We start from the raw sequence: 1,153,433 nt of genomic DNA on the forward strand, positions 1-1,153,433 counted from the left end.
ACACCAACATAGTCAAAAGAAACGGTACAAAACAAGTGCAGTAAAAACATGTAATTTATGAAATCTTTTTTACGATACATGTAGCATAATTTTGTTGATTTTTAAAAAAAAATCGTGTCATGGCTTTCTTAGTTTCCCTACGACTTTAAAATGGATGACCATTGTTAGGGCTTATTGTAAACATAGTTTATTAAAAAAAATCTTTATATATGTATAAAGCTACAGTACAAGGGTAAAGACATAAATACGAAACATACAAAAGATTCAATAATTGGGATCAGGGAACAAGAGCAGTGCTCTTATATAAATATAATTGCTAGGGCTAAAATAAAATGTCGGGTATTTGTCTATGAGATAGGAACCAAAGACTGAAAACCATCTCTAGGGTCAACATATTGTCTTCAAAACCATTCAGGTGTCTGTATCATATGTCCAGAACTAAGGATTAAAATAACTGTGAAAAAAGGAGTTTATCTTACTACATTTGCCATCAACACCAAACTTACTGAAAAGCTAAGACATGTAGGTGCAATATATAACTAAACAAGCACAAACAATGTCCCGGACTCAAAACAAAATCATTTCGAGCAAGGAGTAAACGTAAGTATAAGTCAAAAGAAATGAATGATGCTGATTTTATGCCGTGGATTGCGTCACATCTAATATTCAAAGGATCATGCCATAGTAGCTAACCCTAGTAACAACCAAAATGACAACTACATCGTTTAATATCATAATTGATATTAATTCCGTTAAGAAATACATTCTATCAGCTGCATGGCACGCGTCTGTGCACTTTATACTCACATGTACGTTTACGTCATGAAAACTTTGTGGTTGCATCAACTTGAACTTTAAACATTTTATTATAGTGAAAAACTTCTATACATGTTGTCTGAAAAAATGCAAAGTCGTCGTCATTAACGCTAAAATTGAATCCTTTAAATTTGATACATTCTATAAATTTTAAATCTTCATTCATCCCGTGTCAAACCTTTTTATTATATCTTATAATATACTGCATATCATATGCCACACTCGAATTGAAATAAGTGGAATTAAAACAACTATTTAGATAGAAAGGATATTCAAGACTCTCTTGGTGTCCATGTTGTAATTGGTGCGTTGATAAGGCGTTAGGTGATGTTTTGATTGTATTTGTCTTGCTCAAACAATGGAAACTAAGATATTATAGTTCCTCGTCAAATTCAGACTTTAGACATGATGTCACAGCAATTATTTTATAAATTTAAATTCATTTTAAATTAAATAGAATAGTAAATCGATTCGATGTATTGTAAATTAAAAAATGTTTGGGTGCGTTCATTATGCGATTTTTTAAGAATAAACAATAATACGAGACTAGTTATTGCGATTTCAGAAAAATCTGCATACAGCTGTATATATCACATATCAGAATGCTAATTCGTGTTATTGCGATACTCACCCAGTAGCATGATTCTAACTAATTAAACAAATCGCTATAATATCAGAATTCTTATCTGACTGTTACGTCAGGACAGCTTCAATCGACAAACCTCGTCAATTTCCGCTTTTGTTCGATATGCAGTCATTTGTGCCGAATGGAGAAAAATGGAGGTTCTACTCAATGTTTGAAATAGTTAAAATACTACAGCAGACGCATACACATTAGAAGATGCGGTAGGATTGTCAATCAGTAAACTTACATACCATTGATAAAAGTTCGAGAGTGTAAACAAATTTACCTCTATTGCGTAAGACCCACGCCCTTCAACATTGAGGGAAAAACATACTGTATAGTGAGCTATGACATGCTCCGGCATATTGAAATGTGGAATGTGGAATGTGTAAAACTAAACGGCCATATTTATGATAAATACTACAAGTACATTTACATAGATTTTTTCATATCTTTGGCATTCTAATTTCGGACTAGAATTTATGAGTCTTAACTCTCCTTGGAATTTTTTAATAACAAATCTACAACAAAAAATCTGTGCTTTGGTCAGAATCGTTTTTCAGCCTGTAAATGATAAAAACAGAATGTCCTTCCGTTAATCCTTTGTATTGTTAAATAATAAAATGATTATTTATATAATTAAAACCTATACAATGTATACTTTTCAACACATATTTTTTTCAAAGTGGTAATTCTTAATCTAACAATTACTACTACTTTTATCTGGAAATAGGCCTTCAATCTGGAGATCTTACACCGAATGCCCTAGTGACTTAACTTTGATTTTTAACCACTGAAAGTATTTAAAGCTGATTAAATATGTTGTAATTTTAAATAGTTTTTAATTAAGTCAATTATATTCGTAATACTACTACCATAGACATCTTCAAGGACAAAACAGTCATGTTGATATTGGCCCACGGTACAAGTTAGAATAATATTGTTGTATGTACAGTTGACAGTACAAATGTTCTTAGATCAAATCATTGAATAAATGTATATTCTCCGAGAGAGAAAAGACCAAAGCTGACAGGGTGATGATTCTACTACAATAAACATTTTTATGACAAAAGAGTAATTTTTATCTTGGCCAACAGTACACTAATTTGCAGTACTCTTAGGCATTTGGTCTCGTATGGAAAGTTGTCTCATTGACACCCATACAAAATTTTCTTTTTCTATTAGACTAAATACAGAAAGTGAAGAACAAACCTAACAAGCTGTATACAATATTACAAACACAGTTTAGATTATTTTGTTTTGTTTGTAAAGGAAATTTAAAAATTGTGACTTGAATGGAGAGTTGTTTCATTTTTTTGTCACTCATACCACATCTTCTTATATCTTTATATGTATCTTCATTCATTCAGACTATTCATGAATTTATGGATTGGGTCCTTCATTACTGTGTTCTTTTAAAAACAAAATTATTTTTTCTCTTTTTCAGTAATAGAAAAGTGTACAACAAAGTTCTTACGCAATGTTTATATAAATAAAGGCAACAGTAGTATACCGCTGTCCGAAACTCATAAATCGATTAAGAAAAAAACAAATCCGGGTTACAAACTAAAAACTGAGTGAAACGCATCAAATATAAGAGGAGAACAACGACACAACAGAAACACAACATTAAAATGTAACACACACAGAAACGAACTATAATATAAAAATGGCCATTTTCCTGACTTGGTACAGGACATTTAAAGAAAAAAAATGGTGGGATGAACCTGGTTTTATGGCAAGCCAAACCTCCCGCTTTTATGGCAATGTTAAATATAACAATAAAATGAGAACATTACATGATAGGACTACAACATAATATACAATATGTGTTTATATTGTGCTGTATCATCTGTCCACAATTCACCATTTTTAAAAGTCGGATTTTGACTTAAACTTAAAATTTCGTAATTACTACGTTCAAAAAATCAAAACTTCTCTTCTTGCTAAATTTCGTAATTTCGACTCGAAACTAAAATCAATAAAATTGAGAATGGAAATGGAGAATGAGTCAAAGAGACAACAACCCGACCATAGAACAGACAACAGCAAAAGGTCGCCAACAAGTCTTCAATGCAGCGAGAAATTCCTGCACCCGGAGGCGTCCTTCAGCTGGCCCCTAAACAAATATATATACTAGTTCAGTGATAATGAACGCCATACTAAACTCCAAATTGTACACAAGAAACTAAAGTTAAAAATAATAAAAGACTAACAAAAGCTAGAGGCTCCTGACCTGGGACAGAATGCGGCGGAGTTAACCATGTTTATGAGATCTCAACCCTCCCCCTTTACCTCTAGCCAATGTAGAAAAGGAAACGCATAACAATACGCACATTAAAATGCAATTCAAGAGAAGTCCGAGTCTGATGTCAGAAGATGTAACCAAAGAAAATAAACAAAATGACAATAATACATAAATATCACAGACTACTAGCAGTTAACTGACATGCCAGCTCCACTGATTGAAAGATTGTGCCTTCATCATATGAATATCAGGCACAATTCAAGTATCGATCGTTATAATTCAAATGAGTTTGTCAAAATTTTGTAGTTCCTTTAGGCTAATAGAAACAACTATAAATGATTTAATAAAAATCTTTAAAGACACTCTATATTTTTATTCATATACAATGAATATTACTTCAAAGTTTCCATTGCTGTATTTTGGTGATTGTATTTGTAAGAAGAATTTTAAACTGTTTACACGTGTCTTCATTCATTCACACTTTACATGGGATAATCTTCAAACATGTTTAAACAAAACACAAACAATTCCAAACACTGGGCCAAACTGAAACTTTGTGAATGTTTATTTTGACAACTAGACATTCAATATAACAAAAATATATGCTAAATGGAATTTTATTATTAGACGTTGTCATAGTAACTTCTTCTTTTATGTAGTTTGAATTTTCATTTTGAGTTGAAACACACATAGTACCAGAAACTCAAGAAAACAAATATTTGATAGCCATGAATTGAAGAGCTATACGACAAAAAGGACATCAAAACAATAACCAAATCTTTCTATTGTTAACTTTCCAAACTTTTTGAATTAATAAACGGACAATTTAAGAAAGTGATATCGCCGAAACTGAGGCTGTATAAAATTATTGAAGTTTCTGAAAACTCCAGATTTTTATTTTGGTCAGGTGTTTTCAGCTCCATTTTATCACTTTATTTATTTACATACAGTACTACTGGAAAACACCTTTAAATAAACAAACAATTCTTAAATTAGTTTAATAGAATAATGTTTCCCATTAGTTTATTTCAGTAAAACGTTGATGTTGACAGAGTCATAATTCAAATCAAAAATTTGGGGATCAAGGGCTAATTTTTTGATCATTGAAAGTATGGGTAACCGTTACTTGTACGTTGACATATATACGTTATTCAAAAATACAATAAGATTTAGAATAAAGTTATATTAATGCAGGTTGAATGTCTTATCAATTGGAAGGAGTAAATAAAAATGTATGAAAAACAAACTAACAGATGATCATCGAGAAATTTTCAAAAAAAAAAATTTTCCCTATGGGGTTTCACTTGAAACATTTCTATTAATTTTCTGCATGATTTTTCAGATTTTTGAAGAAAGTTTTGGATTTCCAACCTGAAAAAAATTGGACTGCCAATGATTTTATCTAGTCATCGTAAATTACACTGTATCATCACATTTGGAAGTAGACGTTTTTAAATCTGTTGTAAATAGTTATCAAAGGTACCAGGATTATAATTTAGTACGCCAGACGCGCGTTTCGTCTACATAAGACTCATCAGTGACGCTCATATCAAAAGATTTATAAAGCCAAACAAGTACAAAGTTGAAGAGCATTGAGTATCCAAAATTCCAAAAAGTGGTGCCAAATACGGCTAAGGTAAAGAAGGTGATGTCTATAGGTTTAAAAAAAAATAAGATGTCGCATCATTGCTCATGAAACAACTCTCCACTAGAGACAACATGACATGGATGTAAGCAAATATATGCCACTGTACGAGGTTAAACTATGACCAAAACATATACCTATATCGAATATTCAACTATAAAATGACCCAGATTGACAAACGTAAGACAATTCAAACGAGAAAACTAACAGCTTTATTTATGTACAAAATAATGAATGAAAACCAAATATGCAACACGACAAGAAACGACAATCACTGAATTAAGGGCTCCTGACTTGGAACAGCCGAAACATACAGAATGTGGCGGGGTCAATCACGTTGAAGCACCAGACCAACCCTAACATAGCCTGGGACAGTGGTGTAACACTACAACATAAGAACAAACTATAGAAATCAGTTGAAAAGGTCAGAAGGATAAAAGTAGAAATATATCTAAGACAAAAACAGAGTGGACTTGGCAGGGTACTTATACATCCCCGCAATAAAACGACACTAAGTACAGATCTGAGATTAATTGCAGATACGAACAACTAGAAGACCCCTAATGTCCTTGTCGGTGTCACGCTGTACTGTTTTGTAATTAGCACGATGAATGATCAACATATTAGTAGCCTTTTCTTCTTGTCTATATTACATCACAAGTGTCCTTCACTATCACATGACACAGGTCATTCTGGTTCAATTCTTTTAAATGCATTTCCTGTTCTGATTTATCACATTTGATCCCATTTTATAACGATTTATACACTTTACTATTTAATCCTACTTTAAATTATTATTCAATGACATGTACTTAATGACAAGCCTAATTTTGGTCTTTGTTCTGATTTTACTTTTAATTTTTGGTCTATGTGTCATTTTACAATCATTCTATTAAATGCATAGATGAAATTAATTTTGAAATACATATTATACCCTTTGTACCTATAGCTTTTTATAGTATATCACGCGCTTACTGTTCGACGAAAAACCAAGTTGCGCAAGAACTGGTCAATATATCTGGTCAACCAATCCCATGATTACTAAGGAAAAATTTTAAGTTCTACTTTATACCATGTTAAACTTTTTCTTTTATTTATTTCCGTGTTTTGTACGTTTGTTCCATGACTAATCTTACTAATTCCTATCACTGATTTCATATCTCAGTAACTGTCTCTGTTTGATCGTGGGGGAGATCCTTGAGGACACTCGAATGAAGATGTTTTATCTAAAAGTACTAGTTAAGGTATAACCCGAACTTCTCTAGAGAGCCAGACTATGGTGACAGGTCACCGTCAGTGACATTAAAAGTAATTTATTCCATAGAAACAACTGGCATTGGAAATATTCAATAATTATAAAAACCGCAATAAACTAATATGGGGAAGTTTTAACATTTAAATTGCGACAAGGGTTGTGTATGTTTACGATAATACATTACTGTGGGTGTGTTTGGATATACGCCTGAGGCGGACTATGGTTACTCATAGGCACCTATGGTTTGATATTTTATACACAAAATATCAAACCATTATCAGGGTAACCATAGGCCGCCTCAGGCGTATATCAAAACACACCCATTATCACACGAACGAGGGAATTAGAAATATAAGGCAGAGAGGTCAGATGCAAAATACCATTATTTTCTCCAAAGGCAATATTATTAGCCTTGATCGAGATAGAGACTTAACAAGTTGATTTTAAGAATGAAACCTTGCTAGAATTTAAAAAAGTAGGAAAGTATTTCATAGTAATTTAAATTAGGTTTCCGTTGCTTTTATTTATTCCCCATTGCCTATCAATTATGCAGGAGGTGCCTCGGTGGCTGGGTGGTGTAAGAAGTTACTACTGTATTCACTAGACAGTCAACACTGAGGTTGTGATGTCAAACTCTGCGCTTATGCGGGTGCTCTCGACTCCTATCTTAATTGACTAAGATTGTCAATTTTCCTACCGAAGGTCGGTGGTTTTCTCAAGACACTCCGGAAAAAGCCCAATAGCGGTGCTTAAATGTGGCGTTAAAAACACCCCAAAAAATATTACCGATAAAACTGACAATCCTAGTCAGCTATGATTTGAGTCAAACTCACAATTTCAGTGTTGGCAGGCTAGTGAGACAGTAGTTGAACTACTTAGACAACTCGACTACCGTTAGCGAGTCCCCAAGAAATACTGACGAGAAGCATTTTTGGTTAATTACCAAGGTGAATGCTATATTGAGAGTAAAATATGGACAAGAAACCTTATGATACAACTTATCTAGGATTAACTGTGTCAAATAAATACAAATGATTGTGTAGGCGGAACATTAAAAATAAATAAAATCTAAAAATGGACATTTTTGTCTTTAGTTACAATGTCCAAGAGCAGATTCCTCACGTGTGGTATACAAAAATAGAAAGCGGAGAAATAAAAACGATATATAATTATTTATGCATTATGAAAAATTAGATTTTGTGAATCATCTTCCAATCATGCATATATATCATATCTTTTTACATCACGGAAATGCTCTAATTTCTTTCTTTTATTAGTTTTTTTTGGGGGAGAGCATTATGTTGACCCTCAGATGCGATGCTTATAACAGTGCAAACAAACAATAAATATCATACATGTATAATGTGTGATCCAAGGCTCTGTGATGGAGCCTGTATAATGTGTGATCCAAGGCTCTGTGATGGAGCCTGTATAATATGTGATCCAAGGCTCTGTGATGGAGCCTGTATAATGTGTGATCCAAGGCTCTGTGATGGAGCCTGTATAATGTGTGATCCAAGGCTCTGTGATGGAGCCTGTATAATATGTGATCCAAGGCTCTGTGATGGAGCCTGTATAATATGTGATCCAAGGCTCTGTGATGGAGCCTGTATAATATGTGATCCAAGGCTCTGTGATGGAGCCTGTATAATGTGTGATCAAAGGCTCTGTGATGGAGCCTGTATTATATGTGATCCAAGGCTCTGTGATGGATCCTGTATAATGTGTCATCCAAGGCTCTGTGATGGAGCCTGTATAATATGTGATCCAAGGCTCTGTGATGGAGCCTGTATAATGTGTGATCAAAGGCTCTGTGATGGAGCCTGTATAATGTGTGATCCAAGGCTCTGTGATGGAGCCTGTATAATGTGTGATCAAAGGCTCTGTGATGGAGCCTGTATAATGTGTGAACCAAGGCTCTGTGATGGAGCCTGTATAATGTGTGATCCAAGGCTCTGTGATGGAGCCTGTATAATGTGTGATCCAAGGCTCTGTGATGGAGTCTGTATAATGTGTGATCCAAGGCTCTGTGATGGAGCCTGTATAATGTGTGATCCAAGGCTCTGTGATGGAGCCTGTATAATGTGTGATCCAAGGCTCTGTGATTGAGCCTGTATAATGTACGATTCAAGGCTCTGCGATGGAGCCTGTATAATGTGTGATCCAAGGCTCTGTGATGAAGCCTGTATAATGTGTGATCCAAGGCTCTGTGATGGAGCCTGTATAATGTGTGATCCAAGGCTCTGTGATGGAGCCTGTATAATATGTGATCCAAGGCTCTGTGATGGAGCCTGTATAATATGTGATCCAAGGCTCTGTGATGGAGCCTGTATAATGTGCGATCCAAGGCTCTGTGATGGAGCCTGTTCTTTGATTTACAATTGTTTCCTTTTACAAATTGTGATTTGGATTGAGAGTGAGTTGTCTCATTGGCACTCATACCACATCTTCTTAAATATATGTAAAGAAAAGAAAATTTCATATAGAAATTAATAATAACTTTTTTTCTCTCTCATAAAGAACCAACACGAACAGAGATACGAGCGTACTTTTAAAACTCCTAAGTAACGAAATTGTTATTCATTTATAAATAGTCCCATTTTCTAGTCTGATATCAGCTATAACAAGTTTTGTACTTTTAATTTATAAATTATTATTTTTCATAACATATCAATTTCGACATTTGAATCAATATATATATTTCCGTTGCTTAAGACATAAGATTTTATCAATTATAATCTGTATGCATATTTCTTTAGCAATGGACACAGAGTTCACACGGACATACATATTTACGTGTGCTTATATCTCCTGGGTAAATTGCTTCTGTGTAGGAAAATATTATTTGTTTACCCAAAATTTGTCTCTATAATTTGTGGGATAAAGAATTGTCGAATGTACTTCTACGGTGTTATGGCGTTCATTTGGACTTTGTATCCTATTTTGTTAGGTTTTCTTCTAGACCCGTCAATCAATAAGGGAGCTACCATTTGATTTTTATGGGTGTGGGGCTAGAATGGAGAAAAATATCCTGCATTTGTAAGTTGTAATCTCTGTCCTGCATTTTTTCACTTTATTTCGTCTGTCTAGGGTTTAAAGTTGCTTTCAACCACACGTTAAGAAAATTGTTGTATGGGATTTTCCGCAAAATCTATCCTGAATAATAAACTCGGAGTATTTCTTTGGATCTGTGAATGAAACTAACACTTTAAAATTGACACATAATTAACCATAATGTGTAGCCTCTCTCTCGATATTATAATTGTCAAATGCATCTGTTGCATTTTTAACATGCTTATGGGCTTTGTTCATTGTTGAAGGCCGTACGGAGACATATAGCTGTTAATTTCTGTGCTATTTGGTCTCTTGTGAAGAGTTGACTCGTTGGCATCATATCGCATCTTCTTTTTTATATTTAGTACCTCGGGTGAATACAAGTAGCTTCTTTATATTGCGTCTCATTTTACTGTCATGAGATACATTTCTCAGCGAGTGTGACAACTTTCTAGTAGATGGGACATTAGTCTGATTGAATGCATATTAGTATATACTAGTAATCATAATCACAAAATCCAAAAAACATCCGAATATAAAAATTCATATGTATCGAGTGTATATTTTATCAGTCTGAAAATTGAACCCATCAGTGTTAGGGTTAGATTTTTATGCTGACGGGATGGGGAAGGTTCGTGTAATTCGATGGCTCGTGTAACCATGAAATAACTTTTGATCTGTTCGTTTTTCACTTATTATAACCCCCTAAATATTATATATAAATCTTCCAGAGGCAGTTTGACTTTGTATTCCTATCCAATTTATTATGTTTTCCAGTGGAAGTAACAAATGCCTCTCCCTTCTTCTCGGTTGACCCACTTTTTGAACCTGTCTATTCGATTCATTCTTAATATTCTGTCGTCCTGAATATTATGAATGAAATACTTCCCACTTGACGATAAATAAACGTCATCCATCATACTAAGAATATAAGAACATAATTGAAATATTTGTAAGAAACGAAACCTATAAGCACTAAAATTGACAGTTTATGTTGTTAGTATTGAAGTGAGTCATGTGTTAATAAAACAAAGTGCAGAACTTAACTTATAAATAAACAAACAGATTAAAAAACGTTAAAATCGTATTAAGAGATTCATAAATACCAAATGTCCTCAAACTGAAATAAAGATTATGAATTATCTTAATATACAATGTAGCAATAACCGATTTGAAACACATTACAAAAACATTTTTTCACAGTCAAAATAAATATAAATACGCTGGTTAGTTACTGTTGTTGAATTAAATATTCATTTTTTTAATACATAATTATATCTATTATGATATTACTTTATTTTTTTGTCAAGGTCACCTTATTTAAACATTTACTTCATAAATTTGGAAGAGAGTCGGATTAATCGATGCTTGAGAATTTTCCCTAAATCCTATTTCTATCGAGTAAAAACGGCCCCTTTTTATCATTATCTAACGAAAACTTTAAATATTTGACATAAAGTACGAAAAGAAGACGAACGAGTATGAGTTTTTTGTGTCCAATATTAAAGTATGTAAGACAAAAAATTTCAAAAAATCCATGCATATGGCTTAAAAAGAAAAAGACAAACAGACAAACAATAGTACACAAGACACAACATAAAATACAAAAGACTAAGTAACACAAACCCCATCAAAAACTGGGAGTGAACTCAGGTGCTCCGGAAGGGTAAGCAGAACTGCTCAAAATGTGGCACCTATCATGTTGCTCAGGTAGAACTCCACAGTTAGAAAATAAGATTAAAAATGAACCACAAAATGTTTTATCATCTCCTATTCCTGGATTTCTAATACATTAACCTAACTGTTTGTGTTGTACATGTGCATATGTATGTAATCAGTATCTTCCATAGATTTAATTTTCAAAAGTTAAAAGGGTGAAATATAATTCCTTTAATGTGTATCCATGGCAACAATCTGCATTTATTTACCCTAAAATATTGCAAAACGAGGGGTGAAACTGTCACATATCCCCCCAAAATTTGGACCAAACTAAAATTTCAATGCCTTTGAGTTATACCTTTTTAGAAACTGTTGACATTAATATTCCTAATGATCAAATGAAAAACGGGTGTCTTTCGCCTCATTTTTCCGTAAAATTTAATCACAAAGTTCGTGCGACAAAAAATTGGGAAAAAAACATAACAATAATTGCCGAACCAATGTATGGAATGGAAATGCAATTACGGACTTTTATACAGAAAACAATAGGAAGGCTATTTTAATCCTCAGCTATCCAAAAATGAATTTTATTCCACACCGCTCTCATCTTTGAAAAATCCACAGCCCCTGGGCCAAAATGCAAAATTACACACCTAACTGTGGAGTTCTACCTCATGTTATAGGTGGCACGGTAGTATTTGCATTCCAGAATTTAGGTTGCTCTTTTGTGTACCATACTTAGGTAAATGTATCTAAACAGTGTGATTGGACAAAAAATACAGTATCAACTGAACATACTTTCCCAAACTGAGGGATGAATCAGGTGTAGAAAAATATGAAATAATTTTACATACAGATGAAAATGAATTTTTGAGAATTTTGTATTCACTGCACCATAAAAGACCTAAAAGTACTAGTGGCCTTAGGTTTTTAAAAATAGCAAAAAAAGTAAACGGTCATGATCCATATTCAAATTCATTTCTGAATAGTAAAATGAAAGTACTTCAGTTCACTGTGAATGTAGAATTTTTTGCAGTGTTAGAAAGTGGTGAAAATTATAAAAAGGCTATCATTAACCCTTATGGGCCAGGAAATACTACAGTGCCACCTATAACAACCCCGGTAAATAGTCTAATTCGGAAGTTCACATTTGTTGAAAGGGAAGGGGTTGTAGTTACAACATAAGGAACATATCCGATATCATCTGTGAAATGGATATTCCGTAACAGCCAACCAACAACAGACAGTCACTACATTTCTGTCAAAATCTGTAAACAAACAAATTGGGTATTAGGGGCTGCTGGGAGGGGATTGAGATATCACATTAATGTTAATCCTCGTCGCATGTTTGCATCTGTCCCAAATCAGGAGCTTCTGGCCTTTGTTAGTCTTGTATGTCTTTAACTTTTAGTTCATTTACATGTTTCGGAGCGTAACGTACAGTTTTGCTGAACTAGAATACATTATTTTTATTGGCTAGCTGATTCCCCCTCTGGTATCATGATTAGAAGACCCATTGGTGGCCTTGGGCTGTTTCTCTATTTGAAATGGTTGTTGTCTCTTTGACACAACCCCTGTTTCCATTGTTTTAAATGTTCGAATTTACCAATCAGTTGAAAGGTCTTCTACATGTATCACTTACCTTAAGAAAAATCATGCTGAACTAAACATTTACTATTTGAATAATTCATAATTTTATATGGTGATGTAGTGTAATATTTTTGGTTATTTTGATTGTATTAGGAACTATCTTGAAAATATTATAACGTTATTTTTATTTATTTGTCCAGTAGTTAGGCGAATCAAATGTTTATATATTGGATTGTAAAAGTGAACTAAAACACAGAACAAAAGGTTCATTCATAAAATATTAAAGTTCCCACACAGTACATAACACAATTTACTCTCATTCGTTTTTTTAGACGATTATGAACCACTTGAGACAAATTGAATAAATAGATTTGTAAAAATAAAAACATTGGTTCGTTTTTGTGCACTTTTCGTCTTAAAGAATCTTTTCTATTTAAGGTACGTTTTTAGGCAATAATATTTGGATTGTTAATGCATTGTTTAGACGTACCCTCAGGCATACAGGAGGGTATTAATGGGGTTAACAAAATAGAGAATTTTAAACAAAATAGTCGAAATAATGGACCAAATAATTTAGAAATGAGGAAAAATTGACCAAATTGTAAAAGAATAGAAAAAAATTAGGTGTTCAAATATATCGACCAGAGAATAATTGTTGATGACGATTAAAGACCCTCAAATATTTATAACAAACGTATCTATTTGCCTCATCTTTAAACAGGGACCACAAAAAAGTAAACATAAAACCTTAATTAGTTTGAACAACACGAACCACAGTAAAAGCAAACTCAAGAGATAACTCAGCAATTGGCTGTTTCAGAATCTAAAGCATCATGGGTAATTTCATTGTTCGTACCCCAAAATGAAAATAACGTCACGTCATTGGTTAAATTTCCATTGTGTGTGACATTTTAACCAATCAGGACATTTTGGTGTACACTTTTGAAAATATTACCCATGATGCATTAGATTCTGAAACGGCGAATTTCGTTTGACCACTTGTAAAGTAAATCACAGTTGTATGTATAAACTAGACAACAATATTTGGTAAAAAAAACAAATACTGTAAGTGGTCCATTCATAAATTGAAATTTAAAATTAAGATACTTAAAACTTACGAACAATCGAACGTGGTAGTAAATACCGTTATAATATATTTGCTTAATATACTGACTTTAGATGTTGTGGTCAGTTCAAGTAGGTAGTAGGTGTATTATGTTTAGAAACAAAGTTTTCTTATTAACAAAAATGGAATTTAGATGTATGCGTTTGTTAGTTCAGCTGTTATTTACACGTACTAACTAAAAATGCCGTAAGAACAATATGTGTAAGCTTTCAAAGTTTTATCAATCATTTTTGTAATGCTATTTCTATGGATTCCCAATCCACTATAAATAAATTTGTTTAAACTATAAAGACATTATATATACTTAGAGCACAAAAATAAAGGGGCGACAATTTTATTTTCTGGGGGATGGGGGTAGGGTAGTGGATAATGAAAATGGATAACATGGACTGGTAAGAACCGAAATTAATAATCCGCTTCACCTTCATTCGGAATATAAAATAATTGTCCCCTAGCATTGCAAAATATAAACTACATCGTTCTGTAGATTCGATATCAGTCATGTACATAGAAAGACAGAAAAAAAGTCCGGGGAAAGGCAGAGTCAGAAGTCGAAGACATTAATACGTATCCTAAGATTTTGTTTTCCTTCTATGATAAAAAGTAAGAAACAAGAAACCTGCAAATATAACTAGGTGAACGGTGCTGATCCGGAAGGGTAAACGTTTTCTGTTCCGCTACTGAAACCGTCGGGTTATTCGCAATATACTCTGATACTTTTTGTAGATGAAGCGCTCGGAACTGACAATGCAAAATGAAAGAACATAATTAAAAAAAAACAAAAAAAAAAACCATTTTTTTCACATTCTTCGTTGTGGAATCTATATACATGTACATATGTTTGTCATATTCTGCTGACATTACAGAAGGAAAGAACATAATAAATTAAAAATTGTGTTTGTAAACTTCTATTCCTTTCTACATTCTTCTTTGGAATTTTTAGGTATACACATTTGTCATTTTCAGTAATGTTACAAATGTACCCCTACATTTTGAAATTGAATGGATGTCCTTCGAGATAAGGATCCCCTCACACCTACGAGGACCTACGAGAGATAGTAAAATGATTCATAGAGATAGTGACAACACATATCATTCACTTCTAATAACAGAAAAGATTTAAAAGGAATAAGTAACTAACAATTAAAACTTAATTTTGTTTGATTTTATTTACTTAAATTTACATGGTTGTTAAGAGTTTCATTGAGAAGGAATTTAAATGTATTTGATAACATTTTTTTCTATAATTATTTAAATAAACACATACACTTTAATTGAAAGTTCTACAAACCAAATATTTGGATCATCGGCATAAAATTGACCTTAAAATGATTTTTTGATTGCATTGTATTTTGAATTCAATAGGAAATGAAAAGGCACAAAAGTTTGACAAGAATGGTTTAAACTGGACAAAATGCGAACAAAATCTTGAATTTAGACATGGTCAAACACGATATGAAAAAATAAAAATTAATAAGTTGTTCTGTTTTTTTTGTTGGTTTTTTTTTTTTCTCTTTTTTTTTTCGGTTTTGTGATCCACCTATTCCATATGTTTAAATCTTCTTTACTCTGTTCTTTCCTCGTGAAGATTATTATTATTTATACTTCTCGTATTTCGAGGCGACATCATAAAAAAGCACGCAAAAAACACAAAATAATTTGAAGTATCCTTATATCGTGGTTGTCTTTATTTTCTGTGGGTGTTCAACCCTATTGTTTTACGAATGAAGAAAATTACAAGATGTGAAATCATAGAAATGAACGTTATGTTTTACAAATAATACTTTACAAAGAATATTAACAAGAAGGTAAGAACCTAACTAAATTTGATGCCAGTGGACTGTTAATTGTTGGAAAGAATCGTAATCATGATTGATGATTGATTAATTGATTGCGCCCAACGTCAAGTGGCAAATATTTCATGCATGTTCAGGACGATACTGATGATTGAATAATGTAAACCATTTTTTTTCAATGAGTTTTCATTTACTTTTATCCCTCTTTAGCCTCCTTTTTGATTATCCATCTTGGTTGTTGAATTAATTCAAGAGAAGATCCAAATTTGTGAATTCGCGAAAGTCTTTTCAATTTCTAAATTAAATGACAATTCTTATTCAAGCCTGTGCTGGGAAGAGTTATGAAAAGTGAAATTTCATCATCTAAGATTGCGATGTAGGGGTTTTTCTCATTGTTGAAGGTTGTTTGGTTGGCTATAATTGCTCACATCCACCTTATTTGAACTTTGTTGGATAGTTGTCTCATTGGTAATCATACCACATCTTCTTTTTTATACAAGGTAAAACATTTTTTTTAACAAGTTTTTTTCAGTGTTGGTACACATACTGGTCTCAAAATCATAATACATGTTGTGATCAACTTTATTTATTAGTTTTTACCAGAAAAAATAGTTTTAGGGATTTCAAAATCTTAAAATTCAATTGTACTTTATATAAGAATAAATAAAATTGCGAATGGAAATGGGAGGAGGATCACAGAGACAACATCCCGACCAAAGGGCAGAAAACAGCAGAAGGCCAGTTGTCTATAAACTATATTACTGAAACATAAACAGATTTTGTCATGGTTGTTGAGGAGAAAATTAACAACTTCAATCGTTTCATCGCAGTTCTAGTTCACAATTCTGCTGAATCACTGACACGTGCTTTCAATAAAAAGGGGGGAATATTTGAATATTACTTTTGATTGCACATTACAATGCAGTATTTTTATCATTAAATTCCTCAGTGTACAATCTATATTATATATTTCAAATTAATGTTTGAAATTGGCGATCAAAGAATTAGGTAATTGAAGAGTGATTTTATCACAAAGAAAGGAATACGTTTTTGATCTTTTGTTATAACTTGGTTGTCACCTCCTAAAATAGACATGGTACGGTATTATTTTTTAAAAGCCATAAAAATTAAGAGATATGATTTGCGTATAACTTTCAGTTGAAAATCTTCTGATAACCTTACTTTGACTATGCAAAAACGTGCTCGTTTTTGTTCTGTGGTTATTCAGCACTTCGGTGTTGACATGAATATCAATTATATGGTCATTTTTTTAAATAAATTTACTGTTTGCAAAAGTATGAATTATTCTACATAGCATGCGTATACCAAAGAAATATTTACTGCTTATAACAGAGCAACACAAAGTTTACGTAGCAATGAACTGATATAGAAAAGAGAGAATATTGGGTATCAATCCATAATACACAATCAGTACATGCACAGCAAAAAACACAAAAAGAAAAGAACAGTTCTTTTATTGTTCTTCATCTGAATGTGAAAGTGACGTCAGTCAACATGGTAGAACAATTCTCACCTCACAGCAGTTTTCATTTTTATCCCTCTTTAGCCTCCTTTTTGATTCTCCATCTTGGTTGTTGAATTAATTCAAGAGAAGATCCAAATTTGTGAATTCGCGAAAGTCTTTTCGATTTCTAAATTAAATGACAATTCTTATTCAATCCTGTGCTGGGAAGAGTTATAAAAAGTGAAATTTCATCATCTATGATTGCGATGTAGGGGTTTTTCTCTTTGTTGAAGGTTGTTCAGTTGCCTATAATTGCTTATATCCACCTTATTTGAACTTTGTTGGATAGTTGTCTCATTGGTAATCATACCACATCTTCTTTTTTATATTAGGTAAACAATTAACTTTTTGAACAAGTTGTTTTCACATACTGGTCGCAAAATCATAATACATGTTGTGATCAACTTTTTTAGTTAGTTTTTACCAGAAAAAATAGTCTTAGGGATTTCAAAATCTTAAAATTCCATTGAACTTTATATAAGAATAAATAAAATTGAGAATGGAAATGGGAGGAGGATCACAGAGACAACATCCCGACCAGAGGGCAGAAAACAGCAGAAGGCCAGTTGTCTATAAACTATATTACAGAAACATAAACAGATTTTGTCATGGTTGTTGAGGAGAAAATTAACAACTTCAATCGTGTTATCGCAGTTCTAGTTCACAATTCTGCTGAATCACTGACACGTGCTTTCAATAAAAAGGGGGGAAATATTTGAATATTAATTTTGATTGCACATTACAATGCAGTATTTTTATCATTAAATTCCTCAGTGTACAATCTATATTATATATTTCAAATTACAATGTTTGAAATTGGCGATCAAAGAATTAGGTAATTGAAGAGTGATTTTATCACAAAGAAAGGAATACGTTTTTAATCCTTTGTTATAACCTGGTTGTCACCTCCTGAAATAGAGATGGTACGGTATTATTTTTTAAAAACCATAAAAATTAAGAGATATGATTTGCGTATAACTTTCAGTTGAAAATCTTATGATAACCTTACTTTGACTATGCAAAAACGTGCTCGTTTTTGTTCTGTGGTTATTCAGCACTTCGGTGTTGACATGAATATCAATTATATGGTCATTTTTTTAAATAAATTTACTGTTTGCAAAAGTATGAATTATTCTACATAGCATGCGTATACCAAAGAAATATTTACTGTTTATAACAGAGCAACACAAAGTTTACGTAGCAATGAAATGAAATAGAAAAGAGAGGATATTGGGTATCAATCCATAATACACAATCAGTACATGCACAGCAAAAAACACAAAAAGAAAAGAACAGTTCTTTTATTGTTCTTCATCTGAATGTGAAAGTCAGTCAACATGGAAGAATAATTATCACCTCACAGCAGGTTTAAGCCGCCCCTGGCACCGGTTTGAGTGGAATTCTTTGCAAATTGGCGATCACACCATAACTTTTGCATGGGATAATAAACTATGGAATAATATCAATAGAAATGGATCTCGAAAAGATGCCAAAATGCTTCGGACGCATAACATTTATAAAAGTTGTTTTAATCTTTGTTAGGTAGCTTTAGTAGCGCAACAAGTAAAATTTCGAACAAAGTCAGGAAAAGTTAGCACTTTCAATGTTTACCAACTTTGTTCTATTTCCTTTATATCCTTGCGTTTCAATATCTTTTGATGTCTTTGTGTCATGCAAAGTTTTTTCTTAACCTTAATTTGGTAGGATAAATCTAGTTAAATACTTCTTACGAAGGACAAGATATTCATCTATAATTCTAAACTAGATACCACTAGTTTGAGCTTGTTATTCAGTGAACGTGAGACTTTCTCTTACTTTGTCTGTTTATTCACCGAAATTTCCGTTTTCCTATGTAATACAGTTTCAGTATTTACTATCCAATGTCCTGTCCTTATTTCATGATACACGTATGACACTACGGAACAATACACCAGTTCAAGTCCGGATTTCGGAACATGAGTCATCATTTCACTTTCTCACTGTATTTATACATTACAAATCTTTTTTTCAACTAAATATTATCTTAATATCTGAATACAATATATACCGTGTATTGTTAAAATAAATTGATTATTTATGTTATCAAAATAATTGTATATATGACTTCTGTGTTATACTATGGTCTTTATATTTACGTTACATTGTTAAAGTTGGACATATTCAAATATTTTCTGTGTTTATTCCTTAGGTCAAGGGTAGAAAAAGCTCTGGTTTATTCTGTGTCAATTTGAGTTCCTTTGGTCCATTTTTGTATAACAATATTAATTTGCTTTATCATTGCGGTTACTCGTCAAAGTATCATGGCGATTTTTGGTCAAAGTATCATCGCGATTTTTCGACAAAGTATCATCGTGATTACTCGTCGAAGTATCATTGCGACTACTCGTAAAGTATTATCGCGATTACTTGTCAAAGCATATTTGCAATTACTCGTAAAGTATCATATCGATTACTCAGCCAAGTATCATCGCGATTACTCGTCAAAATACCATCTCGATTACTCGTCATAGTATCATTGGGATTTTTCGTCTAAGTATACTCGTTATGACTTGTTAAGTATCATCGCGATTTTTCGTCAAAGTATCATCCCGATTTTTCGTCAAATTCCTTCGCGATTACTCGTCAAAGTATCATCGCGATTACTCGTCAAAGTAGCATCGTGATTACTCGTCAAAGTATCATATCGATTACTCGTCAAAGTATCATAGCGATTACTCGTCAAAGTATCATCGCGATTACTGATCAAAGTATCATCGTGATTACTCGTCAAAGTATCATCGCGATTACTCGTCAAAGTATCATCCCGATTACTGATCAAAGTATTATCGCGATTACTCGTCAAAGTATCATCACGATTACTGATCAAAGTATTATCGCGATTACTCGTCAAAATATCCTCGCTATTACTCGTCAAAGTATCATCGCGATTACTGATCAAAGTATTATCGCGATTACTCGTCAAAATATCATCGCGATTTTTCTTCAAATTCCTTCGCGATTACTCGTCAAAGTATCATCGCGATTACTGATCAAAGTATCATCGGGATAACTCGTCAAAGTATCATCGCGATTTCTCGTCAAAGTATCATCGCGAATGCTGATCAAAGTATCATCACAACTATTCGTCAAAGTATCATAACGATTACTCGTCAAAGTATCATCGCGATTACCCGTCAAAGTATCATCGGGATTACTCGTCAAAGTATCATCGCGATTACTGATCAAAGTATTATCGCGATTACTCGTCAAGGTATCATCGCGATTACTCGTCAAAGTATCATCGTGATTACTCGTCAAAGTATCATATCGATTACTCGTCAAAGTATCATAGCGATTACTCGTCAAAGTATCATCGCGATTACTGATCAAAGTATCATCGCGATTACTCGTCAAGGTATCATCGCGATTACTCGTCAAAGTATCATCCCGATTACTGATCAAAGTATTATCGCGATTACTCGTCAAAGTATCATCACGATTACTGATCAAAGTATTATCGCGATTACTCGTCAAAATATCCTCGCTATTACTCGTCAAAGTATCATCGCGATTACTGATCAAAGTATTATCGCAATTACTCGTCAAAATATCATCGCGATTTTTCTTCAAATTCCTTCGCGATTACTCGTCAAAGTATCATCGCGATTACTGATCAAAGTATCATCGCGATTACTCGTCAAAGTATCATCGCGAATGCTGATCAAAGTATCATCACAACTATTCGTCAAAGTATCATAACGATTACTCGTCAAAGTATCATCGCGAATACTGATCAAAGTATCATCACAACTATTCGTCAAAGACTAAAAAAGCAGTAATTAATCTAATGTTTGCTTGTGTTTGACTATTTACCAGTAAAGTAAAAATGATTCATTCTTCTGCCATTCTCATACCATAAACTATAATCAGATGCGTGAGTACAAATACATAGTTAAAAAGATGCAATGTTCAGCCTTCTCTACGTAATGCTTTGCAAAATTTCAGAAAAAAAGACTTTATACCCCATTTAGATGATTTCGATTAGTCGATTGCGTGTGTGATGTCAAGTTTTTCCATTTTCAAAGTTGTTTGACCAAGATGAAGGACATGATATTTACATTGCAACTCGAAAAAAAATGGTATTAAGGACAGGGGGAGAAGTAATGCGTTGCAACAGGTCACACATGAGCCCCTCATATTCATTGAGTCGTTATAAAAAAGGTCACTCTTCTTTCTTTTTTTTTTAAGTAGTACCAATTTAATGATAGGAGCATCATAACTCTACCTTAGTGGAATTTCCTCAAAAGAATGTGTCCTTTTGTTTAAAAATTAAAATTTCTATTAAAATCAAATCTCGGTCATCATTTGCAAAATTGAGTGTAACGTCAAATAAGTAGAATTTCCTTAAGAATTTGTCCTTTTTGTTTTAAAATTCAAATTTATATTAAGATTAAATCTGGATCATCATTTGCAAAATTACGTTTTACGTCAACTATTATTATGGTATTCCTAAGCCTTTTTAAGATCTGGAACTTCACAAAATAAATAGTAGTATTGTATAATAACAGTGTCTAAGACTATATAATAAAAAATTCAGCCGTATAAGAAAAGCAAAATGAGAATGTTAAATTTGATGTATGCCTTTTTGTGCTACTTTGTTACATTTGTTGTTTATGTAGTGATATTAAGATGATAACACAATATTGACTGTTGTACCCCTATTTTTGACATTTTTACTCTTTGAGTATGTTTGTTTTGTTCATGCATCGTTGACAATGTAATGGAATTTGATGCGACTGTCATACAAGTGAGAGGTTTAGCTAGCTATAAAACCAGGTTCAATCCACCATTTTCTACATTAGAAAATGCCTGTACCAAGTCAGGAATATGACAGTTGTTATCCATTCGTTTGATGTGTTTGGACTTTTGATTTTGCCTTTTGATTTTTGATTTTCCTTTTTGAATTTTCCTCGGAGTTCAGTATTTTTGTGTTTTTACTTTATACTTAATATCAATAAAGTGATACTATATTATATAGAAACAAGATTGTTTTATTTGACTTTTGTAAAATTCTAAGGTCTAATTGTAATGTTACTCTGTGGTATTCGGCCACATTCACAATAATTCTACTGTGGATCATATCTGGGTCGAAAAGTTGTAAAACTGTATTTACATATCCTTTGGGGCACTGTGAGTTCTTACATTCTTGTTGATTTATAAACAAGCAAATCGAATACAAAAATAAGTACTAGTATACTAAAAAGGATCCACATTACTGACAGATGATAAAATATTTTCAATTATTTTCGTCTAATATTCTAGCCATATTATAGCTTGCCTTTCCATGAAAAAGTGATGTTTGTACAATGAATTCAACTCGAAAGCATAGAGGTCCTTGATTATAAAAAAAGAGTCAAAAGTTAGTCAAATATTCCCAAGTAATTTCTTAAAAAATTAGAACCCAATGGATTTCCAAACGATCTAGAGACCAACACAATAGGTACGACATGGCAGATTAACAACCACTGAATAGGTTGGTAAAGACAGATGGAAACAGACCACAGTCAACATCATTATAAACTCCACGCATTCTTTCATTCTCTCATTGTGGTATATATGTTATGGGGGATGCAGGGTGATTTTTGTGTGTGTTGAATATTTTCATCTGTTGTATTGCATGCTTATTTTGTCCCAAAAGAAATATTTTTTAGCTCTTACCAGGCCGGAATATTCATTTTCAAATCACACCTTGGCCCCATCCAAAATCCCCATGAAAATCTTATGTGGCGCATCCACTTTCATATACTTTTGATGGGTACTTCTGAACTAATTATTTACCCGTTGGCCTTAATTTTCACGGGGAAACACCATGTAAATGCTTATAATATTGTTATTGATATTAACCACGAACCCTCTTTAACTAGAATTTATTTTTTCTACAAATATTTTTATAAACGTATTTATAAACCATGTATGTACCTACCCTTAATGTTTGTACAGTTACTCAAATTCACAACAAAGACGACAACAACTGTCGATTGACTTTTCACATATCATTTTGTTAAATGCTTAGAATTTTAATTGAGTTTGAAAATAAAATTAAAAAGTTATATCTTCCGTCAGTTCAAGTATAATCAATGTCCTGTGTATACCTAGCCTTAAAACGTTTTTGATCTATATTGATATAAACTAAGATCATATATTGTGGTGAATTTACATAAACCGAATAGAATCTTTTTTCTGTAAGATATTTGACACATTATGTATTTACAGTCGTGTCGTATAATAAGAACATGTGAATAACCCCAAATGACCATCTGGAAAAGTTCATTATTAAATTAGTTCGTTGGTGACAAAGAATAAATAGTGAAAATAATCAAACAAAATCAAACCTATACCTATATCAAAAGTCAAAGGTGGCTTTGGAGGCCAAATGGTCTAAGTAACCAATAGTCCGTCAACACTGAGGTCGTTGTGTTCTAATCTCGCACGGGGTCCTACTAAAAAGCGCCCGGGTGAAGAAAAAGAGCCCGAGGAAAAGAAAAAGCGCCCGGGGAAAATATATAGATATTGTATTGACATGAGACAACTTTGTGACGGTAAAATAAGTTATGTACATTTATCTTTTTTTTATTTTAGACAAATATTTTTCAAATTCAGATAATAGACATTTGTAAAAAGCACAAAAACAAGTATGAATGTTTCAGTTTTAACAATAATATATCAATACTATTTCGAAAAACAGATAGTAATGGATCACAGTTTATGCTGAAGATTTATAAAATGCTAGACATCAAAAGACATGTTTTTCGAAAACGATATCAAAATGAAAAATGCAAAAACAACACAGATGAATATTATTTTTATCCGCGGAACCCAGTGTCTCGCCTACTTTTGCTGTTAATCGCAGGCTCAACAATAATAAGGAAAAAAATAATAGATTATTCCACTCGATAGTATCTTTAGATTGTGAGTAGCTTCTGTCCTAGTTTGGTAAACATCCAGGATAGTTTAAGAAAGAAATTAAAATTTCAAAAACTTTAACCACAGAGTGAATGTAATGTTTTCTGGCAGAAAAACTAAGTCCAGTTATAAGTAAAATACGGAAAAAAATAGATTATTTTTTTTTACAAAATTTACTTCTGGATAATATCTTATAATCATAAACATGCTTCTGTCCAAGTTTTGAGAAATCCAGGATAGTTTAAGAACGTAATTAAAATTTCAAAAACTTCAACCACAGAGTGAATGTAATGTTTTCTGGCAGAAAAACTACTGACTACTGAAAAACGTGACAGATGCGCTCGATCCAAATCTTAATTGGCTATGATTGTTAATTAGTATTCCTACCGAAGGTCGGTGGTTCTCTCCGCGCACTTCATCAATAAAACCTGACAAGAAAAACCTGAATAGTACTGAAAGTGGCGTTGAACACCATTTCATACTGTACAATGATATTTCCACAGAATAATAAAATGAGGTACGATTGCCTATAAAACATATTCTCCTGAACGATGGTGTGCACATAGGCGGATTAAGGGGGGGCAGGGGGCCGGGGCCCCCTTTTTGGGAAAAATTTTGGTTGCTTATATAGGGAATCACTGAAGCGTGACTGGAGCGGGCCCCCTCTTATGTCAGTCAGTGGGTCCCCACTTATGAAAATTTCTGGATCCGCCACTGGTGCAATCAACTATCATTTTATTTTATCACCGTAATAAGCCCAACAAACCAATCGATAAATGCCTGATTGCTTTTTTAAAGTGTACACTTAAAACAAAGACTGGTAACCAGCAAATTCTCTAAAATACAGGCTTTTCCCGCCATTTAACAAAAATCAAATATCTCGAAAAGGAGCCCCATAACCTATAAACATCATTTTATTTTACAAATGCTCTTCCGACTTAAAGTAACAATTCTAATTTCTTAATTTTTAAAAATTTCATCATATATATAGTACATCCTTAAGGGAGAATAGTATTCAATTTGAGATGAATAATTGGGTAAGTCTCTTCATAGTATTTGCATATGCGCTCTTTTTTCGTCACTGTTACGTTGTAACGTTTGAGCGCTACCCAGTACCTACTGTACATGTGCTATTACAAAATATGACATATTGTTTAAATATCTCAAAATAAAACCATTGAGTTGATAAACTGCAAGTTGTCTTTAAATAAAACTTGAAAGATGTTTTTAATGGTTCTTTTATGAATAAATTCAGGTTTCTATGATTTTGTTTCTATTTTGTAAAACAACAACTGTTAATAACTATTTTTCGAATTTTGTCATGGCTAAAGAGGAATAACTCATATTTTTATCAACATTGATTTTTATATCAAATATGCTGTGTTAAAGCTATAAAGAAAACGGTGAACAGAGAATTGACGCAAGAATAAAATGTTTATTATTTAAACATAAGACTAAAATGAGGGATTGTACTTGATTTTCATATGATGAAGACATAATTTTTCAATCAGTTTAATTGAGGTCTGGAGCTCGCATGTCAGTAACTGCTAGATCTCCCTTGTTAATTTATGTAGCATTGTCATTTTGATTAGTTTCTTTTGTTAACTATTCTGACATGGGACACGGACTTTTTTAAACTGAGTTTTACTGTGTATATTGCTTTGTGTTTCTTTATTCTAGATTAACAAAATGTATAGGTGGAGGGTTGAGATCTCACAAAATATGTTTAACCCGCCGCATATTTTGCGCCTGTCCCAAGTCAGGAGCTTCTGACCTTTGTTTTTTTTAGTTCATTATATGTTTAGCAATGTGATGTGAAAATTTTCACTGAACTAGTACACAATTGATTCAAGGAGCAAGCTGAGGACCACCTCTGGATGCGGATTTTTATTGCTGCGTTGAAGACCTTGTTATCACCAATACAAGATCTACAAAAATGCCCTTCAGTATCCGATGTCTAATAAGAAATGCATAAAAACAGACACTTGTATCTATTACATTAGTGCGGTGACTGAAGGCAGATTTTTTTTAATTTAATCTCCCCACCGAACACACACCTATATAATGTATCATTGGAAAGAGGAAATCGTGTACTATAATAATATGCATGTCGTCAAGACTTGATATGGTCACATTTTTTTAAAATTGAGGTCAAAGGTCATATGTAAAAATCTGTGAAAATTTGGGAGGGTTTCAATTTTTACATTTTTTTATATTTCTAAACTCTACCTAAATACAAATGATACTGTTTTGGCTTTAGCAATGTTTGTTTTTATACATAAACCTTAATCATTGAGATTTTTTTATAAAAAAAATTCATAAAACGACGTTTTATAAACAAAACTTCAAAAATCAAGTTTTCAACCTATAAAATGTTTAGAGCACCTTAACCTTATGACAAATTTCAATTTCAGGTAAACATCAAGTGTCATGCAGGACAATACTTTAAAATTATTTTTTAAACCATCATATTGGGTGAGGTATCAAACAAAAGCAATAGAACACTACAGTCAAATTTGACTTCAAATTGAATTTGCGGATACTTTAGTTTTTTTTAAAGACTACTCGTTGCTTTTGGGTTTTTTCACAATTATTACTGCTTCCATAGTATTATCTGTTGTTGTGTATTTTACTCTGGTTAAAATCTATTACATTATAGGTTTTGTACCTATATATCCCCCCTTTTTTTCCTTGCAACGTACCACAAACTTCAAAAGTATTCCATATAAAAAAAGAAGATGTGATATGATTGCAAATGAGACATAAATTAACTTACAATTATAGGTCCCGTACGGGCTTCAACAATGAGTAAAATTCATACTGCATAGTCTTCAATTCCCGAAACAAATAATGTAAAACAAACGAAAAATCTAACGGCCCGATTAATGTACAAAATGAATAAGGAACAACTAGAAACAAACGACAAACACTGCATTACCATCTCGTTACTTGAAACTGACTCATACAGAATGTGGTCGGGTTAAACTTTTTTAAGGGCGCACCAACACTCCCCTAACCTGGGTGTACCAGTGCAACAAGCTTTATACCAAATCAACCGTTATCTTCATCATCTTCATTTTCATCAACCGTCACAAGACATGTTTTAATATTTCTACTCATTTCACTCATGGCCACATGTCTGCACATGAAAGATTCTGCTCACAGCAAACACGTTATTTTGAAGGTTTTTTTTACAAGTATAGACAAGGTATTGTAGGAAGTCCGAAGACATTTGTTCCTAAAAAAATACCAGCTTCAAACCATCCCTATCAATTCATCCAAGAATTAACAGAGATCTAAAAGGGGGTTTAGAAAGGTGTGATGACATCCATATGCGTGTCTGCAAAGATGCTGAGGAAACATTATACGAGATGTAAACACTATATATCTTGAATTCGCTCAATTTCATGGTTGGCAATACATAGCGTCGCACTTTACTTTAAGAAGCATAAAGTCCATTGGCATTCAATGTTTCAACAAGGTGTTTTGAACCAAACTCATGGTACATTTGTAAAGCCAATCTTAAATAAAAAAGAGTAAAACAAAATTGGCCACACACACGATTGACTTTACAATTTCTTAGCATTTACGCAATTTCTCTGGTGCCATTTCCTGAGAATAGTCTTGGCTGTATGCAGTTTCATCGAGTAACTATAAAATGAATTGCAATAAATACGAAGGCATTGACTGAATTGAAGAAGGAAGAGACAATTCATCCGAAGTTGGGTATTCTTCTTTAGAGTTTCGATGTCTTTTCTAAGTATACTAGTGTTACGAATTTGCAGTTTAAGAAGGTTATAATAGTTCTACAGTTATATATTTTCCGATATCTCTATTAGTTTCCCATATCATCCGTTCATCGTTGAAAACTGTATCTAAAATCATCCCTTTATCCTTGGTTGCTATCAGACGCTTACCTGTACAGTTGTTACTAGGGTGCTCTCTTCGAGGTCCGCGTTAGAAGTATAAATAGTGGTTAGCTATCCAGTGTAAATTGTCATTCTTATCAGAGACGTTGATAGAAGAAGACTGGAAAGGTAGGACCGTTAATATTTGAAGACGAGTAGCAGGAGTATTCAAACAAAGTGGAGTGTTTGAAACCTGTTGAGAAGATATAAATAGTTTCGGTTCCGTCGAAGTTGTATAAACAGGGTTAGTGCTAAGGTTTTGCGTTCCACATCTCTCACTATTGCAGTGAGTGTTTGCTGTTAAACCATACCTTAGTGCTACCCTGTCCAACAGTTATATAAATATATTTTAATAAAGTTTCATACGGCGAAAGTTTACAACAGTTTGAATAGTTTCCATACATTCGTTTTATTCAGGTTTCAGCCCGTTGATACATTTCGGTTCAGCCCCGTTTTATACATTCAGGTTTCAGCCCGTTTGATACATTTAGGTTTCAAACTATTTCCAAACATTTCGGTTTCAGACCAGTTCCAAACATTTAGGTCTCAGACTAGTTCCAAACATTTAGGTTTCAAACTAGTTTCAAACATTTCGGTTTCAGACCAGTTCCCATCATTTAGGTCTCAGACTAGTTCCAAACATTTAGGTTTCAGACTAGTTCCAAACATTTAGGTTTCAGACCAGTTCCAAACATTTAGGTTTCAGACCAGTTCCAAACCGTCAGACCAGTTTCATACATTTAGGTTTCAGACCCGTTCCATACATTTATGTTTCAGACCAGTTTCATACATTTATGTTTCAAACCAGTTCGATACATTTAGGTTTCAGACTATAGTTTCAAACTGTTGGTTTTAAACAGTATTAGACTGAAAGTGTTTTTAAACAGTTTTCAATTCAACAAGTTCGGGTTAGGTTGATAGGTGTTGAAATTCGTTTTATGTAGTATAGTATTTGTTTCATATTTGATAGTGATAGTGTAAACTTTTTATTGACTTTAGAACTTTTGAATTGCTTTTCAAATCCCAGGAAACTGGTACGAACCCGAGGATAAAAATATCTAAACGTCCCCGCCCGGTTACACGTTACAAATGGTGGCTTAGCGGTGGGATTTGTCTAGCATTTCTCAAGCGTATTTTGTACATATAAATTGTATTTTATCATGAATTCACATAGGAAAGATAGTGTTTTATATGATCCTGACACAAGTTTAACTGAGGAACAGTTAAGTCAGGAAATAGATATTTTAACTGCCGAATTAGAAAAATATAGGCAGGTTAAAGACAGATCAATTTCCCAGGTTGATACACCCCGAACAGTGTTTAGACATAGTGATTCGGGGATAGGTTCAGTCAGGCGTTCCGAACAATTGTCAAAACAAACAAACTCCCCGATTTATGAAAAAAATGTAAGTAGTAGTGTAAATGGAGGCGGTTTAGGAGCCCGACCGAGATCATCAGTCAGGTTTGAAACATCAACACCTGCTGCAGAAAAACAAACTTCGAAACATTTTACTGAACAATTACAATTCCCAATTAGTGACAAATTTGTCACAAAAAGAGCAAGTAAAACTGGTTTAACTCGTGATACCGAGTCTTGTGAAGATAAACAATCCTATCCTTTGGATGGATACAAAAATAAAAACATAGTAAAGACTGCTACCTATGACGGGAAAGGTCCTTGACTTGACTTTAGGTCACATTTTGATGCATGTTCCCAAATTAATAATTGGACAGACAAAGAGAAAGGTCTGTATTTGACCGTTTCTCTCAGGGGTCAGACTCAAGGTGTTTTGGGAAACTTAACCCAGGAGTCGAGACAAGATTTCAAAGAATTGGTTAAGGCATTAGAAGAGCGTTTTTCTCCGTCTAACCAAACGGAACTGTACAAAACACAGCTCAGAGAGAGACACCAGAGAGCTGTAGAGACCTTGCCTGAGTTAGGCCAAGACATAAGAAGGTTAACTAACCTTGCGTATGCAACTGCACCAAACGAAGTGCGGGAGACTTTGGCAAAAGAACAGTTCATAGACTCGTTAATAGATTCGGATATGAGGCTCCGAATAAAGCAGGCAAGACCTTCTGATTTAAATGACGCTATCAGACATGCAGTTGAGCTTGAGGCTTTTAACAAAGCTGAAAGCAAAAGGATTGAAGGTCAGGGGTTTTTACGAACTGCGTCTGAAAATAGACACAGTGCTGACAACATGACAAGTCAGCTTTTGAAAACAATGTCAGAGACATTAATAGAGTTGCAAAAAGAAATGAGAGACTTGAAACAAAACAATAAAGGTAGGAAGCAGGGTGGTGCCCCGCAGCCATGTTCATTTAGGTGTTATGCTTGTGACGAGGTAGGCCACAGAGCATTTAACTGTCCTGCTTATCCAAACTTTCAATATAATTATCAGAACCCTAGATATCAGAACAAACCTAAAACAAGGTATACTAACCAAAACTATGAAAATTTAGATTCGACACCGGGAAAAGTTGGGGTTCATAAACTATTTCTTGATGCAGGTATGTTTCTGCAAGCAAAAGTAAACGGAATTATCACAGATTTGTTGATAGATACTGGAGCTACAGTTACAGTTATCTCCACTAAAATGTTTAAGAAAATGTCAAATATGCCTTATTTAATTCCAACCGAAAGGGATATACTTACAGCTAGTGGACATTCGTTGCATGTGTCAGGCAAAACTGAACTTGAAATTGAAACTGACATGTTCAAATGTATAAACGCTGCAATAGTTGCTGACATTAATGTAGATTGTATACTAGGGTTAGACTTCTTGAAAACACAAGAAGCTAACATAAATATATATAAAGGGACTTTAACTATTAAGGGACACGAAGTTAGATTCTATGTCCAAGGTCACATAGGCTGTGATAGGGTTGCAGTATCAGAAACTATTAACATACCCCCTAGAAGTGAGACTGTTGTAAATGGAGCTATATCCGATGACGTTTCTGACTCATTTAAAGTAGGACTTGTTGAACCTGCAGATGACTATAAGATAATTGATCAAGCAATAGTAGGAAGGGCTTCTGTTGCAAAAAGTAAAAATCATTTACTTCTCTGTGCAGAAGGAAAGTCTGAGATCAGATGTGAAAACTGTGGAATAGGGTTTAAGAAGCAGGACTATCTAAAACGACACATAAAAAATATTCACGGAGTTGAGGTTATTAAAAGGAGTAACAGAGTTGTTGAAAAGAAGGTTGGTGTTACAGAGAGAGAACACAATGATTTTGATCAGCCTGATCCTGAAAACCTGATAGAAGATATTTTGGATGACAGTAGCAATGCAGACTTAGATACACCGGGTAATTTAGATAGCAATATGCAGGACTCTGAATTGAAGGCATGTTACAGTGAAGGAGGTACCATCGGATCAGTTATAAATAAGGATGAGAAGGATGCAGTTTTTCATTACAAGGACTATTCTAAAGAAGACACGTCATAAAAGAAAGAAGAACAGAATGTAGATCATACACCGGGGGACAAAAGGAATGTTCCTAGGCCTACAGTAAGGAAAAGGTGTGCCCACTACTTGTGTTGGCTTCAACAAAGAGAAAGTGTCAGTCCTTCATACGAAGGGACAATATTGAGAAAGAAGTAAGTGAAGGAGTGAAACATCCGAAAAGACAGAAGTTTGTAACAAAACAACAGGCCACACAAACCAACGTAACAAAAGAAAGGAAAATGGTGAAGATTGTACGTTGATTTTATTGTAACAAAGTATGTTGAGAACGGTCACCAGATAGAAAAGGTTGAGGAGCATGAGACAGTTTGGATGTTTTAAGGAATTAATATCTGATTATTGATGCAGGAAGCATTATGTATATTAAAACTGTATCATAAAACATGTTTTTGATTTCTGTTGTTTATAAATGTATATGTCCGTCCGTCGGATGGGGACGTTAAATCCGAGGTCAGGTGTTCAGGAAGTACCACGTCTTGTGCACGTTAAAGAACCCTTTACAACAACTCTTATTGAGGGGTCCATAAGTGGCCTGTTGTGAGGCAAAATTGTTTTAAACCGGTTTTTGGCAACACAACTTTTCAAGTGGTATTCAAACTAGAATATTTGAAATGGTTTTATGTGGTCAAAGTTTAATCTAAGTTCAGTATTCAGTTGCTTGTACAAATGTGAATTAAAGTAGGATATTTTGAAAAAAGAAAGTTAACAAACAAAACAGAAAGAACATGCAAGTCGAAAGAGGCTGACAGGAACCCCGGAACTGTGAGTAGGCTAAGGTACCCCTATGTCTGACGTTTGTCAACAGATTGTTGTAGGAAAGCCATTAGTTGGTTATCATGGTATAACCCTCGGTGTACAAACAGTTGCTGGGAGAGATATTCTGCGGAATGAGTGGATACATTGAGGTTTAAAGTAGAACCTTGGTATGGTGTCAGCTAGTTTTAACGAGAACAGTTTTGATTGTGTTTTGATTAAGTCAGTATAAAATTGTAAAACTCATGCGAGGACGCATGAAATCGGAGGCGTGGGTAGTGTTACGAATTTGCAGTTTAAGAAGGTTATAATAGTTCTACAGTTATATATTTTCCGATATCTCTATTAGTTTCCCATATCATCCGTTCATCGTTGAAAACTGTATCTAAAATCATCCCTTTATCCTTGGTTGCTATCAGACGCTTACCTGTACAGTTGTTACTAGGATGCTCTCTTCGAGGTCCGCGTTAGAAGTATAAATAGTGGTTAGCTATCCAGTGTAAATTGTCATTCTTATCAGAGACGTTGATAGAAGAAGACTGGAAAGGTAGGACCGTTAATATTTGAAGACGAGTAGCAGGAGTATTCAAACAAAGTGGAGTGTTTGAAACCTGTTGAGAAGATATAAATAGTTTCGGTTCCGTCGAAGTTGTATAAACAGGGTTAGTGCTAAGGTTTTGCGTTCCACATCTCTCACTATTGCAGTGAGTGTTTGCTGTTAAACCATACCTTAGTGCTACCCTGTCCAACAGTTATATAAATATATTTTAATAAAGTTTCATACGTCGAAAGTTTACAACAGTTTGAATAGTTTCCATACATTCGTTTTATTCAGGTTTCAGCCCGTTGATACATTTCGGTTCAGCCCCGTTTTATACATTCAGGTTTCAGCCCGTTTGATACATTTAGGTTTCAAACTATTTCCAAACATTTCGGTTTCAGACCAGTTCCAAACATTTAGGTCTCAGACTAGTTCCAAACATTTAGGTTTCAAACTAGTTCCAAACATTTCGGTTTCAGACCAGTTCCAAACATTTAGGTCTCAGACTAGTTCCAAACATTTAGGTTTCAGACTAGTTCCAAACATTTAGGTTTCAGACCAGTTCCAAACATTTAGGTTTCAGACCAGTTCCAAACCGTCAGACCAGTTTCATACATTTAGGTTTCAGACCCGTTCCATACATTTATGTTTCAGACCATTTTCATACATTTATGTTTCAAACCAGTTCGATACATTTAGGTTTCAGACTATAGTTTCAAACTTTTGGTTTTAAACAGTATTAGACTGAAAGTGTTTTTAAACAGTTTTCAATTCAACAAGTTCGGGTTAGGTTAATAGGTGTTGAAATTCGTTTTATGTAGTATAGTATTTGTTTCATATTTGATAGTGATAGTGTAAACTTTTTATTGACTTTAGAACTTTTGAATTGCTTTTCAAATCCCAGGAAACTGGTACGAACCCGAGGATAAAAATATCTAAACGTCCCCGCCCGGTTACACGTTACACTTGCAGCGGAATGAAATATCTGTCCGTTATTTGTGTCTATTACCGTTTACATTGAGATTTTGAGGTCAGTTTTCAATTGCTTAGCAGCTGATATTGCATCTCAAATAGTTATTTTGCTACTATATATTATGTTATATTTGCCTTGAACTTGTTGTTTGACAACTGAATTTCTATAGAAATCAATAAGTTTAGACCGCATGTTACAAGTAGAATATTTTAAATTAGAGTAGATCTGTATTTATCAAGTAACAGTGTCACGAGGAATGACCATTAAATCGTTGTCAACATGTTTCATGAAAAGGCACTTGTTTCTGTCAATATGGGTTTACTATCCATACCCGTACGAAAAATCACCCGTACGGGTATTGACAGTAAACCCCATATTGACAGAAACAAGTGCCTATGATTTCATGCAATAGCTGTTAATTCGAAGAACTCCGTGCAGGCAGTTTACCATCGTTCATGCTACAAAAGTTACACAAGTTAACATATGTGTGCCCCCTTTTAGAGCGAGGAAGCTTCTTATCTGATATTTAATGATGACATACAATTATCGGACTGTTGTCCCACAGTTTCGAGTATTTGTATGCGTTCTAGAATGCAGTCGTTCAACTGGAGCGCTTGTACATTTTGTTGCAACAAAACATTTTAGAAATATCAAAAAAACTACGCAAGTTTGAATCAGATGAGCGTATGAAGAATGTTTTATCCGTGTCAGACAAAGTTAAAATTGAAATAGTTTTTCCGTCCATCTTTTAAACTTCAAGCACTCTGTCATTTTGGTTGCATTACAAATCATTTGCTAAAAACGAAAAAAGACCCAAAAAAATCCAAACCCGTGGAAGCAGATATCTCAGATCACGATACCGCTTTTACTAATTTTATTTTGGCTTTGTTCACCTCATCCAATCTTTTATTCGATGCAGATACAAAAATCGACTTCCCTATATGGTTAAATTGACTCAAAATTCCAGTCGAGTTATTTTTTTGCATATTAAGCACTGCATAAAATTGAACGACTTTATTCTTTTCTTTGGACTTATTGGAGCAAGTTGCAACGGACTTCACATATCACGGAATACTTACTGAAACTATCCGTCAATTATTTTGATTTTACAATAATAAAATTGAGAATGGAAATGGGGAATGTGTCAAAGAGACAACAACCCGACCAAATAAAAAACAACAGCAGAGGGTCACCAACATGTCTTCAATGTAGCGAGAAATTCCCGCACCCGGAGGTGTCCTTCAGCTGGCCCCTAAACAAATATATACTAGTCCAGTGATAATGAACGCCATACTAATTTCCAAATTGTACACAAGAAACTAAAATTAAAATAATACAAGACTAACAAAGGCCAGAGGCTCCTGACTTGGGACAGGCGCAAAAATGCGGCGGGGTTAAACATGTTTGTGAGATCTCAACCCTCCCCCTTTACCTCTTACCAATGTAGAAAAGTAAACGTATAACAATACGCACATTAAAATTCAGTTCAAGAGAAGTCCGAGTCTGATGTCAGAAGATGTAACCAAAGAAAATATACAAAATGACAATAATACATAAATAACAACAGACTACTAGCAGTTAACTGACATGCCAGCTCCAGACTTTAATTAAACTGACTGAAAGATTATGATTTCATCATATGAACATCAGGCATAATCCTTCCCGTTAGGGGTTTAGTATCATACCATCATAACATATATGAGAAGAACATAACCCGTGTCATGCCAACAACTGTTTTTAGAATAAATGTGTTTAGTTCCGATGCAAAGACCTTATCAGTGACTCAATATTAACGCCAACATATGCAATCTTTAATGACTTGACAACAGTATCGTAATTATATCCCTTCTTAATAAGTCTATTCAAAGGTTTTGTAAGTTTCTGAGGTGAATACTGACACCTTTGAATAAGACTTTTCTGACAAAGTATTTTTGATGTTTTGTAACAAAAAACATAGAATATAAACATATACAAACAAAGTATGTGGCATATATGTGCACTTTAATTGAAAATATGTGTATATAATAGCGAAAAAGGTAGTAATTCCAGGTGGCACGGTAGTATTTCCTGGCCCATAGGGATAATGATAGCCTTTTTAGAATTTTCACCACTTTCTAACACTGCAAAAAAATCTACATTCACACTTAACTGAAGTACTTTCATTTTACTATTCACAAATGAATTTGAATATGTATCATGACCGTTTACTTTTTTTGCTATTTTTAGAAACCTAAGGCCACTAGTAATTTTAGGTCTTTTATGGTGCAGTGAATACAAAATTCTCAAAAATTCTCAAAAATTCATTTACATCTGTATGTAAAATTATTTCATATTTTTCTACACCTGATTCATCCCTCAGTTTGGGAAAGTATGTTCAGTTGATACTGTGTTTTTTGTCCAATCACACTGTTTAGATACATTTACCTAAGTAGGGTACACAAAAGAGCAACCTAAATTCTGGAATGCAAATACTACCGTGCCACCTCCATATATCAGTTGAGAGCAAATTATTGACTAATACACAAAATGTGACGGAAGGCAAGTGCTTAAGTTCCGTGTTGAAATTGAAGTTTTTAGTCCATTCTTTTTCCATTGATTTCTTAAGGTTTTTTTCATATTTTGGTTCCGAAATTTTTATCACTTATTAGTTTTATGAAATACTATATGCTTAAAATATTATGGGATAATTTTTATTACTGCTATGAAGAAGAAACCAAAGTTTGTGTCTGAATTGGCAATTAAAATTACCTCAATTTTAAACAGTCCAAACTTCGCAAATTTTATAGATTAAAAGAAAATAAAATACTAAATAGAATATTTTGACATATAAAAATGGCTTCAGGAAAAACAATTTCAATTAAATGTGAGAAAACATACACATTTTTTCATTTTGAAAAAGGGGGGTTGAAACTCTCCAATATACTACTAGTCATTAAAACGACTTTTTAGAAAAATGTGACCGTACGAAATTCTGACGACAGGGCAAAAACTAAAGAAGACATATTTGTCTTTAAGTTAAGACCATTTTTAGCCGTGTGTTATTTGGGGAGATTAAACTCGCGATCTAGACGACTTTTTACACTTCTGTCACCGCACTAATATAAAGCATGATTTGATATACATTTAGCCATTTTATCACTGAAAGCTATTGCCTGATAGGTTGTCATCGGGTGGGGGAGGGGGGGTCTTCAAAAGCAAAACAAAACCACAAGAACATTTGTACCTAAATACTTTTTTGGAACATCAGACTTAAAATTTAAAAGATTAAAAGATTTATTACACTTAGTTTTGATAACACACACAGAAATCATAATATTTACTAAAGTGATACATTAAAAATATCTTCGAGTAGAGTCTCTGTCGTTAAGGGCTAAGAATAGAAAATCAGAGGGGCACCTAAATTTAATTGTAAAATGAATGAAGGAAACAAAAAAAAAGTACAAAGAAAAAATACAACTCAAGTTATATCATTTGAAGTAGCAAGACGCTTGTTTTTGGGTGTTATTCAAATCAAATCCTTTTGTGTTATGGCTCATTATAAAGTATTTCACTTGCCCACTATATTTGTAGGACTCTACAAACGTGCAAATGATATTATACAGTGCAATGGTTTACGCTAAAGTACGACGGTGTCTCACGCTAAAATGCAATGGTTGTTTGTTTGATAAAGTATGGTGGTATTACCACGTTAAAGTGCAATTGACCAGTAGGGTAAAGTTGGAGGGCTTTAAACGTTTAAGTACATGGATGTTAAAAAACTTGTTTTTTGGAAAAGTACAACATATGTGATACGCTTTAAATTTACCGGTAGTCTCAAGTGATTGTTTATAAATTTAGAAGATCGACCACTTAATGATTAATTTAAAGGTCATTTGGGTGTCTCAAAATACTATATTTCCTGTAAATAAAGGGATCAGTAGTAGACCGCTGTTCAAAAGACATGAGATTCGAAAATCGATTGAGAGAAAACAAATCCGGGTTGCAAACAAAACTGAGGGTAAGAATAAAACAACGGTACAACAGAAACACTGAAGTGCAACAAAAAACAATACAGATGCAACATACACAGAAACGAACTATTTGATAACAACTGTACATGTACATTTGGTTTAAAAGTTGTTAATCAAATGTATTCTTAGTTTATATTCCGGCAAGATCAATTTTGTTTGTATAAACTACTGTTAACGCACTCTAATATGACAAAACCCTAATTACGCACCTCATTACATTTAACATACATAGAAACAGATGTATAAAACAATTCAAATACACTGACTTCGCCATTTGTACTTTCTCTCGTATTTCTTTTGCTGATTTTGTACGACCGCAAAATTTTTGCGATCGTATATTGTTATCACGTCGTCGTTGTCAGCGTCGTCGTCGTCCGAAGACGGATGGTTTCCGGATAATAACTTTAGTATAAGTAAATAGAAATCAATAAAATTCTAACACAATGTTTATAACCACAAAAGGAAAGTTGGGATTGATTTTGTGGGTTATGGTCCCATCGGTTTAGGAATTAGGGGTCCAAAGGGGCCCAAAACATACATTTATCTAGTTTAAGGGCAATACGTTTTGTATAAGTATTTCAATTACTCTGAAATTGTACCACAATGTTCATACCATTAGGTAGAATGTTGGGATTTATTTTAAGGGTTATAGGGCAAACTGTCTAGGAATTAAGGACCAAAAATGGGCCGAAACAAGCATTTTTGAAGTTTCTAGACAATAACTTATGTTTAACTGTATGGATCTCTCTTACATTGTACCATATAATGTAGGGAAGGCTTGGTGTCAGGTTGGGGGTTCAATATATATATATCCCTGAACATTTAGGAATAAGGGGCCAAAAAGAAGCATTTTCTTAGTTTACAGACAATAACTTGTGTTTAAGTGTATTGATCTCTCTGAAATTGTACTACAAGGTTTCTTACTACAAAGGAAAGGCTGGAATTGAGTTTTGGGATACTTGCTAAATGGGGTTTTAAATAAGCGAGGGGCAAAAAAGTGGCCCAAAAAAGCAATTTTGTTGTTTTCAGTCAAAACCTTGTGTTTAAGTGTATAAATCTCTTTGAAATTATACTACATCCATATTACAATGGGATGGTTATAGGGGTAATGGATCAAATCATTAAGCATTTAGGGGCAAAAAGGGGGGGGGGGGGGAAACAAAGTTTTTTTTCTGGTTAAGGTGGTACCCAACACTTTCACTAAAATTAATTTGGCTCGTTTTAATTTTCATAAAATTTTGACAATGTATTTACATTGACCCTTTAACAAAAATTAAAAAATTTCCAAAATTTTGAACCAACTGTTTTGTCAGAAAAATTACACTGGTTATATAGCAGTTTGACAAACACCAATTTTGATCAGTGAGAAGCTTAATTTTCCCTTAACAACACAACGTCATTAAAACGTTAAGCTGATTTTACAGAGTTATCTCCCTGTAGTGTTAGGTACCACCTTAAAGGACAATTTAGACAATTTAGAAGCAGTGTAAGGGATGCAATCCAATTCCAATTAAAATTTAAAGAATATTGTTATATATATATGTTTTATTACTTGATTACCTCCCTCACACTGCTTGAAAATTATATTAATGGAAGTGATAATTGTCTTGAGATGTGTAACTGTAAATCTATTTTTAGAAGTTACCTTTGCTGTGTCAACTATTTAATCACAATCCAAATTCAGAGCTGTATCAAGCTTGAATGTTGTATCCATACTTGCCCCAACTGTTCAGGGTTCGACCTCTGCGGTCGTATTAAACTGTGCCCTGCGGAGCATCTGGTTTTAACTGAATATAAACTATGATGAGTAAACACTGTAAACAGAAATTGTGATCAGAAAAAAATGTAAAAAGTTGCGTTTATGTTTAAATAGTTATCAAAGGCACCAGGATTATATTTTAATACACCAGACGCGCGTTTTGTCTACATAAGACTCATCAGTGACCCTCAAATCTAAAATATTATAAAGCCAAACAAGTACAAAACCATTTTATGACTTTATAGGTAGAAGTTATTTACGAGCTTTGCCTTTTTCTTGTCAAGTACAAAGGAGGGGCAAAAGATACCTAAGAGAAGTCAAACTCTTAGATCGTAAATAAACTGACAACGTCATGACTAAAAAAGAAAAAAACAAAGACAGACAGACAGAAAAATAATAGTACACAAGACACAACATAAAAAACTTAAGACTAAGCAACACTTACCCCACCAAAAACTAGGGATGATCTCAGGTGCTCCGGAAGGGTTAGCAGATCCTGCTCTAAAGGATCAATAGCAATCTAATTAAAATATTGATCTCTGATTACGTTATACTACATATGAGCTCAGAGATCAATATTTTAATTAGATTGGATCAATAGAAACTGTGAACAGAAAAAAAATATATGAGATATACAAGATCTACAAATATAACATAATGGCTCAAGCAATTGACTTATTTTTATAGTATTTATTGCCCTCTCAAATGAAGAATTTTTAATAATTTTTGGATTTTTTCCTTATTGTCTTGAAAAAAGTAATTGGTATAGATAGAAACTGTACAAGTATTAGACATGTTACGGAAAGGTATATTCTCGACGCTGAGGTGGACAAATTATACTTTAAATGCGGGTGTCGTATCAAAACACACAAGCGATTTTAAGATTTAAATTACCAGTGTTTCAATTAAATCTTGTGTTTAAACTACAAAGTAATGATCTCCGCGTATACCTATTTCTTATAACTAACGTCCTTTCGAAATCTTTATCATGTTAGATAATTTCATTTAATTGTTACTTATAAATATTCCTTATTGAACAAATATTTCATAATATTTATTCCGTGACGATTAAAACTAATATATCCCATAATATGTCTTCCTTTTTATATTTTGGAACACTAATAGAACGCGAGGATAAAATAGAAAATATATGAAACCAATAAGGAAAGCCGAGAAAAAAGAAGACATGAGAGAAAAAAGCCCGCGCCAACCCTTAAAAATAAAAGCAACTTTTTATTTTCATTTTTTTGAAACTCAATAGTGACGGGCATTTAAGTATACCATGCTTAAAAAGATCGTATTAAAAAGTAGGGGTATACTAATTTACCTCTGTTTGTCCGTCCGTCCGTCCGTCAGTCTATCCACCCGCCAGTTCGTCAGTTAATTTGTCCGTCCCATGAACATTTTTGTCACATATTTCTTAGGAACTACATTACAAGGATTTCTGAAATTGCGTTTCAGGGTTTATATGAGTAAGCTTTAGCGTGTGATGCGTTTTCAGATTCATCACTCAATAACTTCCTGTTTACAGTCAAGTATTTGGGCAGGAGTACCATCAGTGAGCAGTAGCTCGCAGTTACACCCGTTAAAGATTTGTTTATCCGTGGTCAGAACTTAAGGATGGGTTGTGCTCTATGCAGAAACTACTTATCATACAATATTAAGATCTTATCATAGGGAACATTTGAACTAAGTTTCAAGTTGATTGGATTTCAACTTCATCAAAAACTACTTTGACCAAAACCTTTAACCTTTATCGGGACAGACAGACAGACAGACGGACAAACGGACGCACAGACCAAAACATAATGCCCCTCTACTATCGAAAAGGGGGACATAAAAAACAACCAGACTGAAGAGCTTTGTGCGGGTTTTGCAGAGATTGATTAAATATTGTTCGTTTTTGTCTAGTGACAAATATTTCATACATTTTCAGGACGAGGTTAAGTAGTGGCGTGACATATAGATATAGTGATTAATTAGGTAAAAAATCAACAGGCTAATTAATTGATTTTGTTCAAATCTAGAAGTTCATACTAAACAAACATCGTCCCCATCGCCAACAAACACGTATACCTTTCCAATCCTATACGAGCAACTCGTAATATCAGAAAATGTTCACTCTAAATTTTTATATAATGTTTAATGAACCAATAGGCTGAAAGCCAGTTGAAATAGAACAAAAGAATCGAAACTCTTTGTTAGAGAAGGCGATAAATGCTAACTGTAATGTTTACTATAGTAACACAAATTTTAAAAGTTAATAGAAACAAATACAACGACAATTTTCTTCTCAATTACGAAGTGTTTAATTTTTAATACACCATTTGCATAAGTTTTCAATTTATCTATTACATTCCATTCTCAATTTTAACATAGTAATGCAGAACAATTATATATCAAGTCGACGACATGTGTATCTATCAAGTTGGGTGTAGAAAATGTATAACCTCCGATTTAAAAAATAAACAATTACCACGGACGGAGAACATATCAATCTATTAGTTCAGTAATTTTCGTGTCTGCCCTTCCATTGACTCAAGAACAAATTCCAAAAAATGGGTAACAATTGTATCGAAAAGAGAAAATCGAGTTCACTTTTTTATGTTAGGGCGTGTTTGAGGTGTACATTTTGTCTTTAAAACATACAAAGCAAGAGTATTTGATATATCATCTCGCTTCAGATTCTAACATTTTTAAATATCAAAGCTATAGGTTGACTTTATAACATAAAAAAAATCACAGTACGAAAAGATGAAATATATGGGTCAAGTGAAATACCTATCTTATGAATTACAAAAGCAGAGTAGGTGTGTAAGCATTTTCGAAAATTCCATAAATACAACCGATCTGACAATAGTTTTAAGTTGAATCAATGCAGACAAGATCATTAACTGATGCTCATTAGCTAGTAGATACATTTGTCTTTTAAAATACAACTGACATATGAGGATCGTAATGGTGCTATGTGGATAAATTTATCGATTTTGAAAAGCAAAATTGGCAGCGCGTCATCCCTAAAATGGCTTCCATTTCTACGATTGTGAAAATGAACTGGCGTAATGGGGAATGGGGAGATAATTTTAACGAAGTAGAATCCTGACTGTCAAGAATTGTGATTATTACCTGGTTAACATCATTCAAATTGAAGTTTACCTGTTTGTATTGATAATTAGTGTTTTTGACATAGTCCCCACATTTAAAGTCTAATTTGTCAAACTCAGCGTCGAGTATATACCTTTTGGTAACATGTCTATTAAAAAGTAATTGTTAGATAGAAACTATATAAGTATTATACATTGAAAATGATCAGCAATACAAGAAGGTTGATGTGATAAAAATCGAAGCCTGCTCCCTCGTACTTTCAAAATGTATTATAAAATAAGTAGAAGAAAACAACAGCAACTATGACCAGTAAAACAAGATCTACAAAAATATAAATATGACCAAGCCCATTGGATAACTCTAACTACTAGCCTCAAAGTCATTTTATTAAATTGATTATTGATTTTTATTATTTCTATTTTAGCATATATAAAGGCAACAGTAGTATACCGCTGTTCGAATGACCGATTCAGGCTCAGTAGAAATCAACTTTAAAAATATACTTTCTTTGCTTTTCATTGATCGATATGAGTCATGGAATTCTAACCTCAGAGGGAATAGTAGATATCCATAAATTTGTTAAAAAAAATTACAAATTTACCAAACTTCAAAGTAAATTTTAACATGTCTTTGAAAACTGCCAGCATCATTTATTAGACTTTATCAACTTATGGAAACCTGGTTTTATAAGTAGCTAAACCTAACTAAATATTTTTAAATACATTATTGAATAAATTGTTTGGTTATAACATTTTTGACTTTTGTTAGATTGTTTAAAAAAGAAATGAAAATAAATCTAAAGAAAAAGACATTAAATTTCCAAATCATAATATGGTTCCAGCATAATGTTAAAATCAATAAAAATATTAGCCCGAAACACATGCTCTTAACCCCAAACCTACAAAACCTTCAAAACAAGAATGGTTATTACAAACGTATTGAAAATGGGTTTATGCAATCGTTTAATATTCTTTAGAATGTCTATGAGCTTAATATCGATTGTGTACAAATATAGATTTAAGATTTCCATTTCGATTTTCAAAAAATAATCTCACGTTTAAATCATGATATTGCATGATCCTTCAATGGCGGAGTTGGTAGCAAAACATTTTTAGCATAGTTTTTACGGGTAAGAAAATTAAAGCTGTAGACAGAAACACGTATATTTCATTGCAAGTAATAACAAACTAATACAGAAATAGTTTTGATATAAAAAAAAAAACACTTTAGCAAGAAAATATGCATTTCGACCTTCTCCGACCTTGATGAAGGAATATCCGTTTGTCTGCTTGAATTATATATAAAGAAAAAAGTTACGTCATGTAAATTCGAACTCACTAATAAGGGACATTTTAAAACATAAAGACATAGTTTGAACTTCAACAAATGCTATTTAATACAATCTAGATGGGCTGAGTTCACAGAGTAGCGAATAATACTTGAAAAAATAGAATAAGTAAAACAAGAAATAGATAATTGGGTTACAAAAAAATAAAGAAAAGAGAAAATAGATACAAAGGACTTATACTTAAATAAAATGAATCTTTAAATAATGTATGTAGCCCCTCCCTCTTTTTTATTTCTTAATAATCTTTTCTTTTCTCTACAAACAAATCAAACACATATCATAACCATTTTAAACTTTACAGTCATTCTTAGTGCAATGTGAACATGGTGAAAGAATACAGTATGTTTGATTACTGTGTAATAATATTGTGACTTCATGTACCTGTTTCCAAAAGTTTATCAATCAAACAAAGTAAAAAAGGTTCTAGATAAAAATCCACAATTTTCAAGAATTCAAAACTTGGACATATATCGGTACTTCCAAGAGCTAAATTTAGATTTTTAAACAAAAATAGAATTTAAACTCCCATTTACATTTTTTAAAATGATCACTTTATGTCAAAGTGATCTAGAATGGTAAGCCTTGTATCATTTGAAGAATGGAGCAACGAAGATTTTACAGGTAAAAAGAATATACAATTAGACAGAAACACAAACTATTTAAATTCATTTAACTTTATAAAAGTAAAATAATATAGTTTATTTTTATTTGATTATCATCATGGTAGCTCTGTGATTTAAATTGATTCTCGATTGCTGATTGCTGCAAATGACTGATTTATATTTTGAAAAACTAAAATCAGCATAGGTAATGCTGAAGTGGGAGTGATCTGTGTTACTTTTCAACTCAATTTGATTTTATTTCTCTTAAAAAGACATTTTTCTTTACATGAAAAGAAAATATTCAAAAAAAATCAAAATGCATAAACTTTGTTTTGAAAGTGGAGATAATTCAAAACAATTTTTTTAAGTAAAGACTGTATTGTTAATTTACGTATTTTATCATGTTACGGTGACTTCAATGTTCTTATAAGTTTCTGAAGTCTGACTAGAGGTATGTTATAACATTTTGCTTCAAAATTCTATCGTTTATTTTTACTTCTGTTCAGAACAGAACATTATCTTTCCATGTTTAATCAAGAGGCACTTTTTTTTTAATATATATATTGTCCTTTTAATGTTCATTCATATTTAAATTAATTGTTTTGTCATATACCTTTTTTTAAAGTCTACTCTAATTGACATGACAATAATATATTTATTGATGTCTTTATTTTGTTTTGTACCCTAAGCTTAAAAAGCTCGGTCAAACTTTTTTTTATATTTTTAAAAATAGTATGATATATAACTCACATATTGGCAATATAGGAAAACTATTTAGTTATTGTTAATGACAACACCCTCTTGACCAAGCTGCCTATCAGGATATTCAGCTAATTTACCACATACTTGGTATGATCTGCATAATACAACATGAGAATGAGGAATTACTTCATCAAAAAGGGTTTAATGATATTTTGGAGGTTAATCTATATAGATATAAAACCAGGTATAATCCAAAAAATGCCTGTCAAGAATATGACAGTTGTTATCCATTCGGTTGGTGTGTTTGGTGTGTTTGAGCTTTTGATTTTGCCATTTTATTAGGGACGTTCTGTTTTAAATTTCCTTGGAGTTATCTTTTTTTTTGGTGTGATATATTTTACTTATTACTATACGTTCAGTACTATCAAGTGCAAACACGTTTTTATTAGAGTATTTTTTTTTTTCATTTTTTATGCCATTTGTGTTGTATGTCTGTCATGTATTGTTACACAGCTTTGGCTATTAGATCCCAGTATTTGTGACGTTTAACTAATTATATGTGTTTGGGTTGCCTAAACCCTTTTGTCTGTATAATTGAAACTATCAACAGGCATACAAGTGAGAGCTTTAGCTAGCTATATAAATCCGGTTTAACACACTATGTTGTTTATGTTGTTTTCAAAAATGCTGTACAAAGTCAGGAATATAACAGTAATTTTCAATTTCACTAAATTACATTGGTTTATATAGTCATTTTTTTGTCAGGTTTAAAGGACTTTGGACTTCCCCTTCTTTTATTTAACATTGTCATTTTTGTTTATACTTTTTTCTTTCTATATTATTTTTCTCTTGGAAGTTTGCTTGAAACATCACTTCTACAATTACACGTTTTTTTTCTTCTTTCGTCTTAGATACATATAACTTGCATTCTTCTTCTAAAATAGCTTGTGTAGTAATAGATTATCGTTGGTTATCTCGCTCGGGCCGGTACGGTGATAGTGAGAAAAGCAATCGAGTTGAGATGACCTGATTAAATGTTTATCTCTACTTAACCTATGAAGACGTTGTTAATTTCATTTTGACAACGGCACGTGTTTCCTTAGTTTCTAGCGATAATTTTCATATCACTCGATTCCGTTTTCATATCACTCGACTTCGCTAAGAAAGGAAATTATCAGTCAGCAAGATCAAATTCGTAAAAAAGTGACAATTATGTTTCTCCTAAAATTAATTACATTGAGGATAACTTCATTCTTGTAATATTTCCTCTAAAACTACTTAAATTTTTCTTCCAAGCTTACTTGTATTACATCTTTTTTCTTCTAATATCCAAAAAGATTTGCATTCTTTCTTTTTTTTCTTTTGATATTCTTGCATTCATTTCTTTTGTTCTCTTTATTCTAGAATTGCTTGTTAATTATAGTCAGTGATAGAGAATAGAAATGTTTTTATTGATTGAAACTTGGGGGCAAAAATGTAGATAAAAAATGGTCATAAAGATTTCTTAATTCATTCGTCTATATGTTTTTGCCATTATAGAAACTGATTTACAAGGACGACTATTGGATCATGTCAAAGAGAACGAAGAATTTGAACGTGGACACTCGCAATACAGAAAAGAAATGCGAACCATGTACATATTTCGAAAAGAACGTAGTTGCCACCTGCATATGTTGTCAATGCAAAGAGTACATGTGTGGTGATTGTAGAAGTCATCACCTGTCCCAAAAACAAAGTAAAACTCATCAAATTAAATCCTTTGAAGAGAAGTTGATGTGTGGACCATGTCATACGAATGGAAAAAAGGTTGTGGCTTCTTCATTTTGTCAGGATTGTGCTGATCCAGAGGCTCTGTGTACCTCATGTGCAGATAATCATAAAGCATCCAAGACAACAAAAGAACACCGAATATCTTCTGATATGGATACTTATCTTATTCGGTAAAATATTGATAATTAAAATAATCTTAGATTAATGTTCTTCGAATGAACATATCAATACACCAAGTTTCAAAAGAAGACGACAAAATATAGATATGGGAAGATGTGGTGTTAGTGTCAATAAGACAACTCTCCTTCCAAAATAACAATTTATAAAAGTAATCCATTAAAGGTCAATGTACGGCCTTCAACACGGCGCCTTGGCTCACATCGACCAACAAGCTATAAAGGGCCCTAAAATTACTAGTGTAAACCATTCAAACGGGAAAACCAACGGTCTAATGACCTGTAACTCGTGTAAAAATTAAATAACGAAGATTCCCAACTCCAAGGAAAATTAGAATTTCTTTAATAAATGGTAAATCAAAATCTTAAACATCAAACTATTGTCATATTCCTGATTTGTTAAAGGTATATCTAATTGACAGTTTCTAAATGAGTTTCAAAATGTAATAAAAATTAAAGCTAAATGATATCATAAAAAATTGAAAAATAGAAACCAAACAACGTTTCGCTTCAAACTTATGATCGAAACGCGTGTCTGGCGTATCAAATCATAATCCTGGTACCTTTTTACATCACTGGTTCGATGCCACTGCTGGTGGACGTTTCGAACACGAGGATATCATCATCCCAGTAGTCAGCACTTCGGTGTTGACATGAATATGAGTTATATGATCATTTTTATAAATTTCCTTTTTACAAAACTTTTTTCGATACTGTGGAATTTTTTATCCCAGGAATAGATTGCCGTAGACGTATTCGGCACAACTTTTGGAAAATTTTGGTCCTCAATGCTCTCCGTCTTTGTACTAGTTTTGCTTCATATCTTTTTTTTATATGAGCGTCACTGATGAGTCTTATATAGACGAAATGTGAGTCTGGCGTATTAAATTATGATCCTGGTACCTTTGATAACTTTTTATATATACTCTCCCCGAAGATAGGATAAAATTCGACTTTTGGTTTATATATATTCTTTGCTTTAATATAGATTTCATCTACAAAAGAAACACACCAGAGATGTTACATCATCAGGTATGATATTGATATATATGATATCTTAGCAAAACAAACCTTTAAGGCTCGGTTGTCTGTGCCTTTGTACTGACATAACTCAAAAAGAGGGACGAAAGATACCAGAGGGATAGTCAAACTCATAGATTGAAAATAAACTGACAAACAGACAAATAATAGTACAGAAGACAAAACATAGAAAACTAAAGACTAAGCAACACGAACCCCATCCAAATCATGGGGTGATCCCAGGTGCCCCGGAAGGGTACTCAATTTATCCGAAATGTACCTTTGATTACTTATTAGGATTTTAAAATACATAAGATTCTCACTCCCTCAGGCATAGTTAAATTTCTTTTGCTGTTCTTGTATCACGTTCTCTTTCGTCATGTAGCTCCACGAGTATTCAAATAATTGGCTTCAACGTTTTGGGATAGACTGCACAAACGTGCAATATCAATTATGAAAGTAATGCAATCTTCTACATGAATCACATGCATATATATCATAAAAGAAAACAATTGTGCAATATCTTTGATAAAAATAATCAAATTGATATATTGATCAAGCTCGTATCAATGAAATAAAAATATTATAGGATTAAACGAAGGACTTTTATGATATGTTTGTGAGTTTCTTGGTCCAGTGTATACACCAATAAATTCCGTTAAGAAAGGCATTTTATCCTTATAATTCTTTAAAATTGGAGATAGCGCATATATTTTTCCACACTCGTAACCTCTATCAGACGTTAACTGTATATTCATGTCATTGAATAGGCCTAGCGTATGAATTGCTATCTGCTAAAAAGTAAACTACAAAAACTCTTATTAACGTTCAAACGAATGTTTTGTGCATTATTTTATTTAACAATTAACATGCAGTGAAAATAAATTTGGTAACGTCGGTGTTATTATCGCCGTCATCTTGTCTACATTGGTTACGAAAAGAAGTTTGGTCAACATCGTCTTTCGAAAAATAACCAACGTCAAGATCAACAACCAGAAGTTCTCTCCGACAATCTATTCTCTAATATGCAAATCATATAAGAATTATTGCAACATATTAGAATCATAAACAACATAGATATGTAATATTCAAATCAACACCTTATCTAAAATCATTCTATAAAATACAAATGAAAACACTATAACAAGGGGTTGTTTTATTTTTATACAATAAAATATAAATATATAAATTAAATAGCATTTTACAAAATGAAAATGATTGCTAAAGGATGATAATATAGCAAATTAATTCTGTTACAGATGGAGATGTAAACCAATCACTTTGTGAGCCATGTGGAAGAAAAAATGAAACAAAACAACCTACAAATGAATGTAAACGATGCAGTACTAAATTATGCCAGGAGTGTTTTGAACTTCACGAATCGCTTAAAATTTGTCCAAACGATGACTGTAAAGACACACATGAGTCATTGAAACGCAAACGTGACAATGGATCTGCTAAAACAGATATAAAGCAGAACGAGCAAGATAATAAAAAATCCAAAATATCAGGCGATACCACAATTCTTAAACAACAAAGTAAACGCCACAGTGGTTTACCATGCAAACGTTGCAGAGATGAAGATAAAACACAAGAAGCAACTGTTTATTGCACTGATTGCGAAATTCCTCTTTGCTCAGAATGTTCTGATATCCACAAGACAAACAAAAAGACGAAACATCATTCAATATCCAATGATGTAATAAGTTGCATACTTATGTAAGTTTATATAACAATCTATATGAAAACAAAAATGTTTCCTCCACATTTTAGTAATGCAATGGAATTATATGCAACTGTCATAAAATGAGAGGTTCATATAACTATAATCTAGGTTTAATCTACCATTTTCTACATAAGGAGATGCATGAAGCACGTCAGGATACTGACAGTTGTTTTCCATTCTATTGATGCGTTTGAGCTTTGATTTTGACAAATGATTTATAGGGATTTTTGTTTTGAATTTTCCTTCGAGACGAGTTTGTTTTTTGTGTTATTTTACTATATATCAAAATAATTGGTCATTTATACGTATTTATGACATTAAAAATATACACAATAAATAATTTTGTTTGCCGTATTACAATCTGAAATCTCAAATAATTCCGATATTTTTTTTTAAACAAGTATTATGTTGTCACGGTTAATGAAATCTACTGTTATATTGTAGGTCAGAAAAACGCAGAAACGATGGTGAACAGTCGAAAGCTGTAGAAGTTATTCCGATGGAAATAGAAAGCGATGCATGTACCATCACAAGTAATGTCATATCCTTATATCTTTTATTTCTTGGCTAAAAATACACCTACAACTTCGAACTTTCAATGTGTTTTAATAAAATACATTAATATTTTTTTTATAAGATAATATTTAAAGCAAATGAATTTTGTTTGTTGATCTTAATTTTAATTCACCTTCGTTTTTTAATTATGATTGAAATGTTGAGGTGAGTTTAAAGAAATTATGATTTGTACATATCTTGGATTCTACACTTTTTTCTTGATTTACCTTCACCAGGAACGCTCAAACCTAAAAATACTTTTAAGATGGTATTGGTGTCTTTCGCCATCATGGATTGTAAAAAGTTGAGAATCTAAGGTCCAGATTTTCAATCAAGTAAGCAAAATTTGATGCAAGAATGTATAACTAATACGAATTCTCATTTGAAAGAAAAAAATTATAAGATTAAAATTCATAAATATTAATATTTTTACAAGTGTAGATTTTTTTTGCTTGATTTTCAGTGTTTTTAAATTGGCATTTTAAGGGGAGGTAACTCTAAAATTGTGCATTTCTGAAGAATCTACATGGAACTTTGCTATTTTGTATTTTAGCTGGGGAAAAAACTCACGTCTTTTCTTTTGATATTCTCAAAGCATTTTTTAAAAGCTATCGTCTAGTATAAAGTAAAATCTTCTATTATTTTATTTTACAATTTCATCATTTAGTTTAGCTTCTAATCACATAATGATGTTTTTTTCCTGTTGTAAATGTATCAATAAAAGATGAATATTTTATTAAGATGCCTCGGGACTATTCGACTGCGCATAATTTCACGCATGAATTACAAAAGTATTTGTCGTAAATTCGATATAATTTTTTTAAATATTTTGATTGATTAGAAATGTTAAATCATTGTAGTTATGTGACTAGTAGAATATTTTCGTTATTATCCGTATTTGTTAAAGGGTCAAAATAAAATTTCACCCATTTTCACCATTTTCCCGCCAAAATTTGGTTTTAAGGCAAAATAATTTTTTTTCCTTATCGGTGACCTATGATTTTTATTTGCTCATTCTATGAAGCTATAGTTCAGCTTTTTATATTACAGATTTGGACCAAGTGTCATAGAACGTTTTTTTTTATATTCCGATAAAAATATGTCAACACCTATATTTTGCCTATCATGTCATTGAAAAATTGTCCCTTTTACATACCTGTTTAAAAGTAAAATTTTGATCTTGAATGGTCCGTGACCCCCTATTTTTTTCGATCGATTTGATACACTTTCTGTATAGAATAAAATAACAAAAAATACGGCACTTCTGATAGAAACTTCGAATAGGCCCGAGCCACCTTAATACGAGATCTTAATTTTAAGGTGCAGAAGGTGTGAGTATTGAAAAATCAAGCGATTTGTGTGATCCTTGCTTTTACCAAAAGAAAGAAATTAAAGGCTCATATTTCTGTGCAGATTGTGACGAAAGGTTTTGCGAAGATTGTATGAAATTTCACCAGGTAGAAAAGGACAATGCCAACCATAAAGTCACGAGTATATCAAGAGTTATAATGTATTGCGTCACATGCCGATTGCTTGAAAAGAATATCGAAGCTTCAGTTTGTTGCTTAGATTGCAAAGATTCCAAGCCATTATGTAGTCCATGTGCACAAAGTCACACAGCGATGAAAACAACAAGAGGTCATAATATATCATCGGATTTGGACCATCTTCGTTTAAGGTAATTTAAAAGTATTTAAAAAATCGTATTGTCTGTTTCTCTAAGTTATGGAAACATACCTGTTCAGGGAATGTAAAAATATAACGGTGTACTAAATAAATTATTACATAAATTACGCACATCACCACGAATTCAGGGTTTCAACATGATAAAAGAAGGACGAAAGATACCAGAGGGACAATCAAACTCATAAATGATTTACTCATAAATTCATAATGGTGGCATACATCTGTTCATCTTCTATAAAACAAAGACGAATAAGTATCAAAAGGATATTCTAAGTTGAAAACATACTGACAGTGTTGAAAAATAAAGGATGTCTAAAAATGGAAACAATTAAAGAACTATATGATAAAATTAACGTATATAATAACTAAATACATCGAAGGTCAAGTTTGCCTGAAGAAATTTTTAATTTCTATACTTTCTAACCGAACAATTTAAGAAAAAATTGTAATTTATACAAACGTGATGAAATAATGAACCTTACGTTTTTCACACCAGTTGAAACAAAAGCGAACATACTAAAATCAACCTGTCAAGTCAGTACGTGTTTGGTTTACTTCCTCAAACCTGAGTCAGTATAGATGCTTGCTTATCTAATTCAATGTTCAATAGATAACTTTTACGTTTTGGGTTTTCTGTAAAGATATCGTTTTTATGTTTATTTAAATTCATTCAATTAAGATGCGAGGTTGCATTTGCATGTGCATTTGGGTAGTTTGGTATGTTCGAAAACAACATAACAGATTGTTACACATGCATAAAAATACTACATGCTTGTAAATGTAGTGAACGTTTCATTTTCATTATGAACAGTTAATGAATATAAATCAAACAGAGCATGGATTTAATTTAAAACGTTGTAAAACGATTTTGAATTTTCATTTTAAAGTCTTGGTCAGATGGCAAACCCACCAGAATGGATGGACGTCGTGAAAATGGGATCAGACTCAAGCCCAATCATACAGACAACACAACCGGTAATGGAAATATATCATTGATACAATAACGATTTTTATAGAAAATATGAACAAAATGATACTGTCAGTTCGAATACTATTCGTTTATTACATTATTAATTACGAAGAGGTTCATCTTCCTCGAATATGTTAATCAAAGTCATAACCGGTTAAACTTCACCACCAAAAGATGATTAGCAGTTGTAGGCATGCATTGGTTGAGTTTCTTGATTAGATTATACATTTAGAATACTCGTTTGTATGCGGCTGTCATACAAGTGAGAGGTTTAGTTGGATATGAAATTAATTTTAGTTAAATCAACTGTTTCCTGTACATTTGAGAATGCCTGTACCAAGCCAGAATATGACAGCTGTCCATTCGACTACTGTGTTTTAGCTTTTGATTGGCCATTTGCTTAGGGACTTTCCGCGGAGTTCGGTATTTTTGTTATTTTACTTTTTCAAATAACTATAAAAAGCTAATTACATAGTAGTTTCGATTAAACATTGTTTTTTAAACAACAGCAACAACAACAACAATTTATTGGAGTCTCGCCTCTTTATAATTTTAGGTAAAACCAACAAGAATTAACAAACCACCCTATTCAACAGAATGCAGATCAAACAGAATATCACTGCAGTGGCTAATGACTGGGACATTGTTGGACCACGAGACGTTTCAGATAATGTTTAAAGAATCCCCCGAGACCCAAAGCGCTATATGGAAAACTTACAACACTGAATCATGCTTCCAGTCACACATAGAAATACTCGGGCTTACGCCAAAAACATCGTATATATTTAAAGTAAGGATAGTTAATAAACGAACAGGGGAGGAGTTCAAATTCACAGACGAAAGTGAAGTCATTAAAACCAAAGAATCTCCAGCTAAGCATGTTTTGAAGAAGGCAAGACAAACAAAAGCCGGTTCACCTGCAGTTTACACACTACCGATCAAGGAAAATTGTTATGCAAGGAATGTGAAAGCGAAAACAAGAAAATTTTATTTAGGTAATCATTGATTTTTCTTTATTGTAAAATATTTTGACTCAGTAGCGACTCAACTAGTCTAAAATGTTTAACCATTTTTAGTTCAAAGTCAAATTAGAAGCTAGATTCATGTTTGACGTTTGGAGACATACTTCTTATCCCGTTGATATCGCTTCCCTTGTCACAGCATGGTTTTTCCTAGCCATACTTCGGGTCAGATCTATAATCAAAGATGTCAGGTCATAAAGATGGAATATTTTTGTATTAATATTGATCACTAACATTGAGTCTTTGCATCGGAAATGAACACATTTATTCTTAAACCAGTTGTCTGCATAAAATGGGTTATGTTCTTCTCATATATTTCATGATGGTATGTTTCTAATCACCTAACGGGAGGGATTGTGCTTGATTTTTATATGTTGAAGACACAATCTTTCAATCGCTTTGATTGAGGTCTTGGGCTGGCTTGTAAATAACTGCGTGTAGTCTTTTGTTAATTTGTGTATCATTGCAATTTAGCTTAGCTTCTTTTGTTACTTATTTTGACATTGGAGTCGGACTTTTCTACATAGCTAGATGTATAAGTTGATATCAGACTTAACATGTTTAACCCTCGACATTTGGTAGCTGTCCCAAGCAAGAGCCATTGGCCTTTGTATAATTTTCAATTTTTTGTTCATTTACATCTTTTTGAGTTTAGTATGACGTCCATTTCACTGAACAAATACACTTTTTTATTTAGGGGCAAGCTCAAGCCCATCTCCAAGTGCGGGATTTTCTCGCTTTTTGAAGACCCTTTGATGTCCTTTTATCTATATGATTTATGATCGGGTTGTTGTCTCTTTGACACATTCCATTCCCCATGTCCATTCTCAAATCGTACACAGCATGACGTCATATAGATAAAAGCATCATTTCATATGATGTCTTTAAAGATAGTCGTTTTAGAGTCAAGTACGCTAGACTTCCATTTTGCTAACTACGGATCATCAATGGTGCTCACAATATACAAGATTGAAAGGCCAAATTAATAACGAGCTTTCAGAGAACTAAAAACAAAACAAAAAATCATTAATGGCTGCCAAAAATGGTTGAAGCTGTCAATATATTGAAGATAAACAGCCTTTGAGCCTGTAAAAAACATTGTATAAATAATTTTACGTCAGCATATAAGCATTATTTTTTGTACTTGAAAGTAAAAGTCCACCTGCAGTTGCATGGACCCAGTGGTTGCAAAAATCCATCAGGCATATCAGGAGACTGTGATTAAGTGGTTGTTGATTGTTGCTGAGTTACATTTTTGTTTTTCGTTCATTTTGTTGTACATTTATTAGACCGTTAATTAGTTCTCTCGTTTGAATTGTTTTACATATATGATTTTGGGGCCTTATATAACTGACTATGCGGTATGGGCTTTCCTCATTGTTGAAGTCCGTACGATGCCCAGTAGCTGATAATTTCTGTTTCATTTGGTCACGTGTGGAGAGTTGTCTAATAGGCAATTATACCAGATCTTCTTTTTTATGTATAATTTAGATTGTAATTAAGTATGAGAGAAACACGATGTCCAAATTATGTGCATGGATATGTTTCTATGATAAAAGTAAAGGAGGGAAAATAGATGGAGAGTACATGCGCTATAGTATATTTTACCTTTCACATTTTTTACCTGATGCTTTGCATAAGTTATAAATGAATACAAATTTGCAATGCAAGTTTATATTTTGTTATTGTTGTTTTCCTTAAAAGCTTTTAGTGTATAATTGCAGGTACAGAAAGCGTTGGTGTTGCAGAAAAAACGTTGATGATTGTGGGCGCTACTGGGTCTGGTAAAAGTACTCTTATAAATGCAATTGCTAACTATATCATTGGTGTGGAATGGGAAGATAACTTTAGGTTCAATCTAGTTGATTTAGAACCTGAAGAAAAGAAAAGGTCAAGAAACGAGGTATTAGATCATTTTGATATGATGATTATTAATAGAATGAAATTCAAAACAGTGTAGCTGTGGTCATTGATTGACACATTAAATTCATTCATTGACTGGGAAAATTTAGGTGAACGTTTGTATGTAACGACCACTGCTCACTATGTACTTTTTAAAGACACTTAAACTATGGGGTCACCAAAGGTTCTCAACACATAAATAAAGTAATTCCAAAAATTAATCAGAAATAACACGATGTTTTAATTTATATATATTATATAAATCAAAACATAAAGGTTATTCCTGATTAATTTTTCGAATTATTTTATAATTAGAGGCGTTAAGAAACCTTTGGTGACCCCACAGTTTAAATGTCTATCGTAGGTACGTCGTGAACAGTGGTTGTTACAGACAAACGTTCACGTAAATTGTCCCAGTCAATGGATGAATTTAATGTGTCAATCAATGGCCACAGCTACACTGTTTTGAATTTCATTCTAACGAATGATTAGAGTTTTTTAGTCCGATACTAAACTTGATGCACATTTAATCCTTCTTAGGTAAAAAAAAAAAAGGAACATATGGTACATATCGATACTACAATTGGACACACATGACTTGTTTTTTTTTCAAGAGCAAAAACTTATTCATTGTATCTATAATTCAACTTTGTACTTGTTTGGCCTTATAAATATTTTGATATGAGCGTCACTGATGAGTCTTATGTAAACGAAACGCGCGTCTGGCGTACTAAATCATAACCCTGGTATCTTTGATAACTATATACAAAATATACCCAAAATGGAAACTTCACTATGATTCTAATTAAATAAACGTACTTAAAAAATATTTTTAAAGTTTTGTTTATTTGCAGGCCCAGTCACTCACTCAATGGGTCACATGTTATACATTGTATAGCAGTGTTTCTGATCGAATCAATTATACAGTTAATTTAATTGATACTCCGGGATTTGGTGACACCAGGGGCTTAGACCAAGATGCAAAAATTGTAGATCAAATACGCGAGCTTTTTACAGCAAAAGACCAAAAAGGAATTTCCACACTTGACGCTGTATGCTTCATCGTAAAGGCACCAGATGCAAGACTAACACCAACGCAAACATATATATTTGAGTCCATCTTATGCTTGTTTGGAAATGATATCAAAGATAACATATGTACCCTCATCACATTTGCCGATTGACAAACACCACCAGTTTTAGCAGGTATAAAAGCTTTGGGTGGAATACCATTGCCATGTGACACTTATTTTACTTTCAACAATTCTGCTTTGTATGCTGAAAATTCCGTGGGAGCAAATAACCAGATGTCATCCTTTTTCTGGCAAATGGGAATGAAAAGCTGTCAAACTTTCTTCAGTCATGTAGCAAACATGCAAACAAGAAGTTTATGGTTGACGGCAGAAGTACTCGAAAAGAGGCAAAAGCTTGAGAATACAATACATAATCTTCACCAGGAAATTGATGTTGGCCTGTCCAAAATAAATCTTCTGGAAATAGAGGTAAAGCTGTTTTCAGAACATTCAAGGGACATTCTGGCAAACAAAAATTTTGAGTATACCGTGGAGGAGGATTATCAAGAAAAAATAGACTTGCAAGGTAAGGGACAACATACCACCAATTGTTTAACTTGCAATTTCACCTGTCATGAAAACTGCGGAATTCCAAACGATGATAAAAAGGCAGGATGTATAGCAATGAATAGCGAAGGGTCGTGCATGGAATGTCCAAAGGGATGCCATTGGTCAGAACATCATAACACACCTTTTGTCATCAAATGGTTTAAAAGGAAAGTAACAAAGCGTTATGAAGACATGAAAAGAAAGTACGAAGAAGCAACACAGAAAACGTTGACCCAGGAACAAGTTTTAGATGAAATGAATCAAGATATCACAAAACAGGAGCAGGGAATACAAGTTATGTTAGTATTTATTTCAAAACTAACCAATAGACTGAAGGAAATTGCTCTACGTCCGGATCCGTTCAGCACTGTGGAGTATATAGATATCATGATTTCAAGTGAGGAAATGGAAAAGAAAAGTGGATTTGAAGGCCGAATAAATGCACTAAAAAAGTGCAGACAACGTGCACAATATGGGGATTCCGTACAAATATTTAGAGACAGAATTCAAAACACAAGGCAGTCGATTGCAGCGAGCGACATCGCAGAAGAATTGTTAGAAAGCGATATGTCGATTATAGGAAGAATCAAGCGTTTTTTTAGGCAGCAGTAAATGGCTGGTAGATACAATATAGTTAAAATACATTCCTGTTTATATATTTCTATTCCATTTCAGAACTTGTATGCACGTTTTACGTATCTGTAATAATCGGTATATGGTTCTTGAACCAGTGTGGTTAAAATGATAAACTGTTACACGTGTAAATATTAATGCTTAGTTTTTGAATTATGTGATGTTTACAATCATTTCGTCAAAAATATGTTGTTATTTCGCTACTTTTGGTTTCTGTACCTCCCAGGTGTTGATGTCTTTTAGTTTTCTGTTTTAAGATGCGAGTGGACCAAATAAGGGTTGTACCAGCAACACGTAGCATGCTTTATAGCTTTATAGCTGTTTGCCCCTTTTATGACATTTAGTGATGTAGAAGAATGAGAAATTGTTTGATTAACACCAAACGTTCGACCTTTAACAATGAACAAAATTCATACCTTAAAGCAGCTGTATAAAAAGCTCCGATATGACAACATGGACAAATAATGTATACCTATTCAAACGAAAAAAAAAAACCAGCCTGATTAATGAGAAGGCATAAATCAATAACAAGTAACACAAATTTTAAGTCTGGTAACTTTGATAACTATTAACACCACTGGTTCGATGCCACTGCTGGTGGACGTTTCGTCCCCGAAGGTATGGCCAGCCCAGTAGTCCGCATTTCGGTGTTCACAAGAATATCAATTATATGGTAATTTTTATAAATTTCCTGTTTATAGAGTTAATGAATTTTTCGAAATACTAAGGATTTTTTTTAGATTACATTAGCCGTATTTGACATAGCTTTTTGGAATTTTGGGTCCTCAATGCTCTTCAACTTTGAACTTGTTTTGCGTTATAACTTTTTTTATCTGAGCATCACTGATGAGTCTTATGTAGACGAAACGCTAGTTTGACGTATTAAATTTAAAACCTGGTACCTTTGGTAACTATATACAGACAGCAAGAGGACTGACGAAGTTACTTTTTCGTAAATAACAGATTCAAGCTCTTAATATTATTTTATCGTATTTTTCAATGCATTTTGTTGTTAAACATAACCGCTTATTTTCATTTTGATTCCAACTACTTCTCATATGTTCTGTACCAGTTTTGGTAATCACATGATTCTTGATAACATGCATTATACAATTGAATTTCTCAATCAAATATTACTTGTCCGCCCAAACTAAAAAGCGAATTGTTCAGAAGAAGTCACTGATTTAATTTTTTGCGGTGATTTTCATTTTCGACATACTTTTGAGGTAGTTCAGGTTGATGAAAATCAAAATAACCTGAAGAGGTTAATTTGTTAGTACTTTGTTTTGGTTTTGTGGTTGTGTTTGTTTATGTACTTATTTAGACTGCAGAATAAAAATAAAATTTTGTTTTTGTTACATTATCGGTAGAGATTGAATCATTACTGGAAAGTATCTATAAAGATAAATTGTTTAATTGTTATATGGAGAAATTGAAAAAAAAAGAAAACAAAATTAGTCCTTGGGGGAAACGCATAAACCATCTGTACTTGCTATCAAATCAGGTGCGGTGGTAGGTATCTACAACTTCAATTTGTTCAATCATATGTCCATATCCGTCTGTTCTAATGTGCTCAGTACATGCGTATGAACATTACACGTTCATGACTATATTTAGTTTTTAAATCAGTTCTCTTGGATATTCAACGTAGGATAACATACCAGATTAGTATTTGCTAAAAAAAAACAGACGGGCAACATTTGGATATAAAAAATGCAAAACAAACAACAAAACTGTATGTTAGTAGTTATCAAAGGTACCAGGATTATAATTTAGTACGCCAGACGCGCGTTTCGTCTACATAAGACTCATCAGTGACGCTCATATCAAAATATTTATAAAGCCAAACAAGTACAAAGTTGTTAGACCATAATTAGTTAGCAAAGGTACAAGGATTGTAATTTAGTACGCCAGACGCGTACTATAAATGTTTTCAGAGTTTAGAGCCGACCCCCCCCCCCCCCCCCCCCCCCAGCCGTAGATATTTTAAATAACCGATTTACTTATCGACTTCGACTATCCGGTAAACCAAAATTGATTCTGTAAGGGGCTGGTTACATGAAAGATGCAGAAAAAAAGAAAGAGTGTAACATGTTAATAAAAGGCGACAGCAGTATACCCCTGTTCAATACTCATAAATGGATTAACATGTTTAACCCCGCCACATTATTTATGTAAGTGCCTGTCCCAAGTCAGGAGCCTGTAATTCAGTGGTTGTCGTTTGTTCATGTGTTACATATTTGTTTTTCGTTCATTTTTTTTTTTACATGCCGTTAGTTTTCTCGTTTGAATTGTTTTACATTGTCTTATCGGGGCCTTTTATAGCTGATTATGCGGTATGGGCTTTGCTCATTGTTGAAGGCCGTACGGTGACCTGTAGTTGTTAATGTCTGTGTCATTTTGGTCTTTTGTGGATAGTTGTCTCATTGGCAATCATACCACATCTTCTTTTTTATAAGCAAAGACAAATCCAGGTAATATTGAAACCGAAGGAACCACATCAACTACCATAAAAGGGAAACAACGGAATAGAAACACAGACATACTACAAAAGCAAACGTAGTCATATACACGAACTTGTTGATAACAATTTCAAATCGCAACACTTTTGATAATCAATTATGCAGAACTGTCAATGATATGCCTTGTGTAACACATATTCAAAACCACTGTACAGTGTATTTTATTTCAACAGAACCATGTACCTGTACTGAACATATATTACCTTTATATATGCCAATTTTAAAACAAACCTTATGAATGTGTCGAAGCTGCTATAAATAACATACTAAAGTGTTGCTTACACGACCTCAATGTGACCAGGAAACTTCATGCACATTGAACAATTGCATACAATTTTGCAGGAGATATTTCTCTTTAGTACCAGCTGGGTGAAATTTATATTAAGTCTTTCAGATAAAGGTTATGTTATATGTATCAATGAAACCATTCATCTGAATGATCCATGAAATGAAGTCAAGGACAGCTTAACTTCAAAAGCTCATATGTAGTTTGAGAAATTGACAGATCACAAAAACTTATCAATGACCAATGGACCAAGTAGTCTGTATGGTCTATCTCTGGTTGTCACAAGAATTAAATACTTGACAAATCTGACAAGAGGGAGTATTTTGATGCAATGAAACCAAAATTGTCGTTTGTATGCTCCCCCAACTTAAAGTTGGTGGCATACTGTTTTACCCCTGTCCCTCCGTCTGTCTGTCCCATTATGGGTATCTAGTTATTCCAGATAACTCTTCCTACAGTTTGAGTGCTCGGAAGTTTTCACTTTGTTGGCTGTTTGTACATAATTTTATTGATATTTATAGCTAATTTCGGCGATAGTTGAACTTTGTCATTTTTTGGAGTATTTTCTTGCAAAAGAAAGGTGCAAGCGTTTCGGATAACTCCTCCTACAGTGCGAATGCTAGGAAGTTGTTACTTTGCTGGCTGTGTGTAAATATATTGAAGGTGTGCATGTAGTCAAGGTTTTGATTTTTATTGATATTAGCTCTTAAGGACGATAGTTGAACTTGTCATTTTTGTAATATATACTTGTATAAGAGGTGCTTAGTGTTTCTGTATAACTCCTCCTACAGTGAACCATAAAACCTATTTGCTCCCATGCTCAATATCGTTTATTTTTAAGTAACATTTTGCTTCTGTGGGGGCATCATCGTCTCCCAGACACAATGATATCTCAAAGAAAGTCTCCAATTGACTTCGTTACAACAGTTTCTTTAAGAGTGGAATGCTCCCCCACCCCATTGTTTTATTGTTGTTGGTGTTATTTATTTTGTTATCTTGGGACCTATAATAGATTACTATATAATATGTTTTCTCTCTCATTGTTGAAGGCAGTACAATACCATGTATTCTTTTAGTTTCTTGCTCGTTTGTATTTGGCAAATAAAGTGCTAAAATCAGTCTTAATTTACTTTACGACAATTTCCTTATTTCAATTTAATTTTGGATGTAACACTTCTTCTGACTGGATAAAAGTTGTTAGTCAACCAGCTCATAGACATAATTTTGGCATGTGACGTTTTTTTAATGATTTACTCTTTAATCATTAGGAATGACCAATTTTTGTCTGTCTTTTCTTAATAACCTCAATTGTAGTGTTATACAGTGAGCTCAACTTTTTTGTTTGTTTATGTTTGTAATGAACATTTGCACATAAGGATGAATTAAAATAGACTCAAACAAAAAATGAAGTATTTTGATATTTTAATAACTGGTTCATACCAGCAATCAGCACATACATAGGTCACTTGACCAATGAAAAAACACATTTTAGCACAATTACATTAAAGATTGCTGAAAATAAAATATTGCAAAAATTGTAATGAAAATGATGCCTATGACAAAACACTTTATATGATTATAAATAAAATGCCAAATTTTCAAAATCTTTCACATAAAATTACACCATAAACATGAAATTATAACTGTGCTTCTGCTAATTTGTTATATTATTTAATTTTCAAAGCCTCCCAATCCACACCTATATTTTTTTACTGGTATGTCGAGGGATTCTTATTCTAAAAACCTTTATTATCAAAATCTGTGAAAATATTCTATTTTTTGGGGGATTAGCAAAAACACATATTTTTAGATTTTGGGTCTCTAAACTTCTTTTGTATTTTCAAAATAAAACCTTCTTATAGTTCAGGTGTAATCATAATAATTCTATTAATACAAGAATTATCATATGTATTTCATTCAATCAGAATTTTTCAAAAGTTGCATATGATCACAAACTCTCCACAACATGAAAATCCAGAACATCTATTATTTTTTTCTCATAAAACAGAAAATTCTTAGAATGAAAATGAATACAAAACCCTGCAAGGCACATTTAAATATGCTTTAAGATTGTTCAATCTATGGACAATTCTTTTGTGTTTTCAAGCTCTTGTCAAAAGACAAAGTTTCACATTCCCAAAAATAATTTTTCAAAAGAGACTGAACCTTATTTGTCAACAAATTGATTTGTAGATCTACAAATATATTGAAATAATGGATACTGGATCTAATTATTAAGGACTGGTTGATATGAGTTTTTTTTAGGGCAAAATATTCTGTAAATTATAAAGTTTGTAATTATAACCAGTTGTTTCCCCTTAATATAGAAATTTAAAAAACAAACTTTTGTAATCAGTTCCATTTATGTTTCATACAATTTAAAATGTCAAATAAAATATTTTCCCCATGAGATATGTATTTAAAATCGTAACAATCATCATTAAAGAACAAACACATTACAATTATTGGACATTTTTTTGGTAAAATATAATTATTTAAAAAATGACATTCACAATTAAAATCTTACCAATAAATTAAATATCACATTTAAGTTTCTTTTAATCCTACTTGAGGAAAATTCATGTCCACTGTATATCTATGCAAGACTTATAACCTCTCAAGATAGATATTCAGCCATTTTGTATTTTCAAGGTTTCACCTATTTACATATCTTACACTAATTACAACAAACTGACATCAAAATATTTGTTTTATACATTTTACACATATTTACAATAAAAAAATGTGCTACAAGTCTTTGAGATTAGATTAGTTTTTCCTGTTATATGGATTAATGCCCTTTTCACATGCAAAAATAATGTATGATTATGATGTTAACTTTGATGATTGAACCATTGTTCAAACATTTTGTTGTTCTCTTTGGCAAAATTTAATTCCAAAGAACATATCTATAAATAACTATCACCAAAACTGTTACTGTTCATTCACTTTCAAAAACTAACATTTGATTACAAAACAATAGAAAAAAAAATAAAGAGCCATGTGACAAGGCCCTGTTCTTAAATTCAAAACTGCAATATGTACCTATACTATTGTAAACGTTTTGTAATCCTTGTTATCAAAGTTTGCATTAAAAGTCATACCTGTATTGAAACAAATCATGAATTCAGCACATTTATTAGACCTTTTTTAAGAAGTGAGGGACTCGTACGCTTACATTATTTCTAAATTTGATCTGTAACATGCATTTAGCATATTTATCTTAATTCATTTAGAAATAAAATGAACAACTACGTATAAGACACAGCTGCTTGAATTATATCTACATTTCGTCTGAAGCATGTATATAGATTGACAACGGGACTTTAAAACACACAGTTATACTGTCTTAAAGGTTAATACTAATTTTGAGTGTAAATAGCCTCTATACATATGTCCTAGCACCATTAAACACACACACACTCTCTCTGTTTATATACCAGTATCTTATATACTGGGCAGGGATTGTCATTTAGGGTTCTATACATAGCACCGTGTAAATATGACCTCTTCATACCCAAAGCCATAGCTAAAACCTGGGTTTTCACAACCTTCAATAAATAAGGACTACAAACTAGGACAAAGCTTTAACCAACTTTCATTTTACAATGTAAAACGGGACTACAAACTAGGACAAAGCTTTAACCAACTTTCATTTTACAATGAAAAACCACAAGTACAGGATGTTTAATACATATAGCTCTAGCCAGCCTCACATCAGCCAAAGTAATCAGTCATTAAACAGACTTCTTTACTGTCTTTCTGCCTTGCTATTAACTGGTTCCCTATAGTCATCTACTGGTACTATGTGACCTGTCTCGTTCACCATTGTCATTGCCTGTGGCTTGGTCTGTTCTGAAGTAGGGGGAGAAGAAAGGTTGCCTGAAAGCCTCGTGTAATGAGATACGCTCTGCAGGGTCATACATTAACATGGAGCTGATGAAATCGAAAAATTCTTGATGTTCTGGATTCTCAGGCTGTCGAATGTAACGCTGAAAAATATATTTATAAACATAAAAGTACAATTTTCTAATATTGATCATAATCATATATGCAATTAAATTATGATGAACTAGAATGAATTATTTGCATGATTGTTATTTTTGTTTGTTTGTCATAATTTATTTATTTTCTGTGGTGACGTGTGTACTGAAAGGAAAGTCTGCTTTTTTGTTTGGTAGTTTTTTTCTTCTCATCAACAATTAAAAGGATGCTATGATTTGAGATTAGTGGTTTTTCAAACTTTTACACCCTCCCTTTAAAAACAATCCCCCATAAGTTAATCAGTCAATGAGAATACATCAAATACATGCATCACAAACACTAAATATTAATAGACACAAGTTAGATGATGCTTGGTTAAATGACAGTGTAACTAAAACAGGTTTCTACTGCAGTGATTGTATCTGTGATTCACAATTTACAATTGATCGGATAAGTTTGGGAAAACATGTATATATGACATAAATTAACAATCACAAGTGTACCTAGGTGCCAACTGGTCATAACCTTTTAATCATTTCATGACAATAGGCAAAATTTGAGAAAAAAATAAGACAAAACTTGTTATTCAAGGGCAATCACTCCCATTAGTCATCATTGTTTTGATGTAAATGGACAGAAGGTATATCTTATCATTCTGAACATTTAGGCCCCGTCAGATTTTCTCTATTTATAGCAGGATAGTTTCAAGATTAAAGACAAAACTTGCATTCATCCCTATGTTCTATTTATAGCCATGTCAGACATGTTGGTTGGAAGGAAGGGCACATTTTAGAAACTAGATGGACATGTTGGTTGGCAGGCAGGTCTCATTTTTCCAAAATGATAACCCGACCAAGACTATGCCCATATTTTGGTTAAATTTGGCCCAGTAATTTTAGAGGAGATTTTTGTAAAAGTAAATGGACAAGCCCACCAAGAAATGAGAAAAGCTCAGTTGGACAATGTTGGATGGGTGAGCTAAAAGTCAACTGATGATAAATTGGTGTTTTAAGTCCAGATGCAAAATTTGCATGCATATCAAAAAAGATCCTATGTTAATGTGATATGAATATGAATCTTGCTTTGTACTGGACTAACATGCTGAGTCTTGAGTTTTTCAAAACATGCTTTTTCACATGATTACAGTTTGAAGGAAGACATGTCACCTTACCCAGACACATTAATCTGATCTTAACAGTCTTCCAAATGCTGAGTGCATAATGGAGAAGATGCAAATACCAATTATTAAGTCTTTGGTTTATCAAATCTGGAGATGGTTCATATAACTGCAGGCATTTGAAGCCAGCTGGTAAACATAACTGTAGGCATTTGAAGCCAGCTGGTAAACACGAGACCACAAATGATGCTTGGTCAATAAGACAAAAGATAAACAACAGTTCCAAAAACTCTTAATGATACCTAAAGATTGAGCAATATGGACGCCACCAAAGACCTAGTGTGGACATGGGTGCTTTTGATGGGGAATTCGTTCCTTCTATGATAATACACCTTATCGCTATTTGTCCGCCTTACTGGATATCACACAGGTTCGCGTAAAATTTTGACGTCATAAAACAAAATATCTGACGCCACAATGGAAAACTGATTGTTGTTGTCGTGAAAAGTTCAAGCGGCTGGGTCAGCCGGGATTAGCGATAAGGTGTATTACACCTCACCTGTTATTTATTGGATATATACAAATTACACAAATCATAGTTGGAACAGCATGGTCAGCATAATGTAAAACATTGATTGATTGACAAACTCAAGGACATGTTATGTAAAATTATTTTGAAATTCAGTGTGGTAAAATAGATCAAAAGGTTATTTTTTTTTAAATTTTAATACATTTGTCACTACTTGTATGCAAACTTTTTATTAGAATGAATGAATCTTCACTAAACTAGAGGAAAGGGATGACAACTTGTGAACAAAGAATTAGAAAAAAATATTTGAAAAATATCAGTCAAATTATGATAAATATGACAACAGCACACACTCATATTTTGTTAATTAAGTATACAGGTTTTTATTATACAATGAGGAATTCATTCTATGTTGTCAATCTAGCATATAACATTGTCTGTCATCCATCTATAGTATCAGTTCATGCTCTCTATCTGTACAGCTAATATTAGTTTCCTAAAAGCATTCATTCTATTTAAGTATCAAAACATTCCATGAGAAGAGTTGTCTAAAATTTCAATATTGAATTAGAAGAGAGTCCTGAGGTCCTGTTAAATTAATGGGAAAAGAAAAATGTTTTATAAACAGCTATCTTGAGATGATACAATCTTATACCAAGTCTTAGACAATAATCATAAGGTGTAAAAAAAAATAACCCAGTCAAATTCCCTTCATTAAAAAAAATTAGTTTCAATGAACTTTTCAAGACAACTCTACTAAATGATTATTATGGATCTATAGAAATAAGAAAATAGAATTCAAAATGCAATGAAATGATGAAAACTATAAAAAAAAAAACTGTGATGAAACCTCCATGCAGTAAAACACACTGTCAATCATTCAAACATCACCTACAATGAAAACCATTAGCTATCCACAGATTCTTCAGTTTGTAGAGATCCAGGAAATTTTATAATTTGTGTTGGCACACACATGAAAGCGCTAGCAGAAACATTGTCACTGTTTTCAATATTATCCTTAGATTCGTTTCCATCGACAACTGTGATATCATTTTGCGGTTCGACCCTGGAATTGTTTTCTTCTGTCAATGTCACATTATTGTCCGCCCCGTCCACTGATATCAAAGTTGTGTCCCCTGTAGGTCCATTCTCTTGAACAACAGCCTCCACAGTCACAGATATCAACGTAGTGTCTTCTGTAGGTCCATTTTCTACAATAGTAGCCTCCACAACAACAGGTACGTTTTCTTCCAAGGGTCCGTTTCCTTCCATGGGTCCGTTTTCTTCCACATTAACCTCCACAGGTGTGTTTTCTTCCACAGGTCCATTTTCTTCCACATTAACCTCCATAGGTGTGTTTTCTTCCACTAATGTGGTATCTACCGTGTCTGTGGCATCATCTGTTCTGACTTCCATTTCTTCAGCTGTATTATCACAATTTGTTTTACATTCTATTGACAAAGGATTTGCTGATTCAGAGTTTTCTGATTTGTCAGTTTTTACTGATTGACTCTTTTCTTTGGGACAATGATCCACAAATAAATCAGGATATAGTTTGATGGGTTCGGGGGTTGTTTTTTTGAAAAAGTCAAATATACTTCTCATACTAATCTCTGCTTTTTTAGGTTCCGAAGGTGGTTCTTGCTCCACTACCTTTTTATTTCTACGTAGTCGTCTTGCTGCAGCTCTCTGTTCTCTAGTCTCGCTTGCCTCCACATCATCTAAGCTAGAAGTTTGAGAGGTTTGTGAGACATCTTGACTATCGGTATTCTTCTTTAGTCGAGCAGCTCGTCGTGCTTCAAGTCTGGCATCCAGATCTGTTGCCTCCTCGTTGTCGAAAGATTCAGTTTGTGCATCCTGACGATGTCGTCTATTTCTCCTCCTTGATGATGTGTCGTCAGCATTCCCTTGGTCATCGTCTGCTTTAGAACTTGATGGACTACAAGAACTTCTCACGTGGGCCAAGTCCTTCCTTGCCACAGCTGGACTGATAGAACCTTGAGGACTTTTGTCTGATTTTCCCCCTACTGTGGGAGTCTGTAGCCATTGTCTGACCATCTGTGTGGGAGTTAGATTTGCCTCTGCCATTGATGCATCATTTAACTTTTGATGTTTTGGTTTTTCTTCAATTGGTTTATTTTCTTCTTCTTTTTTCACCACGTTTTTACTGGCAGAGGCAGCTTCCACATTTTTTGGATCTGATTTTGATTCCATCTGAAACTCTTCCTTGATATGTCGTAATTTCATATTTAACAAATTCATCTCAGTATCAAAAATGTCTCTTGACCTTGTTTTACACGTTTCTTCTGATTTCGGTTTCTCTTTTTCTTCATCGTCAAACTTTTTGGGTGGTTTCAAATTGTTCAAAATCTTTGGCTCAGAACGTGATTTTTCCTCCTCGAGAGCTGGGAGATTGATGCCATGCTGAATCGGGCTACGCTCACTATCAATTTTCGTCCGCGCTTCCTCGTCCTTCAATATATGCTCATACCGAACATCATCGACATCTTTTTCGTCAATAGACAACTGAGGGGCAAGATTACCATCATCAAATTGCATGGCACAAGCTGCATCAGCCTTTTTTTCTTCAGCTTTTGCTCGTGCCTCCTCTTCCTTAATTTCCTCAACAATTCGCGACGATCTCCTGGATTTGGGTTTTGCCTCCCTGTCAGGTGTTGGAGTGTATTCAGGGTATCTGTTAGGGTGTTGTTTTTTAACGGGACGAAAGAATGGATGTTTCATGGCATCCTTGAGTTTCATTCTGTCGGTTGGCATGAATTCTAGCATCATTTCAATAATTTCAAGTACCTGTCGATGTTCACTGCCCTTGTCTCTTATATAACCCTGGAAGAACAAACCCACAATCTTCAACTTCTCATGGAATACGTATTTCACTATTATTAAATATTATCTATTCTTTATTTTTTCTATCATTAAATGTCTTCCTTTCTTCAAATTTTAAGATCTTCAATCAATGTTATGTAATCGACCTCATAAGCAAAATCTATTAATTGAACAGATGTTAAGTATCTAACGTGTAATCTTTCAACCATATTGATACAATATGACTTGGTACTTTCATGAATTCAATATCCAACATCACCTTATTAACAGGAATTGAACTATATAATAACTTATTGAAGGATTAAATGTCATTCGAGCTTCAAATGATTTTTTTTTAGCCCCATAATGCTTGTTAGATCGATTACATGTACAATTTTTTAACATGAGAACAAATGCAAGGAAATAATAAAGTTCAAAAAATCTTTTGACTTTAAATATATATTAGATACTGTCTTCTTATTAACATCACTGAATTTATTTGTTTTTCATTAAATCTTGAAATATAAGTTAATAAATTACAAATCACAAAATATTGAAAAAATTCCAAAAAGTATAAAATGATTACAATATTATATAACATTATGATATCAGTCAGTGGAACAGTCCACATCTCACACACTAATAAACAAACACACAAGAATCCACTCTGTGAAAAATAAACTGTCTACTGGGGGGTCACTGACAATCTATTTGGGATACTCATTTTTGTATAGTTCGTTGATAAAACACAAATGTAAATACAACAAATTTAAAATTTAGATACTCAACTAAATATCTAAGCACAATTCTAAAGAATTTATCTCATTGTCGAAGTCGTTTTTGCTTGTAAAGACCAATACAAACAAAACCTCTGAATCAGAAAAAATGGTAAATTTCAGAATTTTTTTAAAAACTTGTAGTCAATTTAACTTTTTATCATATAAATAAGTAGTGTTTTGTTCAAAAGTTTGTCAAAGTAGAAAATTTGAACTAACTCTAAACATCCGTACCCAAAACAAAAAGTGAACCTACAGCTTCACAATTTACATTTCACATTAGTATATCACTCATTTTCATCTCATGCAACTCAGGCAAATCAAAAGGTATTCATACAGTTAGATTCTTGGTATGCCACAAATTTCATGTACTGGTACACAAAGTAGGCTTCTGGCATAGATAACTTTTATCTAGGTAACTATGATGATTTTTTTTTATGTGACTTAAAAACATTATAGAGTATGGGAAATAAGCATGTACAAAATCATTTGATCAGTAGATTTAAAAAAATTCTGATCTTATCTACTAAGGTAAATCTACACTTGTAACAATGATGTTCATATTGACCAATGTCCAAAGATTACTCTTGACAACTGATTGTATTGACTTGTTCCAAATTTAATTGTCTGACAATAAAACTTTTTTTTACTTTCTTTTTGAGCAAAAATGATCATGAATAAAAAAAAAGTATCAACGATGTCTACCACAAAAATAACAAGTGGAAATAAATTATTGAAAATAACAACAACAATCAGAAGGCAAAGCCTCCATAAAAATGTGGCATACTTTGAATATTAGATGTAACATGGTATGGTAAAGGTAATAATATATCATCTATCATCGTAGTGTAGGACATGTTATTGACAACAAAAAGCATGCTGGGATATTCACATAAATCTGCATTAAATACACTAAAACAGGCTACTCATAATCATAAATATCAAAACAGATCATGCAAAGTAAGACAAGGATCTGGGTTCCAGTTCACAGGATCAATCTTAGTTGTAAGTTTTTTTTGTGAAACTAACTCTGGGGCTCTCTGCCATAAAACTTTACTCAGTACTATCAAGTACGGAATTTGTGCTTGAAACCTCAAATCTGATAATTTGATTGGTTGATTTCTGAGTACATAAATTGAGCTCATAAGTTTTATGATAGTTACTGTAAGGCCTGGGCTCTCAATCATAAAACTTAACTTAGTACTCAGAGTATAGAATTTGTGCTCGAAACACAAAATACATTATTTTGATTGGTTAACTGTAATGATTGTACTTGAAATTTTTTTGACCACAAGGAATTGATATCTTATCAGTTTGATTTGTACGGAACTCTATAACTTTGGTTTAACTTTAATTTGGTACTAAAAATCATAGGGCGTTGCTTGGCTACAATGTCATTGAAGAACAAAACAATCTGGGATGAGATGCAGCGTAGAAACTTCTTGGAGTTGAAAGACCATATATATTAATACTGGAAAAGGAATTCTTATTCTATCTGAACCTTTTTTTTACTTGTGATATACATGTGACATGTAAATTTAAATGTTTAGTGTTTTTTTTCAGGTTTGCTTATCTTTTGTTTTTTGAAGGACAGCTGTTCCATTTATTGGTATCATTCATCAATTCCTTTTTTATATGGTACATAAACATTAGTGTTTTTCTTATTTTGTGTGAATGGTAAAATTCATCTTTGTTACAAGCAAATTTTGCTCATATAAAGGAAATTCACATGAGCAAAATATATTCTCTGTGTCAGCTGATTGTAATCTTCCTTTATATAGCAATATTGTTTTGTTTTTGTTTTCTACAACACCAGTCATGTATCAATATTGTTTCAAACATTATCAGTGTTTAACAAAAATATTTATTTTTAAAATACGGACACAAATGCTAACATTATTAAATTCTTTTGCAATATCATTCTTGGACTTCCAAGTCTTGCTAGCCAATATAAAATTGGTGTCATTGTCTATTTAAGATTATGTTTTAATATTCAAAACATCCTTTTGAAATAACAAACATTTTCATTTCTGAGGTTATATCCCGTCTCTGAATGACTAGATATCATGAAAATGTTTAATTTTTTGTTGTTCAACTAGTCACTGATAATTTTTGAATAATAGCTTTACAAATGCACAAACTAACTCAAGTTCCTATATTTAAAACCTCAGACATTCGTGTTACTTTACAGAATAGTATCTTTCTGAACAAGCAAGTTATTGACTGTCAATTAATTATCTATTATTTTTTTCCCCCGTTGTAAAAATAGGAATCCTCAGTTTGCTACTGTGACGACTCAAAAAGATTTTTTTTTCTTTTCAGATCATTGAAATAGAAGAATTAAATTTGCCTACATTAGAGAAACAGATTCTTTAACCAAATATCATGCAAAAAATTGTTACTGTCAAAGGGTTAGAAACATATCATTTACACTTGATACAGTTGTAGAATCTTTTTTTAAACTATAGCCTGTAGAATCTTTGTTTCATCTATAGCCTACATTCAAAATTTTAATCTGTAATTGTCTTTTTTCCCCATAAATTTTAAACAAATAATGCAGGAACTTGAGTAGTTTGTGCATTTCTAAACGCTCATGACTGGGTAATACGTTATACAACTCCTACCTTCAGCGGTCGACAATTTTCTCTGACGTAACGGCCATTCTTATTCTTGGAGTCCCAGTCAAGGCGGCCATGATAGAAGTACTTGGTTTTCCTAGACAAACAAAAGCTTTAATAGACAAACATGCTTACTACTCCATGCTAAAAATGATATCAGTTTCTCTCTGTAAAGTATGTCTGCCAAAGTCTGCTCGACCTTTTGACCTTTCCACCAAAAATTCTAATTTCTAAAAAACCTGACCTTTCGCTTCAATCACGAATGCTAAATCTGCAACCTTACACAGATTTTAAACATTTCAATGCAATTTATTTGGTAACTTTTTTCCCTTTAAGGATTTCTATTATTTTTCATTTTCAATTTCTTTATTACTACCCGTATCACTAACATTTAGTTTTTGAAATTTCATTTGTCATTTTTTGTTAAATTTGTTCCAAATGGTCAATCCTTTTTGACAATACAAAACCTATATTATTAATATTTAGTTTTTGAAATTTAATTAGTCAATTTTGTTAAATTTGTTTCAAATGGTTAAAAAAATTCAATTTTTGACAATACAACACTTGACACAGAGAAACACATATCACAAAAATAAAATATCAACTGGACATGCTCATACTTCAAAAGCAAAATGATTAATGGGCCACTCAGGCCACAAGCAGGCAGGCAAGGTCTGGGCAGACAAGGCTAGACATACTTACATAAAGAGGCCTACAATTTTCTCTGACATAACGGCCTGCATTGGTTGTCGGGTCCCAATCAAGTCGCCCATGCCAGAATAAGTCTGGTACTCTTCATAATTTAAACAGAAAACGGGGTCAAAATTGGTGTACACTTTTTAGGTCAATGTTTACTTAACAATTAATCAACATTGCTAACAAAGTGAAATCTAACTGGTAATGTGTATGTTACATAATAAATAAGTCAGAATCATAGGATTGTGTACATTTACTATGTATTTATATGAAACATGTAATGCTCTTAAATATATTTTGTTAATTGTGTTATGGGCATAAAGATATGTCGGCTCATTAATATTTATGGAATAACAATTTTCATGGATATAATGGGTAAAGGTGAACCCCTTATTCTAATGTTAGATGTTGTAAAAGATTTCTATGGGCTTGATTGCAGAGTATGCCAAACCCAAATTTTAAAAAAAATCCATGAAAATACATTTTTCCCTCTTTCCACAAAAACAGCACACACTATAATTAATTTATCCCCAGTAGTTTTTTCCACCAATATCCTTTGTATTACATCTTTTTGATTTGTACATTATTTTGAAGAAAGGACTTTGTTATTTTTTTATTTTTTTGTGCAAAAACCCCTTGAAAATAAATGACATGCTCATTATAGATGAACTATTATTACTACAAATAGGAAAACCCCACGGAGAGAGAGACACAGAACAATTTGGTAAGATTGGTTTGAAATACAAAGAAGGGAAAAGTGCTTGTTCCATCATAAGTTTACAGATTGAAGGTTTACAGGGAAAATACAAAAATCACTTCATTAGGGTACATCTTCAAAAGCTCAAATCTTTGTTTTGTTTGTACATCTATTATGACCTCAATCTAAGATTTTATAACTTGTCTGAACAATTTCCAATAATAATTATAATCAGTATTAATTTATTCAATTAATTTTCAGAAACAAGCAGAGAATAGTATTGAAGTATTGAAGCTGCAGTCAATCGCCACTTGAAAAGTTTCAAAACCTATTATGATTAGAAGTTTGCTAGCACCTCTTTATAAAGAGCAAATTGATTGACATATACCAAGAACTCATTTATAGAAGTTCCTCAATGGTGTAAAGCTAAATACAATTCAACTGTAGTAACTAATCAATTGTTTTCTTCCTTTAAAACTTAAAATTCACAAATTCTCTTTTATAAATTTTAATTTAGACTTATGAATGTTGATAACGGTAATCTTTTTTTACTTTTATGAAAGCACACAAACCCGTACAAACCAGAATTTTATAACTTAAACAAAGTTTCCTTAATATTTACAATAGACATGATAGATTTTGTTAAAAAATCCTTTGATGTTAAATATTTTCTGTTGCGGCAGAGATGAAATTTAGGAAAAAAATGTTTTATTGTTTGCAAAAACATGGAAGAAATTAAGAGGAAAGAATACATTAGTACTTACTTTGTCTTTTTTATCATTCTGTACGGTAACGTTCCTAATATTCTCTCCATCATAGCTAAATGTTCTTTATTATCATGTGTCTGTAAATAAACAGGTACTTTATTCCTTCATTGTATGTTCACTTGTGTTAATATGTCTCTTGCCTGAGTTAAGCCATTTCAATTGATATTTTATAGTGTCTTTCTATGATGTGATGTTAAACATTTGTTTCAGATAAGGGTGAAGGTTGGTACCTTTAAAAACATTTAAATGCGCTGCATTTGGTTGCGCCTGTCCTAAGTCAGGAATTTGATGTTCAGTAGTTGTCATTATGTTGATGTGGTTCATAAGTGTTACACGTTTTTCATACATATTCGACAATAGGTTTTCATGTTTGAATAGTTTTACACTGGTAATTTTTGGGCCCCTTTTAGATTGCTGTTTGGAGTGAGCCAAGGCTCCATGTTGAAGATCGTTCTTTGGCCTATAATGGTTCACTTTTACAAATTGTGACTTGGATGGATAGTTGTCTCATTTGCACTCAAACAACATCTTCTTATATCTATTAAAAATCTCAAAAAATTATTTAAGTTATCATGATTCCAGTATGATTACTAAAAATACCCCATTCATCTACTATAAATGTCTTTCTGACAGAGAGGGGAAAGATAATAAAACATTTGCTGCTGGACGTTAAGCAACCAACAGTCAATCAATTATATATGTTCAAATTTCTATAATTCTTCGGTAATAAAATTCATGAGTGGGTACACAAGTATTCCTTGGTAAAATAAAGGAGTGCTCGATTAGTTATATATTCTTCATAAGAGTTGACATCTCTATTCATTTCAAATAATCTAAACTCTTCTATACATTCGTACCTAGAGGCTGCAATTTTTAGAACATTCCAAATGTCTAAAAGTCTTACATGTGAAAAAAATCAGATGTCCAATAAATAATAATTTTTTGCACTCTGAACTTAATAATTTTTAAAATGAAATTTAAAGCAACTTACCTGAAATAATGTAAAACCAGTATATAATTCAAATATAATACACCCTATACTCCATACATCACAGGGTTGAGCCCAGCCAAGTTCTGAAAAAAAAAAAAGTATTGATTGTAAGCTAAATAAGTCACATGATCATCTACCAAAAACCTACCTGTAAATAAATCAAAGCCTTAAAGGCTGTAAAAGCAATTGCTGCCATGTTAATGTTTGGGGACTTTTATTTTTCATCCACATATATACAAGAATTAAACCTGACATGAGTGTTGTCTAGTTAAAAGTAAGAAGGTTTTAACTTTATATAAATAAAAGACTTTAGCAGAAAGTCATTTTTAATATGTTTTATATTTCACAAGGAGACAACACGTTTACCAGGCTAAAGTTGGGGTCAAATATACATGGGCTGAAACATATAACTCAAAAAGAAATCATCATGGATTATCCCCTGGTAGTGTTTGTAACTTCCTTGGCAATAATTTCCTTTATTGATTTAATTTTAACAATTTTCATTATTTATAACTTATATTTAACCATTAACACAAATGATTAAGTTAAAACATTTCAACTTTCCAGACGCAAATGTTGGGAAAGAAATAAAATATCTTACAAGACATAAACATGTAAAGAATAAATGTATATTTCAGCTTAATAAAAATATTTTCATAATGTTACTTTGTCATCATTTTTAAAACTAAGTTCCAAACATTATTGCTCAGTTGATATGTGTCCTTCTGATGCGATACGAGCACAGGCACTTGTTTCTATCCATAGGAAGGTCGATTATCCATATAAATAGTTTTATATGGATAGTCGACCTTAGTGGAACAAGAACAAACCGCTCTACGTTGCTTTGATATTTATCAATTTTCAGGAAACATTGCGAAAAATTATCTTCAATATTTCGAAAACATGTGAAATAAAATTGCTAACACGGTGGACCGTCGAGTGTCAACAAACGTAGTAGACTTGTTCACTGAAAAGACGAGGATAATGGTTTCATCTGACATTTGTTATGCAAACCCAGTTTTGATCATGATATTTAAAAAGACGTACTTTTTTTCAATCTATGTATTAATAAACTAGAAAATTCCAAATTGTAAATATCTCTTCATCTGGACCGACTTGGCATCTACTACGTTTGGACGGGTCCATTTCATTAGTAAGGTGATCGATAAATATTACGGAGTTTTGACAGAAAAGGAAAACGAACTTATTGTTATGTGTTTTCAACAAGGGTTTCGTTCCGCTAAATTATATGCGCAAATAAAGTTTGTCTATTTTTAGATTACAGGTAATAATTTGACACTACGCATTAACCTGTGTAGTGATTTTGATTTTACGATAAATGTATGAATGAACGATAATTTTATGAATGAACAAGAGCACCTGACCTCTTAAAGAAACACAAATTAAACATAAAAAAACGTATTTATTAGGAGATAATTCAGTTAAATTTTCAATACTAAATCAACAACTGAAATGAATCCATATTTTGTTGAAACATCGTACGAACGGCGGAAAACGGAATCGCATTTATAAAAATGTACTTTTTTTCACTCGGACTTCTATGTTATTTGATAGTCAAACGGTTGACCCTTTAAATACAAAAATACATCTACAAGAACATATTCTGAAACTTCTTAAATCCACTAACTTTTTTTTAAAGTTTCAAGCTATGTATTGCATAAGAAAACATACATAGGTGTTAAAGAATGACTGACCAGGAGCCTGTTTAATAAAATACTATGGCTTGATCTGGGCAGAGTCTCTGATCTGGGTCACAAAGATGGCCATACGCGACGGCATAAAAGCAATTGCTTTAAAAACAGCTCTATTCTGCAAATAATTTCTTTTACTAGGCATTCAATATTATAGTAATTTGTCATAATTCAAAAATACATCCTGATCTTAGTTCAGAGATGTACACATTTTAGATTTTTTTTAATATGTCAATATTTCTGTAATCTTATTTTTTTTTTTAAATTCGACCATGAAAGCAACTTTTTTTTTTATTATCTGTATAGCTACAAGTTCATTATTTACCACTTAAAATGAAACAAAAGATTGATAAATAGCTAATTCTCTATCAGTCTAGACCAGTAGTTGGAAAAGATTTTGGTGAAGACTGGCCACTTAACCTACTTTTGTTTTTTGGCCTCATCTCATTAATCCTACTTCTGTTTTCAGTCTGTACCTTACTTATTTTAGTCTTAGATGCATGATTTTTTTTATAAGTTGTTAGTGGCTTTGAACTAGCTGTCGGTTAACTGAGAGTACTCTCAGATCTGTATCTAGCGTCTTTTTTGTTGTTAGGATGTACAAGTACCCAGCCATGTCCACTTGTATTTTTGTCCATCGGATGAGTTAAGCCTTTTTCAACTGATTTTGATAGTTCGTTCTTATGTAGTACTGTTATACCACTGTCCCAAGTTAGGGGAGGGTTGGGATCCTGTTAACATGTTTAACCCCGACACATTATGGTCCGAGACCACAATTATTTCGTAGTGCATTTCTTTTAGAACATAAATGAAAATAAAAAAAATCCCACCTGCGCTTTCTCAAAGAAACTTTTACAGTGTGTTGTACTACTTTTGGGACAAATTATATCAAAATTATAGAAAACTTTATCGTCTCTAACTCAAAATATGGACAATTTTATGTTTAGGACGTCTTGAAATCTTTTGACAGCTTCCGAAGTGCTAATTTTGAACCTTTTTCAGCTGGACGAAATCACTACTTTCCTTTAAAATTCTGGACCCAAATTTTTTTACAGTGTAATTTCACCCCCTACTTGCAATTTGAGGCATTAAACATGGAGAAATGAATTTGGAAGGGGTATAAAAATTTATGGCAAGTAACCCACTGTCAACACTAGGGACTATATTTGTGAACAACGAAAATCAAGGGACGACAATGGTGGTCTTGGACCTTATGTGTGTTTGTGCCTGTACCAAGTCAGGAGCCTGTAATTCAGTGGTTATCGTTAGTTTATGTGTTACATATTAGTTTTTCGTTCATTTTTGTACATAAATAAGGCCGTTAGTTTTCTTGCTTGAATAATTTTACATTGTCATTTCGAGGCCTTGCTCATTGTTTAAGGGCAGTATGATAACCTATAGTTGTTAATTTCTGTGTCATTTTGGTCTATTGTGGGAGAGTTGTCCCATGGGCAATCACACCACACCTTTTTTTTTTTATATTAACCTACTTTGTTTTCTGTCCTTACCTAATATAACTTCTGGAGCTCTGTAATGCCTTGTTGATACTATAGTACTATGATGTTCGTGATCGAATGTTGCTGAACCAAAATCTATCAACCGAATGTCTGTACATTTTACTGTTCTTTCATCTCTTTTCTGAAAAATAAATGGTTTGTGCCATTAGACATAAACTTCTTACCATGTTCATATTTAAAATTATTTGCAATATTATAAAATGTAAATTGAAAGGTTTTAATTAATGCAAATAATTTCGACTAGGTGAATATTGCAGTACTTAAAACAAGTGAAACTGCGAGCTACTGCTCACTGATGATACCCCCGCCGCAAGTGGATAATATTAATAGTGTAAAAATAAGGAAGTGTTCGGTAAACAGAAGTTGTCGAGTGATGAATCTGAAAACGCATCACACGGTATAGCTGACTTATAAAAATCCTGAAACCAAATTTCAGAAATCCTTGTATTGTAGTTCCTGAGAAAAATGTGACGAAAATTTTTAACTTGGTTATCATGTGTAAAATCATACAAGTGTTCAGTAAGGCCGAGAAAAAAAAGATCGATGTTTCCGGTAACCCGACCGACCCTGTTTTTTTAGCCCCGACCCTAACTTTTTTATTGGATCTTCCAAAAAAAAAAAAAAAAATTTTATCAACCGACCCCGTTTTTGACACAGGCTTCTGATAGATGACATAATATTTTTTCTCTCTTGCTTCTACTTGCATAGAAAGCCAGTAAAAAATTTTATTAATGTCAAAAGGTATTCCAAATAGGTTAAAATCCAAGAAATTTGCACAGCAGGTGCTTCAAAAACATTGCAAATGGCACACTTTCGGTTTTTGAAACTAATTACGGATCCGGACTTGGAAAAACGATGATAATTTTCCGGATTTCATTTACGATGTCAAAAAAAAAAAAAAAAAAAAAAAAAAAAAGAATTCCGACCTACTGACCCTATTTTTCAAAATGATGTTACCGGAAACACATATCTTTTTTTTTTAGGCCTAAACAGGAAGTTGTCGAGTGATGAATCTGAAAACGCATCACACGGTATAGCTGACTTATATAAATCCTGAAACCAAATTTCAGAAATCCTTGTATTGTAGTTCCTGAGAAAAATGTGACGAAAATTTTCAACTTGGCTATCATGTGTAAAATCATACAAGTGTTCGGTAAACAGGAAGTTGTCGAGTGATGAATCTGAAAACGCATCACACGGTATAGCTGACTTATATAAATCCTGAAACCAAATTTCAGAAATCCTTGTATTGTAGTTCCTGAGAAAAATGTGACGAAAATTTTCAACTTGGCTATCATGTGTAAAATCAGACAAGTGTTCGGTAAACAGGAAGTTGTCAAGTGATGAATCTGAAAACGCATCACACGGTATGGCTGACATATATAAATGTTGATACCAAATTACAGAAAGGGTGGATGTGTAGTTCCTGAGAAAAATGTGACGAAAGTTTCATGGGACGGACTGACTGACGGACGGACTGACAGACAGAGGTAAAACAGTATACCCCCCCTTTTTTAAAGCGGGGGTATAATAAGAACTTGTATTCCTATATCCAGTACATATTACTGTATACAGATTTTCCAGACATGCAATAATCAATCTCACATTTTTTTCTTTCTTAAAAATTGCAATAAATAAACAGGCAATGGATGCAATCATTTCCGAATTTATTTTACAGTACATTGTAGTAAATACAAATTAATTGTGCAATACAGTCAATGGCTATCCTATTAATTGTAGTGTATCATATAGCGTAAAAAAATCTACTTGAATTTTTAGTAACATAAATCCTTGTTTGAGATATGTAATCATTAATGAAGTGTTTATAAAATTGCTTTTTCAGTATCCCACAATATATCAACCCTCAACCAATATATGGGTGTCTCAGGTTAATAAGGAACATTAAGTTTATGCTGAACCATCACCAAAATAAATGTTTCCTTTTTATGTTCTTGGGAAACCAAAAATTACTTGTAAGCCAAGAACATGAAAGTAGACTTATGATCAAACTTAGTGTAAAGTATTGTTTGTAAAATGCAGGCCATGGTTGCCCTAAGATAACTCCAAGATAGAATTATGTAAAATTTGTTCACAGATCTTGTTGGGGAAACTTGACACAGTGGCAGACCATTTTCATAAGGGGGCCCACTGACTGCCAATAAAAAGAGGAGGCAAGCTCCAGCAATGCTTCATTAATTTCCTATATACTCAACCAGATTTTCCCCACAAAAGAAGGGGGCCCTTAATCTCCCTCTGTGACAGTTTAATTCACTTACCTTTTTAGGATTAAATACACCGGTAAAATCTGAATTTACAAATAATATATTTTCTGGTTTCAGATCTGTATGTGTGAGGTGGTTTTCATGTAAAACTGAAAATACATAATAATAAACAAAATCAATATATATATATCAAAATGTACAGTGCATGGGGATTTATATCTCAAATCTATTCACCCCTCCATTTTAATTGTCTTTTATTTGTGCTCAGGACTATTGAATTTTACAAGTCTCCCTTCCACTTGAGGAACTGTGAAACTTTTAGAATGTTAGTGGGATAATATCTGAATTGTTTTCTATAAATGAATGGAATTTTTTAGCTTGTTTCAAGGCATAAGAAAATTACTTTTTGAATTGTTTAAATGTAAATGCCTCCTTCTGAATAGAAACTTGGAAAACCATCGTCAGACAAGTTTATCTGAGATTATCCCAGGTTTACATAAATTTTTTATAGACTTGTATGCAGATTTTCACTAAACCAAAAATCAAATGTCCATGAAATTAAATTAATTCGTAGCATCACAAAATTTAATGAAGAAAAAAATTAATACATTACAGGAAAAATAACTTACAATTTACAGCGTAACACAGTTGATATGCTATGTGTCGTACTTGATCTAATGGATAAGGTATATAATGATTATCTTTCTGTAAAATAAAATACATAATGTTAACATCAGAGGTCTTCACATTTTGGCAGAAAGCTACCAACATTTTCATTTATCTATCTATTTATTGTTGCTGCTTATTGCCACTTTGAACACTATTATCTATATGGTGTTGGCCAGTTTTATATGGTGGAGAAAGCCTGACTTCCTTTAGCATGTTTAGAGAATAATGACCTTTAGGCGGAAATATGGCAATCCTAGGCAATTAACCCTTAGACTGCTGCATTGATTTCTATTGTACTTTTGTGTAATGCTGAGTAAAATTTAATCACTGATGAAATAAACATGTTCACTTACAATTGCTGTATCTTTGTAAATATTGAATATTCATCAATAAAAGTTATATAAAAAAGTATTGTTAGATTCTGTATTTTTAATTTATTTTATTTTTGTGTGAGTCTCTGGTCATGTTTTACCTGTACAGGTGCGAAAATAGGTAAACAAAGGTAAACTTATTTTTTCATGTTTTATTAAACGATCCATCAATGTAAAAGTATCCATGACTTCAGAAATGAACCAATATAGTTTAAAATCTCTTTTAAGAACTAAGTTCCATTGTGATTATCAAAAAATAAAAGTTTCTTCTCAGACCAACGGCCTTTTTTATGCAAATATTTTCCGGTATTTTCCTCCAACTTTCACTGCGCCGACTTTTACTTCCATGTACAAATATATTTACACGACAAGTTCATTTTTAAAGCTTTCATCAATATATAATCTTGACAAACTTAAAGTTCGGGTCTATCGATGTTAGTCAATATTGATTCACATTTGAAAGGCGAAATGATAAACATCGCAAATCCTGTTTCACGTCCATTTTGAACAATGTCTGGGAATCCCCGTAATTCTCGCTTTTAAAGTCTTCTGTTTGCAGTTTTGATAGAATACTTCCATTTCTGTCTATTATATCTTCGGTTCTCGTCCAAATCCTTTTAATCGTCCGCCGCTGTTAAATCGTTATCATTGAAATACTTCTGAACGTGTTGGCCATTTCTCCAAACAATGTCCGCCATTTTGTCACTTTTTTCATCAAAAATTTTCACTTTCGGTTTATCGCTTATACCTGATTAAAAGTCAAGAGACACTCGAAAGAACGCAGATTTTAAGCCAATCAGAATCCATACAAGTCGAAACTGCCGCAATCTCATGAATATTGACTCCGCCCATTCCATGGTAACTGTGTAAACAAACGAGTACGGAAAACGACTATAGTCGCGAGTAGCAGTAGCGGAGTGTCTTATCGGAACGACAATAGTCGCGCGTAGCAGTCTAAGGGTTAAGAGTTGAAAGCACCTGCCCTGAAATTCAAATGTTTTGTAAATACTGCACATATGACTTTCACTATGTACCACGATTTGTGTAACATCATGTCACCTTTAGGTGTTACTAGGGCTTTCTAATACATCTATCAAATAGTCAAAATGTCTTCTTTTCAATATATTTTCTAGATAAAAGCCCATCTTTCTTAGACACTGCCTATGACTATACATTTTCACTTCTGTTTCTCATACTTTGAACAACAAAATTATTTATTTGGTAAAAAATATTTCTGTTCTCCACCTTAATAGAAAAGTATTTTCTTTTACAGGTGTAAAATTTTCTATTCGACGGCAAGGTTATTTGTTCAAGGTTAAGGTTTACTTTCTGTAGTTATTTAACATTTAGGTGTGAGCCAAGGCTTTGTGTTTAAGACTGTACTTTGACCTATAATGATTTTTCTTTTACAAATTATGACATGGATGGAGAGTTGTCTCATTGGCACTCATACCACATCTTCTTATATCTAAGTAAACGTACCAGAAAATCAAATACACTGAGACCTAACATATCAAAAGCTATACACATGTGACCATGGTAGTCAAACCATTCCATCATCTGAACACATAGGCTGAAAAAGAAAAATACACTGAGACTTAACATATCAAATGCTTTGCACATGTTTATTGGGTGCCTACATACTTTTTCAATCTATTTTATAATTAAGTTTGAAATCTAACAAGTAAAATAAAAAAAATTCTCAAAATACACAAATTTTGTGATAGGTAGTTAATGGTAAATCTTTATTTTCTGATTAACATGATTAACTTGTACCTGCAATATAGATAGGACAAATTTATTAAATTTATTAATTTGACAAATATTTGGACCAAAAATGAGCCAGACTGCCAATAATCCTTTACAGTCTCAATCACCTAACAAGAATGTGTTCAAACAGATGCCCCATTGCACTATCATTTTCTATGTTCAGTGGACCATGAAATTGGAGTCAAAACTCTTATTTGGCATTAAAATAGAAAGATCCTATCACTGGGAACAAGTACTAAGTTTTAAGTTAATTGGACTTCAACTTCATCAAACCTTCCTAGACCAAAACCTTTAACCTAAAGTAGGACAGACAGATGAACGAACGCACAGATCAAATAACATATAAAGTTCCTTAGTATGGCATCAAAATGTGGCCTGTCAATTCAAAGAAAAATGTTGAAACCCTGATACTTTTTTAAACCACTTACTATCTTCCCTCAGGATCTTTTTCCCGTATTTTTTCTAAGACATTGATTTCTAGTTTGGCAGCCTCTCTGTATTTTTCTATGTTTTTGATGATCTTCAAGGCAATATGTTCCTGATTTCTACAATAAAAGAAGAAAAATAATTATTTACACAATATATATATATATACTACATTGCTATTTGATGGACTCAAATTCACACTAACTGTTGTGTCTTCATATCTGTATTTTTGAATTTTCAAAGCCAATTTTTCTCTTCATTTCAATCTTTAATTTTTTAATTGCAAATTACATTATTTTATTTAAACCCTATTCATGCCCCAAAGTTCATACTTCTTTGTTATAAGCTGCCTATACAAGTTATAAATAGATAAAATATGAATAATAAAGTTTTAACTGCAACAAAAAACTGATATTTAATTAACTTTTTATCAAAACATTCAAAGCGGATTCTTAATAAGAGATCTTTAACAACATTTTGGAATTTACTGAAGCAGGTGGCTAACAAACCTCACCACATGCTAAATTTTTTTCGCATTAAGATTTTGATGCTAATAATTTTGTTTATTTTATCAAAATGGATAACTTTTGATTTGGTATTGATGTTGATTTTGTATTAAAAATATAATGGTTTAAACCTCTATAATAAACTGTTGACACAGAGATATATGTCTAGCCTGTCCTCAGAAAAATCAGAAAAAAACAAATTTGATGGACAGCAACATTGCTTATCAATTCAAAGTGACTGGATGATGAACTAGATAAGATAAAAATAATAAGATGTGGTAAAATTGTCAATTAGACAACTATCCACCTAGGTCCTAAGATCTACAGCCTTCAACTTGGTTCTAGTTCTATACATGTATGAAATATTTTCCACTGGACATTATTATTCAAATAACAATCAATCAATCCATCCCATTTTCTATAAACTGAATAAAATTAGGAATTTTCTTGTCTCATAGAACAAGTAATCAACCTTTGTAAGTCAATACAAATCTTTTTTACTTACCGGTTCAAATTATAACTAATTTAAATAATTATCTTAAAACTAACACCCTGCTTCAAAGCCCCCATTTACTGCTTGATAATTCAGTAGCCCCCTTGCTGAGCTCCCCATTAACACTGCATGATAAATAAGTCAGGAATATGACGGTTGTTGTCCATTCCTTTAACGTGTTTGAGCTTTTGATTTTGCCATTTTATTAGGGACTTTTCATTTTAAATTTTCCTTGGAGTTCAGTATTTTATAATTTTACCTTTTAAAACCAAGTTACACCTTGCTGAGCCTCCCCACCCCATTAACACTGCCTGATAACCCTCCTTTACTGAGCCCCTCCAGTACTAACTGATGTCTTTTTCCTAATTTCTGATTGATATCCCATGTATCAGTGATAAAACTTGTGAAGAATGTAGCAGGAAATATACACATTCTGTTTAGATAACAGTTTCCATGGTTACCACTACTGATTTTTTCATGACCTTAAGACTATTCCTAGTTAGGTTGGTATGCACGTAGGCAAAATAAGTTGGGATATTACCATGACATTTTTTTTATTTATATAACTGAAATCTATAACTGGCATCAAGTACCTATCCCACTTGAAAAAAGTTGCTTTAAGTATTCTACTCTGAAAACTTTGAAAATAAACTGAGTGAACTAGGAATAAAATTAAGTACTGTAAATCTAAGAAATTAATGCATGCATTTATTATAGCTACTTAATGAATGCTGGTAAAAATGTGAGATGTAATTTAATTGCAAAGGAAAATCAGTATAAATTGCATTCCATGAAAATGCATAATTTTCAAGATCTTTAGTTTGAAGCCAAAATGCACCAATTATTGATGCCAGATAGTAAACCTATTTATATAATTGTGTTTATAACAGACAGCCAATAATGTTTATAAACATTTAGTTTTAGCGTTAAGTTTTTCTACATTAAATATTTTATGAATTGAATGTTTTCCCCTTTTAGCTATACAGCAACAGATCAAACTTTCTCTTATGGGTATCCTACCTAAAAACTGTGGTTTAAACAAACTTATCAACCTTCTAGTGGATCATTATAAATATGTACCCGTAGATTCCTCCCTAATTTGGAGCACCCCTCAAGAGCTGACTAGGAAAAGACTTAAAGTCAGAAAGTTTTTCTTCGTTAAATAATCTTTAAATGGGATATATACCCCTTTTACAGCCACAGATTTAATTTTCCTATGATGTAAACAAACTCCACAATCTTACAGTGAATCATTGTTAATTGAAGCATCCTTTAGAAACCACAAACTTCTACATTCTATCAGCATTACTAAGACTTACATAATATTCTACTAAATCTAAAATCAGGTTTTGATGAAGTTGTGTTACTTTTGAAAGTATTACATGCACACTTCTGAGTGTTTTGGTAATGAGTGTTGTGTTACAGTTTATAAGTTTCATAACAATCAATTGGTACAAAGTAAAGTTAGAGAAAGGAAACATAGAATTCTAGCAATTTTTCCATAATTTGCAAAGGGGCATAACTCTAGAATAGTAAAAATGTTGCCACCATAACATTTGGTTAAGGCAGACTAAAGTTAGAGAACAGACAACAGAAACCAATTTTGGGAAGTATTGACAGACATTGAGGATAAAACTTAATGCCCCCTCCAGTAGTGGTGGGGGCATAAATATCTTCCATTAAAGCCAGGTAAAATTTGAAGTGGAAAAAAAAACCCAAAAAGCATTTGAGACAATTTACATGATGTAACACTTATGAGAATAGAAAATAAAATGTTTGGCCTAATGAGCATTATATATCAAGATTTTACTTCATTTAATAGTAGAAACAACCATGAAAACTTCAATTGACCAGTATTTGCCAGTATTGACAACTTGGGGAGTATTGTCCGGTGCGGTAAATACCGGTAAATACCACTGGTAAATCAATGTCATGCATGAAAACTTAGATATAAAATATTACTACTCAATTTTTCTATAAACAATCAATAAATAATTGATGGTATGCATAAAAGAGTTCTGATGTTGTAATGATATGTACAAGTCTGTGATTATCATCCTAGAGGTATGCATAAAAGAGTTCTGGTGTTATAATGATATGTACAAGTCTGTGATTATCATCCTAGAGGAAGACATCTGCCAAAGTCTGGTGGGTAATAATTACATCCATATGTCAGAGTTTGTACAGATTGTCTGATCTCTAACAATAAGTCAGGAAGTTCTGCCAATAGCAAGTTGTGATATCTTTACTTTTTTATATAAGAATGAATAGATTTCAGATATTGAGTGATTAATAAAAATACAACCGATGGCAAAAAGAATTTGATACTTGGTTCCCATATGTTTAAAGCCCGAGTTTCAATTTTTTTTTAAATCCCAAGCAAACTGGACAAATTGTATATTTCCATTAGGTGTCATTATATATGCATTAAATACTTGCCACTGGACATTTGTCAAGCACTTGTCTAATTATAAATCCTACAAGCTTTCTACAGAACTGGGACACTAAAACCTTGTCAAATCAATCCTAGTACCATTATGAAATACTATCATTACTTTGAAACTCTTTTTTTGAAAAAAAATTATGAACTTCTAACTGTACCGGTAATACATGTAAGCCTAGGTCAGGGATTTTCTTGGTCAAAATCATGAAACCTGCTGATTACTTGATTCATATTAGAGGGACACTTTGGATATAAATGTTAATTTAATTATATAGGTAAGTTTTTCCAACCAAAATATAAAGACTGTTTATAAAGGCATCAGGGCAATTCATTTACCACTGAGTAAGACTGTATCTAATGTAAAAGAATACATGTATATTGGTGATGACTAAATCTAATGTACAAAGTGTACACATATATATGTGTGTGTAATGATGCCACTGATGACAAACAACAGACTAATTTGTTGGACAGTTGCTGTAAAAGTGTTTCTAATGATCTGTGCAAAATATTGGCTCTGTTTTCTATGGAACATTGTGCCTAAAACACACCTAGAACTTGTGATGATAAACCCAGACACTACTCATCTATTTATACACTCAAGTAGAAATATATACAACATAATTAAACCTAACATCAAATTATGTTTTCTTTCTATTTTCAGCTTCTATTATATACAGTTTTAGAATCAATTTGCCTAATTCTCTGTAGTGGAATTTTTCGTAAATTATAGAAAACAAAATACGGATTATCATAGTACATTTTATGAATGAAATTTCAACAAGTGAAACTGCGAGCTACTGCTCACTGATGATACCCCCGCCTCAAGTGGATAATATTAATAGTGTAAAAATATGCAATTGTTCGGTAAACAGGAAGTTGTCGAGTGATGAATCTGAAAACGCATCACACGGTATAGCTGACTTATATAAATCCTGAAACCAAATTTCAGAAATCCTTGTATTGTAGTTCCTGAGAAAAATGTGACGAAAATTTTCAACTTGGCTATCATGTGTAAAATCATACAAGTGTTCGGTAAACAGGAAGTTGTCAAGTGATCAATCTGAAAACGCATCACACGGTATAGCTGACTTAGATAAACCCTGAAACCAAATTTCAGAAATCCTTGTATTGTAGTTCCTGGGAAAAATGCGACAAAAGTTTCATGGGACGGACTGACTGACGGACGGACTGACAGACTGACGGACGGACGGACAGACAGAGGTAAAACAGTATACCCCCCCTTTTTTAAAGCGGGGTATAATTTTAAAGCGGGGGCATAATTAAATAACTATTATCCACTTATGAGTAATTAGAGGGATGGAATTTTGCTCGATGGTATTGAATTTCAATAACTGGCATCAAACAGATAATTCAGGTTAAATCAGAGAACAATATATTGCTTTATCATTTTATAGAATAACCAAGGGGACAACCTACAGAATTTTGCAGATAAACACTTGGTTCAATTATATTTTAAGTTTATCAGGTAATTGCAGGGAAAATAAAATAACTTAAAAACTTTTTTCCCTACCTAGCTCACACCAAAAGATACCAGTATTTCTTGCTTATTCCATGCTCATAATTCATGTGAAACCAATCTTCACTTTTTTTAAACCAAGTATTTAAATGTTTAGTGAGGTGAAAATTTTCGAAAGGCTACAAAGCAGAATTTAGCAAAACCACAAAATTGTTAACCAATCTTCAGTAACTTCCTTTCCTATTAATGTTATATCACTTCTAAAACAAAGTTACCCCCATCCCCCTCTTTTTCCCCTCTTTCATAGGAAAAATAGTTTTTAGAAAAATCTCTAGTCTATCGTTCAACATAAATAGAGAAAGCCAGCTTACATCCAACAGATTACAATGCAGACAACTAGCCGGGGATTATCCAATAAATATTTACAAAGGTTTTATCTTCATTTATCAATCAGACTAGATTTCATTCATCTTATACAAACAGTAAAAACAGGTGTTTATTATCACAGAACTATGTTGGTTAGAATATTTCTCATCTCTAACAAATCAGTCTGAACAAAGAGTGAACAGTCTGACATAGTCAAATAAATTGCTTTGCAGAGCGCAGCTGGATACAACCGCAGATGTCCATCACTATACAGTATTGGCAAAATGGACACAAAACTCACACTAGATACAGGTCTCAATTTCGATTGTAATTAAATATTTGACACATAAAAGGTTTCTGACACAGAACAACAGTGGTAAAAGAACTTGAATTGGTCATGTGATTTGAATATTGTACTATAGTAGTTGCCCATTAACCTGGACACCCTTGTTTCCCTGCTTTTTTCCCCATAATTCTTTAACGGTTTGCGCCCAAAGCCAATCCTAACCATCCGTTTGTGATATGGACACTTGTGGTATAATTTCAGAGAGATCCATACACCTTTCCACAAGTTAGTGTCTGGAAACTAAAAAAATGCTTACTTTGGCCCTTTTAAGACCCTTATTCCTATACTTTTGGGACCCTAACCCCCAAAATCAATCCTAACCTTCCTTTTAGGGTTGACATCAAAAGATCGATGTAGGATAAAATACTTAAATCAAATAGTTTGGGGGTGGGGGGTCAACATTACTGCAAGTTTTGTTTATCTAAAATCGATTTTACATATATCCCTATTGGGCCTAAATTAAAATATTGTTTGTTTGCCCTTTTCCGACCCTATGTTTTGAAACAGGGTAGGTAGGTAGGTAAAATATTTTCTTTTTCTTTCCCAAAAAATAACTTAGTTCGGTACATTTTTTGTCATGGGTAGGCAGGTAGGTATAATATTTTATTTTATAGATACAAAATCTGCATGATGTCATTTTTGTCTGTATTGCTTTTGTTTAAGTATATATGCTTTTGCTAATAAGTTTCTAGGACTATTAGTATAATAGTCCCAAGTTTTGAAGAAAAAAAATATCACGTAGAATGTGAAGTTAATTCATATGCACTACAATTTTTTTCAAATTTCAAAATATAGGGCTGTGCGGCATATTTTAAACATTTACATACCTGGAATTTTAAAGAATTTTAACTTACACTAATAGTACTTTGTACCTTGAACGCTTACCTAGACCTAAAGTTTTTCTGTAAGCAGGTAAAAGATTACTTTGTTCTGGTAAAATATGTCCGAGCAGAAATACATTGTACATTACTAGTAGAAAAAGTCCCTAAAGTGTTTAAATTTTTGTGTGTGCCTGTGTTTCCAATAAAAATGCTACAAGACTTGAAACTCAATTGTCACGTATTTTACACCGCATTTATAAATGATCTGTATGGAAAAACTTGGCGATTTTACTGCCAAATATTCTCCCCTTTACAGACCTTTGGTTCATGTCAGATATAAATCAGAATATATCAATGCTGGTCGAAGGCATCATTAACATAATCATCCTAATCTACGGACCACCAAAGGCCATCCCTACATAGGATACAAAGTCTGTTTACAAAATATTTTGTACACACGTTGATAATTTAGTATTGGACGAACCTTTTTTGAATGAACCCTGCTCTTCATGTATAAAGACACAGAGTAACGTTCGTTAAATCATGATTTCAAAGCTTTCAACATCGATTTCAAACAAATGCTTTGAAACTCCAAATGCAAGTGTTCATTCATGTCAAACGCTCATGTGATACCAAACGGACTAGACCTTATACAGGAAAGATAAAACCTGAGAATTCCAGGAAAAAAGTTTTGAGCGGGAAATACAAATATAAGATTTTTGGTAGGAACAAAAAATAAAATAAAATAAAATCTTGCTGGTAAACACAAATAAAAGATTTTCAGGCGGAACGAATTTATAGGGTCGGTCGGTAAAGGGCAAACAAACAATATTTTAATTTAAGCCTTGGTCAATCAATTTTTCCCAAATTAAGTTAAGAGGGGGGTGTGGGGGTCAGTGAAAAAACTATGTGAATTAAGTTTTTTATCCTTCATTGAACTTTTGATGTCGTCCCTTATGGTAATAAACCTTGTGTTTAAATTTCATAGATTTCTATTTACTCCTACTAAAGTCCTACTAAAGTAATTGTCCGATAACCAAACGTCTTCGGACACCGTTGACAACGACGTGATACCAATATACAAACGCAAAGTCGTATAATGATACTGTTCGTAGTTACTAGACTTACCTGTGCACATCTTTCACTTCGACAACTTTTCCAAAAGTTCCTTCTCCTAAGGTGGATGCCACTTCATCTGAAAAAGTCAACACAGCAGATAAAATCTGATCTAAATGGCAATATATGCCATCTCCCCCCAACCCAAACTGGGAATAACAACTGCAGTCTCTCCTGTTTCCTGTTTATAATGTGGTCATGACGACCCAAGATGTTTTATGTATGTGTGTAAATTGTTGATTTGTAGATGTACTACTTTTCCCCTTTCTGTTGCCCTATCCCATCCCACAGAAAGTCATTCTCATTTTACCCCTTCGTGCAGCATATTCATGAAATTTTCAACCTCCTGAATGTATCGTTGTACAATGTAAATTACAATACATAAGGGTAGGTAACTCATCTACCTCCAATTTTGGGAGATAATCAATAAACATAATGTGCAAAGTCCTTCCACATACATATATCTCCCCAAATTTCTTTCTGATTAATAAATAAATGCTAGTATTGTAAAAAAAAAAAGAGTTAAAAACAAACACAAGCACAGCTTTGGTTCAAAACTGTGCTACAAATAAAGAAAGCAGTAAAATCAGGGGACATAATTCTGTCAAAATCAAAGGGAGATAATTCTGTAATAAAACAGAAGGTTACATTAATGATCCAAAGAGCAGGCACAAAAACATGAAATATAATTCTAGGCTAAACATTACGAAAATGGAAGTACATCTAGCTTGTAGCAAGTCTCCCGCTTGATATATCAGGTGACCATCGTCGTCGTCTGCAATGCATGTTCCCTGTTCACTGGTATCTTTCTGGTCTTGCTGTAAGTACACAATCCCAATCAACAATCCACCAATGTCCGCCACACACACAATCACCAAGGCAACCAAAGGTCAAGGTTCATCATTTTGATGTTTCGTTACAGCCCACGATAATTTATGTGATCATTCAGGTTGGACCAGCAGAATAAAATGTTTGGAAGGAGACAACCAAGTAAAGATTTTGTCACATAACAACAATTTACCAATCTATACACATTATTATTATTATTCAATTCACGTCATTTATACTTTTTTTATTTGCTTGTTTTTTTAATGTGAAAAGACATCAAAGACTAGTAAGACCAAGTTTTAATCTTTCTAACAAAGCCTAATGCATAATTTCAGAGCTCCCCCCTCCCCCCTCTCAAAAAAATTTGGTTGATTATATAGGGAATCACTGAAGCATGATTAAAGCAAGCCTCCTCTTAGGCAATCAGTGGGCCCGCATTTATATAAAATTCTGGATCCAACACTTAGTTATCTTTTTTGTCTGGCATTATGGGTTTATATTGTTTACTGTACATGTAACTAAATTAAATAAAGTGGAAGTTATGGAAAATTGATTCTATCATGTTTACAGTGGTTTAACGTTGCACTTAGTAGAAGGACAAGGAAGAAATTAACTGTACATGCAGATTTAGATGTTTTGTTCTTATTTCTTTTTGTGCTAAGCTAAAAGTTTTATAAATATTTGAAAATATATTCATCCCCCAGAAAACAAAAAAAATATTTACATGAGAATGTTTCTCAACAAAACAGTTATTTATTCTATATTTTATATTAGTCTTGAACCCGTAAACACATACTTTTTAGGTGTCTTTAAAGGTTAATTTTCCATTGAATTAAACCTAGGATGAAAGATGTATTCAAAGTTGGTTATACATAAAACAATACAATATAAGCTCTGTAGAGAACCTTTCTTTTCTTGTGAATGTTTAAATCTGTAGCTGGCCTCTGATGTCTCTTCACATATAGCAAGCTTTTACCTACGCGAGATGTGTGAACATAACATATTTATTTTCAAAATGAAACTTCAAATGATTAATTTATCTATCACCATTCATCTTTGCACTTTTTTCACTGAAGATATAAAACAACTTTATTTTAATAATCAAATTAAAGGCTGAATTAAGTTCATCAACATTTACCTATATTTGAAAAAATACATTTTTCTGTACAGGCAAGCAATTCTTTCTAGCTCAAAAATGTCAATAAGTTATTTTTTTAACTTCCATTATCAGAATATCAAAACAGAACAAACTTTATCAGTTAAATACCTAATAAAATAATTCAAGATGAAAGAAGGCATCAGGAAATAGGGTTCAGTGACCAAACAGCTGATTTTGACCTATATCATTGTAATCATTAAGGAATTTATTTCTGTTTCCCATACAACAGAACTTGTTAACTAAAGTACTTCTAAGTACACTCAGTACACTTGACCTGGCCAACCCCTCAATGACATGTAAACAATATATTGTATATATATATATATATATATGTCATGTTTGGTACCAATTAGGTCACAAAAATCATATTGTTGAAAATTTAAGCATCATAGGAAATTTCCTTTTAATATCAGTTGGGCCTAATTGTTGATAATGCAGAGAAGTTTCTAGGAAATTTTGATTTCAAGAATTTTGGTGACTTGAGAACAAGTTCTTTTCCAAAACACATGTAACATTTTTGTGGTGTTGAATGACATGTTATAATTTGAAGTATATGCATGTAATTGATTGATAATTTAGTACAAAACAGAAGAAATAACTTGCAGGATTTCATAAAGTTCGTGAAAATTCATCTTTAAATAAAATTTTATCAAAATCAAAGCAAACTTTGAAGTTAATCCTTATTTTCTTAGGAGATTGTGAGATTTAAAACATCTGGGGAAAATTAGGTCATATCAACTACTGTCTGCACCAAAACAATCATAAAAACTTATCTAAAAGAAGCTCTGGAAGTGCTACTACACCTGGTAATCTTAAAACATTCATCTGATTGGAATTTTCTCATACTTTATGTCCATAAAAAATATTCAAAGCTATAAAGAAGTATATCCAAGAACACACTGCAAGTAAATTCCACTTTAAATGAAAGCTGTTTGGTCACTGACTTTTTGTTTATAAGAAACAATCCCTCATTTAGAATTCTTAAATTCCATAAAGATCTGATATAATGAATATATTCCAAAACACTCAGTAATTTAGAGAAAAAATCTTGAACAATTAAATCCAAATACTAATTCTAAATACTTAGATACTTATTAGCAGAAATAATCCAAGACATCAAACTTAAAAATCCCAGCCAAAAAAATCACAGAATTTCACTTGAATTTTTCTCTCCCTAAAACTTAACAAAAGTTGATGAAAAACTCACAAGAAATCGACTACAGTAATGTCAAACTTAAAATTTCCATCTAAAAAATCACAGAATTTCACTTGAATTTTTCACTCCCTAAAACTTAACAAAAGTTGACAAAAAACTCACAAGAAATCGACTACGATATGAACTTTGGTAAGACGTTTGTCCAGTGTCATATTTGTAACTATTGTAACCAGTGCCGGAAGGATTATAGTGTGTGGCCGGCATTCTCCCCCATTCTTTGTTGCTGTATATCCCATCAACTCTCATTCTCTACTGAACTGACTCTAGACACTTCCCTCAAAATAAACCAAAAGAGCCAAGGAGTTCAGAATGTCTGAGGAGCAATCAGCATCCAGTATGTTTAGTGTGCAGTATCACTTTACATAGTCTGACAAACTACTGTAGAACAACACACGTAAAATATGCTGCTGTGAGTGTGTGTAATAAATGTGAGGCCTCCCACAGGATATTACCACTTCATTAAATCATCAATGACTCTACACAATTCTATTGTGAAATTGATCAGTTAACGAGGCACTCTAGGGAAATGTAGAAATATGATTATAAGAGTCGGATTTTCAATTACATCAATTTCATGTAATAACATTTAACCATTTGTTCATATTCCATTGACCTTTCAAACATTATCAAAGTTTAACTGTCAAAACACTCAACTATATCAATTATGTAAATGTTAAAACATATCCGCACTTTTAATGATGAAAATCAGTTTAGAATTTTTAAATTCCATTCAGATTTTAACTTTTTCTATGAATCTTTGTGAAGTTCTGGCAATAAAACCAGTCTAAATTCTATCTACATAGATATAAATGTCTCTCTATCATCTTTCACTACCCCTGTAATCCTTTCAATCTGTACCCCCTAGGGTCCAAGATACTGTAATTAATTAACTGACCAATCATTAATTACAACCAGATGTTATTTTCCTCATATTCATCCTGATCAATATGTTTATTTTATCTGTCATCATGTAAACCCTTTATCTCCAGTCTTTAGTTAGGAATCACTAGAGCATGACTCTTTTTTTTAGTATGTCTTTCTGATTTTATTGTCTGATCCTGTGGGTTTGTCACATGTCTTTAGCTTACAAATCATCAATTATATTATTTTTATCAAATTTACACTATATATCACTTGCTTTACTCAATCATACATGAAATCTTTTTCACTAAGATTAAGACAACTTTAGGACTGTCAGCACTTGGAATAAACATATTTGACTTTTGAAATTAAGTCCACTTTTCATTTCATCCAACAGCCTTTCAAAAATCAATCATAGTTCAATTCAACACAAATCCCGAATTAAACCATTCTTGGAAAGTTAATATTTTTTAATAGTTTCAGTCTCTCCTATGCACTCAACGTTTAAACCGTTTCGAACTTAACATAGTTTTGAATTTGCTAAATTGTACACAATTTAAAACGACAAATCCTTTTTTGTTTGAAAGATATTGTTCACACTCTATGCTTACTGTATCTCCATTGAAACTGAATAAATATTATTTGCCTCTGTCACAGTAATAATAAAATGTACGTTTATCTAAAAATTCAAACCAATGCAGAACTCAATCAATCCTACAGTATTACTAATTCCATGTTTTCCCATTTAAATCTAGCCATTTAACATTGCAAAACTGCATTCAGATCTAAAATCAATTCCTAATAGATGTTTCTCACTCCTTAACCACTTAACATCAGCATTCGGACATCACAATCCTATACTACACACGGAACACACGGAACACAAAACATCACAACATTAAATGTGACAACACGTCTGAAGAGATTTCAAAGAAATGATGCTTTCTGCTGCACATTCATCCCATAGTAATGGACAAGAACAAAAGACCTTAAAACTTAATCAGAATGTTTTTCTCAGAACAGATCAATATTTGAAGAAATTACCCAATATGCAAAGCAAAGCAAGCAAGCGGCAAGAATCATCTCTAAATAATCAATGTCATTGCAGTTTTAACGTGTGGTAATTTGACCCAAGTCTTTTTCAGATGTTTGTCTGTTATTTCCTTAATCCATAACTGTATACAAAGATCGGAAATTTGAAAAGCATCATGAAATGTGTAGGCCACTGAGGCTTGAATGTGGAACAAAGAAATTGGTTATTTTTGAAAAGTCAAGGGCTCTGATTCATTTATTGATTGGAAAGCTTTGAAAGAATTATTTGTCATTGTAATCAAATCTTCATTCAATTAGAGACTAACAGATATCAAACGCTATAATATCAAACAAAAGAAATGAACGATTATTCAACCTTTCATCAAATCTAAACTCAAAATTCTTTTTTTTTAAACACAGTCAATCATACCCTGTCCGAGGTTCAATTCATTTCCAGTAAACATGTCAACTCAATTTATATTTTTCACATTTTCAAAGAATTAGCATTTACAAAAAATAATGGGAAATCAATTTTTGATCTAGATAGGAACAAAGATATCTGTTATCACTGTAGTGAAAAAGTTTAAAATATTTATGAATCAAAAATTTTATGGATTTTAGAATTATAATTGGTATGTAAGTTTTTTAATTAGAGGTTTATTAAAATTTAAAAGTCCTTTAATAAATTGAAAATACCAGTAGAGAATTAGCTTGCACTGTACATGTATAATAATATTTCAAATAGATGAATTAAATTATGCTAATTAAGGTATTAAAACAATGTATGTTCACACATCTCTGCTGTAGTATAATATTCAGTAATATTTTTACATAATTATGTTAAATAATGTTGTTTTTGAATGGCCCATAATATCATCAATCGTGTAATTGTCCAGAAATTGTTTTTTCGCCAGGCATGGTTATAAATTTGATAATGACAACAATTTCTGAAGAATTTATTGGTGAGGAAAGAATGATATTATCAGACTATCAAAAACATATCTACGTTCATATACGGTAACAAATAATCATAGCATACTTTTGTACCAGAGATCAGCTTATAGAACCACATTAAGATATAACTTAATGTTTATTTCTTAAATTGTCTCCCCTGTATATATCAATTATTACCCTTTATTTCAACTGGGAACCCCAAGATAAATATTTTATCAGCTGGCTACAACATAATGTTTGGATATAAGAAGATGTTGTACGAGTGCCAATGAGACAAATCTCCATCCAAGTCACAAATTGTTTTTTGGTAAATCAATTGAATTGAATACGTTTATTTACATGTTAACCCTGTAGTTTCTTACAATGCTTTCTTTTGAGTTCCTTCCCTTTAATTCTAAAATTCCCCTTTGAAAGCCTCAGTATTTTTGTTTTCGTCCCATTAATACTAAAATTCCCCTTTGAAAGCCTCAATATTCTTGTTTTCGTCCCATTAATACTAAAATTCCCCTTTATAAGCCTCAATATTTCTGTTTTAACCACTTGATGCAGGTTCTTAAGCATTTATAATTATGTCAATTGGATATTTCCCTTATATAATGGCCCTGGTTGATTTTCCTGCCTTTTAATATACATTCATATAACTCACCTGTTCCTGGCATAGCTGGGAAAAAATGAAAACATAGGACCAGAAATCAAATATTATTTGTCTGCTTTTGTCCCAAAGACCCACAAAATTTAAATGAACTTAAAATTGTTTATAAGTATGATAATAATTTTTTTCTTCTAAATTTCTAGTAAAAAAATTAATTCTAATTAGGATTTTTTTTCTAAATTTAGAATAAAAATAATTTCAAATTGTTTAATAAGAGATATATAAAAAGATAATTCATATTAATTTTTCAGGGTCAATTGGGACGTGAAGCCTACAAAAATATTTCATCTCTGGCCTGGTTTATACTCTTATTGGGGACCTTGATTCAAATCTTAATACATATCAAGGTCCAAAATCTTTACATGAATGGAGATTTTTTTTTAATTTTCGCATTAAAACTTTCAATTCTGGAAAGTCAGTTATGTTCATGAGTTCCTTATTTATTTAATTTTTGTGTTTAAAAAAAATTAAATTAATATTTGTTACCCTAAAAATGTTACTAACATGACTGTCTCAATTTATCAAACTTTAAAAACCAACATGACAAATTCCATTCTTAAGTGCAGATTTTGAACCTTCGATAGAAAAGCAATACTGAAAAGGCCAAAATTGGACTTATTATCTCGAGAACAAAAACTAACCCTGTTGCTGGAAGACGACGTGAAGGATGATCTCCGTCTGTGACGATAACTTCTACGTCTTCCCTGTCGTCTCGTCCTTATCGGATCTCTGTTGCTGTTTCTATGACTACTGTGTCCCCCACTCTGGTCTCTGTATCTGTTGTTGTGTGAAGCCTCGTATCTGTTACTACAGCGACCATGACGGTCCGGTGTGTGAGATCTGTCTCTGTAATTGTCCACTGAGTCGTCTCTTCTCCGTGGACGACGTCGGTCACCACTGAAAATATATAAAAAAATTATTAATTTTCTTTTATAATGTCAAGTGAGTTTTAAGAAAAGAGACACACAAAAATGTCATTTTCACAAATATTATGTTTAGAATCATTTCAATCACTTTTTATAAAGTTAAATGCAATAAAAGATTTAATAAAAAAAATATTGTTGGACTCACTCACTCACGAGTTTTTCTTTTGATGATGTGTTTAATTTATTACACATCTCCAGTGCAATCATATACATGTACATGAATGCCAATTATGAGATTTTTAAGAGCAAATAAGTTCTTAAGTTTTTTTTCTATTTAAGAAGCCCTACTCATAACCACAGAAAGAATTATAAGGAATATTGTACATTTCCCCATAGGACGAGTCTCTTATAAATGCACTCGTGATGGTACAAAGAAACTATAACTTATTAGAAATCAGGATAAACTCTCCTTGCCCTTGGACTTCATGTATTTTACCACAGGATGTACATGTATCTATTATAAATGGACTAGTGATGGTACAAACTAGAACTTATTGAAAATCAGGATAAACTCCCCTTGCCCTTGGACTTCATGTATTTAACCATAGGATGTATATGTATCTATTATAAATTGACTAGTGATAGTACATTCTAGAACTTATTGGAAATCAGGTTAAACTCCCCTTGTCCTTAGACTTCATGTATTTTACCATAGGATGTACATGTATCTATTATAAATGGACTAGTGATGGTACAAACTATAACTTATTAGAAATCAGGATAAACTCCCCTTGCCCTTGGACTTCATGTATTTTACCATAGGATGTACATGTATCTATTATAAATGGACTAGTGATGGTACAAACTAGAACTTATTAGAAATCAGGATAAACTCCCCTTGCCCTTGGACTTCATGTATTTTACCATAGGATGTACATGTATCTATTATAAATGGACTAGTGATGGTACAAACTAGAACTTATTAGAAATCAGGATAAACTCCCCTTGCCCTTGGACTTCATGTATTTTACCACAGGATGTACATGTATCTATTATAAATGGACTAGTGATGGTACAAACTAGAACTTATTGAAAATCAGGATAAACTCCCCTTGCCCTTGGACTTCATGTATTTAACCATAGGATGTATATGTATCTATTATAAATTGACTAGTGATAGTACATTCTAGAACTTATTGGAAATCAGGTTAAACTCCCCTTGTCCTTAGACTTCATGTATTTTACCATAGGATGTACATGTATCTATTATAAATGGACTAGTGATGGTACAAACTATAACTTATTAGAAATCAGGATAAACTCCCCTTGCCCTTGGACTTCATGTATTTTACCATAGGATGTACATGTATCTATTATAAATGGACTAGTGATGGTACAAACTAGAACTTATTAGAAATCAGGATAAACTCCCCTTGCCCTTGGACTTCATGTATTTTACCATAGGATGTACATGTATCTATTATAAATGGACTAGTGATGGTACAAACTAGAACTTATTAGAAATCAGGATAAACTCCCCTTGCCCTTGGACTTCATGTATTTTACCACAGGATGTACATGTATCTATTATAAATGGACTAGTGATGGTACAAACTAGAACTTATTGAAAATCAGGATAAACTCCCCTTGCCCTTGGACTTCATGTATTTAACCATAGGATGTATATGTATCTATTATAAATTGACTAGTGATAGTACATTCTAGAACTTATTGGAAATCAGGTTAAACTCCCCTTGTCCTTAGACTTCATGTATTTTACCATAGGATGTACATGTATCTATTATAAATGGACTAGTGATGGTACAAACTATAACTTATTAGAAATCAGGATAAACTCCCCTTGCCCTTGGACTTCATGTATTTTACCATAGGATGTACATGTATCTATTATAAATGAACTAGTGATGGTACAAACTATAACTTATTAGAAATCAGGATAAACTCTCCTTGCCCTTGGACTTCATGTATTTTACCATAGATGTACATGTATCTATTATAAATGAACTAGTGATGGTACAAACTATAACTTATTTGAAATCAGGATAAACTCTCCTTCAGAGTCCTTGCCCTTGGACTTCATGTATTTTACCACAGGATGTACATGTATCTATTAAAAATGGACTAGTGATGGTACAAACTATAACTTATTAGAAATCAGGATAAACTCCCCTTGCCCTTGGACTTCATGTATTTTACCATAGGATGTACATGTATCTATTATAAATGGACTAGTGATGGTACAAACTAGAACTTATTAGAAATCAGGATAAACTCCCCTTGCCCTTGGACTTCATGTATTTTACCATAGGATGTACATGTATCTATTATAAATGGACTAGTGATGGTACAAACTAGAACTTATTAGAAATCAGGATAAACTCCCCTTGCCCTTGGACTTCATGTATTTTACCATAGGATGTACATGTATCTATTATAAATGGACTAGTGATGGTACAAACTATAACTTATTAGAAATCAGGATAAACTCCCCTTGCCCTTGGACTTCATGTATTTTACCATAGCATGTACATGTATCTATTATTTATAAATGAACTAGTCATGATAGTACAAACTAGAACTTATTGGGAATCAGGGTTATCTAAATGTACCCTCGGACTTTGTGTGCATTTTCCAATAGGATATGTATCTCTTATAAATGTACTTGTGATGTACAAAGAATCTATAACTTATTGGAAATCAGAGTTATCTACCCTTTGATTGCATGTATTTTCCAATAGGATATGTATCTCTTATAAATGTACTTGTGATGTACAAAGAATCTATAACTTATTGGAAATCAGAGTTATCTACCCTTTGATTGCATGTATTTTCCAATAGGATATATATCACTTAGAAATGTACTTGTGATGTACAAAGAATCTATAACTTATTGGAAATCAGAGTTATCTACCCTTTGATTGCATGTATTTTCCAATAGGATATATATCACTTAGAAATGTACTTGTGATGTACAAAGAATCTATAACTTATTGGAAATCAGAGTTATCTACCCTTTGATTGCATGTATTTTCCAATAGGATATATATCACTTAGAAATGTACTTGTGATGTACAAAGAATCTATAACTTATTGGAAATCAGAGTTATCTACCCTTTGATTGCATGTATTTTCCAATAGGATATATATCACTTAGAAATGTACTTGTGATGTACAAAGAATCTATAACTTATTGGAAATCAGAGTTATCTACCCTTTGATTGCATGTATTTTCCAATAGGATATATATCACTTATAAATGTACTTGTGATGAACAAAGAATCTATAACTTATTGGAAATCAGAGTTATCTACCCTTTGATTTCATGTATTTTCCAATAGGATATATATCACTTATAAATGTACTTGTGATGTACAAAGAATCTATAACTTATTGGAAATCAGAGTTATCTATCCTTTGATTTCATGTATTTTCCAATAGGATATATATCACTTATAAATGTACTTGTGATGAACAAAGAATCTATAACTTATTGGAAATCAGAGTTATCTATCCTTTGATTTCATGTATTTTCCAATAGGATATATATCACTTATAAATGTACTTGTGATGTACAAAGAATCTATAACTTATTGGAAATCAGAGTTATCTATCCTCACGTTTTATCTTTCAGATCAGAAATATATACAAAAAGAAACAAAATTGAACCAAAAGGACAATGAACCATGAAAAGCAACAAAGATTGAATGTATTGATGATTTTTTTATCTGTCATGAGTGGGCAGTGCCCTCTGAGAATAATTATAAGATATGTTTTGAAGCAATATATCAAGATATGACACAAGAATATATAAATCTGTAACTTACACAAGACAAAGGAAGTAAGAACTTGGTAAAGGGCCATTTGGCATAGATAGATACAACTTATTCAAAATATATTATTAGACTGTATAGAAGATTTAGGACTTGCCGTACAGCACTGAGGGCTTGTCAGTTGTTGAAGACATATCATAAGGATTCTAACACTCTAAGATTAATTAAGCTTCTGAATCAAGAGTGGAGGAACATGGTTCACTATTTTATTTAGGGGCCACAGTGTTCTCCCCAGGCCGTTTTAGCGTCGCGGTACCGCGACGCTATATTTTTTCACCGTGATGCTATAATAATTCCCGCGACGCTATAATTATTTTGAAGATGCTATTTTACTTGTCCTCAATTTTGAACTTTCATCTATTATCGATTATGATCATAAAAATTATATCACCTTTAATTGTAATCCCTTTAAGTCGGACACTAAAGGCAATTAAGAGATTAAATAGCTAGGTGTTAATTGCCCTCAGGTTGATAACTGTTTGGATGCGAATATCCCCAGCTGACACTTGTGACATGACTAATACCACGTGTCTGCAATCACCAATATCGACATGGAAAAATGCAATCACAAAACAATTCGAAATCTACGTTTTGTATTACGAAATTTCAAAGATTGAAACGATTTTTATTTTTTTTAAAAAGGTCGTTTATTTGTGCAACTCTCTCTTTCTCTTCTGGTAATACGAGAGCGAGAATTTTGGTTTAGAGCTAAAATAAGTTTAATACTTCTTTAAAAAGTTATCATAATTGGCTTAAGTTTATGTTTAATCCATTTAATGCATTAAAAGCGTCTTATTCATTCACAATCTCTTGTCAAACAATGTTTATTCTCGGACTCATTTTCGTAAATTTTACTACGGCCGCCATTGCACATTTTTGTGTAAACTACGGATCGGAACCGGACCAGATATGACAAAAATCCGCATTTTCACGATAATGACAACAGATGGACAGTAGACAGAAAAATTAAACCAAGAGAGAAAACTACGCATTAACAGACTATTTGATAGATAACTTTGTTCAAAATACATATGACTGATGTAAAGATAAGAAACAACTGGGACTAATTCATTGAGTGGCATGAAACAATGAATTTCATAAACATGATAAAAAAAGTTTTTAAATTGATTTTTTTTTTGCTTCTTTTTCTACTTAATCTTTACTTCATATAATATTAAAAGTAGTTAATTTTGTGTACTAGATAATTTAGTTTTGTATCTATACAGGTTGCACTCATTCATTCATTTGACTTATTGTTGGGTATTAAACTGAAACCACATATTTATTTTTATTTGGCACAAGAGGTGTAACTATAAATGAATAAAGAAGACATAAACTGAAACAACTGTTTTTGTGGTTATAGTTTAATTGTATTCTCAGTTATGAATTGTCCAATATAAACTAAAACATATAAAGGAAATAGAGCATCAACGCAACGCGACAAACGACATTAAAAAAAATACAGTTATTTTTTTTTTGCAATGATTGGATTTTCTATTATGTTGACGTTTTGTTTTGTTCTTTTCTTTTCTATTATATTCCTAGAAAGAACAAAATACAGTTATTTTTTTTTACGCAAAATGTGATGCTATCCAAAATTTCTGGGGAGAACACTGGGCCAGCATGGAACCACCTCTGGGTACGGGATTTTCTTGCTGCAATGAAGACCCATTGGTGACCTTCAGCGGTTGTCTGCTCTTTGGTCTGGTGCTGTCTCTTTAACATTTTCCCCATTTCCACCTTAAATTTTATACTATTATACTATCAAGGGCAAAACCAAACAAAATAGGGTACTATTCCTGCCCCTTACATACTCTAAATTTCGTGCAAGCTCTAACACATGTTTGGTTAGCACCAGGGAAGTAAGTCCTCACACATTTTGGTCAAATAAAAAACACTTTAAACAGACCATTTTCCTTTCACATTTATCAGAATTATTTTTCAAAAAATAAAATATATGGTATTTAAACTATCCTGTTATGAGTCAAGTAACAAGGCTATGTAATTGTAGTTTGTGTGCATGAGTAGGGTTTTCTTCTTTTTTTAGAGGGGGGGGGGGGGGGGGGAGTGTCTCTGATATTTTAAGGAACATGTCATATGATAAATAAATAACCATTATTTAGGAGCCAGCTGAAGCCCAACTCCAGGTGCGAGAGTTTCTCACTGCTTTGAAGACCCATTGGTAGCCTTGGGCTGTTTTCTGCTTTTATGTTAGGTTGTTGTCATATTCCTTCATCTTACTTTACAATTTTAATTTGGGTTTTTACTGGTATAAATGTACAGAAATGTGTTTTGTTTTAAAGGATCACTGCATCACAGCAAACAAAGACAGTACATCCCACATAGAAATGAATTATTTGTTTACAATTTGTCAGAAAACATAGAAACATCGGGAAAATAACAGAAAAGTCAAAAACAAACATCAACATAAATTTCTTTCTAGGAATATAATAGAAAAGAAAAGAACAAACGTCAACATAATAGATATTCTGCCAAATGAGCACAATGACGACACAACAATGTTTCTTCATGACGACAATCACACGACAGAATGAATGCATCACTGGCACATGTACAAACACATGTATTTATTTGTAATTAACATCTTTCTTATGAGGTCATAATGAGAAAACGGTAATTATCTAAGATCATATGTAAGTGGGAGAAGTGCATTATTACTTTGATGATGAAGGTCTTACGATAGTTAAAATACTTGTGGTTTGGGAGCACTGTACATGTACAGTCAGTGGACAAAAGTGAGTTGCCATTAAACAAAATCCAATCATTGCAACTAAAATTGTTATCTATTAAAAATATATTACCAACAGACTTTTTGAGTCATTTTTAGAAATTAGATACATGTACAATAAAATGTACAACTCCTTTTTTCTTTAGCTATTTTTTTTAGAGACCTACATTGTATTTAATTAAGATTTATTTTAAACATTAGAAAAATACATTATTCGAATAAATTAATATTGAATACAAGTAACAAACTTTTGGAAGTAAAATAAAAGTAACAAACTTTTGGAAGTAATATAATAAATTCAGATAATAACTATCAATATATAGTATGTATACATGTTCATGTATATGTCTGCCTAGATGTGTAGTGACAACTGCAAATTATACCTTGTCCATTGGATTTCTTATGATTAAGAAATACCAGGTGTTAGAATATATGTATAAAGTGCCTAGAAAATCAACCTAACAATGTTAGAGTAGATCTGATTCGTAACTTCCTCCCAGACCGGGGCTGGAACCCCATGTTCATGTACGTATATTATATACAAATAACAATTACAAGATGAGTTATACAATGAACATTCAGAATGATTCAGTGTCAGAGCTCATTACTTGTTTTATTCTGACGAAAGGGAAATAACTCTAGCAGCTTGATATTCAAATTTTATTGATCTTGTTTATGTTGTCAATGACAATCTGTCTATAATTGGTTACACTCAACAAAGTTTGATTTTTACCCGAAAAAAGAAAAACACCAATGTATACTACTTCAGCGAAAATGGGTGACACACTTAACTCTGAAACATATGAACAAACCAAAAAAATTAAACATCCACATAAGTTTGTAGCCTTAGTTAAGTAATTATAGTAGAGTTGATTATGTCTGCCTTACTTTTTACATATTGATACATGTACTTTCTTATTAGACTGTTAATATGCATCTGATTACTTTGATCTATTTATAACAACAGTAACCAGTAATCAACAATCATTTAAACTAAATTGCTAGATTCATTGATTTTTGCTTGTATAACATCGTATATAAAATATTTCATGTCTATTAAGAATGAGAACAAACAAGTGGACCTACCAGCTACTGCTCACTGATAATACCAAGTGTCTCTAAATGAGTCACATGCCTTTAATAATTAAGCCTTGTAATTACAGCTACAGTTGGGTGCAGACCAAGCATTACATAAAGTAAACGCAAGTTAACGCGGCGTGCCCATATTTCGTTAGTTAACTTTAAATTTCGCGTTTACTAGTAAACGCCCGTTTACTTCATTTACGTTAACGCGGTCAAAATGGAAATTTCTAATGTCTACTCGAGTAAACGGGCGTTTACTCTGTGTCTGTTTAGTCAGTAGTAAACAGCCGTTTACTTCAGATTTCACAAGTTTAATTTTACGTGCACGTAAAAGTAAACGGGCGTTTACTACAGATTTCTAAATTGTATTTTTACGTGCACTTGAAAGTAAACGCGCGTTTACTTTTCGCGTTAACTAATTGTGTATATTATAAAATAATCGTTGCGTGCATTTGTACATTTATTTATGTTGTTAAAATGACTTAATATTTTACGTATTTGTGTTTTAAACCTTAACCGTAACCTTAATCGTATCAACTCATCTCTAACTTCAGTAATGTTTTTGCCAGATCTTCTTAAACTTAATATCCTCTCACGAATGTAAACTGAAAGTCTTGTAGGTTTTACAGTTCCAGGACGAATTTCCATTTTGTTCTTATATGCAATTATTAATTTTCAATAAATTAATTAATTAAAGAGGTGTCATTTCATTAAATGCAATCGTCAATATGTTGATCGAAAATGGACAGATGGATATTTTGATGTACCTTATCATGTGATATATTAGGTCAGTGTATCCAGGATACGAGGACAATCTGCGTTAACGCGCGTTTACTACAAACAGTAAACGGGCGTTTACTTTATTATACAAAATTGGAAGACACGCCTTTTTCGCGTTAACGCGAAGTAAACGCCCGTTTACTCTTTACAAAATTAGAAGACGCGCGGTTTTTGCGTTAACGCGGAGGTAAACGCGGAAGTAAACGCCCGTTTACTATTTATGTCTACTAAAATTTCGGAGTTAACGCAGAGTTAACGCGGCGTTTACATGAAGTGCACGCGAGTAAACGCCGCGTTAACTTTTAAGGCCCGTTTACATGTAATGCTTGGTCTGCACCCAACTGTAAGTTTATCCCTTATGGAGTTGTCTCATTGATTTACCATGGTTAATGAAAAATGTATTAATTTAATTCAAAAATTAGTTATCAAGGCTACATGTATGTTTAGTTTCTGTGCAAAATTTCAAGAGATCCCTAGAGCCCATTAAAAATAAAAATATTAATAAATTATTTTTAATACAGATGACACAAACATATTTTATTACAGATTTAGAAAATTTTAGGATGAAGGAATAGACAACTCATGATAGTATCTGTAATAACACATGCAGTGTTCTCCCCAGACCGTTTATGCGCTGCGCTTTTCAGCGCTATCACAATTTCCCGCTGTTCTTTTGCACTGACCGCAGCGCTATCCACCGCAAGTGCGTCACTATATTTTTTTCTTAATTTTTCAAATTTCCCGCTTATTTTTCACTTCAGATCACGTGATCGACTGGTTAACTATTTATGAATGAATTATTTCCCTGTATTAAGTAACTCCACGGGACCAGTCTAAATTTTTTTACAAAATGGCGACTTTGAAAGATCCAAATAAACAAAGATTTCAACATTGACATCTACTGTTATAATAAAAAGAATATATAGAGGCATATATGAATGAAATAAGATGTAATAAATCGACCGCATTTCCTGATGACACTCACAAACTTGTTTTACGAACTTTGAACAAACGATGATTTTAAAATCGATCAAAAACAGGAGTTTGTTACAATTTGCCGGGTTTAGTATCCATACGAACCCTGAAAATGGGCAAGTCTTTGGAGTATTAATTATCACCTAAAAGAAAAACACATAACAAATCAATTACAACCAAACCATGTGCCTCGACACAGTTACTGAGAATGCTCAGAAAATTACGCGCTTACCACAGTGCTATCCAAAAATCCTGGGGAGAACACTGAGTCATGCAAGTTATTTTCTGTAATAACACATGCAAGATACAATGTACTTTCTGTAATAACACATGCAAGTTATTTTCTGTAATAACACATGCAAGATATTTTCTGTAATAACACATGCAAGACAGCAAGTTATTTTCTGTAATAACACATGCAAGTTATCTTCTGTAATAACACATGCAAATTATCTTCTGTAATAACACATGCAAGATATTTTCTGTAAAAACACATACAAGATATTTTCTGTAATAACCCTATAGAGACATATCCCTGGCTGATCAGTAATATACTGTTAAACTAATTACCTTCTTGATCTTCTTTCATAATAATCATTTCTTCGTCTTTTATGTCGGCCATCATAAGATGTTGACCTACTGTGTGAACGTCTGTTGTATGCTCTAGGCATCTGTAAAGACAATTAATCAGATGTTAACTGAAATCAGTACTAGCATGGCAAAGTCTAGCTAAAAATGACACTTTAAGTGGGCAAACAATTGTCCACTGAGCAGTTGGGAGAGTCTCCTCTTTCTATGACAGTGGACAAATAAAGAAATGTATATCTTAACTTGTTCTTTAACAAAAAAAATTCTGCACATTTATATATATATTTGAATAACCATACTATTATATTAGCGGGTGGGATGATTTCTGGTGTTTTGACAAAAAAATTATTGATATGTCTGCCTTTTTTGCAGAATTATCTCCCATATCAATGCAAATCTCCATAGGAATTTTAAAATCATGATTTTTTAGTTTTCCTCAAGTTAGATTTTATAAGACTTTTTCTGTGTATAGTTGGGGTATAATGCTATTTAAAGATTAAAAGTTGACAAGATGTTCCGCAGGTCAAAGTCTTATACGACCACAGAGGTCAAACACTGATCAGTTGGGGCAAGTAAGTGAGTATGGACACAACATTCAAGCTTGATACAGCTCTGAATTTGGATTGTGATTAAATAGTTGACACAGCATAGGTTTCAGACACAGAATGAATTTGGTCTAATGAACTTAAATTTATCCCCTCCCCCCCCCCCCTTTCCCTTACTCCAAAAATAATCTCAATTTAAATTTCTAATAGAGTTTGCAACAATAACTACTCATTTAAATGCATCATAATATATTGAAATATAAAATGACATACAGTCATGGTTAAAATTAATAGTGATCATGTTGATTAAAAGTAACTTCTAAAAATAAATTTACAGCTTACAGCTAATCATCTCAAGACAATTGTCATTTCTTAATACATAATTTTCAAGCAGTGTAAACATATATATAACAGTATTCTTTAAATGGAATTTATAATTGATTACCTCCCTTACACTTCTTTTAAATTGGCTAAATTGTCCTTCAACCAGAGAAACCCTTGTTTTCCCCCTTTTTTGTATCTACTTGCTAAATGATTTGAGCCATAATCCCCCATATCAATCCCTTTGCAGTATGGAAACTTGTGGTCTAATTTCAGAGAGATTTAAATATTTAAACACAAGTAATTGACTTGAAACTTCAAAAATGCTTACTTGGGCCCCTTTTTTGGCCCCTAATTCATAAACCTTTTGGACCATAACCCCCATAATCATTCTAAGCCTTTCCTTTGTTATATGGAACCTTGTGGTAAATTGACAGAGATCCATACAGTTACACACAAGTTTGTGTCCTAATACTAGAAAAATGCTTGTTTTTGGCTCCTTTTTGGTCCTTAAATCCTAGACTGATTGCCCCAAAACCCTTAAAATAAATCCTGACCTTTTTTTATGGTACTAAATATTGTGGTATAATTAGAGCAATTGAAATACTTATACACAACTTATTGACTGAAAACTACAAAAATAAAATTGAGAATGGAAATGGGGAATGTGCCAAAGAGACAACAACCCGACCATAGAAAAAAAAAACAGCAGAAGGTCACCAACAGGTCTTCAATGTAGCGAAAAATTCCCGCACCTGGAGGCGTCCTTAAGCTGGCCCCTAAACAAATATATACTAGTTCAGTGATAATGTCAAAAATGCTTATTTGGGCCCCTAATTCCTAAACCTTTGGGACAATATAAACCCCCATAATCAAACCAAACCTTTAATTAATATGTGGAACATTGTGGTACAATGTCAGAGAGATCCATACAGTTACAAACAAGTTATTGTCCTAAAACTAGAAAAATGCCTGTTTTTGGCCCCTTTTAGGCCCTTAATTCCTAGACTGTTTGCATTGCCCCATAGCCCTTAAAATAAATCCAAACCGTCTACTTATGGTATTAAACATTGTAGTACAATTTCAGAGCAAATACTTAATCCTGAAACTAGATGAATGCTTGTTTTATGCCCATAATTCCTAAACCTTTGGCTTTGGGGCTATACCCCAAAAATCAATCCCATATTCCCAACCTTCCTTTTGTGGTTGGAAACATTGTATTAAAATTTTATTGATTTTTATTTTATACCTAAAAATATACTAAAAATATTATTTAGAAACCATCCGTCTTCGGATAATGCTGAAGAGGACGACAATAACGTGATACCAATATAAATGACCAATAAATTTGTGATTTTTTTTCAGTCGTATAAAAACTTCTGCTGCAATTACTTCAAGGTTAGGGTCAAATTTATGCTAGAGTGACTGGACTAAAAGGGCTTTAACTGAACAAGAAGAAAAGCTTAAATTGTGAAAATCGAACTTGACCTGTAACTTGTCATAAAACTATACACCAAAATCAAATCAATATCTTCAAGCATGAAGAAAAAACGTCTATAAACTGATTTGCAGGACAAATAGAGTGCAAGCCTAAATACACTTCGACTTTGTGGGTAGGGGACTAAATAACAGAGTTGGAAATTATAGCCCGCCCGAGACAGCCTATTATACGATCGGGCGGTCAGAAATTAATTTTCAACAGTCCAGTTGACAGTCTATTTTTTCAGGTGGTTGGGATTACCTTTTTCTACTTTTGGAATGAGTTCTCAGTATTACCCTAGGCCACGGTTTTTTAATTTGTTGGTTTACGGATTTTCCCAATAAAAAAGTCGGGTCGGTCGGTCGGGAAAAAAAAAAGGAAAAAAAATCATCTTTGAAAACAGAAAAATATGCAAAATCAATATATATTTCACCTTTCTAACAATATGTTTGTTATGCCATTTTATCATCATTTCTTAAATTTTAGTTCAATGAAATATTATTGCTCAGCTGTTATAAACATCGCATGACATTGTCTAATAAGTTATAGTAAAAAAAAGGGGGGTGCACGGACAAAGATGAAATTAAATCGTCATTTCAGAAACAAGAAAAATAGATTCGCGTAGCTCTTAATAAATTCCAGAAAACTTGGTGAATAATGATCTTCAAGCACGAAAACTGATAAAGAAAAAAAATGTAAAAACGTCGTACGAAAATAAGTTTAATTTCAACACACGTGTCAAAAACCTAATAGACTCGTCCATTGGAAAAACGAGATTATCGGGTCAATCTGTTGTCTCGCATTCCCGTTTTTTTATCCAAATGGACGATAATTTTTTTATTTTCTATGAAACAAGAAAATTCCAAATGATTTGTTAATATTCAATACTTCAACTTAATGCCTTCAACCTATCCACATTTGGACAAGTCTATTTCTATGAGATGATGCATCTTACGGACTGATGACAAATAAGGGAAACGAACTTATTGGGTAATTGGTTTTAAACACAAGTTTTGTTCCGCAAAATTATTTGTGCAAACGACATTTCAAGGTCAGTTATTATGATAATTGATTTGTCTATATTTAAAAACGTAAACTGGAAGTTTTATTTTTTCACAACAGCAAGTGTTATCAATTTTGTTAGTGATTAATGCATTTCATTTCATAAAAAAAATATTATTTTAATTATTTTTCAGGGATAATGCATTTCTTAGGGTCGGCGGCAATAAAAAAGCATGAAAAGTCCATTTTATTTTTATTCTGGAAATCGGCAAAATCGGGTCGGCGGATCCGTAAACCAACAAATTAAAAAATCCTGGCCCTATTCATAACAGCAAGTAAGAATCATGACTGACAATTAACCTTTTACTCCACATGTTTCCACGTGATTTCTGCAAGGAACATGGTGATACCTGTTGTTTGTAGGATTCGCATTCATTGGCTTATTGGTATTGAATAGTCCAATCGTGATTGCGTTTATCGAATAACTAGAGGCTCTTTGTGTGTCGCTCACCTTGGTCTATGTGCATAGTAAACATGGGACACAGATGGATTCATGACAAAATTGTGTTTTGGTGATGGTGATGTGTTTGTAGATCTTACTTTACTGAACATTCTTGCTACTTACAATTTTCTCTATCTTTAATAAACTTGGCCCTTTAGATACAGAGGGAAATATTTTGTAAAAATTTACAAAAATTTACCAAATTAATGAAAATTGTTAAAAATTTATTATAAAGGGCAATAACTCCTTAAGGGGTCAACTGATCATTTTGGTCATGTTCATTTTGGTCATGTTGACTCATTTTTAAGTCTTACTTTGCTGAACATTATTGCTGTTTACAGTTTATCTCTATCTATAACAGTATTCCAAATAATAACCAATAAAAACGGCAAAATTTCTTTAAGAATTACCAATTGGGGGGCAGCAACCCAACAACCAGTTGTCCAATTCATCTGAAAATTTCAGAGCAGATAGATATTGACTTGATAAACAATTTTACCCCATGTCAGATTTGCTCTAAATGCTTTGGTTTCAGAGTTATAAGCCAAAATCTACATTTTACCCCTATGTTCTATTTTTAGCATTAGCAGCCATCGTGGTCGGTTGGCTGGGATCCTGGACACAATTTTTAAACTAGGTACCCTAGTGATGATTGTGGCCAAGTTTGGTTAAATTTGGCCCATTAGTTTCAGAGGAGAAGATTTTTGTAAAAGTTAACGATGACGGACGCCAAGTGATGGGAAAAGCTCACTTGGCCCTTTGGGCCAGGTGAGCTAAAAAATAAATATTAGAGGAAATCGAAAGTATAAATTTGTTTTGGTAAACACTAAACTCATGTCTTTACAATAGTACTTTAGCCTTTCGTCGCGAAAAAGTGACCTGCTGTTGACTCAACAGAAAAATATAAATTGTATGATCAAAGAGGAAGCAGACAATTATTCCTGGTTGGAAAACGAAGTTCGAGTGGTTGATTTGTGACAACTTGCATGGTAAAATATTTTGTCAACCATGCCGTTCAGTGCATGGGCCCTTGGCAGTAAGAAAACTACCTGAAAGAAGTACCTTATAATGGGACATAGATCTCGAACAATAGAAATGACACTACCCAAATTTGTACGTGATCTGAGTTTTGTAGCAATAAGCAATGTGTAAAAGTTTTTTGGTTAAGGCAATTTAAAGTTTTCACATTTATAGAGGGAAATAACTCTAGAACAGTAAAAGTGAGGTCATAAATGTTCAAACATGATCTGTGTTTTAAGGTACCTTATAAATATTGTGCATAAGTTGTGTTTTGGTTTTGGGACTGAATAATATTACCAAGAATATTCCAACAAAAAGCATTGGTAACAAATCGAAACTACCTTGGGTAAATTACCAACTTAAAAAGCTCATCAACAAGAAAAACAAATTATACAAAAAGAAAAAGAAAAATCCTAAGTATAAAAAACAATACCAAGAGATAAAAACCAAGCTCCAGAAAGAAATGAGAAACTCGTACTGGCAATACATAGAAAACATGATTTTCGATATTGAAATAAAGGAGCCAGATCAAACATGCTTCAATAATACGCCTAAAAAACTGTACACCTACATTAAAAGCCAGAAAAACGAAAACACCGGCATAGCTCCTCTGCGAAGTGAAGGTACACTGCACTCAAGTCCATCTGAGAAAGCAAATATACTTAACAAACAATTTCAGTCTGCTTTTACATCTGAAGCAAACACTAACATTCCAGACAAAGGTCCTAGTAAACACCCTATAATGGAACCCATTAGAATATCTAGGGATGGTGTTTACAAACTAATCAAAAACATAAACCCGAATAAAGCAACTGGTCCTGACACCATCGCAGGCAAAGTACTAAAACAAAACATCGAAATATGTACAGATATCCTCACTTTAATATTTACAAGATCACTACAAACAGGCAAAGTACCATCTGACTGGAACCACGCAAATGTCACACCTGTATTCAAAAAAGGGGATAAACACAACCCAGGAAACTATAGGCCTATATCCTTAACATGCATAGCTTGTAAACTACTCGAACATATCTTTGCAAGCAGCATGATGAATCACTTAGAAACAAACAACACTCTATATGAATTACAACATGGATTTAGGGCAAAACGATCATGTGAATCACAAATCATCTCACTGATACATGAATTATTCCAAAACAACGACAAGAACATACAAACAGATCTTATTATCATGGATTTTGCTAAAGCTTTCGACAAGGTACCACACAAAAGATTACTATACAAAATGAAATACTTTGGCATATCAGATCAAATCATTAACTGGGTAGACTCCTTTCTTTCAAACAGAACACAAACAGTACTTTTAGAAAACATGTCATCTTCAAAAATACCAGTCTCATCAGGAGTCCCACAGGGTACAGTGCTAGGACCGATACTATTCTTAATTTACATAAATGACCTCCCAGATTACATCCAACATAGCAAAATAAGACTCTTTGCAGATGACAGCATAATCTACCGACAAATTAAAACTCAAAACGACTGCCTCAAGCTTCAAGAAGACCTAGAAGCTGCCATACAATGGGAAAAAGATTGGCTTATGTCTTTCCATCCAGACAAGTGTAACATCATGAATATAACAACAAAAAGAAATCCCATCCACTTTTATTATAACATGTATGGACACATTTTAGAATCTGTAAAACATGCAAAATACTTAGGCATCACCATCTCAGCAGACCTAAAATGGAACACCCACATCCAACAAACTGCTGCAAAAGCAAATAAATCCTTAGGTTTCATCAGAAGAAACCTTAAAGTCCAATCGCAAACAATTAAAGAAAGAGCGTACCAAACACTCATAAGACCAAAGTTGGAATACTGTTGTACTGTATGGGACCCATTTACAAACGAAAATATAAAATCACTGGAAAAAGTACAAAGACGGGCAGCAAGGTATGTGTGCAATAGACATCACAACACCAGCAGTGTGTCTGAGATGCTAGATACCATGAAATGGCAAACATTACAAGAACGCCGACTACGAACAAGGCTTATAATGTTCCACAAAATTGTAAATGAAAAGATAGCCATTCCATCGCAAAATGTATTACAACAGAGTCAGTCTACTACAAGATCCACCAATAAAGAATCCTACAGACAAATTCATTGCAATAAAGACAGCTATAAATTTTCTTTCTTCTGTCAAACCATCAAAGACTGGAACAAACTAACCCCTGAAATTACCAAAAACAGTACTACAGAAAACTTCAAGGATGCACTCACACACGACGTGCTCCTTGATACTTACCCTCATCTGAAATAAACAGATACTCTTGTTTTTATCTTATACCAAAAAACTAAAAATAAAAAATGTAATATTTAAAAACTAAATAAAAAAATTGTATAAATTAAAAACAAAGAAAAATTGTAAAAATTGAAAATACGAAAATATATGACCAAAAACAACTTTGAATAAGAAATATTTTGTTAATTTATATTTTGACAAAAATTATCAACATAAATTTATCAAAAAACATTTACCAGGCATGCGCCGGAAAGTAAACATCAGTACGTTGATGGTTTTCTGTAACAAAAGAAGAAGAGAAGAAGATGTGCATGAAAACTCCTGGGTTAAATGTTTACTCTCATTCTGAAGTATGTTCAACTGCTATACATGTATGTTAGCCCTTGAAACATAACATGACTGATGAAGGAAGCAATCATAACCTAAAGCATTAAACAACACAACTCTAAAAATTGATTTGTTTTCAGATAAAAAAATCTACAACAAAGTCTGACCAAAATGTCAAACAGAAACCAACACTGGCAACAGAATTAAAATTTGAATTACTCTTCTTCTTTTGATAATCAGCAACGGAAAAATACCATCACACTGATGCTGTGTCTCGTGCTGATACTCTTAAAGATAACCAGTCTCTATATCTGCATTCAATACAATGTATTTATATTGGGCCATGCCAATTTTCGAACGTATGGATGTACATGTACACGTAGCTTGATACTCGGGTGTCTGCGTGTATAATTTTGTATTTCGAGTTGCCCAAATTATGTTACATTCATGTTTCTTCTATTCATTTACAGGAATCAAAGAAGTGACAATATCATCTAACAAGGTTCATTTTATAACTAAATTTTGTATCGTGTGAAGTCGTTTTGCGGATCATTAGTGAACTAACGGGGATAAAGCTGTTATGAATATCGGTGAAAATGGCGGACGCTCCTTTATTTACAAACTAATTTTCTCTGAAAAACAGTTATGTCAGATGTTCATTAATTATCGGTCAATGTAAATTTGTTGATTGAGATGTCTATGACATAACTTACTTCTGCTGATGGGTTTTTTACTCGATTTTCCCACAAAAAATCTAAATTAAATGTACTAGCACACTTCGACACAAATGAGGTTATTGCATCCATTAGTTGTCACACCACATTGGATTGGTCAAAATTTGAACCAATCAAGCTTATGTATATCTAATGGCATGAAAAGAACGTCTTCTCCTAGAAACACTCGTAATATAATTAAAATTCAATGATGATTATTGTATACAACGCACAAACAAAACTTTATAATAGATACGGGCAAGGATTTCTATAGGCTATACAAATCATTGATACAGGATATTTTCGGGTACAAGTTTTAAAAATCGGCCCCTAAAGAAAAAGTCAAATCGGCACCAGGTCATATCGGTACCTATCTAAAGTCTATTCGGCATCCGAAAACATTTTATATATAAACAAATAATTATAAGTGCCTATAAATAGCAGCACATGACATACAAATCTATGGGAGTGTGGATTAATCAGTACAGAGATTAATTCAATTACACAAATAAAATTATAGATTACCTAACAATGTAATTTTAACACACTATTTAGTATGTAAAGACAAGAATGTTTAAAATATTTACAAAATGATGAAAATAAACGCAATATTTCGCCAGACCAACTAGCTTTATCAAGTGTGCATCGATGAAATCGGATGTAGCTGAAAAGAAACTTTTGTAGCTCAATGTATATGTTGCACTTAGCTCCTTGAAAATAAGAAAATTTTGCAGCTCAATGTCTATGTTGCACTTGAATTTAGCTGCTTTGAAAATAAGAAAATTTTGCAGCTCAATGTATATGTTGCACTTGGATTTATATAGCTGCCTTGAAAATACATAATTGGTAGTTGAAGTTAGCAACGTCCATTGGCCAATATTACGGGATAAAAAGGACGATGCTTAGTTTTAAATTATTCTTTATCTTTCCTGTATCTTTTCTCGTCTTTTTCGTTAAGACCATCATGTTCTAAAGTGTGGAGTTGGTGGAATCAAAAGTTTTCTCTTCTCCTTCTCGCCGTGGTGTCCCACTCGGTGTTAACTTCTATAATTTGGAAAGTAACATTATCAAAAGGATGTTTCGTTGAACGAAGATGTCTTGTGAGCGACAGTTTTTGTTGGTTTTGTACGATGAACGATGGTTATTGAGCCGAATATTAAATTTGTCCATTGTTTCTCCCTCATACTGAATGTTACAAGTGTCACATGTTAATATATAAATTGAGTTCTCTGTTTTACAGTTGGAACTAGAGTAGATGGTATAATTTTGTTTAGTAACGGAGCTCAAGAGGATATTGTAATAAAACCTGCCGACAAAGGGGGCGATGTGGTTGTCATAAATAAAACAGATTATATAGCAGAGGGGAATCGCCAACTGGCTTTCAAACTCCATTTTTTATAAACAATAAACCACAAATACAACGCTTAATACTATTCGAAAGATCAACACCATCCTTCAAGAGATGTTCGACAATAAGCATATAGACAATGACACCTTTGATTATCTCCGACGTCTTGGGAACGAAGCAAAGGCCGGACGATTCTATATGTTGCCTAAAATACATAAAACGGGCAACCCAGGTCGACCAATTGTATCAGCGAATAGTCATCCAACTGAAAAGATATCAGAATTTGTAGACCATCATCTAACCCCTCATGTGAAAGAACTACCCTCATTCATTCAAGATACAACTGATTATCTAAAGAAAATGGAAAGCCTCAATCCTTTACCAAGCAATACTATACTTGCATCCATGAACGTGTCTTCTTTATATACCAGCATTCCACAAGACGAAGGAATAGCAGCGTGTGAAGAGGCATGGAACACTCGAAGTGAAAAAAATCCTACTACCGAGTGCCTTGTTACACTTCTGAAACTAGTACTGGAGAATAACAACTTCTCTTTCAATGAAAACACTATCTCCAGATAGACGGTACTAGTATGGGCACAAAAATGGCCCCGTCATATGCCAACATATTTATGGGCCAACTTGAAAAATGCCTCTTGGCTAGCGCTCCAAATCAGCCTTATTCATGGTTCCGATTCATTGACGATATTGATTTCAAATAGACAGATTCACAAGAACATCTTAATGAATTTCTAGAACACTGTAACTCTTTCCACCATTCAATAAAATTTACATATGAATCATCTATGGAGAAAATAAACTTCCTCGATACTACGAGTTACATCAAGAACGGAACCATCATAACGGACCTTCATACCAAACAAACGGACAAACATCAATTCCTTTTTCCTAAAAGTTGCCATCCTAAACACTGCTCCCGTGGTATCCCATTCAGCCAGGCATTGCGAATCAAGAGAATATGCTCTACTGAAAATACGAGAAAAATGCTAGACTTGGACAACTTCGTAAACGTCTAGTTGTTCGAGGATACAATAACAACATCATTGATGGCGCTTTCGAAAGAGCAAACAGAACTAGTCGCCAAGAACTTCTTGAGTACAAAGATAAGAATAAACCAGCTAACAGAACACCCCTTGTACTCACTTACCATCCTGATTTTAAAAATGTGTCATCCGTTGTTCAGAAGCATTGGAAAATTATAGAAAATGATTTAAATCTGAAAAAAGTATTTTCTTCACCACCTGTCATGGCCTTCAGAAGACCTAAAAACATTCGTGACAAATTAGTGACATCATAACTAATGTTATAAATCGGGAGGTTTAGGGATGCCATTAAACTAGGATCATTCCATATTTTTTTCTCAAAATGTCCTATACCATGCAAGGAATAAGACAGTCGTTATCAAATACTTCATAGTTCATTTCTATGAGTGTTGACGTTTGTTTTTGTTGCACTTCATTGTTACTGTTGTACCTTTGTTTTCCTCTTTACATGTATATAGTTGATGTGTTTCCCTCGATTTTGGTTTGTAACCCGGATTTGTTTTTTTCTTTTGACTGACTTTATAAATCTATGACGGAGAACAGTGATGGAAAGCAGTGGCGAATGTAAAAGGGAAATTTGTCAAAGAGACGACAACCCGACCAAAGAACAGACAGCAGCCGAAGGTCACCAATAGGTCTTCCACACAGAGAGAAGGTCCCGCACCCGGAGGTGGGCCTAAACTGGCCCCTAAATAAAATTGCGTACTAGTTCAGTGAAAATGATCGGTCGCACTAAACTCCAAAACATAAATGAACTAAAATTAACACAAAAACATAGAAGACTAACAAAGGCCAGAGGCGCCTGACTTAGGACAGGCGCAAAAGTGCGGCGGGGTTAAACATGTGTTGTGAGATCTCACCCCTCCCTTTATACCTCTAGCCAATGTAAAATAAAGAAACACATAGCAATATGCACAGTAAAACTCGATTTAAAAGAACATACACGTTTTTCATAATTTTGTGTCAGTCTTCGTATGTACTATTTGTGCTGCTGAATTGAATCCCTGTCCTTTGATTTTCGAAATTTTACGTTTGAAACTTGACCAGAATTCTCTATATTCGCTTATTTTTAATAGTTACTATCTGCTTACAAAGTGAGAACAAATGGAAGAAGGGTCATTTAGGCCAGTTTATATCCAGTGGTAGTTCATTTAGGGGGGTTATTGGTCTGTCCCATTTAAATGTATACTATAGTTTATTTTTGTCATTATGTTCATTCGGCGGCCATTACATAGACAATAATAGTGCATTGACTTGACATATCAACGATATAAGGATGAGACTTAGAAACGGGGAAATGCGAGGCTCTGCCGAGCTTTTTCCCCGTTTCGGGCCGAATCCTTATATCGTTGATATGTCAAGTCAATGCACTATTATTGTCTTTATACTGCAATCTAAAAAACATTTTCAATTGTTATTTAATGTGTTAATGTCACCATTGATTTAAATATTGGGAAACTTCCCCCTTTTATAAAAAGGCCTCATATCATGCAGGCGGAGAAATATACAACACGATGAAATGTACATTTACCTGTTAAAATTCGCAATCGATGGTGAACGAATTTGTTTAAGAATGAACTAAATTACCAACAATACGCACAAATATACTGATTTATAGTATGCAGACCAAACATATTAACAAGTGAAATATGTTTTTTTTTTAATAAAAATTGCAATAGAAATAAGTTTGAGTCGTTGTATACATTGAAAACGAGAACAGGCTGAATAGGTCGTATGAATAATTAATTATAATCTCGACAATTTCTATTTAAATATTCATGAGGAAAAGTGATATCATGTCAGTGACTGTATATGACATAGAAATATACGGTCAACGCAATTTGACTGCTCAAATAGAACGAGTGCAGTATAAATGGAGATACATAAATTTTAATATTCACCAATACTATTCTATTTGCACTAACTAGTACATATTTTTGTTTAGGGGCAAGCTGATCCCCGGATTCGGGTATGGGATTTTCTCTCTACGTTGGAGACCCATTGGTGGTTTGGATTGTTTTCTGCTATTTTGGTCGAGTTGTTGTCTCTTTGAACGTTATGAAATATCAGTTATACAGATGATATCGGATATGTTCCTTTAAAATGTCGTAAATACAATACCGTTCCCTTTTCACGAATGTGACATACCGAATTGGACTATTCATCGTCTTTGTAGTAACATGAGCAACACGACGAGTGCCACATGTGGATCAGGATATACTTACCCTTCCAGAGCACCTGAAATCATCCCAAGTTTTTGGTTGGGTTCGTGTTGTTGTTGTACCCCTATTTGTGACACTTTGTTCACACATGATTGTCAATATAATGGAATTTGATGTGACTGTCGTACAAGTGATAGGTTTAGCTCTATAAAACCAGGTTCAATCTACCATTTTCTACATTTGAAAAGGCATGTACCAGGTAAGGGATATGACAGTTGCTGTCCATTCTTTTGATGTGTTTTATCCAACTAGACAAAATCGGCAGAGTTTCCCCGAATGTTAGGGACGCACCTAACTGTCGGGGTGCTTCGCCGAACTATCCGGACCATTCCCGACTCGTAGGAATCTGTTACGAACTTAAACGACTGCGTTTAGACAATGAAAGGACATTCCAGATAATTGAGAATAGTAATCCGACTTTGTCATGACAGATTGTATCGGATCAAAATCCTAACAATGTTTTAGATATTCTGGACGGTGTCCTGTGGAACGGGAATGATCTGGAGAAATTTTTCATTGCTGTTTTTTTTCCCGATTGAGTCCAGATCGCATTTAGATCTTGTCGATTGCGAACCGTTTTTGCCGAAACCGTTCCGGAAAAGTCCCGTTATTAATACGAAATTCGTCAATGATACCCAAGTCAGAGTCCCGACAATTACAGAATACAATACGACTGAGACCAGACAAAGCCGTTTGCAATGCGATAGAGCGGACCGTGATAGGATTGCGTTCCGACAGTACCTGATCATCCCGAATATGCCGACAGTTTTCAAACAGATAACTTCCGTCAGCGTCGGTTCACTGTCTGGACACTGTCTGATCTCTGTCGGATTACATTCGGTAGAATCGGGACGCAGTCGTGACAGACTCGGTCGAATTTTACCATGTAAAATATACAAATCGCATTAGAATCGGATTGAGAACGGGATTATTGGGACACATTCGCTTGGAAACGGTTGACTATCGAAGCTTCCTGAACACTATCTGATTGTTGTCGTGATTAAATTTTGTTTTACAAGTTTTAATTAAAATTTGAATTTCCATCCACGATTCACAGGATCTTGATCAGACTTTTGACAAATTTTATTCGGGAATGGTCCTGTCAAGGACGGCAGTAAAAATCGTGAATGTGTGACCCCAGCTTTACACATATATGGTAAAATGTATTGGCATGATTATGAGTGCAGTATCCTTAAGTGTATAAAAAAATTAGCTGATATTTTATCAGGGATAACCCATGAAAGTTTTAAAGCTTGTTTCCAATGGGTTCCCTTTATGTAAACGGCTTATAGTTTCGATATACAAAAAAAGATAACACACAAATTAATATGACATAAAAATTCATATAAAAATAATTTATATAAAAATATGATTAATAATATAAAAAGGAGTCTGATGAAGCCGCACTATAACTTTTGGTCAAGTGCTCTTTGACGCAAATTTTGAATTCCTTTATTTTCTTTATTTTTTTTTAACATTAATTGGCAACATATTCCAATCTTGTATGCCATTAAAATAAAATGTGACTGTTTGTTGACTCTTAACTGGAGGAACCCAGAAGTTATATTCAATATTTCGTGTGAAATGATGATGTAAATGTTTCACCTTTGTAAAATTTGAATACATATAATTAGGACAATGGTGGTAATAAATATTATGTAAATGGTTTAATCTCAATTGTTTAACATTCAATACATTATGGGTCAACTTTTGATCTATATCCAGTGTTTTTTATAAATCTAATACATTTGTTTTGTAATACTTGTAACTTATCTTTATATTTTTTGCTGACACCAGCATACCATGCAGAACAGGCATAGTCAAAATGACACTGAATTAAAGCTGTAACTAAAGTCTTTCTTGATTGCTCTGATAGACATTTTGCCTGTCTGTATAAGAACTTCAATCTTGAATTTATCTTTTGAATAATATTATTTAAAATTCTCCAGAAAGAGAGTTATCTATATTAAGGCCTAAATATTTCACACAAATTTGCGAGGAAATTGTGTGATTGATTCAAGTTACATCAAAGTTACGGATTTTAGATAATTTACGTTTTGACCAAAACAGAATAGTTTCTGTCTTCCCCAAATGAAGTGATAATTTATTATCAATCAGCCATTTGCTACAAGATTCAGGTTCCTGACCCAGTTTCTCAGATATAACTTATGGGTTCTTATGCGAGTATAGTATGGTACTAGCATCTGCATATAACAAAATTTTGCAGTCTTTACTAATACTTATAGACATGTCATTAACATAATATAGGAATACAAGTGGTCTTAAAATACTCCCTTGTGGTACTATACATGTAATATATCTTGATTCAGATTCAGTACCATTTATACTAACTTTTTGTTGTCTATTACATAAATATAATTCAAACCATAAAATGACATTTGACACCCATTTTTTTGTAGTTACACAATATAAGATGGTCGACAGTATCAAAGGCTTTTTGTAAATCTAACATTATCAGTCTAGTATAAAGTCCCTTAGCATTTTCATTTTTAATATGATCTAACAAATGAATAAGACATGTTTCTGTATAATAAACAGATCTGAAGCCAGATTATAAATTATAAAGTAGATAATTTTCAATCGCGTAGTGGAATTAACTATTTGTGGATTCTTATAAATTCTATATATAACGTTTGGACTAGTTTAGATCTCGGTCTATTTCTGAAATTTATTCTTACATACTTTTGATTTTTTAACCCGGGCCTGTATGCTAACATTGCCTAGGTAAATTTTAAAATTGTTTGTATGCACATTGAACGACAAATATATGTGACGTCAGACACACAAATCAATGAATGTGTATGTAGATGGATGTTTTTGTATTCTGTTAAATTGTTCCTTTTAAAATTGTTATACGATGATGACTGATGTACCCATATTTTGACTTATTTATTTATTGTGTCTGTTTAGTTAACGCATCAATGTAAATATAACGGAATTTGGTGAGACTGTCATCAAAGTGAGAGGGTTAGCGCTATAAAACCAGGTTTAATCCAAGTAGTAGGGTAAAGCCGATTCTGCCTCACACATGCAGAATCCTGCATAGAAATCCCCACCTCGAGGGCAAAATGCAAACAGACGGCATTCCTATTGAGTATAGGGTAAATCATGACTTTCTTACATAATGGATTCGTCAACATGGAGGATTTTCCCAGCAAGGACGCCCTTCAGGAGAAAGTAAAGGAGCAAAATCAGGAAGCTCTCAAATGGAGGGACATACCCACCGAGGTGTTTTATAAGATCTTGGAGGTGGTGGAAGTGGATGGAAAATTTGACAAAAACAAAAGCAAAATTCTCACTCTAAAAAATCGAGGAGGGGAGACTATCAAGGTATGGGCCTGCCCCACGCTCAACAAAGAGAAGGGTCCCTTGCAAGGAGCTTTCGTCCAGAGCACGGGATTCAAGCTGAGCAAGAAATCTCAACAGCAATACCTCTCATACGACCTGGTGAGGATGTGAGGATGAAAAAAAAAAAAGTTGGGGGTTGGGGTACAAAATTTCCCATCCGGCAAAAGAGCTGGATGGGAAATTTTTTTTTTTGGTTATTTAGCGCCTCGAGCGTAGCGGAGCGAAGCGTAGCGGAGTGACGAGGCGTGTTTTTACGGCGCATGCGCATTAAGGTCCTCACTAAAAGTGGTAGAAGGTCGGCGCAACTGATCTTTCTCATCGTAGTAATTCTTCAGGCAGACGGCAGGGGCACCATCTTCACCCGGGAGCTGGGATTGGTAGGATCTGGTCAAGCGGAGAGTATCATGATGCTTCTTCTTCTTCTTGGTGATTCGCTTGGCGATCAGCGAGAGCACTAGGGCGGTCGTAGCACACAGGCAAGCGAGGGATCCAAGAGGGAGGGACGCCGCGACACCAACCCCGGTCAGAGCAGATCCCATGGTGCCGCTGGTAAGTAGCAGACTGCTTATGGAGGCCGCAGCTTGGACAATGGAGACCACCTTATCGAGTCGCTTATAGATCCGAAGCATGCGGGCATATTTCAGAACTTCGGACTCCAGGAAATCCTCGAGTTTAGCATCCACGTCATCGGTCATTTATTTATAGGAGCATGCCGAGCAGGGGGATACTCTTAAATGGGCTATTGGGGCCTAAGATCAGCCCCTTACCATCGTAGAATTGACGTCCGCTCTTCAAGTACAATCCATCGCCGTAGGTATTGGGCAAAGTGTCTGGGCTCAAATACAGACCACGACCCCGAGGTTTCACGCAGCATACTTCTCCACCCCTCTTGAGATATAATCCAGATCCCACGGCCTTCTGGATGGCAGCACTACCCAAACCGCTTAATGCGCCCACGCCCAAAGCAGGTAGCACGGTTTTGGCTAGCATGGGTAGCGCAGCAGAGGCGAGACCTGCGAGCATGGGGAGGAATCCACCTTCTTTCTGCACGTTATACCTCACCTGCTTTGGACTCATCTCCAAGACCATACCACCCTTACCGCTCTGCAAGAGCTTGGCGATGCGCTGGATCTGGCGGCGAGTGAGGAACATCTTATGATTACCGGATAGGTTGGCATGCGACAATCGGACGCTCACGGGGCAACCGTTCTTTGCCGCACGCTGAATCTTCTCTGCCTGACCTTTCGTCAAGTTGAGACCGTACTCTTGATAATCCATTTATTTATACCTCACGCAGATGGAAGCGGATGGTGAGATTCTCTCCTCGCAGATCGATAGGGCGACCGTCTTGATCGGTCAGATACGTCTGCATGCGATCGATGGTCCTCAGGGTCACGGGTAAGTAGACCAGATTCTTGGGAGTCTGGATGATTTTCATGCCTGGATCGACCGCGGGAAAGAAGCTATAGATGGTGGACTGCTGGGTGCCGTTGACGTAGCTTCCGTGGATGATATCGCTATTCACCAGGATGCTATTGATGCTGATGATATTGACGATATTCTCACCTTCCGCGTAGCCATTAGTGCTTCGATCGTAGGCATACGTCCGGCGCTCGAATCCAAGCACCGAACTGATGCTATTGGGCACGTCGAAATCCACTTGATAATTTCTAGCTAAAGTGAGGGTCGCTCTCAGCGTCGCGCGATTGGCATCGAGAAGGATCTTAGCCTTATGCTTATTGAGCCGCAGTTGCCGCTGGATCTCATCATTGATATCGTCGATGCCATAAGAGCCGGTGCTCAGTGCGATGGGAAACCAGTGGGCGCCATCGTCGGGAGAGTAGCGGAAGGAATTATTCCCAGCATGAATATTGGGGATGGAGTAATAAGTCTCCAGATTCACGAGGGTTATCTCGTAAGATTTCTCCTCGCGCAGCTGGAGGGGTGGATTGAAGCGAGTCAAGATCTGACTATCGTTCCCAGAGACGATGAAGGAGAACCCATGCTTGGGCTCGGTATTGGTGGCGATTTTCCGCAAAAGTGAAGCATCCATTTATCTAACCCTCCTCAGAAGACGACGCTCATCTTCTGGCCGTCGGATTCGAATTGGAGGATTCGATCGGAGATGATCAGGGCGAAGGCTTGGGTATTGGCAGGGACGTTGCGCTCGAAGTCGGCTCGGATCTGGATATCCACCGTCGACTCTTTCAGCCGCTCGGACTGATGGCTCACGTCGATGACGAATAGGGGATAGAGATCGATGAAGTCGGAGGGATTGATGCCGCCATTGCTGAGCAGACTTTCCATGCTATAGAATTTCTTGCGGAATTCGGCAGCCTCCTTATAGACCCTGGCGACCCTGCATTGGGTGAAGCCGGCATTGAAGTCCACGGCGGGGTAGCGCTCCGCATTGAGGGTCACGTGGATATTTCGCAATCGGCAGTGGTCGAAGACGGCAGCATTATGCAGCTGGTCGTTGCCCCTTTCAGTCTGAAAGGCGACGATGATCCATCGTGGCTTCTCACGTCCACTTTTAGCGGCCAGACGCCAGTGGAATTGCGAGGTCTGGGGCACGGCTATGGAGTCGCACTGCCTCATGCGAAATCCGCAATCGATCTTGGTCTTGCTCTGGATGGTCTTATAGAGCCGCAGCTTCTTTTCGTCGGACGGGATGACGTGGGGGACGAACCACGAGACCTTGCTCAAGACTACTTTAGCCACGTCGTTGACGGCGGCGGCTCGGAGGATGGCATTGGCATCCGAATCGCGCACCAAGGAGAGCTCGTGCTTGAATCCGTAGACGATCTTATCATAGTCCTCGGCAAAGCCAAAGACGTGCTTGAGCGGGATGGAGAAGGAAAAGGATCCCTTATTGACTGGCTTGGTGATGATATATCCGTGGCGCGCTGCGAATCCAACGTTATCTGCCTCGGCATCGGTGGTGGAATCTTTGAACCATAGCTGGTTGAGGCCTTGGGATTTGGAAAAATCGTCGGGGTACGTCAACATTCCTAGCATGGTGGTGGCGATGCCGGGGTCGTTGAGGTGCTCGATCTGCTGGCCGGAGAGTCGGTAGCTGATGCTACGAAAGAGATACATGACACCGTTATGGATGAGCGATACCAGATCGCCGTCGGCATATGCAGTGCCATCATTCTTTTGAAGTCGGCCTTCGATCAAGAGATAGCTTTCGGCGGGATGGAGGAAGAGATCCTGAGTCTCGATATTGATGCGTATCTCTGCACCGGCATTATTCAGCTGCGCCCCGGCTTGAGGTTCGTATTCGTGAACCTGATATTCCTGGAGACTTTCATCGAAAGTTAGTCCTTCGGTGATAGAGAGCATATCGGCCATCATATATTTATCTATAGCGCTGGACGAAGTCGTGGATGGTGGCGATGCCCCCGCCCGAGATGAGATTATTGAGACGGGCCTGCTGCTGCGAGGTCCTCTTGGACTTGATGGGTGGTGCTTGAGGCTTCTTTTTGCGGGTCACTCGATTAACGACGTGGTCCACCGCCTTGCTTGCACCTTTCTCCACGCCTTTCAGGGCTGCATTGGTGGCGGCGCTCACGGCCTTGCTACCCAACGTCTTGGCGGCGGAGGAGGTAAGCACCCGTCCAGCTAGATTGGCGATGGTATCGAAAAGGCCTCGTCCGCCGACGGCATACTTCCGACGATATCCGTGATTCACTAATAAAGGCATCGTAAATTTATTTAGAGGAGCTTTCGATGTAGCTTCTCGTACTCATCCCTGCTGATATGACCGGACTTCCTCATGGCGTCGAGGATGGCCACGATTTCGTTGCACACCCCATTATTCCCAGCCTGGTAGGCGGCAGCGCAAAGATCGAGACGATCCAGCAATTGATCGAAGCATTTAGGGAGGAAGACGGTGGGCACCCCGCTGCCATACTTATCTTGCTTATAGATATACGAGACGATCTCCTTCCATTTACGGCTTTTGCTGGCCTTGGGGGTCTGCGAGAGCGCAGAGTTGCCTTGATACATGACATTAGATGCTCGCAGGATATCGCCATAGGTATGCAAGTCCTCCACGTCGAAATCTTTGGGATGCTTCAGGACCATAAGCTCCCATAGGCCGGGAGTACCCTTATAGCGCTCGCCATCGACGAAGATATCGTCTCCATCGAAGGTGACGGGCAGACTCCCGATCATGATGGTATCGTCTTCCACGCGCAATCCAAAGGTATGGTCGGCCTGGGGAGTCATACTGAGCTGGAGATAGTGGGCGGCTCGCGGACCGAGGTTAGTTTTCAATGCTTGCTCGATGGCAAGTTGGTCGTCATCGTCCTCGTCGGCAGGGAGAGGAGGGGGAAGGGCAGGCACCGGGGCGGGCAGAGCGAGTGGGATATCTTCGATCTTTTTGGTGATCTGGGAGGCGGTCTCCTTTTGCGTCTCGACCACGGGCTTGAATATCTTGGAAAGGTCGCGGCTGAGTCCGATCTTATCTAGGCGACGCTGCATATCGCTAGCTTGGATGCTGCGCTTGGTCTCCTGCAAGTCCCTGGCAAGCGCCTCACGCTGCTTGGGATCGGTGATCTTGATAAACGTCATTTATTTATAGCATCGCCAACGCCCCTAAGCGATGGATCGATCGCCCCATAGCGTTGGAATAAACGCCCCTAAGCGATGGATCGATCGCCCCATAGCGTTGGAATGAACGCCCCTAAGCGATGGATCGATCGCCCCATAGCGTTTGATCGATCATTCTCCCATGCTTTTTGCCTCCTGCCTCAGCGGGATGAAAAACCGTGGATTCCCGAAGGGATGGATCGCCCCTTAGCGTTTGAATATTGCCTGCCAGCGTGGAGGAAGTTCATACGGAGACTTCGCATCCAAGAGACACTCGAAAGAGCAGTAGGGCTCGCGGCTGATTCTCTTCGCGGTTTTAATATCGTACTCCCCCACTATCCTCACTTTTACGCCCGACCAGAGGATGGCAAATTTGGGTATGGCTATAATCTCGTCGTGGATATGACGCAAATCTTTGCCGCGAGCGATCTGAGCACCACACCGATAGCATGCCTCGGGGAAAAGATTCAAATGCTTCTTGCACTTATCACTGCCCGATACGGAGGGATGCGTGCACCGATGGCCGCGGACGGTCTTGATGCTGCACGGTGGTCCGGGCGGCGGCTTAGGTTGGCGGTTGGAGTGGGAATTATAGGTCCTTCCTTCGAAATCCTGATCATCGATGCGGCGAGCATATCTTTCAGCACCACATTGACTGCAGCTATATCCCGGGATCTCACCATTAATAAGTATACGCTCCCACTGGTGCTCGCATTCAGGGGGTGGTCGTGGTGGGGACTCCGGAGCATTCTTCAGATCCAAGTCCCGTTGATTCTCAAGGAAAAATTCCTGAAAGTGATCCATTCTTTATCTTAGACTCGATAGAAATCGTCTAGATTGCATCGATATTTCCCAGCCGTCTTGGGGCTCGTGAGATCTATGGTCATGAATCCGTGAGGCTTGGCCCAGCAGTGATCGCATAGGGCATCGAATTGAGCCGGGGTGAGATCGCCGCAATGGTCCCGGCGGATATGATCGCGATTTTTGGCATCCTGCTCAAAGAGGCAGATGAAGTTGGCATTCTCCCGGATCGATTGCCGCGGGAGCTTAAAGTAATTTTGGCAGAGGTAGAAGCAGTCCACGTTATTATGACGACCGCGCACGTAGTAGTCTTCGCACTTGCTCTGCTTGCTCAGCATCAAGTCGTCGAAGACCATGAGGTTTTTGCGGGTGGGATCGAGCTCTCGGGGATCGGGCACGTCGCTCGCCTCCTCGAAGAAGAAGGGTTCGATACCGCCAGGCTTGGGTGGTGGCTTCATCGCCTGCACCACGTCAACCAAAGAGTGGGGATAGCGATCCTTGATGGAGAGAAGGTCGCGGATATCGTCTTTCGAAAATCCTTTCCCAAGAGCCCGATGCAGTAGCTGATAGATGGGCTGGTGGAGCGATTTTCCGAAGACGTAGAGGCGATCGTAATCGAGCCACCCATCGCGCAAGAGGAGGTTATTCAGCAGCGTCGTCTTGCCGCAGTCTGACTTCCCGATGATCAGACCTCGGATGGATCGCTGCGGGAGGAGATAGTGATTATGCCGACGACTTACGGCGGGCTCATCGTAGGTAAGGTCTTCAACGTCCATTTATCTATATAAAATGGGAATGTATTGCTTGAAGTGCAAGAAGAAGACGGAGACGAATAATCGTGCCGTGATCACGAGCGATGACGGACGGCGGCGGCGGAAGGTAGGGACCTGCGCCGAGTGCGGCACGCGAAAGTCGCAATTCATCAAGACGGAGAGGGGCGCCGGACTCATGAATAAGATGATCAATCGTCTGCCCGTCGAGATGCATCTGCCGGGGCATAATTTTACCGGTCCAGGGACCAGACTCAGCCAGCGACTCAATGCCGACGGCACCCCCAAACCTTGGTCGAGGCCCATCAATCGAGTCGATGAGGCCGCCTATCGCCACGATCTTTGCTATGCCAAGCATAAGGATACGGCCGCACGCAATTCGATCTGCGATAAGACGATGCTAGCCTCCCTCGATGCCATCCCCAATCCCACTGCACGCGAGCGCTTCGAGCGTGGTATCGTCAGACCCATCATCGGTACCAAAGCACGATTTGGACTAGGCGTGGGGGAAAAAAAAAAAAAAGTCCGGTGGTCGGATGAGCTAGCCGAAGAGCTGCATAAGCCAGTCCGACGTAAATTTCAGAAGCGTCGCGTGGTGGTAGGTGGGGTGGATGATACCTAAGCTGCCGATCTCGTAGATATGAGCGCCTTTTCCCGCGATAACCGAGGCTTCAAATACCTCTTGAGCATCATCGACGTCTTCTCCAAGTATGGCTGGTTGGTGCCGCTCAAGGATAAGAAAGGCGCCACGGTGAGAGATGCCTTCCGGACCGTCTTCAAGGATCGCACGCCCGAGAAGCTATGGACCGATAAGGGCACGGAATTTTATAATCGCGAGATGAAGGATCTTCTCCGGAAGCACGGCGTCGAGCTCTACTCCACGGAGAATGAAGAGAAATCGAGCGTGGTGGAGCGCTGGAATCGTACCATGAAGGAGAAGATGTTCAAATACTTCTCGGCCAATTCCACGCGAGCCTACCTTCCCGTCTTGGAGGATCTCGTCCGCCAGTATAATACCACCAAGCATCGATCCATCAAGATGACCCCCACCGCCGCCAGCCAGAAAGAGCACGAGGCTAAGGTCTTCTGGAATCTCTACGGAGATCTCCCACCCATGCAGCCACGGCGATTCGACGTCGGCGATAAGGTCCGAATCACCAAGAAGAAGGGCACCTTCGAGAAAGGATATACTCCACGCTGGACGGAGGAGGTCTTTACCATCTCCCAGACCCTAGCGACGCAGCCGCCCACCTATCGTCTCAAAGACTACGAGGGTGAGGAAATCAAGGGATCCTTCTACGAGCCCGAGCTCCAGCGCACCGACCAGGATATCTATCGCATCGAGAAAGTCTTACGCCGGCGGACCCGGGGAGGGACGAAGGAAATCTACGTCAAGTGGAGAGGGTATCCCAAAGAATTCAACTCCTGGATCAAGGAGTCCGACTTGCAATGATCCAAGCAGGCTTTCCGGTCTCGATCAAGGGAGACCAGAAAGTCTTGAAAGAGGATTAGCCCCGTCGTGGGAGCACTTTCTTGATTGCATCGATCGTTCTTTCATAATCGGTCAAATCACTCACCGAGCGCCGACCGACCCTATCAGTTGTGTGATGCTTCAGCTTGATAAAAGTCTCAAGGGCATCAATCTTTTCCTGGTTGACGAACATCTGATTTTCAAGGGTTTTATATTTAGATTCCGCGGCGTTTATCTTCACCTGCATATTTGCAACCAGCTCCTGCCAGTTCTTTGCATACCATCCTTTCGTGACTGGCTCGCCTGCTTCCGTCCCTTTTGATAGATTTCGAATGGCATGCCCCCTCATATCTATATCACCATTCATCTCACCGCCAGCCGTGGGTAAGCACTTTACCATCTCTTTCTCGATGCGATCCAGACGCTTCTTCTCTGCCTCGATGGATTTCTGAGTCGCACCAAGCTCCACCTCTAGCTCATCTATAGCTTTCACGCCATCCTTTAGCTGGAGATTGACCCATCGCTTCGTGACCGCGTCTGAGCTATCCCTCGGCAATCCCAGACTGGTGATCCGATTATCGTTCATATCGAGATCCTGGAGCATCCGCCAGATGGGCATGCGCTTTCTCGAGTGAGATCCAAACTTATCCATTTATCTATAGTCCGAAGATCACATCCTCGAGCGTCCGACCTTCCGAAAGGAGCTTCAATACGTGCAAGCAAAAGTGTCCGCAGACCACGTCGCCGCGCCGCTGGAGCTCATCGGTATTATATCGAATCTCCGGCCGCAGATAGCCTACCATCTCGTCAGGCGGAGGCAGGCCGTAAGGATCGAAGTAGACTTTGAGTCCTTCGCGCTTATGCCAGCATGTCCAGTGCGTGCCGGGGCCATGAAAGTCGTCGTGATTCAGGATGCCACATTCGATGGGTCGTGGGGCGGGTGGTAGGCCATCGCGCATGAATATTCCTCTGAATCGAGATATTCCCAGGGCAGAGGCAGCATCCTCGAGCTCTACATCCGAGAGGGGCTTGTGGGGGAGGAGGATGTCATGCACTCGTATGCTGCTCATTTATTTAAGTGCGGGGCGCCGTGAGTGATTCGATAATGTCCGTGGGCAAGGGTGCTGATGCCGTCTGGGAGGATATGGCGCTTATCGTCCTTGGCGGAGAGAGCGATCTTGTTGATCTCCTCGGCGTAGATCTGATGGAGATGGCTGCGGAGGATGCTCATCGGTCGGCGGATCTCCTGCTGAGTCTCGAGGCATCGCTTGTAGTCGTCAAAGGCAATGCTGCGCTTGATGACGCTCTTGGTGACTCCCTTCGCCTTCTTGGTGGCCTGACCGTCGTCCATCTTGAAGGCGTATAGCTTCGCCCGGAGCCCCACGAAATCGGTCATGATCTTCCCGCCGCATTCGTCCTTGAACATCCCGAGGACTTTCTTATTTTTGCCGGTGGGAATGGTGGAAGGATGCTCGATGGGATAATTTGACGTATCAAATTTTGCCTCGACGTGTGGAGAAATATCCTTGTAGAAATCGTCGGTCTGGATCTCATAGGCCAAGCTGTCCGTGTCGGTGAAAAGCAGCCGAGCCTTATCGCCGTACATCTTCCTCACGAATCCATAGTGGAAATCGTACATGAGGAGCTTTGAAATATCCAAGATGCAGGCTCCTAGATAGATCGGCTTATTAAACTTCAGCTTCGTCTTCTTCATGTGGACGGCTGCCAGATTCTCAGTGAAGACGACGCGACGATCGAAATTGGGCTTGGCCACGAGCTTCAGGGCCTGCTTCTCGGTGGTGACGAGCCTGACGTCGACGTGCTTCCGAATATTTTCCATTGTTTTGCCGAAGACCGAATTATTCATGAGCTTGAAGAAGTCCTTCTCGGAGTCGGTCTTGGCTTTGGCGCGGAGAGCAGTATTCAGATCTACGTAGTGCTTGAGCCATGGGGATTGCTTGAACCTGATGATCCGACGGCATTTCGTAAGCTTCATGCCCATCTCCAAATACATCTTTAGATTTCGATAGTGGAGCGTATATTTTTCACGCTTGCCTAGATGAGGCACTAGCTTCCGGACTTTGTCGATCTCCACATTCTGGGGGGCGAGAGGATAGTCGTTGTGGGCGTCGTGAAGATCCTGTGGATATTCGAGATCACATTCTATCATAGCACCATATTCGTGATCGTCGGGATATTCCAGGATCTCCCCAATCTCCTCTGGCTCCACCCACTCAAAGTCTCCCGTGGGAAGAGGCTGCGACATCGCCCACCCGTAAAGATTATTGGCATCGAGGTAGGTGAGATACTTGGTGGGCTGGAAAGCGTCGTACGTGCTCATATAGGGGTTGTTGGCCTTGCCGTAGCGGTGAGAGATCATGGCCACCCCTCCTCTGGTCGCCTGCTCAAACATCATCAGCATATCTGGATCGGAAAGAAGCTCCAATCTTTGCCCAGTGGTTTTGAGGGCGGCGTCGTAGGAAAGGCCGGGGGATGTGTAGTAGTTGGCAGGATCAAGCCCATAGTGAGTCTGGCAGATATCCCTGAAATTCTCGAAGATATCACTCAGCAGAAGCACGTCGGTCTCGAGATAAAGATCGTGATAATCGCGCAGAGTCTTGCACTCGAAGGCCTCCCAGACCTTCTGAGCGTGCGTGTAGTCCTCGTCACTAATATCCTCTCCGGAGAGCGTGCTGTAGAAGGCTTCTTTGGGCGGGAGATAAGTCTCTTCCAGCTTGGCCGGTCCATCCATATATTCGTAGGGAAAAACTCCTTTCCGAATCATCAGCTCGTGACGATCACCAAACCTTGCTTTCACGGTCTTGAATTGGTCAGGTGTGAGATTCTTGGCTAGATTATCCAACGAGCTGAGCAAAAATCTGCACGAATCGACGAATCTCATCTCCAAATTATCCACCTGCTTGGAGAAGCTGATATATTTCTCGTCGGTATTGGGGATGACGTTGATCTTACCCTCAGAGAATCCAAGCTCCTTGACGAAGATGTGAGCATCATATCCGCTCAAATTGTGGAAAAAGATGGGGACGTGCTTCGGGAGCTGGAAATCCAGATTGCACTGGTTGTGTGCTGCGCCGCGATATTTCCCGGTGAGATGGTCATGGTCTCGAACCTTATCCCCTCCCAATGCATCCCCACAGATGTGGCAGTGCGTGCTTGCTTCGAAGTTCGCCTTATCGTCGTCGGTCATCTCCATAGGCTTTTTCTCCTTGTATAGTTTGGCGATGGCCCGCACTTCCTCCTCGATGCACTGCACGAATTTCTTGGCTGCATCCTCTCCGCAGTAGACGACCGGATCTTTGTAGTCGCCGTGGGCGTACTTTATGTGATAGCAAAAGCCCGAGGGTCGCTGAAGTTGGTAGGCCTTCGTGTAGGAGTGTGATGAATCCGGCTGGCAGGTGTCGAGCTTCTCTGTGAAGCACTCAAAATCCGCGTAAATCGCGAAGGGGACTCTCATCATCTTTTTGTGATTATGGAAGCCGACGAAGGATTCTTCTTCCGGCATCACGATTCTGACGGCATCCTTCCGACTGCAATATTCTATGTGCTCGTCCAAGATATCCTGCCTGGAAAAATGGTTGAGGCATCTTCGGCAGAAGAAGAGTTCGTGACCATGCTCTGAGATTTGAGAGCCTAGGAGTCGTGAAAGGCTCTTGATCCAGCAGTAGTGCTGCTTGCTATCGCTGGTTTGGAAGAGAAGATCTACGTGCCGCATGCCCGTATTTTTGGATATTCTGAGGGGATATACCTGAAGATCTTCTTCCCCATCCTCGCCTTTCTTCAGCCCGTCGTAGCCGTAAACGTTGATGTTGAGATCTACGTTACACCTCTCGAATTTATCGATCGCCCTGAGTGAGACTGGGAAATCGATGCCTTCAAATTTTAGATCATCCTCCCACTTCACGTACTGACTGGGGCGATTAGTATTTTTCTGATCCACCTCCTCATGATGAAGCGCGGAGAGGATAGCCCACTTGAAGCACTCCTGATCCTTGTTCTGCACGTTGATGATGGCCTTCTTTTTCGCGAGTGCTGATGGAGTCGGTATGAAGGAAGCCCCTTTGAGCGGGTTGAATTGGTTGAGGTGAATTTCTAGGTTCTCGACGTGTCCCAATGTCCACCCACTCCCTTCCCGCATGTACTTTGCCATATTTTCCTTGACCTTCCCCATCATGAAGTCGATTTCTAATTCGAGGTCAGATGACTGGGTGAGGATAGCTTGGGCTGATCGAAAGTAGGGAGTGACGTATTTATTTTCCCCAGTCGCTGGGTCGGTCTTCACCAGCTCTGCTAGAAGCACTAAGTTCACCTTCAATCCCTTCTTTTGGGCGAGCGCATCGGAGATGGTTGTGGTGACGGTGCTTCGACTTACCTTTAGAAAAGTGGCTACGTCGTGCTGCTTCGCGGGTTCGATAACGACTGTGCCAAATACACCATTCAGTGCTTGACGTCTATCGGTGACATTGATCTCATCCTCGACTGGGGCGTTTTTAATATCTTCTTCGACCAAATGGTTCAAATCGTCTCTCTTGAGCTGAGAGTACTTGGTGAGACCACGATTCTTTGCCAGTGCTTTGAGCTGCTTCTTGCTGAGGACTTCCTGGCGGGGAAATTTACGGGCGGTTTTCTCCTCGATGAACTTCACCAAGGCCTCCTTGTTCTTCCTGCTGATCCCCCTCAGACCCTCGTCCTTAGCTATTTGACGTAGGGTCTTCATGGTCTCTTTGACCACCATCTTACCCTCGACTGGGATGATCTCCTCCTCCTGCTGGCGTGGTTGCTTGCTATGCCTCCAGCAGAGGCCATCCTTCCCGGGCTTGCTCTTGCAGAGCTGCCCCTTCTTCCTTTTCAGTGGATAACCGCAGGTGGTCTTCTGCTCCCCATCTGGTTGATGCTCAAATCGCGGCTTGGTGAACTGCGCACCGCAATTTTGACACATCTGGGTATGCTCATCCATCTGCGTCAGGTTGGGGGCATCACAGCACTGCTGCTGCCTTTGAGGGGTTGGGGCTGGGGTGCTTTCTTCCAAATCTTCTTCATTCTCCAGAAAGAAATCCTGATAGCGATCCATGTTATCACTATTGGATTCCATCCTTTTATTTATTTCAACCTGTGACATCCTTCCCTTTAAGGTGTCCTTATCCCCACTTTCCTGTGGAGACTGACTTATGCTCTGTACGAAAGACATAATTCTTGTATTTACCCTATACTCAATAGGAATGCCGTCTGTTTGCATTTTGCCCTCGAGGTGGGGATTTCTATGCAGGATTCTGCATGTGTGAGGCAGAATCGGCTTTACCCTACTACTAATCCACCATTTTCTACATTTGAAAATGCCTGTACCAAGTCAGGAATATGACAGTTCTTGTCCATTCGTTTTTGATGCGTTTTGTTATTTGATTTTGCCATGTGATTATGGACTTTCCGAATTGATTTTCCTCTACGTTCAGTATTTTTGTGATTTTACTTTTTTCATCAGATACTTTTTAAGTTGTGTATATACAGTAACTGATCTTTCAACAATTTTAGAAACTACAATTAATATACTGACTGGTCGACAATTTCCGACATCCAGCCTACTATTTTTCTTAAATATAGGACACACTCTAGCTGTTTTCATCTCATGACATCAGGTACTATTGTCTGAAGTTATTGACAAGTTAACTATATAAGTAATTAGCTTTGCTAAAATACTTGAGCCATCTCTTAAAAACCTTGATTGTATTCCATCCAATCCAGTACTTTTACTTGGATTGGGTTGTTGTAACTGTTTAAAAATAAATTCTTCATTATTGTCAATATAATGGAATATTTTATTTTGCCATTTGATTAGGGAGCTACCATTTGATTTTTATGGGGGGGGGGGGGCTAGGATGAAAAATTTTGTCCTGCTTTTTTTTTTAGTTGTAATTTCTGTCCTGTCTTTTTATTTTTTACTCTATTCGGTCCTGCCTTTTTTTTTACTAGTTTATCCTGACTTTTTTACACAAATTGTCATCCTGCCTTTTTTTTTTTAACAAGTTTCTCATCCTGCCTTTTTTTTTTACTCAAAACTCCTGTCCTGCCTATTTTTTTCAAATTTCATCCTAGCCCCCCCATAAAAATCAAATGGTAGCTCCCTTAGGTATTCTTCGTTTTGAATTTTCTCGGAGTCTAGTATGATTTTTGTTATTTTACTTTTTTGATACATTCCCCATTTTCATTTTCAATATGATTAGTATAATAGTCAAGGCCGTATTAAAAATTTCAATCCGTTGTAGTGTATTTATTGTTTAATTCAATTGAAGTTATTAGTGATATTTATTGTGGTTCTACAGTAGTTTCATTTTAAAATTGACCTACATCTGACGATTTCAATTTTTAGATAAGTTCCGAAAATTTTACAGTCATTTGGAAAACCTTTGACTTGTACCTTATGCAGAAGACTAAGCATGGCAGGGTTTTCAAGAGCAGGCTATAGTCGGGTTATAAATCCTATGAAGAAAACTTTAGAAGCCTTTCACCTGAGATCAATGAAGTCTATAAAGTTCACCTTTGACCCATACCATCCAAATGTCAGATCGATGAGGTGATTTGATTTACACCAGTAACAGTATAGACAGGCCCTGCTGTCACTGTCATTGACACTGATAGTGTCAGTGATGAACATGGTACTGGTTATTTCCAAATAATTATGATGTCTGGCACGGCTATTTTTTTTTCTTTCTGGGAAGCCTTCCTACATTGTATTAAGGTCACAGAAAAATAAATAAAATAGTGTTGTAGACCTGGAGGATACCATGACAATATTCTAGGTAACATCAAGGGAACTGGCCAGAGGCTTTTCTAGTAGAAGTCTGTGACATATTCTAGGTAACATCAAGGGAACTGACCAGAGGCTTTTCTAGTAGAAGTCTGTGACATATTCTAGGTAACATCAAGGGAACTGGCCAGAGGCTTTTCTAGTAGAAGTCTGTGGGTTGTACAGTAGGGGACCTGTGAGTTGCTCTGATGGATGGTATGCAGCCCAAAAAAAAAGGGGTGTTGTAGACCTGGAGATATAAAGGTAGTCTATCTAGTTGAGTTAGGGATTGAGGGTTCAAATATGCTGGTACCATCCATAGATTTTAACAACAAAAGACTTGCCAGCCATCATAATTATTTGGACTAGGTACTGATAGTAATGTCCAGTCAGAGTACTACTTAAACAAGTGATTTCATTATCACCTATTTCAGTGATTTTTTTAATTCAGTTATCACATATTTTTAAAAGTGATTTTGGTGTTTCCTTTGATCTTCAAATGCTAATTTCATTGATTTTCCATATTTTCACAAACTTTTCTATAATTTTCCTACATAAATCAATTATCCCTTTATCTTTGGATATCAATTTCACCAGTGTGCTTGGGCAGTAAGTGAGTGCGCTAAAGCTTTTAAAAGTACCCTTGGGAATTGTTTTGTAATCAAATATTCATCACCCACTCTTACTATCAGACAAAGGTCAACAATATAAGGTGACCTGATTGGTTTTCTTTAGAGTTCGAAAGACTTATTTTAAGGTTATCTCCTGATCTGCAAATTATTCAAGTTTTTGCATATATATATCATGTATATGGACCATAATTTGCTATTGGGCTCCGTTTCCTATAACTATAGAAAAGTGATAAAATGTGAATTACTGTAAGAAAAGTTGTAACTACATCTAAAGATGCCATTATTTTTATCAACATACAAGTGTATGCTACTCTTCCCTAGAAAAAAAAATGAAATATACGAATTTCAAAGATTCTACAACCGTATTTTTGTGTCGTTTCTCGCGTTACTTTTTGCTTCCGAAGAGCATAACGCTGACTGATTTATAGATTATCGTCACCGGCAAATTCGTAACTTTTGCTTTCAAATAACAAAGAACATCGACCAATAAGAAAAGTGAGAAGAAAATGCCGAGAACTATAAGTATTTATGTAGCAGATGTAAGAACAGTGGCGTGATTTTTGTGTCCGATTTCGTAACGCAAATTTTAGATGATGTAATCCGCTTTGTTGTAATAGAATTCTTAAAAACAATATGCAAATATGAACTCTCGCGAGATGTTCAAACAGGTAAATCAGAGATGATTTACATTCTTGTTTTGATCTTCGTAATAATTAAGTAAGAAAATGACGTTATCGTTATGCGTTACATTTCACACGAAACAGAAGTCCAGTTATTTATTAAAATTGTTTTTGTCCTTAAGTTCTAATCATTTCCGGTCATACGTGGAACATGTGACTAACATGTGATAACGCCATTACGGCCGGATGTACGAAATACTAGGTCTAAACATTGTTTTTGTTTCCAACGGGATGTTAGCAAATATAATCGGTAGACTTGTTTCGTCTTGTGTAAAAGAGGAAAATACAATTGTCAAAGAGATTGCGCCGGTGGTCTGTTATTTTTCCTATGTGCATAATGTTACATACGATCCTGTGTGAAAATAAATGCCCAATGACTTGACAAAATCGATTTCATATTTGACAGACGTTAGAACACACTTCGTTTCCCGATAATGACGTGAAGAGTCCTTGGAAAAATCAATCGAAATTACGTCTCTTATCATTGTACCAATGCTCGTTGGATTGATTTAACTTCAGCAGTAAATATTACTGGATATTTTAGGTGAATAAATATAATTTAATAAAAAATACATGTTAATATACCGTTACACTTGGAATGTACAAAGTTGGCATCTTTGTCACAGTTTTTAATTAATATTTTTTATTCATGTTCTGCAAACACTTATCAGAAACGCAATAAACTTGGCAAATGAGAAGTAAACTTTTACCATGCATGACTTGAAAGGAAGTACTTTATTGATTTTAGCCCACTAAAGTAGGTTAAAATGTGGAAACCATGTAGATGGTGTACAGGTCACAAGTATCACATTGTGCCTATTTTAAAGATTTTAATTCCAAGTTAAAAGTTTTTTTCTTTACTGGATTTAAAGAATGTTACATTGCCAATGATTTGGAATAAATTGTATATAACTGGAATATCAAAACCAAATATAAATACAGTTTTTTGGCTTAAACATCAAGATACAACGATTATGGTATCCTGTATCAATGAAGAGAATATGGAAAATTCTGAATAAATTGGACTAATTGTTTTCAAAACAAGCACATATTTAGGAGTTTTATAATACTGTTACATTTAAGATGGATTTTAAGAAAAAGTATACTGTTCAGATTATTTTAAGCAGATTTTGCAATAAAATAAAACTAAAAAAATGCTTTCGGTTTCTTATGGTTTCCTGTCAGGTTTAAAAAAAACTTTAATATAACATTGAAAATAGATTTTAAATATTAACATGAAGCAAGTAACACTAGTAATGGTGTTTATTTATGCCTTTTGAATTATATTGTGCAAAAGAAAGAAAATAAAGATTGGTTTCCTGTTTGGTTTCATGTCACGTAAACGGTGAATCAAAATGTATTAATTTTTTCATGAAAAACTCAATTGTTCCATTCATACTATTCTAACACCAACACAACCCACAAAATAAAAGTTAAAATTTTAGAACTTATAAAAAAGGATACAAAAAGAAACCAAAGGCCGAATACCAAATTATGGTCCATATATTCTAATAAACTGTAAAAACTGACAGACTTATCAAGCAAAAGACAATTTCTGCATGTACATAGTTGTTTTTTCTATGCCAGAATTCTTGTCTTTTTACCAATAAAAAAATCAAGCTTGTGGGATAAATATCCAAAAAATTTGTAAGGGTTCCGCGGAACCCAGTGTCTCGCCTACTCTTTCTGTTTATCGCAAGCTCAACAAAAATGAGGAAACAAATCAATAAAATATTCCTGTTAATAAGCATCTATGCCAACCATTACGATTTTTCCATAGATTTTGCGATAAAAACTACGCTATGTAACGGTCACAGTCGAATAGTTACAGATTCCCAATCATCGACGTTCAATTTTGTAAAACTCGGATTTTTATCATTACTTTTCCGTCCTGGTCCAGTATTTAGGAAACGCCAATGTAATGCTTCCGGTTTCTCGGGAGTTATCAACCTAACTGACTTCCGAAGAGGCAAACTTGCATTTTATTAAGTAGCTTTCCCCCTTTCTCTACTTCTTGACAAAACAAAAATGTTTGAGTCGAGAACATCTGAACAGTTAATGAATGGAATACATACTACAGACAACATGTTAAATGACAAATTTTAGTGTACATCACTTTGCAACCACTCGTCAGTAATTTTTAATGGTAAATGCACGTTTATGAATGATTACTGAAAACTTTTAAAAAATACAGAAAATTTGATAGTTTGTTACTGATTGTGTCAAAAGGGGGTTGGCATCTATGAATAAGTACTATCTTTTGATTGTTAGAAGCTTCTGTCCAAGTTTGGTAAAAATCCAGGATAGTTTATGTAATAAATGTTTAAAAAATTTAACTGCACACTGAATGAAATGTTAACTAGAAGAAAACAAAATTTCCTTCTAGATACTAGCTTTTGATCATAAACAAGCTTCTTTCCAAGTTTGGTACAAATCCAAAATAGTATATCACTATAGGAAAGTTATTAAAATTTTAAAAAGTTAAACCACAGAGTGAATGTGTTGTTTCGCAGCAAATCTAAGTCACTTTAAAAGTAAAATACAAAAAAATAGATTTATTTTTTTACAAAATTTCCTTCTAGATACTAGCTTTTGATCATAAACAAGCTTCTGTCCAAGTTTGGTACAAATCCAAAATAGTATAAGAAAGTTATTAAAATTTAAAAAGTTTAACCACAGAGTGAATGTATTGTTTCCTGGCAGAAAATCTAAGTCCATTTAAAAGTAAAATACAGAAAAATGGATTTTATTTTTACAAAATTTACTTCTGGATACTATCTTATGATCATAAACAATCTTCTGTCCAAGTTTGGTACCAACCCAGGATAGTTTAAGAAAGTTATTAAAATTTTAAAAACTTTAACCACAGAGTGAATGTAATATTTCCCAGCAGAAAAACTAAGTCCATTTAAAAGTAAAATACAGAAAAAATGGAATTTTATTTTTTACAAAATTTACTTCTGGATACTGTCTTTTGATCATAAACAAGCTTCTGTTCAATTTTGGTAGAAATCCAGGATTGTTTGAGAAAGTTATTCAAATTTCAAAAACTTTAACCACAGTGAATATTTGTGGATGCCACCGCTGACGACGACGAAATGTAGGATTGCTTAGTCTCGCTTTTTCGACTAAAGTCGAAGGTTGACAAAAATGTTATAAACACCTATTGAAGTGATTACATTTTAACATCTCAAATTACTTGTTTTGGTGATTTTGAAAAGTCTGGGTGAATTTTTTTAATATTTCACAGCCAAAATCACTCTAAGAAGTGATTCTGAAATCACTTGTTTAAGTATATATACGTAGTACCCCTGACTGTTGTCAGACCTGCCAACTTTTGAAAATCTCCATGGGGGATTTAGTGCGTGACCAGATTTTTAGAGGTTACAATTTTTGCAGTGTTTCTGTGCTCAGTTTTTTACTCGTAATAAAACTCAAAAATTAAACTGATTTAAAGATAATGTTTTCTTATGAGTTCATTACAGTTCTCATGATCTCAACTTTCAGATAATTACGATTTTGATATGGAACTATGGTAAACGTTGCAAATTGTGCTCGTATGAAAAATTGTTTACATACATGTACATGTATACATATTAATTAATTTTGAGGATTGTTATGACCCATAAGGTAATCCGATTACATGCAACAACAAATTATGACACCTGTTGTGACCACTGATTATCGTAGGGTCGTAAACTTGTCATTATAGGTCCCCAGGTAAAATGATAGATTTTTTTTAAATTGATCAGAAAAACTTCAAAATCGGTAACCAATATTTTTTTAGGGTTTAATTTGTCAACATTGGGATTTTGACTTGTTTTACAGGATTCAAGTTGAGGGATGAAAATCGAGATTATACCATAAAAATCAGGATAGTTGGCAGGTCTGTTATGTACTGGTTCTAAGGGAAACTAGACCAAAATAGAATATTTAATCTACTATAGCGATATTTTACTGTTTGAAAGATTTTAAATGGGAAAATGATGCAAATTGCAAAAAGTTACAGATCTAAGAAAATTAACCATGCTAAAAGTCACAGTTCTTGAGTTAATGGTAATAAGTGATAAACAGGCTGGGAACAAACCCTCTATATGGTTTGGTATCGGGTCCAATCCCACCCTTCACATTTTCACCCTCTACAGCACTAACAAAAAGGTGATTAAGATTTATTCAACACAAAAAAAAACCGAAAGAATTTTACTTTATTTTTTTAAACAATTTTAGCATTAAACTTACAAAAATTTGATAACAAATTACTCAACACTTAACCAATAAAAGGGTGAAAACCTACTTTTGGCGCAGCTGTGTAGGGTGGAAAAGTGAAAGGGGGCAAACATCAATGTGTGCGCGGCCACAGTTAAAAAAAAATTGGTTTGCCCAAACCCTACCCAAACATCAAGACAGCGGTAGGTAGGTAGGCATTTTCTTTTCTTTTTTGGCAAAAAGAAATTTAAGTATCAGATGTTTATTAGTCTTCTTGCCTCTGAATAAAAAAAAATATTTTCACATCGGGACAATAAAAGATTTTGAGTAGGCAGCTCTTTTCTGGGTATTTTCTACCTATTCTTTTTTATGGCCCGATGTGTTTCTATTGGGTGAATTCATGGTGTTTATATTTCTTTGGATTGGATGATGGCAGTAACCTGCAATATTTGGTACACCATGATGTATTTAATTTAATATGCACATGTCCAGTTTACTGCTTAACTGACTGAATATACAATCTATTGTTCATCATAATTGAAAGCTGTGATGATCAGGAAATTCCAATCAGTTATGTCTCAATGAACAGATTTCTATTGTTAGATATTAAATCCAGTCTAAACAAATATATTCCTCTAGGTCATTTTGGAACTGAGATGTTTCAAGACCTGGTTGTTTCATACCTTGTCTTTTCGTACCTAACTTAAACTAGGTCGTTTTGTAACTGTAGACATTTTTTAACCTTATCATCATGATTATTATAACAAAATGGTAGGTTATTGGAGAAGTGTAGCATAAATATTTTTATTGTATAGCAATATGATATTTCCCACAGAAAGTAACCAAAAGTTAGCGTGCAATAAATTCAAATCTTCAAATTTCATGACGTCATCAACGACAAAACCTCAGTATATACCAATTTTTACTTTCAAATATTATATTGCTATACAATAAAAGGGTTATTGCATGAATATTGGGGAATATTGTCCCTCGTAGAACATATATTGCACTCGCAAGCTCGCGCAATATAATATTCTACTCAGGACAATATTCCCCAATATTCATGCAATAACCCTATACTATTAAAAGATTTATCATGCTTATTGATATATATATTATATATAATTCGTTTAAATATCTGCCCAAAATCTGTTTGCAAATTTTTTATTCTTCCCTTGCCTGGATTCAAACTCATACTACTGAGACATTGTGGCACCAAATCAGCCTGCACTATGCCCAAGATGCTAGACTACTTGACCACCTAGGCTCTCTCTATATATAAAATTATATAGCATTTATTAAATAACCTTTTAAATCCCAACCATTAAGTGCATGGGCACTCAAATTGTGACTATTGTATACCCGTAAGGTTAAAAGGTTGAAGACTTTATTGTACTGATAAATCAATGTTTATGGTATAAATTTACATCAATGATCATAATTATGAAATTATAATATATTTTTCAGAGAGTGCTTATTCCTGATAAAACAGGCACGTATTCTAAAGACAAACTTGAACTGTGCAACTAAAGTTGATGTAAAATCTAATCGATGTGATCCTGAGATCAACATAGCATTTAGTGAGTATAAAATGTTCATAAAATTGAGAAAGGAAATGGGTAATATGTCAAAGAGACAACAACCCAGCCAAAGAGCAGACAACAGCTGAAGGCCACCAATGGGACTTCAACGCAGAGAGGAAATCTCCAACAGGGAGGTGACTCCTCAGCTGGCTCCAAAACAAAATTATGCACTAGTTCAGTGAAAACGGGCAACACATCAAACTCCAAAACATACAAACATGACATATGAACTAAAATTAAAACATACATGACTAACAAAGGCCAGATGGCCCGGATTTGGGACAGGCCCAAAAATAAGGTATGAATAAGTCGATATGAGAAAAGTAAATGATCGGTAAATTAAAGTAAGCAAGCAACCTTGCAACACAATAAATTATAATGAAAAAGTCATCTAGAGATTCGCGAAAAGTGTTAGTCCTCAGGATTTTACCACCAAAATTTTGCATAGGACTGACACAATTTTAGTATTTTTCAATAGAATTAGTAGTGAGGACCAGTAGATTTTCTTCAAGGACCACCAGGGAAAAAAAGATTTCGCAAACTCTCAGCATGACTTCAATAATAAAAAAAACAAACTAGAAAAATCAGTTGAAAAAAGTTTGATTAATCAGGACATGCAGGAGGACACAAAGCATAAAAACTAACAATTAAAAACTAGCTAACCAAAGATAAATACCTTTACCTACACACTCAATGATATTTCATTTACCTGAGTATTGTGAGTATGCACAACAAAGTTGATCATTGTTTCGATCCTATCCATGCCTGTGTAAAGCAATTAATAAATTATTCAAACTTAAATATTTTTATACCAGAATTGAGATAATGTGTTATAAACCAGATCTTTTAAAATTATACCAGCTGTAGAAAGTATTACTTAATAGTTGTGTATGAATCTATTTTTTCAGTTGATGACCACAAAGTCAAGTTTAAGACATCAGAATTAACCACTTTAGACATTTTACAAAGACTACATGAATTTAGTGATGAAAAGGACCCTAAAAAGAATGAAAAAGTTGTTGTGATGACAAAAGCAAAGAAAAGGAGCAAATAATCAATATCTTGTATCATTTGTTTGTGTGTGTGAATCCGTGAGAAATTGTAATAGTTTTATGAATATAAATGTTGGATATAAAATCTTCTATAATTCTTTCTTGATTTATCCTTTTCATGACCTGTTCATTATTTTAGTTCAATCAATCAACATGTGGTTTATTTGATCTCAGTTTTTCATTGGTTGAAAATTCGATTATGACGTAAAATTTTCTTGCTTTCCTCTGAAAATTCTTTATATGATAAAAATAGGTGACCATGTTTGATCATGTCATGTCAAACAGAATGAACACATTTTTTTTGCAGGTTGTTCGAAAAGAAGGATTAAGATGGTCTGCATATCATCAAAAATTTATTAGAGAAACAGATTTCACCACCAAAACTTGTGCAATACAATATTCATATACTTTAGACACTTTTAAAAATATTAAAAAAAAATTAACTGTTGATAGTGGATTAATATGGTATCACACTTATTTCAGTAGTAGAATCAATATTTAACATAAGGTTTTTGGGTGGGTTTTTTTCATGAAGGAAAAAGAAATTACAAATAAGGATATTAATCTAGAAGGCACAAGTCACCATACAAAAAACATGACTTAAACCAATAATATATATCCAAACAGTTAAAAACATCACAACAAACAACTATGGTAAAAAATGGTCCAACACTAACCAAAGTTAAGTCCATGACCTACTGAACTGAACATAACAAAATATTTTGCATACTTCTGTCAATATTCATATTAAAGGGCTATTCCATAAGGAAAGGACTTTCAAAATATCCATACAACCAAGAACCATTTTTTATATAATTTTGCATAATACTTACAGTAATAGGCGCATACTGAAAAAAGACCCATGACCTACATTCAATAATTCAACTTCCCTTCCTTCCCTCCCACATACATTTTAATGGAGCCCTGAAATGGTTTTTGCTAAATGGTAAACGCAGAAAGCTCAACATATGAATAGTGATCCAGCAGCAGTGTTACTGGTAACTAACTTAAAAGCTTTATATTTTAGAAGGTAGAAGACCTTGGTGCTTCATACTTTGTATATAAATGCCTTATGTTACGAAGTTTCCGTCTGTCACATGTCCATTGTCCTTGACCTCATTTTCATGGTTCAGTGACTACTTAAAAAAAAAATAAGATTTTTATGTAATGTTAATTTCACTCTTATTACATGTATTATCAGTAATAGGATAACTATATTTCGTATGTGCGTATCTTGCAAGGTCCTCATGTCCATTAGACAGTTTTCACATGACCTCGATCTCATTTTGTAGATCAGTGAACAAGGTTAAGTTTTGGTGGTCAAATCCATATCTCGGATACTATAAGCAATATATGTCTAGTATATTTGGTGTATGGAAGGATTGTAAGGTGTACATGTCCAACTGGCAGGTGTCATCTGACCTTGACATAATTTTCATGGTTCAGCGGTCAAAGTTAAGTTTTTGAGTTTTGGATTTTTTTTCTAATACTATATGCAATAGGTCAACTATATTTGGTGTATGGAAATATTTTATGATGTACATGTCAGTCTGGCAGGTTTAATTTGACCTTGACCTTATTTTCACCGTTCATTGCTTAGTGTTAAGTTTTTGTGTTTTGGTCTGTTTTTCTTAACTAGAAGTAATAGGTCAACTATATTTGTTGCATGGAAGGAATGTAAGCTGTACATGTATGTCTGGCATGGTTCATTGGTCAATGTTTAGTTTTCTTGGTTAATGTAATGTAATGTCAGAAAATATAAAATTTTGTTTGCACTTGGTAGATCCTTGCCTTCTAGATTTCTTCAGATTATTTTTGTCATTGGTTTGGTGTCTTATTGACATGTACCCTATATCTCTTTATATTTATACAAAACAGTTGAAAACTCTTGAAAGATAGAAGGAAAAGGATAGCTTTTATAATCAGTACATGGGAAAATTTCAGTTGCATCAAATGTACATGTATTTAAATTCATGTTAATGTCACGAGAAATTCACTTGAACTTCACCTCAAACAGGTTTTAACCGTGAAACTCACTTGAATTTCACCAGATCTAAAGTATCAAATTTAATTAAAATTTTGAAAAATATTTATTTTTTTGTAGTTGAAATTTTCATGTTAGATTCATGTATAAGCTCATTTGAGGTGAATCTTGTGAAATTTTTCAAGCATATGAGAAAAAATTTGGCAAGTAAAGTTGGTATAGCGTTCTCTATAATTTCCAATACTTGTTTATGCCAGTGTCCTGTAGCAAATAAGGTACTTTCCAAATAGGTGACCTTCTGTTAAATTAAGCATACTTCTTGACAAGATGTGTCTGCTAATAAAATTAATCAATCATAGATCATCCTAATTATGAGAGTCCATTTATTTATATTTCTCGACTTTTGGTTAATGTTGCTGTGGTTTGTAAAAAATCAACAGTGAATGCTGCATGGTTAATTGTAGTGTTTTACATCCTCCACATCTGGTATTTGGTGACAGTTAATTGGCAATAATACCATCTCTCCTTTATATCTTAATATAAAAAATTACATTTAATAAACTACCTCTGATTGGTGTGTCCTTGACAAAAGTACCACTGAATGAGAAACAAAACAAAATATAATCATTTTTTACTATTTTTTAAGAATTCTTTTATTTCAAACATTGAATAATAAAAATTTACAATATATAGTGAAGAAAATTAGTTGATTGATTCTGATAACAGCAAAAATAGTAAACAAGGAAATATAATAAATAACATAATGCTTATAAACCATTGACAATTATATATCTGATAAGAGATCAAAGTGTGTAGTTACAGACACTGGTTTCCATAAAAAGATTGAACCAGTTTTTCTCGAACTGGTTTCATAGATTAAACCAGATTTTTTACACTGGTTTTGAAAGGAAGACTGAACCAGTTTTCTGTCCCTAGTTTCCAAAGAAAGATTGAACCAATTTTATGGCACTGGTTTTATAAGAAAGATGAAACCATTTTTTTGGAACTGGTTTCGAAAGCAAGACTGAACCAGTTTTCTGGCACTGGTTTAATATAGAGAAGGACTAAACCAATTTTCTGGCACTGGTTTACAAAGAAAGATTGAACCAATTATATGGCACTGGTTTTATAAGAAAGATGAAACCATTTTTTTGGAACTGGTTTCGAAAGAAAGACTGAACCAGTTTTCTGGCACTGGTTTGATATAGAGAAGGATTAAACCAGTTTTCTGGCACTGGTTTAATATAGAGAAGGATTAAACCAGTTTTCTGGCACTGGTTTAATATAGAGAAGGATTAAACCAGTTTTCTGGCACTGGTTTACAAAGAAAGATTGAACTTGTTTTCCAAAGCACCTTCTTTTTTTGTTTGCCAGATGGTCTATAGGAATACGATTTCAGGTTTAAGATCCGTAATACTGATGAGAGAAACTTTCTAACTCTGCAAACAAGTGACAATGAGTAGAAAAAGTCTACCCATATGCTTCTACAAAATGTTATATTGGAATCCCTTAGTTATGAATTTTAATTAATTTATGCTTTGTGGGAAAATCTTTGGTTAAGGGGCTACATTTTATTATATGTTAGAAACTCAAAAGTCACATTCTATGCACAAAACAAATGATTTAAAATGCTAATTGATTAACTTAAAAATCTACAGAATGAGAACATTGATCATCATACTTTAAATTAAATTTGGTCGTTTAAGGTGGTACCCAACACCTTTACTAAAATGAATTTGGCTCGTTGAATTTTCATCAAATTTTGACAAAGTATTTACTTTGACCCTTTGACAAAAAAATAAAAATTTCAAAATATTTGAACCAACCAATTTATCAGAAAAATTACACTGGTTATATAGCAGTTTGACAAACACTAATTTTGATCATTGAGAAGCTTAATATTCCCTTAACAATGCAACGTAATTAAAACGTTTAGCTGATTTCACAGAGTTATCTCCCTGTAGTGTAAGGTACCACCTTAGAGAAAACAACAGATATATTATTTTGGGTTTGACCACCTTTTCAGTGGTAATGTTGGAATTAAAACATGATTATTGAAAGGTCTTATAAACAATCTTAGACTACTATAACACAGTATAGTGTTATATAAGTCTCAGAAACAATAAACAGTAACTTACAACTGTATGCTACACATTTCTATAATAAACTACCTCAGACATTCATGATACCAAAAGGGCTTGCTCCAGACTAATAGGAGAGCCTGCCACATTTCAAGAGCATGCTCCATACTAAAAGGGCTTGCCCCAATTGGGTTCAAAAAGAGCATGCTCCAGACGAAAATTTTTAAGTAAAGAAGAAACCAATTTCTTATTTGTTAAACAATTTTCAGAATGCAGGGTCAGAATATACTTGTTACTACAAGGATGGTTATATTAACTCAAGAAACAAAATTACACATTTCTTATAGGTTTCATGAAGTCTCATTATAAATTACAGCAGTATTTTTGCGAGATCAGCATAAGTGTTTAAAATCTTCAGGCAATTGGAAGAAAAAAACATTTCAAAACATGGAATTATTTGAATCTGGATAATTTTGAACTCTGGGGATTGATAATAAATGTATTATGAAAACTAACCCAAATAAGAAGGTTTGACAAAGCATGCATGTCTGAGGGGTCAGTTAGTTCATACTGAAATATCAGTGAAAGTAATTTTAACCTTAGCCATTCAAGCATGGCTAATCCACTATACATTCTTTATCAATTTTCCAGAATTCAAAATTATTTCAGATTCAACTAATTTCTTGTTTTTTCTGAATTAGAAACCTTTATATTTGAAGGTCAATCAATAGTTCGTTATCATAAATACCCAGTAATCTAAAAAAAACAACTGGAATCACTATGGACATTGATAACATGTAAAACAACAAAACCCTGAAATAAGTTACAGCCATACCAGATTTACATTCAGTATGGCTTAATATTTGGTCCCAATCAATGTGAATACAAACAAAAATTATTACAACAGCAACAAATATCAGTTGTCACAGCACAAAGTACAAACCATTTAATACACACAAAATACAATATATTCTGTAAATTCAGAAATTATTGCCAGGATTTCTTATCAGAGGCGGATTGGGGGGGGGATGCAAGAAAAATTTTGGTTGGTTATATAGGGAATCACTGAAGCGTGACAGAATCGGCCCCCCTTAGGCAGTCAGTGGGCCCCCTCTTATGAAAATTTCTAGATACGCCACTGATTATTGCATCTAATGCCATTGTGATGATTGCAATAATAACTCGTATTCTGATAACTAATACATACATGTATAAATGATGCAGATTTTCTTGAAATCGCAATAAGAAATCTTCCATCTTTCATAAAAAAAATATAATAAAAGGTTTTAAGCACACAATAATTTCTGAATTTACAGAATATTAAAGTTGGAAAGGTTATGCTTTCAAAACCACTATTAAAAATTATAAAGCAATACAGTTTTAACATATATATGAGGTGCTTTCAAATCAAATAACAACTCAATAAATAGCCTTACACCTTCAACAATGAGTACAACATATATGAGCAATAAATAGGTCTAAATAAACTAATTAAAATATCTAGAAACAATTGCATACATAAGATATAATAAGATTATATTTTGTTTGGCACTAAATTCAATATCCAGCATTCAAAGAATTGAGAGACTTTTGATTTTTAGGGGGGGGGGGGTTCTAGGATGAAATTTGAGTATAAAAAAAAGGCGGGAAAATCCACCATGGGTAATCAAATTTGATAAATAGATAAATTACTTCACCTTGTAAACAATTGAAATAGCTAAAGCGATTTCTATACAGCTGTTAATGTTGACACTTTGATATGTGTTATGTAAATAATGCTTGAAAAATCAAAACTATCACAAAATCTTACTATAAATATTTCATCAAAAATATTTTGATTCTGTAAAAAATTCAGGTGGGACTGAGGATATTGGTTTTTGTAGGCAAGATTCAATTACAAAAAAATATTGCTCTTGTGAAATTCAATGGAAATATATAAATGGTGAATAAAGATGATATACAAAAAGTTTCACTAATTTTACTATACTTTAAAAGAGTTGGCATATTATGTGAAATAAATAATCACCATGGAAATAAAATATGCCAATGCTAATTCAACAGCATTCCTAATATCATGGAACTGCTACTAGTGGTTCTCTATAAACTGACATAATCACATGCTTATACATTGTTGATATTGACAGCACTGCTGGAAACAGCCTTAATAACCTATGCCTTGCTTTGAATAGAGCACATGTGAGCCTAGGCTCCATGGTGAAGTCTGTACCTTGACCTATTATGGTTTACTTTTATAAATTGTGACTTGGATGGAGAGTGTCTCATTGGCACTCATACTATTATACCACATCTTCCTATATCTATCCATCAAGACAAGATTTTTTTTTATTAATGATCAATAGTGAACTCTTCAGTATGAAGGGTTGAAAGTCAGAAATAATTGCCCTCATTATTTTATATGATTTGATTTGTTTATCAGCTCACACACATGTGAGATAGATTTTCAGTTAATCAAATTGTGATTTCTATATAAATGACACATTTTTCTCAAAAAATGAAAAACATCTCTAAAAAAATTATAAATTTACAGTGACTTAAATGCTGTGAAAAATTACTGACATGGTTTAAATACAAAATAAATCTACTCTACTGTGTCCAAGGGTTCAAAAATATATCTTCTGTGAGTCAAAGGTCCTGGACTTATCAATCTTAATTTCTATGCTTTTCAATCTCTCATAAAAAAAATCGGTCATCTTTTCTGCTTCTCTTCATTAAAATACAAATGACAATTCCAAGCTTATTATTAGACATAGATAAGCTCCTATGGTGTTTATTTTAAGTTGTTGTTTTCACAGGATTGACCAAGTTCAATTTGCAATGACTCTTTTTGCACATCATGTTTCGATTTCCTCTGGCGGTCTTTACAAAATTATGATGTTCACAACAAAATCAAAATATGGAATGTTATAAGTTAAATATGAGGTTTTGACAAAAGGAGGTATTGAAAAATGCTGAAAAACTCACTAAACATTTTACAAATTTTCAAATGTGAGGTAGCTTTAAACTTTCCAAATTTTCAACCTCCCGGTTTTTCTTAAAAAGGTCAATCAAACAAAATTTGGAATGACCTTACACAATATAAAACAGGTCCAGGACCTTTTACCTTTGAACCCTATTTCTACATCTGTGTATCACATTTATAAATCAAATCACAGTCTAAATATAGTTACTACACACTGATCATATGACGTCATATTTTAATCTCATGATTGTCCAGTAAAACAACATAACCTTCTGTTTACATTGAAGAACCACTCCCTTTTGTACAGTTGTTCTTATGTTAAAGATACCTACATGTATAAAGGTTGTACATTCCTCGAAATTAGTACAGGACCTACAGGACATCTCCTGTAAAAATATATTCAGTCCTGACGACTTTTGTTAATTATTTTATTTTATTACATTCCTATGAACATTTAAAAAAATAATCAATTTTGTCCTGTAAATGCAAAACCCCAATTTCTATGACTTGTATAGCAAATGTTTCAATTAAACTGCACAAAAAGTTCATAGCGCAAACAATCAGAATTTTACTGGAAAATGTACCATTAACTGACCATAAATCTGGAGTCAAAGATTAGGGTCTGAAAAAGGGGGGGGATTCATTTTTGTATTTTTTAATTTTTCAGGCGATTATTCTATATTGATAACCCCATCCAGACCTTCATAGATGTATAATAAAATCAGAAAACAGCTTGAACCCAATTAGTTTTTCTTTTACCATAAAATGTTTAATAAGAATTTTTGTAAAGATTGTTTAGTCTTTGTAATGTCTTGACAAAAACGATGACTTAAAAGAAATAATTTTATTTATAATCATGACAGCTTAAATCATCGGTGTATCTTAGAATGAGGCTGGTTCAAAATTTTCTGACTTAGAACAAAAGTTATGTCATGGACTTTATACATTTATATTCTATTTATGTATTCAAAATGCCATAAAAATCAAAAATACCGGTAATATAAAAAAAAATACTACATGTTCCATGACAATAATATAGGAAGTACCTGCTTCTAAGAAAGATAACTCTCATGAAACCAATGCCTAGCACTTAAAATGAAAAATAATAAAATACAGTATAACAATTTTGATTCAGTGTGTAGAACTGACTATCAACAACATTAGAGACAGTTTACTACTATAATCTCAGTTCTTCCTCTTTGGTTGTTAGATCTATCCAACCTATCCACTTTAATCTCAGTTCTTTCTCTTTGGTTATTAGATCTATCCTACTTTATCCGCTAGCTTTTAACTGCCTTAGAGCATTATTTACTCGCACAGTTAGTCTGTTCTCAAAGTCATAGTCTTTATAGTTATCCTGAAAAAATAAACAGAAAGCAAAAATATAATATTGGAATATATTGAATAGAGCAATTTCTCCAACAATATAATAGACAGTTCAAAAGGTGGCTGAAAATAACATGACAAAATTATTATGTGGGGAAATTTAAGAGCAATTTCTTCAACCATAAATAAACAATTCAAAAGGTCTATTTATTAAATGGCAAAAATATGTCAAAATTTAAATTGTAGTTTGTATAGAAAACACTGTCACATATTCATTTCCCTCCTTTCAAGTTAATGCACCATAGACAAGAGTACTTCTAAATAAAATAATGCAAAATCTTCACAGAAAACTAAATTGTATGCCGGAAATAGATAACACCATTTTTCTATTTATTGATTAATATCATTTCCATTGCAGAAAAAAAAATAATACTATCTTTTAACATGCTTCATGGGCAAACTGGAACCCTGCATCCTTGAATAGACAAGGTCATTGAGCCAGTTCAATTCTTTTAAGCATATGTCTGTACATTCTTCAACCCTACCAATGAAATGTATTAGTTTTGTGTTATATCAAATTTATTAAAGCCATGATGCTTCAATTAAGATATTCATCCTTTATACTCAAAGTACCAAAATGACATGACAGTCTGCACCAAAAACTTTTTCAACTACTAGTCCAAAGACCAATATTCAGAAAATTTTCTTATTGGTCCAAACAAATTTTTGTAAAAACTTGCTAGTCCGAATGAAATTTTACTAGTCTGGGGCATCTGGCTAGTGGCTAACCGTGCAGACTGGACATGTCTGAAACCAAATAATTTCACGTAAAGATAACGATTAACTTACCACACTTTGCTCAAAATACTAAATTGAAGCAATATTTTTTCGTTTTAACACACATACTTTGGTAGAAAGATAACAATTAAAATCAAGCCTATAAAATTGCAACACAATTGGTTATCTTAAATGGACATAAATCGTTGTTAACAAACCTTAATTTTCTGTAAAAGATCTTTTGCTTTTCCTTTTGTCTGAAAATATGAAGAATATATGTAAGTATGTTAGGAAAAGTAGATTTTCCCCCATTTCCATTCTCAATTTTATTAATTAAGAATTCTTAATTATTAATCTGAAATGGGCCTAAAAGATAATTTTTAATCGTACAGAAAAGAAAATGAAAACAAACATGCTGTGTATTTATAATGGGTACACAATATTTTTAATTTCGGACACGCCTTTTTCTAGAAAAGTAAAAAGAAAAGTTTCTCCATAGCAAGTAGATTTTTCCATTCAATGTGTGCAAATTTTTATACAGGAAATCAAATAACTTATATATAACCAACAGCAAAAATTGTATGAAAGCTTTTCCAGCATTTTCTTTTTGTTTTGTTTGTCATACATGGTTGTCTTACCTCAGGAGATTTCATTTTAATGGAAGCTATTTCATACAAAGTAAAGACTGGTACTAGTTGTCTTACCTCAGGAGATTTCATTATAATGAAAGCTATTTCATACAAAGTAAAGGCTGGTACTAGTTGTCTTACCTCGGGAGATTTCATTTTAATGGAAGCTATTTCATACAAAGTAAAGGCTGGTACTAGTTGTCTTACCTCAGGAGATTTCATTATAATGAAAGCTATTTCATACAAAGTAAAGGCTGGTACTAGTTGTCTTACCTCAGGAGATTTCATTATAATGAAAGCTATTTCATACAAAGTAAAGGCTGGTACGTGGTTGTCTTACCTCGGGAGATTTCATTTTAATGGAAGCTATTTCATACAAAGTAAAGACTGGTACTAGTTGTCTTACCTCTGGAGATTTCATTTTAATGGAAGCTATTTCATACAAAGTAAAGGCTGGTACGTGGTTGTCTTACCTCTGGAGATTTCATTTTAATGGAAGCTATTTCATACAAAGTAAAGGCTGGTACATGGTTGTCTTACCTCGGGAGATTTCATTTTAATGGAAGCTATTTCATACAAAGTAAAGGCTGGTACTAGTTGTCTTACCTCTGGAGATTTCATTTTAATGGAAGCTATTTCATACAAAGTAAAGGCTGGTACATGGTTGTCTTACCTCGGGAGATTTCATTTTAATGGAAGCTATTTCATACAAAGTAAAGGCTGGTACAAGGTTGTCTTACCTCAGGAGATTTCATTTTAATGGAAGCTATTTCATACAAAGTAAAGGCTGGTACTAGTTGTCTTACCTCGGGAGATTTCATTTTAATGGAAGCTATTTCATACAAAGTAAAGGCTGGTACATAGTTGTCTTACCTCGGGAGATTTCATTTTAATGGAAGCTATTTCATACAAAGTAAAGGCTGGTACTAGTTGTCTTACCTCGGGAGATTTCATTTTAATGGAAGCTATTTCATACAAAGTAAAGGCTGGTACATGGTTGCCTTACCTCGGGAGATTTCATTTTAATGGAAGCTATTTCATACAAAGTAAAGGCTGGTACGTGGTTGTCTTACCTTGGGAGATTTCATTTTAATGGAAGCTATTTCATACAAAGTAAAGGCTGGTACATGGTTGTCTTACCTCGGGAGATTTCATTTTAATGGAAGCTATTTCATACAAAGTAAAGGCTGGTACGTGGTTGTCTTACCTCGGGAGATTTCATTTTAATGGAAGCTATTTCATACAAAGTAAAGGCTGGTACAAGGTTGTCTTACCTCGGGAGATTTCATTTTAATGGAAGCTATTTCATACAAAGTAAAGGCTGGTACTAGTTGTCTTACCTCGGGAGATTTCATTTTAATGGAAGCTATTTCATACAAAGTAAAGGCTGGTACATGGTTGTCTTACCTCGGGAGATTTCATTTTAATGGAAGCTATTTCATACAAAGTAAAGGCTGGTACGTGGTTGTCTTACGTCGGGAGATTTCATTTTAATGGAAGTCATTCAAAGTAAAGGCTGGTACGTGGTTGTCTTACCTCGGGAGATTTCATTTTAATGGAAGCTATTTCATACAAAGTAAAGGCTGGTACGTGGTTGTCTTACCTCGGGAGATTTCATTTTAATGGAAGCTATTTCATACAAAGTAAAGGCTGGTACGTGGTTGTCATACCTCAGGAGATTTCATTTTAATGGAAGCTATTTCATACAAAGTAAAGGCTGGTACGTGGTTGTCTTACCTCGGGAGATTTCATTTTAATGGAAGCTATTTCATACAAAGTAAAGGCTGGTACTAGTTGTCTTACCTCTGGAGATTTCATTTTAATGGAAGCTATTTCATACAAAGTAAAGGCTGGTACTAGTTGTCTTACCTCGGGAGATTTCATTTTAATGGAAGCTATTTCATACAAAGTAAAGGCTGGTACATGGTTGTCTTACCTCGGGAGATTTCATTTTAATGGAAGCTATTTCATACAAAGTAAAGGCTGGTACTAGTTGTCTTACCTCGGGAGATTTCATTTTAATGGAAGCTATTTCATACAAAGTAAAGGCTGGTACGTGGTTGTCTTACCTCGGGAGATTTCATTTTAATGGAAGCTATTTCATACAAAGTAAAGGCTGGTACTAGTTGTCTTACCTCTGGAGATTTCATTTTAATGGAAGCTATTTCATACAAAGTAAAGGCTGGTACATGGTTGTCATACCTCAGGAGATTTCATTTTAATGGAAGCTATTTCATACAAAGTAAAGGCTGGTACGTGGTTGTCTTACCTCGGGAGATTTCATTTTAATGGAAGCTATTTCATACAAAGTAAAGGCTGGTACGTGGTTGTCATACCTCAGGAGATTTCATTTTAATGGAAGCTATTTCATACAAAGTAAAGGCTGGTACAAGGTTGTCTTACCTCGGGAGATTTCATTTTAATGGAAGCTATTTCATACAAAGTAAAGGCTGGTACATGGTTGTCATCCTTCATGCCTTGGTGTCTGGCTAGTGACTCATCTAAACACTACAACAAAAGCTCAAAGGTCAAATCGTTCAAAATTGTCAATAAATAGATATAAGATGTGGTATGAGTGCCGATGAGATAACTCTGCATCCGAGTCACAATCAGTAAAAGCAAACCAATATGTATATGACTTTTTTACATATATGTATTGTTGATAGATTGATTGGTGTTTAATGGTTACTTTGAGGCTGTCAGTTTTGTTTGGTGGAGAAGCTATGTTGCCATCAGCAGTGATATTGTTTGCTTTAAATTACTGGAGAATAAAGGTTTCTTCCCCTGGAGAAGAATCCCAATTTGAAAAAAAATGGCTTAAAATTTTTCCCAAAAAAAACCCCACTTTTTTCCCAAACAGTGCAGTCTCTGTAGTAATTGTGCATGAATACAAACTGAAAAACACTCATTTAAACATTTTTCATGCCTTAAAATGACTATATGTGCAGATTTGAGGGTCTATTTATGTATCATCACTGACAATAAGGGCTCTTATTTCAAATGAGGGTTTACCTCTTGAAAGGGGATCTGCAAATTGAAGTTCCAGTCAAATTCATGGTTTATTATAAATTTCCCAATTTGATACAAATGACGCATATTTTTCCAATAAAAAAGGGTAAAGGTAGTTTTGAAAAAAGCCAACAATATCAATGATCCAACCACTGACCTTCTGCATAAAACTGAAGTATAATCCTAGTTGATTAAGATGAACACTCCTGCTATGTGAGGGGTTCAACCTCAACTTTCTCATTACAGTGACATCTATGAATCTGTTTTGTTATTTTGTGTTGTAGGGTAGCTGTCTTATTGAACACTATACCATATTTTTTATTTACAGTAATAATCTTAAACAGATACAATTTTAAATATTTGACTGATAATTAAAGAAAAAAAAATGTTTTATGTCAATTTAGGAACAAAATGGTCAAAAAGCTCTTAAGGTGGTACCCAATACTTTCACTAAAATTAATTTGGCTCGTTTAATTTTCATAAAATTTGGACAATGTATTTACTTTGACCCTCTAACAAAAATATAAAAATTTCAAAAATTTTGAACCAACCGTTTTGTCAGAAAAATTACACTGGTTATATAGCAGTTTGACAAACACCAATTTTGATCATTGAGAAGCTTAACATTTTCTTTACAACACAACGTAATTAAAACGTTAAGCTGACTTTACAGAGTTATCTCCCTGTAGTGTTAAGTACCTCCTTAATTAACAAATGATAATAAGAAGTATTTCAGTAAATTGGCAAGAGTCACTATGTTAATGTTTGAATAATAATCAGATTTCGTTAACAGATTCAATTTTGTAGGAAACACCCTTAAAACAGTCTTATACATGTTTCCTCATGAATAAATCTTACTTGTAAAGCATATTCATCTTGACCCAATTCTTTATATATAGCGCCCTCTAGTAGACACTTTAGATGGAATACATTTTTATCTGTCTGCATATCACAAACTGAAAATACAATTGCATGATAACTATATATTGTTAATTCAGTAACAATTTATAATTATTACAGATATATTTGATTTCTATATGTTTTAAAAGACTTCTTGAGAGACCAATAAATTAACCAAAAATGAAAGTAAGCAAGTAAAAGCTAAAACTAGTCATCAGGCAGGTAATGTTTAAAATTAGAAAACATTTGTTGTAAAGGGAAATAACTCTTAAAATTTCTGGTACTTTATTTCAGCAACTTTCATAAACATGGAGAGTTGCATTGTCTCATTGGCACTCATACCACATCTTATATCTATCTAAGAAAACTGGTATCCATTAAAATATACTTATATCAACAGTGTAAGCTCTAATTTTATTTGCAGGAAAAAGGGATAAGAGGGACAACATATACAAGACCTGAAATTTAAAATTTAAATTTTAACACATAACTTTACACACCATCTAAAAACGGTTTAAGTTCGTCCTCTGTACATGTAGGAAGAGCATGCCATAGGAATATAAGTTCTAAACTCAGCAGACGACAGATCTCCTGGGTAGGCGGGTTCTTCTTCATCTTTTCTGCCTATCAAAAAATAATGCTAAATATATACAAAATATTCAAATAACATCCTTTATCAAGTATACCCTATACTCTGGATTCAATACCAATTTTCATAGATTAAAGAAAACTTACATGTTAATGGATATTTAAATTTCATGGTCTTGCTGAAGTCTGCATAAAAGCCTTTAAAAAATGAATTCACCTGTACCCATTAAGTCCATGAAAATTGGTATCCATTAGGAATTTTGGTCCTCAATGCTCTTCAACTTCATACTTTATTTGGCCTTTTTAACTGTTTTGGATTCGAGCGTCACTGATGAGTCTTTTGTAGACAAAACACACGTCTGGCGTATATACAAAATTTAGTCCTGGTATCTCTGATGAGTTTATTGAATAATAATGAATCCACAGTAGGCTTAAAGGTAGATAACGTATATAATAGTAAATTTAAATAGGCAAAGCAATTGACGTAAAAAATCTCCTTTCATTTGAAATTGGTTTTTTTAAATAAAATAGGGTTGCCAAAACTTTAAGTCTTTTTTTATCTTTCACAATTTTTTCTATGTCTCAATAAAATCTTCTGTGTATTCCCTGAAAGGCTGAAACAAGTAATTTGCTAATTTGTCTATCAGTTATTCGAGATTTAATTGTAATATATACTGTGAATTCAGCGTTATTAGTGGGGTACCCATGATTTTTGAGTGATTGGTGAACCACAAATAAAGGGTACAATGTAGTGCAAGTATTCAACATGTTCAACATGTTCAAGACAATTAAACTTTGGCAAAACCACAAAAATACAATCTTTCCTCAGTCCAGGAAAATAAATGTATTCATAGTATATATACAAACACTCCCACAAAAGCTCAATTATTTTTGTATCTTTCACAATATATTCTTTTTTCTTAGAGGCATGTTATTTAACTTAGGCCAATTAAAATTAATTGATAGATTTTCATCCCCGCCCGCCCCTCCGAAATCGTCCCGCCCCAATTTATTTTATTTTCAAAAAATACAATTACCGGATTTTGTTCATTTCCGTTTCCGGTAACCATCAAAAATTTCGATTCCTTCAGAACTTCCTGTTTCAAATTTCGGTTTTCGTATTTCTTCGAGTAATTTAAAATGATTCTGCAGCTCTATGATGACAAAATCATCTACTGAGAATAGAGATTGATTACGAGAAGGGTATGAAATAATCGGTTTACAAGTAATACGCTGTGTCCAAGAACGCAAATCGCGGCATGACACAAATTTCTGTGGTTAGAAAACCGTTGGTTTTTTTATTGATAAAATGACTTTTTGGAATTATATCCAAAGACAAAGATCTTGGAACACATTGGTACAAAAACATAACTGGATTAAAAAAATTGACACAAGCACGAACTTGTTAGATTCATTTTATGACAGTATAATGAGTTCAAAAAGTCGGCAAACATACACTTAGGTTTACCCATGGCTATTGTTCTTTGTTGACAAACAGCAAACACATTCTGTCCCAGTATCCTCAATAGAGTCATTAAACAACTTCTTCTTTTTTGTTAAGTTCGTGTTTTACATCTTAATCATATTTCCATCTATAAGAAGAATCTTAAAAACACCAACCCTATTATTTTCAAAACTGTTTGAGTTTTCATTTTATTCTGTACTCATAATTCTTTTATTGCATACCAATGCATATTTGTTTAATTTTATGGAGACAAAAAAAAACATAGCTTAGAAAGACAAATAAATTTGGTGAAGGTAGTCGAACTGAAGAGAGCATTTCTCTATGTTTTTGCTGTCTACTAAAAATAGGTTTCTAAAGCAGCAATTACATGTGGAACAGTGGTTGCCAATCAGAGGTATTTATTTACCTTTGAAAATTACACTTGCATATATGAAGAACAAGTCACAAGAGGGTTTCATAAGAAATAAAAATAAAAATATAAAATCCTCCCACCCGCCCCATTTTTTTCAAAAATTTGGATGAAAATCTACTATTTAATTTTAGTTGGCCTTATCATCGGACAAACAATTAGCTAATTTGTCTATGGGCTTTACCATAATTTATAATTGATGGGATAATGAAAGACACCTAATATAAATAAAATTTTAATATATTCACACAAAAACACATATTTTTTTTTCAATTGTACTGTTGGAGACCATGGGAAAAAGTGCCTTCCAACTCCCCATACTTTTAATTTTGGAATAGCCCTATCCTTAAACACACTTTCTATTTATAACTTACCCTCCTAGAAACAAAAGCCTCAATCTGGTTATTTTTCTTTTTCAGCAGTCCTGGGACATCTTTTAGTGTGTCTTTAGCACCTTTAACATCCCCCATAGCACCAAGAGATACTGGAAAATAAACATATATAATCATTACCTTAAATACTTGGAAATCATTACATGTATTACTAAAACAATTAGTATTTATGAGTAGAAAAATAATGCAAATACAAATAAATTGAGAATGGAATTGGAAATGTGTCAAAGAGACAACAAACCGACCATAGAGCAGAAAACAGACAAAGACTATTACATGCACCAATGAGTCTTTGTATGTATGTTAACAAGAATGTGTCCCTAGTACATGGATGCTCCACCCCCAAATGTTCATGTTCAGTGGACCGCAAAATTGGAGTCATAACTCTAATTCGGAATTAAAATTAAAAAGATCATATCAGGCCTCACGGTCATAAAACTTTCGAGCATGATTTGTGTACTCAGACTCGAAAATCAACCAATCAAATTGCTGAATTTCATGTTTTGAGCAAGATTTTTGTGCTCAGAGCACTGAGCAAAGTTTTATGCCTTCAATTGTATTGTTGAATACCATTTGTGGGTTGCTGATATATTGTATTGTAGATATTTGATTTTGTGGTTTAACCGAAGATGCAGTATGGGCTGATAACAATGTTGTGCCATCTATCAGCTGATTAAAGTCACACCCATTCCACATATTAATATTCCTGATCAATGATAGCACTTGAACTCTCTTCAGTGTGAAGGTAAAAACACAGTAGCAACAAACTTGGTGAAGCAGGAAACGAAAATATATGTTGACATTTCAACATTTATGCAAGTAACATACACAGGAACTTCTATTAGTTGATTAAGAACATTTAAATTGTCACTTAACATTTTTCTTATTATGGTCGTATGTTTTGAGGTGTAAAGACTTGTTGCACAATCAGCATGTGGTAATTGTTTACCTACATTTTCTACATTAACAGGTAACTATGTGTATGTGCTTTTTGATACAGCCAGTAACAACTGCAACCAATGAAAATCATTACCTTGTCTCCAAAATTTTATCTCAATCCGCCAAGGGTCAAGAGGAGGGAAGTGGATCGTAACCCTTGGCTAGCAAAGATGACAATTAGCAAAAACACTAATAGGATACTGTTTTAAAGTTTAGGTGGACAATAAAAAAAAAATACAATACACCTTTTTTTGCTTTTTGTCTGCCATTACGGGACATAACAAATATTCACTTTAAAAAGTTTGATGTCACGAGAAAATGTCTTACTCAACAAAAGAAAAGTGACATCAATATTTCAAGTGAATAAATTATCAGGTCAAGTGTCACTAATTCAAAAAAATTCAAAAATTGCTATATAACAAGATCTGTTGAAATTTTTTATTTTTTTTATTTTAGTTTACTCTAGAGCTGTACGTACCTCCCATTAGATATGTATAATAACACTTGGACCATTTAGTCTCATCCTTTAACCTACAAAATATTCAATATTTGTTAATCTTGTCCTGGTCAATATGCATGTAAGTGTAATATACCTGAATTTATTTAAGGGACTAAAAGTAAGGTTTAAAATTCTGTGTATATGGTTGCAATATACAAAAAAAGGTGATAATAATATAGTTACATCCATACATTGATAATGGATAAGACGGAACAGATCTGGAACATACAAACTCAACATACACAAATCAGGAGCGGATCGAGTCATTTTAAAAAGGGGGGGTTCCCAACCCAGAGTAAAGGGGGGGTTCCAACTATATGCTCCCATTCAAATGCATTGATCGTCCAAAAAAATGCGAGGTTCCAATCCCCCGGAACCCCCCCCCTGGATCCGCAAATGCAAATAAACAACAAGAATAGTACCAAGTGTTGAGGTTCTTAAGATTTCTGATTTTTTTTTATTGAAAATGGGTTGGTTTAAACAATATTTTATTATGAATCATCCAAATACATTTTATAAACACATTCACAATAAGAATTCAGAAACAATGTGCTTATATTAATCCATCTCCTTAGATATGAGTTTAAAGCTTAACCCTGTTGATTACAGGTATATACATATATATTAAGGCCTCAAAAAATATATGTCTGTTTACAGTACTTAGAAATATAATAAATCACTGGAGTATATGTACCTTGTGAAAGCTCCAAGAGACTCTCTCCAGTTTAACTTCATAATGTTACACCAACCTATTCAAATATGAAAATATAAAAGGAATTTATAATAAGTTAAATCATAAGCTTCTTTATAAAATACTGTAATTGTGTAAATACAGAAATAATGGCATGCATTCATAAATGTGTACATCATGTATATAGAATAGTTGTATTCTTAAAATATAAAATTTATGTGTACATGGCTTAAAAACAGGTGAAGCAGAAGAAACTTTTAGTATTTCTACCTTGTTTTCAAACAGAATACATATAAAATTTAATTATACCTGTACTTCATGTTCAAATGCCAGATTTTGTTTGGCTTATACAAGGGAGATAATTTACTCAGTCCCCTGGCTCAGCTGAGTTTATTTTTTAGAATTACTACCTCTTGTACAAATCAAAATTTATTATATAACATGTATAAACAACAATCAAATAAATTATAATCTAGAATTTTCAAGACAATGCTCAATTTCTACATTTTGGCCTCAGAATTTTATTATAGATTGCCAAAATAATTTTAATACGTCTTTCAAGGTTTTTGTCAATACATGTATCATTATCATGATTATGTACATAATGTCAAAGTATGTCCTTTCAATTTCAAATTTGAAAGACAAGAAGGATAGAACATTCAGTATAATAAATTCAAAAACATATATGAGATGGTTAAAGAGCAGGTACCTCTTGTTAAAAACATTTGCTTTGGATGACAATCATATGTTAGTTATATTATATTTCAAAACAAGGTATGGTTGTTCTCTTTATAATGAAGCACCTTTAACTGTTCCCAAAGAAATACTTTGAATAAAAGTCAACCATTATGAATTTGAAATGAGTAAAATTATATTTCTGTGACCCTGTATTCTTTTCAAATCATTAAGTTAGTTACACTTTAGACGAAATCAAATCCAATATTTAATAAAGGAACTAGTTTACCTATTTCATACAAATTCATTAGTTCCAGTTCTTTCTGGCCTTTTGCTGCCTCCAAAGCTCTTCTGTATAATTCTAATGACTCATCTGTCTTTTTCTACAAACCAAAAGAAGAAATTCATACCTTAAAAACACAGAAAATTGCAATAAAAAATAACTATATTGATAAGTACATTATAATGATAAAATGGAAAAATGTGAAAAAGCTAAAACTTATGGTATACCGTATATATCAAACGTGATCATAACCTGTATTTATCTTTTAAATTCCAAAACATTTTTAGCCTGTAATTCATATTTACTATTTTATAACTCTGTTCCATATTTTTTTTTAAATTTGGGGTGTTTTAACACCACTTTTAAGCACAAATTTAGGCTATTTGCAATTTTATATTGGTGGAAAAAGCAGGAGTGCCTGGAGAAAACCATAACTTTCGATAGGACAATCCTAGTCAATTAAGATTGGAGTCGAGTGCACCCACATGAGGGGGGTTTTGAACTGACAACCCCAGTGTTGACTGTCTAGTGATTACAGTAGTAACAACTTAGACCACTCGTCCACCGAGGCATCCTAACTTTGCTTGATAAGTGTTCCACTCGTCCACCGAGGCATCCTAACTTTGCTTGATAAGTGTTCCACTCTTCCACCGAGGCATCCTAACTTTGCTTGATAAGTATTCCACTCGTCCACCGAGGCATCCTAACTTTGTTTGATAAGTGTTCCACTTGTCCACCGAGGCATCCTAACTTTGTTTGATAAGTGTTAGACCACTCGTCCACCGAGGCATCCTAACTTTGCTTGATAAGTATTCCACTCGTCCACCGAGGCATCCTAACTTTGCTTGATAAGTGTTCCACTCGTCCACCGAGGCATCCTAACTTTGCTTGATAAGTATTCCACTCGTCCACCAAGGCATCCTAACTTTGTTTGATAAGTGTTCCACTTGTCCACCGAGGCATCCTAACTTTGTTTGATAAGTGTTCCACTCGTCCACCGAGGCATCCTAACTTTGTTTGATAAGTGTTAGACCACTCGTCCACCGAGGCATCCTAACTTTGTTTGATAAGTGTTCCACTCGTCCACCGAGGCATCCTAACTTTGCTTGATAAGTATTCCACTCGTCCACCGAGGCATCCTAACTTTGTTTGATAAGTGTTCCACTTGTCCACCGAGGCATCCTAACTTTGTTTGATAAGTGTTAGACCACTTGTCCACCGAGGCATCCTAACTTTGCTTGATAAGTGTTAGACCACTCGTCCACCGAGGCATCCTAACTTTGCTTGATAAGTGTTCCACTCGTCCACCGAGGCATCCTAACTTTGTTTGATAAGTGTTCCATTCGTCCACCGAGGCATCCTAACTTTGTTTGATAAGTGTTAGACCACTCGTCCACCGAGGCATCCTAACTTTGTTTGATAAGTGTTCCACTCGTCCACCGAGGCATCCTAACTTTGTTTGATAAGTGTTAGACCACTCGTCCACCGAGGCATCCTAACTTTGTTTGATAAGTGTTAGACCACTCGTCCACCGAGGCATCCTAACTTTGCTTGATAAGTGTTCCACTCGTCCACCGAGGCATCCTAACTTTGTTTGATAAGTGTTCCACTCGTCCACTGAGGCATCCTAACTTTGTTTGATAAGTGTTAGACCACTCGTCCACCGAGGCATCCTAACTTTGTTTGATAAGTGTTCAACTTGTCCACCGAGGCATCCTAACTTTGTTTGATAAGTGTTAGACCACTCGTCCACCGAGGCATCCTAACTTTGTTTGATAAGTGTTCCACTCGTCCACCGAGGCATCCTAACTTTGTTTGATAAGTGTTCATAAAGACAAGATTTAAGTTTGACATACATTGTACACTGTATTATTTAATATTTATTCTCATTATTATTCTACAATGAAAGCATTAATCAGTCCAGAATATACAATTTTGGTTGACAGAATTCTTCTTATATTATATTTCATATATTTACCCTTAGTCGTTGTATTCTACCGCGGAAAAATAAAAATAATGCTGAATTTTCAAATTCTGATTCTTTCTCTGCGATGATAACTTCTGCATCATGAGTACCTGAAAGACGGAAAAAATATAGTCAACATTTTAGCAAACTATAATTAGACCAATACCATTTATCATAAATATAATATTCATATTAACAAACTGCCTATCCTTCAAGAGCACCTTGTTTTTGGTTGGGTATGTGTTGCTGTCTTTAGTTTTCTATGTTTTTGGTTGGGTTTGCTGTGTTTAGTTTTCTATGTTTTTGGTTGGGTTGCTGTCTTTAGTTTTCTATGTTATAATTTGTGTACTACTGTTTGTCTTTTGGTTTCTTTTCCACATCATATAGATACTTAAATTTGAAGTTTTCTCATGACACATCATCAGTTTTTTTTTGGTTGTTTTTTTTTTCCACTTATGAGTTTGAATGACCCTTTGTTTCCCCTCTATGTTTAACCACGCCGCATTTTTGCGCCTGTCCCAAGTAAGGAGCCTCTTGCCTTTGTTAGTTTTGTATTATTTTAATTTTAGTTTCTTGTGTACAATTTGGAAATTAGTATGGCGTTCATTATCACTGAACTAGTATATATTTGTTTAGGGGCCAGCTGAAGGACGTCTCCGGGTGCGGGAATTTTTCGCTTTATTGAAGACCTGTTGGTGACCTTCTGCTGTTGTTATTTTCTATGGTCGGGTTGTTGTCTCTTTGGCACATTCCCCATTAACATTCTCAATTTTATTACAAATTAGTTAAGGTATGGTAAGGGGAAATGCATGTATTATATTTCTTTGCCTAATCATTATCACTATCAAAACTAGTCATGTATGTATAACAATGGTAGGATAAATTTACCTGCATCATAATCATGATAATCATTAGCGCCATTTAACCATTGTATAACAAAGATAAGATAAATTTACCTGCATCGTAATCATTAGCACCATCTAATGCAAAGAAAGGTCGTAATACTGTATGGTACCATAGCAATCCCAGGGTAGCCAATGGGGCTTTCATATCTTTGCTATGATTGGTAAAATCTAAGGCTGCAAGTCCAGCCTCTCTATCACCCTCAAATCCTAGAAATTCTATCAGTTTTAAAATCTTCGGTGGAACCATTGATATACACAATTGAAAGGTTCCGTAACCAAAGTTCACAGCGCCTAATAAACGTGAAAGGACATCGTGAGTGAGTTCATTATCGTTGCTGTCGATTGGTCCATCTGAGCTGACCGCTGAACCAGCACTAGTTAGACTGTTTTGAGACTTGCTCTGTTTTAATTTAGAAGCAGCAATGAGCTGATTAACATCTTTGTGAAGTTTTTCGTAAATCTTGTACGCTTTACGAAGATACCAACCCCCTTTGATATAACTTGAAATGTCCTGATTTGTGAAAATCAATATCCCCTGATATAAAATGGAATCCGCCACTATGACTTGTCGTTGTATTTTATCTTCAATACTAATTGTTGTCTCTCCCTGTCAAATATGTAAAGAAAAGAACAGATAAAAAATGTTTAGCGTCCTTGAAAAAAATTGCGATATATGGCAAAAATTTTTAAAAAATGAATTAAACAAAAATAATCTGATTTTTGTAAAATACAAACGTAAATATGATAAATTACATAATATTCTATATCAAAATGAAGTCTTACATGAATTACATATTACTCTCGAAAATTTCATGAAATATCTACCCCAATTATGATCTGCTTTATCAAAATCAAAGAAGGAGGACCTTAATTGCTTTCTTCATTATTTTTTAAATTTGTTTCAAGAAATATCTGTGTTTTTAGATTACTTCTAAAAGTTTATATCTGTTTTTAATATGTACCTTATATACGTTTTTATAAACAAAGGGAGACAATTCTACAGTGTAGCTTCCTTTTTAGGTAATGCCTACATCATATTGATACATATTACTCTTGAAAGGAGTAGGTCCAGTAAGACCCCTTTTTGGCCCCAAAATATAGCAGTTTTACAAAATTGTTAAAATATAAACTTTTGCGGCTACTTTCATTTTTGATAAAAAAAAACATCTGAAAAGTGGCGTTTTTTTTGCATATTTGATAGATTTTTCATATTTATGCTTGAATCGGAGCGTTTTAATGACTAAATCAGTTAAAATCTTTCACATAAATCAATTGAATCATATGAAATAGACACTTAAGTGTTTAAAAATTGGTCAAAATCTTTCGTCAGATGAAACTGAAATTTGAGGCCAAAATCGGTCCTTACCGGACCTACTCCTTTGCACATTTCATTAAAGATCTAGACCGATTATGATCTGCTTTTCAAAATCCAAGAAGGAAGAGGCTTCCTTTATAGGTACCGGTAATATAATGCGGACATCATATCGAAAGATTGAAATTTTGCTGAATTTTTTTTCCTCCATATTAGAAATCGGAACTGATTTTCTTATGAATTGTGTTATATATATATGGACATGACGGATGTAATGCTATTATTTCTAGAAACAAGCTTTCAAAATTCCATGTTTACCAGGATTCTATAAGAAGTGCATGAGAACACAGACATGAAATGTTTAACAAACCTCCTTTTTCTTTTTTGATTTTAATTTCTTTTTCAGTGATTTGAAGATACCAGAATCAGTGTCACATAATTTTTCTGTTTCTTCTAATTTTTTCAAGGCTTCTGCCATCTTCTCATCTTCAAATGAAATCAATGCTGTCTGAAAGATTAGAGCATATTCAATAAATAACTTTTTAAACGTCTGAATAATTTTTTCAACAAATTCAAATATTGAACTTCTGAGACATTCCACTGGTTCAGATTTCTCTTTATTTATATTCATCAACTATCTATTTCCTTCCAGGCTTCCATACATTTAATGTGGTACATAACACTACAGGGAGATAACTCTGTAAAAACCAGCTGAACATTTTAATTAAAATACTTGAGAGTCGTAATGAGGGTACCTTCATGATGAATAACAGTAAATAATCTTGCCAAATGATGTTTAACGTAAATTTTGGAGCATGACGATAAAATTTTACAATTTCTTTCAGTCATTAAAATAATCAACTGATTTTGAAGAATCACACTTTAATTTTTTTAAATATGGGTAATGACATGAATGATCATCATGTGAATATTTCTACAAACCAGGGTAAAATTTTAACCAATTTGAAGCTAACAGTAGCCGTAAATGACTGTTTAACACCCAAAGGTACATGTACAATGCAAAGGGCATTCCTACCCTCTTTTATCATGTTTATTGTTAAGGAAATATCAAGCTTTTCATTGATCAAACTTAAGTGTAGGTCAAACTGCTTTATATCTTATCAAGTATTTCCTATAAAGTGTGTGGTTCAAGTGTTTTTATAATTTTGTAAAAGGTCAGATACAATATTATGTCAAAAGTTTATGAAAATTAAACAGCCCAATTAATTTTAGTTAAGGTTTTCGGTACCACCTTAAGTGAATGTATCTTGCCAAGAAAACTGTCAGTTATTGTAGCTTTTATATTTCCACTTTTTTTATCAATTAATTAAGTAAATCTTGAAAAATGTTCAAAAACAACAAACAAGTAGAAAGAGGGGACCAGTTGAAAACAACAAACAAGTAAATAGAGGAGACCAGTTGAAAACAACAAACAAGTAAATAGAGGGCTCCTGTTGAAAACTACAAACAAGTAAATAGAGGGGACCCATTGAAATCTACAAACAAGTAAATAGAGGGCTCCTATTGAAAACTACAAACAGTAAATAGAGGCCTAAGAGGGTACCCATTGAAAACTACAAACAAGTAAATAGAGGAGACCAGTTGATAACTACAAACAAGAAAACAGAGGGTACCCATTGAAAACTACAAACAAGTAAATAGAGGGTACCCATTGAAAACTACAAACAAGTAAATAGAGGGGACCCATTGAAAACTACAAACAAGTAAATAGAGGGCTCCTATTGAAAACTACAAACAAGTAAACAGAGGGTACCCATTGAAAACTACAAACAAGTAAATAGAGGGATCCTATTGAAAACTACAAACAGTAAATAGAGGCCTAAGAGGGTACCCATTGAAAACTACAAACAAGTAAATAGAGGAGACCAGTTGATAACTACAAACAAGAAAACAGAGGGTACCCATTGAAAACTACAAACAAGTAAATAGAGGGTACCCATTGAAAACTACAAACAAGTAAATAGAGGGGACCCATTGAAAACTACAAACAAGTAAATAGAGGGGACCCATTGAAAACTACAAACAAGTAAATAGAGGTTACCCATTGAAAACAACAAACAAGTAAATAGAGGGTACCCATTGAAAACTACAAACAAGTAAATAGAGGGGACCCATTGAAAACTACAAACAAGTAAATAGAGGGCTCCTATTGAAAACTACAAACAAGTAAACAGAGGGTACCCATTGAAAACTACAAACAAGTAAATAGAGGGTACCCATTGAAAACTACAAACAAGTAAACAGAGGGTACCCATTGAAAACTACAAACAAGTAAATAGAGGGCTCCTATTGAAAACTACAAACAAGTAAATAGAGGTTACCCATTGAAAACAACAAACAAGTAAATAGAGGGTACCCATTGAAAACTACAAACAAGTAAATAGAGGGGACCCATTGAAAACTACAAACAAGTAAATAGAGGGCTCCTATTGAAAACTACAAACAAGTAAACAGAGGGTACCCATTGAAAACTACAAACAAGTAAATAGAGGGTACCCATTGAAAACTACAAACAAGTAAATAGAGGGCTCCTGTTGAAAACTACAAACAAGTAAACAGAGGGTACCCATTGAAAACTACAAACAAGTAAATAGAGGGTACCCATTGAAAACAACAAACAAGTAAATAGAGGGCTCCTATTGAAAACTACAAACAAGTAAATAGAGGGTACCAGTTGAAAACTACAAACAAGTAAATAGAGGGTACCCATTGAAAACTACAAACAAGTAAATAGAGGGGACCCATTGAAAACTACAAACAAGTAAATAGAGGGTACCCATTGAAAACTACAAACAAGTAAATAGAGGGCTCCTGTTGAAAACTACAAACAAGTAAATAGAGGGGACCCATTGAAAACTACAAACAAGTAAATAGAGGGTACCCATTGAAAACTACAAACAAGTAAATAGAGGGCTCCTGTTGAAAACTACAAACAAGTAAACAGAGGGTACCTATTGAAAACAACAAACAAGTAAATAGAGGGGACCTATTGAAAACAACAAACAAGTAAACAGAGGGTACCTATTGAAAACTACAAACAAGTAAATAGAGGGCTCCTGTTGAAAACTACAAACAAGTAAATAGAGGGCTCCTGTTGAAAACTACAAACAAGTAAATAGAGGGTACCAGATGAAACTTTGCATGATCAGAAGGTAAATCGCTGTGTCCACACTTGATCTTAGTGCATGATATAAAACACATACATGTACATGTAAGCTGATTATAATTTATAGGTATACAGTGATACTGTCACATTAATCAATTTAAATTAATAAAACAAGAAATAATAATTTTTTAGGTTTACCAACTCCATTTTAAATGGAGATTGGTCACTACATTCAAGGGTTAATCAATTTCGAGGGTACCAATTATTTCAAATTTGCGTGGATGCTTAATTTCAAGGTTTTGCCAATGGATGTATACAAGCCTATAGAACATTGTAGAATAAGTGTTATGTTGTTAAATTGGTTAAATTTCTGTTTTACAAATACCCACAGAAATTGCTATCCCACAAATAATAACCTTATTAAATAATATTTTTAATAATGTGATATCATTCAAATAGAAAGGCAACAAGGGTACTATAAACATACTACATTTTGATGGAAATTTGAAGAAAAAAAAACTCTTTAAAAGACAATTTCTACATCAAACGGATACATTTACAACAAAATCTATGTCGATAAAAAAAAGTCCTGATCCGAGTCCTAATCTCCTGACCAAAATTTCCAAATTTCCTGATCTGAGTTTCACAATCCATCACATGTATGTTATTTGACTTTCTGAGTACTAACCATAAAATATACAAAGCTGTGGCCAGCATGCATCAAAGAACTGTCATTTCTGAAAAATATATTGAAATACTCAGTCTATTTAAATTACTAGTATATAAATGATATATGCAACAGTAATACCAAGTCTTGAAATATGTTTGACATGTCCTAGGTCATTTAATTCTGTGTTCAAAAAAATTTATGTAATTTTTCTCTATGAAGTCTTTTTATATATTTTTTTAACATTATTCTCTTTTCAAAAGCTTGGTGTAAAATATTGACAACATATAATGGCTACTATAAACAGCATTCAAAGTACAGTAGCCTCAGACTCCGTGCATAGGTGGATCCAGGAGGGCCCAGGCCCCCCTTTCGTGGAAAAAATTTGGGTTGATTATATATATCACTGAAGCATGACTGGAGCGGGTCCCCCCTTTGGTCAGTCAGCGTTCCCCCTTTAGGAAAAGTTCTGGATTGCAGTGTAAATTAAAATGAGCATAGAGCATGACATGAAGGAATTATATCTTAATTTTAACCTAAGACAACTATCATATTTTTATAACACCTTTAAGATCGTGCAACTTAGTGTTTTATGCAATGACAAATGAATAAGGAGATTGCAATACAAAGAAATGGAATACTGAGCAAGTGTAAAAAATGTTGTAAGTAACAAAACAAAACTCATCTTTTCGGGCAAGTGAGAAATATATACAACAGAACCTTATTGGAGTGTACGTTTCTAATGAAAACAATAAGGGGGCGTACTTGTATTTGTCAAAAAGAGCTTGTGCCTCTTCAAAACCATTGTTTAGTAACATCCTTATTCCTGACAACGCAAGTTCAGAGTCATCCTGGCCAAGGACACTTTCTGATTCCGAACTACCCATATCTGTCATATCTGACATTTCAGATCTTCCTGCCATTTTGAAAATTTGTGTGTATAATCAGCTGGGAAGTTTATTTTTCAGGGTCATGTTCTGTAACGATGTCCATAATTTACTACTTCCGGTTTGGAAGAGAACCGAAAGGAATTTTAGAAGAAATAATTTCTGAAATAATCTTTTAAAATTTCGAAGACATAACAACGTAAATCAGCTGATAGTTGTGATATTGTTTTAATTTAAAATCTTCGACTAATAACTTTCAATTCTGAAAATACTGTATCAAGTGACTTTTTAAATTAAATAATCGAAAACCAAAAAGGTCCTTGCGTTCCCCGGAAGTTAAATGATTCCACCGGTAAACAAAAAGTGACGGCACATGTTGACAAAATTTATTATTTTTATATCATTAATACCAATCTCTTACAAAACACACGAAGCACAATCGTAAAAGAAGATTCATATATTTGCTGCAACAACGGTTTTACAAACAAAGGGGATAACAAAAGTGAAAACTCGGTAAGAATCATTTGACGTTGGTCTAAGATTCTAAGGTATAGTGTTCCAATAACTGAATAATTGATGAATCTGTTGCGAAGATAATAAATCTAGCGGTGTACAGGTATATTGCCATCGAGTTTAAGAGTATCACCAATCCTACAAGGTTTGTGGTCGTTCCGTCCCCAAGTCGATTCGGCCCCAAAAATAAATAAAATGTTTCGCTGGGCGCAGCCTGATACGACCGCACAGTCAAACCCTGTAAAAAAAAATCATAAATTTTGACCAAAAAAAAATGAACCTCCAATTTTTTTTTTCGTAATAACCACTTACCCAAACCTTTTTTTATAACTGCAAAGAGATCCATAAGCTTAAATACAACAAGTTATTGTCTGGAAACTGGAAAATCTGGAAAAATAATTCTCTTTAGGCCTCTAAATGCTTAACTGTTGATACCATAAATATAACCTCCAAAATCAAAATCATTTTGGCAATGAACATTCTGGTAAAATTTGATAGAGATCCATCCATTTAAACTTAAGAAATTATAAGGAAATCAAATGTGTTTTTGGACAACATTGAGGACGTTGCTGACATGATACATTTTGTACATGTATGTACATGTAGCATATACATTTTTTTTTGGCTGTCATATATAGCATTAATTAAGATTGATTTAATGCAATCTCATCAAAATCAGCTGTAAGTTTTCAGTATGATATATACAATATACCCTCCACTATTGTGAGAAGTGTAGCATATCACAACAATGTATTTTAATTTGAATTGATGTTAAAAATAAATAATTGATTTAAAAAGAAACAAATAAAAGACATTTTATTGTGGCCTCAAGTTATTAGACCCAATAGTCATGATAGTAATACATTGTTAGTGACTTTGATTTTGATTTCATGTACAATGTACATTAATTTCTTCTTTTTTTTCAGAATTAAAACAACAATGAACAATTCGTCAGTTACAAAACAAGAGCAGAGGACTTTTTTACGTGAAAGATTTCTTCGTCTTCTGTCCCATTTATCAGGTCAAGACGCCAAAATTAAGATGCATGAGAGGACATCAGTGTCATGTGTTTTAGGACAAGTAGATATTGATATTCACCATGTACAAGTCTCGGATTTAACTACACCAATGGGCAACATCCCAAATGCTGTACTCAGGATGTCAGATGTAATTTCTATTGAAGTGCCTGATCTCAATACATCCAACAGATGATTTAAATGATTCTCTAAGGAGGTTGTTTCCTGATTACAGATTAGGATGTAATCATGGTAATAAGATGTATCATGGATGTGCTGAATTGGCGCAACAATCTTATACAAAATAATGAATGGATATTAAGCATGTTTAGTGAACATGGTGATTTTCATGTCATCATATGGATGCATAGGCAATTGAAAAGATTTAATGCTGAATGACTTGAATATTTATTATGTTAAAATCTAGAAACAATTAGAATTCTGTGTTGAACTTAAGATGTTGACATTTTTAATACAATTACATTTGATAAAATAAATTTATTAATTTATCTTATATTTTTTTTTAATGCAAAATGTTTCCAGGTACAGTTACAATACTGTGTTGACCATGTTGACCTTTCGTAAAAGATGTTGACATTTTTAATAGATAATAGTAGAACAACATGCCTCACAAAAAAATAAAAAATATACTTTTTATTAAAATATTTTTTTTTAAATATAGTTTTCATATTTAATAGCATTTCCTGAAGTTGTATTAAAAGCATGGTCAGCATAAATCAACTGACCAAGATAGTGACCACTTTCTTGAATTGTTTACATGTGATAACGTTGATCCCTATCAATTTTGAGATCATGAAGTGAAAGGCCAAGGTCAAAACTACTGAATTTAAAAGTAGACTTTGTTAAACATTATAATTATATATATGTAACCGTCTATCATGTCTGTAAATCATAACAAAGAATCCTACGGTACCTAAAATTACTTTATTATTTTGATCTTTGAAATTTTCAAGTTTTGTTCTTTTACTGGTAGGTTCATAGTCAGTCAGGGGTACTACTTGTACAAGTGTATTTTATTTACTTGAAGAAGTAAAAAAAAATATACACATATAAGTAAATTTGTAGGATACTTATACAAGTGAATTTTATTTACTTGTATAGGTAAAAAAAAATGGCTTAGTTATGTCCCTTAGGCATTCAGAATTTTTTACTTGTATAAGTAAAAAAATCATCCTTTCTTCTTTTCTTGAATTCTTAAGATTTCTTTGCTCTAATAGAACTTTAAATTATGTAACCTTTACAGATGTCTTTACTAATCATTTAAGTGTAATTTCATGGACAATGAAAATCTCATTTGTCTGTTATCTTCATAACACTGCTCATTTACAAACTCCAAAGGAGCAATTTTGGATTGCCTTGCGAAAATATACAAGATCTTTGCTCAATCAGTTTCTTTGATGAATTAATGAGATGAAACATTGAACTTTAATGACAAAATTTGAGCAAACCTGGGAAAAATCATTAAAGGCATGATTTTACATCTCAAAACTTGAGGATTTTTGTGGGATTGTAAGAAAAATTTACTTATACAAGTAAATTTTTTAGAAAATTAAGGGGAGATTATTCAAACATTATTTATTTACTTATATGTGTATATTTTTTTTTACTTCTTCAAGTAAATAAAATACACTTGTACAAGTAGTACCCCTGACTGATAGTTATAGGAAGATGTGGTATGAGTGCCAAATCAAATGTCATGTATCTTAGTATAAGTTTTCATGAAATAAGCAACAAAAACTGCATCAGAAAAAAATCAATGTTTTGAATCCCCCTAATCCAGTTCCTCTTGTACGGAGAAGGGAAATTAATGACACAGGCCAGTGATGTGAAAATGGAAGGGAGACTCTAGCTATGAAAAAAACCCCACTTTAATGAGGCATGCTAAAATAGTGGAAAAAGGGTGGGAAAAAAACTCGAAAAATGACCAAAAGATAAAACATTTGTGACAGTATATATAGCTACAAATACAAAATAGAAAAACTATTCTGACAACAAGAGTGCACACACTGAAATGTCTCACCTTCTTTACTAAGCAATGAACCATGAAAACCAGGTCAGGTCAAATAAAAAGCTGCGAAACTGACATGTACATCATAAAATATTTCCATACACCAAATGTACACATGTAGTTGACCTATTGCATATAGTAGCATATTAATCTATTGTAATAAAAATTCATAATATCTAATAAAATTTGTAGATTTAGCTAAGAAGGTCCTTATATTTGTACAAAATAACATTTGTTTATAGTGGAAGGTTGTTTTAACGTTAGATAAGCTACAATTAAAAATTGCTTTCTAGTCCCTCTCTGTGATTACCTGTAGAGAACTTTGGTTCATTTCCCAATCAATCTATCATGAAGGGAAGATAATGAATACGATTTTCAATCATAGTCTTTTTCAAAAATGATGAACGGTTCTTTATATTGGTATGTAATCATTTTAAACGTTACAAATTTATGAAATCATATTCGTACATCAATGTTTTTGATACACCAATAACAAAAACTGAAATATATTGAATTGATACATTTTGTAACTATTCAACTTTATATCAGAAACCTAAACTTAATTATAAAATAATGAACCTGTTAAAGGGAGACAATACTCGCATAACTTTTTCGAATTGGCACATAATACAACGGAATGTCACTCTTGCATACAAATGGCACATCAATATAATTAATTAACTGTGCAATCGCACTCCACCTTCAATGATGATTCTAAATTATAAATATAACCAAAAGTTGTTAATCTAAAGATAGTAAAGACTAATGAAATCTAACCCACTGTTAAAATATTTCTTTGCATTTTTTTTAAAACTTCCTCAGTAAAATGCTTGAGCCACTTGACTTTTATAGCTCATAATTAACGTTTTTACACAATATTTAAAGAAAGTAGCTAAAGATTATTCGCTTCTCAAAGTGTAAGACGCAATAAAAATCGTATGCTTGCATCATCTTACCCAAAAACAGATTTAATTAAGTTCTGAACATTTCGACATTTCTTCGTTAAAACCGGTTTTAAACAAATCACAAGTACGTGTTAAGATCCGACTAAATACCCATATCCCGATATCGTCAGGTTAATTTGCTACATATAGTACATGATGTATAAGGAAAAAAAAGACCAAAACTCAAAAACTTAACTTTGACCACTGAACCATGAAAATGAGGTCAAGGTCAGATGACACCTGCCATCTAGACATGTACACCTTTCAATCATTCCTTACACCAAATACATGTGACCTATTGCCTTGATTGCTTATAGCATCTGAGATATGGACTTAACTACCAAAACTTAACCTTGTTCACTGATCCATGAAATGAGGTTGCGGTCAAGTGAAAACTGTCTGACGGGCATATGAACCTTGCAAGGTATGCACATACCAAATATAGTTATCCTACTACTCATAAGAGAGAAATTAACATTACAAAAAATCTTATTTTTTTCAAGTACATGTAGTCACTGAACAATGAAAATGAGGTCAAGGACAATGAACAAGTGACAAACGGAAACTTTGTATCATAAGGCATCTATATACAAAGTATGAAGCATCCAGGTCTTCTACCTTCTAAAATAAAAACGTTTAACAAAGCTTTTAAGAAGTTAGCTAACGCTGCCACCTCTGGATCACTTTGCCTATGTCAAGCCTGGACAAAAACTGAGCAATATAAACTCATAAAAAAATCTGGTAATCTCAGGTTCTCAGGTGTTGCTCCACATTTGACACCCGTCCACTATCTCTGCTGTATGGAATTTGCTCTTTGAATATTTGATGTATGTTGTTGACATACATTTTGTACTTCTTGTAAAAATATGTGTGCATCTCTTTATTTGTTTTACACATTTTAGTTGTCTTATTAATGCCTTCTGGTAGCCTTTTGGTAAGGATATCACATACCTCCTTTTATTCTGAGTTTAACAAGTCCAGATAGATCATTAAACAGATACCAACTTGTTTATATTAACAACAAATTTAATAGCATTTTCATGCATGACATGTATTAAATTAAATACAGAAACTGTTCACATGTTAAAATGACATTCTGCAGTACAAAATGTACATGTATATGACATATCATGTTTATATTTTAAACATCATGAACATTGACAAAAAAAAAGCAAATACATATATGCTTAACAATGCTAAATGATGGTCAGAGAAATAAAATTTAGAACAGATGAAAAATGTATCACAGAAACCATGGAAAAGTTTTCAATACACACACTTTAATAACAGAAATTATATGTACTTCTTATTTCTAAAACAAAAGTCTGAAGTACAATGTACTTTACAATGTACATGTCCAGTGCTGTCCTATTGCACATTTTATTCCTTCCATCTGGTTGCACTTTTGAAATTCCATCCACCAATCACATATTAGGGAATGCCTTAATGTTAGTTAAAATTCCAATAATTTCAGCTAATGTTTGTGATATGGTTTGTAGTCAATGACAATGTCTATGATCTAGTTCTCCGATTTATGAAGTCAAGTCAATGATGATGAAAAAGAAACACACATATTTAAATAATTCAAAGCATGAACTCGAATTGGTCATGACGGCGTTCGTGCTACATGTACAAGGTTCATGAAAACATCAAAAATGGCTTTTGACAGTAACATCCAGAAAGGAATCATTACGTATTTGAGGTCGATCTGTGGATAGTATTGAAGTCTCATACACAATAACACTTGAAATGAAAGTTTTAACAACACTGCCATCATGTAAAGAACTTTCTTTGAAACAGAAATGTTTAAATCGGATCGGTGATCAAATCCATTTTTACAATGTACTATAATTTTGAATGTTATGTAGATAATTACAACAGCATCAAAAACCCACATGGGTATGAACACTAAGAACCAGTTCCAACTGACTTTTTTATCAAGGCGAAGTACCATTAAAATAAGGAACACAAGCACAATAAACCATGTAAACAGTGCTCTTTGAATGATCGCCATCGAATTTTTACTTCCTCAATGTCAATATAGTGCTTCAAAGTTATTAACAGGTAGTTATTATATCAGGATTCTTCAAACGTAGTCCTGACCTATTAATATAAAGAAGAAGTTTATACCGGAATAGATCAGTATTTTTTGCGTAATATTGTATTGCAATGAAATACACAAACAGAAACAAACAAACAAAATACGTTATTTGAAAATGATGTAACTTGAATATTTCAGTTTAATTACAATGGTCTGACAGGGTAATTAAAAAAAGTTTTAAAAAAAAATAAAATTGTAATACATTCCATCGAACACAAAGTTTCTTGGGAAACAAAGTAATCTAAGAAGAGTTCTATTTAAAAGAAAAGAAAAACTCAGTTTAGACAATAATGCATAACTTTTTAATCAGAAGCTTTTGATTATTCAATGATTTAGGAATTAACTTTTGATTATATGATCAACTTTTTCATACAAATAATCATTCTAATATGACGTCCTTATAACGCTTTGTAAACAAAGCCGTGTTCTAATGAGCACAAAATATGTTTGACACATGCGCACGAACTTACTGTTTATATTAACTTTATTTCCATCGTTATCCTTTAAAATATATACATTTAAGCAGCTAACATAAAGTTTTATAATATATTTTTATGAAACAACATATATTTACCCTGCTCGTAGTTTTTAAACTAATCAAATATGAACTGCAATGCACAGACTCCTTGAGGAGGAAACGGGAACAGCCAAACGTTTTTACGGTAATTTCACACGCTTCGACCTATAAAAATACTGTATTTGTCCTATTAGAATCGAAATAATTCCTTCATGTCATGCTCTATGCTCATTTTAACATGGGTAGGCATTATATTTGACCACATTTTACACCTCGCTAACGCTCAGTGTAAAATATCGACAAATATAATGCCTACCCATGTTAAAATGAGCATAGAGCATTACATGAAGGAATTATTTCTTAAATGATTATGTGTTTATATTGGTAAAAAAAAATGTGTGTGATTATCAGTGTTATTCACTTCCATTGACACTCCCATGAGGGGCTTCAATCTCAGGGTGACTGATAATAACCAGAAAATAAAACATCTAAATAAAAGAGATCGAAAATTTCCATCAGAAGAAAATAATTCCAAAGGAGTACTAGGTCCGGTAAGGGCCGATTTTGGCCTCAAATTTCAAGTTCATCTAACGAAAGATTTTAGACACTTTTTAAAAAAACACTTAAGTGTCTATTTCAATTAATACGATTAGTTTGTGTGACAGATTTTAACTGGTTTAGTCATTAAAACGCTCCGATTCAAGCATAAATATGAAAAATCTATCAAATATGCAAAAAAACGTCACTTTTCAGATGTTTTTTGTCAAAAATGAAAGTAGCCGCATCCGTGTTCATCCTCAACCTTTATAGGACTTTATATATGTTATGTATGATCATCAAATACAACTTACATTTCAATATTATGAATGAACACGAATGCGTCCACTTTCATTTAAGACGGAAACCGTCTCAAAATCTAGCTGTAAAAATGATAAAATTGTGAAGATTTCAGTAATTTAGCATGACTTAATGATGCTAGTACCCGATATATGTGCATTGTATTGTCAAAAACAGTCCATATTTATGTAGCAGAAGCATTCTACTTTCCAATAAGTAACTAAAAGATTACATTTTCACAATTTTGTAAAACTGCTATATTTTGGGGCCAAAAAGGGGTCTTACTGAACCTACTCCTTTAAGACATAAAGGATAAATGTGAACACTATATGATTCTAAACCTCAGTTTTGTATTAGAAATGAGAACGGTACGAACTCACCCAATTATCCAGCGGAAATACTGTAGAAACAAATCTTATTCAAGGTAAAAATGGCTGGATCCGCCCCTGCAAATGAAGTTTTTATTGTTTGCCGCAAATGAAATATAACCTAGCTTGTGGCGCAAATGCCGCGGAAAGATTGTTTTTTGCCTTATATGGACAAAGATAAGTCTACTGCATGAAATAGGATATAGTTTACGCAGATTTGTGGATTGCTATTTCTTTCACGGCTTAGGGAGCTGAGGATAGTTTTGCAGACATTATAATGCCAAAGGCCGCAGTCATATCAATGAAAACTGCAACAAATTTGTCGACTACGTTAAGGTAAATAATTCCAGTGAGTTGAAATGCCTAATGAAAAATCAAAATATCCCAACAATAGGCTAGAGCCTTTCACAATAATTATCATGGTATAGTTTTACCACTCGTTTTCGCTCCGGATAAAATAATCAAAATACTAATACCAGACATATGGTTCAATTAAAACAAACCTTTGGCTGCCACGAATTATTTCTTGAATATAAGAAGTAACAAAATGTGAAAGACAACAACCAACGAGATAACTCTTTAGAAAAAAACGTTTAGAACATATCAACCTCGTTTTCACAATAGATTATGTATACAATTATGAAAAGTCTTCGTTTGTTGTTTAAACAATTACTTGTGATGTCTTCATGGACTCAGTTCTCCAAGGGGCAAACAATTGCACTTAAAGATTTAAGGGATTTTTTTTTATATTAACATTGAACCCTGTAAGAACATTGAAAGCCGAACCTTGCATAAAGTGCAAACCTGGCTGAACAAAACATGTTCTTACGCCCAGTCATATCAAAGTGTATGCGTTGTTGTATTTGGTAAACTTTTAGGAATGTTTGTTCCTCAATGCTCTTCAACTTCGTACTCTATTTGGCTTTTAAAACATTTTTTTATTCGAGAGTCACTGATGAGTCTTTTGTAGAGGAAACGCGCGTCTGGCGTAAATATAAAATTTTAATCCTGGTATCTATGGTGAGTTCATTTGTGCACCTGAAGAAACCGAACATCTGTCAAAACCGAAGCAAATCTTATCATTACTCAGAAAAACGGTTCGGTTTAGACAAGATTCACTGTATTAATATCAAGTGACTGTGTCACAGTAAAACATACACTATATTTCTCTATCGTGACTAATGCGTCAAACGTGTCTAAATTCTTCTGTTTTTTAATCGTCATTGGTTAACTTTAAACCATACTAAGATTTTCAGTTTATAAATTCAAATAATTACGAAACCAAGGTTTCAACTCCCTCAGGCAAAGATGACCATTTATGTGTATTTGTCATATAATAGCTCTTCAACATTACTGTTTCGGTTCTTATGTACATTTTCGACTTTCACAGTTTAACGGCTTTGACCGTTCATGGTGAAGTATTTCCAGAAAAGCACTTCGAACGCATGACAATATGAAACGTCCTTTTTTTTCTATATTTCATCAAATAAGAAAAAACTGATAAATAAATATAGAATGATGATGTATACGGAAGAAGCAACGACAAAAGACATGTTATCTCATGAGACCGGGATTTTATCCAAATTCATTCCAAAGAACTTGGTTTTAAAATGAATGTGATCGCTGTGAAAATGATTTCCGTTTCCTGAATGAAAAAGAATCCAAGAAATTCCGTGAATTTAAATAAAAATTGATATTTCAATGATGCTTCTTATGTATATTCAAGATCCTTTTTTCATAAATTTTAATTAAATGTTCCTCTTAAAAATATGAATTGTACATATCTTTCACTTTGTAAACATTCAGATGGGTCGGCGATTTCCAAATATATGTTGACTTCATAAAAAATGATTTCATAAAAATCCGAAATACTTCCCTTTAACGTGTACTTTGCCCTTAATTTTTAAATAGTACTTGGATAAGGCTGGTACATAGTCCATAGAACTTCAGTCTTACATTATCTTGTGGATATGTTCCTGTCCCAGCTAGCTAGAGCACTGTATATATGTATATCTTTTAATGAAACGAGAAAATACAAAGGAAGCTATGTCATACAGCTCTACTAGTTCTACCAAAAATAACACAATTACTACTTTTACAGATCTTAACAATAAGCTGATAATGTTCAGATCTTCACCAAACATAAAGCAAAAAAAAATAATACAAAAAATACAGTGTAACCTGTTCAAACCGAACCTTTTTAAATCAAATATGTTTTTAATGTCCAGTCATATCAAATTGAACCTAGCTGGTTAAATCGAGCATCTGCAAAAACCAAACGACATTTTTTAAACGAAAAGATAAAGATCAGCTTTTGATTTTTGTCTCGCCTACAACGAAAATCACTATGAGGCTCAGTTTAGACAGCTTTTACTATATCAATATGTAAATATCAATAATATATAATGTAAAGAGTGCTTCTTTAATTTGAGGTCTGAAAATGTGATTCTGTGAAATATCTAGAAAAAACACCCAAAAAGTAAGAAAAAACACGAAAACTGCTAAGCTTCCGGGGAGTTGGACAATCCAAGACCGATGATTATAATACCTCATATTAAACAGGTTCTAATTACAGCTTTTACTATATCAATATGTAAATATCAATAATATATAATGTAAAGAGTGCTTCTTTAATTTGAGGTCTGAAAATGTGATTCTGTGAAATATCTAGAAAAAACACCCAAAAAGTAAGGAAAAACACGAAAACTGCTAAGCTTCCGGGGAGTTGGACAATCCAAGACCGATGATTATAATACCTCATATTAAACAGGTTCTCATTGATTAAAGGCCCTTAACCCCCCTTTTAAAGGCTCTCCCTTGACACCATTTGCGAGGTTGGTCTTGAGAAAACGATGATAGTCCGTCGGAAGGGGACGATAAATGGCTGTCCCGTGTTAAGAGAGAGCCATATCTCTTGTACGTTAAAGACACCCTTGTAGATTTCGAAAAAGAGCAGGCTATATAATGCCGCTACAAGGCAGCACTCACACCCGCAAAGTAGAAAGCGATTAATATAAGTTGCAAACGTGTTTCCCAATCTACAATCTACTATAAATAAATATGTTTAATCTATAAAAAGGCCCTTTTTACAAAAAAGTGTATATATACCTATCTCGAGTTTTGCGACTTTCGTTGTAGGCGAGACAAAAATCAAAAACTGATCCTGATCTTTTCGTTTAAAGGTGCCAGACCACCTATTCAAAACCCCTTTTTAATTAAACAACTTTGAGTTTCATTTGTAAAACAATGCATTTTTCGACAAACCGAAATCTGGTTACAAAATTTACTGCAGTTATAAATGACCTCGTCAATTATCAGCTCGAACGCTTGAAACATTTTTTGTTTTGAAATCGACCAAATACCCCTATTTTATAGGACCGTCGTGTAACGAACGCTCACTATGATATCAATATCACGTGGAACGTCTGTGTGTTTCTGTATTCTACATTGGTTAGAGGTACAGAGGGAGAGGTTAGATCTCACTAAACATGTTTAACCCCGCCGCATTTTTGCGCTTGTCCTAAGTCAGGATCATATCTGGCCTTTGATAGTCTTGTATGAATTTTAATTTTAATTCATTTATATGTTTTAGATTTAGTATGACGTCCATTTTCACTGAACTAGTATACACGTTTGTTTAGGGGCCAAATGAAGGCTTATGAAGCCCACCTGCGGATGCAGGATTTTCTCGATGTGTAGAAGATCAATTAGTGGCCTTCGGATCTTTTCTACACTTTGGTCGGGTTGTTGTCTCTTTGACACATTCCTCATTTCCATTTGCAATTTTATCGCACCGATCCAAAAAAAATGAATCCTAACGTGCACAGCTACGCATCATAAGATCTCATTCGTCTCAACTCGGCCGATTCCGTACCCTCATCTAACACATAGATGGAGAGTAGCGGATTCTACCGAGGATTGCCGAATGCATCAGATCGCTGGAATTTTGAATTTAGAACAATAAGTATTATATTATAATAAAGTGTAAAACGTGTATGCTCCTTATTATTTTTTTCAGTCTTTTTCATTGAATTTCTCCAAAGATTTTCAAAAGATATAACTCTCAAGGCGAGAGAAAAAAATATTCAAATATATTTAAACAAAATTATAGTTCAAACTATCACTAACGGAAAAGGGACCAATTGGTTTCTTAATTTGTTAAGTCAATTTCATTGAATTTCTTCAAAGATATATATTCATGTTTATATATATATATATATTCAAACAAACAAAGTTATAGATCAAACCAAACTCTCTTAACGGAAAAAGGACCAACGTTTTGAATTAAAAAAGAAAAAGAAATAAAGGTTTTACTGTTACTTTTTACTAACAGAACATGCCATTACAATACTTCTATAAAACTTTTTACATTCAGTCCTAAATCGTTGGTCCACAATGAAGTAAATAATTGGATGAACAGAACTATGTAAATAATAGCCTCTAACTAAAACTGAATATATTGACCGGACGCCTTCTAATGCGTAAGGTTTTATTGTTATTCGTAGGATAACAGCAGAGACATGTAGAATGAAACCAGCGAAAGACACACCGGTTGCTATCAGTAACATAATAGTCATAGTTCTCGAGTCTTTATAGCGCTTTTGTCGCGTCTTTCTTCTTTGTATCGTGGAAGTGAATTGGTCCCAAGCTTCTGGAGCAAGGCTCTCTGATCTGGTCCTTGGTCCAGGGGATACTGGTTCTTCATTGTTAGACATTCCGTCTAAATACTGTGTCGTTCTGTTCTTTTCTGCCCGAAGTTGTTTTCGTATTACATTGACAATCTGAATATAAGCGACAGCGCATATGCAGAATCCAATTAGGCAGATGACCAAAACCAATATGGCGTAGGTTTTTGGCATTAAGTTTTGCTTTCCTTTAAGAAATGTACAACCTTTATCAAACGTTTCTGCATAATTTACACCAAGTTCTGAAAATCCATATAAAAAGATTGACGGTATAGACATAAAAGCACATACTATAATAACAATTATTCCTAATATTTTCGCTCTTTCAAGAGATAACTGCCACTGGAATGGCGCGCATATTTTTTGTCGTCGTTCAACTGATATTATTATGAGTAAGATACCAGCAGTAAAACTCGTATAATTAGTTAGAAAACGAGTAAATTTGCATAATACATCTGATGGATACGTAAATTTGAAGCGTATCTGCACCAGTTCTAGGGGAATACAGACGAAACACGTAACGAAATCAACTACAACCATCCATAAGATTAGAATGGTAACGGGAGATACCGGATACCTACGAAATATCACAATAGCATGAAGATTCCCGAGAACTCCGAGTAACGAAAGAACACTGAGAATAGACGTTACTGGAATTTCATTGTCTATGAAGTTCTGGAGATCTAGTTCCACAAGATTGTTGCTGTCTGTTGTATTTAGTTGATATAAGCTTGTTGTAATGGCTGAATTCTTAATATCCATAAAAAAGCTTCGAGTAGTGTTGACCTCCATCCTAGATATCAAAATAGAATAACATAGTTAAAGATCAAATACAATCAATCCGAATAACATAAGCTGCACTTTGCCTAGAAATGGTTCATGTGTTTATTTCCAAAACAATTTCAAAGGCGTTGTTAAACTTTTAGAAAATTTGCCAGCAATGTGTATAATTGCAATTTTTGATCAGCGCTATTTTATTATTCATCTTAAACAGATTATTTCAAAATATTTCCATCATCAAAACTTAAACATGATGATAGGAGAATAGGTTATAGTATAAATGAAAATATAAACTTAAGTTTAAAAACATAAAACCCAAAGAAGAATTTTTTGTAATAAAACTTACCCTTTGTATTTCTATAAGTCTGATGATGAGAATAATGAAAAATGAAATCTGATTAAATAGGATGAAACATAACAGTACTTAACGTACGTTTCCGTCCTACTACGATATATACTTCCTTGTATGGTGTATGGAAATAAGTAAATAAACACATCTATGGATTATCTTTTGGACGTCATCTTTAACATTGCTTTGGTTTTTTACATGACATTAGAATTATATGGTTAGACTGTTGTGTCCCCCTTACATTAACTGAAAAAAACCCACAAAAATTCGATATCGGTAAAAGAAACTGTTTTTTGTACGTTCGCACTAAAAATGGCAAAATGACAATGTATGTAAAGAAATGTTCCATATGTAGTATTTTCTATTATATATAATGTTACACCAGGGAGCTACCATTTGATTATTTTAGAAGGGGCGGGGGGGGGATGAACTTTTTTTGTCCTGCATTTTTTTAATGGTAATCTCTGTCCTGATTTTTTATTCTTCACTCTATTCGGTCCTGCCTATTTTTATTTGTTTATCCTCACTTTTTTTTTTATCATACATTGTCATTTTGCCATTTTTAGTGCCAAAGTTGCGCATCCTGCCTTTTTTGACTAAAAACTATTTTTTCAGTGGTAATCTCTTTCCTGCCTTTTTACTTTTCACTCTTTTCGGTCCTGCCTTTTTTATTTGTTTATCCTGTTCTTCTTGGGGGAAAGATGCTCTTTTGTTATCTAAAAACTCTTGTTCTGCTTTTTTCCCGCTCTGAAAATCAAATGGTAGCCCTTAAGTTATAAAGAAAATAAAGAATAAATGACACAGTGACACACAATCATAGAAGTCGGTACAAGCAAGGAGGTTATATAAGATATATTGACATACTAAATGTTAATAATATATACCATTTTATTGAGCAAGTATGTGTAAATATAGCTCAACACGCAGACTTCTTATATGTTCAGGTATTTCACATCCAATATTTTATGAAAATATTCTTTATAAAGCACAAACATGTCAGTATTCACCTCAGAAGCTAAAAAAAACCCCTTTAAATAGACTTATTAAGAAGGGATATGGTTACGATACTGTTGTTAGGTCATTAAAGATTGCATATTTTGGCGTTAATATTGATTCACTTATAGGGTCTTTGCATCGGAACTAAACACATTTATTATTAATAAACCAGTTGTTGGTATGACACGGGTTATGTTCTTCTCATATTTGTTTTGATGGTATGATACTAAACCCCTCATGGGGAGGATTGTGCCTGATATTCATATGATGAAGACATATTTTTCAATCAGTTTAATTGAAGTCCGGAGCTGGCATGTCAGTTAACTGCTAGTAGTCTGATGTTATTTATGTATTATTGTCATTTTGTTTATTTTCTTTGGTTACATCATCTGACATCAGACTCGGACTTCTCTTGCACTGAATTTTAATGTTCGTATTGTTATGCGTTTACTTTTCTGCATTGGCTAGAGGTATAGGGGGAAGGTTGAGATCTCACAAACATGTTTAACCCCGCCGTATTTTTGCGCCTGTCCCAAGTCAGGAGTCCCTGGACTTTGTTAGTCTTGTATTATTTTAACTTTTAGTTTCTTGTGTACAATTTGGAGTTTAGTATGGGGTTCATTATCACTGAACCAGTATATATTTGTTTAGGGGCCAGCTGAAGGACGCCTCCGGGTGCGAGAATTTCTTGTTGCATTGAAGACCTGTTGGTGACCTTCTGCTGTTGTCTTATCTATGGTCGGGTTGTTGTTTCTTTGGCACATTCCCCATTTCCATTCTCAATTTTATTTAAAAATTAAGTATAATTATAAACAGGGGGAAAAATGTTGACAAAATCGTTTTAGTTCATAAGGAAACAAAATTATGGGTAAATATGTTGAACTTTTCGTTTAAATTCATCATATATATATATATATATATACTTATCATTTAGTTTCAGTTTCAAACCAGGACAATTGTATTTGTTTATGATTTGGAATTTATGACAGATGATTATCTAATTGAATCGATTTTCTCTGATATTAACACTCTTCCCTTCCCTAGAAGTGGATTGTTATTTCAATTGTTATTTCAATTGTCAATACAGTTCTTTTTGATGTTTTTTTTTTTTTTTTTTTTTTTTTTTTAACTTTTTATAAATTACGTTAGCGTAATAAGTAAGTAAGTAAGTTAGTAATTATTTATTATAGTGACATGTGTATCAGAACATACATTTATACAATTATATACATAGCAATTTGATATTTACACCCGGCCCATTGGACCTATATGTCACTTTAGCAATATAATATCATATCCGAAAACGTAAAAGTTTACAAAATAAAAATACAGAATTAGACGTAAAGTTGTTTTTTTCTATGAATGGAAGCTGAATTTACAAATTTTGCAGTTTGAATTTGATAGTATTTCAATAAATGGATAAGTTTTTCGCTGTTGTCACTAAAATTGTCTAATGCGGCCATAGGTAGAAACCTTTGTCTAAGTTTGTCATAACATGGACAGTTTAACATAAAATGTTTTTCATCTTCGACCTCTTGCTTTTCACACAGTACACATATTCGGTTTGGTAGCGCTTCGTTACGGAACCTTCCGGTCTCAATGCGTATAGGAAGAATCCCACATTTTAATTGGGAAAGAGCCGATCCATGCGATCGTTCTTGTTTAGACAGATTTGATGTAATATACTGTTCTAGTTCGTAATTTTCTTTGAAGGTCACAAATGTTCGTAGTTTCGGTGATAAAGAAGATTTGTATTTCCATTCACTTTCAGTATAACATAAAAGTTTTTCTTTAGCTTCTTGTATGTCCACTATTTGTTTTGTTTCATAGAGGTTACTTAAACCAAGTTTATTAAAGATGTCCATAACTTGTGTGCACCATAATCCATTATTCTTATACTCCCACTCGAAAACTTTTTTCGTGAGTCTCTCGTCGTCCATAAGAATGAGACGGTTCCATAGGCATACCATATTTAACCAATGTCTTTGCGTTGGTGGTAACCAGCAAAGTTCACTGTTTAATGCTATAGTGGGTGCAAACCGATGTAAACCACAGAAATATCGTACTGCTCTGTTTTGTATCATATCAATGCCATGATAGGTATTGTAGCCCCAAACACCAGAGCAATAATCTAAAACAGGGCTGATACAGAAGTTAAACACAGTTTCAAAGGTTTTAAATCCAATTTCTTTGTATGAATGAACTTTTGAAATAGCAGCACCAAGTGCTCTACTATGAAAGGCCGTTCATGTCAAAAACCCGATTAAGTAACGCGTTAAAATTTAACGCGATAAAATCACATTTAATTGATAATTTAACGCGTTAAGCAATTCACTACAAAAGAGGACAGAAAAACTTTCTACTTTCGCCTTAACTAAGTTTTAAGTACAGCTCTTTGTAAGAACCAGTCAGAGTGCGATACATGATGGTTTCAGATTTTTTCTATAATTGGCCTAGTAGTAGCAATAAATGAATCCTGCTCAAAAAACAATTTTGAGTGGGACAATATGAGTGGTTGCCATGGTAACGGCCACTCTATTTTTTGGTTGTTAAGCGTGGTAAAATCTGTCAAAAAACAGCTAAATCACCACAATTCAGAGCCTGATTATGAATAGAATCATGCATTTTTCATTAATTTTCACATGTAACATTGATAGAACATGGTTTAAGCTTCATTTTAGTGAAGATTGCATGTCAACCAAATTTGTAAATTTTTTGAAAAATTTTGTAAAAAAATGCATATTTTCAACTTTTCTGAAATTGGGATTTTTGCTGAATTATCAAATTTTCTCTAGTGTTTTTCAGAAAAGTGCAAATGTGTACAGAATAGTTAGCACTGTAGTTATGAAGTTTGGATACTTCTTTATCAAATTAAATAGTGAAATGCGTGGGATTTTTTTTAGTTTTGTCACCATAGCAACCGTTTTTTCCTTGGAAACGGAGTTTTTATTTGCAGAATATTGTAGTTTAAGAGCTTAAATGTTCTGAATTGTTTTATAACCGATAAAAAAAATACATAAAAGCTAACGCAAACTTTAAATTACAATCGTCAAGTGTTGTTGACTTCAATTGTTACCACGGAAACACATATTATCCATAGCAACATCCACTCTGAAATTGGATAAATAGAAATTTATGTAAAAAAATACATACATGTAAATAGAGGGTGTTTATTTTCAAATTGGAATATGGCTGCATGCTTTGCTTCACTTACAGTCCTTCCACTTCTTTTCATAAGGCTCAACAAATGTAATATATAATGTAATATTGGGGTTGGAAGGTTAGAAAAAAGGGAGGGTAGGTTGTTTTTTTTTTTAAATATCATACATGTAGATTCTTGAAAAGATTATGTTTGGTCGGAGAGCCTGATTATAAATAGAATCATTTTTTTTTCAGAAATTTCATATATAAGATTGATAATCTATTACTTGGTTTTAGCTTCAAATCTTAGTTAAGGTACTTTGAAGTTCGCTTGTCATTTTGGGGGATTTTTGTCAGATTTTTCAGAAACCTCAGGTTTTATTCATTTGAATGCCTTAAAAATAAATGGCATTGACCCCCATTTATCTTTTTATAAATCTTTTACATGTATAATGATAAGCCATCTGTAAAAGTCTTATAAAAGTTAAATTATTCCTTGATAGTTTTTGAGAATGTAAACTTATCAATGATAAAGCTATGAAAAGTCAAGAGAGAATGTTTTCCCGCCAAAATTTTAATGGCTAATATCTCGAAAACAAGCACATTGATCTGTATATTTGTTTACTCTTTTGATTCCTTTAATAATCCGCTATCGATATTCACTTATATTTAAATTGAAAGATCCAAAATAATGTCATACAATTGTGAAACTCCAAGTCAAATTATCTCTCTGCTTTAAAATGAATTTTTTATAAGGAAACAATTTTTTTGAATCTCAGAATATGATCAAGATTCTTTGATAGAAAGTCATTGAATTTTCATTTCAATATAATAAATTATTCTTTATAAGTTGCTCCAGGGTAGCAATTTGAATAGATAGAACATGATTTTATTAATAAAAACATCTTCATTCTATATATTTATTGCAAAACTACTTTACACAGTTCTCAAACGAGAGCTTACTTTGGAAGTATATTTATATTCGGTTATAGTTATATTAGCAGGATTGATTTTTGTTCTTCCGTATAACCTCAATTTACTCAATTTTCTTTATAGTCTTTATAGTATATATACTAGTAGTAACAAGGATATCGTTTCTGGGGGCCTTTATAGTTTCTTGTTCAGTGTAAGCTAATGCTCCGTGTTGAAGTCCGTACTTTGGCCTATGATGGTTTACTTTTAGGAATAGTGACTTAGATAGAGAGTTTTCTTATTGGCATTCATACCACATTTTCTTATATAATTCTGCTCATTATGATATATGATCTAATTATTCAAGGATTTTACTTTGCAATCTATTAACTACTGTTTCCTTTGAATCTTAAATAAGAAATAAGCTAAAACAAAGGTTTGCGTTATTTCGCAAAGGTTTGCGTTATTTCGCAAAGGTTTGCGTTGTAACGCAAACATTTTAAGAAAAAATTTAAAAAATGTTTTGCGCTAATACGCTTCCCTAGATTTTAAGAAAGGTCGTGCATATATTACTTAAGAATCGGTGCTCACCCATTACATTAAGAATTGAAAAATGCCAGACACTCGTAATGTACAGCTGATAGAGTTGAGGATGAGCGTCATTTTTCAATCGAATGCTTACTTCATAATGATTTGAGGGAGGAACTCTTTCAGAACATTTCTAGCACATCTCGATGTTAACAAAAAAAAACTTTACTATTATGGGGGATACTGACGATTGTATTGTTAAACAATAGTTCTTTTGAATAATGTAGTGCATGTCTTGATACTGACTGTTATTTGATATATATATTTGTTTTTTTCTATTTTGTTTTGGCTCCGATTGTGACTGAGGCTTATGGTGCTATGAAGGTTTATATTATATTATATCATATTATTATTGTTGTAAAGTCTTTATGTTGATCCAATCATTATACCGCCGCTTAAAAAAGTGGGGTATACTGGTTTACCTCTGTTTGTCCGTCCTTCCAACCGTTCATCCGTCAGTCTGTACGTCAGTTCATCCCTCCGGCCCATGAATATTTTCGTTGCATTTTTTTCATGAACTTTATTATAAGTATTTCTAAAAGGTTTATTGAAGTCGGCTATATCTTGTGATAAGTTTTCAGATTCATTACTCAACCACTTCCTGTTAACCGAAAACTTTTCACATGACTGCCAAGTTAAAAAAATATTTTTCTGAGGGACTACAATACAATGATTTCTGAAATTTGGTTTCAGGGTTTATATTAGTCAGCTATACTGCGTGATGATTTTTCAGATTCACAACTTAACAACGAAATATTTGGGCGGGGTATATTGTATCACCAGTAGTTCGCACCACCACTGGTTGTTAATATGCTCTTTATAGACCCTTTAATTTGGAAAAATGAAATATTCTGTTCTGTTTTATTCTATATATACAGATTTCGAATTGAGTATATAGAAAGTATTCGAACTACCTAAGCCTTATGTTATATATACAGAGTTATTTCTTTAAAAAAACATGTTACTTTATCATATATCTAAACGTAATAATACAGACAGACAATTTTCTTTTATCCTGTTACCCTTATGCTTGACTTGATAAGTGTTGGACTAATGGGTTGTTGGAGTATTGGGCTGTCGGGGCAATTGATTGTCGGACTATTGGGTTGTTGGACTAATGGGTTGTCGGACCAACGGGCTGTTGGACCAATGGGTTGTCGGACCAATGGGCTGTTGGACCAATGGGTTGTCGGACTAATGGGTTGTCAGACTACATGTAATGGGCTGTCGGAATAATGGCGTGTAACCATCTCATTAACAATTATACCACATCTTCTTTTTTAAATTAACAGAAAAGATAAAAGAAAATCTACATGAAAGTCGAAAAATATAATATTGTATGTATGACAAAAAGGGGGCTCCAAAAAGGTTCTCAGTCCTAAGATCAAATGGTCACTTTTATAAATTTATTTAACCAGGCCATATTAGGCAAATTGTACAGTTAACACTTACAGTGACACCAACAAAATTCAAACTTGATCTCTTTGTGTATACATGTTTCATAAGATTTGATTGAGGCAAACTAAAATTATAAAATGGAAACCAACTTTGTGACGACTAATGTACTGACAAACATGGGTTAAAGCTACTACAACCCCCCCTTCCCCCTCCAAAACAAAAAAATTGCGGCACGGTCATAAAAGTGTTTATTTTAGTTTTTGCCCGGCCTTGTACCTTGAATCGATCAAATGTGTGCACAAAGGGTGGGACATTGGAAATTTATTCTTTTATTTCACAGGGGACACTAAAGTTTTGTATTCATGAATGTTTACAACTTGTTGGGATTAAAAAGCATTGATAATTACAAAGAAAAATAAGACTGGTATGTACTGCGCTGTTCCTAGTGTTGCAGTTTATTGAATGTGTGGAATTTGTCTTCAAATTATTACTGTTTTTAATCTTGTATTTATGCAGACATTATCAGCTTAGTGGTTTCATTCCAAATCTCGGGATTAATGCAGTCTTTTGTAAAGGTTACAGAGACTGATACAGAAAATAAGGGCGTAATTCATGTAAAGGTTAAAAAAAAAACGTTGAGAATAGCAAAACAATTTTTTCGAAGATTTATCCTAAAATATGATACCTCAATTTACAGGTCTCTTAAAGGAGAGGATGGGGATTTCAGAAGGATTAGAAGTGTGCTTCAGCTGAATCCCCCTCCCCAACACACACACCCACACACACAAAACAAGATATTATGATATTGGAATCATGAAGTTCAACTTAAAAAATGTGAGATATATGTAGAACGACGCATAGTAAGAAATGATTCATTATTGATACAATTATATTGCTTAATAATTTTGATTTCATAGTTTTGCCGGTAATAGCATAATTATTTTACTGGGATTAGCACAATTCTAACTTAGCAGATGTATTATATTTGTCTATCTCGGAGATCCTGAATTCCATTTGCGGGATAGTAGTACAACAAAGCAGTTATTAATGATATGTTAATAGCTACATGTATATATTAAGAGGATTCCATTAACTGGACTTCCGATATTAGCTATCACCCATTGACTATTATTATTTTTTAAATCACCACCAACTTAAAATATGTTCAATTTGCCTGTCCGTCTATCCGCCCGTCCATCACACTTCAGTTTCAGTTTAGAAATGCTTTGACCAAATTATTGGTTTGTTAATATTATGTTACGGGTGAATTTTGTGATTTATGCTGGTGGAATAACATCTCAGACGGATGTGTGCCATAAGAAATTAAGAATTGTCTTACAATTGTTAGTGCCATATCTATCTTGCCTTTCCATAAGCCAGGTTGGCACGGCTATTGCAATCCCATGAAGTTCATCATCTGTTAACCTTAAACCAGATGCTCCACAGGGCGCAGCTTTATACGACCACAGAGTTCGAACCCTGAACAGTTGGGGCAAGTATGGACACAACATTCAAGCTTGATACAGCTCTGAATTTGGATTGCGATTAGATAGTTGACACAACATAGTTTTCTGACACAGAATGAATGTAGTCTAAGAACTTAAACATTGGAGATTTACCTATTATGGTCCAATATCCAAAATCTAAATACATGGTTAAATTCACCCCAAGAATTCATTTTTTGTTAAAATCAAACTAAAAAGTTTAAGTTTGGACCCTTTGGACCTTAATGAAAAACAATTTAAAAACTGGACCAAAAATTTACATTTACAGTAAGATTCGGCATATCAAAGAACCCCAATTATTCAATTTTTGATGAAATCAAACAAAGTTTAATTTTAACCCTTTGGGTCCCTAATTACTAAACTGTTGGGACCAAAACTCCCAAAATCAATCCCAACCTTCCTTTTATGGTAATAAACCTTGTATTTAAATTTCATAGTTTTCTATTTACTTGCACTAAAATTATGGTGCAAAAACCAAGAAAAATGCTTAATTGGGCCCCTTTTTGGCCCCTAATTCCTAAACTGTTTGGACCAAAACTCCTAAAATGAATCCCAACCTTCCTTTTGTGGTAATTAACCTTGTGTTTAAATTTAATAGATTTCTATTAACTTAAACTAAAGTTAAAGTGCAAAAACCAATGTGTCTTCGGACGACGTAACGCAATTCTTTTTTTCTCAAGTATCTACTTGTATGCAACATTTTAAAAAATCAACATACCCCTCCCCCTTTTTCCAAGCCCCCCAACCCCAATGTTTCGTTACATATTAAATTTATTGAACCATCTGAAGAAAATTTTTAGACCGTTGGTTTCACGTTTGAATGGTTTTACACTAGTAATTGTAGGGGCCCTTTATAGCTTGCTGTTCGGTGTGAGCCTAGGCTCCATGTTTAAGACCGGAACTTGACCTATAACGGTTTACTTTTATAATTGTGACTTGGATGGAGAGTTGTCTCATTGGCACTCATACCACATCTTCCATGACTTCCATATATAATCAGCTAATCGACTTTTAAAGGTAATTTTAAACGCATTGTTGTAACTGTTCCATTAGAAACACCATTCAAGTATTTTGACAAGTATTACAAAATTACATTTCCTGTCCCGTATTACAAAGTTACATGTCCTGTCCCGTATAACAAAATAACATGTCCTGTCCCGTATTAGGTAGCAATAAACAGTTAGGAAAAAATACTAAAGTTTGCCCTTATGAATTTTACCATCCCCTTTTCATTGCTTTCTTGCAATATCAAGCTTACTGTTTGTGTCATATATGGGCATATGTATGTAATCAGAATCTTCCATAGATTTTATATCCAGTATATAAAATGGTAAAATATAATTTCTTTTTGGTGTATCCATGGCAACAATCTGAATTTATTTGTTATAAAATATTGCAAAAAGGGGGGGAAAGATGTCACATATTTCCCAAAAATTTGGCTAAAAGTAGAATTTCAATCGCTTGAAGTAATACCTTTTCTGAAACTGTGTACATATATCATTCAGCAAATCCAATGAAAATCATATGTCTTTCGTCTCATTTTTTTGTAAAATTGCGTCAAAAACTTCGTGTAGAAAAAGAGTGTTTGTAAACAGTACATTAATTTCTGGACCGATGGCCGGTCTAGCTATGAAAATACGGATTGTCAAACAGAAAACAGCCCATAAAACATGTAAAAAATAATCTTGATGAACTTATAAACCATCTTTGAAGGCTAAATTAGCACTCATCTGTCTAAAAATGAATTTTATTACACAATAACTTTCCTATTTTAAAAATCCACAGGGGCCATAATGCGAAACTAAACTCCTAACTGTGTATTGCTACCTTAATAGTATATATTTTTTTCAAATTTTCCCTTTTAACTTATTTTCTGAGTTCTGCTAGCTAATACGAGTAAAATGGCCTTTCATTTTTGAAAATTGGTTGAGTAATGAATATTTTATGAAGGTTAGCAGTTGACACTGAAACGCGACAAAAACTGATTTTAAAGAAAGGTGCCAAGTCAAAGTGTAAAATCTTGTTTCTACCTCAATATTTAGCCAAATCTTAAAGACTGTACCTCTTTTGTCAGTTTTTAATGTTGAATATCTTAATAAGATCTCTGATGATGCAACATTGTATAAAATTTTGCAATTTCAAGCATAAAAATGTTAATCTTTATGCTTATTGCATACCAAAGACTTGATTAAAAAACTTGGTGATAGGGAATCAATTTCTTACATCTGATTTAACTATACATTTAATATATGCCAAAATGTAATGTGAAATCTTGATAAAAACAATAATTTGATATATTCGCAAGAAAAAAACCAACGCGTTCAATACTTAGGCTACTACATGCAGCCCAATCCATCAGAAGCAAGAGTTAAGCCGATAGAGTACAAATATAAGCCTTGTGTCAAAATGTCTAATTTTGGTTGCTAAGGACTGTAAACAATAAAATTGACATATATTGTCATTCTTAAACACTTAATTTACTCAGAAGGTGATTTAGAATCTAAATATTAATAGATTTGTGGCATGAAAAGTCTTAAATTATACAATTCTGAGCTTGGTAAGTATGCCATAAGGTAGCAATAAACAGTTAGGAAAAAATACTAAAGTTTGCCCTTATGAATTTTACCATCCCCTTTTCATTGCTTTCTTGCAATATCAAGCTTACTGTTTGTGTCATATATGGGCATATGTATGTAATCAGAATCTTCCATAGATTTTATATCCAGTATATAAAATGGTAAAATATAATTTCTTTTTGGTGTATCCATGGCAACAATCTGAATTTATTTGTTATAAAATATTGCAAAAAGGGGGGGAAAGATGTCACATATTTCCCAAAAATTTGGCTAAAAGTAGAATTTCAATCGCTTGAAGTAATACCTTTTCTGAAACTGTGTACATATATCATTCAGCAAATCCAATGAAAATCATATGTCTTTCGTCTCATTTTTTTGTAAAATTGCGTCAAAAACTTCGTGTAGAAAAAGAGTGTTTGTAAACAGTACATTAATTTCTGGACCGATGGCCGGTCTAGCTATGAAAATACGGATTGTCAAACAGAAAACAGCCCATAAAACATGTAAAAAATAATCTTGATGAACTTATAAACCATCTTTGAAGGCTAAATTAGCACTCATCTGTCTAAAAATGAATTTTATTACACAATAACTTTCCTATTTTAAAAATCCACAGGGGCCATAATGCGAAACTAAACTCCTAACTGTGTATTGCTACCTTACAAAGTTACATGTCCTGTCCCGTATAACAAAATAACATGTCCTGTCCCGTATTACAAAGTTACATGTCCTGTCCCGTATTACAAAATTACATGTCCTGTCCCGTATTACAAAATAACATGTCCTGTCCCGTATTACAAAATTACATGTCCTGTCCCGTATTACAAAATTACATGTCCTGTCCCAACCCAAGTACAAATTAGTAGTATCTGTGTATAAATAAAGTATAAAAAAAGCCAACAAAGCAAACAAATAAGCTAACAAACAATTATAAGATTTCAATAATATAATAAACTGTTGAGACAGATATATATAATGTCTCACCGTTCAGTAATTGTATAATGTAATAAACTGTTGAGACAGATATATATGTCTCACCGTTAAGTAATTGTATAATATAATAAACTGTTGAGACAGATATATATGTCTCACCGTTCAGTAATTGTATAATGTAATAAACTGTTGAGACAGATATATATGTCTCACCGTTAAGTAATTGTATAATGTAATAAACTGTTGAGACAGATATATATGTCTCACCGTTAAGTAATTGTATAATATAATAAACTGTTGAGACAGATATATATGTCTCACCGTTCAGTAATTGTATAATGTAATAAACTGTTGAGACAGATATATATGTCTCACCGTTAAGTAATTGTATAATATAATAAACTGTTGAGACAGATATATATGTCTCACCGTTCAGTAATTGTATAATGTAATAAACTGTTGAGACAGATATATATGTCTCACCGTTAAGTAATTGTATAATGTAATAAACTGTTGAGACAGATATATATGTCTCACCGTTAAGTAATTGTATAATATAATAAACTGTTGAGACAGATATATATGTCTCACCGTTCAGTAATTGTATAATGTAATAAACTGTTGAGACAGATATATATGTCTCACCGTTAAGTAATTGTATAATGTAATAAACTGTTGAGACAGATATATATGTCTCACCGTTAAGTAATTGTATAATATAATAAACTGTTGAGACAGATATATATGTCTCACCGTTAAGTAATTGTATAATATAATAAACTGTTGAGACAGATATATATGTCTCACCGTTCAGTAATTGTATAATGTAATAAACTGTTGAGACAGATATATATGTCTCACCGTTAAGTAATTGTATAATATAATAAACTGTTGAGACAGATATATATGTCTCACCGTTAAGTAATTGTATAATATAATAAACTGTTGAGACAGATATATATGTCTCACCGTTAAGTAATTGTATAATATAATAAACTGTTGAGACAGATATATATATGTCTCACCGTTAAGTAATTGTATTATGTAATGCAAAAGTGAAACGGAAGACACCAAAGGGACATTCAAACTAAGTTGAAAACAAACTGATAATTCCAAGACAAACAACAGAAAAAAGTAAAGACTGTGCAACAAGACTTCACTAAAACTGGAGATGATTCCAGGTGCTCCGGAAGGATGTGCAGACAATGTAAGACACCAAAGGGACATTCACATCTATTATTAAAACTAACAAATTAAAGCCTAGAAAAACAACAGTACAGAAAAACACATTATAGAAAGCTAAGGACTGCGCAATATGACCCCACGAAAGCTGGGGTGATTTCAGGTTAGCTGCGGTATCGTAGCTCTTTAGGTCCTTTTGTTATTTTTTGACTATTTGCGGACCCGCAAAATCAAAAAAAAATAAAAAAGGACCATAAGAGTTACGGTTCCGCAGCTAATTTCAGGTACTCCGGAAGGGTTTAGCAGATCCTGATATACATCTGACAACAGTACTTACAAACCTGGTGATAAGTCTATAATCGACGGGATACATTAGATGAAAAGCTGGCGAGATTGCAGATACGATAATTATAACATATCCCTAGTCATCTTTGGAACAGCTTTTCCATACCGGACAACATATCCCTCCCCATCTGTGGAACAGATATTCCATACCGGTCAAAATATCCCTCCCCATCTGTGGAACATATATTCCATACCGGTCAGCATATCCCTCTCCATCTGTGGAACAGACATCCCATACCAGTCAACATATCCCTCCCCATCTGTGGAACCGATTTTCCATACCGGTCAACAGATTTGTGATGGCACCTGTAAAAGTCAAAAAGGGATTGTTCAAAAGCTTCATAGGAAATGCTAGTTCTAGCATAAAATATCAAATCATAGGTACCTATGGGTAACCATAGGCCGCCTCAGGCGTATATCAAAACACACCCCTTAACATCTTAAACAATAGAAAATGGCTGTAAAATATGTCAAATTCTTAATCTCATCGAATCAATCATAATCAAATTTTAAGAATAGACGCATTAGATGAACATTTGCTATCAATACCAAATTTTATAAATCGAAGAATAAACTTTTAAGATATATAAGGTAACTATAAATAGATTAAGTAAAGGGAGTCACCCGGGATTAACCGATTGACACTTGAAAACTTTACAGGGTCACACCAGTGTAGACAATTCAACTAATTATCTCCCTTTTAATCTCGAGAAATATACAAACGGTCACTGAAGGCAAACTTATAGTTAAGAGGGAAGGGGGAAAGAAACACTGGTATTGTGAAAACTGCATGAAATCAAAAACCTTTTCCGTGACATATTAAAATGTATGTAAAAAGGCAGTTAGGTACAAAATTGAATAAAATAAATAGAAAAAAAAGTTGCTCCCAATATATAAGACAGGCTTGCAACAGATGTGAAGTAATTCATATTCTATCTGCATTAAGTTTCCCTTCCCGTAATAAAAAAAATGGTTGCATACTTTTCTGAATTGTGTCGTTTCTTAACTCAGGGGGAGAATAAAGTCATTTTGAAATAATACTTATAGATCGTCATTCAAATGCATTGCTCGTCCTAAAGAGGGCCGGGGAGGTTCAATTCCATGACCCCCTCTTTTGGATCCAAAATGTAACTACATGTTTTAAAATGTTTTTATTTTACACTGATTGTGTTGATAGTGTAAATTATCAAGTAAAATATGTATATACATATCATATCCGGTAAACATACAATAAAAAATCCAAGTGGTTTACAAAATTGCTCTTTACTAACTGAAACTTAAGATTTCCGTTTTATAAAAACATATATGTATTAAAAAAAATAGGAAAATAAACCGGCTGCAGATTTCCGTTCAGAGGTGTAAGTTATTTTATTATCACTATTCATACTTTTTTGATAAATCATATCAAACCATATCGATAATTGAGAACAAAATAAAAATAAATTATTAATACAAAAACAAAGTTTATGTGTAAAGTAGTGCGCTTCGATTTGACTGTTTATATTGCAGAAATGCTATAATAATGGTAGTTTTAATTTTAGTCAATTTTTATAAATACACCCAGAGCAAACAGATGATTTTTGTACATCTGGCCTTTGTTAGTCTTGTATTATTTTAACTTTTAGTTTCTTAAATTGTGTACAATTTGGAGTTAAGTATGGTGTTCATTATCACTGAACCAGTATATGTTTGTTAAGGGGCCAGCTGAAGGACGCCCCCGGGTGCGGGAATTACTCGCTGCATTGAAGACCTGTTGGTGACCTTCTGCTGTTGTCTGCTCTATGGTCGGGTTGTTGTCTCTTTGGCACATTCTCCATTTCTATTCTCAATTTTATTTGAATATATAAGATGCAAAAGTGATTAGAATAATCAAAGAATTTGACAACTTCCTTCTTGCAGTGCATTAATACATGAATAATCATGGCCATGCTATCTGCACTCTTATCGTCCCCCCCCCCCCCCAAAAAAAAAAAACAAACCCTAAACAACTCAAAATAAAACACAAATGTTCAGAAAAACATGTACATACACTGCTGCGTATGCTCTCTTTCTTTATATGTAATTTATTTGGTATATACCATAATTACATGTTGTCTGTAAATACTCAAACATTTTGGTGTGGATTGTTAGGAATTGGTGTTTATTGTTCAGGGGCAAATATTACATAAATATTAGCGAGAAAGTGTTTATAAGGGTTTGGTTTATAATTTTCAGTGGCAAATATTACATAAATATCAGGTCGAGAGCATGTTCATTACAGATTTTGCTTTATGTTCAGTGGAAGTAATTAATATCAATGGAACATCAGTATAATATCCATTTCAAACCTCCAATTTGCATCAGTAAGCCGAGCAATGCCTGAATGCCTGGTTAGAGAAAATGCGTTCGGAGGATATGTCCAAATATAATACTTAAGCATGCACAAACTAACAAGAACGGAAGCGTAAACAGGTGCTTCGAAAAAAACATAACATTTAACTTTATCTGATCAAGGAAGGTTTTGTCCTTGTTGTGAGTCTTGATGACACATTTCTATTTTTAGTTAACTGCAAAATTCTTGTTCTAAGTCATAATTTTGGTACATATATACTTTAAAAAATTCACACCACACTGAACAGGTGTAATAAATGTCAGGTTGATATCCCCAAGACATCAGGAGATCTGAAACTCCCTTATGTATATCAAAGCTTTCACACGATCCATGACAGACAGACAGACGGACGACCGAGAGAAAGAAAAGACACAAAGTAAAAAAAAAAAAAAAAAATGCACTTATGCTATTGTATACGGGACACAGAAAGTATGTCCGACCCAAGGTTTTCTAGTCTCGTACGAGGCTGCGAACAGTATGTCAATATATATGTTCCCGTACGAGGCAACTGGAAAAAAAAGAATAATTATAAATTTATTTTTATTGTAGTTTTGTTTGATAAAAGCATTGGGTATTGGCTTTGCTTTGGCGGTGACCTATAGTTGTTATTATCTGTGTCATTTTGGTCTCTTGTGGAGAGTTGTTTCATTGGTAATTATACCACATCTTCTTTTTTTATATGATATACTAGCATTTGATTTGAATTTAATCAAAGAACAATCAGTATATAATTGCTTTTTAGTAATTTATTGCTCCATTCTCGATTGGTTTACACTTTATTGACGTGTGTGTTAAGTTTTCATCGACCATCTGTATTGTTTCTATTTACCCCCTTGTGTTGTCTTTTTTTATCAACAAAATGACAACTCATTAACGACAATAGCAATAATAATATCACAATCAGACATTAAATATATTGATCTGACGATAAAAAAACAAACGATGTGATGATATTATTACATAAAATAGGATGACATTTTGGCGGGTTTTACTGTTTGCTTATTACCATATTTTATATTAGTCAGAACAACCTATGTAAACCATAAGTACTTAACTGGTCATACAGTAACACGTATAATATTTACTTCCTATATGTATATGACTCTGAAGGTCGGACTTGCTACCGTGAGTTTTTATTTATTTATCTAAAAAAATCAGGTAAGAAAATAATTATCAGGGGCGGATTCAGCCATTTTAAAAAGAAGATTCCAAACTTAGATAAAGGGGTCATGGGGTGGGGTTTCTAACCATATGTCCCCCTTCAAAAGTTTTGATCGTCAAAAAGGGGGGTCCAACTCCGGACCCCGTGGATCCGCCACTAGTGCAACAAACTGTCAATATAAATGAATGATCATATATGAAACCGTTTTAATAAATTTGAAAATGGAAATGTGGAATGTGTCAAAGAGACAACAACCCGACCACAAGGCAGACAACACACATCATGTTTATAAATAAATCAACAGGTTGGGGACAACCCACCAAATGGGGAACTGTTCCCCAGATGAGTAACAATCCCTCATTTGAGTTATAATTTCGTAGTGCAAAAAATCAAATTTTTCTTAAAAGAATCTTTTTCTTAAAATGGCACATATTCATGAAAAATACAGCAGATTTTCCATAAGATGCTCACCCCTATCTGCATTTACTGAGAAGATACAAGCCTATGAAAAATTAGAAAATTTGACTATTTTCAAGGCTTCTTAATTACTTTTTCAAAACCCATAATAAAAATATAGTTCTTTGGTAGAAGTTATTTCATTTTCTATAAATTTGTGCCATTTTACCTTAAAATATCATTTTTTTTAGCACTATGAAAATTACTCAAATGAGGGATATTGTTACTGGATCATATTTCACATTTTGCTTGGTTTAGACAGAGACTGCTTCTTAATGAAATCACAGCTGTGTCGATTATTTATTACAAAACTTTATTTTGATACTTTTTTGTAGATTAATTGAAGTCCATTAATTTCGAAAGACTAAGAGGAATGTTTTCAAATCAAACCATCCAAGACTTGGAAGAAGATAATTTTCGAAAGGATGGCATTGGAGTTACAATATTTTTATCTATACTTTGCGTTGTCGGTGTGTTTGGAAATGCGCATGCGTTTCTGATATACACTTTCCGTTTTAAACCAACGAATTGCCGTGTTTTTGTTCAATGGTTGTCATCGGTAGATATTGCAGTGTGTGTTATCTGCATCCCATTCGAAATATCCATTGTCGTTCTGAATATGACATTTAAGTATGACATCGTTTGCAAAATATTTCGATTCCTTACGCATGCTCTAGTGATGGCATCCGGTTTCATGTTAGCAGTCATTGCAATCCACCGAAAAAGAAAACTAGGGAATCCCCATGGCCGACAATTTACACTAAAGAGGGCACACATTGCTTGTTTTGTAGTACTAATAATAGCAGGGCTAATATCTGTACCAAGTGTTTATTTTTATGGTGCTGTAGAAACTGGAACCCCGGATGTAGAACGTTACCAGTGTACAGTCGATCCGAAACATTTTATGTCATCTTATTTTATTATATTCATTGGTTTTTTAGCGGTTTTATTGAATATTTTATACATAATTTGCATTATCGCATATTCAATTGTTATAAAGATAATTACGAGCCAGATCAATAGTAGGTTCTCTACAAGGCTGCAGACAAATGTCTATTTACCAAAAAGCAACAGTGATCAAAAGGAAAAGACACGTGATAAAACTGAAAAACCGAATGACAGTCTTAAATACTCGCGGGATATTTCATTTTTATTCATTGCGGCATCAACTATGTCTTATATTGGATATTTGTTAACTGTGACCAGCTTTTTAATTGATTTCATCAATCCAGACACTACTGGCCCCTTTAAATCCGTGTCGGCCATCTTGTACAGAGGATTTTTCATTAGTAGTGCGGGGAATCCTGTCGTTTATCTGTTTCTGGAAAGACAGTTCAGAGTGGAATGTAAAAATGTTTATTCAAAATTGTTTGGAAAATGTAGTTGGAGCAAGGAAATAACGATTACCGTATAAGTGTCTTCAGAGCAGGAACATAACTACAACTGACCGTGCAAGGGCTGTATAGCCAGTCAAGATAGTTTAAAACTTCAACAATCATCATAACTATTTCCGTATAAATGCTGTCAGAGCAAGAACATAACTACAACCCACCGTGCAAGGGATGTATAGCCAGTCAATGTCGTTAAAAACATCCACCATCAGCATAACTATGACCATATAAATCTAAAATCTTATTCTATCGAAACTGGATAACTCATAACAAGATCAGCGTTCTATCTTTTGATCAGTTGGTAATGGTCCATAACATAAATTATAATTGTTCTCACATAATCGTAAGTGCTTCCATCTGTCAATATTAAAGTCAACAGACAACTTAACTCGAATAATTCACGCCCTTTCCGTGTCCGATTTTCTCCCACACGAGGTTAATGTAGCCTTCGTAGATCAGCGGAATATAACGACTGAATTATTCGGGTTATAGACAATTCGAGTTCGTCAATTCCGTCAAAATTTTCGACTTAGAGAACACCATTCGTGTGTTTATGGGCGTCGTTCAAAATTACGAATGATGAACAACAATCTAGATCGAATGACGATCACGAAGACGCGTGATGAACTTTAATAGAAACAACTCGAAAGAGGTCTACTTTATCTGTTATTTTAATGGCTAATTTGTTCTGTCGATTTTATAAATAATTATATCTGGCGGACTTCATGTCAAAATAAGACGATTTATATCGTTTGATCTTTGATAAACTTAAGTTTGTAATCGTGTAAAGTATGTTGGCTTTTTTAAATGCCGGATTAAAAAAAGTTACTCAGAAGTTACTATTCACTTCCGAAAGTACTGCTACACATTTTAAATTTTTTTCATGTTTCATTTTTTATCGACACAACGCACTACACGAAGGAGATTATTGTTTGTCATCATCAACGAGAATATAAAATACAATCGAATGTGAAAAGTTTATTATGTTAAAAAGACTAATCAAATCTGAATTATCCCAAGTTTTAATAAAATGTGGTTTAAGGCATAAAGTTATGGCCTATGTTATGTTATCATTTATCCTGATTTAAATGCAATCTATAGAGTATACAAACATCTAATTCGTGCTTTAATGTCAATAAAAGTATTACTTTTCTATCTTTCTTTATTTTTACGGGACGTATTATGTTATACAAATGTCCGATGTCCGTCCGTCTGTCTGTCCGTCTGTCCGTCTGTTTGTCCGGCGTAAACATGTCGCACCGTAACTTGAGAACGACTTATCCAAATTTTATGAAACTTAATATAGTTGTTTCTTATGATGGTCAAATGATCTGTATACTTTTTTGTGAAAATAAGATTTAAACTTTTTGAGTTACAGCATTTTGTAACTAAAACAGGGGTGTGTTTTTTTCACATGTCGTACCGTATCTCAAAAACGATTCTTGATTATGGCTTAAAACTTTAAAGACTTCTTAGTTATATTAATCTTAATATCTGTATACTTTTTGGGGATGATTCAAAATTTTTATTTTTGAGTTATTGAGTATTTTGTTAAACAGGGGACTTTTTTTTACATGTCATACCGTATCTCAAAAATAATATATGATTTTTGCTTAAAACTATACACACTTCCATGTTATATTAATCTAAAGATCTGTATACTTTTTGGTTTTGTTTTAAAATTTTATTTGAGTGATATTTAGTTTTTTGTAAAAAAAAACCAGGATGGGGGTTTCACATGTCCCGCCGTGTCTAAAAAACAATATATGGTTATTGCTTAAAACTTTCTCAAAAACTATTTATGATTATTGCATAAAACCTCAACACAAGACGTCGGGCGTATCATGCGCTCATGGCGCAGCTGTTTATTAAAGTTTAAGCAATAACAAATCTCCGTGTATTAGGGTAACATAAATACCGTTTACTCAGACGTTCTTTGACATTACCTATGGCAAGCCGTTCTCGTCAAAACTATGTTTAAACCCTTTTTTCGAAAAATATACATACTGAGAATTAAAAAAAAACACACTAAGATTAAAAAACCTAAAATAACACACTGAGAAATCGAAATTACACAGTCACTGAGATTTTAAAATTTCACACTGAGATTTAAAAAAATGAAAAACACACACTGAGAATTCAACATTACACACTGAGATTTTAAAAAGACACACTGAGAATTATTAATTACACACTCAGATTTCAAAAACACACACTGAGATTAATATGCAAATTACTAATAAATATTCATGAGATTGTAACGGAGTTTCGCAGCTGTGTTATAATCTCCCTTTGCTAAACACGGAATGACGCAAAATGAACTATGTCACTGTCAGAGAAAGGAATAACAAAGTGCATATTTAGATAAATTATATAGTAATGATTTGGTAGACGTTTAAACAAACTTACTGAATATTTAAGAGAAGATTTTGCCATTCTTATGGAGGAATTATACCGTCTGAAATGGACTTGTGAAAAGTATAGACTTGTTAAAGAAATATTTTGTACTGGGTCTCTAATTGACCACTTGGATTTATCATTAATCCGCTTAACATCATTTACATCATCGATTTATCATTAATCCGACCATTGAATATTTGCTCTTACTCATCCAAATTTATGTTTTGACTTCACTGTTCACATGTTAAAGATGTGTATTTTAATAAAGTATCTGAACATCTGTATTTGGTCTCAGTGATATAGATACAATGGATAAGCGTTGATTCTTGAAAAAGAAACCATGAGCCCGCAGGGCGAATGGTTTGTTTTTCATGAATCAACGCTTATCCATTGTATCTATAACTTAAACTATTGTGATAATATCTATTCAAAATTAAAGCCTATTCTTAATTAGAAGGTATTGTAAGTGAGTTTAAATAACCTGGTTATCGTGACAAACGATGCATTACAATAAATTATATATATTACAATTAAATGGTTAAAACAATACAAATATATGCTGAACACACCACGTCTGCCGTTAAAGATTTTCATTTGTCAGGCATCTGAACATTTTTGGCAAAATGAGACATATTGTATCTTATTTCTCATAAGATTGAGAATGAAAATGGGGAATATGTCAAAGCCGGGGACAACAACTTGACAAAAAACATATATAGCATATATTTAAAGCATGTGTCCGAAATTTCTAACAAGAAGTCTTCTTCTAGGCATAGCCCGATTTTCTAGCATAGGAATTTGCGAATAAACAGATGAAATCATACTATATTGATTTATAAAACAAAAATGAACACCTAGAATGTAAACATTTTCATTTCAAACATGTGGAATAGCTAACAATGAACCGATTATAAACGGATAAACTCGCTTTTATTAAACAAAATATCCACAATAACTTAAAAAACAAGAAACAAAACCGGAAAACTAAAGAAAATAGTCAACAAAATAAGAAACACAAGGATTCGAACCTAAACCGCCAAGTCTTAACTCATTAAGCATAACCATGAAACCTCGCGGCTACCAACTGATACACTACGAATGCCTATTATTGTATATATAAATGTACAATCCATGTGTGTCCGTTGTACCGATGTATATCAAATATTCATTTATATATATACGTTAGACAATTAAATCGTAACCAATTGGTAGTCGAGAGGTTTCGTCGATATGATGATGTTAGTGACACTTATGAGAATTCATGGACGGGTTCGATTCCCAGTGCAGGCATACAGAAATTACAAAGATTAAAGGTAAGTTTTTAAAATAATTCTATTAGTGAACAGAATTCAGTAAATTGGCCAATTCAAACTTAATGAAATTAGACACACAAAGAACACAATTGAATATAATTTGGTGAGTCCATTTCAGCGACGGATTTAGGAAGCGTTGATTCTAGAAAAAGAATCCACGGTAAATGAATAGGTTGACGTCACCACAATGGTTTAATTTGCCAGAGCTCAGTCCCAGTGGAACGAACCATTAATCAACAAGAGGGAACGGTGACGCATAGCCACCCGACCCTCCTGTTACAAGATGAATAATTCAACAGATTAATATCTTGATCTCCGGAACTCTTGTCATTATTATGAAATGCGATTCCTTCAAACAACATTCGTAATAAATTTCAAGACTTAACATCGTTTTTTGCTTACTCATCCTCAAAAGTTTGTTGCCTATAATTCAGATTATTACTACCAGTGTATCGGGACTTTTTTTTACCTAAAATTGTTTAAGCATGGGTCCCTCTGGGGTCCCTTTTCAAGTCTTCCAACTCCGTAGGCAAAACCATTAACGCATTTGATCGAAAACTTTTAAAGTTATGTTATAATACTGAACTTACTAAATTTATGATAAAAGAGATGATTTTTAATTTCCTATCGTTAATTATCCATTTTTAGATGGTGACGTTCCCTTGTCACCATCTTACGGTGTTTATATATCTCAACTTGTACGATTCGCTGGTGTATGTAACAATGTTTTAGATTTTAACGAGAGAAATTTATGTATTACTGAAAAATTATTACACCAGGGTTTTCGATATCACAAACTAGTCAAAACATTTACTAAATTTTATCATCGGTATAAGGACATCATTCGTAAATATAGCTCAACATGCAGACTTCTTATACGTTCAGGTATTTCACATCCAATTTTTTATGGACATATTCTTTATAAAGCACAAAGGTGTCAGTATTCACCTCAAAAACTAACAAAACCTTTGAATAGACTTATTAAGAAGGGATATAGTTACGATACTGTTGTCAGGTCATTAAAGATTGCATATTTTGGCGTTAATATTGATTCACTTATAGGGTCTTTCCATCGGAACTAAACACATTTATTCAAAAACCAGTTGTTGGCATGACACGGGTTATGTTCTTCTCATATATGTTATGATGGTATAATACTAAACCCCTTACGGGAAGGATTGTGCCTGATGTTCATATGATGAAATCATAATCTTTCAGTCAGTTTAATTGAAGTCTGGAGCTGGCATGTCAGTTAACTGCTAGTAGTCTGTTGTTATTTATGTATTATTGTCATTTTGTTTATTTTCTTTGGTTACATCTTCTGACATCAGACTCGGACTTCTCTTGAACTGAATTTTAATGTGCGTATTGTTATGCGTTTACTTTTCTACATTGGCTAGAGGTATAGGGGAAGGGTTGAGATCTCACAAACATGTTTAACCCCGCCGCATTTTTGCGCCTGTCCCAAGTCAGGAGCCTCTGGCCTTTGTTAGTCTTGTATTATTTTAATTTTAGTTTCTTGTGTACAATTTGGAAATTAGTATGGCGTTCATTATCACTGAACTAGTATATATTTGTTTAGGGGCCAGCTGAAGGACGCCTCCGGGTGCGGGAATTTCTCGCTACACTGAAGACCTATTGGTGACCTTCTGCTGTTGTTTTTTTCTATAGTCGGGTTGTTGTCTCTTTGGCACATTCCCCATTTCCATTCTCAATTTGATTAATATTGCTAATGAAAGACTCGGAAATCGTGTTGGAGAATTCAAATTCTGTACAATGAATGGCAGGAGTGACAACGACTACCTACTTGTTTCACCTAGCGATTATACACTTATTAAGAATTTTGATGTGCTGAATTTCAACGAAATTTCTGATCACGCACCATTACTATTTGAACTTGACTTCCGAAATTTTAGACCGGAGTTATCGTTTCCAAAGATTCGCAATTACATAAAGTGGGATATACAAAGATCTAATGAATATATAGATATTATACAACAAGAACAAAATAATTTTTTGCCTATAGTGAATAGCATTACCAATACAAATGACTTAAATCATGCTGTTAAGGAATTTACAAGGCTTAGCATCTTATTTAATAGTGCTAATAAAGTTTTTGGTAGATACTTGTTAATACATCAAGATGAAATTAAAGTTAGGCCGAACAACGTTCGAGTGGTTTGATAACAATTGTGCGATTACACGTAAAGATTTTCATGCGGCTAGAAACTTTTTCCAACATCAACCGTCAGACGTCAACCGAAAGGCATACGTTATTTCACGAAACAACTATAATAAAATGAAACGAAAAGCACAATTTAAATACAAACGTCAAAAAGGTATCGAACTCCGCGACTTAGCTAGTACCGAAACGCGAAAGTTCTGGTCGTCGATAAAACGAAAAGCGAACAACAAGTGTAAAATTGATAACGAAACCATGATGAAACATTTTGAGTCAATACTAGGAGATAATTCGCAGGATCTATGTGAAGAAGTTCGTAATCTCATTGACAATACGGTATTTGGCGATATAAATGTTACACAATTAGACTCTGATATAACTGAAGACGAAGTAGTAGCATCAATAAAAAAAAATGAAGTCCGGTAAAAGTTCAGGTAACGATGGACCAATAAGTGAAATGTTTTCTGCCTGTCCTGACGTATTTGCGCCAATATTAAAAACTCTATTTAATTACATTGATAGTTCGGGAATATACCCAGATTCATGGTCAGAATGTCTAGTAGTTGCTGTCCCAAAGAGTGGTGATCTATCCGATCATAATAATTATCGTCCGATTGTATTGATCAGTGTTTTATAGAAGCTTTATACTACCATTTTGACAAATCGTTTACTCAGTTGGTCCGAAGAAGAAGACAGATCGATCGATAACCAATTTTGATTTAGACCAGGCAAGTCAACTGTAGACGCTATATTTATTTTACTTGGAATAATTTCGCATACACTTCAAAATAAACAAAAACTTTATTGATCGTTTGTGGATTTCCGTAAAGCGTTCGATAAAATTAGCAGGAGGATTCTCATTTATAAACTATTACGGAGTGGTGTTAGCTCAAAGTTTGTAACTATGGTTAGATCAGTATATTCATCTGTAAAAATGCGTGTCAAAACTGCCGATTTACTGTCCGACTCATTCGAAAATTTTCTTGGTGTAAAACAAGAGGAGCTCTTATCACCTCTACTGTTTTTATTTTTTATAAATGACTTCATTGAAGACATAAATAGTAGTCCTTCAGCTGACATAGTTAATATTAATGAAGTTCTGATATACTTAATACTATTTGCAGACGATACTATATTATTTGGGAAATCTCCTGAAATTTTACAGGAACTACTTGATAAACTACTTATTTATTGTAATAAATGGAATATAGAAGAGAATATTAACAAAAATGGCTGGCAACCCGTAACTGCAAAATTTTTCTACAGCAACGAAGAACTAGAAATTGTCGGTTCGTATATATCTTGGTATGCTGATGCACTGTAACGGAAAATTTTTAAAACACAGAAGCGATTAGCCTTACAAGGTTCACGATCGTTGGCAGCTCTGAGTAATTCAACAAATGGTTTATACTTGACGAAGAAAAAGAAATGTGATTTATTCGATAGTATGGTTGCGTCTGATAAATTATGCTTCATAAATCTGGGGTTTTCCATCTTGGAAATGATGTTGAAATTATCCATAACCGTTTTTGTCGATCTATTTTGAAACTGGGTAAAAGTACGCCAAATGTATTTTTATATGGCGAACTAGGGCGTTTGCCAATGAATGTAATTAAAAACAGAAAGTTTTAAAATACTGGTTAAAAATTGTAACTCATAAACCACTTATTGTGTATGATATCTATATATTGTTACTCAGAGATGCGAATACTGGTAAAACTAATTGGGTTTCTAATGTTCGTGACCTATTGTTTAGTATTGGTTTACACTTTGTATGGTACCAGCAGTCTGGTATAAATATATCATTAGATGTAGTAAATACTAGGTTAAAAGATCAATATATTCAAAGCTGGTTAATTTGCATCTATACAGGATTGTGAGAAACTACTATGTACAGAATTTTAAAATTAGATTTTTGTTTTGAAGATTACGTAGATTGTAACTATAATTCACATTTTATCACAAAGCTACGTAGTGGTGATATGAAGTTAAATGTTGAGGTGGGGTGTTATACAAATATACTAAGAGAAAACAGATTATGTACTTGCTGTAATATGAAAAGTCTTGAAGATGAGTACCCTACTTTAGTGTGTCCTGTGTCTAGACATGTACGGCTGCAGTTTTTACCAAATTATTACTTTTCGTGGCCAAATGTGAAAAAACTTATGTATTTGTATCAAACAAAATCTAGATCTTTAGTTGGAAAATTATGTAATTATTTGAAATCTGCCTGCCAGATTAGATCACATCTAATAAGTTGATCATTTGTCTATTGTAATATCTTATTATATTGTTCTCTGTTGTTTATTGTGTGTCACAATGTAAATATGTTTGTGTTGCTATAGCATGTAACTACTGCTTTGTAAATAATGAATTCATTCATTCATTGTTATCCTCATTTCGCAAGGTAATCTTTTATATTTTAGTTACGTTTATATGATATAATAGGCATTTGAGAAAAAATTTCACTGCATCGTTTGTCTTTTTGTAGTTTGTTCCAATATTTTTTTATAATTTTAATAAAGTTTTTCACCATTTGGTTATTTTTTGTAATAAGAGTAAGTGGATATTTTTCTTGTTCTTGTATTTATAAAGTTTTTTTATAACTAATTTAGAACCAAATCGAAGGACTAACGAGTTCTGTCCCCTAGTTGTTTTAAGGTGTAATAGAATAAGATTTAGATTAAGTATGCTTATTAGAAATATGCGCATAAAAAGTGCGCACAAATCTCAGTGTGTAATTCTAAATTCTCAGTGTGTAATTTCAAATTCTTAGTGTTTGTTTTTTCAGTTTATTTAATCTCGGTGTGTATTTTTGAAATCTCAGTGTGTAATTTTCAATTCTCAGACTAATTTTCAATTCTCAGACTAATTTTCAATTCTCAGTGTGTGTTTTCATTTTTTGTAATCTCAAAAGTGTCATCGTGCATCATCAGTACACCGGATATAGGTACTAAGCAAGCGGGCATGATCGATTTTGACCTTACACGGTAACGAAAATCTTTGTTTTGCTTGATCAATATTCAATGTACATTTCTCAACATTTGAAATTCCTGCTCCCAAATAATTTTTGCATCGATTTTTTCCTATTCATAAAACAAAGGAGTAGGTCCGGTAAAGACCGATTTTGGCCTCAAATTTCAGGTTCATCTGACGAAAGATTTTGACCACTTAAGTGTCTATTTTATTTGAATTAATTAGTTTATGTGAAAGATTTTAACAGATTTAGTCATTAAAAACGATCCGATTCAAGCTCAAATATGAAAAATCTACCTAATATGCCAAAAAATGTCACTTTTCAGATGGTTTTTGGTAAAAATGAAAGTGGCCGCATCCGTGTTCATCCTCAACCTTTATATATGTTATGTATTATCATAAAATACAACTTACATTTCAATATTAAGGATGAACACGAATGCGGTCACTTTCGTTTTACACGAAAACCGTCTAAAATTTAACTAAAATGCTAGAATTATGAGGATTTTAGTAATTTAGCATGACTTAATGGTGTTAGTACCGGATATATGTGCATTGTATTGTCAAAAACAGCCCATATTTATGTAGCAGAAGCATTCTACTGTCAAATAAATAACTAAAGGTTTACATTTTAACAATTTTGTAAAACTGCTATATTTTGGGGCCAAAAAGGGGTCTTACTGAACCTACTCCTTTGATATTCTAATAAGAACAATTAACTTTTTTAGGAATAAAATATCGAAAAATAACATATGTATGAAAGATTTCAATGCCAATTATTGAAACAGCTATACTTATTACACACACACATTGACCTTCTATCAGAAAAAGAGTTGCAATGAATATAGAATTATATCGGATGAGACGAGGGTCAACTTCTTTGACAAGTATTTGCACATGCTTTTACAATGTTTTAGTAATCCCTCTTGTTTTGAGAAAATAATGAGACATCTCTAACCATCAACCTACGACCAAATCATTTCTTAAAACAGCAATTATGTTTAGATTGAAGTACACATTGATATTATGTGAACAAAACAAAGATTTTCGTTACCGTGTCAGATCAAAATCGCTCACGCCCGCTTGGTTGGTACCTATATCCGCTGTACGATGATACACGGTGAGTGTGTAATTTAAAAATCTCAGTGTGTAATTTCGATTTCTCAGTGTGTTATTATATGTTTTTTAATCTCAGTGTATTTTAAACTCACCTGGCCCGAAGGGCCAAGTGAGCTTTTCTCATCACTTTGCGTCTGTCGTTCGTCGTCGTCGTCGTCGTCGTCGTCGTCGTCGTCCGGTGTCGTCTTTTAACTTTTACAAAAATCTTCTCCTCTGAAACTACCGGGCCAAATTAAACCAAACTTGGCCACAATCATTATTGGGGTATCTAGTTTAAAAAATGTGTCCGGTGACCCGGCCAACCAACTAAGATGGCCGCCATGGCTAAAAAAAGACAATAGGGGTAAAATGCAGTTTTTTGCTTATAACTCAAAAACTAAAACATTTAGTGGATCCATACGATGTGTGTTTAACCAAACTAGCTAAGGACATTTTTACCACATGGTAGATTGTGGTTTGTCATTATGTCGTCTAATCTTTTAATTACCAAACGTGACTTATTCCCGATTGTGACTGTTTTGCTGAGTGTGAATTCGCATTACTATAAGACGTGTTACGGTACTTGTCTATCCCAAAACTCGTGTATTTAGTTTAAATGTTTAATGTTATATTTGTAATTCTCATCGGATTTTGTCAAATGTGTTGACGTCTTTTCTATTATATTTATGTGTTATGGAAACAAAAATTAATCACCGCCGTCATTTATTATGTCACCCGATCGACAATGTCGGGTGACATATTGCTTTTCCTCTGTTTCTTTTTCTGTATTATTATTATTATTATACTTCCACCTAATTTTGTCCGCCCGCTTTCTCAGAACCAAAAGTACCAATCAGAATGATGGTGCACTATAACAAGGAACCCTGACTCCCCAGAGTTTGTGCAACTTTGGAACTAAAAAATGGCCGCCATCACCATGGAAACGGAAAAATGGTGAAAAAATATAATTTTGGAGTTCCTTGAATTATTTGAGAATGCTTTAGCTTAAAATCTTTAGATTTTAATACAATGTAAGTGCCCACTATATACAGGTTTTGGATGATTTTGGCACATTTTGGAACTGCTATGTTGCCATGGAAACTACACCAAAAATTTCAAAAATATGGAAATGCTCCATTTTTTTTGAAACTTTAGCATAACGATGAGCAACTTTGGTAGATGTGGAATTTGGCGTTGGAATTTCCAAAATGTCTGCCGTTTCCATGGAAACAATGCAAAAAGGTCAAAATGCTCCAAAAACTTCCGGGTTTGGTGAATAACTTTGGTATGCTTGAACTTAAAATCATCAAATTTTTATGCAATATAGTTGTCCACTATATACAGGTTTTGAATGATTTTGATAATCATTGGAACTACTATGTTACCATGGATACAGGAGCAAAAATTTCAGAATGCTTCAAAATTGATGAAACTTGATATGATTGTTAACTGTCAAGTCTAGATATGACTTTTGAAGTTGGAATTTCCAAAATGGCCACGGTTGCCATGGAAACTGCAAAAATGTCAAAAATTCTCAAAATGGTTTTAACTTAATGAAATTTGATATTATTGGTAACTGACAAGTTAAGATAAGACTTTTGACTTTGAAATTTTCAAAATGGCTGCCGTTGCCATGGAAACGGTATAAATGTGAAATACTTTAAAATGCTCTGAATATACTGAACATTTACAAAAAGATGAATAGCCATGCATATTTGTGCATTTACTGTTAAACAAGTTTGAAATTGCTGCCGCTTAGTGGCAATAGGGGGAAGGGTGACATCCGCTATTGCTTGCAATGGCAATTCTAGTTAGATTTAATTTTGGTCAACATAATCTGTACGATAATTTAAGGTAAGGTTTGCATGAAACCTGGATTTTTTTCTTAGTGATATTGTACCATTATGATACATTATTTTGTTCAGGGAGGAGTACCCAATCATTTAATGAAAAAAAATCGAATATCGCCCGTCCCGTTTTTTCAGGTGAAAAGCTCAAAATTCCGATTTTTGACGATTTTTAGGGAAAATTGTATTTGAATTCTTCTGAAATAATAATGTATGCGAGTGACTATAAAAAAATAAAACTGAATAAAACATGTATAAATAATTGTGGTCCATTCATTAATAATAAATTTTAATTAAAAAAATCATATAAAAGTTCCTAAAAACAAGATTTTTCAATTTTTGGGTAAAAAAAACCCGTTGCCATGGTAACAAAAAGCCAAAAATATCCCTTTTCCGGGTCCACCGTTTTTGTAAAAAACTGTGAACATAACGATTTAACTATTTGCATTATAATGATCTAATAAAATTGATATGTCACCGAACTCGTTTTTACGGCAATGGGCGTTATGCGTTCATCTTGTCATTTCTGTAAAACAAAAAAAATCTTTTTTGTTTGTTGATCTGCAAAGAAGAAAGTCATCTTTAAAGCATCTTTTAACAAAGAATCTTTTTGTCTTGTAACTTTTTGAGATTGACCATAATCAATGAGAGAAAACAGTGATTATTTTAGGGATGACATCAAAAGATCAATGTACATAAAAAAACTTAATTCAAATAGTTTAGGGGTGGGGGGATAAAAGTTGCTGCAAGTTTTGTTAATTTGACATGGATTTTACATATATCCATATTGGTCAATCAATTTTTCCCAAATTAAGTTTAGAGGGGGAAAGGGGGTGTCAGCGAACAAACTATGTGAATTAATTTTTTTTATCCTGCATTGAACTTTTGATGTCGTCCCTTAACTTTTATGCCCACCTATCAGTCGGCAGGAGGGGTGTTTAGCTTTGGTCATACTTGTGTATTAATGCATGTAGAAAATTTACAAGACACTGGTTTTGAAGGAAACACTTATATTCGTTCAGTGCTTCAAACTGTAATATTTTGAATCTAAGAAAGCATTCAAATTGCCATTAAAAGTAATTAAAATTGCTTTATTGCCCATGTCTGGTAAATTGTTTGTATGCAGCAAATGGACGAAAAGACATCCGTTTTGACTAGGAAAATCATTTACAGAAGCCATGTCTATTCCATTCATTTAAATCTAGACACATCTACAAATGTTATTCAAATATGATCAAATATGTATGACTTAGCATGGAAAGCATTACAGGAGAAAGATAGATTACTGGTATGATTTGTCCAATTGTTACACATGATGTTCAGATTTGGGGTCTTTGACCAAACAAACAAACTACATGCTCCTATACAGGATAAAAGACGAAACAGACAATAACTGGCCTAGGAATACAAATGACAGTCGTATATGTATTGTTCATATTCAAAATAAGAAATGTAGTTATGTAGACCCGTAATATGAAAATCTTCCACATCATTTCAATAAATTAAAATCACTTCAATGAAGTTCCCAGGAGTAACGACACTGTAGTTGAGGAGTCCCCACCGTCAATTTGTGATTAGATGTTCGCAAATGCTGTTTTACCGTCGACGCGTAGGGGAGCCAGTAAAACGGAAATTTGCAACCGTCAAATCAAAATTGATTGTGGCTACTCTTCAACCACAGTAATGTAAAATAAAACGTTAGAGCTTGGAATAAATGGGGAATGTGTCCACGGGACACTGATGATGCCCCCTTTTGTATAAACATAAAACATTATAAAGCATTACGTATAAATTTTATAACATTTGGTCGAAGCAACTAAAGGTAGAGAACAGAAACGAAAAATTCAGAAACGACCTCAAAAAAATACTCAGGCCGAGCGTCGTCACTACTTCATTATGATCTAATATATACAGTGAAAGACTGAAAACTAACAATTTCCAAGATTTTATAGTGCATACGTGCATGTGTAAAGACACATGTTACCATCCTTGTTTTTGGATAAAATTGATTCAAATTTGACTGATATACATAGACGTTTGTTTGATAAGAAGTTGTATAATGTCTGGTGGCAAATAGATCAGGCATGTGCAGGACGACACAATACAATAGTTGTGTCTAATGCATCCATAAAAAAAATACTATAAGAAACATTCCGTCAGTTGTAAAAGTGATTGATAAAATAACACATATTTCGAATGATGTAAACGTGTGGGTTGTGTGCGTATTTTGGGACAAATCTGCTAACTGTACATTTGAAAAGACCAAGTTCAACATTCTGTCATTCGTAAAAATTATGCAATAAAAATATCTGAGAATATATATATGCATCCTCTGTAAGTAAAACACATGGCGCATTATGTAAGTTCCAACCATTTTAAACGAAATTGACTAAAAGTGTCACAAAAATGTGACGTTTTTCACTCAATCCTGCGTTTCTATAAATTGTATTTATACTTTATAAAAATCGGAAACGGCGTGCATCAGACTTACAAATTCAATGAAAGAGACAGCGTTCTTGGAGCAGAATAAACATCACTTCTATCTTGTGAAAGGAGATCGATTTCTATTGAAATGAGCTTCCCATACATTTTTTTTAAGGTTTTACGTCGGGAGACAAGAGAAAGGGGACGAGAGAAAGGAGAAATGTATCCCCTGTCCGACCCCTCATAAATCTAGAACTGTAAAAGTGACGACATCAAAATTCAAATTTATTCTGTGTTTTTGTGGTAAAATGCATTGTGCATAAGTTTTATATCAGTTTGTTGATGCTAACTAAAGTTAGAGAACGGAAACCAATTTTATAAAAACAGACGTACACTATGGTACGTACGTTCGGATGGACGTACAAACAGACAAGGATTAAACTTAATACCCCCTTTACTACGGCGGGGGCATCAAAATGTACAATTATGAAATAAAATAGAATTCCGCGAAACTTCATGAATGGTTTTTGCACAAAGACGTTATGGCAAAACGTGACGTCATATAAATGAAAACTAACAAACTGAAGGTCATAACGTTACTTGTACGATTCAAATTTTGATAAAATTACATCAAAACGGCGATTTTGAGGTAGGTGTTGTTTTATTTTTGATAATATTGTAGTTATCGAACATTGGTCAATCAAAGCAATTCAAAATGGCGGGTCCCTCCTTTTTTCAATTATTTGAATTCGAGTTATCTCCCTGTGTACGCAAACCTTACCTTAAGTTTGAAGTTGGATTCATAACAAACTGCACATATATATATTATAGTTAATTGCTATTAATTAGTATTGCAATATGCATTGTGTTTAAATGCAATATCAGTATTTAGTTCTATTTTAATCTTTAATCAATCCTAATTCTATCTTACTTTGGGATATAGTTTTTCATATGTGACGTAATTTTTCTGCTGTTTCAGAAATTTCATATGTTCAAATTTTTAATGCCTTTTCACCATAGTATGTGACGTAATTTTTAATGCCTTTTCACCATCGTATGTGACGTCATTTTCATAATTTACTGCGTTGTGGCCTGGACTGAGTCGGGTGTGTCTATTCTGTGTTGGTCATTCATTATGTATTCGTGTTTGTTTTATGTAATGAGTTAATACTTCAGTTTCATTATGTATATCTGTTATATTCATTTGATAAAATTTACTGTTTGCAATAGCATTAATCCTTCTAAATAATTAGGATGTTCTTATCCCAAGCATACAAACTTAGCCGTATTTGACACAACCTTTTTCAACTTTTGATCTTCAGTGCTGTACAACTTTGTACTTTTTTTCGCTTTCGATCTTTTATATCTGGGCGTCACTGGTGAGTCTTGTGTGGACGAGGCGCGTTTTTGGCGTATTAAATTTTAAACCTGATGCTTTTTGTTATTCATTAATCATGTGTTTCTTTGTCTAATACGTTTTCCTATTTATTTGTATTGTAGTCCTGTAATATTATGTTGTCATTTCTATGTTATATTTAACATTGCCATTAAAGTGCGAGGTTTGGCATGCCACAAAACCAGGTTCAACCCACCATTTTTTCCTTTAAAAATGTCCTGTACCAAGTCAGGAATATGGCCATTGTTATATTATAGTTCGTTTCTGTGTGTGTTACAATTTAACGTTGCGTCGTTTGTTTTCTCTTATTTTTGAGTGTAAATTGACATTGCGATAAGACGTGTCACGGTACTTGTCTATCCCAAATTCATATATTTGGTTTTGATGTTATATTTGTTATTCTTGTGGGATTTTGTCTGATGCTTGGTCCGTTTCTGTGTGTGTAAGTTACATTGTAGTGTTGTGTCGTTGTTCTCCTCTTATATTTATGCGTTTCCGTCAGTTTTACTTTGTTACCCCGATTTTGTTTTTTGTCCATGGATTTATGAGTTTGAACAGCGGTATACTACTGTTGCCTTTATTTAGAGCAAATATGAGAAGGAGTAAAATTGTTTATCAGATTAAGATCTATCTGCCCTGAAATTTTCAGATGAATGGGACAACCCGTTGTTGGGTTGCTGCCCCTGAATTGGTAATTTTAAGGAAATTTTGCCGTTTTTGTTATTACATGTATCTTCAATATTTTTATAGATAGAGATAAACTGTGAACAGCAATAATGTACAGCAAAGTAAGACCTATAATTAAGTCAACATGACCAAGATGGTCAATTGACCCCCTAAGGAGTTATTGTCCTTTATAGCCAATTTTTAACAATTTTCATAAAATTTGTAAATTTTTGTCGAGCCTTCGACTTTAGTCGAAAAAGCGAGACTAAGCGATCCTACATTCCGTCGTCGTCGGCGGCGTCCACAAATATTCACTCTGTGGTTAAAGTTTTTGAAATTTTAATAACTTTCTTAAACTATACTGAATTTCTACCAGACTTGGACAGAATCTTGTTTATGATCATAAGAAAGTATCCAGAAGTAAATTTTGTAAAAATAAAATTCCATTTTTTCCGTATTTTACTTATAAATGGACTTTGTTTTTCTGCGAGAAACATTATATTCACTCTGTGGTTAAAGTTTTAAAAATTTTAATAACTTTCATAAACTATCCTTGATTTGTACCAAACTTGGACAGAAGCTTGTTTATGATCATTAGATAGTATCAAGAAGAATATTTTGTAAAAATAAATTTCCACTTTTCCGTATTTTACTTATAAATGGACTTAGTTTTTCTGAGAGGAAACATTACATTCACTCTGTGGTTAAAGTTTTTAAAATTTTAATAACTTTCATAAACTATCCTTGATTTGTACCAAACTTGGACAGAAGCTTGTTTATAATCATAAGATAGTATCAAGAAGAAAATTTTGTAAAAATAAATTTCCACTTTTCCGTATTTTACTTATAAATGGACTTAGTTTTTCTTCCAGTTAACATTACTTACAGTCTGCAGTTAAAGTTTATACAACATTTATTAGATTCATAAACTATCCTGGATTTTTTACCAAACTTGGAAGCTTCTTTCAATCAAAAGACAGTATCGAGAGGGAAATTTTTATTGATGTTTTTCCTCATTTTGTTGAGTCTGCGATTAACAGCAAAAGTAGGCGAGACACTGGGTTCCGCGGAACCCTTACGAAATTTTTACTTACATTTTCCACTGAAACTACAGAGCCAAGTTCATTATAGATAGAGATAATTGTGAGCAGCAAAAATGTTTAGTAAAGTAAGATGTACAAACACATCACCATCACCAAAACACAATTTTGTCATGAATCCATCTGCTTCCTTTGTTTAATATTCACATAGACCAAGGTGAGCGACACACCCAGCAGGCACTCAACGTTGATTCAACGTTGAAACAAGGTTGTTTCTCAACGTTGAAACAATGTCAAATTTATGTTTGATTTTGAAAATTTGAATTAACGTTGTCATTTCAACGTTGAAGTTTCAACATCCATTCAACGTTGATTCAATGTTGAATAGTAGTTGAAAGTATAACAATGAAATTTATTATAAAGCTACAAACACCACATTTTTTACCTGCTTTCCAAATTTTTGCTGTTGTTAGATGGTAAACAGGCAGTGTGGGTGTACATGTTTTTTTTAATGTTTTTCCCTCTCACCAATACACATATGAACAAAATAGATAAGTTAAATGGAAGACATCTAAATACATACATAAACTGTTACTTTCAACAACATTTGGTGCTTGTACAAAGTCAAAAATCTAGACCATAAATGTCATATCTTAAAATCCTGTTGGCAGAATGAATGAATTTGCATAGTTTGCATAAAAACTAAGACATGCACTTTATTCCCTGACACCACAGAAAGGAAAGAAGATGTTGAATAGTTCTAAACAATTCTCACAAGTTCAAAGCAGTTTTTGTTAAACGACCAACCAATGTTAAACCCTTCTTGAAAGTAGTATATATATCTAGGAGGAGTGAAGACATTATTAGATCCAATGTGTGTTCAGGATGATCGCAATATTTACGAAAATAAGAAGATGCTGCATGACTGCTAACCAGACAACTATCCACAAAAAACAAAGGTCCTTGATTATATATACATATGTTATATAAATGTATATATTATCCTCATAAACCATTACATTAATACTTATTTACTCAGGAACAATAATATCAAAAATAGTAATACAATGATATTTCTTTTGATACAAGATTTATTTTATAATTTCATTTGTTATATTTGTCTCTTTTTGTCCTTATTGCATGTCATCATTCTTCAACCACCTCGGGATCTTTCAGCAGTAAATTTTAAGCAGGAGAGGTCTTTATCAGATATTTAATTCCAAGTGACATCTTTTTACTCTTGCAGTATATTTAAACTCTGGAAAAAATCAGATTATATATATATAATAAATATAAATTGTATGTCATGAAAATATATTTTAAATTTGAGCCACTTTCAATTTGTTTCTAGAAGCATTGAAAATAAATAAAAGTTAAAAACCATAATGACGAAGCACATATTGTAATAAGATAATCATTAATAAAAATATATGCATTAATGTTTACTATTAGTAGTTTTTTGTTAATGAAGAAGCTTCAATCTGAGTTTTGTACATGTAAGACTGCGGGTTTCACTATGTTATTGATAACAATGAAAACACTTTACCTAAGTAAGACGTTTTTTTATTGATGACTGCACAATTCCATTAACATAAAATAAAGAACTTTACTAGAATAGCTTAGATATAAAGACAAACATAATATGGTATGTAAGGTAAACAAAATTAGAATAAACAAAAGATTAATCTTTGAACACAAATGGTATATAGCTATACAGACAAAAAACCTACCTTTGATGATTTTAAAGACTGGAATTCCCAAAACTTAATTTTAATTTTGCTCCACTTGATGCCTTTTAGCCATTGATCTGTTTGACAAGCTTCTGTAAAATAAATAATACATGTTCATGATATCAGATAATAGACTGCTATAACATTCAAAACCAGGTTACGTACACATTAATGTAAACATGTATTTCTCATATTACACAGAGTTAGAGATCACCTGAAGATCAGTAAAGGCTCAGACTGACTTGTTTCTGTAAAATAAAAAACAATAAAAGTATCAGTTTTCCATGATCGTTCAAATTCAATACTTTGTTGTCCAGTTGAAATTCATTGTTTAATATGATCGTCAAAAAGTATGTGGTTTACCAAGCCTTAAAGTTAAACTAAAAGAATCGCATATATATAGTATAAAGTAAACATGTTGGGAAATTTACCTGAGCAAAATAATGTAAACACTTGCTTATCCCCCCTTTTTCTTATACTGTTATATGAATCTTTAAGCATAATAATTGTAACAATCTTTACCTAAACTTTGAAATGAAACTAAATATGCTTTCCACATTAAATGCTCTTAGAAATAGTATAATTGGAGGAAATTATATATGATGGCCCTTCCATGTGTTCTGATCTGTTTTCTGGAATACAATGTTGACGTTATAATTTTCTCTAATTGTGTAATATGATACCAATTCAGAGTTTCTATACACAATTCATAAATATAACAAACCGTGATAGTCACATGCAAATATCTACATACCATAAATATACGTGATAAACGGGAAGTTTCTCTTTCGACTTCGTCCTTTGTCTGTTTGTTGTTCTTTTTCAAATACAGGAAAGGTGCGTGTTTGAATAATGCGCATGGGCAATCTAACTTCCTGTTCAAATCCCGCGAAAATATGAATGACAGAAATCGCAAAAATTGTTGATAATCAACTATTTTAAATTTCTTTACCATGTTATCTTTATCATGTTTATGTTCAATTAAAGTTATGTGAAATGAAATTGATAAATTATATTTCTTATTCCCTAGAAATTTAGTATCAAACGACTCACCTCCCCCTTTTCTCATACCGTCACGGTGACGCAAAACTCAACTTGAAATAGTGACCAATAGTTAGTATTATACTGTTTTGTGAAACCCAAAACTCTTTTTCATTCTTTTCTTTATAAATATATACTTCTACAGTTATGCATATATTGCCTTCTGATAATGATTTTTTTTATATAGGCCTACTATGAGTAAATAAGTTAACGTTGATTCAATGTTGAATCAACGTTCCAATTACAACGTTGAAATGATCAACGTTAATTCAACGTTGAATGTTGATTTATTCCTCAACGTTGAAAATACGTTGATCAAAGTTTCGATAAATTAATTTCAGAGAAAGATCGATAACTAGTTTTCTATGTTGTGTCTTACGAAGGGATAGAAACGGAGAGGCAGACAGTTCGTTCCAATAGGAACGCCGGTAATTTAGATAATGTTTAGTTTACCTTCTTCGCGTTTGGCCTATGCTCTGGTTTAGTCCTCATTATAATCCATATCTTCTTTGAAGTTATGGTTTCAATTGATGTTTTTTAAACTTGAAAACATTTATTATATTCTTAGTATGTGAAGAGGAGGTTTAAATATAAGGAAATTAAGATGTTACCTCTTTGTTAGGAAGAACTTTAGTGAAATACTTTAATGGTACAAAAAATCAGAAGATCTAGTTTTCAGTGTTTAGAGGGGAGATAACATTTTGTCACTACAATGCCCACTGAATAAGCTCTAAACACCCATACCAAAACAGTTTTCGATCTGCAAGCATTATACACGAAGTTATTTATGAGTGTTTTTATTTTCTACCCATCTGTTATCGGTTTGTTATATGTCATTTACGTAAACGAAAACGAAACGAAAACATACTCGAATTGTAAGTAATCGTTTTACACGAATTACCCAAGCATCAGCACAATTTCTTCAGGCGTTACATCGAACAAAGAAAGAATAAATCAGATTTTATGAATTTACAGGCATTATATGAAATAAACAAAGAAGATATCAGATCAATTAAATGGAAATGGATTTATATTTATTAAGTTGATGAACAAAATGTTTTTTTTTTAAATACACGTATATGCTTAAATACAAAGTCTGTAGAAAACAACTTATCTGCAAATTAAGTACATATTGAATAGTTTACACAAAACAAAAACAGCAAACACGCGAACAAAATTATATGTATAAGCATTGGTTCAATCTATAAGAGACTCCTCGCATCAATGTCCAATAACATTCAATGATATTATCATTTATCAATTTTAAATTGTGTTTATATCATGTGAATCGTTTTGTGTTAATAACAACAAAAGAATGATATAACTCACCGCATCATATTGCATGTAAATGCGAAATAATATTTTGGTCAAAGCAGTTTATCCTCTCGTTAGCCTTTCATATTCGTATAAGTAAATGTCATCTGGATATATGATGACAACCCACAAAATCGATTGGATATTTAGTAATTTTTGTACATTAGGATTGATTGTTTTTCATAAATAAAATTAAAGGAATATAACACAAAGAAATTCAAAAGTAAAATCACAAAAATACCGAACTCCAAGGAAATTTCAAGACGGAAAGTCCTTAATCAAATGGCAAAATTCAAAAGCTCAAACATATCAAATACAAATTTCTGACAGAGTACAGGAATTTTATAAATTAGCAGAGGAATGGACAGTCTAAAATAATAAATAAAATAAAAACATACGACCAAAGAAGAAATGTTTCAATTGGACTCTGGAAGATTTAAAACATTGAAGAAACAATTTTCAGACGAGGGAGTCGGGCTACTAATTTTTCTTCTGTTTTTAGTGGTCATTCTTTTTTCATTGACCTTCAAATATATAAATATATGTTTTAATTACTTCTTTTGTTGTAATTTAGAAAGTTTTTTTCTATCTTCAGGTGTAATGTCTGTTTTTTGTATTTGTTTTGCGAGATCTTTATATTCATCGAATGCGTTTAAAGCTTTGAGGAATTGATGATAATGGTCTTCTCCTCCATCCAAAAGTGTTTCCATTAGTTTCCTTATTTCAATTTTAGCTATTTCCTCTTCTTTCAACCTTTTAATAATATTCAGGCGATCTACTATCCATTCAAACGAACAAACTTTATAGAATGCGTCAGGCCACTCTGATAAACCTACAAGTAAAACCAATTTTATTTATCAAACTTCAATTCAGTACCGTATCAATCACATAAAAGAGGGACGACATATATCAGAGGAACATTCATGGCAGCAGAAAATCACTGTTTATATTCAAATAATGCAAAGATAAGAATGCACAGCAAATTAGATTTTTAAATATGAAAAAACAATAAATATTTGTTGGACAGATAATGACGTTACCACAGCTTGAATATCAAGACAGAAATAACTGTTTTTATAAGAAGAAGATGTCGCCATATACAGTATTTACATGATATATAATTTAGTGAGCCTTATTGGTATATACGATGCTTCAAAAAATGAAAACAACACGTGAAATAATTCCTTGCAATCGAAGCTCTTTTCTGGATTTAACTTCACCAGGAAAGCTCGAAGCCTAATATTGTAGCCGAGAATGTATAAGTACTGAAACAATTTAAAAGCTTTATCCTCAATAATCTTAATCTAAAATTGTTTGGATTTCTAACTATTTTGACCTGAGCGTCATTGGCGAGTCTTAAGTAGACGAAACGCGCGTCTGGTGTACATAATTATAAGCCTCGTAGCTATGATTGCGATTATGACAAAACGTACCTAAAAAAATAGTCAAATCAATCTAAGGCAAACTTTGCTCGAGGGCGTATACCTTAGTTTCTTAATAGTTTCAAAATTTATAAACTAATTTTTAAAAAGATTTGTTATAAATCTTGTCAGTTCCGCAGTACTGGTACTGACTACTGACTACTGATAGTCCATCGCCAACCTTTACAGTTGCAGTGTATATAATAACAAAAAAACCAACAACATGTAAATTGTTTAGTAATTTAATATGGAAAAAGTTGTTAAGTATTTATAATGGATTACCCTATTGTAGATACAATTACTAAATATCGAAATGATAGAGTTATGTGAACTTTTTTTGCAGACACAAAATTGATAGTATTAATCATATCACTGGACAGGAGTAACACAACAGGTGATGTTGGAGAAGAATTTGTCATTTTTTCATCACTTTACGTGTATACTTACCGTATAACGGTAAAACAATGGTAAAGACAATCAGCAATGCTACGGTAAAGTAAATACAGTTTAATTTATGAGTTCTACCTGAAAAGAACATTTTTGTTTAAGGTTTACAGTAAACGATATGAAGATAAGAAAATATGAAATGATTGCAAATGAGAAAATTCTCCCCCCTAGACCACATGACGTAGATGTTAACAACTATAGGTCACCATACGGTCTTAACAAATGAGACAAACCAATATCACAATGCATGCTGGAAAGTCCAGAATAGACAGATGTAAAATTATTCAAACCAGAAAATCAGGTATGAACAGTATAATACTCGCAAAATGAATATAATACTATGTCTTGTAAATTTTGTTTTTCCCACCGACCAACTATGCTTTGTTATGAAAAAAAATCTGTAAACTAACAAATTTTAAATATAATATACTTCCGGGTAACCTAGTACTCCCTTGTTGATGGGTTAGGCCGACTTTGGGATACAAAAAAAATAATCAGCAAAACCAAAATAAAACCTCATTAGACTGCCGATCGTACAAGCACTTTTTTCAAAAGATGTCGCTTGATGATTTTTTTCTGGTCTTGTTATGGAAGTTATAGGTATCCTTTAATTGAATTCACAATGATGATGCATGTGTAGCATTGGCCACTTACATACAGCCAGTCTAGCCTATTTCCGAGTTCATACATACTGAAGTGTTGTTGGTACATTGATTTGTCATCTCTGTTGGTCTTTTCCTTTGAAAACCATGGCGTTGTCAGTTTATTCTAAAATTATAAGTTTGAATGTCCTTTCGATATCTGTTGTTTTTTATTTGTTATAAGTTTTTACGTTTTGTATTTATTAAAATATGATAGTTATGTTGTTGTTTTTCGTATAATTTTATTCAACATTGGTATCTTCTTTTTTTTGGAGGCTTACATATGATACTTTGTATACAAATGCAAACATACCTTCGTTATAATCAGTTCTTACGTCTTTAAATCTGTTTTCTAATAGAGAGGACAAGTTTTTTGGTTGTGACCTGTTTGAGAATATAAAGAAAAATATCAATCAGACAATAACCAATGTAAAAGGATACACAAATGATGACCATTTAAAAAGTGTAAATAGCTTCAGATAATACAGACACACATGAACATAACTCGCTTGTTCTTTATGTTACGGATATATGATCATTCCCATATAGACGTATAACTGTGATAGCTTTTTAAAATGAAAATAAAGTCTTGCAGTCTTAGGAGCCAACACAGTGGGGAAATATATTAAAAATCTCTTTACAAATTACGGGAAATCTGTTGATTTCTTAACTTGACAACCATTAGTTCGAAGAGTTCAGTGTTTAACATTATATCTTGACACGTAACGAACTCGGAAGCCTTAATAGATAATAGCTAGTAAGATTGTGAAGAGTGAAGCATAAGAAACCGTGAAGGATTTATGATCAGTTAAAGATAAACCATATATTAAGCTGTTACGTCATCATGTTTATTATCAGAGAAAAGTTCGACAACTTACATTTTTTGTACAAGTTATAGGCTCCAGAAATATCGTAAATAGGCTTCGGGACCTTTTGTTTTCACCATTAAACTCTTTGCATATCAAAGTTTATACGACATCTTTCCTTGTTTCGGCTTGAAAGTACGTACAGCAAGAAATTATTAACCGTATTTTAAAATTAGGAGCCACATTACACAATGGGTAACTCTTTATAGATTAACACAACTGAACATGGTGTTAATAGTGTAACAAAATATTTCAAGTTGAAACAAAAATGTGTCCAAAGTACACGGATGCCCCACTCGCACTATTTTCCATGTTCAATGGACCGTGAAAATGGGTAAAAAATATAATAAGCCATTAAATATAGAAAGATCATATCATAGGGAACATTTGTACTAAGTTTTAAGTTGATTGGACTTTAACTTCATCAAAAACTACCTTGACCAAAAACTTTAACCTGAAACTCGCACTTTCATTTTCTATGTTCAGTGGACCGTGAAATAGGGGTCAAAAGTTTAATTTGTCTTTAAAATTAGAAAGATCATATCATACCGAACATATGTACTAAGTTTCAAGTTGATTGGACTTCAGCTTCATCAAAAACTACCTTGACCAAAAACTTAAACCTGAAGCGGGACAGACGGACGAACGAACGGACAGACGGACGGACGAACGGACGCACAGACCAGAAAACATAATGCCCCTCTACTATCGTAGGTGGGGCATAAAATAATATCACGTTCTGAAAGATGTTAACAAAACCGAACACGAGCATGTTTATAAAAACTACGTAGAAACAAAAAAATATTTTCAGGTATTTCTATTTTAAAACTTGTTTATGGTCTGAATTATCTTAGCTAATTGTTTTCATTATAATTGAAAGCATTGCTGTCATTTATGTGCGCAACAGTAGCATATAACATGTATGAACTCATAACAGATAATATAATTAAAATGTTGTATTCTAGCCTGACACACTTTTCGTCTACAAAAGACTAGAAAAGTAAAAAAAAAAGGCCAAATAAGTACAACGTTGAATAGCTTTTGCCAAATACAGCTAAGGTAAACTTTTCCTGAGGTAGAAAAGTGTTACTGCTGTTGATTGATGGATAGAAAAACAAATCCAGAATGCAATCTTATACAACATGAACAAAAGGAGACACATTAACTGTAAGAAGAAAAAAATCGAAAACAAAAACAGACATCAAAATGCATAGACACGAAATATTGGTTAACAACTGCCGTATTCCTGACCAGTTACAGGACATTTTACGAAAAACTTGTAGATTCAACCTTGTTGTATGGCTAGCCTAACCACCAGCTTATACATCTTGTATGGTTTTGATACGAAATAACGCTAAAAATAACAGCACTGCGTAACAGGTAAACAGTATAAACAATTACATAAACAAGTACAGAGAAACGCATTAATAAATAATATAATACAAACATCACATGACAGTACATTACATCCTTTAAACAGCAGCATACATCTTTCATAAAATTCTTTCAATAAAACGGAAGTCGTAATTAATTACAAAACTGAAGGCAAGATGTGTTTCACAGTTGCAAAGTTTTAAAACTTACGGTCTGACGATAATTTCTGGACATGACTTATTCCGAACAGCAGTACCAATATAAGGACACGGGTTAGCTGTAATGACAAAGATAGCATGAAATTAATTAAAGTACACATCCTGTAAGAAAAAATATTGTTTATCAGTTGGTTATTAAAAGTTTAGTACAATTTGCAGGCACATTCATATATACCGTCCAACAAGTGAAATCTACTAAGAATAAATATTGTTTATCAGTTGGTTATTATGAGTTCAGTACAATTCATATAAACCGCCCAACAAGTGAAGTCTACTAAGATTAAGCAAATATTTCGTTAATAGAAAGTTGAAAGATGTTATATTTAAATGTGGTGAGAACAAAATGGGTGTCGGTAATAAAGGTTATAATATTATTTTTCACAAGACGAATATTAGCTTTTCCTTTGTTTTCTGCTATAATTGATTTATGAGTTTGACTGTCCCTTTGGTATCTTTCGTCCCTCTTTTATCATTTGTATTAGGGGTTTGCTTTTCATTTTAATACCCAACTGCTCCATAGTATTGCTAGTTGCAGATGAATAAGTGCATAAAAATAAGTAAACTATACTGAAAATGTAAATAAACTCATCATAGATACCAGGACTAAATTTTGTATATACGCCAGACGTGCGTTTCATCTACATTTTGTACAAAAGACTCATCAGTGACGCTCGAATCCAAAAAAGTTAAGAAGGCCAAATAAAATGATCATCCTCGGTTTGTTCTTGGGCTTAACCTAATTATTTACTGGTTGTTTTTCAAAAATGAAATCAAAACCGACACAGCAGTAGTATTAATTGGAATGTACAAAGTCAGGAATTTGACAGTTGTTTGCCATTCGTTTGATGTGTTTGAGCTTTTGATTTTAAATTTGATAAGGGACTTTGTTTTTTTAATTTTCCTGTGAGTTCGGTATTTTTTTTTTTACTTTTTAAATAAAATTTTCACTTTAACCTTCATTATCAAGTGGAATTTACAACATCAGGAATATGATTGTTGTTTTCATTCGTTTGATGGGTTTGATCTTTTAATTTTTCAATTTGGTACACAGCTACTAAAGAGGTGTATTGTATTTGAAGATTTAAGGACGTCCATCGGTAGTTTTACTGTCGCAAATTTAGTTTACCTGGCGACGCGGAGCGGAGACAGGAAAACGGGTATTTCCGACAGTAAAACTACGGATGGACGTCCGCAAAGCTTCAAATACAATACAGTTATCTCTATTAGAATGCAAAACAACTTCATAATTAAATTTCAATCATTATTTCAGTGTAAAATCGTCATTAAAGAAAATTCCGCGAAAAGATGTTGTCTTCATTGGTCCTTACACTAGGTGACGTCATAGGTATGCTTCCGGCGTCAGAAATAAACACCGGGCGTTTTCTGGCTTCTGTGCCGCTTCAGAATGTAATAAAATTTGATAAAAAAAGATTTTTAAGCGCAACAAGTGAGTTTTTTGTTTATTATTGTAGAAATAACATGTCAATACATTCCGCAATTCATAATGTCGGCTCCCTTAGTAACAGACAAGGAGATAGAAAATTTTACGCCTGCTGTCAACCAATCAGAACAATTGTTACAAAATAATTGCATTAGAATTTTGCATAGGTTCTATTTCTGTACTAAAAATTTGTAGTACTGGAAATCTACTTATTCAGTACTATTTTGTTACTCTAAAATTATTGTAATACTTAGGTACCTGTATTTAACAGTACTTAATTTGTACTTGAAATTTAGGTACTACAGATTTTTGGTTACTACCGTTACATTTTCAGCATTTTGAAAGTTTTTCTATTTCAAATCTCTTAAAGTTATGATTTTCAAAAATGGAATATCGTATTATTTCTGACCCAAAATATTTAGAACAAATCAAGTTCTGCCAAAAATACAACTCCTAAATATTACAATAGTTTTAAAGTTAAGAAATAGTATTAAATATTAAAAGTAAATTTCCATTACTGCATTTTTTTAGTACAGAAATAGTACCTATGCAAAAGTAGCTTTGTAAGGGACTTTCCGTATTGTAGTCCTATCATGTAATGTTGTCATGTTAATGTTATAGTTAAAATTGCCATAAAAGCGGGAGGTTTGACATGTCACAAAACCAGGTTCGAACCAACTATTTTGTTTTATTAAAATGTCTTGTATCAAGTCAGGAAAATGGCCAATGTTATATTATAGTTCGTTTCTGTGTGTGTTATATTTCAATGTTGTGTTTCTGTTGTGTCGTAGTTCTCCTCCTATATTTGATGTGTTTCCCTCAGGTTTAGTTTGTAATCCAGCGGTATTCTACTGTTGCCTTTTTAAAAATTTATTTTACTTTTACATCATAAGTGTGAAGTAAATTGTTCACATTTACCTTCATTACCACAAATGAGTTTGTGACATGAACAGTCTTCCTCTGAGGGTGTACAATAGCAGTTGTGTTTAGGCGTTGTAACAAATTTGTACCCTTGTGAAGGGTCGCATTCACATGTTGTATCATTTATCATACTTCCTTCACGATGGACGATTTGACCTTCTTCATTACAAAATGACTTTTGATACACACACTTATTGTTACCATCAGTTGAAAATGGGAAAGGCTGATATCGTTTGTAACTGCATCTTGCTTTGTTGAAGTATGGTTCGAATATAAGTTTGCTGCCTATAATTGATATAAAAGAAATTAGAAGAGGAATATTTTGTAATGTAAAGCACCCTACAAAAACTGGACAGATATACATCAGACTCCGGCTTACCAGCCAAGTAAATATCTTCTACGCTAGTACTTTACTTATCTGTCTATATGAGTATTGGATGAGTACAGACTTTTGATTTAAATACCTACTGTCTTGTTACCTTTCCGGAGCACTTATTCCTGATGGGGTTTGTGTTACTACGTTTTTAGTTTTCTATTTTGTGTTTTGCGTACTATTATTAGTGTGTTTGAATTTTTGATTTTAGCCATGTCAATGTCAGTTTATTTTCGATTCATGAGTTTGAATATTCCTGTAGTATCCTTTGTCCTTTTTTGTTGACTGCTACAGTTTGAAAGGTTTTAGGTATTACATTTTTTAAATGCCGTTCCCCGCGACATTGCATGCGCCTGTCTTAAGTAAAACAAATCGTCATTTGTAACTATACATTAACTATTAATGAGGAATGTGTTTGATACTGGTACTGACTTCTTTGAAATGTATGATATTGTACATATATTGGTAATATGGTAATTGGATTAAGGTTTATTTAGTAATAACAAATGAAAGATGCCATGTTATCTTTTCCAGAGCAGAGTTTTGTTTTATATAAAAGTCCATTACGATAGGAGAGACTGTATCATGGCGCAATCGACCTATAAATAGTAACAACAGTATTACCCGTGCTACTATAATCCAGTCCATCACAGGTCTCTCGATACGAATTCTCTGGTGATTGCAACAAACACACATAGCTCTGACCACAATAAAACTGTCGTGCTCTGAGACGCCAATGCCCTGGCGCTGGACATTTTAATTCGTATTCTAACGTCACTGCAATGACCTGAAATATTATATGAGTTTAGTGATACCTGGCAGATAAAAGAGGTCTAATATATCAAAACGGGATTAAGTCGAAAAACTAACAATACCATGGCAAAAAAAAAGAACAAACAAGTGAAACTGCGAGCGATTGCTCACTGATGATACCCCCGCCGCAAGTGGATAATATTAATAGTGTAAAAATATGCAAGTGTTTGGTAAACAGGAAGTTGTCGAGTGATGAATCTGAAAACGCATCACACGGTATAGCTGACTTATAAAAATCCTGAAACCAAATTTCAGAAATCCTTGTATTGTAGTTCCTGAGAAAAATGTGACGAAAATTTTTAACTTGGTTATCATGTGTAAAATCATACAAGTGTTCGGTAAACAGGAAGTAGTCGAGTGATGAATCTGAAAACGCATCACACGGTATAGCTGACTTATATAAATCCTGAAACCAAATTTCAGAAATCCTTGTATTGTAGTTCCTGAGAAAAATGCGACGAAAATTTTCAACTTGGCTATCATGTGTAAAATCATACAAGTGTTCGGTAAACAGGAAGTTGTCGAGTGATGAATCTGAAAACGCATCACACGGTATAGCTGACTTATATAAATCCTGAAACCAAATTTCAGAAATCCTTGTATTGTAGTTCCTGAGAAAAATGTGACGAAAATTTTCAACTTGGCTATCATGTGTAAAATCAGACAAGTGTTCGGTAAACAGGAAGTTGTCAAGTGATGAATCTGAAAACGCATCACACGGTGTGGCTGACATATATAAATGTTGATACCAAATTACAGAAAGGGTGGATGTGTAGTTCCTGAGAAAAATGTGACGAAAGTTTCATGGGACGGACTGACTGACCGACTGACGGACGGACTGATGGACGGACTGATGGACGGACGGACTGACAGACAGAGGTAAAACAGTATACCCCCCCTTTTTTAAAGCGAGGGTATAACAACAGTTCAGAAAGTACTACATATAAAATCAAAAAGAAAGCACGAACCCCGTCCAAACAATGGGTGATTTCAGTTGCTCTGGAACGTACACCAGATCCAGTGTCAAACTTTGCATCCGTCATGTTGGACATGTAAGAGCATGCCCGGAGATGAGTCTAGTTTTAAAGGTCTCATACTAGTTATATAGGACGGGATTGTGGTTATGCAATTTGAAACACATCCGTCGTCATCTGTATAAATGATGATTAAATTGATAATGGTAGCGTTTCTCTTTAAAAATAAACACACCTCACCTACTTTTATTTAATCGCAGAAGCAACACATGATTAAAACTCTTAGCGACTTATGATTGTAAAATTTAGATGAATAATGTATCGCCCAGCAAATCAAATCTAATGTATTAATTGCCTTTTGTTTTATACTAAAAGATTCACACTTCGCTAACAACAAATAATTGTATTTTACCGCGGTTCGTATAGTAAAGCGTGAAAATATTGTATTATCGTTACATTTTCATAAATATTCATGAGACATGACAAAATTGACGAATAAGGAAGTCGAATTTTGTGGAACGATATATTGGTATTTTCAAGCACTTCACTTTCTAGTCGTCGTTAAACATATTAAACTTTTTTTTAAAATTGTTAGTGGCAATTACAGTTGTTTTCTGATTTTCTTTTTATAAATGTATTCGCTAATTAAAGGTGTGGTAAAAATAAGCGTTTGAAATTCACGATGCACGTAAAATTAGATAAGTTTAACTCGTTGAACGAGGCACCTGTCTTGCACGACTGAACGTCAAATAGAAAAGAAAAAATACCCACGTTGAACGTGAAACAAAAACGACAATCAGGTTGCACGAAAATAACATTGCCAGCCTCTTAAATCAATGGCAACCGTACTACATCTTCTTTTTTAGTATAAAATAAAAATAAAAGTATAAAGTCTTTAGCTGATTAATCTTGATAAAAGATCGCAAAATCCAGTTCTATGAGGACAAAAAACTCGGACTCGACACCATAGAGGTCTTTACATACATAACAAAACCCGGAGAAAAGTACTTATGCCAAAGAACAGAAAAATGGTTATTAGTATTTAAAAAATAAACTTAAATGTACTTACTTGAAGAAACCATGGCAAGAATACAGTTTTCATTACACTTAGGTTCTAGATTCACTACAATCTGCCAAAAAAGAAAATCGAAAAATGTTATTGCACGTATTGATGTATTTCTCCATGTGCTAAATTACATCGGTGTTCTTGTTTTGCTTTTATTTTACTAAAATATGTCCTTGTTATTCTATAATTCATATTAAGTTTAAATTAATTTTCTTCTCATGCATTGCACATATATACCAACATCACAGTTACCGAGTCGGACGCAAATCAAAATAGCAAACATTAATAATTTCTGCAACAGATTACAAAATGGATGTTATTCTTTGACGATTATACTTAATTATACGATTAACACTATTAAAACGAATCTAAAAAAAGACACATGCAGACGTATATCAAGTTTAAAGTCCACATTTTTCTAAACATTGCGGAGGATATTAGGCAAAACTCTAACGATATCAAAGTTTTTATCATTTTGATTCATTATTATTGATTTTTAAACCTGAACAATTTATCGTCTGTTTATAAGTTAGCATGTTTAAAGAAACAATTAAAGTTATGAATTAGTTCTAACAACAACTTAAATAACAAGGATGTACATATTTGAAAGCAGTTAAAATAATATGTGGTTTGTAGACGAAATTAATACCTCTCAAATATTAAATAAAGAATTATCTTTGTATTAATGCACAGCCTTGAATAACACTTCTGTTTAGTGTTTTATTTGCTGTTTTTTCATCTCTTATTTTTGTCGATAATAACTAAATGATTATATTCAGCATAAAACACTATATCGGCAAGGCCCGTGGCCTTTTTACTTTTCAAGTTTCTGTTTCAAAGCTAAGAATTACAAAGTATAACCATAATAAGCCTTTTAGTGTAGCTGTTTATCTTCTGCTACGTCTGCATGTGTGAAAAATATATATTAATGTTCTTTCAATAATATGTCAACAGTATTACACTGTAACAACTATTCTTTTATCGAAAATAGTATGACAACACACATCTGGAACTGTGACAATAAAGAAGGATCACGTTAAAATACACATCTGCTTTAATTAAATGTCCTTTGTAAGAGGTATATATTTAGAAAACACACACATTTAGTTTGTACTAGATAACACTCAGCAATATTACTGAGAAAATTGTCAACACTGTTGATCAGTGGAAAAGATCAAGAACTGATCTATTAATGATAATTATTTCTATATATTTGTTCATTGACATAACTGACATATAGCAATACACTTAACACTTACACTTTTCCTTAACAGATACAGTCAATTCTTGAGTGCTTGATTTTAATATTAGTTGCACAAAAATTGAATAAAATAAAATAGCAACTATTTTACGTGATCAAATGGTTAGAATATCAACACTTACTCTTCCAATCAGTACGAAATAGTTTTCTTCAAAGCATAAACACGTATGCTCATCGGTGTGTGTTTGTCAACAATTTCCATGTGTATCTAAACCAGTTCACGCCAGGTAAACACACCTTTAAAAAACAAATATTGAGTAAATTATCGTTCCTTGCCTTCAAGTCCATTCAGAATATCAAAAATTTCATCGCATAACTGGCAAAACATTCTACTATTCATTAAATGTCCTTTAATATCACACTACTACAAGCCTTGTTATCTCATTATCTTTCATGTAATGATAATTGAAACCCATTGTATATAAACCTTTGTATTTTATTTGAACCGTAGTTATTAAATGATAGAATAGACTATTTAGATAACGACGGGGCTATACAGATAGTTCAATGACTGTTTAGAGTTGTTAGAATACATTGATATTGATATCGAATGTCAATTTCGTTTTCAAATTATCTAGAGAATATTCTTTATTTCTGTAAGCGTTTTAAAATTTACGAATATGTATCTAATTCAAAAACTTAACAAAGATAATATGCCTATCAATGTGTATGCCATATGCGCTTTTAAATCTGCACCAGCTTCATCGATAGCGCTCGAATCAAAACAGTATGAAATGCAAATACGGAATTGAAGCGCATGACAACAACACAATAACACGGACAAGTTGTGCTTAATACCACCAACACAATTCATGATTCGGGATAGAAAGCCAGTGTTTTGAATGATTCAATATTTTATTTTGTCATGACAAGGTATTGCTGTTTTTCTGTAAGTTATTGGTGCTTCTTAAGAATATTAGTTCATTTACAGAAACTTTACAGAATCTGGTATGGTTTCCAAGAAGAGATCAGGGTATAGCAGCGATGAACTTCCCCAAAACCATTACTTGTGCAGAACAGGAATACGTGCTCAGAACCAATATTAGTTTTGCACAGACATTGCTGTACCCCTGTTTACCTATAATGTCTGTTTTGATCATCCATCGTTGTACATGTAATGAAATTTGATGCGACTGTCATACAAGTGAGAGGTTTAGCGCTATAAAACCTGTAACATGTGAAGAATATGACAGTTGGTGTCCATTGGTTGTGTGTTTTATCATTTGATTAGGGACTTTTTGAATTTTCCTCAGAGTTCAGTAATTTTGTGATTTTACATCCTAATAGTCTCTGTTCAGATTTAAGGTCGGTACATGTCCTAAGTTATTGGAATTAAGAAATAAATGTTTTGGAAAACAAGGGCCCAAAAATGACCAGTGTAAAACAATTCAAACAGGAAAACTAACGATCTAATCTTTAAAATGACAACCAACGAGAAACATGTATGGACAACATCAACAAACGACAATCACATGTCAGATTTGAAAATCAAAGCATAATTTTCTGAGATCAGACACGCGAATCAATGAATGTCTTTGTCGATAGATGTTTTTGTGTACTGTTAAATTGTTCCTTTTAAAGTTGTTACACGATGATGACTTCTGTACCCATATTTTGACTTTATTATTTATTATATCTGTTTAGTTCACGCATCATTGTAAATATAACGGAATTTGACAAGACTGTCAACAAAGTGAGAGGTTTAGCGCTATAAAACCAGGTTTAATCCACCATTTTCTACATTTGAAAATGCCTTTACCAAGTCAGGAATATTACAGTTATTTTCCATTCGTTTTTTATGTGTTTTGTCATTTTGCCATGTGACTATGGACTTTCTGATTGGATATTCCTCTGAGTTCAGTATTTTTGTAATTTTACTTTTTACACAATTTCAAACAAAGGAATATCTTAAGAAATGTTTATACAGAAAAGAGCCAACGGGTTTGTCGAGAATGCGATGTAGACCGTTTTTATCAGAACTAGAAAAGGGAAGTTTTCAGAACACTCATTTGGAACAAAGAAAATGTTAAATATGCGACAGTGGTGAACTACAGATGTGCTCCACGTCACAACTACATCCGTGACGGACTTCTTTGCAAACTTTGAGCACTACATGCCTGTGATTTTGCAAAAATCCGTAGTAATAATATCTAGGTTTAAACTGTCGTAGATGTCTCTTCTCGAGTAGAATTCTGTTAATTACAACGAATTTCTAAAGAAATTGATTATTTAAAAAAAAGAACTGTATTTCCTGCATTTAACATATATGGGCTCATTAGTGTATAAAGGCATACACACGTAGACACAGGGAGTAAAAAGGAAATTTATCAGTGCACATATAACCCACCTATGACAAAGAATAACAATGTTCATCTTTTGAAGGAAATGCATCTGATTTTAAGAAATGTACATCGTTTAATATATGACACAGGTTAAAAAAAGGCTGTCAGAGTAAAATTGAGAATGGAAATGAGGAAAGTGTCAAAGAGACAACAACTTGACCATCAATCATAAATCAGCCGAGTACCACTAATGACTCTCCAACACAGCGATCGAACCCACACTCGAAGACAGGCTTCAGCTGGCCCTAATCAAAAATGTTATCTATTTGCGCATTTATGTATATATAGTGTCACTATGTTTTTGGGATATACAATGCAAGTATCCATGCAGCCTAGTCAACCATGTGTTTTTGTTATATGTATTTATATTTGTATCGATCTGATGCATTAAGCCTTTTTCAACTGATTTTATTTACTTTGTTCTTATGTTTTACTGTGACATAACTGTCAGATGATAAGGGGTAGCGGTTGGGCACCAGCTATTATAATTAACCCCACCACCTTATGTATGTGCATGTCCCAAGTCTGGAGCCTGTACTTCAGTGGTTGTCGTTTGTTGCTGTGTTACAGATTATTTTGTATATATATTAGGTCGTTAGTTTTCTCGTTTCATTAGTTTGACATCTGTCATTTGGGTTTTTATATAGAAGAGGGACGAAAGATACCAAAGCGACAGTCAAACTCATAAATCTAAAATAAACTGACAGCGCCATGGCTAAAAATTAAAAAGACAAACAATAGTACACATGACACAACATAGAAAACTAAAGAATAAACAACACGAACCCCACCAAAAACTAGGGGCGATCTCAGAAAGGGTAAGAAGATCCTGCTCCACATGTGACACCCGTCGTGTTTCTTATGTGGGTTTTTATATAGTTGACTACGTGGTATTGGCTTTGCCCATTATTGAAGGCCGTAAGGTAACCTACAGTTGTTACTTTCTGTATCATTTCGTCTTTTGTGAAGAGTTGTCTCATTGGCAATCAAACATAATCTGTACGATAATTTACGTTTGAAGTTGGATTCATAACAAACTGCACATATACATGTATACATTATAGTTAATTGCTATTAATAAGTATTGCAATATGCATTGTGTTTAAATGCAATATCAGTATTTAGTTCTATTTTAATCTTTAATCAATCCTAATTCTATCTTACTTTTGAGATATAGTTATGTGCTGTTTCAGAAATTTCATATATTCTAATGTGACGTAATTTTTAATGCCTTTTCACCATCGTATGTGACGTCATTTTCATAATTTACTGCGTTGAGGCCTGGACTGAGTCGGGTGTGTCTACTTTGTGTTGGTCATTCATTATGTATTCGTGTTTGTTTTATGTAATGAGTTAATACTTCAGTTTCATTATGTATATCTGTTATATTCATTTGATAAAATTTACTGTTTGCAATAGCATTAATTGTTCTAAATAATAAGGATGTTCTTATCCCAAGCATAAAAACTTAGCCGTATTTGACACAACCTCTTTCAACTTTTGATCTTCAGTGCTGTACAACTTTGTACTTTTTTTCGCTTTCGATCTTTTATATCTGGGCGTCACTGGTGAGTCTTATGAGGACGAGGCGCGTTTTTGGCGTATTAAATTTTAAACCTGGTGCTTTTTGTTATTCATTAATCATGTGTTTCTTTGCATTGTCTATTACGTTTTCCCATTTATTTGTATTGTAGTCCTGTAAAATTATGTTGTCATTTCTATGTTATATTTAACAGTGCCATTAAAGTGCGAGGTTTGGCATGCCACAAAACCAGGTTCAACCTACCATTTTTTCCTTTAAAAATGTCCTGTACCAAGTCAGGAATATGGCCATTGTTATATTATAGTTCGTTTCTGTGTGTGTTACAATTTAACGTTCCGTTGTTTATTTTCTCTTATTTTTGAGTGTAAATTGACATTGCGATAAGACGTGTCACGGTACTTGTCTATCCCAAATTCATGTATTTGGTTTTGATGTTATATTTGTTATTCTCGTGGGATTTTGTCTGATGCTTGGTCCGTTTCTGTGTGTGTTAGTTACATTGTAGTGTTGTGTCGTTGTTCTCCTCTTATATTTATGCGTTTTCCTCAGTTTTAGTTTGTTACCCCGATTTTGTTTTTTGTCCATGGATTTATGAGTTTGAACAGCGGTATACTACTGATGCCTTTATTTATACAACATCTGTTTGTTGAAGTTCAGTGAAAATGGACGTCATACTCAACTTCAAAATATACAAATAAACCAAATTTATTACAATAGTGTTCTAAATTTTGAAGTTTATATATAGATAAACATACAGCTACTTGCGCATGTTGTGTAAAACAATTCTAAGTCCCAGCCTTGGTTTTAATTTTTGTTTTCTCAAAAAAGCACAGAGATCACTCCTTGTTATATTTGTTATTCTCGTGGGATTTTGTCTGATGCTTGGTCCGTTTCTGTGTGTGTTAGTTACATTGTAGTGTTGTGTCGTTGTTCTCCTCTTATATTTATGCGTTTCCCTCAGTTTTAGTTTGTTACCCCGATTTTGTTTTTTGTCCACGGATTTATGCGTTTGAACAGCGGTATACTACTGTTGCCTTTACTTGTTCTTATTCAAAAATATTGATGCAACACTATAGTTAAGTATTTTGAAGGGTAAAATGATTTTGTTTTGTTTTGTTGGTAGTGTACTTATATATTTGACTTGAAAACGCAATGCATTTATAACGGTTGTGATTAAACTGGGACCTAAATTCCTATATTGTATGGGTTTTTTTTAGCGTGCCGGCTGTCGTATATTGATGCAATAAAACAAATATTTACAAAACACCGAAGAGAAGAAAGCAGCACAATCCCACCAATGAGAATATTATGCATAAAGAAAATCCACAACCGGAGGAGACTTAAGTTTACCCCTAAAAAATAATGTAAAACAATATAATCGACTGTTTCAGATTATCATGGGTAATCTTTGTCGCTAAAACACCCCCTTGTCGTCGTAACTGACTAATGCTTGAAATAACAAACAAAAACATTAATGAGTATTCTTTTGGTTTGAATACATGCCATGTTAAATATAAGTGCATTTAAAAGTAATATTTAGCAATATTTGAATTTTTAAAGCCCTGAATGATGATAGTTGAAATTCCTCAATGTTAACATCAAAATTTAACATGAGAGTTGAATAAAGAATTAATCATATTATCTATAATAAGTATCCTTTTGCCATGAAACTTGGTCAAAAGTCTGGAAATTCACAAAGCTTTAGTCATACCTAGTTATTTTTTGTATAGATTGTTTCTGTTTTTATATCCTATTAGGTCCCGGGACACAGTTATCGTCCTTTAATTTTCGTTGTTAACGAATATAATCCCAAGGATGGACAATGTTATACTTGCAATTTGTTTTAAACCCTTTCCAAATTTAGCTCTGCATGTTTTATGCCTCAAATAGCAAGTAAGGGATAAGTAAACACTATTCAAATTTGGTTCATGAGTTTTAAAGTCAAGAAGTGATTTGGTCAAGCTGAAAAATGTTAAAATAAAAAAATCAAATTTCGAAAGCTGTCAAAGAATTCAAGACCTTTAATTGTCCATATTTAAAGTAAGAGCTGATGAAGTTTTCACCTACACACCAGAATTGTTTTAATGAACCTTTTTAACACTGAAAGTGTTTAATTCAGATCCTGTAATGTATATAGGTTTCAACTAACACAGGCAAAATTGACAGTATACTTACTTTGTTCGGTCATTTACGGTCGAATTGCTCTAAATTGTTTCGATTCTCACACATCCTTGGCTTTTGAATTATCTGCTTGAGCGTTCCTGATAAAGGTAAATCCGATAAACTCTACGTAAAAATGTATATATGGACTTTAGATCGTGTTGTGTTAAATCTGTCAGCACAAGTAATCCTAGTGGCAAATGTATGCTTGGAATTTAACATTATGAAACTTATTAGATTTTGATATTAATGGAACCATTGTTTTAACAGGAGCCTGTTTTTCAGTGTATGCCATTGATTCATGTGTTTTTGTAATGTTGAAATTACTACTGAATATAATCAATTTATATTTAACTCTAGCGATAGTTGTCTTGCATATCTCCTGTTTTTAATATTTTATTGTCATGCTCATGTCTGTGTCTGAGGTTTTAAGGGAAAATAACTTCTTCCTGGTAAGACAACTATAGAATTCTGGTTATCTATGTTCATGAATATAGTATTTTTGTTTTCGTTGTACAATCTGATCAAACTAAATAAAAAGCCCCCTAAATAAATCAAAAGTTGTTATCTACTTTAATTTCACGAAGGCCATTACGTGTTGGTTGACATTTATGGTCTGTCTGTATGCATATGCCTGTTCCAAGTCAGGAACCTGTATTATGTGGATGTTGTTTGTTGATGTGTTACATATATTTTTGTGTCATTCATTATTTTTGTCAATAAATTAGGTTATTAGGTTTCTAGTTTGAATTGTTTTACATTTGTTATTTCGGGACCTTTTATAGCTGACTATGCGTTATTGGCTCGGTTAATTGTTGAAGACCGCCCGATAACCTATATTTGTTAACTTTTGTGTCATTTGGTCATACCAAATCTTCTTTTTTATAATTTAACAGTTGAAAGCACATATGTTTCATATATTGTAATATATTGTAACTCATGACTTGTCATTGTCAGTTTATTTGTTTCGACTAGTGAGTTCGAAGGTCACTGTGGTATCTTTCACCTCTCCTGATACCGGAATTCGCTATGACCAACAATGCAACACTGTTAACAAACATATAATCATTGTCTTTAAATTTTGTTGGGGAAATCTAAAGTGTATGAAAGTCAAATCATATCATTTATTTTATACTTTTATACAAATGTGGAAATGTATTTCTATCCATGCATTGGTAACAAAGCTATATACATACATATCATGTGACAGTTAAGTTTCCTTGCCTCAACACATATCATTCAAGTGAAATGTCAGTATGATTAAACTCTACATCAAGTAGAATAACATTTTGATAAAACAAACATTCAGAATATATAAATGTATTTGTTAAGGATAAATTGTCACGGTGCATGCAGACTTTGAAGAAAAAAATATACAAGCATATATACAAGTTATGAAAGTGTCATGATTATAATTGGAAAAATCTACCTGACAATCTATCTAAAAGTGTAACTCAATGAAATGAAATATGTCAAATGAATAATCAACCTGCTTTGACATCGTTATCTGTTTAACAGTTAAATCATAAAATAACCTTAATCAGAATGCTCTAAAAAATTAAATGAAACTAAAGATACAATTCAACTGAGGACTTTAACTTATGAATGTCAAACTGAAAGTTGGCAAATTTAAATGAGGTCTCGTTACCTTCGCCTTCTTATCACATTTGCAGTACATATTGTTTAAAAAGTCAATTATGAAAACCTTGTAAACATTAATGTTTGCAAAGTACACGGATGCCACACTCGCACTTTCGTTTTCTAGGTTCAAGGGACCCTCAAATTGGGTTCAATACTCTATTTTCGCATTACAATTAGAAAAATCACATCAAAGGGAACAAGTTTAAGTTGATTGGAAGTCAACTTAATTAAAACTACGGTACCTTGACCAACAACTTTGACCTGAAGTCGAACAGACAGACAAACAAATGGTAGGTCGGACGAATGGACGCACAGACCAGAAAACATAATGCCCATGATTTAGGCATACCAAATCTTATTTGTCATTGCATTTAAAAGGGAAATAAACAGCTGCGCCATAAGCGCATGATACGCCCGACGTCTTGTGTGGAAGTTTTATGCATTAATCATAAATAGTTTCTGAGGAAGTTTTAAGCAATAACCATTTATTGTTTTTGAGACACGGCGGGACATGTGAAACCACACTCCCCCACACCCTGTTTTTTTTTTACAAATATCACTAAAATCAAATTTTGAATCAAACCAAAAAGTATACAGATCTTTAAATTAGTATAACAAAGAAGTGTGTACAGTTTCAAGCAATAATCATAAATTGTTTTTGAGATACGGTGCGACATGTAAAAAAAAAACGTCCCCGTTTTTACAAAATACTCAATAACTCAAAAATAAAATTTTGAGTCATCACCAAAAAGTATACAGATCTTTAGATTAAGGTGGCTCGGGACTATTCGACTGCGCATAATTTCACGCATGAATTGCAAAAGTATTTGTCGTAAATTCGACATAATTTTTCTAAATATTTTGATTGATTAGAAATGTTAAATCATTGTTGTTATGTGACTAAAAGAATATTTTCGTTATTATCCGTATTTTTTAAAGGGTCAAAGTGACAATTCACCCATTTTCACCATTTTCTCGCCGAAATTTGGGTTTTAAGGCAAAATATTTTTTTTTGCTTATCGGTGACCTATGTTTTTTATTGGCTCATTCTTTGAAGCTATATTCCAGCTTTTCATATTGCAGTTTTGGACCAATTGTCATAGAACGTTTTTTTGATATTCCGATAAAAATATGTCAACACCTCCATTTTCCTTATCATTTCATTGAAAAATGGTCCCTTTAACATACCTGTTTAAAAGTCAAATTTTGAGCTTAAATGGTCCGTGACCCCCTATTTTTTTTCGACCAATTTAATTCATTTTGTTTAAAGAATAAAATAGCCAAAAATACGGCACTTCTGATAGAAACTTCGAATAGGCCCGAGCCACCTTAATATAACAAAAAAGTGTGTAAAGTTTTAAGCAATAATCATAAATCGTTTTTGAGATACAGCACGACATGTAAAAAAACCCTCCCCCTTTTTTTTACAAAATACTCAATAACTCAAAAATGAAATTTTGAATCATCACCAAAAAGTATACAGATCTTTAGATTAATATAACAAAGAAGTGTGTAAAGTTTTAAGCAAAAATCATAAATCGTTTTTGAGATACGGCGCGACATGTAAAAAAACCCTTCCCCTTTTTTATAAAATACTCAAAAACTCAAAAATGAAATTTTGAATCATCACCAAAAAGTATACAGATATTAAGATTAATATAACTAAGAAGTGTGTAAAGTTTTAAGCAATAATCAAGAAACGTTTTTGAGATACGGTGCGACATGTGAAAAAACCCCTCCCCCTGTTTTAGTTACAAAGTGCCGTAACTCAAAAAGTTTAAATCTTATTTTCAACAAAAAGTATACAGATCATTTGACCATCATAAGAAACAACTATTTTAAGTTTCATGAGATTTGGATAAGTCGTTCTCAAGTTACGGTGCGACATGTTTACGCCGGACAGACGGACAGACGGACGGACAGCGGACATTTGTATACCATAATACGTCCCGTCAAAATTTTGACGAGCGTATAAAAAAGGTGCCAAGGTTAAATGTAATAATAATCTATATAAATCCTTTCCCTAAAAAAAACCCCTCGGTTAATAACTCACATTGAAATGAGGACCTGAAGTTTCTAACACAAGCAACATAAAGTTCTTTATATACTATAACCACGGACCATGATTCCTTAAGGCATTAGAGAAATTTTTAATTTCCATTTGTTCTTAAATATTATCACCAGTAACGATTTTTTTCGATTTGACAACTGCATTTGCTGTACTCTTAAATTCTATTTGAACAGAAACAACAGAACAAGTTTATTTCAAAACAGTTCACGACTATAATTTATGAACTCCCAAAATATAAAAATACATCATGAAAATGTCATAAACTATTAAAGACTAAAGAATCACCAGCATTCTGCCTGAAAATTAAACTACATTACAAACAAATAATGCACTGAAAAGTACAACTACTCGTGTATTAACAGGCAACTGTACTAAATAATCAAGTGTCTACATTATTAGAATAATGACTCATATTTCTTTATTACTTTTATAATCAAATATATTGAAGAAAAAAATGAAGGATAACATGACGTGCATAATATGCATTACAATGAACAATTTACGGAATATGGACTAAAATACACTGTACAATAACATACATTTCAATGCATCTATCAATTAATGCTTGATTATATAATTTATGCAAAACTCCAAGTCTGCATTTGCTAACTGTTGATGATTGTTTATATATCAAAAAGAGAAGGCGTTGGTGGCGAGCAATTTGTCCCTCCTATAATATTCAGTCATTATTTCAAGGTAAAAAGTTATCAAACTTACTGTATCAACTCAAAGAAGAGAATAGTAGAACGATATTTTGTAACCTTTTCATACTAATGTTGAACTTTTAATCACAAAAAAATAACTTTTATCTACATTTTGGAAGAAGAAGAGAAAAATGTAAAGGAGTTTAACCTAGCTTATAAACATTGAACATGTACATTAAAAAGAAAATTTTGTACATCACATTGGATGTTCAAATTTTTTAACAAAACATGCTCAATATGTTTCCTATCATTAAACATTAAAACAAACAGGCCCGTTTCCAATTAACGTGAGAGAAACTAGACTTTTATAATGATTCAACAAATACTGATTAAGGTAGCACAATACAAAGATTTTTCATCCCCAATCAGACATCTTTAAACTGATGTAACTCCATTCATCTTTCTTTAAATTTTATAAATGAGGTACCAAAAGAAAGAAGAAGGATTAATCTTTCAAATTGTGATAATTTCATTATAACATAATTATTACATAATTAATTGTTATGTAATTAGTTGCCATATTGTGATGTCCATACTTGAATGAATTTAACTTCTTTGTTATTCATAGCATCCCAAAATATTTTATAGATTCTTGCACAACACAGTTTGACCTTCAAAACTGTGTCTCAGATTTTTCCTATTGTATTTCATTCTCTCATAAATCTTAAATGAAGTTTGCAACATCAATTCATAAGAGACCACTAAATTCAATTGGGTATAAAATTTGTTCTATTGATGTTTTTGGAAATCTGAGACACAGTTTTGGAGGTCAAGCTGTGTTGTACAAGAATCTATAAAATATTTTGGGATGCTATGAAGAACAAAGATGTTAAATTCATTCAAGTGTGGACATCACAATAAAGCAACTAATTACATAATAATTAATTATGTAATCATCATGTCATAATAAAATTATCACAATTTGAAAGATTAATCTTTCTTCTGTCTTTTGGTACCTCATTTATAAAATATAAAGAAGGATGAAATGAATTACATCAGTTTAAAGTTGTCTGATTGGGAGTGAAAAAATCTTTGTATTGTGCTACCTTAAGTGTCAGTTTTCCCTATCGATCCAAAATGCAGCTATTATACATTGCATTACCAGTCATGCAATTCTTTTTTTTCAAAATGATAAATACAAACGCTATAAAACATCGGAAACGATATATACAAATATTGAATCTACTTTTCATTTAAATCCCTCGAATGTAACATGTAGATAAAAATAGCAAATATATTTCTCATCAAAACTCTAATAAAATAGCATTCAATTTAAAGCAGCAAATTAACCGGTTTAAGTTGATTAGTTATAGTGTTTCTGTTTATATTAAATGAAAACAAGGAATTATTTGAATTCTTGATATTTGATAAGTGTTTGATGAAAACTAATATAATGGCTAAGCGGGATTAATTAGTTCCTACTGGAATATTGGTGAAAGTAAAATGAACCTTATAGTCGCCGTCAGCTGAAATTCGTAGCGGTTATCGGTAAAAAAAGTCTAAACTATCAATCGCGTTCACTCGAGATATAGTATTCCACATTCCATTCATAAATCACAAAAAGAAAAACCACTACTGACCTACCTTTTAAGTGATAATCCTGACCTTCACATTTTCCAAGACGATTTTGAATGGTGGAATCCGCCATTGGTTTTACCGGAAGTGTTTCCATGGAGTTCAATTTCATAAAATTTGCATTAAGCGCGGGAAACCTCATCACATCAAGGAAAAGAACATTTCAGGAAACTGCGTAAATGACGAATGTCATATGTAAACAAATGATCCTCATAGAAACGAAGATGGCGGAATTCAGGAAAATGTGAAGGTCAGAATTATTACAGTGTGATATCTTAAAAGGTAGGTCAGTAGTGGTTTTCTTTTTGCGATTTATGAATGGGATGTGAAAAACTATATCTCGAGTGAACGCTATTGATAGTTTAGATTATTTTTTACCCATAACCGCTACGAATTTCAGCTGACGGCGACTATAGACATGTGTGCTAGATAATCCTATTTGATCAGGTTAGTTTTGATCATAAACTTCTAATTTATTTTCCAGGATGCCAAACTCTTCCGGATTGAGCTAATTCCTTGTTTGAAATAGAATTTGCTGTAGCATAAAAGATATCATTTAATAATTAATCATTCTGATTCCTTTATAATGGACACTTGCTATCAATGATTCGTTTCTAAATCACATATCCTTCTTCCAATTGACTATTAACTGTTTAAACGTACCCGTACGAAAATTTCAACAGGAGTTCAACTGGACTTCAGCTGGACTTGAGACGTATTCCAGTCTGACTTTGAAAAGTCCAGTCTGACTTGAGCCGTACACGTACTTTTTCTTATACTTTGGTTATTTGCCAGCCGGTATTTTCTTAAAAGTCCAACCGCACTTTTTGTAATTCTGACAAGAAAATAAACACGGCTGGACTTTTGAGGGAAATTATTCTTTCTGTAGAATGATCAGCAGGATTTTTGTCTTAGAAAATTTTACAGTCATTTATGAGCAGGAATTAAGACTTAGAATATTTTCATCAGCCAAATCTGCCCTTTAACAGAAATAAAAAGTTTGTCACTAGGATTCTGTTCTTTGAAAGGAACAATTTCTTTCAAAATGGAAAAGAGTTATAAATGAAAATTTGCAAGTTATAATAATGATATCATATTTTTTTACAATATACTTTAAGATCAAACTATCAGATGTGATCTTTTCCCCTAAAATTTTCAATTCCATTATAAAATATTTAAAATAGACTGTAAATTGATAATTGAAATTTAATATAGGTGATATAATTTTGATTGAATTATATTCCAGTTAATATGTTTTCAACAATTATTTAACATTTTTACTTTTTCATGAAATAAAACCCCTAGCAAAATTACATCTATTAATAGGTTAAATTTATACATTTTCTAGTATAGTTATATTTAATTAGATGAATGCATAAAATAAATAATTATCATCATCCTTTAAATTAATATCAATTAATTAACTTGAGCCATAACAGTGATTTAATAGCAGTATTATAGTCTTGTAGAGAGTGCCATCTGTTTTCAATTAACCTCAGTCTGGACAGGTCACAGGAAGTAGCATCTACACAGAGGTTGATCATGGGGCCATTTGAAGGATAACACATTTCTAAATACATATATCTGCAATAACTATCACTTTTATTAAACATTTCTTAATTGAACAAATTAATAATTGATTTTCTTTTTTTTAATATATCACATATTCAAAATTAAGACATATGCAAGAAGTCATATTAAGAAGAAATTTTTTCACAGCTCCTCAAACAACCTCATGTATTGCAATACAACAAAATTTGAATTTGGAATAAACAGGAAGATGTGTCTTCTTTCTTAAACAAAATGAGAAATTTACATTGGATGTAAAGCAAATGTTTGTTCTTTTCACATTATATTAGAGAAGATGGATCCTTCTGACTGGCATCAATTTCAATTTAGGAAGATTGCTGTTTGCATGTATTTTGGATTGCATATTCTGGTAAGTACAATCTGATGTGCTCTTTTTTCTTCAACATATTAATGAAATGATTACAACATTATAAATATATATTAGCTTAATTTTTATTTTTGAAGAGTAAAAAGAATTAAAAAAACTACATTAAATACTTAATTATGCAAAATATTTCAGTTTGAGTGATTTTCAAAGCTTTACTTTATTTTATGCACTTTAAATTTATTTAGTCTTAATATATAATCATGATAATTATAACCACACACTTTTAGGAGTAAGCATTTAGCTTCACAATTCCAAGTTTCTTGATTTTGCCAGCAAGACAGTAGAAAAAAGAAAAAGAAAAAAGCGGTACATATATGCATAATGCCATCTGTTTTTTTTTTTTTATTTTCAGATTATAACAAGGGATGCATATCAAATCAGAAGAATCCACCATCTAAAGAAAAACTAAGCAGAACAGTAATCAAGAGGGAGGGTACTGTAGGGGTGGAACCCCCCCCCCCCCTAATTTTTTGTGGATCAGCCCCTGCTGAGATCATCTTTAAAGGTCAAACAGAACTTTTTGAAGTCCAGCTGAACTTTTATGAGTTCAGCTGGACTTCTTAAAGTTCAGCCGGACTTTGTAAAGTCCAGCTGAACTTTATAGAGGCTTTTTTTTGCCAGAAATGCCGGCTGGATTTTTTCAGACGTACTTTTATGAAAGTCCAGCTGGACTTTCTGAACCGGACTCCTGCTAATTTAAATATTTCGAGCCGGTTTACGGCTAATTTCGCTGAAAGTCCAGCCGGGTTATCCATTATAAGACATTCAAAGAAAAGTCCAAATGATTATTATAAGTACGGTCTCAGTACGGCTACTATCCAGCTGGAGTACGTGTCATGTTTTTCGTACGGGTATGTAATTAATTTTCACCAAATTACAGTCCAACAATAAGATGCAGCAGGATGGTTAAAATATATTTAACAAATAACGAGCTGACAATTGATGCGTTTTTCAAAAAAAACAACCTATCAGTAATTTGGAATTAAAAAAAAATCATATTACATCCGCTATTTCAGGTGCACCTCTTTTATTTCTGGTCTTTGTGGTCTACTTTAAACAGGATGTATATGTGTAGATTTGAAAAAGTCAGTTGAAATTGTGTCTTGCTTTACACAAACATTTCCAATTTTTCACTGCACTTTTATATTCCACTGTTTCGAACGATCTACTGGTCGCTGTGTTTTAATCTCTTCATTATTTCCAAGTAATTCTTCTGTAGACGTATTTTATAATCTGAAACCTTTTCTAAATCTAAGAATAATTGATACAAATGTATATTATAAATCAGTCAGTCCACTTAAAAAATCCTTGAAATATTTTACATTTAGGTAAATTATCATTTTAGATATATATAAATGAACATTTCAATTATTTGTGTATCTTGCCTCGATGTACATGTTTGCTGTTTTCCGTTGCCTACTTATGAATACAGTTCTCTTGATAAAATTGTAAAATTGAGAAAACAATTTATATTTAAGGGCCACATGCACTTCTTATAAAAGTCTATTGATCTTTTCAGTCATATTAGTTTTTTAAGATCATGTCCAAAGGAATATTGTAACTGTTTACGTTTTCTCTTAATCTTTGATAAATTTCAAGACAGTATGCATATGTCATGGAATTAAGCTTTTAGAGCACTATCTTCATGAAGGAAAAATGTTCTAGCCATATAAGCATTTTTAAACATGTCAATAATAACATTTTCTTGACCATAGCTGTATTTTTTCGCCTCTTTATCAGAAGATTCCAATATATAGGCAAAACTCGTAAAATTTCGGACAGCAATCATTAAAAAACATTATAATCAAAGGTAATAATAAGAGAACTGCATAATTGTTGAATTGCGCGACAGCTTCCACAATTTTAATCCTGGTATCTGTGATGTGTTTATGTGTAGGATGATAAAATTTTTATGATTTCTGTTTTAAGAATTTAGTGATGTCTAAGGGTCAATAAGGGACCTATATAAATCTGCTATGTCCTGCTACTTTATCACACAATTTGTTATTGTTTAAATAATGGGGTAATCTAAAACACTCAACCTGGGTAATATTAATTCTGGTCAGGAATATTGTCATTGTTATATTATAGTTCGTTTTTGTGTGTGTTACATTTTAACGTTGTGTTTCCGTTGTGTCGTTTGTTTTCTCTTTTTATTGAGTGTGAATTAACATTACTACAAGACGTATCACAGTACTTATCTATCCCGAATTCATGTATTTGGTTTTGATGTTATATTTGTTATTCTCATAGGAGTTTGTCTAATACTTAGTCCGTGTCTGTGTGTGTTACATTTTAATGTTGTATAGTTGTTCTCCTCTTATATTAAATGGTTTTCCCTCAGTTTTAGTTTGTTACCCCGATTTTGTTTTTTGTCCATTGATTTATGAGTTTTGAACATTACCTTAGCTGTATTTGGCAACACTTTTAGGAGTTTTGGATCTCAATGCTCTTCAACTTTGTACTTTATTTGGCTCTTTGAAACTTTTTTTGAATCGAGCCTCACTGATGAGTCTTTTGTAGACGAAACGCGCGTCTGGCGTATATAAAATTTAGTCCTGGTATCTATGATGAGTTTATTTACTACTGTTGCCTTTATATATAGCCAGGGGACCCAACAGAGAAAAGTGGGATGAACATCGAAGTTAAAAAAAGACCATCAGTATGTCAATATACATGTTTTTATATTATTTGAAGTTTTTTCAAATATGATCAATGCTTTAAGATTAATCATTGCTGGACTAACAGCTGATTGATGAAAACTAATGACACATGAGAAAACACATTCAGTATCAGTTACTACTATTTAGAAGAGATAACTGATAAGTACTATGTTACGTAAGAAAAATGTATGTATTTATATCCGACTTTACCAAACACCCGAGTGTCCCAATTACAGCATATCTGGTTATTTTCGTGAGGTGTAAATTTCGCTTATTTTCCCGGATAGAACAAATTCGCCAAAATAAATTCCGCCAAATTGAAAGTGTATATGCAGAGGTATTGATTAAAATATTTATTCGCTAAAATAATAACCACCAAAATATTTCGTACACCATATTGAATGAAAAGATATACTATGCACATATATAAATCCTACCTGATTTTGAACTCAGGCTGTCATTCACTGACACTTTTATTAAATTTTCTGCAAGTTCTTTGTAACCACATTCTTGTAATACATCAATAAGCACATTGTTGGTTGTCCCTCCCCTTTCAATCACTATATCTAGCAATGCTTTGGTCTGACCATCTTGCATTTTATCATGTTCAATGTTGCGCCTGTCGTCTACTGATATAACCAAACGTGTCATCATTTGATCTAAGATACCAGTAATATCTAACTTTTGCTGCACAATGAAGTCATATTTATCTTTAATGGTGCCTGAAATTAAATAACACTTAAGATAAGATACTTATTCATCACTGTTCTTTAAATATAATTTATTTCATTCTACTGCGTCTTTTTCTGAGACCATTCTGAACATACTGCATGTAAATGATACATAACAGAGATGTTGTTAATCATTGAGAATAAAACAGCTTTGTCTTTTTGTTAGTTATTTGATGTTATGATGAGCACTTTTCAATGGACTTTTACATGTTGGTCCTATGTGGTACTGTTACATAATTTCCGCAGGTCCAGTAGATGATTAGGCGTCCACCAACTTGTTTTAATACTGCAAAATTATGTCTGTTCTTAGTGAGGAATATGTTATGCAGAGGTTACTTTTTTTCAGCTGGACTGTAGACAATATATATATTTATTTTTTGTGGTTAAGTAATAAATCAGGCATTGTGTCCTTTCGTTTGAATTGTGTCACATTTCGTCAAGATCGCGTTGTACTCAATTATAATTCTGGTACCTTTGATAACTATTTACACTACTGGGTCGATGCCACTGCTGACGGACGTTTCGTTCCCTAGGGTATCACCAACCCAGTAGTCAACACTTCGGTGTTGACATGAATATCAATAATGTGGTCATTTTAATAAATTTCCTGTTTTCAAAACTTTTAATTTTTAAAATAACTAAGGATTATCTTATCCAAGGCATATATTACCATAGCCGTATTTGGCACAACCTTTTGGAAATTTTGTATCCTCAATGCTCTTTAACTTTGTACTTGTTGGCTTTATACATATTTTGATATGAGCGTCACTGATAATTCTTTATGAAGATTTCCTGTTAATTTGAAATCAACCATTATGTCAATCATTTGTTTGTTACTCTTTGAAAATTGTATATCTAATACATATTGTACAAGATCTTCAAATTGAGTACAGGAAACCCGACTTAGATAAAATTAAGAAAGGAAATGGGGAATGTGTCAAAGCGACAACAACCAGACCACAGAGCAGACAACAGTCGAAGGCTACCAATGGGTCTTCAATGTAGCGAGAATTCCCGCACCCATAGGTGTCCTTCAGCTGGCCCCTAAAATGTCTATACTAGTACAGTGACAATGGACGTCATATTAAACTCTGAATTATACACAAGAAACTAAAATAAAAAATCATACAAGACTAACAAAGGCCAGAGGCTCCTGACTTGGGACAAGCACAAAATTGCAGCGGGGTTAAACATGTTTATAAAACTCAACCCTCCCCTATATCTCTAGCCAATGTAGAAAAGTAAACGCATAACAATACGCACATTAAAATTCAGTTCAAGAGAAGTCCGAGTCTGATGTCAAAAGATGTAACAAAAAAAATAATAAATAAAATGACAAAAATACATAAATAACAACAGACTTCTAGCAGTTAGCTGACACGCCTGTAGATGTTTACTTTTGAATGACAAATAAAATCAGCTTTTTATTCTCAAATGACTATTTGTTTTCAAATTGAAGAAATAAAGTATTACAATATCAAATTAGGAAATGAACACTTACTTTTATGGTCACACTTCTGTTCCTGTAGAATGAAAAGTGACATATAGTATGAGAAAAATAATAGATAATCAGTAGCAATCTCCACAGAATTTAGTGGAGTTAATTTTTATGGATGATACTGAATATGCTCCATTAAACAAAACACAACGGAGAATGTTTCCAGTTTAACTCAATCAAGAGGTCATGAACCATTTAACAAAACATGCCCTCTATTAACACGCTTGTAATCGTTTCTATGTTTTAGAACTTTAACTTGATAAAGATCTTTTTGTTGCTATCTTATTGTCCTATTTCCTCATATCGTTTGCCACTTTTGTTATACATTTGTGCTACTCAGTTTCAAAATAACAAGCTTTTCACAACCCTAGTATATATTGATAGGGGATCAATGAAGGAACCAAAAGAAAAAAAAAAGAAGGTCAATGTGCTTGTTTTCGAGAGAGGAGCTATTGAACATTTGCCGGGAAAATGTACTCTCTTGATGTTTCATAGCATAATCATTGACAAGTTAAAGTTCTCATAAACCATTAAAAAATAACAACGGGTTTTTGTGTCCAATGCTTAGTATGTTTCTGTGTGTGTTACATTTAAATGTTGTGTCGTTGTTCCCCTCTTATATTTAATGCGTTTCCCTCAGTTTTAGTTTCTTACCCCAATTTTGTTTTTTGTCCACGGATTTTCGAGTTTTGTACAGCGGTATACTACTGTTGCCTTTACTTATAAGACTTTTACAGATGACTTATAATGATACATGTAAAAGATTAATAAAACAAAATGGAAGTGAATGGGCAAAACTTATTAGACATTTAAAAGGATAAAACAAAAGGATTCCGAATATATTACAAAAAAATTTGGGACAGCAGTTATTGCACAATTTTGAATTATTTATTGCCTTTTTGGCAAGAGCATCAATCAAAATAGAATTGATAGACATATAGCCACAAAGACAATAGGACAGGGATAAAACAAACTTTTGGGAACTTCATTAATAATGAATGTCATTTTGCAACTGCTACATTTTGCGTACCTTTCTAAAATTGAGTTGTTCATGCTAATTGAATAAAGGGATTTTTATAAATGTGCCAGAGTGGTCAAATTCAATAGTTATTAGCATTACATGAACATAAGCATTGTTCATACCAGTGCGGATCCAGAATTTTCATAAGTGGGGGCCCACTGACTGACCTAAGAGAGGGCCCGCTCCAGTCAAGCTTCAGTGATTCCCTATATCAGCAACCAAATTGTTTCCCAAAAAGGGGGGGGAGGGGCTAAATCCGCCTCTGCATACAGACATCGGAAGTTCCCAAGCTTACCTATGATACCAAAAGTACCCAAATATTTCACCTATTGATAAAAATACAGCTTTGCATAGGATCTATTTGGTTCTAAATATGTACTACGTAATTCTCCTCGGATGAAGGTTTTCAGAATCAGTGTCATGAGAACTATTGCAGTGTCAGGTAAGCTAAACAAACGTGAAACAGAGTGATCAGTTAAGTTTATCGATCGTGTACACAATTAGCTTGGGAGAGTTCACTTAAACAGCTGCCATATGAATAATTCTTATACATACATGCCAAACTAATTAAAATTGGTTTAATTGACAAATGAATAGTGGTTTGTCTGAAATGAGTGATAAAATTATATACCGGATAAGTAATGGTACATTAATGCAGAACATCTTGCATCATTTTCATACGATTTGTAATAATCACTATTCTAAAGGCATACACATATTAACCAAGTACAAGTGCAAACACATATTTTTTTCCAGCAGTAGCTCATTACCTCGGTGGGTGTACTTTGGATAAGACTTGTGCTTTCTGTATTGGGCATCAACGCTGGAACGTTTTCAGATCTGTTGGACTGCTGAAATAATTTACAAATTAACAGAAACATTCTTATAACACAATAACATGTATCCATATCGGATGTTATCCACTGTCTCTATGAGACAGCGGTAAAAATCACCAAAAATTATAAATTATTTTGTCATAATTATATGTTATTTCAAAGGAAAGGATCAGGTAAATGTATTTTTCTAATCGATTGTCACTTTGGTATCGTCTCTCTTTTTGTAATTCAATAGGTTAAGTATCAAAGTTAAGCTTTTAATTCTATGTGACATTTATACAAGTGAGAGAATTAGCTAGCTTCAAAACCAGATGTAAACCCTACCATTTTATATATATACGAAAATGCCTTCACCAAATTTTAAATATGACAGTTGTTGTCCATTCGTTTGATGTGTTTAGTTACATTTTGCCATTTGGACTCAAATTCTGCAATTTTGTACTTTACTTTAATAGTAACTTTTTTACTCTAAACAGTACTTTATTTGTCATTGTTGTTACTTATTAGAACAGAGAAGATCAAGGACAAAACATGCGTTAATTTTATCAGCTAATGTCTTTCAGAATGATTACTAGTATTGAATTGTTAATTTCAATAAGATCTAAAAAAAAATTAAATCTAACTTTCTAGTTTATAATGGAGTTATATTAGCAATAACATAATATCAAAATTCTCTTAAACATGATACCTCTATAGAAAATCTTTATAAAGTTCATGGACCAATCCTACCAAATGATATTTGAACATTTTTTTTTGTCAAATAAAGGGTCAAAAGATATGTATAATATTTTCTTAGAAAAAAATAGTACAAGTCCTAGTTGTGAAGATAAATGGTCTCTAAGATTAAACAAAAAATTTGATTGGAAAAAAGTGCATAATATGTCTTTCTACACCACAAAAAAATCTTAACTTCATTGGTCCCAGTACAGAATAGTGCACAGAATCATAGGCACAAATGAATTTTCATTTAGAATTAAGATAACACAATCAGATAAATGTACTTTCTGTAATGAAGCTATTGAAGATATTGAGCACATATTTTGGACATGCCATAACATTTCAGATCTATGGAGTGAACTTGGTGATTGGATTCATAACCAAACACAAATATTGATTCCATTTAATATAGATATTATTTATTTGGAAATTTAGGTAACAACGGAAATAATATGATAAAAAAACTTAATAATACTCCTGACAAAGTTCTGTATTTACAGAACAAAACTCTGTGAAAATAAGGTAAATTTTACAGGACTTAAAAACTATCTCAAAGAATTTCTGGCACTAGAAAATAATTTATTTTTTAAAAGAAAACCTTTTCATATGGCCAATATCTGCTGGGACCCCTGGATTCCAACATGTCCAATTTCAGAAGATTAGGTTGATTATCAAAAAATTGAAAATTTGTATGTACATTTTTTTTCCTTATCCACATCACCACCTATGTTATGATTTGATACTGTTATATGTTGGTTTATATATATGCTTCAGTTTAATTGAAGTCTGGAGCTGGCATGTCAGTTAACTGCTAGTAGTCTGTTGTTATTTATGTATTATTGTCATTTTGTTTATTTTCTTTGGTTACATCTTCTGACATCAGACTCGGACTTCTCTTGAACTGAATTTTAATGTGCGTATTGTTATGCGTTTACTTTTCTACATTGGTTAGAGGTATAGGGGGAGGGTTGAGATCTCACAAACATGTTTAACCCCGCCGCCTCTTTTGCGACTGTCCCAAGTCAGGAGCCTCTGGCCTTTGTTAGTCTTGTACTATTTTAATTTTAGTTTCTTGTGTACAATTTGGAAATTAGTATGGCGTTCATTATCACTGAACTAGTATATATTTGTTTAGGGGCCAGCTGAAGGACGCCTCCGAGTGCGGGAATTTCTCGCTACATTAAAGACCTGTTGGTGACCTTCTGCTGTTGTTTTTTTATTTGGTCGGGTTGTTGTCTCTTTGACACATTCCCCATTTCCATTCTCAATTTTATTGATATTTTGTCTATGTTAATAACTACATTTATGTTCCTCTAAGTTATTGCCTGTACGCAAATATTTGAATAAAGAAATCCTGTAAGCTATATTATGATGCTATGAAATGTTTTACTTACACATAATGTTGACCATTCATCAATGAACGAATGCTCTGTCTTACAGATCTCACAACGATAGCGTGAAATCAGTTGTTCACTGTTTGTTTTAAAGCCTCTCAATCTTGCCGCAGAGTCGGGTTCTGTAAGGCCACATTTCCACTTTTTTTCAAATGTAACATTTGACATATTGAATCGTTCGCGTATTATCTTGTTTATATCATCTGTTATACGATCTGCAATTTCTTTGTACAAGCCATTTTTAATTTGTTCTCCATATTGCCAAACCTGAATTTGAATAACCTTTTCACATGTCATTACTAGTAATTTTCTCAACCGTGCTATTTCCTGTAACTCAAATACAGCGATGCCTCTGAAAAGAGCAATTTGACCGTCAAATTCTGCAAACTCATAACTTCGACTCAGTGAAGCAATCAGATGATGAATTAGGTGCGGGGGCTGAAATATAAATTCATAACACAACCAAGTAGATTTATGGACATCAGTCACTTTGATTATTTCATAAATCTCGCCTCGAGGTCTTTCTTTAATCAAACAAGGTACATAGTAGCAAGGTACTTCCTCAGTAGAATCTGTCTGGAATTTGAATGGGTTTATTATGATATCGAATTGTTCCATTACGTCAAGGATATGGTCCTTAAAATCCTTCAAACTACCTTTCTCTCTTTCAAATATTTCGTCCAAAACATGACCATGCAATTTGCCTTTACTGTATAATTCCTTCCAACTATTTTGATTTCTAAAAGCTTGGTCTCGAAATTCTTTTGCTGTAACAATACATTTAAAAGCATCAGCCAACCATTGAGTATCTAGAATAATATAATTTGGGAGATTGCTGAAATACACTAATGATCTGATTTCATGATGAATTTTCAGGAATAAGCCAAGTTCGTCATCATTCAGAGAAGAAATTTTTCTAATATCCCCAAGTGAAATAATTGGTGATTCTTTCTTTCTTTCATCAAGTAGTTCTTCCAGCTGTATGAATTTTAAAGGATAATCTTTATTCCATGAACTCGTTAATCTGGCTAACTTTAAAATGTCTTGTCGTATTTTCTGGAATACACTGTTTTCATCTTGTGTATTGGAGATCAAGTATCCATTCCTGATGTGTCCAAGTTCATCATCTGATAATTTAGCTGTATATTTCCGAAGGTTTTCAACGCCTGCATCATCAAGCTACAAAATGAAACAGCTGCTTTGTTTGCTTAGTGTTAACAAAAAAAACCAACATATACAGTAAATGAACTGTTCTTCTTAACATTTCTATGATTTCACTGGACAAACAAATTTCTTTCGTGGAATGTTCGTTTCCGTTATCGACATGTCCGCGAAACAGTATGTATATATAATGTACACGGACTTTGGCACTGATTGTAGAGCATAGTTTAATTTGAATTTATTTAAAAAGATATCAGATTTGATGTTTTTATTGATCCAACAGCCATGTTTAAGAAATAAAATTAACGGTACCAATTTTCTTGCACCAGATGCGCATTTCGACAATACATGTCTCTTCAGTGATGCTCGTTGCCAAAATATTTGAAATCCAAAGCTTATATAAAAGATGAAGAGCTATAATCCAAAAGGTCCAAAAAGTATAGCCAAATCCGTGAAAAGAATCAGAGCTTTGCATGAGAGAGATACATTTCTTAATTTTTAAAAATTTCTAATATTTAGAAAGATAGGAATCAAAGCGAGAGATGGCTGTAAGGTTAAATGTTTTGTGAATTCAAGTAGTTATCCAAATGCTTATTGACTTTTTATTTAAGGAGGGTAATTCACGGTTCTCCTTCGTTTTGTATTTGCTTCAAACGATCTTCAAATTATTTGCCTTTTATCTTTTTAAAGAAACCCTTGTGTGGTCATTACGTCGTTCATCTATTATAGAATGCCTCAAACCACTAGATCTTGCAAATTTATCTGATAGTCTACTGACTTCTGGTCTAGCTACCATCAATACGTTTTAATGAGGTCTTCGGTTTAACCTATGACAACAAATCGCCCTTTACAATTGCATTATTCTGTTTTTGTCTGATCAATTGTGTTATAAGAAAAATATTTTCTGGTCTTACGTACAGTAAAATTATCATTTTCAAAATCAATTGCCACCTGTGGGTGACTTAAGAGAAGGTCAGCCATTTCTCAGAGAAGGTCGGTCGCGATCGAGAATATGTTACACGATCAAGACCTAAATGAATACAGTACCATGCTTTATATGGACTGTGTGTACAAAATCTGACTCATGAAATAAGCATACTACCAAATTCACAAGAAGTTCTTTTCTTATAATTGAACGATAGGTATTGAGCTGTGGTACAGATGACTATATTTTCTTACGCCAGTCTATCAAATCATTGAACGTCACAGAGTCATGACATGATTATAATTTATGTGTTTAGCTTTCTTAAGCCGATATATACCTTTCAAGCTAAAACACATAGAGTTATCTGATGCGCGTGTCTATTCCTAGGTACATTTGAACATACATACAAGAATATGCCGTTCTAGGTATGTCAATAATGGTTTTAGTGATGACACATGATACATGTGTCCATCTACCTTCACGTAATATATCACCCAGAATTTTATAACAAGTCATTTCAATGTAAAATCCACCTTACATGACGATAAACTTATCTTCTCTGTACAAATCAGGCAATTCCCGCTGAATATCCAAAAAGTGGCTGATCTGCCGTTACTATTGATGTTTTCTCGTTTTAACCACATTTTACGTATTATCCATCAAATACCTGATCATTGCAACTGAATTGGCTCGTTTTTTAACAGTGGCATCATAGATTTTACACTAACTTGCTTTTTAGAGTAATGAGATGAACTAATATTTATACCAATTTGCCCTGGTATTGCATACAAATAACTCATTAAGTCTATAAATAGTTTGCGCATGCGCACAATTATTAAATCATGTGTGTCATAACCTTGAAAAATGTGTAAGGGTTCCTCGGAACCCAGTGTCTCGCCTACTTTTGCTGTAAATCAAAGGCTCAACAAAAATGAGGAAAAAAATCAATAAAAATTTTCCTCTTGATACCATCTTATGCTTGTAAGAAGCTTCTGTCTAAATTTGGTAAAAATCTAGGATAGTTAATAAATCTAATGAATGTTTTGAAAACTTTAACTGCAAACTGAATGTAATGTTAACTTAAAGAAAATCTAAGTCCATTTAAAAATAAAATACAGAAAAAATGGAGTTATCTAATTACAAAATTTACTTCTGGATACTATTATGATCATAAATAAGCTTCTGTCCAAGTTTGGTACACACTCAGGATAGTTTAAGAAAGTTATTAAAATTTTAAAAACTTTAACCACAGAGTGAATGTTATGTTTCCCCGCAGAAAAACTAAGTCCATTTAAAAGTAAAATACGGAAAAAATGGATTTATATTTTTACAAAATTTACTTCTGGATACTATCTTATGATCATAAACAAGCTTCTGTCCAAGTTTGGATCAAACCCAGGATAGTTAAAGAAAGTTATTAAAATTCTAAAAACTTTAACCACAGAGTGAACGTTATGTTTCCCTGCAGAAAAAACTAAGTCTATTTATAAGTAAAATACAGAAAAAATGGAATTTTATTTTTACAAAATTTACTTCTGGATACTATCTTATGATCATAAACAAGCTTCTGTCCAAGTTTGGTAGAAATCCAGTATAGTTTAAGAAAGTTATTAAAATTTCAAAAACTTTAACCACAGAGTGAATATTTGTTGACGCCGCCGACGACACCGACGACGACGGAGTGTAGGATCGCTTAGTCTCGCTTTTTCGACTAAAGTCGAAGGCTCGACAAAAATGTTATCAAATCAAATCATAATATCATTGAAAATCCCAAATCACTTATTTTATAAATAGTAAATAGTTAAAATATTTTTTAATGAATTTTGTTACATTTTCGCGCATGCGCAAACCCTGTATTTGTCAAATACTCATGTCTAGTGAATTACTCACATATAAAGAAGGTAGCTAACAAACCTGACAGCTGTTTTTCACTAAAAGAAGGTAAACGAAAAGTTTTCCAGAAAAAATCAGTATTTTCAAACTGAAAAAACAGCCATTTTAGAAAACGGCGGTGGCCATCTTGAAAAAATGATTTTTTTTAATGGCCAGCAGTTGTTTCTTTAAAAGTGTATAATAATGATGCTTTGTGGTAATTTTCATGCTTGTATCATCATTTGCACAATTCCCTCGATTTGCGTGCTAATATCTTCCATTATATTCTAACCGAATTATTTGATAATACCAGACACATACAAACGAAAGACTAATAGTTTTTAACTCAGGATGATGGTTAGTATTAAATAGAATGATTTTTTTTATCATGTTTTGATTTTTACCTAAATTGCCTGATTCTTACAAAGACTGGCACTTAAAACAAACTTTTATACTAGCCAAATAAACAAAAAAGGAAACATACAATATTTTCCTATGGTCAATGGTAGATAGATGTCTCGATGAAAAATTCACCACATATCCTGCTTCGATATATAAAAAATAAACAAACCATAATGTGCAAATATCTTTTATTTTTGGAAATTGGAATTATAGGTTGCCCCTCCAAATGATAAGTATTATTGATTTCATGGTTCCTTAAGCTTCATACATATTTGTGATTAAGATTACTTTCTGCTTTTAATGTATAAGGTATACTTTATTCTATACGGTATGAGATTACTTATTCATAGCCACATTGTTTTCTATGTTCAATTCTTCAATTTCAAGCATTAATGGATAATTTGTACTGAGTTCAAATAAAGTGGCAGATATTCCATGCTAAAACTATACTTTATTCTGAAAGTTGCTGAAAAATTCAACATACCTATGGGCGTACTGGTTGCCGGACGTTTGATAATACAAAAAACAGGTACATCTGATCTAAAAAACAGGACAAATGTTGCCTCCTATTAAAATGTTATTATTACAAAAAAAATCTTTCAACCAGGGTTCTATAGTGATGCCAAGTCCAAAAGTTTTAATTTAATACCAGAACTACTCCATGTTACACATATTGACAAAGATACATTGTTTAAAATATGTATAATATGATCCTAGCGTACCTTCATTTTCTTTGAATGTACGTACCACTTTGTCTTTATGTGAACCAACAACTATCACAGGTGGATCGAGAATGTTTTTTTGATCTTTTGCAGTACCTTCCGTCATGTCTGTAGTATCTATTACATCGGCATGGGTCTGTTTTTCAAGTCTACAGTAGCAATGGATTGAGTGCATCCACAAATTGAACATATCTACATAGTAAAGATTTCACATCAGTTAGGTTTTTTGTAGCAATATTACGCTCAATCTTAATTGATCACTGTTCAATTGATGTATGTACAATAAGCCGCCGGTTCGTTTCTCGATATTCTATATTTAATATCTAACCGGCAGCTAGCATTACAAAAATACTTAATAACATTAAAAGCATGATTTCATAGTTAAGAGGACTGATAAGTCAGCTGAAATCGTGTCATTACCTCTTCCCAAATTCCTGTCAGTCTCATTTGAATCTTCACTGTTTGTTTAATACCGTATAGCGGGTTATTTTCGCGGGTGTAACATTTCGCGATTTTCATTGAATAAGGTATACGAAAAATTTTGGCGGTTATTATTTTGGCGGATTCAACATGTTTAACATTACCTTTGCATGTACACTTTTAAATTGGCGATTTTGTTCTATCCGCGAAAATAAGCGAAAATAGTCCGCTATACGGTATTAGAAAGATTGAGAGATCAGGGGGCTCTCACCATTGCCCTGTGCCCATTGTCCAGAAATTTTGACAATTTTTAGCTGAAAAGTGACAATCTAAGCCCTCCTAATATATCGAAGATGACATTATTCTAGGAAATCCTTATGAACAAATCTTTATATATACAGAGCCTATGAATTCGTCGAATGTTATGTACATTGGAAGAACAGGGAGGTCTGACCGTCATTTAAGCGGTCTCAGGTAGGTTTTCATTATATACATGTACTTTGAATATCCAACTGGCACTTTAGGACCTCTGTAAACATATAAAAAACAGGAAGTGTACCCAAATTCCTTTTAGTCTCGTTTGTATCTACATATTAACTCACTGTCTGCTTAATATTAGAAAGATATATGCATCCAAATGCTTTCCTTAGAATGGTGGAGCTCCATGAAAAACGATCAAATTGTCACAAAACAGCGATCAAAAATGTAAAAAAAAACAACATCGAAAACCCAATCGTTGCTGATAAAAATTCTTACCTATCTGAAAGTTTCAAAGCCATTGTCCCAGTAAAAATCCAAATATATTTATTTTCTTCATGAAGGATATTTTTATTGACTGTACAATCGCTTGCAAGTTTACTGAACAATCACTGGGAGCTTTCCTGTACACTCACTTGGAGCTTTCCTGTAGAATTGCTTGGCCAAATTTATTTAATACATATGCATTGCATTGCATTGGTTCTTGCTGTCGTAAATATTCATCTATGGTATTTGAAATGAAAATAATCACTAAACCAGTTATTTTCACAATTAAGATTCTATCAAGGAACCTTATATATCAGAGACAAAAACAAAATGTGTACAAAATGTGTACAATAGATATCAAAAAGAAGATGTGGTATAATTGCCAAAGGGACAACTCTCCAAAAGAGGCCAAAATGACACAGAACTTACCAACTATAGGTCACCGTACGGTCGTCAACAATTGGCAAAGCTCATACCGCATGTTCAGCTATAAAAGGCCTCGAAATAATAATTTAAAACGAGAAAACTAACGGCTTATTTATGTAAAAAAATGATCGAAAAACAAATATGTAACACATAATAAAACAACCACTGAATAAATATACAAGAAAAAAAGGAAAGGACTGTTAAAAATATGTTAAAAGATTCTGATATAAAATATAGTTTCAAATGAGATGTCTGTTTATTATAAGCTATAGCTACTGGTAGAAAAACTCCAGTAAATCAAATTTTATCAAGAATAGAAGACGACTTGTTATCTGAAAGACAGAGAAAAAACAAAATCCTTTAACATGATTTTTTTTTATATCAATGTCACGATTCAGGAACTTTTCAATCTTCCCAACTATAGCATCCGACTAACGAACGAAACAGTTTTTTTTTTGTTTAACATTTTATCAAACCACATTATATCTTTCATGACAAATTAGGAGATGTGATATGATTGTCAAAGTTCAAAAAATAAATGGATTTAAGTAATTATAGTCGGCTATAAAAGGTTATACATTTCGAAAACTGACGGCCTAATTCATAATAAAACAATTTACGAAAAAAAATATATGACTTGAAACAGGTACAGAAAGAATTTGACAAGGTTAAAAATGTTTGTGTGCCCATAGAGAAAAAAATGATCACTAGGCCAACTGCATTGCTCAACTGGCGGCTGAGGCCAGTTGAGGGCTAGCTGGCCATCAGTTGAGCAAATAGTTGAGGGCTAGCTAGATTTTTGCCATGCAAATTAGGTAGCCCTCAACTATCAATGCTCAACTTTATCATAGTTGGGTGCTAGGTGTCCAACAGTTGAGCAATTAAGTTCAGGGATACCTGGCCAACAGTTGAGGACCAGGTCATTAAAAGTTCAGGGCTAGTTGGCCAATAGATGAGGGCCAGGTCATTAAAAGTTGAGGGCTAGGTCTTTAAAAGTTGAGCATTATGTGGTAATTGCAAACTGATGAAAATTTAAATTGTGTATTTGTATAGCTAAAAAACGGCTGTGTTTAAGATCTCAACTCACAACAGACTACATGAATGCTTTATCCTTGCTTTTTAAAAGTTATCTAGCAAATAAGAATAGATCTCTAGTTTTATACCAAATTCATTATATACAGTTAGAAAAAAGTATTGCAACACCAAATTGAAATTGAAATGGAAAAAAAAAACACTTTTGATTTGTTTGTGATAAAATTTGGTAAAATAGAACTAGTTAAACATCATTTAAGTATCATCTGAGTGAAATCAATAAATATCGAATCGATAAGTTTTTATCTGCACATGCAGCTACTGTTCCCGTAAAAAGCAAAACAGATGTCCTTGTTTTCAACACTTTAAAAAATCAAGTTTTAAAATGTATGTGATTGACACCTTGTAATGGGTCCTTGACAACTTTTAACTGCAGCAAAATAGCAGATTATCAGCATAAGAGAAGCAGGGATGTCGCTGTAACAACTGCACGTATTGTTGGTCATCACCATTCCACTGTAAGTCGTTTTGAGAATAAAAATCTGACAATAAACGCTGTTAAAGACCTTCCGAGATAATGAAGACCCCCTATACCATTTGCTAGAGAAAATCAAGCATACTGAAGGTTGGTCAGAAGAAAACCCATTGCATACAAAACAATCCTAAAAAGAGAGGGGTGGCCATATATGAACCTTTTAACAAGAACTGTTCGAGATCAATTCATCGCTACTGGTTATCGTGCGATAAGACCATTTCGGAGACCTTTGCTAACGAACAGACACGCAGTTTTCCGTATCCAATGTAGCCCAGAGCTCGCCAAAGTTGGAAATTAGCATCGTGGAGGAAGATCCAATGTTCAAATGGAAATTCGGTTCATCTTCCTTTGCCCGATCGTAGCCCGGATTTGAACCATATCGAGCATATATGGGACACTATTGGGCGGAAAGTGCATAAAAGGACGCACCAGTTCAAACACATCATGAAATAATAATATGCCCTTCATCAGAAATGATTGCTGCTACCTTAACAACATATTAGTCGATTTATGGCAGGAATCAGAAGACGTTGAGATGCGGTTATCCGTTTGATTGGAGGCTGCGCACAAAGTACTTATTATTTGGCGTCTAACGACCAACCATGATGCGAACAGTCATATGAAGATTAATTTTGAAATGCCTGACATTGTAAAGTTCGAGTACAGTAAAAGTTGTAAAATGCATTTTTTGTACAAAAAACACTTCATATTGTTATTAAAATTGTGGTTATATAAATCATTCTTTAGCAAACATTTTTTGTTCGTTTCAATGCCAATGTTATCATAAACTATGTTCCAATAATATCATACACATATTTTATTATATTTCATCCCAAAAAAGAGGCTGATTTTTCAAGTTTTAAAAAATCAAGGTGTTGCAATACTTTTTTCCATGTGTATATTAAAATCTTATTCTATTAGTAATAATTTTCTTAAACAAATTGTCTTAATAATAAAATAAATATGTCTCCTGTCTTACACATTTTGACAATATACAAATTAATGCATAAATATCAACATATTGTCTCAATTTTTTCTCCACCCTCTTAAAGTTTATAAAGAAGACACTTTAAATATCACTATTTTGAACTAAAAGAGCATAATACACTCATGCAAATGGTGTAAATCAAATCTAATCCAATGTACTTACCAAAAGATGTTTCCAGAAATATGTGTTAAAACATCAATCTTCCTAAATCCAAGAGTCATGTCATCAGAAGAATACACTGCACTATTCAATGTCAATACAGTTATTTGTAACTTTTTTTATCTACATTCATTGTAAAAGTCATATTTTATTCATGATAGCTAGAAGACATCTTTGCTTGCCATGTGCATGCTCAAACCCAGTTCAAATTTTAAATGTTTGAGGTTCTTTTGGGTATTGTGACAGTGTGATCCCTTTGAGATTCGCCCCTAATAATAACTGTTAATGACCTAAATCTTGAATATTTGATATATCTTATAATAAAAGAAATACTGTTTGTTTTGTTATCTTTATGTCAAAGATTTAGTTCAGTTAAAATACAGAAAAATGTATAACCTGTGCTTCCCTTAAAGTCATATGAAACCTCAGATTAAAAAAATATGCATATGTTTTTTATAACTAAATGGATAGTTTTCATTATACAAGGTATGTACATAATTATACTTTTTTTTTAGGAAAATTCTTTAATTTGTCCACATTTAGAAGAAGTTTACTTATTTTTTATTGCCTGCTGCAAGGAAGCAATTCGCCGACATATTTTCCGTTTGCATAGTGACCTAAGCGTGACCCTCCTCGTAAAAATCCGGTGATAGCAATACGCATCCCTGCTATACAATCTTATTTGCCGTAATAATGATGACCAAAATTGATATGTTATTGGGCAATCATAGAAAAAATGTACAATAGTTTCGTCATCAAGTTTACAAAAAGTACATGAACTAGAATCTTTCTTCTTTATCTTTTACAAAAAAGAGTTTGTAGGAATTATTTCGTGCAGTATTTTGTATTGGAAGCTTTTTTAGTAGGTATCTTTGCAAGACTTCCTTAGTAGCATAAAGTATTTTTGCCAATTTTCAATTTCTGAGTCTAACAACTGCTCCCATTTCTGAAATTTTTCAAGGGGAGGTTGAAATATATGATCGATAAGACTCTTATACATACATTTTGGTTTCTTATTATTAATAATCTGAGTACAAAAAGCATCAGAGATGTTGACTTTTTCAATCTGTTGAGTATCACAATATTCTTTTATGTGATCTTTAATAAATTTAGGAATATTGGAGATTAGACTGTAATATTTCAGAAATTATTTGTAAGAATCTTATCTCTAATCTTTTCAAATGTAAAGAATTATTTGTTTTGACCATTTACAATTTCTTTTATATACTGTTCACCAAAGTCCTTCCATTGCATATAAATAGTGTAATCTGAAAGTGGCACACAATTTAAAATATCTAGCGATACTATATCATTTGTACAAGCCTTAGTATAAGGCTTGGCAGTATGTAAGCAAAATAAAACATCTTTCCAAAAAGGATTCTTATCATAGCCATGAATTTCTGGCAGTTTTTCTTTTTGTAAAGAAAAGACTCTGTCACCACCAAATTTGGTTAATTCAGACAGTAATAATGTCTGCCATGATCCCTCTAAATTCAAAAGAAGTCTTCTAACCCAGATTATTTTTAGATATGTACTAAAAGATGACAAATGCACCATGTTCAAACCTCCCTGCATAAAATCCCCAATTAGTGTATTGCGTTTTATACGTTCTAATTTCCCATTCCAAATAAAGTTATAAAAGAGAGTATTTAACTCTTTACTTTTAATCTGGGATAGATTTGGTAAAGCTGTTAGCAAATGAACTATCTTTGGTAATGCCAGAGTCTTTACAACAGTAATTTTACCAAGCAATGTAAGTTTTCTGTGTTCCCAAGCCTTAAGTATTGATCACATTTCCTTGATTTTATTAGTGAAGTTTATATCTAACATAGCTCTATTCCTAATAGTTTGAAATTTGACTTTGTCCATTGAAGATTATAATTAGGACAAAGTATATGGTCTGAATACTTTTTGGTTCCAATCCAAACAGCTTTGGTCTTGGATGCATTCATTTTTAGCCCAGAAACCCTTTGAAAAGAATCAAAACATTTTAAAGTCTCCTCTAAAGATTTTTCCTTTCCATCTAAAACAAGAAAAGTGTCATCAGCATACTGGCTGAACAATAATTCTTTGTTGTGAATAGGAATACCATGGATGTCAGATGTAGATTTTAGTTTTAGCGCTAATAATTCAACACCTATAATAAATAAATATGGGGATAGGGGGTCACCTTGTCTACAGCCTCGCTCAAGATTGAAGAAACTTGACAAATTACCATTATTTGTTACACAGCTTTTAGCTTCTGAATAGAGAGTCTCAAACCATTTGCATATAGATGGTCCGAAATTAAAGCTTTTTAGAGCTTTTACTATAAAATCCCACTCGACAGAATCAAATACTTTCTCAAAATCAACAAGTAACAGTAAACCAGTCATATTATGCTCTTCCAGATAGTGCATAGGATCATATAATAAGCGAATATTTTCCCCAATGAACCTATCTTTAATAAACCCATTCTGAGTGTCACTTACAATAAATGGCAATACTGGTTTGAGTCTGTTAGCTATAGCTGCTGAAGCTATTTTAATGTCAGTATTCAGTATTTTTGAAGACTAGACAAATTTCTATGCTCATACCCAAAATATAAAGATCGATATACAAATGGACCGAGATCTCTCCAAAAAAAAATATACAAATCAACTGTAAATCCATCGGAACCAGGACTCTTACCATGCTAACCATTTGTCATAGGTTTCAGTGCCAAAGCACATTCATCAAATGTCAAGTTACCCTCACACAGATCACTTTGTTCCTGTGTGAGTTTAACATTAACATTATGGTTGTAAAAAGAGTTGTCTTCCCTGTCAGATCTTCTGCCTGAATACAGATTTTATGAAATTTCTGTTGTTCAAAAAGAATGCTTGACTGTTCAGAAATATGTTTACCAAGGTCATCAATCAATTCAGCCATTGTCTTTTTAATGAAATTACTCTTCTCTAATTTGCAAAAGTATTCGGAGCATTTTTCTCCATTTTCATGCCAGTTTGCTCTTGATCTGAGTAGTAAACCTTCAATCTTTTGTTTCCTTTTATTTTCTAGTTCTTCCCATATAAAGTAGCTTGAACATTAACATTTTGTGACATATTCATAATATTTTCTAATTGTTCATCCTCTTTTTCAAGCTTAGATGTATGTTCTCTATCCTCTCTATTTTTTTCAATACTATAAGAAATGGACAAAGTCCTGATCTTCATCTTCAGGATTTCAAAAAATAATTGATCATTACATGTAAGTTTAACATCGAGACATTTTTGAATGTCACCTGAAAGAAAATACTCAGAAATAATGTCTTTTATACATGTCTTAATTTTCTTCACATACTCAACATCTCTTACAAGTTGTGAATTAAATTTCCAATACCCCTTTCCCCGTTTAGCAAGACTGGCAGAAAAAGTAAAGACAATGGCAGAATTATCTGTCTTATAACCGGGTATAATCTTCGTGTTTTTCATAAGAGAATATATGTCCTCAGTGACTAAGAAATAGTCTAGTCGACTTTGTTTAATAGGAGACGGTTGACGCCAAGTAAATTTTCTGTCAGTAGGGTGACATGTTCGCCAAGGATCTAATAATTCTAATTTTTCAATAATTTCTTCAATCTTTTCACGAAATTTGGGATTTCTTTTATGTAAAATGTTATATGTATCTAGATTGCAGTCCTGGACAACATTCCAATCACCACATAATAAAATACTAGTATTAGCATACAATGCTATTTTATATAAAACATCATCAAATAATAATGGTTCGTCCGTATTATATCCATATAGACATACTAAAGTCAATCTCTGTTCAAATAAAGTGATATCAAAAACAATATTACGACCATTCTGGTAAAATTTAGTGTCATGAATAGTAAAATCTAAACCCTTTTTAAACATGATACTAACTCCAGCGCTTCTATTGTTATGGTGACAAAAAAATGCAAGTATTGCCCCATTCTTCTTCCCATATTTTTTCAACATCTTTACTGCTATGTGTTTCTTGAAAACATATGATTGAAGCATGTTTGCCCTTTGCCCAATCAAAGACATCCAATCTTTTCTTTTAATTAGAAAATAAACCCCTTACATTCATAGATAGTATATTAATATTATTATCTATTCCCATAGGTTATGTATATATAACAGATAGAACATAAACCAGAGAGCAAATAAGTGAATTGTAAAACAGTAATAAAGTACATATTGTAATCACATACACACAACACACATACAATAAAATGACACTGGTAATAATGTACAAAACACATCAGATTGGTTTTACAGTATTGGCATAAATTATGAACGGTTTTTAAAAATTAATAAAAAAAAAAAACACAACCAAAAAAAAAAATGTATCAACATAGGCTTGAAGATTATCTTACTCAAAGTTAAAAAAAATAAAATAATAATATTTTGTAGTCTAACAGTGATTTAAAGCAAAGAATGAATTGATTGCTTTTTATTTATTTATTTATTTATTTATTTATTGAAGTTTCAGAGGTGTAGCCTGGTAAAAGTAACTTGAATTGAAGGGGGAAACACCTGTTTGTTATCTTAAAAAATATATTGAATTATCTCCCTTATCATCAAAACTTTCAACTATGCTCATATACAATGGAATGGAAATGTAACATAAACAGATGAGACCAACATTTTATCACCCTTCTTAAGATCAGTATTTCAAAACAACTCAAAACAACTCATGAAGCTGTTTTTTTTTCTAATTTGTTCTTCTATATTGTCAAACAAGTCAAACTTTATTATTTGGTTACCAGTTTTACTGTTCTGGAGCTTCCCATAAACACTACAGATGTAAAACCAAACATTCTCTAGTTTCCCAGTTAGGTTAAGTCTTGACATCAGTCCTAAGTTCTTCTGGGTGATATCATCATGGAATTTTATGTCTTTTTTCAATCCTTTTTTGCTCCTCATGATCATAATTTTCAAATTTGTGTTTCTTATTTTGGCAATGATTGTTCGTATTGCCCCTTCTTTTCCAGGAATGCAATGTATGGCAATCAAATCAGTAGGCTCTAAATTAATCTTCAAGTCTTTTTTAATAAGGTTGATAAAATGCGAATGTTGTGCTTTCTTAAATGTTGCTCATTGTAATTTGCAGATTTCAAAGCATCCACACTTCTTAAATTACAATCCTCCACTTTTTCATCCAACTCCTTTATCTTAATTTCTTTCTCCCTTAGTTTCTCCTTCAGAAGGTGATTTTCCAGGTTTAGATTTATATAGATTAGACCTTTGGTTTTCCCGTTTGAATGGTTTTACACTAGTAATTTTGGGGCACTTTATAGCTTGTTGTTCGGTGTGAGCCAAGGCTCCGTGTTGAAGGCCATACTTTAACCTATAATGGTTTACTTTTTAAATTGTTATTTTGATGGGGAGTTGTCTCATTGGCACTCACACCACATCTTCCTATATCTAATTAGAGAATCAACATTGTCTTGCAACTTTCCCGTTTTTTCTCTTAACTTACTATTGAATTCTGCAGTGATAGAATCTTTTAGTGTATTCAAAAATTGACTAACAAACTTGTAACAATTCTTTTAAGTCGCTTTGTTTGACTAACGACTCTTAATCAGATTTGATCACTGTGCCCTGAAGGGATTTTTTTTATATCTTTTAGGTATGAGTGAATGCTCATAATGTCAATGTTGTCAATACTTTCCTCAGACACATCTGAATGGGTTCGTTTGTCTCGCTTTGGTGGTTGTTCTTGTTGATCCTTGTTGCCTCCAGGTTTCTTGGCAGCTAACAATAATTGTACAGTCTTAACACCTGCCTGGTTTTTGCCTAGAGACATACTGTGGTAGTAATGGATGACAATGGATACTAATGAAATTAAATCCAAATTTGCACACTAAAAAGTTTATATCCTCTGTATCTTTTTCAAATGAAAATATTTTTCACAATTAAGTCCAGAAACAGATAGTCCATCAAAAACTGAACATGCACATATATTTTCTGTTTATGTTAACACTGTAAAAACACATCAAAATGCCAAAAAACTGCAGAGCTAAATTAGCTCACAACTTCTCTAGTGGCCATCTTTGTCATTTTCCAATTGTCCCATACATGAGTATATAAGGTTTAGATGTGATGATCTTGACCATTTCCAAGTTCTCAAACAAGAGCGTGTACAGAAATATATATGGTTTAGGGATGGGGATCTCAACTGTTTTCCAATTCTCAAATAGGAGGGGTTGGGGTGACCCAAGTGACTCCCCCCCTATATTTCATTGGATTAGTTATATTGTCCTATATTTGAATATATATGGTTGAGAGGTGGGGATCTCAACCGTTTAAAAGATATCAAACAGGAGGGGGAGAGTGTCCCAAAGGACGCCACCTATATATCATATGATTTGCTTACATTCAGGTATTATATAATATAGTTGCATTATTTGTGAAAATAAAGAATTACACTTACAGCTTCTTAAACTGACCCTTTAAAATTGAGAAAAAAAACCTTCAAATTTCAGTAATATGTTTACACCTTAAAAGCATCTCATTTTTTGAAAATTTGTACTGCACAGGAACATACTTTTTGTTAGATATACTGTTCCCAGCTGTCACATTGTATTAGATTTTGACATCAAAATTTGCCAAAAGTAATTTTGAGTTTCTGTATTAAAAAAATCTGTCTTTTACATATATCTTTTGGTTTTCAATACTAGTGTTTATATTCATATACAGTACATTCCGGTTATTTGCATAGCCTATTTGTCAGATGAAATTATGCAATAAAGCGGAGTATGCTTATATCCGAAATGCCAAAATACGGAGACAAATAACATGGATAGTGCAGATCAGTAAAGGAATCCCGAAGAAAGATGAACGTCCATAATCCACTTACAACATGAATGATTATTTATTCTAATAAAAGTTATTTGTCTAGTGTCATGCATTTTAATTTGTTTATTCTTTCAATAAAGTTTATGAACACATTTAGTTTTAGTTTATTTATGTACCGACTTTTCCTTTACCTGAGATACGAAAATAAAATTGTTCTAAAAATAGATTTGTTTCTATGACCCGGATGTACAAATTATATATTGTTACGCTTTGATTAAAACAAACTGTTGAACAATGCTACACAGTTTATAATCATTTGATACAATAAATGTGTAATGAACTTCCTTTAATATGCAGTATTTACTGATTGCACAGTGATGTAACACTGTTACTTTAACCTCGTTAGTTTCGTATATATGCAAAGCAGCAGGTAATGGGGCCCTTCACGGGTTATTTGCTGGACACGAGTGTTGAAAGTGAGAAAATATAATAATTTTAAGTTAATGTTCTTTTAAAAAAATATTAAAAGTGAAAGATTGATGTATGAAATTCTTCAACCATATATAAATGCCCTGTAATATTTAACATAAATGTAGATCACCCCTAGCCAAATTACGAGATTGCACATTGGATAATGATCGATAATTAGCAGGCGTTAATGTTTTTAAAATACACCCAAAATGTAATCTATGAACAATGTTTGAAATGCAATCAATAATTAACACCTTTTGAGATAGAAGATCATAGAATGATTGTGTTTTTACAACAATCAGCTGATTGACATTTTTATGACCTCGAGGCTTAAAATAGAATATGGGAAACTTTACCTGTGTACACATCGAGGCTTTTTTTATAAATCATATAAACACGAAAGAAACTGTTTTAAAACTTTATTCAAATAACACATAAGTAAATGTGAAATAATATCAAAAATGATGATGCATTCAAGAAAAATATACTTACAAATTGCTGTTTCCGGTCAAAAATCTCGTTAGTTTTAACTAAGCATATCTAGCTGGCAATTATTTTCTATGCAATTAACCGAAATGCCACTTGTGGGGCTATGCATATAACCGTACAATTTAACATTAGATGAATGGGAAATGGTTTTGTGCAGGAGAAAAGTATGCAATTAACCGAATTATGCTATTAAGCGGTATGCAATTAAGTGGAATCGACTGTACCATGCATAGATGTATTTTGTCACCTGTCTTAATTTTTGTTTAGTTGATCGGTGATTTTCTGTATAAAGCTAGCGATTGAACAAAATGAACATTGCTGTCATGAATAATAATGATGAAAACAAGTTTTGAAATCGTTTATTTTCACACTTTGGTGAAAAGGTTTGCAAAGTTATTTTTTATTTTCTTTCTTCAAGTGGAAGGACAGTCGGGCATAGCTAGGAACCAAGTCTAAAGTCTGAAATTGGAAGGTCACGGACATTGGACCACCTGCACCCTTATTTGAACCCCTACCTCCAAATTGAAGAGATACGAAAATTTCGTCTTCTAATTTGAAATTGCCGCTAACAGCATGAATAGTTGAACTTATTAATAGACTACTGACATAATTGTACTATGTATTGACGACAAACTATATTCCTACGACTTTTGCCATTTGGGAAATTTAAACTACTTGTCTTGAAAGATTTTCTGCGATTAAATATTTCATACAATTGTTCTTTGACATCTTAGCCAAAAGCACAGGCGGTAATAAACTACATAAGGATTCCTAATGAGCACTACTGCCTATGTGCAATTGCAAAACTTGCGGGTGATTCGACGATCATTTAAGGTTTTTCTGGTCATATTTTTTGAAATCCAGAATTAAAAGTATTAAATAAGTGTTCAATTAGTTATATATAACATAGTAGCTAGCTAGATAATAACAATGGCACGTATTTCAGCATTTATTGTGTAGAAGGGTGCTCGCATAATGCAGCTTAGTTGCATAAAAAAATAAAACATCTTGCTTCACTTCTGTTGATTTTTCTAATACCTGTAAGTTTATTTTTTATGTGACGTCATAGAAACTTTTAAATTCAATTCATCAGTAAAACACCCTTATAATACACAAATAGTATAATAAATTAAATAACACATAGCTGAGAGGGTGATAGAGTAGATTGGTACCCCTTGGCCTCGTCGGGGTTGAAAATGTTTTCTCTGGGTAACAATCTGCTCTATCACCTTCTTAGCTATGCATGATTTGTATAATGGAACACTTCCAAGGTAATTATGTCAATAAAAATCATTGTGTTGGGAGAAAAGTGACCAATGAAATAATCAAGAAAGGGATAAAATGGAGGCATAACAACAAGTTTCTCACAAGTTTCTCCCAAAGATTAAGAAAGTGTTGCTAGAGTGTTTAGATGTGACACCAAAGATTTTACTCAGTGTTTTGAGTATCATAATCAGTACTCTCTCTCTCTGTGTGTACTATATCATGTGTATGTCCTATGTTTAGCTATGTAAGCTTTCTTAGTTGGAAGGCAGGGTCATCAGACACATTTAAAAAAAGATACCCATATTGATAATTGTGGCGAAGTTTGGTTAAATAAGACCTGGTTCCTTAAGAGGAGATGTTTTTACAAGTTAACAATGAAGAATGACCACGTACGACAGACACCAAGTGATGAGTCCTTTGTGAGCTACAAATAAGCTTTGAACCTGTATTTCAATATAGCCTGTCCGTAATATATACGAAAAAAGTTATTCTTAAACATGTGTGAAATCGCCTCTGTCTGTATCTTACCAATAGTGCTAGCTGTATTTTATATGTCTAAGAAATAAACAAGCTATCAAATTGTTAACAGCGGGTTGTATCTCATGCTCAGTAGAAATATTGCAAATTTATTAAAAAGGTCTATATACTAACCTAGTGCTTTTGGTTCATCAGCCTCGTCGAGTTTTGTAACAACAAGATATATTGAATCTGGGGACAGAAAGGTTTGATGTGTGTGGTAAAATTCTTCATCACCAGCAAAATCCCATAACAATAATGTGGCATACTCCTCTTTGTTATGTAAATCAACCGGAGCTTTGAGCATGTTTTTAATTTTGTCCAAATTTTTGTCAAATGACTGTTGTGGCAGCTGTGCATGAAATCTTGTCTTAGACTCATTTTCTACTTGAATGGTTGTGTGAGGGTGACTCTGTAACTCATTGGCCACTGGCAATAAGACTTGAGATGCAACAGGTTTTAGAGAGTCTACTGGAGGTTTTAAATTTCTTTGTGTCCCTGGTTCTTTTGATCCATCAAATCTTGACAAAATCGTTTTTTCTTTAGTGGTCTTTTTGGCTGCTGTTTCGACTGCAATACATAATGTGTTACTTGAATAAGACATACTGCTTGTATTTCCATACACATACTTAGTTCATTCATATTTACATGATGCCATCACTTTAACACTTTATTGATTTAAGAAATCTAACCGTTTCATACAGATTTTAAAGCGTTACTAATGACCATACATTTATTTCAGTAGAAGCACATAAAGGTTCATTTAATTTAAAATTACATAATATTTTTCATCTACATAATACAGTCATGACAGTGCACCTTGTTTTGGTTTAAAGAACAGTACTATCTGTGAGATTCTCTGATTAAGGTTGCCATAACAAAATATGTTCACTATGAAGGCCCTATATGTTTATCATTTTAGCCCCTGCTGCTTAATGAATAGATAAACAAGGTGTTACATGGTTCTCTTACCCCACCCTATTAATGTAAATTAGATTTTAAAAATGTATAGCTTTTCATATATTGCGTAGATAAAATGTAACCTTTTCTCGTATTGTTTGGGTTTCATGTGGTAATGGTCTGTCATATAAGAGTGGAATACCAAATTACCAAAAGAGAAAACAAATGCTGATAAAAACAGTCGGGAACACCAAGAAAAATGACAGACGAAGAAGTAATGGGAACTTTCTTGACCTACAATATTATATTTCTGATAGTTTTCCCGACCTATTCACATTTTTTAAGCTTGAAAAGATGACATTGTCAAGCGTTACGTCCTATCACTTTGTATAAATGAAGTGGAACCCCCTTTTAGTAATAGTAATAATAACCTTATTTATATACACTTTTTGTATGTATTGTTTTGTCAATGAAGAATAAACTAATCTGAGCTTCTATTATATTGTACATAAAAAATCATAATAAGTTAAGTATCAGAACATGAGGATAATCAAATACACATAACATTGCGACTGCTATCTGACAGAAAACAAGCCAAACTGAAGATTTTGTATTCAAATAGTTCAGAATCGTTTATGTAAAAAACTGTTGTTCTAAATAAATAATTTCTTTTCATTCTGCAATCAGCAAATTCTTAATTAGCATTTAAAATTTTTAAGTTTTATCAAATTTGTAGAAGAATATTCTGAAAGTAAGACAGAACCCTACTGAATGAAAATTATGGTGCTAACTTATCTGTATTAGATGGCCATTTGGAAAATTAAAGTATCTCCAGGCAAAGATTTAAGATTTTTGTGACAGGATTGATGATTTAATGGTGATTATCTTTTTATTATATAAATAGCAGGCTTGACAATTAAGTTGCTTTATGGTACTCATACACATATTATTTACATGAAAATGGGTTGATAATAACTAGATATCATTGAGATTGGAGCCATCTCTGTATTTAGCACCACTGTGAATAATGTGTGGTAAAAAAAAAATCTTTACGATAGGATAAGGATGGTCAACTAAAACCAATGTTTTTGACCTTGACCTTTGACCTAGGAAATTTCACATAAGTTATGACACGGCCTCAGGTGTTAAGTATACATCATAACAATGCTACAGATATAGAGCGGACACTATCTTTACAATAGAACATTGGGTTGCCAACTGAAACCAAAGTTTTTGACCTTGACATTTGACCTAGGAAGTTGTACATACATTATGACACACTCTCTTAACACCATGAATCTAGTCAAGTAAAAACTTTAAATCAACCATTTTAATATAATATTTTTAGAATAAGTTTTGTCTGCAAATTTTAAATATTTAAAAAGTAATAAAAAACAACTATCTTCCTATACAAATATGTCATATTTATTATGAAAAGATTAAAATGAATTTTCTACAATATAACAACTTGACATTGCTTGAAAAAGGGAATTAATATACATCACATAAGAATACCGGATGATAAAATTAGTATCACATGATATAAAATAAAAGTACTTATAAGCAGTGATTACTATAATTTAACAGTGGGAAGTAAAATTATATAATACATTGTATAAAGCATTGGTGGGGCCTCAGGTGGCCAAGTGATCTAAGTAGTGACTACCGTAATCACTAGCCAGTCAACACTGAGGTTTTGAGTTCGAACCGCGACTGTGCTGGTGCACTTGACTCTAAATCTTAATTGATTAGGATTGTCAGTTTTCCTATCTAAAGTCAGTGGATTTTTCCGGGTACTCCGACTTCCTCAACCAATAGCAATGGCGTTAAATACACAACCAAATAAAGCAATTGGTTGTAGCTGATTCATAAACAATTATGGACAAATGAAAATAACTCTTTAATTTTTTTTAAGATGACTAACCACAACATCATTAATATTATTAGAACAGATATTAGATTCCGACACCTTGCAAAAGTTGTCTTATTTCTTCACAAGTATAAGATCATTTTGTGACTTAAATATCTTAGAAAATGCTATGATCAATGCACTATATTTTGTGTATATCAAAGACAGTGATTGGCCTTGGAAGATTTAGATATTAAGTCAGTGCCATATGCTTTGGATTGCAATTCATGTTATTTTTACTCCAAAATAAAACTAGGCTATAAGTTATGACACGGCATCAGGTGCTAAGGAGCATGTGTCGCTCACCTTAGTCTATGTGCATATTAAACAAAGGACACAGATGGATTCATGACAAAATTGTGTTTTGGTGATGGTTATGTGTTTGTAGATCTTACTTTACTGAACATTCTTTTTGCTTACAATTATCTCTATCTATAATGAACTTGGCCCAGTAGTTACAGAGGAAAATATTTTGTAAAAATTTACAAAAATTTACAAAATTTATGAAAATTGGTAAAAAAATTAATATAAAAGGGAATAACTCCTAAAGGGGTCCATTGAATATTTTGGTCATGTTGACTTATTTGTAGGTCTAACTTTGCTGTACATTATTGCTGTTTACAGTTTATCTCTATCTATAATAATATTGAAGATAATAACCAAAAGCTGCAAAATTTTCGTAAACTTACCAATTCAGGGGTAGCAACCCAACAACGGGTTGCTGATTGGTCTAAAAATTTCAGTGCAGATAGATCTTGATCTGATGGACAATTTTATCCTCGTCAGATTTGTTCTAAATGCCTGGTTTCAGGCTTAAGAGCAAAAACATGCATTTTACCCTATGTACTATTTTTAGCCATGTCCGCCATCTTGGTTCGCGGGCAGGGTCATCGGACACATTTTAAAACTATATACCCTAATGCTGATTGTGGACAAGTTATGTTAAATTGTTAAAAAGTGACTATAAAGACCATTTTGGTCATGTTGACTTATTTGTAGATTGTACTTTGCTAAACATTATTGCTGTTAACAGTTTATCTCTATCTATAATTATATTCAAAATAACCAAAAAAGGCAAAATTTCCTTAAAATTACCAATTCAGGACCAAACAACAGGTTGTCTGATTCATCTGAAAATTTCAGGGCAGATAGATCTCGACCGGATTAACAATTTCACTCCATGTCAGATTTGCTCTAAATGCTTTATATCAGAGATATAAGCCAAAATCTACATTTTACCCCTATCTTCTATTTTTAGCCATGGCAGCCATCTTGGTTGGTTGGCCGGGTCACTGTACACATATTTTAAGCAAGAAACCCTAATGATGATTGTGGCTAAGTTTGGTTAAATTTGGTCCTGCAGTTTCAGAGGAGATTTTGTAATAGTTAACAACGAGGGACGGTGGACGCCAAGTGATGAGAAAGGCTCATAAAAAAAAATTGTCATATAATTACCTATACATGTAAATGATTTCTTAACCTTTTTTTAATCTGTTAACAAATTTATTCAATAGTAAGTAATTGAAAAGGAACAAAACTATTTGTCTCTACAGGTAAACTAATGATATAGGATTTCATTTTCACATCAGTTTCATTCAATAAATCAAATCAGTGCACCTCTTCATGTACCTTAATAGACTGACCACCAGACCATAGTTTATAACCCCAATAAATGGCCAACATCTCAGGTGTTATGAACAAAATAAATGGTCATCATTTGAAGTTGAACATAGCTGATGGTGACCATTATTCAGAGAATGTCACAGGTTGCACTGTATTTTTGTCGTTCACACATTACAAACTAATTTTAATATAAAACAAGCATACACGGAGGACTTAGTATATTACATGTCCAAGTTTTGGTTTAATCGTTTTCTAAACATTATAATAACTGGAAACTCGTTTCATTTGACTTCAATTGCAAAGTTATTTTAAAATATTCAATTAGGATACGTATGACTGTTTATCCCAGTATAATTGAAATGTGTCGAGGAATGCAATTTGATTAAGCATCCATAAAGCAAATTTTTGCACAACTGTCTGTCACTGATTAGTTTAATTTACCATAACTTGTTGCAGATTTGTCCAATCCTTTTCCACGATTTTTACTGGTCTTTCTGTTCACACTAGTTATTTCTTCGCCATAGGGTTTTAACAATCGTTCATACAATTCTGTTTTGCCATTGTTACCTAGCATAAGTAAGTTAAGTATAAATGTATAAATGTTTCGTGCATATTGTGTTAAAGGAGATATAAAATAAATATTAATATGATTACAATATACATAAACAAGCAAGGTTATAATCTAACATGAAATAATGAAAAAGAATTTCTGCAGATTTTCAAAATGACATCTTTATATTTTTAGAACAGCAATATTTCCATTTGTAAAGAGGCATAACTCTAGAATGGTAAAAGTGACGCCACCAAAATTCAAACTTGACCTGTGTTTTGTGGTAATAAGCATTGTGTATAAGTTTCATAACAATTGGTTGAGGCAAAATAAGGTTAAATTGTCACATACTCGTGATGGCGTACATAACATTTAGAAAGAGATGATTTCAACTTCAGCTTTTGAAACTCTTTCTATAATAGCTTCCCCCTTCAAAGAAATCACGATAGAAATAACAAGCACTGGAATATCGTATATTGGAGATATATAATCCAAATTAACAGTCGGGATCCCATTCGGGATAAATATCTGAAACTTGGATCCCATTCGGGATAACTGTCTGAAGCTGGGATTCCAGTCTAGATGAAACGGGATTAATATTGGACACTGGGATCCCAATCGGGGTAACTGTCTGAAGCTGGGATACCAATCAGAACTGTTTAAAGCCGGGATCCCAAATGGGATAACTGTCTGAAGCTGGGATCCCAGTCTAGTTAAAATGGAAAATTGTATGAACCATAATTATCTTGTTGAAAATATTTAAATGTTTTGTTTGTGTATACATATGTCTCTGATGACATCAAGTCATACCTGTCAACTCACCCGTTTTTTGCGGGTGACACCCGTTATTTTCACCTTTCACCCGGGAGTTTTTCTTTACCCGGCGGGTCCCGGGAATTTCTAACATTACCCGTTTCACCCGGATTTCTGACCGGAATTGTTTCCGGTATTTAGAAGTAATACGACCTTCGGTTTTATCGGTCTTTTTCAATGTAACCAAAAGTCAAAATGTAGGACTGTTTACCTGAGCTACGTAACGATATGAAGAGACAACACAGCTACAAGATGAGTTCAGTGACTATCAGTTGACCCCATTAGATGAACTTCCACTTTGCACTTCCCCTGAAACTGACATTGGTACATTTTGGGGAGCAACAAACAGCAATGCAGACAGTGAGAGGGCATTTTCTTTAGTAAAGAAAATAGCTACAGAGTTTAGGGCTGATCTTAATAAGGATACACTGTGTGCTCTTCTTTCTTGTAAAATGAATACACATTTGCATTGCTATGAACTGAAACCAAGTGCAGTTCTTTTAAAGAATGCCAAGTCTGCTACTATGGAATATAACAATAGTCTGAAATAAACTTGTTAACATGTTCTAACTGTTTCATATACATATTGACTATATAAATTATATGTAAACATATTTTTGTTCTTCAATTGAGCCCGCAAAATGTCGTACGCGTTATGACCTGAGATTTTTTTTCTCAATGCAGGTCATGACCTGACTTTTCATTTTCAGAGGTTGACAGGTATGCATCAAGTACAGGTGTTAATTAACAATGGGTATGACACCAAAGCTGTCAGATGACACAATCACTTTCCTTTCGAATTCATTGCTGTCAAATCTTGATGCTTCTCCATTTTTTTATATACAGTATATGCTCTAGTTATATTAAGCTTAAACCTATGGGTTCAAATGAGCCTGCCTTACCAGTTCAAAGGGTTATAGAAAAACAAATTTATGAAAAAAGAAAATTTGTTGATTTGAGTGCACATGCTGAAAGATCTCGCCTTCTTTACTAACCATTGACCTTATGTTGATAGTCCTAAATATAAATCTTTACTACAACTATCACATAAACTTAACATGATCCAAGGAAATAAGGTCAAGGTCAGAAAAATCAGACGAAAATTATATGTACACCTAACAATCATTCAATACACTAAATTAGTTGACCTATTGCTAGAAGTTTCTAAGAAACAGACTAAACATTGATAAATGAACCATGAAAATAAGGTCAAGGTCAGATGAATCATACCTGACAGACCTGTACACTTTACATTCAATCTATGTATTAAATATAGTTCACCTATTGCTCATAGTATTAAAAACAAACTTAACCATGAAAACTTAAAACTGAACAATGAACAGTGAAAATGAGGTCAAGGTCACATAAAACCTATGAGACCGACATGTACACTGTAAAATATTTCCATACACCAAATAAAGTTGACTTATTGCATACAGTATAAGAAAAACAGACCAAGACACAAAAACTTAACTATTATCACTGAGCCATGAAAATGAGGTCAAGGTCAGATGACACCTGTCAATAAGACATGAACACCTTACAATCCTTCCATACGCTAAATATACTAGACCTTTTGCTTATAGTATCTGAGATATGGACTTGACCACCAAAACTTAACCTTGTTCACTGATCCATGAAATGAGGTCAAGTGAAAACTGTCTGACAGGTATGAGGACCTTGCAAGGTATGCACACACCAAATATAGTTATCCTATTACTCATAATAAGAGATAAATTAACATTACAAAAAATCTTAATTTCATTTTCAAGTAGTCACTGAATCATGAAGGTATTCCACCTTCTAAAATATGCAGCTTTTAAGAAGTTAGTTAATGCCGCCGCCTGATCACTATCACTATGTCGAGCTTTCTGCAACTAAAGTCGCAGGCTCGACAAAAATCAAACCTTAGATATTTGATTTGCTATGACCAGCTTTTATCTTAACTATTAATTAACTGACCTAAACTAAATTGGCTTTTCACATTTTAATATAAACTAGACATTTTTGAGATGGGAGCAGAGCCATCTATGTAGGCCCGCTGCAATAATATGTGATAAAAGAGGTTAAGCTAATATGAAGCACTTTTAAGTTATAAAATAGTGTCGTTATGTGCTGAGAGACGATTCTATGTTTTAACTCACCTGGACCGAAGGGCCAAGTGAGCATTTCTCATCACTTGGCGTCCGTCGTTGTCCGTCGTCGTCCGTCGTCCTTAACTTTAAAAAAAATCTTCTCCTCTGAAACTACTCGGCCAAATTTAACCAAACTTGGCCACAATCATCATTTGGGTATCTAGTTTTAAAAATGTGACCCGGCCAACCAATAAAACATAGGGGTAAAATGCAGTTTTTGGCTTATAACTAAAAAACCGAAGCATTTAGAGTAAATCTGAAATGGGGTAAAATTGTTTATCAGGTCAGAATCTATCTGCTCTTAAATTTTCAGATAAATCGGACAACCAGATGTTAGGTTGCTGCCCCTGAATTGGTAATTTTAAGGAAATTTTGCTGTTTTTGGTTATTATCTTGAATATTACTATAGAAAGAGATAAACTGTAAACAGCAATAAAGTTCAGCAAGATTTACAAATAAGTCAACATGACCAAAATGGTCAGTTGAACCCTTTAGGATTTATTGCCCTTTATAGTCAATTTTTAACCATTTTTCATAAATCTTAGTAATCTTTCAGAAAAATCTTCTCCTCTAAAACTACTGGGCCAAATTAAACCAAACTTGGCCACTATCATCATTTGTGTATCTAGTTTATAAAATGTGTCTGGTAACTCGGCCAACTAATCGAGATGTCCAGGCCGCCATGGCTAAAAATAGAACATAGTGGCAAAATGCAGTTTTTGGCTTATAACTCAAAAACCAAAGCATTAAGAGCAAATCTGAAATGAAGTGAAATTGTTGATTAGGTCAACATCTATTTGCCCTAAATGAATCCGATAACTGGTTGTTAGGTTGCTGCCCCTGAATTGGTAATTTTATGGATATTTTACTGTTTTTGTTATTATCTTGAATATGATTATACAAGTGTTCGGTAAACAGGAAGTTGTTGAGTGATGAATCTGAACACGCATCACACTGTATAGCAGACTTATATAAACCCTGAAACCGAATTTAAGAAATCCTTGTATTGTAGTTCCTGAGAAAAATGTGACGTAAAATATTCATGGGACGGACAGACTAACGGACGGACGGACGGATGGATGGACAGACTAACGGACGGACGGACGGATGGATGGACAGACAGCGGTAAAAGAGTATGAAAAAAATGCGGGGCTATAACAAAATACCTCTTGCCAAGATTTAAAATTTCACTTTCCTATATATTGATAATGTCAATAAAAAAAAATGTTCACTGATTGCTTGAGGTATACATAAAATGGATGTTACAAGATACTTTCCACGTAAATCCTCATGTATCAGAACCTATTTGCTATCTATTCCATTGCATTATTTGCATATTTAATCATTTCAGCAAGTCAACATGGCGGCTCCTAATAATGAAATGTCAACTTTGACGATAGCTTACCAGAAAAACATGTTAATAAAAAATGGCAAATGTTGGGTTTGAGAATAATAAGATTTAAATACATTTTTCTTGCGGTTATTTACGAAATAATTCATGCAAGCTACATGTTTATTAGAATGTTTTAGCTTTATCTAACAGGGAGTAAAAAGGAACAGCCACACACACACACTCTCGCTTCAGTTTTTTAATGACCGCATTAGTCCTATTAGAATCGAAATAATTCATAGAAGCCATAGATTTGTTGTAAATTTACACATGGCCTGGGCCGTGATATTTGTTACTATTATCCCTCACTAACGCTCAGGATAAAATTCAAATATCACGGTCCAGGCCATGTGTAAATTTCAAACAAATCTATGGCTTCCATGAATTATTTCTTAAATATCATACCTTCTGATTTATTCCATATGCCATCATCAGACATTGCCTTGCATTTTATTTTGTGAATCTCGATTCCATTTGTACTTGTTACATCTCCTTCATTTTCTGCACATACTTCTTTGTTCCCTGCTTTGAACAATCTTCTTATTAATGACGTTTTTCCAGCCCCTTTTTTTCCAACAATGACTAATCGTATGTCTCTCTTTTTCTCAGAGCCTGACTCAAGCAATTTGAGGTACAATCCAACATTATTAATGTCAGCCATTAATTGTATTTCTTTTGGAACTACATCAACTAGAAAAAAAGGACAATACTGTACATAACTATACAGGGACTTTGGAAAAGGCAGTTTTACTTGGCAATAATCAAGGTGCTAGAAATGTATTATAGACTGACACATACAACTAGAGAATGAACTGTATATTTCATCAAATCAATACAATGCAATAAAACACTCTGATAATTGTAGTACAATGTAATGGGCTAAAAGCAACATATTGGTAAAAGTTGTAACGTACGGCAATAACTGCTCTACACATAAAGAGTCGACAAATGATTTCAGCTATCTTTCTTTCATTAGAAGACCTAGCCCAGGTGATAACATTTACCTGCCTTTTTCCTTCTCCCACTTAGCCTTTTGCCTGGCATAATCCTCGACTGAATCTATCAGTATTTTGGAGTTGTATTTCCAATTGATAGATTTAGGCTCATGCTATTCCAGACCTTTCGGTAACACATTTCGCAGGGAAGTGTAATTGACAATGTTGAGGTCACGGGTAATAACCATGCCAACCGGATTATGTGTGAATTGGGAACAAGAACAAGTGCAATCGAAAGTTTTAGACTTGACATCGTCAATACTGAGATCCTTCAAAACGTGTTTGTAATTCAAAATTTTAGTTGCAACTGGCTTGATATAGGTATAAAAGATGGTATAGACTGAACTTTGAAATAAGGAGGTATTTTTGACTGAATTAATTTATAGGGAAGGATATTGGATAGATTGACACCATCGATACCTTTGTTGGCAAAGAACAGATTTTGAAAATGTTTTTCTCTGATAACGGGTTTAAAAAGTCTAGAAGTTGCAATATCCGAAATTATAACTGAATGTTTGTATTGGTTTGAATGAGGGTTTGTAACTGTGATTTCCAAACCTAAATTGAACAGAGAAATTATTGTCTGGAAACTAGAACAATGCTTGTTTTGACCCCTTTTGGGCCCCTAAAAACCTGATAAATCGTAACACTGAGAAGGCTGTGATACGAATTGTCGTTCAAGAGTTAATGGTTTTGCTGTTAGTTTAATCCACTTGAGCATGCTGAACGAGTGAATGTCCTTGCATTCACATTGAAATGTGAAACAGCTAGTATTTAAATAACGGAATTAAACATTTTCAAAGTATTTTACTATCAAAACCCTCCGATCAATGTTTTGAAGAAAAAAACATTGCACTTTCCTATTAAAGTTGGTATGTGCCTCTAATTATCCTTGGAGTAAAGCAAAGGCCATATGATTATCGATGATTAAAATTCTGTTGTTCAATCAAACCATTTTTACTTGTAAACTATTCGACGGCTTCGTCAAAATATAAACATGTTGCATAATTTCAGTTGGGTTTTTACATTCGATACATACAGGCTTTTAATTATTTAAAAATAAACATTTGTAAATATCGTACGTAGTAAAATAAAGCGTGGGAAAATGTTCATTCATGAATGAATTAAATGCTGTCTCGCGTAGATTTCTTTTAGTTTTATCTTCAGCGCATGTCAGATCCACAAAGTAGTGTTTGTGATGCTCATTTCCAAAATGAAGTTTAATTCATCTGAACTATCAGTGAACATTCATTCCTTTTTTATTCAAGCTGGAATCTTTTCAAAAGATTAGTAACTAAAATTTCAGAAGCTTCTTCCTTTAATCAGTATTCAAAGAGTAGTACTACATTATCTAGGATCATAACATTTGAGAAAGTTTTTTACCTCTACGGTTTGAGGCCGATGCCATTAATAGAAAAGTGTTGCTATTACTGAATTATATTTGTAATTTTTTACGACTTTTTCTGCCTCTGTCTCTTCTTTTAAATTGAAATTATCTTACTCTTAAGCTTCTGAACATGCCTATTTTGATTACATTTTTGTCCCTTTCATTTAGTTTGTATTTTGGAATTTTACCTGCTTGTGAAGCTATCAGTGTGTTTATATCAATATTTTTCATGATTTCCTCTAAACATAGTCCACCTCTTCCGATGTCAGATAGAGCTTGCATAAGTACCATTAATGAAGGTTTGACTGTTTTCTCCTCTTTCCATGTAAATAGAACTTCCCTATTCTGAGCTGCCAAGTCTCTAGAAATATTGCTCTGTATATTTTCCAGAGTGGGAATTGATAAACCAAGTGCAACACCAAGTTGAAAAAATACATGACCAATTTGTGGAGCTAATTTATCTAGAATCTCATCTGTAGGAATACAATCCATGTAAGTGGCTTGAATATCTGAAATATTCTAGTATTCTTGTAAATATGAAATAATTTTCAAAATTATAGTAAAATCTATTGATTAAAGAAAATATGATACATGATATTTTGACTCATACCTTTTGGTTATTGTTTGCCATTTATATGTCAGCATAATTATGTAAAAAAAAACAAAAAAACTTTTAAATTATATATTTTACAGACATCAATCTTATTTTTTCATTAATTCATCCACTTCACTTAACTACGGATACGTCAAAACTTAATTATGAGTTTTATTTATTTAAAAAATGTATAAATTTGGTATATATATAAATAACATTTCGTATTTAAGTTAGTTTGGTACAATTTTGTCAAATTTGTGTAATTATTATACTAGAACAGCGTTCATTTTTATTGGCTTGCATGTCAATAAATCATTCATGCAAATTTATATGCATATTAAGGACGAGAGCATGCTTTTGTAATAAGAATATAAACCCTACTGTATACTAGACCGATGCTGCGTTTGATTTTTAACGTGCTAGTGTAGTTCACAAGATACTAGTCTGTATGTAGGCAGACATGTCATTCTACATAAATACTCTGATTCAAAGCTGACAAGTTTTTGATCTTAATCGTTTATACCGCTTGTAAGTCTTTTTCTAAATATGTCTTTTTCGACTTTTTGTAATGCGTATATATATACTTTTTAATATGGTTTAAATGAAATGTTATAATTTGGGTCAAATTTGTTAGCTAATGTTCCTTGAAGTCAACATTAAAACATACCTGTATCAGCTGTTCTGGCTCGTCTTACCTGCAAATGATAACGGAACATTATCAACAGAGTGATATAAGAAATACCTTAAGGTCAAGGAACAGTAAATGGGCTATATCGCAGATTTTGCTAAAAATTTGCATACAACCGTGGCTCATTGAACTACAACTGAAAACCGAAAAAATAATACATTTATCTCTTTTATTACCTGAAAAATTGCAGATTGATTTCTTTTATTATGGGTGAATATTTGTATAGAAAGCACATAAAATAGGCGAAAAACCTTCTAAAATTTGTCTTAAAATCGCCAAATCTCTTATTCTACTCCATAGATTTTTCTTAAAAAACTATATATTGTTGACACATAAATTTCTGTTTTAATGATGTAAAATAATCATAGGGTCACCGACTTCGTTTTTTGTCTAATAATCAATTTGTTACCTTGTTGGTAGTGAAAAAAGTCAAAAATCAATGTTTTACGGCCTGAAACGCGAGAAAGTTACGATTATTTCGACGTTTTGTTGGATTTTTTCACAAAGAATGCAACTTTAAATGATGTATACCGTAAAAACGAAGTCGGTGACCCTATCTTTATTTTGCATCATTATAACGAAAATTTATGTATCAACAACATATAGTTTTTTAAGAAAAATCTATGGAGTAGAATTAGAGATTTGGTGATTTTAAGACAAATTTGAGAAGGGTTTTCGCCGATTTTATGTGCTTTCTTTACAAATGTTCACCCAATTTGTAAGAATTCAATCAGTAATATTTCAAATGATAATTGAGATAAATGCATTATTTTTTCGATTTATAGTTGAAGTTCATCGAGCCAGAGTTGTATGCCAAATTTTACTGAAATCTGTGTCATAGCCCATTTACTGTAACTTGACCTTAACTTAAGTAATTGTAAAAATATAACACATATTACAATACTATAGAAAAAAATCATTCGGTAATATTAGTTTTAAAATCGTTTTTCCCAGACAGTTTGAAAACTTTATCTTGTTTCAGACAGACCATATTAGAATTTATGAAAAATAAAGATAGAAATAAATTACATTCATGTATCTGCATTTTTCTCGTTTTATTTGGTTAAATGTGAAAACTATAACCAGTGATCTTTTAGAGGCCAAAAAGACATAGTACACCTCATATATACTGCACAGTTCGATAATAATATTACCTTTAGGGGCAATTCCTAGACTTTTAAAGGGGTACAATTCCATAAAATTTAAAACAAATAGCACCGAGCGTAGATAGACAATATTATATGCTAACACATGATACAGTGTCGGATATTAAGGGGAGGGGGGCCTTTTCACCTCAGCCCTGAATACGCCATTTCCCTTGAAGTGACGACATGGCAGGTCAATGAACAACGTTGAACAAACATCGTTATTTATAAATAGGAATTACAAATGTTTCTTATGTTATACCAGTGCAGATATTTGTGAAAATTTCACAATACAGCATGTAGTATACATTACATGCATGTTCTTTTTTTTATCTTGAAATTCTTTTTCCGTTTAGAAAATGTCTTCAGTAATTTTTTTTGACTTCTGGTTTTGAGTTTGTATGTTATTTAGCTTTGTTTTTACAGCGCCAACATTGAAAAATCAAACCACGTATAGTTAGAATACAGGAAGGATTTTGTAATTTGCTGGGAATATTATTTTATCGTGTACGAATATAATGCTGTTATTCAACACATTTGGAATCCGTAATATACATATACATTCAGGCTCATAAAATCCACACCATGTTCAAAGAAAATATAAAATACACATGCATTTTTTATATAATTTTTGTGAAATCTTACTTGACATAAGTCATGTGTTGATATTTTCATTCTGACCAGAGCTTCTTCCAAATCTTTAAATTTCTTTTTCCTTTCTTTCCACTTTGATAATACCAAAAACGTTGCAGCCTCTATGTTGTTAAGGTTATTGTATTTGATTGCAGTCCATTTTTTAGACAAATTTAGTTGTATAACTAATTCATCAATGTGATTTAATTCAAAGTTGGTTGAAAAACGCAACAATTCAACATCACTCGGTATCTGGTTTAAAGCATCTTCACTTAAACCTGTAAATAAACAATACTGTTAATAGATATCAAAATGTTGATTGCGAGTTAATATAACATAAATTTAACAGCCTAAATGTATATATATAGATAATGATTGAATAATAACCAACGATAAATCTTACGATGGATCATATAATTATGATACAGTACACTATAAAATATAATATATAACAAGTCTAAAAGGGTACAACATCACAAAAAAAACCAATTCAACAGATGAAAGTTAGATAATTCGGATAACAGATATCCTTCATCAGTATGCTCACGATGTAAAATGAATCATGTGAATCTATTCTAATTATACAACTATCACACAATGTTGAAATTTATACAAAACAAACCAGTTTAGGCAAATATCATAAATGTTGGTACAAATTTAAAGTTTCCAAACATGACGCAATAACTACATATAGACAACTTTGCAGTCTTTGCGTCGTGTTTTATAACTTTTTATATATATATATACATGTATGCATAAAATGAAATTTCACATGTGCAAAAGTCTATATCTATAAAAAAAAATAGTGAAATAAGTAAACATTTTAATTAACATAATTCTCAAAATTGACAACACTTCAAATGGTCTGCAATTTTATTTGCTATAGTCTACATGTTTCGCCTGCAAGGCTTCATCAGGACAATTTTTATACAGAATTAATACCTGAAATACTCAAAGTGGTGCATTGAATTTGACGTCGTCATGGTGGGAAAACAATAAAAAGTGAAAGTAGCAATACAGAGTTATAAATAGATAGGATAAATATAGAAAATTAAAGTTTGTTTACAATGTAACTTGAGTTCGTTTTACTATTATATGATACATGAAATTGTTCTAAAGGCTTGGTATCTAATTGGACGAACTCCCATTAGTTCCTACCACTTCGCAAGGCTTCTCTTCCAACCTGGCCATTGTTGGAGGTTACTACTGCCTGGCACATCGGCAACAACAGGAAGATTATGGTCGCAGCTATGGAAAATAGAATTGTCAAAAAATGTTCCCTTGTTTAAAATTCTTTGGTGACTCTATATAATTTTTAGATCGTCTACAGTAGTTGGTCTGTTTAATTGCATGGTTGTGAATTCCTAGTTCATTTAAGATCGGCGCCTGTGGTACATTTCTTCTACTAGCATTTATAGATGATACAGTGGTATTGGACATCCGTTGGTCATCTTGGTTCAGTTGTTATTTCGTCACAAGTACTAGTATGTACTAATCTTTGGTCCATGTATATGCTGGTTGCCTGTAGATCAGCGCGTGTAGCAAGGCGGTTCCTTTCGAATAAATAATATTAAATTAAATTCCATGTGGTGAACCAAAGCCTATGTGAATCATTTCGATAGAGTCCCTGAAGTGGATACCTTGGTACATGTATGCAGGGTTGTCAAATTATGCAAATGAATGCAAGATTAAAATAATACTTTAAATTGACAACAACACTTCAAATGGTCTGCGATTTTATTTGCTATGGTCTACATGTTTCGCCTTCATCTAGGGTCATTATATTTTGAAACTTTGTATTGTATTCCATTTTGGGTCATAAAACTTAGCCCATGTTAAAATCTTTTTAAGATTTAAAGGCTGTCTTTTACATTTATATATATAAGTACGTCTGAAAAAGTGACTACTCTACAACATGTTTATTAATCATATCACCAGCAGTGATGGTGATACAAGGCAATGTACCTCATACATATATATATACTTGTTTCACACTCCCATAGATTTGTATGTCATGTGCTGCTATGTATAGGCACTTATATATACTTGTTTAAATATACTTTTTCACTTTTTTGGTCTTTTGGAAAATTTTGTTTGTGCTGTTTTTAGACCCTTCTACAACGAAATTTGTTTGACATGCACACGTATAAAAATTGCGGTTTTTATCCAACGCAATCATAGGTTTGAACGTAGTTTTCAATTTAGACTCGTTTATATTTTTTGTTTGGGCATGTATCATATTTTCCCTCCGGTTTCTATGATCTGTTCATCCTATATTGTCTCTTAAAATTCAAGAGTCAATCTTAAATTGAGAGTAAAGTATATGGCCTTCCAAATACCGTTTCGATCCCTAACATCACTGAAGAGACATATATTGTCGAAATCTAGATCTGGTGTACTAAAGAAATATTGACACCGAATGTTGTGGCACAACATCGTAGCCACAAGTTTAAAAAATTTTGTTCTGTGACGTATTAAATTTATATTCAGATCCATTTTGTTACATCTTGTGATCAATTTTATTTGGCAATCGTCAATGGCAGTCAGCAGGGTTAAAGAACATCAGTTGTTCGACCTGTTAGTCAAATGCGTTTTGTTTAACTATACTTTTTCACTTTTTTGGTCTTGGAAAATGTTGTTTGTGCTGTTTTTAGACCCTTCTACAATGAAATTTGTTTGACATGCACACGTATAAAAATAGCGGTTTTTATCCAACGCAATCATAGGTTTGAACGTAGTTTTCAATTTAGACTCGTGTATATATATATAATACGTCTAAACAAATTATCAACTCAACAATGTTAGATCTGTAAATTTGCTGTCAATATTTCTTGTTCTTCCCTCGCCAGGATTTAAGGTAATACTATTGAGACTTCGTGACACCAATTCGTCTTGCACTGTAACCCGCTTGCTATACCACACGACCACCTGGGCTACACTATAATAAAGCTTTCAGTGGCTGGGTGTTACCATGGTTACCTCTACTCGTCAGTTTTAATCTAGAGTCGTAATACAGTACATGATTTATAAGACATAAAGATGGAATTGTAACAGATCAGCTGAAATTTCTATCTTGAAGCCTAGGTGGCCGAGTGGTCTAGCGTGTCCATTACAGTGCAAGACAATTTGCTCCAAAATTTCCTAAAACTTACAAATTTAGGGGCAGCACCACAACTATGTCTTGTTAGATGCCTCTTAAAATTTCTGATTGAACATGACCTAATGAACTTATTTGCCCCACGTCAGATTTGCTTTAAATGCTTTAGTCTTTGTAACATAAGCAAAATACTGCATTTAACCCCTACATTCTGTTTTAAGCCACAGTGGTCATGCTTGTTACGAAACAGAAAATAAAACACAAATTGTAGTCTTGATCATGTAAGAATTATTTAGCGTAAGCTTGGTTGAATTTGATTTGGTGGTTTCAGAGGAGACTTTTTTTAAAGTATGAACACACCATCGATACTTAAAATAGCTCTGAATTTGGATTGTGATTGATTATTTGATACAGCATTGGTTAGTGAAACAAAAGAAATGTGGCCAAAGAAAGGAACATATCTGAATTGAACATTTACCTATTATGGTCTAATATCAAAATGTGCAGTACAATGCTAGAATCAGCATAACAAAGAACCCCAAGAATTCAATTTTTGAAGAAATACTTTTTAGTAAAAAACATTTCTGTTCAAATGGAAATTACTCAAACTGTATTTCCATGAACTAAATATGGTTTGAACCATAGACTCTAAAATAAGATACCATGTAAAGAGATATGGTGTTACATTTATTTTTAAATTATAATCAAATATAAATAAGGGTTTTCAAATAATTCTGTCACTCGAATTATAATTGGGTGAATGCATTGAAAGTAACCAGATTTGTGTTATCTTATTACATGGAGTAGGATCCCAGTTACTGCAACCAGTCGGTACCCACGAATGTAGTTCTTGAAAAAAATATATAAATTTTGTTTACAATTGTGTAGTGTTTTTGTTTCACTAGTTCTGTAACTCAATGTCGATATATTTAAAAGGGATGGCTTTCTAGTTTTAATTTCTGTAAACATTTTGATTGATTTAAATGTAATCTGGCGTCAGTACAAAGAGTAAATTTTCAATGCGTTTCAATGGGACAAATAATTGTGTCCCCGTTCCACATAATGTATAAATAAAAATAAAACTGTATGTATATAGTTGATAGTTCCCAATATTTTTTCTTTCATTTGTAAAACTAATCATTTCCTAATATAGATCTACAACTTATCTTATCTTAATTCTAACATTTTAACCTTAATAAATAATATATTATTATCAAATGAATTTTCAATTCTGGAACCCCCAGCAGTATCAAGTTGAAATTAAACAGACAAAATAAAACAATTTTATACATAACATTGAGAAGAAAAACGGGGTATGTGTCAAAGCGACAACAACCCGACCAAATAGCAAACAACAACCGCAGTTCAGCAATGGGTCTTCAATGTAGCGAGAAACTCCAACAACTGGAGGCACCCTTCAGCTGGCCCGTTAAAAATATGTATAATAGGACAGTGATAATGGATATCATACTAGACTCCGAATTATACACAAGAAACTAAAATTAAAAACCATACAAGACTAACAAAGGCTAGATGCTCCTTCCTGACTAAGGACAGGCGCAAAATTGCGGCGGGGTTAAATATGTTTATGAGATCTCAACCCTCCCCCTATACCTCCAGCCAAAGTAGAAAAAACGCATAACAATACGTACATTAAAATTCAGTTCAAGAGAAGTCATATATGACTCAGAAAATTAGCTTTTGCAGAATAACAAACACACCAATTCTTCAAACAAAGAAAAGAAAAATTGGAAATTGAAAGATTATTTCCAGAGGCAATATAGGAAAGGTGAACTGACATAAGTGGTCTCTAAACACTTTAACTCCAAATGTAGTAGACCAATGGGTTCTGCAGTTAATAATTTTGCTGGTGAATTTGACAAACAAAGGTTTCAAACAGTAGATGATGCTTGCAAGTTAGTGTCAAAGAATTTTTATATGGCCAAAGTGGACCTAAAAGCTGCGTACAGGTCTGTTAAAATAAGTAAACAAAGTCAAGAGGTAACTGGGCTTAAATGGGCATTTCCTGATGGTCATGAATACACTTTTATTGGCCATTTTGGTCCAAATTAGCACCAGGCATTTTTCATAGATTGTCTCAAGCTGTTCGTAGAATGATGTCGCGCAGAGGTTTCACCATTGTAGCATATTTAGATGATTTCTTTATTTGCGAGAGGACAAAAAAGCGTTGTGCTCAGGCATTAGCAGTATTAATTGCATTGTTGCGAAAATTAGGTTTTTGTATAAGCTGGTCTAAAGTTACAGACCCATGTCAAAAAATTGTGTTTTTGGGGGTTGAGATAGATTCTACCAATTTTGAGACTAGGTTGCCTTTATCAAAATTAACTGATTTAAAATCAGAACTTGCTGAATTTTTATTGCGTAAACATGCTTCAAAAAAGCAATTGCAATCCCTGGCGGGGAAGCTTAATTGGGCGTCAGCAGTGGTTCGAGGCGGGAGAGTTTTTTCTCCGTAGAATCATAAATGGCATAATGCGCTTAAAGCAGGATTGGCATAAACTGCGTATGTCAGGTGAAATATTGCAAGATATAAAATGGTGGCATGACTTTATGTCAACTTTTAATGGGAAGTCCTTTTTCTTGGCAAAAATTCCTATCACTTCAGTAGTGACTGATGCTTGTAAATCAGGTGCAGGGGGTTTCTACCACAGTGATTGGTTTTATGTTAACTGGGTTGAAGATTACCCCTTTGCAACACAGTTACACATTAATGAGTTAGAGGCGTTTTCAGTGGCATTGGCAGTAAAGCGATGGGCCCAAAATTGGTGTGGCAAGCGTATTATAGTTTACTGTGATAATGCGGCTACAGTAAGTTGCATTAATAAATGTACATCAAAAAATGCAATTTTGATGTCTTTTTTGCGTGAGTTGTTTTGGTTGTCAGCAACATACAACTTTCATATCATAGCTAAGCATGTGCCAGGCAAAGAAAATGTACTTGCAGATCACATTTCGCGGTTACATGATTTAACTTACTGTGAAAATTTTTTGAGATTTTATGTTCAACCACCATTGTTTGTACGAGATCTGGTTAAGCACATGTCTAGTAACGCCCTTCGTTTTCTTTTATTTAGGCTTACTGGCATCCAAGGAGACGACAACACTGGATAGTATTGTGGCAAAATTTAGAAATCATACATATGCTGAGTCTACCAAAAAGACATATCAGAACTATTTAAAATCCTATATGGAATTCTGTAGAAGACTAATTATTGCCCTTGTTCCTTTGAGCCCTGTGAACTTGGCAAGATATGTAGCCTATTTGTCTGCCAGACTACAGTTTAACTCCATAAATAACTACTTGTCAATTATCCGTTTGTTACATTTAGAAGCAGGAATTACATCTCCATTGGAGTCATTTTTTATGGATTCAGCACTAAAAGGTGCTAAGCGTGTATTAGGATGCACAGTTCATACCAAGTTGCCTTTAACGCCAAAGATTTTAAATGAAATATTTACTCTTTTGTCATTAAGCAGTAGTAAGGACTTATGCTTTTGGACAGCCTGCTTGGTTGCCTTCTTTTCTTTTTTTAAGAAAGTCAAATTTATTTGTTCCGTCTCTTTCCGCTTTTGATACTGTGCAACAGTTATCGCGAGAAGATATCTTTTTTCATGCGGAGGGTGTACAATTAAGAGTAATGAAAACCAAAACCATACAATTTTCAGAGCGTGTTTTAGAAATCCCACTTCCAAGAGTGAAGAACTCACATTTATGTCCCTCTAAGGCTCTCCTTCTTAATTTCAAGCAGGTACCAGCCATAAGCTCCCAATCACCAGCGTTCTTGTACTTAGTGCAGGGCAAGGTAACGCCTCTTACCTATGCCACCTTTGTAAAAATGCTAAAACATTACTTATCATTGTTAAATTATGACAGCACCAAATACTCGGGACATAGCTTCCGTAGAGGGGGGGCCTCCTTTGCCTTAGAATGTGGGATACCAGCTGATCATATTCAATCTCAGGGTGATTGGAAATCAGATGCATATAAGTTATACTTGGATCCGTCCTTTGCTCATCAACAGAAAGTCATGAATAAATTTGCTTCCGCCCTTGGGAAATGAAAATATACTTACCTACCCCTACTGGTTCCACTTTACATGTTTGGGAAGTTTGGAATACCACAGATTGTTCATTAATTAATTTGTGTATTGTTTGAAAACTGTACTGTTGTTTGTGGTTTTATTAATATGAAAAACTAAGCATTAAACTGTGGTTCTTTTCCAAAACGTGTGTTTGTTTTACTAGTACCCAACTGGATTCACTGGTTTCTAGACTGCATTCCGAGCAGAGTAGGTCAGATGCTATTTTGCATCTGTTCTGAATCCGGTCTAGATTCCTACACATTATACTGTCAGTTTAAGGGTTAAGGGGGGGAGGGGCCTATTTCTAAATGCTGTAGATTAATGTGGTATTTTTGTTAAATAAAAATTGAGTATTAATACACAGTAAAAAATTAGTGAAATGTAATTCATCCTTGATATTGCATTGCCGTTTATCTACAACATATTAAGTTACTTTATATCAGGATACGGTCATTTATGGAAATGAGTGTACCCCTAGCTTTGTATGTTAATGCAAACTTTTAGACCAATGAGAAGATGGGGTTTCTTAGTTGCTGCGGTTGAAATCTCGTTCCCTAATTGTTTAGTGAGATTTAGTAAGAGAACCAATCAAAATAGAGCGCTCATTTCAAAAATGTCCAATCAGATAGTTCATTAATTAATGTTGGGTCTTTGTTCTAACAATTGCGCGTCTTTATAGGCATTCAAGCTAATTCAGTTGCATGAAGCAGAAGCATTATATTTTTGCAGTTAGAAAATTTTAAATCCCATCCTCAGCCACCCTTTAAAAGGCATAATATTGGTTTATTATTATTTTGTCAATTTATTTTGTGTATATAAATATGTTTAGAGTAGTTTGACTTACAAGAACACACAGTTTTGTATAATATGTTAGCTTTTATATGGAATACCACAGATTGTTCATTAATTAATTTGTGTATTGTTTGAAAACTGTACTGTTGTTTGTGGTTTTATTAATATGAAAAACTAAGCATTAAACTGTGGTTCTTTTCCCAAACGTGTGTTTGTTTTACTAGTACCCAACTGGATTCACTGGTTTCTAGACTGCATTCCGAGCAGAGTAGGTCAGATGCTATTCTGCATCTGTTCTGAATCCGGTCTAGATTCCAACACATTATACTGTCAGTTTAAGGGTTAAGGGGGGGAGGGGCCTATTTCTAAATGCTGTAGATTAATTATACACATAATTAACATCGCCTGGTTAATAGTTTGACTTGATGGTTTGGCGTATCACAAGCTAAAACGTCAAGACTGCATGACTACCATGAAATACTATTATAAGACTTAATATTAAGGTGTATCATAAGCCAAAGATCAAGACTGCATGACAACCATGAATTACTATGTCAAGACTTGATATTCAGGTGTGTCATAAGCCTGAGATCAAAACTGCATGACTATTAGGAAGTATTATTTCAAGATCTGATATTTAGGTGTACCATAAGTCAAATATCAAGATCACGTGACTACCATGAAATACTATTCCAAGACTTGATATCTAGGTGTATCATAAGCCAAAGATCAAGACTAAATGATTACCATGTACTTCTTAAATTATTAAAACACCCTTTACCCAATGATAAAATCTGGTTATATCATCAAGTCACATGTTTACCGTATAATGTCAAACTGTTTACCGTAACATGTAAAAACAGTTTACTGTAACATGTACATTAGTTAAATATAAATAACCATGGAAAATCCCATTGGAATTTTTCACTGAAAGGATAATTGAACCTGTTAAGATAACTTTAAAGTGGATAATTTTGACCCGCTGGTTAACTCTTAACCGCCAGTTAACACAACTGCCGGTTGATTCTGAACCACCAGTTAACTCAACCGCCAGTTACCATATCTATATAAATAGGATGCAAACATTAATCCACCATTCTGCCTCTGATGAAGGTCCTTTTTGGACCGAAACAGGTCAGGCTATTAAACATCACCAGGCGCTGTTAATTATGTGTATTAGTATATATACTATATTTTTATGAAAGATTATTTCAACTTCAACAGCACTATGGTTAACTCAAAAAGGAGAAATACATAAATCTTAAAAATTGAACTCAATTTTTACTAAGACCCAGTGGACAACATATATACATTTGAAGAAAAAAAATTGTCAAATAGTTTTAATATTTTTCTGCAGACACTGTTTGTCCCCATACATCCCCTAATTACAAATGAATTAATTACCCATATATCCGTCGTAAATCCGTTTGAAAACTACAATTATGTTTACCAATTTAGTGGCATAAACTTAACAATGGTTGCATCTGATATTGCAGGTTATATAGAATCTGATTCGGCAGCTATCTTAGTTGATAGGATTTTTTTTTTTAAAAGAGACCCTAAGGTTGATTTAGGCTAATTTTGTTTTAATTTTGGCCCAGTGGTTTAAGGAGAAAATTTTTGTAAAAGTAAACGGCCGACTATGATGACGGAGGTCAAGTGATAAGAAAAGTTCCCTTGCCTCTTTGTGTCAGGTGAGCTAAAAAAAAATGCTAGTATTAAGCATAGTCTGCAATAAAACTTGGAATGTCAATTTGACCACACACAGGTTCTTTTGACCACATATACATTTGTACATTGTTTATGAACCAATAGAATACTCACCTGGACAGTTTGGCTCACACTGTTCTTGCTTCTGTAAATATAAAATAAGAAACACAAATAATAAACTTTAATCATAGCTATATATATATATATATATAGGCGGTTCCAGGCGGACTCTCCCCCTATTTATGGGGAAAATTTGGTTTATTAAATCACTGAAGCATGACTGTAGAAATCCCCTTATGGCAGTCAATCCTCTGCTTGTAAAACGATCTGGATGCGCCACTATATGCTTAATATATATAACAAAATATGTTACAACCAGATGCTCCAAAGGGCGCAGCTTTATACGACCGCAGAGTTCGAACCCTGAACATTGGGAAAAGTATGGACACAACATTCAAACTTCACACAGCTCTGAATTTGGATTGTGATTAAAAAGTTGACACAACACAGGTTTCTGACACATAATGAATGTGGTCAAAGAACTTACACTTAAAAACTTTAAATTCTAAATTGGACATTACCTATTATGGTCCATTATCCACAATCTAGATTCATGGTTAGATTTAGCATATTAAAGAACCCCAAGAATTCAATTTTTGATAAAATCAAATAAAGTTTAATTTTGGACCCTTAAGGTAGATCGGGTGTTTAAATTTTCGCGCCTTCTGCGCAACAAGTTGCGCATAGTGTTGTAAACTGTCGTAAAATTTTATCAAAGTAACATTGTAACTTATTATTTTTTTTATATCTGTGAAAATTATTAGAAACGCTTTTATAATCCTATTTTATCAACTCAATTTTCAAACAAATAATCTCATTTCAGTTTGATTGCTGCAAATTGTATACTTCCGTCCATGGCGACTCGCACAACATGGTGAAGAATGGAAAAAAATGAGAAAGAAACTGTAATCGTGATAAAGTGGACTGCTTTTTATAAATACTGCGATGTAGATCTGTAAATTAACAATCTGATCTTCGTCCTGGTAGCTTATGAAGCAATTCCACACAGATTCTGCACTAAAAGTAGATGACAGAAAACATGGGAGGTAAACAAGTAATTTTATTTGGTGTTGCTGCTTGCCGTAAGTACAATTAATATCGAATCGTCTGCTATAATCTTACGAATGATGGCTGAAAGATCTCAATTAGGAAGATTCAAAAATGCAAACACGTTATCTAGGGCCAATAACTTTATTAACTTCAAAGATTCACTTTCAGACCCCCCTACTTCTGATCATAATGAAGAAGCAGATTCAGAGATGCCTTCTGTACATGTAGAGGTTCTTGTAAATCTTGACCACACATACACCTTACCGCTGGTACTAGACAATGACCCTTTGGAAATTTTTTTCTGAGATTGAAGTCCACACTGAAGTAAATAAAGGGGAAAACATTGAAAATGAACTATTATTTGACTACATCCCATCAGATCTTGTTCCATTAAGCCATTGCCGGTTCATAGTTGATTTGGGTTTTGTGGCCGAGCAGTTAAAACACTGTCAGTCTTGTCAGTCAACCCTTCATCTCTACAATGCATTAGGAGTTAAACCTTTGGGATTTTCAGGATTGATGTATGTCCAATGTCCTGAATGTGGTGGTGTGACAAAAATCAAGTTGGGGAAAACTCATCATAGTGGTAATAGCAAAAGAGGATGTGGAACTTTCGACATTAATACAAAAGCTGCAACAGGTGCACTTTTTATTTAGTTGTTTTTATGAATCAAAACCTTTGTAGAATTTTTGTCAGTACATAAACATGTACATGATGTAAAGCTCTGCAATACATATATTCATTGTTGAAAAGCATAGGTAAATTATTTGTGTTTTCGGGCAAAATTGATTGAAATGTATGCGAGGCCTTGCATTTCCCAAGTTTCTAAGCCTCTTTCAAATGTTACCAATATTTTGTTCAACACAGATGTATAAAAACAGTTATTCTACATGTATAGTGAAATTTTGATTTTAAAAATGTTCTCATGGATATTTAATAGAAGGAAGTGACCTAAATAATATTCCTCAATTAGCAAACTTTTTTCAAATACATTGTTGTACATGTAACTTAAGATTCGTCCTACCAATGTTTTATTATTAGAAATATGAAGGCATTTTTCTGTAATTCAGTCCTCCCTTCCTGCCCTCTCACATCCAGTTTAATTCACCAATCAATAAGTAATATTCTTTGAATATTCAATAAAGTCATGACAAGTATTGACTACTTTTATATTTATTCATGTCAGATTTTTTTTAATGCATGCCTATGATACCAAATAAGTATCTAGATTTCTAAAAATATGATTGAATGAATTTTATTTCTCATAAACTACAAATTACATAGTTACAGAGAATATATAAACAATTACATTAAATATTGAAGCACATGTGAACAATACAAACATAAACATTAAATTACAAACTAACCAGGAGGAGTGACCCTCACATTTATAATTTTAAATTATAAATCCACAAAGTTTTTCAAGAACAATATAATTATTAGAGCTCATCAATTGTTGATATTTATAAATATTTGGACGAAGAGTACAATAGTATGGTAACAATCTCTTTTTTTTTATTTAGAGCATTACACCACATAACATAATGATATTCATCACCTATGTCTCTTGATTTGCAAAGATGGCACAACCTATCATTTCTTAATATGTTATTCAACCTTCATACACATGTAGATATTGATATGAGTTTTATGGAAGTGAAATGAAATAGTTTGTCACAAAATTGGTTTATTATGATGTATACACATGTAGTTGCAAATATTTACAAATCTATCAATTCTGTTAATTACATTTTAATTTTATACAGGAATGCTCCATGCTGGTATTGGGGAAACCCAGCTTAACAATCTGCTTTCAACAATGAATGTTCACTGTATAGATACTAAATCTTTGAAAGCTAGAGCACATGAAGTTGGCCAAGTATTGGAGAGGCATGCAAAAGAATCTGAACATAAATACTTACTAGAAGAAGCAATTGGTTGTTTAAATATTAACACAGGTTTGAAAAAACAACAAATTAGTATAATCATGATAATCATTTATTGGTCTTACATATAAAAAAAAGAAGATGTGTAATGATTGCCAATGAGACAACTCTCCACAAGAGACCAAAATGACAGATCACTGTAGCACCTTTAACAATGAGCAAAGCCCATACCACATAGTCAGCTCTAAAAAGCCAGAAATGACAATGTAAAACAATTCAATCAAGTCTTTTGTTTGTCTGACTAAAAAATAAATTTGACATTTTCTACTACACTGCTACATGTTCACCTAAAAACTCAAAATATTTCTGTCTTACAGTTTGTGATACACTGGTATTATATGTAACAATAAAAATGCAAGCCAAGAAACTGTTTTTTCTATTGAGCACCGAAACCAACAAAAAAAATGCATGGAACAAATTCCTATAATATATTGACCTATATCACATATGTAGTATTCCCATTTTGCACTAATTTATATAATTAATTGCATCTATCATCAACAACAAAACAAAAACAAATTTTATTTTATTAAGCTTGCGATGAAAATTTTTGTGCAAAATGAGATTCTTCTTTGGACAATATTCCGCAATAATCCTGCAAAAGCACTATAACACATGTACCATTGATCTCTTTTGTAAAATTTCATAATTTAGCCCTTGCTTGTTTTTTTAATTATGTATGCAAGTGGTTTTCATATGATTAACCACATTAAAATTTATAAGGAAATTCTGTTCACTTAAAACGTACCATGATATGTTAATGGGGACACAATTGGGTAAATGTTCAAATGTATGCATATTCTGTCATATTGCACACAAGAACACAGTTTTAATAATACACCCAAGATTTAGTTTAATATCAGCATACCTACCCTCATTAAAAATTAATAACATACAAATGTATAAATTTTGAAAACAGTTATTAGTCAAATTACACAGATGCAACTTTAACTGTCATGGTCACAATTTGAATATATAAACATGATTGATGAAAGCTTTATTTTTTTACAATAGAAAATGAAGAAGGAAAAGGAATCTAAGTATCAACAGACACCTGCTGGCAAAAGAAGGGTTCTGGAAGGGCATATAACAGTTTGTCAGGCATGCCATTAATTGAGTTTAATCCAACAAGAACAAAGTTCAACAAAAAATCAGATATTTTATTGTATTCTATTTTAAAAACTAATTTTCCATTAAGCTAGATATATAAGGTCATATAGTCCTATTTATTATTTTAATTTCACTCACTTACATACATCCTTAACATTAAAATTGAGAATGGAAATGGGGAATGTGTCAAAGAGACAACAACCCGACCATTACCATTTTTAACTGTCACACAAGTATAAAAAAGAAGATGAGGTATGATTGCCAATGGTCTCTCTTAGATTTGAAGATGTGTTATGATTGCCAAAGGTTTCTTTCAGATCTTATAATTTCTCTGCATATATATTAGTTAAACTGAATTTTCATGAAACCTTTATATAAAAGATGAGTTTGAAGGTCAATTTTTGTTCTTAAATCCTTATAATTTATGGTAATGACACTTATTTCCATGCTAGGCATATTACATAGATATGCAAAAAAAAAATCATTTTTAGTCAGATTATTGCAGGGGTAGATAATGTTGTTAAGTTTTTAAAAGGGGAGATAATTCAACTTAAAGGTTTTAACTGATTTTGAAGAAAAATATAAAGCTTGGAAATAAATGGTAGAATAGACCAGGAGGAGGGTTTATTCTTCTGTAAGATGAACTTGATCAAAATAATTATAGTTTGAACTAATGCAGATATTGCTTATTTCTAACAATACATTGTATTACAAAATGGGGCTTTCATTCCTATAAACTCAAAATTTTATTTAAGCTAGTTTGAATTGAAATGAATGATTTCAGGGGTATCAACATTGATTGGTAAAAATACAGGAGGAGTGGTCCATCATGCACTTAGATGTCAGCAATGCAGAATCTGTGACAGTGCAACAAAAAGGGGGATTCAGCCCAAAGAGCACAATTGTAAAAAAAATTGGATAGGATCAGCAAAGGCTATGGAGCCAGATATGCTAGTACAGATGATAATGGATGTTAAGAACAAAGGTATTGACATCAACGAAATTGCAGGTGATGATGACACCACTGGTTTCGACAGGCTGAAAAAGATATATCCTGAATCAAAGATGATAAAAAACAGTGACAGAAATCATGTCAAAAAGAATGTAATTAAAAAGTTATATGCAATTAAAAGCCAACATAAGCAACTTTCTGACATGGTAATGAATTCAATATTAAAGAATTTTTCTTTTATGATAGATCAAAATAAAGCAGATGTTGAAGGAATGGAAAATGGCCTAAAAGCTATAGTAGAGCACATGTATGGGGACCACGCCCATTGTAATAGATCATGGTGTGGATTTCTTAAAGAAGGAGATAAATACAAGCACAGTAATTTGCCTCATTGTAAGACTTGACGTCTGATTCATTACGGTCAGACCTGGAGAAGATATTTTTGGGGAATGAGTCAGTTAATCCGAGGAAGCTTGCATCCCTGTCAAGCTCACAAGCAAATGAAAATTTCAACAACATGCTTGCTGCAAAAGCTCCAAAAGCCAAGCACTACTCCTCATCAGCAAGCTTGGGCTACAGGGTAGATTCTTCTATCTTGCAAAAGAATGAAGGATATGCCTATGTTAGTGAGGTATAAATATATGCACCCTTTATTAGCCCTTAAAAAAGTTTAAAAGATAGATGATCAATGTATAATACAGTCACTGAAGCAGCTTTTGGCTTTTTAATTCAAACTACTTTAATTTAGAAATTATTGGGTACATTAATTATTGTTGTAATTTCTGAGAAATAAAAAATAATGCAAGATTAATAACTTTAATTTATTGATGTGAATCAGGATTTCCAGGTGACCGATTAATTTTAGCTTCTTGAAGCTTGTTATAATTTTCATTATTTGGAAAACATTCAGTACAGAGATTATAAGTTATACATTGTTCAATTGTCCTAATACGAGAATTTATTGGGTCAATAAATTTCATATTGGGTCAGGCGAATCAACAAATATATGCAAGATAAAACAACTTGATACTTTATTTATAACTACATCAGTTTATATGCTACATGTACCTATTCATATCTGATTCAGTATGCACATTTCAAAACTTTGTCTTATTTTCTTTATTTATGTATATATTTTTCCTTGTTTTCAAAATTCCAATAGGGAACATACCTTTTATAATTGTATAAATAAAAACTAAAGTAGATGGAGCAGTTACATGGATAAAATATTCACCAATGAATGGTGCACATGATAAAGAAAGATGGATAGCCATTGAGCATTTACATAATCATTTTAATTTATTAAAATTTAAGCAGAAAAAGTGTGTATGTAAGCAGATTCATCTTACAACAAGTAACATTCAAGAACAAAAGAACATGGTTGGAAACAGAAAGGTACAAAATGATGAGATAGATTGGTTTGATCAAACTAACATGAAAGATAATAGTAATAAAGACATAGAACCAGTTACGTACAGACCGGAGAAAGAAAAGAAAAGTGTTCAAGAAAACGAAGTCACAAATACAAGTTGCCCAGTCATTAATCTGTCCAGTAAAAATCTAAATACAGAACACATGTCCTTGTTATCAAAAGGATTGTCTTTCATTCCTGCTCAAAAGAAGGTAAACATTGGTAAAGTTTTAGCAGATTTAACAGAATGGGAAAGAAGAATGAGACTAAAAGAATATTTTTACAACATCAAGGAACATGAAGAAGTTAAAGAGAAATCAGAATGCAGCAAAACACGTAGAAAAAATAAAGATTTTACACCAAAACCAGGAAAAAACATCTGGTTAGATACTTACATAGAGGTAGTTAAAGGAGATGTCATGAATGGTCTGAAACAGCGCAAATCAATAAATCTTACAACGAAAGAAGAAAACGCTCTTAAAGATATTTTACAAGATGATGATATAGTTATACGGCCGGCAGATAAAGGATCAGGAATAGTAGTTATCAACAAAGAAGAATATTTTAAGAAACTAGAAGAGGAAATAACAAACAATGATACTTATTCTGAGACAGAGCAAAACACGACACATCAAATTACAAAAAAGGTAAAATCATTAGTAAATAGAATGAAAAAAGAGGGATCAATTTCTGGGGAAATGAAAACTTATTTGATACCAAAACATCCACATCCAGCAAAATTAAAAGGCAACCCAAAAATCCACAAACAGAACAAACCATACAGAACAATAGTTAATGGGATAGGTACTGCCACTGAAAAAATTGCAGAAATAGCAGAAAAGGAACTAGATAACTATGTTATCAACTCACCAAGTTATATTAGAGATACTACCGATTTTTTAAATAAACTTTCAAAAGTAAAACAGCCAATACCAAAAAACAGCATATTGTTTTGTTTCGATGTTGTAAAATTATACCCATCTATTCCTAGAGAAGAAGGAATAAAAGCATGTAAAATAGCTCTTGACACCAGAAGAAATAAAGAAATACCAACCAATGATATCCTAGAAATGATAAAATTAGTTTTAGAGGGGAATAACTTCAAATTGATTGACAGAGATTTTCTGCAAAATGAAGGTGTGGCTATAGGGTCAAAACTAGGAAAAAATTTTGCTTGTACTTATATGCGACAATGGGACAAAGCACTGGAAAAATTCAAAGAGAAACCATTGTTTTATAAACGCTTCATTGATGATGGTTTTGGAATTTGGACTCATGGCGAACAAAAACTCAAAGAATTTATGGACTTTGCAAACTCAATAAATGACAAAATAAAGGTGGAACTTAGGTACAACAGCAATCAGATTGAATTCTTAGATACACTTGTGAAAATAAAAAATAGTAAATTAACAACAGACCTTTATACAAAGCCAACTGATAAACATATATATGTTCACAGCAAATCATGCCATCCAAAAAATGTAAAAAAGGCAATTCCTTATGGTTTAGCATTACGATTAAGAAGAATTTGTGAAAATGAAGATGACTATCAAAAACATAGACAAGAACTAAAATTACAACTGCGAAAAAGAGGCTATAATGGAAAATTTATTGAAAACCAACTAAAAAGAGCAGACGACTTAAATAGAAAAGAGTTATTACAGAGAAAAAATAAAATTAAAAAAACATCAGAACGCATACCTCTTGTTGTAACCTTTACTGATTTACTACCTGATATTCATGACATTGTGAAAAAAAGAATTAATATTTTACATAACTGTAACTTGATGAAAGAAATATTTCCAGAACCACCACTAGTAGCTTATCGAAGAGATAGAAACTTAGCAGACATAATTGTACATGGAAAACTAAATAAGATCACCAAAAAATGTACTAACTACAACAGCAACAAAACATGTAAAGAAGAATGTGAAGTTTGCGATATTGAAAGACATGAAGAAAAAATTATACTCGGAGATAAAACATTCAACCTCAAAAAGAACATTCATGGATGTCAACTGGGGAACCTTATTTATGGACTTCACTGTGAAAAATGTAACCACTATGTCTATGTTGGAGAAACAGAAAGATCACTCAACGAAAGAATAAAAGAGCATCTAGCAGATATCAGACATGATAGAGATACAGCTGTGGCAGAACATTTTAACCAAGAGGATCATTGTAAAGAGGACATCACAGTTCAGGTTCTGCAACAGATTTACGATAAATCCGCAAATTACAGGAGATATATTGAGGCACAATGGATGCAAAAATTAAATACAATTAGACCATTTGGAATTAATGTTAAAAAGGAATGACTTTAATTGATCAAAACTTATATAATTTAACTTTCATTCATACAAAAGTATTGTGACGTCATGTTATTATGACGTTAGAGTATTATGACATCATGATGTTTCCAAGGACATTTATCTATAACATCTTTTCAATGTTTGAAAAAAGAAATGTCAGCCATGTAGTTTAGAGGAATAATAAATAACTGAAGAAGGCCAATGGCCGAAACGTCTGAACAATTGGTTTATTTATACAAGTATATATTTTTGTCAATTTTGATGATCCAATACCTATTAAGTTTACTGGTTGGTAGATTCTTACAGACTCTCTCTCTCTCTATATATATAGAGCCCAGGTGGTCGTGTGGTCTAGCGGGACGGCTGCAGTGCAGGCGATTTGGTGTCACGATATCACAGTAGCATGGGTTCGAATCCCGGCGAGGGAAGAACCAATAAACAGCTGCGCCATGAGCGCATGATACGCCCGACGTCTTGTGTGGAAGTTTTATGCAATAATCATAAATAGTTTCTGAGAAAGTTTTAAGCAATAACCATATATTGTTTTTGAGACACGGCGGGACATGTGAAACCCCCAACCCTGTTTATTTAAATTATCACTAAAATAAAATTTTGAATTAAAACCAAAAAGTATACAGATCTTTAGATTAATATAACAAAGAAGTGTGTAAAGTTTTAAGCAATAATCATAAATTATTTTTGAGATACGGCGCGACATGTAAAAAATAACCTCCCCTGTTTAACAAAATACTCAATAACTCCAAAATAAAGTTTTGAATCATCAACAAAAAGTAAACAGATCTTTAGATTAATATAACAAAGAAGTGTGTGAAGTTTTAAGCAATAATCATAAATTGTTTTTGAGATACGGCACAACATGTAAAAAAAAACCTCCCCTTTTTTTTACAAAATACTTAATAACTCAAAAATGAAATTTTGAATCATCACCAAAAAGTATACAGATCTTTAGATTAATTAAACAAAGACATGTGTAAAGTTTTAAGTAATAATCATAAATCGTTTATGAGATATGGTGCGACATGTAAAAAAACCCTCCCCCTTTTTTACAAAATACTCAATAACTCAAAAATAAAATTTTGAATCATCAACAAAAAGTATACAGATATTAGGATTAATATAACTAAGAAGTGTTTGAAGTTTTGAGCCATAATCAAGAATCGTTTTTGAGATACGGTGCGACATGTGAAAAAAACACACCCCTGTTTTAGTTACAAAGTGCCGTAACTCAAAAAGTTTTAATCTTATTTTCACCAAAAAGTATACAGATCATTTGACCATCATAAGAAACAACTATGTTAAGTTTCGTGAAATTTGGATAAGTCGTTCTCAAGTTACGGTGCGACATGTTTACGCCGGACAGACAGACGGACAGACGGACAGACAGACGGACGGACGGACGGACACCGGACATTTGTATACCATAATACGTCCCGTCAAAATTTTGACGGGCGTATAAAAATTTGCGAAAGCAAATTTACAGATCTAACATTGTTGGGTTGATGTTTAGACGAGTTGTATATACATTATGTACACAGCCATGTATCACCATCATTGATGGCGATCCGATGGATACATCTGTTGTAGGGTTGTCACTGACTCAGACGTACTTATAATATAGATCCCTATTATCAAAGCACCAGTAGTAGTTTTTGATTTAGAGACAACTGGCCTCAGTAAGTGTAAAATTAACGTCTAAAGTTTTAATCTAAGTTCAATGGGAAAAATGCAAATTACACTTTAACATGCATAATGTCTATAGATATAGGAAGATGTGGTATGATTGCCAATGAGACAACTCTCCATCCAAATAACAATTTATAAAAGTAAACCATTATAGGTCAATGTACGGCCTTCAACACTGAGCCTTGGCTTACACCAAACAACAAGCTATAAAGGGCCCAAAAATTAATAGTGTAAAACCATTCAAACGGGAAAACCAACCGTCTAATCTATAATCTGCATGGTAAAAAAAATAAAAAAAAATAAGTAAGACTAAGAAGAAAAAAAAGTCCATGAGGTATAAAATAAAGTTTTAAAAACATTGTTTTGCTCACAGTGTACCAAAAAAAAAAAATTATTGTCTGATGTAATTGTTTGTTCAGAACAGATTTAGTGTCAAACATCCCTCATTTTTTTTTGGTCAGTTGCTGTCTCTTTTATACATATCTGATTTTCATTACTTATTATATTTTATATTCACCTTAATTGACGTGCATACATACATGTGTCAATAATAATTGAATGCAAGATTTTGTGGCTTTATAAAGTGTGTAAATGTGCATGTATGAAGCCAGATAAAAGTTGTTTTAATATTTCACTAATACCCTTGTCATCAAAGATGCATTTTGTTATTGTTCTATTTTAGGTAGGAAATCAGACATTACCCAAATAGCAGCCTTTTCCAAATCTGTGGATTTCAGCACTTACATTTTCCCATCCCAGCCAATATCAAAAGAAGCATCAGAGGTCACACAAATTTTTGTAAATGGAAATAAGATGTTTCACAACAGTACTGCAGTTCAATACAAGTTGGCTCATGAGGCATTGACAGATTTTATTATATTTTTATCAAGTTTTCCTCATAAATGTATTCTTGTAGGTCACAACATCAAAAGTTTTGATACTCATGTTTTGTATAATCAATTGCGTATTTATAATATGTGGAATGAATTTTGCTTACATGTTTGTGCTTTTTGTGATACGTTAGATTTATTCAAAAGTGTTGTTCCTGGTATGTCTTCATACAGTCAGACATCTCTTGTCAAAGAGCTCTTAGGTGAAACCTACGATGCTCATAATGCTATTCATGACACCAAAGTTTTATACAAACTTGTAATTGAAAGAGGGAATTTTCAGGATAATGTGGTAAAATTTTCATTACCTGTAAGTTATCCTGATGATTCTCATGTTATCCAAGAAAACTTGACCACCTTTTCTAATGCTATAAATAGTAAAGCTATTTCAAAATCTTGTGCACTTAAGGCATCCAAATCTAACCTTCAATTTGCTCATCTTAAGTTAGCAGTACATCGAGATGGCATAGATGGACTTAAAGCTTTATTTGCTGAAAGGTCTAACAAGGGAAGTGTGAGAGTAACTAAATGTACAAGAGTTATCCAAAAACTGTTTGATTTTCTTCATGAAGAATGAAATAATATGCAATATTAATGTCATGTAAACTTACCTGGCTCTAAGTTTCACTTAAGGATGTACTTAGGTGAGATTTTTGAATTTGTGCTAAATGTTCGGACTCCTTGGTGTTTTTCCATACAATACAATGTAAAATATTTTGCCCCATTATTCCCTTTTATTTTTTCATATTAGACATAATAGCTCATGAAAGGTCATTTACCAAAATTTTAGAAAATTCTTAATTTTCTTTCTTTTGTTTTGAGACCCAAATAGTACCAATGCATATATAAGGTAAAAGTCCAAGTCAGCTTTTTCCCGCCATATTTTAAATCTCAAATATCTCGAAAGGGAGGTCCATGACCTATCAATATTTTTAGCTTATCCCCATCCTTAATAGATGCTCTACCAGCTTATAGTATCAATTTTAATTTCTTAATTTCTTAATTTTTACCTAACCTCACCTAAGTACATCCTTAATGATACAGGGGCAAGGTTTTTTTATGCTTCAATCACAAAAAGGGAAAGAGACATTTTAGATTTATCATTTACCCTTTTCGTTGATATATTCTGATCTTGGTTAATTTTCAACTTGTGTGCAAAAAGCAACATTTATATGTACATGTATTTTCATACATTTGTATGTAATGATATTGGTTAAGTTTATATACTGTTGAAGTGCAAAGGATACAAAATTTTCCTCAATGTTTTCTTTGCTTTTTTATGACAGGGAATGCAAATGATTTTAATGTTTGTTCTGGGAAAGATAATTATACATGGTATAGCAATGAATATAGGTTATTTGAGGGTCTATTTTACATCAAGTAGATTTTTAAAAAGTAAACTTTACTTTTCTTTATTTTAAAGCTTTTCCAAATTAAAAAGAAATGTTTTTAATCATGAAGTTAACCTTTTGGAGAGGCTGAGAACCAAAAAAATAATATTATTTGGTCTAGTTAAGAAGAGTTATGATATTTGTTCTAGATAAGAAGTGTTAAGTTATTTGGTCTGGATAAGAAGAGTTATGTTATTTGGTCTAGTTAAGAAGAGTTATGATATTTGGTCTAAATAAGAAAATTTATGTTATTTGGTCTAAATAAGAATAGTTATGATATTTGGTCTGGATAAGAAGAGTTCTTATATTTGGTCTAGATAAGAAGAGTATGATATTTGGTATGGATAAGAAAAATTATGGTATTTGATCTAGATAAGAAGAGTTATGTTATTTGGTCTGGATAAGAAAAGTTATAGTATTTGGTCTGGATAAGAGGAGTTATGATATTTGGACTAGGTAAAAAGAGTTATGGTATTTGGTGTGGATAAGAAGAGTTATGGTATTTGGTGTAGATAAGAAGAGTTATGATGTTTGGTCTGGATAAGAAGATTTATATTATTTAGTGTAGATAAGAAGAGTTATGATATTTGGTCTAGATAAGAAGAGTTATGTTATTTGGTGTAGATAAAAAGAGTTATGATATTTAGTCTAAATAAGAAGAGTTATGATGTTTGGTCCAGAAAAGAAGGGTTATGTTATTTGGTCTGGAGAAGAATAGTTATGTTATTTGGTCTGGACAAAGTTATGTTATTTGGTCTGGATAAGAAGAGTTATGATGTTTGGTCTGGATAAAGTTATGATATTTGGCCCAGTTAAGAAAAGTTATGGTATTTGGTCTAGATAAGAAGAGTATGATATTTGGTCTGGATAAGAAGAGTTATGATAGTTGGTCTGGATAAGAAAAAATATGGTATTTGGTCTTGACAAGAAGAGTTATAATATTTGGTCTAGATAAGAAGAGTTATGTTATTTGGTCTAGATAAGAAGAGTTCTTATATTTGGTCTGGATAAGAAAAGTTATGGTATTTGGTACGGATAAGAAGAGTTATATTATTTGGTCTTGATAAGAAAAGTTATGATATTTGGTCTAAATAAGAAAATTTATGTTATTTGGTCTAAATAAGAATAGTTGTGATATTGTGTCCAGGTAAGAAGAGTTATGTTATTTGGTCTGGATAAAGTTAGGATATTTGGTCTGGATAAGAAGAGTAGTGATAGTTGGTCTAGATAAGAAGAGTTATGATATTTAGTTTAGATAAGAAGAGTTATGATATTTGGTCTGGATAAGAAGAGTTATGATGTTTTGTCTGGATAAGAAGAGTTATGATATTTAGTCTAGATAAGAAGAGTTATGTTATTTGGTCTAGATAAGAAGATCGAGTTATGATATTTGGTCTGGATAAAGTTATGATGTTTGGTCTGGATAAAGTTATGATGTTTGGTCTGGATAAAGTTATGATATTTGGTCTGGATAAAAAAAGTTATGGTATTTGGTCTGGATAAGAAGAGTTATGTTATTTGGTCTGGAGAAGAATAGTTATGTTATTTGGTCTGGATACAGGGATCTCCATGGATGAAAATTGAACCATGGAGGAACTTTCACCATTACAAACCGTGTCTACGCTGTACAGTGTAGCGCGATCGGAAGTATGTTATCCCTCCATACAAGGAATGGTGAACATGCTAATTCATTGCTTATTTAAATTATGTTTATTTGAATTTTCATTATAGAATTAGAAGTATCAATATGTTCATTTATTGCCGTTTTTAACCATTCAAATGCTAAGTCTTCATGGTTCCCCCTTAGTCGAGAATGACCAAAAGCTGTCATGAAGGTCCCCATGTAGATTTCTTGTATTTTTGGTAATTGTTATGGGGGTTAAAAATCATATGATGTGGAGCTTATTTTTCATGGACACTGTCAAATTCAGAATCCATTACCGGTATGGCTGATTTGCAGCAACAACAAAACGATTCGTACGGTTAATGTAAAAGGTTAAAGAGATTTGTAAAGCAAATGAAAAGGTTTTTAATGACTTTATCTGACAAATTGATGCTGTGCAACATGCATCTTTCGAGTCTGAATAGAAACCGGAAACGCGGATGTATCAATTTGATTGTAATATACGAAATGAATTCGGAATTACGATACGATATTTCTTTACAGGAAATATTTATAAGTTTTTACTTTTAAACTTTTAAAGTAATTCTAAATTATCGTTACAGCAGTACTCGAGTTATTTGCAATGAAATAATATTTACTGTTTTGCGTCTTATTTTGTACTTCTTAAAAAAGGGGATGCTGATTGCGTAAGTCAAAATAAAGCACGTGTTCGACTTGTTAAACTGTTATTTTGTAACTGGATTATTAATTTATTTATTTAATCTAAATTATCATAATCATTTGCTGAGTTGATTAATTCGACAAATGGATCGTCTATCCTCAGATAGTATTCTCCTGTCTGGTTTGTTGATCTACCTGTACAAGCTCAGGTACAAGTGATTAGCGATCTTAATCCGGATATCCCTCAGGCGTTAGAACTGTGTTGGATTATAACATAAAAAGCCTAAGGGTTATGCAATTACATGCATTTGATTATAATTGATTAAAAAAATGGAGTCGGGCTACAAAAAAAGATGAAGTTTTGAACGATGACGGAAGACAATTTAACGATGGCGCAAGATAATTTAACGATGGGGCGAGTCATTTGACGATGGCGCAAGACATTTGAACGATGGCGGGGCGCCATCGTTAAACAGGCCATGGAGATCCCTGGGATAAAGTTAGGATATTTGGTCTGGATAAGAAGAGTTCTGATAGTTGGTCTAGATAAGAAGAGTTATGATATTTAGTTTAGATAAGAAGAGTTATGATATTTGGTCTGGATAAGAAGAGTTATGATGTTTGGTCTGGATAAGAAGAGTTATGATATTTAGTCTAGACATTTTTCTAGATAAAAAGAGTTATGTTATTTGGTCTAGATAAGAAGATCGAGTTATGATATTTGGTCTGGATAAGAAGAGTTATGATGTTTGGTCTGGATAAAGTTATGATGTTTGGTCTGGATAAAGTTATGATATTTGGTCTGGATAAGAAAAGTTATGGTATTTGGTCTGGATAAGAAGAGTTATGTTATTTGGTCTGGAGAAGAATAGTTATGTTATTTGGTCTGAATAAAGTTAGGATATTTGGTCTGAATAAGAAGAGTTCTGATAGTTGGTCTAGATAAGAAGAGTTATGATATTTAGTTTAGATAAGAAGAGTTATGATATTTGGTCTGGATAAGAAGAGTTATGATGTTTGGTCTGGATAAGAAGAGTTATGATATTTAGTCTAGATAAGAAGAGTTATGTTATTTGGTCTAGATAAGAAGATCGAGTTATGATATTTGGTCTGGATAAAGTTATGATGTTTTGTCTGGATAAAGTTATGATATTTGGTCTGGATAAGAAAAGTTATGGTATTTGGTCTGGATAAGAAAATTTATCTTATTTGGTCTAAATAAGAATAGTTATTATATTTGGTCTGGATAAGAAGAGTTATGATGTTTGGTCTGGATAAAGTTATGATATTTGGCCTAGTTAAGAAACGTTATGATATTTAGTCTAGATAAGAAGAGTTATGATATTTGGTCTAAATAAGAAGAGTTATGTTACTTGGTGTAGATAAGAAGAGTTATGATATTTGGTCTAGATAAGAAGAGTTGTGTTATTTGGTCTGGATAAGAAGAGTTATGATATTTGGTCTAGATAAGAAGAGTTATGATATTTGGCCTAGTTAAGAAACGTTATGATATTTAGTCTAGATAAGAAGAGTTATGATATTTGGTCTAAATAAGAAGAGTTATGTTACTTGGTGTAGATAAGAAGAGTTATGATATTTGGTATGGATAAGAAGAGTTATGATATTTGGTCTAGATAAGAAGAGTTATGATATTTGGTCTAAATAAGAAGAGTTATGTTACTTGGTGTAGATAAGAAGAGTTATGTTATTTGGTCTGGATAAGAAGAGTTATGATATTTGGTCTAGATAAGAAGAGTTATGTTATTTGGTCTGGATAAGAAGAGTTATGATATTTGGTCTAGATAAGAAGAGTTGTGTTATTTGGTATGGATAAGAAGAGTTATGATGATGTAATTTTTAAGGAAGTTCGCTTCTCAATTTTAAAATAATTAACTTTTCAAAAAAATAGTTAATATTGATAGGGGATTAATATAGGAATCAAAAGTGCAAAAACAATATATAGGTCAATGTGCTTGTTTTCGAGATATTAGCCACTGAAATTTTGTTGGGGGAATATTCTCTCTTGACTTTTGATAGCTTTATCATTGAACAGTTTAAGTTCTCAAAAACTATTAAATATTAATTATTTTTATAAGACAGATTTCTTATACATGTTAAAGATTTATAAAAAGAAAAATTGGGATAAATGGGCAAATATTTTTAAGGGATTCAAATGAATAAAACCAGAGGATTCAGAAAATCTGACAAAAATCCCAGAACATGACAAGCGAACTTCCTTTATGACTGTTTACCCTAGAGAAAAAAATCAGTGGAATTACACTGGAATACCACTGATATTCCATTGTAATTTCCACTGGAATTCCAGTGATAATCAATGGAATAATTTGGCTGGAATTCCACTGGAACTACATTGGCTTTCCACTGGAATTACAGTGAAAATTGCAGTGTTATTTCACTGGATTCCAGCCAAATTATTCCACTGATAATCACTGGAATTCCAGTGCAAATTACAGTGTTATTTCACTGGTATTCCAGTGGAATTCCAGCCAAATTATCCCAGTGGAATGCGAATGTAATTCCAGTGGTATTTTGCAGCAACTCCAGTGGAATAACTGCAGTTCCAGTGGAATTGCTACTCTGACATATAAGCCCTATTGGTGGCCTTATCACTACTTCTGAGAAACACAAAATATAGTTCTTCATCATATGATTGATCTGATCATATTCAAATAAATAACATTTTTAACATCCTATCCATGAACATACAAATGTCCTGCATGGTTTGTATAAGTAGAATAAAAACAGTGACTATATGGTCAGCTTACCCACAAACTGATTAACTAATATAAAAATTATGTGTGATATATAAACTTCTCTTCTTTTCTGTAATTCAAAACTTGCTGTCTCTGTACTTCCAACTAGAATTGCTGAATAAAGTTAATGGAGTCTGCATAAAATCTGTTTCATATCATTGCTGGCAGCTCATATTTAATCCCCTAAAAGTACAAAAATATCCACAAAGAATCAATTGTTCAAGAGGTAATGATTGTATGAAGCAATAAATTCAATAGAAACAGCATTATGCATCTTAAATTGCATTGGAAGTTTAAGTTAAACTCAAATTTAGTACCCCCCCCCCCCTTTTTAACCCTTGAAGATAAAACTGGCGACTTAAATTATTATTAACGTTTCACCAAGTTAATTTACGATAAATATTATTCACACAATTTAATTTCTACATATCAGATTATCATATATATACCCATGTACCATTTACATGTCAGATTACGATATGTCTGTTATGAATGTGACAACAATATATCAATTTTATCATTCTTCATTAATTTATTGTCTGCCAAAACTTTCTGATGTTTTGCTCAGATTAAAATCCTAAATGTTTTATAGTGCCTCAACAAATTGTATTTCATAATCATTATATGTTAAATCAAATACTTATCTGAAAACATCTGCGTTTCGATTCTCCATTTTTGTTATCCAGCGTAATCAAATGACGTCATATTTGCAAGTGCGTTTAAGTCAAGGTGTCAATCTCGTCCCATATAATATCGGCCCGAAGTTGATTCGTCCCTGTAATGGTATTTCAGTGAACTTCTAAAAACCGGTCGTCCGTTGGACCACGAAAACAGCCGATTTGCGGGGTTTGCCGGTTTGTAGAAATTTAAAATCCACAAGAGTTACTTCCCCTTAATATGGGTGTTTGAGAATTTTTTTTTAAATGTATTTCACTGTCATCAAAATATACGTTTTCCTTTGTGAATTTTAGTTTTGTATATAATATCTATCGTAAAATACAGCTACAACTTCTATTTCATCTATTTAATTATTTTTATTTTGCAGGAATAAAAAAATAAAAATACCATACATTAATGATATTTCACGAATAATTAGTTAAAATGTTCTACTTTGACGTAAATAGTACCTACGATATTCAATTAAACGTGTGCTGTAAATTTCAATGTTACACCTTGTCATAACGCAATGAAACGAAATTGACAGGTGAACAGAAATTACAGCCTCGCACTATTAGGTGACCTGATTCCCTGTAGACCGTACAAATTGTGGGTTACAGATATACAAATGAAACGTACGGATCAGTAATTTTAAATCATTTCAGATGACAAGGCCCATTTTTCGAGAATGAGTTATAATGACAAATTATTTAAATACAACAATACCGGCTGGTATCCGATTTCAAGGAATAACCATTTAATATAATGCAAATCTGCTGGGTCTTCTTAATCTGGCCGGTATGGTTGGAGAGGCTGTATTCAGATAAATTTCAATGTATATATATAAGAAACAAATAAGGGTGATGCATTAAAAACATTTTTGAACAGAATGGCAATTTTTTTTTTTGCTGTGCACGTTGCTGCAGAAGTTGTCAAAGCAGCAATTAAATTGCCTTTCAAGACATTATAACTATTTGGACTAGGTACAAATGAATTGTACTGAGAATAGTCATTGGAATTTAATATAAGCACTTTTTCTACCAAAAATAATGCCCATCAGTATCTAAATGATAATTAAATCATGCAACCCAACAATTTATTCCAGTGGAATTACAGTGGTAAAATTTTCAAATGTCATTATTCCAGTGGAATTACAGTGGTAAAATTTTCAAATGTCATTCCAGTGGAATCACCAATCAAATTCCACTGGAATTTTTAGTTTTATATGATTTACCAGTGGAATTCCAATGAGTCACTGTAAACCAGTGGGATTCCAGTGGAATCAACTGGTATTCCACTGGAATTCCATTGATATTTTCTATGGGGTATAATATAAGAAAAAATTATGCTTTATATTTGTTGGAACATGTCAATTATATCCTTTTTTCCTCATAAGGAAATAAATAATCATACATAGTACAAATTTGTTGCCAATTATTTCAGTCAAGAAACACACAAAATGAGTGTGACATGTGTGACCTGATCAACAATATTTAATTCCTTCCACACAGACTGCAGGATACATATTCAAACTTATCCAGTGTACTATAGTCTGTTGCTGTTACTCAAGAAATAATCTTGTCACAGAAGATTATCATTTTTTCCATTTCGAAACTTTCTATTCAATATGGATCTTAAGTCCCCCTTTTTGATGTTGTTGAAGGAGTGATAAAGAATATTCGGAATTCGTCTACTAATTGTATAAGAAACTGGATAAGTGCACTGTAAAACCTGGAATTACCCACAAATTGCACATGTAAAGTAAGATGGTTGTCTTCGGTTTTGACAATGCGTCCACTTTCCCCCGTAAAAGGACAATTACCAAAAAATGTTTTTATAAAAATACAATACAAGTTCTAGCTTCACATGTACAAATTATCAATTATTGACCTTGGGTTCAGAGGTCAAGTCACACTGCAGTCCTTATAGCACATGACCTACCCTCCATTGATTTTATACGTACTTAACAAACTTCATATTAATCTGTATAACAATAAAAACAAAATTTTTGTCACTCAATCAAGCACGCATACTTGAAATGTCAATTATTTAACCTTGGAGCCAAAGGTCAAGGCTAAATTGCTAGCTTTCCTGCTGGTATACAACAAGCTGTCCCATGGTTTTACAAAAAACATACAATACATCATTGATTTATCTCAAAAGACAAAAACAGTATGGCTCAGACAATTAACTTATAGATACGTTTCAATAATTTGACCTTGAGGTCAAAGGTCAAGTAAAAAATGCGGGCTTGGTTGTACACAACTCACCCTCTTAATATTAAACACTAACATACCAAATACCATTGATGTAAACAGAGAAATAAATTAAAATCTGAACAAGAAGAAAATGAAATTTCAAATTTATTCAATTCATGAATTTAAAGTTAACTCCCTTTTTTATCTATTTTCTTGTCAAAATTAGCTTGTATCTTTCTTATATGGACGGTGACCTACCATTTTTTTTATCTTAACTTTTAAATTAATGTTTGGAGAATTCAAAAACACAAAATAAGAAAATTCTATGGATTAGAAATGCAACTTTTGATTCAAATAATGTATCAAAAGACGTTTTTTCCTTCATAGTCTATACGAAATTTGCGTCAAAATGTCCATTTTGCCTTAAATTTTCAAATCAAAATTTTGAGCTTGGAACACCGGTGACCCCACTTTTTTATTTGATAATTTCAAAGTATATATCACTAATAAGTTTTCCTGAAAAAATATAAAAAATCTATGGATAAAAAATTAGACCCCCCATCTACCTTAAGACCTCAATGTGGAGCAATCTGATAACTGGGCCCAAACATCAAAAATCTAAATACATGGTTAGATTAAGCATATATCAAAAAACACCATATATACATTTTTTGTTGAAATCAAACAAAGTTTAATTTAGGACCACAATTTGGACCAACTTGAAAACTCGGCCTATAATCAAAAATCTACATACAGGTTTAGATTCAGCTTGTCAAAGAGCCCCAAGGATTCATTTTTTGTTGACATCAAACAAAAGTTTAATTTTGGACCACGATTTGGACCAACTTAAAAACTAGGCTCATCATAAATCAAAGAGCTGAATAGCTCTGAGGGGAAAGACGGCCCTTGTTTCTATTTAATTTAGATGATTTTTTTTTTTTGGGGGGGGGGGGGGGGGGGGGGTACCTTTTAATAGTCTTCATATAAAGAATGAAAAAAAGAACAGCTAGAACATGTAGAAAGGTTGACAATATTGAAATCAATTGTGGTTTAATGTAATTTCGTTTCCTTAGTTTAGGATTTAATTTGAACCAATGGAAGAGATCTGCATCTTCTAAATCTAAACATTCGATTATAGTTGATAGCTAGTTATCTAAAATTCCACTGAATTCTGTCATTTAATAACAACTACAATATTTTTTGAAATCTTAATAGTGTACGACTGAACTGCAGGCTAGGGCAATTTTCCATTTTTTTTATGACAGTAATTTTTTTTATTTTTTTTCTTAAGAAAGGTAGGACTGAAAAATCTATTCAGTTTTAAATTTCCATTGATAAAGTTCCCAGTTACAACTCTCATCACAGGGATACAGGTACTAATAGAAAACAATATGATTGATGTAAACTGTGTGAAGCTTGTTACCAAATCCTACATTTTAAAATATTTGTACATTTCATGAATAAATAGGTTTAAAGGGATAATTCGCGATTTTTCACTTTTCATCTTATTATGTTCATAATACCATAAAAAACATATTTACTAAGTTTTTTTTTTGATAAGAAAAGTCATTAAGAAGAAAATTGGGAATTATGAATTTTATTTCTTCAATTTTCCTGACTTATGTCACGTAGTTTAAGTCTTTTTGCATGCCGGGAGTGAAATTAATCTCATTTAAGTCTTGTTCGTTAACCATCTAATAACGCTATTTAAAGCGCATTGACGACTTTTGGTGTAGCTATTAACCAACGAAAAGTAACTGATAGCCATGCAATTTTTAAAATTAGATTGTAGGATTTATGTGTTGATTTTGTTATACGAGTTTTAGACAGTAATTTAAGTAAATAATACAATAGAACATTTTTAGGATTTCTACAAATACTTTAAACAATCATATGAAACTGACATGATCGATAGTGTATTAAAAAATACATGTTTGTATTCTGAACTTTTTGCTTCATTCCAGCAAACATTTTCACTTGCTTGTACTGTGAAAATAAAATGTGTATTAATTTGTGACACTTAATGAATGTTGAATGCGTAGTTAAACTCAAGGTAAATTAAAAGATTAGCACTATGTTATTCTAATTTTTTTATCTTCATTCAGTGACATCTAGACGTCACAACATTTCGTATGAATGATGTACGGGAGTCAGTTATAGTTCTAGACACAGAAATGTTATAAAAAGAATTAAAATTAATTTACTGGAGGTATAAGGTCGCACAATAACTGGATAGCTGTTGTATATATATTTTGATATATGAAATGAATTATGACTTCTAATAATTTTTGTAACGATTAAATACTGAATTATTTTAATTGAATAAATATATAAATAAAAATAGCCTTCTAAACACGAGACGGAGTGTATGAACTAAAAATTGTACTTTTAAATTAGAATCGGCAACCTTTAATATTTCAAACAGATCATTAACAATTGCAATTATATAATTAAGTCCATCCAAAGGGATATTTATTTGCCTATTTATCCCCCAAGGGTGACTGGGGTATAGGTAAAATAGCGATAAACAGATTATCATTGGTCATCTCAACTCGATTGCTTTTCTCACTTTCGCTGTACCAGCTCAAGCGAGAAAATCAATCTCGTTGAGATGATCAACAATAATCTATAATTACTTTAAAGAATTATGAACGAATTAGATTTTTCGAAAAACAAAATTCACGGAACACTTATTTATGATTTGAACTTTTTTTTAACTAATTCCTATATTAACAGTTTAAAAATAACAGACTATGTTTATTTAAAAAAAATAAGAACATTTTCCGTATCAAGTTAGTTAGTCAGATAAAACAACCGTACGATTGACAAGATATCGACATGCAATTACGACAACATCGGTTACTGTAGTTTTGGTCCTTTGTGGTTCATAGACATATCATGATTTTTAATCGGAGATGATGACAAAATGGCGGAACGCAGAAAATTGATACTCTAAATTTAAAATCGATGGTGATTTGGGACAACTTGAAAACTGGGCCAATTATCAAAAAGGAGTAGGTCCGGAAAATTTCAGGTTTATCTGTCAAAAGATTTTGCCCACTTTTTAAACACTTAAGTGTCTATTTCATTTGAATCAATTAGTTTATGGGGGAAAATTTTAACTGATCTAGTCATTAAAAACGATCCGATTGAAGCTCAAATATGAAAAATCTACCAAATATGCCGAAAAATGTCACTTTTCAGATGATTTTTTGTCAAAAATGAAAGTGACCGCATCCGTGTTCATCCTCAACCTTTATTTATAGTATGTAAGATCATAAAATACAACTTACATTTCAATATTAAGGATGAACACGAATGCGGGCACTTTCGTTTTACACGAAAACTGTCTTCAATTTAACTAAAATGCTAGAATTGTGACGATTTTAGTAATTTAGCATGACTTTAAGGTGCTAGTACCCTATAAATGTGCATTAATATGTCAAAAGCTCATATTTATGAAGCAGAAGCCTTCTACTGTGTAATGAACAACTAGAAGTTTACATTTTAACAATTTGGGGCCAAAAACGGGTCTTACTGGACCTACTCCTTTAAGTACATGTTTAGATTCAGCATATCAGAAAACCCCAAGAATTCAAATTTTGTTAAAATGTAACTTAGTTTAATTTTGGACCCTTTGGACCTTAATGTAGACCAATTTGAAAATGGGACCAAAAATTAAAATCTACATACACTTGCTTGTTATAAGTGTCAAAATTGTTGTCTGTTATGTTTTATTTTTGTTTTGTATATGTTTTTTATATGTATTTATGTGTTTCAGCGATGATCCTTTTGTACTGGATTTTATACTGAATAAAATTAGTTAGTTAGTTAGTTTTACACAGTTAGATGCGGCATATCAAAGAACACCAATGATTCAATTTTTGATGAATTCAAAACAAAGTTTAATTTTGGACCCTTTGGGCCCCTTATTCCTTAACTGTAGGGATCAAACTCCCAAAATCAATCCCAACCGTCCTTTTATGGTCATAAACCATGTGTTTAAATTTCATAGTTTTCCATTTACTTATACTTAAATTATGGTGCGAAAACCATGAAAAATGCTTATTTGGGCCACTTTTTCTGTTGAGTCGGTATAGTTTCGGTTTGTGACCTTTGAACTTAAGGACGCTTAAATATGGCAACAGAATAAGCATGCTCGAAAATCCTTTCTGTGATTGGACAAAATGCTGTCATGGTGGGTGATTTGAAAAAACATCTCGTTATTATATCATGATAGAAAGCAAGTGAAAAACTATAAATACTTGAACTAGATCTTACAAAGATTTATATTTTTATTAAAATAATTGTTTCTCCAATAGCTCTTTGCATCCGTGACAGCTGTTTATTCGGGACAATTATATAATTTTTTATGTAAACTTTGTTGTACGAATGTACATGACTTTTAGAACGCGCCTACGCATGTGAGATTTCCGAGGGGTTTTGGTGAATGTAAACAGAAAGATACGAGGACCGAGAATACTGAACACAAACAGAGAAAACGATATTTAAATGGTATCTTTGTGCTTCTGAAGGTTATCGAAATGATAGTTTTAAACATATACTCAAATTAAAATACGTCGGATATCTTTTTTAAAGATAGTTCTTGTAGGCCCCTAATTCCCAAACTCTTGGGACCAAAACTTCCAAAATCAATCCCAACTTTCTTTCTATGGTCATAAACCTTGTGTTTAAATTTCAATTCACTTATACTTAAGTTATAGTGCGAAAACCAAAGGTCTTTGGCCGCCGCTGACTACGGACGACGACGCCAACGTGATACCAATTTACTACCAAAAAATTTTCAATTTTTGCGGTCGTATACAAATTAGTAGATGCAAAGTTTCCAATTACAACCGTGGTTTCATATGGTAAAACAAGTTAAAGGCACCTGTTTTGTTGCTCTGAGTAGCATAAAATTCAAACAAACAGCAAAATCGGTGGTAACAAAAATGACAACAGACCTAAACCGTCCCCTGTATCTAAGACATTGTTTTAATAGGATTTAGCATATCATACAAACGCAATAATTCAGTTATTGATGAAATCCAACAAAATTTTATTTTTGACCCTTTATCTAAAAATGGGGCCCAACATCCAAAAAAATAATACAAGGTCAGAACTCCCAAAAGTTTAAGACTTTAAAGTAATCCTATTGAAAGGACTAGGGGCTATCGCTCAGAATAAAATATTTGTCATAAAGTGCCAACACATGGTAAAATCACGAAATATAAAGACCCCATGAATTATTTCTTAATTATTCTTATAGATACATGCAGTATATACCTTATCTTGGTTCCAAACAAGCCAGTTTCTATCTTTGTAGTTATGTTTTTCACAAACCCATCCTTTTTCCAGCAAAGCTTCCTTTTCACTGATAAAGCATTGCATCTCAGAACATGAATATTCGACATGGAAAGGTGATTTTTCGCTGCTTTTTGCATGGATAGTTGAGTGATAGAAATCAGAAATTCTCTTCATTGTTGTAACCAAGCATTCCTTAACACCTGTAGCTATATCAGGTACGATTAACCTGGAGGAGGTTCTGTGAACGATGTAAAGGAGAATCTTGTTGCCTTCAACGCATACAACAATATCATGTGACTTGTCAAATGATAAACCAATAAATCCTGAAAACAGGAGTTGTCTCCCTTCATACTGCTTGACAGTCCACATGCTTAGACATGCACTGATCAGACGATTTGGTAGGGCTGGTGGTATAATAGTGCCTTTAAATAAAAACGCTAAGCATATAGCTCTCTCTGGTGTGCATTCCTTGTCCATGAAGCAGGTGGTGTTTCTCTCTGTAACCATACAGGGAACAAAGAAGTTTTCCACTGGTAACCGACTTCCTGTAGTTGTATCATATCTCCGTTGCTCTGCCAAGATATCTAGATAAATCAGGATGTTAAATATAAACTCTTTGTATGGTAAAATTGCACAGAAATCTTTTTGCTTCCAAATCAAGTAAAGATCTTCCCGTCTTATGGTCCCACATGTTGACATTCGTTTGAAAGTTTCCTGAATTCTCATTTCCTCTGGCCAAAATACTTTATCTGCAAAATATAAAAAAGCATAAAAAACTATTTAAAAAATGAGATGCTGTGGTATGATTGCCAATGTTACAACTATTCACCACAGACAAACCTACTTGAATATAATCATCTTAGGTTTAAGCTGTAATTAATCAAAGTTCCGTTGAAGGCAAATTGTCATCTTATCTTAAGCAAATCTTGAATGTTACTAATATAGACGAAACACATGTCATAAATATTTCGATTTGAGCATCACTGATGAGTCGTATGTAGACGAAACGCGCGTCTGGTGTACTAGATTATAATCTTTGTACCTTTGATACCTATTTACACCACTGGGTGGATGCCACTGCTGGTGGACGTTTCGTCCCTGAGGGTATCACCAGCCCAGTAGTCAACAATTCGGTGTTGACATGAATATCAATAATATGGTCATTTTTATAAATTTCCTGTTATTAAAACTTTGATTGTTTCGAAAAACTAAGAATTTTCTTATACCAGGAATAGATTACCTTAGCCATATTTGGCAGAACTTTTTGGAATTTTGGATCATCAATGCTCTTCAACTTTGTACTTGTTTGGCTTCATAAATATTTTGATTTGAGCGTCACTGTTGAGTCTTATGTAGACGAAACGCACGTTTGACGTACTAAATTATAATCCTGGTACCTTTCATAACTTTTTACTAATTTATTAACCTTCAACTAGAATTCGTATCAAAAGGACACCTTGCCCTTCTCAAAATATATCCTAAGTTCATGGTATATGTGCAACTGTGAGCTAAAAGGCATTAAAAGTCTCTTGAGAAAACTACAGATTTGATAAATTCTGCAATTGAGAAACATTGCGACATTGACAGAAACACCTATCAGTAAGGACCTTAGAACCTCTATAATAAGTTTCGATATAATCACCTGTCACAAAAGACCTCAAAACCCCCATGCATAGTCTTGACATAAAAACCTATCACAATGGATTTCATAACCTCCAAGTTTTGACATAGATAACTGTCTTCTTATCTCCATAATAAGTTTTGACATAAGTACCTGTCACGAAGGACTTTATAAACTCTATATTATTTAAAGTATTGCCATAAATACCTGTCACCAAGGACTTTATAAACTCTATATTATTTAAAGTATTGACATAAATACCTGTCACAAAGGACTTTATAAACTCTATATCATTTAAAGTATTGACATAAATACCTGTCACCAAGGACTTTATAAACTCTATATTATTTAAAGTATTGACATAAATACCTGTCACCAAGGACTTTATAAACTCTATATTATTTAAAGTATTGACATAAATACCTGTCACAGAAGATCTCATATATGTTACTTCCATTACACTAAGTATAAAAAAATAACTGTCACATAAGATCTCATAACCTCCATTATAAGTATTCACATGAATAACTGTCATGAAGGACTGCATGACCTCTATACTATTTAAAGTATTGACATAAATACCTATCAAAAAGGATCTCATACATGTAACTTCCATAATAAGTATTTACATAAATACCGTATAGCGTGTCATTTCGCGGGTGTAAAATTTTCACGGAAGAAGGTACTTTGGATTCAATATTATTCGATGGATTCCAATTTTTGTGGTTTTCATAAGAACAGATGAACCACGAATAGAAATGTTGAACGATTAACAACTTTCTATAGACTCTGTAAAACTCCGAAATCAAATACACACGAAAATGCAAGTTTTCATCAATCCACGAAAATTGATACCCTCGAAAATAAATGAAAACACAGTATATGAAATATTTTTTGCAGTTAATCATTTTGCGGATTGAAAATTTTCATCAATACCTTTGCAAGGACACTTATAACTTGACGAAATTTATTTTGGCAATTTAGTTCCATCCTCAAAAATAAGTAAAAATGTACACCCTGCGAAAATAACCAGCTTTACGGTACCTGTCCCACAATATCACAGTTTCCATAATAAGTATTGAAATAACTACCTGTCACAAAGGACCTCATAACCTCCACCATGAGTAAGGGGTTGATGATTACGAAATCTTTAAGGTGTGGAGTATCAAAGTAAACAATTTTCCCCAAGGAATGGTGGAAATTTAGGAAATCTTTAAGTTGGTCAGGGGACAGTACAGACACATTGCTTATAGCATTCAATTCTTCTACATCCTTCAATGATAAGATTTGTTTTCCTTCTGCCACAAGCTCTGCTATCTCAAGTTCAAGGGGAACACACGCATTGGGCATCTTCTCCCCCCAACAAGGATGTTCAAACGTAAGTTCTGTGATTGCTTTCTTAAGGACTTCAATTTCTGTATCTGTGTTATCCCTTGCATTGACAAATATCCGTTGTGTTAGGACTAGGTGGTTTCGTCCCTCGTGGTCCTTAAACAATTCCTCTACTCCATTGTACAATTCCTCACGTCTGGACTCCACATCATCCTTAAAAAGGATAATTTAAGATATGATGTTAAACTTCTTTTTAAAAAATTTCTAAATGATAGTGAAAATACCTAGGACTTAGCAACAATACATGTTTTCAGAGTACTGATTTACTTTTTTAAATAATACACAGGTTTACAAGATACATGAGAAAACTTTCCCTTATGTTCTATTTTTGACCATGACGTCATTTTTGCATGTAAACTGAACTGATAAGGGCTGTAGGCATACATAATTCTCATAAATACATGCGTAGGTTGTACAGGAACTGGAACTGGGAGTTCAGTTCACAATTAACGTACTTAAAGTTTCCATACCTGCCTGCAGACAATTAACATATTATTTGTTGTGTGTGGCCTGCAGACAATCAACATACTATTTGTTGTGTGTGGCCTGCAGACAATGAACATACTATTTGTTGTGTGTGGCCTGCAGACAATGAACATACTATTTGTTGTGTGTGGCCTGCAGACAATGAACATACTATTTGTTGTGTGTGGCCTGCAGACAATGAACATACAATTTGTTGTGTATGGCCTACAGACAATTAACATACTATTTGTTGTGTGTGGCCTGCAGACAATAAACATACTATTTGTTGTGTGTGGCCTGCAGACAATTAACATACTATTTGTTGTGTGTGGCCTGCAGACAATCAACATACTATTTGTTGTGTGTGGCCTGCAGACAATGAACATACTATTTGTTGTGTGTGGCCTGCAGACAATGAACATACTATTTGTTGTGTGTGGCCTGCAGACAATGAACATACTATTTGTTGTGTGTGGCCTGCAGACAATGAACATACTATTTGTTGTGTGTGGCCTGCAGACAATGAACATACTATTTGTTGTGTGTGGCCTGCAGACAATGAACATACTATTTGTTGTGTGTGGCCTGCAGACAATTAACATACTATTTGTTGTGTGTGGCCTGCAGACAATTAACATACTATTTGTTGTGTGTGGCCTTAATCCATACCTGCCTGCAGACAATTAACATACTATTTGTTGTGTGTGGCCTGCAGACAATGAACATACTATTTGTTGTGTGTGGCCTGCAGACAATAAAGATACTATTTGTTGTGTGTGGCCTGCAGACAATTAACATACTATTTGTTGTGTGTGGCCTGCAGACAATAAACATACTATTTGTTGTGTGTGGCCTTAATCGTACATTGTAGAGTACACTAACCTAGAACATTTGTTGTACATAATATTTAAGGTTGATGTTATCTACTCTCAATACAGTTAAATAACATTGAGAATGGAAATGGGGAATGCGCCAACGAGACTACAACCCGACCATAGAGCAGATGGTATTCTAACGTTACATTAGCGTAATAGCAGATCTTTAATTCAAACAATTTTGTTTCAGTCAAATGATCATGATGATTTAGTGGTTGATAATTGTAAATCATTTGTCTATTGTTGATAACTATTGACTACTAATGTTCTTTTGTTTTTGATGATGTTAGGCTGCTGTCGTACTTACTTAATACCAACACAAATATCTGCTTTTATTCATACGAATCAATAGAATGAATAAATTATGACCCATTGCACAAGACTTTTGTCATGAGTTAAAATTTACTATGTCATATCTTACGAAAGAATAAAAGAATAATAACTATAAATAAATAACTGGGCACCGGACAAGATTGACTTGATCAGCCTCCTTTTATAACTAACTTACTTACCATTGGTATTTTGTCTTTATGGGTGGCAACAAACAAGATCTTTGGAATGCCTACATATACCATCTTACAATACGTTAGGATTGAGTTAACCCAATGTTGAAGGAATACTGAAATATAAAAACAACAACAAAAATGAAATAAAAGTTTAATACAAATAGAAACTGATATGACATAATTGACAGTGATAAAAACCAAAGAAATACATTTTATTGGGGATCAAATTGACAAGGTCCAGTGGCAGTTTCTTAAAAAAAAATGTCTTTTTTTTTGTTCTTTTAACTCTACAAAAAAAAATAACAAATCTGTGGTAACTATTCAATGGGACAACATAAACATGAACAACACAGATACCAAAGCTATGGTAACTAAGTTCAGTTTGCAAACAATTAAATCACAGGTAAATTCCAACTGATTATTGGGAAAGCTATCATTGTCTTCACAATATTAAAGTAAGCGTTGGCATAGTAACCTGGAAGCCTTGTTTTTACTGATGATAAAGTAGATGATGTTTTTTTTTTCATAATAAACAATAAATGATGTTCAATATGAGTCTTTGTATTGTAACTAACATACAATACCTGCTGGGGTTGGTGTCATGTGCTGTCCTGGAAAACACAGAACATCTGGGACTACTTCATGTAATCCTTTGCTTCCGTCGAATACCACAAGAAACAAAGCTCTGAACGTCATGAAGGTTTGGTGTGTGGTATAGTAGACATACTGTCCACCAAAGTCCCAAAAAATCAGTCTTCCTACTTTCATCTTGTAGTCTCCCCTTTTGAGGACTTTTTCCATTCTCTTTCTTATTTCTTCTTTTGTCATTTTCGATTTCATGTGTGTTTTTACCTCTGGTTTTCTCTTGGACACACTGTCAGATATTTGAGGTGACAACGGTTTGGCTGCTAGAGGCTGTTGGGAGAGACCAGCGGTCATCACTTTACCATCACTTCTAACAAGGTTTGAATCTGGTAAATGTGGTTTCTTTGGTGTTTTTTCTTCTTTTCTTTCATCCTCTTCTACTGAAGTCATCAACACCTTATTGTAAACCACATCTAAAGCGTCATACGTTTCTGTAAAATAATATATATCACTTGAATAGATAATATTCAAAAAAAAAAATATTTTGGTTAAATAATGTGCTGCTGTTATACTGATACCATCTTTTAAATAATCATCAAAAGACATGCTCAAGGCCAAAAGCATTGAATAATTGTTAACAAAACCGTAACATATGCCTCAACAGAATAAATAAAGTCCCTATATGTATATGTCGTACTGTCTTTTTAGCAAAGACAAAAACTACCATTTTGTCTGTTTTATTCCTGTGTTTTAACTTTGAGTAGGAAATTCAGGAATGAATTTGAAGCTAGAAGCATCAAGTATGATTCAGTTTAAGAAGAAGAAATATTTAAAAAAAAATTACAGACAGAACGGCAGTAGATGAACAGACGATAAAACTCCAAGTTAATAGCTAACAAGCATTCTGTGAGTATTGCGTGGCAATACATAGTCCCCTACCAGTTAAAAAATCATTGTATTGGAACAAAATTCTGATCTTTAACTTGTCATGATAAAACTATATACCAATTATCAAATCAACATCTTCAAGCATGACGAAAAATAGTGCGGAAAAATGATTATTTGAGTGAATTTTCAAAGTTCAAGGACCATAACTCTGCACAAATTCATCTGACCAGAACAAAATTCGAACTTCAACTGTAATATGTCATGATAAAACTATATACCAATTATCAAATCAATATCTTCAAGAATGACAAACAAGTGCGGAAAAATGACTATTTTACTGAATTTTAAGTCAAAAACCATAACTCTGCAAAAAATCTTCAGACCTGAACAAATTCAAACTTGATCTTTAACTTGTCATGATAAAACTATACACCAAATATCAAATCAATATATTCAAGCATAAAGTTTATAAATGGGGAATGTGTCCATGGGACACAGATGATACCCCTGCTTGCATATAACGTTAAAAAGGGATATAACTCAAGAACTGTAAAAGTGACGTTACTCAAATATGTACTTGATCTGAGTTTTGTGGTAAAAAAGCATTGTGGACAAGTTTCATATCATTTGGTTGAGGCAAACTAAAGTTAGAGAACAGAAACATGTATTTCAGGAATTTTTCCATTTGTAAAAGGGGCATAACTCTTGAACAGTAAAAGTGACGCTACCAAAATTAAAACTTGATCTGTGTTTTGTGGTAAAAAGCATTGTGGACAAGTTTCATATCATTTGGTTGAGGCAAACTAAAGTTAGAGAACGGAAACATGTATTTCAGGAATTTTTCCATTTGTAAAAGAAGCATAACTCTAGAACAGTAAAAGTGATGCTACCAAAATTAAAACTTGATCTGTGTTTTGTAGTAATAAGCATTGTGTATAAGTTTCATTACATTTGGTTGAGGCAAACTAAAGTTAGAGAACAGAAATATGTATTTCAGGAATTTTTCCATTTGTAAAAGGAGCATAACTCTAGAACAGTAAAAGTGAGGCCACCAAAATTCAAACTTGATCTGTGTTTTGTGGTAATAAGCATTCTGTATTAGTTTCATAACATTTGGTTAAGGCCTGGCCAGTTAAAGTTAGAGAACAGAAACTAATTTTGGACGTTCGTATGTACAGACGGACAAGGGTAAAACTTAATGCCCCCTCCACTACGGCGGGGGCATAAAAAGTGGGGAAAACTGATTTGCCGGACTGACAGATGGACAGACAGACGGACAGAGTGCAACCTAAATTTCCCTTCACCTTCGCCGGTAGGGGACTATAAAGAGCTATGCAATGAGTTCATTATAGTATATCCTTTTGAACTTCCTGTAAGATTCAAATATAATATGCAGAAGTTTTAATTTTTTTATCAGAAGTCAGTATAACAGATAAAAATGCACAACAATATCTTAAGCCGGTTAAGGCATATAAAAAATGCCAAAAATATGACCGATAACATGATAAAAGGACAATATCTCTGAATATCAGACTAGAATTTTGTTTAAATCATAAGAGAAACTACATTCACCAATCCCAACAATAGTGTTAAGTTCGTATTACCGTTAAATTCGTTCAATAAGCCACAGTTTTTTTCTATGTCTTTGTCTTTTCAAGTTATAAAGATTCTGAAGCTAATAGAGAGGTGGAAGATACCAAAGAGGTATTCAAATATAAATGAAAAGTTTTAATGTTGTAGATTTCCTTACCTGGATCAATATAAATCCAGCTTCTAGTCTCAACATCAAGGCCACAGCGACCTTCTAGTAGGGAAATCCCATCGGTAGGATGTCTTCCTTCTGGGACGACATCACCAGCTAAAAGCTTGACAAGACTCGATTTTCCGACCGCGAACTGGCCTGTTACCATACAGCGCATGTCATAGGAAACATACGTTCCACTGCCAAGTAACCTGTTTAACATAGCGGACTTTGTCTGTGTGTGGATTGGATCTGTAATTATAACTTTTTCTATAAAAATATCATTAAGTCTAAGTTTAATAAAGATTTGTTAACCAATTTAAAAGTTTGTTTTCAATATTTTTCATTAACAAATCATTAAAAGTCTATGTCAAACATGCCATTGGATTGATTGTTGTTTGTGTAACGTCCAGCTGTTATCTATAAGGTCACATGAATGAATAATCATTGGTGAAAATCCCAAGTGTCTACAACTTGCGGTTTCTGATTTAGAGTGGCTAACCGACTTTGTTTAATTTTCAAAGGGGCATAACCCAACCAAGGAGTCTTTGAATCTTTTCGGTTTAAATAAATCAAAGTCACAGGGTGAGTTCTTGAACAAATTCCACTCATCGGTTTTGGTCTTCCTATGACAGTTAAGGCATTTATTTACTAACAAGATTTTTTGTTTTGGTTTTGGGCAGATAACTCTGGACCAAGGGTCCGGAAACGGTCATATTTGCCAGTCATGTCCTAAACTGAAACTATAATGTCCTAAACTTTTAATTGGAATTTAGGTCAAATTTTATTTTTCAACCGTAATAATTTCGGTCATTTCGTTGTGATCGACTTTCAAAATCGCCATTTTGAACATATTTTTGTTTTGTTATCGACTTCCTGTAATTAAACTGCCACTTCAATAAAGTGTTATAATCCTGAGGGCCCTCCTAATAACTATAATAATGCCTCGGGGAGCTATTGGCTAATGATTGCTAATCTCTTTACCTGTGTTTTTACTTCACACCTGGCAATTAATTATCACAAGCTCCAAACTATTATTATAAAAAAATGAAAGAGTCTGGACTGACAAAATTTTGAGACTCACAGGGTGAGATCCAGATAGGTATTTGTGATAACATTATTAAGTGTGAACCTGATTGTGATGTCTTACGGTTACGGAGGGAAATTGTGTCAAAGTTTGGCAGCAGAAAAATAACAATAAGAAGAAATACAGTAAGGTATTTCCCTTTTGGAAAAACATAGACCTTATCAATATTAACTTTCATAATCAATTCTAATAATCAATGTTAATATATACTGGAATTATTTGGTCAAAACTCTTCAAACTATTGACAATTGACTTGTATTAACCTGACTTTGTATATCCACAATTGAATACAAGAAGTGGATGGAACCAGGGGTCAAGTGTGTCAAGCCTCAAACTTGTATGACAGTAGTCACAATTGAATACAAGAAGTGGAGGGAACCTGGTGTCAAGTGTTTCAAGCCTCAAACTTGTATGATAGTAGTCACAATTGAATACAAGAAGTGAAGGGAACCAGGTGTCAAGTGTGTCACGCCTCAAACTTATATGACAGTAATCACAATTGAATACAAGAAGTGGAGGGAACCAGGTGTCAAGTGTGTAAAGCCTCAAACTTGTATGACAGTAGTCACAATTGAATACAAGAAGTGGAGGGAACCAGGTGTCAAGTGTGTCACGCCTCAAACTTATATGACAGTAATCACAATTGAATACAAGAAGTTGAGGTAACCAGGTGTCAAGTGTGTCAAGCCTCAAACTTATATGACAGTAATCACAATTGAATACAAGAAGTGGAGGAAGCCAGGTGTCAAGTGTGTCAAGCCTCAAACTTGGATGACAGTAATCACAATTGAATACAAGAAGTGGAGGGAACCAGGTGTCAAGTGTGTCACGCCTCAAACTTATATGACAGTAATCACTATTGAATGCAAGAAGTGAAGGGAACCAGGTGTCAAGTGTGTCAAGCCTCAAACTTGTATGACAGTAGTCACAATTAAATACAAGAAGTGGAGGGAACAAGGTGTCAAGTGTTTCAAGCCTCAAACTTGTATGACAGTAATCAAAATTGAATACAAGAAGTGGAGGGAACCAGGTGTCAAGTGTGTCACGCCTCAAACTTATATGACAGTAATCACTATTGAATACAAGAAGTGGAGGGAACCAGGTGTCAAGTGTGTCAAGCCTCAAACTTGTATGACAGTAGTCACAATTAAATACAAGAAGTGGAGGGAACCAGATGTCAAGTGTTTCAAGCCTCAAACTTGTATGACAGTAGTCACAATTGAATACAAGAAGTGTAGGGAACCAGGTGTCAAGTGTGTCACGCCTCAAACTTGTATGACAGTAATCACAATTGAATACAAGAAGTGGAGGGAACCAGGTGTCAAGTGTGTCAAGCCTCAAACTTGTATGACAGTAATCACAATTGAATACAAGAAGTGGAGGGAACCAGGTGTCAAGTGTGTCAAGCCTCAAACTTGTATGACAGTAGTCACCATTGAATACAAGAAGTGGAGGGAACCAGGTGTCAAGTGTGTCACGCCTCAAACTTATATGACAGTTATCACAAATGAATACAAGAAGTGGAGAGAACCAGGTGTCAAGTGTGTCAAGCCTCAAACTTGTATGACAGTAGTCACAATTGAATACAAGAAGTGGAGGGAACCAGGTATCAAGTGTGTCAAGCCTCAAACTTGTATGACAGTAATCACAATTGAATACAAGAAGTGGAGGGAACCAGGTGTCAAGTGTGTCACGCCTCAAAATTATATGACAGTAATCACAATTGAATACAAGAAGTGGAGGAAACCAGGTGTCAAGTGTGTCACGCCTAAAACTTGTATGACAGTAATCACAATTGAATACAAGAAGTGGAGGGAACTATAGTGTCTGTCACAAAGAACACTCAGATTAAACCTGATACTGGCACACAAACAAACACCATTGAAAGTACATCATTTATTACATAACCGGAAACTCCGTCTATTGTAAGGGAACCAGGTGTCAGGCCTCAAACTTAAATGACAGTAATCACAATTGAATAGAAGAAGTGGAAGGAACCAGGCGTCAAGAGTGTCAAGCCTTAAACTTCTATGACAGTAGTCACAATTGAATAGAAGAAGTGGAGGGAACCAGGTGTCAAGTGTGTCAAGCCTCAAACTTATATGACAGTAATCACAATTGAATACAAGAAGTGGAGGGAACCAGGTATCAAGTGTGTCAAGCCTCAAACTTATATGACAGTAATCACAATTGAATAGAAGAAGTGGAGGGAACCAGGTGTCAAGTGTGTCAAGCCTCAAACTTATATGACAGTAATCACAATTGAATACAAGAAGTGGAGGGAACCAGGTATCAAGTGTGTCAAGCCTCAAACTTATATGACAGTAATCACAATTGAATAGAAGAAGTGGAGGGAACCAGGTGTCAAGTGTGTCAAGCCTCAAACAGTTATGACAGTAGTCACAATTGAATACAAGAAGTGGAGGGAACCAGGTGTCAAGTGTGTCACACCTCAAACTTGTATGACAGTAATCACAATTGAATACAAGAAGTGGAGGGAACCAGGTGTCAAGTGTGTCAAGCCTCAAACTTGTATGACAGTAGTCACAATTGAATACAAGAAGTGGAGGGAACCAGGTGTCAAGTCTCAAACTTGTCTGACAGTAGTCACAATTGAATACAAGAAGTGGAGGGAACCAGGTGTCAAGTGTGTCAAGCCTCAAACTTGTCTGACAGTAGTCACAATTGAATACAAGAAGTGGAGGGAACCAGGTGTCAAGTGTGTCAAGCCTCAAACTTGTATGACAGTAATCACAATTGAATACAAGAAGTGGAGGGAACCAGGTGTCAAGTGTGTCATGCCTCAAAATTATATGACAGTAATCACAATTGAATACAAGAAGTGGAGGAAACCAGGTGTCAAGTGTGTCACGCCTCAAACTTGTATGACAGTAATCACAATTGAATACAAGAAGTGGAGGGAACTATAGTGTCTGTCACACAGAACACTCAGATTAAACCTGATACTGGCACACAAACAAACACCATTGAAGGTACATCATTTATTACATAACTGGAAACTCCGTCTATTGTAAGGGAACCAGGTGTCAGGCCTCAAACTTAAATGACAGTAATCACAATTGAATAGAAGAAGTGGAAGGAACCAGGTGTCAAGAGTGTCAAGCCTTAAACTTCTATGACAGTAGTCACAATTGAATAGAAGAAATGGAGGGAACCAGGTGTCAAGTGTGTCAAGCCTCAAACTTGTATGACAGTAATCACAATTTCAACAAGTGGAGGGAACCAGGTGTCAAGTGTGTCAAGCCTTAAACTTCTATGACAGTAGTCACAATTGAATAGAAAAAGTGGAGGGAACCAGGTGTCAAGTGTGTCAAGCCTCAAACTTGTATGACAGTAATCACAATTCCATTTAACATGTTTAATGATGTATCTATGGAGTCAATGCCTCCAAACTTACATCATGTACATAGCTGTGTATTAATAACTCTTGCACAAACAAACACATTTGTTTGTTTATTTATACATATGTGGCCGACAAAAAAGATACTTCTCTAATTAATTTTGACTTTTACTTTCAATTCTGACATTTTGGACTAAAATTCATTGTGTTGTTTAATTATTTATTCTATATTTTGGTTTCTATTTACATTTCTTCTCCATAACTTTTAATCAATTTGTTTTGATGTGTCAATTTGAAATCCTCATTTTGTAGATTGAGTGACATATTTTAATTTGTTACCTAATAAGGGACCATTTACAATATTCAAAAATGTATGTTCCTAAAGAGAGGTGAAAGATACCAAAGGGACATACAAACTCACAAGTCAAAAATAAACTGACAACGCGATGGCTTAAAAAAAAGAAGACCAAAGGACAAACAATAACACACAAAACACAACACAGAAACCTAAAGACTGAGCAACACGAACCCCACCAAAAATAAACTGACAACGCCATGGCTAAAACAAAGAAGACCAAAGGACAAACAATAGCACACAAAACACAACACAGAAACCTAAAGACTGAGCAACACGAACCCCACCAAAAATAAACTGACAATGCCATGTCTAAAACAAAGAAGACCAAAGGACAAACAATAGCACACAAAACATAACACAGAAACCTAAAAACTGAGCAACACGAACCCCACCAAAAACTAGGGTTGATTGTCATAATCACACTATTAATTCACATTCATTCTTCCAAGTTTAATAAATAGTATAAACTTTACAGTGAACAATATCACTCAGATTGATTGTTATTTGTTATGCTTATACTTGTCAATTCAATTGTGTATAAATACTTGTTTATAATCTTAATAAATAAGATTGGACTGAGGACTTTACACTGACCGCTGTTCATCGGAAATAAAAGTATTCTATGCTGAATTACTGAATTATTCGTCGTGAGTTCTAGAGGCTTAAGCGCTAGTTTGTACCAGTTTAAGACCCAGAGTTATCATTGTCAATCAGTGTATTCTTTCATTGTGTGATCAGGTGCATCACACAGTTTCAGTAACAAGAGGCCATTCCGTCAGGCTCTTGTTACACAACTCTATAGGCAAACAGTTTTCCCCCGGTGATACATCTCGCTTTACCAAACAGATTGAGTCAGCACGAGTAGCACAATGGATCTTTACCTCAGGATTTGTATTTAATTGAAAATCTTTTTAAACTGATTTAATCTTCAGTTAATTCTTTGAAATAAATACATCTTATTAACTTAATCATTCACTTTTGCCACATAATTTAATTTAGAGAATTATTTTATGTAGCATAGATCAAACATAACTATAATTAAAGAATTAAATGAAATCCTTTTAAAATCCACCATTTATTATCAAATTATCTAGCAAAAACATGTTAGGGAAAGAATGTCGATTAAAAAGACTAAGACCAAGTGTACACTACTTGACAATTTACAGTACAGCAACTTGCTTTTCTGAAAATAGGACAACTTGATACTTCTATAACATCTTATACGACGTCCTTTTCAAGAAACAATGCTTTCAGTCTAAATACCTCACAAGATATGTAGTAATATCAAATTACAATTTGCATGACAGTGGTGTCGAGACCTTAAAAGCTGTATAGTTCTATTAGATCTGTAGCAATGTAATAAAAAAAAACTGAGTTCCATTAATGTACACCACGTTCCAAATCGTTTATCTGTCTAAGGCCAATAATTAAAACCAATTGTTGTTTTGCGTCTTGAAAACTCTTTATAAATATTTGATTAGAAATGTAGGCTTGAAGACATCGATAATGTAATTTGAAATCAAATTAGAATTAAAAAGAATCATCTAGTGTTGTGTTACTAAAGTCGGTCAGTATAGTTCCTATCTTACTTACTTAAGCAGAAAACTGATTAATTGTTGACGCTGGAGCCAGAAACGTTGCCGGAAAAGCAATCCCTACGTCCTGCTTTCTGTGACTTTCGTTGCAGGCGAGACAAAAGCTCTTTAGATATTTATCTAACTTTAATATGTATTTCCTTTTTTTTTAGCATATGATATAACACAAGTAACTAAAACATGTCCTTGGTAAAACATATAGATTAATTTATTTTTTTTAATATTGTAAGGAAAAAAATTGTTTTCCTTAAAATCCAGTTCAATACAAAATTATGCTGATGGCAAAAAGTCTGTTTTCATTTAATTTTTTTGTACCTAAATTAGACCATTAGTTTTCTCGTTTAATTGTTTAACAATTGTCATTACGGGGCCTTTTTCAGCTGAATATGCGGTATGGGCTTTGCTCATTGTTGAAGGCTGTAAGGTGACCTATAGTTGTTAATTTCTGTATCATATGGTCTTTTGTCTCATTGGCAATCATACCACATCTTCTTTTTTATATTAACTGCGTCACATTCTTTAAGTGCCTGTCCCAAGTCAAAAACCTGTAGTTCAGTGTCAGTATGTTGTCTATACAATACCTACCTTTTAACATGTTTAAAATTGTCTTGGGAAAATAATTCTAGCAAAGTAGAATATTGCATGCAATTGCAGAGTACGAATAAACATGAATATAGCATCCCTACTGAAAATGTACTTGGAATTCCAGTGGGATACCATTGGGATTCACTTGAATCCCAGTGGGGGGGAAAAATCCAGTGGAATCCCACTGGAATGTTTTGGAGTGTCAGTGGAATCCCAATGGGAAGTTTATCCCGATGGTATCTCAGTGGCATTTCCACTGGATTATTTCTATATTTTCCAGTGGAAATTTGTACTTTGTCATTCCTAATTATCCCACTGGAATTTGGACATGTGTCTTTTATAAATATATAATTCCAGTGGGATGTTGGACTTGTAGAATTTTCATTATAAAAAATTTCAATGAATTTAGCTGATAATTAAATGATGATGGACCTGAAAAATGTTATGTGTTGCTATTTATATATGTACATTTAAACATGTATAAAGTGACTAGAATATATATACTTATTTCACTAACAGTATTTAAGACAATTTAATTTTGAATTTTTCAACAAAGGAGTTGCAGGTAATTAAAATTTATTTATTTTCAAGTGCAATTAATTATTAAGTCTATCTCTATATTTAGTTAAGTATTATATCATGATTATACACAAATATTATTTCCAAGCAGTCTCTTTCTTATCAATTAGTAATAGAAATGATATGTGCCAATCTGTTTTCAATTTGCCTCTGTGAAATGGACAGGAAATGATATGTACACACTCAATGGGGCCCAATGAAGGAGACCACATGTCTTTGTATATTTCTCTTAAATTTCTACAGTTCAAAATATAAAAATAATAGATAAAAGTTGGTAAATATCATTTTTTTATTATTATATATATCAGATATTTAAGATTTAGGTAATTTAATAGTATGATTAGGAAAACATTGCAAGGAATCAAACAACTCCCTATAGATACAACCCCAACACTGGTCAGATTCAAAATTTGAACTTGCAGCCATTACAAGAAAAGATGTCTTATTTATCTTGACCAAAATATGAATTTTACCATGGATGTAGAGTTGTGGACTAAAATTTAAAAGAGCAAAAGTTATATTCTATTGATATTAAAAAGCGAAGATGTATTTTTTTGATGACATGACTATTGGATTTGTGAAGATTGATGTTTTCATATTTTTTGGATTAAATCTTCTGGTAAGTACAAATTATGAATAAGTATTTCAACCTTTTTGAAAATTATGAAACTATCATTTCCTTCAAATAAATTGTGACCATGTAGGATCAAGAAAATAACTATAAGACCATGCATTTTTTGCATATACATAATTACTATTGGATTGTCACAGTATGACACATGACTAATATATCTTTAAGACAATCTCTTCAATAAAATATTATTCAATAGTAGCTAGTTTTCGCAAAATTGGAGATCTGTAGTATGACTGTAATAATTTAATATATATAGAGACATCTTTTCCAAAAAAGCAAAAAGTATTATCTTTTAAAACTTAATTAGTACATATGTACTCAATTATCATGATTGTGGATCAAATTTGAGATTTTAAAAATGGCAAGACATACATGTAAATATGGGCCTATGATGTTAGAGTAAAATAAAAGACCAATACAAATCAAAGTAAAGAATAACCTATACACTTCACTTGCATTTCCAAAAAAAAGACAATAAACTATTTAAGACATGAACAAATAACGTGATTGATCTGCTGTTTTCACTGGAATTTAAAATAATTTCACTACACATAGTGTTGAAGAATCCATTTAAATTTCTCTGGGTTTGCATTAAAATCCCACTGGAATTATTGAAATTTCATTGGGATCCCATTGAAATGTCAGTGGAAATTGCCCAGAATCACACTGGGATTTTAAAAATATCACTGAGATTCCACTGGAATCCAAGTGGGATTTTTGAAAAAATATCACTGAGATTCCACTGGAATCCAAGTGGGATTTTAAAAATATCACTGAGATTCCACTGAGATTCCACTGGAATCTTCTAAAAATCCCGACAAAATTGTCCAGTGGAATTCCAGTGGGATCCAGTGGAATTCCCAAGTGAGATTTATGTGGGATTTCAGTGGAATTCCACTGATTATTTTTAGTAGGGATCCTACAGAAGACCATATATTTGATGGTACTCACTAAGTCATGTATTTCATCTATTGGAAAGCTGGTAACCCTATAGGTCCATAGTTTGTTATTATCATTTATAGTGACTAATCTCATCAATACATTGCAGTTGATTGCAGGACATAGTACAACAAGAATGTGTCCTCAGTACACGAATGCCCCACTCGCACTTTCATTTTCTATGTTCAGTGGACCGTGACATTGGGATAAAAACTCCAATTTGGCATTAAAATTAGAAAGATCATATCATAGGGAACATGTGTACTAAGTTTGAAGTTGATTGGACTTCAACTTCATCAAAAACTACCTTGACCAAAAACTTTAACCTGAAGCGGGACAGACGGACGGACGGACGGACAGACGGACGGACGGACAGACTGATCACTATAGGGCGACCCGCCTTTGGCGGGGCCCTAATTAACTGTAATATATATATGTCCAGTTTGTTATGAATCCAACTTCAAACGTAAATAATCGTACAAAATTTATTAACATAATTAATAAAGAGGCGGTGATTAATTTTTCTATCCGTAACAACTAAATATAATAAAAAGACGTCAACACATTTGACAAAATCCGATGAGAATTACAAATATAACATTAAACATGTAAACTAAATACATGAATTTGGGATAAACAAGTACAGAAACACGTCTTATAGTAGTGCGAATTCACATTCAGCAAAACAGTCACAATCGGGAATAAGTCACGTTTGGTTATTAAAAGATTAGACGACATAATGACAAACCACAATCTACCATGTGGTAAAAATGTCCTTAGCTAGTTTGGTTAAAGAGACATCATATGGATCCACCAATTCGTGATGGTGTCCATAACATTTACGGAGTGTCAATTTTAATCTGTCCTCCTCATAACTTTGTTGGAGCAGTTTCTGTGTAAGGAGCACACTCCTGTATATGAAGTCCGTATAGTGTGAACAAGCACGTGAATAACGTATCAGTTGTGATATGTAAACACCATACGAAGGGGCAGAGGGTATGTTACTGCTGAGAAATGGGAAATTGATAATTGGGAAGTTGAAATCGTCCAGTTTATCATAGATTTTCGTGTGAAGTCGTCCATCTACGTCTATATTGAGGAAAAGATCAAGGTATGAAGCAGTCCTTCTAGTATCAGTAGTATCCTTAATTTCAAGTTCACTGGGATATATGAGATGTAAGTATTGGCTGAAGTATGGGTTGTTCAATGATAAATCATCATCAATACGTACATCGGAAAGTAAAATTAAAGAATTTCGCAAGGTGCTTTTTCTTTTTGTCTTTTAGAAGGTTCTGAATAAATTCTGCTTCATACGAATACAAAAACAAATCAGCCAGCAAGGGTGCACAATTAGTACCCATTGGAATACCGACTGTCTGTTGAAATATAAATCCTCCAAACTCAACAAATATATTGTCGATCAAAAAGTCCAGCATTTTAATAATATCATCTTTAGTATATTTTCTGGAAGATTCAGTGTGATTCTTCACAAAATATGAATTATTGTATCCCAAAACAAGAAATTTGTATCTACGATTCCCATTTTTATAGAAAAAGCTCTGTTTTATGAGATGGTGAAGTCGATCTTTCTATAGGCGTTTCTTGTCATGTGCTTAAAAGTCCTAAGTTGGTCACTACATCCATTAAGTCATGATTTTGGCAGCGTAATATAATGTTAATTGAAAGACTTCGTACACCTTACCAGCATCCTGTACACAAAATATAGTTGACCTATTGCTTACAGGATCCAAGAACTGACTAAAAGAAAACTTCAACATTGACCAACGAACCATGAAGATGAGATCAAGGTCAGATGAATGCTGCCAGACAGACATGTTCATCTTACAATAATTCTATACATCAAATATAGTTAGGTGACCTACTGTTTATAGTATATATATGAGAAACTGACTTGACAAGGAAAACATAACCTTGATCACTGATTCATGACATGATTGGACTGCAGTGATCCTTATATCTCACATTCTATGACTTTTGTCACAGGCGAGATATAAATTATTGGTTTCTGACAGCTATCATGTCAGTATGTCATCTATACAATAGCTACCTTTTTCTTGGCAAAATAATTCTAGCAAAATAGAAGATTGCTTGTGATTGCAGATAAACATACAAGTAATGGTTTACTTTTACATGTTTTATAAATTATTATTTGGATGAAGAGTTGTCTCATTGGCACTCACGCCACATCTTCCTATATCTATGTACTATAGCATCCTCATTCGAAATTAAAACAATAGAAAACCCAATTCAATTGTCCTGCTTAGCGTTTAAAAACACAATTCATTCAAAGGGAAACCCAATTATTTATTAAAACTATGCATTCCCAACCCTATTAGTTGCTGTCAAGTGAGTCATTTACCCTAAATAATGAATTAGTTTTGCGTAATTTATAAATCTATTTTTGTAAATTAAAGAAATCTACTGTCGTTCTTAAAATAAAGCACCAATTAACCAGATGCTCCGCAGGGCGCAGCTTTATACGACCGCAGAGGTTGAACCCTGAACGGTTGGGGCAAGTATGGACACAACATTCTAGCTGGATTCAGCTCTTAATTTGGATTGTGATTAAATAGTTGACACAGCATAGGTTTCTGACACAGAATGAATGTGGTCTAATGAACTTAAAATTTTTTTTTTTGTCTTTGAGCAATTCACTATGGTGTTGAATATTAATCCTCTCAAAAAAATGTTTGAAGAAATTTTCTTTTTATTTATGAAATCTGAAATGAAAAAAATTGACCCCCCAATTTTTTTTTCACATCCCCCTTTCTCTTATTTCAAAACTGATCTCAATTTAAATTTCTAATGAAGTTTGCAACAATAACTACTCATTTAAATACATCATAAAATATTAATATGTAAAAAAAAGTGCTTGTTATTACTGAATGGTAAAGATTGTTTAAATCTATCAGTTGGTAGTAAAAGTGAATATACATTGTATATTGTATAAAACAATGATTTAAGTTGATTCAACTAATATTCTGGACAAAGAAAGATAACTCCAATTGAAATCCAATTGGAATTTATTGCTATTGCACAATATTGTGCAATTAGATATTTCTTGCTATTGTGCAATACTGTGCAATTAAAAATATTTGCTATTGCACAATACTGTGCAATTGAAGATTTCTTGCTATTGCACAATATTGTGCAATTGAAGATTTCTTGCTATTGCTGAATGCTGTGCAATTGAAAATTTCTTGCTATTGCACAATACTTAATATAATAATTTTGGATCCTGATTTGGACCAACTTGAAAACTGGGCCCATAATCAAAAATCTAAGTACATGTTTAGATTCAGCATATCAAAGAGGCCCAAGAATTCAATTTTTGTTAAAATCAAACTTAGTTTAATTTTGGACCCTTTGGACTTTAATGTAGACCAATTTTAAAACGGGACCAAAAATTAAGAATCTACATACACAGTTAGATTTGGCATATCAAAGAATCCCAATTATACAATTTTTGATGAAATCAAACAAAGTTTAATTTTGGACCCCGATTTGGACCAACTTGAAAACTGGGCCAATAATAAAAAATCTAAGTACATTTTTAGATTCAGCATATCAAAGAACCCCAAGGATTCAATTTTTTTTTAAATCAAACTAAGTTTAATTTTGGACCCTTTGGACCTTAATGTAGACCAATTTGAAAACGGGACCAAACATTAAGAATCTACATACACAGTTAGATTCGGCATATCAAAGAACCCCAATTATTCAATTTTTGATGAAATCAAACAAAGTTTAATTTTGGACCCTTTGGGCCCTTTATTCCTAAACTGTTGGGACCTAACCTCCCAAAATCAATACCAACCTTCCTTTTGTGGTCATAAACCTTGTTTTAAAATTTCATAGATTTCTATTCACTTTTACTAAAGTTATAGTGCGAAAACTAAAAGTATTCGGACAACGACAACGACGACGACACCAACGTGATAGCAATATACGACGAAAATTTTTTCAAATTTTGCGGTCGTATAAAAAGCAATCTTAACTACTCGGGCATTCTCGCCCACTTACGTTAACATAATTTGTTAGTGAAGCGATAAGGGTTGAGAAGTCACAAATGGCAGAACTGGCTCCTTGTCGAAATCTTTGAATCATTTGTCCCTTACTAAAATTTTGTATCCCGATAAACAATATTAATTGACACCAGTTCATAAAATTTCTTTTTATTACAAGGAATAGAAAAGGTAGAAAAAGCACATCTTGTGCCAAAGACTTAGTTTATTAAATTATCTCAAAACTGACACATATTCTGAGGATTATAGAGAAATGTCACCCGTATTATCAATTCACTTGTGGAGAAAGCAATAACTCTGTGTGCAATGACATTGATCATATATTTATAGTGACTGTTTTGCTGTTTACATGGACAATATTTTGGTTTATGTCATAACATGTAATGTGTTAAAACTAATGAATAGTTTGAATAATATATATATAATAATAAAACAAGTTAAAGAAAATTACCTTCTATCCCTTGACCAGCAGTCACACCTGGAGATTTCTCTGACATGACAGTCTAAAAAATAAGTAATGTGCACTGTGAATACATCTTCACTCATGTCCCTTGAAGAACTATTAAAATTTTAAGATATAAACCCCCCAAAAAATACAATGACATAATACCAATATATATGTAATACCAATGTTCCACATTACATAAAATATATCCAACACATTTTTATATTTTCAGGATAATGTGTGGCTCAGAGTAAAAGAGGGATATAGTTTAAAGGGAACAGGTTTTTTTTTAATTTGGAAAATCCCCTTGCAGGTATATAAAAAGTAAAATAACAAAATTATCGAACTCCGATGAAAATTCTAAGCCGAAAGTCCCTAAGTAAATGGCAAAATCAAAAGCTCAAACACATCTAACGAATGGATAACAACTGTCATATTCCTGACTTGGTACTGGCATTTTCTTATGTAGAAAATGTTGGATTAAACCTGGTTTATCTGTTCCCAAAACAATTATACAATGCAGCAAGAATATTTGTGTTTAATGGAAACTATGGACCAAAAGCTGTCTTACTGATTATTTTGCCTTGACCAAGTTTTATGGTTTTAAAGATAAAAAGCATAAATGAAAAACAAACAAGAGGCTCAAAAAAACTTGTATCGTTCACCTTGGCATTTTTGCTAACACTAAATTGGATTGATTACTTAATTCAATGATTGAGTAATTGCTGGTGTTTAATGCTAATTTCAGTGTTATTGGCTATATTGTGAAAATCAGTTTTTATTGGTGGAGGAAGCCTGAGTACCCTAAGCAAACCAGGACATACCGAAGGTTAATCAAGACTGGAGTCAAACGCACCTCACAAGCTCAATGTTGGAAGAATAATCAACAAGATTATTTGGTGATAATAGGAGGTAGGTAGATCTTGACAATCAGTATTTTGCCCACGACAGTATTTCTCCACCTATTGTGGTTTCAAGGATTAAGACAATTAACACATTTTACCCTCATGTTCTATTATTAACTATATTGCAGCCATGTCTTGTTGTTTAAGGCTATAATTCCCTTAGAAGTCATCCAGTTCTTTTGGTTGTATTGGCAATTTTATAGATCTTGCATTTCTGATTATCTTTGCTGTTTACAGTTAATACTTTTCTATTATAGTTTTCAAGGTAATGAGCAAAAGCACTAAGATCAGTAAATCAAAGCACCAAAGGGTGCTATAGGCAGTTAATCAAAAACCCAAAGGCAAACTTGGCCACGTTCAGATTAATAGTGTAAAGAATTAGTCAAAATATTTATCTCGGGCATTGTTCACAGCTATTTCTAAAGTACCAAATAATGTTTGTACAGTAATGTTCATGTTATGCAATCCTTCAACTTTCAAAAGTTATTTCCAATTTATATTTATAAAGATTCAATGTCTGAGATTATACACATACACTGTCCTATGTTAGGGGAGAGTTTTGTGCCAGTTAAGATGTTTAAGCCGCCACATTCTGTATGTACCTGTCCATAGTGAGGACCCACTAATGTGGTGATTGTAGCTGTATATCATATCTGTTTTTCATAATTGTTTTGTACATTTTTTTTAATTTGAATAATTTCTTGTGTATACTTTTGATTTTAGTATGATGTTTGAGTTATTGTAAATGCTGTTTTGTTGCAACGTTGGAAAGTTCCAGGCGGAAAGAACTAACTAGCCGAAAAGTTCTCCAGTACTTATTAACTACATTGTAGTTACTTTGTTCTTCCTCTGGTTTAAAAGTTCCACTGGAAAAAGTGACTAGTTGAAATAGTTTACATTTTTGTTATTATGTTAAAGGGCCAGCAAAAGCAATCCTTTGGGTGTAGGATTTTCTCCCTGCATGAAAGATATATTGGTAACCTTCGACTGTTGTCTGCTCTAAGATCTGGTTATTATCTCTATGACACATTTCGGCAATCAATAACAATGGGTATGCAGTCTACTTTGCAAGTGGTGCAGTATGCCTGGTCTTTGCCCTTGGAACTGGGCAGGCACCATTTGAAGTCAGCTTTCCAGGCATTGTTGAACTTTGTCAAATAATTGTTATGTTTTGAACCTGGTGTCTTTAAAGACGGAGATATTTGTCGTTTTGGCATTTTGAACACATACTGGTGTACAAAATAATCATTTTGTTTATATAATTTTTCAGTCAGCTTGTGTAGCAAACAGCTCACATTGAGCTGAAACCATTCCTTTTTCCAGTATTTTCATTTACAATAAATGTTTTTCTCGGCATCAAAACACTTCCGATAAACAGCTGATAAATGTTTAGACAACAACATTCCATTTTCTACCAATGCCGGTATTTATCGGTATTTAATAATCCTTGGCGTGTGCCATAAACAGAAGCCACATAGAGTAATTGATAATCCAACACATTTTGATTGTTCAATCAAACTATTATCACTTGTAAATTAGCCTTAAGCAAGGATTAAAATCTCCACATGTTGCGTAATCAGGTTACACCGGATTCGTTCGATAAACCTCAGGTTTTTACGATCTCAATGAAAAATATTGTAAACAAAATAGTAAAAATGGCGACTGAAAATTTACATTCATGAAATTTTTCTGCACAGGAGTTTTTCCTCTTCGAAGGGAGGACGGGAGGGGACCCCTGAAAACGGGAGTTTTGTACTCCCGTCGGGATGTTCACATGTATGTATGTATCATCAGAATTCTCCCAATTTTAATTTAAAAGGTACGTAAATTTCGTCTTCTATGTAGTTTGAAATTGCCGCCGACTTATATCAGCTGATTAATAGACTACTGACGTATGTAATACGTATCGATGACCAACAATATTCCTACGACTTTTGCCATATATGAAATGTAAACGTTTCATCTTTATAGATTTTCGGCAATCAAATATGCTCACCTTGGTCTATGTGAATATTAAACAAAGGAAGCAGATGGATTCATGACAAAATTGTGTTTTGGTGATGTGATGTGTTTGTACATCTTACTAACTTTACTGAACATTCTTGCTGCTTACAATTATCTCTATCTATAATGAACTTGGCCCAGTAGATTCAGTGGAAAATATTAGTAAAAATTTACAAATTTTATGAAAATTGTAAAAAATTGACTCTAAAGGACAATAACTCCTTAGGGGGTCAATTGACCATTTTGGTCATGTTGACTTATTTTTAGGTCTTACTTTGCTGTACATTATTGCTGTTTACAGTTTATCTCTATCTATAATAACATTCAAGATAAAAACCAAAAATAGCAAAATTCCCTTAAAATTACCAATTCAGGGGCAGCAACCCAACAACAGGTTGTCCAATCCATCTGAAAATTTTAGGGCAGATAGATCATGACCTGATAAACAATTTAACCCCATCAATTTGCTCTGAATGCTTTGGTTTTTGAGTTATAAGCCAAAAACTGCATTTTACCCCTATGTTTAATTTTTAGCTGTGGCAGCCATCTTGGTTGGTTGGCCGGGTCACCAGACACATTTTGCAAACTAGAAACCCCAAAGATGATTGTGGCCAAGTTTGGATTAATTTAGCCCAGTAGTTTCAGAGGAGAAGATTTTTGTAAAAGATAACTAAGATTTACGAAAAATGGTTAAAAATTGACTATAAAGGGCAATAACTCCTAAAGGGGTCAACTGACCATTTCAGTCATGTTGACTTATTTGTAAATCTTACTTTGCTGAACATTATTGCTGTTTACAGTTTATCTCTATCTATAATAATATTGAAGATAATAACCAAAAACAGCAAAATTTCCTTAAAATTCCCAATTAAGGGGCAGCAACTCAACAACGGGTTGTACAATTCCTCTAAAATTTTAGGGCAAATAGATCTTGACCTGATTTACAATTTTAACCCATGTCAGATTTGCTCTAAATGCTTTTGTTTTTGAGTTATAAGCCAAAAACTGCATTTTACCCCTATGCTCTATTTTTAGCCGTGGCAGCCATCTTGGTTGGTTGGCCAGGTCACCGGACACATTTTTAAACTAGATACCCCAATGATGATTGTGGCCAAGTTTTGTTAAATTTGGTCCAGTAGTTTCAGAGGAGAAGATTTTTGTAAAAGTTAACGACAACAGACGATGGACGACAGACTACGACAGACGACGGACGCCAAGTGATGAGAAAAGTTCACTTGGCCATTCGGGCCAGATGAGCTAAACATTAATGACTTTAAATTAATCCCATTGAAATTGGTTAAAAGATTTGTATTTATTTTCAATTGAAGAGTTCTTGCTATTGCGCAATATTATACTGTGCAATTTAAGATTTCTTGCTTTTGTGCAATACTGTGCACTTGAAGATTTCTTGCTATTGAGCAATAATGTGCTATTGGGCAATACTGGCCAATTGAAGATTTATGTCTATTGCGAAATACAATGCAATTGAAGATTTCTTGCTATTGCTCAATACTGTGCAAGTGAAGATTTCTTGCTATTGCGCAATACTATGTTGCTGCCCAATACTGGCCAATTGAAGGTTTCTTGCTATTGCGTAATACTGTGCAATTGAAGATTTCTTGCTATTGCGCAATACTGTGCAATTGAAGATTTCTTGCTATTGCGCAATACTGTGCAATTGAAGATTTCTTGCCCTTGCGCAATACTGTGCAATTGAAGATTTCTTGCTATTGCACAATACTGTTCTATTGTGCAATACTGTGCTATTGCACAATACTGTGCAATTGAAGATTTCTTGCTATTGCACAATACTGTGCAATTTGAGATTTCTTGCTATTGTGCAATACAGTGCAATAGAAGATTTCTTGCGAATATGCAATACTGTGCAATTGAAGATTTCCTGCTATTGCGCAATACAGTGCAATTGAAGATTTCTTGCTATTGGGCAAGACTGTGCAATTGAAGATTTCTTGCTATTGTGCAATTGAAGATTTCTTGCTATTGCCCAATACTGTGCTATTGCGTTATAAGGTGCAATTGAAGATTTCTTGCTATTGCGCATTACTGTGCAATTGAAGATTTCTTGCTATTGCGCAATACTTTGCAATTGAAGATTTCTTGCTTTTGCGCAATACTGTGCAATTGAAGATTTCTTGTTATTGCACAATACTGTGCAATCATTTGAATTCTCAAAAATTTTGAAAAAAAAAAATATGAACCCCCCCCAAAAAAATTGGAAGAAAAAATGCCCCCAAACTTTTTGAACCCCGTCCCCCTTGGAGTAATTACCGCGAACCGAAATTAATCCCAGCCTTCCCTTTGTGGTATGGAACCTTGTAGTACAATTTTAGAAAGATCCAAACTGTCTGGAAATAGAAAAATACTTGTTTTTGGCCCATTTTTTCCCCTTTCCATTCACTTAAACTAAAGTTATTGTCTGGAAACAAAATGAATCTTCGGACGACGCCGACGACAACACCATAGCATTATACGATGCAAATTTTTTGCGGTCATATAAAAAGTGTGGAAAACAGAATATTTGCATGAATGAATTTTTCGAAGTCCACGGAACAAAACTCTGCACAAAATCATCAGACGGGAACCAAATCTGAACTGGATCTGTAATTTGTCATGGTGGAACTATATACCAAATATCAATCCATACATCTTTATATAAGCAAGATAAAAATAAATGCGAAAAACTTTAGAATGAAATAAAAGACACAACAATAAATTCTTGAATTGAAAAATGAAGGCTATTCCACTAAGTTTAGTTAAAGTCCGTTAAAGCGTGGAATTTAGGATCTCAAATATATCATGTTGTTCAATCAAAATCGTGATAACAAATAATTTCATTATAATTTGAAATTTTTTGTTCAAGACTTAAAGTATGTTTAATTTATAAAATATCTCTCCTGAAGTATCTTGGTTTTGTGGCATTTAATTTCTTAGTTTATATTATTTATTTTTTGTAACTGATTTTCTATTTGATTCATTCTAAGTGTAAGCATATGCAATTCAACACCATATCTATCACTATATGTACCTGTAAGTATTCCATCACTTCTTTATACTGCCTCTCTTTCCATCTGGCTGCTATATCATATGGAGTCTCACCCTGAAAAACAGACAAATCTTTATATTGCTTTCATCTGATAAGGCCTAAATTAAAATATTGTTTGTTTGCCCTTTTCCGACCCTATGTTTTGAAACAGGGTAGGTTACGTAGGTAAAATATTTTATTTTTCTTTCCCAAAAAATATCTTAGCTCGGTACATTTTTTGTCATGGGTAGGCAGGTAGGTATAATATTTTATTTTATAGAAACAAAATCTGCCTGATGTAATTTTTGTTTGTACAAATGTATTGCTTTTGTTTAAGTACATGCTTTTGCTAAAAAGTTTCTGGGACTATAAGTATAATAAGCATATTTTCAACGTTTATATGCCTGGAACTTTTAAGAGTTTTAAATTCTACTTCCGTCGTATGCTTACCTTGACCTAAAGGTTTTCTGTAAGAGATAACTTTATCCTGGTAAAATATGTCCAGGCAGACATACATTACTAGTAGAAAAAGTCCCTAGAGAGTTTAAATTTTTGTGTGTGCCTGTGTTTCCAATAAAAATGCTACAAGACTTGAAACTCAATTGTCACGTATCTTACGTTGCATTTATAAATGATCTGTATGGAAAAACTTGGCGATTTTACTGCCAAATATTGTCCACTTTACAGACCTTTGGTTCATGTCAGATATATATAATATGCTGGTCGAAGGCTTAACTGGACCCCTGTTGTGTTCACTTATCGCTACACTGACTTCGGTGCGAGGGTCTCTCTAATAAGTGACAAGAAGCATCAAGAAGCAACAAGTGTCAAGAAGCAACAAGAAGAATAAATTAAGCGACAAAAAGCGAAAAGAAGGCTATTTAGCGACTAGAAAACTTTAAAAATTATTATTAGAATAAATATATAAAAAAAAAAGCATTGAACTTTTTATTTTTTTAGATATATATATGGGTAGTAATAAAGTGATTTTCATTTTTTTTTTATATATAATATTGATAGAATTAAACATTTGTGAAGAAGAAAGGGATTATATAGTTTTTATTAGACAACATATGTTAAAGATCATGTATGCACTGTTTTCAGCAATGTGAAAGGTATGAATTAATGAGTCAAGATAACACTTGGTGTTTTGCCTGGCTGTGGTCTGAACAATTTCTGTCAAAAAAGGATGTTTGGCAGAATTAAATTAAATTTGAATAATATTGATGACAGTTAGCATATATCATCAGCAATATTTTGTTTGTTTAAAGGACCTTTTTCTAATTATTTTTATAATTAATTTTTTTAAGTTTTCTTGTCGCTAAATAGTATTCTTGCCGCTTCTTGTTGCTAAATTCATTCTTCTTGACGCTTCTTGTCACTTCTTGTTGCTAAATTCATTCTTCTTGACGCTTCTTGTCGCTAAAATTCTTCTTGTCTCTAATTATATAGACCGCGGTGCTAAGCTATAGATGGAACGGCTAACCAGTTTAGTCGAAGGCATCGTAAACATAATCATCCTGATCTACATATCACCAAAGGCCATCCCAACATAACGGGATACAAATATTTTGTGCACACGTTGACAATTTTGTATTGGACGAACATTTTGAATGAACCCTGCTCTTCAAGTAAAAAGACACAGAGTAACTTTCGTCATATCATGATTTCAGCTTTCAACATCGATTTGAAACTCTAAATGCAAGTGTTCATGTCAAACGCTCAAGTGATACCAAACGGACTTGACCTTATACAGGAAAGATAAAACCCGAGGATTCTGGTAAAAAAGTTTTGAGCGGGAAATACAAATATAAGATTTTTGGTAGGAATGACAAAATAAATTAAAATAAAATCTTACTTGTAAATACAAATAAAATATTTTTTAGCTGAACAAATTTATAGGGTCGGTCGGTAAAGGGCAAACAAACAATATTTTAATTTAAGCCTAACTACAAAAAAGACTTTTGTTACATATATCTTACAATTAGTACTAGTAGCAGCTGAGTGTTTTATTTTGTTTTTACAGATACCATATTATATTCCTTCATTAAATATAACTCATGAGACATCACAGGGATGATTCCACTATATAGTTTAGGGCCGCTCAGCGGCCCTTAAATCTGTCAGCGGCCCCAAAAAAATGTATGTGAATATAAATTCCCAATTCAGGAAAATAAAATAAAAATCAGTATTAACTATAATTTTTCATAGTTTGTCGTCAAACGTAGTAAAATCCGGATAAGAATGCTGACTACAATCGCATTTTATTAACAACGATTTAATTATGTCAACGTGAGGTAAACAATTTTAGCAGTCGGATTCAATTGAATAAAATTTTATGGGAGTATTTGAATTCCCAAAAGTAGATCACTCAGCAGGTTGATCAAAAACCTGCTTTTTGTCAAAATTGGTGTCAAAGCAGACCTCGGCAAAGAACAAATTCAAATTTTGATATAACATTGATGAATAAATTTTAATGGGCGCCGATCTTATAAAAGCAGATCGCCCAGCAGAGCCGTTTATGGAACTTGCTTAAAACCTATTTTGTAAAAGAAATTATTTTATATTTTGCTCTATTTCCTCAAAAGACAAAAGTTCACTGGTGCTATTGCTTTAAATATAAGTATATAACCTTTTGTAATTGCTTTTCTGAATTCGACAATTGGCCAGTTCAATTTGAAATCCATTTGAATCAAGGTAAGTTTATATTATATTCTGGTACCTTTGATAACTAATTATAAAGATGATCTGTTGAAAAAATACCGAATGGATGATTTTTTTCAGTGGTTAATATGGCAAGCCGTTTTGTTATTTAATCTAACTTCAAGATATCTCATAAACTTTATAAGATATCTTATATAGTTTGTAAGATATCTTATAAAGTTTATAAGATATCTTATAAAGTTTATAAGATATCTTATAAAGTTTATAAGATATCTTATAAAGTTTATTAGATATCTTACATGCATATGTTATAAAATTTATGAGATATCTTTTATAGTTTATAAGATATCTCATATAGTTTTCTTTATCAGATATCTTATACATTGGATAAGATATCTTATAAACAAAATGATATATCTTATACACTATATATAAGATACATTATATAAAGTAGATTTATAAGATATCTTATATACTATATAAGATATCTTATAATAGATATTAGATATCTTCTTTATTATATAAGATATCTTATAAAAAAGATTATTTAAGATATCTTATTTCTCTAATTCTTCGTCAATTTATCCCTTTCTGCACCCATTGTATAAAAAAAAATTAATCATGAACTTGTGGTTTTGTTTGTTATCAGTACTTCATTGGTTAAAATCCGATTATGACGTCGAATGTTCTTGCTTTCCTCTGAATTTCCCATTGTGACGCCAAAAAAAAAAGGCGACCATGCCTGATGACGTCATATAGAAAGAACACATCTTTTTGCAGATCATTTGAAAAGAAGGAATAAGTGTGCCTGCATAATGTTAGAAAATCATTAGAGAAACAGATTCCACCACCAAATCTCGTGTAATACGATATTTATCCACTCTCGACAGTTAAATTTTAAATATTTAAAATGCTCGGGCAAGCCTTGCGTTTTAAATTTGAAAATTTTTAAACTGTCTCGAGTGGATAAATATCGTATTACACTCAATGGAGCGGTAGAATCTATATATATCATAAAATATAATATACGATATCTTTAAAAAAAAAATATATAAGATATCTCATATATTAAATGAGATATCTTATAAAAATCTAATATGTTATATAAGATATCTTATATATTATGGGATAATTTGAGATAATTTGAAATTCGAATAAATACAGATGGGTGCACTCCTAACCTGTACAGCAAGTTAACTTGATAACCAGTCATTTGGACTGGTCAAAGTTAACCTGTGACCGAATATAGGACTGCTCTGACCAGTCCTAGGACCAAAATCTAGTTAACTTGAAAAGCGGACTTGGTCCTAGGACTGTTTTTATGTCTGCCAAAAAGTTAACTTGGAAACAGGTCCGCTATTGATATAAGTTAACTTCGAACCAGTCCTGTCATAAGTTAACATAAGTTAACTTCGGAACCAGTCCTGTCATAAAGTTAAGTAAACATAAGTTAACTTGGAAACTGGTCCTGCCACAAAGTTAACTTCTGCTTGGACAAATCCGATCAAAACCAGACCTGTTCACAAGTTAACTTTTGACTGGTCTGCTCAACACTAAGTTAACTTGTAACCAGGACTGCTCTTCGTTGATTTAAAAAAAAAAATATCTTTGTTTCGTAGTATAAACATCGAAAATAAAGTAATTTGAAAATTAATACTTCCGTTTTATGAACAGGATTAAATACAAATATTTGAAAATAAGTACGCACAGAACGTAACACAAATTTATCTGTGATCTGACAATCTATTTATTATAAAAACGATCTCGGTTACAATGATAACAGGCACTGAATATACATATATTCCGAGATCAAATTCAATCATATTATGTATATTTTTGAAAAGAAGTATATTTGATGTTAGGTGTATACGTCCTTGTTAGTTATACATCCTTGAACTATGCAGCCACAATCAGCAATAGTTTAATTCATTTAAAAAATTACTACAAATTTTTGTTTGCCTAAATTAAGGGTGCCAGCATGTCCTCTTTTTACTCAAAATACTGATACGTAACAAAATTTCAGTAGTTTTGATGCCTCCAGTTGACTTGTACAACAAAATTATTTGACCGCATCCACCAAAACTGACCATATATGCACTTTAATTTGTAAATCTATATACCTGCATAGTAAATCAGCCATATTTTTTATGTCAGGATTCAATGTATAATACAATCATGACAATGGACAGCAAAATTGCAATATAATAACAAAAACTTTTGGTTCGCATAAATTTAGGATACCAGCATGTCCTCATTTTATTCAAAATATTAATACGTAACAAAATTTCAGTAGTTTTGATACCTCCAGCTGACTTGTACAACAAAATTGTTTGACCGCATCCACCAAAACTGACCATATGTGAACTTTAATTTGTAAATTTATATACCTGCATAGTAAATCAGCCATATTTTTTATGTCAGGATTCAATGTATAATACAATCATGACAATGGACAGGAAAATTGCAATATAATAACAAAAAATTTTGGTTCGCATAAATTTAGGATACCAGCATGTCCTCATTTTATTCAAAATATTGATACGTAACAAAATTTCAGTAGTTTTCATACCTCCTGCTGACTTGTACAACAAAACTATTTGACCGCATTACCAAAACTGACCATATGTGAACTTTAAATTGTAAATCTATATACCAGCATAGTAAATAAGCCTTATTTTTAATGTCAGGATTCAATGTATAATACAATCATGACAATGGACATCAATATTGCAATATAATAACAACAGATTTTTGTTTGCCTAAATTAAGGGTGCCAGCATGTCCTCTTTTTACTCAAAATACTGATACGTAACAAAATTTCAGTAGTTTTGATGCCTCCAGTTGACTTGTACAACTAAATTATTTGACCGCATCCACCAAAACTGACCATATATGCACTTTAATTTGTAAATCCATATAATTATTTGACATTACCAAAACTGACCATATCTGAGCTTTGAATTGTAAATCTATATACCAGCATATTAAATCAGCCTTATTTTTAATGTCAGGATTCAATGTATAATACAATCATGACAATGGACAGCAATATTGCAATATAATAACAACAATTTTTGTTTGCCTAAATTAAGGGTGCCAGCATGTCCTCTTTTTACTCAAAATACTGATATGTAACTAAATTTCAGTAGTTTTGATGCCTTCAGTTGACTTGTACAACAAAATTATTTGACCGCATCCACCAAAACTGACCATATATGCACTTTAATTTGTAAATCTATATACCTGCATAGTAAATCAGCCATATTTTTTATGTCAGGATTCAATGTATAATACAATCATGACAATGGACAGCAAAATTGCAATATAATAACAAAAACTTTTGGTTCGCATAAATTTAGGATACCAGCATGTCCTCATTTTATTTTAAAAAAATATTGATACGTAACAAAATTTCAGTAGTTTTGATACCTCCAGCTGACTTGTACAACAAAATTGTTTGACCGCATCCACCAAAACTGACCATATGTGAACTTTAATTTGTAAATCTATATACCTGCATAGTAAATCAGCCATATTTTTTATGTCAGGATTCAATGTATAATACAATCATGACAATGGACAGGAAAATTGCAATATAATAACAAAAAATTTTGGTTCGCATAAATTTAGGATACCAGCATGTCCTCATTTTATTCAAAATATTGATACGTAACAAAATTTCAGTAGTTTTGATACCTCCTGCTGACTTGTACAACAAAATTATTTGACCGCATTACCAAAACTGACTATATGTGAACTTTAAATTGTAAATCTATATACCAGCATAGTAAATCAGCCTTATTTTTAATGTCAGGATTCAATGTATAATACAATCATGACAATGGACATCAATATTGCAATATAATAACAACAAATTTTTGTTTGCCTAAATTAAGGGTGCCAGCATGTCCTCTTTTTACTCAAAATACTGATACGTAACAAAATTTCAGTAGTTTTGATGCCTCCAGTTGACTTGTACAACAAAATTATTTGACCGCATCCACCAAAACTGACCATATATGCACTTTAATTTGTAAATCTATATAATTATTTGACCACATTACCAAAACTGACCATATGTGAGCTTTGATTTGTAAATCTATATACCAGCATATTAAATCAGCCTTATTTTTAATGTCGGGATTCAATGTATAATACAATCATGACAATGGACAGCAATATTGCAATATAATAACAACAATTTTTGTTCGCCTAAATTAAGGGTGCCAGCATGTCCTCTCAGCAATAGTTTAATTCATTTAAAAAATTACTACAAATTTTTGTTTGCCTAAATTAAGGGTGCCAGCATGTCCTCTTTTTACTCAAAATACTGATACGTAACAAAATTTCAGTAGTTTTGATGCCTTCAGTTGACTTGTACAACAAAATTATTTGACCGCATCCACCAAAACTGACCATATATGCACTTTAATTTGTAAATCTATATACCCGCATAGTAAATCAGCCATATTTTTTTATGTCAGGATTAAATGTATAATACAATCATGACAATGGACAGCAAAATTGCAATATAATAACAAAAACTTTTGGTTCGCATAAATTTAGGATACCAGCATGTCCTCATTTTATTCAAAATATTGATACGTAACAAAATTTCAGTAGTTTTGATACCTCCAGCTGACTTGTACAACAAAATTGTTTGACTGCATCCACCAAAACTGACCATATGTGAACTTTAATTTGTAAATCTATATACCTGCATAGTTAATTTTTTTAATAAGCCATATTTTTTATGTCAGGATTCAATGTATAATACAATCATGACAATGGACAGGAAAATTGCAATATAATAACAAAAAATTTTGGTTCGCATCAATTTAGGATACCAGCATGTCCTCATTTTATTCAAAATATTGATACGTAACAAAATTTCAGTAGTTTTGATACCTCCTGCTGACTTGTACAACAAAATTATTTGACCGCATTACCAAAACTGACCATATGTGAACTTTAAATTGTAAATCTATATACCAGCATAGTAAATCAGCCTTATTTTTAATGTCAGGATTCAATGTATAATACAATCATGACAATGGACAGCAATATTGCAATATAATAACAACAAATTTTTGTTTGCCTAAATTAAGGATGCCAGCAAGTACTCTTTTTACTTAAAATACTGATACGTAACAAAATTTTAGTAGTTTTGATGCCTCCAGTTGACTTGTACAACAAAATAATATGACCGCATCCACCAAAACTGACCATATGTGAACTTTAATTTGTAAATCTATATACCCGCATAGTAAATCAGCCATATTTTTTATGTCAGGATTCAATGTATAATACAATCATGACAATGGACAGCAAAATTGCAATATAATAACAAAAAATTTTGGTTCGCATAAATTTAGGATACCAGCATGTCCTCATTTTATTCAAAATATTGATACATAACAAAATTTCAGTAATTTTGATACCTACAGCTGACTTGTACAACAAAATTATTTGACCACATAACCAAAACTGACCATATGTGAGCTTTGAATTGTAAATCTATATACATGATATACCAGCCTATTAAATCAGCCTTATTTTTAATGTCAGGATTCAATGTATAATACAATCATGACAATGGACAGCAATATAATAACAACAATTTTTGTTCGCCTAAATTAAGGGTGCCACTAGTCCTCTTTTTACTTAAAATACTGATACGTAACAAAATTTCAGTAGTTTTGATGCCTCCTTTTGACTTGTACAACAAAATTATTTGACCGCATCCACCAAAACTGACCATATGTGAACTTTAATTTGTAAATCTATACATGCTATATACCCGCATAGTAAATCAGCCATATTTTTTATGTCAGGATTCAATGTATAATACAATCATGACAATGGACAGCAAAATTGCAATATAATAACAAAAAATTTTGGTTCGCATAAATTTAGGATACCGGCATGTCCTCATTTTATTCAAAATATTGATACATAACAAAATTTCAGTAGTTTTGATACCTCCAGCTGACTTGTACAACAAAATTATTTGACCACATTACCAAAACTGACCATATGTGAGCTTTGAATTGTAAATCTATATACCAGCATATTAAATCAGCCTTATTTTTAATGTCAGGATTCAATGTATAATACAATCATGACAATGGACAGCAATATAATAACAACAATTTTTGTTCGCCTAAATTAAGGGTGCCACCATGTCCTCTTTTTACTTAAAATACTGATACGTAACAAAATTTCAGTAGTTTTAATGCCTTCTTTTGACTTGTACAACAAAATTATTTGACCGCATCCACCAAAACTGACCATATGTGAACTTTAATTTGTAAATCTATACATGCTATATACCCGCATAGTAAATCAGCCATATTTTTTATGTCAGGATTCAATGTATAATACAATCATGACAATGGACAGCAAAATTGCAATATAATAACAAAAAATTTTGGTTCGCATAAATTTAGGATACCAGACTGTCCTCATTTTATTCAAAATATTGATATGTAACAAAATTTCAGTAGTTTTGATACCTCCAGCTGACTTGTACAACAAAATTATTTGAACGCATAACCAAAACTGACCATATGTGAACTTTAAATTGTAAATCTATATACCCGCATAGTAAATCCGCCTTATTTTTAATGTCAGGATTCAATGTATAATACAATCATGACAATGGACAGCAATATTGCAATATAATAACAACAATTTTTTGTTCACATCAATTTAGAATTCCAGCATGTCCTCATTTTATTCAAAATATTGATATGTAACAAAATTTCAGTAGTTTTGATACCTCCTGCTGACTTGTACAACAAAATTATTTGACCGCATCCACCAAAACTGACCATATGTTCACTTTAATTTGAATATCTATATACCCGTATAATAAATCAGCCATATTTTTTATGTCAGGATTTAATGTATAATACAATCATGACAATGGACAGCAATATTGCAATATAATAACAACAAATTTTTGTTCGCATAAATTTAGGATACCAGCATATATTGTCCTCATTTTATTCAAAATATTGATACGTAACAAAATTTCAGTAGTTTTGATAACTCCAGCTGACTTGTGCAACAAAATTATTTGACCGCATTACCAAAACTGACCATATGTGCACTTTCATTTGTAAATCTATATACACCATGACGTACCCGCATAGTATTAATCAGTCATATTTTTTATGTCAGGAATCAATGTATAATATTATCATGACAATGGACAGCAATATTGCAATTTAATAACAACAAATTTTTGTTCGCATAAATTTCGGATACCAGCGTGTCCTCCTTTTATTCAAAATATTGATTCGTAACAAAATTTCAGTAGTTTTAATACCTCATGGTGACTTGGAAAACAAAACTATTTGAACAAAACTGATCATATGTGCACTTTTATTTGCAAATCTATATACCCGCATACCATTGTACCGAGTGCCTTAATTTCTTCTCCTGCCCTTACTGAAAATATCAGCCTCCTGCAAACATTTGCTGCAAGTCTGCTGCGAACTTGCTGCAGACTTGCAGCGAACACAGAGTCCGTGTTTGCAGCGTGTTTGCTGCAAATACGCTGCAGGTCTGCTGCAAACAATTTACCATGCAAATGATTGTTTGCTGCAGACCTGCTGCAAACATTTATATGCAAATGAGTGTTTGCTGCAGACCTGCTGCAAACGTGTATATGCAAATCAGGCATGATTCCAGGTGTTTTCAAGTGGGTCCCTTGAACATCAAATTGGGAATTTTTATCCAAATTGGGAATTTTTTATGCATACAATCTGAAACGAAATAATATCATTTTCCTGACCTGTAAAAACGGAAAATGTATATTAAGTTTCACCTGAACACTGCTTGAAGAAATTATTGGATTCAGACCAGGGAAAATGTAATACATGAATACCATGAATACCATTGCACATGATGCACTATCATCTTAACTTTGGTAAACAAGGCATATATACCAGCTAACATAAACCTATGGCACTTAAGCAGTTTAGCTACAGATGGGTGCGGTCCTAACCTTGACAAAAGTTAACTTAGAGTTAACTTGTTGACTGCTTTCTAAGTTAACTTGAGAATTTTTAAGCAGTCAAGCAAGTTAACTTCGTCGTTGGTGGACCAGACCTACGGTCTGCTTTTTTAGGACTGCTGCAGTCCTATCGACAAGTCTGCTCCAGACCAGACCTGTGGACAAGTCTGCTTTTGACCAGTCCTGAGGACAGGTCTGCCCCAGACCAGACCTGTGGACAAGTCTGCTTTTGACCAGTCCTGAGGACAGGTCTGCCTCAGACCAGACCTGTGGACAGGTCTGCTCCTGACCAGACCTGAGGATAGGTCTGCTTTTGACCAGACCTGTGGACAAGTCTGCTATTGACCAGACCTGAGGATAGGTCTGCTTATGACAGATTATCGTTATAAGAGTTTTCATATCAGACTTGAGCTTTCATTAAAATATGTAAACAACATTCGCATTGTTTTTCCACAGATATCATTTATTATTTACTCGCTAGACTCTACTAGATATTATACAAATGCTCGCTTTTATTTGATATACATGTATTCTTATATAAATAAAAAATGGCTATACGATCACACAGAGTTTATTTTATTAGAAGGCGGATAAAAAGGTTATCCAACGCATCGGAACAATATTCTTATATCACGGGATATCGGCAACATTGTTTACGTTACTTCGTTCCCCGTTGTTTACCTGTCCCTTCCTAAATTTTACTTTATGCATAAATTTATACTTGCATGGATATTTCATTGATATTCAACTTGTTTGCATTGGATTTACTATTCTACTTCCCGCAGAATATTCTAACAGAAATTGTACAGTGTCCGTAAGCATACGGTGTGGTAAAACTATCAACAATCTCGTCAAATTCGTCAGATTTATCAAGAGATTTGTCATTGCTGATATTTATATGGGACGTCCTAAAATTATACTCAATGCGCACTTTAATGAAATAGTTGCCACTTGACGTTTAACTATAAACAAAATCAATCAACCGACATAATAGATTCCAAGAAGAGAACCTCGTATACTTTTTTTATTAAATCATTGTAAATAGTACAAAGGAATTCAGACATGTCAGTGTTGGTACTTTGATGATGTGGCATAATAGTTCTGTTTTACACGAACACCATCATGAACTCCTATATATGATGTGACTGTTATTATGAATAAAGAGATGAAATTCTGACATTCTCAATTTATTCAGAATATTTTTTGCATTAAATAGTTTTCCAATATTATTTATTACGTGTACATTTACGGTCCTACTAAAATGTGAACAGGAGCGCCACCCTTACAGAACTGAAATGTTTGCAGCAGATCTGCTGCAAACTTGCAGCAGGTCTGCTGCAAACAAAAAGCTTGCAGGAACCCTTAGAATAATGTTTGCAGATGTTTGCAGCTAGCTGCAAACCTCATGCAAACATTGCAGCTTTTTGCTGCAAGCTTGCGGCAAGATTGCAGAAACAAATATGTTTGCAGTAAGATTGCAGGAAAAACAAGAATATAAGGGATGTTCGCAGCTAGATTGCAGGAATCTTTGACAATTTTATATGTTTGCAAGAGCATTGCAAGAAACTACATAAAACGACTGAGCATGCCTATTGGTAACTTCCTGCAATATAAAGATTTGAAATTTGAAAATGTTGGTGATGTTTGCAATGTGTCATGATATATATTGGTGTTCAGGGATGCATTATAGTTTGGCAATTAACAGATTAGTTTTTAAAGACATTATTTGTAAGTACAAATTCATCGTAGAATGTGTAAACTGATGAAATTCATTCCCTCCACAGATATCTGCATGAAAGTTAGAATTACATTTTCAAATATGTAACCATGCAATGTACAATACTCCCTCATATGCTTACGTAGAGATTATAACTTACAAAATATTTAAGTCTAGTTGAATTTTGTGACAATTTTAACTAAACTAGCTGTGTATATATATGTATGGGCAAAGTGAACTTCAAATAAATCTTTTTTTTAACTTCAGATTCATGCATGTAATTCATTTGAGAACGTTCTTGGAATTAATTTAACTTATTTAACATATTGAAAGGTATAAACTTATACTATGATAATTTTTCAAATGATAAAGTAATTGAATTATTTTATGAATGGATGTAACATAACTTTTTTAGAATTTGCTGTGTAATATAGATAAAATGGTGTGTACACAACAGTACATTGGTTAATTGTATAACAGATTGAATAAAAATGTTTGCCGCAGGTCTGCAGCAAACACGCAGGAGAATGATTAATTTGCATAAATATGTTTGCAGCAGGTCTGCGGCAAACACTCATTTGCATATACATGTTTGCAGCAGGTCTGCAGCAAACACGCAGGAGAAAGATTAATTTGCATTAATATGTTTGCAGCAGGTCTGCGGCAAACACTCATTTGGCAGGGATGATTCTACTATATAGTTTAGGGCCGCTTAGCGGCCCTCAATTCATCCAGCGGCCCCAAAAAAATGTGTGAAAACAAATTCCCAATTCAGAATTATTTAAAAATCGTTTTTTCCGGAAATGTTTTCGTCAACGATTCAGGCAGTTACAATTTTTCCCATTTGTCTTCAAAGTGTTTTGAGATCCGAATAAAAATGATGGTAAATGGAAGATTGCTAAGATAAGGTATGTTATCATAATTGTTATTAGGCAGCAACCATTTGATTTTCTGGGGGGGGGGGGGGGGGAGGGCAATGGTTTTTTTTGGAAATAATTTGTTTTGGACCCTGAGAAAAAAAAATTGTTTGTTTCACCCTCAGCTGCCACTATATGTAATGCTAAAATTGAAAGGAAAAATTTGTTTTCGGTTTGTCGCTAAAAAAAAAATAGATTGTTTTTCGCCGATAGCGAAAAAAAAAGTTTGTACAGAAAAAAAACCACATAGCCCCCCCCCCCCCCCCCCGAAAATCAAATGGTTGCTGCCTTTATATGTGGTTATCTGAGACGTTTCAAATTCTCAATAACTTTGTTCTCGTAAAAGCAGACCTTCAAATGAAATATGCTTTTACTAGATCAAATACTCCCATAGCATTTCCTTCAATTAAATTGAAGAAAATGCTATGGAGTATTTGATCTCGTAAAAGCATATCGATAATAGACTGATAGATGCTTTTTGTCAAAATGGGTCGTTTAAAAGCAGACCTCGGCAGGGAGTAAAACTTGTAAATTTTGATAAATTTAATGGGCGCCGATCTCGTAAAAGCACATCGCCCAACAGAACCGGTTCTATAATATGTTTATAAAAAATATAAATCAAAATTGATGCCTGGCTCTCAAATCAAAGTCCAACTGTCTGAGCATTTTAGAAAATACATGTTGATAGAGTCATTCATGATGAAATAGGATATCCACACATTATGGAACAGGTGAAACTTGATACAATTTCCGTTTTTCCAGGAAAATAATATTATTTCATCATAGATTGTATGCGGAAAAAATTCCCAATTGGATGAAAATTCCCAAATTTGATGGTCAAGGGACCCATTTGAAAACAACTGGAATCATCCCTGGTCTAGATGAGGGTTGTAGGGTTTCGGGGGTCTTTTTAACTATTTTTTTTCTTTTTTTTGGACAAATTGTTCTCAAGTTTTGATTTTATATTTTAGCCCCCCATTATTCTTTATTCTTTATATTTTTGCACCCCATTATTTTCTATTTGTCATCTTTTTGCCCAATTCTCTCTATTCCTGAAGTTTTTTTCTATCGTTCATGATTTTCTATTCTGTATATCCTATCCATACCCTCCTATAACTATATATTGTTATTTTACAGATTTCATAGTTTTAAGTGTTATCACTGACACCGTATAAATAAGGAAATACATAAATTATGGCAAAGATGAAAGGTTTTTCTGCAACTATTCCAAGTAGATAGCTTAAATACACGAATTTGAAGAAATTTGCAGTCTTAAGGAGGTTGGGGTGTCTTCCTCTTTCTTAGATTTTGAAAAAACAGACAACAAACAGTCTAAATCTTTAGTGAAATGTGCAAATTTCGAAAGTTGTATGTAATTTATGTGTAAGAATTTTCATGTTGATATAGAAATTTAAGTGTTTTATCATATTTACGGCTATATTTTACAAAAAAAAAAAACAGATTAGTGTTGTTTTATTAATTTATTTTAAACTTTGCCATATAAGGGGAGATAATACAATAGAATGATTTTTTAACTATTCAATAATAAATACACGATGAACTTATTTTAATGTATTGCTTAAGACTATTTTGATACTATCTAATAACTTTGCTATCATTGTCACAACAACGGATTGGTGGATGTGTCTTTTGACAGTTTGTTTGTTTACATTGGGTTTAATGACAACAAGTGCCATATTCAGGATATTGCCAGGTCTAATTTTGAATCAATACAAATTATTGTATTTGATATCAAAAACTATTTTATCCATTTACTTATAGGTTATTACTATTGTTTTAGTATAACTAAGGCTTGAATTAAAGTATTGTTTGTTTGCAGTTTACCGACCGACCCTTGAAAATCCTCCCGACTGTGAAAATTTTATTGCTTTAAATTTGAAGAAATTTTTTTTAATACTTCTATTGACACGATCCGGAACTTTGGGTCCTTTCCAGAAATGATTTAAAGTCTGGGTCAATTACGCATTTCAAGTTCGGTTTTTCTTAGCTTCCCGTCAAGCGTTCATGTGACCATTTAATGATAAAGCACATGGAAATTGTTTACAGGTATCCATGAAGTCACGGAGGAGTACTTTACGCTGTCGTCTCGTGTCAATTTTAAGACAAATAACAAACAAAAAAGTTTATTAGTAAACTGTTTATACAGATTCAGGCACATGTAATGATGTGTGATGATATCATTGACGATGATGCAGCAGATATTCATAACTGACACGATAACCATTCTGTCTCAAACAAATCGGGTACAGAATCTGTGGAGCCTGACTTTATGGAACCAATTTCAGTGGTTAAATAATTCGACAGCAGCTTAAAGTATGGCATATTTTCTACAAATCGTTGTGAAGACGACAAAGATGAAACCACTCCTCCGTGACTTAAATCTTCATGGATATCTGTAAACACGCCTGTACGGAGGAAGGGGTCATTTGAAATGTTAATGGAGATAGATCATGCCAAATCAATATGAATAAGAAGCAACCCTAACTACACAAAGATGTAGAGAAAATGAATGGTTAGCTTGAAAAATAAATATACTCTCTCTATATTAAATCTATCTTCGATTGCAATGAGTATGCTCCTTTAGGATAAGGGGGGCTGCCCCACTCATTGCAATTATTCTCTTTCTTACAATATTAAATATACCCAAACTGTGTGGCCTGTGTGAATTCAATTAAAAAATGTCCTTAGGAGCTATTCTGCCAATTTTTTTTATGCATTAAAAACATTTCAGTACAGACCATTTACTTTTAATGGGGTGCTATGGATTTCACCCCAAACTTTAGATTTCTTTGGTTTTCATTAAAGCCTGGCAAAAATATAACCTTATCACATATAATTAAATATTGTTAGAAATATGAAAACAGTTGAATGTCTTAATACTTTTTTTTCAAGTTGCCTTTTTTTCAATTGAGGAAGATTCAATGGTTATTTTTTTTTATTAAAAATACACTCTTTAATACATTCAGGGCTGTAACTACATTGAGGCAAATGAGGCAAATGCCTCATGTTGAAAACTTCAAAAAAAAAGAACAGAAACAAAAAAATTGTCTTCATATCAAATTGTTTTCACGAAAAGTGTCTTGCAAAAAGCCGGAATGTTCTCTTCACTCTCTGGTGTCGTCCCTGCATGTTTTTCGTGATCCATGATTCTATTTCTATTTTACTTTTACCGTAGTTTTGTTTTCAGAGTTGATGGTCTATTGTTTGTTATTCTGTGTCCCGGGTTTGTCTTTTGTTCATTTATTGTCCTACTTTATGACGATAGTCTGAGGGTTAATTTCCATTGGTAAACGTGTGGTTTTGCAATGTTGCATGTTAACCGATGTCCAGACATTGTGCCACAAAATATTTTAAAAATATACGATGCTACTGGACACAGAAAAAAAAATGATCGTTTCTGCATGCATGGGGCATTGAACTTGATATCAAAGAATACAAAACTAGACAGCTGACATGGTTTAAATTAAAGTAAGACGACCAATTCCTCGGTATCAAATCATCTATAAAAAAACATCACTGTATTGTCATATGACATTTTACATTGAAGGATTAAACTTGCATTAAGTCGTGTTCATACCCTTTAACAGAAAATAAAGAAATATGGGGAAAACGTGCACAGGAACTAATCTCACACAAAGTCAATGGATAGAAAAAATACAAATGACCAATGGTCAAAGTTTTTATTCCTGTTCTTCATCTGGGTAGTTGACGGAGGGTCTTCAACAATAAAAGAATCATAAATACCGTAAAACAAGGTCAAGATGGTCCTTAGTGTCGACTTAGGCAGTACTAGTACTTAAAGTATATTACTGCACTACCACTATTAGATTTAAATCTAGTCATTATAAAATCACCAAAGTCTAAGCACAATACAAGACAAGAACAGACAGACAGACCCGGTTTTTATGACTATGAGACTTACGATGTTTGCTTTATCCTACATATCGGTCTGCTAATGATGCTGTCCCCTTAAAACCTAAAAGTCCCAAACTACAATGAATCTATGTTTTTGCTTTGAGACCAGAATATTGTCGAAGAAAAAAATGGCTAAAATAATAATTGCGTTTCAATGTAAAAAAGAGTCCGGGAAACGCTCAGAATGCACGATTTTGCGTTATTTTTCTCAGAGCTTCTGTGGGCCTTAAGCGACCCCCAGACCCCTCGCTACGCTCGGCATATATATTTTGCCTCACTATTAACAGAGGCTAGTTACGGCCCTGACATTGTCTTATAAATCTTTAATATCTACATTTTTCTGATGAAAATACTCTTCTCATGAAAACATTCTAGTCAAGAAGCAAACATGTCTGAATATATTTCTTTAAAACAGTTCTAGTCATAATGCCATTCCTTGTTTATAAGTGTTCCAGTATTTAATAATTATACCATATATTTTATGTCATAAATTGGATAATGACACTAAGTTTCAGTTTTGGTTGAAAAGTTTTTTATCTGAAAATGCCTGTTCATTTGATGTTTGTTTTCAGCATGTCCAGTGTTTTTTGTTTTTAAATGTTTTTTTTTTCTTCACAAGAAACTTGGTTTAGTGTAACTGCTTGTTTAAACTGTGTTTTGGCTGATAAAATAAAATATTTTTCCTACCTACCGACCCTTCAGTCTGAAGGTACAGTCGGAAAACTGCAAACAAACATATTTTTAAGGTTGGCCTAATCACCCAAAATGTGTTAGTGGTCTATAAACAAAATAATTTTATACTGGATTTATTCATATTTGTATTCATACTGGATTTCTTTTATATGATCATCTATGTTCATGTGTTTTATAGTAAAACTAAGCGATACAAGTCTATAAAACACTTTCATATTTTTAGTTCAATTTAAAGTATCATATGAAATATGTGTAACTATAACAATGAGGAAAAAAAATCCATTTGACCAAAAATATATTAAACATCATTTTAGTGATGCATTATTTACTAGTTGAATACTGAGCCTTTACTATAATATATTACCTTATGTGTTTTAACAAAGGGACTGATGCCTCCTTCTTCTACTAGATATCTTGTGACATGTAGCTCTCCATACTTAGCAGCCAGATGTAGAGCTGTTTTACCATCGCTCTATAATAATACCAAATAACATGTAAATATTATGGATACTACTTTGTTACCAATATAAATAATTAAGAAATAATTCATGGGGGCTTGAATATATCGTGATTTTACCACGGGTTGGCCCTTTATGACAAATATTTTACCCCTGAGCGATAGCGAGGGGTAAAATATCGGCATAAAGGGACAACCCGTGGTAAAATCTAGATATATTCAAGCCCCCATGAATTATTTCGATTCTGATAGGACACATACGGCAATTCTTTTGGATCGAAGCGCTCTAGGTGTAGGCAAATGTTTGCCGTTCCCATAAATAAACGCACTAATAAACTATAAAAGAACGGAGCAAACTGCATTAGTGACATGCTTAAACTATTTAAAATAATGTATTTAGACAGTTTTGGATGAATTTGAATGATAATTTATTTATATGTCTTATATGATGTACAATAAAGGGCTTTTGCCACATTTTAGCATTATTTGTGTATGTTTCCTTGTGATGATTTTCGGATTCACAAGCGTGTATTTTCCCGTAAAATGCTTACATTCTAACGTCATTGTTCTATGACGTCGGGTATCTCATTCATAAAAAAGCATATGACGTTGGAGTACAATAGGAACAGCACTGGCAATATATTCATATTTTACCACGGGTGTGTACTCAAAGCGTTTGAAGGACGTCATGTTAGAATATACAACATATCCTACAACTGATATAAAACTTGTCTGATAAACAGGATAATGTTGTGTAATAAATACAAACAAAATGTATATCACATGAATCAGTGGTAAAAACTGAACAAAATGACCAGTCACACTTGTATTTATATTGTACATAAACAACAAATAAACAACAAGTTTTTTTTGTGGGATGTCAGAACTTCCATCAGAAATGTCATGTTAACCTTTTTTCAAGAAATGCATAAAATATTTATATCAATGGATTCAGTGCAATGCACAGAGATAAATGAGATCTCACTTTATATAATTCTAGCAAGTATTTATTGATATAGTAATGAAATCTGTCTCATTAACATGGTTCAGAATAATGATCAATTTAAAAAAAAACTTTTTCAAAGAAATATGAAAAATAGTTACATTTCCTGATTTAGCAGGAGGAGACAAGTAAAATGAGACCCCACTTTATATGATTCTAACTAATAATATTTGTTGTTCATTAAACCTGTCTCATTAACAACATGATTTTGTGTTGATTAAAAGTAATGTGATCAGATTTAGTAGATAACATACATCTGTGATATCTTTGTTACATCTGTTCTCCAGAAGTAGTCGGCACACTTCCACATGTCCTCCCCAGGCTGCCAACATTAATGCTGTCCATCCAGTATCCTGGAATAATACAACTGACATCAAAACTTGTATCATGATAAACTGGACAATGTTGTGTAATAAATATAAACAAAATTAAATAGTCACATTAATTAAAACTGTCTGATTAACAACAGGATTTAGTGTAGATTCAGTATGATCATAAATTTTCAGAAAATATTTTTTTTTAAAGAAAAATGAAAAAAAATTATATTTTCTAATTCAGAACAATACTACGAGTAAAATGAGACCCCACTTTATATGATTCTAACAAATAATATTTGTTGTTCATTAAACCTGTCTAATTAACAACATGATTTTGTGTTGATTAAAAGTAATGTGATCAGATTTAGTAGATAACATACTGTTGATGTGATATCTTTGTTACATCTGTTCTCCAGAAGAAGTCGAGACACTTCCACATGTCCTTCCCAGGCTGCCCACATTAATGCTGTCCGTCCATTAACCTGGAATAATACAACTGACATCAAAACTTGTCTGATAAACTGGACAATGTTGTGTAATAAATATAAACAAAAATAAATAGTCACATTAATTAAAACTGTCTGATTAACAACAGGATTTAGTGTAGATTCAGTATGATCATCAATCTTAAGAAAAATATTTTTTTAAAGGAAAATGAAAAAAAGTTGTATTTTCTGATTCAGATAAATAATATGAGTAAAATGAGACCCCACTTTATATGATTCTAACAAATATTTGTTGTCCATTAAACCTGTATAATTAACAACATGATTTAGTGTAAATTCCATTAATAGTAAATTATTCAAAAAAGCATGAAAAAAGTTTTATTTCTGGATTTACAAAAATGTAGTACAACATAAAGAAAATGAGACCCTCTTTAAATAAAGATTATTATTATTATCATTATTATTATTATTCATACAAGTATTTGTTGTCCATTAAACATGTGTAATTAACAACAGGATTTAGTGCAGATTCAGTATAATCATTAATTTAAAAAAAATCATAGAAAAGTGAAAAAGAGTAGTATTTTCAAATTCAGAACAATTATATGAGTAAATTGGAATTACATTTTATATGAATTTAACGACTACATGTGCTTTTTAAAGGATGTTTCTACATTAGATACATATCACTATCTGACCAAAGTTGCTCTGAGTAGTCAGGTACAAACCATGTGTTGTTAGTTGTTATATTTGTTTGTCTTATTACTATGAGTAGTCAGGTCCAGACCATGTGTTGTTAGTTGTTGTATTTTTTTGTCTTTTTTCTCTGAGTAGTCAGGTCCAGACCATGTGTTGTTAGTTGTTGTATTTGTTTGTCTATTTACTCTGAGTAGTCAGGTCCAGACCATGTGTTGTCTGATGTTATATTAGTTTGTCTATTTACTCTGAGTAGTCAGGTCCAGACCATGTGTTGTGAGTTGTTGTATTTGTTTGTCTATTTACTCTGAGTAGTCAGGTCCAGACCATGTGTTGTTAGTTGTTATATTTGTTTGTCTATTTACTCTGAGTAGTCAGGTCCAGACCATGTGTTGTCTGATGTTATATTAGTTTGTCTATTTACTCTGGGTAGTCAGGTCCAGACCATGTGTTGTGAGTTGTTGTATTTGTTTGTCTATTTACTCTGAGTAGTCAGGTCCAGACCATGTGTTGTGAGTTGTTGTATTTGTTTGTCTATTTACTCTGAGTAGTCAGGTCCAGACCATGTGTTGTGAGTTGTTGTATTTGTTTGTCTATTTACTCTGAGTAGTCAGGTCCAGACCATGTGTTGTAAGTTGTTGTATTTGTTTGTCTTTTTACTCTGAGTAGTCAGGTCCAGACCATGTGTTGTGAGTTGTTGTATTTGTATGTCTATTTACTCTGAGTAGTCAGGTCCAGACCATGTGTTGTGAGTTGTTGTATTTGTATGTCTATTTACTCTGAGTAGTCAGGCCCAGACCATGTGTTGTGAGTTGCTGTATTTGTATGTCTATTTACTCTGAGAAATCAGGTCTAGACCATGTGTTGTTAGTTGTTGTATCTGTATGTCTATTTAGTCTCAGTAGTCAGGTCCAGGCCATGTGTTGTGAGTTGTTGTATTTGTATGTCTATTAACTCTCAGTAGTCAGGTCCAGGCCATGTGTTGTGAGTTGTTGCATCTGTATGTCTATTTACTCTCAGTAGTCAGGTCCAGGCCATGTGTTGTGAGTTGTTGTATTTGTATGTCTATTTACTCTGAGAAGTCAGGTCTAGACCATGTGTTGTGTGTTGTTGTATTTGTATGTCTATTTACTCTGAGAAGTCAGGTCTAGACCATGTGTTGTGTGTTGTTGTATTTGTATGTCTATTTACTCTGAGTAGTCAGGTCAGGTCCAGACCATGAGTTGTGATATTTGTTTGTCTATTTACTCTGAGTAGTGAGGTCCAGACCATGTGTTGTGAGTTGTTGTATTTGTATGTCTATTTACTCTGAGAAGTCAGGTCTAGACCATGTGTTGTGAGTTGTTGTATTTGTATGTCTATTTACTCTGAGAAGTCAGGTCCAGACCATGTGTTGTGAGTTGTTGTATTTGTATGTCTATTTACTCTGAGAAGTCAGGTCTAGACCATGTGTTGTTAGTTGTTGTATCTGTATGTCTATTTACTCTGAGTAGTCAGGTCCAGACCATGTGTTGTGAGTTGTTGTATTTGTATGTCTATTTACTCTGAGAAGTCAGGTCTAGACCATGTGTTGTGAGTTGTTGTATTTGTATGTCTATTTACTCTGAGAAGTCAGGTCTAGACAATGTGTTGTGAGTTGTTGTATTTGTATGTCTATTTACTCTGAGTAGTCAGGTCCAGACCATGTGTTGTTAGTTGTTGTATTTGTATGTCTATTTACTCTGAGAAGTCAGGTCTAGACCATGTGTTGTTAGCTGTTGTATCTGTATGTCTATTTACTCTCAGTAGTCAGGTCCAGACCATGTATTGTGTGTTGTTGTATTTGTATGTCTATTTACTCTGAGAAGTCAGGTCTAGAACATGTGTTGTGAGTTGTTGTATTTGTATGTCTATTTACTCTGAGAAGTCAGGTCCAGACCATGTGTTGTGAGTTGTTGTATCTGTATGTCTATTTACTCTGAGTAGTCAGGTCTAGACCATATGTTGTGAGTTGTTGTATTTGTATGTCTATTTACTCTGAGAAGTCAGGTCCAGACCATGTGTTGTGAGTTGTTGTATTTGTATGTCTATTTACTCTGAGTAGTCAGGTCCAGACCATGTGTTGTGAGTTGTTGTATTTGTATGTCTATTTACTCTGAGAAGTCAGGTCTAGACCATGTGTTGTGAGTTGTTGTATTTGTATGTCTATTTACTCTCAGTAGTCAGGTCCAGACCATGTATTGTGAGTTGTTGTATTTGTATGTCTATTTACTCTGAGAAGTCAGGTCTAGAACATGTGTTGTGAGTTGTTGTATTTGTATGTCTATTTACTCTGAGAAGTCAGGTCCAGACCATGTGTTGTGAGTTGTTGTATCTGTATGTCTATTTACTCTGAGTAGTCAGGTCTAGACCATATGTTGTGAGTTGTTGTATTTGTATGTCTATTTACTCTGAGAAGTCAGGTCCAGACCATGTGTTGTGAGTTGTTGTATTTGTATGTCTATTTACTCTGAGTAGTCAGGTCCAGACCATGTGTTGTGAGTTGTTGTATTTGTATGTCTATTTACTCTGAGAAGTCAGGTCTAGACCATGTGTTGTGTGTTGTTGTATTTGTATGTCTATTTACTCTGAGAAGTCAGGTCTAGACCATGTGTTGTGAGTTGTTGTATTTGTATGTCTATTTACTCTGAGAAGTCAGGTCTAGACCATGTGTTGTGAGTTGTTGTATTTGTATGTCTATTTACTCTGAGAAGTCAGGTCTAGACCATGTGTTGTGAGTTGTTGTATCTGTATGTCTATTTACTCTGAGTCGTCAGGTCCAGACCATGTGTTGTTAGTTGTTGTATTTGTATGTCTATTTACTCTGAGTAGTCAGGTCCAGACCATGTGTTGTGAGTTGTTGTATTTGTATGTCTATTTACTCTGAGAAGTCAGGTCTAGACCATGTGTTGTGAGTTGTTGTATTTGTATGTCTATTTACTCTGAGAAGTCAGGTCCAGACCATGTGTTGTGAGTTGTTGTATTTGTATGTCTATTTACTCTGAGTAGTCAGGTCCAGACCATGTGTTGTGAGTTGTTGTATTTGTATGTCTATTTACTCTGAGAAGTCAGGTCTAGACCATGTGTTGTGAGTTGTTGTATTTGTATGTCTATTTACTCTGAGAAGTCAGGTCTAGACCATGTGTTGTGAGTTGTTGTATTTGTATGTCTATTTACTTTGAGTCGTCAGGTCCAGACCATGTGTTGTTAGTTGTTGTATTTGTTTGTCTATTTACTCTGAGTAGTCAGGTCTAGACCATGTGTTGTGAGTTGTTGTATTTGTATGTCTATTTACTCTGAGTAGTCAGGTCTAGACCATATGTTGTGAGTTGTTGTATTTGTATGTCTATTTACTCTGAGTAGTCAGGTCTAGACCATATGTTGTGAGTTGTTGTATTTGTATGTCTATTTACTCTGAGAAGTCAGGTCTAGACCATGTGTTGTGAGTTGTTGTATTTGTATGTCTATTTACTCTGAGAAGTCAGGTCTAGACCATGTGTTGTGAGTTGTTGTATTTGTATGTCTATTTACTCTGAGTAGTCAGGTCCAGACCATGTGTTGTGAGTTGTTGTATTTGTATGTCTATTTACTCTGAGTAGTCAGGTCCAGACCATGTGTTGTTAGTTGTTGTATTTGTATGTCTATTTACTCTGAGAAGTCAGGTCTAGAACATGTGTTGTGAGTTGTTGTATCTGTATGTCTATTTACTCTGAGTAGTCATGTCTAGACCATATGTTGTGAGTTGTTGTATTTGTATGTCTATTTACTCTGAGAAGTCAGGTCTAGACCATGTGTTGTGAGTTGTTGTATTTGTATGTCTATTTACTCTGAGAAGTCAGGTCTAGACCATGTGTTGTGAGTTGTTGTATTTGTATGTCTATTTACTCTGAGTAGTCATGTCTAGACCATGTGTTGTGAGTTGTTGTATCTGTATGTCTATTTACTCTGAGTAGTCATGTCTAGACCATGTGTTGTGAGTTGTTGTATCTGTATGTCTATTTACTCTGAGAAGTCATGTCTAGAACATGTGTTGTGAGTTGTTGCATTTGTATGTCTATTTACTCTGAGAAGTCAGGTCTAGACCATGTGTTGTGAGTTGTTGTATCTGTATGTCTATTTACTCTGAGAAGTCATGTCTAGAACATGTGTTGTGAGTTGTTGCATTTGTATGTCTATTTACTCTGAGAAGTCAGGTCTAGACCATGTGTTGTGAGTTGTTGTATCTGTATGTCTATTTACTCTGAGTAGTCATGTCTAGACCATGTGTTGTGAGTTGTTGTATCTGTATGTCTATTTACTCTGAGAAGTCATGTCTAGAACATGTGTTGTGAGTTGTTGCATTTGTATGTCTATTTACTCTGAGAAGTCAGGTCTAGACCATGTGTTGTGAGTTGTTGTATCTGTATGTCTATTTACTCTGAGTAGTCATGTCTAGACCATGTGTTGTGAGTTGTTGTATTTGTATGTCTATTTACTCTGAGAAGTCAGGTCCAGACCATGTGTTGTGAGTTGTTGTATTTGTATGTCTATTTACTCTGAGAAGTCAGGTCTAGACCATGTGTTGTTAGTTGTTGTATCTGTATGTCTATTTACTCTGAGTAGTCAGGTCCAGACCATGTGTTGTGAGTTGTTGTATTTGTATGTCTATTTACTCTGAGAAGTCAGGTCTAGACCATGTGTTGTGAGTTGTTGTATTTGTATGTCTATTTACTCTGAGAAGTCAGGTCTAGACCATGTGTTGTGAGTTGTTGTATTTGTATGTCTATTTACTCTGAGTCGTCAGGTCCAGACCATGTGTTGTTAGTTGTTGAATTTGTTTGTCTATTGACTATGAATAGTCAGGTCCAGACCATGTGTTGTTAGTTGTTATATTTGTTTGTATATATACTCTGAGTAGTCAGGTCCAGACCATGTGTTGTGTGTTGTTATATTTGTATATCTATTTACTCTGAGTGGTCAGGTGCAGACCATGTGTTGTTAGTTGTTGAATTTGTTTGTCTATTTACTCTGAGTAGTCAGGTCCAGGCCATGTGTTGTCTGTTGTTGTATCTGTTTGTCTATTTACTCTCAGTAGTCAGGTCCAGACCATGTGTTGTGTGTTGTTGTATTTGTTTGTCTATTTACTCTGAGTAGTCAGGTCCAGACAATGTGTTGTCTGTTGTTGTATCTGTTTGTCTATTTACTCTGAGTAGTCAGGTCCAGACCATGTGTTGTTAGTTGTTGTATTTGTATGTCTATTTACTCTGAGAAGTCAGGTCTAGAACATGTGTTGTGAGTTGTTGTATCTGTATGTCTATTTACTCTGAGAAGTCAGGTCCAGACCATGTGTTGTGAGTTGTTGTATTTGTATGTCTATTTACTCTGAGAAGTCAGGTCTAGACCATGTGTTGTCTGTTGTTGTATCTGTTTGTCTATTTACTCTCAGTAGTCAGGTCCAGGCCATGTGTTGTGAGTTGTTGTATTTGTATGTCTATTTACTCTGAGAAGTCAGGTCTAGACCATGTGTTGTGAGTTGTTGTATTTGTATGTCTATTTACTCTGAGAAGTCAGGTCTAGACCATGTGTTGTGAGTTGTTGTATTTGTTTGTCTATTTACTCTGAGAAGTCAGGTCTAGACCATGTGTTGTGAGTTGTTGTATTTGTATGTCTATTTACTCTGAGAAGTCAGGTCCAGACCATGTGTTGTGAGTTGTTGTATCTGTATGTCTATTTACTCTGAGTAGTCATGTCTAGACCATGTGTTGTGAGTTGTTGCATTTGTATGTCTATTTACTCTGAGAAGTCAGGTCTAGACCATGTGTTGTGAGTTGTTATATCTGTATGTCTATTTACTCTGAGTAGTCATGTCTAGACCATATGTTGTGAGTTGTTGTATTTGTATGTCTATTTACTCTGAGAAGTCAGGTCCAGACCATGTGTTGTGAGTTGTTGTATTTGTATGTCTATTTACTCTGAGAAGTCAGGTCTAGACCATGTGTTGTTAGTTGTTGTATCTGTATGTCTATTTACTCTGAGTAGTCAGGTCCAGACCATGTGTTGTGAGTTGTTGTATTTGTATGTCTATTTACTCTGAGAAGTCAGGTCCAGACCATGTGTTGTGAGTTGTTGTATTTGTATGTCTATTTACTCTGAGAAGTCAGGTCTAGACCATGTGTTGTTAGTTGTTGTATCTGTATGTCTATTTACTCTGAGTAGTCAGGTCCAGACCATGTGTTGTGAGTTGTTGTATTTGTATGTCTATTTACTCTGAGAAGTCAGGTCCAGACCATGTGTTGTGAGTTGTTGTATTTGTATGTCTATTTACTCTGAGAAGTCAGGTCTAGACCATGTGTTGTGAGTTGTTGTATTTGTATGTCTATTTACTCTGAGTAGTCAGGTCCAGACCATGTGTTGTTAGTTGTTGAATTTGTTTGTCTATTTACTCTGAGAAGTCAGGTCTAGACCATGTGTTGTGAGTTGTTGTATTTGTATGTCTATTTACTCTGAGAAGTCAGGTCCAGACCATGTGTTGTGAGTTGTTGTATCTGTATGTCTATTTACTCTGAGTAGTCATGTCTAGACCATGTGTTGTGAGTTGTTGCATTTGTATGTCTATTTACTCTGAGAAGTCAGGTCTAGACCATGTGTTGTGAGTTGTTATATCTGTATGTCTATTTACTCTGAGTAGTCATGTCTAGACCATATGTTGTGAGTTGTTGTATTTGTATGTCTATTTACTCTGAGTAGTCAGGTCCAGACCATGTGTTGTTAGTTGTTGAATTTGTTTGTCTATTGACTATGAATAGTCAGGTCCAGACCATGTGTTGTTAGTTGTTATATTTGTTTGTATATATACTCTGAGTAGTCAGGTCCAGACCATGTGTTGTGTGTTGTTATATTTGTATATCTATTTACTCTGAGTGGTCAGGTGCAGACCATGTGTTGTTAGTTGTTGAATTTGTTTGTCTATTTACTCTGAGTAGTCAGGTCCAGGCCATGTGTTGTCTGTTGTTGTATCTGTTTGTCTATTTACTCTCAGTAGTCAGGTCCAGACCATGTGTTGTGTGTTGTTGTATTTGTTTGTCTATTTACTCTGAGTAGTCAGGTCCAGACAATGTGTTGTCTGTTGTTGTATCTGTTTGTCTATTTACTCTGAGTAGTCAGGTCCAGACCATGTGTTGTTAGTTGTTGTATTTGTATGTCTATTTACTCTGAGTAGTCAGGTCCAGACAATGTGTTGTCTGTTGTTGTATCTGTTTGTCTATTTACTCTCAGTAGTCAGGTCCAGACCATGTGTTGTGTGTTGTTGTATTTGTATGTCTATTGACTATGAATAGTCAGGTCCACTTTTGTGTTTTAACATTCAATAACTAATGTGTTGCAAGTTGGTTTCATATTCAGTGTTGTGCTTAGATTTAAAGGTGTTTCAAATGCAGTATTGTTCTCAGTGCTGTAAACTGATTACAGGTATGTGTCATTGTTGTGTCATGATATGTCTCAAGCTCTGAGTTAAACATCAGTGGTGTGTCTTGATGTGTCTCATGTTCTGTGTTGAACATCAGTGTTGTTTCCTGTTGTCTCTCATGTTCTGTGTTGAACAACAATGTTCTGTCATATGATTCATGTTCTGTGTTGAAAGCAAGTGTGGTGTATCATGTTCCTTGTTGAACATCAGTGTTGTGTCCTAATCTGTGTTGACCATCAGTGGTGTGTCTTGTTCTGTGTTGAACATCAGTGTTGTGTCTTGATGTGTCTCATGTTCTGTGTTGAACATCAGTATTGTGTAAAGCAATGTTCTGTCATATGATTAATGTCCTGTGTTGAAAGCAAGTGTTGTGTATCATGTTCCTTGTTGAACATCAGTGTTGTGTCCTGTTGTGTATCACGTTCCTTGTTGAACATCAGTGTTGTGTCATGATATGTATCATGTTTTGTGTTGAACATAACTGTTGTGTGTCATGTTATGTGTTTAACACCAGTGCTGCGTCATGATGTCTCATGTTTTGAATTGAATATCAACATTGTGTCATGTGTCTCATTTTTTTGTATTTGCCAACAATGTTGTGTCATGTGTCTCATGTTTGTTGTTCAGCATCAGTATTGTGTCTTGATGTGGCTCATGTGTTGTGATGAACATCAGTGTTATGTCATGTGTTTCCTGGTCTGTGATGAACACCAGTGTTGTGTCATGATATGTATCATGTTTTTTTTTGTTGAACATAACTGTTGTGTGTCATGTTATGTGTTAAACACCAGTGCTGCGTCATGATGTCTCATGTTTTGAATTGAATATCAACATTGTGTCATGTGTCTCATTTTTTTGTATTTGCCAACAATGTTGTGTCATGTGTCTCATGTTTGTTGTTCAGCATCAGTATTGTGTCTTGATGTGGCTCATGTGTTGTGATGAACATCAGTGTTATGTCATGTGTTTCCCGGTCTGTGATGAACACCAGTGTTGTGTCATGATATGTCTCATGTTCTGTGTTGAACATAAGTGTTGTGTCATGATGTGTATTGTGTTTTGTGTTGGACTCATATTGTTCCTCATAGTTTGTGTTGAGCATCAATGTTGTGTTATGATGTATCTCATGTTCAGTGTTGAACATCAGTGTTGTGTCAACATGTCTCGTGTTTTTTGTTGAACATCAATACTGTGTGTTGATGTGTTTCATCATGACATGTTATATGTCTAGTGCCCAGAGAGACCCAATGACTTTTGGTAGAAAACTGGAAATCCTAATCAATTAAAATCGGAGTCGAACATACCTGTCACGTGCATGCTCGAACTCATAAGATCAGTGTTGGCAGGAAAGTGGTACAGTAGTTGAACTATTTAGAAAACTTGTTCACCAAACCTAGCTTTTTATTTAAGTATCCTGCATTTGTGTGTCCTGTACAGGTTATGTACAATATCCTGTGTATTGAAGTACCTTGTATTTGTATGTTTTATACTGCCTATGTACATTCCTCTATGTTTGTATTGTTGTTTGTTTTTATCTGATGTTCTGTAGTACTAAAACAAAGTTGTCTTGAATGTTACAAGTTTACCTACTTGATATTCAATGTTAAAGGTTTACCTACTTGATAATCAATGTTTGCTCCATTCGCTAGGCAAAGCTTCAATTCTTCTTCTCTTCCCTTTTGAGCAGCTTCATTAAGTTTCTGTAAGTAAAAAATAGATTTTACATTTAACAGAATGTAAAAAGTATAGTACCTGAAATGGTTTTCACACCAGACAATAATTATCAAACACTCTAAAATTACAAATTTTTAATGGTTAATACAAGGGAGACATTCTACTCTATCCCATGGCTCAACTGGAGACCATTTTTTTAAGTCATTTTTCGTGAGACCATTCAAACATCAATAATTTAAAAGAAAATAAACTGAATTTACGTACATAATTTTAAAGATAATGCTCAAATTCTACATTTGGACCTCACCCCTTTTTATAGTTTATAACATTAGAAAGACATCTTGCTTCAATTTTGTTAATTTTATAATAACTGTAACAATGTTATGTACATGACGTCATAGTTAACTACTTTCAATTTACAATTTGAAGAAGAAGTAATTTTTGAAATAACACCAAACTGCTGAAACTTATAGATGTTATACATGTACTTTCAATGTAAACAAAAGACTGGTCACTGATATTTCAATTATTCACTGAGGGATATAAAAGAGTGCAACATATTTGTTTGTATTTAAAAATGTTATCTTAGCCGTATTTGGCATAACTTTTTGGAATTTTGGATCCTTAATGCTCTTCAACTTCGTACTTGTTTGGCTTTAAAAATAATTTGATATGAACGTCACTGATAAGTCTTATGAAGACGAAACGCGCCTCTGGCGTACTAAATTATAATCTGGATACCTTTGATAACTATTATCTTGTCAAAGTTTTCAGAGGAAATTCTGTTTTGCAACTTCATTAATTACAGCCATACAAACCAAACTATTTGTTCTGACTTAACATATGCTGCAGAAACGTACAAAACATATTTATGTTTAACCCATCACATTCTCTTTTGTATGTGCCTGTCACAAGTCAGGAGCCTGTAATTCAGTGGTTGTCGTTCGTTTATGTGTTTCATATTTGTGTTTTGTTTATTTTTTTGTACATAAATTAAGCCGTTATTTTTCTCGTTTGAATTGTTTTACTTCTGTAATTTCTGGGCCTTTTATACCTGATTATGCGGTATGGGCTTTTCTCATTGTTAAAGGCCGTATGGTGACCCATAGTTGTTATTTCTGTATCATTTGGTCTCTTTATTGACAATCATACCACATCTTCTTTTGTATATATGCCAAAAGTGCTGGTCCAGGAAACCAATTAATCAAGTATCATTTTGAAGTATGCAGTATTTGAGTACTAGTTGACATCCCTACAAATTATCACATGCTTATATTATCTATCAAAAAGCACAAGAATGTTTTGACTTGAAAGAAGAAAAAAATCTTACATGATTCCAATCTTCCATTATTTCCTAAAATAGAAAAAAACATATTTATAGACTGTTGTCAGAGTAATTATTGTTACTGTTACACATGTTACCTGCAACTGAAAAACAAAAACTGTTTTTGTCAATTTTGAACTTGTAAATACCATGAATACTGACCTAATCCTTTCAGATATACAAAACCAATTCATGTCGTCAACCAATAGCTGCATAGTTATCCTCTACTTAATTATTAAAGGGACATAACTGTCGAGGATAAATGTAAAAGGAACTTAACGCATGCTATGTTTAAAAAATTTAAATGATGGCTATTATTTTCACTATCCTTAAACAGTCAGAGCTCTGACATAAACAAGTCAGAATAAAATGACTTCCATAGGTCAGATATAATTTGATGTAAGTGTTGTCTCCCTTCTTGCACTCAACAGAATATGACCTGTACAGGTCAGTTTATGTCAGACTTTAATTTATCATAAAATGACTTCCACAGGTCAGCTTTTGCATAAAATATTATTACTTAATATCTTCATATTCTAATAAGATTTATGTCCCTTTTTAATGCATTTTGACTTAGAGAGGTCATTTTTGTTCTGACTGTAAGCAGTCATTTCTACCACTTTGTTATCAATCTCCATAAAATATAGTGATTACTAGTTTCGAATCAAAGAGTTTAAAAAGTGGGGCTCATCATACCTTCTTCTTTCCAGAATCTTAACATAATATATTTATCTCATCAAATTCAATCATTTCCAAATACAAACAAAAACCAAAGCAGAAAAAATGGATCATACAATTTTCTGTCAATATCAAAAGATTTACAAAATACAATGTTGGATACATTAACTAGTACCATGACAATACTTCAAATCTTCCAAGGAAAAAATAAGGGATCTATTCTCATCCACTTTTAGCTAAATTTATCAAGAGCAAAACATTTATTATTTTAATATTTCATTGAGGTAAATACTGTTGTGCAAACTGACTCAAACAAGTCACACTATGTTCTGACTTCAAAGAGTCAGTCAAAACTAAACTTATTTCAACCTTTAAGTCTAGTACTGTCATATTGATTTAAAAATGTATGAGAAAGCCAGATATGGGACAGAGAAAATATTAAGGTCCCCTAAAGTCACAATGAGGACAAAAAAAAAAAAATATTTGGTATATTCAATATTTAAATGCATTTTCTTTTAAACAGGTCAAATCATGTTTTGACTTAAAACAGGCAGCCCAAAACTAAATTTATTGAAATTTTTAGAGTGGGGCACTGACATATGATATTAAATGAAAGTATGGGAACGTCAGACATAAGAAATATATGTAAGATCCCCTAAAATAAATAACCATTTGACTTAATTGTTTCTAAACATTTATCAAATAAATTCACAAATGGCAGATTCAGAAGCAGGGCTTAAAGGAGGTACACCTAGCTTTGATTGGAAAATTTGTTCTGCAATCTGACTTGAACAGGTCAAATCATGTTCAGACAAATTGACTTAAACAGGTCAAATGGGCATGTTCGGACAAATTGACTTAAACAGGTCAAATCATGTTCTGACTTAAAAGAGTCTGTCAAAAACTAAATGGCTTGCAAAGTTCTGTAAAAGTTGTGCATTATCATGATTGTGATGTGATGTGATTGTTAGAATGTATGGATACAAGTAGGAAAAAAAATCACAAAAAATTAAGTCACAATTATAAGAACTATATATATAAAAGATAATTTGGTATATTTTTGATATCTTAATATTTCATTGAGGTAAATCCTGTTGTGCAAACTGACTTGAACAAGTCACATTATGTTCTGACTTCAAGGAGTCAGTAAAAAACTATACTTTAATTAAGTATTGCAACTTTAAGTCTGGGATTGTCATATGCATTTAAGAATGTATAAGAAACTCAGATAAAAGACACCCAATAATAAAAATGTGGACTGTAAAAAAGTGTATTTGGTATACTATTATTTAATATTCAAATGTATTTTGTTAACAAATTTCTCCAAATTCTTTAAAATTTTTTATTATATTTCTGTATTTTCATGACTTTTTTTCTGTTAAATTAACATTTGGAACTTTCGGTTTTAAAAAACATTATTTTAAAAACCATTTGACTGAATTGTTTCTTAAAAAAAATTATGAATTAATTAACTCAACAGTAGCAGATTCAGATATGGAGGGGGCTTAAAGGAGGAAGACTTAGTTTTGATTGAACTTTTTTTTTTCTGTCAACTGACTTTAACAGGTCAAATCGTGTTCTGACTTCAAAGAGTCAGTCCCAACTAAACTTATTTCAACTTTTAAGTCTAGTTTTTTTCATATTGATTTAAAAATGTACGGAAAAGCCAGATAAAAGACAGAGGAAATCAGGTCCCCATACGGCACAATAATGAGGACTATAAAAAAGTTTATTTTGCATATTCAATATATTTAAATGTATTTTGTTTTAAACCGGTCAAATTATGTTCTGACTTCAAAGAGTCAGTCAAAAACTTCAATTTAGCTAATTATTACAACTTTTTAGTCTATATAATATATTATTTTAAACCATTTGACTGAATTGTTTCTAATAAACCTATCAATTAATTAACTCAACAGTAGCAGATTCAGATAAAAGGGAAAAGGGGGGGGGGCTTAGAAGAAGAAGACCTAGTTTTGATTGGATTTAATTTTCTCTGTAAACTGACTTTAACAGGTCAAATCATGTTCTGACTTCAAAGAGTCAGTCAAAACTAAACTTATTTCAACTTTTAAGTCTAGGATTTTCATATTGATTTTAAAATGTATGGGAAACCAGATAAAAGACTGATGAAATAAGGTCCCCTTAAGTCACAATAATGAGTCCTATACAAAAATGTATTTGGTATATTTTATATTCAAATGTATTTTGTTAACAAATTTCATCAAATTAATATCTTAAAAATTTATTCTATTTCCGTATTTTCATGACTTTTTTTCTGTTAAGTTAACAAATAGAACTTTTGGTTGTAAAAAACATTATTCTAAAAACCATTTGACTGAATTGTTTCTTAATTTTTTTTTAACTCAACAGTAGCAGATTCAAATAAGGGAAAAAGGGGGTGGGGGCTAAGATGAAGAAACATAGTTTGATTGGATTTTTTTTTCTGTAAACTGACTTTAACAGGTCAAATCATGTTCTGACTTCAAAGAGTCTGTCAAAACTAAACTTATTTCAACTTTTAAGTCCAGGATTTTCATATTGATTTAAAATGTATGGAACATTTTTATTTGATATATTCAATATTCAAATGCATTTTGTTTTTTAAAGATTTTCATCAAATTATCTAAAAAAAAAAAAAAAAAATATTGTATTATTTCTGTATTTTCATGACTTTTCTTTTCTGTTAAGTTAACACATGGAACTTAATTGTGGTTGCAAAAAAAAAATTATATTTTAATAACCATTTGACTGAATTGTTTCTAAAAAAAAATCAGTAATTAATTAACTCAACAGTAGCAGATTGATATTTAGTGGGGAGGGGGATTAGAGGAAGAACACCTAACTTTGATTGGACATTTTTTTCCTGTCAACTGACTTTAACAGGTCAAATAGTGTTCTGACTTCAAAAAGTCAGTCCCATCTAAACTTATTTCAACTTTTAAGTCTAGTTTCTTCGTATTGATTTAAAAATGTACGGAAAAGCCAAATAAAAGACAGAGGAAATAAGGTCCCCATACAGCGCAATAATTAATGAGGACTATAAAAAAGTTTATTTTGCATATTGATTATTCAATATTTAAATGTATTTTGTTTTAAACTGGTCAAATTATGTTCTGACTTCAAAGAGTCAGTCAAAAACTTCACTTTAACTTATTATTACAACTGTTAAGTCCGGCATTGTCATAAATATATGCATTTAAGAACGTATGGGAAAATCAGATAAAAGACACCCAATAATAAAGTCACAATAATGAGAACTAATATTTTATATTCAAATATATTTTGTTTACAAATTTCATCAAATCATCTTTAAATTTTATTATATTTCTGTATTTTCATGACCTTTCTTTTCTGTTAAGTTAACACATGGAACTTTTGGTTGTAAAATATATTATTTTATACCATTTGACTGAATTGTTTCTAATAAACTTATCAATTAATTAACTCAACAGTAGCAGATTCAGATAAAAGGGAAAAGGGGGGGGGGGGCTTAGAAGAAGAAGACCTAGTTTTGATTGGATTTAATTTTCTCTGTAAACTGACTTTAACAGGTCAAATCATGTTCTGACTTCAGAGAGTCAGTCAAAACTAAACTTATGTCGACTTTTAAGTCTAGGATTTTCATATTGATTTTAAAATGTATGACAAACCAGATAAAAGACTGATGAAATATGGTCCCCTCAAGTCACAATATTGAGGACTATAAAAAAAAATGTATTTGGTATATTTTATATTCAAATGTATTTTTTTTTAACAAATTTCATCAAATTTATATCTTAAAAATTTATTTTATTTCTGTATTTTCATGACTTTTTTTTCTGTAAAGTTAACATATAGAACTTTTGGTTGTAAACAATCATTATTCTAAAAACCATTTGACTGAATTGTTTCTTAAAAAAAATTAATTATCCTAACAGTAGCAGATTCAGATAACGAGAAAAAAAGGGGGGGGGCTAAGATGAAGAAACCTAGTTTGATCGGATTTTTTTTCTGTAAACTGACTTAAACAGGTCAAATCATGTTCTATTAAAAAAATGTTGAGGAGAAAATACTATGAAAATCAGACTAAGTTTGGTGACTTTGTTGTCCTTCAAGAAGTGGTACATATAAATACTTTATATTTTCACTACAACTATCTATTGGGTGTTTTTTAAATAGATTTTTTAGCAACATTTATAACTTTGTAATTTATGTTCAATTGTACACTTGTTATTCTTAATATATATTTTTTTGGGAACAAAATCTTGTCAGGGTTTCTTATGGTACTAGCATGACAAGAGCATTCATATTCTTAAATACTCTAAACATTAAAAACAAGTCATTATCTTCAGACCATTCTGAGTCTTTCTGGCCTTATTAAATTAAAGTCAGAACATTCAGACTTTCATAAGTCAGAACATTCAGACTTTCATAAGTCAGAACATTCTGACTTTCATAAGTCAGAACATTCTGACTTTCATAAGTCAGAACATTCAGACTTTTATAAGTCAGAACATACTGACTTCCAATGTTCTTCTCACTTCTGTAGAAACAAAGACTATCTATATTTCAAATAAAAGGTTAATGCTTTATGTGGCTAAGCATCTGGGGTAAGAATTATAGATGTGTAACTTCATAGGAAAACATATATGCCATATAATTAGGGATTGACCCTGTACATAAAATTGAGAAAGGAAATGGTGAATATGTCAAAGCGACAACCACCCGACCATAGAGCAAACAACAGCCGAAGGCAACCAATGGGTCTTCAATGTAGCGAGAATTCCCGCACCCGTAGGTGTCCTTCAGCTGGCCCCTAAAATATGCATAATAGTACAGTGATAATGGACGTCATACTAAACTCCGAATTATACACAAGAAACTAAAAATTAAAATCATACAAGACTAACAAAGGCCAGAGGCTCCTGACTTGGGACAGGCGCAAAATTGCGGCGGGGTTAAACATGTTTATGAGATCTCAACCCTCCCCCTATACCTCTAGCCAATGTAGAAAAGTAAAAGAATAACAATACGCACATTAAAATTCAGTTCAAGAGAAGTCCGAGTCTGATGTCAAAAGATGTAACAAAAGAAAATAAATAAAATGACAATAATACATAAATAACAACAGACTACTAGCAGTTAACTGACATGCCAGCTCCAGACCTCAATTAAACTGATTGAAAGATTATGTCTTCATCATATGAATATCAGGTACAATCCCTCCCGTTAGGGGTTTAGTATCATACTATCATAAAATATACGAGAAGAACATAACCCGTGTCATGCCAACAACTGTTTTTTTAGAAATAAATGTGTTTAGTTCCGATGCAAAGACCCTATCAGTGAATCAATGTTAAAGCCAAAATATGCAATCTTTAATGACCTGACAACAGTATCGTAACTATATCCCCTTTTAATAAGTCTATTTAAAGGTTTTGTTAGTTTCTGAGGAGAATACTGACATTTTTGTGCTTTATAAAGAATATTTCCATAAAATTTTGGATGTGAAATACCTGAACGTATAAGATGTCTGCATGTTGAGTTATATTTACGAATTATTTCCTTATACCGGTGATAAAATTTAGTAAATGTTTTGACCAGTTTGTGATATCGAAAACCCTGGTGTAATAATTTTTCAGTAATACATAAATTTCTCTCGCTAAAATCTAATACATTGTTACATACACGAGCGAATCTTACAAGTTGAGATATATAAACACCATAAGATGGTGACAAGGGAACGTCACCATCTAAAAATGGATAATTAACAATAGGAAATGAAAAATCATCTCTTTTATCATAAATTTTTGTATTAAGCTTCCCGTTTATGATATAGATATCAAGATCGAGGAAAGGGCAGTGGTCATTGTTATCATTAGCTTTATTTAAAGTAAGTTCTACAGGATAAATTTCTTTAGTATACATACTGAAGTCGTCATTATTTAGAGCCAATATATCATCCAAATATCTAAAAGTATTGTTAAATTTTTGTATCAAATGTTGTTTTGATGGGTCTTTGCTAATTTTAGTCATAAATTGTAACTCATAACAATACAAAAACAGGTCCGCAATAAGTGGTGCACAGTTAGTCCCCATTGGAATTCCAATAACTTGACGATATACGGAATCTCCAAAGCGAACAAAAATGTTATCAAGTAAAAATTCAAGTGCATAAATAGTATCAAAGCATGTCCAATTGACATAGTTCTTTTGTTTATTGCTACTAAAAAATGATCTAAAAGAGTTTGAACATATGTACTCGCATTCCGACTTTTTAAATGCCCAGTTAATTAGGGATGTGAATTTTTTCTTAATAAGAATATGAGGCAAAGTGGTATATAGGGTAGAAAAATCAAAACTTTGAACAGATTCAAAATCACCAATATATGCATGCAATTTATCAAGTACTTCCAACGAGTTTTTGACACTCCAAAAGTAATTAATTCCACTATTTTCAAAGGCCTTATTTGAACAATTTATTATCAGGTTTTTTATTGTACCAAGTGTACTAGTAAGTAAAACAGACAATTTAGTAGTTGAACAATGGCTGGAAGATGAAATAAATCTATATTTGTAAGGTTTTTTGTGCAGCTTCGGAAGCCAGTACATAGTTGGGACTTTCATTGTGTTTGGTTCTGCTTGTAAAGAAGTAGCTAAAAGTTTATGTTTGTTACAGATGTCGTTTTCTGAAAATGAAGTCAGTTGGAATGTTGGTGAATTCGTGATTTCCTTTTGCAGAACCTCTATATAAAATTTACGTCAAACAATAATGATATTATTAGCAGCTTTATCAGCCGGGACAAAAACAAATTCCTTGGCTAGTTCTGTTAGTTTATTTTTGATACGCGAAATAGGGTTTTTATAGTTTTTGTTGAGGGTAAAATGTTCTTTAAAATGTTGTATTCGAATATCAACTATCTTCATTACTGAATTAAAAAAAGAGTCCAAAGATTTTTTGTCAGCTTTTTCCCGTTTTACCCATTTCAAACAGTAGGCGCGGAGTGAGTCGTTGATGATATTACGACACTCATTCCAGTTAATAGTTGACGGGGGACGATATTTAGGTCCTTTACTGAGGAATGATTTTAACTCTCGGTCGCGAACGATGTTAAGGTCTCCTGTTATAACATGGGAAATTGGTCCATAGGTGTATTCTGAATTACTGCAATTACACGACATAGGTGTATTTTCAGTGATATTTACATCTTTACACAATTGGCTATAATTAAACACATATTTTCGGGTAGATTTCTTGTAAATATAACAAATGAGAGGGAGTTCAGTATTATCAAAATATCCAGGAATTTGGTCTTTAACAGAATGGTCGTTAAAAATACCGGCAATATTTACAAAATCAAAACCTTTATTGACATACTTTATTTTAATAAAATGTTTTTTATGATCTTCAGGGCGATCAATTTCAAATGTCATTCAAATCTTCTTGAAATGACGAACAGGAATATTATATGGTTTAGGGGTGGTGATCCAGACCATTTCAAAAAAGGGGTTGGGGATGACCCCATGGACTTTCCCTTTATTTCATTTGATTTGTTGTATTGTCCCATATAATAATATATAGGCTTAAGGGGTGGGGATCTCAACCGTTTACATGTTTTCAAACATGAGGGGGTGGGGTGACCCCAAGGGACTTTATCTTTATTTCATTTGATTTGTCTTGTTGTCCCTTACACTAATATATATGGTTCAGGGGTGGGGATCTTGACCATTTACATGTTTTCACACTGTAGGGGTGAACACCCCCCCCCCCCCCTCAAGGGACTTCCCCTATATTACATTTGGTTTGTTTTATTTTCCCATACAAGAATATATATAGTTTAGGGGTGGGGATCTCGACCGTTTACAAAATATAAGAACATTCGCAAATGGCAGGGGAGGGGTAAACCCAGAGACTAGCCCGGTATATTTCATTCAAATCAATTTGACATTTTAAAAAGGAATATATATGGCCGTTTACAGGTGGGGATCTCGACAATTTTCAAGATATAAGATCATTCTCAAATGACAAGGGGTGGGGCGACCCATAGAGACTAGCTTGGTATATTTCATTATACTTTACAGAGAGAAAAAATTGAGTTAAGGGGGCAGGGATCTCGACTGTTCAACATTGTCAAATGACAGGGGTAGGGTGATCACTGGAGCCTTACCCTACATTTCATTTGATTTGTTTTTAATATCATATTCCATGTTCATAATTGAAAAACCCGTTTTGTGAATCTCTTTATAATGTTCTCAAGTTAAAATCATTTTTAAAATAAAAATAAAAAAATATTTCGGTTCTTTTAGTTAAACCCTCCCTTCCCTTTTCCTTTATTAAAATTATTCCGATTTCATTTCATTTTCATTAATATCAATATTCAAAAGATCGTTTTTCTCATTGGGAGAAATGAAAAAACAAATATATTTATAAGCCGCAAACTCGGAAAGGTTAAAAAGTCAATTCATGATTGAGTTTAAAAATAGAAAAATCACGTGATGATGTTCAGCTCGAAGCAATAATTTTACTTTTAAAATTGCACTGACTGGTTATTAATGTTAATACTGTTTAAGACAACACGAGTTGTCTCCCGAAAATAACAGTTCATTATCATAACAACATTTTCTGACCTGAACAAGTCAGAATTGTCAGACACCAGGTCATCTCAAAGGCCACGCGTCCGTATTTACAGGTCACGCGCCTTCATGAAACAGCAACAAAATCACTTGCAAAGACCTTCTTCACACGCAAAAAATATTAAAATGGCCATGAAAATACGGAGGTAATATGTATTAACTTCTGAAAATGACCATATTGACCTAGATTTTCAATAAAAAAACGTAAATAATCACTATATTTTCAATAACTTCTCGTTCGAGAAACTCCCAAAACAACGACTCTCAAACACGTGATCTCTCGCAAAAAACCACGTGATCGTATGTGTCTTAGATCGGCGGCAAATTCAAAATATCTTCTGGTTTGACGGACTCGATGGAAAACTACGCAAAACAAAAATTGACCCGTACAGGTCAGAATGTCAAAACATTTTCTGACTTGAAGAAGTCATTTTATTCTGACTTGTTTATGTCAGAGCTCTGACTGTTAAAGGAGAATGGTTTTACCTCATTTTGGTGACAAGAGATCATACACGACATTCACTTTTCTGATAGAAAGTTGTCTAATTTGCAATCATACCACACATTCTTGTTTTTGTTACATGTTTCACTGCTTTGCTTATTAAATAAATAATTTAAGTCTTAAATCAAACCTACTTACTTAAAATAAAGACATTAAATATGTACTTACCAAAAATTAACTACACAATTGCAAGAAAAAGTTTAATATCTATATAGGTACTAGTAATTGCACTGAACATTAATCTATATTTATAAGAATAAGTAAAACAAATAAATGGGGAATGTGTCCATGGGACACAGATGATGCCCCTACTTGCATACAATATTATAAGGGACATAACTCAAGAACGGTAAAAGTGACGCCAGTAAAATTCAAACTTGATCTGTGTTTTATGGTAATAAGCATTGTGTATATGTTTCATAACATTCAGTTGAGGCAAACTAAAATGAGAGAACGGAAACCGATTTCGGTATGTACAGACGGACAAGAGTAAAACTTAATGCCCCTCTGCTACGGTGGGGGCATTAAACTAGAGGCTCTAAAGAGCCTGTGTCGCTCACCTTGGTCTATGTGAATATTAAACAAAGGAAGCAGATTGAAAATTGACTACAAAGGTCAATAACTCCTACAGGGGTCAATTGACCATTTCGTTCATGTTGACTTATTTGTAGATCTTACTTTGCTGAACATTATTGCTGTTTACAGTTTACCTATATCTATAATAATATTCAATATAATAACCAAAAACAGCAAAATTTCCTTAAAATTACCAATTCAGGGGCCGCAACCCAAAAACAGGTTGTCCAATTCATCTGAAAATTTCAGGGCAGATAGATCTTGACCTGATTAACAATTTTACTTCATGTCAGATTTTCTCTAAATTATTTGGTTTTTGAGTTATAAGCCAAAAACTGCATTTTACCCCTATGTTCTATTTTTAGCCGTGGCGGCCATCTTGGTTTGATGGCCAGGTCACCGGACACAATTTTTAAACTAGATACCCCAATGATGATTGTGGCCAAGTTTCAAATAATTTGGCCCAGCAGTTTCAGGGGAGAAGATTTTTCTAAAAGATTACTAAGATTTACGAAAAATGGTTAAAAATTGACTATAAAGGGCAATAACTCCTAAAGTGGTCAACTGATCATTTTGGTCATGTTGACTTTTTTGTAGATCTTACTTTGCTGAACATTATTGCATTTTACAGTTTATCTCTATCTAAAATAATATTCAAGATAATAACCAAAAACAACAAAATTTCCTTAAAATTACCAATTCAGGGGCAGCAACCTAACAACGGAATGTCAGATTCATCTGAAAATTTCAGGGCAGATAGATCTTAACCTGATTAACAATATTACCCCATGTCAGATTTGCCCTAAATGCTTTGGTTTTTGAGTTATAAGCCAAAAACTGCATTTTACCCCTATGTTCTATTTATAGCCATGGCGGCCATCTTGGTTAGTTGCCGGGGTCACCGGACACAATTTTTAAACTAGATACCCCAATGATGATTGTGGCCAAGTTTGGTTAAATTTGGCCCAGTAGTTTCAGAGGAGAAGATTTTTGTAAAAGTTAACGCCGGACGCAGGACGACGACGGACGACGACGACGGACGACGACAGACGCCGGACGCAAAGTGATGAGAAAAGCTCACTTGGCCCTTCGGGCCAGGTGAGCTAAAAATCACATTATCAATTCATGTAATAAATGACTATCTCCCTGCTGACCCCTTTCCATCCTCAAACACACGCTACTGGTAATAAAGCAAGAATGCACATGCTGAAACGTCCTGCCTGCTTTACTTTTTATGATTTACTATATGTTGATAGTGACATAAAGATGAATGAAGCATTACTACAAATATGATTTAAACTTAACATTATCAATGATCCATGAAAATGAGGTCAAGGTCAGATAAACCAAGCCAGACAGACATGTACATTCTACACTTATTACATACACCAAATATAGTTGATCTATTGCCATAGTAAACAAGAAACAGACACAACCATGAAAACTGAATATTGACAAATGTACCATGGAAATGAAGTCAAAGTCAGATGAACCCTGCCTGACAGACATGTTCACATTACAATCATCTATACATCAAATATAGTAAACCTTATTGCTTATAGTATCTGAGAAACAGAACTAACCAGGAAAACTTATCATTGACGAATGAACCATGAAAATGAGCTCAAGGTCAGATGAACCCTGCCTGACCGACGTGTACACCTTAAATTAATTCCATACACTAACTACAGCTGACATATTGCTAGTAGTATTTCAGAAAAGGACTTTACTACTGAAACTTGATATTGAACCTTCTGAAATATAAAGCTTTATACAAATATTTTAAGCCGCTGACACGTAATAGGTATTTTACACCTATGTTCTATTTTTAGCTGTGTCAGCCATGTTGGCTGGCAGGCAGGGTCATCTAACATCTTTTTTAAACTAGATACTCTAATGATGATTGTGGCCAAGTTTGGTTAAATTGGGCCTTATAGTTTCAGCGGAGAAGATTTTTGTAAAAGTTAACAACGACAACAATGGACGATGGACGTGAAGTGATGAGAATAGCCAGGCGAGTTAAAAACATATATTATACAATACATACTAATTCGATTAAAACTGATGGGAGTACGTCTGAGGTCAGCTTAATTTATCAGAAAGAAAATGCCATCATCTAAAGCATCTCTGAAAAATATTAATAAATCATATTTACTTGTTTAACCATGATATATGTTAAATATATATGTATCACTTCATAATACTTTATTAGTACTTCTTATTTTCTGTAACTATATGAATGTTCCTTATAAACATACCAATGTTTGTGTGTTTACTGTCATCTCCTGTTTCAATAAAATAACTATGAACAATAAAAAGATATATTTTTTAATTATTTCATTAATATCAATAAACCCTTACTTTTATGGCCAGCGTCATGAAAATCTAGACCTTGTCATTTGAAGATATTTTGTATTTATTGACTATATATTGACCTCTACATATTTCCATTCTTGCTTTGTTGGGTTGCGTTCTCATCGATATATACTGTTGAAATATAGCGGGAGTTAAAATGTTGTGTTGTACCTGTTGAATATAAAGTTCATATCAGTGTAAGGTACACAATGTAGCCTTAGCCCTCAATATTTTTGTCTATCCTTTACCCAAAGTTCACACATAAGTGTAACCTATCAATTTTTGAAGGAAAATAATTTTGCAATGATGTCATGTTCGTGTGTGTCTTGTTTACTATAAAATATTGGTCTTGAATATGATGAATGCTAAAACTATTTTGTTGATTATCTCCCCTTATAGAGTTTGAATATTTTACATTCGAAACAAATTGACTGGACAGGGATCAAATCCACTGGACTTGACTGGACTAGGATCATCTTGACTGGACAAGGATCAACTTGACTGGACAGGGATCAAATCGAATGGACAGGGATTGACTTGACTGGACAGGGATCAAATGAATACTGATGATATATGTTTAAAATGAGAATATCAATATTTCTATTTCAGGTTGGAATATAATTATAACATATTATAAAGATGCTGGTGTATTGTTTGATACAAATTTGACCTCTTTCATTGATTGGTTGCTGTCTCATTGATATAGACCTCTAAACTTTCACTTTTACAAGATGTTTTAGGGTCTTGTTTATTACATAAAAAAACTGGTGTTGTGATATTTTGAATGTAAAATATATGTTAATTATCTCCCCTTGTCAGAGTTAAAATTCTACATTTGCCTCTTTTTTTAAAATAAATTTCAGTAGTAAATGATCCTATCTAGTTCAAAATACAATGTACACTTACCTATAATAGGAACTGGACAATAAGCACATTGACTGGACAATGGTCACAAGGACTGGACAATGATCACAAGGACTGGACAATTATCAAATAAAAAAACAAAAATAGACATAATAGAATTCTATGTTCAAACTGAAAATAATTTTTAATAAACGTTTAATTGTATGTGAACTACATTGGATCATTTAGGCCAGGATTTTTTAATTTGTTGGTTTACGGATCCACCGACCCGATTTTGACGATTTCCAGAATTAAAAAAAATTTGACTTTTCATGCTTTTTTTATTCCCGCCGACACTAACAAACGCATTAATTATCCCTGAAAAATAATTAAAATATTCTTTTTTTATAAAATGAAAGGCATTAATCACTAACAAAATTGATAACACTTTCTGTAGTGAAAAAATAAAACTTCAAGTTTACGTTTCTAAAAATAGACAAATCAATTATAACTGACCTTGAAATGTCATTTGTGCAAATAATTTTGCAAAACGTAACCTGTGTTTAAAATCAATTGCACAATATGTTCGTTTCCCGTATTTGTCATCAGTCCGTATGATGCATCATCTGTTAGAAATAGGTGGAAGACATCAAGTTAAAGTACTGAATATTAAATAATCATTTGGAATTTTCTTGTTTCATAGATAATAAAAAAATATCGTCCATTTGGATAAAAAAAAAATGGGAATGCATGACCACAGATTAACCTGATATTCTTGTTTTTCCAGTGGACGAGTCTATTACTTTTTTGACACGTGTGTTGAAAATTATTTTCGTACGACGTTTTTACATATTTTTCTTTATCAGTTTTCGTGCTTGAAGATCATAATTCACCAAGTTTTCTGGAATTAATTAAAAGCTACGCGAATCTGTTTTTTTTTGTTTGTGAAATGACAATTTAATTTTGTCTTTGTCCATGCACACACACCCCCCCCCCCTTTTTTTATGGGAAATTATTAGAATGTCATGCGATGTTTATGACAGCTGAGCAATAAAATTTCATCGAACTAAAATCTAAGAAATGATGACAAAATAGCATAACAAACATATTGTTTTTTCCCCCGACCGACCGACCCGACTTTTTCATGGGGAAAATCAATAAACCATCAATTTAAAAAACCATGGCCCTGGCAAAACTGAAATTTGTCTAAAAAAAAGAGGCAAATGTAGAATTATAACTCTGACAGGGGGAGATAATTAACAGATATATTTTACAAAAAATGAAAATACAAATGAAATAAAAACAACACGTAATAGAGACACTTATCTATTTTAAAATAAAATGTTGACCTCTATTGTTGATTGGTTGCTGTCTCATTGACATATGGCAGATTTTACAATAAGAAGGAATTATTGTTTTTTGTATCCATCAAAAAAGCAATTGCTGAAACTGTGAAACAGACTGTGTAATGGAGTAATGCATTATGTTATTGAATAAAATGTGTCTTTCTGAGTAAATAAAAATAAAAATTACTCTGTGTTTGTGTTTTATGTTAGAATTAGAGGGTTTTCAATTTCAAAATATTGGACATGGAATAGACATCATGACCTACTTTACTGACATCCAGCTTATTTGGAGTGGAATTTTGAATTATTATTTATAAGTGGAGCCTAATAACATGGACTTATATTTTAATAAAAAGTCTTCTTTTGTGTTTTAATCATAACTTTAAGGCAGATTTTTATTGGTAAAGGCTAAAAAAGGTAATTTAATAATATTGTTGCTAACGTCACGTCTTTTCCGTCCATTGTGGTATGTCACGATCGCAATTTTCTTGTTAGTTCTCAGACAGCCCATTGTAGTTATTTTTATCCCGGGTTTTATAAATAATTGAAAATAGCAATCATATTAAATTTGGATGACGTAAGGGGGTCAAAGGACTTGAGGAATCAATATCATTGGCTGTTTTATTTTTTGCGAACGTTACTGTTCGAGGTTTCCGTCCAAATCAGTGTCATGTGAGCAACATATATTTATATCTGTAACTCTCCTGTATAGGAGTTACGATATCGCCCTTTGCAGAAATAGATTCGGAGTCAGTTCCTTCACATGATGGGGAAGCAAAGAAGGTAAGTTGTATGTAATATCGTTACAAGAGGACCTTAAATGTATTCCGTCCATCAAAAAGACGTTCGCAACAAAACATAATGTCATGATAGTAGATGTTGCTAATGTTACTATTACGAATTGGTTTCTTGTGTATTCATTTGATATAAAGTACACCTGCAAATGACATTCTGTATATTTAGAAATTCTAAACCAGACTGTACAATTTTATTACTCCAGGCATATATTAAACATCACTGTGTGCATACATTTTAACTTTTAAAGATGTTGTTGCTCATGTGACATGTCCAAATGTCGCTAACGTTACTCATTTTTGTCTCCGTCACATTAGCAACATGAAAGTAGGAGACAGAACACAATACTGTAAAATCTGCCATAGACCTCCCATCTTACAATCATAAAGAACAATTTGACTTCTTAGTTAACAACTCTATTTGTAATGCTTGCAATGTTTAATTAGTTTCAACTCCCAAATGCTATTAATTTCAGAATTATGCCATTTTATTTTTTGTCTCCCCCTATACAAAAGCTGCAGAATGCAAAACGTTAATCTTTTTCAAAAAGAATAACACTCGTTTAATGTTTTTTTAGAATGAATCCTTTAGCTCTGGATTATCTCCCCTTTAAAAATTCTCACATTTAAAATTTCCTTCAATATATTTCCGAGTTTCAATTGATACAGTCTTCACGATAAAGTTTTGAGTCCACAAGCCTGAAGCTCAATTTTTTAAAACTTTTAGTTGACTTCTGTCGGCTTGTAGAGAAGAAATGTACAAGCCTGCAAGCAATTATACAAGCCTGGGTCATCATGGTCATAGGACTTGTGGTTAAGCGTGAAGACTGTTGATAAAATAAATCATTAAACGTTATTGCGTTTTGTTCTGACACTATAATGTATTTGTTTTGGGTATTTTGAATGTTCAAACTATTTTTTGATTATCTCCCCTTAAAGAGTTTGAATATTTAACATTAGAATCAAATTTCAGTAGTAAATGATCCTATATAGTTAACATATGATGTACTTACCTATAACAACAGTCTGACTGGACAGGAATCAAGTTGACTGTACAAGGATCAACTTGACTGGACAGGGATCAAATCCACTGGACAAGGATCAACCTGACTGGACAGGGATCAACTTGACATGACAAGGATCAACTTGACTGAACAGGGATCAACTTGACTGGACAGGGATCAACTTGACTGGACAAGGATCAACTTGACTGAACAAGGATCAAATCCACTGGACAAGGATCAACTTCACTGGACAAGGATCAACTCGACGTGAGCGGGATCAAATCGACAGCATGTGAATACTGATGATAGATGTATAAAATGAGAATGTTTCTATTTTAGGTTGAAATAATAGTTAACATGTTATAAAGATGCTTGTCCACGTCCACTATTATTTTTGTCCATCTGATGAGTTAAGCCTTTTTCAACTGATTTTTATAGTTTGTTCTTATGTTGTACTGTTATACCACTGTCCCAGGTTAGGGGTAGGATCCCGCTAACATGTTTAACCCCGCCACATTATTTATGTATGTGCCTGTCCCAAGTCAGGAGCCTGTAATTCAGTGGTTGTCGTTTGTTTATGTGTTACATATTGTTTTTCGTTCATTTTTTTAAAATAAATAAGGCCGTTAGATTTCTCGTTTGAATTGTTTTACACGGTGACCTATAGTTGTGTCTGTGTCATTTTGGTCTTTTGTGGATAGTTGTCTCATTGGCAATCATACCACATCTTCTTTTTTATAATGTTTATTGTTTGATTCCATTTTGACCTCTTTCATTGATTGGTTGCTGTCTTGTCAATATAGGCCTCTTAACCTTTACTTTTACAAGATGCATTCTTTGTTTTTAGTGTCTTGTTTACTATAAAAAGACAAGATGTTACAGGCCTCTACAATAACTTTTTTTTCAACTTGTCTAGTAGGACAAGTACATACCAAAACTTACTTGTCCGAATGAAATTGTAACTTGTCCAAAAAAAATCTTAATATTAACTTTTTTTGCATTTCAATTTGATTCAAGGAACAAAATGAATTAAAAAAAAATTGAACAGAATTTGATTTATATCCTTTGAAATACTTTTAAAAGATATGAGCCATGAACAACTAAATTTAGTTGTGTCACAGGACTTAGGTTCTAGTTTTTATCAATGCTAAAGTCTCATCATACTTTGCACATGAGGCACCATCTGATTGGCCTCCAAATGTACACTCATTGGATTTTTATCCTATTTTTTTAAAAGTTGAAAAAAGTTTGTTCAAATGCAATCAATAAAAAGAATATGAGGTATGATTGTCAATGAGACAAAAGACCAAATGACACAGAAATTAACAACTATAGGTTTTTAATTGTCGATTGCAAGTCTGAGGGGTCTTGAGAAATAAAAAGTTTCAATTAGTTTCAGTTTAAAAAGGACAGATGTCTAACAAATCTTCTTTTCTTGTTTTTTTGTTAATAATTATACTTTGTTCATCAAAGTTTGATTAAAATTTATTTTCTGCAGAATGATTCTACTTGTCCCATAGGACAAGCTTGGTATAGCTTTTACTTGTCCGACCTTTTTTTACCTCTGGTACCGGACAATCGGACAAGCGTTATTGTCGAGGCCTGTGTTATGATATTCTGAATGTGGAATATATGATATCTGTTAATTATCTCCCCCTGTCAGAGCTTAAATTCTACATTCAATGATCGCAAGGACTGGACAATTATGAAATAAATATCGATAATAGACATTAAAGATGTTAAAACTGAAAATATAAATGAAATAAACACAACACATTATAGACGCACTTGTCTATTGTTAAATACCATTTCGACTTCTTTTGTTGATTGTTTGCTGTCTCATTGACATAGACCTCCCATCTTGCAATCATAAAGCACAATTTGATTACTTACTTAACAGCTCTATTTGTAATGCTTGCAATGTTTAATTAAGCTTTGATCGACTCCCAAATGCAATTAATTTCGAAATTATGTCATTTCATTTTTTGTCTCCCCTTATACAAAAGTTGCTGAATACATCTTTTGTTAATCTTGTTCCAACAACATTAAAAACCCTGGTGTAATGCTACTTAGAATGAATTCGCTAGCTCTGGATTATCTCCCATTTAATACAAACACTGGTGTAATGCTACTTAGAATGAATTCGCTAGCTCTGGATTGTCTCCCCTTAAATAAAACAAACACTGGTGTAATGCTACTTAGAATGAATTCCCTAGCTCTGGATTATCTCCCCTTTAATACAAACACTGGTGTAATGCTACTAAGAAAGAATTCGCTAGCTCTGGATTATCTCCCATTTAATACAAACACTGGTGTAATGCTACATGTACTTAGAATGAATTCACTAGCTCTGGATGGTCTCCCCTTTAATACAAACACTGGTGTAATGCTACTTAGAATGAATTCACTAGCTCTGGATTATCTCCCATTTAATACAAACACTGGTGTAATGCTACTAAGAATGAATTCACTAGCTCTGGATTGTCTCCCCTTAAATAAAACAAACACTGGTGTAATGCTACTTAGAATGAATGCGCCAGCTCTGGATTATTTCCCCTTAAATAAAACAAACTCTGGTGTAATGCTACTTAGAATGACTGCGCCAGCTCTGGATTATCTCCCCTTTAATACAAACACTGGTCCGGCAAGGATCCGGAAATTTTTTCACCTAATTTCGGTCATTTTCGGATAACTTAAAAGTTGGTGCCCTTTTTCAAACAAAGATTGTGTGTATGCTCATACAGTCATACTCGTAGCATCAACGAACTTGTTTAACTGTTGCATCGCATTTACTTCAGAAATTTCCCTACCATTTTCCTTAAAATCGATCTTGAGCAATAAAAGGAAGGCAACAGTTTAAAAATGAAATGATTTCAATGACTAAAAACGATAAATTTCTCAAACTTCGCTTACGTTTCTTTCCATTTTGAAGAGAAAATTATAACCGGAGGTTTAACGACAATAGTAAAACGACCAATTCCGGACTCATTTCCGGGATTAGTTTTGTTTATCAAATTCACAGGAAATCGTCGGCTTTTTAACTGTTTTTACTTTAATAGTGTTTGAATATTAATTATAATAGTTGGACTTGTTTAATTTAGCATGAAATCATTTTGAATTTACGATTTAGTGTCTAATTTTCGGAAGAGCACTTCAAGCATGCGTATTAGTAAACAAAGCACGTGTGTTTGTACTGAGACTACTATAACACAGAGATTGGTCACTATAGATTTATCGTGTAGTGTGAGTCTCCACTTTTATAGCTATACGTTAATGTAACGTAGTTTCGTGTTATAGTAGTCTCAGGTTTGTAGTGAAACAATATTTTGTTCTACGTAAATTAATTTAATTTTAATTTAATTTTAAATCAGAATTGACAATTGTCTTAGCTGAGAAAAGTAATTAAATAATGCAGACAGTTGTTATGAACTTTTAATTTCTTTAAAATATTAGTTCTGAGCTTGTGATCAATAGAAAATTTAATTAAAAACACAGGTAAAGAGATTAGCGATCATTAGCCAAAATTCCCCGAGGCATTACTATAGTTATTAGGAGGGCCCTCAGGATTATAACACTTTACTGGAGTGGCAGTTTTATAACAGGAAAAGGATAACAAACAAAAAATAAGTTCAAAATGGTGATTTAGACAATGTTAGAAACTTGATCTCAACGAAATGACATTAAATGACCGAAATTGTTTCTGTAAAAAAATAAAATTTGTCCTAAATCCCAATTACTCATTTAAGACAAATACCTGAATACTTTCAGTTTAGGTCAAGACTGGCATATATGACCGTTTCCGGACCCTTGCACTGGTGTAATGCTACTTAGAATGAATGCGCCAGGTCTGGATTGTCTCCCCTTTAATACAAACACTGGTGTAATGCTACTTAGAATGAATCCGCCAGCTCTGGATTATCTCCCCTTTAGTACAAACACTGGTGTAATGCTACTTAGAATGAATTCGCTAGCTCTGGATTGTCTCCCCTTTAATACACACACTAGTGTAATGCTACTTAGAATGAATTCACTAGCTCTGGATTGTCTCCCCTTTAATACACACACTGGTGTAATGCTACTTAGAATGAATTCGCTAGCTCTGGATTGTCTCCCCTTTAATACAAACACTGGTGTAATGCTAGCTTAGAATGAATTCGCTAGCTCTGGATTGTCTCCTTTTTAAGAATTTTAACATTTACATTTACAATATATTTCTGAATTTCATTTGATAAAATAAATCATTAAATGTCCAATATATAAATATAATGTTCACTCACCTATAGAATGTATAGTAATTAATTATAATGACCATGAATCAAATAAATATAAATTGTAGATCTTCAAACTGAAAATATAAAATACATGTTAATTAATTATCATAATATAGCATCGCTAAAATTTTCTGAAATTGTATTTATTTGTCATGATCAATAAAAAAGGAAAAGTGTAACCATCCATAGTACCATACAAAGTGCAGTGAAAGAGTTTTAGGACAAATTCATCATAGCATGACAGCCTGTTGTTAGCCAGATGTCTCAAACGGGAGAAATTGTGTCATGCCAAAAAGCAGAATGCTTTGATGTAAGCTCTCGAGAAACAAGTACAGGAAGAGAAAGAAAATGTCTCAAAGTTTTTTGTTTGAAATAACATACTACCAATCAGTAAAGTAACTGCTTTTGCCTCTTTTTAACGGAAATAAATTGTTTATTGCTTTGAATTTCTTGGGTACAATAATATCCCGATATCTCCACATAAAGCCGATTAAAACCCTGAGAACTATAAATGTAATCTTAATAAACAGCTGTACCATGAGCGCATGATACGCACGTGGATTATTCAATAAAGATCAATCTTCTCAATGTTATATTAGAAATTTAAAAAAAAAATAAAGGGAGGTTATCTTAATCGATATAAATCAGTCATCAAAGTTTTATGAAAATTGCTCTATGCACTTTATTAGGAAATTTTCCAAAAACTTGAAACTACCCCTTTTTTAATGAATAAAATCTTATACATGTTATAACTCGGAAATGTAAAATCTAAAATTTATAAAAATCAAAAGGGAGCTTACAACAATAGATATGAATAATTTACCAAAGTTTCATAAACATGTTGAAATTGTTTTTGAGTTATTGTCTGAAAACTGGAAAATCCCCCCTTCTTTAATGAATAAAACCGAAAAACTCGGAAACAGTAAATCTGAAATTTTTAAAAAACGAAAAGGAGCTCACATCAATAGATATAAACAGTTCACCAAAGTTTCATGCATATTGGTTAGAGTGTTTTTGAGTCACAAAAACACCATTACAAATAGTGCTAGTTAGACCCAGATGATTTTAGGACAAGTTAAAGGCAGTGCTTTTTTTGTTCACAGGACAACGGACATATGATAGACGGACACTTTTAACATAAGGAATCTGTATATATTTCATTTTTTTTGTACTAGGTATGAAGCATCCAGGTCTTCTACGCTCTGAAGTATAAAACTAATACTTTATTTCTAGCATGTTTCTTATAATCTATTTTTAAATAAAATGTTGACCTCTTTTGTTGATTGGTTGCTGTCTCATTGACATAGACCTCCCATCTTACAATCATAAAGAACAATTTGATTTCTACATGTTCTAAGTTAACAATAAAATTGAGAATGGAAATGGGGAATGTGTCAAAGAGACAACAACCCGACCAAATAAAAATCAACTCTTTTTGTAATACTTGCAATGTTTAATTAGTTTCAACTTCCAAGTACAATTAATTTTGTTATTGTGTCAGTTAATTTTTTGTATCCCGTCACAAAAGTTGCTAAGTGCAAAATATTAACCTTGTTCTAAAAGAATTAATACAAACACTGGTCTAATGCTATTTAGAATGAATCCTATAGCTCTGGATTATCTCCCCTTAATACAAACACTGGTCTAGTACTATTTAGAATCCTATAGCTCTGGATTATCTCCCCTTTAATTCACATTTACAATTTTAATATATTTCTGATTTTCATTTGATAAAAAAATCATTAATTGTTCCAATACAATACCAATGTAATGTTCACTGACCTATAGATAGTAATAACTTGACTGGACCTTGAATCAATAAATACTAATAGTAGATCTTCAAACTGAAAATATAAAAAAATACATGTAGCTCAATTTCAGTTTGTTTCACGTTTATATAAATATTGGTAAAACTTTCCCTGAATTTTTATGTCCCTGTCATGAATTAAAAAAGAAAAGGTACATGTACCATACAAAGCTAATTAGTTGAAAAGTTTTTAGGACATTTTCATTATAGCATGAAGTCATTTTGTGTCCTATGCTATTGCACAATACTTAATATAATAATTTACACATCCTGTTTGGTGTGTATCTCCTGCCATATCAGTATAAAAACCCAAAAATTATGAAGAAAAAAATCCACCCCCCCAATTTTTTTTTCTTTTAACCCCCCTTGGAGTAATTACCCCCAAACTCAATTCCTGCCTGTTATGGTACCTTGCAGTACAATTTCAGAGAGATTGACACATTTAAACACAAGTCACCTTAACTTTATACGACCGCAGAGGTCAAACCCTGAACAGTTTGGGCAAGCATGTCAATTAAAATCTGTACTCAACATTACTGGTTGAGCAAACAAATGGACTTTTCAGACTCTGAGCTGTTAGTTTGTAGTTAATGTACTCATCACATTTAATATGATATTTGTCTATTGCCTGATAAACTACATTTAGTAATTCATCACATTTACAGTTTCTCTACTATGAGTTTACAGCTACAGTGTATGAATATTTCAACAACATGGATATGAAATAATGTATTGCTTTATGCTAGACAAAAAACCCTATTATCATGATTATAGCTAATAGATTTATCTTGAAAAATGTTTTGCATGGTCAAAGGCTAAAATTGTTTTTATACATGTATATGCAACTAAGATTACTTTTCTCTGATCTGTATTTTAGTATGTTAAATCATTAACGGCTGATTTCATTAACTGCACAATTTACCTTAATCACTTTCCTTCTTTCTATATAACAGATCTACAATGTATGTAGGCCACATGTATATATCTAACAGGACATTATTGTTTTTATATTTCTGTTCTCTTTTCTTCAGCGTTCACTACTTTTTAGACCTAAAAAAAAAGTATATAAATAAAATTTTGTTTGTGCTGAAAAATAACAAATCTAGTCCCAGTTTCAATTCTAAAATAAAATAGTTCCCCCTTTACAAACACATTAGACATGTGTCTGTCTCAAGTCAAGAAGATTAACGCAAGTTGCAGGACCATGAAAATGAGACTTGCATTTGTAAAGGTTTATTTCGTCCTCCATGATATTTTATCCTGGGGATAATTTGTCACAGTTATTCTTTTCCAGACATAGTATTTCACAGGTAGATTTTATCCAGAGGAGTGACATTCTATCTGTCTTATGCGGATAGAGTTTACCAGTATATATTTACCGTTTCATATTTCACAGAACCTTGTGAAATAGAGTCCCATTTTCTACTGTGTAAGGTACTCGCAATTAATATATATCTGATCATAATTATAAATGTTTCACCAACCAAGGTAGAACATATTTGCATAATTTAGCAATTTAGCAATCAAAGGGAGTTAATTATGAGTCATTTATATTTTACAGATATTATATTCCGTAATCTATTTCATAGTAAAAATTTTCCTTTATTCTTAATTATTTATATTAATTTATATAAAAAGATGACTTAAAACATGATTTTAAAAAAAAATCTTTCTACCTTTATTTTTTTTATTTGTACTGAGATCTGAAAACAACTCACTTTTACCTGTCATTTTGCCTGTATTTCACTTACCTTATTTTATATATACATGTATTAAATTGATCATTATATTATTTCACAATTAAGATCTGTGAAATTACTTCTGGTTTGTTTCATATGTTTCATGATATTTGTTTTTAAAAAAAAATGATATTCACTTTAATATTTCAGGATATTATTTTCAATTATAATCTGTTAAATTATTTCCCATTATAATACATTTATTTGTTTTTTATTTACTAATCTAGCTTATATTCACAAACGCTATTATTAGTACATAGTATTTGCAAAGAATTTTTTTTTTTTAACTATTCAATGACAATATTTTAACTTCCCAGATATAATTTCATGGCAATGGATAATATATCACAGTGAAATGTTTTCCTCCTGATAAAAAAATAACAACAACTTCTGAAACATTTTTTCCCCTAGATGATATTTCATCCGGATATAATTTTGCTTTACACTAATGGTTATATACATGTATATATGCATACCAATTAACATTGGCCTACCACTTATGGTTCCGCTTGAACTGACCAAATCACAAACTAATACATGTTCAAAAATGTAAACTAAGCAAAAGTTTTAATGTCAATAGACCATTACTGAAAGGGCAGGGCCAAATAATCTCCATGGAATCGGACTCTTGTAGTCATAAGTCATGTAAGTTAATGCATCGGACTACTGACACAAAGGTTCCTGATTCGATTCCCGTTCCGGGATGAAAATTTCAGGGACTGATTTTCGGCTCTCCCTTGACACCATTTGCGAGTATGGTCTTGAGGAAACGATGATAGTCCGTCGGAAGGGGACGATAAATGGCTGACCCATGTTCTTGCACGTTAAAGACACCCTTGTAGATTTCGAAAAAGAGTAGGCTAATGCCGCTACAAGGCAGCACTCACACCCGCAAAGTGGAAAGGGATTAATATAAGTTGCAAAACTTGTTTTCCAATCCAATATAAATAAATATGTTTAAACTAAGTCATGTAAGTATTGTGTATAAGTTTCATAACATTTGGTTGAGGCAAACTTAAATTAGAGAACGGAAACGAAAAATTCAGCAATTTTTCCTTTTGTAAAGGGGCATAACTCTAAAACAGTAAAAGTGACACCACCAAAAATCAATTTTGATCTGTATTTTGTGGTAATAAGCATTGTGTATAAGTTTCATAACATTTGGTTGAGGCAATCTTAAGTTAGTCATGTTAGAGAACGGAAACAAAAAATGCAGCTTTTGTAAAGGGGCACAACTCTAGAACGGTTAAAGTGACACCAACAAAATTAAACTAGATCTGTATTTTGTGGTAATAAGCATTTTTTATAAGTTTCATAATATTTGGAAGAGGCAAACTTAAGTTAGAGAATGGAAACCAACTTTGGGATGTACATAAAATTGAGAAAGGAAATAGGGAATGTGTCAAAGCGACAACAACCTGATCATAGAGCAGACAACAGCCGAAGGCCACCAATGGGTCTTCAATGTAGGGAGAATTCCCGCACCCTTAGGTGTCCTTCAACTGGCCCCTAAAAAATATGTACATGTATACTAGTACAGTGATTATGGACGTCATACTAAACTCCGAATTATACACAAGAAACTAAAATTAACAAGAGGCTGTCACAACGACAGCAAACCGGATTTATTAATATTTATTTGTGTCCTGGCAATATGACAAGAACCATTACTGATGAATGGTGAAAGTGAAAATTGTCAATATCAAATTTGACCTCCATTCTGTCATCAGTATCAACATATTAAAATTTGAAAAGCTTAGATTGAATGGTTCATGAGTAAATGCAACAACGTGAATGGAAACGCCATTTTACAATCTTTCAAGAACCATAACTCCTGAACGGTAAAAGTCAAAATCATCATTATTGAACCTGACCTCTATTTTGCCATCAGTAACAACATATAAAAATTTCAAAAGCTTTGGTTGAATGGTTCATGAGAAAATGCATGGACACGACTGGAAACACCATTTTTCAATCTTTCAAGTACCATAACTCCTGAACGGTAAAAGTCAAAATCATCTTTATTGAACTTGACCTCTATTTTGTCATCAGTAACAACATATTAAAATTTGGGAAGCTTTGGTAGAACAGTTCATGCGTAAATGCATGGACACGACTGGAAACTCCATTTTTCAATCTTTCAAGAACCACAACTCCTGAACGGTAAAAGTCAAAATCGTCATTATTAAACTTGACCTCCATTTTGTCATCAGAAACAACATATAAAATTTCAAAAGCTTTGGTTGAATGGTTCATGAGAAAATGCATGGACACGACTGGAAACACCATTTTTCAATCTTTCAAGAACCATAACTCCTGAACGGTAAAAGTCAAAATTGTCTTTATTGAACTTGACCTCTATTTTGAAATCAGTAACAACATATTAAAATTTGGGAAGCTTTGGTAGAACAGTTCATGCGTAAATGCACGGACACGACTGGAAACTCCATTTTTCAATCTTTCAAGAACCATAACTCCTGAACGGTAAAAGTCAAAATCGTCATTATTAAACATGACAGGTCTCCATTGTGTCATCAGTAACAACATGTATATTAAAATTTGGGAAGCTTTAGTAGAACAGTTCATGCGTAAATGCACGGACATGACTGGAAACTTCATTTTTCAATCTTTCAAGAACCATAACTCCTGAACGGTAAAAGTCAAAATCGCCATTATTGAACTTGACCTTCATTTAGTTGTCAGTAACAACATATTAAAATTTTAAAAGCTTTGATTGAACGGTTCATGAGTAAATGCACGGACAACATTTGATTGCCGCCCGCCCGCCCGCCGTACATCCCCAAATCAATAACCGACATTTTTGTCACGAGAATTTGATTGAATGATTGTTGGTTGCCTAACATCCAGTGGCAAATATTTCATATTTCAGAATTTGAAAAGTCATGCTTAACATATTTCCCCTGCCCTTGGCTCTCCAGTAAACATGGTAAAGAAACTTCTGAAATAAATTAAATTTTTGCACAATTTGTAGGAAACACCCACATCTTGCTAATTAAAAGTTTTACAAATTATTACAATGTATTAATTTGTTGTCAATTTAATATTTGTTGTCAATTTAATAGATAAATGGGAGACATAATCATTTATTATAAATTTATACATGTATTAATTAGTCATTTCTTCGCTCGTTTCAAAACTAATATCATGGATCTATCTCTACCATGTATACTGGCTATCATTAAAAAAACATTGCAAAATTGCCCTTCAGATGTCTTTTGGTTGTTTTGCTGTTGGGTTTCTGTCTTATTAAAGTTAACCATATATATCCTTTTATTCATACACATAAACAAATATCACAAACATACTCTTTTTTGTGATACAGTAAAAAATTAAGTCAAATTAAGAATCATACAAGCTTACAATAAATTACTTCAATATTTATTGGGAAATTCAGACTATGGTACAGTATTCGACAATGGATTGATTGGACATATTTTATTTTGAAGTATAATTATCTTGTCAACTGTACTCGATCGTATCAGTTTGTCGATTCAATCAATTGTTGTACCAAATTAACATACTTCATTCATGTCAGGATATATCAACTCAGTCAACTGTGCTATTATTATAATAAATTCTATTCTTTTTTCAAACTCTACACGATCATATTGATCGTATTCAATAGTTACGATTGTGCCACAGTTGATCAATATAATCAACTCAGTCAACTCTATTTTCATATTTTAAACGTTGCACGATCGTATCGATTGTATTCAATCGTTACGATTGTCCCACAGTTGATCAATATAATCAACTCAGTCAACTCTATTTTCATATTTTAGACGTTGCACGATCGTATCGATTGTATTCAATCGTTACGATTGTGACACAGTTGATCAATATAATCAACTCAGTCAACTCTATTTTCATATTCTAAACGTTGCACGATCGTATTCAATCGTTACGATTGTGTCACAGTTGATCAATATAATCAACTCAGTCAACTCTATTTTCATATTCTAAACGTTGCACGATCGTATTCAATCGTTACGATTGTGCCACAGTTGATCAATATAATCAACTCAGTCAGCTCTATTTTCATATTCTAAACGTTGCACGATCGTATTCAATCGTTACGATTGTGCCACAGTTGATCAATATAATCAACTCAGTCAACTCTATTTTCATATTTTAAACGTTGCACGATCGTATTCAATCGTTACGATTGTGCCACAGTTGATCAATATAATCAACTCAGTCAACTTTATTTTCATATTTCAAACGTTGCACGATCGTATCGATCGTATTCAATCGTTACGACTGTGCCACAGTTGATCAATATAATCAACTCAGTCAACTCTATTTTCATATTCTAAACGTTGCACGATCGTATCGATTGTATTCAATCGTTACGACTGTGCCACAGTTGATCAATATAATCAACTCAGTCAACTCTATTTTCATATTTTAAACGTTGCACGATCGTATCGATTGTATTCAATCATTACGATTGTCCCACAGTTGATCAATATAATCAACTCAGTCAACTCTATTTTCATATTCTAAACGTTGCACGATCGTATTCAATCGTTACGATTGTGTCACAGTTGATCAATATAATCAACTCAGTCAACTCTATTTTCATATTCTAAACGTTGCACGATCGTATTCAATCGTTACGATTGTGCCACAGTTGATCAATATAATCAACTCAGTCAACTCTATTTTCATATTCTAAACGTTGCACGATCGTATTCAATCGTTACGATTGTGCCACAGTTGATCAATATAATCAACTCAGTCAACTCTATTTTCATATTTTAAACGTTGCACGATCGTATCGATCGTATTCAATCGTTACGATTGTGCCACAGTTGATCAATATAATCAACTCAGTCAACTCTATTTTCATATTTCAAACGTTGCACGATCGTATCGATCGTATTCAATCGTTACAACTGTGCCACAGTTGATCAATATAATCAACTCAGTCAACTCTATTTTCATATTTTAAACGTTGCACGATCGTATCGATTGTATTCAATCATTACGATTGTCCCACAGTTGATCAATATAATCAACTCAGTCAACTCTATTTTCATATTTTAAACGTTGCACGATCGTATCGATTGTATTCAATCATTACGATTGTCCCACAGTTGATCAATATAATCAACTCAGTCAACTCTATTTTCATATTCTAAACGTTGCACGATCGTATTCAATCGTTACGATTGTGTCACAGTTGATCAATATAATCAACTCAGTCAACTCTATTTTCATATTCTAAACGTTGCACGATCGTATTCAATCGTTACGATTGTGCCACAGTTGATCAATATAATCAACTCAGTCAACTCTATTTTCATATTCTAAACGTTGCACGATCGTATTCAATCGTTACGATTGTGCCACAGTTGATCAATATAATCAACTCAGTCAACTCTATTTTCATATTTTAAACGTTGCACGATCGTATCGATCGTATTCAATCGTTACGATTGTGCCACAGTTGATCAATATAATCAACTCAGTCAACTCTATTTTCATATTTCAAACGTTGCACGATCGTATCGATCGTATTCAATCGTTACAACTGTGCCACAGTTGATCAATATAATCAACTCAGTCAACTCTATTTTCATATTTTAAACGTTGCACGATCGTATCGATTGTATTCAATCATTACGATTGTCCCACAGTTGATCAATATAATCAACTCAGTCAACTCTATTTTCATATTTCAAACGTTGCACTATCATATCGATCGTATTCAATCATTACGATTGTGCCACAGTTGATCAATATAATCAACTCAGTCAACTCTATTTTCATATTCTAAACGTTGCACGATCGTATTCAATCGTTACGATTGTGCCACAGTTGATCAATGTAATCAACTCAGTCAACTCTATTTTTTTCATTTTAAACGTTGCACGATCGTATTGATCGTATATTCAATCGTTATGATTGTGCCACCATTGATCAATATAATCAACTCAGTCAACTCTTCATTAATATTATAAACTAATCACGAAAGCAAAATCGTATTCATTCAATACGATAATGCCACGTGTGATACATATGGTCAACTCAGTCCACTCTGTATTTTAATAGATATTCTTACAAAATAACATACGCATACGGCGCTAGGCGGCGTATTGACACAGCCTAAGGCGCTATAAGGCGTATTGACACAGCCTTCAGCAATATAAGGCATATTGACACAGCCTATGGCTAGAAGGCATATTTAATACAGTCTTACTATTACTCTAACTTTAACCCTAACCTAAGTCTGATACAATAACATAGCCTACAGTGCTAGGCGGCATATTGACACAACCTACGGCTATAGAAGAGTCTTACTGTCACCCTAACTCTAACCTTAGTCTGACACAATAACATAGACTTCGGTGCTAGGCGATAAATTGACACAGCCTACGGTGCTAGAAGGCACATCAACACAGTCTACGACGCTAGATGGCTTATATTTAATACAGTCTTACTATTACCCTAACTCTAACCCTAACCTAAGTATGACACAATAAAATTGTCTACGGCACTAGGATGCAAATTGACACAGCCTACGGCGCTAGAGGGCATATTTATTACAGTCTTACTATTACTCTAACTTTAACCCTAACCTAAGTCTGATACAATAACATAGCATACGGCGAAAGGCGGCATATTGACACAGACTTCGGCGCTAGAAGTCGTATTTATTACAGTCTTACTGTCACCCTAACTCCGATCCTAACCTTAGTCTGACACAATAACACAGACGTCAGTGCTAGGCGATAAATTGACACAGCCTACGGCGCTAGAAAGCACATCCACACAGTCTACGATGCTAGATGGCTTATATTTAATACAGCTATAAAACAAATTGTATAGGCGCAATTAAGCCGGCATATATTTACATACTACGTACAGCACAAGCAGGCACATTGAACTATCTTTCCTTTAATATTCATTTGATAATAATTTTTGAAATAATTCTCATGTTGGTTAACTCATTTCAGATTTTTCATTTTAATGTTCTATATATACTTCTGTCATAAACTGGCTACTACAATACACATTTTTGTCACATACATACTTTTCTCTCCAGAAACTGTTGCTACATGTACATTTATGAACCTTCTTCAAACTTAATTAATGTTAAAAAATTGTTTTATCAGTGTTTAAAGTCTTTGAAACAGCCAATTCCTATGCTTCAACTTTTGTATATTTTTCAATTGTGTGTACATTTTATGTTCACTATAGTAATATCTCCGTACCCATTCTGACATATATTATTTTTATAGAGTTTATCTCCATCAGTGCTGAAGTGGGAAATACAGTAATACACATTATTTTGTTTAATCTTTATTAATAAAATTTATTAAGTAGTTACCATTAACAAATTGCAGGGGTTAAAAAATCCACTAGCCCGACGCCCGGGACTAGATCATTTACGCCTCGGGCAATTAAAATGTGTAATCCGACATGCCCGACGGACTAGTAAAAAAAAATTCTTGACGTTTCCAAAATAGAAAGTGAAAAATCCCTTCATCACTATTCTATGTTAGCCATTTCAATTCAATTAAGTCATCCGGGATTCCAAGAATTTGAACTGGTTTGTACAGGTCCTGTTGTAAATATTTAAAAAATAGAACAAATAAGTCTGGCATGTCTGGGTGGCTTGGTATCATGTGTTGATTGCAATTCTCGTACTTTAAATATCGATTTCTCATACCATGGCTTGGGTATTGTACATTGCTTATCGTGCCGAGATTTTCAATTAACGGTATTTGGGGGTATGATGTATTGTTTGGTATTGACCTGTCTTGTTGCACAGCTCTTGAGCACGAAACCATGCAACAAAATATTTATTAATATTTTAGTACGGGAACCCCAGAAACTTCGTCAGTTTCAAAACGAAAAACGGTAGTTGAAGGAAGTAACGAGCCTGAAAATTAATCCCCAAAAAATGGTAAATACAACAGGGAAAAGCAGCGGAAAAAATAATAGTGTCCAGGACAGCAGGGCTGTCAAGTCTTTAGCGCGAGACTCGCACATGTTCAGGCTTATTTGGCGGCATTTTCCTTTGATCTGTACAATTTGGCCAAAAAATCACGCATTCACTTCATGAAAAGCTAGCAGAACTGGGACACAATGATCCCCCTGGCAAGGTTGGCTGTTGATGAAAAAACATACAATGCTCAGTGAATATTGCCGTTAGTTGCCCCAAGCACGCCAATAAAAAGTCTGCTTTGAATGTGGGAACAACTAAGTTGGGTTAAGCACCAAAAGAATAAATAACAGATCAACAAAAATTATAAAATACAGTGTATAATGTCTCCTTCAAAACAAAGGACACCCACTTTGTATTATGCAGCAAACTCTTGATTTTTAAGGCATACTAGGGCTAGCAGGTCAGTTTTGATGGACTAGCAGTTCTTCCAACAGGGCTAGTAAAATCCTGCTGCCAATACGTCCTGGGCTAGTTAGCTTTAACCAAATTTTTTAACCCCTGAATTGAGTTGATTGATTCCATATATGACGTTCAATCGTTATCAATCGTATTGATCGTTACGATAGAGTCTTCATGAAAACACATTGAGTTGATTGATTCGACCTATGACGTTCAATCATTTTCGATAGTTACGATCGAGTCTTCATCAAACTCATTGAGTTGATTGATTCGACCTACATGTATGACCATGATGACGTTCAATCGTTATCGATCGTATCGATCGTTACGATCGAGTCTTCGTCATAACACATCATAGCCAGAAATTAGTAGTGGTTTTGCTAATTAATATTCATAATAAGTAAATGAGAATTGTACCACGTGATAGTAGTTTGAACAGGACTGCCAGGCTTGATATCATTAAAATCTTTAAAACACGGATATTATAAGTTGCCCGTCACAGAGTCCTTATTTACAATCACTTTGATATTTTCGTAAAGTTGTCAGGCGGTCAAAATCAAAACAATGAACGCGAATTTAGTGAATTTTTCGTGCTTTCGTGAGTTTATTCTTCTTGAAATAGTGACATTTTAACTTTACGTGGGAACGTATTTAGAGTTCAACGACTACACATACAAGGTTTGGACTTGCTTATTCTTTGGAAATTCAAATTTCAAATTTCACCCCGGCAATCGTTTTTGTTATGACCTTAGTCATGTTAGTAGCCAATTTTCAACACGAAGTCTGCAAATTTGATGTTTCAGCCATTTTAGCCTGTATTTTACACTGCAATATTAAAAGCCTCTTGCTTCGATTTTTAAAATAGCTCAGGAACCTGTATTTTTGCAACAACAGTCATTATGTTTTGTTTAAATGGTGTATATTGTTGTGTATATTCATTTTCTGCCCCGGCAACCTGTCTATCACTTAAATTAAAATTAAAACAGATATTTTTTCAAAATTCCCTATCATTTTAATGTAATTTCCGTGACCCGTATCCGATTTCTTTAGTATAATATTCAAATAAGCAAAGTGGCATTGATTTCTGGATATGTATGCATTGAGTTGATTGAATCGACAAACAATGTTCAATCGTTATCGATCATATCAATCGTTACGATCGAGTATCCATCATCAATAAATTGAGTTGATTGAATCGACAAACAAAGTTCAATCGTTATCGATCGTATCTATCATTAAAGATTTGTTGAATAAGTCGATCGTTAATGTGTCTATTCAATTCATTCTTTTTAATTGAATTGAATTAAAACCTGAAGGAAAATCAACTCTTGTCGAATCAACATGATCAATCGATTGTCGAATACTGTACCTTAATGGAAATTCAGGGCAAGTAACTTTTTTCTCAACAAGTTAAATTTTATTTTACATGCCTAGGGACAAGTTCTCACAACAAATATTTCCACAATCCTGTTCATTTCTGTCAATCATACATGTATTTGTTTTTCATAAATTGTGTTGTTATAATTCTGGCTGTTTGTTTTCTCCTTTGAACATGTTGAATTGTTCCACATTTTTCATGTCAGGGCCTTTATAAGCCCACTATACGGTATGGATTTTTCTCATTGTTGAATCCTTACCCTTGCCTGAATGCTGACATCCCCTTCATATGAGTTGTCTCATTGGAATTCAAACTACATTGTACATCTTAGTTTTATATTATGACATTATCCTTTTACAAATGTTTTATAAAAAAAACCTCAACATGCTCAACATTCCCTATTATGATATTGCATAACTAAATCAGTAAGTCTACGTTCAGGGATGATTCCACTATATAGTTTAGGGCCGCTTAGCGGCCCTTAAATCTGCCAGCGGCCCCAAAAAAATGTTAGTGAATATAAATTCCCAATTCAGGAAAATAAAATAAAAATCGGTATTTCCGAAAAAGTTTCAGTCACCTATTACCGCAACTATAATTTTCGTCAAAACGTAGTAAAATCCGGATAAGAATGCTGACTACGATCGCATTTTATTAACAACGATTCAATTATGTCAACGTGAGGTAAACAATTTTAGCAACCATATTCAATTGAATAAAATTTTATGGGAGTATTTGAATTCGCAAAAGTAGATCGCTTAGCAGGTTGATCAAAAACATGCTTTTTGTCAAAATTGGTGTCAAAGCAGACCTCGGCAAAGAAAAAATTCAAATTTTGATATATCAGCAGAGCCGTTTATGTAACTTGCTTAAATCCTGTTTTGTAAAAGAAATTATTTTATGTTTTACTCTATTTCCTCAAAAGACAAAAGTTTGAGCGTTTTTGAAAATAATGTTGACGATGGACCATTCATGAAATGAGCCCCCCCCCCCCCCACCCACCCACCCCTGAAATACGATGTCATCATTATGGAACTGTTTCAAAAGATATAAAAATGATCCAAATAATTTTAAAGTTCACTGGTGCCTGGTGCAATTGCTTTAAGTATAAGTATATAACCTTTTGTAATTGCTTTTCTGAATTCGACAATTGACCAGTTCAATTTGAAATCCATTTGAATCAAGGTAAGCTTATAAAGATGATCTGTTGAAAAAATACCAAATGGATGATTTTTTTCAGTGGTTAATATAGCAAGCCGTTTTGTTATTTAATCTAACTTCAACATATCTCATAAGCTTTATAAGATATCTTATATAATAGTTCATTAGATATCTTATATAGTTTGTAAGATATCTTATAAAGTTTATAAGATATCTTACATGCATATGTTATAAAATTTATGAGATATCTTTTATAGTTTATAAGATATCTCATATAGTTTTCTTTATCAGATATCTTATAAATTGTATAAGATATCTTATAAATTGTAAAAGATATCTTATAAACTATATAAAAGATATCTTATATAAAGTATATTTATAAGATATCTTATATACTATATAAGATATCTTATAATGGATATTAGATATCTTCTTTATTATATAAGATATCTATTTATATAAGATTTAAAAAAAAAAGATTATTTAAGATATATCTTATTTCTCCAATTCTTCGTCAATTTATGCCTTTCTGCACCCATTGTATAAAAAAAATTTAATCAATATGTGGTTCGTTTGATCTCAGTACTTCATTGGTTAAAATCCGATTATGACGTCGATTGTTCTTGCTTTCCTCTGAATATCTATTGTGACGGCATGAAAAAAGGCGACCATGCCTGATGACGCCACATAGAAAGAACACATCTTTTTGCAGATCATTTGAAAAGAAGGAATAAGTGTGCCTGCATAATGTTAGAAAATCATTAGAGAAACAGATTCCACCACCAAATCTCGTGTAATACGATATTTATCCACTCTCGACAGTTAAATTTTAAATATTTAAAATGCTCGGGCAAGCCTTGCGTTTTAAATTTGAAAATTTAACTGTCTCGAGTGGATAAATATCGTATTACACTCAATGAAGTGGTAGAATCTATATATATTATATAAGATATATTATTAGAGACATCGTATAGAAATTATAAGATAATTCATATAATATATCTTATATAATTTTCTTAAGATGATATCCAATAAACTATATAAGATATCTTGTATAAAAAATATTTATAAGATATTTCATATACTTAATGAGATATCTTATAAACTTTAGAAGATATCTTATAAAGTATATAAGATATCTAAGTATAAAGTATATAAGATATCTTATAAAGTTTTTTTAAACTTTATAAGATATCTTATTTAATATATAAGATATCTCATATAATATATAAGATAGCTTTAAAAAAATAAATTATATAAGATATCTCATATACTAAATGAGATATCTTATAAAAATCTAATATGTTATATAAGATATCTTATATATTATGAGATAATTTGAGATAATTTGAAATTCGAATAAATAGCTAAACTGCTTAAGTGCCATAGGTTTATGTTAGCTGGTATATATGCCTTGTTTACCAAAGTTAAGATGATAGTGCATCATGTGCAATGGTATTCATGGTATTCATGAATTACAACTTCCCTGGTCTGAATCCAATAACTTCTTCAAGCAGTGTTCAGGTGAAACTTAATATAAATTTTCCGTTTTTACAGGTCAGGAAAATGATATTATTTCGTTTTAGATTGTATGCATAAAAAATTCCCAATTCGGATAAAAATTCCCAATTGGGATAAAAATTCCCAATTTTATGTTCAAGGGACCCATTTGAAAACACCTGGAATCATCCCTGACGTTTAAATCTCCAGTTAAGGGAACGCACATTTAAATTCAAGGGGGGCTTATGGTTTTTTCCTAGATCCCCAATTTGATGAAAAAAAGTATTCTGTTCAAGCAGATGACAAAAAAAATATTCTGAATCCAGATTTTCCCCATACCTTATAGTGTTAAATTTTGAAAAAGATAATTTGATTGATGGCGTTGAAAAACATGAAAAGCTAAATAAAATTGTTCATGCTTTGCTCGAAAAAAAATTTCGGACTCTGTCAAACAAAAACCCATACCCCCCCCCCTTTTTTTTAAGTTGAATGGTTGGTCCAATACATTTTTAAAAAACACCATTTTAAAGAATGACTTTAATGCATGTTTCTTGATAATTTATTTACCCTCAATTTGTTTTCTTCTTGTTTCTTGGTGCTACATTAGCAAGAAAACAGTCCAAGAGTTTAAATTAAGTGGAGACAACTCGTAAAGTTTAATTATTGATATGAAAACTTCTATGTGATCACAATTTTTAGAAAAAGTAAACAAAACTAGTTTATTTCTTTTCATAACCATAGTATTAAAAATAGGTCGTTATATACTGGTAACGATAAATTTTGATAAATTCATATTTTTTTACATGTCGACTGTCGTTCTATACATGTTCTAGAAGAACCAACTTTTTTTCGATTGAAGTCTCACTTACTTTTCTGTGTTCTCACAATATCTTGGTTATATCTTAGAGTATATTTTAACAAAATCGTCTGTTTTTCCATTTCTTTCACAATTACAGGAAACAGACTTTTGACAGGGGGCGCGAAATCTGGTGCGCATATATTGTACAACTCGTTTCAGGACTTATTTCTCCGGAAAATCTCATGATAAATATATCAGACAAGGTTGCAGTCGAAGTGGCGGATCCAGACTGATGTAGAGGTCTTACACTCCCCCCTTTGAACGAAAAAAAAGAGTTCTCATGTTACTCACGATTTTTATGTTTTTTTACAATAAGTTGTCAAAAAAAATAATCGGCTCGGTCCGCTCAACGGTATATAAATTCCGTTTTTGGGAATATCCCTCTCGACAGTTTCAACAATCCTGGATCCACCTCTGAGTCTAGTATACTAACTGCTTCATAGTATTAAATATTGAACAGCTGATCGTTCAAAAAAATCCCAAATAAAATGCACGATAGGAGGGCTGAGAAGTTGGATGAGCCGGTCTCAACTTCCATTTCTATATTCTTTGATTTTTCTTACTTTTTGCCCATGTTTTGCTATTCTTTATATTTTGACACCTCATTATTCTATATTCTTTTTTTTTGTCCATTTTTCTCTATTTTTTATATTTTGTCCATTATTCTCTATTCTGTTAACCCCACCCACGTGACTCTCCTATAGATGGGCGTGGTTTTGGGGTTCTGCAGTAGTGAGCCATAAGAGGTCAATTTCTATTTGTATTTCTTTGCATTGGGAATATCTTCTGTCTCTCCTCTCCCTCTTCCTTTTACATATATAGTCTAGACGACACATGCATAACAAACATGATGCGTTTATAGTCTAAATAGCATTAATAAATTTATGAATGCAGATATAATAGAATGTGAGCTGTGTGATAAACGTTTTCATGGTATGGCAGCCTTAGTAGAACATCCCTGTAGGGACGATAAGCTGGATGAGTATTAAAACTACACGGAAAATAACAGTAAGGGTACAACTATATTCGTGGGAGGCGAGGGGGCAGGAGGATTTTTACTGATTTATTTTTCCGATTTCAATTGATCTGTCGCTTAGCTTGCCATTTTTTTCAGCTCTTACCAGACCATCATAATTATTCAAATTCAAAATCATCGGACTTAGATTCAGCGGCACAATGGGGAAAGGACTGGTTAATGTCATTCCATCCAGACAAATGTTCCATTCTAAGAATCACACTAAAAAAAAAACACACATTCTTAATTCAAACTGAAACAGCTACAAAATATTTATGCATGGAATAAACATGTAAATAATAGAACAGCAAATGAAAATCGACAACTAAATTTTATAAAACGTATGTAACCTAAAAGAATCACCCAAACAAATAAAAGAAAGGGCATACAATACATTTCGTTAGTTAGACCTAAGCTTTAGTACAGCTCTTGTGTCTGAGACTCTCACAACAAGAATTCAAAACAATCAAATTGAGATGGTCCAGAGAAGAGCTGTCCGCTATACATGTAATAAATACCACAATACCAGCTCTGTCTCAAATATCCTCGAACACCTACATTACAATTGAGACGAATACAGACAACACTGGTGGTTTTCTATAAAATTACACACCACCATTTAGCAGTCTACCCTAAAGATCTTCTCATTAAATCAGACAACAGAACAAGACATACAATGTAAGCATACCAATCACTATATAACCAAATTCAGACCAGTAAATATTTTTACACATTCTCATTTTATGCGCATATAATAGTACAATGGAACCTACTTCCAACCTCAGCAATCCTTTGTACAACAGTTGACGACTTCAAAGAGCAGATTTCTATATCTGCTCTTTCGCAAATGTTCTAAGCACTGCATACCATGTACCCAGTTTTACCAAGAAAAATACATAGGAAAACAATCCGTTAGTTTTCTCGTTTGAATTGATTTACATTGTCTAATCTGGGCCTATTATAGCTGACTATGCGGTATGGGATTTGCTCATTGTTGAAGGCCGTACGGTGACCTATAGTTGTTAATGTCTGTGTCATTTTGGTCTCTTGTGGATAGTTGTTGTCTCATTGGCAATCATACCACATCTTCTTTTTTATATTAATTAAATCACTGTTATATATTTTTTTGTTCACCAATGTAACGTATTATAACTGGAAAGTTTATTTCTTTTAAATTGTAAATAGGCCACGCATGCACGTACTAGTCAAAGTTGTGACTTAGTGCGGAATTAAGAAGATAGATAGATTTATCACGTGTTTAAATTAATTGATTGATTGATGGTTGATTAGTTTTTAAAGTGCAGTGACAAACATTTCACAAAAGTTATGGAAAACACAAGTTCAAAAGTCAGGTAGATAATATAAAAAAGGGAGGTCTGGTATGGTTACAATCCATCAGAGTTCAAATGAAGTGGATTTAAGCAATTATAGGCACCCGTTCGGCCTTCAACAATGACAAAAACTCATACCGTATAGTTGGCTATGAAAGGCCCCGACATAAAAAATGTGAAACAATCCAAACGAAAACTATAACGGCTTTATATATAACAAAACAATTTACAAAAATCAAATATGAGTCAAAAGACATGAACCAACGACAACCACATAACTACATGCTCCTGATTTAACACAGGCACATATTAAAAGAATATGGCAGGGTAAAACATGTTTGTGAACGCACAATCCTTCCATAAACTGTGACAGTGGCGGAATAGTACAACATAAGAACAAACTTTAAAAATCATGTAGATGCAATAGGATAAACTCAAAAGACCGGTACGAGACACAAAAACAACTAACTTTAAGACATTAGACATAAAGCACCGAAATAAGAGTATATTCAGCTACTGAAAAACAATTTCAACACCTCCCTCCCCCCCCCCCCCCCCCCCACCAAAAAAAAAAAACAACAACAAAAAAAACAAAAAACAAAAAACAAAACAAATACATCTTGTTCTCTCAGACTAAAGTATCGATCAGTACAGAACTAACGAATTTAGTCATAACAGCCATGACCTTGTAAACCTTATATACAGACTAGTTGTCTCTGACGGAGAGTTGTCTTTGATGTAGAGTTGTCTCTGCTGGAGCGTTATCTCTGATTGAGATTTGTCTCTGTGGAGAGTTGTCTCTGATAGAGAGTTATATAGAGGGTTGTCTCTGTTGGAGAGTTCTCTAATAGACAGTTGTCTCTGCTGTAGAGTTCTCTAAAAGAGAGTTGTCTAATAGAGAGTTGTCTCTGGTGGAGAGTTCTCTAATAGAGAGTTGTCTCTGGTGGAGAGTTGTCTAATAGAGAGTTGTCTCTGGTGGAGAGTTGTCTAATAGAGAGTTGTCTCTGGTGGAGAGTTTTCTAATAGAGAGTTGTCTCTGCTGGAGAGTTCTCTAATAGAGAGTTGTCTCTGGTGGAGAGTTGTCTAATAGAGAGTTGTCTCTGGTGGAGAGTTCTCTAATAGAGAGTTGTCTCTGGTGGAGAGTTCTCTAATAGAGAGTTGTCTCTGGTGGAGAGTTCTCTAATAGAGCGTTGTCTCTGGTGGAGAGTTCTCTAATAGAGAGTTGTCTCTGGTGGAGAGTTCTCTAATAGAGAGACACAAGTGGACACAACGTTATTTCTATATAAAACTTATAAAATATGCTGGCTACAAGTGGACACAGCTGGACACAGTGCTATTTCTTTATAAAACTTTATGAAATAGGGGATACATGCGGACACAAGTGGACACAAAGTTATTTCTAAATAAAACGTATAAAATATGCTGGCTACAAGTGGACACAGCTGGACACAGTGCTATTTCTATATAAAACTTTATGAAATAGGGGGATACAGGCGGACACAAGTGGACACAGCGTTATTTCTATATAAAATTTATAAAATATGCTGGCTACAAGTGGACACAGCTGGACACAGTGCTATTTCTATATAAAACTTTATGAAATAGGGGGATACAGGCGGACACAAGTAGACACAACGTTATTTCTATATAAAATTTATAAAATATGCTGGCTACAAGTGGACACAGCTGGACACAGTGCTATTTCTATATAAAACTTTATGAAATAGGGGATACATGCGGACACAAGTGGACACAAAGTTATTTCTAAATGAAACTTATAAAATATGCTGGCTACAAGTGGACACAGCTGGACACAGTGCTATTTCTATATAAAACTTTATGAAATAGGGGGATACAGGCGGACACAAGTCGACACAACGTTATTTCTATATAAAACTTATAAAATCTGCTGGCTACAAGTGGACACAGCTGAACACAGTGCTATTTCTATATAAAACTTTATGAAATAGGAGGATACAGGCGGACACAAGTGGACACAACGTTATTTCTATATAAAACTTATAAAATCTGCTGGCTACAAGTGGACACAGCTGAACACAGTGCTATTTCTATATAAAACTTTATGAAATAGGGGGATACAGGCGGACACAAGGGGACACAACGTTATTTCTATATAGAACTTATAAAATCTGCTGGCTACAAGTGGACACAGCTGGACACAGTGCTATTTCTATATAAAACTTTATGAAATAGGGGGATACAGGCGTACACAAGTGGACAAGAGTTGTCTCTGCTGGAGAGTTCTCTAACAGAGAGTTGTCTCTGGTGGGGGATTCTCTAATAGAGAGTTGTCTCTGTTGGAGAGTTTTCTAATAGAGCGTTGTCTCTGTTGGAGAGTTCTCTGATAGAGAGTTGTCTCTAATGGAGAGTTGTCACTGACGGATATACAGGCGGACACAAGGTGACACAACGTTATTTCTATATATGAAACTTATAAAATCTGCTGGCTACAAGTGGACACAGCTGGACACAGAGCTATTTCTATATAAAACTTTATAAAATAGGGGGATACAGGCGGATACAAGTGGACACAACGTTATTTCTATATAAAATTTATAAAATATGCTGGCTAATAGTGGACACAGCTGGACACAGTGCTATTTCTATATAAAAATTATGAAATAGGGGGATACAGGCGGACACAAGGGGACACAACGTTATTTCTATATAAAATTTATAAAATATGCTGGCTACAAGTGGACACAGCTGGACACAGTGCTATTTCTATATAAAAATTATGAAATAGGGGAATACAGGTGGACACAAGTGGACACAACGTAAATTCTTTATATATGAAACTGATAAAATCTGCTGGCTACAAGTGGACACAGCTGGACACAGAGCTATTTCTATATAAAACTTTATGAAATAGGGGGATACAGGCGGACACAAGTGGACACAACGTTATTTCTATATAAAATTTATAAAATATGCTGGCTACAAGTGGACACAGCTGGACACAGTGCTATTTCTATATAAAAATTATGAAATAGGGGGATACAGGCGGACACAAGGGGACACAACGTTATTTCTATATAAAATTTATAAAATATGCTGGCTACAAGTGGACACAGCTGGACACAGTGCTATTTCTATATAAAAATTATGAAATAGGGGGATACAGGTGGACACAAGTGGACACAACGTAAATTCTTTATATATGAAACCGATAAAATCTGCTGGCTACAAGTGGACACAGCTGGACACAGAGCTATTTCTATATAAAACTTTATGAAATAGGGGGATACAGGCGGACACAAGTGGACACAACGTTATTTCTATATAAAATTTATAAAATATGCTGGCTACAAGTGGACACAGCTGGACACAGTGCTATTTCTATATAAAACTTTATGAAATAGGAGGATACATGCGGACACAAGTGGACACAAAGTTATTTCTAAATGAAACTTATAAAATATGCTGGCTACAAGTGGACACAGCTGGACACAGAGCTATTTCTATATAAAACTTTATGAAATAGGGGGATACAGGCGGACACAAGTGGACACAACGTTAATTCTATATAAAATTTATAAAATATGCTGGCTACAAGTGGACACAGCTGGACACAGTGCTATTTCTATATAAAACTTTATGAAATAGGGGATACATGCGGACACAAGTGGACACAAAGTTATTTCTAAATGAAACTTATAAAATATGCTGGCTACAAGTGGACACAGCTGGACACAGTGCTATTTCTATATAAAACTTTATGAAAAAGGGGGATACAGGCGGACACAAGTGGACACAACGTTATTTCTATATAAAACTTATAAAAACTGCTGGCTACAAGTGGACACAGCTGAACACAGTGCTATTTCTATATAAAACTTTATGAAATAGGGGATACATGCGGACACAAGTGGACACAACGTTATTTCTATATAAAACTTATAAAAACTGCTGGCTACAAGTGGACACAGCTGGACACAGTGCTATTTCTATATAAAACTTTATGAAATAGGGGATACATGCGGACACAAGTGGACACAAAGTTATTTCTAAATGAAACTTATAAAATATGCTGGCTACAAGTGGACACAGCTGGACACAGAGCTATTTCTATATAAAACTTTATGAAATAGGGGGATACAGGCGGACACAAGTGGACACAACGTTAATTCTATATAAAATTTATAAAATATGCTGGCTACAAGTGGACACAGCTGGACACAGTGCTATTTCTATATAAAACTTTATGAAATAGGGGATACATGCGGACACAAGTGGACACAAAGTTATTTCTAAATGAAACTTATAAAATATGCTGGCTACAAGTGGACACAGCTGGACACAGTGCTATTTCTATATAAAACTTTATGAAAAAGGGGGATACAGGCGGACACAAGTCGACACAACGTTATTTCTATATAAAACTTATAAAAACTGCTGGCTACAAGTGGACACAGCTGAACACAGTGCTATTTCTATATAAAACTTTATGAAATAGGGGGATACAGGCGGACACAAGGGGACACAACGTTATTTCCATATACAACTTTATTAAATGGGGGCTACAGGCGGACACAGCTGGACACAGTGCTATTTCTATATAAAACTTTATGAAAGAGGGGGATATAGGCGGACACAAGTGGACACAACGTTATTTCTATATGAAGCTGATAAAATCTGCTAGCTACAAGTGGACACAGCTGGACACAGAGCTATTTTTATATAAAACTTTATGAAATAAGGGGATACAGGCGGACACAAGTGGACACAACGTTATTTCTATATAAAATTTATAAAATATGCTGGCTACAAGTGGACACAGCTGGACACAGTGCTATTTCTATATAAAACTTTATGAAATAAGGGGATACATGCGGACATAAGTGGACACAACGTTATTTCTATACATAAACTTATAATATCTGCTAGCTACAGGTGGACACAGCTGGACACTGCTATTTCTATATAAAACTTTATAAAATAGGGGGATACAGGCGGACACAAGTGAATACAACGTAAATTCTTTATAAAATTTGTAAAATCTGCTGGCTACAAGTGGACACAGCTGGACACAGTGCTATTTCTATATAAAACTTTATGAAATAGGGGGATACAGGCAGGACACAGGTGGACACAACGTTATTTCTATATAAAACTTATAAAATATGCTGGCTACAAGTGGACACAGCTGGACACATGCTATTTCTATATAAAACTTTATGAAATAGGGGGATACAGGCGGACACAAGGGGACACAACGTTATTTCTATATAAAACTTATAAAATCTGCTGGCTACAAGTGGACACAGCTGGACACAGTGCTATTTCTATATAAAACTTTATGAAATAGGGGGATACAGGCGGACACAAGTGGACAAGAGTTGTCTCTGCTGGAGAGTTCTCTAACAGAGAGTTGTCTCTGGTGGAGGATTCTTTAATAGAGAGTTGTCTCTGTTGGAGAGTTCTCTAATAGAGCGTTGTCTCTGTTGGAGAGTTCTCTGATAGAGAGTTGTCTCTAATGGAGAGTTGTCACTGACGGATATACAGGCGGACACAAGGGGACACAACGTTATTTCTATATATGAAACTTATAAAATCTGCTGGCTACAAGTGGACACAGCTGGACACAGAGCTATTTCTATATAAAACTTTATGAAATAGGGGGATACAGGCGGACACAAGTGGACACAACGTTATTTCTATATAAAACTTATAAAATCTGCTGGCTACAAGTGGACACAGCTGGACACAGTGCTATTTCTATATAAAACTTTATGAAATAGGGGGATACAGACGGACACAAGTGGACAAGAGTTGTCTCTGCTGGAGAGTTCTCTAATAGAGAGTTGTCTCTGGTGGAGGATTCTCTAATAGAGAGTTGTCTCTGTTGGAGAGTTCTCTAATAGAGCGTTGTCTCTGTTGGAGAGTTCTCTGATAGAGAGTTGTCTCTAATGGAGAGTTGTCACTGATGGATATACAGGCGGACACAAGGGGGCACAACGTTATTTCTATATATGAAACTGATAAAATCTGCTGGCTACAAGTGGACACAGCTGGACACAGTGCTATTTGTATATAAAACTTTATGAAATAGGGGGATACAGGCGGACACAAGGGGACACAACGTTATTTCTATATAAAACTTTATTAAATGGGTGCTAGAGGCGGACACAGCTGGACACAGGGCTATTTCTATATAAAACTTTATGAAAGAGGGGATATAGGCGGACACAAGTGGACTCAACGTTATATATTTCCATATATAAACTTATAATTTCTGCTAGCTACAGGTGGACACAGCTGGACATAGTGCTATTTCTATATAAAACTTTATGAAATAGGGGGATACAGGAGGACACAAGTGGACACAACGTTTATTCTTTATAAAATTTGTAAAATCTGCTGGCTACAAATGGACACAGCTGGACACAGTGCTATTCCTATATAAAACTTTAAGAATTTGGGGGCTACAAGCGAAAATCAATACGTAGAGAATCATCAATTTAAGGGCATTTAATATCTTAAATATACAAGATTAGGTCAATGTCAGAAAAATATAAACTTTTTTGTACGAGGCTGAGAAACTTGGGAAGGGCGAGGCTCGCCCCCAGTTTTGCTCCAAGTACAAACAAAGTTTATATTTTTATGACCTTGACCTAAATTAATATTGTTTTCATATTGCAACTTAAATTAATAAATTGATAGTTTTTTAAATCGTAACACAAATGTCAAACTTATTTTCATCCCTTAATTGAGGGAGTCCTGATCCCGAAATCCTGGGCTTAAAAACACGCAATCCCGGGGTCCCGAATTAAAATAAATTTAAGTCCCGACATCCCGAAATTCAAATAAGAATTCCCGGATCCCGAAAGGGTCAATCCCGAAATCCCCAGCTTTAAAACACCCGATCCCGGACATATGAACATATTCTAATTCCGTCTGTCTCGCTTCAGGTTAAAGTTTTTGGTCAAGGTAGGTTTTGATAAAGTTGAAGTCCAACCAACTTGAAACTTAGTACACATGTGCCCTATGATATGATCTTTCTAATTTTACTGCCAAATTAGAGTTTCATTTATGACCCCAATTGCACGGTCCACTGAACATAGAAAATGATAGTGCAAATTTCAGGCAACCGTTAAAGTTTTTGGTCAAGGTAGGTTTTTACGAAGTTGAAGTCCAATCAACTTGAAACTTAGTATACATGTTCCCTATGATTTGTATGATTCTAATTTAAATGTTAAATTAGAGATTTTATTCCAATTTCACGATCCACTAAACATAGAAATGATAGTGCGAGTTGGGCATCCGTGTACTATGGACACATTCACCGGCTTGTTTTCTATGCATACAAAAACTCCAGTTGAATTTTATCCAAACATATTAAATTATATTGTGACTTTTTTCTTGTGACTTTTCCCTTAACTTTATTCCTAGGTATTTTGTTACTTTATTAAGTTCAAGATTTTCTTAAAATGAGCACTTTTGTGTTACGCTTACTAAAACATTTTACAATGTCACATTTTTAATTTGTTGGCCTATAACCCATAAGAAACAAAATTAAAAAAATATCAAAAGAACTGTTTCCTTCCATTTTTTATGCGAGAAAACGCCAACAGTCATCATTAATATCGTCTTTTTTTTTTTACATATTCACCAGCCCCAATCAGGACCAAATCACCAGTACAGAAAGTGTTCTTGTAGGACAACCCACCGTGATGTAGACATTTTTTCGTATCGTACTGCACGCACGGAGTGTGTTACGAAAATGAAAAACTTAATTTTGATAATTAGATAAATCAGTACCCAAATACGACGAATGACAGAAACTGAATTGAAAACGAATATAAATTAATTTTTCAGAATTTATCTAAATGCATTCAAGGCCTAGCTGTTATACTAGGTCCGAATGCATCAAGCTTCTTAAGTAAAAAAAAAAATGTTTCGAAAACGGACTGATTTTTATACAAGTCGTCGTCCTACGATGAATTACGATACAAAACAAAATTTGCTGAGAAATTCTTTCTTCAAATTTTTTTAATAGGGTTATAGATTTTACTACGTAAAATTTGAAATTATTTTGTATTTTTTTCTCTCAAAAATAGGCTTTCGCAATAAAGATAAGAACTAAGTAATATTTCAGAATTTCAATATTTCAAGAAATGTATTTATTACTGGACAAGAATTAGTTTTATGAATTTTTCTAAAAAAAAAAATTAAAAAAATTAACATACTAGTATGTAAGCAGGAACATATATATTGACATGTTAAGATAAACTGTTCCCAGATGTAAGCTGTCTATAATAATTTATAATGTTCAACTATATCAGGAGTTTCTAGAAAAATAGGATGAAAAAACGATAAACTATGCAAAACGAATGTCTAACTTGTGAAGCCTACTTTGGTATTCTAAGCAACAAAAATAGTGATTCTTTATGTAGATTTAGAACATTGAACACAAAAAAATCTTTTGAAACTGGTAGATGGCAGATTAATCAGAGAGAAAATTTCATTTGTATTAAATGTTTATCCTATTCAGGACGAGTTTCATTATGTTTTTGAATATTCTGCAAAAGTAGACAAACGCTTTTAAAACTATAGTTGATCCCTAAGGATGCCACATTTTGTAATGAATTCGATCAATAATTTAACGTTTGCAAATGAAATAAAATGAATGGAAATTTTTCCGACTTTGTGTAGATTTCTCAATTGGGTTCATAGATTCTGGTAACAATATATGTTCCTGATAAATTACAAAGTTGAAATTAAACATTTAAACAACAAGTTTATTTAACATTTTTGCAAATACAATATATATTTTTTCTCTTCAAAGGAACCCTTTTTGTTTGTTTACCGGGGCGAGTTTGCTTGTATATATACATGTGTTTATTACCTTAACAGTAACACCCCTAATTATTAGAGATCAGACGACCTAATCAACACGGTTATCTTGTAACTTGTATTGCATAACTTCCTCCAATAAAGGAGCACCTCAATCAATGAGTATTCCACCACCAGTTCAAAAGTACATATATCTGAATTTTTAAAATATAAAAGTCACACAGGTAGACATCTATCATCATTAAAAGGAATATTAAAAGTGTTTTGTATTTTTGTGATTTTACTTTCTTTTTGTATATATATATATATGTATCGGCATAAAAATATGAGCTAATAGACCACTTTCGAGTTCATCCGTCACCGGCAAAAACTCGTCAATTATGCACGCCTTTATGACGTCACTTACCAGATAGAGGGGCTCGCCTGTATCCCTGCACTATTTACGTTCATCAAGCGTCTTAGTGATCGTCTTTGTGCAGGATAACCTAGAAATAACGGTTGCTCTGTAGGTACTTACTGACAATTCCCTAATGCCAGCAGTGTTGATTGTCAATTTTGAGAATTCAATTTGCCGAATAATTCGTACAATATAGAATTATAGTTTTCCAACCACTCGCTCAACATTGGAAGGAAGTGACGACGCCCCTAAACGCAAAAATGACGGTGATGAAGGCGCGTATAATTGACGAGTTTTTTCCGGTGACGGATGAACTCGAAAGTGGTCTATTCAACGTCATGAAATTTAAAATTTAAAATACTTCCTCCATATTTACAGTTTATTTACATGTATATATATATATATATATATATAGTGAAGTAAAGAATATACTAAACCAGCTTGAACTAGGACATTTTTACGAACTGAAATCAGAGGTCGATTTATCTTTGGTTGAAACTAACATTTTTCGTCTGTATTCAGATATCTGGAGGAATTCCGTCCAAGAAGTTTCAAAATTACGAACATATAGGAACTTTAAAACAGTCTTTGAAACTGAAAATTACGTGAATTTAAACTTGAGCAAAATTGAGCGGTCACACTTAGCGCAATTTAGAAGTGGAATTTTACCATTAAGAGTGGAAACTGATAGATACTCAAACGAAAGTGTAGAAGAAAGACTATGTATATTTTGTAAAAATCAAGAAACTGAAACTGAGTTCCATTTTATGTTTGATTGTCCATTGTACATTGAATGTCGAGTTAACTTTTTTGGTAAACTTTTAATTGAGAAAAATTTCACAGATTTGAATCATGCTGACAAATTGAACTTTTTAATGTCTTTCCACATAAGAAAATTAGCAAAATATATAGTTCGTGCATTTCATATAAGACGTCAGTTGTTATATAACACTTAATTTTTTTACATATTTAAAGCTTAAATTTTTGTTTACAAATATTTTTATGTCTATATATTTTTGAAATTTACTTACATCAACAAAAGATTATAAAACGTGATATAATTGTTTAAAAATTGTTTTACTTTATTTGAGGTGACTTATAGGTCCATTGGGCCGGGTGTATTACTAATTATCATATATTATATGTTTATAATCTGTACATAATTTACACATGTCACTATAATAAATAATTTACTTACTTACTTACTTACTTATATATGATCACCACAAATCGTTCTTCTGCATGTTTGCTGGTTTTACTTAAGATAGTCAACTTTTATCTGTATACAGTGTAGTGTGGCCACGTACCCACGCTTACTGCTTCATAGGACTTTATTGCGCTGAGTTGTAGTAAGTTACATTAAAGTGTGGCGAGATCCACGCTTATTTAAGAATTGAATGCTGCTTTTTGTAAATTTATTGGGGTGTAAAAGCGTTGACCGAAGTACATTTCGTATGAAGCGCGGAAGCGCTTCATACTGAAAATGTGCGCACGGTAAACGCTTTTACAACCCTATAAAGTTACAAAAAGAAGCATTCAATACTTATAATTACAATCTTTTTTAGCTAGGATCATGAAAACACGATTTTTATCAAGTTTTCATTTAATTCACCTGTGCACTTTATTGTGGGACCTCGTGTCATTATGAATGATAAATTTTATTGTCTAATGCAAATGTTTCAGGAATAGCACGTGATGTGCAGTTAGCCAGTCAGAATAACGTATTATAATGAAACATACATCTAATGTTATCATTCTCTGATAAACGATATATATTTAGCCTCTTCAGTAAAGTGTGGCGAGATCCACGCTTTTGTTGTGTTGACGTATATGTTTGCATTAGAAGGCGTTATGGACTATGGTTGAGGTAACAAGTGTGGCGAAATCCACGATCATTTTGCATTAATGTTGAGATCGCTTCGTAGTTGTGTCCGTAGAGTGTGGCGTAACCCACGCTCACGGTGTCTATCAAGCTAACTTGATATTCGATCGATATCATTGAAAATTCTCGACCTGCTTGTGTGTAGTAGAAAGCATAGTCTCCTTGATTGAAATTCTATGTCCATTAGGATTGAATTGTCACAACTGGGTTCCAGTAATCCAATTGTACTTGAATCAATTATCACTTGGATAAGGTCTACTTCGCTACCGTTGTGTTTGAATTGAATACTGAGCTTTTCGTTTATCAGTTGGATATTGCTTAAGATTGATTTTCTCTGGTTCGACAGTGCAGGACAAAGCAGAAAGAAATGTTCCAAGGTTTCGTCTGATGTTTGGCACAAAGGACACGTTGCCAATAGTCCTTTGTTTTTTGAATGCCTTGTTCTGTCAGCCATGAGTATATAACTTCCTGTTGCTATTCTTAATTTTACAGGTATTCTCATAGCTTCTTGCATGGCATTACTAGCAGATAGGTTTACTAATACATGTGTCTTTTCTGGTATATATTGACTATTTAAATACTTTAGTGAGGGGTACAGCTTACAATGACCCTCGATAAAATGTTTCCAATACTTTGATACTTCTTTATTTACCATGGTCTTCCATTTTAAGTTTTGAATTTGACTGTCTAATAGATATAAAGCTGATGGTAAGTTGTATTTCGCTAGAATCGTTTTAACAATAATAAACCAGCTGTGACTATCATCCGTTTTCATAAGTAGTTGTCTATATGCAATTTGTTTTTCTAAACTATTATGTGGTTGTCTAGATATATTTCCAAATAATGATAAGATCTTTTTATGAATTTGGCCCTCTATTGGTAGTTGTCCAGAAAGAATGTATATGGCGGGCGTAGCTGTACTTGTTGGTAAAGAAAGTAATTGCTTAATGCATTTTTTGTGGAATATGTCAATAATATCCAAGTTTTTTCCTGTAGGAGTTACTAATTCCAGGCCTTACAGAAGTACAGGAATTACATAGATGTTAAATATATGTAGTAAGGATTGTATGTCCTGTCCATTTTTCCCATGCAAACCAGCTGGTATTAGACTGTACATGGTCGTCTAGCTTTTTTCACGTTTTCATACAACGGATTAGGATCATCTGGTTTTGATGTGCGTAAGACCCTCATATGGGTTGTTTGGCTTACTATTGGCATTATTGAGTTACCTTTACTCCATGGAAAGGAAGGTTCTTGCTGTTTTCTACGATTTGAATACACTGGCAGAATAACACTCTTCACTGCTTGAAGCTTATATCTCTCCCTTCGACTGTAGTTGTATGCCATGTTAATAAGTACCTGTAGTTCCTCAGGGTTGTCGCTCATTAGTGCCACATCATCTGCACAAGTTGGAGCTGCGCAACAAATGGATCCTATTTTTGAACTTGAGCAAAATTGAGCGGTCACACTTAGCGCAATTTAGAAGTGGAATTTTACCATTACGAGTGGAAACTGGTAGATACTCAAACGAAAGTGTAGAAGAAAGACTATGTATATTTTGTAAAAATCAAGAAACTGAAACTGAGTTCCATTTTATGTTTGATTGTCCATTGTACATTGAATATCGAGTTAACTTTTTTGGTAAACTTTTAATTGAGAAAAATTTCACAGATTTGAATCATGCTGACAAATTGAACTTTTTAATGTCTTTCCACATAAGAAAATTAGCAAAATATATAGTTCGTGCATTTCATATGAGACGTCAGTTGTTATATAACACTTATTTTTTTTACATATTTAAAGCTTAAATTTTTGTTTACAAATATTTTTATGTCTATATATTTTTGAAATTTACTTACATCAACAAAAGATTATAAAACGTGATATAATTGTTTAAAAATTGTTTTACTTTATTTGAGGTGACTTATAGGTCCATTTGGCCGGGTGTATTACTAATTATCATATATTATATGTTTATAATCTGTACATAATTTACACATGTCACTATAATAAATAATTTACTTACTTACTTACTTACTTATATATGATCACCAGAAATCGTTCTTCTGCATGTTTGCTGGTTTTACTTAAGATAGTCAACTTTTATCTGTATACAGTGTAGTGTGGCCACGTACCCACGCTTACTGCTTCATAGGACTTTATTGCGCTGAGTTGTAGTAAGTTACATTAAAGTGTGGCGAGATCCACGCTTATTTAAGAATTGAATGCTGCTTTTTGTAAATTTATTGGGGTGTAAAAGCGTTGACCGAAGTACATTTCGTATGAAGCGCGGAAGCGCTTCATACTGAAAATGTGCGCACGGTAAACGCTTTTACAACCCTATAAAGTTACAAAAAGAAGCATTCAATACTTATAATTACAATCTTTTTAAGCTAGGATCATGAAAACACGATTTTTATCAAGTTTTCATTTAATTCACCTGTCCACTTTATTGTGGGACCTCGTGTCATTATGAATGATAAATTTTATTGTCTAATGCAAATGTTTCAGGAATAGCACGTGATGTGCAGTTAGCCAATCAGAATAACGTATTATAATGAAACATACATCTAATGTTATCATTCTCTGATAAACGATATATATTTAGCCTCTTCAGTAAAGTGTGGCGAGATCCACGCTTTTGTTGTGTTGACGTATATGTTTGCATTAGAAGGCGTTATGGACTATGGTTGAGGTAACAAGTGTGGCGAAATCCACGATCATTTTGCATTAATGTTGAGATCGCTTCGTAGTTGTGTCCGTAGAGTGTGGCGTAACCCACGCTCACGGTGTCTATCAAGCTAACTTGATATTCGATCGATATCATTGAGAATTCTCGACCTGCTTGTGTGTAGTAGAAAGCATAGTCTCCTTGATTGAAATTCTATGTCCATTAGGATTGAATTGTCACAACTGGGTTCCAGTAATCCAATTGTACTTGAATCAATTATCACTTGGATAAGGTCTACTTCGCTACCGTTGTGTTTGAATTGAATACTGAGCTTTTCGTTTATCAGTTGGATATTGCTTAAGATTGATTTTCTCTGGTTCGACAGTGCAGGACAAAGCAGAAAGAAATGTTCCAAGGTTTCGTCTGATGTTTGGCACAAAGGACACGTTGCCAATAGTCCTTTGTTTTTTGAATGCCTTGTTCTGTCAGCCATGAGTATATAACTTCCTGTTGCTATTCTTAATTTTACAGGTATTCTCATAGCTTCTTGCATGGCATTACTAGCAGATAGGTTTACTAATACATGTGTCTTTTCTGGTATATATTGACTATTTAAATACTTTAGTGAGGGGTACAGCTTACAATGACCCTCGATAAAATGTTTCCAATACTTTGATACTTCTTTATTTACCATGGTCTTCCATTTTAAGTTTTGAATTTGACTGTCTAATAGATATAAAGCTGATGGTAAGTTGTATTTCGCTAGAATCGTTTTAACAATAATAAACCAGCTGTGACTATCATCCGTTTTCATAAGTAGTTGTCTATATGCAATTTGTTTTTCTAAACTATTATGTGGTTGTCTAGATATATTTCCAAATAATGATAAGATCTTTTTATGAATTTGGCCCTCTATTGGTAGTTGTCCAGAAAGAATGTATATGGCGGGCGTAGCTGTACTTGTTGGTAAAAAAAGTAATTGCTTAATGCATTTTTTGTGGAATATGTCAATAATATCCATGTTTTTTCCTATAGGAGTTACTAATTCCAGGCCTTACAGAAGTACAGGAATTACATAGATGTTAAATATATGTAGTAAGGATTGTATGTCCTGTCCATTTTTCCCATGCAAACCAGCTGGTATTAGACTGTACATGGTCGTCTAGCTTTTTTCACGTTTTCATACAACGGATTAGGATCATCTGGTTTTGATGTGCGTAAGACCCTCATATGGGTTGTTTGGCTTACTATTGGCATTGTTGAGTTACCTTTACTCCATGGAAAGGAAGGTTCTTGCTGTTTTCTACGATTTGAATACACTGGCAGAATAACACTCTTCACTGCTTGAAGCTTATATCTCTCCCTTCGACTGTAGTTGTATGCCATGTTAATAAGTACCTGTAGTTCCTCAGGGTTGTCGCTCATTAGTGCCACATCATCTGCACAAGTTGGAGCTGCGCAACAAATGGATCCTATTTTTGCTCCCAATCCTGAGTGCTCGATATCTGTTAGGAGATTATTGATGTACAGCTTGTACAAGTCGGCGCTCAGTATATCCCCTTGTTTTACGCCTTGACATATTGAGAATGGTTCAGACATTATACCATTAAATTTAACTACACTGCTAGAGTCCATGTGAATACTATGTATAAGTTTCCATAGTAGCCCATCTACACCTGCTATGTATAGCTTTCTTAGGATACTCTCATGCGTTACCACATCAAATGCCGATTTAGCATCTAGAAGCGCTATATATATTATTTTACCAGCACCCTTGCACTCTCTGATAAATTCTTCTATAAAGAAGGAGCAGTTCATTGGAGCTGAGTTCTCAGTAAATCCTCTTTGTAACCTATTTTGTTTTTTCAATATTTTAGGTTGGACCTTAGCCTTTGCTACAGGCTCAATTAGTTTCAGCAGTATTGGAATGATAGTAATCCCTCTATAGTTGGTGGCGTTCTTGTTACTTCCTTTGTTCTTGAATACAGGAGTGAGGAGACCCATTTTGAGTATTTCAGGTATTAATCCTAATTTGAATAATGATACTATCATATTTGTTATAACTGTTTCAGCTTTTCACCACCATATTTGATATTTTCAGAGGATATGCTATAAATGTCTGGAGATTTGTTTATTTTCAATCCCTTTATGGCATCTTGAACATCTTTTTCAGTTACAGAGATGGTATTAGTTTGATTGTTACATATATGAATTATATTGTCTAGATCTAATGCTAGCTGTTTGTAATATTCGTCGTCATATTCAGGATCATTTGCTGGTTGAGCTAATTTATTGAAATGATGTTTCCATCCAACTATAATTTCATTGTCAGATTTATATATATTATCTTGTACATTCAGTTCGGATATACAATTCTTCAGCTTTCCTTTTTTTTACCAAGTAACTTGTAAAATATTTGATCATGTTTAGTTCTAACATCTAAAATTTCTTGTCTATCATTGAGGACTTTCATCGCTATCTCTATTCTACATGTTTTTTGAAGTTCGTATTTCGCAAATTTCATATCACAGTATATTTTGTTGTTCGATGATATCGGTCTTTCATTTGCTTTCCATTTTGCAAAAGCTTCTTTACATCTTTTACTCGCTTGATTTGTTTTAAAGGATCTTATCTTAGGCTTTTGTTTCTTTCTTTTGTATACCTTGGCTTTAGGTGCTGATTCTATTGCTGCATTTTTCATAATGGTTTTAACTTGTGTCATAACTTTAGTTAGCTCATGACCCGATTGAATCTCACTTGAAATAGCTGTTAGTGACTTGTTAACATTTTCCTCGTATAGATTCACGTCAATAGTACTCCATTTAATTTTCCTATTAGTAGGCAATATTTTTGTACTTTGTTGCCTATGTTCTATTTTGACATTTAGTCTGCAGGTTATAGGATAATGATCAAAGACTAAAGAACTACAGGAGTCAAGTTTAAGATAACTGGAATGGTTCTCAAACAGCTCTTTATCTAGTAATATGTAGTCAATAGAGGATATTTCTTCATGCTTATAGTTTATGAATGTATCGGTATTTAATATGATCATCGCTCGTGCATGACTAATCCCAAATAACGGCTAGTGCCGATAAAATTGATTTTACAAAAACAAAGAAAACTGTAAGCATTCCTTAACGCTCACTCTGTCCTGAGTGGACTTTTTTTTATGTCCTGACGTACCTCAAAATTGTTGCTTCATTTTGTTGATTTAGGAAAAAATGAACACAAAAATCCATAAAGAAATTGGTAGCTGGCGAAAAATTCAGAGAGAAAATCGTGTTTGTACTTTGTGTAATTTCTGTGATATTGGCGACGAGTTCCATTTTAGAACGTCCGGCAATAGACAAACGTAGACGAATGCTACTAAAGCATCAAAATAATATCCACATTAATTTTTTATATAAGTAAAATAATAAAATTTCTGTAAAAATAATAATAGCAAAATAATAAAATAGTATTCAATTTTATTAAAACATACATAGAACAATCAACACCCAGCCATACCTATAATTTGATTTATGAGACACATTGCACAAAATATAGACATCTTCTTAAAAATCCAAAGATACTTTGAAATACTTAATATTTTTAAATTATAAATATGATTTAAGAGTACTTTCAAAATGATGAATAAAACTAAAGTAAAATATTTACTTTATATATAATTTTTATCTTAAACTTCACACTGACTAATATGTGAAAATATTTACGTTAAGATGTCACGAAAAAAAGAAAAAAAACTTATCTGCATAATTCAAATGAACATAATTAATTAGAATAATTATTCACAGAACAATTATGTCGCATGAAAAAACTTTTACATAAAAATTGGCTGAATCTCTGAGCAATACATGATATAAATAAATTTTGTAAAAATTTTAAATCATCATTCAAATTGTCGAAACTATTTTATATGTTGTGAACATTATGAGTAAAGGTCAAATCTTAAGTCATTATATAGACAACAGTTCAATAAAAAACGTCAGAGCAATGAGTACATAAACGATCTTCAACAGGCTTGGTGTATCTTCCAGTCTGGATGGCTAACGGGATCGAGCCTGCACGAAAAAGGACTATATGACGCCGGTACGACCGTGGAATAATATTTGAACCAAACGGTTCCACGGAACATTTGCATTTGTATTGCCTGTATGTTATAAGTTTCCATTGTCTTTTCCGCGATCGTTAAAGTGTTCTCTCTGCCATTCTGTGTTATTTAAGATGTTAAATTGTTCAACAATTTTTTACATGGCTACTTTTGTACTTATTGTCACATCACTAACAATGTTCCTAATTTCCAACACGTTGACCGTCTTGTTCACCTCTGTATTTCAGCCTTTCCGTCGACGTGATATCCAACTCCAAATATCATATACGGTTCAACTATGATCCATTCGTGTAAGTTTACACTGAAGCCGAACACAAGAAACGAGCTGCCTATTAAAACATGATGTTCATCCTAGGCCGCCCATTGTAGAAATATAAGACGTATTTCTTTCAACTGATAAAAAGATAAAAAAAATACCTACATATAAAAACGATGATTTGGTATGATTGCCAACGAGGCAACTGTCCACAAGAGACAAAAATGACACAGAAATTAACAATTATAGTTCATCATACGGCCATCAACAATGAACAAAGCCCATACAGTATAGTCAGCTATAAAAGGCCCCGAAATGACAATGTAAAACAATTCAAACGAGAAAACTAACGGCCTTATTTATATATATATATATATATAAAAAATGAATGAAAAACAAATATGTAACACATAAACAAACGACAACCACTGAATTACAGGCTCGTGACTTGGGACAGGCACATACATACATAATGTGACGGTGTTAAACATGTAAGCGGATCCTAAACCTCCCTCTAACCTGGGACAGTGGTATAACAGTACACAGGCTTTATTTTGAACCGAATTAGTTACGCTAAACGATCCCTCTCCCCAAATTCCACTTACGCCTACATTAAGATAGGTTCACCATTGAATTGTACATTTTTGTATAAACCTTATAGGAGATACCACCGGATAAAACAAAACATCCAAAAAACAGTCCCAATGGTTCGGCTTGGTGATTTTGCTAGTTCCTTGGTATTATTTGTAATTGTAAGGTGTTCGTCAAGCCAAATCCAAGGGTATTTATAAGAATACGTTATTGTTAAATCATAATTACTACTTGTAAAATTAAAGTCTCAAATGTCTCAAATATCTAGTCTAAAGTGAACTACTTTAATCCTTTTTTGATTTATGGAAATCTTTCGAGATGAGCACAAGTTTGTCAGGACATTAAGCAGCATGCGTTGTAAACTCTGTTCGACCGGCGAGATTAGGGCAATATCATCAGCATAAAGCAAAATACCTAATGTTTTTTTTCACTCAAAGACACTCCACAATAAAGAACATTTATTCGGTCGATCAAGTCATTAATATATACAGAGAATAAAGTAGGCGAGAGAATTATATATTTATTTGCATTCCTGTTTAATTTCAGATGACATATCAAACCACGGTGTAAGCATATTATTTACTATAACTGTGCACTGAACATCTTTATATCATGATTTTATTGCATTTAAACATTGGCCAGGAATTCCCATAACTTGAAGCTTGTACCAAAGTAAATCCCGTCTTACTGTATTAAAATGCTATTGTTCTAATAATATAACATAGTAATTAAAATTGTCAATTGAAATTAAATATTAAAGTATTTAAACTTTGGATATTAAATGAAGAATATCACAGTGACATTTATGTAAAATACAAATATGCACACAAAGAAAGAAAAAATAATACTGAAGGTAAATAAATATGGTTTGCAAATCATTCTTCTAAGAAAAAATCTATTCAATGGATGAGCTTAAAACATGTGTATGTATTTGCAGTTTATAAGAGCAATAAATCTAATCTATGTATTTATTCTGTCAGTCATCAATAGGTTCAAGTGATTTAACTTGAAAAAAAAAGTTCGTATCGGATATCTAAATAGAAGGATTTGTCTTTAAGGTTATTTACGCGCTCGACCAAGTCGTTTAAATGTCGACGGCAAAAAGACTCGGAGAAATTAAACAGCCTCGTTTTACGCTTGCTTCAACGTTGGACCATGACGTTAAGCGTTCATTGACTTTAATTTCACGTTATCATACAAAGACTGAATCGCAGACAGGAACTTTCCATTAATGCTCGTTCCTCCGTTCTGTTCATCACTCAGTACTTTGTTTACATCGGCGAGCCATAAATTAAAACGAGTATTGAGAACATGGCATTATATATTTTACTAGGCACACATATTAATGTAATTCCCCGGTTATTTAAAGGAATCTTTCTATCTTCAGATCCAGGTTTAAAAATTGAATTGATTATGCTACTGAGTAGTCCATTTATCTGGTACCTTTCCCAGTTCGAAACAATCGTTACAAATTATATACAAAAGTTCAATGGCTGCCGTGTTTTTAATTACTAGTACTGTAGGTATCTCATCAAATCCAAAAGCTTTTCGTAGTTTCGCGCATTCCACTGCACTAGCATGATTTGTTTTCGTGTGGTGGGTTCATTCAGCCGTCGAAATTTCACGTTGGTTATAATCGATGTCGCTTTTATTTAAGCTGGCATTTGGTTAAATCCCATGATTGGACTTCATAAGTAAATTATACATGAAAAAATCGTCAAAAGTAGTATTTTATCCTGAAACTTGCATATGAAAACTAGGGAGTGGTGTTTGAGAAAACCATCTTCGCTAGCTCCGAGAGCTGGAGTTGATCGTAACCCTTGGTTAGCGAAGATGGAGAAAAAAGGCCACTGGAAACGTCTACTTTTGCTTGCAGGAAACAGATTATGGTTCGGTTCCTTCCGTGCAATATATTGTTTGGTACTAACAACTCTCAAAAAATAAATGTTTATACTTGAACTTGCCGGGATCGTTTTTCTCCGTTCGAAACCGCCACCCCGTGTCAAGCATAGCCGACATACAGCATATGGCGTTCTACACGGTGTAATTGTACTATAAAGGTAGAAAAATAATGAAAAGTAATATTGTAATATGTATTTGAAATTCAATTTGTTTTAGATTCGTTTAGTCTACTGTGGATTCATTTATTTTCGTGGGTATCAATTTTCGTGGATTGACGAAAAGTTGCATTTTCGTGGATATTTGATTTCGTTGTTATGCCAATATCTGCATACAAAGCATATAAAAAATTTACGTTTCGTTGAACATTTAAATTCGTGGTTATCATGTACCCACGAAATCCACGAAAATTGGTATCCAACGAATATTAATGAATCCACAGTATTTCACAAAAATAAACGTAAATTTAAGGACCATATTTTGAAAGGTGACAAAAAAGGGGAAGTAACTCAAATTGTTTGTAAACAACTTTCGTACATTAACTAGGCCGTTATATTAGTTTTCTCGTTTTTATTGTTTTGAATTGTCATTTCGGGGTCTATTATAGCTGACTATGAGATGCGGACTTTACTCATTGTTATAGACCGTGTGGTAACCTAATTTCTGTGTCATTTGGTCTCTTGTGGAGAATTGTCTCATTGGCAATCCGCATATATTCTTTTTTTTTATTTGAAATACACATATTATTTTAGACCTAAAGATAAGGTAATTAGTGTGTTTGACACCAAAGCTGTCAAGAGAAGCCATACACTTAATAGGTCAGTTAAATTGACAGTACAATACATTGACAACTCAAGATATGAACCCTACAAAAATCGAGTGTGGAATAAGGTACTTCGGACGGTTAAGGAATTCCTGTCCCACATGTGACACCTACAGTATTGATCATGCGAGTAAAAATCAGAAAAAAAAACTCGATTTCTGAAATGTCAAAAGCGAGGAATAGAGAACGGGATTGTGGTTACAATAATGTGTACCTCTAATGGTATATGAACATAGCTGTAACTTCCAAACGCTTCAAAAGTAAGCCCACCAAACAAATAGCTCAGAATTTCATTTATTTATATCAAATATAATTGTGTTATCAAAGATTGACCAAAAATAAATTTGAACGCATTTCTGTTAATGTTTAAAACATGTGAACACCGTTTAACAATACATTGATAGACTAAAACAGCAAAAGCAATGTAGTTGTGGTAGTAACACAGATATCTACGTCACCAAGGTATTACGTAGCTCAAGAGAGAAAGCCCGTAGTTTTAAATCAGTATTGGCAACTGAGTCATAGTAAAAATGTTAGGAGGATTTGTCTAATATGTATCCCATCACTCAACTGCCAGACTTTTGTCTTAAATATCGTTTGAAGAAACAACATATTAATTTTGAAGACGAATAAATAATGTTGCATTTGATCAATGTCAATAATATAACTTTTAGCATTATATTTAAAAAACCAGATGCAGGTTATTTCACGATGTTATCTTAACAGGTCATACGAACTTTGTTCTAAATAAGTTTTAAGTTTGACAAAACAGTTCTTTTGCAACAATGTCATGTGACTTTAACATAGATTTCAAGGATGTATTTATTCACTTAAATAGCTTTGCAGATTGGTTTCCACAATGTCTATGTATATGTTCCGGACCATATGAGTATTTGGACCATACGCGTATGGTCATGACCATATGCGAATACCCATATGGTCCGACCATACGCGTATGGTCGGACCATATGAGTATAATACTCGTTTGGTTATCAACGGGCCGGACCATATGAGTATTTGGACCATATAGGTATATATTTTTTTTAAATTACATTATAAAAGTTTCAATAATACAAAAACTGTATCTAAAAAAAACAATGATGGTTACATGACAATGTATTTTTATAATTGAAATACTACGTAAAAATTAAATATTGATGCCATAGTCAGTTTTCATCACTAATTAGATTCTTGCATGTAGACTTGGGTGACATTTACTTCAACGCGATCCTTTTCATGTACACATTTGTTTGCGAGTGAAAAGCTAGCCTAATTTTTAGCTGCGTATACCGAGGTCTTGGGCCATTTCCGATATGTCTACGGTTTTTTAAGACTTTCTAGATCTCAAATATCGTAGCATGACTGCAATACACCATACTCACAAGATAACTTAAATAAACTATATTATTTTCCAGTGACTTCTTGTGTAACAGTTCATTAAGAAATTTTTGGAATTTATTTTTTTAAGTCGACGTATTGCCGTTCACTTGTAATAACAAATCCGTAATGACCATCGGTATAAAATGTGTTTATTATAGTTTTGACAAGTAAGTAAAATTAACTGTGTGAAACTTCTAACTTTTATTTAGCTTATCGTTTTATTATAATATAATGATAAAATTACCTATATATGATAGCGTCTTTTCAATTAACGGTCATACCATATTAGTCCATCAGCTGGTAAGGTAAAATTTCAGTTCTTTGTTACCCCAGGGTACCGGATTTGTTTTGGTATAAATCTAAAGAGTAATGTCTGAAGAATATTGTAAGAGGTGTTATACTTTTGAAAAAGTGTCCAAAAGGGGTTAAAAGGGGTCTTATTTAAGAGTATATCAAAATCTTTGTTTAACCCATGCATCCATATATACAGAAAATAGAAAAAATGTAACCAATTATTCGGTATTATTTCTCTTATCAAATTGAACAAATCATATCTTATTGATTCGGAGGCTAATTTTCATTTAATTTTTAAATCGTATAGGACCAAGAAAAAAAGCGGAGGGCAATATCCAAAATTCATGATTTTGAATGAAACAAAGCATACATACTAGTTTTCTTGATAGAAAAGGTATATTTTTTACATTGAAACATAGAGCATCAAGCAACCAAAGGCAGTTGAACAAAATTCAAAGGTGTCAGACGATTGCATTCCAATGGAATCGTAACCTTTGTCAGCTACGTGTTTTGCATGAAGAAACATCTTTGTGTAGGCTTCTTCCTGTATGCTTAGAAGCTCAATGCATTCTATACTTGTCATTGTTTCATTTTCAACATATATATTGTGGCACATACTTTTATATGATACAAATAAACTGGGACTATTATCTTATAGTATTAGTCTTAGTCTACCAACTGACAAAAAATTCTTCAATTACCGAGGACAAGATTGTTTTGATCTAGAAATTGTCGTAATGATTAGACCTCCCAAGGACCTGCGATCCCGTTCTAAATTTTTTATAGATATTGTGGGATACTGATCAGTGACAAAATCAATGCGGGGAGCTCTTTAAATTTCTGAAACTAAAAGGGTGTTTTATTAAACAACAATTGCCAAATAAGAAAAAGTACTTGGTATCCTAGTAAAGGATTGAATAACTGCCGTACCATCAAATATACACATGCTTTCTTCAGGAATGGCTTGCATTTGTTCAACGTCCTTTTCTTAAAGACCACCTAGTACAGATTTATTTGTTTTTACATGTGTATCGTCAACGTTTGCAAGAGCCCATGGAAGAGGACATTATTCAAACTGGAGTACCTCTCGTATATCCAACTGTCTAGTCTTGGCTATGAAGTGCAGGCTACCAAAAAAGATTTTTATCTGCTTTCAATATGATGCTGTTCTTATCACCCATTAACTGTTAACCTTTTATTTCCTGTGTTGAAAACGTAAGCAATGATTGTCTTTTGATTAGTTTGAAGATATTGGTTGAATTTTGAATAAGCCGCTCATTAATGACATTTCTTGATGCCGATGTATTTATTCACTTAAATAGCTATACAGATTATTGATTTCCACAACGTCTATGTATATCTATGTTAAGAACATGAATTCAAATGTCAGTGCTTGCCACATATTATACTATTTTCACATAAAGGATATAAAACCCTGTGCTTACATTATAAGTTATATTCATCTAGGTGTAATAAAATCATGAACATACAATAAACCTTTTCAGCAAACGAATACTTTACTCAAATCCCAAATCATTTTATTCACATCAATTCTTATCTTAAGGGGTCCCTTGGTATAAATCAATTTTTTTTTCTATTATAGGATTTCGCTATATATTTTTTATAAATGAACTTTACTATATACTTAAGGTGGCTCGGGACTATTCGACTGCGCATAATTTCACGCATAAATTGCAAAAGTATTTGTCGTTAATTCGACATAATTTTTCTAAATATCTTGATTGATTAGAAATGTCAAATCATTGTTGTTATGTGACTAAAAGAATATTTTCGTTATTATCCGTATTTTTTAAAGGGTCAAAGTGACATTTCACCCATTTTCACCATTTTCTCGCCAAAATTTGGGTTTTAAGGCAAAATATTTTTTTTTGCTTATCGTTGACCTATGTTTTTTATTGGCTCATTCTTTGAAGCTATATTACAGCTTTTCATATTGCAGTTTTGGACCAATTGTCATAGAACGTTTTTTTGATATTCCGATAAAAATATGTCAACACCTCCATTTTCCCTATCATTTCATTGAAAAATGGTCCCTTTAACATACCTGTTTAAAGGTAAAATTTTGAGTTAAATGGTCCGTGACCCCCTATTTTTTTTTTACCAATTTGATTCATTTTGTTTAAAGAATAAAATAACCAAAAATACGGAACTTCTGATAGAAACTTCGAATAGGCCCGAGCCACCTTAAAAGAAAAATGAAATAATTAAATGGGGTCACCGTTCGTTTAAGCTCACGATCTGCATTCGGAAGAGGCATTAATGTCCTTTTTTCTGTTGAACTGATAGGAGAAATAGAGGTTATATCGATATAAAAAAATAACCTAATTACACAAATCGCTTAAATTTTACAATTATTTAATTAATGTACAGCTTATTTGAAAACAATAATAAAAAATATAGGTCACCGATCAGTTAAAAAAGATATTTCGAATGAAATGCCAAAAAATGGCATTTTTGTACCAAAGGGAGATAATTTGGAGCCTTTTCAATGATATAAACATTTTAAAAGTCATCTGGGGCCAAACCAAATCGATTTTTGGGTTGATTTTGGTACCATATCATAAAGTAATAACTAATAGTGTTATAATTATAAAATTTGTAATGAACAAATAAAAGTTTCATTTTTTGCTAAAATTTGTGTACCCACGAGCCACCTTAATTGTAATTCTACTTCATTTTCATTGACACATGTTAAACATCTAATATCAATTAATCTGTTTAGCAGATATGTTTCATGAATCATATGACGCCAGTTCCTAATTTAGTGATTGATTGAAAACGACATACACACGATACGAAAACCAAATAATGTGGATTCATTTAATTTCGTGGGTATCCATTTTCGTGGATAGCTGAAAACCAGCATATTCGTGGATATTTGATTTCGTGATTTTGCCACTCTCTGTATACAAAGCCTATTGAAAATCAGATATTTATTGAACATTTGAATCCGTGGATCACTTGTACGCACGAAACCCACGACGATTGGTATCCAACGAATAATAATGAATCCACAGTAATTTGTAGGGACTTTTATTATCATTAATCTTGCAAATGATAAACTATTTTATCATATATATATTTTTGACTATTTATTAATTTTGTTAAATAAAAAGAAGCAGGAAAATGAGAACTATTGTAACGGCTCATCCTTAAAATATTTCTTCTTTCGTTCTTTCTCACATAACTGTCTCGGGAAATATGCTTTCTTATCGCTAGCTTATAACAATTTCTACGAACAACTATGAAACTATAACTTCAATGGGGTTATAACCTCCTTCAAACTTTGATAACAATTTATATAACAGATTATTTAACTTCCCTAAGAGTGATTACAAGGGTCATTGAGAAGGTGTTGACATCCTACAGAAGATTGTAAAACACCACTGTTCCAGGTTATGGGAGGGTTGGCTCCTTTAAACAAGCTTTATCCCACCACAATCTGTATGTGCCATGTGCCTGTCCTACGTCAGGAGCTTGTTATTTAGTGTTTGTCGTTTGTTGCTGTGTAAAATATTTGTTTTTCTTTCATTATTTTGTACAAACATTGGGTCAATGAAATTTTCGAAGAAATAATTCCATATTTACCACTCGGAACTATCGGTTAAAAAGCTTGTGTTTAAATCGAATGGGACTTTTATAAAGTACGGTTTATCTCTCCCGAAGACACGATACTTGTGTCTGCGTTAGCCATAAGTCCTTACAAAGATAACGTTTTGATATAAACATTCTTATTATGTGTTATGATTGTAGCTCTTTTTGAAACGATGGCCATTGTTACCGACTTAATATTGGCACATTTCGTCTGTAGCGATTAATGATCACTCCCGGGGACGTCAACAGTGAGCGGGGTAATTAATACCTTATACGATTTGCCTCCGGGATCCCTGTGATATTGCCGTGGTCAAAACCGGTCATATTGTATTGCTGTTTATAATCTTGAAAAACGCTTTTTCTCACAACAGTACTTATTTATTAAATCATAGCCTAATAAAAGAAATCACTGTATCTACGAGTACTTTCTACTACAGTACATTTACTACCCATCCTAACCCTTGTTAAGATTTTTAAGAATAAAAAAAACAAACTTTGATGATTGTAAGCTTATCCTATGTGAATGTTATCTTGCAAGAACTGCATAGAACCTATACGAAACTACTTTAATAACAAGTTAAAAGCATTTAAAAATACTATAAATTTAAAGTTTAATTATTAATCATTCCAATATTCAACAGTCTCTAATCCTGTCTCTGTCTTCAGGATTTAGAAATTTTGTCACAATAATATTATTTCTAACAATATATTTAGGATAACTTGGTTGATATATATGTTTAAACAAAGCCTTATTATTTTCAAAAGTTGTATGAAGTTATCAGTTTGTATAGAAAATTATTAAAAGTTTGCTCAAATCTGTTTTGTGCAAAACTTCAAAGCAATGTTACTGTTTCTATACAAAAGACCTTATAATAATAAAATCACAGCCTTTATGGATTTTTCTCTTTTTTTGTTTTTTTGTTTTGTTTTGCCCCTGGGGCTTCAAATTTACTAAATAATGTTGCTGTTTATGTGAATATTGATTATTTAGTATATCTTTAGGATAGAACACTTTATCGTTAGTTTTATAGAGTTATATTTGTACCTCTAGCTTGTATTTTGTAAGCCGTGGTCACAGGAAATCTCAGTCAGGTGTTATGGCTTAATTATAGGTTTTCGACAGGACAAAAACAACAAGGTTCAATCAAGGATCTACGAGTTTTAATGAATGCGAAGAGTATATATGAGCACTTCTTAACAATTTGAATTAGATATTTGCATTTATCAATTTAGAATTAAAACTTCGTTGAATATTACAATTCAAAATTTAATGATTTGAACTGAAAAAAAAGAAAATATACTTCTTTATTGAAATATAACTTGATTTACATCATTACCCAAAATTAGAAAACTTATAAAATTTCAGCCAAAATAATTGTATAGAGGATCATCAATAAATTTCCCGACAGCGTTACATAAATTATATTCACAGAGACAGTATAAAAATTAATACCTCGCCCCATATGTATCTCTCTTTTTTGCAGGAAGTATGAGAACAGAGTCAAAAATAATAAATTATCAAATACCTAATAAACAAGTCAACAAAGGTAACCGGAAAACAAATGAATATTTTGTTTGAAAAACCAGGCGCAAGCCCTTTTTATAAAACTCGTTGTTTCGTGTTCTATTATACAACAGATTCAAACCTTCAATTTATAAGGCATAACAGTGAAAATTACTAATTTGTTCTATATTGTAATCAAAGCGGCATTGCTGTTGTTATATATTGCCTGGAAGTAAATAATTCAAACTCATTTGAATTCTCATGTATATGACATATTATTTAACCTTTGTTGGAGATAGGTTACGCTGGGAAGTGAAAGGAACCATTCTAGGGAAGGCTGCAACAGTTTACAAAAAGTAGATGATGAAACCAGGAAATACGCCCATCTAATAGATGGCAAAGATTCAGATATCAATGGAGTCGGTAAAAAATGTAGGTTATTTTACCGCCAAATATATACATTACAACAAACCATTTGACTCATCTTCTAACAGTAATGATTCAACTGGTAAAAAATTGTGTTGTTGATAATGATCATACGAAGTACAAAGGGCTGAAATGAGTGTTGTTACGAATTTTACATAAATAGTATGATTATACTATTTGCACTTTGTCTTCATCGTCAGACTGATTGTATCACTCTAGTAAGATATAGACATTTTATTATCATATAACGTGATGTCGCAAGAGCTCCTCACAATCTATTGATGTTTCCCCACATGGATCATTTAATATCTTTATTGAAAAGTTGAAATGATTAAAATCATAACAGGAGGGAACCTTTATCACATTTTATCGAATTTCAACATGAACGAACAAAAAAGCCAAATTAAGAATAAATAGATTATAAAATATAAAATGCATTTAGATCTCTTTATCGAACAGCTAGCATGCCTTAAAACTTCTAACATGCACAGGTGTGTTTGCATTGAACATACTGAATTGAGGTAAAAGTTGTACGTAATCACTTTGTTTTCTTTTAAATATATGCCTGTATACAGTAACAAACCTTATAACTGGACAGTACTACGTCAGATACAATATGATATGTGTTCTATATTACAAACAATCAAAGGAGCATTAGCTATAATTATTACAAAAATTAAAATCTAATTTATTTCTCTTTCAATTATTCATAAAAAAAAGAATATTGAAATAATTTTCGACATTGCAAGACAGATATCAACATGATACTTGACGTTCAAATAAGTCGGTTTTGTTGTTTCACTCATAAGAAGATGAAAAAAACCCATCAGTGATGTTATTTTGCCTTGTAAGTCCTCATGCATTCAACATTTAATTATGCTACCTATGTTGGAGATAGGTTGCGCTGTCAGCTGTAAAGAACGAAACTAGGGCAGGCAGCAGCACTATACTAACATAGATGATGCCACCAGGAAATACGCCCATCGAATAAATGGCCAAGGTTCACATATCGATGTAGATTTTTTTAACGTCAAGTATCATGTTTATTACATCAAACAAATTGACTTACCTTCTAAAAGTTATAAGTCTATTGATGAAACATTAATTTTTTAATGATCATACGATGTAAAGAGTGCTAAAGTGGATGTGGCTACGTGATTTCACATACGGGTATGATTATATTATTTGAACTTTGTCTACTTCGCCAGTCTGATTAAGTCACCCCAGTAAGATATAGACTGTTTATTGTCATCGTTGTTATAACATGATGTCTAAAGATATCCTCACAATCTGTTTATTTATTTTCAGATAGAAGCATTACGTATCATATGGAAAACCTTTTAAATATTCATATTTTGTTTACCTTAGTCCTGTTTCTTATTTTAGATATTCTACATAAAATCAGTAAACTGAAGTACATACTACGTGACCACGTAAATCCGTTTGAATGAATTGATAACATAACATCATTATCAGAATCACGAGAATCACCATGATCATGAGTATCATCAAAATCAAAAACATGAGAATCATCAAACTCATTAAATCAAAATCATGAGAATCATCAAAATCAGAATGATCAGGATCAGAACAACCATCTTCCTTATTGTCATCAGAATAATTAAATTTATAATAAAAATAGATACTAGTTTAAATAAATGTTCATGCACTCATCTTTAAATTATATGCATTTAAACTTCTCCTGTTTTAACTGGATGACGTCATTACGAGTTTGTTAAACGTTATAATATATCTGTTGACGAACGATTTATCACAATTCTGTCCTCATTTCCCCAAATCTGATTTAACAATTTGAAACTAGACTTATCACTACTTTTTTACTTGCATGAACAACATGACGGGTGGCACATGTAGAGCAGCATCTACGTACCCTTCCAGAGCACCTGAGATCACCGCCGGTTTTTCGTTGGGTTCGTGTTGCTCAGTCTCTAGTTTTCTATGTTCTGTTTTGTATACTGTTGTTTGTCTTTTTGTTTTTTTTCTCCTTTTTTTGTCTTTTTTTTTGTTTCTGTCGCCTCTCTATTATAGTACAAATAGAACATAACTAACATTTATAGCATCTAGATCAGACATCTTTACTATCGGATGATAAACCAATTTGGGACTCTTATGACACAATTTAACTTGAAAATTTTGGAAGGGGGTCAAGTGAGCTTTTCTCATCACTTGGCGACCGTCGTCCGTCGTCGTTAGTCGTCGTCCGTTAACTTTTACAAAAATCTTCTCCTCTGAAACTACTCGGCCAAATTGAACAACACTTGGCCTAAGTCATCCTTAGAGTATCTTATTGAAAACAATGTACCCAAAGACACAGCCCACCAACCAAGATGGCCGCCATGGCGAAAAATAGAACATAGAAGTAAAATGTAGATTTTGGCTTATATATCTGAAACCAAAGCATTAAGAGCAGATTTGATATGGTGTAAAATTGTTCATCTGTTCAATTTCTATGCCCTGAAATTTCCAGAAAAATCAAACAACATGTTGTTGGGCTGCAGTCCCTGAATTAATAGTTTTTAGAATATCTTGCAGTTTTTGGTTATTTCCTTCAATATTATTATATATAGAGATAATCTGTAAACAGCAAGAATGTTCAGTAAAGTAAGATCTACAAATTAGTCAAAATGATAAAAATTGTTAATTGATCATTTAAAAAAAAACTGACAAGTAAAATTAAACTTAGCCAAATTCTTTGAGTATCTTGACTGAAAAAAAATATCTGGTGACGCTGCCCTACAACCAACATGGTCACCATGGGTAAACGTAGAACATAGAATATAGGTGTTAACCATAAAAGTTAAGGGGGAAATGTAAAAATAAACAATTTCAAAACTTGAAACTAAATTTAATAATGATAAGGGGTCTTCATTAACTATTGTAAGACAGCAATGGGATGACTTAGATATTTGTCTTTGAGGGGATGCAATTTTTTCACGGGTTGGGGAGGGAGTGCTTATAACTCCCCCATTTTCAGAATTATTCAGTGATATTTTTTTTCTAAAAACCATTGTTATATCTTTTTTTCAGCATACTTACTTCGGGTGAATGCAACCAAGACTGGACAGGTTAGTCAGGGTCAAGACCCTTGTCCAAATTCTTTTTCAAAGTTTTAAAAAACATGTGAAGGCATTTCCAGCATTATACAGGACCTGGGTGAAATACATTTTGGAGTGGAAGAAAGGTAATTTTTCTTTTTTTGTTAATTATTTTGAATACCATTATAGATTTACATATACAATAAACAGCAAAGCTATCAAGCAAAAAAATAAAAATTAAAACAAACCTGGCATAGTATTAGAGTAACTTTTATGATTTTAACCGTATTTTACATGATTTCCAAAACCGCAGTAGAAACCGGTGAACGACACAGGCTTTTGAGAGTCTCTAGTAGTATAACCTTGACAAAAAAAATTTAATGTTGCTAAAAATATTCATATAAAAAAACAGGACAACATTACAATTACAAACACTTACTTTGGTTGGAACAGAATAAACGAAAAAGGCTTCAATCCAGAAACAAGTCAATAATTATCATAATTCTATTTTAATTGATATTTACTTTAGATAGACAAATTAAAGTTTGTTCTAGGAATCAAACATGCTAGGCGATACTTATACACTACAAAGCATAAAATATATGTTTATTTTATAGATACTTGATAGATAGTTGAAACGTTATTCCACACAGTACACGTTGTTTTCATTTTTTTGGAAGCTACATTCCCTATGGTCTATTTTGGATTCTTTCGTAGTTGTGAATTTATAGTACTATATCCTTTCAATACAGAATTATGATTCATCTGGATTAAGTGCCGATACATTAGAATTAGGCATCTTTAACAGACACCTTCCGCAAAGGTATTTAAATTATTGTATAAGCATGGGTAAACCATACGTCGAGTCTTATATGCAGAATGTTACGTGGAATTTTGCAATAAGGAGTTGAAGATGAGTGGTGAAAAACTAACTTTCTTCGTCATGGAGATTGGGAAGGAATAATCAAGAAACTACATTGCACCTAACTTTTTCTTTTAAAATGATACTTTCAGGACCCGAAAACAATAATGTATAACGGCTACAACATGCACATAGGAGCTGCTACCATGGAAGGATACACAGAATGAATATTATCTTATGTAGAAATTCGGACGACGGATTTCAAAGTGTTATATCAGCGTATCTTTAACAACCAATTATAAGACAGAACCGCAATAGTTCAGTGACTGTTTAGTGCTGACATATTGTAAAAAGTCATAATTATCCTCACATGCTTTTAACTTTATAACTTGTTATTCGTATGGTGTAGTGTTGGAGCATTGTAATATCCGAACGTGTCTATAGTCTGATAATTACATTTGGAAGTTTAGCATATTTTCTTTGTCAACGACAAATTCTCAGCTACATCCTAATCAGTAACAGGTCTTATGAAATGTTACAGGGGTATAAGTATCCCTTATATACCTTCATGAGAGTTATTTCTTTCAGAACGTCAGGTCATCCTTTTGAAGAATTCACCCAGACGATACCAAGTTTCAATGAAATTTGTTACAAGGCATAACATTATGACCTGAGTAAGGTCATTAATTTCCCGATTAAAATGCAAACTTTAATTTACTGTAACATTTAATTCGGTCGATAGTTATCGTGTGTTGTTGCCAACTGATGGGTTACTTTTAAATTTTTCATAGTTGTTGTTTTAAGGCAGTAACAACACTTCCTTTTCTTCGTCTGTAGCATTTTGAAAATCCTATTGATTCACATTATTTTGGAAATAATACCTTGACTTATACATGGAAGTTTGTTTTTCGTGTTACATATAATTACATTAGATGTATGTTTTATTATAATACGTTATTCTGATTGGCTAACTGCACAGCACATGCTATTCCTGAAACAATTGTATTACACAATAACATTTATCATTCATGATGACACGAGGTCCCACAATAAAGTGCACAGGTAAATTAAATGAAAACTTGATAAAAATCGTGTTTTCATGATTCTAGCTAAAAAAATGTAATTATAAGTATTGAATGCTTCTTTTTGTAACTTTAAAGGGTTGTAAAAGCGTTGACCGTGCGCACATTTTAAGTATGAAGCGCTTCCGCGCTTCATACAAAATGTACTTAGGTCAACGCTTTTACACCCCAATAAATTTACAAAAAGCAGCATTCAATTCTTAAATATGTGCATCATAATTTCGTTTTCCTTTGATCCCAGTTCTATTTTTACATTTTTATATGTCTTTTACTCTATCTAATGATGAATTGACGCAATATTTTTTTCTATAGAAAAAATGCAGACTTTTTAAATGGGGAGTGAAAAGTTGCATCGACAGACAAAAGAGAAAAAACAACATATCTGTTTTTTTCAGAGATACAAATGCCTTGAAAAAACAATAAAAACAAAGCATTCCCCTTTCATAAACAAAGTTGATAAAAGTACAATAACTAACTTATAAAATGTTCATACACCGAAACAATTCGTGTCTCTCTTTGTGCAGTTACAGAAATATTTCTATTGTAACTGGACAATGATTCCTAAAGTTTATATCTAGAATAATTATTGAGTTGTATAACACATAACGAAATGAGCCGTAGGGTGCATTAAAACCTGATTGTAATCAGAAAAGAATATTTCACATTATTTGTATCGGTAAAATAGGATGGAAATACTACAAATCTTTGCAGAAAATAATATTTGTTGACGTAATATAAGTCAGATAATGCATATTTATAGGGTTTTTTCTGTCGTGTCACCCGCCTCGGGTCGTCAGGATTGTTTATTTGAACAATACTGACGTCCCTCGGTATGTTATACTTCAAGAAAAACTTTTAAAATATGCATTTTCCATAACAACTAGTAGTATGGCTTCATAGTGTATCTAGTTGGTGTTGGGCCAGACCACTTATCACCGTTTTCAGTGAAAAATAACCTAAACATCGAGATATGAGTGTCGTCATTGTGTCTATCTTAGTTATAATGTAAAAAGATTTCTTTTGCATGCAAATTTACAATCGTGTCAATCGGACATAATACAATCCAATATATATTTGATAAATGTAGAGTTCGTAACAAGTTATAGTACATTCCATTAGATACTTCATTTACTTAGCACTATGCAATAAGAATTCGTAACAAGACAGAACACATTCCATTAGATACTTGATTAACTTAGCACTATGCAATAATAATTCGTAACAAGACAGAACACAATCCGATAGATACTTGATAAGTGTAGAGTTCGTAACAAGTTATAGTACAGTAGCCCTTTTCACAAAAAATCTTAAGATATATTTTACTCTTAAGAGTAATCTTAAGATTTTTAGGTTTTTCACAAAAAATCTTAAGTAAATCTTAAGAGTCAAAACTATCGTAACTTTAAGAGTGCTATTACCCACTCTTAAGTATATTTTTTACACTTAAGAAAAATCTTAAGAGAAATATAAGAATTTAAAATGGCTGCTATATATTTCTTTTTAATATTATAAAACAGATCGAAGAGCTTTAAGAAGAGATCACGTTTTTCGGGACCGGACCGACGACCTTGATTTGTTAAATAATGGCCATTCAATTGCACGGTATCGTTTCCCAAAGCAGTCTATTTGGATGATTAAGAGATGCCATTAAAAGAACTCCTAACAAAGCAAATGCAATCCCTTCCCATATTCAAGATGTATAACAAGACTAACAACACAAATCAAACTTATCTTCCGTCTAGTAGTTAAATGTGCAAATTTGGTGTTCTCTATCACGTCCGCTATGGAGTGAAACAATTGCAAATTATGTTACGCCAATCCCGAACACTTACACACAAGCAAGACTAAAGGTTGTACATATATTAAGAACGTTTAAGATCAATAAACCTATTTTCCGAAGCCTTAAATTTGTCAGTCTGATTATTGTACACACAGTTTCAGAAATGGTCACATTTGGGATGAGATATGAGGGTACTCGGAAAAAGGGGGAAATTGTCCGATGACCTGTTTTTCAAACTACCTTTATTCAATCCATTTCAACTGAACATCTGCGTACAAATGATTACATATTCGGGTTTTATTAATTAGAACAACAACAGTACATGCTTATGCGATTTAGAAATGTAGTAGTTGCTTTCAAAAAGCCGGACATATAATTTATTATTACAAATTTAATTCAATGTTACTGTTTCAGTCATGTTTAAAAAGGTAATACATTGCTTCTTAAATGTTTGATTACAATTAAAAGACATGATGGGTTTCATGAAAACACTTGGTATTCTGCACATCTGACATTAATTTCCATATACAACTTATACAAGGTACATTATATGTACGTCCCATGTCCTTGCTTAGAGCTGCAGAATAACTTCTCAAAAATAGGGTCAGACATATTGATAACGAGTGAAAATCACAATAATAATCGACGACATAAAAAATAACAGATAGAAAACCTATAACCATTAACTAATAAATCTGGAAATGTTGTCATCTAAAATTTAACAAAGCCTCCACTGACTAAAGTGTCTTCTTTTCAATAAATATTATTATAGAACGATATATATATAATACTATTCATAATAGGAACAGATTAAAAGGTCGAAAACAGAACAATAATACTATGACGAGTAATAAAAAACCCACACAGGTCTCCACTTACCCTAACATAAAAAAAACTTAAAAACTAATCAGCAACACCCCTTCCCTCCCCCCCCCCCAAAAAAAAAACTAGGGTGATCTCAGGTGCTTGATTTTAGTCAATAATGGCTTTCATTATACTGCATGCATTGAAGACCTATTGGTGACCTTCTGCTGTTGTCTGTTCTATGGTCGAGTTGTTGTCTCTTTCACACATTCCCTATTTCCATTCTCAATTTAATTTTTTAGTATGTATAGTTGTTTTATCAAAATTCACGCTAAATCAACACAATGTTTTTTGAAAATATATGGAGAATCAAAAAACTTTTATCTTTATCTATTTAATGGAAAAAGTTTAGTATTTGTATTTTCTACATCAATGTTTATTTGCTTAATTTTATGAATTTAAAGACAAATATCCTGATAAATCATATATGGTAATTTATGAGCAATTAATCAAAGGCTTACAAGGTTGTCGCACCGTCATTTTTTGACGTAAAAACGAACTCAACTGAAATTTACGTAAATTGTTTGTTTATCAGTGCTCTGTTAATGGTAGAATTTTATGATTTTTTTAAATGTTATTTTTCCTACTTTTTCAAAAATCTAAAATACATCAATTTTCAAAAAAGTAGTTAAAAAGCACTGTTGATTTTGTGGAGTCTTACAAGAATGTCGCCCATGCTCAAAAACAACGTTTCAGTCGAAGTTTTGGTTTGAACGTTACGAATTATTCGCGACATTGTGTTACGCTTACATGTACGAACATCGCGCGTAACGTCAAAGCATAAACATTAAAATTGATACTACATGTAGTACTTTTTTCTTTGATAGGAAGACTATTATAGTAACACTCAACAACTTCAAACTGCTTGACGAGCGTTACAAAACCAGTGCCTTGCTTTTTGGTGATTTTCTTTTGAGTCTAGCACCAGAAAGGTGTTGCCGCTGCAGACATGAACTAAACACAACACTTGTTTCTTTTGCGTCTGCATCACTTTTGCAGACTGAAACTCATAATTCACTTGCCCTAAAAGTATATAAAGCAACAGAAAAAAATAACTCTAAATCCTATTGATATTAAAATGTATTTAAAACCATTCAAGAGAGAATCAACGATATAGCCGTTATATATACTTTTTTAATATACTATATAAACCTGGTAGAAGACCCTCGTATGTTGATCAATGCAAATCCAAATGTGATAGATAGACATTATGTAGATTAAGGTTAAGTGCTCATACTTTATCTATTGAAAGAGGGCGATATATAAAAATACCAAAGCAGAGTAGGGTATGTCTTGCTGCAACAATGGAGATATTGAAGATGAACTACACTTTCTTTTAAAATGTTCATCCTATAACTATATGAGAGATACATGTAACCTCATCAAAAAATTAAATAATAATTTATTGAACAACAATTTACCTTTTCTATAATATACATTGTACTTGATTTCTGTAATAATGTATATGCTTCTCTTTTAGTTTTATATATTTCTCTCATAAGTATCTACTGTCACTTCTTCATTGTATATGTTCCGGACCATATGAGTATTTGGACCATACGCGTACGTATGGTCAGACCATATGAGTATTATACTCGTTTGGTTATTAACGGGCCGGACCATATGAGTATTTCGACCATATAGGTATTTTTTTCAAATATGCAATTAAAACGTTCAATAATACAATAAACTGTATCTTAAAAAAAATGATGGGTACGTATAAAAAATGTATTAATTTTACAATTCACAGGCTACAGAAACATTTAATATAGATGTTGATCTTAGTATTCATCGCTAATTGTACGTCTTGTTTGTTCACGAACATTTTCCGATACACCTTTTACTGTTTTACTTGGGAGTGACAAGCTAACACATTTATAATATTGTTTTCCGATTTACTCACTCATTACATATATAATCGTGCACCGGAATTTGACGGTGGTGTACTACATATTGATGCAGCGTGTAATACATATTATACGTATTGTTTTCTTTTTCGTAGGTTTTGACAACACTGTAATTTGAGAAAATTGGCAAAGGGGCGACTATAATTGATAATCGGAAGTCGTCATTGCGCATGTGAAACGAAAGTAAAACAAGGTTGCTATGCAATTGTTTATCTTACGATTAGTCGGAAGTTTTTACTTAAGATAAAAACTTAAGAATACTCTTAAGATAAAAAATAATCTTACGACCGCCTTCGTGAAAGTGACTTAAGATTTCTCTTTAAATACGATACTCGTAAGATTAAATCTTAAGATTTATCTTAAGATTTTTTGTGAAAAGGGCTACTGATTCGTAACAAGACATAATACAATCCGATAGATATTTGCTTAACTCAGCACTATGCAATTGGTTCATGACAATCTCACAGGCTTAACATATATAGCTACAGCAATTCTCACAATCAATGACCTTAACATTTCAGTGAATGTAAGGATCATTAAATATTATATATCAAGAAGTTCAATATTATAGTTACAATTTTGTTAAATATCTGTGTATAATCGAATGAGTATGTCAGTTACATGAATACATAATGTCAAGTATATTATACTTCAAATTTGTTTACTTATCTCATTTAGATAAACGATAGTTTAACACAACACTTGTTTTAATCAGTTGTTATATTTACAATGTTTTAATCCTCGTGCGAAATTACTGACTACTAGACAATTTAGAATTTAATGCTTCATATCTCAATTGAGATACGCATTGCAATTAAAGAATCTACAATTGTTAATTGACGCTAACCAAGTTGATTAATGTACTAGGGTGTTAATGCCTTTTCCTTTTGATTGTGTTTTGTTCATTTTGTTAATCATTTTGTTCATTTTCACAACAACAAAAATTTCCTTGTCCATTTTTTTCATCACCTTTTACCAAATGTGGTCGAAAATGCGATTGGGTACCCCCGAAACTAAGTATGGATACAGCATATGCAGCAAGTTCATTCCGTCGGTGATTTAACGGAAAGTATTGCAGAAAAATGGACACAGTTCCTCGCCTTAAGAAAAATATATCACATATTTTGATCATCTTGGCAGTCAAGAAATAGTAAAACATTAAAAAGTCAATTGTTCATAAACAATTGAATGGTCTTTCCTTTGTTCTTTTATTAATTGCCTTCTTAGTTAAAAAAAATATATGATTTCTAAGGACTTTTATGTTCATAAGTGGTTGCTTAGGGCAAAAATCATTCCTAAGGATAAATATATTAAAATAAGTTATGAAAAATGTCATATGTACTAGTATACATATTATTTAAAGTTAAAAAAATAAGTGATTGCTAAGGACTTGTATGTCGTTGCTAGGGACAAAAATGTCATTTCCAGTAATAAAAATGTCATATTTATATTATTCATAGCCTTCTAAGTTCAAAAATATATGGTTGCTATGGTGTTGTATGTCGTTGCTAGGGACTTGACCTCTGACCTTGACCTAACTTTGTAGATCTTATTATGCTGATCATTTTTGCAATTCAAAGTTTCTTTCTATCTCTAACAACTTTTGAGTTATAAGCAAACAATCATCATTTCGGACCCCAAAAACAGTTTTGGTGTCCTAGTTCCATAACAGTTGGTCCAATGATTGTCAACCCAACTTAACAAATGTAGATCTCGACAAGAGTTATATTTTCTCCGTTACATTTTATCAGCCATCTTTTAAGGTTATTTAGTAAATCCGATAACAAGCTAAGGTCAAAATCTAGGTCATGACCTTGACCTTTGACCTTAGGTCAATTTTCATGTTCATGTGAATTATTAATCATTGGTGATGATCCTAGGTAGCTACAACTTACAGTTTTATTAAAATAAAGTATGTCAATAAAGGTTTTGATTTTGTAAATATTGCCGGTATTTTTAACGACCATTCTGTTTAGTGGCCAACCGACATTTGTTAATTTTCAAAGGGGCATAACCCTACCAATGAGTCGTTGAATCTTTTCGATTCAAATGTAACGAAGCACTGAACAAATTCTACCTATTATGGTTATGGAGTTAGAATGATAACAAGTTTTTCGGTGTAAGGGGAGATAACCCCTATAAAGGAAATGTTACGGGGTCGTGCCCTCACCACAAGATAGCTTTTGGTCAACCGATACTAGATACCTAATATCATTTCAACATGTCGCGTACTTTTTTTGGGAAATTTCGTTAAAGTTTGGCGGAAAGAATAATAATAATAATAATGATCTGAAGAAATACAGTAAGGTCTTTCCTTATAGAAAAAGGAAAGACCTTAATAATAATGAAGATTACTACTAGGAGAATCAAATATATTACAAAGTTTTATTTATGTATAAAAAGTTAAATCACAAAAATAAAAAAACTCTGCGGTAAATTAAAAACGGGAAGTCCATTACTAACTGGCAAATTAAATCAAAAGCTCAAATCTAGCAAACGTATTTATAACAACTATCATATTCCCTACTTGGTACAGGAATTTTTTTATGTAGAAAATGGTGGATTAAAACCTGGTTTTATAGCTAGTTAAACCACCCACTTGTGTGACAGTCGCATAACATTCCACTATATTGACAATATTGCGTGAACAAAACAAACAGACATAATACATTTTGTAGGTAAAAATGTCAAAATAGGGATACACAAGTCAACAAGATTTTAAAATGTTAATCACTATAATAAAAACAAACAAATATACAATGATTGTCCCGGCAATATTAAAACGTCATAGAATGTGTGACAGTTCTCGTTTTTTAAATTTATTGACTATGCAACAATTGCAATGGGTGTCGACCGTGAGGAAAACCAACAACGCATAAAACAGTAATATAGATTTCTAAAGTTTTATAAATCATAACTAATGATGATCATTGTTGTCACTGATTATTTGAATTCATCGAAAATGACCGCCTTATTTAACATTGAATAAGTTTAAAGTATGATAGCGAATACCGGTCTTAATCACTTAAATCATAAAAATACTCGAATAATCTAGATTTTCATGTGGAGATGATATGTTTTTTTTTCACTTTTACATATTTGGCTCATACGATATTAAAAATTGACTTTTCAAATGGTCATTTAAGATAAACTGTATCATTATATAGTTCAATTATGCTGACAGCAATGTTTGCATTCCGATAGCTGATTGTAGATAATTACATTCAACTATTAAACAGTCTCTGTGAAACACCATGATATCAGTACTGTTTTGACTTCCGTCTTGTAAATATTCTTTGGATGTTTTGTATTTTTTGGCAAGATTAATTACATTGATTTTAGTTCATGGTAAATCGACATGGACGAAGAGTCTCCTCGTTGTATTGACTTTCGATTTATCAGCAGCGTTGGTCTGTATAGTTTTAACACATCTTTTTAAGCCAGACTCGTACTTTTTTTGCTTTTTAAACATGCTGACATGATACTATTGGCTTTGCGTTTGCATAATCAGTAAACAGTTTCCAACAGTAGAAACTTTCTATAAACTTATAAGTTTAATTCACCAGTAAATGGGAAATTTAATAGTTTTAAGGACGCTTTGTCTGTGTGCAGGGTTTTCAACTCTAAAAATAATTGGTTTATACAATCCAAATAATTCCCTGATTTCCAAAGATCCTTTCACTATTTTCACTTCGTAAATTTTGGCAGACCGCATAAAAAAATTGAACGTTCTGGAAATTCTGGTCCATCAAATCTTATGGAGTTTGAACATATACATCTTTCATAAGATAAAAATGCCATCCATATAAATCTTCAAAAAATAAATAAAAGTATAAACAATGTCCAATAATAAACATCAATAATTGACTGCATTAATGAAGATATGCTTGCATGAACTGTTCTGACATGTTTGTTGATTTAAACAATCAATGTCAAGAGTGACAGGTATGATACGTTACCGTTAGATTTATTTGAGTTTTTGTTTAGATTGAAGAATTTTACCACGGATGGAGACGATTCAAACACATCTACTTATGATATGACATTAAAGGTATTAGTTTTTAGCAATTCTCTGTAACCACCAACCAAGTTACGGGACGCATAGTGTCAGATTTTCTTGAAGTTTGGTTTGTTAGAAGCTATCGATAAACAAACAAGAAATATGTTGACAAAAAACTTGTTTATGCACCCGTTGCCATGTCAACGGGTCTCCTTAGATTTTGCCTCAAAAATGCATATTTCGACGAACAAAAATTACCCGTTGTCAGGGCCGTAACTACATTGAGGCAAATGAGGCAAATGCCTCATGTTGGAAATTTCAAAAAAAAAAAAAAAAACTGAAACAAGATTGTCTTAATTCATATCAACCTGAATTGTTTTCACGGAAAGTGTCTTGCAAGAAGCAAGTTCTCTTCACTCTCTGATGTCGCCCCTGCATGTTTTTCGTGATCCATGAGTCATCCATGTTTCTATTTTACTTTTAGTTTTCAGAGTTGATGGTCTATTGTTTGTACTTCTGTGTCCAGGGTTTGTCTTTTGTTCATTTATTGTCCTACTTTATAACTATAGTCTGCAGAGTGTTGATTTTCATTTGTAAAGTGAGGTTTTGCAATGTTGCATGTCCACCGATGTCCAGACATTGTGCGAGAAAATATTTTAAGAATATACAATGCTACTGGACATAGAAAAAAATGTCGTTTCTGCATGGAGAATTGAACTTGATATCAAAGAATACAAAACTGGCTCTCTTTTTTTGTAGATAAATCTAGATAGCTGACATGGTTTAAATCAAAGTAAAACAACTAATTTCCCGGTATCAAATCATCTTTAAAAAACGTCAATGTATTGCCATATGACCTTTTACATTGAAGGGGTAAACTTGCATGAAGTCGTTTTCAGACCCTTAAACAGAAAATTAAAAAAATATGAAGTAAATTAAACGTGCACATGACCTTATCCCACACAAAGTCAATGCATAGAAAAAATACAAATCCTCAATGGCCAAAGTTTTTTTTCCTGTTCTTCATCTTGATAGTTGGTGGAGGGTCTTCAACAATAAAAGAATCATTAATACCGAAAAACAAGGTCAATATGGTCCTTAGTGTCGACTTAAGCAGTACTAGTACTTAAAGTATAACACTGCACTGTCACTATATTTAAATCTAGTCATAATTAATCACCAAAGTCTCAATTATGCACTGAATACAAGACAAGAACAGACAGACATAATGATTATGAGAATTTCGGTTTTTGCTAAAATATCCTACATATCGGTCTACTTTTAATGTTTTCCCTGTAAAACCTAAAAGTCTTAAATACAATGAATCTATGTTTTTGCTTTGAGACAAGAATATTGTCGAAAGAAATAGCTAAAAATCAATTGCGTTTCAATGTAAGAAAGAGTCTGGGAAACGCTCGGAATGCACGATTTTGCGTTATTTTTCTCAGGGCTTCTGGGGGCCTTCAGCGGCCACCAGACCTCTCGCCAAAAATTTTTCGCCTCGCTACGCTCGGCGAATATATTTTGCCTCAATATTAAAAGAGGCTAGTTACGGCCCTGGTTGTAAGCAGTCATCGTGCACACATTTCAATTTTGATGAATATTTTGACTTTTTTCATTAGAATTTAACACAATGAGTAAGATGAAAAATAAAAATTAATTCTCACAAAAAGGGAAGAAGGAGGCAGCACTGATTTAAAAAGTGGAATTTTCAATGTATTCAAGCAGGCTAGGCATTTTTGCATGACATAATATTACAATTTTGCATCCAAAACCAATTATACAAAGGTACTAGAAATTTCACAGGGGCCTCGTGTTTCACTTTTATGTTCCTAATTTTGAAACTTTTATACATGGATAGAAAGTAATATAACAAATCAAAATTATCTCTTTTGAAACTAATATGTTTTAATGGATAAATGAACAATTAAAGAGCAACAATTACCCACAAGACAAATTAATCAACATATCCGAAATTTTCCTTTTACCCTATACAGGCGTTTTGCCCTTAAATGAATACTAAGGGAGACAAATTCAAATAACAGCAATTTATCTTGTTTCTTTGTACCAATCATGAACTCTTATTTATTTACTTTTGTAGCTGGTGTTGCTGATAATCATTAGGCAGCCACCATTTGATTTTCTGGGGGGGGGGGGGGGGGGGGGGGGCTATGGTTTTTTTTTCTGGACAAATTTTTTTCACGACAAGTCGAAAACAATTTTTTTCTTTCAATTTTAGCATTACATATAGTGGCAGCTGAGGGGGAAACAAACAAATTTTTTTTCTCAGAATCAAAAACAAATTATTTTTTTCTCCAAAAACTGGAAACAAACTTTTTTTTCCAAAAAAAACCATAGCCCCCCTCAGAAAATCAAATGGTTGCTGCCTTATATTAAATGTTTCTCTTTATCTATTAATGTTTTCAAGATAAAAGGCAAAAAAGACAAAAGAAAGGTTAAAATTCATCCTTTCAGTGCAAATAAATAAAAGGTTGATCCCTTCACTCGGATTATTTAAGCTCCTGTCAGGTTTTTGACCGGATTTTCGAAGAAAAGAATCGGTTATTGATTTTTGGGATATACGGTGGTCGGTCGGTCGGTCGGGCGGGCGACAGCCAAATGTTGTCCGTGCATTTACTCATGAACTATTCAACCAAAGCTTTTACAATTGTAATGTTGTTACTGAGAACAAAATGGAGGTCAAGTTCAATACTGACGATTTGGACTTTTACCGTTCAGGAATTATGGTTCTTGAAAGATTGAAAAAATGGCGTTTCAAGTCTTGTCTGTGCATTTAGTCATGAACCGTTCAATCAATGCTTATCAAATTTTAATATATTGTTACTGATGACAAAATGAGACCTCTGCAGGAAAATCCGGTTTGCTGTCTATCTGACAGCCTCTTGTTATATCTGTGGAGAGTTGTCTCATTGGCAATCATACCACATCTTCTTTTTTTATATGTGCATAAACTCTTTCCCGAAAGGTCAATCCCAACCAAAGAAATAAACTGGTCGTTCTCTTAGCAGTTTTATTCCTTTTCTCTTCTTCTTGTAGATTCAAATGACCTGTCTTAAAAATAACATTTGGTCTATTGTGGAGAGTTGTCTCATCGGACGATATCTTTTAATTATTGTATTTGAATGTGTAATCAGTCTCATGAAATTGAATTTGCCATATATAATTTACAATTCTGGATTATACAAGTGTTCTTTAAGAAAACTGCATGTTTAATATTAGTTATAGTGTCTTTATACGTATTTGTATTAAACGTCCTGAACATTTTCTCTATGTATAGTATGCCTCTTTCTATTACATTTCCTTTCAAAATTCAATTAATATACACAAGGTCAAAGGACAAGGTATCAATGACCTTTGACCTCGGGTCAATTTTATGGTTATTTAATTGCCAATAGTTTCCACATCATAGTCATTCAATTGTTATTACTTTTTGGGGATTCTCTTAATAGCTTGGCCACATTTGAGAGGTAAAAAGGCAAAAATGACACATTTTTTGTTTCCATAGCAACCATCCTAGAACCCAATATCCCAAACATTTTGTTATAATTTATTGACTTGAAAAATTGATACTTTTTATTTATAACCACAGCTTAAATGGAGGTGGGTGCAAAAATGTCTATTTTATTCATGCACAATGTGTAAAATTTGTCTACTCACCTACAATGAAAAATTATCCCTGAATCTGCGGTTATGACAATATTAAGCAAAAATATTTTTTATATATGACAATGCTATTTTGTTTGTTAAGTTTCATGTTTCTGAAAAATATTTATAAATATCATTAAATAAAACCTGGTTTTGATTACGAATGACTGCAAAGTAGTTGTTTTTTCGATGCGAAATTCCTCAAAATGTACGGGAAATCTCATTCACTTGGTTGCAATGGCAACCATGGCCTAGCACCATTTTGGTTGGCATTTTTCTTACTTTTTTACATGATCACATGTTTTGGCTAAGTTTTGGAAAATCGGTGACTATGCGTGCCGAGCCCCCTTATATAAAATGGTTGGTGGTTACAGAGAATTGCTCTTAACTTGTAAGCCATTAATGGTGGAATTTTGATAAGTTAGTCCTTGAAACAGGGACTTGTCTTTTCTCTTTTGTAATACATACATGTACAATCGCGAGGACCAATACAAGTAATAAAAAATAATTAAACACATCAATCGCTTGTTTGGCCGTCCTGAAAGAAAAGTCCCTCATTAAAATATTCGTAAAACTTTAGAATAATAATAAAAAAAATATTAAAAAAGTGTAAAATTTAAGTTGTGTCATTGTAGAGACGTATTCGTCTGTGATTCGGTTATATATATCATGTTTAGCCCAACAATGTTAGATCTGCAAATTTGCGTTAGAAAATGTTTGTTCTTCCATCAGCGGGATTTGAACCCGTTTTTGTGACACCATGGCAACATCGCCTGCACCGTGTCCAGAGCCGAGGACCATTCGACCACAGTGACTACATTAATGTCATTCATATATAACTGTCGGTGGTCGATGTAAAGCCTTTCGATGTCGGCTTTATCTAGGGTTGTAGTGGCAAGTAGATGGTGACTGTACCTTTCGGATCAGCTATTTTGTCTGTCGTAAAGATGTAAATAGCCAAGCCATTACATTCGATTGAGACGAGGTATATATATAGTATAGTGTTACAAAATGTAGCCCTGTATAACCACATGTTATCCGATGGAGAATTTCATAAAGTTGTGACATGACGTTTAGACGTTTAGACGTAATATGTTATGTACAAGGTATCATTTTGTATAAATTATAAATTTTACAACTTTTTGATTCCTATGATCAATGTAACAAATTGGATGAATGTGTTGCTATCGCATTGACGTATTCACCGATCCCTGGAATTGTCTTTATATATTTTTTCTGGATGTTTTTTTTGTTGCTGTCCCATCCTGTTATTAACTCTATAGATGTGTTCTGGTTACTTGTGTCGATGTTTCTTTCACATCAATTTATACCATAATCCTGTTATTGACTAGTTAAATGTCTGTGGGAAATGTATGTAGTAGGGTTTCTTTCACATTGACTCATTCATCACATCCCTGTTATTGACTCTTTAGATGTGTTTTGGTTATTTAATTTGTGTCGTTGGGATTCTATCTTAGTGACGTATACATAATGTCCCTGTTATTGACTCTATAGATGTGTTTTGGCTATATTTAATTTGTGTTATTGGGTTGGTATCAGATTGAGGTATACACAACATCCCTGTTATTGAGTTTAAAGATGTCTGCGGGATATTTGTGTTGTAGTGCTATCTCATGAACGTTTACACCACATCCCTGTTATTGTATCTGCTGTTATGTCATTGATATACACACCACATCCCTGTGGGTTTTTTTTTTTGGTATTTTGTTTCGTTAGGTTGCTATCGCATTGACATATACACCACACCCTGTTAATTGACATATAAACTATATATATGGACGTCAAGTTGGTTACTTATTCCCTATTCCCTATTCGTTACCTATTCCCTATTCCCTATTCGTTACCTATTCCCTATTCCCTATTCGTTACCTATTCGCTACTTATTCCCTATTCCGTATTCGTTACTTATTCGATTTTTAATATTCTTCCCCCTTTTTAATTGTTTATACTCTTATATCTGGTAATAGTTCTAAATTTGTTGAGGTAAAATGATCTTTTTATGACCTATTTATATATGTTTGTGCTCAACCGATCCTTTTACTTTATGTTCGATACTCATTTGTTCCTTATTTGATTTTTATACGTTCTACCTTTTAACTGCTTTATGTCCGTATGTTTGAAGATGGATCTTGGTTCGAAGGGATGAAATCACCGTGTTAGCGCTTGCATAAAAAAAAGATGTGGTATGATTGCCAATGAGACAACACCCCACAATAGACTAAAATGACACAGAGATTACCAACTATAAGTCACTGTACGGCCTTCAACAATGAGCATAGCCCAAACCGTGTAGTCACCTATAAAAGGCCCAGACATGACAATCTCAAACAATTCAAAAAACAAAACTAACGGCCGTATTTCATATACAAAAAAATTAACGGAAAACAAATATGTAACACAAAAACAAACGATAACTACTAGTACTTAATTTCAGGCTCTTGTCTAGGGACAGGCACATACTAACATAATGTGGTGGGATTAAACATGTTAACAGGGTGTACATCGTTTCAGAGCATGCTATTACCTTGTTTAATTCGTTCCATCACTCGCTTATAATACGTGTATCATACGTTGCACCTTTTAAAACATGGTGAACACATTGTTACCACCAGAGACATGGACACAATTGAAAATCCCTTTCTAAAAGGTGCAACGTACAACAAACGTATTATCAGTGAATAGGTAACGAATAGGTAACGAATATGTAACAGGGTATTAACCGAGCGCTGGAACGGGTACATGCGCGCTAATAGGGTCATTTCATCTCTAAGAACACGTTGTTACCACCAGAGACACGAACACAATTAAAAAAACGATTTATTTCAAGGTGCAACGTATACCCCGCGCATTAAAAGCGGATAAGGAACGAATAAGTAACAGGGTATTATCCGAGCGCTGGAACGAGTACATACGCGCTAATAGGGGTATTTCATCTATAAGAACACATTATTACCACCAGAGATATGAACGCAATTGAAAATCCTTTTCTAAAAGGTGCAACGTACAACAAACGTATTAAAAGCGAATAAGTAACGAATAGATAACGAATAGGTAATAGGGTATTATCCGAGCGCTGGAACGAGTACATACGCGCTAATAGGGTCATTTCATCTCTAAGAACACATTGTTACCACCAGAGACATGGACACAATTGAAAATCCTGTTCTGAAAGGTGCAACGTACAACAACCGTTTTATAAGTGAATAGGTAACGAATATGTAAGGAATAAGTAACAGGGTATTAACCGAGCGCTGGAACGGGTACATGCACGCTAATAGGGTCATTTCATCTCTAAGAACATATTGTAACCACCAGAGACATGGACACAATTGAAAATCATTTTCTAAAAGGTGCAACGTACAACAAACGTATTATAAGTGTATAGGTAACGAATAGGTAACAGGGTAACGGGTACATGCGCGCTAATAGGGTCATTTCATCTCCAAGAACACATTGTTACCACCAGAGACATGGACACAATTGAAAATCCTTTTCTAAAAGGTGCAACGTACAACAAACGTATTATAAGTGAATAGGTAGTGAATAGGTAACGAATATGTTACAGTGTATTAACCGAGCGCTGGAACGGGTACATGCATGCTAATAGGGTCATTTCATCTCTAAGAACACATTGTAACCACCAGAGACATGGACACAATTGAAAATCCTTTTCTAAAAGGTGCAACGTTCAACAAACGTATTAATATTATAAGTGAATAGGTAACGAATAGGTAACAGGGTATTAACCGAGCGCTGGAACGGATACAACCGCGCTAATAGGGTCATTTCATCTCTAATAACACATTGTTACCACCAGAGACATCAGGGGCGGATGCAGGAATTTTCGAAAGGGGGGGGGGGTGCTAACCCAGGGCAAAGGGGGGTGCAGGGGGGGGGGGTGCAAAACATATGTCCCGATACAAATGCATTGATCGGCAAAAATAAAGGGGGGTGCGCACCCCCGGAACCCCCCCCCCCCCCCCCCCCCCCTGGATCCGCCACTGGACATAAACACAATTAAAAAACGATTTATTTCAAGGTGCAACGTATTGCAAGGTGCAGCGCATTAAAAGCGAATAAGGAACGAATAAGTAACGGGGTATTATCCGAGCGCTGGAACGAGTACATACGCGATAATAGGGGTATTTCATCTATAAGAACATATTATTACCAACAGGGATAATAACACAATTGAAAATCCTTTTCTAAAAGGTGCAACGTACAACAAACGTATTAAAAGCGAATAAGTAACGAATATGTAACAGTGTATTATCCGAGCGCTGGAACGGGTACATATGCGCTTATAGAGTTATATCACCTCTAAGAACCCAAATCTACCACCAGAGACAACAAAACAATTGAAAATCATGTTTTAAAAGGTGCAACGTATGATACACGTATTATATAAGAGGTTTCCAGATTTGCTACGTATCAGGTACGGTTGGTACGTAACACAACCGTTGGTGTTGTTTGGGAGGTTTCATTTAATGCATGAGATTATTGTATGTATCATGATGAAAATAAAGAAACAAAATTGCATATCAGTGATAAAAACCTTAATCTTTTATTTTATTACGATTTCTCTGCTTCTAGAAAACCTTGCACGTAATTTTATACGATAAAATTTATTTTGTGCACAAGAGAATGAATCAAACAGTCCTTACTGGAACTGAGTTGCCTCGACCTTTATATTCTAAAAATAGATTTGCGTTTCTGTATGGCTATGTTTTTGTTTTCTGTATATAGTAAGAATAGGATTGGAATAAAGAATGTTTTCTAATACTCAAATATAAATTGGAATAATTAGAAATTACTTATTAATAATATCTTACTTGTACCTTGTCGTTAATGACTACATAGACGGATCCAGGGGGAGGGGGCTTGGGGCCCGCCCCCCCCCCCTTTTCGTGGAAAAAATTTGGTTGATTATATAGGGAATCACTGAAGCATGGATGGAGCGCCCCCCCCTTTTTATGAAAAGTTCTGGATGCGTCACTAAACTAGTACACGTGCTTATGGCAAAAATGAGTTCAAAATTGTGTTGATTTCTCATTAAAATATTTTTTTATTAATTAAGCTATCTTTTCGATCATTGGAGCAACATTTTTTTCATAAAACGCAACACACATTGTAAAACCATCGATCTATCTTTTTCCTTATATTTTGTCACTGAACTTTTTAATAACATTGTTGATCATAAAAATTACTTAAAGAATAAATATAAAATTTATGACACTAACGAAAACCATTTTTTAAGTCGAAATATTTATCATCACGATGTTACTTCATCGTGTTCGCTTATTATTATTATGTCACTAGATATTGTCGCGAGTAAAATTGTGCATCGCACGTGCCAGGGAGTAGTATAATATAATCTACGAGTGGTAATGTTAAACCAATATCCATCCATTAATCCTTTTGTCGTACAGCATTGCCAAAAAAACTTCATACAACACAGCGTATTTTGTTCACTGATAACGGCAATAATTTGACGCTATATTTACACTTAGTCTAATGCAATATGAATATGTCTTTCTAACTCTTCGTAATGTTGTACGGAAAATACTATGTTGCTATATAATGTCTTTTGCACCATTTACAACTGATTTATGGACTCAAAATTAAGGATCATTTTCATCGGTTAGTAAATGTTTCTATGTAATTTGTTCAGGTTTATATGTACTAGTATCATGAATACGATACTACTTAAAATAGTTAAGTCCAGTTTTTATGAGTTTTCTCTCTCGGCTAACTGCGAAAAAGATATATGAACAGTTGTGTTAATAAAAAGGACATGTTTCTAAAATTATTGAGCATATTGATTTAATGAGGGTTTTTTTTTTTTATAAAGAAAAACTTTAAGACCGACGGTAAAGATAATTGTCCAAAAAGGAAGGATGCATAATTGTTCAAATTGAAGATGTAAACGACCTTGTAATTTTTATAATTTCTTTCCGGACGTCAGATTTTTTTTTTTATCTTTATTTAATTCTTCAACATATATTATACAACAGATATATTACATATAACACAAAATTATCACAAGCCAATGTTATTTTAAAGTATAATGACATACATAATCAGTACATTAATTAGAAATCAAACGTTTTGACACCTTCGCTTTTTTTGTAAAAGAGTATTAATTTTTATAAAGTATGTCTCCCTGGACTTTTTTTTAGACCTCACGCGTCCAAACAAAAATTTCGTTTTATATTAATTTTGTCATTTTTCTTTTGTTATTAAGGTCATTTTTCTTTTGTTATTAAGGTCAATTTAATTTGTTCAAATTCATTTTATTTGATCATGTTTTCTAAAAACTTACCAAAATAAATACAAAACTTTAACATTTTACAATGATACATAAAGTTATTACAAACAAAATTTGTAAAGTTTTAAATTTGTTTTGTAATTTAGCTTCTTTGTATCTATGTAGTTTCACGGGGAAATAACTTTTAACTATAAATCTTTCGTACCAACTGTTACTTGCAACGGTTGCTTGAAAGCATAATCGAGTGCACACACTATTGTTTCCAACGAATACAAGAAGAAACCACATGAAATTAGTCCCAAATTACAGCTGAAAATTCTCAAAACAGTTCTGCATATGATTCCTAAAACATGTGTTGATATAAAGTGTATGCATCAATAATTTTCAAAAGTTAAATGACGGTTCCCACTTGTTACTACGGTTGGTACGGTAGCAAATCTGGAAACCTCTATAATATAAGCGAATTATAAGCGAGTAATGGAACGAATTAAACAAGGTAATTGCATGCTCCAAAACGATGTACACCCTACTAACATGTTTAACCCCACCACATTATGTTAGTATGTTACTGTCCCTAGACAAGAGCCTGAAATTAAGTAGTTATATCGTTTGTTTTTGTGTTACATATTTGTTTTCCGTTCATTTTTTTGTATATGAAATACGGCCGTTAGTTTTGTTGTTTGAATTGTTTGAAATTGTCATGTCTGGGCCTTTTATAGGTGACTACACGGTTTGGGCTATGCTCATTGTTGAAGGCCGTACATTGACCTATAGTTGATAGTTTCTGTGTCATTTTGGTCTATTGTGGGGTGTTGTCTCATTGGCAATCATATCTTTTTTTTATGCAAGCGCTAACACGGTGATTTCATCCCCTCGAACCAAGATCCATCTTCAAACATACGGACATAAAGCAGTTAAAAGGTAGAACGTATAAAAATCAAATAAGGAACAAATGAGTATCGAACATAAAGTAAAAGGATCGGTTGAGCACAAACAAATATAAATAGGTCATAAAAAGATCATTTTACCTCAACAAATTTAGAACTATTACCAGATATAAGAGTATAAACAATTAAAAAGGGGGAAGGATATTAAAAATCGAATAAGTAACGAATAAGGAATAGGGAATAAGTAACGAATAGGTAACGATAGGGAATAGGGAAAAAGTAACGAATAGGTAACGAATAGAGAATAGGGAATAGGTAACGAATAGGTAACGAATAGGGAATAGGGACAGGGATGATTCCACTTTATAGTTTAGGGCCGCTTAACGGCCCTCAAATCGTCCAGCGGCCCCAAAAAAATGTTTCCCAATTCAGGAAAATAAAACAAAAATCGGTATTTCCGGAAAAGTTTCCGTCACCGATTACGGCAACTATAATTTTTCATAGTTTGTCGTCAAAACATAGTAAAATCCGGATAAAAATGCTGACTATGATCGCATTTTATTAACAACGATCTAACTATGTCAACATGAGGTAAACAATTTTAGCGGCCGGATTCAATTGTAGTTAAAATGTTATGAGAGTATGTGGTCTCGTAAAAGTAGATCGCTCAGCATACGGGGCGCCGAATGGGACTCTTGTGGTTTTGTACTCAAAATTCAATTTTGTACGGACAAAAGTGACTTTTGTTCAACAAAAATGAGTTCAGTTTAACAAAATTTGTATCATACTACAAATTTAAAATTTTGTCATACAAAATTATCTATCAGCGGACAAAATTCACTTTTGTCATGACAAAATTCATTTTTGTTACACAGACTTGACTTTTGTTACCTAATTTAAAAATTGGGCGACAAAAGTCAATTTTGTATTCAAATTAATTTAGTTTGGTTACTGTGAACTAATTTGCATACAAAATCGACTTTTGTTACACAAAATTGACTTTTGTGAGACAAAATTGACTTTTGTGAGACAAAATTGACTTTTGTGAGACAAAATTGACTTTTGTGAGACAAAATTGACAAAATTGAATTTTGTCTCAACAAAATTGACAAAATTGACTTTTGTCTCAACAAAATTGACAAAATTGACTTTTGTCTCAACAAAATTGACAAAATTGACTTTTGTGAGACAAAATTGACAAAATTGAATTTTGTCTCAACAAAATTGAATTTTGTCTCAACAAAATTGAATTTTGTCTCAACAAAATTGACAAAATTGAATTTTGTCTCAACAAAATTGACAAAATTGAATTTCGTCTCAACAAAATTGATTTTTGTCTCACGAAAGTCAATTTTGTCTCTTAAAAGTCAATTTTGTCTCACGAAAGTCAATTTTGTCTCTTAAAAGTCAATTTTGTTGTTACAAAATTGAATTTTGTCGTCACAAAAATGAATTTTGTAGTCACAAAATTCACTTTTGTCTCAACAAAATTGACAAAAATTGACTTTTGTCTCAACAAAATTAACAAAATTGACTTTTGTCTCAACAAAATTGACAAAAATGATTTTTGTCTCAACAAAATTGACAAAATTGACTTTTGTCTCAACAAAATTAACAAAATTGACTTTTGTCTCAACAAAATTGACAAAATTGAATTTTGTCTTACAAAAGTCAATTTTGTCTTACAAAACTCAATTTTGTCTTACAAAAGTCAATTTTGTCTCACAAAAGTTAATTTTGTCTCACAAAAGTCAATTTTGTCTCACACAATTGAATCTTACCTCACACATTTGACTTTCGTGATTTAATTTCCATATCAGGTAACAAAAGTCAATTTTGTATGCAAATATGTTTATATTTGCATACCTTTTAGACAAAATTGACTTTTGTCATGACAAATATGAATATTGTCTACAAAAATGAATTTTGTCATGACAAAAATGAATTTTGTCTACACAAATGAATTTTGTCACCACAAAATTGAAGTTCTCACAAAACAAGTCTGTAGCACATAGTTTTGTAAGACAAAAATGATTTTGTTATGACAGAATTGAATTTTGTACAAAACCACAAGAGTCCCATTCGGCGCCCCGTACAGCACGTTGATAAAAAATATGCTTTTTGTCAAAATGGGTGTCAAAACAGACCTCGGCAAAGAGCAAATTTTTTATAACATTGATGAATGAATTTGAATGGTAAAAGCAGATCGCCCAGCAGAGCCGGTTATGTTGATTAAAACTTGTTTTGTAAAAGAAATTATTTTATATTTTGCTCTTTTTTCCGCAAAAGACAAAAGTTTGAGCGTTTTTGAAAATAATGTTGATGCAAATAATATTGATGAAATAAGACACCCCTCCCCCCCCCCCCAAAAAAAAAAATACGATGTCATCATTAAGGAACTGTTTCAAAAGATATGAAAATAATCCAAATAATTTTAAAGTTCACTGGTTCAATTGCTTTAAATAACTTATCAATTAAGCATATATATATATACTTTTGTAATTGCTTTTCTTAATTCAACAATTGGTCAGTTCTATTTGAAATATATTTAATTTTTTTTCTCTGATTAATATGGCAAGCCGTTTTGCTATTTAATCTAACTTCAAGATATCTCATAAACTTTATAAGATATCTTATATAATAGTTCATTAGATATTTGATATAGTAGTCCAGTCGATTTGTGAAACAATTGCTCAGATTGTGGTAAAAGCATAAAATTTTGCAGCGTGTTAGTTGAGGTCTTAACTAACATTTATAGCTATGGACCCAATTCAGAAAATCAAAATGGCGGCTCTGGGCGTCCATTTTGAAATCATGTCAAAACTATTGATAAAAATTATTATCAAGAATATGAAAATATATTACTTTACCAATTTCGATAAATTTTCGTATATCTTATGACAAAGAATATCAACTGAGGACTATTGAAGTATTAGGTGGCCATCTTGAATGGTGGCCATTTTGGAAACATTAATTTCAAATATATCAGTATTCGCTATCCTAAATTGTTTTTTGAATTAATACTAAGTTTTATATGCATTAACAACTAGTTTTTCTTATCATTTATTTATATGACTGTTGCTATTCATATAATATATATTAACCAAGTGCTCAAATAAGGCATGCATATGTTAACAAATAAATGTATTTAAAAAATACGCGTAAATTCTATTAATTGCAGTTTAGCATGTAGGGCTTAGTTACTTTTTCACCACCAAAAAATGCGTATATACAATATAAGTTGTGACCACTGTATGTTGAAAAGGAATAACACGTATTTATTAAGTCAATGAAGCTGAAAAAATAATAAATAGACTGGAAAGAATTCCGTAACGCCAAGAGGGGACACATGAGGATTTACAATGCCAATCAAATACAAAAAGAGCAAACATAGACATTTGAGCTGGTAATCAGTCATTTTTGTAAGCATACAACTGTTCCAAGTTGATGAAGACCATGTAATAGGAGAAACACTCCAGAATCACAAGACAAAAGGCACTTATCATGTCAAAGCAAATCTTAAGATCAAAACAAATTTTTTAGGGAAAAAGTCTAAGATGAGTCACGGATTGAAAATTCCAGTAAAATAACCAGCCACGGTTGTGATGAATTAACAAGAACAATATGATTGCAGGAAATTTTTTTCTTTCATTGTGATGAGATTTTTGACTATTATCATTAAGCCTCGACAATAGAGTATGTGACTGCCACTTGAACTACTAACCATTGTTCTTTTAGCAAGACTCAGTGCTGGAAATTAATATTTTAGGAGCAGATATCATGCTAAATGTTTGTTAAAACTGCACGACAGGGCAATTAGACAGAATTCGAGACACAGAAAAAAGTCAAGAATCTGTTATCCATGGAATGGGGCTGCCAAATTGATAGAAAACCATGACGGCTCACACTCTGTAACAGATATTGTTTTAATATTTGAAATTGATGATATTGGTAAATTGTACAGTAAACGTTCTTAGTAAATATGAGTTGTCATGGGAGAAATGATTAATACAACACTTCTGAAAAATTGGATACTAGCTGCAATAGATGATATGCAAGCACACATGAAAGGTTGCGTCTTTCTCCGGATTCTCAACGAATATGTTGGGGAAGTTCTGAAACAGGCCATGTATTTTAGTCGTGATGATGAAGGCCTCTTCATGGTCAAAGTTACTAGAATAGTTTTAAGAGTTAAGCTTGTTACTATAAAAAGGTTTAAGGGACATTCAATGTAGGCTTTCCAAATGAATCAGTCCCACAATCTTTAAGACATCTCACTCTCTATCTGAGGACTGATAAGTTGCAGTTGTATCCTTTCAACGATGAGTTGCACAATTGAACTATTATAGCTGAGAAATGGTAAGTCTTGTCTGCCACTCAACGATATTTCTGGACTATGTCTTGATTTTTGGCCATTCTTACTAAGGAAACCTATGTCTGTTGAACTGATTCGTGTCAACAGCTGTTATTGAGTGTCCCTGTAAAGTTATTCTTAGTATCAAGCATATATATTTTGCCTGCTATGGCTATGGTGATGCCTTCATTTTTACCCTTTTATTATTAGGTATGTTTCAGAGCTTCACGATTACATTTGTTAAAAAAAAGAGTACTAATTTATCTTGCTTGTATGCTTATAGATATCCTATGGCAGCTACATTCCATTTTTTTTAACTGCGTTGTATCAGTTCTTTCCATGATAACTCCAAGATCTTCCAGGCGTGATCTGCAAGCTTGGAGATTGGTACAATACTTCTTCCAGACCATGTGCCATCAATGTATTTCATTATTTAGGAAAGCACAACTCCCAGGATAAAAGATTCCTGGCTTTCTTTCTGTGTCTTTTATTCTGCCTATTTGCTATTATGTCAAGTTTCATCAATCATCAAGCATGATACTAGTGATTTGACATCTCCAGCTCTTACTTTGGCTAAGGGAATATGTCTTGTAGTACAAGTGCACAGTCATGCCCTATTTTTGTCGATTTGAAAATGTCGATGTATCATGGAGATCTTCAGATACATCACCACAGAAAAAAATACATTGCAGTCATTGTTCTTTTTTATCCAGATCCACTTTACAGTGTCTGGTTACTTATTGTTTCCTTTCAATTGGCAACTTATCTTCAACATTAGAAGTATGTTTTCCCTTTTGCTGATGAAATATTTTAAGGTCTGAAAATTTGTTTGACATGATTTGTGCCATTTTGCCTTGTGATTCTGGAGTGCTTCTGCGGTTCCATAGCCCTCATTCAACTGTTTCGAATTGAGCGAAAGGAAAACTAATTCAAGACCCAACATCTTCGTATGCTTGCATCAAAAGAGTGATTGCCAACTCAAATGTATATGACTGTTCTATTTGTTTCTGCTTGGCATTGCAAACCCTTACATGTCCTCTCTTGCCATTTCACACATTCCTTCCAGTCTAATTGCCCATTATGTTTTTCTTATATCTAGTTCCAGTGTTTTCGAAATCTACAATTTTGATCTTTTCAAAAAAAAACTGTCGGTCAACTGTTAGGCAAACTTGTAAGTAACAGAAATTTTGATACTGATATCTAAATTTTGTAAACATGTGAATGCCTTATCTGACCTCTTTGTGAATATCCAATATAAATTAGTAAAAAGAGTATGAATACAAACAGTGAATTAATAAGATTAGCGAATAATTATATATTGGAAATTCATGTTTTCAAAATGGCCATCATTCAAGATGGCTACCAAAAAATCAATATATATGAAGTCCTCAAATGACAGTCCTTGTCAATTGTGATGAATATACCATATGACTATATAATAATTTCCTGCAGCAAGCGCTTAACTTATAAGTCAACGTGAACACGGTTACTAAGAAAATGCAAATGTGTAAAGGCAGTATTAATTTCTAGTCTATGTTGATGTGGAGGACAATGTGATAGAATATGATAAACAGAGTGTGGTTTGACAAAACATGTACATGTACATTTCATTTGTTGTTAGATATTTTTAATGTCAATTGAGAACATTTGAGCAGTTGATGTTCTTATAACATTACTTGTATGATATAAAATTCATTATGTCTGCAATCAAGGTTTTTAAAAGTTGTTTCAAATGAACAATATCAACAAAACGAATTATCCAGTAATCAGCCAACTATTATAAAGGACAGGTATACAATTATGGTTCTGCTTTATTTCTATGTATAAAATAAAATTATCCTGTTATTCTATGTCGAACAAGCGGTTGCACGAACATTGCTTTGAGAGTAATAGTTCATTTTATGATCCTCTTCGTGTCCGCGTTTTAATGCTTTTGTACACAAAACAGAAGAATAACTCAGGGAGGGGGAAAGGCTAGCTTTTTGTCCTGTTTATATAGCTCAAACAAATGCATTTGTATATATCTTCCACAATGCATTTTTAATGTTTTATATCGATTAAGGACTACATATTTTGGCTTAAAAAAAATCAAGATGGCCGCCATTCAATATGGGTAATATTTTCAAAACTTTTGTTCTACAAGACAATTGGATTCAGCACTGTTATTCTATCAACTAGATTTAATGTCAATATCTTCTTTAATATCATGTTCATGATTTTCTATTATTAGTCTATTGAGATCAAACGGCCACCATTTTAAAATGGCCGTCTCTTCCGCACATTTCGATTTTCAGATTGGGTCCATAGCTTAAACTGTTGTCCATGACATATACTACTACTATGCCAAATTTCATGCTTTTACCACAATCTGAGCAATTTTGTAAAAAATCTGCACAAATCGACTGGACTATAGTTTGAAAGATATCAAATAAAGTTTATAAGATATCTTATATAGTTCACGAGATATCTGAAACAATTTATGAGATGTCTTATACATGTAGTTTATAAGATATCTCATATAATTTTCTTAATATGATATCTTATACAAAACATATTTATAAGATATTTCATATACTTTAAGATATCTTAAATAAATCTTATATATTATATGAGATATCGTATATATTATGAGATAATTTGAAATTCGAATAAATAGCTAAAGGGCCTGCCATAGGTTTATGTTAGCTGGTACTTGTGGTGTTTTTTGTAATAGGCCTCGTTTACCAAAGTTAAGATGATAGTGCATCATATGCAATGATATTCATGTATTACAACTTCCCTGGTCTGAATCCAATAATTTCTTCATGCAATCAGTGTACAGAAGAAATTAACTTAATATTCATTTTCCGTTTTTACAGGAAAATGATATATTATTTCGTCTTATATTGTATGCATAAAAAATTCCCAATTGGGATAAAAATTCCCAATTTGATATTCAAGGGACCCATTTGTAAACACCTGGAATCATCCCTGTATTGAATCTCAATTCAGCATGAAAGGATACTTACAGACAGATATCTTGGAATTTCAGTGCATGACAAAAGTGGTTTCGGAGAAGATCAGATCAGTTTTGACTGTTTGGTGCTGATAATATTATATGTGACTTTTAACTGTCCCCTGTTAGGTGAGTGTTAAGCGCTCGGAAACAACATGTTTAATCCCGCCACATTCTTTATATGTTTGTCCAAAGTGAGAACCCTGTAAAGCAGTGGTTGTCAAAAATTGTTCTGCTATAAATCAGGTAGGTAGTTTTGTCATTTCAATTTTTCATGTCGGGGCCTTTTATAGCCGACTATACGGTATGGAGTTTTCTCATTGTTGAAGGCTGCACGGTTGCCTATTATTGCTTTCATCCATTTCATTTGAACGTTTGTGGAAAGTTGTCTCATTTGTCATCATACCACTTCTCTTTATCTTCATATAGACTTTGAATGTTAATGTCCCTCCTTTCGCGCAAATGTTGATTTTTCGATCTGTACCAAAATAACAATTCAAATATTTAACTACGTGTGTATGTGTCTTTTGCTTATGTGTGTCATTGGGTTGCTGTCTCGTTGATTTAAACCTTACATTGTCTCCTTTGTTTGTAATTTTAGCATTAACATACCATTCTCTAATGCCACTACCTCGCGCGTATCATACTTTTTTGTAAAAATTTTTAGAATAATAAACGTATATAATTATATATACCGAGAAAGAAAGAGAGAGCGAGTGTGTTCAAAGAAAGAGCCATGGCCATTTTCCCCTGGATTCTTTTCATTCGATATATAAGATAGGCAAATCATGTTTTAAATAGCCCGATAGATGCTAATTATAGTGCATGAAAATACGTCACATTATCTATTTTCATGCCTTGAACAGGTTTTCCTACAAAAAACAAGGCCAAGACTATTGATTTTTTTATATTTGATTTTGTTTAATTGTTAACATCCTTTATGCACAGAAGGTACCATACCACGTAACTTGTCAAGAAGCCAAATAATATCGAACAAATTCAAAAGGGATGTTGTTTTTCTCATTCTAAATACATGTATATCTATATTTGTCCAGGTTAAGGTTTTATCGTCTATAAGATAAGATAAGATAATGTGTATTTTAACCGGAGAACATCATACATCAGTTGGTCATAGAACACCTTGTGTTACTAACCCATGTTATATGGCCTTTTCTGGCATTTTAACAAATCGGCCCTTCGTTGTGATACAGATGCAACAAATTCTTGATGTTTTACCTACAATCACGATGTGTAGTCAAGGACGTATAACTAACAAGGATTCGTGTCTAATATACGTCCTTGGTGTAGTGTAATAGATTTGTTCTTTGTTGTTGTGTTATTTTCTGATGACTTAGGTACCGGTGCAGGGAGGGTTATAAAAATTTCAGTACTAGTATCTACACAGTTAGTGAATTCGCGACAAAACTGATTGCTGTTGACTGCTTTTGTTACATTTGTTGTGGAGCAGCTGCTTACTTAATATTCTTTAATTTACTGATTAGTTCATTTTATATATAGTTTTGGCATTCAACTTTACACTTTTACAATGCTGATTAGTAGGCGAAAAACAAACAAAAATATAGTAAAGGTATGTGTAAACGAGTTTGCATCAATTAGATATAGGAAGATGTGGTATAAGTGCCAATGAGACAACTCTCCATACAAATAACAATTTATAAAAGTAAACCATTATAGGTCAAGGTATGTATAAACTCAGATGACAAGAGCCTGTTGTACGGTATATATAAAACTCAGCTGACTAAGCCCTGTCAGTGTACGGTATGTATAAAACTCAGCTGAAAAGAGCCTGTTGTACAGTATATATAAAACTCAGTTGACAAGTTGTACGGTATGTATAAATTTCAGTTGACAAGTTGTACGGTATATATAAAACTCAGTTGACAAGTTGTACGGTATATATAAAACTCAGTTGACAAGTTGTACGGTATGTATAAAACTCAGTTGACAAGTTGACAAGTTGTACGGTATATGTGTTAAACTCAATTAATAAGAATCAGTTGTAAGATATGTATACAGTCAGCTCAAATGATAATGGTTAGTTGTACGGTAGGTATCAAATCAATTTGAATGGTCGTTGTACGGTATATAAAACACTCACAATGCTGTGGGTCGGTTGTACGGTATGTATAAAACTCAATTAATAAGTGTCGGTTGTATGGTATATAAAAAAACTCACAATTGTATGGATCGGTTGTACGGTGTGTATAAAACTCAGATGATAATTATAAAAGCCGGTTATACGATATGAGTCGAATGTACGGTATATATAAAACGTACAGTGATGACAAAGTTCGGATTGAACGACACGTTTAAAAAATAAGGGTTGGTGGTACGGTATGTATAAAACTCAAATGATAAGGGTCGCTTGTACGGTACATTTACATTTTTTTATACATAAAAAACTAAAATGATAAGGGTCGGTTGAACAGTATAATACATGTATATAAAACCCAAAATGATGAGCGTTAGTTGTACGGTATGATGCTATATTGCACGAATTATTCGGCAAAATTTTATTCTTATAATTGCTCATCAGCACTGCTGTCGAATTGTGATTAAGTACACAAAAAAATGTACCTACGGAACAAACATTATAACTAGTTTATGATCCTCTGATCACGAAGACGCTTTGCCTTGATGAACTTTAATAGTGCAAGGATACACACGGTAGGTATAGTGTCCGGCTAGGATCGTGGTTTTTCGAGTGAATCTGTCCATTTTTTTTTTTCGAGTGTAGATCAGGCTTTTTCGAGTGATAAAAGATGCGATTATAGGTCAATTAACTGCTAATTCGTAATTATAAAAGTTTTTTACGTGACTACCCATCTTATTTTGAATACTATATATGTTTTGAGTATCAAAGAAGCACAATTTTCTTGTATTTAACTATTAATTTCAGTGTTTGTTTTTGTCCGGGCCTTTCGAGAGGAACTGTGAAACCGTCCGGGTTTTTAAAGAAATGGTCCGGGTTTTTTTAACGAAAATTTAAAGAAAAAGAAAAAAGGTATTCTTGACTTTAAAAAATGACTTTCATAGTTTATAAATGTAATTTAATGAATGAAAATATCATTATGATATATTCTCAATAAATCACCACAACATATTACTACGTGGATCAAAATTAACCTTTTTCAATTTAATGCAAATTTTCTGTTAACGTTCTACCACAACTTTTCAGTATTAAATTAGAAATTATTGGATCCTTTATGAAAAGGTCTTTAGAAAATAGTGCAGGGGACTCATAATATTTTCAACTTAATTTAATGGTATTTTTTGTTGTAAAATTTAATAAATATTTTTATTTCCACGGAGTTTTTATACGGTACGTATTATGGTATACCGCTGTCATTCCGTCGTCAGCATGTCGGACAATAACTCAAAAACGCTGTAACCAATTTACATGAAACTTCGGTGAATTGTAACAGTTTATAATTATCCCTTTCGAATTACATAAATTTTAGATTTAACGTTTCTGAGTTATGGTATTTTATTAAACAAACTAGAGGCTCTAAAGAGCCTGTGTCGCTCACCTTGGTATATGTACATGTGCTGCAGTGCATATTAAACAAAGGACACTCAAGAATAGAATTCATGAAAAAATTCTCTGTTTTGGTGATGGTAACTTGTTTGTAGATCTTACTTTACTGAACATTCTTGCTGATTACAGTAATCTCTATCTATCTATAATGAACTTGGTCCATAAGTGATCTGTTTAACAGCAATTAAACACTAGACGTATAAAACAAATTATATCCGAGCATCACGGGACGACAAAATGTGAAAGTTAACAGACGACGACGGACGCTAAGTGATGAGAAAAGCGCACTTGACCCTTTGAGGACAGGTGAGCTAAAATGGGGTGGTTTTACAGTTTGCAGACAATATTTGAAAGTGCTTTGAGGAGTTTTCATGAAACGTTGGTGACTGCTTTATATAGATTAAGGTTACCTCCCTTTTAGTTTTTTTTATTATATAGATAAAGGCAGATGTGGTGTGAGTGCCAATGAGACAACTCTCCATCCAAATAACAATTTAAAAAAGTAAACCATTATAGGTTAAAGTACGGCCTTCAACACGGAGCCTTGGATCACACCGAACAACAAGCTATAAAGGGCCCCAAAATTACTAGTATAAAACCATTCAAACGGGAAAACCAACGGTCTAATCTATATAAACAAAACGAGAAACGAGAAACACGTATATATTACATAAACAAACGACAACTACTGTACATCAGATTCCTGACTTAGGACAGGTGCAAACATTTGCAGCGGGATTTAACGTTTTAATGGATCCAAACCTTCTCCCTTTTTCTGAAACAATAGCATAACATCACAACATAGAAAAACATACGATAAAATATAAATTGGCAGACTTAACTCAATCAAAAAACGTATGATTAAACAATGAACGAATAAATTTGATCTGCGATATCTGAATACAAATGCACAGTTAAATAAATATTAGAGATATACATTTTTGATATGACATTAAGAAATTACTTCATAAAGAGTGAGAATGAATATCGCTTGATATCAACTCGAGTTATTTAATTTCAATAAAATAATAAACGAAGCTCCGGCGAGTTTATTATTACTATTTGAATTAAATAACGAGAGGAAATAAATAACTTACTTACTTACTTATTTGAATTAAATAACGAGAGTTGATATCAAGCGACTCCCCATTCTCACAGGTTGTTAGACCTATTTGTCTTATGGTCAACACTCTCATTGTGTCAAATTAAAGAATTCCGCGAATCGTTGCACATGAAATGTAAATCGTCGTAACTTTTGATGGTCATCAATAAACTAACGAATAGCCAATGGAAATGTCGTCATATCGTCTTATCATTCTGGATAAGCAAATCAAATTAACACAAATTTTCGTATCACTTTTTTCGTATCACACTCCGTCCAGTGTGATATTAGAAATATATAATAAGCCAAAACCATATAAGAGAATGAACTTTATTCTTTGAAAACACGACAGCCGTATCATGCCCCGATGGCGCAGCTGTTTATTAAAAAACGGAGTAAGAAACCAACTGGACAGCAGAGAAGAATCAGAAAAATGCATTGTTTTTGTTGGATGTAATTCTATTTGCATTCATCTGATGAGTTAAGCCTTTTATAACAGATTTTTTAAGTTCGTTCTTGTGTTGTACTGTTACACAACAGTCCCAGGTTAGGGGAGGGTTGGGATCCCGCTAACATGTTTAACCCCGCCACATTCTGTATGTATGTGTCTGTTCAAAGTCAGTAGCCTGTAATTCAGTGGTTGTCGTTTGTTGATGTGTTACAAATTTGTTTTTCGTTTATTTTTTGTACACAAATTAGTTTTCTCGTTTGAATTGTTTTACTTTTGTCATTTCGGGGCCTTTTATAGTTGACTATTCGGTATGGGCATTGCTCATTGTTGAAGGACGTACAGTGACCTATAGTTGTTAATTTTTGTGTCATTTGGTCTCTTGTGGAGAGTTGTCTCATTGGCAATCATACCACATCTTTCTTATATGTAAGAAAAAAAATCTACTACAGGAGGTCTGCCCCTGCCCCCACAAAAAAAACCTTCAATAATAACAAACAAACAAAAAACCATTAACACACTTAATCCGACCAGTTTTTATTTTCCATTGAAAATAAAATCAGAATTAAATTTCATATACATGTGCATAGTTAACAATGAAATGAATAATTCATCAGCTTAATTCACTATTAGTACGTTCGTCTCAATACAAATTGTCTATGCTTACATTGGATTGTTGATATCATGAATGTATACTGTATATGTAATTTACTAGATGTGACAAACAACATATACAAATGACTGGTACTTTTTTTTTTATAAAGAGTAAGTGTTAGAAAACCTTGCAAATACTTTTTTATAAAGTGTAAGTGTTAGAAAACCTTGCAAATACTTTTTTATAAAGTGTAAGTGTTAGAAAACCTTGCAAATACTTTTTTATAAAGTGTAAGTGTTAGTCCACTTTTATTAACTGTTGAATGTCTTGGACTGCTCTTGAAAAACACGAACACATAGATATGAATTTGGTCTCAAAATGTCGTTTTCAATGCAACAACAAGAATTTTTGTAAAGTGTCTGTATATCTAAGGATATATTGATTCCATGTATGTATTTCCATCGACATTTGTATTGGTACAGTATGTGTATAAAAAGACTTTATTCTGGGTTTTTTTTTAATAAAAGCATTGTAAGGCTAAATTTAACCTTTTAACGAAAAATAATGATAATGATTGATAGTATCTTTTATTCGTAAATACTAATATTTACACATTGTATATCCTTGCATATGAAACTCAAGCTTCACGTCTTGTCAGAAGTTTACATTTTTTTATCATATTCACTCGAAAAAAATGTAGTCACACTCTCCATCCAAATCACAATTTGTAAAAGTAAAACTGGTTTCTAAAAATAAGCTGGTATATGCTTAGATTAGTTAACGAGCACATTTTTTTACAAAAGATCATACCAATGAATAGATTCAAAACAAGAAATTATTTTAGTTTACATTGAATTGCTGCATCTTTTGACTGAAGTTGTGATTAAAAATAAAACACTTCGGCCAATACAACTTCTTAATTGTTAAGGAGAACATAATTTGACCTTTTCCTGTTATATCAAGTATACAGTGCATTGACACATCAGTGTCAGTTGAACGACGTACTATGATAACTTAATTACAAATGCTTTAAAATTTACGTTACCGTACATATAGGTTTTCCCTATTGTCGAAGGCCGTCCGTACTCAATAAACAAATGTATGTCTTTCAATCGACTGCATGGTATATACATAGTCTAGATGTGTAGAGCGGCCCTGTTTGTCAATATAGATGTACGATCTTAGTTGTTTTCTACTCGTGCCTGATCATTGGATTTCGTTTTGAAGTTGGTGATAAATACATTTTGTACCAGTCGGTCGTAGTGGCACGAAAGATCGTTTTTGTCGAGCTTGTGATACTCTGTCACGGAAGCGAGACATATACTGCATCCTACATTTTGCCATCATCGGCGCAAACATTTAGGTTTTATTAAGTTACCAAGATTCCTGAAACTTGGACAGCAGCTTTTTTTATGATCAAAAGACAGTTTAAAGAGAAAAATTATGAAAATATTTATTTTCTATTATCCGTCTTTTACTGATAAATGATCTTCGCAGTTAACATTTAAGATACGTTTTGATGAAAAAAAATTTTCAGACATCTATTACTATGTCAAACCTTAATGGAACTTTATGAAACTTGAACAGAGGAAGTATCTTTATTATCAGCTTCTTATCTAAACATTCTAAAATATATTTTTCACGTAATTTACCTTAATTTAACTTAGTTTTTCGCAGTTTACATTAAGACAAAGTCTACTTTGTCAAACCTTCATTCAACTTTATGAAAGATGGACAGAAAGTTTTTCTTATCAAAAGACTGTCAGGATCCACAGCAAAATTTTCTCGATTTTTCTGTATTTTACTGATAAACTTAAACTAACATTGAGATTCTCAGTCTGGGGTTAAAATGTGAAGATGTTGAGATGGATAATTATGATTTTGATTTCTTGAGCGACAGAATTAAACCAACAACTAGTTACAAAAAATGTAACTGTAGCAACCATAGCTACACATTTTGCTACAGTAGCTTCCTGTAGAGGTATTCACATGTTGAACCTGTTTTCCAAAGTATGTACCGTTTTTAGTTCCTTGTTAGAATTGTAGGTCATCCTGTAGGAAGCTGCACATGCTGGTTTTCTTAATTGTGCATCTAATTTACACCAAGATATCAAAGTTAGTACAAACTGTTAATTCATTTATTTGGGAGATTGTCTTGTATCAATTTAACCTATGTTATGAATAAGCATGAAACATGCGAGATATCATATTAGATGTAACATGTGTAATGGCAAGTTAAAACAACTAGCTTCACTGTAAGTGAAGCTGTGAGTTGCGAATTCCAATTACATCCTATGGGGTGTTTTTTTTTTAAATTTGATTAGTTGTTCAGGCAAAAGTGTGTTGGATTGAGATTTTGTTTTCAACAGTAGTTACAACGTTAACATACGAATTCTTATAATAGTTGAGTTGCTGTTGTAAGAAGTGTATTTGTTGTCCGTCGAGGAAAGCATGGAGAAAAGGGGGACGGTTAAGATCTAAAAGAGTCGATTCCAAAAAACATTTGCACGTCTAAAAAGGGATGAACCTCGTTAGTAATTGCTGCAAATCAGATCTTGGTGGTGTTATTTTCATTTTGTTTAAAAGAGTTAATTTTGTTGTTAATTGCATATCTGTGATTGTTTCCTTTTATTTTTTTTCACAAGATTTAAACTAAAGTTTCAATATCTATATATAGAATTTCACATAGTGTTCATGAACATGTACATAGGTCTTTGTTGTAAACTGTATGGTTCACTCTGTCTTTATTGTCAGGTTGCTGTGTTAGTGATGTATACTTAATATACGTGGTGAGTGCAGAACAACATCCTGATAGCATTGTGTGATACATATACATTTTGTATAGTCTCCAGAATGTCGCAAAGAAAGCCGAAACTAAGAGTCTTGTCGATTTAATGTTATTTTTTTAAGTAATTACATTTTGTTCACACAGTCCAAAAAAAAAAAAAAAACAAGAGGCACACTAGTGTGTGTATCCCTTACTTGGTGAAAAAAATACCAGTTGGCTAATATGAGTCAATGTATATGCATACACCAGTTAATTGTTGTGTTGCTGATCATGACCACAATCTTCACGTAAACATAGCTCCTCTAGGTTTTTAAAGATAGCTTAAAAAAACTGAAAATTGGTTAACAAATACATATGTCAGGGCCAATAACTCCAAAACCGTACACGAATATACAGATCTTGTTGTCCTAATTTTTGTTTACCTAAATAGTTTTTCTTTGATTGCTATGTCTCTGACATTTTATGGAAGCCATCATGATTTTTTACAATTAAAAAATAATCTGTGTCAAAAATTACCATAACATCGGTGTCCATTTTTATAGGGTGTTGCTAAACGGCGGAAACGGAAAACGGAACGGAATACGGCACGGAAACGGAAACAGAAAGAATTAACTTCTTTTCTTTTTGGTTATTTTATCTATATAGGCATGTTTTAAATAGGTTTACACATGTTCACAAGAAAAAACCCACCAGAGGAATGAATTTGAAATAAAATATTTTAAAGCACAAAGTATTAAATATTTATCAGGAGATGATAAGACAGTCACTATGTTTTTTGAAATATATGATAAGGTCATGCGTACGTCTTTCATGCGATTTAGGATAGTCTGTTCGATTTTTTTTATTTTCTTAAAGTTTGATCAGTGTCAATAAGATAGCAACCCAACAACACAACACAAAAATCTCTATAGGCCTAAAAAAATAAATAGAAAGACATCGGCCTCGATTATATCAGATACATATACTACAATATTGTATTATATGTCTCTGGTTCTATAAGTAGGTTTGAAGTAATAAACTTTTTGGGAAATCCTTTGCATCATTTTTTTTTCTTTTTTAATTGCCTTAAATCAAGATTAGTGATGATGTGTATCTTGTTGCGTTGTTCTGCATTGGTGATTTTCGTTGTATATTTTCTTGTATAATGGAAGGAAAACGTAAAAGAAACCTAATAGGACAATAGTGTATTGACAAAATTCGATATGAAAATCAGGGAACTATAGAATAGAAACCTGTATATTATACTTTATTTTAATAAAAAATAATTTGACAAAATCTCTCACTATATAAAGCCTTGCCCACCCTTTTACAATACTCAATGATTTGTATAGTATGCTGTTTGGTATTAACTAGTGTTGTCAAATCGTACACTTTTTCCTAACCGGTTACTCGGATAATCGTTCGACCGATTAACCGGTTAACCGGTAGTTTAAGTTGGTGTTTGAAAGCTTGATCAATAGTACCCTACACATAGATAAGATGAGGTATGAGTGTCAATTTGACAACCTTTCATCCAAGTCATAAATTTACGCTTATGGAATTAAAGTTTGTCCTTTGGCATTATAAAGCTTGTCTATGAGGATTCCTAGCGAAGTTTGACTTTTAATAATCGACTTCAGATTGAAAAATAAAAAAAACTTCTAGATCTCGTAGAATTGAATATGTCTGAAACCGATTTTCTTTCCTTTTCTCTTGTTGTCTCCGAAAATAATGTGGAGCGTTTCAATTTGAAATGATTAATCATTAAAAAAAAGAAGATGTGGTATGATTGCCAATGAGAAAATTCTCCACAAGAGACCAAAATGACACAGAAATGAACAACTATAGGTGACCGTACAACATGTTTCTTTACTTTGTTTGCTTGTTTCTTTAAGTATATTACTCGTACTATCATGTATACATTGAGAACATTCACATTGATTTGCATTTCTTAATTTTTGAGTTAGCATTTCGTTTAAAATAAGACTAAGCCTAGCACTACGGAGGTTGCACATTAAGATGTAGGTTTACACAATATTAGATCAAAAACGAAATAATGAAGTAATTAGTAAAATTTAATCGCATCACTGATTTAAAGTTACTGCTAAAAAAACATGTAATACTAATTATGTTTCTTTAAGATCCTGCCCGAGCTCTAATTAATTTTATGTTTTTAGGATTAACAATAGCAATCAATATACTGGACAATTGATCTGTCAAATTAATTACCGCGACGACATTTTTTAAATAAAACATAACTATTTATTGATTTCAATACAAATTTATATCAAATCTATCAAAATTGAAAAAAAGTCCGGTTAACCGGTTAGCGTTTTTGGTATTCGGTATTCGGTCGTTCGACCGGTTAACCGGTTAATCGTTGACAACACTAGTATTAACATAAGAAAAGCATTATATCTCATAGAATTTAAATCAATAAAAACGATTTGATGTGCAAAAAGTGGCGAAAAATTAGTAGCCTACATGGATATATACGATTTGCACAATGCTCTCACCAAGTTAGTCGTAGTCATGTCCTAATGTTTTCAAAATCAAATTATCCACACTGCTTTAAATATCATGCCGCTTATTTCTTCTATGAAAATTCAATTCCTCTCGAGCAGCCGTGAATACTTTTTCATAATATTACAATTGAAATTAGTGTCACTCATTCAGTATGCTGTTTTACTATAGTAGAACATATAGAAAGATAGGCGAAAATACCAGAAGATTATTAAAACTCAGAAGTCGAAAAAAAACCCGTGAACGCCATGACTAAAAAAACAAACACAAAAACTGAAAACACACACAACATATTAACTAAAGACTGAGCAACACAAACCCCACCAAAAACTTGGGGGTAATCTCAGCTGCTCCGGAAGGGTAAATAGATCCAGCTTTACATGTGACACACGTTAACATAGACATGTATTTATTTTCATTCACCAAAAAGTACAAAAGGAATATTGAAATTTGATAGTTACTTTTATTCATATTGGTAGTCTTTAATGATTTTGGTGCTATGTCAAGACAACTGAAAACTCATTCTGCTCTGTTCTTATTTATAAGGAAATGATACTTTATTTTACACTACGCACCTGATCGTTTGGATGTTTCTACTGGCCAGACACACGATTTTCCAAGATATCACTAATATATCATTTACTAAATAACACCTGATCCAGAACAGTTCATTGAAATACCCCAGAATCAACGGCCAGTTGGACCAGTTTGATGTTGTTAAATTTACCATAACTCTTTGCTTGCGGAAGCATATGACCATGTAAATCCAACATTGCGTTTTACCTGGTTTCCTGTAGCAATTAAATTTTGATTAAATAGTTTATATGGGGCTTTTTCAAAATATGAAATAAAAATATCTGTAAAGTGTCCTTAAAGATTTGTTGGCGCAATCATTGATGACATCAAATACATTTGTAGTTGCAACTGCGACATTTACATCAATATATAAAAAGAAGATATGGTATGATTGCCAATGAGACAACTCTCCACAAGAGACCAAAAGCCCATACCGCATAGTCAGCTATAAAAGGTCCCGAAATGAAAATATAAAACTTTTCAAACGAGAAAACTAACGGCCTTATCTATGTTCCAAAAAAACGAACGAAAAACAAATAATTATATGTAACAAACGACAACCACTAAACTATAGGCTTCTGGCTTGGGATAGGCACATACATACAGAATGTGGCGGGGTTAAACATATTAGCTGGATTCCAACCCTCCCCATAACCCGGGACAGTGGTATAACATTACAACATAAAAACGAACTACAAAAATCAGTTGAAAAGGATTAACTCATCAGATGGACACAAATACAAGTGGATGTGGCCGGGTACTTGTACATCCCAGCAACAAAAAGACACTTGGTACAGATCTGAGAGCACTCCGACTCGCAGTTGACTGACATCTAGTTCAAAGCCACTAACAACTAATAACAAAATCATGCATCTAAGACGTAAATTTAAAGCATTGATTATTATAGTATTAATGAATGGGTGTTTTTATAATGGCCCTGTTATATGTCCAAGGTCTGTTATAATGGTCGAGGAAGTCTGTAATGGCCCGAGGCAACGCCGAGGGACATTACAGACATCCGAGGCCATTATTACTGACCGAGGACATATAACAGAGCCATTATAAAAACACCCATTTCTTAATACATTTATTAACCAACTGAATAAAAGTGTATGTGTTAATATACCAAATATCCAAGATATTAAGTTGACAGAAGTTATGTGTTGAAAAACAGGAGGAACAGTGATCCCTATATATGGTTCTTTAATGTTGGTTGCTGGTTACTAAATTAAATAAAATACAAAAAAGTATTATACTCTTTACAACTTAATTTTATTAACTTTATTAAAAACCCTAACTGTGCTGTACACAGACAAACCGGGCATTAATACAGGGCCATTACAGAAAAACAAGGCCATTACAGAAAAAACAGGGCCATTACAGAAAAACAGGGCCATTACAGAAAAACAGGGCCATTACAGAAAAAACAGGGTCATTACAGAAAAACAGGGCCATTACAGAAAATATGTTATTTTTAATAACCAGTCATTTTTGGCAATAATGTACTTAGTTGGTTAATAATATGGTATTAATGAATGGGTGTTTTTATAATGGCCCTGTTATATGTCCAAGGTCTGTAATAATGGTCGAGGAAGTCTGTAATGGCCCGAGGCAACGCCGAGGGCTATAACAGACATCCGAGGCCATTATTACTGACCGAGGACATATAACAGGGCCATTATAAAAACACCTTTTTCTTAATACATTTCTTAACCAACTGAACAAAAGTGTTTGTGTTGCTGCCAACTTGATGTACTGTCTTACTCTTTTAATGACAGTTTAGTTTGAACAAAATAATTTGTACTTCACCATTATAAAGCTTTAAACATACCAAATATCCAAGATATTAAGTTGAAAGAGATATGTGTTAAAAAACAGGATGAACAGTGATCCCTTTATATGGTTCTTTAATGTTGGTTGCTGGTTACTAAATAAAATAAAATACAAAAAGGTATTATACTCTTTACAACTTAGTTTTATTAACTTTATCAAAAACCCAAACAGGGCTTAATACAGACAAACTGTGCATTAATACAGGCCATTACAGAAAAACAGGGCCATAACAGGGCCATTACAGAAAAACAGGGCCATAACAGGGCCATTACAGAAAAACAGGGCCATTACAGAAATAAACAGGGCCATTACAGAAAAACAGGGCCATTACAGAAAATATGTAATTTTTAATAAACAGTCACTTTTTGGCAATAATGCACTTAGTTGGTTAATAAATTATAATAATCTAAACTGTAACGCATTATGTTGGAGCATACTATATGTTGTAGCATCTTGCAGAGAATGCATGTTTGAGATACCTAATTAGCGGAAATGCACAAATGTCTCCTTTTGTCCATTCATCAGGTATCAAGCTGGTATTGATGATTGTTGAAAAATAGGTGAATAATAATATGATAGCTGCTAATTCATTTTATATTTTTTAGGTATATTTTTGTTTTACATTATATGGCCTATTTCTTCTGGCCGGTCCTACTAAAAAGCGCCCGGGAAAAGAGAAAGCGCACGGGGAAAGGGAAAAGCGCCCGGGGAAATGGAAAAGCGCCCGAGGAAGGAAAATTAGCGCCGGGGAGAATAAAATAATAATATTTTATAACAATAAATTTTGTCCTTACAAAAAAATAACCATTGCGTGTTTTGTCCCTTATATAAATGTGGATATTATGCCTGAAGTCTAATATTTTCGCAACTGCGCTATATAGTACTGCTTTATTTGCTGATGTATTATGTGTAACTCTTTTAATTTTGATTAAATTAATATTTATCTGTGAAATTTAGGTCGTTTTTTCTACATTTTTCATTTTGATATCGTTTTTGAAAAACATGCCTTTTGATGTCTTACATTTTATAAATCTTCCGCATAAACTGATATCCATTTTACTCAGTCTTTCGAAATAGTATTCATAAATTATATTATTGTTAAAATTGAAACATTCGTCACTTGTTTTATTACAAATGTCTATTATCTAAATTTGAAAATTACTTGTCTAAAATTGAAAAAAAATAATGAGCATATTATCTTATTTCATCAACACAAAGTTGTCTCATGCCAATAAAATATATATTTTCGCCGGGCGCCTTTTCTTTTCCCCGGGCGCATTTTAGTAGGACCCCTTCTGGCCCTCGTACTTTTTATGTATTGAATCCATATTCTAATTTTGTTCTCGCCCATACTGTAGTTATTATGTCTTTCCATTTTGGATGTAAAGGTTTATTTAGTGGTACATATTTAGTTGATGTCACAGGCACTAGTTTTTTCCCTCCTATATACCTTATGTTTTATATGTCAGCGTATCTAGTTTAAAAACTGTGTTGGATAACCCTGCCTGTCAGCCAAGTTAGCCGACATGGCGAAATTTAAAATAGAGATAAAGTGAAAATATTGTCTATTAAAAACGATATGAATAACGAAAACCTGATTTGAAAAACATGTCTAATCTGACATCGGACAACGACTTTTAAAATAAAGGGCTGCGCTTTAGCGCATGATACGCCCGTTGCTCTTTTAACTTGTCTTTTATGCTTTAAATGAATTTATATGATCAACTAGAAATATATATACAAATCAAAAGGTATGTTACATTAATATATTCACCAAAGTTTCATAAAATCCCCCTTTTTTAAGTATAAAAATTCATTACTTAAGAAAACGTAAAATCTTAAATTTATAAAAATGGAAAGGGAGCTTATGTCAATAGATATAAACAATTTATCAAAGTTGCATAAAATTTTGTGAAAGTGTTAGTTATTGTCCCAAAATTGGAAAATCCCCCCTTTTTTAAGCATAAAAATTCATAACACGGAAATGTAAAATCTGAAATTTATAAAAATTGAAAGGGAGCTTACATCAATAGATATATACAATTCACCAAACTTTCATGGACATTGGTGAAAGCCTTTTTGAGTTATTGTCCGAAGTGTTGAAAATCCCCCTTTTTTTATGAATAAAGCCCCATAAATCCAAAACTTAAAATCTGAAATTTATAAAAATTGAATGGGAGCTTACGTCAATAGATATAAACAATTCACCAAAGTTTCATGGACATTGGTGAAAGCCTTTTTGAGTTATTGTCCGAAGTGTTGAAAATCCCCCCTTTTTTATGAATAAAGCCCCATAAATTCAAAACTTAAAATCTGAAATTTAAAAAAAACGAAAGGGAGCTTACGTCAATAGATATAAACAATTCACTTAAGTTTCATGGAAATTGGTGAAAGTGTTTTTGAGTTATTGTCCGAAGTGTGGACGACGGACGGACAACGGTATACCATAATACGTCTCGTCTAAAAGACGGGCGTATAAAAATGAGTTTTTCTGTGTGTATTGCTTCATATGTGTGGCTAAAGGTATAGGGGTGGGTTGGGATCTCACAAAAAAAGTTTAACCCGTCGAATTTTTTGCGCCTGTCCCAGTTCAGTACCACTGGCCTTTGTTAGTCTTGTATATATTTTTTATTTAATCTCATTTATATGTTTTAGAGTTTAGTGTGACGCCCATTTTCACTGAGCTTTTTAGGGGCCAGCTGATACCATCTCCGGGTGCTGGATTTTCTCGCTGCATTAAACATTGTTGGACTTCGGATGTAGTCTGCTCTTTTCGGACGGATTTATAAAAGTTTTTCCAAACTTGTTTCCGAATCCCATATTTGAACTTTATGTAACATTGTAATATTTGTCTTGACATTTTTCATTAATAAATACTGTTTAAACTAAAACAGCCAAATGACTTCTTATAGGAGTTTATATCGACCTTACTAATGTCGAATTTTCTCACTTGCATGTTCCCCTGTTATATTGATATATATAATAAATCTAGATAAAAACTTTAAATAGAAAAACTTACCAGCAAGACAAGATCTATTAATTTTCGTAGTTCTTTATCCCCCCCCCCCTTAAATTCCGTCTATATATAAAAAAATCTTTCCGTTTTCCTTTTCCGCCATTTATCAACACCCATTTTTATACCTCTATTCCACCTTTTTTCCGTAAAGAACGACATAAAAGTACTTATCGCTTAGGTAGCAATACACAGTTAGGAGTTTAGTTTCGCATTTTGGCCCCGGTGGATTTTTCAAATAGGAAAGTTATTGTGTAATAAAATTCATTTTTAGACAGATGAGTGCTAATTTAGCCTTCAAAGATGGTTTATAAGTGCATCAAGATTATTTTTTACATGTTTTATGGGCTGTTTTCTGTTTGACAATCCGTATTTTCATAGCTAGACCGGCCATCGGTCCAGAAATTAATGTACTGTTTACAAACACTCTTTTTCTACACGAAGTTTTTGACGCAATTTTACAAAAAAATGAGACGAAAGACATATGATTTTCATTGGATTTGCTGAATGATATATGTACACAGTTTCAGAAAAGGTATTACTTCAAGCGATTGAAATTCTACTTTTAGCCAAATTTTTGGGAAATATGTGACATCTTTCCCCCCCTTTTTGCAATATTTTATAACAAATAAATGCAGATTGTTGCCATGGATACACCAAAAAGAAATTATATTTTACCATTTTATATACTGGATATAAAATCTATGGAAGATTCTGATTACATACATATGCCCATATATGACACAAACAGTAAGCTTGATATTGCAAGAAAGCAATGAAAAGGGGATGGTAAAATTCATAAGGGCAAACTTTAGTATTTTTTCCTAACTGTTTATTGCTACCTTATGGCATACTTACCAAGCTCAGAATTGTATAATTTAAGACTTTTCATGCCACAAATCTATTAATATTTAGATTCTAAATCACCTTCTGAGTAAATTAAGTGTTTAAGAATGACAATATATGTCAATTTTATTGTTTACAGTCCTTAGCAACCAAAATTAGACATTTTGACACAAGGCTTATATTTGTACTCTATCGGCTTAACTCTTTCTTCTGATGGATTGGGCTGCATGTAGTAGCCTAAGTATTGAACGCGTTGGTTTTTTTCTTGCGAATATATCAAATTATTGTTTTTATCAAGATTTCATCTTACATTTTGGCATATATTAAATGTATAGTTAAATCAGATGTATGAAATTGATTCCCTATCACCAAGTTTTTTAATCAAGTCTTTGGTATGCAATAAGCATAAAGATTAACATTTTTATGCTTGAAATTGCTAAATTTTATACAATGTTGCATTATCAGAGATCTTATTAAGATATTCAACATTAAAAACTGACAAAAGAGGTACAGTTTTTAAGATTTGGCTAAATATTGAGGTAGAAACAAGATTTTACACTTTGACTTATTATGGCACCTTTCTTTAAAATCAGTTTTTGTCGCGTTTCAGTGTCAACTGCTAACCTTCATAAAATATTCATTACTCAACCAATTTTCAAAAATGAAAGGCCATTTTACTCGTATTAGCTAGCAGAACTCAGAAAATAAGTTAAAAGGGAAAATTTGAAAAAAATATATACTATTAAGGTAGCAATACACAGTTAGGAGTTTAGTTTCGCATTTTGGCCCCGGTGGATTTTTCAAATAGGAAAGTTATTGTGTAATAAAATTCATTTTTAGACAGATGAGTGCTAATTTAGCCTTCAAAGATGGTTTATAAGTGCATCAAGATTATTTTTTACATGTTTTATGGGCTGTTTTCTGTTTGACAATCCGTATTTTCATAGCTAGACCGGCCATCGGTCCAGAAATTAATGTACTGTTTACAAACACTCTTTTTCTACACGAAGTTTTTGACGCAATTTTACAAAAAAATGAGACGAAAGACATATGATTTTCATTGGATTTGCTGAATGATATATGTACACAGTTTCAGAAAAGGTATTACTTCAAGCGATTGAAATTCTACTTTTAGCCAAATTTTTGGGAAATATGTGACATCTTTCCCCCCCTTTTTGCAATATTTTATAACAAATAAATGCAGATTGTTGCCATGGATACACCAAAAAGAAATTATATTTTACCATTTTATATACTGGATATAAAATCTATGGAAGATTCTGATTACATACATATGCCCATATATGACACAAACAGTAAGCTTGATATTGCAAGAAAGCAATGAAAAGGGGATGGTAAAATTCATAAGGGCAAACTTTAGTATTTTTTCCTAACTGTTTATTGCTACCTTAAGTATTGCTTGCCAAAAACATGCCATGTGCCACTAGAGGACCAGGATCTGCTTTCCCTTACATAGCATCTGGTATTACACATTTTTGATTGGGTTGTTGCTTTAACTTTCTGTGTAGAGTTGTGTGTACAGTGAGTCAGAGTGTCGTGTATTTTGTTTTCTCTATTTCTTTTTTTTTCAGGAATATGGCCATTGTTATATTATAGTTCGTGTCTGTGTGTGTAACAGTTTAACGTTGTGTTTCCGTTGTGTCGTTTGTTTTCTCTTAAATTTGAGTGTGAATTCACATTACTATAAGACGTGTCACAGTACTTATCTATCCCAAATTCATGTATTTGGTTTTGATGTCATATTTGTTATTCTCGTGGGATTTTGTCTAATGCTCAGTCCGTTTCTGTGTGTGTTACATGTTGTGTCGTTCTCTTCTTATATTTAATGCGTTTCCCTCGGTTTTAGTTTGTTACCCCGATTTTGTTTTTTGTCCATGGATTTATGAGTTTTGAACAGCGGTATACATGGTATACTACTGTTGCCTTTATTTTGCCATTATATTTTCTGTTTTTTTTCTGAACATAATTATTTAATATCCCCTTTGTATCTTTTGCTCCTTTTTTTGTTTAAGAATAATTATTTATTTATTACATTTGGTTTGTCTTTTAGATAATAATAAGCACAATACGTTTTCCAATGTTTTGTTAATATTCTATTTTTAATATCATATATTTGAAGGGATTTCCTCAAAGAAATGTAGTCTTGTCAGTAAAAATACAGGCATATTGGTGATACCTTCATGAAAGAAAATTCTGCTCACATGTTGAAAGTTTTAATTTATACACAACTGTATGTAATACATAATATAACAGGAATTATAGAATGCACTCAATATGGTCAAAATAACTTGTGTGAGAATCCTAATATGTTAACAATATGGTAAAACATACAAAGTTATTTTATGAAACAACAATTTCTGTATCAACAAATAACTTTTTATCCCTGCATAGAGCGTCATCATTTTTTGAAGTTGAAATCAAAACAAAAATGATGGTAGTTGGTTGCTGTCTATCAGTTTTGTTTTTTGTTAATTGTTTAAGCAAAAAATCAAGGAATTGGTTTTCTCATATATCATTCTGTCATGTCGGGGATTATTACAGCTTCAATGCATAATGATTTTGCTATGATGCTTCTTATAATAAGTAAGCCCTTCAAACCGATTTTGCTAGTTTTTCAAACTGCTGTATATCAACTAAATTTCACGAGCAATTTATTTTAGCGACTTTTGAGAGTAGAAAATTGATGCCAAATTTAATCGCCTCAAGGTGGACTAGAAAGGGATACAAGTTTCATAATATTAGTTAAGGCAAAATGGAAACGAAACAATTATTTTGTTTTCCATTTGTAAAGGGGCATTACTCTAGAACGGTTAAAGTGACGCCACCAAAATTCACACCTTATCTATGTTTTGTGGTAATTGACATTTGTAACATTATAACATTTGGTTGAGGCAAGCTAAAGTTAGAGAACGGAAACCAACTGTGGGAAGTACGTGAACATAGTGACGGACACGGGTTAAAATGTATGCCTCCTCCACTACGGTGTTGGCATAAAAAAGGGAGCTTATTTCAAGAGATATAAGCAGCTCACTAAAAGTTGATGATAACTGCTAAAATGTATTTGAGTTATAGCCGAAATACTGGAAAATTCCCTCTTTTTATGAATTAACTTACAATACTCCAAAAGTAATCAGAAATTATTAAAAATTGAAATGAAACTTGTGTCAATATATGTCAGAACAATTTACAAACATTTCATAAACATTGATCAAAGCCTTTTCAAGTTATAGTCAGAAACTGTAAAAACACTCATTCTTTAAGAATAAAAGCGCATAATTTGGAAATTCTAAAAAAAATAAAATCTTTAAAAGTTAAAAGGAAGCTTACGTCAATAGACATAAACTATTCACTACAGTCTCATGAACATCGCTGGAAGCGTTTTTGAGTTTTTTTCCTACTTGGTTGACAATGGAAACGGTATACCATAATACAACCCTGAAAACTAAACATTTGTTCATTGAAGTTTGAAAATGAGGTCAAGGACAATGGAAATATGACAGATGAAATTGTTTTAATATAAGGCATCTGCATACAAGGTATGAAGTATCCAGATCTTTAACCCTCTGACATAAAACTTTGTAAAAATAATTTACGAGGTAAACCAATTGTAATGCCCATGTCTAGCATATCGTCTTATCAGGCGAAACAAAAATAGATATTCTAATAATCATCATACAAATAATTTCCAACAATAATCATTTAATTTAATGTGACTTCCTTGAAAACATATGCAAGTCTACATCTGTTGTAATTATAGTTACAATAACAATGCTGATTGGCTGGGAGACGTCACATGCTGATTGACTGGGAGACATCATTGGTAATTTTATATCCGTTTTGGAAAAGTTGTTAAAAGATAATTTGTTTTGTAATTTCAGAGAAAAATGTTGTAAACCAAAACTTTAAAGAAAATAACCAAATGATGAAAATGTCAATGCACAGATATTTAATAATTATTGTAGTGACAAAAAAAACCGATCTTCTCTATTCAAATAAAAACAAAACTTATGAAACAAATAATAAACAAACAATTTTAACAATATAATAATATATACATCTTAGAAACAATGAGATTTGATGAGGCTTCATAGTTTTCCAAGTGTTGTCTTTTTTATAGTTTACATGTCCTCCAATTTGCAAAGATGTTCTTGTCATACTTTGTAATGCATCCTTTTAAGCTATTGAACATTTCTTTAACTTCTTCTTTTTACCATGCGGCTTTTGTTCTGATGTGTTCTTTGGTTCTTCGGGAATTGCTCCTTCACCTCTAACTTCTTCAGATTCTTTAAGAGTTTTTAAATCCACATTCTTTAGAACTTCCTGTAAACAACGTGCTCCTTTCCCAATGTTAACTAAAGCCTGTATAAGTACCATTATTGTAGGTTTCACTGTTCTGTCTTTTCTCCATGCGAATAAAACCTCTCTGTTCTGAGCTGCTAAATCTCTTGGATTATTGCTCTGAATAGTTTCCAGGGTTCCAATTGACAACCCAATTACAGCGCCAAGTTGAAAATATACTTGACCAATTTGTGGTGCTAATTTATCTAGTATCTCATCCGTCGGTATACAATCTAGATATTCCAAAGGAAGGTCTGAAATGTCAAAATGAATTAATACATAATTGTTGTGATATATTGCATATCTGAAAGTAGGAAAACAACTCTTTTCAGGTAGTTTTCAGGTAACATAAAGAGTATTTAATTTCTTCATAAAAATTTAAATCATCACTCAAATGAACTGATTATAATTTGTTGTATTTTCTTCTACAATTATCATGCCTATTTATTCTCCACTAATTCTATGAATAGTACTTATTGTTGCCTATTTGTTCTCCACTAATTCTATAAATAGTACTTATTGTTGCCTATTTGTTCTCCACTAATTTTATAATAATAATAATAATAATAATAGTCTTTTATTCAGAAGCAATACAGCTTATAGAATTTACATTTATACAAATATAAAAGCATCAGTGAATAATTACATACATGTTTTATAATTACAATTATAAATAGTATTAATATTTATTGTTGCCTATTTGTTCTCCACTAATTCTATAGATAGTACTTATTGTTGCCTATTTGTTCTCCACTAATTTTATAAATAGTACTTATTGTTGCCTATTTGTTCTCTACTAATTCTATAAATAGTACTAATTGTTGCCTATTTGTTCTCCACTAATTCTATAGATAGTACTTATTGTTGCCTATTTGTTTTCCACTAATTCTATAGATAGTACTTATTGTTGCCTATTCTCCACTAATTCTATAAATAGTACTTATTGTTGCCTATTTGTTCTCCTCTTATTCTATAGATAGTACTTATTGTTGCTTATTTGTTACTAATTCTACAGATATTACTTATTGTTGCCTATTTGTTCCCCACTAATTCTATAGATAGTGATTATTGTTGCCTATTTGTTCTCCACGGATTCTGTATGATTCGGATGTTGTTTGGGTAATATTTTACTTGTCTGTACAACTGAATGTCCTTGCCTATTGAATGATTATCGAATTTACAAATTCTCAAAATTCATTTGAAAGGTGAAATAGGCCATAGCTGTAGTTCTGTCCTATTTGCATGTTATAACACACAGTTTGGACATAAATTCACAAAATGGTAAAGAAACAGAATAAAACTAAAACTGTCAGTCATTATTATACACCTACAGTAAAATCAATATGATTATCTAAAAGGCAAAGGGGAAACAAACGTCTTATCAACTGATTTCAGAAGGACAGCCTGACTGAGAACACTATATTCCTAGAGGTCAATGAGGTTTTTTGTGATAAAAAAAAACATATTATGTTGACACGATAAAAACATTTTCATAACTTTAAACAGTCGTTAGAAGTAACTTCTTGTTACATTTTGTATAATACTTTGAAGAGTACTTCTATCTCTCTCCATTATCATCACATACACTAAGTCATAACATGTCAACAAGACAAGCAATATATCATTATATCTAGGGGTAAAGGAGTACACCCTCAGCAATGTGTAAAAATAGAATCTGTACTATGTTAACTATCATTATAACATACCTGTCTCTGCTCTTCTTTCTCTTCTTACCTACAAAAAAACCAAATATAATAATGAAAAACATACACCACATAGATATAAAACTAGAGGCTCTCAAGAGCCTGTGTCGCTCACCTGTTAATGTGTTTACTGATGTCGGCCATCTTCGTTGGTAGGCGGGGTCATTAGACACTTTTTTTTTAAATAGATACCCTAGTATTATGATTGTAGCCAAGTTTGGTTAAATTTGGCCAAGTCGTTTTAGAAAAGATTTTTATACAAGTTACAAAAATGACGAAAAGTTGTTCAATATTGACTATAAAGGGCAATAACTCCTTAAGGGGTCCTCTAACAATTTTGATCATGCTGACTTATTTGTAGATCTTACTTTGCTGAACATTATTGCTGTTTACAGTTTATCTCTATCTATAATAGTATTCAAGATAATAACCAAAAACTGCAAAATTTCCTTAAAATCACCAATTTTAGGGCAGCAACCAAACAACAGGTTGTCCGATTCAACTCAAAATTTGTGAGGGGATATATCTTATTCTGATGGACATTTAAATCTTGAAAGATTTGCCCTAAATGTCTTAGTTTCAAAGATATAAAGCAATAACTGCATTTTACAACTATGTTCTAATTTTAGCCATGTCGGCCATTTTGTTTGGTAGGCTGGGTCATCGGACACATTTTTTACAACTATAAACCACAATGATAATTGTGGCCAAGTTTGGTTAAATTTGGCAAAGTTGTTTTGGAGAAGAAGATTTTTAGAAAAGTTACAAAAAATGACAAAAAGTTGTTAAAAATTGACTATAAAGGGCAATAACTCCTTAAGGGGTCAACTGACAATTTTGGTCATGTTGACTTATTTGTAGGTCTTACTTTGCTGAACATTATTGCTCTTTACAGTTTATCTCTATCTATAATAGTATTCAAGATAATAACCAAAAACTGCAAAATTTCCTTAAAATAACCATTTCACAGGCAGCAACCCAACAACAGGTTGTCCTATTCGTCTGAAAATTTCAGGGCAGATAGATCTTCACCTGATCAACCATTTTACCCCATGTCAGATTTGCTCTAAATGCTTTGGTTTTTGAGTTATAAGCCAAAAACTGCATTTTACCCCTATGTTCTATTTTTAGCCATGGCGGCCATCTTGGTTGGTTTGATGGGTCACGCCACACATTTTTTAAACTAGATACCCCAAGGATGATTGTGGCCAAGTTTGGTAGAATTTGGCCCAGTAGTTTCAGAGGAGAAGATTTTTGTAAAAGTTTACAGACGACGGACGACGGACGACGGACGCCAAGTGATGAGAAAAGCTCACTTGACCTTTCAGGTCAGGTGAGCTAATAAAAGGAGAATGTGTCCATGGGACTAGATGCCCCGACTTGTAAATATATTCAAGAGTCAATATACTAATGCAAATTTTTGTGAAATTAAAATTTTGATCAATACATTCAACAATCAGAGTGTGGACAAAAGAAATCTTTACAGTTATAACATAACTCATGAACAGCCACAGTTTTTGGTGGGGTTCCTGTTGCCCAGTTTTCTATGTTGTGTTTCGTTGACTTTTGTTTGTCTTTTTTCATTTTTTACCATGGCGTTGCCAGTTTGAATGTTCCTTTGGTATCTGTCTCTGCTCTTGTATGCAACACGTCTTCTGAAAGAGGCAACTAATTGTGCAAAGTTTCATTATTCACCTCCAGGAGGTAAGTTAATTCATCTTTATACCATGATAAGATAAGAACATGTGCTTGCCGTAGAGACAACTTTCAAGAGACAAAATGATGTAAATGTAAGCACCTATAGGTCAATGTATGAGCAAAAGATATGGCAGAGCAAGCTTGACCTTAACTGTACACACTATAAACTGCTCAGAGTGAAGAGTTTGAAAAGACCAAACCTAATGCTCAACCAGTAAGGTCGAGCTCAGATGTTACTTGACAAGACTCAACACAATCTTGACAGTATTCAACTGTATATAACTGTACGTGACTTTGGTCTAAATTTACTTAATACGTCTGATTGGGTACTTGATAATCTTGGTATAATCTGAATATGGACAAATGCTGGACCAGTTTTGACCAATGTTCAATCAGTATCAACCAGTCTAGACTTAGACTGGACCAGTCTTGACTATAAATTTAGTTTACAGTTTTTTACTCTGTCTGTTCCAGGAACAAGTGAATGAAATTTTTAAAGGTGACTATCTGAATTTAGTCAAACTGAAAATCTAGCTTTTTGACATACTACTAGTATCTAAATTTAATTTGACAGCAATAAACCAAACTACCAAATCACATGGTATTTTGTAAGATCAATATATTATGGAGATTGCTGTATAATAATAAGAAAACCCAACTTGATTTAAAAATTATAGAAATTTTTAAAGGTGACTATCTGAATTTAGCATGTTTAGTCTGAACTGAAAATTCTTGTTTTTTTTTAGTTTTATTTTTAGATATTAATCAAATCCTTTTAAAATAAATAACATGACATTTTTTAAGTTCAATATATAATTGAGATAGATTTAGAATTTTATGAAAATCTAAGTAAATTTGAAAAAGCGGTGACTATTATCCTAGCAATTTAATGCCCCAGGACAAAGTAATAGAAATTTGTATCTGAATTTAGTCCGATCTGAAAATTTTGACTTTTTTCCCTTTCTAATCAAATTGTTAAATTTGACAGCAATAAACAAACTACAAAAAACCTAGCATTTGTAATAAATCAAATCCTTAAATTGGACAGCATTAAACAAACTACCAAAAAACCTAGCATTTGTAAGATCAATATGTAATTGAGATAGCTATACAGTTTTATTAAAATTCAAGTTGATTTGAAACCAGATGCTCCGCAGGGCGCAGCTGTATTCGACCGCAGAGGTTGAACCCTGAACGGTTGGGGCAAGTATGGACACAACAAGCTGGATTCAGCTCTAAATTTGGATTGTGATTAAATAGTTGACACAGCATAGGTTTCTGACACAGAATGAATGTGGTCTAATAAACTTAAAATTTGTTTTTTGCCTTTGAGCAATTCACTTTGCTGTTGAATATTAATACTCTCAAAAAAATGTTTGAAGAAATTTTCTTTTTATTTATGAAATCTGAAATGAGAAAAATTGAACCCCCCCCCATTTTTTTTTTACATCCCCTTTCCCTTATTCCAAAACTAATCTCAATTCAAATTTCTAATGGAGTTTGCAACAATAAATACTCATTTAAATACATAAAAAAATATCAAAATGTAAAAAAAGTGCTTGTTATCACTGAATGGTAAAGATTGTTTTAATTTATCAGTTGGTAGTAAAAGTGAATATACATTGTATGTTGTTTTATACAATGATTTAAGTTGATTCAACTACTATTCTGGACAAAGAAAGATAACTCCAATTGAAAATTTCTTGCTATTGCGCAATATTGTGCAATTCAATATTTCTTGCTATTGCGAAATATTGTGCAATTGAAAATACTTGTTATTGCACAATACTGTGCAATTGAAGATTTCTTGCTATTGCGCATTACTGTGCAATTGAATATTTCTTGCTATTGCACAATACTGTGCAATTGAACATTTCTTGCTATTGCTGAATACTGTGCAATTGAAAATTTCTTGCTATTGCACAATACTTAATATAATAATTTTGGATCCTGATTTGGACCAACTTGAAAACTGGGCCCATAATAAAAAATCTAAGTACATGTTTAGATTCAGCATATTAAAGAAGCCCAAGAATTCAATTTTTGTTAAAATCAAACTTAGTTTAATTTTGGACCCTTTGGACTTTAAAGTTGACCAATTTGAAAACAGGACCAGAAATTAAGAATCTACATACACAGTTAGATTTGGCAAATCAAAGAACCCCAATTATTAAATTTTTGATGAAATCAAACAAAGTTTAAGTTTAGACCCCAATTTGGACCAGTTTGAAAACTGGGCCAATAATAAAAATTTGTAAGGGTTCCGCGGAACCCAGTGTCTCGCCTACTTTTTCCGTAAATCGCAGGCTCAACAAAAATGAGGAAAAAAATCAATAAAAATATTCCTCTTGATACTATCTTATGATTGTAAGAAGCTTCTGTCCAATTAAGTTTGGTAAAAATCGAGAAGATAGTTAATGAATCTAATAAATGTTTTTGAAAACTTTAACTGCAGACTGTATGTAATGTTAACTGGAAGATAATCTAAGTCCATTTAAAAGTAAAATACAGAAAAAATGGATTTATCTTTTTACAAAATTTACTTCTGGATACTATCTTATGATCATAAATAAGCTTCTGTCCAAGTTTGGCACAAACCCAGGATAGTTTAAGAAAGTTATTAAAATTTTAAAAACTTTAACCACAGAGTGAATGTAATGTTTCCGCGCAGAAAAACTAAGTCCATTTAAAAGTAAAATACGGAAAAAATGGATTTATTTTTTTACAAAATTTACTTCTGGATACTATCTTATGATCATAAACAAGCTTCTGTCCAAGTTTGGTAGAAACCCAGGATAGTTTAAGAAAGTTATTAAAATTCTAAAAACTTTAACCACAGAGTGAATGTTATGTTTCCCCGCAGAAAAAACCAAGTCCATTTATAAGTAAATAAAGGCAACAGTAGTATACCGCTGTTCAAAACTCATAAATCCATGGACAAAAAACAAAATCGGGATAACAAACTAAAACCGAGGGAAACGCATTAAATATAAGAGGAGAACAACGACATAACACTAAAATGTAACACACATAGACAAAATCCCACGAGAATAACAAATATAACATATATATATAACATCAAAACCAAATACATGAATTTGGGATAGACAAGTACCGTGACACGTCTTCTCGCAATGTGAATTTACACTCAAAAATAAGAGAAAACAAACGACACAACGTTATAATGTAATACACACAGAAACGAACTATAATATAACAATGACCATATTCCTGACTTGGTACAGGGCATTTTTAAAGGAAAAAATGGTGGGTTGAACCTGGTTTTGTGGCATGCCAAACCTCGCACTTTTATGGCCATGTGAAATACAACATCAAAATGACAACACAGGACTACAATATAAATAAATTGGAGAACACAATTGACAAAGAATCACACGAACAACAGCCAACAAAAGGCAACAAGTTCAAAATTCTAATACGCCAGAAGTGTACTTTGTCCACACAAGACCTATGTGTGACGCACAGATACAAAAGTTTGAAAGCCGAAACGAGTACAAAGTTGAACAGCATCGAGGACCAAAAGATCAAAAAGGTTGTGCCAAAAACGGCAAGGGTTTTCTGTTAAGTTACCAGAAAATCCCTATAATTTAGAGCAATTTATACCCTTGCAAACAGCAAATTTAATAAAATGAATATTCAAAAGATGTACATGATAAAGCTGAAGTATTAACTAATTACAGGAAACAACTGAAATACATTTACATAACCAGACATTTGAAACACAAAAGTAGACACATCCGAATACGTTTAAACCTCTACGCCAAGTGACGTCCTATTTGAAACTGAAAAATGACGAAAAAATGACGTCATTTGAATTAGTAAAACAGAGCATCAAAAAATGAAAAATGACGTCACATAAGAATGAATAAGATAGAATTAGGATTAATTTAAGATTATATATTTGAACTTAATACTGATATTGCATTTAATAACAAAGCACATTTTAATTCTTATTAATATAAAACTGAGGTAGCAATTAACTATATTATAAAACTATGTCAGGTTTGTTATGAATCTAACTTCAAACGTAAAATATCATACTGATTACTTTGAACGAAATCAAATCTGAAAAAAGGAAGGCGGTGATTAATTTTCTTTACCATAACACATAAATATAATAGAAAAGACGTCAACACATTTGACAAAATCCGATGAGAATTACAAATATAACATTAAACATTTAAACTAAATACATGAATTTGGGATGGATAAGTACCGTACCACGTCTTATAGTAATGCGAGTTCACACTCGGCAAAACAATCACAATCGGGAATAAGTCACGTTTGGTAATTAAAAGATTAGACGACATTATGACAAAACACAATCTACCATGTGGTAAAAATGTCCTTAGCTAGTTTGGTCAACGAAACATCGTATGGATCCACCAAATCGTGATGGTGTCCATAAAATTTACGGAGTGTCAATTTTAATCTGTTCTCCTCATAACTTTGTTGGAGCAGTTTCTGCGTATGGAGCACACTCCTGTATATGAAGTCCGTATAGTGTAAACAAGCACGAGAATAACATATCAATTGTGATATGTAAACACCATACGAAGGGGTAGAGGGTATGTTACTGCTGAGAAATGGGAAATTGATAATTGGGAAGTTGAAATCGTCCCGTTTATCATAGATTTTCGTGTATAGTCGTCCATCTACGTCAATATTGAGGAAAAGATCAAGGTATGAAGCAGTCCTTCTAGTATCAGTGGTATCCTTAATTTCAAGTTCACTTGGATATATGAGATGTAAGTTTTGGCTGAAATATGGGTTATTCAATGATAGAACATCCTCAATATATATTGGAAAGTAAAATTAAAGAATTTCGCAAGGTGCTTTTTCTTTTTGTCTTTTAGAAGGTTCTGAATGAATTCTGGTTCTGAATGAATTCTGCTTTCATAAAATACGGAAAAAATGGAATTTTATTTTTACAAAATTTACTTCTGGATACTATCTTATGATCATAAACAAGGTTCTATCCAAGTTTGGTAGAAATCCAGTATAGTTTAAGAAAGTTATTAAAATTTCAAAAACTTTAACCACAGAGTGAATATTTGTGGACGCCGCTGCCGACGACGACAGAATGTAGGATCGCTTAGTCTCGCTTTTTCGACTAAAGTCGAAGGCTCGACAAAAAATCTAAGTACATTTTTAGAATCAGCATATCAAAGAACCCAAAGGATTCAATTTTTGTTAAAATCAAACTAAGTTTAATTTTGGACCCTTTGGACCTTAATGTAGACCAATTTGAAAACGGGACTAAAAATTAAGAATCTACATACACAGTTAGATTTGGTATATCAAAGAACATAAATTATTCAATTTTTGATGAAATCAAACAAAGTTTAATATTGGTCCCTTTGGGCCCCTTTTTCCTAAACTGTTTGGACCAAAACTTCCAAAATCAATCCCAACCTTCCTTTTATTGTCATACACCTTGTGTTTAAATTTCATAGATTTCTATTTACTTCTACTAAAGTTATGGTGTGAAAACCAAGAAAAATGCTTATTTGGGCCCCTTTTTGGCCCCTAATTCCTAAACTATTGGGATCTCAACTCCCAAAATCAATCCCAACCTTCCTTTTGTGTTCATAAACCTTGTGTTTAAATTTCATTGATTTCTATTTACTTGTACTAAAGTTATTGTGCGAAAACCAGGAATAACGCTTATTTGGGCCCTTTTTTGGCCCCCAATTCTTAACAGTTGGAACGAAACTCCCAAAATCAATCCTAAACTTCCTTTTGTGGTCATAAACCTTGTGTCAAAATTTCATAGATTTTTATTTACTTAAACTAAAGTTATAGTGCGAAAACCAAGAAAATGCTTATTTGGGCCCTTTTTGGCCCCTAATTCCTAAACTGTTGGGACCAAAACTTCCAAAATCTATCCATACCTTTCTTTTATGGTCATAAACCTTGTGTTTAAATTTCATACATTTCTATTTACTTAAACTAAAGTTATAGTGCGAAAACCAAAATATTTGGACGACGATGACACTGACGCCAACGTGATACCAATATACGACCAAACATTTTTCATATAAAAATGTGAACTGAAAGTATTAACTTCTTTTTACCTAAATCGTTTAATTCTAAGGCAATAAACTAAACTAACAAATAACCTTACATTTTGTAAGATCAATGTATAATTGAGATAACTGTGCAGTTTTATGAAATTTCAAAATGTTATAGAAATTTTTAAAGGTAAATATCTGAAATTTAGTCCGAACTGAAAATTCTAGCTTTTATATACCCCATTTATGGGTATTATGTATTCTGATCTGTGCGTCCGTTCGTTAGTACGTCTGTTCGTCTGTCTGTCCTGCTTCAGGTTAAAGTTTTTGGTCGAGGTAGTTCAATCAACTTCAAACTTAGTACATATGTTCCCTAATGATATGATCTTTCTAATTTTAATGCCAAATTATAGTTTTTACCCCATTTTAACGCTCCACTGAACATAGAAAATGATAGTGCATATGGGGCATCCATGTACTAGGGAAACATTCTTGTTTCATTTATTTTAAAATCTACTTGAATTTTTTTAAATAAGCCTTCAAAGGTAAATATCTGACTTAAGTTTGAACTGAAAATTCTAGCTTTTTTTCACCTATTTCAAAATCTGTTTGAATTTTTTAAAATATGCCGTAAGCTACATTTTATCCCAATATTTTTATTTTTAGCATCATGCAGTGGCCATGATTTGTGATGGACCAAAGCCTTATATACAATATTCAAACTAGATTTCCTAAGAAGCATCCAGGTAAAGTTTTATAATATTTACAGTGGATATAATATTTTACAAAACTTCATAGTAAAAGTGGCACAGTTTTACCCACAAAGCGAGTTCCTATGGGAAATTGCATTGTTTATATTTACAGAAATACAACCTGAAAATATTGCTCTACAAACTTTTCTCTGCTGAATTGCCCATATTTATGCATCAATGTGAAGTTAATAGTATAAATGATATAAGTTTGTATACATTTAGTGGTGAAGTTAAAATCATCCCTTCATAAATTTTACGGACGCCATCACGAGTTGCTTGACCGTTATGCAATATCAGTTTTACTAATGACAAGGGATATATATATATATATATATATGTTCCAATTGTCGTTTCTACAATCCGTCCCATTCATCCACACCCTCCTATATCTGTATACCCTTTCCACACCCTCTTATATCTTTATACCCCATCCACATCCTCCTATATATGTATCCCCAATCCACACCCTCCTATATCTGTATACCCTATCCACACCCTTCTATATCTGTATACCCTGTCCTTACCCTTCTGGATCTGTATACCCTATCCACACTCTTTTATATCTGTATACCCTATCCAGACCCTTCTATAACTGTATACCCCATCCACATCCTCTTATATCTGTATACCTCATCCACATACTCCTATATCTGTATACCCTATCCACACCCTCCTATATCTGTATACCCTATCCATACCCTCCTATATTATACCCTATCCACATCCTCCTATATCTTTATACCCCATCCCCATCCTATATCTGTATACCCCATCCACACCCTCCTATATCTGTATACCCGATCCACACCCTCCTATATCTGTATACCCCATCCACACCCTCCTATGTCTGTATACCCCATCTATACCCTCCTATATCTGTATACCCCATCCACACCCTCCTATATCTGTTTACCCTATCCACACCCTTCTATATCTGTATACCCCATCCACACCCTTCTATATCTGTATACCCCATCCACACCCTTCTATATCTGTATACCCTATCCACACCCTTCTATATCTGTATACCCCATCCACACCCTCCTATATTATACCCCATCCATACCCTCCTATATCTGTATATCCCATCCACACCCTTCTATATCTGTATACCCTTTCCACACCCTTCTATATCTGTATACCCCATCCACACCCTTCTATATCTGTATACCCCATCCACACCCTCCTATATCTGTATACCCCATTCACACCCTCCTATATCTGTATACCTCATCCACACCCTCCTATATATGTATACCCCATCCACACCCTCCTATATCTGTATACCCCATCCACACCCTCCTATATCTGTATACCCCATCCACACCCTCCTATATTATAACCCATCCACACCCTACTATATCTGTATACCCCATCCACACCCTTCTATATCTGTATAGCCCATCCACACCCTCCTATATCTGTATACCCCATCCACACTCTCATATATCTGTATACCCCATCCACGCCCTTTAATGAAACTTTTTCATATTTAAAGTTAAATTTAAATGATCAAAAGACTAAAGTCTTGAAAAAAAACATTTGACCAACCATACATAATTTTAGTGATTCATTACTTAATAGATAACACTGGGCATATACTATAAAATATTACCTCATGTGTTGTAATCAAGGGACTGGCACCTCTTTGTTCTACCAGACATCTTGTGGTCTGTAGATATCCCTCCCGAACAGCCCAATGTAAAGCTGTGTATCCATCTCTCTATAATATAACAAAATAACATGTAACTATAATGTACAATACTTTGTTGTCAATATCAATAATATACAACATATCCTACAACTGACATTAAAACTTGTCTGATAAACTGGACAATGTTATTTAATAAATATAAACAAAATATATATCACTTGAATCAGTAGTCAAAACTGAATACAATGACCAGTCACACTTGTATTTATATTGATCATAAACAACAAATAAACAACCGTTTTTTTTTGGTGAAATGTCAGAACTTCCATTAATCCTGATATCTTAAAAAATTTTTTTTTTCAAGAAATGTGTAAAATAATTATATCAATGGATTCAGTAGAACAAAACAAACAAAATGAGACCCCACTTTATATGATTCTTACACATATTTGTTTATTAAAACTGTCTAATTAACAACAGGAATTAGTGTATATTCAGTATAATCATTCATTTTAATAAAATATTTTTTTAAGAAACATGAAAAGGAGTAATATTTTCTAATTAAGAACAATAATATGAGTAAAATGAGACCCCACTTGATATAATTATTACAAATATTTGTTCATTAACCCTGTCTAATTAACAACATGATTTAGTGTAGATTAATATTAATGTGATCAGACTAAGTAGATAACATACCCCTGTGATGTCGATCTTACATCCTCTATCAATGAGAAGCTGACAGATCTCCAGGTGTCCATTCAAGGCAGCCTTCATTAATGCTGTCTGTCCCCAAACCTGGAATAATACAACTGACATCAAAACTTGTCTGATAAACTGGACAATGTTGTGTAATAAATATAAACTAAATATATATTACATGAATCAGTGGTCAAAACTGAATAAAATGACCAGTCACACTTGTATTTATATTGTACATAAACAATAAATAAACATGTTTTGTTGTGAAATGTCAAAACTTCCATTAAACCTGATATCTTAAAAAAATATTTTTTTCAAGAAATGTGTGAAATAATTATATCAATGGATTCAGTAGAACAAAACAAGTAAAATGAGACCCCACTTTATATAATTCTTACACATATTTGTTCATTAAACCTGTCTAATTAACAACATGATTTTGTGTAGATTAATAGTAATGTGATCAGACTAAGTAGATAACATACTGTATCTGTGATGTCGATCTTACATCCTCTATCAATGAGGAGTCTACAGACCTCCAGGTGTCCCCACCTGGCAGCCTTCATTAATGCTGTCTCTCCTAACACCTGGAATAATACAACTGACATCAAAACTTGTCTGATAAACTGGACAATGTTGTGTAATAAATATAAACAAAATATGTATCACATGAATCAGTGGTCATAACTGAATAAAATGACCAGTCACACTTGTATTTATATTGATCATAAACAATAAATAAACATGTTTTTTTTTGTGAGATGTCAAAACTTCCATCAGAACTGTAATGTTATTTTTTTTTATTTTTTTTTAAGAAATGAATAAAATATTTACATCAATGGATTCATTACAATTCTCTGAGTAAAATGACATCTCACTTTATATAATCCTAACACGTATTTGTTGATATAATGATTAAATCTGTCTGATTAACATGATTCAGAATAATGATTAATTTTTTAAAAAGTAACTTTTTCAAAGAAATATGAAAAATAGTTACATTTCCTGATTTAGTTCGAGGAGACAAACAAAATGAGACCCCACTTTATATATTTATTACAAATATTTGTTCATTAAACCTGTCTAATTAACAACATAATTTTGTATATATTAAGGAATGTGGTCAAAGTGAAGCAATAACATACATGTGTGATATTTGTTTTACTTCCGCTGTAAAACCTTGGTGTAAAAAATGTTCTTGTAAATATTCAAAGTAAGAATTTTTTCAACTATAATTCAAAACAAACAAAAACAATTATTTAAAAAAAATACCTTTATGCATTTTTTTTCTCTCACTAAAACTGTTAAATTAAAAACAGATTTTGATTTAGTATCGAATTCAGTATAATGATATATATATCAGTTTGGATACAGATATATTTTTATATTATGTTCAGAAGTAACATGTAGTTATGTGTTTTATACTGCTAATGTACAATCTGTTGTTTTGTGAAGTAACTTGCAGTTGTGTGTTTTATACTGTTTATGTACAATCTGTTTTGTTATGAAATAAGTTGTAGTTGTGCGTTTTATACTGCTAATGTACAATCTGTTTTGTTCTGAAGTATTTTGTAGTTGTGTGTTTTATACTGCTAATGTACAATCTGTTATGTGCTTTCAGAAGTAAACTTGTAATTATGTGTTTTATACTGCTGGTGTACAATCTGTTATGTTCTGAAGTAACTTGCAATTATGTGTTTTATACTGCTGGTGTACAATCTGTTATGTTCTGAAGTAACTTGCAATTATGTGTCTTATACTGCTTATGTACAATCTGTTATGTTCTGAAGTAACTTGTAGTTGTGTGTTTTATACTGCTGCTGTACAATCTGTTATGTTCTGAACTAACTTGCAATTATGTGTTTTATACTGCTGGTGTACAATCTGTTATGTTCTGAAGTAACTTGTAGTTGTGTGTTTTAGACTGCTAATGTACAATCTGTTATGTGCTTTCAGAAGTAAACTTGTAATTATGTGTTTTATACTGCTGGTGTACAATCTGTTATGTTCTGAAGTAACTTGTAGTTGTGTGTTTTATACTGCTGGTGTACAATCTGTTATGTTCTGAAGTTACTTGTAGTTGTATGTTTTATACTGCTTATGTACAATCTGTTATGTTCTGAACTAACTTGTAGTTGTATGTTTTATACTGCTGGTGTACAATCTGTTATGTTCTGAAGTTACTTGTAGTTGTGTGTTTTATACTGCTGGTGTACAATCTGTTATGTTCTGAAGTTACTTGTAGTTGTGTGTTTTATACTGCTGGTGTACAATCTGTTATGTTCTGAAGTAACTTGCAGTTGTGTGTTTTATACTGCTGGTGTACAATCTGTTATGTTCTGAAGTAACTTGCAATTATGTGTCTTATACTGCTTATGTACAATCTGTTATGTTCTGAAGTTACTTGTAGTTGTGTGTTTTATACTGCTGGTGTACAATCTGTTATGTTCTGAAGTAACTTGCAGTTGTGTGTTTTATACTACTTATACATGTACAATATGTTCTAAAGTCAATTGTTGTGGTGTGTTTATGTACAATATCCTGTATTTTGAAGTAACTTCCAGTTGTGTGTTTTATATTATTTATGTACAATATTCAATATTTTGAAGTAACTTGTAGTTTTACACTGTTTCACTGTGCTTTATTTTCAAGTAACCTGTAGTTTTGTGTCTTTTATCATGTTTATTGTACCATCAGACGATGTATCTTCAAATGATTTTTCTATGAAGTATTAAAATAAGGTAGTTTTGAATGTGACTTTTTCACTTACTCCTTGATAATCAATTTCTACATCATTCTGTAAGCACAATTTTAAGGCTTCTTTATCTCCCTTCTTAGCAGCTGTAACAATTTTCTGTAAGTAAAATATAGAAATTACATTTAATAGATTGTAATGAATGTCCTTACTGTTAAATCAGGTAATAATTTATATGTATTCTTCTTTTGGGAAATTAGTATGGCGTTCATTATCACTGAACTAGTATAAATTTGTTTAGTGGCCAGCTAAGGGACGCCTCCGGGTGCGGGAATTTCTCGCTACATTGAAGACCTATTGGTGACTTTCTGCTGTTATTTTTTCTATTGTCGGGTTGTTGTCTCTTTGACACATTCCCCATTTCCATTCTCAATTTTATTCTTCTGTATAGCAATGATTCAGTGGTTCAAATCAACATTTTTCCCTGAAAAGTCCTGGACCTTTACAACAGTAAAGTGGAAGGTCCACACCTTAGGATGAAAGGTCCAAACATTGACTTTTGATTGGATCAATTTTAAAGATTTTGTGACCCTCTCACTAAAGCACTATGCCTATCAGAGTGGGTTAGTTATTTTATAATTACAGGTCATGGTTCAGGAAGCTTCTCCAAATTGGAGCCAATGGTGATCTTTCTGCCAATGAGACTTAAATTTTTGCTTATGTTTTTCGCCATCATATCTTTTATCCTTGTTTAAACTCTCATTGCTTCTTTAGTTTAGCTACACCCAAAGTAGCCAGAATTTCATCCGCCTCGCCTGTTTTTCTCTTAGAAGACTTGATGCTTAAGCAAAACAAACTCATGGTTTAGCAAAGTTGACAACCACATGCGTTAATATGACGAACACGAACTTGACGAAAGCACCCATAAAAATTGTCATCTGACACGCTGTACTATTAATGAACCAGGAAGTAGATTACTAAGTTAAAAATAAATTTAATCACAAAGCTAATTTATCGTGACTCATTACCACATCAATTTAGAAGTTATAACAAAGTGTTTAAACAATAATTCTATACAAATGTTTTCTAAAACTTGAAAATTAAAAGTCTGACGGATGCAACTAATAACCAAATCCAAAGTCCGAACGCTAATCTGATAGGTCTCAGATCTAGGACCACCGCTAATTTAAACCCAATGACTACATAAATCAGTAGTATTCTTACTTCATGTAACATTCAGACAGAGAGGAGTTCCTTAAATAGCATGTAATTGTTGGAATATATGCGTATATTTATGAGTAGAATATAAGACGATAAAGTGTCACCTGTGTAATGAGTAGAAGATAAGACGATAAAGTGTCACCTGTGTAATGAGTAGAAGATAAGACTATTAAGTGTCACCTTTGTAATGAGTAGAAGATAAGACGATTGATTGTCACCTTTGTAATGAGAAGAAGATAAGTCAATTAAGTGTCACTCATGTTATGAGTAGAAGATAAGAAGATCAAGTGTCACCTGTGTAATGAGTAGAAGACAAGACGATTAATTGTAAGCCGTGTAATGAGTAGAAGATAAGACGATTAAGTGTCAGCCATGTTATGAGTAGAAGAAAAGACAATTAAGTGTCACCCTTGTAATGAGTAGAAGATGACAATTAAGTGTCACCTGTGTAATGAGTAGAAGATAAGACAATAAAGTGTCACCCGTGTAATGAGTAGAAGATAAAACCATCAAGTGTCACCCGTGTAATGAGTAGAAGATAAGACAAGTAAGTGTCACTCATGTTATGAGTAGAAGATAAGAAGATTAATTGTCAACCGTGTAATTGGCTTAGTATTCAGTAAAGTGCTGTTTCAATGGGTGTCCCAGAAAAAATGCATTTTTTTCATATTTTAAATTATTTTGAGGTTTAATGCAGGTAGCTAATCAATTCACTGAATGATGAAGAGATAATATAAACAATCTCATATGAAAAGTTTATTGTTGAATAAAGTACTTTATAAATGAAGTGTTGAATTCCCTATTTTTTGCATGCTTATTTCGTGACATGGTCGAATGACCCAAAATCAAAATTGTTTTATAAACCTTTTTTTTAATGAATGGCAACTAGGTAAAAAGGATTTTCAGGTAATACAATAGGTTTGGCAAGGTTTAGGACATTAAAACATGAAAAATCTTCGAAAAATAAGGATTAAAAACAATTTTAAATGGTCACGTTGTTTGACTAACATTTTCTGTCTTCTTCCTAAGTGAAAATGAAATATAAGTTATGTAACAATAGAGGGCAATTAAATGCACAAATTATCTTGAGGCTTGAGCTTATTAACTAAAATTTGATAATTCATCATGAAGTTACAGCAGAAAGTTTTATTTTTTTCAGGAATTGTCATTAAAGTTTACTCTTGAAAAATCTGTCCAACCATAACGGGCGAAAATTACAATTTTCATTTGCAAGTTGCCAACTCAGTTTAAGTTTTTTTTATGACAACAAATTTTACGACAATCGCGATGTGCATACGGTATTGCTGTCAACTGTTCCTTTTTACTCGAGGTCAACAACATGGAAGGGGTGAACGCTCTTTCTGTCCAACCAAGAGATGGAAGTTACATCCGAATTAATGTTACGTCCAACATCCAAGATATTCTCTACAATGGCTACCACAAGTCACGGAATCAATTTCGCTTCCACTTCGACAATAACTTAACCTTAAATACAACAGTACATATGAAAAATAAAGGTTTTAAAACTGTTGACAGTCTAAATTTGACATAATTTTGAAAATTAGGACGTAACAAGAGTCCGATAATGTTCTGTTGGACGAACCTTAGGACAAAATCTTCTAATGTCGGACGTAACAGCTTTTTAAAAGTAAAAAGAAACTTGTTAACAATAACTAACAAGTCCACATAAATTTAAAAATAGTTCTCAGACCCTTCCTCGTCTCTTCTTAAGAGGTGCCCATTTTTAAATTGCCATTAGGATCAGTAAAATAATAAATTCTGTCCTATCTTTGCCCGACAGGGAATATAATCTGTCCTATGTTTGTCCTACAACAAATGAATTCTGTACGCTGTTCATCCAATAGTTTTTTATGGTTTCGTTTTATCCATATATTTAATAATGAACCATTTTACCTCTTGCTGAGGAACACCAGCTGTTGATATTAGTATTAACAGCATAGTTTTGATTTTGTTTTTGACTTTGAATGATGCAAATGAAACAAATTCTCATCCAAAAATGTCCCTGTTTGTCCGACATATTTAAAGATTTTTCAAACTTATGACTTAGTTTTTGAAAAATTTAACAAAATGATATACTTTAATTGAAGATCATATGAACTGTCAGAGAAAAATTAATATATTTATTAACAAAGCCTTCATATAAAAGGAAAATATTCAATTTTCAATGTCCTGTTGTGTCCAACATAACCTCTTTCCAACATGCTATTTAGGTCTAATTTTATGTTTTCTGACTAACTAACTATCTTTTTACATGTAAAACCCTAAACTAGAATCATTCTCCTTTCAGAAAATCATATTATTATGATTGAAACAGCTACTTTTAAAATCACACATGTTGTCACACACTAACAACACTATACTGAATACTTAGCCAATTCTTAGGTGGATAACACAATTAAGAGGATTTCTGCTATTAGTTATTAGCAACACCTTAGTTTGTCAAATGTTTTGTATTTTTTGTTCGATCTGTTTTCTTCGATCAGTATACGTAGTTTTGTAGTTCACCTAATATTCTACTAGTTTTTATCTTAAATTATCACATACTTGTATCTAATTGTACAATAATGGGGAACAAAACAAAACATGACAAGGGGACTATTAGGTAAATCTTACCTTATTCCAATCCTCCATTATAGTGTATATCTAATTGTACAATAATGGGGAACAAAACTAAACATGACAAGGGGACTATTAGGTAAATCTTACCTTATTCCAATACTCCATTATATCCTAAAAATAGAAAAGAAAAATTATATTCGATATATACTGTTGAGTTATTATTGAGGTACATGTATTATAGTTACTGTGAATTAAAAATACATGATCATTATTGGATGTAATATACTGACCTAATATTTTTAGATACTAATTTCAATTAAATAATAATAGCATTGAAACAGTCATTTATCTCAACTTTTCTGCACTATCATAACTATTAGAAGTTAATGAACTGAACTAAAAACCTTGAAGATCTGATAACATACCAAAATGATGTACAAATGTATTCTACAAGCAGGATGTGACTCTTTCCATCGAACACCAGAACATCTATTGCACTTTCCCAGATCTAAGAATTTCAAAAAATATTTTTACCAGCTTTAAGAAACACATAAAAAATATCAAGTTACAGTTTCTTAAAACACTATCAATAATTTATAATCAACTAGAACTGTCAAATTAAATTCAATTGTTTGTTTTTTTTATTCTGTATGCACAGGACCTATAACATAGTGGATTTAGTTAGAGGCTGTGTACCATATTTGTTTTTCCTTCATTGTTGTACAAAGTAGGCTGTTGATTTTTTTTCTTTTGAAATGTTTCACATTTTATCATACCAAGGCTTTTAATAGATGATTATATGGTATGGGTTTTGCTCATTGTTGAAGGCTACTAGACGACCTGTAATTGTTTATACCTTTGTCCTATGGTCTAGGAATAATTGTATCATTGTTAATCATACCACAACTCCTTATTATCATATGGTATGGGTTTTGCTCATTTTTGAAAGCTGAGAGACGACCTGTAATTGTTTATATCTTTGTCCTATGGTCTAGGAATAATTGTATCATTGTTAATCATACCACAACTCCTAATTGTCATATGGTATGGGTTTTGTTCATTGTTGAAGGCTGTCTGACAAACTGTAATTGTTTATATCATTATTCTTTAGTCTAGGGATACATGTATCATTGTTATTCATCACATGAACTTTCATGAACATTTTCTTTATACAATGAATTTGAATAATTTCAAACTATTGGGTAACAGAAAAAAGTTGCACAGCATAAACAAAATGAATGTGTCCTAAGTACATGGATGCCCCATCCGCATTATTATTTTCTATGTTCAGTGGACCGTGAAATGGGAACCCAGTAAACACACGACGTACTCCCGACGTCGGTTAATGGTCGTCTGAACGTCATGTCGTGAGTTTACGTCGTACCAACGTTGTGGGAACGTAAAAATCCAACGTTGGATGCAGACGTAAAGACGACGTTATAAAATTACGTCGGATTCACGTAAATTTAGTACCTTGTCAGGACGTAACATTTTATTACGTTGTGACAACGTGCTTATAACTGTCATAATCCGACGTAACGTATCGACATTATAAGAACGTAGTGAATACATTGTAGAAATCTGATTTTATGGGAAGAATTTTTGGGGTATGTCATAATGAGTATTCCTGGATATATCGATCATTCACCTTCACTAGAATATATTTACGATTTTTTCGATTTAAAAAAAAAAACTCCCCCTTTTTTCCCCGCAGACATAATTTGCATCAAGATGTCAAAGAAAATATTACAAATCCAATTTTAATGTTCTAATATATGTATTTTATATGAATATTTATTGTTTAATATATCATTAAAATTTTGTCATCATTTATCACTTGGATTTCATAATCGTTTTTCACGATTTGATTAGTGTAACGTTCAGCAGTACTCGGGTTTTACCGCTGCATACTATGAAAAGTCTGAGCATGCGCACTTTTGCCGCTTGATTTTTGAAAACAGTGAGGAATTTGCAGTGGAAATTTAGCTTGATCCAGATTCCAGAACAAAGAAAAAGGTAAAATAATGATTGCACATTACACCAAATAGGTTCTCCATAATAAAAACAAGTTTGATTGATGAAAATAAAACATCTGTTACCGTGTTGGGCGCCTCTTTCAAGGCTGTTATACGTGACCGTGTTGAAATATGATACTTTTTCTTATACTGTCAATATATTGCACTGATACAAGATATTTTAGCCATAATGTGTGTTATTTGAATCCATACTTGTGTTGTTTCTGAAGATTATATGCAATTAGAAATAAGTAATAACTGTAGAAAGTAAAAAAAAAAGGGGGAGGGGTGCACAGCCACAAGTACTTGTTTTCTATCTGTGACAAGAGCTACTATCCCTATATATTAAGGCTACAAGTGTCTTTTGCTCTGTTATTTTTTGATAATCATTGAAGCATAAAAGTCTTATCCATGTTATCAATATCAGAAAATGTGAAGCTAAACATCTCAGCACTTTAGAGATCTGGGTCCATTACAAACTCCGCACATTTCAAACTTGGCATATTACAAACTAGGCCTATTAATGATGATGCTGCATATATCACTGGGGGTCGTCGCTAACATGCATGAAATATTTGCCACTGGATGTTGAGCAACAAACGATCAATCATTGTATCACTGGGTCTGACATGGAAATAGACAATTGTGCCAATAAAGATGTTGTAAAATATAGGCGTCACAGAAAAAAATTAAGATAGCCATCACAGTTGTCGTAATAGGATTCGGTCGTTGTAGGAAGGCGTCCCAGAAAAAAATAAAAAAACAGCCTTCCAAGTCTTGAAAGTGTCATAATGATTTAGACTAGGATCTAGCCTTGAAAGTTGGGTAACATTTTCTTGTTTTCAGGGTAAAACCCAGTTTACAGGTGTTAAAAACAGTACATAGGGACATCTTTTTTGCTGTACAATTTATAGTATGAAATCTAAATGTTTATCAATGACGAGCTACATGTACAATCACTAAATACATGTATGTGATCAGAAACAATGTTGTAATCAATCATAAAACTTATGAATTTTGGAATGCATTTAAATTTGTCACTTTGTTCTCCTAAAGATTTGTTGGACTAACATTTTTTTTTATATAAATAAGGCGGTGAATTTTCTCGTTTGAATTGTTTCACATAGTCATTTCGGGCCTTTTATGGTTGGCTATGCGGTATGGACAGTTACCTATAAATTTTAATTTCTGTGTCATTTTGGTCTCTTGTTAAGAGTTGTCTCATTGGCAATCATACCACATTTTCTTTTTTATATGAAACAGACAGAAGAATATAAAAGATAATTGAACGTATTTTTTTTCCAGAGTATTGTATATAAATCCACAGATCCAATGTGTCTGAGGTTGAGGAAATCATTGCAGTAACCATGTAACAGTTAAGCATGCACCAGCTCAAAAATTTGGACCAAGATTTTAAAAAGGTAAACATCAGTTGATCAGCTCTTTTTCTGTTCTCCTTAACTGAGTGATATAGTTTAACTCTTGTACTGTACGTACATACATGTACATTGAACTCAAAATTGAATTTTGTTATCTAACGTTAGCCTAAACCACATGTTATGCAACCAATACACAACGCTTATCATAAAACGCAGAGTTTGAATTTGGAGAGCATCTGCTTTACTGATCTCTAGATATGTCCTTTAAATTAAGTTTGAGAAGATCATTTGTGGCTCATGGACACATTCTTCTTATATTAATTATAATTTGTTGATTTTATAGATTGCGTTCATTGGCATATGCTATGAGGTCTTGTTGTATCAATGAACATGCTAAATTTATTAAGGTAGAATCCTTTGCATATCTTAAATTAATTGAAAAATGACAATATTGTGAAACTAAACTTCTTTCATTAATTATTTGGACTCATTATTATTTGTAAAATAACCACTGGTTGCTCTAGAAAATATTATGTCCCCTCTCCCCCAGGGAAAGCTCTTTTCTTAAATTTTATTTGGGGGTGGTTGTGTATGAAATATCAAAATGCAAAGGGAGTGTTGTTCTTATTAATTTTTAATTCTGTCGGTGCTGGGATTTTTTTTTAAAAGGGCTTAGGGCTGTCCCTTAGGGGCGGACATAGTAATTTCTGGAACAGACATAATTTTATTAACACATGTTCAATTTAACAACAAAGGTTAATCATTAATAGTTATGAATAGTTATATACTGTTGAAATTGTGTTAAATTTCTAACATACATCATCAAAATGTGTATAAGGCCACGGCCAGGATTGTTTACTGGGAAAATCTCTAATTTGGCATTAAAATTAGAAATATCATATCATAAGGAACATGTGTAGTAAGTTTCAAGTTGATTGGACTTCAAGTTCATCAAAAACTTTAACCTGAAGCAGGACAGACGGACCAACGGACGAAAGATCAGACGAACAGACGGACCCACAGATCAAAAAACATTCCCATAAATGGGGCATAAAAATTGCTAACATTCTACAAATCAACATTTTCAAGCTGCTCATTAAAAATAAAATCATTCCCTTCCATAGAAGCCAAGAAAAAGTAATTTTCATTGTACAATGAGTGTTGTATAATTTCGAACTATCAACCAATGGAAGTGGCTGTACGACAGATGTGAAAACAGGAAGTGGATGTATGACAGATGTGAAAACAGGAAGTGGATGTATTACAGATGTGAAAACAGGAAGTGACTGTATGGCAGATGTGAAAATAGGAAGTGACTGTATGGCAGATGTAAAGACAGGAAGTGGCTGTATGACAGATGTGAAAACAGGAAGTGGCTGTATGACAGATGTGAAAACAGGAAGTGCCTGTATGACAGATGTGAAAACAGGAAGTGGCTGTATGGCAGATGTGAAAACAGGAAGTGGCTGTATGGGGCAGATGTGAAAACAGGAAGTGGCTGTATGGCAGACATGAAAACAGGAAGTGGCTGTATGACAGATGTGAAAACAGGAAGTAGCTGTATGACAGATGTGAAAACAGGAAGTGGCTGTATGACAGATGTGAAAACAGGCAGTGGCTGTATGGCAGATGTGAAAACAGGAAGTGGCTGTATGACAGATGTGAAAACAGGAAGTGGCTGTATGGCAGATGTGAAAACAGGAAGTGGCTGTATGACAGATGTGAAAACAGGAAGTGGCTGTATGGCAGATGTGAAAACAGGAAGTGGCTGTATGACAGATGTGAAAACAGGAAGTGGCTGTATAACAGATGTGAAAACTTCTTACTCTGTATTGATTTACCTCATTTTGGAGAAGCAGCAAATATTAATTTTCAAGTCTTTGGTTGAACTGTCCACGGTTCAAACCCACCACCTCCCACACTAAAAGTTAACACAACACACAACACCATGAAGATCAACGAGGCAGTCGTTATGGATTGATTTGTTTTGTTCTCTTATACAATACATACTAATAAATAAATACTGATGAATGTACCTCTGAGGTCAGCCTAATTTATAAGTTAGGTTGTGCCATCATCTAAAGCATCTGTGAAAAATAACTATAAATCTGATTACTTGTTTAAGCACGATATATATGTAAAATTGAAGTATGACTAAAAAATACTTCATTCGTACTTGTTATGAATGTTTCTTATAAACATATCAATGTGTGTGTGTTATCTCCCTGTTTCAATAAAATAAACTTACAGTTATAAGTTAAATGGTTCGCTATTGACCCCCTACGGATCCATAGAGGGTTAGTAAAATCCATAGAGGCTGAGGCCGAAGGGGGTAAGTAGTGAACCATATATACGATATAACGAATTTATCGCACATGGGACTTTTCTTGCTGCGTTTTGTATAAAAATAAACAATGAAATACAACAACATCAATAGATGACTTCACCATTAAAAATAGACAGACGTCATGAACCCATATGAAATTTACTAACCCCATACAGATCCATAGGGGGTCACCATGTGACGGTGTTAAACCAATCACGTCATAATTTACCCGTGGTGGGATAAAAAGGTATAAAGTGCAATTATTTCATTAACATGAATAAATCCTAAATTTAATGGACCTTATCATATGAGGTTATTTTTGAATCGTTGACTATATATTGACTTGTACACATCTCCATTCTTGCTTTGTTGGGTTGCTGTCATTGACATATATCTCACTTTATTTTTCTATAGCACAAGTTCAATGCTTATATTTGAAGACAAATAACATTGTAATAATGTTATCACATTCTTTGTGTCTTGTTTACTATAAAAACATTGGTGGTATTTTGAATGTAAAAACTATATGTTGATTATCTCCCCTTATAGAGTTTGAATATTTTACATTATCTCCCCTTATAGAGTTTGAACATTTTACTTTATCTCTCCTTATAAAGTTTGGACATTTTACATTATCTCCCCTGATAGAGTTTGAATATTTTCCATTATCTCCCCTTATAGAGTTTAAACATTTTAGCTTATCTCCCCTTATAGTTTGAACATTTAACATTATCTCCCCTTACAGAGTTTGAATATTTTACATTATCTCCCCCTATAGAGTTTGCACATTTTACATTATCTCCCCTCACCATGCTTATAGAGTTTGAACATTTTTCATTATCTCCCCTTATAGAGTTTGAACATTTCACATTATCTCCCCTATAGAGTTTGAACATTTTTCATTATCTTCCCTTACAGAGTTTGAACATTTTTCATTATCTTCCCCTATAGAGTTTGAACATTTTTCATTATCTTCCCTTACAGAGTTTGAACATTTTTCATTATCTCCCCTTATAGAGTTTGAACATTTCACATTATCTTCCCCTATAGAGTTTGAACATTTTTCATTATCTCCCCTTATAGAGTTTGAACATTTCACATTATCTTCCCTTATAGAGTTTGAACATTTTACATTTGAAACAAATTTCAATAGTAAATGATCCTATATAGTTCACATATAATGTACACTTACCTATAATAACAACTTGGCTGGACAAGGATCACATGGACTATAATAACAACTTGACTGGACAAGGATCACATTGACTATAATAGTAACTTGACTGGACAAGGATCACATTGACTGGACACGGATCTAATAAATACAAATAATAGATGTTCAAAATAAAAATATGGATAAAAAAGAAAAAGACAAACAACAGTACACAAAACACAAAATTAATTGAAGAATGAGCGGAAAACCCATCAAAAGTTTGGGGTTATCTCAGGTGCTCCACATATGGCACTTGTGTTGCTCATTAATAAGTACACACTCAGTGATAGTTCTAATTTAAAGATAGTTTTCAATGGTTGAATACAATGTTGACCTCTTTCATTGAATGGTTGCGGTCTCCTTGACATTAACATCCAACCTATCATTCATACACCACAAGTAACTTCTTAAAAAACTCTTACTCTTTAAGCAACTCACATTGTAATGATTGCAATGTTTTGTTTTGATTTCACTAACAAATGCACTTCATTTTTAGTAATCATGTCATGTTATTTTTTGTTTCCAATTTATTTAACAAAAGTAGAGCTCTGAGGAAAAATGACGCCACTGCCTCTAATATTGGGATACTTTTTATGCAAGTCTTGATTTTCACATACCGTAATAAGTTTAACATTGCAACATGTCTCGTAAGCATATAATTGATATTCGTATATGCGTGTGTGAAGTGAAGATGACAACTGACTGTTTTTTTAATACAAATGAACAGATCAAGAGTAAAGACTACCTGAATGATCTACAGTATCCAATGACTACTGGCTGGTTTCTTTTTTGTACAAATAAATAGGTCAAGACTACCTGAATGATCTACAGTATCCAATGACTACTGGCTGTTTTTTTGGTACAAATAAATAGGTGATCAAGAATACTGGAATGATCTACAATATCCAACGATTGCTAGCTGTTCTTTTGTACTGATAAAAAGGTCAAGACTATTTAAATGATCTACAATATCCAATGGCTACTGGCTGTTCTTTTGTACATACTAAATAAAGACTACCTGAATGATCTAAAGTACTCTAAGTAATGTGTAATTTTTTTCTTGCAATTACATTTTTCTAAATCAAGAATACAGACTACTATTAAAAAAGAAGATGTGGTATGATTGCTATAATGAGACAACTATCCACAAAAGACCAAAATGCCACAGACATTAACAACTGTAGGTCACCGTATGGCCTTCGACAATGAGCAAAGCCCATACCACTTAGTCAGTTATAAAAGGCCCCGATGAGACAATGTAAAACAATTCAAACGAGAAAACTAACAGCCTTATTTATGTAAAAAAATGAACGAAAAACAAATATGTAAGTCAGAAACAAACGACAACCACTGAATTACAGGCTCCTGACTTGGGACAGGCACATACATAAATAATGTGGTGGGGTTAAACATGTTAGCGGGATCCCAACCCTCCCTCTAACCTGGGACAGTGGTATAACAGTACAACATAAGAACGAACTATAAAAATCAGTTGAAAAAGGCTTAACTCATCAGACGGACAAAAATACAAGTGGACTAGTATCCTTTCAAACCATATGATTATGAAGAGCCTGTTGTAACAAGCTCTTATACCCCACTAGTCCTATAACATATGACTTCGCATTCTTATTCAATTTTTAACGTTTTTATACTGATGTTTTCATTATTTTTTTAAATTTTGAATGCGAAGTGTGACACATTGATAGTAAAAAAATAAATATCAGAACAGTAAATAGAAATAGTAAATAATGCTCCTGAGGTCATATGTTTATATAGGACTAATTACCCACATACTCATTAAATAAGTTACTATAGTGACATAGTTATTTCTGTTACTTGAAGCAAATTCTATTTCTGTAGATTTATACAATAGCATAATATTGTTATACTTGTTTTATTTCACCTTGAAGATTAGACAAATAGGGATACTCCTTTGATTTTTTATTTCATGTCAGTCAGGTCCCTTTATATGAAACTTGAAACCACTTCTCTGCCATATTGATATTTTATAACAACTCTGTTCAATTTGATATTCATTCTTTAACCATATATCATATTAAGCTAATTTTTAATTTACACTAATCCAAAATCTTTCATGTCAAATTTCTGTCTCCATTTAAGTTTATGCTTTTGAACCATCATGGTATTAAACACAATTCCAAGTAATTATGCTGTTATAGTGGGTCACCATATATTCAACTTGGGTGGCATTCCAGTTATTGAACTTTGTGCCAGATTGGATAATGAACTAGACTTTTAGTAATTGATCTCATTATTTAATATGGAACCATAGTATGGGACCCCTACCCGGTAACAAAATAAAACATGTCAAGCGGCAAAATTTATCACCAGAGATTACAAGTCAAGATAGGGTGGATAAGTCTCCAAAATGCTTGCCAAACTGGAACTTCAACAAGATCTCCAGACAAGGACGAACAAGGAGTTGAAGCCAAAGTTAGTATTTATGTAAAAAGTAGTTGAGGGGCTGATTTACGCTATATAAGATTGAACCAGACGAATTCCTCAAAAAAGCATGTCCAAAGAGAACCAAAGCATCAGAGAAATTCAAAGAATACCACGCAACAATTATTGTGGAAAACAATGGAAAAGCAAGTAAAGAATAATTCTTACTGTGAGTTTATTGACATTCCACTTAGTAAAACACCGTACATTATGCAAACTCATCCTTTGTAAGACAGTGATCGCACCGAATCAGCTATGACGACACTGTTGTGCACGTATGGTGTACCATTTGGTTCAAAAGGTATTTTTATCGGTTAACCGCTATTAATATACCGGTTAACCGCTATTTTTATCGGTTAATCGCTATTTTTATCGATTAACCGCTATTTATATGTCGGTTAACCGCTAATTTTATCGGTTAATCGCTATTTATACCGATTAATCGCTATTTATACCGATTAATCGCTATTAATATGTCGGTTAACCGCTATTTTTATCGGTTAATCGCTATTTTATCGGTTAACCGCTATTTTATCGGTTAACCGCTATTTCTTAGTGTTAGTAACTTCTATTTTATTGTCTATGCACAAAACAAATAATTATTAAAAATAAGTAAGTGATTGATGGAGGAGGTTTTTCGCTTAACCTGTTAACACAGTAATTTTAATTGCTTACTCCTCCCATTTTGGCCAATTAAAATTATTTGAAGAACGCCCACATGTTCCGAGCGTTGAGCACGTGGCAATATTATAGCACATAACACTATATCGCACGTCAGTAATCTTTATTTTATTTATGACAAAACGGATTGTTTTGCATGAAATAATCACTTAAAATGGATTCATTTACTTATCAGCTTCCCCTCTTCTCCCACCCTACCTCCTTTTTATATTTACACCGACATAACCACACGGTAGACGCTTTCCTGGTGGTAGAATTTCCCCTCTTAATTCCTTAATATATCATCATTTCTAGATCGATTTGTGAATTATTGTTGGTTGGTTCATTCTCTTTATAAAAAATGGGAAAACATATTAAGCGCTAGTTGTTTTTGGCTTTTTAACCATCTTTAACGCTTCCAAAGGATACGTAAGACGCAGAAATTAACAACTATAGGACACCTTCAACAATGAGTAAACCCCATACTGCATAGTCAGCTATATAAGGCCTCGAAATGACAAACGTATTTAACAATTCAAACGAAAAAACTAACGACCTAATTGATGTACAAAATAATAAACGAAAAACAAAACTGTAACACAGCAACAAAAAGTAAATAAAAAAACATTGGATGACAATAAAGTAGAATGTGCCATGGGAGTTTACAAAACATTTAATGGCACAAGTAACTTGATACCGAATTGCATATCTCCCGATTTTTAAAATATTTTGCACACTTTTTGACTTTAATCCGAATTAAATCGGAATATGAAATACAAAATAGAGGTCACAATTTTTGTTTTCTTGTAATTTTCATTGGAAACTTAAATTTTATGCTAGGTTCACACTGCCGATCAGATCAATTTGATGATCCCTATTGTCCAAAATTCCACCACCAAGCGAAACCAAAATCTTGATCGGGCCTGTTTGCGACTTCTACCCGACTGTTATTCGACTGTACACGACTTTTAACTCGACCATTCACGACTCCAACCCGACCACTAATTGATTAAATATTCGATAATTCCGACCAATTTACGATCTCTACACGATCTTTACTCGACTAGTTAGACCAAATAAACTATACTCGATCACAGCCTGATCTCTATCAAACCAGATCGACCGGATCGTATAGATAGTCGTTGGGATAGTCGGGAATTAGTTGGGTATATACAATTTTTATATAAAAACATCATATTTTTTTATGCGACGCCGCAGCGTAGGGGTCATTAAGACTAATACCGTGTTCACACTATAAAATTTATACCTCATCTTTGCTACACATACAAGTGAAGAAACGGGGTATTAGTGTTGCCTTTGTCCGTCCGTAAATACATTGTGTACGTACGCTCTCTTCAAGCTTCGTCACAATCTTTAACCTATCTCTCTGTGCTCTATAAATCCAACTGCTTTATTTCCATATAGATATATTCTAAATGTATGGTTTTACTCGGACCTTCTGTGCACTACTGAATTTAACCAAACAACCGAAGAATGTGTCCATGGGACATAGATAATGCCCCAGCTTGCATATAACGTTATAAAGGTTCATTCCCCAAGAACGACAAAAGTGACGCCTACCAAATTCGAACTTGATCTGTGTTTTATGATAATAAGTGTTGTGTGTACGTTTCATACAATTTGATTGAGGCTAATCAAAATTAGAGAACGGAAACTAATTGTGAGGACGTACGTAGAAGACGAACAAGAAGGCGTAGACAGCAACGGATGCCGAGACGTCTAGGTGAGGCAGTGTGTAACACGGCGACCACTGTGTGGGTAGCATCAGAGACTTGCAGGAGTTCGACAAAGAGGACCCCAATGGTTGAAAAACTTCTTCAGAGTCTAAGCTGATATGTTTTGGGAGTTTAACTGGTCTTTAAATTTCTTGAAAATGATACCACAAAATGAGATTTGTCACTGGATTAGTACTTATGTTAGATAGCAATTGCAATATACATAAATTTGACCATCCCCTTTTCCTTGCTTTTTTACAAATGAAGCTTGCTGTTTGTATCATATATATGCATACATGTATGTGTGTATCCATGGCAATTACCTGTTGGCTAAAAACTATTGTAGAAAGGTGGTAAAGCTGTCATATATTTCCCAAAATTGACCAAGAGTAGACTTGTAATCCCCTGGAGTGAAAACTTTTCTGAAACTGTTTACGTATAACTATCAAGAGATCAAATCAAAATCAGTTGTCTTTCGTCGTATTTTCTGTAAAATTGCGTCAAAAAGTTCGTTTGTACGGTGGCAGATAGTTGTTCATTTCTGTATCATTTGGTGTCCTGTGGAGAGTTACCTCATTGGCAATCATACCTGATCTTATTTTTATACTACACAACAGTCAAACAGAAAATAGTTCATAAAACAGGTAAACCCCACTTTGGAGGCTATATTAGTCATTAGCATTCTAATAATGATTTTTTATTGCACAATTATTTTCATATCTGAAAAAACCCAAGGGACCAAAATGCAGAATCTATTTCCCTTCCGGAACACCTGCACGAGATAGTCCCAGGTTTTGTAAGGTTTCGTGTTGCTAATTAGTTTTAAGCTTTCTATGTTGTGTTATGTAGACTGCTGCATGTTTGTCTTCTTGTCGTTTTTGTTTTTCGTAATGGCTGTGTAGGTATTTTCGACCTTTCAGTTTGATTGTTCCTTTGGTATCTTTTGACTCTCTGTTATAATTTTACCCCTCCTTGCAAATGTACAGACCAGTACTGTACATGGAGGATTTTTGGTACAATTAAAAATAAATAGTGACAATGTATTTTTGCGAAAGCAAAGTTATGAGAGTTATTCAGATCTGCAAACATTTTTACTCAATCGTGTAGCAATCATGTGTACTCGTGTATGGCCGAGTAAAGATCGAAGAGATGTCGAATGTGGTCGCGTAGAGATCGGGTATTGGTCGATTTGGTCTGGGGTCAAAATAATATAGAGGTTGCAGTGATCTAAGCGGTCGGGCATCGGTCGAGTTAATCTGGACCACAGATCAAACAGGTTGGCGTTGATCGGGAAATGATTTGCTACTAATCGAGCAAAGGTCGAGATGATCGAGTAATGATCGGTAAAATATTTGTATTCCACCCAAACTCGATCTTTACACGATCATTTCCCGATCAATTCGACCGTTACTCGACGAGTAGTCGATCTCTTCTGGTGTATATAATTTTATTCTGGTATCACCTAAGTTAAACAAAGGTACACAGAAAAACATATTAATTAACATTACATTGCATTGTACATTTGTCGAGGAAGCATTAAATATGAGTGACTGGCTTCTCAATCCTTACTCGAATGTTTTTAACATGTCAAAAATTATCGGGTAGAATTTCAGATTGATGACGACCAAGACAGACAACCCCGAGCATTCTTGTCGATTGAGTCAGACCAGTCTCCCGATTACTTAATTTGTCATGATCGGGATTGATCGAGTTGATCGGATCGGTAGTGTGAACCTAGCTTTAGTTACCCGCACAAGATCAGCCAGATTCACACAGCCGATTAGATCAACTCTATGAACCCGATTTCTCAAATTCCCACGATCAAGCGGGACCACATTCTTGATCAGGCCTGTTTTTTACGAAAAACTAAGGATTTTCTTATCCCAGGCATAGATTACCTTAGCCGTATTTGGCACCACTTTTTGTAATTTGGGATCCTCAATGCTCTTCAACTTTGTACTTGTTTGGCTTTATAAATATTTTGATATGAGCGTCACTGATGAGTCTTATGTAGACGAAACGCGCGTGACGTACAAAATTATAATCCTGGTACCTTTGATAACTACTGTTTACTACTTCTACCCGACCGCAATCCTACTGTACAAGATTTTAACTCGACAATTCACGACTTCTTAATGACTACTTCATGACTCCAACCCAACCACCACTAGAATTCACAATCTCTACAAGATCTTTACTCAACTAGATAGAACAAGTCAACAAAGCTCGAACTCAGCCCAATCTCGACCAGAATTAATAGACTTGGTCGTAAAAGGGTCGTAGGGATAGCCGGGAATTGGTCGAGTATGAACAATTTCCTTAGAAAAAAGTCGGATTGTCTTATGCCCCGCCGAAACAAATGAAACATTTAGTGTTACACTTGTCAATCCATTCATCCGTACGTCTGTCCATTCCACATATTAGTTTCCGTTCTCTATAGCTAACTTTGGTTTGCCTCTCTCAACCTAATGTTATGAAACTCATACACACTGCTTGTTACTAGTATCCTAATCAAATATCACAGATTAAATATCGTTATATGCGAACGGGGGGCTAAAGCGTCAGGATAAAGTGCACAAAGGACTCTGGTACACTGTACTGCAACTACAAAGAATTGTTCTCAGTCACAATATTAGCCCTCGTTGACGCATATTACAAGTTTATATGGTACAGAGATGGAAGTGCGTCTGACTCTTCAACCATTCTGAATAGAGGACTTTGATTGAGGAACTAGAAACACCCACTGCCCGGCGATATGGAGAACACTCATACCGGTACCCCCATGATTGAATATGATGCATTACCATTGAGATCTGGATGAAGCCGTACTCAGAGATATCAAAACCGAGACTTTCTTATGCACTTTTTCAAAATGCCAGCAGGTTCAGTTGAGTGGCAAGAGAGTATGATTTTGTTCATCAGTGCTATTGTAAAGCTACTTGTAGTTTTATCGTTAAACCACTGATGTATTTATTTAAGTATGGCATCTTGTTTTCATGTGTTATAAAATTGTCAAGATTGATTTTAAAATAAAGGTAATTATGCCTTGTTTTGTTTAAAACTGTACTAAAGCTTTGGTAGATGTTTTGCCTGTTTTTACGTTTCAAAAATGATTCGAAACGTTTGTATTTACTTATTTATTAGATATACTGCTCTTTTCTTGAAAATGACACCACTAAATGAGACTTGTCACCGGATTGGTACTTATGCAATATGACAGGTGCAATGTGTATTTGGTGGGTTTCGTGTTGCTAAGATTTTATTTATAATGAGTTGCGGACTGCTGTTTGTCTTGTCGTCGTTTTTAGTTTTTTTCCATGGCTGGGTCGGTTTGTTCTTGACCTCTGGGTGTGATTGTTTGTTTGGTATATTTGCCTCTGTTAAAGTACAGCTAAGTACTGTAAACGGGGAAATTTTTGCGGATTTCAAATTCGTACATTTCAAAATAACAAGGACAATATATTCTTGCGGGAAAAGTTATGAGAGGTAATTAGATCTTCACATCCTTTTATAGAAACTTGTAGCAGCATCGTATATTACCGAGTAGAGATCGAAAAGTGGTTGCGTTTGGTCGAGATCGGGTATTGGTCGAGTTGGTCTGGGATAAAAAAAAAAAAATAATAGTAGTCGCAGTGATCGATGACGTTGGTTGAGAAACGATCGCATTTTAGTCGACCAAAGGTCGTGTTGATCGAGTATTTTTTGTTCAAATATTTGTATTCAGACCAAACTCGATCCCTGTACGATCGTTTTTCGATCAAATCAATCGCTACTCGGCGAAACTCAGATCTCCTTTGAGCGACTGGCTTCTCGATGCTTACTCGAATGTTTTTGACACGTCAAAAACTCTCTGAAAGAAAGTCAGATCGATGACGAGTAAGGTAGACCACCCGAACATTCTTGTCGAACTAGCCAGACCAGTCTCCCGATCACTTAATCTGTCTTGATCGGAATTGATATAGTTGGTCTGATCGGCAGTGTCAACTTAACTTTAGCTTCAAAAATACTAAACTTCTTTGTTACTTAATTAAATTTTCATCAAGAAAATGACCTTTAGCTGTCGTATATCACAATTTCAAAACCAAATTCAACTAAATTGTTGAATTAAACAGCTTTGCATAAAGTTTAACCTATAGAAACCGCTAAATTATATCATCTTATAATTATTTTGCATTAATTTTTTATCCATCATTTTTTTGCCAAGCAACAACATCAAAAGAGCTATATAAATGTTCGTGAGAGTCGGGCTCGATGATGTTAAAATTGGCTTTGACTTCTAGTATTTTCATAGATTGAAATGATTTCCGCACATATTTTATTATCATGCATAAAACGATGCAACCTTGCATCCAATGTCGTCTGATAGGACCCGACACTGTTTTAGTATGCCGGCAGTTATAGCTTGGGTTTGTCCTCTAGCTTAGACTTGATTATAATTAAATATAAAAAAATATATATTCATTTACCAGTACATGTTAAATCAGTTATAAATCTATAAATGATTCATCAATACATATCATGACAGATCTGCCATCATTAGGGGTACAACTATCAATTGTTTGTTTTAAAAGTCTTGATCTATAGTTAGCATTTCCCCTAGACTTTTGTGATTGCTATACATAACTAATGGTTCAACATTCAACACTTGTCCTTGTCAGACTGCAATAAATTTATGCGAATATTTCATGATACTTTATATTTTGCTATTAAAAAATAATGAATATATAATTTATTTTTTTTGTTTTAAGTTTCTGTGCTGCAATATTTCAGTAGAATCAATAAATAACAATAATACATATATATGTTTTGTAAGGGACGACATCAAAAGATCGATGTAGGATAAAATACTTAAATCAAATAGTTTGGGGGTGGGGGGTCAACATTGCTGCAAGTTTTGTTAATCGAAAATCGATTTTACATATATCCCTATTGGTCAATCAATTTTTCCCAAATTAAGTTAAGAAGGGGGGTGTGGGGGTCAGTGAAAAAACTATGTGAATTAAGTTTTTTTCATCCATTGAACTTTTGATGTCGTCCCTAATTATACTAGTTTCGTCGTTTTTGACGTTATCATAACCACTAATACTAATCTAAAATTTGTTAGATTTGTATTAAAAATTAATGGTCACCTGTTGTTTCTGTATCAGTCGCTTCATCTTTAATAAACCCTTGGAATACATGCTGTGATGGACAGCTATTGTGATTCAGATTGATAACATTTGTTTCTTTTAAATGTATTTCAAGGTCAAGAATGCCATATGTTGTAAATCTTAAACCTTTAGTTACAATAACACCTACGAATAGTTTGACCAGACGATGCTGATCTGATGCTCCATTATGTATTATAAATCCATCACCCTGTATTTTCCGTGACGTTTCGTTTTCAGCAGAAACTATCTTATTCATTATTTCAAACATATAAAAATTTGCCACAGATTTCAGGTTAAAAAACTGCCGTCAATTATCGTACCTAGTACATTTATTGTGGTTTTTATTTTTATTTTTTAATATATTTTTTTCCAATAAATTCAAACAAAAAGTAATCTATAATGAGTTTCAGTCAACAGATGTATTTTATTACATTGGTCGTTTGAACATCGACTTTGAATAAGTCAGTTTGGATTTTATAATTTTATATGGAGCCCAGGGCCGTAACCACATGGTCTGATGTTGGAATGAATTTTAAAAAGTTGAAACAAAAGCTTTTCTTCAGATCATATTGTTTTCACGGCGAGTGTCTTGCAAAAATCAGCTAATTTCTCTTCACTTTTTGATTTTGCCCCTGTATATTTTTCGTGATCCATCTTTATAATCAGTGTTAAAGGTCTATTATTGTAGTTATGTGTCTTATCTGTACCCGGGTTTGTTTTTTGTTCATTTATTGTCCTACTTTTTGACTAAATTCTAAGTGTTGATTTTCTTTTGCAAATCTAGTAAAAAAAATTTAACTTGGGATTTTTCTTATACTGAAGGACCTTTTGTCTAATTAAAAAAAACTACATGAAATTGTTAGAATATTATCGAAATTAGAGCTACGATGACGGGTGGACGGTTGTGTGGTTTGACAATGCTTCATGTCCACCGATGTCCAGATATTGTGCGAGAAAATATTTTAAGAAAATACGATGCTACTGGACACAGAAAAATTTATCCTTTCTTCATGGGAGAATTGACTTAATATTAGAGAATAAAAACTGGCCCTCTTTTTTGTAGATAAAACTATATAGCTGACATGCGTTAAATTAACATGAGGCCACCAATCTCTCGGTATCAAATCAATCAAAAAAACAACATCAATGTATTGCCATATGACCTTTTACATTGAAGGACTAAACTTGCATTAAAGCGTGCGAATATCAATCTTTTTATGCCATATATAGATCTTATTTGAGTTGTTGGGTTACTGCGTGTTGACGTTTAAATCCAAAATCATTATTATTTACTTCTTGAATAAGAAAAGTCAAACAAATTTTAGTTAATTGCATGAATTCACCGTTACAACGTACGGCCATGGTTACAAGTAGAATATAAAATGAATGAAGTGGTTATCGCGCATTAAATTACATATAATCAATATTTCAAAAATATAGTCTCATCATTTTATGCCATTTATATCAATACATTATGCATTAAAATCTTTTATCTTGAATAATGCAGTTAGGTGAAATTAAACAAATATCTGGAATTAAGAATTGATACCAGTACTTTAAATCCGAAGAGTATTAGTACAGAAGCGTATTAGCGCCACACATTTTTATTTTTTGTTTTTCTTCCTATCTTATCGTTATAACACAAACCTTTGCGAAATAGCACAAACATGTGCGTTCTAACACAAAGTGATCTTTGCGATATAACGCAAATTTTTGCGAAATAACGTAAACCTTTGCAATACAATGCAAATATCTTGATTGCAATCATTCATTAAATTTTGTATAAATGTCCGTCTGTCATTCATTTCGGTTGTAATTTACTAGTAGATAAAAAAAAAATACATACATACAAGGCCAAATCATTATAATAAATATGCATAGGAATAATGGAATACTTGCAGTACAATTATACATAAATTAAGACTGATTTGTGCATCAGAAAAGTATATAATTTAACAAGAAAATAGATATAGTATAGTATATAGGAAAGATCAAGAATAATGTCACACAATTGTGAAACTTTATCAGTGGCGGATCCAAAGGGGGGGCGTAGAGGGCGTACGCCCCCCCCCCCCCCTTTCCCTTTTGCTCGGGCTTTTTTGTGTGTGTAAAAGGATTTATCAGACTATAGTCTTCGTGAACCTTGCCATTTCCCGTGTACTCTAGTATTTAATTTTTATGCGACAATTCTTTACTTATAAAGATATTTTTCGGTGGATTTTCAGTAGTGATTGTCAAAGTTATGTGATTCGTTATGGTGGAGTTGACCAGTGCGTCGAAAAAAACGTCGCTCAGTCATTTTGGAATTCAGTAACACATTGCTTAGGCTGGGGATGAGAATGACAATCATAACCACCTGCAAAGCGAAAAAGGATTGAGCAAGAACGTATTGACCTCTATTTCACTATTCAACCAAACAGAAAGTAATACTATATAGACTATTACACTCTTATGAAATAAAGTTCCACGGCAATATTATTTACCTATAAAACATATTTAACCCTAAATGTCCCAGACTATTTTAGATTAACATAGCTGAATAATGATCCCCAATCAGAATAAACTCTAGATATATTTAAAGTATAAGGTACGAACCATTTGATTTGAGGAGACAGTCTGAGATATTTGAGAGAAAAAAATTGACTCTGATTTTTGCCTTAAACAAAAACTCTGGCTGTATCTGGATTGAAAACAATAATCTTGTCCACTGTTTTTGCTGTTAGAAACAAAAATTTCCAATACAGTTATTTAGTATTAAATGAACATGAACGTTAGTTTTCTCGTTTTAATTGTTTTACATTGTCATATCGGGGCCTTTTATAGCTGACTATGCGGTATGGGCTTTGCTCATTGTTGAAGGCCGTACGGTGACCTATATATATAGTTGTTAATGTCTGTGTCATTTTGGTCTCTTGTGGACAGTTGTCTCATTGGCAATCATATCACATCTTCTTTTTTATATGATGAATAAAAAACGGGCATCTTTTTTTTTGTTGCAGGTGTTTGCATGTCTGACCGGAATTTCTCAGACTGTTTCGCCGAACTGACATATTAAATACTTTTTTCAAGACCAGATTGAACCTGCCTGTTGGGTGTGGCCTTTATGTCTCCATTCGTCTACCATTATACATAAATTCCTTGTCATTTCAGACTCAACCTTTGGTTGATTTGGAACCCCTCACTTCTCTTAATTACAAGCATCGAAAATGTCCAACCCTTACACTTTACAGCAACTACAAAATATACATGCCACACGCCAGGAACCGTTTAAAAAGTGCATACTAGTATTACACTTATTGGATGTTTTTATCCCCAAAAAGGTCCCAAAAAATTTTTGCGGTCTTTATAAACTCCCCCCCCCCCCTTTTCCAAAATCCTGGATCCGCCCCTGTTTATAGTCAAATAGACAAAATAATGTTTTTTCTTTAAAATGATTTATTAATAAGGAAACATTTTTTTTTAATTTTGAAGCAAAAATCTCAGAATAATTTTTTATGATAAAGATTTTTTGATAGAAAGTTATTGAATTTTCATTTCAATATAGTTAAGTATTTTTAAAATGCCTGGGTAGCAATTTGAATGGAGAGAACATAATTTTATTAATTAAACATCTTCATTCTATACATTCATTATTAAAGGGTAGCTTGTTTGAATCTAATCAACTTTACACAGTTCTCAAAGAGAACTTACTTTGGAAGTATATTTATATTCGGTTATAGCTATATTAGCAGGATTGATTTTTTTCTTCGGTATAACCTCAATTTTCTCAATTTTCTTGGTAAAATATATACTAGTAGTAACATGGATATCGTTTTGGGGGACCTTTATATAGTTTGCTATTCGGTGTGAGCCAATGCTCGGTGTTGAAGACCATACTTTGTCCTAGTATGATGGTTTACTTTAACGAATAGTGACTAAGATGGAGAGTTTTCTCATTGGCACTCATACCACATCTTCTTATATTTTCTGTTCGTTATTATTCAATGATATGTTCTAATTATTCAATGATATGTTCTAATTATTCAAGTATTTTACTTGGCAATGACTACAAGGGTGATAAATTTTATAATATATATACAGGCTTCTGCATTAATAACTGCTGTTTCTTTTAAATCTTTAATAAGAAATAAGATAAAACAAATGTTTGCAATATTTCGCAAAGATTTGCGTTAAACACAAAGATATGAAGAAAAATAAAAAAAAAATGTGTGGCGCTAACACGCTTCCGTATATTAGTTTAAGTATAAGCTAAAATAATTGATAGATAATGGATCTCCTTTTTGAGATATTTTTTTTCGTGGGAATAGGCTGACTTGTACTTTTACCTTATTTAGCATAGGCAATATTTGGCTCTTAATCGTGAGAGAAGAAATCTAGAATCAGCTTGAATTTGGTTAATGACCTTTTATGAGATATTGATTGATTGATTGTTGGTTGCTGAGCGTTCAATGGCAAATATTTCATGCATATTCAGGACGAGAAAAAATTAACAATATAAATGCATAGGTAGGTTCTGTAATAGAGGCATCCGGGATTAAGGTCAGATAAATTAAGACAACCAAGGAAATGAGGGTATATTGGATAGGGACAGAAATTCAGCCATGCGGACTCTGCACGGAGTTGTTGCAAGGAATCTTAACTTTCAAAGAGCGTGGCACTCTCTATTCACATGACATCGGATTGGATGTCTCCATTCTGACCGGATGTTGCTGCACATTTGTACATCCCGCACAGCCAAAGGGATGACCCTATTTGACGAGGGTTTTAATACCGGTCGGAGAAAGACCAATGGTGACCTTATAATTCTATTCCCCAGTTACCCTTGTGGATATGATAAATTGAAGTCTTATATGCAATGAAAAGAGGGTAATACATGTATGGGGGAAACATGTTACCCTGTATTGTAAAAAAAAAAAACCCACAAGGAGTCCCAAAAGTTCACACAAATTCCTAAACCTGAGATGAATACATGCTTACATGTATTCCTCTGTTTCTAATTTCCGTCCCATATTCCTTTTTTGCTTAAAAAAAACCCACCCATTTTCAAGTTGGTTACTTACTAGTAATCCTCATTCCTTATTCGTTACATTACGCAAGAGACAAGAATAAAATCGGAATTAAATGGAACGTAAAACACACGTATTACAAACGAATAAGTAACTGAGTATCAGTCGAGCGCTGAAACTGGTTCATACGACTTAATGGGGTGATTTCACCCCTAAGAATTCATAGCTACATGTAACACCAGAGACAAGAAAACAATTGTAAAGATTTGTTTAAAAGGTACAACGTATTATACACACGTATTACAAGCGAATAAGAAACTAATAGGTAGCAGGGTAGCAGTTGAGCGCTGACACGGGTGGATACGCGCTAATAATGTTATTTTACTTCTAAGTACCCATAAGTTACACTAAAGACAAGAAATTTGTTTACAACAATTTATTTAAAAGGTGCAAAGTATAACAGGTATTACAAGTGAATAGTAGACGACGAAAAAGTAACCGGGTATCAGTCGAGTGCTGAAACGTGTATATATACACGCTGATAGGGTTATTTCACCTTTTAGAACTCATAGCTAACACCAGATACATGAACAAAAATGAAAAGATAAAATTGAGAATGCATGGGAACGGGGAATATGTCAGGCAAAAAGACAACAAGCAGACCAAAGGGCAAAAATACATCCGAAGGCCACCAATGGGTTTTCAACGCAGCGAGAAAATTCCGCACCCGGAGGTGGTCATCAGCTGGCCCCTAAATAAAATTGTGTACTAGTTCAGTGAAAATGGACGGTCACACTTAACTCTAAAAGTAAACATATACAAGTACTAAAATAAAACTAGATACCCTAAGGACCATTTAGGAAAAGTTTGAAGGTATTTGGCCCTTTAGTTTCAGAGGAGAAGATTTTTTTAATAGTTAAAACCACGACAGACGACGGACGACGACGGACGCAAAGTAAAGGCCTCGGTGAGCTTACAATACACAGACTGATAAAAGCAAGCTCATGACTTTGAGACAGGCGCAAACATACGGAGTTGTCAAACCAAGAATTTATTTAAAAGGTGCAACGTATATAAAAAGCGAATAAGGAATGAATAAGAAACAGAGTATAGTCGAGCGCTGAAGCGGGTACATACGCGCTTATAGGGTTATTTCACCTATAAGAACGCATTTAGCTAGCACCAGAGACCAGAGAAATCAGAATGATTCTTTATAAAGGTGCAACGCATAACACACGTATTTTAAGCAAAAAAGGAAATAATAAGTAACAGGGTATCAGTCGAGCGCTGAAACGATTACGGGATCCCGCTTACATGTTTAACCCCGCCACATTCTGTATGTATGTGCCTGTCCCAAGCCAGGAACCTGTAATTTAGTAGTTGTCGTTTTTTGATGTGTTACATATTTGCTTTTCTTTCATTTTTGTACATAAATTAGGCAGTTAGTTTTTCTCGTTTAATTTTTTTTACATATGTCATTTCGGGGGCTTTTATAGCTGACTATGCGGGATGACTTTGCTCATTGTTCAAGACCGTACAGTGACCTATAGTTGTTAATTTCTGTGTCATTTGGGCTCTTGTGGAGAGTTGTCTCATTGGCAATTATACCACATCTTCTTTTTTATATGATGAATAAAAAACGGGCATCTTTTTTTTGTGGCAGGTGTTTGCATGTCTGACCGGAATCTCACAGACTGTTTCGCCGAACTGACATATTAAATAATTTTTTCAAGACCAGACATATGCGCTAATAGGGTTATTTCACCTCCAAGAACCTATTGCTACATGTAACACAAGTGACAAGAAAAAAAGTAATCGTTTTTTAAAAGGTGCAACGTTTAACACATGTTACAAGCGAATAAGTAACAGGGAATCAGTCAAGCGCTGAAACGGGTACCTTCGCGCTTAAAGTAATTTCACCTATTATATACAAACCAAGAAATTTTACCAGTGATATTAAGAAAGTAAAGCACGTAAATGGTAGACATATAAGGAGTTACACATAAGGAATAATGAATAGTTAACGAATAAGGAATAAGTAACGAATAGGTAACAAATAAGGAATAAAGAATAAGTGACGATTATGTAGCGAATAAAGAATAAGTTACAAATAAGGAATAAGGAATAGTAACCAACTTGACGACCCGCATTTTGAGTACTATTTTACTTCAAATTCAGCATTTAACATTACATACGTAATTTTTCGAGAGCGTTATTAAAAACATCTAGTGTTTCTTTGTTTAGATTGTAATGGAGCTGATTTGAATCAACATTTTTTTCAGGTTTTTTTTTTTATCAATTATACATAAATTACGTTACTTGAAATCTAATATCCTATTGTAGACGCCGGCATATAGAGAGAAAATACACACAATAATCTGGGTCCAAAGCAACTTTGCCGTAAAAAAAAAAGGAAAATTAGCAACAAAGAACAAAAAATCGTCTCTTTTTTGTATAGTAAGAGTTTCTCGTGTGAAACTGAAATATAATAATTACAATCTAGCAAAATACAATCATTTCTGTATATTAAAGATTTATTTTCAGCAAGTTCCTATGCGTTAATTTCCGCAGAAAATGCGATTTTTTTTTTATTAGTTAAAGCAAAAATATCATGAAGATAACGGTAAGTGTTTTTTAAAATCAATTAAATTTACTCCAGACGGATCTTTTCTGAGATTGGCAATTAACATTCTTATCACAGTTTCAGAAAAAAGCTTTTGTATGAGTTACAGAAAAATAAATCTGCAATCGTGAATCTAACATAACATCAAAATAAAACTTTATAACATGACCGATTAATTACCGAACCACACTGTGATATGATTGGTCTACCAGGTGAAATAACATTCAAGTTCATTTGATCCAGCCTGTGGTCACTGCTGTATTTGTTTTAACTTCTGCGTTTCGAGACCGGAGCTTTTTTGGAGAAATATAAACTCTACCTTTATTTAAATAGCTGGAAATGATCAATTTGACAAAGATAATTGATTGTGTCATTAGTAAGTAATATTCCAAGATAGGATTGCCTTGAAGTTACACAATGACCTTCCCTTTCTGTATTTTGATTCTAATGCAGATGATTTAAGTCTAAATTTTCAGTTTCAATAAGAAAACCCTGAGTATATTAGATATAATTGTTTTTATTTCATGATTTTTTTCGAATATAAAAACTGACAAATTCATGTAGACATTGCACAAAATAAAATTATAAATTATAAAAAAATATCTTGCAATTTAACTTAATCCTTAATGTACAAATAGTCCCCGAACATCCTATTTCCATTACTGATTTCCCCGGTTATAAGTACTGATGCAGTATTATGCAGTATATCCTTAAAAAATAAAGATATAACCAGGAATATTTGCAGTGCATATAATATATATAATAGTACGAATGAGGGTTTGGTGAAGAGGGGAAGAGAAAGAAGATGTTGGGTCAATTAAGAATTCAATATATACGAGTGTCACATTTCAGTGTCAAAAGTATTTATATGGACAATTAGAATCAAAGTACTGAAGTACTGAACATCGGATGACCGCAGGTTCTTGTGGATGGTCAAAAGCACATGTCACAGAAGCAGATCACATCTCTATACCTGAAACTTGGGTTAATTTACAGAGATATTTTTTCTGATACAAGTTCGTGCTTGGATGATGAATAAATGACAGGAAATTCAACCTCACCGTAATAACTTTTATATTGTATTGCAAGAAATCAGTATACCTTGGACTATTATACTTGTATAATAATAGTCGTAGAGAATACACTGGTTTGTTGTTATATATATTATTAATATTACGATTGCATGTATGTACCGATTATCAGGTTGTCTGCATGTTGATATCGTAAAATATCAGCTGCGAGACATAATATTAAGCTTTTTGTCGAGTAAGCGCAGCGAACGAGATAAAAAAGCCTTCATATTATGTCGAGCAGCTGATATTTTACAATATTAATACGCCGATAACCTGATAATCGATTTATCGGGCTGCATTTGCGTCTTTTGGAAGTATAGTCTTAGTTTCACCAGCAACCGGAAGTTGACTTGATAAGTTTCAACGTCGGTTCAAACATTATGACGTCGCTGATATGTCCATGTCAAAGTTATTAAGGCCAGGTCAACGTATTTGACGTCACAAAGCCGTGCTAGGGAGTTTTATTAAGAGCTGAGCAGATTGATATAGACAGTTGGACGACCGATAAATATCATTTTCATCTATTTGTATATATGATAATTCTATTCTACTATTATTATAGTGCAGTGCAAGTGCATGGTGGACACTCTTCTGTAAAAAAATCAAAGCCTTAAAGGCTGTAAAAGCAATTGCTGCCATGTTAATGTTTTGGGACACTTTTATTTTTCATCTACATATATAAGAATTAAACCTGACAGGACATGGTTGTCTAGTGAAAAGCAAGAAGGTTTTGACTTTATATCAATAAAAGACTTAAGAAGGAAATCATTTTTAATATGTTTTATATTTCACAAGGAGACAACAAGTTTACAAGGCTAAAGTTGGGTGTAACCCTTATCCCCTGGTAGTGTTTGTAACTGGGCAATAATTACTTTTATTTATTTAATTTTAACAATTTTCATAATTAATTTAAATTAACCATTCATTTAAAACATTTCACCTTTCGAGACGCTAATGTTGAAAAATTGGACAGAAATAAAATAACTTACAAGACATAAACATGTAAAAAATAAATATATATTTCAGCTTACTAAAAATATTTTCATAGTGTTACTTTGACACCATTTCTTAAAACTAAGTCCCACACATAATTGTTCATTTGATATGTGTCATCCTCATGCGGTTCGAGAAGTTTTCATGTCGCTAAATAGTCTTCTTGTCGCTTAATTTATTCTTCTTGTCCGTTCTTGACGCTTCTTGTCGCTAAAAGTTCTTCTTGTCGTTATTAGTGTGACCGCTATTTTTAGATTACAGGTGGTCATTTACACTACACGTATAACCTGTGTAGTGATTTTTATTTTACGATAAATTTATGAATGAACGATAATTTTATGAATGAACAAGAGCACCTGACCTCTTTCTGAAACACCAATTAAACATATAAAATCGTATTCATTAAGATATAATTCAGTCAAATTTTCACCACTAAATCAACAACTGAAATGATTCCATATTTTGTTGAAACATCGTACAACCGGAGAACAGAAATCGCAGGTATGAAAATGCACTTTTTTCACTGGTGTTGAAAACCCAACACTAATTTGACTAGAATTTATGAATGACGGAAATTTAAGCGATAACAATACATCGGAGTGACCTCAAGGTCATCCTCTGTAAAAAGTAGTTATAAAATTAAAAAATAAAGTGCAATATGGACAGATTTTGTAATGTAGATGATTATATGCTGGATAAAAATATAATTCATCAGTTAGAAGTTAATATTTTTGATAAATATAAAACTGAATGAAGTACAAGGCTTGATTCTTATGGTCAAGGATATAAGTTAAGAACTTATAAATTGTTTAAATTTTCATACTCTACTGAACAATATTTGTTGCAAAATATACCTATTCGATATCGCAGTGCATATGCGAAATTTAGATGTGGGGTAGCACCTTTAAAAATTGAAACTGGTCGTTACGAAAGATTAAATTTAGATAAAAGATTATGTTTCAATTGTGATAATATACAAGATGAAAAACATGTATTGTTAACATGTCCATTATATGAAGATTTAAGGCAGTCTTTATTTAGTGATATAATTCAAGAAAATGATATGTTTTTAACTTTGTCAGATGATGAAAAATGTATATTTTTGTTTAAAAATGAAAATGTGTGTAGTTCAGTTGCCAAAACCTGCAATAATATTTTATTACGACGAAATAGTATCTTATACTGTTAAAAAATCAGTTATTTTTATTATGTACATGTATCAGGTTTTATCCTTGGATGTGCATGATGATATTGCACTTTCATGTTTTGTATAAATAACAAAACTTATGTTTTAATTCTGTTGTTTTATAATTGCATATAACAGTCTCTCATAGTTCTTTTAAGAATGGCACATGCATTCTAAATTTTATATTGTGTACTTGATATTATATTGTGTTTATACTTGTATGTATGTGGTGAGACTTTAATAAACTATTGAATCAGAATCTGTTACAACCGAATGTTTATATGGAATGTCCTGGCTTTGTAAAATAAAGTTTAGATCTGGAAAGTAAAATTAGTAACTATACTGTGTTTCCCGTATTATCTAAATTGTAAAATAAATTGCCATTTCCTTAACCATTCGTCCAGCTTATTATTTCGTGGTCAATACCTGGTTCGATTGGCAGTGTATTAAGACCGAGATGCTGGTCTAAACATCATCAGAAAAAATATCTACTAATAAAACGAGTTAATCAAATATATAATTAGTTTATATGAAATATTCTAGTCTTAGTTTTTACTGATTCTTGAGGGACTTCAACAAGAAAATTACCAAATACAGATGGTTTATTATCCAACGTTATCAAATAACTTAGAAAAGTCTGCAGACAAAAAACAAAAAATAGAAGTAGCTAAATTTTTTTAGACTGAGTAATTATAATTAAACTGCTTAAAAAACACCAGGTATATACATTTCTATGAGTTTATGAACAGTTTGCCATTTTAGGCGGAATTTTGACAATATTCATAACACGTTTGTTTCTCGTTATTAAGTACAGTTAAACTTTCTTATTAAAACACTCTCTCCATTGCTCTATACCATCACGACTTGTTACATATATCGGACATAAATCAATAACAATTGCAATAAAACAATTATAGAGAAAGATACATTTTTCAAGTGATTTATTAAACAACTATTGAATTAAAGCATTGATAGAGTTTTGGATATCATCAACAACGTAATTCAATAATATAGAAAACGTATGACAGATACTGTTTCATGTCTGTGGGCGAAATATGGTAGAGGACACTTTTTAATTTTCTTTTTTAAAAATAAGACAAAATTAATAAATGTGCATGTTAGAAAATTACGTTTCTCGTCTTCATTACAAATGGTATCATCAATCGAATTATCATTTATACAGATTTGTACATTTATATTGCAGGAGTGGAGTATATACAAGTACCTCTATTTAAATTTAAAACATCGTCATAATTAATTAATATTGGTCCATGAAATCCAATACATTTTCATTTTGTCGTATTAAAAGTGTAAAATAAAATAAATAAAACAAAAATTGTTGCATACAATAAAGTGTAATGTGCTACATAGAATTGATACGTGTTCAACACTAAAATTTTGTGTGTTCGTTTGCCGATTAACAATTCTATAACTTGGGTGTGAGTGATTGGCCAAAAATAGATATATGGGAGGCGTAAACAACCCACACTACTGTTTTAACAGGTTGAGCGATACAATTTGTCCATCAATCACTTACTCATTTAAAATAATAAGTTATTATGTGTATAAACTATAAATTAGAATTGATTATGTTATAAAAATAGTGGTTAACCGATAAAAATAGCGATTAACCGATAAAATAGCGGTTAACCGATAAAATTAGCGGTTAATCGACATAAAAGTAGCGGTTAACCGATAAAAGTAGCGGTTAACCGACATAAAAGTAGCGGTTAACCGATAAAAATAGCGATTAACCGATAATAGTACCGGTTAATCGATAAAAATACCTTTTGAACCAAATGGTACACCATATGCACGCATCAAACGTAGAGAGCTTCAAATCTGTTCTCCCGCCCCGCCAATAAATCGGCGGCGCTCTCTCAAACCGTTGTATTAAAGCCAGCATCTATATCGACAATTTATTCACATGTCATACAGATACAGTCTGTTACAGACTCTACAGGTGTAACTTTGTAAACAAAGATGGACTTCCGGTACTTCGATCTGTCTTATAACCAGTAGAAAGTGGACCAAAACGGACATATTTTATTTTCTTAAAAAAAGGCAGTTGTTTGTAAAACGAAAAGACTATCAAGTATTCCCCAATTAATTATATATCTTTAATGTTTTAACAATGTTTTAGTTTTACTTCACATAATCAATAAAGTTATAAAAATAGATTTATGAGTATCTTAACTACATTGGTTGGTACACTTCGATCTTTTTGGTAATAAGAAGGACCGGAGGTATGTAAACTGGTTCCCAGTTGATTACTACACATGATAATACATGCAGATTCCAGTTTGTATGTAAAATAGTAAATACGAAACCAAGCGCGGTAGGCGGAGAAATGTAATGGGGAAGAAAATATACGAAACCAAGCGCGGAAGGCAGAGAAATGTAATGGAAGTTCAGGTCAGCAGTATTGGAACCCACCACCTCCCACACTAAAGGTTAACACAATACCACAACACAATGAAGATCTTTGGTTTAACTGTACATGGTTTAAACCCACCACCTCCCACACTAAAGGTGAATACAATACTAAAACACCGTGAAGATAAACGAGGCAGTCTTTATGGATTAATTTGTTTTGTTCCCTTAAAAAAAATATATTATACAATACATACTAATTAGATAAATACTGATGAATACCACAACACCGTGAAGATCGACGAGACAGTCTTTATGGATTGATTTTTTTTATGCAATCTTAAAAAATACGATACATACTAATTAGATAAATACTGATGAATGTACCGCTGAGGTCAGCCTAATTTATACGTAAGGTTGTGCCATCATCTAAAGCATCTGTGAAAAATAACTATGAATCATATTTACTTGTTTAAACCTGATACATGTATATGTAAAATATATGTATCACTTAAAAATACTTTATTGGTACACTATTGTGGGTTATCTCCATGTATAAACATATCAAAGTTTGTGGGTTATGTCCCTGTTTCTTATAAACATCAATGTTTGAGTGTTATCTCCCCTTTTCTTATAAACATATCAATGTTAGTGGGTTATCTCCCTGTATAAACATATCAATGTGTGTGGGTTATCTCCCTGTATAAACATATCAATGTTAGTGGGTTATCTCCCTGTATAAACATATCATATGAATAATTCCTAAATTTTATGGCCAGCTTCATGAAAATGAAGACCTTGTCATATGAGGTTATTTTTGATTTGGTGACTATATATTGACTTCTACACATCTCCATACTTGCTTTGTTGGGTTGCTGTCTTATTGATATATAGCTTACATTTTACGTTTGAAACAAATTTCACTAGTAAATGATCGTTTATAGTTCACATATAATTAATGTACACTTACCTATGATAACAACTTGACTGGACAAGGATAATGACTGAACGAGGGTCACATTGACTGGACAAGGATCTAATAAATACAAATAATAGATGTTCAATCTACAAACATGGCTAAAAAAAAATACCAACAGACAAAACACGAAATAAAAAACTAAAGACAGAGCAACGCGAACCCCACCAAAAGTTGGGGGTGATATCAGGTGCTCCTAAAGGGTAAGCAGATCCTGCTCCACATGTGGCACTTGTGTTGCTCATGAATGTAAGTACAAACCCACTGATAGTTTAAAAATGCTTGTCAATGGTTGAATACAATTTTGACCTCTTTCCCTGAATGGTTGATGTATCATTGACATAAACATCCCATCTTTCATTCATATACCACACTTTGATTTCTTAGTTAAAATCTCCTTATTTTTAAAGCAAATATCATTGTAATGATTGCAATGTTTTGTTAGACATGTTAGTTTTTATCCCCATTATGCAATTAATTTTGCAATTATGTCATGTTATTTTTTGTTTCCAAATATAACATGACATAATTGCAAAATTGCAATATATATATATATATATAAACTCCCTTGCTACTGGTGTGGCATGTTATTATTTTAGAAATATTAGTTTGACCTCTACATGCTCTATGTTCTATTTTAGACAATACTGGTTGATCAATCTGTAGAAAAACCACAAACTTTGTAGTTGCTGGGCTCACACTACTTTAGAATCATAGGGAGAAGTGTCTTCTATTTTAGACAAGGAGGCCATACATGCCATATTGGTTGATCAATCTTGGAAAAACCACAAACTCTATAGTTGCAGGACTCACACTACTTTAGTTTAGAATTATAGAGAGAAGTGACTTCTATTTTTGAAACAGATTGTCAAATCAACTTGCAGAAATTATATGTGTGCACCTGGGATAACCACAGAAAACTTATAAAATCAGTTCAACTATTGAAAATATTTCTTAATTTTATGATAATCTTAGATATATATGTAAAACTGTGTACTGATGTATTTGTCTAATAATATGAAGAGTCCATGTGGTGTAAAATAAATACATCCTTTTTCAACTTTTTATAGTTTGTTCTTATGTTGTACCGTTACACCACTGTCAAAGGTCAGGGGAGGGTTGGGACCCCGCTAACATGTTTAACCCTGCCACATTCTGTATGTATGTGCCTGTCCCAAGTCAAGAGCCTTTAATTCAGTGGTTGTCATTTGTTGTGTGTCGCATGTTTAGTTTTCTTATTCTAGTTTGAATTGTTTTAAATTTGTCATTTCGGGGCCTTTTATAGCAGACTATGCAGTATTGGCTTTGCTCTTTGTTGAAGCCAGTACATTGTAACCTTATAATTGTTAATTTCTGTGCAATTAGGTCATGTACGTCTTTTGGGAAGAGTTGTCTCATTGGAAATCATACCACAACTTCTTTTTTATATCTAGAGATGTCATAAATTGTATTAATGATACAGTGTACAACTAGCTTGGAATATATATATCAATGGACCAATGGATTATGATTTTCTATTAAAATATATATGAATGGGTAGGGATTCTGGCAAATTAAAAAATACATGTAAAACAATGGGGTGCCAGGTTTAAGCCTATCAGTTGTCTGTACAATAATGATCTATAAATTGAAACAAACACACCAGCTACCCTGCACCCCTCCCCCATTTTGACCATAGATTATTGATTGCCACTGTTGTTTACATTGGAGACTTATTCCTGGAATATAGGGTAGGGTAAGGAACCAATTAATTACGAATGTAACAATACTATTTGTGTCTACGGTTACATTACATTATTGTTACATTAAAGACTGCAATGACGCTATATTTATTAAACTTAGACAAATCCTTCTATTCAGATCTACCAATACTATCTTCTTTATATTTTATTTTTACTTTAGGTTAGGTAAAAGCTTCAAAATAAGCAAATAAAAAAATGGGGTCACTGACCTCGTTTTTGATTTAAAATGCCATATTTTTCATGGACTTCTATTCAATAGTAGTGTAATATTTTTTTTAAAGTCTGTATCCAATAAAAACTTGTTTGTTCGGTTAACCTAGTTGTTAATACAAACTATTTTAATAATATTACCATTGTCTGAGTGGAAAATAATAACGATAAGTTGCTATAATAGTTTTCCCGCCATTTTTATTGTGAAATACCTATAAAAAAAATAAGTTTAATAAAAATTTACCAATAATTTCTCTTTGAGTATTCAACAGAATAAGCGTTGTTTATATCTAAATAAAATCATGAAATAAAAAGATGGGGTCACCGGAATGGAAAAAGAGATATTTCTAAAAAAGGTTTAACAATTTGAAATGGCGGGAATACATTGCGCCAATTCTAAAACAACGTCGAAAGACGTTCGGCCAGTTTGGGCGATATTCTTACAAATTACGGACAACACAGATCTCGTAGTTTGCTGTTTTGTGTTTTTTTTTTTTTTTCACCTACAATAAATGCACATTTATTTACACATGATAGTACTTAGTTTTCAGTCAGTTTCACAGACACGTAATATAAATGCGGTGGTTGGAACACAATGTAATGTACAAATGAACTCACGAATACTTCTATAAACAACATTTCTATTCAGGTTATTTATAGTGCTTATGTGTCTGTCTTGAACAGAAATACTTCTTAGAATAGTTTTTTATATCATTTCATAGTTCAGTCAAAGTATATCTGAAAGACAAGACAGAACTTTGCCTACGATATCATGAAATCTAATTTCGGTTAAGAATTATGTTCCTTTTTTTATGGCAATTACTTAAAATCAATAGAAATCTAAGACCGCGCTTCCACTGACAATAAAGATCGCCGAAAATGAGAAGGATCGATCTCCATTGGACTTAAAAATACCACCTCCTGGATTGCCTTCAATATCGTAGCGGCTATATATATATACATAGGGCTACGTAGATTTATGACTATTGAACGAGTAGCTAGTATAGCTTCTATTAATATCTATATAGCAGTAAGGCTAGCTACGCGTTCAATAGTCAAAAATCTAAGTAGCCCAATGCAGCCGCTACAAAATTGAACGCAACCCTGATCTTTGTTTAAGTGTAAACACTTAGATACATCGCGTTAGACCGATTTACAATTCAAAGTGTTTTATGTAGATATGAAAATAAATCTGCGCATGGTCAGTTTAAAATATTCTTATAAGTAACTGATTTCAGTGTTTTAGTCATATTCTCAAATGATTTGAAAGAACATGGAGATAGAAAAAATGTAAACGACGTTTTTGCGTCATTCTTCTGAAAGATAAATGGAAAAAATGAGATGTGGTATGATTGAAAATAACACAACTTTCCAGAAAGTGAGACTAATTGACACAGGAAATATAGGCCTACGTACGGTGTTCAACAATAAGCAAATCTCATACCCATATACAGCTATAAAAGTTTCAGAAATGACAAATGTAAAACAATTCAAACGAGAAAATAACGGCTTAACTTATGAACCAAACAAAAATAAATGAAAAACAGATATGTAACACTTTAACAAAGGACAACCACTTACAAATGTAATTACAAGCTCCTGGCTTGGGATAGGACCTGTTTCAGTGCTCAACTGATACCGTTACTTATCCATTCCTTATTTGCTAAATACACGTTGTAATACATTGAAACTTTTCTTTGTTTTTTTAGGACTTATGACATGTTAATCAAAAAGATAATTAATAAATGTAAAAGCATATCTAATGTCAGAACCAAATATTTCCTTATTCTATTTTCTACGATTTTTTTTTAACAAAATGATTAGACCGATTTTTTTATGACTGCAATGTATACTAAATGTAAACGCACAAGTTAGAAAAAGATCGTAAACGCGAGATGCTCTAAAGATCGATTCAATTTTGTGCAAGTGTTAATGGGGTCTATTTAACATACTTTCTGTTTTGATCATGCATCCATAGGCATCTATATATGCATATCAAAATATTCCGTAATGTTGCTAGACAGTCTAAGTATACTCATACAGTTGTCATACCGTGATTATGAATGGAACCTAGTCCAACCTCTTTTTCTCAAATCAACTATTGATTTTTTTTCATATGTATTCCTCTTTAATTCTTTATTCTGACAACTTTTAAACACAGGCACGATTATGTCCACTTGTGTCCATTTTGTAGTCAGTAGTTTTTATATGTTTTATTTCAGAAGTAACGTTGTGTCCAGCTGTGTCTGCCTAAATCGCAAGTTTTATATAACACTGGGCTAATGTATTAACTATAATAGACATTGATTGTTTATCTGTTTATATAGTTAGAACACTTTTGTACTCTTGAATGTAGCCATACATACGTGTCCATGTATCCCCGGACACAAAATGCATGCTAACTATATTTTGCACCGAAAATAGGACATATCATACCCCATTAGTGGCAAGGTTTCGGTGCAAAATATAGTTGATATGCATTTTGTGTCCGGACACATGGACACAACGATAAATTACAAATATTGAATGCAGTAATTCAGTTTCAATGCTTGATTTAATATAAATGACCAAATGACAAATGACACAAATGGAAATTCAATCAGATTCAATTTTCATAAATATAAATTATACTGCAAATTTCTTTTTGCATTGTGTTTATATATAAGCACCGGACATTTCCGGACACATCCAAATAGAAGAATATAGAACACCAATGGCTATACCAGAGACATATATACACAATATATATGTCAATGGTGCTTATTTATATTTATCTGTTGTGTTGTGTTGTGTTGTTTCAGTTTGATACTATTTCACCTCTCCTGTTTTGAAAAATGTTTATGCTAATATTTTCTGCAATAAATTGAAAAGGCACAGATGCTATAACTGAAATGTGAGGTATATGTCAATGAGACAACAACCCAACGACAAAAATATTCTTTGCACATCTATGCATATTTAAGGGGCCAGCTGAAGGACGCCTCCGGGTGCGGGAATTTCTCGCTACATTGAAGACCTGTTGGTGACCTTCTGCTGTTGTTTTTTTCTATGGTCGGGTTGTTGTCTCTTTGACACATTCCCCATTTCCATTCTCATTTTATGTTTAAGTATTCTTGTGGAGGTCAAAAGCACATAACATGTACTTATATATCCATGACCTCGTACATGTATGTACCTATCGATGCATTCCGTCCTAAACATAAGTTGTGTGTAAGTTTTATATAGAAATTACGTTGTGTCCACTTGTGTCCGCCTGTAGCCCCCATTTCTAGAAGTTTTATATAGGAATAGTACTGTGTCCAGCTGTGTCCACCTGTAGCCAGCCGATTTTATAAGTTTTATATAGAAATTACGTTGTGTCCACTTGTGTCCGCCTGTATCCCCTTATTTCTAGAAGTTTTATATAGAAATAGCACTGTGTCCAGCTGTGTCCGCCTGTAGCCAGCAGATTTTATAAGTTTTATATAGAAATTACGTTGTGTCCACTTGTGTCCGCCTGTATCCCCTTATTTCTAGAAGTTTTATATAGAAATAGCACTGTGTCCAGCTGTGTCCGCCTGTAGCCAGCAGATTTTATAAGTTTTATATAGAAATAACCTTGTTCCTACTTGTGTCCGCCTGTAGCCCCCTATTTCATAAAGTTTTATATAGAAATTACGTTGTGTCCACTTGTGTCCGCCTGTAGCCCCCTATTTCATAAAGTTTAATATAGAAATAACGTAACGTTGTGTCCTCTTGTGTCCGCCTGTATCCCCCCAATTATAGAAGTTTTATATAGAAATAACCGTTTTGTGTCCTCTTGTGTCCGCCTGTATCCCCCCATTTATAGAAGTTTTATATAGAAATAACAGATACGTTGTGTCCACTTGTGTCCATTTTGTAGTCAGTAGTTTTTATATGTTTTATTTCAGAAGTAACGTTGTGTCCAGCTGTGTCTGCCTAAATCGCAAGTTTTATATAACACTGGGCTAATGTATTAACTATAATAGACATTGATTGTTTATCTGTTTATATAGTAAGAACACTTTTGCACTCTTTTAAATGTAGCCATACATACGTGTCCATGTATCCCCGGACACAAAATGCATGCTAACTATATTTTGCACCGAAAATAGGACATATCTATCTACATATCATATATATTGAGAATCTTACATTATTAATGGTCAATTATTATATTAAATTAAATCAATTTATGTGAAAGTTCATGCACCTTTCAAATAAGTACCCAAATAAACCTCGGAAATTTGTCTCCTGGTTTGATCTTCATATGTATTTAAAAAGTTTTTATTAAAATTCTAAATTATCTATATGCAAAATTAAAATTTTTAGTCTTCAAATACTATATTTGAGTATAGTAATTTGTGACGTCAATATTTCATCAGGCTAATTCATGGAATAGAAGTTCAGACAATTCTGAGTATAAAATTGATGAAATTTCTTCAAAAACATAACATTAAAAAAGATTATGTTAATCTGGGACTATTAACTTTACATTAACACTGGGACTATTAACTAGTTAATAGTTAATAGTCCCAGTGTTAATGTAGAAAATTTATACAAAATCTTCCCCAAACTCTACATTTAAAGTTGCTATCCAGGATGAGTGTGCATGTGTCACCTCAAGGTCCGTTTAACACAGTGGAAACCCACATCATGAAGCAAGCGCCGACGGCGCTATAAATATTAAGTAATACCGTTCTATTTCGGCGCACTAGCTCCTACATTCAAGGCCGTAACTACCATTAAGGCCAGTGAGGCAATTGCCTCACTTAAATTTCGACAATGATTTTTTTGTGTGTGTATTTATTTGTTTATGGTAATTTTAAATACGAAATATAGTCATTTGTTGTTCTGTCTCAACCTTAATTTCTACAACTTGTCATCATTCCTTTGAATTATTCTTCCCGGATATAACTCAGCATCACAATTGGTGATGTTTGAACTTTCTCGATTACATTAACCTAGAAATAGTAAACATCATAGATCTCTGGTTAAAACAGGCTCTTGTAGAAAAAAGGAAAAGTGATAATAATTCTATAGTAAACTAACTGATGGTGTTTTGTGATCACTACAGGGGTTAACATCATGTATCTCTGGTTAAAACAGGCTCTTGCAGAAAAAGGAAAAGCGATAAGAATTCTATAGTAAACATCATAGATCTCTGGTTAAAACAGGCTCTTACAGAAAAAGGAAAAGCGATACTGAAGAATTCTATAGTAAACATCATGGATCTCTGGTTAAAACAGGCTCTTGTAGAAAAGGGAAAAGCGATAAGAATTCTATAGTAAACATCATAGATCTCTGGTTAAAACAGGCTCTTGTAGAAAAAGGAAAAGCGATAAGAATTCTATAGTAAACATCATAGATCTCTGGTTAAAACAGGCTCTTGTAGAAAAAGGAAAAGCGATAAGAATTCTATAGTAAACTAACTGATGGTGTTTTGTGATCACTACAGGGGTTAACAGTTTGAGTATTGAATATAACTTCATTTGAACTAATCGAAAAACTACAAATAGACCGGAAAAATCAAGTACTGGGCATCGCATTGGTGCAGTCCTGTCTGTGTATTCATTTCTTCGCTCTCTTTACAGCTAAACAAAATATAAATAATATGAAACCTGCATATTTATAGTATAACTAATCGCCGTATTTGAATATCAAAAATAAGACAACGCGTGACCGAACGACGCATGGATTAAACGAGTGCGCAGCACGAGTTTAATCCATAGCGGCGTTCGGTCACAAGTTGTCTTATTTTTGATATTCAAATACGGCGATTAGTTATTCTTTTTATTACATTGGCAAATGGCTTTTTTTATGAAATTAATGTAGAAAATGTAAGGAACTATATCTTTTCCCTACGCATTGACAATTTGTTTTGATCCGACGTTATCGACGTCTTGACAACGTCTATTGTTGTATGACGTCAGAGAGTGAAATAACCACGTTTATTTCACATGTGAAATTATCGGTTTTTATCTAACTGGGAAATCAATGTAATTCATTGCAACCAATGTAATAAATGAGATTTATCCATATGTTTCTTAAACTTTAAAGATTGAAAAAACACCTCGTGTTCTAATTTGACCGTTTATTTAGGGACCGTCTTTTCTAATTCGGGACTACTGAATTTTGTGTATTTACATTCGGAATTTCGTGATTGAACCTCCAAACCGAACCCCCTAATTATATAATTTATCGATTATGGATCTAAAATATCTTACCACTGACTATTTCCATACATAATTTGAAATCACGGACCTACACATGATGGATTGATAGCGGCGAAAACTCCAGTCCAATAGTAATTCCATTGTACCCATATCATTACGCTAGATAGAATCAGATGCCTCTTTTGTTATTTCATAGTGTTGTAACAGCTTTGACCGTGTACATAATTTTTTTTAAATGCAGAAATACAAATTGTGCTTCTGTCAACGCTTTTCCTTTACACGACCCCAATGAATTTATTAAAAGAAGCATTCAGTTCTTAAATGAATTTAAATAAAATTTGGTTAGTAAACTATTTCTTTAAATATGAACAATTTGTATAAAAAGTGTCCAAATTTAAAACATTGTCAAGCTCTCTGGAAATGCCTAAAATACAGGAATTTGCACCATTCATTCCATATTCTGCCAAAACATATTCGCCTCGCTTCGCCTCGCTTCGACTCGCTTCGCTCGGCTCAAAACTTTTGCCTCGTTAAAATAATAGGCCTGGTTATGGCCTTGATAGTAGGATGGCTAATGCGCTAAATACACCCACACACACTAAAATCTCACACACACACACATGCAGTTAATGCAACAATCCATGCGTATATATAACGATAAAATATATGTGCACCAAACGATGTCAATTCATAAATTAAAACTTAAGGGTGGCTGGTATATTTGTAGGACTCGGAGGTGCGATGGGGACGCTGATGTGCGATGGTCACGCTGAAGTGCGATGGTCTACGCCGAAGTTCGAAGCTTCGAAGCATGTATAATGCATGCAGAAAACGTTTTGTAAGACAAACAAAATGTATTTAATAAATGGCTATCATTTATTTTCGCTTCGCGGATTATTCAATGTGAAGAGTCAAAAATTAATTTTATGGTTCAATAAATTCAAAATAAATTATTGCCATTCATTATAAATAAATTTCTATCAAACATAAAACTCAAAGAACTACTTTTTATATTATTTGTATTAACAATAACAACGCACACACATGTTGGCGTATGAATACACAACGTCAGAGTGGACGTGTCGCCATAAACATTGACAACATTGAAAATAAAACTAATAAATTTAACCAATCAGAAGACAGTAAATACACCAAATTTATTTATTAATCTGTATATTAAAATACTCTTCTCCTCACGTATACATCACATAATTTTGTGTGAACAACTTAGTAATAAACTAAAATTGAGTATTAACAATGTTTTCGTGATATCAAGGAGGTATAATTTTGTTTTATTCTTGAGATGAAACCTGCTTTGTACGAAAAATTTTCTATTTTGCGTATACAGTTATCAATTTCTGCAATTGGTTAGGCCAAAATAAACCCGAATGGTCCAAACTTGGTGTACTTGGTGATGCTCAGCAGATAAACAGGTGTTCGTTAAGCTTCTTAATAGAAAAGGCGTCACGTCTCACTATGTATATATGAGCCAAGCATGATTGAATGTACTTAGTGGTTTTTATTTCTTAAAAACTGTTACGATATCAGATAAATAGATAAATGAGTGTTGTGAGCAATTTCTTCGCTATGACATGACAAGAACAAGTACTAGTATATTTGACAAAATTAAATGTGTCCTGCTGAGTTAGTTCTATAGACATCAAAGTTAGACCATCGCACTTCAGCGTATCCACCAACGCACTTCAGCGTATCTAACAACAAGTAAGCGTCACAGTGTCACCATCGCACTTCAGTGTGTTAATCAACGCACTTCAAGTGTGACCATCGCGGTTCGGAGTACCATAGCAGTTCCGAGTCCTCACATATTGATGAATTATGAGTGATGATGAGTTAGTGCTTATATAAGTATGGGTCATATTTTAAATATTGTATATAAATAAGATCATTCTTTCCTAAATGTTTATAATAAAACTATAGGTACTGAAATTCAGTGAATGTTATATTAAAATGGGTACGTTTTTGAGGCAAAAATGGCACACCCCTACCAAAAAAATATCAAAGTTACCCCCCCCCCCCCCCGTGGTCGATCCAGTGGTACGTAGAGGGCGTACGCTACACTTTGACCGGTGGAACTTTTCAACTAGTTATTTCGTTCCGATGGAACTTTCCAACTAGTTGTTTTATGCCGATTGCAGTCGAAAAGTTCCGGAAAGAAGTAGTTAGTTGAAAAGTCCCGGAACAATGTAGCTAGTTGAATAGTTAACCCTAACCCTAACCCTAACAAAGAGGAACTTTGTGACTAGTTGATCAGTTTCGTTTGACTATTGTGGCAACAGCTTTGTTCCCCTTTGAAAAGGTTCAAAGGTGCATCAATTCTCCGAATGGAACTTTGTGACTTTGTGACTGGTTGATCAGTTCCGTTTGACTTTTGTGGCAGCACATTTGTTCTCCTTTGAAAAGGTTCAAAGGTGCATCAATTCTCCGAATGGAACATTGTTACTTTGTGACTGGTTGATCAGTTCCGTTGGAACTTTTGGGCTAGTTTTTTAGTTCCGGTTTTGACTTATTTGCCAAAGAGGAACTTTGTGGCTAGACTAGTTGATTTCCTTTTGACTTTTGTAATCCGTATCTTGGTTTTTCTTTGAAAGGTTCAAATATAATATGTTGCGCTTTTACTTTGCATCAATTCTCCAAATGGAACTGTCTGCCTGGTTGATAAGTTCCGTTGGAACTTTTATTCTAGTCGATGCAGGACGTAACGGCCATACTGCCATGACGTCCATCTTTACATTATAATGAAAAAAAGAAGATGTGGTATAATAACTAATGAGACAACTCTCCACAACTTACAAAAATGACATAGAAATTACTTTAGTTGGCTGATTTAATTTAAAATTATTTGCAACTTGTTATAAAATTGTCAGTATGCCATATTGAAAATATATTTATATTTCATCATAAATCTAAATATCTGTATCATTTTTCAGATTGACAGAGAGTACCAAGCCTGTGACAAGTTTTTAGTAGGCGACCTGACAGTTGACACTGCACGACATGTCATGTTTTTCTCACCTACACAGCAACAGATCCTAAAGAAAGCTAGACGGTGGTACCTGGCAAGACTACAAGGCAGTAAGTTGATTATGAAATCATTATTTTTATAACTAAGATGTGGTATGGTTGCCAATGAGACGGTGGTGTCAAAAAATCTTACTGGTATAAAAGTTTATTATAAGACAATATTTAGGAACAATGCAATAAACTGTTCACGTGAATTAATGTTACAAGATTCATAAATATAAATATTACAGTACTTTTAACATTTAAATAATACTTCATTTTTATATAGTTAACACGAACTTAAATTTACTATTCTTAATTTTTAGGTTTTTGAAAGACTGAAGCAGGTAGTACCAGACCTGCGTGTGCAAGCCTTCTGTCTGGACTTTGAGTCAGGTACGTTTTATATAATACATAGCATACTACAATACAACAAAATGTGATATAAATGCCAATTGAATATAAATATAGATATATATAGGAAGATGTGGTATGAGTGCCAATGAAACAACTCTCCATCCAAATAACAATTTATAAAAGTAAACCATTATAGGTCAAGGTACGGCCTTCAACACGGAGCCTTGGCAAAACGAGAAGTGGTATAAGTGTAAAATTTCATTTATTATAAAATGTCTTCATCATATAATTTTAAAATGTATTTAAACTAATATGTGTCATTTAAATTTACAGCAGCCTGGTCAGCCATCAAGACCGTCTCCTACAGCCGAGATAAAGGGATGTTGATTCCACTGGTACCAAGCAGTCATGCGGAAGGTTGCCAAGTTGGGGTTGAAGACCATCTATGACTCCAAGAAGAGCGTCCACCTCTTAATCAGGAAGTTACTTGCTCTGCCATACCTGCCATCTGACCACATCAGACCAGCTTTTACAGAGATGCTTCAAACCACTGCAACAGCCTCACCACAGATCAAGCAGCTGATGACATATCTTCAACGTACCTGGTTCAACAACACATATAAAAAAGAAGATGTGGTATGATTGCCAATGAGACAACTATCCACAAAAGACCAAAATGACACAAACTTTAACAACTATAGGTCACCGTACGGCCTTCAACAATGAGCAAAGCCCAGACCGCATAGTGAGCTATAAAAGGCCCCGATAAGACAAAGTAAAACAATTCAAACGAGAAAACTAACGGCCTTATTTATGTAAAAAAAAATGAACGAAAAACAAATATGTAACACATAAACAAACTACAACCACTGAATTACAGGCTCCTGACTTAATACAGGCACATACATAAATAATGTGGCTGGGTTAAACATGTTAGCGGGATCCCAACCCTCCCTCAAACTTGGGACAGTGGTATAATAAAATTGACGGTACTAATTTTCTTGCACCAGATGCGCATTTCGACAATACATGTCTCTTCAGTGATGCTCGTGGCCAAAATATTTGAAATCCAAAGCTTATATAAAAGATGAAGAGCTATAATCCAAAAGGTTCTAAAAAGTATAGCCAAATCCGTGAAAGGAATCAGAGCTTTGCATGAGGGAGATTCATTCCTTAATTTATAATAATTTCTAATATTTTGTAACAGGAAATTTTAATAACACAAAAAATCCGTATTTTCATGCCAGTACCGAAGTACTGGCTACTGGGCTGGTGATACCTTCGGGGACTAATAGTCCACCAGCAGAGTCATCGACCCAGTGGTAGTAATAAAACAGTACAACATAAGAACGAACTATTAAAATCAGTTGAAAAAGGCTTAACTCATTAGATGGACAAAAATACAAGTGGACGTGGCCCGGTACTTATATATCCCGACACAAATAGACACAATGAAAAGATCTGAGAGTACTTGCAGTTATCTGACAGCTAGTTCAAAGCCACTAATAAAATAAATCATGCAACTAAGACTAAACTATCAATCCGTACACATCCAACGTCCAATGGATTTAGTGTAAAGACGCAATAAACAGCCAGAGAAAAACATGACCTTGTGCAATGCCAAGTCTGGACTTTTCAACAGTGGTCTGTCCATCGGCTCTCAGTGAAGACAAACAATGATGTAGAAGATTCTATTTATTCTTAGTAATATTTTTTATACTTAATAATAAAATAAAATAAGAATATGAGACAACAATTCCCGAAACGTTCAACCAGCAGCAATGAGAAAATAAAATAACTTTACACATTCAAAAATTGTTTCGTTTTTATTTAAATTTTTGGTATCTATTGTGCTTACTTATTTTAGGATGGTAAAGTTAAAGTTATAATATCATCAAATTTGAGTTTTTTTAAATATTACCATGCACATTAAAATTGTTTCGTTTTTATTCAAATTTTTAGTAATTATTGTGTTTATGTTAGGCATAGGCGTTTCAATGGCAAGGCTTCCCACAACCACCTCCATTTCTACAAGATTGTGCCAGCCTTCAAACAGGAAGCCAAGACCGTGTCCATCACACAGCAGCTTGTGAGTGAACAGCAACTCAGCTAATATCAACGAGACACATACAAGCAGCTTCAATGTCGCCTAACTTCACTGTGCGACAAGTACGAGGAAGACAGTATCAATATATTAAAAAATATATTATCTTTTTATTTCTTATACTAGAGTATATTGGTATGATTGGTATTTAGGCCGTATTTAGTTAAGTTATAACTCGAGCGATGATGATCACTCAACTCTTAAAAGAATAAATAAGATCTCTTGTATTGAAAAAATATACTACAAAATCATATTTATATTATTATTATGAATAAATACTTATTTTTTTGTTATATTTTATGTTATAACCTCAATAAGAAAAAAAAAATTAAAGTGTGGACGAAACGTCTCACAATGTGTGGCCGATATGTCCCATGGACGATGTGACGGTATGGCCGACATATTCTATGGCCGTCATGGAAGTATGGCCGTCCAGTCTTTAAAACGTGCTAGTTTGTTAGTTCCGGTTTTGACTAATTTGGCAAAAAGGAACTTTCTAACTAGTTGATATGTTCTGTTGGAACTTTTCAACTAGTCACTTTGTTCGGGTGGAACTTTTAAACCAGAGGAAGAACACAGTAACTAGTTAATAAGTTCCTCAGGAACTTTTCGGCTAGTCAGTTCTTTCCGCTCGGAACTTTCCAACGTCGGAACAAAAGAGCATTTACAAATACACCTTATAAAATGAGCCTCCTCATGGGGTTTTTGATTATGTGATTCATATTGCGGTGTGATTTTTTGATTACTTGGGACACCCACATGAGGGGCCTCCCTTGTCGCTTTTTGTCCGTCATTAGGGAGCTACCATTTGATTTTAATGGGGGGGGGGGGGGGTGGCTAGGATGAAATCTGAAAAAATAGGCAGGACAGGAGTTTTGAGTAAAAAAAAAGTCAGGATGAGACACATTGCAAAAAAAAAAAGGCAGGATGACAATTTAGGTAAAAAAAAGTCAAGATAAACTAATAAAAAAAAGGCAGGACCGAATAGAGTGAAAAATAAAAAGGCAGGACAGAGATACAACTAAAAAAAATGAAGGACAACATTTTTCATCCTAGCCCCCCCTCCCCCCCCCATAAAAATCAAATAGTAGCTCCCTTACTGGACATCACATAGCCTTTGATTCTGGAAAAAAAATTGATGTCACAATAGAAAATGTCTGACGCCACAATCGAAAAGTGATTTTTTTGTGTTTATTACGTCAATACACCTTATCGCTATTTGTACGCAATTACTGGAAATCACACAGGGTTCCCGTAAAGTTTTGACGTCATAATACAAAATATCTGACGCCACAATGGAAAAGTGATTGTTGACGTCAATAGTTCAAGCGGGACAGATTATCGGGTCAGCTGGGAATAGCAATAATGTGTATAGTTCATGTGTCGCAGATTCCTAAATAGTGAAAAGGTCTGCTTCTACTTCTACTCCTACTTCTACTAATTTAATGACCGCCAATAACCTTGAAGTTTACGTCACTTGTACTGCGCATTGCTTTGTGAAGACATATATACAGTGAAAATTAACAAAAAATTGAGACAGCTGCTTAGAACGACTCTATAGAGTCGCTCATCACAATACTCAGAGGAAGGATGTTCCAGTTTTTAAATGTGCGTTGGAAAAAATGATTGTTGCCTTATTTGCATGTGTTCTGCAGGATGGAATTTGGTATGAGAGTGTGTGCATGTTCCGGGACTGTCTGAGCGGTTGAATTAGTCGGTCTGTTTTTGTGATTGCATTTAAATGAAACGTGATTTTATAAAACATGACCAGGCGTGCATCTGTTATTCTGTGTGCGAGGTCTCTCCATTTTAGATGTTCTATCATGTCACTAACGCTTGAGGTGATTCTGTTTTGGATTAGTGACATATATCTAGCAGCCCTTCTCTGTACTGTTTCTATTTTGTTAATATCCTCAGTAAAGTAAGGGTCCCAGGCTGAACAGGCATATTCTAGTGATGGTCTGACTAAATATTTATATGCCTGTTCCTTTACTGAGGTGGAACAGATGTTAAGGTTCCTTCTTAGAAAACCCTATAGTGTACAGTATCTTATTACAGATGGTGTTTATGTGACTGTGCCATATTAGGTCTGATTGAATTGTCACGCCTAGGTATTTTGCCTTATCAACATGTTCATCAATGTGGCCATGTTGAGTGTAGTTATAATGTTATATGCGAATGGATTTTTATTTCGGCTGATGGACATGACATTACACTTGTCAGGGTGAAAAGCCATTTTCCATATATTTTCCCAAATTCCTAGTGTGTTAAGGTCTTTTTGAAGGGTTTCACAATCACTGTTTGATTTTATTACCAGATATGCAATGGTGTCGTCTGCAAATAGGCGTATGGTGGGATTTAACCCAACTGGTATTATGTCATTAATGTAAAAAAAAAAGAAAGAAAGTAGGCTAGGACCCAGAACAGATCCTTGGGGCACACCTGACTTCACATGGACATAGCCTGAAGTATCACCCTCTAGGATCACTGCTTGGGTACGACATGCAGGGCCGTAACTACCTATGAGGCAGGGGAGGCAACTGCCTCCCCTGAATTTTCTACATTTTTTTAAAAAGTTATTTATAATGAAATATTGACAATATGTACACGAAGAACTTGAATTTATATTAAAAACAACACAAGTTTGTACAGTTTTAACAGTGTTATCATGATACGTGATATATCTGTCATTTTCCGGATTTTTGATCGAAAGTGAACCGTTTCAGTATTTTTATATTTTTTTTTTCGTGTGGCCGTCCGTCTTTATTCAGTATGCGTACGAGAACACATATGAAACTTTGCTTTTTTTTCGACAATTTTGAATAAAACTTAACTATTCATTTTTATTAAGGTGCTCAATTAAGCAGAGGAAGTTTCCATTGTATTGTGAATCTTTTATGATATCGGAAATTCGTTACCGGCTAAATGAGCTGTTGGGTTATTAAATTTGTTTTACGTCTCCCGATCGTACGAGAACAATCTGGTCAATGCCTTTGTAGTTAAACACTCCCATTCGTTGTAGCAGGGACTTTCTATTCTAAGTATATACTATTATATATAGGTCCCTGGTTGTAGCTATATACACGTCATGTCGTTATATACAAAAACGGTACACTTAAAATTACGTTAATTCAAGGTCCTAGATTAAAAAAACAAAATCTTGCGTTCTATGATTTTGTTTTATATGTTTTTTTAACTTACCTGTTTGATTTATAACAAAAAAATCTTTAAATACAGATAATAATTGTTTGCATAAAAAACGCTTCCAGGATCAAGCAATGAGCTGATGTTTCTTAAAATTAAGGAAATCGAAGGAAAACGGGTCATTTTTAGCTATATTCAGAAAAAAAATCAGCTGTCCCAATGTATTTAATGTTAATAATTATAGGTCAAAGTACGGCCTTCAAGACGGAGCCTCAGCAATCTCAGCTTGTTTTGCATAAATATTGCTTCCAGGTTAAACTGCAATACTGATGTTTCTTAAAGTAAGGAAATCGAAGGAAAACGGGTCATTTTTAGCCATTTTACTGAGAGAAAAAAATCGGTGGGGAGCTGCGTCCCCCAACCCCCCTCTCAAGGGGTCCTCAATCGGCGGCCCCAAACCCCTGCCTCCCCTGAATTCGAACCCTAGTTACGGCCCTGACATGATAAAAAGCCTTGTATCCATGCATTTGTTTTCCCATGTATCCCATAGTAATTTAGTGTGTGTGTTAACAAGTTGTGACTGACTTTATCAAAAGCTTTAGAGAAATCCATTATAAGTACATCTGTTTGTTTTGAGTTTTCAATATTTATAGTAACATCGTCTATAAATTCCAAAAGTTGAGTTTCCGCTCGTCGGTAGTAGACAGATTCCGTTTTCTGAAATAACGCCTCCCCTCGTTTGAAAAATCCTGGACCCGCCCTGACTGCTCCATAGTCTTATATGGGAAACAAAAATGCTGCATAGAAATAATTTCGTAATGGGACATTCCATTCAATATGTGAAGCCGGGGGGGGGGGGGGGGTGATTATATCTTGTCAAAGACCCCCTAAGAAAAGTTCAGGCAAATTTCAATCACTCACGTGCTTTGTTTTAAACCCCTCAGATGCCAAATTGTGCTAGCATTTACTCAATTTTACATATTAAGAAAACAAAAGACCCATCAGAAACAAAAATGGGAACCCTTTAGATATATTTTGAGCCAATCGGGCCTAAGAAATGGCTTTTAAAATCCCTCAGAAAAAAAAACTTCCACCCCTTTTAAGATATATTAAATGACTCTGAATTGTCCAATGTACTAGTACTCAATGTGATCGTGTGAACAGTTTTCTTGAAAGAAAACACAAAATGTTGCATTCCAAAACATTATTTGCTTTGCACTTCGAAGATGACATAGAAAAAATGAAGAAAAAATCTAACATTTGGTCGTCAAACGGCAATACGTATACAAATAAATTATAAGTGATTGCTGTCGACAATCAACTAGCAATTGATAGTCATTTAAATCGTAAACAAACGTTGTTTAGTTAATTTATGGAAGTATAACACAGAAAAACATAAAAAAAATAATTACAATTAAAAGAAAACAAAACATAAGGGATTTTGAAATAAGGAGGAGGGCAAAAACATGTCCTGTCTATAAGTTCGATGACACTCCGGAAGACGTCTAAAAATAGTACTCTAGATAGATGCTGATTTTCTCTTTACTAAGCATTTTATGTCATGTCAATATTGTTTACTTTTTTAAATATTATTTTTAATGAACAATGTTTAACTATACCTCAGAAAAAAACGAATGATTTGTGCTTAAAGTGTTAATTGTTGTTTTAGTGTAGATGTTGTCATCCAGGGGAAATAAATCAATAAAAGAGAGGCGAAAGATACCAGAGGGACATTCAAACTCATAAGTCAAAAACAAACTGACAACGTCATGGCTAAAAAGGAAAAGACCAACAGACAAATACACAAAAACAACATAGAAAACTAAAGACTGAGCAACCCCATAAAAAACTGAGGTTGATGTCAAGTGCTCCGGAAGGGTAAACAGATCCTGCTCCACATTTGGCATCCGTCATGTAGCTCATGTTAGTACACATCTGGTAATAAGTCTAATTCGGTAGGTCACATTCAGAAAAATAATTTATATCTAGGCCACATGACTGGATCCTTCAAATGTTATAATCAATGGTACATTTGCGTGTCCAATGAATAAGGAAGTTATGTTCTTGTTAGGTGGACCTTTAAATAGGTTTAACTTTGACAGTAATGTACGCTACCTTTTGGAAGAGTAATGATACCTAGGTTCGTTAAGCAACGGTTCGTGTGAGCCTTTTGTACGATTGGTTCGACCCAAAGCAAGGGTTCGTGTGAGCCTTTTGTACGATTGGTTCGATCCAAAGCAAGGGTTCGTGTGAGTCTTTGTACGATTGGTTCGATCCAAAGCAATGATTCGTGTGAGCCTTTTGTACGATTTGTAAGATCCAAAGCAAGGGTTCGTGTGAGCCTATTTTACAATTGGTTTGATCCAAATCAAGGGTTCGTGTGAGCCTTTTGTACGATTTGTTAGATCCAAAGCAAGGGTTCATGTAAGCCTTTTGTACGATTTGTTCGATCCAAAGCAACTGTTCGTGTGAGCCTTTTGTACGATTTGTTAGATTCAAAGCAAGTGCTAATTTGCTACGACATCTTAATTCCTGTCTGTCAGGTCAAAGAGTATATATAAGTAAAATATGGATAGTTTTTGTTTTGAACTTTTCAATCGAAATAACAAAAAAGAAATACAAATATGCAGGTTTTCGTACATGAACTTAATATGATTGCTTTTTATGTGGAGTGGTCCTGATAATTAGTCATCAAAGTTGTCAGGCTTATAATTGAATACGCCAGACGCGCGTTTCGTCCGTCTACAAAAGACTCACAATATTTATACATATAACTAGTATAAAGTTGAAGAGCATTGAGGACCAATATTTCAAAAGTTGCGTAAAATACGGCTAAAATTTTAAATAAGTTGATAAAAGATTATTGGGACAAGATATTCCCCCTCCTCCTCTTTCTTAGAAAATTCCATTTTTTTTTCATTTGAAAATTTTTCGCGTTTTCTTTGTGTGTGTACTTGACGTTACGCGCGATGTTCGTACCTCATTGAAAAAATTGACGTGTTCGACAAGATACGGGTCTCGAAATTGCAATTTTGTTATTTAAAATAAATTCTGTTGTTCGCATTTTAAAATATAAAGACTTTCAAAAGAAAAACGAAGAAAATAATTGTATAAACTATGTTTTATGTTATACGCGACAAGCTTCATTTAAAAAAACGGGATTTTTAAGGGTGTCCCGCGTAACATGTTTCGTTTATTGTAACAACTGAACCATGATTTTTTTTATCTTAACCATAAAATATCTTCAAAAACGGATTTTTCCATTGTCTAACAGAAATGTTTGTTCAGACATTTACGCAATATTTTATGATGTTATTATATAATTCCACAGAAAAAATACGTTCCATACAACTAAGATATTTCTGTCCCACTTGGAATTTTTAGGGGTTTACAGTTTTGAGAGTTCCAAAAAATTAATCTAAAATTGAAAAAAAAGTTAGAATCTTTATTTCTACGTCAATGTTATTTTGTTTAATTTTCTAAATTTCCAGACAAATATCCTGTAAAATATAAAATGATGATTTATGGGCGATTTTTGAAAGGCTTACAATGTTGTCGCACTTCCATTTTTTGGCATAAAAACGAACTTAACTCAAATTTACGGCATTTCTTTTGCTTATCCGTGCTCTGATAAAATCGAATTTCATGATTTTTCGAAATGTTATTTTTCTCAATTTTCCAAAAATCAAAAATACATCAATTTCCTATAAATAATTTAAAATCACCGTCAATTTTTCGGATTCTTACTAGAATGTCGTTCCTGCGTAAAAACGACGTTTCAAACTCAATTTTGACGTGAACGTTACGGTCCGTGTAACACTTATCAATTCAAAGTTTTAAAAAGTTTTGAAATTTTAGATTTTTGGAATTTTGATCAAAGTTTTAAAATATCAAAATTTCAAATTGTGTAAAAGTTTTGAAATTTTGAAATTTTAACCAAATTATTAAAATATTAAAATTCTAAATATTGTTTTTACATTTGATAGTTTAGGATTTTGATCAAACTTCTAAAATATTAAACCTTACGTGCATTTTTAATTATTTCACTTTTTGAAAGTTTGTTTTTTAAATATTTAACAGTTTCCTGGACAAGTTTGCAATTCCGCTGAGTGCAAAAGTTGTCACCTTAATTTTTGGAGTTAAGTCAAAATAAAGTTGATAACTTGGTTGGTATTGGTTCCCTGATATTTGTTCTAAAATTTTTTGGCTCTAGCACTACTGTTGAAAAAGTTATGCCCCTTTTTTCAACAATTTCCTCAGAGGAAAAGAAGTTTCCTCAAGGGAAATCAAATTTCCCTAAAGGAAAAAGATTTTTCCTCAAGGGAAGTTGTTTTTTCCTCAATGAAAAAGATTTCCCTTAGGGAATTTGCTGCATAAATATTTCCTTTGAGGAAATTCTTTTTCTTTAGAGGAAATTCTATTTCCTTTGAGGAAATTCTTTTTCCTTTGAGGAAATTTGCGGCTTCAAATTTTCCTTTTAGGAAATTCTATTTCCTTGAAGGAAATTCTATTTCCTTTGAGGAAATTTGCAGCTTCAAATTTTCCTTTGAGGAAATACTTGATCAAACTTCTAAAATATTAAACCTTACGTCCATTTTTGATTATTTCACTTTTTGAAAGTTTGTTTTTTAAATATTTGATTAAAATATCAAAAATAAAAAAGGGGCAAAAAGAGGGGTACCTGTAAAAAGCGAAACGAAATAAAAGCGGAACGGAACGAAACAATATGAATTGAAAACATACTGATACTTAAAAGTTAATGTATGAAATAAAACGACAGACCGACAGTTGTAAGCGGTAAAAAATTGGATGACAAAATAAATATTTCTCAAAAGAAGAAAATTCATTTCAAAACAAGACGTATGGATCTGATATTTGCCATTTTACTTGCTAGTTTTTCTAGCACCCATATTTAAGAAGACACAGGAGTAACATTAAAAACTGAACAACTCGCAGTAGGTCAAATAGTATGTTTAGGTTGAGCATGAATATATATTTTCTACTGAACTCTAAGCAATAGAAAGGCTCAATACACGGTGTATTATCTCTTTTGATTTCATTTTTTCTGTTTTGCTCTCAGTGATATTGTTTGCGTTAAATTAGTGGAGAATAAAAGCTTTTTCCCCTGGAGAACTTTTTTCCTAAACAGTGCAACCTCATGAGTAGTAATTGTGCATAAATACAAACTGAAAAACACTCATTTAAAAAAAATTCAGGCCTCAAATGACTCTATGTGCAGATTTGAATGTCTTTTTATGTATCATGATTCATCACTGACAAAATGGGGTCTTATCTGAAAGCAGGGTTTGACTCGTGAAAATGGGTCTGTAAATTGAAGTTTCAGTCAAATTCATGGTTTATTTTACATTTCCCAATTTGATGAAAATGACGTATATTTTCCTAATAAAAAAGGGTAGAGGTAGTTTTGAAAAAAGCCTACAATATCACTGGCTCTACGACTTCTTACTTTCTGCAATCATGTTGGCTAAAGAATATATCATTTAATCTGTTTTTTTTGTAAGTTGTTGGCCCTTAATATTCAGTTTTGAGCGTTCCCTAAGAAGATCGATCCAGAAAAGCGCTTCGGTCGTTACTTTTAACGTTATGCTTTCATTTTTATCGGTTGTATGACGATCATAATTATATTGCCTTGTATCAGTGATTTTAGTTATTATTTTTTTAGTACGGTAGGAATACTGAATGCATGGTGTCCCAATTAAGGTTGTGCTAGTCTACAATGTGGGAGGTTTTTGATATATTTATATCTTATTTACGCTGAAATTAAGAGTACTAAGATCAAATATTAGTAGATTGGAGCCAAGATACTGTAACAAGGTATCTACATGTACATAAACTCATCATAGATGGATACCGGGATATAAATTTTGCCAGTTTTTGCGCAAGACGCACGTTTCGTCTACAAAAGACTTATCAGTGACGCTTGATTCAAATCAAGTTAAAAAGGCAAATAAAGTCAATTAAAATTAAAAAGGCCTAATAAATTAAACGTTTATATCAAACTTATAGCTCTGGTTTTATAAAAGTTGAAACCATTCATATCATATATAAACGTATACCATAAACATTATTTTCAGCATTCATATGTATGTAATAGTTGCCGCTGTACTACATTAAGCGCCCATCTATCTATTAGCAGGTGTCGGCATTTTGAAAATTGAAAATTCTTTTCAAATTAAAATTTATATTAGCAATAAACTTAATAAAATTGTTAGCTCTTCGACAAAACAACAACACCCCATTTTTAAAGTTAAATGGTTGCTCCCTTATAGACAACGTTTGGACTGGTTATCATATACGTACATGTAGCTCCATTATGGGTCCTATATCAACCACTGTTTTTAAATAGTAAATAAAAGGAAAGGGATTTCTTTTGTATTAAGGGATATTATTGTTCCGTTTTTGCATTTTGTTATTTGAACATTTTTAAATTATCGTACGACAATCGACTTTTAGCAAACTAAAAGAACACAGGTACATCCAGTCAGAAAGGGGCGTGTAAAGAGAAGGCACAGTGTCAGCTGCATGATGGATTTTTCCATATTTGGCCGTACACCAATGTTGCTCTCGAAAAACCAGTACAATGTAAAACGCTGAATTTTAAGTAAAGAATTCAACTACGGAACGCTGAAAACTGAAATTGAAAGTCAAGAAAAATAAGAACCGAAAACAACAAGAGGTGTTTGGCCAAAGTGTTAAAACATATCAAAATCCATCTATAAGGGCTACTTTGTCCGAGGGAGTTGAATCCTAAGTTTCTTCGTAATTTGTACGTAAACAACCTATTTTAAATTATCGATTTTTTGTTGCCAGTGACGCATATTTCATGAATATTCCGAAATAAATTAGCAATAAATACAACAGGGGGAGAGTGTGAAAAATGAAGACATAACATTTCAATCAGTTTCATGAATTGAGGTATGGAGCTGGCGTATGGCAGTAACTGCTAGCTGTATATATAGTAGTTCTTTGTTAATTTATTATCATTGTCATTTTGATTAGTTTCGTTTGTTTCCTATTTTGACATATGACTTGCATTTCTTTTCAAGTGCGTTTTACTGTTCGTATTACTGTGTGTTTTTCATTCTTTATTGACTAGCGGTATAGAAGAGGGTTGTGATCTCACGAAACATGTTTAACCCCGTCGCATTTGTGCGCCTGTCCCCATTCAGGAGCCTCTGTCCTTTTAAGTCATGTATGATTTTAATTTTAGTTCATTGTTATATTTCGAAGTTTAGTATGACATCTATAATCACTGAACCTGTACACTTTTTTGTCTAGGGGCCAGCTGAAGCGCGCCTAGCACAACGTTTATTGCGACGCTATACATTAAGTATTCCTTCCGTGTTATTTCTTGGAACTGAAATAAATCATAAAAGGCAATATATTATCGTCATACAATCGATAAAAAAAAAAAAAAAACGTTTAAAGTTGCATGCGACCGATGCGCTATTCCTGGATCTACCTTCATCAGGAACGTCAAAAAGGCGAATTGAACGAGGCTGATACAAATTGTATGCTGTATTTAAAGAGGTTCTAGATCTACTCCAGTGTTTTTCTTTCGAAACAACAGCTCACTATAAGCAAACTCAACGAATATCTTTGAACGTTCACGATGGTTTACTTTAACGAAAATAATGGTACTTCAACTTTTAATGATTTGGTTGATTGGTTGATAATTGATGAAAGTCCAGTGGCAAATATATCATTCATATTTAGGACAATGAAGTGGTTTGGGGTTAACGTTTTGTGTTATTTCTTCTGCTGTGTTATTTGTATAACCATGTCCGGCCAATAGCTTTTTTATATATCATTTAAACATGTTTGCTTTCAACTTTTAAGTCGTGCATACTTTGAACTGTTTTAATTTATAACTATTATCAAACTCGTGGATTAGAGGTTTATGTCAGTGAAATTGCGATGTGGCAAAACAACATAAAAATAATATCTTGAAGTCATGCATACGGTCTACAAAAATAATCAAAATGTGAAATTTCGTAAATAAAAATAAAAACTCTTCACTTCCGAATATAGGCACTTGACTTTGTAGATGATAAAAAAAAATTAAGACAATTACTATGTGTTACAGTAAAAGTATAATCAGTAATACGGTGTCAAAAGAATGCTCGTTATTTAATGATTATTGACATTAAGCAAAAAGAAGTATAAATGGAACACTGCTAAGAAGAATCAAGTTTATAATTGGGAGCAGGTTAGATCCATAAACAAACTATATATATATATACATATGTTGACATAATTTTACATGTCGTTTAGTTGTTTTCGTGTCCTTGGGTTATTATCAAATGGATGTATACCACAAATATCTCGTTAAAATCATACTTAATATTCAGGGTAGTAATTTTGGGGCCCTTTATAGCTTGTTGTTCGGTGTGAGCCAAGGCTCCGTGTTGAAGGCCGTACTTTAACCTATAATGGTTTAATTTTTAAATTGTTATTTGGATGGAGAGTTGTCTCATTGGCACTCACACCACATCTTCCTATATCTATTAAATACAGATCAGAATCATTATACATTTATTTTCCCAGTTCCCTTGTTATAACAAGAAAACTTAACATTGTTCATGACCGAGAGTTGAAATCGTTCCTCAGTAAAGGACCTAAATATCATCCCCGTCACTTATTTAGTGGAATAAGTGTCGTAACATGATCCACGACTCACTCCGTACTTACAGCTCGAAATGGATAAAACGAGAAAAGGCTGACAAAAAATCCTTAAATTTGTTTTTCTTTCCCAAATTCAGTAATGAGCATAGTTGATATTCGTTTAAATAATTTCAAAAAACATTTTACTCCTAACAACAACCATAATATTCATATTTCTCGTATCAATAATAAATTAAAGGAACTCGTCAAGGAATTTGTTTTTTGTCTCGGCTAATTATAAGGCTGCTTATAATACCATTATTGTATGACGTGAATTTTACATTGAGGTTCTGTAAAAGGAAATCACCAATTCACCAACATTCCAACTAAATCCATATTCGAAAAATGACATTTGTAACAAACATAAGCTTTTAACTACCTCTTTACAGGCAGAACAAAATGTAATGAAAGTTCTAACTGTGTACTGGCTTCCGAAGCTGAACATAACATCTTACAAGTAGAGATTTATTTCGTCTTCAGGCAATTGTTCCACTACTAAACTGTCTATTCTACTTACTAGTACACTTGGTACAATCAAAAACCTGATAATAAATTGTTCAAATAAGGCACTTATAAATAGAGGAACTAATTACTTTTGGAGTGTCAAACATTCGTTGGAAGAATTTGATACATTGCATGATTATATTGGTGATTTCCAATCTGTTCACAATTTTGATTTTCTACACTATCTACCTTTTTTCTTGATAATCTCGTTAATAAAAAAGCCACACACCTACTTAACTGGGCATTTAAAAATTCAGAATGCGAATATATATGTTCAAACTCTTAAAGATCATTTTTTAGTAACAACAAACAAAAGAACTATATGTCACTGGGTCTGTTTTGATACGATAACTGCTCTTGAAATTTTACTAGATAGAATTATTGTTTGCTAGGGAGATTCCTAATTCCGTCAAGTTATCAGAATTCCAATAGGGATTAACTGTGCACCAATTATTACAGTCCTGTTTCTGTATTGTTATGATTAACAATTGATGACTAAATTCTGCCATCGAAGCAACATCCGATAAAAGAAGTTAAAAACACTTTTAGATACTTTGATGATATATTGCCGCTCAATAAATACGACTTCATTTTAAATGCTAATACTTACAATGAAAATTTCCTTTCCTGGATCTCGATATCTATATCTTTAACAAGACGCTTAATACCAAAATATACGACAAAGAGATGATGTACATTTCCTATTGTAAATTATCCATTTTTAGATGGTGACGTTCCCTTGTCACCATCTTATTGTGTTGATGTATCTCAACTTGTTCGATTATCTCGTGTTTGTAACGACGTATTTGAGTTTACTGAAAGAAATCACCGTACTACTGAAAAATTATAACACCATGATTACGATGTCATAAACTAGTCAAATATTTACTAAATGTTATCATCGGTACAAGGACATCATTCGTAAATATAAATCAGCATGCAGACATCTCATGCGTTCTGGTATTTCACATCTAATATTTTATACAAAGCACAAACATGTCGACATTCACCTTAAAAGCTAAACAAACCTTTAAACTGACTAATTCAGAAGGGATATATTTACGATACTGTTGTCAAGTCATTTAAGATGGCATATTTTGGTATTACTATTGATTCATTTTTGCGCCTGTCCCAAGTCAGGAGCCTCTTCCCTTTGTTAGTCTTGTATGTTTTTTTTTTTAATTTTGTTTCATTTACATGTAAATGTTTAACCCGAATAAATCAGTCAGTATATACCGGCACTTTTAGTACTCAATCAGTCCTAAACTGAGATACTGGTGTTGTATTTATTCATATTTCGTCATATAATTTATCTGGAAAAATCAGATTTGACTGTTATATCATTATAATAAGATCATCTGATTTTTAAATCTTGACTGAGTGTAAAGTTCAACAATTTGTTCAACTGATAAACAACCTATATGTATTATCAATATCAATTTCTGATAAGTTAAACGCACTTATAACAGCTTTAGTCATACAAATAATTTCACGTTTGTCATGTTCTTTGAAAACGTATTCTTCAAAGGACTATTGACCTCCTCCCTAAGTATCGAACATCACTAGCAGTCGTTATAAGAGTTCATGAGAAGGTATTTACATTCTTTTTCAAAATTTCTCAAGATGATAAAATAAACAAACACCTGAATTGTACTTGCCTAATAAGTTACACAGTGTTAATCACTTACTTTTCTACAGATGTGTAATGCCGCTCTATCGAATACCAATACAGTTCATAACAACCATTTTCATGACAGGAACCTATCATAAATTTCTGAAGGAACACATAAAAAATGCACATCAAAATGAAGGAAACAGTTTATAAATACATCTAAATGTTTTATACCGAGGTTCCGTTATGCCTTTCAATATTTCCTGATGTAAGAATAAATTGTGTGCACGTGTATCAATATATACGATAACAAACCCTGTTACCATTCAATATTAACGTAGATAAACTGGATCTGTGTTCCCGATTGCGAACATTACACAATTGTTGCTATCGTATTTTTCCTGCTGGTCCGATTGCCATTGCTGTACAAAGTGCTTAAAAACGTCTAAGTACGATTTCCGGTACTAGTGTGTTTGTGTGTGGGTTCATTTGTGTATTATGTATTGTTTTTAAACTAGATATTTGCATGTGATTTGTTCAAATGAACTTTATGCATTTATTACGAAGCATTCATAAAAGTGTTATTAATCAATAGGCACAATTAGTTTTCGATTACACAAAATTTCTATGTATCTCAAAACTTGATGGTGACATCATGAAATACGCCCATCGATATTCGTTGACTAGGTACAATTATTTTTGTTCACTTATCAATAAAGTGGGACAAAATAGTATGCTTTATTTGCGACAAGTCTCATGTATAATACAAAAGCCTTTTAACTTACCTTATAAGCTTAATAAGTCTTGTTAACATAACCACATTTTGTTGAAAATGATCCTACGAAATTAGAAGGACTTAAACGATTGTCGACACGCGATGTATAACATACGGGTATGATTATATAATTGGACTTTATTACTTTCGTCTATCTTACGTTATCTCCCCCGTTAGATTTATGTATCTTTATATATTTCTTTCTAATGACCGATATCATATATATTATGACACGCACATCTGTCGAACTCTATTCAAATCCTGGTGTCTATAATTAGTGTATTACGACTTGCTGAGTCGACGACACTGTAGGTGGATGTTTTCTTTATAAGGTATCAAATGCCAATAGTCAGAATTTCTGTCTTGACATGAATCATCATTGATATGGTCATAATTATAAATTTATTATATCAAAACACTAAAACTTTTCTACACTCGGAAAAGATAAGTTGATCTGTATTTGGCAAAACTTTGCAGAATGTTTCATTCTCAATTCTTTCCTACTTCTTACTCTATTTGGCCTTTTTAACTTTTTTTATTTGAGCGTCACAGATGTGTCAATTCTTAGCGTGACTCGCATCTTGCGTTTAACTTGAGCTATTGTATTTTTTTCATATAAAAATTAGAATGTTTTGTTTAGTTGTTTTCAAGCGATATTTTTAAAAAGCTATAAACAATTTGTATTTACGCAAAAGGTTACTAGACTAGACCCTGGACAAAATTTAAATAGCTACATGAGATTTTTCAATATCTATTTTATGAAATGTACAAGGGGAAAATATTAACAAATTGAGAAAAAAATTTCAGTGTGTTCTGATGCATTTTTTGTCAAACAATTATTAATGTTAATTAAATATATATTTAGCATCAACTTCAATTTGCCTCATCAATTAACTTTGATTATTTTTGAAATTAACTTAAAAAAACGTTAGCTTTTCAAAATAATATTGCACCTTGAGTATTATGATCATGATAATATATAACAAGTCTTAAAGGGTACAACATCACAAAAAAACACAATAAAACCAACAAGATGTTAGATATTTCGGATAACAGATATCCTTCCTCGGTAATATCACGATGTCAAATGAATCATGTCAATTCAAATTTAGACTATCAAAATCTTGAAATTTATACAATTTAAGCGAACGCTGGTACAATTTTAAATGATAATGTATATATTTATATATCTGGGCCACAAATTTATTGTTTTCTGTTTAGTATTCAATTAATATTAAGATCTATTTTGTTACATCTCGCGATCAATTTTATTTGGCAATCGCCAATGGCAGTCAGAAGTTGTTTAACCTGATAGTTAAATGCGTTTTGTTTAAATATACTTTTGAACTTGTTTTGGTGTTTTTGAAAATGTTGGTTGTGCTGTATTTAGACCCTTCTACAACGAAATTTGTTTAACATGCTCACGTAAAAAAAATTGCGGTTTTTATCCAACGCAATCATCGGTTTGAACGTAGTTTTCATTTTAGACTTGTAAATATATATATATTTTTTCTGTGACTGTATCTTACATTAATTTGTAGGATCCTTTACTATAGATAATTTAGCTGATCTGTAACAATAACATCTTCATGCCTTATATATCATGTACTGCAGTACGCCGCTAGATTAAAACTGACGTGGAAAGGTAGCACACGGCCAGCGAAAGCTCTATTATTGTAGAGCCCAGGTGGTCGTGTGGTCTAGCGGGACGGCTGCAGTGCAGGCGATTTGGTGTCACGATATCACAGTAGCATGGGTTCGAATCCCGGCGAGGGAAGAACCAAATTTGCGAAAGCAAATTTATAGATCTAACATTGTTGGGTTGATGTTTAGACGAGTTGTATATACATTATGTACACAGCCATGTATCACCATCATTGATGGCGATCCGATTGATACATCTGTTGTAGAGTTGTCACTGACTCAGACGTACTTATAAATATAATTATTTTCTGTGACTGTATCTTACATTAATTTGTAGGATCCTTTACTATAGATAATTTAGCTGATCTGTAACAATAACATCTTCATGCCTTATATATCACATACTGCAGTACGCCGCTAGATTAAAACTGACGTGGAAAGGTAACACACGACCAGCGAAAGCTCTATTATTGTAGAGCCCAGGTGGTTGTGTGGTCTAGCTGGACGGCTGCAGTGCAGGAGATTTGGTGTCACGATATCACAGTAGCATGGGTTCGAATCCCGGCGAGGGAAGAACCAAAAATTTGCGAAAGCAAATTTACAGATCTAACATTGCTGGGTTGATGTTTAGACGAGTTGTATATATATATATATATATATCAGTCTAAAAATTTGCACAACGGTGAAATATATATATATATAAGTACGTCTGAGTCAGTGAGAATGCGAATGACAGGTTTATCCACATTCCAGCTGTGAATAGATCCTTCTCAATTGACTTGTGTTATCAAATGAATGATCTAGTAAGTGTAAATTGTGTTGACAAAGTGAAGTGATCATATTATCTCCGTTGTTTATTCCGATTAAAACAGCTTCAAAAAAGTATGAGTAGGACAATGCGAGATAATGTTCAAATCTTGTAAATTCGTTTGAATGAATTTGGCTTCTTATGGTACTTTCTTCATATTGCTCTCCAACTGTGTTTGTTCTTACTCATCATTGGCTTTCTTAATTTTGTTCTTTCAGCGATTCTGATAAAGGTATATTGCGTAAGCGCTTTGAACACATTATTTTAAAAACGTTTTGCTTTCATTCTTTTTAAATGAATAAATAAAGTTTAGAAAATTATTAAAAAAGTTGGCATTCCATTAAATCCTTTGGAAAGTATGTAATTAAGTTACTTAATTACTTTTTAGTCGATTTTGTTGAAATTATTTTTGTTTAACGTCAGTTTTATCCATTTTGATTTGTTAATTGACCTTTAAACAACATTAACCAATAATGTAAACCTACTGTTTCTCAGAAGAAATATACGGTGAACCGAAATAAATAATAGTAATTGAAACAGTAAACACGTATTTAAAATTATTGTATACACCGTAATGTTCGGTTTCACAAAAGAAACATTCGGGAAAACGAAACAAATAATGATTAATAATTGGAATAGTCCAATGAAACAGTTAACACTTACTTAAAACTATTGTTTACACAATTTTATTCGGAAATCATTGTAGAAGTTCACATACTGAGTAAAAAAGTTATCTGAAATTATAACAGTGTATTTTTGTTACGATTATGACAACAGCATGTTTACGGATACGGGTTGCAAGATAAAATTTCCTTCATTCTTGCGTTTGTGCTAAGACATTTTTGTTAAATTGGAGAATTATCATAATTTCAACTGTATAAATATTCTCTATCAAAGGAGCAGTTGTATCGAATGGATTATAAAATTGAGATGATCAAGTGATGCAATATCATATCTGTGTTGATTGCTACTTCTCGTAATCTTGGTAAATGGTACCATATTGATTTAGATTGTCTTTACTATTGCTTTAGTCCAATTTTGTCAATGTCAGATTTTAAACATATATTACACGTGAGTTTCTCTTAAACGAAGCACCAATGTCTCCTCTACAACACCTATATAGTTTTGGGCCTATGGATTCTCTTTAGATTGATCTAAAATCTAATAGCATTGGATTTCCTCAATAATCTCATTTTGTCAATTTCAGTTTTCAATCCTAACTACCGTTTTTCGTACGTACACTATATACCGTTTCTGTTAACAGACCGTAGCCTCCCTAATCAATGGAATTTTCTTCTAGTATACTCAATGCATACGCAGATATACCAAATGACGCCATTGAAGAGGTGCATTTTCAGTAGGTAGAATAATAATTGCGTATATGGATACATCGGCAGACCCTAAAAAGAAAGAAAAAACGATACCAAGAACATCATATTTATCAAAGTATTTATCTGGAGAAAACACAGATTTGACTCTCATACAATTATATTATGATCATCTGATGTTAAATTCTTGACTGAGTGTAAAGTTCAACAATTGATTCAACTGGTAAATGACCTACATGTTAATCGATATCATATTCTGACGCACTTATAACAGCTTAAGTTATGCAAATAATTTCACGAGTATCATGATTCTTGAAAAATGATTCTTCAGTGGACTCCTCCTCCTCCCTGAGTATCGAACATCACTAGCAGTCGTTATAAGTGTCCATGAGTAGGTATTGACAATCTTTATCAATACTTCTCAAGATGAAAAATAAACAAAGTCCTTGGTTGTAATTGATTAACAAGTTACACAGTGTTATTATTTATGTTTGTACAGATGTCTATTGCCACTCTATTGAATACCAAAAACAGCTCATAAACAATCATTTCATGACGGGAACCTCTTATTCATTTCTGTAGGAACAAACAAAATTGCACATCAAAATGAAGGAAAACAAATTAAATTTCTTAACATTTCAAGGATTTATTCCTAGGCACTGTAATGCCTGACAATATTTCCAGATGTACGGATGAATCATGAATCCAAAATACATGTTCAGTAAAAAGATGGTTCTGAAAAATAATCAGGTGTTGCTTAACTTATGGCTAGGTGTATATATAATTGCCTGTTATTTATTCAAATGCGTTCTATCTGGTTTACTGTTACTCAATTAATACCTCAAAGGTACCAGGACTATAATTTAGTTCGCGAGACGCGTATTTCGTCTACGTAAGTCTCATATCAACATATTTTTATAGCCAAACAAGTACAACGTTGAAGAGAATTGAGGATCCAAAATTCCAAAAAGTTGTGCTTAATACGTCTTAGGTAATTTATTCCTTGGATAAAAAAATCCTTAGTTTTTCGAAAAATTAAAAGTTTGGTAAACAGGAAATTCATAAAAGTATTTGTTATAAGTATTCGATGATACACAGTTTCTTTGTATTTCTAAAATCGATGGTGACACCATGAAATACGCCGCAGATTTTTGAACATAAACTACTTTTAAGTTTTTCTTTTACAGAAATATCTACTCTTCAACAACACATAATTATATAGACTTTTAAAAATCTCTTTAAATTGATTCAATTTAATAGTATTGTCTTAGTCTTCTCCTTCTCATTTTGTCAATCTAAGTGTACCACCCTCTTCAGATGTATTGCCTTAGTCTTCTACTTCTTATTTTATTAATCTAAGTGTACCACCCTCTTTAAATTTGATAGTATTGCCTTAGTCTTTTTTCTTCTCATTTTGTCAATCTAAGTGTACCACCCTCTTTAGATTTAATAGTATTGCCTTAGTCTTCTCCTTCTCATTTTGTCAATCTAAATGTACCACCCTCTTCAGATTTAATAGTATTGCCTTAGTCTTCTCCTTCTCATTTTGTCAATCTAAATGTACCACCCTCTTCAGATTTAATAGTATTGCCTTAGTCTTCTCCTTCTTATTTTATTAATCTAAGTGTATCACCCTCTTCAGATTTTAGAACATATACTACTATAACAACAACCGACTTTCCTCCGAATTTTCTCAATGCAAACGAAGATAAATTGAATTACGCCCTTGAAGAGGTGCATGTTAAGAAGGGAAACTAATTGAAAACGTTTGAGGATAGATTGGCACCAAAAGCAATGCAAAAATACCAGGAAAATAATTCTTGATCATAATCTTTGTCTGGAGGAAAATCCTGATTGTATTATTTTGAATGTTTCCACTTCGTAACTTTTATTTGTTTTATATATCCCTAGTTAGATAAATGTATAATTATATATGTGTTTATAATTAATGGTAAGTAACGTGCTCACAGAAGAGTCTTGTTGAGATGATTCTTGCGTCTTTCGCTCAAAATGTCAATCTCCTGGTATCTTGGAGTTCATATACAACCAATCAATCAAAGCCACTGCTGGTTGAGCTTTACCCCCGAGGGTATAAACAGCCAAGTAGTCAGAACTTCAGTCTTGTCATGAATCATCATTAATATCATCATAATTATAACTCAACTGTTTACGAAAAACTAAATATGGAAAAGATAACCAGAGCTGTTATTTGCTTAATTTTTAAGAATGGTTAGTTCTCAATTTTCTTCAACTGCGTATTTTGTTTGGTCATTTTACTTTTTTTATTTAATTTGTGTGCGTCTTTCTTTAGTGAAACGGGCATCTGATGTACGTCTCGAGTTATTGTCTAAAACATAAAAGTTAACATGTTTTGTTTATTTTCAAGTCAATATATAGACAAACCTTGTATCTGTCGAATCAAACTATACTCCTTGCATCTCTGACAAGTTTTAATTTTATTTAATCATTTATAAATATATTTGGGATTATTTAAGCTTCTTTGGCCAAAAAGGGGTCTTACTGAACCTACTCCTTTGTTACGATTGTCATACAAGTGAAAGGTTTAGCGCTATAAAACCAGGTTCGAACCACCATTTCCTACTTTTGAAAATGCCTGTATTAAGTCAGGAATATGACAGTTGTTGTCAATTCGTTTAATGTGTTTTATCCTTTGATTTTGCCATTTGATTACGGACTTTCCGTTTTCAATTTTCCTCGGAGCAGTATTTTTGTGATTTTACGTTATACATTTTCTGACGTCAGACACGCAAAGCAATGTTTTTTTTTTAATTTGATAGATGCTTTTTGTGCTTTTTTTATAAATGATTTTTTGTTTTGAGATTTAACACAGTGATAACTGCTGTACCCATATTTTGACTTTTTTATTTATCACGTCTGTTTTGTTCACGCATCGTTGTAAATATAACGAAATGTGATACAACTGTCATATTAGTAATATATTTATCAAAGGTACCAGGATTATAATTTTAATACGCCAGACGCGCGTTTCGTCTATATAAGACTCATCAGTGACGCTCAGATCAAAATAGTTATAAAGCCAAAAAGGTACTAAGTTGAAGAGCATTGAGGACCAAAAATTTCCAAAAAGTTGTGCCAAATACGGCTTAGGTAATCTATTCCTGGAATAAGAAAATCCTCAGGTTTTCGAAAAATTCAAAGTTTTGAAACAGGAAATTTATAAAAAAAAAATGACCATATAATTGATATTCATGACAACACCGAAGTGTATGTTTTCCGCTGTAAAACCAGGTTCATTCCACAATTTTCTACATTTGGTAATGCCTGTACCAAGTCAGGAATATGACAGTTGTTGTCCGTTCGATGTGTTTTGTCATATGATTTTGCCATTTGATTAGGGACTTTCCGACTGAATTTTCCTCGGAGTGCAGTATTTTTGCGATTTTACTTTTAGTGAATAGTAGTATATTGGAAAGTTTATAACCCCTTTCTCAATAGAAAAATTGAATATACTTGCTTACATTTAATAAATATGTTTTTTTCCTTAGCTATCATTACATGTCATTTTATTCTATTCAGTGTTCTATTTTCTTCTGATCTATAAAATTTACTTAGTTTTGACTTTTTAACAGCGAGGTCATTGATATTACAAATTCAGACACAAACTTTAGTTTCTTCTTTAAAGCAGTAGTAAACACTCTCCTATAATATTTAAAGCATATAGTACACGAGTTATTGCATGCCGATGATGGATTTTGAGCTACGTTGAGTGAAGTGCGAAGCCATCTAACAAGTATTGCCAACCAGGAAATTAAGCTTATTCAAGATGTTGTGTGTAGCCTGTATAATGTTGCCCTGGGTGCAAATGTTGGGGTCCTTGCTCAAGCAGGTGCTGATTAGATTATTTTGAATACCAAAAGAACAGATGAAAAAACACATTTCGTTCAATGTCACGGGCTGTTTTTCAAGTCAGTAATGCAAAAGAATCTTTTATTGAACCGATTAAGATAACACGTGTTAATGAGAGATCGTTGACACTGACCGAGAATGACATGTCCATGACGAATTGTGTCAATATTGTCTGTATTTGTAAAGGAAAATCTGTCTGCTAAAAGGAATAGGTTTGCTTACAATCGAACCTTTCATGTACAAACCTGTGTGCATGCTAGGCAAGTGAAACTGGTAGAAATATTAATACACGTCTTGTAATGGTTGATTGTAATGGAGTTAATGCTTGATTATATAGCTTTCTGTACCGGTACACACTGACCCAGGTAAGGGAAGGGTTGGAGCGCCTTCAAACATGATTAACCCGGCAAATTATGTATGAGTCTGTCTCAAGGCATGAACATATAGTACAGTGGTTGTCGTTTGGTTCTATATATTATATTTTTTGGTATTATTTTGTACATACAATCTGGCCATTGTGTTTTTTGTTTGAATTGTTGCACTTTTTTGTATTTATGAAGAGCTGGTTCAGTGGTATGTGTATTACTCATTATTGCAGGGCAAACGATGTCTCAGTCGGTCTCTTGTGGAGAGTTATTGAATACCTCTGAAATTGTGGTACGTTGCAAGGGAAAACAAGATTTTGCATGTATTTGTTTGTTTTCACATTTCATTTCGTTTAAAAATAACACATATACCATTTATAGTTCACATTTACTTTAGAATATGATTATCCGTTATACAATCAAAAAGTAAACAGTCATAGTATATGCTGTGCATTTTCTTGAATAAACAAATATATATACCTATTGATATATTCTACTGGCTTAAATGACGGCCGAAATTGACCGTATTCAATCAGTTCTACAAATATAACGAAACGGTCATTTTTGTTTTAAATTCAGCCTGCACGTGTGTTGAGGCATACCTATTCTTTGATGTAAATTTAAGGGTTACTAAGACCGACCCCGTAAAATCCCTTAGACAATGAAATTCCAGATTGTTCAAACTAATAAGTACATATATATTGTCCTAAATGTTTGATATGCAATTTGTAATGCTAATAGTTAGGTACTGTTAACTCATTAGTTGTAATCGCATGTTACTTTAATTTATCGACAGTATCAAATATTAACCATTATATCTTTTAAATAATAATCATACATAATACTGAATACAGTTTTTCAATGAATATATTTTTAATTCTAACGACTTATACATTTATCTGTGTAAACATAATGACTAATAATGTGATTAATTACATCCAAATAAATGTTTAATATATCCAGCTTACAATTACTAACAGTATATTTGGTCTGTTTTCTAATTGACACTTTATATTGCTAGGGATCCAGCACGTAAAAGAGAGACAAAGCATACCACAGAGATATTCAAACTCACAAGTCGAAAATACACGGGCAATGTTAGGTTTAAAAAGTAAAAGACGGAGAGACAAACTGAGAGACAAACAATAAGACAAACTGAGGGACAAATAATAAGACAAACTGAGAGACAAACAATAGTACATCAAATCAAAATAGAAAACTAAAGACTGAGCAACACGAACCCAACCAAAAACTAGGATCGTTCCCCGGTGCTCTAGAGGGTTAAGCAAATAACAACCTACGTGTTGTATACCCAACGTGTTGCTTATGTAAACACATTTAACCAAAACGACTACAAATGCCATATTTACGACTAACAAAGAACACATATATTTTGAACTCGTTCAGGAAGCCTGTTTTTATTCATTCTCAACGTTAAATATATTATTGTTCCAGCAGACAGGACTAATATGTTTCAGAAGGACGCACGATTGAAGACCATTACATATCTCCTAACTTATAAGCGATATACCTTATTCAGATACTTATTCATATTTCATGTTAACTATTTACAATTGGAACATAACCATTTACAATTCAAACATTTCTTTATAACAAGCACTTGACACAATATTTTAACTGTCCCATAAGTCTAACCATATCTGGAGTGGACAAAATTGGGGCAAACAACTTATTTTTGTCTCCTCTTCACGCCATTTTTTCTTTGTAAGTGTGACGTGAACTACTTTTCAGTGCATTAGTAGTGTTAAACTCATGCATTTACTTTAACATCATGCATTTATTAGTTGCAAGTATCTACTTTGATTTTTAAAATATGCCTTTTTCTAATATGCTTTTGAAATAATGATATTAAGGGTGCAAATGTGTTCGGCGGCATATTGGCGTTTCGACAATTAATGTCTCTTTAAAGATTTGTTATCACATAAGCAACACGACTAGTGCCACATGTGGAGCAGGATCCGATTACCCTTCTGGAGCACCTGAGATCACCCCTAAGTTTTGGTGGGGTTCGTGTTGATTGTTCTTTAGTTTTCCACAATGTATGTTGTGTCATGTGTATTATTGTTTGTGACGTCTGTTTTGTTTTTTTTATTTTTAGCCATGGCGTTGTCAGTTTATTTTCGATTTATGAGTTTGACTGTCCTTTTAGTATCTTTCGTCCCTCTTTTAGATTGTCAACATATTAAAATAATCAACAACCTAAAACAATAACCAAGAGCTGATCGGTGTCAGGGAGGGCCATACATTTGTTAAATGAATTAAATTAAATTAAGTCAAGCTAAACATATACAAGATATTAGAGCAACACATCAGTTAGATATATTCCTTAATTGGCATTCAATTCGAAATAAGAAGTTACACCAAAATTTAAGAAAAAAGGCATTGAACGTATTTCATGACACTGAAGTCAATGTTATGTGTTAATGGTTGTGTTGCGATATACTTTCTTTAAATTTTTGATTTGCAGTCCATTTTCATATTGTGTTTTTACGTTACAGTCCCAGGTTAGCAAGAGTGTTGAGCGCAGACATACATGTCTGTCTTAGGTTTTAAGGTTTGTTATTTGAATAGTTTAAATATTCCATGTCGGGGTCTTTTCTGCTCAACCCGTACCCCTTATTTGTGTTGGCCCTAATTAGACATATAACTACTTATACCTGTTTTAATGAACCAACATCCTGTATTTTAAGATTTTGTATCATACTAAAACATGTAAGATAAAGGCCTATGCGTGATCACAAACAGTGTTGGTTGATGAGGAAAATGCAACAACGATGAATACATACTGTAATACTGAGTGTGATGCAGCAAGTAATGCTGTGAATTTCCATGCATTTATTAGTAAAGATAGCTATGTACATATACATCAAAGATAATAGTCATTGCTATATTAAAATATCCTTCAAGTGAAATTTCATTATGGTCAAACTAGAGAGCAAGTTAAAATATCTAAAATAAATACATACATACATATATAAAAAAACTATTTGATAAGGCTGATTATCATGGTATTTGTATACAAGTACAAAATATGTACACACATATATGTATCAATTATCTATATAAGACGAATGACTCATGCGTCTATATTGAACAAAAAAGGGTCTCATTTCTATATATGACTAATGACTAATACTTCTGAATTTTTTTCACAATTAAAAGTATTTACACGCGACTATACCAAATAATCAAGTGGCTTATTTGTCTATATGACTAATGATTAATATTTTTAAATTTCTTAACAATTAGATGTATTTACATGCAACTATACCGAATAAACAAGTGTCTCATGAGAAAAACAAGTTTTTGAAGTAATCAATTCGCACAAAGGGATGCACCGTTACTCCAAAAAGAGGCAACAGATCTTCAATTTTGCAGAACTGAAGAAAAGAATCCAACCTTGGTTAGATTTATAAAATATAGAAAACTAAAATATGCTATAAAAATGTCTGTTGACATTAAAGAGCTAGCATTTACATTAACAGATTTAGATTCATTTATTTATTTATAATTCAGATTAATTTATGGTATGATTTTTCTTTCTAGATGTCAGTTTTTGTTTTTTTACCATTAACTTTGTATACTTAACATTAAGACCATTGTTTTCAGATGAAAACATTAATAAACAAGAATATCACTACCTATTCGAAGGAGAGAAAAATATTTTTTTATGTAATCCATTCGTACAAAGGGATGCACTGTTCCATTAAAAAAGGCAATGCTGCATTTGTTTATTTACCATACACTTTGTATACATTTTGAAAACCAGAATGTGTATATAGTACTCGGATGCCTCAATCGCTTTTTATATGTTTAGTAAAACAGAAAATTTGGATCAAAACCTCTAATTTGGCATAACAATGAGACAGATAATAGCATAGGGTACATGTGCACTAATATTCAAGTTGATTGAATTTCAACTTCTACAAAAACTGCCTTAACAAAAAACTGAAATCTGAAGCATGACAGACGGACGGACGAATGAACGGACGGATGAACGAACCCACAAGACCGGTAAACATAATACATCTTTTCTATCGTAGATTTGGCATCATCAGATATCATTTTACATCTAAATGCATTAATGGAATATCAGATCTATTTCTATTGCATTCACATTCTAGGATATAACATTGATTGAATTTTTCAGGATATCATGAATATTAATATTGTCTGAATGTTTGATAGATAAATTGCTATATGTGATACGTTTTTATTTCGCATCTCTTCTGTTTGATCCATTTCATACAGTATTCATTTGTGAAGATTCGGGAAAGTAAGTCGATTTTGTATATACTTTACAAAAAAGTTTCCGTCGTTTCTCACATGTTCCTATGTATTTGAAATTCTACTGGTCGTTATGTAGGTTGTGTTTTAACGTCTTGATTATTTTTATGTAATTCTTCTGTAGACGTATTTTATAATCTGGAACATCTTCTAATCCTGAAAAATATAAATGTCTGTCAAAGATAGTCTATTCTGATATTCAGTGAAATATTTTACATCTAAGTAACTATACTTTCATATTGAATATAAAATAATCTTTTGAATTAATTTTCCTAATTTTGTTGGTGTTTTATCTCTTTAAGCATCTATGCTTTTTTTCGGTTACCTACTAAAATAGAAGACATCAAGATATAAAAGTATCTTATAATCAGAGGCAATTGATTGAAAAGGTTATTATACATTTTTTATAAAAATAAAATATTATATCTTTAGCAAAATTTAGATTTAAGAAGTCTATTCTTTAACGACGTAATGAATGTTTAAGCCCGTATTAACATTTGCAAACATCATACAATTCTTTGTATAGCAATCATCCATAAATTAATGTTTAAATGATATTAATAAGTGGTTGAACTTAGTTGTTTTGCAAAGGTTTTTGCCGTTCAGGTTTTGGTGTGATTGCTGTTAGTATTTGTATGGGATATATGTCTTTTTTTATAATGTTGTTGCTCTTGTCTAATAGATTTTCTAATCTTTATCAGGTTTTTTTTTCAAAAATACATTACGATTAATAACATTTTTTTGTATATGGGTTGGTCAATGGAACTGTTAATCAGTATCGGAAGAATGATTATGGCAATCTTTGGCTGAAATATATGGAAAGGTTTCGGAGAAGAGGCTTATTGACAAAAAGCTAAAAATTGGAAACTACCTGCATAGAGCAATATAGACTGCAAGTGTTTGCACCTGTCCTAATTCAGGAATCTGATGTACAGTAGTTGTCGCTTGTTTATGTAATTTATACGTGTTTTTCGTTTCTCGTTTTTTTTTATATATAGATAAGACCGTTAGGTTTCCCGTTTAAATGGTTTTATAGTAGTAATTTTGGGGCCCTTTATAGCTTGTTGTTCGGTGTGAGTCAAGGCTCCGTTTTGAAGACCGAACATTGACCTATAATGGTTTACTTTTTTTAAATTGTTCTTTGAATGGAGAGTTATCTCATTGGCACTAACACCACATCTTATATCTATTGAATTGCTGGCTAGTATTAACATTTTTAAAGATTAAAAAAAAAACAAAAATATCAAAAATATCAAGTTCACATAGAAATGGAAACAACTGTTTTATCTATGACTTGGTACAGGCATTTCCTTACATAACATATAGTGGATATAGATTAACATCCCATTTTTATGTCAGTCGCATAAAATTCCATTATATTTATATGTGTGAGCAAAACAAACATCAAAAGTAATCTTCCTTATGGAGTCTTTGATTCATATATGGCCATATTTTACTAATTATACCTTCAAATTGAAAACTTTATTTCCATTCATCAAAAGCAAGTTGGTACATGTATATGAGGAAAAGAACTTTGTAACATTTGACATTTGCTGAGAAAACTCGGATATGTCATCAGTCATGTAGTCAGCACTTAAAAATCATTATTATGGACAAAATTTTAGATTAACACTTTACAAAACTTTACATTTTTCCGAAACTAAAAGATTTACACCACTGAGTTGTCCCCGAGGGTATCACTAGCTCAGTAGTCAGAACTTCGGAGTTGACATGAATATCAATTATATGGTCATTTTTAATAAATTTGCTGTTTACAAAACAATGAATTTTTCGAAAAACTAAGGATTTTCATATCCCAGGAATAGATTTTCTTAGCTGTATTTGGCACAACAAATTTTAGGAATTTGGGTTCTCAATGCTCTTTAACTTTGTACTTGTTTAGCTTCATAATTATTCTGATCTGAGCGTCACTGATGAGTCTTCTGTAGACGAAACGCGCGTCGGCCTTGATAAATTACAATACTGGTACCTTTGAGATAACTATTCTAAGTGAAGGCTTAATACGCTATGATTATGTAAATTATTGCTGTACTAACAGAACTGAACTTACAAACGAAATAACGAATTCAACATGTTCAATTCCGTTACAACTGTTTTGAAAAAAGACATTTAATAGCATAGATTCATTCCATTTATTTTTAATTTTTAATAGATACTATACACACATACAGATCATACCTATTTTTGAACTTTGACTTTTATTCTCAGACGCTTTTTAAAATTGTTTGCGAGTTCTCTGTAACCACATTCTGTTAATACATCAATAAAGACATTGTTGGTTGTACCTCCCCTTTTAATCACCATATCTATCAATGGTTTACTCTGCTCGCCTTTTGTTATGTTCAATGCAGTGTCTGTTTTTGACTGATATTACCAAATATGTCATCCTTCGATCTAATAAATCACTTACAATTTAATTTTGGATGTAACGCGTCTTTTGATTGGCTGACGTTATTTTGTTATGAGCCCATATACATGTGACCGTGACGTCATCAACGTTTATTCATGGTTTTCTACAGTTTAAAATGGAATTTAGAATTAAATAATAAGAAATTATTGTAATATTTTTTCTGTCTATTCGAAATAACATAAAAAATGTGGTGCACACTGTTAAATAACCCGCTACACGCGTTATTCAGTGTGCACCAAATTTTTTTTTGTTATTTCTACATAGACAGAAAAAATATTACAGTCATTCCTTAAATGTGTCATCATTCGATCTAATATATCACTTATATCTAATCGTTGCTGCACGATGTAGTCATATTTATCTGCGATGGTACCTTAAATCAGATTGTATAACAGTTTTAATAAGATACATTTTTCACAACTGTAGTTGTATCATAACTTTTTTATTATACTGTTTTTTTTATTTTATTTTTATACTAAAGTAATACAAGGCAATATATTTCATTGAGATTACTCGTAATTGAAGAGATTATCACGTTTTTCAAACTTTTGTATTCTTTTTAAAACTTTTTTCATTTTTTTATAAAATATAACTCTTATGAGCAGATGAGTAAGGCAGTTTCTGTTTTTCAAATTTTATTTGAATTGCCTAATTTAGCATAACATGTGCAAATATTCTGAATTATTTAAACAAGAATTTATATTTATTTCAAATCAATCATTTTATGAAGCATTTTTTTATTATCTTTTGAAAAATTATTATGAAAGATAACACTTTTAATAAGATACATTTCATAACTGTTGTGTTATCATAATTTATTAATTCATATCATACTGTTTTGTACATACTGCATATAATTGTTATATACGATAGCTCATAAAAATTGCAGAGATGTCGTTTATCACTGGAAATGAAACAACTTTGTATATTAATGCTTTTTATCGATATGATGAGCATTTGTAAATGGCCATTATAAATTAGTGCATATGTTGTCCAAATGACTGAAGAAATATTAATTGCTTTACGTTTTGTGGTTACTGCTGAGAGCATAATGGGGATGCATGCATAGCAGGAAATTATCATCATAACGAGGCATCAAGTCTTACTTAGGAGTTCATCCGAATCCCACATATTATGTTTTTTTCACTTTAATTTATCTTCTAAATCAAATCATGGAAATTAACATCGGAAACTCAATGTTGCCTTTACCAATCATGTTAAAAGCTATAGATAAGGAGATCTTGTTTACAAAGACAAAGACAGTTCAGCAAGTCTTTTACAGTTTTTTAACGGTAATATGGCTTTTTAGATTTAAATCTATACTTAAAGAATACACGGCAATATATTTCATTGAGGTTACTCTTAATTGAAGAGATTGTGACGCATTTTAATCTTGTCATTTTGTTACAGCTTTTTTAAACATCTATAAAATTTAATTCTAATAATTGCACTATAATTTGACAGTTTTCACTACATGTATGTCAATCCTGCATTTTGTTATTATTTGAAAATTGTATATCTAATATATTTTATACAAGTTCTTCAAATTAAAACAAGGGAGACATGAATTGATGCTTCCTTTTGAATGACAAATTAATTCAGCTTTTTTTTCAATATGAATAACATCTTATCCCTCAATTGATAAATAATACCTTGTAAGATTTTTTATTTTATTTTGAATGAATAAAGGATGACAACTTAAAATTAAAAAATGAACACTTACTTTTATTATCACCCTTCTATTCCTGTAAAAAAAAAGGCGACATATCTAATACAACAAATTTATATTTTTGTTCAATTATCTCTGAATGTTACTGTCTAATAGAACTAGTTTCGATCTAGTGTGTTTTTGGTACTTATCTATCCAAAATTCATGTATTAGGTTTTAATGTTATATTTGTTATTCTCATTGGATTTTGTCTAATGCTTAGTCCGTTTCTGTGTGTGTTACATTTTAATGTTGTGTCGTTGTTTCCTTATATTTAATGAGTTTTCTTCAATTTTAGTTTGTTACCCCGATTTTGTTTTTTGTCTATGGATTTACGAGTTTTAAACAGCGGTATACTACTGTTGCCTTTATTTGTTGTTGATATCTCATTGAAATCTCTAAATACAGCATTGGCTACTTAGATTACAGTAGTGGTTTTACTGTAGCAAAATAATAGACGGATGTTTTATTAATATACAGGGCCGATTTTTTCTTCTGATACAAATTTGCAATTTCCCACCTTATTATTTCTAGTCATAGCATAGAATTTTTTCACGTCAATTTTCAATCTATTCAGAAACTGATTAACTATTATCATGATTAAAGATGTAAGGATGAAAGTTAAAGACTGATGATTTTTAAGTGGGCTCTTTTCTAAATATTCGACTCAAGGTCAATTATTGCACTTTGGCAAAGAGTTTCGAACATTACAATACCATGCTCAACACATTTGAATAAAAAGAAGCTCCAGAGAACGAAAATGAAGAATGTTTCAAAGAGACAACAACCGACTATAGATCCGACAACAGCAGAAGGTCACCAATAGGTCTTCAATGCAGCGGGAAATTCCCGCACCCTAAAGCGTCCCTCAGCTGGCCCCTAAACAATTATATATACTAGTTCAGTGATAATGAACGCCATACTGAACTCCAAATTATACACAAAAAAACTAAAATTAAAAAGAATACAAGATTAACAAAGGCATGAGGCTCCTGGCTTTGGACAGGCGCAAAAATTAGGCGGGGTTAAACATGTTTATGAGATCTCAACCCCCCCCCCCTATACCTCTATCCAATGCAGAAAAGTAAATGCATAACAATACGCACATTAAATTACAGTCCAAGAGAAGTCCGAGTCTGACGTCAGAAGATGTAACGACAGAAAATAAACAAGATGACAAAAGTACACATATAACAACAGACTACTAGCAGTTAACTGACATGCCAGCTCCAGACCTTAAAGGGAAATTCCGCGATTTTTTACTGATCATCTTAATATGTTCGTCTTAACATAAAAAACACAATCACAAAGTTTTATATTTATATTCCTTCTAATAACGGAGAAAATCAAGTATTTGTAACTTTTTTGCTTGACTTACGAGAGTGGGTTGTGACGTTTTAGCCCGATGTGTTGAATCATGGGAAAAAATAAAATCTGTTAAAGTCTTAATTTCTTCTCACAATACTACGTAATTAAAAGCGCACAGATGATCGTTGGTCGTAGTTAATAACCACAATATCAAAATACGTGTACCGTTTTGTATTATTGAATAAAACTTCCTAGTATATAATTATATAAATATAAATATTTTCGAATTGATTTCAAAAATTATTGTCCGGATTTTTTCATAAAATATCTGTTGAACATTTTTACTGATCTTGAACTGAAAATATTTTACGTTTTATTTACCGTTATAACTTTGATAACCATTTCAATGAAAAATATGTGTGGAAAGAGTGTGTATATTATTTTGTAGAGTCATTGTATATTTCTCAATTTGCGTAGAATTGGTTTGAACTTTACCTTGCAGCATTTTAGCCTCAGGTAGACATAGGTGTGAATTCAAGTGTACACAGCTGTGAACGTTGTCATTTCGAATGAATTAACAGAAATGGTATAGCGAGTTTTATACACCGATGACAATAGAGAAACACTAATTTAATTGTATAAATTTATTTAAAATATTTTTTTTTAATTTCGGAAGTGTATGCAACATAAAAATGGAACAATTTCCGATAATGTTCTATGCAATTAGCATACAATTAAAATATTCAGTTGAAAGAACCTTAAAAATTAAATGTTGCGTTTCCCAAATAAAAATTATTGCACACCTGATTTACTTTACCGGAATTTTTTAACTTGTGTTTAAATCTGGCGATTTTTAAAGGCTAAGTATCGCAAATCTTTCGCAATTTTAAAGTGATTAATTGAAAAAAATACAACAGTGCAACAAGCATGATTATTTTTTCTTTTTAACATTTCGTTTTTACTTATTTGAATTATTATGACAATCACTAACTAGATTATTTGTGATAAGAATGCTAATAAATTATCGTTTATTTCATTAATGGATATACCTATATTATAAATCTTATCTAATACATTATTTTGTTTGAGGACTTTTTTTACAAGTTTGTTTTATATTCTATGCATGATAATTGCGTGCAATGTTGAACAGGATAGCGGTCAATTATCCAAATTAGTAGTACAGTAGTTATAATAAAATGCATATCTTAGTAATGTATAACTGCTATTGACGATTTTATATAGATTAATTCGTCCCAACCTCGTTTTTCTTGAAACAATCTTTACTTGTATACTTGTAAGTTTTCTGACGTATATGTGCCATTGAGGATGAGTTCCAGAGATCATCTCTACCAGAAAAAGCAAACTAGTAGCGTTTCGTTATTATGATTGTTGGGACAGACGAGGCCAACCACTTGTATACAGATAACCATAATTACAATATAAGCTTATGTTGTCAACACCATCAGAGAAGAGTTCCCATCGTCGAATGTGGTACATGATGGCTTCCAAAAATGTTCAAGTGGCATGTCTGACTCTGAACAGTTTGTAAACGGACTAAACAGTGACCTATAGACATCGACCGCTAATTGTTCTTGACATTTGAAACTGCATGCATATATACGTTTTTGAGAGTGATTATTTATCTTGTGTCTGACGAAAACTAAATGCCTGCATGGTTATATCGTTCGTTTTGGTTTGGTGAGTGTTCTCTCAAAGAAAGTATGTATTTTACAAATATATACCATGAAGAAGCTCTGAAAGTATATACTACTCCCATTTTGTTTGAGTGTAAAAACATTGATGTTTACAGCAATACTTAATGAATAAAATGATGATGGTAGAAAGAAATATGAGCGTCACGTGGCAAATATTACATGATCTCGGACCATGCCTAGTTGTCAATCTGTATTCCAATACAACCATATTAAGTAGCTAGTATTACAGGGTTCTTAGGTCGTTTTATTTTAAGATGTATGAAAGGTTCTCTCTCTATATATATATATATATATATCGTATGTAACAATAATCAAACGTCTATAGGCAATAACTAAATGGGTCAATTCGGGAGGAAGCCAACATATATTTAATAAGATAACGAAATAAAATTTAAAAAGAAACAAAACCTATACATTTTTCACCGAATATACCAGATAGGGTCACACATTTTAATGTAAAGTGTCTTTACAAATGACCGTTCTGAATTGATTCCGTATATCATTCAAAGATTAGTTCAAAAAACAACTCTTTTCAAAAAGAAATTGAAATGTCCGATATTTCGATATTTACATTTCTATAACCTGGCATTGCAAATATTATATTACATTTACATCAACATATTATATCCAAGCTAAAGCTCTTCCTAACATCGCTCTTTGTCAATAGCCGTTGAATAACATAATAGTATAACTTTATTAATTTGAAAAATTACCTTGTCTAAATACGGAAATATTCTTGATATAAATCAATGTACTTTAAATAAAAGAGGCATACTAATGAATCTTTTGTATATCATTGATTGTTACAAGAACACTGCATTAATTTTGTCTTTCTTATAATTGAAACTTTTCTTCCTCATCAAATCTATATATGTGTTTATCAACGAGATCTTATCATATAAGGATTTGATAACTATAGCTATCAGCACTGCTAGGTTATTTTGTTATTAAAAGAATATCATTACGAATCTCTCTCTCGAAAGAAGGTTGTTCAAAATGGTCGTCACACACCATCTTAGCTTGCTATAGATGAAACTTTTTGCTATTACTTTAAGGCTGCACAACCATAGAATGCATGTCTTTTTTGTGTTGTGGGATCGGGAAAACTATGTACACTTTTGTCACAACCTTGTTTGACAGAACAACCCTACACTTAGCAAGACATTTTAACAATGTATGAAGTCTGCGGCAATACCCGATTGATTGATGATACGCACGGTCGGTAATCCCCGAATCTGTTTGTTCTTTGTGGTTTATAGATATCACCAGAAGTCACATGACATTTTATATCGGACATGCCGACAAGATGGCGATTTCCAAGAACTGATAATTAATTTCAAATATCGATTTTGATCTCTTTACATACAGAATTAAACTTTTTTATTGATGAACATGTGGTTTATTATGCTTCAAGAACAAAATATCAATTTTTCATTTTTTTGCGGAGTTTCCCTTTAATTAAACTGATTGAAAGATTATGTCTTAATTATATGACTATCAGGCATACTCCCTCCCGTTAGGGGTTTAGTATCATATCATCATAACATAGATGAGAGGAACACCCACAATGTTTAAAAAGGAAAAAATGACAAAAAGCTGAATTTCTGCGGATGGCAGTATTTACGGCTACTGTATCAGTTTTTTTTATGATTTGTTGTTTGATTAGAAGTAATCATAATTATAGGAAATTAATGCTGTAATACACTTATGTGCTAGTTATTACAGGGTTTTACTTAGTTTTAAGAGATAAGTAGTGGCAGCAGAAAGAAAAAAAAAATGGGTTCATTCGTTATATATTGAAATCGACTGCGGCGCAAACTTTATATATACAGCCACACCAGTCATAATCCGAACTGTCCGAACTGTCAAATATTGTCTTGTAACACATGTGCATAACATAAAGGTGTGTAAAAAGTACAAGTGAACACATATTTTACTTATCATTATCTATATATCAGTAATGCAAACAGCAAATCAGGAAAAAACAAGCTCAAACAAAAAGAAATATATTTATCTAACTTCCCTCTAAGTCATGCCAGCAAGAAAACAAAAACACGAAGCCAAAATTTTTCGAAATTGCGGGCAACACATCACTGTTGTTTCTCATTCGTAAATGTTTGAATTTCTGTTGTTGTTTGTTTGTTAGTTTTTTGTTGTTTGTTTGTTATGTTTTTGTTTTTAGAATCCACGTGTATTGCTTGCTTCACTACATTCATGTTTGCGGTTTTTTTTATTTTTCTATTTTGGTGTTTAACCACTAAGTTTGACATATTATATTCTGATTATTGGAAAATGATTTAAACAAATAAAAGGTAAAGAATGCAGATTTTGCTATAACATAAATATGTATAATATAGAATGTAATCAATCAACGACGCATTGAGACAAGGTATCTTTACTAAGTACATCTAAAATAATAAATATAGATTTAAAAAAACTAGATTTTCATTGAGTTAACTAGATGTTACAGTGCTACGAGTTCAATAAAAACAAAATTGGTGTTTATAATAACTAAGATAAAATTCTATAGTTAACGCGATAGTATACCCGTTCTGGTGGTGATGATGACCAAAATATATTCAAAGGACATAAATATGAGAAACATACCTCATGCTTATCCTTTTTATGTTTGCAAATTTGAAATCAATATCAGTTTCAATGTTTAGTAAATAAAGAATATTAGTTACTTGATCTAAAAGGTCGACCTCTCCCCCCAAAAAACAACTTCCCTAAACAAAAAAAAAACAAAAACAAAAACAACCCAGCAGGCACTCAACGTTTAATAAACGTTGAAATGAGGTTGAAATGTGATCAACGTATATTCAACGTTTAAACAACGTAACATTTTCAACGTTGAGGAATAAACCAACATTTCAACGTTGTAATTGGAACGTTGATTCAACATTGAATAAACGTTAACTTATTTACTCATAGTAGGCCTATATAAAAAAAATCATTATCAGAAGGCAATATATGCATAACTGTAGAAGTATATATTTATAAAGAAAAGAATGAAAAAAAGTTTTGGATTTCACAAAACAGTATAGTACTATTAACTATTGGTCACTATTTCAACTTCAGTTTTGTGTCACCGTGACGGTATGAGAAAAGGGGGGGGGGGTAAGTCGTTTGATACTAAATTTCTAGGAAATAAGAAATATAATTAATTAATTTCATTTCACACAACTTTAATTTGAACATAAAGATAACATGTAATGAAATTTAAAATAGTTGAATATCAACAATGATCGCGATTTCTTTCATTCATATTTTCGCGGGATTTGAACAGGAAGTTAGATTGCCTATGCGCATTATTCAAACACCCACCTTTCCTGTATTTGAAAAAGAACAGCAAAGACGAAAGAGAACTTCCCGTTTATCACGTATATTTATGGTATGTAGATGTTTGCATGTGGCTATCACGGTTTGTTATATTTATGAATTGTGTTTAGAAATTCTGAAATGGTATCATATTGCACAATTAGAGAAAATTATAACGTCAACATTGTATTCCAGAAAACAGATCAGAACACGTGGAAGGGCCATCATATATAATTTCCTCCAATTATACTATTTCTAAGAGCATTTAATGGGGTATTTAGTTTCATTTTAAAGTTTAGGGTAAGATTGTTACAATTATTATGCTTAAAGATTCATATAAGAAAAAGGGGAGATAAGCAAGTGTTTACATTATTTTGCTCAGGTAAATTTCCCAACATGTTTACTTTATACTATATACTAGGACACACCCGTGATATCGCGGGTCTGTGGCTGAATTAAAGAATATAACTATGCGTAAGCCTTATTTTAGTATTAGTATTGTCATCTGATAAAGTCATGCCGATTATAAGATGCACAGTTTTCTCTGCTTTCAACATCTTTCTGTTTGAACCCGTCGACCTGGAACTTATTAATTATTGGTATTATTAATTTTTTTGGAAAACAAAAGTCCCTGAAAAGGAGTATTTTTTAATCAAAAGCATTGTCCTTAATGAGTTATAATTAAAGTTGAATTCTTTGATTCGCTGTCAGTTTACGTCATTCCGGCTAACAAATTGAAAACAGTACATGCTGTACCTATACGCCTTATTTTAAGTCCAGAATTATATTATTCGTATTGTCATCTTAGAAAGTCATACTGATTAAAATAATACAATCGGGAACAATGTGACAATGATTGAATTTAGTAGTGTCAACCCTTTGATTACGACCCGTGTATATAGCAAAATCCTAAATACAGCGTTTGGTGGTGCGCCTGTCAGATGTGGAACGTACAGATAAGGTAATAGGTAACAGGTGAATATACTATTGGTATCGGTATCGGATTCGACCCGGAACTTCTTAATTATTGGCAATATTAATTATGTGGGAAACAAAGGGGTCTGGAGTGGTGTAATTTTTAATCAACAGCATTGTACTATATTAGTTAGATATAAAGTTGAATTCTTTGATTCATCGTTTTTACGTGATGACGGCTGATAAATTGGACCTCGTAATTTTAGTATTATAGATATGCGATTCTTTTAGTTTAACTTTAAGGCTTGGTAAACCACATACTTTTTGACGATCATATTAAACAATGAATTTCAACTGGACAACAAGTATTGAATTTGAACGATCATGGAAAATTGATACTTTTATTGTTTTATTTTTACAAAAACAAGTCAGTCTGAGCCTTTACTGATCTTCAGGTGATCTCTAACTCTGTGTAATATGAGAAATGCATGTTAACATTAATGTGTACGTAACCTGGTTTTGAATGTTATAGCAGTCCATTATCTGATATCATGAACATGTATTATTTATTTTACAGAAGCTTGTCAAACAGATCAATGGCTAAAAGGCATCAAGTGGAGCAAAATTAAAATTCAGTTTTGGGAATTCCAGTTTTTAAAATCATCAAAGGTAGGTTTTTTGTCTGTATAGCTATATACCATTTGTGTTCAAAGATTAATCTTTTGTTTATTATAATTTTGTTTACTTTACATACCATATTATGTTTGTCTTTATATCTAAGCTATTCTAGTAAAGCTCTTTATTTTATGTTAATGGAATTGTGCAGTCATCAATAAAAAAAAACGTCTTACTTAGGTAAAGTGTTTTCATTGTTATCAATAACATAGTGGAACCCGCAGTGTTACAAAACTCAGGTTGAGGCTTCTTCATTAACAAAAAAATACTAATAGTAAACATTAATGTATATATTTTTATTAATGATTATCTTATTACAATATGTGCTTCGTCATTATGGTTTTATTTATTTTCAATGCTTCTAGAAACAAATTGAAAGTGGCTCAAATTTAAAATATCTTTTCAGGACATACAATTTATATTTATTATATATATATAATCTGATTTTTTTCAGAGTTTAAATATACTGCAAGAGTAAAAAGATGTCACTTGGAAATACATACCTGATAAAGACCTCTCCTGCTTAAAATTTACCGCTGAAAGATCCCGAGGTGGTGGACGAATGATGACATGCAATAAGGACAAAAAGAGACAAATATAACAAATGAATTTATAAAATAAATCTTGTATCAAAAGAAATATCATTGTATTACTATTTTTGATATTATTGTTCCTGAGTAAATAAGTATTAATGTAATGGTTTATGAGGGTAATATATACATTTATATAACATATATGTATATATAATCAAGGACCTTTTTTGTGGATAGTTGTCTGGTTAGCAGTCATGCAGCATCTTCTTATTTTCGTAAATATTGCGATCATCCTGAACACACATTGGATCTAATAATGTCTTCACTCTTCCTAGATATATATACTACTTTCAAGAAGGGTTTTAACATTGGTTGGTCGTTTAATAAAAACTACTTTGAACTTGTGAGAATTGTTTAGAACTATTCAACATCTTCTTACCTTTCTGTGGTGTCAGGGAATAAAGTGCATGTCTTAGTTTTTATGCAAACTGTGCAAATTCATTGAATGATTTGTCTTTTTATAGCTATTCACAACAAGAAAAACTACAAGTAAGAATATATCAAAAATGATAGGTGTCCACTTATAAATTAAATAGATAATTATGTCTATAGTTATTGTTAAATACAAGTGGACACACACAATCATTTCAGCTATTCCTTCTGCCAACCGGATTTTAAGATGTGACATTTATGGTCTAGTTTTTTGACTTTGTACAAGCACCAAATGTTGTTTAAAGTAACAGTTGATGTATTTATTTAGATGTCTTCCATTTAACTTATCTATTTTGTACATATGTGTATTGGTGACAGGGAAAAACATTAAAAAAAAAAACATGTACACCCACACTGCCTGTTTACCATCTAACAACAGCAAAAACTTGGAAAGCAGGTAAAAATGTGGTGTTTGTAGCTTTATAATAAATTTCATTATTATACTTTCAACTACTATTCAACCTTGAATCAACGTTGAATGGATGTTGAAACTTCAACGTTGAAATGACAACGTTAATTCAAATTTTCAAAATCAAACATAAATTTGACATTGTTTCAACGTTGAGAAACAACCTTGTTTCAACGTTGAATCAACGTTGAGTGCCTGCTGGGAAAGTACGTACCATGACCTGTAGTTGCTAATTTGGTTTTTAGTATAAAAATAAAACGTGTTCCACTGCCAATATTATTTATGATTCTTTTATTTTGTATTAAAATGTGTAAAAAAATGATATTGATATATAATTATCGTCGAAAACCTTTAAGAGATCGTCTTTTTTTTCTGTTTATTAGAGTCGTTACACTTAACTGATGATTTCGTATAGTACATTTGAGAATGTGAGCTTACTTAAAAGCGAAATTGGTTTTAAAGGAAAAATAAACAAATTATTTAAAAAGAAACATCAGTATAAAAGAAGAGCGAAAGAAACAAAAGGGTCAAATAGTTATCAAAAGTACCACGATTATAATTTAGTACGCCAGACGCGCGTTTCATAAGACTCATCAGTGACGCTCAAATCAAAATATTGATAAAGCCAAACATGCACAAAGTTGAAGAGCATTGAGGATCCAAAATTCCAAAAAGTTGTGCCAAATACGGCTAAGGTAATCAATGCCTGGAATAAGAAAATCCTTAGTTTTTCGAAAAATTCAAATTTATAAAAATGACCACATTATGGATATTCATGTCAACACCGAAATGTTGACTACTTAGCTGGTGATACCATCGGGGACGAAACGTCCACCAGCAGTGGCATCGACCCAATGGTTTAAATAGTTATCAAAAGTACCTGGAATATAATTTAAACTCAGCAATCGAAATTTAACTGACAATGCCATGGCTAAAACAGATACATACAAACAGACAAATAAAAGTACTATACAAGACACAACAAAGAAAACTTAAGACTGAGCAACACGAACCAAACAACAATCTTGGGGTGAGCTCAGGTGCTCCTGAAGAGTAAGCAGATCCTGCTCCATATGTGGCACTCGTTGTGTTGCTCATGTTATTACAAATCCGGCAAATATTTTAATTCGGTAGGTCACATTCGTGAAACGGGTAGGGGGTTGTAGTTACCACATAAGGAACATTTCCGATATCATTTGCGACGCAGTTCTTCAATAAAGATCAACCTATTCGTGGTTACGATCGTAAAATTAACGAAATGAAATTGAAAATGGAAATGGGGAATGTGTCAAAGAGACAACAACCCGACAATAGAAAAAACATCAGCAGAAGGTCAGCAACAGGTCTTCAATGTAGCGAGAAATTTCCGCACCCGGAGGTGTCCTTCAGCTGGCACCTAAACACATATATACAGATTTCAACTTCACCATTTGGAAGCCTTTGTTTATTAGCTTTCATTTGAGCAGCAACTTTTTTTCAAGATAATTGGAATCAAAAATTCAAGGTTGGGAAGGATATGTTAATTAATAATGTTCAGCATGTCTATTTCCATCTTTTACTGTGTAAACATCAGACAATAGTCAATAGCAAAAGTCGTTAGTTAAAGAATGGAAAAATCAAAAGCTCAAACACATGAAATGAATGGAAAACAGCTGTCCTGTGTCAAACACGTCAACTTTAAAAGGAAAAAAAAACGCATTACTAGAAATTCCTTTTCTAGATTGTTGCTAAACATTTTAATTGTGTGATTGTCGGGTAGTATGTCAATACATTGTTTAACATTAAGTATATTATATTTGATATTTTACATTTATGCTCAATCAATTAAATAATACATACTGATAAATCAAAAGTGTAATCGTAGTTTCAGCTGACAAGAGTTAGAAATTCATGAAGATCTTAATATAACTGTATAAATTAGAAAGGTGAATAGTATTTATACATAATGAACAGGGCATACACATTGATGCTGATAAAGTATGCACGCCAGTTTTCAAAGTTTGTTGTACATGTCTCCCTAAATAAAGGCAACAGTAGTATATTGCTGTTCAAAACTCGTAAATCTATGGACAAAAAACAAAATTGGGATAACAAACTATAACTGAGGGAAACGCATTAAATATAAGAGGAGAACAACGACACAACATCAAAATGTAACACACACAGAAACAGACTAAGCATTAGACAAAATCCGATGAGAATAACAAATATAACATCAAAACCAAATACATGAATTTGGGATAGAAATGTACCGTGACACGTCTTATAGTAATGTGAATTCACACTCAAATATAAGAAAAAATAAACGACAAACACACCATTAAAATGTTACATACACAGAAACGAACTATGATATAACAATGACCATTTTCCTGACTTGGTACAGGACATTTTTAAAGATAAAAATGGTGGGTTGAACCTGGTTTTGTGGCATGCCAAACCTCCCATTTAAACAATGTATCTAATACAGGTCCTTATTATTGTCTCTTTTTAATTTTTTTTGTATGTTGATATGTTGAGGTTGTTTGCATTTAACAAAGTATATTTGCGAAACTTTATTGTTCAAACGAGACGATTTTAATTTTGAAATTATTAATTTCCCCCATCTTAATAACAATACACTAACTCACCTGCATATGAGATATACATTTCCCATCTTATTCGATATGCAAGAGCTTGTAGCTCCTACTTAAACTTTGTTAATCGTCACCAGTGTCTGTGCAGAAAGTTGATGAATCCGGGGTAGGTCAAAGACCTTCTCGTCCTTTTACTAAAAAATGTTCATCGGAAGGTACCAAGACCTTGTTGATAAATATTCCATATCAAATTCACAAATTATACATGATGGTCTTGATGTATAGATTCTGCGTACTTACGTTGTTTATCATCTTTTAAATAACGTGTTATAGTGTTTCATTTGTCTTTGTTCTATTATTAATATTACTTTTACTATTTTTCGTGATATTCATTTGACGTTGCTCGGTACTTATACACCCCGTCAATGTGTTTGTATTATCTTTCTTTTTTACTGGTGTGTTTTGTATAGGCGACTTTTTTTTTTATTTTGGTACTTATAACATGACTCTGTACGTTAATAACAGACCCCGTTAATATGTTATTGTTTTAGTATATGTCATAATGTTATAGGTTTATTCTGAATTAGAAAATACTTTGATCGACAAAAAACAAAATCATTTTAATCGCGGAGTGGTATTAACCTTTGTGGATTCTTAGAGATTCTAAAGAACTTCTGGACAATTTGAAATCTCGATCTATTTCTGAAATTAATTTAAAATACTTTTGATTGTTTAACAGTAGGTCTGTATACCAGCATTCCCCATGTGCAATTATAAAATTGTTTTGAATAAACATTGGACGACAAAATTTCTTCCTATCTAATGTATCTAAAGTCAGACACGCGAAGCTATGAATGTGTTTTTAATTTGATAGATGTTTTTGTGCTTTTTGTAAAATTGTTTGTTGTAAGTAACACATTGATGACTGATGTGCCCATGTCTTGATATTTTCTTTCATTTATTCTGTTTTGTTCACGCATCGTTGTAGATATAACGTAATTGTATGCAACTGTCGTACAAGTCAGAGGTTTAGCGCTAAAATATCATGTTCAATCATCCATTTTCAACATTTGTAAATGCCTGTTCTAATTTAGGAATATGCTATTCGCTTAATGTGTTTTGTCATTTGATTTTGCCATGTCATTACGGACTTTTCGATTGAATTTGCCTCGGAATTCAGATTTTTGTGATTTTACTTTTTTCGTACTAAATTTGAGTCAAAAGTGATTGACGTGTTGAATAATTTGTGTCTCAAGCATATTTACAAGAACAATTGTGATAAACGGCAAATGCCAAAAACAGTTACCTCTATAGTTAACCAACTGACAAAATATATAAACCTGAACTATGATATCCTCTGCATTTCAATTTGGTAACGTGTACGTTAATCTTTTCTGCAGTTCCGTATTTGCTGAGAGAACTATTCTGAATTTTCATTTATTATCTGTTACTTGACATTCAGCAATTATCAATTGCTCAATTAATCATTAAACAGATCCTTTTATCAGCAAAAAAGGTAAGGACATTCATATTTGATACAGCTCTGAAGTTGGATTGTGATTAAATAGTTGTCACAGCATCAGTTTCTGACACCAAATGAATGTGGTCTAATGAACCTAAAAAATTAAATTTACCTAGTATAGTCCAATATTCGACATCTTAATACATGGCCATGGATTGATTCAGCATATCGAAGCATTTCAAGAATTCATTTTTAATAAAATCAAACAAATTTGAATTTGGACCCTTTTGACCTTAATGTGAACCAATTGGATAACAGGGCCCAAGTCAAAAATCTAAATACATGGTTAGATTTTGCATACATATGTATCTAAGAACCCATACATTCAGTTTTCATTAAAATCAAACTAAGTTAAATGTTAGACCTCAATGTGGACCAACTTGAAAACCATTAATAAAAAATATAAATACATGTTTAGATTATTAAGCATATCAAAGAAACCCAAGAATTCAAGTTTTATTTGTCAAACAAAATTAAATTTTGAACCGTTCCGACCTTAATGTAGACCAATTGGAAAATGGTACCAGACAATTTAAATCTAAAAATACAGTTAGAATCGGCATATCAAAGTACCACAATAATTAGATTTTTGATGAAATCAAACCAGCTTTTTTTTACCTTTTTTACCTTTTACTTTTAAGACCAATTTTATAACATGGCCCCAAAATCAAAAATCTAGATTTACGGTTAGATTTACCATATCAAAGAACACCAGATATTCAATTTTTGTTGAAATCAAACAAAGTTAAATTTTGGACCCCAATTTGGACAAACTTGAAAACTGGGCCTATAATCAAAAATCTAAATACATGTTTATATTCAGCATATTAATAAACTCCAAGAATTCAATGTTTGCTAAAATTAAACAAAGTTTTGTTTTGGACCCTTGAGACCTTAATGTAGAATAAAAAAACGGGATCAAAAATTAAAAATCTAAATACTGTAAATTCAACAATTATTGCGATGTCTTTATGATTGCGAAAATTGTGATAGGATTATATTCGCAATAATTTAAAATCTTTTATATGGAGTAAACAGGAACTTTTCTCAATATTGCAAAAATAGTACACACTTCCAGGTAGATTCGGTGGCATATCAAAGAACCTCAATAATTAAACTGTTGATGAAAATAAACAAGTTTAATTTTAGATCCTATGGACCTCATGTGGACCAATATAAAAACGGGGACCAAATTCCGAAAACTTAATACACGGTAAGATTCAGCAACTCAAAGAATTAAAGAATAAAATTCCATTGTAATTAGTTAAGAAATAAGCAATGAAACAAAGTTTTAGGAAAGTATTGTTTTTGGTCCCTTTTTTGACCCCGAATCATTAAACGGTTTAGACCATAACCACCAAATACAATCCTAACCTACTGTTTTGAAATGGAACCTTGTAGTTCAATTTCAGTAAGGTCCATAACTCACACACAAGTTATTGTCTGGAAACTAGAAAAATACTTATTTTGTCCTATTTTTGGTCCTTTGATCCTAAACTGTTGGAACCATAACCCCCATAATAAATTCTTACTTTTCTGTTGTGGTTTCAAACCAAGTGTTGAAATTTCATAGAGATCCATTTACTTAAACTAAAGTTATTTTCCGGAAACTAAATGTTTTCGTACGATGCTGACGACAATGACGACGTGATACCAATGTACGAACTCATTTTTTATTTGCAGTAGTATAAATACTAATATCACAGTTAATCCTATCTAGGGGAATGTTAAACAAAGTTCACTTGGTTTCCAGTATATCAAAGCATCTTCAAATTATGTGAAGGCATAAAAATATAAAACACATAATTAACAGAGTCTTGTGATTTTTCATAGCCTGGTCGGTTTCGTTTCATAGCCTGATCGGTTTCGTTCCATAAAAGACCATCAGTGGCAGAATTATGGATATATATATACATTATTGGACCTGAAACAATCCAATTGCATCTTTGGACCTGAAACAATTCAATGACACCCTACAGTGATTCAATTTAAGGTTCATTGATTATAACTCCAACGTGGGACAAGGTACAGCTAAAGGGTCGATTGAAAACTAATGGTTAACACATTACATTGACAAATACCAAACGACGTGACTTTGATAGCTTCTTGTGTATTTATATCATGGAAACGTACCCAGAAACCATACATTTTTTAAATATGCATACATAAATCTTTTATTTGAAACCAGGAATGATCTTTACTAAACTGGAAATACGATTATCTCTTTTTTTACAAGCAAAAGTATATAAACCCATATTTTTTTATGGAGTTAAAAACTAATGTTTACGGGGACGAGTAATCAATGTTATCTTAAAGGTATGTGTTAAAGAAAGTTTGCCGTTACCACCAATAAGCCTATAATCATTTAGCTATGTTTAATAATAAAAAAAGGGTCATATAAATGTTGTTACTTGTTACAAATGCAATATTTAAATGAATTTATACATGTATGTAGAATTAGCAGCCGGTTCGTTAATCGATAATCAATAGTCAATATCCAATCGGATGCAAGCAGTCGGTTCGATATTCAAAATTAAGTCGAAAATCATAGAGAAAAAAAATACTTGATAACTTTAAAACCATGATTTTCATAATTAAGAGGACTAATAAGATACTTAGGAAATCGTTTAATGACCTCTTCAAGATCTCGTAAATGATCCTTGTCATCGAATATAAACCCTTTTCTAAATTGCATATTAGTCTTTATTTATAATAAATTTTTATCAATAAAACGTCTTCAAAGAAGTCCTTTTATATATGTTATATCTAACAACAAAAAGAAAAACCGATAACTCTAGCAACTAAAATGTTGATGGAAATTCCAAAAAATGAAATGTATAGTGAAAAACTACCTGAACCGCTTAAATGCGGGTGAGACCCCCTTGTCTCTTAATTTCATAACATTTAGTTAATCATAGACCTTGCATTTATAAAGGTTGTATTAGAAGGATTTCCGAGAGTAATGTCATCTTTCGTATCTACGGAGAGCTTATATTGTCACTTTTCTGATCTCTCAATATGTCAGTAAAGATCTTTTTCTTGAAACCTTTGTGTTAACGTATTGATAGTCTATGAATTCGTCGAAATTAATTGACGTTAAAAGAACAAGAGGGTCTCATTATAATTTAACGGTCTCGTGTAGATTTTCGTTATATTTCTGAATATCTAACTGGCACTTTGGGCCCTCTGTAAACATAGAAGACAGGAGGTGCGCCCATATTCCCTTAAGTCACGTTTGTATCTACCGATAAACATAATGTCTGCTTAATATTAGGCAGATTGAGAGATCAGGGGGTCCTCATTGCGATGTGTCCTGAAATTTGCACTATTGCTAGCTGAAAAGTGACAATTGAAGTCCCCCATTAATATCGGAGATGACATTATCCTTTGAATCCTTTTTAGGGAATCAATATATATACAGAGTCTGTTGATTCATTGCATGTTTTTGACATTGAAAGAACAAGATGGTTTCAGGGTCATTTAAGTGGTCTCAGGTAGGTTTTCACTATATATTTCTTTTTTGGTGGCTTTCCATATATATTTATATTTCTATTTATAAATGTTTCTAGAGATATCGGTTTTTATTTTTAGTTTTGTTTTAAATAATATTAGATTGAAAAACACAATTTTAATGTCGTTTTATTGATAAAAAAAACTTAATAATATAAAGGTACAAAGTCTACATATGCAACTTGCATAAGCATTGATAAAAGTTTAAATTCGGGGACGACGATATTTAAATCAACTTGAAGTCTTCGAAAAACGATTTCCTACGGATCTTATTATCCCTTTCAACTTTGAAAATCTTGCTTTTAATGTTATCAAATATAATATTTTCAACTGAATTTAAATATTGAACCGACTGCTAGCAGCTGGTCGCATATTGAATATCTAATATCGAATAACTAACTGGCTGCTAACTTCACATCCATAGGTATAGATGTATGTGAATTTTGCAGCCGCTTCGTTATTCGATATTCGATAGCCAGCAGTCGGTTCGATATTCAAAATTTAGTTGAAAATCATAAAACATTAAATACTTGATAAAATTAAAAGCATGATTTTTATAGTTGAGAGGACTGAAAAAATACGTAGAAAACCATAAAGTTGTCGTAAATTCTCGAATATAAACCCTTTTCTAAGTTGCATATTTGTCTTTATGTACCAAAATGTAATATAGATTTTTATCAATTAAACGACTTCAAAGATTTACTTTTATATGTAATATTTCTTAAAAAATGAATAAAAACAGAGAACTCTATAAACATTTAGAAATATAAATAGAAATATTCATTGAAGGTCCAAAAGAGAACTATATATAGTAAAAACCTACCTGAGACCGCTTAAATGAGGGCAAGACCCCCCTGATCTTTCAATGTTCATAAAATTCAACTCAATCATGATAGACTCTGTATATGTAAAGGTTGTATTAGAAAGATTTCCTTGAATAATGTCATCTTCGATATCTACGGATGGTTTAGATTGTCACTTTTCAGCAAAAAATTGTCAAAATCTTAGAACAAAGGGCAAAGGGCAATGGTGAGAGTCCCCTGATCTCACAATCTCTCTTATATTATGCAGACATTTAGTTAATAGGTAGATACACACGTGACTAAAAGGAATTTGGGGTAGACTTTATGTCTTCCATATTTACGTAAGGCCCAAAGTGCCAGTTTGATAATCAAAATGTATAGTGAAAACCTACCTGAGACCGCTTAAATGAGGGTGAAACGCCAATGGACGGTCTTTTAATGTCCATAAAATTCAACTATATCATAGACTCTGTATATATTTTAAGGTACTGGTGAATGTAACATTAAACAAATAGGTATTTAATTGCCCAGTGTAATTTATAAGTAAATACGTTATAGATAATGCATATTTTAAGGTTTTTCTTGTCGAAGAACACCCCGAGGTGTGTTCTACGACAAGAAAAACCTTAAAATATGCATTATCTGACTTATATACCGTAAAAAAAAAACAATTATAAAGATTTGTAAAATTTAGTATCCTTTTTTACCGACAATACTAAAGTGGGATATTCCTTTCTAATGCGTTCAGGTTTTAATACGCCCTGCGGCTCATTTAGAATGTGAAATAAAACTCACAACATAATTTAGATATAAACCTTTTAAAAAATATTATCCATACACAATTAAAATATTACTTTAACGGTGTATGACAAATACAAGACACATTGTAAGTACTTTATTGTACCACTTAGCTTATGAAAAAGGGGGAGGGGATATGTTTTTTTTCTATTTGTTATGTTATTTCTTTCGCGGAAAAATGGTTATTTTTTTAACAATTTTACTTGAATCGAATGAAAAATTCAGAAAAATCGTCTTTTGAATAGCAGTACATTTTATTAAAAGATTGATCATTTGATAGAGTAAAAGGTATACATAAATTTAAAAAAGTTAAGAACTGACACGAAGACGAATATAAATACACATAGGTCACAGACTGAGTATGATTTCCTATTCAGTGTGTATCGTTCTGAACATGCATGAAATATTTGCCACTGGACGTTAAGCAAGCCACCAAAAATCAATCAACCTATTCAGTTTGACTCAATAAGATTTTCAAAATCTTACACACGAATATGTTAAATCTGGATTTATTATGAAAGTCTACATTAAAATTCATCTGACATATATGATAATGTTTCTTTATTGTAGCGATAAATTAACAAAACTTCACGTTATTTGTCTCTTAAATTAAAATGCGGGACTACAATGACGGTTTCTTTTACACCTATCATCGATTGAACTTTTAAAAATAAATTTCCAAATAGGCAACAAAAAACTATTAGACGAATAAAGTTTTGAAGTAAATCATAGATTGCATGTTTATCAAGGAAAATAATGACCTCACACAGGTCATTATTTTATGCCTTGGAGCATATATCATTGAAAGATGGTATCGTCCGGGTTGATTCTGAAAAAGAATGTCCTGTCGTTCTGAAAGAAAATTACTCCATATAGGTATATAATTATACTTATTACTATGATCACAAGTCAAAGTTCAAGTTTTTACTAAACATAAAGGGGAAGCATTTCATCAGCTGTAATATAACTTTCTAGTTCATGTTTGTATATAGGTGAGATGATGATGACAATTATCAAGTTAATCAAATTTTGAATGTATAGAACACTGGAAGTGAAATGAATTTTTCATTTGTTTACATTTTGTTGTGCAAGTGTTACGAATGTATGTAATTACTCAAGGCATACCTTCTACATGCTATATATTATGTAATTCGCATATTAAGTATCATTTCTTGTAACCAAATATTCATATTTAAACGTCTGATATGCCTGATATACATAGAAAAATACTTCAACTGCAGTTGTTTATTTACGGATACTTGTCTGCCATTTTGTGGGGACCGAAATATGTGTTTCTATATCTTTAAATGGTAAATGTGACGTCACGACATCCCAAATCTATGGCAGATTTTTTTAACAATCCTTATCTATGGCAATTTTTGTTGTTTCCTTATCTATGGCGGTTTTTTATTATTTCCAAATCTATGGCAATTTTTTGGTAAATGGAAAACAATGCCGTACATTTTCGACCAGTAAGTGACTTACATGACAACGGGATTTTGTCTATAAATCTTTGTAAAATAAACATTCCATAATGGTCAACCAAAATAGTCATCAATTATGAATTAATTAACCTTAAAAAAGACTTCAAGATGAAATGGTGTGCTCTGTAAAAAATAAAACATTTTTAATCTGTGCATGGTACCTGTTTGATGTGGATTTATCCGATAATTTGGTCTTTCACTTTATAAACTTTGCCAGCCGTAGACCATAGACTACCATCAAAACTACTTTTCAAAAATATGCGATACTAAAAAAAAAACGGTGCCCTTATTCATCTCGGGTATTGACCGCTACATCACATCTTGTTCCTCTTCGGAATAGTCGGTCTCATCATTATTTTAACCACCGGCAATTTTTCAGGAAAATAGCTTCAATAACAAGGGTGTTCAAATCTATGGGTTCCGCCATCGTTATTGGCGGCGAAGATGTAATATGGCGTTATTCAATTGTGACGTTATATGTTACTCTCTCCCCCAGATCTGTCATGGATTTGGAGAAAACAAAAATCTGCCATAGATTTGAGTTGTTTGGCGTTTGTAACGTCACATTTACCATAGATTAGGAATCGATTTGGAACCCGCCATAGATTTGAGTCCTACATAGTTTATATAGTTTTAATATTTAACTGGCACTTTGGGCCCTCCGTAAACATAGAAAACATAAAGTGTATCTAAATTTCTTTTAGTCAGGTGTGTATTTACATATTAACTAATTGTCTGCTTAATATTAGGCAGATTGAGTAAGCAGGGGGCTTTCGCCATTAGCCTGTGCTCTTTGTCCTGAAATTTTGACAAGTTTTAGCTGAAAAGTGACAATCTAAGCTCTCCGTAGATATCGAAGATGACATTATTCTGGGAAATCCTTTTGATACAATCTTTTTATATACAGAGTATATGAATTTGTCAAATGTTATGGACATTGAAAGAACGCTATATATTTCTTTTATGGGGGCATTCCATATATTTCTATTTATATTTCTAAATGTTTGTACAGTGATCGGTTTTTGTTTTTGTTTAAAGAAGTTTTAGATATAAAATTACAGATTTTATGTCGTTTTATTCATAATAATCTATAGTACATAAAGACAAATATACAACTCACATAACTGCATAATAATTTATAAGGGTTTATATTCGAGGACAACGAGAGTTTAAGGCAACTGGAGGGTCATAAAACGATTTCCTACGTATCTTTTCACTCCATTCAACTATGAAAATCAAGCTTTTAATGTTATCAAATATTATATTTTTTATGATTTTCACCTAAATTTGAATATCGAACTGCCTGCTAGTAGCCGGTATGATATTGAATATCGAATAACGAACCGGCTGCTAACTTCACATCAATCATAATATATACATTGTTTTCCCAGAATGAGGCATTTGTCAAAATTAGTATGATAAGTGAGGCGTGTTATATCGTTAAAGGGTGGCATATCCAAGAATGGCAAACTGAGAGGGGGATTTTAGATGGGCAGGTGGTTGACCTGGCTGCCAAACAGCATAACAATGAACTAACATCTATTTGTTTTTTACATAAGATGCATCCCTAATACGCAAATGTTGACGAATCTATAATATTAAGTGTCTCATAAAGATCAAATATATAATGTAACAAACAAAAGTATAGATGCTTTAAAACTGCTGTTTGATTAATAGAAATATATTGAAAAGAACTTAAACTAAAATTACCTTTAACAGAAGTCCTCTTGTTTGAAAATTTCTACTTTCGTTTCATATATTAAAATTACCGATTGTCGATTAGTCATGTCTACAAACGGGTATCTAGTATGGCATGCATGTTCATTGAACCTATAACAAAATATCAACTTTAAACGTGTGTAGTACGGAAACGTAAAAGCGCCATGAACATTTTCCTCTGGTTATAGCTTTAAATTGTGATCATTTGCGAAATAATTTGAGTCATCTTATATCTTATTATAATTTTCCAGAGAAGCATTTGTTGAAATTGGAGGAAGCTGCGTGTTTCTTGTTTGCGTTTCTCTAAGTAGTGTTGGTCAGAGTATAATTAAAATGTTGATCTGTGTAGTTTGTGTAGGATGTAGAATGTTACCAGTGTACAGTCGATCCGAAACATTTTATGTCATTATTTTATTATATTCATTGGTTTTTTAGCGGTTTTATTGAATATTTTATACATTATTTGCATTATCGCATATTCAATTGTTATAAAGATAGTTACGAGCCAGATCAATAATAGATTCTCCACAAGGCTGCAGACAAATGTCTATTTACCAAAAAGCAACAGTGATCAAAAGGAAAAGACACGTGATAAAACTGAAAACCCGAATGACAGTCTTAAATACTCGCGGAATATTTCATTTTTATTTATTGCGGCATCAACTATGTCTTATATTGGATATTTGTTAACAGTGATCAGCTTTTTAATTGATTTTATCAATCAAGACACTACAAGTTCCTTTAAATCCTGTCGTTTATCTGTTTCTGGAAAGACAGTTCAGAGTGGAATGTAAAAATATTTATTCTAAATTGTTTGGAAAATGTTGTTGAAGCAAGGAAATACCGATTACCGCATAAATGTCTTCAGAGCAAGGAAATAACGATTGCCGTATAAATATCATTCAGAGCAAGGACACAAAGATTACCGTATAAATATCATTAAGAGCAAGGAAATAACGATTACCGTATAAATATCATTCATAGCATGGAAATAACGATAACCGTATAAATATCATTCAAAGCAAGGAAATATCGATTACCGTATAAATATCATTCATAGCAAGGAAATAACGATAACCATATAAATATGGTAATTTATTTGACTTTCATTTTTCTGACTTGGTACAGGCAATTTCTTATGTAAAAAATGGTTAACTAAACCTGGTTTTATAGCGCTAAACCTCTCACAAGAACGACAGTCGCATCAAATTCCATTATATCGACAACGATGCGTGAACAAAATGTAACAAAGAGGGGAAAACAACAACACGAACCCCACCAAAAACGGGGGTTGATCTCAGGTGCTCCTGTAGAGTTAGCAGATCATGCTAAAAATGTGACACTGTCATATTGCTAATATTATTACAAAGCCTGTAAATAGTATAATTCGGTAATTCTAATTCTTGTCAAATGATTTGTTTTTTGTATTTCTGAATACCCGAGTGCTCATTTATGCTTATTACTTGACAAACCACTGGTAGTAGCACCATTTTCATACAAAGACAATATTATTTGACGTTTCATACTTACGAAAAACAAGATATTTATCGTGAAGAGATGACATACATTTCACATCTTATTAGTTTTTGAATACAAGGATCGGTCGATTATTCAACAGTGTTTTAACTATGCAAAGACCTGATAACATTTATTCTAATGCAATTTGTATGTAACATCTTTTTTCATTGGCTATAAGTTGCCGTCAAATCCACAGTTGACCAGGCGTAACTAAGGAGGGACAACCATTTTGAAATGATTGAATCAACAAATGTTCGATTACTACTTCATAATCGAAAATAAAACAACACCTACCTCGAATTCGCCGTTTTAATGTAAATTTATTCGAATTTGAAGCGTACAGGTAACGTAATAACCTCCAGTTTGTAAGTTTTCATTTGTATGACGTCAAGTTTACCTATGACGTCTTTGCGCCAGAATCGTTCATGAAGTTTCGCGTTTTTTTTTTTTTTTTATTTGTCAAATTTAGACATTTTTCCAAGTTTTATCGTATTATTTCTTTTTGTAATGCCTTAGAATCGGAATAACAGTACTGTAGTTGAAGAGTTTCCACCGTCAATTTTGATTTGACGGTCGCAAATCTCCGTTTTTCTGTCTCCGCTACGCGTCGCCAGTAAAACTGCATTTGCGACCGTCAAATCTACAATTGACGGTGGCAACTCTTCAACTACAGTACTGTTATTCCTTAATTATACTTGATTTATTTCACTTAAGTTTTAATTTGCATAAGAACATAAATCACTTAAGTTTTAATTTGCATAAGAACAATCTATTTGAAGATGTGTGTAATAAGGATAATGACTGTTATAATTATTATTGAAGGCAAAGTTACTTGTCAGTCGACAGTTCTGCGGGCATGTTCTAGTTTGTGTATAGCAATGAATTACACAAATAATAAGTTTCAAAATTGTATTTCCTAAGTATAAAAGGAACAATATGTTTATCCGAAATTGAATTTTGTCTCAATAGTTTTTAAAGTTTCGTTCACACATGGTCATACATGATTTAATCATCGTTCATATTGTCGCTCTGAATAAATATGTTTATCTATTTTGTTCAGTGTTTCTTTGACAATTTTGAAATGCTATCCTATCGTCATCTGTAACAACTGTGTTTTCTATTCCATAAATGAGGTCATTATATTCCGGATGTCCTTTTAAAAATGTTAGAAATTTGTTATAACCGTTTTCGTCTCCAGATAAAAGTTCTCCCATTAAGATCCTATTCTTTTCTTTTTGTAATCGTCCAATTTCAATCGAATCGCCTTCCGTTTCATTCAACGAATTACCAGATACATGTTGATCTACCAATAATTGTTCTGTTGTGTTGTTATCTGTTGAACGATAGCGATATAAAACATCAGGCCACTCTGACAATCCTGCAAATATTTACAATGTTATTTCATTAAAGTCCTTACAAGTGCAGTATCAAATGAAATAAAAGTACTACAAAAAACATAAAATAATAGGAATACATGACCCAAAATATTGCAGTTACAAATAAAATGTAAATAAATCGAGAAAAATTGAGAGATCATTTCTCCTCATTTTGTAACATATACACTCGTACAGATTCAGAATACTTTATAAGTTTAAAAAAAGATATGCAATGCTTAGAGTGATTTAAATAAACTTCAATTATAAAAGTCAATTATATCCGACGTCATTGCAAACGAAGTAATGATCTAGGATTTTAGTGTAAGGGTTATAGAGCGTTGACAGAATAATTGTCTCTTGCCACAGCCAATCAACATGTCCTCCTTGTTTTTAAATATCTCGAAGCTGTTTTATGGCAGGGTCACGCCTGCATTACATAGTGATAACACGCGTTACGTTTGAGCAGAAATGTAAAAGCCATCCAATGGAGCAGATGGTATGGTATTACTTACACATAGAAAGATTACAACTAGAAATTTAAAACATCAGCTTTGTCATTGATTTTATTTTAAATTTCCTGATAACGTAGTGAGAAAGAAATCATATGGATTAAGTATGATCAGGGTAGTTTTTGCCAGATCTGAGCACCTCTTTATCAATAGCATAACATTTTATTGTTATCGAACATTATATGTGTATTGAAAATATACATACCAATTACAGCTAACTCAGTGATCATAACATCTATTAATGCTATGATGAAGTAAAAACATGTTAATCTATATTTTCTTCCTGTAACGAGAAATATTTCTGTTCATATTTTTTCAGTACACGATCGCGATACTGTTTTGTCTGTAACAGAAATAACTTAATATATATGTATGTAAGACTTTAAAGTGCGATGGTACTCTAAAGTGCGATGGTCACGCTAAAGTGCGATGGTCTACGCTAAAAAACGATGGTGTCTTGCGCTAAAGTGCGATGGTTGTTTGTTTGCTTAAGTGCGATGTAACAAAAGAGACATGTTCAAGGGCACTTATGTTTAAAACAAGTCTTTTTGCACAATCTGGTTTGCTATGATAAAACATATAATGCGATAGGCTTTTACTTTACCGGTATTCTTATGTGACTGTTTCTAAATTTAGAAGAATGACCTAGTAATAATTTCTAAAAGTATAAAAGTATTATTTAGGTGTTACAAAATACTATATTTCCTTTAAATGAATTTTTAATAATTCGGCCGTATTGGATTGATTGTTGGTTGCCGTTCAGTGGCAAATGTTTCATGCATGTTCAGGACGAGGGACGTATTGGATGTATTTTGCCGTTTACACAGCCTATTAATGTAAACACGTCCCCTTAAAGTTGTCAGTTGCAAATACAAAATTCAGTCATTGTCGGGATAAATGAAATTTAATTGTACAATCTTTAATTGGAATGCGAGAGAAAGGGGTTGTAGTTTGAGCTTTCCCCTTTTCGTAGCGGATATTAATCATTTGTTAATACATGTTATATCTTACTTTACAATGTACACATGCTATTTTTATGGACAATTTATGATTTACACTTGAAAACGTGTACCTTTATTTTACTTACGTTTATACTCCTCAATAAAATCGTAAACATTTAGATGCATCTGTTCGCTTATTTCATCTTTCGGCAAGTTCATTTTTTGGTTTGTATAAACGACTGTTAACGTCATTATGCAACTTTGTTTCGTACGTCTATACTTTCGCGGACCATCGCACTTTAGCGTATGGAGGCATCGGACTTTAGCGTAGACCAACGCACTTTAGCGTATGGAGGCATCGGACTTTAGCGTGGACCATCGCACTTTAGCGTGACCATCGGACTTTAGCGTGGACCATCGCACTTTAGCGTGACCATCGGACTTTAGCGTGGACCATCGCACTTTAGAGTGACCATCGGACTTTAGCGTGGACCATCGCGCATTAGCGTGGACCATCGCACTTTAGCGTGACCATCGTACTTTAGCGTGGACCATCGCACTTTAGCGTGACCATCGTACTTTAGCGTGGATCATCGCACTTTAGAATCCTACATATATAACGATATATGCACTAACATTTGGTCAGATCATCAATGTACATGAACACATATATAATATCATGTTTGCATTAGAGACACTCATCCAATGTCGGGAAAACTTTTGACAACACAACTGTCGGTACACTTATAATGTTTTCGTGGTTTTGTAATGAATTTGGCCTTTTAACATTAAAACTTTTGATTCGAGCATCAATGATAGGTCTTGTATGACGTACCATTCATCCGGTGTTATCAATAATATTTGTATATACCTGCTATCTCTGTGTATTTTATATTGAAATGATTACAGGATATATCAGATAATGTAATTCTGGCTTTCACCTGTCGTTAGTCAGGAATCTGTCGATTGTTGATGTGGGTCATAAGTGTTTCTCGTGTCTCGGTTTTTAAATACTAATATATTAGACCGTTGGTATTTCCGTTTAAATGGTTTCACATTAGTAATTTTTGGGGATCTTTATAGCTTTATGTTCGGTGTAAGCCAAGGCTCGGTGTTCTTTGACCTATATAATGTTTAATTTTTATAAATTCTGACTTGGATGGAGAATTGGCACATTGACACTCATACCACGTCTTCTATATCTATTAAACTAAGTATGTTGCATACAGGTGAGAACAACTGACCAGCTCTCTTTTTATTTTTAAAGATTACTGGTCGATCTATGACTGAACATTAGTCTTAAAAATGCTAATTAAAATATTTCCGATTATTAAATTTCCCTACTATCAATGATAACAACATCTGTTGATCCTGTTAGTTTTGTTTGATACAAAGCTTGCAGCATTGAGTAGTATAACCCTCCTATGAGATTCTTTTTTTCTTGTCAAATTTTAGTAGAATATTTATTGTAATTGGCCAAGGACATAAATGAGATAGTTACTTACCTTTATAATAACTACTTCTACCGTCGATAAATCTGTCTACTGATGTTGTGGACTCATTCTTTTGTGTTGACCTGTGGAAAGTTATTTTTGAAAAATTCACTAATCTTAATAGAAAATAAATGTAAAAACTTTAACTGATTATACAGAAAACAGCGAACCTAACTTAATAATCGTGAATTGCATGTCTTGGCCTTTTATAGCCAACAACACTATTGGTTATTCCTGTTTAAAGGAAATAATTACATTAGATGTATGTTTCATTATAATACGTTATTCTGATTGGCTAACTGCACATCACCTGCTATTCCTGAAACAACTGTATTAGACAATAAAATTTATCATTCATGATGACACGAGGTCCCACAATAAAGTGCACAGGTAAATTAAATGAAAACTTGATAAAAATCGTGTTTTCATGATTCTAGCTAAAAAAAAAATGTAATTATAAGTATTGAATGCTTCTTTTTGTAACTTTATAGGGTTGTAAAAGCGTTGACCGTTCGCACATTTTTAGTAGGAAGCGCTTCCGCGCTTCATACAAAATGTACTTCGGTCAACGCTTTTACACCCCAATAAATTTACAAAAAGCAGCATTCAATTCTTAATTGAAAAACGGTTCTTATGGTGGGAGAAAAAAAATCCATGCATTAAAAATAGTAAGCATGCTATTGTAGTATTGAATGGTTTTACTGATTTTTTTTTATCATATAATCAATAAACTTACGGTCTGATAACAATTTTTGGACAAGATACATTCCGAACAGCAGAAGCAATAAAAGGACAGAGTGTATCTGTAAGTGCAAAAACAATGAAAGAATCTAATAGGATTGAAAAGAATTATGACAATTACGTAAAATATAATATACATTTTGAAGATTGTCATGTAAATTGAAGTAGAAAAAACTTACAATTATTTCTAATACATGTAATAGAGGGATTGTGTGCCTTGACATTTAGGTTTAAAACCTTCTTTTTACTAACATTACGTAGCAAATACACTGATAATGTGGATAAATTATGAAAGTTGAATTAACTAAGAATTGCGATAAAAGTAAAGTAACAAAAAAGGAACCTCGAGGAAAAATTAAGTCCCACAATCAAATGGCAAAATCAAAAGCTCAGACACATCAAACAGATACAAATGGACATCTGCCATATTTCTGACAGGAAGTTTCGTATGTCGAAAATGATGGTTAAACGTAATTAATTTAGATTTTAAAACTTAATTGAATTCATAGTTTAAATTCGCATTTTAAGAGGAAAAAATCCATTTGATTTGCAATGCTAGAAATTGAAACAAAATTGAAGATGCGTATTATCATCCCTTATTATCAATACAGATTTTTCAGTAGTATAAAGGACTAATTGATCAAATTGACCTCCCTAGTTACAAGATAATTTGTGACAATGGCAGTCTTCCTCTCAGAGTAGTGAAGTTGAATATTAAAATTTACCTTTATCATTACAAGATAGCTTATGACAAGTGCAATCTTCTTCTGATGGTATACAGTAACAGTTGTGCTCTGGCTTGATAACAAATATGTACCCTTGTGAAGAATCGCATCCACATGTTGTATCATTTATCATACTTCCTTCACGGTGGACGATTTGACCCTCTTCATTACAAAATGACTTTTGATAAACACACTTATTGTTACCATCAGTTGAAAATGGGAAAGGCTGATACCGTTTATAGCTGCATCCTGCTTTGTTGAAATATGGTTCGAATATAAGTTTGCTGCCTATAATTGAAATAACAGTAATTTGATATAGACGACTTGCATTATAAAAAAATTTACAATAACAAATAAGAAATGTGCTTTGATTGCAAGATAACAAATAAAAAAAAACCAAAAGACACAGATATAAACAACAATAGATCCCCGTTCTGTCTTCAGGAATAACCGAAAGCAAGACAGTACATTAAGCTATGTGAAAAACAACAAAACTACATTCTTTGAATATGAAATGTCACTACGGCCACACACACAACGAACGTGTTGTTAGTATTTATATAAATATTCTGTATCAACTTCACAAATAATACATGATGGTCTTGATGTATAGATTCTGCGTACTGACGTTGTTTATCATCGTAACAACGTGTTATATTGTTTTTTTCATTTGTCTTTGTTCTATTATTAATATTTCTTTTGCTGTTGAATTGTTTTCTGTGATATCCATTTAACGTGGCTCGGTACATCCCGTCAATGTGTTTGTGTTTTCTTTCATTTTTGCTAGTGTGTTTTGTACATGCGACTTTTTGTTTTTCGTTGGTTCTTATAACATGACTCTGTACTTTAAAAGATCCTGTCAGTATCCTATCAGTATGTTATTGTTCTATAATATGTCATTATGTTATATTTCTATTATAAATAAGAAAATACGTGGAACCACAAACATCAAAATTGATTTATTTAGTGAAATGAACCATTTGTGGATTCTCATAAATTCTATAGAACTTTTGGACTAATTTAAATCTCGGTCTATTTCTGAAATTGATTTTACATACTTTTGATTTTTTAACCCTGCATGCTAACATTGCCCATGAGACATTTTAAATTTGTTTGTATAAACATTGATCGGCAAAAATATGTGACGTATAAATTTTCTGACGTCAGACACGCGAAATTGTTTCTTTAAATTGTAAAACGATGCTGACTGCTGTACCCATATTTTGACTATTTTATTTATCATGTCTGTTTAGTTAACGCATCATTGTAACTATAATGGAATTTGATAAGACTGTCGTACAAAGTGAGAGGTTCAGCGCTATAAAACCAGGTTTAATCCACCATTTTCTACATTTGAAAATGCCTGTACCAAGTCAGAAATATGACAGTTGTTGTCCATTCGTTTTTGAAGTGTTTTGTCATTTGATTTTGCCATGTGATTAGGGACTTTCCGATTTAATTTACCTCTGAGTGAGTATTTTTGTGATTTTACTTTTTCCATGTGACTAAAAGGATGAAAGAGCCGGTTGTTAAACAGTAAAACATTTCCAACTTAGGCGAAGCCAAGGTTAACAATGTTGAAGAGATTCCATTGTTGAAGATGCTAATAAACCTAGACAAGGGTAAGTTTCTTTTTCGATATTGAGTTTAATATCACTTTGGTAGATTGCGTTTATCGATTTCTCATGATTATGTAAAAGATTCGTATTTGACTTTTGTTTTTAGATAGGGACTATATGAAGGGGTAATGATTGGTTAATAAATGATAACAGTTTTACCTGTGCTGCTGTAATCGAGTCCATCACAGGTCTCTCGATACGAATTCTCTGGTGAACGTAATAAACATACATAGCTCTGACCACAATAAAATTTTCTTGCTCTCAGACGCCAATGTCCTGGAGCTGGACATCTTAGTTCATATTCCAGTGTAACAACAACGAGCTTAAAAATATCAAGAATTAATTCGAACAAAACACTGTTTCATTGTGATCATATCTAGATCTGTTATCAATATATCAAATCATATGATAAATTTATGTCAACGTAATTAGTATAAAAAAAACTCACCGAACTACCAATTATTATCAAATTGTAATATTAACAAATGTTCTAATTCTTTGGTCTCATTAAAGCAATGGGTATGGAACAACTAGTTTTTTTTTAAAATAATTAGCATACATGTTCATAGAGACCGTTTATACACACTTAACGTGTTAAATTTAAATGTATAGTAGTATTACAATGTATAGATATCATTTGACACTTAAGGATGTTCGCTTGTCATTTTTTGGATTTTTTGTCAGATTTTCGGAATCCTCTTGTTTTATCCATTTGAATGCCTTAAAAACTTTTGCCCATGTCCTCCAATTTTTTCTTTTATAAATTCTTTACATGTATAATTATAAGGCATCTGTAAAAGCCTTATAGAATCGTTGTTATTTTTTAATAGTTTTTGAAAACGTAAACTTGTCAATGATAAAGCTATGAAAAATCAAGATAGAATATTTTCCCGCCAAAATTTCAATGGCTAATATCTTGAAAACAGGCACATTGACCTACATAATTATGTTTTTTGCTATTTTCTTTATTAATCCCCTATCAGTTTGTACTTGTGTAATGAAAAGCCTATTATTATGAAACTTAGTAGCGAACTCCCTTTATATACATATGTTACGGCTTGAGCTTGTAATATTAGATGTAAAATGTATGACAGTCTATAAAATATGATATTGTAACGTGAACACAGGGTAAGCGTGTCTATTTCTATTTAGAATGTGTTCGTTACCAGTTTGATACTAGATCCAAAATTGTTCTATTTACAAAATATATCACAAACAATCTTTATTTATAAATTAACATCAATGAACCAAAATATGTACAACTGCTCTTTGCAATCTTTAATAAACTAGCTATAAACAATTCTACTTTAATATATATATACAACTGGTACAAATTTGTCCTGGGTCAGGAACAAACTTGTCCTACTGGTACAATAATGCACCCTACAAGTTTACACACTTGTCTTTGTTCCGTTGGTACAGTTATGTACTTTACAAGGTGGTCACACAGACTCACACTTGTCCTATACGGTACAATACGGTTCAATTTGTAAACGTACAAGTCCTTATTTCTAACAGGCACCAACCTGTTCTTTATTACACTTAGTAATATTAACACAATATCTATAATATATAAGAGACAGCGGTCTCGAATATAAACGTACCGTACATTGGTCTTATGTCTCCAAAGACTTAATGACAATCGACCCTGAGCTAGGAATCTCTCCTGCTTATATACCCCAATGGTAGCCGTACCATTATTATACGAGGGGTGTTCTTCCAAAGTGTCTCATTACTCGTATTGACAGTTTCCTTTGGAACACCCCTTCACGTTTGACCTGACCCAAAGTTTACCCGCGAAACATCCAATTCTTTACTATGTTTTATTAAAGTATACATACAATGCATAAAATAAGGCTTATCCCGAACTGTAACCAATGTAAAGAATCTAACCGTAGATTCAAAATCATCACATAACCAACGCCTCAAAAACACATGCGTCCCGCATGTCTAAAACTAACTTTAAACTTTAACGGACAAAACATAGAAATACTATATACACATGTTAATTTAGTTAAATGTACAAAATCTATTTAACAATATAATCTGCCATCCAAGCTGGTTTTCGTCTTGTACGACGCCCTTCAACACTAATTTCCTCAGTTTCTTCAACAGGCAACGTTGACTCATGAACAGCAATGTCTTGAACATAAGGAGTTTCTATAGGGTCGTTTTCAGAGTCTAATGGAACAAAAGTGTTATTATCTGATTCTGTCCTAAATGTCTGTTTGTTCTTTTTCTTAAGTCTGTCGACATGTATGACTTGTGGTTCCCTCTGTATCCACAGTCAACTTTATATGTAAGTTCACCATATTTGTCGAGAATTTTGAAAGGACCTTTCCAGAAACTAGTCAATTTTGAAGACATCCCAGGTTTCTTAACTGGGAAATAAACATACACCTCGTCATCTTTTCTGAAATTTTGGTATGACAATTTGAGGTCGTGATAGTGTTTCTGTCTTCGCATTTGCCCTTTTATTTTACCTCTGACAAAACTGTGGGAGATATCTAACTTTTCCTTAAGCTCCCAAGCCCACTTATGTGCAGGAATATCTTTAACTGATGGTGGCATTTCATACATGATGTCTAAAGGGGTTGATAGTTCCTACCTAACATGAGACTATTTGGCGTTTGTCCAGTCGTCTCATGCTCGGATGCCCTATATGCCATCATGACAAAAGGAATGTATTTATCCCAGTCTCTCTGGTTCTGTTCCACAAATGAACTTAACATTGTTGCAAGAGTCTTATTAAACCTTTCCACCATACCGTCAGATTTTGGATGATATGGAGTGGTACGTGTTTTCTTGATGTTTAGAATACAACACATCTCTTGAAACAACAAGCTTTCAAATTGCCTGCCTTGATCTGAGTGTATCCAAAGAGGAACACCAAATCTTACAATAACTTCTTCAACAATAATCTTAGCTACAGTCTTAGCTTCCATATTTGGCATGGCAAAAGATTCCGTCCACTTTGTGTAGTAGTCAGAAACTACCAAGATATATTTGTTACCACTCTCTGTTTCTGGCAACTCACCAAGGATATCTGTAGCTATCCTTTCCATTGGTCCATTAGCTTCAACTAAAGCCATTGGAGCTCTTTTGGACTTTTGTGGACTTTTTCGCTTTGCACATTTGTCACATCCGTTTATGTAAGTCCTGACGTCGTTTTGTAATCCAGGCCAATAATAGGATTGTCTAATTATTGCCAAAGTTTTATGGATACCCAAATGAGCAGAACATTTATCATCATGGGAAAATTGTAAAACCTTTTTGCGTTCTGATAAAGGAATGATAGCTTGCATTTTTACAATTTTGGTTACAGGGTCTTCAAATCGTCTGTAAATAAGTCCGTCTCTTAACTCTAAGTTGTTCCATTGATTCCAAAGTGATCTCAAGAAAAATCCCTTATCAGAAATATTTTTGTAATCCGGACGTTCGTCTGTTTCTACCCGTTGTGTCACTATTTTCAGGTCATGATCATTTTCCGAATTTCTTTAAGAGACAAATCATGATGTTCACTGTCATCATCTTTGTCATTACTATAATCAAAACGGGTGATAGCATTAACAGTGTCATATTGGTCTTTAGTCTAAGTCTCTTTTTCTAAACCGGAATGATAACCGCATTGTTTACATGGAATGCGACTAAGTGCGTCTGCATTCCTATGCTGCACTCCTGGTCGATGTTGAATTTGCATCTCAAATGATCCTAATGTTTCTATCCATCTAGCTATCTGTCCTTCTGGGTTCTTAAAGTTAAGTAACCACTTTAATGATCCGTGATCAGTTCTTACTGTGAATTTTCTACCGTTAAGGTATGGTTTTAAAATGTTTAACAAAACAAACTACAGCAAGCAACTCCTTGCGTGTCACACAATACTTTCGTTCTGATTTTGAAAGAGTACGACTAGCGTAAGCTACAACATGTTCTAGCCCTTCATCAGATTTCTGAGTCAAGACAGCTCCGACTGCCAAATTGCTTGCATCAGTATCCAAAATGAATTCTTTATTAAAATCTGGATATGCAAGAACTGGTGCGTTTATCAATTTACCTTTCAATTGGTCGAAAGATTCTTGACATTCTGAAGTCCAAACAAACTTAGTTTCCTTCTCTGTTATTTTGTGTAACGGTTTAGCAATGTGGGCAAAGTTTTTGATAATTTTTCTGTAGTACCCACAAAGACCTAAACAGGAACGAACTTCAGTTATATTTGTAGGTGTGGACCACTCTTTTACAGCCTTAATCTTGTCAGGGTCGGTTGATATTCCTTCCTCAGAGACAATATGTCCTAAGAAACGAACCTTGGTGGTACACAAGGTGCACTTCTTCGCCTTCAGCTTTAAACCATCCGATTTAAGCCTAGCAAAAACGTCTCTTAAATTATCAAGCATACCATCTAGTGTTTTTCCAAAAACGATTATATCGTCAATGTAAACCAGACATGTTTCCCACTGCAAACCAGCTAGTATGGTTTCCATCAATCGCTCAAATGTCTGTGCAGCGCAACACAACCCAAACGGAATGACCAGGAATTGAAATAAACCCCTTCGCGTCGCAAAAGCGGTTTTGTGTTTGTTATTTTCGGCCAGCTCCACCTGCCAATATCCTGAACAACAGTCCAGAGTACTATACCCTTTATTTCCTGCTAAATGATCTAACGAATCATCAATCCTCGGTAAAGGATACGCGTCTTTATTAAGGGTCACACTGTTTAAGCGTCTATAATCTACGCAAAAACGATAACTGTCGTCCTTTTTCTTAACTAGGACTATCCCTGCCGCCCAGGGACTGTGGGATGGTTCAATAATCCCTTTTTGTAACATTTTGTCAAGGTTGTCATTTACTACCTTGTTCAAATGATAAGGTGTACGACGAGGCGGTTCTTTAAATGGCCTTGCGTTTCCCGTATTGATTTCGTGTTTTACAAGATTGGTCCTTCCCAAGTCAACATCAGAAGAAGCAAACAAGTTCTGATTTTCTATCAACAAAAATTTTACTTTTTGTTTATCTTTCGAAGTCAATTCATCTGATGTCCTGTCTAATAGATCTTGTAAATCTGAACTAAGTCCGTCATGTTTCTGTTCATTTGAACTAATATTACCATCTAGTACTTGATCAACACCAGACATTTGGGCTATAGTTGTACCAGGATAGATTGTCTTAGGATCAAGTTATGTGTTCATTAATCTAACAGGGACTTTTTCGCCTGACCTTACCAACGTTCTAGCAGTTAAAATGTAGTCTTTCCCTTCATGTTCATTTGCTTCTAACAAAGTATTGTCAGCAGGTAATTTCTGACCTTCTGCTAAGCAAACCGTGCCAGTAATGACAATTTCTGACCTTGGCGGTATGACAACCGCTTCTGAAGCAACCACTCGGTAACAGCCTTTTGATCCCTGAAAACACAAATCTACCTTAAAATCCCCAATACAAAAGTGCCCATTCTTAACATCAATTAAACAATTATGTCGTTTCATGAAGTCTAAACCAAGTATACCGTCAACTTGCAGATCAGTCACAACAGCTTCAGATTGCAACATATTTGGACCGAAATGCAGATTGAACCTGCCTTTTCCACGAAGCTCTAGCTTATTGCCACACACTGACCTAACAGTTGTCTTTACTTCACTTAGATATGATTTATCTTATGGAGTCAACATATCGTATAACTTAGAAGATACCAATGTCAAAGTTGCTCCTGTATCAACCACAAACTTGGCTTTTATGTTTCCTACATTTAGTTTGACATACATACCAGCATCTTCAGATGCTGTTGTAACCGCACCTTCATTTGTCTTAGGGTTAATTTTTTTCCTAGTTTTCATTAATGTTTTGACAGTCCCATCCCCCTTATTTCCATTATAATTGTTCTGATTTCTTCGGGGTAGACGACAGTCCCTTGCTAAATGACCAAATTTGCCACAATTGTAACAGCCCTTATTTGTCCTCTTACTTTGGGTATATCTCGTTTTAGCATAATAAGGTCCCTCATTTGTACCACTAGATTTTAATTTTGCTATTTCAGTCGTAAGAGTACTTAGACTTTTCTCCATTGTTTGCATCCATGATGCAATGACAGTCGTTGTAAAGTCACTACTTGTACTCTTTTCTTCCTTATCTATCTCGTCATCGTTCATAGTTTTCCGTAAATAACCTCATCCCTCTCTCACTTTATTTTCGGCTTTATTGTAAGCTTCTAATTCAACGGCAAGTCTTACGGCATCATTTAAACCTTTCGGTCGCGATTGTTTTATTCTAAGTCGCATTTCCGAATCAACGAGCGCGTCAATAAACTGCTCTTTCCCGAGAGTTTCACGTACGTCCAATGGGGCAGTAGGAACTGCCAAGTTGGACAATCTCCGAATTGACTGGCCTAATTCGGGAAGAGATTCGCTGGCTTTTTGACGTCTTTCTTTAAACTGAACTCTGTATAACTCAGTTTGACTAGATAGCGCGAATTGCTCTTCAAGTGCGCTGACTAAATCGGAATAGTTTTGTCTTTTCTTACTTGGTAAATCTCCAAGTACAGATTGTGCTTGTCCCATTAACGATACCGCCAAATATAACCCTTTTTGGTTTTCCGACCAATTATTTACAAGTGCACACATTTCAAAATGGGACAAATAGTCTGTCCATGATGTGCTACCGTTATATTGACATGGTTTAATTTTCACACCAGAATTATCTGTGTTACCAGTATGTCGGTACTTTGATTTGTCAGTTTTGTCTTTTTCCCTAATGTAACTATTATTTATGGGTAAAGGCAAAGTATCCCCTTCCTTTAAATCAATTTGGGAAAATTTTACAGTTTTGTACGTATTCGGGTTGTTGAATGTTGGTAAATCAACTTTTTCATTATCTCCCTTTCTTGACAATGAGGACCCTCTTGATCCCAGACCCGCATCATTTCTTGATACAATATTATATTTTTGACGAACACCTTGATCTTTGGGTGTTGACGAAACAAAACTATTCCTAACTAAAGTTGTTCCTTCTTCCATATCATATATTTGTTTTGTGTACTCGTCGATTGTATCATCAAAAGACATGTTTGTACTTTAATTTGCGGTTTAACCATGCATACACAATATAATAATGTCAACACAATGTCAAAAATGTACAATGTAATAAATGTCAATAAAAAAATTGCCTGTACCGCTATCGATAGTAAATCCCTAATGTAAATAATAATCGTAATTCTTAACCGTGGGGAATTTAAAACGTTAACAGGACAATTTTGATCTGTGCAAAAGTGAACAGTTTGGACAAAAACGATCTGTGCAAAAGTGAACAGTAAATTCTCACAAGACAGTTTGGATATAAGTTTTTAAGATGATCAAATTTGGATATAATCTTTTACTATGGATTTAAAAAAAAACAATTTTGATCCCAGCGCTAGCCACCAAATTATGTAACGTGTACACAGGGTAAGCGTGTCTATTTCTATTTAGAATGTGTTCGTTACCAGTGAGTTTGATACTAGATCCAAAATTGTTCTATTTACAAAATATATCACAAACAATCTTTATTTATAAATTAACATCAATGAACCAAAATATGTACAACTGCTCTTTGCAATCTTTAATAAACTAGCTATAAACAATTCTACTTTAATATATATATACAACTGGTACAAATTTGTCCTGGGTCAGGAACAAACTTGTCCTCCTGGTACAATAATGCACCCTACAAGTTTACACACTTGTCTTTGTTCCGTTGGTACAGTTATGTACTTTACAAGGTGGTCACACAGACTCACACTTGTCCTATACGGTACAATACGGTTCAACTTGTAAACGTACAAGTCCGTATTTCTAACAGGTACCAACCTGTTCTTTATTACACTTAGTAATATTAACACAATATCTATAATATATAAGAGACAGCGGTCTCGAATATAAACGTACCGTACATTGGTCTTACGTCTCCGAAGACTTCATGACAATCGACCCTGAGCTAGGAATCTCTCCTGCTTATATACCCCAATGGTAGCCGTACCATTATTATAGGAGGGGTGTTCTTCCAAAGTGTCTCATTACTCGTATTGACAGTTTCCTTTGGAACACCCCTTCACGTTTGACCTGACCCAAAGTTTACCCGCGAAACATCCAATTCTTTACTATGTTTTATTAAAGTATACATACAATGCATAAAATAAGGCTTATCCCGAACTGTAACCAATGTAAACAATCTAACCGTAGATTCAAAATCATCACAATATTGCAATGACAAAAACAAATACTTTATTCACAAACATTGAATGTTCATACACAAGTAATTCATTTCGTTTAATATAATTCCCAAAAAGCAAGAAGGATATTTAAAACAAAGTAACCGCATTGAATAGTCAACAGTAAAATATAAAATAAAATAGCTAGTCTGCTATGAAATTGGATTTTACTAGTTTTATTAATTTCATAGAACATTGTGATTTTATTGGTGAATCAAGTTAGTTCAATCTTTATTTTTATATCAAAATATGAAGCATGCCTGTTAAAACCCAGAACTGCTCATAAAATTCCTTTACTGCAGTCAGATTATGGAAATTTATGACAGCATATCGATATATTCTTTATTCGATATTTTAAATTTATTGAAAGCATGTTGTCTTGCAATTTACATTTACAGATATGAGCAACAAAATTCTGCTTAAACAGGTGATATACATTTTTTTTATGGTAATATTCTTTATACAGCATACAAATGTCAGTATTCACCTCAGAAGCTAACAAAACCTTTAAATAAACTTATTAAGAAGGGATATAGTTACGATACTGTTGTCAGGTCATTCAAAATTGCATATTTTGGCTTAAATATTGATTCACTTATAGGGTCTTTGCATTGGAATTAAACACATTTACTTAAAAACCAGTTGCTGGTATGACACGGGTTGTGTTCTTCTCATATATATATGGTTTAGTAGCGAACTCCCTTAATATACATATGTTACGGCTTGAGCTTGTAATATTAGATGTAAAATTGGCAATGTAAAGTTGGCAATGTTTTACTGTTTAACAAACGGCTCGATCATCCTCTCAGTCACGTAAAAATAATATACACAATAATATACATAAATAATACTTACAACACGTTTGGTGACCTTCTACTGCTGTCTGTTATATGGTCGGGTTGTTGTCTCTTTGACACATTTCCCATTTCAATTCTCAATTTTAGTTACACATTTTTATGAAATAATTTGAACGTAGTAATTGTAGGAATCAGTGTGGTTCTTCACAAAGTAAGGACACACAATTGTCTTACCTGATAAAACCAACCTAAGAATAGTGTTTTCATCATAGAGAGTGTATAGAGTCAAGTCAATCTACAAAAAATTAAAGATCGTATACATGTTTTACCGTAGGATTCCTTGTCATAATTATATATACACTGCTTTTAATTATCAATCGCATTGGATTTTTTGTTATTCCGATAGTTTAAATACGGTCTCAAACTATTCTAACAAAATGTAAAGTATTGATTTTTTACATTGAATGTTATGAATCAATTTGGAGATGAGCAAATATTTTTTATCGTTGAAGCGTCGTCTTCGTCACGCTGGAGTTGTCTCTTACTTTGCTTACCTCGTCAAAGTGCCTCATTTTGATTTACCGCCCTTTTCGATGAATTGTAAACCCCGGCGGTGAACAACATGGAAAGCATGGCTGGAAGTGGAATGAAGTTGACTGACCAACTGTGAGCAGAAGAAATAATTTGAAACAGACGAATAAACAGTCAAGATTTTACTCAAAATATACAGCACGTTTGGTGGGGATAATCGAGATCGACTTTAAATCGGATGGAACTTTCACTTTCAGATAGAGCTCTAGTTTACACGCAGGATTACTGAAACGTCAACATCTAATTGATAGGTGACAATCAGACATTATTTCCATTTGTTATTAGTGGCGGTTCAAAAATTTTCCTAAATGGGGGGGGGGGGGGGGGCGCTCCAGTCATGCTTCAATGATCCATCATATAATCAAGCAAATTTTTCCCACAAAAGGGGAGCCCAGGCCCCCCTTGGATCCGCCTATGGTTATGACAACCTGAATAAGGAGGGGCGACCGTTTGATTCTAGTTGTATTAAGGAGATGACATCAATTTCAATACTTTTACGTCCTATCCTATCTTTAATGTGTCCAAAGAGTAAAAATGGTTGATAATATAAACACAACCGACACCACCTAGAAAGATGAGTGAAGAAGTTATGGAATTTTATTGATTTGTCATATATTTCTGATAGTCTTCCGACCTATTCACATATGTTTAAGCCTGAAGAGGTGACCTATTCCAGCAGCATTTCCTTTCACATTTCATATATTTGATATTATAGGAAGTACCCCAGTATACATATCACCGAAATGCCAACCTAGTAAGAGACAATTTATATGTCTGGTCTCTTTTTTCGAAATCTAGTTGAAAGGTTTAATCAACAAAAATAAAACAATAACTTGAGAATCTTTTTATCCTAACACAGACAAAATAGTTACTGCAACGACATTACTTAAACCTCAATTTGATTCAAATTAAACCAAACTTATACTGCGAAGAGAAATAATGAATATCTGATAAATAATGAATAGTCATCCAAGTTTTTAAGGGGTTTGTGTTTCTCTTTAGTTTTTTCTGTAGTGTTTTGTGTTTTGTATTTGTCTGTTTTTCTTGTTTTGTTTTATATGGCGTTTTCACTTTGGTCTCTTTGGTATCTCTCGTCTCTCGTTTATGGAACGTCAATAACCAATTACAAATAATCAAATCATATTCCAAAACACAAATTACTGTTTTACGGGGGGAATCAAAGGCACCTTACATTAGCTCATGTAGTTTTTATTAAACCAAGTTTTTAATGTTCCTCAATTTCATGCTTAGTTATATAGAGACTAGTTTGTTTGAATTGTATCATATGAAGAATATTAACAAGAAACACATAAGATTGAATTGAAGGGCCAACACAGCGGTATTTGTGTGTATGTAGACAAAATCATTTTCTTTAGGAGAATTTTTGGGCTAAAACATATCATAACAATATATGAACTTAAACATTGAATTTAGAAATTAAGCAATGATTTTCAAGAGTATACAAGACTTCACTTATTGATACAAGATGAAAATCTCTCTTTCTTTTACAGTATTTACACTAATACATAATGTAGATTTGTTTTGTTGGCTCCTTCGTCTGAGTAAATATACTTACAAACAAACGAACGAAAGGTGTCTGAAATTATCAAATGAAAGATATGAATTGCTGTTGTTGTCTGCATCTACACTCCATCATCATGATCATTGTTATAATATATCTATCGAACCACAACGACTATCTTGGATAGTTATCAAAGGTACCAGGATTATAATTTAGTACGCCAGACGCGTCTACATAAGACTCATCAGTGACACTCATATCAAAATATTTATAAAGCCAAATAAGTACGAAGTTGAAGAGCATTGATGGTCCAAAATTCCAAAAAGTTGTGCCAAATACGGCTAAGGTAATCTATTCCTGGGATAAGAAAATCCTTAGTTTTTCAATAAATTCAAAGTTTTGTAAACAGGAAATTTTTAAAAATGACCACATAATTGGATAGACAACATTAAAATGTATCAAACAAATTGCAGGATGCATTTAATCATACACCTTTAATATATATGATGTCGCAGGTAAATTAAGGTATCACAACAAATTCAATGTCCAAGAGTTTATCTTAATTTTCCCCTTTTGTCTTTCAATTATTGACACAATTGTTCACTACAGTGCATTATCACAAAACTTATCACACAAATGAGTTGTGAAAAGGAGATGTGTACATAAATTGTGTATCGTTTAATATACTTATTATATTTGAACTTCAACTGATGAGGTCCAATAATCTATCTATTATCTGCATGTAAACAATACTATGTGTGCTTTCAATATCATGTCAATATTATTACTTTTAAGGAATAAAACAACAGGTGCTACTTTAAAAATACTTAAATGTCACCTTGAACTCTCACGATTGTTTAAAAAAGTACTTTGTAACAATACATACACATATAGGAATGGTACACGTTAAATACACAGTATAGTGTATTGAATTAACAAGAACTGATAAATTACCAACAGTTGAAATTAGTGACACCCTCGATCGTACTTGATTTCAAAGTTTGATGCAGAAAAATGTGAAACTACAAAACAGTAACTGATTAACATAAACATGATAAAGCAACTGATTCAAATATAAACACTTACGTTTCCATCAACGTGATCTGTCAAGCCTGATGTGCACAATACAGTCGTCGGTATTTAATTTAAGAAAACGTTTCGTGTATTCAAATCAATTCAACCGAGGTAAATAAACTTTAAAAATTGCACACATTAATTGTAAAATTGATTTGATATATCATACACACGTTGGATATTGTTGTCCTTATTCTTTTTTTCACATTCAGTTCCAAACATAAGTTCTAGAAAGCTTATGTTGAAATCATGTAAATATTGGCTTGTTGATAATAAATTGTCTCTACATTTAGGAAAGACGGAAACCATTTCATTTGGTCCAAAGATAAAATTTTATAATGTTAATGTAGATGATTTGTCTATTGAATGTGATAGTATATAAATTGAGGGTTAATCAAATGTGAAATATTTAGGTATCATTTTGGCAATGCTCTTCAACTTTGTACTTGTTTGGCTTTATAAATATTTTGATATGAACGTCACTGATGAGTCTTATGTAGACGAAACGCGCGTCTGGCGTACTAGATTATAATCCTGGTACCTTTGATAACTATTTGGACAATTTGTATCTGGTGAACAAGTTGTTGATACTATTATAAAGAAAGCTAATCAAAGACTTAAATATTTATATAGATTTAAATGACATTTGTCTCACCAATCTAGAAAACATTGTGTACTACCTTCATACAATGTCATCTTGATTATTATTATGCTTGTTAGTGAAGGCTTATCCAAGAAATTTAAAGACAAGCTTCGGGTTATTTAAAATAAAATTATACGGTTTATACTTTATCTTCCTTAAAGTAAACGAATCACTGTAAATGAATTCGAAAAATTGGGATTATTGAATGTTTGTAACAGAGTGAAACAACTTCGTCTGAATCATGTATAATAAAAAAATAATGACAGACATCAAGTATTATGCAAATTGGGTTAAAGACCAAAAGGTGCTTCTTGGAAAAAGTTTAAATGTCATCTTGAACTCTCACGACTTTTTCGTAATCAAAACATTCAAATGTAAGTAGGTACACGTAAAATACACAATATAGTGTATTGAATTTAAAAGAACAAATGATTGTAAGAGAAAATAACAAACAAAACCAGGGAGTAAACAAAGACTCACTAAAAACCAAAGGACATTTACATCAACAGTTATAAATAATAATTAAGAAACAACACGAACTCCACTAAAAACCGGGAGTAAAATCAGGTGCTCCGGAAGGATAAGCATTTCCTGCACCGTATACGGCACCCGTCGTGTTATTTCTTTGTTCAGTTCGGTAATGATGGAAGGTTTTTATGACTGAAGATGAATATTAGATATGATTTCTGACACACTTTTGTCATAATGGCCAATCAGCTCATGATGGCGACCGTAAAATTTCTTGAGTGATGACCTTAATTATAAGATTTGAAGCGATTATTTGAAATGAATATGATGCGTTATGGATCAGTAGTTATCTTATCGTACACAATTAAAAGGTGTTTACACCTATGTAGTGATTTTAAAGTTTATTGCCAAAAAAAAAAGAAAACTACAAAACAACAGCTGTTTTACTGAAGCAAATGAATCAAATATCAACACTTACTCTTACGATATAGTTATCTATCAATCATGAATTAATCTGTTCGTCGGTATGTGTTTGCCAACACTTACTATTCTACCAGAACGATGCTTTTTTTTAATCTTCTAAACAGGAAGAAAACTGGTCATCAGTGTGTATTTACCAACACTTACTATTCTACAAGGACGATATTGTTATCTTCTAATCAAGAAGAAATACGATCGTCTGTTTGTATTTGTCGACATTTTGTTCATGTGTATAAACTGTTTCACGCCGGGTAAATGATTTGTATAAAACAAAATTTTGAATGAACTATCGGTTTTTTCCTTTCAAGTTCATTCGGAATGTTTAACATGTCACCGTGGAACTTGAAACTTGTTTTGAGTGTAGCTAAAAACTCTGGAGGCAAAAAACAAATACGCATATCACATAGAAAATATTGAGAAAGTATGCTAATTACGGATTATGCAATGAATGTGTTCAGACTAGACAACCTTCATTTGAAGGATTCAAAAAGTTCACAATAAGAGAAAAAAAAAACACCATAGGACACTATAATTTAAAAAAAGAAACGAGGAATGTGTCAACATCGTACTTTATTTGGCCGTTTTAACTTTTTTGGATTCGAGCGTCACTGATGAGTTTTTTGTAGACGAAAAGCGCGTCTGGCGTATATACAAAATGTAGTCCTGCAGGTATCTATGATGAGTTTATTCATAATCAAAAAGTCAACTGAAGAACAAAAACGAGTCCAAGGTCATCAATGGGTTAATAATTCAGTATGTTATTTTTATTGCAACCGGAAGCAGGTTTCAACTCGCTCTTAAAATATTGTATTATAGTTGTAACATGACACCACCCTTAACTCCAAAACGTACAGAGGATGTTGACTACGAGCCACCATTTTCTACATTTGAAAATGCCTGTATTAAGTCAGAAATATGACAGTGCTCCATTCGTTTGATGTGTTTTATCATTCGAATTTGTCATTTGATTAGGGACTTTCAGTTTTTATATTTTTTTAGCTAACACCAGCTAATTTCTAGAAATGAATATCAGTACATATTGTTTACGACTGTCAACCCTGTCATGCTCTGTTAAAGTGGCGAAACAAGAAAATTCTGTATTGTTGTTTTGAATTATTGAATCGTTCTCGTATCCGTAAATGTCTTGAAATAAGAATCTATACATTTTATTAGATCTTTCCACTTTTCTGTGGAAAGACCTATTGTTTTTCTTCTTCTTCTGATTATTATTATTATTTTTATTATTAGGTCTTTCCACTGTTCTGTGGAAAGACCTATTTGTTTCTTCTGGTTTTTTTTTTAATTATTATTATTATTTTTTTTCTTCTTCCTCCACTTTTTTTCTGACGGTGCTTTTATGTTTCGCAAGATGTCGCTTAGATTTTTTTGTATTTGTTATCGAACAGTTAATACGATTTTGAAACTGACCCTGTTAAGCCGAACACTTTTTATTGTAAGAGTTATCTCCCCAAACACTGATTTTCTTGTGTACAAATCTCCTTCGCAACCATTAAAGATTACGACAAAACTATTTCACCAATTTGCTCGTTATATACTCAGGATCGTAAAAATAATTTTGACTACATATGGGAGATATTTCGCCTCTTGTTTTTTTTAAAAGAAATATATAGTTGTAATTAGTAAACCAGGGGTGATAGAGACCTAAGATGGTTTGATTTTAAGTCCTTGGTCAAAAACAAAGAAAAAAGGGTCAAGGTCAATTGTCACGGTAATTTTTAAATTTAGATTTTTGATTTTTGTTCACCTCTTTTCAAACACAATTCAGATATCGACCACATATTTTTAATTAATTGTTAGTTGCGACATGTTGTATAACATTCCTTTTTTAATTTCATAATGGTTTAAAGGTACTTTTGATAACTATGTACACCACTGAGTCGATGCCACTGCTGGTGGACGTTTCGTCCCCGAGGGTATCACCAGCCCAGTAGTCAACATTTCGGTGTTGACATGAAGATCAATATAGAGGTCATTTTTTATAAATTTCCTGTTTTCGAAAACCAAGGATTTTGTTGTCCCAGGCATAGATTACCTTAGTCGTATTTGGCACAACTTCTTGGAATTTTGGATCCTGAATGCTCTTCAACTTTGTACTAGACTTAGTTTTGCTTTATAAATATTTGGATATAATCGTCACTGATGAGTCTTATTTAGACGAAACACGCGTCTGGCGTACTAAATTATAATCCTGGTACTTTTCCTAACTATTAAAGTGTACGCTTAGATAAAATTATAGTTTTCTCCCCTCTTTTGTTTAAAAATACGCATGTGGTGATATAACTCGTTAACCAAATATAATTAAGACCTAGGGTCTTTTGATTTGAGGTCCTTGGTTTATGACATTGTAATTGATGTCAAGGTCATAGGTTAATTTTGTGTTCTAGATTTTGACCTTTGCTTTACCTCATATGTATACATGATAAAGCCATGGGACTTTTTGCATTAAGTGCCAAGCAATATGACATTGAAAAAGGAACCGGGAGTGACTCTGTGTAATCTGGAAGTAGCTATTTTTTGTACTTTTGAATATAAAAGTATACAGAACTATATATTTTTTGTAAGCAGTGTCAATTAATGTACCCGAATTTACATTTTTCAAACAAGAAGTAACAAATTATCACCCTTATTAAAAAACTATTGTACAGAAAGCATAATTTTTTTTAAATCAGCATACTATAAGCTATCATTTGACGCTGCTAATGACTTAAACTATTTTCATATCAAAATACTTGTTTTCTTGTGGAAAGACCTTCTTAATTATTATTTTTTTTTCTTCATCATGTTCTTCTGCAACTTTTTTCTGACGGTGCTTTTTTTCGCAAGATGTCGCTTATATTTTTTGCGTATGATATCAAACAGTTATAACTATTTTCAAACTGACCTTGTTAAGCGGAACACTTTTTATTGTAAGAGTTTTCTCCCCAAACACTATTTTTCTGGTGTACAAATCTCCTTCGCAACCGTTTAAGATTACGTAAAAATTATTTCACCAATTTGCTCGTTCTATCCTTAGGATTTTAAAAATAGTGTTTAGCGAAGTCATCCGGTCACTCCATATGAGAGTTATATCTCCTTCTGGATTTAAAATAAGTAAAATGTAAATGGAATTGGTAAACATAATTGATAAAGACCAAGGGTCTTTTGATTTGAGGTCCTTGGTCCAAAAAAAAAGGGTCAAGGTCAATGGTCAAGGTCATTTCTAAATTTGGATTTTGGCTTATTTTCCCCTCTTTTCAAACACATATTTTTACTTAATAGTTAGTTGCAACATGTCGTCACACATACATAATGGTTTAAAGGGTACGCTTACATAAAATTAGAGTTTTCTCCCTTCTTGTATTCAAAATAACGCATATGTATGTTTAATTCACGCATCATTGTAAATATAACGGAATTTGATGACACTGTCGTACAAAGTAAGAGGTTAAGCGCTATAAAACCAGCTTTAATCCACCATTTTCTACATTTGAAAATGCCTCTACCAAGTCAGAAATATGAGAGTTGTTGTCCATTCGTTTTTTATATGTTTTGTCATTTGATTTTGCCATGTGATTAAGGACTTTCCTATTTGATTCCTCCCTGAGTTTAGTATTTTTTGTGATTTTGCTTTTTGATTTAAATAAATACTTACTGTCTTGTTACAGATGCCACATGTGGCACAGGGTCTGCTAACCCTTCCGGAGCACCCATTCTTGATGGGGTTTGTGTTGCTCAGTCTTTAGTTTTCTATATTGTGTGTTTGTTCTTTCTTTTTTAGCTATGGCAATGTAAGTTTATTTTTGTCTAATGATTTTGAAAACCAATGGTATATTTTACAGATGCCACATGTGGTGCAGGGTCTGCTAACCCTTCCGGATTTTGAAAACCAATGGTATATTTTGTACTATTTTGGTGACGCTATAGTTTTAAAGTTTTGAGATCAATAAAAACCTAACCCAGCGACATTTGCATGCACCTGTCCGAAGAACAACATGTACAATAAATCGTCATTTGTAACTATACATTGACTATTGATGTGGCATGCGTTTGATAATTTGACTTCTTTGAAATGTTAATATTATCAGATTATTACATTGCATTTTTCATATCGCATGTATTATCAGCTCTAGGTTCAAATCAGCCCAAGAGCTGGCTGGCTCGAGGCTGATATTGACCAAGGGCTGATAATACATGTGATATGAAAAATGATATGTTATGATCTTTTTATCATATGCTTCAACAATGGAGAAAATAACAGATTCATATATATTGATCCTAACCTTTTACGTGGTTCCAAAATAGAAGTTACAAGATTGAAAAGTTCACGGACGTCGGACACCAGATCTAATACATTCGATATCAAATCTTTCTATCATATGCCTCAACACAGAAAAAAAATATGTTAATATGGACGAATCGACAAAATAATTCAACAATATGCACACTGTTTGCCTTAAAACCAAAACTTGGGCGGGAAAATGGTGAAAATCGGTGAAATGTCATTTTGACCCTTTAACGAATACGGATAATAACGAAAATATTCTATAAGTCACACAACTACAATGATTTAACATTTCTAATCAACACGATCAATAAAAAAATCTATCGAATTTACGACAAATACTTTTGTAATTCATGCGTGAAATTATGCGCAGTCAAAATGTCCCAAGCCACCTTAATGTTATTAGCATGATTATCGTACAGTAAAAATCATATGTTATTTAGTTTAAGTATCTAAGTATATGATAATATCCTATTTTACAAATATTGGTAATATAGTAAACAAAATATTTAGGTTAATTAAAAAAAAAACTATGCCGTATTGTCTTTTTGAAGTTGTAGCAGTTTATCAAAGCAGAATATAGTATTATTAAAGTCAATTATGATAGGAGAGACTGTATCATTGGACAATTAATTATTGATAATTAACAGCAGAAAAAATTTTACGAACGCCATCACGAGTTGGTTGACCGTTATTGAATAACCGTTTCACAAATTATATCAAATATGTTCCTGACGTAGTAACTACAACCCTTCCCTTTCATGAATGTGACCTACTGAATTAGACTATTTACAGGATTTGTTATCAGATAAGCAACACGACTGGTGCCACATGTGGAGCATAATCTGCTTACCCTTCTTGAACACCTGATATCATCCTTAGTTGTTGGTGGAGTTCGTGTTGGTTATTTTAACGTTTTCTATGTTATGCCATGTGTACTATTGTTTGTCTGTTTTTCTTTATCATTTTTAGCCATGGCTATGTCAGTTTATGTTCGATTTATGAGTTTGACTGTTTCTCTGTATCTTTCGTCTATCTTTTAAAATGACCTGTACTAAGTCAGGAAAATGCATTCGTTATCTTATAGTTCTTGTTGATGTATTTTGCATTGTCGTTTGTTTTTGTTGCAACTCTTGGTTTCTGTTGTTTCCTTGATTTCCTCTTACAGGGCATATTTCCCTCGATTTAAGTTAACTTTTATCCCAGATTTGTGTTCTCTTATTCGACTTATAACTATTGAACAGTGGCTTACAACTGTTGTCTTTAGTTTAGTATGTATTAAAGTATCTGTTCAATGAGAAGACAGAAAGATCTTAAATGTTTTATTGTTTTCATTTACTATCACGTGGTCTTGTCAATTGTAGATTGATACACCACAAAAACACCAAGCTTACTTAGCATTGCTTTAAATCACAGTAATAACACGATACACGTGAACAAAAAATTACAAACACTTTGCTCAAAAATAACGCGTTACCATATAATGTCATACACGAAGTAGACCCTATCAATAAAAGACGAGGTTATTGTTGTTTTTTTTCAGCCAATCGCCGATTTCCAAGTGAACGAACTTTACAGTTCAAACATTAATTTAATAAAAAGTATAAACCCTGCAAAAAAAATGTTATTAAAACTATTGAAGAGTCCAAGTACTGCGTCATTGAACCGATCAAAGTATGAATTCAAAGATTTTCCCTTATTTTAATTGTCCCATTTTATTTAAAACTTCTCCAACACCGATGTTTGAATAAGATTTCAAGGATTTACAAACACATGATACAAAGATATCATCCGAAACGGGTTTGAGTATTGATACGAAATGGTAAATGTTAGGAACGAAATGGTACTTTTGATTACGAATTGACAGAAAGACAAAATGGTCAGTGTACAAAAATGAATTGTTACGCCGTATAAATAAGCTTGCACAAATTACAGTTAAACATATTGATGGGATTAGAACTAGTTGATACTTATAATTTGGCATTTAGGAACAATCGTATTTTATTACGATTCATGATGACCTCCTTATACTTAATCCTTTATGTTATTACTGGATCGGAGAAGGCATAATTTGTTTGGTAGTTTAATATAATATGTAATTTGTTTGTTCGCTAGTTAATATTTGTGCATCTTGCTGATCTGATTTCCCCTTTCATACTAATTTTACTTTTGATTATAATTGGTTTAATTTCCCCAGCTAATTCTTTATACATGCTATATGGCTTTCCCAAAGTGGTCAGCAATATATGTTATTCTTTTATTTTTTTTAACAAAGTAGCAGACTGATGTGAACCACAAATATACTAAATCAATATCAGAATGCTTAAGCTATACACTATAGTCAGTGCCTAATGATGGCTTCAGCAATTCTGAATGATGGCATAACTCCTATTGTAAAATTCTCTTTATAGACATCAAGTCTGAGTTCAAAGATTTGAAAAAACGATCTCAAATTTAATTTTAATGATTCAACAAAACTTAATTGAGTTTTAAGTTTGTGTACTTATATATGGTAAAACCCGAGGATTTGTCACCGCTTCAACTCCAATATTCAAATAGATAAACACAATCTTATCATCTGATTGGTCAATCTTCAGCTGTGATGCAAGCATGAAATTATGTATAACACACGTAACTGCTGTTCCCCTCTCGAGGTTCCCCTATCCATTCGTTTGATGTGTTTGACTTTTTGAGTTTGCCATTTTATCAGGGACTTACTGTTTTGAATTTTACTAGATCAGTATTTTTGTAATTTTTCATGTGTACCAGGATATGCGTACCCTTCCGGAGGATATGTGATCCCCCCATTTTTTATTTTATCATCTTTGGTTTTCTATGTTTAGTAAACTATTGTTTGTGTTTGTTGTTTGTTTTTTATTTCTTTGTCAGCTATGGTGTTGTCGGTTTATTTTCGACTTATGAAATTGAATGTGTCTGTGGTATCTTTCACCTCTGCTTTTACAGGAAAATGACCAACTACAACAAAACACTACATTTAATTATTGTTTTATTTGATCAAATCTTAATTGTATAAAAGTCATATGACATATTCTTTACTTTACTGCAACAGTTTTAAGTTCGATGTAGTAAATATTGACATGTATTTTTAGAACTTTATTGCTAAATATAGCAATACTCATACATATTAATGATATTACATGCTTGATAAAACATCCTTGAGATTTAAGTATGGTTAAACAATATATCAATCAAGACAAATCCTTCAACATCTCATAAACATAAAAACATATTGGGTAAGGCTTAGTTTTCATGGTGTATGCTAACTAGATAGAACAATATACATGATATACACACATAAATATGTGTTGAAAGTGTCCTGTTTATTAATGTTAAAATCCACTTGGGGACATTGCAATTAAATGAGTATGTGCAAAAGGATTAAATAAAAAATAAACAAAAATTCTGTAAAATAGACAAATAACTAAATAAACTTCATAAAATCAGAATCTGTTAAGTCAGAGAATCTGCTGAACAGTCAAATGACTAAATAACCTATATCAGAATGCACCGAAAAATCAAATGAACTAAAGGTACAAGCAAACTATGTGTACTTTACATGTATAAGTGTTGGTATTAATCAATTGACAACCATAACTGGGATCCTAAAGAAAAATTGAACTTAGCCTCTATATTGACATGAAAAATTCCCAACTTATTGCACGGACAGCAGCTATGTATGTTCACTAATCTCTTTTTTGACTTCTTGTTCATTGTTCGGAATCCTCTGGTTTATCCATGAAGTGCCATTAAAAACTTAAACATGTAACCCGCACTGCTCTTTTTATAATGCTATAAATTATGGTTTAAAAATCTATTTATTTCAATCTTAGCACATATGTTATCATCAGCTCAGTAGTCAGTATTTCGGTACTGACCTGATTTAACAAACTTAACTACAATTGTCCGTTTATAAATTTATAAATTATTTAGAAACTAAGGTTTTAACTTCCTCAGGCAAAGTTAGCTTTAGATGAATTTGGCTATTTAATTTAGGTCTTTTTGACATATAGCTCTTCAAAAAAAGAGGGACGAAAGATACCATAGGGACAGTCAAACTCATAAATCTAAAACAAACTGACAACGCCATGGCTAAAAATAAAAAAGACAAACAGAAAAACAATAGTACACACGACACAACATAGAAAACTAAAGAATAAACAACACGAACCCCACCAAAAACTAGGGGTGATCTCAGGTGCTCTGGGAGGGTAAGCAGATCCTGCTCCACATGTGGCACCCGTCGTGTTGCTTTTTCAACGGTTTCGGTACTTATACATCTTCGGATTTCAAGTGTTTGCCTTTGAGCGTTCCTGATGAAGGTAAATCCAGAAAAGCGCTTCGGACGCAAGAAATTATTAAACGTGTTGTTTTCAATTTTTGATAGTTTTTGAAAGAAAAAAAAGGTGCCTATATTAAATCTATGGAGAATGATTTTCTGCAAACAATTGACCACTTTCGAGTTTGGCCTTCACCGAAAACAAAATCAGTCATACGCGCCTTTATGAAATCATTTACCAGAAAGAGGAGATCGCCTGTATCCCTGCGCTATCAATGTTCATCGAGCGTCTTAATGATCGTGATTGTTCAGGATAAACTACAATAGCCTTTCCTTTTCACGAATGTGACCTACAAAATAAGACTATTTACCAGAATTGTAATTAAATAAGTAGCACAACGGGTACCTACTGTTGAGCAGGATTTGCTTACCCTTCAGGAGCACTTGAGACCATCCCCAGTTTTTGGTAGGGTTCGTGTTGCTTAGTCTTTAATTTTCTATGTTGTGTTTTCTGTACTATTATTTGTCCGTCTGTCTTTTTATTTTTAGCCATGGCGTTGTCAGTTTATTTTCTATCAATGAGTTTGACTCTCGCTCTTGTATCTTTCGTCCCTCTTTTATAAACTAGAAATAATCTTTGTTCTGTAGGTACTTATCCCAATTTCCTAATTACAGCAGTGTTGATTATAAATTATGATAATTCAATTTGCCGAATGATTCGTGCAATATAGCATTATAGGTTTCCAACCATTAGCTTAACATGGGAACGGATGTAACGATGCCCCTAAACGAACGAATAACGTTCACGAAAAACAAATTTGTCAGCAAATGCATCGAACTCGATTGTTGTCTTTTCAATAGTTATTCAATAGCTCAAAAGCAAGCACACATACCTTTCTTTTTCGTTGATTTTTATGAAATTTCATGTTTATACTTAATCAGTCTATAACCATCTTTTTAAAAGCTAGTTAATTTGAAAAGAGCAGCCACCATCATTAAAGCGTTATTTTCTAATCAATGAGGGATACTAATTACTGAATGGCAATACTGATAATCATCCTCATAAAATTAAACCTCAGTTTGAAAAAATAATCTATTATAAAAGCTTTACATGGACAGGTCACATAAAAATTTTCACTTTCAATCCATTCCTTATTTTTTTTTTTTAAATAATTCAAAATGTCGAAAATATATCTTATACAGTTAAGTTTTCATTGGACAGAAAACATTTGGTGCACACTGAATAACGCGCGCAGCTGGTTATTTAACAGGGTGCACCACATTTTTTATGTTATTTCGAATAGACAGAAATAATATTACAGTCATTTTTTATAATTTAATTCTAAATTCCATTTTAAACCGTATTAAAACGTTGATGACGTCACGGTCACATTACTAAATTATTTCTAAGGGCTGATAACAAATAACGTCAGCCAATCAGAAGATGTGTTACATCCAAAATTAAATTATTGTATTATATCAATTAACAAGCTTAAGTACCTTAGTGTTTTTTTTCAATCCCTATCTAAATATTCAGCATTTATATACAATATATATATATAACATAATATACTAAATTATTCACAAACGAGTGGTAAAAAGTGTAATGACAACGACATCAACATAATAAAAAAATAAATGCAATGACAACTTTAGTCGCTTGCACAAAAATATTCCACTTTAAAAAGTTTTCCAAAATATTTCTCATAAATTTTACTCCACACATAAATATTCACAAAGGTCAGTTGTAACATACACTGTTTATTTGAATAGTTTTATAAAATTGACATTACTATTTACATTTTTAAGTAAATTCCTTCTCGTTAAGATATCTCACTATACATAACTTGACTAAAGTGCTTGCGTCTCAGTATTTATCATGAAGTGAAACCTCTACTTGCTTATGGGGGGTTTCCAAAGCTTTTGTCAACCCCAAAGGATTCTTATTATTACAATAATAGAGCATGCAAAGAAAGTAGAGATGAATAAAGTACAAATCATTCAAACAACTTGTTCTTTTTCTTCACAAACACGTGTCTATCTTTTCTCTGTACTTTCACCTCACTATTGTTGTACATCTACTTGTCGTTGTGTTTTAACTTGTTGATTATTGCTAAGTAATTCTTCTGTAGACGTATTTTATAATCTGGAACGTCTTGTAGTTCTAAAATAATGTAATAAATGTGTTATAAATAAAATATTCAGTAACATGTCTTCGAACTGTCTGTCCATTAACTACTTTACCAATAGCTTCCAGGATAAGCCAATACATTGATTAAACCATTATTTTTTGAGAGGAACATTTCTTGTTAAGAGCCAATTTGTTTTTATTTAACAGCATCTGTCTGTAGAACTGTGATACTCTGAAAGGAGTGTAATATACCTTACCCAGCAATGACTTAAACGGTTCAGCTACATTTTTTGTAGCAAGCAAGCTAACATAACAATGACTTCATGGTTCAGCTAGCAAGTAAGCTAATATAAAAAAGAAGATGTCGTATGTTGCCAATGAGACAACTATCCACAAAAGACCAAAATGACACAAACATTAACAACTATAGGTCACCATACAGCCTTCAACAATGAGCAAAGCCCATACCGCATAGTCAGCTATAAAAGGCCCCGATAAGACGATGTAAAACAATTCTAACGAGAAAACTAACGGCCTTATTTATGTAAAAAAATGAACGAAAACAAAAATGTTAAACAAAGATATAACCTTTATAGCTACTTACTCATTGAAATCGGCTGTAAAAGTATTTATCTGATAATGCATAATGAAAAAAGTTTCTTTTAAAAGAGAATATTTTAAAACCATTTACAAATATCATGTTATATAGTTCAATGGATATCATCAAAGAAAGCATTTATTAGCTTCAATTCTATATTTCATTTCATTTTTGTGGTTTATATAGATGCAAATCAATGAAATAAAATCATCAACCATTTATCATTTTACTGGAAATAATGAAAATATTTTAGGAAGTAAAAGATTTGTAAACAATAATTTATGTGTGCTCTCGTTTTGTCTTGACCCATCTAGATTGTTTTATGATTTAGGCCACAAATTGGTCAGTCAACCTATCTTTCCTACTGTCTTATAATGCGAAATAAACAACTTTTGTTGCTAGAAAATAACCCAAGAGTTGATTCCATACAAAAGAAAAGGGTAGAATAAGTAGCATTCTGATGCAGTAGCAATAACTATTAAATAGTGAACAGCGTCCCCTTTTAATATTGTAAATTTGCTGATCAAACAATTGGGGAACAGTACAGCCTAAACAGTGGTAAATTAAACTTTTTAACAGTATATGTCACAGAATACGAATTTGAACAATGAAAAAATAGTGTACATATAAACAATTCAGGCTTATCTAATTGTATGAAATGTGAAATATCATCTTTGATAAAATATGAGTACTTGCAAACCGAGATAAAATATGATTTTCAGGATCTAACTTATTATATTGCCCATGCTAGTAGCATTGTTATGAGCGCAACAAACAAAATGCTGTAGGTACATTAACTCAATTTCTCTATAACCTATTTGTTCGATGAAACAACTGGCTCATATATTAGGATCAATGAGTGTCAAGAGCTAATATTAGTCTAATGAAATGACGTCACGTTTTCATATTAGTCAGTGTCAAAATGTTTAAAAAGTACATGCATGCACCGTCATTTATGCAGATAAATAACAATCTCACCAATGTTTACTTGTTAAATATAGACAAATTGTGGATCAACATAGAAATGTTCAATTTAATTTTTTATACTGAATAAATCAGCTGGAGTGACAGCTATCTCCATCGGATGTCGCTTGATCTGTTTGTTGACATAATAAGTTCGAATTACAAAATAAACTAAGGTGGCAACAAAGTGCTAACAATAACAGTTGAGAGGCGAACTAATGAACTTTTAAATCATGATATTCTCCACACGTTGTTGCGTATGGTACATTGGTACAGTTTATTTGCCATTTTACTTTTTGCAAGCTTTATTACAATTGTCTCTAATGCTGATACAGTTCTTACCTGTTGTAGTAGGTGCTGACACTAAGCTTGATGAATCAGGCAATTTTCCTGCAAGATCTTCGTATCCATGATTTTGTTTTAAAACATTAATGCACATGGATGTATTAGGCTCTCCTCGTTTCATTACTATATCTAACATGGCGTTTGCTTGATCATTAGTTTGTTCAATGGTACGTCTGTCGTCGATTGATATTACTAACTGTGTCATCATTTGATCTAATATATCACTGAAGTCTAATTTGTGATGTACAACTTCTTTCGTGCTATCTGAAATTAGATACAATTGCACATACTGAAAAAAAGTATATACGAATGCAATACGAAAAGGAGATGTAATGTATGAACGTAAGAAAGCAATTTATCAACTACACATCAACTAAGTTAACAATTGCAAGTCACTATAAGGCTTAAAACAATGAGCATAACGGTAAGTTAATATGACAACATATGTTGAAAAGAGAGAAATGCAAAGGCCTGATTATAACAACACTATAATAAAACAAGAATGTGTCCATAGTACACGGATGCCCCACTCGCACTATAATTTTCCATGTTCAGTGGACCGTGAAATTGGGTCAAAACTTTGATGTGGAATTAAAAGTAGAAAGATCATATCATGGGGAACATGTGTACTAAGTTTCAAGTTGATGTGACTTTAACTTCATCAAAAACTACCTTGACCAAAAACTTTAACCTGAACTTCGCACTATCATTTTCTATGTTCAGTGGACCATGAAATTGGGGTAAAAACTATAATTTGGCATTAAAATTAGAAAGATCATATCATGGGGAACATGTGTAATAAGTTTCAAGTTGATTGGACTTCAACTTCATCAAAAACTACCTTGACCAAAAACTTTAACCTGAACTTTTGCACTATCATTTTCTATGTTCAGTTGACCATGAAATTGGGGTCAAAACTATAATTTGGCATTAAAATTAGAAAGATCATATCATATGGGGAACATGTGTAATAAGTTTCAAGTTGATTGGACTTCAACTTCATCAAAAACTACCTTGACCAAAAACTTTAACCTGAAGCGGGACGAACGAACGGACGAACGGAGGCACAGACCAGAAAACATAATGCCCCTCTACTATCGTAGGTGGCCAGAAAACATAATGTCCCTCTACTATCGTAGGTGGGGCATAAAAAAACTCTTCTGGTTGTTAAAAAGTCTGGTCATTGTGAGAGATTTGCCAAATCACTCTTAATCCGACAGTTAAAGTACCGTAATTTAAAGATAAATAAATCTGAATTAAAATCTAAAGTGAGCATTGCTTTCTTAATCCCTACACGACACTGTTAAGTTTAAAGTGAATTGCTCTCAGCAAACTCAAGGAAGTGTGCATTGTGAGATAAATAGCCTTTCGTTTGACAGCTTACATTTTACAACTCTGGAATGATATTCAAAATGTGAGAGGGGGGCTTTCATTACACCTATAGTTTTGGAAGAAAAGTATAAAGACAGCTAAACAAAAAATTGAGGTATCGTACGTTTACATACGGGTAAATCAGACTGGACAATAGTATACCATATTATAAAAACGTCCGTCTTAGACAGATGTATTAAAACATACAAGTGGCTTGTAAGGATACAACTGATAAGATGAACTTAAGGTAGCTACCATTCGATTTTTATGGGGTGAGGAGGGGGTTGGGAGGAGGATTCTGGGATGAAAAATGTTGTCCCGGATTTTGTTACTGTTGTTATCTCTGTCCTGCATTTTATTTTTCACACTATTCTGACTTGCATTTTTTTCATAAATTGTCATTCTGCTTTTGTTTTTGCCAAGTTGCTGATCATACCTTTTTTTTAATCAAAACTCCTGTCCTTTAAATTTCAACATGCCATCCAAGCCCCCTCCTAACTCCTCCCCATCAAAATCAAATGGTAGCTCCCTTAGTCTCAAACGATCATTTTAAACTTCACTGAATCATAAGTCATTGTAAGTACTGTGGATTCATTTTTTCGTTGTTAACAATTTTCGTAGATTGAGGAAAACTTGCATTTTTGTGTTTCGTGCTTTTTTCTAATTCTGCCAAAATTCCTAAATGGAGCAACATTATACAGTTTTGTAGAACATGCTTCACAACTAGAATGATATTCATATAGTCATGTCTAATAAGCTGTTAGTTAATTCGTTTTAATGGTTTAACATTTGTCATTTGGAGGCCTTTTATAGCTGACTTTGATGTATAGTATTTTCTTATTGTTGAATGCCCCACGTTAACCTTTAATCATTAATATCTGCAAGATTTGGTCTTTTGTTGAGACAAACTACATTTTCTCTTTGTATGTGTATAACCAACCTGTTTTTAACTGATCGGATGGAGCCTACGTTTCAATTTGCATAAAGTCAGTCTATTTGAAGATGTATGTGAAAAGGATGGTTAATTAGGTGTATAACTGGTTTATATTCACCGATCAGTGTCAACAAAACATCATAGAATAAGACATATTTTGCAAGTGCTGTAGGTATATATTCACTTTGATATACACACATTCCAAATTGTGATAGTTTTGACATATTTTAAAACCCTGCATTACAAGAAAATCAACGGCTGTGTCACAGTATTTATTTTGCGAATAACCATACAATGTTCATGATGTTTACATATTTTAACTGGATCACAGACCATAACTGGACACCTCAGTGATGAGTTTATCGCAAATCACTAATCTATAGAAGGACTGTTCTATAATGAGCAAACGGGTAAATATAGTTATCAAAGTTACCAAGATTATGATTTAATACGTCAGACGCGCGTTTCGTTTACATAAGACTCATCAGCGACGTTCATATCAAAATACAAACAAGTACAAATTTGAAGAGCATTGAAACTCCGCCATGTCAATTGAAATATATCAATTAATTCTTGCAGTTAAAATTATTATTATTTTGGGTTTTAGAATAAGATGTGTTATGATTGCTTATGAGACAAAATGTAAGTCGTTAGTTGAAAAGAAATAAACGAGGAATGGATTTATGGGCCACATATGACCCTGCTTGAAAATGTGCATGAGTCAACATTTACATACAGATGCAAGATTCATATATCTAAGTCATTTTGGAAAGGTTTCATAACATTTGATTAAGGCAAACAAAAGTTTGAGAATAAAAAAGACAAATTTAGGAATATTAACGAATTACTCAAGAACAGTTAGGGTGTTGCAACCAAGTTTCAAACTGAATCGATGTTTTGTGGTAATAAGCAATGCGCATAAGTTCATATGATTTTGTTTAGGCAAACTAAAGTTAGACTGGAAACTCAATTATCAGCAATGCTTACGTTAAAAATATTTTAAAAGCATCTTGATCCTAATAAACAATATTTTCAATGATTGAAGAGTCAATTGATTACTATGACTAATGGGCAAATGACATATATATACAAAGGAATTTTCGCAATTTGATTTTAATCAAAAATTGTGTCGTTCTAATTAAAAAAAAATATTAATTTGTAGAGGTGCCACTTGCAACCACGACGTAATGTTAGGTCTCTTTGGCTCAACAAAGATGGGGAAAAATTATTAAACATTTTCCTTTAGTTACTATATTTTAATTTTAAAAAAACAAGGATGGTTAATAAATCTAATAAATGTTCTAAACTTTTTTTTTTTATTGGAGACTAATATACAAGACATCTTATAACCAGATGCTCCGCAGGGCGCAGCTTTATACGAACGGAGAGGTTGAACCCTGAATGGTTGGGGAAAGTATGGACACAACATTCAAGCTGGATTCAGCTCTAAATTTGGATTGTGATTAAATAGTTGACACAGCATAGGTTTGTGACACAGAATGAATGTGGTCTAATGAACTTAAAAAAAAAATTTCACTATGCTGTTGAATATTAATCCTCTCAAAAAAATGTTTGAAGAAATTTTCTTTTTATTTATGAAATATGAAATGAGAAAAATTGACCCCCCCCCCCAATTTTGTTTTCACATCCCCCTTTTCCTTATTTCAAAACTGATCTCAATTCAAATTTCTAATGGAGTTTGCAACAATAACTGCTCATTAAAATACATCATAAAATATTAAAATGTAAAAAAAAAGTGCTTTTTATCACTGAATGGTAAAGATTGTTTTAATTTATCAGTTGGTAGTAAAAGTGAAAATACATTGTATATTGTATAAAACAATGATTTAAGTTGATTCAACTTATATTCTGGACAAAGAAAGATAACTCAAATTTTAAAAGAATATTGAAAATATCTTGCTATTGCACAAATATCTATTCTGGACAAAGAAAGATAACTCCAATTGAAAATTGATTGCTATTTCACAATATTGTGCAATAAGATATTTCTTGCTATTGCTCAATACTGTCAATTGAAGATTTCTTGCTATTGAACCATACTGGGTAATTGAAAATTTCTTGCTATTGCACAATACTGTACAATTGAAGATTTCTTGCTATTCGGCCTAGCCAAGATCAGATGTGCATTTCATATTGGGTCTATGTTATAGTCTTGTAAAGACAAGAAGATAAACTTTACATAAGTAATACATGTTTGAACTGAAGAAGAGAATGTAGGGCTTCACAATGAATATCAAATATCATGTATATGTGTTACCGTTTTTAAATAAAACACTAAAATACACGCTGAAAATGGGCAAAATTTCACATTATGTTGTTTCATTTAAAATTTCGCTGTTTTTAACAATTGATAGTTAATAAGTGAAATTGATTTGAACTACATTATTGGTTCACTGTTATAGACAATTTATTCATCTTTCTTTTACTGGTTGTTGCAACAAAAAATCTCCAGTGGTACAAAGTTATGATCAAAAGTTGAATACTATGGGTTTGTTATGAAATTTTGTACTTTTGTTTTTAGCTTGCTCAGTGTAGTGATAAAAGAGAAAAATGAATCAAATTTATGCTATTATGTGTTTTGTTGTCTCTTTTAGTATATACTTTATCAAAAACTACCTCATTTATCAAAATTGCAGTACCCTAGCTGGAGATATACGCCATCAAAGTTGGATATACAAATAAAGTGAAAAAATGTCTTGTCCGTAGTTATGCATTCCCTAGTAAACTGGAAGTATAATAACATTAATGTTGCATTGCTAAGTTCCTGTTCATTTGTAGATATGAAAACACTACTTACATTTTTTTCTACCATCTATCAATAGAGGAAAAATTTCAAAAATATGTCAGAATGTCTTGTCCGTAGACTCATGTCTTGTCCGTAGACATGTCTTTTTATCAATATTGCTTGGCTGTATGGGTCTAAATTAGTCCTATGTGTTGTTTAAACTTAAAAATATCTTACTTTTAATAAATAAATGGTAATTTAAGTGTTCTCAATTTTTGTAAAATTACTTTACAGGAGTGGATTTTAAAAAGTGGCAGATCATCAGTCATAAAAAGCATACCTTATTTTACTTCAATATTGTTTATTCCAGTTGCTGCATACCTTAAAAGGTTAACTAAATCAAATAAAGAAAAAGTATTTCTCTCTCTCTTACTTTATCTTTTGCATTTCAGTATTAACAGCAGATGAGGAAGTGTCTACGGACAAGACACTTGTACATAACAAGTATTAAATTCAATTATTTGTCTGCTATGGAACTTAAATCTTATTTATAGGTGAAGAAAGTTATCTATTCAAATTAAGACTCAGTATTTTCAACATGAATATAGTCACAATTCATTCTAACAGATTTTTTTTTTAACTGAAATTGTCTTGTCCGTAGACATTACCACAATATATTTTAGCCAATTTCCTCGAGTTCAGCCTAATTTGATAGGTAACATGTATGTTATTTTTTCAAGAGAACACATTCAACTATGTCAAAATTGAGTTATAATAATAGTTTGATTGTTTTAAACAGTCAGATATATGGATTTCAGTTAAAAAAATGTGTTTTCATTTTGGCTCAATCAATAAATTTTTGAGATGTGTAAAGAATTATGGGTACATTTTTATATTTTCCAAAATTTAAAAAACACAATTTAAAATTTAATTGGTAACTTTTAATCTTAACTTTAACAAACATCTTTGAAAGCATTTAATTGAATATCAATAAAATGTCTTGTCCGTAGACATTATCAATAAAATGTCTTGTCCGTAGACATTATCAAAATGTATTTGTTTCCATTTTCCTCCCAGTTAAGCCAAGTTTGATAGATAAACCTGATAAAATGTATGTTTTTTTTTTCAAGAGAACACTTTCAGCTATATCAAAATTAGGTTTTAATAATGCATTTTATTAAATATAAATACAATGTCTTGTCCGTAGACAAAATATATAAATTGTATTGCTATGTTTGATTGTTTATTGTAAGAATATGCATCAAGTTATTTTAAGGTTCAATACACCAAAAGAAAGGTTTTTTTTGGAAGTTTTGTTATTTATAGATAAGTTTAGATACAGTTTTATCAGATAAGATAAATAATCAAAGAAAGCTACTGTTGCTTGAAATAACTGTCAGTTAAACATGTTCTTGTCATTTTTTTTTCAATTAAAATGTTTGATATTCAATAATTCTAAACATATTTTGTTGTCTTTGTCATTGACCAAAAATCTGACACTGGTGACCATGTCTTGAAGGCAATCATTAAAGAGAATTATACAGTTTTTAAACACCATTTATTTCATAAAAATATAAAATATTTCTAACAAAAACTGCATGTATTATATAAATGCTTCCAGTGTTAGCCTAACAATGGCAATTTTTCATAATTTAAACCATTTTTGAACCAAAATACCAAAAGAGTTTTGTCCTGAGGTGATCCTCATTTTTGACTTCATGTGAAACACAAAATGCAAATCTGATCTTGGCTAGGCCGATTGCTGAATACTGTGCAATTGAAAATTTCTTGCTATTGCACAATACTTAATATAATAATTTTGAATCCTGATTTGGACCAACTTGAAAACTGGGCCCATAATCAAAAATCTAAGTACACGTTTAGAATCAGCATATCAAAGAAGCCCAATAATTTATTTTTTGTTAAAATCAAACTTAGTTTAATTTTGGACCCTTTGGCCCTTAATGAAGACCAATTTGAAAACGGGACCAAAAATTAAGAATCTACTAACACAGTTAGATTTGGCATATCAAAGAACCCCAATTATTCAATTTTTGATGAAATCAAACAAAGTTTAATTTTGGACCCCGAACTGGACCAACTTGAAAACTGGACCAATAACAATAATCTAAGTACACGTTCAGATTCAGCATATTAAAGAACCCCAAGGATTCAATTTTTGTTAAAATCAAACTAAGTTAAATTTTGGACCCTTTGGACTTTAATGTAGACCAATTTGAAAACGGGACCAAAAATTAAGAATCTACATAAACAGTTAGATTCAGCATATCAAAGAACCCCAATTATTTAATTTTTGATGAAATCAAACACAGTTTAATTTTGGACCCTTTGGGCCCCTAATTCCTAAACTGTTAGGACCAAAACTCCAAAAATCAATACCAACCTTCCTTTTATGGTCATAAACCTTGGGTTTAAATTTCATAGATTTCTATTTACCTATACTGAAGTTATGGTGCTAAAACCAAGAAAAATGCTTATTTGGCCCCTTTTTGGCCTCTCATTCCTAAACTGTTAAGACCAAAACTCCCAAAATCAATAACAACCTTCCTTTTGTGGTCATACACCTTGTGTTGAAATTTCATAGATATCTATTCACTTATACTAAAGATATGGTGCGAAAACCAAGAAAAATGCTTATTTGGACCCCTTTTCGGCCCCTAATTCCTAAAATGTTAGAACCAAAACTCCAAAAATCAATCCCAACCTTCCTTTGATGGTCATAAACCTTGTGTCAAAATTTCATAGATTTCTATTTACTTAAAATTAGGTTATTGTGCGAAAAACAAGAAAATGCTTATTTGGGCCCTTTTTGGCCCCTAATTCCTAAAATGTTTGGATCAAAACTCCCAAAATCATCCCAACCTTTCTTTTGTGGTCATAAACCTTGTGTTAAAATTTCATAGATTTCTATTCACTTATACTAAAGTTAGAGTGCGAAAACTAAAAGTATTCGGAAGACGATGACGACGACGCCAACGTGATAGCAATATACGACGAAATTTTTTTCAAATTTTGAGGTCGTATAAAAATGAATTCATATAAGATATATTATATATATTAAAGAAGATATCTGATATTTTATAAAAGATATCTTAGATGTAATAGGAGATATCTTGAAATTCAAATAAATAGTAAAACGGCTTAACATAGTTCAACGTAATCCCAGGCTAATCGATTTTCATGGTTTTTTTTCGGTTATCGTCATTATAAAAAATATTTTCTGTGTTCATATTTATACAAGGAGAGGATGTCACTAATAACCAATATTTTGTTTATTCTTTTTCAGATTTTGTTTATTCTTTTTCAGACAAGTAGTTATAAGAAGATGTGGTAAGAGTGCCAATAAAACAACTCTCATTCCAATTCATAATTTGTAAAACAATATCAATGTTTTGCGTCTAGCAAGACTGTTACGGTTTATTTAACGATCGCTTTGCGACAGGTTTAACCACACGTAAACGACGTTCGCAGTTTGCACGCAATGTAAGACCATTGCAAAGTACGATTGTTTTATGAAACGAAGTTTTAGCGTTACGTTAAGTTAACGATCAAAAGTTATCTAACAATTGATTTATGAAATGGCAGCCTGATGGACATCTTCATGATCTTTGCCAATTTGTCAGATTTGCTCTAAATGCTTCAGGTTCAACGTTGTAAGATAAATAATGTTCAATTTTCAGCCATTTCGGCCATGTTGATAACCAGGCAGAGTTGGTTGACACATTTTTAAAACTGAATACCCAAATGACGATAAGGGTTAGGGTTAGAACATAATTGTAAAACTAGAGGCTCTAAAGAGCCTGTGTCGCTCACCTTGGTATATGTGAATTAAACAAAGGAAGCAGACAGTTCATGACAAAATTGTGTTAATTTGATTGTGATGTGTTTGTACATCTTTCTTTACTGAACATTCTTGCTGCTTACAATTATCTCTATCTATAATGAACTTGTCCGTGTAGTTTCAGTGGAAAATGTTAGTAAAAATTTACAAATTTTATGAAAATTGTTAAAAATTGATAATAAAGGACAATAACTTCTTAGGGGGTCAATTGACCATTTTGGTCATTTTGACTTATTTTTTAGTCTTAAATTGCTGTACATAATTGCTGTTTACAGTTTATCTCTATCTATAATAATATTCAAGATAATAACCCAAAACAGCAAAATTTCCTTAAAATTACCAATTTAGGGGCAGCAACCCAACAATGGATTGTCTGATTCATCTGAAAATTTCAGGGCAGATAGATCTTGACCTGATAAACAATGTAACCCCTTCTCAGATTTGCTCTAAATGCTTTGGTTTTTGAGTTATAAGCCAAAAACTGCATTTTACCCCTATGTTCTGTTTTTAGCCATGGTGGCCATCTTGGATGGTTGGCCGGGTCAAAAAACACAATTTTTAAACTAGATACATCAATGATGATTGTGGCCAAGTTTAATTTAATTTGGCCCAGTAGTTTCAGAGGAGAAGATGTTTGTAAAAGATCATGGAGATTTACGAAAAATGGTTAAAAATTGACTATAAAGGGCAATAACTCCTAAAGGGGTCAACTGACCATTTTGGTCATGTCGACTTATTTGTAAATCTTACTTTGCTGAACATTATTGCTATTTACAGTTTATCTACATCTATAATAATATTCAAGATAATAACCAAAAACAGTAAAATTTCCTTAAAATTACCAATTTAGGGGCAGCAACCCAACAATGGGTTGTGTGATTCATCTGAAAATTTCAGGGCAGATAGATCTTGACCTGATAAACAATGTAACCCCTTCTCAGATTTGCTCTAAATGCTTTGGTTTTTGAGTTATAAGCCAACAACTGCATTTTACCCCTATGTTCTATTTTTAGCCATGGCGGCCATCTTGGATGGTTGGCCGGGTCAAAAAACACAAACTTTGAACTAGATACATCAATGATGATTGTGGCCAAGTTTGGTTCAATTTGGCCCAGTAGTTTCAGAGGAGAAGATTTTTGTAAAAGTTAACGCAGGACGACGGACGCCAAGTGATGAGAAAAGCTCACTTGGCCCTTCAGGCCCGGTGAGCTAAAAACCAGACGACACTGACGCAGATGGACAAAATACGTCTAGTGGTGAGAAAAGCTCAGTTTTCCTTTCAGGACGGGTGAGTTAAACCTCAGAAAACTATTGTAAACAGAAAACAAACAATATATAAAAATTTACCACATACTTTGTTATCTTTGTTGAAAATAAATCAAAAACAATAAGTGTGATCAAACTTTATGTGTCTAAAAAATAGTTCCAAATATTTTTTCTTTCATTTGTCAAAACTTGTAACTTATCGGTAAATGCAATGAGATATATCATTTTATAAAAAATAGATTATTAACAAATGAAAATGACATTTGAAAATCTGGCCCCCAAACAGGATCAAGTTCAAATTAAACATTACCACACACAGCAAAAATTATATATCACATAAGAAGTGTAACATCTACCTTTAAAACTCACACGACTTAACAAAAATAGTTATACATATATTTTCGACAACTTCTGACTTAAATCATTCTAACATATAAATATTTGATAGATTATCTATCAAAATACTTATTATTCGCACCATTTCTGTTTAAAGGAATATAATTCAAAATTTCATATAAGAATATATTTTTCGCTACGGAAGGGTCAACAACAAGAACAGCTAAAATCCTGAAAAATGACCTTGACCTAGCTAGCTAGCTAGCTAGCTAACTTTAGTATCGGAAAAATAAAGTACCTAAATTTTAAATGAGACTTTGTTAATGTTTTTTCATAACTTTGTGCTTAGGTATTCTTTTCTTAATCGAAGGAGACATGAATAAATATTAATATATAGCTACTAAACATGCATTTTGAGCTTACCTTTTTGTCCCGGCTTTTCTCTTTTCATATGTGGACCTCTGTTGGGTTTGTCTCTAACTGCTTGTGAAGCTACCAGTGTGTTTATATCAACATCCTCAAGAATTTCCTCTAAACACGGAACCCCTCTTCCGATGTCAGATAGAGCTTGCATAAGTACCCTTAATGAAGGTTTCACTGTTTCATCTTTTCTCCATGTAAATAATACTTCCCTATTCTGAGTTACCAAATCTCTGGTATTATTGCTCTGAATAATTTCCAAAGTGGCAATTGATAAACCAAGTGCAGCTCCCAGTTGAAAAAATACCTGACCGATTTGTGTCGCTAATTTATCTAGAATCTCATCCGTTGGAATAAAATCCAAGAGTTCGGCAGAAATATCTGAAATAGTTTAGCATTCTTATTTATATTAAATAATCTTTAAAAAAAAGTTATGATTATTGATCCATCAAAATATTATGCACATTATTATGACGACATTATTTTGCTTATTGTTTTGCCATTCTCATAAATCAGCATGTATAAAAATCCCTTAATAAAACGGATGTTATCATAATGAATACAGCTTTTATAATACTTATCTGTATTCATTGAATAGAGAAAGCTAAACACTTCGATAAAGAAAAAAAACTAGAGGCGTCAACAGAGCCCTTCTCAAAAACTTTAAAAGTACACAAAGGGGCATTACTAATCAGACACAAACAATTTAATATGCTTTTGTAAGAAAAAGCAATAAGGTGAATTGTTGAAGTCAGCAATGAAAACAGCATGCCTAAGATGCATGTACCATCAAGGCGAAACTTTGAAAGTATCATTACAAAATATAATTAATATCCATTTTACAGACATCATTTTTATACATAAACATGATAAAGGGGCATTAGCTACTAATCAGAAAGAAAACAATTAAATATGAGTTTGTTAGGGTTAAAAACATTTGAAAAAAGAGAACATCGAAATAATGTAAGCATGATTACCAGTTTCATCATCGGATCTTGCTTTCAAAAGAAACACTTTTATACAGATTAAACAGGGATGAACATATATTTTCAATCTAGACCATGAAATCAAACAGGTTTAGAGTTATAAAATAATTATTTGTTTTTAAGATATTTATTTATGATTATATGTGCCCATCTGCAGTCTTAAGTTATGCAATGGATAGTTAGACTGGATTTATTCTGAAATACGCACGAATTCCGATTAATTCCAATGAGTAAATGTTTGTTAATTGTTTATTTGTGACTTTTCGCAATTTGTATATACTTTATGAATGTTTTAGATGTAATGTTAAAATGTGGGCCAACTCTGCATAAATAAATTTCAAAGCTAATGTCCCTTTATTATTCAACAATAAAGCATACTTGTTTCTGTTCTTCTGACTCTTTTCACCTGAAAAAAATAACATATTATCCACTCAAAGTATGGTTTATCCTATTTGCAAAATTTCTTTACAAAAAACATTAAAACGGGGAGAGAAAAAAAAATCATTCAGAGAGTTTGCTTTTTAAATCATCTGTGTCTCTTGTTGAGAGTTAATGTCTCAGTGGCAATCATACCACATTTTTTTCTATAAAAAGTGTCAGTCATGTTTTCAAAAATGTCTGCCCTAAGAATGAATCGCACTTACATTAATTTCCTGCTGTTGTTCAAGGTTTGGTTTATAGTGGCAACATTTACCAAAGCCAACAAATTGCACGTATATCAGGAGATGATCACAAATTCAACACCAACATTTTATAATAATGACGGCATATCAACTTCACAAATAAAATATATATTTTCAAACGATGTTATTAATACTGCCATGGTAAAGCAAAAAGGTCCTTTTGGCTCGTTTTCACATCAACCAGTCATATTCAATTTATTCAAAAAGATTAAAGACAGAAGTAATAAAAGGAAAGAAAAGACACACAACTTACAACTTTTATGGGAAAAAAACTGACAAAAAGAATATACAGAAACGAAACTCAACCAAATAAAATCAACTTGTAACTAAGCAATTGTGATGTGAACGAAAAAGTAAACCAACTTTAATACCTCCATCCTCCACAAAACAGAAGACAAAATAGTACCTAAAAATCTCATTAAGCAAACGGTGTTCAAAAACAAAGCCTTGCCAAAAGTTAAACAGCTGAAACAAGCCAGCAAAAAGAAGCACAAAGAATGGGATATTGCCGTGCGACCAAGAAACAACCATATTTTGTTTGTGGAGAAAACATAAGCAAAAACAGCTCTGTGTCGTCAACAGCTGAAGGAAGCAGCGACAGAAAGAGAATAAATTCTGCAATGATTAGAAAAAACCACAAATGATAACTTTTTTTTCCAACTGATCAAGCGAAATAAATCAAGTGTAAAGATCAGTGCTCCTGAAATTCTGATAAATGTCCATAAAACAGAAAAAACGCCTTCAAGTCAAAGAAAAACTTTTGCAGAATACTTCAAAGTTCTACCTACTTCACAAGAAAATTCAAATTTTAAGGACGAATTACTTACTAGCAGCACAAAAAGGGTCAATTCAAATAAAGAGGTCTCAAAAACTATTACCAAACAAGAGGCTCTCAAGAGCCTGAATCGCTCACCTGAATTTTTTTGGTTTAATCTCATATCAATGATTATTTTGGCTTTTCAATTTATTTAAATGTTCTTTGAATCGTCCTATTTTCTTCAAAAGCAAAAAAAAAATCATTTTCTCCTATGTTCTATTTTAGCCATAGGAGCTATGTTTCTTGACATACAAGGAAATGAAATATAAAATTTATACTAGATACTCTGAAACTCTAAAACTCATTTAGCCTAAGTTTGGCTGAAATTGATACAGCAGTTTCAAAGGAGAAGATTTTTTAAAGTAAGTCAACATGATGAACAAATTGTGAAAAAAAGTCTTTAAAGGGCAATAACTCCTTAAGAGGTCAATTGACAATTTTGGTCAAATTGACTTATTTGTAGATCTTACTTTGCTTAACATTTTTGCTTTTAACAGTTTATCTTTATCTATAATAATATTCAAGATAATGACCAAAAACTGCAAAATTTCCTTAAAATTACCAATTAAGTGGCAGCAACCCAACAATGGTTTGTTTGATTCATCTGAAAATTTCAGGGCTGATAGATCTTGACCTAATGAACATTTTTATCTCTGTCAGATTTGCTCTAAATGCTTTCGTTTTTGAGATATAAGCCAAAAACTGCATTTGACCCCTATGTTCTATTTTAAGTAACGGCGGCCATGTTTTTTGACGGATCAAAAATCGAAGCACACACTTTGTGCAGGATAATCTAAGGAACAATCATGCTAAGTTTCATCCAAATCCATTCAACAGTTTCAGAGTAGAAGATTTTTTAAAGTTAGCAAATATGATGAACAAATTGTGAAAAATTGTCATTAAAGGACAATAACCCCTTAAGGGGTCAATTGACAATTTTGGTCATATTAACTTATTTGTAGATCTTACTTTGCTGATCATTTTTGCTGTTTACAGTTTATCTTTATCTATAATAATATTCAAGATAATGACCAAAAACTGCAAAATTTCCTTAAAATTACCAATTAAGTGGCAGCAACCCAACAATGGTTTGTTTGATTCGTCTGAAAATTTCAGGGCTGATAGATCTTGACCTAATGAACATTTTTACCCCATGTCAGATTTGCTCTAAATGCTTTCGTTTTTGAGATATAAGCCAAAAACTGCATTTGACCCCTATGTTCTATTTTAAGTAACGGCGGCCATGTTTTTTGACGGATCAAAAATCGAAGCACACACTTTGTGCAGGATACTCTAAGGAACAATCATGCTAAGTTTCATTCAAATCCATTCAGTAGTTTCAGAGGAGAAGATGTTTGAAAAATTGTTAACGACGACGACGACGTCGACGACGACGACGTCGACGACGACGACGGACGCCAAGTGATGAGAAAAGCTCACATGGCCTTTTAGGCCAGGTGAGCTAAAAAGAAAATACAAGTAACCTAAGAAGGAATATTTATTGCTATTCAAACACTTAACAAGAGGCTGTCACAACGACAGCAAACCGGATTTATTAATATTTATTTGTGTCCTGGCAATATCACAAGAACCATTACTGATGAATGGTGAAAGTGAAAATCGTCAATATCAAATTTGACCTCCATTTTGTCATCAGTATCAACATATTAAAATTTGAAAAGCATAGATTGAATGGTTCATGAGTAAATGCAACAACGTGAATGGAAACGCCATTTTACAATCTTTCAAGAACCATAACGCCTGAACGGTAAAAGTCAAAATCGTCATTATTGAACTTGACCTCTATTTTGTCATCAGTAACAACATATAAAAATTTGGGAAGCTTTGGTAGAACAGTTCATGCGTAAATGCACGGACACAACTGGAAACTCCATTTTTCAATCTTTCAAGAACCATAACTCCTGAATGGTAAAAGTCAAAATCGTCATTATTGAACTTGACCTCCATTTTGTCATCAGTAACAACATATTAAAATTTGGGAAGCTTTGGTAGAACAGTTCATGCGTAAATGCACGGACACGACTGGAAACTCCATTTTTCAATCTTTCAAGAACCATAACTCCTGAACGGTAAAAGTCAAAATCGCCATTATTGAACTTGACCTTCATTTAGTTGTCAGTAACAACATATTAAAATTTTAAAAGCTTTGGTTGAACGGTTCATGAGTTAATGCACGGACAACATTTGATTGCCGCCCGCCCGACTGCCCGGCCGCCCGACTGCCCGGCCTCCCGCTGTACATCCCCAAATCAATAACCGACATTTTTGTCACAAAAATCCGGTTAAAAATGGAAAGAAGGGTATGAAATAACCCATATATACCAGATTATTTTCGATCAGATATTTGTAAAAAGAAAAGTAGCAACCCGCTTGAAAAGGTTATAGTTATAAATTCAGTTCTTAAAAAGGGGAACAATCTAACCCAAGCTACAAATAACAGAGGCATAACAGTTACATTTGCTTTTAGGAAAGTATACGATTACGTGCTGATTGAAAAGACAGGTTTAAAGAAGATCAATAAATCAAACCTAAATTTCCGTTTTACTGAAGGACTCTCACTTACTATGTTACTATATTATCAGAAGTATTCTCAGAAGTCAATAGTCAAAAATATTATTTATAACAACATTAGACAGTTGCATTTGATATAGTCAATCATCAAATCTTGCTAGACAAACTCTACTATCTAGGTGTAGATTTTGAATATTGGGATGTTATTGAGGATACATCAAAAGAGAGGAAGCTACCAACTACAGACGAGGAAAAGTTAGATCTTTTGGCAGAACACTTCAAAAATATCATGAATAGGGCTGAAGCAAACGACTATATACCTCACATTCAACCGTTTGGAGATGCACTTGAAATAGACACAGAAGCTGTACGCAAAAATAAGATCCAATAGGCAATATGACAACTAAAACATGGTAAAGTACCAGTCATAGATACCATAAGTGCTGAATTACTAAACTCAGATATACTGTCAACAAGCGAGATAATATAAACATTATCTATTTCTGAAAAAAGGATAGATAAATAAATACCAACTGAATGGGACAAATGCATTATTGTAAAACTACAAAATAAAACGAAACCTGAATCTTTGATACAACTGGCGAGGAATATCACTACTTTCAATCCCTAGTAAAGTATTCCTCAGGGTCATTAAGAATATAATTACTGATTCCATCAACAGGAAGTTGCACGAAGAACAGGCATGTTTTAGTAATAACAGAGCTAGGCTGCATTTACCATCTTTTTACCCTCATCATACATCATAGAGCAATCCATAGAGTGGCAGCACAAAATAGTATTAACTTCCAATGAGCATTTGACAGTGTAATAAGAGAATATATCTGGAACATACTGAGAGGATATTGAGTACCATCAAAAACAGTCAAGCTGATAACGATATTCTAGGACAATTATGAATGTAGTGGATTGCACAACGGGCACCTTTCTGTTTGGTTTTCTTACAGGTGCAAACAAGGATGCATAATATCTCCTTTTCTCTTCTTAATAGATGTTGACTGGTGTATGAGATTAACCTTAGAAAATGTAAAACACTGGAATAAGACGGACTCTTAGATAATAACACAATATTGACTGCAATACCCCTATTTTTGACATTTTTACTCTTTGAGTACTTTTGTTTTGTTCATGCATCCTTGACAATGTAATGGAATTTGATGCGACTGTCATACAAGTGAAAGGTTTAGCTAGCTATAAAACCAGGTTCTATCCATCATTTTCTACATTAGAGAATGCCTGTACTATGTCAGGAATATGACAGTTGTTATTCATTCATTTTACATGTGTTTGGACTTTTGATTTTGCCTTTTGATTTTTGATTTTCCTTATTGAATTTTCCTCGGAGTTCAGTAATTTTGTGGTTTTACTTTTTACCTCCTTTCTTGAAGATTTGGACTTTGTAGATGACACTTGTTTACTATCCAGCAACAGAACAAAAATGCAAAAGAAAACTTCTTATTTTAAAAAACCTTGGCTCAAAAATAAACATGATCGAGAAAGTCAGGTCAATCAAAAAAAAATTCCAATAAACATTGGATCCTTAAACATCGAGGAAAGAGAGGACTGTGCATACCTAGGCAGTGTACTAAGCAGTGATAATCAAATAAAGGCAACAGTAGTATACCGCTGTTCAAAACTCATAAATCCAGGGACAAAAATCAAAATCGGGGTAACAAACTAAAACCGAGGGAAACACATTAAATATAAGAGGAGAACAACGACATAACACCGAAACGTAACACACACAGAAACGGACCAAGCATCAGACAAAACACCACGAGAATAACAAATATAACAAGAAAACCAAATACATGAATTTGGGATAGACAAGTTACCCGTGCCACGTCTGATCTCAATATCTCAAAAATAAGAGAAAACACAAACGACTCAACGTTAAAATGCAACACACACAGAAACGAACAATAATATAACAATGGCCATCTTCCTGACTTGGTACAGGACACTTTTAAAGGGGAATAAAAGTGGTGGGTTGAACCTGGTTTTGTGGCATGCCAAACCTCGCACTTTAATGGCAAAGTTAAATATAACATTGAAATGACAACATAATATTACAGGACTACAATACAAATAAATAGGAGAACATATTAGACAAAGAAAAACATGATTAATAGATAACAAAAAGCATCAGGTTTAAAATTCAATACGCCAAAAACGCGCCTTGTCCACACAGGACTTACAAGTGACGCCCAGATATAAAAGATCGAAAGTGAAAAAAGTACAAAGTTGTACAGCACTGGAGATAAAAAGTTGAAAAGGTTTCGCCAAATACGGCATTGTTTTTATTCCCGGGATAAGAACATTCTTATTATATAGAACAATTCATGCTATTGCAAACAGTAAATTTTATCAAATGAATATGAAAGAGATATATATAAAGAAACTGAAGTATTAACTAATTACAGAAAACTAAACCCGAATACATAACGCCCAGATATAAAAGATCGAAAGTGAAAAAGGTACACAGTTGTACAGCACTGAAGATCAAATGTTGAAAAGGTTTTACCAAATACGGCATTGTTTTTATGCCCGGAATAAGAACATCCTTATTATATAGAACAATTCATGCAATTGCAAACAGTAAATTTTAACAAATGAATATGAAAGAGATATACATAATGAAACTGAAGTATTAACTAATTACAGAAAACTAAACCCGAATACATAATGCTATTAAAGTTTAACACAGAATAGACACACCCGAATCAGTCCAGGCGTCAACGTAATTACAAAAATGTGACGTCACATACGATGGCGAAAAGGTACAAACGTTATGCCACATTTGAATTTATGAAATTTAGAAACAGCATGACGTCACATATGAAAAACTATCAAAGTGAGATAGAATTAGGATTGATTTAAGATTATATCAGAACTAAATACTGATAATTAATTTAAACAAAATGCATATTGCAATACTTATTAATAGCAATTAACTGTAATATATATATGTCCAGTTTGTTATGAGTCCAACTTCAAATGTAAATAATCGTACAAAATTTAATATAATTAATAAAGGCGGTGATTAATTTTTCTATCCGTAACACCTAAATATAATAAAAAGACGTCAACACATTTGACAAAATCCGATGAGAATTACAAATATAACATTAAACATGTAAACTAAATACATGAATATGGGATAAACAAGTACAGAAACACTACTTATAGTTATGCGAATTCACATTCAGCAAAACAGTCACAATCGGGAATAAGTCACGTTTGGTAATTAAAAGATTAGACGACATAATGACAAACCACAATCTACCATGTGGTAAAAATGTCCTTAGCTAGTTTGCTTAAAGAGACATCATATGGATCCACCAATTCGTGATGGTGTCCATAAAATTTACGGAGTGTCAATTTTAATCTGTCCTCCTCATATCTTTGTTGGAGCAGTTTCTGCGTAAGGAGCACACTCCTGTATATGAAGTCCGTATAGTGTGAACAAGCATGTGAATAACGTATCAATTGTGATATGTAAACACCATACGAAGGGGCAGAGGGTATGTTACTGCTGAGAAATGGGAAATTGATAATTGGGAAGTTGAAATCGTCCCGTTTATCATAGATTTTCGTGTGAAGTCGTCCATCTACGTCAATATTGAGGAAAAGATCAAGGTATGAAGCAGTCCTTCTAGTATCAGTAGTATCCTTAATTTCAAGTTCACTGGGATATATGAGATGTAAGTATTGGCTGAAGTATGGGTTGTTCAATGATAAAACATCATCAATATATCGGAAAGTAAAATTAAAGAATTTCGCAAGGTGCTTTTTCTTTTTGTCTTTAAGAAGGTTCTGAATAAATTCTGCTTCATACGAATACAAAAACAAACCAGCAGGGGTGCACAATTAGTACCCATTGGAATACTTACTGTCTGTTGAAATATAAATCCTCCAAACTCAACAAATATATTGTCGATCAAAAAGTCCAGCATTTTAATAATATCATCTTCAGTATATTTTCTGGAAGATTCAGTGTGATTCTTCACAAAATATGAATTATTGTATCCCAAAACAAGAAATTTGTATCTACGATTCCCATTTTTATAGAAAAAGCTCTGTTTTATGAGATGGTGAAGCCGATCTTTCAACTGAGCATGGGGAATAGTAGTATATAGCGTAGAAAAATCAAAAGTTTTTATGTTGCTGCAAAATTGCAAAGATTGTGATCGAAGGTTAAGTAGTAGATCTTTCGAATTTTTGAGAATCCACATCTGGTTAACACCACTGGTAGAATATATCTCCTCACAATATTTTTGAAGCCCATCTTTAACTGTAGAAAGAATAGTAGTCAATACTTTAGAAAGATGTTTAGTCGAACATTTTGAAGACCCAGCTATGTATCGTTCTTTATATGGAGTTTTGTGTAATTTAGGTATCCAGTATAATGAGGGCAAGTTTTCTTCGTTTTCTTTGATGTTGATACCAAAAGAAAGAAGGACAGATTTATGATTTTGTAAAATTTCATCCTTGGTAAATGATGTTAAAGAATATGTAGGATTACCAGTAGTTTTATCAATTCCAAGCTCTGTAGTGAGACATTGCAAATAATGTTTTTTACATATGAAGACAATATTATTAGAGGCTTTATCTGCCGGAACAACGACATATTTGTCATGCAAAGAGGATAAAGCATCCACAACCTCCGGATTCTTGAAAGGGTTAGAAACTCTAGTACTCATATTACATCTTAGTTTTTGTATGCGCCTCTGAATGCATGATCGAATAGCTTTGATCCATTCAGACAGAGTGTCCAGGTCGGGTTCGTCTGGTTCGCGCTTTATCCATTTTCTTGCATAGTCCTCAACTGCATCCATCAGTAACTTGAAATTCTTTTTCCAGTTGATCGGCTAGGGGATTCTATACTTTCGTCCCTTGGCTAGCTACTCTCTTTAGTTGTTCATTGGTAACAATACCAAGGTCACCAGTAATGATATGACCAGCTGGACTATAATTGTATTGAGAAGATGCACATGAGCAATCCGGAGGCTTGGATTTTGTATCTTTGAGGTTAAAAGCCTCTAAAACTCTCTTGTGGTTGAAAATCTTTAAAGCAATAGACTTGGTGTAAGTATAAGAAATAACAGGTGTAGCTTTATTTTTTAAGTAATCAGGTATAGTTTTTTGTACAGAAATTTGATGGTAAATATTGCCAATATTTACAGCATCTAAATCTTTATTGGCGAATTCTACCTTAAAAAAGTAACGGTTTACCTCACTATTGGATGTAGTCAATACGGGTTTGAATAGTCTATGGTTAGCAATGTCCATGATAATTGCAACTAATCTATACAAAACAGAACGAGAATCAGTAACGGAAGTATTTTTGGCATCTTGAAATAGTAAAGAAAGTTTTGACAATGGAATGGAGTATAATTTAGTTCTAATATGATGAATTCCTAAAGGTTTTTGAACAGACGTTAATAGACTATCAATTGTCACGGTGTGTACAGCAGGTGGTATATATTTTCTGTGACCATGACTTCTATTTCGTCGAGCAGAAGTATTAAATAATTTTAATGTATTGACAGTACTACACCTGGGACTAGATAAAATACCTACACCATCAATTTTATCATTGCATCCATAGGGAATGTCTGTTCCCAACTCTCTAATCCAAAAGTCTTCTCTTTGTAAACGATATGGTGTACTCAATATGGGGTCATTTGTTGGATGATATATTTTCTCTATAATCCGGACTTTCATTGAAACAATAGAATGGTCAAGCTGATTAAAATGTTTATAGAGAAATTTGTTGTTATTAGGATCATTAACATTAGACCGATGATCATTCATCCTAAAATTGAGTCTTTGTCGAGTTTCCCCGACGTAGATCAATCTACAAAGAGTACATTCAATACCGTAAACAATATTGGAGGCAGTGCAATTCAAATCCTCATGGCTATGTGTATTGTAATTTTTGGTGGTTAAAGACTAAGTAAAGCTAAAGCATCCTTCTGTCAATCTGGAAATCGTTATGCCCTGCCTAAGAAACACAAAACTTAAAATCTACAACCGCAATGTCAAATCTATACTTCTTTATGACTCAGAATGTGGAAGAATTTTACAAACTGACTTCAAATAACTGGCTGCATTCCACGATACCGGCTTGAAAAGATTATGTAAAATATTCTGGCCCAACAAAGTAACCAGTCAGGAACCAGTGTCACTGAGGTGGACTCCAACTGGCAAGATGAGAATGGGAAGACCTGCAGAAACATGGATAAGAACAGTGGAACACGAAATGAAGGAGTTCGGGTTGGCATGACGAGTATAAGATAGAGTGTTATGGTGAGAGCTAGTGTCGGCCTTATGTGCATCACAGCACAACGAGAAATAAGTCAGAAAGTAATTGATGATATACTAGTATACAATGGTGTCACATCAACTGTGGAATGCAAGGAGACACACGTCTGTCATTTAGTATTGATCAGGGAGTAATCAAGATGGAGTCTTATCTTCACATCTATACAAACAATACATCGATGAGTAACTATCAGAACTAGAAGCTCATAACATTGGAATATTTATAGGGTATACATATGCAGGATTTCTAACAACACGAAATGCAGGAAATGTTCAACACGGTGTTTGATTACTCAAACGACCATAGATTCTTAGTCCATCCAGTAAAAAGCAATACAATAGTTAAAAGTGTCAACAAACGAACTAGTGAAAGAATACTATAAAACAACAGAAATTTTAATTAAGGCGATAATATAATGAAATTTAAATCAGAAAAAACACATGTAGGTCTTAAAAGAACATCATCTGAGGAAACTAAAATTAATATCAATGACAGGATATTACTAGAACGAGGAAAACTATACTTTCTGAACAAGAACTCTATGCAAGATTTACCAAGTATACGTCATTCCACGTCTTCTATATGGCTTAGCAACCTTATATCATCTTAGCACTTTGATGCATATCCAATCACTCCCAAATAGAACAGCTACATCGGCTACTTGCTTCTGAGAGCACTGCTAAGAACTGATGAGCTCCGAAAAAGTTGAGTCTGTTACGCTCAATAGGAACGAGTCATAACAAATCAATATGTGAAGTTGCATGGAAACAACATACCGCAGGTCGAGCAAATAGCTTCTTTAAAAGAATAAATGACATACTGGACTTGCATCAACTCCCATCATTCAAAGAAATGATAAATCAACATAACAACAAACTAGACTGGAAAAACATCGTACGAACAGCTATTTTATCTAACTGGACAGTTAAACTCAATGCAGATTGTGAAGAAAAATCAACATTCTAATTAATATCAAAAAGAAAACTTAATATATCATTACGATCTCAGTTTTTCTTTTATAAAAAATGACAATATTGCCACATATCATTTCAAACTTATTAAGGTTATACCAGGTAAACTATTCACATATATAACTTTATAGAATATCTAAATAGGTTAATGTATCTTTACAAATTATTTGTGAAATCTTACTTGACATAAACGATGCGTTGATATATTCATTTTGGTCAGAGCTTCTGCCAACGCTTTGAATTTAATTTTCTTTTCTTTCATGCATGATAAAACCAAAAACTTTACTAGTTTTATATCGTTTGGATAATTGTGTGTGATATCATCCCATTCATCAGATATTTCTAGATATGTAACTAATTCAAGCATTTGGCCTGATGGACATTTCATTGAAAAACGCAACAATTCAATATCACTTGGTATCTGGTTTAAAGCATCTTCACTTAAACCTGAAAATACAAATGTGGTTATTGGTATCACAAATTCATGTGCCATACTGTATATATACATAGATAATTTAGCTGATCTGTAAAAATAACATCTCCATGCCCTATATATCATGACTGTAGTACAACGCTAAATTAAAACTAACGTGGAAAGGTAACACCCGGCCACCGAAAGCTTCATTTTTATGAAGGCCAGGTGGTCATGTGTTCTAGCGGGACGGCTACAGTGAAGGCGAATTGGTGTCATGATATCTCAGTAGAATGGGTTCGAATCCCGGCGAGGGAAGAACAAAATCAAAGCCTTAAAGGCTGTAAAAGCAATTGCTGTCATGTTAATGTTTGGGGACTTTTATTTTTCATCCACATATATATAATAATTAAACCTGACATGAGTGTTGTCTAGTTAGAAGTAAGAAGGTTTTAACTTTATATAAATAAAAGACTTTAGCAGAAAGTCATTTTTAATATGTTTTATATTTCACAAGGAGACAACACGTTTACCAGGCTAAAGTTGGGGTCAAATATACATGTGCTGAAACATATAACTCAAAAAGAAATCATCATGGATTATCCCCTGGTAGTGTTTGTAACTGGGCAATAATTTCCTTTATAGATTTAATTTTAACAATTTTCATTATTAATTTATATTTAACCATTAACACAAATGATTAAGTTAAAACATTTCAACTTTCCAGACGCAAATGTTAAAAAACGGGAAAGAAATAAAATATCTTACAAGACATAAACATGTAAAGAATAAATATATATTTCAGCTTAATAAAAATATTTTCATAATGGTACTTTGTCATCATTTTTAAAACTATGTTCCAAACATTATTGCTCAGTTGATATACATGTATGTCCTTCTGATGCGGTACGAGCACAGGCACTTGTTTCTATCCGAAATAGTTTTATATGGATAGCCCACCTTCCTATGGATAGAAACAAGTGCATGTGGGTACGAGATAACTATAATTCTCATGCAATCCCGAAAGGGGGGGGGTCATCACAGACAAACATGACATTAAATCGTTATCACTGATGTATTGTTTAGGGCCAGTTGAAGGACGCCTCCGGGTGCGGGAATTTTTCGCTGCATTGAAGACCTGTTGGTGACCTTCTGCTGTTGTAAATTTTCTATGGTCGGGTTGTTGTCTCTTTGACACATTCCCCATTTCCATTCTCAATTTTATTATACGAACAAGAACAAACAGCTCTACGTTGCTTTGACATTTATCAATTTTCAGGAAACATTGCGAAAAATGATCTTCAATATTTCGAAAACATGTGAAATAAAATTGCTAACACGGTGGACCGTCGAGTGTCAACAAACGTAGTAGACTTGTTCACTGAAAAGACGAGGATAATGGTTTCATCTGACATTTGTTATGCATTCCCAGTTTTGATCATGATATTTAAAAAGACGTACTTTTTTTCAATCTATGTAACTAGAAAATTCCAAATTGAAATATCTCTTCATCTGGACCGACTTGGCATCTACTACGTTTGGACGGGTCCATTTCATTAGTAAGGTGATCGATAAATATTACGGAGTTTGACAGAAAAGGAAAACGAACTTATTGTTATGTGTTTTCAACAAGGGTTTCGTTCCGCTAAATTATTTGCGCAAACAAAGTTTGTCTATTTTTAGATTACAGGTAATCATTTGACACTACGCATTAACCTGTGTAGTGATTTTGATTTTACGATAAATGTATGAATGAACAATAATTTTATGAATGAACAAGAGCACCTGACCTCTTAAAGAAACACAAATTAAACATATAAAACCGTATTTAATAGGAGATAATTCAGTTAAATTTTCAATACTAAATCAACAACTGAAATGAATCCATATTTTGTTGAAACATCGTACGAACGGCGGAAAACGGAATCGCAGTTATAAAAATGTACTTTTTTTCACTCGGACTTCTATGTTATTTGATAGTCAAACGGTTGACCCTTTAAATACAAAAATACATCTACAAAAACATATTCTGAAACTTCTTAAATCCACTAACGTTTTTTTTAAAGTTTCAAGCTATGTATTGCATTAGAAAACATACATAGGTGTTAAAGAATGACAGACCAGGAGCCTGTTTAACAAAATACTATGGCTTGATATGGGCGGAGTCTCTGATCTGGGTCACAAAGATGGCCATACGCGATAGCCTAAAAGCAATTGCTTTAAAAATTGCAAAAGCAAATTTACAGATCTAACATTGTTTGGTTGATGTTTAGGCGAGTTGTATATATAAATGTACACAGCCATGTATCACCATCACTGCTGGTGATCCGATGGATACATATGTTGTAGAGTTGTCACTGGCTTAGACATACTTATAAATATAATAATTTTCTGTGACTGTATCTTACATTAATTTGTAGGATCCTTTACTATAGATAATTTAGCTGATCTTTGAAAATAACATCTCCATGCCTTATATATCATGTACTGTAGTACAACGTTAGATTAAAACTGACATGAAAAGGTAACACCTGGCCACCGAAAGCTTCATTTTTATGAAGCACAGGTGGTCAGGTGGTCTAGCAGGACGGCTACAGTGCATGCGATTTGGTGTCACAATATCTCAGTAGCATGGGTTCGAATCCCGGAAAGGGAAGAACAAAAAATTTGAGAAAGTAAATTAACAGATTTAACATTGTTGGGTTGATGTTTAGACTGATTGCATATACATAATGTACACAGCCATGTGTCACCATCACTGCTGGTGATCCGATGGATAAATCTGTTATAGAGTTGTCACTGGCTCAAAGTACTTATAAATATTATTATTTTCTGTGACTTTATCTTGCATTATTGTGTAGGATCCTTTACTATAGATAATTTAGCTGATATGTAAAAATAACATCTCCATGCCTTATATATCATGTACTGTAGTACGACGCTAGATTAAAACTGACCTGGAAAGGTAACACCCGGCCACCCAAAGCTTCAGATGGTCGTGTGGTTTATCGTGACGGCTACAGTGCAGGAGATTTGGTGTCACGATATTTCAGTAGCATAGGTTCGAATCCACGCGAGAGAAGAACAACAAATTTGGGAAAGCAAATTTACAGATCTAAAATTGTTGGGTTGATGTTTGGACGAGTTGTATATACATATACAGAAGTCTTTAAAAAAAAGGACCAACCAGCAAATTTACTATATGCCGGATCGACTAGAATAGACGATATTGTGCAGATAAGGAAAAAGTTATATCAGTCTAAAAATTTGCACAACGGTACTAATATAAGATGGTATTCTACAAAGATCTTGTTATTAAATCGTGCTATCCGAAATATCTAACATTTGTTCATTTCATTGTTATTTTTGGTGATGTTGTACCCTTTTAGACTGGTTATATATTTTATTTTGTAGAGTACTGTATCAAAATTATGTGATCCATCGCCCCGTAAGATTTATCGTTATCTATTTGTCAGTCATGTAATATGTTTGTATGTATATATAATTTGTCTAAATAACAGTCAAACAATGTTAGATCTGTAAATTTGCGGAAGCAACTTTTGTTTCTGCCTGGCCAGGATACGAATTCATGCTACTGACATATTGTGGTTCCAAATCACCTTGAATACGGAGTATATATATCTCTTAATTGATACAATATTCCCGTGCTAGTATTTCCTATCATGATTTCCTTGATAGAGGGTTGCTGCTCACATGGAAGCTATTAAACCAAGAGTTCCAAATGGTGAAGTTGAAATTATTCCATCGTAAATTACACGGACTGTTTACCGTAATGGAATAACTGTTTCACAGATGATATCGGATATATTCCTTACGTCGTAACTACAATCCCCTCCCCTTTCGTGAATGTGATCTTTTTAATTAGACTGTTTGTTATAACATGAGCAACACGACGAGTACCAAATGTGGAGCAGGATCTGCTTACCCTTCCGGAGCACATGAGATCACCCCCAATTTTTGGTGGGGTTCTTAGTAATGACATAAGGTACAGTTGATTTGATGTTGTCTGTTTTAAACATATGTTGGTCTGTTTTTGACTTCAAAGTTTCCTGTATGTATAATTTTTTTTATTTTTGTTTTTTATCATGTAAAGCCCTTAGAGTAATTGCAGTGTTATATAATGCACTATAAAAAGTCTTCTGACAGTTCTGTCTTAAACGACAATTGGTAGAGCTCAACATTTTGAACATTTTGGGCCTTGTCAGATTTTTTCTATACATAACAGTTTTCAAAATAATCGACAAAACTTGAATTTTACCCGTTAGTTCTATTCTTAGCCATCTTGGTTGGAAGACAGGATCATCATACATTTGTTTGATGTGTATGTGCTTTCAATTTTGCCTTTTGCTTAGGGACTTCCGTTCAGAATTTTCCACAGAGTGCGGTATTTTTTTATTTTTTTTACTTTCTGCAAGCATCAATATACAAAGAGCTCTGGAAGACAACAAGAATATCTGCCAGTTGGATCTGGTATAAATTTTTAAAACCTTTATCTTTGAATGTGATAAAATTGCGTTGTAGGTGAAAAGAGGGGATGGGCTATACTATTTATACATTTCGTGTACAATAGTCGTACAAAAATGTTCTTACACAATGATTTATAAATGTCCTTAGCAACCAAGATATTTTAAAAGAATTATTTGATTTTATGTAGTCTCTTGTATAATTTGAGTAAAAATTAATTTCACCCAGTGCCTGTATATGGCTGGAAACGCCTTTAAATTTGTTTTAGGAAAGACATTTAAAATAAATGTTGTCAAGGTGGTATTCACCCAATATAAGGATGCTGAAAGAGACATGATAGTAATGGATTATAGAAAAAGTTACTGAACAAGTTCTGAAAATTGAAAATATCAAGCAGAAATTATAAGCACCTTTCCCCGAAAAAAATTGCCCCTCTCATATAATAATGAAAGTGCTGGATAGCACCTCTTGTAAGTTTACAATTATAGATGTTTATTATTTCAAAAAGGTTAGAGACGACACCAAAAAAACAATGGAGGATAGCAAACTTAATTCAAATAGGTTTGGGGTGGGGTTTGGGGGCGGTCAACATTGCTGCAAGTTTTGTTTTATTGACATCAATTTTATATATATCCTTATTGGTCAATCAATTTTTCCCAAATTTAGTTAAATGGGGAGGGGGGGGGGGGTAAGGTGTTAGTGAAAAAAACTAATGAATTAAGTTGTTTATCCTACATTGAACTTTTGATGTCGTCCCTTATAGATGTGTATTATTTCAAATATTTATTTAATAACAGCTTTGATGTTTTTAACTAAACCATTTTCTTCTTTAAATAATTATCAAAAATCACTTTTTTTCATATGTTTGTCATATAAAATTGTTGTACTAAAATAAAATCTATACAATAAGCTCTGTTAATTTCTGTATATGCTTATGCCATATCTAGGGCCTGTGATTTTATGGTATTTTGTTTCCATTAGTAACTGGGCATAACCATTACCATAATAGTAAAATGACGGCACCAAAATTCAAACTTGATCTTGGTTTTTGGGTTAAAAGTAATGTGTATCAGTTTATCAAGTTAGAGCACAGAATTGAAAAAAATCGTAAGTGTTCCGCAGAACCCGGTATTTCGCCTACTTTTGCTGTTAATCGCAGGCTCAACAAAAATGAGGAAAAAATAATAACAATATTCCTCTCTAAACATCTTTTATATGTAAGAAGCATCTATCTAAGTTTGGTAAAAATCCAGTGGAGTTTTTGAATCTAATAAATGTTTAAAAAAAAATTAACTGCAGACTGTATGTAATGTTAACTGGAAGAAAAGCTAAGTCAATTAATATGTAAAATACGGAAAAACAAGAACAAAAATTTTAATTAAATTTCCTTCCAGATACCTAAGCTTTTGATTACAAACAAGCTTCTGTCCAAGTTTGGTACAAATCGAAGATAGTTTAAGAAATTATTAAAATTTTAGCCACAGAATGAATGTTATGTTTCCATACAGAAAAAGTCCATAAATAAGTAAGAGACTAAAAAAATGTATTTTTTACAAAATTTACTTTTGGATATTACGTATCATATGATCATAAACAAGCTTCTGTCCAAGTTTGCTAGGAATCCAGGAAAGTTATAAAAATTTCAAAAACTAAAGAGTTAAAATTTTGGGACGCTGCAGACAAAATGTAGGATCGCTATGTCTCACATTTTCGACAAACAATCACAATGTTTGAATTTATAATAGGGCATAACTATAGAACAGTAAATAAAGGCAACAGTAGTATACCGCTGTTCAAAACTCATAAATCCATGGACAAAAAACAAAATAGGGGTAACAAACAAAAACTGAGGGAAACGCATTAAATATAAGAGGAGAAAAACTGACACAACCATAACTCAAATGTAATCAGTATTGTTTGATAATGAGCGTTGTGTATAAGTTTCATAACATTTTGTTGAGACAAACTAAGGTTAGCAAACAAAAGAATCAATCAACTAAGTTACTTTTTCATCTGGTAAGGATCATAACTCATAGAAATATATAAGTTTCATACAATTTGGTTTAGGAAAACTACCGGGTAAAGTTAGAGAACAGAAACCAATTTGTTAAGGAGCATAACTCTAGAATTATAAAATAGACGCCAACAAAATTCAACTTGATCCGTGTTTTGTGGAAATAAGCATTGCGTATAAGTTTTATACAATTTGGTTAAGGGATAACTAAAAGTTAGAGATCAGAAACCAATGTTTGGACGTATGTACAAGTAAGGGATGTACATACTTACATAAGAAAAGGGTAAAACTTAACATGGTGGGGACAACAGCTGTATGATGACAGGAATACGAAGTTAAATACACTAGATTCTTAGAGTTGCTTATAACCCTGTAACACATTTTACAGTTGATCTGTGAAATTAAGCATTGAGGCAATAATATTTGAAATTTTTGGACTAGCACTAAGAGTAAGAAAGTCATTTTGCTATTACATGGACAGATTTTATTTAGTCATGTAAATAATTGCTATAGCACTTGTCTTGATACACTGAGTAATGTAAAAGCTGACTTGTCTACCTTATCCTTTGTAACGATGTGTGTACAAATGTTATTGTTAATCGTAACACTGAGGAGGCTGTGATATGTATGTCATGTATGAACTGTCATTGAGTCAATGTTTTTCGGCTGTTAGTTTAATCCATGTGACTGAGCATGCTGGACAAGTGAAGGTCCTTAAATCCACATTGGAATGTGAAATAGCTAGTATCTAAATAAATAGGTATTTATAAAATTTTTCAAAATGTTTTTGGCATCAAAACCTTCCGATCAATGTTTTATAGATATATGAAGATGTGGTGTGAGTACCAATGAGACACTCTCCATCCAAATAACAATTTATAAAAGTTTACCATTATAGGTCAATGTATGGCTTTCAACAGTCACTTTTTACCTTTACTCGTCTTTGGCGTGTGATGTAAGTCATATGATTATCTGTCACCTGTGTATATTTGTTCAATCAAAATTTTATCACTTGTCAATTATCCGACGGCTTGGTCAAAATATAAACAAGTTGCATTCAGTAATGTCAGTCATGACTACTGGAGTCTTTCGATTCTCTCTGGTTTTTACTTTATATTTGAGAATAAACATTTGTAAGTATCGTAATTAGTAAAAAATATGCGGGAAAACGTTCATTCATGAAATATTCATATTCATGAATGAAACGATGTCGCGTAGATTTCTTTTGATTTTTTCTTCAGCGAATGGAAAATCCACAAAGTAGTGTTTGTGTTCATTTTCAAAATAAAGTTAAATTCACCTGAATTGTCGGTGAACACTCATTCCTTTTTTCATTCCAGCTGTAATCTTTTCAAAAGGGCTAAAAATTTCAAAAGCATCTTCCTAGAATCAGTATTCAAACACTTTTATTATTCATTTAAAGGTGTGAAGGCCTTGTGTGAGATTAACAATTGTATGTTAAATGAATTACCTTTGTTAAATAAAGAATTTATTATTATTATTATTATTCATTTAATAATAGTTAATGAATATTATACCACTTTTAGATTGCTCTAAATGCTTAGTTTCAAAAATAGAAAGCCGAAAGTGCATTGTCCCCCTATGTTCTATTTATAGCCATGTAGGTTGGCAGATTATGAACCAACAGAATACTAACCTGGACAGTTCTGCTCACACTGATCTTTCTTCTGCAAAAATAAAATATCAAGATATAATTATCTTTAATATATTGAACAACACTCTATAATGAGTTTCAGTGATGGCAAAAGCGTACAAAGACTATTGACAACAGTTGTGTTACTCTTAACAAAACAAGTTTGTTTCTATAAATGTTGCAAAACAACAATGATTTCTATGAAATTCTTAATTCATTGCAGTTAACATCATTACATTCATGGCATGCCTTATTACTTTTCGGGAATGGTCAACATAAATAGAGAAACCTATGTGTTAGCAAACAATATGTATCAAGGAAATTTTAAAAAGAAACAGAAACTCTGGAATATGTTATCTATTATTCCATATAGAGGTGCTGTTAGAATGTTGGTAAATGAAATTGGAAGTTAACCATCAGGAATAAATGAAGTAATGCTTGTATATAATGTTAAGTTCATTCTAAGACACTTAAAACATAAACTCTTGCTTTCAATATGTAACCATGTAAAATATGCAACATGTTTCTATACATACACCACGTCAGTCACAGCATAAATGTTACTGTTCAAAATTTTTGCTTTTAAGATTACCCGGTCAACCTTTAGATCCTTATTAGGTTTTTATGCAAACAGGGGTATGCACAAATATGAGAGCATCGTAGCTTGTTAAACTCTGGAACCCCCATTGGTTATTGTTTTTTTTTGTTTTGTTTTGCCTTGAAATTATTAAATTTGCTTTATACTTATAGATAGTGCATACCTTATCTTGATTCCAAACAAGCCAGTTTCCATCTGTGTGTGTTAGTTTATGTTCGTCACAAACCCATTCGCTGGTCTGTAAAGCTTCCTTCTCACTGATGAAACAATGCAATTTTGAACATGAATATTCAATATGGAAAATTGATTGTTTGCTGCGTTTTGCATGGATTGTGGACTGATAGAAATCTGAAATTCTTTCCATTGTTGTAACCAAGCATTCCTTAACACCTGTAGCTATATCAGGTACGATTAATCCGGAAGAGGTTCTGTGGATGATGTAAAGTAGAATCTTGTTGCCTTCAACACAAACAACAATATCATGTGACTTGTCAAATGATAAACCAATAAATCCTGAAAACAGGAGTTGTCTTCCTTTATACTGCTTCACGTTCCACATGCTTAGACATGCACTGATCAGACGATTTGGTAGGGCTGGTGGTATGACAGTCCCTTTAAAAACAAATGCTAAGCAAATAGCTCTTTCTGGTTTACATTCTTTGACCATAAAGCTGGTGGTATTTCTTTCAGTGACCATACAGGGAACAAAATAGTTTTCTACTGGTAACCGCATTCCGGTAGCTATATCATATCTACGTTGCTCTGCCAGGATGTCTAAATGAATGAGGATGTTGAATATAAACTCTTTGTATGGTAGAATTGCCCGGAAGTCCTTTTGGTCCCAAATGCTGTACATGTCTCCTCTGCATATTATCCCACTGTCTGACATTCTTCTGAATATTTCCTGCATGCTTCTTTTCTTTGGCCAAAATACTTTGTCTGAAAAAAAATAACACATAGAGGTAAAAAAAAATCTGGGGTTATTAACATGAAATTACAGGTTGTTTCAAGTAGTACATAATGGACTAACATATACATAGCTTTATTTCCTCTATCATGTCTATCATAGAGATTTGGTGAACATATATAAATTAGAAAATTTAAAAAGAACAAAGAATTTAAGTTACTGTTTCAAGTTAATATAAGAAAACATGAGCACTGTCAATTATAGAGATAACGGACACATCTCCTCTATTGATATGTTTTTTTTTGGAAAAAAAAGTTTGTTTCCAGTTTTTGGAGAAAAAAATAATTTATTTTTGCTTCTGAGAAAAAAAAAATTGTTTGTTTCACCCTCAGCTGCCACTATATGTAATGCTAAAATTGAAAGAAAAAAATTGTTTTCGACTTGTCGCGAAAAATTAGACTGTTTGTCGCCGCAGGCGAAAAAAAACCATAGCCCCCCCAGAAAATCAAATGGTTGCTGCCTTAATTTCAAGTTTAGCTGCAATTGTGTGACCTAAAAAACATTGCAATCAGGATTTTGTGGAGTAACATTATAATTCTGAGAAAAAAGCCATCAAAATATCAAATTGTGGGAAATTTCAAATTTCATTTGAGTCAATTCAATATAGAAATTGAAAAAGAAACTTGCAAATTAAGGACTCTTTGCTTAATGTTTATCTCAACATTAACTATTTCAAAATTTAATATATCATTTAAAAGAATTCACATTATGCAAAGTATAATTTGTATTTGACTCCTCTCTATGATGTCATGTCACAAATGACAACAATGGTAAGCACCAATTACATCTTACAGAAAAGGGTTGTTACATAATTGATTAATATTAAGTACTTGTCACAAAGGACCTCATAACATCCATAATAACTATCGAAACACATACTTGTCACAAAGGACCTCAAAACATCCATAATAACTATCGAAACACATACTTGTCACAAAGGACCTCATAACATCCATAATATCGATTGAAACACATACCTGTCACAAATGATCTCATGACCTCCACCATAAGTAGTGGGTTGATTATAACATAATCTCTGAGCTGCTCTGTATCAATGTACACGATTTTCCCCAGTGAGTGCTGGAAATGGAGGAACTCATGAAGTTGTTCTAAATCCAGAACGGACACCTTGCTGATTGTATTTAATTCTTCAACTTCTTCCAATGACAGGATTTGTTTTCCTGCAGCAACCAACTCAGCTATCTCCAGTTCAAGGGGGACCCAAGCGTTTGGCATCCTCTCCCCCCAACACGGATGATCGAAAGTAAGCTCCGTGATGGCCTCCTTCAGGTCTTCAATTTCTTGATCAGCTTTATCAGTTGCATTGACAAATATTTGTTTGTCAAGGACAAGATGATTTCTTCCTTCATGGTCCCTAAATAATTCCTCTACTTCGCTGTACAATAGTGCACGTCTTGTTTCTACATCCTCCTGCCAACAAAATAAATAAGAGGTAACATGAAGAAATAATCATTGCATGGAATGACACACACTTATCGTTATCCCACTGCAGTGAGAACATTCTGAGACATCATATAATATTAACAATGACTAGAGACATAAATACAAAGCTGTTATCTTTACTATGACCTATGTTACCATCTTTCTAATGAACACAGACTACATTGTATTTGGGAACCAAAGCATGACTGTAGCTGCCCCATCTTATGGTAGTTAATGGGACCGTATAAAAAGTTCTGAATCCGCCACTGGCAAAAATTCAAAGGAGATCATTAACACGAACTTTAAGACCAAAATCAAAGTATCATGGCACAAATGGACACAAGGACAGATATGAAGAAGTCTACATTCCCTTTTGACATATGGAAATTACCTCTTAAACTATTGATAAATATCTAGCATTTATCTAGATCTCTTAAAGGGGCACTAGCTGTCAAATTCATGGTCACCGATTTGACTCAAATTCTCATATTTGATTTATAACAATGTAAAACATTTATCCAAACTACTAAAAGTCCAAAAGAAACAGTTTAAGAATGATTTTATATGGATTGAATAAGTAATCAAATGGTTAACCGTAGTTTCACTTTCATTGTTGACATTCTTTTTCTTTTAAAATAACCAGTACACGTGCACTGCATGCGTTGTCAATCTTTAGCTAGGGGTTAAACTGAAGTTCACATGAATACGGATTAATGAGGTCGACTATTTCACTTGCAAGTGAATTAGAAAATATCAATGTTTCTTCGCTTAATTTGTCAAAATTTAACTATTTTGGCTGCCAAAAGCGAATTATTATTTCACTATTTCACTTTCATTATTCATTTAACAAAAAAAATCTTACTTTAGATTTTTTATATCTTGTAGCTAGTATCCCTTTAAGGAATGCTTTGTATAAAATACCTATGTATATATTTACCACTGGTACTTTGTACTTGTGAGTTACAACAAACAAGATCTAATGAATGTCTGTATAAAACAAGAATGTGTCCAAAGTACACAGATGCCCCAGTCGCATTATTATTTTCCATGTTTTATGGACCGTGAAATTGGGTAAAATATCTAATTTGGCCTTAAAAGTGAAAAGATCAACCAATAGAGAACATGTGTACTAAGTTCCAAGTTGATTGGACTTTAACTTCATCAAAAACTACCTTGACCAAAAACTTTAACCTGAAACTCACACTTTTAATTTCTATGTTCAATGGACCATGAAAATGGGGTCAAAAGTCTAATTTGGTTTTAAGATAAGAAAGATCATATCATAAGGAACATGTGTACTAAGTTTCAAGTTGATTGGACTTCAGCTTCATCAAAACCTACCTTGACCAAAAACTTTAACCTGAAGTGGGACAAACAGACAGACAGACGAACAAAATAATGGACAGACAGACGAACAGACGGAAGGACGCACAGACCAGAAAACATAATGCCCCTCTACTATCGTAGGTAAAACTTACATGCATCTTTTTATTTGTTACTTACCACTGGAATCTTGTCCTTATGGGTGGCAACAAACAATATCTTAGGGATGCCAGCATACACCACTTTACAATATGTTAGGATTGAGTTTACCCAATGCAATAAGAATACTGAAAGTAGAATAAAATTAAAATACGATATGTGATATGAGTTGTAATGCATCTCAGTGATATTTCAATACCTAATATATAATAACGTGAATATTATTATGTTTGTAACATTTGATCAGTTTTGTTAAAACGGCGGCAATCACAAACTAGAAAATCAACAAAAGAATACAAAAATCATGTACTAGTATCAAAATAAAGATGACAAAGACAAACAACAGTCAACAAACACATCACAAGAACACCATCAACAACTGGACTCGTGTTCTCCTACGTGGATGATAAGCTTGTCCTTCTTTTGGCATCAATCCGTTTACTTATTACATTGATTTGTCAAATGTAGATAAACAAAGATGTGTTGTACATGTGTTGTACATGTGAATGAATATTTTTTTAACTGCTTACAATCACCATAAAAATTGAAAATATGAAAAACATTGCAGTCTGCCTCCAATTTGATATGATCTACTACAGCAATTTCGAGAGTCTTATGCAGACGAAATGCACGTCAGGCGCAAATTATGAAAATTTCAATCCTGGTATCTACGATTAGTTTATGTATATATATTGACAAACAAGACAAGTATAAAAATATAGATTTCATAATTGTAATTAACATAAATTACCTGCTGGGGTTGGTGTCATGTGTTGCCCTGGAAAACACAGTACATCAGGGACTTCTTCATTCAATTTTTTACTTCCGTCAAAAACTACTAGAAACAAAGCCCTGAACGTCATGAATGTCTGGTGTGTTGTATAATAGACATACTGTCCACCAAAGTCCCAGAAGATGAGGCGGCCAACTTTCATCTTATATTTCCCACTTTTGAGGACTTTCTCCATTCTCTTTCTAATTTCTTCTTTGGTCATTTTGGTTGTCATTTTCTTCTTCATTTGCTGTCTTTTAGACTCACTAGAGGACATCTTTGGTGACAAAACGTGTGCTGCTTGTGGCTGTGTAGTGGGTTCATCTGAGAGGTTCACAGGGAAAACTTTTGATTTGGTAGCTTCTGACATCGGAGGATGAGTATCGTCTTTCTTTTGACGATCAACAGGTTGTTTTTTTTGTGTTTTTGTTTGTTCACTTTCATTTCCTTCTACGGAGGTCATTAACACTTTGTTGTATACAACATCCAAAGCATTATAAGTTGCTGTAAAAACAAACATCAAAAGACTGATGGTTATAGCAATTATATAATTTTTATTATACATTTATATCCAAAATAGATAATTTTCGGTATGAATAGCTTTGATAACGACATCCAAGTTATTTTAACTTTGATAGATATTGTTTCACTGGCAAACATACCTCAGTTACATACTTTTATTTTAAAACGACACACAATTAATTTCAAATGTCAAACAATTTTTTGCTAAATTTAGTTGGTAAATAGGTAACCTCGTTATCAGAAATAGATTTCAACAAATCTAGACAAAAAATAAATCATATAAGTATGTCATATGATTTCTTCTTCAGTTTTTAAATTTCTATTTTCATTATAGGTGTAAATTTAGTTTCTAAATATCAATTAACCCTTTCGTACCGAAATTATCCTTTTGGCACCCTCCAGTGCGAGCCTAAATTATCCTTTTGGCACCACTGGGCTGAGGGCGAAGTTATCCTTAAGGATACATAGATTTCTATGCTTAGACGGTCACAGTGCAAACAGTAAAAATAACGTTTAGACATGTTTCTTGGTGCAGTTGCTCCATAGATGCTATGATAAACATCAAATGCATTCTATATTTAAGTATCGGGCGTAAAAACACTGTGAAAATATGTTTTTTCAAAGATTGTTGAGAAGAAAAAAAATCGTGAAAACCAAAATGGTGGAATCATAAACAATCGTGGTCAGGAGTTTCATTTGGAGTTATAACATCTAGAAAACTTAACATGCGGTTGTGAAAGTCGTTTAACTTGTGCAAAAGTAATGTATGAACGTAAATTTTGGAGTGGTGAGAGGCATATTTGGAAAAGAACTTGAAATCGAGATTTTGATTGTCGTCATCAGGTGCACGGCTGAAAATTAATATTTCTCGCTGCCGTTTGACAGTCACCTTTCATTACCGATTGAATCAGAGTATTTTATCATCGTTTTAGACACTCTTAGGAGTCTGCAGTGCTACTGGTTTTATTTCTTTTTGTTGAATGGCTGTACTGCAGTATCTAGGTCAACAAAACGAAAGTCCACTTCCATTCAAAATAGAACCGGATATTGACGGAGAGTCTATAAATAGGCTAGTGCAGTTCATAAAAACATGTGTTGTCCCATCTCCTAGCTTTATTATTTAAAAGAAAAGTGGTTTGGAAAGATGAGACAATATTCTGCAATCGTATTCGTATTTTAATTGAGTGTAAAAAAATTTCCATGATATATCTCGTCTTGTAACAGAGGTTTTTAAAAGTCTGGTTCAGCATACAAAAATGTTTAAAGTTGTTTTGAAAAACAAATTCTGTTGACAGAGACAGAGTAAAACAACTGAAAGATGCCAAGATGATTATTTTTATGTAACAAATTGCTTTTATTCTCTATTTTTTTTTAAAGAAAACATTGTCAAAGAAGGGAAGTGAAAAATAATATTTGTTTTAGAAGGGAAGGGAAAATTATTTTTTTCACAGAATTTGGAAGGGAAAAACAATATTTGTTTTTGCTGAAAGGAAGTGATTTTTTTTCCAAAGTGAAAAACATAATGTGTTGTTTGTTTCTACTGATTAATCTTAAGATGGCATTTTTTATTATTGTAAAATAATACTGTTCCTGTACATGTTTCTGAAAACAAAAGGGGTTCAATTTTTTGTTTTGAAAATTATGTGGAACCTAATAAATTACTCTCCCTCATATTGCATACAAACACAAAAGATGAATGATCAGTGTGGCAGTGTATGCCTATTGTTATTGTTATTTGTAATTCTCATATAAACAACCATTTTTGCACTAGGAAACACCCCTTTTGTGTTCAAAAAGAGACTGCAAATGGTATTGAAATTGCTGCTTCTCTCAGAAGCCAAGTCATATAGGACTCTAAAGAGAAAAGACTGATCAAATTGGAAATGGGATAATGGGACTATTTAAGGGTCTTGTGGCTGTTACCTTGTAAGTCAGCTTCTTAAATTAACACTGTTTATGAGACTAGTACATGTAAGCAGGATTTTCATACCACATTAATATATAGGCTTACATGTATATGCAAGTAACACTTGCTACTGGATGTAATAGATTAATCAATAGACTGGTAACATTGGTTATAGTATAACAACCTCACTCAAGTTATTTGTATTTACCTTTTGACAAACCATTCCATCAAATAGCCCAACAATAGCCCAACAACATGAACAGAAAATTAGAAAAAAAAATAGTTTCCTAATGTCCTCACTCAATTTAAAAATTAGAATTTATGATATGAATCCTCCTATTCAAGGCAGCATAAAAAACAAAATAAAACAAATTTCATAGCTTCCAAATGTTATTACAAACTATATCCACACCCTGATGTAGCTTTCCATCAATGAATTTTAAAACTGCATTGTGCAGTAAAACATGTATTTTAATCCCTTTTCTGGTAATAGTTTTCAATGTCTTGCATCTGTGTGTGCATATCATGATTTTAAATAAAACAGTACCCAGTAACTGTCTGCTTATAATATGATCTTCTTTGCCTGTACTTCATGTGATTAATAAATTAAACTATGATGAAAATAAATTTAAAATATTAATTGTCAGCTTTTGATATTTATTTGTGCTGCTTGAACAAATAGTACGGCGGCTTTGTGAAAAATTGTGCACATCCTGCTACAAGCATGAAATTTGGCATAGACCTTCCTCAACTATTTTTCTTTCATTTCAGATAGGGAGGCATTTAAAAAAAATGTCTCACTTCCGGTAAAATTCAAAATGGTGTGACATCATACTTTAATTTGCCCAATATCGAAGGCTAGTATGTGAAAAGGTGTTATTAACATGCTTCTATCATGTCTATCATAATATTTGGCACAAACCTTTGTTTTGTACTACTTTTGGTTATATGGTATAGATAAGATGTCTTCAAAACCCTACTTCCGGTAAAATCCAACATGGCGGATATAGTACTAGAATAAGCTTATTTTTAGGGAGGGTAATCGAAATGTGTATTACAGTATTGTTACTATCATTATATTGTGCAGTATCCTTTCTTTGGTGCTTCTCATGGATACAATGTATAAGACATATGTCTTTAAAAACCTTACTTCCGGTGATATCCAATATGGCAAACATAGAATTATTGATAATTTTTCATTTTAATATTCAACTTTTTTCAAAATGTAAATAAAATGGTTTTTTTTAGCTGGTCATTAAACATTTGGCTGTAAGTCATCCTAAAACCCACTAATTCTATTCAGCTTTATATGTTTAAATACAAAATTAACACTTCCGGTGAAAGAAACCCAATATGGCGTAAATTACAATGATGAGTCCTCAATCCATATCTTTGATGTAGAGTTTTGGATAGATTGATAAAAACAAAATAAAATCACTTTAAGTTCTTAAACATCTTTAGAATGACTTATTTATGGCCGCAAATACATGTTTATTAACAATCGGAGAGCTTATTTTCCAAATTTATAAAAATCTTGGTATTGTTTCTTACATCTACTAGTATAATGTACAAGCTCCTGATAAGATGTAGAGGCCTCACAAAGAGTTGTCCAAAAAGGTTCCCATGGATTATATTTTTCCCTTCTCCATTCATAAGCGATGGACTAGTTAGCATAGGAAACAATACGAAGCTTGTTACTCATTTGCACCCTCCATGGTATATTGCATGTTTTACTTGCTGAAAAAGACTAGACCGAGTCGTGGGAATAGCCTCAATAAGTATTTCCTTTTCCAAAAACACATTTTTATTCTTGCTTCGTTAACCTCATCTAATAATTTTGTTCGATCTTACAACAAAACCATGTATCACTCTATCAATGACATTGTCAAATCCATATCTGGTGATGTAGGCTGATCAATCATCATTCTAAATGATAGAGTCACATCTATAAACACCAACCATGTCACCAACGCAGTTCCTTTTCCTGCAAACGTGTAATCTCTCAATGCCTAGTGTATTTGAAAGGTCATGGATAGATATGTATCTGAAGCTTTTTCCACTTCCAAATGCAAGCCAAAGTTTGTCTGCCCTTATGTCACTGAAAAGCGAAACAGCAATGACAGCAACATCAGTATCGACTGTTCGAGTCATGACTCAGTTAAATCTGTGTTTCACTGCATCAGACACATGCAACTTGATTCAAGTGTCAGCATCTTCACGTGAACATGATGCTAAGCTTGAAACATCACCATGTGGTGGATAACACAGAACATCCTGACAATTGTTGCTACAACTACCTTTTCCTCAAAATCTTTTGAGCAAGCTGTTGTGAATGAAAGTTCTTTCTTATTGTCGTAATCTTGTTTTGACTCTGGATTCGTCTGTGTATCCCCTTTCCCCTAAATGTAGCTTTTGCTTCTTATTACAAATGCTCAGGATATTCTATCTTATTTACCTCTAGATGTATTTCAAGTTTATCACCATGTTCACATTAAGAGGCTGACAATAGAATCATGGTGCATGTGTCTGATGCAATGAAACACGAACTTGCATGAGTCATGATTCGAATAGTCGTTACTGTTTCACTATTCAGTGACAGAGGTAGACGAACTATGGATTGTGTTTGGGAGGGCAAAAAGCTGTGGATATATATATCAATGACCTTTCAAATGCACCTGGCAATGAGTGATTACACACACTTATTGGGATCCATGTCTTTACCAGTTGTGATATGGTTCTCTGAATGCTTGAAAAGGAAAAAAAGACTGCGTGGGAGACATTGATGGCATTTGAAGATGTAACTTTGACATAAAGAATGATGATTAATCAGCCTAAATCACCGAGATTTAACTGTAAGATCACACAAACTTATCAGATGGGGTTAATATGGTTACGAATAAAGAAAATAACTATTTGCGCAAAAGGGACGACTAATTGAGGATCCTCTCAACTAGGTATAATTTTTCCAGCATGTAAAACGTGCAATATACTAAGGCAGGTGATTAGGGGGCCGAGCTTGGAATTGACTCTTATGCTACCCAGTTCAGGCCCTAATGGATGGCGAAGGGACAAAGAGGATAACTTTTAAATAACTCTTTCTAAGGCCTAATAATTTTGTCAGAAGCTTGTACATTGTGGATGTACTAGGGAATGCGGTTCGATGCCAAAAAATGCTACATCCTAAGCATCAGAAACAAAAGCTTTAAAATCTACAGTGTAAATGGACACATACTACAACAAGTCAAGCATAACCCGTACCTAGGCCTCAAATGGACCACCCACATATTAAACGTGGCAAAGAAAGCAAATTCAACACTTGGCTTTCAAAGAAGAAACTTGAAATACTCCCCACAAGATTGCAAAAAAACAGCTGACATCTCGCTCGTTGATCAACGATGGAATTTGGAGCCATAGTATGTGACCCCTACACGGTAACAAACATAAACAAGCTAGAAAGGATACGTCAAGCGGCAAGATTTATCACCATAGATAACAAGTCAAGAGAGGAAGGGTGTGTCTCCAATATGCTTGCCCAACTGGAACTACAAGACCTCCAGACAATTGCAAGAGGAACAAGCTAGAAGTTGATATTTATGTACAAAGTGGATTAGGGGCTGCTTCGCGCTATTGAATTGGACGAATTTCTCAAAAAAGCACGTCCTACGAGAAACATAACTGCCAATAAGTTCGAAGAATACCATGCAACAAATATTGTGACATTCCACTAATAAAAACACCACAATACTCAAACTCATTCTTTGTAAAGACAGTGATTGCGTCCAATCAGTCAGACGACACTGTAGAGTGCGCATCAATCATAGAGAGCGTCAAATCTGCTCTTACGCCTCGTCAATAAATCTTTATATTAAAGCCAGAATTGGTTTGACAACGTATTCATACAGATACAGAGGATGTCGCAATCGATGTTAATGTGGAAAATCGGATCTCCCGTGCACTGCTTTGCTTGCATGTGTTGTGACTGTGAATATTCATGTATTTTGAGCCAACTAGTAGTAATTTGAAAAATGTTTTAGTACTTAAGTAATTTTATTTTGTTTTAACCAATCTAACTAAAACTCTTTATCAAAGATATGGATTGAGGACACATTTTTGAAATTTACACCATATTTGGGTTTTTTTTTTACCGGAAGTGTCATTTAAAAATTTACAACAAAATAAAATTAGTGGTTTTGAGGATAACCAGAAGCCAATAGTTCAAATACAAGCAAAAAATAACAACAAAAAACATTTTCTTTACATTTTGAAAAATATTGAATATTAAAATAGAAAATTGATCTTTCTATGTCCGCCATTCTGGATATTACCGGAAGTAAGGTTTTTAAAGAGCTATGTCATATACATTGTATCCATGAAAAGCACAAAAGAAAGGATCCTGCCCAATGTAAGGATAGTAGCAATACATTAACACACATTTCAATTACCCTCCCTAAAAATAAGCATACTCTAGTACTATATCCGCCATGTTGGATTTTACCGGAAGTAGGGTTTTTTAAACATCTTATCTATATCATATATCCAAAAGTAGTATATAAAAAAGGTTGGTACCCAATATTATGATAGTAGCATGTTAATAACACCTTTTCACATGCTAGCCTTCGATATTGGGCGAATTAAAGTATGATGTCCGCCATTTTGGATTTTACCGGAAGTGAGAAATTTTTTTCAATTGCCTCCCTATCTGAAATAAAAGAGTAATAGTTGAGGAAGGTCTATGCCAAATTTCATGCTTGTAGCAGGATGTGCACAATTCTTCTGAAATATGCTTGTAGCCGCCGGACTAAAACATCAGTTGATGTATTTGTCAATTTTATGTTATCTTATACATCCTAAATTTTGACTACATAGTTAAGATTTTAATTTTTACTTAAGTATCTATCTTTCCGTACCTTTCATTCCGTACAATGTGAACAATTTAACGAGAAATTAAACAATTTCGAGGCAAGGTTCACTCAATTCCTCATTTTGACATGCATTTTTACTTATTGCTTCATTAATATAGAACGGTTGTAGAAAATATTGCATATCACAATAGAAAATAGTTGTATATGTATATTTATCATATACTTAGACTAAATAACATATGATTTTTACTGTATAATAATAGCATTAAATTAACGTAAATTCCATATTTTTCGAATTGGTGCTTAGCGGGCTGATATGAAAAGTTTATCACATGCTTCGATTGTTATCACATGCCTTTCCGTAACGTTATCACATGGCATTCCGGTGATACTCGGCAAATTCCGGAAAATACACCTCAATGCTACGTTTTCAGTGAAAAACATTACGAAATAGTGTACAAAACAATTATTTAGATACTGAAAAGTATATTGTGTAAAATAATAACAAAAAAAACAAAAAAATAAAAATAAAAAAACAAACAAATTATACAAATAAATGCATTCTTTATAAGTTTCCCACATAATTTAGAAAGTTACAAGTTTGAAAAGGTTGACTTTTCCAAACAGTGTTCATTATGTATATTGTTATTTTTTGTTTGTTTGTCGAGTCATCCATATTAAAAATGTTTTCTCCTCTGTTGAGGCATATGGTAGAAAGATTTGATACGAATGTACTAAATTTGGGTCCGACGTCCGTGAACTTTTCAATCTTTGAACTTCTATTTGGGAACCACGTAAAAGGATCAATATATGAATCTGTTATTTTTCTCCATTGTTGAAGCATATGATAAAAAGATCATAACATGTCATTTTTCATATCGCATGTATTATCAGCCCTCGGTCAATATCAGCCCTCGAGCCATGCGGTTCTTGGGCTGATATTGAACCTAGGGCTGATAATACATGCGATATGAAAAATGCCATGTAATAATCTGATATTATCACATATTTGTTACGAATACATCTGGTTTTGCATATGCAATAACCTCAAAATTGCCCGGGGCAAAAAAGACCATATTGATATTGTGCCCCGATTCTAAATGACGTGACGTCACTGTGTCCTTAACGACACGTTTGTGATAAAATGTTTAAGATTTTACCTTTTATCTTTCATTAAATTGTTATAATTGACCTTTGTTTCTCTTTTCTGCAGAAATTAAATATGTGATAAAAAGATTATAACATGTCTTTTCCATATTGGCCCTGGTATCATCCCTCGACCCATATCGGCCCTCGGCTAAAGCCTCGAGGCCGATATGGGAGTCTCTGGATGATACCAGGGCCAATATGGAAAAGGGCATGTTATAATCTATACATATTCTTCGATATCATTAAAAAATAAAAAAATAAGGAGAAACCTATCTTTCTTCTTTCTATTGATGTTCCCTCATTGTGCTGGATGTTAGATACCATCGAGTCTGATCAAATTTTGCCAGTGTGGTTTAGACACAGTGGTGATATACGGGTACGCAATGACAAAAATTATCTTCCAACTCGGTCATTCTACGTTATCGACACGCGTTTTTAATGTTAACTGCTTCCTTCTCTATGAACAGTCTACAGACGCTCAACCTATGATATTTATGTACATTTTATCAAAATTTGACCGCACAACTCGCTATGGCTCCTGAGTCTTCAATGACCAAAATACCGAGGTCGTTTTTGATGTAGCACATGTCAAATTAATCCCGGTCAGGCAAATGGCTCGTGCAAATAAATTTCGGCCAGGGAATCCCGCGAAAAAAATAAATTTAGTAGTGAAAGTGTTAACCAATCAAAATGTATGAAAAAAAGAAATTTCAAACTGTAAATTGTCATATGATATGCTATTCAGTCTTTAAATGTCTATTTTCGTTATCTGACAGGTGTAAATTTTGTTTCTAAATATAAACCAATCAAACTGTATGAAAAAAAAGAAATTTCAAAATGTAAATTGATCCAAAATCTGTTAGACTGACAATACATATATAAAATGACAGACCCTTACTCAGATATAAATCTATGTATGTATATGTCTATTCTTACCTGGATCAACCATGATCCAACTTCTGGTCTCAAGATCAAGGCCACAGCGACCTTCTATGAGGGAAATGCCATCAGTGGGTTGTCTCCCTTCTGGAACATTATCCCCAACTAAAAGCTTGACCAGACTTGATTTTCCAACGGCGAACTGGCCAGTAACCATGCAGCGCATGTCAAATGATTCATAGCTTCCACTGCCAAGCAACTTGTCCAACATGGCAGATGGGACGGAATCTGGAAATATTTTTTTCCAAATGGTCAATTATTGATGTATTTCTGATGATGTCTCAAGAAATCTGTGCTTTCACCGTATAAATAGTGATTAAATAGTATTATCCCTCACAATCATGGATATTCTTATTTCCATCCCGCATTTAAGTTAAACTGTTGCTACCTTAAGGGTAATAACTCAAATGTTCTGACAGTTTTGATGAACTGTAAATTTTTAACTTTTTGACTGTCAGATTTAAAGCATACTTTCATTCCAATAATTGATGTAACTAAAACAGGGGTGTGTTTTTTTCACATGTCGCACTGTATCTCATAAGCGATTCTTGATTATGACTTTTTGAGTTACGGCACTTTGTAACTAAAACAGGGGAGTGTTTTTTTCACATGTCGCACTGTATCTCATAAGCGATTCTTGATTATGACTTTTTGAGTTACGGCACTTTGTAACTAAAACAGGGGAGTGTTTTTTTCACATGTCGCACTGTATCTCATAAGCGATTCTTGATTATGACTTTTTGAGTTACGGCACTTTGTAACTAAAACAGGGGAGTGTTTTTTTCACATGTCGCACTGTATCTCATAAGCGATTCTTGATTATGACTTTTTGAGTTACGGCACTTTGTAACTAAAACAGGGGTGTGTTTTTTTCACATGTCGCACTGTATCTCATAAGCGATTCTTGATTATGACTTTTTGAGTTACGGCACTTTGTAACTAAAACAGGGGTGTGTTTTTTTCACATGTCGCACTGTATCTCATAAGCGATTCTTGATTATGACTTTTTGAGTTACGGCACTTTGTAACTAAAACAGGGGTGTGTTTTTTTCACATGTCGCACTGTATCTCATAAGCGATTCTTGATTATGACTTTTTGAGTTACGGCACTTTGTAACTAAAACAGGGGTGTGTTTTTTTCACATGTCGCACTGTATCTCATAAGCGATTCTTGATTATGACTTTTTGAGTTACGGCACTTTGTAACTAAAACAGGGGTGTGTTTTTTTCACATGTCGCACTGTATCTCATAAGCGATTCTTGATTATGACTTTTTGAGTTACGGCACTTTGTAACTAAAACAGGGGAGTGTTTTTTTCACATGTCGCACTGTATCTCATAAGCGATTCTTGATTATGACTTTTTGAGTTACGGCACTTTGTAACTAAAACAGGGGTGTGTTTTTTTCACATGTCGCACTGTATCTCATAAGCGATTCTTGATTATGACTTTTTGAGTTACGGCACTTTGTAACTAAAACAGGGGAGTGTTTTTTTCACATGTCGCACTGTATCTCATAAGCGATTCTTGATTATGACTTTTTGAGTTACGGCACTTTGTAACTAAAACAGGGGTGTGTTTTTTTCACATGTCGCACTGTATCTCATAAGCGATTCTTGATTATGACTTTTTGAGTTACGGCACTTTGTAACTAAAACAGGGGTGTGTTTTTTTCACATGTCGCACTGTATCTCATAAGCGATTCTTGATTATGACTTTTTGAGTTACGGCACTTTGTAACTAAAACAGGGGTGTGTTTTTTTCACATGTCGCACTGTATCTCATAAGCGATTCTTGATTATGACTTTTTGAGTTACGGCACTTTGTAACTAAAACAGGGGTGTGTTTTTTTCACATGTCGCACTGTATCTCATAAGCGATTCTTGATTATGACTTTTTGAGTTACGGCACTTTGTAACTAAAACAGGGGTGTGTTTTTTTCACATGTCGCACTGTATCTCATAAGCGATTCTTGATTATGACTTTTTGAGTTACGGCACTTTGTAACTAAAACAGGGGAGTGTTTTTTTCACATGTCGCACTGTATCTCATAAGCGATTCTTGATTATGACTTTTTGAGTTACGGCACTTTGTAACTAAAACAGGGGTGTGTTTTTTTCACATGTCGCACTGTATCTCATAAGCGATTCTTGATTATGACTTTTTGAGTTACGGCACTTTGTAACTAAAACAGGGGTGTGTTTTTTTCACATGTCGCACTGTATCTCATAAGCGATTCTTGATTATGACTTTTTGAGTTACGGCACTTTGTAACTAAAACAGGGGTGTGTTTTTTTCACATGTCGCACTGTATCTCATAAGCGATTCTTGATTATGACTTTTTGAGTTACGGCACTTTGTAACTAAAACAGGGGTGTGTTTTTTTCACATGTCGCACTGTATCTCATAAGCGATTCTTGATTATGACTTTTTGAGTTACGGCACTTTGTAACTAAAACAGGGGTGTGTTTTTTTCACATGTCGCACTGTATCTCATAAGCGATTCTTGATTATGACTTTTTGAGTTACGGCACTTTGTAACTAAAACAGGGGTGTGTTTTTTTCACATGTCGCACTGTATCTCATAAGCGATTCTTGATTATGACTTTTTGAGTTACGGCACTTTGTAACTAAAACAGGGGTGTGTTTTTTTCACATGTCGCACTGTATCTCATAAGCGATTCTTGATTATGACTTTTTGAGTTACGGCACTTTGTAACTAAAACAGGGGTGTGTTTTTTTCACATGTCGCACTGTATCTCATAAGCGATTCTTGATTATGACTTTTTGAGTTACGGCACTTTGTAACTAAAACAGGGGTGTGTTTTTTTCACATGTCGCACTGTATCTCATAAGCGATTCTTGATTATGACTTAAAACTTTAAACACTTCTTAGTTATATTAATCTAAAGATCTATATACTTTTTGGTGATGATTCAAAATTTCTATTTGAGTTATTGAGTATTTTGTAAAAAAGGGGGAGGTTTTTTTTACATGTTGTGCCATATCTCAACAAGAGTGCACACACTGAAATGTCTTGCCTTCTTTACTAATCATTGATATTATGTTGATAGTCCTATGTATAAAGCGTTATTACAACTGTCACATAAACTTAACATTAAACAAGATAGTTAAACAAAGACCAATGAACCATGAAAATGAGGTCAAGGTCAAATGAACCATGCCAGGCAGACATGTACAGCTAACAATGCTTCCATACAACAAATATAGTTGACCTATTACTTATAGTTTAAGAAAAATAGACCAAAACACAAAAACTTAACACTGTCCAATGAACCATGCAATTGAGGTCATGGTCAAATAAAACCTGCGGGACTGACATATAGATCATAATATATTTCCATACACCAAATATAGTTGACTTTTGGCATATAATATTAGATAAAAAGATCAAAACTTAAAAACTTAACTTTGACCACTGAACCATGAAAATGAGGTCAAGGTCAGATGACATCTGCCCGCTAGACATGTACACCTTACAATCATTCCATACAACAAATATAGTAGACGTATTGCATAAAGTATGAGAAAAACAGACCAAAACACAAAAACTTAACTATAACCACTGAACCATGAAAATGAGGTCAAGGTCAGATGCCACCTGCCAGTTGGACATGTACACCTTCCAGTCCTTCCATACACCAAATATACTAGCCCTACTGCTTATAGTATCTGAGATATGGACTTGACCACCAAAACTTAACCTTGTTCACTGATCCATGAAATGAGGTCGAGGTCAAGTGAAAACTGTCTGACGGGCAAGAGGACCTTGCAAGGTACGCACATACCAAATATAGTTATCCTATTACTTATAAGAGAGAATTCAACGTTACAAAAATTCTGAACTTTTTTTTCAAGTGGTCACTGAACCATGAAAATGAGGTCAAGGACATTGGACATGTGACTGACGGAAACTTCGTAACACGAGGCATCTATATACAAAATATGAAGCATCCAGGTCTTCCACCTTCTAAAATATATAGCTTTTAAGAAGTGAGCTAACACCGCCTCCGCCGCCGCCTGATCACTATCCCTATGTCGAGCTTTCTGCAACAAAAGTTGCAGGCTCGACAATAAAACCTGCTCGACTGACATAAAGATCATAAAATATTTCCATACACCAAATATAGTTGACCTATGGCATATAGCATTAGATAAAAAGACCAAAACTCAAAAACTTAACTTTGACCACTGAACCATGAAAATGTGGTCAAGGTCACATGACATCTGCCCCCTAGACATGTACTCTTAACAATCATTCCATACAACAAATATAGTAGACCTATAGCATATGGTATGAGAAAAACAGACCAAAACACAAAAATTTAACTATAACCACTGAACCATGAAAATGAGGTCAAGGTCAGATGACACCTGCCAGTTGGACATGTACACCTTACAGTCCTTCCATACACCGAATATACTAGCCCTATTGCTTATAGTATCTGAGATATGGACTTGACCACCAAAACTTAACCTTGTTCACTGATCCATGAAATGAGGTCGAGGTCAAGTGAAAACTGTCTGACAGACACGAGGACCTTGCACTTAGGTACGCACATATCAAATATAGTTATCCTATTACTTATAATAAGAGAGAATTCAACATTACAAAAAATTTGAACTTTTTTTTCAAGTGGTCACTGAACCATGAAAATGAGGTCAAGGACATTGGACATGTGACTGACGGAAACTTCGTAACATGAAGCATCTATATACAAAGTATGAAGCATCCAGGTCTTCCACCTTCTAAAATATAAAGCTTTTAAGAAGTGAGCTAACGCCGCCGCCGTAGCCGCCGCCGCCGGATCACTATCCCTATGTCGAGCTTTCTGCAACAAAAGTTGCAGGCTCGACAAAAACGATTTATGATTATTGCTTAAAACTTTACACACTTCTTTGTTATATTAATCTAAAGATTTGCATATTTTTGGGTGATGATTCAAAATTGTATTTTTAAGTTATTGAGTATTTTGTAAAACAGGGGAGGTTTTTTTTACATGTCGCGCCATATCTCAAAAATAATTTATTATTATTGCTTAAAACTTTACACACTTCTTTGTTATATTAATCTAAAGATCTGTATACTTTTTGGTTTTGATTCAAAATTTTATTTTAGTAATATTTAGTTTTTTGTAAAAAAAAAACAGGGTGGTGGATTTCACATGTCCTGTCGTGTCTCCAAAACAATATATGGTTATTGCTTAAAACTTGCTCAGAAACTATTTACGATTATTGCATAAGACTTCCACACAAGACGTCGGGCGTATCATGCGCTCATGGCGCAGCTGTTTATTTTTACATGTCGCACCGTATCTCAAAAATAATTTATGATAATTGCTTAAAACTTTACACACTTCTTTGTTATGTTAATCTAAAGATCTGTATACTTTTTGGTTTTGATTCAAAATTTTATTTTAGTGATATTTAGTTTTTTGTAAAAAAAAAACAGGATGGGGGGTTTCACATGTCCCGCCTATCTCAAAAACAATTTATGGTTATTGCTTAAAACTTTCTCAGAAACTATTTATGATTATTGCATAAAACTTCCACACAAGACGTCGGGCGTATCATGCGCTCATGGCGCAGCTGTTTATTAAACTAGATACCCACATGATGATTGTGGCCAAGTTTGGTTAAATTTGGCCCAGTAGTTTCAGAGGAGAAGATTTTTGTAAAAGTTGGCGATGACGGACGACGACGGACGCCAAGTGATGAGAAAAGCTCACTTGGCCCTTTGGGCCAGGTAAGCTAAAAATTAATTGTCAAAGTTTCCATGAGTACAATTCGTCATCTTTATCGAACTGATTTCAAAGATTTATATCAGCAGTGCTTCTTACAAATTTGAAAATAATTGTTGATCAACTACTTCAAAAGAGTTATTCCTTGTTGATTTTATTATATGGAAAATTGCTTTTAATTGCTTTTAACATTTGTTTAAGATAACATTTCTTTTTAGATTAGAAAAAAAAGCCTCCTAATTATTTCCCTCGGTCAGATAAAATATGTTCAATTGGGCATTGGGGGTGATAATAATGGAACTGTGAACCAGTAAAAATATTTGTTTAGAGGCAAACTGAAGCCGCCTCTGGGTTTTGGATTTTTTTTTCAGAATGTTGAAGTCCCCTTGGTGACCTCAGGCTATGTTTTCTGTTATTTTGTCTGATTATATATAATTATTGTCTCTATTTTCCGGGTCAATTCTCTGTTTTCTCTTAATTTTACATACATTGACATATCATAATCTCATGTAAAAAAAGCAATTATCTAAAAGTCAATTTGTCCGAGTTATAACACAGCTAATTTGTTGTTCATTTCTTTTAGACAATAAATAGACATAAAAAAAATCCCACCTGCGTTTTTCAATAATATTTTTACAGTGTGGTGTACTACTTTTGGGACAAATTATATCAAAGTTATAGAAAATTTATCGTTTCTAACTCAAAATATGGACAATTTTATATTAAGGGGGTCTTCAATGACATTTATGTGATTTAGAGTTTTTTTGTCAATCATAATGAGGCTTAACAGAAAAAGGTCTCTCTCTAAATATCATGTCTCTCTCTAAATATCAGGTCTCTCTCTAAATATCATGTCTCTCTCTAAATATCATGATTCTCTCTAAATATCATGTCTCTCTCTAAATATCATGATTCTCTCTAAATATCATGTCGCTCTCTAAATATCATGTCGCTCTCTAAATATCATGTCTCTCTCTAAATATCAGGTCTCTCTCTAAATATCATGTCTCTCTAAATATCAGGTCTCTCTCTAAATATCAGGTCTCTCTCTAAATATCAGGTCTCTCTCTAAATATCAGGTCTCTCTCTAAATATCATGTTTCTCTCTAAATATCATGTCCCTCTCTAAATATCAGGTCTCTCTCTAAATATCATGTCGCTCTCTACATATCATGTCTCTCTCTAAATATCAGGTCTCTCTCTAAATATCATGTCTCTCTCTAAATATCAGGTCTCTCTCTAAATATCATGTCTCTCTCTAAATATCAGGTCTCTCTCTCTAAATATCATGTCTCTCTCTAAATATCATGTCTCTCTCTAAATATCATGTTGCTCTCTAAATATCAGGTCTCTCTCTGAATATCATGTCTCTCTCTAAATATCAGGTCTCTCTAAATATCATGTCTCTCTCTAAATATCATGTCTCTCTCTAAATATCAGGTCTCTCTAAATATCATGTCTCTCTCTAAATATCAGGTCTCTCTCTAAATATCATGTCTCTCTCTAAATATCAGGTCTCTTTCTACATATCAGGTCTCTCTCTAAATATCATGTCTCTCTCTAAATATCAGGTCTCTCTCTAAATATCAGGTCTCTCTAAATATCATGTCTCTCTCTAAATATCAGGTCTCTCTCTAAATATCATGTCTCTCTCTAAATATCAGGTCTCTTTCTACATATCAGGTCTCTCTCTAAATATCATAATTCTCTCTAAATATCATGTCTCTCTCTAAATATCATGTCTCTCTCTAAATATCATGATTCTCTCTAAATATCATGTCTCTCTCTAAATATCATGTCTCTCTCTAAATATCAGGTCTCTCTCTAAATATCATGTCGCTCTCTAAATATCATGTCTCTCTCTAAATATCATGATTCTCTCTAAATATCATGCCTCTCTCTAAATATCATGTCTCTCTCTAAATATCAGGTCTCTCTCTAAATATCATGTCTCTCTCTAAATATCATGTCGCTCTCTAAATATCATGTCTCTCTCGAAATATCAGGTCTCTCTCTAAATATCATGTTTTTCATGATAAAAGGCAATAAACAGGTGTGCTATTAGCGCATGATGTGCCCGTCGCATTTTAGAGAATAAAGTTCAATTACTATAAAAAATCAAAATAGATATAAATATACATTAAAGTTTAATGAGAATTACTGAAAGCATTTTAGAGTGATAATGTCCAATACTGGGAAATCACCCCTTTGTTAAGAATAAAACCCCAAAACTCGAAAACATAAAATCTGAAATTTATAAAATTCTAAAGGAAGCTTACATAAATAGATTTAAACAATTTACCAAATTTTTATGAGAACTGCTGAAAGCATTTATGAGTAATTGTCCAAAAACTGGAACATCCCCCCTATTTTATGAATAAACCCTGTAGCTCTAAACATCAAATCTAAAATGTCTAAAACTTGAAAGGGAGCTCATGTCAATAGATATAAATAATTCACCAACATTGCTTGCAAGTTGGTGAAAGCATTCTTGAGTTATTGTCTGAAAACTGGAAAAATCCATCTTTTTTTAATAAAAAAAAACAAACTAAAGGGAGCTCACGTCAATGGATATAAACAATTCATCAAAGTTGTATGCAAATTGGTTAAAGTGTTTTTGAGTTTTGGACGGACAGATGGACAACGGTATACCATAAAAAGTCCAGTAAACAGGCGTATAAAAATTTGCCATTGTCAGATGGGCAATAACTTCTGTAAGAATTTGTCTAACAGTTTAGACGTTTATTTGGACAATTGGTAGAGCTCATTGTTCTGAACATATGTTTCCTTTCAAATTCTTTCTATTTATAACGGTTAAAAAAAATACTAGACACAACTTTTTATTCCTATGTTCGATTTTTAGCAATGACAGCCAATTTGGTTGGTAGGCAGGGTTATCTGACACATTTTTAACTAGATACCTTGATGATGGTGTTGGCCAAGGTTGGCTAAAATTGTCTCAGGGTTCAATTGACCATTTTGGTCATGTGAACTTGTTTGTAGATCTTATTTTGCTGTTTACAGTTTATCTCCATCTATTATAATATTCAAGATACTAACCAAGACTTTAAAATTTCCATAACATGACCAATTCTAAGGCAGCAACCCAACAAAAGGTTGTCTGATGCGTCTTAAAATTTCAGTTCAGAATATCTTTACCTGATATACATTTTTATACATGTCAGATTTGCTTTCAATGCTTTAGTTTCAGATATATAATCAAAACACTGCATTTTACCCCAATGTTCTATTTTAGCCATGGCCGCCAACTTGCTAGATGCGCAGGGTAATCGGATATGTTTTTACTGTACACCCTGAGGATGATTGAGGCCAAGTTTGATTTTATTTGGCCTAGTAGTTTCAGAGAAGACATTATTTAAAAAGAAAACTAGAGGCTCTAAATAACCTGTACGGCTCACCTGGATTTATACATGTATGCATCTTCAACAATGGACACCCTTTAACATCATAGACCCAGGGATGGGGTAATCATAATCTGTAATCGTAATCGATTGTAATTGATTACATTTTTTCCAGTAATCGTAAGTCATCTGTTATCGAAGACATTTTCGATTACATGTAATCCTAATTTAATCGATTACAGCAAAAATCATGATGTAATCATCGATTACTTTCAATTACATTTCGATTACTTTAGTTAAATAGTTTGATGAAATATAATATAATACATGTATATAATATAACCTTTTTTAAATGAAAACATGTATGTATTCATCACTTTGAAGTACTGATATGACTTAACAGCTGCCTATATATTTATATCTATTGTCTCAAGCTGCATTATGATCACCCAGATCCCCTACCATAATTTACTTTATATCTAGCTTTTGAAACAAATGGATTTATGTGCTTCTCAATGATCAACTCCTTTTAAATTAAAATAAGAAAATAGATTTGAAATAAGAATTGTGTCTTAAGTTCAGTTCTGTACTTCCTTAAAGTAGTAAGCTTATTTGTATTAAATTTCCTAAAAGCATAATTGTCAATAAGATTTTAGCAAAGAACAGATAAACAGTTGATTTCTTATAATGTTATGATATACATGTATGTAAAAAGTAAGAAGGTATTAAAACACAAAATCCTTTTAACAATGAACAAATGCCTATGCATTTAAACTCTTTTCAGAAAAAAATACATGTATCCTTCTTTCACACTTTAAATTTGTTTATTAGAGAATAAAAAAAAATCTTAACAAATTTTCTTGTCTTTACTTATCAGATGATCAAAGTCTTCTAATCACTATATAAGACACATACTTTGTTTTTATTTCAATTACTCTTTGTCTAATAAAGAAGAAGATTAATATTATTTTGCCCCAGGATATAAATTGAACTCCATTGGCAGTTTTATAACCTATAATTAGAGTGGTTGTTCAACAAAAGGATTAAATCATGCCTGTCATTATAATTATAAATTTTGATGATTAGCTGAACTAATAAATAATTCTTTTTTTTTTATATTGTCTTTAGAGAATACTTCCAAACATTGTAAATAACTATGCTAAAATATACCTGCTTTTAATGAATAAAAACAAAAAAGTATATAAGTGATTGATGGAATACAATGTCATCTGTTATTCATGTAGAAAGTCAAAACTTGAAGATTTTTTTAATAATTCTGATCCTCAGTAAGAGATTCAATCTAGATAATAACTGTCAACTTATAATTTGGAAACAATGTTTCAAATGCTGTTATTTCTAGTAAAGTTCTAAATTTCCACTATACAAATGTTAAGCAACATAACTGTTTAAGGTACTATATTTATTTTTAATTTTAGAGCATGTAATTGACAGTAATCAAAAAGTAATGTAATTACTTTTGATAAAGTAATCGATTGCATACAAAATCTGAGTAATCGATTGCACAAAATACCTTCATGTAATAACTGACTCATATAAACCCTGAAACGAAATTTCAAAAATCCTTGTAATGTAGTTCCTGAGAAAGATGAGACGAAAAATATTCATGGGACGGACGGATTGGCAGATGGATGGACTGACAGATGGACTGACAGAGGAAAAAACAGTACTTTTAAAGCTGGGTTATAATTAACCTAAAAGTGGTACACTACACTGTAATTTCTTTATTGATAACATGATTGTTTTAATTTAAATGTTTTGTTCTAAAAAAATGTACTATGAAATAACTGTGTTCTGATAGGGAGAGTTGCTATTACATGGAACTCTCATGTTTGATCATATATTAGAATGAAGAACAGACGGTTCTGAATGGTCTGAGCCATACCAATACCGCAATCTGTACCAGAATCCGAATATATATTATAACTGCAAATATCTTTGACTTACTATTTGTGGTTCATCTTAAACTGACCTAATCACAAAGTTTAACATGTAAAATATACACATACTTTTCAAAGTTTACCGACCATGACTGTGGGAACAAAGGCCAAATGATCTCCATGAATATGAGATGTGCTTATTCTAATACACCTGCATATCAAACATTGTTGGTCCGCCTTAAATTGATCTAATCATCTAAATTTTAAGATTTATACTAAGTTAATGTTCAAAGTTGATAGACCATGAGAAAGTTCGAAATTGACATTTTTAACAACTTGACCATGATACATTACTTATATTATATTTCCTATCATATATTCATACACCAAATATAGTTAAACTATTGCTTATTGTATATAAGAAAGGGAAAAGGGACTTAACCATCAAAACATAATATTAACTAATATATACCATGAAAATGAGATCAAAGTCAGATGAAACCTGCCCGACAGACTTGTAAACCTTACAAAAATCCCATACACACAATATAGTTGACCTGTTGCTTGCAGGAACACAGCGATACAGAAAACACAAAGACTTAACATTGACCTATGTCTATGAACAATAAAATAAGGTTGTTAGTTTTCTCAATTGAATTGTTTCATAAATTTCATGTAAGGGCCTACTATTCTCATTGCTGAAAGCGGTACGGTTGCCTATAATTGCTTACATCCACTTTATTTTAACTTTGGTGGATATTTGTCTCATTAACAATCAAACCACATCTCATTATTCTTATGTCAGATGAAAACTGCAAAACAGACAGAGATATAAGATATGGTATGATGCCAAGGAGACAACTATCCATCCAAGTCACAATTTGTAAAAGAAAAGCCATTATAGGTCAAAGTACGGCCTTGGCTCACATCGAACAGCAAGCTATAAAGGGTCCCAAAAATGACTAGTGTTAAACCATTCAAACGGGAAAACCAACAGTTTAATTCTATAAATAAACTGTTAACACAGAGAAATGTCTCGCCTTTTTGTAATTTTGATATTAATGCAAATGTTGAAATTAAAAAAAAAAAAATACTTAAGGTGGTACCTAACACTACAGGGAGATAACTCTGTAATATCAGCTAAACGTTTTAATTACGTTGTGTTGTTAAGGGAATATTAAGCTTCACAATGATCAAAATAAGTTTTTTTCAAACTGCTATATAACCAGTGTATTTTTTCTGATAAAACGGTTGGTTCAAATTTTTTAAAATTTTTATATTTTTGTAAAAGGATCAAAGTAAATACTTAGTCAAAAATTTAAGAAAATTAAACAAGCCAAATTAATTTTAGTTAAAGTGTTGGGTTCCACCTTAAGTTAGTTATGCAATATTCAAAGTCAATGAACCATGACTGACGGTACATGGCTAACCAATCTCCATGGAAATGAGATGTGCCAATGCTTATACAACTGCATACCATTGATTTAGTTTAAACATATTTATTCATAGTGGATTTTGAATATTGCAACTAATATTAATCCCTTTCCACTTAGCAGGTGCCAGTGCTACCCTGTAGCGGCATTAGCCTGCTCTTTTTTCGAAATCTACAATTTCAGTTCCTGAAATTTTCTCTCCAAAACGGGGATCGATCCAGGAACCTTTGTGTAAGTCGTCTGGTGCACTAACCACTACACCAAGGCTCCATACCATAGACTTATCATAAGGTGTTCCCTTTAAACAAACCTAAACACAAACATTAACTTGTAAACTATAGCTATTTGAAAAAGTTTTAAAGTCAATGAACCATGATGAGGGGGTGATACTATATAATCTGTAAGATAACGAGACTTGCAAATGCCAATACATATATGCATATCATTGACTTAACATTAGCTGTTCATCTTAAACTGATCTAATCACAAACTAACACACGTGAACTAAGCAAAAGCATTAAAGTCAAGTGACCATGACTGAGGAGGCAGGGCCAAATATTCTCCATGGAAATGAGATGTGCTAATCCTTATAAAACTGCATACCAATTAACATTGGCCTACCACTAATGGTTTCCCTTGAATTGACCTTATCACAAACTAATACCTGTAAACTAAGCAAAAGTTTCAAAGTCAATAGACCATGACTGAGGGGGCGGAGCCAAATAATCTTCATGGAAATGAAATATGCCGATGTTTTTACAACTGCATACCAAATATCATTGACCTACCAATAGTGGTTACCAATAAACTGACCTAATCGCAAACTAATACATGTAAACTAAGCAAAAGTTTCAAAGTCAATAAACCATGACAGGGCCAAATAATCTCTGTGGAAATTAAAGAACCTTAGTGAGCACGCTCACATACCCCACGTCCCCACATTGTCATTGGAGAAATTAAATAAGTGTAAGAAAAAAAAATTGTACAAGAAAAAATAATTTCCCGTGGTTTGAAAGGAGTTGCGATGACAAACTGTTGCAGTAGTACATTAAAGTAAATAAGTTCAAAGGGGCGTAACTCTTAGAAAAAAAATTGAATCGCAAATTCCCGTTGATATGCACAACTACATAGTATGTCCTTATTATCTGAAAAGGTTTCGTGAAATTCTGTTGTGTGGTTTGAGAGGAGTTGCGATGACAAACTATTGCAGTAGTACATTGAAGCAAATAAGTTCAAAGGGGCGTAACTCCTAGAAAAAAAAATGAATCGCAATTTCCCGTCGATATGCACATCTACATAGTATGTCCTTATTATCTGAAAAGGTTTCGTGAAATTCTGTTGTGTGGTTTGAGAGGAGTTGCGATGACAAACTGTTGCAATAGTACATTAAAGTAAATAAGTTCAAAGGGGCGTAACTCCTAGAAAAATAAATTGAATCGCAATTTCCCGTCGATAAGCACAACTACATAGTATGTCCTTATTATCTGAAAAGGTTTCGTGAAATTCTGTTGTGTAGTTTGAGAGGAGTTGCGATGACAAGAAATAGTACTGACGGACGGACGGATGGACAGACGGACGGGTCAAAAGCATTATACCCTCCGCAACTCGTTGCGTGGGGTATAATAAGATGTGCCAATGCAAATACAACTGCATACCAAATATCATTGACCTACCACAAGTGGTTCAGCATAAATTAGACCTAATCACAGACTTATACAATTGTTGACGCAGCCGCCATCGCTGACTCCGGAAACAACATACCTGTGTCTCACTTTTTTTACCTCGTCAAGGAGAGACAAAAACGAGAAAAGAGAAACACTTATGAACCACATCAACAAACGACAACTACTGAACATCAGGCTCCCTCACAATTATTCTATACATGAAATATAGTTGACTTACTGTTTAATAGTACCAGAGATACTGACTTGACAAAGCAAACTTTATCTGAATCACTGATTAAATAGTTACATGATTGGATTGTTATCCCTTTATCTCACATTCAATGACTTTTGTCGCAGGTCAGACAAAACATATGGTTTCTAACAACTCTTATGTTAGGGTGTCATCTTTACAATGAATACTTTTCGTGTTGAAATAATTCTAGCAAAGTAGAATATTCCTTGCTATTGCAGAGTACAAATTAGCATACATGTACTATATATGACCATATAGTTTGATGGTACTTTAACTTGCTATGTCATGTATTTTATATATTAGAAAGCTGCTGACACTATAGCTTCATAGTTTGTTAGTATCTAAGATATCATAGTGATTAATATCATCAATACAATGAAATTAATTGGATAAAGTCGTACAGTAAACATGTTGTCATTCTGCAATTCCTAGAGTGGGGGTAATCATGAAAATGTGTTAAAACTAATGAAATAAAAGTCAATAAAAATTACCTTCTCTCCCTTGTTCAGCAGTTACACCTGAAGATTTCTCTGACATGACAGTCTGAAAAATGAAAAATGCACTGTAAATTAGTCCTATAACATATGACTTCGCATTCTTATTCAATTTTTAACGTTTTTATACTGATATTTTCTTCTTCTTTTTTTAATGCGAGGGTGGCACATTGATAGTAAAAAAAAATATATCAGAACAGCAAATAGAAAAAGTAAATAATGCCCCCGAGGTCATATGATATAGGACTAAACAGACTACTAGCAGTTAACTGACATGCCAGCTCCAGACTTTAATTAAACTGACTGAAAGATTATGATTTCATCATATGAACATCAGGCACAATCCTTCCTATTAGGGGTTTAGTATCATACCATCATAACATATATGAGAAGAATGGTTCATGATTAAATGCAACAACATGAATGGAAACGCCGCTTTTCGATCTTTCAAGAACCATACCTCCTACGAGAGATATATTATAAAGTTTAAAGGAACAGGTTGTTTTTGAATTTGTAAAATCCCCTTGCAGGTATTTTTGTTCATACAATAATTACACATTATGCAGGAAAAACCTGGCTTTCTGATCATTTTGACTGGGTGTTAAAGTTTTAAAGAGAAAAAACAGAAATGAAAATAAACAAGAGGCACAAACAAACTTGTATTACTCACCTTGGCATTTTTTTCAAAACTAAATTGGATTCATTACTTGATAGATTGACTGTGGTTAAGACAACTTTCACAGATATTGGAAAACCATTAAAATTTGTAAAAAATGTCATTTAAGGTCAATAACTCCTATGGTCCATTGTTATTGGTCAGGCTGACATTTATAGATCATGTTATATTGAACTCTTCTGCTTTAAACAGTAATTTTTACATATCTCATAAAGTTTGTATTTTTTTTTAAAAGAAACAAAAAAAGAAAACAAGCATTTGGAGACTATTGCATTGCAATACAGCCCCCCCCCCCCCCCCCCTCCCTCCCTTCCCCACCTGTTAAAAATTCATTTTATCGAAACAAAATTATAATTTGATATATCAACTGTCATGTTGTTAACTATATAACAAATATTACATCAATATCTTCAACTATGACGGAATAAGATGTGGTAAACTGAGTACCTGTATGAATGCCAAGAACCATAACTCTACAAACTGATTATCAGAACCAAAATAAAATTTGATCTTGAACTATAACTTGTCAAGGTAACACTATGTACTAAATATCAAATCAATATCTTCAAGCATAATAAAAAAAAGGCTTTTTGAAAAATTGATTATTTGCATGAATTTTTCAAGTCCAAGGACAAAAACTCAGAACAAAATCATCAGTCCGGAATACAATCTGAACTTGATCTGTAACCTGTCATGGTCAAACTATATACCAATTATCAAATCATAATCTTAAAGCATGAAAAACTAGAGGCTCTAAAGAGCCTGTGTCGCTCACCTTGGTCTATGTGCATATTAAACAAAGGACACAAATGGATTCATGACAAAATTGTATTTTGGTGATGGTGATGTGTTTGAAGTTCTTACTTTACTGAACGTTCTTGCTTCTTACAATTATATCTATAATGAACCTTGCCCATTAGTAACAGAGAAAAATATTTGGTAAAAATTTACATAAATTTACCGAATTAATGAAAATTGTTAAAAATTGACTATAAAGGGCAATAACTCCTTAAGGGGTCAATTAACCATTTAGGTCATGTTGACTTATTTGTAGATCTTACTTTGCTGAACATTATTGCTGTTTACAGTTTATCTCTATCTATAATAGTATTCAAGATAATAACCAAAAACGGCAAAATTTCTTTAAAAATTACCAATTGGAGGGCAGCAAGCCAACAACCGATTGTCCAATTCATCTGAAAATTTCAGGGCAGATAGATATTGACCTGATAAACATTTTTATCCCTATCAAATTTCCTCAAAATGCTTTGGTTTTTGAGTTATAAGCCAAAAACTGCATTTTACCCCTATGTTCTATTTTTAGCCGTGGTGGCCATCTTGGTTGGTTGACCGGGTCACGCCACACATTTTTTAAACTAGATACCCCAAAGATGATTGTGGCCAAGTTTGGATTAATTTGGCTCAGTAGTTTCAGAGGAGAAGATTTTTGTAAAAGATTACTTAGATTTATGCAAAATGGTTAAAAATTGACTATAAAGGGCAATAACTCCTAAAGGGGGTCATATGACCATTTCGGTCATGTTGACTTATTTGTAAATCTAACTTTGCTGAACATTATTACTGTTTACAGTTTATCTCTATCTATAATAATATTCAAGATAATAACCAAAAACAGCAAAATGTCCTCAAAATTACCAATTCAGGGGCAGCAACCCAACAACAGGTTAACCGATTCATCTGAAAATTTCAGGGCAGGTAGATCTTGACCTGATAAACATTTTTATCCCTGTCAGATTTCCTCTAAATGCTTTGGTTTTTGAGTTATAAGCCAAAAACTGCATTTTACCCCTATGTTCTATTTTTAGCCGTGGCGGCCATCTTGGTTGGATGACCGGGTCACGCCACACATTTTTTAAACTAGATACCCCAATGATGATTGTGGCCAAGTTTGGTTTGATTTGGCCCAGTAGTTTCAGAGGAGAAGATTTTTGTAAAAGCTAACGCCGGACGACGGACGCCAAGTGATGAGAAAAGCTCACTTGGCCCTTTGGGCCAGGTGAGCTAAAAATGTGTGGAAAACTGATTACTTGCCTGAATTTCCTAGGTCAAAGGAAGATAACTCTTTAAAAAATCATCAGATAGATCTGTAATTTTGTCACGGTAAAACTATATACCAAATATTAAATCAAAATCTTAAATATAAAAAAGATGATGTGGTATGATTGCCAATGAGATATTTGTTCCGCCTAACCAATGTTCCACTAGAAAACTTTGTTATAAACAATGTCATAATATCTGTTCCTGTCGGAAAAACAAATCTACATCATTTATTTCGTTAGGAACATATACTGTAATATTTTTTCCCCTGGAAATAATATTCCAGAATACTTTTTCCATTTGGAACTTATATAATGAAGGAACTTCTATTTCAAGACAGACAACTCCACATAAGAGACCAAATGACACAGAAATTAACAAATGTAGGTCACCGTACAGCCTTCAACAATAAGCAAAGCTATAAAAGGCCCAAAAACGACAAATGTAAAACAATTAAAACAAAAAAAAATTAACGCAAAACAAAAAGGTAACACAGCAAAAAAAGACAACAACTGAATTACAGGCTCCTGACTTGGGACAGCAATACCAAAAAAATGTGTAAAAACCCAATTGCTGGAATGGATTAAGGAAATCCTGCTACATGAAGAAGACAAACTCACAACCTGAATGTTAAAAGCCTAGTGATACAGAACTGAGAAGTCAACTAGGTAAAGGATACTTGCAAAGTTTTAGGAAGGCAAAGCCTAAAATACAATACAGTTATCTCCATTTTTAAGCATTCTATATAAAAATTTAAAAAAAACACAGTTAATTGTCGACATACTGTCTGTGAAAGAATATCATAAATCGAATTTAAAAAATTTGCTCTCGCTTCGTTCACTCTAGAATGAAATAGAAAACATCTGCTAATTTTGTTGATTATTGAAGAAATACATAACAATAAATTAGTGAATTGAAAAATGATGGCTTAGCTAGTTAAAGTTCCCAAATATATGATGTTGTCGAATCAAAATCGTGTTAACAAATAATTGCATTACAATTTAAAATCTTTTTTTCAAGACTAATGTTTAATTGTTTAACGATTTTTCTCCTGAATAATCTTGGTTTTGCAGCATTTGTTTTCTTGGCTTTATATTTCTTTATATTTTGTAATTTATTTTCTACTTAAAGCATTTGTAATTCAACACTATATTTGTACCTGTAAGTATTCCATCACTTCTTCTTCCATCCTTTCTGCTGCTAAGTCGTATGGAGTCTGACCCTGAAATACACGTATCAGATAAATCTTTATATTGCTTTCATCTTTTTTATTACAAAGAAGACTTTTTTACATATCTTACAATTAGTAGCTGGGTTGTGTTTTAATTTAATTTTTAAAAATGCTAACCATATCATTTTCATTTATTAAATATATCTCTTCAGACAACATTCAGATTATTGTTCACAATTTTCTGAAGACTTCAAATAGGCTATTCAGTTGAACGGCAAACGATTTAATGGCTTCTAAGGTCAAGACATTGGTCACGTGATAAAAGGTCAGAGTTTACGATTTTTTGGTAAACGTGCACGCCTCGTGGTTTTTGGACTCGTATTGTCTTATTTGTACTCGTACATTAATAAAAACCAAAGAGTTCAATTCTAGATTGAATAAGCTTCCTTATTTTATATAATTATCATTAAAAAGTGTTGTTAAAATGTTATAAATTCACGAGTGAAGTGAAACTTTTTTTCTGAAAATTTGCGTAGGTCCACGAAAAGTCCTTTATAATTCCTCAAATAGGTTTGGTAACGTGTTGAGGGGTATAAAATATGAAGTAAAACCATTTTTTGCTTCTTATTTTACTATATCAGATCACAAATACCCCGGATACGCAATTGTGTCAGATTATTCGTTGCGAAGCGGAGATCAAAGGGAGATAACTCGGTACGCGCATCGTAGGATATTGCAAGTTCACAACAGTAAATTCGAGTAAAATTAATGATTGCAGATATATTTCGACAATTTCTTCAGTAAATGTTCAATATTCCATGTTCCTCTACTGTTGTAACATTAAAATAGTCATGGAAAGGTTGAATATGACATTTTTTTCAAGTACTTACAGGTTATTGAACACTTCCAAAGAAGAAAATTCTGAACTTGGACTTATTGTATTTTCTCAAACACCCTTTTGGTAGATAGAAGGATACAAGAGGGGTTTATCAGTTGTCAGTAGAACCTGTGTTACAATAGAATTGAACTTTTCATTGCATGAAAGCAAACTGAATATGGAAACAAAGGAAATATAGTCTTTAAAATTGTAAACATTTATACTTTTGAATGAAAATAATATGAATTTGCAGTGGACAGAAGTACATGTACAATGCTTGTTTTATTGTACCTGCTATAAGATACAGTGGTGGATCCCAGGGGTTCTGGTGACCTCCTCTTTTTATGGAAGATTAATGCATTTGAATTCAGGGATCATATAGTTCACTCTCCTTTTTATCCTTGGTTGAGAATACCACCACTTATGTTTAAAATTGTCTGGATTCACCCTGAGATAAGAACCTTTATAAGATGTACAAGTAATGTTGCTTGCCTCAATCAAGAGAAAATATCTGAACCCAAAGAACCAGAAAGGGATTTAGAACATAATAATCAACACAAAGATAACTGAGCAAAAGATGTATTGCAACCTGATATCATGCAGTTCTCATCATAATTCCTATTATATGTATTATTTCAAATTTTGCTTTATTTTTCTTCTTCTTATATTTGAATTCAAAAGTCCTGCAACCAACTGTTGAGTGCATTAAATTAAATTATTGATTGAATAATAAGCTATAAAGCTGACCAGTAAATACAGTTTGAAAATGCTTTGTTGAAAAACAATAGTGGTATTATATCATAAAATATACTGAATCAACTTCAAATTTAATCCAAATTCATACTTACTTGCTCCAAAATGCATAATCAATTGAAAAACAAAAACCTGAGAATACTACAATGTATAACATAGAGATTGCACGGACACTTCCCATGTTATAGTACATGTAGTAGTCATAGACAAAAATAAAACTTGACTTAAATAAAGTATGTTCATGTTTTTTTGTAAAAAGGACAACAATAAGATATTTATTATTCTGATATCAGAAATAATCTCATAGTATCAAATAAGAATGTCAGTTCTTTTAATTGAGATAATCAATTTAATCACATTATTTACTTTTATAAAAAAAACTCATGATATTATCTGTATTTACAATCATGGACTATATAAAAGCTTGTCAACATCTCACTTACTTCAAATGCTTTTAAAATTAACCTGTTAGTACTAAAATAAAGAGATGTGGTATAAGATAAGATAAGATATTTTATTCCAATTAAAAAAGGCCATGAAAAGCAAAGTAATGTATTACAATGATTTATATAATTGACACAATAATGTTGATATAAATCAGATAAACATGAATATAACCAACTCCATTCTTAGATTTTAAACCACAGCCAGACCAGGGCCACACATATATTAGAAAAAAAGGGTATAACAATTATACCTTCTATTATCATGATTATTAAACAGGCAAATATTCTCAAAGTCTTAATTAAAACAATATCTGTACTGTATTTATAGTTTTCTGAGTGCAAAACATTTATTTTAAATTGCAACATTTTTCAATACCTCTAGATTTTCTTGAATAAAATGACAATTAAATTTTGCACTTGTGCTAAACATTTCAAATTTTTTACAACTTATTATACTATCATTTCATTCTTTTCTAGAAACTTTTCACCAGAGTCCAAGTGCCTGTTAGCAGTGACAGTTAAATTACAAGTTACTTTACATACATAAACAATGAATACATTCCATTGTTTTCAGGCAAATGAGGAAAATAAGAGTACCAATAGCTTTTGTCTTACTACATGTACAAGAGAATAATAGAAATGATAATATAAATAAGGAAATATCAGAGACAAAAAAGACAGGACTTAGCCATTGGACTATATGTAAAGTATTCCCTTACTAATCCTTGGAGGAGCTGTTGTATACTTTATAGAAAAAAATATGTTGAGGATTTGGCCCCATCAATCAGGATTTTAGACATTTAATAATTGCAATCTGCTCTATTTGTTCCAACCTATAATGAGTATAAAATGTTATACCTAGGGTGGGAATTAAATGTCTTAAATCCATGCATGTTTATTTACTCTATTGTTCTTTGTGTACATAAAATGTACATGTATATGAAATATATCAAATGCAAAAAAAATGCTGTAATGTAAATATGGTAATTTGTAAACCTCATATTACACCCTCACTATTTAAAGACCTAGTAAAGGAAGTCCCTGCACCTCGCTAGACCTGTTTCTTAGACAAGATGTATTATATAACTCTTGAAGTATAACACGATAAAGGTTATTGCTAAGTATATAGTAACATAGACGTGCAATTTAGGTAAAGCAAACTGTCAAACATAAACAATCTACCACGTGTTTGTCGACTGTACTTGAATTCAAAACGACCCATCAGGCCTTATTTACTGGAATTTTTGCTAAAGCAGACAGTTAAATATGTCTGTTTACCTTATGAGGTCTGTAAAGAATGGATTTGGTGGTATGACTTGTGTATGCATGGAAATATAATGAAGAAAACATTGATTTTTACCGTAACTTTTGAATACACAACATTCCCAAGGTATCCCCACAAAACACATGGCTACTTTGTAACGATGGCTGGTAACGTATAGCCACTTTCTAACGGCAAATCTAATTGGATGATCTCCAAAATCAATAATAAAATTGCTAGTAAATGATTGGATACGAAATTGTGTCAGATTATAAATAGAGGAAAAAATGTAAACATTGAAATCCACCATTTTGACGTAGGAAACAAACTCATTTTCAATCTTCGATTAAAGGACATTGCGCACATTGCCAGCGTATCATGCATAACCAGTCAGCTGCAAATATATCTTTCAATATGTTTTTTACACTTACTTTTCTATGTTTTAGTTAATTTAATGTTTTAATTTACTACAGAACGAAACATCGTTCTCAAAGATGCCGTAGAAAAAATTATAGGTGGCGCTGTTTGTGGGCGTAAACCTTTTACATACGGGTCCTTTTTGTGTCGACAAATTGACCTTTATCTGTCAGATTCAGGCGTTTGCCTTCCAACTGTATTAACTCTTTTTTTTTTAAAGGATATGAATAAATGCTTCATCTGTTCCCATTTAGTCTTTATTTTTGTTGCAGTTTGAAGAATGATAAATGCATCCTTATATCTACACAAAGGGTGTGGGATATGGGGGATTTCATCCTTAACTATCTTTTTACATTTTTTGGACACATTACAAATGTATCATGATTATTGACAGTTCTTTATATTCTTATACTATTCTCTATTCTTTATATTATTGTATCGAATTATTCTATTATTGTATCGAATTATTCTCTATTCATTAACTGTTTGCCTATATCTCGATAAACCCTCTACATCCTCCTATATCTGTATAAACCCATTCACTCCCTCCTGCATTAGTGTACCCATCCACAACCTTCTATATTTGTATACCCAATCCACATCCTCCTATACTTGTATTTCCCACCCACATCCTCTAAAATCTATATATCCCACTCACACCCTCCTATATGTATACCCCTCCCCACCCTCCTATATCTGTATACTCCTTCCCTACCCTCCTATATCTGTATACCCCTTCCCTACCCTCCTATATCTGTATACCCCTTCCCTACCCTCCTATATCTGTAAAACCCCTCAACACCCTCCTATGTCTTTATACCCTATCCAAAGTCTCCTATATTTGAATAGCCCATCCACTGTTGAGATTGTCGCTGGAACGTAACATCCATACTTTTGTACTTGTTCATTTTTTGACGTCTTATTATCATGTGACAACTCAGTGGGTGGAAAAACATTTGTTGTATATGAATATAATGGCTAATCAGTTGTCTTTACATACATTGCCTTAATTATCATCTATATACACACCCTCCTATATCTATATAGCCCATACACACCCTTCGATATATGTATATCCATCCATACCCTCTTATATCTGTATACCCCATCCTTACCCTCCTATATCTGTAAACCCCATCCACACCCTTCTCTATCTGTATAGTCCATACACACCCGCCTATATCTGTAACCCCATCCACACCCTTCTATATCTGTATATCCCATCAACACCCTTCTATATCTGTATATCCCATCCACACCCTCCTATATATGTATATCCCATCCACACCCTCCTATATATGTTTAGTCCATACACACCTTCCTATATCTGTATACCCATACACACCCTCCTATATATATACCCCATCCACATCCTCCTATATATGTATACCCCATCCATACCCTCCTATATCTGTATACCCCATCCACACCCTCCTATATCTGTAAACCCCATCCACAACCTCCTTTAACTGTATACCCCATCCACAACCTCCTATATCTGTAAACCCCCTCCACTACCTTCTGTATCTGTACACCCCTTCCCTACCCTCCTAAATATGTATACCCTCTCCACACCCTCCTATACATGTAAAACCCATCCACACCCTTCTATACCTGTATACCCCAACCACACTCTCCTATATCTGTTAACCCCATCCACACCTTGCTATATCTGTATACCCCATCAACACCCTTCTATATATGTATACCCTATCCACACCCTCCTATGTCTGCATACCCTATCCACACCCTCCTATGTCTGTATACCCTATCCACACCCTCCTATGTCTGTATACCCTATCCACACCCTCCTATGTCTGTATACCCTATCCACAACCTCCTATGTCTGTAAACCCTATCCACACCCTCCTGTCTATACCCTATCCACACCCTCCTGTCTGTATACCCTATCCACACCCTCCTATGTCTGTATACCCTATCCACACCCTCCTATGTCTGTATACCCTATTCACACCCTCCTATGTCTGTATACCCTATCCACACCCTCCTATGTCTGTATACCCTATCCACACCCTCCTATGTCTGTATACCCTATCCACACCCTCCTGTCTGTATACCCTATCCACCATCTCCTATTTCTGTATACTCCATCCACACTCTCCTATGTCTGTATACCCCATCCACCCTCTCCTATATCTGTATACACTATCCACACTCTCCTATGTCTGTATACCCTATCCACACCCTCCTGTCTGTATTCCCTATCCACACCCTCCTATGTCTGTATACCCTATCCACACCCTCCTATGTCTGTATACCCTATCCACACCCTCCTATGTCTGTATACCCTATCCACACCCTCCTATGTCTGTATACCCTATCCACACCCTCCTATGTCTGTATACCCTATCCACACCCTCCTGTATGTATACCCTATCCACACCCTCCTATATATGTATACCCTATCCACACTCTCCTATATCTGTATACCCTATCCACACCCTCCTATATCTGTATACCCCATCCACACCCTCCTGTCTGTATACCCTATCCACCATCTCCTATTTATGTATACTCCTTCCACACTCTCTTATGTCTGTATACCCCATCCACCCTCTCCTATATCTGTATATCCCATCCACACTCTCCTATGTCTGTATACCCTATCCACACCCTCCTGTCTGTATACCCTATCCACACCCTCCTGTCTGTATACCCCATCCACACCCTCCTATGTCTGTATACCCTATCCACACCCTCCTATGTCTGTATACCCTATCCACACCCTCCTATGTCTGTATACCCTATCCACAACCTCCTGTCTGTATACCCTATCCACACTCTCCTATGTCTGTATACCCTATCCACACCCTCCTATGTCTGTATACCCTATCCACTCCCCTATATCTGTATACCCTATCCACACCCTCCTGTCTGTATACCCTATCCACCATCTATTTCTGTATACCCTATCCACACCCTCCTGTCTGTATACCCTATCCACACCCTCCTATGTCTGTATACCCTATCCACACCCTCCTGTCTGTATACCCTATCCACACCCTCCTATTTCAGTATACTCCATCCACACCCTCCTGTCTGTATACCCTATTTACACCCTCCTGTCTGTATACCCTATCCACACCCTCCTGTCTGTATACCCTATCCACACCCTTCTATTTCTGTATACCCTATCCACACTCTCCTATATCTGAATATCCTATCCACACCCTCCTATGTATGTATACACTATCCATTCCCTCCTATGTCTGTATACCCTATCCACACCTTCCTATGTCTGTATACCCTATCCACACCCTCCTGTCTGTATACCCTAACCACACCCTCCTATATATGTATACCCTATCCACACCCGCCTATGTATGTATACACTATCCACACCCTCCTATGTCTGTATACACTATCCATTCCCTCCTATGTCTGTATACCCTATCCACACCTTCCTATGCATGTATACACTATCCACACCCTCCTATGTCTGTATATCCTATCCACACCTTCCTATGTCTGTATACCCTATCCACACCCTCCTGTCTGTATACCCTATCCACACCCTCCTGTCTGTTTACCCTATCCACACCCTTCTATTTCTGTATACCCTATCCACACTCTCCTATATCTGTATACCCTATCCACACCTGCCTATGTATGTATACACTATCCACACCCTCCTATGTCTGTATACACTATCCATTCCCTCCTATGTCTGTATACCCTATCCACACCCTCCTATATCTGTATACCCTATCCACACTCTCCTATATCTGTATACCCTATCCACACCCTCCTATTTCTGTATACTCCATCCACACCCTCCTATATATGTATACCCCATCCACACTGTCCTATATCTGTTCCCAATCCACACCCTCCTTATACATGAATACTGAATCCACACCCTCCTATATCTGTATATTGTTATTTTACAGTATTTCATGGTTTTTAGTGTTTACATTGATATTGTATAAATAAGGAAATTAACAAATATGAAAACAGGAATTTGAAGAAATTTGCAGTTGTCATATGAGTATCTATTTCAAATAATTAAACTAAATTTTTTGAAACTGCCAATAATATGAAATAAATAGCCAATTTTTATTTCCCCTCTTTTGAATCATATAAATATTGTCTAGTTAATTTCTTGATTCAAAAAATTCTCGCTCATTTCCCACCTCAAGTCTTTGTTTGCATCTGTTTAAACATTAAAAACACGATAAACACATTGCTTAGAATATTTTGATACCAATTAATAATTTTGTTATAATTGTCAAGACAACAGATTGTTGTTTGACAGTTTATTTAAACTGGTTTTAGTCCAATCTTATTGTTTATCCATACACATTTTTGAATAAAAATAAACATTTCTGGTACAACTAATCACCCAAAATGTGCAAGTGGTCTAATTAAAAGCATAAGTTGTTGGGAGTCCCCCCCGAGATTTTGGTAAAAATATTATGTTCATGTGTTTTATAGTAAAATTTAGCCATCCAGTCTATAAAACATTTTCATATTTTAAGTCAAATTTAAATAATCATTTGACTTTTGACTATAGCCTTTAAAAAATCCATTTGACCAACCATATGTTATACATCATTTTAGTGATTCATTACTCAATAGTTGAACACTGGGTATATACTATAAAATATCACCTCTGGCTCATGTGTTGTAACCAAGGGATTGGCGCCTCCTTGTTCTACCAGACATCTTGTGGTCTGTAGATGTCCAAACTGAGCAGCACAATGTAAAGCTGTGTATCCATCTCTCTATAATATAACCAAATAACATGTAAATATTATGTACAATACTTTGTTATCAATATCAATAATATACAACATATCCTACAACTGACATTAAAACTTGTCTGATAAACTGGACAATGTTGTGTAATAAATATAAACTAAATATATATCACATGAATCAGTGGTCAAAACTGAATACAATGACCAGTCACACTTGTATTAATATTGTACATAAACAATAAATAAACATGTTTTGTTGTGAAATGTCAAAACTTCCATTAAACCTGATATTTTAAAAAAATATTTTTTTCAAGAAATGTGTAAAATAATTATATCAATGGATTCAGTAGAACAAAACAAGTAAAATGAGACCCCACTTTATATGATTCTTACACATATTTGTTCATTAAAACTGTCTAATTAACAACAGGAATTAATGTAGATTCAGTATAATTGTTCATTTTAATAAAATATTTTTTTTAAGAAACATGAAAAGGAGTAATATTTTCTAATTCAGAACAATAATACGAGTAAAATGAGACCCCACTTTATATAATTATTACAAATATTTGTTCATTAAACCTGTCTAATTAACACCATGATTTAGTGTAGATTAATAGTAATGTGATCAGACTAAGTAGATAACATACTGCTGTGATGTCGATCTTACATCCTGTATCAATGAGGAGTCTACAGATCTCCAGGTGTCCATACTGGGCAGCCCTCATTAATGCTGTCGATCCATACCCCTGGAATAATACAACTGACATCAAAACTTGTCTGATAAACTGGACATTGTTGTGTAATAAATATAAACAAAATATATATCACATGAATCAGTGGTCAAAACTGAATAAAATGACCAGTCATACTTGTATTTATATTGCATATAAACAATAAATAAACATTTTTTTTTGTGAAATGTCAAAACTTCCATTAAACCTGATGTCTTAAAAAAATATTTTTTTCAAGAAATGTGTAAAATTATTATGTCAATGGATTCAGTAGAACAAAACAAACAAAATGAGACCCCACTTTATATAATTCTTACACATATTTGTTCATTAAAACTATTATTTACAACAGGGTTTATAGTGTAGATTCAGTATAATTGTTCATTCTAATAAAATATTTTTTTTAAAGAAACACGAAAAAAGTGATATTTTCTGGTTCAGAACAACAATACGAGTAAAATGAGACCCCACTTGATATAATTATTACAAATATTTGTTCATTAAACTTGTCTAATTAACACCATGATTTAGTGTAGATTAATAGTAATGTGATCAGACTAAGTAGATAACATACTGTTGATGTGATGTCGATCTTACATCCTCTATCAATGAGGAGTATACAGATCTCCAGGTGTCCTCTCTCGGCAGCCTTCATTAATGCTGTATCTCCATTAACCTGGAATAATACAACTGACATCAAAACTTGTCTGATAAACTGGACAATGTTGTGTAATAAATATAAACAAAATATATATCACATGAATCAGAGGTCAAAACGGAATACAATGACCAGTCACACTTGTATTTATATTGTATATAAACAATAAATAAACATGTTTTGTTGTGAAATGTCAAAATTTCCATTAAACCTGATATCTTAAAAAAATATTTTTTTCAAGAAATGTGTAAAATAGTTATATCAATGGATTCAGTAGAACAAAACAAACAAAATGAGACCCCACTTTATATGATTCTTACAAATATTTGTTCGTTAAAACTGTCTATTAACAACATGAATTAGTGTAGATTCAGTATAATCATTCATTTTAATAAAAATATTTTTTTTAAGAAACATGAAAAGGAGTAATATTTTCTGATTCAGAACAATAATATGAGTAAAATGAGACCCCACTTTATATAATTATTACAAATATTTGTTCATTAAACCTGTCTAATTAACAACATGATTTAGTGTAGATTAATAGTAATGTGATCAGACTAAGTAGATAACATACCCTTGATGTGATGTCGATCTTACATCCTCTATCAATGAGGAGACGACAGATCTCCAGGTGTCCCCACCTGGCAGCCAACATTAATGCTGTCAATCCACCTATACCCTGGAATAATACAACTGACATCAAAACTTGTCTGATAAACGGACAATGTTGTGTAATAAATATAAACAAAATATATATCACATGAATCAGTGGTCAAAACTGAATAGAATGACCAGTTACACTTGTATATATATTCTGCATAAACAACAAATAAACAACATGTTTTATTTGTGAGATGTCAGAACTTCTGTCATGTCAAAAAAAAATTTTTTTAAAGAAATTAGTAAAATATTTACATCAATGGATTCATTACAACTCTTTGAGTAAAATAACATCTCACTTTATATAATCCTAACAAGTATTTGTTGATATAATTATTAAATCTGTCTGATTAACATGATTCAGAATAATGATCAATTTTTTAAAAAGTAACTTTTTCAAAGAAATATGAAAAAAAGTTACATTTCCTGATTTAGCAAGAGGAGACGAACAAAATGAGACCCCACTTTATATAATTCTTACAAATATTTTTTGTCCATTAAACCTGTCTAATTAACAACATAATTTTGAATAGATGAAGGAATGTGGTCAAAGTGAAGCAATAACATACATGTGTGATATTTGTTTTACACCCACTGTAAAACCTTGGTGTAAAAATTGTTTTTGTAAATATTCAAAGTAAGAACTTTATCAACTATAATTCAAAACAAACAAAAACAATTATTAAAAAAAATACCTTTATGCATTTTTTTTTCTCTCACTAAAACTGTTAAATTAAAAACAGATTTTGATTTAATATCAAATTCAATATATTGATATAAATATCAGTTTCCATACAGATATATTTTTATATTATGTTCTGAAGTAACATGTAGTTATGTGTTTTATACTACACATGTACAATCTGTTATGTTCTGAAGTAACTTGTAGTTGTGTATTTTATACTGCTCATTTACAATCTGTTATGTTCTGGAGTAACTTGAAGCGGTATGTTTATACAGTTTATGTAAAATTTGGTATGTTCTGAAGTAACTTCTTGTTGTGTGTTTTATACTACTTATGTCCAATGTTATGTTCTGAAGAAACTTGTAGTTGTGTGTTTTATACTGCTGGTGTACAATCTGCTATGTTCTGAAGTAAATTGTGGTTGTGTGTTTTATACTGCTTATGTACAATCTGTTATGTTCTGAAGAAACTTGTAGTTGTGTGTTTTATACTGCTGGTGTACAATCTGTTATGTTCTGAAGTAACTTGTAGTTGTGTGTTTTATACTATTTATGTACAATCTGTTCTGTTCTAAAGTAACTTTCAGTTGTGTGTTTTATCCTGCTGGTGTACAATTTGTTATGTTCTGAAGTAACTTGTAGTTGTGTGTTTTATACTATTTATGTACAATCTGTTCTGTTCTAAAGTAACTTTCAGTTGTGTGTTTTATCCTGCTGGTGTACAATCTGTTATGTTCTAAAGTAACTTTCAGTTGTGTGTTATATACTGCTGGTGTACAATCTTTTATGTTCTGAAGTAATTTGTAGTTGTGTGTTCTATACTGCTGGTGTAAAATCTGTTATGTTCTGAAGTAATTTGTAGTTGTGTGTTCTATACTGCTGGTGTAAAATATGTTATGTTCTGAAGTAACTTGCAGTTGTGTATTTAATACTGCTGGTGTACAATCTGTTCTGTTCTAAAGTAACTCCCAGTTGTGTGTTCTATACTGTTGGTGTACAATCTGTTATGTTCTGAAGTAATTTGTAGTTGTGAGTTCTATACTGCTGGTGTTAAATCTGTTATGTTATAAAGTAACTTGTGGATGTGTGTTCTATACTGCTGGTGTACAATCTGTTATGTTCTTAAGTAATTTGTAGTTGTGTGTTATATACTGCTGGTGTACAATCTGTTATGTTCTGAAGTAATTTGTGGTTGTGTGTTATATACTGCTGGTGTAAAATCTGTTATGTTCTGAAGTAATTTGTAGTTGTGTTTTTATACTGCTGGTGAACAATCTGTTATGTTCTTAAGTAATTTGTAGTTGTGTGTTATATACTGCTGGTGTTAAATCTGTTATGTTCTGAAGTAATTTGTAGTTGTGTGTTCTATACTGCTGATGTACAATCTGGTATGTTATGCAGTAACTTGTGGTTGTGTGTTCTATACTGCTGGTGTACAATCTGTTATGTTCGTAAGTAATTTGAAGCTGTATGTTCATACAGTTTATGAAAAAATTGTTATGTTCTGAATTTACTTCTTGTTGTGTGTTTTATACTGCTTATGTACAATATTATGTTCTGAAGAAACTTGTAGTTGTGTGTTATATACTGCTGTTGTAAAATCTATGATGTTCTGAAGTAATTTGTAGTTGTGTGTTTTATACTGCTGGTGTAAAATCTGTTATGTTCTAAAGTAATTTGTAGTTGTGTGTTCTATACTGCTGGTGTAAAATCTGTTAGGTTCTGAAGTAATTTATAGTTGTGTGTTATATACTGCTGGTGTACAATCTGTTATGTTCTGAAGTTATTTGTAGTTGTGTGTTCTATACTGCTGGTGTAAAATCTGTAATGTTCTGAAGTAATTTGTAGTTGTGTGTTCTATACTGCTGGTGTAAAATATGTTATGTTATGAAGTAACTTGTGGTTGTGTGTTCTATACTGCTGGTGTACAATCTGTTATGTTCTTAAGTAATTTGAAGCTGTATGTTTATACTGCTTATGAAAAATTTGTTATGTTCTGAAGTTACTTCTTGTTGTGTGTTTTATACTGCTTATGTACAATATTATGTTCTGAAGAAACTTGTAGTTGTGTGTTTTATACTGCTGGTGTAAAATCTGTTATGTTCAGAAGTAACTTGTGGTTGTGTGTTCTATACTGCTAGTGTACAATCTGTTATGTTCTGAAGTAATTTGTAGTTGTGTGTTCTATACTGCTGGTGTACAATCTGTTATATTCTGAAGTAATTTGTAGTTGTGTGTTATATACTGCTGGTGTACAATCTGTTATGTTCTGATGCAATTTGTAGTTGTGTGTTTTATCCTGCTGGTGTACAATCTGTTATGTTCTGAAGTAACTTGTAGTTGTGTGTTCTATACTGCTGGTGTACAATTTGTTATGTTCTGAAGTAACTTGTAGTTGTGTGTTATATACTGCTGATGTACAATCTGTTATGTTCTGAAGTAATTTGTAGTTGTGTGTTCTATACTGCTGGTGTACAATTTGTTATGTTCTGAAGTACATTGTAGTTGTGTGTTCTATACTGCTGGTGTAAAATCTGTTATGTTCTGATGTAACTTGCAGTTGTGTGTTTTATCCTGCTGTTGTACAATCTGTTATGTTCTGAAGTAACTTGCAGTTGTGTATTTAATACTGCTGGTGTACAATCTGTTATGTTCTGAAGTAATTTGTAGTTGTGAGTTCTATACTGCTGGTGTTAAATCTGTTATGTTATAAAGTAACTTGTGGATGTGTGTTCTATACTGCTGGTGTACAATCTGTTATGTTCTTAAGTAATTTGTAGTTGTGTGTTATATACTGCTGGTGTACAATCTGTTATGTTCTGAAGTAATTTGTGGTTGTGTGTTATATACTGCTGGTGTACAATCTGTTATGTTCTGAAGTAATTTGTAGTTGTGCGTTCTGTACTGCTGGTGTACAAACTGTTATGTTCTAAAGTAACTTGCAGTTGTGTGTTATACTGCTTATGAACAATCTGTTCTGTTCTAAAGTAACTTGTAGTTATGTGTTTTATACTGCTGGTGTACAATCTGTTATGCTATGAAGTAACTTGTTGTTGTATGTTTTATACTGCTGGTGTACAATTTGTTATGTTCTGAAGTAATTTGTAGTTGTGTGTTTTATCCTGCTGTTGTACAATCTGTTATGTTCTGAAGTAACTTGTAGTTGTGTGTTTTATACTGCTTATATACAATCTGTTATGTTCTGAAGGAACTTGCAGTTGTGTGTTTTATACTGCTTATATACAATCTGTTATGTTCTGAAGGAACTTGCAGTTGTGTGTTTTATACTGCTTATATACAATCTGTTATGTTCTGATGTAACTTGTAGTTATGTGTTTTATACTGCTGGTGTACAATCTGTTATGTTATGAAATAATTTGTAGTTGTGTGATTTATATTTCTTAATATGTACAATTTGTTCTGTTCTGAAGTAACTTGTAGTTGTGTGTTTTATACTGCTGGTGTCCAATCTGTTATGTTCTGAAGGAACTTGCAGTTGTGTGTTTTTAACTACTTATGTACAATCTGTTATGTTCTGAAGTAACTTGCAGTTGTGTGATTTATACTGCTGGTGTACAATCTGTTATGTTCTTAAGTAATTTGTAGTTGTGTGTTATATACTGCTGGTGTACAATCTGTTATGTTCTGAAGTAACTTGTAGTTATGTGTTTTATACTGCTGGTGTACGATCTGTTATGTTCTTAAGTAATTTGTAGTTGTGTGTTATATACTGCTGGTGTACAATCTGTTATGTTCTGAAGTAACTTGTAGTTATGTGTTTTATACTGCTGGTGTACAATCTGTTATGTTCTGAAGTAACTTGTAGTTGTGTGTTTTATACTGCTGGTGTACAATCTGTTATGTTCTGAAGTAACTTGTAGTTGTGTGTTTTATACTGCTGGTGTCCAATCTGTTATGTTCTGAAGGAACTTGCAGTTGTGTGTTTTTAACTACTTATGTACAATCTGTTATGTTCTGAAGTAACTTGCAGTTGTGTGATTTATACTGCTAGTGTACAATCTGTTATGTTCTTAAGTAATTTGTAGTTGTGTGTTATATACTGCTGGTGTACAATCTGTTATGTTCTGAAGTAACTTGTAGTTATGTGTTTTATACTGCTGGTGTACGATCTGTTATGTTCTTAAGTAATTTGTAGTTGTGTGTTATATACTGCTGGTGTACAATCTGTTATGTTCTGAAGTAACTTGTAGTTATGTGTTTTATACTGCTGGTGTACAATCTGTTATGTTCTGAAGTAACTTGCAGTTGTGTGATTTATACTGCTGGTGTACAATCTGTTATGTTCTGAAGTAACTTGTAGTTGTGTGTTTTATACTGCTTATGTACAATCTGTTATGTTCTGAAGGAACTTGCAGTTGTGTGTTTTATACTGCTGGTGTACAATCTGGTATGTTATGAAATAATTTGTAGTTGTGTGATTTATACTGCTGGTGTACACTCTGTTATGTTCTGAAGTAACTTGTAGTTGTGTGTTTTATACTGCTGGTGTATAATTTGTTATGTTCTGAAGTAACTTGTAGTTGTGTGTTTTATATTTCTTATGTACAATTTGTTCTGTTCTGAAGTAACTTGTAGTTGTGTGTTTTAACCTGCTGGTGTACAATTTGTTATGTTCTGAAGTAATTTGTAGTTGTGTGTTTTATATTTCTTATGTACAATTTGTTCTGTTCTGAAGTAACTTGTAGTTGTGTGATTTATACTGCTAGTGTACAATCTGTTATGTTCTGAAGTAACTTGTAGTTGTGTGTTTTATACTGCTGGTGTACAATCTGTTATGTTCTGAAGTAACTTGTAGTTGTGTGTTTTATACTGCTTATGTACAATCTGTTATGTTCTGAAGTAACTTGTAGTTGTGTGTTCTATACTACTGTTGTACAATCTGTTCTGTTCTGAAGTAACTGCTTATATGCAACATGTTCTGTTTCAAAAGTACTTGCAGTTGTATGTTTTTAGTTAGTTATGTTCAAGCTGTTATGTTATTTTATGGTTATGTTCTAATGTAGTCTATAATGTTCTGAAGTAACTTGTAGTTGTGTGTTTTATACTGCTTATGTACAATCTGTTATGTTATGAAATAATTTGTAGTTGTGTGTTCTATACTGCTGGTGTTCAATCTGTTCTGTTCTGAAGTAATTTGTAGTTGTGTGTTTTTAACTACTTATGTACAATCTGTTATTTTCTATGTTATGTTATGGTTATGTTCTAAGGTTAATTGTTGTCGTGTGTTTATGTGTAATACTGTTTTACTGTTGTTTATTTTTAAGTAACTTTTAGTTTCATACTGTTTTACTGTGTTATATTTTGAAGTAACTTGTAGTAATATTTTGTGCGTTTTATATTGTATATATACAATATCCTGTATTTTGAAGTAACTTTTAGTTTTACACTGTTTTTCTGTGCTTTATTTTTAAATAACTTGTAGTAATATTTTGTGCGTTTTATATTGTATTTGTACAATATACTGTATGTGAAGTAATTTCTAGTTTTACACTGTTCCACTGTACACTATTTTTAAGTAACATGTAATGTTGTGACTTTTATTGTACATGTACCATAAGACGACATATCTTAAGATGATTTTTCTATGAAGTATTAAATGAAGGTGGTTTTGAATGTGACTATTTTACTTACACCTTGATAATCAATGTCTGCACCATTCTGTAGACTTAATTCTAAGTCTTCTTTATCTCCAGTCTGGGCAGCTGTAATAAGTTTCTGTAAGTAAAACATGAATCTTAAATTCAATAAATTGTATTAAATAATTGCTGTTAAATTAGGTAATAACTATATATTCTTCTGTATAGCAATGACTTCATAAATCAGTAGTATCCTTCCTTAATAAAACTTTCAGACAGAGAGGAAATCTTTAAATAGCATGTAATTGTTGGAATTTATGCATTTTATATTATTAAGATACACAAAAATTGCTAACCTTTGAGAAATATTTTTTAAAAGAATCATGGACTAGATTTTGCATATCCTTGATTTTTCTTTTTTGTAGTGTTTTTCGGAACTTATTGCAATATTATTGATTATTTTTTTCATTCACATAGTCCTTTATTGCCCCTAGGTACTTTCTCAACTTTTTTTATATCAGATAGTAGAAATCTCTCTTTAGGGCTATTCCATTTAAACATAGCTCATACCCACGAACGGCAACGAAAAAAAATTCTATCCCTGGCTGTTGTCTGCAATAAATTGCTTCTATCCAGGTGTGTGTATTGATAAAAAATGCATCTCTACATAGATATTGTTAGCTTGAATGAAAATGCTTCTCTGGGGGGGGGGGGCTGTTTTATGAGTGGTGAGAGAATCATTTGTGGTTTTTTTTTGTGCGTTTGTTTGACAATTTTAGCTAAACCAAAACATCTGACATCCGAATCAGTTTACCGCTTTGAACCACATGTATACGCAGGAATCCAGGTTTAGTTCAAAGCGCATTTGCGACCGGGATCGAAGTAGAAGAGAACCAGATGCTCCGCAGGGCGTAGCTTTATACGACCGCAGAGGTTGAACTCTGAACGGTTGGGGCAAGTATGGACACAACATTCAAGCTGGATTCAGCTCTAAATTTGGATTGTGATTAAATAGTTGACACAGCATAGGTTTCTGACACAGAATGAATGTGTTCTAATGAACTTAACATTTTTGTTTTCTCTTAGAGCAATTCACTATGCTGTTGAATATTAATCCTCTCAAAAAAAAGTTTGAAGAAATTTTCTTTTTATTTATGAAATTTCAAATGAGAAAAATTGAACCCAATTTTTTTAATCACATCCCCCTTTCCCTTATTCCAAAACTAATCTCAATTAAAATTTCTAATGGAGTTTGCAACAATAACTACTCATTTAAATACATCATAAAATATAAAGATGTAAAAAAAACTGCTTGTTATCACTGAATGGTAAAGATTATTTTAATTTATCAGTTGGTAGTAAAAAGTGAATATACATTGTATATTATATATAACAAAGATTTAAGTTGATTCTGGACAAAGAAAGATAACTCCAATTAAAAAAAAATCTTGCTATTTCACAATATTGTGCAATTAGATATTTCTTGCTTACTATTCTGGACAAAGAAAGATAACTCTAATTAAAAAAAAATTTGCTATTTCACAATATTGTGCAATTAGATATTTCTTCCCATTGCACAATACTGTGCAATTGAAAAGTCTTGCTATTGAACAATACTGTGAAATTGAAGATTTCTTGCTATTGTGCAATACCATACAATGGAAAATTTCTTGCTATTGCACAATACTTAAAATATAATAATTTTAGATCCTGATTTGGACCAACTTGAAAACTGGGCCCATAATCAAAAATCTAAGTACATGTTTGAATTCAGCATATCAAAGAACCCCAAAATTTCAATTTTTGTTAAAATCAAACTAAGTTTAATTTTCGACCCTTTGGACTTTAATGTAGACCAATATGAAAACAGGACCAAAAATGAAGAATCTACATACACAGTTAGATTTGGCATATCAAAGAACCCCATTTATTCAATTTTTGATGAAATCAAACAAAGTTTAATTTTGGACCCCGATTTGGACCAACTTGAAAACTGGGCCAATAATCAAGAATCTAAGTACATTTTTAGATTCAGCATATCAAAGAACCCAACCGATTCATTTATTGTCAAAATCAAACTAAGTTTAATTTTGGACCCTTTGGACCTTAATGTAGACCAATTTGAAATCGGGACCAAAAGTTAAGAATCTACATACACAGTTAGATTCAGCATATCAAAGAACCCCAATTATTCAATTTTGATGAAATCAAACAAAGTTTAATTTTGGACCCTTTGGGCCCCTTATTCCTAAACTGTTGGGACCAAAACTCCCAAAATCAATACCAACCTTCCTTTTATGGTCATAAACCTTGTGTTTAAATTTCATAGATTTCTATTTACTTAAACTAACGTTATGGTGCGAAAACCAAGAAAAATGCTTATTTGGGTCCCTTTTGGCCCCTAATTCCTAAACTGTTGGGACCTTAACTCCCAAAATCAATACCAACCTTCCTTTTGTGGTCATAAACATTGTGTTTCAATTTCATTGATTTCTATTTACTTAAACTAACGTTATTGTGTGAAAACCAAGAATAATGCTTATTTGGGCCCTTTTTGGCCCCTAATTCCTAAACTGTTTAAACCAAAACTCCCAAAATCAATCCCAACCTTTCTTTTGTGGTCATAAACCGTGTGTCAAAATTTCATAGATTTCTATTCACTTAAACAAAAGTTATAGTGCGAAAACCAAGAAAATGCTTATTTGGGCCCTTTTTGGCCCCTAATTCCTAAAATGTTGGGACCAAAACTCCCAAAATCAATACCAACCTTCCTTTTGTGGTCATAAACCTTGTGTTAAAATTTCATGGATTTCTATTCACTTTTATCAAAGTTAGAGTGCGAAAACTAAAAGTATTTTCGGACGCCGCAGAAGACGACGCAGACGACGACGCCAACGTGATAGCAATATGCGACGAAAATTTTTCAAATTTTGCGGTCCTATAAAAAGGCAACCGGATACGGAAAAGAAACGAAAAAAATCCGGAAATCGTAAAAATTTACGATTTTTTTCAATAAAAATTTTACAGTCGGGAGGCTCTCAATCGGCTCAGTCAGGCTACTGCAAACAAACATATTTTTTTTTAAATTTTGGCCTTACAGGTATCATTTGTTGCAACAAAATGATAAATAATAAAATATTTACTTCATATTTGTTGGACACACATCATGGTCATTATTATACTGAAGTGAAAATAATTGTCATATTATAGAGTTCCTTGTGTTGCCTTTAAGAAAGGTGAGCTAAAAAGTGAAATGCCAATTTTGGTAAATTTCCTGCAACGCTCTCAGACCTGTTATTAACACAAAAGTACCTAGCAACCATATATTTTCAGACTAAGTATGTTAGTAGCAATCTACAGGCAATTTGGTTTCAAAAAAATAAATGCAAATTTTGATAAGGTCACCCGGCCGACCGTCCTTCAGACCCTCGACTCAAAAGTTTTTAAAGCTGATGTGGGAAAAAAAATAATTTGTATACCTGACCTACCGACCGTTTTTTCTGAAGGAAAACAAATAATTCTAAGTCCCTCAATCTTTTTATTGCCCCAAAAGAAAACAAGGCTAATTTTAAACTCGAGGCTTATTTTTAGAATGTACTGGAAAGTGGAATCTTCTTGGCTAATTATATATGCGGGAGCTGTAGTTATTTTCGTTTGTCAGTGTTTGAACATGGCAACACAACACGTCCTATTCAATGTTCAACGCGGAAAGTGTGACCATTTCGCGGAGAAAAAATATTTCTGAATTTTACAGAAAGTAACACACAAGAAAGTGTCCTGCCAGGTACAGTGTATATATATAATATATTTGTCTATCTGTAGGTTTGGGATGATGTTTGGTTCATGTTCCTATAAATGAATCTGCCCCACATCTTCTCAATTTCTTTCTCTGACAATCCCAAACTTTTGGTCCTGAAATAGGGGAATTGGGTTTAAAAAGCTAATTTCCTAAGCGAAGTGCTGCCCAAATTTTTTTTAGGTTTGGACTTAGTTTTTTTTTCAGGGGTATTTTTAAAGGGGGTGAACAAAAAGTTATTTCAGGGGGATTTTAAAAGGGGTAAACTAAAAGTTATCTCGGGGAGATTTTTAAAGTGGGAAATCAATCTCTTTCTATTAAATCCCAAACTTTTGTCTGTTAACTGGAAAATGAGTTTTATATATAACTTAAGCTTATTTCTAAGGGGAAGTGCTGCCCTTTTTTAGGGTCTGATTTAGCTTTTATAGCTTGCTGTATTATATTTCAGTTGCTGCATCAAGGACGCATGAGCTCTATACTTTTCACTTTGTCTATCTGTCCGTCAACTATTTTTGTCAAGCTAAAAGTCAAAAATTATATACATGAAATGTTATGTTTACACTGTTGTTAATATATAAAAAAAAAAAAAATGCCTACCTACCGTCCCTTCAAAATTTCAAGGGGATGATCGGAAACACAACATTATTATTTTTAGGCCTAAATTTCCTGCATCATTCCATGATTTTTTATTTAACACAAATATACGTAGCAATCTCTCTAATTTTCAAGGTCAAAGTTCAATTTACACATTCACAGCTGCTTCAGTTTTATATGATTGTGAACTGTGCAAGTAGAAATTTTAAGATGCATAACTTTAAGATCTCTTTAATATTGAAAGACTGCCTTAATACTGATTAAAAGTTCAAGTTATCAATATTTATTATCAAACCCCAGTGTGCTTGCCAGGGGTGGACCAGGATGTCTTTTAACAAATGTGTGCTCCCACAGTCCCACCTCTCCACTATTTTTTTTCTTTTTTAGCCCATTTTCCCTACTTTTAGGCCTAGAAGCCATCAGCCTTCCATTGCCCCCAACATCAAATCATTGATCCATCTCTGATTGCAACCAGGGGTATGTGATTTTAACAAACAACTCAATTAAATCCAATCTTGATGTGCAAACAGTTGCATAAATTCATTGAACAAGTGATAACAAAAATATACAGGTATACATGGAGTATTTGAACAGAATACTTTGTATTGCCTTACAAAAAAAATGACAAAATAATTTTACAAAATGAATTTTAAGATATCAAGATAAAATAATAATATAGTGAACTTGTACCCTTGACTTTCACACAATTCTGACAGTGTTTTATGCCATTCCACATCCCAGAAACATAGGTACATACAGATTATATAACAAAACAACATGATATACCCAGCAAAAGGTTTCTGACAGTGATTGTTGTAAAAAAAACCTTTCTCATCTCATTAAATTAATTTTGATACCCTCCAATTTTGCCTTTACAAAAAAAAATTAAGAATTTTAAATTTGCTTCTGTTGGTGGTAGTAAATTATATAGAAAAAAATTGCTTCTGTAGGAGGTGTCTGCATGTAAAAAAAAAAAACCACTTCTATTGGTGGTGGTGGAACAGAAAAAAACACTTCTCTACCATTGCCGAACTTGAAAAATATCACTTCTATGGGGGGTACCTTGAAATTTCAGGTGCCTTCCTTGGAGTTGAGCTATGTTTAAATGGAATAGCCCTTACTTACTTAAAGAGAAAATCATATAAATGTATGAAAACTGAATACATGCAGATGTGGGTTATAATAACGTAATGAGACTGTAACCTAATTGTATGTAGACTGAATAAATGTAGATGAGGGTTATAATTAAGTAATGAGACTGTAACCTAATTGTATGTAGACTGAATAAATGTAGATATGGGTTATAATAAAGTAATGAGACTGTAACCTAATTGTATGTACACTGAATAAATGTAGACGTGGGTTATAATTAAGTAATGAGACTGTAACCTAATTGTATGTACACTGAATAAATGTAGATGTCAGTGTTCTAGGATTTTTTTGGCACCTTGACTTACCACGGGTAAGATCAATAAAAAAATTACTTACCCACATCTAAAAGTTAAATCCGCCAACCTATGCGTTATATGTTATAGTTATTACTATGTCATTTATTAAGAGCTATAATAAATGCAACTGTAAGTTTATTTTCCTCCGATGACAAGAAAAAAAATCGTTTATGTCCCGATTTAAGCACCAGTTATCAATCCGGATTTTCCGATTTTACCGACACCGTGACCGACTTTTAGAATGATAGAAGAACGTGGTCTCTTTTGCGCTTGATTACACCTAGTAAACGAGTGCTTGAATAAAAGCGCCGATAGACATCGACAAAATCTTCGATCTTTTATCAAAGTTTTTTCTCGTGATTTAATAAAAATAAAAAGCAGATATGGGAAAATTGAAGAGGACCGGGAAATTTCAAGAGTTTTTCGGCTTCCCCGAACTTGAAAATTGACTTACCACCGGGTGACAAAGGCTAAAAAATGACTTACCCGTTGTCCTAATCCACTTACCCCAGGTAACGGGTAATGGGAATCCTAGAACACTGAGATGTGGGTTATAATTAAGTAATGAGACTGTAACCTAATTGTATGTACACTGAATAAATGTAGATGAGGGTTATAATTAAGTAATGAGACTGTAACCTAATTGTATGTAGACTGAATAAATGTAGACGTGGGTTATAATTAAGTAATGAGACTGTAACCTAATTGTATGTACACTGAATAAATGTAGACGTGGGTTATAATAAAGTAATGAGACTGTAACCTAATTGTATGTAGACTGAATAAATGTAGATATGGGCTATAATAAAGTAATGAGACTGTAACCTAATTGTATGTACACTGAATAAATGTAGATGTGGTTATAATTAAGTAATGAGACTGTAACCTAATTGTATGTAGACTGAATAAATGTAGATATGGGTTATAATTAAGTAATGAGACTGTAACCTAATTGTATGTAGACTGAATAAATGTAGATATGGGTTATAATTAAGTAATGAGACTGTAACCTTATTGTATGTAGACTGAATAAATGTAGATATGGGTTATAATAAAGTAATGAGACTGTAACCTAATTGTATGTACACTGAATAAATGTTGACGTGGGTTATAATAAAGTAATGAGACTGTAACCTAATTGTATGTAGACTGAATAAATGTAGATATGGGCTATAATAAAGTAATGAGACTGTAACCTAATTGTATGTACACTGAATAAATGTAGATGTGGTTATAATTAAGTAATGAGACTGTAACCTAATTGTATGTAGACTGAATAAATGTAGATATGGGTTATAATTAAGTAATGAGACTGTAACCTAATTGTATGTAGACTGAATAAATGTAGATATGGGTTATAATAAAGTAATGAGACTGTAACCTAATTGTATGTAGACTGAATAAATGTAAATATGGGTTATAATTAAGTAATGAGACTGTAACCTTATTGTATGTAGACTGAATACATGCAGATGTGGGTTATAATAAAGTTATGAGACTGTAACCTAACAAGAACAAAAACCTTTTAAAATGGTGGGTTGTATCAGTCGGCACTTTAAACCATAAAAAAAGATATGTCTTATTTAACTTACATGTACTAAACAAAGGCAAGGGGAGAGAACTTCTGTATTGTTTATTTTTTATTTTGAAAAATTGTCCAATATTTTTACTAATAACTGTATAGACTTAAGGGTTACATATTTGACATTGTAATCAAGGATTCTGAAGGTACTACATAAATAATACACTGTCTACTACTGGAAAGAATTTTACTGAGTATACACTTATACTTAAAAAAATATTCGATAAATTTCTTACTGAAAAAACTTTAAATTGCATTTTTGTTTGTCATCAGTTACTCAATACATATTCAATTTTTTTTATGTAACTAAACTGCCACTCAGTATTGTATGATAATAAGCAAAGCACTCCCATGTAAGTTATTGACACACTTACTTCCGAGAATATATATTAAAGTTACTAGGAAATCTGCATGTATGCAAGTGTCACCTGTGTAATGAGTAGAAGATAAGACAATTAAGTGTCACCCGTGTAATGAGTAGAAGATAGGTCGATCAAGTGTCACTCTCATAATGAGTAGAAAATAAGACCATCAAGTGTCACCCGTGTAATGAGTAGAAGATAAGTCGATTAGGTGTCACCCTTTTTATGAGTAGAAGATAAGAAAATTTAGTGTCACCCGTGTTTATATGAGTAGAAGATAAGACGATCAAGTGTCACCCTTTTAATGAGTAGAAGATATGACAATCAAGTGTGACCCATGTAATGAGTAGAAGATAAGACAATTAAGACGATATCTGCTATAGTTATTAGCAACACCTTAGTTGGTCAAATGTTGTGAGTCACCATGCTATGTCCCGGTTTTGTTCTTGTTTGTTTGATCTGTTTTCTTCGAAATAGTAGTTTTGTTACATTCGCCTAGAATTCTACAGGTTTTTATCTCAAATTACCACTTACTTGTATCTAATTGTACAATAATGCGGAACAAAACCACACAAGGAGACTATTAGGTAAATCTTACCTTATTCCAAACCTCCATTATATCCTAAAAATAGAAAAGAAAAATTATATTCAATATATACTGTTGAGTTATCATTGAGGTACATGTATTATAGTTACTGCCAATTAAAAATACATGATCATTATTGGATGTAATATACTGACCTAATATTTTTATATATGAATGTGACCTACCGAATTAGACTATTTACCGGATTTGTAATCACATAAGCAACACGACGGGTGCCACATGTGGAGCAGGATCTGCTTACCCTTCGGGAGCACCTGGGATCACCCCTAGTTTTTGTTGGGGTTCCTGTTGTTTATTCTTTAGTTTTCTATGTTGTGTCATGTGTACCACTGTTTTTCTGTTGTTTTTTTTTCATTTTTAGCCATGACGTTGTCAGTTTGTTTTAGAGTTATGAGTTTGACTGTCCCTTTGGTATCTTTCGTCCCTCTTTTAGATACTAATTTTAATTGATTAATAATAGCATTGAAACAGTGATTTATCTCAACTTTTCTGCACTATTAGAAGTTAATGAACTGAACTCAAAACCTTGAAGATCTGATCACATACCTAAATGAGGTTCAGATGTATTCTACAAGCAGGGTGTGACCTTTTCCATTGAACATCAGAACATCTATTGCACTTTCCCAGACCTGAAAATGTCAAAAGTTTTATTTACCAGCATTAAGACACACATAAAGAACAATATTAAATATCATATTGCAGCTTCTCGAAACACTGTCTATAATCAACTAGACCAGTCACATTAATTTCAATCATTTTTTTTATTCCGTAAGTGCCTGTCGAAAGATAGGACCTATAACGTAGTGGATTTAGTTAATAGTTGTGCACCATATTTGTTTTTCCTTTATTGTTGTAGTAGGCTGTTGATTTTTTTTCTTTTGAAATGTTTCACATTTTATCATACCAAGGCTATTTATAGATTCATAGTATATGGTATATATGGGTTTTGCTGATTGTTGTAGGCTGTTGGAGGACCTGTAATTGTTTTTATCCCCGGCTTAGTTTATATCTAGGATTTTGATTGGTTAACGCACAACGTTACAAAACCCATAGCCCCTGGGTGTTGCTAACCCATATCCCCGGACGTTGCTAACCATTATCCCGGGGAACTTGACTCAATCTAGTTTCTCTGTCTCTGTATTAAAAACGTCTTATATTTGACTACATGTACGGTTCTACCAGAGGTAGTACCCTACACCCCGTAAAAAATATGCAAAATTTCCAAATTTCAATAAAACTTTTTTACGTTACATTTTGTACCCGAATTGCATAAAACTCGCTCGACTCGGACTAAGACCGGGGATAAATCAATATCTACGTTCATATCCATAGATATGGATATGAACTTAGATAACTTATAATATCTTTGTCCTATGGTTTAGAAATAATTGTATCATTGTTAATAATACCACATCTCCTTATTATCATATGGTATGGGTTTTGCTTATTGTTGAAGGATGTTGGACGACCTATAATTGTTTATATCTTTGTTCTTTGGTCTAGGGATACTTGTATCATTGTTAATCATACCACATTTCCTTATTTTTTTATGGTATGGGTTTTGCTCATTGTTGAAGGATGTTCGACAACCTGTAATTGTTTATATCTTTGTTCTTTGGTCTAGGGATACTTGTATCATTGTTAATCATACCACATCTCCTTATTTTTATATGGTATGGGTTTTGCTCATTGTTGAAGGATGTTGGACGACCTGTAATTGTCTATATCTTTGTTCTTTGGTCTTGGGATACTTGTATCATTGTTAATCATAACATGAATTTTCATGCACATTTTCTTTGTAAAATGAATGTTGTCTAATTTCAAACTATTGGTTAACAGTAAGATTAGTTGCACAGTAGAAACAAAAATTGCTAACATTCTACAAATCAACATTACCAAGCTGCTCATCAAATATAAAATCATTCCCTTCCATAGAAGCCGAGAAAAAGCAATTTTCATTGTACAATGAGTGATGTATTATTTCAAACTATCAACCAACAGGAAGTGGCTGTATGACAGGTGTGAAAACAGGAAGTGAACGTATGACAAATGTGAAAACAGGAAGTGGTTGTATGGCAGATGTGAAAACAGAAAGTGGCTGTATGGCAGATGTGAAAACAGGAAGTGGCTGTATGGCAGATGCGAATACAGGAAGTGGCTGTATGGCAGATGCGAATACAGGAAGTGGCTGTATGGCAGATGTGAAAACAGAAAGTGGATGGTTGGCAGATGCGAAAAACAGGAAGTGGCTGTATGGCAGATGTGAAAACAGAAAGTGGCTGTATGGCAGATGTGAAAACAGGGAGTGGCTGTATGGCAGATGCGAATACAGGAAGTGGCTATATGACAGATGCGAAAACAGGAAGTGGCTGTATGGCAGATGTGAAAACAGGAAGTGGCTGTATGACAGGTGTGAAAACTTCATTTTGAAGAAGCAGCAAATATTAATTTTTAAGTCTTTGATTGAACTGTCCAGGGTTCAAACCCACCACCTCACACACTTAAATTGAACACAATACCACAACACCTTGAAGATCAATGAGGTGGTTTTTATAAATTGATTTGTCTTTAAAAACATATATTATACAATACATAATAATAAGATAAATACTTATGTACCTCTGAGAGTCAGTCTATTTTATAAGTAAGGTTGTGCCATCATCTAAAGCATCTGTGAAAAATATAAATCATATTTACTTGTTTAAGCACGATATATATGTAAACTAAAGTATGATTTAAAAATACTTCATTTGTACTTGTTATGAATGTTTCTTATAATCATATCAATGTGTGTGTGTTGCATGAACCATCGAAATTCGTATGATATTGTATTAAAACGGATTTTTGAGGTAGATTTTGTTTTATTTTCTATTCTATTGCATTATTTGCAGGTTAACTGATTTCAGCAAGTCAACATGGTGGCTCCTTAGTTACGAAATGTCAACTTTGGATTTGACGGAAGCTTACGTCAAAAACATGTAAATGAAAAATGGCAAATGTTGGGTTTGGGAATTGAAAGAAATAAAAAGATTTTTTCAAGTGGTTATTCACGAAATGATCCATGCAAGCTACAGATTTATTAGAATGTTTGAGCTTTATCTAACAGGGAGTAAATAAGAACAGCCCCACACACAGCATACCCAACCTTACTTCTGTTTTTTTGAGGACCGTATTTGTCCTATTAGAATCAAAATAATTTGTGGAAGCCATAGATAGTTTGAAATTTACACATGGCATTGGACCGTGATATTGGTCAAATTTATCCCGCGCTAACGCTCAAGATAAAATTCGAATATCACTACCCAGGCCATGTGTAAATGTCCAACAATCTATGGTTTCCATGAATTATTTCTTAGTTATTTCATTAACATGAATAATCCTAAATTTTATGGCCAGATACATGAAAATGTAGACCTTGTCATATGAGGTTATTTTTGAATTGTTGACTACATATTAACCTGTATTATATATTGACCTGTATACATCTACTATATATTGACCTGTATATATCTCCTATAGACTGACCTTTACACATCTCCTATATATTGACCTGTACGCATCTATATATTGACCTTTACACATCTATATATTGACCTTTACACATCTATATATTGACCTGTACACATCTCCTATACATTGACCTTTACACATCTCCATTCTTGCTTTGTTGAGTTGCTGTCTCATCGACATATATCTAACTTTATTTTTCTATAGCACAAGTTCAATGCCTATATGGGGACGGAGTCCCCAATAACAGTAGAAAATTCAATAAAAAAAAAATACGGGAAAATTTCCCCAATTTTTCATTGTACTAATGAACTCAAAATCGTTCAAATTTTTTTTGTCGTGTTTTGAAATCCCGGACCTGCGCAGAAATGTACAATGTACTTCCTTTTTCCGGTCTCGTTTGTATGAAACTTTGAGTAAAATATATATTTATCAGTCTAGTATAAAATAGGAAGGAACGCGCAATAACAATTTCATTTTTAATAATTCCTTGATATGAAAAAACGTTAGAGTCTACCTGATGATAGCGTTTCTTTGTTTACATTGCATATGACGTCATAATTTAAATAACGTCACAACTAAAATCCATTACAACAGAACCAAAATTGGAAACGTTACGGTATTTCCGTTTCTTTTTTTTAACAAATATTTTTAAAGTTACAAAAAAATAATTCATACAGACTTCGTCCCCATTTACAGGTAATGCCTGCCTCATATTATTTGAAGACAAATAACATTGTAATGATGTCATCACATTCTTTGTGTCTTGTTTACTATAAAAACATTGATGTTATGGTATTTTGAATGTAAAAACTATATGTTGATTATCTCCCCTTATAGAGTTTGAACATTTTACATTATCTCCCCTTATAGAGTTTGAACATTTTACATTATCTCCCTTTATAGAGTTTGAATATTTTACATTATCTCCCCCTATAGAGTTTGAACATTTTACATTATCTCCCCTTATAGAGTTTGAACATTTTACATTATCTTCCCTTATAGAGTTTAAACATTTTACATTATCTCCTCTATAGAGTTTGAACATTTTACATTATCTCCCCTTATAGAGCTTAAACATTTTACATTATCTCCTCTATAGAGTTTGAACATTTTACATTATCTCCTCTTATAGAGCTTAAACATTTTACATTATCTCCTCTATAGAGTTTGAACATTTTACATTATCTCCCCTTATAGAGCTTAAACATTTTACATTATCTCCTCTATAGAGTTTGAACATTTTACATTATCTCCCCTTATAGAGCTTAAACATTTTACATTATCTCCCCTTATAGAGTTTGAACATTTTACATTATCTCCCTTTATAGAGTTTGAACATTTTACATTATCTCCTCTATAGAGTTTGAACATTTTACATTATCTCCCCTTATAGAGCTTAAACATTTTACATTATCTCCTCTATAGAGTTTGAACATTTTACATTATCTCCCCTTATAGAGCTTAAACATTTTACATTATCTCCTCTATAGAGTTTGAACATTTTACATTTGAAACAAATTTCAATATAGTAACTAAATGATCCTATATAGTTCATATATAATGTACACTTACCTATAATAACAACTTGGCTGGACAAGAATCACATTGACTATAATAACAACTTGACTGTACAAGGATCACATTGACTGGACACGGATCTAATAAATACAAATAATAGATGTTCAAACTAAAGACAAGGCTAAAAAGAAAACACCAACAAACAACAGTACACAAAACTAAAAATTAAAAATTAAAGACTGAGCAACAGGAAACCCATCAAAAGTTGGGGGTTATCTCAGGTGCTCCACATGTGGCACTTATGTTGCTCATTAATGTAAGTACAAACTCAGTGATAGTTCTAATTTAAAGATAGTTTTCAATGGTTGAACATGTTGAATACAATGTTGACCTCTTTCATTGAATGGTTGCTATCTCATTGACATTAACATCCAATCTCTCATGCATACATGTACACCACAAGTGACTTCTTAAAAACTCTTACTCTTTAAGCAACTCACAATGTAATGATTGCAATGTTTTGTTTAGTTTGGACTCCCAAATGCAATTAATTTTGTAATTATGTCATGTTATTTTTTGTTTCCAATTTATTTAACAAAAGTAGATGAGGGCAAAATGTTAATCTTGTTTAAAAAAAATTCAAAATCAAAGTGATGGAAATCACTCCTGGAAAGATTGGAAGAGTAGCTTGAGTAATTTTTTTGGACTATTTTATGCAGAAAATTATATTTTTTTCAGACATTGTTCCTGTAAGCACATGTACTCCCCTAGAATCCGGCATTGGTAATATGTTTGTTTAATTTCAAAATACCCACCAATTCATACATGTCATATAATTATATTTTAAACAAAATTTTAATGTTTTTCTCTAAATTCTCGAAATTGAATGTAATTCATAGTTTATTTATTTGATGTAAAAGTTTCAAACCAATCTTATATTTGACATCTCATAAACGGCCCCATCACAGCGGCACTTCTGTATAAAGGAACTGATGTGATCCCATTAAAGCATCGCAGGGGATATCATCGTAATACCTGGTGTTCATCCATCCGGTCTTGTTTACACTCTCATGTGTACAATTTTTGCCAGATTGTTATATCATCAGCAATGACAATTTCGAAAATAAGTCCTAAGGCAGCAACCATTTGATTTTCTGGGGGGGGTATGGTTTTTGGAGAAAAAAAAATTGTCGCCGCAGGCGAAAAAAAAGTTTGTACAGAAAATAAAACCATAGCCCCCCCCAGAAAATCAAATGGTTGCTGCCTAAGCTTTGACCTTTTGAAATATAAATTATAACGGAAATCCCATTGCATTTTCTCTGAAGCTTTTATTTCTCCATTAAACTTAAAAGGAAAAGGAAAAACAATAATTTTTATTAGTTATTGCCCTTGTTCCTTGGTTACACAAAATATGTGCAATACAAGGGACATAGGAACTTTGTTCTTTTATTGAAAGTAAAATTAATATGTGGACCTAGATAGAAACTGGAATTTACTGATAAGCCTAGGTATGATCACGCTCTATTACAGATTACTTTTTTTCACGTCATCTTTCATGTCACAGGAAACGATATCAGGATATTGTGGTTTAGTTGTCAGTTATGTTGTTAGTCAGTTGTGGAAGCCATCGCTCCGCTAGGTTCAATTTCAGATGAAACATGTCCGAGGATCTGTGCATCATCCTCTGCACTTGCCATAGCCGACAACATACGAAAAAAAATTGAGAAAAACTTTTCTGCGATTTATCATCTTGTTTTATTACATGAACTAAATTGTCCTTAATTAAAGACCATGTATACTTCATCGGAAATAATTGGATGTTATCCTCAATTCCTAACCCTAGTTACATACGGATACCTCCGATGATTTTACTTTATACCTCCGAGTTTAACTGCTGCGAACATATCTTTATTTATATTTTTTTTCTTGTCAAAATGATGTGGATGCTTGAGCATCTGAGCATACATGCAAGCTACGCCACTGTTAAAACAGTTCACTTACCTTTACAAAGTGATAAATTGACTGGACTTGAATCAAATAAAAATGGACAGTAGATCTTTAAACTGAAAATATAAAATAGCTCAATTTCAGTTCTTCACATTTATATAAATATCGGTTGAACCATCTCTGAACATTTAACTCCATGTGGTGAACCAATGCCTGTGTGAATAATTTCGATAGAGTCCCTGAAGTGGATACCTTGGTACATGTACATGTATGCAGGGTTGTCAAATTATGCAAATGAATGCAACATTAAAATAATACTCCAAATTGACAATGTTCAACACTTCAAATGGTCTGCAATTTTATTTGCTATGGTCTTCACCTGCAAGGCAGGCTTCATCAGGACAATTTTTATACAGACATTAATCTTGGTTCAGTTGTTATTTCGTGGCAAGTATGATTCACACAGGCGTTGGTTCACCATGCAGACTATTTGAAGTGTTGTTGTCAATTTGCAGTATCATTTCTAAACATGTATATATAATACTTTTTTAGCTTATGACAAGTAACTTGTCATGAATGAAAGAGATTTAACCTTCCATAGTACCATACATAGCTCAGTGTAGGAGTTTTTAGGACAAATTTACAATAGCATGAGGGCCTGTTATTAGCAAGACTGTCTAATGGGAGTTATTTTTGTGTCACATTACTGTGCTATTAGCCAGGCTGTCTAATGGGAGTTATTTTTGTGTCAAGTCACTGTATTATTAGCAAGACTGTCTAATGGGAGTTATTGTTGTGTCACGTCACTGAGCTATTAGCAAGGCTGTCAAATGGGAGTTATTTTTGCGTCACGTCACTGTATTATTAGCCAGGCTGTCTAATGGGAGTTATTTTGTGTCATGTCACTGTGTTATTAGCCAGGCTGCCTAACGGGAGATATTCTTGTGTCACTTCACTGTATTGTTGAAAAGGTGAATATCCAAAATTGTCAACACGACTGTCACGAGAAGGTTATTTCATTAAGCATGTTAAGGCTTGACAATTTTGGATATTCACCTTTTCAACGGGACAAAATTGTTTTATTATACCGAACTAACAGTGGAAGGGCATTTTGAACACTTACACTGTAAAGTCTATATTTTTAACAAAACCATGATAACACACAGACTGACTTTTGAAAATACATTTTTGTGTTCAAAATACTCGAATTTACAACAAAAGTAGAATCTTTTTGTAAAATATTGATGGCCCTGAAAAGGACCATTTATAAGAGATATCATCGGCTTCTGGCACAGTCTCAGTTATATTCATGTCCAATGTCTTATTTCCTCGTCCCTCGATGGGCTTCCAGTGTAACGTGAACGCTGCCATTTTGTTTATTTATGCCTGTGGCGTCATTTTCATGGGAGGTAACTCAAGTACAAATAAACAAACTGAAAAGGTTATTCACCGGTGAATAATAGGGTTATTCCCCGCTGGTGTAAGCTTTCAGGGTTATTCGTCCTTCATTGCAATTGAATGAAAATTAAATGAATTATTCCATGTCTCGTGATAACGTTTCACCCAATAGAATTATTTGAAATATATGTAAGGTATAATAATTAGTGTTGTCAACGGTTAACCGGTTAACCGGTTAATCGGTCGAACGACCGAATACCGAATACCAAAAACGCTAACCGGTTAACCGGACTTTTTTTCAATTTTGATAGATTTTATATAAATTTGTATTGAAATTATTAAAAGGTTAGGTTTTACTTTAAAATGTCGTCGTGGTAATTAATTTGACTGTAAATTGATTACTATTGTTAATCCCATCAACATAAAATTAATTAGAATTTGTCTCTCAGCTCGGGGCAGGATCTAAAGAAACATAATTAGTATACTTGTTTTTTTAGCAGTAACTCTAAATCAGTAATGCGATTAAATTTTACGATTTACTTCATTATTTCGTTTCTGATCTAATATTGTGTAAACCTACATCTAAATGTGCAACCTCCGTCGTGCAAGGTTTAGTCTTACTTTAAACGAAATGCTAACTCAAAAATTGTGAAATGCAAACCAATGTGAATGTGCTCAATGCATACGTGATAATACGAGTAACATGCAAACAAAGTAAAGAAACAGGCCGTACGGTGACCTTTAGTTGTTGCTTTCTGTGTAATTTTGATCTCTTGTGGAGAATTGTCTCATTGGCAATCATACCACATCTTCTTTTTATAATTAATCACTCAAAATGAAACACTCCACATCATTTTCGGAGACAACAAGTGAAAAGGAAAGAATAATAATTTTCAAACACATTCAATTCCACGACATCAAGTAGTTTTTTTTATTTTATTTTTCAATCTGAAGTTGGTACAAACGCTATAGTTGATACGGTGTAGTTGCTTATCAAAAGTCAAACTTCGCAAGAATCCTCACAGACAAGCCTGATAATGCCAGAGGAAAAACTTCAATTCTAAAGCATAAATTTATCACTTAGATAACAGGTTGTTAAATTGACACTCATACCACATCTTATATCCATGTGAAGGATACTACTGATAAGGCTTGCAAGCACCAACTCAAACTACCGGTTAACCGGTTAATCGGTCGAACGATTATCCGAGTAACCGGTTAGGCAAAAGTGTACGATTTGACAACACTAATAATAATACATATTATTATACCTTACATATATTACAAACAATTCTATTGAATAACAACTTATCACGTGACATGGAATAATTCGGTTAATTTTCATGTAATTGCATGGGAGGACGAATAACCCTTAAAATTTACACCAGCGGTGAATAACCCTATTATTCACCGGCGAATAACCTTTTTAGTGTCTAGATTTGAACTCGAGTTACCTCCCATGCAAATGACGTCACAGCAGTGATCGGGAAGGTCGAGCGCCCTGCGCCTATAGCGCATATTGACCAGAAATGGCGCATAGAGTGACAAATGTAAGCGCCCACGTGGCGCACGATATTTTTCACATCGTTTCGAAACGTTTAGATATCGTCAAATGGATTTCTAATCGTGTTCCGTGCCGCCATGTGTGTGTACACAACTGTATAATGTTGCTCCAATCATAGGAGCACCTATATACATTTTTGGGACGTCTCATTGTTTTCCTATGGTAATAGAACCATGAGGTTTAACGTCTCGGGTGTTTTCCTATGGTAATAATAGAACCATGCGGTTTAACTGATAACCCAAAAAACGTAATTAACCATCATTCATTATATAATTTTTTATAAACAACTTTAAATTTGTGAAATTTTGCTATTACAGACGAGATGTAACTCTAATAATAATAATAATTTAGTTTAGCTTGCTATTATTTCGATTGAAAACCCCCCGAAGCCTTTTTATGAATATAGTTTTTGTCTCCATAAAAGGCGCTTAACTGTCCTTGGCATTTTTTGGTCTTTGGCCAGTTTTGACATTTTGTAAACATGACCAGCGAATTATTGTTTTGTTCTATCAATTAGTGGTACTCTCTACTGTTATTTTTGTCATCGTGACAAAGTAATAATGATAATACATGAAGTGCAGAGGAAGTGCCTGAAATGTCCTCTAATTTACGGAACGTCTGGAATAAGTATGGTATCGACGAAGACCCAAATTTATTGTTAATAAAACCCAACATGAACATGAACAAGCCAAGGCAACAGTACCAGTTTAAACATTGTAAATAAAGGTTATCTTTAATATTGTCTGCTATGGAAGAACTTATTGTATATTCATTGAAATTACAGAATCACAGGAACAATATCCATGATATTATTTAAAATCGTAAAGGTAAGTACCAACACCTCTTTGCCAAAAAATAATGATACTTTTTATTTTTTTTACCGAAGTCAATTCAAATGGCCCACTCATTTGACAATATGGCCCATTATTTTTTAAAATGGCCCATTGAATTTATTTTTGAGGGGCCCTGGGCCCATAGTGAAAAAAACCTTCCAGATCACTGCGTCACAGACGTAAATAAACAAGATGGCAGCGTTCACGTTACACTGACAGCCCATCGAGAGACGAGGAAATAAGTCTTTGGAAATGAATAGAGTGTCAGCAGCCGATGTTATCTCCTCTAAACGGTCCTTTTCAGGGCCATTAATATTTTACGAAAAGATTCTACCTTTGTTGTACATCCGAGAAATTCTAGAACACAAACATGACAAATATATTTTCCTGAGCTATTTTCAAACGTCAGCTTGTGTTTGTTATGTAAAAAATATAGTGTTCAAAATGCCCTTCCACTGTTTATTCGGTACAATAAAACAATTGTGGCCCCATAGAATCGATGAATATCCAAAATTGTCAACACGAGAAGGTTATTTCAATGTCTAAGTTGATGATTTGTAGACCTTATTTTGATTGTTTTTACTTATTGAAATTTCAAAACTACGAAATCAACAAATTATTGACATTTCAGGGGCAATAACTCGAAAAAATGATAAATAATTTTTCTAAAAATTCCACAGAAGATAAACCGAGACCTCCAAATTGTCAAATTTGCTTTAACTGCTTTAGTTTTTAAGATATATAAACCAAAAACTTTCAAAATTTACTAAAAATTGTCATTTCAGAGGCAAAAACTCCGAAACATGTAGTTAAATTTTTTGAAAATTTTACAGGAGATACGAGGATTTGCTCTATCTGCTTTAGCTTTTGAAATAAAAAATGTATAAGCCAAAAAATGCAAATTATCCCTATGTTCTATTTTTAGCATCATCAGCCATGTTTGTTAATGGATTAAATCAAGAGATACAATTTTTAAACTACAAATGTAGATGCCCTTAGGAACATTCAGGTAAATTTGATAACATTTAGCCCAGTAGTTTCAGGTGAGAAGATTTTTAATTCTTTGACGGCAGACAAGATGATGGCGGAGAAAATCCCGAAGTGATGGCAAAATTATTGGTAAAGTTTCTTTACCTGAAATCTTCAACACACTTATGTTTGAAACATTGAATAAAATGGTTTCCCTTTTCGACACAAAAACAAAATATTACTTAAGGCTTAAATTAAAATATTGTTTGTTTGCCCTTTACCGGCCGACCCTATTAATTCGTTCCGACTGAAAATCATTTATTTGTATTTACCAGCAATATTTTATTTTTATCTATTTTTTCGTTCCTACCAAAAATCTCATATTTGTATTTCCCGCTCAAAACTTATTTACTGGAATCCTCGGGTTTTTATCTTATCATGTTATGGTAAGCATTTTGTTTTTATAAATTGAATTTTAAATAAAAATTGGACCTTTCTAAAAATAATGGAAGACCAGTCACCTTCAAGTATCTTTGGTCAAAAGTCCTGGACCTTCCATTGCTTAAAGTAAATTTGAACCCCTGATTAATATACAACTTGAAAATTTGTATTTATAAACAATTCAATGATACAATATTGGGCCTAAATTAAAATGTTGTTTGTTTGCCCTTTTCCGACCCTATTTTTTGAAACAGGGTAGGTAGGTAGGTTAAATATTTTATTTTTCTTTCCCATAAAATAACTTAGCTCGGTACATTTTTTGTCATTGGTAGGCAGGTAGGTATAATATTTTATTTTATAGATACAATATATGCATGACATCAGTTTTGTCTGTATTTGCTTTTGTTTTAAGAATAATCGATTTTACTGATCTTTACTTTTATTAAAGTTTCTAAATAGTCCAAGCTGGAAGTTATGAAAAAAAATTATCATGTAGAATGTGAAGTTAATTCATATGCACTACTACATGTATTTGTTTTCAAATATCAAAATATATATAGGGCTCGAGCATATTTTCAACAATTATATGCCTGGAACTTTTAAGAATTTTAACTTGCACTGATATTCTGTACTACGTACATGTACCTTGTACGTTTAACTTAACCGAAAGATTTCATAATATCATATATATCTCCCTAGCATGGTTTGTGAAACAGCTGTACAATGTGCAATCTATTAGGGGGAGGTAGGACCTTTATCAGGACCCCAGGATCGGGAGTTTTTAAGCTCGGGATTTCAGGATTTCCAGGAATTGTTTTTTTTTTAATTTCGGGATGCAGAATTTAAATTTATTTATATTCGGGAGCTCAGGATTTGGTGTTTTAAAGCTCGGGATTGCAGGATCAGAACCCTCCTATCCCATCTATACGGCATTCTGACATTCTACCAATTCTATTAAAATTTGAACTGAAATTATCAGAGATGATATCTGTGAAATAAAAAAAATATTTGACTAGAATATAAAGCCACTGCCCTGTCATCATGCAACCAGTTAAAAGAGCTAAAACTAAGCATTTATCTTACTTTACTTACAACCCTAAAGACTTAATGTTTAAATTTTCGTGTGTCCCAGTGTTATCAATAAAAATCTAAAAGACTCGAAACTCAAATGTCACGTATTTTACATCGCATTTATAACTGGTCTGAAAGGAAAACTTGGCTGCGATTTCACTGCCAATCATTCTCCAATATACAGGACTTCGGTTCATGTCAGATATAAATAAAATGTCAAAACTGGTAGAAAGCAGCGTTAACATAATCATCCTGATATACGGATCACTAAAGGTCATCCTTACATAGGATACAACATCCGTTAACAAAATATTTTGTACACACGTTGATAATTTTGTATTGGACAAACTTTTTTGAATGAACCCTGCTCTTCAAGTATAAGGGCAACGTTTGTCATACTTTCAACATCGACATCAATCAAATGCTTTGGATCTCTAAATGCAAGTGTTCCTGCCAAACGCTCACGTGATACCAAATGGACTTAACATTATACGGGGAAGACTAAAACCCGAGGATTCTGGTAAAAAAGTTTTGAGCGGAAAATACAAATATAAGATTTTCGGTAGGAACGAAAAAAAAAATAAAATAAAATATTGCTGGTAAATACAAATAAAAGATTTTCAGTCGGAACGAATTTATAGGGTCGGTCGGTAAAGGGCAAACAAACAATATTTTAATTTAAGCCTTGCATACATATCATTATTATACAACATTTTGTGTTGAAGGCTTCACTGCGACTTTGATATTAAGAACAACAATAAAAGCACTGTTCCTTTGCTTTCTGTGTGTGATTTTTTGCTGTGCATGTACTGATTTTGTGTCATTAATGGATACCACATACCATTTGTTGTTCTTATTATTATTTATTGTTTTTCAATGGCAGCTTCAGCACATCCAGTACATTGTATGTGCTTTTGAGTGCATGTTTTACAAATTTTTGGTCAGATGGAACAATTAAAAACAGCCATCATAAAAGAGTGATGCTGCAATGTGCAGTTAAATACATAGAGTTGAATACTTTTCATCTAAATATGGCACCATTGAACTATATTCTTCACCTTTGGCATTACTAAACTGTAGTATTATCTTGAAGAACATATATATTAAAACAATAAATACTTAAAAACTATTTGAACAATATTTATATTTGTTGAATAAAAATAATAAAAATTTGTAAGGGTTCCGCGGAACCCAGTGTCTAGCTCGCCTACTCTTTCTGTTAATCGCAGGCTCAACAAAAACGAGGAAATAAATCAATAAAATATTCCTCTTGATATTATCTTTAAATTGTAAGAAGCTTCTGTCCAAAGTTGGTAAAAATCCAGGATAGTTTATGAATCTAATATACTGTTTAAAAACTTTTAACTGCAGACTAAATGTAATGTCAACTGGCAGAAAACTAAATTTCCTTCTAGATACTAGCTTTTGATCATTAACAACCTTCTGTCCAAGTTTGGAACAGATCCAAAATAATATCAGAGAGTTCAATTTTAAAAAGCTTAACTACAGAGTAAATTGTGTTGTTTCCACAGGCGCTTGGGTATATAGGATACAGATTTTTTTTTTGCTGATTAAAATATTCAATTTTCTATATTTATAATAAATATCTATCACCTCTGTGCATGTCTCACCTAGTTTCGAGTGATTTAAACGACCCAGAGAAAATACCCAATTTTATTTGTTTCTTAGTATGGATAGTAAAATTGGGTATTTTCTCGTGGTCGTTTAAATCACTCGAAACTAGGTGAGACATGCACAGAGGTGATAGATATGTATTATAAATATAGAAAATTGAATATTTTAATCAGCAAAATAAAATCCAAAAAAAAATCTGTATCCTATACCCTAGTCCAAATAATTATGACGTCTTGATAGTCGACCTTCGTATGGATAGAAACAAGTGCCTGTGAGCTGGGACTAGTCCAAATAATTATGACGCCTTGGACGGCTATTTTATAAAAAAATTTGGACGCCCTCCTGCGAGGGAACTAAAAAAATCCAAATATAAAAATACCCTCAGAAGACGGCATGATTATCTGGACTAAGCTGGGACCAGCATTTCAACTTGCACGTCTTATTTTAACAAACTCAGCTGGGACCAGCATTTCAACTTGCACGTCTTATTTTAACATACTTCTTTGAGTCATTCACAACATATTGGATATATCTTTGAGTATGTTTGACATAAACCGTCTATTCTTACCATTTCTTTCACAATCGTTAGGAAACATACTTTGACAGGGAGCGGGAAACTATCTACTACGGGTTACACTAATGACTGGACCGAATGACAGGACCGAATGACAGGACCAAAAAAAATACACAAAAAATATATAAGAAACTTTAGAAAACGTGACATGACCAACTCTGATAATGACAGGACCAACTTCGACAATAACAGGACCAAATAAAAATGCTAATTAACTTTTTTATTTTTCAAAAGAATTATCTCAGATTTGAGACGTATAACTAACATATTCTAATATACGTCCTTGATTTATGTTATAAAAAATAATAATTTATTTTCAAAAACTTTCAAAATCGTGACATGATCCCATCGCTGACTGACATGACCAACCTCGACAAAGACCTGAACAAATGAAATTGCTAATTATTCTTTTATTTCGCAGAATATTTCTCTGAAAATTAAAATCTGTGAAGATTATACCATTTTATACATAAATATAAGAAAAAGGTATAAAAAGCTTGCTGAAATGTGACCTGGTTAACGTTGTCAATAACAGGACAATCCTCGACAATTAATGACAGGACCAAATAAAAATGCTAATTATGCATAACATTTGTCAGAATATTCCTCTCAAATTTGAAATAATGACAATTAAGACCATTTTGCACATCATATAAGAAAAATATAGAAAAAAAACGTATTGAAAGCTTGCGGTTGTGTGACCTGACCAACATCGGCTATGATCTGGCCAATGATTTTACTGAAATTGTTCAATTCTGATCCATAATTAGTAAGATCAGAGACATATAATACATAATATTATATGTCTCTGGTAAGATATATCTTATAAATTCAGGAAAATATATTCTATGGTGGTTAAAATTCTTGACCTAGCTACTAAAAATGCTAAACGTATGTTGGCAGAGAGTCACAGGACATGCAGAGTCACAGGACAAAAAGACACGAATGATCACTATATTTAAGAAAGAGATCTTGAAATATTTATATGTGATTACATATAATCATTTTATAGTTTAAGAGATTGTTCATTAAACTATAGATAAATTCAGATTTATTGAATTGTCATCATAATATTTCTTGACATCATGAAGCCCAATTTAAGCCACTTTGAAAAGGTATCAAACCTTTTAAAGTAGTCCGTGAAAATGTTTAATTCAGTATATTTTATGAAAATATTTGAAACTACCAAGAAATCATGCATGCAAGGGTCGGGCATACTTCAAGAAATGTTTATTTGTTTATTTATTATGAGGGGGAGTTTTTGATTATGCAATTCATATTGCGGCAAAACAAATTGTGATTATGTACTTACTTGGACACCCCCCTGAGGGGCCTCTATTATGTATTAGATAAAATACAAAGATAACACATAGAAACAGGCCTTTGATTCTCGAAAAAAAAATGATGTCACAATTGAAAATGTCTGACGCCACAAAGGAAAAGTGATTGTTGTATTACGTCAATAGTTTACTGAAGTGTCGCAGATTCCTAAATAGCGAAAAGGTCTGTTTCCGCTCATCGGTAGTAGAAAGATTCCGTTTTCTGAAATAAAGCCGCCCCCTCGTTTGAAATATATCCGCCCTGAGTCTTGTATATTGACTGCTCCATAGTCTTATATGGTAAACAAAAATGCTGCATTGAAACAATTTCGTAATGGGACATTCCATATAATATATGAAAAGCCGGGAGGGGGGATTATACCTTGTCAAAGAAAAAAATTTCAGGCAAATTTCAACTTCTCTCACGTGCTTTGATTTAAACCCCTCAGATGCCACATTGTGCCAGCATTTCCTCAATTTTACATATTAAGACAACAAAAGACCCATCAGAAACAAAAATGGGCACCTTTCAAATATATTTTGAGTCTCACTCGGGATTTTTTTTGGGGTCTAAATCACCTTTACTGGATCATTCAAATGGTATAATCAATGGTACATTTACGTGTACAATGAATAAGGAAGTTAGGTATTCTTTGTTAGATAGACCTTTAAATAGATTTGCCGTTGTTAGCTACCCATTGAAAATGTTTTCGGTATTGTACTGATTGCTATCACAGATAATTTACTAGACGATAAACAAGGACGATTGGAATATATGTTAGACTTATTTATAAGTGTATTTTAATTTTTTTTTGAATATGTACATCTTACGAGGCTTTACAAGTTTTATTATGAAGTCCAGCTTTTTATTTGATTTACTATGAATTAAATAACTTAGTAAAATAGTAACTTGAATAGTTGTCTTCTCGTATTCCAGAATGAGGTGCTCAAAGGGTATACATACTTGTAACATATGATATTTAGCACCATGCAGTAGCAGATGGAGGCTTTCATAGAGGGAGGAGGAAATAGAGGTAAATTATTTGAAGCAGGCGCTCAATATTAAAAAAAACTTAAAACTTAAAACACATGTTTCAAAATAAGATATATCCCTGATACGCCCATGTTCACAAAAATCTACAATATTATTTTACTCATAAAGGTCATTTAATGTAAAACACAATTATAGAAAATAACTTTACCTAAAGTTCTGTCTCAACATGCTGAATAATGAAAACAAAAGTAACCAAAATGCCGAACTCAAAGAAAATTTTCAATCGGAGACTTCCTCTTATCAAAAGGCAAACTCCAAAGCTAAAAACATCAAACAAATGAAAACAACTTCATATCATATTGATATTTCAAATAAATATTCAACAGACTTTTACTAAAATTACCTTTAAAAGTAGTCCTATTGCCGGTTAAAGAGAATTTCCATTTTCGTTTCCTTTATAAACATTGCCGATTGTCGACAATTCGATCATTTCTACATACGGGTATCTAGTATGTAATACAAGACCCATCAATGCAATATAACTTATATATGTTTATTGAACCGATAACAAAGATCAACTTTTAAAAGGCCTAGTCTTTTGTACATAATGCAAACTAGTTTGTGATTTTTCATATGTTAGCGTCTACTTATAATGCTTTATACTTTATGAAATAATGCAAACAGTTGAGTCATTTTTTCATACAGGCGAAAGATTCTAGAAGGACATCCATAATTTAAGTCATTCAAACTGACAATATAGAAAACATAAGACTGCGCAACACGAACCCACAAAAAACTAGGGGTAATCTCAGGTGCTTCAGAAGGGTAAGCAGATTCTGCTCACTTTATGTCATGCTTCTTGTTGTAAACGCGGAATTAAGTCTTATTCGGTAGGTCTCACTCGGGAATTGTTTTGTCTAAGTCACTTTCTGGATCATTCAAATGGTATAATTAACAAGTTGCTTTTTTTAAAAAAAGAAATGCAATCGTAAACCCAAATGCTTGTTTGGCATTATATATATATTAGATAATTGTTTAATAAAGATGTATTGTTTTATATTACTTTTGTTGTGCATAAGAATTAGAAACTGACATTGCCTGTTTACCTTATGTAATACCGGCTTCACACATCAACGTATAGATCCGACGTACGTCGGCCGTGCTAAAAAAAATCATGCACGCTACCAATACGCTAGTAAATTTGATGCATTCAACCTGTCAATCATATCTGTATCGTGTGCACAACGACCTAAAACGTGTATTGGGTGTGCGTAAAGCGTACCTATGCGTTTCTCCTAGTCTTTCTACATTCCCGACTGCAGGTCTGTCTATATGTGAATGTTTGTCAATAAGTCTGTCACATTCGCCCGTCTGTTTACATGTTTACCAGTCCGTCTATGCCCACTGGTTCGTCTACATGTTCACTAGCTTTGAAATAGCTTTCGGTAAGTGCGATTATTTCAGTGATTTGTGTCTATTGTTTTTATGTAAGTGATTATTGTGCACCTTACCCATATTTTTAGGGACGCGAATTGCAACTGATATTTTACAGTTTTTTTCTTGCGATGTGTTGTCCTTATGGTTTGGTTCATTCGGTAGGGTTGGGTTTATGGCCACCACATTGTTTATGTACCAATGTCCATTCTAAAGCCAGGAACATGTAGTACAGTGGTTGTTGTTCATAATTCATGTCGGTCACTCAAGTTTTTTTCGTAAATTATTTTGTTATCAATAAGGCTATTTAGTTTTGTTTGATTTTTGTTTTTAAATCTTAATGGTCGGGGCATTTAATAGCCGACTAAATAGAGTTTTTTTTTCATTTTTGGAGGCCGCTCGGTGACCTTTAAAGACTTACTACCACGTCATTGTAACTCTGGTTGATACTTGTATCATTAGTGCTGGACCATGGTCGATCCTATGCACCTTTGAGGCAGGCGGGATATTTTTGTAGATCTTGTACAGCTCAAACTAATGGGAGTAGTTCCTGTACTTCTATGTCTTGTCCCATGTTGCATGGTTGGAGAGGGTGTAATATCTTCTGTAGGTTTGATAAAGTTTCACCCGTATCGGACTTCTTCTCCTGAATGAAAGTTTTAAGGCGACGAGTATTTTTGTATGCAATGTGCCCTTAACGTGTCTCAAACTTATCTGTAGCGTTTTCAACGCTCGTGCAGAGTGTATATTATGTACATGTACGTGCAGTTTACAGTTATACGCTTGACAAACGCTTGAGCTGAATGAAATTTTTTATGTTCCATTAAAATTTTCCTGAAGGAAAAGCGTTCACCAAGCGTATACCTTGGCTTTTCGACGTACTTCAGACTTATGGAACGCGAGTTTGTGATGGGTTTAAATGCTTGCGTAGCGTTCCTCTGGTGAGCAACTAAGTTACGCATACGATGATACGGACTTTGTTAATTTTCTTTTTTGACTGATTATTTTACATTGTCTTTTCGGGGCCTTTTATAGCCGACTATGCGGTACGTGCTTTGTCTGTTGTTGAAGGCCGTACGGAGACCCATAGTTTGTACTTCTGTGTTATTTTGGTTTCTTGTAGATAGTTGTCTCATTGACACCAAACCATATCTTCTTTTTTATATTCGATATCTTATCGCCGACCTGGTTAAGTCTGCTAAAAATGCATGCATGATTCATTTTTAGGTTATCAGTCGTAATGAAAGTGGCACATTTAATTCGAAGTTTCATTGCTTGAAGTATCATTTCTTACATCTGCATGGTCAAATGTGTATTTTTTTAAAACAAATTTTAGATTTAGATTTCAGTCACGGTTATTTCCCCCCTTTTCATATTGATCATCTATACTTATCAGTCGCATTTAATGACGAAAAGGATTCAGAGGTTATTATGTGACCTCCTTGTTTTGAAAAAAAGGAAATAATGTTGCAATATTTAAACAAAGAAAATAACTTTAAATTTGCAATATTAATGAAATAGATACGGACATAACTTTTATAATTAATTTTAACGTTATTTTCAATAAACGATTTTTTTTTTTTGAAAAATCCTCGTTTTTACACCTATTTGAGGCACGTATTTATGATTCCCATGTCCTTGGTCTATCCGAGACGTAAAATTTCAAAAAGTGCTAATACTTTTTTTTAAAGATTTTATTTTTAATTGTTCTCGTTCAAAATATTTTATTTTTTCATTTTTAATATCTATTTAATTTTATTTTTGATAACCATTTTTTTTTTATTAAAGTTGCAACATTTAACAAAAATAAACAACTGTAATTTAATCATATGCAAGAAAGACTTCCCTTTAATTTCAGTATAAAAAACATGTACATCTTCACTTAACGTAAAATCTAAAATAAAATGCTACTAAAACTCTTTCTAAAGATTTTATTTTTAATTATTCTCGTTCAGAATATAAAGCGCATTGTTAACATGAAATCTTATCTCATATCTAGCACAGCGGGTTACATCGTTTGACTAATTAAAATACTACGCATGTAGGTTAATATTAGCAGCTTGTAATCGTGTGCAAGAAAGTATTATATAAATTTCAGATCATACGTAAAATATCTCTATAGCAACTTAAGATGCTAATGCATATTCAACAGATTAGTAAGCTATTGCGCATGCATTTGAAAAGTGGTCATAGCTATTGCGCATGTATTTGAAAGGTGGTCATGGAAAGAACAGAAGTGTTCCGAATAACATCCGGTGTTCCGAAAGACTACATCACTCGTCCAATATATACTGCGTAAACCCTCAGGGGTTTACGCAATGATACACTTACGTGTACAATGAATAAGGAAGTTAGGTATTCTTTGTTAGATAGATCTTTATCATGTTTAAATAGATTTGCCGTTGTTAGCTACCCATTGAAAATGTACAAACTTGAAACATATGTTATTTAGCACCGCAGTAGCAGATTGAGGCTTTCATAGAGAGAGGAGGAAACAGAGGTGTAAAGTAGTTAAAGCAGTCGCTCAATATTAAAAAAGACAACTTTAAACATATGTTTCAAAATAAGATATATTATACCAAATAACTATTTAAAATTTAAGACACCCGATAAAATAAAAACATTCATAACTGAGATTCATAACAGCAAGGATTTTTATAGTTAGATCTAACTATACAAATCCCTGATACGCCATGTTCACAAAAATCTACAATATTATTTTACTCATTAAGGTCATTTAATGTAAAACACAATTATAGAAAATAACTTTACCTAAAGTTCTGTTAGAATAATGAAAACATAAGTAACAAAAATGCCGAACTCAAAGAAAATTTTCATTCGGAGACTTCCTCTTATCAAAAGGCAAAATCAAAAGCTAAAAACATCAAACAAATGGAAAACAACTTCATATCATATTGATATTTCAAATAAATATTCAACAGAGCTTACTAAAATTACCTTTAAAAGTAGTCTTATTGGTTAAAGAGAATTTCCATTTTCGTTTCCTTTATCATGAAACATTGCCGATTGTCGACAATTCATTTCTACATACGGGTATCTAGTATGTAATACAAGACTCATCAATGCAATATAACATATATATGTTTATTGAACCGATACCAAAGATCAACTTTTAAAAGGCTTTTGTACAAAATGCAAACTAGTTTGTGATTTTTCATATGTTAGCGTTTATTTATAATGCGAATCTTTATGAAATAATGCAAACAGTCGAGTCATTTTTTCATATTTAAATTGGAAATGTATCTATTGTTAAAATGAAGTAAGCTGCATGCATTGCCATTTGTCTGCATATTAACTTATTGCAAAGTAAAATGTTGGAGTTTTAAGTACATTTTGATGGCATCATAATGAGCGGAACTTGTAAATTTAAAAACAATTTTAAAACCTTACTGTTAATTAGGATCTGGATGGGGTCCTTCATTTCTGTATTCTTTGATTTTTTTTTCACATTTGCCCTTTTCTTTATCTTTTTTTTCTTCTATTTATTCTCATTTCATAACGTTTTATAGCAATCAATAATTCTCTCTTCTTTTTTGTTTGCCCTACTTTACCTTTTTCTTTTCTTTTTTGTTGCCATTTCTTCTGCACATTTTAGTCATACTCATTATTATATGTAACAAGCGGTCGTATAATTCTTGTGCAGGATTGGTTAGATTCAAAACAAGCGTTTATATTAGCCTTTTATTTTATAGGTTAGATTCAAAGAAAACGCTCGTCTGCTTAGTTGCTACACCACTGAACACTTATGTATGTCATGACCACCAATAAGATTAAAACTTTTCATTCTGAATAAAATACAAGAAATATAAATGTGCAGGTGTTCGTCAGTGAATCACATTTCGCTTGATTCTTATGTGGAGTTTTACCTTTATAAGTCTAAAGGTACTTGGAGACAGGACAAGTTGTTTTTTGTCCTCCTCCTTTTTTTTCAAAAATCCATTTTCTTTTCATTTCAATTATTTTCATATTTTTTTTCTTTGTTATATTTCAACAAATTTACTAAAACAACATTTAATGGAGAATTTACCATCAATTGTACGGTTTTGTGGGGAACAAGACGGAGGATAAGATAAAGTACCGTCGATAAGTTCAAAGCAATCCGGAAGTCGCCTACTAAAAGATCACTCTAAGTGGTGGTTTTCTATAAACGAAATCTTTACTATAAGCATAACATGCCATTTTAATGTTGAGTACCTTTTCTAGATTTTGATAACTAAAATATTCTTCTAAAAAAAATAGTGTGTGTCGAAAGTTTTATGTTTTTAGTGCAGGGTTTCAATATAGTTTTTATAAGAATTCTTCGACTGTTTTATAAATTGTTTTTATATTCCGTTACTGTAACTCTTAATTCAATGTTATGACTTTCGGCCTCATTTTATCTTCTCATAACCCTTTAAATAATAAATAACGCCGTTAGTTTTCTCGTTTGAATTGATTTACATTGTCTTATCGGGGCCCATTATAGCTGACTATGCGGTATGGGCTTTGCTCATTGTTGAAGGCCGTACGGTGACCTATAGTTGTTAATGTCTGTGTCATTTTGGTCTTTTGTGGATAGTTGTCTCATTGGCAATCATACCACATCTTCTTTTTTATATTGGCATGCGGAAACATGAATCTATATTTTTTGTCTTACTTACCTGACTGGATCATTCAAATGTCGTATAATCAACTGACCAATGATACCTGTGCATATTAAAAGAATAAGGAAGTTTTGTCTTCTTCAGTGTTAGAGTGACATTCAAATATATTTGTCTTCGTTTTAAACCCCAGTTCTATTGTTACACTTCGACTGAGTTCTTATATTTCTGAAACAAGTGTAAATTGAATAGATCTATCGCTACAAATAACAATTGATTTTGACCTCAAGGTGTGAATAGCGGGTTTCTGGAAACTCCTGCGACTACATGCCGAAAACACTAGGCATTGTTACTCATAACAATAAAAATTGTTTATTTTTTTAATATCATGAACATAAGAAATTACTAATAGTGTTCAACACAAGTTGTGTCAAGTTGTCAGTTTATTTTTGATTTATGAGTTTGACTGTCCTCTGGTATCTATTGTCCCTCTTTATAGAATTCACAGAACGCCTCTTAATATATTCAGGTGTTAGCACAATCAAGGAAAAAATTTCGAATCTACAGGACAACCTTGATATTCACATACTACTACCCAAATGTATGTTGCAAGCAGAATTAAGAAAAAGTTTGGAATTCACAGGCCAGCATTTAAGTGTCACTGATTGACACTTTAACATAGCAGACATAATAAACTTTATTATTTATCACAGAAGTACATACATAAACATGATTACATCAACAATTAAATATTGCACATATTGTCAAATATATTTCGTCACTTGAAAATATTTATATTCCTCTATTAGAGTTCAAATTATATAAATTCACAGTGCTGAACTGTAAACTAATTATATGACTTTAAATTACAGTATAATGCATTATTATAATAATAATTGCTTTTATTCTACCATGTAAAAAGATAATTTGATGTTTTTTTCCATCAACACAGGATAAAATATTTTGCTCCATAACACCAATTTTAATGTTCATATAAGACTTTAATAGTCATTCACCAATATTTAGGGAGATTTTAGAATTATTTTCTTTCGACACCTACCAAATAATACCAATGCAAAAATATCAAAGTCTTAGTCAGCCTTTTCTTGCAATTCTTTTTAAAATTCAATTTCTTGAAAAGGAGCTCCATAACCTGTCAATATTTTAGCTTATTTAGTTCCTTAACTAATACTCTTCCAACATTTAGTATCAATTTGAAAGTCTAGATTATTTTTAATTTCGCCTTAGTACATCCTGAAGACAAAATGGTATTTAAAATATAATTTAAAGATATATAAAAAAAAGTTACAGACTATACAATTTTCATAAATTAGTCCAGCAAAGTTTGTCCTGAATATTGACCTCATTCTGGTATACAATCAACACCAAGTTCTGAAGGAAGAATCAGTCCAACTCCTAGTGCTTCTCTTTCTAATGAGGCCAGTTGTCTGAAATAAAATAACAGTAGCCAGATATTTATATCAGCAATTACAACCAACCAAAAATCAATCAATCAATTAGTCATTCTAATGTAACATTGTTCATTTTGATTGGATATGTAAACAATTTTCATGGTGTCAATTCACAATTGATGCTAGGAAAAGGTATTAGCAAACAAAGGCAACTTATGACAGATTTTAAATGCATGATTTGACGTTGATTTCTGTCATCTGTCAATTTCATTAGAATGGAGATAAAAATAATTCATTTTAAGCTCTGATGGCATTAATTGGCTAACATGTAGCCAATAAACTTAATTTGCTACCATCAAATCATCAATAAAGGAAATAAATTATAATTTGATGATTATCAACTCACTTGTCCCATTGGACATCTAATATGTTGATAGAACTTGTCTGACACATATTTTTACTTTTTGTTGTTGGAATGTACAAGTACCTTTGTTTTTGTTAGATATATTTCTATTTGTATCCATCTGATGAGTTAAGCCTTTTTTGACTGCTTTTTATAGTTCATTCTTATTTTGTACTTTCCAGGTTAGGGGAGTATTGAAATCCCACTTACATGTTTAACCCCACCACATTCTATTATGTATGTGTCTGTCCCAAGTCTGCGAGAACTTTCAGATCTGTACTTAGTGTCTTTTTGTTGTTGGGATGTACAAGTACCCTTCCCTGTTGCTGTTGCTGTGTTACATATTTGTTTTTTGATAATTTTTTAAATACGTAAATTAGGTCGTTAGTTTTTTCATTTTAGTTGTTTTACATTTGACATTTCAGGGTCTTTATAGCTGACTATGGGGTATGGGCTTTGCTCATTGTTGAAGGCCATATGAAGGTTAGATTGGTTACAATTGAAACTTAACAGTTACTATCATAACTTTTTATATAAATATATTGCCATTTTTATAGATGGTAACAGCTATGTTGAATCATGGAGCAAAATTCACAAAAGTCATAACTGTATCATTATTTGCCTTCAATCTTCTATGTTATTTATCAGTGGTTATCATGTTTAATGGTTGTTTGGTAAAATAAATTCTTCATTTATTGAACAAAATGAAATATGAGCTTTAACTTCATATCTATATCTATTTAATATCACTATGTAGTAAGTATGGTTACCTCCTTAGTTTGGTGACCTTTGACCTTAATTCCTTGTCATACTCTCTAATTTTACTGACTTCCTGCCAAGCCTCCATCTGTTTTGATTGGTCAATTATTGATCTCTGGTATAACCCAGACCACAACACCTGCAAAAACAAAAATAACTGAATATCTTGAATAAACAGAAGTCAGATCAAAGTGTGTGAGGATGTAAAATTTAATACACTTACAACAGGTAAAGAAGTAAGTATTATTACAAACAAGAATGTGTCCATAGAATTCAGATGCCCCATCCAAACTACTTCAGTGGACTGTAAAATTTAGGGAAAAACTCTTTGGCATTAAAACTAGAAAGATCATAGCATAGGAAACATGTGAACTAAGTTTCAAGTTAATTGGACTTCAACTTCATCAAAAACTATCTTGACCAAAAACTTTAACATGAGGTTGGACAAAAAGACAGACAAATGGACGCACAAACTGAAAAACTAGCTAGGCGGAGCATAAACACCTACTTTTCAGGGTACTTCAGCTATAATATAAGTATATGGTTAATTAAATTTAAAGAGAAATGCTATATTACATACCAAACTTTGTGGAGCTACAGAGGGCCATATAACTCGTGGATTAGGATCATACATAGGATTAAGATACTTCTGTAAAACTTCTGGTCTTGCTAAATATGTCCTGTAAATAAAGTTAAAGGTTAAAAATATTACCAAGGCCATTCTTAAATCCAAGCATTCAAACTAAAGAGTTCTAAAAGAATAAGTTTAATCAACAATTCAGTGCTTAAACACTTTTACAGTAAACAAGTAACACATGTATCTCATGTGTAACCCACATGTATCTCATGTGGGAAGCAAGTTAACTCGTACCAACGGAAACTCGTACCATGTTAACTCGTACCAAAAAAGTTAACTCGTACCAACGAAAAGTCGTACCATTAAAAATATTTTCAAAAATACGAATGTTTTATGGTGTTTTGTCTTTGTAAACTTAATGAAAAAAAAGTTGAATTACTGGAATTTTATACTGGATTTTAATGAAAACTTAGACAAAAATACGTTATTTTCTTTTAAAATTACCCTGCTAATTAATATTATATTCCTTTGATTGTGTGATTAAATTAATACATTCCTTTGATGTGTGATTATTGGTTGATTATAAATTAATCAACTTGTTTAATCATATTATTACATTTTGATTGTTGTTATATACTTTAACACATGATTGTTAATGAAATTGTGGTAAATAAAGCATCAAAATAAAATATATATCCTTTGTTATTCTGCCAATACTACCATTAAGCCTACTAGCCATTCACAATACCATTATTCACAATACAGATGGACATTCAAACTCATAACTCATAAATAGAAATAACCTTAAAATATTATGCTGCCAACACTACCATTACGTCTACTGGCTATTTACGATACCATTAGAACCATAATTAACAAAAATTTACCGGATGGACAGTCAAACTCATAAAAAGAAATAAACGCCATGGCTAATAAATAAAAAGCCAAGCAGGCAAGTAATAGCACACAAGACCGTGATAACATAGCAAACGAAAGACTAAGCTGAGGATGATTTTAGGAACCATTTCATATATCATTTACTTTACTATGAAGGTGTCACTATTCTTTATCATAAAGCTGTGCTGAATATTATATATAATAAATTTCATACTTTTAACTGTTGGTCAATTTACAACCTTCAAAACACAATAAATTAATGCTTTCGATGAATAAAATTCCTTTGAGAAACAAAAGAAAAATACCCAAATCTATTCAATGTAACTGATTTGGAATGATTAAAAATTAAATCCAATAGTTATCAGTAAAAGTTCAATCAAATGCATTTAAATAAGTTGGTACGAGTAAGCAGTGGTACGAGTTTGCATTGGTACGAGTTTTTTTTTAGTGGTACGAGTTAACGTTGGTACGAGTTAACAATGGTACGGGTTAACTATAATTCCTCATGTGTAACCCACATGCATGTATCTCATGTGTAACCTAATCACAAACTTCAGGGCTTTGTTTTCAAAGCTGTTGACAAAAGTGATGCCAAAATGGTATCCCACAGTTGCACTTCTAAAAAGGAGAGACAAAAATGGTATACAATGTACAATTTCAAATGAAAAATCTTAAAAGGATATTTTTTCAATCTTTATTTTAAATTCAAGCTGCAACAAGAGGCTGTCACAACGACAGCAAACCGGATTTATTAATATTTATTTGTGTCCTGGCAATATCACAAGAACCATTACTGATGAATGGTGAAAGTGAAAATTGTCAATATCAAATTTGACCTCCATTTTGTCATCAGTATCAACATATTAAAATTTGAAAAGCTTAGATTGAATGGTTCATGAGTAAATGCAACAACGTGAATGGAAACGCCATTTTACAATCTTTCAAGAACCATAACTCCTGAACGGTAAAAGTCAAAATCGTCATTATTGAACTTGACCTCTATTTTGCCATCAGTAACAACATATAAAAATTTCAAAAGCTTTGGTTGAATGGTTCATGAGAAAATGCACGGACACGACTGGAAACACCATTTTTCAATCTTTCAAGAACCATAACTCCTGAACGGTAAAAGTCAAAATCGTCTTTATTAAACTTGACCTCTATTTTGTCATCAGTAACAACATATTAAAATTTCAAAAGCTTTGGTTGAATGGTTCATGAGAAAATGCACGGACACGACTGGAAACACCATTTTTCAATCTTTCAAGAACCATAACTCCTGAACGGTAAAAGTCAAAATCGTCATTATCAAATTTGACCTCCATTTTGTCATCAGTATCAACATATTAAAATTTGAAAAGCATAGATTGAATGGTTCATGAGTAAATGCAACAACGTGAATGGAAACGCCATTTTACAATCTTTCAAGAACCATAACTCCTGAACGGTAAAAGTCAAAATCGTCATTATTAAACTTGACCTCTATTTTGTCATCAGTAACAACATATTAAAATTTGGGAAGCTTTGGTAGAACAGTTCATGCGTAAATGCATGGACAAGACTGGAAACTCCATTTTTCAATCTTTCAAGAACCATAACTCCTGACCGGTAAAAGTCAAAATCGTCATTATTAAACATGACCTCCATTTTGTCATCAGTAACAACATATTAAAATTTGGGAAGCTTTAGTAGAACAGTTCATGCGTAAATACACGGACACTACTGGAAACTTCATTTTTCAATCTTTCAAGAACCATAACTCCTGAACGGTAAAAGTCAAAATCGCCATTATTGAACTTGACCTTCATTTAGTTGTCAGTAACAACATATTAAAATTTTAAAAGCTTTGATTGAACGGTTCATGAGTTAATGCACGGACAACATTTGATTGCCGCCCGCCGTACATCCCCAAATCAATAACCGACATTTTTGTCACAAAAATCCGGTTAAAAACTTAACTATAATGACCTTATAATCATCACCCAATATGGGTCAGGAACTATTCTACCTTAAAAGAACAAAGTGTTTTCTTGATGAATAATGACTAGAAACAAGAAAGTTGTAGCCTTTTATGGTTTTTTTTTCTAGATAAAGGATAATTTTATCAATATTTTTCTTCAATTACCATAAAGAGACTGTTCTTGAGGACAATTTACACTCTTTTCTTTCCTTCTCATTATTGCACAGGAATGTACCTAAAAATAGAACAAAATATCCAATAACAACAAGCACAACCAGGTGCTCCGCAGGGCGCAGCTATATACGACCGCAGAGGTCAAACCCTGAACAGTTGGGGCAAGTATGGACAAAACATTCAAGCGTGATACAGCTCTGAATTTGGATTGTGATAAAATTTTTGACATTACATGGTTTTTTTTTACACAAAACAAATGTCAAGATTTTACAAATCAATTAAAGATTTCTTCTTCAAACTTTTTAAATCTAAAATTAAATAGTTGACACAGCATAGGTTTCTGACACAGAATGAATGTGGTCTAATGAACTTAAAAGTTTTTTTTTCCCTTTGAGCAATTCACTATGCTGTTGAATATTAATCCTCTCAAAAAAATGTTTGAAGAAATTTTCTTTTTATCTATGAAATCTGAAATGAGAAAAATTTAAACCCCCCCCCCTTTTTTTTCACATCCCTGTTTCCCTTTTTCCAAAACTGATATCAATTCAAATTTCTAATGGAGTTTGCAACAATAACTACTCTTTTAAATACATCATAAAATATTAAAATGTAAAATAAAGTGCTTGTTATCACTGAATGGTAAAGATTGGTTGGTAGTAAAAGTGAATATACATTGTTTATTGTATAAAACAATAAAAAAAACCTTCATCAGCAACATTTTATATTGGCAAATTTCCAATGAAGTTATTTACATAAAGATATTGGCAAATAAAAATAGAAAATGACATCATAGTCATGTCTGGCAAATGTCCAACATATATACATTATCTAAAAACATTTTAGATAAGATAAGGAAAAAAAGCTTCATCAGCAACATTTTATATTGGCAAATTTCCAATGAAGTTATTTACATAAAGTTATTGGCAAATAAAAATAGAAAATGACATCATAGTCATGTCTGGCAAATTTCCAACATATATTATCAACTACTATTCTATACAAAGAAAGATAACTCCAATTGAAAATTAATTGCTATTGTGCAATTAGATATTTCTTGCTATTGTGCAATACTGTGCAATTGAAAATTTCTTGCTATTGCACAATACTTGATATGGAATCCTGATTTGGACCAACTTGAAAACTGGGCCCATAATCAAAAATCAAAGTACATATTTAGATAAAGCATATCAAATAAGCCCAATAATTCAATTTTGTTAAAATCAAACTTAGTTTAATTTTGGACCCTTTGGACCTTAATGTAGACCAATTTGAAAACTGGACCAAAAATTAAGAATCTACATACACAGTTAGATTTGGAATATCAAAGAACCCATTTATTCAATTTTTGATGAAATCAAACAAAGTTTAATTTTGGACCCCCATTTGGACCAACTTGAAAACTAGGCCAATAATTAAAAATCTAATTACATTTTTAAATTCAGCATATCATAGAACCCCAAAGATTCAATTTTTGTTAAAATCAAACTAAGTTTAATTTTGGACCCTTTGGACCTTAATGTAGACCAATTTGAAAACGGGACCAAAAATTAAGAATCTACATACATAGTTAGATTCGGCATATCAAAGAACCCCAATTATTCAATTTTTGATGAAATCACATAAAGTTCAATTTTGGACCCTTTGGCCCCTAATTCATAAACTGTTGTGACCTCAACTCCAAAAAACAATCCCAACCTTCCTTTTGTGGTCATAAACCTTGTGTTAAAATTTCATTGATTTCTATTTACTTATACTAAAGTTATTGTGCGAAAACCAAGAATAATGCTTATTTGGGCCCTTTTTTGGCCCTTAATTCCTAAACTGTTGGAACCAAAACTCCCAAAATCAATCCCAACCTTCCTTTTGTGGTCATAAACCTTGTGTCAAAATTTCATAGATTTCTATTCACTTAAACTAAAGTTATAGTGCGAAAACCAAGAAAATGCTTATTTGGGCCCCTTTTTGGCCCCTTATTCATAAACTGTTGTGACCTCAACTCCAAAAATCAATCCCAACCTTCCTTTTGTGGTCATAAACCTTGTGTTAAAATTTCATTGATTTCTATTTACTTATACTAAAGTTATTGTGCGAAAACCAAGAATAATGCTTATTTGGGCCCTTTTTTGGCCCTTAATTCCTAAACTGTTGGAACCAAAACTCCCAAAATCAATCCCAACCTTCCTTTTGTGGTCATAAACCTTGTGTCAAAATTTCATAGATTTCTATTCACTTAAACTATAGTTATAGTGCGAAAACCAAGAAAATGCTTATTTGGGCCCTTTTTGGCCCCTAATTCCTAAAATGTTGGGACCAAAACTCCCAAAATCAATCCCAACCTTCCTTTTGTGGTCATAAACCTTGTGTTAAAATTTCATTGATTTCTATTTACTTATACTAAAGTTATTGTGCGAAAACCAAGAATAATGCTTATTTGGGCCCTTTTTTGGCCCTTAATTCCTAAACTGTTGGAACCAAAACTCCCAAAATCAATCCCAACCTTCCTTTTGTGGTCATAAACCTTGTGTCAAAATTTCATAGATTTCTATTCACTTAAACTAAAGTTATAGTGCGAAAACCAAGAAAATGCTTATTTGGGCCCTTTTTGGCCCCTAATTCCTAAAATGTTGGGACCAAAACTCCCAAAATCAATCCCAACCTTCCTTTTGTGGTCATAAACCTTGTGTTAAAATTTCATTGATTTCTATTCACTTTTACTAAAGTAAGAGTGCGAAAACTAAAAGTATTCGGACGACGACGACGCCAACGTGATAGCAATATACGACCAAAAAATTAAAATTTTTGCGGTCGTATAAAAACACTGTTCCTTTATTAACCACAAAACCAAGGACAAATAAACTGGTTGACACCTGTTTGATAGGGTATTAATGGCTGACACTAGATTGACATATATTCTATAAACCTTTTTTCCATAAATGGTCTATTTTGATGCCACCTATTTGACATATAAATGACTGACACCTGGTTGACAAATGGTATATTTTGTTTGAAAACTGGTCGGCATATGGTCTTTATGGGTAACACTTAGTATATACTGATGAAAATGTATATATGGTCAACAAAGGGTATATATGTTTGACATATGGTGTACATGGTTGACACATGGTGTATATGGTTGACACATGGTGTACATGGTTGACACATGGTGTATTTGGTTGGCATATGGTATCAAGCTAACCTTTTTCTAAAAGTTACCATGCCTGGTGACTACTAACTAAAGGTTACCATGCATGATGACCTCTTTCTAATGGTTACCATGCCTGATGACCTCTTACTAAAGGTTACCATGCATTATGACCTCTTACTAAAGGTTACTCAGAGTTCGCGAAGTCTTTTTTTTACCTGGTGGTCCTTGAAGAAAATCTGCTGGTCCTCACTATTAAATCTATTGAAAAATACTTAAATTGTGTCAGTCCTATGCAAAATTTTGGTGGTAAAATCCAGAGGACCACCACTTTTAGCGAACTCGGAACTTACTATGCCTGATGACCATTCACTAAAGGTTACGCTGCCTGTTGCCCTCTCACTAAGGGTTACCATACCTTATGACCTGTGACTAAAGATGATTTATTCGAAAGACAAATGTTAATGTAACATTGTTTATCTCTTTCTTTAATAATACATTGTAGTTCTGAATCTGAACAAGATTTAGTTGTAGCCAGCTTGTTTTCTACTTATTATATAACTTACCAAATTGTGAGGAGTAGGTGTGTTCAAACAGCAGGACAAGAAACTCTTCATTGAACTCAAATGAACAAGGAAACTGTTGCCATATCTACAATGTAAACAACACTTTAACAAGTGCAATTGGGAGCTACTGCTCAGTGATACCCCTGCCCAAATACTTGACAGAAAACAGGAAGTTGTTCAGTGATGAATCTGAAAAAGCATCATACGGTATAGCTGAATTGTATAAACCCAGAAACCAAACTTCAGAAATCATTGTATTGCAGTTCCTGAGAAAAATATGACGAAAATTTTCAACTTGGATGTCATGTGTAAAATGATGTAAGTGTTTGGTAAATAGGAATTTGTTAAGTAATGAATCTGAAAACACATCACACGGTAAACTGGCCTAATATAAACCTAATAATATAAATCTTTGTTATGTAGTTCCTGAGAAAATTGCTCCCAAAAATATTTACGTGACGGACTGATGGATGGATGGATGGATGAACTGATAGATTGATGAATGGATGGATGGGTGGATAGATGGATGGATGGATGGACAGACAGAAAGAGACAAAACAGTATACCCCCACTTTTCTATATATATGTGTTCGAGAAAGAATAAGAAGTGAAACTGCGCGCTACTACTCACTGATGATACCCCAGCCGCAAGTGGATAATTTTAATAATGTAAAATTATGCAAGTGTTCAGTTAACAGAAAGTTGTTGAGTGATGAATCTGAAAAGGCATCAAACAGTAAAGCTGACTTGTATAAATCCTGAAACCAAATTTCAGAAATCCTTGTATTGTAATTCCTGAGAAAAATGTGACGAAAATTTTTAACTTGGTTATCATGTTTAAAATTATACAAGTGTTCGGTAAACAGGAAGTTGTGGAGTGATGAATCTGAAAACGCATCACACGGTATTGCAAACTTATATAAACCTGAAACCAAATTCAGAAATCCTTGTATTGTAGTTCCTGAGAAAAATGTGACGAAAAATATTCATGGGAAGGACGGACTGACAGACTGATGGACGGACTAAAGGACAGACAGAGGTAAAACAGTGTACCCCCCTTTTTTGAAAGCAGGGGTATAAAAATGCTTTGTTCATGTGTCCGAGAAGGAATAAATACTTATCAAAGGTACCAGGATTATAATTTAGTACGCCAGACGCGCGTTTCGTCTACAAAAGACTCATCAGTGACGCTCATATCAAAGTATTTATAAAGCCAAACAAGTACAAAGTTGAAGAGCATTGAGCACAAATAAAAAGCTTTGTAAAATGGCCTGTAATAAACATATCTAACACCACCACATTTTTTTGAGACTGTCCCAAGTTATGAGCCTCTGGCCTTTTTTCTTCATGTATGATTTTAAATTTAAGTTCATTTATATATTTCAGAGTTTAGTATGACATCCATCATCACTGAACTAGTACACATTTTATGTTAAGGGGCCAGCTGAAGCACGCCTCAGAGTGTGGTATTTTCTTGCTGTGTTGATGACCTATTGGTGGATTACAGCTGTTTTCTACTTTTTGGTCGGTTGTTGTCTCTTTGATACATTCCCCATTTCCATTCTAAATTTTATAAAATAATAAACTGTCGATTCAGAATTTATGTCTGAAATAAAATTGAGAATGGAAATGGGGAATGTGTCAAAGAGACAACAACCCGACCAAATAAAAAACAACAGCAGAGGGTCACCAACAGGTCTTCAATGCAGCGAGAAATTCCTGCACCCGGAGGCGTCCCTCAGCTGGCCCCCAAACAAATATATACCAGTCCAGTGACAATGAACGCCATACCAATTTCCAAATTGTACACAAGAAACTAAAATTAAAATAATACAAGACTAACAAAGGCCAGAGGCTCCTGACTTGGGACAGGCGCAATATGCGGCGGGGTTAAACATGTCTGTGAGATCTCAACCCTCCCCCTATACCTCTAACCAATGTAGTAAAGTAAACGCATAACAATACGCACATTAAAATTCAGTTCAAGAGAAATCCGAGTCTGATGTCAGAAGATGTAACCAAAGAAAATAAACAAAATGACAATAATACATAAATAACAACAGACTACTAGCAGTTAACTGACATGCCAGCTCCAGACTTCAATTAAACGGACTGAAAGATTATGATTTCATCATATGAACATCAGGCACAATCCTTCCCGTTAGGGGTTTAGTATCATACCATCATAACATATATGAGAAGAACATAACCCGTGTCATGCCAACAACTGTTTTTTAGAATAAATGTGTTTAGTTCCGATGCAAAGACCTTATCAGTGACTCAATATTAACGCCAAAATATGCAATCTTTAATGACTTGACAACAGTATCGTAATTATATCCCTTCTTAATAAGTCTATTCAAAGGTTTTGTAAGTTTCTGAGGTGAATACTGACACCTTTGTGCTTTATAAAGAATATTACCATAAAAAATTGGATGTGAAATACCTGAACGTATTAGAAGTCTGCATGTTGAGCTATATTTACGAATGATGTCTTTATACCGATGATAAAATTTAGTAAATGTTTTGACTAGTTTGTGATATCGAAAACCCTGGTGTAATAATTTTTCAGTAATACATAAATTTCTCTCGTTAAATTCGAAAACATTGTTACATACACGAGCGAATCGTACAAGTTGAGATATATAAACACCGTAAGATGGTGACATAGATATCAAGATCGAGAAAAGGGCAGTGGTCATTGTTAGTATTAGCTTTATTTAAAGTAAGTTCAACAGGATAAATTTCATTAATATACATACTGAAGTCGTCATTATTGAGAGCCAAAATATCATCCAAATATCTAAAAGTATTATTAAATTTGTTTATCAGATGTTGTTTCGATGGGTCTTTGCTTATTTTTGTCATAAATTGTAACTCATAACAATACAAAAACAGGTCCGCAATAAGTGGTGCACAGTTAGTCCCCATTGGAATTCCGATAATCTGACGATATACGGAATCTCCAAAGCGAACAAAAATGTTATCTAGTAAAAATTCAAGGGCATATATAGTATCAAAGCATGTCCAATTAACATAGTTTTTTTGTTTATTGCTACTAAAAAATGACCTAAAAGAGTTTGAACATATATATTCACATTCTGATTTTTTGAATGCCCATTAGGTGTGTGAATTTTTTCTTAATGAGAATGTGAGGCAATGTGGTATACAGGGTAGAAAAATCAAAACTTTGAACAGATTCAAAATCACCAATATAAGCATGCAATTTATCAAGTACTTCCAACGAGTTCTTGACACTCCAAAAGTAATTTATTCCACTATTTTCGAAGGCCTTATTTGAACAATTTATTATCAGGTTTTTAATTGTACCAAGTGTGCTGGTAGAAGAATAGACAATTTAGTAGTTGAACAATGACTTGAAGACGAAATAAATCTATATTTGTAAGGGGTTTTGTGTAGCTTCGGAAGCCAATACATAGTTGGGACTTTCATTGTATTTGGCTCTGCTTGTAAAGCGGTGGCTAAAAGTTTATGTTTGTTACAGATTTCGTTTTCTGAAAATGGAATCAGTTGGAATGTTGGTGAATTGGTGATTTCCTTTTTCAGAACCTCAATGTAAAATTTACGTCAAACAATAATAATATTATTAGCAGCTTTATCTGCCGGGACAAAAACAAATTCCTTGGCTAGTTCTTTTAGTTTATGTTTGATACGAGAAATAGGTTTATTGTGGTTATTGTTTATAGTAAAATGTTCTTTAAAATGTTGAATACGTATATCAACTATCTTCATTACTGAATTAAAAAAAGAGTCCAAAGATTTTTTGTCAGCTTTTTCCCGTTCTTTCTGTTATTTTAATATATTGTAAATGTTTAATGCAAATATTGAAATTAAAATGGCAATATTTTAACAAACTCTGCTCAGCATTCAAAGTCCATGGAACATGACTGAAGGTGTAAAGCCAATGAAGTATAAATGCCAATAAAATTGCATTTATCAAATATCTATAAACTAAACTAAAAACCAAATATGTGATTTTTTTTTTCAGTTAACCATGGAAATGAAATGTGCAAATGCTAATACAGTTGCATAACTCATATTATTGGCTTATTTTGAGTGGTTAATTTCAAAATAATTCAGTCTTCAATTTGTCCCATGAAATATTTTTATAGTATTTGCTATATGTGCTATGGAATCTTAATTTATTGAGAAAACTATGAATATACTAACCTGCCAGACACAATCTAAAAAGAGAAGAAAAATAGGAGATTCACTTCTCTGTTTAGTAATGGCAAATGCTGATTTGGAACAGCGGTCAGCAAATGGATGACCACCTTGTAACCATTCACGTTCTACTAAGGCTTCAAATCTAAAAAGAATAAATAAGATTAGGACCAACTTGGGTCAAAGTTCAGCAAACAAATATATTAATTTCACCATTCATGCCCTGCAATAAAGGCTTAAAATTATGGAGCAAATAAACATGTAAAAAGGCAGCTAGGTCTTTACAATAAAATAAAATTTTAGTTCTGTCAAATTTCAGGAAAAAATCAACTGATTGTTTTATTTTTATTAATTTATTTCACTTGACTGGGCTAAATTTAACCCGTTCGCTCATAATAAAGCAGTCCATCAATAGATAGGTGTTTTAGGATAAACTCATCAATGAAGTGTCCAGTCATTCTTTTGTAAATTCCTTTGATGACACTGATAGGTGATTATAAATCAGTTATAATTATAATGGAAATTATTCTTATCACACACATCTTCATATAGACTGTCCTTATGCAAACTAAAACGTAAGCTCTGCCCGATAAGTTGAAATAACATTGGTAATAACTGCTTGAAAAAAGACCAAATAATCTAAAGTTGTTTACCCATTAATGGTCCTACAGTCATGGTCCAATATAAGTTGCACAAGGGAGGTAACCTGTAAAGTTGTATCAAATCCCTCAGATCCATGGACCAATACTGAAGCCCCTGTAAAATACAACAATAACTCAATTATAAAGTGATGGACTAGCACAGGGGAGGTTATCCTGTGTTGTATCAAATCCCTCAGATCCATGGACCAATACTGAAGCCCCTGTAAAATACAACAACAATAACTCAATTATAGAGTGATAGACAAAGGGGAGGTAATCCTGTGTTGTATCAAATCCCTCAGATCCATTATCCAATACTGAAGCCCCTGTAAAATACAACAACAATAACTCAATTATAGAGTGATGGACTAGTACAGGGGAGGTAATCCTGTGTTGTATTAAATTTCTCAGATCCATGGACCAATACTGAAGCCCCTGTTAAATACAACAACAATAACTCAACTATAGAGATATTGACTGGCACAGGGGAGGTAATTCTGTGTTGTATCAAATCCCTGAGATTCATGAACCAATACTGAAGCCCTGTAAGAATACAACAATTGATTGCTCACCTGAGCGCAGCTGGTTATGACCGCAGAGGTCCAACCCTGAACAGTTGGGGCAAAAATGGACACAATATTCACGCTTGATACAGGTCTGAATTTGGATTGTGATATATTAAATATTTGACACAAATAGGTTTCTGACACAGAATAACTGTATACAAAGAACTAAGAATTGGTATTCAATTTATGCTTTTGTGCAATACATTATGCTGTTGCATATTGACCCCCCCCCCCCACACACACAAAAAAAATCTTTTAACCCAACCCCCCATCCTTTTTTTTGAAAAAAAAAAATATTTGAAGAAATTTTATTTTCAATTTCTGAAACTGAAATGAGAAAAAATTGTCCCTCCCCAAATAGTACAAGTACACATATGAATCGTACCTTCAGAATCTATACACTGTGCTACAGTACAAGCACATGTTAGTATATCTTTGACATGTGATAACCAGTTACTGGATTCTAACTTTGATAGCCATTTGTCCATACTACTGGTGTTGTCAAGGGATGCTGAAATGGAGACATTACAAATTAAACATCTAATATGTCAGCAAGTGCACCACACCTGCACATGCTTGCAGGCACTTAACAAACAGTTGACATGTGAAATCATTTTATGAGAGCAAATTAAACTTGTACAAATTGATTTTCTGGGGAAACAATTTAAAACAGCTATAAATCACTTTTTGTTGAAATCTGTGTAGTGCCTCAATTGAAACGTCTTACCTTCGAAAAATCTGTATCAGACTTAATAAAATTTGTTTCCAATATTAAAAGGATATTCATGAGAATATCTGACTGGAATTTCATTGATGAAATCTTTGTTTTTCGCAATGCATTTATACTTTAAACCTGATAAAACCAGATGCTCCGCAGGGCGCAACTTTATACGACCGCAGAGCTTGAACCCTGAACGGTTGAGGCAAGTATGGACACAACTTTCAAGCTGGATTCAGCTCTAAATTTGGACTGTGATTAAATAGTTGACACAGCATAGGTTTCTGACACAGAATGAATGTGGTCTAATGAACTTAAAATGTTTGTTTTGCCTTTAAGCAATTCACTATGCTGTTGAATATTAATCCTCTCAAAAAAATTTAAGAAATAGCAATAACTACTCATTTAAATACATCATAAAATATTAAAATGTAAAAAAAGTGCTTGTTATCACTGAATGGTAAAGATTGTTTTAATTCATCAGTTGGTAGTAAAAGTTAATATACATTGTATATTGTATAAAACAATGATTTAAGTTGATTCAACTACTATTCTGGACAAAGAAAGATAACTCCAATCAATTGAAAATTGTGCAATTAGATATTTCTTGCTATTGCGCAATACTGTGCAATTGAAAATATTTTAATATTTTAATTAAATAAGTTTAATTTTGAACCCTTTGGACCTTTATGTTGACCAATCTGAAACCAAGACCAAAAATTAAGAATCTACATACACAGTTACAATCGGCATATCAAGGAACCCCAATTATTCAATTTTTGATGAAATCAAACAAAGTTTAATTTTGGACCCCGATTTGGACCAACTTGAAAACTGGGCCAATAATCAAAAATCTAAGTACATTTTTAGATTCAGCATATCAAAGATACCTAAGGATTCAATTTTTGTCAAAATCAAACAAAGTTTAATTTAACCTGTGGACCTTAATGTAGACAAATTTGAAAACTGGACCAAAAATTTTATGGTCATAAACCTTGTGTTTAAATTTCATAGATTTCTATTTACTTATACTAAAGTTATGGTGCAAAAACCAAGAAAAATGCTAATTTGGGCCCCTTTTTGGCCCCTAATTCCTAAACTGTTCAGACCTCAACTCCCAAAATCAATCCCAACCTTCCTTTTGTGGTCATTAACCTTGTGTTTAAATTTCATTGATTTCTATTTACTTTTACTAAAGTAATGGTGCGAAAACCAAGAAAAATAATGCTTATTTGGGCCCTTTTTTGGCCCCTAATTCCTAAACTGTTGGAACCAAAACTCCCAAAATCAATCCCAACCTTCCTTTTGTGGTCATAAACCTTGTGTTAAAATTTCATAGATTTCTATTCACTTTTACTAAAGTTAGAGTGCGAAAACTAAAAGTATTCGGACGATGATGACGCAGGACGACGACGCCAACGTGATAGCAATATACGTTGAAAAATTTAAATTTTTGCGGTCGTATAAAAAATTAATTGAAAAAATCCTATGCCAATCAAGTATGTAAAAAAACGTACATTCCATCAATTTGATAAGTGAGTCATGGAATGCCTGTCTCCTATCCACAGACTGATGTATCCGTCTCCACTGTGGATAATATACCTCGGGTTCATAACCTCCACCTACAAAAGATCTCTATTTAGTATGAAATTTATTTTCTCTAATTTTTCGTCAATTTATCCCTTTCTGCACCCATTGTATAAAAAAATTTAATCAACGTGTGGTTAGTTTGATCTCAGTACTTCATTGGTTAAAATCCGATTATGACGTCGAATTTTCTTGCTTTCCTCTGAATTTCCTATTGTGACGGCATGAAAAAAGACGACATGCCTGATGACATCACATAGAAAGAACACATCTTTTTGTAGATCATAAGTTTCCCTGCATATTGTTTGAAAATCATTAGAGAAACAGATTCCACTCTCGACACTTACATTTTAAATATTTAAAACGCCAGGCTCCCCTGTGCTGATTTAGCAGCAGAAGGTGACCTTTGGTCTATGATATAACCGTTGTTGCCCCGCCCCATTACAGATTTTACTATACTGTTATTCTGTGCTGATTAAACAGCAGAAGGTGACCTTGTGTCAATGATATAACCTTTGTTGCCCCACCCCATTACAGATTTTACCATACCTTTATTCTGTGCTGATTTAGCAGCAGACGGTGACCTTGTGTCTATGATATAACCTTTGTTGCCCCGCCCTATTACAGATTTTACCATACTTTTATTCTGTGCTGATTTAGCAGCAGAAGGTGACCTTGTGTCAATGATATAACCTTTGTTGCCCCACCCCATTACAGAATTGACCATACCTTTATTCTGTGCTGATTTAGCAGCAGAAGGTGACCTTGGGTCTTTGATATAACCTTTGTTGCCCTGCCCCATTACAGATTTTACCGTACCTTTATTCTTTGCTGATTTAGCAGCAGAAGGTTACCTTGTGTCTATGATATAACCTTTGTTGCCCGCCCCATATCAAATTTTACCATACTTTTATTCTGTGCCGATTTAGCAGCAGAAGGTGACCTTGTGTCTATGATAAAATATTTGTTGCCCCGCTCCATTATAGATTTTACCTTACCTTTATTCTGTGCTGATTTAGCAGCAGATGGTGACCTTGTGTCTATGATATAACCTTTGTTGCCCCTCCCCATTACAGAATTGACCATTCGTTCATCTTCTTTACACCTTTTGTTGTTCATTCCTGTCAATGGCTGACTACACCTCATCATCACAGCCTGGAATAAGGATTTTAATTAAAAATGGTCATAAATTTGAAGAACCTTAAATTATCACTCGGACAGGAGCAAAAAAAGAAAAAGATTAAATTCAACTTTATTGAGAAGTGTACATTCACAGTTTAAAGTAATGTTAATCAGAAATAACCTGAACCTGGCAAAAAATCCAGTTGGTGTTCATCTGGCCATTTAAATTTCCATTTTTCAATATTGTTTTCATATTTTTTTAACTAAGAGTTGATATTTGTACAGCCAAATTAATAAAATAGATAATTAATTGTTTTTTTTTTTAAGAAAAAAAAATCCCATAATGGTTAATTTAACTTCACAGAGTACAGCAGCTATTGTACGTGTTCAATGGGACAGTTCAATTTGTAAAATAATAAATTGTCAACTGATTCTTGGGTAAAGTTTCACTTCATATCTAAACAAGTAGAGCAATAATCAGCTGAACTAGATATTATCTTAACCTAAAGTGAATTTACTATTCTGTATGAATAGACATTTTTTTTTTATACTGATACCTTTGTCTGTCTGTGATAATAACTGAGAACAGGGAACCTGCCGTTTTGTCTGAACTGGGAAGCCTTTATAACTGTTTCATCATCTATGGATTTAGGTACAATCACAGCATGGGGATAAGATGCACAAACCTACAATTTCAATCAAATATACGAATATATTCAAGAAAAATAAAATATAAAAATACAGTAAACATCTCCATACTAATTTCTTGAGAAAAAAAAACACCTTTGGTAAACAAGTTTTTCATCAAATTAGAGATTTACATTGGGCTTGCCTTAAAAATACTTCCCACTAAATTCAGTTTAATTTAGCCTTGTAGTTTCTGAGAATAACAAAATTAGAAAAGAGTGCATGGACATGACAATAGCTGCCAAATGATATTTATCTTTTTGGGTAAGTGTCCTGAGAGCTTAAAAGAAGCACCTGAAATATGTCACAATTCGTTCACTTATTCACCCTTCAGTAACATACCTTATAATCTTTGTTCACATAACTTAGTCTCCATTCCTCAGAGCAATCTTTAAACCTGGTGTATTCATTCTCTGGTAAAAATGCCTGCCAACCGTCTTCTAATGGCTCAAATCCAGCTCGATAGAAAAATGGATACTTCAGGCTTATATCATCTATAAGTAAAGTATTCTAAGAACTATGCTTGTGTGTATATGCTTTGCACTCATTCTAAAATTACCAAATAGGTAATCAGGAAAAAAATAAAAAGAAGAACCACAGCAATAAATAAAATTGAGAATGGAAATGGGGAATGTGTCAAAGAGACAACAACCGACCATAGAACAGACAACACCAGAAGGTCACCAATAGGTCTTCAATGCAGGGAGAAAATCCTACAACGGGAAGGCGTCCTTCAGCTGGCCCCTAGACAAATATATGATTATATATACTAGTTCAGTGATAATGGACGTCATACTCAACTCTAAGTTATACCCAAGAAACTAAAATTAAAAATAATACAAGACTAACAAAGGCCAGAGGCTCCTAACTTGGGTAATAAAACCTGTTTAACAAAACTACTAATTTCTCTCCCTTTTTCCTTGTGTATAGCTTATCAAAATGGGACAGATTTCTCTCCCCTTTTCCTTGTGTACTACTTACCAACATGAAACAGATTTCTCTCCCCTTTTCCTTGTGTACCACTTACCAACATGAGACAGGTTTCTCTCCCCTTTTCCTTGTGTACTACTTACCAACATGAGACAGATTTCTCTCCCCTTTTCCTTGTGTACCACTTACCAACATGAGACAGGTTTCTCTCCCCTTTTCCTTGTGTACTACTTACCAACATGAAACAGATTTCTCTCCCCTTTTCCTTGTGTACCACTTACCAACATGAGACAGATTTCTCTCCCCTTTTCCTTGTGTACCACTTACCAACATGAGACAGGTTTCTCTCCCCTTTTCCTTGTGTACTACTTACCAACATGAAACAGGTTCCTCTCCCCATTTCCTTGTGTACTACTTACCAACATGAGACAGGTTTCTCTCCCCTTTTCCTTGTGTACTACTTACCAACATGAGACAGATTTCTCTCCCCTTTTCTTTGAGTACTACTTACCAACATGAGACAGGTTTTTCTTCCTTTTTCTTTGTGTACTTCTTACCAACATGAGATAGATTTCTCCCCTTTTTCTTTTGAACTACTTACCAACATGGAACAGGTTCCTCTCCCCTTTTGCTTGTGTACTACTTACCAACATGAGACAGATTTCTCTCCCCTTTTCCTTGTGTACTACTTACCAACATGATACAGATTTCTCTCCCCTTTTCCTTGTGTACTACTTACCAACATGAGACAGATTGTTCTCCCCCTTTCTTTGTGTACTACTTACCAACATGAGACATATTTCTCTCCCCTTTTCCTTGTGTACTCCTTACCAACATGAGACAGATTTCTCTCCCCTTTTCCTAGTGGACCACTTATCAACATGAGACAGATTTCTTTCCCCTTTTCCTTGTGTACTACTTACCAACATGAGACAGATTTCTCTATCCTTTTCCTTGTGTACTACTTACCAACATGAGACAGATTTCTCTATCCTTTTCCTTGTGTACTACTTACCAACATGAGACAGATTTCTCTCCCCTTTTCCTTGTGTACTACTTACCAACATGAGACAGATTTCTCTATCCTTTTCCTTGTGTACTACTTACCAACATGAGACAGATTTCTCTATCCTTTTCCTTGTGTACTACTTACCAACATGAGACAGATTTCTCTCCCCTTTTCCTTGTGTACTACTTACCAACATGAGACAGATTTCTCTATCCTTTTCCTTGTGTACTACTTACCAACATGAGACAGATTTCTCTATCCTTTTCCTTGTGTACTACTTACCAACATGAGACAGATTTCTCTCCCCTTTTCCTTGTGTACTACTTACCAACATGAGACAGATTTCTCTCCCCTTTTCTTTGTGTACCACTTACCAACATGAGACAGATTTTTCTCCCCTTTTCCTAGTGGACCACTTACCAACAAGAGACAGTTTTCTGTCCCCTTTTCTTTGTGTATCACTTACCAACATGAGACAGATTTCTTTCCCCTTTTCCTTGTGTACCACTTACCAACATGAGACAGATTTCCCTCCCCTTTTCCTAGTGGACCACTTACCAACAAGAGACAGTTTTCTGTCCCCTTTTCTTTGTGTATCACTTACCAACATGAGATAGGTTTCTCTCCCCTTTTCTTTGTGTACCACTTACCAACATGAGACAGATTCTCTATCGATGATGCTACATCTAAACAGTCATCACCACCATTGAATTCCAACTCTATCATCTGCAAGTCTTTACATTTCAGAATCAGTATATATTTCCCATTTGACTGGGTCATTTTTTTCTCTGTACTGTCTATAGCACTGTGTAGAAGCTGTAATTACAAAAAATGTACATATATATATATATATAATAATATTTTTAAATTTGCAAACTACATTTCACATCAAATAATAACAGTTCGTTAAAATATTGTCACTAGCGCTTACATATATATATATAAACTGTTGACACAGAGATATGTCTCGCCTTTTTGTTATTTTGATAGTATACGTATAACAGTATAATCATGATGCAAATATTGAATTTAAATGTCAATGCTTAAACATGCAAACTATACAAAACATTCATTTAGTCAATGAACCATGAAATAATGTGCAGGACCAAATTATTTCACGGGAAATTAAAATTTCTAATGCATTAATGCTTATAAACATGATAAAACTGTATACCAGTGTCTTAACATAAGTGGTAACAGTAACACAAAACAGTCAGTAGACCAGGACTGAGGACATACCAGTGTCTTAACATAGGTGGTAACAGTAACACAAAACAGTCAGTAGACCAGGACTGAGGACATACCATTGTCTTAACATAGGTGGTAACAGTAACACAAAACAGTCAGTAGACCAGGACTGAGGACATACCAGTGTCTTAACATAGGTGGTAACAGTAACACAAAATAGTCAGTAGACCAGGACTGAGGACATACCAGTGTCTTAACATAAGTGGTTACAGTAACACAAAATAGTCAGTAGACCAGGACTGAGGACATACCATTGTCTTAACATAGGTGGTAACAGTAACACAAAACAGTCAGTAGACCAGGACTGAGGACATACCATTGTCTTAACATAGGTGGTAACAGTAACACAAAACAGTCAGTAGACCAGGACTGAGGACATACCAGTGTCTTAACATAGGTGGTAACAGTAACACAAAACAGTCAGTAGACCAAGACTGAGGACATACCATTGTCTTAACATAGGTGGTAACAGTAACACAAAACAGTCAGTAGACCAAGACTGAGGACATACCAGTGTCTTAACATAGGTGGTAACAGTAACACAAAACAGTCAGTAGACCAGGACTGAGGACATACCATTGTCTTAACATAGGTGGTAACAGTAACACAAAACAGTCAGTAGACCAGGACTGAGGACATACCAGTGTCTTAACATAGGTGGTTACAGTAACACAAAATAGTCAGTAGACCAGGACTGAGGACATACCAGTGTCTTAACATAGGTGGTAACAGTAACACAAAACAGGTCAGTAGACCAGGACTGAGGACATACCATTGTCTTAACATAGGTGGTAACAGTAACACAAAACAGTCAGTAGACCAGGACTGAGGACATATCAGTGTCTTAACATAGGTGGTAACAGTAACACAAAACAGTCAGTAGACCAGGACTGAGGACATACCATTGTCTTAACATAGGTGGTAACAGTAACACAAAACAGTCAGTAGACCAGGACTGAGGACATACCAGTGTCTTAACATAGGTGGTTACAGTAACACAAAACAGTCAGTAGACCAGGACTGAGGACAAACCAGTGTCTTAACATAGGTGGTTACAGTAACACAAAACAGTCAGTAGACCAGGACTGAGGACATACCAGTGTCTTAACATAAGTGGTAACAGTAACACAAAACAGTCAGTAGACCAGGACTGAGGACATACCAGTGTCTTAACATAGGTGGTTACAGTAACACAAAACAGTCAGTAGACCAAGACTGAGGACATACCAGTGTCTTAACATAGGTGGTAACAGTAACACAAAACAGTCAGTAGACCAAGACTGAGGACATACCAGTGTCTTAACATAGGTGGTTACAGTAACACAAAACAGTCAGTAGACCAGGACTGAGGACATACCAGTGTCTTAACATAGGTGGTAACAGTAACACAAAACAGTCAGTAGACCAGGACTGAGGACATACCAGTGTCTTAACATAGGTGGTAACAGTAACACAAAACAGTCAGTAGACCAAGACTGAGGACATACCAGTGTCTTAACATAGGTGGTAACAGTAACACAAAACAGTCAGTAGACCAGGACTGAGGACATACCAGTGTCTTAACATAGGTGGTAACAGTAACACAAAACAGTCAGTAGACCAGGACTGAGGACATACCAGTGTCTTAACATAGGTGGTAACAGTAACACAAAACAGTCAGTAGACCAGGACTGAGGACATACCATTGTCTTAACATAGGTGGTAACAGTAACACAAAACAGTCAGTAGACCAGGACTGAGGACATACCAGTGTCTTAACATAGGTGGTTACAGTAACACAAAACAGTCAGTAGACCAGGACTGAGGACATACCAGTATCTTAACATAGGTGGTAACAGTAACACAAAACAGTCAGTAGACCAGGACTGAGGACATACCAGTGTCTTAACATAGGTGGTAACAGTAACACAAAACAGTCAGTAGACCAGGACTGAGGACATACCAGTGTCTTAACATAGGTGGTAACAGTAACACAAAACAGTCAGTAGACCAGGACTGAGGACATACCAGTGTCTTAACATAGGTGGTAACAGTAACACAAAACAGTCAGTAGACCAGGACTGAGGACATACCAGTGTCTTAACATAGGTGGTAACAGTAACACAAAACAGTCAGTAGACCAGGACTGAGGACATACCAGTGTCTTAACATAAGTGGTAACAGTAACACAAAACAGTCAGTAGACCAAGACTGAGGACATACCAGTGTCTTAACATAAGTGGTAACAGTAACACAAAACAGTCAGTAGACCAAGACTGAGGACATACCAGTGTCTTAACATAGGTGGTAACAGTAACACAAAACAGTCAGTAGACCAAGACTGAGGACATACCAGTGTCTTAACATAAGTGGTAACAGTAACACAAAACAGTCAGTAGACCAAGACTGAGGACATACCAGTGTCTTAACATAGGTGGTTACAGTAACACAAAACAGTCAGTAGACCAGGACTGAGGACATACTAGTGTCTTAACATAGGTGGTAACAGTAACACAAAACAGTCAGTAGACCAGGACTGAGGACATACCAGTGTCTTAACATAGGTGGTAACAGTAACACAAAACAGTCAGTAGACCAGGACTGAGGACATACCAGTGTCTTAACATAGGTGGTAACAGTAACACAAAACAGTCAGTAGACCAAGACTGAGGACATACCAGTGTCTTAACATAGGTGGTTACAGTAACACAAAACAGTCAGTAGACCAGGACTGAGGACATACCAGTGTCTTAACATAGGTGGTAACAGTAACACAAAACAGTCAGTAGACCAGGACTGAGGACATACCAGTGTCTTAACATAGGTGGTAACAGTAACACAAAACAGTCAGTAGACCAGGACTGAGGACATACCAGTGTCTTAACATAGGTGGTAACAGTAACACAAAACAGTCAGTAGACCAGGACTGAGGAAGCTGAGTTAATAATCTCCATGGAACTGAGATGTGCCAATGCTTATCAAAAGTTGTTCCGCATAAACTTACCTAATCACAAACCAATGCAATACATATCAAGTACATTTGTACTAGTAATCAAAAGTTTAAAAGTCAACAGACCATGACTGAGGGGGTAAAATTATCTCCATGGAAATGAGATGTGAAAATGCTAAAACTGTAAAACATTAACTAATACATTGTTGATGTTGTCGACAAAAACATTAATATAACAGGTATTAAAATCTCGCTTTTTGAAAATCAGTATATATTTTCCCTTTGACTGTTGACAGGATAGTTTTTTCTCTGTATTGTTTCTAGTGTTGAAGCGTTGAATACATAACAGGAATGATTCCACATTACTAGTATTTAAGATGGGTAACCTAAATGTACCGTAGTTCAAAATTGGAATTTTCTAACACAGTACATGTAATATAGAAAAAGACATCTTAGCCTAATTGCTAATTAGACAACATCAGAACATGTATTGATATTTGTCTTTCTTTCGTATCTTCTTTTTTAATAAGTTCCATGGTCATGGTTAATGTAGCATGTGTAGTCTCGGTTTTGTGTGTGAGGTACATATACTGTTAAGATGCCCTTTAACCCATTTTATATTTATTAAAAAATAATTAATTTGTTCAACCTACCCACAACTCCTCATGATTTTCTGATCTAGAGGACAGTACATGTATTACATGATGCCCTGTGATACAACGTGTACGAGTTCAATAGATGACTCTTATTATAACTTACCCATAATTCCTCATGATTTTCTGATCTAGAGGACAGTATTACATGATGCCCTGTGATACAACGTGTACGAGTTCTATAGATGACTCTTATTATAACTTACCCATAATTCCTCATGATTTTCTGATCTTGAGGACAGTACATGTATTACATGATGCCCTGTGATACAACGTGTACGAGTTCAATAGATGACTCTTATTATAACTTACCCATAATTCCTCATGATTTTCTGATCTAGAGGACAGTACATGTATTACATGATGCCCTGTGATACAACGTGTACGAGTTCTATAGATGACTCTTATTATAACTTACCCATAATTCCTCATGATTTTCTGATCTAGAGGACAGTATAACATGTACATGATGCCCTGTGATACAACGTGTACGAGTTCAATAGATGACTCTAATTATAACTTACCCATAATTCCTCATGATTTTCTGATCTTGAGGACAGTATTACATGATGCCCTGTGATACAACGTGTACGAGTTCTATAGATGACTCTTATTATAACTTACCCATAATTCCTCATGATTTTCTGATCTTGAGGACAGTATTACATGATGCCCTGTGATACAACGTGTACGAGTTCAATAGATGACTCTTATTATAACTTACCCATAATTCCTCATGATTTTCTGATCTTAAGGACAGTATTACATGATGCCCTGTGATACAACGTGTACGAGTTCAATAGATGACTCTTATTATAACTTACCCATAATTCCTCATGATTTTCTGATCTTGAGGACAGTATTACATGATGCCCTGTGATACAATGTGTACGAGTTCAATAGATGACTCTTATTATAACTTACCCATAATTCCTCATGATTTTCTGATCTTGAAGACAGTATTACATGATGCCCTGTGATACAACGTGTACGAGTTCAATAGATGACTCTTATTATAACTTACCCATAATTCCTCATGATTTTCTGATCTTGAAGACAGTATTACATGATGCCCTGTGATACAACGTGTACGAGTTCTATAGATGACTCTTATTATAACTTACCCATAATTCCTCATGATTTTCTGATCTTGAGGACAGTACATGTATTACATGATGCCCTGTGATACAACGTGTACGAGTTCAATAGATGACTCTTATTATAACTTACCCATAATTCCTCATGATTTTCTGATCTTGAGGACAGTATTACATGATGCCCTGTGATACAACGTGTACGAGTTCAATAGATGACTCTTATTATAACCTACCCATAATTCCTCATGATTTTCTGATCTAGAGGACAGTACATGTATTACATGATGCCCTGTGATACAACGTGTACGAGTTCAATAGATGACTCTTATTATAACTTACCCATAATTCCTCATGATTTTCTGATCTTGAGGACAGTATTACATGATGCCCTGTGATACAACGTGTACGAGTTCAATAGATGACTCTTATTATAACTTACCCATAATTCCTCATGATTTTCTTATCTAGAGGACAGTATTACATGATGCCCTGTGATACAACGTGTACGAGTTCAATAGATGACTCTTATTATAACTTACCCATAATTCCTCATGATTTTCTGATCTTGAGGACAGTATTACATGATGCCCTGTGATACAATGTGTACGAGTTCAATAGATGACTCTTATTATAACTTACCCATAATTCCTCATGATTTTCTGATCTTGAGGACAGTACATGTATTACATGATGCCCTGTGATACAATGTGTACGAGTTCAATAGATGACTCTTATTATAACTTACCCATAATTCCTCATGATTTTCTGATCTAGAGGACAGTATAACATGATGCCCTGTGATACAACGTGTACGAGTTCTATAGATGACTCTAATTATAACTTACCCATAATTCCTCATGATTTTCTGATCTTGAAGACAGTATTACATGATGCCCTGTGATACAACGTGTACGAGTTCTATAGATGACTCTTATTATAACTTACCCATAATTCCTCATGATTTTCTGATCTAGAAGACAGTATTACATGATGCCCTGTGATACAACGTGTACGAGTTCAATAGATGACTCTTATTATAACTTACCCATAATTCCTCATGATTTTCTTATCTAGAGGACAGTATTACATGATGCCCTGTGATACAACGTGTACAAGTTCAATAGATGACTCTTATTATAACTTACCCATAATTCCTCATGATTTTCTGATCTTGAGGACAGTATTACATGATGCCCTGTGATACAACGTGTACAAGTTCAATAGATGACTCTTATTATAACTTACCCATAATTTCTCATGATTTTCTGATCTTGAAGACAGTATTACATGATGCCCTGTGATACAACGTGTACGAGTTCTATAGATGACTCTTATTATAACTTACCCATAATTCCTCATGATTTTCTTATCTAGAGGACAGTATTATATGATGCCCTGTGATACAACGTGTACGAGTTCTATAGATGACTCTTATTATAACTTACCCATAATTCCTCATGATTTTCTGATCTTGAAGACAGTATTACATGATGCCCTGTGATACAACGTGTACGAGTTCTATAGATGACTCTTATTATAACTTACCCATAATTCCTCATGATTTTCTGATCTAGAAGACAGTATTACATGATGCCCTGTGATACAACGTGTACGAGTTCAATAGATGACTCTTATTATAACTTACCCATCATTCCTCATGATTTTCTTATCTAGAGGACAGTATTACATGATGCCCTGTGATACAACGTGTACAAGTTCAATAGATGACTCTTATTATAACTTACCCATAATTCCTCATGATTTTCTGATCTTGAGGACAGTATTACATGATGCCCTGTGATACAACGTGTACAAGTTCAATGGATGACTCTTATTATAACTTACCAATAATTCCTCATGATTTTCTGATCTTGAGGACAGTATTACATGATTCCCTGTGATACAACGTGTACGAGTTCAATAGATGACTCTTATTATAACTTACCCATAATTCCTCATGATTTTCTGATCTTGAGGACAGTATTACATGATGCCCTGTGATACAATGTGTACGAGTTCTATAGATGACTCTTATTATAACTTACCCATAATTCCTCATGATTTTCTGATCTTGAAGACAGTATTACATGATGCCCTGTGATACAACGTGTACGAGTTCTATAGATGACTCTTATTATAACTTACCCACAACTCCTCATGATTTTCTGATCTTGAGGACAGTATAACATGATGCCCTGTGATACAACGTGTACGAGTTCTATAGATGACTCTAATTATAACTTACCCATAATTCCTCATGATTTTCTGATCTAGAGGACAGTATTACATGATGCCCTGTGATACAACGTGTACGAGTTCAATAGATGACTCTTATTATAACTTACCCATAATTCCTCATGATTTTCTGATCTTGAGGACAGTACATGTATTACATGATGCCCTGTGATACAACGTGTACGAGTTCTATAGATGACTCTAATTATAACTTACCCATAATTCCTCATGATTTTCTGATCTAGAGGACAGTATTACATGATGCCCTGTGATACAACGTGTACGAGTTCAATAGATGACTCTTATTATAACTTACCCATAATTCCTCATGATTTTCTGATCTTGAGGACAGTATTACATGATGCCCTGTGATACAACGTGTACGAGTTCTATAGATGACTCTAATTATAACTTACCCATAATTCCTCATGATTTTCTGATCTAGAGGACAGTATTACATGATGCCCTGTGATACAACGTGTACGAGTTCAATAGATGACTCTTATTATAACTTACCCATAATTCCTCATGATTTTCTGATCTTGAGGACAGTATTACATGATTCCCTGTGATACAACGTGTACGAGTTCTATAGATGACTCTTATTATAACTTACCCATAATTCCTCATGATTTTCTTATCTAGAGGACAGTATTACATGATGCCCTGTGATACAACGTGTACGAGTTCAATAGATGACTCTTATTATAACTTACCTATAATTCCTCATGATTTTCTTATCTAGAGGACAGTATTACATGATGCCCTGTGATACAATGTGTACGAGTTCAATAGATGACTCTTATTATAACTTACCCATAATTCCTCATGATTTTCTGATCTTGAAGACAGTATTACATGATGCCCTGTGATACAACGTGTACGAGTTCAATAGATGACTCTTATTATAACTTACCCATAATTCCTCATGATTTTCTGATCTTGAGGACAGTATTACATGATGCCCTGTGATACAACGTGTACGAGTTCAATAGATGACTCTTATTATAACTTACCCATAATTCCTCATGATTTTCTGATCTTGAAGACAGTATTACATGATGCCCTGTGATACAACGTGTACGAGTTCAATAGATGACTCTTATTATAACTTACCCATAATTCCTCATGATTTTCTGATCTAGAAGACAGTATTACATGATGCCCTGTGATACAAAGTGTACGAGTTCAATAGATGACTCTTATTATAACTTACCCATAATTCCTCATGATTTTCTGATCTTGAAGACAGTATTATATGATGCCCTGTGATACAACGTGTACGAGTTCAATAGATGACTCTTATTATAACTTACCCATAATTCCTCATGATTTTCTGATCTAGAGGACAGTATTACATGATGCCCTGTGATACAAAGTGTACGAGTTCAATAGATGACTCTTATTATAACTTACCCATAATTCCTCATGATTTTCTTATCTAGAGGACAGTATTACATGATGCCCTGTGATACAACGTGTACGAGTTCAATAGATGACTCTTATTATAACTTACCCATAATTCCTCATGATTTTCTGATCTTGAAGACAGTATTATATGATGCCCTGTGATACAACGTGTACGAGTTCAATAGATGACTCTTATTATAACTTACCCATAATTCCTCATGATTTTCTGATCTAGAGGACAGTATTACATGATGCCCTGTGATACAACGTGTACGAGTTCAATAGATGACTCTTATTATAACTTACCCATAATTCCTCATGATTTTCTGATCTAGAAGACAGTATTACATGATGCCCTGTGATACAACGTGTACGAGTTCAATAGATGACTCTTATTATAACTTACCCATAATTCCTCATGATTTTCTGATCTTGAGGACAGTATTACATGATGCCCTGTGATACAACGTGTACGAGTTCAATAGATGACTCTTATTATAACTTACCCATAATTCCTCATGATTTTCTGATCTAGAAGACAGTATTACATGATGCCCTGTGATACAACGTGTACGAGTTCAATAGATGACTCTTATTATAACTTACCCATAATTCCTCATGATTTTCTTATCTAGAAGACAGTATTACATGATGCCCTGTGATACAACGTGTACGAGTTCTATAGATGACTCTAATTATAACTTACCCATAATTCCTCATGATTTTCTGATCTTGAGGACAGTATTACATGATGCCCTGTGATACAACGTGTACGAGTTCAATAGATGACTCTTATTATAACTTACCCATAATTCCTCATGATTTTCTGATCTAGAGGACAGTATAACATGATGCCCTGTGATACAACGTGTACGAGTTCAATAGATGACTCTTATTATAACTTACCCATAATTCCTCATGATTTTCTGATCTAGAGGAGAGTATTACATGATGCCCTGTGATACAAAGTGTACGAGTTCAATAGATGACTCTTATTATAACTTACCCACAACTCCTCATGATTTTCTGATCTAGAGGACAGTATTACATGATGCCCTGTGATACAAAGTGTACCAGTAACTGGTTTAGTAAAAGGACGTTTCATACAGACATTCTCTACTGTAGGGGTCTTGATAAATTCTGCAAATTCCATTTCTTAGAACATGTAGAACACACTACAAAAGAAAAAAAATAAATGAACAGACATGACAGAAGACTACTGCATACAGACTCTACAGACATGACAGGAGACGACTGCACATACTCTATGGACATGACAGGAGACGACTGTACACAGACTCTACGGACATGACAGGAGACAACTGCACACAGACTATACTGACATGACAGAAGATGACTGCATACAGACTCTACGGACATGACAGAAGATGACTGTACACAGACTCTACAGACATGACAGGAGACAGACTGCACATACTCTACGGACATGACAGGAGACGACTGCACACAGACTCTATGGACATGACAGGAGACAACTGCACACAGACTCTACTGACATGACAGAAGATGACTGTACACAGACTCAACAGACAAGACAGAAGATGCCTGCATACAGACTCTACGGACATGACAGGAGACGACTGTACACAGACTCTACGGACATGACAGGAGACGACTGCACATAGACTCTACAGACATGACAGAAGATGACTGTACACATACTCTAAGGACATGACAGGAGACGACTGCACACAGACTCTACGGACATGACAGGAGATGACTGCATACAGACTCTACAGACATGACAGAAGATGACTGTACACAGACTCAACAGACATGACAGAAGATGACTGTACAGTACACATTGCTAATATTATAAATACATAAGTACATTTTTTTATTGTGTATCACATGATCTAGAAAGGCAAAGGAGGATATTTGTATGGACATAAAACGTTTTGTGCATGAACCAAGTCATACTTTCTATTGTTTGTTATGGTATTTGCTTATTACATTTGTTTTTGAAGATAAATCTACTTTTGATGGTTGGTTCTAAATAACTCCGTCTAAAATAATCTCAGACTATAGTGAACTCAGATACTAACTCTGCCTAAAAGTAAAACATACTCAGGCTATAGTGAACTCAAGATTTTCTAACTCTGCCTACAACAGATTCTGGCTAACATGGCTAAAACTAGCTTTGCCTAAAACAAACTCTGGCTATAGCAAATTCAGACTAACATGACTAATTAACTCTGTCTAAAACAAGCTCTGGCTAATGGAGACTTACTAACTCTGCCTGTACCAAACTTGGGCTAAATGGAACTCAGAAATTAAGCAGATAGGAATGTTGTATAATTGTAGCGGGGTTCATTGTAGAATCGAAATGAGGATGTAGTACCATTGTAATAACAATGAAAATGTAGGCCGCTAATACTGCAACCTCACCATGATTTCTTGAATTAATTTTAGAGACAGTCATGTGTCATTAATGGATTATGCATCTCTTGTTAAACAAACATCAACATGAATTTAAGCATTCATAAGGGGACGAAGTCCCGTATAACAGTAGAAAAAATCAATAAAAAAATTTAAAATAAAATAAAAAAATCGGGAAAATTTCTTGAAATCTTCATTATACTAATCATCATGATGATGAACTCAAAATCGTTAACTTGTTTTTGTTACTTTTTTTTTAATTCCTGCATTTGGCATTTTGCGCAGAAATCTACAGTGTACTTCCTTTTCCCAGTCTGGTTTGCATGAAACTTTGAGTAAAATATATATTTATCAGTCTAGTATAAAATAGGAATGAACGCAATACCAATTTCATTTTTAATAAATCCATGATATGAAAAAACTTTACTTTATGATGTTGTTTCTTTTACATTGCATATGACGTCATAACTTTAATTACGTCACAATGAAAATCCCTAACAACAGAACCAAAAAAGGAAACGCTACGGTATTTTCATTTTGAAATTAAAATATGTTTGAATTAAAAAAAAAAATCATATAGATTTCAACCCCTTTCTTCTTCTTCTTCTTCTTATGGTATCCAGTTATTTTTTCACAGGTAATGCCTGCCTCATATTACCTATAGATATAATTGCCATCTTTTTAAAATGCCCAGAGGTTTGCGTGCAAAATGGCTGTCATAGTCCTTTAAAAAACTTCAAGGGGCCTTCAAATGCATTTCAATGTGTTTTTGTGCTTCTTCATACTTTTAAAAGCCTATTTAAAGTCATTGTAAAATTCATTGTTTTGTTTAAAATAGTGGAAAAAATTGCTCTTTAAAAATTTCTCTTTGGGAACCCACATGTGGGAAATCCCCCGCAAGTAGTGACAGTTGGCAGGTATGACTTGGTTGGTAAATATACCTAGATTTAGATATAAAGTCAGCTTCTGGTTTCGTGCTGAAAATTTATCATAATTTTTTAGACCGGAAGTTGCAGACAACTCTTTTATTTCCGAGGCAAATACGAGTACAAAAAATATATAATTAAAATCAACACAATTTCAATTTTTTATTTTCAAATAAAGGAAAATAAACTGTCCTTTTTTAAATTTCAAAAAACATTTTTTTTTATACCCTCAAAGAGTGAAAGAATTTAATTTGCTGCTGAATAGTGTCGCTGGATATTTGGAAGATGGCGGATTACGATGGTAAACAACTTGGTTGCTGACCAAAATATTGCTGTATTTTTCATATTGACATTAGCTTGTCGAAGTCATGTTAAAGCTTCACTGCAACAATAATTCATCTTTCACATAAAATTTAGTTTTAGATTACCAGACAACCAACAAAATGTTTATTTTTTAACTTTGAAAATAAGTTTTGACAACTGCCGTGAGCTGGTGAGTGGCACAGGCACTTGTTTCTATCCAAGTGGGTCTTCCCATCGATAGAAACAAGTGCCTTTGGTGAGAGGGCCTGCTTTTACTTTAGAGACACCATCAACTTATTTTAATGGCACATTAGTGATATAATTACACCTTATTTAAAAAAAAAAGGCCGGATTTTGATTGGTTGGTAGCCGGTGTATTTTTCACATATTCTATCTATATATCTAGTTTTCCTCATTTCAAACGAATTAGCCTGTTTTTTACAACTATCACGGGTATCGGTGAAAATGCCGTGGTATCGGCCATTTTGGATACTCATTTAAAACACATTATCGCTTAAACTTTTGACACATACAACAATCACTTTCCATTGTGGCATCAGATTTTTTGTTTTATGACATCAAAATTTTATGGCAACCTGTGTGGTATCCAGCTGTAATAGCGGACAAATAGTGATAATTGAGGTGTAAATGAGGCAGGCAATACCAGTGTAAGAGGACAAAGTCTGTATGATTTTTTTTCTAATTCAATACATTCCTTTCTTATTTTTATTTAAACTTCAAAATCTGTTTAAAAAAAATTCTGATTTTGGCTCTGTTGTAAAAAAGTTAAGCATGTTCATTTTGATGTTTAATTGTGACGTTATTTAAGTTATGTCATGTATGTATGATTTATATTCAATATAAACATGGTAGACAAAGAAACACTATCATCAGGTAAAGTTTTTCATTTCAAAAAATTATTAAATATGAATTGGTATTGTGTTTGTTCTTAAAAGTTATATACACCTTATTGCTATTCCTGGCTGACCCAAGAATCTGTTCTGCTTGAACTAATGACGTCTTTTGATGGGATTCGTGTTGCTTATTCTTTCGCATGTTTAGTTTTCTACGTTGTGTGTGCTATTGTTGTCTGTTTGTCTTTTTCATTTTTGGCCATGACCTTTTCAGTTTATTTTCGATTTATGAGTTTGACTGTCCCTTTGGTATCTTTCGTCCTTCTTTTACAAAAATCACTTTTCCATTGTGGTGTCAGATATTTTGTACAATTGTTGTATTACAAATGTAATATGGTGTCAAGACTTTATGGGAACCTGTGTGATGTCCAGTAATGGCAGACAAATAGTGATAAGGTGTATTTCACTAGACTGATTAATATATCAGTAAAAATATTTTACTCAAAGTCTCATGTCAGACAAACAAGTACAAAATGTAGATTTCTGTACCAATGCATATGTGATAAAATAAAAAAGTCTGAAAAATAAAAGTGAACCGAGAACAATTTTGAGATCATTCTTCATGTTAGTCAATGTTAGCTATATATATATAGTAGACTGATTTTTTTGTGGGAAATTTTTCAAAAAAAAAAGAAATAGATTTTTCTCTGTTTTTTTATTTTTCTACTGTAATAGGAGACTTTGTCCTCTTATTACCCTCAGGAGGTTCTTCTCACCATACCCCGATTATTAAAATGATTCAGGCAACATGATTTGATTGATAGCTCTAGGTAATTCAAAAACTGTAAAAGAAAAAAAAATGGAGAAAATGACTGCACTGCACTGATCTAGTGATTGTATATTGAAGAATGTAAAGTTGAAAAAGAATTCTTTATTTTTACAAATGAGTGATTTCAGAGTGGAGTGACAATCATGTTTATGTCATATATATATACATGTACCATGACGTTACTTAAAGACAGTGCTAATCATGCTAATAAATAATGCATGTATAATTCCTAGATAGTCTACTTATAAATCCTAAAACTAATGCATAAAAATGTACATGTATGTGCCTTTCAGCCCTATAGATGTCCCTTCACCTGTTCAGAGAGCTTCAATCAAAATCTATTTGGTGTAATAAAACAGATATGTCATGGAGGGGTAATAGTCATAATTGTAAAAATAACAGTCTTGGGACCACAATTCCCTTGCCTTGTGGCTTGGGAAATTTCACAGTCCCTTGACTGACATTTATGCAAATACTGTCAACTCACCTAACTTATGGAAATAAGTGAAATCCAGATAGATTTATAATAAAGGTCTGCAAACTCGCTAAACTTATAAAAACTTAAATTGTTTGCCATATTTTTGAGATAACTATGTATTGTATTTTAACCATCACACAATAATTAGTAGTTCTTTGAAAATTTAATACTTTGAATAAATTTATAACTCCATACTTTTTACACATTTATTCTATAGTCATCAACCTTTTACACAAACACAAATGGTTAAGCTCAGTCACTGTCACTCACTTGTTAAAAATACATGTACATGTAGATTATGACCTAGTATATATTTGTTTAGAGGCCAGCTGAAGGACGCCTCCGGGTGTGGGAATTTCTCGCTACATTGAAGACCTGTTGGTGACCTTCTGCTGTTGTTTTTTTATTTGGTCGGGTTGTTGTCTCTTTGACACATTCCCCATTTCCATTCTCAATTTTATATGATACATGTTCAATTTCACTATGCACACAGAGATTTTTGTTTACCTACATTTTTTGTGTTCCTTAATTGGAGGCGCATTAGGGATAATGACCCAGATATTGAATCCCATGTTTAAATAAGTTGGAGCATTACAGAGATAATGAATCCCATATTCTGATGACTGATTTTTTTTTAATTGGCAGGAAGAACAAGTTAGCATCAACATGTACATAACCTTTTAAATTGCACTTTAAAAATATTGTTTTGGGGAAATTTGGCATGCTTAGTATGACATCATTATCACTGAACTGGTATACATAGTTGTTTAGGGGCCAGCTGAAATGTGTGGTGTGGGAGTTTCTCGCTGCATTGAGGACCCATTGGTGGCCTTTCGGCTGTAACTTTGTCTGTTTTATGGTCAGGTTGTTGTCTCTTTGACTTTTTCCCCATTTTTATGCCCCACCTACGATACCGTTCGTCCCGCTTCAGGTTAAAGTTTTTGGTTGAGGTGGTTTTTGATGAAGTTGCAGTCCAATCAATTTGAAACTTAGTACACATGTTCCCCATGATATGATCTTTCTAATTTTAATGCCAAATTATAGTTTTGACCCCAATAACATGGTCCACTGAACATAGAAAATGATAGTGCGAAGTTCAGGTTAAAGTTTTTGGTCAAGGTAGTTTTTGATGAAGTTAAAGTTACATCAACTTGAAACTTAGTACACATGTTCCCTATGACATGATTTTTCTAATTTTAATTCCAAGTTCTGACCCCAATTTTCACGGTCCACTGAACACAGAAAATGATAGTGCCAGTGGGGCATCCGTGTGCTATGGACACATTCTTGTTTTATTCTCAATTTTATTGTACATTATGTAAGCATGGTAAGGACATGATGATTATGATCAATAATGACATTTTACAATAAAGGAAATTTTATATATAGATACATACATTTATTTAAGAAAATGCATTGAACTTAAAATCTTTTATAAATTTATATAATTTTTTTCTTGTTTTGAATTTAACTTAAGAAGTTTACCATAGATGGATTTTAAAATGAAGAAAGGCTGAACCACCGAAAAAAATTTTGACTGAAAAATGTGTTTACCTAATGTACCATCCCGTATTAACGTATTAACGTATTAGGAAAACTGAAGCTATTTATTCAAACACCTTGTTAAAGAATTTGCATTCATTTTATAAAACTTAATTACATTTTTTGTATCTTGATTATCTCCCCTCTAAATTTTCAAAAAAAATTAAGAAAGAAAAGTTTGATTTATAAAAATCATTTTGCTTAAAAATGGGTTCATTTTTTTTTAAAATCAGGTAAAATCAATTTCAGTCGCTGCTGTCAAGAGAAACCTAAGATGACAGAGTACTCATATACAGTGATACTACTTTAAATAATAAACTGTGTATCTTTAAATAATTTGATTTATATCTAGTATTTACATGGAGATGTTGTGATAAACACAGATACCGCCCAGAATTATTGTAATGCAGCGTTGCAATCTCTCGGCTTAAATGAACAGAAGCATAGTGTACACAATATCATTAAAGAATTTAAACCACCACCCTTATTGAGCTGTGCTTATCTCAAGTATCATTTATTTCCATTTATAGGACTTTTAAATGAGGCATAAAGTACACAGGCTTCTATTTAAAAATATTTTAAAGATCTAATTACAGATAGTGTGTGGAATACATTTAAAATTAGACCTAAATTGAAATTGAAATTGATTAACTTTAAATGAAACGAAATGTTTTTAAAATATTTATTTAATTTAATTTGTTAAAAATATACAGGCCAGAAAGTAGCACAGGATAGCCATGACAATCGAAGCTTTTGAATGGGGATATCTGGTTGGAACCCCCTTTATCCTATGTTGAGAAGCCCCCTTTTATAAATGGCTAGATTGACTACATGTATGTACTTTTTCTTAGCCTTCGTTGTAATCTTGTTAACTTTTCATTTTGAAAATGCAAACTCAGTCACAGTGATATTTTTTTTTTGTGGTCATCATGGTCATGAACTAAAAAATAAATTTCGGTTTTTATGCTCCATTTATAGGCATTATGTTTTCTGGTCTGTGGGTCCATATGTCCATTGTTTTGTTCTTCCGTTTGTTCGTCCTGCTTCAGGTTAAAGTTTTTGGTCAAGGTAGTTTTTGATGAAGTTGAAGTCCAATCAACTTGAAACTTAGTAAACATGTGCTCTACAATATGATCATTCTAATTTTAATGCCAAATTAGAGATGCCGTGTACTTGAGAATTATTCTTGTTGTTTCATGTTATAATTTGACAGTATTATCACTAGTACTGTGTATACAAGTATCTTTTATAAAACTTAATGCATGTTTTACACAACATGCACAATGTATAATGACATATCAAATCATATTTCTTTTTAAATCTTGTGACCTGCAAAGACTTGTTGGACAGTTGTTGTAATTTGATATTAGAGATCTATATAAGATTAAATGATTTGTCTATGAATGGATCAGTTGTGTATCATAACACGTCAGCTGTTTTCTCCGTTTATTAAACTGTTTGTCAGAAAGTTTTGTCAAATATGAAATGTTGCCAGTTAAATAAAATATACATCATAATACATTGAAATTGAAAGGGTGACGTGAAAGATTAATGAGTTTTTTTTAAATAACGCCAGGTTAAGTTCAGTGCAAAGTTGATTTAAACAAAATGCAATATTATATTTTTGAACTATATACATATAATGATATCTTGTTACATGTTACACTTGAACTTCTGTCGAATTAACGCCATGAAAAGAAGGATCTTTACTGAAAACTGAACATGCTGAAGGTCACTATATATTAAACTGGTCCTAAAATTATATAAAATATCAGTGCAGCAATTTTAATGCATTATTAATGACAAGACTTGAAAAATATTTGCAAATTTTTAAAAATGCTATCATTTGAATTATGTATTTTATTTTCCTTTGAGAAAAAGTGTTTTTGGTGCTCATTTTTTAAAATACAAATGTATTTATCAAAAGATCCCAAAATGGCATTTTTTTTCTTCAGTTTTGTACTTAATTTTTAGAGTCCTGATGCAAAGATGTTTGTTAGCCTTTGTTAGTCTTGTATTATTTTAAATTTTAGTTTCTAATGTACAATTTGGAGTTTAGTATGACATTTATTATTACTGAACTAGTATATATATTTGTTTAGGGGCCAGCCGTAGGACGCCTCCGGGTGCAGGAATTTCTCACTGCATTGAAGGCCTGTTGGTGACCTTCTGCTGTTGTCTGTTCTATGGTCAGGTTGTTGTCTCTTTGACACATTCCCCATTCCATTCTCAATTTTACATGTTATTTGAAATTCAAAAATGAAAATACTATACTGTATGATACTTTTTAATTTTAAAATCGATGATAATCTACATGATCTATGTCATTTAGTCTCTGGTGTCTCGTTGGCAGCTGTCATACCACATTTTATTTTTTAGTTTATACATGTACATTTGTATGCATACTGCCTCATCATACCTTCTCTATCCTTTCTTAAACACTAATAGTCTAGTCAAATTAAGATTCAGTGTTCTCCCCAGGCCCTTAAAGGACCACGGGACCGCGATGTATAATTTTCTACCGCGGTGGTATCGTTCTTGCCGCGATGTATAATTTTTCTCCGTGGTGCTAAAGTTTTCGGAAAAAAATTCGTATTAAAATCGGTAAAGTTTCAGATGACTTCTACTTTCAGTAAGGGTTAAAATTTTACATGAAAATTGCCCAGTTCAAACCAGTTTCATCCAGTATTGACAGGTAGATTGTTTACACCACGTGATCGATTTACCTGTTGAGGTTAACCTTGTTGATGATTGGATTTAATCGATGTACATGATTCTCTTGTGTTTTAATTAATTAAGAGATCATAATTTTAATATCAGACTTGTAATAGGGGACAAGCAAAAATTTGTTAATGAACTCTATTACGCCAGTCTTTAGTCAAAATAATTTGCCTGTTAGAAATTAATTGTAGAGTTACTTCCCCTGATTTTGCTTATTACAAATAAATGCTCCTCACATATAATTTCTCGTTGAAAATTAAAATTAAGTATAAATTAAATGCAAAATTATATTAGAATGTTACATTAAGGATAAAAACTTTCTTAGAACATACCAACAAAAATGTTTTGCCAATTATTTTAGAGAATCATACCTTTATTGATACACAGACATTTTATATTAAGTTGGTAGATGGTCACCTACTAAGATGACAGAAACCAATCCATGCCGTACAGAGAGACGTAGTAGTTGGCGTACCCGCGTTAACATGCCTCCAAAACCATTGTCTATTATGGGGAGTGTCATGCCGATTAACGTCCGAGGGCTGTATCCTAGGCTGTTGGGTGATACGACCTTCATTTTCCTGCCTCACGGCTTGGGTCCTGATAACGCTTCCTGTCATCTTTAGAACTACGTCCACGATTCATCTACCAGTACTCCATCATCGAGGCTAGCGGGCTGCCAAGCTGACCAAACTGGCCCTGAAAGCAGCCGTTGTGAAGTAAAGAAAACAACAAAAATAGTCAAAAAGTAAAATCAACTCACCAAAACCAAGATGGCGGCCTCCATTCGGCGTCCTTTGCTACCCGTTCCTGACCCACGGCACAAAATATTTAAATGCTCACCAATCGTCTTCGGGCACCGAGCCGACCGTGCGAGGGCTGAAAAGCCAGTCAAGGTCGTTAAACACCACCACATATATATATTCAATTAGGGTAAACAAGCTGAAAGCCTAAATGTATTAGAATTACACTTTTACATATGAACAAAGTACTTAAACTGTAAAATAACTTTAAGTAATAAATAATATGCATGAGAAAATAAATTTTTTTGATGCTAAAAAGAAAGGAAATTAGTTTATAATTTACTGAAGGTTCTGTATAAAAAATTAATCTTGTTCAAAGTTCATTGTTATGGTCAAATCTAACATGGGAATGTGTAGTGTAAATACAAGTATTGGGACAAAATGGCTTGATCAAACCATAAGAAGTGACTTTAGTTTAAAGACTAATTGTGCTTTCTTTTCTTTTGCAAAGATATTAAAGTATACAAACTGTTTTATTGATTTACTTTTTCTACCAATAATGTTCTGACCCAAAGTCTATATAACACAGTACCACAGTTAACAAAACAAAGGCAAAAAGGTAATGAAAAAAACTAACAAGAAAAAAATAAGCGACGCAACGCGACACAAAATATTGTAAAATTCATTTCGTCACGCGTTACCCTGGTGCTATCCAAAAATCCTGGGGAGAACACTGAGATTTAACCTCAAACTTATAGCAAAAGAAAATGTTTTAGTACCAATCTATATCAGTATGCCCTTAATATACACAGAAAAAAGTCCCATAAAATCTAACTTGAGGAAAACTCAAAATCGGCATTTTTAATTTCCTATGGAAATTTACATTGGAAGGGGAGATAACTCCGCAAAAATAAGTCTTTTTTGGTCAGTTTTTGGTTAATTTTCTTGAAATTTATGTAAAGTATAATACTTTGATGGGGTTATAAGTTGGTATTTGACTAAATCATATAATCTTCTGCTCAGGAAATGTACAAAATGGAAGTGTTATGGCGAGTTATATTTTTTTTGTGCATTTTTTATTTAAAAAATTGCAAATTTGAAGCTTTGTGACCATTTGAAAAGATAATGTGAAAATTTGGATTTATTTATATCTGTATATTATATTTTTTCAGCATCTTACTTGTCTAAAGAAACTTTCAACCACAAAAAAAAAGAATATATGCTTAATGATTTTTATTAAATTTGAGATTCTTTACCTTGACATGTCGAATAATTCAATAAATGGTCAACTAATGAACTACGAAATCTAGATTATAGCTTGATGAAATATATGAAAACACCTTTAGGCTTAAATTAAAATATTGTTTGTTTGCCCTTTACCGACCGACCCTATAAATTCGTTCCGCCTGAAAATCTTTTATTTGTATTTACCAGCAAGATTTTATTTTATTTTATTTTTTGTTCCTACCAAAAATTAATCTTATATTTGTATTTCCCGCTCAAAGCTTTTTTACCGGAATTCTCGGGTTTTATCTTTCCCGTTTAAGGTCTAGTCTGTTTTGTATCATGTGAACGTTTGACATGAACGAACACTTGCGTTTGGAGTTTCAAAGCATAAATTTGTTTGAAATGGATGTTGTATTGAAAGCTTTGAAATCATGATTTAACAAACGTTACTCTGTGTCTTTATACTTGAAGAGCTGGGTTCATTCAAAAAAAGTTCCTCCAATACTAAATTATCAATGTGTGTACAAAATATTTTGTAAACAGACTTTGTATCCTATGTAGTGATGGCTTTTGGTCCGTAGATCAGGATGATTATGTTAACGATGCCTTTGACCAGCATTGATATATTCTGATTTATATCTAACATGAACCAAAGGTCTGTAAAGGGGAGAATATTTGGCAGTAAAATCGCCAAGTTTTTCCATACAGATCATATATAAATGCGATGTAAAAAACGTGACAATTGAGTTTCAAGTCTTGTAGCATTTTTATTGGAAACACAGGCACACACGAAAATTTAAACACTCTAGGGACTTTTTCTACTAGTAATGTACAAAGTATGCATGGTATGTCTACCCGGACATATTTTACCAGGACAAAGTTATCTCTTACAGAAAAACTTTAGGTCCAGGTTAAGCGTACAAGGTACATGTACGTAGTACAGAATATTAGTAAGTTAAAATTCTTGGGACTATTATACTTAAAAGCAAAAGCATACTTAAACAAAAGCAATACAGACAAAAATGATATCATGCAGATTTTGTATCTATAAAATAAAATATTATACCTACCTGCCTACCCATGACAAAAAATGTACCGAGCTTAGTTATTTTTTGGGAAAGAAAAATAAAATATTTTACCTACCTACCTACCCTGTTTCAAGACATAGGGTCGGAAAAGGGCAAACAAACAATATTTTAATTTAGGCCTTAGAGTTGTTTGTTATACCCTAAAGACCGCTGAAAAATCAAGAATCAATACATTCTGATGAATAGAAGCGGTAAAGTTATAATTATACCCCCGCTTTAAAAAAGGGGGGTATACTGTTTTACTCCTGTCTGTCCTTCCGTCAGTCCCATGAATATTTTTCGTCGCATTTTTCTCAGGAACTACAATACAAGGATTTCTGAAATTTGGTTTCAGAGTTTATCTAAGTCAGCTATACCACCGTGTGATGCGTTTTCAGATTGATCACTCGACAACTTCCTGTTTACCAAACACTTACATATTTTTTCACTATTAATATTATCCACTTGCGGCGGGGGTATCATCAGTGAGCAATAGCTCGCAGTTTCACTTGTTTTGTATCAATTTTTATTGATATTTCTGCCTTTTTTGCAAGAGTTATCTCCCTTTTCAATGCAAATCTCCATAGGAATGTTAAATGGTGATTTTTTAGTCTTCCTCAAGTAAGATTTTATTGGACTTTTTTCTGTGTATATTTGAAGTATAATGTTAAAGATTAAAACTTAAAAATCTTCTATTGCAATACTTTCAGGTTAGGGTCAAATTTATACTAGATTGACTGGACTATAAAACATTTATAAAAGCAACAACCAAGTCAAAAGTTTCTTCAGATATTGACACACAAAAATACATGTATATACATGTATATATGTACTTTTTGCTACATAGTTTCATGTAAATATTATGACAGTTGCATGCACTTGAAACACAACAGAGCATTATACATTTAATAAAACAAATTAAACAGATCAAAGAGTTGCATCAATATAATCTATACAATAACTTAAATGAAATAAAATGTAAACTTTAAAGTACTTTTCTTTGAGTGTTACTGTATTACAAGTTAAGAATTTTAATTCCATGTGATTCATGCTTGAGTTATTGTTGATGGTCACACCTGCTTTAATAGTATTGATGTCCATTAATTGTAACTGTAAATAAAATCAATGTTATGACTTGAGGTAAATTATCTGATTTCTATGGAAGAGATGATGATGATATTTGTTCATCGAACAAAAACAAATATGTCTGATATATCAGGTAAACGCAGGATTGTTGTTTTTTTTTCTTCAAATTTTTTCCCCATCAAACCAATGCTATTCATCCAGATCAGCTTAAACTTTCTTAAATGTACAACGCATTGACTTTTACCTTTTGAATTTATTAATAATTTGTTTTTGTACAGATCATGTATGAAATATTTGCCACTGGACAACAAGAGAACAGCAATTAAATGAATCTTTTTATGGGTTCATTAATTTGTTGAACAATTTAGTTGAGAATTTATTATTTATTGTCAGCAGATGTGTCATTAGTTTTCTCTAATTCTTGATTTATACTGTTCCGGACCTGTTGATTATTTTTATTTTATCAACGTGTTGTTTCTTTGAATAAGTTTCAGATGATGATTCTCCCAACATTTGGTTTTTTTTTGGAGAAAACATATGAATCACCCTGTCTGTCCATCCTTTTATCCATGTGCCTTGTAAGCAGATCTTCTAATTAACTAAAGGATATTGCTGAAACTTTACTTTACCTGAGGGTTTGCATGTTAAAGAATAAATGATGGTTAAGGGGAGATAATCAAACATGCAAAATTTGTGGTGGACAATAAGGATATACCTGTTTCTCTTATATATATGGTTGTGGCTTGTCATCTATTTCTAATAGTTGTATGAAGAGATATTGCTTGTATCACACTGCACCAATGGCACAATACAATGTATGTACTGGTAGCAGACCGTTTGAAAAGTAAATAATTGTGTTTTTTATTTAATTTAATATTAGTATTTAATTTTTTTACAGTTGGAGTGAGAAAGCCCTGCAGAATTTGTGGTAGACAGTTTGTTCCAGAATCATTGGTAATTATAAACATGTATACAAAAAATATCTGAGAGACAGGTTCTTTATAAAAATATAGACCAAAGGGAAAAGTAGATCAAATGAAAGGATGATTACATGTTATTATATCCCTGCTTTATGTTTGTCTGTTTCTTCTGATGCTGGACCTCCTCATACATTGTCATACTAATATTGTAAATATGTAGAATTTTATATTGACTGAAAAAAAATTAATTATTAATTCCTTTCCAGAACATTAAAGAAATGTTCATGACATTGTTGAAAAAAAATTAATTTTTATAACAATTATTACGACTTGAAATAAAAATGTTGTTATAACTGGTGGCATCATTTCAACCAATGAAACTTTTCATACTGTACTGTGGTTAGGGTGTCAGGGTGGTCAGGGGGTGTAAATTTTTTGCTTATATTTCGCGGATAGAACAACATCACCAAAATAAGTTCTGCCAATATCAAATTTTTTAAAAATCTAATGCAAAGGAATCGATAAAAGTTTTGATTCCACTAAAATAATAACCGCCAAAATATTGCATACATCATATTAAATGAAAATCATGAAATTTTACACCTACAAAAATGACCTGCTATACGGTATGTAACATGTGTAAATGATTTCTAAATTTACAGAATTGTTCTAATTTTTTTTTTATTTGTAGTCCAAGCATGAACCAATTTGTAGGAAAACTGCAGCAAAAAAGCCTAAAGTATTTGATTCTGCCAAACAGAGGGCAGAGGGTACAGAAGTCAGCTATAAACAGATAAAACAGTCTCAGAAAAAGGTAAGCTTCCTCTGTGGAGAAAACATTTGGTTCAGCTGCACAGGACCCAGTGCTGATTTTCTAGGTTAATTATGAAAACAATTACATATAAAACTTTCAAAACAGGGAAGATCCTTATGATTCAAATATTTGGTTCAAAAACACAGAGGATGTTTTATATCTTAAATTACACACACAATCTCACAAAAAAGTAGGCTGTAATTGTTACTGATCAGTTTGTACCAGGTAAGAGCACAAGAATTGTAATATTGCATAACCACTAAAGTTTGAATCAGCTAAAGGATTATTTGAAAAAAGGAAGCACAAATGTTGACTTTAAGAGTAAAGGGAGATAACTCTTTAAGTCAATGCTGTGTTTATTATAAGCAGTTTCTTCATTGCTTTATAAGCTTTTTATTGAAACAGAATTTTCCATTTATATTTAAAAATACTTGGAAGTTTAGAAAACCATTATAAAATTAATTTATACAAATGTACAATAGATATGTAGGAGTTATGTCCCTTATCCTTGGTCTGCCTAATTAATCTGAAGCAGGATTGGTTATTATTTACAGATATAAAAGGAATGACTAATATTTTTTCTGTTTATGAAGAAATAACCTCAAAAATATGCAGCACATGGAATAACCTGCTTAGCATGCATCATGTTTTGGGGGTTATTTCGAATAAACAGAAAAAATATGTGTCATTCCTTTTGATTTGATTCTAAATTGAATTTTAAATAACAAAAAAACATTTATGACGTTATGGTCACATGACAAATTATGTCTATGACCTGATAGACAAACAAACTTTCATCCAATAAAAAGATGTGTAACATCCACAATTATATTATGCTTTCATTAATGTTATAATTAACTTATCAACCAATTACAGGCCAAGCAAGAGGCAAGTATAAAAACAAACAAAGCATTGAAACAGTCAGTCTCATACTCAAAATCTTATTTCACTTTCTAATCAATCAATCTAACTATAATTAGTTCTCTGCACTTGCTCCTGGTTGTTTATATGTCACATGTGGGTCTGCACAACATATAACAACAAGGAGCAAGTGCAGAGAACTTATTTTGATTAGATTGCTTATCAAATTCTTATGCAGTGATTTTTGATAAATTTTAGATTGAGAAATGTCAATTTTTATTTTTAGCCTTCATTGTCAAAGATTCTGGAAATGGGATATTTAAAAGTAAACAAAATGACATGCTCAGTAGCAAAGGACTATCATGCTAATTTAGAAATTATACTAACGAAATATATCTTTCGTATTAAAATTGAAAAATCATAATGCATCTGAATATTTGTCAACATATGTCCTTGATTTTACAGTTGCAAATTTAGTCAGTATGGCTCTATTATACATTGCTGCCAGACTCAAATTTGCAGCATTTAAATCAATGGTTTGTGTTGACTAGTCTTGGAAATACAATTATTACTAATTGGCCAAATAAATAAATCTTAAGCTTCTCAACCAAAGCTATATATATATACAGGATGACATTTTTTTTCTCTTTGACCAGAAAATATTTCATAAAACTGAATTGGAACAATTTGTGACTTGTCTCTAATTATTCCAAACAAAAATGAAATTAAAAAGTATATTTTAAATGAACTAGAAAAAATTGGAAAAAAAAAGATTTATTTAGTTGGCTTGACTTGTACATTTTAGGAGTAAATGAATATCATCATCGATAGGATTGTGACTATTAAAGTATGACTGTTAGGTGTACCCATCATTGTCGTAAATCATGCATCTTTAAGACTCTATAGAATATTTCACTATGAACCTATTATGACTGTCAGTAAACTGGCATTTATACCCTTCCACAGAACAGCAGCTGGAATTGTTTTCAAACAAACAGTTCATTACAAAAATATATCCCTAGATTATACTCCACTGAGTCGGTACTGTATATTCAGAAATTATTGCGATGTTTTTATTATTGAAAAAAATGTGACAGGGTTATAATCGCAATAATTTAAACTTACATTTTGAAATTTATTATATGAATTAAACAGGATTTTTCTCAATATCACAGATGTTAAAATGGCATTTTAGTCTAAAATGACAAAATCGCAATAATAAATGCATGCAATAATTTCTGAATTTACAGTTAAACCTCATGCTAAATTTGAAATTGTCACTGGGACGCAAGTCAAGTCTTTGGTTCATAGTGAATTTTATGGAATATTTAATGTGTCATAATATTGTCAGAGACAGACTTGTATGTCAAATTAAGTTTTTGATGTAGATAAGAATGAATATAAAACACTGAAAAGTTAATACAACAAACAATTGTATTTTGTATTTCTCAGATTTCTCTTGTAGAAATGTAGCATTAAAGACGAATTCTAAATTGAAAGTGTCAAATATTTGTCCCTTTAAATATCTTAGATTTGAGAATTAGAAGTGTCATTTTGTTGCATGTCTTATCACAAAATGATGCATTCTGGGTAATATTTTCAAAAGCATGTAACCAATGACTCTTAGATTTTAAAACAGGGAATTTTAGTTTCTTGAAAAATAAGAGACAATTTATAAATAGATCTTAATGTCAGCATAATTGCGCAATTTTTTTTAGATAGTAATGTCATCATAATTGCGCAATTTATTTGAGCTATTAATATCACAAGTTTTATTGTTCATTCAGTTTAGCACAGATATAATGATTTTTACACAAACAGAGATCAAAGATAAAATGTTATTTTGCAACAGAAAAAGTTATTAAATGTAATTTCACTAATTATTTTTCTGAGGACAGGACTGATAATATAAAATAAGAAGATGTGGTATGATTGCAAATGAGACAACTTTCCACAAGAGGCCAAATGACACTGGAATTAACAACTATAGGTCTCTACACCACCTTCAACAATGAGCTAAGCCCATACCCCATAGTCAGCTATAAAAGGCCCTGAAATGAAAAATATTAAACAATTAAAACAGGCTATATGCTGCCTAAACTTATTAATGCATTGGTTTTCCACTAGCTGATTTTTTTGGTTATTTACTGAGAAACCAAAATACTGCTTAATAATTTATTAATCCAAAATAGGCTTATTTTTTGTCTTTATACTTGATATTTAGGGCAAATAAAAAAGAAAGAAAAAAGCAATTTATAGATTTAATGAATCTGAAGCACTTTTCTCGATTTTCCATCAAAGCCGAATATTTTATAGCCAATAATGAATAAGAACTGAAACAGTATTGCTACATTTGTATATGACCGAAAAAGACCTTAAAATAATCAACCTAGTGATAATGATGTTCCACTGTATATATAGAAGGTTTGTAAAGTGTAGTAATATACAAATAATTTAGATATGAATTCTCTCTGTAAAGTGTAGTAATATACAAATAATTTAGATATGAATTCTCTCTGTAGAGTGTAGTAATATACAATAATTTAGATATGAATTCTCTCTGTAGAGTGTAGTAATATACAATAATTTAGATATGAATTCTCTCTTTTCAGGTTGTAAAACCTCCAAAATCTAACTGGAGATTGCAGCATCAAGACTTTATCAATACTGTCAGAGCAGCTAGGGGTGTTACACAGGCCTTGGAGAGAGGAGAACCCCTACCCCCTCCTCCCCCTCCCTCTATTAACCCAGGTAAGTCAGGAATGAAACTCAGCCCATCCTCCTATAAAGTTTTAAACCAAGGTAAGTCAGGGGTGTAACACAGGCCTTGGAGAGAGGAGTAACCCTACCCCCTCCTCCTCCTCCCTCCATTAACCCAGGTAAGTCAGGAATGAAACTCAGCCCCTCATCTCCTCCGATCATTAATCCCCTATTCTATGATTTTTAAAAGTCAATTTGTAATAGGAAAAACAGATGATTTGTTCCAATTCCTGACAAAAAAATCATAACTTGCACAGAAAAAAAACCGCCACAAAAATCAAAGGAACAGTGCTTTTATTGCTGTTCTTCATCTCAAAGTGAGGTCTTCAACAAGGAGAAGGTTAAAGGTTAAGACAACCTTTAGCAGGGCTTGAGTGGAACAATGGAACACATCATTTAATGTTAAATTTAGCATATTTTTTTTTAAATGAAATATTCTTAAAAAAAATTGTTTGAACTTCAAATAGCTTTTACCGTAATAGACATTTGACATTAACATCTGTTCTGATTATTTAACCCCCAAAAAAGAACATTTTTTGAACATCTTGTATTATGTAAAGCTTTAGCTGTTAACTATCTTTGCAACTGTCAAATCACAATTATTTAGATACCATATACTCTTTTATTTCTTAATTTTTAGATTATGAGCAATGTCCTTACTGTGCCAGAAGATTTAATGCAAAAGCTGCTGAGAGGCATATAAACTTTTGTAAGGAGCAACAATCCAGGATACCTAACCGGGCAACAAAGGGCGATCCCAACGCTAAAGCTAAAATGATGGCTCGTAATACGGTAAGCTAAAATGATGGCTCGTAATACGGTAAGCTAAAATGATGGCTTGTAATACGGTAAGCTAAAATGATGGCTCGTAATACGGTAAGCTAAAATGATGGCTTGTAATACGGTAAGCTAAAATGATGGTTCGTGATATGGTAAGCTTAAATGATGGCTGGTAATACAGTAAGCTTAACTGATGGCTCGTAATACAGTAAGCTAAAATCATGGCTTGTAATACGGTAAGCTAAAATAAGGCTTGTAATATGGTAAGCTAAAATGATGGCTCGTAATACGGTAAGCGAAAATGATGGCTCGTAATACGGTAAGCTAAAATAATAGCTCGTAATACGGTAGGATTAAATGATGGTTCTTAACTTGGTAAGCTAAAACCATGACTTGTAATACGATGAGATAAAATGATGGCTCGTAATACTATGAATACAGTAAGCTAAAATGATGGCTTGTAATACGGTAAGCTAAAATAATATAAAAAAAATAACCTAGTTATGATAAAATAATATCACTTAATTGAGTTAGGTCAAATTATAGTTTTATATGAAATATGGAAATTTAATATGACTGCCAATGGAACAAATATCTGCCAAAGACCAAGTGAAGTAGATGATAACAATATAGGTCAAAGTATTACCTTTAACAATGAGCAAAACCAATACTGCATAGCAAGCTGTAAAAAACAAGGAACAGAAATCTAACAAATGTTTTTTATTAATTTTTAATTTACACATATTACAGAGACGTTCTCACACAATATTAGTTGCAAGTTCATCATTAACTTTATGTACATAGGATTTCTCATTTGAACAGCTGTATTATTATAGATTATTGATAATCATCTCAATGTTTGAACCGGTAAAGCAAAAGTGAGAAAAGCAATTGAGTTGAGATGACCAGTGATGTTTTTCGTTATTTTACCTCAGTTTCTAGGGATAATTTTCATATCACTCTGCTGTGCTGAGAAAGGAAATTATCAGTCAATAAGATCAAAGGAATTTTTTTTTGTTAAAAAGTGATTATTTAACTTATTAATTTAAAGTACTTTGTATTTTACAGTATCAGGCACCTAGGCCAAAGGCAAAAGCCAGCCCAGGAGGAGCAGGAGATAGTCCAGGGTATGGCAGGGCACCAGCTTCTCAACCAGGTAATGCATTGTGGGTAATTCATTGGTCCACCACACAAGATTACACCTTTCTGTCACTTGTTCTTTGAACATTATCACAAAAATATTATATTGATTGCGATTTACATCTAAAAAACTTTGGAAAAAATTGTTTACCTTAAAATAATAGGAAGAAACTAAAGCGAGTTAAATATGTCTTTGATTTTATTTTTAATTGGACAAATCAAGAAACAACCAACAAATTATGACAGAAAGGACCATTTTCAGTTTATGCATTTCTCAATTTGATTTCAGTTCATTTTCATGTACTATTTATCAAGATCTAGACACAAAATGAATAAATTGAAGACAATTTGAGGATAAGAATGTCTATACTGAGCAGAGAGTTGTAATATTATTCCATTTATTTCCCTAGGCAAAAAATTGAAAAAGCCTCTGTCCAAAAAAAGTGACAAACAAGCAACCAAGTCTTCATCGTGTTCTATCTTATGACAAGGTATCTGAGATGTGTTTTATCCTTCATTAGATTGCTAATACAGAGGACATATAGGGTCAGCACTCGTCTGTTCTGATTTCTGATGATTTTTGGGTTTTTGGACAAATATTTACTATCACTTCCTTTGGTAGCAGCTGTTTGTCAAAATTTGTTAAGTGAGGAAATAAATAACATTTCAATAGCTCACCTGTCTCAAGGTCATTGTGAACTATTGCTTTCACTTGGTATCCATCGTCTGACTAATAATAACTAGGGGAAATGTTATATGAATAATAGTTTTCGTCTCCTTTTCCCTCTTTTGTGACTTTATTGTAATGACTTGGCCAAGCGAAATTCCTTGGAAAACATGTGTATTTTCATGTCGAGCACCTGTTATCGCCTATGATTCGATGTTTGGCTATTTTAAAGTTTGACACCGGTTCTCACCTTTTTAATTCAATTCATTATGTTTTCAGTGTTCTATGTAATCCGTTTTCCAAGTGTAAAACCATTTTTATTGTTGTATAAACGAGATAACTTTTGTAGTAAACTTTCACTTTCACTTCAGTCGCCATTTCCGGCACAATGATTTTTGTGTATTGATTATGCAAATGAGGTGATCTGTGTGTAACCTCAGTGAACTTTATGTACCACTAGCGTAAAACAGTGTATGAATACTATAGCGGCTGTAGATTGATTATTCCAGGATTATTGTATTAAAACGATATTGTTTGTGATTGTAAATGATACTAAGATGATTTTTCTGTTCTGTAAACATGTTGTTTACGTTTTTATGTACTTAATTCTAGCAATCGGGGATTATTTTCGTTCTTGTCAGGCCCGTTCACAGTTCCCCGTTCGTTTCCCCGTTAAGAACCGTTCGTTACCCCGATAGCTTCGTCGGGTATATAAAGCTTGCACCTGTTTGTCAGGGGCTCTTCCTACTTTGTCAGACCTACGGATATGTTGCCAGATTTTCGGTCAGTTGATAGCTGAAGTTTATCATATTTCTATCATGATTTTCATGTAGTTTTTAAAAGCAGTTTTACTGCAGTTTAGAACATTTTGGACGTTTTCTGTTCATTATAAGTCTTTGTATTCTAAGACTTAGATCAGAATCAAAAATGGATTTAATATAATTGTACACGTACATGTACATATAAATAGCTGGTCTATTTATTCAGGCTAGATTTTATTTGCTAACCTGTTTCTTTAAGGTAAAAGGATTAAAGTTACATGCCTTCCCCATACACCTTATCGCTATTCCCGGCTGACCCGTCCGCTTGAACTTTTGACGTCAACAACAATCACTTTTCCATTGTGGCGTCAGACATTTTGTTTTATGACGTCAAAATTTTACGGGAACCTGTGTGATTTCCAGCAATGGCGGACAAATAGCGATAAGGTGTATTCCCACTCCCATTGTGTTAAGGACATTTTGTTAAGTATCCTGTTTGCTGAGTTTTCCAGCATTCAGAGAGAATATTTGTAAATCCTGAATATTTGTTAGGTTAGGAATTGTAAGAAGCTAGAATAATTAGATTTCCCTTAAATAATCTCAATCTCAGCGATTGAAGTTGTCTTCCTGTGCTTACTCCAGGAGGCTGAAGTCATAGTATTAAATATAACAAGTTAAGGTTATTTGTAATATATAATTTATTAGAAGATAGCATAGATATAATATATGTTAATGTTATAGCATATTTAATAGTTTATTGAACACTGTAGCAAATAATTTAGATAGAAACTGTGTAATATTGTTTACTGAACAATCTGTGAATTTACTGATAAAACATCTTTATGCTCACATTTATCTTACTTTTCCTTGCTGAAAACACATAATACGCCATTGTTGTCCGACTGGTCTCTGGTTGTTGTCCTTAGACTGTCTCATGAGAGAATAGATCTTCTTGTTAGACTGAGACAAGAGACTATTCGATTGTCAGATAGATAATATTCATTTGTGGAATAGTCTGATGGTACTGTCCTGGAAGTTTCCACTTCTTGAGTGTTAGTTTATATGCGATTCCAGGTTATAGAGGTGCAGCCTCTATTTTACAGTGTAATGCTGTTCTATAAACTACACGATAGAAAGTGCGTTTAGATACACAGACTATTACGTATTTGAATATTCTTTACCCCTATTGTTCTCGCTATTTGAGTTTCTTGTAGAAATATAAAGTAAAGTTAATGTGTCAGAAGTATTTTAACCCTGTTGGTCTAGTAATATAAAGTACACCCGCGTTTAAACCATTCTGTTTTGTTTTAGACTATTTATTCTAGTCTATTGAGGTTCCCTGTGTACCTGTAAACACAGGTGGTGGCAGCAAAGTAAAAGACACCCGTTTGGCCAGTTATTACAATTGAAATTTTTTCAATATATTGATTCCAAGTGGAAGAAATACTCTGTAATAATACTAAAGTATTTATTCTTTAAGGGTATAGAATAATTGTTCTAAAAGGGACAGATATGACATTGTTTATTAGAAAGTTCCTAGTGGAACTTGGGCAAAACAAATACTGTAAATTCAGAAATTATTGCAAATTTTGCAGAAAGGACAATAATGCGAGATTAATTATTGCGACTTGTACAAAGCTGCACACATTTATATCTGTCGGATATCAGAATGTGCTTTCTTACTATTGCGATTCACACTCAGTCGCATTATTAATAATATAAAATGATAAACCATGCAATAATTTCATAATTTACAGTCTAGTACATTGACATCTTGACCAAACCAGTATTCCCTTTATGAATTGACATAAGTATACCATACATACACTGCATAGTTAATGGGTGAAGGATACAGGCTACTTGGAGCCTATAGAACCAAATAAAAAAAACAGGGGATGAAAATATTTATTAAAAAATCATTGATTAATTCTTTATTAAAATATATATGAGCTGACCTGTTATCCTCATGTAGTTAAAATGTAATACTGCTAAACCCATAATGATAATGACATTATAAAGCTAAGTTATAATTTGACTTTACAATAATTAAAATTAGTGGAAACTCACATTTAAACACATCTTTCATGCATGGCTGCGAAGTTAATACAATAGACAAAGCTTGTTTAACTATAATGATTTTTTTTTTTTTAAGTTTGATTTTTAAGGTGATTGACACTAGTTTTAAAAAAAATTTTGATAAGTAAAACAATGGCTTTAAAGTTGTAGACCTAGGTTCAGGGAGATAACTCTTTAAATCAGTTATGCGTTTGTAAAAGTCAAGTTCATCAATGTATTTTAAGCATTTACCTGAAACAGATTGGAAATAGTCTATGTAACATAGAAGCTTAGAAAATATTTATAAAAATGGTTGACACAAACGTACTGATGAATTTAAGAGTTACTTCCCTTAACTTAGGTCTACCTCCTTAAGCTAACATATTATTTTTGTTTCAACCATGCTGTTTTAGCTAGATTAAATGTTAGTGTTATGTAGTTAGAAACCTAGGTTAATTTAGAGAACTGTTATTAAAATTAATGTGGAGATTTTTTTTTACATTAATGGACAATGAAATATTAATAAATTCAAACTGTATCTGAGAACTTAAGATGTCATGTATTGGGATTATCTTGTGTTGGTTCGTTTCTTTATACTGAAAACCAACTTATTTTCACAGACACTTTTTATCATGTTTAGCCCTTAGTCCTAGACCATTTTGCGGCAATTCTTAAATTTACTTAAAGAAAACAGATAAAGAAAATTCCAAGTTTGACATACACATGACTATTATTATTCACATACTTTTTCTACTCAAGAAAGTCAAAAAATAAATAGATCATAAAAAATTAATTGCTTTACAGAAAACCATTGGTATTTTTTTCATTTAATTTAGAATTTTTAATGAAAGAAAGAATATATTAAATTTGAGTTGATTTATCTACACAGACATAAATAAAAAATATAAGAATTCCATTGGAAAAAAAATTCCTTGTCAAAATGGGTTTAGTTAATCTATAATACCATACAGTATGCATTACATTTTTAAATGAGACCCAGCTACTACATTACTTAAACCAATACTAAGTCTATCTATTAATATATTAAAAGCATAATACATATACAGTGTAACTGCCTAATCCCACATCTGAGTTTTCCAACATCCTGCTTTGACCGACACATTATCCTGGTCCCAAATTATGCCTATAATTTTAGAAAAAAACTGAGTATTCCGACACCCTGCTTAATCCTACATTTTTTTCTGGTCCCCCTGTGTGTCAGGTTAGGCAAGTTACACTGTATATATATATTTATGCACATTGCACGTTTTTTGGTAGAACCTTTTTCCTAAATACATTCACAGTATATCTAACTTATAAAACTCCTTGATAACGATTTTCATTCTTTTTATCATTGACAACTGTTTTCGTTGTTGTTATCTTTGACGAAGTATCCTATTTCTTCCTTTATAATAATGTTTGGTAATTTGTTCTTTTTTTTTTCTTGTTTCTGTTATTGTCAATCATACTCATTGCTTCTTTTGGTATACTTTTAATCTTATTTATTTTTTATTTTGAAACAAGAATTTTTTTAATATTTTTTTTATGTATTATCAATAAAGAAAAAGAGTAAATTGGAAATTAGGATTTAGTTATATTTTTGTGAAATGTGTGTTCTTTTAATTTTTTCGATATGCTGAATAGATTTGATATTTTTTGCTACAGATTTCTCTTGTTCTGTTTATAAAATGACTTGTTTGTACTAAATGGTTTGAGTTATTGACCCTACCCTAATAATTATCTCATCTATTGTTAAATATTTTATGACTTTCAGAGTTTTAGTAGAACACACTTATTAATAACCTGCTATAGGCAACTTTTGAATTCATGTATTTTCCCATATTAGGCCAACCAAAATTAATTAGTAGATTTTCATCAAAATTTTTGAAAAAAATGGGGCGAGTGGGAGGATTTTTTATTTCAAAATTTGAAACAGGAATTTTGGAAGGAAACACAATTTTTGACGGTTACCGGAAACGGAGATGAACAAATCCGGAAATCGGAAATTTTTCAAAATAACAAAAATCGGGGCGGGACGATTTCAGAGGAGCGGGCGGGGATGAAAATCTACCAATTAATTTTAATTGGCCTTAAAGTAAACATCAACATCGTCATAGACAAAATTGTGATAAACAGATTACCAATGGTCGTACGAATTAGAAGATGTCCCTCCGTCACATCTCATCTGTTGCGATGAGATTGAGAAACACTATCTGGTTTAAATAACCATTGATAATGTATTAACATAACATTGGAATTATCTTGATAACAATGATTCAAAATAAACATTACATTAGTAATCATGATTCAAAATAAACATTACATTAGTAATCATGATTCAAAATAAATATTACATTAGTAATCATGATTCAGATTATAAAGATTAATTATGTAATGCTATTAGTGGAATATAATCAAAATGACTGCTCCTGTTTTGTTTTTTTGCAATCCTATTTAATTTCTCATCCTATAATGTACAGAAGGTGTAAGCATGTTTATTGTGATTCAAAATTGAGAACAGATCTCAGATATCTAGTCATAAGTTCCAATTTAACTTAACAGATACCATTAGTTATACTCAAAGCCTAGATAGAGTAGAAAAAGAGGGACGAAAGATACCAGAGGGACAGTCAAACTCATAAATAAAAAAATAAAACGACAACACCATGGCTAAAAATGTTAAAAAGACAACAGACAAACAATAGTACACATGACACAACATAGAAAACTAAAGAATAAGCAACACGAACCCCAACTTTATTACATCCACCTTGGATGTCTGTTCGTCAAATTTTGCTGGTATGACCACTCTTCCCATTAGCTACTCTGGTAATACATATTAATGATATTATTACTGATGTTTTAATTTTAATTTCTTAACTCTACTTTTAGCAGGAGTTGGTAGAACTCCCCCTGGTGCTAGTAATGGTTACGGTAGAGGTGGCGCCAGCACTAGAGGGCGTTCTACTGGAACAACATCATATCAGGTAAGATTTTTTATAATCTAATTTACATATATTAGATTTGATGATCACTTCAAGTAGATATTAGGAAAACTTCACCTTACATATATTTTCAAGTGAAATGTACTTGTTTTCTGCACTTAAGGTGGTACCTAACACTACAGGGAGATAACTCTGTAAAATCAGCAAAACGTTTTAATTACGTTGTGTTGTAAAGGGAATATTAAAAAGCTTTTCAATGATCAAATAAGTGTTTGTCAAACTGCTATACAACCAGTGTAATTTTTCTGATTAAACGATTGGTTCAAATTTTTTGAATTTTTGATATTTTTGTCAAAGGGTCAAAGTAAATACTTTGTCAAAATTTTAAGAAAATTAAACGAGCCAAATTAATTTTAGTTAAGGTGTTGGGTACCACCTTAACATTACCGTGATTCATAATCTGGTGCATTGTGGGTAATTTGTGAGTTAAATAGTACTATGTCCTTTAAACAATGGCTGACTTATAACATTCTTTTTTGGGGGTAAAAAATTGCCCACATTTTTTTTTTCTAGAATTAAGTTCATACAACCTGCATTAGGAAATTTTAATAGTTCTATCAGATTGTATTTTAAACAAAGTGTCTGTTTTTCACATATTACATAAAACAGTAGTTAAAAATATGGCAATAATAATAATTAAGAAGTATAGTTTGAATGTAATAATATACTTGATTTATACTTTTCATTTGAGCTAAGCTAAGAAAGTTCAAATGTATTAGAAATGTGTCAAAGGGAGATAATTCAGTAAAAACAAAGTTAAAGGGAGATAATATTTGATGTTGAAAAATAAATCCGATTTAAAAGTATTTAAAATGGTCATTTAACTAGGACATCCATGAGGAGCAAGCTATAGAACCACAGCCACACAAACCATGGGCCAACCGTGTGTCATTTCGACCAAGTTTTTTAGAACCTGTCGATGAATTTGTTCACACGGTAAAAAATGTGATCTAATACTGCTTCTGCATGATAAAAAATGTTAACATTCATAATTTTTAACGCTGAAGATATGGATTGGAGATTCAGGATATATACACAAAAAAAAACATTTTGAAATTTACTTGATGCTTGAATTCAGTATTAAAAGAAAGCTGTTGTATATATATGCCTTTTGCGCTGGCATGTGTTATATTATGTCAGTATTGAGTATTTAAATGTAAACAATATGGTTCTAATGATATATTTTTCAATCAAATTGCAAGAACATTTGTGAACACTATAACCATTTTAGTTGTAATGCTTGAAGTTGTTGATTAAAAAAAGCTGTTGTATGCCCTCTGCGCTGGCATACATGTGTTATATATTATGTCTGTATTGAGTATTTATGGAAACCATATGGTTCTAATGATATTTTTTTCTTCAATCAAATTGACCACTTGATTTTAGTTGTAATACATGATGTGACAATGGAGACCAGTAACATACTTGTTTAACAAGTTTGAACCATTGCTGGTTGTACATGTTGTGTATGTGATTAACCATTCATATATCAGTCAGCTTTATATAGCCAAGGGACTGCAGTAATTATGTTATATTATTGTCATATTATTTCTGTTTTTGTAATTTTTTAATAAAACAGAATGAGATTATTAGGAATTAGGATAAAATTTTCATTTTTTCAAGGTTTAAATTTGTTTGAAAGAACAGCAAAGCTGGTGCTGCCAACCAAGCTACAAATAATATCTAAACGAATTAACACCCAATCACAACACTTGAAATTTCCTGTTTATTGCTCAGACTTAAATTATTTTAACTACCATAGTATTATTAAACAACACATTTATTTGAGAAATTGAATGTGTTTGTTACCTTTGAACACTAGTCTATAAAAAAATCAAAACTTAATGGAATTTTTTGTATTGTCATCTGAAGCATTTAGCTGCATCACCTACCTTTAAATATTGATTTCCAAACATTAGAAATGTGGTAAAATTCTAAACAAATCAAGAAAATTATTTAGTAAATGTATGAGTTTTAGAGCAATGAATATGTAATATGAATACAGGGTTCTCACTAAGGCGAGTCCATGAATCCTGGACTCATCAAAATCTGTCTGGACTCACCATTTTCAAAACTGGTGAGTCCACAGATGCATCAAGATTGAAATATTTTTTATAAACTGAACACCCACATCATCATTTTATTGCATTTGTTTAAAAGTATTCTGAATTTAATGTTATTGATTGCTTTGTTAGGTCATGGCGACTCAAATATTACATTATATTGCAATAAAATATCTTCTTCTTGCTGTCAGACTCACCATGACCAAAAATGACGAGTGCCCAGACTCGCCTTCAAAAATCCTTAGCGAGAACCCTGGAATATGGTGATTAAAGCAGTATGTTCTTCCTCTTCAATAATTTATTATTAAACTTCTAGGAAAATGCAATTATTGATGAGGTAATCTGCCAAGGAAATGTTTTTAAATAACAAAAAGGGAGGTGGTTAGTATGTTAGAGTTAACAAAGGGAGGTAATTGGTAGTGTGGAGTTGACAAAGGGACTTAATTCTGGTTGATACATGTATCTTTAAAAGTTAACAAAGGGAATACAGCAACAGCTATTGGCTTAAATGAGATAAAGAATTACAGAATTTTCTCGTCCAGGATAAGACATCAAATGCCGGAAAATTAACTATGTGTATTTCAGTTCCGATCAACTGTCATTAATTCATGTTCGTTTTATTATGCATACATTTCACAAATAAATTCAATATTGAAATATCAATTATTAATACATGATTAATTGCTTTGTTGCTCTGCAATTTGCTTTGCTAAACAATGTTCCTATACTATTTTACAAAAATGCATTATCTGTAGTTTATAACTTCTGACAATACAGGCACACCTCAAAAATCGTTTCTACATTCATAATTGTTTTAATTTTCAACAAGAAATATTTTTTTTTTTAAAGCATGGGTGTATAACGCACACTCTTAAAGTACATCCATTTTATATCAATCAATATCTAAAAATACCACATTTCTGATACTAATTTAACAACCACATGCACACATAAAACCTTAAATTAGTGTAGAGTGAAGCAGTCCATAGCTTTTTAGAAAGCTGAAACTTGTACCATTATAATAGGAAGGTAATTCAAGTTTAAGGGTTGAAGAGCTAACAAAGTGAGGTAATTCATGTTTGGGTTTTGAATTAACAATTCGATGGATTGTTACTCTGACAATCATGTTTGAGTTTTGAATTAATAATTAGAGGTAAATGCGGGCTTGAATAGAAATAAAATCATGTTTTAAGGTGGTATGCTAATCTTCTGCCATCTTGGATTATGAAATAGCTGGACATATAGACGTGATAGGTATAGAATAAATTTTAGGCCAGCATATCTTGATGCACTCATATTTTTACAATTAAAAGTAATATTTTTTGCTTGAATTTCAAAATTATTTAAACATTGGTATTAGGAAAGTAATTCGGAAAAGCAATAATCTTTTTAAGGAATCTTTTGAAATTTCATTTTATGTTATGTTAAAAAGTACAGTGGTGTTAGTTTGACTGTTCTATGGTTATATAGAAAAGTTGCTGAATTTCATTTCACAATATTATATTCTACATTTAGTAAATCATGAACAAATTCTATAATATTTCTTTATACTGTCATACCACCTTAAGCAATGTTAGTAATAATAAAAGGACAGATTATTTACGCTATAGCTCAGGAACATTGTCATTTTAACCTTTCCACAGTCCACACCTCACATTTGAAGGGAAGATTTTAGGAAAATATTGATAACAGAAGTTTAATGATATTTTTCCTTTGAATATGAAACATTAGTGTCAAAGGGAGATAATTCAGTTAAATCTCTTGATGTGTGTTAACCACATTGATGGCCAGTAGAAATGACAAATTCCTCCAAAGCTGCTGTGAATATTCTACTAACTCGTGTTAAGATAAGTACTAATTTTGAAGTGTAATTTGTAGCTTTGTAAATCATCATGGGAGTCAAGAGATATTAATCTTTAAAAAAATTAGTTAGAAAGTTAGAAAATATACTGTTTATTCAGATATTGAAAGTTCAGCAAAATCTGCATACAAGATATATTTATTTTATATAAGATTAAGAATGAGAGTTTTTATAATTACAATTGGTACCCACTAGTCTCATTATTCGCATTAATAAAAACCTCAATGTAATTTCATAATTTACGGTACTCAAGATTCATAAAGCAGTATTTAATTTTTAGACTGGTTTCCATCTATTTAGTAAAACATTCTGGTACTGTACTCGATCAAGAAAAAGCAACCTAAAAAAGTAAAATCAACCAAACAATCTGCAATTTAGGATAAAAAATGATTTTTGATGATATTGTTGTGCTTCAACAATAGTTAATTATTTCCCCAAATGGTGTTACTTCTTTTAGTTGATAGTTGGGAGCTACCATTTGATTTTAAAATTCTTTAAAAAAAAAGGCAGTACAGGAGCTTTGAGTACAATAAAAAGGCAGGATGAGCACCTTGACCAGATAGAGTGAAAAATAAACAGGCAGGACAGATATTTACAACTTATAAAATGCAGGGCATCTTTTTTCTATCCCTGTATAAAATTCAAATGATAGCTCCCTTACTTGACCGAGTACCAAAATGTCCAGCTACTACAGTGGAGGTACTAGTCATCTGTTAAAAGTTAATAGAGTGAAAAGTCTGTAAAATAAAATTGTTCTATTGTTATATTGAATGAAAATTTATGGTACAGCAAATATTAAAAATAAAGTATTTGAAGCAATGCTTAGTAAATGCATGTATAGTAATAGTAATATATCACTTAAAGTTGCATTATAAGATACAAAATAGAGGCATTTTAGGTGATTTAAATATATATAGGTATAGTGTTATGCTTCAGGGTTGTAAGCTATGTTATGTCACCAATTAATGAACTTAAGTCCTGACCTCTGATTTACTATAAATTCACCCCCTACTATATCATTACAATTTATGGTAATTGTTGAAAAATATTCATGTTCAATAGAATTAGTCCAAATTTCACAAAATATATTTGTGTGGGTTGAAAATGACATCATTGCTAGAATATAGCATGACATATAGGTCCTATTGAAAATTCATGTTAAAAAATTGGCTGATAAAACTTAACCAAATTTAACCCTCTAGCAGGATCAATAAGATCATTGTCTTGTGTAATTGTTTTACGTAGAAATGTCAGTTGCTTAACTATTCATTACTTAACAGATCACTTTTAGATTTATTCTTTGAGTCTTCAGTTTAAAGTTATCACTGATCATGTGACATAACATTGTTTACACTGTACACTTTTTAAAATATATCAAATGCTTTGTAGAATTTTTTCAGTGTTTTTACTCTCACTTTGATTCAGGAAGCATGCTTTTGTAGATTTTTCAGTATTTTGCTCACCTGGGCCAAAGGGTCATAATGATTTTTTGCCATCACTTGGTGTTTGACATTCTTTGTCCATCATCTGTCGTAAAATAATCTGTCATGGTTGAAATTATTAGAAATCCATGATTTACCAACTTTCATTTGTAACAACATTATCAAATGAACCCTTATAAGTTTTAACCAAAAGTAAAACAAAAATATTTTTCTTTAGTATTTACCCCATATTTAATTAACACTACAAAATTTGTTACTAAAACAGCAAAAATCACTTGCAAAATTCTAAAATGTCAAAATAGCTGAATCCATAAATTGACCCTTAACTTATGGGAGTTATTCCCCTTTATTTGTAATTCTAGCTGAATTGTAGAATTTTTTTGCAAATTACCTTGAAAAAAAATAATAAGATAGACCAAACTGTCATGAGCAGAAATCTGTAAAAATGGAAAAATATTGATGAAACATTTAAGTTATTTCCCCTTAAATTATTACTTTTGACACTATCGTACCTTCTATGAAATCTATAATAGATAGACAGAAACTGTAAAGGATAAAGATATCCAGCTGTTGATGATCCAAAAAATGCTCATAATTGGTAAAGTATTATTTCTGCCTAAAAGAGTTACAGCTTTTTCGACAGATGTTGGCGTTGTTACTTTTTATTTTCATAAAAATGATTAACAGACTAAACAAAAATGTTAAGCAATACTAGATAAAAGGAAATTTTGTTTAAATTAATATTTTTTGTCCTATGGCATATCTTTACCAGGTGAGCAATACAGGCTCTCTGGAGCCTCTAGTTACTTTCACTTTGACTCTGGGAGCATGCTTTTGCTTGTTTATTTCTATAATTATCACAATTATATAGGCACAAGATTACTCTGACAATCAAAGTAACGGTCATGACAATGGAATGAATGCAGGCAAGGCCTTACGCACTGGCAGAGGTGGGCGAATTTACCAAGAGGCAAAACGGGACATTAAATCTGCCAGTAAACTGGGTTCCACCAATTCTTTGTTAAGGTACCAGTTATTTATTTTTACAGCATGAATCCTAACCTCTTTATGTTGGTGTTTGTTTAATGTTTTGACCTATGTTTATATATCTGCATCTTTATAAGGGAGCTACCATTTGATTTTTATGGGGGGGCTAGGATGAAAAATTTTGTCCTGCTTTTTTTTTTAATTGTAATCTCTGTCCTGCCTTTTTATTTTTTACTCTATTCGGTCCTGCCTTTTTTTTTACTAGTTTATCCTGACTTTTTTTACACAAATTGTCATCCTGCCTTTTTTTTTACCAAGTTGCTCATCCTGCCTTTTTTTTTTACTCAAAACTCCTGTCCTGCCTATTTTTTTCAAATTTCATCCTAGCCCCCCCCCCCCCCCCCCCCCCATAAAAATCAAGTGGTAGCTCCCTAATTTATCCAGAGCAACTGCTATTTGAGTTCTGTTTATTTTCTGTTATCTTAATAAGCTGTATTGCATGTATGTTAAAATGGTGTTGCCTTTATGTACACAGAATTTGGAATACTAAGTAGGCTGAAGAGCCATATCTCCATATTGTTGTCACTAAAGATGTCCTAACCTATCAGGAGTTAATTGGCCTAATGGTTTGTCTTAAAATCAAATAATTCATAAAGTTGGTGGTGGATATGTGTTAGGCTGACAATTATTTTCTTCATCATATTATTGACATATTTACTAGGATAAGGAGAGGGTTGGTGCCTTCAAACTTGTTCAAACCTGCCACATTCTGTATGTGCCTGTCTAAAGTCAGGTGCCTGTAATTCAGTGATACTCTTTTGTTGCTGTATATCATATTTGTTTTTGTTCATTATTTTGTACAAAAAATAGGTCATTGGTTTTCTCTTTTGAATTGTTTTACATTTGTTGTTTCAGGACCTTAATAGCTGACTAGGCTGTATTGGTTTTGCTCATTGTTGAAGCCCATACGCTGACCTATAGTTGTTAACTTCTACATCAATTTGTCTCTAGTGGATCATACCTCTTACATCTTATTTTTTTCTATATCTGCAAGTCAGAATTAAAGTAAGAAAGATAGTATAAGATAATTCTTGGTTCAGTTCTGTTATTCCTGGACTCTCAGTTTGGATCAGTATAGACTTAAGTGAGAGGTTAAGCTAGCTATAAAACCAGGTTGAATCCACCATTTTCTACATAAGAAAATGCATGCACCAAGTCAGGACAGTTGTTATCCACTCTGACATTGGATGTGTCAAATATACTGTGGATTAATTTATTTTCGTGGGTATCAATTTTCGTGGGTATCAATTTTCGTGGATTGCTGAAAACTTGCATATTCGTGGATAATTGATTTTGTGATTTTGCAAATCTCTGTATACAAAGCCTATTGAAAATATGATAATTGTTGAATATTTTAATTCGTGGTTCACCTGTACCCACAAAACCCACGAAAATTGGTATCCAATGAAAAATAATGAATTCACAGTATGCTAATTGATCTTTTGATTTTACCATTTGATTAGGTACTTTCCGTTTCAAATTTTCCTCAGAGTTCAGTATTTTTATGATTTTACTTGTTTGTGTAAGTGAGAAAAATCTGTAAGGAGTAATGATAAGCTCTTTTTAGTATCTTGTCTACTTTAACTTTTAAGCTCAGGATTAGATGATCCCCCCGACAAGCCATTAAAAAGGAATCTTGAACTAGCGGATTCATTGTAAATTAGTCTTACAATATGGATGACATCAGCAAACAACAATCTAACAATCAATGTTTCTTCTGTCACGACATTGCTATACTCATCAGAGAACACAAACTTTTCTTGTGTCAAACCAAAAGAGGATTTTATTGTTTTAGTATTTTTCTGTGGAAGATCTTTTTGTGTTTCTTGCACATTTTTATTAATTTGAACTAACACCTTTATGTGTCTTCTGCTCTTTTCTTCAGCTTGTAGAGAGCTTTTTAGTGTGCTTTTAATGTGTTAAAATATAATGTAAAAATATATTTAATGTCAATCGCTTAATGCTTAAGGTGGTATGGGAGTCTAAAATAAAAATGATAGAATTTGTTCATACTTTGCCAAAACATTGTATCTATTGATACATGTTGAAAAATATAATAAAAATGATAGGTCACCGCGCATTTTCTCAAGCTACAGGACGGGACAAAATGACACATTTTGTATGGATTATACAGGAAAAAACACCATTTTGTGATTAGAAACTAAACAAAATGATAGAATTGTTAAATACTTCAGGAAAAGATAGCTTTCAGACACTGCTTTGAGAATATCAAAAGAAAAGATAGGGTCACCGTACGTTTTTTCCGGCTAAAATACAAAATAGGAAAATTCCATACAGAATCCTTCAGAAAATGCACTTTTTTAGAGTTACCTCCCCTTAAAATGCCAATTTAAAAAAAAAAATAAAAACAACCAAAAATAATTAATATTTGCAAAAATATCAATATTTAGAAGTTATATTCTTATAAATTGGTACTTTTAAATGAAAATGTACATTAAACATCTGCATTCCTGCATCAAATTTTGCTAACTTGATGGAAAATCTGGACCTTTGATTCTCTGTTTTTTACAATCCAAGATGGAGGAAGACACCCATACCACCTTAATACACATTTTCATGTTCCAGGATTTTTGTTTTGCCACACTGGCCCCAATTTGGCGTCAGTCTTTATAATATTTATGTTTGCAAAATAATGACTGATGGTCTGCTAGATGTATTTTGTTTACTATATTGATATATGATAAAAGGATATATGTGTAAACAAACCTACTGCTTGTTCACGGGGTGTCAATTGAATTTATTTTTTGTTTAAGTCATTTGATGCTCAAGTTTTGTGGTTTTAATTTAAACTTGAGTCATCAAAAAATTTCTTATAAATAAAAAACTAAATGAGTGGGAATAATCTGTCTGATTTTTTTCTGAAATAGTTTGATATGATTTTCAGCATGTCCCCTGCCAGTCTAGCTCCAGATTGGTATGTGGCTGTTCAGTACTAACAAATTTTATAATTACATTGTTTAATGTTCACTTTTCAGTTCACTGTAGTTTGTATTCAATTATGTTACAAGTTGCACTTATTTGACTAAGAAATTGAAAAAATATAATTCATGGAAGCCATGATAAAATGATTTATGTTACAACTTATCAGTATAAAATTATATGTATGTGCCATGTGGAAGAGAGTTCCTATCCTGTATTGGAAAGACAAATAAAGTCTAATTTATACACAATTACTAAAATAATTCAGAGTTTTGTGCATTGGACAGACAAATACAATCCAATACATACTTACTAAAATAATTCAAACCCCATTGGCCTATTCTGTTTGTGGTTGGAGAATGAAATGCAAACCCAGAACTATTCTGCTTTATAAGCACACAAAATTGTGTCAAGGTAGCAGGTTGAGTAGTCACTTCTCTTCTAAGATAATTAATTCAAGTTTCTTTCAGGTTTAATTTAATTCCATGATGATATGCCAACAACAAATTCTAAATCGGTCCATTTACTTTTTCATTTTAAGCATGCTTGTTAATAGACGTATTTACGCTTGTATGCAAATTTGTCCTCCATTACATAACATCACACAGGTTCCCGTAAACTTTGACTTCATAATTCAAAATATTTGACGTCACAACTAAAAAGTGATTGTTGCTTGACGTCAAAAGGTTACTCGGAGGCGATATAAGGTCATTCAGAGGCAAAATACAGCTAAATACCAAAAGTGTAAATACGTTTATTGAGATTTTGATGTTCCTATGTTGGGACATAGATGTATTACATATTACATCTATTGTTGGGATTAGTACCATGGAATGTTATATTATTCTGTGGATTCTTTCATTTTAGTACTATGATAGGTCATCATTTAATGTTCTGATCAATTTGTTTTTTTACTCGACAAAATGATTTTTACTTAATTATTGGGCAGGATTAGTTTACACAAAAAAACTTATGACTAAGATAAATAGTAAGTCATGAACAATTAAGTATACTTAAGATCAATCTTAGTCGTAAGTTCTTTTGTGAAACGGACTCTTAAAAATTTGTAAATTACACATGAGAGGTTTTTCCCACAGTTTGAGTAACATCACTTTTTTCACTGTTTACAGTCGAAGAATAAAGTCAGCGTAAGTTATAACGACATGCATGAACTACGTGTATAGCAATAATGCATGACAATAACACGAACATTATCTAATAACATATAGCATTATAATTCATCAAACACTGCTGGTCAGGTAGATTATCTCAATTCCACATTGTCAATGGCAGTGGTCAGTCTAGAGTGGGCAATGCTGTTCAATCAATAAGTCCTGTTTGCCCACCTTCAAGTTGTTGAATGGACATGCTATTCCTTTTCCAATGATTAGAAATGAGCATACAGTACCAAGGAAGATGAGTTGAGTTATTGTATTCCCCTGCTTTGATAGCTTTATGGTATGTCCCAGGTTAAAATATTGGTTTAAAGTAGGTTACAGTCTTAGTTTAAGATAGGCTACAAGTCTTGGTTTATGAAATAAAAAGTATTTTTAAGGTGGGTTAAAGCATGGGTTTAAGGTGTGTTAAATTCTTGGTTTAAAGCAGGTTAAAGTCAGATTTAGATGTTTAAAGTCTTGGTTTAAGGTATGTTTAATTTTTGGGTTATTGTGTGGAAAACTTTTGGTTTACCGTAACACAATTTGTTAAAGAGTTTGTTTGAGGTCAGTTAAAGTGTTGGTTTGAGGTATGTTTAAGTCTTGGTTTAATGTAGCTTGAGGTTTTAGTTAAGGGAGCTGGCTTCTCAGTTTCAAAGTAATTAACTTTTCAAAACACTAGCAACAGTGTATTAAAAAATGTTAGAATTATTATTAAATTGGAATTTAGGTAAATTTGTGCTAGGGACATTTGTCATGCCTCACATGTATTCAGAAGAGAATATACAAATGAGTCATGTCAACATCATATCCATACTGTACATAATTACTGAGTTTTGTTGTTGATTTATGACTTACCGTTATGTAGGTGGATGCAGCTTATCTATTACTGCCTACAGTTGTGTCATATACCTTTATAATGAAGTTAGTTAGATGAAGCTGTATTATGTACAGGGTTAGTTGACTGAGGCCGTGCTGTGCACAGGGTTAGTTGACTGAGGCCGTGCTGTGCACAGGGTTAGTTGACTGAGGCCGTGCCATGCACAGGGTTAGTTGACTGAGGCCGTGCTGTGCACAGGGTTAGTTGACTGAGGCCGTGCTGTGCACAGGGTTAGTTGACTGAGGCCGTGCTGTGCACAGGGTTAGTTGACTGAGGCTGTGCCGTGCACAGGGTTAGTTGACTGAGGCCGTGTTATGCACAGGGTTAGTTGACTGAGGCCGTGCTGTGCACAGGGTTAGTTGACTGAGGCCGTGCTGTGCACAGGGTTAGTTATCTAAGGCCGTGCCAGGCACAGGGTTAGTTGACTGAGGCCGTGCTGTGCACAGGGTTAGTTGCCTAAGGCCGTGCCATGCACAGGGTTAGTTGACTGAGGCCGTGCTGTGCACAGGGTAAGTTGACTAAGACTGTGCTGTGCACAGGGTTAGTATACAGAGGCTGTGCTGTGCACAGGGTTAATAGACTGAGGCTGTGCCGTGCACAGGGTTAGTTGACTGATGCAGTGCTCTGCATAAGGTTTGTTGAATCAGGGCTGTGAGGCCATGCTATGTACAGGGTTACTCTCGAGAAGCAGTGAAATGTCTAGGTTAAATTTGAATGGCTTTGAAATGTTTAAATATATATACTTTTAAATTTCAAAGAAAAAATGGAGCACCACAAAAGGTCCAATCAATAGTGCTGAAAGTGGCAATTAACACCAATTTATCAATCAATCTACTGTTAAAAATTATTATTCCATTGTCATGGTCATCTTCTGAAATTAACCAAAATATTAAAAAGAAACCAATCAAAATGTCTCCTCTACCATTGACTCTGTACCTAAACTGTGTTTTATTTTCTGCTGCAGTGACATGGTCTGTACACTGCTTTTTGTTATTTCCTTTCTTACATGTCTTTATGTTATAACACATTTTCTGTGCTTGCTTGCACACCTTGTTGCACCTTTTCTTGTCAATATTATTGAATTTCTGCTTTGATAATCTATATTTTAATAATATAAGAACCACACTCATATCTACATTCCATAAAAACATAGTGACTACTCTCCATCAAGTTTTACAAGAACAAAGACTTCATATTCAAATTTTTAACTTTATTGAAAATATATATTCATTTGTTGTTGACAATCTAAACAGTTTATAGGAATAACAACTTACAGTGTAAGAGAAGTATCAATATGATACAAAATTAATCTAAACTATGATAAATGAAATATGAAAAGTTTTATTTTCTGCTTCAATTGGTATGTTCAAGGGTATTGCTGCATTCTAAATTTCCACTTTTCAAATTCATATGTCTTATTGATTCATAACATGCATGCACAGAAGATAACATTCTTTTAATTGCATTGTTTTATTACAATTACCACACACAAATTAAAAGGAGATTTTTATTAAAAATTATTTATCTAAGATATATCCATTAAAACACCAACTACAATTGGATTATGTTTTCAAACTTAAAAAAAACCCAAATGTTTCAATCTAATTAACCCTTTTCTCCATAATGACGCTTTTTGACGCCACCCCCTTTACTCAATAATGCTGCCTTTTGACGCCTGTGTAGTACCTCAGTTAAAATGCTTTGACTACAAAATGTCTGTATCAGACTTAAAAAAAAAATTGTATCCAATATGAAAAGGATGTTCATGAGAATATCTGACTTGAATTTCACTGATGAAATATTCATTTTCACTTAAACCTTAAAACTTTAAACCTGAAGCGGAACAGACGGACGAACAGACGCACAGACCAAAAATCATATGCCCTTCTACTTTTGAAGGTGGGGCATACAAATTGAAAAGAATGGTAAAACAGTTCTCAAGTTATAGTCTACAATTGAACCTTTTCTTTTATAATTTTTAAAAGATTTTTTTTTGTATTTGCAAAATTAATCCGACATTTAAGAGATAACTGTATTGTTTTTGAAGCTTTAAGGACGTCCATTGGTAGTTTTACTGTTGGAAATTTAGTTTACCTGGCGACGCAATACATTTATCTCTATTCGAATGCAAAACAAATTCATAATTAAATTTCAATCATAATTTCAGTGTAAATCTTCATTAAAGATAATTCCGAGAAAAGATGTTATTTTCTTTGGTCCCTACATATAACTAGTTTAAAACTTTTCTAAGCTGTGACCACTCCTTGAATTTAATGTAAATCAGAACTGTCAATATCTGTGACTTCATCCCTTTGCTTCTGTTTTCATTCCCTGGTACTTTTTTTTCAGCATACCTGAATATATAACAATAATAAAATTAAATTCTCACTTCACAAAAATAGTTAATCTTGTTTTTGCATTAGCATGAACACATAGTACATTGGTGCCCCACTTGCACTATCATTTTCTATGTTCAGTTGGCTGTGAAGTTGGAGTAAAAACTCTTAGTTTGGCATTAAAGGTCATTAAAGTTAAAAAGATCATATCATAGGGAACATGTGTAGTAAGTTCAATTGATTCAACTTCATCAAAAACTACCTTGACCAAAGACTTTAACCTGAAGAGGGACAGAAGGATGGTAAAACATGGGAACAGAGAAAATGACGAACAACAAATGAACGGACACACAGACCAAAAAACATAATGCCCCTAAGTGTTTTCTATTGAATACAACTGTTGAAGTTGAGTACATCATCATCAATTAGAAAATTCTTCAAAATCTGTGCACGACAAAATAATATACATGGAAATGAGATATACATTTTGTACATCAATGCAACCCACTGATGCAAATACAACTGCAAACCAACAATCATTGACTTAACCATAAGTTGTTCCCTTTGAACTAGCTTTCAGTATTAAACTGTCATGCTCTTTGATGTGTACTTTGTGTACTTATCTTTTTGTAACAGTATGGTTTTTTTTTCATGGTGTAGATTTGATTAGTTAAGCCTTTCCATACTTACTTTTATAATTTGTTCTTATGTTGTGCTGTTACACTGTTAGCACTATAATCCCTGTCAAGGTTGAGGTTTTATTGCTCAACCAGAGGCTCCGCAGAGTGCAGCTTTATACATCTGCAGCAGTTGAACCCTGAACAGTTGGGTCAAGTATGGACACAACATTCAACTGGTCTGAATTTGGATTGTAATTAAATAAGTTGACACAACATAGGTTTCTGACACAGAATGAATGTGGTCAACATGGAACCTTTTAAATTTTAAATTGGACATTTTCCTATTGTTGTCCAATATCCAAAATCTAAATACATAGTTAGATTCAGCATATCAAAGAACCCAAAGAATTCAATTTAAATTAAGTTCAATTTTGGACCCTTTAGACTACAATGTGGACCAAATTGATAACCAGGGACAAATATTAAAAATCTAAATCCATGGTTAGATTCAGCATATGGACATGGAAGAACCCCATATATTCAATTTTTGTTACGTATCCTTAAGTAAAGTTATAGTGCAAAAACCAAATTTATTCGGTTGACAACGACGACGTGATACCAATAAACGGACCATAAACTCTTTTTTTTGCGGTCGTATAAAAACATGTTTTACCCAGTCACAATATTTATGTGCCTGTCTCTAGTCAAAAGCCTTTAATTCAGTGGTTGTTATTGGTAACTGACTTATTTGTATTTGCTAAATTTTTGTAATAAATCAGGCTTATAGTTTTTTGCTTAAATTGTTTTACATTTTACCAAATCATGTCAGACCTACTTTAATAGCTGACTATATGAATGATATTGGTTTTCTCCTTGTTGAATGTGCATTTTTGTCTCTGGTGGATAGTTTTCTCATTGCGACTCATACGGTATATTCAAAAATGAATATGTGCATATATTGACCACTGACAAAACTGCAAGTCAGAAGCCTGTAATTCAAGGGTTGTCGTTTGTTGATGTGTTACATATTTTTTTCGTTCATTTTTTGTACTTAAATAATAGGTCCTTAGTTTTCTCGTTTGAATTCTTTTACATTTGTCATTTCAGGGCCTTTTATAGCGGACTAAGAGGTATAGGCTTTGCTCATTGTTGAAGGCTGTACGCCTACGGTGACCTATAGTTGTTAATTTCTTTGTCATTTGGTCTCTTGTAGAGAATTGTCTTATTGGCAATCATACCACATTCTTATTAATCAAAATCTTATTAATGTGATGCAACATTCACATAAAGGATGATCAATATTGATTGATGAAGGCAAAAATTACGGAGAACCTGATACTGTCACATTTTTTGGCAATAATTTCTAAATCAAATAAACTTCTAATCAGTAACCTAAAAAAAATTATGACACAGAATGTTGCTGGCATACCCATAGCCAAATATGCACTGTTAAAGTCAACGATTGGTTCAAATTGTGACTGTTTAAGTCGAGTTCATGTCAGAGTCCAAATAACCCCATGGAAATTCCTGGCTACGGGCCTGGATGAATGTAGTTACATTTAATAACAGCATGCCGAAGTCTAGCTATAGCAACTTTTGTTGAGGTAAAATAAAAATTATATGCAGTTCTCATTGATATGAACCCTTTCCAATTTAGCCTCAATGTGAACCGCTATATAAAATTTGGACTTACAAGGAGTACTGTTGTCTCTTCTTCAGATAAACCATCAGTTTGGATAGTACACATCAACTGTCGTAGTCTCATCAATTCTGAAATAAAAAAATTACCATTTATATATTTTCCCCTACTTTAAACAACTATATAAAGAACATGTCTACCAAATTTCGTTGAAATAAATGGAGAACATGTCCATGGGACACATATAATGCCCCCACTTGCATAAAGGTTGTAAAGATACATAACTTGCAGTGAGGTGAGAGTATTTTTTGCTCCGTGTTGAAGGACTTATTTTGCAGCCGAAACTTTTGATTCATATATGCTTCTCGTGTAACAAGTACCGGAACTTGCAGAAGTGATAAAAAGTTGCCTTTTTATGAAATAATCTGCCTCACACTGTTAAGTCAATGCTTCAATCTTTGTTCTTCAGAGAATGAATCGTTTATGTATAAATTTCTTTCATGATCAATGTTTCATCCACTAGAAAATATTATTTTTGACAATTTTGAAGTAGCCGGTGCCATACCGGTTGCTGGCTTCTAATGACATCCCTGCTAGTCTAGTCCTTAAAATAAGTGGACTGTCTAAATAATGGCTTATACTTGTCTGACATGAACAAAAATTGTTTTTAGAATTTGCTTACAATTTAGATACATACTCCTTTTTCCTCAAGAAACCAGTGGAATTTCTTCTTTAAATTAACTTGATTCTAGCCAGCTCTTTTTGGAAGAGTACTTCAGGGCGACCTGGTTTTCTTCTTGCTGAAGAATTAAAACAATCAAGATAATACAAAATTATTAAAATAGATATAAATTAGCATTGTTATACCATTCAAATGGGAAAACCAACAGTCTAATCTATATATATATAAATCCATGAATGTTACCAACCCGGCACAACTTCCTGAACCAGAGACAAGAGATGTACACAACGAAAAACCATCCAGGCTGCTCAATGACTTATCACATTCATATTGAGGACATCAGAAGGTTTATGATATCATACAAAATAAGTTTTCAAACTAACTTTATTACATAATAAGGCCATGGAAAAAAATTCCGGTAAAACAAAAATTAATAATTTTTTTTTTTTTTTTTTTTGGCATTCAACTTAAATTGTTGAAAATATGCAAGATTGTAGTTCCACTATAGAAACAAAACATATAGATATAAAATAACACATGGTTACAAAAAAAAAAAAAAAAAAAAAAAAAACCCTGTCTGCTGCGTCTTTAAAATTTTCCCATGTTAGGGGAAACCAACAATTATTTTCCATGGCCTAATGCATGTTGTGAGGTAAAATTACATATTGGCTGTACCACAGAAATATAGTATGTATTAAATGCGTAGGACTCTAAAGTGCAATGGTTTATATTTGACTAAATAATAAGCAATTAAACTTCAGACATTTTTACATCTTTTGGTAGAGTGGGGTGCTCATTTTCGCCATATCTTTCCATGTTTTCCACAGTTTATGTTCAGGTCTATATGTTTTTGAAGTATACTGATAATTCTATATGAAGATAACTTCAAATGCAAAATATTCTTAAGCTTGAAAACGTGTTTGTTTGAAAATAATCATCTGAAAAGTTAGATTAAAGGGTGTTTGAAATTGCCTGATGTTTTGTCAATGGGGGACACATATTCGCCGTTTTTATACATCTATTTAAACCCAAATAACTGCAGCTTTAAACAATATTTTTCAAATCAATTTCATTATAGATGGCAATAGCAGACATTTTAAAGGTGTACAGAACTGAAATTTAGGGCAATCAGTCAAAGGTTTACTAAGAAATACTCCTTTGAAATCGTATTATTCATTAAAAAAATTGGCCGAAAATCGTTATCCGTTTTTCGGTCCTTTGCGGTAAGTGCCGGAATTTTGTCGTAGTTTAAAATAAAATCATATTTGTTATAAAAATCTTAATTACCGGCATATTTCTTCCATTTCAGCCATCTTTTGAAGTATTTACAACTCAAAATTATAAAACGGCGAAATTGTGTCCCCGGCGAATATGCGCACCCCACTCTATCTATTTTATAAATATCGCTCATAAATTAATTGCTACTTGGTAATATTTTTTTGAAAAACATCGATTTTAGTTGAGTGAGAACTCACTTTTCACTTTCTGTCCCATGACTGTATATTAGTTGGTTCTTTAAGTTTTATGCTGACAGTCCACATTTTCATAAAACTTTTCAAAAGTCAATTTTAAATTTCACTTTTGGCTTTTTACAAAGAACCGGCAAAATTACAAGTTACTGATATTACTGGTACACCTTTAATTAAGATATTTAAATCAGTGCTGGCAAAAATAGAATATTTGTTATTTTGCCGGTGCCGGCAAAACTTGCCAAAAGAATTTCTTTCTTGACTGCTTCAATGTAAGTTGTAAACATGCGAGTGGCGATGAATTTATGCAGTATGCAGAATATTAGATGTTAAAAACGAAGTGTTTGTTTTACCGCTTTTACCTTTGCTGCTAAAAAGAAACATTGCTCTTCTTTGTATTCTTGATTTAAAACCGTAAACATTGTAAAAGGCAGTTTTCTGGCTGTCGTATGCACTTGTGATATGACGTAATTTGTGTAGTTTGTTGACAACGTCACAAGTTCACATAAGTCATTTGAGTGGTGCGAGTGCCGTACAGAACTACCAAGAAGATTAAAAGAAGATTTTTGCACAAGGTAATTACGTGATTTTGTCCTTATCATATCAGGTTCAGGTGAATAAAATAACTTTCCATGCTCGCATAGAATTGTGAATTCGTCTTTTTTGAACAACCAAACTCGAGAAACATTTCGGAGATGCACAAATACATTTTGCAGTGCGATGTATAAGCAGACTGGTATAAGTCGTGAAAGGTTTGCATATTTACGATTTTGACGATATTATACGAAATAAAACAGATAATTCCCGATATCGGAAATTATGGAACACTTGATTAAAAATACGTAAACCGTCAACCTTTCATAGTGAAACAGATGTAAACAAACTTTGTACCGATTGGCTTTTTTTTTGTTGGTAAACAGACAGAAAGTAGCATCATCTTCGCTAGTTACTGTAGTAAATGTTGTAGCATTACATATAGTGGCAGCTGATAGTAAAACAAACAATATCGTTTTCTCAGAGTTTAAAACAAATTGTTTTTTTCTCCAAAAACGGAAACAAACTTTTTTTCAAAAAGCATCCAACACCTGTGTGCAATTTTTACAGTTGATTTTTTAAGCCAATAGCCTGGAATAAAGTGCCTATTGGGATGATTTTCTTTTTCTACTTGTTAGAACTTTAATGAAATGACATCTAGTCTCTTGTAACTTCAATTCTGAAAATGACGTTATTAATTAGACTTTATCAATTAGGTTTGGTAGAACGTTTGCGGATATACAATGTACCTTCAAGATAAATCAGAAATAATTTTTTTTGGGACCTTGTTGGTGTTTCTATGTTTATTTATACTGGGATGTAAAATTGAAAGTAATACTTTTAAAGAACTTCTAGTTCACATTTTTCAACAATCAGATGTTGCCCTGCATGATACATGTAAAATTTTACCTGTTTATGTTCTCCTTTTTTCTTTTTTTTTGGCCAAATATTTTTTTTGCATCCTTGAGTTTAAATGGCAACATATTTTTTTCTTTCTAATTTCCCCCCTAAATCTTATTTTTAATATTTTTTAAACTTGGGAATTTTCATTTTTTTCATTTTTTGGTAAAAAAAAATATTCTTCACTGGACTTGGTGAACTATATATGGTCAGTATCGGGCCCACTGCCTGCCTAAGAGGGGCCCGAGTACATAATGCTTCAGTGATTCCCTATATAAACAACCAGATTTTTTTCTCAAAAGGGGGGGCCCCCCTCCTTAATTCACCTCTGATGCTAATTAAGGTATATTGCAGGATCTTGCTTCTTAAAAAGTTAAAAATAAGACTTTTCTCTTCAAAGCTTTTACCAGCTAGTTGAACCCTGATTAGGTTGAAAAAAATCAGATGCAGATTCCAGCTTTTTTAGAGGGGGGGGGGGTAAAAAAATGACAAATCTTGGATAAAATGGAGGAAGGAAATGTGGAATGTGTCAAAGAGACAACAACCCACCCAAAGAGCAAATAACAGCCAAATTGTTAAAACTTCTGTGCATTAACAAATATGTATAACCCTAATGCCAGTAAATGGTGGCTTGGGGTTTGGCATCCTGCTCCATCAAATCAACCCAGAAATTAGATTCTTGTATAAGTTGACATTCTTGCGAATTCTGTCTTGGAATGACTTCTCTGATTAGCAATTCATAATCTTAATAAAATATCGATTACTTGTATATAATTTCTAGAATATTTGCAAACATGTGTATAATCTAATTTTAGAATCATAACTAACCCAAGAAAATGAAAATGAAAAGAAAAGGTTACTTTCCAGTCAAGTGATGAGCATACTTACTAAATACTGAAGGTGTTCTAGATACTGATGTTCACAGGATTGATACATGTAGGTATATATTAGTTAGTAAAATCAGTGAAACCATTATTTAAAATTAAACATTTATAGTTACACTTAATTAGTATGCACAGACTCAGTTGAAAAGTAGTTGAAAATCTGAAAATGACACACACTTAATAGCCAAGGGGCAGTGAACAGGTCTTCTTTGATGCGCTGAATATAAACATGTATTTAGATTTTTTATTTGTGCCCAGTTTTCTGTTTTTTGCATTTAAATATATGCATTTTCAATTGTTGCACGTGACACTTGGCAGCTTCAATAAGATATTGAAAATGTTTTCATTATGACAACTCCAAATCTTGTATTGTTTTGCTCAGCTCAACCACCTCAATTATTTGTATGTGTCTGAACTCTGAAGACTACATGTTTTGTCCCATCATTGTGTTACATAGACTTACACATGGTCCCACATCTCGCTTATTCATATCTATATATATTAAAATGAAGATGTAGCATGATTGCTAATGAGACAACCCTCAACATTGACAGTGATATTCTTGGCTTTTTTCAAAACTACCTCTACCCTTTTTTATTGGGAAAATATGCGTTATTTTCATAAAATTGGGAAATTTAAAATAAAGCATGAATTTGACTGAAACTTCAATTTACAGACCCATTTTCAAGAGTCAAATCCTGCTTTAAGATAAGACCCTATTTTGTCAGTGGTGATACATAAATAGACCCTCAAATGTGCACATATAAACATTTGAGGCATAAACATTTTTTAAGTCGTGTTTTTCAGTTTGTATTCATGCACAATTACTACTAAGATTGCACTGTTTGGGAAAAAGTTGTCTTTTTGGGAATAATTTTAAGCCTTTTTTTTTCAAATTGGGATTCTTCTCCAAGCCTTTAATTATACTCCATTAATTTAAGGCAAACAATATCACTGATTGAAGAGACCAAATGGCACCGTAATTAACAACCATATAGTTTAAAACAAAATGTCACCAAAACAAAATCATTGGGTTTTCTGTATCATCTCTTACATGTATGAGAAACATAGATTCCATAGTACTTTTATTTTCAGGCAAGTATTCACTGTGTAACCGAGTAAAATTCTAGATGAGTGAAAGGATTGACGAAGTAGATTCCAGTAAAACATTATTAAGAAAGAATAATATACAACAAGTGTTGGTAAAATATTATCAGGTAAAACATTATATGATCCATCATAAAGAATGTTATATATTGAAATCATAATTTTTTCTGACCCTGCCGTACGGAGGGGGGGGGGGGGGGTATTAAGTTTTACCCTTTTCTGTCTATACATCAGTCCGTATGTCCTAAAGTTGGTTTCTGTTCTCTTACTTTAGTTTGCCTCAATCAAATGTTATGAAACTTATACACAATGTTTGTTTCCACAAAACACAGATCTACATGTATTTTTAATTTTGGTGGCCTTGCTTAAACCGTTCCAGAGTTGAGTTGTGCCCCTTAAGAATGGAAAAATTGCTGAATTTTTCGTTTCCATTGGCTAACTTTAGTTTGCCTCAAACAAGTGCTATGAAACTTATACCCAATGCTAAAATAACACAAAATAGTTAAATACAGATCAAGTTTGAATTTTGGAGGTGTCATGTAAATGGTTTAAGAGTTATGCCCCTTTACAAATGAAAGAATTGCTGATATTTTCGTTTCCATTCTCTAACTGAAGTTTGCCTCAACCAATTTTTATGAAACATATTATGTCATATACCGGTACACAATATTTATTACCACAAAACTCTGTTCAAGTACAAATTTGGGTAGCGTCACTATTACCATTCTTCAGTTATGTTTTTTTTATAACTTACATGATATGCAAGCTGGGGCATCATCTGTGTCCATGGGACACATTCCTCATTTATTTATTATTTGTTTATTTGTATGTTTTAAAGTTAAGTTTGGCAGTAATTTTTCTCTCACTTGTGTAATGATTGCCAATGAAACAATCCACCAAAGCTCAAATCAAGTGGATGTATGCAATTACAGGCAAATGTGTGGCTTTCAACAATGAGAAAAACCCATACCATGTGGTCTGCTATAAAAAGCACCGACACTAAAAATATGAAACAGGTCAATTGAGAAAACTGACAGCCTAATTAATAACAAAACTATTTACAAAAAACAAAAAAACAACTGAAATGAACATAAGATACAGTGAAATACAGGCTCCTTGCTTGGGACAGGTACATATGAAATGTGGCTGGGTTAAACCAATATCAAGACATTAACCCTACCCCTTACCTTGTACAGTGATGTAACAGTACAACACAAGAACAAAATATAAGAATCAGTTGAAAAGAGCTTAGCTCTTCAGCTTGATACAACGCAGGAAACAACTAACAAAAACAGATGTGGCAGGGAATATATATACATCCCTCAAAACAAAATTGCCTCAAAGTACAACCTGAGAGAAGTCAGTACTAGCAGTTACTGACAGCTAGTTCAAAGCCAGTTACAACAATTAACTTATCACATTCTTCCAAACACAGATTTTGTGAGAAGACCCATTGATGGCCTTGGCCTGTTTTCTGCTCTGGTCAATTTATTGTCTTTTTGGCACATTTCCCATTTTTATTCTCTATTCTACATATATTCAAATGTCTCTAAAGAAACTAAATAAAGTTACATAAAATATTTAACCTACCTGTTTTTCTTCTTGACTTTCTTCATAGTTCTCATTAAAACCGTGGTTCACTAAAATAATATTCCGCAAAATGTCAATGAAGCAATGGCATGTATCATAATGAAAAGAACCAGATTCAGTATTCTCTGTTGTCCTTTGAGCAACATGTTATTAATTAGGGATATAGAAATACTGGGCGTCTTTCTGTCTGGTCTTGTTAGCGCTCTTGCATGTACAATTTAGAATTTTATGAAACTTTATTAAGCAATGTCTTGGACCAGTTAAAAAATCAGTGCCATTTAGTTATTTTTAAAAGAGTTGTGCCCCTTGAAAACATTATTTATATTGAACATTGCATTGTAAGCACTCTTATGTGTACAATTTTCGCGAGATTATATGAAAATTATATCAGTTTGACAAGTTTGAAAATCAGTGCTGATCAAATATATTTAAGAGAGTTATTTATGTCCCTTGGAAATATTAGTTATATGGAACATTGACTCCTGAGCACTCTGATATGTGCAGATTTTTATGAAATTTACATTAAAGGTTTATATCATCAATGTCTCAGCCAAATTCCAAAATCAGTGCTGATGAATTATTTTTTAAAGAGTAATGCCCCCTGGAAATATTGTTTTTTTTATGGTAAACTGCATTGATAGCTCTAATATGTAAACAATTTTGACAGATTTTTATGAAAATAATATCATAGGTTAATATCAGCAATGTATTTGACCAAAAAGTACCAAAAAAAAAGAAGTGTTTGTTTGTTAGTTATTGTCCTTGTAATTTGGATTGATAAAAATATATGCCTATTTATTTCAGACATAAAAATACCAAGTTATGTGCCAGATATGTACTACCAGAAAGTGAAAGAAGTTGAATATATAATGGACAGTATCAGTGATATAACAATAGACATACAGATTAATTTAGGTTAAAGAAGTTCCTCTAACCATCCAGACTACATCAACTGTAAAGAAATATTCAGAAATAATATCAGAGGAGACTTATATGGTGGATGACCATTTTTTCAAGAGTAACATCATGGATATCATTATGTATTGGACGAATAAAGTTCTATGAAATACTAGATGTCTATTATTAGCTATAGAAAGGAAATTGTTTTTAAAATTTTTATATGAAATAAAGAAACATGAAAGTGTGTACTTCAAAATTAGAGTCAGTAAATTAGACGAAAAAGCAAGACTTCAAAAGACATTTAGAAATTATTTCCCTCATGTAATGCTCTGATTCCTTGGTAATAATTTTGGTCCTTTTTGATTGATTCAACATAAGGTTTGAATTTCAAATGGTCTGATTCTGACCTGGTTTAGCAAAACCGTTTTGTCTTTTTATATTACATCAGTTCTTCAACATCTCGTATAGGTTATGGTTTTGGTTTTTGAAATGTTTTGATCTTAACTGCTACTGAAACAACATTAATTGTCAAAATGCACATCTGGTGCATTAAAAGTGGCATATTGGTACTGTGTAATGTATCCATAAGAAATTATTATGTTAAACAGAACTGTATATTGAAGAAAGCATTATGAATATAATAGTTGTCTCAAACATTGTAATTAATACCCCATCTCCATATTTTGATCTTCAAATTGAAGAGCTAGCTATATAGCCAGAACTCTTAACTGTTCTAAGTATTTAAAATGACTAGCTAGTGACCCATTTGTTGAAAGCAAAATACATTCACCATGCTAGCATTACAGTGGCAAGTGACATAAAGTAACAGAAATAATGCAAATCTGAAAATGCATAAAAATAAATTTGCAGACATACAAAGTTGTTTGTTTGAGAGGAGCTAAATATGACTTCAGAATATTATGTATCTGATTTAATAATGCTATTGACAGAAGAGAAAGTATACAAACTAGAAACAAAAACATTAAGAAGGCAAATATTTTAAAGCATTGTAAAGATCATTGCTTCACAAAAATGACACATGTATACACATACCAGTTTGCACAGACTAAGTCAACTAACCCTGTGCACATCACAGCCTCAGTAAACTAACCCTGTGCACAGCATAGTCTTAGTCAACTAACCCAGTTCACTGCACAGCCTCAGTCAAATAACCCTGTGCAAGGCACAGCCTCGGTCAACTAACCCTGTGCACAGCACGGCCTCAGTCAGTCAACTAACCCTGTGCCTGGCACGGCCTTAGTCAACTAACCCTGTGCACAGCACGGCCTCAGTCAACTAACCCTGTGCAGGGCACGGCCTCAGTCAACTAACCCTGTGCATGGCACAGCCTCAGTCAACTAACCCTGTGCACAGCACGGCCTCAGTCAACTAACCCTGTGCATGGCACGGCCTTAGTCAACTAACCCTGTGCATGGCACGGCCTCAGTCAACTAACCCTGTGCACAGCATGGCCTCAGTCAACTAACCCTGTGCATAGCACAGCCTCGGTCAACTAACCCTGTGCACAGCACGGCCTCAGTCAACTAACCCTGTGCACAGCACGGCCTCAGTCAACTAACCCTGTGCATGGCACGACCTCAGTCAACTAACCCTGTGCACGGCACGGCCTCAGTCAACTAACCCTGTGCACAGCACGGCCTCAGTCAACTAACCCTGTGCACAGCACGGCCTCAGTCAACTAACCCTGTACATAATACAGCTTCATCTAACTAACTTCATTATAAAGGTATATGACACAACTGTAGGCAGTAATAGATAAGCTGCATCCACCTACATAACGGTAAGTCATAAATCAACAACAAAACTCAGTAATTATTTACAGTATGGATATGATGTTGACATGACTCATTTGTATATTCTCTTTTGAATACATGTGAGGCATGAAAAATGTCCCTAGCACAAATTTACCTAAATTCCAATTTAATAATAATTCTACCATTTTTTAATACACTGTTTAGCATATATTGATAGGAGATTAATAAAGGAATCAAAAGAGCAAAAAAATTATATAGGTCTCCGTGCTTGATTTGGAGATATTAGCCATTGAAATTTTGGCAGGAAAATATTCTCTCTTGACTTTTCATAGCTTTATCATTGACAAGTTTAAGTCTTCAAAAACTATTAAAAAGTAATTAAAATTTTATAAGACTTTAACAGACAGCTTATCATTATACATGTATAAGAATTATCAAAAGAAAAATAAGGGTCACCGGGCAAATTTTGTTAAGGCATTCAAATGGATAAAACCAGAGGATTCTGAAAATCTGACCAAAATTCTAAAACATGACAAGCAAGCTTCCTTAAAAGCAGGTTTAAGTCAGTTTATAGTATGTTACAGTCTTGGTTGAAGACATGTTTAAGTGTTGGTTTAAAGTAGGTTAAAGTCTTGGTTTAAGGTATGTCAAAGTTTGGTTTAAGGAAAGTTAACAGGTATGAACTGGTGGAAATGATTTGATCTACCTGAACTTCAGCATATATATTACATAGTTTACTGTAATTTTTAACAACTGCATGCCGTGTCTTATATATTTTGGTGTCTTATTACACGGTAATATTTATGACTTTAATGAGGCTATTTTTTCAAATAATTTATTTTGGCATATGCATGCATCGTTAAAATAACAGCTGAATATATACATATATGGTTGGTATGTTTTTATGCCCCACCTACGATAGTAGAGGGGCATTATGTTTTCTGGTCTGTGCGGTCGTCCGTCCGTTAGTCCAGCTCCAGGTTAAAGTTTTTGGTCAAGGTAGTTTTTGATGAAGTTGAAGTCCAATCTACTTCAAACTTTGTACACATGTTCCCTATGATATGATATTTCTAATTTTAATGCCAAATTAGAGTTTTTACCCCAATTTCACGGTCCACTGAACATGGAAAATGATAGTGCGAGTGGGGCATTCTTGTACTGAAGACACATTCTTGTTAGTTTTAATAAGGTTATGTTTTAAATAATATACTTTGAAAAGCATATATGCATGCAAATATAGCTGCAGGATATATAAAAAAAGCTAAGTCTTTTTTTCAAATTTAATATAAAAAGCAATCATACATTTATATCTTTGCTTTGTATATAAATACAATGAATAAGAAATGAGGTTTATAAAACATAGTTGAAGTCGACAATCAACCAATAAATCAGATTTAGCCAAAAAAATCAGATGTTGTTTTAAAAATATTGAAACAAAGAGTTTGAAGCTTATTAGAAATGTTAATACAGCCTTCATCTGTGGTCGCATTTACATAAATATAATTGACTGCTGTTACTATTTTTGTGGAAATCTTAAAGTAATGAAAAAGAAATGCACAAGTTATATTATTATTTTTTTTTTTAATATAAAAAAAAAAAAATAACATGAATCATTAAAAATATTCGAAAATACAACAGACTACATCAACCATCCAACTCTTCCCTAAAAAACCAGAATACATCAACCATCCAACTCTTCCCTAAAAAACCAGAATACATCAACCATCCAACTCTTCCCTAAAAAACCAGAATACATCAACCATCCAACTCTTCCCTAAAAAACCAGAATACATCAACCATCCAACTCTTCCCTAAAAAAAAACAGACTGAAAAGCAGGTAAAACAATGTAAAATAACACATGGTCAAGATAGCTGGACTTTATATACTATTACAAAATGGAGTTACTGTTAATTCAGAAACTATTGCGATGTTTTAATTTTTACGAAAAATGTAACATGGTTATAATAACATTAAGTTAAACTAACTTTTTTATATATATATGAATTTAACTGTTTTTTTATCATTATCATAAAAATTAAAATGGCATTTTTGTCTAAAATGACAAAATTGCAATAATAAATGTACACAATAATTTCTGATTTTACATTTACCAGATTTACATGTACAAGTACCTTCTGACTAAATTAATAAACAAAAATTGCAGAGCTACAAACATGATGAGTTCATAACATTATAACTGGTTTATACTTTTAAAACAGAGGACTAGAAATTTAACATGATATTCCTTGCATATACTAAAAGATTTTTAACCTGAATATTTTTATTTATTTTTACAGGGACGCTATGGGAGGTAGTAAGTACAGCCCTGGTGGTAGTACTGGCGGTAAAATTTCTATTCACGGTGGCGGAAATCATAAAGAAGGAGAATCTGGTTACTATAGCAGCAACTCAGAAACAGAACATGTCAACTTACAATTCCAGCGTCGTATCTCTAGTGCTAGCTCATCTTCCTCAGCTCATCACCATCATCACTCAAGCTCACAGACTCAGAACATGCCTAAGTTTTGTCATGAGTGTGGAAACAAATATCCCATTCAAAACGCCAAATTTTGTTGTGAATGTGGAATGCGACGGATTGCTATATGACAAAGATTTAAAATTATAGTTTGTTAATGAATTACGAAAAAAATTATATATTTTGTTAATGGTTTGAACAAGTTATACAGATATAATAATGAAAAACCTGTACTAACAGAAAATCTTTTGTTAACAGCGACTATAAAGAAAACATAGACGGGGGAAAACACAGGCCTGTGTAGACTTATCTGAATAAGAATTAACTGTGATATTTGTTAAAGGTTGTTATGGATACAAGACTTGAAACATTAATATCACATTGTAAATGATAAATCTAGCTGAAAATTATCAATGTAGATTGCTCATAAATAGCTTTTAATCGTACCGGTACTTTACCATATTTTTATGGATGGTAACAGTTAGATGTATCCTGACCTCAAAATCCAAAAATTTACTGTTTTTTTGGGGGGAGGGTAAAGATTGCATGAAATGCAATCAAAACCCTATGTTACTGACTTGATATCTAAATCTTCTAAGGCTTATCACTACCTTTTTGATACACAAAGTATAGTGCATTGATCATAACATTCTGTACATCCTGTCCATGAACGTTTCCAGAAATTTACCAACATAATATACGCTCAGATGAAATTTGAAAAAAATAGGTAGGACAGTTTTGAGTAAAAAAAAAAGGCAGAACAGAGATTACAGCTAAAAATAATGCAGGACAAAATTTTTCATCCTAGCCCCCCCCATAAAAATCAAATGGTAGCTCCCTAAGCATATATTACTTTGGATGTTTCATTAATCATACAGTAATTCTAACGATCTCTGTCCCATATATACTAGTATATAAAGCACTTTGGAGGTTAACAGCTAGGTGTATCCTAAATCCAACAAATTGTGTTCATAAACTGACATTGTATTTGTAGATACCTAAAATGTCAAAAAGTTGTTCAGTATGCTTTGTTTATTCAGATGATCAACTTGCCATATATTTTTATATTTTTGTACAATTTTAACATTTGCCTTCACAAAAAAAGACTTTAACAATGATAAGATTGGGTGTTCTGTTCTTGAGCTGCCACCAGTTGTAATGTGATCATTATTTATTTGTGTGTTTTAGTGTTGATAGCTTGTATTATTCAGGTATTTTGTGATATTAATGTATGTAAAAACAAATTTGCTGCTTAATTTATTATGTATTTCAATAGGTTGTTTCATATAAATTTATTTGCTGTCTTTTGTAGAAATTTGTAATTGCTGTTATGAATCAGAGATGGGTTTTAGCAGAAATCCTCTTTTTTAAATTTATTTGTCCATCATGATTTAATACATTAAAGCTGTCTTTATCTCTTCTGTGTGGAATTCTCAAAAATTGTCATTTGCGATGTGATTACCAGTATTTAAAGAATTAAGATAAAATTTAAATTGATTTGAAAATAATTAGATGCACATGTTCATCCTGTAGATTGTTCTTAATTTTACTGCCAAACAAATAAACCTGACAATTTGATAGTTTAACATTTATGCTCTATACATATGGAAAAGTAGCAATTTTATTTCTAATCTCTTCAAATGCTTTTACTATTTTCCTTTAAATACACATGTACATAATACATTTAAAGGAAAATGTTTTTCAAATTTTATTTTTGAATTCAAATTTATTGCTTACTTTGGTAGATGAAGGCTTTGTAACTGTAATAATCTATTTTCACAAAAAATAACAGATTTTTTTTAAAGGTTGGTATTGAAGTATAAACACAGCAATAGAGCAATTTAAACAATCTGTAGGACATGTTTGTGTAATGAAAATTTTTGGAATTTGGAATATTGAATAATGTTTTTCCAATAGTTTAAAATTGTTTTAAAAAATGAAAATAAATACAATTTTAGCTGACAATCTGAATCATATTTTGTTTATTTTTATGCTAATGAAAGAAAACTCAAAATTATATTTATTAAATTGATTATTCTTTGTTTTTCAATTTTATTTATGCTCAGTGTTTAACACAGAATGTTAGATTATCTTTATTTCTATATTTTTCATCACTAAGTGAAAAGTTTATTTATTATGTGATAAGCTAGATTGTATCGGCTTATATGTACAATGTTGATGTGTTACATTAATCATATGATATTATATAGAGATTTTAATTCTGGTAGGAGGTACTGACTCAATATTATACATCTTAAGCATTTCACTTTTTGAAGTGATAAAAAATTTCCGTCCAATTATTTATTGCAAAATATTTATATTTGTTGACTGTGTCATAAGATGTTTATTGATGTTTAAATTGAATCTGTCTTCTTAAATGATAGTATTATTTTTGGCAATCTCACTTTGACATGTACAATTGTTTGGTAGTAGGTTATATTGGCAAAATACTGTATTAGGTTGATAAAAATGGCAACCTTTTGAAAAACTGGAGAAGTTTTACAACTGAACTGTTAGACTGTTTATTGTAATTTGTGCATACATATCTTTCTGTTTTGTTAAACCAACCCTGGATTAATGATAAATATCAGTAACTGTTAAAATCACCTTCGTTTATCAGTTCTAAGTAGATCTTAATTGATCAAATTTAATAGAAAAGGTTTCAAATGATTCCTCATTGGCAATTATTAACCTCTTCTTTTTTATATAGGTAGGTAAGAATTTTTTTGGGGGGAGGGGGGGGTGCAATACTGTAAGTTAAATGTTTAAGATCGAAAATCAATGTTGGAACTAACAAAAAACTTTAAAACCCTTTTGGTGGGTAAGTAGGCAAGATCAAACAATTTAAATTTTATTTGTGGCCTTAGATGGATGAGTTTTGAATAGATATTAATCGAATGTCAAAGCTCTTCTAAGATAAGGTATGACATAAATTTTAAAGACAATAAATTGCACATTGATTTCCCACTTAAATAAAAACCGATAATTTCGCATGTGAAATAAACGTGGTTATTTCACTCTTTGACGTCATACAACAATAGGCGTTGTCAAGACATCGATAATGGCGAATCAAAACAAATTGTGAATGCGTAGAAAAAAGATATAGCTCCTTACATGTTTTACATTAATTTCTTTAAAAAAAGCCATTTGCCAATGTAATAAAAGAATAACTAATTAAAGAATTCAAATATCGAAAAATATTCAACTTGTGACCGAACAACACTAATAATTAACTCATGCGCTATGCGCATTAGTGAATTTATGTGTTGTTCGGTCACTCGTTGAATATTTTTCTCTATTTGAATTCTTCGATTCCTTATTCTATAAATAAAAATTATATTAAATATAAGATTTATATTATTACATCATTGCTATTTTTAGATTGTTCGTCATCATTCCATTAATTATATATATATCTTGCACAGCTGTTTTATTTTGATGCTCATATTTTGCTTTACAATATATCTGTTAAAAATTAAATGATACACATAATCACATCTTGAAAATTATTTGATGTCCAATACAACTAAGAGAAATGTTTGTCAATAGGAGGAGGATCTGCTTACCCTTCCAGATCACTTGAGATCACCCCTCATGTTGCTTATTCTATGTTGTGTCTTGTGTACTGTTATTTGTCTTTTTGTCTTTTCCTTTTTTATACCCCTGTCAAAATTTTGACGTGACGTATTATAGTATATAAATGTCCAGTGTCCGTCTGTCTGTTCGGCGTAAACATGTTGCATCGTAACTAGAGAACGACTTATCCAAATTTCATGAAACTTAATATAGTTGTTTCTTATGATGGTCAAATGATCTGTAATCTGTATTCTTTTTGGTGAAAATAAAATAAAAACTTTTTGAGTTACGCCACTTTGTAATTAAAACAGGGGTGTGTTTTTTTCACATGTCGCACTGTATCTCAAAAACGACTCTTAATTATTGCTTAAAACTTCACACACTTTTTAGTTATATTTATCTTAAGATCTGTATACTTTTTGGTGATGATTTAAAATTTCATTTTTGAGTTATTGAGTATTTTGTAAAAAAGGGGGAGGTTTTTTTACATGTTGCGCCATGTCTCAAAAATTATTTATGATTATTGCTTAAAACTTTACACATGTCTTAGTTATATCAATCTAAAGATCTGTATACTTTTTGATTTTGATTCAAAATTTTATTTTAGAAATATTGAGATTTTTGTAAAAGAAAAAAATGGGGGGGGGGGGGAGCTTTCACATGTTGCGCTGTATCTCAAAAACATTTTATGATTATTGCTTAAGACTTAACACACTTCGTAGTTACATTTATCTTAAGATCTGTATACTTTTTGGTGATGATTCAAAATTTTATTTTTGAGTTATTGAGTATTTTGTAAAAAAGGGGGAGGGTTTTTATAAGCCAGTCAAAATTTTGACGGGACGTATTATGGTATACAGATGTCGGCGTCCGTTTGTCCGTCCAACCCTCCGTCTGTCCAGCGTAAACATGTCGCACTGTAACTTGAGAATGACCTATCCAAATTACAGGAAACTTCATACAGTTGTTCCTTATGATGGTCAAACCATCTGTATACTTTTTGGTGAAAATAATATTAAAACTTTTTGAATTACAGGAATATTTGTAACTAAATCAGGGTTGTGTTTTTTTCACATGTCGCGTTGTATCTCAAAAAATATTTATGAGAATTGCTTAAAACTTTACACACTTCTAAGTTATATTAATCTTAAGATCTGTATAATTTTTGGTGATGATTCAAAATTTTATTATTGAGTAATTGAGTATTTTGAAAAAAAGGGGGGTGGGTTTTTTTTAACATGTCGCGCCATATCTCAAAAATGATTTATGATTATTTCTTAAAACTTTACACACTTATTAGTTATATTAATCTTAAGATCTGTATACTTTTTGATTTTGATTCAAAATTTTATTTTAGAAATATTGAGATTTTTGTAAAAGAAAAAAATGGGGGGGGGGGGCTTTCACATGTTGCGCTGTATCTCAAAAACATTTTATGATTATTGCTTAAGACTTAACACACTTCGTAGTTACATTTATCTTAAGATCTGTATACTTTTTGGTGATGATTCAAAATTTTATTTTAGAGTTATTATTGAGTTTTTTTATTAAAAAAGGTGGATTTTCACATGCCACGCTGTATCTCAGAAACTATTTATGATTATTGCACACAAGACAACGGCGTATCATGCGATCAAAATACTCAATATTTAGTTTTTTGTAAAAAAAAAAAAAAAAGAGGAAGGTTTCACTTGTCCCCCCGTATCTCAAAAACAATATATGGTTATTGCTTAAAACTTTCTCAGAAACTATTTATGATTATTGCATTAAACTTCCACACCAGACGTTAGGAGTATCATGGGCTCATGGCGCAGCTGTTTATTAGCCATGGCATGTCAGTTTGTTTTGATTTATGAGTTTGAATGTCCCTCTGATATCTTTCGTCTCTTATTTTTCAACCCTTGGTTGACTCCCCTTCTCTCAAATAGAAGGACAGATGGGTCAAGTTAAGACGAGTGTTGAGGAAAAGGTACCAAGGGGGTAATAAAAAAAACAAAAAAGTTGATCAAGAAAATTTGTCAACACCATGGTCTTCAAAAAGTTTAAACATATCAAACGAATGGAAAACTGTCATATTCCTGACTTGGTACAGGCATTTCCTTATGTCCAAAATGGTGGATTAAATCTGGTTTTATAGCTAGCTAAAACTTTCATTGTCACATTGAACTCCATTATATTATGTGAACAAACAAACAAACATAAAAGGTAAAAATGTCAAAAATAAGGGTACAGCTCACAGGCACTTCAAAAAAATACTATGTACCTTAATATAAAAAATGTGTTGTACATCATTATGTAGAAAAATCAATTTCGATTTATGCATAACCAGTTTTAGTGGGATTGCCAACCCAGAAATAGGCATATAACAGTATTTAGCGACTGGTTGACATTTTTTAAAAATGTGAGTTAAGTACCTTGTGTTATATTAAGGTATATAAGACTTTTTTTCTGAGACACGTGCCTGTGGTACAGCTGCCAACGTGATAAATGTGAAACAAGAATGTGTCCCAAGTACACAAATGCCCCAACCGCACTATCATTTTCTATGTTCAGTGGACCGTGAAATTGGGATAAAATCTCTTATTTGACATTAAAATTAGAAAGATCATATCATAGCGAACACGTTTACTTAGTTTCAAGTTGATTGGACTTCAACTTCATTAAAAACTACCTCGGCAAATACATTAACCTGAAGCTGGACAGACGAACAAACAAACAAACAAACAGACGGAGGCACAGATCAGAAAACATAATGTCCATTAATGGGGCATAAAAACATGAAACCAATCCTAAATTTAGGTAAATTCAGATGCTTGGTTGCATTAGAAAGTTTCTTCTCCACAAGTAGTACATGTCTTATTGTTCAGTTCAAGTCAGAATCCAGCGAAAGAATACAGTACTTGCAACCTTAGGCGTTACTATTTCAGCGATCAGTCAGCAGTCATCGATCAGTCACCGATCAGTCAAGTTCGCGTCAAACTCACGTCAGCAATCCGTCAGACTTATAGTAAAAGTAATTGACTGATCGGACTGATCGGACGGATAGTACCGATCGACCTTGATGACGGATTGAACTTTAATACGTCACATGATAAACTAATCTGTATCTGTATCTGTATTAGGAAATCCCTCCTTCAAAGGAGCACTTCACAATGAATATATATGTCTATACACACTTAGTTTGAAAATATAAAAAATATAAATATAAATGTACGCCCCGTGGGGTGTACGTTGGCTACAGTCTTTGACTCTTGCTCTTGCTAGACGGTAAGGTCTTTAAGAGTTCGTTTCTCTTGGCATGTAACGCATAGCATAATTTTCTGGATATGTATTCTACCATAAAACAATTGTCAGTGCATTTGCATCTGCAACCACAGGCACATAATAAGTGACTCGGATCTAAAATGAGCTGTGCGTCTATTACAACGTTAGTAAGATTAAAGCATTTGGTACAGTTTCTAAAGCTACAAAGAAAGCTTTCAAGTTCATGCAGGTATGGTATGCGGATATCATGCAAAGTCTTACATTCAAGAAGGAAGTGATCTACCGTTTCTGCGGATTCTTTGCATAGTAAGCAGGTTGGATCTACGCTATTTTGATTAAATGAAGCTTTGTTGCTTTGAAGATAGTAGGTGCCTGTAAGGAGCTTTAGTTTTGTTTGAAGACGACTTATATCCTGAGATGATGTGCCTACACTTGCAAGACAAGGATGAGTGTTTCGCCAGAGTATATTGTTAGTGGATAGATAATTGAGAGAACTATATAGGGATACTTTTGTTCTCAATTGATCATGCCAGACACTGTCAACTGCTTTTTTTACTTGTGTTTTCCATCGATTTGCGTTGATCGGATTGAGCATTAGATCATGAGCTGAAGGTAGATTATATTGTGCTAGAATGCATCTTGCTTTTGAGAACCAGCTTTGAGAGTTGAAACCAGACATAAGTAGTTGTCGTTCAGCTAGTTCCTTTTCTATTGAGGATTCCATTCCACATATTTTGTTATAAATATTTATGACAGCTTTATGTATTGTTCCTTGTATTGGAATTACTCCTGTCATAGTATAGACAGCTGCATCTGCAGTATTATTTGGCAGTGATAGGATTTGTTTCATTGCTTTCCTATAGAATACTTCTAATGGCTCTATGTGTTTTTTGTCTGGAAGTAATATATCTAGTCCATAAATAAGGACAGGTAGGATATATATTTGAAAGATATGTAGACAAGTAATTGGGTTGAGACCATTCTTTCCGTGAAGACCAGCACCCATTAGGCTATACATTGTCCGTCTGGCTTTAGATATATTTCCTTCAATATGAATATTGATTGTTTTCTTTAAGTCAGAGCTGTGTTTAATTCCTATATGAAGAGCCGAGCTTGGCTGAAGCATAGCTGTATTATTGATCTCAAATTCAAAGTCTGTATTTCGTGTGGAGGGCACATTTTTCAGTACAAGACTCTTGGTGGGTTGGAGTTTATATTTTTCCTGAATACTGTAGTTTTCAACTGTACTTATCATTGACTGGAGATCTGAAGGTGAATTTGCAACCAGGGCGACATCATCAGCGCAGGTCGGCGAACCACAATATATATTCCCAATGTAGGAACCCAGACCGCTATTTTCCAGTTGGTCTAGAATGTCGTTTATATAAACTTTGTAGAGTTCGGTACTGAGAATTCCACCTTGTCGTACTCCTTGGTGAACAGGGAATGGATTTGATATTAAACCATTCCATTTGATGGAGGTTATGGCATAAGTACTAAGTTGGCGTATTAAGAGCCAGAGTGTTCCACCTACTCCTGATAAGAAGAGTTTACGATGCAAGCTATCATGGTTGACGACATCAAAAGCAGCCTTAGCATCCAGTAGAGCAACAAAAATAGGTAGTTTTTGGTCCATGGATTCCGCAATTGATTCTAATAGTATGAGAGCACTGTATAGTGGAGAAACTCCGGGAGTAAAGCCTCTTTGTAGACGATTTTGAAGAATATCAATAATGTCTCGGATCAGCTGTCTGAGGAGTATTTCTAGTATTTTCCCGATAATTGGAAGTACAGTGATACCTCGGTAATTTTTTGCATCTGTTGATAACCCTTTATTTTTGAAGATTGGGGTTAGTATTCCATGTTTTAGGCAATCTGGAACTGAGGCTTCCTTGCAGATGTTGTTAATAATTGCTGTAACTCCTTGTAGTAAAGCATCACCACCATATCTGATGTGTTCTGCTGTTATGCCATATATATCTGGTGCTTTGTTGGTGTTAAGCTGGTTTATAGCTTTGTCAACTTCTTCTGATGTAAAGACTAGAGGTTCCGCATTTTCTTTGCAAATTTCTTCAATGATATCAATATCAAATTTCTTGTTGGTATCAGATTTGAGATCAGTAGTTTCCGGTGTTGCAAGCTTGCTAAAATGCTCATTCCAGCCTTGGAGTATCTCTTCTCTTGTAGAATACGTTTTATCTTCTACGCATAGATCTGATATGCCATTTCTTTTCGACTTCCTCTGTGCATTAACTAGTTTGTGGAAGATTTTACTGTCTCTTTGTTTTGCATTCATAATTGTCTGTAATGATTCATCCCTTTGTCGTGCAATTTCTTGTCTTCTGGCTTTTCGCAGTTGTTTCTTGGTTCTTTTTCTGACTTGCATTGTTTCACCAATCTGTGGTTTCCCCTCCATTTTCCATTCATAGAGTGCTTTTTTGTTCGTTTTTAAGGAATTTTCAATCTCATCATTCCATATATGTTTGCTACGTTGTGATGACTTTTTTGATGTTGGTACAATACTTTCTTGAGTAGCTATGATGGTATCCATTAGTTTAGTTATTGCAGTTGGATCATTTTCGAAATCAATTATATTCTCTTGGAGGCTTTTGGTTAAACATTCTTGATATTGAAGTAAATCAATTTTGTCCCATTTAATTTTGTTTGAAGTAAAATTTTTATCTTTTTCTTTCCCCGAATCCATTTCTATTTCAATTTCTGTTAATAAAGGATAATGGTCGGAGGTATTGTTTGGTAACATGTCTAGCCTAATGGTGTTGTTGACTTTGTCGGCCAAGTTGCTATGCACAAAGATATAATCTATTGTAGATGACTCATTGCCATTCGGATGGATGAATGTTAGAGGAGTAGGTTTAAATGCAAGTTTTTTAGAGTTGATAAATTCTTCCATCCAGATTGATCTTGCCAGTTTCTTTGAGGATTTCATCAAATCACAGTTCCAGTCGCCACATAAAACTGGGGTACATGTATCTGAGTATTTGGTAATTATCTCATGAAGTTGATCTAAACATTCTTTGAAATGGGTGTTTGCTTGTTTTGATCCATTACAGGGCATATAAGCACATATCAGTAAAATTGGTTTTGGTTTAACTTTCAGTTTAATATATATGATTCTTTCTGATCCATCCTCAATTTGTTCTACGAGATGATCCATGCTTTGCTTCCAAAGAATAGCTACTCCGCCATATCCTCTTGGTCTTTGTGTTGGTGGTATTGGATTGTTTTCATCAACGGATTTGCATGTCCATGAAGTTTTGCTAAACAGGTCACCAATATTTTCTTGTTCAAATTTAAACAGCCAATGTTCTTGGATACATATAAAATCACTAAAATCTAAAATATTCTTTATACACGCTTGAGAGTTATATACATTTTTACAGTTGAACGTAGCTATTCTTAGAAGCGCAGAATGTTCATTTGCTATGGGATCATCGGAGGTTTCTGGCAAAGTTCTAAAAAACAATTCGACTTAGTATCAGTAACATTATCCAGTAAATGGGTATCGGACCTAGTAGCTTCTCCTTGAGGTTGTACCTCTTCCATATCCGAGTCATCAATAATGCAGATAGGTTTAGGAAGGTCAGGGACCAAGATATAAGACTCTTTTTTAGAATCTGTTTGAAGAATTTGCGGTAACTGAGCTTCTGATATAGTCTTTTCCTGTTCTATCTTATTTAAAGGTATGATGACATCCTTATCTAGGCTTGATGATGTTTTCTCTGTATAGGGTTTAGTTTGGATAGAAGTTTCTTGATTCATGATATGACTGGATGGTGCAGAATGATCTAATTTGTGTTGAGTACTACTGTCGATGTTTTTGACACTCTCTTGTCCATATTGTAAATTTGCACCTTGCAAGTTTTGATGCGTTGAGTGCTGTTTGTTTGCAGTATCAGTTGTTTGTTGTCTGTACTGATAATTTGGAGGTGGTATATTCCATACTTGTGGTGGCATTTGTGATTGGAGTGGCCTGTGTAGGTAAGATTGATGAGTTGGCACCAATTGCGGTGAACCTGGCCAATATGGATGCATAGGTCTATGATGAGGAAGATGACTTGGCATTCTTGTCATGTATGTAGAACCAAGAGATGTAGGATGCTGCGTTGAAAGTGAATTAAAGTGACATGGTTGATATTCTGGTCTAAAGGATTGTTGCTGTAGAGATGCTTCTAAGTTTTTGAGTCTTTGCTGAATTGATTGAAGTTCCATGTCATGCATCTGTCTGTATAATTGACGGGTATTCTCTATGTGAGTTATACGATCGTTAATAATATTGTTCTCTAAAGTTGAGATATGTGTATTAAAGTTGGATGCATGCCCATTAGCAAAATTGGATGTATGTCCATTAGCACATGATGATGGACCATTGTCTTGTGTATTTGATGGTTTTTGTCCGGTTGTTGAACTGCTTACATCTAGTGGTTGTGTTCCTACAATCTTCATTCGTAAAATACGATTGGAATTTTCAAGTTCTTTAACTTTTGCCTCTAGATTTAGGGAATAAGATTTGAGATGCGATTGATCTTTTATAGCATCATTAATTATGACCTTCTCCTTTTTCAGCTCTTCTTCCATTTTGCGAAGCTTATTTTCTTTTTGTCGCAATTCTTTATCTGATTGAGAGCTTGATATATCTGTTTTATTTCTGATACATGTATTAGAGATCGGAGCTGCTAGAGTTGTTTTTGCTGCTATTGGAGAGTGTTGTTCGATTGGAGGAGCTTTATCATCTAGTTGATTTCTGATAGTTGACTCTTCATTAAGAATTGCCATTGCACCAGTTACTCCACAAGCATCAGTTGAATATATCTCCGGGACAACAACTGGCATGCATCTCTTTTGTTGTTGGATTTGGTCAGTGCTTTGGTTGTTTCCATTTTTTCTATTCCTTGGGAGATGTTGTTGCATGTCCGTAATCTCTGATGAGATAGAGTCAGCTTTACTACATATAGTACAGATGTACTGGATGTTATTTTTGTCGCATTCAAGTTTTTCTATTTCTTCTTTTTTTAGTTTCTCACAAGCATAGTGGATCCAGTGGTTTCCTTTGATACAAAATACTCCCCTAGATAAGAGTTTTCTATTGCATTTTGGACAGTTATCATCAGTCGATTGTTTGTTTGTGTTGACTGTATTCTGGTTTGATCTTTTTGCCAAGGATAAGTCAGTTGATTGGTTATCGCTTTGGCTTCCAGCAATGGAGGGTTTGATTATCTCCTTTGAGTATGTTCTCTGATGCTTGGCACATTCTTCTCTAATTTGTTGGTTGATAGAAGAATAGTCTTTGTTATTGTCCATTTGTTTGCATATATCTTGAAGTTCGTCAAAGAATGCTCTATGATTACGACCATTAACTTCTGCTCTACACGTTGTGTTGTACAAGTTTATTCTATATTGTTGACGTTGGTTTAGACAACATTTGACTGATATAGATTGTTCTACCACCTTTCCCGACTGGTCTTGTTTTTCATGAATGTTACATGTAACCTTGGTGTTGCTGTTAAAATGCTGGACTAAGGTATTGCTGAAGTGAAGGTAAAATGCAGCACTAAATTCCAAAATTATATTGCCATGTTTGTATTGTAAATTTACATCAGAAGATCGGCTGGTTGCATCTGATATTTTTTCAACAGCTTTTTGTCCATTTAGTAAGTAGTTTTTGACTGACACATTGACCTTTGATGGTGTAAATACTTGTGTTGGTATCCTGTCTCTTGTTGGCCTTAAGGTTGCCATTACAGAAGTGTTGTAGTCTTTATGTGAAATTAGGTTAGAATTGGTATAGCGTGGGAACATCCACACTGACCACAGGCAGTGAGGTGAGTATGTTGATTGTATTGGTTTAGCGTGGGAATATCCACGCTTACCACGCAAGATTATGTAATATTGATGAGCAGAATACTTGGTAAGAATCTGGATTGAGAAGCTACTAGGTCTTTTGTATATAAGGAGAGGTAGTAATTTGCTAGCGTACTAGATGGTATAGATTATTCTTTATATAAATATTGACTGGTTATGATTAGTAATTTCTTTGATTAAAGCCAAGATTGGTGTAGCGTGGGAACATCCACACTTACCTATTAATATAAGCGTTATACTGTCTAATGGTTATATTTTATATCTTATGTATTGATTAGTTTCCTATTTCCAGCTTTTTATAAAAGCTATTACTTTCCTGTGTGATGGAAGCGTGATTTCTATGGAGTATAGAGATGATGTAGTTATGATGAAGTTGATATGAAGAATTTCCAACAATGAAGAAATTGGTTTAGCGTGGAAACATCCACACTTACCTATTAATATAAGTGTTATACGGTCTGATGGTTATATTTTATATCTTATGTATTGATTAGTTTCCTATTTCCAGCTTTTTATAAAAGCTATTACTTTCCTGTATGATGGAAGCGTGATTTCTATGGAGTATAGAGATGATGAAGTTGATATGAAGAATTTCCGACTAAAAAATTGGTATAGCGTGGTGACATCCACACTTACCTAGGAGGGTGATTGTGGAGACCGGTACAGATGCTTTTGAGATCTTGGTGCGATTGTTTATTTGTATCCTGTTCCAGCTTTTTAAGAAGCTGCTTTATATATGAATTTGCAGTAGTAGTATATTGCCTAATTATATATTAGTTACATTATCCTTTTCCTTATAGTGGATTAAAGCTAAAGTTGGTATAGCGTGGGAACATCCACACTTACCTAGTAGTATAGATTATGTCGTTATACAGAAGTTTCTATGTAGAATTTCCTATTATAATAGTTGAACCGAACATAGAGCCACAGAAGTATTCAATCTTTTTGTAAAAATTGGTATAGATTTAAGCCAGATGTATGGTTTAGCGTGGTGACATCCACACTTACCTAGGAGAATAATTCACTGATGGGTACTGTACCAAATGCTATAAATAGATATTCCTGATATGAATCTTGATCCACGAATAATTGGTAAAATAGTTAGGTTGATAATAGAAGCATAAATCGCATAAAATTGGAATAGCGTGGGAACATCCACACTTACCACGGCCTTCTCTGAATTGTAGGCTTAGTATATAGCAAAAATCCTATTTGAGAATTGCCTGTGTACATGTATATGATAAAAGTATTGAGCTGATATTTAAAATTATAAAATTGGAATAGCGTGGGAACATCCACACTTACCACGGCCTTCTCTGAATTGCGGACTTAGTATATAGCAAAAATCCTATTTGAGAATTGCCTGTGTACATGCATATAATAAAAGTATTGAGCTGATATTTAAAAGTATAAAATTGGAATAGCGTGGGAACATCCACACTTACCACGGCCTTCTCTGAATTGCGAACTTAGTATATAACAAAAATCCTATTTGAGAATTGCCTGTGTACATGTATATGATAAAAGTATTGAGCTGATATTTAAAAGTATAAAATTGGAATAGCGTGGGAGCATCCACACGTAGTGGAATGTTGGCCTCTACAAGTGGTATGTTTTGGGTTGGTACAAAGATTTATGTTGAAGTCTGGAGACGTGACTCGCAGTGAAAGATTTAGATCATGGATTTTCTCATTCAGGATTTTGATTTGCTGTAGTAGATTGTTGTCTTGTTGTATAATGTTTATTGGATTTTGTACTTTGATATAATCGTTGTATTTTGATATGGAGTACACCGGTATATTTAAAAAAGTAACTCTGCAAGAAGGATATTTATTGATGAGGTTGAGAATTTGTCTGTATTGATGGATAATAAATTCAACCGTATCGTTGTTTTCTGTTGTTAGCGAAATAGATCTGTCTTTATTTTTTGTGGTGAGATTACAGGTGGCTGCCCAAACATATAAATGAATGTCACCATAGGTGTCTATTTCCGATCTAATATTTTCTTGCAACCAATTTTTACAATCTTGGGTTGATGCCCCAGGTTTACACCGAAATACAATATTTGAATGGATAACGTTGTCAGGGAGCAGCTCCTTCTCTAGCCTGGCTCCTTTACTATCTGCTAATAGTACTGGGGTTCTCCTTTTGATACCCTGGACCAAAGGTTGTTGACGAGAAATATATTTCCTTAATTTGTTTGATGTCATATAGGTGATTAGGTTTAATCAAAATTAATTGAGAGTTAATTTAGTTGTAGTATTCTAGTATGAAAGTGTTCAATATAATATTCAAATAAAATGGCGCCAAAAATATCTCCACGGACTCTCACTGATCAGCCATATTGGATTTCCACAACAAAAGTTTGTAAATTAAAAAAGTTGAAAGAGTCACTTGATTTAATAAGCACACAACAGCACACCAATATAATGTTAATAAAAGCAGCAAGATTTAATATATAAGCGGAAGGGTAGACCGACTGTAGCCAACGCTCACTCCACGTTGCGTGGATAAGCAAATTTACATGGACATAAATATTCGATAAAAAAAGATGTTTTTAACGCAAATGAGTCTATATACAGTTCAAGTAGTTGATTAAATCAATGTTGTGCAAAACTAAAACACTAGACGATTGTGAGACACTCAAAAAAATCAAAATTTGTGCAGCTAAAAATTCCCATCCACCATTCTATCCAACATGTGATAGAGTTTTTTCTAATACAAATTACGGAATCTTAGTTTCGTTTAATCTAATTAAAATGGCGACTCTTGAAAATCGAACGTTCAATTATACATTTTATTTATAAATTATTTAGCAAAGTTTTATGAATTGAAATGAAAAGAAATGTATAGATAAACCCTAAATTAAAATATCAACATTAAAGAATGGTCTTTTACGTTTTATTTAGGTTATATATTTTCAAAACCGGCGAGTTCTAAAACGGTGTCTACATCGCGGTTTTTATTTTATTATTTTTCAAACATTCTCGGGAAAAACAAAATGAAAGAATCAGTTATTGAAAAATGTAGTCTATTTTTTTTTCAATATTTTAAATTTTTGTATCCTTATCATCATAAAATTCTTAAAAAAAACTTATCATAATCACGGACTTTCTATATTCTCGTCACAATCGAAGCATTTAAAATAACAAATTACAAAAATAACAGTTTTCTGCTGTATTTTTTAACAAGAAATAGAAATAATTTTAAACAATGCAAACAACATTACATTATATTTTTCTGATAGTCTTTTTTTAATAAAAAAGATAACTACTCCTAAACAGTAAAAAGTACATCATTACATCTCAATTCTAATTAGCAGACTTGTCTCAAGATGGTAAAAAAACTGATTTCAAATAAAATAGTATCATCTTTAATAAAAAGAAGAATAATTTTGGTAATTCTAAACAATGCGAATAAAATTTTAGTATGATTTCTCTGACATTCCTTTAATTTTATCAAGGATTTGACTATACAAATCCTTGATTTTATGAACAAAAAAACTATTTCAAACTATAAAAATTACAAAAATCCAATGGCGGTCAATAATTTTCAGTAAAACGAAGAAATATTTGCATTTTAGGCAACGTATACAAAAATTTAATATCTTTTTCCTTAAAGTAAGCATGTTTTATGAGGAACAGTCAATCCTGATGTACAAAAAGTACTGAAATCATGTGACGTTATTATTTGTATCAAAATAAATCAATAATTACATTCTTATTCCACAAAAACAAAAGTTTAAGTATTTTAATTCTCATTATATCTCAAGGTGGTAAAAATAGCTGATTTCAAATAAAACAGTATCATTTTTGATAAAAAGAAGAAAAATTTTGATTATTTTAAACAATGCAAACAAAATTTTAGTATGATTTTTCTGATATTATTTTAATTTTATGAAAAAAAACTATTCTCAACTATAAAAAGTACAAAAATCCAATGGCGGTCAATAATTTTCAGTAAAATGAAACAATATTTGCATTTTAGGAAACGCGTACAAAAATTTTATATCTTTTTCCTAAAAGTAAGCATATTTTATGAAGAACAGCCAATCTTGATGTACAAAAAGTACTGAAATCATATGACAGTTAATAATTTGTATCAAAATAAATCAATAACTACATTCTTATTCCACAAAAATAAAAGTTTATGTATTTTAATTCTCATTATATATGAATTCTGATTAGAAGACTTGTCTCTAGATGGTAAAAATAACTGATTTCAAATAAAATAGTATCATTTTTAATAAAAAGAAGAATAATTTTGGTTATTTTTAACAATGCGAATAAAATTTTAGTATGATTTCTCTGCCATTCTTTTAATTTTATGAAAAAAAACTATTCAAAATATAAAAAGTACAAAAATCCAATGGCGGTCAATAATTTTCAGTAAAATCAAGGATTTGTATAGTCTTACTATACAAATCCTTGGTAAAATGAAGAAATATTTGCATTTTAGGCAACGCGTACAAAAATTTAATATCTTTTTCCTTAAAGTAAAATTATTTTATGAAGAACAGCATCATTATGTACAAAAAGTACTGAAATCATATGACAGTTAATAATATGCATCAAAATAAATCAATAACTACATTCTTATTCCACAAAAATAAAAGTTTGAGTATTTTAATTCTCATTATATCTGAATTCTGATTAGAAGACTTGTCTCAAGATGGTAAAAATAACTGATTTCAAATAAAATAGTATCATTTTTGATAAAAAGAAGAATAATTTTGATTATTTTAAACAATGCGAACAAAATTTTAGTAGGATTTTTCTGATATTCTTTAAATTTATGAAAAAAAAACTATTCTTAAATATAAAAAGTACAAAAATCCAATGGCGGTCAATAATTTTCAGTAAAATGAAGAAATATTTGCATTTTAGGCAACACGTACAAAAATTTTACATCTTTTTCCTGAAAGTTAGATTATTCTATGAAGAACAGCCAATCATGATGTACAAAAAGTACTGAAATCATATGACGGTTAATAATTTGCATCAAAATAAATCAATAACTGCATTCTTATTCCACAAAAATAAAAGTTTAAGTATTTTAATTCTCACTATATCTCTATTCTGATTAGAAGACTTGTCTCTAGATGGTAAAAATAACTGATTTCAAATAAAATAGTATCATTTTTAATAAAAAGAAGAATAATTTTGGTTATTTTTAACAATGCGAATAAAATTTTAGTATGATTTCTCTGCCATTCTTTTAATTTTATGAAAAAAAACTATTCTAAACTATAAAAAGTACAAAAATCCAATGGCGGTCAATAATTTTCAGTAAAATGAAGAAATATTTGCATTTTAGGCAACGCGTCCAAAAATTTAATATCTTTTTCCTTAAAGTAAAATTATTTTATGAATAACAGCCAATCATTATGTACAAAAAGTACTGAAATCATATGACGGTTAATAATTTGAATCAAAATAAATCAATAACTACATTCTTATTCCACAAAAATAAAAGTTTATGTATTTTAATTCTCTTTATATCTGAATTCTGATTAGAAGACTTGTCTCTAGATGGTAAAGATAACTGATTTCAAAGAAAATAGTATCATTTTTGATAAAAAGAAGAATAATTTTGATTATTTTAAACAATGCGAACAAAATTTTAGTAGGATTTTTCTGATATTCTTTAAATTTATGAAAAAAAAACTATTCTTAAATATAAAAAGTACAAAAATCCAATGGCGGTCAATAATTTTCAGTAAAATGAAGAAATATTTGCATTTTAGGCAACACGTACAAAAATTTTACATCTTTTTCCTGAAAGTTAGATTATTCTATGAAGAACAGCCAATCATGATGTACAAAAAGTACTGAAATCATATGACGGTTAATAATTTGCATCAAAATAAATCAATAACTGCATTCTTATTCCACAAAAATAAAAGTTTAAGTATTTTAATTCTCACTATATCTCTATTCTGATTAGAAGACTTGTCTCTAGATGGTAAAAATAACTGATTGCAAATAAAATAGTATCATTTTTAATAAAAAGAAGAATAATTTTGGTTATTTTTAACAATGCGAATAAAATTTTAGTATGATTTCTCTGCCATTCTTTTAATTTTATGAAAAAAAACTATTCTAAACTATAAAAAGTACAAAAATCCAATGGCGGTCAATAATTTTCAGTAAAATGAAGAAATATTTGCATTTTAGGCAACGCGTCCAAAAATTTAATATCTTTTTCCTTAAAGTAAAATTATTTTATGAATAACAGCCAATCATTATGTACAAAAAGTACTGAAATCATATGACAGTTAATAATATGCATCAAAATAAATTAATAACTACATTCTTATTCCACAAAAATAAAAGTTTAAGTATTTTAATTCTCATTATATCTGAATTCTGATTAGAAGACTTGTCTCAAGATGGTAAAAATAACTGATTTCAAATAAAATAGTATCATTTTTGATAAAAAGAAGAATAATTTTGATTATTTTAAACAATGCGAACAAAAAATTTTAGTAGGATTTTTCTGATATTCTTTAAATTTATGAAAAAAAAACTATTCTTAAATATAAAAAGTACAAAAATCCAATGGCGGTCAATAATTTTCAGTAAAATGAAGAAATATTTGCATTTTAGGCAACACGTACAAAAATTTTACATCTTTTTCCTGAAAGTTAGATTATTCTATGAAGAACAGCCAATCATGATGTACAAAAAGTACTGAAATCATATGACGGTTAATAATTTGCATCAAAATAAATCAATAACTGCATTCTTATTCCACAAAAATAAAAGTTTAAGTATTTTAATTCTCACTATATCTCTATTCTGATTAGAAGACTTGTCTCTAGATGGTAAAAATAACTGATTGCAAATAAAATAGTATCATTTTTAATAAAAAGAAGAATAATTTTGGTTATTTTTAACAATGCGAATAAAATTTTAGTATGATTTCTCTGCCATTCTTTTAATTTTATGAAAAAAAACTATTCTAAACTATAAAAAGTACAAAAATCCAATGGCGGTCAATAATTTTCAGTAAAATGAAGAAATATTTGCATTTTAGGCAACGCGTCCAAAAATTTAATATCTTTTTCCTTAAAGTAAAATTATTTTATGAATAACAGCCAATCATTATGTACAAAAAGTACTGAAATCATATGACAGTTAATAATATGCATCAAAATAAATCAATAACCACATTCTTATTCCACAAAAATAAAAGTTTAAGTATTTTAATTCTCATTATATCTGAATTCTGATTAGAAGACTTGTCTCAAGATGGTAAAAATAACTGATTTCAAATAAAATAGTATCATTTTTAATAAAAAGAAGAATAATTTTGGCTATTTTTAACAATGCGAATAAAATTTCAGTAGGATTTTTCTGATATTCTTTTAATTTATGAAAAAAAAACTATTCTTAAAAATAAAAAGTACAAAAATCCTATGGCGGTCAATAATTTTCATTAAAATGAAGAAATATTTGCATATTAGGCAACACGTACAAAAATTTTATATCTTTTTCCTGAAAGTTAGATTATTCTATGAAGAACAGCCAATCATGATGTACAAAAAGTACTGAAATCATATGATGGTTAATAATATGCATCAAAATAAATCAATAACTGCATTCTTATTCCACAAAAATAAAAGTTTAAGTATTTTAATTCTCACTACATCTCAATTCTGATTAGGAGACTTGTCTCTTGATGGTAAAAATAACTGATTTCAAATGAAATAGTATCATTTTTAATAAAAAGAAGAATAATTTTGGCTATTTTTAACAATGCGAATAAAATTTCAGTATGATTTCTCTGCCATTCTTTTAATTTTATGAAAAAAAACTATTCTAAACTATAAAAAGTACAAAAATCCAATGGCGGTCAATAATTTTCAGTAAAATGAAGAAATATTTGCATTTTAGGCAACGCGTACAAAAATTTAATATCTTTTTCCTAAAAGTAAGCATATTTTATGAAGAACAGCCAATCATTATGTACAAAAAGTACTGAAATCATATGACGGTTAATAATTTGTATCAAAATAAATCAATAACTACATTCTTATTCCACAAAAATAAAAGTTTATGTATTTTAATTCTCTTTATATCTGAATTCTGATTAGAAGACTTGTCTCTAGATGGTAAAGATAACTGATTTCAAAGAAAATAGTATCATTTTTGATAAAAAGAAGAATAATTTTGATTATTTTAAACAATGCGAAAAAAATTTTAGTAGGATTTTTCTGGTATTCTTTTAATTTATGGAAAAAAAAAACTATTCTTAAATATAAAAAGTACAAAAATCCTATGGCGGTCAATAATTTTCATTAAAATGAAGAAATATTTGCATATTAGGCAACACGTACAAAAATTTTATATCTTTTTCCTGAAAGTTAGATTATTCTATGAAGAACAGCCAATCATGATGTACAAAAAGTACTGAAATCATATGATGGTTAATAATATGCATCAAAATAAATCAATAACTGCATTCTTATTCCACAAAAATAAAAGTTTAAGTATTTTAATTCTCACTACATCTCAATTCTGATTAGGAGACTTGTCTCTAGATGGTAAAAATAACTGATTTCAAATGAAATAGTATCATTTTTAATAAAAAGAAGAATAATTTTGGCTATTTTTAACAATGCGAATAAAATTTCAGTATGATTTCTCTGCCATTCTTTTAATTTTATGAAAAAAAACTATTCTAAACTATAAAAAGTACAAAAATCCAATGGCGGTCAATAATTTTCAGTAAAATGAAGAAATATTTGCATTTTAGGCAACGCGTACAAAAATTTAATATCTTTTTCCTAAAAGTAAGCATATTTTATGAAGAACAGCCAATCATTATGTACAAAAAGTACTGAAATCATATGACGGTTAATAATTTGTATCAAAATAAATCAATAACTACATTCTTATTCCACAAAAATAAAAGTTTAAGTATTTTAATTCTCTTTATATCTGAATTCTGATTAGAAGACTTGTCTCTAGATGGTAAAGATAACTGATTTCAAAGAAAATAGTATCATTTTTGATAAAAAGAAGAATAATTTTGATTATTTTAAACAATGCGAAAAAAATTTTAGTAGGATTTTTCTGGTATTCTTTTAATTTATGGAAAAAAAAAACTATTCTTAAATATAAAAAGTACAAAAATCCTATGGCGGTTAATAATTTTCATTAAAATGAAGAAATATTTGCATATTAGGCAACACGTACAAAAATTTTATATCTTTTTCCTGAAAGTTAGATTATTCTATGAAGAACAGCCAATCATGATGTACAAAAAGTACTGAAATCATATGATGGTTAATAATATGCATCAAAATAAATCAATAACTGCATTCTTATTCCACAAAAATAAAAGTTTAAGTATTTTAATTCTCACTACATCTCAATTCTGATTAGGAGACTTGTCTCTAGATGGTAAAAATAACTGATTTCAAATGAAATAGTATCATTTTTAATAAAAAGAAGAATAATTTTGGCTATTTTTAACAATGCGAATAAAATTTCAGTATGATTTCTCTGCCATTCTTTTAATTTTATGAAAAAAAACTATTCTAAACTATAAAAAGTACAAAAATCCAATGGCGGTCAATAATTTTCAGTAAAATGAAGAAATATTTGCATTTTAGGCAACGCGTACAAAAATTTAATATCTTTTTCCTAAAAGTAAGCATATTTTATGAAGAACAGCCAATCATTATGTACAAAAAGTACTGAAATCATATGACGGTTAATAATTTGTATCAAAATAAATCAATAACTACATTCTTATTCCACAAAAATAAAAGTTTATGTATTTTAATTCTCTTTATATCTGAATTCTGATTAGAAGACTTGTCTCTAGATGGTAAAGATAACTGATTTCAAAGAAAATAGTATCATTTTTGATAAAAAGAAGAATAATTTTGATTATTTTAAACAATGCGAAAAAAATTTTAGTAGGATTTTTCTGGTATTCTTTTAATTTATGGAAAAAAAAAACTATTCTTAAATATAAAAAGTACAAAAATCCTATGGCGGTCAATAATTTTCATTAAAATGAAGAAATATTTGCATATTAGGCAACACGTACAAAAATTTTATATCTTTTTCCTGAAAGTTAGATTATTCTATGAAGAACAGCCAATCATGATGTACAAAAAGTACTGAAATCATATGATGGTTAATAATATGCATCAAAATAAATCAATAACTGCATTCTTATTCCACAAAAATAAAAGTTTAAGTATTTTAATTCTCACTACATCTCAATTCTGATTAGGAGACTTGTCTCTAGATGGTAAAAATAACTGATTTCAAATGAAATAGTATCATTTTTAATAAAAAGAAGAATAATTTTGGCTATTTTTAACAATGCGAATAAAATTTCAGTATGATTTCTCTGCCATTCTTTTAATTTTATGAAAAAAAACTATTCTAAACTATAAAAAGTACAAAAATCCAATGGCGGTCAATAATTTTCAGTAAAATGAAGAAATATTTGCATTTTAGGGATCGCGTACAAAATTTTTATATCTTTTTCCTAAAAGTAAGCATATTTTATGAAGAACAGCCAATCTTGATGTACAAAAAGTACTGAAATCATATGACGGTTAATAATTTGTATCAAAATAAATCAATAACTACATTCTTATTCCACAAAAATAAAAGTTTATGTATTTTAATTCTCATTATATCTGAATTCTGATTAGAAGACTTGTCTCAAGATGGTGAAAATAAATAACTGATTGCAAATAAAATAGTACAATATTTGATAAAAAGAAGATTAATTTTGGTAATTCAAAACAATGGGAACAAACTTTTAATATCATTTCTTTGACATTCTTTTAATTTCATGAAAAAACAACCTATTCGAAACTATTAAAAATTCAAAAATCCAATGGCGGTCAACAATAACCATTTTCGTAGAAATAAGTTCATGTTAACTGAATCATATAATACAATTATGTATTATATGTCTCTGATGTTAATAATATTTAATACGAAAATATTAATCAACACAAACAATTTAACGCTCTAAGCATCTTATTCTGTTAAACTATTTTTACTTTTTTATTGCAACTAATTTTATTACAAATTATAACGTGTAAATTAAGGTGTCTTCGTAGAGGTCCGCGCTCATCGATTGTAAACACTGTTGAGTTTAACTCGAATACTTCAAGCCCTTTCCGTGTCCGATTTTCTCCCACACGAGGGAACTCCTTGTGATCATTGGCCGCGTCGCCTGCTCTCTGTGAGAGAGAGCCAATCAGCGGCGAGCAGGATATGAGTCTGCGCAACTCTCTTGAAATTGTCTTACCAACACGTGTGTTCAATTAACACAAAGCAGATAATAATTAATTAACATTAATTAACATCAGTTTACATCATTTATCATCAATTAACATCCGGAACTCCTCCTTCTTTAGCTGCCAATTTAAATCAAAATTCCCATAATGCAAAGCGGTGTGAATTTTCCGGTTGACGGTCTTGATCGAGGAAGACGTTCAGGCGTTAATGTAGCCTTCGTAGATCAGCGGAATATAACGACTGAATTATTCGGGTTATGTTGAGTTCGGTTTACATAAGAATTTTAAATATATACGTATCCGTCCGATCCGTGCATAAATTTAATTTACTGATCGATCGGTGACAGTTGTCAGGGTAACTCTCGCATAGGTTATTTGACTTATCTGACGGATCCTATGGGTCACCGATCACCGATCACTCATCGATCAGTCAAACATCCGTCACCGATCATTCACCGATCAGTCAAATTCACGTCAAACAGTGAACGCCTAAGGTTGCAAGTACTGTATCTAGGTTCCATCTGTCAATCAATAGTCCAATCAAAAGTCCAATCAAAACAACAAAAAAGCCAGTCTATCAAGGAAATTAGTCATGATGGCAACACTAAATCTCTAACGGGTAATATATAAATGCTGTTCTCCTGATCCATTGATCTTCCATGGAAACTGATATTTTAATCCTGATTATGCAATCCGCCATGGACACTGATATCTGTATCCTGACCATGTAATCTGGCATGGACTCTGATATCTGAATCCTGATCATGTAATCCGCCATGGACACTGATATCTGAATCCTGATCAATTAATCCGCCATGGACACTGATATCTGAATCCTGATCATGTAATCCGCCATGGACACTGATATCTGAATCCTGATCAATTAATCCGCCATGGACACTGATATCTGAATCCTGATCAATTAATCCGACATGGACACTGATATCTGAATCCTGACCATGCAATCCGCCATGAACACTGATATCTGAATCCTGACATGCATGTAATCCGCCATAAACACTGATATCTGAATCCTGAGCATGTAATCCTCCATGAGCACTGATATCTGAGGCTTGTGAACCTCAATTGGACAATATATGAATCCTGTTCTCCCGTTCATGTGATCCTCCATGGGCAATATCTGAATCCTGTTTTCGAGATCCTGTGATCCTCCTTGGGCAATATCTGAATCAGTTCTCATGATCCTCAATGGGCACTGTTATATGAATATTATATGAACCTCCATTGCGCAATATATGAATCCTGTTCTCCTGATCTTGTGATCTCCATGGGCACTGATCATGCTGATATATGAATTTTATGAAATATGAATCATGTTCTCGTTAGGTGTAAGTGACCTTGACCTCATTTTCTTGGATCATATAGTTTATGTGATAGATGTAGTAAAGATTTATATCTAGGACTATCAACATAATACCAATTATTAGTTAAGAAGGAGAGACATTTCAGTGTGTGCACTCAACTGTTTTACATTTTATGTGTTGTGGTCTATATGGCCTACTACAGTGTTTACAAGTATATGGTATGAGATTTGCTCATTGTTTAAGTGGGTCTCATTGGGGTCTAAGCGTGACGCGGGATTGCCGATTTTTTTGTGACACGTGAAAGTCAAATAATCGTGTCGTGAAAACGGGAAATGAGGTCTAGCGGGACCCGGGAAATGACAAAAAAATTAGAATTGCTTACGTACATAGTGTAAGCGGGATCGAGAGCGGGATACGGGAATCGGACAAAACAGTAAGCGGGATCCGGGATCGGACCCCCCCTTCCGCAATGAGCAATGAGACCCCCGTTTAAGACCGCATGCATTTTGATTCTATTGGAAAGTTGTACCATAGTATGTAATTATCTCACATTTACCACCTACGGAAGTGCAATACTGATCGTTGTTTGATATATAACTAACATAGAGAAACTTACACATTAATGCAGGATCCGATGCAGTCACACAAATATTTATATTATAACATGTATAACAAGGAATTAATTATAGAGGGGGGCAAGGGGTTTAACTGTTATGCCGTTATGGGGCAATTTAATTCTTTGTTATTTGTTATTCTGAAAATATATTTGCTGTTAGCTGTTATTGTCTTATTCATTGTTAGCTGTTATTGGACTATTAGGTTTTTTGTTATCTGTTATTGTGATAATATATTTGCTGTTAACTGTTATTGAAAATTGGAATGTTAAATTTTTTTTAAGACAGCCCATATTCGGTAGAAATTGAAGATTATTGGACATTGGGGTCTACCACTAGTAATATGGTGGTCCCGTATTCGGCGAAGGATTTCATTAAAATATACCCATCACAGATCAACACATAAACATATTAATATCAGTGAGATGCAGGACAATTACAGTATATCATATGATTATCCTTTGTGATTAAATCCATTTTTTATGAACATGTAGCTTGCTGTTCGGTGTGAGCCATGGAAAGCTCCATGTTGAACGTTGAAGGCTGTTTTTTTACCTACAATGGTTTACTTTTATAAATTGTTACTTGGATAGAGATTTGTCTCATTGGCACTCATATCATCTTGCTTTATCTATGTATTTAGAATTTTTTTTGTATGGGTATAATGTTCCTTGTTTCCCGTACGTACATATTAAATTCGAGCATTTCTTAATAGGACAAAAGGGAATGTATATGACCAGGGATATCTGATGAGGATCTCAATTAAGAACTACATGGAGGTCTTTACTACCAGTTAACATTTTATATAATAAAGTACACAGACCAGGGGCGGATCCAGGATTTCCGGTTAGGGGGGCGCAAAGTTTTATTTTCGCCGAGCGAAGCGAGGCGAAATTTTTTTTTGAGGTAAAATTATTTAAATATTCTTCTACAGGGGTGATATGTAGATATCTCGAACTATTGTGTGTTAAAATTAGCGAGAGATTAAAGTTTCAAGCTGAAACCGCCTTAATTCACACCTGACAAGAATCTACAATCACCGCAATTAACAAGAAATATGTGAGCTTCTATTCATTGAGACTATCCCCATATATTTCCCAGAAAACGGGACTGAAGACAATAAGGATAGAGGCAGACCTTAATCAGGAGTACACAAGCTGACCCTCCATATAAACAAATCTAGCGAATGTTATGTCAATGGTTGCTTGGAAAACTGGTGTTACATTCATATTAGTCAATCGAATATCTTCAGGGGGCAAATACAATAATGACATACTAGTAATAGATTTGTATGCTTCCTAGTGGATCCTCCGGACCAAATATCAAGTGACTGACCGACAGATGAACGGATAGAGGTAAAACATATGTCCCTATTCTTCGGAGAACCACCGAGCCATGATGGCAAGATCTCCCACAAATCTACAACAATCTCCTAACTTACGCACTAAGGGATTTATATTGCATATATGAGTGAGTTTATAAAGCTACAGTTATAAAGCTGCAGCCGTAGTCATGCGAACATTTTATTTTGTTATATATTGATTCTGTGTTTCTGTGCAAACCAAACTATACAATCAAGACACCAGCACCTGTTGTAAAATTATTTCTATAGAAATATCAGGTAATATCTTAACTAAAAACATTGAAAGACATGGTGCTGGTAGTTGTGACATAAAGAAATACAGGAACACCACAAATAAATAATTGTTTTGCACATCGCCAATATGTCTAAGCCAATTGTACATGGTTTCAATAATGTGAAATTTAACTGCCTTACTTAAGAATTACTTTAACACTCCACAACACCAGCCCTGCCAAACTTGGTTAAGACGATGGAAATGTGAAGAGTTAGACAGATAGACGGGCGGACCGACGGACGCAAAGTGAGACGAGACAGATCAAAATTGCTCACCTGACCAATAATAATATTATGTTTTGCTAACGAAAATTTTAAATTTTACCAGCGATTTTTAATTGTCCTTTCATAATATCTGATTTTTACATTTTTTTATTTTCGGAGGTCGTGCCAGACTTAACTGTGTTCGCCACAAACAACTAAAATCAGAATGAGATGCATTTACGAAGTTTATTTTCTTGGGATCTCAAGCATGTAATACGGTGCATAATTCGACTAAATTTTTAGGTTGCAAGTGAGAAAGAAATATAGCCACAGAGATACAAATTTATAAACTAACCTTTCGCTCGAAACAGTATTTCTATCTTTCATTACGGATATTATGAAAGAATCTCACCTGGCTGCCGACTGTTGACCGTGTCATGATGAAATTGTGAAAGTGAGTAAGGAATGTTTTGGAACTTAGAATGTAATATTTGTTTTTACTTTAACTGCTAAAAAAAACTATTATATTTGTCATCAAACGCAGCTCCGCGTTTGACACCTTCCTTCGAAATAATTTATAGAACTTTTATAAATCGTAGGTCAGTTGATAAGTATAATCAAGTTTATTCTGTTAAACTGACTTTTTTTATGTATTTGAATGTTAAAAAAGATCTCTTCTGATACTTAAATAAGTTGAAAACAACCCATGCTTTGCAAATTTTAGGGGGGGCGCATGCCCGCCACGCCCCCGCCTAAATCCGCCCCTGCCTGAGACTCAGATCTGTGATTCTTTTCAAAGCAGAACCAAAAACATTGTACAATGAAAGTTCAAACCATGTACTGGGTTCCGAAGCTGCACATAACTCATTACAAACAAAGATTTATTTCGTCTTTAAGCCCTTGTTCCACTACTAAACTATGTATTCTACTTACTAGTACACTTGGTACACTCAAAATCTGATTATAAGATGTTCAAATAAGGCCTTTGAAAAAAGTGGAATAATTGGAGTGTCAAAATTATTTTGAAGTACTTGATAAATTGCATGCTTATATAATTTGTGCTTTTGATTTTCTACCCTATATACCACTGTGCCTCGTAGTCCCACACCTCATGCATTAAACGTGCATTTAAAAAAAAAATCCAGAATGCAAATATATATATTCAAACTCTTTCAGGTCATTTTTTAGTAATAACAAACAAAAGAACTATGTCAATTGGACCTGCTTTGATACCATAACCATGATAACTGCCCTTAAATTTTTACTAGATGTCATTTTTGCCCAGTCTGCTATGGAGTTTACGTATATTGTCAAGCTATCAGAATTCCAATGGGGAATAACTGTGCACCACTTATTGCTGGCCTGTTTCTGTTTTATTATGAGTTACAATTAATGAAAAAATTCAGCAACGGAAGGGATTGTGCTTGATTTTCATATGATGGAGACATAATCTTTCAATCAGTCCAGGACCTGACTTATTTTAATATTTCAATTACTGTTATCTGTTTTTGTCCATTTTAATTCCTTGTTATCTGTTATCATGGTTATAAGCCAAATCAATTTGCTGTTATGCTGTTATCATGGTTATTGGGACTCCCCCCCCCCCCCTTGCCCCCCCTCATTATACAATTATACAATTCCTTGATTATAAGTAAGTCTGAACCAGTGACAACTCTACGACAGATTCCGATTGTATCCATCGGATCACCAGTGAAACCTGAAAATTATTTCACTATAAAAGCCTCACATGATCGAGCATGATAGTGCAATCAATACAATATAACAAATATAATGCATGACCAAAATACAGTCATACAAATGTACAGAATTATCCAGGAAGGTACATATCACTTAATAATATATCATGAATACATGAAATATGGACATTACAATTTTACAGAAATTAAAACAATCCAACAAGAGTGAATTTATAAGTTCATAAAATGAAGTCATGCTTCAGTGATTTCCTATATAATCAATCAATTTTATGTATGTCATCTATACATGCTATACTAAAAGCACTGATAGGCAATGTACCATTGTTATCTTCCCTGGATTTTTCTGAAATCGTTTTTTTCTATATTTTGGTCTTTCGTTGGATTTGATCAAGAAATGAATAATATTGAAAATAATAATACTATTAATTCATTTAATACAATTACAAAACTTCTCAATTTTAAAATAATAAATGTTAAAGTTGTAATTTTGCTTATGAGATTTACCCGTAATGGTATGTTTTGCAATATAAGTTTATAAACATTAAATTTTACTTTTACACTCACGACGACGTGATACCAATATATATAACGTTAGGGCACAGCTTTATACGATTATAAGAGAATATTTGAGGCTTAGAAAGCTAAGCATGTATAAACAAAAGTATACACAATAAACACTCCTCGTTCTAAATTATGTAACAATCTGTTGATTACAAGCTTAACTGTAAACGCTCCTTCATTTTATATCTGCGAGTATTATGTGGAACAATTTGTCTACAAATGAACAACTTAAAACAATGAAACAAAATTCCACCTTTAAGAAAAATATATCAAGAATATTTTATTTAATTCTAATAACAGTATAAAGAGAGTGTGGATTGGAGTTTACAGGATAGATAATAATGGGCAAATTATTAATTTTTTTTTAAGCTAAAATGGTATATATATTTTTATTTAAATACAGAAATGAATCCCCCCCTTTCAGACCCTCTGTAAAGTAGTTAAGTATTTTTAACAGATAAATCATGTTATTCCATATTGGTATTATTTTAGTAGGTTTCTCTATATGAATTAGGAGATAACTGTATTGTATTTTAAGCTCCGACGGCATCAATTGGGGATTTGATGGTCGCAAATTCAGTTTACTGGCGACGCGTTTTTATATTATTCTTACATGATATATTCCCCTTTCTATTATTTGATCTTCTGTTCTTCATCATCTGCTATTTTGATAGGGAGAGCAAGGGAGAGCTAGACAACGTTCAACCCAGTTTAGGTGTTGTTTAAGTCAAGGTTGCAGATTGAATCTGAAACTAATCAGTTGTAATGTACCTTTAAACACATGCAATTAAAACTACGCCGTAAAGTCTTACATATTTGTCAAAAAGTTATCAAGTATGCCGAAATATCCTTGCATGATAGCTATCTGTAAAAAATATTGATCTCTTTTGATCTTAGGGACGACATCAAAAAATCAATGAAGGATAAAAAAAAATCATCCAAATAGTTTGGGGGTGGGGGTCAAAATTGCTGTAAGTTTTGTTCAATTGACATTGATATGAATTAAGTTGTTTTTTTTATCTTGCATTGTACTTTTGATGTCGTCCCTTATTATCTTTTATATTATCTATATATACTAATATTTGATCTTTCTCTTAAATTCGGCGTGTATATATATAGCGGCCGGGCGGCTATGTTGATTGTCAACAACCAACCACATAGTAATACTTATAACTGACATCAATGATACAAGGCAATATATATGCATGGTTACAAGAGCTCAATTATTCGTAAAGCATTTTCCATAGTGTATCATGCAGTGGTGTTCCGTATTTTTTTTCTCTCGAAGACTACACAATCTACGGAAAGCAGGAAGCTATATTCTATAGGTCGAAAACGTGAAATTGCGAAGTCGAAAACGCGAAAACGCAAAGTCGAAAATGCTAAAACGCGAAATATTTTTTCTTTCTGATTTCACGTTTTCGACTTCGCGTTTTCGACCTATAGAATATGAAGGGCGAAAACGCGCAAAACGCAAAACCGCGAAATGGCCTTAATCGGCCATCATAGAAAGCAATTCTTGTATGTTACTAGAAACCCCAATTTTGCATCACTACAAAAAAACAATATTGTCATGCGGTAAAAATTTACCTAAAATGCAGTTGAAAAACATCGTCTATTTTTTTCGCTCAATGAAAATGATGCATATTTTTGTGGTAAACAATATTTCATCATGAATAATACACGTATAATTTAACACATTCAGGATAAAGATTCAGAATCAAGCAACAAGAGCTTATGTCAATATGTCTTCTTCTTAAATTAGATACGTACATTATACAAAAATAAGTCAAAACTGCACATGCTCTGTTACATAATAAAAATATTGATAATGTCAGTTGCGTTACATAATGAGCTGAAAAGAAAAGAAAATTGCAACTGATAAGACGAAATGCTTATAGGTTTATTGTGTGAATTATTAGTTTATAATTACATTAGATGTATGTTTCATTGTAATACTTTATTCTGATTGGCTTACTGCACATCACGTGTTATTCCGTAAGCAGTTGCATACTCCATACAACTTTTCATTCATGATAACACGTGGTCCAACAATAAAGTGCACAGGTGAATTAAATAAAAAAATATATAAAATTCGTGTTTTCATGATCATAGCTAAAAAATGTAATTATAAGTATTGAATGCTTCTTTTTGTAACTTTATAGGGTTGTAAAAGCGTTGACCGTGCGCACATTTTTAGAATGAAGCGCTTCCGCGCTTCATACAAAATGTACTTCGGTCAACGCTTTTACACCCCAATAAATTTACAAAAAGAAGCATTCAATTCTTAAGTAAACCTTTTAGATTGTTTTAATTTCCCTTAATATATAAAGTCTTTTGTAAGATATCTGTACAATATAAGCAACATGTACATTCTATGAACCATTACACAGACATTTGTCTCAGAAAAATATCCTATGATACGTGTTATACTAAGGTATATAGGGAAAAATTCTGCAACAAGTGCCTGTGAACCATTATTAGAAAAAAATACTCCTAAATGCATGTGCGTTTCAATATATGTATAGTTCTACGTTATTCATTCTTAAACTGAAGTTGGATGATAAGGTTTTGAATTTTTACAGGAAAAGGGCATGGTTTCAGTTTTCTTGGGGTTGAAATTTACAAGCCGTTTCTGGGACCGTTTGTGTAAATTTTTTTGTACCGGTGAAAGCCGGAAGGTTGCCTAGCAACGGTTTTTATTAAGAATGGACATTATCACATATTATAATTGCTTTATCAGTACAAATTTGAATATTTGCAAATAATTTTGTTTGTCCAAGAAGAACTTCGAGACTCGGGTCCAATACAGCTAACCTCGAATCTATAACAGGGTCAACACAGAAACAGCAATGAATTACATTATAATATTGTCGGCAGAATGGTTAATTTAATTTTTTTTCTATTTTTAATGGCTCCATGCGGTAAAAATATGCCTGTAAAATGTAAACAAATAATTGCGCTCATGTTACCGTATGATTGTCACGCAATCGATAAAAATTGAAAACAAAACGTTGAAAACTGCATGCGTCCGACGCGCTTTTCTGGATCTACCTTTATCAAAAATCATTAGAAGCCAAAAATTTGAAGGCCAACAATGTAAATCAATTAAAATACATGTAATTGATCAAAGGTTAAAGTTGATTAATTGTTTAAAATGTTCATCTGACGACATGATTGCAAGCAACTTAAACATTACCTGCCAAGTTTCCTAGAAGAATTGGCAATCTAAGCCTCCTCTTTCGTGTGACGGTGTTTTTCTTCTGTTTTGTTTCTTTGATTTCTCTGCTCACTGTTTCCTTTCTGCTCTTTTTTGTGCTCTGATTATTTTCCTCTCATCTTCCGAATCGTCGGCGTTAGGATTTGTCAAGTATTCCCCTACAACGTTCCAGCCGAGTTCCTAGGAATCTGCCATTTTAATAAGTTTCTGTCTTTTATTAATTAATAATACCTTTTACTGTCTTGGTTTCGGCTGCTTGTACGGAATTAATATTAAAATCTGGTCGTTCTAAATTCACGCCTGCTTCTTTCAGCTATGAAAGTACCATAGATGCGGCGTGTTTAAACTGGTTCGCATTGCATGTTCTCTTGAATGAGTAATTATCATTAAAGGTCTGTTCCATTTTTAATATTTTTCCGGATATTTTTTTTCCTTCGGCGAAAAACAAACTATTTCTGGGGCGACAAGTCGAAAACAATTTTTTTTCTTTCAATTTTAGCATTACAAATAGTGGCTGCTGAGGGTGAAACAAACAATTTTTTTCTCAGGGTCACAAACAAATTATTTTTTCTCTCCAAAAACTGGAAACAAACTTTTTTCCAAATAAATCCTTACTCCCCGCCCCCTCCCCCACCCACCCCCCCCCCCCCCCTTCTCGAAAATCAAATGGTTGCTGCCTTAAGACAGGGACTTTCTATACTAAATAACCTGATAATCTCCAGGAAAACATTTCCCTCTATAAAAAAAGTAAAATGTCTTATACCTAGTGACTGAAACATATAAAAGATATATAGTACCGTACATACAAGAATTTTCCTCTATACTAACGAAACGATTACGCGTCTATCATGATAACAAAAAGGTATTTAGGTTCATGATTGCATTTCTTTTTTTGAGGATTACTGTTTCACAATTGTTATCTCCCCTAGTTATTTTCTGAAATCGGTTATATTTATTTTTCGGTCTTTTTATACATTTGATCGGAAAATTAATATAACAAAAACTAGTAATACTATTTATCTACTAGTATAAAATTTTAAAACTTAAAAATTTCAGAAAAATATATGTTAAATTTGTCAATTAACCTTAAAGATTTGCCCTGAATGATATGTTTTGCAATTTAAGTCTATAAATTTAAAATTCCATCTTTCTGTACGACGACGACATGATACCATTATAACGTTAGGGCGCAGCTTTATACGATTATAATAAAATCTTTGAAGGCTTACTAAGCTAACATCTTTCAAACAAAATCACATCAGAAAAGCATTCAAGCAGTTCTTCCTAAAAACGTCCATCGGTCCTTCTCCGTAGTTTATGGTACAATTTATCAAAAACATTTATAAAGATTATTTGTATCAGAGACATTTAATACATTTATAATGATCTCTGTTTGAATATATAAAAGTATTGCTTTAACTTGATATTTTAGAACTTGAAAAATCAGCCTCTTATTTTGGATGGAATATGATAAAATATTTGTAAAATGATATTGAAACGTAGTTAATGATAACATTGGCATTAAAACGAATAAAAAATGTATGAAAAAAATGTTTAATATAGTCTAACCAAAATTTTTATAACAAAATGAAGTGTTTTTTGTACAAAAAAAATGCATTTTACAACTTTTACTGTATAGTCGAACTTTACAATGTCAGACATTTCAAAATTAATCTTTAGATGATTGTTCACATCATGGTTGATCGTTAGACGCCAATGATTTAGTACTTTGTGCGCAGCCTATATTCAAACGGATAACCACCTCTTAACGTCTTCTGATTCCAGATGTGTTCCACTCAAATCTTAATTGATAGGGATTTAACATGCCTTTGACCAGATGTGTTCCACTCAGATCTTAATAGAAAGGGATTTAACCTGCCCTTGACCAGATGTGTTCCACTCTGATCTTAATTGACAGGATTGTAACCTGCTCTGACCAGATATGTGTTCCACTCAGATTTTAATTGACAGGGTTGTAACCTGCCCTTGACCAGATGTGTTCCACTCAGATTTTAATTGACAGGGTTGTAACCTGCTCTTGACCAGATGTGATCCACTCAGATTTTAATTGACAGGGTTGTAACCTGCTCTTGACCAGATGTGTTCCACTCAGATCTTAATAGAAAGGGATTTAACCTGCCCTTGACCAGATGTGTTCAACTCAGATCTTAATTGATAAGGGTTTAACCTTCTCTTGACCAGATTTGTTCCACTCAGATCTTAATAGAAAGGTATTTAACCTGCCCTTGACCAGATGTGTTCCACTCAAATCTTAATTGATAGAGATTTAACATGACTTTGACCAGATGTGTTCCACTCAGATCTTAATAGAAAGGGATTTAACCTGCCCTTGACCAGATGTGTTCCACTCTGATCTTAATTGACAGGATTGTAACATGCTCTGACCAGATATGTTCCACTCAGATCCTTATTGACAGGGTTGTAACCTGCCCTTGACCAGATGTTTTCCACTCAGATTTTAATTGACTGGGATTTAACCTGCCCTTGACAGATATGTTCCACTCAGATCCTTAATGACAGGGTTGTAACCTGCTCTGACCAGATATGTTCCACTCAGATCCTAATTCACAGGGTTGTAACCTGTACTTGTACAGATGTGTTCAACTCAGATCTTAATTAATAAAGATTTAACCTGCTCTTGACCAGATGTGTTCCACTCAAATCTTAATTGACAGGGTTTTAACCTGCCCTTGAACAGATGTGTTCCACTCTGATCTTAATTGACAGGGATTTAACCTGCTCTGACCAGATATGTTCCACTCAGATCCTTATTGACAGGGTTGTAACCTGCCCTTGACCAGATGTTTTCCACTCAGATTTTAATTGACTGGGATTTAACCTGCCCTTGACCAGATATGTTCCACTCAGATCCTTAATGACAGGGTTGTAACCTGCTCTGACCAGATATGTTCCACTCAGATCCTAATTGACAGGGTTGTAACCTGTACTTGTACAGATGTGTTCAACTCAGATCTTCATTAATAAGGATTTAACCTGCTCTTGACCAGATGTGTTCCACTCTAATCTTAATTGACAGGGTTGTAACCTACCCTGGAACATATGTGTTCCACTCAAATCTTAATTGACAGGGATTAAACCTGCCCTTTACCAGATGTGTTCCACTCTAATCTTAATTGACAGGGTTGTAACCTACCCTTGAACATATGTGTTCCACTCAAATCTTAATTGACAGGGATTTAACCTGCCCTTGACCAGATGTGTTCCACTCAGATCTTAATAGAAAGGGATTCAACCTGCCCTTGACCAGATGTGTTCCACTCTGATCTTATTTGACAGGGTTGTAACCTGCTCTGACCAGATACGTTCCACTCAGATCCTAATTGACAGGGTCGTAACCTGCCCTTGACCAGATGTGATCCACTCAGATTTTAATTGACAGGGATTTCACCTGCCCTTGACCAGATATGTTCCACTCAGATCCTTATTGACAGGGTTGTAACCTGCACTTGACCAGATATGTTCCACTCAGATCCTAATTGACAGTGATTTAACCTGCCCTTGACCAGATGTGATCCACTCCGATTTTAATTGACAGGGATTAAACCTGCCCTTGACCAGATGTGCTCAACTCAGATCTCAATTATTTAACCTGCTCTTGACTAGATGTGATCCACTCAGATTTTAATTGACAGGGTTGTAACCTGCTCTTGACCAGATGTGTTCCACTCAGATCTTAATAGAAAGGGATTTAACCTGTCCTTGACCAGATGTGTTCAGCTCAGATCTTAATTGATAAGAATTTAACCTGCTCTTGACCAGATGTGTTCCACTCAGATTTTAATTGACAGGGTTGTAACCTGCTCTTGACCAGATGTGATCCACACAGATTTTAATTGACAGGGTTGTAACCTGCTCTTGACCAGATGTGTTCTACTCAAATCTTAATAGAAAGGGATTTAACCTGCCTTTGAACAGTTGTGTTCAACTCAGATCTTAATTGATAAGGGTTTAACCTTCTCTTGACCAGATTTGTTCCTCTCAGATCTTAATAGAAAGATATTTAACCTGCCCTTGACCAGATGTGTTCCACTCAAATCTTAATTGATAGGGATTTAACATGCCTTTGACCAGATGTGTTCCACTCAGATCTTAATAGAAAGGGATTTAACCTGCCCTTGACCAGATGTGTTCCACTCTGATCTTAATTGACAGGATTGTAACCTGCTCTGACCAGATATGTGTTCCACTCAGATTTTAATTGACAGGGTTGTAACCTGCCCTTGACCAGATGTGTTCCACTCAGATTTTAATTGACAGGGTTGTAACCTGCTCTTGACCAGATGTGATCCACTCAGATTTTAATTGACAGGGTTGTAACCTGCTCTTGACCAGATGTGTTCCACTCAGATCTTAATAGAAAGGGATTTAACCTGCCCTTGACCAGATGTGTTCAACTCAGATCTTAATTGATAAGGGTTTAACCTTCTCTTGACCAGATTTGTTCCACTCAGATCTTAATAGAAAGGTATTTAACCTGCCCTTGACCAGATGTGTTCCACTCAAATCTTAATTGATATGGATTTAACATGCCTTTGACCAGATGTGTTCCACTCAAATCTTAATAGAAAGGGATTTAACCTGCCCTTGACCAGATGTGTTCCACTCTGATCTTAATTGACAGGATTGTAACCTGCTCTGACCAGATATGTTCCACGCAGATCCTAATTGCCAGGGTTGTAACCTGCCCTTGACCAGATGTTTTCCACTCAGATTTTAATTGACTGGGATTTAACCTGCCCTTGACCAGATATGTTCCACTCAGATCCTTAATGACAGGGTTGTAACCTGCTCTGACCAGATATGTTCCACTCAGATCTTAATTGACAGGGTTGTAACCTGCACTTGTACAGATGTGTTCAACTCAGATCTTAATTAATAAGGATTTAACCTGCTCTTGACCAGATGTGTTCCACTCAAATCTTAATTGACAGTGTTTTAACCTGCCCTTGAACAGATGTGTTCCATTCTGATCTTAATTGACAGGGATTTAACCTGCTCTGACCAGATATGTTCCACTCAGATCCTAATTGACAGGGTTGTAACCTCCACTTGACCAGATGTGTTCAACTCAGATCTTAATTAATAAGGATTTAACCTGCTCTTGACCAGATGTGTTCCACTCAAATCTTAATTGACAGGGTTGTAACCTGCCCTTGAACAGATGTGTTCCACTCTGATCTTAATTGACAGGGATTTAACCTGCTCTTGACCAGATGTGTTCCACTCAGATCTTAATTGACAGGGCTGTAACCTGCTCTTGACAAGATGTGTTCCAATCTGATCTTAATTGACAAGAATGTAACCTGCTCTTGACCAGATGTGTTCCACTTTAATCTAAATTGACAGGGTTGTAACCTGCCCTTGACCAGATGTGTTCTACTCTGATCTTAATTGTCAGGTTTGTAACCTGCTCTTGATCAGATGTGTTCCACTCTGACCTTAATTGACAGGGTTGTAACCTGTCCTTGACCAGATGTGTTCCACTCAGATCCTCTTTTACAGGGTTGTAACTTGCTCTTGAACAGATGTGATCCACTCAGAAATAAATTGACAAGGATTTAACCTGCCCTGGACCAGATGTTTTCCACTCAGATCTTAATCGACTAGAATGTAACCTGATCTTGACCAGATGTGTTCCACTCTGATCTTAAAAGACAGGGTTTTAACCTGTTCTTGACCAGATATGCTCCACTCAGACCTTAATTGACAAGAATGCAACCTGTTCTTGACCAGATGTGTTCCACTCAGATCAATAGACAGGGGTTTAACCTTCTCTTGGCCAGATGTGATCCAATCTGAATTTAATTGACGTGGTTTTAACCTGCCCTTGACCAGATGTGATCCACTTACATCTTAAATGACCAGGGTTGCCAATGCTGAAATTGGTGATTAGGCCTGCTTTACTTTCTAGGGGGGAGGGGGTAGCCAAGGATTTTTTTTTTACTAACCAAACAGTTTTTTTTCTCAGCATTCCTAAAGACACGAGAATATGATATCTATAAACATTTATTTTGTCTCATGCCAGACAACATTATATATTAAACAGCATCTTTTGAATATATCATTTGGCTCCTACCAATTTGGCCGTTTCAGAATCTAAAGCATCATGGGTAATTTCATTGTTCGTACCCCAAAGTGAAAATAACGTTACGTCATTGGTTGAATTTCCATTGTTTATAACGTTTTAAACCAATCAAAACGCTTTGGTGTACGCTTTTGAAAATATTACCCAGTATGCATTAGATTCTGAAACGGCGAATTTATGTATGTGCCTGACCCGATTCAGGAGCCTGTAATTAAATGGATGTTGTTTTTGGTTGTGTTACATATCTGTCTTTCGTTCATTTTTTTTATATTGCCACTTAATTTAGTTTGATTAGTGTAAACAAATGTTTTAAACATCTGATGATTCATATATAAGATCTAATAATGGTTTATTCAAATTTTTGAGATAAAAAATCATTTTCATTGGCATTGATACTGCACTTAATTATCTCTGAGTTCTCAGGTTTTGCTATCATCACGAACTTTCTACCATTATATTGCCAAGTTTGCTATCATCAAGAACTTTCTACCATTATATTGCCAAGTTTGCTATCATCAAGAACTTTCTACCATTATATTGCCAAGTTTGCTATCATCAAGAACTTTCTACCATTATATTGCCAAGTTTGCTATCATCAAGAACTTTCTACTATTATATTGCCAAGTTTGCTATCATCACGAACTTTCTACCATTATATTGCCAAGTTTGCTATCATCAAGAACTTTCTACCATTATATTGCCAAGTTTGCTATCATCAAGAACTTTCTACCATTATATTGCCAAGTTTGCTATTATCAAGAACTTTTTACCATTATATTGCCAAGTTTGCTGTTCATTAAGAACTTTCTACTATTATATTGCCAAGTTTGCTATCATCAAGAACTTTCTACTATTATATCGTCAAGTTTGCTGTTCATTAAGAACTTTCTACCATTATATTGACAAGTTTGCTATCATCAAGAACTTTCTACTATTATATTGCCAAGTTTGCTATCATCAAGAACTTTCTACCATTATATTGCCAAGTTTGCTATCATCAAGAACTTTCTACTATTATATTGCCAAGTTTGCTATCATCAAGAACTTTTTACTATTATATTGCCAAGTTTGCTATCATCAAGAACTTTCTACTATTATATCGCCAAGTTTGCTGTTCATTAAGAACTTTCTACCATTATATTGCCAAGTTTGCTATCACCAAGAACTTTCTACTATTATATTGCCAAGTTTGCTATCATCAAGAACTTTCTACCATTATATTGCCAAGTTTGCTATCATCAAGAACTTTTTTTCATTATATTGCCAAGTTTGCTGTTCATTAAGAACTTTCTACCATTATATTGCCAAGTTTGCTATCATCAAGAACTTTCTACTATTATATTGGTAAGTTTGCTATCATCAAGAACTTTCTACCATTATATTGCCAAGTTTGCTATCATCAAGGTTTTTCTACCATTATATTGCCAAGTTTGCTATCATCACGAACTTTCTACCATTATATTGCCAAGTTTGCTATCATCAAGAACTTTCTACCATTATATTGCCAAGTTTGCTATCATCAAGAACTTTCTACCATTATATTGCCAAGTTTGCTATCATCAAGAACTTTCTACCATTATATTGCCAAGTTTCCTATCATCAAGAACTTTCTACCATTATATTGCCAAGTTTGCTATCATCAAGAACTTTTTACCATTATATTGCCAAGTTTGCTATCATCAAGAACTTTCTACCATTATATTGCCAAGTTTGCTATCACCAAGAACTTTTTACCATTATATTGCCAAGTTTGCTATCATCAAGAACTTTCTACCATTATATTGCCAAGTTTGCTATTATCAAGAACTTTTTACCATTATATTGCCAAGTTTGCTGTTCATTAAGAACTTTCTACTATTATATTGCCAAGTTTGCTATCATCAAGAACTTTCTACTATTATATCGCCAAGTTTGCTGTTCATTAAGAACTTTCTACCATTATATTGCCAAGTTTGCTATCATCAAGAACTTTCTACTATTATATTGCCAAGTTTGCTATCATCAAGAACTTTCTACCATTATATTGCCAAGTTTGCTATCATCAAGAACTTTTTTTCATTATATTGCCAAGTTTGCTGTTCATTAAGAACTTTCTACCATTATATTGCCAAGTTTGCTATCATCAAGAACTTTCTACTATTATATCGCCAAGTTTGCTATCATCAAGAACTTTCTACCATTATATTGCCAAGTTTGCTATCATCAAGAACTTTCTACTATTATATCGCCAAGTTTGTTATCATCAAGAACTTTTTACCATTATATTGCCAAGTTTGCTATCATCTCATCAAGAACTTTTGACCATTATATTGCCAAGTTTGCTATCATCAAAAACTTTCTACTATTATATCGCCAAGTTTGCTATCATCAAGAACTTTCTACCTTTATATTGCCAAGTTTGCTATCATCAAGAACTTTCTACCATTATATTGCCAAGTTTACTATCATCACGAACTTTCTACCATTATATTGCCAAGTTTGCTATCATCAAGAACTTTCTACCATTATATTGCCAAGTTTGCTATCATCAAGAACTTTCTACCATTATATTGCCAAGTTTGCTATCATCAAGAACTTTCTACCATTATATTGCCAAGTTTGCTATCATCAAGAACTTTTTACCATTATATTGCCAAGTTTGCTATCATCAAGAACTTTCTACCATTATATTGCCAAGTTTGCTATCACCAAGAACTTTTTACCATTATATTGCCAAGTTTGCTATCATCAAGAACTTTCTACCATTATATTGCCAAGTTTGCTATTATCAAGAACTTTTTACCATTATATTGCCAAGTTTGCTGTTCATTAAGAACTTTCTACCATTATATTGCCAAGTTTGCTATCATCAAGAACTTTCTACTATTATATTGCCAAGTTTGCTATCATCAAGAACTTTCTACCATTATATTGCCAAGTTTGCTATCATCAAGAACTTTTTTTCATTATATTGCCAAGTTTGCTGTTCATTAAGAACTTTCTACCATTATATTGCCAAGTTTGCTATCATCAAGAACTTTCTACTATTATATTGGTAAGTTTGCTATCATCAAGAACTTTCTACCATTATATTGCCAAGTTTGCTATCATCAAGAACTTTCTACTATTATATTGGTAAGTTTGCTATCATCTAGAACTTTCTACCATTATATTGCCAAGTTTGCTATCATCAAGAACTTTCTACAATTATATCGCCAAGTTTGCTATCATCAAGAACTTTTTACCATTATATTGCCAAGTTTGCTATCATCTCATCAAGAACTTTTGACCATTATATTGCCAAGTTTGCTATCATCAAAAACTTTCTACTATTATATCGCCAAGTTTGCTATCATCAAGAACTTTCTACCTTTATATTGCCAAGTTTGCTATCATCAAGAACTTTTTACCATTATATTGCCAAGTTTGCTTTCATCAAGAACTTTTTACCATTTTATTTCCAAGTTTGCTATCATCAAGAACTTTCTACCATTATATTGCCAAGTTTGCTATCATCAAGAACTTTCTACCATTATATTGCCAAGTTTGCTATCATCAAGAACTTTCTACTGTTATATTGCCAAGTTTGCTATCATCAAGAACTTTTTACTATTATATTGCCAAGTTTGCTATCATCAAGAACTTTCTACTATTATATCGCCAAGTTTGCTGTTCATTAAGAACTTTCTACCATTATATTGCCAAGTTTGCTATCATCAAGAACTTTCTACTATTATATTGCCAAGTTTGCTATCATCAAGAACTTTCTACCATTATATTGGCAAGTTTGCTATCATCAAGAACTTTCTACTATTATATTGCCAAGTTTGCTATCATCAAGAATTTTTTACTATTATATTGCCAAGTTTGCTATCATCAAGAACTTTCTACTATTATATCGCCAAGTTTGCTGTTCATTAAGAACTTTCTACCATTATATTGCCAAGTTTGCTATCATCAAGAACTTTCTACTATTATATTGCCAAGTTTGCTATCATCAAGAACTTTCTACCATTATATTGCCAAGTTTGCTATCATCAAGAACTTTCTACTATTATATTGCCAAGTTTGCTATCATCAAGAACTTTTTACTATTATATTGCCAAGTTTGCTATCATCAAGAACTTTCTACTATTATATCGCCAAGTTTGCTGTTCATTAAGAACTTTCTACCATTATATTGCCAAGTTTGCTATCATCACGAACTTTCTACTATTATATTGCCAAGTTTGCTATCATCAAGAACTTTCTACCATTATATTGCCAAGTTTGCTATCATCAAGAACTTTTTTTCATTATATTGCCAAGTTTGCTGTTCATTAAGAACTTTCTACCATTATATTGCCAAGTTTGCTATCATCAAGAACTTTCTATTATTATATTGGTAAGTTTGCTATCATCAAGAACTTTCTACCATTATATTGCCAAGTTTGCTATCATCAAGAACTTTCTACTATTATATCGCCAAGTTTGCTATCATCAAGAACTTTTTACCATTATATTGCCAAGTTTGCTATCATCTCATCAAGAACTTTTGACCATTATATTGCCAAGTTTGCTATCATCAAAAACTTTCTACTACTATATCGCCAAGTTTGCTATCATCAAGAACTTTTTACCATTATATTGCCAAGTTTGCTATCATCAAGAACTTTCTACCATTATATTGCCAAGTTTGCTATCATCAAGAACTTTCTACTATTATATTGCCAAGTTTGCTATCATCAAGAACTTTCTACTATTATATTGCCAAGTTTGCTATCATCAAGAACTTTCTACTATTATATTGCCAAGTTTGCTATCATCAAGAACTTTCTACTATTATATTGCCAAGTTTTCTATCATCAAAAACTTTCTACTATTATATCGCCAAGTTTGCTATCATCAAGAACTTTCTACCATTATATCGCCAAGTTTGCTATCATCAAGAACTTTCTACTATTATATCGCCAAGTTTGCTATCATCAAGAACTTTCTACCATTATATTGCCAAGTTTGCTATCATCAAGAACTTTCTACTATTATATTGCCAAGTTTGCTATCATCAAGAACTTTCTACTATTATATTGCCAAGTTTCCTATCATCAAGAACTTTCTACTATTATATTGCCAAGTTTCCTATCATCAAAAACTTTCTACTATTATATCGCCAAGTTTGCTATCATCAAGAACTTTCTACCATTATATCGCCAAGTTTGCTATCATCAAGAACTTTCTACTATTATATTGCCATGTTCAACACTAACAAACATAACACAACCAACTTTAATTCAAACATTTTTTTATTTCTTGTCAATAACAATAACAACAATAGAAACACTGATTACACGTCATAATCTGGTATACAGCAGGGATACAGTGCACATCATAATCTAGTATACAACAGGGATACAGTAGCACTTGTCAATAACTCATCATGTGTGTGGATTTTATGAAGATGTCAATGATGTGTGTAAACTGATGATACATGATGGATAAAAAGTCTGATAATATTTTTTTTGAAAAAATTATTAAAAAATGCTTAAAGCAATTAATACATAATTGGACAGCACTTTTTGTCTGTATAAACATGAACAATAGGTGACAAATAAACAGTCTATGGGATAAGACAAGTGTATGGATTAACGGGTGGGAAAAAAGCAAATAAAGCAAAATATTAAAAACCAAAAAAAGGGACCTGTCGACCATCAGCACAAAGCTTCAATTTTTAAAATGTTCTTGAAGATATTTTAAAATATTTTATGTGAAATGTTGCTTAAAAGTATTGTATACTCATTTCAAATTCATTTCATTTAATGAATGACATTAAAAGGGGAATTACTCTTGTATTCCTCATTCTTACTGGTACATGATATATCTACAAGTTTCAATCTATGTACAATTCAACACTAATGTAATACATCAAAAATCAAAACAGTTATCAAATTTAAAAAAAACAACAAAATAAATGGATTATAATTAAACAAAAAAAATAATCAAAAATACCATTTCAACCATGCCACTCTACTATAATGGTAAAAAACATTTTATATTTTAACACAACTTTTGCTAGGAACATACAACATATATCTATTTAAACACAACTTAAATATCACCAGGAAATTCTTCTAAAGGACTAGACATATGATAAATAGACTTGCAAAAATTGAACCAACATGACAATTTTTACACATGATAAATGATGTGACACAAATTTGCATAAATGTACATGTAATAAGCTAGTATTTCTTAACTTAATGCGCTGTCTTTGATTAATCTATGTTGAGGACCAATCTTTCACAACGAATGTTCATGTTCTAAGGCCATAATGAATAATAGTTTTGTTTCCCCAAACGCTACCTACCCAGAAAAAAGCTGCCTACTCAAATTTTTTTATTGTCCTGATTTGAAGAAGTTTTTTTCTTAATCAAATAGGCATGAAGACTAATAAACATCTGATACTTCAATTTCTTTTCTACCTACCTACCCACTGTCTCAACCTTTGGGTAGGGTTTGGGCAAACCAAAATATTTTTAAGTGTGGCCTAAGCTACTACTTCTTAATTTTTTGTTGTTAAGACTTTGATTAATTAATGGTGAGGACTTAATTTCTACTGACTAATGTACATAAACTAAGCTACTATTTCTTAACTTTATACTCTGTCTTTGATTATTAAAAGGTGACGAAATGCAGTGGCAGATCCAGGGAAAAGGGGGAGGGGATGTGTTCAGGGGTTTGGAACCCCCTCTTTATCTTGGCGATCAAATTACATTTGAATGGGGACATATAATTGGAACCCCCTTTTAAAAATGACTGGATCTGCTCCTGAATTGGTCAATATAAACTTGCTATGCTACTTTTTTATACTTAAAGTATGCTCTGACTTTGATTATTCAATGGTATCAGAGGAGTATTTGTTAACGATTGGTCAGCATTAAGTTTACGTTAGGTAAATATGTCTGATTGAACATTATACCATGCAACATTAAGTATATAAAGTTCAGTTTGGAAGCATTAGCAAAAAGTTTGACTAGGTCTATCTCACTATGTCTTTTCTCACGGTTATGACCAGATTGCACTGTTGAATTCTTGCACAAGGTCATGCAGCCGAATAATTTTTATTAAATGTACTCAACATGCATTAACCAAAAATATGTCATGCCTGTCTTTCAGATTCAAACAAAACTTCAATAAGCTACGAAAATGTCAATTAATATTGTAATGATTTTATGGTTAATGGGTCCTGCCTGGAAAAATTATACATGCTTTATTTAAAATGAAGGAATTAATGTACATTTTTGTAGCTGTACACCGGTAAATCATGCTGTAAGCTAGAACATTAAATATTTCATGTCAATGTAAAACATGTTTTTGTATATATAAATGTAATGCTGCCCATCAAAGGTCGTTAATTAGAACAAAGTCTTAGTGTAGTTGATCCTATCTCTCTATCATGTCTATAATTCCAATAGGCCTAAACATTGTTAAATGTAGTTTTTTATTTTTATTAGCTTTCACTAAAAAAATATTTTATTTGCCTATTTTGGGTGATAATGACAACCCTAGCTTTTTTAAGAGTATTTCTGTTTCACTTCATGCTGCATAAATGTGCATTCTTCAATTTAAATTTGAAACACTTTTAATCTAGAATCAATTGCATGTAATATTCTGGGACGCCTAAATACGGCCCTTTTCAAAGTTACTTGTTTGAAGTATTATGAGCACTTTTTTTCATTTTTAAGGGCTTTTTAATTGATGTACATGCAGCCAAGTAATACAGGTGTGCCATACGGAATTTCAAAAATAAACTAGAATATATAGCATACATAGAAAAATATCTACTAAATTAACTGTCTTTGATTACATTTTTGGTAAAATTTGATCATTAAAAATGGACGGAAAATTATTTTCCTGACAATAAAATTACATCTTCGCTAAGAGACCGGGAGTCGATCGTAACCCTTGGCTAGCGAAGATGATAAAATTAATGCATTTGTACAGTCCTAAATTAAGGTGAAAACAAACCTAATAATAATTATATCTTACTGACATTGGATTACAAATATGTCAGTTATCTAATACAAATACAAGGTTCAAGGTCATTTGATTAACATTTTTGTACTACATAATAAAATAAATTAGGTTATGTTTTGAAAACAAAATTAATTATCTTGACTTATCAATATCATTAGATGTTATGCAGTCGTGTTTACATTAACAAGAACAACATAATTCCTCACCTGAATAATATCTACGTTTCAGTAATAATGACATTTGGCCGACATAATTTTTCTAATATTTTTTGTGAAAGTTGTAACTTGATGAAATTTTAAACACATTAAACACATTGAAACACAGGTATAATTCAGAATAAAAATCCAAAATCTATTTTTGTGTATACCTATAGCTAGCATGATATGGTGTTTAAATACTACAATGTATATATCATTTATTTTGGTGTACAGTTTATAAACAATATGATGACCATGATTCTATTACCACATGCAGACATGCAATCCCCAGATACTGAAAAGGCAAATTTATTTGAATTGCATTCAGGTTTCTTGAACTTGATATACATGTACATAATGATATTGTACTTGATAAATAATAGTCATATCTTAAAGTTGAGCAGGGGCTTGACTTTATTGAGAATTTACACGGTACATCTTAAGCTTGAACAAACTAAGTACCAGTATTCCTCTTTTAAAAATTAACAATTTTAATTAGCTGTCAAATCTACATGATTTTTGCCATTGTTGAGAAATGTCGAGACATCAGTGGCGGATGCAGGAATTTTCGAAAGGGGGGGTGCTAGCCCAGGGCAAAGGGGGGGTGCAGGGGGGTGCAAAACATATGTCCCGATTCAAATGCATTGATCGGCCAAAATAAAGGGGGGGGGGTGCGGACCCCCGGAACCCCCCCTCTGGATCCGCCACTGCATATAATTATATACATGATATATGTATAAAACATTCACCTAAGAAAAGAAAATTCTGAATTTACAAAGTATTGACACTAAAAAATGATTTCCCCTGAGTGCCATACGTTGAGGTATAAGTAAATAACATAACTTATCATGGTCTAAATTTAAAGGCAGTACATAAATATAATATCATATAAATTCAATTACCATAATAAATCTTCATTTTTTAGATATGAATTCAGGAACACTCAATTTCATTCATGAAAAATTCAAGGCGAGACATGTGGATGCAAGTTGATCCAATATCTATATGTATTATGACCCTATTTGATTAGAATACATATCCTGTTTACTAACAAAGATCTGACAACACTAGTACATTCTATTTTCTACTCTGATCATTATTACATCAACCAATGAAATGTTTGAAGGTGTGTACATTATGAACTGTTACAACAACACCTAAGGATCCAGGAAACCAAACAGAAAGTGAAAGTACATGTACATGATATAGTGTTGTTTATAGTAAAGCTTTGACACATGATCTGTTTTAAAGATTGATTATTACAATCTGATTACCAGACGTAAGATTTCTATAATAAAGAAATAAAGATCTTCAATTATATACCAAGTCCAGTGCGTTAAATATAATCATATACAATGTATATAGGTTCATCTTACATCAATACAACCAGACTTCAGAGTCATCAAAAAATAGATCACACATTTTCAATAGAATTGTAAGTTGTATTATCCGGGGAAAAAAATCAATTCGGCTGCCCATACCTGCTGAAAATGGACTCATCTTTACTATCAGATTTTAAGGTCAATAAAATTCCAAGTCGGCTGAAAAAGGAACCCTAGGTACATGTCTTTTTATTAGATGACCGAAAATCTTCACCATACATTAGTGTTAAATAGTGATGTACATAGTAAACTGCTTTTATACAGAGTTTGATAATGTTGATAAATGAACTTGATGTATTTTTTCCAGAGGACTTATTCACAAAATCACATGACTTTAAATAATAATGTCTTTGATGTAGTTAACTCCTTATTTATAGAGTTCAAACAGTGTTGATAAACGAACTTCAGGTATCTTCACCAGAGGAACGGACATCTCGTTCTCTGCACATAACTTCTGTGTCAGCAGTAAACTTCCAATAGAGTAAAAATAGAATGGACTTCAAGTTCCTGCACCAGGAGACTGTAGATCTTCAATAGAGTTCTGTGTTTGCAGGATACTCTTTATACTTTCTGACAGTTTTTCATGAGCGATACCAGCATCTTTTGGTGAAGGTGGTGTAGAAAATATTGTCATGGATTGAAGTGCTGTTCTTGACTGAAAAAAGAAAAGAAATGACATTATTGACATGTTCAGGAGAAATTAACATGATTAGTTTCCAAATTTACAGTATTTCAGTAATTCCCCTTGGGTTGTTCGGCCCTCATGAAGACTACCAAATTTTAAAACTAACTTGTCATGTGGACCACTATTGAATTTGGTATAAAAGTTAGTGTGACTATCAAACCCCGTTTCTGATGAAAAAGTGTTAACAATGTCGCTAAAATACATTTTTTTTAGTCAGTACTTCGTGAAATGATTTTACTTCTGACACAGATATTAACCAAGGGTTCTAATTTATATTTTAACCAGATGCTCCACAGGGCGCAGCTTTATACGACCGCAGAGGTTGAACCCTGAACGGTTGGGGCAAGTATGGACACAACATTCAAGCTGGATTCAGCTCTAAATTTGGATTGTGATTAAATAGTTGACACAGCATAGGTTTCTGACACAGAATGAATGTGGTCTAATGAACTTAAAATATTTTTTTTGCCTTTGAGCAATTCATTATGCTGTTGAATATTAATCCTCTCAAAAAAATGTTTGAAGAAATTTTCTTTCTATTTCTGAAATCTGAAATGAGAAAAATTTAACCCCCCACCCCCATTTGTTTTCACATCCCACTTTCCCTTTTTCCAAAACTGATCTCAATTCAAATTTCTAATGGAGTTTGCAACAATAACTACTCATTTAAATACATCATAAAATATTAAAATCTAAAATAAAGTGCTTGTTATCACTGAATGGTAAAGATTGTTTTAATTTATCAGTTGGTAGAAAAAGTGAATATACATTGTATATTGTATAAAACAATGATTTAAGTTGATTCAACTACTATTCTGGACAAAGAAAGATAACTCCAATTGAAATATTAATTATATATATTGTATAAAACAAAGATTTAAGTTGATTCAACTACTATTCTGGACAAAGAAAGATAACTCCAATTGAAATTGCAATTAGATATTTCTTGCTATTGCGCAATACTGAGTAATTGAAAATATTTGCTATTGCACAATACTGTGCAATTGAAGATTTCTTGCTATTGTGCAATACTGTGCAATTGAAAATTTCTTGCTATTGCACAATACTGTGCAATTGAAGATTTCTTGCTATTGCTGAATACTGTGCAATTGAAAATTTCTTGCTATTGCACAATACTTAATATAATAATTTTGGATCCTGATTTGAACCAACTTGAAAACTGGGCCCATAATCAAAAATCTAAGTACATGTTTAGATTCAGCATATCAAAAAAGCCCAAGAATTCAATTTTTGTTAAAATCAAACTAAGTTTAATTTTGGACCCTTTGGACTTTAATGTAGACCAATTTGATAACGGGACCAAAAATTAAGAATCTACATACACAGTTAGATTTGGCATATCAAAGAACCCCAATTAATATTCAATTTTTGATGAAATCAAACAAAGATAAATTTTGAACCCCGATTTGGACCAACTTGAAAACTGGGCCAATAATAAAAAATCTGAGTACATTTTTAGATTCAGCATATCAAAGAACCCCAAGGATTCAATTTTTGTTAAAATCAAACTAAGTTTAATTTTGGACCCTTTGGACCTTAATGTAGACCAATTTGAAAACAGGACCAAAAATTAAGAATCTACATACAGTTAGATTCGGCATATCAAAGAACCCCAATTATTCAATTTTAGATGAAATCAAACAAAGTTCAATTTTGGACCCTTTGGGTCCCTTATTCCTAAACTGTTGGGACCAAAACTCCCAAAATCAAACCCAAAATTCCTTTTATGGTCATAAACCTTGTGTTTAAATTTCATAGATTTCTATTTACTTATACTAAACTAATTGTGCGAAAACCAAGAATAATGCTTATTTAGGCCCTTTTTTGGCCCTTAATTCCTAAACTGTAGGAACCATAACTCCCAAAATCAATCCCAACCTTCCTTTTGTGGTCATAAACCTTGTGTCAAAATTTCATAGATTTCTATTTACTTAAACTAAAGTTATAGTGTGAAAACCAAGAAAATGCTTATTTGGGCCCTTTTCGGCCCCTAATTCCTAAAATGTTGGGACCAAAACTCCCAAAATCAATCCCAACCTTCCTTTTGTGGTCATAAACCTTGTGTTAAAATTTCATTGATTTCTATTCACTTTTACTAAAGTTAGAGTGCGAAAACTAAAAGTATTCGGACGCCAACGTGATAGCAATATACGACGAAAAATTAAAATTTTTGCGGTCGTATAAAAAGATAGCAATTCTTGTTTTTTTTCTTTAAACATGTTAAAAGACAATCTTGACAATCAAACCCTGTGACCAAGGTCATTACAAATTCAGGGGCAGATCCAGCCATTTCTAAAAGGGGGTCACACAACCCAGGAGAAAAGGGGGGAAGGAGTGGAGGAGTCCACAATGTCACTGAAGCATGACTGAAGAAGCAGAGGTCAGGATTAGAACTTTGACAATCTTAAGTAATATATCAAACATGTCTCTGACAGTTTATAATGTATCACATAGACATCTGTGTGTAGCTATGCATATTTAATTCTGTGTCTGTACCAAGTCCTTTTAATACTGTTCTTATTCTTTATAAAAACAGATTCTGACAGGTTGCCAGACACAATGGTAAACATGATAGATTGTTAGGGGCAAGGCTACCTTCATTCTAAATTTATTCTAATACGCATCTAGTCATTTATTAATAGAAACACCTGCTGTAAAATTGTAATTTATAGCATGATAATAAATCAACAAGGGTACAAGGCCTAATAAATATTGTTTGTTTCCCCAATACTGAACGACTCAATAAAGCAGTGCACTAATAAAATTTTATTGTCATAACTAAAGTAAGTCAAATATTATTTTTCATTTCCCATTTTCAGGCTTGCCAGATCTACTGATATTGTTACAGTTTAATATTTGGAAAAAAATAAAATGTTTCCCTACTTAGCTACCCACACCTAGCTTGGCAGGAAAGGGATTGCAGAAACAAAAAATATATCAATTAAGGCCCAATTAACTTGGACATATGATGTAATAATGTATATATATAAATCAGGGGCGGATCCAGCCATTTTAAAAAGGAGGGGTTCCCAACCCAGGATAAAGGGGGGTTCCAACCCCTGGAACCCTCCCCCTGGATCCGCCACTGTAAATTTATTTTCCTGGTACTCACAGCCTCTTACAAATAAAACTAACAGATGATTGGAGGATATAATATATACATGATATAGATCTCTTAAATGATGGGAATAAAAAATAATCAATGTAACTCCTGAGTGTAACTCCCACTTAAACAGAAATCAATACAGAAAACATAGACATTTTTTCATTGTTTTTATAATCATGTTATACATGTGAAACTCTAAATATGTTTGTTCCCAAGACAAATTTAAACCAGATTTAACCAGTTTTGACCTACATGTACTGTAAATTAAGAAATACTGCATTTAAGGATTTTTAGATGAAATGGAGAATAGACAACAATACCAGTTTAATCTTTCAGATACCAGAAAAATCTGCATACAGATACCAAATTGCAAGTTCTAGTTATTTTGTAAATTCAGAAATTATTGTCACATTTTGAACATGTTGAAGTTTTTTTATATGAATTAAAACTGCAATTAACTGAAAATCGCAAAATTCAAATTTTAGTCTAAAATGACAAAATCGCAATAATAAATGCACGCAATAATTTCTGAATTTACACTATTCACCTGGCAGTCGCATCATTATTATCATAATAATAAAAATCTCACTATAATGTTTCAATTTAAAATATAAGTTGTACATATATAATATGGTGTAAGTGCCAATGATACAGCTCTCCATCTAAGTAAAAGGAAACCATTATAGGTCAAAGTACAGTTAACAACAGGGGGCCTTGGCTCACACCAAACAGCAAGCTTACCTATAAATGGCCCAAAAATGACAAGTGTTAAACCGTTTAAACAGGAAAACTAACAGTCTAATCTTTATAATAAACGAGAACCACATCAAGTTCAACAATCGACAACTATACTGAACATCAGATTCAGGTACAAACATGATTGCAGCAGGTTCAAACATTTTAATGAATAATGGGAACCAACATTCACCCTTTATTAAAATATTCTGAATCATACATGATATTACACTATTGTTTCAGATTATGGATCAAATGTTGATAAAGGCACAGATTGAGTGAACACTGGATTGTGTTACCACTTTATATATGATGTTTGATATGTTAATTTTTATATTGTGTATATTGTATTGTATTGTTTGTATATGCCTTCAACCCCCAGGGGTATAAATGTGCATTTCATTAATAAAAAAATAAATAAGTTAATCTAATTAGCAAAAGTCATAATTACATTTGAACTCTGTCAACTTGATGATACTGTACAAAATAATTTCTCTACAGTACATGTTATAGTGCTTTCAAGAATGGTAAATTCATTAAACTACATCAATTATTTCAACTTAAACTTTTCACTTGTTAAACCAACTTCTCTAATTTTATGACACCAATATAAAGTTACAAGATTCAATGAAAGTCTTTACAAAACAACTCCAAAGTGAGGGGGGATAGGACCTTTATCGGGACTCTGGGAATCTGGTGTTTTAAAGTTAGGAATTCAGGATCAGGGAATTCTTTTTTCGAATTTCGGGATGTCAGGATTTTTAAATTTATTTAAATTCGGGACCTCTGGATTTCGTGGTGATCATGAAAAAATAGACAGAATACTGATATTAGCAAAGTCACTCGATGTCCATTTGAAAATAAAAGTTAAAATGTCTAAATGAGTGGGTCGAATCCATGACAAATCGCCCCACTGGCAAATCGCCCCACTTTTTCACAAACTCGCCCCACTCTTGTTTACCAACTCGCCCCACTTATGAAAAGGGTACCCCGGCGAGAAGAAATTCATGACTTCATGAACTATCATGAATGGTTCGTGAATGTTCATGAATGGTACATGAAAATTCAAAAAGTATTTTATGAATGTTCATGAAGTTTTGATGAATCACTAGCTGCTCATAAAAATTCATGAAATGTTCATTAAAAGTATTTATGAATGTTCATGAAGTTTTGATGAATCACTAGCTGCTCATAAAAATTCATGAAATGTTCATTAAAAGTATTTATGAATGGTCATGAAGTTTTGATGAATCACTAGGTGTAACATTTATAACTTACATCACACGAATAAATGAGTATCAAAGATACCGTTTCGACCTTTCAGAGTAGAACATTTTACCTAATTATTCGTGAAATATCATAAATGTATGGTGTTTTTATTTTTTTATTCCTGCAAAATAAAAAAATAAAATAAGATGAAATAGAAGTTGTAGCTGTATTTTAAGATAGATATTATATACAAAACTAAAATTTTAAAAGGAAAACGTATATTTTAATGAAAGTGAAATACATTTTCAAAACATTCTCAAACACCCATATTAAGGGGAAGTAACTCTTGTGATTTTAAATTTTTACAAACCGGCAAACCCCGCAAATCGGCTGTTTCCGTAGTCCAACGGTCGACCGATTTTGAGAAGTTCACTGAAATACCATAACAGGGACGAATCAACTTCGGGCCGATATTATATGGGACGAGATTGACACCTTGACTTAAACGCACTTGCAAATATGACGTCATATGATTACGCTGGATAACAAAAATGGAGAATCCAAACGCAGATGTTTTCAGATAAGTATTTGATTTAACATATAATGATTATGAAATACAATTTGTTGAGGCAATATAAAACATTTAGGATTTTAATCTGAGCAAAACATCAGAAAGTTTAGGCAGACAATAAATTAATGAAGAATGATAAATTGATATATTGTTGTCACATTCATAACAGACATATCGTAATCTGACATGTAAATGGTACATGGGTATATATGATAATCTGATATGTAGAAATTAAATTGTGTGAATAATATTCATCGTAAATTAACTTGGTGAAACGTTAATAATAATTTAAGTCGCCAGTTTCATCTTCAAGGGTTAAAGAGGGGGGGGGGGGGTACTAAATTTGAGTTTAACTTAAACTTCCAATGCAATTTAAGATGCATAATGCTGTTTCTATTGAATGTATTGCTTCATACAATCATTACCTCTTGAACAATTGATTCTTTGTGGATATTTTTGTACTTTTAGGGGATTAAATATGAGCTGCCAGCAATGATATGAAACAGATTTTATGCAGACTCCATTTTAATACCTTTATTCAGCAATTATTGTTGGAAATACAGAGACAGCAAGTTTTGAATTACAGAAAGGAAGAGAAGTTTATATATCACACATAATTTTTATATTAGTTAATCAGTTTGTGGATTTACCAGTGATAATTCCAGTGGAATCTACTGGAACAATTCATGAACAAGAAAGTTCATGAACATTTAAGTGTTCATGAACTTCAATGTTCATGAACAATTTATGAACAAAGTTCATGAACAATTCATGAACAAGAAAGGGTTCATGATCATTGTTGTTCATGAACATTTAAATGCTCATGAACCTTTCTTGTTCATGAATTGTTCATGATCATTAAAGTTCATGAACATTACTGTCGATTTTCAGTTCATGAATTGCTCATCAAATGTTCATGAAGATATGATGAACTGTTCATGAAATCTGTTCATGAACAGTTCATGAAATGTTCATGCATATTCATGAATTATTCATTATCATCTCACAGGGGTAAATTCCCATTGCAAATAGGTTTGATACCATGCCCCCACTTATGAAAAGGGTTAAAATCACACTGAAATACGGTCTATCAACTGGCCCCACTCATGACAAATAGATAAACCACTTATAAAAAAGATTCACTCCCGTTACATTGTCACTGCCCACGTCAATACCTTTGAAAACCTAAGTGAAGTGCTATAAAATCAAATTGCTGTTAAAAACTCAGTTTTTGCAATAATTTAAATTTATATATATAAATGTTAATCACGCTTCAATTGTATGATTATGATACAATTAACAGGTTTCTTTTCAATTGTTATACAAATAAGTAAGCTTACAAGTATAAAGTTATTCTCCAATAATGATACGAAAATGTATTTGCAATTATATTTTAAGGATGTTAAAAAGGTTTAATAAATTTCGGGTTTTTTTTTGTATTCTGTGTAGATTACAAAAATTAAAATAAGTTTTCATTTAAGTGCGGCTAGTTGGTAGACCTGAAAATTGTAATATAGAAGTGGATTTTTCCTTTTTTCAATAAGTGAGGCGAGTTGACAGGGGAAAAATTAACTGAATTTGACCCTTTTCCCCAGTGAGGCGATTTTTTTAAAAAGTGGGGCGAGTTGGTTAACCAGGTTGGGGCGATTTTAAATTTTTTTAATCATTGTTAATAGTGGGGCGATTTGTCCTGCTTCTGAGTGGGTCACTGTGGAAACTGTCTAAATAAGAGAAAATAAAGGGTGGCAGGTAGATTAAAATTATACATGCATATAAGAAAATTCCTGTGCCAAGACTCAATCAAAGTCAGGTACATGTATATGACAGTTGTTGTACATTCTTTTGATGTGTTTGAGCTTTTGATTTTGCTATTTCATTAGCATGATTGAGGACTTTCTGATTTGAATTTTCCTCGGAGTTCAGTAGTTTTTGGTGATTTACTCTTTACATAAATGAAGAGATAAAATAAATAAATTGAGGCCCGATTTATAACGATCAGTCGGTCCCAGAACAAAGCAGCGCATCCATTTTGGACGGGCAAATTTCAACTTTTGATATGGAACGAGCTCTGACATCCCATCGCCCCAGCTTGTCTGGCAAAATGGAGTAATCTCCGACTAAGGGGTCAGTTGAGAACCACCTACGGGTGCAGGATTTTCTTTGTGTGTTGAAGACCCATACATTGTATGTGGCCTTCGGCTGTTATTTGCTCTTTGCCTTTGATTGGGTTGTGTCTCTTTCATTCTTAGACAAACTACCCATTTTCATTCTCATTTTTAGATCTGATCTGAATATCCTTTTGATGTCAAGCAACAATCGTGAGGTCAAATTTAAGGGAACAGAAGTTGTCTGAACTTGTGTGGTTTCACGTAAAAGCACAAATTTGCATAAATACTCTATTACTTTTGGGTGAGTTATGCAAATTCATTTTTGTTTACCTGATCACTCCAGCCATGTCCATATTTCCATTCTGTCACATAATGTTCTGAGTTTCTACTTAAAATGTTATATTCAACTGTCTTTCCGATTAGTTTGTTCACATTTTGAATGACCGTCTTTGCCTTTAATGAAATAAGGGAACGGTTTTTTGCAGGTACTTTCTTATTGTTCACGCGCACAAGAACGTTACCCATGTCTGTTAGTTTTCTTTTAACAACTTTTGTGGAGGTAGTTCTTCCTATCATTAAGTCACCACCCAATAAGACAACTTCTCCTTTTCCAAAATACAATCCCCATTCTGCGAAAATTGTACGATCAATTTCTATCAAATCACCTGGACGTGCATGTAAACATTCCGGCTTCACGAATGGTCTCAAACCAACTCCTATTGGATATTTATTCGGAGTTTTGCGTTCTATTGTGGACAAAACTTCCATAACACTTCTCTTCTATTATTACAATGTTCTTTTTTGTTTCGTTTTCTTGATAACGGCAGACGGCCTAACACGTAAATAACAACTATGTCAACCTCTTCAACTGGAACTGACTGGAAAACCGACTTTTCCGTAAAGCTGCCGGGGATTTTCCACTAGAAGTTGTCACGTGATGAGTTATTTTTAAAAATCCACCTTTGGGGGTAATACGTAGCCTTGTTTTCGAGAATGAACAAAGTAAATTAATTTATGAATCTAAGACTTTTAACTAAATTATGACTTTTTTGCCTGTTTTTCAGTGAGTTTATTTTCTTGTTTATGACAAATTACATGACAATAAGTTTTTAATATTGGTTCTTCCTTTTTGTCCCTCTTTCATATAGGTTAAATATACTTCTGGTTTCTTTGTTACCAGTCTAAAAACCAAACCTCCAGTATTGTCCAATCAAAACTTTGATGAAGAAAAATTGTCAATAAGGTCAAGGACGATTTCGGAACCCCCTTTCGACTTTACCAATTACTAACAGAATAACCACAATGAGTGATATGTTGGTTATTGAAAATTTTATTAATGGTGAATTTGTTCCTACAAAGTCACATATTGACAGCTTTGACCCTTCAACAGGTTCAGTTTGGGCAAAGATTCCTGATAGTGACGAAACAGACATAAATAAAGCCGTAGATGCAGCTAAGAAAGCTTTCCAAAAGTAGGTCAAAGTCAAAAAGTTTTAATTGAGAATATATGTATAATGCTTTAAGTTCTCTGCTGGTGTTTTCGCAATGTAACATGACCAAAGGACAGGGAAACTCTCTTGCTTAGGATGGAACAAAGTGCTTCATAGATGCTAAATCAATCAACTCTTGATCAACAGGAATTTTATACAATTGCACACTGTCAATGACTGTCATGACTGTTAGTGTTATTAATTTTTTGAGGGTTTTGATACTTTTATACATCTATTCCTATTTGGAAATCTGCACTAATTGACAAGAGAATATGGGCCACTTGAACTATAGACTTCAAACAACAATCATTTATATATTGCAGAGGGTGGTAAAGGGGTATTTTCGTGGAACATGTTTTGCCATTTTGATTTCACATGCAGCCGTGAAAAACAATGAAAAAGGTTTGTTATTCATCAAGTTTTCGGTAAAAAGATCAACATGCAGGACATTTTAAATTTTTTGTTCATTGTGAAATCGCAATGTCATTGAATTTTATTTCGTGTTCTTCCGGTCAGATACACCCCCTTATATGCTTATGGAGCTGGTGAGGGTAAAGAAGCATCAAGATTGAAATATTTTATGTAAACTGAACACATATATCATCATTTTTTCATGTTTATATCAAAAGTTTTAAAGAAATCAGATTTTGATGTCATTTCATTGTTCTATTAGACTAAAATTAATTTATATTGCAATAAAATATCTTCTTTTTACTGTTGGATTTACCATGGCAAAAAATGAAGTCTCTGGACTTGCCTTTAAAAATCCTTAATTGAGAACCCTGAGTTAATTGTTACCATGTGTTACACCAATAGATTATAAGCTTAATTTTCATTTTATTAATTACAGATGGTCATCTACACCAGTACAGGAACGTTCACGCATCATGTTAAAAATAGCAGACCGCTTAGAATCACAACTACAGTCTTTTGCTGAAAAAGAATCACATGACCAAGGAAAGCCAATCTGGTTGGCTAAAGCTGTTGACATACCTAGAGCTGTTCACAATATCAGGACATTTGCAACCAGTATATTACATGATACAAACAAGTAAGGGAGCAACCATTTGATTTTATGGGTAGAAAAAAATTGTTCTGCATTATTATTTAGTTGTAGTCTGTCAGGACTGCCTTTTAAGGTGTCACTCTATTAGGTCCTGCCCTTTTTATACCCCTATCCCGACTTGTTTTACATAAGTTGTCATCCTGCATTTTTTTTTTGTCAAGTTGCATATCCTGTTTTTTTTAACTCAAAACTCCTATCCTGCCTTTTTTCAAATTTTATCCTAGCTGACAAATGGCTGATGACCTTTAGTTCTTACTTCTATATCATTGGTCTCTGGTTGATATTTGTCTCAATGGCGATTATAACACAGCTTTTTTTTTATACATTAGCTATTATCAATAAGCTATAGAGAGTACTGTTCAAGTTGAGGATAGCAGTTGTCTATTAGGGTAGAACCAGATTTGTGAGATAAAAAATGGAGACATTTGGCAACTGTCAAGATGAAAACAGCATTAAACATGTTAAAAGGACTATATTTCAATGTAATTTGGTTTGATTGAAAAAAAATCTCTGTAGTTTTAGAGATGAATTGGACAAAAAAATATTTTGTTGAGTAGTTTCCCTTTGACTTGTGATTTATATACAAAACAATACTGTTAATGCAAAACATGAAACATCAACAAACAATTAAAATTAAAAGCCCCTGATGAAGGACAGGCACATACTAGTTGGAATACGTGGCATGTGGTAAACTAGAAATTTTGAAAGTAAAAAAGGCAAAAAAGACAACTGTTTATCTGTGAAAAAAATGTAAGGTTTTTCTTTTAACAAGAACCATCAATGGTTGATTTTGTATAATTTGTATTTACTCAAACTATGAAAGGTTTTATCTTCAGTCCAATAAAATTTCCTGTTATATAAAATTGAGAATGGATATGGGGAATGTGTCACAGAGACAACACAACGATCAAAGAGCAGAAAACAGCCTAAGGCCACTAATGGCTTTTCAACACAGCAATAGGCACCCAGGGCGCGGCGCCCTTCTATTTTGGGCTAGCGAGACCTGTAGTACAGGTCATCAGTTATGGATAGAATTTGATGCTTATAATTACACAATCAAACATCCAGTGGGTTTGGGGGGGGGAGGGGGAGGGTAAACATGTTTTATGAGATCTAATACATGTATATATATTACTGCAGGTCATCAGTTATGGATGGAGTTGATGCCTTTAATTACACAATCAAACATCCAGTGGGTGTGGCTGGTCTTATCAGTCCTTGGAATCTACCATTGTATCTACTGACCTTTAAACTTGCCCCAGCCATCGCAGCAGGAAACACAGTGGTTGCTAAGCCAAGTGAAATGACTTCAGTCACAGCATGGATGCTAGCTAAAATCTTCAATGAATGTGGTAAATACAAATTTTCAATGAATGTGGTAATTAAATATACAAGTTTTCATTGAATGTGGTAAATTTACAAATTTTCAATGAATGTGGTAAATATACAAGTTTTCAATTAATGTTATAAATATACAAATTTTCAATGAATGTGGTAAATATACAAATGATAAAATGACTGTGGTAATTCTTTTTAGAAAGTTTTAAAGAAAATGTTTTTTTTTGAAAATTTAATTCCTGGTTAACTTAACATTAACCTTGGAAATACAGAAACATCAGTATTTCTGGAATAAAAATGAATTCATAACAAAGTTATTTTGATAAAAGATCCGTAAAATTTATTAAAATTTATGAGATTTAATTAAAACAATGATGATTATATGAAAGTTTGAAGGAATAAGGTCTATATAACATCTTTAATTAAGGACACCATTTGTAAATATAGCTCAACATGCAGTCTTCTTATACATTCAGGTATTTTACATCCAATTTTTTATGGAAATATTCTTTATAAACATGATAAAGCACAAAAATGTCAGTATTCACCTCAGAAACTAACAAAACCTTTAAATAGACTTATTAAGAAAGGATATAGTTACAATACTGTTGTCAGGTCATTAAAGATTTCATATTTTGGCATTAATATTGATTCACTTATAGGTTCTTTGCATCGGAACTAAACACATTTATTCAAAAACCAGTTGTTGTCATGACACGGGTTATGTTCTTCTCATATATGTTATGATGGTATGATACTAAACCCCTAACGGGAAGGATTGTACCTGATATTCATATGATGAAATCATAATCTTTCAATCAGTTTAATTGAAGTCTGGAGCTTGCATGTCAGTTAACTGCTAGTAGTCTGTTGTTATTTATGTATTATTGTCATTTTGTTTATTTTCTTTGGTTACATCTTCTGTGATGAGACTTGGACTTCTCTTGAACTGAATTTTAAATGTGCGTATTGTTATGCGTTTACTTTTCTACATTGGTTAGAGGTATAGAGGGAGGGTTGAGATCTCATAAACATGTTTAACCCCGCCTCATTTTTGAGCCTGTCCTAAGTCAGAAGCCTCTGGCTTTTGTCAGTCTTGTATTATTTTAATTTTAGTTTCTTGTGTACAATTTGGAAATTAGTATGGCGTTCATTATCACTGAACTAGTATATAATTGTCTGTGGTCGGGTTGTTGTTGTTGTCTCTTTGACACATTCCCCATTTCCATTCTCAATTTTATTAATCAGATATTAAATAACTGTGGTAAAATTGATATTTATTAAGGACTTCCACCTGGTGTAGTAAATTTAGTATTTGGTGTTGGACCAAAGGCAGGAGAAGCCATAGTAAAGCACCCAGACATCCCTTTAGTATCATTCACGGGTGGAACTGCTACAGCCAAACGTCTGAGAGCGTCGGCAGCACCATTCTGTAAAAAACTATCATTAGAGGTAAGTTGTTATCCACTATTAGAACTGCTACAGCCAAACGTTTGAGGGCGTCGGCAGCACCATTCTGTAAAAAACTATCATTAGAGGTAAGTTGTTGTCCACTATTAGAACTGCTACAGCCAAACGTCTGAGAGCGTCGGCAGCACCATTCTGTAAAAAACTGTCATTAGAGGTGAGTTGTTGTCCACTATTAGAACTGCTACAGCCAAACGTCTGAGAGCGTCGGCAGCACCTTTCTGTAAAAAACTGTCATTAGAGGTAAGTTGTTGTCCACTATTAGAACTGCTACAGTCAAACGTCTGAGAGCGTCGGCAGCACCTTTCTGTAAAAAACTGTCATTAGAGGTAAGTTGTTGTCCACTATTAGAAATGCTACAGCCAAACGTCTGAGAGCGTCGGCAGCACCATTCTGTAAAAAACTATCATTAGAGGTAAGTTGTTGTCCACTATTAGAACTGCTACAGTCAAACATTTGAGAGTGTCAGCAGCACCATTCTGTAAAAAACTGTCATTAGAGGTGAGTTGTTGTCCACTATTAGAACTGCTACAGCCAAACGTCTGAGAGCATCGGCAGCACCATTCTGTAAAAAACTGTCATTAGAGGTGAGTTGTTGTCCACTATTAGAACTGCTACAGTCAAACGTTTGAGGGTTCCGCAGCACCATTCTGTAAAAAACTGTCATTAGAGGTAAGTTGTTGTCCACTATTTAAACTGCTATAGCCAAACGTCTGAGAGCGTCGGCAGCACCATTCTGTAAAAACTATCATTAGAGGTAAGTTGTTGTCAACTATTAGAACTGCTACAGCCAAACGTCTGAGAGCGTCGGCAGCACCATTCTGTAAAAAACTATCATTAGAGGTAAGTTGTTGTCAACTTTTAGAACTGCTACAGCCAAACGTCTGAGAGCGTCGGCAGCACCATTCTGTAAAAAACTATCATTAGAGGTAAGTTGTTGTCCACTATTAGAACTGCTACAGTCAAACGTCTGAGAGCGTCGGCAGCACCATTCTGTAAAAAACTATTATTAGAGGTAAGTTGTTGTCCACTATTAGAACTGCTACAGCCAAACGTCTGAGAGCGTCGGCAGCACCTTTCTGTAAAAAACTATCATTAGAGGTAAGTTGTTGTCCACTATTAGAACTGCTACAGTCAAACGTCTGAGAGCGTCGGCAGCACCATTCTGTAAAAAACTATTATTAGAGGTAAGTTGTTGTCCACTATTAGAACTGCTACAGCCAAACGTCTGAGAGCATCGGCAGCACCATTCTGTAAAAAACTATCATTAGAGGTAAGTTGTTGTCCACTATTAGAACTGCTACAGCCAAACGTCTGAGAGCATCGGCAGCACCATTCTGTAAAAAACTGTCATTAGAGGTAAGTTGTTGTCCACTATTAGAACTGCTACAGCCAAACGTTTGAGAGTTTGACAGCACTGTTCTGTAAGAAGCTGTTATTAGAGGTGAGCTGCCATTCTGTGGTTTTTGTACTGGTGGGACTAACACATGAGACGATTATGTTCACCATTCCTTAAATATTTAATTGGGTTACACATGTGTTTTTTGTGTGTAGAATTATAATGTTCAAGTTCTATTTGTAAAGTTAATATTAATTAATTATGATTAATAGATAAGTAAGAAATTTCAACTCTTGTTTAATTGATTAGGTTAGGGTGCTTTGGAGGAGGCATGGAGATTTATCAGACCAGTCACCAATCGATTTGAATTTAAAATGAAGTTTGGATTTGCCCAGATCTAATTTCCCATGTATTTTTTATCTGAAGAGCCTTCCAATCCTCCGATATAATTTTTCCTGGATTGTTCTCAAGAATCAAGTTCTGTCTGTTAAATATTTTTTACCTGTTTTATGTATATGTATAATATTTTTAAAAGTGTAGAAATATTAATGTGTGTATTGCAGTTAGGGGGCAAGAATCCAGCTGTGATATTCAACGATGCAGATTTAGACAAATGTATTCCTACAACAGTCAGGTTAGTGACCGATCAAAACTTGTATGGTTGATGATAAATGAAGATCCATTGGTTAATAACATAAAGTTAATAGATAGTTGAATAAATAGATATAGGAAGATGTGGTATGAGTGCCAATGAGACAACTCTCAATCCAAGTCACAATCTATAAAAGTAAACCATTACAGGTCAATGTAAGGCCTTCAACATGGAGCCTTGGCTCACACCTAACAACAAGCTATAAAGGGCCCCAAAATTACTAGTGTAAAACCATTCAAACGGGAAAACCAATGGTCTAATAGAAGAGCAAAATTAAGAGATAAAACATGAATCTCTGTGATACTCAAGCAGATTTCACTCACATCAATTTCACATGAATTTAATTTTCACCTCAAACAAGCTTATACAGGTATACTTGAAACTCACATGAAATCAATCACATGATTTTTTTTTCACATGAAATTCACATGAATTTTTAAAATAAAGTAATTGAAATAACATCTAAATTTTCACCTGACTAGTAAATTTTTTGGCTTTGATGTATGATATATGCTTTCTATTTTAACAGATCAAGTTTTATAAACCAGGGAGAAATCTGTTTGTGTACCAGTAGAATTTATGTACAGAGAGAACTGTATCCCAGATTCCTGGAGAGATTCTCTGAAGAAACCAGGTACAATAGAGGTGAATGAAGGTGACTGAGAACATAACATTCTAGAGGCAGATCCAGGTTTTTTTTCTTGGGGTTGGAACCCCATTTTTGTTTGACAGCTAATGTGGTTGTATGGGAACCTCCTTTGTAGAAATGTCTTGATCCACACCTGCACCCCAATAATATATCTGTAAATTATAAAGTACTTCTAATAAAATTGAGAAAGGAAATGGGGAATGTGTCAAAGCGAGAACAACCTGACCATAGAGCAGACAAAAACCAAAGGCCACCAATGGGTCTTCAATGTAGCGAGAAACTTCCGCACCCGTAGGCGTCCTTCAGCTAACCCCTTAAAAAATATGTATACTAGTACAGTGATAATGGACGTCATACTAAACTAAGCATAGCTCAACATTAACCCTTTGTTTGATGTCTGAGAAAAATATGGTTGGACAGGTAAATACCAAAGTCTGGTTGTCTGATGTGACAAAAGACATTAGTAGTCATTACATACTCGTGTTATGAAAATGTAAAGAGCTTAAAATCCTAATAAAAAAAACCCAGAAAATTAATAGAAAGAAAAAAAAATAACAAGGTGAACTTTATATATATATTTGTTGTCTTTTAAAAAATTGTTTACTATCAAAGTCCAATACTGATACTTAGCATTTATAGGTATAATGCATTAGGCAGAAAACTTTACATTTATTATGGTTTAAAATTAACAGAGTATTAAAAGCAACAAATCTCTTTTTACTCTTTATCCAATATGCATGAAATAAGTGATGCAAAAACCAACAAGACCAATCAATAAGTCTTCTTTTACTCATGTAATCTAATTAAAACTAAATCCTTGACTTGCTCTTATTCTGGTATGTCGTGCATCAAGAGCAATTCAAGGGTTTTAATGCCCGTTTTGTTTTAGGGTTTAGTTTTAATTAGATTGTTACTCATTTATATTTAACCCTTTCACCGATTGCTGCCAAGACAGAAGCTACTCTGAGACGATGGCGTCCCTGGCTACTATTACTCAAGTTGGAAATATTCATAATAAATGTCAATAAAAACTTGTTTGTAGTTATTTGTGTATTTATTTTATTCACTAAGACCATGTTCACAGTTTTGTTCATGTTTTGACAATTTTTTCTTCATAAAATATCAAAATTTTCAAATTTTCGTCATTATCAAGGTGAAATTCTCAAAATTCGACTCTTTCACCCCAAATCGTAATTTTTTAACCCAAAACGGCAAAATTTTGAAAAATTTTATGAGGCTGTACAAATTCCTCACACTGATCGATGTCCATTCCAACTGTTTTGTACATAAAACGACATTTTATGTCAAAAAAGTATACTAGTTTGGCTTCAATTCTTCCATATTCTTTCAAAAAAAATGTTCCCTCATTTCAAATTCTCGTAAATTCCGTAAATTTCCTCTGATTTTGACACGGTTTTCAACAAACGGAACCGCAATGTTTACACTTTCATCCGGGTTATCCATCAAAGAAAGATAACCCACGTTTGCACTGTTTGAGCGGGAAACATAAAAGAGGTATTCCGATCCCGGTAAAACGGGACTCGTCGTCAGCTGTCTGAAGCGTGAATCCCGGTAAACCGGGACTCGTCGGCGAAAGGGTTAAAGTTCTGAACACCATGCACCATTTTTGGCCAGTTGGATAAAGTCCTTCATACTAGCTCCCTGAAACTTCATAGGAAGTTTGCACATATGTTGAAGTTGTGCACCTGTTATTATGGAATTGTTTGAGGATTTTTTCTCATTTTTTCAGACTTGGGGACTTAGTAATTTTTTAGCAAAATTAATGAATCAAAGTACAGTGTAACTTGTCAAATCCGACACACTAGGGGATTAGAAAAAAATGTTGGATGAAGCAGGGTGTCGGAATACTCAGGTTTTCTGCAAGGATAGACATGTTTTTGGACCATGATGTTTGAATACTCAGGTGTTGGATAAGCCAGGTTACACTGTACATGTTTTGTGTAATCAACTCATCCTACATTTTCAACCTAGTTTCCTGAAACTCCTGATCACAAGATGATTTCACACATTTTGAAAGTATTTTGTTTTTAGGAAATTTTACTCTTACTTTTTCAAATATTTAAATGTTCATCCATTGTTTAAGAGATGGCCATTTGAGTCTAATCTATTTTCATAATTATGCAGGAAGCTAGTGGTTGGAGACCCTAAAGATGACAAGTCTATTCTTGGGGCATTGATCAGTAAAGAACATTTAGCAAAGGTTAAAGGTTATGTTGAAGTGGCTGAAAAAGAGGGCGCGACAATATTATGTGGAAAAGAGGATATGAATTTACAGGATAAAAATAAACAGGTAGGCTATTTAAGAATATGATATTCCCTGTGAAGAAAATTAGATTTTACTGTAAATTCAGAAATTATTGCGAGGTTTATTAGGCCAATTAAAATTAATTGATAGATTTTCATCCCCGCCCGCCCCTCTGAAATCGTCCCGCCGCGATTTGTTTTATTTTGAAAAATTTACGATTTCCGGATTTTGTTCATCCCTGTTTCCGGAAGCCGTCAAAAAATTTTGTTTCCTTCCAAACTTCCTGTTTCAAATTTCGGTTTTCATATAACTTCGAGTAATTAAAAAAGATTCTGCAGCTCTATAATGACAAAATCGTCTACCGAGAATATAGATTGATTTCGAGAAGGGCATGAAATAATCGGGCTACAAGTACATGTAATACGCTGTGTCCAAGATGGCAAATCGCATCATGACACAGATTTCTGGGATTTAGAAAACCGTTGATTTTTTCATTGATAAATGAATTTGTGGCAGGAATTTTGGACTGTGAATTATACCCAAAGAGCAAGAATCGTGGAACACATTCGTACAAAACCATAACTGTACAAACAAAATGACACAAGCACGAACTTGTTAGATTTATGACAGTATAACTGAGTTCAAAAAGTCGGCAAACATACATTTATAGATTCACCCATGCATGGCTATTTTATTGTTGACAAACAACAAACACCTTCTGTCCCAATACCCTCAAAAGAGCCATTAAACATCTTTGTTGGTTGAGATCATGTTTTACATATTAAATATATTTGCATCTTTAAGATGAATCATAAAAGTACCAACCCTTTTATTTTCAAAACTGTTTCACTTTATTCTGTACTCGTAATTCTTTAGTTGCATATTTGTTTCATTTTATGGAGACAAAAAAATGGTCGTTTAAAAAGACACATACATTAGGTGAAGGTAGTCCAACTGAAGAGAGCATTCTTCTTTTATGTTTTTGCAGTTTAGGTTTCTATAGCAGCAGTTACATGTAGAACAGTGGTTGCCTATCAGAGATTTTTTTTTTCATGTTAAGATTTGAAATATTATGTACGATTCCTGATACATGTATATACATGATATAAGCTTATAATTACACTTGCATATTTGGAGAACACGTCACAAGAGGGTTTCATAAGAAATAAAAAATAAAAAATAAAATCCTCCCACCCGCCCCATTTTTTTCAAAAATTTGGATGAAAATCTACTAATTAATTTTAGTTGGCCTTATTGGGAAAAATGTGACAGAGTTGTCATAATAACGAAATAATTTAAACTCACATTTTGAAATATTTTATATGAATTAAACAGGATTTTTCTCAAAATCATAAAAATTAAAATAGCATGCAAGTCTAAAATGACAAAATCGCAATAATAAAAGCACGCAATAATTTCTGAATTTACAGTAGTTTAATCTCTAATCAATTCTTAAATCAAAGATACATGTACTTGTTAGATTTGAGTTAATCTTTATTAAGCATTGACCTGAATTAATGTTCTTTAGGGGTAAAATTGTTCATGGATGTCACATTCTATACATGATAGGGACAATTATCAAGATAAAGCCTAAACTCTTTAAACATAACAGAACGTCCAATATCAGAAATATTTTTTTACATTTTTTATGCAGATGCATAATTGTAATTTGCTGGGTTACCATTTTTTGTGTAATTTGACTCAAAAGTTTTATTATAATAGCAATGTCTAGTGTCACTTTGGTGAAAAGGTTTCAAACCCCCTTATGGAGCTACATATATAGTTAATGCATAGACTTTCAACTCCCCATATCAAAGTTTTCCTAGTTTTGGGACCATGTGCCCTTTTTTTCAAAATTCTTGACCAACATCTGGAAACCATAATGCTTTACAAATTTTTGATCTTTATTTTAATTTAGGGATATTTCATGCGACCTACGATAGTAACAGATGTATCTGACGACTCTCGTCTGATCAAGGAAGAAATATTTGGACCTGTCACCTGTGTGATGCCATTTGATACTGAGGAGGAAGTGATAGAGAGAGCTAACGATGTCCAGTATGGTCTGTGTGCCACTGTGTGGACAACAAATGCTTCAGTATTACATAGAGTGTCTAGGGCATTACAGGTAATATTACACCTTACATAAGAATGCTGGATTTTGTTTGTATCATGTATCATGTTTCTTGTGGTTAGTACTTCGCTTTAGGGTTAGTAATGAAAGGCGTTGTGTTCATATCAAATTGTATTCAAGTTATGCTACGTTGCGCACAAGGCAACGTTACGTAAACAAAAGGCAACGTAAACAATAGGCAATGTTAGTGACGTTAGTTACTTAGTAAATGTACAGCGGCTAATACTTGACAGTTTGGTTCTTAAGCCAGTGTATTTTTTGCATATTCTAACCTTTTTTCCTCACTTCAAACAAATTTGCCTGTTTTTCACCACTGTCGGTGAATATGCCTCAAGTTCCCATTTTGGATATTCCATTTTTACCCTCGTGAGCCTGTTCCCACCAAAATTATTAGAAACCTTTCTCTCTTATCTAGATAATAAGGACAACATGGTTAAGCGCTATTTAGGCCAATTAAAATTATTTGCTAGATTTTCATCCCCGCCCGCCCCTCTGAAATCGTCCCGCCCCGATTTTTTTTATTTAACAAAAATACGATTTCCGGATTTTGTTCATGTCCGTTACCGGGAACCATCGATAATTTCGTTTCATTCAAAACTTCCTGTTTCAAATTTCGTTTTTGTATTTCTTCGAGTAATCTAACGCAAATGATTAAGTCGACACATTCTGCTCCTCTATGAGGACAATATCATTTACCGAGAGTAGAGATTGATAACGAGGAGGGCATGAAATATTCGAGTTACGAGTAAAACGCCTTGTCATTGAACGCAAACTGCGGTAGTCACAAGTGAATCGAAAACCGTGTTTTCTTCTTTATTTATTATTTACACAATGACTTTGTGTCAGGAAATTTGGACTGTGAATGATACCCAGAGCGCAAGAATCGTAGAACAAATTGGTACAAAACACATGACATGATTAAAGAAATTGACACAAGCACGAACTTGTTTGATTTATGACCTTATATTGAGAAAAAAGTCGACAAACTCGCCGCTGATTTTAATTATAACAAGCCCTTATATTTACCCATGGCTGTTGTTTTTGTTGACAAACAGCAAACACCCACTGTAACTGTCCTAATACCCTCAATTTAGTCATTAAACAACTACTACTTTTTGAAGGTCATGTTTTGCATCTATTAATTACTTTCAACACTGAGCTTACATTTTATTCTGTACTCATACTTGTGTTGCATACAATTGTACCAATACATTTTATTGATTTTATGGGGACTACAAATCATTACTTAGAAAGCAAAATGAATTTGGTGTAGGTATAGTCCAACTAAAGAGAGCATTTCTCTTCTTTTTGATGTATACTATATATAAATAGGTTTCTAAAGCGGCAATTACATGTATAACAGTGGTTGTCAATCAGGGATTTTTATTTTAAAGTTTAAAAAATAGTGTAGGATTCCTTATACAACCTGTATAAACATAAGACAAGCTGGTTTTGCACTAGCATATACCCCGCGGTATGAAGAACTCGTGACAAGGGTTTCATATGAAATAAAATTTAAAAAATAAAATCCTCCCACCCGCCCCATTTTTTTCAAAAATTTGGATGAAAATCTACTAATTAATTTTAGTTGGCCTTATAGAGTTAAACTGAAAACTGTATACAAAAATATCAGACAACATGACTACATGGCACCAATCTTATGATATACATATAAAGTAGGGAAAAGACATCTATACAAATGAATGATTTAATGATGGAATAACAATGATGTTGACATGTAAAGATACCTTGACATTACTAAAAGACAGCACTGAATTACTGTTGTTATTTGATTTACTTTATTCCCAGGTTGGAACAGTATGGGCTAATTGCTGGCTTGTAAGAGATCTGAATATGCCTTTTGGTGGAATGAAGGATTCTGGGATAGGAAGAGAAGGCACAACAGATTCCATGGAGTTCTTTATGGAACAGAAAACTGTCTGTGTTAAACTGTGAACCACAAAAACTGTGTGTGTGACACTGAACCACAAAAAGTAGACAAAGTTTAAAAAGCAAGATAAAAACCCTTTTGTTCAAGTATATATGTGACCATAGAGAAGAAAATCAAAATTATGAAAATGTCGAAATGTTTATTTTACATACAAGCCATGGAAAATTTGTAATTTGTTGAACATTTGAATCGGTAGTTCATCTGTACCCACAAAATCAATGAAAAATGTGTATCAGTGTTATAAGGTACAGGGTCAACATGTTGTGTATCTAAACATGTAGACATGAGATTATTTGTTAAAGCAATTAAACATTCCAAACTTAAATTCCTTGTTTACTTTTTATGTTGACAGCATGTCTACACATAATTCATAAAATTGAGAATTGAAATAGGAAATACGTCAAAGAGACATCAACCCAACCAATGAGCAGATAACAGCTAAAGGCCATCTTATTGCAGTTTACCATAAACTGTTTTAAGATAAAAATTCATGTTCTTGTGGCTTTTGATGTTAAAGTTGAATGATCAAATATTTTACTTAAATTCAGAAGAATTAAGCAACAAAAGTTACAGGTACCAACATATGAAGATTGAAATCCAATGGTGGTGTTAACTATTTGTATACAGAGTTATTTTTCAGTAGATAGCAGACCTTAGATTTTTTGTTATGTTAATTTCTATGTTAATTTCTATCTTTATTGGAGTTATATGAGAACTACATTTGGTATGTGTGTACCTTGCAAGTAAAGGGCCTCATGCCTAGCTGTCAGACTGTTTATCTCTCGACCCTATTATATGGATCAGTGATTATGGTAATGATTCTCTGGTCAAGTCCATTTCTCAGATACGATTAGCAATAAGTCTATTATATTTATTTTATGTAATAATTGTAAGGTGTACATGAACATCCAACTGGCAGATGCCGTCTGACTATGACCTCATTTTCATGATTCATCAGGTGTTTATGTCTGTCTTGCAGGGTTTATATGACCTTGACCTCATTATCAAAATTAATTAGTCAATGTTGAGATTTTTTGGCTTCATCTTTTTTCAGGAAAAATAAGTGATATGACCACTATATTTGGTGTATGAAATGATTGCAAGGTGTACATGTCTGTTTGGCATAGTTCATCAGACCTTGACCTCATTTTCAACATTGATAAGGTTAAGCTCATGTGGTACTTGTAGTTAAACCTTCATATTACAGACTTTCAACATGAAATCAATGTGTGCGTTCTAGTTCTTTTAAAACCTTTAATCAAAAAAGGTAATATATATACAAGAAAATGAATACATTATTTCCAATTTCCATATTTATTTCTATCTTTCTGCACTACTATGATCACATTCTTACATGAGTCTTAGATGTACAAATAACAGTGATTAATGTTGTACAATGGATGGCTAATTCAGAGAACAGTAAAATGATATTGACGTCACAATTGAAAAATGTAGAAATGAGATCAAACGAACTACATGTAAATCATGATTAGAAATGATTAATAAACTGGTCCAAGAAAGTATCAAGAATGTGAATCTGATGTAAACATATATTTTCTTTCTATTTTCAAAAGTATCATATGTATGAAGTTAAATGGTATTGAAATTTTCAGCTTCTGAAAAATACTTTCCACGAATTTTGAAATTATGTCTTTAAGGGTATATTTGTACAAATATCTCAAACTAGCAGGTACTTTCTAAATAGCTGAATTTAACACACAGCACATATTATTGTGCCTAAGTGGTAGCAGTAAAAAAATTCTGACAATATAAAATCCTCCTTTCATGGCTTTATGGTGATCATTACACGTACAAGTTCATAGTTCATCTGACATTTTCTTGTTTATGACCTCTTTAACCACACAAAACAATTGTATATTCATATAAAAGTTAATACATAAACAAATATATAACATCAAGTTGGTAATGGGGCAAGTTCTGATACCAGAGGTAAAATCTGTTCCGTTTTTAACCTCCAGTTTTGAATGTCTTTAGATACACGACACCAGTATTCACCATGGCGGGGATCAGCATTTATACACTTTTTACGTACTTCATTTTGTGTCTCCTGAAAAACAAAATTTAAGAAACATACAAAAATAACTTAATTGTATACTGGGCTGTTGCAATAAAACAAAAATGTGTCCATAGTACAGTCAAACTTTCATTTTCTATGTTCAGAGGAAGTGAAACTATTAAGGTAAAATCTCTAATTTGGCATTAAAATAGAAAAATGTAGAAATGAAACAAGAAAGTGTCCCTAGTACATGGATGCCCCATCCACACTATCACTTTCTATGTTCAGTGGACTGTCAAATTGGGGTCAAAACTCTAATTTGGCATTAAAATTAGAACCATCATATCATAAGGAATATGACATTGTGTACTTAGTTGCAAACTTTCTTTTTAACAGACCTTTCAAGATCCTCTGGTTTTGTCTGATTAAAACACACCTTCGCAACAAATCAAAGGCAGACATTTCATTGGTTGAAGTAATGATTACAAGAACAGAAAGAACAAGAATGTGTTCATAGTACACAGATGCTGTATCCGCACTATCATTTTCTATGTTCAGTGGACTGTGAAAATGGGTGAAAATCTCTACTTTGGCATTAAAATTAGAAGGATCAGATCATATCATAGGGAACATGTTTACTAAGTTTCAAGTTGATTGGACTTCAACTTCATCAAAAACTACCTCGACCAAAAACTTTAACCTGAAGTGGGACAGACGGACGGACGACAAAATGGACGCTCAGACCAGAAAACATGATGCCAATAAATGGGGCATAAAAACAGAGTGATGTTAGATTCTTGCAATCAAAGCTTGAAAACATGATCTGTATTTTAATCAGTTTGGAATTATTAACTTATTAAATGTTTTCATTGGCTGATGTAATAATTTCCAAAACAAAAACATAAACACAGTGATGTCAGATCCTTGTAATGAAGAGTGACACATGATCTGTATTTTAATAAATTTGGAATTATTAAATGTTTTACCTCATCTCCATGCATCAGTTCAAACTTATAGAAAAAGGCCCAGGCATCTCCCAAGTCTGGCTCTATCTTTACAGTCCTAGTGAACCATTCTCTGGCCTTACTGATCTTCCTCTCGGACCAGAATATAAATCTGTAAAATAAATTATAGTTATTCCAGGGAATTTCTCTGGCTGCCTTCCAGACCAGAATATGTATCTGTAGATTTATACTTCTTATAGTACAGTAAAATTGAAGATGATATGCATCAATGAGACCATATTCAAACAGTACAATAAAACCAAAGTGGGCATCATATCGTTTTAAACAAGACCATTATTGTTTTTTTCAAAATTAACAGATATAAATTTCTCAGGCAAAAGTTCATAAAACTGAACCAAATAACATTCCTTACTTTGATGCTGCTAACAATACATGTGGGTTGTGTTCACACTTACTTGGACCTGCTGCTAACAATACATGTGGGTCATGTTCACACTTACTTTGATGCTGCTAACAATACACATGGGTCATGTTCACACTTTCTTTGATGCTGCCAACAATACATTTGGGTCGTGTTTACACTTACTTTGATGCTGCTAACAATACATGTGGGTCATGTTCACACTTACTTTGATGCTGCCAACAATACATGTGGGTCGTGTTCACACTTACTTTGATGCTGCCAACAATACATGTGGGTCATGTTCACACTTACTTTGATGCTGCTAACAATACATGTGGGTCGTGTTCACACTTACTTTGATGCTGCTAACAATACATGTGGGTCGTGTTCACACTTTCTTTGATGCTGCCAACAATACATGTGGGTCATGTTCACACTTACTATGATGCTGCTAACAATACATGTGGGTCGTGTTCACACTTACTTTGATGCTGCCAACAATACATGTGGGTCATGTTCACACTTACTTTGATGCTGCTAACAATACACATGGGTCATGTTCACACTTTCTTTGATGCTGCCAACAATACATTTGGGTCGTGTTCAAACTTACTTTGATGCTGCTAACAATACATGTGGGTTGTGTTCACACTTTCTTTGATGCTGCCAACAATACATGTGGGTCATGTTCACACTTACTTTGATGCTGCTAACAATACATGTGGGTCGTGTTCACACTTACTTTGATGCTGCTAACAATACATGTGGGTTGTGTTCACACTTTCTTTGATGCTGCCAACAATACATGTGGGTCATGTTCACACTTACTTTGATGCTGCTAACAATACATGTGGGTCGTGTTCACACTTACTTTGATGCTGCTAACAATACATGTGGGTCGTTTTCACACTTACTTTGATGCTGCCAACAATACATGTGGATCGTGTTTACACTTACTTTGATGCTGCTAACAATACATGTGGGTCATGTTCACACTTTCTCAAAGCATCGACTGATTTGGTTTTTCTCTGTGGTCTTGGTTCAATAGCTATAGATTCTGCCCACAATATTCCAGAATTTGAACATTCTTGTAGAGCTGAAAAAGATCAAATTTTGCTCATTATCAATTTAATTGTGTTACTGCAAGAATGATAATAGAGTTTGGTATAGAATTGATGCACTTATAAAGTGTGGATTCATTTTCCTTTATGAATGATAATTTTCATGGATTGAGAAAAATTGTGTAAATGAATATTTGATATTGTGGTATTGTAAAAGTCTGCATAATTGCTAATTTAGAAAATATGTACTTTATTGAAAATTTCAATGTTGGACTATTCACAAAAACAAGAATGTGTCCCCATTACATGGATGCCCCACTCGCGCTATCATTGTCTATGTTCAGTGGAACGTGAAATTGGGGTATAACTCTAAATTGGCATTAAAATTAAAATCATATTATAGGGAACATGTGTACTAAGTTTCAAGTTGATTGGACTTCAACTTCATCAAAAACTACCTTGACCAAAAACTTTAACCTGAAACATTCTAAAGGGGGACGACGGACACACTAATGGATGAAGCACAGATCAGAAAACATTCGTAGGTGGGGCATAAATAATGGTATTTATGAACTTCATAGTACAATGTAGTATTCATCAATAATATTTAGGCATCTTTTTGACAATTGGTGCTTGATGTTCATATTCCCAATGTTAAAGACTATCATTTCATTTGAGAGAATTATGTGAAATAATTTTTAACTTACCTCGTGCCATCAAATTTTGAGCAATATTCTTTAAGCCAGCTCTATTCTCTACTCTAACTGCTTCCAACCTACAAAGAAACATGTTTCACATTTTAACACAGAGAAGCTATAATTAGACCATTCTACAGTTATGTATGTAATGTCACAGTTATATCCTTAAACTGACCATGTTGGCAAAACACCTTGACTAAAATTATTTTGGTGCATTTAATTTACTAAATTTTTGACAAAATATTTACTTAGACCCTTTGCCAAAAAATGTAAACCACACACTTTATAGGCAAAATATTTTGTGGGATATATATCAGTTTTACAATTACAGATTTGATCATTGAGAAGCTTTATATGTATTAACAATAAAATGTTATTAAAACGTTCAGCTGATTTTTACACTTATCTCCCTGTAGTGTTATGAACCACCTTAAACAGATAGTTAGAAGTAAAATTAACAAGAACACAGACGGCCGTTGATAGACTGATCGTTTTTTTTTCACCACTTTCAGCACTATTATGTTATTTTGTGGTGGTCAGTTGTTATTATTGGAGAAAGCTGTAGAGAACCACTGACTATCAGTAGGAAAACTAATCATGCTAATGCAATCCTAGTCAAGTAAGGTAGGAGCTGAACTTGCCAAGTGAAGGATTCAAATTAGCAACCTCAACGTTGACAGGCTATATACCACTCAGCAAGAAGATCCCTTCCCCCTTAAAAATAACTTGTTAAAGATATATATTTAATAATAACTCAATTTCACATGCACATTTTTCACTTATTGTGGTTGAGGACGATATATTCCAACATCCTGTAATTGATATTTTTCATGGTCCCAAATAGGCCTAGCTTTGCAGAACAAACTTAAGGATTCCAACACCCTGCTTAATCTAACATTTTTTCTCTAGTCCCCCAGTGTGTCAGATAACACAGCTTGCCCTGTACGTGCATGATGAAATGCCATCTTGTTTCTTACCATAGATCTGGGACCTGAGGATTTTTGAGTCTAGCTTTCTCTAAGATTGATCTAGCTTTAATTAACTGTCCATTCTTTTCCTCTAGTCTGGATAATAACAGCCACAATGGTATTGCTTTGGGACATTTTTTTAGCTGAAATTATAAAACTAAAATTGTATGATACTGTATTTACTTTTAGATAGTGTCAGTGTTTAGTGTTATGAACTTTCAATTTTCTATAATTACATTAGATGTATGTTTCATTATGATACGTTACTCTGATTGGCTTATCTTGCGTTATTCCTTAAGCATGTTAAGCAACTTCATTTCACAATAAAACTTATCATTCATGATGACAGGAGGTCCAACAATAAAGTGCACAGGTAAATTAAATAAAAACTTGATAAAAATCATGTTTTCATGATCCTAGCAAAAAAATTTATTTATAAGTATTGAATGCTTCTTTTTGTAACTTCGTAGGGGTGTAAATGCATTGACTGTGCGCACATTTTTAGAGCCCTTCATACAAAATGTACTTCAGTCAACGCTTTTGCGTCCCAATGAAGTAACAAAACAGTGAATTAAATTTTAACTTCTCAAATTACTTGTTTCAGTGATTTTGAAAAGTCTGTGCGAAAATTTTAAATATTTCACAGCCAAAATCACTCAATGAAGTGATTTTGAAATCACTTGTTTAAGTACCACCCCTGACTGCAAAAAGAAGCATTCAATTCTTAAATAATATTTTTTTAAAGTTTTGAGGATTTAAAAACCTGTGTTCTCCCCAGAATTTTTAAATAGCATCATGGAAATTAATGTAGCATTGGTTTTCAAAAAAAAAAAAGAGAGTACCATGGCCCTTATACATTCTATTATAAAATCATCCAAGATAGCACCATGGTGGAAATTAAGCACCAGAGTACAACTGCAGTGCTTAAAGGCCATAGGGAGAAATACTGCTACTATTTGGATATTTGGTCATAAGTTTGTCTTTAATTCATATAATAATCTACAATTTCATGTTTTAAAATATATATATAGCAAAATTCCTGGCAGAAAGTAATGCATGTGTATTTTTGTTTATCTTTATTATACACATACTAGTATCCTGCATTTCAATTTCATATATATCAGCATGTTTCCCTGATTATTGTCTTTATCTAACTGTGATGCACAAAATCTATTAAACATAAGAAGATACCAGAAATAATAAAACACATCAAACAGTTCAACTGTGAGAGCAGACTTCCACCAAGAAAAAAAACTTACTTACAAGGAAAACAATGAACAACAAATAGTCAAGATCAATGATTTTGTACAGAACCATTATAAGAACTTCAACCCCCCCCTTTTTTTCATATAATTCATGTTGCTTTAACAGTGGCACCTTCCCCTATATAAATGCTTCTTGCATTATCAACTATTAAAAATGCCTTTGTTTCAAAAAAAAATTAAAATCACATAACAGTTTATTTTTCCTAATACAATGTACCCAACTTTCCCCCCTCTCACAATTTCCATCAATTTATTTTCTAAAAAGATAGTGTCGGAGTATGGTCCTTCCTTTCTGCCCCCCTCCTCCTTATTTTAGATCTATTCTGATATAAATGAACATTTAAAAATAATTTTAAAAAAGTTTAAAAGCCATGAATATCCACCTTGTGAAAAATCAATATTTTAACAAATTGTTAGCATTCTATTTTTAGAACTGTTTATGTTGTTGCTATAAACAAAGATATATTTAAACATTACTTTCCTTTTACCTGTGCAGTAAACGTTTGATATTTTTTTTAACTGGACAGGATTAGAGTTAATTTACTGTGTGAACTGTAGTTTTCATTGAGTTATTAATCCACATACCAAAGAATTAGTTCTCTACAAGGATAGGAAGTTGGAACTACAAATCTAACAAGTTCTGTACAGTACTAGCACAAGATGAGCTTTTTCATAACATGTGAAAACATGAAACTAGACATAGCATAAAGTGAAAAACTGTGAGCATTTGTAAATCTGATCTTAACCTTTGACTGTAGAGATTATTATTCAGGCAATAATGGCAAAGAAAGGCCAAGCACCAGAGTCAGACATACTTATCAGAATCGACCAATCAGAAAAAGAAACTATTGATATGGTAAAAAAATATGCCAAGAGCCTACGTGATCAGGCTAAAAAGGACAAAATGGAATTCAAAAAAGGGGATTTGAGTACAGAAAACATGGCTAAATTATTTGGAGTAATTACAGAATATAAAAATCCTAATGAAACCTTGACTATTGTCAATAGTTACGATTCTGACTTGAGTTTTATATACCGTTTACGTATCGTTGGTGAGACGTCCATCTGGATTTCAAATTTCAACACTAAAATATTGCAACAGATAACCTTTGAAGATAACAATATCAAAACTTTACATGAGATTTCTGCGGACATCTTTGACATGTCTAATTCATCTAACAATGATATTTTCTTGTCAATGCGTGACACATGTGAGGTCAAAATGCTAATGAAGTCTGGGAAAATCAAATCGGTATTCTCCGTTTCAACTGGACTTTTGCCGCGTGCTATTCATGTCACGAAAGACAACAGAATTCTGTTAGGTGTTACTGATCGTGGACACATGTATAAGTTGGGAGACGATAGCTTCAGAAAAGTCATGGTCTATGGAATGGATGGAAAACAGAAACAATCCTTTGGAGACGAAATGTTAACATTTCCGTACAGAATAACCACCAATACAAACAAAGACATTGTGGTTATTGATGTTATAGCAGACGATTCCGGGAGAATAATCAATTTAGGACAAGATGGTACACTTAAGTGGATTTATCAAGGTCACCCTTCAATGAATTCTACCAAACGACCTTTTGACCCCAGAGATATTGTGACAACACCAAAAGGTCTGGTGATAGTAGCAGACTGTGTCAGCCATGGAATCCATGTTCTATCAGGGGAGGGAACTCTAATTACATGTAAAAACATGAAAGAACAAGGAGTTATCTTTCCTTACTCATTGGATATTGACAACAAAGGGTTAATATGGGTTGGGTGTGACACGTTCAAAGGCAAAGCAGATGCCAAAATACACAACATTGAAATTTCTTGACATCTGTAGACAATTATACGTAGAATCTTTTTAAAGCTTATGATTTAAATCAAATAAATAAAAAAACTGTTGACAAACTTTTCAGTTTAGCACACCTCAACAATATAATATGAAAAATTTAACATCAGGCTGATTTAGTCTTGTTTTTTTATTTAATCATTCTCTTTAGAAAATAATGGTGGCCATTAGTTTTCTTGTTTGAACTGTTTTACATTTGTCATTTTGGTAACTTTTACAGCAGACTATGCAGTATGGGCTTTGCTGATTGTTGAAGTCAGTACAGTGACTTATATAGTTGTTAACTTCAATGTTATAAGACTCTGGTGGAGAGATGTCTCATTGGCAATCATACCACATCTTCTTATTTCTTACTTCAATGTTATAAGACTCTGGTGGAGAGATGTCTCATTAAGCAATCATACCACATCTTCTTATTTCTTAGTTTAACAAATACAGAAATTTGATAGATGTGAAGACAAGATATGCCTTGTTTAAGTTGTTATTTTTATTAGTGATATTCGATATTAAAGGATTTGTGACGTATTCTTTTATTTGTGAAATTACTGATATCAGTTTGACAGACTTTTATCCTTGATTCATACTGTAGGTGTGAAAAATAATGTGAAGGCGAAATATAATGAGATTATACTAGTAATTATAATTATCTAATTCTAATTAATGTGAAAGCTTTCATTTATGGCTACTAGTTATAGTGCTGTTGAAGTTCTATACACCTAAAAGTTGTATTCATTTAAACAGATTGCACTGAATCTATATCAAAAGCACTTATTACTGGTTGTTTAAACTTGTCTGTTTCACAGACTACCTTTACTTTCTTCTGTTGGATGGCTGGTTGTTAAAATATTGAGGCTGAAATTTCATGCAGGTTTTAAACAGTAAAGTGAATAAAATTTGCATCAGACCATACTGTCTACATATATAGTTAAAAGCAAGTCTTGTTACATCTAGACTTCATATTTGATCATATCTCAGCAAGGATTTGAGCAAAAAGAAGTATATTTCCATATCACATATCATTTATACTCAATTTAATATGGAAATATCAGGCGCGGATCCAGCCGTTTTAAAAAGGGGGGTTCCTAACCCAGAGTAAAGGGGGGTTCCAACTATATGCTCCCATTCAAATGCATTGATCGGCCAAAAAAAAAAGGGGGGTTTCAACATCACAATTTAGAATCCAAAGTGGAGATATAAAAAATGCCACATTTTCTATAATATATATATCAGATAGCTTTGAAACTTGAAAACTGTCTCATAATACACTAAGCTTAAATCATGCCAAGATTTATTGGAATTGGTCAAGGTTTTGGCCCCTTATAGACCCAAGACCACAATTAATTATCCTGCTTTATGTTGTCCAGGAATATTGTTCACATTAATTTATAGTGTATTCTTTCTTTTTTTTCTTTCCCTTTCTCATACATTTCTTAGTTTTTCTGGGACGAAAATGAAATAAGAGAGCTGAAATAAACTTTTGGATGTTTTATTTTAACTGATTTTGATATGGAAAGAGTGATTAGGCCATTAGTGCAAAAAGGTAATATTTACACTTTTCGGAACATCTCTTGACTTGCCTATAGGGGTATGGATGTTTATTGACCAAATTTGGAAGATGTATAAATGCAATTTTTCTGAAAATTAGATATATTTTTGTACTTGTACAGTTCATTACACAAACACAAAAAAATAGATAAAAAAACAGGGATTTTTTTTAATTGCGACAAAATGTTATAAAGAACAGATAGAGGAATTAATTGTAGTCTTGGGCCAATAGACAGAAACGAACAGAAATGTTCAAATTTGGTCATTTATGGACAATTTGTAGAGCTCAACATTCTGAACATTTTTGCTCCAGTCAGATTTATTCTATTGATAACGGTAATAATGTCTCAGATTCAACCAAAAGGTAAAAATGCATTTAATTCAAATGAAAGGTAAAAATGTCACTGATACAACTAAAAGGTGGACATGTAACAGACTTATTTGACCAGTACTGACCCCCTGATTATAAGCATCTCTAGCGGCCTCTTTCTCTCCTTGTTGTTCTTCTATCTGTCCTTTCATCATCCATAACTGAAAAAATAAGACTTTATTAACTATTCTGTCTTTAAAACATTAGAAAGCACAAATATGTATTTATAGAACACCATTCCTTGCTCACGCTATCACCTTTCCATGTTAAGGAAGTTTGCTACTCAGTTTCAAATTATATAACTTTCCATAACACTAGTATATATTGATAGGGAATTAATTAAGGAAGCAAAAAAGCAAAAAAAATATAGGGGTCAATGTGCTTGTTTTCAAGATATTACCCATTGAAATGTTGGCGGGAAAATGTTCTCTCTTGATTTTTCATAGCTTTATCATTGACAAGTTAAAGTTCTCAAAAACTATTAAAAAATAAATAAGATTTTTACAAATGGTTCTTATAATTATACATGTAAAAGATTTATAAAAAGAGAAACAGGGGTCAATGGGCAAAATTATTTAAGGCATTCAGATGGATAAAACCAGAGGATTTCGAAAATCTGACAAAAATTCTAAAACATGACAAGCGAACATCCTTCAGTAAATCATTAACCCTACTTTGGCATCTATTTTAAAGAGTTCACATCAAAATGAAAATGTGTACTTTAGTTTCCAGTTAATGTTATCAAAACTTCATGCCAGATAAACAATCTTAGAACAAAACTTTTAAATCTACAATTTCAGTTGCTTTCAACTATTTAGGAATTTATTCATGAGTGAAAATAATACCACAGCCTGATAAATTTTCTTTTCACTTAACAAAAATAATAGATTTTCTGTGAAAAATGATAAAGAAATTATGAAAAAAGATATTTACCTTTGGAAAGTCTGAATAATGTCTGACAGCTTCTACCAGTAATGTTTTAGAGTTCTGTATTTCTCCTAAACACCATTCTAATTTCACAGACTTCATCATGACCTGCATAAAAATGAATATGAATTAATTGTCTGTTCATGTCAACAGTATTTTCACAGTTATCTCCCATTGTGACAAGTTTAAAGCTTGGTATATGTTTATACCTAATACCAGGGATTGAAGTAAAAAATTTGGCATGGTAGCCCACAGCTTAAATTTTGGTAGCCGATATATATAGTTCACTACAAGAAAAGCAGAAATTTAAGTAGCCCACACAAAGTTTATGGGGCCATTGGCGAGTGGACCCTGCTAATTTCGAACCTTGAATTCATTACGTTTAGAGCCTACCAATTTATATGGTTGAGTAATTAATTTCAAAGGGATCTACTTTTTGTTGAACTAGACAAAAACAAGAGGCTCTCAAGAGCTGGATTCACTCACCTGTAATTTATAGCTCAAATATTTCATCAATATTATTTTTGCTTTTCAATTTATATTAATGAGTGGCTTAAAAATTCCATTTCAATGTTCTTTGTATCTCATATTTTCTTCCAAATAAAAAAAATGCACTTTAACCTGATATTCCATTTTAGCCATAGTGGCTATGTTTTGGACGTACAAGGAAATAAAATACAAATTTTATACAAGATACTCTAAAACTCATTTAGTAAACAAACTGGGTGAACAAATTGTGAAAAATTTCTTTAAAGTGCAAATACTCAAGGGGTCAATTGAAAATGTTTGTCATATAACAACAACAACAACAACAACAACAACAACAATACTTTATTTTAAGAGGGTTACACAGTTAGCTATATAACTAATCTTCCCTGAGGCCCTCGTAATGAAAAATCAAACAAAACACAAACATATACTAGTACATTGCATACATACATTAGCATAAAAAGTCAAGTGTGATAATAATGTTCAATACAACTTGATAAAATGTGATGAAAAAAATAAACATGATGACATGATCAGTTTTTTATATTATTTATACAGCTAGGTTGATTTCAATAAATGATCTGTTATTTTGTATTTTGTATAAACTTGTAGATTTTACTTTACTGAACACTTTTGCTGTTTACAGTTTATCTTTATCTATAATAAAATTCTAGAAAACATTTTACCCATTGACAGATTTGCTCTAAATTCTTTAGTTTTTGAGATATAAGCCAAAACTGCATTTGACCCTGTGTTCTATTTTTAGCCATGGCGGCCATGTTTGTTGGTGGATCAAAATTTTAGATGCAATTCGTAAACTAGATACCATAAGGAACATACAGTTAAAGTTTGAAGATATTTGGCACAGTAGTTTCAGATAAGAAGATTCTATAAATACTTTAAGACAACGATGGACAACGACAGATGCCAAGTGATGGCATAAGCTCACATGGAGCTCTTCAACTTACCCTAGCTGTTGGGGCACTAGCTCTGGCTTTCTGTAAAAGTCTCCTAGCTCTCTCATACTCATTATTTTCTGACTCTAACTTAACAGCAGCTAACCAGATCTCTTCACTGTTAGGATTGGCCTGGAAAGCCAAAGCTAAAATACTTCTGGCAGCAGGAACATCTCCCTGTAATAAACGAAAGAAAATAAAATGAAGAATTTGTTACTTTTACACTACATCACAATTCCTGGAGAGGTATGAGCTAACATCCATGGTGGGGTTTGGTTGCACAGTCTTTCTATCTATGTGGGGCTTTGTTGACTTTTGCTTGTCATTTTGTTGTTGTTTTATTTGCCACATTGTTGTTGGTTTTCGATCGTGTAAGAATAGTCCACTGTGAATAATCAAGAAATTGATGTGTTCCTAACCACAGGAGGATTTTATAGAAAGAAGAATAAGTTTTGTCTGACCCATCAGTTTAAATGGTCTTCAAGTATCTACCCTAATGCTCAGTGTAAAATATTGACAAATATAATGCCTATAAATCCATGTTAAAATGAGCAGAGCATGACATGAAGGAATTATTTCTTCGCCGAAATGTTAGATGTAACTTACTGCCATCCATTTAGATTTAGCTCCCATCAACCATAAGACCTCTGCTTTAGGACAGTGAGCGACTGCTCTTTGTAACAATGCTTCTAAAGATTCCCTATAAAATATAAGACTCGGATTATTATATACCTCCTCATTTTATGTAAAGATTACAAAAATGTACAGCAGAAGTGTATATCATTTATTGTGGATTTATTTATGTTCATGGGTACCAATTTTTGTATATTAAGAAAAAGTTAAATGTTCATTGATATTAAAATTTGGTGTTTTTTTCAAAGTGTGCATACAAGCCTAAAGAAAATTGTCTTTCGATGAACATATAATCTTGTGGTTCCCACAAAATCAACAAAATATATTTTCAAAGGATAATAATGAATCAACAGTCATAATCTATGTCTTTTATTCATAAACCACAATTTTCTTTATGGACTTAAAAAAAAGTTCATTAATTAAACTTTTATCACTTAATGATACTGTAAATTCAGAAATTATTGCTATTTTGTCATTTTTGACTAAAATGCAAATTTATCTTGATGATATTAAGAAAAAGCCTGTTAAATTCATGTAATTTTTTTAAAAATGTAAGTTTAAATTATTGGGATTATAACCCTGTCGCATATTTTGCCATAATAAAAAAAATCACAACAATTTCTGAATTTACTGTATGTAAAACATCTAATATAAAATCTAACCTGGATCCATGACTCTTTTCAAAGTAGGCTGCTCTCAACCAGATACTCTTCTTACTGGGAAACTCTGCCAAGGCAAAGGCATAGATAGCTCTGGCACATTCCACTGCTGAATGTGTGGCACACTGTTAACAGAAAGAAAAGTGGTATCAAAATTGGCATAAATAACTGTGGCACACTATTAAGAGAAAGAAAAGTGGTGTTAACATAGGTATAAATAACTGTGGCACACCACACCACAGCTGAATGTGTGACACACTGTCCACAGAAAGAAAAGACTTAGATATAGACATCATAACTGTGGCACACTCAACTGCAAAATTAGAGGCTGTAGACCTTTTTTTTTCCCTTTCAGAAGATTTCTATTTTTAGATCAGACTTACAGATTCAGCATCCTCTAACCAAGTATGTTTTCTATCTTCTTCTTCTATACCAACACTTATCACAGCTCGTCTGTAAATAAATAAATACATATATTTTCAAATAAACAAGTTCATTGTTCAAGGTGATCTATAGTTGTAAATTGTTATGTCCTTTGGTGTATGGTGGAGAGTTGTTTTATTGGCAATCATACCACAGCTTCTTATTTTCATAAACAAACAAAACCAATTACTTGACGATTCTGGATGTCTACCTTCTATAAAGAAAGTACTTATATATACTAAGCTAGCAGGTTACTTCAAACTTGCATATCAATTTGACAGGAATGTGAAAACTTGCAAAATAACCCAACAAGAAAATCAACAACTTAAAAGATAATAGGTCAACAGGTATTTGACAACTTGTGTAAAAGTCTGACAAATAACTGACAACTAACAAAAAAGTGTCAGAGGTAAATGAATACTTACATGATAGCCTTGTGGAGAGTTGTCTCAATGGCAATCATACCACATCTTCTATTTTTATATTATAATCATACCACATCTTCTTTTTTTATATTATATGTAATTGAAAACTTACCTGGTAATCTGTCAGGTAACTGACAAACTTACCTGGATACTTGACAGGTAACTGAGACAACTTATAAGGTAACCTGACAGGTAACTGAGAACTAACATGACAGTCTAACTGGTAACTGACTACTTACATGGGAACTTTATAGGTAAAGACATGGGACTAACATTGGAATCTGGCAGGTAATTTTTGTGAATTAATTTATTTTCATGGGTAACAATTATCGTGTTTTAAGGAAAATTTTCATATTCCTGAATATTCAAATTGATTGTTTTGCAAACTCTGCATACAATCTCTTAGAAAATTTTGAATTTGTTGAACACTTAAATTCATGGTTCTCCTGTATCCACGAAAATTGGTATCCAACAAATATTAATGTATCCCCAATAACGAAGAATTTACCTCTCAACCAGGTATTAAACTTACATGATAGCCTGACAGGTAACTGATATTAAACTTACATGATAGCCTGACAGGTAACTGATATTAAACTTACATGATAGCCTGACAGGTAACTGATATTAAACTTACATGATAGCCTGACAGGTAACTGATATTAAACTTACATGATAGCCTGACAGGTAACTGATATTAAACTTACATGATAGCCTGACAGGTAACTATACTTCCACTCTTCTCACAATCTTCAGCGTCTTTGATCCACAAGTCTCTGTTCACCTCTACCATGTTAGCTCTCAAGGAGTTCAAAGCTGCAAATATTCACAATGTATCATGGAGTCCAGATAAAATAAATTTTACCACCTTCGTGGATTCATTTTTTTTGGTGGTTTTAGTAAAAATTGTATTTTTCATGGATATTTGATAAAGCGGTTTGGTCATATTAAAATCAAGAATGTGTCCAAAGTACACGGATGCCCCACTGGCACATTTTCCATGTTCAAAGGACAGTGAAATTGAGTAAAAATCTAATTTGGCATTAAAATTAGAAAGATCATACCATAGGGAACATGTGTACTAAGTTTCAAGTTGATTGGACTTCAACTTCATCAAAACCTACCTTGACCAAAAATTTGAACCTGAAGCGGGACAGACAGACGAACAAACAAACGGACGGACGCACAGACCGGAAAACATAATGCCCCTCTACTATCGTAGGTGGAGCATAAAAATGGTTCAAACATTAAAATTCACAAAATAGAATATCCCACAAATAATAATTGATCCTTACTAGGAATATATTGAGATTGAAGTGCATGTTTCTAAAAAAAAAACATCTTCCAAAAGTGTAATTACATTGACGTGAACATGGAGGTCAGGAAAGACTTTAAAAGTTGGAAGAAGACTATATAAGTTTGATTAACTTGTGTCTCATTCCTTTTGCATATCTAAGCAAATGAAATATGTTTAAAACTAAACTTTTTAAATCCCCATACACAAATTATTACCTTTATCTGGTAAATTTGCATATTACATCAATGGATATATAGAAGCTTATATTATGTAAATATAAGCGCTGTTTATTTAATGACATCATAATCTGCATGGGTGTAGCACAGGTTTTGGTACTGATAATCCCCTGGACTACAGTCTACATGATCACTCCTTATTTGGTTATAAGGCAAGGAGTGATACATTCCATTCTCAAATTTCACAAGGATGCTAGGTAGTTGGTCATTTTGAGTTTTGCTGCTGACAGGGAAAGTCAAACATAAGTTGTCATAAAGTTACAGCTTGGTCCATCTACACCAAGTGTCGTCGACAGGGCCTGGAGCTAAATTTCCCTTAGCTGAGTACTTGACTCCCAAGGGCCAAATTATTTATATGTTTTATTAATAAAATATAGAAATTAAATAATCTTGTTGTCAGCAGCAAACTCACTGATATAATGTTTGGTCTTACTAGATTCTCGGTTTCAATCTTATAGGGATGTCTATGTCTGAAGGTCACATTAAATGTCAGTTTGTCAACACTTCAGGAGTATGTTAAGAAATAAGTTACAGTACAGGGTATAAAAGAACACCAGAGAACACCTAAACAAGAGAGCTACAAATACAGGGTATAAAATAATCACCCAGAACACCTCTTAAAAAGAGGAGTTCTCAAAAGGTCACAGTTTACTGAATCATGAGGAACACCTAAACAAGAGGCAACCAGCTAAACAAGGTACATGAATCATTATCAATGAACCACAGAAAATAGATAACAGACTTAACAATGAATAAGTCATCACTTGCTGTATCCGTCATTCGTCAATGTCATGGTTACTTCTGTTAAGTTGTGGATTTCAGTCGTTCGGTTATATCTCTAAGTCCCTGGAGTCATAAAATAAACAAACATAAATATGAAATGACCCATGTCCAAAAATAAAATATTTTATCCTACACTTCTAATATTGGATTCTACCTTTAACAATCCTCCTTCCTACCCTTCCCTATCATTGTTATGGACTCTACCTTTAACAATCCTCCTTCCTACCCTCCCCCATTCATTGTAATGGACTCTACCTAATCTAATTTTATAATCTTACCTCTGTCTACGATTTTGTCTACCATGTGATTGTTTCCATTGGCTTCTTCCAGTTTAGCAGCTGTAATCCAGATCTGACGATCGGTGGGGATATTCTCTCTGGCTTTGTTTAGGACCTTCCTGGCATTATCATAGGTCTCAAGTCTGGCTAAGGCTAACCACAACTATAAATAGGTAAGAGTATCACATGTCAGACTAGAGGTCAGGCAAGGTTAACCAAAATTTCAAAGTTAAACAAGAATATGTGTCCATAGGACAACACACCCATAGATATATACATTTCCATGTTTACTGAACTGCAAAATGTCAGTCAGATCCCTAATTTTAAATATATTTTTAAAAGTTCACATTAAACACATTAAATAAAAAAGTGTAAAAAATTTATTTCAATATTCTCAAAAAGATCATCAGGTTGATGTGACCTCAAATTCAAGGTAAATCACCAAAAACAATACTTTAATTTGATTGGAAGAACTAAACATAAAACATAATGCCCCCTACCCTACCCCCACTACAGTAGGTGAAGGAATCAATGCAGTACCTCTACACTTGTTGGACAACATTCTACAGCCCGACTCAACATGATTCTAGCATCCTCCTCATTTTCTAGTTCTACAGCTTGTTTCCACAGTCTGACAGAGTTTGGAATGTGTTCCAAAGCTAAAAATATTATGTCAAATTTCACAAATCATAAAATCTTCATTTTGTAATTCATTATACCTCTTTCCACTACCTGACCAAGTTTACTATAAAGATTGGAACATATTATTAAATGTCTTTGTCTGTATAGCCAGTCAAGGTTGTTAAAAACTTCCATATATATAAATTACTATGTACACAATAGATGCAAAAATAAATTCCACTTTTCTAGAGTAACTGTGAAATCATTATTTTTTTGTAGGTGCCATTTTTCATGGATTAAGAAAATTTGCATCTCATGGTTTTTGCCAGAGTCTGCATATATTCATATAGAAAATAAGTAATTTATTAAACGTTAAAATTTGTGGTTCCCCTGTACTGACCAAATCCACCAAAATTGGTATCTATGCGCAAATTCATAGATAGTTATAGAACAACTTTTGAAGACATTAATTACTTCATTAGTTAAAAATAATGTGTACCAAGTACACGAATGTTCCATTGGCACTATCATTTTTTATGTTCAGTGGACTGTGAAAATTAACCTGGACCAAAAACTTTAACCTGAAGCGGGACAGACGAACAGACGCACAGACCAGAAAATATAATGCTGTAAATGGGACATAAAAACAAAATTGAAACCAAGCTCAATGCCCTATTCTACACACTAAACATTTTCACTGATGTAATCTTACCTTTCCTAAAGACCCTTTTTTTTGCCTTCAGTTCTGTTTCTAAATCAGCAGCTTTGATCCATATTCTGACAGAGGAGGGCAGTTGTCTGGCCGCTTGTGCTATAACTGCTTTAGCCTGGTCAGCTGGCTATCAAAATATAATGATTCATCCATATTTACGGTATATTTTTTTTTATTTCTCTAACATCTACTTTTTCTTAAAAGATTTTTGGCACATTTATTTCCCCATGTTCTTTTAGTAACTGTTAGTACTTATTCATTAGTACATTTTCCCTATTGTTTTTATGTTATTTGGTTTATTTGTACTTCATTTCAATTCACTGAGTTAAGCCATTTGCAACTAGTTTTTACATTTTGTTCATACAGTGAAACCTGTCCAAACCGAACACCCACGGGACTTTGCGTTTTGTTCGGTTTTCACAGGTGTTCGGATTGTAGAGGTAAACGGAAGAATAATTTTGGCATTTACTGATAAGGGATAATAGGTGACACAACAGACGACAGTTTATTTTTGTGTTAATTTAGATGTAAATGTAAAAATAAAAGAAGATGAAGATAGACGTTTTGCTACATTTTTGTTTATAAATCAAACGCCACTCCGTCAATCACGCTCGTCGTTGGGAGATGTCCGACGTGGAGCGATTTTGCTTTTTATAATTATTTTCTCATCCGTTAATTCACTGACCAATTCAGATTCACAGTCACTGTCAAATGACGATTCCGTAGTTGAATCGGGAACGTCATTGTACACACGAGTTCTCGGACTAAACTGGTCACCTGCTGATTGATACTTCGGCACACGATAACAGTGAAACAACAGCAGGGGTCCAGTTTATTCTCGGACTTTATCGTTGCTAAATAGCTAACGGAAGTCTTCGGGAGCATACGAATCAAATATATAGGGCCTCTAAAGGTAATCCAGCAATCGAAATCCATTGACCTTGTTGTGTTGCACGACTTCTTAATCCGGTGAAAGGCTTTAAAACTATTATTTAATTAAACAGTTTAGCTACAGAATGGCAGTTTCGATTTTGTGGCCGTATTTATTTGAGTAAGGTGCATTTAATTGATCTGAGGGAAAGTTCCTTTCTTGTCATTATCGGCGATGAGGGTAGCTGACCAGTTTAATGTTTCTTTACCAAAAAATCACTTTTTACATGGACACAGACATGCTAATTAGTTTGTAATAACAACCCACAAGTTCATTAAACCTCAAATACCTTCGGGGATACTCTGCCATCCTGTGTTTGTTTAATTAAATCATGCAAATAATTAATAATATTCTATTGTTTTGATTGGTATTGATCGATTTTGACAGGTAATTTTTAGGTACAAATTTACTAACGAGCCTTCAAAAAGCGTTCGGAATTCGGTGTTGACAGGGTTCGGTTTTTTCAGGTTACATTAACGTCAATTGATAGGGAAATTTTGTGGGACTTTGAAAATTGTTCGGTTTAAACTGAAATTCGGTTTTATCAGGGTTCGGTTTACCCAGGTTTCACTGTATATTCTTCTGTCCAAGGTGAGAGGGAGGCTAAATAAGTGCTCACAAACATGCCCTCTTTTTAGGTTATTACTGTTGGAATGTTTAAATACAACCATTGCCTACCATTAATCTAGCAGCCTCTAACCACACATCTTCACTCTTAGGACATTCCTCACAGCCTTTCATGATCAGGTTCCTAGCTGTCTGTAACTTCCCTGTGACTTCCTCTAATCTAGCCGAGGCTATCCACGCTGGAGGATGTTTAGGATTGGTTTCTCTCACAGACTTCAGCAGTAATCTGGCTTTCTTCACATCACTTTAAGATAAAAATAAAACATTCGTTCATTATAGAAAATTATAAAATTCATTTGTACTAGCTTTCTATAACAGGAAGAAAATGAGGCTTGTCAAACTTTACTTCAGTTTTCTAGCAAGTACAAGCACAAAGTTTTACTGGTTGTTGTGCTAACCAACTCGTAATTAAAGAATACAAAACAAGAAGTATGTATCTGACAGATTGGAAAAAATTATCATTGCAAAGCTGCTGACTACATATAAAGTCATTCAGTGCAATGCTTTTATTTAAGAATTGAATGCTTCTTTTTATAACTTCATTGGGTTGTAAAAGCGTTGACCAAAGTACATTTGGATTCTAAAAATGTGTGCACGGTCAACACTTTTACAACCCTATGAAGTTACAAAGAGAAGCATTCAATACTTATAAGTACATTTTTAAGCTAGAATCATGAAAACACAACTTTTATCAAGTTTTTATTTAATTTACCTGTGCACTTTATTGTGGGACCTTGTGTCATGAATGGTAAAATTTTTTGTGTAATGAAGTTGATTAAGGAATAACGCAAGATTGCAGTGTAGCCAATCAGAATAACGTATTATAATGAAACATACAGCTAATGTAATTATAGGAAAGTGTAACAAAAAGTTTAGGTTAATTCAACTTATTGAAAAATTGAAAGTATCAGCAAACAGAAATTAGGTGGGACCATATATGAGGTCAATTTCCTAAGTACCTGAAAAATATGTGATAGAATTTTTTTCTTCACAAATTAACAGATGGACAAGGATGCAATATAGCCTCAACTTTCAGAAGATACTAGAGTTTTTTCATTGGTACTCAAAACACATCTTATCTATACATATAACATATAATGCTTACTTGATATCACCTCCATGTGAGGGTAACAATTTACCTGATATCACCTCCATGTGAGGGTAACAATTTACTTGATATTACCTCCATGTGAGGGTAACAACTTACTAATATCACCTCCATGTGAGGGTAACAACTTACTTGATATTACCTCCATTTGAGGGTAACAACTTACTTGTTATCACCTCCATGTGAGGGTAACAACTTACTTGATATCACCTCCATGTGAGGGTAACAACTTACTTGATATCACCTCCATGTGAGGGTAACAACATACTTGATATCACCTCCATGTGAGGGTAACAACTTACTTGATATCACCTTCATGTGAGGGTAACACTTACTTAATATCACCTCCATGTGAGGGTAACAACTTACTTGATATCACCTCCATGTGAGGGTAACAACTTACTTGATATCACCTCCATGTGAGGGTAACACTTACTTGATATCACCTCCATGTGAGGGTAACATAGACTGAAGATCTGTGAGGTAACCTTTGGGGTCAACAACTGTCTGACCACTCACAGAGTCGGATACCTAGAAATAAAATTCATTTTGCAGTCTAACTATACTATAAGTAAAGGTACATATGGTGTTAGCATGAAAAACAATACTGTTTGTCAAACAGCTCAATCTTACCATGTTTAATATAATGATCTACAAAATCAATGTCTTTCGTATAAAACCAGCAACTATCATTTCCCCGCACAAGTTGAATATCCATCAACTGATATTACCTGTGTAAATTAGGAGATAAATGTATTGTATTTTCAGCTTGGCCTTTATAGAACAAGATTTTTACTATCTCAAATGAGTTTACCTAGCAATGAGAGATGATGTCAAGCAATATATAATTTTCACAAGTTGTTAAACCTATTTCTCTTATAGTCAACACTCTCAATGGGTAAATAAAAAAAATTGTGAAATGTTTTTATCTAGTTTTTTCACATTCCTCTATGATTTCATATGTCCTTTTCCAGTGTTAGTGTATCTCTATCTCTATTGACTAAAATTTCCGGTGGAAGTTTAATATCCATTAACTGATATGACTTGTGTTAGTCTAACACCAATCAAATGACATTACCAGAATAAGTTATTGACATAGTCACAATACCTGTGTAAGTTTAATATCCACCAACTGATATCATCTGAGTAAGTTTAATTACCTGTATAAGTTTAATTACCTGTGTAAGTTTAATAACCTGTATAAGTTTAATTACCTGTGTAAGTTTAAATACCTGTGTAAGTTTAATAACCTGTGTAAGTTTAATAACCTGTACAAGCTAATTACCTGTGTAAGTTTAATAACCTGTACAAGCTAATTACCTGTGTAAATTTAATTACCTGTGTAAGTTTAATATCCATCAATGTATTCCTAGCTTCACCAATCTTCTTCATATCAATATCTCCTGGTGTTGAGGTACCCAGAGGGGTAATAGCTCCAAACGGTGTGTTAATTCCGCCATATTTCTGTTTAAAAGAAATTGAAAGAAAGTTTTAAAGGGATCATACTATATGAGTGGGGTATATTTCAATGAGACTGCAACCCCCCAAAAAATAAATAATATTTTAACATGTTTAATGATGAAAGTTAAAGAACAAATAAGGTGCTGTCTTATAACGAGATAAGCTTTTAGTGACCTGCTGTCATTTTTTTTATGCTGGCTATACAAGAAGATTCTTTTCTGTTATTTAGACAAAAATATGGTCTTACATAACAATCCACTTTTTTGTAACTATGACCTTGAACTCTATTATATATAGTTACATCAAAACAAATAGCAATCTTCTTTTCATTATTATATATGTGACAGAGCCCATTTTGATTAAGGACCCAGATACCCCTTTCCTGCACAAGTTTTAGTGTTTTTTTCTAATAACTATGACCCTGAAATTTTACATGGTAACCTCTAAATTAATAGGGTTCTTCATCTCATTATATGACCACATATACTTGTAAGGGTGCAAACCAATAAACTGTATTTGTGTAACCAACTGGAAAAAAAGTGACTGACAAATTAGCTTATGGATGGATGGACTGGCAGACAGTTCAAAAACAATATTTTCAGATAAAAAGTAAAATCACAAAAATACTGAACTTAGAGGAAGATCAATTGGGAAAGTCCATAATCACATGGCAAAATCAAATAACAAAAACGAATGGACAAAAACTGTCATATTCCTGACTTGGTACAGGCATTTTCAAATGTAGAAAATGGTGGATTAAACCTGGTTCTATAGCGCTAACCCTCTAATAATTTTTAGTCTCTATGACAAGGTTTTAACAGTTTAATATGTTACCTGGTCTCGATCTGATATTGATGTAGCATTTCCTGTTCTAGCAACAGCCCCTGCCAATACACTGTCTGGAAGTGGAGTAAATCTGGAAAAATAAATATGGGAGAATTTCAATAAAATTGCAATGTTGTACTTATTTCATTGGTAGACAAAAAGTTTATACATTTCAAAAATGTTGATTTTTTATAGTGCATGGTATTTTATTAAAAATTACAAGTAATAAATAACTGTATAATTAGTCAGTAGAGTTCACACACACTCCTATCACTCACAATTTTATTAATTTTTTGACTTCCAATCTCCAACTCCTGGTTGTTATTTTTAACTTTGTCAGAGAAAGAAGGTGTGCAATATATGAATTCATAACAGATATTGGCTTTGAACTAGCTGTCAGCGACTGTGAGTACTCTCAGATCTGTACTGGTCTTTTCATTGTGGAGATGTATAAATACCCTGCCATGTCTTGTTATTAGCTTAGCTTTTCTGCTTTGTTTCTATCTGAAGAGTTAAGCCCTTTTCAGCTATTTTATACAGTTTGTTTATATGTTGTGCTTTTACACCACTGTCCAAGGTTAGTGGAGGGGTGGGTGTGCACAAACATACTTTTTTTGGGTCCTTTATAGCTTGCTGTTTGGTGTGAGCCAACGCTCTGTGTTGAAGGCCATTCATTGACCTATAATGGATTACTTTTATAAATTGTTACTTGGTCACTTGGATGGAGAGTTGTCTAATTGGCACTCATACCACATCTTCCTATATCTATTAATACATATTTGCCTGTCTCAAGTCAGAAGACTGTAGTTCAGTGGTTGTCATTTGTTGCTGTATATCATTATTATTATCATATTTGTTTTTTATTCATTGTTTTATTCATAAATCAGGCGGTTAGTTTTTATGTTTGAATTGTTTTACATTAGTCAGTTTGGGGCCTTTATAGCTAGCTACAGGGTATAGGTTTGCTCCTTGTGGAAGGTTGCACAGTGACCTACAGTTGTTACCATCTATGTCATTTTGTGTCTGGTCGAGAGTTGTCTCATTGACAATCCTACCAAATCTTCTCATTCTTATAGTTATACAGTAGCTTGACTAATCAAATCACTTGGCCACTGAAGCCCCATACACACATAGTTAACAAAAGCATACTATATATTACAAACTGATCTTTGCGAGCCTATCTTTGTTCCCTGTTTCTAGCATCACCCACCTCTGGGATTTTTAACTTTGTCAGAGAAAAGGAAGGGTATGGTATATGAATTCAGTCTTTCTTTTCTGTTTCTAGCATTACCAACCTCTGGGATATTTAACTTTGTTAGAAAAAAGCAGGGGTATGGTATATGAATTCATGACAGAAATTCCCTATACAAAAGCAGACTATATATTATCACTGAACTAGTATATATTTGTTTAGGGGCCAGTTGAAGGACGCCTACGGGTGCGGGAATTTCTCAATACATTGAAGACCTGTTGGTGACCTTCTGCTGTTGTTTTTTTCTATGGTCGGGTTGTTGTCTCTTTGGCACATTCCCCATTTCCATTCTCAATTTTATGTATTACATACTGATCTTTGCGAGCCAGTCTCTGTTTTCTGTTTCTAGCATCACCCACCTCTGGGATATTTAACCATTGGTCTTCTGATACCTCAGCTAAGTTTCTCTACAATAAATAATACATATATATTTAATTACATGTAAACACAATAAATACACATAGATCTAATTACATGTAAACACAATAAATACACATAGATCTAATTACATGTAAACACAATAAATACACATAGATCTAATTACATGTAAACACAATAAATACACATAGATCTAATTACATGTAAACACAATAAATACACATAGATCTAATTACATGTAAACACAATAAATACACATAGATCTAATTACATGTAAACATTACATATGTTTCTGGGGTTACAATATAAAGACCTTTTTAATACAGGTTTGACTGTTACCTTTAAATCAGAAAACTGCTGCTGGATCTTGGGACGTTCTTGACGATATTTTTCTAAATCTTCTCTTAGTTTCAGTTCTCTCCTTTCTTTCCTTTTTTCATCCATTCTTTTGTCGATAGAATCATAAATCTGATCAGCCTCTTTGTCATCTTCATCATATGGATCTTTACCACATAAACTTCCTCCGTAACCAGAAAACTGAAAAATACAAGGCATTTTACTGCTAATTCATATAAAATTGTTTCACAACTTGTCCTTGAATTTTGTTATTTTAAATTGAACAGTCCTCTTCTAGAAAAGAAAAGTCCCAGACCTCAGACCCACACTTATTTTAAGCCCTATGTATGGAAATAACCTGAGACACCATGTGTAAACATAGTCAAGACAACATTTGCAAAAGTATTAATATGTATTTCTTGAACAGCCTTCACAAGGAACTCTTATATTTGTTTCATTTTTAAATATTTAAGCAAATAGCAAATATATTATTTTTTTCTATATATATGATATAAAAATTAGGAGATGCAACATGATTTCTAACACTTACACAAATACTGTTGTCTTCAACAATGAACAAAACTGATACTGTATAGATATGATTGATGTTTGATAGTTACAAACTTTGAATCTTTAAGTGAAATAACAACAGACATTCTGAAATGACATGGTTTTTTTACCTCATCGTAGTTAGCATCGTTCAAATCTTCCTCTTCCTCCTCATCGGTTTTCTGTTTCTTATTGTGAGCGTGTCTGTCATCACTATGGAAACAAAATTACAATAAACATAAATACAAATAGAACATAATCACATTTGTATTCTGGGGCTGTCCTTTCATTTTATGTATCCATTTCTCAATTCATTGAACTAACGTTGTTTGCCACACACATTTACTGCCACATAATGGAGGCATACAAGTATTTTCTTTTTCAAAAATCAATGAACAAGTGAAACTGCGAGCTACTGCTCACTGATGATAACCCCGCCGCAAGTGGATAATATAAATAGTGTAAAAATATGCAAGTGTACGGTAAACAGGAAGTTGTCGAGTGATGAATCTGAAAACGCATCACACGGTTAAGCTGACTTATAAAAATCCTGAAACCAAATTTCAGAAATCCTTGTATTGTAGTTCCTGAGAAAAGTGTGACGAAAATGTTCAACTTGGCTATCATGTGTAAAATCATATAAGTGTTCGGTAAACAGGAAGTTGTCAAGTGATCAATCTGAAAATGTATCACACGGTATAGCTGACTTAGATAAACCCTGAAACCAAATTTCAGAAATCCTTGTATTGTAGTTCCTGAGAAAAATGCGACGAAAAAATAAAAAGTGTAAAAATATGCAAGTGTTCGGTAAACAGGAAGTTGTTGAGTGATGAATCTGAAAACGCATCACACGGTATAGCTGACTTATATAAATCCTGAAACCAAATTTCAGAAATCCTTGTATTGTAGTTCCTGAGAAAAGTGTGACGAAAATGTTCAACTTGGCTATCATGTGTAAAATCATACAAGTGTTCGGTAAACAGGAAGTTGTCAAGTGATCAATCTGAAAACATATCACACGGTTTAGCTGACTTAGATAAACCCTGAAACCAAATTTCAGAAATCCTTGTATTGTAGTTCCTGAGAAAAATGCGACGAAAAAATAAATAGTGTAAAAATATGCAAGTGTTCGGTAAACAGGAAGTTGTCGAGTGATGAATCTGAAAACGCATCACACGGTATAGCTGACTTAGATAAACCCTGAAACCAAATTTCAGAAATCCTTGAATTGTAGTTCCTGAGAAAAATGCGACGAAAAATATTCATGGGACGGACTGACTGACGGACAGACAGAGGTAAAACAGTATACCCCTGCAACGAAAAATATTCATGGGACGGACTGACTGACGGACGGACAGACAGAGGTAAAACAGTATACCCCCCCTTTTTTAAAGCGGGGGTATAATGAGATATACAATGTATGTAGCATGATGTAGTGTATAAATTATTAACGAACAAATATTTCTATATTTAACTCTTATCTATTCAAATTAGTAATCGGTCAATTCCCTAGATCCTCTTTAAAACACTGTTTTGGAATTGTTCTCTACAGTACATGTACATCTTCTTTCATTTTCAAAGTATATTTCCTGCATTAATCTTTAGATCTTGCTCCACACGTGACATGAGACCCCTCCCCCTTGTTTTGCTTCATACTAATCAAATCATCTATGGTTTATTTGAGTAGGAAGGAGTGTGGTGCATACAGAAGGCAAGTAGAAATGACAGAATGCACATGACCTATAGTACTATGTACTTACGATATATCATCTGCATCTCTAGCTGGACCAATATCAGATCTTGTTGTGAAACCAGTGGCTCTGAAATAGAAATAGGAAGTTTCTCATACTTGGGTTCGTTATACAACATACATAGATATAAGAAGGTGTGGTGTGAGTGCCAATGAGACAAATCTCCATCCAAATAACAATTTATAAAAGTAAACCATTATAGGTCAATGTACATATTACATGTATTATAGGATATCTATCTAATTCCTCTGATAGCTGCCTGATTTTTAACTTCCAAACAGTCGTTTTATTTTGTCCACATGCATTGACATGTGACAACATACAATGTATGACATACACATGATACATAAACAATTAAAATAACCTATTGTGTTATATGTTCTCTTATTTATATATATAATAACTGAATGACAATTCGTCATTTCTGGTTTCTGGAATCATGTCTTTCACAGGAACATAAGGAATTTAGAACACCTTTAAGATGTCATTATCATGATTATACATGTTATACCAGAAGGTGCACCTGAATCCCTTTGTCTGAAAACTGTATCCCGGAACTGGCCTATTAAGCACCATCATGACCATATCAAATTCAAAGAGAAACCTTTTATACTGTGAATTAACTTATTTTGGTATGTACCAATTCTCATGGATTGAGGACAAATTCTTGTGTACATTTTTAACATGCTGTATAATCATGGTTGCCAAAATCTGCATACAATTATAATAATTGGTGTCTCGTTGAACATCTTAATTCATGGTTTACCGTAACATAGCTATATCCCTTTGCCATGTTTGCTGGAATTTTTTTTTGTAAAGTGATTTATAAGAGTAGACTTCCTGAACTTTGCCATTTCCTGTGTATTCAATTTTTATGCAACAGTTCTTTACTTATAAAAATATTTTTCGCTGGTATATACCGACTATGGAAAAGTCATGTGATTCGCTTTAGTGGAGTTGACCAGTGCGTCGAAATAACATCACTCGGTCATTTTGAAATTCAAATTACAGTAACTTATTGCTTAGGCTGTGGATGACAATCATGACACCTTCAAAGCAAGACGGGATTGAGCCAGAAAGTATTGCTCCCTAGTCTATTTCAGAATAACATAGCTGAACAATGATCCCCGGTCAGTATTTAAAGCTCTAGATAGATTTAAAGTTAAGGTACTTAAATTTGAGGAGGCAGTCTGAGATATTTGAGAAAAAAATCTAACTCTGATGTTTGCTTTAAACAAAAATTCTTGCCGGATCTGGATTGAAAACACTAATCTTGTCCATATTTTTTTACTATGAGAAACAACAATTTCCAACAGAATAATGAATTATTTAGCATTTAATGAACATGATGAATAAAAAACAGGCATATTTTAGGGGGGGCGGGTTTCCATGTCTGGTCAAAATGTCTGTTTCGCAGAACTCATATATTGAATACTTTTTTCAAAAACAGACTGCAACCTGCCTACTGGGTGCGGCCTTTATGTCCCCATTTGTCAACCGGCATTCATAAATTCATTGTCATTTCAGACTCATTAGTAGCCTTTTGGTTGATTTGGAACCCCTTACTTCCTTTGTAGTGAAACTTTTTAACGAAACATTTGGCTTGTATTTTAACTCGTGTCGGACGTTTTGTAAATTTCATTGAATAGCCTGGCTATATTTTGCTTACAAATAGAAATCTATAAGTTTATCCTAATTTAACATACAACACACGATAATTTGCCATGTCTTTGTTTTACTGACAAATCCCACATCAAATATATCAGTACCTGGCATGGGGTAATCGTAATCAGTAATCGTAATCAGCTGTAATCCATTATATTTTGCAGTGTAATTTTATGACATAAGAGTATGTCTTGAACATGTTGAAAGCATTTTTGTTCATTGATTTAACACTTCTGATATTTAACTCCAATTTCATATAAGTATGCCCAATATTTTTTATAAAACTACAATGAAATTCAAAAGCAGAAAACATTTAGTTCCTTTTAACTCTGAGGGTCAACATACATTTTGTACATCATGTACATAAGTGCATGAGCCCTTTTAATTCAAAATGGAATTTAAAACCATATTTCATTTTTTGACAATTTTAATAAATTTTGTTTTCCATAAATATTATGATATATATGTACATGTATTCAAAATTTTCAAACAAATTATGACAATTCACCACTTATAACATTATTGATATTGCAATTAAGACAATAAAACTTTAGTACCCAAGCTCACCTGTTGTTTGTAAAAAAAAATGAAAGAAGTGATTAACACCTGTCAAAACATTTATGGATGTGTCAATTATGTCCTCACAGACAATAAAACTATACTTAATTGATTTTTCATTATTTAAGCAGTTTTTTGGTGAATTGGGCAGTATTTTGGTTAAAATTTGTAGAAAAAACAAAGTTATATCTTTTACATAGAGAAAGGACACTTGTCTATATATAGCTATGTTATCAAATTACACTGTACTTGTCTAAATTCTTTTGAATAAGATTAATAAATTATGGCTTTAAAAAAAATCACCAAAATTAGGTTTTTCATGAGGAAAAAAAGTTATTAGAAATTCTTGAATATTGCAATATACAATGTAATCATAAGTAATCACAAGCAATCATGATTACCCTAAAGAAAAGTAATTTAATGCAATCAATTACATTTGAAATAAGGTGTAATTGTAATGTAATCGATTACATTTTATAAGCAAAGTAATTGTAATTTAATCAATTACATTTTAAAGTAATCCACCCCATCCCTGATTCAGTACATAACTTTTGATCCACACTATCATTTTATGATAGACACTTGATATGGAGAATTAGTACAGCATAAAACATGTCCAACCCTGTAAAATATACATTTTCGACGTCAAAAAATAATATTTTTTTATAAATGTGTTTGTGCGAATAAAATATTGTCTATTGTCTATTGTCTGATGTCAACTTGGTATACATCATTGACCTACCCTCTTCCTAAACCAGGAACATATCCCAACGGTGCTGATAAACCAATGAAATGCTTCTTTCTTTTGCTAACAAACGACTGTACAGACATTTTCGGTCTCACAACGTTGAAATATCAACATCCGGTCGGTATAAAATAAGCTAAAAGAAATATCACGATCTGGAACCATACCCAGTGTGACACGATGTTCAATAACATAACAATATAATACACAATACAATATTCTTATAGTCAATCAAGGACGCCCTAAGAAAGCAGTATAATTACAAACAATTTATTACAATGATTATCATTAATTCTTAATGATATATAATGACAAAATATAGAAAAGAGAAAATAAACAGAAAAGCAAAATTAAAACCGCAGATCAGTATTTATATATATTCAACATATAAAAATGTTATTTTACTGTTTATGGATACCATTTGTGCCATAAAATTTAAATTTGGTTGGTGTCAGTAATTTGGCATCATTTACATTTTTTTTTATCAAATTATCCCTCTCAGTCCCGAGATCTAGAGACTGATTATAAAATTACATAGGTGTTTTAGAACTTCTGGATTCTCACAACCCATTAGCCATATAACATATTTTCATTGTTAAATTTCTTTAGATTAGGATAAGAAATACAAAGGTCTTTAATAAATATTATTCTATATGTTTCCTTTTTTTTGTGCATCGTAGGAGAAAGTGGATCTCATCTTCCACCTCCTCCTCACAAAGCCAGTTTACAAATACGCTCATGAGCTGCCCTGTTTCAATTGCAAGTTGATGGTCACCAATTCTTAGTTTTGTTAATGCCTGCCTAATTTGTTTCGTGTTTAGAAGGTTTAAATAGGGTTCAAAATTGAAATTTGTTTTGAATCAACGAAATGTACGAAGTTCATTTTTTTGGTTATTAATACTTCTTAATACATCATTAAAAAAGTTAATTTTCCATTCTTTTATATACAATCCTTTAAGTTTTCTCATGACTATTTTGTTAATACAATATTAATTCTTATGTAGTAAACTGTTGGGAGTGAGATCCAGAAGCTCCAAAACTTTAATAATATAACTATACCATGAAGTGTGACCTTTTTCATGTAGGCTTTTAGATAGTGCCAGTGCTTCTTTTAGTAAAATATTTCAGATTTTTCTAAAGTTATCCAATATTTAAGGATGCTTAATAAAATAGACAATTGTATTGGTAAATGTCCCACTTCTGCCATGACAACATTAGTTGTGCTCTTTCTGTTTACACCAAGTACAGTGGCGGATGCAGGAATTTTCGAAAGGGGGGGTGCTAGCCCAGGGCAAAGGGGGGTGCAGGGGGGGGGGGGGGTGCAAAATTGTCCCGATTCAAATGCATTGATCGGCCAAAATAAAGGGGGGTGCGGACCCCCGGAACCCCCCCTCTGGATCCGCCACTGAAGTATATATTTACAACTTTTTACATTCAAGTATAAAATCATTATATAGTTTATAAAAAAAAAGAAGAATCCTTGAGTTTCGAGGAACTGCCAGCACCCCATATTTCTGATCCATACAGTAAAATTGGCTGAATTGTATAGAGTCAAATATATGAACGAATGTTGAAATTTTTTGTTGAGTCATTAAATGGTTTTCTTAGTTTAAAAAAGGCCTTTAACCCCTTTTTGTAAAGTTCAGATTTTGCCTCTGTAAACGTAAACATATTCAATTAAAACTAAACAAAGTCAAAGGTGCAGAAATAAGTGTAATTGTCGTTAAATAAGATCCATAAAATAACATTACATTTCCATTCTCAATTTTATTATATACTCCAATTAGATTATGTCGAAACTGTATGTTTGGGTATTTATGAGTTGAATGCTTCTATTTTGCAAGGACTTATAGTAAATGTGAGTTATGCGTCCTTGTTTTTTGTAACTTCATTGGGGGTGTAAAAGTGTTGACCGTATAGTAGATGTGAGTTATACGTCCTTGTTTTTTGTAACTTCATTGGGGGTGTAAAAGTGTTGACCGTATAGTAGATGTGAGTTATACGTCCTTGTTTATTGTAACTTCATTGGGGGTGTAAAAGTGTTGACCGTATAGTAGATGTTAGTTATACGTCCTTGTTTTTTGTAACTTCATTGGGGGTGTAAAAGTATTGACCGTATAGTAGATGTTAGTTATACGTCCTTGTTTTTTGTAACTTCATTGGGGGTGTAAAAGTGTTGACCGAATAGTAGATGTTAGTTATACGTCCTTGTTTATTGTAACTTCATTGGGGGTGTAAAAGTGTTGACCGTATAGTAGATGTGAGTTATACGTCCTTGTTTTTTGTAACTTCATTGGGGGTGTAAAAGTGTTGACCGTATTAGTAGATGTTAGTTATACGTCCTTGTTTTTTGTAACTTCATCGGGGGTGTAAAAGTGTTGACCGTATTAGTAGATGTTAGTTATACGTCCTTGTTTATTGTAACTTCATTGGGGGTGTAAAAGTGTTGACCGTATAGTAGATGTGAGTTATACGTCCTTGTTTTTTGTAACTTCATTGGGGGTGTAAAAGTGTTGACCGTATAGTAGATGTGAGTTATACGTCCTTGTTTATTGTAACTTCATTGGGGGTGTAAAAGTGTTGACCGTATAGTAGATGTTAGTTATACGTCCTTGTTTATTGTAACTTCATTGGGGGTGTAAAAGTGTTGACCGTATAGTAGATGTAAGTTATACGTCCTTGTTTATTGTAACTTCAATGGGGGTGTAATAGTGTTGACCGCATACTAGATGTTAGTTATACGTCCTTGTTTATTGTAACTTCATTGGGGGTGTAAAAGTGTTGACCGTGTAGTAGATGTTAGTTATACGTCCTTGTTTATTGTAACTTCATTGGGGGTGTAAAAGTGTTGACCGTATAGTAGATGTGAGTTATACGTCCTTGTTTTTTGTAACTTCATTGGGGGTGTAAAAGTGTTGACCGTATTAGTAGATGTTAGTTATACGTCCTTGTTTATTGTAACTTCATTGTGGGTGTAAAAGTGTTGACCGTATAGTAGATGTTAGTTATACGTCCTTGTTTATTGTAACTTCATTGGGGGTGTAAAAGTGTTGACCGTATAGTAGATGTGAGTTATACGTCCTTGTTTTTTGTAACTTCATTGAGGGTGTAAAAGTGTTGACCGTATTAGTAGATGTTAGTTATACGTCCTTGTTTTTTGTAACTTCATCGGGGGTGTAAAAGTGTTGACTGTATTAGTAGATGTTAGTTATACGTCCTTGTTTATTGTAACTTCATTGGGGGTGTAAAAGTGTTGACCGTATTAGTAGATGTTAGTTATACGTCCTTGTTTATTGTAACTTCGTTGGGGGTGTAAAAGTGTTGACCGTATAGTAGATGTTAGTTATACGTCCTTGTTTTTTGTAACTCATTGGGGATGTAAAAGTGTTTACCGTATAGTAGATGTTAGTTATACGTTCTAGTTTTTTGTAACTTCATTGGGGATGTAAAAGTGTTTACCGTATAGTAGATGTTAGTTATACGTCCTTGTTTTTTGTAACTTCATTGGGGGTGTAAAAGTGTTAACCGAAATACATTTTGTATGAAGCGCGGAAATCATGACAGGAAACGCGATGCATAGAATATCGTATCAACTGGGAGATATATACTCTATATGCAAGCGCTGCTGGAATATTGTTACATACAAAATGGAAAGTTCACAATGGGGAAGCTGAGATCATCTTTTTGTCGTAAAGTTTTGATCCCAACCGACAATCTTTAAACATAAAAATAAGATGTGGTATGCATGAAGATTGGCAATGAGACAACCCTTTATAGGAGACAAAATGAATCAAAACTGAACAACTACAGGCCATTGTCAATTTCTAGATGAAAGTCAAGCTGTGATACAGACTGAGCTGCATCTGTTGTGTCGGTTGATATAAATTCGTTGTGAAAGATCAACATAGTCATCACACTTTGAATTATGAGAAAGAGGACATTTAGTATAGGTACTTACTTATCCTGTTCATTTCCAGTGGAACATAAGGCCTCTGTGATATCTGTAACTGAGGTTTATTGTCGAAAGTTACCATCTCCTAGATGAGTTGCCTGATTGAGCTACGACACTGTCCTAACCGACTATTTATCCATACCGTAGCTGGGACAAGATTGATAAGTGCTAGGACATGTCCACACACCGGTAGGCATACACATTGCATCTCTAGGGCCCTTATTTGCTACACCGATATCTTCCGTTTATCCTGAGATACTTAGAGGCTATCTACTGTCAGAAAACACTTAAGCACTCCGCTTTCTTTTCACACAACAAGCATGCTAGCCAACGTTAGTTAACAAATCATTTACTTGCTACCACACTAATAACCCAATAATTGTCTTTAATGACACTTAAACAATTTTGGTATCCAATACAGTAAAGAAAGATCCAGGTGATCATCTTTAGTTGAAATTCCATAAGACCACAGGACAGACATATGATTATCGAGGATTTCCTCGTTGGTACGTGTCTTTGGGGTAGGAGGGGAGTTGGGGATGTAAACTAAGTTTCGAAGTGAATTGTCAATACCTTATTTATCAATCAATTTATATAAAGTAATTTACACTCAAAAACGATGTTGTTTTGGGCTTTATAAATGTGTACAACAATATTTTGACCAAAAGTGGTCTGAAAAGCTATAACAAAGAGAAGTAGCAACAAAACGAATTCAAACTGATGTATCAGTATATATTATAGTTCTTATTTGAAGGATGTAACTGCATTGAAAAATCAAAATATTTTGCATAGATTCAATAAAAACAATCATTTATATGGCAAAGAGAAGTAATTTTTTTTTTTAATTTACAAACCTCAAATCTTATGGTGCATTCAAAAGAATAATTATACTTAAAATAGATATTTCGAATAGTACGAGAAGATTCAAGCAACAGTTTATGAAAAATATTTCTAGAAAATATTACTGGTAATTATTTCAGCAGAAGTAAATTGTAGACCTTGGTCTGGAATGGGGATTTGTTTCTTTATTCTTTAATATTTTTTAAATGAGGGCCCTCATGGGGTTTTTGATTATGTGATTACTTGGCCGTTTTTTTAATGATTATTTGATTATTAAGCCAAATATTTCATGATTATTTGATTACCTAGGACTGTATTTTTAGTTTATGATTATTTGATTACTAAAGATAAGCAAATATTTAATGATTATGTGATTATATTGGCAAAAAAATGGTGATTATGTGATTACTAGGACCCCCCATGAGGGGCCTCTTAAATACCATTTTGTCTATTCTTTATAATTTTAGAAAAGTAAAAAAAACGGCGATCGTTTGTGACCCGGAAGTGTCTATGAATATATAGGCTAGGTAGTTTTTAAATTTGATGTACAACAGCAAGGGCGCGAAGACTTATTCTAATGTTAAACCTTCCAATGAATTTAGCTTTTTACGAGACGTTTTGAATTTTCTTTGAGCTATGACTCATTGAAACTCAGATTAATTTTAATGCGATAGTTTTTAAGTGGATAATCAAAATAAGCTTTTATCAGAAACGCTTAAATACAAAAAAAAATATAAAATAAATAATCAAGCTTAGCGTCTATATATCTATTATAGTTCTCAAGATAACAGGCAAACACACTAAACATGGATAAAGGTCGTCATAAAAAACCACGAAATCCAATAAGGAATCTACTGAAAATATCGGCAATTGGAAACTTTGGTAAATGTTGTCTCATTGGTCAATTTTTATCTTTTTACCCTTAATTGGTCAAAATCATAAACTAAACAGAGTTATTTAAATGTTGTGTATTATTTTTAAGTTGATAAGAACGTCCTTATACGGATTCATAACTCTTGACGTATGTTCATTTAAATAAGATATTTCCCTATTTATAACACCACATTAGTTCATAAGTATTTCATGTGATAGTAAATAACAACGGGGGTTTCCCCACGTCATTTATTATTATCTACAACAAATGGAAGTTTTTAACGGCCTTGACTGGCTAAACAGTCCTTGCACTTGTACAGTCGGCTCTATTATTATCTATTACTTACCTTCCCCCCTTTTATACCTTACCATATTTCTCACTAAGGAGTTGTGGAAGCGAGTCTAGGGACTCGTCACTTTTGGTCACGGTGAGTCCAACAGTAGCATAGAAAATCTATATTTTCAAGTATGCAATAAAATAATAAAATTAGAATTGAGAATGGAAATGGGGAATGTGTCAAAGAGACAACAACCGACAAAAGAGCAAAAAAAAAAGCCTTTGTGTAACGCCCTATGGACATGATGGGTGTGATATTGGAGATCAATATTTCAAACCTACATGACAAAAAAAATTAAAATGAATGCTTGAAATCATCTTTTTCTTTTCATTTTGATTAAATGGATCACCTGTTTAAGAAATCGAATATATTTTTTGATTTTTTCACAGAAACTCAAACCTTATTTATTGAATCAAACATGTCAAACTGATATATTCTATAGGGCGAAAACGCGAAAACGCAAAAACGCGAAGTCGAAAACGCGAAATCGCAAAAAGGCGAAGTCGAAAATGCGAAATGGATTCGCGAAATGGATTTCCCGTTTTCGACTTCGCGTGTTTCGCGTTTTTGACTTCGCACTTTCGCGTTTTCGACTTTTCGACTTTGCGATTTTACGTTTTCGACTTCGCCTTTTCGCGATTTCGCGTTTTCGATTTCGCGTTTTCGACTTCGCTATTTCGCGTTTTCGCCCTATAGAATGTGAAAGGCGGAAACGCGAAAACGCGAAATGGCCTTTACCGGCCACCATAGTAAATTTCTAATTTTGTTTTGGTTTTTTGTATGTTATTGTCAATTTGATAATTATTTCCTCCCGTAGCAAGTATATATGGGTATAGATACGTCTTCAACTCCAGGATTTTTTTGTTTTAAAATGTCCGGCTTTCTTCAAAATTAATCATCGTTGACACATCAAATATTCTTAAAACTAAAATTTCAGTAAAACGATTACCGGTGATTACAGATAACTAGAGGCTCTAAAGAGCCTGTGTCGCTCACCTGGGTCTATGTGAATATTAAACAAAGGAAGCAGATGGATTCATGACAAAATTGTGTTTTGGTGATGGTGATGTGTTTGTACATCTTTCTTTACTAAACAGTCTTGCTGCTTACAATTATCTCTATCTTTAATGAACTTGGCGCAGTAGTTTCAGTGGAAAATGTTAATAAAAATTTACAAAGGAGTAGGTCCGGTAAGGGCCGATTTTGGCCCCAAATTTCAGTTTCATTTAACGAGATATTTAGGACACTTTTTAAACACTTTAGTGTCTATTTCAATTGATTCGATTAGTTTATGTTAAAGATTTTAACTGATTCAGTCATTAAAAACGCTCCGATTGAAGCTTAAATATGAAAAATCTATCAAATATGCCAAAAAACGTCACTTTTCAGATGGTTTTCGTCAAAAATGAAAGTGGCCGCATCCGTGATCATCCTCAACCTTTATATATATGTTATGTATTATCATCAAATATAACTTACATTTCAATATTATGAATGAACACGAATGCGGCCACTTTCATTTAAGACGGAAACCGTCTAAAATTTAACTAAAATGCTATAATTGTGAAGATTTCAGTAATTAAGCATGACTTTATGATGCTAGTACACGATACATGTGCATTGTATTGTCAAAAACAGCACATATTTATGTAGCAGAAGCATTCTACTTTCCAAAAAATAGCTAAAAGATTACATTTTCACAATTTTGCAAAACTGCTTACTTTTGGGGCCAAAAAGGGGTCTTACTGAACCTACTCCTTTTATGAAAATTGTTAAAAATTGACTATAAAGGACAATAATTGACCATTTCAGTCATGTTGACTTATTTGTAAAAGAGGGACGAAAGATACCAAAGGGACAGTCAAACTCATAAATCTAAAACAAACTGACAACGCCATGGCTAAAAATGAAAAAGACAAACAAACAACAGCGCACACGACACAACATAGAAAACTAAAGAATAAACAACACGAACCCTACCAAAAAACTAGGGGTGATCTCAGGTGCTCCGGAAGGGTAAGCAGATCCTGCTCCACATGTGACACTTATTGCTTATGTGATAACAAATCCAGTAAATAGTCTAATTCGGTAGGTCACATTCATGAAAGGGAAGGGGATTGTAAATCTTACTTTGCTGAACATTATTGCTGTTTACAGTTTATCTCTATCTATAATAATATTCAAGATAATAACCAAAAACAGTAAAATTTCCTTAAAATTACCGATTCAGGGGCAGCAACCCAACAACGGGTTGTCCGATTCATTTGAAAATTTCAGGGCAGATAGATCTTGACCTGATAAACAATTTTACCACATGTCAGATTTGCTCTAAATGCTTTGGTTTTTGAGTTGTAAGCCAAAAACTGCATTTTACCCCTATGTTCTATTTTTAACTCACAAAACACAACATACAACATTACAAACTGAGCAGCACGAACCCCACCAAGAACCGGGGTGATCTCACAAAACACAACATACAACATTACAAACTGAGCATCACGAACCCCACCAAGAACCGAGGTGATCTCACAAAACACAACATACAACATTATAAACTGAGCAGCACGAACCCCACCAAGAACCGGGGTGATCTCACAAAACACAACATACAACATTACAAACTGAGCAGCACGAACCCCACCAAGAACCGGGGTGATCTCACAAAACACAACATACAACATTACAAACTGAGCAGCACGAACCCCACCAAGAACCGAGGTGATCTCACAAAACACAACATACAACATTATAAACTGAGCAGCACGAACCCCACCAAGAACCGGGGTGATCTCACAAAACACAACATACAACATTACAAACTGAGCAGCACGAACCCCACCAAGAACCGAGGTGATCTCACAAAACACAACATTACAACATTATAAAATGAGCAGCACGAACCCCACCAAGAACCGAGGTGATCTCACAAAACACAACATACAACATTACAAACTGAGCAGCACGAACCCCACCAAGAACCGAGGTGATCTCACAAAACACATCATACAACATTATAAACTGAGCAGCACGAACCCCACCAAGAACCGGGGTGATCTCACAAAACACAACATTACAAACTGAGCAGCACGAACCCCACCAAGAACCGGGGTGATCTCACAACATACAACATTACAAACTGAGCAGCACGAACCCCACCAAGAACCGGGGTGATCTCACAAAACACAACATACAACATTACAAACTGAGCAGCACGAACCCCACCAAGAACCGAGGTGATCTCACAAAACACAACATACAACATTACAAACTGAGCAGCACGAACTCCACCAAGAACCGGGGTGATCTCACAAAACACAACATACAACATTACAAACTGAGCAGCACGCACCCCACCAAGAACCGGGGTGATCTCACAAAACACAACATACAACATTACAAACTGAGCAGCACGAACCCCACCAAGAACCGGGGTGATCTCACAAAACACAACATTACAAACTGAGCAGCACGAACCCCACCAAGAACCGGGGTGATCTCACAACATACAACATTACAAACTGAGCAGCACGAACCCCACCAAGAACCGGGGTGATCTCACAAAACACAACATACAACATTACAAACTGAGCAGCACGAACCCCACCAAGAACCGAGGTGATCTCACAAAACACAACATACAACATTACAAACTGAGCAGCACGAACTCCACCAAGAACCGGGGTGATCTCACAAAACACAACATACAACATTACAAACTGAGCAGCACGCACCCCACCAAGAACCGGGGTGATCTCACAAAACACAACATACAACATTACAAACTGAGCAGCACGAACCCCACCAAGAACCGGGGTGATCTCACAAAACACAACATACAACATTACAAACTGAGCAGCACGAACCCCACCAAGAACCGGGGGGATCTCACAAAACACAACATACAACATTACAAACTGAGCAGCACGAACCCCACCAAGAACCGAGGTGATCTCACAAAACACAACATACAACATTACAAACTAAGCAGCACGAACCCCACCAAGAACCGGGGTGATCTCACAAAACACAACATACAACATTACAAACTGAGCAGCACGAACCCCACCAAGAACCGAGGTGATCTCAGGCACTCCGAAAGTGTAAATATTTGTTCTTTTAAATGCAAATTCACATTAGTTATCTGCATTCCTGCATCATATTTTGCTAACTAGATTGAAAATTTGCACCTTAGATTCTCCGTTGTTTACAATCCAAGATGGCGAAAGACACCCATACCACCTTAATAACCATACCTGGTTGTTGATATCTAGTAATCATATGTTTGACTTTTGACTTTACCTTTATTCAAGAGGTCGGTTGACATTTAAACATCTTTTTTTGTGAAAACCACAAAACCACAAAACCACAAAACCACAAAGTTTTGATAAGATATTACGTGATAATAATGGTGATATTCTGATTAGAATTTTATATTGATCTTTACTGACTTAGCATATAGATTAACGACCATTGACAGCGGTATGCTACTGCTCCCTTTTGTTTATATGGGAAGTGATTTTGTATGAAAACAAAATGATAATTAAACAAAGGTAAACTGACACACAATAATACATAATCAAATACTACTGCATTTCAAAATCACATACATTGTCACTCATAACCTTTAACCTTTACGGTATGAATTTTCTTTAACATTTTATCTTAATTCTGACTTTTCTTTTTATTCTGAATCTCAAGTACTAGTATCTAGAATGCTCACAATAAAGTAAGTTAAATATTGAATTTTTTATTTACAATTAGAGAATTTTTATAAGGTTTGTATACCTATGTGCATAATTGTATCTGTATGTGCATAATTTATACTGTGACGGGATTGCTTCCCTTAGAACATTTGGTAGATACTTAGTCAGCCGTAAGCGGTTGAGCTAAGGAAGTACTTCTTTAGCTCAGTCGGTTAGCGCGCTGCCTTGTAACACAGAGGTCCCGGGTTCGAGTCCCGGTGGAGACAAGCAATTTTGTAATGATATTCGTGCTCTCCGGTTACATTGGCGCCCAACTAAAAAACCCACGGTAGTTAGAGAGGAATTCTAGCTAGGGTATGTTTGTGTGAGAGTCATAATGGTATGATGACTCTTGAGGTGGGGGAAGTGTGACGGGATTGCTTCCCTTAGAACATTTGGTAGATACTTAGTCAGCCGTAAGCGGTTGAGCTAAGGAAGTACTTCTTTAGCTCAGTCGGTTAGCGCGCTGCCTTGTAACACAGAGGTCCCGGGTTCGAGTCCCGGTGGAGACAAGCAATTTTGTAATGAAATTCGTGCTCTCCGGTTACAATACATATCTCTTTGTATTTTTATTTGCATCGTACAGATTTACTCGAATCTTGCATAACGGATATACATTGTTTAGATTAAATAGAATTTGTGCAAATTTGCAGAAGTTCCTTGTTCCTTGGAGACTTATACTTCAATTTTAGAAATAAACAATTTACAGTGCTAATTCGAGATAAAGTGGTTAAAAATGAATTGAATTTGAAAATTTGCAGAATTTACTTGTTCCTCGTAAGGGTAAAATCAAAAGAACGCTTAGCAATAATCAGCTATTCTTGTTATTTACAATTTAATAATTGATGTAATTAAGTTGAAAATACTTGTTTTGTTTTGTTTTGCCTGGATTTAATATGAATATCTTCCTTGTGTGAATTCTGTTATCAACAGTAAGGTTGTGAGTTAAAATTCCGGACGTAAAAGGTGCGTTCGATTTTAATCTAAATTGACTACGATTGTCAGTTTTCCTGCCGAAAGTCAGTGGTTTTCTGCGAAAACTCAAGCTTCCTCCATCAATCATAACTGACCGCTATGGTATATTTAATAGTTCTGAAGGTGGTGTTATCTATATATGTAAGATGATACATAATTTATTTATTATAAGTTTAAATCTAAGCCAAGGCTCCATGTTGAATGCCGTACTTTGACCAATTGTTATAATAGTTTACTTTTACAAATTGTGTCTTGGATGGAGATTTTTCTCATTGGAACTTATACCACATCTTCTTATATCTATCCTACTGCCTGTCGATACTTTTATTTTGACATTTCACAATGATACGTATAGTAAGTGAAACATGAAAAAACACCTCTCATACAGTGTAGAAAAAAAATAGTTTTAGTTGGGAAACACTTTTTTTTTGTTTAAGCTTAGTTATTGAAACAACAGATACTATTTCCTGTCTTTGCTATTACAAGGCATTACATAACAATTGGTTGAATCATCCTCCGAAAATAGAAAAAAAAAGAACAATGATGCTACGTGCAATAATAAATTTAAATAAAAGTGATGGCGTTTTGCATATTTGCCAACGCCTATGAAAATTTCCACACTCTGCATGTGTTTATAGTTACACAATAATCAAAAGGCAACCAAACAACTGAATAACTATATTCTTGATGAAAAAAGGATTAAACATAAGCATTTAAGCGGTGAGTTTTATATTATTTTGACATTCTAAATTGATAAACCCTTTTTATGATGGTAATTGTTAATATTTGTTGTTCAATGTAACCACCCTGAAAGATGTAAATTGTATCTTTGATGGTCAATGACAAGTATCACTGTACAAATGCTGTAGGATCAACATTTTCATTTCATTAAAGTTAATGTAATAAACTTTTCTACTTTTTCATGACGTATTTTATAAATATGTAATTGAAACAAAACAAAGCTATTCCTGTTTTGATTTTTTTTGAAATACTTAGGTACAGGATGCTGAGGGTGGGTGTTGAGTGGCTTGGGAAATGCTACTTTGACACACTATGCTAAATAAAGGCAACCTCAGTTAACATGTGATAACATCTGGTAAATCGATTACTATATATACATCTATATAGAATGACGAGAATCATCAATTGAAATAGATCTCTTGTTATTCATAAGTTGTATTATTCTTATGACTAGAATCAATTATAGGTTATGAATGACTATATGTTTGATTTGGGAATCCAGTAGTTTATATTTAGATATATCATTGAAAAACCATGTTTTGGAAAATTCTCATAAATTCAAAATGCCTACAGCGAACTCGAGTAGTTGTACGATTTCTATGGCAAAGAGTGAAGACCAGTCGTAGTAATACTGCCATTCATTTTAGTGCAATTTTTCAGTATATAAATACTTAATCAAGTTATCTTTAATTTTATAATTAACGAAAACATATAATAAACAACTCAACAACTTAAATATAATACTAAAAACAGGAACATGTTTTATAAAAGGTACATCTCTTTAAACAGAGAAACCACGCCCCACCCGTCATTAACAGAGAAATCACGCCCCAACGGTCATTATCAGACGGAAACCACGCCCCAACGGTCATTATCAGACGGAAACCACGTCCCACCGGTCATTATCATGTAAAAGTTCGTTAACGACCGGTTTTCTGGTCCGTTTTTTTCTGTTAATGACCGATGGAATTTATTATTGAAGAATAATGAATGTCATGTGACCCCTTTTAATCCAATAAGAAAATCTTATTTTCAACCGACATGAAATAAAAACAGGACAGTGGTATTGACTAAGATAGTGATAATGACTGAGCCGAAGGCGAGGTCATTATCGCTGTCGCAGTCAATACCACTGTCCTACGGGCAGTCCATGTATCACGATAATGACCAGTTTTTCAAGAACTATTATATAAATGTGTTACTGTGTGCTAAAAATGTTTAAATTTCTTTTAATTCTCAATTTGTTTTCATAAAATCGTATCAAGTATTAAATCTTTTCTGTAATATTTACGTTGAACAGTTAAGATTAATTGATACTTATCAGAATATTAATGTTGCTATAGATGAATCTATTTCTCAAAACTTTTTGATACTAGTCATTGTCAACTTCACATCAAATATACCGGGAATTTTATATAACTATGTAATCACTGTATAAAATCGATAACGTCATTGTTTTTAAAAGCATAGAAATATATATATTTATTCATAAAATTGAGAATGGAAATGGGGAATGTGTCAAAGAGACAACAACCCGACCAAATAAAAAACAACAGCAGAGGGTCACCAACAGGTCTTCAATGTAGCGAGAAATTCCCGCACCCGGAGGCGTCCTTCAGCTGGCCCCTAAACAAATATATACTAGTCCAGTGATAATGAACGCCATACTAATTTCCAAATTGTACACAAGAAACTAAAATTAAAATAATACAAGACTAACAAAGGCCAGAGGCTCCTGACTTGGGACAGGCGCAAAAATGCGGCGGGGTTAAACATGTTTGTGAAATCTCAACCCTTCCCCTATACCTCTAACCAATGTAGTAAAGTAAACGCATAACAATACGCACATTAAAATTCAGTTCAAGAGAAATCCGAGTCCGATTGTCAGAAGATGTAACCAAAGAAAATAAACAAAATGACAATAATACATAAATAACAACAGACTACTAGCAGTTAACTAACATGCCAGCTCCAGACTTCAATTAAACTGACTGAAAGATTATGATTTCATCATATGAACATCAGGCACAATCCTTCCCGTTAGGGGTTTATTATCATACCATCATAACATATATGAGAAGAACATAACCCGTGTCATGCCAACAACTGTTTTTAAAAAATAATGTGTTTAGTTCCGATGCAAAGACCTTATCAGTGACTCAATATTAACGCCAAAATATGCAATCTTTAATGACTTGACAACAGTATCGTAATTATATCCCTTCTTAATAAGTCTATTCAAAGGTTTTGTAAGTTTCTGAGGTGAATACTGACACCTTTGTGCTTTATAAAGAATATTACCATAAAAAATTGGATGTGAAATACCTGAACGTATTAGAAGTCTGCATGTTGAGCTATATTTACGAATGATGTCTTTATACCGATGATAAAATTTAGTAAATGTTTTGACTAGTTTGTGATATCGAAAACCCTGGTGTAATAATTTTTCAGTAATACATAAATTTCTCTCGTTAAAATCTAAAACATTGTTACATACACGAGCGAATCGTACAAGTTGAGATATATAAATAACATACATCAAATTTCTTTATTGAAAGTAATCAAATTATAATTTTTTATTCTAGAAACGGGTTGTTTTCATTTTCTATCGTATTCTAAAATATACAATAAAATGTTATAAGTATTTTTTTGGGAAAATTCTAAACAAATATGTGTTAAATTCAATTAGAAAAAATGTGAGTAGCATTTACTTGTAAGAAGCCATGATATGTAGGTCAATATGTCTATCCTTTCTGAATATAGATACGACCACCTCTAAAGTCAAATTAAACAAATACTTCTGTATTTTATTAATGTATTAATTACCATATCATATTTCATAACTTATTTGTGTTGGTCGGTTGCTTAAATTTGAATTGAAAATTTTGATCTTACAGTTATCAAGTGTCTTTTAAAAATACAATGCCATATCATGACTTTTCCCTAGATATTTCAATATATGGTATTAAGATTCATAATGTGTCTAGAATTAGCAAAGCATCTTGACGTGATACAAACGTGACCACTCATAAAATTTATTTTTAACAATGGTTTTATATATTTTTTTTATTAAAGAAACGTCGTCATCTGTACTTTACATTTCCTTAAAGATTCAAATTTTCAGATGATTATCCAGTACTAGCTGTTTCCCTAAACACAATACTAGCAATTTCATACAGGAAAGAAACATCGATGTTGAAGTACAAGGTAATCTTTATTTTATTGTACAAACTATTATGTTTGTATTGTTTTATTTTCTGATTATTTTGATAACTCATTTGTGTCGGTCGGCTTTTTAATTTTGAACAAAATTATTCGTTCTCCATATCATAAGAAGAATATGTGGTATCGTTTTCTTTTATATGTCTTTGTAAATTATTAACCTTTTCTGTTTAGTCTATTTTTGGTAATATCCTTTGACGTGGCTCGGTACTTATACATCCCGCCAATGTGTTATTCTGCTCTGGTCTTTTATTTCATTTTTGCGTATGAACATTGTCTTTATGCTTTTTTGTTTTTCTTTGTTTTTTTTTTTTATAGTGATTAAGATAATAACACGATGTTGACTGCCATACCCTTAATTTGGATATTTTTACCTATTATGTCTGTCTTGTTCACACATTGTTGTCAATATAATGGATTTTTATGGGACTATCATACAAGTGGACGGTTTAGCTAGCTATAAAACCAGGTTTTCTACATGTACCAAGTCAGGAATATGAGAGTTTTTCATTCGTTTGATATGTTTGAGCTTTTGATTTTGCCATCTGATAAGTGACTTATGCCCTGTACCAAGTCAGGAAAATGGCTATTGTTACATTATAGTTCGTTTCTCTGTGAGTTACGTTTCGGTGTTGTGTCTCTGTTGCGTCGTAGTTATCTTATATTTGATACGTTTCCCTCAGTTTTAGTTTGTAACCCGGATTTGTTTTTTTCTCTATCGATTTATGAATTTTGAACAGCGGTATACTACTGTTACCTTTATTTCTCAGTTATGAATTTTCCTTTGAGTTTGTATTTTTATCATTTGACTTTTTATGATTATCAATAGTCTGAATAGACAATTAACCACGAAATTGACTTTGATGTAAGAAAATAAAAGGTACATAACTGCCTTCAACTTTACCGTTTAGTAAGCTTTAAATACCCCAATCACGATAAAATTAAAAAAATTCAAACAATTCAAACGATCGAGAGAAAAACTTCAAAACCAAACGGATAGTTTAGAACATACAATTGGTCGATGTTAGTTTGCACTTTAAAAAAAACACCCTTTTGTTGTTAAAACAAAGCAACGACTTTGTTTAGCTTAAAAAAAACCTCCTCAAATCTAAATACCTTCGCAAATTATCATTACATTAATAAATTGACAAATACAATCAGAACACAATTTAAATCTAATCATTTTAAGACATACAATGACGCGAATGAACACGTCTGAGAGAAGATACATATACTATCATTAGTTTTGAGTCCTTATGTCGTCTGGTTGTGTAACATTAGTGTACCCCAAATAAAAATTGCTCGATTTAAACTTGGGCAAATGCTGAGATTTATTTATATAATTATATTTACACATTCAATATATACCTTATGACAGTTCGTCTATTACACATCGATATATATAATATATGTTCACTAGAACATTCTCTATGACGAGGCAAATCATTTCTTTTTTTATTCTTTACCATAAATAAAACGTCTAACAAAGTCAAACTGATAAGTTGAAGATACTTTTGAAGGTAATTTTCATTGATTTTTGCTAATGTTTATTGTGATGTGTTGTATTATATCTATTTTTGGTCACCAGGATGTGTAACAACGTATATTTTAAGTTAAAGTTATGAATGAAAGAAATTTCAAACTAAAAATATAAAGACTGGCGTTAGATCGAAGGCAATCTTGTTATTAATAAGTGTTTCAAATTGTATTACTTTTTTGTAATTTCGAAGAGTAAACATTTTGTAATTCTTTATTTTTATTATGATCTTTCAAAATATTTCCATATTTGACTTCGTTTCCCTATTGACCTTTGCTATAAATAGAACGATGTGTACTGGACACTAATCATTGTCCCCTATTATGAAATAATAAAAAGGGTAATCCGTTGTGTCATTATCTATTTGGCAGGGGATTATTAGCTCACGATAATCATTAACGTCATACAGGTTTTTATTTAAACAATTCCGAATATTACTTTTAGCTATTCTACGGAGGACATCGATTATATTAATTTACAATTACATTCAATAATCATTTCTAGTTTTCTGAGGAATACATTCATAAATAATTGCATAAAAGTAAATCATTTTGTAAATGGTAGGACCAATTTCATCTGAATTATTTAAAACCAGTGTCAATTTGTAATAGTCCGTCAATCTATCTAAAATTAACTGATTCATAGATTCAAATTTATAGTGAAAGATTTTAACATTTTTTTGGTGAATTTCTGTACATAAGACCAAATAAAAAATGCAAAAAGGTGGCTCGAAACGGCAATTTTAAAACAATGAAGGTTTAAAAACAAATTCAGACTCTGGACCAGAGAGTGCAAAAAGTAGAGGATGTTTACCTACCTCTTTCATTTACTACAGGTTTGTTGTTTTACCTCCTCAGACAATTTTTAATTGATGTGAAAATATTCCTTAAAATAAATTTATGTTGTCAGGGATTTTTCAATTGATGGGAATAACATTTAAAACGTCTTGCAGAACGATGTTAAACAAATACACTTTAGAGTTTATGCAATTCACTTAGTTTTTATTTGTTACCTGTATATTTTTTTTAGAAATCTATTTACGATACTTTAACATGATATTTGTTAAAGTTCCTGTCATTTTTAATATTTAAGTGTTTCTTTAAGAAAAATACAAACTCAGTGGCGGATCCGGTGTGGGGGGGGGGATTTGAACCCCCCCATTTTTTTGGCCGATCAATGCATTTGAATGGGAGCATATAGTTGGAACCCCCCCTTTACTCTGGGTTGGGCCCCTTTAAAAATGGCTGGATCCGCCACTGAAACTCATTATCAGCAATTACTTGTGATTTGGATATTTTTTTTGTGTGTGTGTTTTTTTACATTAGATTTATATGACAGTCTCTATCTTAACTTTTCTAATAATTAAAGTTCATTTAAAGAAGGTCTGATCTCCTTGTTGAAAACCAAAAAAGGAGGAACATGAACATATGTAGATCTACTACCACATTTAGCACAATCTCGATTTCATCAGACAGGTCGTACCCCCGGATAGATATTGTTCTAAAACAAAACGGCAACATAATATAATGATTTAATAAATTAAATAAATTTTGTAGGATATCGTCAATATGAAGGCAAAAACTTTTGCATCAGCACGAGATTTCAACGAAACTCTTTCGATGGAACCTTTTTCACTCCACGAGTCGATCAAAGGAAAGAAGCATATACAATTAATGTCATTATTCAAAGAGATTCCAGATAAGGGAAGACTTAAGCGGGATGACTCGTTAAGTTTAGAATCGTCAGAAAAACAATGCCTTTCAGAGGGTATATTAGAATGCAAATTACTATTGTTGCAAATCCAAAAACATTTGAACAAACGAGGTAATTTGGATATTGCCACAAATATTGTGAAACATAAAAATAAATTAAAAGCGACGTGTGAAAAACTTGAAAAGAAAGGAAATGTAAAGACCGACGATGAAAGTTTTATCCGAATGCATGATCCAGAAAGTATACATTTACATGGAAAAAAATATGATATGAAAATGGTTAATGCAGAAGGAATACCAAGAAAAGAGTTAGGCGGTTTATTGAGACTACGTGTACTTCAATATCATACATATTATCTTTATCCTTTATCAAGATCAATGTCAAATGAAATGATGAGATTTTCATCATTAAGTACATTCCCACGTCATATAAATATCAGCATGACACGTTTAGCAAGAGCTGGTTTTTTCTTTACTGGAGAGGGCTGTGCAACAAAATGTTATTCATGTGGTACAACTTACGACCAATGGAAATCGGGAGATGATCCTTCAGCAATTCACAAAAGTATATCACCATCTTGTATACTTGTGAACAATTTTGGTTGTGAAATACCTCCGTTTGAAGGCGATAGTTACTTAGTAAGAACACCTCCAAAAGATGCCTCTACATCTATGAACGTCGGTGTTCATGACAAAAATCATCAACAAAGTCAAGGTACAGCATCTTCACCAAGAGATGCGTACACTGGTCACAAGATAACGACAGTAAATGCAATAAGTGTTCAAAGTTCTCATGCTTCAACCGGAAATGCGGCTAGAAATATCCCAACCAGTGACATAACAGGAGAAACTGGTGACGATAGTAAAAATAATTCAAGGACGAACGACTGTCAACACGATTATGCATCGCTTGGTATTACCATTGACAAGCCGAAGTATCCAGATTATGCTGCTCTTCAAGTTCGAATTAGTTCCTATCAAGGATGGCCATCGTATCTTGACCAAACACCACGCGAGATGGCTGTATCCGGATTCTTTTTTGCAGGTTACCATGACTATACGAGGTGTTTCTTCTGTGGAGGTGGACTACGAAACTGGGAGCTTGGTGACGATCCTTGGGTAGAGCATGCGCGTTGGTTTCCACAATGTTCTTTTTTGAAACAAAACAAAGGCGATGTATTTGTTAATGACATGCAGAGACGGAAACAACAATTGGTAATTATTCCTAATATAAAAAAGATTATGATTGCCAATGAGACAACCGTCCACAAGAGACCAAAATGACACAGAAATTAAAAACTATAAGTCACCGTACGGCCTTCAACAATGAAAAAAGCCCATACCGCATAGTCAGCTAAGTATATTTATGGACTTTCATGGCATAAAACAAGGTGAATTGCAAAAGAAGGGAATTTGGAAAACTAGTATAAAAAATACGGAACGTTAAGGTAAAATATAAAAAAGAAGTCCATGAAATATAACAAAATCAGGCGTTATCAGCATGATCAGTAAACGGAAGAAGTGGTAAACAATTGTCATATTCCAGACTCGGTCCAGACATTTTCCGACGAAAAATAGCGGGTTAAACCTGGTTCGATAGCTGTCTGAACCTCCAGATACTAAGAGAGGATCGGAATTCAAAAATATTGAATCCAATAAAAACAGACATTATCATGGCCAAACATAAGAAAGAACACGTCACATTGAAAACTAAAGACTGAAAGACAAACCCAACCAAAAAAAAAAACCAAACAAAGTCAGGTGTTCCGAACGGGTAAGCAGTTTCTGATCCACGTAATAATATAATGAGAAATTATCAAATGTGTTGGCTAAACTTAATAAGATGGATGTACACGATAAGTATAATGTGAATGCATTTAGTATGAAGAAAACAAATATATATGGGGTGAAAGCTACTGCAGAAATGTTGGTTTAGTATTTTTGTTGCTTTTGTTGCCTTTCTTTTTATGAATTACCCAGACAGTTTTCAAAGACAGGGCATCATACGAATGTCTCATAATTTATTTATTCATGTTTTCATTTATTTGATCTGAAAATGTTTCATTGAAGGAAAATACTACTCAGCAGAACAACTTACAGTCATTGTCAGCTGAAGTTAGCGGTAGTAGAAGTACACAGACTTCGACAGACATTGATACATATCCATTACTAGATAGTTTCGCTGTGAAAAGTGTTTGTGAGATGGGATATACTAAAGAACAAGTTGTAAAACCATTACAGATAATTAAGGACTCGGGACAAGGTAACCAATGTTTCTAGCATATATTTGATTGATTTTGGTTCCTATTTAATCATTAATCTTATAGTTTTTTTAAATGGATGTTTTCGTATTGATCCTGTATAATTTCAAAGAACAGAAGGAACAACAAAAAATCGTCAAAAAGCCAGATTTAAAAATAAAAGAAGGATACAAGAATCGATTATTCATGATCTTTCCGTTTATAGAGAAACACATTGGAAGTTGAATTTTAAGGTGAAATTACTTTTATCTTACCTGTTAAGTTTGCGACCAAGTTTGTTTGAAACAAAATTATGATTTCGTAAAAGGTTGAATATTATGCAATTTCCCTTAAAAACACAACAACTGTTTTTGTAAATAACAGCCAAAATGAGGGCCCTCATGGGGTTTTTGATTATGTGATTACTTGGCCGTTTTTTTAATGATTATTTGATTATTAAGCCAAATATTTCATGATTATTTGATTACCTAGGACTGTATTTTTAGTTTATGATTATTTGATTACTAAAGATAAGCAAATATTTAATGATTATGTGATTATATTGGCAAAAAAATGGTGATAAAGTGATTACTAGGACCCCCCCCCATGAGGGGCCTCCAAAATAAGTTTTCAATGACACGTAAAGATGAGAAAGACTATCTGTAAAGTTTATATAATTTGTAGAAACAACATAACGTAATGCAAATCATATGACAAAGCTACGAGGTAAAATGGACATCATCAATCATTCATGAAATTGCTATTACGTTTTTGTATTTTATTTTCAGAATTAACCGCTCATAATATCCTGCAAATTTTACTTGATCGTGAGGATGCGATCAGATTCAATACATCTCCATCTACACAAGCCACCGAGAGTGTAGCAGCGCCTAGTACTTTATCGCCAAGTACCCTAAACTTACGAGATGGTGAGTTATTTTTTAATGTCAAGGTTAAGGGAAATAAAAATAAATCAGTTTCAAACTTTGTACCTTATTGACAAATAATAAGTAATAAATAATGTACTTGCATGCATTTTATACACCTCTGAAGAAGGCAAAACATAACAATAATAAATAATTCGTAGTGCAATGGACGTTTCTAATATAACTGTATATGGCACTTCAAGTTGACCTAAAGTGAGGCCCCTCATGGGGGGGGGGGGTCCTAGTAATCACACAATCACCATTTTTTTGCCAATATAATCACATAATCATTAAATATTTGCTTATCTTTAGTAATCAAATAATCATAAACTAAAAATACAGTCCTAGGTAATCAAATAATCATGAAATATTTGGCTTATTAATCAAATAATCATTAAAAAAACGGCCAAGTAATCACATAATCAAAAACCCCATGAGGGCCCTCTAAAGTAGGCCATACAATCAATCTTGGTACTAATTCAATCTTGCATGTGCCAAGTTGGGGATATGACAGTTCTTATCCATTCGTTTGATATGTTTGAGCTTTTGATTTTGCCATTTGATTATGGTTTGAATTTCCCTCGGAGTCATTTTACTTTTTGCATTTGAAATTTTTTACAGAATGTTTACAGTCTTCTTAAAGGATTTGAAAATCAATAGTTTTGACTTTTTAATCGTTTGGCCTCGAGAATCACTGAACAGACACTGATTGTCGAAATGCGCATCTGGTTCAACATAATTGGAACTGTTTAAGACAAATTTGAACACAAAAGTTGAAAACATAATTATATTCTCTTTATTACCCTAAAATTCATGAGCAAATGTCTCAACTGTGAATTTTTTTTTCAGAAGCAGAAAAAATATTAGAAGAAAACCAACAATTAAAAGAACAAAGATTATGTAAAGTGTGTCTAGATTTAGACGTCTCTATCGCCTTTTTACCATGTGGACATATAGTGTGTTGTAAAGACTGCGCACCTGCTATGAGAAATTGTCCAATATGTCGCAAATACATAAAAGGAACTGTTAAAACATATCTTGCATGACAATAAAATATATGTAACATTCAATCAATAGTAATATCCTCAATTTCAGTTGATAATGAAGTCAACACAATGTTCATGAGTTACGATGTTTACACAATGTGAGTAAAAGTTATTTCCCTTTTGTCGCTATGTGGGATGTCAATGTAATCAAGTTTCTTCATAAATCAGTCAAATTTCACACTAATTGTTATACTGACCGCTATACTCAAGAAGAAAAAAATCTGCACATTTAATTTTTTTTCAGCGACGGTTGATTCTTCTCTTTGATCTTGTAAGGATATATTATAAGAGTTGGTTGTATCACATGATTCAGTTTGGTTATCCAAATAAGGAAATTAATGATTTATGACATCAAAACAGCGACCCAGGTGTATAACTCACACTCATCTTCTTCTTTCGGCACGACCTTTAATGGGAACACAGGCAGATGATTCATAGCTTAACGTCCAGTGGCAAATAGTTCATGTATATTTAGGAAGTGATTAAACTTACATTTAATACAATAGTTTAATCTTGTGTTTAAGCTTTTGATTTTGCCATTTGATTAGGCAATACCTACGGTGGAAAAAGTGTTCGGCTGAGCGTTTTAACAAATGGTCCGTATTTTTGTTATGAATAAAATGTGAATATAAAAGCGGTTGAAACCTGATCTTGCAAACTGACTTTTCCCTCGGAGTTCAGTTTTTTTGTGATTTTACTTTTTTCTAGTTTATAACAGTAATATCGTGAAGGACAATATCATATATTCCCAATAATTCACAAAAAAATTGTGCAATGTTGATAAATTTCAATCTTTTTGTTCTGAAAACATTTTTCTATATCCTAGCAGTATTACAATATATATAAAATCAATGTGTACCAATAACCCAGTACAGTTACCCATTTTGTAAATTTCAGCGCATCCTACCTTTATTTATACAGTCATAGTAAACACAAGAAAAGGAGTAAACAATTAGAAAAACTCAATATAAACCAATATATTGAACTAAAAGAGTCCCCCCCACCATATACAAAATAATGAATTACAACAACATTTGAAATGCATAATATATCTAATAAAAAGGGAAAAACAACACTTTACAATTGTATGAATATGACCAAAAGGACATTAAAAGAATAGTCAAATCATATAAAGTCAGCTTTGACTTATGAAGTCGACACCTTAACCTACTAGTATTTGTATTTTTTGAATTTATAAATTGGACATGTTTATTGCACGTTGATTATTTAACGTCCAGGGGAAAATTGTTCGTGTTCAGGACAATAACAAATCAATAAATCCAAAAAGTAGGTCATGTCACATAGTCTACTTATAAGGTGCCTTCAAATGGCTGCTGCAAAGATTCTCAACTTGCAATGAGCGTAGCACTATCTACACGCTTCATTATGACCGGACGTGATTGCGTTCTTGAATACCCCACAAGGCCAAACGGACGTTCCACAAAGTTGGGTGGTAAAAGGACTTATGTGATCGTATTTCTCTTTCCCTGTTCTTCTAGGAGGTAATTAATTTTAGAAAGATTTGTCATGAAACATTTCAATACAGAAGTACTGACTACTGAGGATAAACTTTTTCAATGTTTTCAATAAACAACGAATTACATAATATATAAGCTTCAATACGATCCTTTTAATATGATAATTAGAAGGGGAAAAAATGTGTATATAATATGCGTTAACCTCACAAATATATATACCTTGTCAATCTTTTAGCTATACTGGTGCTTTATTACTGTGTGACCAAGCATAGCATACGCTTGACCAGAATCCTCTCCACAGTTAAGCAATTGAACATTGATCTTGATTTTCATTTCTGGAACGATAAAACGTTATTCTTATATGGTAAGAATTTTGCATTCAATCTGATTGGTCTATTACCCGGGTGTAAACAACACCCCCATCCTAGTCCACTAGGAGATGAAAAAAATATGCCACTTCCCCCCAAAAAAATGTTTAGGGAAAAAAAATAAAAAAATTTAGATTTAAAAATAAATAAATTTAAAAATACTTTGCTTAAGAAAAAATGTAAGCACTAATATTCCCAAAAATAATCAAATTTTTCAATTTTTCACACATAAAATAATAAAGATCATATTTGAAAAATGCACAGCAAACGTCGGTGTTAAAAAGTGTGTAATGGAAGTTGGTCATACGATTTTTTTTTCAATTTTATACCCGTAAATGGCAAAATAAGGAATGAATCCGTTATCTCTGTGTAGTCATTGGTGTACGGAATTTAACACCAATGTTGAAAAATTCATACGAATTTCGTCTTGACCTCAGGGTGTATATATTTTCAACACCGGTGTTAAATTCTACACAGTAGTACCTCTGATTACACCAATATAGCTAATATTACCATCAAGACAAAAAGTAAATAGTAAATGAAACATTAAGAATATATATTTTCTGTAAAAAAAAGACCAAATTTACACGCTTTTCACACTATGTGTACGTACACCCCAGTCTAGCATATCTGAGCTCACATAAGGATTGTTTACATCACTAGATATAAACTGTGTCATGTGTATGAAATACACAGTGGTACACTAACATGACGATTTCTGAATGCAAATAAAGGATAACTTTTTATGAAATAAACGGTACGTGAATAAACTCATTACCAGGACTAAATAGTGTATATACGCCAGACGCGCGTTTCGTCTACAAAAGACCCATCAGAGACGCTCGAATCCAAAACAGTTAAAAAGGCCAAATAAAGTACGAAGTTGAAGAGCATTGAGGAACAAAGTTACTAAAAGTTTTGCCAAATCCAGCTAAGGTAATCTATGCCTGAGGCAGAAAAGCCTTAGTATTTCAAAAATTCTATAAATTTTGTAAACAGTTAATTTATAAATATAACCATATTAATGATAATTCATGTCAGCTGACTACTGGACTGGTGATACATTTGTACCCTCGGGGAAATAAATCTCCACCAGTAGTGGCATCGACCCTGACAGTACAATATGGTCAAACTGGTTTTATGTTTTGAAAAGTACTTTATTTGAACCTTGCCATTGGATTTTTCAAGTAAAGTCACTGACATATTACATTTTAACAGACCACTATCTATGAAACACGGTCATTAGTCTCCAAAAAGGTCCGTTCGATACAGACACAAGAATGTTTGTAAATTGTCTGTATATTCAAGTAAACATAGATTCCATATACAAATTTCTGTTAACCTTTGCATTGTTATGTGTATAAAAATGACTTAAATCTACATTTAAGAATCAAGCATCATAAGGCTATATTCAACATTTTTAGAACAGAATCATTTATGGTTGATGATATCATGTTATCATAAATACTAATTTACCTTCTATGATCTTGTTTTTAAGGTTTTAGCATATTTTTTCACAAGAAAGGAAGTCTGTTAGTTTACATTATTGATCATATTCACTCATAACAAAGTGTTCATACTCTAAAAGCCGTATCAAACTACTCGAAAAATCCACGATCTTAGCCGGACACTATACATAGAAGGATAATGAAAGCGGAAAATTTTGACTGCAATCAGAAAATTTCAGTTTTTCTTGGTAGGTTGAAGACATTTTGTTCTTCAGCAGTCCATGGATAGATTGCTGAAAAACAAAATCTCTTCAAAACCCCCGCATGTTTGAAAATATAAATCTATACAAACTAGATCATCAGATGCGAGGTGAGTTAATAGAATAGCCAAATTAATGCTGAAGTCAATTTTTGTCTGAAGAGTTTAGCAGAGCAGCCAATTCTTGGTTTGGTCAACTTGGTTTGAGGAGCAAAACTCTAAAACTAAGTTGAGTGAAATATTGCATACAAAATAAAACTAGGAAAATCCAGGAATATTCTTGAAAATAGACAAAATATTTAAATCATTGAAGACCGGAACAAGCTTAACAACAACAGTGTAAAAACAAGCACATTTGTTTTATGACATATACTGAAAAAGTACTGAAATAACTGGAACTTTTACATGCTAGTTTTGTCAGTTAAATTATCTTTGATTGTTAGTATGTTACAGTTGTCTCGACTTTATTATATAATAAATAAATTTGGTGTTTTTACTGTCTTCTGATTGGTTAAAAGTATTAGTTTTATTTTCAATGTTGTCAATTTTTAAGGAGAAACGCCCACTGTGACGTTGTGTATTCATACGCCAACATGTGTGCACGTTGTTATTGTTTTAATATAAATAATATAAAAAGTTCTTTGAGCCTTATTTTTTATAGAAACTTATTTGTAATGAATGGCAATAATTTTTTTTGACTTTATTGAACCATAAAAAGAATTTTTCAATCTTCACATGTTACATAATCCGTTTCGCGGATTATTCAATGTGAAGAGTCAAAAATTAATTTTATGGTTCAATATAAATTAAAAATAAATGATAGCCATTCATTAAATGTTTACATGTCCATTTAAACTGAAAGCGCAAACTTCTGCTTCTGTAAATTTGGACGATTGCCCTAAACTCTTTAATTATATCATCCATAGAAACAGCTAGCATTTTTCTATCAATGTTTCTATCAATGTTTCTATCAAGGAAGCTATTAAACCAAGAGTTCCAAATGGTGAAGTTGAAATCATCCCTTCGTAAATTTTACGGACGCCATCACGAGTTGGTTGACCGTTATGGAATAACCGTTTCACAAATGATATCGGATATGTTCCTTACGTCGTAACTACAATCCCCTTCCCTTTCATGAATGTGACCTACCGAATTAGACTATTTACCGGATGTGTAATCACATAAGCAACACGACGGGTGCCACATGTGGAGGAGGATCTGCTTACCCTTCCGGAGCACCTGAGATCACCCCTAGTTTTTGGTGTGGTTCGTGTTGTTTATTCTTTAGTTTTCTATGTTGTGTCATATTTACTATTGTTTTTCTGTTTGTCTTTTTCATTTTTTAGCCATGGCGTTGTCAGTTTGTTTTAGATTTATGAGTTTGACTGTCCCTCTGGTATCTTTCGTCTCTCTTTTATTCTTGCCATGGTTTTTTGTTAGTACAAGGTAATATTTTGAAATAGATGTTAACATGAAAAATAAACACAAACAAACACATGGGAGACGAAAAAAACATATTTAGAAGAAAGACACAAGACCATGAACTAAAATTTGTAATCTGAAAGACTTAAGACAATTGCATCCTGTGTTTGCTTTATAAAAAATCTTTTTATAATTTCAGTTTTAATAATTTTTCATGATTTTGCAGTAGACATGATGACGTAATTCATTTAGCAGGTTTTGTGAGAAGATCTAGATTAGAATCGTTGTTAACATTATTTATATAATATTAACATAATAAAATTAGTTGATAACGCACATGACAATGTGAACATAAGTGATCACACATGTCTTATTCGTCCGGATTTATTCATTCGACAGTTAGAGTCATTTGCTAACGATCGTCTTTTAAACGTGAAAAAAGATGATAAAAAAATATTCAGAAACAGTGATAAAAACTAGCTATTTACTCATTATTATAACTGGTTTTCAGCATGAACTGAACTTAAATTCAATAAAAATAGTTGCCTTTCATGTTATTAATCTTCCTTATCTGCATATCTAAAAGCTTACTATTACTCTTCATCATAGAGTGAATGTGATACTTAACATGACGCTAAAGATGGTATTGGTATAATTCGTCCTCTTGAATTGTGAAAAGCAGAAAACAATAGGAATAGAGATATAATTTTGAATATGTCATCACATGTCGATGAAGGAATGGGACTAACTAATGATAATATTCATTTATATGAACAAATTAATGAAATCTATAGTTATTGTCACTTATATTTATTCAACGGTAGGTAGTTCACGTTAAAGATCAGGCCAATCTTACTATAAAAAAGGAGAAGTCATCGTAATACCACTTTTTTGGCAACTTGTATTCGAAAAACAAAAGTAATTTACTTGCTTTTTGATTTTTTATGTTTTTAACGCCACGTGTATGCACCGCTTTTTTGCTATTTCGTGGCGGCCAGTTTTAATTGATGGAGGAAGCCGGAGTACCCGGAGAACTCAACCAAATAATGACTTTCAAATGCTAATTCAACATCTAAAAATTAGTATGTAATGCTTTATCTTAACTAACATATTTGCTTGAACATTTTGTATTTTGCAGAAACTGAAGGGCCGATTTATATTTATATATGAGCCAATAATTTACCCCAAAAAAGAAGTTTTGCTACACAATGTATTTATAGTGGGATTTTGTCTATGTGTGCTACATTTTAGTGTTATGTCGTTGTTCTCTTATATTTAATGCGTTTCCCTCGGTTTTAGTTTGTTACCCCGATTTTGTTTTTTGTCCATGGATTTATGAGTTTTGAACAGCGGTATACTACTGTTGCCTTTATTTATAAATATGTTACATGTGTGTAAAACTACATTTTGAGTAAAGCCTTGGCTCATATATTTATATATCGTCCACAATTATCTGTAAAATTACCATTTTTGTCAAAAATGTAAATTTCTACACGTGTATGGCGTGAAAGTGATATCAAAAGTAACATTTCTGAGCTCAAGATATCAGATTGTGTCAAACATGAAATTGACATAAATTTGAAAGTCTTGAATAATTTTTCTATTTTTGCAATTGCAGGGAAAATGAAACTCCGTCTTTTTATACAAAATATTGAGGAGATACTAAGAGGGTACTCAAAATCTTTCAGTTTGCAAAGCAATTTAAAAAAAAAATCTGAACACTAGCTATTATAAGAAAGATCATGACATAGTATTTTTTACGTATAAAGGCAACAGCAGTATACTCGTAAATCTATGGACAAAAACAAAATCGGGGGAACAAACTAAAACTGAGGGAAACGCATTAAGGTGGTACCTAACACTACAGGGAGATAACTCTGTAATATCAGCTAAACGTTTTAATTACGTTGTGTTGTTAAGGGAATATTAAGCTTCTCAACGATCAAAATCAGTGTTTGTCAAACTGCTATATAACCAGTGTAATTTTTCTGACAAAACAGTTGGTTCAAAATTTTTGATTTTTTTTATATTTTTGTAAAAGGGTCAAAGTAAATAATTTGTCAAAATTTTATGAAAATTAAACGAGCCAAATTAATTTTAGTGAAAATGTTGGGTACCACCTTAAATATAAGAGGAGACCTATGACACAACATTAAAATGTAACACACACAGAAACGGACTAAGCATTAGACATAATCTGATGAGAATAACAAATATAACATCAAAACCAAATACATGAATTTGGGATAGAAAAGTACCGTGACACGTCTTATAGTAATGTGAATTTACACTCAAATATAAGAGAAAATAAACGACACGTATAAATGCGTATAATTCAAAAATACCCGACTTCAACAAGCACAATAAAGTAAACAAATAACAGATAAACTTTAAACGATACATTTACTGCAATCCTGCTCTCTTATCCATCTATAACAATAAGATAATAGATCCTCAGCACAAAATAAAAAATAAACAGTTGATTGGAATACATAAGATCAAGTATAAAGAGAGCTTCACTTTTTGGTATTGTTTGTATATTGATCTTTTTATAGACAAAATTATGAATAAATTGATCTTAACAATATCGTGAGTGATAACTTTTATTTCGATCAAATTTAACAAAACAATAACCTTTTGCTTGCACCGGATCTTCCGTGTGTGTTAAATTCAATCAATTGAGAACAGTTTATAACACTCATATTATGGATAACAGTGATTTAAAAAAATGAGCAAAATCCCCAAAAAGACTTTCTGCGTCCGGCATCCAGTGATTATTCAGTGCGTGTATCGTCCACGTGTTCCTAGGCACATAACGTCTGATATCAAATATACTTCCGTCATATATATAAAGTACTCAAAACTTATTATATTTTTGTATTATAGTAAAATAATTACCCCTTTAATATTGCACCATATAATTTTTGTTTAATAAAACTTCAAATGATCACGAATTCTATATCAATTTACCTTATTTTTATTATGATTTGAAAATCACCATTCATTAAGTGCATTCAGTTCAAAAGTACTGAATGTTTTCAAAATTATGAAGTCAGACCAATATCCTTAGTTCTTTCACAGAATCAGAATCAACATGGTGTTTCTATATAATCATAGAGGTTTTGGGTTACAGGTTGCTGTTGAGAAAGTATTTTGATATAATAATGTATGTTTATATTGAATGAAAATCGTATTCACCGTAAAGAATGAGACATTTCATTAATGTATCACAAAGCAAAAGGAAAATATCTTAGCACGATTGATTGAATTTTGGATTTTAGAAGCGTGATTGCGAACCACAAAGTGTCAGTGTACGCTTTTAAAAATATTACCCAGGTTGTATGATTATGAATCGCTGAATTAAATAATTAAATTACTGGAACTTTTACAATAAGTACAAATATGTATATATGTAAAACAAAAATATGTGGCATGATATCCAATGAGACAAAATCTTCACAATAGACCAAATGACACAGAAATTAACAACTATAGGTCACCGTAAGACTGTCAACCACGAGTAAAACAGTATGTATTGAAACGAAATGGGGGTCCCTTGAAATGGAACTTGTTTTCCCTAAAATTATGTGATGATGTTGTTAAAACCTTACCGTTAATTGACTGTTTTTATTATATATTTCTTGCATATCTGTGTTTGTTAACTTTTTATTATTCTTGTCCAAGTTTTTACAATCGGAACACCTGTGAATTGTTTACTTTAAATGACGTACAACACAATGACGTCATAACCTATTTTTGTTTTGACGTCGGTTTTGGTAATTTCGGTAAATGGTAAGCCGAAATGGTAAATGGTAAACCATTTCGGTAGATTGGTTTACCTAAGTATAAATACGGTGGAGAAAACAGATAAGACTTCAGTACGACTTTACCCTGGGCAAGTAACACACGCTAATTCCAAGCGATTTAAATATATACATGTACCGAAACCATTTATCAGACTAAGTAGTAACAAGACTACTTCCGTATAATGTGGGCATGTTAATTCCTTAAAAAGTTGCATTTAGAGAATAACTTCTCGAGAGAAACGTTATCTTTTGACATTGAATTTGATTTACCATTTGCCGATTACCAAACTATTATAGTTTGTAAACGTTCGAGGTATTTATATTTCCGCTGTCCATTTTCTTTACGATATTCTTATAAAGTAAGGTATTTATTTCAAGGGGTACAATCAAAATCACGTGATGGATATACACACACCGGAAGTAACAGTCGAGCAGACCGCTTGAAAGGTAAGTAGTCGTATTTACTTGTTTATATCAATAAAATTTAATAAATAAGGTAGTGCACCGAATGTAGGATACTATCTAGTTTTGAAATACACAATTATCCTTGCTGGAAAGCGTGCAGTTAATGCGAACACTTCGACACAGTTCCAAAATTTCACCGTCGAAGTGTTTGCAATAACTGCACGCTTTCTAGCAAAAACAATTGTGTATTTTAAAACTGCATACTATCCGACATTCGGTGTGCCAACTTATTAATCAAAATTTAATTGAAATAAACAATAAAATGCAACTACTAACCTTTCAAGCGGCAAGTTCGACTGTAACTTCCGGTGTGTGTATATCCATCACGTGATTTTGATTGTACCCCTTGTATTTGTTAGACTAGAATACTGTTAAGTTATATACTATTTGTATGAATTGTAGATATTTAACGCATCTTAAAGTTAATACAAGTTGATTTTTATTTAACGAGTCTGTTATTCTTATAAAAACGTAAACAGAACCAACCTTAGATCTACCAGAATACCACTAAGTACCACAAAACCTATACAGAACCAACCTTAGATCTACCGGAATACCGCAAAGTACCACGCTACCAAAGAAGGGTCGCCAGTTATAACATTAGTTCATATATTCTTATCCATGTTATAAAACACATTCTTATAGCAACATACTGAGGATTACACATTTATAGTTTAACATCAAAGCCTGACCGCTCGGTTTTCGTTACAGTATAATTAAAGGTGTAACTTATTACCAGGGTTGATTAATCAGCGATTTGTTAACATCCCATGAGTACATCACTCGACGAGTGCACTAGTGGAGACGAGATTGCCTACTAAAGCTAAAAGTGTTCAATCTTCAGTTTTCTGTTTCTTGTTGTTTCGACCATTTGTGTCTTTTCACCCTTTTCATTTTGCAATGGTATTGTATGTTATTCTTCGACTGTTTCTTATTTAATCCTTTGTATCATTTATTCAATCTTTTATATCATCTATACAAGTATATGGTATGACAAATTGGAGATTAGCGTTATACATCAATGAGACAGCAACACAAACTCGGTAATCACGGACAGTTGGAAAGTATACTTTCTTACTTTGAAAGTTAGCAAGAAACGCATTTTAATTAAGTTAATCAATTAACAAACGCTTTAAAAGTCACATAATGACAGTATGCGCTATCTTAAATTGTTTATTCTTATTTCTGGACCAAATACAACTAGGCTTGAATGAAAGTCACGAATATACAACTGTTGACTTCAGTTCTTTGTATATATAGAACGTGTCTTTGTTACCGGAATTATAAAGTAATTTGATGGTCACATCATCTCTTTTGTTGACAGAAAATTAGGACTTAAATCGTGAATAATTAAATTCAAATATCAATGTTGAACTTTGAAAGATAATACATCCTTGTACGTCAGTTATTTCCTAAGATAGGTTTCGTAGTAATTCATTCATAAATAACCTAAAAAAAGATACTATTATAAGAGAGTATATAATAGGGTGTATTGCTAAATAAGTTGTTATTTAAATTCTTTGATTCGACTTCTAATCGCTAACTAGTTGGAGTTTGTCAAAATTTATAGCCTTTAATTGTTTAATAAAAATCAGAATCATGTGTTTTTTGTTTAAACATAAATTATTATATGAACAATTACTATCTACCTTTGATTGACTTGCAAAACTAGACTGGAGAGAGATTTTAACGCAATTCAAACAAAAATTGGAGAAATTGGATTTTGTTAAGACATAAATAAAAAAGGGTAAGTAGAAACATGTAGGAAAATTTGAAACACAATTTAAGATCTCAAATCAAAAAGCCCCTCTTTCTTTTCTCCCCCAAAAAAACCTAAAAAATCAGACAAAAAAAAATTCAAAAAATTCAAGAATAGAAATGGTGAGAATGAATAAAGGCAACAGTAGTAAACCGCTGTTCAAACTCATAAATCCATGGACAAAAAACAAAATCGGGGTAACAAACTAAAACTGAGGAAAACGCATTAAATATAAGAGGAGAACAACGACACAACACTACAGTGTAACATACACAGAAACGGACCAAGCATCAGACAAAATCCCACGAGAATAACAAATATAACATCAAAACCAAATACATGAATTTGGGATAGACAAGTACCGTGACACGTCTTATCGCAATGTCAATTTACACTCAAAAATAAGAGAAAACAAACGACGCAACGTTAAATTGTAACACACACAGAAACGAACTATAGTATAACAATGGCCATATTCCTGACTTGGTACAGGACATTTTTAAAGGAAAAAATGGTGGGTTGGACCTGGTTTTGTGGCATGCCAAACCTCCCCTTTTATAGCCATGTGAAATATAATGAAACAATATAATGGATATGTATGCACATTTTTCCTTTGTTATGCATGATCTTTAAGTTAAATCCGTTATTTTTAAAAGTAAAAACCCTAAGCCATCGATAACCATCAGAAAATAATAGTAACCTATCATTGAAGTTTCCTACGACTTTAAATTATTTTACCAATATACATACGGGATGCTCTAATTGTTTTTAATGTCAAACCACAATATATGTCTATCTAAGAGGGTTTGATTCACCAGCACTTGTATAACGTTTAAATGAGACTAAGACTAACGGTACATATAGATAGATAGATGGAGAAATATTTTTTTTATATTTTTCACTACACGCGTTAACCTAAATGTATCTGTAAAATGATAGCGCGCAAATGTACCAGTTCAAATGTACTTATGTTTTCGCGCAAAAAAGTGTGCAAATGTAATAAACTGAGTTAAATACATTACTAACAAATAAAACATTTTTTCAACGGACTTTTTTCTAATTACTTTTTAAATTTCCACATGATGACAAAAGATAAAAACATATTTAGGTTTCTGGCAAGAAATCACATGAATTTAAAGGACTATGACATAAAGATAGCCAATACGTTTCATTTAAAACAATATTTGCTGCAGTTCTACCTAATGACATTAATAATCATGTCGTTTTATATATCTAAATATCAAATGTATAGAAGTATGGTTACATGTAAATAAGATCAGAACATTGAAAACTTATTTGGGAAATTTATCCTTATTATTGTGGTTGCGAGGGTGGAGTATGTCATATATGTCACGTTGTTATATAATTACAATGACTTGCGTAAACTCATTCATAAATAATACCATTCATTATATCTTATGAATGAAATATGCGTGTTTAGTTCATGATTGTGACGTAATCAAGGCTGTAGTATATTTGAGTGTTCTGAATGATAGCACGAGTGTTAACATAACATAAAACAGGTTTTGGATCTTTGCCAAGAAGCAGCGTCGAACCAAAAATAAAAAAGCGAAATGAGCTTGGACTCACATGACCTTTTTACGGGGATTAAACTAGTTTTTCGAACCATCAATTTCGTTAGGAGATATAACAAAATTGGCTTACCCAAAAAGTGCACAAATCTTGGTAGCGAAATGTTACATGATTGTAAAGATGAGAAAAATGAGTAGGTCGTGAAATGGCTTGTTCCATTTGATAATGCAACTTATTGACCTGAAAAATTATTATAGAATATTGAACCAAATTACAAAATGCTGTACGTTTTTAATGAATATAGATTTTATTTAAGTTGTATTGTATATTTTGTACACAGGTATTTATGAGTTTCGAACAGCGGTATACTACTGTTGCCTTTATATATTACTGTGTGAAGTGAGTCGCTAATTATTGCTGTGTTGAGATACACGTCTTTATTGACTTACTCTTGTGTCTGCTATACCCAAGTTACTTTTATCAACCAGGATTATGATCATAACTATTGCTATATAAATGTAAGAATATGTCACAGGCACTTGACACTGAATGTTTACCTATGTTAAGGTTTATAAGTGATCATTAGGTTTTGATAGGAAAAGAATAAAATTTACCAAAGAAGAAATTAGCAATTGTCCCGAACCATTTTTGATTTTATTTATTTTGTTATTAAATTTCAAATTTACAGTACAAATGTCAGACGAAACCATAAAAAAATATTTCTACTATTTGTTTGCAAAATTATAAATTCCCAGAAACGATGGACACTTAATGTAGAGTGCCGAACCTTTGAAGTATAGAACCACTAATTCAGACCCGGGCTGAAAGAGCATACAAGAAATTAGTTCATATTTCAAACAAAATAGTTACTACGCATAGCTGCTACTTTGTCAACAGGTGAAAATCTGTTGGTATCAAATGAAAGCAAAGGGATGAGGGTCACTGTAGAAAGCTTACTGAATAGTTATCAAAGGTACCAGGATTATAATTTAGTACGCCAGACACGCGTTTTGTCTACATAAGACTCATCAGTGACACTCATATCAAAATATTTATCAAGCCAAACAATTACGAAGTTGAAGAGTATGGAACTTCCCAAAAGTTGTGTCAAATACGGCTAAGGTAATCTATTCCTTGGATAAGAAAATCATTAGTTTTTCGATAAATTTAAAGTTTGGTAAACAGGAAATTTATAAAAATGACCACATAATTGATATTCATGTCAACACCAAAGTGCTGACTATTGGGCTGGTGATATTCTCGGGGACGAACCGTCCACCAGCAGTGGCATCGTGAAAATTTCTTTTGAATGAGATTGAAGTATAAACATTTTAATACGAGAGCACATTTGCCCTTTTGTTCAGATCAGAATTCAGATCAGAAGTTCCTGCTTTTTGTACTATCAAACTTCTAGGAAGTAGAATACGAATTTCTTGCTCAACAATCAAAATATTCATATGTAATATTTCTGGAATAAATATAAAGGGGTCGTGATTCATTTAACATGTGTAAATACACTTGAACTTTTAATTCAGCTCTTTGTATATAAGCTCATCATAGATACCAGGATTGAAATGTTGTATAAGTCTATTCATCGTTACTGGTATTGTATAAAAAAGAATTGTTATGTAGTACATATTTTTAATGAGAAAAACGATAAGTAGGATCTAGTACATAATCTATTTAAATATATTGTATTTAAATGTTTAATAATATATGCACGTCGTCAATGGCGTCAGCTCATTCATAAAATTGGTTGCTTAAGTTAATGTCCATACAAATAATTATTTATCAATGATGTTTAGATGAAAAGAGTTGGTGTTTTAACGGATAACCACATGCAGGTGAAGTTGTGTTTTAATATGATTTTCCCGTTAAACATCTGAAAGTTATCACCCTTGGTTTTTTAAAATGTTTCCAATTATATGGTTTTCGTAAAGATGACCTTTTGCTTTAAATTTGATGTTGTTAAATCGGTAAAACAGGTATTACAGACAAAAAGATAGGAGAAACAATTACAAATAGCACAATATATACAGTATAACAGATGGTGAGGGTGGGGATTTACTGAACAAGAGAGTAATAAAAATTAAAGAATGGAGAAAAATGAAAAAAGAGACAATAATGAGTTTCGAAAATATAAAGAAAAGAGGATAATGAAATAAAGTAGAAAATATGGAGAAAAATGGCATGACAATTTACAGAATATACAATAAAAGGACGCCATCAAGACCACCATTAAAGACTGGTTACTGAAAGCACAAAAACACAGCTTCTCACTACTTAATAAGTCTTTACTTTTACTCTTAATTGTTACGTGTTTAGCGGAGAAGGAGCATACCAATTCTTAAGTCGCCAAGTCTTTTGTTATACATACACGGTTATCAATTAAGTGACCAAAGGAGTGTTTGATGAAACAAACATTTATTAATGCTACTAGTTAATTTGGGAATTGCATTTGCGCGCATTTGTGGATTTGTTTTACATTTGTGCGCAAGTTTTGACTTTTCATTACGTTTGCGCGCATTTGTGAATACATTTTTAAGACAAACGGAAGGATACTTGTAAATAGATTGATAAATAGATATATATATATAGTATAATTATATTTAAGACTACATGTGTTTACCTCAATTAACTGCAAAATAAATGTGCAAAAATTGTACAAAAACTTGCACGCAAACGTAATGTTTTTTTTTCAGCGCAAATGTAAAGGGCATTGCACACAAATGTAATGCGCTGATTAAATATATATAAAATACTAAAACATAAGATATTTTATAAGGACTGTTTTCAAATTAGTTTGAAATCTCTACATATTGATAATAGATCAAATTAATGTCAATTGAATTTAACGATTTCTACCAGTACAGACCATATTTGGGTATAAAACAAAAATTAAACGGATGATTATGAAAGTTATATAAAAATATATGTATTACCGTTCACATTAATGATAACATGACGTTTCATATTTAAATATCAAATGTATACAGAATTTTGACCTAGTATGGTTACATGTATTTAAGGGCATGACATTCAAACTCCTCTAAAATATTTATTATTATTATTGTAGTTGCCAGGATGGAGTATTTTAAAAATATGTCACGTTGTTATATGATAACAATGTATTAAATATACTCATTCATAAAACATGGCCATTTATTATATTTTATGATTGAGATAGGCTGTGATATTATCAAATGTTCCAAATTATAAGACGATTATAATTGTAGAAGTTCTCTCTCATATAGGAACAAGAAAGACTTTAGAAATCAACAATGAATTATTTCCCCCCCTAGTTTTCAACGCAAATATACTATCTTTTCATTCCTTTCAGAAACAGATTTTTTTCAAGCAACATAAATTTATACAGTTTATTCTCAAATCCCATGACCTCAAATCTTTCTTATGTAATTTGAGTTTTAAGTGCATAGACCGTAATAGTAAAATATTACAATACATGTCAAGTGTAACCATTCTCAAATGATGATCGAGATTACAGGACATGTAGTTTTAAAATTGGGGGCGTTAGAATATAGAGATACAAAAATATTCAATAGACCCAAAAACTAAGAAGAGAAAATGGACTAAATTATTAAAGAATACAGAAATGAAGTCTAAATAGAAGACAAAGAGATCCTTCCAAATGGGAAATAAAAAAACCAGACCAAGAAATAATTTTGTTCCATTTCATAATGGAACGTTTTTTTTACCTTACAACACATTATGAAATATTGCACCATATTACAAAATGCTGTACGTTTTGTATAAATGCACACGTCATTGTGTTTGCATTGTATTTGAATGTACTTTCCGTACACAGATAACGTTCAATTTACTGCTGTTTAGGTAAGACAATTATGTTGACCTATTGTTAGTAAGATGTATTTTACCGGAAGTCTGCGATACCCATTAAAACAGGTAAAATATCCCCCTATTTCAAACAGGAACATGATTATAACTATTACTATATAAAGGTGTGTAAATTCAGTGTGATATGAAAAGAAACAGGGTGTTAATGTATATTTACATACATGTCATTTAAAATAGTATCAACTTTGTTATGTGCATGAATATCCACAATTTGTGTGTGTGTGTGTGTGATTTTTTTTAACCTAAGAAATAAACAGACGAAATGAGAAATTGGCCCCAAAGATTGTTTATGTCATTAAATTTGTAAATACATTTCAATACAGTATAATTACCGGATGACACCATTAAAGAAAATAGAATAAATTTAGGAAATTTGCGAGTTGATAAAAAGGAAACAAAAAATGTTAGTTCAAAGAAACAATTGACATCCAAAATGCTGTGGCCAACCTTCTCTATAAATTACTACAAAAATCCCACAAGAGATTGGTAACACTTTATATACCAAATTTTTTTTTTATTAAAAGCAATTGAGCTAATATTCGAATGCGTCTTAAACTCACAGTATCATGGTTTCGTGTTAAAGTTATGATAAGAAACTCCGGGTGTTTGACGTTTTGCTTGGTTCAAGACCCATTGTTAAACTTGGGCTGTTTTCTGCTCTTTGGTCGAGTTGTTCTTATTCCCCTGCCGATTTCATTCTCAAGTTCATTTCTCACCCTGTAGAAAAAATGTCTCAAATTTAACCTTTAAGGAAGGACCATTTAATTTCAAAAGGGGTGAGGGGTTGTGGTAATGGTTTTTATTCTACAAAAATATTCTGATCCGTAATTTGATGGAAAAATATATTTTGGTCAAGCAGATGGCAAAACAAAAATGTGTCCCCAGTACACTGATGCCCTGCTCGCACTATCATTTTCTATGTTCGATGGACCGTGAAATTGGGGTAAAAACTCTAATTTGGCAATAAAATAAGAAAGATCATATCATAAGGAACATGTGTACTAAGTTTGAAGTTGTTTCAACTTCATCAAAAACTACCTTGACAAAACACTTTTCCCTGAAGAGGGACGGACGGACGAATGGACAGACCAACGGACTCACAGACCAGAAAACCTAATGCCCATCTCCTATCGTAGATTCTGAATCCTTATCCTTATATTGTTAAATATTGAAAAAAACAAAGGAGTGGGTTCAGTAAGACCCCCTTTTGGCCCCAAATATAGCAGTTTTACAAAATTGTGAAAATTTAATCTTTTAACTATCTATTAAAAAGTAGAATGCTTCTGCTACATACATATGGACTGTTTTTGACAATACAATGCACATATATCGGGGACAAGCATCATGGAGTCATGCTAAATTACTGAAATCTTCACAACTTTAGCATTTTAGTTAGATTTTAGTCGGTTTCCGTCTTAAATGAAAGTGGCCGCATTCGTGTTCATTCATAATATTGAAATGCAAAATGTATTTGATGATAATTCATAACATATATAAAGGTTGAGGATGATCACGGATGCGGCAACTTTTTTTTTGGACAAAAACCATCTGAAAAGTGATGTTTTTTGGCATATTTGATAGATTGTTCATATTTAAGCTTAATTCGGAGAGTTTTTAATGACTAACTTAGTTTAAATCTGTCACATAAACTAATTGAATCAATTGAAATAGACATTTAAGTGTTTAAAAAGTGTCTAAAATCTTTCGTTAGATGAACCTGAAATTTGAGGCCAAAATCGGCTCTTAACGGACCTACTCCTTTTATTGAAAGCGTTGAATAACTAAATAAAATGTTCGCGTTTTGCGAAAAAACATTTTTCTGACTCCGACAAAAAAACATAACCCCATTTTCAGGCTAAATGGTTGCTCCCTTATACACTTAAAGTGTCTTATATTGTTTTGATGTTGTTGGGTTGCTATACAAATAGTGTATCTCGAGTTTGCAACACGATAACCAGTGTTAAAGGAGGAGTCATTATCATGTCAGTTTTCACGGACATTCCATTTTTTGAATTTATCTTAAGAGTTCGATATTTTTGATCGACTGTACAGCACACTTAAATACCATCATAGTCGGAGTCGTAGTCGGAGGTCGGTCGTGCGGAGGCCTATATTATACTATTCCTTAGTAACTTTGCCGTTGTTTTCAGTTGTCTATTATCAATAATGATTGCCCAATTGATGACAAAATGACCCTTTAAATTGTGGTTAAAAACATTCCCTTAATTGTAAACATACTGGTCATAAAAATAGAGAATAATTGTGGAAAAAAGTTCCTTTAAAGTTTTGCTGAAGTCATTATTTGAAAAGCATACATTTAATCTCTTCAAGTAATATGGGGACGAAGTCTCCTATTACAGTAGAAAATTCAATAAAAAAAAAAAAAAAAAAAATCGGGAAAATTTTCCGAATTTTTCATTGTACTAATGAACTCAAAATCGTTAAATTTTTTTTTTGTCGCGTTTTTGAATTTCCGGATCGGCGCAGAAATCTACTTCCTTTTCCGGTCTTGTTTACATGAGACTGAATTAAATGTATATTTATCAGTCTAAGAAAGGAACTAATACTAATTCATTTTTAAAAAATGTTTGTTATTAAAAAAACGTTACCTGATGACAGCGTTTCTTTGTTTACATTGAATATGACGTCATAACTTAAATAACGTCACAACTAAAATCCCCAACAACAGAACCAAAATCGGAAACGTTACGGTATTTCCGTTTCTCTTTTTAACATTGTTGATTTAAAAAAAAATCATAGACTTCGTCCCCATTCACAGGTAATTCCTGCCTCATATTAAAAGCAAAACGATTACAGAAGAAAACGTGTATACTGCCCCTCTACCTTAGCAGTCCCCACTCCTGCGAAGAAATGTCAAGGAAATATTGGTTTACCGCTGTCCATACATCCTTCCAATTTCAAGTACATGGATAAGTCTCCTAGACTGCTACATTATATAAGTGGTAATACCACAATTTTACTTACATGTAAGGTGTGCAAATAATCAGGATTTGGAATTTTTCCATAATGACAAGCTGTTATACCTTTGGTCGTATTTTTGATCGAATAAGGCATGCGGGGTACGTGGTTGTGCAGTTTACTACTCCTATATAATTTTCATGATTAAACGTGTATGTCACGCAGGGAGTAAGTACTAAAATAAAAGTATGAAAATCAACAGAAATTTTATTTCTTGTTCAAGTTTTACTTAGAACAGAATATAACTACTTTTATATTCTATAGGGCAAAAGGCGAAAATGCAAAATAGGCCTACAAATAAAGAACATAGAACTGAACACGAAAAATAAATAGTAAAGAAATGAAGTATACTAAAATCTAGACCCTCTCAATTGGGAAATTAAAAAAAAATCTAGAGAAGGTCACGATATGGTTTGTTCTATTTCATAAGGGGAACCAATAGTTGTAATGATCATGATTTATTTGCAAGATATATGGTCTTACATAAACAACATTAGATGCTAAACACAATAAAAATCATTTTGACCTCTCAATCGTGTAAAACAACGAAAATTATCAAATCAAACCTAATTTTTCAACTGGAAAGAGTGCAACATTTTAATCAAGATTAATATCCCAATATCTTACCGTTACATTAATTTGTCAAAGAAGTGTAGAGGCCTCGGTGGCCAATTGGTCTAAATAGTAACTACTGTAACCACTAGCCAGTCAACACTCATGTTTTGAGTTCGAACTCCACTCGTGTGGGTGCACTCGAATCCAATCTTAATTGACTAGGGTTGTCAGTTTTCCTATCGAAAGTCGATGTTTTTCTTCGGACACTCCGGCTTCCTCCACCAAGAAAAAAATGGTCACCACGAAATAGACCAAAAGTGGCGCTAAAAAGTTTCGTTAGAACACCAACATCAATAATAATTGACTTATTGCTGATAAAACGATCCTTTAAATTGTGGACAAAATGGTCCTTTGAATTTTTTTGCTGACACCATCATTTGTAGATCATACATTTAATCTTCTTGAATAATAATAATAAGTAACGAATGCAAAAGAAAACGTGTGTACTGCCAAGCCCTCCACTAACCGCCCCACACCCGCGAAGAAATGTCAAGGAAACATTGGTTTACCCCTATCCATACCGCCGTCTGACATCGAATACATGGTTAATTGGCCAAAGACTGCTACAGTGTTCAAGCTACATCTTTGAAATTATATAAGGGGTTATACGATAACTTTACTTAAGGTGTGCAAATAATCAAGATTTTGATTTTCTCTAATTTTTCCATGACAAGCTGTTTTATCGAGTTAGGCATGTTGGGTACATGGTTGTGCGGCTCATTCATCCCATACAATTGTCGTGATAGAACGTGTATGTCAAGCAGGGTGTTAGTACTAAAGTAAAAATAAGAGAAATTTATTTTCTTGTGCAAATTTTTACTTTTTACCTATAATTTTTTGGCGGGATATCAAATGTTTTTCTTTCAGACACAACTTTTTTCAAATAACATTTAACATCATTGTTTACTATAATCGAATTTTAAGTTTGATGTTCCCTTCTGAAGGCTTGTTTATTACAAAAAAGTGCAATAATATCAAACAGCAAAAAATCTGAAGTAAAAAGACGTGCCATTTTGTACATATACCAAAGGGAAACGTCATTCTGATCAATAATATTTCATTTAATAGAAAACGGGGATTTTGGCCAAATTAAGATACGATCTACACAGAAAATCCACAGACATTTTTTACAGGCGTTTTCGTTGTAACTCTTTCTAACATTATTTACTCACTTGTTTGCCCATGTTGTACTAGAGATTATTGTTTACACTAAGTCCTAGACAAACTTTACAATAAAAAGTTATCTATCAAGTACAGAGTTTTCAAATATAAGAGTACGAGGGGAACGGCTGTGGATGTTTTTAATAAAATATTCAGATGTTTAGAATTAACATAAAATAAAGGTACATAATCCTAAATAACTTGCTAAGTTTGACCCTATTTTCACGTACTTCCTATGTTCTGGACCAGTTCTATTGATGGTTCACGAAGATACAACTTAATTTTCACACATTTTTCGTAAACGAGGACTTTTTTTAACTATGTAAAGCCTGTAGGATTTTATTATTAACACGTGAGAAAAAAAATCGACTAAGAAATACTAAGATCTAAAGCGATGTTTACTTTGAAAAACTTTATCTCCCCTTGCGCTCTGTTTTAACAGGGCATCAGCTAGCCACAGAAAGATCAGTTCGCTCAACTTTGTTTTGAAATCATATGAATTATTCATGTACCGAGACATGTACAAATTGTCATCGAAATAATTCTTTATCAATGTTTTTGAATTTAAAAAAAGGAACATTTCTCTACCTTGAATAACTTTTGATCAGTATACGTAATTAATGTGTGGATGTAAAATGATGTCAGTATTCTGTTTGTTTACGGAAGTGCGTACTTAATCTCTAAGAGGGTGCAATGTCCTCCAAATGCGCTATCATATATATATATTTCCCAATAGCTTCTACACTTACAGTGAAGTAGTATTGATTGGACTGCATTCATCCATGTGACAAACTTACGACACTAAACATATAAAGTCCGTTTTGTCAACATTGTGTTCTTATCTTGTGAATTTCGCATAGTTCGTGTTTGAACTGTACAAAAAATATATAATAGGTACTTTCATGATTTGAAAATTTATTTAGATGTTATTAAGGTCTTTCCCCTACGTGAGGAAAGACCTTATTGTTTTTCATTATGACGTATTACCAGATGAGGCTGTGAAGGATTTCATCATCCCCTTTGAGAGTTATATCCCCTTGAAGCATTTTTTTAATTTGCATTTTTCTTAAAAAGTATTAGAGATAGAATAGAATTGAAAATGACAGCATGTATAGGAACAGATGGCAATGTTAATAAACATAAAAAATTAGTAGATTATTTACCCTGATAAGGAGTTATTTCCCTTGAAAAATTATAATTTTTTAGAAATTTTAGAAAAATTATATTTCGAGAACCGGAAGTCGTAGAGACTAGGGACCTTCACTAATATTCTTTAATTCATGTGACCTTTAATTTGCACCCAGGTCAAAGGTCACTGAGTGCAAAAAAAAATTACGCTGCAATTTCAAGCTTACATATTACGAAAACGATAAGAGTTTGCTGCATACATACTGTGTATTAAATGTTCCTCTCGACAAGCTCTACATTTTAAACAGTAAGCCCAAAAATGTCCAACCGTCTGTTTAAAAGTTACAACGGGATGATTCTTAAAAGTCTAGGATTGTGTGTATATCTTTTTAAAGGTAACAGATATCAACCTACTATAAATTGCAAAGATGATCAGTAATTCAAGACCTTCAATTTGAGGTCAATGTCAGGTCATGATGAAATTTCACCTTGACCTTCACAGTATACAATGACCTTGACCTTGTGATATTTGAAAGGTCAAGTAGTCCTGAGTTGAATGTTGATAGTCCCATGTCTCTATGACTTCCGGTTCTTAAGTTTGGTATTGCATCATATATTTGATGATTAATTGTGACCTTGGTGAACTTCGAAATTGTCCCAATTCTTGTTCTTTAATGTTGTCCTTCAACTGTAGATCATTTATCATTTAACAGATTTGAGATATCTATTGTCGTTTTAGAGATAATGCAATTTGAATTTTTGCGAGCGGAGGCATGTATTTCTGAATCAACAAGAGCTTACCACTTAAAATGTTTTAGAAATTGAAGAGGTTAACATAGTTATATGTTTGACCAAATACCAAAAACATTCCATGGAAAAAAACACCAAAAAAATCAATTTGAAATTTTCAAGTTCTGCATTGACTTTGTAAGTTTCATAACTTCTATTTAGATAGTTGATATTGCATCATTATTTGCACTTTGTCAAATGGGGTCATCTAATGTATCAAATTGAAGATCTTAGTAAACTCTACTTAAATATGAAAATTTTAAACCCCCTTTTCATCCCAGGGGGATGGGTTAGGTCATTTAGTGCAAACATTCAAATTTCGTAGATGGTAAGGTTGTCGCATATCAAATGAAAGAACATAAAGCGTACATTTCGAATTTCAAATTGACGTCTCCCAAAAATGGGTTGGATGGGGTCATTGAGTGCAAAAAAGAAATTTTCTTTTAAGATAGGGTTGTTGTATATCAAATGAAAAATCAAACTTTCTAGAACATGGCGTTGTCGCATATCAAATGAAAGCTCATCTACTCTATGTTACAATTATCATAATTCCGATCTCAAAAATGTAGGCGGATGAGGTAATTTAGTGTTAAAAGCGAAAAGTTTCAGAAGGTATGCTTGTCGTATATCAAACGAAAGGTCGTACAAAGTACATTACAAAAACACCACTTTGACAGGAAAGACCTTTCAATTGTTTTACTTTTATTTTTTTTATATTCACATGAATTTCATGTGAAACGAATCTACGTATTTTCATGCCCGTGCCCTGTTAATTGTTTATTTTAGACTTTTAATAGTTTGGATAAATGTTTTACATTGTTATAAATCAAATACGAGAATTATATTTAAATCGGTGAACATGAATTTGATAGCTAGTGCCCCTTTAAGTGTTCAGTGTTCATAATATAATACTCGAACTTTTCGGGGAATTCGCCTCATCTTACAAATTTTCTTGTGGCAGTGTATTATTGCTGACGTTATAAAAATAGTCTTAAAGTATGCTTTAATTTTGGGGAAATTGGTAAAATTTTATCAATGTCATGACGAGCGGAATGATAGGAAAAGAAAGTCTATCGAACAAATGAACACATGCATTGACAAAGAAAGATCGTTCTTCATTGTTCGACGTTAGTTTATGATGTCAATGTTCTTGCTTTTCTTGGAATTCCTATTGTGACGTTAGCAAAAATGGCGACACAAACCCACTTTTTCCAGATCACTGATAAAGAAGGATACACCATGACTGAAGTTCCTCTACATATTGTCTGAAACAGATTCCACCTCTCCTGCAATATGATATTTCTTCACACCAAACAGTCAAATTTTTATTTCTGATCTATCTCCTTAAGGCTATGAAAGAGTTAATTGGAAACAATAGGCAAAACTGATCTTGCATTGTATTTCTATATATAAAAGGTTGCGTTCCGTTTCTTCAATGAGATTCTTCCCGGAAACAATCAAAGGTCTTTTCGTGGAATGGCACACCTGAAATTCTAAATTTGAATATTAGTTCCTTGAAACTTTTAACAGTTGATGTGAATAATAATTTCCATCCTGCAAAAAATCCTCAGCTGGATCTTTAACTACTGTAGTGGGTATATAAAAATGTATCGCCTTTTTTTTTTTAAATTCAATAACAATTTAACGCAATTTTAATTATTTATAAAAAAAGATTTGATCATTAGCGAAATAGAAAAACTGACAGCAATTCTATTTTGGCATATAAAATCAAAAAATCAAATATTTTATTGGACAAAGCACATATGATACAATGCGTAGAGCAATAGTCGTTCATGCACATAATTTAGTTTGCATATAGCATGTATAGATTCTTACATTGGTGCCAGTTGATTAGCATTAGCAGATGCTTAACCACAATATCTTCATAAGTCTATAGGATTTTGAATATATCTTAATGTGTTTTGTCCTGTAGTCCATGCCTATGGAGAAATTAATTGTTTATTACAATCTGAATACACTAAATCGATTTATGTTAAGGCCATGTAAATGTGAGGTATTTAATTCATTAACATACGGATGTTATTGTTTTCTTCAGTGTATGTTACATGTAAATCTGATAATGATTTACGTAAATGATCGCAAGTCAAGTGGAAAAATTGTATAATTGTTTTTTGTTTATTTACAAGTATAATTACGATATTAAACATATCGAATTTACTCTAAACACAATATAATTCAAGAGGGACTAGTATAACAAGGTAAACAAATAAGTAGAATATACGTAGAGATTTGGTATGATTGCCGAATGTAATCAAATAAAATATCAAAAGATATTAACCCCCAAAAAAACGGAGAAAAAACTAAGGAAATACGCCACTAAACGTACTCGATAAAGACGCATGATAACACACAATGTATTCATATTTCTATTGATAAATTACACCCATATGGTCAAGCAATATCAAATGAAATGCGTATACGTGTAACATGTGTAAAAAACCCATAAAAATGAACATTTTAAAAATAAATACACAAATGTAATGTGATAGTTGCTTCAGGACTGGGTATCATGAATATGTCTCTCAGAGGAGTGTCAACCCTCTAAATACTTATTAATAATGACTCCAATATGGCAAACCAGTTCAGACTCGGGTCGAAGAATGTGAACTTATAAGTTAAATGATGGCACATTTGTTCTTAGATAAGTAAACACATCTTGTTGTTAATAAAAAAAAATGCATTTTGCATGGCTAACTCAGATAACTTTGTCTCCTAGTAACGTCGGGTTGCTGTCAGATTAGTGTAAAGATAGTATGAATGTAACCGTTTAAGAAAACAGATTCTTGGTGGTCTCAGTTATTTTATTCTTAACCTTTTTTATGCTACGGAGGATTTAGAGATTTCAATTTTGTATTTCTAAAATACCCGTCTCAAGCGATTGTTAAAGAAGAGGCGAAAGATACCATAATGATTTGCTCTGGTCATTAAAACACAAGAAAAGGAAGCCTTTGTTGCTGTACTTAGGACTTTTTCGCTCTCAATAGTATCTCAAAAGAAAAGGGATAACACAAATATTAAACTCTAAGGACACAACTAATACGGCATCATTTATTCATCTCACTTTCTTAAAGTACATGTTTAAAAAGCGAATTGAAGAACGAAGTTGGTTTCTTTTGAAAATGAAGTACCCCCCCCCACCACCCCCAACAAAAATAAATAAATAAATAAATAAATAATTTAAAAACAAAAAACAATCTTGTTCCTGTACATTAAATTCTTCACAAAGTTATATGTTGTATTCATTAACCATGACTGATCTTAATCAATTATCAATTAAGCTTTAGTATAATGTATAATAACTCGTTGTACAAAGGATTACACATGTTCTCAAACTAATAAAATAGATAAAAGTATCAGAACTTTCCGAAAATAGAGAATAAACTGTCAAAAAGAAAGTAAAAACAATAAAAAAAGTCTTGCAAAATATGAAACAGAAAATAATTTCAATCTCAGTTTATTTTTGTACTGAGGTTTTTTTATTTGTCTGTTTGATTTGTTCTATAACTATGGTTTAGCCTATATTTCTTCAACTACTTGTTGGTTTAAATTATGTATTATTATTGGTATTCGTTCTCTTGTTTAATAAACCCATTCTTTGAGAGTTTAATTGGTGCACTTTCAGAAAATCTGGATTATTATCATATATAAATGAAGAAACCGGAAGACTGAATTGACCAATAACATATATTTAAAATTGTTTTGAAGATAGTTGGGGTTTTCGTAGCCAGCTTTAAAAAAAAACAAAAAAACCAAAAAAACACCGAACTGATATACCTCTGCACAGCATCTCTACAGGTAAGCAAACAGTCAAGATCATGCAAACAGAGATAAAAAGTAATATCGATATACCTACTTATTCTATTATAAACAGTATCCTTCAATTTTGTGCAAACTCTAAATGTTCATTTTTACATTTTTTAGTGTTTTTATACGTTGTTATGTTGATTTTTTATTTATGTTATCTAAATTTATAATTTAAAATATTAAAAGAAAAGCATTGGACTTAAAACTTTAAGAAGGTAAGTCAAAGGACCACAACCAGGTGCCGTAACTAAAATTGGAAAAACAACTTTTAGGGATAAAGTGCATAATTTTCTAAAACGACCGTATGTTGAATTTTCAATATCTGCTATATTTGTCATTTGTTTATGCTGCTGTTTTCTTGACACTTTATTTATATAGTAAGGTCTGGATGGGAATTAACATAATTACAGAAATAGATAAATCAAATTTATTTCACTATTTTTCGTGTCTATTAATCTCTATCCTGTACACCCCATCCAGACCCTTCTCACCAAAACATCTAAATACGTAAGCGGAAGTACTTTTAAAGCTTAACAAAAAAAAAAAGATTAAGCAGAACGGACGTACATTCAATGGTCCAAATATGAATGAGAATAACGTATTAATGAAAAGTTTAACTTCCGTGAAACGATTTATAAATATTGCATTGAACACATATTTTCCAATACTATAAAATCTGAATTAAGTTACGGGATTTTTATTTTCCTTGAAGGACATTTCGACGAATTTTCTTCAATCTGAACATTTTGGTACAAACTCTTTAATTAGGGCTCAAATAAATTCCCACATATATTGTGATGTTGAAACCTATTTAAAACGGTATATCTTTATAAAAGACCAAATCTGCTTGGATTCATCAAGAGGAATACATTTATCCAGATACATGTTTTGTCTTCCTTTTCCTCTGTTTCTCAATTTATATGTTTTGATTATTTCTTAAATTTAGTATAGTCGAGATCTCGAAATGCATTGGGTATATGTGAGATGCTTTCTTGTTTCTCAGGACCGGATTGGGATAGTGGGACAGACACAGATCCGCCTTAGGTGTACAATTTGTGTATTTTCAGTGCTGTTTGGATTTTTGACTGCCTCACCTCTTTAAGCAGAACTCAGACCTCCTTTTGGAAATCCTTGATCTTCCACAATTATGTCTCCTTTTAAAAGTCAAATGAACTTCACATTTTATCCCAACAGTTGTAATCTTCTTAACTATCGACCTTTTTTATTTATGTTAAAAACGACAACGTTCGAGCATTTACATGTAAATTTTGGCTGTCTGTACTTTTGCATTTGAATATACTTATAATATACACACACTAGTCATTCGGAACCTCTTATAACTTTCTATGTGGTATAGTCGTTACTCATTGTTGAAGGCCGTACAGTGACATGTAGTTGTTAATGTCTATGTTTTTTTAATGTCTATGTTTTTTTTTGTGGAGACGTGTCTCATTTGCAATCACACCACATCTTCTTATTTTTACAGTCCTTACAAAAATAAAATTGATTATATATTCTGAGTGATAAGTTCTATTTCCTTTATACTTGAAAATACTTTTAAATATACTTCTTGTCGACAAAAAACTTTCGCTGCTACCTTATAGTACAGGTAGGATATTTGAACGTTTATTTTACTGCAATAGTATTCATTAAAATGTTCATAATAAGTTTTAGACCGCTTATTATAAAAAGAAGACGTCAAAGAAGGATTCCGAAAGTATTTAATCCATAACAAAGTACTTATAAAGTAATGGCTGTCCCAGGTTAATTATCTCTAAATAAAAAAAAAAGGAACAAAAAGATTTGTTTTTAAATCTGTATTAAGTAAAAAATAAATCAAATAAGCGATTAAACAATTACAATACCTCTTTTTATTTTGGTGATAAACATTGATAAAGTCCAAGTAAACAAAACAAACGCACTGTTTTCCTGCTATTTATTATACTATTGTAATTGTGTAACTAACACTTCATGATTCATCATCTGACGTCAGAGACCTACGCATGTAATACAGTATATATAAACTCGTCAACCCTTTTTGTCGTCATTTTATGAATGAAGTAATACATGGGGAACCCTTACAGGTATTTACTATATTTACTATAGACTCGTAGTATTGGATCAGCTTTTCAAAATTCGACTTCGATAATAAAATAACAGAAATTATTAAATACTTAATAGATGGCAAAATGTATTGTATGCATCATGTAACACATACAGTGATGAAATACTACTATCATTTTAAATGCAATGTTAAAAATCTAAAATTAAGGTCACCAAGGTTCACTGTGATACAAGGGCGAAGCGATCAAATGTTTTACAGTAATTCATTTCTTTTTTTATATTTATATGTGTTAGTAATTATTGATGATTAAGATGCTAATGATTTAGATGATATTGATTAATTATGCACAATTATTTCAGACAAATCAGCTAAACATGTATATACAAGATAACCAAACTGCAAGACGAGAACCAGAAAGACCGGCAATGCACCAAATTTTCTTTCCAACTGATCAAAAGTCGCATTCAAAACTTAAACGAAGACGACAGAGATTAAACAGTTATCCGTCCAGCAAAACAGAAGTAAATAACAACAAAAATAGAAAACTTACCGTTGACCTGTCCGAAATAAAATCTTCAGTATTACGAATACAACTTAAAATGAAGCATACAAAAGTTTATGCGTTCGAATGTACAAGAAGTGAATCAAATAACCCACGTGGTTTTGACCAATTGGAACCGAGTAGTTTAAGAACTGTCACAGAAATAAAGAAAGGTCTTAACGACATCGAAATGGATCTTGATATACAATCTAAAACCAAGGAACAACTTCAAATTAACTTACAAAAGCAAATGTCAATTCCACAATTAAAACCGGAAACCGGAAACTTAAAATCGAAAAATTCTTTTGACTGGCTTCATTACTTGTTCACGTTACGTTTTGTTCCGAATCAATGTTTCCAGGTTTTACCAGTGAGTTTGAATACTTATTTCGAAAGTTTATCTTCGGGTAGTACTATGTCTATGGACGAATCTATGTCAAACAACCTTCTACGTCTGTCTTCGTATAGTAATTTTCCTCGTCATGTGAACGTTTTTGTTAGTGCATTATCGAAAGCTGGTTTTTATTATACCGGAAGTACTGATACCGTGCGATGTTATGCGTGTGGCATTACTCATCAGAACTGGACACGAGGTGATAATCCAGAAAAAATTCATTGTAGACTTTCTCCATTATGTACTCATCTTCAAAAATCTAGATTGTTTGGTGGTGCAGGTCTAGCTGAACACCAGCACATGCATTCTAGTAATAATAGATCATCAGTACATTCTGAATCTTCTTTGACACCAAATAAACAAAGCTTGCAAATTGGTGCTGCCTTCAACGACCAAAACAAACTTTCAAGTTCGACAAATTCAGAGCCATCCAGTCTTTTAAATGGTTCTGCCTCTAACGACCAAATCAAAACTTCAAGTTCGACAACTTCAGAGACATCTAGTCTTTTAAATGGTGAAACTAGTAATAATATCCGTAATCAATTAACAAGCAATGATTTTAAACCAACGGCTAATTCTTCTAGTGAAAGCACTATTTTTGAACATGATATAAATACCAATGGCGCATGCTCAGAATCGGCGAAAGCTTATCAGAATGGAGCATGTGGATGTTCTGAATCTTCAAGTTCGAGACAGTTAACTAATAACGACATTTCCTTATTGGGGATAGATCTTGAGAAGCCTCGTTATCAGAATTACGCTGCTTTACAAGTAAGAATCAGCTCTTTCCAGGGATGGCCATCATACTTAGATCAGACACCAAGAGAGATGGCAATAGCTGGTTTCCTGTTTGCTGGTTACCATGACTACACAAGGTGTTTTTTCTGTGGCGGTGGACTCCGAAATTGGGAGGCTGGTGATGATCCATGGGTGGAACATGCTAGATGGTTTCCGAAGTGCACATATCTACGTCAGAACAAGGGAGATGCATTTATAAAAGCCGTTCAAGATAAACATGAGCAAATGGTAAGTACTTGACTCAAACAGTCGTGATATGTTATAAGACCTATTGGTGACCTTCTGCTGTTGTCTGTTCTATGGTCGGGTTGTTGTCTCTTGGACACATTCCCCATTTCCATTCTCAATTTTATAAGTATAACCATAAGATTAAAATTTAAATATTTTAGCGACATATGTTTCATTTTATATCTGTTTTTCGTATTATTTAATTAAAGGACAAAAGTGACCAAATAACGTCAAAACAACATGTACAATCGAAAGAAACAACTCAAAACGGTTCCAATTTACTTTCAAACAGCAACCCACAACAAATTAACAGTACCAGCTATCTTGATACAGCAGCAGCAAGGAGTGTCTTAGAGATGGGATACACACGAGAACAGGCGCTTCGAGTTATCCAGCAATTGTTACGGGATAAACCAGGTATTTATTTCTAACCAGTATACATTAAGCAAGCTTATAAATCCAATTAAAACTTTATTGTTATATCAATTTACTTACTATTATATGATTTGGGACACATGATAAATCAAGATGACGAATTACAAGACTAACATAATTGAAAAAAAAAACTAATTGCAAGCGAATAAAATTGAGGTGATAGTGGGACACGAAGACAAGTTATTTAAAAATAAAAAAGGATTTTTTAAATACGAATCTGTAAATTTAATGTAAAATATTAAAAGAATTGAGATAAAAGAACATGAAAGACAAAAAAATACCCCCAAAAAAATCAAATATTTCATATGGAATGGCATCGTGCAGAAATTGATAAAGCAAAAAAAAAAATCCTGAAGGTAAAAGGCTTTGGTATGACGCGACTGGTGATTAAACCCATGATTGACCATACCCAATGCAAGCGCGCAACTCAACCACCAATGTATTAAAAAAAGACAATAATTATGTAATTTTATAATCTGGTTTGTTAATGTGGTTCATAAGTGTTTCTCATTTCTCGTTTTTGTTTTTGATTATTATTAATTAGACAGTTGTTTTTCCCGTTTGAATGGTTTTACACTAGTAATGTTTTGGCCCTTTATATCTTGCTGTTCGGTGTGAGCCAAGGCTTCGTGTTGAAAACCTTACTTTGACCTATAATGGTCTTTCTTTTACAAATTATGACTTGGATGGAGAGCTGTCCCATTGACATTCATACCACATCTTCTTTTACCGATATATGTAATACTTTCTATTTGTAGAAAGAACATTCACAGCTCTTGATATCATGACTATTTTATTGAAGAAGGATGAAAATCTAACAAATGGTTCTACCGGATCAACATCCGTTAATTCTACAAATACATCCGGGATATCTACAAATACATCCGGGATATCTACAAATACATCCGGGACATCTACAAATGCATTGTCATTAAATACAAATACATATGAAAATGAAGCACACGAACCTCTTGCCAACAGTTTAAATGAATCAAATCTGGATGGTAAGTTACTTTTAAAATAAAAAATTAATGTAAAATAAGAAGAGTCTTTTGATTGCTTTCTAAAAAAACAACAAAAAAACAAGGTTATTTTTAGAAAAAATACCGTAAATTTTGTTCTCCATATATCATGAACGTATGGTAAAATGTTTGTATGGTATAATCATGTTAATATGAGGTATCTGTAGCAAATTTAAGATAACACTTCTTCTGTACTAACCGCCATGTATGTGTTTTTTTTATGCTATTAGCAGATTGGGATTCAAAAAATCATTACACTATTTTATTTTCAATTTACCTTGTATTACAGACGCAGAATTGTTAGTTGAAGAGAACCGACAGCTACGAGATCAACGCCTATGTAAGATTTGTCTAGAATTGGACGCCTCAATAGCTTTCCTCCCTTGTGGACATCTAGTATGTTGTTCTGACTGTGCACCAGCCATGAGGAAGTGTCCAATATGTAGAACATACGTCAAAGGCACTGTAAAGACGTTCTTGATATAAACCGGAAGTTGATTGACTCCAGCCGGTAAAACCCAATCCCATGGATAGGCATCAGGAAACGCTCATCACTATCAGGAAATGCAACACTAGAGAAAAGTCCGGTCGGGTTTAAGAGAAAAGAGAAAAATGTGTTTGTACTACAGAAAATAGGCCAAAGCAATAAGGAATGGAGAAAACAAAAACACAAGAAAATAAGGAATAATGGAATACCAATTTGTAAAGAATGAGAAATAATTGGCGTAATTTATAAAGAATACAGGAAACGGCCTAATTTTAAAGAATACGGAATTAAATTACTAGTACCCCAATCAATACCCATATAGAAGCAATGAGACCATACAATCAACACGATCATAATAGTTTAGTGACCCAGGATACGAAATCATATATTCAGTTCATAAGTTAACTATTGATAAAAGCCATTCTGCATCGTCATGAACATGTATAAACTATCTACCACTGTATCTACCACTGTACTTAAAGCAAATAACACTCAACCAATCAGTAGTGTTGATAGTATAATATTCTGCTTGTTTTGCTTAATTAAGAAGTCATAGTCAAGTACATGTTACATGTAAAGATGCCGAAAATCTATGTCCATAGAATAACCTCAGTAAAAATGTAAATAAAATGTAGACATGCAAACAAAAGTTTGGGACGCCATACATATCGAACGATTAGCAACATTAAAGACAACATTAACAGACAAAAAAGCGCAATCAATAATTTTTTTTACGATGATCATGTTCTTAAACGTGATTTCTTTTTTCTTATTAATTGATATTTTGTTGGTGCTATGTTGATTCTGAATATTGTTATTATTGTTAAAATGTTAACTTATGTAGTTGTTTTATATTTTAGTGCGGGTGAGAACGCTTTAGTTTCATTATTTGGTTTGTTATTATAATTAAAAAATTTGCAATTTCTACCTCAATACTGTTAATCGATGTTATCGTCGATACTGTGAATTATTGTTATCGTCATCACTGACTTAATGAGTGTTATCGTCAATACTGTTATTTAGGGTTATCGTCAATACTGTTTTTTTAGGGTTATCGTCAATACTGTTTATTATCGGTATCGTTATCACTGTTTATTAGTGTTATCGTCAATACTGTTGTTTAGGGTTATCGTCAATACTGTTTATTGTCGGTATCGTTATCACTGTTAATTAGTGTTATAGTCAATACTGTTTCTAAGTGTTATCGTCTAAACGGTTAATTATTGTTATCGTTATAATTATTAATTAGTATTATTGGCAATACTGTTATTTATGTTATCGTCGTAAAAAATGTTTAAGTATTATAATCGTCAATAATATTAATTATATTATCTTTAATATTGTTAATTGTTGTTATTTGCATCTATTGTTGCTTATTAATTGTTGTTTTCAATACAGCTAGTCATTTTAATCTTCAATATTGTTAAATGTCTTCAATATTGTTTATTTTTATCTACAATACTGTTGGTCAAATTAATTTTGTTACTGGTTGTTATAGTTATTTTATATACAGCATTATTATAAACACAGTTTAAGACAGTTATGAGAATACTCATAAATGTTCATATATCTTTGCAAAATAATAAAAAAAATATTTTAATAGATTAGTTAGTCTTCTCTTTTCCGTAAGTATGACCATTGTCCTAGGAAAGCATATGTTGGTAGTGGTTGCGGGTTTGTTAAATAAATTTAATACTAGAAGACTTTGACAGGAACGGGGACCCAATTATTTGCCCCATTGGAACGCATTGAAAATCATAGTAAATACATAGGGTCCTGTTCAATAAATAATTTTGATAGCCACCTTGGGACTTCTGGTTCATGTTAGGCATTCATTTTGAAGTGTCTAAGTGCAATCTCAGTGCCTCATGACCGGCATTCCGTTGCAAAATTTTGTTTTTATTGACAACAGGGTCAGTCTGTCTACTTCCGGGAAAGAATAAAGGCTAGAATTTAGGCAATTTACTCTATGTACTGACGCCAGATTACATTTAAATCAATCAAAATTTTTACAGAAATTCAAACTAGAACGCCTACCCTTTCAAATAAATCTACATTCAGTTACAGAACTAGTGAAATAATAACACTACACAATTTATAACAAAAGTTATATATTTTTTTTAAGAACTACATTCGTGGGTACCGGACTGGTTGCCCTAACTGGGATCCTATTCCTGTCAGACTTTATTTTTTTCTCCAGACTTAAAACTGCACTTTTAAAATAAAGATATACATCTCAGTAGTTATTATGCAAAGTTTCAAAAAAATTTATCAAACAGTTACAGAATTATAGATCCTTATCTATAACATCTCAAATACCAGAAAATTGATCGGAGAAAATCTTAAATTGATGAAGAAAATATGCTAAAAATCATCAAAACTTTTTTATTTCAAGAGATATTTACATTCTGTAAATTGCATAAGATAGATAAATTCATTCTTTGTATGGATATCTAGTTGAAACCAAAATTTGTTTAAAAATAAATAAAAAATATTATTTTTTTCAATTAAAATAAAAAAATCTTCCGTTTTAAAGAATTACATATGCAAAACAAGCATACCCCATAACAAGGGTATAAAATATGAACCAAAGTCTTCAAATAGTCTGCTAAGTTCATTTAAAATACAATATAAGAGGCTAGATGCAGAGAAGTTCTCACTTGTAGCTAAAACCAGTCAAACAGCACCGCCTATAGTTTAACAGATGTGGAGGGCAATCCTAGATTTTCCTGACCGCTTAATGCTACTGTGCGTTGTTGTACTTTTAACTGGTCTGAATGTCCCACTAGTTCATATGTGTGTTCTCGTGGACACTGAAACTGTTGGTGGCTGAGATCCATGTACTTTAGTCCAAGTTCACCAACCTGAATATAGATAACAAAGACAAGTTATTAATACCAGGAACTTTTAAAAATGAAACTTAAGAAAGAAGCATTAATGAAAATGAAATTCAAACAGTGAAACTATTAAAAGAGCACTAAGTGTTTCCTTAACCAGAAGCTGATGTTCAAAAGTTCTAAAACCAAGGAAGATATAGCCCCATTCATCTACTGCTGAAATAGATACAGATAATATTAACGGTCCTTTTAAGGACCATCAAAATCTTTAAAAGGGAGTCTAAAATTGTTATACACTTCAGTTTAAATTGCTTTAATAAGCTTTATTATAGCCCTACCCCTTAAATATCTTCCAAAATATGTAAAATTAGAGAGTCCCTGGCAAGTGTTTCTGAGTTTACACAATAATATGTGGTTATGTGTGTGATGCGGCTCTAAATAAATGTGAGCTGGATTCGCAGACAACTTTCATAGCTGAACAGTGGCACTTAAATGATTTATTTAATAGCCACAATTTATCAAAAACTTATTAAAAGACCTAAAACTGAAACTATGGGATTTTTTTCTTTTTTCAGGTCCCAGAAATAAGATACTAGAAAAAAATAAGCCCATATTTTCCATCTTTCACTGTCCCCTGATCCCATATAACACATTTATTATTTCTTTCCCTGTGGCTCTTTCTAATACTGTTTGCTGATATTTTTCAAAAATCCCTCCATTTTAACTTACAAGTGTAGGAATACATAATACAGACAAAATGACCTTTCTGTACCCTTTTTTTACACTTTAAATTGAATAACAAACTTTTTTAAATTTCATAAATTTAAATTTCAATTTAATTTAAAAAGTTTAATTTAAATTTTAAAAATAATTACATCATTGCTTTCCTTATTGAATTTTGAAGCCTGCAGCCAAATTTCATCCATGAAACTTCACAAATGAGCTTACAATTGCAGATTGAAGTGTTCAAAACATGCTCTCTGACAGGAACGGGGACCCAATTATTTGCCCCATTGGAACGCGCATTGAAAATCATAGTAAATACATAGGGTCCTGTTCAATAAATAATTTTGATAGCCACCTTGGGACTTCTGGTTCATGTTAGGCATTCATTTTGAAGTGTCTAAGTGCAATCTCAGTGCCTCATGACCGGCATTCCGTTGCAAAATTTTGTTTTTATTGACAACAGGGTCAGTCTGTCTACTTCCGGGAAAGAATAAAGGCTAGAATTTAGGCAATTTACTCTATGTACTGACGCCAGATTACATTTAAATCAATCAAAATTTTTACAGAAATTCAAACTAGAACGCCTACCCTTTCAAATAAATCTACATTCAGTTACAGAACTAGTGAAATAATAACACTACACAATTTATAACAAAAGTTATATATTTTTTTTAAGAACTACATTCGTGGGTACCGGACTGGTTGCCCTAACTGGGATCCTATTCCAGTCTTACTTCACTTCGATTTGTGTCGATATTTTTTTCCCCACATCATGTCAACTATATAAAGGGTCATCCCAAATTGGCTAAGTAGTAGAATTTTCGTACATATCGTAAGATCTTTTCAACAGTTGATAAAATTACCGTTTCTCAATCACTCAAAATAAAAACAAAAAGCAGTGTAAATTTGGCATTTTATAGTGAATGTAAACATGTTCTGTTCTTCTTTCGACAACTTTGCTTATAATCATATCAGCTTAATTGTACATTTTTAAAGTTTGTAATTAAATAAATCTATTAATGAAAAATGTCGATTTCAATCAAAAGAAGTTTTCAAAAATATAATAAAAGTCAAACAGACCGCCCTTGCCTAACCCAAACACGAACCAAAAAAAATGTTATAGTAAGAAATAATAGAATTTGTATATGTACAAATATATTCTCCGTGTATATAATGTTGTTTGTAAAAAAAGGTATCTTTTTGTTTTAATTAAACACTATTGGGAAAAAAACCCAGGAGATACTGATTAAATTCTTTACAAAATAGTATTGTATGCACACACAATTGTACACAATATTCATGTTTGATTTATATACATACATTTCATGTAAAACTGTATACTCAAGTTGCAAGTATGAAGTGTTTAATACTATTACTATATTGGTAGGTATTCGTCTTTAAACCAACTCTTTGTTTGGACCTTATAGCTCATACAACTTGTCTTTCAAATAAAGTGGCTAGATCACGGTTCACAATGATTTATAAAAATAGTAAAAATTAAGCAAAATTCCAATTTTATCATCCAGTATGACTCCAGGTATCCTTCTGATAACCGTTTGTTTTTCCATCACCTTTATTTTTTATTTTTCTTGTTTTATATTTACTTTCTCTATTTTTTCTGATGATGATGTGTGCAAGTTACCATATGAAAAATGCCATTGGTTGTCGTTATACTTAATTTCTGTACCCCCTAAACAATATGGGAGTCAGCATTGAGGATTGCAGGGCAGCCATTGGCTTATTTCATTGTACATGTAGCAAGAGGAAAAGCAGTACTTATATTAATTATAACTATTATACTTATTTAGAAATACTAAAAATTAACTTACATTGCTCCCTCTATGTTCTTTCACTAGCTTGTCTACAGTCAATAAATCCCAAGATTGACATTATCTTTCTGTTGTTTGTGCTTCATTTTATTCTTATTGTTGGTAATATTGAACCCAACCCTGGTCCAGATGAAAATAACATATCGAGTACACCCTCTAGTGTCAGAATTAGTGAAATCGATAAATACATATCAATATGTAATTTAAATATCCGTAGTATTAGAAACAAATTAGAATTCTTAAATAATTTCACTGACGAATTCGAAGCCCTAGCTGTAACAGATCCTAGTGTATCTGAAGATCAATTAAAACTAGATTCCTTCAATAACATTATAAGGAAAGATCGAAACAACTTTGGTGGTGGATTAATGATATATGTGAAAGATGATATCGATATCGTCCGAAAAAGGTTGAAATACGAGCCAAAGGTCAAAACTTCCTTCTCTGTCACTCATATCGTCCACCTAATGCGGACACTGACTTCTGGGCACGATTAAATCATGCAATAGAAACTGCCTTTTAATTAAACGAAAATATAGTGGTTACTGGTGATCTAAATTCTGATCTTTTCAATGTCAATAATAATAAACTTATTGACACCATGGACTTGTTCAATCTAAGAAATGTAATTGATAAAGCAACAAGAGTAACTGATAAAAGTAGTACACTCTTAGATCCCATAATAATAAGTGACTGTATGTCGTTTTAGATATTCCCTCAGATATTAGTTATCACAATGCAGCAGTAATATTTCTTGAGTGTCCCTCATCAATGTCACGTACTTTTAAAAGAGAAGTGTGGATATATGATAAGATGGATAAAGATAATTTTTTGAAAATTATGAATGAAACAGATTGGTATGCACTTCTTCCCGATGACAAGGATGTTAATGAATTATGTGAAATATTTACTGTAACTTTTCTGAACATTGCGAGGGAGTGCATACCTACTAAACAAGTAACTATACGAAAAAACGACAAACCATGGTTCAATAGCGAGCTTAGGAGAGAAATACGCACTAGAGATCGATTACGAAAAAAGGCTTTTAAATCTAAAAAACAATCTGATATTTTGAAGTACAAGCGACAGAGAAATAGGGTCAATAATATGAAAAAAGTTGCTAAAGAAAAATTTGAAAGTAATTTAGACCACATCATTCTAAATAATGTATCGAATACAAAAACTTATTGGAAAATAATGAAAATGTTAATCAAATCTAACAATGGATCAAATAACATCCCCCCACTCCAAAATATTATAAATACCGAAAAAAATAGACGAAATTGCATATAAAGATGAAGAAAAATGTGAGCTTTTGAACAAGTATTTTAATTTAATCTCCAAATTAGATGAAGAAAATATCAACTTACCACAATTTGAAACTAAATCTAACAATAAAATCTGTGACATACATGTCACTATTTAAAAAATTATAGATATGATTAATATTCTTGATCCAAATAAAGCCTCGGGACCAGATGTGATTAGCCACAGGATGCTCAAGATCTGTCCAGATAAATTTGCAATACCTCTCCAAATTATATTCAACAAGTCCCTTAGTCAATGTGTATATCCAACCAGCTGGAAAATTGCAAATGTAATAGCTATTTTCAAAAAGGGGGACTCGGTCTTTGCCATCTAATTACAGACCAATATCTTTAATTAGCTGCGTGGGGAAAGTTATGGAACGAGTTGTGTTTAAACATGTATATAATCATCTATTTAATAACAAACTAATTTATGAATACCAATCAGGTTTTTTGCCAAAACATTCAACAGAAATATATGATTGTATCTTAAATGCACTAGAAACAAAAGAAATTTGCTATTTTGTTTTTTGTGATTTTTCGAAGACTTTTGACAAATTTTGTCATATTGGTTTACTACATAAAATGAAAGCATATGACATTGAGGGAAATCTTTTAAATTGGTTCACTAGCTACCTATATCAAAGAAAACAATCATCCTCTACTTTTTGCAATGTTTCAGCTGGTGTACCCCAAGGATCCAAGGATCCGTTCTTGGTCCTCTATTGTTTATCATATATATTAACGCTATTGCTGAACAGTTAACTTCTTTATGCAGACTATTTGCAGATGACACATCACGAGTTGGTTGACCGTTATGGAATAACCGTTTCACAAATGATATCGGATATGTTCCTTACGTCGTAACTACAATCCCCTTCCCTTTCATGAATATGACCTACCGAATTAGACTATTTACCGGATTTGTAATCACATAAGCAATACGACGGGTGCCACATGTGGAGCAGGATCTGCTTACCCTTCCGGAGCACCTGAGATCACCCCTAGTTTTTGGTGGGGTTCGTGTTGTTTATTCTTTAGTTTTCTATGTTGTGTCGTGTGTACTATTGTTTTTCTGTTTGTCTTTTTCATTTTTAGCCATGGCGTTGTCAGTTTGTTTTAGATTTATGAGTTTGACTGTCCCTTTGGTATCTTTCGTCCCTCTTTCATTCAGTTACTCGGGTCATGACGAGGAACTTATACAATCAGTTGTTAGTCATGACCTGAGACAGCTGGATGAATGGTCAAGAAAGTGGCTTATGTCTTTCAATCCTGAAAAAACAGAAATTATGATGTTTTCAAATAATGAGATACAAAACCTTAATTTTACTATGAACAATAAATAAAATACCAATTGTGCGATCTCATAAGCATCTAGGGGTTACATTTAGAAGTGACGCAAAATGGAACAACCATGTTGAAAATATATTAAACAGTGTTAAAAAAAACCATCTGAATATACTACGAAAACTCAAATATCAACTTAGCCGACAAAATTTGGTAAAATTATATCTAGTATTTATTAGACCTATTTTTGAGTATGCAACTGCGGAAAAGGTTTTTCAATGAAATAAGAACAGTTACAACTTTAAGCTGCACGAATTGTTATTAACTGTATTAAAAGAGGTTGGTTGGGAAACTTTAGAGGAACGAAGAAAAAGAAGGAAACTACAATTATTTTATAAAATTCAGAATAATAATGCCCCTGAATATTTATATAGCCTTTTGCCCCTTAGAATTAAAAGTACAACACAATATCCCTTGCGAAATGGACAAGATATCATTTTACCATTTTGCAGGCTGACACTGACTTCCCAATCCTTTATCCCATCAACAATTAAACTTTGGAATAATTTGAGCATATCAGTTCGAAATGTAGACTCGTTATCAAAATTCAAAGTAGAATTAAAAAACTACGACATTCGAAATGAGAATCAATTTAACTTAAAACATTATTTATATGGTCCAAGAAAATTGAATATAATATTAACCCAATTTAGATGTTCGGCATCGTTCTTGAATTGTGACTTGTTTAGAGCTAACATTATATCTGATCCAATATATAAATGTGGTTTGGATATTGAGGACATGCACCATTTTTCTGTGATTGCCCTTTCTATCTAAATGAAAGGGTTATTCTGTTATCAGCTGGCTTTCCGAAGGCTGCGATTTGGACTTAAAACTACTGGTTTTTGGAAAAGAAACTCTCTCCTATGATCAAAATGTGCAAATTGTTAAACAAGTATTCAATTTATAAAGAGATCAAATTGATTCCTCGTAGTATAGTATCAACATAGATAAAACGCACATCATCATCATTATCATCATCAACCTAATCTCTGTCGTTCTTTCCTCATTCCCTCTACTTTTTTCAGTATAGTTAAGTAATATTTATGTTGTTTATATTATATGATGCATGCTCACGTTCAATTTGTATTGTTATATATATTGTATTGTGGAGAAGACTTTATAAGTATGTTTTACTTGTGTCTGATCCTTTTTTGCTTTGAGCAAATAAAATATGTTTAAACTTAATTTGTGTCGATATATTTAAAAAAAAAACTTTATTCATGTTCTAAATGCTGAATCTAACCATGTATTTAGATTTTTGATATTTGGGCCGCGTTATCAAATTGGTCCACATTGAGGTCTGAAGGGTCCAAAATTGAACTTTATTTGATTTCATCAAAAATTGAATTGTTGGGGTTCTTTGAAATGCTGAATCTAACCATGTGTTTAGATTTAAGATATTGGACCATTAAGTTAAATGTCCAATTTAAAATTTTTAAGTTGATTCTGTGTCAGAAACCTATGCTGTGTCAACTATTTAATCACAATCCAAATTCAGAGCTGTATCAAGCTTGAATGTTGTGTCCATACTTGCCCAAACTGTTCAGCGTTTGACCTCTGCAAAATAATAATAGAAAAGTTTGATAAAAAAAAGAAATGTAAAGATTAATGTATGATTTGTTACAAAAATGATGTAAATGTCCAAAAGTAACTGATGCATTAAGTGTTGGCCAGAGTGACTATATTTTTTATTAAAGGGTTGCCGCACTCCATTTGAGACATCCTTACAAGAAGGTATATAATTGTTGATCACTTATGATTTATGAACTGAAATCTCACAAAAACCATTGTACATCCAAAAAAGTCGCCAAAAACAAACGACAAAACGGCGTTTTTTTTTTTAAATATGACTTTCAACAAAAATTAATAATAGATGTATCCTTACACCAATGATCCCAACATTTTGATTTTTTCATCTAAAACAAACAATTTGCCAAAACGTGAAAGTTATTAATCACTGTAGAATTTTTCATGGGACTTTGACATCTTAATCTTTTATTTCCTACAGTGACACCTAGACGATAAAAATGATAATATTTCATGGTTTTCTTTTTATTAACAAAATAATCCCTTTTCCATCCGGCACAATGCATGTAGACCTAATAACTGTTTGGGAATGTGCATACATGTATAGTAAAATTAACGCTTGTTGGATTTGGAACGTAAAAATAACTTATTGTTATTAAATGGAAATTTTACGGAACCATACTATTATTTAGTTACATTTCTTAATAACTTAAAGACATAAATGTATTTTACAAAACGACTTAAAAACACGAATCATACAGCAAAAGTACGAATCATACAGCAAAAGTAGAATTATTTCAAATTCGATTCATTTTCCTCGATTCTGCGGGTCCCAGGGGAAATATCCGTATCTCGAATTAATTTTGTATACAGAATGCCTTAATTGTATCTTACTCATTACTTTTGAAAAGGCCGAGGAAGCGCATGAATTTAGATGCAGAAAATACTTCTTTTTATCTTGTCATTTTCAAGTTGAGCAAGAAATTGTAAAACAGTCTTATTAAGATGCTTATATCCACGTAATTTTTCTCTATGTCGAGTAGCTGTCTTATTAGAAATCAAAACACATCTCCTTATTCTATATTATAAAGGCCTTTTTTTTAGCTAATTATACGCTATAGATTTTTCTCATTGTTTAAGACTATTGTTATATATTTAGATATACTTGTATTATATGTGTCATTTAGTTTGTATGTTTTATTGAGTTGTAAAAGTGATGTCCGGAAACGCCTTTTTGGTTTACTCTCTCTTTTATTAAATGTCGTTACTTAACGTAAGATGTGTTTTTGTTTATGAGCTAGTCGCAACCCCAACACTAATATATATAGACGAGGCCCATATCGTTACACTATAATGTAACCTATATATGCTGATATTTACATCACGTGGTCAGTGGTGAATAGTTGTACTACTGGAAACCAAATCCAACCTTATTCCTATACTTTTGTTAAGACTGCTAATAATCTTTCTTGAAAATAATGCAGAATCCTTTAAAAAAAATATGCACCAATGATTATCAGAATTATACAAAATAAAAAATATTTTTTAAAAGTTGGCTGGTGTTTTCTACATGTTTTATTACTGTAGTTTACTTTGCGGTCCACTTATTTTCGCGGATGTACGTGAACTTATATCGGTCAATAGATAATAAAACTGACGAAACATGTCCAAATGAGTGCAAACAAATAGATTGGAGACTATTTAAATTGTAGTAATTAAAGAGAATCCAATAATAATTACTAATAACTTAGATAATTAATGGAAATTATCAATCCTTATATTTCAGAAAGCCTTTGAAAAAAAACCTATACAACTACAATGTAATAATTTTGTTTACTTTGCTTTGTCCTCCATTCAAATATTATTACAAATTAAGTACGAGAGATCCGAGTTGAAATCTGAATTTTTACGGTACTTGGTACAGGACATTTTTAAAGGAAAAAATGGTGGGTTGAACCTGGTTTTGTGGCATGCCAAACCTCCCCTTTTATAGCCATGTGAAATATAATGAAACAATATAATGGATATGTATGCACATTGTTTCTTTGTTATGCATGATCTTAAAGATAAATCCATTATTTTTAAAAGTAAAAACCCTAAGCCATCGATAACCATCAGAAAATAAAAGTAACCTATCATTGAAGTTTCCTACGACTTTAAATTATTTTACCAATATACATACGGGATGCTCTAATTGTTTTTAATGTCAAACCACAATATATGTCTATCTAAGAGGGTTTGTTTCACCAGCACTTGTATAACGTTTAAATGAGACTAAGACTAACGGTACATATAGATAGATAGATGGAGAAATATTTTTATATTGTTCTCTACACGCGTTTACCGAAATGTATCTGTAAAATGATAGCGCGCAAATGTACCAGTTCAAACGTACTTATGTTTTCGCGCAAAAAAGGGTGCAAATGTAATAAACTGAGTTAAATACATTACTAACAAATAAAACATTTTTTCAACGGACTTTTTTCTAATTACTTTTTAAATTTCTACATGATGACAAAAGATAAAAACATATTTAGGTTTCTGACAAGAAATCACATGAATTTAAAGGACTATGACATAAAGATAGCCAATACATTTCATTTAAAACAATATTTGCTGCAGTTCTACCTAATGACATTAATAATCGTGTCGTTTTATATATTTAGATATCAAATGTATAGAAGATTGACCTAGTATGGTTACATGTAAATAAGATCAGAACATTGAAAACTTATTTGAAATATTTATCCTTATTATTGTGGTTGCGAGGGTGGAGCATGTCATATATGTCACGTTGTTATATAATTACAATGACTTGCATAAACTCATTCATAAATAATACCATTCATTATATCTTATGAATGAAATATGCGTGTTTAGTTCATGATTGTGACGTAATCAAGGCTGTAGTATATTTGAGTGTTCTGAATGATAGCACGAGTGTTAACATAACATAAAACAACAGATTTTGGATCTTTACCAAGAAGCAGCGTCGAACTTAAAATAAAAAAGCGAAATGAGCTTGGACTCACATGACTTTTTTACGGGGATTAAACTAGTTTTTCAAACCATCAATTTCGTTAGGAGATTTATAACAAAATTGGCTTACCCCAAAAGTGATCCAATCTTGGTAGCGAAATGTTACATGATTGTAAAGATGAGAAAAATGAGTAGGTCGTGAAATGGCTTGTTCCATTTGATAATGCAACTTATTGACCTGAAAAATTATTATAGAATATTGAACCAAATTACAAAATGCTGTACGTTTTAAATGAATATAGATTTTATTTAAGTTGTATTGTATATTTTGTACACAATAATTTATGAGTTTCGAACAGCGGTATACTACTGTTGTCTTTATATATTACTGTGTGAAGTGAGTCGCTTATTATTGCTGTGTTGAGATAAATAAAGGCAACAGTAGTATACCGCTGTTCAAAACTCATAAATCCATGGACAAAAAACAAAATCGGGGTAACAAACCAAAACCGAGCGAAACGCATTAAATATAAGAGGAGAACAACGACACAACATCGAAACGCAACACACACAGAAACAGACCAATCATCAGACAAAACACCACGAGAATAACAAATGTAACATGAAAACCAAATACATGAATTTGGGATAGACAAGTACCGTGCCACGTCTTATCTCAATATCTCAAAAATAAGAGAAAACACAAACGACTCAACGTTAAAATGCAACACAAAGAGAAACGAACAATATATAACAATGACCATCTTCCTGACTTGGTACAGGACACTTTTAAAGGGGAATAAAAGTGGTGGGTTGAACCTGGTTTTAAGGCATGCCAAACCTCGCACTTTAATGGCAAAGTTAAATATAACATTGAAATGACAACATAATATTACAGGACTACAATACAAATAAATAGGAGAACATATTATACACAGAAAAACATGATTAATAGATAACAAAAAGCATCAGGTTTAAAATTCAATACGCCAAAAACGCGCCTTGCCCACACAAGACTCACCAGTGACGCCCAGATATAAAAGATCGAAAGTGAAAAAAGTACAAAGTTGTACAGCACTGAAGATCAAAAGTTGAAAAGGTTTCGCAAAATACGGCATTGTTTTTATGCCCGGGATAAGAACATTCTTATTATATAGAACAATTCATGCTATTGCAAACAGTAAATTTTATCAAATGAATATGAAAGAGATATACACAAAGAAACTAAAGTATTTACTAATTACAGAAAACTAAACCTGAATACATAACGCCTAGATATAAAAGATCGAACGTGAAAAAGGTACAAAGTTGTACAGCACTGAAGATTAAAAGTTGAAAAGGTTTTGACAAATACGGCATTGTTTTTATGCACGGGATAAGAACATCCTTATTATATAGAATACTTAATGCTATTGCAAACAGTAAATGTTAACAAATGAATATGAAAGAGATATACATAATGAAACTAAAATATTAACTAATTACAGAAAACTAAACCCAAGTTTATCACAAAATAGACACACATCCGAATCAGTCCAAGCGTCAACGTAATTAAAAAAATTGTGACGTCACATACGATGGCGAAAAGGCAGAAACGTTATGCCACATTTGAATTTATGAAATTTAGAAACAGCATGACGTCACATATGAAAAACTATCATTCAAAAATGAGATAGAATTAGGATTGATTTAGAACTAAATACTGATAATTCATTTAAACAAAATGCATATGTCCAGTTTGTAATGAATCCAACTTCAAACGTAAATAATCGTACAAAATTTAATATAATTAATAAAGAGGAGGTGGTTAATTTTTCTATACGTCATACCTAAATATATAATAAGAAGACGTCAACACATTTGACAAAATCTGATGAGAATTACAAATATAACATTAAACATGTAAACTAAATACATGAATTTGGGATAAACAAGTACAGAAACACGTCTTATAGTAATGCGAATTCACATTCAGCAAAACGGTCACAATCGGGAATAAGTCACGTTTGGTAATTAAAAGATTAGACGACATAATGACAAACCACAATCTACCATGTGTTAAAAATGTCCTTAGCTAGTTTGGTTAAAGAGACATTATATGGATCAACCAATTCGTGATGGTGTCCATAAAATTTACGGAGTGTTAATTTTAATCTGTCCTCCTCATAACTTTGTTGGAGCAGTTTCTGCGTAAGGAGCACACTCCTGTATATGAAGTCCGTATAGTGTGAACAAGCACGTGAATAACGTATCAATTGTGATATGTAAACACCATACGAAGGGGCAGAGGGTATGTTACTGCTGAGAAATGGGAAATTGATAATTGGGAAATTGAAATCGTCCCGTTTATCATAGATTTTTGTGTGAAGTCGTCCATCTACGTCAATATTGAGGAAAAGATCAAGGTATGAAGCAGTCCTTCTAGTATCAGTAGTATCCTTAATTTCAAGTTCACTGGGATATATGAGATGTAAGTATTGGCTGAAGTATGGGTTGTTCAACGATAAAACATCATCAATATATCGAAAAGTAAAATTAAAGAATTTTGCAAGGTGCTTTTTCTTTTTGTCTTTTAGAAGGTTCTGAATAAATTCTGCTTCATACGAATACAAAAACAAATCAGCCAGCAGGGGTGCACAATTAGTACCCATTGGAATACCGACTGTCTGTTGAAATATAAATCCTCCAAACTCAACAAATATATTGTCGATCAAAAAGTCCAGCATTTTAATAATATCATCTTCAGTATATTTTCTGGAAGATTCAGTGTGATTCTTCACAAAATATGAAGTATTGTATCCCAAAACAAGAAATTTGTATCTACGATTCCCATTTTTATAGAAAAAGCTCTGTTTTATGAGTTGGTGAAGTCGATCTTTCAACTGAGCATGGGGAATAGTAGTATATAGCGTAGAAAAATCAAAAGTTTTTATGTTGCTGCAAAATTGCAAAGATTGTGATCGAAGGTTAAGCAGTAGATCTTTCGAATTTTTGAGAATCCACATCTGGTTAACACCACTGGTAGAATATATCTCCTCACAATATTTTTGAAGCCCATCTTTAACTGTAGAAAGAATAGTAGTCAATACTTTAGAAAGATGTTTAGTCGAACATTTTGAAGACCCAGCTATGTATCGTTCTTTATATGGAGTTTTGTGTAATTTAGGTATCCAGTATAATGAGGGCAAGTTTTCTTCGTTTTCTTTGATGTTGATACCAAAAGAAAGAAGGACAGATTTATGATTTTGTAAAATTTCATCCTTGGTAAATGATGTTAAAGAATATGTAGGATTACCAGTAGTTTGATCAATTCCAAGCTCTGTAGTGAGACATTGCAAATAATGTTTTTTACATATGAAGACAATATTATTGGAGGCTTTATCTGCCGGAACAACGACATATTTGTCATGCAAAGAGGATAAAGCATCCACAACCTCCGGATTCTTGAAAGGGTTAGAAACTCTAGTACTCATATTACATCTTAGTTTTTGTATGCGCCTCTGAATGCATGATCGAATAGCTTTGATCCATTCAGACAAAGTGTCCAGTTCGGGTTCGTCTGGTTCGCGCTTTATCCATTTTCTTGCATAGTCCTCAACTGCATCCATCAGTAACTTGAAATTCTTTTTCCAGTTGATGGGCTGGGGGATTCTATACTTTGGTCCCTTGGCTAGCAACTCTCTTAGTTGTTTATTGGTAACAATACCAAGGTCACCAGTAATAATATGACCAGCTGGACTATAATTGTATTGAGAAGATGCACATGAGCAATCCGGAGGCTTGGATTTTGTATCTTTGAGGTTAAAATCCTCTAAAACTCTCTTGTGGTTGAAAATCTTTGATGCAATAGACTTGGTGTAAATATAAAAAATAACAGGTGTAGCTTTATTTTTGAAGTAATCAGGTATAGTTTTTTGTACAGATTTTTGATGAAAAATATTGCCAATATTTACAGCATCTAAACCTTTATTGGCGAATTCTACCTTAAAAAAGTAACGCTTTTCCTCACTATTGGATGTAGTCAATACGGGTTTAAATAGTCTATGGTTAGCAATGTCCATGATAATTGCAACTAATCTATACAAAACAGAACGAGAATCAGTAACGGAAGTATTTTTGGCATCTTGAAATAGTAAAGAAAGTTTTGACAATGAAATGGAGTATAATTTAGTTCTAATATGATGAATACCTAAAGGTTTTTGAACAGACGTTAATAGACTATCAATTGTCACGGTGTGTACAGCAGGTGGTATATATTTTCTGTGACCATGACTTCTATTTCGTCGAGCAGAGGTATTAAATAATTTTAATGTATTGACAGTACTACACCTGGGACTAGATAAAATACCTACACCATCAATTTTGTCATTGCATCCATAGGGAATGGCTGTTCCCAACTCTCTGATCCAAAAGTCTTCTCTTTGTAAACGATATGGTGTACTCAATATGGGGTCATTTGTTGGATGATATATTTTCTCTATAATCCGGACTTTCATTGAAACAATAGAATGGTCAGGCTGATTAAAATGTTTATAGAGAAATTTGTTGTTATTAGGATCATTAACATTAGACCGATGATCATTCATCCTAAAATTGAGTCTTTGTCGAGTTTCCCCGACGTAGATCAATCCACAAAGAGTACATTCAATACCGTAAACAATATTGGAGGCAGTGCAATTCAAATCCTCATGGCTATGTGTATTGTAATTTTTGGTGGTTAAATTACTTTGAAAGTGGGTATCAGTTATAAGAATATCACAGGTTTTACAATTTTTACGGTTACATTTGGAAATAGAGCAATATTGATGGTTGTCATTGAAATCTAAAATATCTGAAAGTTGAACAGTACACGGCCGAATATATTCAAACTTGTCTGCATTTTTATAGTACAATGAGGATTCAGAAGACTGCACATGTGTCATTTTCATAACATCATTTAAGATGATCCTGGGGACACCTGATAAAATCGGTGTTGTTGTGTCCTTGACAACAGCCGATTGACACCTTTTTATCCTGGGCGTCGTGTCATCCAGTATAATATTATTTTTTCTACTAGTTTTCATGCTGTTAGGCTACCGGACTGGTAGAATCCTCGGGGACAGATTGTCCACCAGCAGAGATTCCGGTCCGGTGGTGATAAATAAAGGCAACAGTAGTATACCGCTGTTCAAAACTCATAAATCCATGGACAAAAAACAAAATCGGGGTAACAAACCAAAACCGAGCGAAACGCATTAAATATAAGAGGAGAACAACGACACAACATCGAAACGCAACACACACAGAAACAGACCAATCATCAGACAAAACACCACGAGAATAACAAATGTAACATGAAAACCAAATACATGAATTTGGGATAGACAAGTACCGTGCCACGTCTTATCTCAATATCTCAAAAATAAGAGAAAACACAAACGACTCAACGTTAAAATGCAACACAAAGAGAAACGAACAATATATAACAATGACCATAAACATCTATATTGACTTACTCTTGTGTCTGCTATACCAAAGTTACTTTTATCAACCAGGATTATGATCATAGCTATTGCTATATAAATGTAAGAATATGTCACAGGCACTTGACACCGAATTTTTTACTTATGTTAAGGTGTATAAGTGATCATTAGGTTTTGATAGGAGAAGAATAAAATTTACTCAAGAAGAAATTGGTAATTGTCCCGAACCATTTTTAATTTGATCTATTATGTTATTAAATTTCAAGACAGTACAAATGCCAGACGAAACCATAAAAAAATATTTCTACTATTTGTTTGCAAAATTATAAATTCCCAGAAACGATGGACACTTAATGTAGAGTGCTGAACCTTTTGAAGTATAGAACCACTAATTCAGACCCGGGCTGAAAGAGCATACAAGAAATTAGTTCATATTTCAAACATAATAGTTACTACGCATAGCTGTTACTTTGTCAATAGGTGAAAATCATGCCAAACAAGAGCATTGAGGTTCCAAAATTCCCACAAGTTGTGTCAAATAGGGCTAAGGTAATCTATTCCTTGGATAAGAAAATCCTTAGTTTTTCGATAAATTCAAAGTTTTGTAAACAGGAAATTTATAAAAATGACCACATAATTGATATTCATGTCAAAACAGAAGTGCTGACTACTGGGCTGGTGATACCCTCGGGGACGAAACGTCCACCAGCAGTGGCATCGTTAAAATTTCTTTTGAATAATAACGAAGTATATAAATTTTAATACGAGGGCACATCAGAATTTACATCAGAAGTTCCTGCTTTTTGTACTATCAAACTTCTAGGAAGTAGAATAAGAAGATTTTGCTCAACAATCAAAATATTCATATGTAATATTTCTGGAATAAATATAAAGGGGTCGTGACTCATTTAACATGTGTAAATACACTTGAACTTTTAATTCAGCTCTTTGTATATAAACTCATCATACATGTAGATACCAGGATTGAAATGTTGTATAAGTCTATTCATCGTTACTGGTATTGTATAAAAAAGAATTGTTATGTACATGTTTTTAATGAGAAAAACGATAAGTAGGATCTAGTACATAATCTATTTACATAATTATATTGTATTTAAATGTTTAATAATATATGCACGTCGTCAATGGCGTCAGTTCATTCATAAAATTGGTTGCTTAAGTTAATGTCCATACAAATAATTATTTATCAATGATGTATAGATGAAAAGAGTTGGTGTTTTAACGGATAACCACATGCAGGTGAAGTTTTTTTTTATGATTTTCCCGTTAAAATTCTAAAAGTTATCACCCGTGATTGTTTAAAATGTTTCCAATTATATGGTTTTCGTAAAGATGACCTTTTGCTTTAAATTTGATGTTGTTAAATCGGTAAAACAGGTATTACAGACAAAAATATAGGAGAAACAATTACAAATAGCACAATATATACAGTATAACTGATGGTGGGGGTGGGGATTTACTGAACAAGAGAATAGTAAAAATTTAAGATTAGAGAAAAATGGAAAAAAGAGACAATAATGAGTTGCGAAAATATAAAGAAAAGAGGACAATGAAATAAAGTAGAAAATATGGAGAAAAATGGCATGAAAATTTATAGAATATACAATAAAAGGACGCCATCAAGACCATCATTAAAGACTGGTTACTGAAAGCACAAAAACACAGCTTCTCACTACTTCTTTACATGAATGTTATAACATACAGTGACAACTATTAAATGCATTTCAGAAAGAGAACATATGATTGCGAACCTGAATATAATATGAAACCAGCGTGAACTTCAGGCTGAGCATTGTTCACATTGTAGCAGACGAGTCCTCGTGATTATATGCCTTTCGAGGAACTCTATTTATTTTGACTCTAATCTGATAAGTCTTTACTTTTACTCTTAATTGTTACGTGTTTAGTGGAGAAGCAGCATACCAATTCTTAAGTCGCCAAGTCTTTTGTTATACATACACGGTTATCAATTAAGTGACCAAAGAAGTGTTTGATGAAACAAACATTTATTAATGCTACTAGTTAATTTGGGAATTGCATTTGCGCGCATTTGTGGATTTATTTTACATTTTGCGCATGTGTTGACTTTTCATTACGTTTGCGCGCATTTGTGAATACATTTTTAAGACAAACGGAAGGATACTTGTAAATAGATTGATAAATAGATATATATATATAGTATAATTATATTAAATACTACATGGGTTTACCTCAATTAACTGCAAAATAAATGTGCACAAATTGTACAAAAACTTGCACGCAAACGTAATGTTTTTTTTCAGCGCAAATGTAAAGGGCATTGCACACAAATGTGATTAAATATATATAAAATACTAAAACATAAGATATTTTATAAGGACTGTTTTCAAATCAGTTTTGAAATCTCTACATATTGATAATAGATCAAATTAATGTTAATTGAATTTAATGATTTCTACCATTACAGACCATATTTGGATATAAAACAAAAATTAAACGGATGATTATGAAAGTTATATAAAAATATATGTATTACCGTTCACATTAATGATAACATGACGTTTCATATTTAAATATCAAATGTATACAGAATTTTGACCTAGTATGGTTACATGTATTTAAGGGCACGACATTCAAACTTATCTAAAATATTTATTATCATTATTGTAGTTGCCAGGATGGAGTATTTTAAAAATATGTCACGTTGTTACATGATAACAATGTATTAAATATACTCATTCATAAAATCCTGCCATTCATGATATTTTATGATTGAGATAGGCTGTGATATTATCAAATGTTCCAAATTATAAGACGATTATAATTGTAGAAGTTCTCTCTCATATAGGAACAAGAAAGACTTTAGAAATCAACAATGAATTATTCCCCCCCTAGTTTTAAACGGAAATATACTATCTTTTCATTTCCTTTCAGAAACAGATTTTTTCAAGCAACATAAATTTAAACAGTTTATTCTCAAATCCCATGACCTCAAATCTTTCTTATGTAATTTGAGTTTGTTTTAAGTGCATAGACCTTAATAGTAAAATATTACAATACATGTCAAGTGTAACCATTCTCAAATGACGATCGAGATTACAGGACATGTAGTTTTAAAATTGGGTTGCTAGAATATAGAGATACAAACATATTCAATAGGCCCAAAAACTAAGAAGAGAAAATGGACTAAATTATTAAATAATACAGAAATGAAGTCTACTGACAAATAGACCCTTCCAAATGGGAAATAAAAAAGCCTTGAGCAGACCAAGAAATGGATTGTTCCATTTCATAATGGAACGTTTTTTTTTTTTATCTTACAACACATTATGAAATATTGCACCATATTACAAAATGCTGTACGTTTTGTATAAATGCACACGTCATTGTGTTTGCATTGTATTTGAATGTACTTTCTGTACACAGATAACGGTCAATTTACTGCTGTTTAGGTAAGACAATTATGTTGACTTATTGCTATTTTACAGGAAGTCTGCGATACACATCAAAACAGGTAAAATGTCCCCCTATTTCAACAGGAACATGATTATAACTATTAATACCTAAAGGTGTGTAAATTCAGTGTGATATGAAAAGAAATAGGGTGTTAATGTACATTTTCATACATGTCATTTAAAAAAAATCTAACCTTTGTTATGTGCATGAATATCCACAATTTGTTTTTTTTATTTGTGATTATTCTAAAGTAAAAAAAAAAAAGACGAAATGAGTAATTGGCCCCAACGATTTTTTATATCATTAAATTTGTAATTACATTTCAATATAGTATAATTACCGTATGATACCATTGAAATACAATAGATTATATTTTTAAAATTTGGGAGTTGATAAAAAGGAAACAAAAAATGTTAGTTCCAAGAAACGATTGACATCCAAAATACTGTGGCCCACCTTATTCTCTATAAATTACTAAGAAAATCCCACAAGAGATTGTTAACACAGTTTAATATAATTTATTTAAAGCAATTGAGCTTCTATTCGAATGCGTTTTAAACTCGCAGTATCACGGTTTGATGTTTAAAGTTATGATATGAAAATCCTGGTGTTCACAGTTTGACGTTTTGCTTGGTTCAAGACCCATTGTTAAAATTGAGCTGTTTTCTGCTCTTCGGTCGAGTTGTTCTTATTCCCCAGCCATTTCAATTCTCAAGTTCATTTGTCAACCTGTAGAAAAAATGTCTCAAATTAAACCTTTTGGGAAGGACCATTTAATTTCAAAGGGGTTGTGGTAATGGTTTTTATGCTACAAAAATATTCTGACCCGTTATTTGATAAAATCTAACTTTTTGTCAAGCAGATGGCAAAATAAGAATGTGTCCCCAATACACGGATGCCCCACTCGCACTATCATTTTCTATGTCCAATAGACGGTGAAATTGGGGTAAAATAAAATTAGAAAGATCATATCATAAGAAAAATGTGTACTAAGTTTGAAGTTGTTTTAACTTCAACTTCATCAAAAACTACCTTGACAAAAAACTTTTCCCTGAAGAGGGACGGACGGACGAACGGACGGACCAACGGACGCACAGACCAGAAAACCTAATGCCCCTCTACTATCGTATATTCCGAATCCTGATCCTTATATTGGTAACTAATTAAAAAAATTGATTGAAAGCGTTGAATAACTAAATAAAAAATGTTCGCGTTTTGCGCGAAAACATTTTTCTGACTTGGACAAAAAAAATATAACCCCATTTTTAGGCTAAATAGTTGCTCAATTATACACTTAAAGTGTTTTATATTGTTTTGGTGTTTTTGTGTAGCATTATAAATAGTGTGTCTCGAGTTTGCAACACGATAAACAGTCATGTCAGTTTTCACGGACATTCCGCTTTTTGAATTTATCTTTTAGAGTTCGATTTTTTTTAGACTGTACAGAACACTTAAACACCATCATAGTCGGAGGTCGGTCGCGCGGAGACCCAATATTCCCGAGTATCTTTGCCGTTGTTTTTAGTTGTCTATAATCAATAATGATTGTAATGAAAAAACATCCCCTTAGTTGTAAACAAACTGGTCATAAAAATAGAAGATAAAATAGTCTATCAAATTGTGGAAAAAAGGTCCTTTAAAATTTTGCTGAAATAATTATTCGAAGAGCATACATTTAATATTTTTAAGTAATAAAAGCAAAACGATTACAGAAGAAAACATGTATACTGCCCCTCTACCTCAACAGTCCCCACTCCTGCGAAGATATGTCAAGGAAACATTGGTTTACCCCTGTCCATAAATCCTTCCGACTTCAAGTACATGGTTTTGGTCGCCTAAGGTTGCTACATTATATAAGTGGTAATACCACAATTTTACTAAAGGTGTGCAAATAATCAGTATTTGGATTTTCTCTAATTTTTCCATAATGACAAGCTGTTATACCGTTGGTCGTATTTTTGATCGAATAAGGAATGCGGGGGACTTGATTGTGCAGTTTAACCCTCCTGTATAATTTTCATGATTAAACGTGTATGACACGCAGGGAATCAGTACTAAAGAAAAAGTATGAAAATTAACAGAAATGTTATTTCTTGTACAAATTTCACTTAGACCAGAATATTACTAGTATTTTTTAACACCCAATCCACCATAAAACCATGTATTGAGTGACACATGGTGGGTCTTCAAATCTCCATAAAACTTGGTGAATATAAACACCATAGTAGTACAAGACTTCACACAAAATATTTCCCCTGGATCTTATCGCTGGAACGAGTAATGCAGTATTCTATACAGGGAACCAGTTTTTTGGCTCAGAAAAATGAATTTCTTCGATTTTGTGACAATATTGAGATGAAAAAAAAAGCAACAAAGTATAAATCTTACTATTTTAACTTTTATTGACAGTAAGTTAGATGGTAAAATAAACATTTTACACAATTATAATCAAAATCAAATTTCAAAGTTTTGCCTGTCAAAGGGAGATAATTATATTAAATTTTCCCGTATTTTTTTTGTTGAAAATTTCACATTTTAAAACATCTATACAAAATCTCATCTACCACTGACAATTGAAAAAATCATATCACACTGCAAAGTTGAAGTATAGTACAAACTAATTTAAGAATAAAATTGGTGGGCATTCATATTCTTATGTGTCTGGCAGAGACATGAAAATGTTGAAATTTTGTGATTTTTCTTCAAACACTGTAAAAATCAAAATTTCTGCACATGAATAAGTAACATTAAAACTGGAGCTATTAGGTCAATTATGTTGAAAAATTATTGAAATTGTATTAAAAAGATATTCTATCAACATAAGATATGAATATATGGAAGGGGCAAATAGGTTTACCCCCGTTAACAAAATTATAAATACAAGTTGGCATCTGGTTGTTCCTAATATATATATAAGTCATTTTGTAAGTCACAATATCATTTACAGATGAACTCAAAGAAACACATCTTTGGATTTTCATGAAACTTAATCAACAAACACCCAAAGGAATGAGGACAAAAGAAATTGATTCAAATTTGGCTCTGTAGATCAAAGGTCATGGTCACAATATATACAGATAATAGCAATTTTTTATAATTTTTTTTAAAAGTGTTTCATATAACAGCACCTTCAGACAAATCAAGTTTTCATTGAAATATATGGTACAAACATGCACCTAACCAACAAGAGGAAACAGTCTCTTATCAGTTTCAGGCTCTGTAGTAGCCTTAAAGGTCAAAAGTCAAGGTCACAACTTACTTTAAGACAACAGCATTTGATATTTTGTATTTTTTCACAAGGAAAATTAGAGGGTAAATGATTTAAATTTGTACAAAACATGCACCATCAAAGGATGATGCCTAATTTATTTTTAAAATTTTTATCTCAGGCAATGGTCATAGCTTAGATTATTTTTTTCTAACTAGAGGCTGAATGCACCACCAGGCAAGTTAAGACTTTTGGAAAGCAAGGACTGTCTTTCATTATCCTTCATTTTTAATGATTTGTACAGCCAAAATTGATATGATAAAAGGAAGAGTGAACAAGCCTGACTTCAATTTCTCACTTGATTCTGAATATTTTAAAAGACAATTAATCATTTATAATAACATTAAAGGGAGACAATTCATAAGTGTATTCATAAAAAGTCCATGATCTGCTACAAACACTTTCAATTACATGTATCTGCATGAAACGGGTCAAGTTCTGTTGACAAAATTTTGTCGGTTAAGAGTGACATGTTCTCTTGTATCTCCCAGTTTTCAATTTCAGACAATACATTTCTCAATTCAACATCATTTACATCAACTTGATCAGGAGCTACAACATGTAAAGCATGTGGGATATCCCTTCTTGAATGTTGTTTAGATGCAAAACCTGCAAACAAACTTTTAATTTGACTAACAGATAGCCATTCAGCAGGGGAAAACATTTTGGTTCCATTTTCTGTTCGTTGTTTCCTTAACCTGTCACAAAGATTGTCATAGTAGGGGCGTTTCCCTGTTCTTTCACCCTCATCATAAATGTTTTTCAGGAAGATTTTAATTTGCGGAGAAAAACGAACAACTTTTCGATTTTTCTTCAAAACCTATCCTTCAACAACAGAATCATCTTCAGAGCCTGAGATAACAGATTGGTCAATCACAGATTTGTATTCACTTCCGATATTATTGCATTTGTCAACCCACATTTGTTTTACAACATCTGTTCCTGCTGGTTTAACATATTGATGGGATCCTTTCAAAATGTGCCTTTCAAGACCATTTGCCGAAACAAACTCCCTTTGGCATCCAGGCTCCGGACAGGCAAATCCAATGCTGTTCACAGCTTCTGTGTCCTCCTGATAACAAAAAATAAAACAAAATTTATGAGACAAGTCGCCTGACCATTGCTTATGAAGCAAGAATGCATCATCCTGACAAATGTCTGCCATGAAACGATTAATAGGATCAAAAAGTGAAAATGGTCAATGATATTTAGTATATGGAATTATCTGCTGGTATACCTGTCTGTCCAACTCCTGTCAGGTGACATTGACCTCTTTTTCATAGTCCACTCATCATGTTTGTTTTTTTTTATTGGGTCTGTTCCTTAATAACTGTACATTGTAGGTAAATGACATTCGTGATGTGTTTGTAGATCTTACTTTAGTTTACTGAAAATTCTTGTTGCTACAATTATCTCAATCTATAATGAACTTGGCCCAGTTATTGCAGTGGAAAACATTTTCTAAAAATTTATGAAAATTAGTTAAATCAGCTGATGCTCGGCAGGGTGCAGCCTTATACGACCGCACAGGTCGAACCCTGAACAGTTGGGGCAAGTATGGACACCACATTTAAGCTTGATACAGCTTTGACTTTGGATTGTGATTAAATAGTTGACACAACATAGGTTTCTGACACAGAATGAATGTGGTTTAAGAATTTATACTTTAAAACTTTTTTTTTTTTAAATTGGACATTTACCTATTATGGTCCATTATCCAAAATCTAAATACATGGTTAAATTCAGCATATTGAAGAACCCCATATATTTAATTTTTGTTGTAATCAAACAAAGTTTAATTTTGGACCCCAATTTGGACCAACTTGAAAACTGGGCCTATAATTATAAATCTAAGTACATGTTTAGATTCAGCATATCAAATAACCGCAAGAATTCATTTTTTTTTTAAATCAAACTACATGTAAGTTTAATTTTGGACCCTCAGGACCAAAAATAAAGAATCTAAATACACGGTAAGATTTGGCATATCAAAGAACCTCAATAATTCATTTTTAGATAAAATCAAACAAAAATTTGGACCCTTTTGGACCCTAATTCCTAAACTGTTGGTACCAAAACTCCCAAAATCAATTCCAAACTTCCTTTTCAAGTCATTAACCTTGTGTTTGAATTTCATAGATTTCTATTTACTTTTGCTAGTTGTAGTGCAAAAACCAAATGACTTCAGACGACGACGACCCCAACGTCTTACCAATATACGGCAAAACTCTTATTTTTTTGAACATTATTGCTGTTTACAGTTTATCTCTATCTATAATAATATTCAAGATAACAACCAAAATCTGCAAAATTTCCTTAAAATTAATAATTTTGGGGGCAGCAACCCAAAAACAGGTTGTCCGATTTGTCTGAAAATTTCAGGACAGATAGATCTGAACCTGATAAACAATTTAACCCCTCATCAGATTTGTTCTAAATTCTTTAGTTTCAGAGATATAAGTAAAAATCTACATTTTACCCCTATGTACTATTTTTAGCCATGGTGGCCATCTTGGATGTTTGGCCAAGTCGTCAGACACATTTTAAAACTAGTCACACCAATGATGATTGTGGCCAAATTTGGTTAAATTTGACCCGATAGTTTCTGAGGAGAAGATTTTTTAAAAGAATACTAAAATTTTAGAAAAATAGTTAAAAATTGACTATAAAGGGCAATAACTCCTTAAGGGGTCAACTGACAATTTTGGTCATTGTTACTTATTTGTAAATCTTACTTTGCTGAACATTATTGTTGGTTATAGTTTATCTCTATCTATAATAATATTCAAGGTTAAAACCAAAAACTGCAAATTTTTCTAAAAATTATTAATTTTGGGGCAGCAACCCAAAAACGGGTTGTCCGATTTGTCTGAAAATTTCAGGGCAGATAGTTCTTGACCTAATAGACAATTTTACCATTTCAGATTTGGTTTCATAGTTATAAGCCAAAATCTACATTTTACCCCATGTTTTTAGCCATGGTGGCTATCTTGGTTGGCTGCATGGTCACGCCACACATTTTTTAAACTAGATACCCCAATGATGATTGTGACCAAGTTTGGTTAAATTAAGCCCAGTAGTTTCAGAGGAGAAGATTTCTGTAAAAGTTTATGGGCGACAGACGCCGGACGCCAAGTGATGACAAAAGCTCACTTGACCTTAAAGTTAAATCTATTTCAACATGTATTATACTGTCATGATTAAAAACTTAAAGCTACATAATTCAGTGGCGGATCCAGGGATGGAAAGGGGGGTTGCCCCCTCCTTTTTTGGAAAATTTGTCTCTCCCCCAACCCATCCCCCCTTTTTTAATTGTCTGATTCCCCCCTATTAGCCCCTCTCCCCCCACCCCACTTTTTTTTAGAGTGTCTGGATCCGCTGCTGATTATACAAAATACAAATTAAAACTACATGTACTTACATGTTGTGCAAATTCCATATTGAAGACAGTTACCATCTGTCACAGAAAGTCGACACACAACTTCACTTGAGAGACATATTTTCTTTTCTTTTGGTTCATCTAAAAAGTAGTAAAAACATATATTCTAATGGAAATTTTGATTGGACAGTAATTAAAATTTCAAAGCATTATATGTACACGATTTACAGTACATGTACATGCTTAGTGAGTCCAAGGTTTCATTAATATGGAGATAACCATATTGCATTTCAAAATCACAGTAATAAAAGCATTTTTAGAATTAACTGTTCATTTTTTAAAATGCAGTATAGAGAAGGGATCTTAAAAAAACACATTTGTGCTCCTCTCCTAAATCAGGAGTATTTACTTCATTGGTTTGCCCTTGCATTGTACATGTTAAACCTATTATTCTAAAAAAGATATCTCATAATCTGGGCATGTGCTGTGTCCTTAGGTTTAATTGCTCTTTTTTTGTTTTGGGGAGGGGCATTCAGAGCTGGCCGTCTGTAAGTGGGATATATATACATACCCTGCTCCATTAAAGTACATGTTGTAAGCACTCAATTTCTTTTGTATTGCATTTAGTGATTTGTTGTAAAAATTAAATTTGTTTTAAAATATGAAGAGTTTGCCACTATCATGGCTATCTTTTAAAAATTAATTCCTACATTGTGCTGTGCATTGTCAATAACTTGCATAAAGAAGTTTTAAATGCAACCTGAACATCACTCTATATATATACATGTACAACATGATTCTTGTTCGCTCATCAAAATAACTGATTTTTTTTTAATTGAACATGATGAACAAAATGTCAAATGATTTTTTTTACATACCATCTTCTATGTTTGACTCTTCATTGTCTTCATCACAAAATGTGAATTTCAATAATTCTTTGCTGTGTTCTTCTCTGCAGCCTCTGCATATACCTGTAAATTATAAAGAATGACTTTTTATATGTGCATGTAAGTTAGCATGAATAATTCATTTTTGACTATTGTTCTTGTTTGTTAGTTTTAAAGAATTATAACTGATTTCACCAAATGAAAACAAATTATGCCAACAATGGGAATTGGGGGTGGGGCACTTTAAAATTTGTTTAAAAGTTGGTACAGGTGTGCCTCTAGAAGAGCTCTCTGGAATATGAGAAACACATTCATATATTGTCTGTAGCCTAAGACCAAAAAAATGACCTATTCATATATATTTTGCATAAAAAAATGTTATCTACATGTAACCATATATTTAGTCCAAAATTTCAGCCGGGTCATACATTTGTCTGAAAATTAAAGCCCAGTCATACATTTGTCTGAAAATTACAGCCCAGTCATACATTTGTCTGAAAATTACAGCCCAGTCATACATTTTGTTCTAAATATTTGGGTCTAGTCATATATTTTGTTTGAAATTTTCAAGCCAGCCATATATTTGACATCTTGAAAAAGCGACCCATAAAAGCACCAAATTCAGTTCCTACTCTCATAAATGAAAATTAGTGTGCTGCTTCATAAAAATAGGTAGAGGATATTAGGTAGACAGAGTGTCAGATTTAAATATTTTATAAAGATTAAAATGGGATACATGATGATGATGTATTTTTTTTGCTTTAATGGTGGATTGGCCTTTGCCAAAAACATGATAGTTTGGTAATGATCAAGACTGCTTCTATAGGGATCCACCATTTATTGAAATCATTTGGGTGGCCTACATGAAACTGAACAGCTTACATGAAGCATTTTTTAACCCCCCTCATATTTTCTTGCAAAATTTCTATCCCTCAGATACCAAATATGACACTTACCCCTCATTTTTACATAAATATATAGACAAAGGACTAACAAGAAAACAAATTGGGTAACCCTTAGATATAAACAATGCTATGACTTTTGATACCACTCACTCAGAAAGTAACCCCCCCAAGTTTCGTTTAGATTTTTAGTGGAATGGCCATTTCTTTATAGGCTACAATGCATAAAGTGTGGATCCCCAAATGTTTCAATTTTTTATCTAACCAAAAATATAACATACCTGATCCAATGGGAACATGCTCTCCCCAAAAAAGGAAAATTTCAACCGAGCGCTTCAGTGAAATTCCTCTATCAGCCTTTCGTTTGGACGAACCATGCAGTGGATGCTTGCAGCCATTTCTGTTTGATCTTTGCCAATAGATACCTAGAGTGTCTCTGTGGGCTTGGCATATGTTATATGTACAACTATAATTGAAAACCGCTCCGACACGAGATAAAATAAGTGTTGATTCAGAAACGTCTGAGTTCAGATTATATGAATGTAGTGATCTAAGATGGGCATCAGTGTTCTTTTCACATTCATTAAGCTTATAAAATAGTTTGGTATCGTTGTAAAAGTTAGAAAAGCCACAATCCACAGCATTAAACTTAGAAAACAAACATTTGCCACTCATCTCACGCATCTTCTGCTTCTCTCCATAATTTTTCTGATGCTATGTTGTTATGGTAATCTCCTAAATTGAAGAGCTAATGCGATTTAGCTAAAAACCAAAACAGCAACAAGAGTAACAACCTTCCTCTTTGAAATAAAGATTTGGTCCTAGCAGCATTTTTTTTGTAGAAATGTGAATAATTCGTGGAAAAAGGAAAATGAATAGGTTATTACAATAATTAGGCAAACATCTTGAGGAAATATATCAATTTATTCCAAGTTCAGAAAACAGGGACCTAGAAAAGTGATCTTATAAGTCAATGGTAGATGAATTTGTCTATTGTGGTTACTTATTATATATCTCCACTAAATAGCATAGGTGTAATATTTTAACCTGAAAAAAATCTCATTTTTACTCCCTAATGTTTCATTTTTCTCAAATTTGGTTACTTAAAATCTAAAAACTGAGGCGTAATAAAACGGTTGCCATGGTAACGTTAATAAAGAGCCCAGCAAGAAAAACCTGTCATAAATAGAATAATATCCCAATATCAACATGCAATTGCAATTTCTAAGTTTTGTTTTGTATATTGATAGAAAACGATTTTTTAAAACATGCAATATTGCAGATTATTGAAAATAGGTCAAATGGTCATATTTTGTGTTATGGGGGGAGGTTTTTTTAACAATTTGAAAAGTTTGATAAATATATTATTTTGAAGAAAAAACATTATATTTCATATTCCTTTTAAAAAAAAACAGAAAAAATAAGTTTTATTCAAGTTTTAGAAATCTCCATTTTATAACTTTTTATCATGATAATATGGCAAAATACTCTTCAGTTATAGATGGCGCTATAATTCTATAAATAGTAACATTTTCAATTATTTTTTTTGCATAATTTATTTTTATCTCATAATGACCCTTTGTACTAATTTTCATCAAAATCGGGGGATGTTGTCTGTGGCACCTCTTATTGACATATTGCATGGTTCTATGGTGGATTTGGTGTTAAGCGGGATATAAAATGTACCAACTCATGAATATGACAGTTTTTGTCCATTTGTTTGATGTGTTTTGTCATTTGATTTTTCAATTTGATTAGAGACTTTCCGATTGAATATTCCTCAAAAGTCAGTATTTTTGTGATTTTACTTTTTTCTTTCAGACACAACTATTTGAAATTGTATTTAACGTCAATGTTTATCACTATCTTATGTGGGTTGATGTCCCCTTCTGTAGGCTTGTTTACTACAATAGTGCAATAATATCAAACAGCAAAAAATCTGAAGTAAAAAAACGTGCCATTTCGTACATATACCAACAGGAAACGTTATTCAGATCAATAATATTGCATTTTTAATAGAAAACGGGGATTTTGAGCAAATTAAGATACGATTTAAACAGAAAATCCACAGACGTTTTCGGTGTAACTATTTCAAACATTAACTATTCACTTGTTTGTCCATGTAATTCTAGCGATTATTGTTTACTCAAAGTCCTAGACAAACTTTACAATAAAAAAGTATCTACTAGTATTAAGTACACAGTTTTCAAATATAAGAGTACAAGGGGAAAGGCTGTGGATTTTCTATAAATAAATTAGATTTCAAGCATTGACATAACATAAAGGTACAGAATACTTTATATACAAAACTGAGTTTGCCCCTTTTTTTACTTAAGTACTGCCTATGTTCTGGACCAGTTTAATTTGTCACACACTTCTTTTGTAAACGAGGCCTTTTTAAACTATATAAAGCAGTAGGCTTCTATTATTAACAGGCTAAAAAGAATCGGTTAAGAAATGAATTGTCTCATACTTAATAAATATCAAACGGTAGTCTAGTTTATAGAATAGAAAATAACAAAATGTACACAGCTATTTTTGCATAGGTACTATTTCTGTACTAAAAATCTGTAGAACTGGAAATTTACTTTTAATATTCAGTACTATTTTGTTACTTTAAAATTAATGTAATATTTATGTACCTGTATTTTACAGTACTTAATTTGTACTTGAAATTTAGGTACTACATAGTTTTGGTTACTACCATTACGTTTTCAGCATTTGAAAGTTTTTCTATTTCAAATCTCTAAAAATTATGATTTTCAAACATGGAATATTATATTATTTCTGTACCAAAATATTTAGTACAAATCAAGTACTGTAAAATACAAGTACCTAAATATTACAATAATTTTAAAGTTAAGAAAAGTTACTAAATATTAAAAGTAAATTTCCAGTACTACATATTTTTAGTACAAAAATAGTACCTATGCACAAAGTAGCTGTGTAGTGTTAACAGAAGAGGATGCTAAAATATAAGGAAAAGATACAAAAATAGGCCTATAAATAAAGAACATAGAACTTAACTAAAATAATAAATAGTAAAGAAATGATATCTTCTAAAATCTAGACCCTCTCACTTGGGAATTAAAAAAATCTAGAGAAGTTCACGAAATTGTTTGTTTTATTTCATAATGCAACTTTTTTTACCGTAAAAAACCTTATGAAATATTTCCCGATATAACAAAAAGCTCTACGTTTTAAATCAATGTAGACTTTATTTCATTTGTAATTGAATATGTAACTTTGACATACAAAGAGTCGATGGACGGCTGTTGAGGTAAGACAATTTGGTTGACCTACTGTTAGCGAGCTATATTTTACAGGAAATATGCGATACCCGTTAAATAGGTCAAAAGTCCCACCTTTTCAACCAGGAACATAATTATAACTATGACTATATAAGGATGTGTCGCGAACATTGGTATGTGAAAGGAAACAAATACGATCGAGGGTGTAAATTAATGTAAATATACATTCATGTCATTACAAAAAAATCTAAACTTTGACAAGTAATTGTCCAAATACTATTTTGATTCTATGTATTTTTTTAAAGTAAAAAATACCTTGATGCAAAATGGGCAATTGACCAAAACGATTTTTTATTTCATGATTCGTTTTAAAATTTCAATACAGGATACAATGCCAGATGGCACCATTGAAATAAGGTATATAGATTTTTTTGGAAGGGTTGATAAAAAGGAAACGAAAATTGTTAGTTTCAAGAAATAATTTATACCTTGTTTTCTGAAGAGAAATAAGAAAATCACCAAGAGATTGGTAATACATTTTAATCCAATTCATTAAAAGCAATAAGGATAATTTTCTAATGTTTCTTAAAATTCACAGTATCACGGTTTGATGTTTAAAGTTATAAAATGAACCTCCGGGTGTGGGATTTTCTCGCTTTGTTGAAGACCTATTGGTATTGCCTTGGATGGTTTTCTTCTCTTTGGTCGAGTTGTTGTATCTTTGACTCATTCACCGTTTCCATTCTCAATTTTATTTCTCATCATGTATAAAAATTGTTAGTAATTAAATCTTAATATGCTTAAGGTATCTTATATTGTTTTGATGTTTTGGATTGCTGTATCAATATTGTATCTCTAACGTAAAGCTAGGTGTAACTTTCAAATCGAGTTTTATTGATGCTAGACAATCACAAGTGTAAAAGGAGGAGTCATTTAACCCGAAAGGCGAACCAATAGTGTCGGAATGTTCTTGATATTTTAAAAGATAGATACATAGTCTTTCAAAAACCATGATATTAAGGTTCATACCCCACCCAATAATGATTACATCACATGCCATTTAAATCGTGTAAAACAACAGAGACTATTAAATTAAGCTTAACTTTACAACTAAAAGAATGCAACATTTTAATTAAGATGAATAGCCTAATCTCCTACCGTTACAATATTTCTTCAGAGTGTGTAGTTTTCTTCGGAAAATGCATGTACTAAGTCAGTAATGTGACAGTTGTATTTTACTTGTTTCGTTCGATTGTGTCAGTTTTCACGAACTTTCCCGTTTTTGAATTTACCTTGAAGTTCGATATCTTTGTTATTCTATTTTCAGAACCTACAATAAAGACCATGGTAGTCGGAGGTCGTACAGTGGCCCAATGTTTGTCATTTTTTGTGGCTTTGTCGTCATACTGACAAAATGACCCTTTAAACTGCGGATAAAATTATCGTTTATATTGTGGATAAAATGGTCCCTTAAATTGTAGACGAACTATGAAACGAGCCAATATACATATCAAAGTTTATAATATGGACTGAGCTACACAAGACAGCTTTACCATTACCGCTTATGTAAATTCTATTACCCATGTTGACCATGTTGACCGAATTGTTAGCAAATAGTCCCTTTCTATGTATGCTGGCTTTTTTTTGTAGCAGTTACGTATTTTTATTGTTATGTTGTTTTCCACAATATTTGATGTGTTTCCCTCGGGTTTGGTTTGTGACCTGGGTTTGATTTCGCTTAATCGATTGATGACCATTGAACAAGTGAGAGGTTTAGCGCTATGAAACCAGGTTCAATCCACCATTTGCTACAATTAAAAATGTCTGTACCACAAATTACCATTTACGAGTTTTGAACAGCGGTATTCTACTGTTGCCTTTATTTATGTACCAAGTCAGGAATATGACAGTAATTGTCCATTCGTTTGATGTGTTTTGTCCTTTAATTTTGACATTTGATTAGGGATTTTCGGATTGAATTTTCATCGGATTTCAGTATTTTTGTGCTTTACGTTTTATATACTACTGTTGCCTTTATTGACTCTGATCAAATTGTATGCCCCCTTCTGTCTGCCTGAGTACTATGAAAGATTACAAAATATCAAATCTTATGAATAAACAGAGACGTGCTACTTTGTACATTATACCAAAGCGATACGTCGCTTATAGGCATACCATTGCATTTATTAGAAAATGGGGGTAAAAGGGGGGGGGAATAAAGCTAGTACTAAGTATTTACATAGAAAATCCACAGAATTGAATTACGGAGGTTGTCATTGTAACATTTTAAAACTTTGATAGGTTATCTGTTGGTTCATTTTACTGTGGATCGAATTGACAAAGTCCTATCCAACCTCATCTATTAAGAACAGGAAATAGGAATGCAAGGTGAACGTTTTTGAATATATAGCTTGTCATCGTTACAGTTATTATAATGACTCTAAAAATAAATCGGCATATCATACTAAAAAATAGTACTTATATCGTATACGTATAAATTCAAATAGTAATCATGAGCTATGAAATATGATATATCCTGGTTCTTCAGTTCATTCATAAGATATTTTGTGTAGTATTTCATTCATAAAAAAACACCTCAAAAATATTACTAGACAGTATATATATGGTGTTTCGCCAAAGAAGTTTGATATTTGAATGGAATTGATTTGACTACCAAAGGAAGTGTGTAGAGGTTGTCATGTTTGCTTTTTAAACAATTTATAGTTATAGCCCGTAACTGTTAACAAAAAAATCAGAAACATACATTGTTTGTATTGTGCCTTGAAATTTATAAAAAAAATATTTTTTGTCAATGATTGACATTGAATTAATTTGACAGGATAATAATGGACACAAAGAATGAACAAATTGGGAAGGTAAAAAGATATAGCTTAAACAAAACTGCAATTAATATGTATTCAAATGGCTTGAGTCTAATGGCTTCTTACAAAAAATTTGGTATTTGATTTTTACCTTCTTTCAGAACTTGTTATTTTTTTTTATAAACAACTGTCAAACAAGTGGGAAGAACATGTATGGCTACACGCAACTGTACATCCGGGTCCAACCAACGATTTTTGTTGTCACACGTGATGTTTTCAATCGTTCAATTGGTTTGATATAGTCGAAAGCTTTGACATTAATCAGGTGTAAAGGACTTCTATCTTTTTGCATTAACCTTAGTGTTCGGTATTTTTGTTGACAATTTTGTGTATACACATACTAGAACATTCATTTAAATGTCCATATTAATGTAAGACATAGTATGTTTTTATGTTAATTACGTCAGAGGCTTAAAATTAGATGCCATTAATTTGAATATCCACTTAGTGCAATTGTTCAATTTTAAAACGAAAAGTAAGTTGGGGATTTTCAAAGTTGAACATATCTTCAATTTACGTCAAGTTTGACCCCAAACATTTACATTAGGAAATATCATTATATATTTTGTAATTTAAAAAAAAATACACCAGTATAAATTTGCTCAACATTTTTTTCAATTGACTTTTTCCAAGAGATAAAGCATGCATGTTGAGGTAGGGCACTTACTCTGAGATATTCTTAATGAATGTACTCGAGATGTACAATAACTGCTCTGCTTGTAACTTCAAACGGATCAAACTGTTCAAAATTTTCAACTAGGAATATTTAAACGATAAAAAGGAATATAACTTGGGTTTATGATATAGAAGGTATATCGAGGTAAATATGAATAAAAGGAGGAGCATTTTAGAAAGCATTTGGCAGGTTAATTTTGTGATCGGGATGTAGATGTTGGCTTCTGTTATAAGTACCTCTATTTTTATTAAACCTTCTTACTTTGTTCATGCATTCATTGTGTGTGTGTGCGTGCGTTTGTATATATATGTATATATATATTTTTTCCCGTTTTCGATCATATCAATCAGAAGAAAATTGTAGTTGTTGAACCCTATTTTTTTCATTCATCTGAAGTATATCAAATTGATTTCATGGAAGTATAAAATCTTTGAAATCTTGTAAATAAAATGTTTTGGAAGGGGATTGTGTATAAACATTGAGTAATTGTTAAATTTCCTATTTTTGTAAATTGAAAACATCAAAATATATCTAAATTCGCAAAAGAGAAAAATTACAAAATCCTGATCATTTGTTCAATAGAAACACATGAAAATTGCAACTAACCACACTCATATACATGCCTGCTGAGGTCACCTTGTTGAAACAAGTAGAAACAACTTGCAATCGTATGCCTAGTTCGCCTAGTTCAATAGAAACAAATAAGAAATGCGTGCTGACACCACCTTGTTTGATATCAGCTGACGTATATGTGAGAGAGATTATTTAAACACTGTGAGTATGCAAGTGAGATTGTTTTAACACAGAAAACCTTACTCATTTATCCTTTAAAGTCCATAAAAGGGTTCAAACGAAACAATCTGCAAGCATTTTTATTTTCAAATTTTCCTTAAAGTTTCATTTTGTTTAATTTTCAACATCTATTTTGAGAATCCAGAATTATCAAAAAAGGTCTTTCACAGAAGTTAACCACGAATGATACACCTGGATTTTTCGTAAAAATAACACTTCTTTTAAGTATGAAAACCAGGACGGGTTCAAAATGAAAGTTTTGTATGAGCACGGAAAACTGTGCACCTTACAGTCAAAAAATGAACATTACTGTATTTGTAAAACTTTTAAGAAATTTTGGTCCTCAATGCTCGACTTCGTACTTTATTTGACCTTTTTTGACTTTTTTTCTTTCGAAGTTCACTGATGAGTCTTTTGTAGACGAAACGTGCGTCTGGCGCAAATACCAATTTAGTCATGAACGCGAGATATCGCTGGTGTGTTCTAGTACTCTATAAGGCTATACAAAGTTATAGTAAGTCAGTGGTTGCTGTTTACCTAGCCCCAAAAACATTGTTTGTGTTTCATTCATGCATGGAGTTTCATTGCGTTGCTATATAGTTGGCGTAGACACAATATATCGGGTTAATTCACTAGCAGAAGGGATATGAGCGTAAAACTATAACACAAACCAGTTATCATGTGTTTACGGAAGTTATGTTAAATATGACCATGAACTTTTGAAGGAGATTATTTGATTGAAATCTTCCTCGATGTATAAACAGATTAGCATTTACGTATATAAATTTGCGTCAATCTTGTTTATGCAGGTGTATATAAACATTTTTCAGTTTTTAATTTGTTTTAAATAAAATATGTTCTTTCAGGAATAAATTCAAAGTAAGTCATTTAATAAGTAAAATGATGCAGTTAAGTTTAAAAAAAATTGACATTGTGCAATGCAAAGTAACTAACTACGAGACGCCTACACGTTTATTTCACATGCGCAGTGATAACCATCATTTAAACTACAAAATTCGCGTACATGTTCAAGGTATAAAACTTTAAGTTATCAGGTTTTGTCTTTAATGTCATACCCATGTGTTTTTATAGGGCTTCTCATATGTTTCCTGATCTCTCGATGGAGAGAGTATGCTGACCACAAGAATTTATCAATTCATTATTGTATTCTTAAGATTGAAGCAAGGCATATGGGCTTTGCTCATTGTTGAAGGCCGTACGGTGACCTATAGTTGTTAAAACCTGTGTCATTTGATCTCTTGTGGAGATTTGTCTCATTGGCAATAATACCACATCATCTTTTGTATATTTGTACATAGACGTAAAACTACACTAAATGTTTCTATTCATCTAATTCATTTTCCCATGATTTTGAACTGCCACTGCAAAATGAACGGCGGAATGTTGTCTTGCAATAGGTCTCAGAGTTATCGTTAGACATAAGATACCATACAGCGGCGATGTAAAGAGTTGTATTTCAGAAAGAAGAAGCCCTAAATGATTCATACCTTGTGTACTTATCCCTTATTTTACCAAGATCCCTTCTGGTCGGCTTTCTATTGTTCAGTAACTGCCTTAAAATGTATATTTTGTCAAGTTAATTGCAACTTTTAAAGAGAAATGGGATACACAAATTTGATCTATGGAATTCTTGAAAGGGGGCATATATATGTGACATATGTACGTCAGCCAAGGTTCAATTTACCTCGATCTCATTTTCTGGATCTGACAGTGATCAAGGTTTAAGCTAGACGATTATCTACTTTTGTTATAAGCAGTATGCAAACTGTATTCGGAGTATAGAATAATTCTAAGGTGTGCATGTCAGACTGCTGGTAGGTTTATACATCTACCAATTAATACGATATTCCCGTGCTTGCATTATCTATCATGATTTTCTTGATAGAAAGTTGCTGCTCACAAGGAAACTGTTAAACCAAGAGTTCCAAATGGTGAAGTTAAAATCACCCCTTCGTAAATTTTACGGACGCCATCACGAGTTGGTTGACCGTTATGGAATAACCGTTTCACAAATGATATCGGATATGTTCCTTACGTCGTAACTAATATCCCCTTCCCTTTCATGAATGTGACCTACCGAAGTAGACTATTTACCGGATTTGATATCACATAAGCAACACGACGGGTATCATATGTGGAGCAGGATCTGCTTACACTTCTGGAGCACCTGAGATCACCCCTAGTTTTTGGTGGGATTTGTGTTGATTATTCTTTAGTTTTCTATGTTGTGTCATGTGTGTTATTGTTTGTCTGTTTGTCTTTTTTATTTTAAGCCATGGCGTTGTCAGATTATTTTCGATTTATGAATTTGACTTTCCTTCTGGTATCTTTCTTCCCTCTTTTTTTCATCTGACCGTGAATTTATTTTCATGATTCATGGTCGGTGTTAAGTTTTATGTTTAAGTCGGTTTGTCGGATACTATTAGATCACCTTTCTTTGGTGTATATAAAGCATGTAAGATGAATATGTCCGTCTGGTATGTATAATATGACCTTGACCTCATTTTTATGGTTCATTGGTAGATTTCAAGAAAACCGTGTTTGGTACAACTTTTTGGAATTTTGGGTTCCTCAGTGCTCTTCAACTTTGTACTTGTTTTGCTTTATAACTATTTTGATCTGAGCGTCACTGATGAGTCTTATGTAGACAAAACGCACGTCTGGCGTATTAAATTATAATCCTGGTACCTTTGATAACTATTTTTACACCACCGGGTCGATGCCACTGCTGTTGAACGTTTCGATCCCGAGGGTATCACCAGCTTTTTTGAATATTGAGTCCTCAATGCTCTTCGACTTTGTACTTGTTTGGCTTTACAACTATTTTGATATGAGCGTCACTGGTAGGTCTTTGTTAAGAATTGCATATGAGGTGTTCCCGCTACCGCTATCTATATACACGACGTCTCCGTTGTTGTGACGTTAGCTTTTCAGAGTTCAATACATGTATCATTGCAAGCAGACGTTCTTATTTACTAAGCCTTAATTTGTGTCCGATACAACCACTCTACGATATTGGTACCGAGACCAGGATGAATCTGAAGCTACGTTCGATACGAGCAGGACATAGAAGTGCAGTTTCCAGACTGATAAAGAAATTTGAAGACGTTCAACAAGAAGAAGATGGAACCGTGGACACGGAGGATTTGTCAAACGTATTGGATAGTCTGAAACTGAAGCAAGAAATATTACGCAAGTAAGATGAGGACATAGTACAGGAACTGGACGACGGAGATATTGAAACAGAGATCGTTGAAGCAGATGAGTATGCATTTAACTTAGAAGGTAAAATTCGTCAAGTCAACAAATTTATCTTAGTCAAAACTACATCGTTGAATACACACGCAGAAAGTTTTACTCCACGCATAGAAACTACTCAACCTGTTCATACTATAAACTATTCATATAAAGAACACCAGAACAATTCAAATTACCGTTTGTCAGATTTTCGCCCATCCTTTAGCTCAACTAGTGAATACAACAAACTACCCAAGTTGAATCTCCCTACTTTCGATGGAGATATACTTCAATGGCAATCATTTTGGGACTCATTTGAGACAGCCGTGCATACGAACCCAACCTTAAGCAACGTCCAAAAATTCAATTATTTGAAATTGTTACTTCACGATGAAGCTCTAAAATCAGTGACAGGTTTTGCGCTCACTAATGCAAACTATGAAAAGGCAATTTCCCTATTACAAGAAAGATATGGTCAGCAACATAAAATTACACAGAGGTATATGCAGGAACTTATTGATATTACGTCGCCTAGGTACACACTTTTCAACCTCCGACATTTTTATGACAACATTGAAATTTACATATTAAGAGGTTTAGAATCACTAGGACAAACTGATGAATCTTACTGAGCGCTATTAGTGCCAATAATATTGAACAAACTACCAGGGGAAATTCGAAAAAGCCTTGCAAGAGAATTTGGGTCCACAAGCATACGCTTGGCAGACTTACGAAAAGGCATATTTAATGAAATAAATATCATGGAAGCCGGTAACTCAACAGACAGTCATGAAAATCCTACCGCTACTGCAGCATTTTTGACGAACACAATACCGCGAAATCGACAATCAAGTCACAACCACCAAAATAAGAATCACCAAAACACTAACTTCAAATCTAAACAGTGCAATTATTGTCACGAATCACACGCCTCGGTAAACTGTACCAAAGTTGTTGAATATCAAGACCGGATATCAATAGTCGAAAGAGACCGCTTATGTTTCAACTGTTTAGGACATCACAATTTGGTTGATTGTAAGTCAATCAAATCATGCAGAAAGTGTGACAAGCCTCATCACACAAGTTTATGTAAAGAGAATACACATAATGATTATCTAGACAGTGTAAACGTAAGTACTATACAACACAACGCGAAAGTACCGGACACAATTTCACATTCACAGGCAAACACAAATGTTTTGCTCAAAACTGCAATTAATCCTGTAAGATCGGGACGACACTGTTCAGATGCCAACATTCTTTTTGATGAAGAAGCACAGAGATCGTTCATCACAAAAGACATAGCCGCTAAATTACAGTTATCAATAACTGGCACAGAGACTTTAAACTTATCCGGATTTGGGGACAGTTCAGAAAGTACAACAATTAGGCACTTAAAAACTAGTATTATTTATTTGCTAACAGATGAAGGACAATTGCCAATCAGAGTATTGATCGTACCTGAAATCGCCACACCGCTCAAAACGTACATCCGTAAAGCCGCAAAATTGCCGTATTTATCAGGAATAGAACTCGCTCATCCAGTTACCGCGAATGATAATTTTCACATCTCAGTACTCGTAGGAGCTGACTACTGTTGGTCAGTTGTAGAAAACCATGTCATTAGAGGCGAGGGACCTACTGCCGTGAAATCAAGAATTGGATAATTATTATCAGGACCACTTCACGGTACACCAAGCTACAATAACCAGCAAACAGCTACAATGAATGTAAGGATATCACAAAAGACAGAAGAGTGCAACCCGGAGAAGTTACGGAAGACAGAATCATTTGGTATTGAACATATTGACGAGAGGACAGGGCGAAAGAAAGTATTTCAAGTATTAGATTCATATCAGAAAACATGTATAAGTAACCATGACAACAGACATTTCGATACTTTATCCCGGAAAGATGATCACACACTTTCACCAGTGAACAAGGAGATTTAAAAATGGAGAAAAGAAAATGTTATTAAAAGACTTAAAAAGGAACCGCACTTATTATATCCGCTAGAACTCACAACTGAAGAATATGTAGGACCGTGATGAAGTACTGCCCGCCAGACGAGCGAAGACCGATGCAAAGGAAAAGATAAAGATGTGGACAAAATGAGACTATCGTATAATTTTATGGACTGTTAACTGTTCGTGCTTCATTACAGAAATAATTTTATTTTATTCGTGCTCATGATCAAAGACAGTTAAAGCTATTCAAAGTTTTCAGAGACAGTAATTCAAAGTGTAATTTTTCATAATTTATTTTTATTTTATTGTAATTAAATTCATTTGCGGGCCCCCAGAATGTTAAGAATTGCATATGAGGTGTTCCCGCTACCGCTCTCTATATACACGACGTCACCGTTGTTGTGACGTTAGCTTTTCAGAGTTCAATACATCGTCAGTTTTTATCTAGCGTCGTACTAGAGTACATGATATATAAGGAGATGTTATTGTTACAGATCAGCTCAATTATCTATAGTAAAGGATCCTACAAATTAATACAAGATACAGTCACAGAAAATAATTATATTTATAAGTACGTCTGAGTCAGTGACAACTGTACAACAGAATTGTCCATCGGATCAATATATAAAACATTCAAAAGTAATAAATATCATTATGGTCACACATTTCCGTATAAATTGAATGGTATTTGAGGGAATGGATTCTAAATTCCACGAAAACAACATTTCTACTTAGTATGCGGTAACAAAAAGAAAAAAAAACCCAAGGCTATTCCTCATGTAAAGTTTTGTTATGAGCAAATTAATGTATTTATTGGTTTTGGCAAAATTCACTTATGTTTGAAAAGAGGGATGAATATTTTTTTAGGTACATTATTTCATTTTTTCTAAATTCATTATTGTTTGCAAATACAAAAAATGAAATTAACAATACACATCAATTTACAATATAGCCAACTGAACGTGTCTGTATTTTTCTTTTAAGTAAATATCAATATTGAACGTACAGAAACCTATAGTTGATAACTTCTACGTTATTTTTGTCTCTGGTGAAGAGTTGTCTATCATCAGCAATCATACAACATCTTCCTATTTTTATACAGTTCAATTTACTAAACAAAGTTCAATTTACTAATCAAAGTTTAATTTACTAATCAAAGTTCAATTTACTAATCAAAGTTCAATTAAATAGACTAGGCCAATTTACTAGACACATGCACTACATTTGCTATCAAATTCGACTTGTCATATCATATCCAACCCAACATTAAACAAACCAAATTTAACAATGGTAATATAATAGATAATAATAATAAACGATCAGATTACCTCTTTTAATTTTGATAACATGTAATCCGTAATAGTGCTGACTTTAATCAAATAAATGTACCCAAAACAAATCGTCCGTATTTGTGGCTGATATTTGTGTATTATGATACGATTTTCAAACACAAGGAACATTTCAAATTTTATGGTCATCAATCGATGTAAGGCATGACGTTATATGTAATACTTTATTTGTTTTATAAATGTATATATAGCCAACACATTGTTGAAAGTCAATTCATGACGTCAAACCGACCAGCATGTAATATAGTATTTATAATTTTGTCAATCCCTTTCTGTCGTCATTTTATGAATGAAGTAATCTTACAGGTATTTAATATACTACAAACTCTTAAGTATTGAATTAGCGTTTAAAAAATCGATAACCTAATAGAAAATAAATAAAAAGCAAAAGGTATTTAACTTGTAACACATAGTGGCATACAATGATGACCTACTTCTATAGCATACAGTATTGTAGAATTTAGGTCACATTGGTTCACCGTAATACAACAGCGAATCGGAAAAATGTTTTTCTACGACTCATTAGTCTTTTTTATTATTAAATGTGACAGTTTTGTATTGAAACGTTATATGCTTGTAAATGCATTATCGAAGGTGGGTTTCTATAATAGCGGGAGGTCTCATCAATACCATTTGAAAGTTAAGCATACATTATTTGATAGAACTAAACATACTGCTTATAGATATTTAAAATGATCAAATAAAATATATTCTTTGCAGGTATTCACATGTTTAAAGAAAATTGTTGTCAGTATCTAGCCATTTGAACAGTGTTATTAGTCGGAAAGAAGTGATTTGGTTGAAAATTGGCTATACAAGGAAGATGATCAATATTCAAGACGAACTATGGAGATGTTCATCTTTCCACTCTTTTCCACGAGACGTGGACATTAGTTGTCTTATGTTAGCTAAAGCAGGTTTTGTCTATACTGGTCAAAATTCTGAAACGAAATGTTGTTCTTGTGGGTTGATTGTCAGGAATTGGAAATCAGGCGATATTCCGTATGCGATACATAAAAATCTTTCTCCATCATGTGCACATATTGCCCATTTGGAGATAACTGCACCAGGAAGCCTACAGATATTAACATATGCGAACAGAAGAAGAAATACTTTGATTACAAAACCTCTAGCTATATGTGAAGATATATATGACATTTCTAATATAACCAATACTCCTCAATTTCCAAATTATAGCTCAAATAATATTCGAAACTATACGTTTCAAAAGTGGCCGGATAATTTACGAAACATAGCTCGTGATATGGTATCTGCTGGATTTTTGTACGTTGGATACAGTGATTTCACCCGCTGTTTTCACTGTGGTATCCGATTACGAAATTGGTTCAAAGATTGTGACCCCTGGGCAGAACATAAAAGATGGTCGCCGTTGTGCCAACACTTATTGCAGAGTTATCGGACAATTCCGCTTGCAGAGAAACAAGATAACACAGTAGGTATTATTCACTGGTGTTGAACTGATAATCGTAATTGCAGTTACGGTCATTCCAACATGGCGGAGCCGAAAACAGGTGAAATCGTTTTTTTTGTAATTTCTCCGTGTACACGCATAGTTTCAAAGAATTGCTCAGCCGATAGGTTAATATGTACGGTACTGTTGTATATGTGTGTTCTGAATATCATATGTGATCCTGATACCGAAATAATATCCATTGAAAATTTACAGAAGATCATCGTAATTCCAAGAACTTTGTTTGTTATGATAGCCGTAACTTGAGTATATTATGGTCGTAACTTAGACATGATCATAGAAACTTGTTAATGATGATCGTAAATTTCTCTATATGCTAATATGCGACTATATATAAATCGTGTTTGAATGTTTGATAGTGTGGCTAGAACTAGTGAATAATTTTCTAATTTACGTTTTTGCTTTGTAAATATAGAGTTTATATTTCACAAGTCATAATTTATGGTAAATGTTCATCAAGATGAGAAAGTGAGGATAACATTTTCCATGTTCACACGTTATTAATGGAAACTATAATGTATAATGCTTCCCCCTTTTGTCTCTTCTCGAAGAATAAGATTGATGTCTATGCATAGTTGGAGAATTCTTAAATTAACACACACGCGAGGAAGAAGGTGACCTCTCGTGATACTCAAATATATTATCGTGAATTCAGCATATTAAATATCTATTTAGGGGGACCTTGGAACTGACAACATGTGTATATTTTAAACTTATGTACATCTCTTCCCGGTTCATTTTCCTTTACGTATATTATTAAGTGAAAAAATGCAATAATTCTATTGCCTTTCAGTTATGATTTTCATACACCGATTTAGAATTACACCAAATGGAATTAAAACTGTAGGAGATGTAGGTTATACGTCAATCAGACAGCAATCAAACGACAGAAACAAACTTATGACTATTAGAAAGCAATATATATTACAGTTTCAACAAAAGATAGAAGTCTACACAATATATCAATTTCTAAATCGTCACTAATTTAATAAAAAAATGTGAATGAATTTAACATAAACGATAAAACAAAATCTACCATTAAATCGCAATATACCAAATAATGTAACAATTTAGGGGGGGAAAGTTAATAATTAAATACTTACCAACCTTAAACTACATTAAACCGTCTTGCCCCCCCTTTTTTATCCTACAAGAAACTTACCTTGGAGCCGTGGATTGTGGAATATTGTCCGCATATTTACAAAATATTCACGTAAATTGATGACGTTATATGTTAAAACATTTATTGGCCATTCGAATCGGTATATATCTTTTTATCTTTTCAGCTCGGGATGACCCTTTAACTCAAACTCCTACGTCTTTCGGGTTAGTTAATGTCACATAGCCGTGCAGAATACATGATATACTAGTTTACCAATTTGATTCATCAATAACTATAACTATTCGATCCCAAATATTGTTAAATAAAGACAACAGTAGTATACCGCTGTTCAAAACTCATAAATCCATGGACAAAACACAAAATCGGGGTAACAAACTAAAACTGCGGGAAACGCATTAAATATAAGAGGATAACAACGACACAACATTAAAATGCAACACACACAGAAAGTTAACGCGTTTGTTGTTATCCTTACACACCTCTTTAAAATCAAATATTCCGTTAGCAGAGGGTTCTGACAATATCAGTTACTATGATTATAGACATTTTTTATACAGTTACGATTATCTTTCAAGTTATTTGTCCACAACTTACGACTATCTTCTTTTAGAGTTACGATGATCTTCCGTAAATTCAATGGCTTATAATTTGGCAACATGGTCATATATGATATCAAAAACACACACAAACAACAACAAATATCGTACATATCAACCTAGCGGCTGAATAATTCTTCAGAGCAACGCGTGTACAAGGAGAAATTAAATAACATGAATTTACCTGTTTTGGAGTCCGCCATGTTGGGATTGCCTTTACTGCAATTACGTTGATCAGTTTAACACCAGTAATTATCTCTGTCTTGGGGCTGCTTTTTGTTATATACCATTTCATGCTACGGCCAGAAATCACCTTTTAATTGAAGCCAACAAAGGAATCAAATCAATGATAAAATTTAACAAGAGTTCTTATACACAAGTTTACAAGACATATAACAGAAATAACTGTCAAAATATAAGTCAGATCTTTTGTCTTTTTCTTTTTTCCGGAATCCTACTCGTAACTGTACGGAAATCCAAACAGAAAATAACGTCAAATAAGTCACAGTCTAGTATGATATTTAGTTTGTAAATAAAAGTGTTTTAACAACTGAAGAGAACTTCTGAGAATCCAATGTCTGAGAGTCTAACTTTAGTCTCTCTCTCTCTATATATATATAGTTGTCACAGACATCTCTTGAACACCGAGAAACTCATAGAAAGTGTAGAACGGAAATATCTAGAATACGGTAGAAGTTTAAATTACACATCGTATATTATGATAATTCTGAAATCATTATGTAAGTTAAATAGAAAGTTCTGATCATTCCTTCAGTATTTGTTCTAGTTATTTCTAAACTGCACAGTTATAAGATTATTTTGTAACAACTATAAGGTCACCAGAAACAAATTAGCCGAAATAAATAAATATAATAATTGCAATAAAATAACAGTACCAATAACTAGTAGCCTGTCTATCGGGTCTGTTAAAATTCCAATGATATTTTTTTCTTGATCTTTCATGATTATTGAAAGCTTGCAGATACCTCTGACGAATTTGACAACTTATTCGATGCAAGATTTAACTAGCCCATAAAACCTTGAGATATACATGTAGTTGTTTATGAAGGAGTTGCAAAATACAAAGACTTTTTGAGTCCATCTTTCAGGGTAGAATAAGAAATATAAAGGTAATATTATCACGTTAAGCATGGAACACCTGCCTACACTCATTTGTTATAATAAAATGATGAGCCAAAAAATAAATAGTTTCCAAGTGTTTCAAATTAGATAGACAAGATATTTTTTTCATTGTACGGAGAGTATCATTGACAGTGTAAGAATTACAGATCAAGTGAATGATAAAAAATGAAACATGCCTTTGCCGAACAAATTTATGTAGGGTCAACGTTGAGTTCTGAAAGTCATAATATAAATTTTTGACAATGAAAGTATTTTCGATATTTAAAATAATAAAAATAATAAAATCGCTATGATAAAACAACCTCAACCATATCGTATCAACTATGAGACATTTGCGGAAACGGTAATACACCTACGATTAGGATTACAATTACACTTACAGGTAGCATTTAAATCTTGGGCTTTCTCAAAGTGCTAAAATAAACCGTCGATCCAAAGCAATGTAACGATAGTGATGTTTTACTGTAACAGTACCAATAACTAGTACCAATAACTAGTACCAATAACTAGTACCAATAACTAGTAGCCTGTCTATCGGGTTTGTTAGAATTCCAATGATATTTTTTCTTGATCTTTCGTGATTATTGAAAGCTTGCAGCTACCTCTGACGAATTTGACAACTGATTCGATGCGATGATAAATACTGAAGGAATGATTAGAATTTACTATTTTACTTACATAATAATTTCAGAATTATCATAATCTACGATGTGTAATTTAAACGTCAACGGTATTCTAGAAGTTTCCGTTCTACACTTTTCTAGGAGTTTCACAGTGTTCTAGTGATTTCAACTTCGTACTTGTTTGGCTCTATAAATATTTTGATATGAGCGTCACTGATGAGTCTTATGTAGACGAAACGCGCGTCTGGCGTAACTAAATCCTGGTACCTTTGATAACTATTTACTGTACTTGACAAACGATTTTTGTCTAACATATAAGCAGCAATGTGTTAAAATTAATTATCGTATACGGTGTTATTCAGTTTGAAAATGCTGTTATTATACGAAGTATGATAGAATGAACTCAAATTATTTAAAAAAAAATTTTAACATGAGACACAAAAAAATCACAATGTCGTTGCAGTAGCAAGATTGGGACATTGCTGAAAAAAGTCAGCAATACTTAAGAAATAATTGATGCAAGCAATACTTTATTGTAGTTTTAACATGGGTAGGCATTATATTCGTGATTATTTTTTGCCCGAGCGATAGTTATTTCGATTCTAGGCTCTTCAATTAACCACCATTTTTATTTGTAAACAAGCAAACGAATGGCAATGTGATTTTGCAAAGGGAGGAGTTTTAAACAGCCAGCATGAACGGTTTTCGTATCTAAGGTCAAATATGTCAATTTCAAATTGCAACACGTTACAATCATAATGAATGAATGAATTAGTAACAACAAGCTTGTGCATCATTTAAGAGGTTGGAGGTGTTTTATGTTAATCAAACATATAAATGCATGCCAATTTGATAAAATTCATTATTCTGCAGTAGTGAATATACGCATGTGCAAAATTTTATTGCATTTAGAGCAAGGGTTTATTCACAAAGCGAATGAAGCACTTCATATTAGAATTTGTGTTAGGAAAAGGTGCAATCAACCATGGAGCATGTTAGCATGTTTATGCTAAGACTAACTTTCTCTTTTTTATTTTGTTTTTAAAAAAAATGAGGAAAAACAGTGGACGGGTTATTTAAAGCTATTTATTCTTCATTAAATTTCACTTGCCGTTCGATATAATTTGAATCTTTTATTTTTCATGAATAGGACAAACACTTATGTCTACGTTTAGGGTTTCAATAGAAAAAAATCACAAGTATTCGAGACCCCCTCTTCAATAAAAAATCAGTTATCAACGAATTCTTTAGTCGGATATATATTTTAAACTGTTCGCCAGACTCAGGTGAAATGTAAGAATTGTACGAATAGGTGTACTCAAATAGTTTAAACTTTGCTATCTATGTTTTTGTTTTCAACAGCAACAAAACAAAAAGGTCAAACGAGTTCCAAGTTGTGTTTCTTTTATGCAATCATTATAACAGAGATCTTGGGAATCATTTAGTATGAACGGGTTTTCCCCGCGGTGTCGATTATTATCCCCCATGAACATGGATGGGACTGGTATGCTCGAAACATGAGCTTCAATCCCTGTTCCGAGACTGGTACTATTTTCATGGAATTGTAATATAGAGTGCACTGACGAAGCAAAGGTCGATCCAGCCATTTTCAAAAGGGGATACCAACCCACAATAAAAGGAGGTTCCTACCATTTGTCCCTATTCAAAAGCATTGATCGGCAAAAAAATGGTGTGTTCCAACCCCCGAAACAGCCCGTGATCTCTCACTGCGACGTTGTTCATTTCAATGCAAAGTTTATAGGAAAATCTATTCAATTGATTGTTATGGATAAAAAATGCAAAACTGTAGCAGGCGAGGAGAAATTGTTAAAAACATCACAATTTACTTTAGTCGGCAAGGCAATAGTTGCGGATACAAAGTTGTAATCGTGCATAAAAAAATGACACCAACATTACAATTTCCTATGAACAATACATTTTCTTGTTTTTGTATACTAACCATTGTATTAAAAGTACTATGTTTGTCGGGGAAAGTCTAGTGCTCCAGTTGATAATATATACATCGAACATCTATCTACACCTTCGGTCCTTATACAGCATTGTTTTCAAATATTAGAATTTGTGCGGTCCTGATGGTAAACCCAGAAAAGCGCTTCGGACACATGAAATTTTAACGTGCTGCTTACATCTTTTTTTTAATAGAAGAAATCATTTGCTATATTGTATCTGTAATGTTGGTTTGTGTTTGTATTTTGAGATGACCCCTTGTTTTTGTCACCTGTAATCGTAAGTCTAAAGTTAATCCTAGGTATAGACCTAGTTTCCGCATATGTCTACTATCAACCAAATATGTTTAATTGGAATAAACAAAGCACAAAGGGTATATAAAAATGAAATTGCAAATTATGAAATAACTAAAATTCGACCTTTACAAAACAGAAAGAAGTTGGTAGAGCAGTTCAACATGATCACAAAGATTTAAAAACCACTGTGGAATACAAAGAGGGTAGCAGCAATGAAAAAGGTAACATAATAAGTCAAACATGTGTATCTACAGTCTCGGTAGTCAGTAATCGAAAAATTCATATATTTGTTTCTAGGTAATGTTTTTAGTTCATACTGATTATTAAAATTCGGATCAAACTCTTTGACATCAGTGAAAGTAGTCGTCATTTTAAGATTTCGAATTTGATAAACGTTTGATGTTTGGACACATTTCAAAATTTCATTTAAAAAAAAGTAGATATGGCAACGGGAAAACTGTCAATAAAACGAATTGAAAGAATCATAGTCATCCCCAACGAGGTTTTATTACTTTCAAAGCAAAATAACACAAATCGATAGAAAATACTCGCGTGAAATGGATGGTATTTCACGAATTAGTTAAAATTAAAATTAGTTAATTGGTTAAACTCACTAAGTATATGTTTTCGTGGTCTTAGATCTTTAGATACGAGTATAGTCGTCCAATTTCAATGTTAACGTTTGTTTTCAATTCTGGACTGTTAAATTTTACTGCGGATTCACATGGCGCGTGATACATGCATAACAGTATACGCTTTCCCCGTAGACGCATCCGATCTCTCTCCTTTTTCAAAAGATAATTATCGAGTTCGATGCATTTCCGTCAAAAACTTTGGTTTTAGTGAACATCATTCGTGCGTTTAGGGGCGTCGTCAATTCCGTTCTAATGTTGAGCGAGTGGTTGGAATAGTACAAAGCTTTATTGCACGAATTATTCGGCAGGTCGAATTCTCATAATTGTCTTTCAGCACTGCTGTCATTTCGGAATTGTGATTAAGTACCTAAAGAAATATCGTTTCTAGTTAACCCTTCACAATGACGATCACTAAGACGCCTTATGAACGTTAATCGAGCAGGGATAAAGGCGATCCCATCTATCTGGTAAATGACGTCATAAAGGCGCGTCTAATTGACGAGTTTTTTTCCGGTGACTTGAAGTGGTCTATTCATTCGATTCCCTTAATTTGTTTTGGTTGATATATTGATGTGTCTATTCGCACTCGATATAAGATGCTTGAATATACGTAAAGTTGTTTCGCCACAATTTCGCAAATTACATACAAAAGTGAAATTTGTTTAGTAAAAAAAGAACAGAAACCTTTTGAGTTTTAGGCAAAATTTATTTTTACAACTGCAATATTAGCGCTTCAGACGCAATACATTATTAAACGTGTTGTTTTCAATTTTTCCATTAACACAAGCAGATTTTGGCTAATGTTTAGGTCCCTTCTGGTCAAGTTACTCCATTATAAAGATTATTTTGAGAAATGTATTCGCGGTGATGGTTAAATAATACGACTATACTATTTTAGCAAGAAACGGAGAACCGAATATGCAAAGAAGTCACCAAAGCCTCTTCGAAAATGGAACGATGGAATGGGGTGATCCAACAACAGTTGTCCAAGGTAAGTACAATCCCGGCATATTGTTTTAAGTTGTTGGTGTAACGTTTTTTGTTTTAAAAGAATACTCCCCCCTCTTGTTTTTACGGTTTGCTATGCCATAACCAAAACATATACTATATTCAAACACCCTTCGATTCTGTCAGATGTTAAACAACTCGTTATAAACTTATAAGCTATTACAAGGATTCTATGGCATGTTTCTCCCCTGATTTTTTTCAATTTTCATAGTTTTCACTTATCGAGTGGTTTTCAATTTCGGTAAAAAGAATTAAGGAACCGACAACTTTTACCAAAAACTTTGAACCTCGAAAGCTAGCCTGTTATTGATTTTATTTTTTATCGTTGTCGCTTGATGGAATTTTTGTTTCTGTTTTTTTTTCTTCAAATCCCTCAAAAACTAAATTATGAGGCAGTTTGGTAATGTAATGATTTCACGAAAGCGGATAATCCTGCTCCGTGCATATCATTTCATAATTTTTAATTTCTAAGGAGAGAGATATTCACGTTATTACCAAGAAACTGAATACAGCTGGAAATCAATGGGTAAATTATTATATGCCGGCGTAAATCTAGACCAATTAATGATAATACGCGATCCCGATATCGAAAATATGCTTTGACAGCTTTGAAAATATTAATCGACCTCAATTTATTTTACACTGAAAACACTACATTTACCTTAGTTCACAAATCAATTCTGAACAGCAGTTTATGTTGTAAAAGTACTTAGCTTAAATAGATTATCGTCTTTAAAATTCTTCACTTGAAAATGCTGACGTAATGATTGCTCGTATTAGTAATTAATTAACTGAGGTACAGATTGGTGCCCTGTATTTTAATTAAGTGAATTAAGTAAACTTTCCTGCACCGAGAAAAATGTTTATTTAGTTACCTTGGTGCCAGAAATTGTTCCAACTGTATTTCACTTTACGGTATGTTAATACTGTTATGTTGATTGAATATCGTTTTAATATATAACACGCAGCTTAATCCAATCACAACAAAAAATGCAGAAAACGATATATGAAAACTGATATATCAATCAACTTACAACTAATTAACATGTGACCAACGTATGCTGTTGCTTTACCGTTGGTACACAGAAAGTCAGTGCACGCGTAAGACTTATCTCAAATTTCTCCCTGAGGGTGTCATGTTTTGACAGTCCATGTGAAAATTTGTTCACCACTCGATTTTAATAATTTATGATATAAAAACAATAGAACTATTGTTAATCTTCTCTGAATTTTAGATCTTGAAAAGTTGATCGAAGAAACACACAATTTGCGAAAGCAGAGACTTTGCAAAGTATGCCTTGAAGTAGACGCTTCTGAAATATTTCTTCCATGTGGACATAATGTGTGCTGCTTAGATTGTGCTAACGTAATGCATAAATGTCCAATCTGTCGATCAAAAGTGGTGGAAAAGAAAACTATATATTTTTCGTGATGAATAATTGATTAAATACAACTTAACTTTTAATTGTCAGTTTCATCAAAATCGAAAATTTAAAAATAAGTTTATTTTCTGTTTGGACTTTTGTGGCTTGACAATCATAGTTCTGTGTTTTAATTCGGAGTTCTGTTCTTCCATTTCATATAAGAAGTTGATTTCGTGTGTTTAATTCCATTATTTAGCTCATACATGTATATATTGTAATACATCTATAAAAGTTCAATCGAAAGAAAAATCTAATTATTATTTTAGTATATGTACTTTTTATCTTAGAATAATTATACATTCATTTTTCAATTATATTGTTGTTGTCGTTATTGGTTTTGGTATGCAGCTTTTTATGTAGTAATTGCGCCTTAAATTCATATTAAATAAATATTATGTATATATATTTTCAGTCCTTAATTTTTAGTATTACGTTTTCGCGAGTAATTATATGAAACTTTGACGAAGATGGTTGACTGTGTTACAATAAAGTATTTGTATGTAGAGAGTGAAGAGAAAACAAAAACACATAACAGAAGGTACATATAATAGGAGAATGAAATAAAGCAAATGATAGTTTATAATGAAATGTACATTATTAATTGATAGGTATCATACAATTGTTTAGAAATTTTATCTGGTTGTTCACCTTTGTGTCGTCTGTGGCATACTTATAAAATAAGTAGATTTAATAAAAAAGGTCTATTGAGATCCGTTATTACTGCTCGAAATTCTTCATATTTGCCAAAATTATTTATCAATGGTTCATACAAGATAATATTTTAAAACGCTATATCAATAACCATGTAACTTTTCAAGCCGAATTTGATATCTATATAATTTATGGTCGGCAACATCATTAAAAGAAAATGTTATTAGGTACAAAAACAAATATTTGCAATTGACTAAAATGATGAAGCAGTAAAAGTCCTTGAATATTGTTAACATACACCCGCGGAGAAAGTTGTTGCCGCGCATTAAACGAGCAAGCATCGTCATTGATAACAATAACAGTTAAAGCAGAAGCAAGTTTACTTATAAATTTCTTTACATGAATAGTATTCGTAGCTTGCAATGTTTTCTTTAGCATAATTTACAATCATATGAAACTTATCTTATGATTATAAAGTTAAGAAAATTACTGAACAAAAGCATTAATATTTACTATACTTGTTCCTATGTGGCGGTCTTTAATATTGAAAACGAAATATCACTAACGTAATATTTACAGAAAATAGAGAATTCGGTGATTGATGATTAAAAGCTATGGCGGCTATCTAAACTTTATTTAATAGGTTTTTGATGCCGAAGTTTATCGATCTAGATTTTATAAAACAAATAAGTAGGGATCGGAGAATATGTGTGAAATAAGGGCGACGAAAATATTTTTTTTATTCATGTTTCGATGCGTTCACATTTGGTATTAAAACCTTGTCAAACCATTTGTTAAATGGGTTGATGTATTCAAATTTTACTGTCCTTGTAATTTATCTTTGCTCATGTTTTTCCTCCAAACATGCGATCTGCAATTTTCGAATTTCTTACGAGCTACAATATGTAAGTTTATTGCATACGGAAAAACAGTCGGTAAAAGGTGTACGGGAAGGCAACACATCAACAGCAGTACATTTCGGACGATTTGGATAGAAATAAAATATTGTCTTTAAAAAAGTCTATGTTAACGTGTTTTATAGTAACACATAGCAATTCAAGTATGTATAAATAAAGGAAGCAGTAGTATACCGCTGTTCAAACTCATAAATCCATGGACAAAAAACAAAATCGGGGTAACAAACTAAAACTGAGGGCAACGCATTAAATATAAGAGGAGAACAACGACACAACACTACAATGTAACACACACAGAAACGGACCAAGCAACAGACAAAATCCCACGAGAATAACAAATATAACATCAATACCAAATACTATAACATATTTGTTTTTGTTACATTTGAACAAGAATGATTCACATCTTGGACAAAGAATCCCGATGGATTATATACACGTCTTGGATAATAAAATAAAGCTGTGCTTCTGGGCGTTAAACAACCAGCAATCATTATATTATAATTATATGAATATGTATGTAGTATGTAGCATATAATTAGGAAATTTACATAAATCAGATAGTATATATAATGTTATTTATCTTTAACATGTTTAATTACCATCCATGATCATAAACTAAAGAAGAATTTAGAAGGACGACTTTAGTGAAATCAATCAATCAAGGTGATCAAAATAAAAATAAAAAAATGATCCAAAATGTAATACAATTTAATAGTTTGTCTTAGCTTGGAGGTACACCGCTATAAATATCATTGCATTTAGTGCAAATTTTGTTTCCTAAAGCTTTTCAAGGACTGAACTTTTCCTGGCTAAGCGACATAAAATACAAGTATCAGAAGCTTTACAAAAAGTAAGTTTCTGACATATAATGCTTTTTTCCTCCCGTTAACTAGCAAATAATTCAGTTTTTGTCTTTATTGATGTCCGATATGTACAAAGTTCAATTTTAAAATGCTTATACTGACATCGTTATTTATTCTATTGGTCAACTTTATATCTAATTTGGCCCACAAACTGTCTTGTTTGGAGCGTCACAGATGTTTCGTGTCAGGAATATCAAATTATAAGCCATGTATCCTTGATGGCTTTAAACCGATAGTATTTTAACGATTTGTATTATGAGATTATTTAAAAGAATTCCATTAACGGTATAATTTGCAAGGACAATCTAATGCTGTGTATGATTGTGAGTTTATGAAATGTTTCATTGCTTCTCTGTTAATCTATATTACGTCAAGGTTCAAGTCGAATTGATTGTTATTTCTTTTGGTAAAGCAATACAAAAACAAAAGTTTATCTATTGACTGTTTCCGGATCGAAAAGTTTCGGAAATTTGCCGTGCAAAAGTCTACTTAAAAATTTCCTAGAGAGTTGTTATAAATGTGTGTTAACGTGCACGAGGCAATGGACTTGCCATTAAGAGGCATTTGATCAAATGTCCAGTTTTGTTGTCAAGAAATGACAGCTTTCTTATCCCACAATGTCAAAAGGACATATACTTTCGCAAATATCAAATTGCATCCGAACCGCATTTTCTTTATTTAACATCATCATGTTTGCTCTTATTAAAAATTATTCAAAGCCATAGATGTGTGATTTTTTGAATACGTGATGACGTATTTCGTCATAATGAACATAGTATAAATAGCTATATATCCATCTAACATGAACTTTGTTTGAATTTTCTTTGTTTCTTTAGCATTGATCAACTTTTTTATGATTAAGATTATAACTCAAAATTGATTGCTGTACCTTTTTTTTTTACATTGATGCCTATTATGTCTGTTTGTTTTGTTCACATAAAGTTGTCAATATAAGTGAATTTTATGCAACTGTCATACAAGTGAGAGGTTTAGCTAGCGTTAAAACCAGAGTTTTCAACATTTTTCTATATAAGAGAATGTCTTAACCAAGTCAAGAATATAACAGTCTTTATCCATTCTTTTGATGTGTTTGAGTATTGCTTCTGTCATTTGATTAGGGACTTTCCTTTTGAATTATCCTCGGAGTTAAGTATTTTTAGTGATTGGATTTTGTTTTATTAAAACAAATAATAAATCATGTCAATACCAAAAAGCTAGTCACTGGTCTGAGCTGTAGAAACCGTCGGATAATCGGAGACACTTCCAATAGCGGTATCGACCAAGTGCCAGTAACACGGAATTGTTACTTTTTGTGTTTCTTTGTGAAATATTTGTTTGTTTTTATTCAAATTGAGATTAGGATACAGTGATGACTGCTGTATTTCTATTTTGACATTATTACCATGATGTCTGTTTTGTTCACGCATCGTTTTAACTATGATGGAATTTGACGCAACTGTCATACAAGTGAGAGGTTTATAACTATAAAACCAGGTTCAATCTCCCATTTTCTACTTTTAAAATGCCTATGGCAAGTCAGAAATATGACAGTTGTTGACATGCGTTTGATGTGTTTCATCGCTTGATTTTGCCATTTGATTAGAGACTTTCTGTTTTGAATTTTCCTCGGAGTTCAGTTTTTTTATGAATTTACATTTTACTATAAACAAAGAGTTTGCCTCGAATTAGCTTCAGAAGGAACGCTAAAACCTAAACAATTGGAAGTCTGTGTAAGAATGATTTGTTGTGGACCGAATCAGTCAATATATCTTTGTTAACTTTCAATGTTCATGTTCTTTTCTTAAAATAACTGAACACACACAGTTCATGAGTTATTCATCTTGAGCTAAGGGGTTAAATTGAAGTTCACATAAATACGGATACAATGAGGTAAAATTATTCACTTGGAAGTGAAGAATTCATCAAGAATGTTTGTTAGCTTATTTTGACTTAATTGAAACAGACTGGCTGCTAAAAGCGAACAATTATATATAGTTCACTATAATAGTTTCACTTTCATAAATGATTGAACTAAAAAATAAAAAATATATTTTAGATTATTTATATTTTTCGTAGCTAGTGCTCCTATAATAACACAGGTTGATTAATACGTTGAAATATAAACTAGTCAAATTTAGATATAGAGACGGATGTCACATAATATCACCTACTACAGATTTAAATATATATCGCTATAATAACAAAAAAGCTAAAACCCTTTAACACACGTTCTTTAAATGTAATAACATTCTTTCCATCACAAATTGAAATACGATATAGTTATTTATCGGTTCAAACACATAATATAGATCTTTCCTCTGTTCAACGTCAGCTCATTCATTATTCAAAGTTAACCATCTTGACATTTAACAATAAGTTTTATGATTATAGAAACTACACATTCAACAATGAACGATTATTTATAACTACAATTTAACACTTATTTACTCCCCATTGCCATTTTCATTCATAACTGCTTTTCATAGTTACAAACAAATGATAACATACCTATACAAGACAACGAAGTCTACTTTTTATAATACCAGAAATGATGAATTAATATATACAAAGAACTTAAGGTGGCTCACCCCAATAGTGACCCCCGGTAGAATTTTTTTATTTTCACATATTCTGTAGATTTTTTTATGCTAAATCCAAAAATGCAAAGAAAAAAGGGGGTCACCAAGCTCGTTTTCTCCTCAAATTGAAGCGAAATGTGCGATTTTGACTCTATTTCCAAACATGCCCACCCTTCCAACAATAACCGTTACATCAAATTCAAAGACTTTTAAAACCAAGTCAGTATGATTTTTATGTGAAAAAACATTAGAATTTGAAATGTAAACCTTTCCCTTGGTTGTTTTTGACTTAAAAATCCTTTTATTTTCAGATTAATGTCTAAATTTTGCATTTTCTAATTTTAGTTTAAGGCAAAAAATATTGGTTTAATCGATTTTTCGTAAAATTTCCCAGGTAGATTTTTTTTAAAAACAGATATGTCAAAGCTATGAACTTTTCGAACATTTTAAGGTAAAATAAAATGGGGGTCACCAGGCTTTTAAAAAAGTTACGAGCTTTTGTTTAACCCCTCTACCCCATAAGGTCTGATTTCATTGCACTCCATTAATTACTTAATTGTGAATTCTTTATTGATGGCTTTAATAAAATAATGTTTGTAATATATCAATAAACGATTGCTGAATATAAATGTGGTTATCGTATTACTGTTTGTTATCAAAAATGGAAATTTTGATTATTTTGGTGAAATACGGTAATTTTGTCTGGCGCGAGTTGCTTCCCTCTAATTTGGCGCCATTATCGGACCAGAGGAATTTCAAGGTCGCCATTGCCGAGCAGCATACTATATTGATGAATACGACCATATGTACATGCATAACAGACATTGTGGCGAATATACAACGATGAAGGTAGAGTTATTACATAAGAAAACATAGATTTCGATATATTAGGCAGCCAAATGTTATCAGTATAACGAAAAATACAAACTTGGGGGTTGTCTCAAAATACTCGCTACTGTTGAAAATCACTGCGGCTGAAACCTTGCACGGGCTCAATTTCTGTTCCATGTTTAATATTATAGATCGTCATAGCTGGTATCTTATTTATGTGTTTATTTTACCTTTTACAGACAAGTTGTAAACATATCTGGCCAGTTTTGCAAAATATCCGTGTGCAAACGGCCGAAGAGGAAGGGATGACATCTACTGTCATTTTTACGCTACCGTTAGCAATGGTTAGTGTCAATGAATTAGTCTTTTTTAATCATCATTTTTAATAACTTATTTCGTAGCCAAGTTAGGTTCATATTAGTCCGAGATTAGCCCCAGCTTGTCTGGCAAAACAGCCGTTGGACGTCAGAGAAATCTCGGACTAGGGTCATATGTATGATGGGTACCCCATAACTTCCATCGGGACAGTTTCTACTCCTTGACCCCAACTATATTTCCCTTCCCATTTTACTCTAACCCCCCTCCTTTTTACTTCAATTCTTCCATCTCCTTGCCCCAAGACAAAATATATTTCAAAGATACTCCCTTTTCCCTGATCCCTCATTCCCTGTCTCCTTACCCCTGTCCACCCCTCTATTAAGGTCTGGGGTTTGATTGACTTCTTTATTTTCTTGAGAATATGATATAATTGGCCTAATTTGTAAATGATAAACCCTACAGTAGGAGGCAAACGAAGGATTCATCTTTATCAATCACAATTTGTTTACCATTAACCCCCCCCCTAAATTCTGTTAGGTATACAAAAATGTCTTAAGGTCTAGTAATAGAAGTATCAGGGTTAAACATGTACAGAATGCGGCCATAAGTATTTGTCACTTGAGATTTTTAGCTGTTCATATATATTGTATATAATATAAAAAAAGAAGATGTGGTACGATTGCCAATGAGACAACTATCCACAAAAGACCAAAATGACATAGACATTAAAACAACTATAGGTGTATACATTTTTTCAATTTTTTTTTTATTTTGGATTGATTTTAAGCATCCTGGTACCAATAGAAGCAGTATTATCACAGGTTTATTTTTTGGTTATATTTTTTTTGTGTCTCATTTTCATTATTTTCTGTTCAGGAATTCGATATACATGTATATTCAACCAAATTAAATATAAAAAAATATTTTATGTTTTCTCAAGGGAAAACAAAAATAAATGAAAACGAACCTATTATCAAATAAACACATATTAATTTAGACCATTTTAGTTCTTTTAAGGTTACCCTTGCATTGTCAGTCCTATCAAACTTGCATGTACCTCCCAAATTTGGTTTCTGTTCTCCAACTTCAGTTTGCCTCTACCAACGTTATGAAACTAATACACAATTAATGCATATATATATGCTTACTACATTGTACCAACAAACACACATGAAGTTTGAATTTTTGGTGGGGTCGCTTTTACTTTTCTAGAGTTATGCCCCTTTACAAATTAAAAAAATGCTGAAATTTTGTTCCTTTCTTTAACACAAGTTTGCTTCATCCAAATGTTCTGAAACTTATATGCAATGCTTACTACAACAACACTCAGATCAAGTACTAATTTGGGTGGTGTCACCCTTTTCATCCTTTATATGCAAGCGGCTGCTCATCTGTGTCCCATGGACACATTACCATTATGAACTAGTCTACATCTATATGCTTATGAATGTAAATAATTGTTGATTTTCTGACAGAATTACTCTATTTAATTTCAGGCTGCAAGTACATTTGTACATGTACATTGCAAATGGAAGGAGTGAGCTTGGAATGTTCAACTTTACTTGGAAACTATTGGCAAAGTACTGACAGAATTTCATGAGAAGCCAGTATCATATTCTAGTCTTGCAACCGGAAACTATGCGTAAAGTGCTGAAACTTAAGAACAACATTCTACATGTATATATGCAATATATGTTGCCACAATCCACTTAAGGAGCTAAGATCAACTATAAATTGGAACTACATGTATATGCTTTAGTGCTGTCAAAATCCTTTAAAAAAATCAAATCAAAAGGACCTACTTCACCTATATATATAGCTACCTGTCCCAATGATGAATACAGAAGATCATATATATGAGTCTACTCTTATAAATAAAACAGTGAAGGAGAATAAAAATAAAGAAAATATAGAGCTGATCAGCTAATGATTGTACATGTACATGATGTATAAATGGCAACAATTCTTACATGTATACTAGTACATTGAAATTAATTATATTAATAGATGTTTTATAAATTTGATCTCATAGATATTAGAGGAATAAAATCAATCGCGTTTCAAAAATTTGATTTAGTTGAGCCTTTTTTTAACACCAGTTTTCAGGACATATTATGGTATACCATTGACTGTCCGTCGTCAGCATGTCGGACATATACTCAAGAATAATAAATACTAATAGGTACATGTAGTAGTCAATATTGTGTAATCAATAGGTCATCTTCATGTATATTTGGTGTATGAAATGATTATTAAATGTCTTATCACAAATTAAAATATCAAATGAGAGGATGTGATATGATTGTAAATGAGACACAACAGACCAAATAACACAGAAATAACTATACCTGTAGGTCACCATATGGACTTCAATAATGAGTAAAACATATTCTGCATAGTTGGTTTTAAAGGTCTCGAAATGACAAATGAACAATTTAAAACATTTAAAATAAGAAAACTAATGGGTGATTTATGTACAAAATAATAAATGAATAACAAATAGGTATGTCTTGCAGGGTTTATCTGAACTTAACCTCATTTTCATGGACTTGTCTGTTTCTTGAATTCTAAATATGTTTCAAAATATTTGGTTGATGGGATGATTGTTACAGAGTCCGACATAGGGTGGGGGCTCATTGGTGGATTATATTGCAAATAACTGAAGCCAGCCCCGCTTTGGCAGTCAGTCCCCACATTGCCACTAGAGAAATAAAATAACTAAGAAAAAAAAATTAAATCACGATAATTTCCTGTCGATATGCACATCTACATAGTATGTCCTTATTATCTACAAAGTTTCATGAAATTCTGTTGTGTGGTTTCAGAGGAGTTTCGATGACAAGCTGTTTGCAGTTGTATACTGCAGCAAATAAGTTCAAAGGGGCATAACTCCTAGAAAAATAATTCGTAATTTCCTGTCGATATGCACATCTACATGGTATGTCCTTATTATCTAAAAAGGTTTTATGAAATTCTGTTTTGCGGTTTGAGAGGAGATGCAGTGACAAACTGTTGCAGTAGTATATTGAAGCAAATAGGTTCAAAGGGGCCTTACTCCTAGAAAAAAATTATGTATATCTAAATAGTATGTCCTTATCTAAAAAGGTTTCATAAAATTCTATTGTGCGGTTTGAGAGGAGATGCGATGACAAACTTGCAGTAGTATATTGAAGCAAATAAGTTCAAAGGGGCATAACTCCTAGAAAAAGTTTGAATCATAATTTCCTGTCGATATGCACATCTGCATAGTATGTCCTTATTATCTAAAAAGGTTTCCTGAAATTTTGTTGGGCGGTTTGAGAGGCGTTGTGATGACAAGAAACAGGACTGATAGACTGGCTGATGGACGGACGGACGGGTCAAAAATGTTATACCCTGCGCCACTTCCTTGTGTAGGGTATAACAATAGGAAAATGGGGTGTCATTGTTTATGAGGAAACTCTTCACCAGAGACCAATTTACATAGAAGATAACAATTATGTCCCCGTACGGACTTAATCAATTACTATAATTATAAACTGATATACCACATAGTCAAACAAATCAAAGTCCCAGAAATTACGTTTTTTTTATATGACTGCACATAATGAAAATTAAAGTTGTGCATACTGAATGATCACTGGCAAGTATTTCAAGCATAATACGGATGAGAACATGCAGATAAGTATCAATTATGAAAGTTATGCAAAGTAAGACGGGAGCTAGATATATGGACTGCCATAAAAAAAAACGAATGGACAATTATGCTTGGTGCATGTGTAGGCAAAATTCCCCCTTTTTACCCTACGAGGCTTCGTATGTATACATCCAGCTGTTTGAACACCCTGTATAATCAAGGGGTCATCTGTCAGATTAGTCATATTTCTATGTTAACCATACGATATGAAAATAAGCAGATGTGGTATGATTGCCAATGAAACAACTATCCACCAAAGTTCATATTTAAAATTCAATATTATAAATTAAAAAAACATTATCTCCTTTTATCATCACGCATAGATCGATGATTAGTTATGCATTTCTTTGCCACGGTAAGATCAAATCAGTGTTCACAAACAAAATTGTCATTCACATTTTTTGCCGCATTGACATCACTCAACTATATTTGTGATCATTTGTTTTAATCAAGAACTTTCCTCATTAGCTTACCTTTTAAAAAAGCATTTCAAAAATTAAGATTAAAGTTAAAGTTTGCCAACATCACCGGCTAATATAGCGTTCTTCAGGGAGTAGCTTTTAAATTACAATCCAAACTTTTCCTGAACCTAGTAGTAGTATAGTTTTTTTTTATATATAAAGTCTTTAGTAGTGTTTGAGACTGCCCGGCACGATGCGGGTGTATGTCCTAGCAAAATCCCGACATGGTGAAACCAAAAATTTTGCGGTTCTCCGCAAAGCGTGCAGTATTTAGGAATTATATCATAGACCGATATATAAGGTCGGAATACTAGGCCAGTCCCGGTTACTTTTGACAGTGATGCATCCAGGGGGAGGGTTCCGGGTTCCCCCTTTTTTGGACAATCAATGCCTTTGAATGGGGAAATATAGTTGGAACACCCCCTTTTTGTCCTGGGTTGGGAACCCCCTTTTAAAATGGCTGGATCCGCCCGATTGATCGTTGCTGGATCCATTAGTCTATTTTAATAACATTCAGTGCTCTGATTCAATTATTTTAGTTTTAATGCTGATATTTCTTTTTTTTTAATATGGACTCGGTTGACATATTGATAGATACAACAGAAAATTGCAAATCAACAAAATAACAATTCACAAAATAAGTAATAGAAAAGTATCATAAAAATAGAAAAAATTGGTCCCGATGTCTTAGATTATAGGACTAAGTCTATTGTTCCGGAAATCATGGAATTGTGATACGAGAAAAATTATCAGATGATTTTCGTGCAGGTAAACATATCTTTAAATGAAAATGTTAAGTATTAAGTCTGTTAGAAAATTGACATGTTCAAATTTGTTTTGGTATAACTATAATTATCAAAATTTTGCAGTGGAAAAATATATCGCATACTCGGGAATAAACTCCTAAAAATACTTGGAAATAAAGATATTTCAAGTTTTAAATATATTTATGACAGAAACAAACTATTATAAAACGCCAAACGGATTATATCATGATAACAAACCCGCCCCGATGTTTTAAACCATACTATACGGGCAGAGACATATATACACATATATGTCTCTGATACGGGTCACAAGTTTACCTGTTTTTGAAAGCTGTACGATGACATGAAGTTGTTTACATCGCTATCATTTGTTTACACTTAATCATTGTGTCATTGGCAAAACATTTTCAAAAATAAATATCCACGACATCATTTAATTCAACTGGTATTTAAGTGAATTCAAAATATGGTACGAACGGACCCAAGAGGCGACCGTGTAAGATGAGAATGCGTTTTAGGAGCGAAGCGGCACCAAATACCGTCGACGTCATACATGTGACTTTGTCAGTATTTATATATTCTTTTTTTTAATGTTATGCTTAAATCATGTATATTTTTCTCCTTTTAAACTTTTATGCGAAAAATGAAGAAAGCACTGTGAATTTCTGACCGTTCGTATTTCCTGTTTTGAAGAACGTTTAGCGTCACTTGTTTACATCGTCAAGGGTGCTTTCATACACGCCCGCGTTCCAAGGTCGTCAGAGCTATTTTTGAGAAGACCCCTTAAAGCGACCGTTTCCAAGGCACTCGTCGTAAGAAACATGCGTTAAAATATGCGCATTGGTAAAGGGCCGAGCCACCTTAAGCGAAGACCTGTATCTATATAGATGTTAGTTACGACTGGTATAAATTGGTTGTTGCACAAATACTACCTAATGGTCATGTTTCCTTGTCACCATTCTATTGAGTTGAAATATCTCTATATAAATGTTCGATGTAGAAGCGTGATTGGTTTTTGAACGAAAGAAATCTCGGTATTACTGAAAAATATTTACACCAGGGTTTTCTATATCACAAACAAGTCAAAACATTTTCTAAATTTTATCATCGTTACAAGGACATCATTCATAACTTTAAATAAACATGCAAACATTTTATATGTTCACGTATATCACGTTCAATTTTTTATTGTTATATTTTTTACAAAGCACAAAAAATGTCGGCATTCGCCTCCAGAGCTAGCTAAACCTTGAAACAGACTTCTTCAGAAGGAATATCGTTGTCAGGTAATTAGAAATGATATATTTTGGTATTAATATTGATTCACTCATATGGTCGAGCACATTTATTATTAAATCCAATTGTTTACATTATATGAGTTATGCTCTTCTCATATTGTATGATGGTATAATACAAAACCAATAACGGGAGGGATTGTTCTTGATTTTTATATATTGAAGACATAATATCTAAATCTAAATGGAGCTGGCATGTCAGTAATTGTTTGTAGGCCTTTGTTAATGTATTTATGATTGTCATTTTGCTCAGTTTCTTTTGTTACCGCCTCTGACATCGGTCTCGGACTTCTTGTAAACTTAGTTTTACTACCAGTATTGTTGTGTTTGTTTAATCTATATTGGCTAGAGGTACAAGGGGAGGGTTGAATTCCCATTTTTGCGCCAGTCATTCAGTTATTATTCTTAATTTTAGTTCATTAATATGTTTTGAACTATAGTATGACGTCAATTTACACTGAACTAGTACACTTTTTTGTTATTGATTAGAGTCTGGCTGAATTACGCTTCTGGGTACAGGATTTTGCTCGCTGTGTTAAAGACAATTTGGTGGACTTAGTCTGTTTGTTGTTTACCCTGAAATCGGGTTGTTGTGTCTTTAACATATTCCACATTTCCATTCTGAATTATTTTATAATAATGTATATCAGAATATAGAAAAACAGGTCATCAAATTTCAATATACAGTCCTTGTAACAGTAGTTTTATCAAAATTTTAACAACAATATTTCGTCCCTATACTTTCTAAAAACAATAAATGTCTGATAAATGCATCAGAATCTAAAATGAAATATAGCACCTACCTCAAATTAAATATTATCCGAATTTGAAGCGTACACATAACGACATAATCTTTCCGTTGAAAGTGTCCACCCGTATGACGTCGTGTTATGCCAAGACGTAAATTTGGAATTTTATTAAAATTTTATTTTTATACATTTTCGAAGCTTTAGTGCATTTGTTTTATTTCTTTTTTTTTTTTTGGTTATATATACATTAGAACAGAAACAACTGTTATGCAATTGTTTTATAATCGCAATTTGCTGAAAATCCCAGTATCCCTGCAAGAATGTGTATCGCGCAGGAATAGATTACGAAAGTAGTTTCGGAAACATGGTTTATCGATGTGTAAACCAAGAGAAAAATTCGAATTGACCAATTTAATTCAAGTATTTATTGATATGCAAATGATATAAGAATTATTAAATTATAAAGAAAAAAGAATAATGGAAAAAATAGAAAATATAAAGAAAAATGGCATTCATGATTGCGATTTGTATATAAATATGCAACCTATTTTGTACCTGATCTACAGGCTGAGCTTGGTTTAAGTGATTGTTCACAATGTAGCAGTCCTCATGATTGTATGCCATCCTTTCCGGAAACCTTATTTATTTTGACTCTAATCTGATAAGTCTTTGCTTTTATTCTTAAATGTCACATGTTTAGCGGATAACTTAGCATACCAATTTTCAAGTCTGTTATTTTACAAACACGGTTAGCAAATGACCAAGGCCATGTTTGATGAAATATACATTTATTTTTGCTGTAAGTTAAATGGACGCATTGCATTTGTGCGCATTTGTTTTTTTCATTTACATGTTCGCGCATTTTTTTTACAGGTAGCATTTCTAAATACAAAAATTGATTGATTGTTGGTGTTTAACGCCACTTTTAAGCGCCTATTTTGGGCTATTTCGTGGCGGCCAGTTTTTATTTGGTGGAGGAAGCCGGAGTGCTTGGCGAAAACTGACAATCCTAGTCGAGTGTACCTGCACGAGCTGGGTTCGAACTCACAACCTTCGGTGTTGACTGGCTAGTGATAACAGCAGTAGAATTACAAAGTAAATGTGTCGAAAGGTATCAACTTTATTTATATTTTAAATTACATATTTTTCAAATTGAGTTTTAAGAAAAAAATGAGAAGTGATCACGAGAAATAAAGGAAGCGCTTAAGGTTACATTCAATTTTATTGTGCATTTTGAAAATGAGAAATAGCAAACAGAGTTTTAAATGAGCAATTCCAGAAAGTTCTGAATAAAAAAGTTGACCTAATACATGTTCCTAAAGCTATGGGCTTCAAATATTAAGTACGCCTCCTACTTGGTGAGGAGGTAATAAGACTTACGGAAAGGGTACTTGTAAATAGATAAATAAATAGATCAAAAAGTATAATTATATTTAACACTACATGTGTTTATCTAAATTTGCCTGTATAATGAATGCGCGCAAATGTAACAAATACCAGTGTAAACGTAATGATTTTTTCGCGCACTTATAAAGGATAATGCAAGCAATTACAATACACCAAGTTGAATACATATTTAATACTAAAACATAAGACGTTTTTCCTATGGCCTATTTTCTAATTTATTTTAAAATCTCTACATGCTGATAAAAGATAAAGTTAATGTAAATTCAAGTTAATGATGTATTACTATTAAAAATAATATTTATGTTTGTGACAAGAAATCAAACGGATGAAGATATCTGTGACATAAAAATAGACATGATATTTAATTCAACAAAATATATGTACTGCAGTTCCAACTAATGACACTGACTACATCATGACGTTTTATATTTAAATATCAAATGTATAGAGAATTTTGGCCTAATATGGGAACATGTAAATAAGGTCATAACATTAATTTAAACATATTTTATTGTTCAAAATGACAAAAGGATCAGACACAAGTTTTACAACTTGGTAACGTCTTCTCCGAAACATAACACTGAAAACGTATTTAAAATATTTATTTTTATTATTGTGGTTGCGAGGTTTGGGTATGTACTATATGTCACGTTGTTATATAATATTATGTTAACTCATTCAGAAATAATGCTATTCATTATATTTTATGAATGAAATAGGCGTATTTTGTTCCTGATTGTGACGTAATGAAGTAGTATTTCTGAGTGTTCCAAATAATAGGACGAGTATTATATTCAAAGACATCACATAATATTACAAAAACGAGATCTTCAATATTTGTCACGCGTAGCGGGTTATTTAACAGTGTGCACAACATTTTTAATGTTATTTCGAATAGACAGAAAAAATATTACAGTAATTACTAATAATTTAATTCTGAATTCTCTTTTAAACTGTAGAAAACCATGAAAAAACATTGATGACGTCACGATCATTTGACTAAATTATGTCTATGGGCTGATAACAAAATAACGTCAGCCAATCAGAAGACGCGTTACATCAGAAATTAAATTATACAAAAATAAATAATTAGCTAGGACTCACGAGAACATTAAACGGGGGTAAAATTAGTTTTTTCTAACCATCAATTGCATTAGAAAATATAATGAAAATGGCATAGCCAAAACACAGAAGTCCTAATGTGATATACATCTACACCCAGAGCACATGTTACGCTCATCTTGTGCTTAATGAAACTATTGCAAGAAAAAATGATATGCTTAAAAGAGAGGCGAAAAATATCAAAGGGACATTCAAGCTCATAAGTAAAGAATAAACAACGCCATGGCAAAAATCAAAATATGGAAATGGCAGACAATAATATACAAACCACAACATGGAAACGAACGAATGAACAACACAAAACCCACAAATAAACCGCGAGTGACCATTTTGCTCCGGAAGGGTAGGCAGATCATACTCTACATCAGAAGGTATCTAATCAGAAGTAGAAAAAATGGCTTTATAAAAACACTTGCATGAGTATATCCTTCGGTGCATAAATATCACTGTTAAAATCCCTTATTGGCTAACTATAGACACACGTGAAAACTTCTTTCAAAATCAAAAGCGATCCTCAATAAAAATAATATGTAGTATTATTGCCAATGAGACAACTATCAAACCAAGTTCAAATGAAGCAATCATAAACACCGGCTTTTCAAATCTTAACACCAGTGGTAAGTATCGTAACAATGCCTGTAAGATGTTCAATCTAACTCTAGAATGACAAGATGGAAAAAAATTTAATATCAAAATTTATCTCACTTTCACCATTCCCAACAATGATGTAAATTTTTCAGTAATTCCACCACATTATACTTAAGTCAAAAAGTAAACAGACATGAGATATCGTCGATGCATATTTTGTAGTGGGGGCATCGTTTTCCCCGGAATAACTGAAACTTTTCGACTTTATAAAAATAAACTTTTTTTCCTCAATAACTTACATGAACAAGAAAAGATTTTCGTAACTCAATGTTGAAATTATTTTTTCCCGAGTTTTCAACGGAAACAGGCTGTTTTTTCATGCAATATATAAATACACAATTTAAATCAAAACCAATGACCTCTAACCTTTCTTGTGTTAATTGGATTAAAAAAGCATAAATCTTGATAGTAAAATATTACACTTACTAAAGTGTTACCAATCTCAATTACAGAATAGAGAAGGACAAAAAAGGGGCGCTATCATATCAAGAAAAGAGACAAAAATAGGCCCCAAAAAAAGAAGAGAGAAACAGACTAAAATATTAAAGACTAAAGAAATGAAGTCTACTAACATGTAGACCCTTTAAAATTTCCAATTGAAAAAAAAGACTGAATAGGTCACGAAATGGTTTGTTCTATTTCATAAGGCAACTTTTTGACCTTAAAAAATCATTATGAAATATTGAACCAAATTACAAAATGCGTTACGGTAATATATATGTTACAGTAGACTTTATTTTATTTGTATTATACTTGAGTGTGCTTTCCGCACACAATGTACTGCTGTTGAAGTAAGACATTTATGTTGACCTACTGTTGTGTCCACGATACCCATTATCAACAGGTAAACATGTCCCACTTTTCAACCAGGAACATATTCATAACTATAACTATATAAGGATTTGTCAAGATATATATACATACAGGTCATCTTAAAAAATAAACTAAACTGTGTCATGAGAATGTCCTCTCACTATTTTGGTTGTGTGCGTGTAATTTTATTTTAAAGTAAAAAAAAAACCGAGACAAAACGGGTAATTGGCCACAACGATTATTTGTTAAATTTATAATCAAATTTCATTTGCTAGATGACATCATTAAAATTATTTAGATAGATTTTTTGGAAGGTGGATGTGATTAAAGTAAACGAAAATTGTTAATTCCATGAAATGATTGAAATCTAATGTCATGTGACCCACCTTGTACTCTAAAGAGTAAAAAGAAAATCCCACAAGAATTTGGTAACACATTTCAATCCTATTCAATAAAACCAATAGGGCTAATATTAGATGTCTCTTAACACCATAGTATGACGCTTTAGTGTTTACATTTATAATAAGTTATAATAAGAACCTGGATGTAGGCTGAATAAAATTTTATGGTCTTGGGCTGTTTTCTGCTATGTAGTTGAGTTGTTGTCTTTTTAACTTATTCCCCGTTTCCATTCTTAATTTTATTTCTCATCATGTAGAAAAATTGTAAGCAATTACATCTTTATACGCTTAAGGTATCTTATATTGTTTTAATGTTGTTGGATTGTTCCAATAGTGTTTTTCTAACGCTAGTTAAGTGTATCTTTTAAAATGTAATATCACAAAAATACCAGACACCGAGGAAAATTCAAAACGGGAATTATTTAATCAAATGTCAAAATAAAAAGCACAAATTTATGGATAACAAACAAAATTTTATAAATGCTAGACGATTACCAGTGTAAAAGGAGGCGTTATTAAATCCGAAAGGCGAACCAATATAGTTGTCATAATATTAATGATTTTTTTATCAGTTATTACTCAATTTATTTCTCTTGACTGGGTGGAGTTTACCGGTTTGCTCATAATAAACCAGTCCATTCATAGATAGGTGTTTTAGAATTAACTCATCAATGAAGTGTCCAGTCATTCTTTTGTAAATTCCTTTGAAGACACTGATGTGTGATTAGAAATCAGTTATAATTATAACGCTAATCATCCGTATCACACACATCTTTAAATAGACTGTCATTATGCAAATTAAAACGTAAGCTCCGCCCGATCAGTTAAAATACCATCATAATACATGGTCTTTTCTAAACAAAATAGATACCACACAAAATTAAGATCACTATGATATCTTTATCGTTTTAAACAACAGAAACTATTAAATAAAGCTTAAAATTGCAACTGGAAAGAATGCAACCTTTGGATCAAGAGGAACAACATATTATCTGACCATCACACTATTTTGTTTGGAAATGTCTGTATCAAGTCAAGAATATGACAGTTATTGATTTAGTTGATCCGTTCGTTGAGAACGTTTGATTAATACACTTTTTAAAGGGACTGTACCAAGTCCGGACTACGGCATTTTCTATCAAATAGTACGTTTTTATGTGTGTTGGCGTTTGGTTTTGTTGCAGTTCAGTGTTTCTGTTGTTCTGTTTTTTCCCTCTCATAGTTGATGTGGTTTCCTCGGTTTGGTATTGTTACTCGTATTTGCTTTACCTTAATCGATTTATGACTATTGAACAGCTGCATACTACTGTTGCCTTAATAAACAATATTCGAATTTTAAAATGGATGTCCTCTTCTATAAGTCTGTGTATTACAAACAAATTCAATAACATCAAAATATCAAATAGTCTGAATTAGAGCAATGTGCCATTCTTTCCCGTTTGATTAGGTTTAAGTTTAAATTTTGCCATTTGGATTTATTCACTGTTCAGTATTTTTATGATCTAACTGTTTGTACATTTACCAAACTTAAACGTCTTTCACAGCAATACCATTGCATTTAATAGAACATGTCGATTTCGTGCAAATAAAGCTTAGATTTTCACCGAAAAGCCAGACTTTTATTTCAAACGTTTTCGTTATAAAATTTTTAACATTTGTTACTCATTTGTTTGTTCTTGAAGTGCTTGCAGCTATTGTTTAATCAAATTCCTGTACATAAGGTTTCTACTAAGAACAGAACTTTCAATTATAAATTACCTAAGAAAGGCTGTATATACTTTAAATATATAACTTGTCATCGCTACCGGTATTATAAAGTAATAAATATTCATATCATTTCGGTTGTTGACAGAAATATAGGACTGAAATCGTATATAATTTAACTCAAATATTAATTTCGAGTATTGAAAGATAATGCATCCTTGTACGTCAGACCAATCATGAGATTAAATATGAATAACTTCATTCATAAAACACCTAAAAATAACTTCATTCACAAAACACCTAAAAGTAACTTCATCATAAAACACCTAAAAATAACTTCATTCATAAAACACCTAAAGAAAACTATAATTACTAGACAGTATATAGAGTGTAATGAGATTGATATTTGAATGAAATTGATTTAACTACCGAAGGAAAAGTGTATTTTCGCTTTTTTAACCTTTAATTAGGATTAATAGCCCTTAATATTTTTTAAAAATCAAGATTAATGTATTTTGTTTTGAAATTTATTGAAAATACCTTTTGCCAATGATTGATATTGAATTAATAAGACAGGACTGTTTTAACTCGATATTTGTGGAAAAAAAGAGCAAACTGAAGATTTGGTTTCAGATATAAACAAAATGAGTAAGTAAAGATATGTAGCATAACCTAAAATGCAATCATAAATCTCGTGATACCTGTTTCATGTATTCTACAAATCAAATCGAATAAGCAAAATACTTACACTGGCTGGTATGAGATCCTGCCATTCTTACACTTCAATTTCGGTGGATGTGCTTTGAAGAAGATTTCTAACAACAACGCCATAAAAAGTAGTTAAACTAACAATATTGTACTATTTTCAAAACGGAAAGTACAGTTCTATTCAACTACAAACTGCTATTTATGATTACTTGATGCTTATATTTATTTTGATAGCTAGCTAAACCTCTTACTTGTATGACATTCGCATCAAATTCCATTATATTGACATCGTCATCAGAAAAGTGCTGATAAATGGGTTTGTAATACTTGTGTAGAGGACACCTCAACCAGCAGATGCATCGGTCAAGTGATTGTAAGTAAACTCATCATAGATAGCAAGATTAAAATTGTGTACGCCAAACGTGCGTTTCGTCTACAAAAGACACATCTGATACGCTAAAATAAAAAAGTTAAAGAAAATCAAATAAAATGCAAAGAAGAAGCACATTGAGGACCCGAAAGTCTTGTTAAATATAACTAAGTTAAAACATTCACTCATACATTCTTAATATGTGTTCAATTGGTTAAAATACAAAAAGAAAAACAAAGAGAAAATACATCCTTGGCTTGAGTCAAATGAATTAATTACAAATTTTGCATTTGATTTGTTGAATTTCAAAATTTTTCCAGTGGTTTTTACCTCCAGAAATTGGTAATTTTTTTTATAAACAACTGTCGCAACAGTGGGAAGTATGGCTTCATGTAACTATACATCCGGGTCTAACCAACGATTTTCTTTGAAAAAGTGTTTGTAACAATTGGGGTTTTTAATTGTTTAATTGGGTTGATATTGTCGAGACCGTTAACATTAATCAGGTGTAAAGGACTTTCCACCTTTTTGCATTAACCTTTGTGTTCGGTATTTTTGTTGATACTTTTGTGTATACACATACTAGAACATTCATTTAAAGGTCCATATTAATGTAAGACATGGTATGTTTTATATTAATTACGTCAGAGGCTAAGATTTAGATGCCATTAATTTAAATATCTCCTTAATGCAATACATATCTTTAATTTACGTCAAACTTGACCTTAAAACATTTACATTGGGAAATATCAATATGTATTTTGTAATTTACACTGGTATAAATTCACTCAACAATAATTTCACTTGTCTTTTTCCTTTTGAAGAGATAAAGTATAAATGTTGAGGTAGGACACTTACTCTGAGATATTCTTAATGAATGTACAGCAAATGTACGAAAACTGCTCTGCTTGTAACTTCAAACGGATCAAACTGTTCAAAATTTTCAAACAGGAATATTTAAACGATAAATTGAATATAACTTGGGTTTATGATATAAAAGGTATATCGAGGTAAATATCAATAAAAGGAGGAGCATTTTACAAAGCATTTGGCAGTATAATGTTGTGAAAATGTTGGCTTCTACAATCTTTCCAAAGTCACAAGTCAGGAGCCTGTAACTCAGTGGTTGTCGTTTGTTTATGTGATACATATTTGTTTTTCGTTCATTTTTTTTATATAAATAAGGCCGCTAGTTTTCTCGTTTGAATTGTTTAACATTGTCATATCGTGGCTTTTTATAGCTGACTATGCGGTATCGGCTTTGCTCATTATTGAAGGCCGTACGGTGACCTATAGTTGTTAATGTTTGTGTCATTCTAGTCTCTTGTGGACAGTTGTCTCATTGGCAATCATACCACATCTTCTTTTTTATATTCTATTATCAATTCTCCTTTATTATACCTTCTTACTTTGTTCATGCATTCATTGTATGTGTGTGTGTGTGTGTGTGTGTGTGTGTGTGCAATTGTATATATTTTTCTAACTTTTTTTTTATCGTTTTTGATTATATCAATCAGGAGAAATGTGTAGGTATTGAAAGCTATTTTTTTTTCATTCATCTGAAGTATTTCAAATTGTTTTCATGGAAGTGTTAAATCTTTGAAATTGTGTACATAAAACTGTTTTCGAAGGGGTCTGTTTATAAACATTAAGTAATTGTTAAATTTCCAATTTCTTTTAAATTGGAAATTTCAAAACATATCAAACATAGAGAAAAATTACAAAATCTAGATGATTTGGTCAATAGAAACACATGAAAATTGAAGGATAAGATAGTCTGGATCATAAAAAACTAACCACAATCGTATAGATGTCTGTTGAGTTCAATTGAAACAAATAAGAAATGCGTGTTGAGATCACCTTGTTAGTAGAAACAACTTACAGTCGTATGCCTAGTTTACCTAGTTCAGTTAAAACAAATTAGATATGCGTGTTGAGACCATCTTGTTTAATATCAGCTGACGACAGTTATGTTTGTTTACGGAAGTGTGTGCTTGATATGTTAGAGGGTATCTTATTCCGTATTTATTCATTCATATAGTATTCTACGTAGATATGAGGAAACACGCCAATGAAATAGCACCCCTACAACACAAATTACTAAAAAAAACACACCTAGAGGTCTTCTAGAGGACAACACGCAGACTTATACATCATCAATTGTCTTTAATTATGCAACCTATAAATCGTCAAAAGTCTCGACTAAGTAATTACAGACAGTTTTTTTGTGTATGTGATAGAGATTATTTGAACACTGTGATTATACAAGTGAGATTGTTTTAACTTGCACGCAGAAAACTTTGAGTCTTTTGTAGACGAAACGTGCGTCTTGCGCAAATACCAATTTAGTCATGAACGCGAGATATCGTTGGTGTGTTCTAGTACTCTATAAGGCTATTAATAGTTATAGTAAGTCAGTGGTTCCTGTTTGCCTAGCCCCAAAACAAGGTTCAGCTCATTTTTTCTTAATATGTCCTATACCAAGTGAGGAAAATGGCTGTTGTTATCTTATAGTTCGTTTCAGTGTGTGTTGCATTATCGTTTTGTTTTTTGTTGCACTTCATTATTTCTATTGTTTCGTTGTTTCCTCTTATAGTTGATGTGTTTACCTCAGTTTAGTCTCAGGTTTAGTTTGTAACCCGGATTTGTTTTCTCTCAATCGATTTATGACTTTCAAACAGCGGTATACTACTACTGGTAACAGTATGGAATAGATTTTGCTAGTTTAAACATATTTATTTATAGTGGATTGGGAAACAAGTTTTGCAACTTATATTAATCCCTTTCCACTTTGCAGTTGCGAGTGCTGCCTTGTAGCAGCATTAGCCTGCTCTTTTTCGAAATCTACAAGGGTGTCTTTAACGTGCAAGAGATATGGCTCTCTCTTAACACGGGTCAGCCAGTTATCGTCCCCTTTCGACGGACTATCATCGTTTCCTCGAGACCATACTCGCAAATGGTGTCAAGGGAGAGCCAAAAATTCAGTTCCTGAAATTTTCATCCCAGACGGGAATCGAACCATGATTTTGCTAACTGATGAAGGCCGTATTGGTTAAATATGGTTGCTTACAACCACGTCATTTGGTCTCTAGTTGATAGTTATCGTATTGACATACATACCATGTCCCTTTATTTTTATGCCGTATATTTTGAAATAAGGGATTGCATGGTAAGCATATTATTAAGTTAAGATTTTTAAACTTTTTTATCCGTTTATTTCGAAATTTTGAAGTCTCGTTGTAACTGAGTATTTCAATGCTTGTGAAGGGTCCAAATGAGGGTCCGGATCTTCAATTTTCTGTTCCTAAATTCTAATGCCATTTTTTTCTCTATACTTCACTTGGTCGCCCATTATTCTTTATTCTTTATATTTTAGTACCTCAGTGTGCTCTATATTTTTTGTTCTTGTCTACTCTTATTTTTCGCCAATTCTTTTTATTTCTGCAAACTCAATCCACTGATTGCGTTATTTTAATACATCTGTGTCTTTCTAGTTTCACCGATCGAGATGAAAAGGTAGAATGTCGAATGCGTAATGCCGTCGGATGTTCCTATAACTTTCTCGACTCGTCTCATTGTTTGTGCATGGAGTGTCATTGTGTTGCTATATAATTGGCGTATACACTATATATCGCTTTATATAGATAAAGGAAGATGTGGTGTGAGTGCCAATGAGACAATTCTCCATCCAAATAACAATTTAAAAAGTAAACCATTATAGGTTAAAGTACGGCCTTCAACACGGAGCCTTGGCTCACACCGAACAACAAGCTATAAAGGGCCCCAAAATTACTAGTATAAAACCATTCAAACGGGAAAACCAACGGTCTAATCTATATAAACAAAACGAGAAACACGTATATATTACATAAACAAACGACAACTACTGTACATCAGATTCCTGACTTAGGACAGGTGCAAACATTTGCAGCGGGATTAAACGTTTTAATGGATCCAAACCTTCTCCCTTTTTCTGAAACAATAGCATAACATCACAACATAGAAAAACATACGATAAAATATCAATTGGCAGACTTAACTCAATCAAAAAACGTATGATTACACAATGAATTCACTAGCAGAAGGGTGAGCGTAAAACTATTACACAAACCAGTTATCATGTGTTTACGGAAGTTATGTTAAATATGACCATGAACTTTTGAAGGAGATTATTTGATTGAAATCTTCCTCGATGTATAAACAGATTAGCATTTACGTATATAAATTTGCGTCAATCTTGTTTATGCAGGTGTATATAAACATTTTTCAGTTTTTAATTTGTTTTAAATAAAATATCTTCTTGCAGGAATAAATTCAAAGTAAGTTATTTAATAAGTAAAATGATGCAGTTAAATTTAAAATAAAATTGACATTGTGTAATGCAAAATAACTAACTTAGAGACGCCTACACGTTTATTTCACATGCGCAGTGAAAACCAACATTTAAACTACAAAATTCGTGTACATGTTCAAGGTATAAAATTTAAATTATCACGTTTTGTCTATAATGGCATACCCATGTGTTTTTATAGGGCTTCTAATATATATGTTTCAGTATCTCTCTTGATGGAGAGAGTATGCTTACCACAAGAATTTATCCATTGTATTCTTAAGATTGAAGCAAGGTATGTGGGCTTTGCTCATTGTTGAAGGCCGTACGGTGACCTATAGTTGTTCAATTCTGTGTCATTTGATGATGTCTCATTGGCAATAATACCACATCATCTTTTGTATATTTGTACATAGACGTAAAACTACACTAAATGTTTTTATTCATTCCAAGTCATTTTCCCATGAATTTGAACTGCCACTGTAAAATGAACGGCGGAATGGTGTCTTGAAATAGGCCTTAGAGTTATCGTTACACATAAGGATACCATTAGGCGGCGGTGTAAAGCGTTGTATTTCAGAAAGAAGAATCACTGAATGATTCATACCTTGTGTACTTATCCCTTGTTTTACCCAGATTCCTTCTGAAAGGCTTTCTATTGTTCAGTAACTGCCTTAAAAATATATATTTTGTCAAGTAAATTTCAACTTATTAAGAGAAATGGGATACTCAAATTTCATCTATGGAATTCTTGAAAGGGGGCATATATAAAAAAATTATGTGACATATGTACGTCAACCAAGCTGACCTCGATCTCATTTTATGGATCTGACAGTGATCAAGGTTTAAGCTAGGCGATTAGTTACTTTTATTATCAGATACTATAAGCAGTATGCAAACTGTCTTTGGAGTATAGAATAATTCTAAGGTGTGCATGTCAGACTGCTGGTAGGTTTATATATCTCCCAATTAATACGATATTCCCGTGCTTGCATTATTTATCATGATTTTCTTGATAGAGGGTTGCTGCTCACAAGGAAGCTATTAAACCAAGAGTTCCAAATGGTGAAGTTGAAATCACCCCTTCGTAAATTTCACGGACGCCATTACGAGTTGGTTGACCGTTATGGAATAACTGTTTCACAAATGATATCGGATATGTTCCTTACGTCGTAACTACTATCCCTTCCCTTTCATGAATGTGACCTAACGAATTAGACTATTTACCGGATTTGATATCACATAAGCAACACGACGGGTGCCTTATGTGGAGCAGGATCTGCTTACCCTTCCGGAGCACCTGATATCACCCCTAGTTTTTGGTGGGGTTCGTGTTGCTTATTCTTTAGTTTTCTATGTTGTGTCATGTGTACTGTTGTTTGTCTGTTTGTCTTTTTCCTTTTTAGCCATGGCGTTGTCAGTTTAATTTCGATTTATGAGTTTGACTGTCCCTCTGGTATCCTTTGTCCCTCTTTTTTCTTCATCTGATCATGACCTTATTTTCCTGATTCGCGGTCGGTTTTAAGTTTTGTGTTTAAGTCGGTTTGTCGGATACTATTAGATCACCTTTCTTTGGTGTACATAATGAATGTAAGGTGAATATGTCCGTCTGGTATGTATCATATGACCTTGACCTCATTTTTATGGTACATTGGTCGATTTCAAGAAAACCTTACCTGTGTTTGGTACAACTTTTTTGAATTTTGGGTCCTCCGTGCTATTAAACTTTGTACTTGTTTGGCTTTATAACAATTTTGATCTGAGCGTCACTGATGAGTTTTATGTAGACGGAACGCATGTCTGGCGTATTAAATTATAATTCTGGTACCTTAGATAACTATTTACATCACTGGGTCGATGCCACTGCTGTTGAACGTTTCAACCCCGAGGATATTACCAGCTTTTTGGAATTTGGGGTCCTCAATGCTCTTCGACTTTGTACTTGTTTGGCTTTACAACTATTTTGATCTGAGCGTCACTGGTGGGTCTTATGTAGACGAAACGCGCGTCTGGCGTATTTATTTATTAATTCCTGGTACATTTGATAACTATTAAGGTTTTGTGTTTTGGTTTGTTTCTCGTATATTAAACGCAATAGGTCAATTATATGTAATGCACGGGATGATTGTAAGGTGTACATGTCTGTCTTACATGTATTATCTGACCTTGAACTCCTTTTCGTTGTTCATTAGTCATATTAAGTTCTCCTAGGGAAGTTTGCTTCTTAGATGCTTTACGCATAATTGTTTAATGATATTTGGTGCATGGAATTATTGTAAGATGTACATGGCTGTCTGGCATGTATCATTTGACTTTGACGGCATTTTCGTGGTTCTTTGGTAAATTTAAGTTTTCATGGTTTAATCTGTTTCTTGTATACTATATATACATGTAGCTGTAAGCAAAATATCAACTATATTTGTTGTGTGGATTGATTATCACTGCTAGTTTATTGATAGTCTCCGAGTGTACTAAGTGCTTCGGCACTGGCATGATTTTAAACATTTTCCAGTTGACCTAAACAGTTTGAATGTAGTTACTGTTGGTCATATAGCTTTTAACTGTTCATCCCTGGTTTTCAAATGATTGAGTTTGGACGTTCCCAATGAAGGAAAATCCAGAGAAGTGACTATGAGTATATATATGAATAGAAGGTACGAAATTATTTGGCTGGTACACTCCCTGACAACATACTGGTATCAGAGCCAAACAGATAGAGGACAGGGAACTAGTCTAGAAATTTATGATGTGTTATTTTCATTGAAGAATTTTCCGAAAATCTGGAATAATCTGCTAAAAGAAAAGTAAACAAAATTTAAAATACTAAGAAACGAAAATGAAAATGTATTCTAATATTAGACGTTTGCAGACGTTTTTTGAAACTGAAATCGTTTGTACTAATTAATCATGAATACAAATAGAAGAGTACGTGTTTGCACGTATGAAATCATGATTTTTCTTCAATGCTTATTTTGAAAATATCACATGTGAAAAAAGTAGATTTTATTACTAAAAATACCCGAAGATAAATTCAACTCTACTAAATCAAACGATCGACTCTTTCAAACAACAGAACGGTTTGAAAACAACTGTAAATAATATTCCTGAGAAAAAAGAATATCTCGTGTATTATATATATAAAAAAAGAAGATGTGGTATGATTGCCAATGAGACAACTGTCCACAAGAGACCAAAAATAACACAGACATTAACAACTATAGGTCACCGTACGGCCTTCAACAATGAGCAAAGCCCATACCTCATAGTCAGCTATAAAAGGTCCCGAAAAGACAATGTAAAACAATTCAAACGAGAAAACTAACGGCCTTATTTATATATAAAAAAAAAAGAACAAAAAACAAATATGTAACACATAAACAAACGACAACCAGTGAATTACAGGCTCCTGACTTGGGAAGGCACAAACATAAATAATGTGGCGGGGTTAAACATGTTAGCAGGATCCCTACCCTTCCCCTAACCTGGGACAGTGGTATAACAGTACAACATAAGAACGAACTATAAAAATCAGTTGAAAAAGGCTTAACTCATCAGATGGACAAAAAATACAAGTGAATGTGGCCGGGTACTTGTACATCCCGACAAAAAAAAAGAACACTAGGAACAGATCTGAGAGTACTCGCAGTTATCTGACTGCTAGTTCAAAGCAATTAACAACTAATAAAAAAATCATGCATCTAAGTATGTTGATTTTCATACACATAACTTTTTCATGTTTTTAGTGTGAAGGTAACTTGAATGCTGCCATCTGAAACTACAATAAACAAATAACAGTAATTTAAGATAGCTTCATTCATTATATTCATAGCGATTAAAGCGAAAGTTTGTGCTCTTAAAGCAACAGATGTACATGTATATGCATGAAATGCTCAATTAACAAACTGTCCTAGTTATCTTATGACGAGTGAAACCTAACTATAACATAAACAAACAACGATTTTCTGAAAATTAAGATTACCGACCATGTTTGTTGAAACCGAAAGAAAGAATTGACCTTCGGTCATTCAATCTAAATTCATTTCTTGTTCAAGTGGATTTTCGGCGCGAGTTTAAAAAAGAAACTTCAAACACACAATTGCTAAACTTATGTAAAGCACTTTCAAAGGTAAGCAATTGAACAGACAAAGATTACAAAATTGCATTATTTCAAACATATGCATTTATAATGGATTGGGAAACAAGTTTTGCAACTTATATTAATCCCTTTTCACTTTTCGGGTACGAGTGCTGCCTTGTAGCGGCATTAGCCGGCTCTTTTTCGAAATCTACAAGGGTCTTTTTTGGCTCTCTCTTAACACGTGTCAGCCATTTATCGTCCCCTTCCAACGGACCACCATTGTTTCCTCAATACCATACTCAGACAAAATGGCGTTGTATTTATTCCTTAATTAATCCACCAAAGACACCGATCTCTAATAATTAAACACAAACTATTTGATACTATATAGAAACAAGACAACATTTTTGTTCACCTCAATGTCTTATATTTATCTATTTTCACCTCACTTCTGAAACAACTTCTCTCGAAAATTTCATAATTCAACAATCTATTAAAGAAACAATTCTCTATGTCAACTACCCCCATTACTTTTTTCTCTATTCTTTATTTTCTGCTCATTTCTGTCTATTCTTATTAACTCCTTTAAACACAGTTGTTATCTATATTTTATACTTATATATGACAAAAAAGAGAAAATTCGTCAAAATCGTCATTAAATTTTCTTTCCTCGATACTAATCTACCAAGTTTGATTTATATCTAATTTAAAAGTAGTTTCAGAAGAGAATATATTGAAAATTCTTTTGAAGGACACTGAAATAAATAAAACAAAATATTTTCAGGCTAAAAATGTTTCGGAAATACTTCAATTTTGATAATCTTATTAGGTAAACATTTTCCGACCACATACCTTTAATAGTTTTTGAAATAATATGCCAAAAAAAAAAAAAGAATGAGTCAAAAGTTTACATTAAAAGGCAGTTAAATTTTGACCGATAATCTTGCTTTTGAAACATTTCCGCCCCTGTTACATTTTCTGTATCTTCTATAAATTTCAAGGTAGAAGAAAATTAATGCATTTTTATCCGTATGTTCTATTTATATCATAGTTGGCCATGTTTATTTACTAACCCGAAGAAAACAAATACATCTAATCTTTGGGGGAAATTGGTCTAGAGGTCTTTGTTAATTAAAACCATACTTTAAAGTTAACGACGACGACGAAGGACGTCAAGTTATGACTACAGCTGACATTTTGTTTTGAATGCAATAATTCTAAATTGTCAAAGATATTTGCGTTTGTAATCGCATTCTCAATAGATAGGACTGACAATCTTTATTAAAGTTTCCATTTCAATATACAAAAAGAAAAACTAGCTACTGTACGACCATCACTTTACTGTTCTTATTTTTCTAATACATGTAGCCATTTAGACCTTTCATAAACTCGTTATTGACAAAAACTTAGCCTTAACGGATGATTTTTCGTTTCGTGTATTTTAAATTCTTTTTTATGTTTTAACCATTTCCGGATTTCCGAGATTTCCTCAACTTAAGATTTGAAATTTCACAAATGTTTTAAGGGTATCATTACAACGGGATCCATAGTTTGTCTAATAAAATTAACCGCTAATGTCAGATATTCGGACGACTTTCGACGGAGCACTTTTAAGTTTTGCATTGGGTATAGGTAAAGACAAAATGTTGAATTCACCCAATTTCATTTATATTTATTTTGGGTTAAATATTTTTCGTTTCACTGCAATTACATATTCATAATATTTCTTTCCTGTGTGAAAAGTGTTTGTGTACGCCTTTATTTGTGTACAAAAACATTGAACAAACATTTTTATCTAGATTAGACCGTTGGTTTTCCAGTATGAATGGTTTTACACTGGTAATTTTGGGGCCCTTTATAGCTTATTGTTCGGTGTGAGCCAAGGCTCCGTGTTGAAGGCCGTACATTGACCTATACTGGTTTACTTTTATAAATTGTTATTTGGATGGAGAGTTGTCTCATTGGCACTCACACCACATCTTCCTATATCTATAATACAAAACTTTTAATTAGCATGGTTATGGAAATACACCACAAATTCATGGTCCCATTACTTTCTATGTTAAATTCCTCCATTTCAACCAGGCACACCTCTTTCATTTTAAGTTCAAATAAAGTGACAATCATTGCATGTCTTCTACTGAAAAAATCAACATACCTTTAATGGCATATAAGAAAGAACTGGTTCCCAGAACTTCGGATGTACCAAAACAGGTACTTCAGATCTGACAAACAGACAAAATGTACCCTCTTTTTAAAATTTAGTGCAGTTTTTTTAATATTTAAAATTAAAAGTCCAAAAGTGTTCTACAATGATCACCAGTCCTTCAGCTTTCATTTGATGCAAAAAATACCTAAATATCCTACATATTTTGAAAGTTACACTCATGCGTAGGAACTATTTTGCGTTAAATATGTACTACTTTCGTATGTACTTTCTGACCGGGCCCGAATTAGTGGTGTTACACCTTATGCAATACCCTTTTATTGTAAAAGACATTTTATTAGTTCGATAGACATAGGTGCTGGAAAATGTAGAACTATACTTCAGTGTTCCCCGTTTCGAAACAGCCAAGCAAATATACTGTTACACAGTCTTCGTTCGACGTTCAAAGACAATAATTTCTCTAAAAAAATTGTCATTATATATATGATTGTTACAAATTTTAAGACGAAAATTGTTATAAATAAAGAAGTTATTACGAAACTATGGTTTCAACGCACTCAGGAATACTTTTATTGATATCCTTTTTGGTCCATTTTGATCATATACACCGTATTTACTCACGTACGTATGGTAATTTAGACCAGGTATTTATACAGCCTTGGTGTTAATATGTTAAGTTATTTGTTTACGGAAGTACTTCTGAACCTTAACCAACCATATCACAGATCTGACGTTGATTTAACCATAGTAAAACAATCAATTATTCTATATATATACATAAAACATTACTTCCATGTATTCAAGAGTAATAAATATCATAATGGTCACACGTTTCCGTTTAATTTTAATGCTATTTGATTGAATGGATTTTGAATTCCATGAAAAACAACATTTCTTGTACTTAGTGAATTATGCGGTACCATAAAAAAAAAACCAAGGCTATTTCCCATGTAAAGTTTTGTTAAAACTTATTTAAGCTGGACAAATAAATGTATTTATTGGTTTTGGCAAAATTCACTTATGTTAGACAAGTGGAATTAATATTTATTAAGGTACATGTTATTTAAAAATATTTTTGTTTGCAGATAAATAAATCAACAAAGTAAATGATAAATATATATTAGTTTACAATATATAGTCAGCTGAACATGTCTGCATTTTTCTTTTAACTAAATATCAAACGACACACCAAGAAATATCAGGATCCTATACATGCTATATTAGTAGTTGATAACTCTACGTTATTATTTGGTGAAGAGTTGTCTCATCAGCAATCAAACTACATCTTCTTACTTTTATTAAGTTCAATTTTCCTATCAAAGTTCCATTAAATGTCCATGGACAAATATTCAGAGAGATAGACGAAATTGTAAATTACGTAGCTCTAAAGATCTTGGAGATGAGTATCATTATATTATGATGTGCACAGAGATGTCAGTAAAAAGAGACGAATGTATTGATAAAAAATATGTAAATCGTCCAAATATAATTATGTTTAAGAAAATTATGAATTTAAATATAAAATCTAAATTGAAAAAGCTGTGTACTTTCATTAGATTTATAAATTCCCATGTGTGCCCTCCTGGCTAAATACTATCAGTATAATTGAAATAGTGTACATATTTTACTCTGTGTATTCATGTATTTCTGTCTGTATTATTGATGTCATGTAGTGCCTGTACACCATTGTAATTGCAAAGGTTTGACAGAATAAAGATGTATATATATATATATATATATATTAAATAGATTGACTAGAGTTCCATTCACTAGATAATTTTAATTAACTAGACAAAGGAATAGAAGGACGAGCCCTTAATTTTGCCCTTTAAAGTGGACTTATTATCATACTTACCTAACATTTACGATGTAATATCAAGATATAGACTAAACGCTTTGTTCTGCTGTAAGTTCTGTTTACTTTCAACAAGCTTGAAATCTTTCGAGGAATGATATTTCAACTCATTTTCCGGTTTAATTCTAATGTTAAGGTCAATTTCTTACATTAAAAATATCATCCCTTAAAAATTATATAAATATGGTGGTCCTTGCAAATGTCGTCTGAAGCCAAAACTCCAAAAATATAACAGTTACACATTTACATTACGTTATTGTTTATGGATACCTTTCGTTGATTTTGTTTTCGATTGAAATGACCATAGAGTTATAACAATTAAAATATAGCGATGGTGATTTATGAAATAATAATAAAAAACGATTAGATTACCTCTGTTTTTAATGTAATCCATTCCCGTGATAACGTTAAACAAATAAGTATCACACTTCCGTGTCTAAGTATGTGTCCTTATTTGTGTCGAAGTTTTTTTTTAGCACTCAGTAACATTCAAAATATTTAAATGCGTCATTAATAGTTTTGAATGGCATGACGTTGCATTTCAAGTATTAAAATAGTGATGTCTGACGTCAAAGCACCCACCTGTAATACAGTATATATATAAAATGACCAATCCCATTTTGTCGTCATTTTATGAATGAAGTTATCCATGGGAATTCCTTGTTCAGGTATTTACTATATTACTATATTACTATAAACTTTTAAATGATGAATCAGTCTTTTAAAAAATAATTACTAAATTGAAATAAATGGCACTCTAATTTTACATGTACACACCTACACATTAATAAAAGTAATTAAATACTTCGATTGCCTGCATGATTGCAAATCTAGAATTTAGGTCGCAAATGAATCACTGCAATTACAACAGCGAATCGAAGTTTTGTTTTTAACTGGGCCCCAATAGATTTTAAAGGTGTTGTATTGGCGCGTTTAAATTACATGACATTACGTCATCAATTTACAATTACCTTAACCATGCATGATCATAGCATGGAAGTAATATTTAGAAGGAATAACAACGACTAATTAGCATGTATTTATAGCATGCTGAGCTCTGTACTAAAGTCATACGATTTCATCCAATTATAGTCTCAGCGGTAAGACGCCTTTGGTTACTATCTGCGTTACCGCGGTTGTAAAAGGCATCTGGAATTTCTTTTCAGTCACGTGGTTTTATCGAGTCCGGTACCGTTTGTTTTAAACTGTTCTAAAAGTATTTTCCGGTTAAAAGCGGATCCCGAGTTAAACAGTTAAATACCGATGAATCGATCAGGTTTCACATGATGTTTAACAAAATAATGTAGGCAAATGTAGGCATAGATTTTTTTACTGTTGAAATGTGCAAAGTTTATCGAGATTGAATGAAATAATATTTACTTTCAAGTATTCTAAATTTATGTATATGTCATAAATGTCATTGATTGCATTATTGAAACTGGACAACTAAAACAGGGATAATATTTTCGTAAATATATATTTAAAAAGTGTTTATTGTGGAATGCTTGTATTAATATAATAAGCTATACAGCAAAAAATATAACAAACCGACGAAATGGGCTTGCATCTATCTGTCTTACGGTAAATTCATTTTTACACAAATTAGTTTATGTATCAAGAACTTAAATTGAAGGATAGACTCGTTTAGAATTGTTAATAATTTAATTGACTAAAAATACACGAGAGATTTAGATTTTTCGTATTTAATAAAGGGTGTCCAAACGTATTTTTTGTACAGTCATCTTCTTAACTTTATACGGAAATGGTTTTTTAATTGTCTGTAAATTTTAAAATTGAAATGACACAACTTTGTTCTCCAATTTCGTATGTGATAGCTGTCGGTTTTAACTATTAAGTTCAAACTAACCAAAAATAGGGGAAAATTGGACTAAAATAAAAATTGAACGAGATGACTCTTTTCGGCAGCGTACATCAACGGAATGTAACGAATGGACTATTCGGGTTAAGTTCGCATGTATATTCGACAAAAACTTGTCTGTTCGTAGTTCTCCGTGAACACGAAAATGACCGATAAATGTCAGTGATTTGATCGATCACATGCGGAGAATAAACTTCCATGCCAGATATTGAACCAATTAACGAGTTATTGAAAGATGGGCGGTAACGCAGATGAAACCTTTGAAGTGACGACGATGTTATTCCTTCCAATATTACTTCCATGATCATAGTAATTATTGTAAATAATGATGATTTTGCATTTTATTTCAGCCAATTAAGCTAAAGATGTTAATACAAGATAACCAAACTGCAATACGAGAACCAGAAAGACAGGCAATGCATCAAAGCTTCTTTCCGACTGATAAAATGTCGAATTCGAAACCCAAACGACGGAGATTAAACAGTTATCCGTCCAGCAAAACAGAAGTAAATAACAACAAAAATAGAAAACTTAGCGTAGACCTATCTGAAATAAATTTTTCAGTACTACGAATCAAACTTAAGATGAAACATACAAAGGCTCAAACGATCGATAGTACAAGAAGTGAATCAGATAAATCACGTGGTTTTGATACAATTGAACAGAATAGTTTAAGAACTGTCACAGAAATAAAGAAAGGTCTTCACGACATCGAAATGGATCTTGATATACAATCAAAAACTTTGGAACAACTTCAAATTAACTTACAAAAGCAAATGTCAATTCCGAATTTAAAACATGAAACCGGAAACCTAAAATCGAAAAATTCTTTTGACTGGCTTCAATACTTATTCATGTTACGTTTTGTTCCGAATCAATGTTTCCAGGCTTCACCAGTTAGTTTGAATACTTATTTTGATAGTTTATCTTCGGGTAGTACCATGTCTATGGATGAATCTATGTCAAATCACCTTCTACGTCTGTCTTCGTATAGTAATTTTCCCCGTCATGTGAATGTTTTTGTTAGTGTATTGTCAAAGGCAGGTTTCTATTACACCGGAAGTACTGATACCGTGCGATGTTATGCATGTGGCATTACTCATCAGAACTGGACACGAAATGATAATCCATTGGCAATTCATTGTAGACTTTCTCCATCGTGTACTCATCTTCAAAATTCTAGATTGTTTGGTGGTTCAGGTCTAGCTGAACACCAGCACACGAATTCTAGTAATAATGGATCATCAGTACATTCTGAATCTTCCTTGAAAACAAATAAACAAAGCTTGCAAAATGGTGCTGCCTCCAACGACCAAAACAAACTTTCAAGTTCGACAACTACAGAGCAATCCAGTCTGTTAAATGGTGCTGCCTCCATCGACCAAAACAAAGTTTCAAGTTCGACAACTTCAGAGCCATCCAGTCTTTTGATTGGTGCTGCCTCCAACGACCAAAACAAACTTTCAAGTTCGACAACTTCAGAGCCATCCAGTCTTTTAAATGGTGAAACTGGTAATAATATCCGTAATCAATTTACAAGTAATGATTTTAAACCAACGGCTAATTTTTCTAGTGAAAGCACTAATTTTGAACATAATATAAATACCAATGGCGCATGCTCAGAATCGACGAAAGCTAATCAGAATGGAGCATGTGGATGTTCTGAATCTTCAAGTTCGAGACAATTAACTAATAACGACATTTTCTCATTGGGGATAGATCTTGAGAAGCCTCGTTATCAGAATTACGCTGCTTTACAAGTTAGAATCAGCTCTTTTCAGGGATGGCCCTCGTATTTAGACCAGACACCAAGAGAGATGGCGATAGCTGGTTTCCTGTTTGCTGGGTACCATGACTACACAAGGTGTTTCTTCTGTGGCGGTGGACTCCGAAATTGGGAGACTGGTGATGATCCATGGGTGGAACATGCTAGATGGTTTCCGAAGTGCACATATCTACGTCAGAACAAGGGAGATGCATTTATAAAAGCCGTTCAAGATAAACATGAGCAAATGGTAAGTACTTGAATCAAACTGTTAAGATATGATAAGTGTAACCATAAGATTTAAGTCACTCTATATATTTTATCCAAATATGTTTCATTTTATATCTATTTTTCGTATTATTTAATTAAAGGACAAAAGTGACCAAATAACGTCAAAACAACATGTACAATCGAAAGAAACAACTCAAAACGGTTCCAATTTACTTTCAAACAGCAATCCACAGCCAAGTAGCAGTCCCAGCTATCTTGGTACAGCAGCAGCCAGGAGTGTCTTAGAGATGGGATATACCCAAGAACAGGTGCTTCGAGTTATCCAGCAATTGTTACCGGTTAAACCAGGTATATATTTATAAGCAGTAACTGTATACCTTAAGCAAGCTTATCAATCCAATCAAACTTTATTGTATATGATTTAGAACATATGATAATATAGATGGACATAATTGAAAAAAACCTAATTGCAAGCGAGTAAACATGGTAAAGGTGAGGTGATAGTGGGACACGAGGACAAGCAACTTATAAATAATTAACGAATCTTTGAATACGAATGTGTAATTTAATCTTGAAAGAATATAAAAATAAGAACATGAAAGACAATAAAATGCAAGAACAAAAAAAAGAACAAATATTTTATATGGAATAGCATCGTGCAGAAATTGATAAAGCATTAAATTCCGAAAGGTAAAAGTCTATAGTATGACGCCGGCCATGATTACACCAATGATTTCCCCCACCCAATGCAAGCGCTGAACTCAACCACCAAGAAATTTTAAAAAGACACTAATTGTGTAATTATACGCCCGTCAAAATTTTGACGGGACGTATTATGGTATACAAATGTCCGTCCGTCCGTCCGTCCGTCCGTCCGTCCGTCTGTCTGTCTGTCTGTCTGTCCGGCGTAAACATGTCGCACCGTAACTCGAGAACGACTTATCCAAATTTCATGAAACTTAATATAGTTGTTTCTTATGATGGTCAAATGATCTGTATACTTTTTGATGAACATAAGATTAAAACTTTTTGAGTTACGGCACTTTTTAACTAAAACAGGGGTGTGTTTTTTCACATGTCGCACCGTATCTCAAAAACAATTCTTGATTATGGCTTAAAACTTTAAACACTTCTTAGTTATAATAATCTCAATATCTGTATACTTTTTGGTAATGATTCAAAATTTCATTTTTGAGTTATTGAGTATTTTGTAAAAAAGGGGGAGGAGTTTTTTACATGTCGCGCCATATCTCAAAAACGATTTATGATTATTGCTTAAAACTTTACACATGTCTTTGTTATATTAATCTAAAGATCTGTACACTTTTTGGTGATGATTCAATATTTCATTTTTGAATTTTGGAGTATTTTGTATAAAAGGGGGAGGTTTTTTTACATGTTGTGCTGTATCTCAAAAACAATTTATGATTTTTGCTTAAACCTTCTCAAAAATAATTTATGATTATTGCTTAAAACTTTACACACTTCTTTGTTATATTAATCTAAAGATCTGTATACTTTTTGGTTTTGATTCAAAATTTTGTTTTAGTGATATTTAGTTTTTTGTAAAAAAAAAACAGGGTGGTGGGTTTCACTTGTCCCGACGTGTCTCAAAAACAATATATGGTTATTGCTTAAAACTTTCTCAGAAACTATTTATGGTTATTGCATAAAACTTCAACACAAGACGTCGAGCGTATCATGCGCTCATGGCGCAGCTGTTTATTTTTTTTTATAATGTATTACTTTCTATTTGTAGGAGGAACATTCACAGCTCTTGATATCATGACTGTTTTATTGGAGAAGGATGAAAATCTACCAAATGGTTCTACCGGATCAACATCTGGTAATTCTACAAAGACATCCGGGACATCTACAAATACATCCGGGACATCTACAAATACATCCGGAACATCTACAAATACATCCGGGACATCTACAAATACATCCGGGACATCTACAAATACATCCGGAACATCTACAAATGCATTGTCATCAAATACAAATACACATGAAAATGGAGCACACGAACATCTTGTCAATAGTTTAAATGAATCAAATCTGGATGGTAAGTTTATACTATAAAAAAAATAATGTAAAAGAAGAAGAGTCTTTTGATTGCTTTCTAAAAAAAACAACAAAAAACCAAGGTTGTTTTTAGATAAAAAAAAATACCTTAAATTTTGTTCTCCATATATAATGAACGTATGTAAAATGTTTGTATGGTATAATCATGTTAATTATATGAGGTATCTGTAGCAAATTTAAGATAACACTTCTTCTGTAGTAACCGTCATGTGATTTTTTTATTCTATAAGCAGAGTGGGATTCAAACAGTCATAACACTATTATAATTCCGATTTACCTTGTATTACAGACGCAGAATTTTTAGTTGAAGAAAACCGACAGCTACGAGACCAACGTCTGTGTAAGATTTGTCTAGAATTAGAGGCCTCCATAGCTTTTCTTCCCTGTGGACATCTAGTATGTTGTTCCGACTGTGCACCAGCCATGAGGAAGTGCCCAATATGTAGAACGTACGTCAAAGGCACTGTAAAGACGTTCCTAATATAAACCGGAAGTTGGTTGACTACAGCCTTTTAACCCAAATCCCATGGGTAGGCATATTCGATCACTATCAGAAATAGCAACACTAGAGAAAAGTCCGGTCCAGTGGCGGATCCAGGAATTTTCATAAGTGTGGGCCCACTGACTGACCTAAGAGGCCCGCTCCAGTCACGCTTCAGTGATTCCCTATATAAGCAACCAATTTTTTCCCCAGAAAGGGGGGTCGGGCCCCCTGCCCCCCCTAAATCCGCCTCTGCGGTCAGGTTTAAGAGAAAAGAGAATAATGTGATTGTACTACAGAAAATAGGCCAAAGCAATAAGGAATGGAGAAAAAAAACACAAGAAAATAAGGAATAATGAAAACCCAATTTGTAAAGAATGAGAAATAATTGGCGAAATTTATAAAGAATACAGGAAACGGCCTAATAATTGAAGAATACGGAATTAAATTACCCCAATCAATACCATGTACATATAGAAGCAATGAGACCATACAATCAACACGATCATAATAGTTTAGTTACCCAAGATACGAAATCATATATATTTAGTTCATTAGTTAACTATAATTGATAAATGCCATTATGCAGTATTCATCGTTATGAACATGTATGAACTATCTACCACTGTACTAAAAGCAAATAACACTCAACCAATCAGTAGTGGTGATAGTATAATATTCTCCTTGTTTTGCTTAATTAAGAAGTCATAGTCAAGTACACGTTACATGTAAAGATGCCGAAGATCTATGTCCATAGAATAACCTCAGTAAAAATGTAAATATAATGTAGACATGCAAACAAAAGTTTGGGACGCCATACATATCGAACGATTGGCAACATCAAAGATAGTTAACAGACAAAAAAGCGCAATCAATATTCTTTTTTCACGATGATCATGTTCTTAAACGTGATTTCTTTTTTCTTATTAATTGATATTTTGTTGGTGCTATGTTGAATCTGAATATTGTTATTATTGTTAAAATGTTAACTTATGTAGTTGTTTTATCTTTAAGTGCGGGTGAGAACGAGTATCTTCATTATTTGGTTTGTTATTTAAAACACAACTTGCAATTTCTACCTCAATACTGTTAATCGATGGTATCGTCGATACTGTGAATTATTGTTATCGTCATCACTGTTAATGAGTGTTATCGTCAATACTGTTAATTAGGGTTATCGTCAATATTGTTTATTATAGGTATCGTTATCACTGTTAATGAGTGTTATCGTCCATACTGTTAAATAGTGTTACCGTCTAAACGGTTAAATATTGCTATCATTATCGCTGTTAATTAGTGTTATTGTCAATAATGTTATTTATGTTATCGTCAGTACTCCTAATTAGTGTTATCGTAAAAAATATTTAAGTCTGATTATCGTCAATATTGTTAATAAGTGTCATCGTCAATAATGTTAATTATTATTACATGTATCTTCAATATTGTTTATCGTTGTTATTTGCATCTACTGTTGTTTATTGTTGTCTTCAATACTGCTAGTCATTTTAATAATGTTGGTAATGTCTTTAAAAGTGTTTGTTTTTATCTTCAATAATGTCCGTCAAATTAATTTTGTTACTGGTTGTTATAGTTATTTTTATATACAGCATTATTATAAAAAACGCTTGTAAGCAATTATGATAATACTCTTAAATGTTCATATATCTTTGCAAAATATTATAATAAAAAAAAGTTATTTCAATAGACTACTTAAAACTGAGTCTTCGGTCTCTATACTCCGGACGTATGACCATCGCCCTTTGATAGCGAATGTTGGTAGTGGTTGTGGGTTTGTTAAAAAATTAAAATCAGAAGACTTACTCTATCGATTTGTGCCGATATGTTAAAAACTATCTTTAATGTTCTACCTCTCTTTGCTCGTCCGAACATAAATTATTTGTGATACTATATAAAGAAACAACAAAGACTGATATAACAGAAGATACACACCAAACATTTTTAATTTGTAGTAACAAAACAATGTTTTCAAAATCATGTGAAAACAGTTGACTAAGTCCATACTTCATACATCAGACATCAGACTTGGACATCTCTTGGACTGAATTTTAATGTGCGTATTGTTATGCGTTTACTTTTCTACATTGGCTAGAGGTATAGGGGGAGGGTTGAGATCTCACAAACATGTTTAACCCCGCGGCATTTTTGCGCCTGTCCCAAGTCAGGAGCCTCTGGCCTTTGTTAGTCTTGTATTATTTTAATTTTAGTTTCTTGTGTACAATTTGGAAATTAGTATGACGTTCATTATCACTGAACTAGTATATATTTGTTTAGGGGCCAGCTGAAGGACGCCTCCGGGTGCGGGAATTTCTCGCTACATTGAAGACCTGTTGGTGACCTTCTGCTGTTGTTTTTTTTCTATGGTCGGGTTGTTGTCTCTTTGACACATTCCCCATTTCCATTCTCAATTTTATGTACATCATATTGTACATCTCACTGTTCATACTAATATCAACAAAAAGTAAATACAAAAAATAGGATTTATACTAGCATAATATTATGCCTTTTTTACCCTCTCTGTCGTGGTATTTGCCAAAAAATACTCTATCCGACTGGACGCTTGTAACGTCACGATCATCAATGCGTTTTGAACATTAACATTCGGTGTAATTAAGCAGATATAGCATGTTCATTGGCGGGGGGGGGGGGGGGATATTTGCGAAAAATACCAGTCTTGAGAATGAATTTCCCTCGCCTTACGGCTCGCGAAATTTAACAATCTCTCGACTAGTATTTTTCGCAAATACCCCTCCTCAACATGATATATCTGTTTATAATTACAACTTATGTAAGAATCGAAATTTAACATTCTCCCCACTGGTATTTTTCGCAAATACCCCTCCTTAACATGATATATCTGTTCAAAATACCACGACAGAGAGGGTAAAAAAGGCATATCCTTTTGGCAAATACGGCGTCGTTAAAAAATGAACGATATTCATTTGATAACAGTATATTGGTGAAAAATACACAGGCTATCAATCAATCAAAACCCAAGATTCTTACATAAGGTGTAATTATCATTGTAGTGTCGATGTGTAAAAAACTATATTTATGTTCTAAATATAAATCTAACCATGTATTTAGATTTTTGATATTTGGGCTCCGTTATCAAATTGGACCACATAAAGGTCTAAAGGGTCCAAAATTGATTTTTTTTTTGATTTCATCAAAAAATTAAATTCTTGGGGTTCTTTAAAATGCTGAATCTAACCATGTGTTTAGATTTTAGATATTGGACCATAAAAGGTAAATGTCCAATTTAAAAGTTTTAAGTTCTTAGACCACATTCATTCTGTGTCAGAATCCTATGCTGTGTCAACTATTTAATCACAATCCAAATTCAGAGCTGTATCAAGCTTGAATGTTGTGTCCATACTTGCCCCAATTGTTCAGCGTTCGACCTCTGCGGTCGTATCAATTTGCGCCCTGCGTAGCATTGTATTATGTTTTGTGTAGGTGAACTTTTTCTAATTTTACTTCATTTTATCATTATCAAAATGCGAAAAGAGGGAACATTTGCGAATTAAAATCATAGCCGTGAACTCCAAGAACTGAGAAAGACAAAGAAGAACAAACAAAGAATACAAACAAGTTGCAATCCGGCATAATTATTGAAATATTACTTTTGCTCGGAGCTCAGATCTGATTCCGTATGTAATAATGTTTACTTTCGGCGAGACTTTCGGCTGTGAAAATAATACTGGGCTTTTCATATAACAAGTAATTGGAATTGCATAGACCTTATTATATATTTCTGAGTTTCCAAACCTATTCAATCAGCACTTTCTATCACCTAGTGGTCCTCAAATCGATCATATGATAATATACCAGTCATTACCTGTATAGAATTTACTTTGTATAATCGGATTAATATACAAATCTTATGTTCAAACTCAGTCTGCTGAGAAGGATCTGAAAACGCTTTATTGTACATAACGTCTTACAAACCTTTCGAGATCCTCTTGTTTTGTCGGATTAGTACACACCTTCTAAAGTTTGAAGTCTGAACTTCATTGGCAGATATAATTATAACTAAACAGAAAGTAAATGAGTATGAAGCTTGACCACATGCACCTGAAGAAATAGTTCCAAAATATTTTGAAAATAATTAATTAAAGGTTAAATGAATTTATTTTTTATAGTATTAAGCTGTTTTGAGGGTTTGGATGGGTTTTAAAGAAGAAATGATTTAGTCTCGAATCCACAAAAAATAAAAACAAAACAGAAAAGAACAGGCAAAACAAAATAATGAAGGAATAAAGAATAATTTGATACAAAAATGAGCAGAATAAAAAATAATGGACCAAACAACTTTTTTTTTTAAGACTACAGAAAAGAGGGACTCCACCAAGACCCTTTATTATTGCAAATTATTTTTGTTCTTTTAAGATCTATCAGATATAAATTCCCCAAAGTAATTGATGCATGAAGTGAAGTTCAGATTGACTCAATTTTTATTAAAAGCTGCTGCACTATATTTGATACATTCATCCTTTAAGTTACATACTTTGGTACTGACATGATTTAACAAACTTTACTTAAATTGTCCGTTTATGAATTTTGAAATCATTAAGAAACTAAGGTTTCAACTCCCTCTGGCAAAGTTGGCTTTAGATGGATTTGGCTATTTATTTTAGGTAGTTTTAGCTCTTCGACGGTTTCAGTACTTATACATGTTCGGATTTCAAAATGTTTGGATTTGAGCGTTCCTGATGAAGGTAAATCCAGAAAAGCGCTTCGGACGCAAGAAATTATTCAACGTGTAGTTTATATTTTTTTTATACATTCATCCTTACACATATAAAGGTATACAAGTTGAAGTCCAATCTACTTGAAACTTATTATGATCTGTCTAATGTATGCCTCATTAGAATTCTGACCCCAATTTCACGGTCCTTTGAACATAGAAAAATGATAGTGGGAGTGGGGCATTAGCGTACTATGGACACATGCTTCATCTAAAACTAATAATTTGCCGAAACGTGAATTTAATAAAATTAAAGTTATTTATCACTATTATAATATTTGTTATGTGACTTTGTAATCTGTTACTTTTCATTATTATACTTTTATTTACCACAGTGACACCTAGACGAAGAAAGTGATAATATATTTCATGGTTTTCTTTTCATTAATAAATTACTATCTTTGATTACTCAGCACAACGCACATAATAACAGTGTGCACGTGAGAATGTAAAACACTTGTTGCATTTGGGACGCTTCTGCTCTTCGTAGCAATAACTAAGTGTTATCAAGTGGACATTTTGCGGAGGTTATTATTATTTGGTTACATTTCTTATTAACTTTAAAGACATAAATGTATTTTACAAAAACGATTTAAAAAAATACGAATCATACCGCAAACGTATTATTATTTCAAATTCGATTCATTCTCCTCGATCCTGCAGGCGTCATTGGGAAATAGACGTATCGATCTAATTAACTTTGTATATTAAAGGCCTTAATTGTATCTTGATCATTACTTGTGAAAAGGTTCAGGAAGTGTATATATTTAGATGACGAAAATACTTTTTATCTCGTCATCATCTTCAAGTGGAGCAAGAAATTGTAAAACAGTCTTGTTAAGGGGACGACCATTTGATATTCTGGGAGGGGGGAGTAGGATTTGTTTTTGATCGGTTATTTATTTTTGTAAATTAAGGGGACAGATTATTCATTTTCTGCACTATTGAAGCAAGATTTTTCATTTTCATTAAAGCAAGGGACTGATTATTCATTTTCACAACTATATTCATGATATTCGAAAACTCACATTTTTTAAATGATTTGTTTCTTATAAAAATACATGTAATAGTCAGAATTAATCATCATCCTTTGCAGAAATGAATCTTTTATATTCCCAACTTTTAAAAGTATTGGGAAACATATTTTGCCGAGCGGAGAGAGGCAAACTTTTTTTAAGGGTTTTGGAGCCATTGAAGGCCCAAGAAGCTATAGAACAAATGATGTAAAATCATGCTTTCTGGGTGTTCCAAAGACCCTTTCATAATCTGAAAATGCGAGTTTTGTTTTAATAATTTTTTGTCAATATTTTGGTCTAAAAGCAAAATGTATAAATTCCGTGTAAGACTTAATTTTCTAGAGACAACATCAAAAGACCAATGTTCATGATAAAGCAAAAATGGAATTCACATAGTTAAGTTTGTGGCTGCTGTTTTTTTTAAAGTCATGATCAAGTTCATAACAAAATTACTAGATTACACAAAGGAATGTATCACTAACATAATACAGAAGGGCAATCAATGAACAAAAGACAAATAAATAAAAATATATTGATCCCGAAAAAGGGCTACGTCTGAGGGAAAACAGAACTTGCTTGTTGCAAGGCACTCGCCGTGAACGCAATTTGATATGGTTTTGAAATTTCCTACATGAGGCATTTGCCTCTATGTAATTACGGCCCTGTTAAAATAAAAGTGAGGTAAGGTTTCCTGAGACAATATACCTCAAGTTAAATGAAACCAATTTTCAGACATTTCAAGTATATTAAAAGAAACTATACTTTATTGGGAAGTGTTTCCCGATTTTTTTTGGGAAATAAGATGAATTTATGAAGAATCTGGTGCCATCTCATACTTTCGATTAGACCTGCTGAGTTATTTATTTTTGAAACATTGCAAGTCAAGTAATTTATTTTCATTTATTTTCCAAATCCTTCTGCTCCCCCCCCATAAAATCAATTGGTCGTCCCCTAATAGCTTATTTTACGTTATGGATTTTTTCTCATTATTAAAGACTATAATGAAACCTATAGATGCTAAGACTGCCAATTCTCTTTCTTGAAAATTCTGAAAAATCCATTTATAAACAAAATATGCACCAATAATCATCAAAATTGAATATTTTTAAAAAGTCGGTGCTGGTGCTTGCTATATGTGAGATTCTTGTTTTATTTTCGCGGATGTACATGCACCTACAGCGGTCAATAGATAATACAAACTGTCGAAATATGTTCAAACAAATGCAAACAAATAAATTGAAGAATTCCGCTGAGCATCATTCTAAAAATATTATTTCAAATAACTTGAGAAATTAATGGAAATTTTCAATCCTCCTTATTTTTCCGAAAGCTTAGTGAAAAACCCAAATACAATGTGAAGAAAAGAAATTACAAAAGAAAAGAAATGATATAAACATATAAATGATTTCAAATGTATTAGCCTTTTGTTAGTTATAGTGTTAAGGTATAGTAAAAACATATTCTAATCTATGATTATTTTCCAGATGCAATTGACAATGATTGAAGAATCAATCATTTTTTTCCATCGTATAAGTTCCGAGATTAGTTCAGACCGAAGTCTATAGCTACTTCCAGGAAGTAAAGGAGTACAAGAAAACTGAAACGAAAATAAAAATAGACTAAAATTACCTGTCTAAAAATAAAAAGGTATACAGAAAGGACAGGTATTTTGTGTTTCTAATTAAAAATAATTTTTCTTTATAGAAATTAATACAGTTCTTTATTTCAAAAAAATGCTTACTATTCGAAAATTTACGTATACACATTGTATAAAAACATTTGGCATTAAACATGTTAAAGTAGAGAAAAGAAACAACCAAGTTCCGATCACGGCAAGCTGGGTAAGAAATTAAGAGATTCATTAATAATGGTATAAAGCACGTTTAAAAAATAACATTGATTTATGGGTTAATATTATGTTCATGCCCGCTTGTTCACTTTTAAGTATTCTTAGCATATATTTTTTTTTAAGCTTAACGGCTTTTTTTCAAATAGGGTATACCATGGTACTCAATAACTCTAAGCTTTCATTGGTGTCGTATTACATGGTTTTCAAAAGCTTCGATTATTCATTTATGTTTCATAATATAATATTTAGTAACCCCAAGCAATCCTTCATGCGTTACGATATCGTTTTTATAAGCTCCGAGCTTTCCTTGGTATTATGTAATCTATTACCCTGCTTACCCTTCCGGAGTACCTGAGATCACCCCTAGTTTTTGGTGGGGTTTGTGTTGCTTATTCTTTAGTTTTCTGTGTTGTGTCATGTGTACTACTGTTTGTCTATTTGTCTTTTTCATTTTTAACCATGGCGTTGTCAGTTCATTTTCGATTTTTTAGTTTGACTGTCCTTCTGGTATCTTTCGTCCCTCTTTTACACAGTATTCAGTAACTATGGGCTTGCATACATTTGAGCATTCCTAGAAATTACATCATATGCATGCTATAAAGTAATTCAAAGCAGAAACATGGTATTATATTGTTTTCATTACATCCGAGCATTCTTTGATATTAGATTATATGCTTTAGAATAAATCAAAGCAGGCAGGCTAAACGTGGGATTGTATGTATTCATCTCTTCTGAGCATTCAATCACATGCTATTATTTTGTATACAGTAACTCAGAGCATTCATTCACGTTCTATTATATGGTATCAATAACTCCGAGAACTCCTTCCTGGCGTATAACATTTTATTAAGTTACTATGAGTATTCCCCCACGTGGTATGGCATTTTGTTTAATAACACCGAGCATTTCTTTACGTGGTTTTATATGGTATACACTCCTAGCACTCCTTTAAATGTATGGTTTTTATGATATACAGTAACTCCTAGCATGATCTTGTGTGGTATTATATGGTATTCAGTAACTTTGAGATTCCTTCACGTGGTATTATATTGTATTCAGTAACTCCGAGCATTCCCTCACGTGGTATAATATTGTATTCAGTAACTCTGAGATTCCTTCACGTGGTACTATATTGTCTTCAGTTACTCTGAGATTCCTTCACATGGGATGATATTGTATTTAGTAACTCTGAGATTCCTTTACGTTGTATAATAATGTATTCAGTAATTCTTAGATTACTTACGGTGGTATCATATTGTATTCAGTAACTCCGAGATTCCTTCACGTGGTGTTATATTGTATGCAGTAACTCTGAGATTCCTTCACGTGGTATTATATGGTATTTATTAACTCTGTTTTTTATTGTTTTTTGTTTTTTTTTAATGTTACCTTTGTGTTATAAATCATGTTTATCATTGTATATATGTACCTCATGTTACACATATATGTGTCTGAGCGTTGCTTTACAATAAAATCTTGAAATCTTGAAATCTTCATTCACTTGGTATATATTAGTAACTCCGAGTATTCCGTCACGTGGTATTATATGATATTTAGTAACTTTGAGATTCATTCACTTGGTATTATATTGTATTCAGTAACTCTGAGATTCTTTTGCGTGGTATTATATTGTATTCAGTAACTATGAACGTTCCTTCACGTGGTATTATTTTGTATTCAGTAACTAAGAGCATACCTTAACATGTTATTATATGGTATTAATTAACTCTGAGAATCCTGCACGGGGTATAATATTGAATTCAGTAACTAAGAGCATTCCTTCACGCGGTATTATATGGTATTCAGTAACTCTGGGATTCCTTCGCCTGGTATAATATGGTATTCAGTAACTCTGAAATTCCTTCACGTGGTATTATACTGTACTCAGTAACTAAGAGCTTCCTGCACGTGGTATTATATTGTATTCAGTAACTGTGTGATTCTTTCACGCGGTATTATATTGTATTCAGTAGCTCTGAGATTCCTTACGGTGGTAATATATTGTATTCAGTAACTCAGAGTATTCCCCCACGTGGTATTTAATGGTAATCATTGACTCTGAGCCTCATTCACTTGATAATATATTGTATTCAGTAGCTCTGAGATTCCTGCACGTGGTATTATATTGTATTCAGTAACTCTGAGATTCCTTCACGTGGTATTATATTGTATTCAGTAGCTCTGAGATCCCTGCACGTGGTATTATATTATATTCAGTAACTCCGAGAATTCCTTCACGTGGTATTATATTGTACTCAGTAGCTCTGTGATTCCTGCACGTCGTATTTTATTGTATTCAGTAACTCTGAGATTCCTTCACGTGGTATTATATGGTATTTAGTAACTTTTAGATTCATTCACGTGGTATTATATTGTATTCAGTATCTCTAAGCTTCATTCACGTGGTATTATATTGTATTCAGTAACTCTGAGATTCTTTCGCGTGGTACTATATTGTATTCAGTAACTATGATTATTCTATATTGGAATTATTTTAGTAGGTTTCTCTATATGAATTGGATTTTGAATAAAAAAGCATATTCACCTGAGAAAGTGTTATTCACCGGGCTAAACGTCACGCGCTTTTACATGCAACGTTATGGTAAAATGTTTCGTGTAAAAATTTGTTTTGGTATATGTTTGTCATTAAATACATTTTCTTTTCTCGGAATATGGAATAAAACAATTACTGTCTTTTGTTTTGGTAAATATGGGGTTTTATTGACTTTTGAAAAACTGATATTCACTTCGGCCGTCGGCCTCAGTGAATATCATTTTTTTCAAAAGTCAATAAAACCGCATATTTACCTCATCAAAAGACAGTAATTGTATAACATTCCTTCACGTGGTATTATATTGTATTCAGTAACTAAGAGTATTCCTTAACATGGTATTATATTATATTAAGTAACTATGAAAATTCCTTCATGTGGTATTATGTTGTATTCAGTAACTAAGAGCACTCCTTAACGTTGTATTATATGGTATTCAGTAACTCTGAGATTCCTTCGCGTGGTATTATATTGTATTCAGTAACTCAGAGTATTCCCTCACGTGCTATTATATTGTATTCAGTAACTCGGAGTATTCCCTCACGTGATATTATATGATTCCGCCACATGGTATTATATGGTATTCAGTAATTCAGAGTATTTCCTCGCGTGGTATTATTCAGTAACTCAAAGGTCCAAGGCATCACTTGAGTTGGTAATATATTTAGTCAATTACTTACGAACATTCAATGATGTGATATTATATAGTCTTCAGTACTCCGAACTTTCTTTGGTATAGTATAATATGGTATTTTGTAGCACCCAACATTACTTAATATGTTATTATATGGTATATCGGTACTCCGAAAGTTTTCAATGGTTTTATCACGGATAATTTAGTCGCTTATTTAATAGAGAGAAAAAAACGGAAGTAATATAATTTTATTCTTATATTAAGTATCCGGTGTATCTCGTGTATCTTGTGTATCTCGTGTATCTTTACGAAAATTCTGATACGAGACAGACGGACTAACGAACAGACGAAAACACAGAACGGAAAACTTAATGCAACTCGATTACTATCATAGTCGGAGAATCAATAAATAAAGAATCAAACATATTGACATGATCACAATAATATCATTGATATCATCGTCTGTGTGAAATAGCAGTTTCTGTCACTTAATAATCGTTTAAGTTATATTTTTAAGTATAACTAATAAAATTAGATCTCTTTTCCTCTGAAAATTTTGCTTTGACGAACAGGAAATATATTGAACTACATGTAACCACAAGTGCTACTATTCTATCCTCCTTTAGTTTCATTAAGGAGAAACTGGAAATTTGTTTTATAAATTCAATCAAAGGAACCGGCGTAACCTAATTTGATCAATACTTGCAAAAGTACATTCGTGTAGGAGAAGTTAAAGTCAAATAGTACTTATGAGGATAATACACCATCCGTTTTAACATCCATTTAACAGAAAATTATTGATATATATCATGACTTACATACATCACAACTTTAATTCACAACTGCATAACTTTGATTTACTCTAGGAAGAGATAAGAAGATGAAAAGTCAACCCGAAATAAATCATACTACATTTTTGTATTTGAAACTTAATAATCGTGTAAATGCCTAGTTATATATAATAGTTAATATCTTTTATAGTAAATAATCGTGTAAATTTCTAGTAAATACCTTTTGTAGAATAGCTTAGAATTTAAGTTATAATTTCTGTGACAAATTTTCATTCACGAACAGAAAATATACAGTTAGGCACTCACTAGACTAGTGCTACCAGGCAGTCACACATCTTTTTTTTTTAATATATATTAATGAGTAATGTGATTTTTTTAAATCAATTTAACACCAACAAATTAAAACTAATATGTATAAAACTTACAACAGTTTAAGCTTGTTAAATTTTTCTCATTTCTTTATGTTATTAGACCTTTATTCTGCAGTTTGCTTTTTATTCTCAATTCTCTATTCTGTACACCTCACCAAGCCCTCGTATAAGTGGTATGTGATATCCGTTACATATTAGATTATTTGTTATCTTACGTACGCAATGTTATTCAACTTCGTACTTTATTGATCACTTACAGACGGCCATCTCTTGATGGCCTCAAACAAAACGAGAACAACCAAGCCCAAGCACATTAATGACTTAAATGGACCCTATAAATATAAAAACCACTTCCGACCTCTATGTTGGAAAATACGACCTGCGACCTTACCGGTACATTTCCCTTTAAAACGACCTCGCGACAAATTTAAAAGCGACCTTGCGACCTGAGGGGGGTATCCTGTGGGAGCCTCTTTATTTGGCTTTTCTTTATTTTTTTTGTTATTCGTTCGTCAGTGATGAGACTTTTGTAGACGAAATTCGCGCCTTGCGTACATAATTTTAATCATTTTATCCAAGATCAGCCAGTTTTTATGCCTTTATTTGGTATTTGATTCAGAATATTATTCCTCGATTGCAACTGATATATGATATATATTGGTGTCCTTCACAACTGTTTTCTGCTATTTGGTTGGTTAGTTGTCTCTTTGACACACCATCCATTTCATTCATATTAATGATATTATATGAATACATTATGAATAAAGTTGAAAAGGTGAACACAGCGTCATGCAGTATTTTCAGTGGGACATTCCGTCAATCCCTTACTGTGAATTAATTAATTATTATTATTCGTTGGATACCAATTTTCGTAGGTTTCGTGGGTACAGGTGAACTACGAATTCATATGCTCAACGAATAACAAATTTTCGATAGGCTTTGTACACAGATATCGGCAAACCACGAATTCAAGTATCCACGAAAATGCAATGTTTCCTCATTCCACGAAAATTGATACCCACGAACATATATGAATCCACAGTAATATACAAAGAATGAGGAAGATATTAAGTTTTTTCTGTCAATGGGTAAAAGGATTTATATGAGTAGTAAACTGAAATATACACTTCCTTGTCCTTGTACTTAAACAAAAGAAAGTCCCAGTACATTCACAAATATAGTTTCTTGTAATAAAGGTACCTAGAAATGAAAACCCCTTTCTAAGGTTGGGTGATATTTGAATAGTTATAGGAAAATAAGCGGAATTAAAGGAACTTTTTATGCTAACATATAAAATATTTGATCCTATGAAGTAAACATAATTCTGTCTGAATAAAGTAGATTAGAACAGTTGAAAATAGTATTAGAATGACATTGGATTGATTATATATACGTTGAATATCCATACAACATTTTTACTGGATAACAAAAGTAAGGATACACTTTTAAAAATACTTTTTTTAATGATTTTATAACGGTTGATAATTTTGATTTTTTATGAACAGTTAATGTATTGGACTTTCGGCATATGTACCCAATAATAAATAATTAGACAACACAAGTTTAGTTTGCTACTATTTTTAAAGCACCTTATCTAGATAGAATAATTGTCTTGTTTTATTATTAAAAATCGCTAGCAAATGGTTAAACAACGCACATAATCCAGGCCTCTTTTCCACACATTCAATCTGTCTTACTGCCAATGGAGTGATCGAAGTATAACGACTTATAAAGTACATGGTACTATACACACTTATTATAGCAATAAAGATACTTTTTTCATATTTTGTTTTCTTCAGTAATGTGTAAGAGCCGAGCATCCCATTTGTCAGGAGAATGTGTGGCTCAAACGAAAACAACTTAGTTTACTTGTACAAGTGGTTGTAGGATTTGGAACTTTGCCCTTTTAATAATGAGAAAAAATCGGTCTTCGCATTAATTTTGTGCTTTCGATGTTAAGTTTTGAATAATAAATTTCTAAAACTATTTTTGAATAATTGAATGATATTAGAAAAAGTCATATTATGTACTTAGGAATCTGATGTACAGTAGTTGCCGTTTGTTTATGTAATATATACGTGTTTCTCGTTTCTCGTTTTGTTTATATAGATTAGACCGTTGGTTTTCTGGTTTGAATGGTTTTACACTAGTAATTTTGGGGCCCTTTATAGCTTGTTGTTCGGTGTGAGCCAAGGCTCCGTGTTGAAGGCCGTACTTTAACCTATAATGGTTTACTTTTTAAATTGTTATTTGGATGGAGAGTTGTCTCATTGGCACTCAAACCACATCTTCCTATATCTATTAGACCATTATTACAAATATAGTTACAAATGTATGTTTCAAATTCTCCAAAAGCAGATAAATTTTCGTGCGAGTTGTAAGACACAGGAGCTCTTAATTTTTTACAAAAAATCTTACGACTATAATTGATCGTAAGTTATACTGAAATGTTCATGGATTTCGAGTTGTTGTACTCGTAAGTTTATAACGTGAATCGAATCCCTGGGTCGTATCGATCCGAACTTGAGGATCCGATACCCGTTCCTTCCAAACGTTTGATTATAAACATTACATTATATTATTGATAACAAGAATTTAATAGGAGATATATGAACAAGACAAAAATGTTTATCCTAAGTAGGGAAGATATAAAAAAAACAATGTAGGATAGGCTTCTTTTTTTTTAAATTTACATAGTTTTTTTCACTGACCCCCACCCCTTCTAACTTAATTTGAGAAAAATTAAGTGATTGACCAGTATGGATATATAATGTTAAGTCGATTTTGGATAAACAAAACTTGCAGCAATTCCCCCCCCCCCCCCCCAAAAAAAAAAAAAAAAAAAAAACAACAAAAAAACCCCCAACAACATCGATTTGATTTAAGTATTTTTTGTTGATCTTTTGATGTCGTCCCTATAAAGTAAAACAATTATACTAATTTTCCAGATTATACTTACAAAATGAAATATGTTATAATACCTTTATTTGTTTGTTATTCTAAATTCCCTAAGTTAGCTAGTCCATTTTCTAATTTAACAAACACTTCATAGCTTGTTGACCTTTGTATGACGTACTTGTATGCTTACTGTTTATTTATGTCATGTAATTTTCGTCTATATTAAACTATCCATGACATCACACTTAATTTTGAAAGACTACGTCATTCTAATATCTATGCAGCTTTATATCTATAGAACTTGAAACAAGTCAAAAACTTTTACTCTTAAAAAAAAAGGATAGATACGTTATATATTTATTTTCCATGTTATACGGACTATGTAACTAATACCTTTATTGCGTTTGTTAACCATTCTAAATTCCATGTCTAACATATTAAAAACTTATTTTCACCGGACTTTACCCCCCCAATGACATAACACACTTATATTTAGAAATACGTCATTCGAGTGTATATGTATATATATCAGGTTATTTTACTGTTTCGTCATTATGAACATGAGTCAGTGAAGGAACCACCAACCTATTTAAAAAAGGTAAACCCCGTATATATTTGAATATACCTGTGTACATATTTCGATTTGGAAGGATTTGAATAATGTTGATTCGTCTTTAATCACAACATATTATAAATACTTTATATAAATTGTGACATATACACAAACTACAAATACTTTTCTTGTACATATATATGTTATATATACGAACGTACAAACTTTACCTTACAAACAGGAAGAAAGACTACGTACACTGGTCGAGCTTTCTCTATTACAACTATTTTTATTTTATTTACCGATTCAACGAAAATTATGTCTCATTTTACAATTACATGACCTATAGTTGTTTAAAATTGCTGTATCATTTTGGTCTCTTTTACAGAGTTGTCTCATTTGCCATCATTTCACATCTTTTTTATATTTACGTTTAAGGTTAACCTTTACAACCCTACATATATATAGAATAGAATATATAACAGTACTAATTATTTTTACGTTTTTATCCTTTTTGTTACGCCTATCATAGCTAACAATGCAAGGTTTTGTTTACTACGTTTATCTAAAATGTATATTGGCTAATATCTAGGAACTACCAACCCATTAAAAAAGGTATACCTCATATATATTTGAATATACCTGTGTATATATTGTGATTTGGAAGGATTTGAATAATGTTGATCCGTCTTTAAAGGGGCACTATATATAGCTATACGAGATATATACAAAATCTAAAGTTTTTTGATTTTTTTCTGTTCAATCAATAATGAAAGTGAAATAGTGAAATAACAATTCGCTTTTTGCAGTCAAAAAGGTTCAATTTTGTCAAATTACGCTAACAAACATTGATAATTAGTAATTCACTTGCAAGTGAATGACTCGACCTCTTAAAATCCGTATTCATGTGAACTTCAATATGACTGACCCCTAGCTAGAGATTGACAACGCATGCATTGAACGTGTATTGGTTATTTAAAGAAAAGGAATGTCAACAATGAAAGTGAAACTACGGTAAATCATTTGATTACTAATTCGATGCACATAAAATCATTCTTATACGGTTAAAACAATGAGAAACATCTATTTTTAATCTATAAAATTAAATCAAACAGACCTATAAAAATCCAATTGCACGTGTTTGTCTTATCTATTCATATCTTTATTCATGTTCACATCGCTTATATAGCCATCTGAGGTCAAATCGATAGTTAATTAGATGGCGTCTGGACTAAAATACACACAAAACAAACCTATATATTATCTACCCCATGCTCTGTAAACTGTTTGTTTTAGACTTTTGATAGTTTGGATAAATGTTTTACATGACTTTCGCGAGTAGAAAAATATCGCGAAGTTAAATCGTCGCGAATATGTAAAACTTGGATCTTTCATTATTAAAGAACATCAAGTTAATTAGAAAATCGCGAAATTAAATTGTCGCGAAATGGACTCGAAAGGGCTAAACGCGAAATAAAGTATCCGCGAAAATAAGTTGGTTTCAGTATGAGAATTTGAGTCAAATCGGTGACCATGAATTTGACAGCTAGTGCCCCTTTAAAATATACAGTAGCTAATACCTGTGCTATTTGGTGTGTTTTGCCTATTCGGCAATTATGCTGTATTGAACTTGGCATCATGTATTCGGGTTTAGTTTTCTGTAATAAGTTAATACTTTAGTTTCATTATGAATATATCTTTCACATTCATTTGTTAAAATTTACTGTTTGCAATAACATGAATCGTTCTATATAATAGTGTTCTTATCCCGGGCATATTACAATGCCGTATTTAGCAAAACCTTTTCAACTTTTGATCTTCAGTGCTGTACAACTTTGTACTTTTTTCACTTTCGGTCTTGTATATCTGGGCGTTATGTATTCGGGTTTAGTTTTCTGGAATCAGTTTTCTGTAATTAGTTTTTACTTCAGTTTCATTATGTACATGTATATCTCTTTCATATTCATTTGTTAAAATTTACTGTTTGCAATAGTGTGAATTGTTTTATATAATATGAATGTTCTTATCCTGGGCATACAAACAATGCCGTATTTGGCAAAACCTTTTCAACTTTAGATCTTCAGTGCTGTACAATTTTGTATTTTTTTTTCGTCACTGGTGAGTCTCGTGTGGACTAGACGCGTTTTTGGCGTATTGAATTTTAAACCTGATGCTTTTTGTTATCTATTAATCATGCTTTTCTTTGTCTAATATGTTCTGCTTTTTATTTGTATTGTAGTCCTGTAATATTTTGTTTTCATTTCAATGTTATATTGAACTGTGCTATTAAAGTGCGAGGTTTGGCATGCCTTAAAACCAGGTTCAACCCACCACTTTTATTCCCCTTTAAAAGTGTCCTGTACCAAGTCAGGAAGATGGTCATTGTTATAATATTGTTCGTTTCTGTGTGTGTGTTGCATTTTAACGTTGAGTCGTTTCTGTTTTCTCTTAATTTTGAGATAAGACGTGGCACGGTACTTGTCTATCCCATATTTATGTATTTGGTTTTGATGTTATATTTGTTATTCTCGTGGTGTATTGTCTGTTGCTTGGTCCGTTTCTGTGTGCTGTTGCGTTTCGGTGTTGTGTCGTTGTTCTCCTCTTATATTTAATGCGTTTCCCTCGGTTTTGGTTTGTTGCCCCGATTTTGTTTTTTGTCCATGGATTTATGAGTTTTGAACAGCGGTATACTACTGTTGCCTTTATATATACCACATCTCATTTTATTTATACTGTTCAGAACAAAATTTGTCTTTTGGCCGCTTTGACTTGTCTACAATTACTGAATTAGTTTATATTATGTTGCTTGTCGTATTTCATTGTGAGACATATATATGAACTTGTTGAAATTGCGTTTCCGTTGAAGAAAAGTAGTTGATTGTCAACAGAATATTAAAAGCACATTCTATAATAATTTTCATAAGTGATTAAAATACAACATATAATAATTCAGCTTTTTATTTTTATTTTAATAGAAAATTGAGACGACAGAAAAGAGACATGTGTAAATCTTCAACAGGATTCCCAGCAGATGTAGCCGGCAGGAAAGCTTCAGAAAGAAACACATACCCTATAGTGTCTTCAACGCAGATATTTAAAAGGTCAACCAGTGTTATTGTTTGCAAGGATGAGGTTGATAGACTAGAAAATCTTCAAAGTATTTCAAAAATAAAATCAAGTACATTGCGAATACACCTCAAGCTAAACCAACAGAAGAATAGTAATGTAGGGGTTTTGCAACCGTCCATGAGGACAGAATTAGTAGACACAGAGACAAATGAAAGAACCTTAAAAAATAGGTCGAATACTAAGAACCTCAGCTTTCAAGAGGAATTACACATAATTAAAGAAACATTAGACGAAGTTGAAACGTTGATAGATGCACAGTCTAAAAGGAACGAAAAGATTTCTTCAAATTTTCACAGTTACTTGAAATCGGAAGAAGAAATCAATGTAGAATCACCTAAACGTTCCAAGGGTCTGTTCGACTTATTAGACTATTTATTAATGCTTCAATGGTTACCAAAGCAGTATCTAAATATATTGCCAGTGACCTTGAATACGTATTTCGATAGCTTATCTTCTGGTAGTGCAATATCTACAGACGAATCCATGTCAAATGGTCTTCTACGACTTCATTCATTCAACAATTTCCCTCGAACCGTAGACATATTTGTAAGTAATCTATCTAAAGCAGGATTTTATTTCACAGGGAACGATGATAACGTACAGTGTTACGCATGTGGAATAACATACCGGAACTGGAAACGTGGCGATATTCCGTTAGAAATACACAGACGACTCTCACCCTTATGTCCCCATCTTCGAAACTGTAATTCTGTTGCTATAGATACAAATAGACAGCAACACATAACTTCTCAAGATGCAAGATTAAGAAATATACCAACACAATCTGTTTCCATACCAAGCATTACTTTACAACAATCTATAGGAATACAACAAAGTGGGTTGTCTGAGGATAGAAATTTAAGGCCCATAACGCAAAATTCTACAATTGATTTAAGCGGAGCAACAGGGCAAACTCAATCAATTGGGAATGATACTATCAGATACGCGGAACCGAAACCAAACAGGAATGCAGTCAATTTGGAACATGATGATAACAATAAAGACACATTCTCAGAACCAGAAGTGAATAACACTCTTACTCATGGAGCATGTGGCTGTTATGAATCATCAAGTTCAAGCCGAATAAGTAACAATACCACTTCTTCATTTGATATCGATTTAGATAATCCCAGATACCCGAATTACGCTGCTTTACAAGTGAGAATCAGCTCCTTTCAGGGATGGCCGTCCTATTTAGACCAGACACCAAAACAAATGGCAACAGCTGGTTTCCTGTTTGCTGGTTACCAGGACTACACTAGATGTTTCTTCTGTGGCGGTGGACTTCGAAATTGGGAAGCAGGTGACGATCCATGGGTGGAACATGCTAGATGGTTTCCGAAGTGCTCTTACCTACGTCAGAACAAGGGTGATAGGTTTATAAAAGCCGTTCAAGATAAACATGAACAATTGGTAAGTAAATTAAATAGGCTTGATATTTATTTACTAGGAAGTTAAACCATACCATTCACTTTCAATATCTTCATTTCCATCATTTAAATCATAATAAATTCATTCTACATTTACATGTGAATAATATTTAATTTAAGAACAAAGAAGAAAGTAAGAAAAGTGACCAAATTACATCCTTTCAAAAGACAGAAACAACTCAAAATGTCCCTCATTTACATTCACACAGTAATCCACAACAAAGTAGCAGTTCCAGCTATCTTGATACAGCAGCAGCCAGGAGTGTCTTAGAGATGGGATACACACAAGAACAGGTGCTTCGAGTTATCCAGCAATTATTACCGGATAAACCAGGTATATATATAAACTTAAACTCAATGAGATGAGAGTAATACAAAAGCGGGCCGTTACTCTTAATATTGCAACTTCAGAAACTATGCATGAATGTATAACATCAATTTCTCTATGCATTGAATGTTCAGGGAGTAATCTGAAGTAAAAAGGGAAATAACAAAAATAACGAACTCCAAAGAAACTTTAAATAGAAAAAATCTTTATCAAGAAGCAAGTTCAAAGCTCAAACACAACTGTCATATTCCTGACATCTCATATAAGTTATTTCCTTTTTTAGAAAGTGGTAGATAACACCTGGTTGTTGTCTGCTCTTTAGTCAAGTTCTTGTCTCTTTGACATATTCCCCAATTCCATTTCCATTCTCAATTTTTTTTATAGCTAGCTTAACCTCTCACTTGTATCTCAGAAATCCATTATATCGACAAGAAGAACTAACCAAAAACAAATTGAATACATCGCGTACAGTCTCAGCAAACTATTGACAATTTATTGAACCATCATGAGCATACAATAAACGTGTCAATGTTTTTACCCATATAAGCTTAAACACATCTTTTATACTTTTTACTCATATTTTGACTCTTATATTTCTTATGTCTGTTTAGTTCACGCATTGTAAATATAACAGAATTTAATGAAACTGTCAACAAAGTGAGAGGTTTAGCGCTATAAAATCAGGTTTAATCCGACATTTTCTACATTTGAAAATGCCAGTACCAAGTCAGGAATATGACAGTTTTCGATGTGTTTTGTCATTAAAACTTGCCATGTGATTATGGACTTTCCAATTTAATTTTCCTCTGAGTTCAGTATTTTGATCTTACTTTTGTTTTAGGTGGAACATACACAGCAACTGATATCATGAGTATTTTACTGGAGAATGATCAACCGAACAGTTCTGCTGACTCAGCTAATGCAGTCAGGAACGATTCATCTGCTAATGATTTGTCACTTAATGCAACTACACAAGGAAATAATATACCTGAACCCCTTATAAATGATTCGAGTGAATCAAATTTAGACGGTAAGTCATATTTATTGATTTGTTATAACTGGGTTCTTAAAACGTTTCAAAATATTTAGACTCAAGAAAATGCTTTCTATCCATTTAAAGATGTACCTATATTCAACTTTTAATCAGATACTCCTTCTTGGTTAGCTGTGTCATCAAAATAATCATACGACATCTTCAGGATTTAAAATTTGAATCATTTTTCAAAATAGTGATTTTCTACTTGGAACCTTACTATTACAGATGCGGAGTCATTAATTGAAGAAAATAGACAGCTACGAGATCAACGTCTGTGTAAGATTTGTCTAGAATTGGATGCCTCCATAGCTTTCCTCCCTTGTGGACATTTAGTAAGTTGTTCCGACTGCGCACCAGCTTTGCGGAGGTGTCCAATGTGTAGGGCTTTTGTCAAAGGCACAGTCAAGACATTCCTGGTCTAACGTGGTTTTCATTTAGCAGACGCCATTCTATCATAAAACATTAAGTTAAATGTATATTGCCATTACGTTACCAGTAAACATCCTAATGTATAGCACCAGAGATAGGAAATGGTCATATCCAACGACAGTTTCATTATCCAATAGCTAAGTATAAGAAGATTAACACCCTTGTCTTAGTTAATCAAAATATGGCATTTTAACGTGAAGTATAATGATATCAAATAGCTAAGTATAAGAAGATTACTGAAATGGGGAAGTCAATCATAACAGACAAAATCAAGCAAAATCAAATTCTAATGCCACAACGTTTGTAACGTTCATTTTGATTGGATAACGTCACTTATCTACATGGCATCAATTGGAGCGTCAAAATTGCACGGGTTCCGACTGAAGAGATGAAAATACCACGAAGCAATGTGATCGGTTACAGAAAGCTAATTGCAAAGATGATTTTTATGCCATAATATACAAAATTGACATAAAAAAGCGAAAACAACATTTTAGTGAATCGATATTGACATAATTACCGTTATTTGAGTATATGAAAATAAAGAGAGATGGTATTGCCAATAAGACATCTCTCAACAAGAGAAAGACTGACACAGAAATTAATAGCTTTAGGCCTTTCAACATTTTGTTAAAGCCATACAAGAAATTCAGCTCTAATTTAAAAGGAATGACAAATTTAAGACATTTCAAACGAGAAAAATATCAGCCTTATTTATGTACAATATGATATTCAGCGACATACGACAACCACTAGATTGCGAGCTTCTTACTTATAGTAATACAAATATATTTGTCACCACATTTATACAAATGATTATGAGTCAGATTTAAACATACTTTTTTGGATAGTCAACTTTAATTTTACATTGAGACTCTGAGAAACAATTTCTATTTGAAAATATGGATATTGTCTTGGGACTATTAATTAAAAAAATAATTTATATATATTTACTGTTTTGTTACCTTCCTTTAACATGTACTTTCATTATTAGAGTCAAACTATCAGCCATTATTACAATGTATTATTATATCATGTTTTTATGTACATTGTGTATTACCTGTTTTGTTACCTCTCCCTTTTTTACCATAGTCTTTTATAAGAGTCTTACCAAAAGAAAATAATTTATTATAATATAATAATGTTTTATTTACATTTTTTACATATCTATTGTTTTGTTATCTTCCATTTAACATGTACTTTTATCAGAGTTATACTTTCATACATCATTATAATTTATTACGATATGATAGTGTTTTATATACATTTTCATAAATATTTACTGTTTTGTTACGTCTCCTTTACCATGTACTTTCATAAATATTATATTATCAGACATCATTTTAATTCATTATAATATAGTGCTTGACTGAAAATCTTGTTTGTCTTCCTTTAATTTTTATGGTTTGGCAACTTTTGTTTTAATTTGAATCTGTATGTATAGTCTGAGACTTGATCTTAGTTTTTATTTTATCAGTTATTATTGTTGATTGTTGTAAGATACCTCATTGTAAGTTTTTTGTTATTGTTTGATTTCTAAATACAATTTTTCATATTTTGTTATCTCATGGTTGTTTTTTATGTTATATTTTATTATTTAAACGTGTATGGCACGTACACAACAAAATAATTCGGTTATTTCTTTTTATAATACCTTTTAAGCACTATTTAATCCAACAGCTGTGGTTAAAACTTACCAACATATTCGAGTTTAAGAATATGTTTCCTTAATGCATATAGCTGTAATATATTGCCAGCTGATGCAATACTTTTTGCATTTGTTTTGGTTCTGGTCGTCAATATTTGATAAGTTCTTAATTAAGAATATATAAAAGCAACAATAGAAGAACTGGACAACCTCAAATACAAACGCCAACATACATAGAAACAGACTATTTGATTACAACTGCCATATACAGGACGTTTTAAGAATAAATAGTGGATTGATAAAACAAATCCGGGTTACAAACTAAAACTGAGGTAAACACTTTAAGGAAAACAACAAAACAGCAGAAACACTGAAGTGCAACAAAAAACCACAACGACAATGCAGCACACCCAGAAACGAACTATAAGAACTATAAGAACTATAAGAAACTGCTTTTATTGCAAGCCAAACTCCCGCTTTGATGCCAATGTTAAAAATACCGCTAAAATGACAATATAACTTGACAGGAATACAGTACAAATAAATGCAAGAAGACTTTGGACATTAATTAAGGACACATAAGTCGAACTTAGATAAATTAAAGTTACCCATTAATGAACTTACTATAATCTATAAATGTTTAATTTTAATGATATCTTTAAAGAGTATCTTGAATGAAATCCATTATTTTATCCTTAATTTTTGTCCCCGAGGGTATCACCAGTCCAGTTGTCAACACTTCGATGTTAACATGAATATCAATACGTAAGTAAGTATATCATTTATTATAGTGACATGTGTAGTATAAATAATATTACATAATAAGAATACAATAGTTCAATAAATTTACACCCGGCCCGTTGGACCTATAAGTCACTTTAAACTTATGTTCAAATTTGCATTACGAAATGTGATTGTTACTAATAATGTGGTCATTTTTATAAATTCCCTGTTTACAAAACTTTGAATTTTTTCGAAAACTAAGGATTTTCTTAAACAAGGCATAGATTACCTTAGCCGTATTTGGCACAACTTTTTGGAATTTTGGAACCTCAATGCTCTTGTTTGGCTTTATAGATATTTTGATATGAGCGTCACTGATGAGTCTTATGTAGACGAAACGCGCGACTGGCGTACTAAATTATAATCCTGTTACTTTGATAAATATTAACTGTTTAAATGCTCTCTTAACATGACCAAAACTTTGGAAAACGGTTCATTTCCTTCCAAATCCACTCGTTCATATATTTGATTTTACTTATTTTGCTGGAACCTTTAATAACTATTTGACCGTTATCATTCATTATTTTATGATATCCTTATTTATTATCAAGTTCTTTAAATGATGAATGGTTATCCCAAGTCCTTTCTTGATTTTATTGATGAACTTCCCTATTTCAGTTCGATAGAAAAAAAGTTCACAAACATATGATGTTAAAGATGATCCCGATTATGAGTATTTCAACAATCGACTCCTGACTCTCTATTCTAAGCTATCAACATTTATCAAACATGTCTATTCAACCAAAAATCATAATTGTTGAATATGAAACGCTTTAGAGGAAATGCCTGCAACAATTATGAATATATATTTTTTCGTTCAAGCATTGTAATACTGATATTCGAAATCACAAAAAAAAGGAACAGAAATATAACATAGTTGCAACTAAGCCTGAGATTACCCTCACTATTTAGTGGGGTAATTTATGTTTTCTTTAGTTTTTTGTGTAGTGTTTTGTGTATTTTTGATTTCTGTCAGTCTGTGTGTCTGTTTGTTTCGTTTTTAGCCATGACATTATCACTTTATTTTTGTCTTATGAGTTTGACTGTCAATTTGGTATCGTTCACCTTTCTTTAACGATTTAAAGGTCTGCAACAGTTCTCAGGTTGACAATAAATGTCTCTTTAGTGGTCCTTGGGGAAAATTACAAAATGAAAAAAATAAAATACCAAAGTTGGAGAGCTAATAAAACTAAAAAGGGCCATGCACGAGGGAGATACATTTCATAATTGAGAAATGATTTTCAATTTTAATAAACGTTTTTCAATATCTGTATTTTCATACCAGTACTGGCTACCGGGCTAGCATCACTTTCTGGGACTCACGATCCACCAGCAGAGAGTGCGACTGACTACTGGGCTAGCAATATTTTCGTGGACTATTGGTCCACCAACAGAGTAGGCTAGTAACTACCGGGCTAGCAACACTTTCGGGGAATTACGGTCCTCCAGCAGAGAAAACGACTGGCTTCTAGGTTAGTAACAATTTTTGGGACTTAATGTCTACCAGCAGAGATGGCGACTAGCTACCGGGCTAGCAATACTTTCGGGGACTATTGGTCCACCAACAGAGTAGGCTAGTGACTAACGGGCTAGCAACACTTTCGGGGAATTACGGTCCTCCAGCAGAGAAAACGGCTGGCTTCCAGGCTAGTTACAATTTATGGGACTTGATGTCTACCAGCATAGATGGCGACTGGCTACCGGTCGAGCAACACTTTCGGGGACTATTGGTCCACCAACAGATAAAACTGAGGTACTGGCTACCGAGGTGGCAAAACTTTTGAGGACTTATAGTCTACCAGCAGAGAAAGCGACTGCCTACCAGGCTAGCAACATTTTCGGAGACGTACAGTTCACCAGCAAAGAAGGCGACTGACTACCGGGCTAGTAATACTTCCAGGGACTTACGGTCCACAAGCAGAGAAGGTGACTGCTACAGGGCTAGTAACACTCAGGGGCTTACGAAAGACGATAGGTGAAGGCAAAACTGGATTACAATAGACGACAGACGATAAGTGAAGGCAATGCCGGACTACCGTATTTGACAAACGATAGGTGAAGGCAATGCATGACTAATATAGACGACAGACGATAAGTAAAGGCAATACCTGACAACTATAAACGACAGACGATAGGTAAAGGCAATGCCTGACTACTATAGACGACAGACGATAGATAAAGGCAATGCCGGACTATAATAGACGACAAACGATAGGTGAATGCAATGCCTGACTACACTCTACGACAGACGATAGGAAAAGGAAATGCCAGACTATAATAGACGACAGACAATAGATGAAGGCAATGCCTGACTACAATAAACGACAGACGATAGGTGAAGGCAATGCGTGACTACATTAGACGATAAACGACAGGTGAAAGCAATTCCAGGCTACAATAGACGACAGACGATAGGTTAAGGCAATGCCTGACTAGTAACATTTTCGAGGACTTACGGTCCACCAGTAGAGAAGGTATAAAATACCATCCTCCATACATAAAAAAAGGTGAGACATTGCTTTTCATATAAAAAAAATTCCAAGACAAAAACTCGAAAAACCTTTGACTGATTAACTGTGAAGTCAATATCACATGAAACCAACAAAAAATAAGTGCTATTTTTTTTAAACTTGGAAGAATAGTTTCAGAGGAGATGCTCCTTGTAAAGGACTTAAAAGGCAAAGGGGTGTATAAGTACCGAGCCATGTCAAATGGATATCATAGAAATCAGACCAAACAGAACAGTAAAATTGATACTAATAATAGAACAAAGACAAATGAAAGAACAACTTTCGGGGACTATTGGTCCACCAACAGAGAAGGCTAGTGACAAACGGCTAGCAACACTTTCGGGGAATTACGGTCCCCCAGCAGAGAAAACGGCTGGCTTCCAGGCTAGTTACAATTTATGGGACTTGATGTCTACCAGCAAAGATGGCGACTGGTTACTGTGCTAGCAACACTTTCGGGGACTTACAGTCCATCAGCAGATAAAACTGAGGTACTTAAAAGGCAAAGGGATGTATAAGTACCGAGCCATGTCAAATGGATATCATAGAAAACAGACCAAACAGAACAGTAAAATTAATACTTATAATAGAACAAAGACAAATGAAAGAACAATATAAACGTTGTTGAGATGATAAACAACGTCAGTACGCCGAATCTATACATCAAGACTATCATGTAATATTTGTGAAGTTGATACGGAAATTTATCAACAAGTTCTTTGTACCTTCCAATGAACTCATTAAAAGGGCGAGACGTTCTTTAACATACCCCTAGTTCATCAGCTTTCTCCTCAGACACTGGTGATGTTTTACAAAGTCTGAGTCATGAATGGTGATAAATCAGACCCAATGGTATTATATTTGCTGACAAGTGAAATCTGTATTGTGACCTATAAATTCTTTTATCCACATCAGTAAGACTTTGAGTGTTGGATTTTTTCATAAAATATTCTGACGTCAAAAAGATTTTGTAAGTTATACTTTACCCTTAACTAAACTTGTTTACGATAGTTTATATCGTTGCATTTCATGTGCCAGAAAAAAAACGACAGATGGACGTCTGTGACGTCATATATAAAAGAGAGGATGTGGTATGATTGCCAATGCGGCAACTTTCAACTAGAGGCCAAATGACACAGAATTAAACAACTTAAAGTCAACGTACGACCTTCAACAATGAGAAAAGCCCCATAACGCATAGCCAGCTTTAAAATGGCCCCAAAAGACATAAGTTTAAGTAAAACAATTCAAAGGAGAAAACAAACGGCCTAATTTATGTACAAAAAAAACAAACAAAAAAAAAACAAATATGTAAAACATCAACAAATGACAACCACTGAGTTACAGGCTCCTAACTTGGGACAGGCTCATACATACATAATGTGGCGGGGTTAAACGTGTTAGCGGGATCCCACCCCTCTTAATAACCTGGGACAGTGGTGTAATAGTACGACATAAGAACGAACTATAAAATCAGGGGAAATATGCTTAACTCATCAGATGGATACAAATATAAATATATGTCTACCATTGACGTCATGACCCATTCAAGTAAAAACATTGCGCTGTTTAATCTTCGGTAATTATTTTGAAAGAGATTCAGCGACGAGGAAACGCTGACATAAATTAAAACATTTACATGTATGTTCCTCCAGCAGCAAGAAAGTTAAATTTCATTTTTCCTATATTTGTTAAATGAGTCGCAGAATACTTACAGACGGATTACTAAAATAAGGTATATCTATAAAAACAGATGTCCACATGAATGGCCCATTACCTCCTGTTTTGTACCAGTAACCTCTCATAAGTTAGCCTTTATTCTCAGCTTCTACTTGTATTGAAGATTTGCTGCCCCCCGCCATAAAGTATTGGAAGGATAGACACCAAGAGATGACTTTCAAACTAAGAACACACCTTAATGTGTAATATCAGAACTGAACTTAGAAATATGACTTACAAACTAAGAACACACCTTAATGTGTAATATCAGAACTGAACTTAAAAATATGACTTACAAACTCAGAACACACCTTTATGTGTTATATCAGAACTGAACTTAGAAATATGACTTTCAAACTAAGAACATACCTGCATGTGAAATATCAAAAACTGGAGCTAGAAAGATGTCTTTCAAAATGATTCAGCTACTCACTTCAAATCTTATTATAAGAAACCTGTTAATGCTATGCATCCTTGGTTAGTGACATATGCTGTTTTTCTCTTCTTGTCTGTCATTGTACGCGCACCATATGTTTGAGAGCATTGAACTTTCATTTATTTTTTTCTTGTTTCTGATTGTTTAGCATTTTTTTTCTTCATCTGTTATTGAACGCGCACCATATGTTTGAGAGCGTTGAACTTTCATTTATTTTTTCTTGTTTCTGATTGTTTAGCATTTTTTTTCTTCATCTGTTATTGAACGCTGACCATATGATTTGAGAGCGTCAAACTTTCATCTACCTTTTTTGGCTATCTGATTGTTTAGCATTTTTTTCCTTCGTCTGTAATTGAACGCTGACCACATGATTTGAGAGCGTCAAACTTTCATCTACTTTTTCATGCTTTCTAATTGTTTAACATTATTTGATCAATTTTACTCTACTAGTGATCATGTAGCTTATCACACAACAATTAAATTTAAGAATCAGTAAATTTAATGACCGTGAAACAGTTAGCTGAAACAGGCGACAGCACAATATTTTTTCTTATATCAACTGAAAAAAAAATCCAAAATATTCCATCTCAAGGTCATTTACATACAAATCAAATTAGCAAAATGGAACAATTTGAACAAGAGAAAGTGCCCATT

At 32.9% G+C, this 1,153,433-nt stretch overlaps 15 protein-coding genes, 11 long non-coding RNA genes and 1 pseudogene across 58 annotated transcripts; 12 read left to right on the top strand and 15 right to left on the bottom strand.

Moving 5' to 3' along the window:
- The first annotated feature begins 43,876 nt into the window (after positions 1 to 43,876).
- LOC143054874 (uncharacterized) lies at positions 43,877 to 58,743 on the top strand. 2 transcript variants are annotated; one of them, XM_076227957.1, is made up of 10 exons: positions 43,877 to 43,935; positions 46,998 to 47,398; positions 48,393 to 48,436; positions 49,684 to 50,143; positions 50,595 to 50,683; positions 52,026 to 52,383; positions 53,279 to 53,366; positions 53,918 to 54,356; positions 56,108 to 56,286; positions 57,140 to 58,743. In XM_076227957.1, the coding sequence occupies exons 2-10, from the start codon at positions 47,028 to 47,030 to the stop codon at positions 57,467 to 57,469; spliced, it is 2,358 nt and encodes a 785-aa protein (XP_076084072.1). In that variant the 5' UTR covers positions 43,877 to 43,935; positions 46,998 to 47,027; the 3' UTR covers positions 57,470 to 58,743. The 2 variants fall into 2 exon arrangements, with proteins under 2 accessions (XP_076084072.1, XP_076084073.1); XM_076227958.1 differs by lacking the exon at positions 43,877 to 43,935 and adding an exon at positions 44,689 to 44,775.
- A 6,457-nt stretch (positions 58,744 to 65,200) lies between these two features.
- On the bottom strand, positions 65,201 to 118,510 carry LOC143054875 (uncharacterized). 5 transcript variants are annotated; one of them, XM_076227961.1, is made up of 16 exons: positions 118,381 to 118,510; positions 110,181 to 110,281; positions 99,948 to 100,203; positions 93,326 to 93,422; positions 92,617 to 92,683; positions 85,036 to 85,152; positions 84,320 to 84,410; positions 82,427 to 82,502; positions 81,852 to 81,946; positions 79,567 to 79,696; positions 76,347 to 76,429; positions 75,353 to 75,432; positions 73,898 to 73,988; positions 68,331 to 69,822; positions 67,874 to 68,282; positions 65,201 to 65,340 (listed from the first exon to the last, which is right to left on the bottom strand). In XM_076227961.1, the coding sequence occupies exons 1-15, from the start codon at positions 118,471 to 118,473 to the stop codon at positions 67,885 to 67,887; spliced, it is 3,267 nt and encodes a 1,088-aa protein (XP_076084076.1). In that variant the 5' UTR covers positions 118,474 to 118,510; the 3' UTR covers positions 65,201 to 65,340; positions 67,874 to 67,884. The 5 variants fall into 5 exon arrangements, with proteins under 5 accessions (XP_076084076.1, XP_076084075.1, XP_076084077.1 ...); XM_076227960.1 differs by having other exon boundaries at positions 67,874 to 68,274; positions 68,323 to 69,822; XM_076227962.1 differs by having other exon boundaries at positions 67,874 to 68,234; positions 68,301 to 69,822.
- Positions 118,511 to 140,425: 21,915 nt separating this feature from the next.
- On the top strand, positions 140,426 to 149,058 carry LOC143054876 (large ribosomal subunit protein mL53-like). Its single transcript, XM_076227965.1, has 3 exons — positions 140,426 to 140,607; positions 147,806 to 147,918; positions 148,830 to 149,058. The coding sequence occupies exons 1-3, from the start codon at positions 140,471 to 140,473 to the stop codon at positions 148,973 to 148,975; spliced, it is 396 nt and encodes a 131-aa protein (XP_076084080.1). The 5' UTR covers positions 140,426 to 140,470; the 3' UTR covers positions 148,976 to 149,058.
- Positions 149,059 to 156,847: 7,789 nt separating this feature from the next.
- Positions 156,848 to 177,593, bottom strand: LOC143054877 (tetratricopeptide repeat protein 39C-like). The gene is made up of 14 exons (XM_076227966.1): positions 177,343 to 177,593; positions 176,599 to 176,647; positions 173,154 to 173,291; positions 171,523 to 172,078; positions 170,579 to 170,676; positions 168,607 to 168,700; positions 167,646 to 167,700; positions 166,931 to 166,983; positions 165,496 to 165,605; positions 163,160 to 163,283; positions 162,618 to 162,715; positions 161,154 to 161,258; positions 158,340 to 158,378; positions 156,848 to 157,375 (listed from the first exon to the last, which is right to left on the bottom strand). Exons 1-14 carry the CDS (start codon positions 177,498 to 177,500, stop codon positions 157,292 to 157,294), a joined length of 1,761 nt encoding a protein of 586 aa, XP_076084081.1. The 5' UTR covers positions 177,501 to 177,593; the 3' UTR covers positions 156,848 to 157,291.
- Positions 177,579 to 179,502, top strand: LOC143054878 (uncharacterized). Its single transcript, XR_012971855.1, has 2 exons — positions 177,579 to 177,977; positions 178,904 to 179,502. It is a non-coding gene; the product is annotated as an uncharacterized LOC143054878 (long non-coding RNA).
- A 29,083-nt stretch (positions 179,503 to 208,585) lies between these two features.
- Positions 208,586 to 210,399, top strand: LOC143054880 (uncharacterized). Its single transcript, XR_012971857.1, has 2 exons — positions 208,586 to 208,675; positions 209,504 to 210,399. It is a non-coding gene; the product is annotated as an uncharacterized LOC143054880 (long non-coding RNA).
- An 18,549-nt stretch (positions 210,400 to 228,948) lies between these two features.
- LOC143053818 (uncharacterized) lies at positions 228,949 to 230,494 on the bottom strand. Its single transcript, XR_012971463.1, has 3 exons — positions 230,386 to 230,494; positions 229,632 to 229,723; positions 228,949 to 229,159 (listed from the first exon to the last, which is right to left on the bottom strand). It is a non-coding gene; the product is annotated as an uncharacterized LOC143053818 (long non-coding RNA).
- Positions 230,495 to 231,681: 1,187 nt separating this feature from the next.
- Positions 231,682 to 244,144, bottom strand: LOC143053819 (uncharacterized). The gene is made up of 8 exons (XM_076226611.1): positions 243,925 to 244,144; positions 242,545 to 242,605; positions 240,313 to 240,475; positions 239,313 to 239,600; positions 236,946 to 237,012; positions 234,809 to 234,879; positions 233,855 to 233,932; positions 231,682 to 232,818 (listed from the first exon to the last, which is right to left on the bottom strand). The coding sequence occupies exons 2-8, from the start codon at positions 242,575 to 242,577 to the stop codon at positions 232,538 to 232,540; spliced, it is 981 nt and encodes a 326-aa protein (XP_076082726.1). The 5' UTR covers positions 242,578 to 242,605; positions 243,925 to 244,144; the 3' UTR covers positions 231,682 to 232,537.
- A 34,571-nt stretch (positions 244,145 to 278,715) lies between these two features.
- Positions 278,716 to 529,911, bottom strand: LOC143053769 (uncharacterized). The gene is made up of 16 exons (XM_076226548.1): positions 529,792 to 529,911; positions 529,054 to 529,161; positions 363,744 to 363,815; positions 357,795 to 357,846; positions 344,169 to 344,411; positions 341,530 to 342,021; positions 340,952 to 341,058; positions 338,799 to 339,252; positions 336,066 to 336,835; positions 310,154 to 310,184; positions 300,350 to 300,615; positions 298,539 to 298,566; positions 297,465 to 297,785; positions 285,710 to 286,144; positions 281,702 to 281,869; positions 278,716 to 278,858 (listed from the first exon to the last, which is right to left on the bottom strand). The coding sequence occupies exons 1-16, from the start codon at positions 529,909 to 529,911 to the stop codon at positions 278,716 to 278,718; spliced, it is 3,810 nt and encodes a 1,269-aa protein (XP_076082663.1).
- LOC143055151 (uncharacterized) lies at positions 305,373 to 308,270 on the top strand (annotated as a pseudogene).
- Positions 393,689 to 407,562, bottom strand: LOC143053908 (uncharacterized). Its single transcript, XR_012971503.1, has 3 exons — positions 407,489 to 407,562; positions 395,076 to 395,099; positions 393,689 to 393,771 (listed from the first exon to the last, which is right to left on the bottom strand). It is a non-coding gene; the product is annotated as an uncharacterized LOC143053908 (long non-coding RNA).
- Positions 529,912 to 536,436: 6,525 nt separating the features above from the next.
- LOC143054898 (uncharacterized) lies at positions 536,437 to 778,101 on the bottom strand. Its single transcript, XR_012971870.1, has 7 exons — positions 778,021 to 778,101; positions 567,457 to 567,522; positions 566,847 to 566,924; positions 543,203 to 543,325; positions 541,721 to 541,771; positions 536,716 to 536,798; positions 536,437 to 536,461 (listed from the first exon to the last, which is right to left on the bottom strand). It is a non-coding gene; the product is annotated as an uncharacterized LOC143054898 (long non-coding RNA).
- Positions 618,632 to 620,845, top strand: LOC143054885 (uncharacterized). The gene is made up of 3 exons (XR_012971862.1): positions 618,632 to 618,689; positions 620,109 to 620,200; positions 620,661 to 620,845. It is a non-coding gene; the product is annotated as an uncharacterized LOC143054885 (long non-coding RNA).
- LOC143054888 (uncharacterized) lies at positions 636,466 to 656,963 on the bottom strand. 6 transcript variants are annotated; one of them, XM_076227971.1, is made up of 9 exons: positions 656,781 to 656,922; positions 654,114 to 654,192; positions 652,239 to 652,299; positions 643,134 to 643,296; positions 641,356 to 641,643; positions 640,626 to 640,692; positions 639,902 to 639,972; positions 637,661 to 637,738; positions 636,466 to 636,948 (listed from the first exon to the last, which is right to left on the bottom strand). In XM_076227971.1, exons 3-9 carry the CDS (start codon positions 652,272 to 652,274, stop codon positions 636,614 to 636,616), a joined length of 1,038 nt encoding a protein of 345 aa, XP_076084086.1. In that variant the 5' UTR covers positions 652,275 to 652,299; positions 654,114 to 654,192; positions 656,781 to 656,922; the 3' UTR covers positions 636,466 to 636,613. The 6 variants fall into 6 exon arrangements, with proteins under 6 accessions (XP_076084086.1, XP_076084090.1, XP_076084088.1 ...); XM_076227975.1 differs by having other exon boundaries at positions 654,172 to 654,192; positions 656,781 to 656,905; XM_076227973.1 differs by lacking the exon at positions 656,781 to 656,922 and adding an exon at positions 655,204 to 655,222.
- Positions 664,055 to 734,750, bottom strand: LOC143054890 (uncharacterized). Its single transcript, XM_076227977.1, has 13 exons — positions 734,633 to 734,750; positions 730,737 to 730,788; positions 715,871 to 716,101; positions 706,475 to 706,999; positions 705,745 to 705,851; positions 703,776 to 704,229; positions 701,995 to 702,770; positions 701,237 to 701,267; positions 692,850 to 693,115; positions 681,698 to 681,725; positions 680,337 to 680,714; positions 669,396 to 669,662; positions 664,055 to 667,525 (listed from the first exon to the last, which is right to left on the bottom strand). Exons 1-13 carry the CDS (start codon positions 734,660 to 734,662, stop codon positions 667,440 to 667,442), a joined length of 3,231 nt encoding a protein of 1,076 aa, XP_076084092.1. The 5' UTR covers positions 734,663 to 734,750; the 3' UTR covers positions 664,055 to 667,439.
- Positions 751,509 to 775,354, bottom strand: LOC143054896 (uncharacterized). 2 transcript variants are annotated; one of them, XR_012971869.1, is made up of 6 exons: positions 775,299 to 775,354; positions 766,874 to 766,935; positions 764,927 to 765,012; positions 760,391 to 760,473; positions 759,836 to 759,859; positions 751,509 to 751,594 (listed from the first exon to the last, which is right to left on the bottom strand). It is a non-coding gene; the product is annotated as an uncharacterized LOC143054896 (long non-coding RNA). The 2 variants fall into 2 exon arrangements; XR_012971868.1 differs by lacking the exons at positions 751,509 to 751,594; positions 759,836 to 759,859; positions 760,391 to 760,473 and adding an exon at positions 761,689 to 762,515.
- A 6,230-nt stretch (positions 778,102 to 784,331) lies between the features above and the next one.
- On the bottom strand, positions 784,332 to 817,986 carry LOC143054894 (myotubularin-related protein 9-like). Of its 3 annotated transcripts, XM_076227987.1 has the most exons (15): positions 817,901 to 817,986; positions 815,566 to 815,734; positions 805,638 to 805,803; positions 803,391 to 803,542; positions 802,919 to 803,047; positions 802,238 to 802,394; positions 801,170 to 801,274; positions 799,320 to 799,445; positions 798,381 to 798,483; positions 797,734 to 797,872; positions 793,543 to 793,627; positions 789,826 to 789,895; positions 786,807 to 786,906; positions 786,238 to 786,365; positions 784,332 to 785,100 (listed from the first exon to the last, which is right to left on the bottom strand). In XM_076227987.1, the coding sequence occupies exons 2-15, from the start codon at positions 815,710 to 815,712 to the stop codon at positions 785,016 to 785,018; spliced, it is 1,692 nt and encodes a 563-aa protein (XP_076084102.1). In that variant the 5' UTR covers positions 815,713 to 815,734; positions 817,901 to 817,986; the 3' UTR covers positions 784,332 to 785,015. The 3 variants fall into 3 exon arrangements, with proteins under 3 accessions (XP_076084102.1, XP_076084100.1, XP_076084101.1); XM_076227985.1 differs by lacking the exons at positions 815,566 to 815,734; positions 817,901 to 817,986 and adding an exon at positions 810,742 to 810,815; XM_076227986.1 differs by lacking the exons at positions 805,638 to 805,803; positions 815,566 to 815,734; positions 817,901 to 817,986 and adding an exon at positions 804,122 to 804,188.
- A 175-nt stretch (positions 817,987 to 818,161) lies between these two features.
- LOC143054891 (zinc finger C2HC domain-containing protein 1A-like) lies at positions 818,162 to 871,501 on the top strand. 6 transcript variants are annotated; one of them, XM_076227981.1, is made up of 13 exons: positions 818,162 to 818,186; positions 829,634 to 829,689; positions 830,347 to 830,469; positions 831,346 to 831,357; positions 833,943 to 834,081; positions 834,731 to 834,882; positions 835,939 to 836,026; positions 842,386 to 842,480; positions 843,327 to 843,434; positions 848,736 to 848,890; positions 851,817 to 851,846; positions 852,982 to 852,999; positions 870,620 to 871,501. In XM_076227981.1, the coding sequence occupies exons 1-13, from the start codon at positions 818,171 to 818,173 to the stop codon at positions 870,927 to 870,929; spliced, it is 1,302 nt and encodes a 433-aa protein (XP_076084096.1). In that variant the 5' UTR covers positions 818,162 to 818,170; the 3' UTR covers positions 870,930 to 871,501. The 6 variants fall into 6 exon arrangements, with proteins under 6 accessions (XP_076084096.1, XP_076084094.1, XP_076084095.1 ...); XM_076227979.1 differs by lacking the exons at positions 818,162 to 818,186; positions 852,982 to 852,999 and adding an exon at positions 828,838 to 828,868; XM_076227980.1 differs by lacking the exons at positions 818,162 to 818,186; positions 851,817 to 851,846 and adding an exon at positions 828,838 to 828,868.
- LOC143054893 (uncharacterized) lies at positions 855,081 to 861,692 on the bottom strand. Of its 2 annotated transcripts, none has more exons than XR_012971865.1 (4): positions 860,994 to 861,692; positions 859,163 to 859,280; positions 858,535 to 858,611; positions 855,081 to 856,239 (listed from the first exon to the last, which is right to left on the bottom strand). It is a non-coding gene; the product is annotated as an uncharacterized LOC143054893 (long non-coding RNA). The 2 variants fall into 2 exon arrangements; XR_012971866.1 differs by having other exon boundaries at positions 859,178 to 859,280; positions 860,994 to 861,691.
- Positions 860,955 to 866,802, top strand: LOC143054892 (uncharacterized). The gene is made up of 4 exons (XR_012971864.1): positions 860,955 to 861,206; positions 862,881 to 863,001; positions 864,045 to 864,166; positions 866,451 to 866,802. It is a non-coding gene; the product is annotated as an uncharacterized LOC143054892 (long non-coding RNA).
- Positions 871,502 to 929,486: 57,985 nt separating the features above from the next.
- On the top strand, positions 929,487 to 942,887 carry LOC143054895 (2-aminomuconic semialdehyde dehydrogenase-like). The gene is made up of 9 exons (XM_076227988.1): positions 929,487 to 929,682; positions 930,551 to 930,751; positions 931,907 to 932,118; positions 933,390 to 933,556; positions 935,474 to 935,544; positions 936,092 to 936,196; positions 938,357 to 938,522; positions 940,396 to 940,605; positions 942,421 to 942,887. Exons 1-9 carry the CDS (start codon positions 929,513 to 929,515, stop codon positions 942,565 to 942,567), a joined length of 1,449 nt encoding a protein of 482 aa, XP_076084103.1. The 5' UTR covers positions 929,487 to 929,512; the 3' UTR covers positions 942,568 to 942,887.
- A 970-nt stretch (positions 942,888 to 943,857) lies between these two features.
- Positions 943,858 to 974,461, bottom strand: LOC143054899 (pre-mRNA-processing factor 6-like). Its single transcript, XM_076227989.1, has 24 exons — positions 974,323 to 974,461; positions 971,367 to 971,426; positions 969,738 to 969,819; positions 969,061 to 969,258; positions 968,656 to 968,750; positions 967,101 to 967,182; positions 966,144 to 966,269; positions 965,242 to 965,336; positions 963,749 to 963,941; positions 962,140 to 962,266; positions 961,347 to 961,465; positions 960,807 to 960,969; positions 958,920 to 959,028; positions 957,748 to 957,817; positions 957,368 to 957,489; positions 956,679 to 956,772; positions 956,085 to 956,249; positions 954,634 to 954,735; positions 953,787 to 953,861; positions 948,684 to 948,817; positions 947,716 to 947,783; positions 946,905 to 947,043; positions 945,566 to 945,695; positions 943,858 to 944,630 (listed from the first exon to the last, which is right to left on the bottom strand). Exons 1-24 carry the CDS (start codon positions 974,409 to 974,411, stop codon positions 944,478 to 944,480), a joined length of 2,790 nt encoding a protein of 929 aa, XP_076084104.1. The 5' UTR covers positions 974,412 to 974,461; the 3' UTR covers positions 943,858 to 944,477.
- Positions 974,462 to 986,662: 12,201 nt separating this feature from the next.
- On the top strand, positions 986,663 to 997,493 carry LOC143054900 (baculoviral IAP repeat-containing protein 7-like). Of its 4 annotated transcripts, none has more exons than XM_076227994.1 (5): positions 986,663 to 986,765; positions 993,102 to 994,472; positions 995,328 to 995,520; positions 996,286 to 996,426; positions 997,273 to 997,493. In XM_076227994.1, the coding sequence occupies exons 2-5, from the start codon at positions 993,114 to 993,116 to the stop codon at positions 997,467 to 997,469; spliced, it is 1,890 nt and encodes a 629-aa protein (XP_076084109.1). In that variant the 5' UTR covers positions 986,663 to 986,765; positions 993,102 to 993,113; the 3' UTR covers positions 997,470 to 997,493. The 4 variants fall into 4 exon arrangements, with proteins under 4 accessions (XP_076084109.1, XP_076084106.1, XP_076084108.1 ...); XM_076227991.1 differs by lacking the exon at positions 986,663 to 986,765 and adding an exon at positions 989,868 to 989,993; XM_076227993.1 differs by lacking the exon at positions 986,663 to 986,765 and adding an exon at positions 991,430 to 991,528.
- LOC143054901 (uncharacterized) lies at positions 997,205 to 999,366 on the bottom strand. Its single transcript, XR_012971871.1, has 2 exons — positions 999,167 to 999,366; positions 997,205 to 997,875 (listed from the first exon to the last, which is right to left on the bottom strand). It is a non-coding gene; the product is annotated as an uncharacterized LOC143054901 (long non-coding RNA).
- Positions 999,367 to 1,026,581: 27,215 nt separating this feature from the next.
- On the top strand, positions 1,026,582 to 1,031,950 carry LOC143054903 (baculoviral IAP repeat-containing protein 3-like). Of its 4 annotated transcripts, XM_076228004.1 has the most exons (5): positions 1,026,582 to 1,028,406; positions 1,028,616 to 1,028,823; positions 1,029,600 to 1,029,691; positions 1,029,734 to 1,029,845; positions 1,030,153 to 1,031,950. In XM_076228004.1, the coding sequence occupies exons 1-5, from the start codon at positions 1,026,772 to 1,026,774 to the stop codon at positions 1,030,347 to 1,030,349; spliced, it is 2,244 nt and encodes a 747-aa protein (XP_076084119.1). In that variant the 5' UTR covers positions 1,026,582 to 1,026,771; the 3' UTR covers positions 1,030,350 to 1,031,950. The 4 variants fall into 4 exon arrangements, 3 of the variants coding, with proteins under 3 accessions (XP_076084119.1, XP_076084118.1, XP_076084120.1); XM_076228003.1 differs by having other exon boundaries at positions 1,026,583 to 1,028,406; positions 1,029,600 to 1,029,845; XM_076228005.1 differs by having other exon boundaries at positions 1,028,264 to 1,028,406; positions 1,028,699 to 1,028,823; positions 1,029,600 to 1,029,845.
- Positions 1,031,951 to 1,054,751: 22,801 nt separating this feature from the next.
- LOC143054904 (uncharacterized) lies at positions 1,054,752 to 1,059,726 on the bottom strand. The gene is made up of 3 exons (XR_012971874.1): positions 1,059,349 to 1,059,726; positions 1,058,513 to 1,058,611; positions 1,054,752 to 1,056,163 (listed from the first exon to the last, which is right to left on the bottom strand). It is a non-coding gene; the product is annotated as an uncharacterized LOC143054904 (long non-coding RNA).
- Positions 1,059,727 to 1,118,056: 58,330 nt separating this feature from the next.
- Positions 1,118,057 to 1,146,150, top strand: LOC143054902 (baculoviral IAP repeat-containing protein 7-A-like). 8 transcript variants are annotated; one of them, XM_076227995.1, is made up of 5 exons: positions 1,118,058 to 1,118,123; positions 1,119,685 to 1,121,349; positions 1,121,471 to 1,121,678; positions 1,123,090 to 1,123,398; positions 1,123,708 to 1,125,609. In XM_076227995.1, the coding sequence occupies exons 2-5, from the start codon at positions 1,119,700 to 1,119,702 to the stop codon at positions 1,123,902 to 1,123,904; spliced, it is 2,364 nt and encodes a 787-aa protein (XP_076084110.1). In that variant the 5' UTR covers positions 1,118,058 to 1,118,123; positions 1,119,685 to 1,119,699; the 3' UTR covers positions 1,123,905 to 1,125,609. The 8 variants fall into 8 exon arrangements, 7 of the variants coding, with proteins under 7 accessions (XP_076084113.1, XP_076084110.1, XP_076084111.1 ...); XM_076227996.1 differs by having other exon boundaries at positions 1,118,081 to 1,118,123; positions 1,119,694 to 1,121,349; XM_076227997.1 differs by lacking the exons at positions 1,118,058 to 1,118,123; positions 1,119,685 to 1,121,349; positions 1,121,471 to 1,121,678; positions 1,123,090 to 1,123,398; positions 1,123,708 to 1,125,609 and adding exons at positions 1,139,342 to 1,139,376; positions 1,142,307 to 1,143,873; positions 1,144,011 to 1,144,224; positions 1,145,060 to 1,145,248; positions 1,145,480 to 1,146,150.
- Positions 1,146,151 to 1,153,433: the final 7,283 nt, after the last annotated feature.

The sequence above is a fragment of the Mytilus galloprovincialis genome, chromosome 12 (genome assembly GCF_965363235.1).
Source record: "Mytilus galloprovincialis chromosome 12, xbMytGall1.hap1.1, whole genome shotgun sequence".
Classification (NCBI taxonomy): domain Eukaryota; kingdom Metazoa; phylum Mollusca; class Bivalvia; order Mytilida; family Mytilidae; genus Mytilus; species Mytilus galloprovincialis.

Bases quoted from the DNA above. Each gene is read 5' to 3' on its own strand.
- LOC143054874 (XM_076227957.1), top strand. From the start codon at position 47,028: ATGTCAAAGAGAACGAAGAATTTGAACGTGGACACTCGCAATACAGAA. The intron at 47,399-48,392 runs GTAAAATATTGA...GCTTTAATATAG, and splicing joins ATGGATACTTATCTTATTCG to ATTTCATCTACAAAAGAAAC. The intron at 53,367-53,917 runs GTAATGGAAATA...TTATAATTTTAG, and splicing joins TCATACAGACAACACAACCG to GTAAAACCAACAAGAATTAA.
- LOC143054875 (XM_076227959.1), bottom strand. From the start codon at position 118,473: ATGGATGCAATAACCTCATTTGTGTCGAAGTGTGCTAGTACATTTAAT. The intron at 93,423-99,947 runs GTTAGTTTTTGT...GTGTACTTACAG, and splicing joins CGTCGTCTTCCAGCAACAGG to CAAGACCAGAAAGATACCAG. The intron at 82,503-84,319 runs GTACGTTTACTT...TTTATTTTACAG, and splicing joins TCAGTGTATTTGATTTTCTG to AAAGATAATCATTATATACC.
- LOC143054876 (XM_076227965.1), top strand. From the start codon at position 140,471: ATGGCAGGGTTTTCAAGAGCAGGCTATAGTCGGGTTATAAATCCTATG. The intron at 140,608-147,805 runs GTGATTTGATTT...TATATTTTTCAG, and splicing joins CCAAATGTCAGATCGATGAG to AGAGTGCTTATTCCTGATAA. The intron at 147,919-148,829 runs GTGAGTATAAAA...CTATTTTTTCAG, and splicing joins TGAGATCAACATAGCATTTA to TTGATGACCACAAAGTCAAG.
- LOC143054877 (XM_076227966.1), bottom strand. From the start codon at position 177,500: ATGGCAGGAAGATCTGAAATGTCAGATATGACAGATATGGGTAGTTCG. The intron at 172,079-173,153 runs GTTTGTTAAACA...CATATTTGACAG, and splicing joins AATCAAAAAAGAAAAAGGAG to GGAGAGACAACAATTAGTAT. The intron at 170,677-171,522 runs GTAAATTTATCT...TCCGTCTTTCAG, and splicing joins TGCTAATGATTACGATGCAG to GTACTCATGATGCAGAAGTT.
- LOC143053819 (XM_076226611.1), bottom strand. From the start codon at position 242,577: ATGAAAACTGTATTCTTGCCATGGTTTCTTCAA. The intron at 237,013-239,312 runs GTAAATGTGAAC...TTGTCATTACAG, and splicing joins ACTCATTTGTGGTAATGAAG to CTAACCCGTGTCCTTATATT. The intron at 233,933-234,808 runs GTATGTTTGCAT...TGTTCTTTTCAG, and splicing joins AAGAACTGATTATAACGAAG to GTAGAACTCATAAATTAAAC.
- LOC143053769 (XM_076226548.1), bottom strand. From the start codon at position 529,911: ATGTCAGTTGTATTATTCCAGGTTTGGGGACAGACAGCATTAATGAAG. The intron at 336,836-338,798 runs GTAGTTATTTCA...TATATTTTGCAG, and splicing joins TATGAGGTCCTTTGTGACAG to ATAAAGTATTTTGGCCAGAG. The intron at 300,616-310,153 runs GTGAGTATTCTA...GTTTATTTACAG, and splicing joins GTGTGAGCCAAACTGTCCAG to GTTTAAGTGAAGATGCTTTA.
- LOC143054888 (XM_076227972.1), bottom strand. From the start codon at position 652,274: ATGATGAAAACACTATTCTTAGGTTGGTTTTATCAG. The intron at 639,973-640,625 runs GTAAGTTTATTG...AACTTTCCACAG, and splicing joins CCAAAAATTGTTATCAGACC to GTCAACACAAAAGAATGAGT. The intron at 636,949-637,660 runs GTATGTATATTT...AAATATTTGCAG, and splicing joins CACTGAGTTAGCTGTAATTG to GATTGTCAGAGTGGCCTGAT.
- LOC143054890 (XM_076227977.1), bottom strand. From the start codon at position 734,662: ATGGAAGAAGAAGTGATGGAATACTTACAG. The intron at 702,771-703,775 runs GTATGTGTTTCA...ATTTTTTTTCAG, and splicing joins CATGAGATCATTTGTGACAG to ACAAAGTATTTTGGCCAAAG. The intron at 693,116-701,236 runs GTTAGTATTCTG...TTGTATTTTCAG, and splicing joins GTGTGAGCAGAACTGTCCAG to GTTTAAGTGAAGATGCTTTA.
- LOC143054894 (XM_076227987.1), bottom strand. From the start codon at position 815,712: ATGGAATTTGCAGAATTTATCAAGACCCCTACAGTAGAGAATGTCTGT. The intron at 798,484-799,319 runs GTACGATTCATA...TGTATTTTACAG, and splicing joins ACAGTGTATAGATTCTGAAG to GGGCTTCAGTATTGGTCCAT. The intron at 786,366-786,806 runs GTATGTAATATA...TTGTTTTTGCAG, and splicing joins CTGTAGCTCCACAAAGTTTG to GTGTTGTGGTCTGGGTTATA.
- LOC143054891 (XM_076227981.1), top strand. The intron at 842,481-843,326 runs GTAAGATTTTTT...TCATTTAACTAG, and splicing joins CTGGAACAACATCATATCAG to GACATCCATGAGGAGCAAGC. The intron at 843,435-848,735 runs GTAAAAAATGTG...ACAATTATATAG, and splicing joins TCGATGAATTTGTTCACACG to GCACAAGATTACTCTGACAA.
- LOC143054895 (XM_076227988.1), top strand. From the start codon at position 929,513: ATGAGTGATATGTTGGTTATTGAAAATTTTATTAATGGTGAATTTGTT. The intron at 929,683-930,550 runs GTAGGTCAAAGT...TATTAATTACAG, and splicing joins GCTAAGAAAGCTTTCCAAAA to ATGGTCATCTACACCAGTAC. The intron at 932,119-933,389 runs GTAAATACAAAT...ATATTTATTAAG, and splicing joins TAAAATCTTCAATGAATGTG to GACTTCCACCTGGTGTAGTA.
- LOC143054899 (XM_076227989.1), bottom strand. From the start codon at position 974,411: ATGTCTGTACAGTCGTTTGTTAGCAAAAGAAAGAAGCATTTCATTGGT. The intron at 961,466-962,139 runs GTAAGATTACAT...TAATATTTTTAG, and splicing joins AAAAAGGGTCTTTAGGAAAG to CTTTGGAACACATTCCAAAC. The intron at 953,862-954,633 runs GTAAATATCTTT...TTATTTTTTCAG, and splicing joins ATTATTCAGACTTTCCAAAG to TTATGGATGATGAAAGGACA.
- LOC143054900 (XM_076227990.1), top strand. From the start codon at position 992,351: ATGTTTACCTACCTCTTTCATTTACTACAG. The intron at 994,473-995,327 runs GTAATTATTCCT...GTTTCATTGAAG, and splicing joins AGAGACGGAAACAACAATTG to GAAAATACTACTCAGCAGAA. The intron at 995,521-996,285 runs GTAACCAATGTT...TTTTATTTTCAG, and splicing joins AATTAAGGACTCGGGACAAG to AATTAACCGCTCATAATATC.
- LOC143054903 (XM_076228003.1), top strand. From the start codon at position 1,026,772: ATGATATTGATTAATTATGCACAATTATTTCAGACAAATCAGCTAAAC. The intron at 1,028,824-1,029,599 runs GTATTTATTTCT...TTCTATTTGTAG, and splicing joins ATTGTTACGGGATAAACCAG to AAAGAACATTCACAGCTCTT. The intron at 1,029,846-1,030,152 runs GTAAGTTACTTT...CTTGTATTACAG, and splicing joins AAATGAATCAAATCTGGATG to ACGCAGAATTGTTAGTTGAA.
- LOC143054902 (XM_076227995.1), top strand. From the start codon at position 1,119,700: ATGTTAATACAAGATAACCAAACTGCAATACGAGAACCAGAAAGACAG. The intron at 1,121,350-1,121,470 runs GTAAGTACTTGA...ATTTAATTAAAG, and splicing joins AAGATAAACATGAGCAAATG to GACAAAAGTGACCAAATAAC. The intron at 1,121,679-1,123,089 runs GTATATATTTAT...TTCTATTTGTAG, and splicing joins ATTGTTACCGGTTAAACCAG to GAGGAACATTCACAGCTCTT.